The 812,500-nt window shown below is 43.1% G+C and overlaps 13 protein-coding genes and 1 long non-coding RNA gene across 28 annotated transcripts; 4 read left to right on the forward strand and 10 right to left on the reverse strand.

Annotated features, from left to right (window-relative positions):
• The first annotated feature begins 2,678 nt into the window (after positions 1-2,678).
• On the forward strand, positions 2,679-34,300 carry eif2a (eukaryotic translation initiation factor 2A). Of its 3 annotated transcripts, XM_069897435.1 has the most exons (13): positions 2,679-2,749; positions 3,553-3,627; positions 7,211-7,329; positions 9,296-9,395; positions 13,585-13,667; positions 17,101-17,174; positions 20,961-21,105; positions 24,649-24,765; positions 27,305-27,876; positions 28,022-28,132; positions 28,994-29,110; positions 29,330-29,395; positions 31,892-34,300. In XM_069897435.1, the coding sequence occupies exons 1-13, from the start codon at positions 2,703-2,705 to the stop codon at positions 31,955-31,957; spliced, it is 1,692 nt and encodes a 563-aa protein (XP_069753536.1). In that variant the 5' UTR covers positions 2,679-2,702; the 3' UTR covers positions 31,958-34,300. The 3 variants fall into 3 exon arrangements, with proteins under 3 accessions (XP_069753536.1, XP_069753537.1, XP_069753538.1); XM_069897436.1 differs by lacking the exon at positions 31,892-34,300 and having other exon boundaries at positions 28,994-29,138; XM_069897437.1 differs by lacking the exons at positions 2,679-2,749; positions 7,211-7,329 and having other exon boundaries at positions 3,557-3,627.
• A 21,138-nt stretch (positions 34,301-55,438) lies between these two features.
• Positions 55,439-72,058, forward strand: LOC138742696 (thioredoxin reductase-like selenoprotein T). Its single transcript, XM_069897446.1, has 6 exons — positions 55,439-55,659; positions 62,886-62,996; positions 64,201-64,327; positions 66,616-66,703; positions 69,026-69,180; positions 70,187-72,058. The coding sequence occupies exons 1-5, from the start codon at positions 55,526-55,528 to the stop codon at positions 69,148-69,150; spliced, it is 585 nt and encodes a 194-aa protein (XP_069753547.1). The 5' UTR covers positions 55,439-55,525; the 3' UTR covers positions 69,151-69,180; positions 70,187-72,058.
• LOC138742695 (glutamate-rich protein 6-like) lies at positions 56,742-117,078 on the reverse strand. 8 transcript variants are annotated; one of them, XM_069897439.1, is made up of 17 exons: positions 116,894-117,078; positions 114,274-114,367; positions 107,334-107,464; positions 101,623-101,708; positions 100,481-100,615; positions 97,422-97,499; positions 97,140-97,232; positions 94,963-95,123; positions 91,291-91,358; positions 89,843-89,982; positions 87,589-87,674; positions 84,741-84,896; positions 83,253-83,481; positions 77,312-77,521; positions 76,946-77,047; positions 72,055-72,123; positions 56,742-56,862 (listed from the first exon to the last, which is right to left on the reverse strand). In XM_069897439.1, the coding sequence occupies exons 1-17, from the start codon at positions 116,931-116,933 to the stop codon at positions 56,803-56,805; spliced, it is 1,938 nt and encodes a 645-aa protein (XP_069753540.1). In that variant the 5' UTR covers positions 116,934-117,078; the 3' UTR covers positions 56,742-56,802. The 8 variants fall into 8 exon arrangements, 7 of the variants coding, with proteins under 7 accessions (XP_069753540.1, XP_069753541.1, XP_069753539.1 ...); XR_011344363.1 differs by having other exon boundaries at positions 56,840-56,862; positions 72,055-72,202; XM_069897440.1 differs by lacking the exon at positions 56,742-56,862 and adding an exon at positions 62,884-63,488.
• Positions 117,079-125,192: 8,114 nt separating this feature from the next.
• LOC138742698 (E3 ubiquitin-protein ligase SIAH1-like) lies at positions 125,193-153,289 on the reverse strand. Its single transcript, XM_069897447.1, has 2 exons — positions 152,714-153,289; positions 125,193-125,924 (listed from the first exon to the last, which is right to left on the reverse strand). The coding sequence occupies exons 1-2, from the start codon at positions 153,113-153,115 to the stop codon at positions 125,364-125,366; spliced, it is 963 nt and encodes a 320-aa protein (XP_069753548.1). The 5' UTR covers positions 153,116-153,289; the 3' UTR covers positions 125,193-125,363.
• Positions 153,290-169,073: 15,784 nt separating this feature from the next.
• mindy4b (MINDY family member 4B) lies at positions 169,074-203,365 on the reverse strand. The gene is given in 15 exon segments (XM_069899135.1): positions 169,074-169,437; positions 171,986-172,166; positions 174,802-174,978; positions 179,231-179,303; positions 180,364-180,434; positions 182,250-182,315; positions 184,388-184,553; positions 186,703-186,812; positions 187,976-188,095; positions 193,554-193,715; positions 195,126-195,281; positions 195,772-195,896; positions 197,432-197,494; positions 199,465-199,492; positions 203,339-203,365. Coding segments are annotated over 15 exon segments (1,668 nt in total). The 3' UTR covers positions 169,074-169,294.
• Positions 203,366-215,414: 12,049 nt separating this feature from the next.
• On the reverse strand, positions 215,415-242,903 carry clrn1 (clarin 1). The gene is made up of 3 exons (XM_069897893.1): positions 242,569-242,903; positions 220,201-220,380; positions 215,415-217,395 (listed from the first exon to the last, which is right to left on the reverse strand). Exons 1-3 carry the CDS (start codon positions 242,819-242,821, stop codon positions 217,130-217,132), a joined length of 699 nt encoding a protein of 232 aa, XP_069753994.1. The 5' UTR covers positions 242,822-242,903; the 3' UTR covers positions 215,415-217,129.
• A 36,351-nt stretch (positions 242,904-279,254) lies between these two features.
• Positions 279,255-683,464, forward strand: LOC138742700 (mediator of RNA polymerase II transcription subunit 12-like protein). 4 transcript variants are annotated; one of them, XM_069897449.1, is made up of 46 exons: positions 279,255-279,438; positions 280,485-280,625; positions 320,383-320,487; positions 334,419-334,610; positions 336,133-336,292; positions 357,201-357,373; positions 366,356-366,466; positions 370,967-371,239; positions 379,591-379,701; positions 380,842-380,991; positions 382,423-382,522; positions 384,924-385,060; positions 396,878-397,012; positions 397,687-397,813; positions 403,968-404,200; positions 414,081-414,185; positions 418,560-418,742; positions 548,023-548,167; positions 550,729-550,847; positions 555,183-555,326; positions 556,755-556,918; positions 558,062-558,193; positions 561,188-561,415; positions 566,360-566,501; positions 568,528-568,648; positions 572,588-572,689; positions 576,824-576,937; positions 578,084-578,301; positions 584,329-584,517; positions 588,367-588,441; positions 592,791-592,972; positions 598,040-598,201; positions 601,863-601,974; positions 609,529-609,618; positions 612,674-612,783; positions 614,066-614,201; positions 628,691-628,852; positions 632,576-632,935; positions 633,586-633,745; positions 635,966-636,183; positions 662,461-662,547; positions 664,539-664,756; positions 672,728-672,881; positions 675,330-675,383; positions 680,424-680,505; positions 682,767-683,464. In XM_069897449.1, exons 2-46 carry the CDS (start codon positions 280,527-280,529, stop codon positions 682,817-682,819), a joined length of 6,627 nt encoding a protein of 2,208 aa, XP_069753550.1. In that variant the 5' UTR covers positions 279,255-279,438; positions 280,485-280,526; the 3' UTR covers positions 682,820-683,464. The 4 variants fall into 4 exon arrangements, with proteins under 4 accessions (XP_069753550.1, XP_069753552.1, XP_069753553.1 ...); XM_069897451.1 differs by having other exon boundaries at positions 561,191-561,415; XM_069897452.1 differs by lacking the exon at positions 379,591-379,701.
• Positions 426,964-434,941, reverse strand: gpr171 (G protein-coupled receptor 171). 2 transcript variants are annotated; one of them, XM_069897458.1, is made up of 2 exons: positions 434,799-434,941; positions 426,964-428,106 (listed from the first exon to the last, which is right to left on the reverse strand). In XM_069897458.1, exon 2 carries the CDS (start codon positions 428,061-428,063, stop codon positions 427,104-427,106), a length of 960 nt encoding a protein of 319 aa, XP_069753559.1. In that variant the 5' UTR covers positions 428,064-428,106; positions 434,799-434,941; the 3' UTR covers positions 426,964-427,103. The 2 variants fall into 2 exon arrangements, with proteins under 2 accessions (XP_069753559.1, XP_069753561.1); XM_069897460.1 differs by lacking the exon at positions 434,799-434,941 and adding an exon at positions 432,008-432,022.
• On the reverse strand, positions 460,070-467,418 carry gpr206 (P2Y purinoceptor 14). Its single transcript, XM_069897456.1, has 2 exons — positions 467,331-467,418; positions 460,070-463,161 (listed from the first exon to the last, which is right to left on the reverse strand). The coding sequence occupies exon 2, from the start codon at positions 463,151-463,153 to the stop codon at positions 462,080-462,082; it is 1,074 nt and encodes a 357-aa protein (XP_069753557.1). The 5' UTR covers positions 463,154-463,161; positions 467,331-467,418; the 3' UTR covers positions 460,070-462,079.
• LOC138742935 (P2Y purinoceptor 14-like) lies at positions 481,783-483,693 on the reverse strand. The gene has a single exon (XM_069897815.1). It carries the CDS (start codon positions 483,691-483,693, stop codon positions 482,551-482,553), a length of 1,143 nt encoding a protein of 380 aa, XP_069753916.1. The 3' UTR covers positions 481,783-482,550.
• On the reverse strand, positions 506,921-515,199 carry LOC138742701 (P2Y purinoceptor 14-like). 2 transcript variants are annotated; one of them, XM_069897454.1, is made up of 2 exons: positions 515,103-515,199; positions 506,921-509,880 (listed from the first exon to the last, which is right to left on the reverse strand). In XM_069897454.1, exons 1-2 carry the CDS (start codon positions 515,119-515,121, stop codon positions 508,778-508,780), a joined length of 1,122 nt encoding a protein of 373 aa, XP_069753555.1. In that variant the 5' UTR covers positions 515,122-515,199; the 3' UTR covers positions 506,921-508,777. The 2 variants fall into 2 exon arrangements, with proteins under 2 accessions (XP_069753555.1, XP_069753556.1); XM_069897455.1 differs by having other exon boundaries at positions 515,042-515,187.
• Positions 531,620-533,825, reverse strand: LOC138742703 (P2Y purinoceptor 12-like). The gene has a single exon (XM_069897457.1). The coding sequence runs from the start codon at positions 533,823-533,825 to the stop codon at positions 532,806-532,808; it is 1,020 nt and encodes a 339-aa protein (XP_069753558.1). The 3' UTR covers positions 531,620-532,805.
• Positions 683,465-685,521: 2,057 nt separating the features above from the next.
• Positions 685,522-714,860, reverse strand: igsf10 (immunoglobulin superfamily, member 10). The gene is made up of 7 exons (XM_069897448.1): positions 714,558-714,860; positions 714,353-714,482; positions 709,711-710,101; positions 704,321-708,406; positions 701,680-702,583; positions 695,321-695,641; positions 685,522-693,521 (listed from the first exon to the last, which is right to left on the reverse strand). Exons 1-7 carry the CDS (start codon positions 714,767-714,769, stop codon positions 691,931-691,933), a joined length of 7,635 nt encoding a protein of 2,544 aa, XP_069753549.1. The 5' UTR covers positions 714,770-714,860; the 3' UTR covers positions 685,522-691,930.
• Positions 707,735-777,884, forward strand: LOC138742705 (uncharacterized). Its single transcript, XR_011344364.1, has 3 exons — positions 707,735-707,915; positions 709,781-709,967; positions 777,678-777,884. It is a non-coding gene; the product is annotated as an uncharacterized lncRNA (long non-coding RNA).
• The last annotated feature ends 34,616 nt before the right edge of the window (positions 777,885-812,500 follow it).

Genomic DNA, 812,500 nt, shown 5'->3' on the forward strand with positions numbered 1-812,500 from the left:
TAATAAAAAAATCTGCAGTTTCTTGGGTCTAGTGCAGTAAGCAGGTACTGATAAAACTCAGCAGGTAAAGTAGCATCCATAGAAAGTAAAAGGCAGTAACCGAAGGTGAATTTCTAGACTTTATCTGCGAAACTCCGAAGGCTTTCAAATACATAAAATATATCCTTCTAAATATAATTGCACATTTCATTATGTTCAATATTGTATATTGGAAAACTTGATATTGCATTGCATGTTATTTAAAAAAAACTTTTAAAATGAATCGATGGCTTTCTGTCAGCTGTCTTCAACTTCATTATATTTATCTGTGCCTCAAATTAATTATCATATGGAGCCAATTTACTTTGAGTCACTCAACAAATACATGACAAGGAACCTACTGTGGATTGTCGAAAAAACATTCAGTTTTTGTTTTCTAATTTTAGGAAAGCAAATGTTAACTTTGCCACTGAGATAATAGGTGGATACAGGTAGGAGGGCACAAACAAACTGACTGGAAGACAGCAAATGTCACGCCACTTTTTAAGAAGGGATGTAGGCAGGAGACTGGAAATTATCAGCCAATTAGCTTGACGTCTGTAGTTGGAAAAATGCTTGAAACCGTCATTGAAGATGAAATGGTGAAACTTTTGGAATGTAAGAGTTCAATCAGGCAGACGCAGCGTGGTTTTAGAAAGGGAAGATCTTGTTTGACAAACTTGTTAGGATTCTTTGAGGATATAATGGGTGCGGTGGATAAAGGGGAACAGGTTGATGGTATATTTGGATTTCCAGAAAGCTTTTGATAAGGTGCTGCACAAGTGACACTTCTCAGTAAGTTACAGGAAAGTGGAGTCCGAGGAAGTCTATTGGCCTGGATTGAAAATTGGTTGTCTGACAGGAGGCAGAGAGTCGAGATAAATGGGAGTTTTTCAGGTTGACAGAGAGTGGTAAGTGGGGTGCCACAGGGGTCGGTGTTAGGCCCACAACTGTTCATCATTTATATTGATGACTTGGAGGAGGGACAAAATGTGGTGGAGCCAAGTTTGCGGATGACACGCAATTGAGTGGAAGAGCAAATTGTAATGAGGATGTGGAGAGTCTGCAGAGGGATAGAGTTAAGCTGGATGACTGGGCAAAGGTCTGGCAGATGGAGTACAATGTTAGTAAGTGCGAGGTTATTCACTTTGGCAAGAAAAATAAAAGAGCTGAATATTATTTAAAGGGTGAAAAACTACAGCATGCTGTTGTGCGTCCATGTGGATGCAGGGAGAAAGTTCAAACTTCTTCCAGACAGAGCCAGATTTGACCCTAGTTGTTGGTGCAATAGCAACATTGAGCTAATAGCGACACTAACCATGCTATCCGTTCTTTTACATTTCTGCCGGAAGATGTGATTGGTGGCAGCACTTCCACACCTTTTTTCAGCTCTTGACGGAGACTGCTCTCTCCATGTCTCTCTTGTTTGATCTTCCTTCCCCATCCAGGCAAAGAAGGTGTAACATCTGTCCCTACTGCACCTCTCTCACCTACTCAGCCCTTCTAGGTGAAACACATTTCACATGAGCCTCCTCTAATGCCAACTGCATTTGAGGCTCTCCTTATGGCTTCTACATTGAAGAGACCAAGCACAAACAAGGCCGTGGCTTTCCTGAGCACCTGCATTCTGTACTAACACTCAGTTACTAATCATTTTGAGACCAAACATAAATTTGAAGATGAGTGCCTCATATTCTACTTAGGAAGACTACAACCCAACGTATGAATATTGAAATCTCCAATTTTGCTCCCTTTCTCTCTCTCTCTTCGTCCATCTAGGTCCTCTCCCTTCTTTCCTACTTCCCCAGCTCCCTGCTAACCTAGTACCTTTCCCCATCCTCTCCACCTGCCCACTACTTACACAATTACACGGCCATCCCATAAAACAGGAGCGGAATAGGCTATTCAGCCCACTGTGTCTACTCTGCCATTAAATCATTTTCCCTCTCAGCCTCACTGCCCGGCTTTCTCCCCATAACCTTTGATGCCCTGGTTAATCAAGAACCTATCAATCTCTGTCCTAAATACACCCAATGACCTGGCCTCCACGGCTGCATCGTTCCCATCTCGCCACCATTATTCCGTTATATGGTTCCTTCAATCTCCTTCCTCGACCAGTTAGCTCCATCTTCTCCCTCCCCACTTGCCTCCAACTCACCTACCAACCTCTCCCACATTCCTTTATGATGGTGCTAGTCTTTGCTCTCTCAGTCCTGAAGCAGGGTTTTGATCCGAAATATTGCTGTCCATCTTCCTTCATGAAGACCACCTGATCCACTGAGACCTTTGGCAGTTTTTTTTTAATGTATACGAGAATAATTCTGTTGAAAAAGGAAGTCCTGTTGTGTTTGTTTAAGTGTTAGGATTTAGATTGTAGTTCCTGAACTTGTGGATACACAGGGTCAGAATTCCCCTTCAAAGATTATTTGAATAAATTAAAAAATGGGGGAAAGTAGCAATGGAATTGGATTAACAGAATTTCGTGATATAGCCACCTCCTTTACTGATTATAATTCTCAGTTTATAAATCATCTTCTGATACAATGAATGCTACAATTAACTTTGGAGTCAAAATTAGTGCCATTTTCACTATTTGGTATATGCACATGTTGTAGAAATAATTTTTTTCAAGACATTGGATTTTTTGATTGTGTATTATAGTTCGAGGCTCTGATGGAATCTATATGCTCAATGGCCCTCCTACATATACGGAAAACACATCTTTCACAAGGTATTTTTAATATATTTATTGTTAAACTTTTATTGAATATGTATTGAATATAAGCTGGATGGAAAAAAAACCCTTGGTTTTGAAGTAGAAATCTTTGGCTAGTAACAGAGTACCATGCTTGACAAGCTGCGATGGTTTCAAACCACAAATTCCATTCTGGTGGAGACAAGATTTGGTGCCAATGGAAGGTTCCTCTCCAAGCATGGAGGAATTGGCTGATGACTTGCTCAGCACATTTTTTTTGGGCCTAGTTATCGGATGATAATCATACATAATTTACTTTTAAACTGTCCTCTCAGTTTAAAAAAAAGTATAGCTATTATAGGAAGCTCTTCTAACACTGAGAAAGTCAGTTAAATGAGAAGGATCTATTGTTTTGGTACTTTACATTCTTGATTATACAAATAGCAGTTCTAGTCTAGTTCACTTAATTTTGAATTTTTATTGTATCTACAATTTACTTTTAAGATATAGCATCGTAATAGGCCCTTCTGGCCCATGAGCCTGAGGTTCCCCATTACAACCGTGTGACCAATTAACCTCCAAACTCCATTTGTCTTTGGAATGTTGGAAAAAAAACTGGAGAACCCAGAGGAAACCCATGCAGAGACTAGGAGAACATGCAAACTCCTTATAGACCAGATTCAAATCAGGGTTGTTGGCCTTGTAAATAGTGCTGTGCTAACCAAAGCATGTATTTGGGCAAAGTTGTTTCTGCTAGGTTGGAGCCTGGGAGGATACTTCAGTTTGCCTTTGTTTGAATCCTTCAAATAATTATTTTCCTTTCCCTCTTTATTTTACAGAGATGACAAGAAAAATTGCAAAGGGTTTGTTTTCAGCACAGATGGATCGTTGTTCGCCTGGTGCAATGGGGAAAAGTCAGTTCTAACCTATATTCTCTAGTCACAAATCTTTCCACCTTTACAATCAAATTTAACTTTCTATTTTGAATCGTGTCCCTAGAATATATATTCAAATTATTGTTGAATATTATGTCACTTCAAAATTTTAAATTGGGAAATTGTTGCAATTTTATCTTGCTGCTGTGTTTTAAGTTGATCTATTGTAATAAACTAGGAGGAGGAGTACTGACAGACAGATAACTCGAAAAGTACCACAGCATAGGCTTGTATCACTATTATATGTGTTTTTCAACATACATAGAACAATATAGCACAATACAGGCCCTTGATGTTGTGCCGACCTATATATTCCTTCTTTAAAAAAAGTGCTAAACCCTCCATACCTCATTACCCTCTATTTTTCAATGTTGCAGCCTCCACCACCATTCCAGGCACCTACAACTCTGTTTATATAAAAAAAAAGAATCTTACCCCTGATGTCTCCCCTAAACTTCCCTTCTTTAACTTTGTGGTTATGTTCTCTGGTCTTTGCTGATCCTGCCCTGGGAAATAGGTGCTGTCCACCTTATCTATGTCTCTCATAATCTTGTATACCTTTATCAAGTCTCCACTCATCCCTCTACGTTCCAAAGAGAAAAGTCCCAGCTCTACTAACCTTGCCTCAGAAGACTTTTTTCCCAATCCAAGCAAAATCCTGGTAAATCTCCTCTGTACCCACTCCATAGCTTCCACATCATTCCTATAATGAGATGACCAGAAATGAACACAATACCCTAAGTCTGGTCTTTCCACAGATTTGTAGAGCTGCAACATGACCTCTCTACTCCTGAATTAAATTCCCCATTAATGAATCCCAGCATCCCATAGGACTTCTTAACTTTCCAATCAACCTGCGCGGCAACCTTGAGGGATGTCTGGATTTGAACCCCAAGGTCCCTCTAGTCATCCACACTCTTAAGTAACCAACCATTAACCTTGTACTGAGCCTTCTGGTTTATCCTTCCAAAATGCATCACCTCACACTTATTTGGATTGAACTCCATTTGCCACTTTTCTGCCCAACTCGGCATCTTGTCTATATCTTCTTTGTAACCGACAACCTTCAGCTCCATCCATCACTCCTCCAACCTTCACATCTTCTGCAAACTGACCCATCCTTCCGCCTCTTCATCCAGGCCATTTATAAAAATCACAAAGAGCAGGGGTTCCAGAAGAGATCCTTGCAGCACTCCACAAGTCACTGACCTCCAGGCAGTATACTTTCCTTCCACCACTACTCTCTGTTTTCTTCCTACAAGCCAACTTTTTTTTATGTACACAGCTACTTATTCCATGCCTCATGACTTTCTGGTGAGACTCTCATGGGGGACCTTGTGTTATGAGCCCAGAAGACCCCAAAATCCAGCAGCAATAGATATTCACCAAGAAAAATGGTTACTTAAACAAAAGTTGCTTTTAATTATCTTTAAACATGAAAACAGGATCAAACTTTATCTTATCACTATTAACTTAACTAACCTAACTTAACCCCCTTCTAATTCTAAGCGCATGAGTATGTAATGCGTGTGTGTAAGTTTAGAAAAGTTCTTTGATTCACAGTCCAATCTCACTTCTCATTCCTCCAAGTTTACTGGTTGCAGGCAATTCTTATACTTTGCATAGAATTTAACATTTATGAAGTTCACCAGGCTTTGGTGTTTGACAGGTCAATACTTACCGCACAGGAAGGTTCTAGTTGGTTTTCAGAGAGAGATTTGTTGTTCCTGGATACAAACTGATCCCTTTTAATCAGCCTCGTCAGTGTCTTGCTGAAGAAACTTGCCCCTTCAGGATTTTCCAGATGATGGCCTTTTTCTTTCAGATCACCACAGAGTTCCTTTTTGTTTTTCTTATTTCAAGTGAAACATTAGGCAGCTAGTCTTCACCTCTTGCATGAACCACAAGGGCTTTGACCAGGCTGAACTAAGAACTCACAACCCATCTTCCAAATGGGGTTTTTCCACAAGCTTGTCAGCTTGTCCTGTTCCAGTCCCAGCTGCTGCTGCTGAACTGTAGAACTGCAGAACTGATCTCTCTCCCCCCTCCCCCTCTCTCTCAGAGAAAAGCCTGTTTTTCCCTCTCTGCTTGCAAAACCACATGACCCTCTTAGAACAGCAAGCTGCACTCCAGACAGCCTGTGGCTCCAAACTACTCCTCCGATCTCTTTCATCTGTTACTTTTCAAAACAACAATCTCTTGGGCACTCCCCAAAGATTTTGCAAAGGCGCCCTGTCTGGCTTGAGCAGAGCTCCAGTATTTTAAATGAGATCTGTTTTGAAGTGTTTGTATGTGACCTGCACTAAAAAAAACAGCCCCAATTTATCTCCCAAAAACATATCTATTTTAATTACAAGCACAACATAATATTTTACACTTGTCCGTTGCCTTGCTAAAATCCATATAAACCACATCTACCACCTTACCCTCATCAATTTATTTTGTTACCTCCACAAAGAACTCAATTAGGCTTTTGAGGCATGACCTTCCCTTCACAAAGTCATGTTGACTATCCTTGAGTAGACTGGACTTCTCCAAATGCTCATAGATCCTGTCCTTAAGAATCCTCTCTATAAGTTTGCACACCACTAACGTAAGACTTTCAGGTGGTCTAGAATTTCCAGGATTCTCCCATTTACCTTTTTTAAATAAGGGGACCACATTTGCCATTCTTTAATCCTCTGACACCTCCCCTGCGACCAAAGAAAATTCAAAGATCATATCGACTGCCCCAGCGACCTCTTCTCTCATTTCCCACAATAGCCTGGGGTATATCGCGTCATATATCACGTCTGGCCCCAGAACTTGTTAATCTTAATGATTTTAAGATCCAACACTTCCACTTCCTTAATCTCCATATTGTCCAGGTCACAGATCTGTTCAGTTTCGACCTCACCATGATCAAGGTCCTTTTCTCTTGTGAATACTGATGCAAAGAATTCATTTAGGACCTCCCCAACCACCTCTGCCTCCAGGCTCACGTTGCCTCCTTTAGCAGGCCATCTTCTTTCTTATCATCCTTAATTCTACATAGCAGGACCTTTTCATGCCCCCTTTGGGCTCTTCTGAGTCCTTTGGTAAGCTCCTTCCTGGCTACCATATATACTTTTCATGAGCCTTTCCTGTTTCCTGCTTCCTATATCTAATGTGTTTCCTTCTTCCTCTTGACTAGTTGCCTGACCTGTTTTGTCAGCCATGGTTCCCTTTTCCTACCATCCTTTCCATGTCCCATTGGGACAAACCTATCTTGAACTTTGCACAGTTGGACCTTAAACTTCCTCCACATTACATCTGTGTTTTCACCCTTAAACATCTGTTTCCAATTTATTCTCGCTAGTTCCTGCCTCATCCCTTCATAATTAGCCCTTCCCCAGTTAAGCACTTTCCCAGTTTGACGGTTTTTATTCTTTTCCACAATTATGTTGAAAAAGTCTAAGTACTGTAAAAGTCTACCCCTCTAGTTATCCAGACCTTTTTGCATATGCTATTTTGTATTGATTGTTCACTCTCTAAATAGCTTTGATCAGATTATGTTTGAATAGCTTCTCTTTCTTTTCTCCAGTGTAAATATTGTGCGTACCTTGGACAGTCAGTTATTGCACTCTTTGGATCTACCTAAAGCAGCTTTGCTGGAATTCTCTCCTCAGGGAAAAATCTTGGCAACTTGGCAACCTTATATTAGTGAGTAATTCATTTACAGGAGGCCTATATTCTCCAGTTTATCTCCTATAATTACGTAGTGAGCCATTTCACGTGAGGGCGCAGATTGAGAGAATGGGTGCTGGCATAATTTCCTTTCTGTATTGGAGAAAATTAAAAAATAAATAATTTTGTTTTATTTTGACATTCTCTCATGCCATTTTTTTCCCCAAATATACTTAATTCACAAAGACTTCAGGTTTATACAATACAGTGCCTTGAAGTTGATATATTCATCACGCCATGTTAGTGCCATTACTTAACTTTGGTGTGGCATCGGCTATCATTTACATACAACCATTGAGCAAACAGTTCATGGATTTTAACAAGAGGTGCCATGGTAAGAAGGTCTTAAACCAGCCATGCTCAATAAAAGGTTGAGAATGGCTGGCTTAAACTGTGAATCTTTGCAGTAGCTCCACCTAGCTTCAGTGTACTCCAGAGTACATAGCCCTGGATCTCCGAGTGTCCCTATTTGCAGCGCAACAGCTTATACTGTTCTGGAATTCTAGTATGTCTTGGTTGGAGGAAGTCACGGACCCAATCGGAGAGGGACAAACTAGTCACAGATCCTTCAGTCTGATTATGTTTGGCTGTCAAGCAGCCATTAACATTGATTTCTATGAGTTCACACCTTGTGACTCATTCATGGAAGGTAGACAGTCAAACTATATACATGATTTTCTGTGTGTTTGTGCTTCAACAGTTCTTATGTTATTTACTTGTATTGGTTTCACTTCTGGTTAAAACATCAGAATCAGAATTTATTATCATGAACAAGTCCTGAAATATGGTGTTTTGTGGCAGAATCATCGTGTAAATGTTCATATTATAACCATCTTACAACATTAATATAAATAAAAATAGTAGTGCACAAAAGTAAGGCAGTGTTTTTGGTTCATTGATTATATAGGAATTTGATTAGGCTCCCGTACCTTTTTCCCAATGGTAGCAGCGTGAAGAGGGCATGGCCTGGGTGGTGGGGGTCTTTGAGGATAGAGGCTTCAATACATTTATTAACTATATTCTTAGTAATTGTTACTGTCGAATCCTAATTGAATATGAATAAAATTCAGACAGGTTGTGGCTGAGAGATCTTTAAAATTTAATTATGTAATTTAATACTGTACTTGGGAAGATTGTTCCATTTGGGAGGGGTGGGGGGGGGCTGGACCTCAAGTAGCAACAACAAATATAAGATGGTGGCCAATAAATCCAATCAGCAAAATAAAAGCAATATTAGCCAGACTCTAAACCATAGGAATTGATTGATGCAGCAACTAATCCCAGGCTTCCTAAAGGTTGGACGCTGGTGCAATTGACAGCCTAATTCAATGCTGGTTTCCCTATTAAGTCCATTGACAGAGCAGTAACTCCCTGACTAAGATGCTCTGGATTGACATCTGGCCCTCAGATGTACGCTGGGGAGGACTAGCTTTGGAAAGGCAAAATAATTCACTTGAAAAGGGTCACTGGTTGTATGGAAATGGATTTGTAGAAAGTATTATACTTATTCTATGTTAATAAATAATTAAAAAATGAAAATTTTATAGAAACGTAATTTTTTTTAAAGGACTTGTCACAAAATAAAACTGCTACAAAACTCTATGACCAGGAACTGTGAAAGACTAATGGCATTCTGAAGAATCAAGAATCTGTGCTTAATCAGAAACAGATTCCATTTTGCAGGGGTCAGAAAGTTTACCATCCCACATCCCAAAAAGCTAAGTGCAGGGCTGTGCTCAGAGACTCTGGATACAAATCTAGGACCAGGAAGATTCTTCCCAATGATAGAAAGAGGGACATATGGAGCAAAAATACCATCTGGCCAAATGATCATTTTCTATGTTGTGAATTTTGCACAGTTTTGACTCAGAACATCACAATAATCTATCAGTGTGTAATTTCTGTCAACTGAAGTTCCTTATTCTGTAATATCTTTCTTTAGCAACCAAAAATAATCCTCAAGGAGAACCGAACCTACAGATTTGGAATCTTGCATCTGGACAATGTCTCAAGTCATTTTATCAGAAAAAAATGCAAGGCTGGTAAGAATATGTTTTTTTATACGTAAGAAAATTTACAGACTGTGTTTTATTAAAACACTATCAATTGTTGTCAGTTTCCATTCCACTTTAACAATATCAAATTAGAGAAGGTGACAAGTAAAGTTCATGCCCACTCTCAACTGAAGAAGTTATATTGTATACACAGTACAACTATGATGATCTAAAATGGTTGGAACCGGGCCTATTTCAGATAAATAATATTTTCGGACAATTGGTCATTTTTTAAAAACAGCCCAGTAGTAGCAGCAAATCATTTGTAACAGTGTTTAAACAACAAGGGAAGGCTTTTTAAGCATTAAAATAATGTTTAATTCTCACCAAAAAAAATAACTGAACAAAATAAGATAAATTCAACACCAAAAACTTGGAATTCTATTCAGAGGTTTTTCCAAACTACCAAATGTTTTCAACCTGCGATGTCAATTCAGCTCTGAAAAAACTTCAGATAACTGAGGATTTCTGATTTTTCTAAAATCCTCAATTATCTGAAATTTTTTTCGGAGTCGAACATACGTCACTTCCTGGTCCAAAGAATTTTGGATAACTGAGAATTTTGGATGATCTGATTTCAGATAAATCAGAGTTGTATGTTAAGTAAAATACCAACAAATAAATTGATTCCTGATTTGTAAGTTGGAATTGCAAGTGAATAGTGAGCAAACTGTTTTGGGCAAAAGGTCAGATACATAGTTCCAATCTGTGGAATTCATTGTCACAGAGGGCAGTAGAGGCAGGTTCATTAAATATATTTAAGAGGGAATTAGATCTATTTCTTCAGTATAAGGGTATTAAAGGTTACGGAGAGAAGGCGGAGACGGGGTACTGAACTTTAAGATCAGCCATGATCTCGTTGAATGGCGGAGCAGGCTCGAAAGGTCGAATGACCTACTCCTGCTCCTATCTTCTATGTTTCTAAAGCCCTCAGTTCATCTGAAATAGAGTCATAGTCTTACAGCAAGGAACAGGCTCTTTGACCCAACTTGTCCAAGCTGACCAAGTTGGCATTTTGTGCAAGGCTCACTTGCCTGCGTTTGGTCCATATCCTTCAAAGCATTTCCGATCATTATCTGTTTAAATATCTTTCAAATACTGAAATTGCGCCTGCTTCTATTATTTCTTTTGGGAGCTTGTTTCAGATAAAATCACCCGTCAACTGATAAAGTTACCCCTCTTGTCTCTATGGAATATCTTAAACCTATGCCCTCTAGTTTTAGAATCATCCACCCTGGGGAAAAAGGCTTTCACTTTATCTATACCCCTCATGATTAACTTTCACTTTATCTATACCCCTCATGATTATATAAATATCTATAAAGTCAACCCTCAGCTCTTGGGAATAAAGACCAAGCCTATCTATCAGCTCCCTATAATTCAGGCCCTCTGATCTCGACAGTTTGTTGGCTCTCAGATCTGAGTGTTTATTGACTTCAGAACTATGAGATGAGAAAAGCCCAAAGTCCATCTATTTTGCATTCTGATACTCTAATATTAATGTAGCTATTGATAATCGTAGATATTGATCCCTAACAATTACTCTGCAGAAGATTCAGAATGATATAACAGGATAACCAATGCGGGAGACATTTGAAAACCGTGAATCCAAAGTTACATTTTACCTCCTAATCCTGATTAAATTGTTACATATTATGTTATCAAATTTCTCAGAGACTGTATGCCAAAATATGGAGGTGTATTAGAAGTGTTAAATTAACTGGGACCAGCGAGGTGGCACATAACAACAAATCTTGTAATTTACCAGTGCCTGTGCCCTTTCTTTTGAATGACTTATGATTTTTTTTTTAATTTAAAAATTTTTTTCACACTATGAACCTTATTGACCAAAATACACATAAACCTTTCCCTCTTGAATATACACAGTGTCATTTTCTCCCCTTTTTTTACCCCCTCCCTTCCCTTCCTCCTTCCCACCCCACTCAATGTTCAACATATACAACATATTAAACAATGTCATCAGACAATGAAAATAAACAAGAAAATTGTGTCATCTACTTTTGCACACTGGATCAGGTCATTTCGTCGTCTTCTCATTCTGTCATTTTAGGGGGTGGAGGTCCGCGGTAGGACCTCTCTGTTATGTTTCATGTACGGTTCCCAAATTTGTTTGAATACTGTGATGTTATTTCTTAAATTATATGTTATTTTTTCCAATGGAATACATTTATTCATTTCCATGTACCATTGCTGTATTCTCAGGCTCTCTTCTGATTTCCAGGTTGACATAATACATTTTTTTGCTACAGCTAAGGCTCTCATAATAAATCTTTTTTGTGCTCCATCCAAATCGAGGCCACTTATTTTATGATCTTGATTACTGCTTTAACAGTATGAAAGAGAACAAAGATGTTTGTTGATATCTACTTCATACAGTTTGTCTTCTCAAAGTCACTACATTGGTGAATCTCTAAAGTAGAAGCTTCACAAAAGCGATGATGTGTGTGATTTCTACTCGTATGTTTCCATTCATATTCTCACCTGCAAAACTTCACAAAATTCAAGAGGTGAAATAAAGCTTTTCATTTGTAAGAGGCAACAGAACACTTTTTTTGAGGCGTACTACAGGAAACAGCAACAAATCTGATAACAACCAGATAATATTTTAGTGTCATTGATTCAAGGATAAATATCATTTTCTTTTTTCCTTAAATAATGCCATCAGTCTTTTACATGCATACACGAGAGAGTAGACAGTACTTTGTCAGTACTGCGTTGAAGGGTCCTTCCAGAATTTTGCTCTGAGTGGGACTAGGAACTCAATTAAGCCAAAGCTGACGCTTGCCTGTTGTAAAATGATACACTTTAACACAATGTGTTGCATTCTAAATTGTTGGTTATTAACGTGAAAACATAGTTCTGATATGTTATCTTTCTAGGTTAAAAGTAATTGCCTAGATTTAAGTATATATTTTTCTTAAGATTGCATAATTCCATTATTTACTGCAACAGGAAGCAAATTCTGGTTGCTATTTATTGGCTACATCTAATTGGCCTTGGTGAGTAACTTGCCAGGCCACTTCAAAGCGGTCGGAGTCCAACAGTATCAGACAGATGTTTACGCTGTAAGAAGGAAACGGGAACAACAGTACGTGCAATTTGGGCAAGTGAGAAAGTGGAAAAGTTTTAGGAAGATCTAAATCGGGTATTAAATAAAATCACAAAAAGCAACATCCCAAAAAATCCAGAGATCTTTCTTCTAAGTAATATAAGAAGTAAAGAACTTAGACTTGAAAAAAAAAGATTTATTATGAGAGCCTTAGCTGGAGCAAAAAAATGTATTATGTCAACCTAGAAATTAGAAGATAGCCTGAGAATACAGCAATGGTACATAGAAATGAATAAAGGTATTCCATTGGAAAAAATAACATATAATTTAAGAAATAACATCACAGTATTCGAACAAGTTTGGGAACCGTACATGGAACACAACAGCGAAGTCCTACCGCGGACCTCCACCCCTTAAAATGACAGAAGGAGAAGAAGACGAAATGAACTGACCCAGTGTGTAAAAGTAGATGACACAAATTTCTTGTTTATTTTCATTGTGTGATGACATTGTTTAATGTATCATATAGGTTGAACGTTGAGTGGGTGGGAAGGGGGGGTGAAGGAGGGAGGGAAGGGAGGGGGGAAAGGGGGAGAAAATGACACTGTGTATATTCAAGAGGGAGATGTTTGTGTGTATTTTGGTCAGTATGGTTCATAGTATGAAAAATAAAATTAAAAAAAAAAAGCAGGGTTGGACCTCCCATCTCGGGTTACCCTAATGCCCCTCGATTAGATTTGTTCTGAGGCTGACTCTGCTTCAGAGTATTTAAGAATCAACCACATTGGTATATATTGTAGGCCAGGCAGGTTAAGTATGGCAAATTCCCCCCTGAAAGCTTGTCTGATTTTGAGCAACAATTTTGCTAGATTTGCTATCATTATTAATGAACAGCTTTTTCTTTATGAATGAACTCCAGATTATAAAGGGAATCCAAATTCCACAGCTGTGATGTTGAGATTTGAACTCTGTTATTTGGATTTGTTACTCTAGGCTGTAATTACAGAAAAACAGTCATTGATGTGCAGAAAAAGTTGAAAATTTAACTCGTCTGTTTTGATTAGCTGCATCACATGTTAATAAACTGCTTTTTTCCCTTGAGATTAGGTGTCCTTGTTGGTCAGATGATGAAAGTATTTGCGCACGCAATGTAAACAATGAAGTGCAGTTTTTTGAGGGAAATGCATTTGGTAGGTAATTTCATCCAGATGATTAAGTGAAGATTATTTTTACTTATTTTTCCACAAGATGCCATGTGTTGAAGATCAATTTGTATAAATAATGTTTGGCTTTTTGAGTAAAACATATAATGAGATTACCAATAAATCAAATAAATGAACATTGAAGAACATTTCCATATTTCAAATATACTGATACATCCTGGTTATTTGCATCTATTGTTTCTAATGGAAGCAACAAGAGTAAATACAATGCAAGTTTTAATTTAAATTAAATTTAGACATACAGCACAGTAACAGGCCCTTCTGGCCTATGAACCTGTGACACCCAAATACTTTATAAACCTACAACCCCTGAATGTTTTAAAGGGTGGGAGGAAACCCACACAGACACAGGGAGAACGTACAAACTCCTTATAGACAGCACCATATCTAAACCCCACTCACTGGCACTTAAATAGAAAATTACAGCACAGGACAGGCCCTTTGGCCCTCGATGTGCCAACTTATAAATTCCTACCAAAAAAAGAACTTCCTACCTCAACCCTCTGCTTTTCTTTCAGCCATGTGCCTGTTTAAGAGTCTCTTAAATCCTAATGTTTCAGCCTCCACCATCATCCCTGGCAAGGCATTCCAGACACCCACAACTCTGTGTTTAAAAAAAAAACCAAAAAAAAAACCCCAAAGTCTCTCCTAAATTTTCCTCCTTTCACTTTGTAGAAATTTCCCCTGGCGTTTGCTTTTTCTGCCCTGGGAAAAAGGCACTGGGTGTCCTATTTATCTATGCCTCTCAGAATCTTGAGCTCGAGGCAGAATACTTTCTGTCCACTACTACTCTCTGCTTTCTAATTGCAAGCCAATTTTTAATCCATGCAACAACCGAGGGTCCTTGAATCCCATGCCTCATGACTTTCTGACTGATTCTCTCATGGGGGACCTTGTCAACTGCCTTAATAAAATCCATATAGACCACATCTACTGTTTTGTTTTGTTAACTCCTCAAAAAACTCAATTAGGCTTTTGAGGCACAACCTTCCCTTCATAAAGTAATGCTGACTATTCTTGAGTAGAATGGACTTCTCCAAATACTCATAGATTCTAACCTGAAGAATCCTCTCCAATAGTTTGCACACCCCTGACGTAAGACTCACCGGTCTATAATTCCCAGGATTCTCCCTATTACCTTTTTTAAACAAGGGGACCGCATTTGCCTTCTCCAATCCTCCAGCGCCCCCCTGTGGCCAAGGAAGCCTCATAGATCAAAGCTAATGTCCCAGCCATCTCTTCCCTCCCTTCCCACAGCAACCTGGGGTAAATGGTGTCCAGCCCCCTGTATTTGTTAATTTTAATGTTTTTAAGAAGATCCAACACTTCCTCCTCCTTAATCTACACATTGTCCAGCTCATCAGCCTGTCTATTCTGACCTTGCCCTGATCAAGGATTTTTTTCTCGTGAATACTGAAACAAGGTATTAATTTAGGACTTCCTCTGCCTTCGGGCACATTTTGCCTACTTTATCCCAAAGCAGCCCTCCCTTCATTATCTTCATCCTTCTGTTAGAACCCCTTGGGATTCTCCTTAATCTTACTTCTCGTGCCCCCTTCGAGCTCTCCTAAATCCTTTCTTAAGCTCCTTCCTGGTTAGGATATAATTTTCATGAACCCTTCCTGATCCCTGCTTCCTAAATCTAATGTGTGCCTCCTTCTTCATCTTAAGAAGCTACCTCTCCCGTTTTGTCAATCATGTTTCCCTTTTCCTACTATCTTTTCCCTGTCCCAGTGGGACAAACCTATCATGAACCCAGTGCAAGTTTTCCCCAAACTTTCTCCACCATAGTTCTGTGCTTTCTCCCTTGAACATCTGTTTCCAATTTACTCTCGCTAGTTCCTGCCGCTTCCCATCCAATCTTCCCCAATTAAATACTTTCCCATTTTGTTTGGTTTTATCCTTGTCCATAGCTAAGCTAAAGCTCAGGGAATTGTGGTCACTCTCACCAAAATACTCCCCCTCTGAGAGGTCCTAATCAGGTTCATTACCCAGTACTAGATCCAGTATGGCCTCTCCTCTCATCAGCTGGTCCATATACTGTGTCAGGAATCCGTGAACACACCTAACAAATTCAGCCCTATCTTTTCTTCTTGCAGTCAGGAAATGCCAGTCAATATTAGGTAAATTTAAATCTCCCAGCACAACAAACCTGTAATTTCTGCCCCTTTCCAAAATCTGCCTGTTTATCTGTTTGGGGCGGGGGGGGGGCTATAGACTACTGCCAGCACAGTGATTGCTGTCTTCCTATTTCTGACTTCCACCCACACTGACTCAGCAGACAATTCCTTTGTAGCGTCCTTCCTTTCTATAGCTGTGATACTATCCTTGACCAGTAATGCTACTCCAACCCACTTCCATCCTATTCCTTTTAATACACCTCAATCCCGGTACCTGCCACTCGTGTCCTTCTGCCACCCAAGTATCTGTAACGGTCACAACATCGTAGTTAAATGTACTGATCCATGCTCTAAGTTCACCTCCTTTATCGTTAATACTCCCTAGCATTGAAATAGACACATTTCAAATTCTCCGACAACATTTAGGTTTCCTCATTTGTTTGTGTTTCCTCACAAACTCAGAACACATTGCATCCAGTTTTTGATTTCTGCATTATATTCTACACGCACATTCCTGTTCCCAGTAACAGCTTCGCTCTAATTGTTATGCTAACCATGCCATGCAGGTTTTTGAAAAAAACTTTTATTTGTCGGGGTGGTTTCACACTAAAAGTGGGAGTTCTGTTGCTAAAGTAAGCCGATGTAATTTCATCCTCAACAATGAATGAAAAGTTGGAAATTGAACACAATATCCCTCACCGTAGGGAAATGAATTGAATGCTATGGGCTCCTAAATAAGACACATCACAAGAGTGGTTGGGTTCAATCAGTGATCTGCTCTGAGTTGGGTAAACTTAGTTGTGAGATTAGAGGAAGGAGTCCAAGATGCCATCTAGATTTCTCAATCTGATGGAGGAACTTAGCAGGTTGAGTAGCATCAGTGGAGTAAAAGAAAGGAAAGCCATGCAGACAACAGGGAGAACGAACAAACTCCTTACAGACACGCCTGATTCGAACCTGCTAACCATGCTGCCCTCAAGCTTTGGAAAATTAAAAATTTGACATAGGAGCAGAATTAGACCATTTGGCCCATCAATACAAGGATCCATGTATAAAGGATCAATGTAATTTCCCTTAGTCTATGATTACCCGCGACTCACTTATTGATAACAGTAATGTTTGTTTTCTTCTGGGTAAAACTCCTAGAAAGAATTTTAAAAATTATGTATTTGCTATTAGGAAATATTTGCTTATAATGTGTATTTATAGAGAGAAAGTTGGTAAACCAGTATTTTGTGATGAATTTTATTGACGTTACTTTCCAAATCCCTTCATACCAGATAAAATAGCGAACAAACTCCATTTGCAGAAAGTATCAGATTTTGCATTGTCACCAGGACCTCAGCCCTGCAAGGTAGTTTTATCATTTAATTGCTTTTGTGTTGTCTGTTTTGCATAGTATTTATAAGCACAACAGAAGTTAAGATTTGGGCTGCCTTTAAATTTGACCAATTATTGAGTTCAACTTAACATTTGTGTTGCCTGTCTCTTCTATAAGCCATAAGGAGAAATCAGTTCATGGTATTGGAACTGTTGTAGTTGAGAAGGAAGATCTGGCTCACCCCCAGTTTAAACTTCCTCTCAATATCCTTCAGCATTTCAGTCAATTGAATCACAGCATTGATCTGTTTATTAAGATAATTAAGAGTCTAAGTGTAGGTCTCTCTTTAGATGTAGAATTTCCAAATGCTTTAAGAGCACAGGAGACCGAAGGAAGCCTTTTGTCCCTCAAACCTGTTTGGCCTTTCAGTAATTCGACTGATCTGTGTCCTAATTCCATCACTTCTTATCAAGCTCTTTGGGGTTAGGAATGAATTTCTTCCACGGCTTATTGGACCCACTGTCGCAGGCAAGACCTGAGGTTCTTGATTGCTGTAGGTATTTTGGAAGTTTAAAAGGTGTTTCACTCCTTCTGTTGTTTATTCTGGGTGTTTATATGCTCCTGACAAATGGACTGTAGGTTCTTTTTAGAATGCTCCTCTTGGATCTTAAGTGCTCATGGGAGGGATTCCCATCAGACAATATGAATATCAAAGAGGCTTGGAGAATATCCTTGGATCTTTTTCTTTGGTAACCTGGGAATCCTTTGCAGTGGCAAAATTTGGAAAAGTATAATTTAGCTTTGAAATGGGATCCAGATCCAAAACATTCACTGTCTGTTGCTCTCCATGGATATGCCTGACCCCTTTGAGTCCTTCCAGCTTCTCATTGTTGCTGAAGGTTTCAGTGTCTGCTGTTCTTTTTCCCTTGCAAGTCTGGAGTTGGGCATGTGAACTATGTCGCTTGGCCATCAGAGCTGGTGGAGTGGAATTTGAGCCCTGGAAGCATTGTTGGCCTTGTTGTTGGCTGGCAATGAATTCTGGGGAACTTTATGGAGTCCGCATTGATGCCATTTCTCCAGCATTTTGTGGTTCCTGGTTTGGAAGGTGCACATCTCAAAAGGATGCAGGCGGGCAGAGTTCACAAATACTTAGTAGGCTATGAGATTAGTGATGCTTTTGAGCTCTTCAAAACATTTAAAAAAAAATCTGACAGAGGGAAGCTGATGATGAATTTTGTCGTGTAGATTTGTTATTGTTGAGAGATAGCCCTCAAGATCTGGAAAATGGTTCGTGTTTTCTGGGGAATCATTATGGACTTTAACATTGGCCTGTTTCACCAGGGGCAGATTGGTTGATGACTATTCTTGGGTTGATGTTAAATGTAAAGTCAATTCCATAAAGACCATAAGACATAGGAGTAGAAATAGGCTATTCAGCCCATCAAGTCTGCCCTGCCATTTAATCATGAGCTGATACATTTTTCCGTTCAGCTCCACTGCCCAGCTTTCTCCCCATAACCTTTGACGCCTTTGCTATCAATCTATTCCTTAAATACACTCAATGATTGGTTTCCACAACTGCTTGTGGCAACAAATTCCACAGATTTACCTTCCTCTGGCTAACGAAATTCTTCCAAATCTCTGTTCTAAGAGCACGTCCTTTAATTCTGAAGTTGTGCCCTCTTGTCCTAAACCCTCCCACCATGGAAAACAACCTTACTACATCTACTCTGTCCATGCCTTTCAACATTCAAAATGTTTCTATGAGATTTCCACCACCCCCCTTGCCTCATTCTCCTCGATTCCAACAAATATAGGCCAAGAGCTGTAAAATGCTCCTCATATGATAACCTTTTATTCCCGGAATCATCCTTGTGAACCTCCTCTGACCCTTTCCAACATCAGCACATCCTTTCTTAAATGAGGAGCTCACAACATTCTAAGAAAGGTCCCTCCAGTGCCTTATAAAGCCTCAATATTACATCCCTGCTCTTGCATTCTATTCCTCTTGAAATGAACGCCAGCATTGCATTTGCTTTCTTCACCACTTATTCAACATGCAAGTTTACCTTCAGGCTATTTACCTGACTACCTGTGTACTCCCAGGTCCCTTTGCATCTGGGTATTTTCAGTTTTCTCCCCATTAATCTGCCCGCTCACATTGACATTACCATCCTGAGTAAGATGTAACAGGTGAAATATGACCAGTTCAAAGAACAACATGGTGGGTGTATGTTTTAGAAGGACAAAGTATAAAACGATGGCCTACTTATCCAGAGTGAGACAGCATAGCTCTTCTCTTCCAACCCCCCATCCCCCCGGCCTCTGCCAAACCTTAGGATAAGTAAATGTCTAGCTTGGGTTTACCCCAGCACAGCATAATGATGATTAACATGTAAGCTGCTCCAAATGTAGTCATGAAAGACCACAGGACAGTCCTCTCATCCACCACCAGTGCAAAGCATTCTTGGATTTGGAAATTCCACCATGCCTCAAGGGGAAGGAAGTGGCTCTGCAGGCACTTACAGCAGCTGACAAACAAGAGGGCTAACCAATAAATGGCAGATGGAAAGTATAGCTCACTGCAAATCATGACATGTAGATTCTTCAGCATGGGAGGTTGTCAACAGTTGAGACATCCAAGAGCCCACCTTGCTGAGAGCTTATCAAGGAGATGTACAGTCATCACTGCTGGAATACTTAGAACTCCTCAACCATGAGCACCCTTGAATGCATTCCAGTCAAACTTGGCTGTCACTTCTGTCCAGTAACAAGTCCAAGAAAATTTATTTAAATTTAATTACACCTAATTAACCCGCAACCCCCGTATGTTTTTGAAGGGTGGGAGGAAATCCATACAGACACTGGGAGAACGTACAAACTGTAAGGTAAAAACATCATGAGATGGGACCGGAGAAGGAGTCACCCAGTACTAAGGAGTAACAGAATGCAGATGTGACCTTGTACACTCAAGATAAGCTTTGCACTAACAAGAATGATGTGCAGCAGGCTAACAGAGAAGGGTAGCAACAGTTTATTCATTGGACAATGTCATGGTATGATAATTTACTAAGTACGTATCCTGAGGTATAAAAAAAACACCACTTGCTGATAACGGCAGAATGCGCCTTCTCCAACTAACACTGTTAGTTGCAAGTGTTACAATCCGGCAATAAAGAACAAAGAACCTTGATTTCGACTCAGTCTGGTGTTTGACTCACTCATTCATGAACAAAGCAGACCTAACAAAACACAGATAGTGCCGGATTCGAACCTGCGTCATTGGCACTGAGATAGCGTTGCGCTAACCGCTATGCTAACCTCTACACTAATGATGCCAATTCAACACAGCTACCAAAGAAGACAGTAGCCCAAGTTTTGAAACTCGGCAGAGTAGAATCTCATTCCCAAAGTCACAATCTCGTTCCACTTACCTGCCATTGTAACAGGTGCCTTAATACTACTTGATTTGGGCATTTGAACCTGGTTCCATTGGGCTACTTCTGCAAATTCATGTGATGTTAATATTTATCATTCTGCACGTTATCCATCTTTGCTTGTAGTTTAGGTTTTTGATACAAAAGATTGACTTTGTGACTCAGCTTTGCATCATCTTCAGGGCTTCCATCTTCAGTGACAATAAGTGCTTGCTTACGATGCGTGCTTTTAAATTTGTTGTGAAGCAAATGATTTGGATGAAAACAGCACTATCTAAAATGAAGCACGTTATCTAAACAGAGACCCTTGTCCTCAGATGTTTTTAAACTCAGTTTCAAAATAGAACCATTGACTACAACAAACACCTTTTTTTTGTAAAAGGTTGCCGTCTATGTACCTGGATCCAAAGGTGCACCATCATTTGTTCGATTGTACCAATATCCAAATTTTGATGGCCCGTCTTCTGCCTTGGCAAATAAAAGCTTCTTTAAAGCTGACAAAGTGACAATGCTTTGGAATAAAAAAGGTAACATTCTGTTTAACAGTTCCTCAACCTATAAAGTCATACATGCCTAAAAACACTTGGTAACCAGCAGTTAAATGATCATCTTAAGTTGTAATAGTAAATAACGGAAGGACTCAATAGCACAGAAAACTGAGTGAAAAGCTCCACCTTATCATATCATATCTCACCCACTGAAAATGACTGGCACGCATGTTTCAGTACCTAGAATGATTCATGGTATGATTTGCAGAAAGTCGTGAGTCTGATTTTTGAGAAGCATTGATGAAGTGCCTTTCACTTGTATCTGGGCCCATGTCTGATCCTACTTGCTAAAGATTTTTACTCCTACCTCATTTCTTTAGGCTTCATTGTATTTGACTTGCCATAGATCAAAAGGTGAGCAACCAAGCGATGTGCAGTTCTAGGCAACCTGTCCTCTACTTGTTTCTTTTCTATTACCATCCCTCCCAAATGGTTCTGCTGCTTAGGAATTTGCCACGTGGATGAAAATACATTTATCTTTTCTCTTGTTCGCCATTCTTTTTCTTTGGCTTGGCTTCGCGGACGAAGATTTATGGAGGGGTAATGTCCACGTCAGCTGCAGGCTCGTTTGTAGCTGACAAGTCCGATGCGGGACAAGCGGACACGGTTGCAAGGGAAAATTGGTGGGTTGGGGTTGGGTGTTGGGTTTTTCCTCCTTTGTCTTTTGTCAGTGAGGTGTGCTCTGCGATCTTCTTCCAAGGAGGTTGCTGCCCGCTGTACTGTGAGGCGCCAAGATGCATGGTGGGAGGCGAGATCAGCCCACTGGCGGTGGTCAATGGGGCAGGCACCAAGAGATTTCTTTAGGCAGTCCTTGTACCTCTTCTTTGGTGCACCTCTGTCTCGGTGGCCAGTGGAGAGCTCGCCATATAACACGATCTTGGGAAGGCGATGGTCCTCCATTCTGGAGATGTGACCTACCCAGCGCAGTTGGATCTTCAGCAGCGTGGATTCGATGCTGTCGGCCTCTGCCATCTCGAGTACTTCGATGTTGGTGATGAAGTCACTCCAATGAATGTTGAGGATGGAGCGGAGACAATGCTGGTGGAAGCGTTCTAGGAGCCGTAGGTGATGCCGGTAGAGGACCCATGATTTGGAGCCGAACAGGAGTGTGGGTATGACAACAGCTCTGTATACGCTAATCTTTGTGAGGTTTTTGTTGGTTGTTTTTCCAGACTCTTTTGTGTAGTCTTCCAAAGGCGCTATTTGCCTTGGCGAGTCTGTTGTCTATCTCATTGTCGATCCTTGCATCCGATGAAATGGTGCAGCCGAGATAGGTAAACTGGTTGACCGTTTTGAGTTTTGTGTGCCCGATGGAGATGTGGGGGGGCTGGTAGTCATGGTGGGGAGCTGGCTGATGGAGGACCTCAGTTTTCTTCAGGCTGACTTCCAGGCAGTTTGCAGTTTCCGCAAAACAGGACGTCAAGCGCTGAAGAGCTGGCTCTGAATGGGCAACTAAAGCGGCATCGTCTGCAAAGAGTAGTTCACGGACAAGTTGCTCTTGTGTCTTGGTGTGAGCTTGCAGGCGCCTCAGATTGAAGAAACTGCCATCCGTGCGGTACCGGATGTAAACAGTGTCTTCATTGTTGAGGCCTTTCATGGCTTGTTTCAGCATCATGATGAAGAAGATTGAAAAGTGGATTGGTGCGAGAACGCAGCCTTGCTTCACGCCATTGTTAATGGAGAAGGGCCCATGTATCTGACCCGACCTTGTTGGTTTTCGTGCAGTTGGATAACCATGTTGAGGAACTTTGGGGGGCATCCGAGGCGCTCTAGTATTTGCCAAAGCCCTTTCCTACTCACGGTGTCGAAGGCTTTGGTGAGGTCAACAAAGGTGATGTAGAGTCCTTTGTTTTGTTCTCTGCACTTTTCTTGGAGCTGTCTGAGAGAAAAGACTATGTCAGTAGTTCCTCTGTTTGCGTGAATGCCATACTGTGATTCTGGGAGAACATTTTCGGCGACACTAGGTATTCTATTTAGGAGAATCCTAGCGAAGATTTTGCCTGCAATGGAGAGCAGTGTGATTCCCCTGTAGTTTGAGCAGTCTGATTTCTCGCCTTTGTTTTTGTACAGGGTGATGATGATGGCATCACGAAGGTCCTGAGGCAGCTTTCCTTGGTCCCAGCAGAACTTGAAAAACTCATGCAGTTTGGCATGCAGAGTTTTGCCGCCAGCCTTCCAGACCTCTGGGGGGAATTCCATCCATACCTGCTGCTTTGCCACTTTTTAGTTGTTCATTTGCCTTATATGTCTCTTCCCGGGTGAGGACCTCATCCAGCTCTAGCCTTAAGGGCTGTTGAGGAAGCTGGAGCAGGGTGGATTCTTGGACTGAGCGGTTGGCACTGAAAAGAGATTGGAAGTGTTCTGACCATCGGATGAGTATGGAGATCTTGTCACTGAGGAGGACTTTGCCATCTGAGCTGCGCAGCAGGCTTTGGACTTGGGTTGAGGGGCCTTACATAGCCTTTAGAGCCTCGTAAAAACCCCTGAAGTCGTCAATTTCAGCGCTGAGCTGGGTTCGTTTGGCGAGGCTAGTCCACCACTCATTTTGGATCTCCCGGAGTTTGCGCTGAAGATGGCTGCATGCGCGACAGAAGGCTTGTTTCTTCTTTGGCCAGGACGGCTTTGCAAGGTGAGCCTGTTGGGCAGCTCGCTTCTTTGCCAGCAACTCCCGGATTTCCTGGTTGTTTTCGTCAAACCAGTCCTTGTTTTTCCTGGAGGAGAAGCCCAGTATCTCTTCAGTGGATTGCAGTATGGCAGTCTTCAGCTGATCCCAGAGTGTTTCAGGGGACGAGTCCGTGAGGCGGATTGCATTCTCGAGCTTTGCTTTGAGGTTTGCCTGGAAGTTTCCTCTCACTTTGTCTGACTGCAAGTTTCCAACATTGTGTAGGCTTCATGGTCAAGAATTCCATTGCCTCCAAACTCGAAAACCTCCCGACAGGCCACTCGGACCGGATCATGTCTATGCGACTCCCCCTTCAAAACAAGCGTCGCATCACCCTCATCAGTGTCTATGCTCCAACCCTCCAGGCGGAACCAGCAGAAAAGGACAAGTTCTACACTGATCTGCGCAACCTCATTCAACGCACCCCTACAGCTGACATGGTTGTCATCCTTGGCGACTTCAACGCTCGCGTCGGCAAAGACTCAGAAATCTGGCCAGGAATCCTGGGCAAGCATGGTGTCGGCAAGTGCAACGACAACGGAAGATTAGTTAAATCCTTTTCTGACCATGCTACAATATGGTGCTACAATACCCATTATTTCTGCATCTGGAGAATTGCCAATTTAATTAGTTCCCCTGGGGAATATGTAATTAGCTATCTTTCCACAATAACTAACCCAAACATCTGCCTCTCTATCTCTTCTCTTTTTAAAGTCTTCCTTAAGACCTATCCATTTAATCAAACTTTTGGTTACCTGTCCTAATGTTTTTTTGTGGTCCAGTTTTTGATTGCTTTACTATGCTAATTGAAAATAATTGTTGGGTTCTCAGATTTTTAAGTAAATTTTGGCTTTCTGCAGGAACTGCTTTGTTGGTGATTGCCAGTACTGACGTAGACAAGTCTGGAGCATCATATTATGGTGAACAAACCCTGCACTACATAGCATCCAGTGGAGAAAGTGCATTAGTGCAACTGCGTATGTATTGTAAAAAAGATCCAAGAAGCCATTAAATTATTGCATTGGGGCTTTCCTTCCTTGTGTAAATCTAACTGCTACCTAGTTCTGTCAAATATGGATACTAATTGGCAAGAACCTTCATATTCTCTCCTAACAAATGTAAATGCTTTGAGTGTGTAGCTGTTATCATACCAGGAAGTTATGAGTTCTAATATGAATTTTCCTGTTAAAGTTATAATTTATTTTTGTGAAAAGTTTGAGGAATTTCTAATTGCTGTGGATACATACTTGGAGGGAGGACTTGGACCCAAAATGTTGATAATGTATCTTTACCTCCTATGGATGCTGCGAGACAGGCTGAGTCCCTCCAGCATTTCTTTGCTTTTAATGGAACCTAGAGCTGCTGGTCTTAAGGCTTCTAACCGAAGGTAGCAATGAGAAGAGTTTGCGACTAAGTACTGCATTTGTCCATCACTACAGCAGTAATCCAACATAATTTGTATCTTCCAAAACTAACATTGCTCTCAAACCTAGGAGCAAACTCCAGCACAGAAGCGGGCCATCAAGCCTACATAAAAGTGAGCCATGAATCTGGTGAAGAAGCATAGAACTTCAAGCATGCTGACTGCAAAAGCAAATAGTTGAAACAGATTTGAATAATATCACAGTCAGTGGTTCATAATGCATAAGGATGATTGAGTACAATTTAAACAACTAATGGGAAGGAGAGCCCATGAATTTGTCCATGGTGGCCAAGCAATGATTTTGGCCAGAAATGTTCAGGTAATCTTTCTCAGCCTCTTAATATCCTCACCATCAAGGGCACCATTTATTGATCTCTCCATTCTATCATTCAGAAATAGCTGAGACCATTGATAGAGCAAAGGCTTTTGGACCTGACAATAGTGAAGTGAAATCCTGAAGATTGGTGCTTCAGAGCAGACCATGCCTCTCACTGTTGCTGTGGTTCAGTTACAATGCTGCCATCTAGCCGACATTGCAGAATACTTCCAGTTCAAGTTGCACAAATCCAATTTGGCCAATTACTACTTCATTAGTCTCGTCTCAACAAAGTAATGGAAGTAAATGAAGAAAATCTATGGATGCTTGCATCAAGTGCAATACACAACACTGCTGGAGAAATTCGCAGGTCACACAGCATCCATAGGAAGTAAAAGGGAATCAATGTTTCAGGTCTGAGCCCTGCGTTAGGAATGTAAAGCAATTTTTATAAAAAGTTATTTTTATCAAAAAAATGCTATGAAGTTCCCTCATTGCAGTTGCTGATGCAAGCATGGGCAAAAGGACAGAAGTCTGGCGCGCTCAGGGAAACTTAATTCCGTTCGGTGCAAAACACCCGATTCATTATCCAGAAACAAATCTTCACTCAATCCACCACTGTTCCAGTATGTGCAAAATCTGTGCCTATTGGGCAAGGCTTCTTGAACATTATTTCTGAAAGCTGGAAGGACATGGGCATTTGTCTCATGTAAATACTGCCACTTGGAAATTTTGCTCCAAGTTGTACTCTGTTCTGACTTGAAAACTTGTTTTTCTTCCTTTGTCACTTTTCGATCAATCTCTTAGCATTCCCCGCCACTGCCCTTCTTATTCCTAAGGTGTGGTACCTTCTCTGTATGGATAAGGAAAAGTGTTATTTTTATCTGGCTTTATCTCCTTAAGTCAAATAGCAGCATAACATGATGCGACTCATAAGGAAGGGTGCTTCATTGGAGTAACTAGCAAAGTTTGTACTGAAGCACCTGAAAGAACAGCATTAAAAACTGGTTTATTGATTTTGAGAATCCTCCTTGAGGAGGAAAGAGAGGTAGGGAATTGGAGGGATGAGTGGAATTCCAGAGCTTACAGCCAAAGACCTGAAGGCATGGCCAAGACTAAGGTTATGCAAGAGACCAGAAATGGCAAAATTCAAACCCCATGGAAATTGCATCGAAAGGAAAGGCACCATAACGGAGTGAAAATGTTTTATAATTAAGCTACTGCTAGCGTGGAAGCAAGTGACAGTTAACAAGTACTGGGTGATAAAAATTAACAAACTTGGTGTAAATTAAAATATAATTGGCACAGTTGGAATTAAAAGGAAGACCACCCAGGAGAATGTTGCAAATGCCCTGCCTCATTTTCATTCTTCAGGGAATGCCAGCTGAAAAGGTCGAATGTGGTTATATTCATGTTGTGTCATGTCAAACCCTTGTTATTCTCAAGGTACTCCACAACTCAGTAATTTGAAATTCACTGCTGTTGTTTAGACAAACATGGGAGCCAATTGGAGAGGAACAAAAATAGAAAAACAGCAAAATTATCTTTTTTTAATTTCAGAATGAGAATTAGTTGAAGCAATCTTGGGACGAAAGTGTAACCAATTAAACCAAGCTTTTAATTTCTTCATTGGGTTGAGTATTTCTCATTACATGTCTGTGAATTGTTTTGAATACCTTTTGCACGGTTAAAAAATGGTGCATTTAAGGAGCTATTTAAATAATTATATGCCGAAATGTCATGATGGCATCCTAATGTTGAAACAATTTTCTTTCAGCAAAAAATGGCCCAATCTATGATGTGGTCTGGAATCCAAATTCGGTTGAATTTTGTGCTGTTTATGGTTTCATGCCTGCCAAAGTGACAGTCTTTAACCAGAAGTGTGACCCAGTCTTTGACTTTGGCACTGGTCCTCGGAATGCAGCATTCTATAGCCCTCAAGGACACATCCTGGTGCTGGCAGGCTTTGGAAATCTCCGAGGACAGATGGAGGTCTGGGATGTAAAAAAGTACAAGCAAATTTCAAAGCCACAAGCTCCTGATACAACCTATTTCTCATGGTGCCCTGATGGCGAGCACATTGTAACAGCAACTTGTGCACCAAGACTACGGGTTAGCAATGGCTTTAGGATATGGCACTATAGTGGAGCAGTTCATCACAAAATTGAGGTTCCATCAAACTCTGAACTCTGGGAAGTCCAATGGCAGCCAGTTGTAGATGGTGCTTTCCCGGAAAAGGCCATCAAATATCACACAGTTCCCAATGATGTCCCTAGTATTGATGTCAAACCAGCACAGGCTTACAGACCTCCTGCACTGAGAAACAAGCCAGTCACTAGCTCAAAACTGGTGAGTATTATTCAATGCATGCTTGAATTTGGATACCATTTCTAAAGTTTGTGCAATTTTAAATAATTTTTTATATATTGGTACAATTTGGGCAATCGGACACTTTGGAGGTGGGTATATGATACATTTGTTTTTTTTTCCATAGCATGAAGAAGAACCTCCTCAGAACATGAAACCACAAACTACAGATAAACAACTATCAAAAGCTGCTCTCAAAAATCAAAAGAAAAGAGAGGCAAGAAAGGCAGCAAAGCAGGTATTTTTACTGGTGAAGACCAGATACACCAAGCACCATATTACTTCCCCAACATGTTTTTGCTGCCTGGTTATGGCATTGATTTGCAGAAGAGGAAATTAGCAATCTCTTGGGCAGAAAGGTGGTGAATGAATTCAGGGAATTTGGAGAAATGTAAACAAGATAAAAGAGTAGATCCAAATAGATTGCAGGATATTAATATACATTTTACAAGGCCAGGGAGGTTATATCAGAGCTGTATTTAAGACAGCTAGTTAGTTCTCAAGTGAAGATGGTCATCATGGGACAAGGATAGGGAATGGAGGGAGCTAATTAGGAAGTTTCCATCACAAGAAATCTTTTGAGAAAAGAGTGGATAGACTGGGCAAGGGGTGGATTGAATTAGTGTCTAAAACTGCAAGGCCTTGATGAAGAGAGAAGGATAGACCATCAATAACTAGGCAACATAGATAGACCGATCAAAGTGATTGTGTGGAAAGGTTAAAAAGAGTTGAGGGATATTTTCATGAAGGGATTGGTGGCATATTGAATGAATGTCTGTGGAGCCAAAAACCCACATTAAAGAGCTGGAAAGTACAATAACATTTGACAACACTTGTTTCTTGGCATGGTGTTGATAGATGCCATCCTCCAGCAATGGGAATTTATTTCAAAATTTACATAGGGCTTTTGCTGTCTATTTCTAGGTCATTTCAAAGGTCATTTGAGAATCAACCACTCTGTGGGGGGGGGGAGGTTTTGGAGACCTGATTGAAGATGGCTGATTGGCATATGATTAAAAGCATAAGAGAATATATTGACTGTTTACAAGCAAGGGTTGTTGCAAATCAACCCTTTACCTCTCCACTCTGTTGCTTGCAGGAAAGTCGATCTGAGGTCATACAGGAAGCGCCATTAGATCCTGAACCTCGAGCAGTGCCGTGTGCTGAGAGTCGTGGTGATCCTGAAGTAGAGAAAAAAATAAAGAACATCAAAAAAGTAAGGACCTGTGAAATCTGCGTGGAAGGTAATAAACATCATGGGAGAGAAATAGCACCCCCGGCTGTTATATTTTTGTAATTTAACCAGTTCAAATGTTTCTTGCATTACAATAGAATTTTTAAATCTTTTATCACAGATGCGAACTTCTGAAGTTTGTTGCTTATCTTGCAAACTTGGTTATTTTTCACCTTAACTGCAAGACTCTTCCTTTTACAGAAACTTAAAGCAATTGAACAGCTGAAAGAACAAGAAGCTTCTGGCAAGCAACTAGAAAAGAACCAGGTGTGAACAAAAATTAATACTTCCCATCTAGGGAGTTGTGCACTGCTGTCTGGTGTCAAATTATCAGTTAATAGATTGGCACCTACTCTCATCAACTTGAGGGTATAGTTTTTGAGTATTGGTTTTTGTCCAATTTTCTATGTTCAGCTTCTTGACTCACTGAAGTCTATCCCCGTTGGATGCAATCATTCATGGAGGAAATTACACTATTTGTTGTGCTCTGTTCAGAATCAGAATTTAATATCAAAAAACTTGCACTGATACAAGAAACAAAGTGAAATGATAGTGTACTGACTACCTTTCATGTGTTCATTTAATCCACCAAGAATAAATTGGTTGGGATTGTGTCAGAAACTAAAATAGATCAATAATCAACACTGGATCAGGAGACAAATCAGCCTCAGAGATGCTCAGTTCTAACTTATTGATTTTAACTGCATGCATGTGGGTTTCCGTGACCTGAGGGAAATGTCTCCTAGATGTGTGTAAAATCAATGCATGCTTTTGCATTATTGCTCTCCTGCTAGGAGAAGCAGCAGGGTATCACCCAGACTCAAAAACAGTAAAAGGCCAGCAAACTTAATTAGCATGAATAAAGCTATATGATCATGTACAATTTTCTTCTGCACAGAGCTGTTCTATCCTTTGTGTTATCCAGAAATGAGGGGGTTAGTCTATAAGGAGAGATTGAGTCGTCTGGGACTGTGCTCACTTGATTTTAGAAGAAAGAGGGGATATTATAGAAATATGTAAAATTATGAAAGGAATAAGTCCCCTTTCCACTGCCACCTTGTCCGAGGAATTAACTGGGACAGCGTCCAGTGGAAAAAGAAAACAATTGCCACAAATGACACCAAATCACACTGGGGATTGAAGGCCTCGACCCCTAATTATATTCCCAGCGTGTGTGCCAATTAAAAGGTCAGCAGAAAGTCAAGCATTTCTAGTCGAAGGTAGACTCTCCTATGAGAGTTGTGTCCAGTGGAAAACCAGTCAGTGTCCCAGTTAAAGATGGCCCAGTGGAAATAGCACAAATGACTTCTTATAATGGGACACTGCATGGCCTATTAACTGGAATGCCAGTGGAAAAAGCCCTATAGATAAGATAGATGTAGGTAAGTTGTTCTCATTGGTGGGGGAGAATAGAAATAGGGGACACAGCCTTAAGAACCAGGGTTGTAGATTTAGGATGGAGATGAGGAGGAACTGCTTTTCCCAGAGGATGGTGAATCTATGGAATTCACTGCCTATTGAAGCAGTGAAGGTTTCCTCAGTGAATATATTGAAGACAAGGGTTGATAGATTTTTATAAAGTAGGGGAATTAAGGGATATGGGGAAGAGGCAGATGGGGGAGATGAGCCTATCATCAGGTCAGCCTGATCTCTTTGAATGGCGGAGCAGGCTCAATGGGCCGGATGGTCTACTCTTGTCCCTATTTCTTATGTTCTAAACGTGTCACAAAATCTGTGGTTTTGTGGCAGTATTACTGGTGCAAAACTTGCTACAAATTACATTAAAATAAAATCAGTGCAAAAGGAGAGAAAAAGTGAGGGAGTGTCTTTGGTTCATTATCCATTCAGAAATTTGATGGCGGAAGGAAGAAGTTGTTTTTGAACGTTGGGTGTTTGTCTTCAGGCTTCTGTATTTCCTTCCTGATGCTAGCAGTAGAAGAGAGCATGGTCTGGGTGATGTGGGTCCTTGATGATGGAGGCTGCTTTCTTGAGACACTGCCTCTTGTAGATGTCCTCGATGCAATGAAGACTAATGCCCATAATGGCGCTGGCTAAGTTCTCAACTCTCTATAGCCTTTTCGTGTTATTCATTGGCACCTCCATACCAGAGAGTGATGCCACCAGCCAGAATGCTCTCTATGATACACGTATGGAAATTCTCAAGTGTTTCCCTTGAAATTTATTTGCAGAGCCACAAATTCTTCCATGAGCCATCAATAGATTTGGAGAAGAGAACAAAACTTTTATTCTAAATAAACATTATTAAAATGCACCTTTTATTGGTTGTTCTGTTGATGGAGTTCAATAGAAACCAGTTACTTATTGTGCGATGTCATCCCTTCCCAAGAGAAAGGTGATTGCCACGAGTCTGGAGGCAACTTTGAAGTTGCATTTCGCTGAGAAGTACTGACCCAAAAAGTCCTGTCACACACACCTGCTCAAAGGAGCATTTCCTGATTTTATTGAAATATGTTGCTATATTGCTCTCAAACAACCATCACAAATTAATAATTTTCAAGCACTGCCACTCTCTGGAAAGAAAAAGACAGAACTCCAGTTTATTTTTACTATCTCTGGCCATGGAACAGCAAGCAATAATGATGGAGCTATTTGACTGAGTCCAGATTGCTCGCTTATCTTGGGTTTAAGTTTATCAATTAAACTATTGGGGAAACTAAAATATGTTTTTTTGTATAAGCTTTTTGACTCTTAAGTTATAAATATTATTAGCTGCATTTTCAACCTCTTTCTCTCCGTCTACAGTTGGAAAAGATGCAGAAAGAAGAAGCACTTTTGAAGGAGCTGGAAGATCTGGAATTAGGTCTGTAAATTTTCCCTCGAGGATTACAATACCTGGTTTCACATAACCATGGAAAATGATTTCATTGTGAAATTTGTGATTTAAAAATATATATTCTATGCAATGTAAAAGATTTGGACAGTACAGTATTAAAAAGTTATGTATTAGGATAAGAGAATAAAGAAACACTGACAATAATTTGTACTTCTTCAGACTAACATTGAAAAACTGAGATTTCCCTATTTAATAGATAAAAGAGCTCACATTTTATATTCAACTTTTTTTTTAAACAAGCTCAGGACATCCCAACAAAGTGTTTGCAGTACTTTTGAACAGAAGAAATGGCAGCAGGAGTAAGCCATTTGGCCCTACTGTGCCATTCATAAAGGTCATGGCTGATCTTTTACATCATTTGCATTTTCAAGCACTATGTTTGATTCCTTAATGCCCGAAAATCTTAGTAATCTTTGTTTTCACCGAACTCCATTACTGAGTCTCTTTGCCCTCAAGGATAACAAAGTGTATCAATGAGATGTCTCATTCTTCCAAACTCTAGGAATACAGGCCTAACCTCTGGAGGAACATTGTGGAAACAGGAAAATGCAGTAGCAATTTAATGCTCAATAAGGACCCCACCATCAGCTATGAAATATTGATCCCAGTTAATGGTTTTTTTCCATTAGAGGCCCTGGAGAAAATCCTCCTCAAATAATGAAAAGTGATCTTTTTTGTCCACCTGAAAAGAAAAATAGGTCAAAGGTTTGTTTATTTATCACATTATACCTATAACGGTGTGACGAATTCTTGATTTAATACCTCACTTTATTGTTGGCTGTACTCTCAACCTAAATTGTGTCCAAGTCTCTGGAGCAGTTCATGAACTTTTGAACTCTGAAGTGAGAACTCTATATCTAGTCACAAAATGTAAAGCGGTTCACAAAGATTCCAATATTTAGATTTTCAAATTAAAGTCTAAATTAATGCTTTATTTTAAATATTATTTCACAAAGGCATCTAGTAATTAATCTCCCATTTTACAATTTTTGTCATGGAGTCATACAGCATGGAAACAGGCCTTTTGGCCCAACTTGCTCATGCCAACAAAATGTCCTTCCCACACAAGTCCCACCTGCTTGCATTTGGCCCATTGTCTTCCAACCCATCCCATCCATGTCTCCGTCCAATTATTTTTTAAACATTGCAATAATACTTGCTTCAACGACATAGTCATCACCCTCTGTGTTTAAAAATAAAGTTACCCCTCAGGTTCTTATTAAATCTTTCCCTTCCTTACATTAAACTATGTCCTCTGGTTACCAATTTCCCCTCCTCTGGGCCAAAGGCTATGCGTTGAACCAATCTATTCCTCATGGATTTGTACACCTCTGTGTCACCCCTCATCCACCTGTGCTCCCAAGGAATGAAGCCCTAGCCTTCTCCCCCCTATAGTTCAGGCCTGTGAGCCCTGGCAACATCCTAGTAAATCTGCTCTGTACCTTCTCCAACTTTGCACCTTTCCTGCAGCACAATGACAAAAACTGAACACCATACTTCAAATGGGGTCTCACCAATGTCTTGCACAATTTCCAAATGATCTCCCAACTTCTATACTCAATACTTTGATGAAGGCAAATGTGCCAAAAGCCTTTTGATCATCCTATCTACCCGTGACTTTACTTTCAAGGTACCATATACCTGTACTCCTAGATCCCTCTGCTCCACAACACTCCTGATATCTTTATTGTTCACTGTGTCAGCCCTAGCCATGTTGGACTTCCATTTTATTTGTCTTTTAGCTTCCTTTGATTCCCAAAATTATTTCTCTTGCCTCCTTTTTCAATTGAACAGGCTCCCTCCCAGCGTCTTGAAGAAACACAATAAATAGAAGCTACAAAGAATTGATTACACCCTACTGTCATTCACAATTCCATTGTACAGTACAACTCAGTTTATGCAAAATGGTCGGGATCTGCCCTATGTCAGATAAACAGTTTTTTTGAAGAACTGGTTATTTTTTAAAAAACTGCCCAGTAGCAACAAGAAATCTCTTCTAACAGTCTTTAAACAACAACAAACAACAAGGGTAGGCTTTTTAAACGTTAAAATAATGTTTATTCCACCAAAAAATGCTGGCTGCTGCCAATCATCGACACCTCCCCACTAAGGTCCGCACTGCCGTTGGTGGCCTGAGGTCCCCGGTCAGTTCAGCTCTGAAAAAAATTTGGATAAATGAGGATTTCTGATTTGTTTCAGATATCCTCATTTATCCAAATGTAAAAAAATTTTTCAGATAAATTTGGATTTTGGAGAATACGTTTTCAGATCATTGGAATTGTACTGTATTTTCTCTATTAAATTAATTAATAATCCTATCCCCATTCTCCAACTGTGTATACTTCATTATGTTCTCAATGATTTCATGTGAATGTCCATGCAAACCACATCTGCTGCATTTCCCCCATTGCTGTATCTGCCCCAACCTTGACCTTCATTAGGTTTTTCAAGCACATTGTTCAAAAGTTGTATAGATTGCTTCCATTTTTTTAAACATCAGAATATATTTGCCATTGAAGATTTTATAATATTCTCTTCCAGAAATATTCAATTGACTGGCATATGAACGGAGTTAACTATATTTGATAAATATAATAATATTTTGAGCAAATAACAATATGCATTTGTAATTTTTTTTGATAGGTACCCGATAGAGTGCACTTAAGTAGGCCGTCCATCATGTGCCTTTATTTTATTAATTTGACAGAAGAAAGTATTTAACAGAAACTTTATGGGATATTAAATTTAAAACATGAATGTAAAGTGATCCATTTCAGAGAAAAAAATTGAATTGGCCTTTGAGATAACATTTTAAAAAGAAGTGAAAGACTGGAATCCATGTACATAAATATTTGAAAATGGAAGGAAATCTTTAATTTAAATGAATGTATATTCTATAAATTAAAAACAAAAAAAATGATGGGAATAGCAGTTCAGGCCAGCATTTGTCAAGAGAGATAGTTAACATTGATAACGTTTTGTCGGCGGAACAGTTATTTTTCCAAAACCGGAATTGTGATTATTCATTTTTTGTGTGAAGTAAATACTAGTCAAGGATGGAAACATTTTCTCTCTATTTCACTGAATTCTAATTTGTTTTTATCAGCTAAACTGAAAGACATCGATCAGTAAATAAAAATCATGAAACTGCACGTGCAAGAAGTCTAAAATAAAAAGCGTTGGAAACTCTCAGGATCTATGACAAAAGATAGAGTTAATGTTTTATGGTTAAAGAGTTCACCAGAGCCATTATAGTCATGGTTTGATGAAATGTCTTTCCAAAGCTTTGAGAGTCATAAAATTAAGCGACTATATATTTGAGATGAACATTTCTGTACTCAAAACGTTTAGGAAAGTGTCAGTTTTAAATTGCTCCACACACTTTGGGGTGGTCCCCAAGCCAGCTGGCTGGCAGATCATTTTTTAAAAAGTTTTAAATTAAAAAGTTTTAAATGGAGACAGGCCATTTCGGCCCAATTTACACCCAATTACCTTACACGTTTCAAATGGTGGGAGGAAACCGGAGCCCCTGGGGAAAACCGCAAACAGACATAGGGAGAATGTACAAACTCCTTACAGACTACATGGGATTCGAATCTTGATCACTGGCACTGTAAAGAGGTTGTGCCAACTGTGCCAGTATTTTAGACATATTGCATGTAAGACCTTTACAACCTGTGCAGTTCTTCTCTTGAAATACCTGCTCTGCTGAATCTTTTGCAAAATTTCTAATTACTAATCAGGAGGGGCCATACTATTGGCAACTGAGCCTGACCAGCAATCAGTTATCATGGGGAAGTATCTTGGGAATAGTGATCACTCTTCCTTAGGTTTCAAGACATTCATGGACAATAATAAGCTAGGGCCTTGTAGAAGTGTACTAACTTAGAGGAGGGCAAATTATGACAGGATTGGACAGAAGCTAAGGAGAATAAACTGGGACCAGCTATGATCAGGTAAGCCTGCAACTGACATGAAGGAGTTGTTTAAAGATTAACTAATTAAACTTCAGTACAGGGATGTGTCAGTGTGAAGGAAGGATAGAGGCGGCAAGAAAGGTCACAAACATGGCATAGTCAAGGTTTAGGATGCTCTGTTGGGAGACGATGAAAAATATAAATATTGCAGAAAAGAGCCCAAGTAGGAATGCCAAAAGGGGTCATGTAATGTCCTTGGTGAGTAGGATGACAGAAAATCCCAAGGTATAGCAACAAGAGGATGTCAAGGTTAAGGAGAGGACCACTCTAGGACAAAGGAGGCAAATTTGTGCTTGAAAGCAGAGGAAGTGGGAAAGGTATTAACTGAATACTCAGCTTTCATATTTATCAAAGAAAAGGATATGGACAGTAACAGGGAGCATAATGTGGAAAATATTCATGCGTTGGGAATTCTAAGATCAAGAAAGTGGAGGTGTCAGGTCTTCTGAGGAGCATTAAGGTGGATATGTCCCCTGGGGCTGATGGGATATACCCCTGTTACTGAAAGAGGCAAGTGAAAAGATTGCTGGTGCCTTGACAAAGGCATTTGCATCCTGATTAGTGACAGAAGTGGAAAAACAACCAACTGAAAAACCTCACAAAGATAAGCGTATACAGAGCCGTTGTCATACCCACACTCCTGTTCGGCTCCGAATCATGGGTCCTCTACCGGCATCCCCTACGGCTCCTAGAACGCTTCCACCAGCGTTGTCTCCGCTCCATCCTCAACATTCATTGGAGCGCTTTCATCCCTTACGTCGAAGTACTCGAGATGGCAGAGGTCGACAGCATCGAGTCCACGCTGCTGAAGATCCAGCTGCGCTGGGTGGGTCACGTCTCCAGAATGGAGGACCATCGCCTTCCCAAGATCGTGTTATATGGCGAGCTCTCCACTGGCCACCGTGACAGAGGTGCACCAAAGAAAAGGTACAAGGACTGCCTAAAGAAATCTCTTGGTGCCTGCCCCATTGACCACTGCCAGTGGGCTGATATCGCCTCAAACCGTGCATCTTGGCGCCTCACAGTTTGGCAGGCAGCAACCTCCTTTGAAGAAGACCGCAGAGCCCACCTCACTGACAAAAGGCAAAGGAGGAAAAACCCAACACCCAACCCCAACCAACCAATTTTCCCCTGCAGCCGCTGCAACCGTGTCTGCCTGTCCCGCATCGGACTTGTCAGCCACAAACGAGCCTGCAGCTGACGTGGACATTTACCCCCTCCATAAATCTTCGTCCGCGAAGCCAAGCCAAAGAAAAAGAAAGAGTGACAGAAGAAGCGCCAGAGGACAGAAGGGCAGCTAATATTGTACCTTTGTTCAAGAAGGGAAAAAAGGATAATCCATGAAATTAGTGGTAGAGAAACTATTGGAAAGCATTCTAAGGACGTGCACATTTATGCACATTTGAAAAGTCATGGTCAGATGGCAGCTATATAAAACTTTGATTAGGTTGCACTTGAAATACTGTATGCAGTTCTGGCCACCCTGTTACAGGAAAGATGTGGAGTCTTTGGAAAGGTAGCACGGTTGGCATAGCGTTTAGTGCCACACTATTACAGCACCAGCGACATGGGTTTGAATCTGGTGCTCTCTGTGAGGAGGTTGTATGTTCTCCGTGTGACCCTGTGGGTTCCTTCTGGGTGCTCTGGTTTCCTCCCACCTTCCAAAAACATACTGGGTTTGGAGGTTAATTGGTGAATTTGGGTGGTACCGGCTCATGACCCAGAAGGACTTGTTTTTGTACTGTATCTCCAAATTAAAATTTTAGCGTATGTGTTATGTGAAGAGATTGGCCAAACTTGGGTTGTTAGCCCTGAAGCATGGGAGACCTATATAAAATCGCAGGTGTTGATGATGGGGTGGACAATCAAATTTTTTGCCCAGGATGAAGGCATCACAGACCAAAGGAGGAGTGGTTAAGGTGAAGAGGAGGGAGAAGTTTAAGGGAGATAAGCTAGGCAAATATTTTACACAGAGAGTGGTAGGTGCTTGGAGCAGTTTGCCAGAAGTAGTGGTGGGAGCAGATACAATAGAAGCATTTAAGAGGCTTCTAGATAGTTGCATTAATATAAAGGGATATCTATCAAGTGCAAGCAGCAGTGTTTCAATTTGATTTGTACGTCATGTTCAGCACAGGGTGTGTTCCTGTGCTGTACTGATCTATGTTTTTACATTCTGCAGTGAACACTAATATTTTGCTATCAGGTGAGTGAAATTTACCAGTCTACCGAAAGGAAGAAAAGGCTGTTCCTATAAAACCTTTTACGTTCTTGTCTAGTTTACAGCCAATTAACAATTTTGAAGTTAGTTCCTACTATAAGATGATGGCCAAGTCCTCACAAACAGGAATGTAATAACGACCAGATAATTTGTTTCATGGATGTGAGTGAAGGGAAGATGTTCACCACGATCAAAGAATAATGCCCCTACACCTTATCTCACTACTGTAGTGAGTAACATGGGATTTGTTATGTTCAATTGAGAGGGCAAATAGTGCCTTGTTTTATTATCTCTAGAATGTAGTGCCTCTAACAACACAACACGTTTCCACGAACATGTAACTATAACATTTTATTAGATCTCTGGCTGCAGTACTGGATTATACTTCTGAGTATCACCTAAATGCAACAGAATAGAGGTACAGTAAAACCTCTGGTATCCAGCCGGTGATTGGTAAGTGTATTTTCTTGTTGCTTGAGGTTGTGTGATTGGAGGACTAATGGTGAGGCATGCCAATTTTAAACTTTAGTATTTTGTACCTATTTATTTTCCTTTTTTGTGCAGGTTGCTTGAGTCTGGTGGTTGTTTTAAATTCTGGATAACAGGGGTTTTACTATATTTAAACTCATGAAGGCTTCAGAGTAGGTAGAAAGTCACTGTTCCCATTGGGTGGATGGTTTGTGAACTTTAAAGACATAAAATTAAGGCAATTGACATCATAACCTACAGCTCAAGGAAAATGTTCTTAATGCAACAAGTGGTTAAGATCTATTATGTATTACCAGGATCATAGTGTAATGCAAAGGGAGGCCAGATAAGTAAAAAATAAAATAATTTGCAAGGCTTAGCTGAGAGGGGTTTGGGGTGGGGGAGGGAGGGAGGATTAGATAGATTCCTCCTGCATGAATTTGGCCTGCACTTGATGGTGTGATTGACCTCCCACAGTGCTGTAACCACTTTAGAATCTATTGTCTTCAAGCAAATGGTCAATTTCTGCAATGTCACGTTCTATAATTGTAAATTGAGTTCATTTAATGTAACCTAGTTAATAGCTCAAAAAGCAAGATAACTCGTGGAGATACTGTTGATGACGGGTCCAGAAATTTAATGCACACCTGTGATAAGAGCAATTCAATGAGGTAGAAATCTAATTTGCAAATTGAGGAACTCATCCAAATCTGACATTGTAGTTATTGATTATGAGCCAACTTCGAACCACATCATGAATGTATCATTAAACAATTTTTTTAAATATAAATTTAGACTTACAGCAGGGTAACAGGCCCTTTTGGCCCACGAGCCCATTCCGCCCATTTACACCCAATTAACCTAAAAACCCCCAGTACGTTTTTGAACGGTGGGAGGAAACCAGAGCCTGCAGGGAAACCCATGCAGACATGGGGAGAACGTACAAACTCTTTACAGATAGTGTGGGATTCAAATCCCAGTCCCAATTACCGGTGCTGTAACAACACTACGCTAACCGTGCTGCCCTTATAAAAAGGCCCTTTCAGTGGCCTGAACACCCCAGTATAAAGCCGCATAATCTCCCCCCTTGTGGCTAAAGACATACTCACCTGAATGCGGCAGAAGCACCTCTGAGGCGCTGATGCCAACCCTCCTCTGGAAGGGATAATTGGCAGTGAGCCGTGCTCTGCCGACGCACCTGAATGTGCAGCCTCTAAGCAGCGAGCTGGGGGTGGGCTGATGACCCCATCAACCGGCGACCCAACTCTCTGCTGCCTGACAGCCCCCGCCCCACTGGGCAGGGGAGGACGGCAGGGGCCATCGGGGCAGGGGTGGCTGGTGAGGGACGTAGGGGCAGGGGTGGCAGACGTGGAACGCAGGGGCGGCTGGCGAGGGATGTCGGGGGCAGGGGTGGCCTGCAGGGAATGCCAGGGGCTGGCGGGCAACCGGTGGGGAACTGGGAACAAGGGTGGCCAGTAGGGAACATAGGGACAGGGATGGCCGGCAGGGATCATAGGGGCAGGGTGGCTGTAGGGGAATGCTAGGGCAGGGGTGGCCATTGGGTGACATCGGGGCAGGGGCGGTCGTCGGCGGGCAGCCGATGTGGGGTGTCACAGCCCGGCTGGCCATTCCTACACTGGGGCCGCTCTCTGCGGCTCAAAATGCAGCATAGCAATGGCGGTCTTCCCTACCCATAATTCCCTACGCAGCTGGAACTGTTGTGGGAAACACCTGCATGGGGGTTTATGGGTAGAGAAGACCACCATTACTATGCTGCATATTTATGACAGGTGGCGCTGTGGCACCAATCACCCCACCTCCATCAGATCCGGCAGTGCTACGAGGTGCCTCTAGATATGAATAGGCCCTTTCAGGTGGACCAGGTAATGCTGCAAGCAGCCTTTTAGGTCTGCCACCTCAAAGGTGAGTCTGCAAGTTAAAAGCCACTCCTGCCGTTGCCCTCAAGGTGAGGGTCCACCTGAAAGGGCCTAAAAAAGTAATCAAAATACATGCAAAGTTTGACAGCTATTCATACATTAGCTTTCCAAATGAATTTAGGCAAACTGAAGCAAGAGGAAGAGTATATTGAGCTTTTGCAGTATATGCATTCATTCATTTAGATTGAAATAATGGCTAATATTTATCTTCAGCCCATGCCCTGGCTCCAGATTCTTTAATCAGTTGGGAGTGATGAATTAACATGGATAGAGGATTAATTAGCCAATGGAAAGCAGAAAGTTGGGATACATGGGGGTTTTTCTGATTGGTAATCAGTGGTGAGAAGTGTGCCACAGTGGTCACTGATGAGCCCATAAATAGTGTATCTAATTTTGCTGTTGACATTAAATTAGGTGGAAAAATAAATGCAGAGGATACAGAGAATCTGCAGAGAAATGTGGATAGGTTAATTGAGTGGGAAACAGTTTGGCAGATGAAGTACAAGGCTGGTAAATGCAAGGTTATCGACTTTGGAAATCGTTATTTAAATGGCAAGAGATTGCAGCTTGCTGCAATGCTGAAGGACTTGGGAGTGCTTGTGCATGAATTGTAAAAGATTGGCTGGCAGATGCAGCAGGCTATCAAGATCAGCCATTATCTTATTGAATGCCAGAACGTGCTTGTTGGGCCAGATGGCCTGCTCAGGCTCCTGTTTCTTATGTTCGATCTAAACAGTTTATTTTACTGCATAGGTGAACAGGCGTTACTATATGAATGGCCTGGGTTATTTGTCACCATTGTGGACTTTGTCACCAACAGAGATTTCTTCAATTTACCATTTTAATTATTTTCCAAATCTTTAAATTCATCTCACAACAATGTATTAAAAAAAAATCCAAGATTATGAACATCCAAGATGTTCATAATGTAACTTGGGGCCCAATGAATAATCTAATAATGGCCAATCAAAACCTTGCTAAAGTGTCTTCCATAGAGGCCTAACTAGTACTTGGAAGTTAAGCAGTCTCTCGTTTATATTCCAGCCATCTTTTTACAAAGTTAAGAGATATACAAAAACAGAAGATGTTTGGTCGTGCTGGCACTACCACTAGACGAACTAGGCAGCTGCCTAGGGTGCAGACAGAGGGGCACAGTCAGGATGACCAAATGTCCTGCCTGAAATGTGAATGAAAAAAGTCTACTTCCTTTATTAGTTGGCGTCCCTAGGTCCGTTGGGTGGCAGGGCGTGGCCATCTTTATTCTTTTGCGCATGCATGAGTGCCAGCTAGTACATTTGTGCTGGATTTAAGTACTGTGGCTGACTGGCACATGCACGGTGGCCTCACAGATGGGGGAATGTTTAGTGCAGCTATGCACAGGAGCATAGTTCTGGCGCGATCGACAGTGGCCACCGCTTCTGTCGAAGTAGAGTGGAATATTGTGTGGCAGGCTTTGAAGGTAGGTAGTTCAGAACAGAATGGGGTCCAGATGGGCCAGTTGGCATGGGTCTAAAATTTTGAGGGAGCCTACTCCCCTGGTAGGGAGGACCCTTTGCCTTGGTAAAGAATATTGATATTGTAAAGAGAGTCAAGGGGGGAATCATTTGGAACAAAATATTAATATTTTAAAGAAGATTCATAAAAGATTAATGCAGTTAAAATATAGATAAATAAATGCAGGTAACTGAAACCAACTTGTGTGATTTATATGTACTTTGTGGTGGCCATACGCACAAATAAAAATATACAGTATCTTTTCCCACTCTTCTCACGACCACCTGACCACCACAACCCTCACCGTGCACGCGCATCACATGTGAATGAGTGATCATGTTGGCCTTGCTATCGAGCAGTAGCTCGATAAAGCCTGCCTTCCCCATCAGTTTCTTTGTGCTCATATATTTGTTGTTTGTGTAATTGATAGCTATGTTGAGCCTGCACAGCACCCACACACATCTCTTTATTAAATTTCAGGAAACTTGGCTTTGACACCAGATAAATGCAATCACTTTGAGTAGTCAGGCCTGTGAGTAGTTTCAATGCTTGTTGATAAAAGATACATTATTTTGCTTTAAATTAATTATTTCATTATTAGTTTTGTTGTTTAGTGCTGTCTTTTGCATTTTATCTCTTGTTAAATGATAATGCAAAATACTTTTTACACTAATATTTTATATTATGTTAAGTATAATAGAGCTGAAAAGATTGTGAATATCTTCTAGGTCAGCAATTTTGCCTTATTCTTTCTTGCAAAATGAAGTAAATATAGCAGTTTCAAGTTTTTAATTTTTTCTACAAAACATCTGGTTTTGAAAATCAAACTTAGCAATTATTTTGGGGGAATGCAAGCAATTGGCTTTGCCTAGGGTGCACTGGCCCTGGATGCTGGAATTTTGAGCAAGCAAAGAATTGCTGGAGGAACTCAGCGGGTCAAACAGATAGAACTCAGCATCCACGGATAGAAATGGTCAGTCAAAGTTTCAGGTATGAACACTTTAACAAGCTTTTATCAATCTTAATAAAAGTTAATTAATGTTCTGTTAGCTGCTTGATAGAGCAGCGGTGGAACTACATAAAGATAAATTTGTAATTACACCATGACTCACTGGCTTTTTTTGCAAGGTCAGAGCTTTTTGCTAGCAATATTACCTAGAAGGCCATGGATCCAAGCTGAAATCCAGAGCCTTTGGTGCAAAAATATGAACAGATGCATTATTGCAAAACTAAGAGAGTGCGGTGATATTGCAGCTACTCTACTTTAGAGTCAGTAAATGTTTTAGGGTTAGTGTTAGGCAGCGGCCCACAGCAACAGAGAGCAGGCAGCAGACCTGCAGGCCGTGCGAGAGAACTGGCAGCACTAAAAAACTTATGGTGCATAATATACTAAGAAAGTTAAGGTACACAATACACATCATGACCTGAGTTGGTCACGGAATGCCTGCAGTGCAGTTTGCACTGCAGGCGTTCATGGAAAATTACTAGAGGTCTAGGCAAAAAAAAAAGGGACTGGAATGGCATTCCCATTCCAGTTCTGTGCTTTTTGCACAACACATGTTCGGGGAAAAAGGGCATCATATCTGGGGGCTCTGGCTTCCTTCCACTGTTCAAACTGTACAGGGGGTGTAGGTTAATTGGGTGGCACAGACTCGTGGGCTGAAATAGCCTGTTACTGTGATGTATGTCTAAATTTAAAAATGGGATTGACAATAATCTGATTATGTACCTCCCTTCTGCACTCTCTTGATGAGTTCCGGCCCACAATTTTGACAATTCTTTTTCTTCCATTGATTCTGCTTATTTCACTGAGTTCCACCAGTAAATTGTTGCATTCCCAGTTCTGACCTTGTGTAGGATGGAAGGTCAACTGATGAAGCAGCTGAAGATGGTTTGGCTGAGGATGCTGTCCTGAGAAAGCTCAGCAGTGATGTCCTGGAGTGGGATAATTGATTTTGAATCATTGCAACCATCTTTTGTGCAAGGCATGACTGCATATTGAGGCATTTTTCCACCCGATACTCAGTTTTATCAAGGCTCCTTGATGGCAAAAATCTCTAGAATAATCAATTTTATGTTATTTTAAATGGAAGGAAAATTGATATTCCAATATTCATACTACCTGGGTAATTTCACAAACCAGAGTGCAGACCAAGAATCTACACTAATCCATTGATATGATCTTTGCTTAGTATTAGCTATCCTCTTATCCACTTGTTAATTGGAAATAAGAGAAATGCTGGTACCATTTAAATAGTGTTCTGGGATAACCTTCAATCCAAAAAGTGCTGGGTGAAGGTGATCATCACATTGTTAGTTAACTGCTGAGTGTCAACTGGCAAACATTTGACTGTTCTTTAATTATTTCACCATTAAAGTGTTGAGATATCCCAAAATGTGAAAAAACAAGTTTATAGAGTATGTATAAACAAAATATTAATGTAAATAAGTAACTTTGATCTTCCTAATACAGAGCTGTTGTTTTGACAACAACTGCAAATTAAATGTCTCAATTAATTATTTTAAGCATTTATTTAGATTTATTATGGCTCCTAATGTTTGTATAACAGATAACAATTAATTGCATAACTTTTCAGTGCAGTCACTAAAACAAAGAGTTGGGGTACAGGGGTGATTTTCTGGTTGGCAATCGGTGGTGAGCGGTGTGCTTCGGGTTGGTTCTGGGCCCACAACTGTTCATGATATACCAGATTTGATGGCATATGGGATCTACCCCCCCCCCCCCCCCCGCAAATTTAGCATGAGATTTCAGGAAAAATTTGTTTTAGCGTATTTACCTTCACTCACATCGATGGAAACCCTCCAGCCTTGTAACGTATCCTGCCTGCCGCATGCTGAGGCTCAGGCTGCTTCCCCCTCTCTCCCCATTGTTCAAATGATGATTGATTGACAGGCTCGCTGGGACCCGTGGGTGCACGAGGGCGAGAGGGAGAGAAGGCAGGGCAGCAGGCGGGACCCAGGGGAGCAGACGAAAATCACTTACTTTGAGGGGAGCGCTGGGCCTCAGTGATTGGGCTCCATGCTGAGCCTTTGTTCAACATGCACAGCCCTCCAACCTCCACACCCCCACCCCCCCCCCCCCCCCCCCCCCCCGAACAGATTGAATGAGGCATAGTGGTAGGTGACAGTGAGCGAGCTTGAGCTGAGCTTGACAGGCCACTCATTGAAAATCACCCCTGCGCCTCATTCAGTTTGCTTTGGGGCCATGCTCGTTGAACAAAGCCTGATCATCAAGGCCCAGTGCTCCCCTCAGAACACCATGGGAAAGAGTGAGGGAGTGGGAGGGAGGGACAGAGTTAGCATGCAGGATCGAGCAAGCAGGCCTTCTCACTGGGGGAAATGAGTGGCCGTGGTGATTCTTGAAAGCACGGACCACCTGAGTGAAGGTGGCTGCGAAGCTGCAGCACCTCCATGGGCTTCTTGAAGCTGGGTGAGTAGTTTGTGTACTTTCCTCCTGTCACCATCTTGTGGAGGAAAGCCTCCACTATGTGTGTATTTCAGTGCCAAAAATGGCTGCACCAAAATGTCATCTTTGTATCGAACCTGGGGTGGTTTTTGAGGTGATTTTTTGGGGGGAGAAAGGGTCCTCTATGCTGTCAAATACTGTACATAAATGATTTGGAAGAGAGGCAGAGTGTAGTGTATCTAATACCCCTTTTCCATAGAGATCCCACTTAATTGGCATGTGAGTGACCCGTGTTCAAAACCAGGTCGGGTCATTCACACTGAACCAAAAGCCGGGTCAAAACGCTTCGGCTCTGATACTACCTACTTTAGTGGATAATACACGGGATGAAAATGACCCCCCTATCCCACATTCATTGTGTTCACACAGGTAAGTGAAGTGGGTAAAAGGCAGTTAATTACTGTCTTTCAACAGCTGTGTAAAAGCGGTATGAGTTTGCCAATGAGAGGAAAAGCAAATTGTACATCAGATATGGAGAGTCCACAGAGAGGTATAGATGAGTGGGCAAGTGGGTGGCAGATGGAGTGCAATGTTGGCAAATGTAAGTCTATCCACTTCAGAAGGAAAAATGGAAGATCAGATTATTGTAAAGGCAATCGATTGCAGCGTACTGCCGTACAGAGGACTTGGGAGTGTTTGTGCATGAATTGCAAAAGGTTGGTTTGCAGGTGTAGAAGGCTATCAAGAAGGAAAATGGAATATTGACTTTCATTGCTAGAGGGATGGATTTTAAGAGCAGGGAAGTTATGCTCCAACTGAACAAGGTGAGGCGGTATCTGGAGCACTGTGTGCAGTTCTGGTCTCCTTATTTGCGGATGGATGTACTGGCTTTGGAGGCAGTGCAGAGGAGGTTCACCGGGTTGATTCCAGAGCTGAGAGTATCAGCCTATGAGGAGAGATTAATTGAGTTGTCTGGGACTATACTCGCTGGAATTTAGAAGAATGAGAGGGGACCATATAGAAATGTATAAAATTATGAAAGGCATAATAGATAAGATAGAGGAAGATAAATTGTTTCCATTGATGGGGGAGACCAGAACTAGGGGACGTCGCGTCAAAATTCAGGGTCGTAAATTTAGGATGGGGATGAGGAGGAACTATTTTTCCCAGAGGGCAGTGAATCTGAAATTTGCTGCCTATTGAAGAAAATATATTTAAGACAAGGTTGGATAGATTTTTACATAGTAAGGGAATTAAGGATATAGGGAAAGGCAGGTAGGTGGAGATGAGTCTATATCCACATCAGCCATGATCTCATTGATGGGCCAAATGGTCAACTCCTGCTCCTATTTCTTATGTTCTTAGGTCACTTACTGTACTTTGCAATATTAGCTGATACATCTGCAATAAAAACTCATGTGTTTATAGATCAGTTTCCTAATTTGCAAATTAAATTGCTTGTTGGATCACAGTAGCCACAGTTGTGCATTAAGCTACTTAACATCATCAGTGTCACCTTGAATCCTTCTGTCTAGTTGAACCATTAATTATATTACCTGAAATTCAACCCAACTTGCAGTAATACAATTACACAGCCATACAATGAATTGATTCTCATGCTTGAATATTACAGAAACTGGCCACTTGCTTCATCAATAGTTCATAAAATGTTTAGAGCACAGAAAGGAGGCCATTCAGCCAATCATGTCCATACCAACTTTATGCAGAAACCAAGCTATTAATTTCACTTCACTCTCTCAGCATAACCCTTTTCCTCTCTGCTACTTATCTGACTCCTTTTCAAATGCTATAATTGAATTTCTCCTGGTAGTGCATTATCGACTCTAAACTACTCATGGAGCATTAAAATAAAAACTCCTCGTATCACATTTTGTTTCGTCAATTGCCTTCATTCTAGGTTCTCGACTTATGACCCTTCTGACATGATAACAATCACTGATGTTCTTGATGGAATCTCTAGACAGACAGCACCCAAGGTCAGGATCAAACCTGGGTCCCAGGACCTGTGTAACACATCAGTGCGCCACTGATGCTGTCGTCCCCGAGAGACATGGGGTACCATGTATGATCTTGATATCCTCATTTAAAGCAGGATGTTTATGTGTTGGAAGCAGTTGAGAAAATGTTTACTGGAGTCGCGTAGATGTTGATAGGCAAGGCTTCTAGACTTCAGAAAAGTAAGCGGGGTCTGACTGAAATTACTCAATCCTGAGTGATATTGATAGACTCAGAAAGACGTTTACCTTTGAGAGTCTAGAATTGGAGGTTACTGTTAGGAAAAAAATAAACTCTCTCAGAAGTTGTATCTTTGATACCCCCTTCCTCAAATGGAAGTTGAGTCTTTGAATTTAAAAAAAATCAAGGCATAGATTCTTGATAAGTGAGGGGGTGAAAGGTTAACAGGTAAATGGGAAAGTGGAGTCACGTTACATTGTCAGCACTATTCTATAAAATGATAGATAAACTGCTCCAGATTCATATCCAAAAACATAGTCAAAGGAGCATTAAGAGCATGGAAAAGCTATTCAGCTTAACCTTGTCCCAAAGGGGAAGAGCACGAGCTTCAGCAGTCAGACTCCTAATTGATCCAGAAACATTTTAATATACAGTATCTGATCAGAATCTGATTTTATTGTCATGAACAAGTCACAAAATTTGTTGTTTCATGGCAGCTTTACAGTGCAAATATTAATCTAAAATGACATTAAGAATTAATAAATCTGTGCAAAAATAAGATAAAGTGAGGTCTGGTTCAACATCCATTTAGAATTTTGATGGCAAAAGAGAAGAAGCCGTCCTTGTGCCACTGGATGTTTGTCTTCAGGCTCCTGTACCTCCTTCCTGATGGGAGCAGAGTGAAGCAGGCATGGCCTGGGTGGTGGCGGGGGGTCCTTGATGATAAAGCGTCACCTCTTGTAGACCTCCTCGATGGAGTGAAGACTGAAGGCCATGATGGTGCTGGCTGCGTTCACAACCGTAGCCTTTTCTTGTCCTGTGCATTGGCACCTCCATTCCAGACATTGATTCAACCAATCGGAATGTTCTCCATGGTACACCTGTAGAAGTTTTAGAGTCTTTGGTGATGTATCAAATCTCAAACTCCTCATGAAGTATAACCGCTTCGCGATTGCATCCATATGGAGGCTCCAGGACGGATCTTCAGGGATGGATGAGAGAGGTGTGGAGGTTTATAGACCAGGTGTGGGTCAATGGGACTAGGTGCGAGTAGGTGTCCGGCAAGGACTAGAAGGGCTGAGCTAGCCTGTTTTTGTGCTGCGATTGTTATATGTTGTCACCCAGAAGCTTGACATTCTTAACTCTTTCAACTCCTGACCCCCTTGATTAAGGCTGGTTTGTATTCTCCTGATTTCCCTTTCCTGGTCCACAATCATCTCCTTGGCTTTGCTATTGTTGAGTGAAAGGTTGTTGTGTCAACTGATTGATCTCTCTCCCTCATGCCGATGGCCGTAGTGTGGCATTGGTATACAGCCACGATTGTAGAGTGAGTAGACCAGTGCGCTAGGCACACATCCTTGAAGTGCACCAATGTTGATCGTCAGTGAGGAGGTGTTGTTTCTGACTTGTACTAACTGATTTTCTGATGAGTAAGTCAGGGGTCCAGTTGCAGAGATAGGTGCAGAGGCCAAGGTTTTGGAGCTTGTTGACCAGCACTGAGGGTATGATGGTGTTGAAAGCTGAGTTGTAGACAATGAAGAATAGCCTGATGTACATGTTACTTTTAACTAGGTGATCCAGAGCTGAGTGGAGAGCCAGTGATATTGCATCTGCTGTGGAGCAATTGTGATAGTAGGCAAATTGAGATGGGTCCAGATCTTTACTTAGCTGCAAGTTAATTCTGGCCATGACCAACCTCTCAAAGCATTACATCAGAGTAGATGTGAGAGCTACTGGGCGACAGTCATAGAGGCAGCTCACTCTACTCTTCTTCGGCTCTGGGATGATTGATGCCTTTTGAAGAAGATGGAATCTATGGCTGCAATAATGAGAGATTGACAATGTTTGTGAAAGCTCCGGCACATTGGTTGGCAGAGATTTTCAGTGCACTGCCAGATAGACCATCAGGACTTGATGCTTTACAAGGGTTCACCCTCTTGAAGGATGTTCTGATGTTGGCCTCAGAGACTGATATCAAAGGGTCATCAGCTTCTGGAGGAATTGGCATAGGCTTTGTTGATTTCTCCTTTTCAAAGTGAGCATAAAAGGTGTTCACCTCACCGGAGCATTATTCATTGCAGCCATTTATGATGTTTGGCATCACCTTGTAGGTTGTAATGGCCTGCAATCCCTGCCTTAGCTGGTGAGTATCTGACTCTGTCTCTAGCTTCCCTCTATGCTACTGTGATGGACTATTGTAGCTGTTGTGCTATCTCTAAAGTCTAAAGTCAAAATTTTCAGTTTAGGATGTTCAGAACCAGACCCAGTTGTCTAATTGTGCCTGATCCAATTCTTGATTATTCAATCATTCAGCCAAGAAACAGGCCTTTGTTTCATCATTAATTACTCATCTATATTTATCCTACATTTATTTATTTTTTTCTCTCACATGCCTATGCACACCATAGAACCACATACACTTCACAGACCAACCATATCACACACCATAGAACCACATACACTTCACAGACCAACCATATCACACACCATCGAACCACATACACTTCACAGACCAACCATATCACACACCATCGAACCACATACACTTCACAGACCAACCATATCACACACCATAGAACCACATACACTTCACAGACCAACCATATCACACACCATAGAACCACATACACTTCACAGACCAACCATATCACACACCATAGAACCACATACACTTCACAGACCAACCATTCCACACACACTACAGCACACATATATCATAGTTTACATCACAGCACAGACCAGGCAACCACACACATTATACAAACCACCACACCACAGACCAACCACAGATATCATAGTTTACATCATATCACAGAACAGCCATATATCAGGATGGCATGGTTAGCGTAGCCCACACACACGCACACACACTTTACATTATAGACCAATCACATTCCACAACATACCACACCACCCAAATTTTCCAGGCTTGGACGACACTAGGAGCATTTTATCTGAGACATAATTATGGATTGCCAGATTTTACTGATCTTTTGTTTTTTGGATGGAGGAATCAAAGGCCATCATTTAATGTCCATCCCTAATTGTCCTTGAGAAAGTGGTGAGCCAGAGACGTGAACCACTGCAGACTGTGCAGTGAAGATGGTCCCAGTCTGCTGTTGAGTAGGGAGTTCAGATTTAAACTCAGCAACGATGAAAGGATGGGTGATTGATTTCCAAGTTGAGATGTTGTCTAAGATTTGGCAAGGGTCCTGCAGGTGGCAGTGTTCTCACATACCTGCATCTTTGACCTTGAAACATTGTGGATCTTTCCACTTTTCAGATTTTAATAGTGTCATGGAGACATATACTAACAGACTCTTCTGCCCCTTGAGTCCATACTGACCATCCGCATGTTAAACCTTCATTTTTGATTTACCCCACATTCTCAAATCAAGAACAAGTACAACCCAACGAAACAACGTTCTCCGGTCCTCGGTGCAAAAACACGCAGACACACAACCAGACATAACACACATACATATAATACACATGCAAATAATACATATGCAGGTCAAGTATTATATCCATACAAGTAAATAAATAAATATTGTTTTGTACAAATAAGAGTCTCGGAGGGTTAGTGTGAGCAATTCCTTTGGTCATTCTCACTGCCCGTGGGAAGAAGCTGTTCCTCAGCCTGGTGGTGCTGGCTCTAATCCTCCTGTATCTCTTTCCCAATGGGAGCTGCTGGAAGATGCTGTGTGCAGGGTGGAAGGGGTCCTCAATGATTTTGCGCTCTTTCTTCAAACAACGATCCTGGTAGATCACGTTGATGGTGGTGAATGAGACTCCAGTGATCCTCTCTGCCACTCTTACTGTCCTGTGGATCGACCTCCAATCCATTTCTCTGTGGCAACCATACCACACTGTGCTGCAACCGGCCAGGATGCTCTCAATAGAACTCCTATAGAAGGTTGGCATAATGGTGGCCAGTAGCCTTGCCTGCTTCAGTCTTTTCAGGAAGTGCAGTCCCTGTGGTGCCTTCCTGATAAGTGAGGAAATGTTGAGTGTACATGATAGGTCACTAGTTAAGTGAACTCCAAGGAACTTGGTGCTCTCCATTCTCTCTATTGTTGATGTGTAGTGGAAGGTGGTCGTTCCTGGTCCTCATCAACTCCATCCAGATTCTACAACTCACTTGCACTTGAGGTGCAGTTTGCATTGGTGAATTGACCTACTAAGCAGCATGTCTTTGGAACATGAGAAATGAGCAGAGCACCTGGAACAAACCTATGTGGTCACATGAACACTCGACAAGCATGCAAGTCCCACACAGAGAGCACCTGATTTAATATTTTCTTTGTTAATTTTGTGTCAAGGAATAGTGATTAATGAATCAAATCTCTGCCCAAATGGAGCACATTGCTGGGATTTATCCATATTTTTCAATGAAATTCCCAAGTTCTGTGGTGACATGAGCCTAAGCCAATAGAAATTCTACTTTCCAGCTTCCTCTGCTTTCAGATGCCCCTACATTGTTCTGCAGAAGTCTTATACAGGAGTCTCAATTTAATTTTAATTTAGAGATACAGCACGGTAGCAAGTCCTTCTGGGCCACAAACGCGCACCACCCAAATACACCCATGAGACCCAATAACCCCATATATCTTTGGGATGTGGGAGGAAATCCACGCAGACATGAGGAGAACAAACTCCTTGTTAGTAACTGGATTCAAACCCGGGTCACTGCAACTGCAACGGTGTAGTGTTAACTGCTGCAATAAAGTAGTTCAAACTTCTGTAGACCTCCCAGTTCTAATGTTGAGAAACTTGCCTGCAGATCCATTCCCACTGAAACAGCATGCAATCACAAGTCTCATCAAAATGTATTCCATGGGCAGATGTAAGTAAAGATTTTTGTTTGATTTATTTTAAATATTTTAGTTGGTTCAAAGTCTGAGTGAGCACTTTCTGAGTTTTAATCTTAAATAATTTTCAAGTCAAGATTATTGCCATCTGATTGCGGAAGTACAGCCCAACAAAACAACGTTATGTGTTCCTGGGTTCAAAACCTCCAAACATAACACACAAGCAATGCATATGCAGGACAAGCATCCGTATATACAAATAAATAAATCAATATTGTTTCATGAATGTGAGAGTCTCGGATGGTCAGTGTGAGCAGGTCCTTGGGTCATTCAGCATTGTTACTGCCCTTGGGAAGAAGCTGTTCCTCAGCCTGGTGGTGCTGGCTTTGATCCTCCTGTATTTCTTTTCTGATGGGAGCAGCTGAAAGATGCTGCATGCAGGGTGGAAGGGGTCCTCAATGATCTTGCATGCCCTCTTCAGACAACGATCCCGTTATATCATGTCGATGGTGGGGGAGGGAGGCTTCAGTGATCCTCTCTGGCACTCTTACAGTCCTGTGCATTGATCTCCAATCCACTTCTCTGCAACTATTGTACCACACTGTGATGCAACCAGCCAGGACACTCGATAGAGCTCGTGTAGAAGGATGACATGATGGTGGCCAGTAGCCTTGCCCACTTCAGTCTTCTCAGAAAGTGCAGTCAATGTTGCGCTTTCATGATAAGTGAGGAGATGTGTGTCCACAAGAGATCACTCAAGTGAACTCCAGGGAACTTGTTGCTCTCCACTAGAGTGGTTGAGGTGTAGTGGAGGATGGTTGTTCCTGGACCTCCAGATCATTGTCTTGTTGAGACTCAGGTTATTACTCTCGCACCATATCCAAAATTTTTCACCTCTGTAGTGCGACTCATCATTGTTGCTGATGACGCCAATCATCTCCTACCAGACGATACTGTTGTGTCGTCTACAAACTTGATGACACTGGTGATGGGTCAGTAGCATGAAATTAATCTTTTTTAAAAAAATAATTTCTTAGTAGTTACTGAGTGTTTTTGAATGAGATTAAGTTATGTTCCAAGTTTTAAGTTATGTTCCATGGAACCTTACTTTCAAAGATTTTCTGTGATTCCAGTCTGCTGCTTGCTCTGAGCCTGACTCGTATTCTGATGTGCAAATAGCCTGCTTTCCAGTTGGAAGATGCTGGATTGCAGAGCAACAGAAATTTCTGATTAACTAAAGGCCCATGGCTGCTGATGTATAAAATCTATATACATGTACTTTATTTCGGATTTTGTTTTCCACTCTTCGATACATTGACAGCCTTACATAGAGTTACCCGTTGCCTTTCTCTCTGGTTCTGCACTTTTCCACTTCTAGTATTTATACAATTACAAAGTTAGCAAGAGTTGCAATCCCATAATTGCTATTCACAGAATTTTACAGCCATTGAACTGCAGTAATTTCTGTAATGCAGGAAATGCAGCAGCCAATTTGTGAATAAACGACAAGCAAAAATGACAAGATAATAGTTTAATTAACTTTCGTAAATAGTATGGAAGCAACTGTACTTCCCAGCTCCTTGAAGTATTATCACAGAATCTCCACTGCCATTCTCAGCCTTTTTGTAGGACTCTGCTCAAAGTTTATAGGCCCCCTTCCCTGTGAAGCAGTCTAGTTTTGGTTTCTTCTATAATTCTTTCCTACCGACTACATAATTTGAAAAAAAAAAATCTATTTATTTTGCGTGAGGTAAAAGGAAAACCAGGGTTTTATTTAAACGTGCTGTGATCCCCAGGAGAGCTGTGAAGCCCCCATTGAGAATGGCTCCTTGAGAGGGACCGATGAGACCTCTATTTAACAATTCATCCAAAAGTTCAGTTCCAGCAGTGTCTCGCTCCCATAATAGTACACTCACTTGGAATTTTGAACTCTTATCTCAGAAGCAGGATGTGTAATCACAGCATTCTACTTGGAAGCAAGACACATTGGGAAACTCGAAAGTTTAACATCAAAATGTGATGCATAAACCTCGAGGTTTAAGGACCCCTTCCAGCCTGCACACAGCATCTTTCCGCTCCTCTCGTGGGGGAAGAGATCCAGGAGGGTCAGGGCCAGCACCTCCAGGGGCAGTGAGAATGCTGGACGACCCGAGGAGCTGCTCCCACTCACCCTCATTTGTACAGGATATTTATTTTTATAGCTATAATACCCGTTCTGCATATGTATAGTTTGTGTGTGTGTTGTGTCTGGGTGTGTGTCTGCTTGTTTTGCACCGAGGACCAGAGAGGGTTGTTTTGTCAGGTTGTACTTGTACAATCAGATGACAATAAACTTGACTCAGACAGCCCACTACCACGGTATCGTCAGCCGCGGCGTATATTTTGAACCTGCCTGCACTAAATTAGTGCATTTGAAAGATTTATTTGGCACAAATTAGTGAATGGCAGCGTGGTTCGCTCTGCGGACCTACGAGGTGACAGCCCTGCTCCACTGACGGTCACGTGGGAGGGAGGCCGCGCAGGCGCACTGGGGCCACCCGGAACTTCGCGATCACGGGAGCCGAGCTCACTGGGGCACATGAAGCGCGGTGGGGGTCACGTGAGAAGGCGGCCGCGCAGTCGCACTGGGGTCACGAGCTTCGCGATCACGGGAGTCGAGCTCACTGGGGCATCCGAAGCGCGGTGGGGGGTCACGTGAGAAGGAGGCCGCGCAGGCGCACTGGGCCACCCGGAGCATCGCGATCACGGGAGCCGAGCCCACTGGGGGGTCACGTGGGAAGGAGGCCGCGCAGGCGCACTGGGCCACCCGGAGCATCGCGATCACGGGAGCCGAGCCCACTGGGGGGTCACGTGGGAAGGAGGCTGCGCAGGCGCACTGAGGCCACCCGGAGCATCGCGATCACGGGAGCCGAGCCCTCGGGGGGGGGTCACGTGGGAAGGAGGCTGCGCACGCGCACCCGGGGGCGACCTGGCACCCGTCGCCGCGGTGACGGGAGTGGATCTGCGTCGGCGAGAATGGCGTCGGGCGGCGTCGCGCTGTCGTTTCTGCTGGTCGCCTTGACCTGCCTGGGCACCGTGGGCCAGGGATTGGCCGACAAGCGGCTGAAGATGCAGTACGTCACCGGACCGGTGCTGCGCTTCCAGATCTGGTGAGGCCAAAGGTCGGGTCGGGCCGGGATGGGATGGGATGCTAGGCCCACGCCCGGCAGGAAGGGGTGGCTGGCCTGCCCCGGGCCGTCCTTTATCACACGGGCACCGGCATCGTGCTCTCGGAATAATGGCTTCAGCCCTTGCATCCTGGTTCAATCTGAGTGATTAATGTTGATGTGAAAGGGGTCGCTGACGATGCTGGAGAAACGCAGCAGGTCACGCTCTACTTTATTTAACTCAGCAGGTCACCTGAGCAAAGAGGCAGGGCCGACGTTTTGGGCTGAGGGATGGTGGTCGCACGTTTGTGAAGCACTGGGGTCTCGGGCGAGATCACGGCTGGATGTTGCGAAGGTTCAACTTGGACCTGTCAACTTAGACAGGTCATGGTTCAGATGGTAGGAACCTACCCTTGAGGAAGGGGCTCCAGCCCGAAACGTCGGTTACCTGTCCTTCCCAACCGTGCCAGATCTGCGGAGTTCCCCCAGCATTTCTGTGGGTTGTTTTTGTTGCTGAAGGGAGAGCTTGGGCCAGGAAAATAAAATGGGTTCCATTTGTGCCTCGGAAACAGACAGCCAGTTTGCAGGCTTTGCTGCAGTTTTGAAATTCCCTTTTCCACGAGATGACTTTGGAATGGAAATGATGGGAGGTCAGAGGGTGAAGATTGTGTTGGAAGAGGAAGAATCAAAACTCTTCCCGTGAGACATGCTGTCAAAGCACAGTTGGATGATGGAGATTTTATAATGGATCTAAGGATAAATATTTTCATCACTGGAGCATGAACAGCTTTATTAGGCAACCTATCAGAAAGGCAACCGCCCTATTTCAAAAGAAATGTAGCATATCGGAGAACCTAATTTGTCCCCTTTATAGTAGTAAATATGTGGAAATATCAAACAAGGCAGGCTTTGCAAAAGAATAACCTGAGACCGCGTCATCTACCATCGCAAACTGAAGCAGGTTCTGTTCCATTGTCTCCATCAACCAACGGACCTGCTGAATTCTTCCCGCAGTTTGTTTTGCCTTCAAATTCCAGTTTCGGCTGTGCTTTGAGTCTCCAGCGCATGGTTGAGTGTCCCGAACAGAAAGTGTTTTTAAAAAAAAAAAAATGACCCCAGCAAATTTTTTCAAACTCAAAACTGGAGTCATAATTTTGTGCATTTTAATAAGGAGCCTATTATGGCCTGGTGTTGTTTGATGGCAATCTGAACAGAAAATGAGTAGAAAATTGTTAATGTGAGCTTATAAACGTGTGATTGTAAGTATAAGTACAGGTAATCCTCAACTTACGACCAAGTTCTGTTCTAACTGACCAGTTGTATCTTGAAAAGTCAGAAATTCACTATCTGTTTTATTGTTCGTCCAATACTCATGAGAGGTTGGTCACGCTTGCCTTAAGGAGCTATTTTCCATAGGTAGGCCCTTTACATTTTTTAATTTATACGATATTTTTTTCAGTTGTAAGTCACATAGATCATAAGCTGGGGACTATCTATTTGATTTTTAATTTAAAAAAATCTTTAAATTTTATTTACAGCGTAGTAGAAGCCAATTCTGGCCAGTAAACCCCATGCTGCGCAATATTCAAATTAACCTACAACCCAGCACATTTTGAAGGGAGGAAGGAAATTGGAGCATCTGGGGAAACTCCTTCCAGGCAGCACTGGATTCCAACCCAGATCACTGGTGCTGTAATAGTGTCACACTAACCTTTACACTAACTGTACTGCCAATAGAGTATCTCAGAAGTGATGCAAATAGTTGATCTGGCTGTTGCTATACAAACAAATATTTCAGCATTGCTTCTTCACTCTTTGGATCCTATTATTGCTACAGAGTTGTGAAGACTCCCAGGATTATCTTGATTCAATGATTATTTCTGGGGTTTCTCATGAATCTATTCTTTGTATCACTCATCTACATACACTAATCAAGAAGGGTAGTTTTCCCCCCCAGACAAATATATCTTCGTCTTTTCAACCAGAGATGTTAATAAGGATAAGAAAGAATGTTATTTAATTTTTGTTGCACCTCTCTGGCATGATAAGCTAAAAGTTGAGAATTTAAAATACAGATATGGAGAATAGGGCATATAAGAGGAATTTGGAGAGTAAAGATTGGAAAAGGGATCACACATTTCCATCTTTCCGCCTTCCACAGGGTGCTCCTTCCACAGCTCCCTTGTTTGCTCATCCTTCCCTGCCCCACCCCACCCTGCCATGGCCCCTGCTATATTCCCCCAGAACTGCAGGAGTAGCAACACTTTCTACTTCACCACCATCCACAGACCTGAACTGTGCTCACACGAGGCAGTTTCACGTGCACCTCCTTGAACCTCGCCTGCTCCATGTGGGTGAGACAAATGCAGACTTGGGAACCATTCTGGAGAGTATCAACCCTCTGTCTGCAACTATCCTGGGCTCCTGGTAGCATGCCATTTCAACTCTTTGCCATTCCCACGTCAACCTGTCTACTCTGGCCCTTCTCCACTGGTAGAGTGAGACCCAATGTAAACTGGAGGAATAACACCCCATGTTCCACCCAGGCTGTCTACAGCCCATTGGAATTTTTGTTTTCAGTAATAGAGCCCCCTCTTTCTCACCCACCCATTCTCATCCCCACTCCTGATTCTATCCCTTTCCCTCTATTTAATTGTTCTGCTCCTTTCTTTCTCTCTCTCTTTCCCCCCCCCCCCCCAGTTCCATCTGGTCTCTGCCTATCACCATTGTTATTTCTTATCAAATTACTGGCAGCTTTGTCTTCTCCACCCTTTATGACATTTTCCTTCACCTGACCCTTTTGTTTTTCTTGCCTTGCTCTCCCTTTTTGGCATCCGCCAATCATCTAGCTGTGTCATGCTCCACCTCTCTGGTTCATCTAGCTCCTGTCCTGCTCCTCCCACCCTGTCCTCTTAGCTTCTCTTCTCTGCATTCCCAGTCTCAATGAAAAATTCTGGCCCAAAAATGTTGACTGGATGCTACTTGACCTGCTGATTTCCTCCTGCAGATTGTGGCTCGCTTGGTAATGGGATGGCAGCTTCAACATGTCGTGGTTCATTCTGAAGTGGGGTGAGGCAGTACATGGAAAGTGGTGACTGGAAAGGGGAACTTTTGAAATCCTGGTTGGATTTCCTGTTTGTACTGCTTATTTTTTTGCTGAATTGTAATAATATCTGCTCTTGCCTGATAATAATGGTTAAATAAAGCTTGCTTGCTGTTACTGATGCATGGGCTCAGTTTAAAAATAAATCCAATTGTGAAGAATGGATATCTAATTGCCTATCAGGGTTCAGAGGCTGGTGCTTTTGAGCCAGTTTTCTCAGGAATTCAGTTATATTGGGACATGGTTGACATGCTGTTTTTAATTTGCCAAATATTTAAATAGATAATTAATTAACATCTCAAGGCCTGTATCCAATCTCTTTTAAATAGTTAATGATGATAAATTGTAAGAGCCTTTGGAAGCAACAAAGGGATAAGGAAGGATTATTTGAGTGATCTGCATCTTGGCAGAGTATTGCATCGCAAAATTGTCTACAAAAGGCCATTCTTTGAATGGCAAGAGATTGCAGAAAGATCTGGGTAGCCTCGATTTGCAAACGGCTAGCACGTAGGTACGACAAGCAATTGAATAAGCTCACAGAATGTCAGAGTTTTTGTTCAGGCAAGTTTTATATCCATTATCGTGGAGGGGTGAGGTTCTTGATGGTGGATTATGGAGAGGAGTTTTGACAAGGGAGTGTGCTGAATATTTTCTTCTTTCTTTGGCTTGGCTTCGCGGACGAAGATTTATGGAGGGGGTAAATGTCCACGTCAGCTGCAGGCTCGTTTGTGGCTGACAAGTCCGATGCGGGACAGGCAGACATATTATACAGTCTTATATAAAGATGAGGCAAGGTTGTTTTTTGAGGCTGTGTTTTTGAAATTTTCTTTGAATCTTTTTCTGCTATTTTAGCACTTTTATTCCTAATTGAGTAAGTTTCCATCAATATAAGCAACTGAAAAATTGTCTTTTTATCTTATTTCCAAGAATGCAGCTCTTTGCATTTAAAAAAAAATTCCTTAACCCTAATCCTTGGATTTTTGTTTAAACAACCAGTGCTTAGATCTTCCATATCCCACTGTTCAACACTGGTAACCAGATTGTTCCAATTACATTTTATGATTTTTGTTCTGTTCAGCACATGAGGTGCAAATTTGATGAAGGGTTTCATACAATTTTTTCCCCATACTTTATGTAACATGCTGAATGGTTGTGTTCCAAATTCATTCTTTTTGTATTCAGAATGGTAAATATTTGCAAACTAAATTCTAAACATTTCACTCCTGATGATAACAGGTATCTAATTTCACCACCTTCTCTGGCAGCAAGTTCCAGACATCAGCAACTTTGTTTTTGTATATAAAAACTTTCCACTCATTATGTATTCAAAACACTTTTCTCACCAGAAATCCACACTCTGCTTTTTTTTTTAATACCCCTACCTTTGGATGAAGATTTTGACTATGTACCACTTTTTCACGTATCATAATTTGATGTATCTCTACCAGGTCACCATTGGCTTCTTCAGCAAAAACAAGCCCATCTCTTCCCATAATTAATTAAAGTTCTCCAATCCAGGCAACATCCTGATGAATCTTCTCTGTGCTCTTTCTAATGCAATCACATCTTGTACTGTGGCAACTCATTCTGTGCACTCTCCTGCTAGAGTGATTCATCGAAATTTAAACAAATCCTATCCTTGGGATCTTTTCCCAGTAATTTTGTTCCCACTGGTGTAAGGCTTATCACCTTGTTACTTGGCTTATCATCACCCTATTCTTGTATAAAGATACAACATGAAGTATCCTCCAGTTTTCTGAAACATCACCTCTGACTAATAAAGGTGCAAAAAAAAGTTGCATTAAAGAATGATGAATTTGTATTTGCAATACATTTTATGTGGTATTTTACCTAAGGAGTTGTGGAAATTAAATAAATAACATACTCGTTCAACTTTTCTACCACTTGATCTCAGGACTCTAATTAAAGTTAATTAAACAGAATTTCCCTGACTTTGTGTGATATTTTCTGTCTTGAGCATTTCTTCCTTGAAAACATTTTGTTAATGGATCTCGTGTTCCCTTTTATCCCCGTCCTTTTTTTTTAAATAGTGGAGTTTCATTTGCCATCCTCCAATCTGCAAGAACTGTTCCATAATCTAGAAGTTTGAAAGATGAAAACCAATGTATCCACTATTATCATTCGTACTTCATGATGCAGATTATTGGACCCTGGAGATTTAGATTGCAGTGTCAGATTTTGCCAACACTTCTTTTACAAATAGTAATTTATTTTAATACCTTGCATTGCATTTATGATATTTGTTTTCTTCCAGGAAAAGAATTTCAAAGAATTGGCGTAATTGCAGTGTCATTTTTTTCCTTCTTGTAGACTTTTTCCTTCTTGCATACTTTTTAAAATTTTACCATCTCTGATTCCTTTGTGTTGAATTCCAAGCTATTCGCAATTCTCAAAAGCTTCTTGTCTCACATTGTTATATTATTCTTGGATCTTATATTGTCCTCAATTGATTTTTTTTAGTCATGGTCAGATCACTTTTGTACTACATGGGAATTATTGACTTCAGTTCTGCATAATTTATCCACCATCGCTCCTTTCAATAAACCCCTCAATATGTCCTAGCCAATTCCTCATTCCTTATCCAGTTCCCTTCTTTTAAATATGGAGTATTGTGGATTACACGACTTCACTTTTTGTGTTAATGAAGGATTATTATCATTGAGTCATGCAGACCCTTCGGCCCATCTTTTCCATGCCAACCAAAATGATTCACCACCAGTAGTCACAACTATCTGCGTTTGGTCCACGTCCCTCTAAACCCATTCAAGTTTTTTTAATGTTGCTGTGGTACCAACCTCAACCACCTTTGGCAGCTTGTTTAATACACTAACCATTAAAGTGTCTTTCCCTTCACTTTAGACTTATGTTTGGTGATTTCCCCTACCCTGGACAAAAGATTCCTCTTGTGAACTTCTATACCTTTATGAGATCATCCCTCATCCTCCTGCACTCCAAGGTATAAAACTGTAGTCTGGTTCCTGTAGCTCAGGCCCCCTAGATCTGGCAACACCCTCGTAAATTTTCTCTGTACCCTTCCCACTTCCCACTTTCCTGTAGCACAGCAACTGAACACAATATTCCAAAGTGACTATCACCAACTTCCGATACAGCTGCAACATGACTTCCCAACTTTTATGGAATAACTTTTACTGATGAAGGTCAAAGTGCCAAAAGCCTTTATGACCACCCTATCTACCTGTGACATCGCTTTCAAGGTAACATGTACCTGCATTCCTAGATCCCTCTGCTCTTCAATGCTCCCTAGCCATTCACTGTGAAGGTCCTACTCATGTAGACCTCCCAAAATGCAACACCTTGCATTTATTTCCATTAACTTCCATCACCATTCCTCTTCCTACCTGCCAATCAAACAAGATCTTGGTGTAATTTTTATAAACTGTCTTCACTATCTACAAAACCAGATACTTTAGTGTCATCTGCAAACTTTCAAATTGTGCCATGCATGTTTTCATCCAAATCATTGATAAGATGGTCAATGGGCCCAGTACCACACACTGGCTCATCACTCGCCACAGACTTTCAGTCTGAAAAACAACCTCCTGCCGTCACTCTCTGACTTCTTCCATGAAGCCAATTTTCTATCCAATCTGCTCTCTCACTTTTGCATGCCATGCGATCTAACCTTCCAAAGCAGCCTATTGTGCGGAACCATATCAAATGCTGTGGCCACTTATCCCTAAGAACCTTGTACAAGATTATTAACTAACGTCTTAAGTACTGGGGTAAGATGGGCTGTTCCCAGAATGTTATTTCAAGATACTGGTATAAATTCAATAACTGTTCTTAGAATTTTCTTCTCATTGTTTGGGAGGCCCATTTTCTCTTTGCTCCCAAGAGCTTATTCACTTCATTTAAATTGATTATGCATTTTTACTTTTCTGAGTCATTATCCTTTTTCACTATAGCTTTTACTTTATCATTTACTAATCCCTTCCAATGAGGGAGCTGCAGTTTATAACGCTATGGTAATAAGCTCATTTGAATGCTTTAGAAATCCTTGGTTATGCTTTAATTAAAAAAAAACCTTTTGGTCAGACAAATATTATTCCATTCAGCTAACTGAAATTCTTCCTTTCTCATTTAGTATCTCCTGAGGATACAGAAGGGTGTACGAGGAATATACGCGGGTTATAAGCCAGCGGTATCCCGACATCCGTATTGAAGGAGAAAATTACCTTCCACAACCTATTTACAGGTTAGTTGCTTCTTCATTGTTTAAAATGTGTGGCAAGTGTTGATTCAAATAGTTCCTTAAGACCTTGCTCAAACATCCAATAGTGCAGCATCTTTGGAGAATGTGAAAATTACTCCACAATATGCTTTTAGCGATAAATAAAAGCCTGCTTTCTAATACAGTATGTGCACTAAGTTTGAGACATTAACAAAGTTATCTTTTTTTTAAAATATTGAGTGAATTAATTGCAACATTACTAAAGATAAAGTTAGGCTTTCCATATGGACTATAGTTTTGCAAATCAGTAGCCTCAACATCTTTTCCAGAGAAATTTTGCCAGTGGGTGGTAATAAATCCAAGGATGTGGTAAGAATTTTGTGAAGGCTTGGGCTGATGTAGGTTTTGCAATTCAGTGGTCAGACCTTGAATATTTTGATAATGAATGTCCAGTCATGAAAATTATGATGCAAGCAGATTGATCCCATGCACTGTTCTTTTAATACTTCATTTACTCTGTAAACATCAAATTTTATTTTAATGCACGAGTATAAAATTAGATGACATCTAAAATTAAATTACTGGAGCCAACTCTTAAAATTGCTCTTTAAAGCATCATTTAGACTCATAGATGTCTAAATTCTTGAAATAATTTGATAGGAAGTAGCATAAAAACAATTGTCCAAAAGATGTCCTGTATGCCAGCACTAAAGATAAATCTGTGCTCCCTGGGATGATTCAGCTCATTTCCATAGGGTGAATTACTCGGATTGAATCCAAATAGCAAGATGCTGCGCAAGTAAATTTAAAAAGTACTTTGAATAAGAAATGCACTATTTTCTTGTTTGAATGTTTTGATTATAGTCAGCAGAAGTTCATGTGCACCTTTGAATAGTGCTGTGGGGGGCGGGGGGTGGGGGGAGGGGAAATCAGTGATCTGTTCAAAAGAAATCAGCGCTGAAAATGCAGCACCTCATGACTGCTTTAGTCTTGGTTTGATTGATGTGGCTCAAGGTCCAGAGTTTGATTCCCATCTTTGATTCCAAGGTGAGAGTATCATCTCTGAGCCAAGCTCAGTGATGAAGCAAACAGTAATTGTTTCATTGACATTTGGGAAACTGATTTTTTCTGGATGTTGCTTCTGTTCTGATCAAGTTGTTTGGTGGTAATTTCATGATTTTGATGTGTTGTAAATTTAACTTTTTGGTTTTTTTTTTCCATTTTACAGACATGTAGCCTCCTTCCTATCAGTCTTCAAGCTGGTCTTAATAGGACTAATTATAGTTGGTCGAGACCCCTTTCCCAATTTGGGCATGGAAGCACCTAGCATCTGGCATTGGAGTCAGCAGAACAAGGTTGTGATATTTCTTCCAGGAAAATGCATGATGCAATATGTCATTTTTAGAATTGACAAAAATAACTTTCATTTAATATTGCTAAATTTTGAAAGTTCTCTGACAAGACTGTTCTTATGGTTCAGCTGTTCAACCAAGGAAAGTCTTCCCAGCATTTAGCATATCAAGTCTATTAATAATGTTAACTTTTGATGAGATCTCATTCTTTGCAACTCTCTGGAGACACAGCTCCAATCTACTCGATCCTTTGTCTTATGGCAAATCTGCCATTCTGATCCAATCGAGTGAATTTTATGATGAATACATCCTCCCTTGGTTAGAGGCCAAAATTATACACAATACTTAAATTTTGCTAAGTAAGCTGTTTAAACTTTCCAAAGTCGTACCAAAAAGATTTTGGCCACTTTTCAGTTTCCTCATGTTGGAATTTAAAAAAAAATGTTTTTTAAATTAGAGAATCAGCAGGTAACGGGTCTTTCTGACCCCCCATGAGCCCGAAAGCTCTCATGATTTACTCATTAACCCCATGTGTCTTTGAAAAGTGGGAAGAAACTGGAGCATCTGGCGGTAACCCACGCAGAACGTACAAACTTCTCACAGACAACGTCGGATTTGAATCAATAGCAGAGCACTATTACAAAAAAAAATGCTTTTTTATTTCACAGAAATATAAATGTGTGACAGAAAATGAGCTGCTTTCACAAATATAACCATTTACGGAGCGGAAACGGGCCATGATTGCATTGTCGTTGAGGTTCTAACTTTCTAACTGCAATTTCATTTTTTTTGCAGCTATAATCATTGATTAATGATAGCCCTCCCTATCTGATGCATTTTCCTCAAAGCTTGAGCAGGCTAAAAAGTTTCTCTTGGCATGAAACAATTACTTAAAAAAAGTTAAAACCGTTCACTTATTGTGAGTTGCAATTTGTGTGTAGACTTGTTAAAATGGATCATAATACACATTTTACCAGAAAGGCAGCTTTAGTTTGAACATTTTGATCGAATTTTTTTTTTTTTTTGCATGTGATGTAATAACTTTTAACATGATCGCTATTCAATTGTGAGATGGTTATGCAATAGAATTTTATACATGGTTTTAATGCACTGCCATTTAAAAATTTGTACACGAGATTCTTATCAATTGTTTTTACTCTTGCCTCTACAAATCAAAAAGCATTTGCTGATGTCAGGATATATTTATGTTTCAAACCAATATTCCTTCAGTGCCTATATCGTCCCTTGATGGGTGTAAGACTTAGCAAGGAATGGTATTGAGAAAAAGCTATTGTGGCCCTACTGGGGAACCTGTGCTGATTGTCTATCCCTGTTTAAATTGATACCAGTTGCACCCATCAGCACCTTGCTCTAGCTGAGAAAATGTAGTGCTAGGTTTGAACTATGATGCCATGCTATCTCTCCAGAACAGCCTTTCAAAACTTCAAAAGCTTTCTTACATCCTATCTTATTAATTGCCCAGCTTGCTATGGCTTGGTATTTTCTCTTGGTCTTCAAAATGTCTAAACTAAAGTCACTACATACTTGCAATTTTTATTTTGCAAGTCAACTGTGCACTAATCTTGCCAGCTGGCTCAAATCAAATAAATACTTTCTTCATATTGTGGATGCAACAGTAGCTATTTGATCTTTCTGCATTGTATTAAGAAATATTTGCAAATATGCAATCAATGTTGAAAAATCCCATATTGTCATCAGTTCCAGAGCAATCAATTGTTTCAACAGCATTTTAATTGTGTTACCAAGCAAGCTATCCCCAGTGTTCACTATCTTAACTGACAAGTAACAACGATCTTTTCTCAAAATCCAACCTTCAAAAATGAAATACTGATTTGGAGAGATGTGGCAGCAATGTGGACATGCAAAGATTTTAAGTTATCCCTGCCCATCTGTAATTCATTCTCACATTAAGGTGTGCATTATCATTCATCCTAAGAAGTAATCTTTTTGAGTTCTACACAAGCACTGGAGTAACTCAGCATGTCTCGCAGCTTTCGTAGGAAATGAAAGGCAATGTTTCAGCCTGAACATAGATTGCCTTTTATTTCCTATGGAGGCTGTGACCTGAGTTTCTCCAGAACTTTTGTGTCTTGTACAACACCCCAGCAATAGCAGATTTTCGTGCCTAATGTCATTTGAGTTCTGATGCACTGTTATTTTTTTAAGCCTGACTGGGTTAGTTTTATCGAGTGATAAAATGTATCACCGAGGATAGATAATTTATTAATCATACAATTAGATTAAAACTGCATTTTTATTTTCTTATTTAGATCTATGCATGCATGATGGTGTTCTTCCTTAGTAACATGATTGAAAATCAGTGCATGTCTACTGGGGCATTTGAGATTACATTAAATGGTAAGTCATAAGGTTGACAATTTTGCACTTTCATACAACTGGATTGTGCTGACATAAAATCCAGCAAATTTAAAGAATTTGTTCCTAAAAATAAACTAAATTGATCACTTATGAACAAGACTGATGAAGCACAATCTAGCCCAGTGGTTTTCAAACTGTCCCCCAAACTCACATACCACCTTAACCAATCCCTATGCTTTAAGTGCCCTGTGATTAGTAAGGGATTGCTTAAGGTGGTATGCGAGTGGAAAGAAAAGTTTGAAAATCACTGTTTCAATCGTATCGAATTGACTTATGTTCACGGTTTCATAGCTCCATAGGAAGTGGGCCAATGTCAATTTTTCTCAAAATATTTCAGTAGCAATTGGTAGTAGAGGTGTGGTTCTCAACCTTCCCTTACTAATCACAGAGCATTTGCGGCATAGGGATTACTTAAAGTGGAATGTGAGTTTGGGGGGTAGTTTGAAAACCACTGAATTCTAGCCTATGAATACTTCATAATTTACAAATTTTAAATTTGTTAATAGCCAATAAATGTGATATTTTTGAAACTATTTTAAAGAACTCAATAAAATTTAAATCCTTAAAAAAAAGAAACCATTAATCTCTGCTTTAAATACACTCAGTGATTTGGCCTCCACAACTCCCCTTGGCAAGAAATTCCTCTGCATCTCCATTCTAAGTGGACACCCTTCAATCCTCTTCTCCTAGATTCTCTTACCAAGGAAATCATCCTTTCTACATCTTCTCTTTCAATGAGATTCCCCTCATTCTCCCAAATTCCAATGAGTACAGGCCAAGAGCTATCAAATGTTCCTCATATGATAACTTTTTCATTCCTGAAATCATCCTTGTGAATGTCATCACATTCTTTCTTAAACGAGGAACTCAAAAATGCTCACAATACTCCAGGTGAGGTCTCACCAGTGCATTGTAAAGCTTTAACATGATGTCCCTGCTCTTGTATGCTATTCCTCTTGAAATGAATTTACAAGGCTATTGCCAGGACTCCGGGGCCTAATCTACAAGGAGAGGTTGAGCAGGCTAGACTTTATTCCTTATAGTGCAGGAGGACCATGTAAAAAATTTTTCAAAAGTGAATAAAATGTGGATATGGGCTTAGCGGTTAGCGCAACACTTCACAGCGCCAGTTCTGGGGTTTTAATCCCACGCTGTCTGTAAGGAGTTTGTACATTCTCCCCATATCTTCGTGGGTTTTCCCCAGGGGCTCCAGTTTCCTCCCACTGTTTGAAATGTACTGAGGGTGCAGGTTAATTGGGTGGGCCAAAATGGCCTGTTGCCATGCTGTATGTCTAAATTTTTTTTTAAAAGCAGCATTTTGGTTGATTTCAATGTTACGGACGACGTCTTCAGCCAAATATATTGGAATCATTTACTGTTCTTTTTGTTGATGTTACCAAGAAGCATGTAGTGATGGGAAATTAAAGACCAAATTAGAAAAATTCCAGCTCTGCTAACCTTGCCTCGTTAGATTTATTTTTGCAATCCAGGCAACATCCTGGTAAATCTCTCCAATGTCAAAGACTCCAGGAATGTTTAAGAACAAGGAGAGTGTTTTGCTGTTGCAACCAGATAGTGTGTCATCAGTAGTTGCATTAAGAGCAGTTTTTAAAAATATAACCTCAATTGGTAAGATGCTCCCAAGGAGTTTTGGTTGAATTTTAGGGGGGAATTTTGTAGGTTTGTATTTGATCTCTAGGTTCTACATTATGAAGTTCTGATTGCCCTTGGCTTGATAAGTTAAAGACTATTGTTTAGTATTTCTGCATAATTTTGATTCATCTGCTTGGAGATATCTGTAGGCACACCTACTCCTGAACAGCATCTGAACTTGCCATTTCCTGGTGCAAAATCGTTGAAAGTGACCAGATGCATCAATAAACCTGTTACCCTCCAGTATATTAGAACCTGTGCCTTGGCACAAGGCAGCCATGGAGGAATATCCAAACATTTTTTGGGGTGTTAAGAACATTGTAGAATTGAATGTTCAACCTGATTTGCTGGAAATTGCTTCGTTGCACAAATAGATGCCAAATTATTTAAATAATTTGTAATTGGGTGCTGGTTCCTATGTGAATTGAGTTTCTTTTGGCTCAGTTTTCTTCGAGTAACCAGATGCTTAGCAGAGCTAAGCTAGAGAGACCTTGTAATATAAACTTCACTAAATGTATTGTTTTAGTGTTAGTCTTGTTCAAAAGACTATTTTGACTATTGGTGCCACAGCTGCTCTACTATACATGAAATGATCTTGCTACCATCCTGCCCAATTATAAATAACAAGTTTATTTTAATTATTTTCAGATGTTCCTGTTTGGTCCAAACTAGAATCTGGTCATCTTCCATCCATGCAACAACTTGTGCAGATTCTTGACAATGAAATGAAGCTCAATGTACATATGGATTCAATCCCACTTCATAGATCTTAGCCAAATTTCAGGCATTGGCAAGACTTTTCTGTTAGTATATTTTTCATATTTAAAATATTCTTCAATCCTGTGCATTATATTGGTAAATACCTTTTTCTGCAGCATTTGGGCCATCATCAATTTTCTTCAGCATGCCAATTGCTTGGAAAAGTTGTACATTTGTATCTGTTAAACAATTCTGCAACAAGGAAACTGGCCCTTCTACCCAATTTATCCATACCAAGCTAGTTGCATTGGGCTATTTTTGCCCCATGTGCTGCCCAGCTGTGTCATTTGCGTAACTATCTAAATGATTTTGATTAATACAATTACCCCCCACTTCCTCTGGCACCATGTTTCATGCACCTACCATGCTCGGAAGAAAGAAGGTATCTTTCCCACTTCATCTTAAATCTCTTCCCCCTATTTTAGATACTTGGAGGAATAATGGCTATGACCCTCAAGATTTTATAAATCTCTAAGGTCTCCCTTTAGCTGTAGAACATTACAGCATAGAAAACAGGCCCTTCTAGTCTGTGCTGAACTATTATCCTACCTCGTCCCACTGACCTGCACCCAGTTCAAAAGGCGAATATGGCAGATGCCTTCATCGTCCTGTTGACCCATGTCGCCACTTTCATGGAACGATCCATCTGTACCCGTCTTTTTTACAACATTCCCCAGAGTCCTTCCAAGAATTGACCTTGGACATCGGAACATATTCAGCAATTTTTTTAAAAAAAAACAGAAAATACTTGATATGCTCAGCATGCCAGACATTAATTCTAATGAAAGGTCCTCATCTAAAATTTTAGCTCAGTATGTCTTCCCACAGGTGTCAACTTGCATTGTTCTCAAACCTCCAAGCTGCCATTTTGCATTTGATGTGATCAATAATGTTCTTTGTAACTAAGTTATTTAACACTGTATTCACCTTTTATCCTTGTGAATGAAAATATACAAAAATATTTTTGTCATGTTTTATTGGCATGGAATTAGCTCTAGAATGTCGAAGGTATTATGTGACAGTCGTCTTGTTTTTATGTACATCTTGTAGGTATTTGAGAGGACATTTTCTGAGAATGGTAAGACTGATGACTATGAAGGACTGCACTTAAAGCAGCACCGACTGTTTGTGTAGACTGGATGTTCCCCACATCAGGCATACCGGACCTTTGAAAACCACCTCCTCAAAAATGGAAAGGACTTCAATGCTCAGATACAATGATCATGTTCACCTTGTAGGGTACTGCATACCTATCAGATTGTAATATGAACATAGTTTCTTTTTTTATATGTAATTTAATATGACTTTGTGGAGGCATTTAATGAAAACGATACAAATGACAAATAACAGTTTTGTTATTTTGTGTTTTTAAAATTTTATGTTTGATATTGTACTTTAAAAATTTGTTATAATTTAATTGCAGGTACATTCTTAACCTGTACCCCTCATGAAAGTCTATTCGAGCACTGGAGAGAAGGCCAAGATTTAACATTAGTACTTTGTACAAATGCCAATGTAATTTTTTTTCTCCCTATCCCACCACAAAATTATCGCAATGTGAAGTAAATAACTCAGATTATATGTTTTAAAGCTTAACAGAGAAAGTTTTGTTCGGGTGGTATAACCAGCTGGGTGAGAATTTCAACCTAAACATTAGTTGAAATGTCATCATTTATACCAGGAGACCAAAGGAGTAAATTTGGAGCCTATACAATTGAAATGCCAAAATGAAAATATCAACTTTTAATGGGTATGAATGTTGAAGATAAAATGTAAAAAAAAACTGAATGAATAAATCCTTGGATCGGTTATAAAGTGGATACTAAATTTGTATATAAAGGTAATGGGAAAATGTTCACATGGTCGAGCATCTTTTAAATTTAATTTGAAATAAATTCTTTTGCTCGTTAATACCGTTGCCATACTTTGGGGTTATTAGTAAGAATTTCTTAATCCTGATTCATGTTTTGGTGGAAATTGAGACTTCAAAAACCTTGAAGGATGCACTGCTAAAGTTTGAGATAATGCATACAGCCCAGTTAAATATTTCCAATACTCCTGATATCAGCCTGTAATATTAAATAAATATTTAATGAATAAAGCAGTTATAATATTAATGTCAACCACTGAGATTTTGGGTTAATTTGTCGGCCAAATTCAGACTACATTGAAGCGTTGTAAATATAAATCTGCTTTTCCCAATTGGAACTGTACTCTCCTTTTATCCTTGTGTCCAAAAAAAATTAGAAAATGACAACTTTATCTTTCCACTGCTTAACTTGGAAAGACAGAGCCAACAACCCAGGTTCAAATCTTGTGCTGTCTGCTTGGGTTTTTTTTAAAGAGTGCTCCGGTTTCCTCCTATCAAAATGTACAAGGGTTTTTGGTTATTTGGGTGGCAAGGGCTCATGGACCAGAAAGGCCTATTACCGTACACTGCTCTTTTCGCAGTCTTTGAAGTTATGATGTGAATGAAATGTTTTTTTTTCTATTCCCACAATAATGCTGATGGAGAAATCTTTGCGATCTAGCCTTTCCTCACCATTAACCACATTACACAACAAAGAATGTTCAACAGATCTACGTCTGTGTTTTTGTGCATATAGGCCTCTCCCCTAACCCACAATCTCTGTCAAGGGCTGTGAGTGAAAAGAAACAATTACCCTCCAAGTCACTCACTGGAATCACCTGCTACCATCAGGAACCTGAAGATGATACAAAAACAGCTTAATCTCCTCTGCCATCAGAATAATGAATGGACAGTGAACCACAGACGGCACCCCAGTTTTTCTCCTATTCTGCACTAATTTATTTTTAAAAATGTAATTTATAATATTTTTTCACCTGTAATACTGCAGCAAAACAAGTTTTATGACATGTCCGAATCGTAAAGATAAATAAATTACTTTTTTTCTAACCTTCCTTCCAAGTAATGAATGATGAATCCCAAATCCACTTATTTGTGACGACCACTCCATTTTCTCATTCTGTTCCAAGTTGTTTGGTTTTTTGATGTGGAAAATATGCCAGTGATTATCAAAATAGAATAAAAAATAAATGGTTGTACTGTAGATGAGAAGAGAGAAAAAAGAATACAGATATATGTGCAAAACAACTCTTTTCCCCCCCCACCCCCCAAAAAAAGACAGGATATTAATAAAATAGTAGAATTAAACCAACATGATAAGGTTCAACTATTAAGATTCAAAAAAAGTGGTGGTGGAGTATAGAAGAGAAAACATTACATACCCAAACCCAAAATACCTAAATACGGTTTCCATATTTTTAAGTATGTATCATACCCAGTTCTAATATAAGTCACCTTTTCTAAGCGAATACAGTTTTGCATCTCCCTCTTCCAACAATTATAAGTCGGGATTCAGATTTCCATGCAATTGCTATACATCTGGCCAATGCGACTTTAAAAAAATTTAATTGATATTTTGATAACTTCAATTGGAGTTACAAGTCATATACATTTTCCAAAAAAAGCTCAGGTGTTGATAGTAAATTTATTTTTATGATTTGTTCCAAAATGTTACCTTGGTACCTGACCAGGTAGAATGTCTAAACGGACCCAGCATCATCTTTGGAACCAGGAACAGCAATCCATAGGCAAGAATGGCATACACCTTTCTCACCACTCTATCTACTTCTATTGTCACTTTCACAAGCTGCTTTCAGGTGGCCAGAATACCCCGACGTAAGGCCGCCTGAAATACCAGAATGCGGCTGTTGGGAGGCCACCTGACCTGAGGAGTACTTACCCAACCCTCCTAGGGTAGGTGTATTCTCCACTTCCGAGCACTCCCCCTGGGCACCTGAAAGCAGGTGGGACTACTGCCACAGTCGACTGGAGCTGGCCTTTGCTCCACAGCGCCTCTCCCCGCTGCGGATCTTTCATGTGCCAGAATAGCGCCTTCAGCGCTGCCTCCTGAATGTCACTTTGCACACACCCGCAGCCAACTCCAGAGCCGCATTCTCCCAGCTATTCCACCTGAAAGCGTCTACAGAATTAAGCATCTGTGTCACAGGGTCTCTATTCAACAACACTCCCAAAGGTCCCATCATTTATTGTGTACGACCTACCCTGGATTAATGTTCCAAAAGGCATCACTGCCTTTTTACTGAAGTTGTATTCCATTTCCAACCATCTTCGCTGTCCATTCTAGCTGTTACATGCAAACATACTAATCATACTCCCTACGTTCTCAGCCAAATTTTTAGTAATATGATGGTTAATGATTTGGAGTGACCATGAAGAATTCTGTCATTTTAAGCATGCAGATACAATTGCAAAGAGGTTTACAATCCAGCGATCAGTGGGGGATCAGAGGTGGAGAGGGTGGGCAAATTTAAGTTCTTAGGAGTCATTATCTCGGAGGATCTCTCCTGGACCCAACACACTGAAGCACGTCAGTTTGCAGAGGTTCGGTTTGACACCAGAAACCCTGGCAAATTTCTGCAGAGGTACAAAGTGTGCTGACCGGCTGCATCACGGTCTGGTACGGGGACACCTATACCCTGAGAGTAAAGCCCTCCAAAAGGTAGTGACACAGCCTAGGACATCACCGGCAAAACCCTTCCCACTATCGAGTAAATCTATAGGGAACACTGCCGGCGGAGAGCAGAAGCGATCATCTAAGACCCACACCACCTGTTCTCGCTGCTGCCATCAGGAAAGAGGTACAGGTGCCACAAGACGCACACCACCAGGTTCAGGAACAGCTGCTCCCCCTCCACCATCAGACTCCTCAACAACAAACTCAATCTTACTTGTGCACTTTATTTTTTTGTTCTCTTTCTTTTGCACAGTTTGTTGACATTCGTTATCTGTTTACAGCTCTTTGCTTACATGTATGTGCTGTGTACAGTTATGTTTTACACTACCAATAAGTGGAAAAAGGGATCTCAGGGTGATGTTATTATGTATGTACTCTGACAATAAATCTGAAAGCTGAAATCTAAAAGTCATTTGGGCATATACTTGGATTGGAAAGGATTTGATTATCCAGGACATCATTACTGTGTCAGTGGGAAGAGAGAAAACCTGGACCAATGTCACAGTTTTGGACGAACAAACAATGAGAGGGTGGAGCGGTCACGCAGAATCTGTGGAGAGATGTAAACCATCAACATTTCAGGTTGGGACCCTTATGCCTCAGTAAAGGGCCCTGACCTGCAAAGCCGGCTGACCATTTCTCTCCATGGATGCTACCTGACCTACTGAGTCCCTCCAGCCTGTCATTGATGGCGGACCCTGGAATCTTGAGCAGTTTTGGTCTTTCTTAATCATAGTAAGGATGACCTACAGCACAAAGGAACAGCTCTGCTGCAAACAGACAGCTATTTAAATCGTAGAATTTGCTATTGAGACCAGTAGGCCACAACATGCCCAGACAGAAATTAAGGGCAGCATGGTTTGTGTGATGCTGTTACAGCTTCAGCGACCGGGTTCAAATCCAGCATTGTCTGTAGGAGATGGTACATTCTCCCTAAGTCTGTGTAGGTTTTTCCTGTGTTTCCTCCCACTCTCCAAAATATATGGGGTTGCAGGATAATTTGGGTGGTACAAGTATAAATCGGTTTCTAACATTTTGCAAATTTTAAAAAAAGTTGAGGTGTACCTTTCTATGGGGCCTTTTAGTGCAAATACATAATAGGGCCGGTGGCATTTGGACTTCACCTGAAAGTCGTTCAGGAAATGCAATGAATGATCAGCCAACCTGTTAGTGATGCAACAAATGTGGACCAATGCACAGAACCGGATTTTTTGAGGCAAAAAACAGAAAAATCTGCAATAACTGCTTGGATGCAGGGTCTCGATCCGAGACATAGACCACCTGTCTAACTCTGCGGATGCTGCCTGATCCCCAGTTCCTCCAGCAGACCCCCAAATTTCAACGCTGATTTTTCTCATCCCACAGGTGCAACTGGATCTGCTGAGAACTTCAGGATTCTTTCTTTTAGAATTTGGGCATCTGCAGGCTTCTTTTTAATATTTTCACTTGATTTTTAAAAAAAAACAAATAGATCCACAAAAATCTTTCACAGTCACCTAGACATGAGGTCAGTTTTCATGTCTCGGTCAGGGATGGCGGTGAAGATTGGGATGAAGGAGTAACTCTGTCCTTCAAGAGAAGAGGCAATGCATTGAGATTAGAGATTGACAGGTTCTTGATTAGCCAGGGCATCAGAGGTTATGGGGAGGCAGGGCAGTGGGGCTGAACGAGAAAATTGATCAGCTCATGATTGAATGGCAGGGCAGACTCGATGGGCTGAATGGCCTATTTCTGTTCCTATGTCTTATGGATTTGGCACCATTCAGGGATGTCACTTTGCTGCAATAGAAATACAAAACGCATTTCTGTGTCTTATATACAAGCCCTACTTTCCTTTGTGCACAAAGTTAACAAAGCGGTTAGTTCAACATTGTTAACAGTGCCAGTGACCTGGGTTCAAATCTGGTGCTGTCTGAAAGGAGTTTGTGTGTTCTCCCCTTATCTGTGAGAGTTTCCTCCCACCTTCCAAAAAATTAGTTGTAGGTAAACTGGGTGACATGGGCTCGTGGGCCTGAAAGCCCTGATACGGTGCTGCATGCCTAAATTTATCAAAAAATTATAAAATTCAAATGAACATTTACAAATAAACACTTGCTCATGACCTGGCCCTTGTAGCACAGAACAGTTTAAGGAATCCGTTTAACCACCAAATCTGAATTTTTTTTCCTTCTCCACAAGAAAACCGTTCCCTCCTCAAAATTTCCAGCTGTTTCTTCTGCACAGTAAACTCTCAGAACACCTGGCAGTCTTTTTTAAAAAATTTTCTATTTAATAAGTCACAATAATCCAAAACTAGACCTTTTCTTTCCACTCACATCCCACTTTAAGTATTCCCAACGCCGCAGGTGCTCTGTGATTAGTAAGGGATTGCTTGGGGTGGCATGTGAGTAGAAAGAAAAAGGTTGAGAACCGCTGCTGCCGCTCAGTTGAGGTGACTGTCATTTTCTACCTTTTGAACTTAGGCAAATAACAATTTCACTTAAATCAGTGCGGACTAGAAGGGCCGATATGGCCTGTTTCCGTACTGTAATTGTTATATGGTTATATGGTTATAGATGCTTTACACACATAAATTCATATATATAGTGACATTTTCCATTTTCTCCCCATCCCTCCTCCCCCCAAAATTAAAACCAAATTTAAAAAGTCTTTTTTAAAAAGAGGATTCATCTGGTTATTATTAGATTTTTATTGATTTGAATATAATATGGGTTGGCACAACATCGAGGGCCAAAGGGCCTGTACTATGTTGTATTGTTCCAAGAATCTCAGTGATGCATGTACTCTGACAATAAATCTGAACTTTGAACCCCTGTACATTTTGAAGGGTGGGAGGAAACCAGAGTGCCCAGAGGAAACCCATGCAGACACGGGGGAGAACGTACTAACTCCTTACAGACTGTGCCGGATCTGAACCCAGATCATTGGCCTTGTAATAGTGTGCTGCGCTAACCGCTACGCTAATGGTGCCCCAGATGTACCACAGAATGTTTTATTTTTCTCTCCGCACTGCAGTTAATCCACTCCCATCGGTTGATGGGTACATCAGCAAATACTCCAATGCACTCTGGGAAATCCCAGCCTTCCTGGACAATACTAAAATACACAGATGGCGTATCACCAACAGAACCTTTTAATTAGCTTCAGAAAGATGTTTAGCATTACTGTGACATGTTTTTATGTTTAAACAAATAATCATTAAAACTAGCTCAACATGTCCAGAGTAGAATGAACAACAGTTCTTTACCTTGTACTGAGAGGAGATGAACATTTGGAATAACCAGTACCATCTTTCTGCTCCATTGGTACAGACCCACTCCAATAAATTCACACCCATTGTGCACCTGCCCTGTTAACCACAAACAAAATTGCTTTTCTCGAGCCGTTAGACCCATGTCTTGAAGAGACATGTCTTGAAACTAATCTTTTCATTCCAAAAATATTTACATACAAATGAAATTTATAAGCTTCTTATATCATTTACATATATACCACCAACTCCCTATCCCACCCCACCCAAAAACACACACATGCCCGCTGCACTTAGCTGTTTGTAACTTCTTTCCATCTTCCATCCTCAGGCAACACTCCCCAGGTTTATGCTTTCTCCCACCTTAATACTCGTGTAGAGTTGCGGGAGCTTTTGTCGTTGGCTCACAAGATAGAGTGGAAGAGCAATCTTCTCTGGGTCATGGCTTGGAAAGTTCAGAGCCATGCTCAATTTGTTGACTACAGTTTGAACCTTTAACCAGCTGGTCTGCAGGAAGAGGTCAGCCTCTGTTATCCAAGAGCTTGTTAAGTTTCGCACGTTTGGTGTTTTAAGCTGAAGGGAAAGAGACATATAATCTCAAGGAAACCGAGTCGAACGATCCTTTGGCTCAATAGATTGTAGAAGCCCAATTAGGTCCACATTGGACAGTAGTTCTCAACTTTTCCCCCCACTCACATACCTCCTTAAGTAATCCCTTGCTAACCACAGAGTACCTAAGGCATAGGATGCTATGGATGCTCTGTGGTTAGCAAGGGATTACTTATGGTGGAATGTGAGTGGGGAAAAAAGTTGAGAACTGGCATCAGATGTCTAAAAAATATTATAAGATAGTCTCTGTGAGAAAAAAAGATATAAAAATAGACAGCAAGACAATTTTTTTTAAAGAAAGGATCAAGACATAGGAGCAGAAATAGGCTATTCAGCCCATCGAGTCTTCCCCACCATTTAATCGCGAACTGATCCATTTTCCCACTCAGGCCCACTGCCCGACCTTCTCCCCATAACTTTTGATGCCCTGGCTAATCAAGAACCTGCCTTAAATACCCCCAATGACCCGATCTCCACAACCGCCCGTGGCAACAAATTCCACAGATTCACCAACCACCACCCCCCCCCCCCCACCCCGGTGAAGAAATTTCTCCGCATCTCCGTTCCTTCTATCCTGATTATCCACATAAATTTTTCATAGGATGAGAACAAGAGAATGGAGATTCCAAAAAATTGTCTTGGATCAGTCTTTACAGTGGCAGATGATGTCCCATTGATAATAAATCATCTTGGGGCCTCGAGGAGGAAGGAACTGGAAACAATTTCTCAAAAAAAATTGAGAACGAGGCAAAGTAAACAAGCCTGACATCAAGGAAGGTTGGAGGAGTAATCTGAAAAGTGGTGTTGAGGCCAACATTCGATCATTTGGATGGTGGAGCAGGTTCAGGGACCAAGTGGTAATTCTGCCTGGCCCGCAGGAAAAAGAATCTTGGGGGTTGTAATGTGATGTCACGTACATACTCTGACAATAAATCTGAAATGGGCTGCCCCTACTCCAACACTAGGATCCCCAATTTGCAGTCGCCAACCCGCCTAGCATCAGACCTTTAGGGTAGGGAGGAAACGCAGTGAACTCTGTCTGCACTCTGGAAAGGGGTGGCAGCAGGACTAATCACTGCACCATTTTGCCACCGCAAACTGCACCCACTTTATTTCTGAGATTCCAATCGCCTGTTAGATCGTGCATGTCAGATTATCACAACAAAGGTACCTCCAAGCTTTGACTACTTAAGAATAAATTGAACCCACGTTTTCTTCTCTCTCTCTCAGCTATTTCTTTGGAGGTTTAAAGCAGCCATTCTCAGCGGGGACCACAGCACATTTAAGTGGCGGGGTGGGGGGGCACGGACTGACACCATGAAATGTTTTTTTTAATGTAGTCAGTAGGAGAGAAGTATGGAAGAAACCAACTAATCTTCACTGCTTCACAGGGAAGGGGTCCCATACACTTTGAGGAGGGCTATAGCAAAATGGTTAGTCTAAAGAACCAGTAGTGAAACATATTTGCTTGCAAACTATTCAGTTGGAAAAAAGCCCAGCCCTCGACAAAGATTGGATAAGAGAGAATAATGTTTCAATGTTTACAGTACAAGCTCACACCGAGAACTCCCAGAGGAGAGAACTGTTTACAAGGAACGTGTCTTGAGAATTCACTCCTGCCAAATTGTGATTTTCCATGCCTCAAAAATCAGATGATACAGAGGATATCTGTGATGTGCAACGTGCTGGAGAAACTCAGCAGGCCACGCAGCATCCACGGAAGTAAAAGGTAACCAACATTTCAGGCCTGGCCCCTTCGACAGCTATGATCCAAAGCAGGCAGGTGGCTGTATAAAAAGGAATTGTGGGGTGGGGGGGGGGGGGGAAGGAGAGGTAGGGGCAAGGGGAGCAGCACAGGCTAACAGGCCATAGGTGGTAGAGAAAAAAGGTGAGGTGATCGTCAAGTTTATTGTCATCTGAAACAGCGTTCTCCTCGGTGCAAAAACACGCAGAAACACAATCAGACGTAACACACATGCAGACAAATAATACATATGCAGGTCAGGTATTACAGCTATAATAATAAGTAAATATTATTTTTTTACAAATGAGAGTCTTCGCCGGTTAGTGTGAGCAGTTCCTTTGGTCGTTCAGCATTCTCACTGCTGATGGGGTGGAGGGTCGAGGGTAGCTTGCTAATAGAAGAAAGGGAAGGAGGCCGGGAGGTGGAGGAAAGGCACATGGCAGGAAAAGAGAGAGACGTGGGGGAAGGATTTAATGGAAATTGGAGCAGTTGATGTTTATGGTTCGATCTGCCAAGATGGGGTACAAGGTTTTGCTCCTCCAATTTGTGAGTGGCCTCAGTTTGGCAGTGCACGAGGCCAGACGTGTCGGTGTGGCAATGGTGCGGAGAATTAAAATGGTTGGCCATTGTGGGAGGTCCTTTCCATTGCCGTAGACAGACTGAAGATCCTCAATGAACTGATCTCCCAGTCTATCCAATATAGAGGAGACCACAACGGGTGCACCGGATGCAGATACACAAGGGAAGTATTGCTTCACTTGGAAGGACTGTTTGGGGCCCCGAACGGTGGTGAGGGAGGAAGATGTGGGCGCAAGAAGAACGCCTCCTGCGGTCATGGGGGAGGTGCCAAGGGGGCGATTCATGGGAAGGGATGAGTGGACGAGGGAGTCCGGGAGGAGGAGAAGGGGAGATGGCTCTGGCACGGGATCCCGTTGTCAGTGGCGGACATTGCGGGTTATGATTTTTTTGGAAGTGAAGGCAGGTGGGGGAGTAAGCAAGGGCAAAGGGGAATCCGGTCCCTGTTACTTCACGGGACAGAGGAGGCCGGGGCGGGAAATAGAGGAGATATGGGAAAGGGCCATATGGCAGAAGAGGGGAAGCTACATGTTGTATCTGTGATGAGTTCTCTGAAAATGGTGCAACCATCTGAAGCGGATTATGGAATTACCCAAGTTGGCTATTTAATGAGAGCTGCTATACACCCTTTATTTCTGTTGCTAAAATCATCAAATTATTGAATTAATCAATGTTGGGAATAAGAGATATAAAAAGAGGATAACGCGGAAAGTGCAGTTCAGGTTGGAGATGGATATCACTGATTTATAGTTTCCCAGGAATTACAAATATATTATTCCTTGTCATTGGACGTTTGCTTGGCTAAGTACTGTCTTCACTTCAAATTTCTAGCTGCTGCGGTATTTTACTTGAAAGGACTGGAGGGGGAAAAAAAACGAATGGTTCCTGAGATGTCAATGAAATGCTGGAGGAATTCAGCTGGTTTATTCAGCATCTGAGGGTGACAAAGATGTTCGGCGCCTATGCTCGGCAGTGGTCACCAGGGGATGCAGGGTTCCGGCAGCAGCGAACCCAGAGCTTTGCACCAGAAACCGGGAGAACTCCCCCTTCTCCCCCAGCCTCGTTGAGGAGTAGAAGAGGAGACGGGCCTACAGGCCGATATGCACGGCAGCCAAACAGCGTGGGTCTCAGCGGCTGAGACGTGGGCTGCGGCGACCTGCGGTCAGTGGACACAACACAGTCTATGGGCTGCAGGACTTGAGAGGACGGCTGAGGGAAAGAAGGGCTCCTGAAGGGCCTCAGGTGCTCAAGGCTTCCTCATCGTGTCGGAGGTTCGGATCCGGAGCTCGCATTGCTGATGGATTGAATGTGTGTCTGCACAGCTACAGAGGCTGCTGGAGGTAAATGAATGGACACTCAGTCTCTGAAGGGACTCTCTTTTGCTTCTCTTGCTCTCTTACTGTGATTTCACTGTAATGTGGCTAATACCTTTCTAAAAAAAATCAAATTTTTTGTGTCTGAGTGTTAACAAAATAATACCCAGTTGTAATACAGAAAAGGCCCTTCAGCCCAACCCATCTATACTGACCAAGATGGCATTCTGGACTAGTCCCATTTGCCTCCATTTGGTCCATGTCCTTCTGTATCCGTCCACTTAGCCTGGAAACAGCGAGGTCCTGAGGGTGCCAGGGTTTTGCTGCAGCTTTACAGATATTGTTGCCAACAATAAATCTTCGGTGAGGCTTTATAAGGCATTGGGGAGGCCACAGTTAGAGATTGAGACAGTTTTGGGATCCTCATTTAAGAAAGGATCTGCTGACATGAGAGATGGTTCAGAGGAGGGTGATCCTGAGAAAGCAAGGGTTATCCTATGAGGAGCTTTTGCCCGCTCTTGGCCGGTACTCGTTGGAATTTAGGAGAGCGAGAAGGGATCTCATTGACACATTTCAAACATTGTAAGGCATGGACAGAGTAGATGTAGAAAAGTTGTTTCCCAAGTTGGAAGAGTCTCGGACAAGAGGGCACAACTTCAGAATTGAAGGGTGTAAAACAGATGTGGAGGTATTTTTTCTGCCAGAAGGTGGTAAAGCTGGAATTTGTTGCCATAGGGGGTTGTGGAGGCCAGGTCATTGGTGTATTTTAAGGCAGGACTGTGAATAGTCAGGGAATCAAAGGAAATGGGGAGAAGGCTTGGCAGTGGGGCCGAGTGGGAGAGTGGATCAGCTCATGATTGAATAGTGGGGCAGACTCAATGGGCTGAATAGCCTATTTCACCTTGTTACGAGCCCAGAGGACCCCAAAACCCAGCAGCAACAGAAATTCACCAAATGGTTACATAAACAAAAGTTGCTTTTAATTATCTTTAAACATGAAAACAGGATCAAACTCTAACTTACTACTATTGACTTATTTAATCTAACTTAACACCCTTCTAATTCTAAGCGCACGTGTATGTAATGTGTAAGTTTAGAAAAGTTCTTTGATTCACGCCAATCTCACTTCTCATTCCTCCAAGTTCACTCGTTGCAGGCAATTCTTAGACTGTGCACAGAATTTAACATTTATAAAGTTCACCAGGCTTTGGTGCTTGAAAGGTAAATCGTTACTGATCAGGAAGGTTCTTGGCGGTTTTCAAAGTGAGATTTGTTAGTCGTTGGACACAAACTCATTCCTACTAATCAGCCACGTCAGTTTCTTGCTAAAGAAACCATCAGGGTTCTCCAGATGATAACCTCTTTCTTTCAGGTCACCATAGAGTTCCTTTTTTTTTCTCTTATTTCAAGTGAAACATTAGGCAGCCAGTCCTCTCCTCTTGTATGGACCACAAGGGATTTGAACTAAGAACTCACAACCCCATCTTCAAAATGGGGGTATTTCCACAAGCTTTCCAGCTTGTCCTGTTCCAGTCCCAGCTGCTGCTGAACTGAATTCTCTTTTTCTTTCTCTCTCTCTCTCTCACACAGAAAAAAAGCCTGTTTGACTCCCTCTGCTTGCAAAACCACATGACCCTCTGCACTCAGACAGCCTGCAGTTCCGGACCTAATCCTCCAAGTTCTTTCATCTATGGCTTTCCTAAACAACAATCCACTAGTGAAGCCTCTATAGGCACTACCCAAAGTTTTTGCAAAGGCACTCGGAGTTGGACTGTCTGGTTTGAGTGTTTGCATGTGGCCTATACAAAAAAACTGCCACAATTGATCTCCTTTAAAACATATCTATATACAATATAAAATACAACATAATCTGTCACAACCTCCTATATCTTAGGGTCTTATTCCAGAACCATTTAATTAGCTGAATTTAAATTCCACAGCTACGATGTTAGGACCTGAACCGATGCCTCCAGATCACCAGCCCAGATCTCTTCATTCAAGTACCATAAAGCTACTGAAGGCACACATAATCAACAAAAATTGCACGTGCTGAATGTTTTACCTTCAGTATCGACCCCAGGTTGAATTTTGCTTGTTTCCCTCTTGCCAAGAAGGTAAGAAGAATCCGCTGTTGTTCAATAATCCTGACACCAATGCATTCATTCAGTGAAATGAAAATCGGCTTGAAAGGTGTGAAGATGAGGGGAGATGCAGAATTTCTCCAGTACCATCGTCTCAGTCGGGCACCAGACTCATCTGCGTAATGCCCTCCAAAAGCGTTAGTAGTTACCCTGTGCACATTCAAAGTTAAAATGTATAGTAAGAGTAAATACATCACATACAACCCTAGAACCCTCTTTCTTTCCGCAGGCAGGCAGAATTTCTAACCGGTAACGATAAACCGCATACAAAGGTAAACAGCACAGTAACACAAACTGTGCAAATAGAGAGAAGTAAATATTCAGTAATGAATAATGTGCAAGGTTATGAGTCCCATAGTGAGTCTCTGAATTGGCCTGTTGTTCAGGAGTCTGAGAGCTGAGGGGTAGCAACTGCTCCTGTATCTGGAGGTATGAGTCCTGTGGCACCTGTTCCTCCCTCCTGATGGCAGCAGCGAGAACAGAGCACGTCCCGGGTGGAGGGTCCTTGACAATTGGTTGCTACTGATGACCAAGAGCCAGCAAACATTGTCACAAGCGGGAACACATGTAATGATAACCTCATGAATAATTATTCGACTGGACCACTTCACGGACAAAGAAAAGATTACGTCAGCTGAACACATCCCAAGCATCTCCAGCCATGCTTTAGTTCAAGAAACGTGGCTCCCGCTGTGTGAAGGAGGACATTGCACACTAATCACTTCATAGTGTTGTTACTGATGGACGTCCTGTACTTTAAAGCCAAAAGCACTGCCTCATGGATCCAAGGAGTGTCCTAGGATCTTTTATCTGGACGCGAGAGGCCACCAGAACGTAGAGCAATTCACGATTGAGAGCGTCCTGTCTGGCTGCATCACTGTGCGGGATGGTAGTCCCAAAGCATCGGACCAGAAGTCAATGTAGAGGAATGGCCGAGAAGATGTCAGGGGTAAATGTTTTTTTTTATATATGTACGTAGAGAGTAGTGGGTGGGTGAAATGGGCTGCTGGCAACAGTAGTGGAGGTGGATACATTAGGGTCTTTAAAGAGACTTTTGGGAAGGTACATGGAGCTTAGAAAAATGGAGGGTTATGGGTAAGCCTAGTAATTTCTAAGGTAGGGACATGCTTGCCACAAATTTGTGGGCTGAGGGCCTGTATTGTGCTGCAGATTTTCTATGTTTTATGACATATCCCTTTGAAAGCATATGATCTACCTTTATTTGGAGAAGAGATACAATCTGAAGTGTAAACCATGAAATTTGAAATCATATTTACAACAATGCTTCTCCGCAGGGTGGTGTTGAGAGATAAATGCTAACTCACTAGGGGTGGATAATAGATGAAAGATAGTGTTCTTTCTTAAAAGATATAGTGTGTGCGGTTTATTCGGAAGGACAAGTGACCTACCAGACCCCGCCATTTGGATGATAGCAAGTCAATCTGCCATAGGAGGTGAAGACTGCCAGGATGGCTGGATCAGTATCTCGGTCTTCCTGCACCACACAGGTAATCTTCTTTTCCTTGTCAATAAACATCAGGATGGCCAGATTTCCAGAGGGGTAACTAACAAGTGTTAAAGAAGCATAGCAGGAAGTACCTTACACAGCCAAAATCCCACTGCCTTAGCTTCACGTTCAATGATCTCCCTCTATAACTCAGCACTCTTTACTTGGTTTTCACTGCTGTACTGCCTATGGGTCGACTTGTTGGGCTGCTTACATAGAGCAGACATGGAACATTATATTGCTGACCAATATAATCTAAACAAACTAAACCTTCCCTATCTGTCTAAGAGGCTTTTGAATATCCCGATTGTACCAGCCCCCCACCACCACCCCCAACAATGCATTCCAGACACCCACTACTCTGTGTTTTAAAAAAAAATCTAATCATGATGTCTCCCCGAAATTCTCCTCCCCTCACCTTGTACAATATAACAACCTCTCTTATAGGGCCTTGGTTCATTCAAAACCTGATACCTACAACTGAGGTTAGGTGAGACCAAGAACTGGAGGACACAGGTTAAGGGTGAAAGGGGAAAAGTTTAAAGGGAACATTAGGGGGAATTTCTTAACTTAGTGAATGGTGGGAGCGTGGAACGAGCTGCCAGGTGAAGTGGCGAATGCGAGTTTGATATCACCATTTAAGAAAAATTTGGACAGGAACATGGATGGGAGCTATGGTCCACGTGCAGGTCGCTGGGACTAGGCAGATTAATAGTTTGGCAGAGACAAGGGCCTGTTTCTGTGCTGTCGTGTTCTAAGGTTCTATAAATGTTTCAGTGTCACATCAAGGAAGCATTTGTGCACACTTTTAAAATCAAAGTTTAAGGAGAGAAGAATGCTTTTTTTCACCAGTTAATTATATTAATGGAGAGCCTGGGATGGATCAGTTATTAGGTAGACCTCATGGGGACCATGTCCTCATGGACTATTGTGGCACTTTTTATCAGTGACTATCTGGAGAGGGGAAGTATTTGCTATAACCCATTGCAATCTCTCACCATCTACCTGGAAAGTGTTTTACAGTAAAGACCCCTGATATACGACATCTAGGGGGATTGGTAGATGTCATGTAAGTTCATTTTCCGATTGCTTGAGATTGCGAGTTGCAGGATTGGTGAATTAACAGCGAGACACACCAGTTTTAAACCTGTATTTTTTAACCATTTATTTTCCGTGATTTTCTTTTGTTTTTTTGCTGGTTGCTTGAATTCTGGATAACAGGGGTTCTACTATATCTTGACAATCTGAGTCATACAGCACAGAACAGCCCCTTCTGCCCAACTGGTTCAAGTTGGTATTCTAGACATCTTGCATTGACCTAAGCCCTTCCTATCCCTACATCTATCCCAATAGGTTTTGAATAACAGAATTATACCCGTTCCTGATTTATCAGTCTCGATCACATGTCCCAACCTGAAATGTCGACTGATGCTGTCTGACTGGCTGAGTTCTCTCCAGCAACTCAGTGTTTGCTCTACCCCTTATCAGCTCCTGTCTGTCCAAATAATGGCAGATCCAACAACAGCGAAACTAAGAAACTGATTGTGGACTTCGGGAAAGGGAAGCCAGGAGAACTCACAGCAGTCCTCATCGAGGGGTCAGCAGCGGAGAGGGTAAGAAGCTTCAGATTCCTGGGTGCCAACATCTCTGAAGACCTATCTTGGGACCATCATGAAGAAGTTTGCAAGAGTCTTTGGTGATGTACCAAATCTTCTCAAACTCCTCACGAAGAAGGAGTTCAGTGGAATTACAGTCTAATATTTTTGCCTTTTAAACTGTTTATTCTTAATGCAGGTGTATTAGTTAGGCATTATGAGAGTAAATCTCAAGCAACTGAAAAATACACTTACCCAGCATCTACCAGTCCCCTTGGTGAAGGATACCAGAGGCTCCTCCATTAATTGAGTAATTTAGATGATGTTCCGGTTAATCCATTGGTGAGATAAGGCTTATGTGTTGTATAGGCAGAGACATGTTTTTAAAAAAAATCATGAGATGCAAGTCTCATCTTGGCTTCAACAAACATTCATATACAGTAAAAACCTCTGGTATCCTTCACCAAGGGGACTGGTAGATGCTGGGTAAGTGTATTTTCCAGTTGCTTGAGATTTACTCTCATAATGCCTAACTAATACACCTGCATTAAGAATAAACAGTTTAAAAGGCAAAAATATTAGACTGCAATTCCACTGAACTCCTTCTTCGTGAGGAGTTTGAGAAGATTTGGTACATCACCAAAGACTCTTGCAAACTTCTTCGGGTGTATTGTGGAGAACATTCTGATTGGTTGCATCACTGTCTGGTATGGACGTGCCAATTAACAGGTCAGTTAAAGACTATAGAGAGTTGTAAACTCAGCCAGCGCCATCATGGGCATTAGTCTCTACTCCATTAAGGACGTCTACAAGAGGCAGTGTCTTAAAGAAGCAGCCTCTATACTCAAGGTCCCTCACCACTCAGGCCATGCCTTCTTTTCGCTGCTATCATTAGGAAGGAGGTACAGGAGCCTGAAAACAATACAACAACAGCTTCTTCCCCTCCGCCATCAGATTTCTGAATGGAGAATGAACCACAGACACTGCCTCACCTTTTCTTTTTGCAGGACTTAAATTTTAATTGACAGTAATTTTTGCACCTTGTTCTGCACCCTACTGCTGCCGTAAAGTTCTGCTTCCGCGCTGTCAGATTTCACGGTGAGCTACGTTTTTGACCACATCCAGTTTAATTGCTGTACTTTACATAAAGGATACAATGTCTGTGCTGAGCCGTCTGAAAAGGTCATTAGAAACTTGTTCCCGTTCCTGTAGTTCCTAACTAGGGAACAGAGCAGAAGATCCTTGGGGAAAGATTAAACAATGAGACAATGGTAATATGTGCAGTTCGCAGCTTTTATTCAAAACCTGGAACCCAAGAAAGTTCTGCCTAACCAGCGGACTATCCACATGGAGGACAATATACAGAGGTGATCAGGTGAGTACCCTTTTCCTGCACAGTAGGTGATGATATTCCATAGAAACAAAATTTGAATGCAGTTGTTCAGTTATAGAAAGATTTGGTTTGCCACACCTGCTGTATTGTGTCAGTTCTGGTCGCCATGCTAAAGAGCAGATGTAATTTGAACTTGATTACGCTGGAGAGGGTTCACAAGGACATTGCCAGGACTGGAGAGACGGAAAAAGGCTGGGATTAATTTCCCCGGGGTGAAGGAAGTGACCTGATAGAGATTTATAAAATTATGAGGGCCATAATTATGAGGGTAGATTTCAGATTTATTGTCAGAGTACATGCAACCGAGATTCTTTTTTCCGTGGGCAAGGCAGAATTACCACTGTTGATAGTGCAAAACAAAACTGTACGTAGCATAAACATGTCAACAGATAATGAATGAAAATAAACTGCAATACAGAGAGAATTAAAATAATCAATGAAGTGAACATGTAAGAATCTTTAAATGAGTTTGTAGTTGAGGAGTGGAGGGGGAACAGTTGTCCTGAACCTGGTGGTGCGAGTCTTGTGGCACCTAGACCTCTTTCCTGAGGGCAGCAGCGAGAACTGAATGTGTGCTGGGTGGTGTGGATCCTTGATGATTGCTGCTGCTCTCCGACGGCAGCATTCCTTGTGGATAGTATACCTGTGTATTTAAGACAGAAATTTAGAGGTTCTGGATGAGGTTATGGGGAGAAGGCCGGGCAATGGGACTAAGTGGGGAAAAAGGATCAGCTCATGATTGAATGGCTGGGAATTCATCGGCCTTAATAGCCTTCTTCAGTTTTGCCTTATGGTCTTATCGTCAGTCTTTTACCCAGGGTAGGGGTATCTAAAACGGAAGGGCGTAGGTTTAAAGTGAGAGGGGAAAGATTTAAAGGAATCGAAGATGCAAGATTTTCACACAGAGAGTGATGGATATATGGAACAAGTTCCAGAGATGGTAGAGGTGGGTTCAATTAGTGTTTAAAAGACAATTTATCATAATCAGGACTGCCAGGCTGGGGATTAACTTGCTTCTTCCTGTAGTCTGTGAGACTGATGAACAGTGTCCTGTAACTGCATCCCCAAATATACATATTTATTTATGTGATCATCGTGTACTGTGCATTATGGGTTATCAGTGTGCACTGTGGTCTGGAGAGACGTTGATTCGTTGGGTTGTACAATCAGATGACGATGAACTTGAATGTCTTGAGAGTGGCAGTATATGATGATTTCTATGCTCCTCCATTCATTGAGTAATTTAGATGATGTTCCGGTTAATCCATTGGTGAGATAAGGCTTATGTGTTGTATAGGCAGAGACATGTTTTAAAAAAAAATCATGAGATGCAAGTCTCATCTTGGCTTCAACAAACATTCATATACAGTAAAAACCTCTGGTATCCTTCACCAAGGGGACTGGTAGATGCTGGGTAAGTGTATTTTCCAGTTGCTTGAGATTTACTCTCATAATGCCTAACTAATACACCTGCATTAAGAATAAACAGTATAAAAGTCAAAAATATTAGACTGCAATTCCACTGAACAAGCTTCACTTAAGTATTTTATCTTTAGCCACATTCTTTGAAAACATTTAACCATCGCTGCATCTGCAGGTTCCTCCCCATCCACAGAGTCATCCGAAAGAGGAACAATAACATTGCAGATAATTAACCCCCCCCCCCCCCCCCCATTTTTACAGATAAAGTCTCTGAGTGACTCTTGCTAAGCAGGGAGGAGACACTTTACAAGAGTCACCCCAACGGCGAGCAGCATCAACCAGCTCTTCATCCTGGGCGACGCCATTGCTGTTTCACGCAATTTGATTCGAACAGCTGCTATGAGCAAAGCCTGCTGCTGGCTCAATATTTGCTCCCGTCTTCACCAAAGAACATTTACTTTTACAATTTTAAACTTATGTATTTTTCCCCCCTCTTATTTTTTTTCATTTTCCTTGCTGATTTTGCCAGTTGCTTGAATTCCAGATACCAGGGGTCTTGCTGTATTCCAGTTGTGAAAACACATCTGCACTTACCTTGTGCCAACTGAATGTGTCATCCACTACTTCGGTGAAAATGTTGTCCAATTCACCCACTTCCTCTTTCGCTCTTTTTAATTTTACAACATCTAATGAAGTTGATAACTGAAAAGTAATTGTGGTAACATTTTTTGGCCCTGAACGGGGGGGAGGGGACAAGAAATAAAGAAAACAAATTCAAAGTTTAGACGCTGTTCAAACTGGCCGACTTTTCAACAAACAACATGCAATTCAATTCTACAGCCAGTGCTGGTCAACGATTCTAATTGAGAGAAACATGAATGTTTGCAGGTGCTGCGATTGTAGTAAAAACACAGAAATGCTGGAGGAACTCAGCAGGGCTCTCAGCGTCCATAGGAGGTAAAGATACTGTAGATAACCAACATTTTGGGACTGAGCCCTCCTTCAGGGAATGAGTAAAAAGCAGGCAGGTGTCCAGATTAACAGAAAGGTTGGGGGAGGAGTACAGACCAACAAACAAAAGGTAGATATAGAGAGGAGGCCATTGCACTGCTTCCAGCTCTCACAGAATGTACCACACAGACTTATGGTTCAGGATCCTTATGGGCGCAAAATGAACTAAGAACAGGCCTTTCTGCCCACGATTTGTCGATCTATGAAAACCTACTCCACGACAATCCTACAATTCAGCATATAAATCAACCCACATTTTTCAGCCTAATTTTAAGGGTTTGTGGTCTATCTGCCTACGTCAACCCCGCCCCCCCACCCGCAATTTTTTGGGCTGTCCAGCACTCCAAGGAACAACTAAAATTTATTTTTATTTTTTAAACACCTCAATCACAAGAAACAACTTCGGCCCTCCAGGCAGGGGCAGCAGCAGGCCCACGGAGCGGGAGTGGCGACATCGTGCTCCCAGCAGGAGCAGGATCCTACAACCAAGTTGAATTAGTCTAGGCGCCAAGTGAGACAAGAACCAGAGGGCATGGGTTAAAGGTGAAAGGTTTGAAGGAAACATTTGGTGGACTTCTTAATGCAGAGAGTGGTGGGAGCGTGGAACGAGCTGCCAGCTGAAGTGGTGAATGCAAACTCCATTGTGACATTTAAGGAAAATTTTGGATAGGTAGATGAAAGGGAGGCATATGGAGGGCTATGGACAGGGTACAGGTCAATGGGACAAGGGAGAATAATAGTTCAGCAAAGACTAGATGAACTGAAGGACCTGTTTCTGTGCTGTAGTGTTCTCTGGCCTAAATAATTGGGTCTCTAAAGACATGAAAGTTAAAAAAAAATTAAACATTTAAGTTCTATCACAAATTTATAGTGACATGTACCAAGTTTGACTTGCAAACAATCCAGCTGGACATCACATACATAGTACAGCAAGCAAGATAGTACAGAATTACAGAGAGAGTTAGTTGGTATAGAGCAATGGCAGCATAATCTAGCTCAGTAAAAATCGGATCCACACAAAGAAAACTTACCACTGGTAACTTTGTGTTCAGCTTCTTTTGCTTTTTTGAGATGCTTTTCCATTGTCCTGTTTTGTAACCTGGAAAAGCAAAATAGACGTGAATGATGAGAAAAGGATCCTTTCAAAGAATCTCTGAGGAAGGGAAATCACAGGCATTGCTATTGTCCTCATACACGTGTGACGTGAACATGGGAACCTTGTGGCCAGAAGCAACAAACTACAGGAGCAGGAAACAAGGACTGAAAACAGTAGGTCTTCTCTTCAACGGGTTTTCATCAAACTCAGATTCTCAGTCCATAGGAGCTGCCTAAACTGCTCATTATTTCCAGAATTCTCTGTTGTTAATCACAGGAGCTCCAGCCCAGACAATGACAAGTCAAGTTTATTGTCACCAGATTGCACAAGTACAACCTGACAAAACAGCGTTCTCCGGTCCTCGGTGCAAAATATGCGGACACACAACCAGACATAACACACATACAGACAAACAATACATACGTGAGACATGTATTCATATATACAAATAAATGTTTGTTTGGTGAATGTGAGAGTCTCGGAGGGTTAGTGTGAGCATGTCCTTTGGTCGTCCACCATTCTCACTGCCCATGGGAAGAAGCTGTTCCTCAGCCTGGTGGTGCTGATCCTCCTGTATCTCTACCCCGATGGGGAGTAGCCGAAGGTGCCATGTGCAGGGTGGAAGGGGTCCTCAACGCTTTTGCACCGCCTCTTCAGACAACGATCCCAGTAGATCATGTTGATGGGGTGGTGGGGGGGGGAAAGGGAGACATCAGTGATTCTCCCTGCCCCATGATACGCTGGTCTCACTGAAACACTCCAGGGCAGGCAATGAGATCTGTGCTGGTCTTTGTATTAGTGACAAGTAGAGTTGCGACTTTGATCCAACTCCTGCCACTGGAAGAGAACCAGTCTCAAGGAGTGAGCAAATAAAGCTTTTGTGAAGGATGATGGAAAAGTTTCAGTGACTTATCTTGATCCCCGTGGTCTCCACAGACTCACTGTTTTGTGTTCCTGAAACAGCCCGAAGCGCTGACTCTCTACAGCCTTGCACAGATGCTGCCTGACCTGCTGAGTTCCTCCAGCATTTCGTGTGTGGTTTTGATTTTCCAGCATCTGCTGTCTCTCTTGTTTACCAGGGTTCTTCTATGGTTATAACATATTGGGTCACTGGAGACATGGTAGCAATAAAAACTAAACTAAATGAAGTATTTCAACTACAGTTCTCGTACAAGTTTGTAGTCACGTGTCCCAAGATGTAAAAGCTTGATTTGCGAGCAGTTCAGCTAGACTTCGCACATATAGTACAGCAAGCAAGAGAGCACAGAATTAGAGTTAAAGAGATCAGTTAGTACAGAGCATGGGCAGCGTAACAAGTTCATCATAGGAGATGCTCAACCTCTCCTCCTGATATTTACTTTAAATTTAAATGTACCACATGGTAACAAGTCCTTTTGACCCATGAGACCTTGCCATCCATGTACTCCAATTAACCTACAACCCTGCACGTTTTTGAAGGGTGGGAGGAAACCAGATCCACCCAGAGAAAACCCAGGCAGACACAGGGAGAACGTACCAACTCCTTACAGAACGCGGTGGATTCGAACCCACGTCGCTGTAATAGCAGCACGCTAACCTTGCCGACCATATCTGGCATGATATTGAGTTCATTCCCATCCTCTCCCTTCAAGGAACAAGTACATGGATGGTGGAAGTGGCATTTCCCGACATCTTCTGCACAGAGAGCAGTCTTGGCCTTGAAAAGTTATGGCAATGTTTCAATAATCTCTGTTTCAGACAATCCACCAATTTATTTGTGTTGCAGACGATACATAAACAGGTGTCTTTTTCTCACCTGCAATATTTGGTATTAACCATTAGGCAAGACGATTCAAGAAAGATTCGGTCTTTACGTAATTCCACAAACTGTGGTGCCTGCTTAATTGTTGATGTTCTATGGGTCTGCAGCTTTCCTTCAGTGATGGAGGTTATTAGTTGCTCATGCATTCCAAAACAATGTCTACAAATTGAATTGTTTCATCTCATTTCTGCTGAGGTTTGTTAGTGAGTTCGTGTCAATTTTATCTTGCTACTCTATAATAACCAGGGAGTTAGGTACTCCTCACCTGTCTTCTGTATCTTTTGCCTCCTGCCTCCCCCTGCTGGTATGTCAACACTAGTCCAGGCCAACACATTAAATCACTTGCTTGCTTGGGAATATGATGAACTGGTAACAAAAACCATAATCAGTGTCTGAACCACACCGGCCGATTCTGTTATGTACCAGCCACTTTATGTTATATTTAGTATATTTTTATTCTCTTCATGGCATCTTTTGAATTCATTCTTAATGAGTTTATGATTCATGTACCTGGGAAGCTGCAACAAGCAAGACAATAATTGCATTTTTAAATGTACAGTAAAATCCCCATTATCCAGCACTCAGTCAACCAGAAACTCAAACAACTGGGGGTGGGGGGGGGGGAATTAAATAAATAAATTGTAAGAGTTAATCTTCTCCGAAGCAACACACAACCCTTTGGTGAAGAGGAGAGCAAACATTCAGCGCTCTGGTCGTGCCCCGCCTGCATAATAAAGCTATGTTTGGATAAAATGGTGATGCCCTGGATGAAGAGGCGGTCGATGCCGCTCACCCCTGGGGCGACTCTCCCAAAGTGTCGCCCTCTCCCTGCCTGGTAAAAGCCTTTATCTTTATTAGTATTAGGTATATTAGTAAGGCTTTATCTGTAAACTTGGGGGAGGGGCATTTAATTATGATGGCGGCGTGGTTAACGTCGTGGCTACCGCAACACCGTTACTGCGCCAGTGACTTGGGTTCGAATTTACACTTTGTAAGTTACAGGAATTGCCTGTTTATTGCATCATTGACCACCGCCAGTGGGCTGATATCGCCTCAAACCGTGCATCTTGGCGCCTCACAGTTTGGCGGGCAGCAACCTCCTTTGAAGAAGACCGCAGAGCCCACCTCACTGACAAAAGGCAAAGGAGGAAAGACCCAACACCCAACCCCAACCCACCAATTTTCCCCTGCAGCCGCTGCAACCGTGTCTGCCTGTCCCGCATCGGACTTGTCAGCCACAAACGAGCCTGCAGCTGACGTGGACTTTTACCCCCTCCATAAATCTTCGTCCGCGAAGCCAAGCCAAAGAAAGAAAGATTCCAATACTGATTTTTTTTCCTTCAAATTACTTTACATTTTGCAGTCTTTTAAACGGTGTATTCCTAATGCAGATGTATTAGATATTGGAAGAGTGAGTCTCAGTGAACGGGAAAATTTGCATAATCGGACATCCATGCTCCCCGTGGGGGCCGGATACAAGACAATATACTCTTCACTCACTTACTTTCTGCTCTTTAACTCTGCTCCATTTGGGGTCTACGTTAGAAGTGATTCATCAATGAGGACCCAAAAGCCAATCTAGTCATGGCGCTTCTCAATTTGGCTGAGCGAATCATGTGACCAGCCCTTTAATTGATCTTGAATATGTGTCATTTGTGTGTGGGGTGAACTGCGTGTCTGCGTACCATGATCCGGAGATATGCTGCTTCATCGGGATGTAAATCTGTACAATCAGATGACAATAAACTTGAACTTTAGATCGCCTGGCCTGAAACTACAAAAAAAAATGCCCAAGCAATAAATTACCTCATTGCCATTTTCCCCTTTGCTTTTTGTCTGTCCGCTAAATTGCTCTGCGGAGCACGAGGCAAGATGTCAACCACTTCCGAACGAGACCTCATGTTCAAAACCTCTTCCTCTTCAGTGAGGAATTTGGACAAGTCTTGACACTGCTGACTGCAAAAGAGCTGGAAAGAACACACTGCTCAAGGTTCTAAAGCTTCAACATTTATTGCATGCAACGTTAAATCAAGTCTGCCCTCTCAGGTTGACACTGATGTAACTCTTGGGCAATCTCAAAGAAGAACAGGTAAGTTATTCCTTGTGGCCTGAGCAATATTGACCCTAAGGCTAGCCCTCAATTTATTGTTGATTGCCACGTGATGAGACAGTTTTGTGTGCTAAACAGGCAATGGAAAAAGTCACACCTCTTGAGGCCAATTTTAAAATTCAAAGTTTTAAATTAAAAAGTTTTAGAATTCACAGAAAACTACATGGTGAAAACAGAGAAAGAAAATTAACTGTGACAGCTATCAAACACAATAGGCCAAGTAGATTCATGCACAGCGGCATCCTGTCGTTTCAGGTCTTGCTCAGTCATTGCTGAGGACCAAGTGGCTGAACTCACTAACACGGATTACTGAAAAAGTTAAAACTCAGCAGGTCAAACAGTGTACATTATATAGCAGAAGATAAAGAAGTACAACCAACATTTCAGGCTTGACCCCTTTTCCAAGGTATCAGCAAAGATCAGGAAGGCGTCAGAGTAAAGACTGAAGATGGGAAGGGGTCCGGACCAACGAAAGGTAATAATCTGACATGATTGGAGGAGGGGTGAGAATTGAATTTTGCTCTGTGAAAGGAGACAGGGGGAACAAGGGAAGAGAGAGCGGGTGCGCGAGCTGGGGGGAAAGGAAACAAGGGGAAGAAGGCCGCACATTGCGGTGGGGGGGGGGGGGGGGGAAGAGAGGTATGGAAACCAGAAAAGTTTGGTTTTCAAATTTAATTTTATTGACGTATTCAAATGACATAGTCAAAACTTAATCTCGTCAAAAATGCTTTTTTCATTTTTCTTCCCCCACCCACTCCCTCCCACAAAAATATACCTCCAAGGAAAGAAAAATAACTAAACTAATTTAACAATATTACTATATAATATGTTAATAACAATCTAGCAATAAAGATATTGTATATATAAAAATTTCAAAAATTATAATGAATGCAGTTAAACCTAACATTAAAATAAACATATTACATCATAGGATGAAACCAGGGAGTGACAAATTACCCCAAATTTTGCCAATAATCTTAATATAACTTATTATAAAGTAGCAACAGCAAACTTCTGTATATATGGGAAACAAATTTTCAAAAACATCTCCATATTTAATCCTTAGATTATAAGTAATTTTGTTCCCCCCAATGACACATATTCTAATACTAGGAGAAGTCGATGTTAATTCCATCTGGTTTGACGGGGCCTAGACAGAAGTGTTGTTCCTCCAATTTCCGGGTGGTCTTTAGTCTGGCAGAGCATGAAACCTTGGACATACATGTCAGCAAGGGACTGGGACAGAGGATTGAAATGGGTGGCCACTGGGAGATCCACGCTATTGCAGCGGACTGAGTCATGGTCCTCAACAACGTGATCTCCCAGACAGCGCCCAGACTCTCTGATGCAGAAGAAACCACAACAGGATCACTGGAGGAATGTTGCTTCACTTGGAAGGCCTGTTTGGGGCCCTGAATAGTGGTGAGGGAGGAGGTGCGGGCACACCTCTTGTGGTCACAGGGGTAGGTGCCAAGAGGACGATTGGTGGGGAGGGAGGAGTGGACAAGGGGGGGGCGTCAAATGAACATACTCAACACACAAGTCATGAGAGGCACGTGTACAAAACCACAAGAGGCAATGATAAGGCGAATCATCATAGTCTCTTCCCAGGGGAGGAGAGTCCAAAACTAGAGGGCATAGGGTTTTGTTGGAGGGGGGGAGGGGATAAAAAAGGATTTGAGGGGCAATGTTTTCACACAGAGGGTGGTGTGTATATGAAAGGAACTGCCAGAGAGGGTGGCACATTTATAACATTGAACAGGCATGTGGAGAACAGTTAGAGGGATAATGGGATGACCTTAGATGTGTGTCTTGATCAGCATGGATGAGATGAAACGAAAGGTTTGTTTCTGTTCTGAATAACTCTACTCACCGAGTTGGAGAATCCTTCACTCATTTGTCTCCGTGCAGCTGGGAGCTTGAAAAGTTTCCCACAGAACTGGCAGCGGGTAGATCCAATAGATTCCTAGAGAAGAATTCAGTTGTAAATCTCGCATCTGCAGCAGTGGATTGAAGAACAAGCCCGAGAACAAAAGAGCAGTTGAACGCTGTTGGCTATCTGTGCTGTTACTCAGGGCTACTGGCGCCAAGGCAATGCTGAGCTGGAAGAGCATCGTAAACTTTCCATGCAAGGACCTGGGGCCACTGTACTTACTGTTCTGCTCTGGGTCCACTGGCAATAATCCTCAGCGCCATTCAGTTCTCCAACCTTTTGCATCAGGATTTCTGTTGCCTATATTTAATACAGGGGAATAATATAATCAAGAATTTCAATAAATACCACGTTCCTAATCTGCAATTGCTGTAGCTCAGGAAATGAGGTCAGAATTTTCACTGGAAATTTCCTCTGGAGAAGGATTGCGATAGGTCAGCGAGGTTGAGTATGGCTCCAATTGTCCACTGCAACCCAAATGGAAAATTGGTCGCTTTTGTCAGTGGTCATGTACAAGGATGTTTTCGAAAGGGTAATTCCTCACATTTAGTGTTTGAAAGATACTTGAATAAATTTGCTTTTTTCTTCCTATTTCAATGTTTGATTGTTGAATTATTTGATAAACCTGGAAACACTTGTAAATCTGTGGAAAGTGGAACAGTCAACATTTTGAGTTCTGACGACCCGGAGTGTTGGCCTCTTCCTTTCCTGCTGGGGCTACCTGACCTTCTGGGACTTTACAGCATTTTTCTAATTTTATTTTTAAATTGTGTGTTTTTCAACTCACAGTTTCTGTAAGATGTGAATGGACACCAAGAATTCAAACAGCGCAGGGCTACCCCTCTTAGATATACCAAGGGATACATTTTAAAGCAACTCATTAACAGAACACATTCTAATTGTTCCAGTTCATACCAGATATTTTTTTTCCCAAATAAAGTTTGAAAAAAAAAGTCTGAATGGAAACCATTTCTCAAAAACTAGTCGAGTTTCCTGTGCAAAGGCAGAAGTTCTAGCCAGCAGCATTTACTTCCACAGGAGAAGACGAGATATTTCGGGAGCCTCATTGCAATTCTGCTCCCCTTGAGAGGTGAATGGCAGTACGTGAAAAGTTAGTCATCCGCTCTCTCCGTGACCTTGTCAGAAAGCAATAATTACAGGGAGGTTCCATGGATGAATACAAGATCATTTGCCTCACATTTCCAGTGGCTTTGGGAAAGAGACAAAATGATATTGGATGCAGCAATTTTAAACTGGATTGTGTAATTACATTATATTGATGCCAGCCTTGCCGTGACTCCAGCACTCTTGCCGCTGAGTCAAAAGGTTGTTCCTTCCCACACAATTAAGGACAAAGTTCAGGTGCAGCAGGCAATGATGAGGGCAAAGAGTATGTTAGCCTTTATAATGAGAATCAGAATCAGAATTTATTGTCGTGAACACGTCACAAAATTATTATTTTTTTTTGCAGCATCACAGAGCAGACTTTTCTATAAACCACATTTCAAAATAAATTAATTAATGCAAGAAAAACAAAGAGACAAAGTGAGGCGGTGTCTGTGGTTCATCGTCCATTCAGAAATCTCACGGCAGCGGGGAAGAAGCTGTCCTTGTGCCGCTGAGTGCTCGCCTTAAGGCTCCTGTATTTCCTCCACCCCACCCCCAATGGCAGCAGAGTGAAGAGGCCATGCCCTGGGTGGTGGTGGTGGTGATGGGGGGTGGGGGGGTCCTTGAGGATTGAGGTTGCTTTCTGGAGGCATCGCCTCTTGTCCTCGATGGGGTGGTCTGGTGCCCATGATGGCGCTGGCTGTGTTCACAACCCTCTGCAGTCTTTTCCTGACCTGTGCATTGGCACCTCCGTACCAGACAGTGATGCAACCACGTCAGAATGCTCTCCATGGTAAAACCTGTAGAAATTTTCTAGAGTCTTTGGTGACGTACCAATTCTCCTCGAACTCCTCATGAAGAATAGCCACTGGCCATCCACCTTCATGATTACATTGACGTGGAGGCCCTAGGACAGATCCTCAGAGATATTAACACCCAGGAAACTGAAGGTCTTAACCCATTCCACTGCTAACCTCTTGATGAGGATTGATTCGTGTTTGGGTTTCCCCACCTACAAAGAAAAAGTAGGAACCTGGATCTGCTCTAGTTTGGATGATTGTGGATTCATCAACATTCAAGAAGCTCAGCTTCATTTTAAAACAAAGCAAGCGACTCAGTTGGTACCCCATGCACCAGCCTAAACACCCTTTCCCTCCTCCAGCTCCATGCCATGGTTGCAGTGTGTACCTTTAGGGCTAGCCATAACTCCAGCTCCTTCCAAACCTGTGCTCTGTGCTGGTAGGTCACTGTTACAGTGCCAGTGACCAGGGTTAGAATCCAGCGCAGCCTTTAAGGAGTTTGTTCGCTCTCCCCATGTCTCTGTGGTTTTCCTCCGGGTGCTCCTGTTTCCTCCCACCCTTCAAAAATGTACTGGAGGTTGTAGGTTAATTGGGTAGCACGAGCTCATAGGGCCAGAAGGGCCTGTCACTGTACTGCATGCCAACATTTAAATTCCAGGCACATGGAAAAACTCCCATTTTCTCCAGACTTGGAAATGCATTGCTAGTCCTTCATCAATGTTGGGTCTGAATTCTGAACTTCAGCGACACTACAGGAATACGTTCACCAGGGCTGCAAAGGTTCAAAAAGGTAGCCCTCGAGTACCTTCTCAAAGGCAATTGGACATGAACATTACTTCCTGGCCTTGCCACCATTACCCAGAGCCCAATCAATCGATCAATATAAATAAAACAGAGAGAGAGAGATCGATAGATAAATAAACAGTTGTCTCTCTTTTACAGAGAAGCGATTCTTGCCTCACCTTTCGTTTGGGCAATATCACAGTGACTACAAGGTATTATCAGAAAGAATATGTACATATGTATGGTTTGTCTGTGTACTGACAATAACCAGACCAGCAGTGCGAGTATAAGACAGCTTTAATAAACTAATATGTACACTAAGACGTCTTGTCTCTCTGCAAGACGAACCTGGAAGGCTAGACTGTAGCTCTGGACTGCTTTATAGACAAGGTCACCGGGGTGACCCCTGGTGACCTAGTGGTGCAATTACATCTCACCACAGTCTGTATGCACAATGTAGTACTTTTCACCGAGGACCGGAGAACATTTTTTTGTTGGGTTCTACTTGCACAAACGGACAGTCAATAAACTTGAACTTGAATACTTCAATACAATGTGCATTAATGAGATGATCATAAAAAAATGAAGTACCTTTGGGCTTAAAGCTTCGTAGTCTAAGGGATTCTCTCTGGACTCGTACTTGTATGCCAGAATGGTAGGTAGGCCAACACTGGGCACTGTGGAAAGGCAGGATGAAAACCTGCCAGGTTTTAGTTGATCTATAAACTTAAATAAAACAAAGTAATTAATATTAATAAAAAGCAACACAGAGATGGAGAAGCAAAATAATTACAAGTTTCTTCCATCAAATCCAAATATTATATTCATTTCATTGTAAAACACTTTTTCCTTCACTATTACACCAAATATTCTCCCCAGAATGATCATCACCAAAAGCTCAGGTTTAACTCATTAACACTCAAAAATCAAGAGCATGGCTCAGCCATTTTCAACCTTTTTTTTTTTTTTTTTTTTTTTTAAGCACCCACCCTCCAGGACTCTACTCGAAGTTTATGGGCGCCCTCCCCCCCCCCTTCCGTTAGGCAGTCAAGGTTAGTTGGTTTCCGTTCTCCTCCCGACTACGTTAAAATAAACATAAGTAACGTTACGTGATGTGAAAAGAAAACAAGGCTTTTACTTTAATATGTCATGGCCCCGGGGGTGGTGGGGATGCGTTGGGTCCCTATTGAGAATGGCTGGTATAGCTTATATAAACTCACTGATTAAGTAAATATCTATTACAATGCTCACCACTTTGCTAGCGTAGATCTGCCTTGAAGGGATGGATTGTTGCCATTTTTCTTTGCATCACAGAAGGAGGCCGATTCAGGCCTCACTTTCCTGTAACTTAGTCATCTCACATCCCAATCAATTCTCCCCAGATTCGACCAGTCACCAATGAAGCTGTCAACTACCCACTAACTGGCATATTTTTTGGGATGTAGAGGAAATCAGGAGGGATCTTGCATGGGCACAGGGAAAATTGGATGGGTACAATATTTACTGCCTATACTATAACAATCTGAAGGAGAACCTAGCAAGTGTGCAACCTGAGCTCTTGTGAGGCCCTCTGAAGGAATGAGGAGGAAAATCACATATATTGATGCTTCATTCTAAAGGGTGAGCAACGTGTGGAACTCGACTGGACAATGTAGAGGGCAGAAGGATCCACCGAGCCAACCTGATCGCCATGGTGTCATAAACACATGAACGTTGAGCAGCTGCAGTCATACCTCAGTACGAACAATGACGTCTTCAAGGCTCCCATTTGAAGTTGAGTCACTAAGGTTACCTTCCAAAGTAGAATCACTCTCCCTGTCTGAAACCAACGCAGAATATTAAGTGATCCAAAGCTTAAAATTCAGATTTATTGCCAGAGTACATATTTGACATCACATATAACCCCAGGATTCATTTTCCTGCAGGTCAGGCACAATTACCATTTATTGGAAGTGCAAAGACAAGACTCAAGAAAGGAGATGTTTACAAATAGAAATGTAAACAAACACTATATAATACAGAAATATTCAGTATTAAATAATGTGGAAAGCAAGTCCTTAACTGAGTCTCTGAATGCGTTTGATGCTGAGAATCTGATGGTGGAGGGATAGCAACTATTCCTGAACACGTGGAACGAGGCTTGGTGGCCCCTGTACCCCTTTCCTGACGGCAGCAGTGAGAACAGAGCAAGCCCGGAGAGGTGTGGACCCTTGATGATCGCTGCTGCTCTCCGACGGCAGTGCTCACGTAGGTGTTCTCGATGGTGGGGAGAGTTTAGCCTGCGATGCCCTGGGCTGTGCCCACTACCTTTTGCAGGGCTTTCCACTCAGAGGTGTTGGTGCCCCTACACCAGCCTGCGATGCAGCGGGTCAGCACACTTTGCACAACACTTCTGCAGAAGTCTGCCAAGGTTTTCCGATGTCACGCCGAACCTCCGCAAACCCCTGAGGAAGTAGAGGCACTGCCGTGCTTTCTTCACAATGACATTAGAGTGTTGGGTCCAGGAAAGGTCCTCCAATGTGTCTATCTTTGACACCCAGTGAAGTTTTTGTCACACAAATTTAGTTAAATTTGAATAGCACTCAACACCTTCAAAAAAAGTATAATGTGGTACAAAAGTGCAATTCACAAACAAATGCGGCTAAATTTGGAAACAGAAGGATTTTAAAATTTGTGTGGAGCAATAATCACACAAGAAAATAAAAATGAATGTTCCCTCTTCATACATCGGAAAAGAATAATAAAGTTTGTTGGTGTTTCTGGTAGTTTACTCATCAAGAAAATGTAGACTGGAACAAGAGGGCTCAAGATATACTGGACCAGACACCAGCACAGTTACCACAACGCTATTACAGAGCTAGCGATCGATTTGAATCCAGCACTGGCTGTAAGGAGTTTGCATGTTCTCCCCATGTCTGCTTGGGTTTCCTCTGGGCACTCCTGTCTCCTCCCACCATTCAAAGGTGTACAGGGGTTATTGGTTAATTGGGGTATTTGGGCAGGACGGAGTTGTCGGCTGAAAGGGCATGCTACCACGCTGTGTGACTAAGCTTAAAAAAAAATTGTGTGGTCATTGAGGCAGGTAATCCTCTCCTACCGTCTCGCTCTGCCCACCCCGTATATCAGGAAATGGATGGAGAGGCACAGGAGATACTGCTGGGATGATTTGTACAAATAAAGCTATAACTTGGGCTCGACAGAACTGACCAGAAAAGGGTGCACGGAGACAGAGAATAGACCACTATTATTCAAGTTTAGTAAGACAGATCCAGAGATATTTGTCCACTTGTGGGGAAATCCAAAACATGGAACCAAATTTTTTTTTTCGTGAAAAGTTATTTGAGAATTTTGTGTTTTCCCCAGAGATTTAGAACATATCACGTGGAAGGGTAAAAAACAATGTAGAAAAGTGCATGATGGAAGGTTTAGAGCATCGGTGCTCTGTGATTGCTCAAGGTGGTCCCTTACTAATCACAGAACACCGATGACATAGGGTATGTGAGCGGAAAGAAAAAGGTTGAGAACCATTGGGTGGGTGCAAGGATGGAATGAAAACGTTGATGGGTGAGAGAAGGAAGATGGAAAGAGATGTTCTCTTTGGTTAGCTTTAGATGATTTGCAACATTTTAATCTTTGCAGTGGAGAGGTCAAGGTGGTGTTTTCACAGCCAATCACCTTCTAGTGCAGTAACACAACATTGCACAAATTTGACACCCTGTGATATAGGTAGACCAGTAATGATCTTGAGGGATCTCAGTGACTTGAGTTAAAGAGGGAAAAACTGAAATTACAAATATTTATAAAAATTTTTCTGAAGAGCTATCACACGGTAGAGGATTTGTGACATTTTTTGGTTTTTTTTGGAGATGCAATGAAAGGCAGACCTCTGGACAGTGGCTTTGTTGATCCACCAGTGCGGCACCTTACCAGTGTAGTTACTGTTTATATCATTGGAAATGGAGCAGCCAATTTGCGAACATCAAGCTCCTTGGATCCGTGATATGAGAGTTTAGAATTAGATTCAACTTTCTTGTCATTGTGCCAAGTACAGATGCAAAGCCATGAAAGGGAATTAGCATCTAACCAGAAGTACAAGGAATAGTGCTATTGACAAGTAACTGCGAATAAAAGCTCCAGCAAACAAACAAGTATAAAAGTACTGACCCTACAACATGGGTATAAACTGCTCAGTGCAAGGTTCAGCAGGGTCACAGCCTCAGGAAAGAAGCTCTTCCTGAGCCTGCTGGTACGGGAGCGGAGGTTCCTGTGGTGCTTATCAGATGGAAGGAGGGTAAAGAGCCCACAGTTGGGGTGAGATGCATCCTTGATAATACTTTTCGCCCTGCCCAGGCAGCGTTTCTGATAGACGTTCTCAACGGTTGAAAATTGGGTGCCCATAATCCGCTGGGCAGTTTTCACCACTCACTGGAGTGCTTTACGGTCTAATACGGGACAGTTGCCACTCCACACTGAGATGCCATAGGTGAGTAAAGCTCTCAATGGTACAGCAGTAAAAATCCTGGGACAAAGGTGAGCTTTCCTGGTGCTCCAATAATGACACTTCCCCTGCTTTTTGATGTTGATTACGAGGCCCCCAGAGAAAATTCCCTGACTCTTCCTTGATAAAAGTGCTGTGGGAATTTTTCTTCCAAATCAGAGAACATTCAAAAGGTGGCACCTCATGGTACTGAGTTCCCTCAAATCTGTGCTGGAGAGCCAAGTTCGATTTTTATGTCCAGACCTTGGGGGTGGACTTTAAAGCCACAATTTTTAAAAACTTTCCAGGCAAACAAGCTACTAAGCCAGGGCTAATGGACAAAGGAAATGTCCCTCCAAGAAAGTTTCAGGTCCAAAATGTTGGGAATATATCTTTACCTCCTATGGATGCTGAGAAGGAGTTCCTTCATCACTTTGGTGTGTTTTGAAAGACATTCTTGGCTCAGGTAATCACACCTCAGAGTTATAAGGTTGAATTTTAAAGTTTTTTAAATTTAGAAACACAGCACAGTAACAGGCTCTTTCGGCCCATGAGTCTGTGCCGCCCAATTTACATCCTACACCCCTGGTACGTTTGGAACGGAAGGGGGAAACTGGAGACTCCCCCCGGGGAAAACCCACGGTGACACGAGGAGAATGTACAAACTCCTTGCAGACAACGTAGGATTTGAACCCAAGTCCTAATCACTGGTGCTATAAAGGCATTGCGCTAACCTCTACGCCAACCTTGCCGCCCACAAAAGCAGATGGTCTCCCATCCAAGTACTGACCAGGCCTGAGCCTGCTTAGGTTCCGTAATCAGACGAGATCAGCCACTCTTAAAGATAGTATGGCCAAGGCAGTTGAGGATAATTTGCCACAGATTTCATCACTGCAGCGGCTCAGGGCAACAGGTAGTTAGGAGGAAGAAGTTATCCCTCTTCAGAGAACTGCGGAAGAATTAGCAGCAGAAATTTCTTGGCTACATGAGGCTTTTCTCCTGAGAGAGTTGAGCTAGATTATCTGGTCAGTGGTAGATTCTGGAGTTGCCTCATTTATACAGAAACCTTGCACTCAATGCAGCAATGAACAAATGAACATTTAGACAGACCACTTTGATTGCAGAGGATATTGGTGAGTGAAGAGAAAAATCACAGCCCCCTTAAACTGGCCAACACCCAGCAATATCAACAGAAATACCTGAGGCTTTGGAGCCAAAAGACACGGATGCTCTCTTGTCGATCCAAATATTTATCTTGAGCTTGATCATAAAATGGGGAGGAATTCAAGAGAGCGATGTGTCATAGTCGACTGGAAACCGCTGTAGTCCCAACCTGCATAGCTCAATCTTAAAAGCACACTGTAATCTTAGGATCAAATATCTTGCATTTAAGCAGACCATTCTCAGGGAATAAAAAAATCTTTGCATAGGAAGAAAAATCTCTTCTATGAAGAAATGTGCCAGAAAATTGATCTGTAACCCCCATACTGTGTAGTGTTTGCTAATATCGGCTACCCAACTTCAAAAAGTAACAGGATCTTCATCTGACATGAAGATCCTTGTAAGCAAGTGAGATCAGGGTGGAAATTACTTAATTTGTTTTCTTGCCAACGGGAGGGCAGGAAACAGGGAAACACCAATATGTAGTTTTGTAATGGGAAGTTATTTGATAATGTCTTGTATATGGGACTGGAACATAAAACACAAGAAATCAGAATGAGAGGAGGTCATGAACCTGAGCCACCATCCATTGTGTTTGTTCTTCTGCCTTCATGGCCATTTTCATGCACTCTCCCCTATGCTTTGATAAAATATCCATATTTCTAATAATGAACTTCACACATCAGCCCTCCCTGGCTTTCTAGAAACAGAGAATTCTGAAGATTTGCTACCCTCTGAATTAAAAAAAACTCTCCTCACCTCTGCCCTAGATAGCTTAATCACGATTCTGAGACTACGACCATTGGACTCAGGCTTAACAGTCAGCATAACTGTTCACGCTATTACAGCATCAAAGACCCGGGGTTCAAATCCAGTGCTGTCTGCAGGAAGTTTGTACGCTCTCCCCTTGTCTGTGTGGGTTTCCTCCTGGGGCTCCCACCCTTCAAAACGTACGGAGGTTTTAGGTTAATTGGGGTGCACGGGCTCATGGGCCAGAAGGGCCTTGTAGCGTGCCGTGTGTCTAAAATGTAAGAATTTTATGTTTTAGTGATTCAACATGTGGATGGTATGAAAAGTCTCACCAATCTTGGATTTTTTTTTTGATGAAAGAATGGCAGTGGATGGACTTTAATAAGGCCTTTGACTATATTTTATTTTCTGTTTTGAGTTCAAAAGTGGAGATTTCACTTGCAATTCCATTTGCTTAGCTGTTCACTAAGGTTGCCGATATTTCTTTCCCATACCCCCCTCGGTACTCACAATCTTAAGTAATATCATCAGCTCATTTTAAGACATGACATTTCATTCCCCCCAGCCAATATAGGTTGTGAATGACGGGTCTAACATAGACCCTGAAGAGGAGAGTAAGTGCTGGAAATAGCCGATAAACAGGAAAACGCAGATGCTGGAGTCTGGTGCAGTACACAAAGGATGCTGGAGAAACAAGGAAGTCTGCAGATGCCAGGGTCGAGTGCAAGAGACAAAGGTGCTGAAAGCCAAAGCTAACCAACGTTTCGGGCCTGGACCCCTCATCGGGTTCAAGTTAAATAACAGGCAGGCACCCGAATAAAAAGGTGTTGGGAGGAAGGGTGGGGGAAGGAGGAGCACAGGCTAACAGATGAGCGGTCACAGGTGAGAGAGCCAGAAGCTGAGAAGTGGTAGGGAGAGAGGGTGAAACTCAGCTGGTCACACAGCATCCCCGAGCAGTAAAGAGGCAGGTTGGTCAACATTCAAGGTGGAGACCCTGTTCGCTTTCATCCCCATTACTTCCTACGCTCGGCTTTTAACTGGCGTACAGTATCTTACCATTTTTCCTGAGGCTGCATTCGAGGAGCCAGCTAGCATCTGTCTGCGTCAACACCGACGGTAGTGGGTGCTCGTGAGCCACAAGGCTTTCGGCAGAGGAATCGGTAAGGCACAAACTCGTTCCACTGGCGCTGGGTGACGAAGAAGTCCGGTGTCAAACAGGCAGCCCAAAGGACTCAGGGCTTAAAGAGCAGATTGTTGAGTGGAATTTACCGACGAGTATCCAGTGCCCAAGGGGTTTGGCTACAGGCCCACCTGAAGTGGAGTTAAATTCAGGGGAACCCACAGCAAACAGGCACACGATCCTCGTGAAGAATTTGGGACGCTGGCCAGCAATTCCTGTATGAGCCGCATGTGGCAACATTTTGCGACCTGTTGTTGGCAAATTCTCCGCTTACATGCGTTACAATTATTCAACCCTCTTAGATTATTATTGCACTACCTACTATACTTACGTGTGACCAGAAAACTATGTCATAAGAGCAGAAATAGGCTATTCAGCCCATTGAGACGGCCCCATTATTTAATCATTGTCTGATCCAATTTCACCACACAGCCCCCTGCCTGGCCTTTTCCCCAAACCTTCAAAGCCCTGGCTAACCAAGAACACCTAATGATTTGACCTCCATAACTGCCTGAGGCAAAAAAATTCAACAGATTTACCACTTTCTGGCTGAAGAAATTCCTCTCCATCTCTGCTCTAAGCAGAGGCCCTTCCATCCTGAAGTTGTGCCCTCTTGTCCTGGACTATCCCACCATGGGAAACAACCTTTCTACATCCACTCTGCCCATGCCTTTCAACATTCCAAATACTTAAATGAGATTTCCCTTCATTCTCCTAAATTATAACAAGTACAGCCAAGAGCTGTCAAACGCACCTTAAACAATAACCCTTTCATTCCCAAAATCAACCTAGTTGACCTCCTTTAAGCCATCAGCACATCTTTTCTGAAATGTGGAGCCCAAAACTGTTCACAATATTCCAAATGAGATCTCACCAGTGCCTTATAAACCCTCAACATCTTATCCCTGCTCTTATATTTTATTCCCCTCGAAACGAGTATTGCATTTGCCTCCTTCACCACCATCCCAACCTGGAAGTTAACCTTCATGAGAACTCTTATTTGTGTCTGGGTATTTTCCAATTTCTCCCATTTAAAGAGCTGGCTTGCCTGAATAGCACAAGAAATAAAGCTTTTCACAGCATCTTGATACATGTGGCAATAAAAGAATCCAATATATTTCATATAAAATTTATTTATACAACTCAACAGCTGTATATGCTTCTATAGATCACAGCACAGATTGATATATTTTTTGCAGACCAGTTGAAACGGCTGACTTAACGTTTGACAACTCTTGACCTGTACTTGTTGGAATTCAGGAGAATGAGGGGGAATTGATGAAACTTGGTTGCAGGAGGGGCAGGAGTAGCAGCTTAATGTTCCGGGCTTCCGTTGCTTAAGTCGTGATACAACCAGTTTGGGGGGGGTGGGGGAAGAAAGAATGAAAGGGGAGGAGCAGCATTACTCGTCAGGGAAAATATCGTCGCTGTTTCTCAGGCAGGATGGACCAGAGGGCTCGACTACTGAGACTATATGGGTGAAGCTGAGGAATGGGAAAGGTCTGACCACACACATGGGGTTGCATTATAGACTGCCCAATAGTCAGCGAGAATTGGAGGAACAAATCTGTAGAGAGATAGCAGACAGCTGCAGGAAACAATGTTGTGATAGTAGGGGATTTTAACTTTCCACATATTGACTGGGGCTCCCATATTGTAAAAGGGCTAGATGGCTTGGAATTTGTCAACTGTTGTTTAAGAAAGTTTAAAAAAATCAATACACAGAGGTACCAACTAGAGAGAGTGCAATACTGGATCTCCGATTAGGAAACGAGACAGGACATGTGACAGAAGTATGTGTAGAGGAACATTTTAGGTCTAGTGATCATAAAGCCATTAGTTTCAAGGAAATTATGGAGAAGGCTAGGTCTGGGCCTTGGGTTGTGATTCTAAATTGGAGAAAGACCAATTTTGAGAAAATGAGAAAGGATCTAGAATGGATAAGGATATGCGTGGTAAGTGGAGGACCTTCAAAGATGAAATTTTTAGAGTACAGTGTTTGTTTGTTCCTGTCAGGATTAAAGGCAAAGTTAGCAGGCATAGGGATCCTTGGGTTTCGAGGGATATTGGGGATCTGGTTCAGAGAGGTGCATGACTGATATAGGCAACATGAAGCAAAGAGGTAATTGAGGAGTATAAAAAAAATGCAAGAAAAACCTCAAAAAAGAAATCAGGAAGGCTCAAAGAAGACATGAGGTTGCTTTAGCAGACAATGTGAAGGAAAATCCTAAAGGTTTCTACAAGTATATTAAGAGCAAAAGGATAGTAAGGGACAAAATTAGTCCCCTTAAAGATTAGAGTGATCGACGTTGTCTGGAGCCAAAAGAGATGGAGGTGATCCTAAATTATTTTCCCCATCAGTGTTCATTCAGGAAACTGGCACAGAGTCGTGGGAAGTAAGGAAAAGAAGCAGTGAGGTCATGGAACCTATACAGATTAAAGAGGAGGAAGTGATTGCTGTCTTAAAGCAAATAAGGGTGAATAAATCCCCAGGGCCTGACAAGATATTCCCTTGGACCTTCAGGCTAGTGTAGAAATTGCAGGGGCTCTGGCAAAAATATTTAAAATATCCTTAGCCACAGATCTGGTACTGAAGGACTGGAGGGTAGCTCACCTGATGACTGTAGTAGATAAATTATTGGAAGGTGTTCTAAGAGATCAGATATACAATTATTTGGATAGCCAGGGATTGATTAGGGATAATCAATATGGCTTTGTTCATGGTAGATTGTGTTTAACCAATCTTGTAGAGTTTTTCAAGGAGGTTGACAAAGTAAAAGCTGCGAGTGTTATCTTTATGCACTTTTAGGAAGGTCTTTCACAAGGTCCCACGTGGGAGGTTTGTCAGGAAGGTTCAGGCGTTCAGTATTCATGGTGAAGTAGTGAACTGGATTCAATATTGGCGGGATGGGAGAAGCCAGAGAGTAGTGGTGGATGATTGCTTCTCAGACTGGAGGCCTGTGATAAGTGCTGTGCCTCAGGGATCGGTGCTGGGTCCATTGTTGTTTGTCATCTCTATCAAGGATCTGGATGATAATGTGGTAAACTGGATCAGCAAATAATGTTTTCAAAGCTTGCAGAGGGATCTGGATCAGCTGGAAAAATGGACTGAGAAAATGGTAGATGGAATTTAATGCAGACAAGTGTGAGGTGTTGCATTTTGGATGGGCAAACCAAGAAAGGACATACACGGTAAATGGTCGGGCGCTGAGGAGTACAACAGAACAGAGGAATCTGGGAATACAGATACATAATTCCCTGAAAGGGGCATCACAGATGGATAGGATTGTAAAGAGAGCTTTTGGCATATTGGCCTTCATAAATCAAAGTACTGAGTACTTTGTTATGGTAAAGTTGTTTAAAACATTGGTGAGGCCAAACTTGAAGTATTGTGTGTAATTTTGGTCACCTAACTGCAGGAAATGTATCAATAAGATAGAAAGAGTGCAGAGAAGAATTTCTATGATGTTGCCCGGACTTCAGGAACTCAGTTACAGGGAAAGGTTAAATCTCCCCTCATTAGAGAGGAGATTTGAAGAAGCATTTAACAATGATGAGGGGGTTAGAAAGAGTAACCAGAAGACATGGGTTAAGGGTGAAAGGGGAAACGTTTTAGGGGGGAACATGAGAGGGAATATCTTCACACAGAGAATGGTGGGAGTGTGGAACAAGCTGCCAAATTAAGTGGTGGATGTGGGCTCAATTTTAACATTTAAGAATAATTTGGACAGGTACATGGATGGGAGAGGTATGGAGGCCTGTGGACTGTCAGGGGGACTAGGCAGAAAAATGGTTTGGCACAGACTAGAAGGGCCAAAGGGGCCTGTTTCTGTGCTGTAATGTTCTATGATTCTTATTGAAACATTTCAAATATTGAACGGCATGGATAGAATAGACGTGGAAAGGCTATTTCCCATGGTAGGAGAGTCTCAGACAAAAGGGCACAACTTCAGGATTGAAGTTGAACAGAGCTGCGGAGAAATTTCTTTAGTCAGGGGGTGCAAAAGATTATTTTTATGGTCACGTAGTAATACATTAAAAATCTGATATATTGTACATAATGTACTTCACCATAAGCATTGCCCAGTGCCTTTAACAATAGGAGAAATGAAAGCAAATGAGAGTCCCTTCTGAGCTACTGAGGGTCTGTGGATTCAACTCCAGTGCTCCCGCAGACTCTGCGACCGCAGTCTCCATTTCAGATCACTGTCAATCCGAGCTCCAGATCCTAACCTCTGATATGATCGGGAAGCCTTCAGCACCCGAAGCCCCTCTGGTGAATCTGTGGAATTTATTGCCACAGGAGGTTGTGGAGGCCAAGTCATTGGGTGTATTTAAGGCAGAGATTGATAGGTTCTTGATTTGCCAGGGTATCAAGGGTTAAGGGAAGAAGGCTGGGGAGAGTACAAATGACAATAAGCTTGACATCATCAATCTGCATACAACAGAGCAACAGGTCCACCAACATTGCACCCCTCATAAAGGCGTTGACGCACAGTAAATAACTCGAGAGGCTGAGACCAAGTCCCTGCTCTACAGGCTTTTATTCACAATGGACAAGGACCTCATCCTGTGTCGTGACACGAGCTTTCTGGGGAAGGATAGAGGCTTTATACAAGGTCAAAAGAGGGAGGGGCCGCAGGTACAGTCACAGGATAGGGCGGAGCCAGGTAATCAGGAATACAATGCAGTTCACCACAGGCGTTTAAGTGCTGTTGGAATTTTACAGATGCCATACATTTTCAGACACGTACCTCCCACTCTTCAAAACTTACTAGGGATTGTAGGTCAATTCAGCAGCCCGAGTTCGTGGGCCGAAAGGGCTTGTTATCATGCTAAAGTGTCTAAATTTAAAAAAAAATGCTTCTATATCAAATGACGGAGAGTTGCAGAAGCAAGTGTGGGTTTTCCCACATCTCCAGCCACCTGGGTTCAAATCTAGCCTCAGCAGGTTATGCAGCATCTGCTTGAAGTTAAGGGTAACCAACAGATGCTGCACCAATCGACAACGAGGTTGACAAAACAGTCCAAGCTCAAAATCACTGAAATGCATAATTTAACTCCATTTCTGTTTTAAATTTTGTATTTCGAAAGGGGAGAAGGTGTCGGAGACATACACACGCACTATTATTTCACAACTGCTTGTCTGATCCACTTCTTCAATTTCATTTTTTTTAAAAAAATCAGACCACCATCTCTCAATTTCTCTGCATTCCAAAAATCTAATATGCTTTGGAATATTTTTCTGCTTACAAAGAAGTTTACCAATCAAGCCACACCTGCTGCACTGAGAGATGGCTGTTCAAAGCTGCTCTGCTTAGTCTTTACTCCTGACATTTCCTGGCTATCCTCCTGTGTATTTGAAGCATTTTACGCCCATAATTTTTTTTGTTTTGTTTATGAATCACCAAGCTCACAAGTTAAAACTCAGAAAGGTAAAGAGCTGAAGATCGGAACTTAAAAGCTGAGAATTGTTCTGTTCGCGCAGCTGTTGGAAGGATGTGAATAAGCTTGAAAGGGCTTAAAACTATTTTTAGATTAGATTCAACTTTATTGTCATTGTGCCAAGTAAAATACAAAGCCAATGAAATACAATTAGGATCCAACCAGGAGTTTAAAAAAAAAAGCACCATATACAAATAACTACGTGTGAATAAAAAAAACAAGCTCATTCAGCAAACAAACAATTATAAAAGTACTGACAGTACAATGCGAGTGCAGGGCCACATTAGGGCGTTCACAAGGATGTTACCAGGACTGGAGGGTTGGAGTTAAAAGGAGAACGCGAAAAGGCCAGGATTTCTCTTTAAAAAATGGAATTGTAGAGGTATATAAAATTATGTGCGACAAAGATAAGGTGAATAGTCATTCTTCTCCCCCACCCCCTACCCCCAAAGAGTAGGGGAGGCTAAAGTTAGTGAGCAGAGGGTTAAGGTGAGAGGAATGAGCAATGAGAGGCAGCTGTAAAGGCAGGAGCAAATACAATGGTTAAAAGATATTTGGACAGGTACTTGGGTGGGAGAGGTTTAGTGGAACATGGGCCAAATGCAGGAAAACGGGATGGGCTCAGAAAGTCCACTTGGCCAGTGTGGATAAGGTGGGCCAGTTTTTGTGCTCTATAATTCTGTGGCTTTAATAGCACAAAGAGATTCGCATCGGAATGTTGATTGGATCATGATATGAATTGCTTGCTGTATTTCCTAAAATACAAAATTTTAAAAGATTGTACTTCAATTGCAATAAAACCCTTTATGACAGAAGTTAATGCATAAGATATAGGAGAAGTACATCATTCGGCCTGTTGAGTCTGCTCCGCCATTCCATCATGAGCTAATCCATTCTCCCACTCAGCTCCACTCCCCTGTCACCTCCCCATAACCTCTGATACCCTGACAATACAGATATCCATCAATCTCTGCCTTAAATACATCCAATGACCTGGCCTCCACAATCAAGTTTATTGCCATCTGAATGTACAAGTACAACCTGACGAAACAACCCGGTCTTCGGTGCAATAAAAAAAAGCACTCATACAACCAGACATAACACACATACAAACAATCCATATGCAGGACAAGTATTTTATCTATACAAATAAATAAATATTGTTTCATGAATATGAGAGCCCCGAATAGTTAGTGGAAGCAGTTCTTCTGGACATTTGTGGTATCAAATTCCAGAGGTTCACCACACTCTCTGGCTAAAGAAATTCCTAAAATTAAGATTAGCCTGCACTCTCCTTCCCCCCACCCCCTGACTCGACATTTTAGATTTGTTTTAATCTTAAATTTAATTTGAATATCAAAGTAATACCACCTGCTGCTGTATTCATTTTCATCTCTGGGATTGCAGTCTGTCATTAATTCCTCCAGGGTAAAGCTGGTTAAAATACTCGGATAAGGCGGGGACCCTAATGGGAGAAAAAGCTGTTTTGAGAAAAGCTTTTAAAATTCAAGGAAGTGATTGGCAGCCTTGAAAAAGTGATCCTGGGGCATTAAAGATGAACGTAAATTAAACAAGTTAATGACAGCTAGCACAGGTCCAAAGATGGGTCTCTTCAGCCTCATGCTTGGTGTGAAAAATAATTTTTTAAAAAAGCTTTAATTAAGCTCAAAAGCAAATAAGCTTCTTACAAGACATATTGTAGCCTTCTGGAGTCAACTTTAAGATAAGCAATTTCATATGTTTACCACCCTAGTGTTTTATTCCTTTCAATTTCTACTCGTAATTTTAAATCTTTGTAACTCCATCGTTGACTACTTTGGTGCTGCTTCATCCACTTCCATCCTGACCTTAAATTCACTTGGCCCATCTCTAGCAACTCTCTCTCTATCCCTTTTCTCAATCTTTGTCTCCATCTTGGGAAACAAACTCTCGACAGACATCAACTCCCACAGCTGCCCAGACTACACCTCTTGACACCCTGCCCCCTGTAAGGATTCCATTCCTTTCTCTTAATTCCTCCGTCTCATCTGCACCCAGGACGAGGTCTTCCATGCCAGATCATCAGAGATGTCCTCCTCCTTCAAACAATGTGGCTTCCCCTCTACGACCATCAACTCAGCCCTCACCTGCATATCCTCCATTACCTGTATATCTGCCCCGGCCTCCACATGCAACAAGGAGAAGATCCCCTTGTCCTCACCCTCCACCATCTACTATGTGTTCCCATCACTGGACACACATTTCCCTCTCCACCTTCCACAGGGACTCCTCCCTACGTGACTCCCTCGTCCAATCCTCCCTTGGCACCAACCTCCCCCTTCTCACCAACGGGCCCCTTGGCACTCACTCCTATGCCAAACAGACCTCCAAAGGAAAGCAGCACTTCACTTGTGAATCTGCGGGGGTTATCTACTGCATCTGATGCTCCCATTGTGGGCTCCTCTACATCAGAGAGACTGGGAGATTGCTTTGTTGTCCACTGCATAGCAGGGATCTCCCTCCCAGTGGCCATCCATTTCAATTCCCCACCGACATATCTATCCATGGTCTCGAGCACTACCAGACTGAGATCACCTGCAAATTGGAGGAACAACACCCTCTGGTCACCCTCCAACTGAATGGCATTAACATTAATTTCTCCAGTTTCCGTTAGCCACAATCTCCCCTTTCCTGTAGCTTTGTCTCTCTCTCTCTTCCCTTTTTCTTCTCTCTCCTTTACCTCCTACATTCACAGAGCCAACTTCACCCCCCCCCCTCCATAATTTATCCCCTTTCCTCTCTCCTGGCCTCTTCTCCATAATACAATGATGACCTTTTGTCTGTCAGTCTGTACTCCTTCACCTGCCATATCTTTTATTCAGACGCTGCCTGCTTTTCCCATACTCGGGCCTGAAACATTTGTTATACTGTATATCTTTACCTCCTGTGAACCAGCATTTCTGTTTTCACACTTAACGGCTTCCAATTTGAAGCAGTTGAACCACTGACACGACCTCATTTTTCATCATCTTTTGCACTCATTTAGAAACATAATCGAAAGCAATCTTGCCCTTCTAATGCACAATAATGTTGCCGCAAAACAGATTTCGTGACACTCAATTGTAATGGAAGATTTAAACCGTGTTTTTAAACTTTTGCAGCCTTTGGTTCTGCAAGGCTGAGAACCTGCTTGTGTTTAGACTCAGCAGACACAAGCTAACTTCCACCGAGGGGCCAGAGATGCAGTTATCTGACGAAAGGACATCTGTGTACCAAGAACATTTAATCTTCCTGCTTGTTTTGGTCACAGACTGTCAGAGGCCTAGCCTTGATGCAAAATAAACCACTGTATTCAAAGTGATAAGCTGAAAATTATGTTATTCGATCCGAACCCTAGGCATGCTAGCTTGCTCGCTTATCTTTCTTACTGTGCTGGGAAGAGGTGCTTGGGTAAGCAGTTTTTGGGTAATATAAGCCATGGTCCCGCTGCTGAAGTTTGAGACTCTCCGAGAGGTGGCAACATCTCTGAGTAAGAAGAAGAACTTCTCGAGTCCAGCCAACGCCCCGGTCGGGGGAGGTGGAGAAGCTGCTACCGGCGCCCCGACAACCTACCACAAGTGTGCCTCGCTTCGGCAGTGGGGACCAGTCCAGGGGGTTGATGAGATTAGTTAGGAAGGGCTAGCATATTGTAGTTTGAAATCAGCTTCTGAATTTGTAATAAACTGAAGTGCTCTGGGTGTGGGTGTCTACTTTCTTTCGGTAGCTCCAACACTGTGACCAATCTAAAAGGAACAAAGTGAGAGGCACAAGATTACCCAGGACGGATTCTGGATTGGAGGACCACCTCCCTTTCCTCCACTACTCCCTTGCTATGCAAAGATCTATCCGACCGTGAGCATGCTTGCAACTTTATCAGCCTGCTTCGGGTTTCTTGTGTGAATTGCAAGGGTCCGGCAGCTCTTCCATCCCACTGCTGGGCAGAGGAGCAGCGTCCCCTCCAGCTCAGGGTTACCTGATCTGTCCGGCCGGCCCCGACTCTCCTGGCCATCCATGCCGCCCCAAATGTAGGCTTTAAGATAAATATCACCAGGATATTCTGCTTGGTCTGTAGTTACAGCGCGGGAACAGCGGCCGGCGTGTGTGGCGACGCGTTGCCATGGCGCCCCGACACCAAATGGTTACATGATCGGAATGTTGCAGATTCCGCGCAGGCGCAAAGGGTACGTCGAGCCTCGGAACGGACCGCTCTCCCCTTTGTCCCGTTCGGCATCAGTCGTCAGCAAAGTGCCGGGCACTGGAAAGCACCAAGCCTAACGAGCATTCAAAGGAGTGGTCCTTCGGTCTGGACACTGAGATACAGAGCCCTCCAAAAGAAGGCACACTCCACCCCCCCCCCACCCCCCACTTTATTTGCCTCTATGCTCCACAGTTTTAAATTAGCAATCATCCAAATCATTTGTAATTAAAGTACACATTCCAGATTCCATTCAAGGTAACTTGCATGCATTTTGGTTTAACCATCTAGAAATTACAGCATTTTAAAAAAATACATAGTTCTCTCATTTTAAGGCACTGTAACGTTTGGGACATTTGGTATCTGTGATAACTCAGCTATGTTGAATTGGTGCAGGGATAAGAGAGCTCGGCTTGCTTCTAAGCGGTTTTCACCTTTGGAGTCATTTTTTTTTAAAGACTTTATTTAAAATTTTATAACATGAATACAATAAAGAATTACATTTAAATAAAAATAGAAAAAAAGAATTTAAAAAGGTATGATTACATTATTACATCAGAAAACTACACAAAATAACCCCCCCGTTAATATTAATAGTCTAACTTAAAATTAGTCCAACCCTCCCCCCAAAATAAAGAGTGAAGAGTTAATAAAATTGACATTATATATGAAAAAAAATACCCACTTACAAAAAAGAGATAAAACTTAACCTAAAACAATTCTAACAACAACAAAATTGTCAATACTAAAATATCACACTTAAACATATATTTAAATCAAACTTAAATGCAAACGGAGTCCACTTTAACATAAAAAGACATCTTATCCTGAATTGAAAAAGATATCCTTTCCATAGTCAAACAAAATTTCATTTCCAAATACCACTTATCAAAAGTTAGTATATTTCTATCTTTCCAAGTAAGTGCTATACACTTCTTAGCCACAACTAAAGCTAAATAAATAAATGAAATCTGATAATCCTCTAAACCTAAATCGATTAATGATTGCATGTTCCCTAATAAAAATATATCGGGATCTAATACAAGATGGATATTATATAAACTGTTAAAAACAGATTGAATACCTTTCCAAAACTGTTGCAATCGATCACAAAGCCAAACAGTATGCAAAAAAGTATTGGCCGTCTGATCACATCGAAAACAAGAATCCAACTTACTAAAACCAAATTTTTTAAATTTCTCCGGCATTAAATATAGCTGATGAAAAAAATTATAATTAATCATCGCTAGTCTAGCATTAATTAATTTCCGAATACTATTCTGACAAATTTCCATCCAAGCTTCTTCAGCTATTTTATGTCCTAAATCTTTTTCCCATTTCAACTTATCTTTATCCCAGTCTTTTTTACTATCAATTTCTTGTAAAATACAATACAAATCAGATATATATCCCTTTTTTGGTATTGAAAGTACATATTCTTCAAAACTAGATTCAGGCAATAAAATCATATGTCGACCACATAACTGTTTTACAAAAGATCTTAATTGATAATATATAAATATAGAATTTGCACTAATATCATATTTCCTTTGTAATTTGTCAAAGGAACAAAAACAACCCTCAGAAAAACAATCAGATAAATTTTTTATTCCCTTCTTTTCCCATTGTTTCAAAGTGGCATTAGAGACCGTAAAAGGAACAAGTTGATTATTATATAATGGCAATCTTCCAGAATATATATTTTTAAGTCCCAATTTTTTAAGTTTACTTGTCCATAAATTCAATAAATGTTTCAATATTGGCACATCATAAGTTCGTAATAAATTTTTATTCCATCAAAACAAAAACTCATGAGGACATTTTTCTAAAATAACCGCTATTTCTATCTTTACCCAACTAGGTGGGTCATCCATATTCATTAATGCACTAAGAAATTTGAATTGAGCTGCTTCATAATAATGCTGAAAATTCGGTAATCTTAAACCTCCAAATTGAAAATCCCACATCAATTTTCTCATTGCTACTCTCGGAAATTTTCCCTTCCATAAGAATTCTCTAATCGCTTTATATAAATCCTTAAAAAAACTTTTTTTTAAAAAATAAGGAATTGATTGAAACAAATATTGTATTCTAGGAAAAATATTCATTTTTATGGTATTAATCCTCCCTAGTAAACCCAAAGGTAGATCCCTCCACCTAATCAAATCTAATTTAATACTTTTTATTAAAGGAAAATAATTAATTGAATATAATTCTTGAAATTCCATATTAACATTAATTCCTAAATATTTAATTTGTGTAGTCCACTTCAAATTTGTAATATTTTTATATACTGAATAATCACCTTTACAAATTGGTAAAATTTCACTTTTGGCCCAATTTACTTTGTAACCAGATAATTGACCATAAATTTCTAAACATTCTTGAATTGCATGTAAAGAAATATCCGGATCCACCAAATATAATAAAACATCATCAGCAAATAAATTAATCTTTAATTCCTCATTCAGAACTCTCATGCCTTTAACATTTTCATTTTGACGTATTAATTGTGCTAAAGGTTCAATAACTATAGCAAATAAAGCAGGTGACAACGGACATCCTTGTCTAGTAGATCGTCAAACTAAAAGATTCTGAAATTTGGCCATTAACAACAATTCTAGCCTTCGGGCTATTATATAAAGCCAATAAATGAAGAACCAAAACAAAATTTCTCAAGTACTTTGAACAGAAACTTCCATTCCACTCTATCAAAAGCCTTTTCTGCATCCAATGAAACCACTATTGGATAATTCAACTGAAATTTAGATTTATTTATCAAGGTTATTAACCGTAAAATATTATCTGACGCATACCTGTTTTTTATAAATCCCGTTTGATCACCATGTATAACTATTAGCCATAATTTTAGCTACAATTTTATAATCTACATTTAACAATGAAATTGGTCTATAAGAAGAAACCTGTAAAGGGTCTTTATCTTTTTTTGGTATAACCGTAATTATTGCGTTAGAACAAGACTCAGGTCATTTTTCATCACGAAGACGAGAGTTGTGCCAAAGAAGCCATTATGAGGCTGAAAAAACAGGTCTGGCAGAGCAGATACTCAGCACCTCACAGAAATCAAGCATGTAAGGGATATACAAAGTACTAAACATAACTAAGGAGAAAAAACCCAACCCACCAATTTTCCCCGTGCCTGCCTGTCCCGCATTGGACTTGCCAGTCACCAACGAGCCTGCAGCAGATGTGGACATACCCCTCCATAAATCTTCGTCCGCGAAGCCAAGCCGAAGAAGAAGAAAGAAACATAACTACTTTAATATACATACCATTGCTATGTCCCAAATATTATGGTGCCCTGAAATATGGAGACTATGTATTAAAAGTGCTGCATTTTCTAAATGGTCAAACCAAAAAAGTATACAAATAACCTTGAATAAAATCTGGAATGTGCACTTTAATCACGTGAATTGTTTGATTACAAATTTAAAACGATGGAACACAGGAAAAAAAAGTGTCTTTGACTCAAACATTATGCAGGGCACTATATGTAGCCACCTGAATATCTGCTCACGCTTTGACTGTTATACCAGGAGCTTGTTAGCATAGAGAAATTTCCAGGCTGGGTATGGGGGGTGGAGCAAGCTGTGCAGGCAAAGTGAAGAAAGGAAACAGCAGTTTTCAATAGATCTGACAGGAGGCGCTGAGAGATTCCTCAGGATCCAGGTTATCTACCTGGCAATGACATTGGAGCAGCCAGCCTCCAGCAGTGCCCACACTTACTGTACAGGCCAGGCCGCAGCCCAGAATCCCGCATCTCAGCAGTGAGCAGACGTGCAGTTCGTCCTGCCTGCCCTCTGCCAGACATCCTCTCTTTCTCAACTTGGTGTATCACTCCACAGCCACCTGTGAGGCGATGACAATGTGGGAGCATCTGTGGAAGGCAGGGGTTTTCGGCTTGGCATGCAAGGAGTTCAAGTGTTCGCACCCAGTGCCCTCCACAACAAATCTGTCAGGAGGGATCTGTCCCCATGATGCACCCATACTTTTAACACCACAAGGGCTATGCAAGATACCAGTGAATTAACATAAAATTTGTAAGTAAAAACCCAATCAGCAATGGTGACCATGAAACTACCCAATTATGTTTTCTAAAAATAAATCATAATACTAACAAAAAGTTGCCCTCTAAATTGGTTCAGTTGGCCAATTCTAAGAATGTTAGGAAGGGGTCTTCAAAGCCGTCCTTGCCTGTCCATGTAATGTTGACGAATGAATGGACAATCTCATTCCATCTGTCCAATAATATTCTCCCACTGATGTCAGGCTCACCAGCCTATAACACTGGACAATGAAGTTTGATTATTAATTTTTTGGCCGTTGATCACGAAAATCACCTAAAAATGTTCCTATCACGAATTTAAAAAAAATACTGTATAACATTGTGATTTCCTGTCACATTTTAAGTCTATTTCAAGCAGACCAAACCATGAAGTGAAACACGTAATTGAACATTCATTTTCTGCATTCGCACTTGGACTTCTTCCCCGCTGATCTTGGTGCCGAACACGGTGAAGGGTTTCACCAGGACATTACGACCATGGAAAAGTGGAATCAGGGCAACTGGAATCTATCCATGCCGGCCGACTATTGTTGGGCACTGACATGAGAGGCAATCATAGGCTGAGTACAAATGAAAATCAGCAGAAAAATATTTTTAAGTCACTTGAACAAACGCATCATTATGCAATTAAACATGATAAATTCAATAAAAGTTAATTTCATGTTTCTCCAACTTCCAATGTGATACAGCAAATCTGAAATTATCTTTGTGTTCAGTTTTAAGTTGTCTATCATAATCCCCAATTTTTTTTTCAGGAAGCAAACCTTTTGTTGTCCAGTGTACAATTACTTCAATAATTCTCAGAGGCTTTCTTCAAGAGAGCATCAGCTTTCCTCCAATCCTAAGGCATATCAGGTGTGGCAAAAGACATTTTAAATAGCTCAGCTAGGGCCTCTGCAATTTCTGCACGAGCCTCCTTCAAAGGTCAATCTCGTCAGGTTCTGGGAATTTATCCACTCATATTTGCCTCAAGACAGCATCTACTCTATAATCTGTATGGGGTCCAAGATCTCACCCGAATAAATACAGATGCAAAAATTTAAGATCTTTCCCATCTCTTTTGGGTCTATGCATAGATGACCACTCTGGTCTTCAAAAGGACCATTTTGTCCCTTGCTGCATCCTTTGCTCTTAATCTATAGAATCCTTTAGGATTTTCCTTCACCTTTTCAGACACCTCATCCGTCCTTTTAGCCCTCTTGATTTTCCTGTACTCCTCAAGAACCTTATGAACCGGTGCGGACTCGAAAGGCCAACATGGCCTGTTTCCGCTCCGTAAATGGTTATATGGTTACCTTCTTAACCAGGGCCTCAATATCTCTGGGGGGAAAAAAAAATCAAAGTTATTTTTTCTTTAATTTTGACAGGAACATACAAACTCTGTACTCTCAACATTTTACCTTCAGAGGCTTTATGCTTACGAAGCAGACCTTTGCAGAAAACAACCTGCCCAGGCTCTCTCTTGCCAGACCCCTTCAGATTCCACCAAAATTGGCCTTGCATCAACCAGTGGACCAGACCTATCATTTTCCATAATTATCTTGAGTGCCTCCTTGGCACTGACCCTGAGTTTTGGTTACCTAACTATAGGAAAGACAGCAATAAGATTGAAAAAGTGCAGAGCAGATTTACGAGGATGCTGCTGGGACTTAGGAACCGAATTACAGGGAAAGTTTAAACGGGTTAGGATTTTATTCCCTGGAGCACAGAACACCGAGGGTTCATTTAATAGATATATAGAAGATTATGAGGGGTATAGACAGAGTAAATGAAACTAGGCTTTTTCCACTGAGGGTGGGTGAGATACAAACCAGAGGAGATGGGTTAAGGTTGAAAGGGGAAAAGTTTAGGGGGAATTTCTTCACACAGTGCATGGTGGGAATGTGGAATGAGCTGCCAACTGAAGTGGTAAATGCAAGCTCGATTTTGCCATTTAAGTAAAATTTGAACAGGTACATGGATGGGAGCAGAATAAAGGGCTTTGGCTTGGGTGCAGGTCAGGGGGACGAGGCAGAATAATAGTTTGGCACAGATTAGAAGGGCCAAAAGGCCTGTTTTCTGTGCTGTAATGTTCCATAGACTATAAATTGATCATCTCATCCCTTTCTCATTCCTCAGTTCCCCCCATATAGCCTCAGTAGGGGAGCCTTCTGATCTGTCTTATCTGAGCACAGCTGTGACATTTTCCCTTACTAGCAACACCATCCTTTCCCCTCTCACCCCTCCCTCTCTATCACATCTGTAACAACAGAACCATGGAGCTGCAGTCCTGCCCTCCTGTAACCAGGACTCACGGATGGCCACAATGTCATAATTCCATCTGTTGATCCATGCTCTAAACGCATCCACCTTTCCGATAATATTCCTTGCAATAAAATCAACGTGACTCAGAACATTATTCCAACCACACTCAACCTTTCCATTTCTGCCTTTGTTTGCAAGTTTGACAACATCTTTTTCCACAACTACTCCACTATCTGCTCTGACATTCCCGGAAGGATACTGGTCCTCCTCCAGTTCATATGCAAATAGTTCTGCTGGTACAGGTCACACCTTCCCTGGAAGAGAGGCCCAATGATTCAAAATTCTGAAGCCCCTTCCTCCTGCACCACTCCTTAGCCATGTAATAAAAACACCACATGCTGCAGGAACTCAGCTGGTCCTGTGGGAAGAAGCTATTTCCCAGCCTGGCCATCCTGATTCTGATGCCTTTGCACCATCTTCTAGTGGGTCCAATATAATATGTACTGGGTGGAAAGGATCTTCAATAATTCCACTCTCCCAGAAAATGTTGTCAATCGAGGAAAGGGAGATCCCACTAATCTTCTCAGCTGTTTTGATGGCCCTCTGCATTCAATTCTGGTCTGATGCAGCCACACAGGACACTCTCAAATGCTCCTGTAAAATGAAGATAGGGGCCAGTAGCTGTCTTTCTATGCACCCATCAATTGCTTATTAGATATTGTAATTGCATCTTCTTCTAACGCCACCGTTCAGGACCTCAACCGCCATCCTCTGTGTGAAATTCCTCCCCCCTAGCCCTAAAACTTTGCTCTCTAGTTCTAGATCCCTCTGCCCTGGGAAATCAATGGTTTAATGCATGTATAGGAGACAAAGATATATTGCCAACATTTTGGGCTTAAGCCCTTCGTCAAGGGGAAAAAAAAATTTCAGAAAAGGCTGAAGCAGGATATATCAGAAAGTCTCAGAATTCTATCAACGGAAGAGGAATCCAGACCAACAAGAATTAGATGTGATAAGGGATGAGGTAGAATTTATCATGTCTGTGTGAAAGGAGACAGAATAGAGAGACAACCTTTGCTTCCCCCATCATCTCTCCCTTCCCTGTCTCCTTTTGCACAGGATAAATTCTACCTGGTCTCTTATCACATCCAATTCACACTTTTTCCTGGTCTGGATTCTTCCCCCATTGTTTGAATTGAGACGTTCTGAGAAATCCAGCTTCTGCCTTTCCTGATTTGACCTTGAAGGAAGGCTCAGGGCTAAAACCTCAGGAATATATCTTTGTCTCCTAGAGATGCTAAATAGACCGGCAGTGTTCCTCCAGCATTTTACTGTGTTTACTACAATCACACTGCCTGCAGCTTATTGTGTTTAACAGCCACGTGTTAAACCGCATTATCCTTCCATTTCTGGCTTCACTGTCACGTCCACCGGTAGTAAACCCGCGACCATAAGCCTGGAGGTTCTTTCCTTTGACTGAGCACCTAATGAACTCCTCTCGCGGGACCTCGTCAACCTTCCTACACAAGTCATTGGACCCGACGTGGACTAGTACCACCTGGCCGTTCACCAGAATGCTGTGCACTCGATCAGAGTCATCCTTGACCCTTCCACTCAGGAGGCAACTCCAAAGAATGAAAATGGCAAAACAAAAGCAAGTATTAATGGAGCTCAATCAAAATTGTGAAAAGTTAGAGGCTTAGCGTTAGGAACATGCAACAAAAATAAATCTGGTAGCCACTACCATTCTGAAATATATATTTATTTAAAAAAGCTATTATGGCAACATAATTTAAATAAATTGGCACAGTCATAAAAGCTCCACAATGATTTTATGTCTAATCTACAGAGAAGATAGACAAAAAATTAGCAATGAGCCATCACATTAAAGGAACCCCAAACACCATCACCACTTAGCTATCGTGAGCAGCAGGTTGAGATGGTCACATTAATCCCCAAGTTGCCATTGTCAGCAAAGAGATGGGCAATTGCAGCATCAAAGACCAGGCAGTCACTATTGAGGATGGCCGTGGCCACACCGTCGTGGATGGAGCGCGGGGTGGCTTCCCAGGTCAGGCGCCGGCGGTTACCGTTCAGCTCGAGGCGGTACGCAAAGTTCTCTGCCTGCTTGCGGGCGCCGATCAGCAGCACGATGGCGAAGAACTGCTGGTGGCCCTCGTACTTCTCCTGCTTCTCCAATACCAGCATGAAGTGGCGGCCGAAGCAGGACTGCATCATGACCCAGTCCACTGCACCTGGCAGGTTGATGTCCGTGGCCAGGAACACGATGTCCTCCCCTTGCAGGGTGGTGATGCTCTTGTGGACGTGGACCAAGTGCGACATCACCTGCTCCAGCGAGCCCTGCCACTTGCACGAGGCACCAGGGCAGGGGCAAGAGTAGGGCCGGTACTCGCAGGTGTCTTCGTGGTCTGGCTTCTCAGTGTGGTGGAGGGTTAGCAGACATCCTGTCGATGCATACTGCCAAAACACAGGGGGGGGGGGAGGGAAAAGAAACAATACATTAAACCATTGATTTCCCAGGGCAGAGGGATCTAGAACTAGAGGGCAAGGCTTTAGGGCGAGGGGAGGGGGGGTGGAATTTAGAGGTCTGTGAGGCAGGATTTTCATGCAGAGGATGGTGGTTGAGCTCCTGGACGGTGGTGTTAGAAGTAGATGCAATTAAAATAAGCAATTGGACGGGTACATAGAAAGACAGCTACTGGCCCCTATCTTGACAACATTTCACAGGAGCACATTTGAGAGTGTCCCATATGACTGCATCATTGTGAGGTATGGCAGCTGCAAAGCATAGGACCAGAAGTGAATACAGAGGGTTATCAAAACAACATTTTCTGGGAGGGCTCAAGAATTATTGAAGATACTTTCCATCTAGTACATATTATATTTGACCCACTACCATCAAGAAGGAGGTGCAGAAGCATCAAAATCAGGACAGCCCAGCTGAAAAATAGCTTCTTCCCTCAGACTGTGAGATTGATGAACAATATCATGTAATCGAGTTAATCATCCCAAAATATTTATACATATTTATGTGTCCATGATTATTATGTGTGTGCATTACAATCCAAGGAAACACTGTTTTGTCTGGTTGTACGTGTACAGTCAGATGATAAGTTGTCTACATTTTGGTACGGATTGGGTTAATAAAATTATGTTAAAAATATCTTATAACGGTATAGATTGTGGGGGTTTAGTTTAGGTACAATTCACAAAAAAAATTCACAAAAGACATCTCATTTGAAATGCAAGAGCTATGCATAAACAGAGACTTAATGTCCACAGTGACTTTACCGAAACTTTGAAAAATGTCAATGGAGGTTTCACAAGTAGGTGCTAATTGGACTGATGTTGTGGAAAAAAAATGGACTATTGTACTTAAAGGAATTCCGTAGCCAGGCTCAGAAAAGGAATCGTAGCCAGCGACCCAAGTCTGGTTGAAGGTTGCTATTCGAAGAGGGATCATGTGGATTTTGCAGAGAGAGGATAATCAAACAGTGATTTCTCTTTGGAGAGAGAGAGAGAGAGAGAGAGAGAGAGAAAAGTCAGGTTCACAGCAGGAGTTTGGAGGTGGCAGGCGTTGTACTCCTGCTGTAAGATCCCATTTGAACACGGGCTTTGAGTTCTGAGTTCAGCCTATTCGCAACCCTTGTGGTCAATTACAAGAGGAAGTGGCTGATTAATGGGTTTCTCCTGGAATAGGGGGAAAAGAAGAACTCTGTGGTAACCTGAAAGAAGAGTTTATCGTTTGGAAAAATCCACAAGGGGGCAAGTTTCTTCAGCAAGACACTGAAGTGGCTGATTGAAGGAGAACAGTTTGTGTGTCCAACAAACGACCATCTCCCTCTATCTGAAACCAACAAAGACCTTCCTTTGTGGTAACAAGTTAAAGCAGCAGAGCCTGGTGAAGATCATAAACGTTAAATTCTGTGCACAGTAGGAAAATTGCCTGATACCAGTGAATTTGCAGAAGTGAAAAGTGGACAGCGAAACAAAGAATTTTCCTGAACACATACACATTACATTACATAGAATTAGAAGGGAGTTAAGTTAATAGCAATAAGTTAAAGTTTGATATTATTATGCTTGAAGAAAATTAAAAGGAGGACAAATTGGGAAGCAGACTGAGATTACAGAAGGAAGCAGCTTTGAATATGTGATTACAGAAACAATGATAATAAAAAGATTTATAACAAACATGTACATCAAACTTCAAGAGAAAGAGAACGATGAAATAAGCTGTAAACCCAAACAAAAGTGGGAACAAGATCTAAACGTAAAGATAAAAAATGAAATATGGGAAAAGTTATGCTCCGGAACTATGAGAAATACAATAAACACGAGGTTACGCATGATACAATATAATTGGTTACACAGGCTATATATCACACCCCAAAAGTTAAATAAATGGGACCCAACATTATTAGACAGATGTTTTCGCTGTAAGAAGGAAACGGGAACAGCAGTACGTGCAATTTGGGCATGTGAGAAAGTGGAAAAGTTTTGGGAAGATCTAAATCAGGTATTAAATAAAATCACAAAAAGGAACATATCAAAAAATCCAGAGATCTTTCTTCTAAGTAATATAAGAAGTAAAGAACTTGGCCTCAAACTGGATGAAGCGCAAAAAAGATTTATTATGATCGCCTTAGCTGTAGCAAAGAAATGTATAATGTCAACTTGGAAATCAGAAGAGAGCCTGAGAATACAGCAATGGTACATAGAAATGAATAAAGGTATTCCATTGGAAAAAATAACATATAATTTAAGAAATAACGTCACAGTATTCGAACAAATTTGGGAACCGTACATGGAACGGAGAGGTCCTTCCGCGGATCTCCACCCCCTAAAATGACAGAATGAGAAGACGACGAAATGACCTGACCCAGTGTGTAAAAGTAGATGATAAAATTTTCTTGTTTATTTTCATTGTATGATGACATTGTTTAATGGGTTTAATGTATTGTATATGTTGAACGTTTAATGGGTTTGGAGGGGGAGGGAGGGAAGGGAGGGGGGAAAAGGGAAGAAAATGACACTGTGTCTATTCAAGAGGGAAATGTTTGTGTGTATTTTGGTTAATATGGTTCAGAGTGTGAAAAATAAAATAATTTTTAAAAAAAAGAAAATTAAAAGCATCTTTTGTTTAAGTAACCATGGTCTTGGTGAATTTCTGTGCTGCTGGTTTTTGGAGTCCTCTGGGCTCGTAACAATTTTGTCCATAACTTGAAGGGCTCAAGCCTGAATCATTGGGTTCTGCATCGTTATCTATGTAAAGGACACGGTTTGACCTGCTGAATTTCTGCAGGTGTGTTTTCACTTGAGTTGTTTACTGTTCTATTTACCAAGATACAAATGAAAGGCTCCGTTTTGCTTGATATCCAGCCAAGCCAACCCATACTTAATTATAGCAGGAAGTACAATAATAAACAGAAATGCAGGGTGTAGTGTTACATTAAAGAGTGCATTGTATAGTGTTACTAGGTCATAATCCAGTACACATAGAATAGTAGTGAAACGGTGGAAGGACATCTTTCACCAATAAGAGGCCCATTCAAGCGTCTCACAACAGCAGGAGATAAATTATTTGGCAGTTCAGGTTTTCAAGCTAGCGCACCTGCTGCCCTATGGGAGGGGAATGTGTGAGCCGGATGGAATGGGTCCTCTAACACGTTGGGTGCTTTGCTGAGGCAGTGAGAGGTATATAGATGGAGTCAGTGGAGAGGAGATTGGTTTGTGTGAGGGCCTGAACTGCGAGCACAGGAAAAGGCACAGCAGGACACAGGACTACTACAGGCAGATGGGATTAATGGGATGAGCATCATGGCCAGCAGGGATGAAGAGGGCCAAAGGGCCTGCTTTAATGCTGTATGATTCGATGAAACCTCACCTCTACAAATCTGTACCACAATTAGACCACAAAAGGACCCAACTGCACTATATACTGAAGATTTTATTTCATGCATCAACTGCAACTGTGAATATTTTAATAAAGCAGACCAGTGGACTTAGTACAAGTAGATAGTACAAAAGTACAGCATTAAAGAGAGAGACTGGTTAGTACAGAGCATAGACAAGATATTTTTACTTCAATGACATTGTGTGGGTAGGTGGTGGTGGGGGGAGGTGGGGAAAGAGAAAGAAACTGTGCTTAAACCTGGTAGTACCCAATCTCACCTACAAACCTTCTTCCAGACCGGGGGTGGGGGTTGGTGGGGAGAGTGTGGCCAGGGTCAGACAGGTCATTTAGCACGTTGACTCTTTTCCAAGGTAGTGGGAGTTAGAAGGAGACATACAGGTGTTTGATGGACTGAGCCATGTTCACAATGCTTTTTTTTTTAAACTTATGAAGTACCCTTCTGCCTAAAATCTGCCCAAACAAATTAATGGACAACTGCAATTAGTTCAAAATTGCAAGTATTTCTTGCAAAGACTGCATTTTAAAAAGTTTCACCTTATTTGCAAGTTACTTCATTTTCTATTGTTCCTGTAATTGTTAACCTGCCCCAACAATTTTTTAAAAAAAATGTCCTACTTCATGGCCAACTTTTCCTCAAACTCTTTCTTCAGGCATCTAGCAGTTCCCTTTGTTTCTCGAGCTCTTGTATGTCCACTTTAAATCGTTGTCTTTGGCATTTGTGTCGGCACTAAACCTGGAACCCCCAATCAGTTCACTCTTAAAATGCTCCTTCAGAGCCCGCTCTTTGACCAAGCCTTTGCTCATTGGCCCTTCAATGCCTCTTTCTTGATAGCCATTGCCAATATTTTGTTAAACACCTTGGAATGTTTTGCCTGGCTCAGGGTAACACTCTTGTGGGTAATGGAGTTAAGGATTATGGGGATAAGGCTGGAAAGGGGTACTGATGGTAATAATCAGCCATGATCTAAAATGGCGGTGCTGGCCCGACGGGCCAAATGGCCTACTCCAGCTCCTATTGTCTATTGTGTCATTGTACTCCCAGTGGCTTAAAAGCAACACTTGACCATGACACACCAGCCAAGCATCAGGAAGAAGCTCCCACATTGGATGCAAAGTTCTTCAATCCTTACTAAGCCCTGAATCTCCCAACCCGAGTTAACCAGCTACATTGGTTTTTGTCCAAAAGCAAAACACCTCAGAATCTAGAATCCGAAAACAAGTGGCAAAGCTGAAAATTCCCTTGATGCTGGAATGAATCCCACAGATTCAAAGATAGCAAATAATATCTTGGTCAAAGAGCGAGTTCCGAAGGATCTTTTTAAGAGTGAAGAGGCTCGACGAATGGGAATTAGTTTGCTCCTGATGTTAAACATTGACCTGTTCCCAGAAGTATACATCTTAAAAACTTGTATTTCATCAACTTTTCTCATTTTCGGTAACAGGCCATCCACCTGAAACGTTAAGCTTTCTTCTCCACTTCCCCTGCTACATACTTATTCGTACCTTGAAAAAGGGGGTCAGGCCATACATTGGTTACAGATCTTTACGTCCCATGGACGCTGCAAGACCTGCTGAGTTCCTCCAGAATTTGAGTTTTAATTCCAGATATTTGTTTTATTGTATTTTGTGCTGGCTTCTCAATGAAACTGTAGTAAAACCCCTGTCATCCAGAATTCAAGCGACCAGAAAAAAAAAAGGAAAATAGGTAAAAAAATAGGGAAGTTTAAAATTGGCTCACCAATCATGCAACACAATCTCAAGCAACCAGAAAATTCACTTATCTGGCATCTACCAATCACCATAGGTGCCGGATACCAGAGGTTGCACTGCATTTTAAAATGAGAGTTAGCGCCTATGAAAGTCTGGTCAACGGTTCTGTCCCTACAGCCCCATCAATATTTTTCTTATAGTTTACACCTACGTGTTACCGTTACATTATGAGAAGACATTTATTTCCCACAGAGGCTTTGCAGTGACCTTAAATTGGAATCCTTTGATTACAGAGCTCCCTGCCAGTAGAACGTTTCTTCTTTTCACTCCAGAAGTCTTTTTTCTCAGCTCTTCTGCAGCAGGATGTCACTGTAGCAGCTCAGTTCAGTTCGAGTCAGACCACATGTACTGAGAGATTTGGAAGGCCAGCACTTGCAAATGTATGGGCGTCACAACCAATGATTTTACAGGATGTTAAGCAAAGATTCCACCTTCTTGCTCTGATGGATGCTAAAGGACTCACGGTACTATTCTCAGGAAGAGACAAGGAGTTTCTCCCTCAACTCCAGCAGACCCCCGGGCAAGATTGACCTTCAATATCCCATTTATTGCATGTGGGGGTCTTGCTGCGAGCAAACTGTGCTTTCAGTCTTGAGGGGAGTGAAACACAAAAGTCTGCAGTCGCTGTGATTGTAGTCAAAACACAGGAAATGCTGGAGGAACTCAACTGTTCTCGCACAGAGGTATAAAGATATATTACTGTCGATACGGGCCTGAAACAGTAGGAATATATCTTTACCTTCTACAGTCTGTGCAAGGCTGGCTGAATTCTTCCAGCATTTGTGGGTCTTGACTTTCAAAGTCTTGAAAAGGGGCCAATAAAAGATACTAGATAAATGCAAACCCTTTTTTTTTGAAAAAAAGATTTCAAAGGCCGCCCCTTAACACGCAGACACAAGCAAGCGCATGGAATAATTAATATCAGCAAATTCTTAAAGGAAGGAACTTATCTTTTTTCTCTCAATGGATAAATTGTTGGTGCATTTTACATACCTTCGTGAATTTCAGTGATTTTGTAAAATGTACATGTACGGCAATAAACTCTCATTTCCCACTCTTGCTGCAAAATAAACCCTTCCAAGGGAAAGTAACCTACTGCAGTTCATGTAATTTGGGGTAAGATAGATGTGCTGAACACTGGTATTTGTAATTCAAGGAAACAGTAGCCTCAATCAACCAGGAAAAAAAAATTGAGGAAAATACATTTTAAAAAGTTGAACTAAATAATAGGTAAAAAATATGCAAATTAAAAAATTGTAAAGCACTTCTTTGAAGTAACACATAAACCTTTGGTGAAGATGGGGGCAAATATTCATCCAGCGGATGCCTTGGTCGTGGCTGTTTGAATAAAGTTGCTTGAAACAGCAATGGCGTCGCCCAGGATGAAGAGCTGGTTGATGCCACTCGCCGTTCACAAGTCTCCTTATCTCTGCTTCGCAAGAGTCACTCAGAGGCTTTATCTGTAAAAGTGGGGGGGGGGTTAATTATTTACAATGTCATTGTTCGTCTTTTGGGCATCTCTGTGGATGGGGAAGAGACTGAAAATAAAAGTAAAATGCTTTAAGGTTTATGTGCATTAGGTATTGTAAGAGCAAGTCTCAGACAACCAGAAAATACACTTACTTGGCAACTACCAATCCCTATAGCTTCTGGATACCAGGAGTTTTACTGTAGGGTTCAGAAGACTGGGCAACCCCAAATCCACATCTTATTTAAATCTTCATTTCCTTGGAGTAACCATCTCCAGTGACTTCTACTCACGTCAATGAAACGGCCAAGTGCACCAGTGTTTCTGCTTTATCAAAAGCAGGAGAATATTTGGCATGTCAAATGCATCCTTTTACAACTGCAGAGGCACTATTGAACATATCCTGTAAAGCTACATGCAATAGGAACTACTCTGCCAAAGACCACAAGAGCCCACAGAGGCTTGCGAACACATATCCTCTGCTCCATCCTCCACGTCCTGCTACCTTGGAAAAGCAGCCAACATATTAAAAGACTCATCCCAACCTGGCCACCAACCACCTCCCACCCCCCCGCCCCCCCCGCACCACCAGATTCAAGGTCAGTTACTTTCCTGCCATGAATGAACCTCACACTAGTGAAATCAAGTTGCCACTGCTCTGTACCAACTGACCTCGCTCTGTAACTTCTGTATGACTTGTTGTACTATGTCTGAGATGTCCAGCTGAATCGCTTGAAAAACAAACTATCATTGAACCTTGGTACACATGACAAGAAACTCAAATCAGGTGAAGTAGCTTAAATGAGCAACAATACACCGTTGACCTTGTCAAAAATATGAGCATTACTACCAGGAGGTGGGTCAGCACCCTTCAGGAAGAGTCTCAATGAAAATGAAAGCAGATAACGTCAAAGCTGTGACTTGGCCTGATGAATCTCAGTGGCAGCAAGCCACTGAATTGGAGTTGTGTAGGCGTCAGCCACAGGCTGGAGCTTGGCATGACACGATAAACCAAACAGGGAGGGCGTTGTCCTCTTACAGCACAGCCACGGAGCAGGAGATTCAGACAGTTCCCAAGCACATTCCCTCACAGCCTCCACTAACCATTTTACTGACCTAACCAGCCTTGTGCAATGTTTTTGCTGCTCTTTCCCAAAATGAAACACACAGAAATCAGAGTCTAACTTTGCCCTCCATTTCTCAGTTACCCTCTTTGTAATTAGTGATATTTTTGACTTTGAGCCAGTACATTGAAGAGAAGAAAGCCTTTTGGTGAACGCTTTAGCTCTTGGACATTGAGAACCAAAGTGGAATTTCGTATTTTGTAAACCAGAATTGGTTAATTGTGGGACCTGGAAATATTCATGTGTGAATTCTGTTAAAGTAGTGTCAACATTAGCAAGGGAGCAGTTTTATTTTAAACATTTAATTTACTTTTAACTGCTTAACCTTCTGGCTTTCATCTGGAGTGGTAAACAAGTTGTAAAAAGAGACACACAAGTAACCTGACAGTATCCAGACCAGCCATTCTCAAACTTTTCTTTGGCTGTGGTTTATGGACTCCCTTCCCTGTGAAGCAGGTGGTTTCTTCCATACTTCTACAAACTACATAAAAAAAAATGTTTTATGATTTGAGTTTGTGCCCCCTCCCCTTAATGTGCTGTGGGGTGGGGGGGGGGCCTTGGTGTCATACAGTCCCCATTAGGTCCTTTCAAACTGCCATGTAAAATGGGGTTAACTGGGCAATTTGCACAATTAGCGACCCAGTTACATGGCATTTTGAAAGGGCCCAATTGGGTCAATCCAGTCAGAACCCAATCGGGTCCTTGACCTACCTCAGAGGTGTTCAGAGAACCCAGTAAAACTTACCCGCGGGTCCTGGTCAGGCGGTTTGAAAAGGGAAATGGCTGACCTGTTCAATAGAAACCAGAGAAGTCGATGTTCATGATATCTGGTTGGTGGGTGCCCAGGTGGAATGCGAGGTGTTTGTTTCCCTCAATTTGCAGGTCGTCTCAGTAAAAGAAATGCTGGAGGAACTCAGCAGGTCTCGCAATGTCTTTAGGAGGCAAAGATATGTAACCAATGTGTTGGGCCCAAGCCCGTCGTCAAGGAACGAGTAAAGGAACGAGTAATATGACATTTTTAGCCTAGAAAAAGAATCCCAATGTCTCAATTTTATAAACACCAGGTCTCCCCCCAGCCTCTGATGCTCCAAAGAATTCAACCCAATTTTTCCTTAACCTCATGCTCTCTAATCCAGCATTCTGGCCAATATCTCCTGCACCCTTTCCAAAGCCTCCACATCCATTCTGTCCATATACTTGTTTCTATGCTCTGACATACTAATCCATTTGTCTTAGTTCACTCGTATACCCCTCTCTACCCTGAAGGTTTTCTCTCGTTGAGCACATTATGTGCATGATACAAATGAGATCTGCTCTGCTTCACCTTTCCCAAGGAAACTGTTGACAGGGGTTGTGGGTTTGCTGAAGGTGAGCTTTGAACACGTGAGTGGTGGAAGGAATAGGTACAGTTTGTTAAAATTCAGAAGAAGCCCATCCTTTGTAGCCATCTATGCTAATCAAATTGGCCAGAATTAGGCCTGTAATTGTTGACTCATTTCCTTTCCAAGTATCTGTCCAAATGCCTTCTCAATATTATAATTGTACCTGCCTCCACCACCATCTGTGACAGTTCAAACTACACCCTGTGTGGAAAAACATCCCCCTCAGACACCCTATAAATTTCTCTCCCCGACCTTAAATCTAGGCCTCCTCCAGAGTTTTAGAGGAGAAAAAAAAACCTATGCCCTTCAGAATCTTAGAACCTTTATACAATGTCATCTCTTGGCCTCCTGTATTCCAGTGAAGACAGACGAAGCCTAGGCAGTATACATTTCAACTACAGCCCTTCATTCCAAGCTACACCCTGGTGAACCATTCTCTCTGCTGCTGCCACATCGTTCCTGTCGTGTGGTGATCAGAACTATACACAACACCCCAACTGTGGCCTTCTCCGCATTTTGCGCAGGTCCAACATTACACTCCATCTGTTGTTGGAGAAGTAACGAGAGCTTCAAAAGGACCAAAGCCAGCAGTTTTTTTAAATAAAGAAAGGTGCTCAAGATTAGCAAGGCCAATACACCTACGTGACTCTCTGCTAAGATGACAGCGTGATCAAGTCTTGACATGAACTGCCTGTACTCCCTGTTCCTAGTGTACAATGTGGGAATACAATACAGGCTGAACATGTTGGCAATATCAAATCTGCTGATCTATCAAACCGGTTGAACTTTCAAAGACACTGCACCAAAAATAAATTTGTGCAGTTCAACTGTTGAGTATTCCAAATTGTACCCCTGGCTCCTTTAACTGTTACTAACCTGATTAAGCATGAAAGGACTTTATTGGGTACAAAAATTCCATTGTTCACAGAGGACACTGATAGATAAAAGTCGAACGCTCAAGTGTGAAGTTCAGAGTGTTTGCCATAATTGTGTAAATTTTAGTGTAAAATCAAACATCTCAATTGTACCAACTAATTTAAAAAAATTAAACCCTGGTGAGAAAAAGCAGAATTTAATATGGCTGTTAACTTCAGTATTGTTATAATTATACAGGGGTAAGCCAAAAAAGATCCAATTATTACAAATTGGGGATTATGATAAACAGCTTCAAGCGGAACACAAAGATAATTTCAGATTTGCTGTATTACGTAAGAAGTTGGAGAAACATTAAATTAACTTTTATTGAATTTAGCACTTTGCACATACCCGCTACAAACGGACAGGATGTATCACAGCTGTTGCAGCATTTTTGCTGTATTGAATCTTCCTGAAGACAATAAATGCTATTGTTAAGTACACTCACTGTGCTATAGCCTGAAGAACACGTGCATCAACATGCATTCAATCTATAATCAATGTAATGCACAGCATCTGTATATGTGAGCCTGTCTGCATCCACCCTAACCCTAAGCATGCCCAGGCCTAAGACAACGTCATTTGCATTGCACCTGTACTGAGTGCATGCTTGGGCTGAACACAACAGCTTGCTTTGTGGGCAATATACAAGTATGACTGGAACACAAAATAGGTTAGATCTAAAAAACATGATACATGTTAGGAAAATTTTAAGGTGATTTTCATGATCAGTATCCCAAAATCCATAAAATACACCCAAAAATGTCCAGGAAGTAAAATCTCTGTTGTTCAGCACCATTTCCTCAGTGCCCTGGAATTGCTGGTGGAACTTGCCAGGTCAGACAGCCTCCATGGGTGGAAGTGATTGGTCAATGTTTCGGGCATGGACCTTCTATCAAGACTCAGATAGAATAGGTGAACTTGCAAAAATAAAAAGGGGAAAAGAAGCTGAGCGAAAGGCCCAGAGGTGATACAGGATGCAAGGTGTGGGCAGTGAAGAGACAGGTAGAGGAAGAAACCAGAACTGCAGGGTCTTGATGCTGGGCTTCTGGTCCACTTTCCCACCCAACGTGGGCCCAAGAATGGTGCTTACACTTGGCAAATGCACCGCGCTGCTCTCTTTATACTCCAAAATTCTGCAGTACTAGCATTTGTTGCCCATTCCAAACGTACCCTGAACACAGAGGCCAGTTCATAGTTCATGTGACCATTGGTCTGCAGTCTAATAGAAGGTATCCTCAAAGACAGTAGTGAACCAGACACAACCGTGGTCACTGTAGTATCACCATTACAAAGAGAAGCCCCTTTTGCATGATAACCGTGTCAATGCATTGCTCACCTCTCTGCAGCACAATCTTGGAAGTCTATTTTTTTGCTATTATATCATGTTTATCTCTTCAACTCAGTTGTTTTTAATCATCGAGCCTCTCCTTCAATGCCTCAGCCCCAAACATTGCAAAAACAAAGAGAGAGAGAGAGAGAGAGAGAGAGAGTGAGAGAGAGAGAGAGAGAGAGAGAGAGAGAGAAAGAGAGAGAGAGAAAGAGAGAGAGAGAGAGAGAGAGAGAGAGAGAGAGAGAGAGAAAGAGAGAAAGAGAGAGAAGAGAGAAGAAGAGAGAAAGAGAGAAAGAGAGAGAGAGAGAGAGAGAGATTTGTGGGAGGAGCTGATTTAAAAAGTCATAAATAAAATAAATTTACTGTTAGAAACAGCATTACAAAGGCACTACCTGAAGTTTTTTTTTTTGCTTGATTTTTGCTTATACCTTGAGGAAGTGCTCAGGCCCGAAACATCAGTAATTATCTTTACCTCCTATGGATGCTGCGAGACGGGCTGTGCTCCTCCAGCATTTCTGTGTGTTTTTAACTACAATCACAGCATCTGCAGAGCTTCATGTTTCACTAATAGAAGTTGATTCAAATTCACTTTGAAATATCAACCCAAATCAGTAAGCTTTTGGAACCCCAGGTAAAATTCTGTCACCCAGTCATGCAGGTGTACAGCAGGGATACAGCACTTCAGCCATTCGTGCCAACCAGGTTGTCTATCAAAGCTGGTCTCATATGCCCGAATTTGGTTCATATCCCTCCAAACCTTTCTTATCCAAGTACCTGTCTAAACATCTTTGAATGTCACAACTGCAGCTTCCACTGGCAGATCACCACCCTCTGTCTGTGGGGGAGGGGGGGGGGAGAGAAAGTTGCCCTGCAGGTCCCTTTTAAATCTTTCCTCTCATACTTTAAACTTGTGCTTCCCTAGTTTGGGTAAGCTAGAATGCATCACCCAAGAAGGTGCTGTCTGTAAGGAGTTTGTACGCTCTCCCAGTGTCGGCATGATTCTCCTCCGGGTGCTCTGCTTTCCTTCCACCCTTCAAAGTGGACGCGGCAGTTGGGGTGGAGGGAGGGGTGCTTGTAGGTTAATTGGGATATTTGGAAACCATGGGGTCATGGGCTGGAGGGGCCTGTTAACGTGCTGTTGTATAAAGGTAGTGGAGGCAGAAAGAACACCCTGAGCATTTGATTCCCCAATGCACAAAGGCTGCAGCCCAAGTCTGGTTAATGGGATTAGTACAGACGGAGGCTTGATGGTTCTCTCAATTGTTCCAATCTCTCTTGACCACAGCAATGGATTTGAACAGTTGAAGCTCTCCTTGCCAATGGCCTATCTAATCATTCCAGAGTCACTCAGGTAAAACTGAGGGAAAAATGGAGTGGAGCAAGCATCATACAGTAGCTCTGCCAAGATGTCCACCCCTGCAGGGAAAATTGACTTTGTCTCCCCCCCACTTAGCAGGAGTGGGTGGGTGTGGAGGAAAATCTGAGCACAAAGGGTTAAGGGTTCACCCATAAGTTGCTTACAAGAACATACAAGAGTCAGTTGCATATTGCTTAAGTGGAGGCAGGGAACCTCAAGGTTGCGATTTATCTGCAGACATGATAAGCTTTGGAATTCTGTGAAACAATGATTAAATTATTGCCAAATGTTGATAATGATAAACTATTGTCAGGTTGACTGCAACAGGAAGCCCACATGGAGGAAAACTCTGTTAAAATTGGCTGTGAACGGAGCAAGCTCAGGCTGGGTGCTGGGCATGCTCTCCAAGATATCTTGCTAATAAAGCTCTTCCAAAGCATTACCCTGGTGTCGGTAGTTGATTCTTTCTCCGCAACAGTGGGGAGGTGGTTGGAAAAAGCCATGAGTGACTGAAGGTACCACAAGCTCACTGACCTGCAGCATTAAAGGGTAGAAATGACACGGATACTGTCATGAATTGGAAACCCATCTCGCCCAGGGTACCTGTTTGAACTATCTGGGCCAAATCCCTGAACATCCTATCTTCCGATACCCACTTTTGTTCAAGCTAAGTACCACTGCCATGGGGGTTCAAGAGCAGAGCATGTCCACAAGGATATACCTCAAACGGAATCAAAAGTCACGATGCCATCAAACTGCCCCTGGTGTTGTAACCAGAAGGTGACCGTAATGCCTTTACAGCGTCAGCGATCGGGACCGGACCTGGGTTCGAATCCTGTGTTGCCTGTAAGGAGTTTGTACGTTCTCTCAGTGTCTGCATGGGTTTGCCCTGGGGGCTCTAGGTTCCTCCTACCCTTCAAAAACGTACTGGGATGTAAGTTAATGGACAGCATGGACTCTTAGGGCCAAATTGGCCTCTTACCTTGCTGTACACCTAAAAAAAAGAACTGATGTCATTTTCTTTCGAGAAAGGGAATGTTAAAAGGAATTCTGATTAATAAGCATTCAGAACCAATGGGTTTAACAGTCCAGAAAACTTTTCAAGATTAGGTAACATATTTAAAAATGATGGCTAAGAGCTGACACAAGGCAAAATATTTTGCTCAGCTAGTTGCAGTTTGGAATGTGCTGCCCGAGGCAGATACCATAGGAATTTTTGGATGGAAATGGGATAAATGCTTAAAAAGGAAATGCAAATAGCTGTATGACTATTAACAGGGCTTCTGTGAAAGATCAACGGTGCAAGGCCACAAGGGTAGATATTTCCATGAGCAAGGATAAGTAATATGGGGCAAATGGCCTCCTTACCCATCATGTTGTGAGAATAAAGGATTGACAGTATTGGTTCAGAAGCATTAATATAAAATCGGGGACGAGACAGAGACCTGCTGCAAACAGTTTTTCTCCTTTGGAATATTATGGTCAAAATGTGAGACATTTAGCCTTCAGTTAAATTCTGCCAGTCATGTGAAAACTAAGGGGAATTTACCTTAACCTAACAGCCCACACATCTTTGGGACGTGGGAGGAAGCCAGAGCTACCGGGGAAAATCCTCACAGTCACAGAGAGAAATCTGAACCCAACGTGGAAACACAAATCTTCTTTTGGTCTCATGGAAAATGTTCGTCAGTCACCCGGCTGATTGTCCGTGTCTGCAAGGGTGAGTTTACCACTGACTCGTTCCATTGGCGATAGAAAGGGTCTTCCCTTTCTAACATGGTGCTAGGGTGGGGAAGGGAAGTGGTGCTTTGAGGGGAGGTGGGGATGGGGGAAGTTAATGGATTACAAGAATCCAAGCCAATGTTCTCCCTTACTCCTGGTGAAGGAGAAGAAGGCAAGTTAACATACATCCATAACCTCTTTCAGCTGACTGCACTTACCCAGGCACAAACCAGGGACCTCCCAGATCCCAACCCAGAATATCCGGCAGTGAAAATGTCACAAGACAGTTAGATCCTGTCTTTTATTTGGAATATTAAACCAAGGCCTTGCCTGCACTAAGATGTTAGTGTAAAAGATCCCAAGCAGTTCCCCTCTTCCACAGTGAAGATGGCAAAATCTAAATCAGTTGCGTGTATCACTTTCTCTGAGACATCAGCTGCTGTTACAAAATCATTATCACAGTGGAATGTCACACACTGGATGCCAGAAACTCACTGGGGTTCAGAATAATGTAGGCTCTTTAACTATAACACTATAGCACAGAAACAGGCTATTCAGTCCATCTATTCTGTGCCTAGCCCCAATGACCTGGACCATAGCTCTCCATACTTCATGTACCTATCCAAATTTTTCTTCAATGTCAAAATCGATCCTGCATTCACCACTCCAGCTGACAGCTTGTTCCACTCTGTGTGGAAAAAAATTCCCCCTGATGTTCTCTTTAAACAATTCACCCTTAAACCCTGCCCTCCAGTTTAAATTGAAATTTTATTTATAGCACATTAGAAGCTGAAAATCCGGCCACTTAAACCTGTGCTGCCTGCTTGCACCCAAATTAACCTACATTTTGAACGGTGGGAGGAATCTGGAGCACCCAAGGGAAATGTAAAAAACTCCTTACGGACAGTACTGGATTCGAGCCCGGGTTGCTGGCATTGTGATAACACCGCACTAACCTTCTAGCTTAACCATGCTGCCCAGTTCTTTTCTTACCTACCTCAGTGGAAAAAAGCCTGCTTGCATTGACTCCACCTATACCCTCTAGTTTGGTGAACCTGCTCCAAGGAATAAAGTCGAAACTTTTCTAACCTTTCCCTGTAACTCAGCTCCTGCAAATTAGCACACAGGTCAAGGATCATGCGCTGTGGATAAGACTGCAGCCAGTGCAAGAGCTCAAGGGTGGAACACCCGCAGGCGAGGAACATTTTCCCATGGCAAAGGTTGAAATCTGGGTTGTAAATGACTGATAACATGCTAATGCAACATAACAGGACTTCTTAATGGGAAAAGTGCTGACTTGAAAGTTCTGCATTATTCATGAGATCAAAAAGGGGCTTAACGTGTGACTGTAATAAAAACAGCGAAATGCTAGAGGAACTCAACTGGTCTATTCAGCATCTATAGGAGACAGACATATTGCCAACATCTCAGGCCTGAGGCCTTCTTCAAGGAGAAAAAAATTCAGAAAAGGCAGAAGTAGAAAATATCAGAAAGTCTCAGAATTCAAACAATGGGGGAGGAATCCAGACCAACAAAAGGTGTTCAAATAGCCAGGAAAGACACATGGCTGCGGAATCGAGTCAAGTAGCCAAAAAATACACATAATAAAGCTGTGCACACAGAATGCTGCCTTGCGCAATGTGATGCGTCAGTATCTTCGGAATGTCACACATGCTGTAAAGTTGAGAAAAGCTCCATATAAATGCAAGTCTCTTTCTCGTTGGTGGTTCAATTCTTCCCCATGGAACACATTTTTTTTTAAAAACACAAAAGGGCACTGCAACATGTTACCACTTGAAATAAAATACCTCATCAAAATCCAACAATTATCTCCAGCCCCTTTCACCCTTGCAAGTGGCCCCAGGAATTAATGGCCAATCAGCCTTACAAAAAAGTCAATGTGAAATGAAAATTGTCTCAACACCGGCGTGAGATGACGTCATCTATAGATGTCGGCCAGAGTTGCAATCAGGTAAGTGTAGAACAGGCAATTGCATTCTGGGATAGAAGTGATCCAAGTTTTTGCACGAGTGCAGGAATGTGGAGGAAGAAAAGATTAAAATGAAGGTATAACTTTGCCGTAGGAAAGTCATGGGGAGGGGGAGAGGGAATAAATAGCAATAGTGGACAATTTTTAAACGGTGTGGGAAAATCGGAGGCACTATAGCACACAATTTATAAAGACCGTGGGAAAATGCGATGGAAGCCCTAACTTCCCAGTGCGGCAGAGAAATCCCTCCATGAGTGCTCCGTGCATGCAGCTGGGCATACATCCCTTTCTCTGCCGCACAGAATTCTGGGAGGGCAGGTCCACCATCACCTCCCCTCCCCCCTCCGTATTTATAAATTGTGCGTGATAGTACTACCAACTTTCCCACGCTGTATACCTCGTATGCAACAGTGCTACCAACTTTTCCACGGTCCCTTATAAAGGTTTATATAGGTCAGCATGACCACAACAGGGGCTAAAGAGCTCATACCGAGCTGTACGTAGGCGTGATTAATTTTGTTTAAATATAAGATCATAATACGTTGATCAGGATTTAGAGCAGGTCCACTATCCCTCGATGCATTATGACATCACCAGTTAGAAAGTAGAAGAGTCCTAACTGCGGGGATGGCTCCTTGCAAGTGTGAACACGTGCAGTGTCGCAGATAAGAGTGGACAAGCGTGAACAGCAAAAATGCCATTCCTATTCCAGGACACTAAACAGCTGAATTAGTGGGATTCAAGTGTAAAAGGGGCTTCTGCTTGCCATAGCAGGTTTAAAAAGTTAAGGTGTGCATTTTTATGTGAAAACATTTTTCACGTAACACAGGAACACTTAAAGATACTTTGAACGCCTCGCTGAACATATGTATCTAAGTTTGGAGTTTAGAAAATATTTGGCTAGGAACTTTATATATTAAACAAACAATAAAAAATATATAATGCATGAATTCAGTAGTTAGTGACCCATATAATGATAAAGCACAAACTTGGAAGGAAAAATGGAAGATCAGATTATTATTTAAATGGCAAGTGATTGCAGCGTGCTGACGAGCAGAAGGACTTGGAAGTGTTCGTGCGTGAATCGCAAAGGTTGCTTGCTGGTGCAGCAAGCTATCAAGAAGGTAATGGGTTTAATGTATCATATATGTTGAACGTTGAGTGGGTGGGGAGGGGGGTGGGAAGGAGGGAGGGAAGGGAGGGGGGAAAAGGGGAGAAAATGACACTGTATATTCAAGAGGGATATGTTTGTGTGTATTTTGGTCAGTATGGTTCATAGTGTGAAAAATAAAAAAAAAATTAAAAAAAAAAGGACAATGAGATGTTGGCCTTCACTGCTAGATGTATTGAATTTAGGAGCACAGGGTGGCTATGCTACAACTGAGCCAAGTACTGGTGAGGCCGCATCTGGAGTGCTGCATGCAGATTTGGTCTCCTTACTTGAAGAAGGATGTACTTACTGGCTTTGGGGGCGGAGCAAAGGAGGTTCACCGAGTTGATTCCAGAGATGAGAGGGTTAGCCTATGAGGAGAGATTGAGTCGTCTGGGACTGAACTCTCTGGAATTTAGAAGAAAAAGAAGGGATCTTACAAAAAATGTATAAAATTATGAAAGGCATAGATAAGGTAGAGGTAGACAAGTTGTTCCCATTGGTAGGGGAGACTAGAACTAGGAGACAGTCTCAAAATTCAGGGTTGTAGATTTAGGACAGAGATGAGGAGGAACTACAGAGATGAGGAGGAACTGCAGAGATGAGGAGGAACTGCAGAGATGAGGAGGAACTGCAGAGATGAGGAGGAACTGCAGAGATGAGGAGGAACTGCAGAGATGAGGAGGAACTGCAGAGATGAGGAGGAACTGCAGAGATGAGGAGGAACTGCAGAGATGAGGAGGAACTGCAGAGATGAGGAGGAACTGCAGAGATGAGGAGGAACTGCAGAGATGAGGAGGAACTGCAGAGATGAGGAGGAACTGCAGAGATGAGGAGGAACTGCTTTTCCCAGAGGGTGGTGAATCTGTACAATTCACTGCCCATAGAAGCAGTGGAGGTGACCTCAGTGAATATATTTAAGACAAGTTTGGATAGAATTTTACACAGCTGGGGAATTAAGGGATGTGGGGAAAAGTCAGGTAGGTGGAGATGAGCCCACCATCAGATAAGCCACAATCTGATTGAATGGCGGAGCAGGCTCGACGGGCCGGATGGCCAACTCCTGCTCCTATTTCTTGTGTTCCAAACTTGCTTTTTACTGGTTACGTGGCCCAACAGGATGGGATGATCGCTTGGATCACGTGAAGTCAAAATTCCTCTGCACAACGCAACGTCAGCTGAAAATCGTTGAGAGCCCTGCAGATGAAGCACACCCATTGTGAGGCCTCTCGTGGTCACACAATAGGCTTCCCTTGCTCTTCCCAGAACTATATGGAACAGTGGGGGTCATTTCGCTCATTGTTCACTGGATGCTGTCCAAACAATCCTATTCCCATGCTTTCTCCACACCTCAGCAAACACTGAAGCACGAAAGGCGACAGACGCAGTGATTGGAGTAAAAACATGGAAATCTGCAGGTCTCGCAGTGACCAGAAGAGGTAAAGAGAATCATTTCAGACCCAAGGCCCTCTACAAGGTATCTTCATACCTCTTTTGGATGTTGCATGACTTGCTGAGTTCCTCCAGTATTTCCGTGTTTTTATTTACTCCTTTCACTCGCACAGTTTTCAATTTCACCATTATAAATGGAGAGCAAAGCACACTGAGGAGATAACCAGCCATTTACCAAGGGAGTGAGTTACAAAACAATCTCCCAACCAATCTCAGGGTTCCACACATAGAACGTAAACAGGCCCTTCAGCCAACATCGCCCAGATGCCAATCTATCTTAATGCATTAGGCCCACGTCACTCCGCTCCTTCCCTATCCAAGTACCTGTACAAATGCATTTTAATTGATGACTCCACTCCCACCTCAGGCAGCTCGTTCCAAATATTCACCACCCTCTGGGTGAAAGATCTACTCCACAGATTTCATTTAAATTCTCCCCCTTCACTATAAACTCGAGTCCTCTAGTTCTAGTCTGGGGCAAAGAAAACCATCTATCATACCTGTGCCTCTCAGTATTAAACCTCAGTAAGGCCACTCCTCAGTCTCCTACATGAGGGAGAAAACAAGCCCAGCCTATCTCAACTCCCCTCATAACTAGCCCGCCACTCCAGAGAGCATCCTGGTGAATCTCTTCTGTTCTCTCTATTGCTAACACATCCTTCCTGTATTGCAGCAACCAGAACTGTACACAATCCTCTAAATACAGTTTGACCAATGTGTTCCACAGCTGCAATATGGTGTCCCAACTCTTGTACTCGACGCCTCAGGAAATGACAGCAAGCATTGACAGCAAGCAAGCAATGCCCTTTTCCCTTCTTTATCCATGTACAGAGAACTATGCACTTGTACTCCAAGGTCTCTCTGCACATCAATCCCAAAGACTCTTGCCATTTACCTTGCAAATCCAAACAAAATTTGACCTTGGCCTAAGTGCATCACCTCGCATTTGTCTCAATTATATCCTACTTGCTACTTCTCTGTCCAAGTTTCCAGCTGATCTGGAAACTCCACTTACAAACAATTTTCATTAAATACAACTCCACCAATTTTTGTATCATCTGCAAACTTGCTTATCAGACCACCTGCATTCACATCCAACTCATTTAGGTACATTATAAATAAAATGGTGCCTGTATCGATCCCTGCAGTACACCGTCTGTGACAGAATTCCAGTGAGTAAAAATAAAAGCATCCACCGTCACCCAGAAAATTTTGGATACAGTTCACTGACATATATTACGTCCTTTGTACCTGAACCTTCTGGACCAGCCTACCTGGCAGCACCTTGTTATATTCCTCACCAGCGTTCATGTGGACGACATTGACCATCAAACTCCTTGATTACTGCCTCAAACATTTGTCAGGTTATGTCGAACTGTGCTGACACCTTGTAACCTCTTCACGATGTTCAAAGTTAAGACAAATTCTGTCCTGTAGAAGATTCTGCTACAACTTCCAGACCACCGATGAAAATGCTCACCTGGTTGTCATTTCCAGGTTTTATCAAGGAGACAACACAAGCTATCTTCCAGTCTTCTGGTATCTCGCACATGGCTAATGAAGATGACAGTCCCCATGTCAGAGCTCCGCAGTCTCCTCCCTTCGCATCAAAGAATAGATCCTTGAGGAAGGGCTCAGGCTCGAAGCGTTGGTTATATCTCTTTACCTCCAATGGACGCTGCAAGACTGATGGAACTCCTCCAGCCTTTCCGTATTTTTACGACAAACAGCGTCTGCAGACTGCCAGGTTTCACAGGAGAGATCCTGTCCGGCCTTTGGGATTTAGCCACATTAACTTGCTCTGGTTATTTCTAGCGCATCCTCCTTCCTGACACAGATGTGCTCCAGAACACCTTGTATCTCCAGCTTCCCTGGACTTTCTCCTTCAAGAATATTCACTTACGATCTCACTCATACTCCCTGGCTCAGCACACCTCTGGTCCTTGAGGGGACCGATTCTTTCTTAGTTACCCTCAGCTCTAGTTAAATCTTAAATTAAAAGGAATTAAGATTCACCTTAATCACAGTTCCCAGAGCATTTCAGGGCCACTCGAATAAGCAGAGAAAACCCTACTTTCAGAATCTCAAATTAGAGGCTCTTGGTAATTTCAGAATGGGGAACAGAAACATCACCCTGCAAGATTAAAGGGTGAGGGGAATGATTTAAAAGACCTGTCCACACAGATGGCCAAAGGAAGTTGTTGAAGCAAAAGATGTCTAGACAGGCACATGGTTTAGACCAGCCATTCTAACTTATTTTTTCTATGCCCCCGCCCCACCCCATTAACCAAACAGGACTTAGCTCAAAGTTTATGGGCTCCCTTCCCTGAGAAGCGGTCAAGTTTAGTTGGTTTTTTCCATACTTCTACTGACTACATCAACATTTTTTTTATGATTTCAGTCTGTGACCAACTCCCCCCCCCCCTTAAATTCACTATGGCCCACTGGGGTAGCGGGTAGCTCAACAGCCAAGTGAGAATGGCTGGTTACGAAGGATGTGGTCCAAATGCAACCATTGGAGACTAGCTGGAGTAGACAACTTAGTTGGCATGATGATGGGCCAAAGGGCCTGCTTCGGTGCTGTAAACCTGGCTGGAGATGTAGTTGCAATTACTGTTATCCGCAACGCTACCATCGATGAAACACCGCCCTTCAAAGAGTACCAAATTGGCTGTGAGGGGCTTAAAGTCACAAAATCCATGCAATTTTTGTTTTAGTCACCCGAGAATCCAAGAGACCAAGCGCAGAGCCTTCATCACATCGCCTCTTGCATGAGTACTCGTGCTCTGCACACCAGCAGTTGTCTCTCTCGGGAATGGCAGTGGCTGGGGTTCTGCTTCCTCAACACTCCTTTTAAAATGACTCAGCCACCTTCACAGAAGCTTGAACCACAGTTTAGCCCAGCACAAATTGTTCCAAACCACCCTCTCAGCAACTTCCAAATATTGATTCACATCTCTTCAGTAGGGTGGCAATGTTCACTGCCACCGCTGGCTCTGCCAACATCCATCATCGCAGCATCAAGAAGAACACATCGTAAATGGTATAAAGAAGACCTAGGAAATATTCATTCTGATCAGATGTGGTTCAGCGCACAACTGCCTTGTGCAAGTCCAAAGGTTTTCATTGCACCCGTACATTGTATATAATAAATGAATGAGTGACCCGGGTTCAAACCGACGCTGACTGTAAGGGGTTTGTACGTTCTCCCTGTGACTGTGTAGGTTTTCTCCAGGTTCAGAATCTATTGTCCTCAACCAGTTGTGAAATTCTTTCTTTTGCGGCGCCATATCACAGTGCAAACATTCATATAAATCACTGCACAAAAATAAATAGTTTCCTCCCACCCATCAAAATGTACAGGGGTTGTTGTTTAATTGGGGTATAGGCACATGGGCCGAAAAGTCCGGTTACCATGCTGGATGTCTAAATTTTAAAAAATAAACTCTCATTTATCTAGTCTCTGGGTTTAAGAAAAGCACAAAATCTGGACCAGAAATAATGTGGTAATAGTGGAAAAAACTAGTGATGGAATCAGCTGATTGGGAAGGAAAAAAATATATATACATTCTTTCTAAAATTTCACTGAACTGTAGTTTAACCATAACCATTTACGGAGAGGAAACAGGCCATGTCGGCCTTTCGAGTCCGCACCGGTTCACTAGAACAACTCCACTAGCTCAAACCTCCCGCTCTCCGCCAATAACCCTCCAACCCCCTCACCTCCACGTACAGATCCAACCTTTTCTTAAATGACAGAACGGACCCTGCCGCAACTATCTCATTCGGAAGATCATTCCATTCTGCCACCACTCACTGAGCGAAAAAGCCACCTCTAATATTTCTCCTAAAGTGTTGCCCCCTTACCTTTAACTCATGGCCTCTTGTTCCAACCTCCCCAGCCCTCAGGGGAAAGAGTCTGTTTATGTCTAGTCTATCTATTCCTTTCATAATTTTAAATACCTCTATCAAGTCCCTGCTCAGTCGTCTACGTTCCAATGAATAAAGTCCCAATCTCCTTAATTTCTCCCTGTAATCCAGGTGCTGTAAGCCAGGCAACATGCTTGTAAACTTTCTCTGCACACTCTCCACCTATATCCTTTCTATAATTTGGAGACCAGAACTGAGCACAGTACTCCAAACCTGGCTTCCTATGACTTCCTTAATATCTTTAACACAGTAGTGTCAATACCTCTGGTCTTTGTAAGATGGACGCCAGCCCTGGAATATTGTGCATAGTTCTGGCTGCCATACTAAACTTTCACACTGACATCACTGGGGCCAGAAGACTTGCGTTATAAGGAGAGATTGAATGGTTTGGGATTGTTTTTGGTGAACCACAGGAGGCTGAGGAGGAGACCTTGTAGAGATTTACAGAATTACAAGAAGCATCAATGGGATAGGTCGTCACAGTTGTTTCTTCCAGGGTAATGGAATCGAAAGCGAGCATTAAAGGCATAGCTTTAAAGGGGCAAGTCTTTCTCCACAGAGTGTGGTTGGTACATGAAATGAGCTCCCAGAGGAAGCCGGAGAGGTCCACTGCTTGAAGGACATTTGGATACATTCAGGGATGGGAAAGGTTTGGAGGGAAATCGGCCGAACATAAGCAAATAGGACTAGCTCAGGAAGGCCACCCCTTGGTCAGCATGGACAAGATGGACCAAAGGGCCAGTTTCCATGCTGTGCAACACTACAACATTATTACAATGAGCTGCCTGTATTACCATTGGGCCCTACTGCCACTATTACCATTGGGCCCTACTGCCACTGGGAGATGGTGGCTCAAGAAACCAGCACAGGTGGGTTTGAACAGGTGATTATTCTTCTTTGGCTTGGCTTCGCGGACGAAGATTTATGGAGGGGTACGTCCACATCTGCTGCAGGCTCGTTGGTGACTGACAAGTCCGATGCGGGACAGGCAGGCTCAGTTGCAGCGGTTGCAAGGGAAAATTGGTGGGTTGGGGTTGGGTTTTTCCTCCTTTGTCTTTTGTCAGTGAGGTGGGCTCTGCGGTCTTCTTCAAAGGAGGTTGCTGCCCGCCGAACTGTAAGGCGCCAAAATGCATGGTTGGAGGCGATATCAGCCCACGGGCGGTGGTCAATTTGCAGAAGATTATACCAAAGAATAAAATCCCTAAGTAAAGGGTTGACACCAAACCTTGAGAACAGAGTTAGAGGAGCGTCTATATTCCAAAGGAATGCAGGGCTGAGATTACAGTGAAGGGCGAGGCTACAGAGGGACTGAAAATGGATGAGTACTTGAAATTGATAGGCTGCTCAACTGACAGCGTTTATTGCCATCTTATTACACTTGTACAACTCGACAAAACAGCCTCTCCAGTCCCCGGTGCAAAACATGCAGGCATAATATGCATGCAGACAATACAAATGCAGGACAAACATGCAGATAAAAAATAAATATAGAAGAGAACAATGAGAATGGAACATGGTGAGATTTCTGTCACAGAGTTTGGTGACCCCCAGGTCAACAGAGAACAAGAAACGAGAGGCCTCCCGAGGTATCGGTTGGAATTGTCAGGTCCAGAGGGAGCAGAGGCACAGACAAGGTTTCAGCAGAATTGAGACAGAACCACATTGACTGAAGCAACATATTCCATTCTGGCCATCTGTCAGGCTCATTCAAAACAGACACCGGAACCTGCATCCTCAAGCAGAAAGATGTTCCACGAGGAGCTGAATTATGTTCACAATTGAAATTTAACTCTGCTGGGTATTTCAAGTAAAAACAAATGCTGGAGAAACTCAACAGGTCTCGCAACACCCATAAAGATACAAAACCAGGATTTCGGGCCTGAGATCATCAAGGTACGAGTGAAAAGCAGGCAGGTGTCTGAACTAAAAGGCTGGGGAGAAGGGAAGAAAGGGCAGGGGGAGGAGTACAGAACAACAGACAAAAGGTGTTAATTGGATGTTAGGTGGACAGGAAAGGTGAGAATTGACTGGGGGAGGTGGATTTGGCTCTGTAAATGCAGAGCTGGGGGAAAGGAGACAGAAGGAAAAGAGATGGAGCAAAGGAGATATACGGAAAGATTTGGGGTGAGGGAACTAATGAAACCAGAGGCTAAAGTTAATGCCATCTGGTTGGAGGGTGCCCAGATGGAATATGTGGTGATGTTCCTCCAATTTGTAGTTGGCCTCAGTCTGGCAGTGCACGAGACCATGGACAGACGCATCGGCAAGTGCAACCATTTATTTTACCCACCCGACTCCCTTGTCATTAGATCTTTCACATTCACTGGAAGGCAGACAAGGCCTCAGTTTAACAGCTTTACCAGTACTGCATTTTCAACAGTGCTGCACTCATCCAGGTAATTCTGGATAGTCAATCTATTGTTTTCACTGAATCTTTACAATGGGACTTGAACCCAACTCTGGAATGGACTAGTGATTAAAAACCCTTCTCCCATAGACATACCAGAGACTGATGGTCCACTGGAGGGTGAACTAATCACCCAAACTACCCCAATCCTGAGTGAAAGGCAGAAACCAAATTGCGCGAGGTGGTCAGGCAGAGTTGCCCAGCACATCCATGGATGCAGGTGAAGACTCTCCCTTGCTGAACTACTCATCCCATCCAGCCTCACCAAAGAATAAAAGAGTTTACTTTCATTTCCACTTCACAGGAACACAAACTTTATACCTATTGGGTCAGGAGTCATGTAGCCCCTTTTAAACTGAAGCATCTAGGTAGCCTTCCTGGGACCCGGGTGCGATGACCAGGGCAAAGGGGCAGGGAGCACCCTTTAAATTGTAGGAGGATCGACGTATTAAATCGTCAACCTGAACAATTTAAGGGGGACCCTGCCCCCGCAATAACGCGTCACGCACTCACCGGAAGTACTGCTAAGACGATCAGATGCTGACTGCCTGGTGACGCTCGCGCGCAAGTGCTGACGTCACCGGAATAAGTGGGCCAGCCATTTTCGTTTTCAAACTGGCCGTGGACAAGACCGACGACCTCGCGGACCCAGTTGGATCCCAACGAGGTTGACCAGGTGGGACCCTTTCCAACTGGGTAAATTGCCTGGTTGACACGGCAGTTTGAAAGGGCCGACGGAGGCACACACGACCCAGTAATCTTACCCAGGTTCCCAGGAGGGCTACCCAGTGCCGCAATTTGAAAGTGCCTAGTGATCAAGTGTGGACTGATCATTGGAAGGACAAAAGGTGTCCACACATACGCAGGTCAGGTCCAGATTTGGTGGAACCCCCAACGGCGGCCACCACCAAATCGGAATGTTTGTCCTATTGCAGGGTTGAGCACAAAATATAGGGACTCTGGGGAAGCGACCCCCACTTACAGATGATCCAAATTAAACAGAAGCCTGGGGTGAACATTAAAGCCCAAGAACATTATCTCAATTTTGAAATCACCAGTCAAGTCACGGACGTCCCTGGAGGCTTCAGAGGACATACAATGACATCACATACAGCCCTGAGATTCTTTTTCCTGCGGGCCAGGCAGAGTGACTACTTACCGGTAGAGCAACAAAAAATCGATACACGTGTCAATAAAGAAATAAAACCTTGCTCTGGCTTCACATGAAATGAACTTCGAAGAGGGTGAAGTGTCTTGGGGGGGGTTAGAAGTGGGCCGTTCTGAAAGGTTCCAAGTCCAGAGGGGATGCCATCTGTTGAGGGTGCTTACCTTACAAGGGAAGAGTACGGCCGAAGCCACTTTTTCCATGGCCAGGTTCCTGATGCTGGGGCTGAGGGAGCCACGGCAGGTGGGGCAACAGGTCAGCTTCTGCCGGCAGGTGTTGCACACCAGATGGCCGGCTTGACACTGCAGGATCGGCGGCAGGACGTAGTCGAAGCAGACTGGGCACTCGAAGAGCGACGTGAGCTCCTGGGCGGCGGCGGCGGCCGCCGCGGCCACGGCCGCCTGGTGAGGGTGCAGAGGCGGAGGAGGAGACGAGACCCCCGCGCCGAGAATCGCCGCCGTCCCGCAGCCGGCCGCGGCAGAAGGCGACAGGCCGCTCGGCGCCGGCGAAGGAGCCGTGTGCTTGCCGGCTTTGCCGCCCCCGTTGCCCACTCCGGCCGATGACATGGCTGGCAGGCAGGAGGAGAGCCGGGCGAGGGCATGGGTATCCCTGGCGCGACCCCCCAGTCCCGGGCCCGGCCGCTCCGGCTCCGGCTCCAGCTCCAAACGCCGCCGAATGTTGGGACACAAGAAAATTGTTACACCGCGTTCCAGCAGCTCGCTACACGGCGCCGTGACGTCACCGCTACGGGGGAAGCCCCCTCTGCGTCACGTGATCCACTCCACATGCACCGGCGGCGATGGGGCTCCTGTGGCAAGTCCAACGCGAGGCGAGGGCGCTGGGGGGCAGGACCACGGTCTCGTCGGGGCAGGACCACGGTCTCGACGGGGCAGGACCACGGTCTCGACGGGGCAGGACCACGGTCTCGACGGGGCAGGACCACGGTCTCGACGGGGCAGGACCACGGTCTCGTCGGGGCAGGACCACGGTCTCGACGGGGCAGGACCACGGTCTCGACGGGGCAGGACCACGGTCTCGACGGGGCAGGACCACGGTCTCGACGGGGCAGGACCACGGTCTCGACGGGGCAGGACCACGGTCTCGACGGGGCAGGACCACGGTCTCGACGGGGCAGGACCACGGTCTCGACGGGGCAGGACCACGGTCTCGACGGGGCAGGACCACGGTCTCGACGGGGCAGGACCACGGTCTCGACGGGGCAGGACCACGGTCTCGACGGGGCAGGACCACGGTCTCGACGGGGCAGGACCACGGTCTCGACGGGGCAGGACCACGGTCTCGACGGGGCAGGACCACGGTCTCGACGGGGCAGGACCACGGTCTCGACGGGGCAGGACCACGGTCTCGACGGGGCAGGACCACGGTCTCGACGGGGCAGGACCACGGTCTCGACGGGGCAGGACCACGGTCTCGACGGGGCAGGACCACGGTCTCGACGGGGCAGGACCACGGTCTCGACGGGGCAGGACCACGGTCTCGACGGGGCAGGACCACGGTCTCGACGGGGCAGGACCACGGTCTCGACGGGGCAGGACGGAGGAGAAGCCCCTCAACCCACAGATTGAGGGGACAATCTGACGTGGATGAAGATAACATTATGGGTGTAAAAGGGTTTTTGAAAATAATTTATTGTGAATGTAGTAATTTTTAACAAAAAACGACATGAAGCAATACTAGCAGACACCCGTCCGAGGCTGCTCCACCACTAATTAAGGAGTAAAACAGGAAAGTCTGCAGACGCCCTCAATAAAGTAAAAACACAACGCTAGAGAAACTCAGCAGGTCTACTGGAGCAAAGATAAATGACCAACGTTTTGGGTTTCAGCCCTCCTCAAGGTTGGAGACAGGAGTGAAGCACTAAAACACCTGAGTCTGAAATGTTGGCTGTCTATCTTCATCTTTGCTGTACAGGTAGTCCTCAACTTACGTTCCGGCACTCCTATCGTAAGTCCAAAAAAAAATCAAAGGTCGATAAAGGGTAGTGGGAACAGTGCAGGTACCGACACAGGGGCTGTGGGGAGAGAGAGCGGGGCAGTGGGACCAGTGTGGGGACCAAAAAAGTGCTGTCAGGAGAGAGTGCGACCAGTGTGGGGACTGACACGGGGCTGTGGGGAGAGAGCGGGGCAGTGGGACCAGTGTGGGGAATGGCACGGGGCTGTGGGGAGGGAGCAGGGCAGTGGGACCAGTGTGGGGACTGACACGGGGCTGTGGGAAGAGAGCGGGGCAGTGGGATCAGTGTGGGGACTGACACGGGGCTTTGGGGAGAGAGTGGGGCAATGGGATCAGTACGGGGACCGAAAGAGAGCTGTCAGGAGACACTAAACTTCATAGCCTAGTCTAGCCAAAATTCAAAGTACAGTATGGATTCGAACCATTGTAACTTTGAAAAATGGTCAAACCATCGTAAGTCGGGGGCCATCTGTATAAAATGCTGTTTGACCTGCTGAATTTCTCCAGCTTTGTGGTTTTTTTTTAAACCACCGTTAAGTTAGAGCAGACCTCAGCTGATTTTTGGTCTTGGCACCACTCTCCTGCCAAAGCTAGAATTTGGAGCAAAATTCTGCTGGAGGAACTTAAAATGTCGAGTAGTTTCAGAAGAAGCAAAAAGAATTGTCGATGATTTAGTCAGGTTCCAATTCTTTATCAAGATCCATAAATCGAGGGAACAGGCAGGTCTTGATAGAGAGTTTCAACGAAAATCTATCTCAATCTTGGTTATGACTCACTCTTCACTGCTCTCTGGGGCAGACAGTTAGAGTGTGTAAAGACACTTCCTCACATTTATCTTAAATTGGCAACTTCTTATTCTAAAACCATACTGCCCAGATCCACTTCAGCCATGAGGGTCAAGCCTCTTCAGAATCAAATAAGTTTTGCACTGGATGTAGGGGAGGCACAAACTAGAGGACATGGATTAAGGGCGAAAGGTGAAACGTTTAGAGGGAACATTAGGGGGAAACATCTTCCTGCAGAGAGTGGTGGGAGTGTGGAACAAGCTGCCAGCCTAAGTGGTGAATGTGGGCTCAATTCCGACATTTAAGAAATATTTGGGCAGGTACATGGATGGGAGGGGTATGGAAGGATATGGCCTGGGTGCAGGGCAATAGAACTAGGCAGAATAACAGTTTGGCATAGTCTAGCTGGGACCAAGGGCCTGATTCTGTGTTTCTCTCTCGTCATTCTTCCAAACTCCAATCAACAATGGCCCAGCCTGCACAATCTTCCCTCATAATACAATCCCTTCACCTTAGGAATGAACCCAATCAATCCTCTTTGTACTGCCTATCAATGAAAACCAGTTAATATCCGTTAATTAAAACACCAACTCACACAAAGAAATGGAATATACATTAAGCGAGAGAAAATGAGTTTCCATTTGCAGGGTCCATGGAAGAATTGCAAAACAGGGGCGTAGATTTTTAAATGAACACATTGCTTATCTGGGAGTGAACATAGAGTCTAAAAACTTAGGAGCCTTCTGTAAGTAGGGCGTTTTGTAAACTAGGACATGGTGAACAGAGATTTGGATAGTCCAAAATTCATTAAAATATCAATATACTGGCAATAAAGAACTGCACCTGTCCAAAAAATCAGTACCTTATGCCCTTAGCATCTCTTCTGATAGAGGTGAGATATCAAAGGGGCTGGCGACTGCCAATAGATTCTGGAGTTGTGGAAGAGATCCTTGAGATGGACCAAAGAAGACGGAAAGTTCTTGAACAATAGATTCCTCAACCAGCCATCATATTTAATCGTTATCATTTCGTGAACACTCAGTCAGGTGTGAGGCAATTGCGACAATTGAGAGCTTTGGAACATTGAATCCAAAATCGTCCTACACTAAAAACTGCAGAACATGACCTCAAGATTCAGGGCGGGGGAGGGGGGGGGTGGTAGATTTAGGACAGAGTTGAGGAGGATCTGCTTTTCCCAGAGGGTTGTGAATTTGCATGCCTACCCAGTTTTTGCATAATTAAGGATCGTGGGGAAAAGGTATGTAGGTACAGCCTGATCAGCCATGATATTATTAACCCTTTGGACCTCTGTGTCCCTGTTTTCAGGAACCACCAACAAGCACATGTACTCTGAGTCCTCATTATCCGGAACTGGTTTTATCCCAACCACCACCTCGTTCACATTGGCATTTGTACTGGAGTTTACCCACGGATACAGTCCAGAGAATATCCTATGAATGTCTAAAAATAGCTGGAGTCGAAAGGGTTAACAGGCCAGACAGATGACCATTGCTCTTATGAACATTTGTATTACCTTCATACTTTATTCCAAAGTTTAGTCTTTTGAAAGAAATTGATCTAACTTACAACTGAATAAAATGATGCAATCGGCTTCCAACATCTTAGCGCTAAAATAAATTATTTGCTCACCAAAATAATTTTTCCACAGAATAGTTATGGATACAAAAGCCAGCTCATCCACTGGTTTTACTGTTCAAGACAAGGCAAATGAGCTTGTCATTATTTCCTTACTACTGCATCTTAAAAACATAAATGATATCCCTTTTGTTTTCTAGAAATAACACGTACATGTCGACAAGAGAAATTGGACCAGCTGTCTATTAAATAAGTTTCAGGATGAAATGGTAAAAAAGAAGGGATGTGGTTCACTGCAACAGACTGGTTGCACAGTGAGGCTGGTTTAGTTACAGTGGGCTCCAGATGGTTACAATGAGAGGGTGAGATAAATTACCGGGGAGCTGTGTGTAGACTGAGACATGAAGCATGGCAGGTACTGCAATCTAGATTAAAAAAAACAAATTGCCAGCTGGCATGCAGGAAGGGAAATGGACAGTTGACCAGCGACGGGGCTCAGCGTCTGAAGGACTTGTTGCTGGAGACTGACTCATGGAAACCATGATTGGAAAGGGTGCTGAGGGTCAGATGAACTCCTGAAGGGTGCTGAAGGCTTCCTGGTCGTGTCGGAGGTTTGGATCTGGAGCTCGGGATTGAACAGGAGTCTGTGGGGTTGCACAGGCTGCAGAAGCTCTGGAGGTGAATCTACAGATACTCAGCGCCTCCAAAGGGACTCTCTTTCTCTTAATATCGGGGACGCCGGGCAATGCTAATGGCGAATCTTTGTTTACCTCTATGGCAGTGTAGAGCACATCAAAAGAACCAAAGACTTGTTGATCCAAACCAAGGCTTTTATTAACTAAAAGACTGGAGCTTATCACAAGTAGGTCGACCAGTCCAGAATGACCTGGTCCGGCTAGGAGCAATCCTTTAAGACCTGCCAGTAGGTGGTGCTACACTCTCAGCCAATCACAGTCATCCTACACTACCATCTCTACATATACACATTGGTGATAGAATCTGTATTATCACAGGCAGGCAAAGGTTGATGTATATCATGTACAGTATATTATATTTTTTGCATTATTAATAGAGGAACCTTGAATCTTGAACCATTAACCCAATCAGAATGACTATCTCCATCCTGCATTCTGACTCATGAATTCCCATTATTCAGCCAACAATGGTGGTGTCCTTAGCAAATTTATAGATTATTTTGGAGCCAAACTTAGTTACACAATCATAAGTGTTTTGGGAATAGAGCAGGTGAATAACCACAGAGCCTTGAGGTGCCACTGTGTTGATGGTAGCGACGAGAAGGTGATGCTTCCATTCCTCACTGATTTGAAAATGAGGAAATTGAGGATCCAGTTGCAGAAGAATGGACAGAGTCCCGTATCTCTTAGCATGAAGAGGGCGCGCAAAATCACTGAGGATCCCTTCCACCCTGCACACAGCATCTTTCAGCTGCTCCCATTAGGGAAGAGGTACAGGAGGATCAGAGCCAGCACCACCAGGCTGAGGCACAGCTTCTTCCCACAGGCAGTGAGAATGCAGAACGACCAAAGGAGCTGCTCACACTAACCATCCGAGACTCTTGTATTCATGAAACAATATTTATTAATTTATTTGTATAGAAGTACTGTCCTGCATATGTATTGTTGACTCTGTGTGTGATATATCAGGTTGTATGCCTGCACGATTTGTACCGAGGATTGGAGAACAGATTTTTTGCATTGTACTTGTGTAATCAGATGACCATAGACTTGACTTGTCACTCGGTCATGATTATAGGTTTTGCTGGTATGATGGTGTTGAACGTCAAGCTGCAGTCAATGCACAACAGCCTGATGTAGGTGATCTCGTGGACCAGGAGGTCTAACGCAGGGTGAAAGTCCAGTGAGATGGCATCTGCCTTGACCCATTATAATGATAGGTGAATTGAAATGGGTCCATGTCTTTCCTGAGACAGGAATTGATTTGGTTTATATCCAATCTCTCAAAGTAGATGTAAGTGCTGCCAGCCAATAGTCATTTGAGGCAGCTCGCCTTGCATATTTTGAGTACCAGTTTCAATGCAGCACTTGTATCAATTGCAGAATACCCCTGCCAGGCCATTGCAGACACTAACTGCTAATACTGAAGACATACATACCAGTGGCTCAGTAATAATGACCAACCTACTAGCCAACCTCCGCTCAGAATAAAGTTGAGCACACTTTGGAAACCCAAGGATATATTTTAGGCTTAAGGATTATTATAAAGTGCCTTTAATTCAGGAAATGCTTCACTGATGTGTTTTCAAGCAAAAATTGGTCCCTGACCACATAAACAGCTATCAAGACAAAAAAAAGCTTGTTCAGAGAAATGCCATACATACTCATGTAATAGTTGATCTTGTGTAATAGTCCACTCCCACTTTTTGGCCCAAAATCCACGTTTTCTGTATGACCCGTGCAAAAGTTGACACCACTATTTCTGGCCCTAACCACCTGCCCATCTGAGCTCTGAATGCCCCAACCTGCAAACTCTCGCCTCGTCCATCCGTCCACTGGAGCTTCCGATGCCCTGACCGTAGACTGTCACCCTGGCCACCTGCCCACCAAAGCTCCTGACGGCCTGACTGTGGACCCTCAACCCATCCACCCACCTACCAGAGCTCCCGATGCCCCGACTCTCTCTGAGGCCCCAGCTGTCCACCCATCTGAGCTCCTGACACCCTGAACACAGACTCGTTACCCAGTCTCAGCCATCTGAGCTCCCAACACCTTGAACGACGCAGGTACTTACCGTGGTCAAAAGTATGAGCCATGTAAAAATTGACCCTCCCAAATTTGACCCAAAAAATGGTCCAAAAAGCTCAAGATTCAATTTATTATCATAGCAATAAAATAGTGTCATATTACATTAAATTATTACAAGGCAGACAAGTTTGTCACCGGCAGGAGTTGACGAAGCATCTCTTATATTTCTTACAGTCAGAGAGAGAGAAGCTCAACTATTACATGAGTATATATGTATATATGGTAGATTTTAAGGAGCTAATTAAAGGAGGGAGAAAGAACAAGGATTAGAGTCCTTCTGTAACTCATTGGAATGCAGGGACCCTGCTAAAAGAATCTCGGTGCTACTTGTGATGCCTTGTTTGTACCCTGACAATGAAATTGAATTTTGAACTTTTATCTTGGCAGACATACTTTCCCTTTGGTCCTTTATGACCTTCCCAAGTAGATGTCTCAGTTCCCATGATATTTAGAAAAGAGCAGCTTTATGGCCAACACTCATCCATAAGCTAAAATCATTAAGATAATTTTCTGTGATGTTGATGACTGTATTGGTGCTACCTCTGGCAAACATGCAGAACTCGTCAATTTAATTAATTTTGCCCTCTCTTCCACCTTGCTTTTAAATACATTTGGAATATTTTAGACACCGCTCTCCCCTTTCTGTATCCCCCCCAGGTTCATTGTTATAGTCGGCCCGTGCTGTCAAGACAGAACCACAGAGCATACAGTTCAGGTTTATTAAATCCTGCTAGTGGGAGTGAGGAATATCAAGTCAGGTAGACAGTGTCACATTTGTCAATATCAACTATCACAGTAATTTAGTACAGTATTTATGGCATATTTTGGCGGCGTACTTCTCACAAGTTGATAAACTTGTTTGAGGTAAATTGTTCCAATTCCTTACCCGCATTTATCATTGCGGTTCTTTCTTAAGAAATGTAAATTACTGATGTCAAACAATTACACACATTAACAATTAATCCCATTTAAGTTTCAGGTCTTTACACATTTGAGGTAACGTTTCGAGGGTTTGTCTCCAATATATATCAAACATCCGTGTTCTGTATAAATTTGCTTTTTATCCAATTATCCAATTATTAGTCTGAAGAGTTAACCAATCTTTAACACACACAAAGCACAAAAAAAACTTATTTTCAGCCAGTTATAAGAATGGAAACAAGTTCTAATAGCTTTTCAGTACACAATTGGAAGTGGACTGCTTTCTGTTAATATATGATCATTTAGCTGTCTGAAAAGGCTAACGAGTCTCCTGTCAGTAAACAAGAACTGTGGTTTGTTTCTGTCAATTGAATATCAACAAGGCTTAGAAATCCTGTACAAATCTGTAATTCTTTTCCTTCATAATAGTCGTTTCTGGATTACTTAAAAATAAAATGTTTAACACCATCTCAGAAAACAAACTATCCACTGACATTTATCAGTGACCCATTAATTCACACCCTCCCTATCTATACCTCCACCCACCATGTTTCTGTGTTGTCGATTGTGTGACAGATTATGTTATATTTTATATTGTGTGTATATATATATAAAAATATATATATAAATATATATATATATATATACACACATATATATGTAAAGGAAGATAAATTGTGGGTTTTATTTAGTTAGGTCACAACACAGATCTCATATAAATCCTAGAGCTCTGCTCAAGCCAGGCAGTCCAGGCTCCGCAAGCCTTTGCAAAAACTTTGAAGAATGCCTTTAAGGACTTCACAAGTAGGTGTTAATTGGACAGGCTGTGGAGTAATGGAGTATTGTTTTGGAAAGCAACAGATGAATGGACTCAAAAGATTGGGTCTGATGCTGCAGTCTATCTGAATGCAGTTTGCTGTTCTAAGAGGATCATGTGGTTTTGCAAGCAGAGAGAATAAAACAGGATTTTCTCTGAGAGACAGAGAGAATACAGTTCTACAATTCCAGTCCCACCTACTGCAAGCTGGCAAGATTGTTTAAAACCCCATTTTGAAGACGGGTTGTGAGTTCTTAGCCTGTCAAAGCCCTTGTGGTCTATACAAGAGATGATGACTGGCGGTATAATGTTTCACTTGAAATAGGGAAAGAAAAAGGAACTCTGTAGAGATCTGAAAGAAAGAGGTTATTATCTAGAAAACCCTGATGGGGCAAGTTTCTTTGGCAAGACACTGAAGTGGCTGATCGGAAGGAATCAGTTTGTGTCCAACGAGCAAGAAATCTCTCTGAAAAACAACAAGAACCTTTTTAAGTGGTAACCATTTACCTTTCAAACACCAGAGCCTGGTGAAGAATCATAAATGTTAAATTCTGTGCACAGTATAACTTGGAGGAGTGAGAAGTGGGACTGTGAATCAAAGAACTTTTCTGAACTTATAAACGCACACATTACATACATGTGCACTTAGAATTAAAAGGGGATTAAGTTAATAGTACTGAGTTAAAGTTTGATCCTGTTTTTATGTTTAAAGAAAATTAAAAGTAACTTTTGTTTAAGTAACCATTTGTCTTGGTAAATTTCTATTGCTGCTGGGTTTGGGGTCCAATTGTGAATGATTCAGAATGGTGGACACGGTTGACCTCATTGGTGCATCAGACCAGCCCCATCCCGCTTCATGACAAAATATCTCTCTCATTTTGACGGATGACAGAGATGAATAAAAAGAGTGAGAGGAGATGTAGGGAATGGGTAAAAATCGTGAAATGAACTATCCCAACACTTATTTATTAATCATTAAAATACACAAGGGATTTCATCCAGATGGATTGCAGCAACCATGAGGTTGCCTGTACAGATGTTTTAAACCCTCCCCCCTACCCCCAGCTCCCGTATGCTGCAGAATTTGGTAATCGCTGATGTGTTGCAGAAAATTGTGTACTAAAGCAATTATTTATTAACAGTCACACAGTGGCTGTTTACTGCCACCTACGGGAGAAACCTTTTTGAGAGGGAGACAAAGATCACACGAAGCAATTTAAAAGGCTTGAAATTGAAGTAATCTTTCTTTTTGATTGATGATTGGCAAAACGATCAGTCTGGCGGGGAGGTTAGGAGGATTTAGCTCTTTATCTGGTCAAGCTTGATCAATCTGTATCGATATTGGACTTTGTGTTCATAATCTAAATGCCGTTGAAATCTTTGTGATGCAGCTAAGCTGCATTTGATTTGATACCAGCTTTCAGTTCGCTCCACAGGGGATCGGTTTTAAGGGAGATGGAGATAACAAATTAGGACAAGATCTTGGCAACAGTATCAGTGGGAAAAAGGATATTGGAGGTGAGGGAGAGCTTAATTGTGCGCATATAAAAAAACATAATCAAGGCCGCAAGAAGAGGAGAGAGAGAGAGAGAGAAAATGAACACATCCTTGGGAGTTTTGACATATAGAGGGACCTTGGAGTACAAAGTCCATGCAAGTCCATTGATGGTGACCACGGCAACGGACCCAAGAGGGGCTCAGTGGCTGAGGGCCCCGCGCAGGCTGCGGACGATTTGCAGTCGGGCAAGGCTCTGGGTTGCTGGAGATTGGATCCGGGTACCGGAGCTGTGATCCAAGAGGGTGCTAAGGGAAAGAAGGGCCCCTGAAGGTCCTCGGGTGCTGAAGGCTTCCTGATCATGCCAGAGGTTTGGATCTGGAGTTTGGTTTGCAGATGGATTGAACAGGAGACTGTGGGGCCACAGAGCCTGTGGGAGCGCTGGAGGCGAATCCACGGACATTCAGTGACTTTGAAAGGACTCTCTTTTGCTTCTCTTTCTCTCGTACTGTAAGGGGCGCTGGGCAACACTAATAGCGACTCTTTGTCTGCCTTACGGCAGGCAGAAGGCAATTTTGTGTACAGAAAATAGTACATTTTCTATACTCAAGACTTAAGCTTTGTCATAACTGAAGGCCGGTGGTGGGGTCGAGCTCCCACTGATACACAAATGCTCTTTATGGTGTACGACTCAAACAGCTTTCAACTCCTGGCCTTCTCACATGGCACAGTTCTTATACCCGGTGGAGCTCTTCTCACTGACAGGAGAAGGGGCGCCTTGAAACCAGTTGCTCCAGGCAGATGGGGCTCGTTAACCATGGATGGGAAAACACCAATTTCAAACCTTGTGGCTATACCCGCTCACAGGAAAGGCTTTCGGAATAAACCCTGAGGAAAAATCTGGAATCTGAGTCCCGAAGGCGGTTGGGTTCTGTACCCAGATTCGGCATGGCAACACCTGCGATGCTTCTGGTGGCACCAAACTAATCTTTCGGCCCTGTCATTAGTAAGGATGGGGGGGGGGCTGGAGATCTCCATATCAAGTCTGCCCTGGAGAGGCACTCCATCTTCACTTTACCAGTGACAACCAGAGGTACAGTACCCATCCATGGTTGACCATGACCGATGGAGGCCACATTGCATTGTATTATTTCATGTCAATAAAGGAATCTTGAAACTCAAATCTAGCTCCCTGGCAATGGCAACACAAGTATATAATGTGATAAAGAAGACGTACCCTGTTAACCAAGATTGAGATCATCACCTTCTCAATTTAATCATCATTTTAGTTAAGAGCAAACGTTGCTCTTTGCTGCCTGTAATTAGCTGTCATTGACCTGTGCATCCAGATATCAAAGTCCCTTTTGTTTGTTGTTAACTCCAGCATTATTTTGATTTGTCTTTTAATTAATCAGTAAAGAGGAAAGATTCCGCTGATACATTTTACAAACAAACCGTATTCTGTAACTGAGTAAATAATTCCAAATATTTGTGCATATTTATTTTAAATTATATCTTTTTGTAAATATAGGATTATTTTGTGCTGTCTGTGCGCGTTTGTGCACCGTGGTTGTATCTGTACAGACAGGTGATAATGAACTTGAACTTGAAATGGATCAGTGAAAATTGTTCCTTTGCGAACTTTGATCATAACCCTCTCCCAGCCGTCAGAACACCATGTCCCTGGCATACACTGTCTCTACTTTCTCTGTGGACATTGTTGGGAATCCAATGGCTTTCTGATGAATTGTTTGTTTTCGGATGGATTTTTTAACTCACTCACCCCGAGAACAAGGCGCCTGCAGATATAATCCGAACAACAGATGATTGAAAACAGACAGCAGTGAGTGGTAGTAACTGTGGAAAGAGAGGCAGTTAACTGGGATGGTGGGAAGGGACAGGGTGAAAGGACAGGTGTGATATCTCATGCATTTACTTGGGAAAATTCCACAATTGATAGTGGATCATTGCAGGTTAGGGAGTCACCAGGAGAATCATTTGGTCTCAGCCTTTCAGAGATATTTCCCACCCTGTAGTGCGATCAATGACCACTGCAGACATGAAGCAGGTAGTCAAAGGCTTCATTAATTGGAAGACTCAAACATGCCTCTACACGCTCACAATCAAGGCAGGTATGAGGGAGGAGAGTGGGGCTCCCAGCCTTTATTAGGGGATCTTAAGGGGAGGGACTACAGGTACAGAAGACGGGCCAGCCTACCCAGTGAGAACATGCCAGCAGTGCCGTGTTCCACTACACACCCTTCCCTATTATTTACCGTGACTTCCATTTTTTCCTCTTACTCATTTCAGATGAAGGGCTTGGAGCCTGAAACATTAATTGTTTTTCTTTCTACCGATGCAATTTGGCCTGCTGAGTCTTTTCAGCATTTTCTGTGTCACCTCCGTCTCTCAACACCATTGAAAGATACAGCGTTGAAAGTTTCCGGTCAGGATGCATCACTACGTGGGGCAGCAACTGCTCAGCCCAAGAACCGCAAGAAACTGGGGAGTTGTGAGCATTACGTAGGTCATCACACAAACCTCCCCCCACCCTCCATCAACGCCCGCTGCTGCCTCAGAGAAGCAGCCAAAGGATGAAAGGCCTCAGGCCACTCTTCCTCTTCCCCTTAGAATGAAGATCCAGTTTGTACTGTGTTCTCATTGCTGTACTTTGAATGGGAGGAATAGCTGGATTGCATGCAAAACAAACTTTCCTGCAGTACCTCAGTACGCATGAGAATGAACTTTTATTTCAGATTTCAAGAATCTGCAGTTATTTGACTTTTCATCTACAACTTTAACCTTCAATAACAAAGAAGAAGTAACATTTGTATCATGGATTCATGGAATTAATTTGATTTAATAGCCTTCAGGGACGAGAACAATTTCAGATTTCAACCAGATTTTCAGAAGGGCCCATGTAAATCAGGAATTCATTGTTCAGGGTCAACAAATCAGTCCTTGGTCAACAGGGAAGGCCATGGGTTGGGTCTCTAGAGTGAAATTCAAAACTGGCCTTGACAATTCTGTTAATAACTGGATACAATTTGCTGAAGTTCCCACAGCAATATCTGCTGGAACTGGGTGTGTGAGAACATTGGGCAAGGAAAAACACAAATGGGATCATAGAACTCTACACACAGAAACAGCCCCTTCAACCCTTCGAGTCTGTGGCAAACTATTATTTTTGCCTAGTTGTGGTGATAGGACCACCAGCCTCCTGCAGGGGAGGATCTCTGCACCTGCAGGAAGCCCACCTGAGGGGCTGACTCCACCAGGCCAGCTGTCAATCAGCTGATCTGAATATAAACCTGAGCCGGCCCCTCTTGAGCCAGCCACAAGGGAAGCCACCAAGGCAAGAACTGGTGTTCAGACTTTTACTGGAATAAATCCTGTTTTACAGTCTTTTCTGAGTTTGTGCTTGGTCGCTGCTCCCTCAGCGCACCACACTAGTCCCACTGACCTGCACCGGGACCATATCCTTTCATTCTCCTCCTGTTCATGTACCTGTCCAAAATTTTCTTAAATGTCAAAATTAAACAAGCTCAGACTATTAAACCTCAACTTGATCATTCCAAGTCAATACAGAGGATCACTGAAAAAGCAGAGAAGATCACCGTGGTCTCCCTTTCCTCTATTGACGACACTTAATGGGAGCATTGACTAAATAGGGCTCAAATAATTATGGAGAACCCTTTCTATCCAGCAAGCAGTATCTTTGACCGACTACCATCCAGGTACATTAAAATCAGGACAGCCAGGCTGGGACGTAGTTTCTTCCGGCAGGCTGTGAGATTCACGAACTGTTTCCTGCAACCAAGTAAATTATCCCAAAATGTTTATATACATTTATTTCAAATTATATGTTTTGTATATACAGTAAAACCCCGGTATCAGTCAACTAAGGGGATTGGTAGGTGTCGGATAACTGAATTTTCCGGTTGACTGAAATTGTGTATTGCGGGAATTGGCGAACTAACTTCTGGGGACACCAATTTAAAACGGTTGTTTTTTTTACGTATTTATTTTCCACAATTTTTTTTGCTGGTTGCTTGAATTCCGGAATATGGGGATTTCATTCCAAGTGATTATTATGTGCTGTGTATTGCATGTGTTTGTATGTGCAGCTTGGTGGAGAGAAACATTGTTTTGGTTGGTTAAAATGTACAATCATGAACTTGAACTTGAAAAGGTATCAATAGATATGGGGTGAAGGGGAATTTGAGTCATGCTACCATAAGTCCCTCAAGACAGGAGTGGTAGGTGAGGATCGAATATCAGCGCAGGAAGTTCTGAGGAGCTACAAAGACCAGCACTTGATTTTTCTCAGTCATTTTTCAGTCTTAATTCAGGTTGTAGGGTCAAGAGTGGGGTTAAAATGAACACAGCCATTCACGACCTTTTTTGGTTATGCCCCTCTTAGGACACTGCTTAAAGTTTATGGGCTCCCTTCCCAGAATTTCTTTTAAAGGGGCTCTAAATAGAACCGGCTGGTGCATGCACAGTGAGGGGGAAGTGTGACGCCAGTGGACGAAGAGCAGACTGGCGCAAGCATTATGAGGTGGAAGTATGATGGCTGCCCCTCCCCTCCCCATCCTGACCCTCCCCTCTCCACCCTGGCCCTCCCCTCCCTGCTCTGACCCTCCCCGCCCCTCCCCTCCCCTCCCCACTCTGACCCTCCCTGCCCCGTCCTGCCCCTCCTCTCTTTGCCCCTCTTCTCCCCAACCCTCACCTGTAAAAACGAATTGCACATTTTGCTAAAACAAAACTTACTTATGGCAGCAGCGGCGGCTGACTCGATGCGGGATCAATGGCCGTCTTCGGTACTCGTAATTTCCCCACGCAGCTGGAACCGCTTTGCGATTCCATGGTGCTGGCAGAGCAGTTCCAGCTGCGTGGGGGATTATGGGCAACGAAGACGACCATTGATCCCACATCGAGCCGTCTCCGCGAGCTGGCAGGGCAGATCCGATGCGGCCCGATCAGATGCTGGAGCAGCTCTCCGGCGAACTCCGGAGTACTGCACCCCTGCTGCCGCATCGGGAGTTAGATTTGGGGGGCGCGGGGCTGAGAGAGAAGAGGTCGGGTGAGGCAAGGACAGTGGCGGCCCCATTTAAGGTTAGCAATTAAGGTTAGCAATTATCACCTTTAATCGGGGTTATTAACACAGACTATCAGTGTGGTATCTAATAGCCGGTGCACAAAGATGAGATCAATAATGTTCCTCACAATTCATAGCACATAAACACAGGGGAAATCCGGGGCATATGATATTTTCGCTACTATGTTAATCCAGTCCTGTGATGTTGGTGTTGGCAATTGATGAACATGTAGGAACCTGGACCAACAGGATGCAGTTAACTCACTGGCACAGTTAGCGTAGCTGATACGTAATGTGTCTGAAAAGGGGTTTTACGGTCTCCCAGTGTCTGTGTGGGTTTCCTCTAGGTGCTCCAGTTTCCTTCCCACCCTCCAAAATCGTATTGGGTTTATAGGTTAATTGGGCATCATGGGCTTGTAGGCTGGAAGAATCTGGAACTGTGCCATATTTCTCAATTTAAATTTAATCTCAGCAGTTTTGCAGAGTCCACAGGAAGTAAAGATATATTACCAATGTTTCAGGGCTCAGGCCCAAAACGGTGGTTATATATCTTTACGTCCTATAAATGCTGTGAGACCTGCTGAGTTTCTCCAGCATATCTGTGTTTTGACTCCAATCACAGCATCTACAGACTTTTGGGTTTCACCCTCGCCCCATTTGCCTGCATTTGGCCCTTTAAACCTCTCCTTATCCAAGTACCTCTCTAAATGTATTTTAAAAATCCTTTCACCAGGCTTATGAGAAAATTCGTTTGAGATGCAGGGTGCAGAAGCAGAGGTAACTACTAGGGTGGCTTTGCAGAATCTGGCCGAGTTTGCACATCTTATGGAAGCTCCAATCTTCGGTGAATGAGGAGAAATTTATACAGTAAAACCGCTGGTATCTGGAATTCAAGTGACCAGCATCCTCAAGCCACTGGGAGAGAAAAAAAAATGGAAAGTTAATAGATAAAAAATACACAAGTTTAAAATTGGCACACCTTGCCGTTAGTTTGCCAACCACACAATCTCAAGCAACCAGAAAATACACTTATCTGGCATCCTCCAATCGCCATAGGTGCCGGATACCAGGGCTTTTACTGTAGTTTTTTGTTGATGCAACTGGGCCAACCCTTTTAAAAACCACTAAGGACTAGAAAGTCTAAAAGCAGCTCAAGCGGAAGCAAAGGCCAGTGACAAAGTGTTACTTTACATGCACAGTACCAAGGAACTGAGAATTTGAGCTCAATCATCCCAGTACAACAGGGTTATCTGCCATTGCCCTGAGATGTCCTTCTTCAGTAAAATGGAATTGTTCCATTCCAGTTGACAGCAGCGCCTTTCCACTTGGTGCGAATGGTCATCAAAAGTGGAGGGAACGTTTTCTCTGGACCATCTTCCTTCTCGAGCATCCCCTCTTCCCAGTGATGAGAGTGAGTGTCTACAAGGCAACCAAGAAAAAACAATTTGAGAATTCCACTGGAAATGGAGACAAGAATGCAAGATCTTCACTTTGGGAATGGAATAGAAATTGAGTATAAAAAGGTGTTCAAGAGCAGTCAGTGTAGTGGTGAGTACACTACAGTTACAGTGCCAGCCACCAGGGTTTGAAATCAGCCCTGTGTGTAATGAGTTTGTACCTTCTCCCCATAACTTGCATGTGTTTTCTCTGGGTGTTCCAGTTTCCTCCCATCCTCCTAAGTGTCTTGGATTGGGGTCATTAGTTTCATAGGGTGGCAGGGCCTTCTATCATGCAGTATCTTTAAAAGAATTAGAATTGAGTCTTTCACATCTCTGCCAAGGTTTTCTAGATACAGTTTACAATCTGTCAAACCTGTTCACTGCTGGAAAAACATCAGTCAATTTATGCACGCAAATAGCCACAAGACATCAACCAGCCTCCTTCCATGTCATAAACATTATTCTATCAGCATTAGTGATGCATTGGAGCCTTAGTTGAGAATTTAACACTGGTCTTTGGGCCCCACAACCTTATAACTCAGTGAAGAGGGTGTGAATAACTAGAAAACAAATCGAAGGCAGTCAGAAATAGAATAGCAGTATCAGAGGCTTGGAAATGAATGGAATTTGACAGAGCGGGAAGGTACAACATAGTAGGTATGTAGAAATGCCTTGTGTGAAGAATCAGTAGTGATGCCTCATCCAGATGCTGGGAGAGAATCTCAATCAGCACCTCTGAGGAATGAAGGACCCGGACTCATCTTCTTCGGCCAATTCCCTTTACAAGCTTGTGGGAGGACCATTACCTCCGCAGAGTATCGAGGAGCTCCTCGAACATATAAACGCATGGATTTATATTCTCCAACACTCTCTGACATTGACCAAGCACAAAACAGCCTCCTCCCGTGTCGTAAACATTATTCCATCAGCATGAAGCTACGCAATATCTGTCTGCATGTTGCACCATATTCTGCACCATTCACAGAGACGTGTCCCCCTCCCCTCAGGTATTTCAGTTCCCCTATTTTAGTGGTTCTCACCTCTTTGTTCCACTCGCGTACCACCTTAAGTAAACTCTTAGAAACCACAGAGCATCCATGGCATCCAATGACATAGGTGCTCTGTGGTTCGTAAGGGATTAATTAAGGTGGTTTGTGAGTGGAGAAAAAAAGGTTGAGAACCACTGCCTTAGTTCTTGTAAGGTGCATGATTTTGGAGAAATTAGGGCTAGTGGAATTTTATTAGCTCAGCTGTTGTTGCCAGGTAACACATGACCTGGGGCCCTCACTGCCTTTAGGTATCTGCAACCGACACAGCATAAGCATTAATCAAGTTGTATTGATATATCAAAATTTTTGTTAATTAATTAATTAATGTGTTTGATGAATTAATTCACATCAATCTAAACTAGAAAGACCCTTACTTCCACACTACAAATTCCTTGCTGAGAAATCAATGGGAATGACTCATCTGCTCCCACCACAGACCAGAACATCAAATTTAAACAAATTATTCTCGGCAAGGCCAGCATTGGTTGCCAATCCCTAATTGGCCTTGAGCAAATCCTTGTAATATCTGTGAAACACAAAAAGTCGGCAGACGCTGTGATTGTAGTTAAAAACACACCAAAATGCTGGAGGAACACAGCCAGTCTCTCAGCGTCCATAGAAGACAAAGATATATTGCCGACATTTTGGGCCTGAGCCATTCTTCAAGGAATAAGCAAGGATTCCGCTTATTCTTTTCTTATTCCTTGCAGAGGGGCTCAGGGCCGAAACGTCCACAATATATCTTTGTCTCCTATGGATGCTGAAAGACTGGCCGCCAGCATTTTGGGGTGCTTTTACTGCTGTAATATTTCACTACTAGGCTGGATCAGCATGGAGCTAAATTGTTAGGATGCTTTCATGGTGCCTGCAACAGGTTTCACATTGTGGTGTGTGTCTTGACAATCTGTATTAATGACAAGCATGTTGGAACATACCGGATGCAGTGAATGCCAACAGATCAACAGGATCTCACACCAGTAATGGACGCAGCATTTTAATGCAGTAAACTTCATTGATTCTGTGCTAATCGTGATTTGCTTAGTTCTTCTCTCATCAGTAGCATTCTCACCTCTTAATTGCAGCCCAGCATGGTCCCATAATCAGAATCGATCGCTACAAGGTGATCTGTGGATGTTGGTTGAGACATGAATATCAACAGGAACCCTCTTCTCTTCAAAATAGAGCTCAAGAGCATTCAAGGGGGCTGACGCCTTGGCTCATGTGATCAGCCATGATCTGTAAAATGGCGGTGCTGGCTCGACGGGCCAAAGGGCCTACTCCAGCTCCTATTGTCTATTGTCTATTGTCTATTTATGTCCTATTCAGCTGAGGACAGTGCAGCACTCTCTCTTCACTGGCACTGACGCATCAGCCTGGGGTTTGTGCTCAGATTCCTTGAGCTAGAACCTAGCTCCCAAGACCACCAAACTCAGAGTGCTACCACGGAGTCAAAGCTGACAACAGATGTGCAATTCGTACCTATTGTTAGTGTGACCGACTTGCTCTGCGATGGCTGGCCAGTGTAAAAGTACAAATCAAAGAGGTGCTCCATTTTCCAATCAGACAGGAGCTGTTGCTTGGTACTGAACAACACACTGAAGGCATTGTTGATGTTGCACAGCCAGATTGGTAACTTGGGAGTTTTCAGCATGCTTCCAACCTGTAAAAAAAAAAGTCACCAAGATCACTCTAAGGCCAGTCTACTGTGTTGAAGGTTAAGCACAATGAGGTAGACAACCTCTCTCTTTTTAATGTACAGAACACGTAACATAAGGCAGGCTCAGAGTAAATGATGCCAGAAATTTTTAACATAGAATTCAGGGACATATTCTGAAATTGATTCGTGACCAAAAGTTGGCACCCCCCACCCCAGTCTGAGCATGAGGCTCACTGCAGTATCGAAGCTCCGTTTCAATTAAAATGGACAGCATGATTAGTGCAGTGGTTAGCACAATGTTACTACAGTGCTGGATTCGAATCTGGTGCTGTCTGCAAGGAGTTTGCACGTTCTCCCTGTGTTGTGTGCAAGTTTCCTCCAGCTGCTCCAGTTTCCTCCCACATTTCAAAAACGTACGGGGTTAGTAGGTTAGTAAAAACACCATGCTGGAAATAACTCTGCAGGTCAAACAGTGTACTTTTTGAAGCAAAGATAAAGATACATAACCAACATTTTGGGCTTGAGCCCCTCATCAAGGTGAAGTTAGTCAGTTAATTGATCACAGGGGTGTAATTGGGCAGTGTGGGGCCCTGTTACTGCATTGTATCTGTAAATTTTAATAAAAATTAAAGAAGTTGCATATGTGACCTCCCACAACCTTACAATATAAATGATCCATTAATTACATACAGGCAGTCTTGCACTGATCCACAAAATGACTGCATTGCCTGATTAACATGCAGCTCTCTAAAATATCTTCATCCAATTAGTTTCAGCTAGTTCTTTGAGAAATTGGTCCCTGCAGCACCATAAAGTGAAATTTCTTCTTCGTGTCCTGACTGATATTATGTAATGGGTCGTTCATCACACTTCAGAGATCATCATGGGGAAAACCGTATAAAGAAACTCAGGAGAAACCAGCTCAGCCACACCAAAAACAAAATACTGCAGATGCTGAAAAACTTGAAATAAAAAGCAGGAAGTGCTCAGCAGGTCAGGCGGTATCCACAAAGAGAGAAGGAGAATTAATGTTTGTTTCAGGTCGATGATTTGAAAGGTCATCGGTCTGAAATATTAACTGTTTTTCCGGGTGGCACGACTAGCTTAGAGGTTAGTGCAACTCTCCTACTGTGCCAGTGACTAGGGTTCGAATCCAGCACTGTCCGTAAGGAGTTTGTACGTTCTCCCTGTGCCTTGCGTGGGTTTCACCTGGGTGCTCCAGTTTCCTCCCGCATACCAAAAACTTACAGGGTTAGTAGGTTAATTAGTCGTCTGGGTGTATTTGGATAGCATGGGCCTGGGGCCGGAAGGGCCTGTTACCTTGTTGTATCTCCAAATTAAAAATTAAATTCTCTTCCTGCTGATCTTCCCTGACCTGCTGAGTAATTCCTGCATCTGCTGTTTGATTTCTCTTTTTGCCCAGTAGCTGGATGAATGTGGGAGGAGGCTGATTCTGCTTTTCAGGGGAAGCTGGATAAACCTAAGAGGGAGAAAAGAATCCTGATAGCCGAGATGATGTTGAACGGGATAAGGCTGTGATATATATCAACTGGGCTTGATGTAACCTACATTGCATGTATTTCCATGCACAGTAAAACCCCCGGTATCTGGCACCTATGGGGATCGGAAGATGCCGGATAAGAGAATTTTCTGGTTGCTTGAGATTGCGTGCTGCGTAATTTCCTCAGCCTTTGGTTTCTTGTCAGTTGTACTAGCAATCAAATGGAATATATTTGTTGTCTTCAGGAGCTGGATTAGAATGCAGAGTGAACCTACTGAACTTTTATGTCTGTCAATCTGCTTCCACCTGAAATCTGAGAGCTTTTAAAACATGTTTAATGTGAGCTTGTCGTGACGAATCATATGACACAGGAGAAGAAATAGGCCATTCAGCCCATCGAGTCTACCCTGCCATTTAATCATGAGCTGATGTATTTTCCCACTCAGCCCCACTGCCCGGCCTTCTTCCAATAACCTTGATGCCCTGGTTAATCAAGAACCTGTCAACCTTTGCCTTTAAATAGACCCAATGACCTGCCCTTCGCAACCGCCTCAGGCAACAAATTCCACAGATTCACCACCCTCTGGCTGAAGGAATTCCTCTGTGACTCTGTTTTAAGCGGGCACCCTTCAGTTCTGGTTGTGCCCTCCTGTCCTACACTCACCCACCATGGGAAACAACCTTTCTACCTTTACTCTGTCCTCACCTTTCAACATTCAATGAGATCCTCCCCTCGTTCTCTAAATTTCAACAAATTCAGGCCAAGAGCTGTCAAACTCTCCTCATATGATAACCATTTCATTCCCAGAATCATCCCAGTAAACCTCCTCTGAACCCTTTTTCTCTCAGTATTGCACAGTCAGTTTGTTTACACGTGAACATTGAGTCAGTTTTTGTTTCACTGCTAATAAGTGATAATTCTACCTCGTCTGCAGAAATAAAAAAATCTCAGGGATGCCATGTATATATTCTGACAATGTGTGTGTGTGTGTGTGTGTGTGTGTGTGTGTGTGTGTGTGTGTGTGTGTGTGTGTGTGTGTGTGTGTGTGTGTGTGTGTGTGTGTGTGTGTGTGTGTGTGTATGTGTGTGTGTGTATTATATATATAAAATTAATGACTTTAATGAATAAGAAGTTACCTGTGGGAGCTTATCATGGTCCAGCTCATGTTTATTCCAGTAGAGATAACCCACCTCACTTCGAGCAAGGATTCCATACTGTGGATCTTTCAGTAAGACACCCTGGTCATCAAACTGAAGGTCACCATTGAAAACATTTGGACTGGCTCTCCCAGTGAGCATCAGATTTATAAGTGCCTAGAAGGCAAGTCAAAAGATGGAGTTACACAGTCTTCAGATTGCAGTACTGGAAAAACTCACCAGGTATCTATAGGAAGCCTTGACGAAGGGCTCAGGCCTGAAATATTTGTTATCTTTGCTTCCTTGAGATGCTATGTGACCTGCTGAGTTTCTCCAGACTTTTTGGGTACTGAAAGACAAAAGATGCACAAGGATATTGCCCAGAATGAAGGGCTTGATCTATGAGGTGAGACTGGAGAGGTTGGGACTATTGTACCAAGAGCAAAGGAGATCTGTAACAAAGGAAGGAATATATTCCTTGGAGTCAAACTAGCAGAGAGCCTAGAGATCAGAGATGGTGGTTAGGCCATTGCTGAAGAATTACATACATTTCAGGTTGTGACACTATTGGAAGGAGGTGTTGGTGCCGGAGAGGGTGCAGAACTGATTCACCAAAATGTTGTCACGGGATGGAGTTGTTACGAGGAGTGGCTGAATATGCTGGATTTGTTTTTCTCGAAGAGGAGGAGTTGAAAGTTGATTTGATAGAGGTATACAAGCTTACGAGAAGCCAGAAACATGCCCAATAGAAGAGACGTTTTTAACCAGAAGGCATAGATTTCAGCTAAATACAATACTTAAATTCTATTTGCAGTATGGTTAGAAGTTTGATTCTGGCCATTTAAACCCGTACTTTCCAATGATATCCAAAGGTGGAAAGAAAACGGAACACCTGGAGGAGACCAATGGAGACATGGGGAGAAGGAACAAACTCCTTCTAGACAGCACTGGATTCGAATCCGAGTTGCTGGTACTGTAATAGCATCACGATAACTGTGCAACTCAGAGGGGATGTGAGGAAGACCCACCCAGAGAGTGACTGCAATCTGATGTAGGTGATGGAGGCAGAAACTCTTTCACTATTTAGGAAAGACCTAGACAAGCTCTTGAATTGTTAATGCAAAGAATGCGAAGTACCCAGTGCGGTAAATGGGAATAGTATTGATGGTTAGAATGAACATGGCAGGCTGAAGGGCCTGGTTCTGTTCTGCATACATGCGGCATCCCTTGTTTGACTGCTGGCACTAGGGAGGAAATTCATTTTAATTGTCCATTAATTTAAAAATCTACATATTATACATCAACTTTTGCCTCCCATAAAGGCAAACAAAGAGTTGCTGTGAGTATCGCCTGGTGCCGCTGATAATAAGAGAAAGAGAAGCAAAAGAGAATCCCTTTAGAGTCGCTGAGTTCCCATGAATTCACCTCCAGTGCTCCCTCAGCCTCTGCAGCCGCACAGAGTCCAGTTCAAACCATTGGCGACCAAGCACCAGATCGCAATCGCCAATATGATCAGGAACCTTTCACCACTTGAGGCCGTTCAGGAGCCCCTCTTGCCCTCAGCACCCGGTACCTGGTTCCCATGAGCTAGTATCCAGCAGCCCACAACTTGTATGGGTCCTTTGTTAATCCACCACCCTACACATTTTGGTAGACTCGGTGAGCCAGTGGGCCTGTTTCCATGATGCATCTATCACCAGAAGACTGCATGAGTTCCTCCCAATTCCCAAAAATGTGCAGGTTGGTAGATTAATGAACCATTTAATGATAGATGAATTCTAGAATTGTATGGCAGGGTTCCAGAACTCCAGAGTGAAGTTCTAGAACTATCGAGAAAGGTTCTAGAACTCCAGAATGGAGTATGGGGATCTGATGGTAATGTGGGAAGAGTAAAGAAGATTAGGGTGGGACGTGTAAAAAGTAGGTGCTTTATTACCTTGTATCACCTTGTATCTTGTATGTTTACTGTCTCTTTTAATTCAATTAAGTTTACCACTATAATTTTGTTTTACAGTTACTTGTATGGCTGCAGCAAGTAAGAATTTCCTGCATAGGTGCACCATACATTGTATATGACATTAAACTCATTATCGTCAAGAAAGCAGTTGTGTTTCTATGATAAATTTCATCTGGTTTTAACAAACTGATAGATTTTTCAGGACTGGTTGTGTTGTTAAGATTTTTAACCAAGAAGATATTGTTTAATCAGGACACCATTTTAATTTTTTAACAACTATTTTCATGTTCCAATGTCATGAAATGTTTAGGAATTTGAAGGACATTCACGAATGTTCTTCAGTGGCACAACTAGTAGGATCACTAGTCTGGGTGGAGTTTGCATGCTCTTCTTGTGACCCTGGTGGGTCACAAGAAGGCTCGTGGATTAATGAACCATTAAATTTACAGCATAGATGAGTGTTAGAATCCATCAGATGGGAGTATGAGAAGAATAAAATTGGTTAGTGTGTGCTAAGTGTAAAAATGGGCGCTTTATGGTCAATGTGGATTCAGCGGAGAATGGAATGAAATATGGAAGTCTGCAGATGTTGAGATTGTAGTAAAAACACAGAGATGGTGGAGGAACTCAGCAGGTCTCACAGCGTCCAGAGAAGGAAAAGATATAGAACTGTCATGTCAGTCCTTGAAGGATTCAAAATTTTGGTTACTTATCTTATGTTCCTACGAATGCTGCAAGATCTGCTGAGTTCCTCCAGCATCTCTGCGTTTTTATTCAGTGGAAAATTGGCCTGTTTGCATGATGAATATCTCTGGTGGTCCACCACCGGCCTACTGCAGGGGGCAACCTCTGTACCTACAGGAGTGTAAGGGGACAGGACAACACCTGGCCGGCTGCCAATCAGTCAGCCTGAATGGATCAAGCCCCACCCAGTCAGGTGTCAATCACCCTCCAGGATATAAGCCTGCACCGGCCGGCCTCCTGAGGCCTCACTCAGAGTTGCTGCAGCCACAGCCAACCTGGCTCTGTGGGAGTCTTTGTGGATTAAAGCCTGTTGTACAGTCTTCACCTTGTGTGTGTCTGATTCTGGCTAACAGCGCGCCACAATATCTATTACCATTTGTCCCTATTCAACAGCTCTGACAGTCCCTGATGCAGAGAAATCTGCATGGAGCCTCACCAGATGCTGAAGCCATTTTGTTCACTACACTGGGCCATCCCTACGGCAACGACAAAGGCTGCGCAGAGGTAAAAAAACAACCAGCCTTGGTTAGATGCAAGCAGAGATGATTTTCAGGATCTAAACACAACCTGCTGGAGGAACTCAGTAGGTTAAGCAGCAGCAGGAGATAAGCAATGCTCAATGTTTTGAGATAGAACCCTCTGGCAAGACGTCTTGATGAAGGGCACTGGCCCGAAACAGCAACCATTCTTTTTTTTTATCTCCCACTGATGCTGCTCCACCTCTAACAGATTGTATTTAGTGACAAATGCCTGCATCTGGAGCATCTCCAGCAATTTCAAGTCAATGGAATTCCTTTCACAGGGTTTCCTGGCCAGATTTGATTATTGTTTGAGTTTTGATTGAGAAAGGTTGGACGATTAAAATTATTAATTTCATACAGCACCATTTCATATAAGCCATTTCGGCCCATGAGTCCATGCCGCCCAATTGACACCAACATAGGAACATAAGATAAGTAACCAAATTGGGATTGTATTCGCTGGAGTTTAGAAGATTGAGAGGGGATCTCATAGAGACCTATAAAATTCTGGCAGGACTGGACAGAATGGATGCAGATGGGATGTTTCCAAGGATGGGAAAATCCAGAACCCAGGGCCATGGTTTGAGGATAATAGGCAAACCATTTAGGACTGAGATGAGGAGGAATTTCTTGACCCAGGGGGTGGTGAATCTGTGGAATTCATTGCCACAGAGGGCAGTAGAGGCAGGTTCATTAAATCTATTTAAGAGGGAATTAGATCTATTTCTTCAGTATAAGGGTATTAAAGGTTACGGAGAGAAGGCAGGGGCGGGGTATTGAACTTTAAGATCAGCCATGATCTTGTTGAATGGCGGAGCAGGCTCGAAGGGTCGAATGACATACTCCTGCTCCTATCTTCTATGTTTCTATGTTTCACCCCTGGTACGTTTCGAATGGTGGAGGAAACTGGAGCCCCCGGGGAAAACCCACGCAGACACATACAAACTCCTTATGGACAGTGCAGGATTTGAACCCCAGCCCCAATCGCTGGTGCTGTAAAGACGATGCGCTGACCACAACGCCAAATATGCTGCCCGATGTTCAAAGGAGTTCAGAAGAATGAGAGGTGATTTCATCTGGGTGTGGGATTCTGAGAAAGAATGGATAACAAACAGCCCTTTGACAGTCTGGACATAATGAGTTGACCAGTTGTGACAGAAATGGGGAGGAATCAATGGATTGTGTACATTAAGATATGATTACTTACCTGCCGACAAGTGAAATTCCACATGGTTATCTGCAGGAGATGAGAATTTGCATGGTCCATGTCTTTGTGAAGTCTGTAATAAAGAACAATATATTAAAGCTTCACTCAACCCTTCTACAGACGCTAAAGAAATCCATACACCGCCCACTGTCGCTGGCGCAGACCCGGGAGGGCGGAGACAGAGCGCTGCTTTGAAGGGTTCAACAGCCCGATCCTAATGCCAGCACAACAGTGCAACATTTAAATGGCCTGTTAAAGGAGCTGATGGTGCTTTATTTTAAAATCCTGCAACCACGAGGTCTGGGCCCAAGATGGGGTGGGGGTGGGTGGGGTTATAGACTCCCGGAGAGCCGCGGTGTGGTGCAGGGCACCAGAATTGAAGAGAACACCCCCTGTTGAGAAGAAGCAGCAGAGGAGATGACCCTATAGGACGGCAGCAGGCCAGCAAGGGGCTCAGAGGCTGAGGGACCCCATACAGGCTGTGGGCGACATGGCCGAGGGACCAGCATGGGCTGCAGGGTGCTGGAGACTGGCTCATGGGAACAATGTATCGGATCTGGGATTTGGGAGGGTGCTGAGTGCAAGAAGGTCTCCTGAGGGTGCTGAAGGCTTCCTGATTGCATCGGAGGTTTGGATCTGGAGCTTGGGTGGCCGATGAATGGAACAGGAGCCTATGCAGGTGCAGAGGCTACGGGAACGCTGGAGGCGAATCCACCGATACTCAGCAACTCTGAAGGGACTCTCTTTTGCTTCTCTTATTTTTGTAAGGGGCGCCGGGCAACACTAATGGCGACATTTTGTCTGCCTTACGGCAAGCAGAAGTTCAAATTAGCTGTGCCTTTTCTCTATGACTCGTTAAAGAAAGGATCTACTGCGTGTTGTTTACAGACGCAAAGCTAAAATGGTGAACGTAAAAAAACACTTGTGAACATTATCTCCGTGCCTAAAACCACAGCACGTGGTATTTCAATCCAATATTATACTGCAGAATAAAAAACATGTTATTCAAACAACAAACACTCAGTCATAGACAAGTTGGTTTTTCTCTTTTCCTCTGAAGATTTCTTGAATGATTGAACAATTCAATCGATTGTGAAAAAAAAATCATATTTCTTAATTAGTATTGCCCTTACTTATCCAGAGTCCTTGAGAAGAGTAAACTGTAGAGGAACAGAATAACCCCATAACAGCCTTCATCTTTAAACTAAATGCAGAGGAAATAAAGGGTCAGTTAACATTCATGAATTAATTTCACAATCCCATAAACATATTCTAACAATGTTTGTTGCAAGTGTTCTGAATCTGTTCATCTTACATTCCTACAGATTTCATGATAACTCTCTGAACTCTTTTGATGGAATTAGGCCTCCTTTAAAGTAGCAAACAAAGAATACTTTTGGAGTCAAACATGAAAATCTGTGGGCACTGTGGACTGAAGTAAAAACACGATGCTGGAGAAACTCAGCAGGTCAAATAGTGTCATTTATATATCCAATTAACACCTTTTGCCTTTTGGTTTGGTCTCCCATTCTTTCCCCCTTCCTTCTCCAGTCCTTGTCCAGACACATTGCTGAATTTTTGCTCGAACCTTGAAGAAAGGCTCAAAATGTCGGTAGTGTATCGTTATCTCCTATGGAGCTCGGCCGAGTTCCTCCAGCATTTCTGTGTGTTTAAAAACAGTTTTACCTGCTGAATTTCTCCAGCATTGTGTTTTCATGTTAGTCACAAGTTCGTTCAATGGGGATCTTATTAGAGTCATTGCGATGTACAGCACAGAAGCAGGTCTTTCAATAAGGAAAGGTTACCCCTCATAATAGATTATTCACTTTGTATGTCATTCTTGTGTCTTGGAGTTTATTGAACACAAATTGGCTACTGCGTGTCCTGTATTGGAACATTTACCACATTTTGAAAAGAGCAAAGCACTCTGGGTTGTCTTGAAAGGAGCTTTATAAATGCTTTCTTTGTTTGCTTCAACAAGCTGTCCAGGCCACAAAGGCAAGTTAAGAGTCAGGCTGCAATATTTGCAGCAAAAGTTTTTGTGGTTTATCGTGCCCAGCTGGCCAGCTTTTCTCTGTATTCATTTAAACTGCCCATTCATTTCAGAAGGGTGTGGGAGGTGGGGGGTGTGGGGGGGCGGCGGGTAGAGCTCGGCCGAGTTCCTCCAGCATTTCTGTGTGTTTAAAAACAGTTTTACCTGCTGAATTTCTCCACCTTACTTGCTGTACCTTCCCAGGAATGTAAAACACACTGACACATAATACAATGAACACATTAAACACCACTAATGTGGTGCACTGCAGGGCGAACAAACAAGCACAAACAATGAAAGGTTATACTACGGGCTTTAATTAGCTTAAAACTTGGACACCAGGTTCTACATCCTTTCTGGCTCTGTGTGCTCTGCTCTTGCCCAGGGGCTGGCGTGAGCCTTTATATGGGGCCGGTGATTGGCAGGGAGTAGGTGGAGCCAGTCTCCTAGGTTATCCCCTGCAGTAGGCAGTACAGGAGTGTGGACAGTTCAGTGGTTGTATCACCACAACTAAGAAGAAAAAGGTAAAAGATAGAGAATAAGTAAATAAATATTCGTGGTTGACCCTGGAGCTCCTCCTTAAAGGTGCTATGGATGTTATGAGGCTGGCTGAGTTCCTCTAGCAGTTCTGTGTTTTCCCCACAATGTTGCACCACAAAAGGTTTTGTTGTTTATTGTGCAGCCTCGTTGGCGTAGTGATTAGTGCTTCACCTTTACAGCGCCAGTGATCAGGACTGGGGTTCGATTCTCGCGCTGTCTGTAAGGAATTTTTACGTTCTCTCCATGTCTGCGTGGGATTTCCCCGGGGGCTCCGGTTTTCCTCCCACTGTTCGAAGTTTGTAGTTTAATGGGGTGTAAATTGGGTGGCACGGACTGTGTGTATGTTGTTGGGCAGGCAGTTACAAGATTTAGCTCAAAAGACAATGAAGAATAACGATATATTTCTCATGCCATCAAGAGCAGTTAAGTTTCTTTCATTGTACTTACACAGTGTATCTGTTCAGCCACAAATCGCTCCAGTTTTGCTCTGTCAGTGAAGTTAAAAAGCTGGAGCTGGGAAGAAATACAAATAAAGGATGTGATGGAACTCTGGATTGATTGCCAGTTTCCTGTGAAAGATTAAGGGGAGCAGAATTCTCACTACCTCTTGATGTGGCCAAGGGGTGGGTAAATTGCCAAAGAAATTGGATGTGGGACTATTGCTGGATGAGTTTTCAATGGTCCTCTGTGGCCTGCATCTCACAGTACGATGTCAAAAACTCTGGGGTGTAACAATGACCTACCTGCGGATGTGGAGCAGATACCAAGGCACCACAGAACGCTTGTGTGAAAGGCCTCAGTGGAACTAAGAGGAAGCATGGTGGAGAGGCATTTGATGGTGTGAGGCCCCGGTCTACTCCAATGTCATCGGAAGCTTCAGATTTCTTCAAAGTGATCAATGGGACACATCAAAGGATCCCACCTGAAACGTCTTCAATATAGCGAGGATGGATGGAAGAACCAGTGAGAGAGTTGAAAACTGAGAACGGAAAATGCTGTGTGCAGGACTTCAAATGTTGAACCGGAGACCTTTTAGTTGACATTTCAACTGAGACATCACACAAACCACACCCCTCCCTCCCCTCCATCAATGCTTCCTCCTGCCTTGGAAAAGCAGGCAACATATTAAAAGGGTCATCCCACTTGGGGCTGACCTCACTTTACCCCACCTCCAAACCCCCACCCATACCTCTATCAGGAAGAAGATTCATGAGTGTGAAATCACCCTCCAGATTCAAGAACATGTTCCCACTGTTAGCAGACTCTGAAGGAGTTTGCTCTGTTCTGATTCTTTCACTCTGTGTTTTGAAATTTCAATTTAAAATTTAGACCTACAGCACGGTAACAAGCGCTTCCGGCCCAAGATCCATGCTGCCCAATTACACCCAATTTGTCTATGGGAGGAAACCAGAGCACCCGGAGGAAACCCACGCAGACTCGGGGAGAACATACAAACTCCTTACAGACAGAGCCAGATTCCTTCCCCAGTTGCCGATGCTGTAACAGAGTTGTGTTAACACCTACGATGATCATGCCCTGACCCGCAGTGTTGCACGTCTTGTAAAACAAACTCTCTCATCAAAACTCAGTACACATAACAATAAACTCGAACTTGAATTGCAACCTCAGTGAGATGTATTTCCAGCTTTGGCGAATGTTGAATGAGAGTTTTAGGTGGCATCGAGAAACTCCATATTGTTCACGTGAAGTGTGTCCCTTGTAACTTTACCAAGAATGCTGGGAAAACATCAAATGAACCAAGATGAATTTTGGATCAGGTATAAAGTAACCTTGCAGTGCCCAGGTCTTGTAACTGTCCAGTGCAGACATTTAGGCAGAGACTGTTCTCTCTTCTAGTTGGTGAGATATGACCATATATATTGTTGAATTGTTGAATTTTGTGGACCAATTTTTTAGAGTAAAATTTAGAGGGTTGACTATTACATGCATACTACTTTTGAGTCACTCAGGGTGTCAGGAGCTCCGATGGGACCAGGAGGTAAGTCCAGGTTCAAGGCGTTGGGAGCTCGGATGGGTGGGTGGCTGGGACTGGGTGGTAAGTCTGCTTTCAGGGTGTCAGGAGCTCAGATGTGCAGATAGTGAGCTTGGACCAGGTGGTAGGCAGGAGTCTGTGGTCAGCGCATTTGGAGGTCGGATGGGCGGGCATCTGGGGCCAAAAATTTGGGAAGGGGGTGGGGAGGTGACTTTTACATGCGATATATGGAAAATACCAGATTTTTGGAGCAAAAATAGGGGGTTGACTTTTACAGGGTATCAACTATTACGTGGTATTTACCAAATATAATAAATAATGATGTAGTTTAGCCTTGCTTAGTATAGTTAGCAGAGTGGTTAGTGTGACGTTATTACAGCTCCAGTGACATAGGTTCGAATCTGGCGCTGCCTGTAAAGAATGTTCTCCCTGTGTCGGTTTCCTTCAGGTGCTCTGGTTTCAAAACATACAAGGGTTTGTAGGTTAATTGGGGTATTTGTGGGCAGCAGGGGCTCATGGGTTGGAAGGGCCTTTTACTGTGCTTTATGTCTAAATTTAAAAAAAAATTAACAACTCGCGGGAATGATCTTACCCGTTCGGTGTAACTGTCGATTTTGTAATTGATCGCAGGATTGAAATAGGATTCAGCTGTTATCAAGCAAACAACACTCCGTACGCCTTCCCCAGCTCTCCAGAGAATGTCAGACAATGCAGCTACCAATGCCTTCTCTTGGTCTTTTTGGCTCACTTCCAGCAGGCTGCAGGCAAGTACAGAATATGTGAGGCACTCGTCATGAAGCCACTGTGATCGCTCTTGCATCCAAGACCTGCACACTGCAATGATGCTTTACACTTCAAGTAGACATGGGGCCAATCGTATACCCAACAAAGGGCCCAAGCCTGAAACGTTGCTTCCCCTTTACTTTCAGTGGATGCTATGTGGTCTGTTGAATTTCTCCAGCACATTTATGTCTTGGAGCCAATCATTGTTTGGCAAACTATTAGTAACAAAGTATCAAGGTCTTAAATCCTTTCTCCTACATCTTCACTATGTTAAATGAGGATTTACCACATTTCGTTCTTACTTAGGATTGTTGACTTTGGTCCCAACAGCTCCACCCTATTAAATAGTCTATTTATCCAAATCCAATATATCTATAATCAATGGCATCAAAGAAAAAGAATAAAAAAACATATTTTTGACCTGTCATAGACCTCTGTTGTTGTTCTGTCGTAAATGAGGGGTGGTTCTCCTTTGGAAGACATGGCTTCCAGGTTTAAGGAATAGGTGGTAGATGACCTGGGCCTTTGCACCCCCTTCTGCAATGCGCTGACCACAGACCCCTGCCTACCACCTGGTCCAAGCTCACTATCTGCACATCTGAAAGCAGACTTACCACCCAGTCCCAGCCACCCACCCATCCGAGCTCCGAACGCCTTGAACCTGAACTTACCTCCTGGTCCCATCAGAGCTCCTGACACCCTGAGTGACTCAAAAGTAGTATGCATGTAATAGTCAACCCTCTAAATTTTACTCTAAAAAATTGGTCCACAAAATTCAACAATTACATGTATATATATATGGTCATATCTCACCAACTAGAAGAGAGAATCTTGACTTCCTCATCGAAAGACCACAGTCAGTATGAATCAGAAACATCTCTTCCTCACTGAAGGTCAACATAGGCACACCTCAAGGATGCATGCTTAGCCCACTTCTCTACTTGCTCTACATCCATGACTATGTGGCCAGGCACAATTCAAATACCATGTACAAATTTACCCATGACACTATGGTTGTTGGCAGAATCACAGACGGCAATGAGGAAGCGTACAGGAGGGAGATAGATCACTTAGATGAGTGGTGTCATAACAACAACCTTGTACTCAATGTTAACAAAACCAAGGAGTTGACTGTGGGCTTCAGGAGGACGTCAGAACATGAACCAGTCCTCATCAAGGGATCAGCAGTGGAAACGGTTAAGAACTTTTCAAATTCTTAGGTGTCAACATCTCTAAGGATCTGTCCTAGGGCCTCCAAGTTAACGCAACCATGAAGAAGGGACTATACTTCGTGAGGAGTTTGAGAAGATTTGATATGTCACCAAAAACTCTTACAGGTGTACTGTGGAGATCATTCAGTCTAGTTGCATCACTGTTTCATATGGGGGCACCAATGCTCGGGACATGTAGAAACAACAGAGTTGTGAACTTGGCCAGTGCCATCACGGGCATCATTCTCCACTCCATCGAGGACACCTACAAGAGGTAGTGTCTTAAGAAAGCAGCCTCTATCCTCAAGGACCTTCATCACCCAGGCCATGCCCTCTTCATGTTGCTACCTCTGTTGTTCTGTCGTAAATGAGGGGTGGTTCTCCTTTAGAAGACATAGCTTCCAGGTTTAAGGATGACCTGGGCCTCTACACCCCCTTCTGCAACTGGAATCTTGACTTCCTCATTGAAAGACCACAGTCAGTATGAATCAGAAACATCTCTTCCTCACTGACAGTCAACATAGGCACACCTCAAGGATGCATTTATGTATTAGTATTAGAGGGATCAGAAAGATGAACTCCCAGGAGCACGAGGACAACTTCTTCCCCTCTGAATGGACAATGACCCACACACACTGCCTCACCACCTCTCCTTTCTGCACTAATTTAATCTCTAGCAATATTTGCGCCATGCAGCTGGTGCAAAACAATGAATTTCGTGACATGTTCATGGCAATAAATTCTGATTCTGATTCTGCGGGAAGGCAACATATCGAGGGGGATCGACAATTGGCTTTTTCTTCATTGCCGCCTTCCTTTCCCTGAGATTAACCCAAGTTCCACCATCCCAGGGGCAACGGAAGGATCATAATTAGCAGGACCTCACAATCATTTAACGTCGAGGTGAGAAGACATTTGTTACCGTTGATCATCAGAATCATTTCCCGTTGCAGACTTTCTTGTGAACAGTAAGCGTTTGAGGACGTGTGCTTGCACTGCCATCTGAACAGATCTTGCACCACCCTTCAGAAAGAACAAATACCTTTTTCAACACATAGCTCGCTGGTTTTGACATGATTTAATATCATGAATAAAATTAAAAATAGGAAACTTTAAATTAGCCATTCTCGAATGGAGCCTGAGGGCCACAGCGCATTTAAGGAGGTGGGTGGGGGGGGGCGGCACAGTCTGAAATCATAAAATATTTTTTATGTAGTTGAAAGGAGAGAGGTGTAGAAGAAACCAACTAAACTGCTTCACAGGGAAGGGGGCCCATAAACTTTGAGCAGAGTCCGAAGGGAGCCATAGCCAATAATAAATTGAGAATGGCTGCTTCGAATGATATTTTCCATCTTGCAGCTTCTCCATTATCTTAATCATTTGGTCTGAAACAGTCCCTTCTAAACACAACCTTTATTACCCTGATGGACAAGGTTGGTGGAGCAGTTAGCACTTCGCTGTTTCCAGCGCCAGCGACCCAAATTTGAATTCAGCGCTGCCTACAAGGAGTTTGTACGTTCTCCCTGTGACTACAGCGGTTTCCTACGGGTGCTCTGGTTTCCTCCCACTGTCCAAAAAAGTACTGAGGGTTGTAGGTTAATTAGGGCATTTGGGCGGCATGGGCTTGTGGGCCAGAAGTAACTGTTACCGTGATGGATGTCGACATTAAATTAAATAGAAGCTGGGGAACACGATCAACTCTAATCCACACAACATCCTGATATAAACAGATTATCAGTTCTTCATTGCAGAGTCAAAGCTGACCCAATAGCACTGTGAGAGTACTATTATAGACTACAATGAAGTGTAGAATCAGCAAATTACTCCAGCATAGAAGGAGGTCACTTTTCCCTTTTGAACCATACCAACTCCCACTGTTCAAAATGTACCGGGGGGGGGGGGGAGGTTAATTGGGTGTAAAATGCCCTGTTACCGTGCTGTGTGTCAAAATTTAAAAATATGGACTTGTGAATCCAAAGTTGATTAATAAAAAAAGTCTTTATTATGGATATTAAAATAGATGGCCAATCCACGACTCTGCTCAAAGCCCAGATGGATGGTTGAAGGTCAGGGCATACACGCTGCCTGGTAAACTATCGCTTTTGTATTGAAAGTGACTAAGTATGGTGAGAGTCAGGCATCAGTATTCAGAAAGCCTCCCCATCAAGAGAAGTATTGACACTGACCCTATCTGCCATCAAAGCATATGATAGGTCTGAATGGGAGGTTCGGAACCTGAAGTACGATTTCGTCCATTCCTGATTGAAAACTTGAAATGCAGTTCCAAATAGAATCTTCCTTAGTGCCTAGATTTAAGAAAAAAAGTTACTATACAGGAACTGCAAAAATATTAAAAGGTTAACTGAGCTTTGTTTTAAATCACAAAATTGTTATTGGGTATAGTGATTTCAATAAAAACACAATGGTGGGGAAACTCAGCAGGTCACACACACCACATACTTTATATAGCAAATATTAAGATTCATAACCAGCATTTCAAGTTTGAGCCCTTCATCAAAGGTAGGGACAAAAACAAAAGGTGATCATTGGACATGGATAGAGGGACAAGAGAGGAAAGGTGAAAATTGATTGGGGGAGGAAAGGAGTCAGAGAGAAAGGGAAAAAGAAAGCAAGAGAACAGGAGAAATAGAGATAGAGGAAGGGGAGAGATGGCAGGGAGTGGGGGTGGGGGGGGGGGTCCCTAACGGAAATCAGGAAAGTTGAAGTTAATGCCACTGGTTGGAATCTGAGGTTCTGTTCCTCTAATTTGCGGGTGGTCTCAGTCTGGAAGTGCATGTGACCATGAACAGACGAGTTGACATGGGCATCCCAGTCTGCATCTAGTCTTTCCAATGTAGAGGAGTCCACAACGGGAGCACTAGATGCAGTCGATGACCCCTGCAGATTCACAAGTGAAATGTGGCTTCACTTGAAAGGGCTGTTCCAGATCCTGAACGATGGCGACAGAGGAGGTGTGGGAGCAAGAGGAGCATCTCTTGCTATCACAGGGGTAGGTGCAAAGGGGGCGATTAGTGGGGAGGGAGGAGTGGACAAGGTAGCAGGTAAAACATGACAATAAACTTGAACTTGAAAAGATCCTTAATGTCAATGTAGATTCTCAGTAGCGAATCTTCAATCTGAATTCCTGGGAACAAGCAGTGATGGAATCATGTGGATAATGTTTGACAAAATGTTAAAAATGTTGCTTGTAATATTGTGCATTTTTTGTAAAAAACATACTGCAAAACTATAAAATGTGAATAGTTTTGGACTGGAAATTAAAACTCTGTGTAGTGGAAGCTCTCAACCTCAAATAGATACTGGGGTTTGAGAGCTTCTACTGTATAGAGGTTGTAGCGTGGTAACAGACCATTCGGCCCAACTTTTCCATGCTGGTTTTTCCAGTGCACTGGGGTTTCCTCCTACCTATTGCCTCCTCTCAGGAGGTGGTTCCATTCCTTCCTCCCCTGTTCTCCTTTGCATTTTGGAAATGCCAAATGCAAGAGGGCATAGGTTTAACATGAGAGGGGGAAAGTTTAAAGGAGATTTGTGAAGCAAGTGTGATTTGGTAGGAATGCACTATCAAGGTGGGGTGGGGGGTGGTGGTGGTGGATAACAATGTTTAAGAGGCATTTAGTTAGGGTCGTGAGCAGGTGGGGTACAAAGGAATATAGATCCTGTGCAGGGCGATGTGATTAGTTTAATTTGGCATCATGTTTGGCAGGACGTGAATCCATTGGCACTCGGTGACTCTGAAGGGATTTTCTTTTGCTTCTCTTTCCCTTATTGTTAGGGGCACCAGGGTCACGGTGCCTTTTTAGTGTGCCTTTACGGCAAATAACATTTTTTTGTGCTTTGCACGTGCCATTAAAGGAAAATTAAATCTTGGTGAAGACCAGAAGGACGTGATTATCCAATATTGGCCACAAGGAGGCCCTCTCGTCACACCTGAGGGCCACCCATCACACCAACCAATCCAGATCGGAGCAAACCAACCAATCAGATTGCTCCCCTGGGTAAAACCAATGATCCCGGAAAGTATCTTTTGCAATTTTCCACATAATGTCCTTCTGCGCGAGCCCAGGATTCTGCCTTTAAAGCAAAGGTGTATCCTACCCAGGCAGAGTTGTCGTCAGAAGAAATCTAATCAGGGGAGGGGGTGTTAAGGTCACTGTGGGAGGAGGGGGGGTCACAGACAGCCATTCATGTGGCAGTTTTGTGTGCCGCTCGTTTTCAGGTAGGGGAGCAAAATAACATGGCCCGCGAATGCCCCCCCCCCATGATGTCGACCCTGTACCCCTGGCATAGGCATTTGGTTCACTGTTCTACACACAGTGGGGGGCAGTGGGGTAGAGGGGTGGGTTGATCATCTTTTGGATCCTCTCAGTCTTAACGTCAGTGGGCAGCTCCTTGTATGCCTCAAACTCAATTCATACAGACCTACAGCGTGGACACAAGCCCTTCTGTCCATGGTGACTTTCAAGCACCCATTCAAACTAAAGGTTCAAAGTTCCAATGTATTGTCAGAGTACATATGTACATGACATCACATACAACCCTGGGATTCTTTTTCCTGCGGGCCAGGCAGAATTTCTAATTACCGGTAACTATACACAGTACTCAAAGAAAGAGAGATTTGTAAACAAATTCTGCAAATGCAGATGTAGATAGAAATATTCAATAATAAATAAGGATCAAAATACACGTCCTTAAATGAGTCCATGATTGAGCCTATTATTCAGAAGTCTGATGGTGGAGGGGTAGCAATTGTTCCTGAACCTGGTGGAGTGAGCCTTGTGGTTCTTTCCTGATGGCAGCAGCAAGAACAGTGCGCGTGCTGGGTGGTGTGGATCCTTGATGATTGCTGCTGCTCTCCAATGGCAGGGTTCCATGTAGGGGTTCTCATTGGTGGGGAGAGTTTTGCCTGTGATGTACTGGGCTGTGTCCGTTACCTTTCGCAGGGCTTTCCACTCAGGGCTATTGGTGCCCCCCATACTAGGTTGTGATGCAGCCGGTCAGCACACTTTCCACCACACCTCTGTAGAAGGTTTCCGATGACATTAACGTGAATACACTAAGGACAGAATCACTGAGAATTGGATCAGAGAAGGTCAGATAACAGAGAAATGGGCTCTTTCAGCCAACCTTTGATGTGTATCATTGCTACTGCCATTTTGCTTGCATTAGGCTCACTCCCTCTATGCCAGTGGTTCTCAACCTTTTTCTTTCCAATCACATACCACTTTAAGTAATCCCTATGCTATCGGTGCTCTGTGATTAGTAAGGAATTGCTTAAGGTGATACGTGATTGGGAAGGGAAGGTTGAGAATCACTGCTCTAGACCAATTGTTACTGAATTATTTTGCCTGAGAAAAATGGTCCATTTCCTTTGGAGTTAAGAAACCGTGCACATAACAATGAGATACGATTAAAACAGTGGTTTTCAAACTTTTTCTTTCTACCCACACACCACCTTAATCAACACTAATCACAGAGCACCAACGGAATAGGGAACACTTAAAGTGGTATGTGGATGGAAAAGAGGTTGAGAACCATTGCTCTCTGCTTTTCCTATCCAAGTACCTGCACAAATCCCATTTAAACACTGATTTGCCTCCATCACCTCCTCTGGGAGCTTATTCCAGATAACTATACCTGTGCGAAAAACTTACTCCTCAAATATTCTTTAAATTTAAAAAAACATTAAATATTAAAAAATGTTTAAACGTTCACTTATACCGCAATAACAGGCCTGTGCTATCCAATTGCATCCAATTAACTTACAACCCCAGTCCATTTGAAGGGTGGGAGGAAACTGGAGGCTCCAGGGAAAACCCACGTAGACACAGGAAGAGCATACAAGCTCCTTACAGACAGTGCAGGATTCGAACCCCAGTCCCGATCACTGGCATAGTAACAGGTTTGCGCTAAATGCTACGCCAACCATGCTGCCCTCTCCTCTCTATTCTTCAACCAGTACCCTCTAGTTTATCACTCCTTTCACCTGTAGAAAAATTCTGGCTATCAATCCTATTTATGCCTCTCATAATTTTACAAACCTCAATAAGATCACCCCTCAGCCTCCTGTGTGAATAAACCCAAATGATATAATCTTGTAACCACACCTCTCTTTTCTGGGTAACTTGCTGGTGAATCTCCTCTGCACTCTCTCTATTACCACCATATCCTTCCTGTAATGAGGTGACCAGAACCAGTCATAAATACGGTTTGAAGTAAACATTTGGGGGAACGTTTTCACACAGTGAATGGTGGGAGTATAGAATGAGCTGCCAGCTGAAACAGGCTCAATTTTGACACTTGGATAAATACATGGATAGGAGAAGTCTGGAGGATTATAGAATGAAAGTAGGTCAGTGGGGCTAGCTAGTTTTATTGGTTGGCACAGACCAGTAGGGTTGAATGGCCTGTTTTCTGAGCTATAACCATCTATGGTTCCACAGACTCTACTAGAACCATAGAACATTACAGCCCTTCTAGTCAGTGCTGAATTATTATTTTGCCTAGTCCCTGTGACCTGCACCTATTCCATATCTCTCCATCCCCTTCCCATCCAGGTATCTGTTCTTAAATATTAAAACTGAGGCCGCATTCACTACTTCAGCTGGCAGCTCGCTCCACACTCCCATAACTCTGTGTGTGAAGAAATTCCTCCCATAGTTCCCTTACATTTCTCCCCTTTCACCCTTAGCCCATGTACTCTGAATTGTATCTCCTTACCCTCAGTGGAAAAAAGCCCTCATGCATTTACTCTATACATGAGAGACCTGCTGATTTAGACTTTCTGGTTTCCACTACTCTTCAATCCATGTCATCACATTTCTCCTTACCCTTTAAGTCCTTATATAGTGCACCAGCCTTTTATGTAGCTCCCTGTCAAATGCTTTCTGAAAATCCAATTCCATTACCTCCACAGGTTCACCTCAGATTTCAGATTTTTTTGTCAGAGTACATACATGACATCACGTATAACCCTGAGATTCTTTTTCTTGTGGGTGAGGCAGAATTACCATTTATTGGTAGGGCAACAAAAATCCCCTACACAGCATGAACATGCAAACAAATAAAGAACTGTAAACAGATAACAAATGTAAACAAACTGAGTGTATAATACAGAGAAAATGAAAAAAAAAATCAAGTAAATGCCCTTAAATGAGTCCCTGATTGAGTTTGTCATTGCTGAATGACAGACAGGATAACTAGTGAGGTTACAGAGAGTTGTGAACTAGGCTACACCCTCATGGACTTCAGACTTTCCTCCATTAAGGACATCTAAAGAGGCGGTGTCTCAAGAAAGCAGCCTCTATCCTCAAGGACCCAGGCCATTCCCTCTTCACCCTTTTACCGTCAGGAAGGAGGTACAGGAGCCCGAAGACAAACACGAAAACAGTTTCTTCCCCTCTGCCGTCAGATTTCTGAATGGACAATGACCCACAGACTGCCTCACTTTCTCTACTTTTGCTCTAATTTATTTATTGTTTAAAAAAAATGTAATTGATAGAAATATGTGGTCCTGAAAAACAGCAAATTACTTGTTTGTGACAATAAATACTAATTCTGAATTTGACATGCACTCCTATTACACGTACACCCTGCTTACCTTTTGTCTGGGACCAAACCTTGTACGCAGTGAGTCACGAAGTGATACTGCATTCAAACACAGATTGTGTTCCATCATTCCTTTGTTAAAATGCACTCTGGTTTCATCCCCAATTGATACAAGCCCTACAGAACTAATTGACTTACCACTGCTTCCTTCAGTGTGATGGGCAGGCCACTTGGGATGAATGAACCAAGGAACGTTTTTGGGCATGTGACAAGGTGCCCAGCAGCCTTCGCACCGGCAGACTGAGAAGCGCCTGCTCCACCTTCACCACCGTCTTCTACTTTGCGACCGTGCTGAAATTTCTGGGCAAAAAGGAGATTAAAGCATCTATTAGGCAAGCACGCCACACAAACATGCCGGAGAAACACAGCAGGTCCCACAGTATCCACAGGAATAAAGGGTAACTAACGTTTTGGGCGTGGTTTATACCGTGCCAAAGGGCTCGGGCCGAAATGTTGGTAACCCTTGACTTCCCACGTGATCTGCTGAGTTGCTCCACCATGTTTGTGTGTTGTACTCGATCACAGGCCTTCTTGTTTAACTGTTATCCAGCCCTGTAGATTCTAAAGGAGAGTTTACAGAAAATGTGGGTGTGGTGAACTGCTGTACTCTTGATTACCTGGCTCCGCCCCATCCTGAGACTGTATTTGTGGTCCCTCCCTCTCTCGACCTTGTATGAAACCTCTAACACCCTGACCCTTCCCCAGAAAGCCCGAGTCACGGCACAGGACGGGGCTCTTGTCCATTATGAATAAGAGCCTGTTTCAGTCTCAGCCTCTCGAGTTATTTACTGTGCAACAGTGGGATTCAACGGATTCTTTTATACTTATACTCTTCCCCTTGATAATTTTTCCAGCAAATATAACAAGAGCAATGACGACTATTTGTCAAACACAAGTACAATGTACATATGCACCAAAATTCTTACAAGTTTACAGACAATATTGGTTCCAACAGGTATCAGTACATAGAACAATATAGACCCTTCAGCCCACAATGTTGGGCTGACCTATATAAACCTACTTAACAAACTGAACCTTCCCTCCCTCACACCATAACCCTCTCAGTCTGAAAGCACTTGAACTGCTGTCTCATGACATTCATGAACAAAACTCAGTAGAATTTTATTGATCACTTTATCACTCAGTCTATAGCTTCTACGTTCTTGTTTTATTAGAACTATCCCGTACAGTTTAGCTCAGGCCACGCAAACCAACCTCCCCTCTAAAATGACTCCGTCTGCACTTCCTGCTTTCTCGGAGAAAGCTGACGGAATATTAAAGGACTCATCCCAATCTGGTCACGCTCTCCTCTCACCCCTTCGGTCTGGCAAAAGACACACGAGCTTGAAAACACAAACCTCTGGATTCAAGGACAGTTTCTTTCCTGCTGTTATCTGACACTTGCACGGACCTCTCGCTGGCAAAAGATGTTCAAAGTTATTGTCAGAGTTCATACATGACATCACATACAACCCTGAGATTCTTTTTCCTGGGGGCCATGTAGAATTATTACTTATTGGTAACTGTACTGAAGAAAAAAAAGATATGTACAAAAGAGAGAAATGAAAACAAAGAAAAGAATGAAAATAAACTGACGGCAATACAGAAAAAAGTATTCAGTAATAAATATTGTGCAAGGGAAGAGTCCTTTCAATGAGTTCCTGCTTGAGTTTGTCATTGAGGAGTCTGATGGTGGAGGGGTTCCGGAACCTGGAGGTACGAGTCCTGTGGCACCGACACCTCCTTCCTGATGGTAGCGTGTGCTGGGTGATGTGGTTCCTTGATGATTGCTGCTGGTCTCCTACAGCAGCCTTCCCCGTAGATGATCTCGATGGTGGGGAGGGTTTGGCCCATGATACCCTTGCCCTGTTTTTCAACCGTACTTTTCTCTGCTCTGTTTTTGTGATTTTTTCATTCCCCACAATATTTGACTTTATCGAAACACTAGGCTGCTGTTTATTAGTTTATTTTTTGTTATTACATCATCTTCATTTAGGCGCCTTGCCGTTGGGCGTGGGCGATCATGACTCTCCATCTGTCACAATCTCTGACCCTCCGAATTGTAGTTGCTGCCTCCCCTGTTCTCCTTCAGTGAAGGCTCCATCTTTGAGCTGAGACCGTGGTCGATGTTGAGTTCGTGATGATACAAGGGGGAAAATACTGAAGTGGCTTCCCGTTGCCTCCTTCAGTTGCAGTGTCCAGACTGGACGGGTAATCCTAGCCATTGATCAGCCCAGCAATTTTTTGTTTTACAACCATGGATTCCAATTTGGAGAATCTGCTTGTAAAAACCATCCACCATCTCCCATCCGTGGCTTCACGGGACCCTGATTGGAAGGCTAAAGAGGGTCTACACCTTGCACAAGGGTGACCTGTCGGCCATCGGACAGAAAAAGTGCCTTACACCTCCTTTCATTGAGCAATTGAGCAGCACCGACACCGGGTTCATTATTACACGTCCTGCTTTATGAATTGACTTGCCTGGATAGCACAAAAGAATAAGTTTTTCACTGCTTGAGACAATAAACAATTCAAAGCGATTCAATATAAAGAGACAATAAATACACTGAAATTGTTAAAATTAATTCCTGTTTCTCTGTGGCTCTCAGATGACCTTGTGCCTCTTCCCACATTGCTGGATAATCTACACTCATTCTCGGGTGCAGGATCAGGGCGATGTTGTGTTATTGGAGCTGCCAATTTTCACAGAAGCTGATAAACCATCTGCTCATCAGTGGCATGTGAAATAATCCCATGACACACATGCTGAGTAGAGCAGGAGGGCTTTTCTTGGAGCCCTTGGTGAGTGCATGTCCATCAGTCTGTAACCACAAAGATGGATGGATAGTACCATCGCCATCTGATTGATGTGGGTGAGCACTGCCTGCTATGTTTCCAGTGTTTCAACGCCTCACTATATTTCAGAAGAATATTGAATTGCCTGGACAGCACATCTCTGGGCCAAATAAAGAGAGATGTTATCATAATTATTTTGTTCATATCTTTCCACCCACCTTTAGACTGCCCACTAAATCTCAAATGCACCCTTATTCTCAAGTTGTGGGGAAGTTGTTCAAGTTAATTCTTCACCTTGCTGTTGGGAATATCTTTAATTCTTTGCCTAATAAACTTGTAATACCCACCCAGTATCAAATTCATTGGTGTTCATCTGTGTGTGAGCACTGTGTGAGAGCTTTTCCAGTTATTAGCCAGAACATCTGGAATTTGCTTCTTCTGGGTATCCATCCCATAGGATGATGACGGTTCCTTTCAGTCAATTTGTGGGGTTTGATATGAGGACACCCCACTCCTCAGAAAGGAACAGCGTGTGCGGGAATGGATTTTGGGTGGGTAGGGGGTTGCACAGGTCCAGACCCCTCCCTCTTGACATCCTCTTGTGGATCCAGCGGCATGTTGTGGTCCAAGATGGTTGGGGGAAGATCTGTGGCAGTGAATGGCCAGACCAAGCTTCCATGCAAGGGATGCCCTTTCCGTGCTTCATTTCACGTGTTTGCTAGATGACCCTATGAGAAGGTTCATCTGCCCTTTGACAGGCCTTTTATTTCATCCTGCAGGGTGTCTAGCCAACCTCCACACCAGGCAAGTCTTGTGGGGAACCAGTTTAGTCGCCCACCACCCGACCATCCGAGAGGTAGTACTGGGTTACATGGACCCAGTAGCACTCAGACGGGTGACCTATGGGTGTAATCAAGGCAGAGATTGATAGATATCTGAATAGCCAGGGTATCAAAGGTTATGAGGAGAAGGCAGGGGAGTGGGAGAATAGAATAGCTCATGATGGAATGGCGGAGTGGACTGGATGGGCCAAATGGCCTACATGTGCTCCTATAACTTATAGCCTTATGGTCTTCATTTAGCGGTTGGTGCAACGCTATTACAATGCCAGCCAACTGGGATTGAATACGACGCTGTCTGTAAAGAGTTTGTACGTTCTCTCCGCGTCTCCGTGGGTTTCCTTCTGGTGCTCAGATTTCCTCCAATCCTTCAAAACGTACTGGGGTTGTAGATTAACATGGCTGTAATTGGGCAGCGGAGGTTTAAATGGCTGGAATTGGCTTCTAACATGATGTAAACAATGACAAAAAATTAACAAAATTCAAAATTTAAATTTAAAAATTTGGGTGCCATAGATTCTCTGTGGTTAGTTAGGGATTACTTAAGTCGGTATGTGAGTGGAAAAAAAAATGTTGCGAACAACTGCTCTAGACCCAACATTTAACTCGAAAGCTTCCCAAGCAAGGAAAGTACCTTCCTTCAATCTACACCAGCACATCTCCATGAAATCATAGTATTCTACCCTGCTGCTACCTGCTCTGTGTCTAATTGGGTTATTAAGATGACCTGATAACAAGGATTCCTTTAAAAATTTAATTTGGACATCACAAGGTCAATTTTTATTGTCCATGACTAACCATTGGTTTGAGTGATTTATGAGACCATTTCAACATGAAATTAACCACAGCTCGCTGGGTAATGTGATGTTTCTTTCCAATTTACAGCATCGGGAATCTTCACACTTTTCATTTCTCTGCTGCTATATCGACTGATTCCCATATGATGTCTCTTTTATTGTAATAAAGAAACTTGGGTTCTTTTAAAAATATCTACCAGTATTTTTATTAGCTGGAACAAACACGGACAAGACCTCAAAGAGGCATCCATTTTGAATCTACCCAAGATGGAAGAGCTTGTCCCCTGATTTCCCCTAGTAGTCAGGATTAGTACTAGCACTCTATCAACATAGGTCAGGTGTCACATTTCAACCAGTTTTCTTCTTCATGTCTCTTTGGTGAATTAGGTGGGTTTTACCCACATTGCACTCCAGCGCTACGACCATGTGATCACCCAGCTTCAACCTGTTATCCTGTGTTCTTTCCTCTTCCCCTCACCCCCACTAACCCTCCCTTCGCCTACCTTTGTATTCAGCTGTCGACCTGATTTTCGGCACTCCTGAAGGAAAGCTCGGGCCCAAAACAGTGACTGGCTATTGGATTTTACGGATGCTGCATGACCTGCTGAGTTTCTCCAGCACATTTGGGAATGACACTAGACCCCAGCATCTGCAGATTTCTTCTATACCTGCGTTCTAACAATGGCCTAGTTTAGTGGTTCTCAACCTTTTTCTTTCCACTCACCTACTGTGGTGCAGCAAACAAACACAAAACTCGAGAAGACTGTACTACAGGCTTTAATCAGCTTAAAGTTGAACACCAGGTCTGTGTAGCCTCTGGTTGCTTGTGCCCAACTGATTTAGGAAGGGGCCGGCTTGAGTCTTTATACGGGCCGGTGATTGACAGCCAACAGGTGGGGCCAGCCTCCCAGGTTGTCTACCTGCAAGTACAGTGGTTGACTCTGCAGTCGGCCAGTGTAGTGGTTGTATCGTCACACATACCACTGAAGAAATCCCTTACTAACCACAGAGCACCTGTGGCATCCAATTCCTTAGGTGCTCTATGGTTGGCAAGGGATTACTTAAGGTGGTATGTGAGTGGAAAAAAAAAGGTTGGGAACAACTGGCCCAGTTATATCCAGTCACCATCATTGATATTATCTTTGCATGTTTTGTAAATGACTGTAAACCTTTGAAATGCTATGGTGAGATTTGAAAACGAACTCTATCTCCAGGTCTACAATCAGGCATCAAATTCACTTGGCCATCACATTGACTGGTCGTCAGCACTCTACTCAGTCATCAGGGTTTGCCTTGCTATTGTTCAGGATGGTTATAAAGATATCCTTCCAAATGGAAACAATAAAATAACCAACAATTTAACATGGATTTAAAGAATACTCTGTGATGCACCATCAACAATCACAAAGGACTGGATTTGTGGAACTATCAGGCTTTTATTAACTAAAGACTGGAACAGCTGTCAACCTCATTGACTGATTGAAGCAGAGTGGAATGGGGAGATCCAAGGGGCTATGGGTAAGATCGGTCTTGGGAGGCGTGACCAGCCGGCAGCCCCAAATCATAACATAACAGTGGTTTACTGCTCTCTGTGGAAAGAGTACTTTAGTCTCTTACCTTCACGACAGTGTCCTTGAATTGTAATCTGTAAACAAAGCATAGATTAAAACTTGATGTCGCAAGCAATGGTTGGTTCTCAGAGATGAGCTCCCCACCTTCATCCCTTTTGTCATAAAGGACCGATCAATAGCAGAAAGAACAGAGTCTTGCCAGTGGCCAACCATCTCAATTCCACATCCCATTCCCACACATCGGTCCACTCCTCATGCGCTGCCAAATGAAAGCCACTTTCAAATTGGAGGAACAACTTGTATTTCCAACCAAAAGGAATGAACATTGCTTTCTCCAATTTTTGTTAACCCTCCTCTCTGAGTCTCTTTCTTTCTTTCCCTATGCCTTTATCTCCTTTCCCCAGCTCCTTACATCTTTCCCTTCCTCTTCTGTCAAAGATCCACTTCTCCCCAATCAGTTTTTATCACTTCTACCCTCCCATCTGTGTACCCCTTACCTGGGGGCGCCTCCCCCTGCCCCTTCCTCCCTCCTCTCCTCCTCCCTCCCCATCTTTTTATCCAGGTATCTGCCTGCTTTTGCTTATACCTTGACAAAGGGCCCAGTCCGAAACGTTTACTTCCCATGGACGCTGCATGACCTGCTGAGTTTCTCCAGCATGTCTGTGTATTACACTTGAACCCAGCATCTTGTTTAACTCTTTCCATCTGGTATCAGGCTTTTGAACCTCCCCTTGTTACACTAATCATGGACTTTTCCAACACCACAAGGAGACTGCCTGCATTATTGTAATGCCACTTTCCTTACTTGTACAATGGGAACTGTGGATATTTATTATCCATCTATCTTCCATATTTATTATTTCAATGTACACTATTGTAATTTTTTAACTGAAGCAGCAAGTATGAATTTTAGTGCACATGTGCATTGAATAATATATCTAAGTCCACAAAACATAAGAGCAGAAATAAGCCATTCAGCCCATCGAGCTGCCTCACTATTTAATTAGACCTTAACCATTTTCCACACTCAGCCTTCTCCCCATAAATTTTGATGCTCTGGCTAATCAAGAACCTATCAATCTCTGCTTTAAATACACCCACCAACCTGGCCTCCACAACAAATTTGACCCCCTGGCTGCAGAAACTCTGTATCATTGTTCTAAGCAGAGGCCTTCCAATCCTGAAGTCGTACCCTCTTGTCCTAGACTCTCCCACCGTGAGAAACAACCCTTCTACATTGACTCTGTCCCTGCCTTTCAACATTTGAAATGTTTTCATGAGATCCCCCACTCATCCTCCTAAATTCCAATGAATACAGGCCAAGAGCTGCCAAACATTCCTCATATGTAATACGCTCTATCAATGACTCCAGAGCTGTAGAATGAGGAACGGTGGGCTTTATTACACTTTAGACTTGAAACTGGCCTATTTCCATGTGCTCGACTAAGGACAGGGAGAGGGAAGTCGACCTTTATTCCAGGGACACGAGGAGGAGTTACCAGGGAGCGAGTCACCAGTGGGGAATGGGCCAGCTACCCATTGACAGTCATATATACACATATTTATATCATTATCGTATGATAACCCCTTCATTCCTGGAATCATCCTTGTGAATCTTCTTCTACAAGGGCGATACGGTTGGCACAGCGCTATTGCAGCGCCAGCCACCTGGGTGCAAATCTGCCGCTGTCTGTGTGGAATTTGTATGTACTCCCTGTGTCTCCATGGGCTTCCTCCGGGTGCTCTGGTTTCCTCCCATCCTTCATAAGGTATGGGGCTTGTTGGTTAATGGGGAATGGGCTCGAGGGCTGGATGGGCTGTTACGTCTGAAAAAAACTAAAAAAAATGAAGATGGAGTTTCTCAGCAACGTTGAGGACCGAATGTTGAGCTCCTCTGCAAGATGTGCCACGTATCTTTTACATACAGGTGACCTTGGTGTAATATTTCATCCAGTAATCAGCATTAGGATCAATGCTCCCATTCCTAAGTAATACAAGTCCATTAAAGAGAATTGAGGGCATGAAAGTGCAGCCTTTTAAATGACTAGCGCTGATGAGCAGAGGAATTCCTTCATTGCACAATCTCATTCACATGACCGCAAGTTCTACCGTTACAATCACAGCACCAGTCATATTAGCCAACTTCTCCTTGTGTGTTCCTTCTCTCACCTATTGACCCCAGTCATGTTTGTTCAAGCAACCTAACAGCAAAGGTACTTGAGTGGTACAGTGATGAAGAGCTTTAAAACATCCCACCTACTGCATCATGCTACCAGCCCAGACCTAAAAGGTGAGGTACAAGCCAGAGTTCATGGGCAAAGGGTGAAAGGGGAAATGTTAAGGTGAACTTCTTCACACATAGAGTGGAGGGAGTGTGGAACAAGCTGTGCCCTCTTGTCCTAGACGTGGTGAATGCAGGCTCAATGTTAACATTTAAGAAGAATTTGGACAGGTACCTGGATGGAGGGATAGGGAATGGGTTCAGGACATTGAGAATAGGCAGATTAATAGTTCAGCACAGACTAGAAGGATCGAAGGGCCTGATTCTGTGCTGTAGTGTTCTATGGTTCTAAGTGGAAAGTGAAAGCAAGTTAAAGACCCAAGATGTCCCCTTTTCCCTTAATCAACTTTCCTTTTCTGGTTCCTGGGTCCATACCGGTTTGTGGGATGGTATGAAGTTGAAATTCTGACAATCCACCATCGGACTCTTTGGAAAACTTGATGGTGTGGCTCCTGGGTCTCCCCTTACTCTGCTGGAGGTGGGGGGGGGGTGGTTTGGGGAGTACAGAAGGTATGAGGGGATGCAGCCAGAGTTGGGAGCCCAGAGTACTCATGGAGCTGGCATTGGAGAAAGGAACATTAGGAGGTTGGCGTCTGGAGATGCTTCAACATTCCGCAGTCCCTTTATACTTAACCGGGCTCGCTGGAGAATTCCTGATTCTACCATGTAATTTAAGGAAAAGTAACTAGAAGTGTGGCAAGATATTGAGGGGAGTATTAATTTGGATAGGTACATGGATGGGAGGGGTATGGAGGAACCCACGCAGGTTGTGGGTTGCTGGTGAATGCGGTGAGGGAATCGCACCAGGCTATGGACTGCTGGAGATAGGCTGAAGGGGTACTTGGTATCAGAACCGGGATGTAAGAGGGTTCTGAGGGTGCTGAAGGCTTCCTGATTGCATTGGAAGTTTGGATCTGGATCCTGGGTTGCCAATGGTTTGGACTGAAGGCTGTGTGGCTGTGGAGACTGTGGGAGCTCTGGGGCAAACCCATAGACACTCAGTGACTATTGCTTCTCTTTCTCTGAGTGTAAGGGGCGCCGAGCAATTTCTCCTGATGGTCAATCCTTATCTGCCATATAGGAAATTTTGTGTAATATTGCATTTTCTGTTTTATTACATGACAATAAAAAAATCTTGAATCTACAGCCCAGGTGCAGGTCAATGGGACTAGACATACTAATAGTTCAGCACATACTAGACTGGCTGAAGGGCCTCTTTCTAAGGTTCTAGGAGACCCCTGGTCTGTAAATTTACTCGCCGAACTCCTAAATCACAAAGTTGCTGGATTATCAATCTCGACATATATGAAGCCTCCCTAGTTTTGCACTCCATGTTGCGAGCCATGATCAAAGGGTCTTGAGGGTATAATTTAAAAAAAAGTTAGACCCACAGGTCCATGCCACCCAATTACACCCCAATGATCTACAAATCCAGGTCATGTCAAACGATGAAAGAAAGTCGAAACATCCGGAGGAAACCCCCGGAGACATGGGGAGATTGTAAATACTCCTTACGGGCAACGCGGGGTTTCGAACTCGAGTACAGCATTGCGCTAACCTTGCTGCCCAGTTCGGAAGTGCCAGTGATCTCCAGCAGGTAGAGAACAAAACAAAAACAAAGAAACAGAACTTGCTTTACCCTTGTTGGCTGAAGATATTTCGCCATTTGCTGAGGCTGTTGATCTTGCTGGTAATTACATCCAAGTCTTGTCCATTGAAGTGGCAGTCCAAATTTCTCAGTTCCGTGTCCATCTGTGAATCGCATATACTAAGCTAGGACTACTCTCAACAACAGTCCTCTGGACCTGCCCCGATGTCAGTCCACCCAACAGTTTCTTTAATTGGATGACTGATCAACTAACACCATGACAGCTCTTGGAGCTTAGACACGATCGTATTGCACTAAATAATTCAATATCTCTCAGAGAATTTCTCCTCTTTCTCTACTGGCACCAGTAAAGAAGAAGGCAGAGATTTTTCATTCACAAAAGATGTATCTGGTCTCACCCTGATGAATAATTCAAGCCACGAGTCATGTCACAGAATATTAAACTTACACTCCCAACGTGTACAATTACAGAGATTTCACAAATTGCTCTCTCTAACAGGGGAAGAAATGATAGAAATGTTTCAGAGTGGAACATGGGAAGTAAGAAAAAAGAGCAGACTATTTTTCAGACACAAAATATGGAGCAAATTGAGGATTAAAAAGAAAACTTTTGACCAATGCTTCTGGTTAAACCAGAAACCTAGTGCTTTGGGAAGTGTTCATCAATTCACCAAATGTCAAGGACAGTGTAAGTAAAACAGGAAAGTCTGCAGACACTGTGGTTGAAGTCAGAACACAATGCTGGAGAAACTCAGCAGGTCAACAGTGTCCTTTATATAGCAAAGATAAAGGCTCAAGCCTTCATCAAGACTCAAGCCCGAAATTTTGGTTACGTTTCTATCTTTGCACAATTTCTCAGAATTGTGTTTTTACTTCACATGCTGGGACATAGCACAGATGCTTGTGAGGAAACCATTGGTGAGGTCTGACAACAACTGGTGGAAGAAGGGCTCAGGCCTGAAACATTGGTCATATATCTTTGTCTCCTATGGACGCTGAAAGAGTAGCTGAGTTCCTCCAGCATTGTGGTGTGTTCTTACTACAATCACAGCATCGACAGATTTTCGTGTTTCACTCAGTTCAGCATTCTTGGGGACCACTGTACAAAATTTTGGTGCCCTTGGAGTATGCTAACAACACAGAAATGTTGGAGAAACTCAGCAGGTCTTGCAGCGTCCACAGGCGGTAAGGATATATAACCAGAAGTAATACACAAAAGTCTGCAGACACCGTGGTTGAAGTAAAAACACAATGCTGGAGAAACTCAGCAGGTCAAACAGTGTCCTTTATATAGCAATGATATATTACCAGGTTCGGGTGCCTGTCTACATTTTGCTCACGCCATGATGTAGGGCTCAAGCCCGAAATGTTGGTTATGTAATTTTATCGTTGCTATATTAAGTCTACTGTTTGACCTGCTGAGTTTCTCCAGCATTGTGTTTTAACTGGCATGGATTCGATGGCCTCAATGGTCACCTTCAATATTTCTGCTTCTTCCTGGAGGAAAGACTCAGGCCCAAAACATTGGCGATATATCTTTTTATGGATGCTGTGAAGACTGGCTGAGTTCCTCCAGTATTCCGGTGTGGTTTTAACCTCAATACTGTTCTGCTTCATGATCCAATTTCAAATGGATTTCAGGCAATGTCATTTTGCAAGAAAACTTAAGCTAGCTCTGCAGAGAGAGCAAAAACTCCACCGTGATCTTTCCAAAGTTGATCTACTTTCAGAGCCCACACCCAGTATATGGAGAGATGAGGGGGGGGTGTGGTGTTGGGAGTACCAATTCAATAGCTTTTATGGTAGGCTCAGATCTCCTCCCATGCTATTTACATTAAAATATGCCTTGATTTTAAAATGATCTTCTGTTCTCTCATCCCTATCTCTTCCAGACCATACAGCCTTCTTGTTATATTCATGCCTCTCCATTTCTGTCCTCTTGTTCATCCTCAGAACCATTGAAGTTGACCACTTCAGCTCCTCAGTTCTGGAATTCACCACTCCCCCCTCCAAATCACTCCTAAAACCTCTGGTCATCTGCCCTCATATCCCCCCTTGTAACTTGGTGACCCAAGTGGTCAGATAAATGGAAATTGTTAAGTCTACTCTGGACAAAGATATATGACCAATGTTTCAGGCCTGAGCCCTTCTTCCACCAGTTGTTGTCCATTCTGGACTGAACCCCAATCTCAGACCACTGTTTATTGACAACAGCTCTCCTTTCAATAACACAGTCTCCAGCATGCTCATTCTTAAACTCAGGATCCAGGTTTCAGTGCCCCCTTTCTGCAACTGGGTCCTTAACTTCTTGTCCAACGGACCACAAGTTGGGGAATGACATCTTGCCCACACTCAAAAACTTCAAGCCTCACCTCCATCCGGATCTGACCTGATTTATTCACCTCCCCGATCCTTGACCTCAACTTCCCAGGAATGGGTTTCAAACCGTGGGCGGTATTGTCGGTGTAGTGGTTAGCGCAATGCTGTAACGGCACCAGTGATCGGGACTGGAATGTATGGCATTTGTACGATCTCTCCGTGTCTGCGTGGGTTCCCTCAGAAGGCTCCTGTTTCCTCCTGCCCTTCAAAACGTATCGGAGGTTGTAGGTCATTTGGGTATAATTGGGTGGCGTGGGCTTGTAGGCTGTGCTGTTTATCTAAATTAAAAAATTTAAAGCGAGAAGACTTTCCCGACCTAATGCCTTCCCTACTCGGGATAAAATAAAAGCAAGGCAGCTGACAGGCTGGAGGACAGTGCTCAGGCCAGCTTTGTCTGAACAAGAGGGCTGAGTACCATGGGAACAGCAGAGAAACACACACACCTGTGAAAAAGCTTCACAAGAGCAGAAAGAAGGAGATAGTTAGTCCTTCCAGAGACAGGCCATTGTATCAACAGCTTGGATTTGTTCCCCTTTGAGCTCTTGCTGTGTGTCACCCTGGTAATCGCTGGGTGTGTCAGCGAAGGGGTTGATCTCCGATGTGAGTGAAGTTCACCGTGAGATGTGCCTGGAAAAATAAAACTGCCTCTAGGTCACTTAGATTCAAGAACTTTGCTGCATTTTCTCAATGTCCAAAGAGGGGCTGGGTTTTCACAGCATCCTCATACCCTGCTGGTGAGATTTCAGATGATGATTTGAGGGCAGTTTTATTCTAACATCATCACTCTGAATCAATTTCGATAGGTCAAAGGAAATTATTTCCAGGAACAAATCAAATTAAGGCCAAGATAATCAGTTTATTTTGTTCGCTGGGCAACCTACCTCAGATAACATTTGTGGCATCATTAATATGTAATAATTAGCAATATCAGAATCAGAATTTATTGTCATGAACGTGTCTTGAAAATCGTTATTTTGCGGCAGCTTCACGGTGGAAATATTGCTATAAACTACATTTCAAAAATAAATTATTAGTGTAAGAAAATAGGAGAAAGTCAGGCAGTATCTGTGGTTCATTGATCATTCAGGAACCTGATGGCAGTGGGGAAGAAGCCATCCTTGTACCATTGAGGATCCTGTATCTTTTTCTTGATGGTAGCAGAGTGAAGAGGGCGTGGCCTGGGTGTTTTCTTAAGACACCACCTTTTGTAGATGTCCTCGATGGAGTGAAGTCGGTTACCCGTGATGTTGTAGGCCGAGTTACCAACTCACTGGAGTTTTTTCTTGTCCTGTGCATCGGCACCTCCGTGCCAGACTGATGCAACCAGTCAGAATGCTCTCTACGATACACCTGTAGAATTTATCAAGAGCCTTTGGTGGCATATCAGATCTCCTCAAACTCGAGGTGAAATGTAGCCATTGGCAAGCCTTCTTCATGATTACATTGGCATGGAGGCCCCAGGACAGATCTTCAGAGATGTTGACACCTAGGACGTTCTTGACCCTTTCCACTACTGACCCTTGATGAGAACTGGTTCGCGTTCTCCTGAAGTCCACAATCAGCTCTTGTGCACGGTTGTTGTTGTGGCACCATTCAACGAGCTGATCTATCTCCTTCCTCATTGCCATCTGTGATCCTGCCAATGACCATGGAGTCATTGGAAAATTTGTAGACGGCATTGGAATTGGACCTAGCCACACAGTAATGGGCAAAGAATGAGTAGGTCAGGGTCTAAGCACCTATTCTTCAGGTGCACCTTGAGGAGTTGATCATCAGTGAAGAGGAGACGCTGTTTGGAAATCGTACTGACTGTGGTTTTCCAATGAGAAAGTAAAGGATCCAGTTTTAGGGGCCCAGGGTTTGGAGCTTGTTGATCAGCACTGAGGGAATGACGGCGTTGAAGACTGATCTGTAGTCGATGAAGAGTAGCCTGATGACGTGTTGCTGTTGTCTAGGTGATCCAGAGATGAGTGGAGGGACAAAGGTTGAGAACCACTGGCCTAGAAGGGCCTGTTTCTGCGCTGTAATGTTCTATCAGAAAGAGAGAGAAATCGTGGAAGATCTCCTTCAGTTAGGTGAGGGTAACAACCTCTTAAGGCAAATTGTATGCTGCTCCATTCACATGACAGCAGAGGACAGCGCCCAGGAGGAGCTGTCTCTGTCACCATGCAACTGTTTGTCTAACAGCGGGAGACCTTGGTTTATATATAGAAAGATTTATTGAGCACAAGCTAGCAAAACACAGAAAATAGATATACTTACCATCAGGACATTTGAAGATATGCCGTGGATTGTACGATTACACAGACAGTACGAATTGGGAACAACATCTCCTCCTTGCTGATTATCAACTCAGGTGCACCCCAAGGATGTGTGCTTAGCCCACTGCTCTACTCGTTATACACCCACGACTATGTGGCCGGACACAATGCCAGTGCCATCTACAGGTTTGCCAATGACACCACAGTTGTCGGCAGAATCACGAACAACAATGAGGAAGCGTACAGGAGGGGGATAGATCTAGTCGCTGAATGGTGTAACGACAACAACCTTGCGCTCATTGTCAACAGAACCAAGGAGGTGATTGTGGACTTCAGGAGGAATTCAAGGGAACACGACCCTCATTGAGGGCTCAGGAGTGGAGAGGGTCAAGAACTTCAAATTCCTGGGTGTCAGCATCTCCGAGGGTCTGTCCTGGAGCCTCCACATTGATACAATCACAAAGAAGGTGTACGAGGTGGTTCAGTATGTCACCAGAGACTCTTGTAAACTTCTTCAGGTGTACCATGGAGAGCATTCTGGCTGGTTGCATCACTTCCTGGTATGGAGGCCCCAACTCTCAGGACAAGAATAAACTCCAGAGGGTTGTTAACTCAGCCTGCGACATCACAGGCACCAGACTTCACTCCATCGAGGACATCGACATGAGGCGGTGTCTTAAAAAAGCTGCCTCTTTTCTCAAAGACCCCCACCATCCAGACCACCCCCTCTTCAGTCTGCTGCAGGAGCCTAAAGAGGAGCACTCAGTGGCACAAGGGCAGCTTCTTCCCTGCTGCCATCAGATTCCTGAATGATCAATGAACCAAAAACATGGCCTTACATTTTGTGGACTATTATTGTTATATTTTTATAGTAATGTTGTAAGATGGTTATAATATGAACGTTTGAACTGTGATGCTCTCACAAAACACCAAATTTCATGACTTGGGCATTCCTGAAGGAATACAGAAGGGTGCTGTACCACTTACCTGTAGCAAAGTATTCTATACTGAGCTACTTTATACATCACTGTAAAGTCCAATGCAAGACTGACACCTCAAGGCTTCCATGCTGGGCTTATATAAGTCACTGCTTCTGTCACATGGACAGGAAGTGACATCATCAGCCCAGATTAAACAAAACCTGTGTTGGATGCAGTTCACTTGCTGGTAAGTCAGTTGCCACATGGCTTCCTAACTCCTTTTAGAGTCGTGGTTCTCAACCTTTTTATTTCCACTCACATCCCACTTTAAGTCATCCCTATGCCATCGGCGCTCTGTGATTAGTAAGGGATGACTTAAGGTGGGATGTGGGTGGGAAGAAAAAGTTTGAAAAACACTTTTAATTGTCCCTCATTGACTCGTCATGTGCACGGTTTCAGAACTCCAAAGGAAATGGCCAACGACAATTTTTCTCAAGCAAAATATTTCAGTGACAGTTAGGTCTAGAGTAGGGATTCTCAACCTTCCCTTCCCACTCACAGACCACCTTAAGCCATCCCTTACTAATCACAGAGCACCGATGGCATAGGGATGGCTTAAAGTGGGATGTGAGTGGAAAGTAAAAGGTTGAGAACCACTGCTCTAAATTAACATGCAGGTGCAGTAGGGAGTTACTGTACTAGAGGAATTAAATCCAAAAGCAATGCTAGAAATGGCCAGTGACGGGCATACACATGTCCATTGCCTTGAATTACCAATCATTTTTCATGCCAGCTCACTAACTTTGGGTCACCGTCGCCACCATGTGGCCTGTTTGCAGGTTTTTTTTTCTTTATCTGTTTCTATTATTCCTTTGTGAAGATCCTCACTGACGATCTTGGTCTTCAAAATAAGGTGCTGTAGTAAGATTAGTTCACATCTCATCCAAAATACAATGCTGCACCCCCACAGGATGGAGTTCCAGCCTAGATCTCTGCACTGGAATAACACCAGCACTCACCAGGGGAACAGGCCTTTTCGGCCCACAAGCCCGTGCCGTCCAATTACACGCTATTAACTTACAACTCTGGTGCATTTTTTGGGGATGAAACTGGAGTTCCTGGGGAAAACCCACGCAGACATGGGAAGGACGTGCAAACTCCTGACAGAGAGTATGGGATCAATCCCCGGTCCTGATCACTGGCGCTGTAGCAGCGTTGCGCTAACCACTACACTCAACCCAGGTGTTTTCAGACTTTCTTGCAACGTTTGGGATTGTGGTCAGAACTGAAGGGAAGGATAGATTCCAAACTCTTAGTTTTCTCCCACATCAAACCTATTTTTATGATGGTAAGCAGGTGCACATTTGAGAGCTCCTGAAGGTGACTCAATACGAATGCTGTTAAACAAGAAAGACTGCAGACACTGTGATTGTAGCTGAATGTACATAAGTGCTCGAGGAGCTCAGCAGATCCTGCAGCATCAAGAGGAAACAAGGATAATATAACCAAGATTTCGGGCCTGAGCCCTTTGTTTTCCAGATTTTCATCTCTGGAGATTTGCTGGGTTTCAACGGCAGGAGGCTAATGCACTGAAGCCCTCTGTTGTGTCTTCCTCGAATTTCGTTTTGTTCCTGCAGAGAATTTGCAATTAGTCGCAATATGTGCTGTGATCTCATGCTGTGTGTCAGTTTAAATTTAACTTCAAGGCGTCCTTAATTCTAAAAAGACTTTATTTAGGACAAAGTTAACACGTTAGGAATCAACTGCACAGTTCTATGAGATACCGACCTCAAATCTTACCCTGGATAGGTTCACTTTGGGTACCCACAGGCTTGAGTTCACCTCCAAACACCAGCTGTGACATAGCCTGAATACACCTGGGATCGTCTGTTCTTGGAAGCTAAGTAGGCTCAGTACTTGGAGGGGAGACCCTTTAGGAACACCAGGAGCTGTAGATTTCTGTGAGGGGCGCTGGACAAAGTGGCAGACTTTGGTAGACAAAAGTTAAAGAATTACATGTATGTTACATTCTAAATGTAGTATTACAGGACACTAACGGAACCTTTACCTTTATAATCCTCTAGCTGGTCAAATGCATTATTACCCATTCAATCCATTAGATTATTTAATGCAACAAAAAAACATTTGTTTTGTTCTCGTGGTGCCACACTGGAATATGAATCGGTTATGTGCTGACGTTTTTTCAATCCTCGTGTTCAAAGGCAAAAGCAGTCTCTCTGAACAAGGTCAGCAGGAACACGGACTCGTGAGATCACAGCACAGGAGGAGACAATCCTCTGGACTATGGCAACCAGACAATGGACATTCTCCGCTACTCCTGTGAGAGTCCCTTAGGCTGGTCAACATCTAATACTCAGTGGGTATTCTCAGCAAATGAGCTTCTGATTCCCACTTCTCTCTGTATCAAATAAATTCTCAACAGCCTTACTAATTGCCATGTCTGCACTCTTCAGTTATTAATCTGAATTCTCCTATTCTTCAAAGGACTATTTATCTCTTCTAAATATAATGAGGCAGTTTCCACTGTTTCTTGGTCAGAGAATTTCAGAGTTGTGGCTCTCTGGGAGAAGCAATTCCTCCTCGTCTCTGCCTTCAATCCACTCCCTCACTCTTGAGACTGTGGGCATTTAAGCAGGTTGATAAGGTAGTTAACAAGGCTTATGGTGTGATGGCCTTCATTATTAGGGGATTGAATTCAAGAGTAGAGAGGTTCTGTATATATGGTATAAAGACTCCTCCCAGTTTTGGCCCCAAGATCTGGAATTTTCCATTCATCGCGTGTAAAATTTGAACCACACCCCCCCCTTTATATATGGCCCCGAGCTCCTGGCACCCTGTCTGTGGACTCTCACCTAGGCCCCAACCACCTACCTATCCATCCAAGCTCCCAACACCCTGAATGTGGACTCACCATCTGGTCCCAGCTACTTGCCTGCCCATCTGAGCACCTGACACCCCATCTGTGGACTCTCACCTAGGTCCCAGCTGCCTGCCCACCCATCTGAGCTCCTGACACCCTGAACGCGGACTCACCCAGCCCCTTAACCGGCCATCCAAGGTCCTGATGCCTCGAGTGACGCAGGCACTTACCTCGGTCAAAAATAATATGCGTGTAATAATCAGCCCCCTAAATTTTACCGTAATAATTGGTCCAAAAAATTCAACTATTATTTGTGTATAGATGGTAATGTTGCAGCTCTGTAAAGCTCTGCTTAGACCACGCTTGGAATATTGTGTTCAGTTCTGGTTGCCTCATTACAGGAAGGATGTGGAAGCTTTAGAGAGGGTCCAGAGGAGATTTAAAAACACAATGCTGGAGAAACTTAGTAGAACACCAGTGTAGTTTATATAGCAAAGATAGATAAATAACCAATCAAGGGGATGAAGGGTTCAAGCCCAAGACATTGATTATTTATCTTTATCTTTACTACAAAGCTTGACCTGCTGAGTTTCTCCAGCAGTTTTTTTTTCTTCAACCACAGTTTCTGTAGACTTTTGTGTTTTACTCCAGAGGAGATTTACCAGGATATAGCGTGGATTTGAGAATGTGTCTTGAGGCAAGATTTCTCTTTGGAGCCAAGGATGAGAGGTGGCTTAATAGAGGTCTACAAGATTATGAGAGGCAAGGAAAGCCAACACCTTTTCCCAGGGTGACGGTAGCAAATACCAGATATATCTGTATAAAGTGAGGGGAGGAAAATTTAAGGGGAAAGCTATTTTTAAACACAGAGAGTAGTGGGGGCCTGGAATTCATTGGCAGGGATGGTTGTGGAAACTGGTATAATGGGACACTTTAAAGAATCTTGGACAAGCACGTGAGCAAAAGAAAAACAAAAGGTTATGGGTATGAGGTAGGGAAGGTTTAGATGGCATAACATCATGGGCAGAAAGGCCTGTACTGCGCTGCAATGTCCACTCGTTCTCATCTCTGTCCCTGGTCAAGGGGAAAAGGTTGATGCAAGTTGGTGTTGCTATATTGATGAGATAGATAGCTGTAGAACTTACAGTGATATTGTTGGTCATCATTATCCTTGCAGAGCCAATCTACCTACTGAGTTGGCAAATCTATAAATTCCACTTTGTTCTCTTTCTGTCTCATTCTGGGCCATCTGCCTGTAAATCATTCCCTCTGCAACCTCCCTGCAGATTTTACGCAGTTAGAGCTCACGAATAAAGGCACACATTTAAATGGTCTGATTAGGGTGTCCACGAGCAGAAGCAAAGAGAAACAGACGGAGTTTTCATAACGTCAGTCGTCTCGTGACCACTATTGCTGCTTTTAAGTTTTTCTTTGTAAAGTTCAGAATGATTTCATTCACTCTATTAAAATCCCTTCAGTGCTTGGTGGGTTTTGAACTTGTAAATCTATAGTCAGTTAGCACTTGAGTATGGCCATCATCGTGCCATGTTCCACTGCCATTTGGATCATCGAAGGTCATCAGGTACACCACACAGATTACTGTAGGTGGCAGAAATTCACTTCGGGTGTAAAACATCTTCGGTTATAGATCGAAGGGCTCAATGTATGAAACATTGCTTCCTATGGATGCTGCGTGGCCTGCAGAATTTCTTCGGCGCGCTGGTTATAGATCCTGTCCAATATCATTGGACAACAAATTTTTTTTCCAAAAGGTTGGCTTCCTGGAAAAAATTTGGGGATTATGATGGACAACTTCAAGCTGAACACAAAGCTAATTTCAGATTTGCCGTTTCACGTAGGAAGTTGGAGAAACATTAAATTAACTTTGATTGAATTTAGCCTGTTTAATCCCATCGTGACGCTGACACGTTGCGTTAGTTCAACCGACCTCAAAATATTTTGCTGCTTATTTTAGTTCGTACTCTCATCTGATGCCTCTCGTGTCACTGTCCAACAATAGTCGGCTGGAATTGATGGATTCCGGTTGCCCTGATACCGCTTTTCCGTGATTGCAATGTCCTGGTGAAACCTTTCGCCGTATTCGTCACTGACTGTACCAAGATCGGTGGGGAAGACGTCCAAGTGTGAATGCAGAAAATGAGTTTCCATTGATGTGCTGAACCCTGTGGTTTTGTATGTTTGAGGCATGTTGTCAATCAGCTGGATGCAGTTTGGTGCTCTGTAGTTGCCAAGAAAATTCTCAACAGTATCTTTAAACGCCTTCTGTACATGCCCAAGCCTGAGACAACATTTGCATAACACCTGCACTGAGTGCATGCCCAGGCACACTTGGACTGACCAAAGCAGCTTGCTTTGTGGGTTATATACTAGTAGACTTAAAATACAACAGGAAATCACAAAAATATGTTATGTGTCCAAAAACAGTACGCGATAGGAAAATTTTAAGGTGATTTTTCATGATCAGTAGCCCAAAATCCATAAAATGTACCCAAAGGAATCCCAAAATCCATAAAATGTACCCAAAGGAATCCCAAAATCCATAAAATGTACCCAAAGGAATCCCAAAATCCATAAAATGTACCCAAAGGAATCCCAAAATCCATAAAATGTACCCAAAGGAATCCCAAAATCCATAAAATGTACCCAAAGGAATCCCAAAATCCATAAAATGTTCCCTAAGGAATCCCAAAATCCATAAAATGTACCCAAAGGAATCCCAAAATCCATAAAATGTACCCAAAGGAATCCCAAAATCCATAAAATGTACCCAAAGGAGTTCAGGAAGCAAAATCTTCATTGTCCAGTGTATTCAGTTACAATTAAGTCAATCAAGCAGTTTCTATAATGGGCATGTGCCTGAAACATTGACCAATCTTTCTCTCCCACTGGTGTTGCTCAACCTGCTGGATCTCCTCCTGCAGATCGCATTTGGCTTCAAATGCCAGCATCTCCAGTCTCCTGCGTGTGATCTACAGTGCCAGGTTTTTCAGGATGACAGCCCAAATGAAGAACATTTAAGGTTGTATAAACTGGGAATTTCGACCAAACCTACCAGAGGCGAATTTTATGTTCAAGGCCATTTACCAAAAGCATCGGGTTCTGTACGCGGTTCTGAATTTAGTTATTCAGTGCTAATGAAAGCAGCAATAAAAAGCAAGGTGTGCCTTTCAGAACATAAAGGCCAAGTGTAACATGGAGAATGCTTTGAAAGACTGTTGACTCTGAGACAGTTAAATCAGAGTTTAGCCGGGTGCTGAGGGAAGAGCTTCCCAGGTCTTATTGCCTGCTCCCTCATGGCCATCTACATGACAGCAAAGAGTAGTCAGGCTGGGGATTTTATGTGGGCTGGGAGTGATGGGTCAGAGCAGTACCCCCACAAATTAAAGGAACAACACCTTGTATTCCGCCCCGGCAGTTTCCAACTCGTTGGGTTTAATATCAACTTCTTCGATTTCTGTTAAATTCCTCTCTCATTCTCTCTGTCTCCCCACCTCTCTTTAAGAGAGCTACCCTTCTTGGCCTCTGCCCCCTCCCCCAATCACCTCTCAGCTTTTCTCTCTTCCACCTGCGTCCAGCAATGACCTGTCGGCCTGTGTTCCTTCCCTCTGCCCCTTCTTCCTCCTGCCACCTCCCCACTTTTTTAATTCAGGCACCTACCTGTTTTTTTTGTGATTCCTGATGAAGAGCTCAGACCCAAAACATTGGTTACCCTTTACCTATTCCAGATGTTGTGTGACCTGCACTGCATTTGGCTTAAATGTTGTGGGGGGGGGGGGGGAGGGTGTGTGTGTGCCACTGTTTAAAATAAGGAGTCACCTATTTAAGAAAATTTATCCCTCAGTGGGTTGCATGTTTAGAAACCTCGACCTCAAAAGATGGTGGAAGTAGAGGCTTTGCATACATTCAAGGTAGATACTTGATAAGTAAGAGGGTGAACAGGTAGAGGGGAATGTTGAGATGACGTTACAGTCAGATCTGCCATTATCTTACTGAATTGCAGAGTTGGGAATGAGTGGTCCACTCCTGCTCCAGGGTTGCATGCTCCCCCTCCATTGTTACTGCCTGATGAGTTTCATCATGCTCTTGCCCTCAGATTTCCAGCAGCCTCCACATCTTGCTTTTATTTCCCCCATGACCTGGGAGGTTACTGCTTGCTGCTTGTGGGAATTGGGAGATGATGCTCAGATTGGACTTGTCGGTAACAGACACTGTGTTGAAAATGAAGTCACTGATGCTTGGAATGGTCTTTGGAGAACCCGAGGATGAAAAAGAGGGACCAGAGGATGATGCAATGAAGGACAGGAGAGGGGAGATGACAGGCTGGAGGATTATGGAGGTGTGGAATTCAAGATTCTTTTATTGTGGTGTAATAAAGACAGGTGTAATATTACATGAAGTTGCCTTTAGTTTGTCATAAGGCAAAGATTTGCAATCAGCACAAATGCTCAGTGCCCCTTTCAATCAGAGACCATTTCTATCCAGGGATGCTGTCTGTCTCAGAGTTCCTCCAGATTCCCTTTGTCCATTTACTGCATATACACCTTGTTTCATCATCAAAGTTCCAAATATGACCTTACCAGCAACTTGTACAGTGGTATCAGCTGTAATGTGATATCTCTGCTTCTGTACTCAGTTCCCTGACCGATGAAGGTAGATATGCCAGACACCGTCACCATCCTGACCACCTGCATTGCCCCTTTCAGGGTACGCTGTACCTGAATCCCTAGGCCACTCCATCGACACCATTCTCCAGGGCCCTACCATTTATTATGCAAATTCTGCCCTGTCTTAACTTTGCCACATATAGTATCTAACGCCTGTCCAAATTAAACTCTATCTGCCATTCCTCAGCCTGGCTGATCAAGATCCCATTGTAATTTTAATTTTAACGATACAGTGTGGCAGAAGGCCATTCTGGCCCATGACGTGTGTGCTGCCCAATTATACCCAATTAACCAACCAACCCCGTACATTTTGGAAGGTGGGAGGAAACCAGAGCACCTGATGAAAATTCACAGGGAGAGCATACAAACTCTTTATAGACAGTGTTGGATTTGAATGGTGGTTGTGGGCGCTGAAATAGCGCTGAGCCAACTGTCACACTAACTCTGCTGCCCTTACATAACCTTCCTCATTGCCCACTATACCACCAAGTAATCTGACTTTCAGTGGTCCACTGACAATGGTGTTGATGTCAGCCCTGTGATGGGTTTTAGACGTTAACATGCTACATTATCTGGAGGGCCCCAGCACTGAGGTCACACAGTATAAGATGTTCATTCAGGATCCCAAGTCCATGATCTTCAGGTTTGAGGGTGATGGTTTTCAAAGAGACTTGGAGGTTCTGGGTCGGGGGAGTTCAGTACATAAGATCAACTCCTCCATCACTTGAATTGGTGCTTTTTGTTGTTGAGAAAGGGAATTCGATTCCCATTAACCTGATGAGCAGGATGTTGCTGCAATGTATCATTGAGCTTGCAAAGACAAGCCAGAAGGAGTATCCAAACTTTTCAGTGTGCGTCTTGAAGACAAAGTTTCCTTCTTTGTAATTTGCAATTTTCTCAGACAGATGATGAATTTTCACTTCAGAGGTAAACAATATCATCACCATAAACCCACATGAACCTAAAAGTGAAACCAAAAAACAAAAACAGGGCAAGGTTAAAAAAATATTTGAATGAATAAGAGAGCACCATCACAAAAGGCTGAAGTTGTGAAACAACCATCAACCTCATTGACTGATCGAAGCAAAGAGAAAGGGGGACATGCGAGGGATTGTGGGTAGGATCAGTCTCGGGAGGCCTGTCCATCCAGCAGCAGCCAATCATGGCACCACCGTGGTTTAACACAACCTTCTCTGCCAGGACTGTTACTCTATCAGAGTGAAGAAAATATTGCCCAACGGTAACTCGTGGATATTTTAGAAACCTTTCAGAACATTCCCCCGTTTTCTTTTGATTATTTTGAAGCAAGAAAGTTGTGTTCCTCCAAGTAGTTGTTCTCTCAAGTTAAAGACTAAACAGACGGAGCCCATCAACAGTGGTAGGGATTGTGACAGAATCAATGACAAGACAGGGAATAATTAGAAATGACCAACATGGCAGATCCCATCCAACCAATGTGATTGAAGTAGAGCTGCTACCCCACAGCTCCCGGGACCCACATTTGGTTCTAACGTGGTGCTGTCTGTTTGAAGGTTCACTTGGTGTCCGGATGGATTACCCCCTCCCCCTGGTTTATAAAACAGTACAGCACAGGCCCTTTGACCACAATGTTTGTGCTAAAAATGGTGCCAAAGTAAATTAAAATTCTGCTGCCTGCACATGATCCATATCCTTCCATTTCCTTCACATCTATCTGACAACCTCTTAAATGCTGTTATTCCTCCACCACCAGTGATGCATTCCAGGAACCCACAACTCTCAATGTATAAGAAACTCACTTCTGACACCTCCCCTAAATGTTCCTCCACGCACCTTAAACAGATATCCTCTAGAATTTGCGATTGTCACCCCAAGAAAAAGGTGCTGACTGTCCACCCTATCGATGCCCCTCATAAGCTTATATTTATCTCTCTGAAGCCTCCTCTATGAAGCCACCTCTCATCCTTTGTTGCTACAAAGAGAGAAGCCCGAGCTCTGTCAACCTTGCTACATGTGACATTCTCCAATCCAGGCAACATTCCAGTGAATCTCCTCTGTACCCTCTCCACAGCATCTACATCCTTCCTGTAATGAGGCGACCAGAACTCAACACAATGCCCCAAGTGTGGTCTCACCAGAGTTTTATAGAGCTACAACATAATTTCACGGCTCTTGAACTCAATCCCTCATTAATGGTGCCTGACAGGGGGATGTATGAAGTGGGGTTTGCAGGTCCTATGCTTCCTTCTGTCTGATCATCATCTGCAAAAATGTCTAAAATTAGGTTTTGGATGTGATTGCTTTCAAAACCTCTTTATAGTCACAGCTCTCGAAAAGTTGGCAGGTTTAATTCTTGCACATGCACCTGCTTACATAAAGTTTTCATAACGACAGAACAAATTAGGCCAATTGGTCTCCTTTCGATTGCTCCACTATTTGATAAGATCAGTGGCTGATCTTATTTAATGCTGGCTTCAGCTCTCCCTGTTCCCCATTACTCGTGATTCTCCTCTAGGTCAATAACCTGGATACTTCAGCCTTGAGTGGACTTCTTTGGGAGGGAGAATTCCAAAGTTCCACAAAGAAAGTAAATGGATGACACCATTTCCTGAAGCCATGCTCAGAGGAGAACAGAGGTTGCCCTGGGGTGTCAGAGTGTAGTGGTAGAAAGTAGCTAAAACAATCACAGGAATGGGTTAAATCAAGAACTATAGCAAAATAACTTCCCTGGTACGAGATCGATGTCACCCCTGTCTATATTCCCTTGTGCTAGAATCCCCCATGAGGGAAAACACCCTCCTAACATCTCATTCAATAAGTTTACCTCTCAGTCTTTTCAACTCCATTGCTTAATTGGTTCTGATCAGGCGAAACTAATTGTGGACTTCAGGAGGGGGGGAAATCAGTCCTCATCAAAGGGTCAGCAATGGAAATGGTTAAAAACTTCAAATTCTTGGGTGTCAACATGTCTGAAGATCCATTGTCAGGCCTGCATGTTGATGCAATCTTGAAGAAGGCTGAACTTCATGAGAAGTCTGAGGAGATTAGGTACGTCACCAAAGAATCTCGCAAATTTCAATAGCTGAACGGTGGAGAGCATTGTGTCAGCTTGCATCACTGACTGGGTGGAGGTGCCAATGCACAGGACGGGAAAAGACTACAAAGAGTTGTGGACTTGACCAACGCCATCACTGGCTTCAGTCTCCACTCCATTGAGGACATTTACAAGAGGTGATATCTTAAGAAAGTAATCTCTATCATCAAAGACCCTCACTGCCCTCTTCTCCACTGCTACCATCAGGAAGGAGGTCGAAAAGCCTGAAAATGAACACCCAACAGTACAGAAGCAGGTTATTCCTCTTCACCATCAGATTTCTGAATGGACAATGAACCACAGACACTAGCTCGCCTTCTCTTCTTTTGCACTAATTTATTTAATTTATGGCAATTTTGCACCTGTGACGCTGCTATAAAACAACAAATTTTGTGGCACATGTTCATGACAATAAATTTGGATGCTGTTCATTCTAGCAATCCACTGGTGAATATTCTTTGGACTTCCTCCAATGCAAATACATTCCTCCAATCATAAGGGGGACTAAGACAGTGTGTAGCATCTCAGATGTGGTCCTACTTATTGCACGAAGATTTCTTTATCTTTAACCTCATTGCAATAAACTCTGACCAACCCATCAGACCAATGTAGATAATCAAAACTCCAGACATTATCCTATGTTTACCTTTCCATCTCCTTGGCCCTGGAACTCTCGGTTCCAAAGATACTTACATGCAACAGCATTCCAAAGGTACAAGCCCAAAGGGCCATGTAGTGTCTCGTAAGGTCTTCCAAAGGCATTGAAGAGGAAGAAGGCAGCTGGCACCAGAGCAAACACAACAACTGCTGTAGAAAACAGCAGAACCATGATGTGCAGACCCGCAGGTATGGCATCCAAGAGTGTCGGAAAAACTGGAAAACAGATGGCAGTTTTCATTTAGCACAGTTACGGGCCCTTCCGGCCAATGAGCTCGCTCCGGCCAATTAACCTTGTGACCAATCAACCTACTAATACCGAACGTCTTTGGAACAGTTGCTTGGGGGGGTGGTTATCCTGATATGTTGCTTACTGAACTTTGTGCAGTGTTCACCAAATTCAATTTTCTGTCATTTTAAAGCTCAAGTTTATTGCCGCATGTACCAAGATGTAGTGATAGAGTTTCTTTCGCAAGCAGTCCAGGTAGACAGTTCATACAAAGTACCATATAAATAGAAACAAATATGACTCAGGACAGAAGTGAAGATCAATTGATATGGAGCAAAGGCAACATGATTTTACTCTTGTGAGGTTCATTTAAGAGTTTGATCACAGTGGGAAAGAAACTGTTCTTGAATCTGGAGTGGAGTGACCTCACACTTGTGAATCTTCCACCTGACAGTGTGGTGGTGAAGAAAGTGTAGCTGGGGTGGGAGGATATTTTAATAGGTTGGCTGCTTTTACAATTTTAATTTTCAATTAAAGACTACAGAAACTTGCTCGATTAACAAAGCACCAATACCTACTTTTGAAACTGTACAGAGACAGAGAGACAAGAGTTTGCGCTGGACCAGAGGGCCTGGCAACAAGGGTGATGGTGAGTGATGATACACCCTCAGAGGCTCTGCTCTGGTACATTACAACTGAAGTCACTACCCAGCTGACCACAATGTCCAGGCCCAGTCTGTACCTATGGGTCTCAACGTGGACAAGATGAAGGAGATGATCATGGACTTCAGGAGGATCAGGAATGACCACCTTCCACTACACATCATCAACTCTGTGATAGAGAGAGTGGAGAGCACCAAGTTCCTTGGAGTTCACTTAACTTGTGACCTATTGTGGACTTTCAACATTCTCCTCGCTTGTTAGGAAGGTGCAATAGCAACTGCACTTCCTGAAAGACTGAAGTGGGCGAAGCTACCGGCCACCATTATGTCAGCCTTCTATAGCTCTACCTAGAGCTTCCTGGCCGGATGCATCACAGTGTGGTATGGTTGCTGCAGAGATATGGAATGGAGGTCAATCCACAGGACCATAAGAGTTGCAGAGAGGATCACTGGAGTCTCCCCCTCCTCCCATAGACATGATCTACTGAGATCATTGTCTGAAGGTGGCATGCAAAATCATTGAGGATCCCTTCCATCCTGTACAACATCTTTCAGCTGCTCCCGTTGGGAAAGAGATACAGGAGGATCAGAGCCAACACCACCAGGCTGAGGAACAGCTTCTTCCCATGGGCAATGAGTCTGCTGAATGACCAGAGGAACTGCTCACATTGACCATCTGAGACTCTCATAGTCATGAACCAATATTTATGTATGTGTATAGATGATATACTGTCCTGCTTATGCAATGTTTGTATGTGTGTTATGTCTGGTTGTATGTTTGCACGTTTTACACTGATGACCAGAGAACAATGTTTTGTCGGGTAGGGATAATCAAAACAGGATAAACATAGTAAATGAGAGGGCTCTGAGGAATGCAGTGGAGCAGAAAGATCTAGGAATAATGGTTCATCATTCCCTGAAGGTAGAATCTCATGTGGATAGGGTGGTGAAGAAGGCTTTTGGTATGTTGGCCTTTATAAATCAAAGCATAGAATACAAGAGTTGGGAAGTGATGTTGAGACTGTACCAGGCATTGGTGAGGCCAAATTTAGAGTACTGTGTGCAGTCCAGGTCACTGGATTATAGGAAGGATATCAACAAGATAGAGAGAATGCAGAGAAGATTTACAAAAATGTTACCTGGTTTCAGAATTTAGATGACAAAGAAAGATTGAGCAAATTAGGTCTTTACTCTTTGGAGCGTAGAAAGTTGAGGGGGAATTTGATTGAGGTATTTAAGATTATGAGAGGGATAGATAGAGTTGATGTGGATAGGCTTTTTCCATTGTGAGTAGGAGAGATTGAAACAAGAGGTTAAGAGTTAAGGGGCAAAAGTTTAGTAGTAACATGAGGGGAAACATCTTCGCTTAGAGAGTGGTGGCTGTATGGAATGAGCTTCCAGGAGAAGTAGTGGTGGCAGGGTCCATTTTGCCATTTAAGGAAAAATTGAGTAAGTATATGGATGGTAGGGAAATGGAGGGTTATGGGCAGGGTGCAGGTAAGTGGGGCGAGAGGAGTTTACTTGGTTCGGTGCAGACTAGAAGGGCCAAAATGGCCTGTTTCCGTGCTGTAATTGTAATATGGTTACTTGAACATTCAGATGACATACTTGACTTGAGAAAACTCACAGAATTGTGCAAGTAGAGGCCTGGTCCAACCAGGGGTGGCCAACCTTTTAAGATTTAATTTAGACATACAGCATGGTAACAGGCCATTTCGGCTCATGAGTATGTACCGAGGGGGTGTAGGTTAATTGGGCGGCATGGACTCGTCGGCCAAAATGGCCTGTATGTCTAAATTAAAATTGAAAAGGTTGTCCACCCTGAGACACACATGTTCAAATCCTACCTCAACACCTTGGAAAAATTTAATTAATTGAATTAAAAATCATGGAATCACTGACCACCATCAAACCACTACGTTGTTGGTTAAAAATTCATTGATGTTCCTTTGAAAGGTAAATCTGCCTTCCTCCACCAGTCTGGTCCGTACATCTTAAATCCCCCACACACCCCTGTTCCTCCTCCCCTGTTCCTCAACAAAGACTGGCAATATGGAAGAGATGCAAATTTGGCTATTTACTCAGGCACAAAGGGGAAACCTACCTACAAGCATTTGCCAGTAGGTTTCATCCACAGTGATCAGGAAGGGGGATGGGAGTGGTTTCAGTTTCTCTCCTCTTTTGCAAACATTGACCGAGACCGAAACACCATAGGAATCCGGTGTCGGACCCACCAGTTGGAGCTTGGTGCAGCAACCCTTTCATCAAGTCAATTCATCAGGATTCATGTGCCCTTATTTCCATGAACTTAAGATTCAAGATTCCTTTATTGTCCTGCACTAATACACAAAGTCCAACAATATACAAAATTTGTCAACATTGACCCCTTTTATACAGCGATCCCATTTAACTGGAGAGTGAATGACCTGTGATTAAAGCCAGGTCAGGTCATTCACACTGAACCAAGAAAAATCGGGTCAGTGTGTCCTTTTACATAGGGATCCGGCATCCCAGTGCAAAAGGAGGTGGGACCTGCAGGATTACGGTGTTGGTGTCCCGGGAAGGTGGGTAAGCCCTTTACACAGCAGCCGATGTGAAATGCATCAGCTCAGATACTACCTACCTTGCCGAACAATTACTGGGATGAAAATGACCCCCCCCCCATCCCCATCCCATGTTCGTTGCGTTCACACAGGTGTGAAGTGGTTAAAAGGCAGTTAAATCTCACTTTTTAAGGGCAATGTAAAAAGGCCAAAAGATTTGCCACCAGCATTGCTCTGTGCCTCTAACAATAAGAGAAAGAGAAGCAAAAATGGAGTCCCTTCAAAGACACTGAGTGTCCATGGATTCGTCTCTGCAGCTGCACCAACTCCTGTTCAGTCCATTGGTGAACCCAAGCTCCCAGATAAGAACCTCTGATGCGATCAGGAATCTTCCAGCACCTGAGGTCCCGTCTTGCCCTCGGCACCCTCTCGGATCCCTGTCTCGATACCTGGTTCCCACTCGTAGCCACTCTCCAGCAGCCTGGACATTTGGGTTGAGAGAAAGATTTTAAATATTCCATCTGTTTTTCATGGGCTCAGCTCTGTACTAAACAAAGGCAGAAAGTTATGAGGGAACCATTGTCCCTTCATCCCCTGCCCCATTGCTGTGAGGACATGCACCACAGACTTTGTCTAACTTCCAGCTTTGTCACTGGTATCCTGGTGCTTGGAAAATCCAGCAGTTCAAGGGATCCAATGACTGTCGCATGGAAGAGAAGATTCAAGATTCCATTTTTTACCATAGTAATAAAACAGTGTCCTATTACATGAAATTTCTTTCTGTCTGCTGCAAGACAGACAAATTCACCATCACCAGGAATTGCCTAAGCGCCTCTTATAGTTTCTTACAGTCAGAAGGAGAGAAGCAAAAGAGAGACACCCCAGAGTCACTGGGTGTCCGTAGATTTGGCTCCAGTACCTCCACAGCCCCGCAGAGTCCAGTCCAAACCATTGGCAACCCAAGCTCCAGATCCGAATCTCCAACACGGTCAGGAATCCTCCAGCACCCTTGGCAACTCCTTGCATCCCCGTCCTGACACTTGGTGCCCCTCCAGCCAGTGCGAGCCAATCTCCAGCAGTCTGTGACCCGGCACGAGTCTCCCGACAGCAGTCTCCAGCAGCCCCCAGCTTCTGGGGGCTCTTCACCTCAAGTCACCAGCAGCCCGCAGCATGCACTGGCCCACCAGCTGTAGAGCCCCCTCAATGGTCCGCTGCTGGGGTCACTGTCTCCGCGGGGTCATTTCCTCTACTTCTCCTTCTCAGACAGGGGGTGATCTTCCAGCCTACTGGTGCCCTACTCCAGTCCCTTTGCTTCCCCGGAGTCAGCAGCCCCTCGTGGCTACTGCCGATTAATAGGTGCCGCCATCTTGGGTGCAGCCAAAACCACCATTGGTTCCCTCAGCGGGCTGTTCAAAGCCTGTGTGGAGCTGATTGCAGTAGAATGGATGGCTGGACGCTGCGGGAGTGCTGCATCTCTCCTCCCTGTGGGTCCGCACCAGCTTCAGTACTGCTGCCAAGAAGGGTGATGCAGGGAGGGACTACACACTTTCTCCGAGAAAAGCATAGAACAGTTCAGGCCCTTCAGCCCATCTTTTCTGTGCTGAACTGTCATTCTTCCTAGTCCCATTAACCTGCACCCAGACCATAGCCTGGTGGCAATGCTCAGGACAAGAAAAAACTCTAGAGGGTGGTTAACTTGGCCTGCACCATCTCGGGCACCAGTCTTCACTCCATCAAGGGCATCTAGAAGAGGCTGTGTCTTAAGAAAGCAGCCTCTATCTTCAAGGACCCCCACCACCCAGGCTGTGCCTTCTTCACTCTGCTACCATCGGGGAAAAAGGTACAGGAGCCTGAAGACGAGCACTCAGAGGCACAGGGACAGTTACTTCCCCTCTGCCATCAGATTCCTGAATGATCAATGAACCAAAGACACTGCCGCACTTTGTCTTTTTTTTTCTTGCACAATTTTTATTTATTTTCTAAGGTGGTTTGATCCCACTGCAAAACAATGAATTTTGTGACGTATTTATGACAATAAATTCTGATTCTGAATGGTACCTGGAGTAGGTAATCTCTTTGCACAAAATTTCATGGTTCCAGATTCAGATCCCCTCCACTTCCTAATTCAAATAGGATTAATTGTTGCGGCAGATCCTTGAAGACTGGGAGGCAAACTGCTCCGTCTTCAAGGATTTGATACAGCAATTAATGATGATTGGCAGGTCAAACCAACAGACCAATAAACTACTCATATGAAGGAAGAGAAGGTTTATTGGCACCAGGAAAGGATTTAAGTCAGGCAGTTTGCAGAGTTCAGTAAATAATCAAGTTACAACCTTTGCAAAAAGCTTCTGCAGACTTTCAAGATTAAGACATGACCAATTAACTGCAGCAAATTCATTTCTTTCTTACTATTGTGAAAAAAAACTTCAGGGTGAATTTAATAAACAAGCTTCCCTTTTATACAGGTTCTGTGCCCCTTTCATGCCAGGCCTCTGCCTGGGGGCCGGATGTAAGCACTGAGGGAAAACATAAAATTAACTTTCACGGAACAGCCCTAAAAGGCTGCTCCTGCCTCATGTTTGTGTTGAGCGGTGCCTCTAGTGCCCTCCAGAGCCGATGGAGCTGTAGCTCCACCTGTCATAAGTACACGGCAGAGTAACGGCCGTCTTTCCGACCCATAATCCCCATGCTGCTGGAACTGTTCTGTGTTTCCCAGAACAGTACCAGCTGCGTGAGGGATTGTGGGTCGGGAAGATGGCCATTGCCCTGCCGCGTTTTGAGTTTCGGACGTGCGGCCGCTAAAGGCCAAAGCAGCCTGATGACGTGCCAGAGTGGCCGGTGGGGCTGTCACAGCCCGCACCGGCTGCCCCCTGACGGCTCCAGCCGGCATCCCTTGCCCTGACGATCCCTGTTGGCCACCCCCACCCTAACAGCTCCCCCCCACCTTGACGGCCCCATCCCTGTCGGCCTCTCGCTGGCTTCTCCTGCCCTGACGGGCTCCCTGACCTGACGGGCTCCCATCCCTGCCCTGAATGGGTCACAGAGGGAGAGGGAAGAGTGGACGGGAGAGAAAAGAGAGATGGGTCGCGGGTTGACGGCGTCATCACCCGCCCCAAGCCAGACGCTTGCAGCAGCTGTACATTCACGTGAGGCGGTGGAGCGTAGCACTCCTCCGATGACCCTTCCCCGAGAGGGATTGCAGTCAGCGCCTTGGAGTTGGCCATGGAGCGTTCATAGAGGCAAGTCTCCCGACGTAAGGACGGAGAATCTCTGCTTTTACAGTCGGACTTTTTCACTGCATGAAAGGGCCTAATTTGCATAACTTTATACAAAGATCACTGATGAGCCACAGCACAATGAGAGATGGTATTAAACAGATGAAGCAATTTACTTCAATTTACAGCCATCACATAGCAGGCTCACAGTTCGTTCCCCTGCACCACACGGATATCTCTCTTCTGCAGAGCATCTGTCAGGCTGAATCAGGCTTCTTCATGTCCTCTGAATGAGCATAGTCCAAAACAATAAACTATAACCTCAAATAAACTGCTTGGCTTCGCTGCTGGAGTTGTTTGTTCAAATCATGCAACCTGAAGAAGGGCTCAGGCCCGAAACATTGGTAATACATCTTTACCACCCCCCCCCCCCACCCCCCGTGGATGCTGCAAAACCTGCTGAGTTCCGCCAGCATTTACTGTGTGCTTTTATTTAGTTCAAATCATATTTACAATTGGTAATGCATTCAATTTGGCAGGGAGAAGGGAATGAGGGAGGTAAAGTGGGGGGAGGGGAGGGGGATGGGCGAACAATTGTATACAGGAATTTAACATCCTAACTCCAGTTCCTGGGACCGGCTATTTAAATGGAGTTGAGATAATACCATGATACCAATATGACAGCGTGTCAAGGAATGTCAATGGACCTGCAATAATCCCATTGTAAAGAATGATGAGGCTTCTGCTGTGATAAGTTGGAACTTGACGACGTCGGAAGTTTGGATCTGGAGCTCGGGTCGCCAGTGGTTTGGATTGGAGTTGAATGTATTGAATTAAAGAGATCGAAATTCAGAATATCGTAGCTCATGCTTTTGGAAGATGATACTTTGAAATTAGGATATATTAGAACAAGGGAAGTATCTAGTGGTTTCAACAGGGAGGGAATAGTCAATATGTGGAAAAGGAGAAATGAGGCTTCTCTGCAAGACAGGTGGGTAATCTGGTTCGGATTCACCAAATGTCGTTTCAGTGGTGTTTAGATCAGGCAAATATTTCCACCACAAACTAAACAAGGACCAGCCTCTATGCTTCTCGTCAGATGGCATCAGGTATAAAGGAGAGGGAGAGATGAAAATAAAAGTGGCAGGATTGAGAGCAGTAAGAAAGAAATGTAAAGTAGCAACAGATAGACTTTTAAGTAATCCTTATGCCATCCATGCTCTGTGATTAGTAAGGGATTGCTTAAGGTGATATGTGGGTGAGAAGGGAAGGTTGAGAATCACTGCTCTGGACCCAATTGACTCAAAGTCAAAACTCATCACATGCGCACGTGTTCTTCCTGAGATTTTCCATCCTTAATATTTACTAGTAGTGGATGTCATAAATGAATACTTGGCTTCAGTGTTCACTAGGGAGAGGGAGCTTGGTGAATGAGACGTCTGGGACTGCGGAGCACGTTGATGTTAAGAAAGTGGAAATGCTAGATCTTCTTAACAATATTTGGATAGATAGGTCCCCAGATGCAGACACAATGTACCCCAAATTGCTGGGGCATTTGCAGTGATCTTTGCATCTTCCCTGGTCTCAGTAGAGGTACTGAAGGATTGGAGAATGGCAAGGATTTATGAGCTATTAAAATAACGAGGCCTCCTCAGGGATAGTCAGCACGGCTTTGTGAGGGGAAGACTGTGCCTCACAAGCCAAGGAGGTAACAAAATGAATTACTGAAGGTAAGCAGTGGATGGGGTACATTTGGGTTTTTAATCAGGTGTCTGACAAGTTCCCCATTGTATGCTCATTCACAAAGTCATGAGGCATAGCAACCTTGGCTGCTTTGATTTGGATCAGCTTTCCTGCCGAAAGCAGAAGGTAGTAGTAGATGGAATATATTCTGTCTGGAGATTGGTGACTGGTGGACCACCACAGGGATCTGCTCTGGGACCCCTGCTCTTTATGATTTTTATAAAGGACAGACAAAGAGGTGGAGGGACGGATCAGTATGTTTGCAGCTGACACAAAGGTTGGAGATGTTGTGGATAGTGTAGGAGAATGTCCTAGGTTCCAACAGGATGTAGCCAGGATGCAGAGTTGGAGAAGTGGCAGATGGAGTTCAATCCAGATAAGTGTGAAGTGATTTGTGAGTGGGGAACCTTCTCAAACCCCTGATTAAAAATCCATATGCACCACATCTACTGCTTACGTTCATCAATTTATTTTGTCACCTCCTCGGAAAAACTCATTTAGGCACATGAGGCACAAAGCCACGATGACTATCCCTGAGAAGTGTGAAGTGATGCACTTTGGTTGGTCAAAATTGAAGGCAGAGTATATGGTGCATGGAAGGATTCTTAACAGTGTGGAGGAAGAAAGGGATTGTTGACTGCTCATTGTCAACAAGAAGTTACCACTAGACCATCTCAGTGTTCTGGAACTTGACCTCAGGATTAGCCACCTGACCACCAGTCATCGCCACCTTGCTGGATGCAACCGCCCCACTGTATCAGAGACATGGTAATCTTGGTGAGGAACAACTAAATAGCAGGCTCAGACAGCAGGCGCGAACCAGTTCATTTAGGTCATTGTCTCTCTGCCTAGTTTGGACACAGGCACCCCCCAAACTCTGCTCAGTGAGCGAATCACACCAAGGCATTTCTGAATGATTTCTCACTAAAAAGGCGAAACTTTACAGCACAGGAACAGGGCCTTTGGCTCATGATGTCTGCACCAAACAGGACGCCAAATTAAATCTCATCTGCCTGTAAATTATCCCCTCCCTGCATATTCATACATCTATCTCGAAGTCTCTCCAATACTATTATTGTATATGCTGTCACCACCATCCCCAGGAGCCCATTCCAGGCACCCACCACTCTGTTGGGGAAAAAAAATCCCCCCCCCTCCACAGGGCAGCACAGTTAACGTAGCGGTTAGCGCAACGCTGTTACAGGACTGGGTTTCAAATCCTGCGTTGTCTGCAAGGAGTTTGTACCTTCTCCCCATGTCTGCGTGGGTTTTCTCCAGGAGCTCTGGTTTCCTCCCCCCTTCAAAACTTACAGGGGGTTGTAGGTCAATTGGGTGTAATTGGGTAAAAAAAAATAAATGTATCTTCTTTAAAACACACCCCGTCAATTTAAATGCATGCATATAATTATTACCTTAGGTTTCTGTGCATCTAGCGCAACTTGCAGGAAGATAGTGGTTAGACCAATGCTATTACAGAGCCAGTTCAAATCCTGCACTGTCTGTAAAGAGTTTGTACATTTTCCCCATTACTGTGTGGGTTTCCTTCGGGTGTTCTGGTTTCCTCCCACCCTTCAAAATGCATGGGGGTTGTAGGTTAATTGGGTACTAGGACAGCACCAGCTCATGGCTGGAAGGGCCTGTATGTCTGAATTTAAGTTATATAATTGTGGAACTCACAGTCTCTCCATGCTTGTAAAACAGCAATAATATCTGACAAATTGTTAAGGATACGAATGATAAATATCAATCCAATCGCCTACTGAATGTCATTGGATGCCCTTAACTCATTCCCTCTCTGCAAATCTCGAACGTGTTTAAAGATAATTGCAGCCTTCTCCTTGGTAGCAGGTGCCCTTTCAAGATGAACCAGTGACCCAGAATGGTAGCATTTACAATCAGCTGTCAATTAACCATGACACATGGTTCTATTTAAAGTGAAAGCATAGAGTGTACATATTAGCTTGCCCATTTTATTCTTAGTAAACACGGAAATGCTGAGAAACTCGCCAGGTCTCGCAGGTGTCCACAGGAGGTGGACACTGACATTTCACGCCTGAGCCTTTCCTCATGGTATGAGCAAAAAGCAGACTGGTGCCTGTATTAAAAGGGAAGATTGGGCAGGGGAGTACAGATCAACTGACGAAAGGTGTTGATTGGATATGATGAGAGGAAAGGTGAGAATTGATTGGGAATGGGGGGGGAGATTGTTTTTAGCTCTGTGACAAGGTACAGAGTGAAAAAGGGAGAGAGAGAGAGAGAGATAGGGGAAGATGGGGGGCAGGTGTGGGGTGGGGGAGAGCTAACTGAAACGGATGTTAATTCCATCCGACTGAATAAGAGGTGTTGTTCCTCTCATTTGCGGGTGGTCTCAGTCTGGTAGATTTTTATTCTTTTTTGTTCTTGCCTGGTGAATTAATCCCCCTAGTGTTAATTTTTGATGGAGGAGGAATCCACTGGCCTTGTACGCTGGTTCCTTGCCTCGCATTAATGCTGACAGCTGAATTTCTCCCATTTCCACTGGCTCACTGAGTAAAGCAGCCCATTTCAATTCATTGATTCCTTCATGAGCCAAACAAAGATCACGAATCGCTGGTTGTGAGATTACAGGCACAAACCCCATCATGTTGTCTGCATGGTCATGCAGCACAGTAACAGGCCATTCACCATGTTATCCATTGAGAACCTGTCTATACTCACTATGTTTACTTGGTCCGTGGTGTCTACTCTTGCCTTCACTCAGGGAGGTATCGTATTCTGGTTATCCTGCAAACCCAAAACTATCACAGCTCCCTCCCCTACTATTCCCATCAGCTCATGATCCCTCCCTCCCATGGTTCCACCGATCTCTATCCAGCAACAATTGGCTCCACCCTTCAACACCTCCCCCCGCAATATATGCCTTACCCCACCTTTTTCCCCTTCCACCTATCACTATCTCCCAACTCCACCCCATTTGGCTCCATCTGTCCATCAGCCTCCCCTCCATCACCTGCCGACTCCTCCCCCTCTCTTTAATACTGCTCACCTTCTTCCTGCTTTCTCAGCCCTGAGGGAGGGTCTGTGCCCGAAATGGCGATTGTCCATTTTGCTCCATGGACGTGGTTTCCCCTTGCAGTTTGCTTTTCGCTAGACAGAAACAGCTTGTCTTCTCAACAATTCCTAAGTGCAGTAAAACCCTTGTTATCTGGAATGCAAGCAACCAGCAAAGGAAAAAAGGAAAAAAAAAAGAAATAGATTAAAAAAAATACAGTAAGTAAAAATTTAAATAAAATTGTAAATGTTCTCTGAAGTATTGCATAACCTTTGGTGAAGATGGGAGGAAATATTTGGCCAGCGGAGGGCCTTGGTCATACTTTTTTCGTAGCAGCTGTTTGATTAATTTTATCCCTTAACTGAAACCAATGGACGAATGAAGTAAAACACCATGGTTGAAGTAAAAACTCAATGGTGGAGAATCTCAGCAGGTCAAACAGTGTCCTTTATAAAGGAAAGATAAAAATGCAGAACCGATGTTTCGGGTTTGACCTCCTCATCAAGGTATGGAAAAATATCGGCAGGCATCCAAATAAAAGAGGCCTGGTAGCAAAGGCAGGAGGTAATAAGTGGAGAAAGGAGGGAGGGGACAGCAGCAAACAAGGGGTGGGGGGGATGGCTAGGTGAATAGAGAGGGGAGGGGGTGGAGAGCTGACAGAGGGAAGGGAAAAATTGGGTGTTGTTCCTCCAATTTATGGGTGGTCTTGATGGGAGAGTACACGAGGCCATGGACAGACATGCAAATATAGGAATGTGACACAGAACTGAAATGGTTGGCCACCGGGAGGTCTCGGTCGCTGGTACGGACAGAGTGAAGGTGCTCAGCGAAGCGATCTCCCAGTCTGCGGCCAGTCTCTCCGATGTTCATCCATTGGGTGAATATTTGATGTTTGGCATCTCCCATTTTGTATATTGCCCAGAATTTAAATTAACCCCTTTATGTGCAGTAGAATTTAGGGATGTTTTTTTCCTAAATGAAATGATTATTAGCAGTAATTAAATCCATTAATTTCATGACTATGTTTTTGTGTCATCTCTGCCTCTTTTATTGAACATTACAATCTGGGTTTGTCCCACTTTGTAAACAAAAGCACAGGAAGGGATTAATTTAAACTCTCGGCAATTTGCAAAATGGGAGATATAAACATCAAATATGTTCTCAAATGTTCCTCAATTGGTTTCAGTTAAGATATAGAATTGTGTCCAACTCCAGCACAACCCACACACCTTGGGTCAAAGAATATTAGCCTCTAACTCTTTGTAGAGTTGCTCGATTTTTTTTTCAAACAGAACATGAAGGTACTTTAGAATTGTTGTTATCCATCTTATTGAGCGGTTTCTGCAATAATCAGGGAGTTCTTGAGAAACACAAAAGCTGCAGAAGTTGGAATCTTGAGCAGAAGAAGTATTGCTGAGGAATTCCTCAGCACGTCAGACAGTGTCTGAGGATAGAAATCATGAGTCTACAAATGCTGCTGTATATTTAAAATTTTAAAAATTTAGACGAGCCCGTGCCCACCCAATTACACTCAATTAACTAACAACGGCCAGTATATTTTGAAATGTGGGAGGAATCTGGAGCAACCAGAGGAGACACAGGGAGAAGGTGTACAGACAGCGTGGGATTTGAACCCCCATCCCGATCGCTGGTGCTGTAACAGCATTGCATTAAATGCACCACCCTCTTCGCTAACCGTGCCACCTACGCTAACCATGCCACCTTTCAATCCATGTCCGACCTCCAGCAATTCTTTCTCTGAATAAGGGAATTCTGTTGTATCAGAAGAGCCATTTTTCAGACAGCGCTTTGAGATGGATGAAAAAGCTCTCCCCAGCATCCTGCATGGTACTCATTCCTCCAGCAACATCAGGGAAACTGATAAAGCCTGTTGGAAATTCTCCACCGGTCAGACAGCATCTTTGGAGAACAAAATAGTTAAAGGTTCAGGACGATGACTTTTCCACTGAGGCCACATTAATACTGTTTCTTTCTGTACATCTTACTTGATATTTTCAATGTTATCTTTTGAATTTCAGATTTCAAGCATCAGCTCTGCTTTGCTTTTGAATGACTCTTGCCGACTATGCAGTCATTAATGATTTTTACACAGAAATAAAGGAAAAATTCTGTAAAAAAAAATTGCCATATTTACCTCCGAAATGGTCGTTTACACAGAGCTTTTATGTTGCCTTCCTGTGTTGCGGAGTTTGTTGGAGGGGGAACGTCGTATTCATTAGCCCTGTTTCTTTCGGAGTGCCTACGGTCAATTTCCACTGCAGCCGCTCCGTAAAAAGGTGTAGGGGGTCTTGGTGGAAAAATTACGGGGTGCAAATAAATTCCATCAGGACATTTTTACACTGCCAACGGAGCAGAAAATTTACGCGGCTGTGTAAAAGTGCCTATTGTTGCGAGAGTGTATCTGGAAGTTTCTGTGACTAAATCGCCCAGTTCAACACCGAGATTAATGCAGCGACTCCACCTCAAGGTTCACTGGATGTAAAGGGTTGTGGGATGTGAAAAGGTTAAATGTAAATCCAGGTCTTTCTTTTTAAAACAGCTTCCCCACCCCCACCCCCCCTTATAATGGGATGGCCATTATAAATAGTGCTTTGTGCAATGTTACAACTTCATTTGTTTGTACAGTGTCACTGAGCAGCTTGTCAAAAATATAAACTTACTTATTAATTATTTTAATGAACTCAAGCTTATTCATAAGCCATGTCAGTCTCAAAGGCCATTATGCAGATGGTGAGGCACTGGGTTGTGGATGAACACAGTATGAATGTTAAAGGAGGGTGGGTTTATTGAATCTTTGCTCATCTACAGCTGGATATACTTTTTTCCCTCTTAAAAAACTTCATCCGAAATTTGTTTCTAGCTTCAAGATTCAATATTATTTTATTGTTATGTAATAAAACAGAAAATGTCACATTACATGAAATTTCCTTATTTTACACTGAAACAGTGGAATTATTCTATAAAAAAATTAGCATACTTGCCTCCAGTGTGCCCCGATGTCGTCGTTTACACAGGGGAACCTTTAAGGCACTTTTACACAGCCTTCCTGTGTTGCGGAGTTTGTCGGAGGGCGAACGTCGTATTCATTAGGCCTGATTCTTACGGAATGCCCGCGGTCAATTTACACAGCAACCCCTCCGTAAAAATGTGCAGGGGTCCCAGTGGAACAATTACGGGATGGAATTTGCATGAAAAATTCCGTCTCGACGTTTTTACACTGTCGTCGGAAATTTTCTGCTGTGTATAAGTGCCTAAAGATTCGCTTACAGCAGAAAAATGCCCAGATCCCAGTACAGCCAGAGAAAGAAAAGCAGAAGAGAGCATCCCATGGATTCACCTCCCGGGCTCCCACAGCCTCTGAAGCCACATGGCCTTCATTTCAAAATATTGGCATCCTGAGTTCCAGATGTAAGTTTCTGACACGATCAGCAAGACTCCAGTGTGATGCGCGTCGAAAGAACCAAAGACTTGTTGATCTAAACCAAGGCTTTTATTAACTAAAAGACTGGAGCATATCACAAGTAGGCCGACCAGTCCAGAATGACCTGGTCTGGCTAGGAGCAATCCTTTAAGACCTGCCAGTAGGTGGCAAGGCTTTTATTAACTAAAAGACTGGAGCATATCACAAGTAGGCCGACCAGTCCAGAATGACCTGGTCTGGCTAGGAGCAATCCTTTAAGACCTGCCAGTAGGTGGTGCTACACTCTCAGCCAATCACAGTCATCCTACACGACCATCTGTACCTATGTACATAGACACATTGGTGATAGAATCTGTACTATCACACCCAGCAGCCTCACCATCTTCTCACATCTCGGTCCCGATACTCCTTCAGCTGGTCTCCAGCAGTATGCAGCATGCAGCCAGAGCTCACCGGAGCGCCGCTCCGGCACCTCATGGGGCGGATCCGGCACCTTCTTATCTCCGTTTTTGGAGAGCTCTGGACCTAAAAAATTAGCACTGCACCCCTGGTCCACAGCCTGCTGCGAGTCCTTTGACCAGTCGCAAACAGCCCGCGGCCTGTGTCGGTTCCTCGCCTCGAGTCACCAACAGCCTCGCCAGCTGTGTTTCCTTCAGCCTCAGAGATGGTCACGGTCCAGTGGGTCACCTCCTCTGCTTCTCCTTCTCAAATGGTGAGTGGTCTCCCTGTGCCTTACACCAGCCCACGACTTCCCTGGAGTCTGCAACCCCTCATGGCCGCTGAGATCACAGGGTGATCTGGGCCATCTTGGGCCCAGATCCCGTGACTGCAGGATTTTAAAATAAACCGCCGTCAGCACCTTTAACAGGGTGTTTAAAACCTGTACAGAACTGATGGCAGTTGGACCTGCAGGAGAGGGCGATTTTCCAATCCTGTTCTCTGTGGGTCCGACGTTATTGTTACAGCAGCTCTGGCAGGGCTACCATTTTGTTTTCAAGGGTAATATATAGTGAGAATCAAACAATGAACAACCATAGACAAATGGAGAACATGTATAGATTACAGGCCAAATAAAGATTGTGATCTTCCTATCCTTTACAATCCCTCAACCCTTCCACTGAAAGTCAATGGAACTATATATAAACTTATTGGATTGATATTTGAAGCGCTGTTCACTGTTGAAACTTTTCATCTTATGAAACTGATCGTTTGTATCAAAACTAGCTTTCATTGAGACAATAACCGCAACATATTTTAATGCTTTGCAAAGGAACAATGTGCTCTCCTGCAGGATTTAATTTCAGATTTGTCGTCAGAATGCATACACGACATCACACACAACCCTGAGATTTATTTTTCTTGCGGGCGCAGAATTTGAACCAAGTAAAGCGAAGGAAGAAGCTGATCAAAATAGAGAAGATAAGATATCTTGTAAAATACTTTGTATTATTTATATAATTCTGATTTGGACATAAATACAAGTTACGATTTAATTGTTTAACTATTATAATTATAGAATTTAATGTCCCGAATGAAATAAGTTAATGCAATAATTCTAGTTTTGCTTCTAATTTACAATTGATGTGTGATATGTCTATGATATGATTTGATTTACGTTATTATTAGTTTACCTTGTGTAAAGGGTTGTTAAACTCAATGAAAATATTTGAAATAGAAAAAGAAAGAAGCCTTATATATGGCTACAAATGGATTGATGAGTATTGTGGACATTGCTGATCCAATTTGCTATCCTATCAAACCAATAGGAAACATGGGAAGATCAATGCCTACTCCAACAGGAAGGTATGGAGAGATGTGTAGAATTAGACTCTAATCCACGTCCGTTCTCCTGGCTGATTACTTAATGTTTCATTGTAATTCTTTGAAAAAGTACAAAAGTGATTTATCTACTCATTTGCTCGTTTTTTTTTTGGGGTGGGGGGATTTCAGACATCTCCGGCAAGTGTAGAATTTATTGCCCTTGCATGAAGTAGCTTGCAGAGGACATTGAAGACTCAGCCTCATCTGGAATCATATTTCGGCCAGACCAGGAAAGCCCAGCAGATCTCTGCCCCGAAGGACATCTGTGAACGAGATAGATTTCCGCAACGACCCAGATGTCTGTGACCATTATCTTAAAACTCCACTTTATTAATTGGAATTTAAATTCCACAGCCATTCAAAGACCTTTAACAGCAGCGCACTGTCGGAAAGGCATCAGGGACTGAGCCTGAGGATCTTCTTGCTCATCATCTGTTCCCTATTACAGAATGGTCACAGAAGCTGGTCCTCCAGAACAATTGGACCTGTAGAGCCATTATCATTAACCTGCATCTTGGTGGAGTTGGGAATGGGAAAATGGGAACGATGGGTCTGGAAAACATAATCCAGCCCAAAGTGAAAGACTATTTATAAATGCAAGTCTGTACATTTTAAAATGACTTTCCTTTGATCAAGTCAAGTTTATTGTCATCTGACTGCACAAGTACAACCTGACGAATCAGCCTTCTCTGGTCCTCAGTGCAAAACAAGCAGACACACAACCAGACATAACATACAGGACAAGTATTTCATCTATACAAATAAATAAATAAGCATTGTTTTTTACATATGGGAGTCTCGAATGGTAAATGTGTACAGTCTCTTTGGTCGTTCAGAATTCTCACTGCCCGTGGGAAGAAGCTGTTCCTCAGTCTGGTGGTGTTGGTTCTGATACTCCTAGATTTCTTTCCAAATGGGAGCAGTTGGGGTGGGGTGGAAGGGGTCATCAATGATCCTGCGCACCCTCTTCAGACAGCGATCCCGATAGATCATGTCGCGCAATGGGGTGGGGGGGGGGGGGAGGAAGGGAGACACCTGTGATCCCTCTGCCGCCTTTATGGTCCTGTGGATTGACCTCCGACCCATTTCTCTGCAGCAACCGTACCACACTGTGATGCAGCCGGCCAGGAAGCTCTCGATAGAGCTCCTGTAGAAGGTTGACATAATGGTGGGAAGTAACCTTGGCCGCTTCAGTCTTCTCAGGAAGTGCAGTCACTGTTGCGCCTTCTTGACAAGTGAGGAGATGATACGACAATCTACAACATCAAACCTTCTCAACCAGGTAAGAAACAGGCATGCTAATTGGAAACTATGCATAACAAAATTTAAGCCATGATAAGGTAAACAAAAATATTTTTGTTCAAAGAGGGCAATACGAAATAGACATAAGCCGGCACCGAAACTGGCGTAGATCTTTTCACGAAGAAAAACATCTTTCATAACTATTGCTAGTAAAGGAGGAGCATATTCCTAGATCGTTAGTGCATAAAGGCTGTAAAGTGTATGGTCATGCACTTTGGTGTAAGGAATAAAAGGGCAGACCATTATATGGATGGGGAGAAAATTCAAAATTCGGAGGTGCAACGGGACTTGGGCGTCCTCGTGCAGGATGCCCAACCTCCAGGTCGAGTTGGTGGTGAAGGAGGTGAATGAAATTGTTGGCATTTGTATCTAGATGGATAAGAATCAAGAGCAGGGATATGATATTGATGCTTTATAAGGCACTGGTGAGGTCTCACTTGAAGTCCCGGGTACAGGTTTTGCTCCTTATTTAAGAAATAATGTGCTGGCGTTGGAGAGAGTTCAGAGAAGACTCACAAGAATGATTCCTAGAATGAAGTGATTAGCAGATAAGAAACATTTGACTGCTCGTGGACTGGACTCCTTCGATTTCAGAAGAATGGGGGGGGGAGGGCAGGGTCTCATAGAAATGTTTCAAATGTTGAAAGGCATGGCAGAGTAGATGTGGCCAAGTCGTTGCCCATGGTGGAAAGTCTCGGAAAAGATGATTGAAGGGCACCCATTTAAAACAGAGATGCAGAGGAATTTCTTTAGCCAGAGATCGATGAACCTCTGCAATTTGCTACCAAGATAACTGTGAAGGCCAAGTCACTGGGTATATATTTAAGACAGAAATTGATGGGTAGCTGAATAGTCAGGGTGTCAAGGGTTATAGGGAGAAGGTGAGGGTGTGGGGCCAAATAGGAGAATGAATCAGCTTACGATGGAGAATGGATCAGGTTCGATAGGCTGAATGACCTACTTCTTCAATATCTTATGGTCTTATAATCCATCAGTTTCCAAGCAAAATAACAGGGATAACTAGATGGTCAATATGGGTTGAAGGACTCATTTCTATGCTGTACAACTCTAAGGCCTATAAACAAGTTTTGCATTGCTGTTATCCATTTTAACAGCTGATAACCTGAGCTCTGATACATTAGCAAACTAAACTGTGGATAATACTGGACATTCAGAATTTACTGCCCATCCTGGATTCCAGTTTACAATGACAGTCAAAGGAACTGGCGTTAAAACAATAATCTTGGATTTTCTACTTCTGAATTCACGTGGATACATTAAGGAATAGTCATTTTAAAGTTGAAATTTTTTATACATAATGTGAAACTTCAGTACTGTGGATATGGAAGACCACGTCGAAACAAACATAACGGTTAGTATCGCGGTTAGCTGTTGCAGTACTAGGGATTGGGACTGTGGTTCGAATCCCACACTTTGTACATTCTCCCAGTGTCTGTGTGGGTTTTCCCTGGGGGCTCCAGTTTCCTCTCACTCTTCAAAATATACCGGGGGTAGTGAGTCAATTGAGTGTAATTGGGCGGCATGGGCTTATGGGCCGAAGGTGCTGTATGTCTAAATTTTAAATTATAAATTTAAATGTAAAATTATGCTAATTTGATTATGCAATCTGGTATGGGGACGCCAGTACCCCTGAGCATAAAGCCCTGCAAAAGGTAATGGACACAGCCCAGGACATCACAGGCAAAACCCTCCTCACTATCGAGAACATCTACAGGGAACGCTGCTGTCGGAGAGCAGCAGTGATCATCAAGGATCCACACCATCTAGCACACACTCTATTCTCACTGCTGCCATCAGGAAAGAGGTCTAGGTGTCACAAGACTAACACCACCAGGTTTAGGAACAGCTGCTCCCCCTCCACCATCAGACTCCTCAACAATAAACACAACCAGGAACCCAGGAACTTGTTTAAGGACTCTTACTTTTGCATTTCCTTGATATTTTTCTCTCTCTCTGTATTGCACAGTTCATTGACATTTCTTCGTTTGTTTCTGTAGGTTATATATATTTTTTGGCACTACCAATCAGTAGTAATTCTGCCTCACCTACAGGAAAAAGAATCTCAGGATTGTATGTGATGTCATGCATGTTCTCGGAGAATAAATCTGAAATGTGAATATCAGGTCTTGGTTCACACGATGATGAGATGAATTTTAATGATCCATGAGCACTTGACATGTTCAATGCAATTCAAAAGCCAATTTGATAGCTTCAATTTCTAAAAAAAAAATTCTGCTCTCTTAACCACTCTCTTGCAATTATTCTTTTAATGATGTTATATAACAGCTCTCAATGAGATTTATTTAAAAAAATTAGTCTATTAGGACTTGCTTCGCAGAAAGGAATTGCAATTGGCAAACATATTTTTGAACATAGTTCTGCACAAAATTTTAGAGAAATATTTATTTAATCATACAGCACAAAAGCAGGCCATTTGGTTCACCATGATGTCTATAAATGCCAAGTAAAAACAGAAGTGAAAAACACACACTCATGATGGTGAGAATCCACATCTGAACTCAGTTCCTGACTTCTCTCAGCCTTTACTCTCTGACAGATGGATCATGGCTTTGTGCAGGTTTTCTCCAAATCCTTTGAAGGCACTTGTCCACAAACAGCTTCCAAATCAGTGCCGTGGTGCCAGTCTGGCCGAGAAGGAGCACGAGGATGGGCTGGTGAATCAACACCGACGTGTGATGGGGACAACGTGCGTCATTGCATGTCGTGATTAGTGAGCTAGGGGTGCAACGCCTAGCCTACATCAGAATCAAGGTTAGTGGTCAGTAAAGCCCTCCTACTTTCATCACCACCACCCTGTTGACCTCATCCATACTGTTTGAAAAACTTCGCATCTCATACAAGCCCACTCACTTCCCACTTTCCACTCACATCCCACTTTAAGTAATCCCTATGCCATCAGTGCTCTGTGATTAGTCAGGGATTGATTAAGGTGGGATGTGAGCGGGAAGGGAAGGTTGAGAATTACTGCTCGAGACCCAATTGTTACTGAAATAGTTTGCTTGAGAAAAATGGTTATTGGCCCATTTCCTTTGGAGTTATGAAACCGTGCACATAACAAGTCAATTAGGTACAATTAAAACAGTGGTTTTCAAAACTTTTTCTTTCTACCCACACCAACTTAAGCAATCCCTTACTAGTCACAGAGCACTGATGACATAGGGAATTCTTAAAGCAGTATGTGAGTGGAAAGAAAAAAGGTTGAGAACCACCACACCTGAAGTAAAGTGTGGCATTCCTTCACCGGTGAAAAGACAAACTGAGGAGGGAAGGGAAGTTAAAGATGGAGACACTGTAAGAATGGGCTTCACAGAGGTGAATTTGGACCCCTCTCCCAAATCTCTTTCCCATTCCTTAACTTGGATTGAAATTGTAACCCTCCAATCATTTTTCACATTCTCGCCATGAATTTCAGCCCTCAATACACAGGAATTGGGCAGCTCATGTTCAAACCTGCACAACACATAGTATTAAGATGATATTTTAATTCAGGGAAACTCATGCAATTGGCGATGCTGCCATCCTGAACGAACAAAGAGAAGCTGGCGGGGCAACAGGTCAGACGGAATCCAAGGGCGGCCAACGTTTCTGATTCATACTCTTCACTGAAACATTTAACTTTGATTGTGCATTTCAACCTCTTAACTTGTACTAGCACCAGGGCCCTTGGTTCGATTCCAGCGCTGACTGAGCAAAGAGTATGGTTTCCACCTGACCTATGGGGGGGGGGGGGGGGGTGGTTTCCAATGGGTGCTCCAGTCTCCAATTCATGGGTAGAATTGGGTTTCATGAGCTGGTAGATGTTAACATTTTTTTTAAACTCAGAAAAGTCACAGGGGCAACTTCTTAGACTGATATGATTCCCTCCATTGTCTAGCCCCTACCAGTTACTGTATCTATGAGGCTGGCCCGTCCACTGATGACTCACCCCATAAGTCTCCCCCCCTTTTGCCCTGGCCAGTCCTGGACCTGGATTCGGGCTAGCCAAAGTCTTGTGTTCATTAGAGCCTAGTGTTTCCTGAAGCCGATGGCTCTGTGGTTATTGATAGAGCCTATCACTTATATCTTGGCTTCATTGATTTATTCGGGGAGGTGAATACTTGTCCTGCAAGTGAGTTGCGACTTGGGTGCCCCTGTACATTCAGATGGCAATAAAATCCAGTTTAGTGAAAGATATTCCAAAAACGAGACCCTCAACTTTGGGGCTAATTAATGTTGACGAAAACAAAAGTTCCAGATTTAAACTGGTGTTAGGAATTGCACTCCCCCCGAGACACCATCGCCCGGAGCACGTTTGCGGGACGGGCTCCGCTCTCAGCCCGAGTCAGCGGGAACCCACCTCCCCCGGGGGCACGGAGCCGGGAAGCTACTCACAGGTGATTCGGAAGGTCCGACCGCCCAGCCCGCATTGTCGGAGCCTCTGCCCGTGGAAGATGCCGTATCGGATGGTCCCGATGAACTTCTCCAGTTCTGGCCCGGAGGCATTGACCAGCTGGACGCCGGTCTGGCAGAGCAGGGAGCCTTGCACCCAGGACTGCGTGGCCAGAGCCACCAGGGCGGTCAAAGCGGAGGCGAAACTCAGCAAAGCCCCTCCGCAGAAAATCCCTCTCTTCTGTCCATTGGCCATTGCAAACCCCTCGCACTAGACCGTGCTGCCTGCCAGCCCCATGCTGGGAAGGATCTTGAACCAGAGTTCACTGTTAATGATCTAATCCTCCGATCCACAAAAGGGCTTCGGATTACCTCTCCTGTGTAATATGATTCAGTCCTCCCTCCCTCCTCCCCACGCCAGTTTGCCTTCGATTGGATTGGACCGGTGACCCAGAATAAAGAGCTGCGCTCATTGCCATGAGAGTCCTTACAAAATGAAATGCGTCTCATCTAAATGAAGAGGGGGGGCTGCTCAGTTTTTAGTTGAGCTCCCTCCACAATAGCCCCCCCCCCCCCCCCCCCTTATCCCTTCATTCTGGTTAGAGCTCTGTTGTGTCCAAAAGATCGCCTCAGATCTTCCAAGCATTTATTGTCCTGCTACCTTGGATCTCCTCAATGAAATATATAAATTTATGCTATATTTTTTACCTACACAGGTCTACCCCGTTTTACAAATACTCACTCGACGTAAATTCGCTTTTACGAAGAAACGTGTTCGCTTTTCCGGAAGGATTTTCGCTTTCTCGATAACAGCGAGCCGTAATAGAGGCTGCGGGCGCACCCCGAGCAGCTTCTTCCACGGGAACTACGAGGAGATGTCAGTAGGTGACCTTCTTCCTCAAGGCGTCAGGAGCTCCCCTGGGTGAGGGGCTGAGGTGAGAGTTCGTGTTCAGGAGCTGAATGAGATTTATGGAAAATCCCCAATTTTTTGGCCAAAAATAGGGGGGGTCAAGTTTTACACGAGATCAACTTTTACATGAGGACATAGGGGAACTGCTTCATTTATCCACTTGTTCTCACCTCATCACAGATATGTCTATTTTCCAACCATTCTTCCCACCACTTTTGTTTTTGTAATTTCTATTTCCCTTTTCTGACAATGGGTTTTGAACCTGAAACATTAATTTGGTTTCCCTTTTCACAGATACTGCCTCAGTCACTATAAAATTTCTTTTTAAAATGCGCCAACTGTTGAAGTTCAGATTTATTCGAGGACATACATGACATCAGATACAACTCTGAGATTCTTTTTCCTGCGGGCCAGGCAGAATTTCTACTGATCAGTAAATGTAAACTGTTCTCGAGAAAAAGAGGTGGAGGAAAGGAGACAGAAGGACAGGGAAAGAGAGTGAGACAGGAAATGAGTAGCCCATAGTGAAAGTAGAATGGGGATATTGAAAGATGGGGACAGGGTGCTAACTGAAACCAGAGGTCGGTGTTAATGCCATCAGAGGAGAAGATGAATAGAGTGGGATAGTGTGCTGCAGAGTTAAGAAAAATAAGAAAAATCTCATTCACAGGACTCTTCAGGGTACGGTAGAAGTCCGAAAATCCGGTCTGCTCAGAGAATGGGTCATCTGGATACTTAGATGTTCTGCATTTTTGGGGCTGCATTTTTAAAATTCAAATTTAACGAGGAATAAATGGATGTTGGTATTTTCCTCATTAACAAATGCTTCATTTATCAACTCAAGCAGTTGAACAGAAAAATAAAGTGGCCCCATTTTGCCGCCGTGCCTATGTGGCGCTTACACCTGCATGCACGCACACAAAAACCCGCTAAATTTAAAAAGTTTGAGAGTTTTCAAAAAGTCTGGATTCTTGGGTGGTCTGGATTTCTGGGCTGCTACTATAAATACATAAGGTGTAGATCTATGTCCAAGGACAAGCAATGAGATGAGAAGAAATGTTTTCAAACAGAAGCTGGTGAATGTTTCAAATTTTCTTCCCTGGAAGGCAGTGAAAGTTCAGTCAATGAATTAACTTAAAGTTGAAAGCATGTTATACTCATTTGAAAAGATTTATCCGTCAGAGAAAGTAAAACAATTTTATTCCCCCTGTAATTTGAACCAGCCAGCTTTGTAAAACTTCAACAAATCTCAGATCATTGTCTTAGCCATCCTGTTAAGCTGTTTCCATATCCAGTTCATGACATTGCAACAGAAAGAGGGATTTGTGTTTTGTGTTACCAGTTCGAATGTCCCAGTCATTGGAAAAGCTTTGAACAACCAATGCAAGTACCCTCAGTCATGTAAAGACTAGATGACAATGACCTTTTATCAACAGTTGTATAAGACATTGGTGAGACCAAATTTGGAATATTGGGTGAAGCTTTGGTCACCTCACAACAGGAAAGTTATCAATGAGATTGAAAGAGTGCAGAGAAAATTTACATGGATATTGCTGGGACATGTAGAGCTGAGTTACAGGGAAAGGTTAAATAGGTTTGGACTTTATTCCCTAGAGCTTAGAAGAGACATGCCAGCTATGTTAGGAAGTGCAGGCCATTTCAACCTACAAAGCCAGGGTGAATACTATAGATGGCTGTGATGCTTCATTACCCAATGAACTGGACACCTTCTATCCCCACTTTGAAAAGAAGAACCAACCTGTGCCTACTAGAATCCTGAACAGGCTGAGGACCCTGTGATACCTGTCTCCGAGGGTGACGTCAGAACATCATTCAAGAGGGTGAACCATGGTAAGGTGTCAAGCCCTGATGGCGTACCTGGCATGGTACTGAAAATCTGCACCCACCAATGAGCTGGAATGTTCATGGACATTTTTAACCTCTCATTGCTGCAGTCAAAGGTTCCCACCTGCTTCAAAAGGGCATCAATCATCCCGGTACCCAAGAAGAGTAGTGGGAGCTGCCTCAATGTCTACCACCCAGTAGCACTAACTTCTACTGTGATGAAATGCTTTGAGAGGCTGGTCATGGCCAGAATTCGCACTTACCTAAGCAAAGGTCTGGACCCATTGCAATTTGCCATCATCGCAATTGCTCCACAGCAGATGCAATATCGCTGGCTCTCCATTCACATCTGGATCACCCCGAAAACACCAATTCATACATACGACTGCTCTTCATTGACAACAGTTTGGCCTTCAATACCATTATTCCCTCAGTGCTGGTCAAGAAGCTACAAACTCTAGGCCTCTGTACCCACCTCTGCAACTGGATCCTTGACTTTCTCATCAGAAGACCTCAGTCAGTGTGAATTGGAAATAATGTCTCCTTTCACTGATTATCAACACACGCGCATCCCAAGGATGCGTGCTTAGCCCACTGCTCTACTCATTGTACACCCATGACCGTGTGGCCAGACACAATTCCAATGCCGTTTACAAGTTTGCCGATGACTCCACAGATGTCGGTAGAATCACCAACAGCAATGAGGAAGCGTCCAGGAGGGAGATCGATCAGCTTGTTGAATGGTGTAATGACAACACCCTTATGCTCAATGTTATCAAAACAAAGGAGATGATTGTGGACTTCAGAAGGACATCAGGGGAACACGACTCAGTCCTGATCGAGGGCTCAGTAGAGGAGAGGGTCAAGAAATTCAAATTCCTGGGTGTCAACATCTATGAGGATCTGTCCTGGAACCTCCATGTGGATGCAATCACAAAGAAGGCTTGACAGCAGCTACATTTTATGAGGGGTCTGAGGAGATTCGGTATGTCACTGAAGACTCTCGTAAACTTCTACAGGTGGAGAGGATTCTGACTGGTTGCTAACTCTGCCTGGTATGGAGGTGCCAACTCACAGGACAAGAATAAACTCCAGATGGTTGTTAACTCAGCCTGCGACAGACACCAGACTTCACTCCATCGAGGACACCTACATGAGGCGGTGTCTTAAAAAAGCAGCCTCTATCCTCAAGGACCCCACCTCCCAGGCCACGCCCTCTTCACTCTGCTACCATTGAGGAAAAGGTACAGGAGCCTAAAGATGAGCACAATGGCACAAGGACAGCTATCACCTTGTGGTGATATGACCTCCAGCCTACTGCAGGGGCAATCTCTGTACCTGCAGGAAGACCACCTAAGGGGTGGACCACCTAAGGGGTGAATATAAACCTGAGCCAGCCCCTCCTGAGCCAGTCACATGGGGAGTCACCAAGGATTTAACTGGTGTTTCAGACTTTTACTGGAATAAAGCCTGTTGTAGTCTTTCCTGAATTTGTGCTTGCTTGCTGGTACCTCAGCGCACCACACACCTCCACCATCAGATTCCTGAATAATCATGAACCAAGGACACTGCCTTACTTTTTGTGCACTTTTTAAAAATAGAAATGTTGTAAGATGGTTATAATATGAATGTTTGCACTAATGATGCTAAGCAAAACACTGAATTTCATGACGTGTTCCTGACAATAAATTCTGATTCTGAATGAGGGAGATTTGATAAAGGTATACCCACACTCCTGTTCGGCTCCGAATCATGGGTCCTCTACCGGCACCACCTACGGCTCCTAGAACGCTTCCACCAGCGTTGTCTCCGCTCCATCCTCAACATCCATTGGAGCGCTCACACCCCTAACGTCGAGGTACTCGAGACGGCAGAGGTCGACAGCATCGAGTCCACGCTGCTGAAGATCCAGCTGCGCTGGATGGGTCACGTCTCCAGAATGGAGGACCATCGCCTTCCCAAGATCGTATTATATGGCGTGCTCTCCACTGGCCACCGTGACAGAGGTGCACCAAAGAAAAGGTACAAGGACTGCCTAAAGAAATCTCTTGGTGCCTGCCACATTGACCACCGCCAGTGGGCTGATAACGCCTCAAACCGTGCATCTTGGCGCCTCACAGTTTGGCGGGCAGCAGCCTCCTTTGAAGAAGACCGCAGAGCCCACCTCACTGACAAAAGGCAGAGGAGGAAAAACCCAACACCCAACCCCAACCCACCAATTTTCCCCTGCAACCGCTGCAACCGTGTCTGCCTGTCCCGCATCGGACTGGTCAGCCACAAACGAGCCTGCAGCTGACGTGGACTTTTTACCCCCTCCATAAATCTTCGTCCGCGAAGCCAAGCCAAAGAAAAGAAAAACAAAATGAGAAGGGGTATAGATAGAATAAATGCATATAGGCTTTTCCACTGAGGTGAGGTGAGATACTAATCAGGGAACATGGGTTAAGAGTGAAAGGGAAACGTTTAAGGGGGACATTAAGGGGAATTCTTCACACAGAGACGGGTGGGAGTGTGAAATGAGCTGCCAACTGAAGTCATGAATGCGGGCTCAATTTTAACACACAAGAACAATTTGGACAAGTACATGGATGAGAGGGATGAGGACTGGGCTCAGGCCAGTGGGACATGGTTGAAAAATAGTTCAGCACAGACAAAAGGGCCAAGGGCCTGTTTCTGTGCTGTATTATTCTATGATTCTATTAATTTTATGGAAATTAAAAATGCTGGAAATGCTCAGCAGGTCCAGCCGCATTGATGGGAAGAGAAATAAAGTGAATGTTAGGGTTAACGAAGTTAACGATTTTGATCGTAGAATCTTCATCAGAACTGGGAAGATCAAAGACAAGAGGGTAAACTGTGGGCGAACAGAGCAAGAGAGATGGACAAACTCCTAGTTCTGACAGAGGGTCTCCGACCTCATACTTTTCTCCTCCCACAGATTTCCAAGTTCTAATGTAGGATTTCCAACCCGAAACATTGACCACGATTCCCTTCCCACAGATGGGGCTGATCTGCTCAGTATTTTTTCCGTGCTATGGTTTAACTTTAGAATTTAAAGTTTTGCAGTTTTTTTTTCATTTCTTTCTTTTCCTTCCCCCCCCCCCCCACCCCCGAAACAGAGTCATATTGCCGGGGCATTGGGGATTATTTGCTCCCCGATGTAATCTTTGCTGCTCTCCCAAAAGGGCTGTTGTTGTCTCAGTTTATCATCTCATCTGAAACCCAAGGTCATAGGGTGAAATTGTCTATTCCTAAAATTGATTGTTGCTCTATTGTTATGACATTACTGGTTAACAAGTCATTCATTCTGTGGGAGCGTGTCAATAAGGTTAAATTAATGAGCTTCAATTCATTGCAATTGGTAGCAGCAATAGAGGATTGAGACTTTCATTTTACAATTCTCAACCAGAATCAAATCCAAATTCCAGAGGTGTACATGACTAATTAGTCACAGGCAATGCCTACGTGGCGCATTGAGATGCAGATGTTCGCGTGGTATCATATTAGAGGATCAGTGAGAAATGAGTGGAGCTCCGCAAGAGACAAAATAGGCACTTTAAAACATCTAATTGCTGAACTTGAAAGGATGAACAGCAGTTCACAGGAGGAGGGAAGGGCGGGGGGGTGGGGGGTGGCGTAATTATCAGTCCTTTTCAGTGAAGTGCCCAGTAATTGAAGCTCTGTGCCCAGATGCTACAGTCACAGTCAGGGAAGTAAGAGTAATGTTCAACCCACACATCGATCTCAACGCTTGCTTTGAAGAGACTGTATTCATGATGAGTGATCGAATATAATGGATGATCAATTTTATTTGAAATCAGAGAGAGGGCATAATGTTTTTCACTATTGAGAATTTTCCCTTCATATTGCATTTCAAGTATTCCTACTGTGAGAAACAGAAGTACCTTCACAGATTTCGCTCGAGACAAAAACTGAGAACAAAGAACATTTATTGTACAACAATGCAAAGTTGGGTGCTTCCCCTTTGTAGAGCTCATCGAAAGAACCAAAGACTTATTGATCCAAACCAAGGCTTTTATTAGTAAAAGACAGGAGCTCTTCACAGGTGGCCGACCAGTCCGGAATGATCCGACCTGGCTAGGGACACAACCCTTTAAGGCCCAAACAGTAGGCGTGGCTTAGCTCTCAGCCAATCGCTGTAAGCACAGTCTAGATACTGTAACTATATACACTATATACATTGGTGATAGATCTGGACTATCACACCCTTACCCTGGGAATACACACACAAGTTGTGGGAAACACAAGTACCTTCACACTACCATCTCTCCATAAGAACAACCTTTCTATGGAGACTTTTTGCTGAGGAACATTAAATTCTGCAACTAATGAAAGCAACCAGTTCAGAACAGCAAAGTATTTCTCTCAGAATCAGAATTTAGTGTCATGAATATGTCACAAAATTTGGTGTTTTGGGGCAGCATCACAGTACAAACATTCATATAAACCACCTTAGAAAATAAATGTTAAAAGCGCAAAAAATAAAGTTGCAGTGAGACAGTGTCTTTGGTTCATTGATCATTCAGGAATCTGAAGTCAGTGGGGAAGAAGCTGTCCTTGGGCTGATGAGGTGCTCATTTTCACGCTCCTGTACTTTTTTTTTAACCCTGAGGGTAGAAGTGTGAAGAGGTCGTGGCCTGGCTGGTGGAGATCTTTGAGGATAGAGACTTCTTTCTTTAGACACTGCTTCATGTAGATGTCCTCGATGGAGTGAAGACTGGTGCCCGTGATGTTGCAAGCCAAGCTAACAACCCTCTGGATTTTCTTTTATCCCTGTCCTGTTGTCAGGAGTTGTTATCTACTATACTCAGGAAAAAAAAAAGAGCTTGGCCAATATTTCAGTGCAGTTTGTCATGAGTCTTGGTTGCACTGCCTAGAAAGATTTAGTCCTTCTGAGCTGGCAATTGTATGGCAAGATGTAGTCACACACCCATCCACCCACCCCAACCCCTGGTATTTGACACCTATGGGGATGGTAGGTAAGATAATTTTCTGGTTCCTTGCGATTGCATGCTGTGTGATTGGCGAATGAACAGCAAGCCGTACCAATTTTGAACTTCTGTCTTTTTTTAGGCTATCTATTTTCCACAATTTTTTTGCCCATTGCTTTAGCTGCTGATCACTTGAATTCCCAATAACAGGGGTTTTTACTATACATATCTTTATCTATGATCTAGGTAGAGAGAGAGAGAGAGAGAGAGAGGAGAGAGGAGAGAGAGAGGGAGAGAGAGAGAGAGAGAGAGAGAGAAAGAGAGAGAGAGAATATGTGTGTGTGTGTGTGTGGGTGTGGGTTTTGATCAAATTTTAATTTTGGTATCTATAAAAACAATGAATTGATTTAGTCTTGACTGTTTTGTGTCAGGCTGAGAATATCAATGACTACCTCTCAATGTTAAATACTGTTAAACATCATGTAGAAAGAGAGACTTCTCAGAACCAAATCCACAATGCACAGAAATCCAAAGAAGAGGGGTGATAATCAAACATATTTTAAATCTTTTTTGTGTAGACAAGTGTAGCACTGCAGAACAAGGAAGTCTGGGCTGCTGGATGAGAGAAAGAATCAGGTAATGCATGGAATGGCCTGTTGGGAGGTGGTTCCCTTGACATTGGGTGTGAGTTCGAGGCCTGCCTGGTCCTGGACTCTGATTGCAGTGCAGGAGCATGGGTAGAAGCTTCCGAGCAGCGTGGGACTCGGGGGACTCTAATGCAAGCAACTCACTCTATCCAAAAGAATAAACAAAACATGGCATCAGAAGCTCAGCCTATGGTCAAGAAGGTCCACAAAATTGTTAATGATGTAATGCAGTCAGAAAGAGGGATGGAATTGTGGATCAAATACCATAGCAGGGAATTGGAGAAAAGAGTTTGAAATTTCTGTTCTGTTCTTTCTTTCCCTTTCTTGATCTCCCATTCACGATAAAGAACATGATTGTTATTATATGTCACCAGAAAGTAGGTTCCTTTGGAGTCAATAGATCAGAATTTCAGCCATGAAATTCAATGTTCCAACACAATGTGTTTGGTGAATAAAACACAGGACAAATATTCTTCCCCAAGCGGCTTTGATCATCTCAGCAGTTAGTTGGGAAAAGTTCTGTCGGGAGATGGTTGCCTATCAGGGCTTGCTGTGTGAGTTGTCCTTCAGGGTGTCATGTTTTCGGGAATTGATAGCCTTCTGCATCTGAGTCTAAAATGCTGTCCTGGCTTGTGAAGCGACATGGACATATAAAGTTCTAGCACCAGTATGCAGCTCGGTATTATTGTCCAGCAACATCTGCCAAAATAAAGGCTAAAGATCAATCAATAAAGCAGCAGGTTGCGTACTTTTGCTTGAAATTTAAGCAAAGCTGGCTTCAACTTTTCTTTCAATGGCATTTTGAGTTTTGGGGTAGGTTTTTCATGCAGTGAGTTGTGGGTGCTTCAAATGCATTCCCGGGGCAATGGTAGTGGAGGCTGGAACATTAGAGGCATTTAAGAGACTCCTCATTGTTGAAGGAAAAATAGAGGGTATGGGGTATGAAGGGTTTATATTTTATTATTATTTTATTTTTGGTAGGAATGTATAGGTCGGTTCAACATCGAGGGCCGAATGGCCTATACTGTGCTGACATGTTCTAACTTATCTCTTCTTTTTTCATCTTAAATTGAAAATTGACACAGAACCAATGAATATTTTGAAGTTACAATTCACTTATAACTTAATGTATTATATTTGGCATGGTGATCTCCACCTCGAAGAATGGGCGAATGTTTCGTAGAACATCTCTGGGAGATTCCAATGGTCCATCCCTTTAATTCTCCACCCTGCCATCCAGTTCTGTTGCAGGGACTCTGGGTTGAAACACTAACTGTTTCTCTGTTCACAGATGCTGACCGACCTGCAGAGTGTTTCCAGCATTTCCTGTTTTTAATGACAGTATCTGCACTTGTTCTTCGTGAGTTTCATTCTCACACTGGCCTCCCTGTCTTTGGCCTATTTCACTGCTCCAGTGAAGCTCAACATAAACTCTAGGAACATCTCATGATTCACTTCACCATGTTGGAGCCCACATCACTTCAAATGGATTTCAACAATTTCAGATGGCCAGTCTTTCCAGTTTTTGGGAGTACTGATCAGTTCTAATGTAAGACCTTTAATGTCAACTTACATTTTCACACCATCCCCACCCCAGCATTCTCTTTTATCTCAGATGTGCAGCCTCGGCAGTGTTTTCATCTATCTTACCTGGAACATTACGGCACAGTCCAGGTCCTTCAGCCCACACGTGTTGTGTCAACTTAGGTAAACCTACTTCACAATAATCAAATCCTTCCCCATTTCACACCATAATCCTCTATTTCTCTTACATCCTCCTATCGAAGAGTCTTTTGAATGACCTTTTTGTACCAACCTCCACCAGCATTCCAGACATCAACCACTCTCAAATATTAATTTGACATTGACTTATTAATCTTTTAAAATAATACTTATTGAAAGATATGTATTGGTTCAGACACCTGTGAGAGCTTCCTTTGTATATGAAATATTTTATTTCAGACATACAACATGGCCCACGAGCCCATGCAGCCTAAACACCCCAATTAACCTGTGTACATTTTAAAGGGTGGGAGGAAATCGGAGCACCCTGAGGAAACCCACATAGACACAGGAGAATGTACAAACTTCTTACAGACAGCGCTGGATTCAAACACGGGTCATTGGCGCTGTAACAGCGTTACATGAACTGCTACACTAACCTTGCTGCCACAACAATGCTGTGGAATCTTTTACACTCATCTGAGAGAACAGTAATGTCTCATCTAATATAAATATCTAATAGTGCTGCACTCCTTCAGTACTGCCCTCAGGTACCAGGCTAAATTTCAGTCAAGCTTTTGAGGTAGGACATGAGCCCATCGTTGCCAGGACAGAACATGAAACGCTTCTTGTCTGTATTCCAAGGTGTTCATGATTCACGAATCTCAGTTCTATTGTGAAGGAAGCACATCAAAATCAGACCCTCCCTTAAAGAGAGAGAGGCAGCCAGAAATTTAAGAACAACATCTATGGAATGCCTTAGGGAAAGGAAATATACCTGGCTACACTTTGCTCGAGCATTTTGCACAACAAGCCTTCAAGACATTGATTTTTTGATTTCAATTTCCCATCCCATTCCCTTGCTGACATGTTTGTCCATGGTCTCATGCACTGCCAGACTGAGTCCACCTGAAAATTGGTGGAGCAATACCTCAAATTCATCAGGGCACTCTCCAACCAGATGGCATTAACTTAGACTTCTCTGGATTTTGTTAACCCCACCTCCCCCTCTTCTTCCCCTGTCACTTTTCCCCAGTTCTGTCTGTCTTGCTCTGTCTTTTTTCACAGAGCCAAAATCAATTCTCACCTCCCCTCTTATCATATTCAATGAATACCTTTTGTTGGTCTGGACTCCTCCCCCAGCCACCTTTGTCTTTATTCTGAGCCTTCCTGTTTTCTGCTTATTCAGACGAAGGGCTAGGTTGGCCATTCCAAAGGAGGAGATGGTCATAGGTTACCATCTATATATGCTGTGGCAGCATTACTGAGTAAAGAGATGTCCACACAGCGTGATGGTGAACCAAAGAGTGACTTATTGGTTTGAATTCACCGCATCTCTGCACTGGCCTGCCCACTTCCGGTGACGTACCTGCTGATTTCTGGAAATGACATAATCACAACACGGTGTTACTCTCCGGCCAGCAGGCCGCTAAGCAGAAGTGGGGGGTCTCCTTAGCCCACACGTGGCACTAGGTATGGGCTCTTTCTTGGCAGTGAAGGGGAACCCATGCCATCTTGGACCGGCTGCGTGTTGCGGCAATTTGGCCCATTTACACGTGCAGATGCTTGGCCTACTACACACACATACAGACACAAATATATACAAATATACACACACACACACACACACACACACACACACACACACACACACACACACACTATGTTTAAAAATATTTTTATAAGATTTAAATGGTATTGCAAAAACAATGAATGCAAACACACTGTATATGGTAATATATGGTAGCCTACGACCATGTCCTCCTTTGGAATGGCCACCCTAGCTCAGGTCCAAAACATCAGGCATGCATCTTTACCTCCTATGGATGCTACAAGACCTACTGAGCTCCTCCAGCATTTACTGTGGGTTTTTACTCCAATCACAGCGTCTACAGACTTTCGTGTTTCACATTGTTTTTAGAACTGTTCAGCTTGACCCAAATTGAATACAATTCATGAGAATCTATAGAGGGTGCTGCCCTGAGCTTAATAACGAATTTCACTTCCACACTGCATCCAATAACATTTATTTTCCAGTTTTAATGCCATGCCCACCTGCAGTTGATTCAATCCACTTGTTTCACAGACTGAGAGGAAAAGGACGATGTTCAGAATTTTTAACGGTAATTTGGAAAATGATTCACTGCCATTCATTTTGCTCCCATCACTCCGGGATCTGTGTCTACAGATAGATGAAAATTTACCTCTGGATGTTCATCTTTTCTGCAAATCAGTGGGGTGGTTTAATGTTTCCCACACATTGTCAAATTCTGGTGGATTCTTTCGAAGCCTCTGTGGAGATTGCTTGCAATTATCCTCAAACGTGAATTGGAAGCAATTTCTCTGCAAATCTCTACACTGCTATCAGGTCCAGAGTAGCCTTTTCGTGTTACCTCTTGACATTTCCTGGCTATTGCCAAAGTGATTTTAATACATTTGGATTTACTTTTGGGGGAAGTTAACATTCATGTCAGCCAAATTCCCCCGAAATGAACAATTGTGGATCAAGAGGGAAGTCCACCCCCATTATTTTCGTTAATATTGCCCCCATCAAAGCAATTTTCTTGTGGAATAAATCAGCACTTTGCCATGTAAAAATTAAAAAAAAAAATTAGTATTTTGGGAACTGCAGCAACTGATTGATACGATGAGAGGTTAAAAAAAAGAAATGCGAAGAATACGTGAGAGAGAAAAGAAGCAATAAAATGTAGCCTTCAGAGACCACAGCAAAGAGTGAAAATTCCTGCATGACTTGATTGAAGGAAAAGTATCCATTTCTATATTGTATTTTTGAAGACTGAGACAACCATATTTTAGCTAGGTTGGCAACACAAGTTGCATAAATTTTAAGAAATAATCCTGCAATCGTATCAGGACCAATATCCTGCCTTTCATCAAGAACTCCCTAGAATCGAGCAAGTGGAGCATAAGGTTTCCATTTGTGTATTGTTCTTGGATATCACACTAAAATGGTGTCAAGCGAACGGTCCAACACATCCAACTAGCCCTCAAATGGATCAACATTGAATGAACTGGCATATTTGCAGAGAAACAAATCAGAGCAAGCTCTCAGAGTGATTTCTGCGGCAAGAAGAGAAGGGTTAAGGGGCGACGTCGGAGGGAAGTTTTTACACAGACAATGGTGGATGACTGGAGTGCATTGCCGGAGCTGGTGGTGGAGGCTGGTACTGTTGGGACTATAAAACAGCCATTCTCAATGGGAGCCTGAGAGCTGCCCTGGAGGTCATTGCACGTTTAAGTAAAAGGCTTGTTTTCTTTTCACCTCACATAACATAAAGACTTTTATGTCATCCGAAGCGGAGAAATACGAAAGAACGCAAAATTTGACTGCTTCACGGGGGAAAAAAAGGTTGAGAACGGCTGCTTTAAAAGAGTCTCATGAATGTAAGAAAAATAGAGGATTATGGCTTAGAGATTGAATGGATTAAGGGTTAGACTGATGGTGAAATTGATATTATATAGGTTGGTACAACTTGTGGGCTGAAAGGCCTGTACTGTCGTGTAATGTTCCTTGTTCTAATATGCTCATGGCATGTTTCAGCTTAACAGTGAAACCATTCACCACAGTAACACTCCTGGACTGGAAAATTATAGGTCAATCCACTGCTCCACGGACATCATGTTGGAACACAGGTATCACAGCTCTGGGATTTGCTTGTCCCAGAGGTGGGGATTCATAAACTGCTCGTGAAAGTCTTGTGGTGAGCTAGAACTGCCCACCATGCTTTACCAATGGCTGTCAATTTGATCACTGCCCTTAACCTCCATGTCTTGGTCTTTGTGGAGGAATTTAAGGATGGCAGTGAACAATGATGGAAGGCAGATGACTGAGGTCCTTTCTACAAGAGCCAGAGATACAAGGGACTTCAGATGCCGGAATCCAGAGCAAAAACAAACAAGCTGGTAAAGAAGCCCAGCAGGTTGAGCAGCATCCATGGAGGGTCCATCAGTCTGTCTGGGTTGGTTAGCAGAACGTCAAGCACCATCAAACACTGAGCATTGGCACACCTCAGGGCTGTGTGCTCAGCCCGCTCCTGTTCACAACTACTGACCCATGACTGCATCACCAGATCCAGCTCCGACAGTGACATCAAGTTTTCAGATGATACAACAGTAGTTGGCCTCATCAGCTACAAGGATGAGTCAAACTGTAGAGAAGAGGTGGAAAATCTCTTGGTGTGGTGCAAGAATGACAACCTGTAGCTCAATATGGACAAGACAAAGCAGATGATCGCAGATTTCAGGAGGACCAGGAACAACTTCTCTCCATTACACATCAATAACTGTAGTGGAGACTACCAAGTTCCTTGGCGTTCATTTAACTAGAGGCCTATCATGGGCACATAACATCTACTCATTTGTCATTACTAGCTGCCATCATGTTAACCTTCTACAGTAGCTCTTTCAAGAGCATCCGGGCCGGTTGCATCACAAAGTGTTACAGTTGCTGCAAAAAATGGATCGGAGGTCAAACCACAGGGATCATAAGAGCGGTCCCCCCTCCAACCCCCCCCCCCCCCCCCCCCATCGATTACATCGATCGGGATTGTTGACTGAAGTGGGCACACAAAATCCAGCACACAACATGTTTCAGCTGTATCAAAAGGGAAAGAGATACAGGAGGATCTGAGCCAGCACCAGCAAACTGAGGAACAGCTTCTTCCCACAGGCAGTGGGAATGTTGAACAACCAGAAGAACTGCTCACACTAACCATCTGATGTTATTTACAAAAAAAACAGTATTTATCTATCTATGTATCCATCCATCTATTTATTTATTTATTTGTTTTGTATGTATGAATACTTGTCCTGCCTTTGTACTATTTGTCTGTATGTGTGCTACATCTGGTTGTGTGTCTGCGTGCTTTGAACTGAGGACTGGAGAACGGCATTTCATTGGGTTGTACTTCACTTGAAATAGAGTCAAAATTTCAGGATTTTTGCAAACAGGGTTGACACTACTGTCAACTAACATCACCACTTTTCTTTCTGGTCTTCATTTTATGAATGAAGTGTCCACGGGAGAACAATAGAAGCCAATATATCCTTGTTGCATTCCTAATGCTACTCCTTTGATGGGTTTAGCTAGGAAAGTACATATGGAATGCAACGTTAAATGAATGGATATCAGGTGGTTAAGGTATGAATTTTAATGCAACCCAATCTGTATTTGAGGGATGTTATCACCTCAGTGAAGTGTTTTCCAGCAGATTTAGTTGCTGGAACAATCAGGACAACCTGCTGTGAATTTTCTCTTACTTGGATGCTGCCAGTCAACTTTCACACATTAACACACAGCATCTGCTCCATCAGTGATTATCAATGCAGATTTATTTTCTTGAAAATCTCTGTTTTTATTAAAAAATATGAATATTCAAAGATCCAAAGAACTGGGCTATGCAATGGGTTATTCTGGAGGAATAACCCAGGTTTACATCAACTGTGTTGAGGTGGAGATGGTAGACAGCTTAATGTTCCTGGGGTAGACATCTCGAGTGACTTTTCTGGATTCACCCATGTCAAATGCAAAACTAGAAAAGCACACAGTGCCTATACCTCCTCGGAAGCCTGAGGACATTTGGGATGTCACCAGCATCCCTCAATAAATTCTGCATGTGGACCGTTGTCAGAGAGCACCACTGTGTGGGATGGGAACTTTTCCGGCCAAAACCATAAGAAACAGCAAAGGGCTGTGAACCTGGCTCAGGCCATCACATACAAACCCCATTCCTGTGTTGATTGCTTCCACTGCCTTGGAAATGCAACCATCTTATCCTACCCCAGCCACATGCTCTTCACACCCCCTCCCTATAGAAAGAAGATTCACGAGTATGAAACACCAGATTCAAGGACAGTTTCTTTCTTGCCATTACCAAAGTCATGAATGAACCTCAATACTGCAGAAGTCCAAAAATCCAGACTGCTCTGGGATAGGGTCGGTCCAGATTTTCGGATCCAGATTTTGGGGGGAGCCCTTTTACAATTCAAATTTAAGGAGGAATAAAGAAGAGATGAACAGGGAAATTCTGATAGTTTATTCATGAGCAAATAGATTCATCAAAATGAGCAATTTTAAAGAAAAGTAAAGTCAACACTTGTTAAAAATGTAAATATAACATTTTTCACTCCAATAAAAGAGTGGGTCATGCTTGAAATTTTATTTAAAAATGAACATTGTTCAAGAAAAATACACCATACAAATGAAAGCAGGTTATTTAATATAAATTAATTATTTTTTTTTAGTTTGTTGAAGAAACATTTTCATGTAAATTCAAGCTACAGAAGAACAAATATAGAATTATCAGATGGATGGCTTCTGCTTCTGCGAACCTACTCTCCATTTTCTCTCCCTTCTCTTCCCCTGTCTTTCCCTCAGCACTCCACCCCCTTCCCTTTCTATTAACCTGCCATTCCCCCTCCCCTTGCTTGCTGCTGTGCCCTCCCTCCCTTCTCTACCTATTACCTCCTGCCTTTCGGACCGTGCTCTTCTCCCCACCCCCTTCCCTTTTTTGTTCGGATGCCTGCCAACATTTTTCACACATTGGTGAAGAGTTCAAGCCCGAAACGTTGGGTATGTATCATTATCTTTGCTGAATAAAGTCCACTGTTTGACTGTTGAGTTTCTCCAGTGTGGTGTTTTTACTTCAACCACAGTGTCTGCAGATTTTCATGTTTTACTACCAATAAATATATTTTTGTTTATTCCACAAAACCCTCTAAATTTAAAAAGGTCTGAAAAGTTTGGATTCTTGGGTGGTCCAGATATCAGGCATCCTGATTTTTGGACTTCTATTGTTTTGCAAAATTATGTTGCCTTTGCTCTGTACCAGCTAATCTCACTCTCTGCCATAGCAGTTAGCACAATGCCTTTACAGCGCCAGCGATCGGGATCAGGGTTCGGCTGTCTATTAGGAGTTTGTACGTTATCCCCACGCCTGTGTGGGTTTTCTCCGGGGGCTCAGGTGTCCTCCCACCGTTCAAAACGTACCAGGGATGGAGGTTAATTGGATGTAAATTGGGCGGCACAGACATGTGGGCCGAAGTGGCCTGTTACCGTGCTATACGTCTATGTATATGCTATACGTCTACGTCTGTGCTATACGTCTATGTCTAAAGTCTGTACTTTTGTTCCTGTACTGTGTCTTATTTGTTGTACTATGTATGAAATGTCTACTGGTCTGTTCACAAAACAACTTCGATGATTGGAACGTGACAATAAACTTGAACATGTACTTGAACTTGGTTTTATTACAGTGGAAAAAGAAATAATAGGAAGAAAATTTATTTATAGAAAATAAAGTGAAGACGGAATGGCTCTCTTCTCCTGAGAGTTGTCATTGTAAAACAAAATGATAATCTAGAACTCAAAAATAACCAAAATGTTGTCCTGAAATAAAACTGAATCAAATTGCACACGCTTATGTCTTTTATATAAAGCCAAATATTTCATACATTTTAAAATCATTACAAATGTGAAACAACGAGAGAAATATTTTAATCTGCAATGACTGTTCTTCAGCAGGATGTAACACCTTTTCCACTTTGTGTTGCCAAGGGAAATGTTTAATGGATGACTACCTCCCGGAGCAGCGTTGTGACATGCAATTAACTGTGGCGAGGTGTGTTGGTTTCTACAGTAGCAGCATCAGTTAAAAGGAAGGATTTGTTTTAATGTTCATTGGTCAAGTAAGATCACAGCAAAGCATTGGTGTGTTCTTCAAATTCTGAACTCTTGTGCATCTCTGATTCTCTTCAGTTCATCAGTGGCTGTTGCAAATTTAGCTGCCTGGGTCCAACTCATGGGTGGAAGTAGGTGTTAAGGTAAACTGGTGAGAAAGTGACCATATTGGTGAAGTATACTCATGAGAAAGTGGCCATATTGGTAAGGTATACTCATGAGAAAGTGGCCATATTGGTAATGGATACTTGCAAGTATGTGGCCATATTGGTAAGGTATACTCATGAGAAAGTGGCCATATTGGTAAGGGATACTTGCAAGTATGTGGCCATATTGGTAAGGTATACTCATGAGAAAGTGGCCATATTGGTAAGGTATACTTGCAAGTATGTGGCCACATTGGTAAGGTATACTCATGAGAAAGTGGCCATATTGGTAAGGGATACTTGCAAGTATGTGGCCATATTAGTAAGGTATACTCATGAGAAAGTGGCCATATTGATAAGGTATACTCGCGTGAATGTGGCCATATTGGTAAGGTATGCTCATGAGAAAGTGGCCGTATTGGTGATAAGGAGGCCATATTGGTAAGGTGTACTAGTGAGAAAGTGGTCATATTGCTAAGGAATTTAACTTTCACTCCTGGCACTATTCTTTTCATTAAATTCTCTCTCTTAAGATGATCCTCTTCATTAGGCTTTTAGAGACTACTCTAATAATTACTCAAGTGACATTGGTCAAATTTGTTGGACAATTCTCCTGTGATCTATGTTTTCTTTATTAAGTGAAAGTGCTATATACAATAGATACAAGTTGAGAGAACAGAGAACATAGATCATGGAACAGGTGCAGCAGACGAACAGACCCTTTACCCACAATGTCTTGATGTTGTTGCCTTAATTATGACATAATCCTTTAAAGGAGATAGTTCCCAAGAATTTTCTCCCAAACTTGAAACAGCATTACAAAACCATAAAACTTGGAAGCAGACTGAGGCTATTCAGCCTATTGAGTTTGTTCCACCATTCAACTCATGGATGATGTATTTTGTCCTCTCTATTTTGTCTTCTGTATTTTGTCTTCTGCTTTCTCCCATAATGTTTGTTACCTTTACTATTCAAGAATCTATCAGCTTCTGCTTTAAATATTCCCAATGACTAGCTCCACAGCTGTCTGTGGCAATGAATTCCATCGACTGAAGAAAGCTCTCCTAAAAAGGGATGTTCTTTTATTCTGAGGCTGTGTCCGCTGGTCCTAGACTCTCCCACCATGGAAACATCTTCTCCAAATCCACTCTATCCAGCCCTTTCACTATTTAGAATGTTCCGATAAAATTTCCCCTTATCCTTCTAAATTCAAGTGAGTACAGACCCAAAGCTATCAAACACTCATAAAATAATCTGCTCATTATGACCCTGGGGTCATTTTTGTGAACCTCCTCTGGACCCTCTCCAATGCCAACTTGTCCTTCATTAGATATGGGGCTCAAAACTGCTCTCAATGCTCCAAATGTAGTCTGAACAATGCCTTGTAAAGCCTCAGGATGACATCTTTCCCTTTATATTCTAATCCTCTTGAAATGAATATTAACATTGTCTTCCTTCTATTGACTCAGTCTTTTATGAAATTCTGGATTAAGACACTTTAAGTCCCTTCCACTTTTTGAATTCTCTCCCAATTTAGAAAATGAAATGCGTCTGTATTTCCTCTGCCAACTGTATGCTATGTGACATACACTTCCTCATGAAGTATTCACATGAAGTATTGATGATATAAAGAAGAGTTCTCAACCTTTCTCTTTCCACTCACATACTGCTTTATTTATCCCTTTTCCATCGGTGCTCTGTGACTAGTAAGGGATTGCTTAAGGTGGGATGTGGGTGGGAAGGGAAGGTTGAGAATCACTGCTCTAGACCCAATTGCTACTAAAATATTTTGCTTGAGAAAAATTGCCATTGGCCCATTTTCCTTCGGAGTTATGGAACCGTGCACATAACGAGTCAATTAGGGATGATTAAAACAGTGGTTTTCAAACCTTTTCTTTCCACTCACATCCCACCTAAGCAATCCCTTACTATCACAGAACACCTATGTATGGCACAGGGAATACATAAAGTGGTATGAGAGTGGAAAGAAAAAGGTTGAGAATCACTGAAAAGAATGCTGTTGGGTATAGATACCCAGACTGAAGAAGATGGAACATGTGTGGAATGGTTTTTCTGGATTCTCCAGCATGAAGCTTCTCATACAACTAAGGAAGGGAAGCGAGTTCGAGACAAATGTCTTGACTTTGGATCCCTTGAGTATTCAAGCTTTTCATGTTCATATGAAATTCCTTCGTTCACTGTTTCAATGGGGGCATCACTTTAACTAAAGAACCCAATATGTGGATGTGAATACAGTTTGTAATGCAAACAACCAAAGATACATTTCTATGCAAGCTATAACGGCAGAAGTTTTGTTGATGTAATTATTTTTCTGGTGGTTTGGAAGCTTCATTCATTTGGAAGATGGAATTCATTGAATAGTTCTACCAAGGATCCAGTAATGACATAGAGTAAAAGAAAGAGGCTCTTTGGCCCACATTGTCCAAGTTAACCAAGGCGCCTGCTAGTCCCACTTGCCTGCATGTATACCTTTCCTAGCCTTGTGCTTGGTTAAATTACTTTTAATTGCTGCAATTCTACCTACCTCTATCACTCTATCTCACCTCTCATTCAGTAAAAGCACTTCTCAACATCAAGGAGCTGATTGTTGACTTCAGGAAGGGAAAACCAGAGGTTTACAATCCAGTGATCATTGGGGTTCAGAGTTGGAGAGGGTGAACAAATTTAAGTTCTTGGGAGTCACTATCTCGGAGGATATTTCCTGGACCCAACACACTAATGGCATCGTGAAGAAAGCACATCAGCGCCTCTACTTCCTCAAGAGTTTGCGGAGGTTTGTATGACATGGTAAACCTTGACAAATTTATACAGATGTGTGGTGGAAAGCTGCAACATGGCCTGTTATGGAGACACCAATACCCCTGAATGTAAAGCCGTGTAAAAAGTCATGGACACAGTCCAGAATATCACAGGCAAAACCCTTCTCACCATCGAGAAAATCTACGGGGAACACTGGTGTCGGAGAGCAGCAGCAATCATCTAAGATCCACACCACCCAACACATGCTCTGTTCTCACTGCTACCATCAGGAAAGAGGTATCGGTTCCACAAAATCACTAGGTTCAGGAACAGCTGCTACCCCTCCACCATCAAATCTATTCAGCAATTAACAAATGTGCTGGAGAAACTCAGTAAGTCACGGTGTATTAATAGGAAGTAAAGAATAACCAACGTTTCAGGCCTGGGCCCTTTGTAGGGAATGTGCAAAAACAGGCAGGTGGATGTTGGGTGGGGGGGATAGGAGGAGGAAGAGGGAGGGGAAGAGCATGTGCTAACAGGAAAGATGTAATAGGTGGATACAGGTGGGAGGAGGGAAGAGAAAAAAAGCTGAATAGTGATAGGTGGCTCTCTGATAGGAGAAGAAATGGAAAGAGGTGGGGAGCTAGTTGAAAAGAGACAGCGGGATAGGGAAGGAGAGAGACACGGGGAGGTAGCTAACAGAAATTTGAGAAGTCACTGATAATGTTAGGAGATTGCCATCTGGAAAAAATGGGCTGCAAAATTGGAGATAGAATTTACCATGTACAATCATGAGATGTTGCACTTTGGGAGGACAAACCAGGGTAGGCCTTGCATGGTAAACAGTAGGGTACTGTGGAGTGCTGTAGAACAGAGGGATCTGGGAATACAGATGCATGATTCCTTGAAAGTGGTCTCACAGGTAGATGGGATTGTAAAGAAAACTTTTGGCACATTAGCCTCATAAATCAAAGTATTGAGTACAGGAGTTGGGATGTTATGTTGAAGTTGTACAAGACATGGGTGAGAGTAAATTTGGAGTACTGTATATAGTTTTGGTCACCTATCTTCAGAAAAGATATCAATCAGATTGAAGAGTGCAGGAAAGAATTGCAAGGATGTTGCTGGGACTTGAGCTGAGTTTTAGGGAAAGGTTGTATAGTTTAGAACTTTATTCACTGGGTGTTGGAGAATGGTCAGAGAGATTTGCTAGAGGGACACACAATTATAAGGGGTACAGATCGCGTAAACGTGAGCATGCTTTTTCAACCGTGGTTGGGCGAGACAAGAAAGAGAGGATAAGGGTTAAGGTGAAATGTTTACGGGGTATCTTCTTCACTCAGAGGGTGGTGGGAGTGTGATATAGTTTCAATGTCAACATTAAAGAGAAATATCGATAGGTACATGGATGGCAGAGGTATAGTTGGGTACAGGTCGATGGCATTATACTGAAAATTATTTTGGCATAGACCGAAGGGCTTGTTTCTTTGCTGGAGTGTGATGTGGATCTAGAACTCCTACATTTAATTAATGGTACTTGGCAGAAGACAGAGATCATACAATCTAGACTCTGGTAAGTCAATAAAAGGAATTTACACTGACTCACCTATTTGAACAAAGAAAACATTAGCATTTGGGGAGAATAGGTAATTAATCTGCATTTAAGGTTTGCATTGTCTGAAACACAAAGATTTGCTTACTGATATTATTGAAAGAGAAACGAAGTGAAGGAGTGAACCCTTTCAGAATAATATAATCCTTAACCCCCTAATAGCAGTTATAAACAAGGACACTAGTCATTTAGATGCCAACTTCCTTTGAGGACTTGGTCTACTAATGTCAATGGTTGTAGAATCAGCACAGAAATCACCACTCAGCCCATTGAGTCTCTACTGACCCTCAAACATTTAGTTACACTAATTCCCCATCAACTCCCCTGGATCCTCAGACCATGGACAATTAAGCTTAGCCAACCCATGTGCTTTTGTAATGTGGAAGGAAACCAGACCACCCACACAGGGAGAACATGCAAACTCCACACAGACAACACCAGAGGTTCCAACTAAACCCATGTTGGGGGAATCAGCAAGTCTGCAAACTGCATGGCTCTGCACCTCATTATGCTGCCATGACCATAGGATAGAGGAGCAGAAATAGGCTATTCAGCCCATCCAGACTGTCCCACTATTTAGTCATAAGCTGATCCATTTTCCCACTCATCCCCACTGCCTGGTCTTCTCCCCAAAACCTATGATGCCCTGGCTAATTAACCTCTCCCTTAAATACACCCAATGACTTGGCCTCCATAACCACCCGCAGCAACAAATTCCACAGATTTACCCTCTGGCCAAGGAAATTCCTCAGCATCTCTGTTCTAAGAGGATGGCCTTCAATCCTGAGGTTGTGTCCTCTGGTCCTAGACTCTCCCACCTTTCAACATCTACTCTGCCCATGCCAAAATTTATTTAATTTGGGGCACTCCCAAAACATATGAAACCTCAAAGATTTTACATTTATCACATAGTAGATCAGTATCAGAATAAAAATGAGATAATTTAACTTTAGACATGTGCATTTTATGCACCATCTTAAATTGTAACAGAGAATGTCGTGCACAAAATGAAGATCATGAATCAAATAAAGAGCGGTGTCCCAGTCCTCATCTAAAAATGATATGTTCCAATCCCATTCCTATTCATTCATGATCCCAGTCACTCAGGCTATTCTGAGGTCCATCAGATTATTGGAAATCATTAATATCAATCCACCATGGGAAAACTTCATATCAAAAAGTAAATCAAAATCATTTATTTCAGGAATTCGAGGAAAATTAGAAAGTTTGGATTGAACAAAATGCTTAATTTGTCAGTATTTAAAAAGATGTCTATTAGGAAGTTTAAATTTTGCTGTCAATTGTTCGAAAGTTATTTTGAATATAAAGATCCTTGAAACGTTTTATACCTAATCTTCTTCTTTGGCTTGGCTTCGCGGACGAAGATTTATGGAGGGAGTAAATGTCCACGTCAGCTGCAGGCTCGTTTGTGGCTGACAAGTCCGATGCGGGACAGGCAGACACGGTTGCAGCGGTTGCAGGGGAAAATTGGTTGGTTGGGGTTGGGTGTTGGGTTTTTCCTCCTTTGTCTTTTGTCAGTGAGGTGGGCTAATCTGTACCACTCTTTAAAACCTGTGTCTAACAATGAAGGTTGAAAATGATAATCATAGGGCTGACAAGAGAAAAAAAATGATATCCTAAACATGTCCTAAATTGTGCCCATATTGTCCATGCTTTTCAACATTTGAAATGTTTCAATGAGATTCACCCCTCATTCTCCTAAATTCCAATGAATACAGGAATCATCCTTGTGAACCCGTGGTAAAACGATCGTGCTTGGTAATGATCATGGATGAGCACAGTCAATTGTTTAGCGTGTTCTTTTCTTCTGCGGGTTGGTAGATGTAAGTTACGAAGAATCACTTGCATCCAGTGAACGTGATGTCCTCAACAGCCACTCATATTGAAGGATTATTGTAGTCCAGAGATCTGAAGGGCTCAGACGTGAAATGTGATTTCCCTTTACTTTCTCTAGAAGCTATATGTCCTGCTGAGTTTCTCCAACTCTTTTGAGTATGGCACTCCCGGCAGGACATCCTGGGGCTGGGAAGATTGACTCTAATAACAACAACCACCTTCCTTGGTGGAAGACATGGGTCCATTAAACAAATTGTGTTCCCCTTGATGCTTTGGCTTCACTTTCACCAGCGATCCTTGATGCCTTACTTGATCTCATATCACCTTGATGTCAACCCTCATTTCCCCTCTGGAATTTGGCTCCACGGTTTAAAATTGAACCAAGATTGCAGTAAGCTCTGCAGGTGAATGGTCCTAACAATCTGACTGACAGTTTCATTCCTCCTGTAACACTGGACCACAAAATTCTTTCAAAAGGTTTGCTTCCCAGCTGAACGCAAAGATAATTTCACATTTTGCTGCATCACATACAAAGTTGCAGAAACGTTCAATGAGCTTTTTATTGAATTCAGCATGTTTAATTGCATAATAATGCTGACATTGCATTAGTTCAGTGGTTTTCAAACTTTTTCTTTCCCCTCACATTCCATCTTAAGTATTCCCTATGCTATCAGTGCTCTGTGGTTAGTAAGGAGATTGCCTAAGGTGGTCTGTGTGTGGGAAGGGAAGATTGAGAATCACTGCTCTCGACCCAATTGTTACTGAAATATTTGGCTTGAGAAAAATTCTCATTGGCCCATTTCCTTTGAAGTTCTGAAACCGTGCACATAACGAATCAGTGGGTACGATTAAAACTGGTTTTCAAACCTTTTCTTTTCCACTCACCTACCACCTTAAGCAAAATATTTCAGTAAAATTAGGTCTAGAGCAGTGGTTTTCAACCTTTTTTCCCCCACTCACATACCACTTTATGTGATCCCTTACTAATTACAGAGCATCTATGGCAAAGGGATTACTTATAGTGGTATGTGAGTGGAAAGAAAAAGTTTGAAAACCACTGTGTTAGTTCAACTGACCTAAAAATATTTTGCAGCTGAATTTCATTTGTATTCAGCATCTGATGCCTCTCATGTCAGTGTCCAACAACAGTCGTCTAGCATTGATGGATCCCAGATGCACTGCTGCCACTTTTCCTTGGTCAAAGTGTCCTGGTGAAACCATGTTCATCACTGACTGCACCAAGATAAGCAGGGAAGAACCAGGCATAGACAATTCAACATCTGGATAGGTGTCATTTTCCACATTTGGTTTGTGCCTTGTGGCATCTTCATCTGCCTCATTTAGTTTCTCTGGTGGTTCAGAACTGGAAAAATTGTGTCATGGCTAAAGGAAGATTGGGGTATTCAATAGATTTCTTATTTTTAGTAGAGAAGCCCAGATACATAGGTCAGACAGAAGTAATAATCCATCCCATGATCTTTCTGTTCTCGCCATAATCATTGGGACTGTAAATGGCATTGACTTCTCAGCCAAGCTCTTAGGTTGACTGCCCAAGTTGCACAACAAATGTGAGAAGCCCAGGGTTTTTCTTGGCCATCAATTTTACAACCGAAGTAGAGCTCAAAGGTGTTCTTAACAAGTGCTGTCATGCTGCGTATTTGAGCCAAATGTAACAGAATCTATCACGGCTGTTGCGACATTGATGAGACATTTCTGCTGCATTGAATCTTCATGAAGACAATAAATGCTATTAAGTGCACTCACTATGCTATGGCCTGAAGAACATGCGCATCAACATGTGTTCAACCTATATCAATATAATGCACAGCATCTGTATATGTGAGCTGATTTTATAGCCTGTCTGCATCTATCCTGACTAAGCATGCCCAGGCCTAATACAACATTTGCATAGCACCTGCACTGATTGCAGGCCCAGGCCTGCTTGGACTGACCAAAACTGCTTGCTTTGTGGGCAATGTACTAGTAGACTTAAAATATGACAGGAAATCACTAAAAAAGTTACATCTTTAAAAAGATTTGTGATAGGAAAATCTTAAGTTGATTTTCATGATCAACAGCCAAAATTCTGTAAAATACCCTGACAAGTGTTCAGGAAGCAAAATCTTTGTTGTCCAGTGTTAACAGAGTCTTGAAGGCATCTTCTTCGAAAACATTGATGGTTTGCACTGTTTAATTGTACATTTCTCTTTGACACTAAACCCTGCACTTTTGTCTTATGTGACATAATGTTTTATTGTAACTCTATACCCTACACTCTGGTTTTTATTCTTGCACCACCTGTGATATTATGTATTAGTTGTCTTGCCTGAACAGAACAAAACAATATTTTTTGTTGTTTCTTGGTACACATGGCAATAAACAATTCAGGCAAACAAGCTGATAATTCAGTAACTATTAGAGAATAAGGCTTTAAAACAAATGCTCCATCCACATACATGGTTTTATTTATCTCACTTTTAGAATTCAGGATACCTTGGCCAGCAAGCTCCAATGAGAATAAATTTATCGCTTGGTTATATTTGAATGTAAAATATTGCTCCCATGGATCAAAATAGTCATCGCACTTTGAATGAGCTCATTGTAGATGAAGCAGTGTGGGTGATGTGATACCGTGTGGTGAAAATTTAAATCTTGATTTGGTTTTACCACATGCTGTCGCTCACAAGGTCAATTATTCTCAAAGATCTAGAATACCAGCCAGGTCTCCAGACCATTGATCCACAGGCATGAAATTGAACCTCGTCATGGAGAATTTAAATTCCAATAATTAAATAAATTTAAATTAGAAATAAACTGCTTTAGTAAAGGTAAGCACCAATCGACTAGATGGTTGTGAAAGTCATCTGGGTCAATTACAGGCAAGGACATCTATCATCCTTTCATTCTCAGTCCCATGTGTGATACTAGAGCCACAGATGCTTTTGCTAATTAGTTCTTCTAAGTGCAGGGACAATTAGAGAAGGAGAGTAAATGCATGAATAGAAAAAGAAATGCAAAGTGTAAAGCTCTAAGGAATGGATTTTTTTTTTTGGAATGTAAGTAGTGAAGACAGCTTCCTCAGGTTGAAATTGTCACAATAGTAATGGCAAGGGAATGGGTTTAACTTTCATACAGGTGAAGAGATACCCTGCCTCGGAAACTCTAGTTGAACTGCGCATTCCAAGACCTCCAGTGTCTTGTTGCCCATATGTGGGACACAAGGTCAAAATTAATCTGATCCAAGAATTGGGCCATTGAACCATACCAGTATCATGAGAGAAAAAAAAACATTAAGCTTATCTCAGCTTAAGATGAACAGTGGTTCTTAACCTTTTTTTCCCCACTCACATACCCCTTACTCACTCCAGAGCACCTACAGCGTCTGTGCTCTGTGGTTAGTACTTGAGGTGGTCTGTGAGTGGTGCGGGTGGAGGGAGGGGGAGTTTGAGAACCATTGGTTGAGAACCAATTGGAGCTGATGGTCTCCTAATACATTTATAAGCTCTACGGAGGAATGCGTAACTCAAATCGCACTCACCTTCTCATTCTAACCTCAGGAATGGTTGGAAAACCTAATTTTCCCTCCAAATTAACTTGGTTCATCTGATTAGCACCCAATCTCCGATAAACACATACATTTATTCCTGATAAATATCAGGCAAAATGTTGAGGAACCATTTGCCATTCCAAATCGGCAGTAACTAGAATGGCACGCAAAGCATAAATGAAGCTGTTTTTCAAAGATGCACAAAGCTTCATCTTGATAATTATTACCAACAGTGCTTGGAGAACGGTACCATCAATCAAAGCAGTGCCTGTTGAATAATGTCACCACGCAAAACAGTGCCTGTGAAAATTGGCCATCACTCAACTTTGGACATGTTGGGAAAAAAGTGGAGAGCAAATGATTAAAAAAAAACTGCATTAATGCAATTTCATTTAATTAAAAAAAAGTAGACATACAGCACAGTAACAGGCCCTTTCAGCCCTAAGCCTGTGCCGCCCATTGGCCTACAACCCCCCCAGTACGTTTTGAATGATGGGAGGAAACCGGAGCACCCCCGAGGAAACACACACAGACTCGGGGAGAATGTGCAAACTGCTTATAGACTGTTGAACCCTGGTCCTGATTGGTGTAACAGTGTGGCGCTAAACCAGACACCCCTGGATCAATTGTTAACGGACAAATCAGAATGTGGTTGCAGTTAAGCACAATATTTACCTCTGGAATTGTGATCTGTCTATTGTATAAATGGGATTATATAAATATGTGAATTTATAATTTTTGACTAAATTTAAATTTCCAAAAGCAAAATTAGTAGTGTTTATTTCCTTATGATTTTGAATTGAATTAAAGCTGAAAACAGAAAATAATAACAAAGAACCCAGATGATTCTTGCCTTTTGTAATCTCAGTTTTAATGTAAAAACAGAAATTTGAATATGTGGAAAGAGAAACAATGACCTTTCCCAATAACCAGTTGTAAACTTTAAATTCTGATCAATGAGAGCCGACAGAAAACGCTTGCCTTTGTCGGCCAAGGCTTTGACTGTAAGATCATGTTACAGCGGTATCAAACCCAAGTTAGACTACATTTGGAGTATTGTGTATAGTTCCAGTCACCATTTTACAGGAAGGCTGTGGTAGCAATAGAGAGCATGCAGAAGAGATTCACCAGAATGTTGCCAAAAATGTAGCGCTGTAGTTGTAAGGAGAGGTTAGATAGGCTACTTTGATTCACACTGCAACACAAGTGTTGGAGGGGTACAATTACAAATGTTAACTCTGCCAGTGACATCACAGGCATCACTCCATTGAGAGCATATGCAAGAGGCGGAGCCTGGAGAAAGCAGCCCCTATCCTCAAGGACCCCCATCACCCAGGCCATACCCTCTTGACTCTGCTACCATCGGGAAAGAGGTACAGGATCTTGAAGATGAACATCCAGCTGTGCAAGGACAGCTTTTTCCCCTCTGCCATCAGATTTATCCATGGCCAATGAACCACAGACACTACCTCACTTTCTCCTATTTTTTTTTGCCCGATTAATTTATTTAGGAAAGTAGTTTTTAGCAATATTTGCACTGCAATGCTGCCACAAAACAACAAATTTCGAGGCACGTTCGCGGCAATAAATTCTGATTCTGATTCTAAAACTTATGAGTGACATAGACAGGAGAGATACAATAGAATCTTTTAAAATTTAAATTTAAAATTTAAATTTAGACATACAGCACAGTAACAGACATGAGTCTGTGATGCCCAATTTACTCCCAATTAACCTACACCCCTGGTATGTTTCGAACAGTAGGAGGAAACTGGAGCCCCTGGGAAACCCCACGCAGACACGGGGAGAACGTACAAACGCCTTACGGACAAGAAGGGATTCAAACTCCGGTTCTGATCGCTGGTACTGAAAAGATGTTGCGCTAACCGCTAAACCAACAGTGCTGCCCCATTCTGAGAGAATGGGAGCCAAGAACCAGAGTGCTCAGGTTTGAGATAAATGAAGTAGGTCATGGAACAGATGACGTGCTCTTGTATTTTGTTCCTTATCTTTTTTATTTCAGGTTACTTTGGGTTTTTCTTAAATTCCTCCAAGGGTCTGTGATTTTACTGATAATTGGCTTTTTGTGTTTGTTTAATTTGTATAAACTTTGTGGTGTTAGGGCAGTGGTTCCCAAACCTATTTTGTCTGTCGCCCCTTTGGCCTCCAGGTCACATCCCGAGCATCACCCCCACATACCACGGTGGTGGGGTGTGGCGGGTAGTGTTGGTGCTGGGCAGAATGGTGGGGATCCATGGTGGCACTGAGTGGGGGTCAGTGGTGGTGCCAAGAGGGAGGTTGGTGGCGGTGGTACCTGGATAAGAAAGGCAGTGATGGATTAATGCAGGTGAATGGGATTAGTCAGTGGTTCTCAACCTTTTTCTTTCCACTCACATATCAGTTTAAGTAATCCCTGTGCCATAGCTGCCCTGTGATTAGTAAGGGATTGGTTAAGGTGGGATGTTGGTGGAAAGAAAAAGTTTGAAAACCACTGATTTCATCGTAGCTCATTGACTCGTTATGTGCACGGTTTCATAAACCCAAAGGAAATGGGCCGATGACAATTTTCTCCAGCAAAATATTTCAGTAACAATTGGGTCTAGAGCAGAGATTCTTAACCCACCCACATCCCACCTTAAGCAGTCCCTTACTAATCACAGAGCACCAATGGCATAGGGATTACTTAAAGTGGCATGTGAGCAGAAAGAAAGGTTGTGAACCATTGCTGTAGCTGGACATCAAAGTCAGCATGGGTAAGGTGGGTTGAAAACACCCTGTTCACTGCTGTATGGTGCTAAACATTAATTTTGTTTTTCTCTTCTCCAATATGACCTCTTCTGTTGAGTATATCAAGTTTTTTCTGTTGGAATTTCAGATTTTCATCACCTACCATTGTTCTGTTGCCTGGTAAAATGACAACATTTTCTCTGGTTTGCTGCATTCCGGGAAACATTAGGAAAGATTGTTTCTGTATTTATGGCTCTTCAAACAATTATATAAATGCAGGAGTATAATAACACATTAGTTGAAGGAAATATGGATTATAAGTGATTTCCGGATTCATTTCAAGCACTGAATATTAAGAAAATCCTTTTTCAGTTGAAAGTTAAAAACATCAAAAGGAACTTTTTGGAGGCAAGGAAGAAGAGGGCTTTGAAATTGTGATCAGATGGAGTTTTTTAAAGGAAAAAGTTGAAGGAAAGTAGAGACAGAATTGGACAAGTGCATTTGGAAAATTCCACAGAGAAAAGGGAGATGTTAAAGCAGAGGGCAGGAAATAAAAACTACGGAGAGTAGTGAACTCAGCCAGCGCTAACACGGGCATCAGTCTTCACTCCATAGAGGACACCTACAAGAGGCGGTGTCTGAAGAAAGCAGCTTCTATCCTTAAGGACCCCCACAGCCCAAGTCATGCCCTCTTCTCTCGGGAAGGAGGTGCAGGAGCCTGAAGTCGAACACCCAATTGTACAAAAACAGCTTCTTCACCTCCGCTATCAGATTTCAGACATGAAAATGAGGCACCAACTCACATTCTCTTCCGTTGCATCAATTTATCGATTTTTAAATTGTAATATAGCAAAATTTACACTATTATTACTGCCGATAAACAATGAATTTTTGACACGTTCGTGACACTAAACTTTGATTCTGATTCTGAGATGTTTACTTTCCGCAGGTGCCACAGCAGTTCCGGAATGGTACAATGGAGGGCGTGTGGCCCTTTGAAATTCTTTCAGATTAAATGGTCCAAGACCCTGGTGGAACTAGAATATTGAGATGGGACAATCTTCTTGACTGCAACGAACTAGCAGGGTGGGTGGCAAGGACAGAACAGGCTGTAATGGAGGGCTATGGGTGCGAAATGGCTGTCACTGAGTTTTGAATGACAAAGAAAATTTGAATTTACCTCTTTAACCTTTTGTCCATGGCTATCGCATGGCATTTGGAATTTTGTGTGACAGAACATGGAACAAGAGCAAGAGCAGCAGCTGCTGCAATTTGAACAAACAGAGAGGACTTGGCCACATTCATGAATTCACGTCAGGATCTTTTCTCAAGATCATTTATGGAACATGTACGAGTTTAGTTCAGATCATCGATTTGCTTTTTTAAATTAATTTGTGGAATGCAGATATTGCTGCCATTTAAAAAAAAACATTGTACATCCTCAATGGTGAGTCATTGTCTAGATTCACTGCTTTTCATCTAGTGAAATTCCACCCACACTAATGTAGTGTAGAATATGCTGAATTACCTCTCTAGGATTTAGTCTCCATTGGAGAGGAATGGAGTGAGCATTTGGCAGATTATTTGACTCCATTATCATAGATGAGCCTGATCCTGCCCTCACTTCAGAATAACATATTGGCTCTATGCCCTACGATCTTTGTCAATAAATCCATTCTTTTCTTTTGCCTTATCTTCTATTTCTTTTCAGGAGGTCCTCGGGGGGTTGAGGGTGACTTGTCCCATTTGTTATGTGAGTTTTGACATGGGTGAAACTATTGTGGGAGCTGCCTGTCCATACATACATGGGTAGGGCAGGAGATCGCAGCGGGATGAAACTCTGGGCATTTTGTGGGGATTGTGGACACTTAGTGTAGTGGTTAGCACAATGCTGTTACAGCGCCAATGACCGGGGTTTGAATCTGACGCTGTCTTTAAGAAGTTTGGATGTACTTCCCATGTCTCGTGGGGTTTCCTCAGGGTGCTCCGGTTTTCTCCCACCTTCTAAAAATGTACTGGATTTTTGGTCAATTAAGTGTAATTGGGTGGAACGGGCTCAAGTGTGGGAAGGGCCTGTATGTCTAAATTTAAAATTTAAAAATTTTTTAAAGGCTTCTGCTTGCTCATGATGCATGGACAAGATTCTCAATGTTCCTTCCCCACTTGAAGAGCAAAGGGCCAAAGATTTACAGCAGTCAGTGGGTTGCGGGATATCCTCAAGGAGGCTTTGAGCACACCCTTGAACCTTTTTCTCCCTATGCCTGGTAATTCCGTTCTGTGACAGTACTCGATCTGAGTGTCGGTCATGGGGAGCCTCAGGTTGGGTATTGAATGACGTGGTTTACCAATATAGACAACTGAGTGTGATTAGGTCCTTAATACTGGATCTGCTGTTCTGGAAGAGAATTGGTTTGTTGATTCTTCATACAGAAAAAGGAAGCTTATTTCTTATCTGCATAAGCACCTTTTCCCCTAAAGTGTTCCCGAGCCCTTGACATGCTTTGCTCACCTCCACCACCATCCATTCCTCTGTTTCCTTTTCTCTAGCTCTAGACACTTTCAAACAGGGAAAACACCTGTCTGTAAAGGTGGAGGTTCTTCGCCCTTGCACCTAAAAGCATACCTTTCTGAATGTGCTGGCTCTGAGGTGCCTATTCCAACCCTTCCCAGGGAAGGAAAATCGGCGGATCGCTGCGCTCTGCCTGACCTGAATGTACAGTTGCGGGCCGATGATGCTGTCAGCCTGCGACCCATCTCCCCACTCACCTATCTCCCTCCGTGACCCCCTCGAGGCAGGGGCGGCGAGCAGGAGCTGATGGGGCAGTGGAGGCCGGAGGGAGCTGTCTGGGGACAGCCAGTACAGCCGTGACAGCCTCACCGGGCCCGCTTCGGCTTTTGGGGCCGCTCTCTGCGACTCAAAATGCAGCAGAGTTATGGCCGTCGCCCCTACCCATAATCCTCTATGCAGCTGGAACAGTTCTGGGAACCACAGAGTGGTTCCAGCTGTGAGGGGGGAATTATGGGTAGGGGTGACGACCATTGCTCTGCTGTGTATTTATGATGGGTGGCGCTATGGCACCAGTCGCTCTACCTCCATCGGCTCCAGAGGGCGCTACGAGGTGCCTCTCGATTTGAATGGGACGCTGGGGAAGCCTTTTAGGGTCTGAAAGGTAAGTTTTAAGTTTTAGATCCGCTCTTCTAACTGGTGTTCAGATGGAGGCCTGACATGAACTGGCCTCTGTCTCCCTCTCTTTCCTTTTCTCTCTGTCTCCTTTCCCCTGCTCTGCATTCACAGAGCAGCTCCCCCCACCTCCCCCTATTGATTGACACATTTCCTCTCAAGCCCTCTTATGCATACCCAATCCTGTTGGCCAGTGCCCCTCTCCCTGCCCTTCCCTTCCTTCTCCTCAGTTTTTTATTTCTGGTTCTTACTCATACCTTGAAGAAAGGCTCAGAACTGAAAAGCCGGTGGTATATGTTTGCCTCCTACGGACCTGCTGCACTCCTCCAGCATTTCTGTGTTTTTACTACAATCTGGAGATGTTCATGTTTCACTTCATAGTGGGGAAACAGTCACCCGAATGCCAACTTTCATGCGGACAGCTGGTGCATAGCAAACTGGGGAACCACTGGAGACGACGGACACTGGAATCTCGAGCAAAAAGCATTCTGTTGGAGGGACTCACCAGTGGAAGAAGAATGATCAACATTTTGTACTGAAACTCTTCATCATGACCGGAACGAAGGTAGCATTCAAGTTCAAGTTTATTATCACCTGTCTGTACTTATCTTTCTTTGGCTTGGCTTCACAGACGAAGATTTATGGAGGGGTATGTCCACATCTGCTGCAGGCTCGTTGGTGACTGACAAGTCCGATGCGGGACAGGTAAGCACAGTTGCAGCGGTTGCAAGGGAAAATTGGTTGGTTGCGGTTGGGTGTTGGGTTTTTCCTCCTTTGTCTTTTGTCAGTGAGGTGGGCTCTGCAGTCTTCTTCAAAGGAGGTTGCTGCCCGGCGAACTGTGAGGCACCAAGAGGCACGGTTGGAGGTGATATCAGCCCACTGGTGGTGGTCAATGTGGCAGGCACCAAGAGATTTCTTTAAGCAGTCCTTGTTCCTCTTCTTTAGTGCACCTCTGTCTCGGTGGCCAGTGGAGTGCTCGCCATATAACACGATCTTGGGAAGGCGATGGTCCTCCATTCTGGACCATCTGTTTGTACATATACAAACAGACAAAATAGCATTTCTCTGGACAATCATAAAACATTGCATATAATGGTCATAATAGATAAATAAAGAATAATAAATACGTTAATTTTTTTCTCTTTTTACCCCCCCTAATAAATATATATACATATTTCAACATGATTGACTTGGTTACAGAATTGGGTCACTAATCTCGCAGCCTAGCAGTTCTGATGTTGATGTTTCTTCTTGATGGTTGTGGGTCAAAGATTCTGTGTGTTGGATGGAAAGGGTCCTCGGTAATTTTTTGAGTCTTATTTAAGCAACACCTCAGGTAAATGTCGTTGTTAGAGGAAAAGGAGACCACAATGATCTTCTCGAATCTATTGATGGTCATCAAGTCTTCATGAAGGGTTCCCAGTGGCATCACTCGAGTGGGTGTCACCCAGTGTGGTAGTCAAAGTGTCACCCTCACCCCCCACCCATGGATTGAGTGCACTGAGCATGCTGAGTGTAGAAGAGATGGGCGTGTGCTCCTTGTATGTCCGGCAGCGGTGCTGAGGGGGCGGGCGGGTGGAGGGTGGTGGCAGTGGTGATGGCGCTGAGTGGGAGTGGACTGAACTGGGCTCTGATCAGAATGCATTAGAAGGCTCAAAAAGTAAACGAGCATCGAGTTTTAGCCTTGTAGGTATGTTGATACATGGAAGCTGGGCTTATGAAAAATGTTTTTGTTTTAATAACTAATTACAGGGATATTTTTATAAAAATATAATCAATTTCTGCTGCAGCACTGTACAGAAGTTTATAGTCAGTCATTTTGGCTTCACCCCCTCTGATAGTGGCCTGCACCCCCTGCGTCCCCCCACCCTCCCGGTGATACCAGTGAGGGTTCTGATGCAAAATGTTGACCCCCTGTTCTTCTCCCACTGATGCGGCTCTGCCTGCTGGAGCTCCTCAACCAGATCATTTTTTTTTTGGTTCATTATCTTTGTCGTGGCTGCCTGGCGAGATCATCGCTCCAGGACATCTGCAGGAGCTTGCCTTTTATTGTGGAGAGAAAGCACATTGTGGGGGGTTTACTTCTGTCAGCTTGGGAAGGCTTTAGCATCTGAACCAAAAGTCTGCACCTCTGACACTGCGGCATGGTCAAGTCCTTGGGGATCCACGAGAATGCCGATGCTGGCATTCAGCAACCTATTGGAGGCCCTGAGTGGTTCAGGCAGTATCCGCGGCAGGGACTAAAGCCGAAATGTGGACAAGCCCTTTTGCCTCCAATGTCCCGCTGAGTTCCTCCCACAGCTTTTCTTTGGCTTCTTGCAACATGACTTAATTCCACAAGTGTCGTGACAGGAAAGGTAAAGTGGAGCCATAGAGGTCGAACAAACTTGCAAGTGGACCACATCATCTTCTTTACCTCATTGGCCATTTTCATCCTGCTCCAAGTTTATGAGCCCCCTTCCCCTGTGAAGCAGTCGAGTTTAGTTGGTTTCTTCTCTCCTATTGATTACGATCAGTAGTTCTCAACCTCTTTCTTTCCACTCACGTCCCACTTTAAGTATTCCCAATGCCATCGGTGCTGGGTGGGATTGCTTAAGGTGGGATGGGTGTGGAAAAGTTTGAAAACCACTTTTAATTGGGCTCGTTTCCGAACTCCAAAGGAAATGGACCAATGACCATTTTTCCCCAGCAGAATATCTCAGTGACAATTGGGTCAAGAGCAGTGATTCTCTCCCTTCCCACCCACATCCCACCTCAAGCCACTCATCAGAGCCCCGGGATTACTTCAAGTGGGAGGTGAGTGGAAAGAGAAAGGTCATAGTCGATAGGAGAGAGGATATGGTCGACGTAAAAATATGGATGTGGCATGAGGTGAAAAGAAAAACAAGGCTTTTGCTATTTTTTTGTGTGAGTGGAGGCATATGAAGGAGGCGCAGTTTCGTTTTCGTTTTGGAGACGCTCCCTAAACCAATCCCTTTTATTCCAGGCTGACGGAATATTTTTCGGCCGACCTGATGGGTTGTCTCCCCTTTCCCTTTAACTGGGGGCTTGCCCAGCGAGCTGTTTTGTCCCGGTATCGGGGCTGGGTCAATCCAGAGGGGGAGACGCGCGTTGAGGGCAAGGGCAAGCAGCTTCCATACAAAGAGGGGGCACGAATGCTCTTTCTAATGAGCAGGGAGAGTGGAGGCTTCATGCGGTGACCACGCTGGATGGACGAGGTCATGCACCATTGACTGGTCTCCTGCACGTCCAATAACCCTCCATCAAGGTAGGGGACAACCTGCGCCGGCATTGGGAGCCCTGCTCGATGTCTGTCTCTGTGCAGAAAGACTCTTTCATTCTCTCCACAACAGCAAAGAAGACGTTCTGCCCGGTGTGTTCATATTCCCCCCTCCCTCCCCCCCCCCCTCCCTCCCTCTCCCCCCCTCCCCCCCTCCCTCCCTCTCCCCCCCTCCCCCCCTCCCTCCCTCTCCCCCCCTCCCTCCCTCTCCCCCCCTCCCTCCCTCTCCCCCCCTCTCCCCCTCTCCCCCCCTCCCTCCCCCCCTCTCCCCTCCCCCCCCCCTCCCCCCCTCCCCCCTCCCCCCTCCCCCCCTCCCCCCTCCCCCCCTCCCCCCTCCCCCCCTCCCCCCTCCCCCCCTCCCCCCTCCCCCCCTCCCCCCTCCCCCCCCTCCCCCCTCCCCCCTCCCCCCCCTCCCTCTCCTCCTCTCCCAGGCTTTTATTTCATGTTCGACATTGAGGGGGCAAAACAATGTACAATTGATACAGGAGTTTTAAGGTGTCCTGGGCGAGTGGATTAAAACGTTGTATCATTTTCTTGGACCCCCCTCCCCCCCCCACAAACAACTCTGAGAGAGGTTGGGATGCAATGCACGCAAAGAATGTGGGAAGATTTGAACTGAGCCCGAGAAATCTCTCTCCTCTGGGCTCGGGTACCAGCCACCGTTGGAATAAAGGAGGCGCAGCATTTGTTACACCCTATAGAGATGAAAATGGCAATTCTCTATCTCCCGTCCATCTGTCTAATAGACAATTGTGTCTCACGTGTCCAAGACATTCCTCCTATCCCCATCCATGCCCTCGCTCATCTAATAGACATTCCCCGTCGATATCAGAGCCCACAGTGGCTGCTAATCTCAGTGTGGAGGTTCTGAGAGATGCACATTTTACAGGCTGCCAGGACGGGGGTCGCGATTCCCTTTCTCCCCCTTATTTTTGCACCGTAGTCTTTTGGTGCAATGCAGTCCACAGTTTGGTCTCCATCACTTACAAGGTTCCCCCCCCCCTCCTCCACCTCCTTCTTCTTTCTTTCACCAGCTCGGAGGAAGCTGCTCTCCAAACTCTGCTGGCCAATGCAGGATGGCGGCGTTCGGCTTCTTGAGCTACGAGCAGCGACCGCTCAAGCGACCGAGGCTGGGACCCCCGGACGTCTACCCGCAGGACGCCAAGCAGAAAGAGGTACGAGGCGGCTGCGGGAGAAGCTCCGGCTCTCCTTCCCCCCCCCCCCCCCCCCTCCCGCGTCACCACCGCTTTGCCAATAGCCCCATCTCCTTTGCAGCGTTCTTGCCCGACAGGGACACCCCCTCCAACTCCCGACCCCTGTTTTTAGCCCCTGTTGCACGGAACCTGCCCCGTCGCCACCCTCCGGGTCAAGGAGACGCGGGCGACTGCTGCAGGTTGGAGTGGAATGCTGGAGAAACCCATCAGGCCCCGGAGCATCCAGGTGACCAACATTTGGGGGCCTGGGTCCTTCCCCAGCTAGAAACAAAAACAGTCCAGCTCCAACCTGGAGAGACTTGATGGGGTTGAGTGCCAGATGTGGGTGGGTTGGTGAGCCCAAGTGCTAGTCTGGGGATTTGAGCACAGGAACCTGGGCTGGCACCTCTGAGGAGTTGTGTCCTGCCTGAGGTGCTGCCTTTTATACTGCCATAAATACTCTCCCCACCTCCTGTCTCCCTATTTTCAGAATCAGGATCTAGCGTCATGAACAAGCCATGAAATTTGGTGTTTTGTGGCAGGATTAACCATCTTACAACATTACTCTAAAAAATAATATTGCACGAAAAGTAAGTGTCATGGATTATTCAGGAATCTGATGGCAGTGGGGAAGGAGCCGTCCTTGTGCCGCTGAGGGCTCGTCTTTCGGCTCCTGTACCTTTTCCTTGATGGTAGCAGAGTGAAGAGGGCGTGGCCTGGGGGGTGGGGGGTCTTTGAGGAAAGAGGCTGCTTGGAGTGAGGTCTGGTGCCTGTGGTATCGCAGGCCGAGTTAACAACCCTCTGGAGTTTATTCTCGTCCTGAGAGTAGGCGTCTCCATCCCAGGCAGTGAGGCAACGAGGCAGAAGGCTCTCCACGGTACACCTGTAGAAATTTACGAGAGTTTTTGGTGACCATATTGAAACTCGAGGAGGAGAGGAGAGTGATTCCCGTGAACCTCTCTCAACTTGATGAAAACATAATGTAGTTGTTACCATTTACCATTTTCCGGCATACCCCGCTTTACGAAACTAGAGCGTTCCTATGGATCCTTTCAGAAGCTGAAATGGTGTAAAGTGAAGAAGTGATTACCATTGATTTCTCTGGGAAAATATTTTGAGCGTTCCCAGACCCAAAAAAACCTAAAACCTAAAATAACACTAAGATTTATTAAAAGCAGGAATGATATGATAAATGCACATCCTATAAAGTAGAAATAATGTATGTACAGACTAGTTAGGCTGAGTCTTGCAAGGTTGGGATGTTGGGAGGTACAGGAGTCTGGGTTGTAGGAAAGAGAGGAAGAGGGTCATCTATCTATTGACATCCCATCGTAGTTACCAGGGAAGGAGCTGCTCGGGTGTGTCTGCAGCCTCTATAACGGCTCGCTGCTTTCACCACATTTTTTTGTAAAAGTGAAAATCCTTTCACAAAAGTGAACACGTTTCTTTGACAAAGCAAATTTATGTAAAGCGGGTACTCGTAAAGCGGGGTACACCTATACCTTGATGAAAGGCTCAATCCTGAAATGTTGGTTATGGTATCTTTATCTTTGCTACATAACGTACAATGTTTGAACTGCTGAGTTTCTCCAGCTTTGTTTATATTTTAAATGCAGTTGTTACCTAATTACTCTGTGTGGGAGCTTGCTGTGCACACATTTTCTGCTGGATTCCCCACATTACAAAAACTTGAATGCACTTTCAAAAGAACCTATTTAGCTCTGAGGTAATTGGAGTTAAGTTCAAAGTTGAGATTTCTTGTCAGAGTACATGCATGACATCACAAAAATCCTAAGATTCTTTTTCCTGTTCGCGAGGCAGTATTACCACTTATTGGTAGTCCAAAAAAAAACCTGTACTCAACGTACTGTACACATTACAAAAATGTAAGCAAACTGTGCAATACAGAGAAAAAAATCAATAAAATGGCAAAGTAAGAGTCCTTAAATGAGTCCCTGATTGAGTTTATTGTTGAGGAGTCTGATGGTGGAGGGGCAGCAGCTGTTCCTGAACCTGGCAGTGTGAGTCTCGTGGCGCCCAGACCTCTTTGCTGATGGCAGCAGCGAGAAGTGAAAGAAGTTATATAATTGCAAGAATTTAGTTGCTGGACAAATTTGTGTATTGCTTTGTATAGATGCTGGATTGTGTATTGCTTTGTATAGATGCTGGATTGTGTATTGCTTTGTATAGATGCTGGATTGTGTATTGCTTTGTATAGATGCTGGATTGTGTATTGCTTTGTATAGATGCTGGATTGTGTATTGCTTTGTATAGATGCTGGATTGTGTATTGCTTTGTATAGATGCTGGATTGTGTATTGCTTTGTATAGATGCTGGATTGTGTATTGCTTTGTATAGATGCTGGATTGTGTATTGCTTTGTATAGATGCTGGATTGTGTATTGCTTTGTATAGATGCTGGATTGTGTATTGCTTTGTATAGATGCTGGATTGTGTATTGCTTTGTATAGATGCTGGATTGTGTATTGCTTTGTATAGATGCTGGATTGTGGCTGCTTGGAGTGAGGTCTGGTGCCTGTGGTATCGCAGGCCGAGTTAACAACCCTCTGGAGTTTATTCTCATCCTGAGAGTAGGCATGAATTGCCTGTATGGCACGCAAAACTAAACTTTTTCACCATATCTCTGTATGTTTGATAATAATTCAGTTGATAGATGCTATCGTGGAGGAGTGAGACCGAGGGGTACAGGTACATAGTTCTTTGAAAATGACGGCACAGGTTGATAGGGTGGTGCAGAAGGTGCTTGACACCCTTGCTTGTCGACAAAGCACTGAGTATAAGAGATGCACTGTGGATGCTGGAATCTAAAGCCAAACACAATCTGCTGGAGGAACTCAGTGATTGAGCATTATCATCTTTTTCTCCCACTGATATTGCTTGACCTGCTGAGTTCCTCCAGCGGATTGTCTTTAATGTTGAGTACAAGAGTTGGGATGTTGCCTTTGAGCATTGGTGAGACTAAACTTGGAGTGTTGTGTGTCGTTCTAGTCATCCAGCTCTAATAAAGAGGACTCTGAGCTGGAAAGGGCACAGAAAGATTTGTGAGGTTGATTATGGGAACTTGAGGGCTTGAATATTAAAGAGGGACCAGATAGGTTGGGTTTTTTACCTGACGCATAGCAATTTGATAGGTAACCTTTTGAGATATATGGAAATCATGAGGAGTATGTTCTCATTTAAATTCTGTAGGGGCACATGTAGGAAGATTGAGATGGAAAGAAATAGTTAGCGCAACACCTTTACAACACCAACTGTAAGCAGTTTGTACGTTCTCCCTGTGTCTGCATGGGGTTTCCCCATGGGCTCCGATTTCCTCCCACCGTTGGAAATGTACTGGGGGTGTAGGTTAATTGGGTGTAAATTGGGCGGCATGGACTCATGGGCCAAAATGGCCTGTTACCGTGCTGTATGTCTAAATAAATTAATTTAATATGGATATGGTTTGATGGAATGAGCTTGGGTCAACAACTTGGTTGGCATCAACAAGTTGGGCTGAAGGGTCTATTTGGTGTAAAAACTCTATCTCTCTATGAGACCTTTTTTGTTTTGACCTACTTGTAAGTCTCCTTTGGCTATCAAAAATGTTTTTTTCAATATCCTTTGCGTGATTTTACCAGTCTGAAGAATGTTTGACATCTTGGCATTCATTGGTCGTTCACACTCGAAAGACCAAAACTCCAAATTTCCGTTTTTTATGCAAGTTTCGGCAGCAGAGTGGAAGTGCAGTAATTAAAGAGGCAGAACTTGCAACGCCACTGGGGCGACGTCCTATTCGTTAGCCCGTTGGTCACGGAATTCCTTCCGTTCAATTTAGACTGCAGGTGTTCTGGGAAATTGACAAGGGGTCGAGGAGGTAAAATGTCCGATTGGGAATGACACCCTCATTCCCGTTCCAAGCTATTTACACAACGCAGTGACTGTGTAAAAACATGAAACGTTCTTTTTACTGCCTCACAAAGGCCACTATTATTTGATGACCCTGTTTATAGGCAGTCAGACACAATTACTTTCAGGTGGATTGGGATGCAGAGTGAAAGAGGGTTTTGTTAAAATTGGGGAAAGTTGGTCAACTCAATTCTGCAACAGATATTTTTAACGAATATTGACTCGTGCTTTGAGGCTACTTTGTTATTTAAAAGAAGCAACTCTCCAGTTGTGTGTATGTGATGTAGAAATTTATTGATATCAAATGCTGAAGCTTGTTGGATTCAAACTAAGCAAATGTTTGCTTTAACTTGAGTATTCAAACAGTATCTGAATTACAATGTAAACAGGTGGTTGACAACTGCAAGTCTGCTGTAATCTTGGGTGTGGTGATTGATATTGAACAGAGCTTTTCATTCTTCCCATCCCCTATTTGTATATATAAATAACATTAAAATCTGCCTGTGCCTCAGTTAGCTGGTGGGGGAAGGAGGAGTGGAGTAATGTTGACTTCTCTGGCTTCCATTTAAACACCTCCCACCCCCCCCACCTTTCTTCCCCTGTCGCATTTTCCCTAGTTCCCTCTGCCTCCCCCTTCCCTTTTCCCTCTGTCTCCTTTCACAGAGCCAAAAACAATTCTCACATCTCCTCTGATCAGATCCAATTAACACCTATTTTTGGCCTGGACCTCTCCTCTAGCTAGCCTCGTCTTTATTCTGATACCTTCCCATTGAAGAAGGGTCCAACGGCACTAATATATCTTTATCTCCAATGGACGCTGTGAGAACGGCTGAATTCCTCCAGCATTTCTGTTTTTATTGATTTGATGAGAGTTGGAGGGATGGACAGAGTAAAGAAAGAGGGGTGGTGTTCAGCATGTTACCAGTTTCCAGGAGGCATCACTGATGACTAACAAATGAGGAGACGCAGGAGCAATTGGAAGGGTCAAGCAGCCTCGAAGGCTAGAGAGTCAAAGGGTCCCACCCTGAAATGTTGACTGCCTATTTCTTACTGTGGGTTGTTGTGGAGTAGGTTCACAGAGGTCAGCATAACATTGTGGACCAAATAATCTGTAATGGGCTGTAATATTCTATGTTCTGTGATGCTGCCTGACCCACTGACTTCCTCTACCTTACGATTCTAACTTCTGCAGTTTTTGTCGTCTTCTTCTTAATCATGGGTTACTGTCTTTTTTAAAGACACTTATTTTTGTTTCTGTTACGTGATTCCTTTATTTATGCCCACTTATTTTAATATAGACTGTGTTAATCCTCTGACTCGTTTGATAGATGTGTGTGTGTGTGTGTATATATAATATATATATATATGTATGGTGGATGTCCAAATGATTAACCATAATTGTGGTAATTTACACATAGTTTCTAAGGACATGTGCCAATCAGAATTTATCTCATTAAACTGCTCTGAAGTTGTATTTTTCAAGATGGTTGCCAGCTGCCTCTCTCTTAAATATTTACAGCTTGTATGATTGTTCTTCTTGGTACCTGGCAGTCTCATTAAAGCAAAATTACAGTGAGTTTAGATCAAGTGAAAATTTCAATTTTGAAGCTTAAGGAAAAATGTTGCATTCACTTTTACACAGATGGTGATTCTGCTGTTTTGGTCAGTGAGACAGAGTCGTGTCTGTCTGCACTGATATAGATATCTGTCCACATATTTATATCTGCATCAATTTGGTGGATTAATTTTGACCGTGGAGTATTGCACAATTCTCGTATCACGAACCATGGGGGAATTTCGTTCAAAAGTGTTCAAGACCTTCACTGGTTTTGACCGCGAATGAGAAGTTTGGAGGAGGCTCACAGGAAAATAAACTGAAAGGAGTGGGAAATCCTTGGAGAACTTTTGATGGTGGGCTGGGTGGGCCAACATTATTTATTTATTTGCTTCGAGGGGCAGCTTTGGAACTTAGACTTTTGTGCATTTGTTGTCCCGTGTAATGCAAAGGTAGATGAAGGCTTTAATGGACATTTCTGTTGAAAATAAATTTTCAGACACTGAGCTGAGTACTGAAATGTGACCATTGAAATGCAACAATGCCAGATAATTACTTTGCATGCTAGTTTAATGTCAAGTTGATGGAAAATGCTGTGACTTTTGGATATATTCATAAAATAACCGCCCTTTGTCATTGTATTGTGACTTTGTGATCTGTGTTGGACTTCAAGTTTTGATAGTCTAAAGCCATTTCTTTTTATTTTGCCTCCCTACCAAAAATAATCTGATGAGTCAGTGTTTTTATACATAGTCTTGATATAAGTGAACCAAAGTTATTTTTTCTCCTGCTCTCCCCATCAGGTTGCCCCTTGAGGATTGTAAGAAAGTAAAGATTCTTTTTTATTCCTCTGGAGGGGGTTGACAGGGGGAGGAAATTCATATTGATGATGGCAGGGTGATAATGTGGTCTACATGGACTTTAGCAAGGCCTTTGACAAGGTTTCACATGGGAGGCTAGTCATGAAAGTTGGATTGAATGGGGTCAAGGGTGACCTAACCAGTTGTGTACAAAATTGGATTGGTGGAAGGAGTGGAGAACTGTTTCCCTGTTGGGAGGTCTGTGACCAGTGCTGTAGGAATCGGTGCTATTGTTTGTCACCCATGTTAACTATTTGGCTTAGAAATGTGGAGACACGAGAGAGACTGAAAAAAAAAATCAACTGATGCTGTTCGATCTGCTGAGTTCCTCCAGTAGGTTGTTTCTTGGATGAAAATGACTTTGGCTTGGTTAGTCAAGTATGTGGACAATGCCAAATTTGGTGGTACAGAGAACAGTGAAGTTGGTTATCTCAGATTGCAACGGGATCTGGATCAACTGGGAACAGGACCAAGGAATGGCAGACGGAATTTAACTTGGATAAATGTGAGGTGTTTTATCTTGGGAAATTAAATCAGTGCAGAACATAAACTGTAAATGGCAGGGCCTTGGACAAAGTTGCAGTAACAATTGCATAGTTCTCTGAAACTGGTGACAGCATGGAGAAGAAGGCGTTCGGCACTCTTGTCTATGCCAGTCAATTCGCTGAGTACAAGAGGTGGGATGCCATAGTACAACTGTACAAGATGGCATTGTTACTGTAGCGGTTAGCAGAGCCAGTGATCAGGGCCAGTTTCTCTGCTGTCAGTCTCCTGTGATTCTTTCTTTGGCTTGGCTTCGCGGACGAAGATTTATGGAGGGGGTAAAAAGTCCACGTCAGCTGCAGGCTCGTTTGTGGCTGACAAGTCCGATGCGGGACAGGCAGACACGATTGCAGCGGTTGCAGGGGAAAATTGGTTGGTTGGGGTTGGGTGTTGGGTTTTTCCTCCTTTGCCTTTTGTCAGTGAGGTGGGCTCTGCGGTCTTCTTCAAAGGAGGTTGCTGCCCGCCAAACTGTGAGGCGCCAAGATGCACGGTTTGAGGCGTTATCAGCCCACTGGCGGTGGTCAATGTGGCAGGCACCAAGAGATTTCTTTAGGCAGTCCTTGTACCTTTTCTTTGGTGCACCTCTGTCACGGTGGCCAGTGGAGAGCTCGCCATATAACACGATCTTGGGAAGGCGATGGTCCTCCATTCTGGAGACGTGACCCATCCAGCGCAGCTGGATCTTCAGCAGCGTGGACTCGATGCTGTCGACCTCTGCCATCTCGAGTACTTCGACGTGATTATAGTGTGCAGATTGGATCTGGAATCTGTGATGATTATGAAATAACTCCATTCATGAGATTTTTATATTGCCCGCAGACTGAGATGATTCTGAAATCCTGACGCTGATATACAGGGTGATATATCCTGTCTACTTGGCACAATCTGGCTGCTGTTCCCCTCCTCTGAAACAAAAGTGCTTGCGTTCTGTGTAGACCTGCTTATTGATGCCTTTTTAAATTGCTGTTTGGACCATGAGCAACCCACAAGCCAGTGCTGATGCAAATATAAGATGCTTCAGCCTGTGGAGTTGACTTTGCAGCAAACGCATGGAAATCTATTCTAAAGGAACATAAATGGGCAACATTCTTTCTTTTCATTATAATTGTACTCTTGAAGATTCCCTTTGGATTTGTTTGACCACAGCTGTGAAATGACCAGATGATAACAAATGCCAGGAGGCCTTGTGCAGGCAAATGAATTTGACTGTCCTTAATTCCTTGGGGTTGATCTTCATCTTGAACACCAAGAAGGTTGTTCAGACTGAACACCTTTGATGCACTGCTTGATGAGAAGAACAGAATTATGCCAAAGAAAGATTCTTGTTCCCCTGATGAACGGCCCCCATGCATAGCTGCAGCCGAGGTGAAGGGAGCACTATCCAAGGTGAACCCCCACAAGGCGATGGGACCAGACAACGAACCAGATCGGGCACTGAAGGACTGCGCAGACCAATAGACGGAGGTCTTCATGGATCTCTTCAACACCTCCCTACAACAGTCCATCATTCCCATAGGGTTCAAAACAGCCACCGTCATCCTGGTACCCAAGAGGGCAACAGTAACAGACCTCAATGACTATCACCCTGTGAAATGTCTGGTGATGGAACCCATCAAAGTGCACCTCCCAGAGATGCTGGATCCATTTCAACTTGACTATAGAAGAAAGCGTCCCATAGACGATGCTATAACCTTGTCACTTCCCTTCGTCTTGGTCCACCCGGATAATGATTCCTCAGCCAGGCTGCTGTTCATTGACTTCAGCTCAGTGTTTAATACGATCATTCCCCAGAGGCTAGTGGGGAAGCTGTCCTCACTGGGACTCAACACCCCTCTCTGTAACTGGATTCTGGACTTCCTAACAGAAAGATCGCAAGTTTAGGAGATCCGGGTTGGTAGCAGAATATCGAGCACCGTCACATTGAGTACTGGTGCGCCTCAGGGGTTTGTGCTCAGCCCACTCCTGTTCATGCTACTGACCCACAACTGCATCATCAGATCTGGCTCCAACAGTGTCATCAAGGTTGCGGATGACACAACTGTAGTGGAAAGAAAAAGTTTGAAAACCACTGTTTTAATCATACCTAATTGACTCATTATGTGCACGGTTCCATAACTCCAAAGGAAATGGACCAATGACAATTTTTCTCAAGCAAAATATTTCAAAATAATTGGGTCTAGAGCAATGGTTCTCAACCTTCCCATGGCATCACATCCCACCTTGAGCAATCCCTTACTAATCACAGAGCATCGATGGAATAGGGATTAATTAAAGTGGGATGCGAGTGGAAAGAAAAAGGTTGAGAACCATTGATCTACGGTAACATGGAATGAAATTCTCATTTTACCTGTAATGCATTTATATTCCAGTGAAAAAAGGACAAGTTGCATCCTGGGACAAAAATGTTGAAGGTAGACTCTCCTATCCCCAGACATGGGGTCAATGTGAAAGCAGGTTGTGTCCCAGTTAAATGTTTCCCAGTGGGAACAGCAAAAACGGCTTCTTTAACCGGGACATTGAACGGCCAATTAACTGGGATGCCAGTGAAAGGTTGTTGTTAGTACACCATTCAGCCAAGTTTTCAATCTCCTTCCTGTATGTTGACTCATCGTCCCATTTTATACTAGCCGCCACCATCGTATTGTCAGCAAATTTTTCCAATGGTGTTATTGTCATAACGAGCCAGAAAATCCTAAGTATGAAGTGAGTAGAGCAGGAGGCTAAGAAGGCTGCCCTGTGGTGTTTTGGTGTTGATGGAGATTGTTGAGGAGATGTTCATCTTAATCCTTGCTGTTTTTGGTCAGGAGATGAGGAAATCCAGAATGTAATTACTCAATGAGAAAGTGAGGCCCATGACTTGGTGTTTGATGATCAGTTTTGAGGGGATGATGGTGTTGAATGCCATACTGTAGTCAATTAAGAGCATCCTGATGTATGTGTCCTGACTATCTAGGTGTTTGAGAGCTTTGTGTGGAGCCAGTGAAATGGCATCTGCCATAGACCTGTTGCTATGGTCGGCAAATTGGAACAGATCCATTTCACCACTCAGACAGGAACTGATCTGCTTCAACACCAGCCTCTCCAAATGATCAAATAAATATGACATGGCCAGGTTCTTTTACTGTACTGTTTTGTGTTCTAAACCCTGTTTGCAAAAATGCAGAAGAGATTTAGTCACACTGTCTGCTCTTGATCACCGGCAGAGTGATGGAAATATTGTTGAAAGCATCACTTGCCTTCCAAAAACATGCTTCCCATTACCCATTTTGGGTTGGCCAGGATCACATGACCTCTGGCCAATCATCACTGCCTGGGGAAGGGCTGGGTTGATTAGTTTGGCACCGTGTTATCCTGGCCTATCATTTCAACTGCTTCATTAATGACTTCCATCACAGGGTCAGAAGTAGTAATGTGGGTAACTGTGCAAGATTCAATATCACCAGCATTTCCTCAGCAAATAAAGCAGTCTATGTCTGCATACGGCAAGATTTGGGCAACATTCAGATATGAGCTGGGAAATGGCAAGTAATATTGGCGCTACAGAATAGCCAGGTAATCACCATCTCCAGCAGGAGGGGTCTCTCCACCTACCCTTGCCCTGGGACTCCCACCATCAACATCCTGAGGGTCACCATTGACCAAAAACTCAACCAGACCAGCCAATTTATTAGAGTTCTTTGACGAAGTAGCATGTGCTATGGATTAAGGGAGAGGTAAGTGTGCTAAGATTTCCAGAAAGCCTTTCATGAGGTGGTGGTATCAAAGGTCATTGTAAAAATTAAAAGCTGCATATTATTTTCATGGGTAGAATATTGACTGACTCAGCGAATAGAACAGGCGTAGACCTTTTCTGGTTGGTATCATGCAATGGATGGTATAGCACCTGGCTCGATGCTGAGGCCAGGTGAGAAAATAAGTGGTCGAGAGGACACAAAGAGATTACAAAGAGATGTAGATATGTTCAATGAGGGGATAACAATCTGGTGAATGATGTGAGAAATGTGGATTTGCTCTTTATGGCTGTAAAGGTTTTAAAAAAAAAAAATTCTAATTTCTAAATGGCGGTGGGTTATGGAGCTCTGTGATGCCTTGGTGCATCATGTGTTAAAAGGCCAGTGTTCAGTGCAGTCAGATGGTTCTTGGGAAAGCTAACAGGACCTTGTTAGAGTAACGCAGGAAGTTGTTGATGCTGGAATCTTGAGTGAACAAAGAAAAACCAGGTTGTCAGTGTTGTGCTGTTTTGCCCCTTGGAATAAAATGTTCTAAGATGTCTCGAGGAGGGAAAGGTGGTAATCGGCTGCTTAAGTCACTTTCTTGAGCTTTGCTAATTTCCAGGTCACTTCAGTAATTGGTTGGGACCGTGAGGTAGCATGGTCACCTCAGAGTTGGAAGGTTGTGGTTGGAGACTATCGATTGGTGCTCGAGCACAAAAATGCAGCCTTGCACAGCGGCACGTTGCTGAGAGGATGCTAGATGATTGTATGGTGTAATATGAAATTAATTGTCATGTACACGAGTACAATGTACTGGAATTCTTGCTTGCTGCAGGTATGCAAGTTGCGCCATCAGAAATAGTATAAACCAACTATGGCTATTGCCCTCTTAGGGCTCTGATCAAAATTAATGGGTTCCCTTCCCTATGAAGCAGTCAGATTTTGGTTTCTTCCTTACTTCTACTGACCACATGAAAAAAGATGCAAGGTGAAAAGAAAACCAGGCTTTTACTTAAATATGTGGTGGTTCCCCAAGGTGGACAGTATTGCCCCTGTTGAGAATGGCTGCTATAAATTAACATCTCATTGTGGTAATTCGTCCCTCATTCCTTGCTGCCAGAATAAATGATTCTGTCTCTACCACAGTGCATGTGAGCCTGCTGTGCACAGATTGCCTGAAACATAGCAGATATTCTTATGTAGTACCTTTTTAGATAATTGGAAAATATCTCAATTTTTAAAGAAAATTTAAATTTTAAATTAAATGTAGATGTACAGCATGGTAACAGGCCATTTCAGCCCCACAATCCGCCCAATTTACACCCAATTAACGGTGTGTTTCGAATGGTGGGAGGAAACTGGACCTCATGGGGAAAACACACACAGACAGAGGGAGAAAATACAAACTCCTTACGGACAGCGCAAGATTCGAATCCCAGTCCCGATTGTTGGTGCTGTAAAGGCATTGCGCTAACCGCTATGTGAACCATGCTACCCCTTGGGAGGATCAGGAGTACGCATGCAAATTAGGAGCAAGAGACACCTCTTGACCCTTCAGATCTCCATCATTTAGTTAGATCATGATTAATCTGATTTACAACCTCAATTCTTTATTCTGGTCGATCCCTTGTAACCATCTGCTCACTTACCAAGAAGTTACTTCTGCCTTAAAAGTATTCAAAGATTCTACTTCCACTGCCCTTTGACAAAAGGCTGAATGGTTCCCTCAGTTCTTGGTTCTATGAAGAAATGCCATTGAAGAGTTCTGAAGATGAGACACTTGGCATCTTTAACGTAATCTGTTATCCATTCAAGCCCTCTTTTGCACGTTACAAGGAACTAACGTTACGGAAACAGTCCACTAGGTCCAAATGATCTATGCTAGTTTCGAGCTTAGATTGCCCATTCCTACGCATAGAATAGCCTGCTAGGCACCTTTTAGAGAGGTGTGAAGCCTTTCAGGTGGATCTGGGGGTCACGAATAGGCAAGAAAAATGATCTCGCATGGGTGAGGATACATTGAAGATGAGATGATCAGGTCCAGGAAATTGGAATTTGTCAAAAAGTTGGATGGCAGGTGAGGCATTGTGGATGTAGGTAGGAAGGGACTGGATCTCGTGAGAAAGGATCAAGTCAAGGAATGACAATTCTTTCTCTCCCACTGATGCTGCCAAACTTGCTGTGGTTCTCCAGCAAATTGTTTATTGATCTTTTGTGGGTAACAACTACCCTGAAGGATATCAGTGATTCTTTCAAAGTCAGTGCTTCTGCTCGTGGACAATATTATTGGCATTGGCTTCCAAACCCATTGGGTTAATCAATGTCCTGCAATTTACAGAAAAAAAAATGCAAGGAAAAAGAGGATCTGTGAGGCGGGGTTAATGAAAGGTTTCTTCAAGAAAGAGGATTTAAGTTCACCTGGGTAAAAGAATAAGAGGTGGAAAGATTTTGGGATGGAACTCAAAACTAGACATCCTCAATATTTTTTTTGGCTATGCCCTCCCCTCCACCCATTCTCCCCCCCCCCAAAAAAAAAGATTGTGCTAAAAGTTTATGGCCCCCTTCCCTGTGAAACAGTCAAATTTTGGTTTCTTCCATACTTCCCTCCAACAGACTACATAACACAAGTATCTTTTATGTTTTTTTTAATGTGAGGTGAAAAGAAAGCAAGGCTTGTACTTAAATGTGCTGTGGCCCCCAGGGGTCTGTCAGGCCCCCGTTGAGAACAGCTGAAGACATGGCTATGATGGGTGAAGTAACAAGTCTCAGAGGAATGAGGATTTGGGGGTTGGAGGAAATGAAAAAATAAAGGTTCCATTATTGTCATGTACTACCTTTAGAAGGTAACATACATGAAATTCTTAAATTCTATCGTAAAGGCAAACACAGAGTCACCACTTTGTCCAGCGCCCCTCACAGAAACCTACAGCATCTGGTATTCCTCGGCAGTCTCCCCTCCAAGTCCTGACCAGCCCCAAGCCTGCTTAGCTTCCGTGATCAGACAATCCCAGGCACATTCAGGGCTATTAGGTGCTGCAGAGATTCAAGAGGACGAGGGAGGGTGTGGATGGATCAGAATGTCAGAAGTGATGGATGAGTGCCAGTGTGGATCACTGAGGACAGAGAGGCAGGCTAAAAACAAAAAAGGTGATGCAGCTGGGATGGATGAAGCAAATGATTCGGCACTTGCAATAAAATTTCCAAAAGACCTCGTGCACTTGAGTGGCTTTTTTTTTAAACTTGCATTGCTACAATTCTGCTATCAGTGCAGGTAGGCAGCCACCTGTGAATTTTCAAAATATATTAAAAAGATCAATTAAGTAGCAATGAAACGAATGAATGTTTTTAGCTCGATGCTGGTGATTGAGGAGGAGATGTTATTGCAGATAGGCAAAGCTTCCTGAATTCTAAGCAGAATAAAGAAATGGCTATTGATACCTTGAGCCTATGGGATGAAAATAAATATAATTAACATTTTTAAATTATTGCAATTGGACAAATTATTCACACCATTTTGAAGCAAAGGATTTTGCAGTTGGTAGAAATGGAATATCCTTTTGATTTTCCAACCTCTTTTTTTTTTTTCAAGCTTCAGGTAGTTTATCGATTGAACAAGTGGAAATCAATACCACATTTTCATTCACTTCTAGTGCTGTCTTCTTCCACAATCTGTCTAACTCCATCTCGGCTGGTAACCTTGGAAACCAAAAGACCAGGGTGCACATTGCGGTCTCCTGGGGAAAGATCCTGGATTTGGTTGATGACTTCTACCTGTTTGAGTTGAGTTGGTCCAGCCAGGTTGTGGATATCGTACTTGATATCCTGTGTGGTGGGTGGCGTGTCCACGCTGGGAAATGTAATGGGCACCTCGACTAAGTGATCCAGGCCTTTCTCTGGCTGATGAGTGACCTGCCATAAGAGGCCAAGGTTTGCTCTGCAAAGTTTTATTCTTTCTTGCACATACAGTATTGATGAGACACTTCAGCTTCTGAAACTCATGAACCAGCACCTCATTCTTTTCCAGGAGGTCATCCATTGTACATCCATTGTGAGACTGAAAGTACATTGCATGGAAAAGCTTCCCATCAAACACCTCCCAAGGCATCAGGTCAACCATTTTAAATGGGTAGCCACATGCACAATTAGCTGAAATGAGCACGGACAAGCCCCGCACAAAAAGGGAAGCCAAGTGCACAGCTCGCGAATCAACATGGGGCACCTGTATCTGAGCAAGATGGTCAGCTGACTTGCCACGGAGACATATAACTTGAGCCAAATAAACATTCAGTGTGGGGGCAATCTGGCTGCGACATCTGAAACCCCATTGATCGCTAGGGAAGATTTTCCAACCTTGAAGCTTTGATTTGTTATGAGGCAACGTACAGGAGTGAGATTGATCAACCAGTTGAAGGGTGCTACAACAATGTCTGAAGCGCTGCATTCAGCTGGGAGAATGATCCCCTTGCCACAGAGTTCAGCCTTGGGAGGAGTAGACGCAACAGAACAATACAGGGGTCAAGTTCAAGTTCATTAGCATCCAATTATACAAGTACAACCTGACGAAACCACGTTCTCCAGTCCTCTGTGCAAAAGGATGCAAACACACAACTAAGCATTGGGTGACATGGTTAACGTAGCAGTTAGTGGAACACTGTTACAGCACCAGTGACCCGGGTTCAAATCCAGTGCTGTCTGCAAGGAGTTTGTACATTCACCCATGTCTGTGTGGGTTTCCTCTGGGTGCTCCAGTTTCTTCCTACCTTCAAACCGCATGGGGGTTATAGGTCAATTGGATATATTGAGTGGCAGAGGCTCGTGGGGCTGAAGAGCCTGTTACCGTGCTGTATATTTAAATTCAAACACACATGTTAACAAAGCTAAGAAACTGATTGTGGACTTCAGGAAGGGGAAACCAGGAGAACACAAACCAGTCCTCATTGAGGGGTTAGCAGTGGAAAGGGTAAAGAACTTCAAATTCCTGGTGTCAACATCTCTGAAGGTGCATCCTCCAAGTCGATGCAATCATGAATAAGGCTCACTAGCGGCTATACTTCATGAGGAGTTTGAGGAGATTTGGTCTGTCACCAAAGGTTCTTGCAAATTTCAACAGGTGGAGAGCATTCTGGCTGGTTGCATCATTGCCTGGTACAGAGGTGCCAATGCACAGGACAGGAAAAGGTTGCGTAGAGTTGTGAAGTCAACCAGCGCCATCATGGGCATCATCCTTTACTTCATTAAGGATATGTACAAGAGGCAGTGTCTCAGGAAAGCAGCCTCGATTGTCAAGGACCCTCCGCACCCAGGCCATGACCTCTTCTCACTGCTACCATCATGAAGCAAGTACAGGAGCTTGAAGGCGCACAACTAATAGCACAAGGGCAGCTTGTTCCTCTCTGCAATCAGATTACTGAATGGACAACGGATCATAGACACTACCTCACTTTTTCTATTCTTTTGCATAAATTTATTTATTTAAAAAAGTAGAATTTATAGCAAATTTTTGCACCTGCCGCAAAACAATGAATTTCATGACACATGTTCATGGCGGCAAATTCTGATTCTGACCTAATATGTAACTCCTAACTTAAATGTTAATTATTTTGCAGAGTGAGAATTGGAGTTTATGGTCTCACACACACATGTCAAATGCACAGATGCACTGAAATATTTTACTTGCTGCACTCATTAACAATAGTATAAATTAAATTACCATAATTTTGCCAGGAGACAGAAAAAGAGATCATAAATATTTCAGATTGTCAGAGTACATGCATGACATCACATACAGCCCTGAGATTCTTTTTCCTGTGGGTCAGGCAGAATTACCACTTATTGGGTAGGTCAGCAAAACAAAACCATGCACAATGTATACATGTAAACAAAAAAAACTGCAAACAGATAAAGAATCTAAACAAGCTAACTGTGCAATACAGAGAGAATAAAAAAAATCAAAGTGCAAAAAGAGTCCTTAAATGAGTCCCAGTTTGAATTTGTCATTGAAGAATCTGATAGTGGAGGGGTAGCAACTATTCCTGAACTTGGTGGTGTGAATCTTGTAGCACCTATACCTCTTTCCTAATGGCAGCAGCGAGAACAGAGAGTGTGCTGGGTGATGTAGATCTTTGACGATTGCTGCTGCTCTCTGACGGTAGCGTTCACTGCAGATGTTCTCGATAACGGGCAGGGTTTTTCCTGTGCCCTGGGCTGTGGCCGCTACCTTTTTAAGGATGTTACGCTCAGGGGTATTGGTGTCCCCATTCCAAACTGTGATGCAGCTGGTATTGAAGGATAGATATACATTCACAGTTGTATTTCGTGCCAAAGAGACAAAATAGTATAGACTGTCATTTCAGTGATCCAGAAGTAGTTTAGGGTTTGGTTCATACCAGCAGGTTTAAGATCCTTCCAGCTATTGGGGGAAATGATCTACTGTTATTGAACCTAGAGGTGCTGGACTTCAGGATTCTGTCCATCCTGCTTGAAGGTAACAATGAGACAAGGGTGACCAGGGTGATGGGGATCCTTTAAGAACCAAACTATATGAAAAGAAGTGAAGCTCGAAAGTCTGCAGATGCTGTGATTGTAGTAAAAACACAGAAATGCTGGAGGACTCGGCCGGTCTCGCAGCGTCCATGAGAGGTAAAGATATATTACCAAAGTTTTGGGCCCGAGTCCTTTATCATGGTAGTTTCTTCACTACCTTGAGGAAGGGCTCAGGCCTGAAACGTCAGTAATATACTTTATCTTTACCCACTATGGGCGCTGTGAGACTGGTCAAGTTCCTCCAGCATTTCTGTGAGTTTTTACTGTATGAAAGGAAGCCTCCTTCCAGAGCTGGCCTCTGGGAGACCTATTAATTATTCACCTTTATTGAATAGTTTTGCAATTTAAGGTATCAAACAGCATAGAAATGTGCCCTTCACCATGACCATACTGACTATTAAATCCCTGTCTACACTTGTTCCACAGTCTTAATGATTTAACTGTTCATGTCAATTCTTAAACCCTGTGAGAGTGCTTGTCTGTGCCAATCAGGCTTGAGATTCCAACCACCCTGCGCGGAGAAATTCCTCCTCTGATCTCCTCCAAAGTTTAACTTTTTACCCTAAGCCAATGTGGTATTTTGAACATCTCTGTGATGGGAAATCCCATTCCTTTTTATCTGTGCTCCCAAGTTGAAAGTGAATCTTCCACTATTCTTTCAGGCAGTACACTCCAGATCAAAACAACTCATTGGGGAAGATCCCATCACCACCTCCTTTGTTTCTTTTTGTTGATAATCTTGCATCTGTCCTTTGAGACGCCACCAACCCCAACCATTCAACCCCAGCCAGTAGAGTTTTTTTTAACACTGTTTTTATTTTAGAGTTACACTCCACTCCACACAGCAGTATAGTCTTATCATTGGAAAATGTGGGTGGTTGGTTTGGTGGTAGGTGTGGTGAAACCAACTTACCCCTCTTCTCCTTTCATTGTGGTCTCCCCCCCACCTCCCTGTTTTTCCACCTCTCCTCCCTTTAGCCCAGTATCCCCCATCTCTTGGCCCCCTTGCCACACTCCCCTTTTTATCCTTGCTAACTCCCCCTCCCACTTCAGTCCTGATAAATGGTCCTGGTCAGAAAAGTTGACAGACCATTCCTCTCTATGGTTGAAGGGTGGCACGCTTAGTCGTTAGTGCCACGCTATTTCAGCGCCTGTGACGTAGGTTTGAATCTGGCACTGTCTGTAAGGAGTTGGCACATTCTCGCCAAGTCTGCATAAGTTTACTCTGGTTGCTTTGGTTTCTTCCCACCCAAAGCTTACGGGATTTGTTGTTGTATATTTGGGCAGCAGGGTCTTATGGGTTGGAAGGATCTATTACCTTGCTGTATCTCTATTTAAAAAAAAAACGATGCCATTCCCATTGAGTCCCTCCACCCTCTCAATGGCCACCCTCTCAATGGTCACTTTCCAATTCTTAGCCTGTGTGGCATGACCAATGTTCCAGATTCTCCCACCTTTTCTGTTATCTTGTCATCACCATTGATCTGCCTGGATCTTGCTTTGCATGGCCTGCATCACTAGTGGAAATAGTTCCTGTTTCTGAAGAAAACCATGAAATCTTTTATTGATCTTGATCACAAAATAGATTACCCTTTTAATCTTTCATCTTTGAAGTAGTGCAGCCCTAGTCCACGGTCATCAGGAGATGGAGGAGCGTTAGAGCTGGAACCACCAGGCTGAGAAACCACTTCTTCCCATGGGCAGTGAGACTGGTGAACGAACCCTCCGAGACTGCTAGTCATTAAACTATATTTATTTATTTTTATATTTGTACTGCATATTTATTGTTTGCATGTGTGTTTAAAGTTGCATATACAGCAAGGTAACAGCCTATTCAGTCAGGCCCACGAGCCCGTGCCGCCCAAAATATCCAATTGACCTACAACCCCCGTACATTTTGAAAGGCGGGAGGAAACCCACACAGGCATGGGGTGAACGTATAAACTCTTTACCGGGTCGCTGATGCTGTAACGGCATTGCGCTAACCGTGATGTTAACCATGCCGCCCAATGTCTGGTTGGATGTTTGCACCAAGGACTGGTTTCGTCGGGTTGTACTTGTTTAACTGGATGATAATGAATTTGACCCGTTTTGTCCTAATGTGCACTCCTCCCAAGGCAGAACTCTGTTGCAGGGGATAATTCTCCAAGCTGAATTCACCGCTTCAGATATTATTCAACCCGAGTATTCCATGATTATGGTGAAACTTCAATCCTTTTTCAATTCCAGATCCCTTGAGATGAAATTTAAAGTCATTAGATCTGGAAATTAAATTTGCTGTGATTTTTGGCTTTTGTTTGTATGGAATCCCTAAATATTTCTGCTCTTTTCATCTTTTGAATTTGCCATCATTTCAACAATGTATGCTGATCTTGTGTGATGACTTCTGACTTGATCCACTCTTCTGTGCCATCTCAATGCTGAATGTTACCGAGTTAAATGTATTAAAGGGCATTGTCACTGTGGTGGAGTTTGTTCACTTTTTTGGTCTTGATTCTAAACCCAAACACTGGTTCCCTCCAGAATCATCGTTTATTTATTTTCACATTCCCCCCAGTGAAGTGAGAATAGTTCTTCTGAGGGCAGACAAACAAATGATCTCTAACATTTGTGCAGCCACGCAAAGAGCACAAATTACAGAGTGTAAGTTTGTAATGAAAAGAAAGTTTAATTAGCACCAAGCAAAGATTGTATGACTGGACTGTTGTGGGGTTCATTCAGGAGCCTGATGACTGTCTTCAAGCCTGTTGATGCATGCCTTCACACACTTGAGCCTCCTCCCTCATCGGCGGATGGAGAAGAGAATGTGCCAAGGCAGTGGATGGAGTCTGTGGAGGGAAAGGAAGTTCATTATATGCTGAGCTGCATTCACTACATACTGTACCTTTTTTTCTGATTTCGAGCACCTCGCTGTGATGCATCGAGTTAGTGCCTTCAGTGGTGCCCCTGTCAAAGTTGTTGAGGGACAATGAACATCCTTAGTGTTTGCAAGTGTTGGCTTGCTTTCTTGCCTTAACATGCTTGTCGCCAAAAATATCTCTTTGGAGATATTTATTGCCAAGAACCTGAAGCTATGTAGAGCTGTATGGGGCATACAGTTCCGGTCTAAACACCTTTTAAGTACGGCCTCGTCTATCATCTCGTGGCGCATGAAGGTCTATTTTGCGTTCTTTGGGAAATAGGAAGTTTTTTTTTTCAGTTAAGAAAAAAATTCAACTATTCATGAATAGTGTTTTGTCCTGGGAGTGTGCAGGAGAGGTTTGAAGTTCTAAGCTGTGAGGATGGATTGGATAAGCTGGGGTATTTTCACTGGAAACTGAACTGGCAGTAGTGGGGGCATGTGGAGGTGCAGTGGAACAGAGAGTTAGTGCACAATCCAATGACCTAAGCAATGAATCCCCCAATTTCAGGCTACCTGCACCCCACTTTGTTCCTCTCTCCTTTTATCCACTCTGGTCCACTCCCTCTCACCCTTCTTTCCAGTTAAAATACAATGCTGGAGAAACTTGGCAGGTCAAACAGGGTCCTTTATGTAGCAAAGATAAAGATACATAAGCAATGTTTTGGGCTTGATAATATATAAAGGACCCTGTTTGACCTGCCGAGTTTCTCCAGCATTGCATTTTCACTTCAACCACGGTGTTTTAGTGCTACCCTTCTTTCCAACTCACTTCTCCCACTAGAAACGTTGCCCAGTTTCATTCTCTTCCCATATCTGGTTCCATTTACCAACCACCCACAATCTCAACACACTGGTTCCCCTGTTCTCTCCCTTTGTTCCCATCTGCCTTATCTGATTCTACTCGGCCCAAAATGTCAGTTATATATCTTTACCTGCTAAGGATGCTGCGAGACCAGCAGAATGCCTCCAGCATTTCTGTGAATGCTGCACTTCCACCCACACATCTTCCCTCACCACCATTCGAAATGACTTCTTTACAGCAGTGGTTCTCAATCTTTTTTTCCCACTCACATCCTACTTTAAGTAATTCCTATGCCATTAGGGCTCTGTGATTAGTAAGGGATTACTTAAGAAGGCTGAGAATCACTGCTCCAGACCCAATTGTTCCTGAAATATTTTGCTTGAGAAAAATTGTCATCGGCCCATTTCCTTTGGAGTTATGAATCCGTGCACATAACGAGTTTTCAAACTTTTTCATTCCACTCCACATACCACCTTAAGCAATCACTGATAATCACAGAGCATCTATAGCAAAGGGAATACTTAAAGTGGTATGAGAGTGGAAAGAAAAAGGTTGAGAACCACTGAGTCGTGGATAATAGGTATTGACTTGTTGGATTAAGAGAGGCCATGATATGAGTAAATAAAGATGAAAGGTGAGGTGGTTGTCTTAAAATCAGTCACTCACAAAATTCACAAGCAAATTTATGGGTTTGGATTTAGTTTTTTTGTGTGGAAAAAGCTATGGATGCTCAGGACCTTGGGAAATAAATAGATGGAAGTGCTGGTGGTCTTGGATCACATAAAGATAGATAACTCCGCAGGATCTGATCAAGTATATTCCAGGAGGAAAGGATTCAAGAACAATATTGGATAAAGTTGTGCTCTGATAAATATGAAATGATTTATTATTGTCAGATATAGATTGGACAATACAATTTTATGCACCAATTATACCTTACACTGCAAAAATGATGGTTTAAAATCTGAAATTCTGGACTAATGTTTTAGGTGTAGTCTAGAGGTGAAAGTAAGATCCTTCTGGGATGACTTGGCAAACATTTTGATTTAAAAATTATAGGTGGGGTTTCCATTGGAAGTAGAACTATATTTATTGAGCAATTGATGGTTATTGACACAAAACTATCAAAATAACAAGTCCAGTTTGTGAGGATTGCACGAGCGGTAGCCAGGAAATGTGTCACTGTTTTATGGAAGTCTGACTCCCCCCCCCCCCCCCCCCCCCTACTTATTATTCACTGGAATATGGAAATGCAAAGTTGTGCCTCCCTGGAAAAGAGAACTTGTAATCTTAGAAAGAAATATGATGTGTTTGTTAAAATATGGCAACCCTATTTGAATCCTACTGGCTTAAAGATATAATTAACTTCCCCGAAAAGGTTTAAATAATATGGTTGGGTGAATAGCATTGAATTCCTGAAGGTCAAGATGGAGACTAATTAATGAAGGCAGCTCAAACACCCCGTTTGTTTTTACTGTTAGCAATGGGTGGGGGTGGGGGGGGGGGTGGTGGTGGTGGTGGTGAGATTTGGGTAATCATATGAGACTCTGTAATTTTAAAATACTATTTACATGATGTAATGTAATAATGTTCTATATGAGTCTTGGAAAATTAAAATAAAATATTAAAAAATAAATATATCCCAGGAGGTGAGGGAAGCTAGAGAAGAAATTACAGGAGCCCTGGCAGAGATATTTTTGTTGGCCATGGGTGAGTTGCCAGAAGAATGGAGAGCGGCTCATGTTGAGACTTTACTTGTGTAACTGTGGCGGTGGACAATTGAGGGGCTTTGCAGCTGAAGAACACAGGCGGTGGCTGTTGGCGACACTAGGCGGGGAAAACATGCAGGCTGTGGGCTGCTAGTGACCGCAGTCAAGGGACTCACACTAGGCTGTGGACTGCTAGAGACTGGCTGAAAGGTGACTGGTATTGAAACCAGAATGCGAGAGGGTGCCAAGGGCACTGAATGCTTCCTAATCCTGTTGGTGGTTAGGATCTGGAGCTTGGATTGCCAATGGTTTGCACTGGAGTCAGTGAGGTTGTGGGAGCACTGGAGATGAATATTGAGATTACAGCAGGATGTAGATAGACTGGGAAAGTGGGGAGAGGAATGGCAGATGGAATTTAACTCTGATGAGTGTGAGGTGTTGCATTTTGGCAGGTTAAACCAGGATAGAACTTGCGAAGTAAATGCTCCCTGGCCCAATTCACTTCCAGTCTGTGGACTGCCTTGGGCCCATGCCCTGGGGACCCAACTCTTTCACACCAGGGTGTATCACCCACAGGCCATCAGGTTGGTGGAGAGGTTCCACAGACACCTGAAGGCAGCCTTAATGGCATGGCTTACTGGACATAACTGGGTTGATGAACTCTCTTGCATCCTATTAAGCATCCACACTATACCCAAGAAGGACCCCGAAGCATCCTCTGTCGAATTAATCTATGGCACACCCTAGTTTGTGATGGTCCCTGAAGACTTAGGAGAGCTCCCGTCGACCATACTGTCCTGACTACGCGAGCGCCTAGGCACCCGGGTCCCCAGTAAACCCTGACCCCATGGCCAACCCTGCACTTACATCCCAAAGAACTTTATTGACTGTAAATACATGTTTGTCCAGCGCAGGGCTCACCGGCAACCTCTGCAGCGGCCTTACAAGGGGCCATACCATCTCCTCAGACACAATAGCTCCACCTGTGTTTTGGACATTGGCGACAGGGATGAGTCTTTCACGCTCGACCTGTTGAAACTGGGCTACTTGGACTTTGACCAGGCCATCACTCACCTGATCCCACGGCACAGGGGCCGGCCTCCTAAAGGCAGTGCCCCGATCGCTGGTTCTGGGGGAGGGTTGTGTAGTGACCCGCGCCTCAGGCCAACACAAAAAATGGCCGTCGACCACGGTGACCGGCAATGCATCGTGGGGGCTGAAATGCCCATTTCCATAAGCCACCAGCAGAATGGTGAAATCGGCACCGGTGGATCGCAGGGGGCCCAATCAGGGCATCCGAGGTAACCAATTGGCAGCTGGCCTGCTCAAGCCATGCCCGGTGGTGACAATAAATTATTTTCAAAAGGAAAATCGTTCAGTCTCTCCTTTCCATCATTGAACATGGCAACACTCATTTCTATTTCCACCACTGTGGTACCTTATTGTTATTTCTCCTTTGTCATTTTTGGGGCTTTCCCTCCGTCTCTGGCCCTCAATGCCCAGTAGTGGTACGGTTCTAGACTGTGTCCTTCCCCACAGCGCCCTTGCGTTGGCTGCACCAAGCCTCAGTGCCTCCCTCAGCAGGTACTCCTGTATCCTGGAATGTGCCAGCCAGCAGCATCTCCGTGTGCTGAAAGACCAAAGGGTTTGAGGCACCCCAAAGAGGTTGAAGATCTTCCGGCAGTTCTGGATGCCTCACCTTGTGTCTGATCCTGGGAAAAGACTATGAATCGGAGAATCTTCTGTCATACTGCCGCTGGGGTGAACCATGATGAGGACCCTTGCATCCTCCTCCACGTATTCTGAACGAATCTGTATTATGCACAGAGGCGGGTGACTGTCTCCACCTCAGGACAGTGGGCATTGTTCTAGTTATACAAGGATCAGATTGGGAGGGGCTCCTCTCATTGACAACCTGGTGCTTCTTTGTGGACATTGGCGATGAGGCTTTCCACCAGATAACCTGAAGAGTTATCACCTGAAGAACCCCACTGGTTCTTAAATTGCACATCAAAGTACTATTTAAATGTAATGAAGGTTTTTGCTTCTGTATTCTTTCAGTCAGCTAGTTTCAAACCCTCTTGGGTTTTTCATATGACATCAATTGAATTCTCTAATTTCAGGGCCCCAAAAAGCTATCATGAGGAATTATCTCCCAGCATCCTTGCCAATATTTATCCCTCAATAAGCATGATTGTGTAATTATATCATAGCTGTTTGGAAATGGGCTGCTCTGTTTCCCATCTAGTAACAGTGATTGCACCGGAAAAATATTCCTTTGGCTGTAATACATGAAAGGTGCTGATTAATTACAAGCCTGCCTTCCTCTGAATTTAACTCCAGCCTGTCTAGCCTGTTATGTCGTGTGTTTGGCATGGCGTTTATAGTGTCAGCAACTAACACATCAGCTCCTATTACTGTAGCATTCACTGAGGAATTACCCCTTTTCATCTCTCTCCAGCATAAAAGAGTAATGTTTTATTTCATTAATTTGGTATCTTAATGAATTCACATGAAAATAGCATTTAAAAAAAAAAAAAATAAATGGGATTTTCTTGATTTTCTTTTGTTGTTGATTTTACTGTTTGAAATGGAATTAAATAAACCAATGGTAATTAGATGAACATTTCATATCCTTTTAAGTTTAAAAAAAAATCTTTCTTTTAAAGTTATTTTTATTTGTCAGAAAATAAATATATAATAAATCCATTGCATTGAAACTATTATGCATTTAAGATGATGGCCTATATTATTGTAACAATAGTACTTGGACTTTAATCCCAATCCACTATTTATTTATACAAAGAGTTCGATATGGACTTGAGGAAAAAACAGAAAAAATCTAACCCAATGCCAACCAAGGTTGTAATTCATAGTGTAAGTAGAGAAATCCCTATAACAATTGATGATCAAATTTAATCTATCAAATAGACAATTTTTTCAGGTATCATCAAATTCGACATTTTGTTCATTCTAAGCTTCCAACATTTCCAATCCTTCCAGATCCAAATTTTATTGGAGCTGTTTGAATTACAATTTGCTCATAATATCTGCGATCTAGTATGAATTATTGAATATGAAAACAATTTTGCTAATTGGGATTAAAACTGAATGAGAGAATGATCTTCATATTTTTTTTTTCTCCCAGACGAAGATTGGACATCAATTTTGGACCTGATTTCCGACTCATCGCTGTGCGCTAGTCTGATTCAGTTCAAAGTGGTGCATCGAATGCATTTTTTCCAAAGTTAAACCTGCTCGGATTTATCAACTCACTGGGTGATGAAAGTAAAATTTATGACGGCTCACTGTACAAGCAAAAAGAGCGATGTTGTTAAAATTATTTTTATTGAGTTTTATCAGGGACAACCATACATTACAAGTCCATATAAATTAAACATAATACACATATGGACTGGTATCATATAGAAATAATAATACATGGACTCCTATTCCAATCTAAACGTATAGTAAAAAAGAAAAGGAAAAAAAGGTTGATTACTAAGAACTAATCCCATTCACCAACCAAGGTTGAAATTGGTATTCAAGCAGACTTGAAATCGAGCAACGGCCTTTGGAGACCCAATGAAACGTACCCATTTACTGCATCCCTGCACCTTGATCATTCCAATGATGAAAGTAAGCTATAAGTGGACCCCAAGTCTTATCTAAAGGGACCTTAATCTTCCTAACATTTTCTGATTTTTTTTTTTCTCTCCAAACTTAGAAAGGACATAATATCCAGTAACCAAAGTCCTCTTCCCATTTAAGCAATATTCCTCTTCTAGCCAGTAATGTAGAAAATGCTAAGATCTGTTTCTGATTAGATATTAAATCTAAATTTACATCACTGGAGAAGCCAAAACATCGCAATCAATGGACATGGTTCTAGGTTGATCCCAAAAATGGCCAAAAATCTTCTGAAAATAGCTGTCCAATATTCTGCTAAATTGGGGGAAAAAAACCAAAACAGATGTATCAAAGAGGCTTCAAATCTTTTACATTCATCATACAATGAGTTGATATCTGGGTAGATTTGAATGAGCTTAACCTTAGAAAAATGTTCTCTATGCACCACTTTAAATTGAATCAAGCTCTGCTGAGCACCTAGAGATGAGTCATGGATAAAAGCCAAAATTGAAATCCAATCTTCTTCTGAAATATACACATTAAGATCATTCTCCCATTCAGTTTTGATCCTAATTAAAGAGACTGTTTTTAAATGCAATATTTTATAATATAAGGTGGATATTGTAGCTTTATCTATAAATTGTAATTCAAAAAGTACATCTATGAAATTCAGATCCAGAAGATATGGAAATACTGAAAGTTTAGAATGAATAAAATGTTTAATTTGATAATATCTAAATGTGACTGTTTGGCAGATTAAATTTCATCATCAATTGTTCCAAAGAATCAAAATTTTGTTGGAAACAAGATCGCTAAATGTTTTAATTCCTAGTCAATTCTATTCTTCATAGTTTGCATCTAAAATGGGAGGTTGGAATAAATGATTGAGTAGGATGGGACTCGTCAATATAAATTCCATAATTCCAAAAAATTTCCTAAATTGACTCCAAATTTTCAATCTATGTCTCATTATTAAATTCTTCGATAGTTTTGGAATAGAGAGAGGAAAAGGTGAGCCCAATACCGCCTGCAAGGAAGTATTCTTAAGGGATTTCAATTCTGTTTCCATCCATTTGGGGCAGTCGTCTCTCTTATCAAACTGTAAGAACAATAACATATTCCTTATGTTCATTGCCCAATAATAAAATCTAAAGTTAGGTAACGACTGTCCTCCATCATATCTTGTGTTCAGAAGATAACTTGTATTTATTCTTGGTTTCTTCCCTTGTCATATATATGACATAATCGATGATTCCAATGTGTCAAAGAAAAACTTAGAAATAAAAGTTGGTAAGGATTGAAATAAATATAAAAATTTTGGTAAAATATTCATTTTAATGAAATTAGTACAGCCTATCGTAGCTAGATAAAATGGTGACCATCCAGAGAGTTAGTCTGATTAAATAAAACTACAAAGTTTTCTTTAGAGGTTTTAAAAATTCTTAGTTATCATAATACTTAGATATTTAAATTGATCTTTCACTATTTTAAATAATTAAGTGGGCCTTTTAGTGGTAATAGTTCGCTCTAATGCAGATTCAGTTTATATTCTGCGAATTTACTAAAGCATGTAAGCATTTCCTTGTAGAAATTTTGGTTACTTTGGTTTGCCATAAAAAACCAATGTTTTGATGTTTTTTTTTCTCTAATTTGGGTTTTACTGCATGATAATAGGGCCTTCTGGTCCACGATGCCCAAATACCAATTAAACAAACAACTTCGGACATTGTTTTTTGGGTGAGGGGTGGGTGGGTGGGAGGAAACTGAAGCATTTGTTAGAAATCCATGCAGACACAGGGAGAATGTAGAAACTCCTCACAGACAGCACCGGATTCGAACCTTGGTTGCTGGCATTATGCTAGCATTGTGCTGGCCTTGCCTTAACTTACTTCACCACTCCCCCAGACTTGGATTGTGGGATTTTTACATTTGTTTTCTCTGGTCTTTATATCAAATTCAAGCTTATTGTCATCCGATTGTACATAGTCATATCTTCTTTGGCTTGGCTTCGCGGACGAAGATTTATGGAGGGGGTAAATGTCCACGTCAGCTGCAGGCTCGTTTGTGGCTGACAAGTCCGATGCGGGACAGGCAGACGCAGCTGCAGGGGAAAATTGGTTGGTTGGGGTTGGGTGTTGGGTTTTTTCCTCCTTTGCCTTTTGTCAGTGAGGTGGGCTCTGCGGTCTTCTTCAAAGGAGGTTGCTGCCCGCCAAACTGTGAGGCGCCAAGATGCATGGTTTGAGGCGATATCAGCCCACTGGCGGTGGTCAATGTGGCAGGCACCAAGAGATTTCTTTTGGCAGTCCTTGTACCTTTTCTTTGGTGCACCTCTGGACGAAACAGTGTAACTTCAGACCATAGTGCACAGACACCCAGTACACCCAACACACAAACAACACATGTACATAACGATCCAAAATAAAGATTTACAAAAATAATTAATGAGTTTCAAGTTTGTTCAACAGCCCCACCGCCTGCAGGAAGAAGCTGTATCCCAGCCTGGCTGTCCTGGTTTTTATTTTCCCGTACCTCTTCCTTGAAGTTAGTGTCTCAAAGATACTGTGGGCTGGGTGGAAAGGGTCCTCACTGATTCTAAGAGCTCTCTTTTCGGCCTTGTTATTTTTCTATGCAGTTGCCATTTATTAAAGGGACAATAAAAAGCGTTGAATTGGTTAGCCCTGCCACACGACGAAACCGAGCAATATCTCATACAACCGCTGTACTTGCATTTGTCACTGAAGTAAGGTTGATTACAGAAGCTCCTCATTCTATCTTCAAGGGTATTGACATAAATTACCAAGTTGTCTGTGGTGGGGGTAAGGAGGGAGGAGGGATCGATTGGCTGAATTCTATCTTTAACACATGGGAGATAAAGTTAAAGCAATCTCCCCTCTTAAATGGATGTAAAGGTGCCAGCTGGAATACTTCTTCCAAGTCACAAGTCGTTAAGCTTCTTCTTTGGCTTGGCTTCGCGGATGAAGATTTATGGAGGGGATAAAAAGTCCACGTCAGCTGCAGGCTCGTTTGTGGCTGACAAGTCCGATGCGGGACAGGCAGACACGATTGCAGCGGTTGCAAGGGAAAATTGGTTGGTTGGGGTTGGGTGTTGGGTTTTTCCTCCTTTGCCTTTTGTCAGTGAGGTGGGCTCTGCGGTCTTCTTCAAAGGAGGTTGCTGCCCGCCAAACTGTGAGGCGCCAAGATGCACGGTTTGAGGCGTTATCAGCCCACTGGCGGTGGTCAATGTGGCAGGCACCAAGAGATTTCTTTAGGCAGTCCTTGTACCTTTTCTTTGGTGCACCTCTGTCACGGTGGCCAGTGGAGAGCTCGCCATATAACACGATCTTGGGAAGGCGATGGTCCTCCATTCTGGAGACGTGACCCATCCAGCGCAGCTGGATCTTCAGCAGCGTGGACTCGATGCTGTCGACCTCTGCCATCTCGAGTACTTCGACGTTAGGGGTGTAAGCGCTCCAATGGATGTTGAGGATGGAGCGGAGACAACGCTGGTGGAAGCGTTCTAGGAGCCGTAGGTGGTGCCGGTAGAGGACCCATGATTCGGAGCCGAACAGGAGTGTGGGTATGACAACGGCTCTGTATACGCTTATCTTTGTGAGGTTTTTCAGTTGGTTGTTTTTCCAGACTCTTTTGTGTAGTCTTCCAAAGGCGCTATTTGCCTTGGCGAGTCATCTGATTGTACAAAGTACAACTCAAGGAAACTGTCTCCAGTCCTCAGTGCAAAACACACAACCAGACATAACACACATTCGGACAATCAATAGAAGTATTCATATGTCCAAATAAATAAATATTACTTTAGAAATATGAGAATTTCAGATGGTTAGTGTGAGCAGTTCCTTTGATTGTTTAGCAGATTCATTGCCCATGGGAAGCTGTTCCTCAGCCTGGTCATTCCGGCTCTGATACTCGTGTATCTCTGATGGGAGCAGCTCAAAGGTGCTGTGTGTGAGGTGGAAGGGGCCCTCAGTGATTTTTGCACACTCTCTTTTGACAATGATCCCTGTAGATCACGTGGATGGAGCAGGGAGGGAGGCTACAGTGATCTTCTCTTTCACTCTTTTGGTCTACCCATCCATTTCTCTGCAGCAACCGTATCACAGTGTGATGCAGCCAGCCAGGACGCTCTCTAGAACTCTTGATGAAAAATGCTGGTGAAGTATCTCTGAAGAGAATTGAGCTCATAAATCGAGACAATTATTCCAGTGTCACAGGGTTGCGCAGTCAAATATGTGTGACCTGCTGGGTTTCTCCAGCTCCTTTGTATATTATACTACAATTGGAGAGATTGATAGGCCTCCTGATTAGCCAGGACATTAAAAGTTATGGAGAGAAGCTGGCACAGTGCGGCTGAGTGGGAGAATGGATTAGCTCATGATTAAATAGTTGGTTAGACTCAATGGGCTGAATAGCACAGTCAAGCATGCCTGCTCTTGAATGGGATTTTAGACAATCCAGTTTTCCCCCAGTTTGAATATCTAAGATCCCATGGGAACATTTTGAATTGATTTTGCCTTGACTCTTCCCATTCTTGATCCTTCAGCTGATTCCACAAAAAAAATGCTGGGAATGTGCTGTATATAACTTGGCCTGCTGCACCTCATACATTACCCTTATTGCAGTAGTTTACTTCTATTCATGTGATGTGTAGCACTTATTTCAATGAAAGTGCATATTCCCCATCCCCAGTTTCCCTTGAGAACTTCCTTGAACTGTTGTCATCCTTGTGTCCTTTGGAACAAGGACTTAGGAGTGAAATCTCTCATGGTTATGGGAGAGTGCGCTGGATGGGTCACGTCTCCAGAATGGAGGACCATCGCCTTCCCAAGATCGTGTTATATGGCGAGCTCTCCACTGGCCACCGTGACAGAGGAGCACCAAAGAAAAGGTACAAGGACTGCCTAAAGAAATCTCTTGGTGCCTGCCACATTGACCACCGCCAGTGGGCTGATAACGCCTCAAACCGTGCATCTTGGCGCCTCAGTTTGGCGAGCAGCAACCTCCTTTGAAGAAGACCGCAGAGCCCACCTCACTGACAAAAGGCAAAGGAGGAAAAACCCAACACCCAACCCCAACCCACCAATTTTCCCCTGCAACCGCTGCAACCGTGTCTGCCTGTCCCGCATCGGACCTGTCAGCCACAAACGAGCCTGCAGCTGACGTGGACTTTTTACCCCCTCCATAAGTCTTCGTCCGCGAAGCCAAGCCAAAGAAGAATGGGAGAGTGTAGTTAGGGCAGTGGAAAAATTTCAGCTTCTTCACCGAATACAAAATTGTTATAAATCATAGAAATTTGACCGACAGCTTTTCTGGACCGCATTGAAATTCATTTCTACTAATTCTTCAATGCCCTACTGTTCTATCAGGTAACTTTTTTAAAAATGCTACACGGTAGAATGGTAAATTTCCCAGTGAACTCGATAGGTTTTTGGAGAGCATCAGGAATGGAAACCAGTTGAGTGGATGGAACCATAGAATTTGGAATTTGGAAGCAGGCGAGTTGATAGGAGAATGGGAGATGGAACCAGGTGAGCTAGATGCCAAAGCATTGGGATTTAAAACAAATTTAGACCTACAGGATGATAACAGACCCTTTTGGCACACAATCAACCAACAACAACTCGCGGAACATTTTAAAATGGTGAGAGGAAAACAGAGCGTCTGAAGGAAATTCATGCAGGTATGGTGAGAACGTGCAAACTCCTGACAGACAGCACCAGATTTGAACCCAGGTCCCTGGCTCTGTAATAGTGTTGTGCTGACCACTATGCTAACTGTGTCACCCTTCCAAATAGTCAAATGATGGATTAATTGAGTTTTACTGGAATAGTCCTTCAGCCTGCAGTGTCCATTTTGACTTGGTGACGTATTGTGTTGACAAATCAGAGCTTGAGCTCCTGTCTTTAAACATGTATCTTGTCAAATTTCTCATTGTTTCCATGAATTATCTAACTGCTTTTTGCAGGTAAGCATAAATTTTACAGTTGACAAATTAATTAAGAGTTGTCATGATCTGTGTTAATATTTAGGTTAATGTTGAGCTATATTTCATATAAAAATATCTTGGTAAATTAAGTGATAGAGTTAAGATATTGTAAATGTATTTCTAATGGGCTGGTACAGGATAACATTCCCATGCAATACATTCAGAGGTGAGGTTATCTTTTGGAGTCGTGACATCTGCAAGCCAGACTTATGAAGGCCACATGATTTCCAAGAAACTGGAGATGACAAATGTTAAAAATTTCCAGTACATGGTCACATGGTTTCCAAGAATGTAGATGATCACATTGATGATGTAATGTCACATGAATTTTGGAAATTGGCAAATTAAGATATTTTAAATCCGTTCGGACCCTACTGGACATGCACAGGAGTTGGACCCTTGTGAAAGAAAGGGTTGAATTACAGTAACTGGAATAAGTGTTGTTATGTGTTACCTCATCAAAGAGGAATACTGAAAAAGTGGATTTTTAAAGGAAGACCACTTTCCAACTGCTCTTTTGAAAATAGAGTGCAGCCTCATCATGGAAGTAAACTGGACATAAGACAGAAGATCTGAAAATTGACATCCTGGAAAGAGAGGACTGCTCTTTTGAGAAAAGAGAAGCAGCCTAATTTGTGCCCAGAAGATGGCCACTCCTGCTTGAAGAATATTTCTCTGAAAGACTTGAGTTTAATTAAATCTGAAAATATAATGTTTATATTTACTTAAGAATTGCGATTTAAAAGGATCCTGAAGTTAAGAAGATATTTGAAACTGGACTTTAAAATTGACATTTTCAGAATCTAGTTTAAACTGTAATGGTTTTGTACTTTAATACACACACGTTTACATTTGCTCATAGTGGAGTTAAATTTAGGGTTAAGTCTAGAGATAAGCAAGAAATGTTGTGTTATTAATAGTTTAATAAAAACTATTATTTTGAATTTACCATTATCTGTTAATTTTTCATTGATGTTCCTTTGTTAGTACTAATAAAGTTTGTTAGTTCATATCGGAATGAAAACAAATGCTTGCTCCTGTTCATTGCCAAGTTGGTTAACTGAAGTCTGGCTGGTGTGGGAATGCCATAGTGGAATTCCCATCATGCCTCACCTCCAGTGCTGTGGTGGAATTCCCATCATGCCTCTGCTCCAGTTGACATGGTGGAATTCCCATCATGCCTTCGCTTCAGTTAGTACGGTGGAATTCCCATCATGTATCGGCTCCAGTGCCACGATTCAACTCCCATTATACTTCTGCTCCAGTTGCCATGGTGGAATTCCCATCATGCCTCTGCTCCAGTTGCCATGACTCCAGTCAAAGTCAGGAGTGACAGATAATTATTCTGGATGGATAGTGGGTCCTAGATTTGGAACCAAGGCAAAACCAGGCTGAGTTCAGCCAAACAAGCACCATCTCAGTTGGAATGAGGAATATTTAATTTGTTTCATAGTGACTTTGGATGTAAACCTGAATTGGGTTGGTGGGGGTTGGTGGTGGTTGGTTGGTTGGGGAAAGGATGCTTCTTTAAACTTGAAGCACACAAAATTAGGGAGTAACAAGAGACCATTTGGCCCATCATGTGTGTGATGAATGGAAAAGAACCATGCAGACTAATGTCACCTTCCAATTGAGATCTGTAGCTCCATGGGAGGTAAGAAGTGGATAAGAGAGGGAGGGCACACCAGCAAACAGGGGTGAGGGGGGATGGCTGTGTGAATGGAGAGGGAAAAGGGGTGGAGGGCTGGACAAAAGAAGACAGGGATAGAGAAGAGAGGGAGAACAGGGAGTAGGATAGCAGAAATTGGAGAGGCCGATGTTAGTGCCATCTGGTTTGTTCCCCACCATTATTCAGGTGCTTGCGTACATTTTACTGAAGTCTGAAACATTGGTTATGTACTTGTATCCTTGCTATATAAAAGACACTGTTTGACCTGCTGAGTTTCTCCAGCATTATGTTTTTACTTCAATCGCAATGTCCGCAGATTTTCGTGTTTTACTCCCACCACTGCTTATACTGGTTAATTTAAATCTCTTTCACTTTTAGCTGTGAGAAGTAGGACCACATTATTTAGATTGTTTTTGCCTCTTGTAATTTTATACATTCCAATTTAGTTTCCTCTGAGCCTCTAGTTCCAAAAGAAGTTACCCTAATTAATCCAATCAAAGCTTCTCTTTTCTCGACTAAGGTTTGTGTATATCCCCTCTGCAGCCTCTTCAGTGCAGTTACATTTTTATCATAATGTAGTGACTGCACTCAAACGATGACCTAATTAGTGTTGTCTTCTTTCCCATTTCCAATGTGATCAACCTGCTCTTTTATCTTGTGCTTCAGTTAATGAAAGAAAGCATCTTGTAAGCCTGTTTAATCTTCCTTTTGAACTTGTTCTACAGCCTTTGTAAGCATCTATGGGTATAGGCTTTCATGTCCTTTGCTCTTCTGCACACCTCAGTATTTTTTGATTTTACTTGTGTTTCTTCGCCATATACATGATCTTGCCCTTCTCTGTCCCAATTGACCAACTATTCAATATTTTCTTACACCCTGCAGTTTTCTACCTTGGTCCTAAGCACAAGGCCAATTTTTATATCCGATGTATTTTTTTTTTTATTGCACTCCCTGCATTCAAGTTTGAAACATAAGCTCGTGACTTGCAATCAAAGGACTCCCACCAGGCTGTGGACTGCTGGAGACTGGCTGAAGGGTGTACCAGGTTTCAGAAATTGGGGGGCAAGAGGGTACCGAGGACAGGAGGGGTGTCCAAGGGGCTGAAAGCTTTCTGCTTATGTCGGAGGTTTGGATCTGGTGCTCGGGTTGAACAGAAGTGTGTGTGGCTACAGAGGCTGCGGGAGCATTGAGGGAAATCCAAGGACATTCCATGACTCTGAAGGGACTCTCTTTTGCTTCTCTTTCTCTGACAGAAAGGGGCGTCAGAACCGTTTTCTGCCTTGCGGCAGACAAAATGCAATTTTGTGTAATACTACATCTGCTTTATTACATGACAATAAAATAATCTTTAATCTTATTACACAAGGAAAGGAACTGAGTATTGAGTCCATGTTAATTGCTATTAATGAGAATCAACATTTGTAACAATATCTTGGATACATTGGGATCTTAATTTATTTTTGACAATAAGCCGTGTCCAATCATTTTAAAATATGTTGAAACTCCTCCTTACAAGAGTCAATTGGTCATATTAGCACGGAACTGGCCCTTCAGCCCAACTCATTTGTGCAGGCCTCTTTGGCATTCAAAGATAGTCCCATTTAGCTGGATTTGGTCCACATCTTCTGAATCCTTCCAATCCATATATCTGTCCAAATATTTTTTGAACATTGTAATTATAAATACTTCTATAGCTTCCTTTTTATTCTCTCTTCAATGTTTATCCAATCCAATATTTTACCTTCTTAAATGTACCATTCTTTTGCATTCTCAAAGAATTTTGCCCATAATTACAACTGCCAGGCAGAGGTTTTCTTTCTTGTCCTGAAGAGCCTCTACTTGTAGTTGTTGTCTTGGTTTTCATATACTGTACTTAAAAGTATTACGGATTTTATTTAATTAATGTTATGCCAGTGTTTTCTCACATACTCTCAACTTTACTAATTCCCCTTTCAATTACTTGTATGCTTGCTGTGCTCACCTTCATTTTTGCTCCAGTATCTCACACAAGGGCCATACAGTTAGCGCGGCGGTTTAGTGTAACACTGTTACAGAGCCAGTGACTGGGGTTCAAATTGGGCGCCGTCTGTAAGGAGTTTGTATGTTTTTCCTGCGTCTGTGTGGATTTTCTCTAGTGTTCTGGTTTCCTCCCACCCTTCACAACGTATCGGGGTTGTAGGCCAATTGTGTGTAATTGGGAGACATGGACTTGTGGGCCAGTAGGGCCCGTTACCCTGCTGTATGTCTATATTTTAAAAAGAATATAAAAATTTCCAAGTAACATTGTATTCTCCACACATCTTTATGATGCATGATCTCAAGATTTGGCCATCCAACCTTTTCCTTTGTGGGATTGGGTGTTCTCTGAATCTTTTTTTAAACAAAAAAAAAGCATTTCCATTTCTTTGTGAATCATCTTGCAGGGGCTGCTTTCAGTGAACTTTTAAATAATTTGGTTCTTTTTTTGTTGGAATTGGCTTTCTCCCGGTTTGGAGTCCATGTTCTCATTTTGCCTTGATTTTTTTTTGATAAACTGGTAAGAATTGAGATGCTCGCTAACACAAACGTGCTCTTCTCTGACTTGCACAGGATCACTCTTGAAAAGAAAAAATCTACATGAAATCTGCTTTTTTTTGCTCATACCTTGATGAAGGGGTCACTCACGAAATGTTGGCGAGATAGCTTTGCCTCCTGTGGACACAGTGGGACCTGCTGAGTTTCTCCAGCACTTTTGTGTGTTTACCCCAGTCACAGCATCTGCAGATTTTATTGTTTCAGATTTATTGTCAGAAAAAGTAGATGGCATCACATACAACCATGAGATTCTTTTTCCTGCAGGCAAGGCAGAATTACCACTTATTGGTAATGCATAAAAACTGTACACGATGTACACATGTAAACAATCTGACTGCAATACAGAGGAAAAAAGAAAAGTGGAAAAGTCGGAATCCTTAAATAAATCCATGATTGAGTTATTATTGAGGAATCTGGTGGTGGAGGGGTAGACCTGATTGTGCAAGTCACGTGACACCTAGACCTCTTTCCTAATACAAAAGGTGCATTTGTAATTGGATAAAATAGGTTTTATTTTTGAAAAGGAACACTATTGTGAATTCCAAATAAAGGCTAATTAAGTGGGGCATAGAATGTGATTATTGTTGATGGTTGAAGAGCTTTTTGGAGGGTGAGATAATGATGTTAAAAGACACAGGTCTCTGGGCTGCAACTGACTCAGTTACATGTATTTCAAGCTGTTGTGAAGAGTTGAGGCACAGGTGTGGCGTTGACCTTTCTGTCAAATGGATTAGCAGCTCTTCTGGTACTGCCTGAGACTCCCAGCGATAATTCAACAATGCTGGAACTTCACAAGAATTATGTACTGCTTGGCAGTGACTTCAGATTACCATTTCCTACCAATGCACCAGGCAAGGGGCTCGTATGGAAACAAAAAGAGATACAAAAGCAACATTACGAATGTCACATTCAAAATGGAACTAAAAACAAGTCTATATTTGCTCGTGATCTATTTGTGACACAGAGCTAATTTTCCTGGCAGATTATGGGTCAATAGGTCAAACTCCAGGTTCATTCTGCAAAAAAAGGAATCAATATTTTTCCATCTTCGTGAGTTGGTTACTATGACGGGGGTGTTAAGTCAGCATTTAGGAGGAAGATTGAAAACTTAGCTGAATGAAGCACCAACATCAGCCTCGCACTCCATGTCACCAAAACTGAGGAGCTGATTTTGGATTTCAGGAGGGGAAAACAAGAGGTGTGTGATCCAGTGATCATTGGGGGATCAGAGGTAAGGTGGCCAGATGTCTGGTTTTAGGCTGGACATCCTGGCTTTTGAGCCTTCTGCCCTCCATCCAGTGCTGGATGATAATTTGTCCGGCACTCCCAAATGGAGGAAAAATTAAGGTGCAGAGAAGGCACTTACCGTTAAATGCGGCGTGCTTGGCATTGTTTCTTTTTGAGTCCGCACTCGCGCATAATTGGTGAGGGACAACAGCGCCCCCCTCTGAAAGACTCCTCCATTCTGGTAAATTTGGCCACCCTAATCAGAGGTGGAGAAAGTGAGGAAACTTAAATCTCTGGAGTCACTATTTCAGAGGACTATTCTGGAGCCAACACACGAATGTCATCATTAGGAAAGCATGTCATCATCTCTACTTCCTCAGGAGGTTGCGGAGGTTCGGTATGTCATTGTAAACCTTGGGAAACTTCCACAGATGTGTAGTGGAAGGTGTGCTGATCGGCTGCATCATGGGGTCACCAATAGCTCTGAGAGGAAAGCCCTGCAAAAGCTAGTGGACACAGCTCAGTGCATCACAAGAAAAACCATCCCCACTATAGAGAACATCTATAGGGAACGTTGCCTTTGGAGAGCAGCAACGGTCATCAAGGATCCACACCACCAAGCACACGCTCTGTTCTCGCTGCTGCCATCAGGAAAGAGGTATAGATGCCACAAGACTCGCACCTGCAGGTTCAGGAACAGCTGCTACCCCTCCACCATCAGACTCCTCGACAACAACCTCAACCAGGGACTCATTTAAGGACTCTTGCACTGCCCATAATTTATTTTGTGTATTGTTTGCACTTCCTTCTTCCTTATATTTCTTTTTTCTCTTTGTATCTTTTATTGAGTAGTTTTTCTTTTGCACTACTGTTTAAGTAGAAATTCTGTCTGGCCCACAGGAAAAAGAATCTCAGGGCTGTATATGATGCCATGTATGTACTCCTGACAATAAATTTGAACTTTGAATCTGACCTTTGTAAAGTGATGCAGTAATTCAGTAAGTTTTCTCTCTTTGCATTCTTTGTGCTGTAGTCAAAGCCCAGAAATCCAGACCACCCGAGAATCTGGACTTTGTGTGTGTATTGTGGAATTATTAGTTGGGGTACACAGATGCTAACACTTCAATACAGATCTCATTTAAAATGCTGGAGCTCTGCTCAAGCCAGACAGTCCAGGCTCCAGATGCCTGTGGAAAAACTTTGAAGAATGCCTATAGAGACTTCACAAGTAAGTGTTAATTGGACACGCTGTGGAGTAATGGATTATTATTTTGGGAAAATAACAGATGAATGAACTCAGAAGATTGGGTCCGAGCCACAGTTTTCTGAGTCCAGTTTGTGACCAATGAGCTACAAATCTCTTTCTGTAAGCTGACAAGAACCTTCATGAGCAGTAACCATTTACCTTTCAAGCACCTGGTGAAGATTCATAAATGTTAAATTCTGTGCACAGAATAAGAATTGGAGAAGTGAGATTGGACTGTGAATCAAAGAACTTTTCTGAACTTACACACACATTGCATACACGTGAGCTTAGGTTTAGAAGGGGGTTAAGTTGATAGTAATATGAGTTTGATCCTGCTTTTATGTTTAAAGATAATTAAAAACAACTTTTGTTTATGTAACCATTTGTCTTGGTGAATTTTTATTGCTGCTGGGTTTTGGGGCCCTCTGGGCCCATAACAGCATGTACGCATAAGCACCACAGATGCATAATGGCAAAAGTGACCATGTTTGTTGACTTTATTTTTCTTTAAAGCTGCTGGTTTTGATAAATGAAACATGCTGTATTTGCAACTGAATAAATGATCAAAATTTAAAAAAAATCCCTCCTTCCATTTGAATTTTAAAAGTACTGCCCAAGAATCCGAAATAGGCGACCGGCACAATTCCCGAGCAGACCAAATTTTCGGATTTCTACTGTATTTTGATTCTTCCAGTCATGACTGAAAACATTAGTTTATACATTGCTCTTTGTATCCTGGACAATTAAATTCTTGGCTTAATGAACTACAGGAGTTAGACAAGAGGCTCCTGTTCAATCATCATTGTGGCATGTTGCACTTCTAAATTGATAGATCTGACCCGTTGTCTCTGGTTTTGCAGGATGAGTTGACGGCAGTGAATGTAAAGCAGGGGTTCAATAATCAGCCTGCCTTCTCTGGGGACGAACACGGCTCAGCCCGAAATATTGTCATCAACCCATCAAAGGTAAGAGGTTGCTTATCAGAGACGCCTGAAGAATCACCGTGGAGGGTGGGATGTGTGGATTAGTGATGGATGTTTTTTAATATAGGATTCCCTCAGCACGTATTCTCTCTCTCACAGTCGATATGTTTAGGCCATTGCATTTTCAGAAGAGAATCTTTTTGTATCTGAGCCATCAGGCTTGGGTAAGGAAAATGACCAGTTTAATTATTGATGGGCACTGACCAAAGCCATTCATCGGATAAATAGACTGAGCCATTGAGAACTTCTAGGGCTGTTGTACTGCAGACGTTTGGAGGTAATGTAAATCTATGAATATACCGGATATTACATCAAGAATTTAATTGGTGTTGCTACCTTGTGTGAACTTATGAATAACATATATCTTAAATGCTGTATACTTTAATCATTCACATAACCTTTCTTTACAGATAAAAAGTGGTTTTGTCATTGTGTGTTGGAATCTATGCTTGTTGGGGCTGAGGGAATAGTTAATAAATGTTTTTTTTTCTGCTGGGGTAATGCAGGAAGATTTCTATGCTCTAACGTTGTTACGTACTGTTACGAACTGTGCGTAACGAGCAGGAATAGGCAATGAACCAGATAGTGTTTAATTTTAAAATACTAATTTTATTTCTTAATCTTAATCTATTCTTCACACTAAATCTGTCCCCCAACTATGTGTGTGTGAGAGATAGACCCAAACCATTACAGTCCAGGTCAAAATCTAGAAAGTGACTTCAAAGTTCAGTCTTTTCAAATCAGTGATGAAGCGTAGGCGTTTGAAATTTGATGCCCAGAATTAATATTGAACTGATGGGAAGACTGGAGTTGTGGCTGCGACAGACTCTCCTTGCGTTGCCTTTGAAGAAATGTCCATCCTAGTCCCCTGCTCTCCATCCATGTGAGCTGTGGTCATAACACTCCTGGTGCTTTTTGTAGGTGAGGCTTGAACTGGGTGGCCTCCACGAGGCTTCCAAGACCTTGGCTCCAGTCTCTAAGTGACCTTCACTGTTAGTTACATTCAAAATGAAGCATTTTGCTTCCCAAAAGACCCTCCTGGCACAGGTCAATCAACTGAAAAGGCCCAGTCATCCACAGAGCGTTCTTTGCTCTGAATTCCGCAGAATGGCTGGCCAGAAAAGCCGCTTTCTCTCCAGCCGTCAGAATGGTTCTCCCTTTAAAAATCTCGAGGTCTTTACAAATGTTTTGATTCTGAAACATACTGTGATAAGCCTTCCCTCAGTTTTTCCAATGTATCAAATTGTCACTGGGCTGTGACTTGTGATGGTGCTTGTGTGAAACTATGACCATTCAGTTCCTCCTGTCTATGCTATCCCTTATAGTGATAATCCCATTTTACTACAACGGGAACTTATAATTATAATTTGACTTTTTCTTGTCTGAAGTTCACTGCGTTATCTCCCTCTAGGGTCAGTCTAATTGAAATCCTGCACCAATTTTTAAATTTAGATTAAAAATTTTAAATTTAGATATAAAGCACGGTAACAGGCTATTTTGGCCCACGAGCCTGCGCTGCCCAAATTGACTTACACTCCCAGTACATTTTTGAATGGTTGGAGGAAACCGGAGCCCCCAATGCAGACACAGGAACAATGTACAAACTCCTTACAGACGGCGCAGAATTTGAATCCTGGACCCGATCGCTGACACTGTAAAGGTGTTGCGCTAACCATTATGTCAACAGTGCCACCCAAATTGTTAGTTCAAGTTTTTGAATCTAATGGGATGTCTTTATACCAGGCTGAAAATATTGGGGAAATATCCCTGTGGCCATGGTGCGAATGTGGCTGAAAATCTCAGTGTGGAATGTGTTGCACTTTTTCTTTTTTCTTCATGTAAAGTTTAAAGATTTTTTTTGAAATGGATTGATATTAAATTTAAATTTAATAGACCTGCAGGACGGTAAGAAGCCTTTCCAGCTCATGAGTTCGAGCTGCCCAAATTAGCCTACAACCCCCATACATTTTGAAGAGTGGGTGAAAACGGCATTGTCCGAAGGAATCCCATGCAGACATATTGAGGATCTACGTACTTCTTACTAGCAGTATGGGAATCGAACCTGCATTGTGATAACTGCTACACTAGCTGTACTTTGATGTTTTTGCTATTTCAAAGAATTTGATTCACAGTTCAAGATTTAAGATTAAATTTATTGTCATGTTATAAAAACAGTGTCACATTACATGAAATTGCCTTTTGCCTGCTGTAAAACAGGCAAATTTGCCATCGGCAGAAAAAACGCCTCTTACAGAGAGAGAGAGAAGCGAAAGAGAGTTTCCCTCCGCCCCCCCCCCCCAGAGTCACCGAGTGTCCGCGGATTCTCCTCCAGCGCTCCCACAGCCTCTGCAGTCACACAGAGTCGAGTCCAAGCCATACGCAACCTGGGCTCCAGATCAGAACCTCTGATGCGATTAGGAATCCTTCAGCGCCCTCGTCACCTTATCAAAACCCGTCACCGGTTTTGATACCTGGTACCCCCTTCAGCCAGTTTTGAGCCAGTCTGAAGACTCCCCGCCTTGAGTCACTGACACCCGCTGCTTGAGTGAGTCCTTCAGCCGCAGAACACCTCACTGGTCTGCTGCCGGTCACCGTCTTGTAGGTTGCCTTCTCTGCCTCTACTCAAACCTGGGTGGGGTGGGGGGGGGCGGGAGGTTTGGTCTCCCTGTTTTCTGGTGCTCTGTGCCAGTCCTCTGCTGCCCTGGAGTCTGCAACCCCCTTGTGGTAGCTGCTGATCACAGACACCGCCATCTTACGTGCAGACACGATGGTCAGGGGATTGTAAACTACAGTTGGCTCCTTTAACAGGTCGTTCAAAGCCTGCACAGAGCTGATGACAGTCAGACTGGGCGGCCGCACCCTGAGGGAGCGCTGTGTCTCCACTCTGCACTCCCTGCGGGTCCGCACCAGCGGCAGCGCTGCCGTCACAGTAGCTCTGGCAACATCGCCATTTTCAAATATGGTGGCAAGTGACGTGCCTCTCAACTTCAAGAAGCGGACATCGGGATTATGAAACAATGCTCTCCACTTGCTGGATGTATGCAACATCGGCACTGCCAAGAATCTCGATGCCATTCTGTGGACGAAATGGGAAAGTGATTAATTGGGGAAGGGCTAATTACAATGGGATGAGGAAGGAATTAGCGATATTCAAGGGTGAAAGCACAGAACTCATGGAGGAACTTTAGGGATCACTTGTATTGGGTTCGGGATAGGTTTGCCCCACTGGGAAAAGATGGTTGGAAAAAGGAACAAAGGGAACGAAGCTAGTTGGATGAGGCAGCTGGTCAAGAGGAAGTAGGGAGCATGCAATTAGATATAGGAGGCAGGAAACAGAAAGGGCTCATGGGAAGTATATGGTAGCCTTTTGCTGCACAATGTAGGAACTTGTTTGCACAGATTACCTGCTGAATTTTCCACAACGCCCAAAAGGTGGATGAAAATTGCTCAAACAAATTTGAAATGAGTACATTATTTCCAACATCAGTTTTTTTTGGTGGCAAATAACATAAGGAACTGTAACACACTGCTGCGCTTACAGCTCAGGGTTATTGCTCGAAGAAAGAGGCTCACACCGGGAGAATGCTGTCGACACCGAGTTCATTCGGCTCTCTGCTCCGCCTTTTATATGTTGCTAGTGATCTGCCAGCCGCAGATTGTCGCCTCGTGATCCGCTGGCTCAGACTGGACCTCCTGCAATCCGCTGCTGGTGATCAGCTGGGTTAGATTCTGCTGTTGCGGCCTATGGTAACAGGCCGCTCGGCTCACATGTCGTCTGTTGGATTGCCGCTTTCGACAGCCATTTCCTGAGTCAGCCTATAGGAGACAAAGATATATTGCCGATGGTTTGAGCCTGAGCCCTTCTTCAAAGAATGAGCAGAATTTCTGATTTTTTTTTTCCTTGAAGAAGGGCTCAGGCCCGAACCATCGGCAATATATCTTTGTCTCCTATAGATGCTGATTAGACCAGCTGAGTTCCTCCAGCACTTTGGTGTGTTCAGGCAAGATTTAATGCATGGATCAGACAGGATAGACTGAATGGCCTAATTCTGCTCCTTGATCTTTGTAAGGATAATGTATGGATTTTAAGGTGCATGTCAACGACTCCTTCTTTGGCATACCGCTGTGGAAATGATAACCTTCCTCTTCGCTCATTGCTGTTGACCCAGTTGTTGCTGTCCAGATCGTCGAATCCTGAAATCTTGCATGTTAATGCTGACCTTCTCTGAAACCCACATTCCTTCCAACACCTCATTTCACGGGCTACTGGTTACTGCAAGTACACAATGAGTCCCATTTTTGCTGTCAGCTCCATGCCATTTAGTGTAAACAGCAGTCCTGCAGATGCTTCAGAAATATACTCAATGCAAAATGGGTTAAGCAGGAAAATTATAGTACAAAGTGGAAGTAATAAGGACACGTTTCGAATGCTGAGAGGATACTGCTGTGAGGTGCAAACTTACGGAAAAACTAGCTTGTAAATTGGGGTTAAATTTACCTTTGCATCTAATTGTGTAAAAATAGGAAGTTTTATTTGCTTGTAATCCTTCAAATAGCTTTGGAATGAAGGTGCATCAATTTTCCCTGAAGTGCACACTGAGATTATTGCTATAAATTGCAGAAAATCCACTTACCTTTTAATGGAAATACTCAGCATTGATAAGAATTGTAATTCTGGAGATTGGTTGCACATTGAAATAATGATGAATTGGGCTGTGTGCAATGTTTAGACCCATTGACATGCATTAGTGATCAAGTTGAATACTGTTTTCATTGCCTTAGACTTTAGTACTTTTATATAGAATTAATTTCAGATGAAAAGAAAATTGATGCCTTTTGAGGAAAAAATTATTTCAGTGCTATTGAATATTTAGAAATTGAAAGTGAAACAAAAATATCCCAGGAGAATAGATAGAGGTATACTAAATTATGATGGGTATCGATCGAGTGAATGCAAATAGGGAGGTTGAGTGATGTACAAACCAGAGGACACGAATTAAAGGTGAAAGGGTAGAAGTTTTGGAGGGGGGGGGGGAAACACGAGGTGGAATTTCTTCACACAGAGAGGTGGGAGTGTGAAACAAGCTGAATACGGTTTCAATTTTAAAATTAAAAAAAAAAGTTTGGGCAGATACATGGATGGGAGGGATAGGGAGTTCAGTGGGACGAGGAAGAATAATGTCAGCACAGACTAGAAGGGCCAAAGTGCTGTTTTTAGGGCTATTTCTATGGCTCAAAGACAAATTGCTTGAGAAAATGCAGTCAACTGGACATTTTGCTTTGCATGTACATGTCATGAATCCCATAAGATTGGTGTTCCATGAACTGGTGCTCTGCTTTTGAAAGGTAAATCAGTAGTTATTGAAGGGAAAGGAATGTTTAGCCTTCCTATAAGGTCCATTTAGATTCTATAAACATGTTTTACCACATGAAAACTAAGGCACTAATTGCAATACAAAAGTGCTGGAGAAACTTAGCAGGTCATACAGAATCTATGGAAGGTAAAGAGTAACAATGTTTTGGGCTGAGCCATCCTCTGATTGCTTGGTATGTCTCAAAGCACTTTTTACAAACAATGGATGAATGTACACTAAAGATTAAGAGAGAAGTACTACCTACACTATGTTCCCAAATGCTAGAATTGGGGTTTCTTGAGAAAGGTGGATGAACTAAATGAATAAAAATTGTAAATTGTGGAATTGCTCTTTGAAATTTGCCAACAACACCATGGTATTTGGCAGAATCCCAGACGGCCATGAGGAAGCGCACAGAAAGGAGATAGGTCAGCTATTTGAGTAGCCTCACAAACAACAACCTTACCCTCAATGTTAGCAAATCCAAGTAGTTGATTGTGGATTCGGGAGGAAATCGGGGAAAGATGAACCAATCCTCATCGAGGGATCAGCGGTAGAAGGGGTGAGGAACTTCAAATTCCTGGGTGACAACCTCTCTGAGGATGTCTTGCAGCCTCCATGTCGGTACGATCACGAAGAAGGCTCGTCAGTGTCTATACTTCATGAAGAGGTTTTGTATGTCACCAAAGACTTGCAAATTTCTACAAGTGTAAAGTGGAGAGCATTCTGTCTGGTTGTGCTGGAGCCTAGCCTTTTATTTGGGATTACAAACACCGGCAACCTCATCAAATATAAACCAGCTTTATTAACTGGTGCCACACAAGAGGAATTTCTCAGAAAATTCCTGCAACACTGGCTATGTAAAAATTTCAGACGGGAATTAGAAACTAATTCCCGTCCAAAATTTTTCCTATGGCAGCCTTAGACATTTTTGTGGCCAGCCTGCAGTCTAAACTGAGCTGCAGTTGTCTGCAAGAATACATTAATGAATATACTTGACCGCCTTGCTCATAGTCCCCTGCTGTCCATCCACCCCCAGCTGTCTGGTGCCTCCGTCGCTCCCCTCCCCACCCCGGCTGTCCATCGACGGCCCGCCACTCCAAACTCCAGAGGTGGCAGCAGGGGTGCAGTGCTGACTTCATTACCCATAATCTCCCACGCAGCTGGAACAGCTCCACCAGTGCCAGAGTGGTTTCAGTTATGTGGGGGATTATGGGTAAGGAAGACAGCCATTGATCCTACATTGAACCATCCGCTGCCTGCTTCTCTCCCACTGGGTGCCGGGGCTGAGAGTCACCTTTTCACTGAAGGTAAGAGAGGCCGCCCACTGGGGCAGGGATGGGGATGGAAGGGACCCAGGGATAAGGGTCTGAGCCAGTTTTATTTTGAAATTTTACTTTAAAATTAAAAAAAAACATACTAGTGACATTATGGTCTTTTATGCTCTTAATTGATCTCAATTCATTTAACAGCCCATGCCCCTGTTTTGTGTGATTTCACACAAAAAAACAAATTTTGTGACCTTTTCATAAAATACACATTATATGCATATTTTACCAACCAGTCACCGCCCCCCCCCCCCCCCCGTGCATTATATGCATGTGTGTGCTACACGAGAATATTTTCACATGTTGCAAGAATGCACATAATTAATAGCGGGCGTGGGAAAGTTGAACTGGCAGTTTATCTTCTTTGCTTGGCTTCGCGGACGAAGATTTATGGAGGGGGTAAAAAGTCCACGTCAGCTGCAGGCTCGTTTGTGGCTGACAAGTCCGATGCGGGACAGGCAGACACGATTGCAGCGGTTGCAGGGGAAATTTGGTTGGTTGGGGTTGGGTGTTGGGTTTTTCCTCCTTTGCCTTTTGTCAGTGAGGTGGGCTCTGCGGTCTTCTTCAAAGGAGGTTGCTGCCCGCCAAACTGTGAGGCGCCAAGATGCACGGTTTGAGGCGTTATCAGCCCACTGGCGGTGGTCAATGTGGCAGGCACCAAGAGATTTCTTTAGGCAGTCCTTGTACCTTTTCTTTGGTGCACCTCTGTCACGGTGGCCAGTGGAGAGCTCGCCATATAACACGATCTTGGGAAGGCGATGGTCCTCCATTCTGGAGACGTGATCCATCCAGCGCAGCTGGATCTTCAGCAGCGTGGACTCGATGCTGTCGACCTCTGCCATCTCGAGTACTTCGACGTTAGGGATGAAAGCGCTCCAATGGATGTTGAGGATGGAGCGGAGACAACGCTGGTGGAAGCGTTCTAGGAGCCGTAGGTGGTGCCGGTAGAGGACCCATGATTCGGAGCCGAACAGGAGTGTGGGTATGACAACGGCTCTGTATACGCTTATCTTTGTGAGGTTTTTCAGTTGGTTGTTTTTCCAGACTCTTTTGTGTAGTCTTCCAAAGGCGCTATTTGCCTTGGCGAGTCTGTTGTCTATCTCATTGTCGATCCTTGCATCTGATGAAATGGTGCAGCCGAGATAGGTAAACTGGTTGACCGTTTTGAGTTTTGTGCCCGATGGAGATGTGGGGGGGCTGGTAGTCATGGTGGGGAGCTGGCTGATGGAGGACCTCAGTTTTCTTCAGGCTGACTTCCAGGCCAAACATTTTGGCAGTTTCCGCAAAGCAGGACGTCAAGCGCTGAAGAGCTGGCTCTGAATGGGCAACTAAAGCGGCATCGTCTGCAAAGAGTAGTTCACGGACAAGTTTCTCTTGTGTCTTGGTGTGAGCTTGCAGGCGCCTCAGATTGAAGAGACTGTCATCCGTGCGGTACCGGATGTAAACAGCGTCTTCATTGTTGGGGTCTTTCATGGCCATGAAAGGCCATGAAAGAACTGGCAGTTTATACGGAGTGTGGAAATATAAAAGTGGCATTGAAAGAATGCACACAATTTCTAGCAGTCATAGGAAAGACGTGCCGGCAATTTATAGTGAGCATGGGAATGTAATAGCCAACTTGAGAATGTAATAGTGGTAATTAAAAAAACACACACAATTTATAGCAGCCATGGGAAATATTGATCTTGGGAATATTTCTTGGTACTGAATGCCATGAAATTCCTAAAGAAAGGGTATTCTGGCTAGGGCACTGCACCTTATCAATGCTAATTCCCCTGACCTGTCCCCTGAGGGAGGAGATCAACATATCAAGAGCCTCTGATTTGAGACATTAAAATTAAAATCCTGCTCAACTCTGAAGCCTGTCTTTAATCTATTTAATTGATTCCTCTCCAAAGCTTGTTAATGTGTTGCAGGAGGATATCATCTATATAATGTGTAATTGACACCTCTGGGAAGTTGATTGTGGGAGATCAACTGTGGCAGATACTGGTATGTGCTTTGTCTCATGTCCCATTTAAATGCAAATTGCTTTTGTCAGTCAGAATTTGGAATGCTACCCAACCGGTGCACGTTTTTCAAAAATGTTTTTACACAATTAATTTTCGCACATTATGTACGTGTGAACGTTATATGAGTGAAAAATTCCAACTCTGATGCATTATTTCTCTAAAGCAATGTGTCCCCCACCTGGTTCCCTCAATTTGGCCTCAGAAACCTCAATGTACTGGACTGTAAGGAAAAGGTTATATCATGGGTTTGTTGTCAGTTTCACTTTAGGAAAGTAAGCGTTACATTTCTGACATTGCAAGAGTATCATAGCCCCCGAAGTGCACTTCCTTTCAACTGATTTACTTCAAAAGCACCCACATTTGGTACACAAAGTTCCTACAAATGTACTGTGATGGTGATTAATAGGAATTGGTCCTGATGATGTTGGTTCAGGATGAAATAGTGGCAAGTCACCAGGGATAATTCCTCCACACATTATGTATTTCTGGTAAATAGTAACCTTTGGTATGCAATGTCGGTTTCTGAAAAGATCAGCTCTAGCACATTAGATTGCAGGATTATACCTGGACATAAACAACTGAACCAACAACGTGGAGTGAATAGGAAGAAGGAGATCATTTTTACAATTGCACGCTGAAAAGAAAGCAGTTTTAAAGCCATACAGATTCACCATAAAGATGAGTTGGCTCATTGTATAGAAGCGTATGTAATGTATCTATATGTTTGTAACTGGACTTGAAATGCTATCCACAACTAGAAAATTTTAATTCTGTTAAACCAACCTGAGGCCCCAAAGTGGTGCAACAGGTAGTGTGGCTGCCTCACAAGTCTAGCAGTCCAACTTCGAGTGTGGAGTTTGCACCTCTTTGTTGTTGCATGAATTTCTTTCGGGTATTATAGGTGGAATTTCATCCTCCTCCTCATGGAATATCCTGGGACAGAAGATGTTTAAAAAAAAATAATAAACAAGGGAAGCACAAGATGCTTGTGGGAAAAAAAAATGAAGTTGAACTCTGTTGAAGGAATTTGCCAAAAAGAGACTTTCTACACTGTACATCTACTGCTGTTGAACAAGAACACAGGACACGTGGTCATGCCTTGAGCCACCTTGGCTTGGCCTGGCCCAGCTGAACCTGAATTTTTTAGTAGCAGAATGGACTGGGGCCTGCACAAAGTACAATGAGGCAGACACACTGTGGTAAAGTGGGTAATGTTCTGACAGCTAAACGCACAGGAAACTGTTGTTCAAAAATAATTTCTATGGAGGCGGTTGGTTCAGATCCCTCGTGGTCATAATTCAACTCTTGAATGAATGTTGCCCATTGTCAATAGAAGTGAAATTGGAGCATTTTGTATTACGTTTGAAGTCATTGATAATGTATTAATTTACCTATTTTAAACCAAGGCTTTAATTTGCATTGAATTAATTATAAGTAGATTGTTTGTCTTCGTTATCCTTTATTTTGAGTCCCTATTTTGTTCATGGACTTCATTCAGGGAAAGTCTACTTTGCTCAGATTATCATTTGTGCCAGTGTCTCCTTGAAGTTAAGTTGGGGGTGGGAAATTGGATCGCTTTAAAGTTTTGAGCACTTAACACGCTATCATCCATCAAACAGAATGGAACTAGGACATTAGCTTGCTGAGGTAGGTTGTGAATGATTGAAGAGGCCAGTGGGTTTGGAGTTTGTATCAATCCAGCACGTCAAAAGGAATACTTGATCATTTGTCTTCTGGCTGTTCAGAACAAGCTGGGAGAGGATCATCTTGGCAGTGCTTTAGATTTTGCAAAGTAATTTTTGAAATCAGAATCAGTCTTGCAACACTTGGGGATCTCAAAGTGCTTGACATTATTTTAATATCAGAAAAACCTTAAATACTCATTTTATGATACAGCATGGTAGCAGGCCATTCTGGCTCATGCCACCCAATTACACCTGTGTGACCAATTAACCTACAAACACGGTACATTTTGAAGGGTGGGGGAAACTGAAGCACCTGGAGGGAACCCACGCAAACTCTTGGAGAATGAACAAACTACTTGCAGACAGCGGCGGATTTGAACTCAGGTCACTGGCAGTGTAGTTATTGGGAATAATGCAGAAAGGTTCTTGCACCTTGTATTTATTGAGGAGTAGATTCATTTTGTGGTGAAACAGTGTTTACAGCAAAGTAACTGGCCTTCTGGCCCAAATAGCGACCCTTCACTCCACATCCTAACCCCAACAACAGGTCTTTCTGTTCCTTTTCCACTTTACGCAGTTATCCAGCTTCATTTTGGATGCATCTATACATTTTGCATGAATCGCTCCACTCAGTGCCAGGTAGCACAAAGAAGATTCTCTCCATTTCCTTATCTCTGATTTAATCATTGCTATTTTGGATTTGTGATGCCCATTTTATCTATTTTCCCCATATCCAGGATTTACAGTGTGCTGCTTGGTAAAAGTTTTGCATGTGGAACCATTTCTCGTAAAAGTCCTTCACTAGCAATTTCAAAGTGAGCTGACTGTCAAGGCAACAAATGCACTGATGATAAAGTCTAAGAAACCTGATGTGGGTTAATTTGTCTCGAGATACTGCAGCACATTTTCTAATATCATGTTTGGGTTTTATGGAAAATATCATCGTCAATGTTGGCTTATACCATAAACGTTAGACCACCAGGAAAGAGGTACAGGACTGTCATAATCAGGACCACCAGGCTGGGAAATGGCTTCTTTTCGCAGGCTGTGAGATTGATGGACTGTATTCTGTAAGCTGAGTAAATCCTATGTAAATAGGAGCAGGAGTCGGCCATCCAGCCTGTTGCATCTGCCCCGCCATTGAATGAGATCATGGCTGATCCAATAATAGGATCATCTCCACCTACCTGCCGTTTCCCCATAACCATTAATTCCCTTACTTGTCTTAAATATATTCATCGAGTTGGCCTCCACTGCTTCAAGAGACATTGAATTCCAGAGATTCTTCACCCTCTGGGAAAAACATTTCCTCCTCATTTTTGTCCTAAATCTACCACCCTGAAACTTGAGGCTATGTCCCCTAGTTCTAGACTTTTCCACCAATGAGAACACCTTTATCTATGCCTTTCAAAATTCTGTACATTTCTATAAGATCGTTCCAAAACATTTAAATCTTTTTATATAAAATTGTATCTTTGTGTATATATGGGATTTTTATGTGCTGTGTATCTGTGTTCTGTGTATCTGTGATAGACAACAGACTTGCCAAGGCAAATAGCGCATTTGGAAGACTACACAAAAGAGTCTGGAAAAACAACCAACTGAAAAACCTCACAAAGATTAGCGTATACAGAGCCGTTGTCATACCCACACTCCTGTTCGGCTCCGAATCATGGGTCCTCTACCAGCATCACCTACGGCTCCTAGAACGCTTCCACCAGCGACTTCATCCCTAACATCAAAGTACTCGAGATGGCAGAGACCGACAGCATCGAATCCACGCTGCTGAAGATCCAACTGTGCTGGGTAGGTCACGTCTCCAGAATGGAGGACCATCGCCTTCCCAAGATCGTGTTATATGGCGAGCTCTCCACTGGCCATCGTGTCAGAGGTGCACCAAAGAAGAGGTACAAGGACTGCCTAAAGAAATTTCTTGGTGCCTGCCACATTGACCACCGCCAGTGGGCTGATCTCGCCTCAAACCGTGCATCTTGGCGCCTCAGTTCGGTGGGCAGCAACCTCCTTTGAAGAAGACCGCAGAGCCCACCTCACTGACAAAGACAAAGGAGGAAAAACCCAACACCCAACCCCAACCCACCAATTTTCCCTTGCAACTGCTGCAACCGTGTCTGCCTGTCCCGCATCGGACTTGTCAGCCACAAACGAGCCTGCAGCTGACGTGGACATTTCCCCTCCATAAATCTTCGTCCGCGAAGCCAAGCCAAAGAGTATCTGTGTGTGTGTACCTTAATCAGGAGAAGCCCTATTTAATCTAGTTGCATTGTGACAGATTATGTTGTATTTTATTTTGTATATAGATATGTTTTAAAGGCAGTAAATTGTAGCAGGTTTTTTTAGTGTAGGTCACATTCAAACATTTCAAAACACATCTCAATTAAAATACTGGAGCTCTGCTCAAGCCAGACATTCTGGCTCCGAGTGCCTTTGCAAAAACTTTGGGGAGTGCCTATAGAGGCTTCACTAATGGATTGTTGTTTTGAAAAGCAACAGATGAAAGAACTCAGAGGCGTAGGTTTGGAGCTGCAGTCTATCTGAGTGCAGGTTGCTGTTCTAAGTGGATCATGTGGTTTTACAGGCAGAGAGAGTCAAAAAGGATTTTTTCAGAGAAGGAGAGAGAGAGAATTCAGTTCTACAGTGCTAGAGTTCCAACAGCAGTAGTTGGGACTGGAACAGGACAAGCTGGCAAGCTTGTGGAAAAACCCCATTTTGAAGATGAGTTGTGAGTTCTTAGTTCAGCCTGGTCAAAGCCCTAGTGGTCCATACAAGAGGAGAGGACTAGCTGCCTAATGTTTCATTTGAAATAAGGGAAACAAAAAGAAACTCTGTAGTGACCTGAAAGAAAGAGGTTATCATCTGGAAAACCCTGATAGGGCAAGTTTCATCAGAAAGACACTGACATGGGCTGATTAGAAGGGGTCAGTTGTGGTTGTCCAGCGAACAACAAATCTCTCTCTGAAAACTGATAAGAACCTTCCTGAGCGGTAACCATTTACCTTTCAAGCACCGGAGCCTGGTGAAATTCATAAATGTTAATATTCTGTGCATAGTATAAGAATTGCCTGCAACCAGTGAACTTAGAGGAGTGAGAAATGAAATTGGACTGTGAATCAAATAACTTTTCTAAACTTACACACACACACACATGACATACACGTGTGCTTAGAATTAGAAGGGGGGTTAAGTAAGTTAATAGTAATAAGTTATTGTTTGATCCTGTTTTCATGTTTAAAGATAATTAAAAGCAATATTTGTTTAATATCTATTGCTGCTGGGTTTTGGGGTCCTCTTGGCTCATAACAGTATATTTACAGTCAGATGATAATAAACTTGAACTTGCATTGAATGGATTTAACAAGATAAGAGGTGTGTTTATTTCACTCCTCACAAAGTCCATACTGTACAGAGTAAAACATGTTGCTTCTGTCACCCCAGAAGCTTTTTATTAAGGTACAATAGTGCCGAAAGTCCGCATTGGCACGGTCTGACATCTTTCTTGACTTTGCTTTGTGACAGATCGGTGCCTATTTTAGCAGCATCTTGGCAGAGAAACTCAAGCTCAACACTTTTCAGGACACAGGGAAGAAGAAACCTCAGGTGAATGCCAAAGATAATTACTGGCTGGTGACTGCCCGCTCCCAGAGTGCAATCCACAACTGGTTCATGGATCTCGCAGGGAACAAACCTCTGACGGTTTTGGCCAAAAAGGTAGGGCCGCAATGTATTTTTGAGTGTTATCTAAATGGGAGCAGGGAAGCTTTAGCTATGAACTCGTTTGGAGACTCCTGTTCTTACCCAGTGTAAATATGGGACCGGGATGCTTTGTGCCTAATTCCTAGGTTTCACTTTCCTCCTCCTCTACCTATCCCATTGATGCCATTCTGAAAGTTTGGCGACTCCTCACATATTTGACCTCGGGGGTGAGCTTCTAAATTTTCCACAGCATCTTCCTAAGAATTCCCACCTTCTCCTTCACCTGTCGCTCCACTGTTGCCATGTTCTTCTGTGCACTGTTTAAAAAAAAAATATGGTCGGTAAGAGAAGAAACCAATACCCACCGCCACCTGGCTTTTCTCCCCTTCTTCACTCCCTCTCGGTGTACTTGGTATCTCTGCTTCCTACTTTAGCCTCAATAAAGGATTCCAACCAAAAACGTTGACAACTTCTCTCCATCAATGTTACCTAATCCACCGAGTCCATCCACTTCCTCATTGTGCTCTCACAATTCAAACATCGGCCATGATTGTATTTTTCAGTTTTCTCTTCTTGCTTCCTGACTTTGTCCTTGTATTAGCTCATCTGATGTTGAAACGATCAAGAATGCCTCTGTTACTTCCAAGGCTTCACCATTTACCAGCCAGCCTTCCATTTCCAACTGTGCCAAAACTTAACAATATCCAATGTCTTGATCCCAGCTTCTGTATACTTATCATTTTGCTATGCCATGGAAAGCAGTGGTCATTGCTGCCAGGATCTTGAAAATACCTCCTATGAGTTTTATGTTTTGTAAGATGTTCTCTCAAAATTTCTTCTGCAAGATGGTTTCTTTTTCCAAATGATCTGCTCTAATTTCCTTTTTTACTTTTTTACAGGGCTAATTTTATTTGATAGTTCTTTTTGAGTTATTATTTGGTTGTTTTACTCTGTAAAGTGTTTCATGAATACAATGCCTGTTTGCTAGTTGCTGTACAGTTCATTGGATTCGGTTTGGTCTTTCGTATTTAAAGCAAAGGCCTATATTCTGGTTGTAAATGTGGATAATAAATGTGAGCAGGTTGTTTGGTTTGAGATGGGATGTCTACTTATGAATGTCAGTCTTCTGACCTTTGCTTGTCTCTAACCAGGTTGCTAAACAGCGGTGTAGACCAGCCATTCTTAACTGAGGGCCACAGCACAATTAAGTAAAAGCCTTGTTTTCTTTTCACCTTGCGCTGCATAATTTTTTTTTAAAACCTTTTTTTGTGTAGGAGAGAAGTACGGAAGAAACCAAAACTTGACTGCGTCACAGGGCAGGGGCCCCACAAACTGAGCAGAGTCCTCGATGCTGGGGGTAGGGGGGGGGGGTGGAGAGCAAAGACAAAATAAAGTCGAGAATAGCTGGTCTAGATGTAGGAAAACCTATCTGATTTCCTGACTTTTTAATGACAGCCAGTTTATTTATTTATTTGTATTGCATTGTTAGGACATGATCATGCCGGACCAATGGAATATGTTTTGCTCTTCTTCACAGGTCCCGATCCTTAGCAAGAAGGAAGAAATCTTTGCTTATTTGGCCAAGTATTCTGTGCCATTACTGAGGGGCGCATGGCTCATAAAGATGACCTGTGCTTATTATGCTGCAGTTTCGGAAGCCAAGATTAAAAAGCGACAAGCCACAGATCCCAACCTTGGTAATAATGTGAAAATACTGTTCAATTCATTCTCTGAACACGGTTGCAGTTGCAAATAAACTTGTAAGGAAAACGAGGACTCGCAGGTCCTTGGAGAATAGGGCGGAAATGCTGGAGGAACTCAGCCGGTCTTGCAGCGTCCATAGGATATAAAGATACGTTAGTGACATTTCGGGTCTGAGCCCTTTCTCAAGATCGCCACACCTTGAGGAAGGGCTCAAGCCTGAGATGTCGGTCATTTATCTTTACCCCCTGTAGACTCTGCGAGACAGGCTGAGTTCCTCCAGCATTTTTGTATTTTGACTGCAATCACGGCGTCTGCAGACTTTTGTGCTTCACTTCTTAGATAATAGCAGTTGTGTTTGACAGTCTCCATTCTGCATGAACCCTAGAGTATGTTGACTCTGCATAGGGAAGGTCATTCAATCAGTCATGCCAGCTCTTATTCCTAGAAAGGCGCCTGATCAATCTTTTTTTTTTGCTCATTATGCATCTTCCTTGATAATTAATTTTATTTTCCAAAAAGTCTTACCTTCCCTCTGGCTTATTGATACATGCTTTAGATAGCAATTCTCTGATATGTGGGAGTGATTTTTTTACCAGTGGAGATCTGATTAAAATTTAAAATTCCTCCAAAATTCCCCTAAACCACCTTTGTTTTAATTAGAACTAATCCAGCATGTCTCTTCTCTCTTTGCATGGTTGAATCACCATTCTTATTAACTTAGCGGCAAATTTTATTGATGCCCTTACCAAAGTGTGGGGCCTCATCCATAAACCAACATACAGGTGGAGTATAACTTGCCTGCGTTGGTGTTCCATGCTTTTTTCAACTGCCAAAGGGTTGCAGAAAATGTGTGCAAGCTTCTGAGTTAACTTTTGCAGGAACTAGATAAAGGTGGGAGTCCTTTTGTGCTTGGTAGCTCTGGCAGGATAAAAGACATAGAGCAGTACAGAGAAGAAACGGGCCCTTCAACTCACCACATCCTGACATAGCTTTTGACCCCATTTGCCTGCATTAGGACCATATCCTTCAAAACCTGACTTAATATCCCCTTAAATCTAGTGATTGTATCTGATTTCACCACTCCCTCAGGTAGTGTGTCACTGACACCAACACCCTGCGTGTTTATTTAAAAAAAAAATCCCTCAGATTCTCATTTTAAAAACTCCATCTCCCTGGTTAAGGGGAACTTTTCCTTTGTGGATCAAAATGATGCTGGAGTGCAGCGACATTTTGCGAGCTGCCAGTATGTCACACAGAATTAAGGTACACGTACAGCATGCTAGCTGGATCTTCCAGCCCAAGAGCCTGTGTCTCCCGGATACACCAATTAACCTACAACCCTGTATGCTTTGGAGGGTGAGAGGAAACTGGAGTGCCCGGGGGAAACTGGAGTGCCCGGGGGAAACTGGAGTGCCCGGGGGAAACTGGAGTGCCCGGGGGAAACTGGAGTGCCCGGGGGAAACTGGAGTGCCCGGGGGAAACTGGAGTGCCCGGGGGAAACTGGAGTGCCCGGGGGAAACTGGAGTGCCCAGGGGAAACTGGAGTGCCCGGGGGAAACTGGAGTGCCCGGGGGAAACTGGAGTGCCCGGGGGAAACTGGAGTGCCCGGGGGAAACTGGAGTGCCCGGGGGAAACTGGAGTGCCCGGGGGAAACTGGAGTGCCCGGGGGAAACTGGAGTGCCCGGGGGAAACTGGAGTGCCCGGGGGAAACTGGAGTGCCCGGGGGAAACTGGAGTGCCCGGGGGAAACTGGAGTGCCCGGGGGAAACTGGAGTGCCCGGGGGAAACTGGAGTGCCCGGGGGAAACTGGAGTGCCCGGGGGAAACTGGAGTGCCCGGGGGAAACTGGAGTGCCCGGGGGAAACTGGAGTGCCCGGGGGAAACTGGAGTGCCCGGGGGAAACTGGAGTGCCCGGGGGAAACTGGAGTGCCCGGGGGAAACTGGAGGATTTGAGGGTAATTAAGAATGTGCAATAAATGTCCACTTTGCAAGTAACGTTCATGTCTTAAGAACAAAAATAAGTTACCTCGGTTGTTCGACACTTTCTCCAGTCTCTTGCTAAATGTTTCCTCTGAATTACTGAACAGATTTATTATTGACTTCATTTATATTGATGATCACTAGTTCCCCTTCAACTGGAAAAATTTAATGTGGAATTTTCTAGCACTGACCCAGACGGTTCAACTGATTCAGTTCAATGTTGGGACACATTTTGGCTTTTTCCAATCCTCTCTCCTTCATGTCCATATCTTTTTATATTCCTTTCTGCCTCAAGTGCTTTTTATTTTGGATAGTTACTTCAGCCAGTCTATGTTAGAGAGTTTGACATTCTTTGGGTGAAGAGATTCTGTAACATCGCTTATAGACAAGTATCAGACTTTTACATTGTATGGAGACAAGCGACAGACCGTTGCATTGCGTGGAGACAAGCGACAGACTGTTGCATTGCGTGGAGACAAGCGACAGACCGCTGCATTGCGTGGAGACAAGCGACAGACCGCTGCATTGCGTGGAGACAAGCGACAGACCGCTGCATTGCGTGGAGACAAGCGACAGACCGCTGCATTGCGTGGAGACAAGCGACAGACCGCTGCATTGCGTGGAGACAAGCGACAGACCGCTGCATTGCGTGGAGACAAGCGACAGACCGCTACATTGCGTGGAGACAAGCGACAGACCGCTACATTGCGTGGAGACAAGCGACAGACCGCTACATTGCGTGGAGACAAGCGACAGACCGCTACATTGCGTGGAGACAAGCGACAGACCGCTACATTGCGTGGAGACAAGCGACAGACCGCTACATTGCGTGGAGACAAGCGACAGACCGCTGCATTGCGTGGAGACAAGCGACAGACTGCAATATTGCTTGAGTGAAAATAATGGACTATTACATTGTGCGGAGACCAGCGTCAGGCTGTTACATTGCCTGGAGATGAGCCTCAATCTGCAGGTGCAAGAATCTGGGGCAAAAAATGAAGCAGACTCTTGGAGGAAATCAGTGGGTTGAACAGCAGCGGGGGGATAAAAGGAATTCTGCTGCATGACCCTCTGAGTTCCTCCAGCAGGTTGGTTGTGGCTCTGTTACATCTCTCTGAATGCTTTCTTGGTCATTTTCTCTATATTTGCTGTTTCTCAGAAGTTAAAATTCCTACATCGGTATTGACTTTGTCAAAACATTCTCCAATCGTAAAGATCCCCATTAGGTCACTTTTCAGTTGCCAAATGAGGCCCAGTCTCTTCACCTTTCCTGAGGAGCTCCCATTTTGTACCATTTCCAATGCCTTGATATCTTTCTTGATGTGGTGACCAGAAATGTACAATAACTTGAGGAAGGGCTTAGGCCCGAGTCATCAGTTATAAATCTTTACCTCCTACGGATGCTGCGAGACCTGCTGAGATCCTCCAGCACTTTTTTTTTGTCTTTTTACTATAAACTAATCCAATGGTAATTTTACTGAATTGTACCATTCTTGGCATATTTTCTTTGCTTGTTCCTCTCCCAGGCCTTCATCTCCACTGTTCAATCATTTCACAGCTGTGTTAACCTCTGCTGCTTGCTTGTTTTTTTTTGGTAACACTTGTTCTGTGTCCTATTTTTTTTTTTTGCATTCTTATTTCTGCAAGTAGTATGTGATCTCGTTGTTTGACACACGAGAAAGCAATGACTGTGTTGAACATGCCCGTTCTGCAGATATCCAAATGTTTTCTTCGAAGTTGCTGCAGTCCTTATCATCAATGATGAATCCTAATTTGGATATTTATGGTGGAAAATAATCAAACTTGTCTGTATTGAAGGTCTTAAGCTTTAAGGCAAATTGTTTTTAAAAAAAAAAGTTCTACTTTCTTGACCTAATTTCAGCTTCTACCAGCTGCACTCTGCTTTCTTACAGCTAGGCTACCCATTGTGCAAGCTTGATTTCTTGTGCTGTGATCTCATTCAGTCGTCTAATGCAGTAAACCTTGACGATGACCTTTGGAAAACCTAGATTCATGACATCTTTTACATTACCCTTGTCAATACTACCAAATGAAACATCTTTGTCAATATTTTCATTTGATTTTACAGAAATAGTACATAAGTACAACCATTAATCAAAGGTAATAGACAAAAAAAGAATATACAGAAAAAAATAGTTATGTAAGAAAAATGAAGCTATTATTTAAACTCAATAGCATAACAGTCAATCACGAAAAAAAGTAGCAAACACTTAAACATACGGCTAATTGGAAAAAAAACAAAAAAACCCCATTATACTACAAATTCTATCCCCTTCACTTCTGATAAGTACATATAATTTCATTACCATAAAAAGAAACCACAAACTCAAGATCCAAATTGTGAAAATAATTGATAAAAGGACCCCATAAGCTTAGAAAATTAAAAACCGTTACAGTAGAAGACCATCTGATTTCCCCCCCACCACCCCCAAAGTTAGGCATGCTATCATATCGGATAAGTAGAAGGGACACCATCTTTCCATCTCACTATTATTGAACGTCTAGCAATAAGGGAGGTAAAAGAGATGACTTGGGATTGAGACAGCTAACTTGAAATTGGTTGTCTTATTTGATCCAATAAGGGCAATTATAGGATTAGGCGTCAGATTCACATTGAGAGCTAAAGATACGGTACAAAAGATATCTTCCCAAAAAAATTTGAGGAAATGTTAGAGTAAAATTTAGCCAATTGAACTTTAGAAAAGTCAGCTCCTTACATTGTAAAACCGAATGTCGGGCTTACAAAGAAGATGAATTTACTAATTTTAAGATAGAATCCCATGTAGCATCCAAAAATGAAAGTTGAAGATCTTGCTACCATTATTTTTTAATCCTCTCTTTTTAATCTTTAATAATAAATTATAAATAGTTGATATCAGCTTTTTTTAAATTCAGTTTATATCATATTTATAATAAGGTCTTGAGCAAGCCTCAACACTACTATTAAATTAATATATTTATCTCCTTTTGCCTCAATCTTTACCAATTCTTTAAAATATAAACCCTTTAATCTTTACTGCAGAACTAGGCAAGGTTGTCCTCTTAGCCTGTCACTATTAGAATCATTAGCTGTGGCCTTTTGGCAATCGAATGACATCTCTAGAATCTTAAGAGATGAGAGTGTTCATAAGGTTCCTTTATATGCGGATGATCTTCTGTTGTATATTCCATATAATGTTCTGTGTAATCCAAAATCAAAGTATTGTATCTGTGGAAGAGGTAGGTAGAATAGAAAATGCTTTTAATATTCAGTCAATCAGACAGCATCTGTGGAGAGAGAAACACCTTGGTTCTTTTTATTTAAGCAGGTGTGAAGCATTAACTTGTTTTCTCCACAAATGCTCACCAACATTAGGGCAGCATATTTGGCGTAGCAGTTATCACAACACCAGCAATCAGGACTGGGGTTCAAAGGAGTAAAGAGTTTGTGCGTTCTCCTCGTGTCTGCATGGGTTTTCCTTGGGGGCTCCTGTTTTGAAATGTACTGGGGGTTGGGAGGGCTGAAATGACCTGTTATTGTGCTGTATGTCTAAATTTAAACATGCTATTTTAGCATTTCTGTTTCAGATTCTTTATTACCTAATGTTTAAGAAAATTTCAAACATTTTCATTTTGATTTGATTTAACTTCTCTGCTTCCCAGTTCCTCAGGAATAATGATCAATACTTTAGGTTCCAATTGTCGTGGATCTCCCCATGGCCACCCATTTCAATTCCCCGCTCCATTCCCTTGTTGACAAGTCGGTCCATGGTCTCGTGCACTCCCAGACTGAGACCTCCTGCAAGTTGGAGGAACATCACCTCGTTTTCTGTCTGGACACCATCCAACCGGATGGCATTTAGCATTGGCTTCTCGGGTTTCAATTCACCACCACCCCCCCACCAATCTTCATCCCCTTGTCACCTTTCCTCTATTTCTCCCTTTCTCTTCCCCTTTTCCCTCCTTTCACAGAGCCAAAATCAATTCTCACCTTTCCTCTTACCATATCCTATTAACACCATTTTTGTGCTGGTCTGGACTCTTCCCCCCTTCTGTTCTTTATTGAGACACCTGCTTGCTTTTTGCTTATACCTTGAAGAAGGATTCAGGCCAGAAATGTCCGTTATATTACTATGTCAGTGTGAATGTACAGATTCTATCACCAATGTGTCTATGTAGTGATGGTCGTGTAGGGTGACTGTGATTGGCTGAGAGTGTAGCACCACCTACTGGCAGGTCTTAAAGGATTGCTCCTAGCCAGACCAGGTCATTCTGGACTGATCGACCTACTTGTGATATGCTTCAGTCTTTTAGTTAATAAAAGCCTTGGTTTAGATCAACAAGTCTTTGTAATTGGGGGACCAAGTTAGTTGAGCAGATCTGGGAGCAGAGTAGCCTCGCCCGCAGCCTGTGATGGTGACAGTCGGCTGCTCTCCCTGCAATGTTTGCCCTCCCATCACAACGGTCCCTGTGATCCTCTCCCACACATTCGTGTTCATTTCTGACTGATGAACAGTTCTCAGGAAAGTAACATGGTAATAACCTAGATTCCCCCCCCACCCCGTACTCATTTGCATACAGTTTCAGAGCTTAGAAACTAACTACTTCAGCCCTATGCATCTATGCTGATCATCTTGCACGTCCACACAGCTCACTTGCTAGTATTAATACCACATCTCTCACGACCTGCTCATTCAAGTACCTCCTAAGTGTTATTGTTCCTGCCTCCACCCTCTTCTCTAGTGCCTCTTTCCAAATATCAAGTACTTTTCATGTGAAAAGTTGACCCTTTGGATTCCCTTTACATCACCTCCTTCTTCCCCTCAGACCATTCTCTCTATCTGGTGCTTCCATTGTGGCCGTCTCTACATCGGAGGGACATGATGCAGACTAGCAGATCACTTCGTTGAACACTGTCTGGGCACTGTCCAACCTGATGGCATTAACATCAACTTTTCCGGTTTCTGCTAGCCTACTCCTGGTTCTCCCTCTCTTCTCCATCCCTCTGACTATTTTGTTCCACCTCTTCACCCCTTCCCTTTCCATTCACAGAGACATTTCCCCTTCCCCCTGTTTTCTCTTATACCCTCCCTTCCTTGGCCACTATTACCTCATGACTATGGGACTCTTCTCCTCCCCTGCCCCATTTTATTCAGGCGCCTGCCTACATTTGCTCATACCTTGCCCGAAACATTGGTTATGTATTTTTATCTTTGCTATACACTGTTTGATATGCTGAATTTCTCTAGCATTGTGTTTTTACTTCAACTGACTGTGGACATTTATGTTTTAGCCCATTCCCTCTAGTTTTCGACATCTTTACTGGGTACCTACCATATCTCTGCCTCTCACAATATATACCTCTATCATGTCACTTCTTGGCCTCTGCTGCTCTAGGGAAATCAGTCCCATCCTATCCTGGCTTTCCTGAAAACTTAAGCCTGCCAAACCAGGTAATATTTTGTGAATCTTTTCTGCACCCTCTTGATCATATGATTGGATGACCAGAACCATGCAAAAAATTTTGATTACAGCCTAACCAACAGTTTGTATCACTCTCAGTGTATCAATTGAAGTCTTGTCATGTATTGTACATCTCCTGCACTGGTTTATCTTCCAAAAATGCTTCACTTCTCTTTTGTCTCCATTGATTTATATTAAAAGTCCATGTAGACAACATCTACCTGCCTTGGTTATCTATTTAAAAAAAAACTCATTCAGATGTGTGAGGCACTATTTCTCATGCAGAAATCCAAGCGGATGGTCCCTAATTATTGCTTGCCTTTCCAAATGTAAATAAATCCTGTCCCTCAGAATCCTTTCCCACCATTGACATGAGGCTCACCAGCCTCTATATTCCACTCCCACACTTGACTTCTGTGACCACAAGGAATAGCATGTAATGCTCAAGGAATAGCATGTAATCTTTTTCTGGGGCATATTGAGTCGACACTGAATTCAACAGACAATCAATCATTCCAATCTTATATCTGACACTTTCACCATTTTATTTTTGTTATTTCTCTCTTTCCTTTTGCTGTATTTCATGTCTTTAATCTCTTCCTCCTATCTTCTATCCTTCAGTCTTGCTTAGCTCCTGTCCTCTCTTAGACCTCCTTTTTGCATTCTATGGTCTTCTTCCTTGCAGCCCAGAGCTTGTTCGCTTACAGTTCTGGCTCCTGTTGAGCAGTGTACCATTTTCTGGTAGAGTTCTGTATACTAATCCTTGCAGAAAGAGGACTTCTTTTAACATGAGCTGTTTGTTATTTAATTGTGTGATGGCTAACATGCTAAATAATGTCAGAGCTGTTGTCCATACGAATGAGAGGATTTGTTGAATTGACTCTCCGTGAAGTGTGTTGTGTGAAAATGGCAAATGAAATGAAGGATATGTTTGTGACCTGACCTTCATGCTAAATCGAAAAGTAATAGGAACTTGGCTGACCTGGGGGAATAAAATAGACAAAAATAATTAATGTGGCTTTTCAGATCCTAACATGGGGTTGTGGTACATTAAAGTTTCCGAAACTGAAAAGGTCTTGAATGTTTTATTTTCAAAAACTGTGGTGATGAGGCCATGCCTTGCACCTCAAAAAGAATTGGTTCAAAAATAATGTGTTAAAAACCTATCCTTCCAATTTGTAAAACTGTCTTCTCAGCTTGTTTTTCAGGATTTTCTTCCGTTTCCTTATCAGAATATTCAAGGAAAGTTCCTGTCCTTTTGCTATTTATCCTCTTCCACCAATGTCAATAGCATTGTCTGGGTCATATGATAATGAGTTTTTGCCAAGTATATGATTACCATGTAATATGTACAGTCCCAGCATTGTAGAACAAAAGAAATTTGAGCTACAGTAAGGCATATGGTCCTTAGTGCATGTTAGAGTCCGTCACACAATGGGGGCAACACAGTTAGCGCAACTCTGTTACAGCACCAGCGACTGGGGTTTGAATACAGCGCTGTCTGCAAGGAGTTTGTACTTTCTCCCCGTGTCTGCATGGGTTTCCTCTGGGTGCTCCGGTTTCCTCCCACCGTTCAAAAACATACCGGGATTGTAGGTCGCTTGAGTGTAATTGGGCAGCCCAGGGTTGTGGGCTGATTGGCCCTGTTACTGTGTCATATATGTCTAAATTTAAAATTTAAACATGTAGGGGGATCAGAATTCATTCTTGCACAGCCATTTAGGTAACAATAATAGAAATGTATAAATAAATACATCAAAGCAAAAATGGATGATAAATACAAACATTGTAAATAAAAGTTCACTGTTACCACAATGAAAGAGGAAGAAAGTGTGGCATTACAACAGCCTTTTGTGACTTTGGTCACTTGGCTACATCATACAGATGTGCCACGACTCTCTCTTGTTGCACAAGTACACAGAGCAAAAATCAAAGTGCCTCAGTGTGTCAAGACAGAATAAGAGTGACTGAACATCAAAGGATAGATAAAGAATCTTTATAGTTGCTGTTTTGTGGAAGAAATGTTCCAGCAGGCACTGACAGATCAAAGTAGTTTAGGGTTAGGGTCATACGATGAGGTTCAAGAGCCTGACGGGGAAGAAAACCTTGCTCTTGGACCTGGAGGTGCTGGACGTACCTTCAGCCTGAAAGGAGCATTGAGAAGAGATTGTGATCAGGTTGATAGGGAAGCTCTATGATGTTGGTTGCCCTCTTGAGGATGGGAGGTTGGTGCCTGTGTTGGACTTGACTAAGTTTGCTCTTTTATATAATAAATCATGCAATTCATACGATTGAATCATGGTCTGGACAGCCAGTTCCAGATGGGCTCTTTTTCATTACAATATTCAAATTTATTGTTGGAGTCCACACATGACATCACGTACAACCCTGAGATGCTTCTTTCCTGCAGGCCAGGCAGGATTACTACTTAACAGCTGTGCAAACTATACTCTAGAAAATAGATACGTATACAAAAGAGAGAAATGCATACAAATAAAGTAATGTAAACAAAATGTGCAATACAGAAAAAGCTTACCTCCATAAAGTGTGCTGCAGTTCCCAACTTGCCAGGTCCAATTCTTCAATGAGTCTATAGAGCAGTGGTTCTTTCCCCACTTACATACCACCTTAAGTAATCCCTTGAGTCTATAGAGCAGTGGTTCTTTCCCCACTCACATGCCACTTTGAGTAATCCCTTCCTGACGACAGACCACCTCTTGCCATGTGAGTGGAAAGACAAAGACTGAGAACCGCTGCTCTGATGTCATGTGTCTACTCCACTACCTGACTTTTTCAGATCCTTTCTGCTTGTTGTGGAGACTTTGACCACACTGGCCATGACTTACTGTATGATACTGTCATCTTTTGAATGTGGGGGTTCAACAAATCTTGCTCCAACATAAAACCTCGGCTCAATTTCTTGTCCGATCACCAAATTGTGTCAACTGGATGGTCTTGTCAAAATTGTACAGCATTCTTCACTTTGATATTCTCGCACTCTGGAACAAAATAAATCTGAGCTACAGTAAGGCATATGGTGCATGTTACAGAGCCATTCACACTGTATAGTTACACGCTCCTCTAGCCCACGAAGGAGAAACACATTAAATGGCAGATACTGGAATCCGAAACTAATGGAAGAGCTCAGCTGGACAAGCAGCATTTGTGGAAATGGGGAAAGTAAGGCATGAAAGTCTGCAGACTTTAATAAAAAAAAATTTATAAATTGAAATCACATACATTGCAAATCTTGAAGTCGATTTCAAAAAGAAAGAAAAGAAAAAAAAATACCCTTACCCACCTCCCTGCCCCCACTAAACCCCATAAGGAAGGAAAAAAAGATAGGACTCGAGATTGTCAGCAGGTTAACTGACATCGTGGTTGAAATAAAAATAAATGCTGAGAAACTCAGCAGGTCAAACAGGGTCCTTTAAATTGCAAAGATAAAGATACAGAACCAACGTTTAGGGCTTGAGCCCTTCATCAAAATACGATACCTTTGTGAAGGGCTCTAGCCTGAAACGTTTATCTTTGCGACATAAAGGACACTGCTTGACCTGCTGAGTTTCTCCAGCTTTGCGTTTTTACTTTGTGGAAATGGGAATGGTTAAAGGTTTGGATTGCGAGCTCTTCCTCCGAAAGGTTCCTGTTCTCAGAAAGGAGCCTTGATCTGAAATGTTGACGGCTCTATCATTCCACTGATGCTGTTTGTCCCGCTTGTTTTACAATGGTTCTCTCCAGCCCATCATGTCAATGGTGGACTGACTGAGATCAGAGTAAAGAAAATGAAACGGAGCACAGGAAGAGCTCAGTGGAGGCATGAAGGTGTAAGTTGAAGTTTAGCGTCAACACCTTCATGGTGGCTGAGTGGGGAAAGACAGATCACCATATGTTGCAGTATAAAGTGGGGATGGAAAGAGAGGACGGTAGTGATAAGGGGAGCCAGATGGGGAAAGAAATGAAGAAGCTAATGGAGTCAGCTGTGGTGAATGGGCGGGAGTGGACACAGCCCAGGACGCGACAGGCAAAACTCTCCCCATCATGTAGAGCATACAGGGAATGCTGTTGTCATCCAGGATCCACACCACCCAGCACACGCTCTGTTCTTGCTGCTGCCATCAGGAAAGAGGTTTCGGTGCCAAAAGACTTGAATCACCAGGTTCAGGAACAACAGCTACCCCTCCACCATCAGACTCCTCAGCGACAAACTCAATCATGGACATTTAAGGACTCTTGTGCACTTAATTGGTTTTTTTTAAAAAAAATTCTCTATTGCACAGTCAGTTTGTTTCCATTTCTTTATTTGTTTATATGTGTACATCAAGTACAAATTTATTTTTGCATTACCAATGAGTGATAATTCTGCCTTGCCTGCAGGAAAAAGAATCTCAGGGTTGTATGTGCTGTTATGTATACCCTCTGACAATAAATCGGAACTTTGAAAGGCGATGAGAGAAGCCAGATGAGGAGAGGTTGATGGACAGATGGAATTAGGTTAGGGGAGAGAGGTAGGAGAGGGAGAAAAGAAAGAAACTTGGTGGGAGGCTGAGTGTGAATGGGAGGAGAGAACACACTTGTCTACAGTGAGTGTCACTTGGTTTGTAGCTTTTTTTTGGGACTCTCTTTTACTCCAGCTTTCCTTGCTCACATGATCCCAGGCCAATATGTATCCTGCAGGCATTCTGACCTTAAAAAAACATTATCTGTGTATTGGCACTTTGTGGGATCTTACTGTGCACAAATATTTCACGCTACACCTGCCACCTGCATTTCAGCAGGTGCTCAATTTGCAGTTGCTCTTGTAATTGCTTTAATTAAAAAAAAAGACTACCTGATCAGTAAGTAAAAACTTCAGTGCACCTATACGGTGAGCAAAGACAATAAACTTAGTCATTCATACTCTAGGCCACTGGTTTCTCAACCTTGTTCTTTCCACTCACATACCACTTTAAGTAATCTCGTACTAACCACGGAGCACCTATGGCATCCTATGCCTTAGATACTCCGTGGCTAGTAAGGGATTACTTAAGGTGGTACGTGAGTGAAAAGAAAAAGGTTGAGAACCAGTGGTTTAGGAAGCATTAAGAAGCAGATTGTTTATCTTAGTTTGTTTTGAGGCCCTATTTTGTTCATGGTCTTCAGTCAGTGAAAGGCTATTTTGTGCCAGTGTCTCCTTGAAGTTTAATTGTGGGTGGAGGGGAAAATGGATCTCATTAAAGTTTTGAGCACTTAGCATGTTGTCATCTGTCAAACAGACTGTAGAACTGGGACAACTTCTAGTAGAGGTGGATTGTGAATGATTGAAGTGGTCAGTGGGTTTGGAGTTTCTAACAATTCAGCATGTTAAAGGAATACTTAAGGATTTGGCTCCTGGCTGTTCAGAACAAACTGGGCCAATAGTTATCAATCATTTTTCTTTCCCCCCATTCACGTACCACTTTATGTAATACCTAACCAACCACATGCCATCGGTGCTCTGTGGTTAGTAAGGGATAACCTAAGGTGGTATGTGAGTGGAAAGAGATGGTTGTGAACTACTGCTTTAGGACTGTCCTGCGATCAAAGCAAGCAGCTAGTCTTTGTGTTAGAGCTTCATTCATTTATTACACTGAACCACATTCCCAATGAGCCTTGGTGGTAATTCCAGCCCCTCCCCCAGAAGTTTTTGGTCCCTCATTTTAGATATCCTTTCTGACAACCTCTATATATATCTTGTTTTCTTGTAAACCACCAGATGTATTACAGCGATACAGGGCGGGGGAGTTCCTTTGGAGTTTATTGGTTTCATGTCACTGGTAACAGTCTGTTTCTGTGGTTTTTTTTTCAGATGTAGAGCAGATTGCCCTCTTCCTTTCCATAATTAATCTGAGAATGGACGAATTGCACAGTTTCCCCAGATTTGGACACCTTTCCTTTTCAAACAAGGTTCTGAAATGTTCCCTTTGCATATCCCACTAATGAAGCCCCCTCCCAATCACTGATGTGACATTCTATTGAGGCAAAACATAATCTTTCTATAAGTATGTCCTTGCTTTGCGCATCTGATTACCAAATGGGCATTCACCACGTATATATCTGTTTTACCAGATATTTGCCAAGCCAATATCAAATTGACTAATCTTTCTCTCCTCATGCAATAGGTTCCTTTGCAAGACCCTGCAATTTGATTATTGAATGGGTGTTATTTGGCCTTTTAATTTGTAGAAGACATTCTGTATATTCAAGAAACATTTTTTCTCTGCTGTTAAACAAATAATAGAAGTGTGCTGACCGACTGCATCATGGTCTGGTCTGGTGACACCAATACCCCTAAGCGTAAAGCCCTCTAAAAGGTAGGGAACACAGCCCAGGACATCACAGGGACAACCCTCCTCACCAATGAAAACATCTACAGGGAACACTGCTGTCGGAGAGCAGCGGCAATCATCAAAGAACCACACCACCCAGCACACACTCTGTTCTCGCTGTTAACATTAGGAAAGAGGTTATAGGTGCCACAAAACTCGCATCACCAGGTTCAGGAACAGTGGCTACCCCTCCACCACCAGATTCCTCAACAACAAACTTAATCAGGGACTCATTTCAGGACTTTTGCACTTTATTGATTTTTGAAAGATCTCTCTGTATTGCACAGTCAGTTTGTTTACATTTCTTTATTTGTTAATATGTACGTTGTGTACAGTTTTTTTTATCACTGCCTCACCCGCAGGGGAAAAAAATCGCAGCGTTGTATGAGATGCCATACATGTACTCTGACAATAAATCATAAATCTGAATTTGAGTTGAGAAAATGGAACTGAGACAGGATCAACCATGATATAATTGATGGGGTGGGATGGGAGGAATAGGGTTTGGGGCCAAATGGTCTTTTGATCACTACTTTTGATTATATTAGTTTATTGTTCCTGGGTAATGATCTAAACTTTGAATTTTCCAATTTCAGACCACTCACCTCTCGCATGCCCCACATCCCATCAACCTGGGGTCCTCCCATCACCACCAGCTCCTCCCCTTCCCCATCCCACCCTTTCCATCCTCCTCCCAGTTCCATTCCCCTCTCCCTTCTGCATCCACATGTTTCCTATCTTTCCTTCACTTTTATGATTCCCGCTGCCACCTTCTTTACTCCCACTGGTTCCCATTCACCGCCCTCCATCAGCTGTCCACCATTACCCTCCCCTGCCTCATCTTGTTCCACCTGCATCTCTCACCCTTTCCACGGCTATTGTTTCTCAACCCTCCCACTTTCTCCTTACACTGGCTCTCTGCCCTCTCACACACTCTGTCTTGATGAGGGCTTTCAACCTGAAACTTTTCTCCCACTCAGGGTGCTTGACCCATGAGTTCGTCCAGCAGATTGCTTTTATTTTGCTCCACATTCCACCCTTGTCCTCTGAGTTGGTGCTGCTGTTTATGTAATTTATGTGTCACGTTAGTAAAGTTGAGTGAGCAAAATTGGATGTCGATGCCCTTTCCAGCCTGTCTGCTTTTAAATAAAATAAAAGCAGAAAATGCTGGAAACACTTAGCAGCAAAATCACAGAAGTTTGCAGACACTGTGGTTGAAGTAAAAATGCAACACTGGAGAAACTCAGCTGGTCAAACAGCGTACTTTATATAACAAAGATAAAGACACACAACCAAAGTTTCAGGCTTGAGCCCAAAATATTGGCCATATATCTTCATCTTTGCTCTATAAAGTGTTTTACCGGCTGAATTTCTCCAGCATTGTGTTTTTACAAATACTCAGCAGGTAAGGTTGCATCTGTGGAAAGAGAAACCAAGTTCCTGGTTTTTGTTTGAAAACACTTAATTAGAAGCCACATTTCTTAGAGGAAATGTTAATGTCACATTGGCAGTTATCCAGTGGATCAATTGCTAAGTTGAGGGGTCCAGATGGATCAGGAATACTCATGATGGGTGCAAGAGCCCAGGGTTTAGGGTGAAGATAGAAATGAGGTGGGAGTTCCATGTCATTTTGAGCTCAAGATTCATTGAGATGGGGATGTTGACAAATGAAGATGAGTCCTCTGCCGAGGACTGATTGCTTGTGCTTCAAGGAGGGAAGATCAGGTGGGCTGGTGAAACATGCCAGCGGTGGGATGGGGAGGGGAGGGGTGGGAAGAAGTTTACAGATAAAGCCTCTGACTGAGGCTTAGGGATAAGGAGATACTTTAAGAGAGTACCCCTAATGGCAAGTGACATCAAACAGCTCTTCATCCTGGGCGACACCATTGCTGTTTCACATAACTTTATCCAAACAGCTGCTGTGACCAAGGTGCTCCGCTGGCTGAATATTTGCTCCCATCTTCACCAAAGGTTTATGTGTTATTTTATTCTTATTTAGATCAGTTTAAAAAAATTTATTATCCTCGATTTTTTTTTTTTCCCAGTTGCTTGAATTCCAGATACCAGGAATTTCACTGTAGTTAGTTTTCCATGGAGAGAATGGATTGAAAGTGGAAAGTTATCAGCTGCCAGCAGTTGGCCAAAAAGGGATGGTCTCTGTGTTTCTAAAATCTAATTCATGAATCCCCCTATTTATGTACATTAAGGTTGCTGTCATTAGCCATTCTTCCATGAATTATTTTGGCAGTAAAGTTAAAATTGTGATGAAACTGTAAAAATTGCCTCATATGTGAATTATTTTGAACTGGCAGTGTTTTGGATAATTTAATGCACTGTTTTGATAAGTTGAGATGACCTCTTTACCCGCATCCCCCTCTCAGACAAGGCAAAAATATATTGCAAATTCTACCCTGAGTTGCCTATATTTAGGTTTTCAGTTCTGAGCTGTTCTTTACTGATTGGTTGATTTATTAACATCGCAGAGGGAATTGGTCATCTCTGTGTAGTCTAATATGTGTGGAAAAATTATAGTTGCAAAGTGCATCTTAGTTGCCACTGTGTGAATTAAAAAATAAAAAAAAAGCCATTTGGAAAGCGAGTTAAAATTTTTAATGCTGTAGTTGTCCAAAGTAACAGTGACTCAGTTAGGTAACTGAAGTTTGAGCATGAGAGGAGATGGAGGATGAAAGAAGTTGATGGAATGTCTGGGGTTGTTCGTCCAAAGGTGGCATAGTGGTTAGTGCAACGCTGTTACAGAGCCAGCGATCAGGACTGGGGTTTGAATCCTGCGCTGCCTGTCCATTCTCCCTGTGTCTGTATGGGTTTCTTCTAGGTGATCCGTTTTCTTTCACTGTTCCAAACGTACTGGGGGTTGTAGGTCAAAGTGGGTGACAAAGGCTCATAGGTTGTTTCCATGCTGTATTTGAAAAAAATCAATAAAGGGTTTTGCTTGCTTTTTCTATTCTCTTTCCACATACTTGGTTCCGTTAAATGATGGAGGAACTAGATGAGCGGACGTGGCACATCGAGCTGGTGGCAGATGCTGCTGGATAGGCTTGACAGCCAAAGAATAATGTCTGTCCCACTCAACCCATTATAACTCGTCTCTCAAAACTCTGCCTGGATTTTATACAAATGTGTTTTGAATATTCCTCTTTTCACCTCCTTTTATTTGCATTCTCTGGCAAGTTGTTTTAGATAAGGATTTCTTTGCAATGTGATGTTAAATTTATCAAGGCATCTGATTTCAGATTTATTGTCAGAGTATATACTTACAACCCTGAGATTCTTTTTCCCTGTGGACTAGGCAGAATGACCACTTATTGGTAGGTGCAAAAAAAACTCTGCATTATCTTCACATGTAAATAAATAAACAAATGTGCAATACAGAGAGGAGAATTAAATGAGTCCCTGACTGTCGTGGAGGAGTCTGGTGGTGGAGGGGTAGCAGCTGTTCCTGAACCTGGTGGTGTGAGTCTTGTGGCTCCTCGACCTCTTTGACTTTCAGTGATTTGGTGACTTGTTCAAATCTGTAAACTTCTAGGCTCATGAGCACTGAAGGTTGGAGAAGGTAGAGCAGCACCATCAATTTCCAGGACACCTTCTAATCCTCCACTATCCCTTGACTTGTTTACATGTAGATGAATCTTCTTGAGTACAGTGTTTTTTGCACAACCAATAAATGGTAATTCTACCTCGCTGACAGGAAAAAAGAACCTCAGGGTTGTATAATAATGTCATGAATGTCCTCTAATCATAAATCTGAATATCCTTCAGCTGGAAGGACTACATTTCCAATGGCCAATCATAATGCCAACTTTTAAAAGAGGCTGAATACTTTGTTCTTGAATAGAGAACATGGCAGTGAAGTCGAGGGATCAGCCTTGATGTTATTGAATGGTGAAACAGGAGTTAAGAAGCATATGACTTTCTCCTGTTTTTATTTCAGAGTGGACAATATTGTGCTATCCATGTAGTTGCAAAGCTGCAGCGAAACCTCTTCAATTGAGTATCGCTGTTCTATTTTCACTTCTCGTCTAATTTCCCATCTGCCCTCCCACCTGTCTCTACCCATTACTTCTTATCTGATCACCCATGCGCTGTCCTATTCCCCCACCTTTTTTATTTTCGACACTTCTGATGAACCCCCCCCCCCCAAATGGCGACTCCCTTTTAATTTCTATGGACGCTGCATGACCTGCTGAGATTCTCCAGCACCCTTATGGACTGTGCTGGACCCCAGCATCTGCAGATTTTCTTGATTAACTTTCTTTTCCCCAGCTAATTCAACATTAAGTACTTTCCACACAAGAGGAGCCGGAGTAACGCAAAAATGCTGGAAGAGCTCAACAGGTCAGGCAGCATCTGTGGAAAGTTGTCAAAGTTCTGGACTGTAACTGTGGTTTTGGAAAGGGCAAGAGTCTGATTGAAAGGGTGGGGAAAGATGAAGGAGTCGGCCACCTGATCCTTCATGCTTGTCCAGGCATATGATACGATCATGTCTGAGACCAATGAGAGGGGACTGCAGATGCTGGAATCTGGAGCAACAATCTATCTGCTGGAGGAGCTCAACAGGTCGAGCTGCATCAGTGTTAATGGCTGATCTGCTCCAAACTTTAACTCTTCTCTGTGCCAGTTTCACACATCCCCAATCCTTTTATTTTTTAAAAAAAAGGACCTACTTCCCCTTTAAATAACCTCCAGTAATCCAGCCTCCACTGCCCTCCACTCTCTGCAAAATGAAATTCCTTTGCACCTTGGTTTCGAATGAGCACCAATTTATCTCCTAAGAAGAAAGAAATATCCCTCTGTTCAAGATGCTCCCACCAGTGAAAATGTCAACATCTACCCTGTCATACCTCCATGGATTCCTGTATCTTTATATGATTGCCCTTCTTTCTCCCACCCATCCTCTGGGTTTGATCTCCACCTACCTTGTGGGGAAAACCAGAGAAAGCTCACATAGAAGCACAACTCAGAGCTCTTTAAAATTTATAAAATCTATAAAATGTATGCAAAGATGTTCAGAAAGCAAAATCTTCATTGACCAGTGTAGTTGAAGGATACAATGTGTACATGTGCAGATATTTTATCTACTGTATAGCTGTAGCAAGTAAAGATTTCAGTGCATCTGTACATTGTAATTATGTACATGACAATAAACTTTCACAGACTCATTCTGCTGCATTGTTCATACCGTAATATTTACTGATATGATTAGCTGCACACTGTTTTGGTGTGCCTTGACGAATTGAATAAATGTACTTCTCAATTTTTATTGCGCTGCAAACAAACTCTGCCAGTGTAAATACGACTTTGGAGCATTTCATCAATCGGATGTGTAAAGTTCCTTTTCTCATTTTATAAAGCCAATTGGAATTGGACCAGTTGACTAGATCTTCAATCATCATAAATTTTTGGGTTCACCAAAATGATCCATTCTATTAATCTGCTGCTTGAGGAGTAACGCAGAGATCTTGCAAAGTCTCCCGCTCCTTGGTCCCATTTCTTCACAATAACCTCAGAATCTGATTTTAGTTCATTTTTGACTTTTTAAATGTGTATTTAAAAAGAAATCTCTCACTCATGTGAGAGCTAGATATAGAAATAATAGACGTACAACTCTGTAACAGACCCTTTTGGCCCCATGAGTCTATGGTGCCCAATTGCGCTCAATTAAACTTCATCCCCTGTACATTTTCAAGGGAGGGAGGAAACCAGAGCACCCGGAGAAGCCCATGCAGATACAGGGAGAATCTTCTTCGTGAGAGTGCCAGACTCAAACCTTGCTCACTGGCATGGTAACCCCATTGCGTGTGAGTGGTCGCTAGTTTGCGATGTAATTTTCCACGTCTTTGTTTTCCAACGGCACTATGAGTTCATTTCTGCGAGTTGGCAACTCCCTGGTGGTTGGGCAGGTGGTTCATCTATTCTGTGTGAGTGGAAATGATAGGAATAAGCAGGCTGTGGCATCTGCAGGAAGGAATAGTGATCATAGAATTTCCTCTTTGAATAGCTGCAATTACACTGAACCACCTAAAATATGATTGGACCCTTCCGTCTACAGAATGGGGTAACCCCCTCTGCTTAAATCTTTCAGCTATTTCCCTAGCTGTGTGAAACACAAAGCAATGGGTTCACTTATTGCTACCATGAGTGGCAATGTAAGTTTTGGGGCCATTTCAGTCAATGTAGGGATACTGGAGCATCTGCAATTTCTTTGAAGACATGTATTGAACACATGTATGTTACTCCTCCAGGTGAATGTTAACCTTATTCCATGTCGTGGCATCGATCATTAGTCTTACACGAACTGGCATGTACGTGGCTGGTTTACTCTCTGTTGACAAGGGATCCATTCACTGATGACAACCAAGTACAGTGAAATCCCATGACCCAGAATTCAGGCATCGGGGGAAAGAATTGCGGAAAATAAATAGGTAAAAAAAATACAAAAGTTTAAAATTGGTGCCTCTAGCAATTAATTGGCCGGTCCCACATCACCGGAAAATTCATTTATCCGGCATTTATCAATCCCCATAGATGCCGGATACCAGGGGTTTTTACTGTACTATGAACTCTTAAAAGACCGTGCAGTTAGAACTAAAAACACAAAATGCTGGAGAAACTCAGCAGGTCAAACCGTGTCCTTTATGTAGCAAAGTCAAAGAATCATAATTGACGTTTCGGGCTTGAGCCCTTCATCAAAGCAGTTTGAGCTTGTGCTCTTGGTTCTTGGACTTTCCTGAGCTTTTTATGATTATGTAGGCCCATTGCAAGTTACTGAAACAAATTAGCAATGCTTTCATTCCGATCGGTAACAATGACTTGATGCCACAGCCTGGTTTGCTAATATGAGCCATCCTTGCTCAGTCTGTATGCTTCCAAACCATTAATATGGTCAATCCTTGTTTATGGATGTTGTGCCAGAGCTCATCAATGTCTATATGAGGGAGCATCTGCTCCCTTCAACACCAATTGAGTTGGTGATGGCTTTATAGTGAAAATAAACAGGTAAAATGGCATGTGCACCTTTTTCTGTGAGTTAGTATGTCCTCCTCACCCATGTTGATTTTGCTTCTCTTATTGCTCCCCCTTCCCTCACCCTTTACAGAATGGACACAGATTTTGACAAGGTATCTCCGTGAACAGCTGGCTAAAATTGCCGAATATTATCATGGACCTTCAGGTCAAGGGCCACCATCCACAGCGGCGGTGCCTCCCGAGGTCGAGCAAGCAATAAAACAATGGGAGTACAATGAGAAACTGGCATTTTACACATTCCAGGTAAGTTGAGCTGGTGTCTTTGAAGGGACACTTCTGAAGGTAGTATTGTCTCCTTTTGCCTCTAGTTCATCTTGCCTTTCCACACACACAATGTTTTAACTTTCAGTAAAAAGGCATTTGATTTGTATATTTGATTTCACGTGCAAATATTCAAAGTCACGCAATTTCATTTTACCCCCTACCTTCCCCGCAATCTTGAGCTCTGTTGCTTGTATCACGATCCAGGAACTGAACTGATCCTCCTTGCACTTGCCAGGATCTTCGTGGATTATGTGGAACACTGCAGGGTGACGGAGACATAGAGCATAGAATGGGCATCTCCGCCCAATGAGACCATGCCAACCAAATTGCCCATCTGCGCTTCTTCTGTCACTCTGCATTTGGTTTATATCCCTCCAAACCTTACGTATCCAGGTATCTATCCAAATATCTTTTTAATGTAATTGTACCAGCCTCCATAGCTTCAGCCAGCAGCTTTTTTCAAATATCAACCATCCTATGTGTAGAGAAGGTTGCTCCTCAAGTTCCTTTTAAACCTTTCCCCCTCATCTTTTTCATCACAGTTGGATGGGGTTGTAAAGAGAGCTTTCGGCATAAATCAAAGTACAGGTGCTTATCCCTTCATCTGTAATTCCGAAAACCCAACATTTATTTTCTGCATGTACGGTATATTTTCAGGTGTTTAACCAGTTTGTTTGAAGTTTTACTGTATATTTTACTTAAAAATACAGGGATTGTTCTCCAGCAGAATTTCATCAACTCAGCTGAAAGGGGATTCAACAGAGGGAGCGGCTCGGGGAGAGAACAGCAGTGCAGCTCGGGCGGGCAGGGAGAGCGCAGTCTATCTTTACCTCACTTCTATTCCATTATCCGAAAAATTCCGAAATCAGAAAAGTGTTTTTCCCAAAGATTTATCCAAAAGATTAAGCACCTGTATTGAATATAAGAGTTGGGATGTTATGTTAAAGTTGTATAAGACATTGGTGAGGCCACATTTGGTGTATTGCGTGCGGTTTTGGTGAGATATCAATAAGCTGGAAAAAGTGCAGAGGAAATTTACTAGGATGTTGCTGGGACTTCAGGAACTGAGTTACAGGGAATGGTTGAACTTAATTCTCTGGCGCATAGAAGAATGAGGGGAGATTATGAGGGGAATAGACAGTAAATGTAAATAGGCTTTTTCCACTCAGGGTAGGTGAGAAAAAAACCAGAGGACATGGCTTTAGGGTGAAAGGGGTAAAGTTTAGGGGAGAACTTCTTCTCACAAAGAATGGTGGAACCAGCTTCCAGCTGAAGTGGTAAACATGGGTTCAATTTTAACATTTAAGAAGAATTTGGACAGGTAAATGGATGGGAGAGATATGGAGGGCTATGGGCTGGATACAGGTCAGTGGGTCTAGGAAAATAAATGGTTGGGCACAGACTAGAAGGGCCGAGATTGCCTGTTTCTGTGCTGTAATTTTTCTGTCTTTCTATCTTAAACCTTGGTCCTCTGGTTTTAGTCACCCCCTACTTTAAGAAAAGGCTCTTCACTTTATCTGTACCCCTCATGATTTTATATACTTTGAAGATCACCCCCACACCCCGAACTTTCTACAGTGCAAAACAAAAAGTCTAAGCTTGGACATCAAGACTTCCAATCCAGTAACATCCTGGTGGAAGTTCTTTATTTTTTTTGTACCCATTCTTGCTCAATGAAATTAAAACTGAATTGCCATTTTCTCCTCTCCATGGTGACCCCAAGTATGTAGATTTCAGATTCATATTTCATATTTATTGTCAGAGGGCATACATACAATCCTGAGAATCTTTTTCCTGCATTGTAGTCAATTCCCATGTGAAGATTCCCACAGAAACAGGTCATCTCAGCCCCTCTAGTCTGTGCCCAACCATTTAATTCCCATATGAAGAGACTGGTGAATGGAAATGCACATGAGACGAGTCAGTATCTTCAAAGAGAAAAGCTTAGCTAAAGGTTTGGATGCTTCTGGTCAGAGTGTACTGACAGACCTGTTGCATGATTCCAGAGGTTACTGTTCTGTCCCATTTGGTGACTATATTGTTGACCTATTTCCTACAGTATCTTTTTATCCACTTCCATTTTAATTCCTTAGTCTAAGTCTGATATGTTTGCAGATTTAGTTACACACCAAGCTCCTTTTTAAATCATTGCTTGACCCTTTGCCAAACACAATTGTGTTGATGGGCGAGAAGTCATAAAAGTGAAAGGGGGAGAGAGCTGTATTTATAAGGCAGCTGCTTACAGCATTGGATGGTCCCAAGCTGCTGTGCAACCAATGATGTACTTTTGAAAGGTTGTTACTCTTGTCATTTTGGAAACTAATATGTGCATGTCAAGATTCAAGACACAGCAATGTGAGGATTTGACTAATTTTGCAATGAGAAGTGTTTGGATAGGTTGGGGTTGTTTTCTTTGGAGCAGAGGGGAGTGTTCAGATTTGTGAAGGACTGGTGAGGATGCCACTAATGGCTCCTCTCGTCTTGTTTAAAATGCCACTGTGAAATCCTTCACAGGGTGGAGTGGTTAACGCAACCCCTTTACAGTGCCAGCCATTGGTTCCGGGGTTCGAATCCTGCACTGTCTATAAGGAGTTTGTACGTCTCTCTGTGTCTGCATGGGTTTTCCATGGGGTCTCCGCTTTCCTCCCACCCTTTAAAAGAAAAACATACTGGGGTGTAGGGCAAACGTGTGTAATTTGGTGGCCAGGCCCGTGGGCCGAAATGGCCTGTTACCGTGCTGTATAAACTTAAATTTAACCTGAGAGCAGAGTTGTCTGACAGAGCAGCACTCCCTCAGTATAACATTAGACTGTTGGCTAATGTTATTTGTATTCAAGCATGGGATCATAATCTTTTATGTTCTGATTGAGCAGGGAATGCATCAGTGATGGAGGGGTTAACTAATGAAGAGAGATTGAGTTGAGAGATTGTACTTGCCGGAATTCAGAAGAATGAGAGTGGATCTTTTAGAGACAATATAAAAGTATCAAACACATAGTTAAGATAGAAGTAGCTAAGTTGTTTCCTACTGATGGATGTGACTAGAACAAGGGGACATAGTATCAAGATTCAGGGTAGTAGATTTAGATCAGAGATAAGGAGGAACTTTTTCCCAGAGTGGTTAACCTATTGAATTCTCTGCCCATTGAAGCAGTGGAGGTAACCTCAGTAAATATATTTAAGACAAGGTTTGGATAGATTTTTACATAGTTGAGGAATTAAAGGATGTGGGGAAAAGGCAGGTGGGTGGAGATGAGCCTCACATTAAATCAGCCATGATCTCATTGAACGGCGGAGCAGGATCAATGGGCCGGGTGGCCGACTCCTGCTCCTATTTCTTATATTCTTTAAAAAAGGAAATGAATATTTCCTTTGCAATTTTTGTAATATTTGTTTCAGGCTTGTGAATTCTGTTCTCATGGCCATCTTTTCTTGTCCAGATTAAATGGCTCACTTTATTAACTTCATTGGTGGTAAAGATCAGTTGGAGAACAACAATATTTCAAAGAATTTTACAGCCAGTTCATTGTTTTTTTTACACTTTATAACTGCATCTGTGGGTCAAAATTTGAAAATTTATTTCAGAAACAGTGAAGCTAATCAAACAAGTTACCTTCATATACAACACACGAGGGTGATGGATGTTCGCTGTAGATTTTGTTGGGGATTGATTTTGCACAGCAATCCCCTCTAATGGTTTTGTTGTGTGTAAAATCTTTGTAATGACTGGGCCACCAAGAGGGAATGGAGTGGTTAAACTAAAAAACTAACGAGAAAGTTCCTTCGTGAGACATTCTGTGTTCAGATCGAAAATAATTTAAAATGCAAATATGACTTTATTTATCTCCTGCCTTTTATGTTCAACACAGTCACGATTCTGTGATCAAACCATGGCAACGTAGTTAGCTCTGCTGGAACATTTGTATTGATTGGGCTTACAAAGAAAGGAGAATCACGGAAAATTTTGGTCACAGAAGGGAGCCATTCAGCCTGTCAAGCTTCTGCTAGTTCTGTCGCCCTCAAATTTGATGGCCTTTCAGGTTCACAACTTGTTACGATAATGGCTTCTGCCTTACCTATCTTTTTTCGGGGAGTGAGAGCCAGAGCCTTACCACCTTCTGGGTGAAAATATTTGTTTTTCCTCTCTGGTCTAATTCTTTGACCATTTATTTCCCCTGTATTATTTTCCCATGTATTGGAGAAAGCATAGGGTTTCCTCTGGGTGGTCCAGTTTCCTCCCACCCTCCAAAACGTTCGAATATTGTAGGTTAATTTGGGTGTAATTGGGCGGCACGGGTTTAAAATGGCAGAAATCAGCTGCTACCGTGTTGTAAATAAAATTTAAAATGACATGGTTAGCCCAATGCTGTTAAAGCACCTGCGACCCAGGTTCGAACCGATGCTGTCTGTAAGGGGTTTGTATGTTCTCCCTGTGTCTGTATGTGCTTCCTCCGCGTGCTCCCTTCAAAATGTATGGGGGTTATAGGTTAATTGGGTGGCACAGACTCGTGGGCTGAAGGGTCTGTTATCCTATTGTATGCTTACATTTTTTAAAAAAAAAATGAAAAGATCAAGTCACTGCATTGTTGATCAACTGTGTTCTCTGCAGTTTGCTGCCTCGCTTAACGAGCCCTAACATTCACTTGAGGAACAGCAATTGCTCTTTTCTCTGGGCTCTTTGAAGCCTTCCAGACTTGACATGAATTCCCCTCGGATTCTATTGTTCACACAAGGTGCAAATTATACAAGCCAATAACCCATCAATCCACAGGTCTCTGGGATATGGGAGGAAATCTGAGCATCCGGGGACACAGAGAGAACATGTAAATTCCACACATAGCACCAGAGGTCAGAATTGCACCTGGGGTTGATGGAGCAATGTGTCATTTGTGTTGGCCTGAGATCCCATGGGCATCAATTGAATTATTTATTGTCATATGTTCCAAATAGAGTGGGAAGACTTTGCTTTTGCACGTTATCCAGGTATGTCAACTCAGACTGTGTAAAAATGAAACAAAAGTTCTGCAAATAGTGTTACAGATAGAAACACAGTTAAAGCTGTGCAGAGGCGCAATGATGCAAGATTGTGAGATCAAGAGATCATCTATTACCAAGAAGGGGTTTGTTTGTTTTTGATCAGCTTACCCTGCTGGACCTTGTCACAAGAACTACATGAAATGCACTGCCCTCTTTTTCCATAATTGTCAGCGCCTCTGCAAGTTCGTCAGTCCAGTTAGATGTTCTTCCTTCAAATTCACTTTCCTTCATCAATCCACATTTGTTTGAATGAAAATTTGTATTTCCTCTTGTGGTTTGTTCCAATATATTGGCCACCTCTAAAGTTAAACCAATGGGGCTTGTAATCAGCATTGTTAGTTCCTTCAACTCTTCTATAAAACAATAATGTACTGAACACTCCAGAAAACTTCTACAAGTTATGATGGAGAGCGTTCTGGCTGGATCACTGTCTGGTACGGAGTTGCCAAGGCTCAGGACAAGAAAAAATTCCAGAGGATTATTAACTCATCATGTGACATCACAGGGCACCAATCTTCACTCCATCTACAAGAGGCAGTGTCTTAAGAAAGCAGCTTCTATCCTCCAGGACGCCCACCACCCAGGCCATGCCCTCTTCACTCTGCTACCATTGGGGAAAAAAGTGCAGGAGCCTGAAGGCGAGCACTCAGCGGCACAAGGACAGCTTCTTCCCTTTCGCCATCAGTTTCCTGAATGAACAGTGAACCATAGGCACTGCCTCACTTTGACCTTTTCTTTTTCTTGCACTATTTTTATTTATTTTGTAAGGTAGAGAGGGTGCAGAGAAGATTTACTAAAATGTTGTCTGGATTGTAGTATCTAGAATACAAAGAAAGATTGAGAGACTGGGTCTTTGGTCATTGGAGCGTAGAAGGTTGAGGGGGGATTTGATAGAGGTATTTAAGATTTTGAGGGGAATAGATAGAGTAGATGTGAATAGGCTCTTCCCCTTGAGGGTAGGAGAGATTGGAACGAGGGGGCATAAGTTAAGGGTTAGGGGGGCAAAAGTTTAGACGTAACATGAGAGGAAGCTTCTTCACTCAGAGTGTGGTGGCTGAGTGGAATGACCTTCTGGAAGAGGTGGTTGCAGCAGGGTCAATTAAGAGAAGGTTGGATGAGTGCATGGATGTGAGGGGATTGGAGGATTATGGGCAAGGAGTGGGTAGGTGGGACTAGAGGAGTTGACTTAAATCGGTGCGGACTAGAGGGGCCGAGATGGCCTGTTTCCGTACTGTAATTGTTATATGGTTGTTATATGGTCATATAAATGTTTGCACTGTTGATGCCATTGCAAATCGGTGAATTTTGTGGCATGTCATTAACAATAAATTCTGATATAATGTAAATAATTCTGTGATTCTAAATTTTCTGTGATCAATGCATTAAGAATCTTGAGGGTAGTTTTAAGATTAATTCTTTATTATGGTCATCAGTGCAGATTTCCCAAACCTGGAAGCTTCAAGTACGCAGAATATGAACAAAAATGTTTTCCTCATAGTACTGGAGTGTTTTTCTCCCAGCAATGAGAACGGGATAGAATAAATATCAACAGAAGTCCTTCTCACATCAGTGCAGATTTATGTAGAAGCTGCTCTTCAGTATAAAAAGAGGTGGCATTGCAAATCGGTTGAAACTCACAGCTGTTGAGCAAATGGGGCTTAAAGAAGGAGCTGTTGGCTTCAGTTCCCCTTTTTGAAATTGAACCGTTAACAAAGAATTATTATTAATTCACGAGCTGTTTCTCTTTTACAGTTAGGCTGAGTTTTGCCAAAACTTACATCTGCTCAGGCGGAACTTTGCTGAGTCACTGTGATGTGTGTCCGGGTGACTCATTAGATAGAATCTCAGCTCTGAGCTCAAGGTTCAGCTGTTTCCATGATTGTGCCTTTTGTACATTGTATATGGGGCTGCAATGATGGGTATTGGAAAACATTATTTTATTTTTTGCATCCCTATTTTGCACCACCTAATTTTTAAACTCTCATTGATAACAATGATACCTTTAAAACAAGATATGCAGAATTGGCAAGACACATAAAGCTCCTGATATCCAGAATACAAGCAAGATTCAATTCATTGTTGCAGTAATAAAATAGGGTCGTATTACATGAAATTCCCTTTTGTCTGCTGCAAGGCAGACAGATTCACAACCAGCAGAAATTTCCTAGCCATCTCTTACATTTCTTGTAGTCAGAGAAAGCCCCCCCCCGCCCCCGAATCACCGAGTGTCCAAAGATTTGCCTTCGCAGTCGCCCAGAGTCTAGTCCAAAATATTGGCGACCTGAGCTCCAGATCTGAACCTACGACACCATCAGGGACCCTTCGGAACCTCCTCGCATCCCAGATCCGATACCTGGTAACCCCCCTGGCCAGTTTGAGCCAGTCTCCAGCAGTCAGCTGCCCAGCATGAGTCTCCCGACAGCAGACTCCGACAGCCTGTGGGCTCCTCACCCCCTAGTCTCCAGCAGTCTGCTGCAGAGCCCCTTCACTGTTTCACCGCCGTGGTCACAGACCCATGGGTCATCTCTTTCACTTCTCCCTCTCAGACGGGGGGGGGTTGGTCTTTCCATCTTCTGGTGCCTGGCTCCAGTCCCTCCGCTTTCCCGGAGTCTGCAGCCCCTCGTGGCTGCTGCCGATTAATAGGTCTTGGACGCAGATCCTGAGGTCGCGGGATTTAAAATCAAACCCCCTCGGCTCCCTCAAAGCCCACGTGGACCCCACAGCAGTCAACTGGATGGATGGACCCCCCCCGGGAGCAGTGCACCTCCGCTCCCCACGGGTCCACTACTGCGGCTCCGTCAGCGCCACCATCTTAACCAGAAGCCTCAAGCAACTGGCAAAAAAATCTGCATATTAGATTTGTTTGATGAAGCTGTGGGTAAGTTTTAGTTTGGCATTGTAAGAGTCTTAAGCAAGTAGAAAATACATTTATCTGGCATCTACCAATCCCCAGAGGTACCGGACACCAGTTTTATTTTTTTTTACTGTATACAGCATCAGTTTAAATGGTCCAATGGAAGAACATTATAGCAAACTACTGCAGCAGCTGGAAATCTGAAATAAAACAGAGAATGGTTGAAATAGTCAGCAGGCCAGGCGGCATCCACAAAGAGAGCACTATGGAGTCAAACGCCGGAATCTGGATGGTGCAGCAGCAATGGGACGACATTTTGACCTGAAACGTTGACATTTTGAGCCAAAACCCTTTATCGAGACCGAAATGACAATCCAGTCTTGATAAAGGGGTTCAACTCGAGACATCAATCATTCTTTTTCTCCCACTGATGCTTAACCATCTGAGTCCCTCCAGCAGATTATGTTTAGAAGAGAACATTCGTTAGCATTTCTGAACGATCATCTTCCATCATTTTTTTCTTAGCAATTTCTGGATTATTAACGCAATTTCTGACTGGACCTGGATTAATGCACTCGTTAATTTTGTAATTTTGATAAGTATAATTTCTGTAATCTTATTTGCTTCTCCCTACTGTTGGGAATTGTTGCATCACGAGAGAAAGGAGTTTGGTGCTGCCCAAACCTCAGTGACCTCCCTTACCCTCTCGGCAGCTGTAGAACATACAACATACATTACAGCACAGTTACAGGCCCTTCACTCACAATGTATGCTAACCTACTCCATAACAATCTTCACCCACTCACACCCAGAACCCTCTATTTTTCTTCCATTTATGTGCCCGTCTGATATCCCTATTGTATCAGCCATCCAGGCATTCACTACACTCTGAGTAAAAAGAACGTGCCTCGTAAACTTCCCTCCACTCTTGTATTGGCTATGATCAAGCTATAGAGCAAGTATTTAAGTAGAAGATGCTTTAGGTCCTTTGTCAGGATCAAAGTTGTTTGCTGAAAGTAGTAAATCACTGCAATTTGAGGCCATTGTAACTTTTAGCCATGTCATTGCAGGATGGGATGTTGGAACGGCATGAGTACTTGACCTGGATCCTGGAGGTTCTGGAGAAAGTCAGACCAGCAGATGATGAGATCCTTAAGCTGCTGTTATCTTTAATGCTGCAGGTAAACAGATGGAGGATATCCTCCTGCACAACTCAACGCAAGCGCCTTTCTCTCAATTTCTCCATCCTATCTGCTCCCAGGATGAGGACTTCCATGCCATATCATCAGAGATGCCCTCCTTCTTCGAACAATGTGACTTTCCCTTTCCCACCATCTACTCAGCCCTCATCTGCATTTCCTCTGTTAACCACACATCTGCCCTGGCTCCCTCCGCCCCCACGTGCAACAAGGACAGGATTCCCCTTGTCTCATCTACCACCCCTCCAGCCTCCAGGTCTAGCATATCCTCCTCTGCCGTTTCAGCTACCTACATCATGATTTGACCATCACCACACACATTATGCCTGCTCCTCCCCGCTCCATCTTCTGCAGGGATGGCTCCCTCCGTGACTCCCTCATCCACTCCTCCTTCCCCACCAATTGTCCCCTTGGCACCTACCCCTGTGCCCACAAGAGATGCTGCACGTGCCCACTTCTCCTCCCACCATTTGGGACTCAAAACTGTCCTTCCAAGTGAAGGAACGCCTCACATGTGAATCTGCAGGGGTCATCTACTGCATGTTGTGCTCCCATTGTGGTCTCCTGTACATCAGAGAGATTAGGTGCAGACTGGGAAATTGCTTCGTTGATTACCTCGGCTCCGTTCATCGCAATAACGTGGATCTCCTACTGGTCGTCCACTTCAATTCCCCGTCCCATTCCCTTGCTGACATGTCTGTCCATGATCTCGTGCTCTGCCAGACTGAGGCCATCTGCAAATTGCAGGAACAACACCTCATCTTCCGCAAGTACAGATGGTATTAACGACGCTTCTCCAGTTTCCATTAAACCCATCTTCTCCAGTTCTCTCTCTTCCCTTTTCCCTCTGTCTCCTTTCACAGATCCAGAATCAATTTTCATATTTCCTCTTATATCCAATTGACACCTTTTGTCTGTTGATCTGGACTCCACTCCCTACCATTCTTCCCCCTTTCTCTCTGCAACCTTTCATTCAGACGCCTGCCTGCTTTTTCCTTATTCCTTGAAGAAGAGCTCAGGCCCAAAACATTGGCAGTATATCTTTACCTCCTACTGATGGCCCAAGACTGGCTGAGTTTCTCCAGCATCAGTGGGAGAGAAAGAATGGTCAACGATTCGAGTCAGAATTCTTTGTCAAGTGTTAATCTTGATGAAGAATTTCGGCTCGAAATATCGACGATTCTCTTTCTTCCTCTGATGCTGCTCGTCCCACTAAATTTAGCCACCTGATTGTTTAGTTTCAGATACTAACAATTGCAGTCTCCTGTGTGTCTCGAGGATTTCAAGGGTTCATATTTATTATCAGCGTATATAAGTGACATCGCAGTTTGACAACCCTGAGATTCTTTTTCTGTGGAGCAGGCAGAATTTCTAATTAGTAGTAAGCTCTATTTAAAGAAAGAACTGTAAACACTTTGCAAATGCCAAAGTTTCAATATTCAGTAATAAATAAATAATGAGCAAAGAAAGAGTCCTTAAATGAGTCTGTTGTTCAAGAGTCTGATGGTTGAGGGGTATTAACTGTTCCTGAACTTGGGGTGGGACAAGTCTTGAAGCACCTGGACCTCCTTCCTGAATGCAGCAGCGAGAACAGAGCATGTTCTGGGTGGCGTGGATCCTTGAGGATTGCTGCTGTTCTCCGGCGCCACTGTTCCCTGTGGTTGTCTCAGTGGTGGGGAGAGTTTTGCTTGTGATGTCCTGGCTTGTCTCTATTACCTTGTGCAAGGTTTTCCATTCAGGGGTATTGATGCTTCCTTGCCAGGCCGTGATGCCGTCAGCAAGCTTTCCATTTCTGTATGAAACCAAGTTTTTGTAATGAAATAGAATGAAAAAAAGATTATTTAACTTAACCAGCTGGTGTTAGCTGCAGGTTATTTATCAAGCTCCAATGAGCTCATGCTGTCTGAAAAAAATCGACCAAAACATTTGTTGCTTGATACACAACAAATAGGAATGTTGGTGATAAAATGTCTTCCCTGTGAAACACATTCGCACTAAAAATGAACAAGCTTATAGATTATTACACTTTCCCATCAATGGTCACCTTTGAAATTTATAAAGGTTGTGATGGCATAGAAGCTGAACAAAGTGGAGAGTTTTCCTGTCCATTTGGTTCATTGATCACTGAGTGTCTTGGAGAGAGAATACCACTGAACCTGTAATGGCATTGTTATTGTTGACTTTCCTACCATCAACATCTTTGAGGGTCTCAATTCATTTAGAGCTTAAATGGACAAGCTGTCTAAATTCTGTGGGGAAAGGGCTAAAAACTTCAAATTCTTGGGTGTCAACATCTCTGAAGATCTGTTCTAGGGCCTCCATGTCGATGCAATTACAAAGAAGGCTTGCCAGCGGCTATACTTCGTGAGAAGCTTCAGGAGATTTGGTGTGATGCCAAAGACTTGCAAATTTCTACAGGTGTCCCATGGAGAGCATTCTGACTGGTTGCAACACTGTCTTGTATGGAGGTACCAATGCACAGGACAGGAAAAGACTGCACAGAGTTGTGAACTCAGCCAGCGCCTTCATGGGCATCAGTCTTCATTTAATTGAGGACATCTACATGAGGTGGAGTATTAAGAAAGCAGCCTTCATCCTCAAGGATCTCTACCACCCTGGCCATTCCCTCTTTACTCTGCTACCATCAAGGAAAGAGGTACAGGAGTAATTCAGGTGTAAGCAATTCAAAGAGGCAGCTCAGAGGGTATTTGAGGATGATTAATGAACATTGGCCTTGGCGGCAATGTTGACATCTTGAAAACAAATGAGAAAAATAAATATAGATTTCAGTTGAAATTGTCCTGGACTGATCTGTAGGCCTGATCAGCTGGGTTGGGATAATTTTTTTTTTAATTTCCCCCTTCAGAAATATAAGAGAATCTGATACAAGTACAAGTTAATTGTCATGTGGACTGAGGTGAAGTGAAAAGGTTTGTTTTGTCTCCTCTCCAGCAAGTCAACACGTACACAAGTACAGCAAATAAAACCTAGAGTTCAGAGAAGACTTTTTCTTCCATCAATTCTTTCTCTCGTACTGTAAGGGGTGTCAGGTGATTCTTCGTCTGCCTTACGGTAGGCAAAAGTTAAAGTGTATCATGTATGTTACATTTTTAATGTATTATTACTTGACAATAAAAGGAACTTTGAGCATCTCCTTAATATCCTAACCATAAAATTGCTCCTGCTCCATCAAAAGACTTGAAACGTCACTTTTGTTTCTTATACTAACTGCAGGAAGTAAGAATTTTGGCTGGCGCACCTGTACATTGTGGAAATTCTGCCTGGCCAGCAGGATAAAGGATCTCCGGGTTGTATGTGATGTGATTTTTAAATTTAGACATACAGCACGGTAACAGGCCATTCTGGCCCACGAGTCAATTAAACTACAATCTCTGGTACATTTCGAACGGTGGGAGGAAACTGGAAACCCACGCCCACATGGGGAGAATGTGCAAACTCCTTACAGACAGCACAGAATTCAAACTCTGGTCCTGATTGGTGGCACTGTAAAGGTGTAGCATTAACCATGCTGCCCCACGTGTACTCTGACAATAACTTTGAACTTTGAACATTGTACTTGTGTGTAAGACACTAAACTCATTGCTCATTACAGCTGTTGAGAAAAATCAGTTAGAATGAAGCAAGGGGACATTATTTTACTAATGTGATGTTTGTTCAAGGGTCTGATAGCATAGGACTCCAGGTTATGATTTGACATCAAAAACAAAGAACACTGCAGCACAATACAGGCCCTTCAGCCCAGGATATTGTGCTGACTTATGTAAACCAACTCCACAAGAATTTAATTCTTCCCTACCTCGCACACATAATTGTAGCGCAATCAATAATCACAAGCAGATACAAAATGAGTGATTAAATGCTTTAACATGCAGAAACATCGGGCATGTCTCTACATGCTTCTGGCCTGGATCCAAGGCTTGTATGGAGGGAGGAGGCTAGGCCTATCAGCCTTTATTGGGAATCCACAGGGAGGAGTTGTAGGGTCAGAAATAGGCCTGCCTGTAGTGAGGTCACACCTGCACTACTGTGTTCCACCACAATAACCCTCTATTTTTCTTACATCAAATTTACCTCTGATATCTTCCCTATTCTTTACAATTTGCATTTGCTTATCCCAGTATTTTACTTCCAGGTTTAATTCCTGTGCTTCTTTCAACTTCAATCTGCTGCATTGTTTTTTGGAGAAATATTTCTCAACCAATAATGCAAACATTGTTGAACTCGGGTTGCTTTTAATGCCTTGAGAACGATACTCAAGAATAATGTGATAGGGTGGCCCATTGCCATTTTTACCCATCTTACTTGGACCTTTGGTTAGATGCAAAGTGTATCTTAATTGGAAAAGTGTCAAGTCTAGCAAACCCTTGGTCATGGAAGGCAGTGGAAAGAATGCAGACAAATGGGTTGATGTTACTTGAGAAAATATGATCTACCACTGACCGCTTTCTCTTCTGGTTTCAGTATTCCGAAGAGTTTGTCCAATCAGCCTACTTGTCTCGTCGCCTTGCTTATTTCTGTGCCAAGAGGCTTTCGGCTCTTCTGAATGAAAACTCTTCGAACCTTGTCCCTGCACATTCGCCTCATATGATCATTGGACCAAATAACCCAGCGCTGACAGCCCCCAGTCAGGCAGCTTCTGCTGCCGTCATGAGTCCAGTGCAGCCGGCCTTTTCGGATTTCCATGCGTGTCCACAGCATCGTCCTTTAGTTTACGGTCTCAGTTGCATGTTGCAGGTGAGTGACTCTTCCAGAATTGAGAAATCTGTGACTCGGCAATTGCAACTCCAAGACATAGGAGTAGAGATAGGCCTAACAGCCCATCGAGTCTGTTCTGCCATTCTAATCATTAGCTGATCCATCCTCCCACTCAGGTCCGCTCCCCAGCCTTCTCCACTTGATACCCTGACGAATCAAATACCTATCAATTTATGTAACGCTGCTGTTTTATTTCAGATGATAATTACAGAGAACAGAGAGTTGGGGGGTGGGGGAACACTTCCTACTGTGTCAGGAACATGGCATCAAATTCATTTATTATTATGACTACGTATACAACTAGATGATCACGGTGCACACACATACACACACAGCACATGATAATATCATATATATAATTTAAACTAAACGCAGGCTGAAAACACAGTTAATAAGTTCCAAAAACATTCAATATTATGGAAAGCCGCACTGTTCAAAGCATTATTACAATGTATTTTAATGTAATACGTTTCAATCCTGAAACTCTAATGCAAATGTGCATAAAATATTTAAAAGGGACATATAAAACTGAAAAATTACAAAGATCTTTACTGGCAATGGGTGAACATTGTTTATTTAAGACAGTTTTATCGTGGCCACTGACGTCAAAGAGAAGCGGGGAGAAAGAACAGGGGAGCGAGGTCCTCCATCTCATTTAAGGGATCAGATCTCCGGGGCAGGATTTGGAGCTGGGCAGGGAGATAAATTGCCCGGTGGCGTATAAAGACCGCCACCTCTGGCTTTGGCTGCGTGGTCAGTCCACTGGCTTGGAGATGGCGGCTGGGGGAGAGGGGGGAGGGGAAGGATGGGGAGATGTCCGAGCTGTGGAATGTGCTGGGGCTGGCTGTGAGGGAGAGGTATGAGGAAGAGGAGTACACCAGGTGGGGCAACGTCTTCACCTACAACAATGTCAATGCCACCAGAGGTGAGTGAAGGGATTGGGGTGTTGGGGGGGGGGGAAACATGTGAAAATATTGCGCTACTGTTGGTAACCCAATATTAATAAAATTTAACAATTTTTGCTTATTACTGTATTAAAATTATAAATCGCATTATTTCAAAACCCACGCTGTTCAAAACCATGTTATTCAAGGCATCTCCGTGCATATAAATATTTTGGAATGTATTGTCTATTGATATCACTGTCTGTGATATCCTGGCCGTCCTGAATTTGATGCTCCTGTACCTCCTTCCTGATGGTAGTGGGTCAAAGATATTGTGTGCTGGATGGAAAGGGTCCTCAATAATTCTTGAACCCCATTTAAGCAAAGCTTCCAGGGAATGTCGTCAATCGGCCATTTTGATAATCCTGCTTCTCTCTCCATTGATGCTGTTTTACCTCTTGAGAATTCGTAGCATTTTGTGCTTCATTTCATGTCTGCAGGGTTTTCCGGCTTAAATTATGGTTATGTTTTAGCCACTGATAACAGACAAAATTGATAAAGTATTTGTTTACAGAGAGCAACACCACTGGCTGGCTGAAGATTGATTCTCTCAAACAGGATAGAGTTGCACAGCTTCTGGTCACTAGGTTTGTGTTGGAATACATGTGGAAAGTACACCTGAAGTATTTATTTTAAAAATGATCTCTATGTGCAGTCCTTGCAAATTTAATGGGCAAGTCAACTCTATTGTCATCTGATTGTACAAGTAAAACCCAACGAAACAGGGTTCTCCGGTCCTCGGTGTAAAAATATGCAGATACACAACCAGACGTAATACACATACAGACAAATAATACACATGCAGGACAAGAATTATTGGTATTAAAATAAATAAATAAACTTTATTTTGTACAAATGAGAGTCTTGGATGGTCAGTGTGAGCAGTTCCATTGGTCGTTCAGCATTCTCACTGCCCTTAGGAAGAAGCTGTTCCTCAGCCTGGCAGTGCTGGCTGTGATCCTCCTATATCTCTTCCTCAGTGGGAGCAGCTGAAAGATGCTGTGTGGAAGGTGGAAGGGGTCCTCAGTGATTTTGCACACCCTCTAAAGACAACGATCCCGGTAGATCATGTTGATGGGTGGCAGGGAGACTCCAGTGATCTTCTCTGCCACGCTTATGGTCCTGCGGATTGACCTCTGATCTATTTCTCTGCAGCAGCTGACCAGGACGCTCTCGATAGAGCTCCTATAGAAGGTTGACATGATGCTGACCAGTAGTCTTGCCCTCTTCATTCTTCTCAGGAAGTACAGTCGCTGTTTCACCTTCCTGACAAGTGAGGAGATGTTGAGCATCCACGATAGGTCACTAGTTAAGTGAACTCCAAGGAACTTGGTGCTCTCCACTCTCTCTACTGTAGAGTTGTTGATGTGGTCATTCCTGGTTCTCCTTTGTCTTGTCCATGTTGAGACTCAGGTTATTGCTCTCACACCATTTCACAAGATATTCCACCTCTTTTCTGTAGTGTAACTCCTCATTGTTGATGACGAGGCCGACAACTGTTGTGTCATCCATGAACGATGGCACTATTGGAGCTGGATCTGTCGATGCAGTCGTGGGTCAGTAGAGTGAACAGGAGTGGGCTGAGAACAACAGCCCTGATGTGCGCCAGTGCCCAGCGTGATGTTGGAAAGTCCAGGATCCAGTTTCAGAGAGGGGTGTGGAGACCCAGTGAGGACAGCTTCTCCACCAGCCTTTGGGGAATGATTGTATGAAATACTGGGCTGAAGCCATGTTGACAGTGGAATGCTCTTTGGAGCCTCCTTTTGGAACATTCTCCTTGTGTCCATTCAAAAAGGGATGGATCCTTTCATTGATGTAGAATACAAAGCTCATGTGTTGTCAGAAGGATCCAGAACCATGGATAACCAATCCTTCAGCTTTGGGCTGAATGGGAGGATGGCATGGGTTCTTACCACACAAGGTTGTGCAGGGGAATAATCTTTGGTGCTTCTATGGACTCAAATGACCTCCATTCCAAAAGTGAGTCCTTGAAGACTCGTGTCTTGTCATGTAATACTAGAATGTTTACTATCAGGAAGACAGAGAGTTGCCACTTTATTCAGCACCCCTCACAGGGTGAAGCCCCAGTTTTGTAAACCCTTGGTTTACAAGACTAGTGTTCTAACCACTGAGCTATTGAGCCACTGACTACTACAAGGCAGCAGGAGGTGTTGATGGGTAGGATGTTCGGCAGGTAATACACTTATTTTGCCAACTTTGTTTGGTCTTTACATGCTACTGTCATGGAAACTCCATGCCTTCTTCAATGCTCCTTCTCCAAATATTCTCACGTGGCAGAGAATATGTTACCTTTTTGAGAACCACCCTAATATGTTATTCCTGTCTTCTTAGAACTCTCTTGCTGAGTGATTGCTTTGGGAGTCTGGAGTTGTTCACCCACAAGATCTGGTCCATCTGTTCACCCACAAGATCTGGTCCATCTGTTCACCCACAAGATCTGGTCCATCTGTTCACCCACAAGATCTGGTCCATCTGTTCACCCACAACATCTGGTCCATCATGATTAGGTGCCTCAGTGCTGAGTTTGTTTGTGTGAGAGAGGCTGGAGAAATTGGATGATCTATTCTGCAAATGGATGGTGAACTTAGTGGAGAACATTTACTGAGTGGATTCCTACTTTATTTATACTTAAGGAGATTGGACTACTTCCATTCCTCTTGTCAAATGCACAGATACACGTCTCTGTTCTTAATCATCTCTCCCCGTGTTCCATCACTATGTAGAAGTGCTTGTCTCCTTTATCAGATAATCATAGATTGCATCTGAAGAGGGACAAGTGCACAGTTGTTTGTAATTGAGCACCTAAGTGTGGGGTTGGGGTTAGGTGTGGGGTTCAGGTTAGGGTTAGATGTGGGGTTCAGGTTGGGGTTAGATGTGGGGTTCAGGTTGGGGTTAGGTGTGGGGTTCAGGTTAGGGTTAGATGTGGGGTTCAGGTTGGGGTTAGGTGTGGGGTTCAGGTTAGGGTTAAGATGTGGGGTTCAGGTTGGGGTTAGGTGTGGGGTTCAGGTTAGGATTTGGTGTTGGGTTCCAGTTAGGGTTGGATGTCTGAGTTGAGTCAGTCCTGCAAGTTACGGGTACTTGTGCTGAGGAACTCAGGCATTCCTTGCAGAACTGTTGGCACCTCGCCATGACATCTGGACCAATAAACCTTGTATGACAAATAGCTTTTACATCTTGTCACAGAAGGGAGACTCCATGAAAGTTGTAGAGTCTTGTCATTTCTAAGAGTGGTAGTTTCCACATCTAATCATTAGCCAGGCTGTGCACCAAAAAGACATTTGCCCATGTCGGGAGTTGGCCTTCAGTTTTGCCCAGCACTGGAGACAGCTGGATACTCAACATCTGTCATCTGTCACCTCTGCAAGTCGTTTCTTGTCAGTATTGTTCCTTTGTTGTTTCTCTCTTGCCAGCACCCATTATGGTCATTTGTTGATGTAACTGAACAGGTGTCACATTTTTTTTCCCTGAGGACATTCTTCTTTCTTCTTTGGCTTGGCTGCGCGGACGAAGATTTATGGAGGGGTAATGTCCACGTCAGCTGCAGGCTCGTTTGTGGCTGACAAGTCCGATGCGGGACAGGCAGACACGGTTGCAGGGGCTGCAGGGGAAAATTGGTTGGTTGGGGTTGGGTGTTGGGTTTTTCCTCCTTTGTCTTTTGTCAGTGAGGTGGGCTCTGCGGTCTTCTTCAAAGGAGGTTGCTGCCCGCCGAACTGTGAGGCGCCAAGATGCACGGTTTGAGGCGATATCAGCCCACTGCCAGTGGTCAATGTGGCAGGCAAAAATGTCTGAATGTATTGGTACAATAAAACCCTTGTTATCTGGAATTCAAGCAACAGACAACCTCAAGCAATCAGTGAAGAAAATTGCAAAAAATAAAATTGGGATAAACTATGGAAGTGTGGCGCTTGCAGGAACTGAAGGAAATCACTGCTGCCACAGCGAAGGTCGTTAACCTCTGTTTTTATCCAAATTCAGCATGCCCCCCCCCCCCTCTCAGGGCAGCATGAGCTCAGTCAACTGGTGCATTGCGATGTCATAATCGCTGCCCAGGGCGGGCGCTGGAAGGGAGGCTGGACGACGCCATTTCCCCACGGCTGTCCTGCCACGTGGCGGTACAAGCGGGGTCGGTTTGCCATGAGGACGTGCGCCACCACAGAAGTTTAGAATCGGTGCGCCTTGCCGATAGTTCGCCAGTCACAACAAACAATCTCAAGCAAGCAGAAAATTCACTTATCGGGCATCTACCAATCCCCCATAGGTGCCGGGGGTTTTACTATATGTGCCTGCAGCACTTCATGAAAGGCTGCGCCAAACACAACTGAATTTACACTTTTGCCACTGATCCTATTTAGTATTTTGAGCTGAAATTAAAAAAAATCACAACAGCAGATGCTGGAAATCTGAAATAAAACAGAACATTTTGGGAAAAGCCAGCCAGGCAGCATCCATGGAAAGAGGTGTTTCTGGCAGTGATTTGAGTGAGCTTGTAACTCTGCAGAATGACTCAGCAGCAAATGGCCGTCTTATCAGAAGTGCCTGAATTTGACTGGTTTATTTTTGATTTTGTTTGGGGATTGTTTGACTTTTTTTTAGTGCTTGGTAGAATCAGCTGTTTGGTTATTAAAATAACTTAATTAGAAGATGCATAAACCTTCAGACTATTTCAAGCACGTACATTAAAATGAATGAAATGTATGGATCAAAACATCAGACAATCATGCCAAAGGTTTGGCTTTGTACACTGGGATAACACGTAGAATATACTTGATGTCTGAGAAAATCAGGAAAACAAAGAGATGCTGGACATCTGAAACAAAAAACGGAAAATGCTGAGAAAGACACACCCAGGTCTTGCAGCGTCTGTGGAAAGAGAAAATGTATTTATTTTAGGTTGCAGGCCTTGAGATGTCTTAGAATTAGGAGGCAAGGCAAGGCTCGCGATTTTTCCTTGCACGAGAAAAGAAAAAACACAAACTGGAAGTGGTTCGGGTTTTTAAAAAAATTATTGTTACTGTTAGATTTATTTACATTTGTTTGAAGACACATTTTTGTCATCTCAGTGAACTTTTCCAGTATTTTTTCCATTGATAAAAATCCCTGAAAGAGGAAGTTGCTTCACATCGAGGTAAACAGGAAGTGGAGAGCTAGTACAACACGCAAAAGTAATGGGGGAACCCAGCAGGCCTCACAGCATCCGTGGAAAGCAATAGGCAGTCGACATTTCGGGTCTGAGCCCTTCTACCTGAAAAGGAACCCAGGCCTGAAATGTTGACTACCTATTGCTTTCCTTGGCCACATTTCACATTGATTAATCGCGCACTTTATTCTTGCTTCTGGATATTGCTGGGTATAGACAGGCTGTGATGTTATCCTCAATTACAACCATGACTGCACTTCAGAAATACTTACATTCTGAAATTTAGACATACAGCATGGTAACAGGCCCTTCCTGCCTATGAGCCCGTACTGCCCAAATATCACAGTTAACCTACAATCCCCGTAAACATTTGTTTGAAGGATGGGAGGAAACCAGAGCACCCAAAAGAAACCCACGCAGACAAGGGGAGAATGCACAAACTCCTTACAGACAGCGCAGGATGTGAACCTCGATCGCTGGCGCCGTAATAGCATTGTACTAAACCCTGCTGCCACACTGGTCATTTCATTGACCATTTGTTATTGATGCTAGATGCTATGCAATAGAATGTACCCACTCTCTCTTCTTTGGAGAAGATACTGTTTCCACTCTTTTAAATGTAATGGTGCTTGACAATTTTTTATCGTCAAATGCAATGTGATCGTTTGCCAACTTGATCGATCTGACCTGTCTAATTGGGGAAAGGATCAAAATGTGAGCCTCTTTGGTCCCCCATTTAAAAAAAAATATTTTATGCTTAGATATTGGTAATATTTTAAAATTTCCACTGTTTACTTGAACAGCTGCAGTCCCGCCACTTGGGATTTTGATCGTTATTTCCAGTATTTCTAATTTGGGAGTATGCCGTACAACATGTCATCAGGGAGTGTAGCTGTGCCTTGCGGAGAAATAAACCACCCATTTCATGATCCTGTTCAATTTGTTGCCCTTAACCTACGACCTGCTTATTTGTAAAGTGATAAACAGAAGCCCTTTTCACACTTGCATGTGGTCCCAGAATTAACGGCCAATCGGCTGAAAAAGGGTCAAGGGTGAAAACAGAATCGCCCGAACGACATCATTCCACACTAGGGATAGACAGGCTCGGTGTCTACAGACGCCGGCGTTCCAATCAGTCAAGTGTGAAACTGAGAACTGCATTCGGTTACTTCCGACTGAAGTTAGAGCAGTCCTATCCCAGGGGATGGCACCTTGAAAGCCTGAAAGGGTGCAGTGTCCCGGTTAAGAGTGGCCAAGTGTGAACAACAAAAACACCATTCCTATCCGGGACACGGAACGGCTGATTTACTGGGAAGCAAGTGAAAAAGGGGCTTAATAAAAATATGAAAGTTTATTGTGAAATACACAGGTACAATGGACAGATGCTCTGAAATTCTTACTTGCTGCAGTCACGCAGGTACATACGATAGATCAAAAAGTATAAATTATAATGTGACATGAGACAGAAAAAAGATAAATAGAAGAATAAATTGACCATCTTAATGTGCAGACAGATCTTCTTGTGGAGTCGGAATAATTAAATAAACAAAACACTGGAGGGGCCAAGAGGTGATAGACGTGAAGATTAAGCCAGGAGGTTGGAGCAGGTGGGGTGGGGATGGGCAGGATTCTGAACAGGCTGAAGCTCTGTGACCCCATCCCTCCAACTCTCCGGCTTCTTTATGATGCTCTCACCACTCGGTCATCTTCCCAGCATTTCCCACATGTCTTGTGGGTGCATGCTTGTGAAGTGTCTTGTGATATTTTATTGCCTTGTGGCAAGGTCTAGAGCTGGTGCAGAAATTATGTGTGCTACATTATGGAGTTTAAGAAGAAAACTGCTTCTGGGAACACAATGCAAATGAAGCAGTAATGCATGTGAACACCTCAACGTGTTAAACACATGACTGACTTTCTCTACCAGTAGATTTTAGGACATGGAGCTACTCCTACAGAAGGCTACAATAAATGCGAGAGTTAAAAGGAGAGCAATCTGTACTATCCTGTCTACTGGCCTTTCAAGCTAGTTAGGTTATCTTTGAGGTGTTTGAATTGTACAGCATTGAACAGGCCCTTTGTCCCAACTTGTCTTTGCTGACCAGATTGGCATTCAGGGTCAGTTCCATTTGCATACATTTGGTCCATATCCTCCAATGCCCTTCCCAAATTTGTCCAAAATGTCTTTTCACTGTTAAAGTTGTGCCTGACTGTACAGTTTCCTCTGGCAGCTTGTTCCAGGTTTGGACCACCCACTGAGTGGAAAAAGTAGCCCTTTGGGTCCTCCTGAAATCTCATCCTTAAACTATGTCCCATCGTTCTACCCAGAAAAGAAAACAGCGGTGAGCATTTACTTTACTTGTGCCTCTCAGGATTTTGTACACTTCTATAAGATTATCACTCAGCCTCCTGTGGCCTCAGGAATAAAGACCAAGCCTATCTAACCTCTCCCTCTATAACTCAGGCCCTCCAGTACTGGCAGCAGGTTGGCGCCTTTGCTAAATTATTGATGTTCATGAGTTCACTTTCGATTACTTTCTCGTCTATTGTGCTGTGGCCTAACTGCAACCCTGAACAAGACCCAAGCCTCCAAATCACACTGTCTACCATGCCATACTCCTAGGTAGACCACCCTCCCAAGCCCTTCCTAATTTCATCCTCCTCAACCATGACAAGCATTGGATCACAACCCATGGTTTCTAATTGTTATTCCACATCTGATGTGCTCTGAGGTGACCATTCCTCCACCATTCCCCACTCAGTTACCTTGACTGTGACCCTTCTCTGTTCCCCATATCCAAACTGGGTAACCAAGGACCGACTATTGTGCAAGAGCTGCACTATTGCATACAATTGGGCCTCTTGCAGATTCACTGTTGACCCTACCTCCTATGCATCATTGGATAACCCTTTCTTTAAATTTAAATGAAATTTAGACATACAGCACGTAACAGGCCATTTCTGCCAATGAGCATGTGCTATCCAATTTTGATCAGTACAGTGGGAGGAAACTGGAGCACCCAGAGGAAACCCACGCAGACACGGGGAGTACAAACTCCTTACAGATAGCGCCGGATTTGAACCTGGTTTCTGGCTCACTGATGCCCACCTCGCTTTTACTGTGGCTTTCTGCAGGAATAGCTTCATGTCCTGCGTGCACAACTAAAATCTGGGGGTAAAGGAGGCCAATCATATGTTAAACGTGTTGAGGTGTTCACACACATTACTGCTCCATTTGGATGGTGTTACCAGAAGCAATTTTCTTAAGCTCCATAACGTCACCCACATAATTCCTGCACCACTCTAGATCATGCCAACTAAGATCCACATTGTGCTAAATGATATGCCCCTTTCTGTTGCTCCATTTTGATCCATATAACGATGTTGCCGTTGGTAAAGCTGTTTTCAATGCACCACTGATTTTAATCTCATCTAAATATCTGCATCAATCAGTTACAAAGCCTGATTTTGTTTTTCTACAGACAATAACTTTATGTTGCCCCAGTGCCTTGGTGTGGAATTATTCCACAAATGAAAGGAAAAGCAGCAATCCTGGCTCACCGCTTGATCTGCTCCAAGTGGCCCCATCGTGTTTACCTATGCCAGGGGGGAGTTCCACCTTCAATCAGCAGGTATGCGTGGGCAGATTGGCGTGGCGTGTTGCTATGCTTCCCTCGATATATTTCATGTTGCTCAATGTGATGGTGAATACAGATAAACCAAAATGGTGGGGTTGAGTTTTGACACAATTCATATAATCGTTGACACGTCATTTCTGGTACAGTGAGAAGGGTTCATTTCCTGACCATGCAGTATCTTGAATCATCATTCTTAATAATGGAATTTTTTTGGCCAAACAGCTTCTTGCTTGTGGGTTTAGATTTTCTTTTATTTGATAAATAATAAAATAATATAATATCAATACAATATAATCTGTTTGATTAAAACGTGGAATACCTTGGATGAAATGGTATGATTTAAGTGTAATCTATCTTTTTGAATTTTAACATTTATCCATGGATGCTCTGTATTTTTGGATGTGAAATTTCAATGTTAATAAGGAGAAAAAAAAGAATAATGGCCTCTAGAATCTAGCCAACCACTGAAGTTTGGCTAATCTGCCTATAATTTTCTGTCTTTTGCCTCTCTCCCTTCTTAAAGAGTGGAGTGATGTTTGTAATTTTCCAGTCCTCTGGAATCATTCCCATCTCCAGTGATTCCTGAAAGATCACAATCTCCTCAGCGACCTCTTTCAGAACCCGGCGGCGTGGTTTGTCCAGTCCCGATGACTTATCCACTCCTTCAGCTTCCCAAGCACGTTTCCCGAAGTAAAGGCGATGCCACTCACTTCTGCCCCCGATTCTCTCGAATTTCTGGCATTCCACAGTGAAGAAAGGCGCACACTTGTCGTTCAGTTCATCCGCCATTTCTTTGTTCCCCACTGCCACTTCTCCAGCATCGATTTCCAGCAGTCTGATGTCCACTCTTGCTTCTCTTTTACTCCCCATGTCTGAAAAAAAATGTTTGGTATCCTCTTTATGTTTTTGGCCTGGTAATTTTCATATTTTCTCCCCTCTGCCCTTTTGTGTGGCCTTCTGTTGGCTTTTATCAGCTTGTTTAGCTGAAACTGCATGTCGGCTTTGTGGTGAGATGTAATTACACCATTAGGTCACCAGGGGTCATCTGATATATATATATATATATATATATATATATATATATATAAGGCAGTGCAGAGCTACAGTGCAGCCTTCCAGGTTCATCTTGTAGAGAGACAAGACGTCTTAGTGTACAAATTAGTTTATTAAAGCAGTCTTATACTCGCTCTGCTGGTGTGGTTATTGTCAGTATAGGCTTTACACTGTCATTTGACTTCCATGGTCAGACACAGTTACCTTACTCTTCCCTTTAGAAAGCTATGTGTGTAGATCGACAGTAGCTGCAGGCAGAGTCCATACACATATACAAGGACGCACAGAGATGCACGAAGATATACAGAGAGCCTTACATGCATGTGCTCTTTAGGTGAATGCTGAACCACCTTGTTTCAATCAATCATTTAGGTCCGAGCCAAAGTTTATGAAGTGGAGCAGCAGATCAAGCAGCGAGGACGAGCCGTGGAAGTCCGGTGGTCATTTGACAAATGTCAGGAGTCCACTGCAGGTAATGCTGTTTCTGCCCTCGGGGAAAGCTGGCAACTGTCTCAGTCCCTTCCCTTGTGTGATGGAAGGTCCTTTCCACAGGTGTCCACGATCAACAGAGCAAACTTAATCATTTGCCTTTGCTTGTAAATCTTTCCCCTTTAAGTTTTCTGACGGTCAGAAAGTCTGCCACGTTGCTGAAGAGGTCCTTCGAACTGATAATAAAAATGAGAGCAGAGTACTGACACTTTTCAATATCTCTGGTGGGGCAGTGATCCATCCCTTCTCTCCTGACCCCCACCATTCACTAAAGTAGCACTCGTTGATGATTATGTTTTCTAATTAAGCTAAAACCAACTGATGAATTAAGTCCTTTCTTGGTAAATGTAAGTCTTTGTTATTGTATATTGGCATTTGCTTCATTGTCAGTTGCTAATGTGTTTGTTTAATTAAAAAAAAAATTGTGAATTGCTCTCATTCTGCACTTGTGATACTCTGCCTTTGGAATGTATCTGTGATTACACCGATTATCTGAAATGGTCGGGACCGGGCCCATTTTGTATAAGTGTTTTTTCTTCAGAGATCCGGTCATTTTTTAAAGAACAGCCCAGTAGCAACACTTGTAACAGAGTTTAAACAACAACAAACAACAAGGGAAGGCTTTTTAAGCATTAAAATAATGTTTAATTCTCACCAAAAAAAAGATGGCCACCGCCGATCCCTGACACTTCCCCACCGAGGTCCCTCTCCTATCCTGGAGCCCGAAGTCCGCTGCTGCCAGCACCAGGAGCCCGAGGTCCGCAGCTGCTGAAGGGCTCAAGCCTGAAGCGTTGGTTATATGTTTTTATCTTTGCTATATAAAAGACACTGTGTAACGTGCTGAGTTTCTCCAGTATTTTTACTTCAATCAGGATGCCTGCAGACTTTCATTTTTTACTTCACCTTTATGACAATAATTCTGATGAGGGAGGAATTTCCAGCACCGAGGGTTTTGATTTTAGAAGTCTAAAACTACATTTTACTATAAGGTGGAGCACTTGAATGTACTGTGGGTTACAGCTCTCAGAAACCTCCTCCTTTATCCCTATGGCCCTCTAAATACTTACCCGTTCAGGTTTTTATCTGAGAGACTGAAAATGCTGAAATCTAAAGCAAAACACAGACTGCTGGAGGAGCCCAGCGGATCAAACAACATCAGTGGGAGAACCAGAATGGTTGATGTTTTGGGCTGGGCTCCTCCACGTTTTTATTCAATCCGATTTGGCAGTTGTCACTCCTTCAAACAGCATAATTCAGATTATAATCACCCTGCTGTTTTTAAAAAGAAAATAAGCCCCTCACCCTTCTTTCAGAACCATTGTAAATGTATCTTCTGGTTATTAATTGCTCGAAGAAATGGTCTCGCCTTACTTAGAATTCAAAATCTAAAACGTTTCATTAAATCTTGCTTTTGGTTATTATTCCCTTCTCTAATGATCTGATTTAAGGATTGAGAATTGCCAATTTAATTGGAATAACTGTGGTTCATGAGGCTGACCATGTAAGTGACAAGTTGTGTGGTTATAATATAAATTTAAAAAAAAATTAAAAATAAAATTACTCAGAGCTAAACTTACTGGTGGTGCTGTCTATAAGGAGTTTGTCCATTGGTTTCCTCCAGGTGCTCCATTTTCTTCCTCCCCCCCCCTTCAAAACATGCAGGTACTTGTAGGTCAATTAGGTGCAATTGGGCAGCGCAGGCTCAGGGGCTGAAAGGGCCCGTTACCATGCTATACATCTAAGTTTAAAATGAGTGGGAATATGTCAGAGTTGCCTTTTCATAAATAGTTCTGAAGAATGGATTGGAGACAGCCTTATGTAGTTTATTGAATAATGAGTTGAAATATGACATCAAATGTACGTGTCACAAACCCAAAGGAGAACAGATCTACATAACTTCACCTGAATAAAGGAATTCGAGAAATTTAAGGAACAGGAGTGCAAGAACACTGTTCACGATCTTGCACCTGCTCCTCTGTTCAGTCAGGTCATGATATTTGCCTGCTTTCCGTATTTTTGTAACGAGTCGCATATCTGGCTTGGTGTTGAATATACTCAGTGATTGAGCCTCCACAGTCCTTTTTGTAGCAATTTCCAAAGGTTCACCATTTTGGATTCTGAAGTCCCTCTCCCCAGTCCTGTGAACAGAATTATCTTGATAGTGTCATTTATCTTCAGATTACCATGAAAGCTGAAACATTATTCCTGCTTCTACCATCAAGGCCTATAGGAATTTTATATTTTTCAATAGATCACATCTCATTCTTTTAAACTCTCCATTGTCTTATTTGCTTCCACAACAAGTTAGATGTAAGTCATGCACAAAAATATTTAAGGTTTCTTCTCATGTTTTCCTGCTGTTTCCTTTGCTATCTTTTCAACAGGTTTTACAATCAGTAAAGTCTTGCACACGTTGGAAGTACTGGATCGCCATTGTTTTGACAGATCTGACTCCAGTAACTCCCTAGATAGCCTCGATCACAAGATATTCGGTTCAAGTCAGGGCAAGGAGAGCCAGGAGGTGAGTGGTTGCAGTGCATTTTGTGTCCATTACAAAGGAAGGATGGTGTGGTCCCATATTATGAAAGAATTTTGTATTTAGTAACGTGGTCAAGTATCAAAATACTGCAGTTTTGAGAGGTCTGGTCTAAAGGCCCAGATATATGAGTTCAAATCCCGGCATGACAGCTGAGGATTACATTATTACATTAATACATTTGGTTTATTAAATAACTCTGGAATTAAAAAAAGCTACTAGCAGTGATGGTGGCCATGTAATGAGCAGATAAGGAGCTGATGCATCTTTGAACATTCCCTACAACATTTCTTTGCTGACGTGTCTGTCTATGGTCTCATGCCTGCAAATTGAAGGAGCAACATCTCGTATTCCATCTGGGCACCCTCCAGCCGGATAGCTTTCCCATCAACTTCTCTGGTTCCTGTTGGCCCCTGCTGCCGATCGTTCTCTGTGCTTCCTCTAGCTCTGTCTCTCATTCTCTTCCCTTTTCCCTCTGTCTCCTTTCCCCTAGCTCTGCTTCCACAGAGCCCCAAACAACCCTCCCTCCTCCCGCCAATTCTCACCTTTCCTCTCTCCCGTGTCCCATCCATACCCAATTTACACTTTTAGTCTGTTGGTCTGTATTCTTCCCTCCTGAGCTTTTTTTTAATCAGATGTCTGCCTTACTTTGTACTCGTGTCCTGAAGAAGGGCTCAGGCCTGAAGTGTCAGTTATGTATCTGGACACTGCGAGACCTGCTGAGTTTGTCCAGCATTTTTGTGTTTTTCCTACAATTGTAGCATTGGCAAAATTTTCTGTTTCACTTGGATCTTAGAACGTGAATGGCTGAGATGAGTTCCATTTCTGTGAAACGGAATATTGAGCAGAAGGCAATGGAATTGTCAATATTAGAAGCGTATATATTGGATCAGGAACAAGATTAATATATTTTGTTAAATTGCTCAATATTTTAAATTTAATTTTAGACATACAGCACAGTAACAGGCCCTTCCGGCCCACAATCCCATGCCACCCAAATACGCCAATCAACCTACAACCCCTGTACATTTTGAAGGGTGGGGGGAGACTGGAGCACCTGTGGATAACCCTTGCAGACACTGGGAGAACATACAGACAGCACAGCACTCTTACAGATTCGAGCCTGGTCACTGGCGCTGTACTAACCTCTGTGACAACCGTGACACCCAAAGTGTTACTTCAGTTACAGTGAATTTGAATTCTAATAAATCTGGAATGAAAACCTGGTATATGTGACCTTGGTGATTCTGAAACTACCAGAAAAATCCATCTTGTATATTGTTGACTTGGGGAAGAAAATTTGCCTCTTTGATTGTCTGACACGTGGCCGCTCTTGGATTGTGTTCATTGGAGTATAGAAGAATGAGGGGAGGATCTCATGAGGCACTTTCAGGTGGCCGATTACCCCGCATGTAAAGCCGCATGTTTAAGCAATATGCGGCTGTTTGGAGGCCACCTGAATGTTCAGGAGACGCTCTTGAGGCGAGCGACGTCTCCCTCCTCTGAGAGGGATAATCAGCTCAGCTCAGTGGCTCCCCCAGCCACCTGAATACAGCTGGCTGAAAGCGGATGTTAAAGGGTCAGGCTGCTGATCACACCTGACACTGGGCAGGAGCCGGAGTGCGCTCAGAGCCGCATCCTGAGTAGCTGTGTCCTTCAGGCGGCCAGCGCTGCGTTTTAATCGCTGCCACCTGAACGGCAATTTAAAGGGCCGCTTCTGCTTCTTCAGGCGCATTCTTAGCGCAGAGAAAAAGCCGAGAGAAACATTTTGAAAGGTTTTGACAGAGTGGATGTAGATAAGATTTTTCCCTTGGTGGGTGAATCAAGGACACGGGGTCACAGTCTTAAAATTAGAAGTTATCCATTGAAAACCGAGATGAGGAAGTAATTTAGTCAGAGGGCCGTGGATCTGTGGAACTCACTGCTACATGCACCAGTGGAGGGCAGATCATTGGGAGAATTTAAACAGGAAATTGATAGATATCTAATTAGTAAGGGTATCAAGGGATATGGGGTAAAGGCTGGAAATTGGAGCTAAGTATGAGCATCGTTCAACTTAGTGCAGGCGCGGAACAGACTCGATGGGCCTAGTGGCCTGCTTCTGTTCCTTGATCTTGTGATTTGTGACTCCCTGCCCATGTGGTTGGCTGTAAACTGCCCTCTGAATTGCCAAGCCTGCTGCTCCTCTCAGGAGCCAATGGCATGCAGATTCGGCAAAGGAAAAATACACAAGTGGATAGTAGTGTTGTGCTTTAACGCAGAAAGTGTAAGATGTAGATTTTGGGGGAGATTTCTGGAAAGTGAGAGGACCTTCAGTAGGAGATATGTCAAGTAGCTTGGATTTACAGAGATAAAGGACATTCCCTGAAACTGTCGTTAACTCTGGATATAAAACCAATCACTTTTCTTCATTTGAAAGTAAATTAATGGGGCTCAAGAATAATGAAGTGTGATGAGACAGCACAGCTTAAGCATTTGGTCATCGTGGAAAATCTATGCTGCTGTTTTGGAGCAACGTTATCGCAAATATATTGAAGCTCTCCAGAAAAGACAGTGTAGTTATTAAAAAATATATATTTATGACACGGTAGGAGCTGATTCGGGCCACATGCACCCAATCACTCCCAAATTATCCTACAAGCTCCTATGTTTTGAACGGTGGGAGGAAACCAGAGCACCTGGGGAAAACCCCTGCAGACTTGGAGCGAACAAACTCCTTGCGGAGAGCGCCAGATTCGAACCCATTTCACTTGTGCTGTAATAGCATTGAGGTATACTCTCGGTGCCGCCCATAAGGACAGTACTGGATCTGAGGAAATTTGGCTTTGAGGGGATTTTTTTTTTGAATGAAACTGGCTTTGATTCCATAGTTCAGTGTAAGAATTTAAAATCAAGAAGGTTTTTGATCAGATGAATAGAGAAAAGCTATTTTCTTAGGTCAATGATATGATTTTTTTTTCATCCAAGTGTTATTGAAATAAGAAATTATTTGCCTTGAGGAGGTGAAGCAGAATTTTATTGTTCCCTTTTGAAGTAAATTGGACAAAAATTTAAAGTGATGGTTACAGGTCATGGGTGCAATTTTAATTTAGATTCTTGTTATATCTTGTATGGCTGTAGGAAGAATGAATCTTGGTGCACGTGCCTTGTACTTGAATATATGATTGTAAACTCTCACATATCCAAGATGATGGCCTTGGAGGCAAAGTCCCTCAAAGCTGCTCAGTGGCTCCCGCAGCCACCTGAATGCGGTTGGCTGAAAGCGGATGTTAAAGGGTCAGTCTGCTGATCACAGCTGACACTGGGCAGGAGCCGGAGTGCACTCAGAGCTGCCTCCTGAGCAGCTGTGTCCTTCAGGTGGCCAGCGCTGCGTTTTAATCGCTGCCACCTGAATGGCAGTTTAAAGGGCCGCTTCTGCTTCTTCAGGCGCATTCTTAGCGAGAGAAAAAGCTGAGAGAAACATTTTGAAAGGTTTTGACAGAGTGGATATAGATAAGATTTGCTCCATTTTAGAGCATAATGTCCAGAAATTGAATTTTTCTTTCTTTTTCAATGTTTTTATTTACATCAAAAATTACAGAGTACATCTGTTAAAAGTCAGGAAAAATACATTCCACTTAAATCATATCAAGGTATCCCACATTTTCAATCAAACATATTGGTTTGCATTAATATTATAAAAAGATCTAAACTCACTACCAATAAAGAAGCTGTTTGGCCAGTAAAAAGACCAAATTCTTATCTGAGTGATAAATTACCTCATTACTCAACAGTTCTGTCTTCATATCAAATCAACGATTATGAAAGAAATTCAAAAAGGGTCCCCCACAGTGTTTGAAAATTTACATTCCAATTGGGAAATTGAGCATCTAACAATCTCTAAAATAAACATGACATGACGTCATTGAACATGAGTAGATGGGGTAATGTTCCGCCATCTGAGCCATACTGCCCACCTAGCGAAAATAGAAATAAAAACTAATACATGCAGCTCAGATGCCATTAAAAGTTGTGTCACTCTTTTCCACAATACAAAATAAATCAGTTAAGGGATATGGTTTAAAATTAACTTTAAAAAGTGCAAAGAAATTTGAAATACTTTGTTCCAATAACTATCAAGACTCTGACATGAATTAATGCAGTATCTCCTTTGTTGCATTCATCGCAATGAGGAGATGCATCCATATAGAATCGAGATAGTTTGACTTTGGATATGTGAGCCCTATGGTCTATTTTAAATTATAGGAGAGAGTGGTGGGCACGTAAAGAAGAGGTATTAACCAATATGAAAATTACATTCCAAGTTTCTTCAGGAATTAAAATTTCTAGGTCTTGTTCCTAGACTTTTTAAATTTTATCTGAGGGAGCTTCTCTTATTCACAACATATCATAAATGTTAGATATTGAACTGTTCAAATGAATTTTTTTATATTCACGTGAACTGATACACAGTTAAAAAGACATTTTGTTTCATGTGCCATCCAGGCAGGTCAACTTGTGCAGCAGATAAGGTTACAGGAAACAGTGCTACAAGTCAAATAATGTAGATTACAGAGAAAAGCACATTTAAAAAATGATGTAAGGCCATCACCTTTGCCAGTGAGAAATCCATTTTAGAGTCTGACAGCATCATGAAAGCAACTGTCTTAGAATTTGGAGGTTCATGTTTTTAAGTACATGTATTAAAAGCACACTGAAATGCTGGAGGAACTCAGCCGGTCTTTCAGTGTCCATAGGAGACAAAGATATATTGCCAACGTTTTGAGTCTGAGCCCTTCATGAGGGGAATAAGCAAAGAATAAGGAGAATGAGCAAAAGACAGGAAAATCTCAGAATAGAGAAAATGCTGGGCAAGGAGAGGAGTCCTGACCAACTAAAGGTGTTAATTGGGTATGATAAGCGAGGAGGTGAGAAATGATGTGTCTGTGTGAAAGGAGGCAGGGAAAAGGGAGAGAGTCAGAGCTGGAAGAAGTGGGGGTGGGGAAGAAGTTTAATTAAAGCCAGAAAAGCTGTCTTGACCTGGTTTACCATGTGTTCAGCTGCCTTGACTTGGTTTACTGTGTGGACAGCTTCCCTGGCCTGGTTTACCCATGGTCAGCCGTCCTGTCTTGGTTTATTGTGTGGTCATCTGTCCTGACCTGGTTTACATCTTCCTGACCCAGTTCTCTTCAGAATAGGCTCCTGTTACCATCAAAATTCTTGTTTTGCTTTGTTGCCCACTAGAGGTTGTTTGGTCCAACATCCACCCCCAGTTCTTAGAGACCCATTTCCTCCCATGCCTCTGCTCCTCCCCAATAACTTGTAATTTTTTTTCTCTTTATTTGGACTCACTGAATTTATTTTAACCATCTTATTTGGTATTGTACTCCTGAACAACTCTTTAGAAGTTCATTTCTCTCTCTCACACACACTTTGTTGGTTTCCAACATCCGTGCAGTGTGGTTGATCAGTCTTTTGGCACTGGAAATAATTTAATTCTGTCACTGCATGGAAATCTCCCAAAATCTGGCCTTCAGCTTGTGGAAGGGTAACTTTCTTAAGGGTGGGTGTACTCCTGAGCTGATGATGTCTATGCTAGTTTGACTGACATTTCTTATCGCAAAGAACAACTCAGCACTTTCTGCACTTGTTCCTGTTCCTCAGAGCAATGTAGGTTATTTGGTGAATTTTCCACTTGTGTGTTTGCTGATCCTTGATGTTTCTTAGTCACACAAGCATCTGAAGAGGCAAAGGGCAGGGAGGAATTCCCCCAAAGCTCTTGACGGAAAAGGAGATTATGTTCCGGCACTAAATAAAGGTTGTTTAGTCCACTGCCTTACTGAAAATGATGAGCCATTAACAAAACCGTGTAAATTTAAATTTAGACACACAGCATTAGTAAAAAGCCATTTCAGTCCATGAGACTGACTGCCCATTTTACACCCACTGTTTGTTTCGAACAGTGGGAGGAAACCAAAGCCTCTGGGGAAAACCCAAGCAGACAAGGGGAGAACATAAATACTCTGTACAGACAGCGTGGATTTGAATCCTGATCCCAATTGCTGCCTGCTGGAAAGGCATTGCACTAATTGCTACACCAACCATGCTGTCCCTTTTTTTTTTAAATGTAAACTCTTTTAATTTAATGCAGAGTAATTAATCTTTTTAATCACCTTGTGTTAACATCTGTACTCTCTGATCAAAAGGGTATAGTTTCATCCAATAGAAAACAATTTATAAACTCTTTTAGTCTCTGCAAATAACTTTCAGCTTTTAATCATGGATTTTAAATTTTTTTTACATGAATTTTGGGGAGAGATCAAATTTGGGACTAAAAATTCAAGTGTCAACTAACCAGATTCTTGAACTAAGTTTTGCAACTGAGGAAACACTTTTCAAGGGTAGTCATTCAGCATGGAACAGGCCTTTGGACCAACTCATTCATGCCAACTGAGTTAGTAGCCTGGGCTGGTCCCATTGGTCAAATGGGCAAAACTGGTATTAAGATGAGATGGTTCCTAGTACCCCCCCCTCCCCCTAGTTCTTCTTTCCTGCAGCTCTATCTCTCTTTTTTCTTTTCCCTCTGATCGCTTTTCCTTCAGCTCTGCATTCAAGAGCCACCTCCTCTCTTGTTCTGTTATCCAAATCCAAAGATCACCTTCTGCCTGTTGATCTGTGCTCCACTCCTGCCATTTTTTCCTACTCCCGAGCCTTTTAATTCAGGTGCCTGCCTGCCTTTTGTTCATACCTTGAAGAAGGTCTCAGACCAGAAACGACAGTTTCTGTTCCAGGGACGCTGTAAGACCTGAAACATTCAACCTGTTCTTTCCACAGATTCTGCCTGACTTAGCATTTCCAGCATTTTTATTTTCAGATTTCCAGCATTTGTGTTTTTGATTTTCAACAATTATTGATGCTCCATTAAAATCCACCAATCTCTCCCACTGACTCAGTGCTAAGTACCATGAACTTTATTCAGGGAAAAGTAAGGGGTCATGAAAGAGAGAAAGGCAGCAGCTGTTGCATTACTGAATCATAGAAGCATACAACATTACAGCACAGAAACAGGCCCCTTCGACTCTTCTAGTCTATGCTGAATCATTTTTTCTGACCTGCACCCAGTCCATAGCCCTCCATTACCTCTCCCATCCAAATTCTTCTTAAATTTTAAAACTGAGACCACATTCACCACTTCAGCTGACAGCTTGTTCCAGATCCCCACCACTCGCTGTGTGAAGAAGATCCCCCACATGCTCCCCCTTAACTTTTGCCCTTTCTCCCTTAACCCATGACTGGTTTGTATCCCACCTACCCTCAGTGGAAAAAGCCGTCCTACATTTACTCTGTTTACCCCACTCATAATTTTAAATACTCCTATCAAATCTCCCCAGATTCTTCTATCCTTCAGAGAATAAAGTCCTAACCTTTGTAACCTTTCCCTTTCACTCAGTTCCTGAAGTCTGGGCAACATCCTAGTAAATTTTCTCTGCCCTCTTATTATCTTATTTTGGGTGACTAGAACTGCACACAGTTCTCCAAATTTGGCCTCATCAATATCTTGTATAACTTTACCAAAAGATTCCAACTTCTATAATCAATACTTTGATTTATGAAGGCCAATATGCCAAAAACTCTTTTTACAACCCTATCCATCTGTGATGCCACTTTCAGGGAATTATGTATCTATATTCCCAGATCCCTCTGTTCTACTGCACTCCTTAGTGTCCTACCATTTTCTTGGTTTGCCCTTCCAAAATGCAACACCTCACACTTGTCTGCATTAAATTTCATCTGCTATTTTTCAGTCCTTTTTCTCAGCTGGTCCAGATCCCTCTGTAAGCTTTGAAAACCTTCTTCACTCTCCTCAACGCCTCCAGTCTTAGTGTCATCTGCAAATTTGCTGATCCATTTTTCCACAAACAACAATGGTCCCAACACTGATTCCTGAGGCACACCACTAGTTACAGGCCATCTGTCTGAGAAGCATCATCCACCACTACTCTCTGGCTTCTCTCGTCCAGCCATTGTCAATCCACATCACTACTTCAGCATGAATACCTGAATCTTCCTGACTAACCTCCCATGTGGAACCTTGTCAAAGGCCTTACTAAAGTCCATGTAGACAACATCCACATCCTTTCCTTCATCAACTTTCCTGGTAATCACCCCGAAAAACTCTGATTAATTAAACATGATCTACCATGCACAAAGCCTTGTTGACTATCTCTAATCAGTTACAGGCTCTCTAAATAATTTTATATTAATAATTTACATAATTTTTCCAGAGCCCCTGCAATTTCTATACTAGCCTCCCTCAACATCCGAGGGAATACTTGTCAGGCCCTGGGGACTTATCTACCCTTATTTGCTTTAAGATGGCAAATACTTCCTCCTCATTAATCTGTATGGGTTCCATGACCTCACTGCTAGTTTTCCTTACTTCCCACGACTCTGCCCATTTCCTGAGTGAATACTGATGAAAAAAAAACATTTAAGATCTCCCCCATTTCTTTGCTCCATACAAGGCTGACCACTCTGATCTTCAAGGGGACCAATTTTTGCCCCCTTAATATAATTGTAGAGACCCTTCAGGTTTTCCTTCACATTCTTTGCCAAAGGAACCTCATGTCTTCTTTCAGCCATCTTGATTTCTTTCCTGAGGTTTTTATTGCATTTTGTGCACTCCTATTTGCTCCACATTGCCTATACCAGCTTACGATCAAAGGTGGGGAGGGAGCTGAAGCTGCCAGCAATGAACTCAGAGCTGAGAAAAATGAAAGTGAAAAGGTGATGCTCCAAATCGTTTATTATCTTTCTCACTATCTGCAATACTGAAATGATTGTTTCCAAATTTGAAAAGCTGAACGAGCTCAGCAAGTCTTGCAGCGACCATAGGAGGTAAAGATGCATAATCTTATTCAAGAAGAAGATTCTGTTTTTACCACAATCACAACATCTACGGAATTTCGTGTTTCAATCTACTGTTTCCACCTATTACCACGTTCCAACTTGCGTTCATCATACTTCTTTTGAAAATTTTATTTAAAAATTTCCCATGCATGTAATCGTAGCCAAATATAAAATACAATAATCAAATATTAATATGAAGACCATTATAGAATCTATAAATTAATTCCCTCAATTTGTAAATACAGGCACCAAATTTTCAAAAATATGTCATATTCATTTCTCAAATGTAGTAATCTTCTCAAGAGGAACGCAGCCTTGCATTCCATCACTCCATACCTAAATGGGCATCTGATTTTCATGTAACTGCTATATATTTTCTTGCTACTTCCAACACAATCTTTACAAATACTTTTTGATATTTAGATAGTTTCAATTTTGGTCTTATCCCTTCAATATTACCTCATAAAAATAACATTGGGTTTTCTGGGAATTTAATTCCTGTAATCTGTCTTAAAAAAAATTGCCAAATTTATCCAAAAGGGTCTCACTTTAAGGCAGGACCAAATAGAATGTAAAGAAGTACCTATCTCCTGGCCACATCTAAAACACTGGTCTGATAAATCTAATTTCAATCCATTTAACTTCTGTGGCATGAGATATAGCTGCTGTTAAAATTATATTGAACTAATTTGTCATACTATCTCGACACAACTCTGACCAATTTTGTTCATCTATATTAATATTTAAGTCTGCATCCCATCACTGTCTGGACCTATGTACTCCCCGTTTGGGAGTGCTCTTCTGCAATAAAGTGGACAATAAATTTCTTTATGTGTCCATTGCGGATCAGCATTTGTTCATCATACTTCACGGAAACATTTGGTTTGTGGTGGTTTTCTTGTAGAGGATGCAATTAGTTGTCAAGAAAAGATTTTTAATTCATGCCAACATTAGTTGTTGCACCCGAGTTGCTTGGGAATTTAAGAATCGATAGCATTGGTGGGTCTGTAGTTGCAAATAGACTAGACTGGTTAACGTTGGCAGATTTCCTTCCATGAAGGACCTTCTTCATTCACCAATATATTCCAGACATGTAATCATTTGAATTTGTGTTCCTTGATGGATTTAACTTGTACGTCTGGATACAAGTCCCGTAGCCACCATACTGATTTTGCTGTGGTTCGACCATGGGCTATTGCAACTTGAGAAGTAAAAACACAAAGCTGGGGAAACTCAGCAGAAAAAGATTCATAGCCAATACTTCGGGTTTGAGCCCTTCACAGAGTGTAGGCAGGCGCCTGACAAAATGGTAGGAGCACTGTCCCAAAGGTAGGAGGTAATAAGTGGATAAGGGAAGGAGGGCACACCAGCAAACAGGGGGCAGGGGATGGCTCTGTGCATGGTGCGGGAAGGAGGTGGAATGCTGGGGGAAAGGAGACAAAGGGAAAGGGAAGAGAGGGAGAATGGAGAGTAGGCTGGCAGAAATGAGAGAAGTCGATGTTAATACTGTCTGGTTGGTGAGGGCCCTTTTGCTATATTTTTGGTATTTGTATATACTGTATCTTTATATAAAGTACACTGTTTGACCAGCTGAGTTTCTCCAGCATTGTGTTAACCATGGTATCTACAGAGTTTTGTGTTTTACTATTGAACTTGTGTGTCTGGATACAAGTCCTATAGCCACCAATTGCTGTTCTTCGGTGATGGTGATATCATGAGCTGTTACACTCTGAGAAGAACTGATTAGCCCATTGCAGTACAAGTATTCCTGGAGATAAATTATTATTTATTAATGGCAACAGAGACACTGTTAGTCGATCTGCATTAATGACATGCCGCTGAATAATGTCAGCTCTAGAAATACTGTGAACATTCTGGCACAGGTCCTCCCATGATGCAGTTGAGTGTGGAATTCTGGTATTTTTCTCCCAGCAGCGATGAAGGGAAATGATCTGTCCAAGTTGAGAATGTTTGTGATTTCAAAGGGAAACTTGCAAGTGGTGGTATTTTCCCTTTTCCAAGATGGTGGAGGTTGAAGGATTGGAAATTAAGTAGCTATTTGTCTTGTAACTCCCAATCAATATGAATGAGCTGTTTCTCCCCTCTCCCCACCGCTCTCCCCACCGCTCTCCCCACCGCTCTCCCCACCGCTCTCCCCACCGCTCTCCCCACCGCTCTCCCCACCCCTCTCCCCACCCCTCTCCCCACCCCTCTCCCCACCCCTCTCCCCACCCCTCTCCCCACCCCTCTCCCCACCCCTCTCCCCACCCCTCTCCCCACCCCTCTCCCCACCCCTCTCCCCACCCCTCTCCCCACCCCTCTCCCCACCCCTCTCCCCACCCCTCTCCCCACCCCTCTCCCCACCCCTCTCCCCACCCCTCTCCCCACCCCTCTCCCCACCCCTCTCCCCACCCCTCTCCCCACCCCTCTCCCCACCCCTCTCCCCACCCCTCTCCCACCCCTCTCCCACCCCTCTCCCACCCCTCTCCCCATCTCCCCACCCCTCTCCCCACCCCTCTCCCCACCCCTCTCCCCACCCCTCTCCCCACCCCTCTCCCCACCCCTCTCCCCACCCCTCTCCCCACCCCTCTAACCACCCCTCTAACCACCCCTCTCCCCCTCCTCTCCCCCTCCCCTCCCCCTCCCCTCCCCCTCCCCTCCCCCCTCCCCACCCCCCTCCCCACCCCCTCCCCCCCACCCCTTCTCTCCCCTCCCTATCCTCTCTCCCACCCCACACCCCCTCACCACTCTCTTCCCCTCGCCTCACCCACCTCTTCCTCAAATCCCTTCCCTCCCTCCATTTCCCTCTCCCTCCACCCTTCCCTCCCTTTCTCCTTCGGAAGATGCAGGACAACAAACGGGCCGCTTGGTGTGAATTAATTCTCACTATCTCTTTGCAACTCGGTCCCACAGCAAATAGCACCTAATGATGAAGCCGTCGTGACATTGTTATGTGAGTGGGCTGTCAGCTGCAAGCGATGTGGGAAACACAGAGCTATGACGGTGGCAAAACTCCTGGAGAAGAAGCAGGCTGAAATTGAAGCAGAGGTGAGTAAACACACACAAATGCCAAACCTGAGATCCCGATACCAGCAGAAAATGTCAGGAAACTTAAATTCAATAGATGCCTCTTACATTTGCAACTTAAACTGGTGAAAGAATTTTATTCAGTTGACGCTGTAAGTTCTAAATCTTGTGATGATGGGGCTGCATTTATTATTCTATCTGGAGATTAAAAAAATTTAACTGGAACCAAATATACAGTGGTGTCTGTTGTAATCAACTTGCGTTTCCTCTGGTAATTCAACATTCTGGTTTTTGAGGCAGATCAGGTCAGACTGATGTCTTCCCTTCTCCTGATCATGCACACTGAATAGAAGTGATGGTGCAAAATGCATGATATATGAATCACGATTTTGGCTGATGTGTGGGATTCTTGTGGCCAGTCCTGGACATGGGATCAGTTCGCTTCCAGTATGGGACTGGTTAGGCGGCAGGCACCAAGTTGGGCTGAATGGCCGCTTCCATGCGGCTCCTGCTTCCCACCCACAGAGCTTACTTATTTGCTTGTCTGCTCCTTCTGTGACCCATTGACTACAAATGCTCAAAGTGGGAACATCTTGAATTTTGTCCCATCTCAATGAGTTGTTCAGTGAAGCCGACGTGTTGGTTAGACTAAATTGAGATGTTCTGATTCACTTATTCATGTCTCACCTTTTCAGCGATGTGGGGAATCTGAAGTCTTGGATGAAAAGGAGTCAATTTCTTCTGTGTCACTTACTGGATCAAGCCTTCCTGTTTTTCAGAACATTCTGCTTAGGTTCCTTGATACCCAAGCTCCTGTATTAAGTAAGTATTAATTTTCGGCTTTTATCTCTTGTTGAACCCCTGTGGGACCTTCATTACCAACATTGTCTCCCATATCAATTTGTCAAACCAATATCAGAACCTCGATAAAGAGTTCCAACCTGAAAGGTTGACTATTTCTCCCTGGAGATGCTGCCTGGCACACTGAGTCCCTCCCAGCTTCTCTATGTGGTTCTAAGACTTAGCTGTTCAGGAGATTTGTTCTGGTTCAATTCTTCTTCCTTGCAGATATATCTCACTGTAGTTCTCTGGCAAGTGATTGACAGAAACTCTTGGAAAATGGATTAAATGGAAGAACACATTTGCTGCCATGGTTTCTCTTCTCACATTTGCTATATTACCCATTTTGGTTAAAGGAAGTGGAAGGATGGCAGAGCTCCCTGGGATTTTAGGGGCTTGCTCTTCTTGATCAATTGGCAGCTGATACCCAAGGTTAGGAATTCAGCTGGAAAATAAATCATCAGGTGATCTTCACTTTCTTGATGTGTGTGTGTTTTTTTTAAGACATACAGCATGGTAACAGTCCCTTCTAGCCTATGAGCCCATGCCACCCAAATACATACAACCTCTCCCGCACAACCCGGTACATTTTGAAGGGAGGGAGGAAACTGGAGCACCCGGAGAAAACCCACACAGATAGAGGGAGAAAGAACAGTGCAGGATTGAAACCCAGGTCGCTGGTGATGTGATGGTGTTGCGATAACCATGAAGCAAATCCTACTACTTGCAAGTCCTCGACGTAATTGGTTTCAGGCACATTGGCAGGTTGTGAAATCTTGAAATACACTCAAGCTTTCTTCTGATTTAGAATGCTGTGGTCTCATTTGTTCAAGAATGAAAGCAAATTCCGCACCAGGTATCTGAGTTAAAAAGAGATGGGCGGTAACATCAACATTTTAGAATGATGTGTAGAAATACATTGACTTTAGCCAGCCAGGATCACGCACAACACAGTCTAGAAATATCAGTCATGGAGTTCGACAGCAGGGAAAGAGGCCTTTCAGCCCAACTGGTCCACATTGGCTGATCACAGGAAGTGTCCTTATTAAAACACACATAAGAGAATCGCAACAGGCATAACACACATAACTACTCTCATGCACGAAGCACAGTATAATCAGTCACATCGAACTTAACACGACCGGTACTAGAAACTGTGTACAGTCATACAAGCACAGTACAACCAAGTCACATCAGACTTAACATTACTGACCCTAGCAGCTGTGTACAGACTTATAACAACCAAGGGTCACTGTATGCTACCTGCTCGCTGTTCCTTGTCTAACATGGGCACAGCTCCAATCCTATCTATCCCACCCGATCCCTGTATAGTGCACACCTTACCATTTGCTCCTGAAGTGTTGTCTACATTTGCAACCTGGAGCAGGGTTCGTCTCACGCTTAAGATCAAAAGAGAGAGCTAATTCATGTGGTGGACATATAGTACAGTCAGCTGAAGGGTCCAGCCCAGGTAATCACTAGGTTGGCATCAATGGGTGGGCAGAATCCAACCTTGATTGGCAGGTGATGTTTCAGACAGAGAGGTCACGTCACCCCCACCCCCCCCCCCCCCCCCCACAATAATGCACATTCCCAGGAAAGGTGACAATCGATAGAATCATTTATGTCCAATATCCTCTCATCCCTTTGCCATGACTAGAAATCTGCCAATCTCCAATTTAATATTGAAGTCACGTTGCAGTCATACTTGGAAGCCACACTTGGATGACTGTCTATGATTCTGGTCACCCCATTACTGGGAGGACCTGGAGGCTTTGGAAAGGGTACAGAAGAGGTTTACCAGGATGTTGGCTGGTTTAGAGGGCATGAGTTCTGTGGAAAGGTTGGGCAAAATTGGGTTGTCTTTTCCAGAGTGCAGGACACTTGAGGATGACTTGATAGAAGTTTATAAAACCATGAGAGGTATTGATAAGGTAGACAGTCAGTCTCTTATCCCCAGGGTAAAAGTGACACAAACTCGTGGAGATGATTTTAAGGTGATGGGGAGGAAGTTGGATTGGCTGAACATTTCCCGAATATTCTTTTTGTTTTAGATTGGTAGAATCTGTAGTTCATGCTTATAAAGTTGTAGAGTCACAGAAACAGGTCATTCAGCTCACCATGCCCATGAAAACCATCAGGTACATATCTACGCCAATCCCATGGATCTGGTCTGCAACCTTTAAGTGTTCATCTCAATACTTCTCAAACGTGAGAATCAGTGCCTCCACCATCTACTTGGGTTTGCAATCCAGGTTTCAACTAACCTCTGATTGAAAACTTTTTCCTTTGAACATTTTAAAACTTCTTTTACTTTATGCTCTCCAATTTTAGATGACTGGGCAATAGGGAATAAAGTTTCCTACAATCTACCCTATGCATGAAACTTCAGTTAATTTAAGTCTTGCTAGGCCCTACCTCAATCTCTGTTCCAAGGGAAATCAACCTTGTCAGTCCTGATAACTAAAACATTCCAGGCAATACCCAGGTAAACCTCCTATGTATCCCCTGCAATGGAATCACATCTTTACACCTTTACACACAATATCATGGTGTGGCCAAACCCAGGTTTTCACACCAGAACTTTCTAGCTCTTAGATTCTGCGCTCCTTCAAATGAAGACATTTTCTAATCTACCTGCGTTTCCATATAACCATATAACCACTTACAGCACAGAACAGGCCAGTTCGGCCCTACTAGTCCATGCCGTAACAAATCCCCACCCTCCTAGTCCCACTGACCAGCACCCGGTCCATACCCCTCCAGTCCTCTCCTCTCCATGTAACTATCCGGTCTTTCCTTAAATGTAACCAATGATCCCGCCTCGACCACGTCTGTCGGAAGCTCATTCCACATCCCCACCACCCTTTCCGCCTTCAGAAATCTTTGTTATGTTTCACTGAGGTTTTTCTGTTCAAAGTACCCAAGCCCCAAACATTCATTGTGGATGTTCTACCGTTATTAGTCCTCCCAAAGTGCATCACTTCACACTGTTTTCACATGGGCTTCCTCCTCCTTATCAAGAACACACTCATTTTTATTTCAGCTGTGGGCTTACGAATCGTGCCTCTCATATTCTGATCCAGATTGTTAATGTAGCAGGGGTCCAAGTCCTGATCCCTGCAGTACACCGCTGGTTTGTTTCTCTAATCACCCACTGCCGTTTGCTACCAAGGCAGTTTTGCATCCTAATTGCCTGGTTGCCATGGGTTCTAACACTTTTATTGTAGGATCATGTCAAAGGACTTTGTAAAGTCCATTTAAAGAACATTACTTGCAGAGCCCTTGTCAAAGCATCTTGTTACCCCTGCAAAAAAAAAAATTCAATCATATTGATCAGATAGGATTCCATCCCCCATCCTCCACAACAGCAAGGTTAGTGTAGTGGTTAGCACGATGCAGTCATGTAGCAACCCAAGTTCAAAACCACAGCTATCTGTAAGGAGTACGTTTGTTCTCCAGTGTCTTCATGGGTTTTCCCTAGGTGCTCTGGTTTCCTCCCATCCTCCAAAATGTATGCGATTCGAGGTTGATTTCAGTGTAATTGGGTGGCACAGATGAAATGATATTTTTTAAATTAAAAATTTAGCAGAATTATGTGGCCGCAGGAAAAAGGGATCTCAGGGTTGATGTGTTATCTGATGATAAATCTGAAGTCTGACTATCTTTAATTAATGCCTGAACATTCAAGTTTAGTCTTGTTCCTCAGAATTTTATTTTGCAACTTCCCTGTCACAGAGGTGAGTCCCACAGGCCTGTAATTATCTGGTTTATCCCTGCTGCCCTTCTTGAATCTTCTTGGTACTACCCGCCAGTTATCTGACCCTTCATGTGTTCAACAATGATTTAAAATATCTCTGAGCCCAAGCAAACCCTTCTTTTCTCCAATTGTAGCCAGGGATACGTCTCAACCAGGGACATCCTGGGTATTTAAACATTTTTAAACCATTGTAGATCCCTTGTACCTCCTTTTTATTATGACAATCTAATACCCTGCCTTGATTCCTCCAATTCCAATGTACTTCTCTGTGGAGAATACAGGAATGGGAAGTATTCATTTAAAACCTTGGCTATATTCTTGGGATCCGTGCACAGGTTGCCATTTTGGTCCCTAATTAGCTCTTCACTGTTACACTTTTACCCTTGTTATGAGTCCAGAGGACCCCAAAACCCAGCAGCAATAGATATTCACCAAGTCAAATGGTTACTTCAACAAAAGTTGCTTTTAATTATCTTTAAACACGAAAAGAGAATCAAACTTTAACTTATTACTATTAACTTAACAAACCTAACTTAACCCCCTTCTAATTCTAAGTGCACGTGTATGTAATGTATGTGTAAGTTCAGAAATGTTCTTTGATTCACAGTCGAATCTCACTTCTCACTCCTCCAAGTTCACCGGTATCAGGCAATTTTTATACTGTGTTCAGAATTTAACATTTATGAATTTCAGCTCAGGAAGGTTCTTGTTGGTTTTCAGAGAGAGATTTGTTGTTTGCTGGATGCAAACTGACTCCTTCTAATCAGTCACGTCAGTGTCTTTCCGAAGAAACTTGCCCCATCGTGGTTTTCCAGATGATAACTTTCTTTCAGGTCACCACAGAATTCCTTTTTGTTTTCCTTATTTCAAGTGAAACATTAGGCAGCCAGTCCTCTCCTCTTGTATGGACCACAAGGGATTTGAACTAAGAACTCACAACCCCATCTTCAAAATGGGGGTTTCCTCAAGCTTGCCAGCTTGTCCTGTTCCAGTCCCAGCTGCTGCTGAACTGAATTCTCTCTCTCTCTCTCTCTCTGTTTGACTCTCTCTGCTTGCAAAACCACATGATCCTCTTGGAACAGCAACCTTCACTCAGACCGACTGCGGCTTAGAACCTAATCCTCCAAATTCTTTCATCTGTTGCTTTTCAAAACAATCCATTAGTGAAGTCCCTTGGGCATCTTCACAAAGATGATCAATTTCATTGTGTTTTTGCAATAAAACTGCACCTGCTGCTCCCTCACTGGCATCCACTGCTAAAGAAAATGGTCTGTCAAAATCAGGAGATTTTAAAACAGGGTAATGGCATATTATCTCCTTTAAATTTTTCAAAGCTGTCTGACAAACCTTAGTCCACACAAATTTCTCCCCTTCAAAAGATTGGTTAAAGGAAGGGCAACCGCAGCAAGATTTCTACAAAATTTCCTAAAATATCCTGCCTTTCCTAAAAACCTTCTTGCTGCTTTCTTTCCACTGGGAAAATGAAATTCAGAAATTGCATTCACCTTCGTGAAGTCCCTTGGGCACTTCCCAAAGCTTTTACAAAGGTATTCAGAGCCGGCCTATCTGGCTTGAGCAGAGCTCCAGTATTTTAAATGAGATCTGTTTTGAAGTGTTTGTATGTGACCTACACTAAAAAAACCAGCCCCAATTTATCTCCCAAAATCATAGCTATATACAATATAAAGCACAACATATTCTGTCACACCCTTAATATACTATAAAATACTTTGGGATTCTCTTTAATCTTGTCCACCAATTATATCTTCTGTCCCCTCTTTGTCCTCCAAATTTATTTTAAGCACCACTCTACTTAGTATACTCCTGATTTTCAGCTCTCTGTACCTGACATGTATTTCCCCTTTCTTTTGGACTCGCTGCCTATACCTTATTGATACCTAGTGGTTGTGGACTCCCACTACTTCACTTACAAGAATGCATGAGAATGCTGAATGATCAAAGGAGCTGCTCACACTAACCATCCAAGACTCTCATATTCATGAAGCTATTTATTTATATGTGCGAAGACTTTTCCTGCATATGTATTGCTTATCTTTATGTGTATTATGTCTGGTTGTATGTCTACCCCTTTCGCACAGAGGACCTGTTTCATTGGGTTGCAATTGTCCAATCAGATGACAATGAACTTGACATGACTTGTAAAAGTCTTCAACCTTATTGGGGTCAACCTGTTAGGTGGCAGAGTTCCAAAAGGGCAGCCGACAAAATGAAAAGAGGTTTCAAATTATTTATGACTCAATTTGCAGCACAGCATTAAATTTAAATCTTAAGTTTTATACGTTGTTGAAGATGTGCTCTTAAGTATTATCCGAACAACTCTGACTCTCGATGTTTTTTTTTGTGCGTGTGTACTAGCTGACCTCAATAATGAAAACGAAAAGGCAGAATTTGTAAATCTAGTGCTGCTGTTCTGTGAATTAATCCGCCACGATGTCTTCTCACATGATGCGTACATGTGCACACTCATATCCCGTGGAGACCTCACGTCCGTCACTGCCGCATCGAGACCACGATCTCCCACAGCAGCCAATTCAGAGGAACGTGACACAAAGGAGCATGATGGCAGTCACCTGGGTGGCAAGCTGGAGGTGAGTGGGGTGTTGGGAAGGACAGTGACATTCTTTCATTTACAAGAAAATCCCTTCTCCTAATTTGTCACCTCCTTTTGTTCAATTTAGTCTGTCCTGGAGAGATACAGCACAGAGAAACAGGCCGTATGGAGCACGTTCATTAAGCACTTGTGCTTTTTAAATTTTAATTTAGACATACAGCATGGTAACAGGCCCTTCTGACCCACAAGCCAGTGCTGCCCAATTAACTTATAACCCCTGTACATTTTTGAATGTGGGAGGAAACTGGAGCACCCGGAGAAAATCCACTCAGACACAGGGAGAACGTATAAACTCCTTATAGACAGTGCCAGATTTGAACCCGGGTCGCTGGCACTGGTATAGCATTGCATTAACCACCGCACTAACCGTGCCGCCTGACTGATCGTGTTTTGTATTCTCCACATTTTGTCACCAACGCCCCTCATATTCCACCGCTCACCGACACACTCGTTTAGGGTGGTCTGTTAATTTACCATCCCTTGTTGATATTTATCCTTTTATCAATATCACACGGTTCTGGAATGGGGATGTTCAACATAGAAGGGAGAGCATTACAGCACAATGTTAGTGCCAAATTAAGCTGGTCCCATGCGCTTTCATGTGATCCACATTCCCCTGACCCCTGCCTGTTCATTTGTCTGTCTTTTAAACTTTTTGGTGTTGCGTGTAATGAGGGGCAAGTGAGAAGATCCAAAGTGTAGAATTGGTTGATAAATAAGAAAAGAGTAACCTAAGGCCTTTTCAATAGGAAAGGGGAATCTTGGGTGTGGTGAAGGATGTTGGTGGATGAGTAGGGTGAAATATAGAAAAGAGATGAACTGAGAGGTTTATAAGATTCTCAAAAAATGAATGCAGAGAAAGCATTTCTCTTTGGGAGGCCTAAAATCAGAGTTTATAAATATAAGATTGTGCCAGTAAGTCCAATGCAAACAAAACCTTTTCACCAGAAATGGATGAGAATGTGGATCCTGCTGCTAAGAAGAGAAGCAGAGACGACAGCACCCGTGGGCTAGGTTCGAATCCAGCTCTGACTATAAGGAGCTTCCCCATGTCTGTGAATTTTCTCTGGTTTCCTCCCACCTTTCAAAACACATGGGGGTGTAGGTTAATTGGGGTATTTTGGCGCCTTGGGCTCATGGGCCGGAAGGGCCTGCTGTGTTTATGAATTTAACATTTAAGAATGTGAGGGAGAAAAGGATAAAAGATTTGCTGATTAGGTGAAGAGATGTTGGTAAGGCTCTCACATGAAACAAGAGCTGCATTAGATTGATGATCTAAATATTGCTTTTCTGTGATGTGGATGGATAAAATTATATTTTAGGATCTTGGAGCGTATTTATTGATGTCTTAGTTTGCCTGAGATAAGGAGAAAGATTTGCATGTTCATGCTCTGTGGACTTGGCAGGATGTTTTTCACATGAACATATCATTGAGCAAATACTGTAGCAACCTCGATTTTGAGGTGAATGTGAACCAGCATGTTGGATCTTCCTCCTTTGCTCTTGGACTGCCTGTGCAAGAGGTTTTATTGAGAGGTTTGTCAGGAACTTGCATTAATTTCCCAACCCAAAAAATGAGGCTTGCTACAATCCCACAGCACTTTAGTCTCTGGTGTGGGATTCCAACCTTCCTTTTGCACATCTCAAGATTCATTTATTGTCATGTAATAAAACTGGTGTAATATTACACAAAATTGCCTTTGGTTTGCAGTAAGGCTGGGAAGTACTTTGCGATGTGATAAAGGCTGAATACACAACTTTCTATGGTAAACTGACATGCCAGAATTGGCAAAAGGCAGAAATATTGCCAGCACGGTGGGACACCAGGAGAACTGCTGCTTACCTGAGTTCAAATCTGACCTCAGCTTCCACTGGTGTGGAGTTTGCACTTTATCTCTGTCCAGCGGCTTTTCTCCAGATCTCTGATTGCCTCCCACAGCACAAAGGTGTGAGAATTGGCAGGCAAGTTAACCAGTGTTGGTTGCTGTTGTGTGTATGTGAATGGGGGAATCTGAGGGGAATGTGGAAACAGGTTGGTGGCTTCGATCCACTGCGTCAAATAGCTCACTGCTATGTCAATAGAAATTATGGAAATGGGACCATAGTGAAATGAATTTATTGCACTTTCTTACATTGACTTGCAGTTTTCGATCTCTCATGACGAAGTGAGTTTAGTTTCATATAAATATACTGGTGAGGCTTCACAGGGTATTGTGAGGAGTTTTGGCTCCTCTTTTAAGAAAGGACGTGCTGATGTTGGTGAGGCTCACAGGAGCTTCACAAGGATGATTGCAGGAACGAAAGGGTTGTATGAGGAGCGTTTGACAGATTTTGGTTTGTAACTGTTGGAATTTAGGAGAATGAAGGGGGGGGTGAGAATCTCATTGAAACATTTTGAAAGGAGAAAGGGTAGAAAGTTGTTTCCCATGATGGGAGACGACAAGAGGGCTCAACTTCAGGATTGGAGGGTGTCCAATTAGAACAGAAATGTGGAGGAGTTTCTTTCATCAGAGGGTGGTAAATCTGTGGAATTTGTTGCCACAGATGGCTGTGGAGACTAAATCATTGAGTGTACTTAAGGAAGAGATTGATAAGTTGTTGATTAACCAGGGCATCAAAGGTTATGGGGAGAAGGGCAGGGGAGTGGGGCTGAGTGGGAACATGGATCTGTTCATGATTAAATGACGGGGCAGACTCGATGGGCTGAATAGCCTATTTCTGCTCTTATGGTCTTATACATAAGTACAGATGCACTGAAATTATTCCTTGCTTCAGCTACTTAGGTTTCTGACGCTGTAGGAAATGTACACTTGAGTTAATGCATTTTAAGATCTATTAACAAAAAAATTAAATTAAATGACCACAGGATAAATTTAAATAAATAAGTAATCACAGTTTCAATTAGAGAGAAAAATATGATGTACAATCGTAATGACTTCTGATCAGTGAGGTTTTAAATGATGACAAAGTATTTGTCGAGCAATAGGATATTCTCCTGATAGTTATTCCCTAATGAAATATTCAAGCAGTAAATGTTCAATTACTCAATTAAAGACTTGTTGCAAGTCTCGGGGAAAAGTTTCTCTTTGCAAAATTTACATTCGCTTCCCTTCAGGGAATTGACAGGCATTTCCCTGCTTCTTCATGCACAATTTACAAATGCGTGCACCATTTGCGGAAACAGAAATAAATTGTTTTCTGTGAAGTAAAAACACAGGAATGCTGGAGGAACTCAACAGGTCTCACAGCGCCGTAAGAGGTAAAGATACTTAACTAATGATTCAGGCCTGAGCCCTTCTTCAAGGTACAAGTGAAAAGCAGGGAGGTGCCTGAATTAAAAGAAAAGGCAGGAAGTGAAACACAGACCAATCAACTTTTGCCTGTTGACTTGTGCTCCTTCCCCTGTTCTTTCCTTTTACTCCGGCCTTTTAATTCAGGTGCCTGCCTGCTTTTCACTCATTAAAACACGAAGAAAAGTTTAGGCCTGAAACGTTGGTTCTATACCTTTATCTGAATGGGCAACTAAAGCGGCATCATCTGCAAAGAGTAGTTCACGGACAAGTTTCTCTTGTGTCTTGGTATGAGCTTGCAGGCGCCTCAGATTGAAGAGACTGCCATCCGTGCGGTACCGGATGTAAACAGCGTCTTCATTGTTGGGGTCTTTCATGGCTTGGTTCAGCATCATGCTGAAGAAGATTGAAAAGAGGGTTGGTGCGAGAACACAGCCTTGCTTCACGCCATTGTTAATGGAGAAGGGTTCAGAGAGCTCATTGCTGTATCTGACCCGACCTTGTTGGTTTTCGTGCAGTTGGATAATCATGTTGAGGAACTTTGGGGGACATCCGATGCGCTCTAGTATTTGCCAAAGCCCTTTCCTGCTCACGGTGTCGAAGGCTTTGGTGAGGTCAACAAAGGTGATGTAGAGTCCTTTGTTTTGTTCTCTGCACTTTTCTTGGAGCTGTCTGAGGGCAAAGACCATGTCAGTGGTTCCTCTGTTTGCGCGAAAGCCGCACTGTGATTCTGGGAGAATATTCTCAGCGACACTAGGTATTATTCTATTTAGTAGAATCCTAGCGAAGATTTTGCCTGCAATGGAGAGCAACGTGATTCCCCTGTAGTTTGAGCAGTCTGATTTCTCGCCTTTGTTTTTGTACAGGGTGATGATGGTGGCATCACGAAGATCCTGAGGCAGTTTACCTTGGTCCCAACAAAGCTTGAAAAACTCATGCAGTTTGGCATGCAGAGTTTTGCCGCCAGCCTTCCAGACTTCTGGGGGGATTCCATCCATACCTGCTGCTTTGCCACTTTTCAGTTGTTCGATTGCCTTATATGTCTCATCCAGGGTGGGAACCTCATCCAGCTCTAGCCTTAGGGGCTGTTGAGGGAGCTGGAGCAGGGCGGAATCTTGGACTGAGCGGTTGGTACTGAAAAGAGATTGGAAGTGTTCTGACCATCGGTTGAGGATGGAGATCTTGTCGCTGAGGAGGACTTTGCCGTCTGAGCTGCGCAGCGGGCTTTGGACTTGGGGTGAGGGGCCGTACACAGCCTTTAGAGCCTCGTAGAAACCCCTGAAGTCGCCAATGTCCGCGCTGAGCTGTGTTCGTTTGGCGAGGCTAGTCCACCACTCATTTTGGATCTCCCGGAGTTTGCGCTGAAGATGGCTGCATGCGCGACGGAAGGCTTGTTTCTTCTCTGGACAGGACGGCTTTGTAAGGTGAGCCTGGTGGGCAGCTCGCTTCTTTGCCAGCAGCTCCTGGATTTCCTGGCTGTTTTCGTCAAACCAGTCCTTGTTTTTCCTGGAGGAGAAGCCCAGTACCTCTTCAGTGGATTGCAGTATGGTAGCCTTCAACTGATCCCAGAGGGTTTCAGGGGACGGGTCCGTGAGGCGGGTTGCCCATTCAGAGCCAGCTCTTCAGCGCTTGACGTCCTGCTTTGCGGAAACTGCCAAAATGTTTGGCCTGGAAGTCAGCCTGAAGAAAACTGAGGTCCTCCATCAGCCAGCTCCCCACCATGACTACCAGCCCCCCCACATCTCCATCGGGCACACAAAACTCAAAACGGTCAACCAGTTTACCTATCTCGGCTGCACCATTTCATCAGATGCAAGGATCGACAATGAGATAGACAACAGACTCGCCAAGGCAAATAGCGCCTTTGGAAGACTACACAAAAGAGTCTGGAAAAACAACCAACTGAAAAACCTCACAAAGATAAGCGTATACAGAGCCGTTGTCATACCCACACTCCTGTTCGGCTCCGAATCATGGGTCCTCTACCGGCACCACCTACGGCTCCTAGAACGCTTCCACCAGCGTTGTCTCCGCTCCATCCTCAACATCCATTGGAGCGCTCACACCCCTAACGTCGAGGTACTCGAGATGGCAGAGGTCGACAGCATCGAGTCCACGCTGCTGAAGATCCAGCTGCGCTGGATGGGTCACGTCTCCAGAATGGAGGACCATCGCCTTCCCAAGATCGTATTATATGGCGAGCTCTCCACTGGCCACCGTGACAGAGGTGCACCAAAGAAAAGGTACAAGGACTGCCTAAAGAAATCTCTTGGTGCCTGCCACATTGACCACCGCCAGTGGGCTGATAACACCTCAAACCGTGCATCTTGGCGCCTCACAGTTTGGCGGGCAGCAGCCTCCTTTGAAGAAGACCGCAGAGCCCACCTCACTGACAAAAGGCAAAGGAGGAAAAACCCAACACCCAACCCCAACCAACCAATTTTCCCTTGCAACCGCTGCAATCGTGTCTGCCTGTCCCGCATCGGACTGGTCAGCCACAAACGAGCCTGCAGCTGACGTGGACTTTTTTACCCCCTCCATAAATCTTCGTCCGCGAAGCCAAGCCAAAGAAGAAGATACCTTTATCTCATTTGGAAACAGCGAGACCTGCTGAGCTCCTCCAGCATTTGTGTGTTTTTACTAAAATCACGGCATCTGCAGACTTTCGTGTTTCACTGTTTTCAGTAAAGAACAGTTTTCCAAAGGTGTTGTCCGGCCCACACTTTTCATCAGGGGAACCAGGCGACTCATTTTGTGTAATTTGTGCAATTTTGTGTAATACTGCACGTTCTGAGCTATTGCATGACAATAAAAGGAATCTTGAATCATGCTCTTGAACCTCCCCATTGGAGCAGCATGGTTGGCGTAGCAGTTAGCGCAATGCCTTTACAGCACCAGTGCTTGGGTCCGGGGTTCGAATCTGGCTCTGTCTGTAAGGAGTTTGTACATTCTCCCCGGGTCTATGTGGGATTTCTCGGGGGGAGGGGGGGGCTCCAGTTTCTTCCCACTGTTCGAAACGTACCAGGGGTGTTAAGTTAATGGGGTGTAAATTGGGCAGCGTGCTGGATGTCTAAATTAGAAACAAAATTAAAATAAACGACTCCAGGAACACCAAAGATATTCCTGGACTGTTGAAAGGTCTTTTTTTTTAACAGTAACCGCAGCAGTGAATAGTTATCAATTCTTCATTATTTATTTACCTCTTTTACAGTGTCTGCACATAATTAATTTCTACTCTTGCCATTGGTGTACCTTGTGTACCTGCTTGCCTGCGGCAACTAAGAATTTTGGTGCATTTGTATATCCTCACCTTGAATAATTATAACAAGTTTAGTCATATTTCAGTATTGACACCACAGGAACTTTTAATCAGCAAATTGGAAATCCTGGCAGTTAATTATGCTTAGCACCTAGATAGAATTATTTACAGTTTTGCGGAAATACTGTCCACATATAAAAAAAAACTGCATTAACTTCTAAAAATAAAACATTTTCACTTCTGTGCAGAAGTATGATATCATGATGGGACAGCCCTTCCCAAAAACCCACTACTTTTTTGGACATTTGTTAATAGTGAACTTTTTTTTAAAAAGTCAACATAAATGTGAGAAATGGAAATAAAACAAAAAAAAAGTGATTTAACAATCTGTTGGGGGGCATTTGTTTGAAATATGCAAGGACTTTCTAAGAGAGCTGGTGTTAAAACCAGCACTGGTGCTGTAAATTGATCTGTGTTTCAATTAGAATACTAGGGCAGCAACCTTGAACCAAAATCTGTGATCTATATTTTGATGGTAGTGGCTGACACCTCCCTGCTTTTCACTTGTACCTTGAAGAAGGGCTCAGGCCTGAATCATTAGTTAAGTATCTTTACCTCTTACGGCGCTGTGAGACCTGCTGAGTTCCTCCAGCATTCCTGTGTTTTTACTTCACAGAAAACGATTTATTTCTGTTTCCGCAATCACAGACAAACCCTGGAAGGTTGAAGGGAGAGTACAAACTTACAATGGGATCAAATGTACTAATTGGTGTCTGCATCACGTGTGGAAGAGGTTTATTATGCTACATCTTGCATTCCTATGTAATACATTGCATTGTGGCCCATTAGCTTATGATCAGGATAAGTTGCAGAGGTTGAATTTTGCTGTGGGTCTCTGAGTCATGACAATGGATGCCAGAGAGCGTAGCAAGCTGTAGTACTTTTGGTGGACCAGGAGGTTTTATGAATTTGAATGGGGCTCAGGGAGTGTGGCAGGTGGTGCTCCTGCCTGTGACTTTCCTCTGCCAAAGCTACCATCCTGTACAAATAGGAAAGGGACAAGGTGAAACAGCAGGTCAAAATCAGAATTAGTTCTGTGGGTGGAGGCTTTGGCCTTTGGGGTTCACCTGGCTGATTGCTGGGTTGTTCCACAAGGAATGGCTGAGCAGGTTGCCACTCTACTCAATGGGTCTGAGAGGGTAATCTTGTTGAAATGTGTAAGATCCTGTGGGGTGAGAAGACGGCTTCTGCTTTCGGCAATCTAGAAATTGGGACATCGTTTCAGAATGGAGAATTGAACTTTTAAGATGGTTGAGGAATTTCTGTTTTGAAGAATCTTTGGATTCTTGAACACATTTAAGGCTGAGCAATAGTTTGGAGAGAATGGGAAAGGCATGAAGGTGGTGTTGAGGCCAAGAACAGTTCAGCTATGAAGAGAATGGTAGGGCCGAGGAAGAACAAGACTGTCCCCTGCTCTGGTAAGATTAGCGAGGAAAACATTGAGCAGCAAAAGAGCAGGCCCTTTCACCCATGTGTCTGTGCTGAACATAATGCCCACATCAAATTAAAAATCTACTGCTCTCTCGTGTTAGCTCTTCCGACATCCTTCTTCATTAAATTTAATTTCTTAAATTTTAATAAATTTAAATTTAAACATACACAGCACAGAAACAGGCCCTTTTGGCCCCCAAGCCCGTACCACCCAATTATTTACACCCAATTGACCGACACCACTGATACGTATTTTGAAGTGTGGGAGGAAACTGGAGTCCCTGGGGAAAACCCACGGAGATGTGAGGAGAACTTACAAACTCCTCACAGACATCACGGGATTCGAACCCTGGTGCATTGGTGCAGTTACAGCATTGTGCTATTTGCTAGGTTAACCATGCTGCTTCATGTTTATGTATCTGGAAGCTTCTTCAACGCCACTGTTGTCTCTGTATATCAATACTATTAATTGTATACATTTCCCTTATATTTGACTATCCAAAGTACAAATATTTTGTATGGATTAAACTCCATTTGTCACTTCTCTACCCAATATCTGAAATTGATGTAGACCAGTGGTTCAACCTCTTTCTTTCCACTCGCATCCCACTTTAAGTAATCCCTATGCAATCGGTGCTCTGTGATTAGTAAGGGATTGTGGTGCGCTGTAAGACAGAATCAGACACGCACAAGGTAAAGACTGTACAACAGGCTTTAATCCACAAAGACGTCCACAAAGCCAGGCTGGCTGTGGCTGCAGCAACTCTGAGTGAGGCCTCGGGAGGCCGGCGCAGGCTTATATCCCGGAGGGTGATTGACACCCGACCGGGTGGGGCTTGATCCATTCAGGCCGACTGATTGACAGCCAGCCAGGTGTTGTCCTGTCCCCTTACACTCCTGTAGGTACAGAGGATGCCCCCTGCAGTAGGCTGGTACACCACCACAGGGATTGCTTAAGTTGGTCTGTGAGTGGGAAGGGAAGGTTGAGAATCACTGCTCAATTGTTACTAAAATATTTTGCTTGAGAAAAATTGTCATTGGCCCATTTCCTTTGGAGTTATGAAACCGTGCACATAACGAGTCAATGAGGGACGATTAAAACAGTGGTTTTCAAAATTTTTCTTTTCACCCACCTACCACTGATCTCGACCCTGTTGCATTCACTGATAACTCTCTACAGTATCCCCAACTCCATTAATATTCGTATCATCTGCAAACTTACCAGCCTACTCAGCTATTTTTGTCATTTAAGCATATCACAAATAATAGGGGTCCCCACACCAATTCCTGCAGAATATCGCTGGTCACAGTCCTCTACTCCGAATAACACCCTTCGAGCATTGCCCTCTGCCTTCTGGGAGCCATCCAATATCGCTGGTTACAGTCCTCTACTCCGAATAATATCCTTCGAGCATTGTCCTCTGCCTTCTGGGAGCCATCCAATATCGCTGGTCACAGTCCTCTACTCCGAATAATACCCTTCGAGCATTGCCCTCTGCCTTCTGGGAGCTATCCAATTTCATATGCAAACTCACCATGGATCCCACGACCTGCACCATTTGAATCAGCCCACCATAAGTGACTTTGTCAAACGCCTTACTGAAACCCATGTATATAAATATCCACTGCTCAACCCTCCACATCTATCTTTGCCACCTCTTCAAAAAAAAATTTTTACATCAGATTGGGAAGGAAGGACCTTCTCCTTGCAAAGCCACATTGACTTCTTAAACTGACCATGGCTTTCCAATGGTTTTTAGTTTCTTTCTTTCTTGTATTGACTGTGAGTTTTCAAGAACATAATCTTCTATTTATAGGATCAAGGGCTTGGCGAGCACATGGATATAGACACAGGACCCAGCAATCTGTTTGATGAAGTGGACACAAATGACTTCAAATCCGAATTTGGACCTGAGTTTGCAGTAGGTTGAAAACTCTCATTCAGAATTTCTTGGCCTTTCCATCAGTTTGAAGGGGAATGAATGTAGTGACCACAATCTGTGTGAATTCCTGGTATTGGTTTAAAAGGTTCTGAGGGTGCCAAGAATGAAAAAGTAAATCTGATGTGTGAACCATAGAACAGAAACAGGGCATTCAGCCCATCCAGTCTGTCTCAAACTATTTTTCTGCCTCATCCCACTGACCTGCATCCAGACCATATCCCTCTTTCCCTTTCCTGTCTATGTACATTTTTAATGTCAAAATTGAGCTTGCATTTATCATTTCAGCTGGCATCTTTGCTCCACACTCCCACCACCATTGAAGAAGTTCCCTGTAATCTTACCTTTAAACTTTTTCCCCTTTCACCCTTAACCCATGTCCTCTAGTTTTTAATCTCGCCTAAAAGACTGCTTGCATTTACTCTACCTATACCCGTCATAATTTTGAACGCTGTCCTATCTCCCCTCATTCTTCTATGTTCCAGGGAATAAAGTCCTAAATCATTAAACTGCCCATCCTATGGCAATAATACCAGAAGAAGATGAGAGCAGTTTTCACTCGATGACTTGACTAATACTTAATCTCTTCAATGATTTAAAACAAAAATGAGATTTGCAATCATTGAGGATCCACACCACCCAGGATGTGACCTTTTTTAAGCTGCTGCCAACAGGAAAGAGGAATGGGTGCCACAGGACTCGCACCACTAGGTTCAGGAACAGTTGTCATCCCTCCGCCATAAGACTCCCCAACTCAATCAGGGACTCATTTAAGGACTCTCACTTGGCACATTATTTATCATCGAACATTCATTTTCTGTATTGCATTGTTTTCTTTGTTTACATTTCTCTCTTTTCTACGTGCATCATTCCTTGAGTACAATTTTTTTTACACTACTGATCCATTGAAATTCTGCCTGGCCTTTAGGAAAAAGAATCTCAGGGTTGTAGTGTGATGCCATGTAGGTACTCTGACAATAAATCTGAACCTTGAACAAATTATAGAAGACCCCTCCCACCCAGAGTACAGTATCTTCAACTTCTGAACAGCTGTCTGGGGAGCTTGCTGTAGGGATATTGGGTCTTGTATTTAACCTTGTTGACAGAGCAAAAGGTTTTCACTGGTTGTAGCTGGTGAAAGGTGCCAGAGAGAACAGACCAGTATGACACAAAAGAAAATGAATTGAATCTGGGCATCAGTCCCTCTAATTTATTTTTGTGGAAAGATAAATTGAATAGGAATCAATAAAGATTATTTTTCTCCAAAAAGAAAGATATGTGTGAATTATATTTTATTCTGAAGAAGAAGTAGGGGAAGACAACTTGGTCAGCATTGGAGAGACAAATTCATCATGATGGACAAGTTAGACTGAAAGAAGACATTCCCTCCTCTAAAATTATGACTCAAAGTCTCAAAATAACCTAAGTGTTTCAGGCAGAGGGGAAATGGAGCAAAAATCTTGGGTGCATGGTCTTTCATGACTCAAGTTATCAATCTGAAACTCTGATCCCATCTGCTAAATCATCCTCTTGTTAATTATATTTGGTGTGAGTGTTCCCAGTCAATTCACAGATATGTTTTTGAGGTTTTATTTGCTAAATCAATGGTTTGTTTTGAGATCTGTAATTTCCAGCACAAGTTCTCTTTAAGTTTAAAAATGTACTCTTGATGAGAAACGCAGTCATTGATATTGGCCAACCACTTGTGCAACCAAACCCTCTTGTAAAGGAAGTAACAATGAGCCAAGTTCATTATGTAGGGTTTTTAAGTGTCTTGTAAAACATTTACACATGCAAGAGTTTGTTCATAATTGGAAGCAAATGAAGGATGCCAGGGGACTCACACTTGCCTTGATTACCTCAGGATTACCTCAGGATTACCTCAGGATTTTCTTCTGCAGACCATAGTCTGATTTTGGAGACATAGCACAGCTCCAAAGGGTTCATTCACCCAGACCTCATACCGGTGGCTCCATAAAAGCTTTAAAAAGCCTTTTAAAAGCTGTTAAAGGAGCTGATGGTGTTTCTCTTTAAAATTCTGCATTTGCCAAGGTCTGTGCCCAAAATGGCAGCGCTTGTGGTTGGCAATGACGATGAAGGTTTGCAAACTCTGGGGGGAGCACAGGGGTCCAGAACGTGGAGGACACCCCTCTGTTGAGAAGACGAAGCAGAGGAGCTGACACTCCAGGGCGATGGCCACGCTGATGGACCAGCGAGGGGCTCAGCAGCTGAGTGACCCACACAGGCCGCGGGCGACTTGCGGTCGGCAGAACTGCATGGGGTGCAAACTTCTGGAGACTGGCTCACGGGAACCAGGATTTTGAACCGAGATTCGAGAGCGTGCTGAGGGCAAGAAGGGTTCCTGAATGGCCTCGGGCACTGAAGGCTTCCAGATCGTGTCTGAGGTTTGGATCTGGAGCTCATGTGGCCAATGAATTGAACAGGGGTCTGTGCCAGCTGCAGAAGCTGCGGGAGCGAATCCACAGACACCGAGTGACTCTGAAGAGACTCTCTTTTGCTTCTCTTTATATCCTACTATAAAGGGCACTGGATGACACTAATGGCGACTCTTTGACAAATTGGCAAATTCTTATAACATTATACAGTATATTCTGTACTATTACATGGCAATAAAGGATGCTTGAATATAATTTGTTTCAAAATGTGCAAATGCTACAAAATCCAGGAGTCACGTGTATGTTTTCAACTCCTAGGAGCTGTTTCCCAGAATTTTACTGCCAGTGCACTGATTTTGGATTATTACCATTCATATATTCAGGGCCACCCCAATTTTTTGGTGTCGGCTAGTGGCTCGCTGGCACTCAATTCACACCAGTTAATGTGCAAGAACATTATCTTTCAATGCAAGATATCAGTCAATAAAACTTCCAGAAGATCCTGAGAACTTTGCAACAATTTCTTGATTTTCTGCACCAGGGGGATATCAGGCATTTGATACTCTTGCTCATGCCCTTTGACATCCTGAGGGATTTTCTTCACCGAAACATGCTGTGTTTAAAGTTAAACAGGTCTGCAAATGCTGGGGTCTTGTGCAAAACTCAGAAGGTCACGCCAACATCCAAGAACAATGCATAAACATGCTGGAGAAATGAGTACAATCCACTAATGTGATGGAATCGCGAAGGGCCCAGGCCTAAATTGTTGGTTATGCATCTTTACCTCCTATGGACACCACAAAATCTGCTGTGTTCCTCAGGCATATTGTTTTTTTTTAAACTGAAAAAAAGATAGTAGAGTCAATATTATAATAATCGTAAAATGAGGCAAATATCTTGTTGAAAGCTCCCTGTGGCATTCTGAGAATGTTATTAAATCAATTGTATTTATGCGCTGGATGGGTCACGTCTCCAGAATGGAGGACCATCGCCTTCCCAAGATCGTATTATATGGCGAGCTCTCCACTGGCCACCGTGACAGAGGTGCACCAAAGAAAAGGTACAAGGACTGCCTAAAGAAATCTCTTGGTGCCTGCCACATTGACCACCGCCAGTGGGCTGATAACGCCTCAAACCGTGCATCTTGGCGCCTCACAGTTTGGCGGGCAGCAGCCTCCTTTGAAGAAGACCGCAGAGCCCACCTCACTGACAAAAGGCAAAGGAGGAAAAACCCAACACCCAACCCCAACCAACCAATTTTCCCTTGCAACCGCTGCAATCGTGTCTGCCTGTCCCGCATCGGACTGGTCAGCCACAAACGAGCCTGCAGCTGACGTGGACTTTTTACCCCCTCCATAAATCTTCGTCCGCGAAGCCAAGCCAAAGAAGATTTATATATAATCAAGCTGAAAGTGGCATTGAAGCAATGGGATTGGCGCTAAAGAAAACTCGCTCTGATCTGGTTCGGTCCCTTCTATTTTGGAGTCCAGAAAACCACTATGTTACCAAAAGTACCATGAAAATCAGGAGGAACAAAATGTAACGGCTTCTCTCGCGATGCCCAGATACCAGTTCAAATTTTATATCGGTAGGGCTGAGATCGAGAACATACGCTGATGCTTGCGGGAAGTTGGTCAAGTTGAACAACAACACATTGTTGATTTGTTTGCATCTTAAGTAGTGGCATTCAGGAGATGAAACTTGGATTTGTACTTCTGTGAAAGACACTCAAGGATCATTTGCAAATACTTTGAGCTTGCCAAGAATTAGTATATTTTTTAATGACAATCCTCCACGAGGAGCCCATTGTGCTGAGAAAAGTTCTCTCATCCAGTGTCATAAACACAATAGGCAGATTTTAATTATTGTCAATGAAATGTGACATGACTTGTATTTTCATGTGTAGGCTGGTTCTATTATACAAATTCATGATTTCCTTGCTCAACTATTGTGTCTGCAGATTTTCTCTCCAATGGCTGGGGATTCTTTGGCTTCTGAGCACAATGCAAATCTTTCTTTGGAACAAAGTGCCACAAAAGATGAAAAGGCAATGAGGAAAGACAAGCAAAAAGAACTGATCTTCCCGTGCACTTCCGAGCACCCTCGACACCTGCAATATGCCACCCACTTTCCCATCCCCCAGGTAACCTGTAACGCTTAAAACTGGAAAGGAACGTGTTAGAGTAACATTTGCAAAGGCAGCTCACAAATGAACAGCAAAGAAGAGCCCGTGATTCAGTTTATTAACTTGAGAATCGGTACGATGATCCTTGTTCATTTCATGGTGTTAAGTTCTGGCTTTGTTAACGTGTAACAAAATCTATTTCATCTTTGAAAACTGACTTAAAACTATTTTGTTTTGTGTTTTTCTTAAAAGCAGTTTTCTTATGGCAGATCACTTCGCAACAGAAGTTTGTCTCATAATATTGGGGGATGGACAGAATTTGGATTTCCTTTTTTTTACAAAAAACTGCACAACTCTGTGGAAACATCCTTAAATCCATGGTTCAAAGCTAATGATGGTCATGGAGTTGCTCAAAATAGTGTTTGGAGATAGCATGGACTCAGTGACATGAATGGCTTCTTGCGTTGTAAAGAAAGTACAACCCCTGGTATCCAGCACCTTTGGGGATTGGTAGATGCAGGATGTGAATTTTCCGGTTGCTTGAGATTGCGTGTTGCGTGATCGCTGAACTAATTAATGATGAGGTACACTAATTTTAAATTATTGTACTTTTTACCTATTTATTTTCCAGTATGTGTTTTTTGCTGGTTGCTTGCATTCCAGATAACAAGAGTTTTAATGTATATAGAAATAGAGAAGAATTTAAGTGATTTTAAATTACTGGTCCCGAACCTCAGGTCCAGTCATTGATCACACCTGGTTACTTTAGTTTCAATTGAAATAAAAAGGTTGTTTCAACAACAGCAATAATGAAACTATTAGCTTGTCGTAAAACGCCAGTTGGCGCACCTGTAGCTTTCAATGAAGATGATCTGCCAACCTTCTCCAGGCTGGCCAAGATCTCAAAGTCATTCTCCGTTTGCTGCGTTCTTAGTTCAGGCTCAATGAGGGATGGACCATCAAAAGAGATGGTGCCAATCGCATCCGCATAATTTATCATTGCATGACGAACTAATTGATTGTAATAAAACACTAGAGCAGTTGTTGTGCAGGTGAAGAGAAAAAGAATTGTTGGCAATATCTCCAACTCTTTATAAAATCAATATGAATGACCTCTTGCATGGGGCCAACAATCGAAAACAGAAAAGATTATGCTGGCTTAAAAATAAGTATCTAATTTCTTGTTGAAAGATTGTGTCCCCTTTCATTTGTCCTTGCTGTTTTTCTTAAATCGTTGTTTTTTAATTAAAGGGTTTTACTGTTGGCATATTTGGAAGTAAACATTAGTCATAATTTCTCCTTCACACGGAACTGTCCGAATTTATACATCATTTATGTTCTGAGAATGTTCCTTAAAATGTTTTGTGAAACAAAAAATACATATTTGAAGTGTCAAGTTTTGCTCGTAAACGCGGAGACTTCAAGATCCCACGAGCAACAATTACCATATTTAACCACATACAGGACCTGCTGGAATATAGAACCCCCCCTACCCACCATTTTTAGCCTGAGATTTCAGGAAAAATTTGTTTTAGAGTATTTTCCTTCACTCACCTTGATGGAAACCCTCCAGCCTTGCATGGCTGAGATGACGAAGCCTCCTCACACATGAGCAACAGCAGCGAAGTGTCCTCCTGCCCGCTCCATGCTGAGGCTCAGGCTCCCCCCCCCCCCAACACTGTACAGATGCCGATTGATTAACAGGTGCCCCGGGACCTGCCGGTGCACAAGAAAGAAAAGCCAGGGCATCGGGCAGGACCCAGGCCCACCATCTCAGGGAACAGACTATCGACCGCTTGCTTTGAGGGGAGTGCTGGGCCTGGTGATCAGGCTCCATGCTGAGCCTTTGTTCGATGAGCAAGGCCTCCCGCACAGATTGAATGATGCACGTGGGTGGGTGGCAGTGAGCAAACGACCTGTTGAGGTGATTTTTTTTTGGGAGGGAATAAAAGTGGGGTCCTATATACTGTCAAATATGGTAAAGCAGTAATTTATCAGTTGATTTGCATTTGGGATAGGATGGGCTTAAATGTTGGCCAGGACATTGGAATCTCTTCCCCTCTTGTTCTTCTGGTGGGATATTCTTTTGATCCATTGCATCAATGGCAAAAACAGCAGGGTTTCCAGAAACTGTAGGAATGGGCCAGATCACATGGATCTGCAGAGGAAACTTGATTATATTTTGGACTTGCAAGCCTGTGTTCATCCCAGCTAACTCATCCCAACCCAGCCCTTGGATCTGAGTGCAGTTTGTATCTGACCCCGATTCTAACTTCATGCAAGGGGCATCACGGTTGGCGTATTGGTTAGCGCAATGCTGTTACAGCGCCAACAATTGGGACCTGGGTTTGAATCCTGTGCTGTCTGTAAGGTGTTTGTACTTTTCTCCCTGTGTCTGTGTGTGTTCTTCCTGAGGACTTTGGTTTCCTCCCACCACATAAAACATACCAGGGTGTAGATTAATTGGGTAGCATGGGCTTGTGTGCCGAAATGGGCCGTTACCGTGCTGCCTGTCTAAACATTTAAAAAATTCTCGTTCTAGCATAGCTCCATTCATTTGAACCTTTCTCAACATAATAAATTCATTGCAACATTTTGATTCATTCCATTGGAAGATTTTTTAAGGTAGTGCATTCAAATAGATAAATGATTTAATTAATAATTTAATGATTTTTAAAAGTTTGATGAGAAAATAAAATTCAGAAGGGCTTGATAATGTGAGCAAGAGCTCAGGATAAGTTGTTGAGAGGCATGACTGCTGCTCAGGGCCAGCCTGTTGCACTAGTGGGGCATCTGCAGAACCAAGGCCTCGGCGTGTTTGGGAGATGGATGGCCAGAGGGGCAAAGTAAGCAAAATCCATTTGAACATGTATTGTATGTAAGGTAATCTTTGCACCCTTTGGACAAAAGCATCTGACTTTTTAAAAATGTTTTTTAATTTTTCACACTATGAACCATTTTGACCAAAATACACATAAACCTTTCCCTCTTGAATATACAGTGTCATTTTTTTCCTCTTCCCCCCCCACCTCCCTTTCCTCCCTCCTTCCCACCCCCCTCCCCACCCACTGGCATCTGACTTGTTGATCACCTCTTTTACCCCTCAAGATACTTATTTGAATGAGTTCTGTGATGTAATTCCACTCTTAGTTCTATCTACCCATGTCTGCTATCCATAGAATGAGGTTGATGGTCAGGGGTACTGTGAAAACATTTGTGATTTGACAGTTGGCATGCAAATAGAATAGTGCAATGTTGCACAGCTCTGGGAATCCAGGTTCAATTTTGACCTTGGGTGTGTTCTGTGTGAACTTCACACATTTTCTCCGTGACCAAGTGGTGTTCCTCAAAGTGCTCCAGTTTCCTCCAAGATCTCAAAAAGTGTGAAGGGAACAAATTGGTGAGAGTAAGTTGGCCTTTGGTGGAAGTGGATGGGGTTGTGAGAGAATACATCACTGGTCCAATTCCCCCTCATCATAATTGGACTGTAGCGGCAGCTACACTGCTAACTGAAGAATCACACAACTAGACGGGTTGAGTTCAGTGAGAAAACTGATTTATTGCAGGCTGCCTGGCTGGTCTTATACTCCCAGCCCAGACCTGGCTGAGAACCGTGCTGGTGGGCTCTGACATCACTGGGACGTCACGTGGGTCGCCAAGCGTGGGCTTCTGAGCCCGATGCCGAGTTCGGGAGGAAATCCCCGACGGTGCCATTTTGGCCAGCTGCCCCGCTGTGTGCGTGACAAGTGGGGCCGGTTTGCCTGCCTAATGGTGTACCACCACACAGCCCCCCCTAGAACCAGTGCCAATGTACTTTTTTGCCAGGTAGCCTTGCTTCTTGGGTTGGGCCACAACTACTGGCTCAGTGGGGTCGAGGTGGGCTGGCTTCCACCGTAAACAGTTTCCCCTTACCACCGATGTCAAGTGTGAAAATGGATCCTGAATTCTGGATGACTTTGTACGGCCCTTCGTATGGTCTTTGTGGAGGTGATGTGGATGGGCCCTGGCTGATAAAAACGTACTCTGCAGAATACAGCTCGCTGGGGACGAAAGAGGCCTGAGTGCCATGTCTGGGTGGCAGTGGGGGTGTGAAGGAGTCCAACTGGGCCTGGAGGCTGGTAAGTAGACCAGGCAGTGACTGCTGGGGGTTGTGAGGTGTGTTGATGAACTCACCGGGTAGGGCTAGCGGTGCATCGTAGACCACCTCGGCTGATGACACCTGTAGGTCTTCTTTGAGTGCCGAGCGGATGCCCAGGAGCACCCAAGGCAGCTCGTCCACCCAGTTGGGGCTAGTGAGGTGGGCCATCAGTGCCAACTTAAGGTGGCGGTGCAGTCTCTCAACTAGCCCATTGGCCTGTGGGTGATAGGCCGTGGTGTGATCTAGCTCGATCCCCAGCCTGTTGGCGAGCTGTTCCCAGAGCGCAGAGGTGAACTGGGTGCCCTGATCACTGGGGAGGTGGTGTGGGACGCCGAACCGGGTAACCCAACTGTTCAAAAGCACTCAGGAACAGGAGTCCGTGGAGTCATCTGGCATCGGGATCGCTTCGGGCCAACGAGTGGTGCGGTCTTCTACTGTGGAAAAAGTAATGGTTATCTCGGGAAACGGGTAAGGGTCCAACGATGTCCACATGTATGTGGCTGAAACATTCCCAGATGTGTTCAAAATCTTGTATGGGCACTCTAGTGTGCCTGTGTACCTTGGAAAGATGGCAATGGGTGTAGGTTCTGCCCCAGTCTGCATTCTGTTTCCTAAGCCCGTGCCAGACGAAATGTTCTGCCACCATATGGACCATGGACCTGATGAAAGGGTGGGAAAAATCATGGATATGGTAGAAAACTTGCTTCCGCCACTGCTGGGGAACCACTGGATGCAGGGTGTCCATGGAGAGATCGCACAGGATGGTGCCCTCACCATGAGGAGTTGGGAGGTCCTGGAACCGCAGGCCTGTGATGGCAGTCCTGAAGGTCTGCGTCTCCTCATTGGACTTCTGGTCCTGGGCAAGCTGGTCGAAGTTGTGGCTGTGTGTCAGCTCGCAAATGGCTGGTCACGAGAGTGCGTCGGCGACCATGTTGTCTTTCCCCGCCTTGTGCTGAATGTCGGTGGTGAACTCCAACACGAAGGTGAGATGACACTGTTGGTGGGCCGACCAGGGATCTCTTGCCATAGCGAGCACCTGAGTGAGGGGTTTGTGGTCGGTAAAAATGGTGAACGGCCTCCCCTCCAAGAAAGAGTGGAAATGACGCACCGCCAAGTACATGCCCAGCAATTCACGATCGAAAGCACTATACTTGCGAGTGAAGGAGTCGCCATATGCAGGTCGGTGCATGGTGGACAAGCAGGGTAGCCTTCGTGAGGGCATCTTTTGTGGCTTCGAATGCCCTACCGGTCTCTGGAGTCCAGGCGGGTGTCTTGTCTTTGGCCGCAATGAGGACGAAGAGCAGCTGCATGATGCGCGCAGCGCCTGGGATGAAGCAGTTATAGAAATTGACCATACCCGCGAATTCCTGTAGCCCCTTGAGTTTGTCCAGGTGTGGGAACTCCCTAACTGCAGCGACCTTCATAGCGGCAGGTGTAGCTCTTTCGGCCGTGATGGTATGGCCCAGGAACTGCATGGACTCTTTCCTGAACTGGCATTTGGCCGGATTGATCGTTAGGCCGAAGTCGGCCAGTTGGGAGAAGAGGGTGCGCAGGTGAGACTTGTGTTGTGCCCGGTCTCTGCTGGCGACAAGGATGTCGTCGAGATAAATGAATACAAAATTCAAATCCCTGCTCACTGTGTCCATAAGGCATTGGAAGGTCTTGGTGGCATACTTGAGCCCAAACAGCATGCGTAGGAACTCGAATAAGCCGAAGGGGGTGGTGATGGCTGTTTTGGGTATGTCCTCGGGATGCACCGGGATTTGGTGATACCCGTGCACCAGGTCGACCTTGGAGAATACCCTCGCACCATGTAGGTTGGCCGTAAAGTCCTGGATGTGAGGGATCGGGTAACGGTCAGGTACTGTTGCATCATTAAGCCGTCGATAATCTCCGCAGGGGCGCCAGCTGCCGGAGGCTTTTGGGACCAGGTGGAGTGGTGAGGCCAAAGGACTGTCAGAGCATCAAATGATCCCCAGCTCCTGCAGATGTGAGAACTCTTCCTTCACTATTTGGAGCTTATCTGGCGGGAGCCGGCGTGCCTTGGCATGGACTGGTGGGCCTTCGGTGGAGATGTAATGAAACACCCCGTGGCGTGGTGAGGCGGTGGAGAACTGCAGCTTGAGGAGGGATGGGAACGCGTCCAGAATACACTGAAACTCATCCTTGGGCATGCTGACCATGGCCATCTGTGGCTGCTCTGTGCAGGAGGCGTTGAGGTGAACAGATTGGAAGGTACTGGTATCTTCCAGTCACCTACTTCGAATGTCAACCAGGAGTCCGTGGGCGAGGAGGAAGTCGACACCCAGGATGGCGGTTGGGAGGGACGAAATGGCGAACCTCCACGAGAACTTCTGCTGGCCAATTTGGAAGTGGGCGGTCTTGTCTCCATACATTCAGATCTCTGTCGAATTTGCTGCATGCAGGTGAGGTCCTCGAGGATGGTTCTGGGACTCGATGGCTGTGGCCAGGATGACACTGATCTGGGTCCCGGTGTCGACGAGGAAGCGTCGGCCGCTGACTGAATCCCGCAGGTAGAGAAGGCTGTGTTCTTGGCCAGCCGCTGCAGCCATTAACAGCGGCCAGCCTGCTCGTTTCCCTGGAACGAGCAGGACTGACGGCACTTTGGAGCCTTGGCTCCCCAGCACTAGTGAAATAAGCAGAGGCCTGAAGTGGATGGTTTGCTTCTGGCTATGCTCTTTGAGGCCCCTGCAGGGGCCGGGTGTTCCACCCCAGTGCTCGAGGAAGGCTAGGCATAGTCATACCCATGACTCGTAACCTGCTGGACTGGTGAGCCCTCTGGAAATCATTCGAGCCATTGCTCCTGAGTCTTTTGAGCGACCTACCTAGGGTCAATGAAGCTCTCCTGGGACAGTAACAGCTGGATGGCTTCAGGGAGATGGTCGAGGAAGATGCGCTTGAAGAGTGGGCAGTTGGTGTGATCGCCCATGAGCATGAGCATCTTGTCCATCAACTCAATTGAGGTTTTTCCCCCAAGGCGTCGAGGCGCAGCATCCGAGCAGCACGCTGGCGCCTGGAGAGGCCGAGGGAGCCGGTGAGCACCCGCTTGATGGTCACGTACTTATCTTCCGCGGGTAAGTGCTGAACGAGGTGCAGCACTCGTTTGGCAGTGGCCTGGTCCAGGGTGGCGGCCACATGGTAAAACTTGGTTGAATCCAATGAAATCTGGTGGAGGTGAAACTGAGCCTCTGCGTGGCTGAACCAGGTCTCCGGCTCCTGAACCCAGAAGTCAGGAAGCTCGATGGCTATAGCGCTGATTGAAGGGTCGTTCATATTGGGTTCAAAGATGTTTGAACCTGTCGTGGTCACCAATTTGTAGCGGCGGCTACACTGCTAACTGAAGGAACAGATGGGTTGAGTTCAGTGAGCAAAACTGATATATTGCAGGTTGAGAACCGCACTAGGGGGCCCCAACGTTACTGGGGCATCATGTGGGTCACCAAGCGCGGTTTTCTGAGCCCGGTGCCAAGGTCGGGAAGTAACCCCTGACGGCGCCAGTTTGGCCGGCTGCCCCGCTGCGTGCATGACAAGTGGGGTCGGTTCGGCTGCCTAATGCTCTGCTCTGCTTAGAGCTAGCATGATCTTGATGGGCTGAATCGCCTTCTTCCACAACATTGCATATATTTAAGATACTGCAAACATTATGACTGTTACTCTTCAGGATGTCACTGAAAGGAAAATAATTTTTTTTGTGCTAAATGACACCAGGCCATTTATAATAATTTGTCAAATCAAAATTATGCACTCGTTTAATTAATTTAAAAAAATTAGTCATATAGCATTGTAACAGGCCAATTTGACCTTACGAGTCTGTGCCACCCAATTTACACCCCAGTACATTTTTGAAGGCGGGAGGAAACCAGAGCCCTCAGAGAAAACCCACGCAGACACGGGGAGAATATGCAAACACCTTACAGACAGCGCGGGATTTGAACCCAGGTCCGGTCCCGATCGTTGGCATTATAAAGACATTGTATAAAATGTCTAATGAATTCCACGTCGCATTGAATGCAGAAAAATGGAAATCCAGTTGACGATATGAACTAAACTCTCTTAATAATAGGAAACATTGAACCAATCTCTGGTCATCGTTTATAATTTCTGCATGGACACAATTTATAATGTAAGATTTCTACATTTTCAGAATGAAATGTCGAGATAGATGTTGAAGGTGTCCACTTTAGTTGTATGGAGTTCAGCTCTTCTCCTCATAACCTTGTTCATTCTCCACTCTCTTCTTCCTCTTGGGACTGTTTAGTTGATCCAAATGTTTCTGTGATTTTTGATCGGAATGATTTGCAGAGGTAAAAATACAAAATGGGGTCAAAGCAGAGGTTAAGAACTGCCAAAAGAAAGGTGGATTCCTTGGCCAGAAAGAGGGATCTCTGCAGATTGCAATCTGTTTTTGGTTTGTATTGGCTTAGAGTGTACGGTGTCCGAATAATGTGGTACGGCACGAAGCAAATGATGTAGATGCCGGTCAAAATCAAAATATGCCTCAGAGTTTTCTTCGTGCCATTTTGTGCCTCCTTGTCCTTGTTTCTGTGGAGTTTTTTCACTAAAAGAAAGTTGGAGGTCAGGATTACTACTGAAACATTCATGAATACAGTTATGCAGATAAAATTAGTGAAGACATGCCAGTGCAGTCCCATGGTCCTCTTGATTTCCGCGCACTTCAACAAAGGCTTTGGGTCTATGATTTTGATGGGGATTGCCATGTTAGGTACCATCAGCAAGAGCACCATTCCCCATATAATGATGGACATCATCTTTGCAAAGCCTGGTTCCTGTATCCGTTGAAATCGTGAACTGCCAGAGAGCTGAATGTATCGATCTATACTCACAAATCCCAGAAATATAATAGATGCATACATGTTAATGTACATGAGGCATGCTGTGACCTGGCAGTGAAAGATCTTCAAATTCCAAGGGGCAATACCCAAGTCCACAACAATCTTGAAAGGGAGAGCCAAACTTAACAAAAAATCAGCGGTCAGAAGGTTAATTAGGTAAATGTTTAGGCACCTTTTGGCTCTCCTCTGTTTGCTAAAAACCCAAAGTGCGATGCAGCTCCCAAAGATGCCGATCAAGAAGATTAGGTAATAGACATAAGTGAAAGGTTCCATATTGTTGTTCATTGTGCACTGCTTGGTCAAGTTATTCGATGATTTATTACTCATTGCTTTGCTATTTCAAACAAACATCCGAATCCCAGCTTTAGATCTGAAACAAGAAGAGAAGACAGACTGAAACTAATGTTCTGGATTTGCTTGAGTCAAATCAGAGTGATGTATGGAGCAGGGGTTGAGGATTGTCTACATTAGCCATTCTCAACCTTTTTCTTTCCCATATATGCCCCCCCCCCCCCCCCCCCCCCCCGGGCCCCCTTGCCTGTGAAGCAGTCAAGTTTTGGTTTCTTCCGGTACTTTTCTCCTATTGAAATATATATGATACGTGACGCAAAAAGAAAATAAAGCTTTTATAAAAATGTGCTGAGGGGGACAGTAGAGCTCATCCTCTTGAGAATGGCTGGTCCAGAGCAGCCATTCTCAACCTTGTTTTCGCCATGGACCCCTTAGGACTCCGCCCAAAGTTTATAGGCCCCTTCCCTGTGAATCAGCTGTCTAGTTGGTTTCTTCTGTGTTTCTCTCCCTCCGATGACATCAACATGAAAAAAATGTTTTGTGAATTCAGTCCAGGGCCCCATCCACCTTTAATGTGCTGTGCACACCCCCCCCCCCCCCCACCCATTCAGAATGGCTGCTCTGGAGCATTCCTAGATGGCACATTCAAAAGGTTCCCTGCTACCTTGAGGGAATACTGTCTTCTCTTTGACCTCTCATCCTTGCCTATTGACTTGCACCCATCAGCTGTCTTGCCTTTATCTATTTTGCTATTTGCAATCTCGTAAAGTTCTACCACAACTCTCAAAGAGGAGAAGCTTAGAGGAGATGTGTGCGATAGGGTTTTTTTTACACAGAGTGGCATCTGGAACAAGCTGCCAGGAGTAGTGATGGAAACAGGCATTTAAGAGACCATGACAAATGCATGAATGTGCAGGGAGAAAGGTTATGTGCGTCATGTGCAAGCAGCAGTTTTAGTGTAATTTGGGCATCACGTTTGACATAGACATCGTAGGCTGATGGGCCTATTCATAGAATATTACAGTGCAGTACAGATCCTTTGGCTCTCCATGTTGTGCCAACCCATATATTCCTTTTAAAAAAAAAAGCTAAACCCACCCTACCCTGTAACCCTCTATTTTTCTTTTATCCATGTGCCTGTCTAAGAGTCTCTTAAATTCCCTTAATATTTCAACCTCCACCATCATCCCTAGTGAAGCATTCCAGGCACCCACAACTCTGTGTAAAAATAAACTTGCCCCTGATGTCTCTCTTAAACCTCCCTCCCTTCACTTTGTATGGATGTCTCTCTTAAACCTCCCTCCCTTCACTTTGTATGGATGTCCTCTGGTGTTTGCTATTCCTGCCCTTGGAAACAGCTCCTGGTTGTTCACCCTATCTCTGCCTCTCATAATCCTGTAGACCTTTATCAAGTCTCCTCTCATTCTTCTACGCTTCACAGAGAAAAGTCTCAGCTTTATAAGAATTGTTTTCCAATCCAGGCAATATCCTAGTAAATCTCCTCTGCACCCTCTCCATAGCTTCCACATCCTTCCTATAATGAGGTGACCAGAACTGAACACAATACTCTAAAGTGTGGTCTTACCACGGATTTGTAGAGTTGCAACATGACCTCTACTCCTGAACTCAATCCCCATATTAATGAAGCCCAGCATCCCATAGGCCTTCTTAACTATCCTTTCAACATGTGTGGCGACCTTGAGGGATGTATGGAGTGAACCCCAAGGGCCCTCTGTTAATCCATATTCTTAAATAACTGACCATTAAGTAACCTGTACTCAGCCTTTTGATTTGTCCTTACAAAATGCATCACCTCACACTCCATCTGCCACTTTTCTTCCCAAATCTGCATCCTGTCTATATCCTCTTGTAACAGTTGACAACCTTCAACTCCTTCTACAACAACTCCAACCTTCATGTCATCCACAAACTTACTGACCCATCCTTCTCCCTCTTCATCCATTTATAAAAATCAGAAAGAGCAGGGGCCTCATAACAGATCCTTGAAGCACTCCATTAGTTGCTGATCTCCAGGCAGAATCCTTCCTTTCCACCACTACTCTGCTTTCTTCCTTCAAGCCAATTTTTTATCCACACGCCTCATGACTTTCTGGATGAGTCTCTTGTGGGGGGCCTTGTCAAATGCTTTGCTAAAATCCATGTAGACCACATCTACCGCCCTACCCTCCTTAATTTCTTTTGTTATCTCCTCAAAAAACTTGTGTAGGCTCATGAGGCACAACCTTCCCTTCACAAAGTCATGCTGACTATCCTTGAGTAGATTGAACTTCTCCAAATGCTCATAGATCATATCCTTAAGAATCCTCTCCATACTGAGGTAAGACTCACCAGTCTATAATTTCCAGGATTCTCCCTATTACCTTTTTTTAAACAAGAGGACTATATTTGCCATTCTCCAATCTTCTGACACCTCCCCTGTGGCCAAAGAGGATTCAAAGATCATAGCTACTGCCCAAGCTATCTCTTCTCTCACTTCCCACTGCAACCTGGGGACTTATCAATCTTGGTGTTTTTAAGAAAATCCAACACTTTCACATCCTTATCTCCACATTGTACAGCACACAGGCCTGTTCTATTTTGACCTCACCCTGATCAAGGTCCTTTTCTCTTGTGAACACTGGAGCAAAGTATTCATTTATGACCGTCCCAACCTCCAGGCACATGTGGCCTCCTTTATTGTATAGCAGCCTGAACTTCATTCTTGTTACCCTTCTGTTCTTCACATACTCATAGAATGCCTTGGAGTTCTCCTTCCTACATGCCAAGGCCCCCTTTAAGGTCACCTAAATCCTTTCTGAAGCTCCTTTCTGGCTATCACATACTTCTCATGAGCCCTTCCTGTTTCCTGCTTCCTATATTTAACATATGCTTTCTTCTTTCTCTTGACAAGTTGCCTCACCTGTTTTGTCAGCCATGGTTCTCTTTTCATACCATCTTTTCCTTGTCATAATGGAACAAACCTATCCTCAACGCAGCACAAGTGGTCTCTAAACTTCCTCCACTTTAGTTCTGTATTTTCGTCTTTGAACACGTTTCCAATTTTCTGTCATGTTCCTGCTTCATCCCATTGTAATTAGCCCTTCCCCAATTAAACATTTCCCATTTTGTCTGCTTTTATCATGGTCCATAGCTAAACTAAAGCTCAGGGAGTTGTGGTCACTCTCACCAAAATTCTCCCCCTCTGAGAGATCCACCACTTTACTGGGTTCATTACCCAGTACTTGATCCAATATGGTCTTTCCTCTCATCGGCTGGTCCACATACTTTGTCAGGAATCCTCTTGAACACACTTGACTAATTTAGCCCCATCTATTCATCCTGCGGTTAGGAAGCTCCAGTGAATATTAGGTAAGTTACTCAATGCTATGATGTACTGACCTATGTTTGTCTTCACCAAACCTTTGCGTGCAAACCATACTGTACATTTTGAGTTAGAATAAACTCCAGCAAAGTTCCCCCATTACTCACTCTTCTCATTAGCAGCTGCCTTGTTTCAACCTACCAGAAACTCGAATTACTGCAATAGCTTTGCAGAAGTTTAAGCCCTATGAAAGGCAATATTAGGTCATTCTCAACACCCTGTTATCAATGAGCAAGTAAAGCTTTTGTCTACAGATCACAGAGCTTCTCTTCTCATTTGAGAAGCACTTTGTGGTTTGGCTCATGAGATTCCCATACTGTTGTTGGAGGAATTCAGTGAGTCGGGCAACACAAGCGGGAGGAAAAGTCGATGAAGGGTTCCAGTTTGAAACATCGATAATTAATTTTCTCCCACGGGTGCTACTCGATGCTCTGAACTCCTCCAGCAGATTGTTTGTTGCTCTAGACCAGCCTTTTTTCTTTGACTATGCCCCTCTAAGGACTCTGCTCAATGTTTAAGGACCCCCCCTTCTCTGTGAAGCAGTCAAATTTTGGTTTTTCTCACGTGAGGTGAAAAGAAAACAAGGCCTTTACAGTACTTAAGTGTGCTGTGGTACACAGGCGAAGTCCGTGGGGCCCTCATTGAGAACGGCTGCTCCAGGTTCCAGTCTCCTGTGTGTGTCTCAAGCCATTCAGAAGTTTTCCTTTGGAAGTCTTCTGTTTTAACCAACATTAAAACTACTCCAACCCCATTACACTATTTGCATCTGTACATGAAAGTCAGTAAAAGAGCTATAAACATTGAGGTCACTGCTCTTCTGAGAATGAAGGAAGTAGACCTGCCTTCAGATAGCATTTTGTGGTTGCAATAACAAATGCATGAAAGCAGAAGCCATTTCTCAAATGGGGCAAAGGAATTTGTTTGCTGAATTGCTTACTGATCGTGGGGTCAGTGGCTCAGTTTGTGCTTCTCCTCAAGGGTGTCTCGAGTTGTATGGAATTTAAAGGAACCCTTCAGTCCATCATGCCGAGGCTGAACCTTTTGCCCATCATGTTTTTTGTAATGAAAAGCTTATGGAAGGGGAATTGATTTTCAGAAAAAAAAGATTCTTTTGGAAATATTTGAAATGGATGCAAAAACAAAGATATTTGGCAGTGTGCTGATGCCCCTTATTGGGAGTCACGGCCTCTTTGTGTAATGGAGATGTTTCGCATAATTTGCATGCCACGTGGAGATGCATATTAGGTAGAATATGATCCTTAAAGTCCTGAAAATCCGCTGATCCAACACCATGCTTTGATTGAGTCTTCTTAATCCGGTTATACTGGCCAGGGCTACTTCCATACCCTACACCAGGGGTGGGCCAAACCACGGCCCATGAACCCCATGTGCCTCTTTGACACATCGTGTGCGGCTCGCAGAAATGCGTTGGCTGGGTCAGGAATCACACATCATGTGTCAAAGAGCCGCATGTGACCGCAGACTCTGGACTAGGCATCGGCTGTCTGCCCACCGGAGCTCCCGGTGCCCTGACCAGGGACTTACCACCTGGTATCGGCCATTCACTTATCCAATATCCTGACACCACAAATGATACAGATACAGTAGTTACTGCAATCAAAAGTATGCATGAAATAGTCAACCCCCTAAATTTTATTCTAAAAATTGGACCATTAGTTGCATATGTACAGAATATGTACTTTTTGATTATTGAAACTAATACAAATTATCCATTTAGAAACTACATATATTAAATATTATAATGTACAGTATATGTATTAATATTTCTATAAATTTTTGTAACAAAATGTGCATGCAAGAGGAGAAAGTAGATGTAATATTTTTTCACGTTTTGCGGCTCTCAAACATCTGAAGTTTATCGTACGTGGCTCTTCCGTTAAGCAAGTTTGGCCACTCCTGGCCTACGCTGACAAATTTACTTGGACCACCATCCTCCCAACACACAACACACAAAAAAAAACTTCTCTTCATGCATTTAGGGAAATAATGCAGCAAACTTCTATATTACTACGTTTGTGAGAAAATATTTTAAGAGTAGCTCCTGCAACTGAAATTGTTTTAAAATTTATTAGACATCCAGCATCGTAACAGGGCACTCAGCCCATGAGCCTGTTCAGGCCAGTGATACCTGTTGACCTACACTCTCGGTACATTTTTGAACAGTGGGAGGACACTGGAGCCTACATGCAGACATGGTAAAAACATACAACTCCTTACAGACAGCGTGGGATTTGAACCCCAGTCCTGATCACTGGCGCTGAAAAGGCATTGCGCTAACTGAAATTTGCCAAGTCATGGATCTAGCATCTTTCACAATAAGAAAGATCAAATCTTGCCACTTTAGAGTCATTGCGGCAATGATTAAGTTGTGAGGCAAAATTTGAAATTCAGGCCAACCATTATTTTTTCTCCATTTTTCTTTCTCTACTAAATTTCTTTTGGCATTCTCCCAAAATGTATCGCTATCAATGGAAGCAGACGTCAGGAGTGAGGTATCGTAAATAGGTGGCATTCTTACATTTGTCAGAAGTAATCAGAGATAAAACACAGGATCCTGTTGACACTGTGGTTAAGTGAAAAAGCACACAAATACCAGAGAAACACTCAGCAGGTGAAGCAGTGTCTTTGTGTAGCAAAGGTAAAGATACATCACCAATGTTTTGGGCGAGAGCCCTTCATCAAGGTGTGGGGGAAACACGAGAGATGTTCAGAAAGACTGGTCGCGTATTAGGAGATCGCTTCGCGCAGCACCTCCTCTCCGTCCAAAATGGGGGCGAACTCCCCGTAGCTAACTACTTCAATTCTGAGTCCCACTCTCAAGCTCACATGTCTGTCCATGGCCTTTCACACTTCCCCACCCTGACCACCCGCAGATTGGAGGACCAACCCCTCATTTTTTTGTCTGTGCACCCTCCAACACCAGGGCATGAACATTGAGTTCACTGCATTCCACTAATCCGCTTGCCTTTTCCCCCCTCCCCCCACTTTAACTAGTCATCCAGTTCCTACTTCTTTTCTCTCTCTTCCTAGCCAAGACTCCTCCCTCAATCCTGCAGTCCTCCCCCCCCCCCCCCCCACCTATCATCTCCCACCCTCACCATCTCCCCTCCCACTTTTGTTTGGACATCTCTCATGTTCCCACAAACTCAAGCCCAAAAATGTTGGTGATGTATCTTTATCTTTGCGACATAAAGGCACTGTTTGACGTGCTGTGTTTCTCTAGTATTGGTGTGTTTTTTCACATTTGTGATTGACTTCTTCCCCTTTTTGAATATTCAGAAGATAGCTTGTGAAGAAACCATCCTGGCACATGAACATTCTTAAACAGCTTGATGCCTTCAATGCAACAAGAAAAATAAATTTTGTACCTGATTTTTGAAAGATTATTCTTGGGCGAGTTCGATCAGCCAGGTTGCGTGGTTCCTTGAGAAGTGTTTGTACAAAACACTTTCAATATGTTTTGTGATGAAGCAGCTGAATTGCTAATGTTTTCCTTTCATTTGAAGACTGGTTTGCTGAGGGATGTGTGGTTTGTTCGAAAATGTGTTGATTGACGTTGATGAAACCAGATTTTAAAGAGCTATCTGCTGGTGTGATACAATATTACTTTCTACATGCTTCTGACACTTTGAGAATTGATGCTTGACTATTGTTTTAAACCATTTGTATTTAAGAAAATTTTGAATAATTCTGAATTAATTTTTTGCATGAATTTGCTTCAGGAAGATATTTTGTGATGAGACTTTTAAAAATCTAATTATTGTATCTGTTACATAATTATAGTTTTGTGCAAGGGCTTAAATTTCCTTTAAAGAATTATGTATTCCAAACGATTGAAGTTTCCTCCCCTCTTCTCCTGAAGTTCAATGGTGGTCATGCCTATTATGGTTTTTAGACTGCAATGTCAGGAAAATTGATTAAGGTAATTACTGCCTGTGTGGTCATTCACACCGTGCTCCTATTTAGATTGCAAGTACCTGAGTCCAACAGTCCCAGTGGTTGGGAGGCAGTAGAGTGATGACCGTCAATGAATTTTTTCGGTACGATTTACATGGCAGGCTCCTCAACTCTTATTGTACCCACCAAGAATTAGAACGAACAGATTATTTGTACAAAAACACAAAATTGCCAGAGGAACAACAGGTCTCACACTATCCACAGGAGGTAAAGATTTCCAATCAACATTTCAGGCCTGTGCCCTTCATCAAGGGATGAGCAATAAACAGGAAGATGTCTAAATAAAAAGGCTTGAGGATTGGGGAAGGTGGGTGGGAGGGGGGAGGAACAGGTGCAAGGGGAGGACCACAGGCGTGGTAATTGGAGGACAGGAAAATAATGAGTTGTTTAGTTCTAATCAGATCATATGGGAATTGTGGGCAAGATCTGAAAGGGACTTAGAACAAGTCGGTTCTTTTCCCCCAAAATATCCACAACCTAATCAATGACCCAGCAGGTGACCTTGATCACTACAGATACTTACAAACCAACAAGAATAAACTTGATTTGATTTCCTTACTCCTGATGAATTTCCAATTGTCTATAAATTTCACTTCATCCAAATGGCTGATTCCTCGAAATATCTTATGTGCTTGTTGACTCAATATTGGCTGCTGAGCTGGGAAATGTTGAAAACTTAAGACAACTATCCTTGCTCTCTTTCCCTCTCTCTGTCTCTCGTTGAACAAATTAATATTTAGAACCACAAGATCAGAAGAATTTAACAGCAGCAGTAAACCACTCGGCCTGTCAGGTCTGCCTCATCATTCAATATGATTGTGGCTGATCTCTAGAACACGCCTCTTGTTTGCCAGTTCCCATAAGTGTTAATTCCCTTGTTTTGTTTTCAGAAATGCAATTGTTGTTGTTTACGCTTTCTGGGGTAAGACTCTGACATCTAGTCCTTGGGATTACGATCTATTCAAAGATGGTTGATTCGACCATTCTGGGCTTGAAAGTTCCTTTCGCACAGGCGACAGAGTTGTGGGAAAGTATCAAGATTCCTTTCTCAAGTTTATTATTACTTGATTATGTAAGTGCATCCCAACAAAACTGTTCTCCCATCTTTCATGCAAACACACAACCAGGCAAAACATGCTCCAACAAATGATTCATGGCACTACATATAGTGGAAACCTGATTTAATGCAAATCCGGATATAATGTGATGAGTCATTGGACTCGGGTGTCATGCTGCCCCCAGGTACTTGGGGCTGCCGTGAGCTGCAGGGACTTGGTGTTGCCTCAAGCAGCGGGAATGGTCAGTTTACTAAAACTTAATTTGTGTTTTAATTTCAGCTTTAACTACAACGATTTATTGAAACCCCAATTCAGCGTGACCCTGCTTTTTTTTTTGCGATGTGTTTTTTTCACCCAAACTATCGCTTATGATGGGGTTCCACTGTGCATACATATATAAAGATTAAATAAATATTGTTTAATATATAGTAGAGTCTTCTCCTTTGGGAGTCAACTGGGTTAACACAAAGAGTCCTCTACTAATAATAAAAAAAGAAGGATGGTTAGTATGAGCAGTTCTTTGGGTCATTCATCCTTCTCACTGCTCGTGGGAAGAAGCTGTTCCTCAGCCTGGTGGTGCTGGCTCTGATCCTCCTGTATCACTTTACCTACGGGAGTAGCTGAAAGATGCTGTGTGCCGGGTGGTAGAGGTCCTCAACGACTTTGGGTGCCTTCAGAAAATGATCTCAGTAGATCACATCGATGGGTGGGTGGAGAGGGAGTAAACAAAATACATTGCCGATGTTTGGGCTTGGGCCCTTTATCAACATGTGAAAAAAATGTTGGCAGGTGCCTGAACAAAATGGTAGTGGGGGGGAGCATGGTCCCAAAGGCAGGAGGTAATAGGGGAGATAAGGGAGGGAGGGCACAGCAACAAGCAGGGGAAGGACAGAGGGCTCTATGAATGGAAAGGGAAGGGGGTGGAGATGACAAAGGGAAAAGGAAGGGAGGTTGAATGGAAAGTAGGTTAAGAGAAGCCATTGTCATCCTATTGGACACTGGCCAGACAGAATAATAGGTGTTGCTCCTCCAATTTACAAGTGATGCTGGTGTGGGTTTTCCTCGTTCCATAACACCTGAAGTAGATTTGTCAGTTTTATAATGAACAGTGGACGCCCTGATATATACCTGCTCCTGGAGCTTTCCCTCTTGGCCCTTCTACTTTATGTGACAATATCCAGTTAGAGTTCACCTGTTAGACTGCTCTGGAAAGAATATTCTCACTTTATGAAGTGTAATGTGGTAAATTAACTTAATTGTGACATTGACTTGGTGAATTGTGGCATTACTTAATCACCAATTGTAGATGCTTGTTTTAGGACTGGGTTGAAATGATCAGCCATCCCTGAGGTCTGCTACTTTAAAATAATGATTTCAATTTCAAGTTCCTTATTATCATACAATTGTATAAGTACAACTAGATGATACAGTGTTTTCCGGTCCTCAGTGTAAAACTATGCAAACACACAGAAACATATTTACAAGCGATTTATGTGCAGCACAGAGATAAAAACAAATAAATACTGTTAAATAAGTTGTAGAGTCTCGGAGGGATTGTACGAGCATTTCACCAACCATTCAGCAGTCTCACTGCCCATGGGAAGAAACTCTTTCTTAGGCTGGTGTTCCTGGCTCTAATACTTCTGTATCCCTTTCACGATGGGAGCAGCTGAAAGATGCTGTGTGCGGGGTGGTAGGGGCCTTTAAGGATTTTGGGAGCCTTCTTCAAATCATTCCCAGCGGATCTTGTCGGTGGTGGGGGAGGGAGACCCCAGTGATCCTCTCTGCCACTCTTATGGTCCTGTGGAGTGACCTTTGATCTATTTCTCTACAACAACCGTACTGCTCTGTGATGCAGCCGGCTAGGACTCTCTCGATAGAGCTTCTGTGGAAAATTGACATGATGGCAGCTGGCCGCCTTACCCGCTTCAGTTTTCTCAGGAAGTGCAGTCATTGTTGCACATTCCTGGCAAGTGAGGCAGTGTTGTGTGTCCATGACGAGCATCCTGCCACTCAGTGAACCACCAGTGAAGCACAGAAGCTTAAAGTCATTCTGATCAGCATAACTCTGTATCTTGTGGCCTATTACTGAGCCACAGAGCCTGCATCTTGCAGAGTTCTTATTTAGATGTGTACAATAACCACACCAGCAGTGCGAGTATAAGACAGCTTTAATAAACTAATATGGACTCTAAGACGTCTTGTCTCTCTGCAGGATGAACCTGGAAGGCTAGACTGTAGCTCTGGACTGCTTTATAGACAAGGTCACCGGGATGACCCCTGGTGACCTAGTGGTGTAATTACATATCACCACATTCACCCCCACTATTCCCCCCCCCCCCCCCCCGCCCCTGTCCTCCTTCCCTGGTTTGTAAGTTCATAAGTCCAAAATTTTTTGTGGCTTCCGTTGCCTTCTGGACCTCCTCAATAGTGGTATGGGGGGGGAATGTGGTCTGCCTTTCAGCCTTTCTTGGTGGAGGTTTGGGAGTGGGAAGTACTAGATGGCCGTGTGGGCTGGGGATCCACTTGTGTGGGATTAGATCCTGCTATCAAGTCTAGGGTGGTGATATTTTGTGGGGCAGGTGTACCTAGGGTCCTGATTTCCGGGGTGGGTGGTATAGTCCTCTGGGGTGACTCGATGGATGACTTCTAGTGACTGCTGCTACACTCCTTGTTGATCTGTAGACATCTGTGTTTCCTCCGTGTTGTTCACACATCCGGCCAGCGCGAGATCCCTGGTGGCCACCGAGTCTTCTCTTCCATCTGGGAATGTGACAAAGGCGTATTGAGGGTTCACGTGCCTCAATTCCACTTGATCCACCAGCGGGTCCACTTTGTGGGGTCTGCAGTGCTTCCAGAGGAGAACATGTCCCGGTGTCATCATCCATTTAGGCAGTACTGTGCCCGTCGTGGCTTTCCTTGTGAAAGAAAAGATACGGTCATGTGGGGTCATGTTAGTGGCAGTACACAGTAAAGAATGTATAGAGTGTAGGGCTTCTGGCAACACTTCTTGCCATCTAGTAACAGGCAGGTCTTTTGATTTAAAGTCAAGAGGACCATTTTCCAGATAGTGGCATTTTCCCTTTCGACTTGGTCCATTCCCCCTGGGATTGTAACTTGTAGTGCGGCTGGTAGCAGTCCCTCTCTCGTGCAGGTACTGCTGTACTTCTGCGCTCATGAATGCAGCACCCCTGTCTGTGTGTATGTAGTTCAGGTACCCAAATATGCTGAAGATGGGTTGGAGGCATTTTATAACAGTGGCTACTGATACATCAGAACATGGGATTGCGAAGGGGAAACAGGAATATATATCTATTACCTTTAGGAAATAGACATTTCTATTATTGGACGGGAGTGGGCCTTTAAAATCGAGGCTGAGATCCTTTTATCAGGGTGGCTTTGTCTGGCCGGTAAAATTGCAGTTTGCGTTCCGCACAGATGGGGCCACTACAAGCGCGGGTGGAAGGATCTCCACAAGTCGTGCTCCCGATTGCCATGTACGTGCAGAATTCCCGACCACTCCAGAGCCAGGGAAAGCAGACACCGCTACCGTCACTTCCCCAGCAGTAGTTTCCCCAGTACCACGGAAACCTGACGCTACTGCTAGGATTTCCCCCAAGCCCGCTGCAAACATCCCAAAGCCAGAGACTCAGCCAACAGCCCCAAGCACCCAGGTTACTCCTCCAGCAGACACAGCCCCACAGAGGCTCTACCAGCAGCTCCCAGTACCCCAGGCCCGCCCTCGCTATACCTAAGGGACCAGAGACTGTGGCTTAGTCATGTGCTGCGACCAGGCAGGCTGGAGCTCGCTCAGAAATCCCGGAGCCGGCATGTACTTTGGCCGCTGGCAGAGATGCTTTCTGAATTACATGGAGGGTGCTGAGGCATCTGATAAAGAGCTATTAATGCTGCTGTTAGCCCAGCTGGGAGACCACCCTTACTCCCTTATACAGGATGCCAGGTCCTACCAAGAGGCAATGAGCACTTTACAGAGGCATTACAGTGAGGGGCATCGGGAACTCCACTCCCGGTACAGACTCATGACCAGGTCACAAGTAGGGGAGTCTGCCAGAGACTTTATACTCTCTCTGAAAGACCTGGCGAGAGGCTGCAACTTTAAAGCAGTATCAGCTCAGGAGTACGCAGAGGACCTTATTAGAGACAGAATTGTTGCGGGCGTACGGTCCACTGAGACGAGACATCGATTGCTGGAGAAAGGAATGGTGGGGCAAGATGAGGCAGAGACAATTGCAGAAGCTTTAGAAAGCACCAGAAAAGAATTGGAAGAGTACTCACAGGACCCTGGGGCTGGGACAAATGTCACACTGCTGGACTCTCTCGCCCCACGAAAGAAAAGTTTGCTGTCTCACAGGAATTCACAGCAGCAGCAGACCTTGAGGGTCCCAAGTACTTTTTCTGTGGACAAAGAAAGCGCCCCAGAGCCCACTGCCCTGCCAGAGAAAATGTCTGTTCCAACTGTGGAAAACATGGGCATTTTGCAAAAGTCTGCAGAAACCCAAGGCCACAGCCAAGGCCCATTCTCATGCTAATGAGAAGCGGGAAAGCTCTTCTTTCTCCACAGACAAACAGAAGAAGAAGAATGCCATGTGCAGCCAGCCATCTTGGACAAATGTCTTCAGGAGATAAATATGATGCCGAATACTATCGGATCAAAGGACACGCCAGACTTGGTTCCCTACGCATGAATCAGGCAAGTCCACACAATTTATCTGACGCCACTGTGTGCATCAAAATTAATGATGTGAGGGTAAATTGCTTAATAGATAGTGGAAGCACTGAAAGTTTTATTGACTAGGGGTTAGTCAACCGCCTTGCCCTCCCCACATGCCCAAGTGAGCCCCAGATCCTGTTAGCAGGCAGCAGCCTTGCGGCTGAAGTAAAACAGTTTTGCAGGGTTACTCTCGAAATCCAGGGTAAAAAATATGAAGGGTTCAATTACTACTACTCCCTCACCTCCGTGCCCCGATACTATTGGGGTTAGATTTTCACTGCCAGTTAGAAAGCATTACAATAGTGGACAACGGGCCTCACCCCCACTACACCTTACAAAGAAACAACACTGCAGCCTGTCTGTCCTGAACATAGAACCCCCTCCGCTGCTCACACACCTGACCCCAGAATGCACACCAATAGCGACAAAGAGCAGGAGGTACAGCCTGAGGGACAGAGCCTTCATTAGGACAGAGGTCTGCAGGCTACTACAGGAGGGCTGGAGAGCCCAGGTGGTTGTAGTAAAGTCAGGAGAAAAACTGCGCGTGGTAGTGGATTACAGCCAGACAATGAACAAATTTACACAACTAGATGCCTACCCCCTGCCACGCATAGCAGACATGGTCAACAACATTGCGCAGTAAAAGGTGTTTTCCACCATAGACCTGAAGGCAGCCCATTAGAAACAGCGATCACATTTACACAGCATTTGAGGCAGACGACAGGCTGTATCAATTTCTGCGACTCCCCTTCGGTGTCACCAATAATGTGCCTGTTTCAGAGAGAAATGGACTGAATAGTAGATGAGTTCCAAATGAAAGCGGTGTTCCCCTACTTAGACAACGTGACAATCTGTGGCCACACTCAGGAGTATCATGACACGAATTTAAAATGCTTCTTCCAGGCAGCCGAGGAAAGGAACCTAACATACAACAGGGACAAATGCGTCTTTTGTACCAGGAAGTTGTCAGTCCTGGGTTACATAGTGCAGAACGTGGAAATCAGCCCAGACCCAGCCCGTATGCGCCCTCTCCTAGACCTCCCAGTGCCACACACGCTGAAAGCACTAAAAAGGTGTTTGGGGCTGTTCGCTTACTACGCCCAATGGGTCCCCAACTACGCCGACAGGGCCCACCCACTTATAAAAGCCTCAGTTTCCCACTGTGCCTAGCAGCCACCAGAGCATTAAGGGACATTAGGGGCCATATCGCTAAAGCTACCATGTGGTCCATAGATGAGTCGATCTCTTTTCAAGTAGAAATGGATGCATCTGATGTGGCTCTGGCAGCCACCCTAAACCAAGATGTACAACCGGTAGCCTTTTTCTCGCGAACCCTACAGGGGTCAGAGGTAAAACACTCAGCAGTAGAGAAGGAGGCCCTAGCCATTGTGGAAGCAGTAAGGCACTGGTGACATTATTTGGCATGCAAACACTTCATCCTCGTCACGGACTAACGATCTGTGGCTTTTATGTTTGATAATCAGAACAAGGGGAGAATTAAGAATGACAAAACCCTGCGCTGGTGGATAGAATTGTCTACTTTTAACTACGACATTCTGTACGCCCCGAGAAACTCAATGAGCCCCCGGACGTGCTGTCCAGAGGCACTTGTGCCATCCTTAACCACACATCCCAGTTGCAGAGCTTGCTCAATGAGCTGGGCCTCCCGGGGGTCGCTAGACGTTCCACTTCATTAAAACCCAAAACCTCCCATTTTCAGTAGAGGAAGTGAGGTCAGTGAACAAGAGCTGCCCCATCTGTGCGGAATGCAAACCACAATTTTACCAGCCAGACAAAGCCACCCTGATAAAAGCTATCAAACCTTTTGAGCGTCTCAGCCTCGATTTTAAAGGCCCGCTCCAATAATAGAAATGTCTATTTCTTAAACATATTAGTTGTACATTAAATTGTACTGACAATAACCACACCAGCAGTGCGAGTATAAGACAGCTTTAATAAACTAATATGTACACTAAGACGTCTTGTCTCTCTGCAAGATGAACCTGGAAGGCTAGACTGTAGCTCTGGACTGCTTTATAGACAAGGTCACCGGGATGACCCATGGTGACCTAATGATGTAATTACATATCACCACAAGATGCTTCTACAAATGATGGCAAATACATTATTTTAGAGAAAGACATTGGATTGGCGTGGTATGCATTGTGAAGTTTGTTCATAGCACGGACTTAATTTCCTCATTATATTAATTGAACCAGCCTGATGGTTTCCATGGCCAGTTCAGTATGTTTCTTAATAGGCAAAAGTCTTGTCATTCTTTATCTTCTGTAGTCGCTGTTCGACCACAGAGTTCCATGAGCAGATTGAGTGTTATTTTAATTTGGCCATTGTGACTGATGCAGGTATGTGTCATGAAAGGCCTGTTCTGGAGGTGCACTGTTCCATGTACATCATCAAGAATGTGGTCCATATTAACAGCCAACTACTCAGCAAGCTCTTACTTCACTGTATTATCTGTGAATTTGTATACATTTAATTAATATAACAGAATTTGTGCTTTGGTGATGCTTTTTATTGTAGATTTGGAGATCAAGTGTGGAGTTAATGAGCCTGTGGTCCATCCAGTAATCTGCACTGCACAAGGCCTTGCTAACTCTCATCTTGATGGTCTTTGTTCCTGACAATAAGGCAGACAATGAGGTACCTGTGTCCAGAGCATGGATGTATTCAAGGAGATTTGTGAGAATTTGGTTGATGATAGGCCCTGTAATGATTAGGTCTTGCATGTTGCCCAGGCTAAGTTACTGCAGGCCATTACAGATGCACTTCCCAACTCTGTTCTGTATCAATTGCTCCCTCCCAGGCTTTCTAGTAAGTTTCAATTCTTGTACTGAAGTCTCCAAGATCGATGAGCTTCTTTGAGATGACTACAGCAAGATTACAGAGTCTAAATCTTCACAGACTTTCTCTGGACTTCATCAGCATTTATCATTGAGGGAACAAAGGCACTGATCAGAATAATATCCTGTTTATAAGACAAAGGAACAGTAGACCATTCAGCCCATCGAGTCTGCTCTGCCTTACCAGCATGACTGTGGCCTATCTTGTCATTCACATCCATGTGTTCTATTATCTCTTCCTTGGCAATTGACTCCTACAACATCCCAACCATCAATGCTAGCTCACTGGCCTATAATTTTCTTTCTGTGGCCTACCTCCCTTTTTAAATAGCGGGATGACCCATGTAACTTTACTGTTCTCTGGAGCCATGCCAGAATCTAGTTATTCTTGTATGATCATTACTAATGCCTCCACAATCTCTATAGCTACTTGTTTCAGAACTTGCGGGTGCAATCCATCTGGCCCAGGAGACTTATCTATCCTTACATCATTCAGCTTCCCAAGCATTTTTTCTCTGGTGATCGTGACTGCACTCACCTCTCTACCCTGAGACCTTTAAAGCCAGGTATACTAATGTATAAGAACAAAAATAGGCTTTTCAGCCCATCAAGCCTGTCCTGCCATTCTATCATGAGGCGATCCATTTTCCCACTCAGCACCACTGCCTAGTCTTCTCCTAACCTTTGATGTCCTGGCTAATCAAAAACCTATCAATCTCTGCTTTAAACACACCCAATAACCTCCCCTTCATAGCCTCTTGTGGCAACAAATTCTACAGAATTGCCACTCTGGCTGAAGAAATTTCTCTGCATCTCTGTTCTAAGTGGACGTCCTTCATCCTAAAGTTATGCCCTCTTGTTCCAGGCCCTCTCACCATGGGAAACAACATTTCTACATCTGCTCTGTCAATTCTTTTCAACATTTTGAAATTTTCAATCAAATTCACCCCCCACCTTCTAAATTCCAAGGAGTTCAAGCCAAGGGCTGTCAAATGAGCCTTATATAACCCTCTTATTTCCAGAATCACCCTTGTGAATGTTCTCTGAACCCTCTCCAGCATCAGCACATGCCTTTTTAAATGAGGAACCCAAAACTGCTCACAATACTCCAAGTGAGGTCTCACCAGGAAACTGCTCACAATACTCCAAGTGAGGTCTCACCAGGATCTTATAATCTTCACCACTGACTCAACCTGCAAATTTTCCTTCAGGCTGTCCTGTACAATGACTCTGTGGGTCCCTTTGTATCTTGGTGTTTTCAATTTTTTTCCCCATTTAGAAAATAGTCTTCCCATTTATTTTTTTTCTACCCAAGTGCGTGGCCGCACACCTTCTGGCATTATATTTTATTTGCCACTTCTCTTCCCATTCTCCTAATCTGTCTAAGTCCTTGTGCAGCCTCCCTGTATCCTCAACTCCTCCACCTACCTTTGTATCATCTGCAAACTTGACCACAAAACCATTCATTCCATAATCTAAATCATTAATGTGCATCTTAAAAAGAAGTGGCCCCAAAACTGACCTCTGTGGAGCACCACGAGCAGCTGGCAGCCATCCAGAATATGAACCCTGTATCCTTCTCTCTGCTTCCTACCAATCAGCCGCTACCTACGCTAGACTGTTTCCTGCAATAACTTGAGGTCTTATCTTGTTACGTAGCCTCATGTGCGGCACCTTGTCAAAGCCTTCTGAAAATCTAAATACATGACATCCACAACGTTTCCTTTATCTATCCTGCTTGTCACTTCTTCAAAGAATTCCAGTAGGTTTATAAAGCAAGATTTACCCTGAAGGAAACCACACTGTTTTTGGCCTATCTTGTCATGTGCCTTCAAGAACACCATAACCTCATTCTTGACAATTGGCTTCAACATCTTCCCAATCACTGATGTCAGGTTAACCAGTCTAAATTTCCTTTCTGCTGCCTCCCTCCTTCTTGAATAGTGGGGTGACATTTACTATTTTTCAGTCCTCTGGGACCAGGCTAGAATTTAGTGATATCTGAAAGATCAATACCAATGCCTCCATAAACTCCTCCACTACTTCCTTCAGAACACGAGGGTGCAATCCATCTGGTCTGGGAGGCTTATCCACCCGTAGTTCATTCAACTTTCTGAGCACCTTCTCCCTTGAAAGAGTAACTGCATTCACTTCCCTTCCCTGACACCCTTCAACATCTGGCACTTTGCTAATGTCTTCCACAGAATAAACTGATGCAAAATACTAATTTTAGTTCCTCTACTGTCTCATTGGTTCCCATTACAATTTCTCCAGCACCATTTTCTATTGGTCGGATATCTACTCTCACCTCTTAATTTACTCCTAAAGTACTAATAAAAGATTTTAGTATCCTTTTTGATATTTTTTGCTAGCCTCCTTTCTTCATTTTTCATCCTTCCTTCCTAATGACTTTCTTAGTTGCTTTTTGTATGCTTTTAAAAGCTTCTCAGTCCTCTATTTGCCCACTAATTTTAGCTTCCATCTATACCCTTTCTTTTGCTTTTACATTGGCTTTAACCTCTCTTGTCAGGCACAGTTGTGTCATTTTACCATTCAAATATTTCTCCTTTTTTGGATTATATCTATCCTGCACCTTCCCTATTTCTCACAGAAACATTGCTGCTCTGCTGTCCTCCTTGTTAGTGTGCCTCTCCCATCAACTTTGGTCAGTTCCTCTCTCATTCCTCTGTAGTTTCCTTTATTCCACTGGTTTTCTGTCACATCTAATTTTAATTTCTCCCTTCTAAACTCCCTTCAATCATATTATAATCACCAGCTCCTAAGGGTTCCCTTGCCTTCAGTTCCCTTATCGGCTCTGGTTCATTGCTCAATACCCAATCCAAAATTGCTATTCCCTTGGTCGGCCCAGCTGCAAGCTGTTCAAAGAAGCCATCCTGAAGGCTTTCAATAAATTCCTTCTCTTTTGATTCTGCACCAATCTGGTTTTCCCAATCAACCTGCATGTTACAATTGTAACATTGCCCTTTTTGCATGCCTCCTCTATCTCCTCTCTGTCATTTGCACACCTCCCATCCTGGGTTTTGTTTGGAGGCCTGTATTTAGCCCCTTTCTCACTGGCCCCCCAGTTAATTGGCCTTGCAGTATCCCGTGATAGGAAGCCCTTTGAGCCGTTTCCTCTGGATGACCCTTAACTGGGTCACAATTCATCTCCAGGAATTGGAGTGTGCTACCTTCAACTGAAAATGGGTGACTTTCTGCTGTCCCTTTACCACTGTTATTTTTTTAATCATCCCTAGCCAAGGATTTGGATAGGGATCGAGGTGGTTAATCCTTGGCATGAAATGGTATCATTTGACGGCGGCATTCGGACAGTTTTCTTTTTCCACTGGACCCTGTCCCAGTTAATTCCTGGGACAAGGTACCAGTGGAAAAGGGGCTAACGACTCCCATCAGAGTCTTTTTACCCTTAAAGCTTCTTAATTCTACCCACAGGGTTTCTGTCTTCTGATCCAATGTCTCCACTCTCCAAGATTTAATTCCAATTTTTACCAGCAGAATCACCTCTGCCGACCTTCCTGTCCTTCCGATACACTGTGTATCTATAGATATTCAGTTCCCAGCTGTGGTCTTCTATCAACCTTGTATTTGCCTCTTGCAATTTTAGAATTTTCTATCAGGTCTCCCCTCTCAGCTTCTGATGCTCCAGAGAAAATAGTCCAAGTTTGTCCAAATTTCCATTTATAGCTAATGCCCTCTAATCCAGACAGCATCCCGGCCCATTTGGACTGGAACAGGTTAGCACATCGTTATAATAGCACCAGTGACCCGGGCTTGAATCTGGAGCTATCTGTAAGGAGTTTGTACGCTCTCCCCATGTCTGCGTGGGGTTTCCTCCCACCTTTCGAAATGTACTGATTGGCAGTACATTTCGAAGACCGAAATAGCCTGTTACCCTGCTGAATGTCTAAACTTTAAAAAAAAAATTTCTTCACCCTCTTCTGCTTGCCGATACACTCTATTCCAGACACCACCCCAATGAGGCCTCTTCAAAGCCTCCACTTCCTTCCTGCAATGAAGTGACCAAATCTGCTTCACCAAAGTTTTATGCCACAGCATCATGACTTCCTGATTTTTAAACACAACATCTGTCCAAAGATAACGTGACTGCCTCATCCCTCCTACCCTAGACCTCCTTACAAGGCCCCTGTACTCTTTGATGAAGAATTTTGGCTCAATTATGAGAGGCATAGTTAGGGGAAACAGCCACAGCACCTTTTTCCCCAGGGTGAGAGTAGGAAACACCAGAGGTCATAGGAAAGTTTCGGGGAGATTTAGGGGTAAGTTTTATTTTTACCCAGAGAGTCGCGGTTGCCTGGAAGGCTTTGCCACGGGTGGTGGTGGAGGCTGGTACAATGGGGACAGGCACATGGATATAAGAAAAATAGAGAGATATGGGTGTGAGGTGGGGAAGGATTAGATTGTTAAATAGGTTTATACAGGTCAGCACAACATTGTGGGATGCAAGTCCTGAAGTGTGCTGTAATGTTCTATCTATGTTCTATTTTGTTTTACAATACAAGCAGAATCTAGCATAAATACAGATTTATAACTTGAATTTTATTTTATAATCATGAAATGCTGGTTTATGAATTCAGCTGGAGATAAAAATATTGTAAATTTGTGACCAGCACCCTCTCTATCCCATACTAACCACGTCATCATTATTTCTCTTGTGCCTGGCCTCTTATCCTTGCTCTAAAATGCTCAGTGTTTTTTAAATGTGAGGAAGATGTTTTAATTGCCGTGTGTTGTTCCTTGTTTATCTTGCACTGACCTCGGAGAATAGCAGAGGGAACGGTCCATGTCTATTCCTTCCGAACGAGCATCTGCTCCCGGATACCAAAGCTGTAAGCAAATGTTCAAATGTAAAAATGGAAAGGGGAAATGAAACTGAACAAATTGCGCTGTTAATAACCCCTTTGTGCTCATTAATAGTGTCAGTGAGGACACTTTTTGTGTGCAGTGCCTTTAGAAATATCTTTTGAAAATCCAGCTGTTTGACATGGTGGTTTTCCTGTTCCCAGTCTGCACAGCTTACATCTTTAAATTTTTAGATGAGGTGCTCATTTGATTTTGCTGGGTGGGATTTGTAAAGATCAACCACAAGCAATCAAGCAATGTGATAGAGGAGCTCGAGACTGTGGATTGTGTTGTAACAACATATTCAATAGATTGAAAGTATCTGATAGTCGTATGACACAAACTAGACAACTTCTTCCTCCCGTTTCAAAAATAATGTGGATTTCCACTGGATCACTTCAAAATATTTTGATCATATGACCTATTTCTGGTCACCGTCCCTCTGTTTAGTTTCAATGGTTGGTTTCCAGCACACGATCTCACCAAACTTAAAGATGTACTTTTGTTTTCACTCTGATCATGAGCCTTGTGTCGAAGGTTTATTTCCAAATACCTAAATACCAGACACCGAGGCGGTGATATTTTTGCTTGCTACAGTTACACCTGTATGTGAAACACGCAAGTCATATAGCATAAATTAAATGTAAAAGGATAGGTAGATCATAATCACCCCTTCAACCCTAGTTTCTTTACATGACTCATACACTTTGAAGAGATAGGGTGGACAGCCAGCACTTTTATCCCAGGGCAGGAGTAGCAAAGACCAGAGGACATCTTTACAAAGTGAGGGAAGAAAAGTTTAGGAGAACCGTCAGGGGTAAATTATTTACACAGAGTGTTGTGAGTGCCAGGGTACGGAGGCTGGTACAATAAGGACAAGTAAAAGATTCATAGACAGGCACATGGATGCAAGTAAAATAGAGAATTATGGGTGTGAGGTGGGATAATTTAGTTTGTTGCATAGGTTTATATTGGTCATAAGGAATAGGAGCGGGAGTCGGCCCTCCGGCCCATCGAATCTGCTCCGCTTTTTAATAAGATCGTGGCAGATCTGATCATCGACTCAACTCCACCCACCTGCCTTTTCCCCATATCCTTTAATTCCTTTTTTTATGTAAAAATCTATCTAACTGAACCTTAAATATGTTTAATGAAGTCGCCTCAACCGCTTCCCTGAGCACAGAATTCCACAGATTCACAACTCTCTGGGGAAAAAATAGTTTTTCCTCATCTCCAACTTAAATCTATTCCCCTGAATCCTGAGGCCGTATCCCCAAGTTCTAGTCTCCCCTACCAGTGGAAGCAATTTTCCTGCCTCTATCTTATCTATTCCTTTCTTAATTATATATGTATTGTGTGGTAATGTTCTATCTATATTCTATTTTGTTTTACATTCCAAGGAGATATTAGCATAAATTCACATGAAAACTTTCATTGGTTTATTGATTCAGCTTGAAAAAAATAACATTATAAATGTGTGATCTGCACCCTCTCTATTCCATATTAAATGTATCATCATTATTTCTCTTGCGCCTGGCCTCTTATCCTTGCTGTAAAATGCTCAGTGTTTTTTAAATGTGGGGAAGATGTTTTAATTGCAGAGTGTATTGTTCCTCATTTATCTTGCGCTGATCTCAGAGAATAGCCAGTGAGGTTCCACTGATTTACCACCCTCTGGCTGAAGAAATTCCTGTGCATCTCTGTTCTAAGCAGAAACCCTTTAATCCAGAGGTTGTGCTCTCTTATCCTGGACCCTTCCACCATGGGAAACAAACTTTCGACTGTGATAGGGTGGAAACTGGGAGAAATTGGTGCGCTGTGATGGTATGGCAGGAGAGGGGATGATTAAAATGTGACTTGGGGGGAGAGGTGTAAATAGGAAGAAGCAAATTCAATCTAAAAAATCGGATGATAGGAAATCAGAAGATTGAATGCTGGACATATGAGAGTCGAAACTGGAAGTCAAAATCAAAGTTCAGATTGATGGTCAGAGTACATACATGACATCACATACAACCCTGAGATTCTTTTTCCTGCGGGCCTGACAGAATGACCACTTCCTGGTAGTGCAAAAAACTGTAAACAAGAAGAAACAAATAAAGAAATGTAAATTTCTTTACAGGGGGTGGCACAGATAGCATAGCAGTTAGTGCAATGCTGTTACAGGGCCAACGAGCAGGATTTGAATCCCGCGTTGTCTGTAAGGAGTTTCTATGTTCTCCCCGTTTCTGCATGTGTTTCCACCAGTTCTCCGATTTCCTCCCACCATTCAAGGGTTGTAGTTTACTTGGGTGTAATTGGGCGGCACAGGCTCATGGGCCAAAAGGGCCCGTGACTATGCTGTCTGATTAAAACTTAAAAATTGAAAAAGTTATGAACAAACTGTGCAATACTGAGAGGGGAAAAACAATAAAGTGCAGTCCTTAAATGATTGAGTTTGTTGTTGAGGAGTCTGATGGTGGAGGGGGAGCAGCTGTTCCTGGAAAACCTGGTGGTGCGAGTCTTGTGGCCCCTATACCTCCTTGCTGATGGCAGCAGTGAGAGCGGAGCGTGTGTTGGGTGGTGTGGATCCTCAATGTTTGCTGCTGCTCCCTGTAGGTATTTTTTTTTTAATTTTTAAAAATTTTTCACACTATGAACCATATTGACCAAAATACACACAAACATTTCCCTCTTGAATATACACAGTGTTGTTTTCTCCCCCTTTTCCCCCCTCCCTTCCCTCCCTCCTTCCCACCCACCTCCCCACCCACTCAACGTTCAACATATACATTACAATAAACCCATTAAACAATGTCATCACACAATGAAAATAAACAAGAAAATTTTATCATCTCCTTTTACACACTGGGTCAGTTCATTTCATCTTCTTCTCATTCTATCATTTTGGGGGGGTGGAGGTCCGCGGTAGGACTTCTCTGTTGTGTTCCATGTACGGTTCCCAAATTTGTTCGAATGCTGTGAGGTTATTTTTTAAATTATACGTTATTTTTTCCAATGGAATACATTTATTCATTTCTATGTACCATTGCTGTACTCTCAGGCTCTCTTCTGATTTCCAGGTTGACATTATACCTTTTTTTGCTACAGCTGAGGCTATCATAATAAATCTTTTTTGTGCGTCATCCAATTTGAGGCCTAATTCTTTACTTCTTGTATTACTTAGAAGAAAGATCTCTGGACTTTTTGGGATGTTGCTTTTTGTGATTTTATTTAATACCTGATTTAGATCTTCCCAAAACTTTTCCACTTTCTCACATGCCCAAATTGCATGTACTGTTGTTCCCATTTCCTTCTTACAGCGAAAACATCTATCTGATAATGTTGGGTCCCATTTATTTAACTTTTGGGGCGTGGTGTAGAGCCTGTGAAACCAATTATATTGTATCATGCGTAACCTCGTGTTTATTGTATTTCTCATAGTTCTGGAGCATAGTTTTTCCCATTTTTCATTTTTTATCTTTATGTTTAGATCTTGTTCCCACTTTTGTTTGGGTTTACAGCTTATTTCATCGTTCTCTTTCTCTTGCAGCTTGATGTACATGTTTGTTATAAATCTTTTTATTATCATTGTTTTTGTAATCACATATTCAAAGCTGCTTCCTTCTGGTAAACTCAGCCTTCTTCCCAATTTGTCCTTTAAGTAGGTTTTCAGTTGGTGGCATGCAAACATTGTACCGTGAGTTATACCATATTTGTACTTCATTTGTTCAAAAGATAATAAATTATTTCCCAAAAAATAATTTTCTATTCTTTTGATCCTTTTTCTCTCCCATTTTCTAAAGGAAAGGTTATTAATTGTGAAAGGGATTAGTTGATTTTGCGTCAATAATAATTTTGGTAGTTGGTAATTTGTTTTTTTCCTTTCTACGTGAATCTTCTTCCAAATGTTGAGCAGATGGTTCAGTACTGGTGAACTTCTATATTGCACCAGTTTTTCATCCCACTTATAAAGTATATGTTCTGGTACCTTCTCCCCTATTTTATCTAGCTCTAACCTGGTCCAATCTGGTTTTTCCCTTGTTTGATAAAAATTTGATAGATATCTTAATTGTGCAGCTCTATAATAATTTTTAAAGTTTGGTAGCTGTAAGCCCCCTTGTTTGTACCATTCTGTTAATTTATCTAGCGCTATCCTCGGTTTCCCCCCTTTCCATAAGAATTTCCTTATTATTTCCTTTAGCTCACACATGTCAAACTCTGGCCCGCGGGCCAAATTTGGCCCGCGATATAATTATATTTGGCCCGCAAGATCATATCAAAAATGTATTAGAGGTGGCCCACTGGCCGCCGCGCCAGTATAGCGCATGCACAGTAACCGCTGTGTCCCAGGGAGAGAGAGAGAGAAAAATCCTGGTCCTTGAAAAGTAGTGGTGGGTGGTTTTATAAACATGCTGTCGTGTCCCCCCGCCCACCCCCCCACCGCAGCGCGGCCTGGCCGGTGTCAGGGGAAGCCAAGGCCGCTTCCCAGCGCCCGGAACCCCAGTGGCACAGCGTTTCTTGGAGCTGCAGATGGAGTCGGGATGCCGGAGGGAAGATTGGGACTCTCCGCCGGGCGATGGGGGCGCTGGCTGCCTGCCGCCCTGCGCCTTCCCACTGGACCAGCGGCGGGTTCCCGGAGTACACGTGGAGAGCGAGGGTGGTCGGGCAGGTAGGGTGGAACCCCCCGCCAATCTCGGGAGTGGCGTGGGCTGGATCGGGATTAGCCACGCTCACCTGCTCCTCCACCACTGACCAGGATCCCAGCGCGGTCCTGAGCGCGGAGACTGCCCTGGAAAGGTCCTGGGACACTGGCACGGAAAGAAGAGCAGGGTCCGTCGAACATTACAGATCAGAAACAGGCCCTTCGGCCCTTTGACTCTACCTCGTGAAAACCCAACACTGGAGAAACTCAGCGGGTTAAACCGTATCCTTTATCCAGCAGAGAGGTACCTGACAATGTTTGGCCCTTGATCCCCCTCATCAATGTATGAGCGAAAGTCTGTGGTTCTCGTAAAAACACCAGAAGGGAGAAACTCAGCAGGTCAAAGGGGTTCCGGGAGAAACTCAGCAGGTCAAAGGAGGATCCGGGAGAAACTCAGCAGGTCAAAGGGGGGTCCGAGAGAAACGCAGCAGGTCAAGGGGGAGGGGTCCGGGAGAAACTCAGAAGGTCAAGATGAGAGGGTCCGGGAGAAACTCAGCAGGTCAAGGGGGGTCCGTGAGAAACTCAGCAGGTCAAGGGGGGTCCGGCAGATACTCAGCAGGTCAAGGGGGGTCCGGCAGAAACTAAGGGGGGGCCTGACCTCGCCAGGACCGTTGCCCACTCCCCCTCCCTGCCGCAGGCCGACCCGCGACTCTCGGTGACAGGGCCGCTGATCCGCTGAGATGCCGCCCTGCAGCGAGAGCCGATGCCCCCGCACTGTCGTTGTCCAACCCGATCGCCCGCAAACCCCGCCCTCTCGCACACAGGCCTGAGTAAGGATTATGAACTTTAATCTCAGGATAAAACAATCTTCCAATAGTTTCATGTCACAGTGATAAATATATTCCAGGTTAAAAATGGTCCTGCACCTGGATACAAGCTTATTAGGCATAAAACTTGAAAAGTGTGTAGATCAAAGGATATCTGTACCAATGGAAAAAGGGCATGGCAAATAACCCTGCTAGAGTTCATGCCCACAATCAGTCACCCATTTGATTGTTTCAGGAATCATGTTATTCTCCCACATTCTCAATAGCCCTCAGATTTTACTATTCGACAGCACACTAGCAACATTTGACAAATCCTCTATAGAGAAATATTATTGATTGAATATTTTATTTCTCATTTGTTAATGCTTCTGGAAAGAGTTTATCCAAAACTATTATTAAACATTTATTTTAATAAGAAAAAGTTTAACATTACATATGTTGAAAGAAGAGAAAACATGCAGATGTTGTTGAAAATTTTCAATAAATATTTAGTTCGGCCCTCGAATTAGTCCAAGTTTTTAATTTTGGCCCTCCGTGAATTTGAGTTTGACACCCCTGCTTTAGCTCCTTGAAGAATTTCTCTGTTAGGTGAATTGGTAATGATTGAAATAGGTATGTTTCCTTGGGAAGATATTCATTTTAATGCAATTTACCCTTCCTATCAGTGTTGGTGGTAAATCTTTCCAATGTTCTAAGTCATCTTGTAATTTTTTCATTAATGGCTGATAATTTAATTTGTATAGATGGCCTAGATTATTATCTAGTCTAATATCTAGGTATCGGATTGCTTGTGTTTCCCTGTAGGTATTCTTGATGATTTTTAAGGTGCTGTTCTTTGAGTTTCATTTGAACTATATTGATATTGTGTAAGACAGCTATTCTCAGCTAGGGCCAAACGACCCCGCTGGGGGCCACAGCGCATTTATTTTTGTTTTCATCACGTAAAATAAGTATTTTTTTTAAGGTAGTCGATAAGGGAGAAGTACGGAAGAAACCAACTAAACTTTGACTGGTTCATAGGGAAGGTGCCCCATAAACTTTGAGCAGAATCCTAAAAGAATGGTGGAGAATGGCCTGTGTAGGAGACCAAGATTAGAGGTCAGAGTGGGAACAAGAAGGAGAATGGAAAGTGACAGGCAACTGAAACCTTGGCATTAAGACCATAGAGCAGTGCAACACCGAAACAAGCTCTTTGGCCCATTTAATCCTTGCTGAATGAACTATTATTTTGCCTCGTCCCACTTGCAACACCTCCCCCTTTCCTGAAAACTCATTTTGTGTGAAGCCTAGGATCACATTTGCGGATGGAATGGAAGTGTTCTGCAAGATTGTCTTTAATTTGCATTTGATTTTCCCAGTTCAGGAGAGAACACATCGCTAACAGTAAATACAATGAAGAAACTCATTTCATTCTAGTGTTGTAAGCTCTGCAGCGTAGCAAGAGAGGAAGTAAAATAGATGTTGCAAGTGTTACCAAATTCCAGTGAATTGTGGGATATGTAACCAGCTTGTCGAGCTGCTTGGTTTGTCTCTCCCTCTGCTCTTACATCTGATTTGTGGGTTTTTGAATGTAAATGGGGTTAGATTTTCCCAAAAGCATTGTATACGCATGAAAATAATGGATGCTCTGTGTTGCCATTTGGAGAGAGGTGATGAATCTCTTCAACATAAGCAAGTGTAGAATTGAAAGGCCTCATTAATCTGGATGGGAAAGGATCACTTCTGTCCCTTTAGATGCAGGGCTTTTATAACCACACGAAGCAGTTTAGATTTCCTTTTGACTTGTGTAAAAGCAAAAGTGATAATTTTAAGATCAATCTGGAGACTCAACACTGAATTCACTTATGAATTGTTCTCGTTTGATTTGATATTCTGGAGGTGCATTGCCCATTCAGACACTGTAGACCAGTCACTCAGCACCCGCTGAATCGTGTTTCAGCCACCGTACCTGTGGTAGCGGTCTGCGCAAATGCGAGCTCCAGATCGGGGCTGGAGTTCAACAGAGTCCAGGCGCGGTACAGTCACTATATACAGAGCTTCCACTTACCTGTAAATAGTTATTGTTATGACCTCTGCTCTCGAGTCATGTGGTTACTACCTCATCGACAAATAAATATGAGAATATTGGCAGCCAGGAGCATCTAATGGTGTTGGATTTTTACAATGAGGCCCAACTCAAGTTCGAGGAATAATGTCTTATCATCCCTCTGGGAATGTTGGCTATATGGAATTCTCCAACTTTATTTAACCTACTTAAAAACTTAATGAAGAACCTAATAAAAACCTACTAAAAAGAACTTAATAACCGAATAAAAACTGAATAACCTGAATATGCCTGAATTTGTCTGATCTTGAAAACTAAGCAGGTTCAGGCCTGGTCAGTACTTGGAGGGGAGATCACCTAGGAACACAGATGCTGTAAGTTTCTGCAAGGGGCGCTGAACAAAGTGGTGACTCTCTGTCTGCCTTATGGTAGACAAAATAATTTAATGTATGTTACATTCTAAATGTAGTATTACATGACAATAATGGAACCTTTACCTTTCTGTCTTCGTCAGGGCTGTCCATTTCTACAATATTTGGCTCTTTTTCTCGCTCCACCTCCAGCCTGCTCAGTCATTGGGTGAATTTAAGGCAGAGATCGATAAGTATTTGAATAGTCAGGGTATCAAAGGTTATGAGGAGAAGGCAGGGGAGTGGGGCTGAGTGGGAGAATGGATCAGCTCATGATGGAATGGCGGAGCGGACTCGATGAGTCGAGTGGCCTACTTTTGCTCCATATGGTTTAAGATGTTGATGTCTTCCAGTTGGAGGGTGCCCATGTCCCACGGCTCTGCTATTAGCAGCATGCAACACATGATAAAAGGTTCCACTTCTTCTCTTCTAAGTTGTGATTATTCAGATGTCCCAGTAACTGATCATTTCTTTTGAGATGATCAACATTGGATAGTGTTAAAGTTTGTTGAAGGTTACATAGGATGCAGAGTTGAGTGAAAATGTGGTAGGTGCCATTCAATCCAGATAAGTGTGAGGTGATGCATTTGGAAGGTCAAACCTGAAGGCTGAGTAACAGAGTTGGTAGTCAGATACTTAAAAGTGTGGAAGAGCAGAGGAACCTTGGGGTCCGAATCTATATAGAATCAGAATTTATTTCATGAACAAGTCATGAAATTCATTGTTTTGTAGCAGGTTCGTAGTGTAAACATTCATATAAACAACCTAATAAAAAAAGTCTCGAAGTTGTTGCACAGGTTGATAGGATAGTTAAGAAGGCCTATGGGATTCTGGGCTTCATTAGTTGGGGAATTGAGTTCAAGAGTTGAGAGATCATGTTGCAACTCTACAAATCTCTGATGAGACCACACTTAGAGTATCATGTTCAGTTCTTGTCACCTCATTACAGGAAGATGTGGAAGCTATGGAGAGGGTGCAGAGGAGATTTGCCAGGATGTTGTCTGGATTGGAGAATGTGTCTTCTGGGGCAAGGTTAGCAGAGCTGGGACTTTTCTGAAGGGTGAGGGGTGATTTAATAGAAGTCTGCAAAATTCTGAGGGGCTTAGATAAGGTAGATAGCCAGTACCTTTTTTTTTCTCAGGGCAGGAGTAGTAACACAAGAGGACCTCTGTGCAAGGGAGGAAAGTTTAGGGGAGACATCAGGTGTAAGGTCTGCACACAGAGAGCAGTGAGTGCCTCTTAATGCATTGCCGGGGTGGTGGTGGAGGCTGAAATTTTAAGGGTATTTAAGAGATTCATAGACGGGCACATTGACAAAAGAAAAATAGAGGATAATGAGGTAGGAAGGCTTTAGAATTATTTGGGAGGAATATACAATATAGGTCTGCACAACGAGGGCTGAAGGGCCGGTACTGTGCAGTCATGTTCTCTGTTGGTTGAACTGCCATATCAACTTATTTGCTCTTGTCACTTCACCCCCCCTTGTCATATCCACCCCTCCTCAGCTTTCTTTGAAATTTAAAACTAACTTGCTTTATCTTCTTCAAAGGCCTGAAACATCAACTCTTACTCCTCCTTGCACAATCACTTTCACTCCCCTTCTCTCCTTCAGTATGAGTTATCTTGACGCCGTGCAAAACAGCTTTTCACCGAGTCTGGGGACACGTGACAGGAAGCAATGTGGCTCAGTTCCCTGACCTGCCTTTTTTATTTGTTCATCAGCTTCTGAAGTTTTTCTTGATTGGTGTCCAATATTTAAATCCCTGTTACGCTGAATCCTAAGGCTTCAAATGTCAAGTCTCCTGTTCCTTTGTGTAACTCCAGGCTCGGGGCAGTGCAAGTGGTTTATTGTTCTAGGGTCATTTGTAGTTTGGCGCTGTGATATGGTTTGAGAATAAAAACCTGAGTCTCAAAGTGGACACAATAAAGATGATCGTGGACTTCAGGAGGACCAGGATTGACCACCCTCCACTGCACATGAACAAATTGGAAGTGGAGAGAGTAAAGAACACCAACTTCCTCTGAGTCCACTTAACTAGTGGCCTATCGCGGACACTCAACATCTTCTCACTTGTCAGGAAGGCCCAACAGCGACTGCACTCCCTGAGAAGACTGAAGTGGGCAAGGCTACTGGCCACCATTATATCAACTTTCTACAGGAGCTCCATTGCGAATGTCCTGGCTGGCTGCATCACAGTGTGGCATAGTTGCTGTAGAGAATTGGATCAGAGGTCAATCCACAGGACCACAAGAGTGGCAAAGAGGATCACTCCAGCCCCCTCCCCCGACATTGACGTGATCCACTGGAATCGTTGTCTGAAGAGGGAGTGCAAGATAGTTGAGGATGCCTTCCACCCCATACGCAGCATCTTTCAGCTGCTCGCATCAGGTAAGAGATACGGGAGGATCAGAGCTAGCACCGCCAGGCTGAGAAATAGACTCTTCCCATGGGCAGTGAAAATGCTGAACGACCAAAGGAACTGCTCACACTGACCATCCGAGACTACTATTTATTAAATAATATTTATTTTTATATAGGAATGCTTGTCCTGCATAATGTGTGTTATGTCTGTTGTGTGAAGTCAGTCAACAGAAACACAATCCTCAGAGTCTGTTCAATCCGCATAATCTGCCAACGGTTTCTGACAGTCATTAAGTTTGAACACTTTACTCAACCCACACATGCACAGTAACGCTGATGTTCTCTCGCCCAAATCTTGTAGATATAAAAATGTATCAGTTGATCAGTCTTGTGAGCTGCAATGCCTCAACAGGAAGCATGACACATACTGACACGTTGTCATTTTCAAATGCATCAGAAGCTGACAGTGAGTGGACGAGAAGGGGTGGACACAATGACTTCAGTGGAGGAAATGTGCTGACTGCTGTGGAATGACTGTGAACATTCACTACATCTGTGTGACATGCCTGGCCTGGGTATCTTTGTGTTCACTCATTGCACCTGTGTAATCCACCTACCTATCTCGGTGAGCATTCACTCCACCTGTGTAGCCACCTGCCCTGTGTACCTCTGTGAGCGCTCCCTACACCTGCGTATCTTACCTGCCTTGTGTACCTCTGCTGAAGACCCACCACACCTGTGTACTTACCCTACCTGCCCTCTTAGAGAGAGTACAGGATCCTGCTGCATAGATGGATCTGGATATCCACTAACCTGATCTCCCTGATGCTCCACCAGCTAGAACCTACCGACACGAAGAAAAAATATAAGCAAAGCAAAAAAGTTAAGAACAAAATGGACTTCCTTTCTTTATTGCATCGGGAATAATGAATAAAAGTTGATGAACCTTGAGAGGTGGGTGAGACCACAGAAAGAGTACTTTGTACAATATTTGTGACAGGGATATTTTACAATAGCTACATCTCAAGTGAAAATAGCAACAAAAACAAACAAACTAAAAGAGCTGAAGCATATAAAGGGACCTTGATTTCTTTCTTTTTAACATGTTGTTCGTCTCATCTCAAGTTTTGTCCAATTACAAGAGCAAGCCTGTTTTTGTGTCATCACAAATGTCCAAGATATTGTGCAGCAGGTTTTCTTTCCCTCAGGTTAGTTATAAAAATGACAACTTCCTCTTTTAATTCAGACACATTCTGCCCCTTTATTCAAAATGACCTCATGGTCTGATAATGAGCGTATCGTTCCTTGCATTCACAACTTGGTTCTTTTTTGATGCAAGCACCTGGTTATGACTGCAGTAATGTAGCAAAATGGCAAAGCTAGCAAGGAACCAAAGTAAATGATATGCTTCAACCTACTTGTCCCTCGCTTCCATTTTTCTAATTATTTAAAAGAGAACATTAACCTTCAGGGAACATTTTCATTCGCCAGATATTTATGAAAAGATCGAAAATGTGCTTCTGATATGGTACAAGTGGATTGCACTTGTCCAATACAGTAACATAGTTTTCAGTCTGTTATGCAGTACTTATGCATACGGCCATAAACTCATATCAAACATTGAACAGTAATGTGCTGTTGTTGGGGAGTCGATGCACAAATTTCATAAAACACCAGAGGAAAGGGAATCTTAGGGTTGTCTGGGATGTCGTGTATGCACTCCGGCAATAAATTTGAACTTTGACCTTCAGTTAGTTTAATTCATTGGTTCTCAACCTTTTTCTTTCCACTCACATCCCACTTTAAGTAATCCCTATGCCATTGGTGCTCTGTGATTAGTAAGGGATTGCTTAAGGTGGATGTGAGTGGAAAGAAAAAGTTTGAAAACCACTGTTTTAATCGTCCCTCATTGACTCGTTATGTGCACGGTCTCATAACTCCAAAGGAAATGGGCCAATGACCATTTTTCTCAAGCAAAATATTTTGGTTACAAGTGGGTCTCGAGCTGCAATTCTCAATCTTTCCAACCACATACCTTCTTAAGCAATCCATTTTTGTTTTACTTTTTGTCACAGAGCACCGATGGCATAGGGATTAGTTAGAGTGGGATGTGGGTGGAAGGAAAAAGTCCGAGAACCACTGGTAATACTAAAAATGAGATGTGTACATTGTATTTCCTTTTCAGATCATTCTTATCTCAAGTATTTGGCACTTGTTCACTCGAGGTGGTGGAAACTGCTTTCTCATCAGTTTAAAGAGAAGGTTGATATTAGAACTGCAGACTTGTTGGGAAAAAAAGATAATCCAGATGTTTGTGACTGGAATAAAAGAGCATCTTCAAGCTAATTTCTGAAACATTAAAAAAAAAGATTAAAAACTGTTACTTGCATTGCACATGGATATTGGGAGGCAATTTATGGCACAGAGTTCAAAATGTGGTAATTCACAAAAATGAAAGTCGCAGAAGTTTACTATTTAAATCAATGTCCTTTCCATCTCATGAAAGCTGTGAGAATCCCTATCAGTCTGAAGTTTGGGTCAAATGTATGATGAGAGAGAATGATTTTATGCTGAATGATTTGGGTCAGTGGTCCTGACGTTACTTCTGAGGAGTGCAGTTGTGCTATTTTGTTTCCTTTTTGCTCAAAGTTTTCTTAGCAACATTCACCAGTGTTAACTGATTCTTGTTCAGTTTTGTGAGACCTTTGGCTACTTTTTGACTAGATGAGGAACTCCAACAGTATTTCAAAATTGGTCCAATCCAGAATCGCAGGAGGAATGTGAGGGATGTGTTGTTCAATATTTACTTCCCTGCAGTTCCAACCGGCCATATAATCTCGACACACGATTGGCTAACATCTTCGTGATCATGCAAAATGGCTGAGACTGAAACTTAACTCAAACTTTCAAGTTTCATAACATTGCAGTCATTCACGTTGCTTTGGCTATTTCCTGTGGTGCCTAGCGGAGTCACGTGTGAGGAGTGGTCATTTTGTGGATCAGAGTCATTTGCTTTTTTATCCAGCCCTATCTTTGACCTAAATGCCTTGCAAGATAGAAAGTAGATCACCGGATCCAAACACGAATTTAGCGTTGCTAGAACTATAGTCGGTTCTTTGAGGTTGAGCAGCATCTTTTTCCAATAACAGTCGGAAATGACATTTATCTGACTCATCATGTAAGGAATCCTTAAGATGTGGTAGGGAACAAAGCAAATCAAGAATACAACAAGCAAAACCAGGATATTGTTCTTTGCCTTGACTTGCTTACTGGATGAACTTGAGGGCGGGGCTTTGCCTAGTCGCCTCAAAGTTTGAAAATAGAAGAAGAGGAGACCTATTAACACAACAAAAAACAAGACTGTGCCACCAGTGTGGAGGGTTAAGTGCCAATAAACTCCAAAACCACTTCTAAATTCCAAACAAGATGTTTTTATGTTGGTCTGTGGTGTCTTTTCTCCTTTCAGGAATGCATAAGAAAATCCAAGGGCAAGTAGCGTACACCAGGTTCCTATGGATAGAATTTTTGCAGCTTTGAGTTTTTGGAATGTGTACGTGCTTAGAGGTTTCACAATCTTCAGATATCTGTGGGCTGCTATGTATCCCAAGAAGAGAATGCTTGAATACATATTCAAATAGAAGATTAAGGTTATGAAGTTACAGTACAGCTTTCTCATTGTAATGGAAAATGTTACTTGCATTTCAATGGTTCTTATTGGCAGAGACACGACCAGCAAGGAATCGGCTATGACCAGGTTTTTCAAATAAACAATAATGCTGTTGGTGCTGGGAATCTGACAGAAGTACACATAGAAAGCCAGGCTGTTCAGAATAGCCCCAGCGAAGCAAATTAGCAAGTATGCAGAAAGTGTAAATTTTGGGAAAGTGGTGTATGGCAACGGGCAACTTGTGTTGCTGGAGAAGTTTGTCCATGTAGCAATCTCGGTGCTTGTTGTGGAAGTGGCCATCAAAATATCTAAATATAAAGACAGAATAGGTTACGTGGAAGATATTCATTTTAAATTTAGACGTGCAATGCGCTAACAGGCCCTTTCGGCCCACGAACCCATATCACCCATTTGCACCCTGTAAATGTTAAAACCTTGTGTTTTTACTTCTTGGTTAATTTCATGACTATCCCTTTAAGGAAAATTGTTGTTTGTAGTGTTACCATAGTTACTATGATGTTGTAATATCCAGGTGTACGGGGAGCCATGACAGAGATGTAAGCTCTTGAGATACTTTTCTTTGAATTCATATTATTTCATCTTATTTTATCTTATTTCATTTTAATCATCTTAATTTTGGTTTAACTGTTTAAAGAAGAATATCTTTATCATTGCACAGTATGCTTTATTCACTCATGTTATGAAAATCTCTATGTGAAGTTATGCAGAATGTTTAATTGTTATCAACAAATTAAAGCTACTTACAGCCGCAAATACAGAGTTTGGTGTATTGGAAATAAGATAGTAATTTGGAATATTGTTGCATTCGTTCTGCATGTTTTGAAATTGGGAAATATGAGAAAATGGAAAATGTCATCTATACACCCAAATGACCTATACACACAGTACGTTTTTGAAGGGTGGGAGGAAATGGAAACCCACGTAGACATGGGGAGGACATACAAACTCCTTATAGACAGTGCGGGATTTGAACCCAAGTACCGGTCGTAGGCGGCTGTAACAGCATTGTCTACGCGAACCATGCCACTGCCCAAATTATCTGAACCAGTCTAATTTTGGTCTTTTTAATTTTACACAAAAATGCTGGAGAAACTCAGCAAGAAACTCGGCATTCTTTGTATAGCAAAAATAAATACTCATAACCAACATTTCGGGCTTGAGCCCTTTGTTAAAGTATTTTGTTCTCTTGTTCATGTCTGGATTTAATTGCTCCACCATCGATGGCCTTATCTTTAACTGGCAAACCCTTGTGCTCTGGAATCCCCATCCTGAGCATTTTATCCTCTTCTACTGCGTTCCTATTTCAACATATTCCTTAAAACCAATCACTGATCAAGCCTTTGGTCGTCTATCTTGTGTACCTCCTCTGTCACTTCATTTTTTGATTCACTTGAGAAAATGCTCAGCAATATTGGATTCTAAAGGCATGGTTGAATTGGAATTTTTGGTAACGGAAACAATTGAGGGTCTGAGTAACATCTCAAAGAAGATGGGGAAACTCAGCAGGTCAAACAGTGTACTTTAAAGAGCAAAGATGAAGATACATAGCCAACTTTTCAGGCTTGAGCCCTTCATCAAAGTAAGGATAAAATGTCAGCAGGCGCCTGAACAAAATGGTGGGGGAGGTTCACAGTCCCACAGGCAGGAGGTAATAGGTGGATGAGGGAGGGAGGGCCCACCAGCAAACAAGGGAAGGAAGGAGAGCTCTGTGAATGGAGAGCGAAGAGGGTGGAGAGCTGGAGGAAAGAAAGAGAGATAGGGAAGAGAGCAGGAAGGGGGAGTGTCAAGCAGAAACTAGAGGTTGATGTTAATGCCGTCTGGTTGGAAAGTGCTCAGATGGAGTAGTAGGTGTTTTTCCTCCAATTTATGGGTGGCCCTGATTTGGCAATGCTTGATTTTCATATTTTACTCAATTGATAGTTTGAGTGAGTCTTTGGTGATGGCAGTTGTGGCCATGACTAATAATTTGTCCTTAGTAAATATCTGTTAAGTTACTGAGCTAGAATCCAGAAATATTGATCCAGAGGACAAGAGTTCGAACCCCAAAGTGATCTTTGTTGAATTTAAATTCAAGAATTAAAAATGATTTCCGTGAGATTTCCAGAATAGCATTAAAAATATGATTAGTTTGCTAAAATTCTTCAAAGCAGCAAATCTGCTGTCCTTACTGAGCTGATGTGTGACTTTAGACCCAACGATGGGATGACTCTGTGTTCCTCCAGCCTTGTTTTTAATTTAGAGATGCAGCATGGTAACAGGCCATGAGCCCACGTTGCTCAAATACACTCGTGTGACCAATGAACCCACTAACTCCGGATGTCTTTGGAATGTGGGAGGAAACCGTAGCACCCATGGGAAGCCCAACGCCTAACAGGAAGTGGTGAATTTGAACCTGGGTCTCTGCCACTGTAACTTTCCTGCATTCTATGCTAACCGAGTGAGTAAGGGCCTTCAATATTCAAGCCTCATGAACAAGGGAAATAAAAAAAGCACAGAAACTGAAATCTCAAGTACATAACATTAGTTTCTTCAAATACAAATGAGTGTTGTGAGAAATTTATTACTGATCAGTGGCACTAAACACAATCAGGTAGACGTGTAGCATTGTACTCAATGTAGATTCAGTGAAAGAATGAATTTTGGGGGTAGAGAACATTGCGCTGATGCTACTATATAGAGGAGAATGTTTGGAGGAGCAACTCGGCAGGGTTGAAGGTCGCCGGGATTAAAGGTCGCAGGTGGCCAGCGCGATGGCGGACAAGGAGAAGAAGAAGAAAGAGAGTATTCTCGACCTTTCTAAGTACATGAATTTCTAATGTTCATCTCTTCATAAGGGCCATTTGAATTAATTTTTAATTCTTTGACATGATTAAATTTAAATTTTGACCATTTTGGCCCCTAAGTCTGCGCCGCCCAACTTACATCCAGTCAACCTACAAACTTCTTACAGACAGTGCAGGATTTGAACTCTGATCCCCATCGCTGGCACTGCAAAGGCGTTGCACTAACTGCTATGCCAACCGTGAGGTGAGATTCACCTGTGAAACCAGTGCACCAACTTATCCCTGCCCTTCTTGTCTCCCTCCACTTAGTGATACTCAAGGCATAGTTCACTGTTGTAAAATACAAAAGTCTGCAGACGCCGTGATTGTAGTAAAAGCTCAAAAGTGCTGGGGGAACTTGGCACATCTCATAGCGTCTTTAGAAGGTAAAGATATGTCACTGATCTTTTGGGTCTGAGCCCTTCATCAAGGTTTCAGTGAAGAAACACAATATCTAATAAACTAAGAGCAAGGGAAAGAAAGAAGGAAGAGGGAGGGAGAAGAGTCCAGACAACAGATAAAAGGTGTTAAATGGATATGATAAGAGGAAATGTGAGAATTGAGTCTGGATAACCTGACTCGAAGGTTCCATCCCTCCAGATTAAATTATTATTCTTGTCTACCCCAGTTGGAATAAAAGAAGGTGGGTGTCTGAATTCCTTATACTTTGAAGGCCCTAAACATTGGTTATATATATTATTTTAGACATTCGGCACGGTAAGAACCCCTTTCGGCCACGAGTCTGTGTCGGCCAATCACACCCAATTGACCTACATCCCCCCCGGTATATTTTGAATATCTTTACCTCCTATGACTTTCTGGCTGCACAGTTAGTGTAACAGTTAATACATCTTTACAGCATCTGTGATCAGGACTGGGGTTCAAATCCCGCGCTGTCTGTAAGGAGTTTGTACGTTCTCCCTGTGTCTGCATGGATTTTCCCCGGTTTCTTCCCACTGTTCAAAATGTACCAGGGGTGTAGGTTAATTGGGTGTAAATTGGATTCATAGGCTGAAATGGCCTGTTAGAGTGGTGTATGTCTAAAACTAAAGACGCTGCGTGACCTGCTGAGTTCCACCAGCATTTCTGTGTTTTTACTGAATAGTTCACTATAGCTAATTAACCTCTTGGCACAAGCTTTGGACGTGTAGGGAGCTAGTACATCTAGTAAAATCCTATGCAGTCACGAGAGACATGCAGAAACCACACAGATACTATAGTCTGAGAGTATTGACTATGACATCAATGGCCAGCAGTTCCCAAGAAATGAACAGACAAATCTCACAATTATGAGATCATGCACCTCTACGTTCCTGAATGAATCTCAAAACAGTAAAATTGTGCTGCCTTCATTCTGAACCAAGTGATCTCTCACTGGAACTCTGCCCTTTTTCACTGACAACCTCGGTCACTCCATCTTGGTAATCAACTTTAACTTGAATCTTGAACTTTTAAAAACTGCAATTGATTATACACAGCTGAGGCAGCTTTCACAAACTAATTTCTCAAGTAAAAGATCCAACCTTAATGTGCAATCCTTCCAGAGATGCACTAAGTTCTCAACGTCCCAATTTAACACGCTTTGGTCTCACGCTCACCCTTGTATATATTTAAATGCAGGAAAAATCACCCACCTGGTTGTGTGGTGGTTCTTCTGTTGAGATTTCCCTCCTGGTGGTGTGATTGGAGAGGTATCACTTAGCAGTGTTGAACTGGAGTCATTGGTGCAGTGCAAGACTATATTTATATTCTCACAGGGATGTCTGCTTTTATTTCAGATGTCAGCATTTCCTTTTTGGAAAAAAAGGGAACTAAAATAGTGTGATGCAGCAGTTTATTCTGACTGACTACTCCTGCTTCCAGCATTGGGAGCTAAAGAAAAGACCATTGAAAATAGATTATTTTACAGACTGAGCTTGATTCTTCTACTTATAGACGCTAATGATGACATTTAGGATGAGTTCACTGTCTTACTTATTATGTACAATGTGTTGACAGTTTTACTTGCTGCATCTGAACAAGTGCATATCAAGAAAAGCCATAATCACCAACTAATTGAATTAAGACTCAATAAATTCATAAGTAGTATTCACCGGAATCCCAGTGCAGTAGTGTAGGGCAGCCCTTTTCAACCTATTTTTTGGCTATGGCCCCCTTAGAGCTATGCTCGAGTTTGTGGGCTTCATTCCCTGTGAAGCAGTCAAGTTTAGTTGGTTACTTCTATACTTCTCTCCTACCTTCTACATAAAAAGCAAAAAAAAAAAAAACACGTTATGATTTCAGCCCCCCCTTAGTGTGCTGTGGCCCTGGAGGAGCTGAATAGACTTCATTGAGAATGGGTGATATAGGCAGTATCTTCGAATTTTTTACATCACCTCTAGATTTTAAAGATGTAATGCCAACACGGCCTTGTAAAATTGAAGCAGGACAATGCTATGCCTGTCTTGTAATGTGCAAGATGGACGAATCCCTAAGGCTGAAGGACATCTCTCCCAGACTATTACAGGAAACAAAGGAGGAGATTGCTGAGTAAACACAATGCTGGAGAAACTCAGCCGGTCAAATATGGTCCCTTATGTAGTAAAGATAAAGATACCTAACCAATGTATCCTTACCTTTGTTAGATAAAGGATGCTGTTTGACCGGCTGAGTTTCTCCAGCATTGTGTTTTCATTTCAACCTCTAGACCAAGTAATTGGAGGCTGGTCAGTGGTAGAGAAATTATGGGGGAAAATCCTAAGAGACAGGATTAGCATTCATTTGGAAAGGCAAGAATTGAATAGAGATAGTTGGCAGGGTTAAGGAGGAAATCCTGTTTCACTGATCTTTTGAGGAGGTAGTGAAGGAGATCGGTGGAGGCAGGGTGGTAGTTGTCCATATGGATTTCATGAAGGCATTAGGCAAAGTCCTATGTCGTAGGCTGGGCTAGAAGGTTAAAACACATGGGAACCAAGGTGAGTTGGCAGATTGGATCTAACAACGTGCACGCAAAATGATGCAGATAGTTATGGGTGGAAGGACATTTTTCTGATTTAAAAGCTGTGATAGTGTTGAACTTCAGAGATTGGTGCTGGAACCTTTGCTGTCTTGATATAGTATCAACAACCTAGATCTGAACACGAGGGTATGAGGAGCAAATTTGCAGGTGACATGAAATTTGCTGGTGTTGTGGTAATGAGGAAGGTTATCCAAGTGCTCAACAGGATATGGATCAGATGGAAAGCTAGGTCGAGCATTGGTAGATGAGATTCAATCCTCACAAGTGCTTTTCGGGAAGTCAAATAAGGGTAGGACATATCCAGTTAATAGTAAGACATTAAAAGCCATTGAACAGAGGGACCTTGTGTTGAGGTCCATAGCTTCCTGAAGGTGCCACACACATTAGTAAGGTGTAGAGAAGGCATATGGCATGCTTGGCTTCATAGGTTAGGGAATAGAATACAAGAGTTGGGACAATAATGTTGTTAAGGCTGCACTCAGACAATTACATGCAATTCTGGCTGCTATTTGGAGGATGTTTTTGTACCGGAGAGGAAATGTATTAGAATGTGATAATGACTTTATTATCATTACACCAAAACCCTTACTTGCTGCGCCCAAACAAGTACTTCAAGACAATATACTTAATGGAATTAAAACAGAAAAATACATACAAAAGATAGATAATAAATATTCAGTTATTTGAGTGCAATAGAAAGTGTCGTTGCAATAGTATAGACACTATTTTGTGATGTCAGGACTGTCTATGATTAGTGTAACAAGGGGAGGTTCAAGAGTCTGATAGTCGGAAAGAAACTGTTCCTGAAAATAGTTGTGCTCGTCTTCAGGCTTCTGTACCTTCTGCCCAAGGCAGAAGAGGTTGTGACGAGGGTGATGGGAATCCTTTATAATGTTGGCTGCCTTCCTGAGGCAATGCCTCTCATATATGTATTCAGTGGATGGGAGAGTTATGTTTGCTGCATTCCTGGGTATTCAAATTCCCATGCCAGGCTTTGATACAACCAGTTGGTAAACTTTCCACAAGGCACTTTAGAAGTTTGTTAGAGAATTCTACCACATGCCACATTTCCACCGACTCCTTAGAATGCAGAGCCATTGGTGTGCCTTCTTCATTGTTGCTTTGATGTACTGGCTCCAGGAGAGAAATATGGACTCCTAGGAACTTGATCCTCTCCACCACTATTCCATCAGAGTAGATAGGGACATGGACCCTTCGCCTCTCTTTCCTAAAATCATCAATAATCTTCCTTGGACTTCATGACGTTGAGAGCAAGATTGTTGTTCTGCTACCAGGTTGTCGATCTGTATTCTGACTCATTTCCAGTTATTCGGCTAACAAAGGCAGTGCTGTCAGTGAATTTGTAGATCGAGATAGAGCTGAACCTGGCTACGCAGTCATGAGTGCCCAGGGAGCAGGGGGCCCTGTGTTGATGGCCAGTGTGGAGGAGATGATGTACTGATTGGGGTCTGCCAATGAGGAAATGGAGGATCCAGTGACAGAAGAATGAATGGAGTCCCACATCTTTGAGGTGCCTGGATTGGAAGACTTTGGACATGGGAGTTTGGATAGGCTGGGCATGTTTTTTCCTGGAACGAAGGAGGTTGATGTGATAGAAGTTTAAAAGGTGATATATAATCTTTTTCCCATGGTAGATGTATCAAAAACAAGAAAGCATTGGCTTAAAATAAGAGTAAGGAGAGTGGTTGATATCTGGAATGTACTAAATTTTAAAATTAAATTTAAATTAGACGGACAGCACAGTAACAGTCTCTTCTGTGCCCCAGCCTGTGCACCCCAAACTCACCAATTAACCTGCAATCTCTTCATGTTTTTGAAAGGGGGAAGAAACTGGAGCACCCATAGGAAATCCATACAGACCTGGGAGAACATACAAACTCCTTACAGTGTCTCATTTGATTCTGGGTCGCTGCTAGTTCAATAGTGTTGCCCGAACCGCAATGCTGACTGTACCTGCCAGAACAGGAGGTGCAATTGCAACCTTTAAGAGGCATTTAGACAGGGATTTAAATAGGCAAAGCATAGAAGAATACAGACCTAATGCAGCCATATGGGATTCACGGACAAACAGGTTGGAATGGATGCTTTGGGTCAAAAGGTCCTGTTTTTATGATTCTAACAGATAATGGCATTTTATGCAGGGAGATTTTGCCTCCTGCTACTTCCACCGTGATTCATGGGGTTTTGTTCAGATTAGTGGAGTAGATTCACAGCACTGACACATTGCACGCCTGCCTCATTCCTCCTGAAATGCAGTTCCATTTTTATGTTGGATGCTTCATTGGTTATTTAGCCCAGGTGATGAAAGGTTGATTTCCAATTCCAGTTCTCCTTAGAGTGGAATAGTTACAGCGCTTAGTTATGGTTGTAGGGCAGTACAGTTAGTGCCGTGCTATCACAGTGCCCAGTGACTCAGGTTCAAATCCGGTGCAGTGTGTCATGAGTTTGTACCTTCTTCCTGTGTCTGGGTGGGCTTCCTCTGGGTGCTCTGGTTTCCTCCCTTTGTGAAGGGTTTTATGGTGTATTTTTGAGGGGCAATGGGCTTGTGGGTCAGGAGAGCCTGTTACCATGGTGGTGTATGTCTAAATTTTAAGCTAAGGACCGAGGAGTCCATGCCATCTCCTCTAAGTCATTCCTCCACTCATTTCCTTTGGCCCCTTGAAAATGATTTTCTCTTGGGTTCTGAAAAAAAACCATGACAGATTTTTTTCATGTTTTCTTACCAGTCTTACAGATATACATTCAATGACATGGATCTCCCAGTGGCCAACCATTTCAATTCTTTGCTGACATGCCTGTCCATGGCTTCATGTACTGCTAAGCCAAGGCCACTGGTAAATTGGAGGAGCCACTCCAACCTGATGGTATAGATGACACTTTCCTTATTCTAATATATCCTAATCTCAGAGTATTATCTTCCAAAGTGTGAGCTGTGATATCCCAAATTTAGATCTCTTTACTCCAACAAATCAAATTCTGTGACTGTTAATTTATGCAGTTTTAACTCCTTGATAAAACAGATAAATATTTTGCATAGCTTCGCAACAAGACTTTCATAATGATGAATAACAAAGTATTTACTGTTTGATAGAGATAAAGAAGATATATAGAGATACTAGCTTAAAGAGATACAAAGGCTTTTAAAGAGATACAAATAACTTTAAAGAGATACACAGTTCAAAGAAACATTTCTCGTGCTCATGCTTCCTTCACATCTTGTAGAATGAAGGGCAAACAGTTAGCCTGGGCAGATATTATGACATATTACAATATAGCCACTATGGTAACACTACAAACAATAGTTTTCTTAAAGAGACAGGCACAAAATTAACTAAGAATTAAAAGCACAAGGTTTTAACCTTTACAGATGGCATTAACATTGACCTCCGGTTTCTGCTAGCCCACTCTCTGTTCTCCCTCTCTTCCCCATCTCTCTGTTCTGCTTTCCTCTAGCTCTCCATCCCCCTCTGTCTCCATTCACTCAGCTCTCCCTCCTCTCCCTGTTTGCTGGTGTGTCCTCCCTCCCTCATCCAGCTATTACTTCCTGCCTTTGGGACTGTGCTCCTCCCCCCTCCCCCCACCATTTTATTCAGGCACCTGCCCACATTTTGCTCCTATCTTGAAGGCCCCAGGCCTGAACCATTGGCTATCTATATTTGTCCTTGCTATATATGCTGTTTGACCTGGTGAGTTTCTCCAGCATTATGTTTTTAATAAGTTCAAGTTCATCTTTATTAACAAAGTTTTGCTTTGGGGAAAAGTTTTTATCTCCGCCATTGAAGTGTCTCAAAATTCTGTTCAGCATCCTCTGCTCCAGAAACAAATCTAGCCGATCCAGGCTCTCCACCAAATTGAAACATTTCATCCCAGGCAGAATCCTCTCCACGGCAATCACATTCTTCCTGTTGTGTGGTGACTGCAATATTAAGTCAATAAGAAACAAGAGCAGGAGCCTGCCATCTGGTCCATCAAACCTGCTCCGCCATTTAATAATATCATGGCTAACCTGGCCATGGACCTACCTGCCATAGCCCCCATAATCCTTAATTCCCCATATGTGCAAAAATATATTTAATGAGGCTGCCTCCACTGCTTCCTTGGTCAGAGGACTCACTACCCTCTGGGAGAAGCAGATTCTCCTCATCTCTGACCTAAATCTGCTCTCCTCAAAGACCCCCACTACCCAGGCCATGCCCTCTTCATACTGCTATGACCAGGAAGGGGGTACAGGAGCCTGAAGATTAAATCCCAGTGGCACAAGGACAGCTTCTTCCCCTCTGCCATCAGATTTCTGAAAGGACAATGAACCGCAGACATTACTTCACTTTCTCTTCTTTTTGCACTAGTTTATTTATTTTGGAATATAATTTTATAGCGATATTTGCACTGCAGTCCTGCAAAAAAACCACAAATTTTGTGACATGTTCACAACAATGAATTTTGATCATTATTCTGAATTTTGAGGCTATAGCCCTAGTTCTCTTTTCACACACCAGAGGAAACCATTTTCCTGTCTCTATCTTATCTATCCCCTTCATAATTTTATGTTTCCTTAAGTTCCTCTCTCATTTTTCAAAATTTCATGGAGTATAGTTTCAGGCAATCTACCTCTCCTCATCTCTGGGATCAACCTGGTGAATCTCCTCTGCACCACTTCTAAAGCCAGTAGAACCCTTCGTCAGGTATTGTAAGGTAAAACATCATGAGATGGGAATGTGTAGGGAGTTACCCTGTACAAGGCTGTAACAAGAAGGGGAGGTGTCCTTGTACTCCTGTTAGGTAAAACATCATGAGATGGGAATGTACGGGGCAGTAACAAGATGTGAATGCATCCTTGTACTTACAAGATAAGAGAGACATTGATGGATTGAGAGGCAGGAAGCTAGCAGGGAAAGGATAGCAACAGTTTTAGTCATTGGACAAGTAATGATATGATGATGTTCTAAGCATGTATCCAAGGGTAACCCCAGTGATCCTCTCTGCCACCCTTATTGTCCTGAAGATTGACCTCCTAACCACAGCAGACTGTGATGCAGCCGGCCTGGACATTTTCAATCGAGCTCCTGTCGAAAGTGGACAGAATAGTGGCCAGTAGCCTTGCCAGCCCTCAGCCTTCTCGGGAAGTGCATTCATTGTTGTGGCTTCCTGACAACTGAGGAAATATTGTGTGTCTACTTTTGTGTAGTTTGTGAACATTCTTTACAAAATCTTGATAATGATGATGAATTTATTCTCATACCCATAAATACACTGAACAGAAATACTGAAATTCTTGTGTAATGTACTCCAACTGCAGTTTTATTGGTCATCCTTCAGTTAAGCATTTCATCTGTGGACACGAAGATGACTTTACAGTCCCTGTCTGGAAATGCAGAATCTCACACAATGGGGGCTCTGGAGTCCATTCTTGTAATAACCACGGCTGCTGCTTTGTGACGCCGTTCATGGTTTTCCATCAGATTTTGGCAGCGCCTGTCTTCAAAGACTGGTGTAGTTTCATCGCACAGACCTCGCCGGCTCGATCTGTCAGCAGCGCAGCTTCTAGTTCTCTTGGCTGGATGACACAGTAGCGTAGGGTTTCCTTCACAGTGTCTTTATAGAGCCTGTGTGAATGACCTTGAGGTCTTCTTCAGTTCACTAGAGACCAGCTGGTGAGGCATCTGGTGGTTGTCCATTCTGATGACGTGTCCCTCCCACTGCATCTGGGCTCTGATGATCAGGGGCTCAGTGCTGGTGGACTTCATGTGACCCAAGATCTCCAGGTTGGAGGCACGGTCTTGCCAACGGATGCCAAGGATGGAACAGAGCTCGCGCATGTGGAATTTCTCCGGTTCTTTGATGTGACGTCAGTACAGAGTCCTGGTTTCACATCCATCTAGGAGAGAAGGAATGACCACAGCTCTGTAGACTTTCAGCTTTATGGAGATAGGGACGTTGTGTTGATTGAGCACTCTGGTACACTGCCTCCTCAGAGTCTCTGGCCTTACTGATCCTGGAGTCAATTTCTTTGTCCAAAGACCCATCACTTGAGATGATGCTCCCTAAGTATTTGAAGCTGTTTACATTTGTCCGCTGGGTGTCGCCAACAGTCATTTTTGGTTCTGTGGTGTTGTTTGGCACGGACTGATGGAGTACTTCAGACTTGTTCAGATTGATGGTCAATGTCTGAGAATCTGTTCAGCATTAACTGTGGATCACTGTCTTTGTCATCAGCAAAAGATGTTTCTTGAATGACTGTGTAGAGGCACTTCGTCCGTGCGTTCAAGTGATGAAGGTCAAAGAGAAAGCCGTCCAGTTGGTACCTAATGTCCATTCCCTCCTCTAGATCTTGGACAGCATGTGAAACAAGCAAGTGAAGAACAGATTGAACATGACCAGGGCTAGTACACAGTCCTGCTTCACCCCATTAGAAATGGCACCATTGCAGAGGACCTGTCCTGTCATTCCATCATGGAGTAGCTGAATCATCTTTACAGATTTCCTTGGGCTTCTGTAATGACCACAAGTGCAATACTGAAAAAGAGATGATAAATATCAAAGGATGAATCAAATCACGATTCATGATTGCACTTGAAAAAAATGCAGTGTTTCAGGAGTACAGTTGGATCTTTTGCTGGTTCCATGGTCTCTTGGCTTGGCTTCGCGGATGAAGATTTATGGAGGGGGTAAAAGTCCACGTCAGCTGCAGGCTCGTTTGTGGCTGACAAGTCCGATGCGGGACAGGCAGACACGGTTGCAGGGGAAAATTGGTGGGTTGGGGTTGGGTGATGGGTTTTTCCTCCTTTGCCTTTTGTCAGTGAGGTGGGCTCTGCGGTCTTCTTCAAAGGAGGTTGCTGCCCGCCGAACTATGAGGCACCAAGATGCACGGTTTGAGGCGATATCAGTCCACTGGCGGTGGTCAATGTGGCGGGCACCAAGAGATTTCTTTAGGCAGGCCTTGTACCTCTTCTTTGGTGCATCTCTGTCACGGTGGCCAGTGGAGAGCTCGCCATATAACACGATCTTGGGAAGGCGATGGTCCTCCATTCTGGAGACGTGACCCACCCAGCGCAGCTGGATCTTCAGCAGCGTGGACTCGATGCTGTCGGCCTCTGCCATCTCGAGTACTTCGATGTTAGGGATGAAGTCGCTCCAATGAATCTTGAGGATGGAGCGGAGATGCTATAGAGCAGCTATTCACAATGGCTGACCCCCTGAGGACCATACACTCCCACCCGGGGGCCACAGCACATTTAAGTGAGGGGGGGCATGGACTGAAATCATAAATTTTTGAAATGTTTTTTATGTAGTCGGTAGAAATATGGGAAAAAAAACTAACTAAACTTCACAGGGAAGGAGGCTCATGAACTTTGATCAGAGTCCTAAAGGAGCCATAGCCAAAATAAGGTTGAGAATGGGCCTTATAGAGTCTGATAGCTGTTTATGGGGGGGGGGGGGGGGAAACCTGTTCTTGAACCAGATTTTAGGCTTCTGAACCTGAAGGTAGCAGAGAGAAGAGAGTGTGATCAGGGTGCAGAGGATGGACTGTGATGCTGCCTTCATGATGTTGAGATAGGTCAGTGGGCACTTGCACTTTTTGTCTTTGTTTCTTCCTTCCTTGGAAGGAGAAATGACTGGTACTGGTAATATCAGGTGCATAAAACTTGCGTTCCTCTGGTCATCATTGATTCAAACATTTTTTCATCAGGTAGACTAGGGGGTTCTCAACCATTTTCTTTCCACTCACGTCCCACTTTAAGTCATCCCTAGGCCATCGGTGCTCCGAGATTAGTAAGGGATTGCTTAAGGTGGGATGTGGGTGGGAAGGGAAGGTTGAGAATCACTGCTCCAGACCCAGTATTTTCCCAGATGGTTAATATGTACTGAAATCTCAGTCTGTATGATCGCACCAATATCATAAATAGAGTTTTAATTTTTTAAAATTTAATTTTGACGTTCAGCAGAATAAACAGGCCCTTCCAGCCCATGTGCCCCCCCCCAATAAACCTGCAAACCCCGTACATTTTAGAAGGTGGGAGGAAACTGGAGCACTCGGAGAAAACCCATGAAGACACGGGGAGAACGTGCAAACTCCTTACAAACAGTGGTGGATCCGAACCCGGTTTGCTGGGGCTGTGACAGCACTACGCTAACTGTTCTTTGTTATTCAAGCATCCTGTTTGGTTTGCGCTAACTTTCTTGAGGATGGTAACACCATGGGGCATCTTCTGAAGATTGATGCAATGGACCACACAAAAAGTAGAAGTGGTTAATGTTTTTAAGTGTAGCGATTTTGTAGTCACTGGTAAGTGTGGCTGAACGAGATGATGGTGGTAAGATCAACTGATTGGGGTATAGCCTGGGATTTTTCATGCTGACAGGAGAAACTTACTGGAAATGTTGTTCAAGTATGGGAAGGGGGAAGTTCATTGTTGGCATTATGTCATGTGAAAATCCATGAAATCTTATATTTACAGTGTACATCTTCAAAGTTTGATCATCCCAAAGTGCTCTGTAGCTAAAGATGTCGCCGGAGTAATATTGGAAAACTGGCAGCCAATTTGCATTATTCCATGAGCAACACTGATAATAACAAGATCGCCTGTGATGTTAGCCAAAGGTTCAATCAATTCCCATGACCCTTTCCCTGCTCATCTTCCAAGTACTGTTAGGAGAGAATACATATTGGTACGGGTAGTTTAGCACAACACTATCACAGCTCCCGTGACCCTGGTTCAAATAAACCACTGCTTGAAAGGAGTTTCTACGTTTTCTCCCTGTCTGCGTAGGCTTTTCCCCCACATGCTCCTCCCACCCTCAAAAAAGTACAGGGATTGTAGGTTAATTGGTATATTAGTGGGGCACGGGCTCATGGGCTGGAAGGGCCTATTATCGTGGCCTATTAAAAATATGGCTGCATTTTACCTCTATGGCCACAGGATTGCACCTCTCACAGGGCAGCACCAGATTTGCTGCCTCGACATTTACCAATGGGTTTGAATTCCACAAGCTAAGGTGTTGTGGGTGAAAATGTACTCAGCTGAGCTGCGACTGAGAACAGGATAAGGATAAAATAGAAGGAATTAAAGGAAGAATTAATCACATATTTGGGAGCGTTCAGAAAATGAATTGTGATGGACAGGCCATTACTGGGCTATCAACAACTGACTACATATAATTGAGCCTCTATAATATTAATAAATTAGAAGTCAGATGTATGTACATGTGTTCGTTCTGACAAATGGCAGATCAAGTTTCCCCTCCCCCCTTTCTCTCTCCCACTCACTCTCTCTCACACACACACACACACACACACACACACACACACCCCCACCCCCTTTTAGTAATTTTTCACTGAAAGATTTGTGTGCTTCTGAAGCCACTCAATCAATCCAAATGGAGATCTGTTGACCAAGTGGCATTTTTCAATTGATGGACATCTGTGAAAATGGAAGTCATTTGTTTCCCGGCGCGGCCCACGTCAGGTCGACGGCATTGTCCCTGTTGAAGACAAAAACAAGAGAAATAGGAGCATGGGTTAGGCCACCAAGCCTGCTCTGCCGTGATTTTTATTGACTGATCTTATCTTGAGCTCACTCCCCTTGCTCGAGATTCTGCCAGAAGTGAAAATATCGATCCTATCAAAACCCTTTTAAGATGTCATATGTTTCAATAAGATGACCTTTATTCTTTTTGACTCCAAAGAATACAGACCTAATCTATTGGATACAATGATCATTTCACCCTAGGAATTAGCCTGGTGCCTCTCCTTTGGTACTATATTTGGTGCCTCTGCCTCCAGTTGTACTAAATTCCTTCCTAGTGAAAGAAACCAGAACTGTGCTTAGTATTTCCAGGTAAAGACATAAAATTGCTGGAGAAACTCAACAAGTCCTGCAGAATCCCGAGGAGGTAAAAAAAAAAATCCATCCTTTCAGGCCTGAGCCCTTCATCAGGCCTGAAATGTCGGTTTTAAATCTTTAACTTCGATGGGTGCTGCGGGACCTGCTGAGTTTCTCCTGTAATTTTGTGTATTTACTGCAATTACAGACGTTTTTGTTTCATGGTCTCACCAACGCCTTGCATGTGACTCATTTCAGAACTCCAACCCCTTCGCAAATAATATTGGTCTTTTATTTGTCCCACAGGATTTGAGGGAGAGTTTGCTCAATGTTCCCTTGTAAGATTTGGTGGACCAATTGGGAATGACTTCTTAGAAAGTTTGCTCTGTGAGAAAAGAGTAAAAAAGGATGTAGTGACTTACATACACATGTCAACATTTTATTCAATCTGTCAAACCATTTGGTGAAATATTGAATTATTATTAAACCGACATTGCAAATTTCTGACAGAATTTCAGTGGATTACAGAGGACAAAAGTGAGAAGGAAACTTTAACCTTATTGTTTCAGTTGTCATTGTTTAAAACAGTGGCTCCCAAGCTATTTGGGCTGCCGCCCTCTTAGGTCCCAGGGCACATCCCTAGCACATCCCCCCCCCAACACCCCATGTACACACACACACACACACACACACACACACACACACACACACACACACACACACACACACACCCCCACACACTCACATGGACACACACACCCACCCACACACACACATACCCATCCACACCCCACACAGACACCCCCCCACACACACACATACACACACACATACCCATCCACTCACACCCACACCCCACACAGACACCCCCACATACATACACTCACAGACATCCCCCCACAAATACACACCCACTCACACACCCATCCACGCGCACACCCACACACGCACATACCCCACACATAAACCCATCCACACACACCCCCCCACACAGACACATACACACACACATACCCATCCACTCACACCCACACCCCACACAGACACCCCCACATACATACACTCACAGACATCCCCCCACAAATACACACCCACTCACACACCCATCCACGCGCACACCCACACACGCACATACCCCACACATAAACCCATCCACACACACCCCCCCACACAGACACACCCACCCACACCCCCCCCCCACACACACACACACACACACACACACACACACACACACACACACACACACACACACACACACACACACACACACACAGAGCTCTTTCTTGGTATTAGGTCTATTGCAAATCTAAAATAAAATCTAATCTTCATTTGGTTTCATTTGAACAGACTCTATCACATTTGGTGCTGATACAAATCCATATTTCATTTTAAAAAAAAAACTTTATTTATTCATTCAAAAAACAAATAGCATATGACATATACAACAATTAACTATAAACATGAACGTTATTTTTTTTATATATAGGAAAGAAAAGAAAAGAACCACCCCCCTTCAGCCAACTCTCCTGAGGAGAGCCATAAAGAAAGAAAAAAGAAAAAATATTAAAGAAAAATTAAATATACATATTAAGATCTAATCATTATAAATTGAAATGTAAATATTCTGAATATAACAATCACTTATTCATAAAAAAATTATAATTATCACGCGAAACATACGGCAAATCCATATTTCAGATATTCCATCCTATATGGGCCTTCAGTCCTTCTTTGGTTTGCTGAGCTGTGGATGTATTTTATTCTGCTGAGCTGTGGATGTATTTTATTCTGCAACCAAAAATATTTGTAAAAATTCTGCCAATCACAACAAAATGCAACAGAAAAAAACGAGGAAATACAATAGCGATGTAATCACGAGGGAAAGTCGGTGACACAATAATACAAGCACAAGTATGAAACTAAAAAAATCATACTTAATTACTTGACATTAGAAGGTACAGGTAGACGCAAATACACAACGGCAACTACCACCTGTAGCTGGTATCGCCACATATCCTAGATATGTCTAACGTGTATATGTGCATTCATGAAATATAAGTTAATGCTGTCTGATGTTATATAAATATAAATAAATGAGTATATCGTGTCACTACAGAGGAGAATGAGAAGGCATTTCTAGCAGAAAAAAGCAAATGTAAAATCACAGCAAAACACAGAAGAAATGTAGAGGGAAATATTGTGGGGTCCCCCAATCATATCTTTATTAGATTATAATTTAAATGTACATTACAAGACTGAAGATAACTTGCGATGCTCAAAACCTAGGGCCTTGGCCATTGCAGATGTGAAAATGCGATGATCACCCGTGGTGGGGGGACCACTCACTTTGGGAATGATTGGTTTAAAATGTGCTGTGCTACTCAGACTATCAATTTTATTTCTGTATCTTTGCCCTCTATGGACAGTGCAGGACCTGCAAAGTTTCTCCAGTGCTTAACCACAATCACAGGGTCTGCAAACTTTTTTGTTTCACTGCAATTTACTTTTAGGTCTTCAGTGTGTTTTAAGGAATGAATTACACTCAGATTGTTGAGCATGAGCTGAGGTAAAAGTATAAAATAGGTTTATAGAACCCTCCATATAATTTTTTTTCCCCATTTATTTTGGACGGAGAATAGATTCCCAGAAAAAATGATTGCATTTTTAATTTCATGGGGAGCTTTATTATGACCTGGAATGAGACTGTTCAACTCTTGGGCCCATGGTAGCTCAAAGAGCATTCCCATTATCCCATTCCCATTGCTTCCCTGTAACTTTCCATCTCACATGCTTCTCATCTCCCCTCCGATCCTCCTATCTCTCCCTCACCAGTCCGTGGGTGGTGATTTGCATTCATTGGTCCTTTAACCCTACCGACTGGGATGTCTTGGGGACACAGGAGGGAAATGGTGAAATCTTACACATATGTCGCAACTTCAAACAGACATTTCCAGAGGGCAGGGTCAAACCTGGACCACTGGGCGTTGTGAAAGAGCAGCATTACCTGCCACACCACCGTGTCTTCCTGCTGTGATTGGCTGCAATAATGGAAATGAGAGTACTGACAGGGAAGCATCCATATTACTAATGGGAGGCAATGATTGTGACACCTCCGCTCAGTCACCTGAGGGGTTCCGCTGTCCGTCTCTATCATGTGTGTGTGTGTCTCTCTCTCTCTCTCTCTCTTCTGTGCGTTCTGTTTCTTGATCTTGTGAACATTCAAGCCTTAAAAATGTTGGCTTTGTGAGTAAGGAGATATAAAAATGGCTTTAAGACCAAATCACAGATGGATTTCAGGATATCTGAATGGGACCTTAAACAGTTCCTTTAGAAAAAGTATTTTGATCAGCTGATGGAAAGTTTTGTTGACCCACTGGGGTGTGAGTCTGACCTATCAACGGCCAATTTTTACATGATTCTCAGAGAGTGATGCAGCATGGGAAACAGGCTCACTCTAACCATTAAGCTCTCATTTACACTAACTTCTCCCCAAGCCATGGTTAGTGTGACACTGTTACAGGGCCAGTGCCTCGTGTTCGAATCCAGCGGTGCCTGTAAGGAGTCTGCATGTTCTCCCCGTGTCTAAGTTGGCTTTTCCCAGAGTGCTACGGTTTGCTCTCAATCTCCAAAATGTATGGGGTTGTAGGTTAACTTGGGTGGCACGGGTTTAAATGGCTGGAATTGGCTTCTGCCATGCTGTCAATGGAAAAAAAAGCATTCCAACCATCTCGCCTACCCCCACCCAAATTCTGACATTCATCTATACACTAGGGACATTTGGCAGTGGCCAATTAATCTACCAACCTGTGTATTTTAGGATTTATGGGAGGGAGCCCATGTGATATGCAAACTCCACACAGAGATCACTGGAGGACAGGACTGGAGTCAGCAAGGGACCATTGCGCCTCATACTGTAAGGTGTGATACGATTCATAGCCTTTTTACTGTGGATGTGGAAAATCAGTGGGGCAAATTGAGCACAAGTTATTAGACATTAACAGGCACACTCATTTAGTTTGGCCCCGGAACTTTTTTTTTACCCAGACCTAACTTTGACCTAAATACCTTGCAAAACAGAAAATAGATGACTGGATCAAAGCAAGTGTTGGATGTTGACAGCAAGAGGGAAGATTCTTCCGCAATGTACCAAACCCTTTGCCAGTAGCAGTCTGGAATTAGTTCTGTTTGGCTGAGCATGTAAGGAAGCTTTATGATGTGGTAAGGCACAAAACAAATGAAGAACACAGCCAACAGGATTAGAATGTTGTTCTTTGCCTTGGCTTTCTTCTTCAGGGACCACAAGGAAGACAACAAGTGGAGCTGCCTAGAAACCTGAAAGTAACAGTAACAAACCGCTGCCAGCATTAAATAAAATATGGTCAAGCCAGTAATGTGGGCAAACATATATATATTCTTCCATCCCTTTTCAATTTTCAAACAGGTTTGAGGGCTTGATCGCTGTGGTTGTTTGGGCACATTTATCAGAATTACAAACAGTATTCCAAGGAGCATAAGGGCACTCCAGGTTCCCAGAGAAAGACACTTAGCAGTATTCAGGTTTTGAAACGCCTGGCTTTTGAGTGGTCTGACAATCTTCAAGTATCTGGTGGCTGCAATATAAACCATAAAGAAAATACTGGAGTACATGTTCAGATAGAATACGTAGGCGATGAAGCCACAGTAAATTTTGTTTAGGTTGGGAGAGGTGATGCTCTGTCTGAGGATCTTCACGAGGAGCGTAAGGACCAGCAAGCTGTCGGCTATGACCAGGTTCTTCAGGTACAAGATGATGGGGTTAGTGGTGGGAATGTGACAGAAGTACACCCAGAGTGAGAGAGTGTTGAGGATGAATCCAAATACACAAATTAATGTGTAGGCAGTGATTTTGAACATTGCAAAACCTTCCAGGGCGAGCTTGCAGTTGGAGTGATTGAAGGTGTTTGCTGTGTCCAGAGTGATTGTTCTGTTCGGAATTAGGTAGACATCTTTTGACGTTGCCATGGGCACACCTGCACAGAGATGGTGGAGCATGTTAATGATGGAGATGACCATAGAACAGTCTATCCCAGCTCCTTTTATTATTGTGTGCAAAGCAACTTTGCTGCCTGATGCAGTCTCATGCATCCTTACCACTTTGCAGACCACGTGGCCCATCACTAAGTTCCCTGTCAGCCACTCTCTCCCACATGATCATATGGTAACACGAGCCCGTGCCGCCAATTACATCCAGTTGACCAACAACCCCAGTACTCTTTGAAGGGTGGGAGGAAACCGGAGCCACCAGAGGAAACCCAGGTAGACATGGGGAGAATGTGCTAACTCCTTACAGGCCGTGTGGGATTCAAGCCCCCAGTCCCGATCGCTGGCGCTGTAACAGTGTTGCACTAACAGTGCCACCGTCGAGGACCACTGGAGCCGTAAGGCAACAGTATATCTGCTGAGTCAGGTGCTGCCCAGTGGAATTAACTGAGCCAAACTCATAGCAAGGGAGAGCAGCAACTGATATGATTTACATTTCAAAGTAGGAATGTTTCTGAGTTTTGAGATATGCACTTCCTTATTAACAATACATTTATTTCCTTAAAAGGTGGAGTTAATCGTGACTTTTGCACAAATAACTTCTAGCTGTTTAAGTAAAACTTAGCTGTGGAAAAGTCATTATTATGACCAAAGAGAACACACAAAATAAATGCTGAAAATCGCTGGTTCTGCACTGAGTTGTGAAACTTGGGATGGTTCTAGCAGGGAGACACAACAACCACAGTTACTGGAATCTTGTGTGAACAATGAGAAGCTGGAGGGACTCGAAGGATCATGCAACATCCAAAGAGAACAACAGTAAGTCAACATTTCACGGTTCAGATACTTTATTGAGGCTAAAGACATAAGTGAGGGGACAGGTCTGGGGTGGGGCCAAGAGGTGATAGGTTACTGGTCAAATGAAGGTAAGAGAGGTGGGCAGGAGGCCTGTCCAGTCCGTTCAGTCTGTGGTCAGCAGATAATCCAGCTGGTACTAGTTGAGATGTTACAGCCTGTCTCAATAATTGTGGAAAATGGTTCAAGTTTAGGAGAATGTGAGATGATACTTTCTTTTCCTCATCACAGTTGAAAGGCTGTTTCAAGGGGATAGGAAAGTATGATGGGATGAATGGCTTCTATCTGTGAAAGGAGTTTGCACCTTCAATAGGAGACCATTGTGGATGTGGCAAACCCATCTGTCCTTGTGCTGTTCACTGTTTGAAATGCTTTGTTAATTTAAGTTCTTGGAGTCAAGGGTAACTCACGGCTTTCTCACCATTTGGTACTCGTGTGAATTTGCAGAAGGCAGCAAGTCTCCAATCCCATTTGCAGACCCCACAATCCCCAGGTGGGGAGTGGTGCTAGATATGAGGATATCACACTGTATTCCCAGATTGTCATTGCGTTCTCCCTACAAATCAATGGGAGCAATCAAGAATCCTTTCATTGCTGGAAATTGTTTTGCAGAAAATTAAACATTATTATCTGGGTGATTAAATAATGCTGTCACTTCTAAAACTCCCAGTATCAAGAAATTATGGGGATTGGTTGATGCCAGATAAGTGAATTTGCCAGTTGCTTGAGATGGTGTGTTGTGTGACTGGCAAATGAACAGCTGGGGGCGCCAATTTTAAATTTAACTTCTGGAATTTTTTTACCAGATGCTTGAATTCTGAATAATGGGGATTTTACTGTATATCAACTTTAAAGGACTAAATAAACAATTTTGGCTCAATTTAAGTTCTTGGTCCTCCTTTACCAGATTTCAGAATGATTCTGTGGGTTCTTTCATCCAGTCAAGGTGAGGAACTCAATTATTGTTTTGTAATAAAAATCTTTGCTGGGAGGATAAATCCTCCACTCCCTCGACCCCTCCCCCCATCCTTCGGTAAGCACGCACGCACGCACGCACGCACGCACGCACGCACGCACGCACACACACACACACACAGTCACATACACTCATAGTCACACACACACACACACAGTCACACACACTCATAATCACACACACACACACACAGAGTTTGGTTTCATCCTTTTTTCTTCGTATTTATTTAAAAAAATTAATAATATCTATTTCCCCAAGTTTGAGGTGTGAGGTGCTTCATTTTGGTAAGAAGAATCAGAATAGGACATATGTGGTAAATGGGAGAGCATTGAGGAATACAGAAGAGCAGAAAGATTTAGGAGTGACGGTACATCGTTCCCTGAAGGTAGAAACTCACGTGAATAGGGTGGTGAAGAAGGCTTTTAGTATGCTGGCCTTTATCAATGTTACCTGGGTTTAAGCATCTAGAGTATGGGGAGAGATTGGACAGATTAGGTCTTTATTCTTTGGAGCGTAGAAGGTTGAGAGGGGATTTGATAGAAGTATTTAAGATTATGAAAGGGATAGACAGAGTGGATGTGGATAGACTATTTCCGTTAAGAGGAGGAAAGATTAAAACAAGAGGACATGAGTTAAGAATTAAGGGGCAGAGGTTTAGAGGTAACATGAGGGGGAACTTCTTTACTTAGAGAGTGGTAGCCGTGTGGAATGATCTTCCGGGAGAAATAGTGGCGGCGAAGTCAATTGTATTATTTAAGAAAAGGTTGGACAGGTATATGGATGAGAAGAAGATGGAGGGTTATGGGCATTGTGCAGGGAGGTGGGATTAGAAAGGGGTGTTTGGTTCGGTGCGGACTAGAAGGGCCTAATGGCCTGTTTCCGTGCTGTAATTGTTATGTTATTTATGTTATGTTATGTTAAATGGACTGAAATTGGTTACAAAAACACAATTTTGAAAATAACCGAGTGCTTGGATTTCTAGCAAGTTCAAAGATTCCATAGTCAATTCAGAATTAAATGTTGGATCACCACCGAAACCAGCTGGAGAGATGTTAATGTCTGAGTTATGGATCTGTTCTACAATCCCCTAACTTCTGCTAAAAGACATATGCCCAAACTATTTTCCTCGCTGAGAGTTGGACCACAATTGTAACTACACAAAACCACACCTCTTTTGTTTTTGCAATCTAAATTTTCTACATTTTTCAAGCCACAATTTACTCCTCACCAACAATAATGCAGCAATTACTGTACTGATAGATATTTAGAAGAAAGCACACCTGCACTCCGATTTCAACAGACGAGCGGAACCTGGTAACGGTGTTCCTCTTGGACTTTGATTGTGACTGTGGGGTAGAAATCCCGGCAGAACTGGTCCCAGACAGTTAGTTGGCAATGATTGCCTCTTGTAACTTCAATATACAGTTGGTCAATGTACGAAATCCATGGGACTATCTGCAAAATTCTGGTTTCTTTTTACAAACAGGACCAGTCTAACCAGACAGCTTATTTTTGGTCCAGTTTATATGCTGCACATAAACCACTTCCTATCTGTCCTGTTCACATCACTTCAACTTTACAGTTATTTTAAATTTCGATATACAGCACAGTAGCAAGCCATTTTGGTCCACAAATTCATGCCCCCTAATTTACCCCTCATTAACCTACATCCTCGGGGCATTTTGAATGGTGTGAGGAAACTGGAAACCCATGCATAAGAACATAAGAAATAGAAGCAGGAGTCAGCCATCTGGCCCATTGAGCCTGCTCCCCTATTCAATAAGAGCATGGCTGATCTGATCACTGACTCAACTCCACCTGCCTTCCTTTTCCCCATATCCCTTAATTCCTTTTTTATGTTAAAATCTATCTAACTCAACCTTAAATATGTTTAATGAACTAGCCTCAACTGCTTCCCTGGGTAGAGAATTCCACAGATTCACCACTCTCTGGGAAAAACAGTTTTTCCTCTTCTCCATCTAAAATCTACAGACACAGGGAGAACGTACAAACTCCTTACAGGCAGTGTGGAATACGAACCCCGGCCCCGATCGCTGGCGCTGTAAAGGCATGGTGCTAACTGACAGGTTATCTACCTGACCTTTGGCATTTGCTATAACCAATCTGCTACAGTTGTGAATGAACCTGTGACCAACCTACACTTTATTAAACACTAAATTGCATGGTTAAACTTTGAATACTTACAATAAGCATCTCCAATGGTGTCTTCACTGGCAGAATTGGAGACCCAATGTTAATGTCCTCCCCCAGGCCAATAGTAGGACCTCAGTTCCTTTTGCACTGGGAATCACACTGATGGAAACAAGCCTATCGGCTCACCGAGTCCACACCGTCATCAATTGGGGGCACACGACAGACTGCTGACGTTGGAATCTGGAGCACTAAACAACCTGCAGGAGGAAGTCAGTGATCATTGATTCCGACCCGAAAAAGCCACCATTGCTTTTCTCACATGGATGATGCTCGACCCATTGAGTTCCTTCTGCATTTTTTTGTACATAGAACAATAGAAACACTACAGCATTAAAAAAAAAGACCCTTTGGCCCACCCAGACTGTGCCAAACTATTATTCTGCCTCATCTCAGCTCCATCGCACTCCATACCCCTTCCATCTATTTACCTATCCAAATTTTCTTGATGACAGAATTGAGGCCTCATCCACCACTCTTTGTGTGAAGTCCCATTAATGTTTCCTTTCAACATTTTATCTTTTCAACCTTAACCTATGTCCTCTGGTTTATATCTCATCTAACCTCAGTGAAAAAGCCTGTTTCTATTAACCCTATCAAGACCCTTCATAATTTTGCATACCTCAATCAAATCTCCCCTCATTCTCTGACACTCCAGGGAATAATATCCTAACCTGTTTGAACTCTCAGTGTTTTAATTCTCCCCAAATTCTTATCACCTCACCCCAGATTCCACTACTCTACACACTGGGGGCAATTAACCTCCCATCCTGCATATTTCTCGGGATTTGAGAGAAAAGTGAAGCAGCCTGAGGAAATCCACAGTCACTGGGAGAACTCCACACAGGCAGCGCTTGAGGTCAGGATTGGACTGGCGACTCTGGCGCTGTGAGGCAAGCTGCATCGCTTGCTTGCTTTTGTTTACCGTTACTTTTTCAAAATTCTCAGCAGACCTTCAGGTTTGATGGTGACCTGGTTCCACCCCAGTTCTGTCACATCTGAGATTACTGTTGATGTGTTAATAGTTGGGTAGTTTGGGGGATGGGGCATGTATTCTGCAGTTTGTGTTGGGCTCCTGTTCGTTCAGGTTCATAGTGCCATTCTGAATGGTACTACCTAATTTTGATTGGCAGGATTCTCAAGATATACAATGCAAGAATACTTTTGCATATGAAAATGGGAGCGGGGGAAAACTACTCCATTTCTCGAGACTACCCTGCCTTTCAATCTTCTGGTTTCATTTTCTCTCTGTGCTAGTTCCCCCATAACCTCACTTCCTGAATCTGCAATATATCAGTAGATATAAACACATCTGCTTTCCAGCATAATGGAAAATTCCGGAGACTTACCACCCTTTGTGAAGTTTCCTTGTTTGATATTATTCATGACTTCCTCAAATCTTGTAACTATATCCCTTCATTCAAGATGCTTCCATTAGGTAATGCCACTTAATGACTATCTTTCAGGATTTCAATAAGAACACCTCGCATTCTAAGAAGTCAAATGAATGTAGATCTCAATTCTTTGGTTGCTCATTACAGAAGAGCTATTTCATCAGACAAATTTCTTTGGACTGCCAGAATATTATGATTTAAATAAAGATACTTAGAAGCCAACATTGAATTGGACAATATCTTCCCCATAGAATGGGTTTGCTTTGGGAGTCTGGTGTCAGGCAAACACAATCCATGGCCTGCCCGGCAAAAGTGACTGGGGTCCTACTATTGGCCTGGGGGAGGACATTGACATTGGGTCACCCATTCTGCCAGTGAAGACACCATTGGACATGCTTATTGTAAGTATTTCAGATCTCAAAACATATAGGAAATTTCTACTGCTGGCCAGACTGAGATTTCTGCTATGTCTGACATCTTGATCTTCAATGCTCTTTTCATCAAATAGATTGCACATTGAAGGTAATGGTAAATTTCATAATTTCTGACTGCCTTCACTGAGAAGTGTCCCCCTCCCTTTGAGATACAAGAAGTGATCCATGGTATCCAGGATCTCACCTTAATTCTAATGATGTTGCACAGCTGGGACAAGGTAGAGGATCTATCCTTGGAAGATGTGTAGGGCCCTACCCACTTGTGCTTCAGTGAATGAGTCAATCATGATGTAAAGTTTACCAAGTGAACTCAAGCAAATTCAAGTGTCATATCTGTACTGCATCTGAGGCTGTGGCAGTCTTGGTTCTGGAGTGGAGATAACGTATGACCTCACAGCTGATAAAATCAGGCACGGTTGGCGTAGCATTTCGCACAATACCTCCAGCGCACCAGCAATCAGGTCTGGACCGGAGTTCAAATCCCTTGCTGTCTGTACATTCTCCCCATATCTGTGTGGGCTTTCTCCAGGGGCTCTGGCTTCCTCCTACCATACATAAAACGTGCAGGTTAATGGGGTGTAATTTGAACGGCATGGACTCGTAAGGCCGAATTGTCTAATTTAAAAAAAATTATAAAATTAAAATACTGCATGAAACATGGCTACCCCTCTACTGCCATCAACTCAGCCCTTCCCTCTATTTCCTGCACATCTATGATATATCCATGATATCTCATGTGGCCTCCGTCACTTAAACAACTTCCAGTTCTCTGCATTCTGAAGGTCCAAAGCGCCTTCAGTTTTTTTCCTCAACAGTAGAACTAGCCAGTCCCCCTCCACCATCACCTTCCTTCACCTGACAGAACTTGTTCTCACCTTCACTAACTTCTCGTTTGGCTCACTTCACTTTCTCCAAGTCAAAGGGGTAGCCATGGGTATCTTCCCTGCCATTTTGTGGAGCTATGTGGAGCAATCCATGCTACAAGCCTACACTGGCAAGGGTCCTCAACTCTTCATCTGCTGTATCAATGACTGCATTGGTGTTGCCTCCTTACCTATGTTGAGCTTGTCGACTTTATCCACTTTGCTGCTAACTTTCACGCGAACCTCAAATTCACTTAATCCATCTCTAGTAACACTCTCCCCTTTCTCAATTTCCCTGAGTCCACTCCCTACCAATATTTTTGATAAACCTACCAATACTTGCAATTACCCCAACTGCACCTCTTTATACCCTGTCCCCTATAAGGATTCTATTACTTTCTCTCAATTCCTATTCCTCCACTGTGTCTGATCTTAGGACGTATCATCCTCTGCCATTTCTGCCACCTACTACATGATCCCACCACTGGACACATCTCTCCACCCCTCCCCCACCTCATTCCCTCTCCACTTTCCACAATGTCTGCTTCCTCCAGATCTCCCTCATCCACTCATCCCTTTTCTCCATTTGTCCTCATGGCACCTACCCCTGTGATCACCAGAAATGTTCCACTTGCACCCACGCCTCCTCCCTTACCATCATTCGAGGCCCCAACCAGACCATCCAAGTGAAGCAAAATTTCACTTGTAACTCTACAGGGGTCGTCTACTACATCCAGTGCTCCTGATGTGGCCTCCTCTGCATCGGACACAGACTAGGAGATTGTTATGTTGAACATCTTCGCTCTATCTGGGATGGAATGACTTGTATTCTGAATGGCAAATTGTCTTTTCCCTGCCCCATTCCCATGCTGACATGCCTGTCCATGGTCTCCTGCCCTGCCCAAATGTGAGTAGCTGCAATTTGTAGGAACAATACTTCATATTCTATCTCTACATCCTCCAACCAGATGGCATTAACATCAGCCTGTCTGGTTTCTGTTTTTCCATCCTCTGACTCTCCTGTTCCCTACCAATTGTCTCCTTTCTTCCAGCTCCCCTCTCCTTGTCCCTCTTGATTCTTCTGTCCCTCTGTCTCCTTTTCTCCAGCTCTGCATTGACAGAGCTACACCCCCCTCCCCACCATGATCAGTTCTCAGCTTTTCTCTCCTGCCCTCTTAACAATGTGTCCACCCACCCACCCATTTTGCCTGTTGGCCTGTGCTCCTCTCCCTGCTACCCTACTCCCCTCCCACTCTTTTATTCAGTTACCTGCCTACTTTTTGCTCATTCCTTGATGAAAGGCTCAGGCCTCGAGTATTGGTTGTATATCTTGGTTTCCTATGGGCGCTGTGGGATCTGCTGAATTTCTCCAGCAATTTTGTGCATGAATTGTAATAAATTTGTATTAATTTATTTTTATTCCTCGTGGAAAGTAATTCTGTGATAATGAAGGTCTTTGTATAAGGAATTGTTATAATATTGGAACAGACAATCTGCTGTAAGAACTCGGTGCATCGACAATCTCAGTGATTGCCATTTCTGGCCATCAAGAGTTGGAATATGGGACCTGCCCCCATAAACGGTGGTAGAAATGAACATGATTGATGAATTGATGTATCCGGAAGAAATGAATTGAAGACTATGTTGGCAGGTGTGGACCAAGGATAGGAGAAGGCTCAGAAACAGAGATACAGATATGTTGAACTCAAAATTCCTGTTTGCACCACTGTTGAGTGTTAAACACTTATTGCAGCACATAAGAGGATGGTTTTGGTAGATACTTTTACTGACTGTCACTTTGACCGTTGGAGGAGACAGACAGGCCATAAAGAAAGGGGAAAACTCACACTTTTAGACAGCAGAGAAACAGGGCCCTTCACCCCCTCTAGTTTACTGAGCTATTATTCCAGCTAGACCCATTAACCTGCACCTGAACAATAGCCCTCCATACCTCTCCTGACCAATGTACTGATCCAATCTTCTCTTACATGTCAAAATTGATCCCACATTCTCCACTTCCGCTGATAGCTCGTACCGCTCTCACTATCTACTGAGTGAAGAAGTTCCCTCTAATGTTCCTGTTAAACATTTCCCCTTTCACTCTTAACCCTGATCCTCATCTAACCTCAGTGGAAAATCCCTGCATTTACACTATTTGTACCTCTTCTGTGGATAGATGACCTCAACTGCATACATGAAATGTGGTCTCACCAATAACCCATGCAATTTCATCATAACATCCCAGCTCTTGCACTAAATACAGTACAAGTTTAAAAAAAAAATCTGGACTGCTCAGGGTTTGGGTTTGTCTGGATTTTCAGATTCTTGGGCAGTATTTTTTAAATTTGTATTTAAGGAGGAATAAAGAAGAAATAAACAGGTAAAATTTGGTAGTTTATTCATTAGCAAATACATCATGCTTTGTTGGTCAAAACGAGCAGTTACTTGTTGCCGTTGTGCATCTTTGGCGCTTATGAATGCATGCACATGCACACACGAAAGACCGCTACATTATAGAAGTTTGTGTTTTGAAAAGTCCAGATTCTGGGTGGTCCGGATTTATGGCATAAAGATATTTGGACTTCTACTGTAATTTATTTTATTAAGGCTAATATGCCAAAAACCCTCTTTATGACCCTATCTAACAGTGGACATCCCTTTTGAGGAATTACATAACTGTATTACAAGTTTCCCCCTGTTTTACCGCAATCCACAGTGCTCTACCGTGCAAGTCCTTCCCTGGTTTGTCTTCCTGAAGAATTTATTTTTTATTTTTTATTTTGTCGGTGGAAATTCCTTGAAAGAAATTAAATGGATGTTAAATGCAGTTAATCCATCAGACCAATGAGTGGTTTGCTGAGAGTTTATTATTTTACTCCCTTTCTGAATAAAGATATTGGAGTCTATCTTTCAACCTGTCTGGAAGGTTCTGAATTGCCTTTTGCCTTCAATATGTCATGCTATTTCTGCAGGAAAAATGAAAAAAAAAATCCTTATAATTGGGGCTTATCGTACCATGCATCATTGCCTCTTGAAGATGCCCTTAATGGAATGAACACTAATGCCCATGATGGTGCTGGGTGAGTTTACAACTGTCTGTAGCCTTTTCTAGTCTGGTGCTTTGGCACCTCCACACCAGACTTCGCTGGACCATTCATGGGTGAGGCTTTCCTCATTGCTGTGGACACACAGTCCAAATGGCCAGTAGTTTCACAGCTGAAAAATACCAAAGGAGATCCCATGATTGACTGTCTTATGAATTATCTTTGCCATTTATGGATTGCCTCATGAATTAGTGATGGACAATGGGCCTCAATTTACATCAGAACATTTTAAAAAATGTATGCGCGACAACAATATCAGACACCCTATCACCCAAGTACTAATGGGGAGGCAGAAGGTTTTGTATAAAAGCAATGAAAACATGAAACTTCTAAATGCTTCCTGGACACACAAAATTGTAGATTTTCTATTGGGGTACAGAAACATGCCACATTCTACCACAAAATGCACCCCAGCAGAACTAATGTTTGGCCGCAACCTGTGGACCAGGCTGTCCACAGATCGTCCAGATCTGAGTTTCTAATTGCAAAAACAGCATCGCCACAAACCTCACCTAGAACACTGGAAGTGGGTGAGAGAGTTATGGTACAAGATTATAGACAATATAAAGATTCTGCTCCGAGCTCCTGCTCATAGTTTGTTCTAGTGGGGGACAGATTGTGGAAGCGACACATTGACTAAATACGAGCATTGACTGACACTAAGGTCCATGAACGGCCTCACGAATTGGAGGAGGTGGAATCAGACCTGCCGTGACCTGCCTGACCATCCTCCCCCTCAGATCGAGGGTGGGGGGGGGGGGGGCAGTGACCGGTTGCAGAGTCAAAGCAGTCCAGTGAGAAGTCATATAAATGAGACAAGCAGCCAGGGGGGCAGCGAAGATGGGCAGTTGCTGCCAAAGGTCAGCAAATGCGGGCAGTGGCCACCAACTTGACCGCCGACCTGACTATCTACAGGTCCCGAGCACAGACTGGTGCAGCAAACCACGCCGAGGCGGTCCAAAAGAGAAAGAAGACCACCTGAACGCTTTAAGGACCATGTGCCCTGATTATTATTAAATACCTTCCCTTTTCTAATAATAATCACTCGTGAGATGTATTCTAATTCTCACTTGTTGTCCTGGGCCCGATGTAATCTTATTTGTTCGAAGGGGTGCAGTCAACATTTACTGCATGGGGAGGAAAGAGTGTTGGGTATAAGCCTGCCCTCATGACTCCCATGTTAGACTAATAGAAGTAAAGGATGAGAAAGCATCACGTCTCCGAGTCTTAATTGTGTGAGTATATACACAACAGTTGACATAATGGTGGCCTTGTCCACTTCAGTCTTCTCAGGATGTACAGTTGGAGTTGCGCCTTTGTCCTGGGTAAACTTTTACCTCTCACTTTGTTCATTTTAGATTGGTCACAGTGTTTGAGATACCGAAAGAAAACAGAGACACATGCCGAGAGCACTTCAGTTTATACAAATCTTTATTACAAAATCTAAAGCTGATTTCAAACAACAATATGCAAGACCTTCCCAATTATACTTATCAATGCCTGGACTGGTCCCAACTGCTGAGGCAACGACCGCACACCTGTAGTAGGTTGTCCACCTCCCCCGACCGGGACGTTGGTTGGACTCTAGAAGTTCTTCTTCTTGCTGAGAGACGTTTCCACCCCTCAGAGAGTCTCAAACTTCAGCAGCAGGACCATGGCTTATATTACCCAAAAACTGCTTACCCAAGCACCTATTCCCAGCACAAAAAGAAAGATAAGTGATCAAGCTAAGATGCCTAGGCTTCTATTGAATAACACAGCTTTCAGCTTATCACTTTGTTAGAAACAGAAGTACCTTCACAGAAATTGTTCGAGAGAAAAATTGAGAACATAGAACATTTATTATACATCAATTCAAAGTTGGGTGCTTCCCCTTACCCTGGGAATACACACATACACTGGGGCTCACCCAACTTTTATACAGTATAGGAATACCCTCCCCCTTACATTCTTCTGCCTCCTGGATAGGTTTGGCATTAGGCAATCCTGCCTATCTACTTGCTGTTTGTGAACTTGGAGGACCAGGGGGTATCCTGTTGGTGTCTCATCATGTCATTATGTCTTTGTTCTAATTTACACCTTCCCAACTCTCAGGGCTACAACCTCTTCATATGCAGAACTTGCTAATACTGTCTAAGGGCTTACTAATTTCATATGCAGAACTTGGTAATTCTGTTTGGGGCTAGGAGACCCTTATCTTATTCACTCTACTTCCTATATTATCTATTGTCTATCCTTATCTCATTCATAAGGTGAACTTGCTGATTCTGTCTAGGCTAGAAGATTCTTATCTTACTCAGACTGACTCTGCTTCCTACATTCTAATATCCATTTCTTATCCTGTTCATACTGGCTTTATTCATTTACCCATATATCTATATTAGTTTCCTCATCTTCATAGTTTTATATCAGTTTTACTCATCTCTCACAACTTTGAATACAATGGTTTATTTTGTGTCAAGGTTAGGTCTCTGCCTGAAAGACTGTGACCAAAACAAGCAGGAAGATTAAATGTTCTTGGTACACAGATGTCTTTTTGTCAGGTAACTGCATCTCTGGGCCCCATGGTGGAATTTAGCTTATGTCTGCTGAGTCTCAAGCAGGTTACTGATTCTCAGCCTTGCAGGAGCAAAGAACATGGTTTAAATCCTCCAATACAACCTTCCTGACAAGTGAGATGTTGTGCACCCACATTAGGTCACTAGTTAAGTTAATTCCAAGTAACTCAGTTCTCTCCACTCTCTCCACTACAGAGTTATTGATGTGTAGTGGAGGGTGGTTGCTCCCTGTCCTCCTGAAGTTATGATCGTCTCCTTCGTTTTGTCCACATTGAGACTCGGGCTGTTACTCTCTCACCTTATCAGGAGATTTTCCACCTCTTCTCTATAGTTTGACTCCTCGTTGTTGCTGATGAGGCCAACTACTGTTGTGTCATCTGCAAACTGGATGACACTGTTGGAGCTGGATCTGTTGATGCATTCGTGGGTCAGTAGTGTGAACAGAAACGGGCTGAGCTACACAGCTCTGAGGAGCACCAGTACTAAGGGTTGTGGGATTCATTCAAGAAATCTGAAATCTGAAAGAGCCTGATGTTTGCGGGTAAGAAACTGTCTTTAAGCCTGTAGGTGTATGATTTGATATTTTTGAGCCTTGTTCACGATGAGAGGAGCAGGAAGAGAGTGTGCCCGAGGTATGATGGGCCCTTCTGTATGTTGGTTGCCTTTCTTAGGAAATGGGAGACGTACATGGACTCCGTGAGAGCGAGAAATTTGTGTCTGTTCTGAGGTGCATTCATCACCTTCCGTAGCCCTGTTCCTGACCAGGAATCCTACAGAGGGCACTCCTTCCTATCATTAATATAACCAACAAACCTGCATGGCTTTGGGAACAATATTTTCTAATATGTAAACCATTGGTTAAACTTGTGAAGATCCAATGATCAAAATATGCAAAGAATTCTTAAACATTCACCACTAAAGCTAGTCCAAGCATTCAAAGAGACCAGAAGACAGGAAGTAGAAATGTCAGCTATGCAGTATGATTTATTCTGATAGAGCAAGGTCAATTATTGACAACAGTCATTCCTTCTACTGATATCAGCACAGAAAGGGAGTATTGACCACTGCAGGTTCCGGCAGAGCAATGATACATGTTCCAGTTCCCATCTCCTTAGCTCCTTGTATCAACTCTCCTTTGTTCTTTTTCCATTACTCTTTTCCAGAGGTAACTTACAGCAACTAATTAATCTACCAACGTGTCTTTTGACTGTGGTGGGGCGGGAGGGGTGAAACAACCACTCAGAAGAAACCCATGCAGCAATAAACTTAAATTGATCAGCTGGAACGGTTCTGAATGCATGACCTATTTTGGTTTCCTCCCAAGATCCCTGTCATCGAGTCAACATTGATTCTATGGCTTCATGGGAGAACAATGGATGTGCCAGGCTTGATGGTAAAGGTAGGATGGTGGATGAGTCAAGTTTGATAATAATGGTTGGATGATTCCTCCGTTCCATTTCCTTTTCTCCAGCTCTGCGTTCTCAGAGTCAACTCCTCTCCCCCTATTAATTCTCACCTTTCCTCTCATGATCTTCTGTCCATGTCCAATGATTGCTTCTTGTCTGTTGGCTTGTGCTCCTACTCCTGGATTTTTATTCAGGCACCTGCCTGCCTTTTGCATATACCTTGAAGAAGGGCTGAGGCCTGAACCTCCTATGGATGCTGCAGGACCTGCTGAGTTCTTGCAGAATTTTCATGATTTTACTATGATCCCAATGTCTGCAGACTTTAATGTTTCACTTCATTGGTCCCATTCTCCTCTTTCCTTATTTCCCCATACCCCTGTGACTCCCATTCTGTTTAACACAAGGCCATCCACTCCCCCTTCATTCTTTTTCTGCTTTTTTCTTGATTGTTGGTTGTTCTTGTTCTTTCCTTTGCTTTTCCAAGTCTTCTTCATGATCACTGGAGCTATGAGTGTCTGGAATCTTTTTAAAAAATTTCCTCAATTTTTTTTGTGCTCTGCGCATGCTCGAGGAGTCGCGCATGCACAGAGTCATTTCTTTACCCAATGTCGATAGCCATTGTCGGGGGAGGCCTTGTGCAGCAGTGTCCAAGGTCTCCCTGGCTTCTGGCCTCTCCTTTAGATATTACCTTGCGGACAGCTCCAGGATCTTGTCTTAAGCTAGGCCTCTCTTCCTTTTCTTGCTCGGTTTCTTGCTAGGTTCCTTGTACAGCAGTAAGGCCTTTATCCTTCTTTGGTGGCATTGTTGATGTCTTCTATATGTCTTCAGACAATTCTTGCATATATTTTCTGTAACTTTTATAACCTTTTTTTGTCACTTTTTCTCAACTTTTTTGTGGAAAGCAGGGATTATCAATCTAATCACACATCATCAGGTGGCACGCCGTTTCCACCCCCCCCCCCCCCCCACCCCCCAACAAGAACCTTCCTGAGCAGTAACCATTTATCTTTAAGCACCAGAGCCTGGTGAAGATTCATAAATGTTAAATTCTGTGCACAGTATATGAATTACCTGATACTAGTGAACTTGGAGAAGTGAAAAGTGAATGATTGGACTGTGAAACAAAGTTTCCTGAACATATAAACACTACATACATGTGCTTTTAGAATTAGAAGGGAGTTAAATTAGGTTAAGTTAAGTTAATAGTTTGAACTTGTTATTATGTTTAAAGAAAATTAAAAGCAACGTTTGTTTAAGTAACCATTGACTTGGTGAATTTTTATTGCTGCTGGGTTTTGGGGTCGTCTGGGCTCATAACAGGGTCAATTCTCATTTGTCTCTTCGGTGAGTGTAGAGGCATAGCGAGTAGAACTGCTGACCCACAGCTCGTGACCTAGGTTCAGCCCTAATCTCTGGTGTTCATCTGTGTGGTGTTTGCATGTTCTTCCTGTGGTATTGTATATTTTCTCCATTTGCTCTAGTTTCTTCTCAAATGCCTGAGATGTGCAGATTTGTAGGTTTGGTGATAGTGTGTGGTGGATGCAATGGTAGTGATAATGGTTGCAACCAACTAGCAACGCCTTATTGTTTGATTATACTTGGCTTCCACCAGCAGTTGACACGGCAGGACCCACTGTATGCTGGACCTGTAATGGAGACTTGCAGCCTCATGGCATTTCTCTTCTTCTGTTTTTAACAACTTTAAAGTAGAGAACCTTTTCCTTCATCCATGCGTTGTCTTTAGAACTCACCAATACAAATACAAGATGAAACAATGGAGCTGTAGAATGTGGTGGGAGTTACAGGAATGTGGAGAGAATAAAAATGAATGCAATTAATGTAGAGTCCACGTAAATCATCTATTCACGACAGGGGCCACCACACATTTAAAGGGGCCACCGATGGAAATCATAAAATATTTCTTATGTAGTCGGTAGAAGAGAAGTATGGAAGAAACCAACTAAACTTCTGCTTTACAGGGAAGGGGGCCTATAAATTTTGAGCAGAGTTCTAATGGGGCCATAGCCAAAAAGAGGTGGGAATGGCTGGTGCAAATGGATAGTTGTTGTGGATCAGTAGGTCAAGTGTAATTCAGTGGAACCCCGTTATAACGTGATAGTTGGGGTCCAAAAAATTTGCATTGTGCTAAATCGGGGTATCACTGTGTACAATATATACACACATCAATTGCGGCAGGAACCCCCCCACCCCCCTTACTGTTCAGCAGAACTCACCCCACCATCATGTGATGAATGCCCAACCTTAATCATTTGGACGCGCCACGTCTAAACATCTGCTGCGCCACAGGGTGGTCATCCCTGGTACTGTATCTATTAAAATGGGCACACTTAACGCCCTATCTCAAAGCAGGGAACGTGGATGTTAAGCGGCACATGCCTTGGGGTCCATTGTCTCATCGCGTTGTATCTGAATTTCATTAAATCAGGGTTCCACTCTACATAAACATGCTGGAGAAACTCAGCAGGTCACATGGCATCCAATGGGATGGTGAACCTGGTTCAATTCTCTGTTGCAATCAGCAAGGAAAACGAGAGAAAAAAATAAATCGACAAATGCTAGAAATCTAAAGTAAAAAAATAACTCAGCAGGTTGAGCACCTTTTGGGTGAAGAGAAGTAGAATTGATGTTTCCTGTTGAAGGGTCTTGCTTGTGTGTGCTGAAGTTGTGGCTGAAACATTTACAATCATCTCCAGCCAGCAGTGGCAAGTCCATTTTGGTTTTGCCTCGACTCCCTGTCTCGATATGAACCTGTGTCTCATCAATTATGTTTAAGTCCAAGTTTATTGCACATATATTAAGATGCACTAAAAGAACATTTTGGAAGCATTCCAGCTAGACATCTGGTAGTAAGTAAGACACAGTACAGAAGTGTGGAGTTATAGAGAGAGATCAGATGGCACAGGACAAAGATGACATTATTTTACTGTTATGATGTTCATTCCGGTATCTGATAATGCTTTGAATCAGATGGTGCATGACCTCACACGATTATGAATCTTCTTCCCAATGGGAAGGGAGTGGAGAGAGAGTGGCCGGGGTGGAACTAGTCCTTTAATATGTTGGCTGCTTTTCTAAGGCAGTGCGAGATGTCGATGAAGGGCAGGGGTGGTGTGTGACCCGAACTGCATTCACATCATCTGCAGTTTCTTGTTGTCTTGGTTGGAGCAGGTCCTTTACAGCGCAACAATGCGTACTGATAGGATCCTTTCAATGGAAGTTGTGAAGGGGGTGCAAGTGAGATGCCAAAATATCCTCAGACTTCTGAGAAAGTAGAGGTGCTGGTGCATTTGGTCATTGCTTTAACATGGGTGGGCCAGGACAGCACTAGAGATGTTTAGGTAAAATTTTACGATAATCTTTTCTTTTATAATATTTTTATTAGCATAGAACATTTTCATCCAAAAATGCAGAGCAGATGTTAACAGTCAAAAAGATACATTACACTTAAATCATATCATTTCATCCAAGATACTCCACATTTTAATCAGATTATATTATATTTATATTTTATTATAAATAAAAGGAAAATCTAAACCCACAACCAAGAAAGAAGCTGTTTGGCCAAAAATAAGACAATTTTTATCAGAGAGATCAATGACCTCATTAGTCAACATTTCTACCTTCATAACAAATCAAAGATTATAAAAATAATTCAAAAAGGGTCCACACAGTGTTTGAAAATTCAAATCAGAAATTGAGCATCTAATCTTCTCTAAATTTCAGAATCAGAATCAATTGTCAAGAACAAGTCATGAAATTTGGTGTTTTGTGGCAGCACCGTAGTACATAGTGCAAACCATCTTACAACATTACTATAAATAAAAATAATAAGAGCATGAAAAATAAGGCAATGTCTTTGGTTCATTATTGAGGAATCTGATGACGGAGGGGAAGAAGCAGTCTTTGTGCCGCTGAGTGCCTTAATTTACGCCCCTGTACCTTTTTCCTGATGGTGGCAGAGTGAAGAGGGCATGGCCTGGGTGGTGGGGGTCTTTGAGGAAAGAGGCGGCTTTTTTAAGACACCGCCTCATGTAGATGTCCTCGATGGAGTGAAGTCTGGTGCCTGTGGTGTCGCAGGCTGAGTTAGCAACTGTCAGGAATTTATTCTTGTCCTGAGACTATTGTCTGGAAACACTAGTCTAATTATATCAATGTGGCAGCAACTCGGTGGGGATTCATCTCTTGACCAGTGGTTCTCAACCTTTTTCTTTCCACTCACATCCCACTTTAAGTATTTCCTATGCCGTAGATGCTCTGTGATTAGTAAGGGATTGCTTAAGGTGGTATGTGAGTGGAAAGAAAAAGTTTGTAAACCACTGTTTTAATCGTCCCTCATTGACTCGTTATGTGCACAAAAGGAAATGGGCCAATGCCAATTTTTCTTGAGTAAAATATTTCAGTAACCATTAGCTCTAGAGCAGTGATTCTCAACCTTTTCACATACGACCTTACGCAATCCCTTACTAATCACAGAGCACTGATGGCACCGGGATGACTTAAAGTGGGATGTGAGAGGAAAGAAAAAGGTTGAGAACCACTGCCCTAAACTCTATCTGCCATCTACAAAGTATATGATGGAACCTTCTTCATACATCTAGATGAATACATCTCAAAGGCACTGAAGCTTGAGCCATCCAGATTGAAGTACCCTGCCATATTAGAACCACATTAGTATTAATTTCCTCTGTTAAGAGTCACTGCCATTTTGAAAATACATTCTGGTTTCTTGTCTCAACTTCCTCCCAAACCCATGGCTTCTATCACTAGCTAGGATATGCGCATTGAGGTCATTGTCCAACATGGTTAAGTTCTCAAAGTTGTGTATCTTTTCTCATTTGGGAATATATCATTCATCTTTGCTGAGTCTAAATTTGACAAGTTTCTCCTCAACAACACTGGCAGAACTTTGTTCAGAGGATTCTTGTGCTTCAGCAAGGTGTCCCACCATTATACTTCTCAAGGGCAATGAGCAATCGACATTGAATTCTGATCTTATCTGTAATATCCACACAATTGAAAATACTTTTTTTTTCCCTAAAAATAAATCATGAAAAAAGTTGTTTGGTCATGTAACATTGCATGAAAGAAATATATTGGCCATTCTATTACAATGCCAACAACCCAGGTTTGAATCTGGCTGTCACTGTAAGGAGTTTGTATGTTCTCCTCGTGTCTGGTTGGGCTTCCTCTGGGTGTTCTGGTTTCCTCCCACCCTTTAAAATGTTAGGGGGTTGTAGGTTAATTTGATGATTCTGTTGTGGTATTTTGGTGGCATGGGCTCATGCTGTATGTCTGAATTTAGAAAGAAAAAAGATATTTAAGTACGTTTAGCCATTCCCCACAAGAAACAGTTCAGATGCTAATAATAAATGTCAAATGAGGCTCAATGCTAATTTATGGGTTGCACAGTGGGAAATTTGAATTTTAACAAAGACTACAGATAACCAGATTAATGTTGCTAGGAACCAGATGCATCGGTTGGTGACACGGCCCCCAAATTTCCTCAGGTATTCATAACTGATACTCTTAATCAATCTCATCTACCTGCTCCACATCTACATCCTTGATTCCAGGTGAGTGAGTCCTATTGATCAACAGTAGATTGTGCAAGTGAATGAGCGTTCATAGTCCTTCGGGGCTTGGAATTCCAAGGATCAACAGCAATTTGAGTGAAGCAATTTATTTCCCTTAGCCCTGACCAGAGAGAGTCTTATCATAGAACATTGACCACTTAGCCAATTGATCCAGATGAAACAGTATCAAAACCATTCCACTAAGAGATTTCACATCCAAAGTACAGAGTAGCTATGGATAGATGTTAAAATTCTCAAAGATACACTGCACTTAAAATCACCAACGCCTGAAGAGGGCGCACAAAATCAGTGAACCGGTGTGGACTCGAAAGGCCAACATGGCCTGTTTCTGCTCCGTAAATGGTTATATGGTTATTAGATGGTCTACAAGTATTTTATATACAGTTTAAAAAACCCTGTATCTGGCACCTATGGAGATGAGTAGATGCTGGACAAGTGAATTTGCCTGTTGCTTGAAATTGCATGATGTGTGGATTGGTGAACTGACTGTAGGGGGTGCCAATTTTGAACCTTTTTTTTAACTTATTTACTTTCCACCATTTTCTTGCCGGTTACTTGAGGCTGTCGGTTGCTCGAATTCTGGTTAACGGATTTTATATTTTCAATAAGACTATTTCTCATTCTACCAACTGTACAATCTCCTTCAAAACCAGCCTGTTCAATTTAGGAATCAATCTGGGAGTAATCTTGGACTGGGTCATTCTGTAACTGGCAACATTAAAATATATGCAGATATTTATATTAACCATTTGCAGTATAAAAATCCCGAGATTCTCCTTGAAAAATAACGTAATGTTCTAAATCGGCATCATTTTCAATTCCGCACTCTTTTTGAAATTGAGTGCTTGGAACAACAAACTGCCATTTGCACACATTAATGTCTCAATGTTTAAGAAAATTCAATCATACTGTTGCAATTAAGTCTAATGCTGTATACATGCACTTCAAGATTACGAGACAATTGTTTTGCTGTCTGAGGTTTATTTGGGAAAAAAATGTAATGAGAGGCAGCAGGTTGGATTACTTGAACCAAGAATGAACTATGGGTTTATTTTCCATGACAAGATGTACCAATATTGTTAATAGCAATAATGCACTTCTGTATCAGGTTAACCATTTCATTTCATGATTCATGAGTTTGAGCATGACAAATCTATTCTGAGTGATATTTTCCCAGAAGACAAGAGAAAAAGTTTCTTCTAACCCTTGATGAAGGACTCAAGCCCAAAACATTGGTTATTCACCTTTATCTTTGTTAGATAAGTTAGACTGTTTCACTTGCTGAGTTTATCCAGCCTTGCGTTTTTACTTCAGCCTCGGTCTGCAGACTTTTGAGTTTTACTTCCAACCCTCCCACCTGTCTCTGCTTCTCCAAGATAGTTTCATCTCTAACTTACATAGTTATTTCAGGTTAAATAATGCCATATATATGCTTACTTCCATCAATTTAAGCTTCAAGATTTTCAGCCTTCACAGTATCTCACATTTTTCCTTTAATTGCCCTGTATCCTGTGACAATAATCCTCACTGTATATTTTGTTATTACTAATAGGGTAAGAATCAAAGTAAACTGTCACTACATATCCCTTGGCACTTAATGAGTCCAAATCCCTTAACATTTGTTTCTCATAAAGAACCACTTTATTGTGAGAAAATCTTCTCTCTACATTTTCTAATGAGGTTAATTTGATGCCAAAAATTTCATGCAGTGGTCCAAAGTGTATCAATATCTACCAACTTGTTTTTCTTTCTAATCATATCTTCTGCATAAGTGTCTAGGACTCATGGATCTGGCCTGGTTAAAGTTGCAGATTGAGTCGACAAATTTGGCGTTCATTTCAAGAGGAATAGAATACAAGAGGAGGGAATTTATAAGGCCCCGGTGAGACCTCACATGGAGCATTGTGAGCAGTTTTGGGCTCCTCATTTATGAAAGAGTGTGCTGACGTTAGAGTGGGTTCGAGGTGGTTCACAAGAATGGTTCTGGAAATGAAAGGGTTATCATATGAGGAGCGTTTGACAACTCATGGTCTGAACTCATTGGAATTTAGGAGAATGGGGAGGATTTCATTGAAATGTTTTGACAGTTGAAAGGTGTGGACAGAGTAGACGTAGAAAGGATGTTTCCCGTGGTTGGAGAGTGTAGGACAAGAGGGTACAATGTCAGAGATGTATAGGAATTTCTTCAGTTAGAGGGTGGTAAATCTATGGAATTTATTGACACAGGCAATTGCAGACGCCAGGTAATTGGGTGAATTTAAGGCAGAGGTTCTTGACTAGCTAGGATATCTGCATTCAGCTCGTATGCCTCTAAATATTTACTATCCATGTACATAACTAAATGGCACTTGAACATTACAGTTATCCCTACCTCTACCATTTCCTCTGGCTACTCATTCCAACTAACCTCTATGTGAAGAAAGTACCCCTCAGCTTCTTTCTAAATCTTTCCCCTCTCTCCTTAAATCTATACCCTCTAGTCTTAGGATTCCCCTCCTGGGAAAATAAAAAAAGAGTGTGACTATTTACCTTGTCTGTTACTTCACTGATTTTATAAACCTCTTCAAGGTTCCCTCCTCGGCCTCCTATGCTCCGGGGAAAAAAGGACCCAGCCTATCCAGTCTCTCCTTACAGTTCGAGTCCGCCAGTCCCAGTAAAAGTCCAGCGCTGTCTGTGAAGGGGGTTTGTAGGTCGCCCCCTGTGTCTGTGTGGGTTTCTTCTGCGTGCTTTGGCTTTCTCCCACCGTTCAAAATGTAACCCTAACCCTAATGCGTAGGTGGATTGGGATATTTGGACAAGATGGGCTTGTGGGCTGGAAGGGCATGTTCTGTCTAAATTTAAAACATTTACATTTAAAAAAAAAATCTTGTGAACATTTTCTGCACCCTTCTTATCTTAATGATATATTTCTTATCGCTGGGCGATTAGATCTGTGCACGTTTCTCCCAAGAGTGCTCTCAACAACATCCTGTACTGTTGTGACAAGACACCCCTACCCCTACTCGACGCTTTGATCAATGAGGGAAAGTGTGCCAATCGCTGCTTTTACTCCCACGTTTACCTGCATTGCCACATTCATGCAACTACGTACCTCTACCCTGAAATCTTTCCTGTCCCTGGCTCTCCGTGAAGCTGAACGTGCTTAAAAAAAACATAAACCTCCAATTTCAAGATCAGTTTCTTTCCTGTTGTTATCAGACTCTTAAATGGACTCCTCACTGGCAATAGATGATGCCCTTGCACTATTTTTTTTCACTATAATTTTCTCTATACCAGTGGTTCTCAACCATTTTTATTCCCCACTCATATACCATCCTAAGTAGTCCCTTACTGACCACAGAGCACCTATACTCTGTTGTTTTATTTCATTTTTAAATTTTTCCTTATTACATTACCTGCTAAATGGGTTGATTTGCCTGAAAAGAATGCAAAACAAAGCTTTTTATTGCATCTTGGTACATGTGACAAGAAGCAATTCAATTCAGTTCCCTCTGTTCTACGACACTCTCTTGTGTGTCCTGCCATGGTTTAACTGGGAAAAGTGCCATCTGCCATTCCTTGGCCCACTTTCCCAGTTCCTCTTGTAATCTCAGATCACATCCTTCACCATCCAAGGAATAATTTCCTTCAAGCCTTTCCCATCCATTAATCAGTAGGACTCAGTGGTCCCTGAGTCAGGTACTGAAGAGTCAATGGGGTTCACGTTCCCATCTCTGTATTTCTCAACTATCTCGCTTTGGCGAGAGTTCTGCCTTGGAGTTATTCATTATGTTTCTGGACCGAAAGGGAAATGAAATTTCAACAGACCTGGCACAAAAGTGGAGAAGAGGGAAAGGGCAAGTCAACCATCAAGTCAGACTCAGAGAGCACAGAAACAATCCTTTTGACCCAACTTGGATGCTGTTAGGTCTGCTTTGTTCGAGAATGAGTGAGTCAGACACCAGACTGAGTCGAAATCAAGGTTCTTTATTACCGAATTGTAACACTTGCAACTAACAGTGTTAGTTGGAGAAGGCGCATTCTAACAATATCAGCAAGTGGTGTTTTTTTATACCTCAGGACACACACTTAGTAAATGATCATACCATTACACAGTCCAATGAATAAGCTGTTGCTACCCTTCTCTGTTAGTCTGCTGCTCATCAGCTTGTTAGTGCCAAACTTATCTTGAGCGTACAAGGTCACACCTGCATCCTGTTACTCCTTAGTACTGGGTGACTCCTTCTCCAGTCCCATCTCATGATGTTTTTACCTTACAATGCTCCGACCTCAAGTCCCCACCAACGCTGGTCCCGCCTGCTTGTGTTTGAATTGGGAAGCCAAATGACAGATTCCTCATTCTATTGTGTTCTTCCGGTGGTTTTGGAATCCTCCTTGGTGAGCTGTAGCAAACTAAAACTTTTGGCTCATGACCCCATTAGGAACATCATGACCTGGTTGACAGCAAGCCATTTTTGGTGGCTAACGAATGGTATAAGGAAATAAATTTGCTTCATTATTGCTTTCTTGATCATTTGAGAATGAACTATGAAAGGACTTATGAGAAGACAAAAAAAATGTCGGTGCTGCCGCTGCAGAGTTGGGGACAACGGGGAATGGAGACACAGCATTCCCCTGTGGATCCTACAGCCCAGTCCAACTGTGTTCGGCTTTGTACAGGCTGTTTTAAACAACCTGTTAAAAGAGACAACAGTGTTTTATTTGAAATCCAACGACCAAGGGGGTCGGGGCCCAAGATAGCAGCACCTGCATTCAGCAGTGGCCTTGAGGGGTGCAGTCTTTGGGGGAGCAATGGGCACCAGTAACAGGGGGAAAACCACTTTGTTGAGAAGAAGAAGCAGATGAGACGACTCTAAGGATGCTGACCATGGCGGCAGACTACCGAGGGGCTCTTCAGCTGAAGGGCGCACATAGGCGGTGAGCTGCTGGTGACTTGTGGATGAGGAACCCACACAGGTTGCGGACTGCTGGTGCCGAGGTCGCAGGACTCCCACCAGGCTGCTGGTGCTGAGGTCGCAGGACTCCTACCAGGCTGCGTGCTGCTGGTGACTGGCTCATGAGGATCAGGTATCGGAACCAGCATTCGAGAGGGTGCTGAGGACGAGAAGGGCTTTGAAGTGCCCCGGGCGCTGAAGGCTTCCTCATCGTGTCAGAGGTTTGGATCTGGGCTCAGGTTGCTGATGGTTTGCACTGAACTGGAGTCTGGTGCAGCTGACAGAGGCTGCAGGAGCGCTGGAGGCAAATCCACGGACACGGTGACTGTCTTTTACCACTCTCTGATTGTAAGGGGTACCGTGCCAAACTAATGGTGGATCTTTGTCTGCATTATGGGAGACAAAAGGCAATTTTGTGTAATAATACATTTCTGGTTTATTACATAACAATAAAGAGTATCTGATCTGATTATTGTAAGAAAATGCAAGAAACTAAACGATGTGTATTCAGCAGGAGCCATTTGGGGAAAGAAGTGGCTCTCCGTGATGGGTGGTTAAAAAATGCTGGCTGTTATCAATTATTTTATGCACATTTGGCTGACTTTGGATGGATGATGTTGCAACTACTGCTGCCCTGCCATGGTATGTTGATCTGAAATGATGGTGAATCTGTGGAATTTGTTGCCATAGGCAGTTGTGGAGGCCAGGTTATTGGGTGTATTTGTGGCAGAGATCAATAGCTTCTTGATTAGCCAGGGCATCAAATGTTACGGAGAGAAGGCCAGGCAGTGGGGCTGAGTGGGAAAATGGATCAGCTCATGAGTGAATGGTGGGGCAGACTCAATGGGCTGAATGGCCTATTCCTGCTCCTATTTCTTGTGGACTTTTGGTTTCTGAGAACCCACATTGGAGGTAAATGGGAGAGAATTTGCTTTAACAAGTTCGACGACCACCTTGCTGGTCTCGGGGGATGGAATGGAGGTATGGCTTGACTGTGGCTTATTCTGAGCTTTATGCTGGGTGAGGTTCAGGCTCCGTTTGATCTTCAACTTTCTGCGCAGAAGTCTGGTGAAAGACTTGCACAGGAGGAAGTAGATGATAGGATCAAGGCAAACATTACATGCGCACAGGAGCAGAGTGGCCTGTTTAGTGTAGTACAGTTTGTTTTGTGTTGTACAGTCACTAGTCAATCGGCTGTTGTCATATGGGATCCTGATAAAATGATATGGTACAAAGCAAATGCAGAAGACCCCCAGGATGCTGAAGATGTTGCGGTTGGCTTTCTTTATCACGATGCTGGAGTCCTTCTGGAATTTCTGGTTGGACCAGTACATTTTCTTTAAGATGGCTAAGTAACACAAAGTGAGGAAGACCAAAACAATCCAGAAAATGCCATTACTCTGGAAAACTACAATTCGGTGCCAGATGACTCCAACTTTGCTTTTCAACTTCAGACAGCTTGACACATTTTTCTCTGTGGGAACCTGGTTGGTCAGAATGATGTTTGGCAATGCAAAAGCCAGAATAAAAACCCAACATCCCCCACTGACCACCCTGGCAAATGTGCCTTTCTGCATGCATGTACCCTTCCGAGGTTGAACGATCTTCAAGAACCGGTCGAGGCTGATCAGGCCGAGGAAGATTACGCTGATGTACATGCTGTTGTAGAAGAACACAGCAGAGTAACGGCACACAAATGCTTTCACCTTCCAGGACCCAAGATTTGAATCGGAGATGATTTTGAACGGCAGCGTAAGCATGAACAACAGATCAGCGGCAACGATGTTCTTGAGGTAAATCACAAAGCTGGACTGATTTGGAATGTGGCAGAAGATCCAGGCAGCCAGCATGTTCAGCAGAAATCCTCCAAGGAAGACAAAGATGTATAAAATAGGGAAGATCACTTTGGTCACAGTAGGGTCACGCAAATCACTGCATTTCTTGATGGGAAAGATTGTGCTGTTATTCATTTCTGAATGAATAAAAAGAGAATGAGAAATTAGGAATTAGATTTATTCCATCAACAAAATGGGATCAGAGAGCAAATAGAAGCTTATATCGCAAGAGAACAGACCCTCGACAAACTGCAGCTCGCGAGCCCATGGTGCACTTTGCCATAAAATATGCGCCTTGCAGAAATATGTTGGCTGAGTCAGGAATTGTACGAGCCTGTGCTCACAATGGTAGTTATAATGGCTGTGGCTTGTAATTGCATGATTATAGCGCATGTGGCTGTGTTGAGGGAAGTAAAATTAGCGGAGTGTTAGTGTGAACCAGGCCGCCTGCCCTCCGGAGTGCCCGATGCTCCAGCCACGGAATTACCACCCGGTCCTGGCCAGCCAAACATACATCCGAGCTCCCCACACCCCAGCTGTCCTTCCATCTAAGATCTGAGCACCCTATGCCCAGGCCATCCTTCTTTCCGAGAACCAAGCTCCCAACCTTCTACAAGACCTCTATTGAGAGCGTCCTGGCCGGCTGCATCACAGTGTGGTATGGTTACTACAGAAAAATGGATTGGAGGTCAATTCACAGGACCACAAGGAGTGGCAGAGAAGATCACTGGAGTCACCCTCCCCGCCAGTGATGTGATCTTCTGGAATTGTTGTCTGAAGAGGTAGCGCAAAATCATTAAGGACTCCTTATCACCTACACACAGTATCTTTCAGCTGCTCCCATCGGGGAAGAGAACAGCACACAAATGGCATCGTGAAGAGAGCACGTCAGCGTCTCTACTTCCTCAGGACTTACCACCTGATCCCGCCCGCTCACCCATCCGAGCTCCTGATGCTCCGAATGTGTATTTCTTTCCTGATGGTAGCAGTGAGAACAGAGTGTGTGCTGGGTGGTGTGGATCCTTGAATGATTGCTGCTGCTCTCTGGCAGTAGTGTTCCCTGTAGATGTTTTTGAGAATGGGGAGGGTTTTACCTGTGAAGTCCTGGGCTGCGTCCACCACTTTTCTCAGGGCTTTTTGTTCAGGGGTGTCCCCGTACCAGACTGTGATGCAGCCAGTCAGCACACTTTCCATCACACACCTTAGAAATTTGCCAGTATCATACCGAACCTTAGCAAACTCCTGAGGAAGTAGAGATGCTGATGTGCTCTCTTCATGATGCCATAAGTGTGCTGTACCTCTTCCCTGATGGGAGCAGCTGAAAGATACTGTGAGTAGGTGATAAGGAGTCCTTAATGATTTTGCGCTACCTCTTCAGACAACAATTCCAGAAGATCACATCACTGGCAGGGAGGGTGACTCCAGTGATCTTCTCTGCCACTCCTTGTGGTCCTGTGGATTGACCTCCAATCCATTTTCTGCAGTAACCATACCACACTGTGATGCAGCCGGCCAGGACGCTCTCAATAGAGCTCATGTAGAAGGTTGACATGATGGTGGCCAGTAGCCTTGCCTGCTTCAGTCTTCTCAGGAAGTTCAGTCACTGTTGCGCCATCCTAAGAAGTGAGGGGATGTTGAGAGTCCAAGATAGGTTACTAGTTAAGTGAACTCCATGGAACTCTAATCCAGAGTGTAATCCAGACATGGACAGAGTATTCCATATATGGACTGCTTCATAGTATAAAAGTTGACTCCCAGGTCCCTGTTAAATCTCCCCCCTCTCAGCTTTAGCCTATCCCCTCTAGTTCTAAAATTGTCTTCCCTCGGAAATTGGCACTCACTTTATGCACCTCCATGGGACCAGTGATAAGCAAGCGTGAATTGTGGGCTGAATGGCCTGTTTCTATGCTGTGGGATGTCAAGGACGTAATAAAAGCCCACAGAATGTTTAGTGTAGTGGTTGGCATAACAGTATTACAGCACCAGAAACCTGGGTTCAAATCCGGTGCTGTCTGTGAGGTGTTTGTATGTTCTCCCCGTGTCTGCGTGCATTTCCTCCGGGAGCTCTGGTTTCCTCTCACCTTTCAAAGAAGTACCATGGTTGTAAGTCAATTGGGTGCAATTGGGTGGTACAGGCTCTTGGGCTGGGTGGGCCTGTTACTGTGCTGTATGTCTAAATTAAATTAAATTTGGAAATGCACATCCAGGCAGGCAGAATCTGGGCATAGAGAAACCAAGTGCAATGACTCAGGCCATTGGAACAGGGAGAACTGTGGCTTCTACTGTTCCATAGTTGGATTGTACAGGTTACCTCTGGCGGAGAAGAAATCTCACTGATCCATTAACCTGAATCCCTCCGTCCTGAACCAGTTTCTCAGCCGTAAGTTCATCTGCCTTATCCTCCTGTTCTTACTTTCACAACCTTATGGCATCGAGTAAACCAGAGATCTTGCTTATTAACCTTCTGTCTAGCTCACTACATTCACTCTGCAGGACTTCATCCCTTTACCTACCTATGTCGTTGGTTATCAATGCATACAATACCTTCTGACTACTCACTCTTCACCAGCTGCTCAGATATAACCTTGACCCTGACACTCTGACTGTAACCTAGAGCCTCGTTCATGTCTGCAAAATTTGTGTCTGCTCCTCTAACTATTGAGTATCCTATCACTAAAACTCTATTTGTCTCTGCCATCCATGCCCCTCGTCCACCCCCACCCCCGCTCCAGCTGTGCATCAGAACCAATCAGTGTACCAATGTCCCACGGACCTGGGTACAGCTTCTGCGGATTTTTCTGAAAGACCACCCTTCCCCCTCTCAACAGAATCCAAATGATACTGTTGTTAGTGAGGGGAAAAAGCACGGGAATCCTGGATTAACTACTTTTCCTGGTATTCACCCAACTGTAGAGGGTAAAAGAGCAGGCAGAGCATATTGGGGAGTAAGCAAGAAATTTACCTTTCTTGTGGATAGTGATTCACCAGTGTTGATTTGGTGTGAGTGAATGTTCTTGTCTCCAAACATTGACAAAGAACCAAAACTGTCGACAGCCCCATAGTGCAATCCACTTTGTCTTTATTCTCATGTCGTGGGTTCAATATTTCATTACTCTACATTGTTCCCTGAAACCAGCCATTGCTTAACCCTCTCTCTCAACCCTATCAGATTGCTGGACATCGTCTGATATATCGGTCTGTCTCACTGGCCACCTTTCTCCCCCCTCTCTCGACCCTCTCTGCTGTCGGGATGTTGCCTGCTGCTTCCTAGTTTCTTAGTAGTCAGAACAATACCTTCTTCTCCCATTTCCTCCTCGACATTCACTCCCCATCCCATAGGACAGAATAGAAAGAGGCCCTTTTACTCTGTGCCAAACTATCTGCCTAGTCCCACTGACCGCCCCGCAACTTCCATACCCCTCCCATCCATCTACCTGTCCAAATGGTTATTAATTGTCAAAATTGAGCCAAACATTTTACCAATTCAACTGGCCACTTATTCCACACTCCCACCACTCTCTGCGAGAAGTTATCCATGATGTTCCCCCTAAACCTTTCCCCTTGTTAAACCTTGCTCTATGTCCTCTAGTTTTTAATTTCACCTAACCTCAGAGGAAAAGCCTGCTTGCATTTATCTATACCCATCATAATTTTCTATATATCTATCAAATCTTCCCTTCTGTGCTCCACAGAATAAATTCCTAACCTGTTCCCTGTAACTCAGTTCTTCAAGTCCCAGCAACATCCTAGTAAATCTCCTCTGCCCTCTTTCAATTTTATTGATGTCTTTCTTGTATTTAGTTGACCAAAACTGCGCTCAAATTTGGCCTCCACAACTCTGACAGTTCAGCCCTTTTACACTCCTGGATGATGTCAGATCCATGAATTCTGCATTGGATGAAGCTTGTGTCTTGCCATCCCAGCATTTACAACAAGTGCCTTAATCAGAAGAGCTCAAGAGCTCATCTCATTGATGTATTTGGGAAAACAATTGAAAGCAGATGGAAAATCACTGAGTTATGCAGATCGGGAACAGGCACTTTGCTCCAATGCATCCATGCTGACCAAGTTGCTGACCTGGACTAGTCCCATTTAGCTGCTATCCCTCCAATCCTTTTCTATCTATTACCCATCATGATTTAATAAAATCCACTTTAGCCTTCTCCGCTTAGGGGAGAAAGGTCCCAGCCTTTCCAGCACGCCCCCCCCCCCCCCCCCCCCACCTCACTTTACAATTCAAGCCTAGCAATCTTGGACACTTTTTCGTGAATCTTATGCACCCTTTCCGATATCTTTTCTATAGTTGGGTGATCGGTACCAGTGTTCCGTCCTGTTGTAGAATCAGAATTTTGCCACCACAGTGCAAGCATTTATATAAACCACCTTACAAAATAAATAAAAATAGTTCCAGAAAAAGTCAAGGTGAGGCAGTGTCTGTGGTTCATTGTTAATTCAGGAATCTGATGGCAGAGGGGAAGAAGCTGTCCTTGTGCCATTGAGTGCACTCAATGCTCCAGTACTCAGTGACCAAAGAAGGCCACTGTGCCAAACGCCACCACCCACCTGCACTGAAGCTGCCCTTCCAGGTACCTTTTAAAGCTTTCCCATCTTATCTTCAATCTATCCCCTCTAGTTTCGGGTTCGCCTTCTCCAAGGGTCGAAGCCGATAACTATTTACCTTATTTATGGCTCTCATGATTTTATAAACGTCTCCCCTCTCTTCCTACACCAGGGAGAAAAGACCCAACCTATGGCGTGTCTCCTAAGCATCCCCCCACCAGTCCCAGTTGTATCCTTGTGAATCTCGAAAGCAAACAACCAACTGACTGCTGAGAATCCACAGTGTGTATCTTTCATTCCATTCACTCTCTTGATCTGTTCGTCTCCACGTCCTCCTCCTCCCTCTTTCAGTAAATCAGCAAATCAATTCAACTTGTCACTCAGACTTTGTGTACAGGAAGATTGGCAAATACCGCTTTGTAAGCTCAAAAACAAAGCTTTAGGCGTTGTATTTTCGAAATAATATTGCATTACTTCAGCTTCTGTTTTTTCCAGCATATTGAAACATATTCCAATTAGCAATAGTGGGCAGACATTTATCTAATTGCATTCTTTGAATTCAGACCCGTTAATTGTGTCACACAGGGGTTGGGGTGGGGTGGGGGGGGGTGGGAACCAAGTTGTAAAGATAACATCATATTTTCAACTTTCTCTCCTACAGTAACCCCTTTGTTTTAACATTTTATGGAAAAAAACACTTCATGGGGGGGAAAAATTCAATTGAAACTCAAAACTTACTTCAGCCCTTGACCAAGATATTCTTTTCCACGTTTCCTTTACACCGATGCACAATACCAACCTAAAACTACTGGAGCCATAGAAAAGATCAAGCTTTCATCTTCCTTCAGAATCTTCACTGAGCAGATGAGCAGCAGGCAACATGCAGAGTATCTCAGCAGTCATGAGGTTTTGAGGAAGTTGTTACTTCCTGAGTTTTAATCAAACCCGCCATAGAGTGAACCTGAGCTAAGTAATTGCCAGCGCTCACCTGTAAATTGAAATAGAAATAAACACGCATTTGCTGGAAATCAGAAAGAAATTTAGAAGATGATGCAAACTCTATGCGGGCCAGCAGCATCTATGGGGAGAGAGACCGAGTTCCCTTTCAGGTCCAAGTGCTGCTATTTATTTTGGCAGCAGATTTAAAAAGTGCAGCAGTGTTCTCACTGATCTCACCAATCTCTCTCTCTCTAATCTTTGTGTTCTGAAGTGTGTTGTATTTGCTGTATACTTAGGACAATATAGAAATACAGAAACAGGCCATTTGGCCCTATTAGTCTATTATTCTGCCTAGTGCCACTTACCTGTACCCAGACCATATCCCTCCATACTCCTCCTTTCCATTGAAATGTTTCTTCAATGCCAAAATTGAACCTGCATTCACCACTTCAGCTGGCAGCTTGTTCCACACTCCCGCCACTCTCTATGTGGAAAAAGCTCCCCCTAATGTTCCCTTAAAAATTTTCCCCTTTCCCCCTGAACCCATGTCCTCTAGTTTTCATCTCACCTAACCTCAATGAAAAGACCCTGCTCATGCTTATTCTATCTATACCTATCACTTCCTGCATAGCACACAGAAGAAACCTTTTCTGTACTTTGGCCCTTGTGACCATAAATTTGAATCACATGGCTCCAGTGGCCTGGGTACAAATTTGAAGTCTGGTGCTGTCCGTGTAAAGTTAGCTCATTTTCACTGTGTCTGCATGGGCCATCTCCCACATCCCAAAGGTGTAAAGGTTGGGAGAGTATATGATCATTGGGGGATCAGAGGTGGAGAGGGTGAGCAAATTTAAGTTCTTGGGTGTCACTTTTATGGAGGATCTTTCCTGGACCTAACACACTAATGGCATCGTTAAGAAATCGTGTCAGTGCTTATACTTGCTCAGGAGCGGGCGGAGGTTTGGTATGACATCGGAAAACCTGGCAATTATAAATGTATGGTGGAAAGTGTGCTGACTGGCTGCATCACGGTCTGGTATGGGGACACCAATATCCCTGAGTGGAAAGCCTGCAAAAGGCAGCATACACAGCCCAGGACATCACAGGCTTAACTCTCCCCATTGAGAACATGCTGCCATTGGAGAGCAGAAGCAATTATCAAGGATTCACACACTCTATTCTTGCTGCTACCATGGGTGCCACAAGACTCACACCACCAGGTTCAGGAACAGATGCTAACCTCCACCATCAGACTCCTCAACGACAAACTCAATCAGGGACTCATTTAAGGGCTCTTACTTTTGCACTTTATTACATTTTTTCCCCTCTTTGTATTGCACAGTCAGTTTGTTTACATTTCTTTATTTGTTTACATGCATACATATCTTATTGAGTCGTTTTATTTTTGTGCAACCAATAAGTGGTAATTCTGCCTCGCCCGCAGGAAAAAAAATCTCAGGGTCGTATGTGATGTTGTGTATGTACTCTGACAATAAATATGAACTTTGAACTTTTAAATTGTCCGCAAGAGGTTTGTCAGATCCATGCATATGTGTATCACAGCTACAGAGAAAATATCCTTATTGAACAAAGTCTGAGAAAAGTTACTTCTTGAGGAGTAGGGTGGAATCTGGTGTGAAGTTAAAATATCAGAACAGTAAAATGGGATGTGAGTGTGGTTCTTGTAATTGTGCAAATGTTGATGGGCATGCACTTGTCAAAGGGTGGAAGAACCCTCTCATAGGGTCAATGGCCGAGGAGCAAACACATGTCATGAAGCGCAGAAAAGGCATTCCTGGCTATTGAAGCTTGGTCTGGCTGTTCACTGCAACAGAATTTCCCCCAGCCATCTTGGACCTCACCATGCCACTGGATCTGGGAGGGGATGTCAAGAGGGTGGGGTGTGGACCTGTGCAACTCCCTACCCACCTAAAATCCATTCACGCACACGCTGCTCCTTTCTGAGGAGTGGGGTATCCTCATATCAAACCCCACAAACTGACTGAAAGGAACCGTCATCATCCCATGGGATGGATAGCCAGAAGATGTACCAAGGGCGTGTCTCGGTGCGAAAGGTCTGTGAAATGTGGGAGTGCAGTTGTTTTTGTCAAACAAGGAAGGGTGCAGAAACTGTGATTGTAGTTGGGATGATATAGAAATGTTGCTGTCAATCAGGGGGAATCTTTGCAGGAATAGTTTTGCAAAAACTCGCAATGGTCAAGTGTTTTTTAATTTATTGATGTCTTAAAATATTGAGTAATATCACTATGTTTAATCATAGTGATCCATGCCATTGTTTAGTTTCTAAATATAGAACCTTTTATCGCACTCCTTATCCTATTTGTTGTTAAGATGAAGCTGCTGTACCATTTTTCAGCTATAATGGTTATAAGCTGTAATAGCTATAAGCTGCTCAATTCGTCTGCACCAGTGATTGACTCCTCCCAGTAGCCAACCATTTCAGTGCTGTGCCACACTCCCATACTCACATCTCTATCCATGGCCTTGTGTACGATCCCTCCAAGACCACCCGTAAATTGGAGAAACAACACCTGATTTTCTTTCTGGCCACTCTCCACCCAGATGGCATTAATATCGACTTTTCCCATTTCTGCTCTCCTCTTCCTCCTCCGCCTTCCCTTCTCCTTTCCACTTCTCCCCCTCCCTTCACCCAGCCTTCCCTCCTCCCCATGATTGCTACTGTCCCCTCCCTCCCTTCTCCACCCGTCACCTCCTGCTTTGCGACCACACCTCCCCCCCCACCCCCTTACTCTTTTGCTTGGATGCCTGCCAACATTTTTTCATACCGTCGTGAAAGGCTCAAGCCCAACGAATCAGTTCTTTATTTTTACTTTTGCTATATAAAAGACACTGCTTGACCTGATGAGTTTCTCCAGCATTTTGCGATTTTACTTCAACCGTGGTGAGATTTTCGTGTTTGACTTCTGCTATAATGGCAGTGGTGTTGCTAGTCCAGAGCTGGAGAGAGTGGGGAGCAGAGACACAGCAGGGTTGTCCAGCCCAACCTATGGCTGACAGCTAGGTTCAGGCTTTAAATACCCTGTTAAAGGAGCTGACGATGTTTTATTTAAAATCCTGCCACAGCAAGGTCCGGACCCAAGATGGTGGCAACTGTAATTGGCAGTGACTATGAGGGGGTTGCAGACTCTGGGAGACTAGCGGGCTGTGCAGGGCACCAGTAGCAGGGAGAAGACTTTCCGCTGAGAAGGAGTAACCAAGGGAATCACCCAAAGGACAGTGACCACGGAGGCGGACCAGTGAGGGGCTCCGTGGTTGAAGGACACACAAAAGCAGTGACTTGCGGGCGATAAACCCACACAGGCTGTTGGTGATTGATGCACATTGCTGGAGGATGGCTCATGGAACAAGGTATCGGAACTGGGCTTTGAGAGGGCAAGAGGGGTCCTGATGTGCCCTGGGCCCTGAAGTATTGGAAGTTTGGATCAGGGCTCAGCTTACCAATGATTTTTTGTTTGAAATTTTTATTTATTAATCATGATAAGTCATACAATAAAAATACAAATAAAAAAAACATAATATATACACAAAAGTTTTATAAATGATACCCCTTACAACCCCCCACCCCCCCTACCCTAACCCACCCATCCCCAACCGCCTCTAAACTACCCCGAAAGAAAAGAAAGAAAGGAGATCACATAACGTAAAACTCTTCAGTTATTTGCCAAGGTTCAGAGGAACTCCATTAATGCGTGGGAAGAAGATTAACAATTCAACCCCATATACTATAAATACAGGCTCCAAGTTTTAACAAAAAAAGAATAATTATTACGTAAATTATATGTAATCTTTTCCAACAGAATACAAGATCTCATTTCCAAATCCCACCGCAGAATACTCAAATTCATCTAATTTTTCCAAGTAATCGCCAAACATTTTCTAGCCACAGCTAAAGTCAATCTCAAAAGAGCAATTTGAAATTTATTTAGTTTTAACTCCAAGCTCAATTTCTTAATATAACCCAATAAAAATACTAAAAGATCAAGTGGAATTTTCAATTTAAAAATAGTTTTGAACAGTTCCTTAAATCTACCTCAAAAACGTTTCACTGTCTCACATAACCAAGTAGACTGTGAAAAAGAGCCAACTTCCTTCTGACATCTTGTGGTGCGCTGTTGGACAGAATCGGACACACACAAGGTAAAGACTGAACAACAGGCTTTAATCCACAAAAACCTCCACAGACTCAGGCTGGCTGTAGCTGTAGCAACTCTGAGTGAGGCCGCGGGAGGCCGGTGCAGGCTTATATCCTCGAGGGTGATTGACACCCGACCGGGCTCGGCTTGATCCATTCAGGCCGACTGATTGACAGCCAGCCAGGTGTTGTCCTGTCCCCTTACACTCCTGCAGGTACAGAGAGTGCCCCCTGCAGTAGGCCGGTGGTGGTACACTCCTGCAGGTACAGAGAGTGCCCCCTGCAGTAGGCCGGTGGTGGTACACTCCTGCAGGTACAGAGGTTTCCCCCGCAGTAGGCCGGTGGTGGACCACCACACATCTGAAAATTAAATCAGAAGAGTTTGACCAGAACTGGAGTATTCTGAGGCTGCAGGAGAGCTCGGGGCAAACCCACAGACCCTCAGTCCTCACCGTCTGACAGTGTTCTCCCCTCTGTCTCCTTTCCTCCAGTTCTCCATTTAACTGAGCTACCCCTCCTCCTCCGATATTTTGATGGTCCACCAAAACACTGTGTCTAAAGGTGTCATTGCTTGTGTTGGCAGAGAGTTTTGATTCCTCATTTTATTACTTTACATGAACTTTTCCTGAGTTGGACCAAAATGAAATAGGATGTCCCTCTTGTCGAAATACCTAGCCCTCAGCATTTTCCAGTTGCAGCTTCAAATGTGATTTGTCAGGTGGTTGGTGTCCTGAAAGCACTTTCTCTCCTTGGCTGCACCCTGAGGAGTGCTATCTCTTTCTACCCTATTTACAACTGTGAAATTCTTCCCCAACTGTTCGTAAAGAGAGGGGAGAAAAATTATTAACCGTCAACTGTTGGTTGAGATTTGAATTTGACCAGTGGCGTGCATTGGATGCCAATCCTACGCTCTTAAACACATGAGAGATAGGAGCAGGAGAAGGTTATCCAGCCCATCAAACCTCCTCCAGTTTTCAGTGAGATCATGGTTGATCTGGTTGTGTAATCATCTTCACTTCCCTCTCTCCTACACCCTTTCTTCCCCGACTATTGAAAAATCCATCTACTCGTGGCCTAAATACATTGACTGAAGCAGCCTCTACTGTTACCTTGTCAGAGAATTCCACAAAGTCACTACTCTCTGGGAGAAGAAATTCCTTCTCATATCTAGCTTAAATCTACTCTCCAAAATCTTGAGGCCATATCTGTGATTTTTAGTCTCATCAGGAGTGGAAACTTCATTCCTACTTCCATCTTATCGATTTGTTTCAAAATTTTATGTATTTCTTTAAGTTCCTCTCAACCTTCTAAACTCCAATGAGAGTAGTCTCAATCTTTACTCATTAACTAACCCCTTCATTTTTGGAATCAACCTGATGAACTTTCTTTACACAGTCGCCGAAGCTATGCGAAGGGCCTGTTTCTTACTGAGATCTGAGAGGTGTATTTAATTAAGACAGGTCTTTCTGTCATCTTTGATCCCTTTCATTCATGTGCTCAACTTTTGAGTGAAGGATTTGCTATTTCTTATTTCACTTGCTGAAGGTCAAGGATATGACTTTTAAATATATATAGTATTTGACATTTTAAAGCAGAGCTGAATTCATTCAATGAGAGGAACAAAGATGTATTTATATGCCGATGGGAGGTGACCTCATGATCTTTCGCAACACCTCTTGGAAATGAATGAGGTCCTGCGTGATGTATTATTGGGGCCATATTCAATGGACCAATGAACAATTTTCATGCATTTAATCCCAGTCCAGACTCTAATCTTTTCTCACCATCCTCCTTTGCTCTCTCCCACCACAGCACGTGTTGTTTTCAATAAAGAGGGAAGGATTTATTTGACTGTTTGGAACTCTGCAATGCATCTCCTTTCAATTCCCTGCGCCCGCCCCCCCCCCTCCCGCAAACTATATTATCATTGATAGATTGTACACACATAGAACATGACAGAACAAAACAGGCCCTTCAGTCCACAATGTCGTGCTGACCTCTGTAAATCAACACCACAATAACCCTTTATTTTTCTCACATCTATGTCCCTGTCTAAGTGTATTTTAAATGTCCCTATTGTTTCTGGCTCCACCACCACCCTGGAAATTCATTCCAGGTACCCCCCACTTTCTGTGTAAAAAAAAACTTGTCTGTGATGCCTCCCCTGAGCATTGCTCCCCTCTCCTAAAGCAATTGTCCTCTGATATTTTCTACTGTCACCCTGGGACAAAGGTGCTGGCTGTCCACCCTATTTATGCCTCTCATAATCTTGTCAAACCCATGAGCCATTTCTCAACCTTTCTTGCTCCAAAGAGAAAATTCCTTGCTCAACATGTCTCATAAACAAAATCTCCAATCCAGGCAACGTCCTAGTAAATTTCCTCTACACCCTCTCCAAAGCTTCCACATCCTTCCTGTAATGAAGTGACCAGAACTGAAAACAATATTCCAAATGAGGTCTAACCAGAGTTTTATAGAGTTGTAGCATTACCTCATGATTCTTGTACTCAATCCCCTGACTAATAGCATACAAAAAGCCTCTTAAATGACCTATCAACCTGCGTGGCAACTTTGAGAGACCTATGGATTTGGACCTCAAGGTCTCTCTGTTTTTCCACTCTGTTAAGAATACTTCCTAATATTAACCATGCACTTCATCTTCAAGTTCGACCTTCCAAAATGGATCACTTCACACTTACCTAGATTGAATTGCCGCTTTTCCACCCAAATCTGCATCCTGTAACCTACAACAACCTTCCACACTGTCGACAACACCTCCAACCACAAATTGACTGATCCATCCCTCTACTTCTTCGTTCAGGTCATTTATAAAAATAATTACAAAGAGCAGGCATCCTAGAACAGGTCCCTGTGGAACTCCACTAGTCACTGACCTCAGGCAGAATACATTCCATCTACTACTACCCTCTGCTTTCTGCAAGCAAGCCAATTCTAAATCCATGCAGCCAAGGTCTCTAATCTCCCACATCCTGCAGGAGGAGTATGCCACTGCCCTGGCTGCCATTCCCATTCCTCAGTCTGAGCATCAAGAAAACCTGACCTCACCTGCTCTTACCTGCACCTTCTTATGGAAGCTTTGTTTTTCCTATAGGACTGCTGTCATGGCCAAAACTTGCACCACTTCCTCAGCCTCTGCTCACCAAAGCCTCTGAAGCCAAGGCTAAGTCTCGAGCTTGCCTTCCTTTTATTGGCTACAGTTAACCTGCCAATCTCACACAAGCACCTATCTTTACTGGTGGTTTTTAAACAACTCTCAACTATTGATTTTTGAGCGTGCAGTCTTTTAATTTATTTTAAAGCTTGAGCTCTATGTCTATTTTAAAGACATAGTGAGCACTTCTATTGCCCACATTCTATGTGTGAAATTAAAATGAGATTCTTCAACAATATAAGGGAAAGTTTACTTGCCCTGAAGAAGATACTTGTATAACCAACATGCATGATTTTGAAACCCTTTGTACATGTTTAGGTATAAATACATGTAGTTAAAATGAGTCTGAAGATGTAAAAGGAACTTCAGAATAATGACAAAACAGAATGTGTTTGTGTAATTCACAATACTGATTATTTTTTAAAATACAATTGTTCTGCCCAGTAAGATTTCAGTGAGATTTAAAACAATAATACTGAGTGAGTCATAGGGTTGCGGGAGTTAAGCTAGGTATCGACTTCCAACTTGCTTGAAAGGACTGGAGAGATGATGAGTAAATGAAGCACATAAATCAGTTCGAGCAGAGACGTGAATGGAAGAGAAGATGAAAACAGATTTATCGTCAGAGTACATGCATGACATCACATACAACCCTGAGATTCTTTTTCCTGAGAGAAGGTGGGCTCAGTCAAGAAGACTGAGCCTCAGTGCATTTTGATTTAATGTGGAAGTCTATGCTGCAATGTATCAAAAAAAAATGCCATTCCTCTCTCCCTCTGCTTCCAATCTGGTAGTACTGTTGCGAGGAAAGCTCTATACTTTGTCAGGAGTTTGAGTAGATTCAGCACATCAACAAAAACTCTCGAAAAATTTCCCACAGGTAGATCGTGGAGAGCATTCTGACTGGTTGCATCACTGTCTGGTACGGAGGTGCCAACGGACAGGACAGGGGAGAAAACTCCAGAGCGTTGTTAATTGGACCAGTGACATCATGGGCACCAGTCTTCACTCCATCAAGGATATCGACAAGAGGCAATGTCTTAAGAAAGCAGCGTCTATACTCAAGGAACTCCCTACCACTCAGGCCACGCCCTCTTCGCTCAGCTACGATCAGGAGGCTGCGGCACAAGAGTAGCATCCTCCACCTCTGCCATCCAATTTCAGAAAGGATCATGGACCACAGACACTGCCTCCCTTCCTCCAATTCTCTTGCACTATTTATGCACTTTTGCTGCAAAACAACAAATTTTGTGTCATGTCAATGACAATTAATTCTGATTCTCTGGTGGTTCTGAGGAGGGGTAGATGCAATGACCTCTAAGCTTGCTTAATCCTCATCTACTATTACCTCGATGTGCCTTTTTCTTCTGCTTGAAATTAAGTATGGCCAAACTAACTGTGGGTGTGATTTAATGTAATTTTTTTTCAACACCTTTCTCCCCAACTCTTTGCTGTGAATTAAACCTCATGATAATGATATTGAGTGTATTGTCATGCACATAAGTGCACTTATGACTGGATAGCCAAATTTGGCTCCAACGTAAACCATAAATTTGTTGATGGTTTTAATGCCTGGGATGCTCTCCACAACAGTTCTGTAGGAGTTCCTTCACCAGAAACATTGGAGTGGTGCTCCAATGTTTGACCAGCATTTCTTTTTCTCTCTCTCTACTGTGTTACAGCTGTGAATATCGACTTAACGAAGTAAACTCCGTAATTGCTTATCTTGAAGTTACCATTGGAACATAGCAACTCCATGAATGTGATCAACATATAAAATATTGGCTGACAGAATGGACAGACCAATGATAGGTGAAATGGAGTGTCTAATTCTTCTAACCAACTGGAAAAATCTGAGAGAAAATGACAAAGAGGCTGCCAGAGAATATTACTACTACAGTAATAAAAACCTAATGCTGGAGAAACTCAGCAGGTCAAACAGTGTACTTTATACAGCAAAGATAAAGAATCATAACCAACATTTTGGGTTTGAGTCCTTCATCATAGTATCTAGATTCAGGTGTTTCAAAGTTCAAATTTACTCTCAGAGTACATACATGACATCACATACAACCCTGAGATTCTTTTATCTGCGGGCCAGGCTGAATTTCTACTTATCAGTTGTGTGAAATGAACTCAAGCAAATTAAAAAATGTAAACAAATTGACTGTGCAAATAGAGGAAAAAATTATTCAGTACTAAATAACGTGCAAAGTCAGAGTCCTTAAATGAGTCTCCGATTGAGTTTGTTGCTTAAGAGTCTGATGGTGGATGGGCAGCAACTGTTCCTGAGCCTGGTGGGATGCCTGATATTTGACATTACTGAGGAAGAAATCAGGCCTGAAACGCCACCTGCCTTTTGCTTCCTATGGATGCCATGTGATGTGCTGAGTTTCTCCAGAACATTTGTGTACTGCACTGCCAGAGAGTAGTGGTAATGAATTCACTGATTGTAAAAATGGTGGAAATGGCATTGAATGGGGCTTTTTGAAAGGGAATAGGGAATAAACAAAAATATTTTGCAGAGCTTTTAGGAATGCTATATGAGAATGTGCTGCTTGAGTTATTTGAGTCATGTATCTTGTTCTCAGATCCTTGTAATTTTCTGAATTGGTATTTTAAAGTCATGCCTAATACAGGTATATCCTGCTTTACGAATACTCGCTTATGGAAATTCACTTTTATGACAAAACCTGTGTTTGCTATCTGACTGAAATTTGAATGGATTTCCACTTTTATGAAAATATTGAATGGGTCTTTGCTTTACGCCAGTTCAGCTTATAAAAGCTTTCATAGGAATGCTCTACTTTTGTAAAACGAGGTATACCTGTATGTGGTTAGCGCAACGCTATTGCAGCAGTAGTGACCTTGGTTCAAATCCAGTGGTGACTGTAAGATTTCAGATTTATTGTACATGACATCACATACCACCCTGAGATCGTTTTTCAGATTTCAGATTTATTGTACATGACATCACGTACCACCCTGAGATCGTTTTTCAGATTTCAGATTTATTGTACATGACATCACATACCACCCTGAGATCGTTTTTCAGATTTCAGATTTATTGTACATGACATCACATACCACCCTGAGATTGTTTTTCAGATTTCAGATTAATTGTACATGACATCACATACCACCCTGAGATCGTTTTTCAGATTTCAGATTTATTGTACATGACATCACATACCACCCTGAGATCGTTTTTCAGATTTCAGATTTATTGTACATGACATCACATACCACCCTGAGATTGTTTTTCAGATTTCAGATTTATTGTACATGACATCACATACCACCCTGATATCGTTTTTCAGATTTCAGATTTATTGTACATGACATCACATACCACCCTGAGATCGTTTTTCAGATTTCAGATTTATTGTACATGACATCACATACCACCCTGAGATCGTTTTTCAGATTTCAGATTTATTGTACATGACATCACATACCACCCTGAGATCGTTTTTCAGATTTCAGATTTATTGTACATGACATCACATACCACCCTGAGATCGTTTTTCAGATTTCAGATTTATTGTACATGACATCACATACCACCCTGAGATCGTTTTTCAGATTTCAGATTTATTGTACATGACATCACATACCACCCTGAGATCGTTTTTCAGATTTCAGATTTATTGTACATGACATCACATACCACCCTGAGATTGTTTTTCAGATTTCAGATTTATTGTACATGACATCACATACCACCCTGAGATTGTTTTTCAGATTTCAGATTTATTGTACATGACATCACATACCACCCTGAGATCGTTTTTCAGATTTCAGATTTATTGATTTCAGATTTCATATTTATTGTACATGGCATCACATATCACCTTGAGATAATTTTTCAGATTTCAGATTTATTGATTTCAGATTTCAGATTTATTGTACATGACATCACATACCACCCTGAGATCGTTTTTCCTGCAGGCAAAGCAGAATTACCACATATTGGTCATGCGAAAAAGAACTACACACAACGTACCCATGCAAACAAATAAAGAACTATAAAGAGATAATGAATGTAAACAAACTGATTATGCAATATAGAGAGAATAAGAAAGATCAATCAAATGCAAGAGTCCTTAAATGAGTCCCTGATGGAGTTTGTCGTTGAGGAGTCTGATGGTGGAGGGGTAGCAGCTGGTAGTGTGAGTCTTGTGGCACCTACACCTCTTTCCTGATGGCAGCAGCGAGAACAGAGCATGTGCTGGGTGGTGTGGAACCTTGATGATTGGTGCTGTAGGTTCTCTCCATGTCTGCATAGACAAATTTCCCCCTTCAAAACATATGGAGGTGATAAGTTATTTGGCGAGCATAGACTTGTGGGCCAGAAGAGCCTGTTACTGTGCTCTATATTTCAAAGCAAAATCATCCTTGGTTATTTTCAGCATGTGCTCTCCCATGGGCCACTGTTCAGGTATGTTTGTTTATTTCCTGCTCCAGGTCGAAAAGAACAAACATGTAATCTAAGGGTCAACATGACTTTACACTGACCCTGTGTTATTCCCATTCTGTTCTCCCAAGAATCTCCTTAATTTACCACAGGTTCTAACACTCACTTACACTCTAAGGACAATTTATATTGATCAGTTAGGGTGTGGGGGACAGATCCAGGCACCAGGAGATACTGGGGACAATGTGCAAAGTCCACTTGGGCTGCGTGGGCTGCAGTTACTGGCTTGGGCTAATCCTATAACCCCTCTCAAACCTATGCCCTCGAGCGCCAAGAAGCACTAGGGCAATGGGTGATGGGAGCATCACCTCCCACAGGGTCCCCTCCAGAAAGGTACGGGTATGCCATTAATTTTGGGATCCCTTGCCATTTCTTTCTGATCACCAGATCAAAATCCTGGTGCTTGCTCCCCAGCTGCTCAGAAAGACTACAGCAAGAATCAGAAATTATTGTCATGAACATGTGTCATGTAATTTGTTATTTTGTGGCAGCATTGCTGTGCATTTCTGATGGACAGATTGCTATAAATTACACTTCCATAAATATACTATTTAAAAAATAAATAAATTAATGCAAGAGAAGATTAAAAAGTGAAGTAGGGTCGGTAGTTCATTGTCCATTCAGAAATCTAATGGCTGGGGGGATGAAGCTGCTTTTGTACCTTTGGGTGTTCATCGTTTGGCTCACACACTACCTTCCTGCTGCCATCAGGAAAGAGGTGAGAAGAGGGTATGACCTGGGTGGTGAGGGTCCTTGGGGATAGAAGCTGATATCTTGAGACACTGCCTCTTGTAGATGTCCTTAATGGAGTTAAGACTGGTGCCCACGATGGCGCTGGCCAGCCTTTTCCTGCTCTGTGCATTGCCACCACCTCACCAGACAATGATGCATTCAGTCAGCATGCTCCCCCCAACACATCTGTAGAAATTTGGAAGAGTCTTTGGTGACATATCAAATCTCATCAAACTCCTAATGAAGTATAGCCGTTGGCGAGCCTTCTTCATGATTGCATTGACGTGAAAGCCCCGGGAGAGATATTTAGACATATTGACACCCAGAAATTTAAAGTTCTTTACCCTCTCTATTGCTGGGGACTCCTGGTTCTCCTGGTTTTCCCTTCCTGAAGTCCACAATTTAAGTTCCTTAAATTTACTTCAGAGCAAGGTTGTTGTGAAATCACTCAACTGGCTGATCTCTCTCCACCCTGTACATTTCCGACTGTGATTCTGCCGACGACTGTTGTGTCATCAGCAAATTTGTAGATGGCATCTGAATTTTGCTTCACCACACAATCACGGGCGTAGAGAGAGCAGAGTAATGGGCTAAGTACGTATCCTTGAGGTGTGCCTGTCTTGATCGTCAGTGACGAGATGTTAATACTGATTTCCACTGTCGTATTCCAATGATAAAGTCACTGGTCTGATTGCCGGGTGGGGGTGGGGTGGGGGGGGTAGGTGTGGCGGGTGCAGCAGAGGCCAATGTTTTGAAGCTTGCTGAAGGGATGAAAGCTGATATGACCAGGAAGGTGGATCAGCACCATCTGTGCTTGACAGTTAGAAATGGGCATCAAATGTTCTGTATTGTGTATTGGCCTATGTGTTGTGTGGTTTTATGTTAAAAAGTGATAGTTTGCCTTAGCGAGCCAAGGTGAAGGTGGACTGCTGAGAGAGTGGGAGATGGACTGAGCATGTGCAGAAAATGATGTAAAAATTTCTGGGCTTGGACGATAAACCACCACTGGGGGTGCTGTGGAGTGGAAGAAGGCCCAGAGCATGAGTCATGGTCTGGAGGACAGTTTAGAATGTTGGGCATTTAATAAAGGGATGAAGATTCCGAAGGCAGCCAGAAGGATCCGGACCAAGCCAGTGGTTCCTCTCTCTCTGCATGCAACACAAGACAACTTCGAATTTTGTGCTCTCTCTCTCAAAGGTCTTTTGGCTTCAGTTTACCAAACAAACTGAATTTTGTTTATGATTTTTGCTTCAGTTGAGATCGAAGTTTTGTGAGTCTTGTATGTTTTGTGTTTGTTTTGTGTCTAAGTTTTTCTATGGGCTGGTTGGAAATATAACTTAGACTTTGATTACATATGTTATATTTAGGCTGGGGAATTTATTAGTTTTACACTGTTATAGAGATTTGCATAATAACCAGTGGGCATTGATATAAAAGGGGGGATTTTGAATTAAAGTTTGAAGGTGAATTTTTTGTTAATAAAGTAATTGTTCATCTTTACCCCTGTGTGATATGCCTGCTTTGTGGTTGCTGGTTTGATCTTGTAACAACATCTATCAAAGGATAAAAATGGCAGTGGAAGGTGATATCTGCATTAACGCACTGTGTGAGCTGAGGTATTGTGTTGGAATTGGTGTGTACTGACATTCATAGGGTACATTCCGCTTGGGGATTGTGTAGGAATCATAAATATATTCTGCGTGAATACCTGCTTTTTGTTTGACAAATGTTAATCAAGTGGTTATTTTCCATTTCTTTTCTGCAGAGCAACTGAACCAACTGGCTGAGAATCCCTGAAATAATGCTTTATTTCAGAAGTTGTGGTTCATTGCCTTGAAATGACTTAGCACTTGGTTAACTGATTGTGCCAGGAATCCCCTCACACAATCACTGTTCGGTTTTCTCTGGTTGATGCACAGAATTATCTAGTGATGCTTTGTGAATTGAACCAGCAGTTCTCTTTTCATGTGTAGTCTCGATGGTGGAGAGAAAGGGACAACATAAGAGCACATCGTACTTATCACGAGGGGCCTTGTGTCTGCTCTGCTGCTCAACGAGGTTATGGATAGTCTTCGACCTCAGTGCCACTGACTTGCAGTAATCCTATATGAAATAAATTGATTGATATCTTGACTATCTCCGCATTAAATCAACTCCTTATTTTGAGATGAGCTAAGGGAAATATAAGCTTCACATTCATCATGCATTGGAAGAATTTTGTACGATTCAATGAGATCACCTCTCATTCTATTAAATTCTTGAGAACCATAGACCCAATCTGCATTATCCCTTCATGGGATAAACCTGTGATGCCAGGAACCTGTCCAGTGGTCCTCTGCTTTATTGGGAAGATCTGATTCCCTGATGGTTCAAGTCCATTTCACTGAGGTTCAGTACACAATAATTACAGTAAGACATCTTCACTCTTAGCTTTAATAAAATAGGTTAAAATTTCAGTAGACATCAAAATGGATTTACGTCTTTTCTGCAGATATTAGTGTATATTTCAGGAGACCTTTTGAGCCAGTGTTAGTTACGTAATGGGGAACAATGCAAGAACGTGAAGAGTTAAATATTGTTATTGTTGTTGGATAAGTTCATAGCCAAAAATTCAGAATTAAGGGTCTTTGGAGCCCTTCATACAGGGGTTTTAAACCAGCATCTTTAGAACCTGCATCAGAAGGATCAGGTCAGAAATATATTAAGAATGTTAGTAAGTTAGTCAGATAGGAAATACATCAATGAATCACTCTGAGGCTTGGAAGCCAACAGCAACTTTAAACAAATACTGTATGTGATGGAGAAAAAAAAACCTGCATGTAGCTGGATTGTGTATGAGATGGGGCCTGCTGCGGTGGGAATGATTAGATTTACCCACTGGATTCCACCAACAATGTTTGTGGCAAAACCTTAGCCTATTTTAGGGTTAGTTCTATGCATAGTCGATGATGTAGATTTTTTTTTTAATTGTTGTTTTCAGTCTTATTTTGTGCTCCAAGTTTAGTCCTGCCTGTTTTGTGACTACCTGAAATACGTGTGTAATAGTCAAGTTTTGGGGACCAATTTTTCGGGTCAAATTTGGGGGGTGAACTTTTGCATGGATACTACTTTTGACCACGGTAAGTACCTGAATTGCTCAAGGTGTCGGGAGCTCTGGTGGGCGGGCTGCCAAGGTGAGGATCCATGGTTGGGGCATCAGGAGCTCGGTGGGTGGGAGGCCAAGGGAGGAGGATCACGGTGTTGGGGCCAAAAAGTAGGGGGAGGGAGGGGGGTTGACATTTTCACACGATATACGGAAAATATGCGATTTTTGGACCAAAAATAGGGGTTTGGAGGGTTGACCTTTGTACGGGATCAACTATTACCTGAGTATATACTGTATAAACTTTGTGTTGCCAGTTGCCACGGATTATGTATTTTGTAAATAACATTCTGCCAGAGGATAGTAATTCGCATTTCAGATGTACAAGGTCAAGGGTTTACTCTCCCATTCTCCAATCTAAACTCTCATGTTATCACTGCACTACTGGAGTTGTCTTGGGAAGGAGGACCATCGCCTTCCCAAGATCGTGTTATATGGCGAGCTCTCCACTGGCCACCGTGACAGAGGTGCACCAAAGAAAAGGTACAAGGACTGCCTAAAGAAATCTCTTGGTGCCTGCCCCATTGACCACCGCCAGTGGGCTGATATCGCCTCAAACCGTGCATCTTGGCGCCTCACAGTTTGGCGGGCAGCAACCTCCTTTGAAGAAGACCGCAGAGCCCACCTCACTGACAAAAGGCAAAGGAGGAAAAACCCAACACCCAACCCCAACCCACCAATTTTCCCCTGCAGCCGCTGCAACCGTGTCTGCCTGTCCCGCATCGGACTTGTCAGCCACAAACGAGCCTGCAGCTGACGTGGACTTTTACCCCCTCCATAAATCTTCGTCCGCGAAGCCAAGCCAAAGAAGAAGAAGACTGGAGTTGTGCTTCGTATGAGCTGTTAGATCCAGGTTAACCATCTTAGCAGTATTTAAAGAGAAGAAGAAGGTTCAAAGGGGTTATTCCCTGTGATTTAGCCAATGTTTCTCTCTGAAGCAACACTTACACTGGATGACTAAGTGATTTTTTTTCCCATTGCTACTGTTGGAAATTAGCATTTCTTTTACAGTGTTCAAAAGACACTTGGGCAGATATATGGATAGGAAGGATTTAGAAGGACAATGGACTAAATCCAGAAATACAACTTGTTCAGCATGGATGAATTGGGCTGAAGGGCCTGATCTATGCTGTATGACTCTCAAACTATAATGACAGAGACAAAAAAAACCTGGTAGTTTCACCACAATGAATTGCACTCTATAAGTACAGCAAAACAAAATTGGAATATTAGAAATGTTTGAAATATTCAGCAAGTCGGACAGCATCTATAGAGAGAGAAAAATGGAGTTAGCATTTCAGGTTTCTGACCTTTCATGGAAAATCATGAACTAGACCAATAACTCTCAAACTTTTATTGGCCATGGCCCTCTGAGGTCACTGCTCAAAGTTTATGGGCCCCCACACGGACACGGGGAGAACATACAAGCATCAGATTCGACCCCAAGTTGCTGGCGCTGTAACTGCATTGCGTAGACCGCTATGCTGGGCTAATTATTACTACACTAGGCCGCAGAGCCCACCTCACTGGCAAAAGACAAAGGAGGAAAAACCCAACACCCAACCCCAACCCACCAATTTTCCCCTGCAACCGCTGCAACCGTGTCTGCCTGTCCCGCATCGGACTTGTCAGCCACAAACGAGCCTGCAGCTGACGTGGACTTTTACCCCTCCATAAATCTTCATCCGCGAAGCCAAGCCAAAGAAAAGAAAGAAAGAAGAAAAGTTTGTGTGAATGTTTGCGTTCAATTTGTAGATCAGTTGCCTTATCCCATTTCAGAGCAGCTCTTCTAGTTCATCACCATTGCCTTGATTACAAAATAGAGCAGAATATTTAGACTTAGTCAGTGTTGTGTTGACTTATAATCTAGAGTGAAGTTTCCATGTTTGATGAGTGCATATTGCGCTGAAGCTTTGGCAGTCTCTTTGCACAGATATTCAATTTCGTGAACAGCATCTTTTTGAACGACCTACATAGAAAAAAGTAAATTAATGGATCAAAGCAAGCATTTAACGCTATCATGCTTAATGTGCTTTCCTTTATGTAATATAGGGCAATCTGAACTGAGCACTTGAAAGCATCTCGGGTCTGGCTAAGCGTATATGGGATCCTGGCAAAATGAAAGGGAACAAAACAGACGAAGAATATAGCCAGCACAAGAAAAACGTTAACGTTGATTTTCTTTGAATGCCTGGAGCTGCCTCTTATTTTCTGGTAGGATTTATACAGCTCCCTGCTTATCAGGATGTAGCACACCACTATTATCAACAGGCTGCCCCAGAAAATAATTTGGCAGACGAAGTTCACTATTTCATGCCACTTCAAGCCCAGCCTGGTCTTGAGCGAGGAACACTTGCGTTCGTTCTGCGGCATGGAGCTCCCCTTGAACAGCAGCATGTTGGGTAGCACCAGGAGAAACAAGGACAGCCATATGGTTGCCGAGATAATCTTCGCAGTCCTGGGTCGGCAGGTTCCCGGGTGGCCGAATGGCTTTACTGCCTTCTGGTAGCGGTCCGCACTGATCAGCATGAGAAATATGATGCTGATGTACATAGTCAGATAAAAGATGACCGAACTAACTTGGCAGACAAAGATTTGGAACCTGGGTGTTCTGAACTGCGACTCGACGATAATTTTAAACAAGAACGTCAATATCATCAGCGTGTCAGCCATGACAGTGTTCTTGAGGTACACAATGAAGTTCGACTTGCTTGGTATTTCAAAGAAGACCCAAATGGCCAGACTATTCATCAAAAAGCCAGCAATGAAGAGGATGGTGTAAAACATCAAGAAAATCATTTGGCTATTCCTGCGGTCTGGTGCACACTTGACTTTCACTGTACTGTTGGAAGAGTTGAAGAAGCTTCCAGTCTCATTCAGATCCATCTCTAAATAAGCAAATTATAAAGCAAAGCTGGTGACGAGAGCTTATGGTCATATACACAAGTACAATGTACAGATACATCAAAATTCTTTGTTGCTGCATCCACACAGGAACGTAAGATACACCAACTACAATATTATAAATGAAATTACCACAATATGCCGATACAGAAAAAGAGATAATAAACATGAGAGGGTAAATGACTATTAACAATTGCAGTTATTGCAAGAAGTTTTAAAAGTGCAGTCAGATACGGAAGGACTTAAGTTGATTGCGTTATATTCAACTTGCCCTGTCTGAATAATCAGTTTTATTGGTCTGACCAACTCTGCCTCTCGTTCCTGAATCCGAGAGATGTGGGCTCACTCCAACTTCATAACTTTGAACACAAAACTGGAGATTGACAGACCAGTGCAGTGCGAAGGGACTGTGGCAAGGTCAGAGGAGCTGCTGGTAATTTCCAAAGACGCTGTGGTTCATTTTAGAAGCAGTGCTGTCTGATATTAATCCTTCAATAAACATAATTAAAATGTGTGTTCGTCATCACACTGCCATTTGAAGGAGTGAGATGTGGAAATATTGGAGGTGTGTTTCTGACAGAATTGTAGAAGTACTTGATTGGCTAGAATTATTGTGGGATTAACAAAGATTTTCTAGGGGGGGGCAGAACATAGAACGTTACAACAGAGTGCAGGCCATTTGGCCCATGATGCTGTGCTGATCTATATGGTGTATACAAAAAAATCTTTAAAAAAAAAACTAAAAAAGGTTAGGACTTTATTCCTTGAAGCATATAAGAATGCAGGGAGATTAGATTGAGGTTTACAAAATTACGAGGGGTATAGGTAGAGTAAATGCAAGTAGGCTGTTTCCACTTAGATTAGGAGAGATAGCTATGAGAGGACATGGCTTTAAGGTGAAAGGGGAACTTCTTCACTCAGGGAGTGGTGGGAGTGTGGAACGAGCAGTCATCTGACGCGGTAAGTGCGGGCTCACTCTTAAGTTTTAAGAATAAATTGGATAGATACATGGATGGGAGAGGTCTGGTGGGTTATGGAATAGGTGCAGGTCAGTGGGACCAGTGGAATGATGTTTCAGCACAGACTAAATGGGCCCAATGGCCTGTTTTCTGTGCTGTAGTTCTCCCTATCTCATAGCCCTCTAGTTTTCTTTCATCCAAGTGATATACAAATATACGAAAATGAAAGTTCTTTATTTACGTAGCATCCTTCATTTGCTCTTTTGACTTCTTGATGGATTAAATCAGAACAAACAATACAGATTGTGGAGATGAATTTTAAGATTTTGTTGTGATAGAGGAGGAGGCTATTCAATTCACTCAGCCATGATGGTTTCTGGAGCATTTCACTCGTCAACCATTCACCTGCACAAGGGGAGATTTATATTGACCAATTAACCAATCAACCAACACTTCTGTGGGATGAAACCAGAACACCCAGAGAAAATCCATATGGACACACGGAAACTCCTCACAGTCAGGACTTGAAGTCAGGATTTAATCTGGTTCTCTGGAGCTGCAACATTCTGCCCCCATTTTACCATTAAGTTTTATTGAGCGTGTGAGGTGCCAATCAGAAAGAGTGACAGCAGTTTAATGTGCACAAGGATGGAATTACGCTCGCTTCAGAAAAACAGGCACAAAAATCTGGCTTGACATTGTCACTTGAGTTTGAATCTGGCGCTGTCTGCATGGAGTTTGTATGTTCTCCCTGTGTCTGCATGGGGTTCCTCAGGGTTGCCTCGCACCCTTCAAAAACATGTATTGTTTTGGTGTATTTGGGTGGCACGTGCTTATCGGCTGGAAGAGCCTGTTATCGTGCAAATAAAATGAATGGATATTATTTTATTGGAGATTGGAACATGCAAATGGATTCCAAAGTTTCTTACATGATGACAATAAATGTACTTGAAAATTATTTACTTAGCTGCAAAGTTTGTTTTGGAATATCCTGAAGCTTTCGAGGTTGGATGTCTTCCATTACATTTCTCTATTTGTGTGTTCATATTCGCCCGCTGTCAATGGCAGAGGAATCTTGTGTGCAGCTAAACTTTACAGGAATGGAAATAACCATGGGAAATATTGGGCGCATTGGGTCATAAACTTAGAATACTTGAAAAGGTCATGAAAAAAAACAATTGAACTATTTGGAAACATTTTTGTTGAGGCCAAGGAACTGGACATTAAGCCTCTTGAATGAAGGAAGTCCCAAACAATATTGGGGAAGTTAAAGTCATCCACAATGACAACTTTGGAGCTTTTCCGTCTTTCCACCATCTCTGTTTTTCTACCCCCCCCACTGTTTACTGAGAGGCCTGGAGTCTGACCCCCATCATTTTGATTGCACTCATTTCTGAGCTCTCTTCGGTGGATAGCACTGCCGAGAACTAATGCAACTCCTGATTGCTATCAAGCAAGCAATCTGCTAAAAGACAGATTCGGCTGCCCTTGGAATCGCATCTTAAAAAAGGCAAATTTTCAAGTGTCTTAAGTGGAGGCATATTTTGGTTTTAACCATTTTTTCAACTGATGCCTTCAAACAAAATGTACATGGAAATTATTTGAATGAACTGTGTCACTTGCTTTTGCGGAGTGGTGGAAGTGAGCGATATGGCCGGAATAGATATTATTGAGCCCAATTTGTTGTCATAGTGAGAATGAAGTGTTAGTATTAACAAGCAGAAGTATGAAATGGAAAGCCTACACTCATTGTGAAAGTCATGTGTGGTGTATAATTTAACCCTAACCTTATCTTTGTTTAAATTCTAGGATTTATAATCAATTGGATGGTATGGTTAACACAATGCTATTACAGCACCAGTGATCGAAATCTGGGTTCGAATCCCGCATGGTCTGCAAAGAGTTTGTACGTGCTCCCTGTGTCTTTGTGAGTTGCTTCTGGATGCTCCAGTTTCCTCTCACCATTCAAAAAGTACCGGGGTGGTAGGTTAATTGGGTGTCACACGCTCGTGGACCAAAAGGGCCTGTTATCACGTTGATGGTCTAAATTTTAAATGTAAAAATTTTCTAAATTTTTCTGTTTCTATTCTGGATGTCCCAGAGAGCCCTTCAGCTATTGAATGAATTTTGATGTCCAGTTTCTGTGCAAAATAGGAAATATGGCCAAATTGAACACATGAAGGTTCTGGAAGTAGCAATGCGATTGCTAGCCTGTTTCAGTAATGTTGATTGTACTGCCAGTACGATCAAAGACAGCTACTGCAAAAAGTTCAGTGAGATATTTTGCGTTTTACTTCAGGGAGCAGGTAATCCGTAAGGGTTCCTTCAGAGATGCACTGTCAGCCTAGAATTTTGAAGTGCAGCATCAACCTATAATCCTGTTAGGAGTGATGCGCTCCGAGCTGCAGCTGATGGCTTTGTGTTAAAGATGAGGGCAAACCTATCTCAACCCTTACTTGCATAATTCACATTTAAGAATTGGATTTGGAGCAGAGGGTGGTTCAGTGAATCTCAACGTGGACAGAGTCCTTAACCATTAGCCCCTCTGCTTTTAAATTCGTTTGAACTTCATGTTTTACTTTCAACCCTCAGAATGTTATTTTGGTGAGAAAAGAAACTCTTTCAATGCTTACAAGGTTTCTCCTTTCAAAATCTCTCTTTGCTCAATTTGTTTTCCTCTGTGCGATCGGCATACCCGCAAAGTCCCAGGAAGAAAGGGAAATGCAATTCAGCTGGGTTTCCAAGTGCAAGAATAGGATACAAAGAAAACCTGCAGATACTGAAAATCTAAAATCAAGATAGAAAAATAAACGTACAAGGTTTGTAGATTAATTGGAGCAGCAGGTCCCTGTTACTCTAAATTTTTTAAAATGAACCTTTCCTTTCCATTGTATTTCTCTTCTGGTCAATCCTGGAAACTACGATATTAATTTACACATTGATAATTAATCAGTTAACTCTCTGAGATGTTTAGTTCATTACCTTTCTTTGCTCTTGCCTGCTGATTCCACTGGATCAGACGGTTGTAGGTGTCAAATTAGCTCACATTCTGCTTGGGCGAACGTGAGTCTGTTGGCTTAAGTGTCTTCAGGAAATATTCCCTCCGAAGAATTAAATGTCATGTAAATATTTTGGTGAGTATGCCCTTTTATCAAACTCATTACAGATTTATGTCATCAGTTCTGCTTTCTTGGCCTGATTATGTAAGACAGCTACAGGGGTTGGTCATCTGGTCCGTCGAGCCTGCTCTGCCATTCAATAACACTAATTCCCCTATTAGTCAAAAGTCTATCTGTGTTTTAAATACATTCTTTGAGGCAGTCTCTCTACTGCTTCCATAGGCAGAAAATTCCACAGATTCACTGCTCCATCTTAAATCTACTCCTCCTGAATATTGAGATTAAGCCTCTAGTCCTCGATTCACCTGTCAATGTAAAGAATCCCCTTTCATAATTTTATATATCTCTAAAAGATTCTCCCCCACCGCCCCCCCCACCCAACCCATCCTTCTAAACTTCAATGAATGTCATCCCAGAATGAGTATAGTTCCAGGCTACTCAGACTCTCCTCAATACTTTACTCATTTACAGTTATTGTAGGAGTTAACACAACACTATCACAGCATCAGTGACCCGGGATTGAATCCGGCATTGTCTGTAAGGAGTTGTATGTTCTCCCTGTGGCCCTTTTCCCTCCTCTCCTCCCCTCCCCCTGCCTGCCTGGTTGTTGCTGTTACCGGCTCAGGCCTGAAACTTTGGTTATCCTTTACTTTCCTGGTGAGTTTCTCCAACTCTTTTGTGCAGTCCACTACATTCCCAGCATCTGCTACTTTTTGGCTCTCTTTAAAAGGTGAGGCACGGTAGCACAGTGGACCAGGAAACTATGATCTGATCCGAAAGATTTGAGCCATAACCTGGAGTTTTACGTTTCAAGGTTTTTCAAAATTGTCATGTAATAGTGTAGAATAGGTAACATTACACAAAATTTGCTTTTTGCCTGCTGTAACCGATGCCATTTACACTAAGAGAGAAGGAGAAACAAAAGAGAGTCCCTGAGTGTCCGTGGATTTTCCTCCAGGGCCTCCTACAGCTGCACAACTCCTGTTTGATCCATCGGCAGCCAGAGCTCCAGATCCAAACCTCCAACACAATCAGGAAGCCCTCAGAGCGTGAGGCCCTTTGGGAGTCCTTCTTGCCCTCAATACCCTCTGGAATCCTGGCCTCATTACCTGCTTCTCGTGAGGCAGTCTCCAGCAGCCCACAGCCCACTTGGGTCCCCCAACCGTAAGTTGCCTGCAGTCTGTGTGGATCTCTCAGCCGCCAAGTTCCTCGCTAGTCTGTCTCCGTGATCCCCTTTACTTCTCTTTCTCAACAAGGGGTGTTCTCCCCATTTTTGGTGCCCTGCGCCGATCTGCTGCTCCCCTGGAGTCCACAACCCCTCGAGGTTGATGCTCAACACAGACGTCGCCATCTTGGGTATATGGGGAATTTAAATTGAATCATGATGGTGAAACTTCAGGATTGGAGGAAAGAGGTAACTTATACAGTGAAGTCCTTTGAGAAAGGAATGTTTATTCAATCTGGCGATGTCCCAGATCAGGGTTAGTGAGAGATGGAAAATAAATGTGATGCCAATATCCCTTGAGATAAAAAAAACCCCACATAAGTTACAGAATATCTTTTCAGAGACCGTTCTGGGGAACAATATTAAAAAAATGTCTGGAAGAAAAACATGAGACATTAATTCTGATTTTTTTCCCAATGAGTATTCCTTGCCTTTTCTGTTTTCATTTCAAATTTCTAATGTCTGCACATTTTGTTTTGCTTTTTGATGAAAAACATTTTTCTCTATTTTTTTCTCAATGCTTGTAGATATCAGAGTCTCTGATTTACTGTCAGAGTACATACACGACATTACGCACAACCCTGAGATTCTTATTTTTCCGGCCAGTGTGACAGAATTATTGGCAGTGCGGACGAAAAACTGGCTCAACCTACATACGTAAACAAGTAAAGAAATGTAAACAAACTGATTGTGCCATACAGAGATAGAAAGAAATAAAAGTTCAAAAAATAAAGGTCCTTCAGAGTTGCTGAGGAGTCTGATGGCGAAGGTGTAGCAACTGTGGTGGTGCGAGTCTTGTGGCACCTATACCTTTTTCCTAATGATGACCTGAATCATAGATGATGTTTTGTATCTTGGAGGAACATGCGGCAATGATTTCCAAGAGGCAGCTGCACCATGGAGAAGAGTAAAGAGAAAGAAGAAGTGGAGGGGAAGAATAGAAGGAACCAGATGTGAATATGTGTAGTTGTAGCACAGTTGTTACATTTCTGGACCAGTAACCTCAAAAACTGAGCTCAAGTTCCACCAAAGCGATATGGAATTTAAAATCGATTAACAATCTGCAATTTGGTAAAACAACCACCAGTCTTTCTGAATAGGATAATTAAAAACTATTGAATTGATGTAAGGATGTCTGTTTTACCAGTGTCCTTCAGGAGAGACAATCTGCCATCTTTACCTGGTTTCATATCCTTGTAAGTCCAGATCCTCTGCATCTTAATCTTAAATATCCTCTGACTTGATCTAAAAGCAGTCATTTGTAGATAACCACCATCTTCTCAATGCTAATTGGGGATGGGCTATAAATGTTCGCTTTGCCAACAGTACCCAGATTCTGAATATTAAATAAATGAAAATACAGAGAGGAAAGAACAAATTTAAAAAAAAATCATCCAACACCAATTTATTTTGGTTTAAATCAGCCATTCTCAACCAATTTTTTTGACCATGGGCTTCTTAGTTTATGGGCCCCCTTTCTTTTGAAGTTGTGTTGGTCTCTTCTGCATGTTTCCCCTCCTGATTGCATAAAAACCATAAAAGAATAATTTAATTTAGACACACAGCATGGTATCCGGTCCTTCCAGCCCATGAGCCTGTGCCGCCCAAATAACCCAATCAACCTACATTCCCCCCCCCCCCCCCAAACATTTTAAATGATGTAAGGGAACCAGAGCACCTGGAGGAAACCCACGCAGACACGGGGAGAACGTACAAACTCCTTACAGACAGCGGATTAGAACCTGGGTCGCTGGTGCTGCAACCACTAGGCTAACTGTGCTGCCCCTTTCTCCCCTAAATGTGTTGTGGGCTATACCCTCCCCCCCCCCCCCCCCACCCACCCAGTTGAGGATGGCTGGTTTAAATTGTTCTGTTCCTTGCAAGAGCAATAATCTTTTTCTTCATAAGGCTGTTAAATGACATCTTCATTTTTGTTTTTCCAGTGAGTTTAAGGGGTAGATAATGAACAGATGCAGTGAACACCAAACTCACAGGGAGGTGATTCATCCTCTGTGGGATTAAGAGCAAAACTGGGCAAATTACCAGCAATTTATGATCATTCATAACATAACATAACATAACAATTTACAGCACGGAAACAGGCCATTAGGCCCTTCTAGTCCGCACCGAACCAAACACCCCTCTCTAGTCCCACCTCCCTGCACAATGCCCATAACCCTCCATCTTCTTCTCATCCATATACCTGTCCAACCTTTTCTTAAATAATACAATTGACTCCGCCGCCACTATTTCTCCCGGAAGCTCATTCCACACGTCTACCACTCTCTGAGTAAAGAAGTTCCCCCTCATGTTACCTCTAAACCTCTGCCCCTTAATTCTTAAGTCATGTCCTCTAGTTTTAATCTTTCCTCCTCTTAACGGAAATAGTCTATCCACATCCACTCTGTCTATCCTTTTCATAATCTTAAATACTTCTATCAAATCCCCTCTCAACCTTCTACGCTCCAAAGAATAAAGACCTAATCTGTCCAATCTCTCCCTAGACTCTAGATGCTTAAACCCAGGTAACATTCTGGTAAACCTTCTCAACCTTCACAATTGATAGAATTCTTCTTCTTTGTTACGAGTTTCTCGATGCTCGGCAGGTTGAGAATGCTGACCACCATCTGACTTTGAAAGCTGATTGAGCTCCAAGGTCATATCTGTCCAGTAGTGTTGACAATTAAGCTGTAGTTTTAAATTTAGGCATACAGGATGGTAACAGGCCCTTCCACAAGCTCATGCCCCTCAAATACATCAATTTAAATTTGGACGAAGTTAAAACAAGACTTCCTAAAACATTTTGAACGGCTCAGGCCCGAAACATCAGTAAAATATCTTCATCTCCTATGGATGCTGCAAGACCTCCTGAGTTTCTCCAGGATTTTTATGGTTTTACTACAATCATAATGTCTGCAGGCTTTCAGTTTCATTCCAAAAGCACACTTTTAGAGATAATTTGTATTATTAATGGACTCCCAGTTCAAGTGTAATCCAGCCATTCTAATGTTTTCTCTATTAAACATTTGATTGAGTTTACTTACTCATTGTTCATGAAAGCGAGTGTGGTCTGGTTGGAGGTGCCTTTTTCAGATAGAAAAGTAAACCAACTATGTCACCTTGGCACAGAAGATCCCATTGCGAAGAAGAGCCTTGGAATTATTGCCAGTGTTCTGGCCAGCGGTTACCCCACGGCCATTAAAACAGATAATCAGGCCCATTGCTAATGCTGAGAGCTTACCCTCCACGTTCTATTATCTGTTACACTCAACTATATCCTTGGCTGTAAAGTGCTTTGGTAGGTCTCGAAAGAGAGGTGAAAAACACTGCAGGAAATGCTTAGAACTATAAAACATTACAGTGCAGAACAGGCCCTTCGCCCCTTCCAGTCTGTGCTGAACTATTTTTTCTGCCTAATCTCACTGGGCCATATCCTTCCATACCCCTCCCATCCATGTTCCTCTCCACATTCACCAATTCAGCTGGCAGCTCATTAACACTCCCACCACCTGCTGTGTGAGGAAGATCTCCCCCTCCCCCCATCCGTTCCCTTTAACTGGCATGGTTAGCACAACACCATTAGAGTGCCAACGATCTGGATTCAAATCTGGTGCTATCTGTTAGGAGTTTGCACATGTCCGTGTGGATTTTCCTCTGGGACTCCGGTTTTCTCCTTCCCTTCAAAACATACAGGGGGAGGGGGGGTATCTTGTATGTTAATTGGCTGTATTTGGGCGGCACAAGCTTGTGGCTCAGAACGGCCTGTTACTGTGCTGTTATGTTGGTGGGGGGGGGGGGGGGCTGAGAGACAGAGAGAGAGAGTGAGAGGGGGAGAGTGAGGCAGAATTGAGAGTCAGTACAGAGGTTTAGGAGAATCTCTTAGCATTTAGAATTTGAAAGGAGAGTCGCCATTAGTTGACAGTCATAGAGATGTACAGAATTTAGAAAAGGCCCTTCAACCCATCTCTTCCATGCTGAATGAATTGGCATTCCGAGCTAGTCTCATTTGCCTACATTTTCTCTACATCCACTTCCTAACCATGTATCTCTCCAAATGCCTTTCGAACACCGTAATTGTTCCTGTTTCTCTAGCTTTCTGTGACATCTTGTTCTAGACGTGGCCCACCCCTCTGAATGAAAATGTTGTCTCTCAGATCTCCCTCTCACTTTAATCCTCCGCCTGCTGGTTCCAAAATCATCTACCTTGAGGGGGAAAAAAAAGTGATACAGGCGCGATCGCCCCTCAGCGCGATTAAACTGGTAGATTATCAAGAGGGCAGAACAGAAGAAGCACAGATATTTTAACAGAGAATGGGTTTGCAAGGCCAGTGCAGGTGGATTGAAGTTAAGTAATTGTAGCAATGAGAATGAGAACAATGCAGATGACGATTTGTGTGTCAAAATGGTTTTTAAATAGATATTCTATCCCTCTCGTTTGGAGTTATGGGAATTGTGGTACAATTTCTTCCAGAAAGGCAAAACAAATCCTGAAAATTAATGCATTGGAGAGGCCTCAGGTTTTGTTGGTTGATGCAATTTAGTCAGCGTGCTGTTGTTCAGACATTAGTTCATTATGAAAGAGGAATGGATGTTACCAAATTTACTTTTATGCTTTTTTTATTTCTGGTTTGATGATGAAACAAAAAAGCACTTTCTATCTTGCACATCAGTTAGAAATGTACGTCTTTCCGGTTAAGTTGAAAAGGTTGAATAGCCACATTTTCTCGTTGAATTGCTTCCTATCGAGCTCTTAAATGCAGGGAGCTGCTAATCAAATGTGACTAGCAAATGAGCATTTATTATTTATTCAGTAGCCCATAAATTAAAGCATTTGCATCAGTTTAATAAAAATAAGCATTCTAATATGCAGGCAAAAACAGCCTAGTGGTTAGCGCGGCACTATCACAGCCCCAGCGACCCGGGTTCGAAACCAGCACGGTCTGTCAGGAGTTTGTAGGTTCTCTCCGTGTCTGTGTGACTTTTCCATGGGTGCTCCGGTTTCCTCCCACCCACCAAAACATACAGGGTAATCGATTAATTTGGGTGAAATTGGGCATCACGGGATTAAATGACAGAATCTGCTTCTCCCGTGCTGTAAATAAAATGAAGAGGGCCCACCAAAGAATATCTTATTATTAAAGACTCAGAAACAGAATTAGCCTCGGTGTTGGGTTGATCAAATGGAGATCTTTAATGTTAAGATGGGACTTGATCGTTGGATGAAAAGAAGATGTGTCTGTTTTGGTTTGGCTGCCAATAACATTGATAAGGAATTCAGGAGGAATTTATTCCTTTGGTGAAAGCCAATCTTGCTATGTTGATAGTATTGAGAAACTTTAGTGTCACCAAGTCACCTTTACTCATTGACCAACTCAGGCCCCTGCATAAATAATACCTCCATTTTAAAGTACTCACCCTCACGAGCTGGGCCTTTTATCTTTGGAGCGATGAAGGTGACCTAATAGAGGTATATAAGATTATGAGGGGCTTGGAGAGGGCAGACAGCCAACGCCTTTTTCCCAGGGCGACAATAGCAAATACCCGAGGTGAGTGAAGGAAAGTTATGGGAGACATCAGAGGACTTCTTTTACACAAGAGAGAAGTGGGTGCCTGGAGTCCATTGACAGAGGCTGGTACAATAAAGGCATTTAAAAGACTTATGTGTATGTAAGAAAAATAGAGGGTTGTGAAGGTAGTAGGTTAACAGAAGCTCGCACGACGTTGGTACTGTACAGTGCTGTAATATTCTCTGTTCAATTTTCAAATCTCTTACGTCTCACACCTTACCTCTTCTCCACCAAATGTACCAGCCCTCTCTTCCCTTCCTAAATCTCTCCATCATCTGTTATTCAACAATCCTTCGGCTCAGCATTTATTATCTGCTGTCGTTATTGTCCCACAAGTGGCTCAGGGTCAGATTACGTTTGAGACGGTCTCTCTTACATTGAGGAAATGCGCAGCTGGACGTTGTTGTTGCTGAAGCTGGACAGGTGCACAATGGTGAAGGGAATGGTTTGCATTGATAGGAAGGAACAAAATTCCCATGGAAACGAACGCTCACGGATGCTTTCGTCGTGCCAACGCAGTGACATCACATGCTTTGCTTCATTGCTGTGATATCGTGGGACTTCTGCTGTGTCATAGAGCCGGAGACCCAGGTTCAAACACAATCTGCTGGAGGAACTCAGTGGGTCAAGCAGAGCTAGTGGGAGTGAAAGAATAGTTAATATTTTGGGGCAGAACCCAACCCGAAACATGGATCGGTCTTTTTCTCCCACCAATTCCTCCATTACGCGTTGTCTCTTTTGCTCCAGATTCTAGCATCTGCAGCTTCCTGTGTGCGTGAAACTGGTCTTGGTCCAGCCTTGGAGGATTTTGCATGTTGGTTTCTTCCAGGTGCTCCAAATTCTCCCAACGTCCCAAAGATAATAAATTTAGCCACAGTGTTTAGGTGAGTGGTAGAATCTGGCAGAAGTTAGTAAGAATAAAAAATGGGGTTATTACATTTTAATTATACTTTTAATTTTAAGATAGCCACAGCATGGTAACAGGCCCTTTTGGCCTGCGTCCATGCTGCCCAATTGCACCTAATTGATCTACCACCCCTGTATGTTTTTGAACAGTGGGACGAAATCATAGCATCCGGAGGAAACCCATACAGATACGTGGAGAATGTACAAACTTCTTTCGGACAGCGGCAAATTCGAACCCCATTTGCTGGCGCTGTAATAGTGTGGCGCTGACAGCTATGCTAACCAGATTAATAAAGGATTGGTATAAATAGGTTGGTGTGGACTCTGAGCTGAAAGCCCTTTAATTGTGCTGTATCTTTCCATGATTAGTTTTAAATAAGGGTCAATTCAGAAGAAAGTATTTATTTTCCACTCCTGAGCTTTGGATCTGTCCAATTTCAAGAGATGATGTGAAATTTTGATAAAGTAAATACTTTCTGAACTTCTTTCCACTTTTTCTCCCCATTGCATCGTGGAAGTGTCAATCCCCAAAAAAGGCCATCTGATCCTTCTGACGAGCCAGTCATCAGCCCTCTTTGCTACAGCTTTCCAATTATTTTCCCCTGTCCAAGGCTAGCTTGTTTATTGTCACATGTACCGAGGTGCAATTAAAAATGAAGGGCAGATGGCAGGATTACAGATGGAGATCAGTTAGAACCGAGCAAAGGTAACATCATTTTGCTGGCATGAGGTTCATTCGTCTGATAACATTACTATTTAATGTTGTGATTCATCTCTGTGGGAGAAGGTAACTATGTAATGGTCAAAGATTTCAGTACCAGACATTAACCACTCAGTAGATTAGAAGGAGAGCTTCCAAAATTTAGTTCCATTCATTAAATGGAGCTTGGATCGGAAGTGAAATACTGCACATAGTCCACGACATTGGATGTTTCATACAATCCATTCATTTTTTACTTCAAACTCTGTCTGTACTACTCTATTACTATCTACTGTGTGCATGTGTGTGTGTGTGTGTGTGTGTGTGTGTGTGTGTGTGTGTGTGTGTGTGAGAGAGTGTCTGTGTGTGTGTGTGTGTGTGTGTGTGTGAGAGAGAGAGTCTGTGTGTGTGTGTGTGTGTGTGAGAGAGAGTGTCCGTGTGTGTGTGTGTGTGTGAGAGAGAGAGTGTCTGTGTGTGTGAGAGAGAGAGAGAGAGAAAGAGTGTCCGTATGTGTGTGTATGTGTGTGAGAGAGAGAGAGAGTGTCTGTGTGTGAGAGAGAGAGAGAATGTCCGTGTGTGTGTGTGTGTGTGTGTGGTGTGTGTGTGTGTGTGTGTGAGAGAGAGAGAGAGTGTCCATGCTGTGCATGTGTTTGCTTGTTTTTTTTAATTAATTTATTCACAATTTGGAATATTTGCATTTCTGCCAAGGCATTCCAAACTACCCTTGAGAAGGTGATAATGAGAAACTTTCTGGACTTCTTCAGTGTCTCTGGTACATCCAGTGCACTATTGAGTAGGGAGTTCTACAACTTAGAGCCAAGGAATTGCAGTGTTTGTGCAAGTCGTTGTGGTGATGGTGAAAGTACAAGTTCTGGACGCAGCTCTTCTGTGCAATGGAGATCATGAGGTTTGGAGCTGCTGTTGCAGGGGCATTGGTGAGTTATTGCACTGCAGTCAAGGCATGCAGGTGGTGGATTTAATAAATGCTGAGGATGATGTGCAGGGTACAATGACCTGTTTGCCTATGCTCCTTCCCTTCCTCATCCTCCCTCCCTCCTCTCCTCTCCTCCTCCCCCCGAAGGGCCCAGGCCTGAAACTGGTTACCCTTTACTTCCAATGGATGCTATGTGACCTGCTGAGTTTCTCCAGAACACCTGTGTATTGATTGGATTTGTCTTTTGTGAACAGAACATCCCTGGCAATCTTCCGCATTACTGAACAGATGTCAGTGCAGGAAATGCTCTGGAGTTTGTGTCATCAAAACTGCTGCCAAAAATCCACTCTGGGCTCACATCTTCTTTTCACTCTCATGTAAAATCCACCTGGTTAACGACCTCTCCATAAAAAAGTTATCTTTCACTATTAAAAGTTATAATTTTGTTCTGTCATCCACGGCGAATCTTTATGAAGTATGCTTTTTTAAAAAAAATTTAATTTAATTTAAACATACAGGACGGTAACAGGCCCTTTATGTTTTGAAGGGTGGTCGGAAACCAGAGCTCCCAGTGTACACCCACGCAGACATGGGGAGAATGTACAAACTCCTCAAAGACAGCGCTGGATTCGAACTGGGTCACTGGGGCCATAATAGCGTTGTGCTAACCGCTATGCCGACCGTGTATGCCACAGCGGAATTTCATGTTAAAGAAGCTGAAATTTATGTTCTCTGGGTTGAGTTAATGCATTTTGACCTCCAATCGCAGGATGAAACCTCAAGTCACGAGTGTAATCAGCGAATGATTCTTCTTTACGGTGTTGGGAAGCAGAGGGATGAAGCACGGCATCAGCTGAAGAAGATTACCAAAGATATCCTGAAAATCCTGAACAAGAAAAGCACAGCAGAAACCAGTGAGTCACAGAAAGGAGCATCGTCCAATCTATCAGAGCAACCATTTGTTTTCTCTCCCCTCAAACAAATCTGCACTTCGTTCATTAATTCGAAACCCACACAAAACAAGTACAAAAATTGACTACTGATGCTTGAAATTTGAAATAAAAATGAAACACTGAGCAGGTTAGGTAGCATCTGCAGAAGGTTCACATTGCAGGTCGTCTGAATTGGGAAAGAGAGAAGAAGTTAGGTGAGGGAGCTGCATAAGACGAGAATTTGGAGTATTCTGTGCCGTTCTGGTCACCTAACTGCAGGAAGGATATCAATAAGTATGAAAGTTCCTCAAGTCTGAGCAAATGCCTTGTAAACATTCTCTGCACTCTAAGTTACAGGGAAAGATTAAACAGGTTAGGACTTTATTCCCTGGAGTGTCAGAGAGTGAGGGGAGTTTTGATAGAGGTATACAATAGATAGAGTAAATGCAAGATGGCTTTTTTCCATTGAGGTTAGGTGACACAAGAACTAGAGGACACGGGTTGAGGATGGAAGGTGTAACGTTTAAAGGAAAAATTAGGGGGAACTTCTTCACTCAGGAAGTGATGAGAGTGTGGAATGAGCTGCCAGCATAAGTTTTGACCTACGAAAAATGGATGGGAGGTGTATGGAGGGTGATGGTCCTTGTTATTGGAACAAGGCAGATTAATAGTTCAGCAGACACTGGATCAGCCTAAGGACCCTGTTTCTTCTGTGCTAAAGTATTCTGTGGTTCTGTGAGGGGAATATCTCTTATAGGGAATGACCCAGGACATGAGTGTGGTTGATTTTGCCAAGCTACCTATACCTAGTTGATAGATTAATGATGAACTGTGGGTGAAAGCTGCAACTTATCTTAAGTATTTGAAATCAGTATTAAATGACCAAGGCTATGTCATACCGAGATGGAATATAAAGTGTTCTTCCTCAGCTAACGTTGTGCATTGTTAGCGCAGTCCAACTAGTCAGAGTTTAACTCCACTCATCTCTGACCTCCTGTTCCAATGAGGCCCAATATAAGCTTGAAGAATACCACCTCATCTTCCATCTGGGGACCTTGCAAACTTTGCAACCTGATAGCCAGTTCAGAAATTCTGGAAACCCACTTTTCCCATTTGTAAGTTAATGGAAGGAGGCATCAAGAGAGTATTACAAAGAAATAGTACTGCACAGAATAGGCCCTTCAGCCCACAATGTTGTCCTGACCTATGTAAACCTACTCCACAGCAATCTAACTTTTCCCTACCTCACACCCATAAGGCTCTATTTCTCTGACATCTATGTGCCTATATAAAGTCTTTTGAATGGTGCTATTGTACCAGCCTCCACCATCACCCCGGCAAAGCTATATAATGCATTATTTATTCCTCTGTAACAATTGAGTCCTTGCTTCTCAGGCACTGCCAGAAAGGTCATTTCCAGCATTCTACTTTTGGCTTTGAATTCGGTAGGAGCTCAGACCTGGATTTTTTGGAGCCTTAAAGTGGCCCTTTACTGTCTTTTCCTTTTCTAATGTCCCTCATTATTCTATTCATCAGCTGGCTGCAGTAACAAGCAGCTCACCCTGACAACTTTCAGCTGGCTACATCTCCTTATCATCTCTTCGCTCACCCATTTTCTGAGTTAGAAAATTGTGCCTACAGCACAGTCAGGCTCTTTCGTCCAGCCATATATCCTTTAAAAAAAAGTACAAAACTCTCCCCATCTCATACGCCTCTATTTTTATCCATCCAGCTGCTTGTTTCATAAATGCCCCCATATATGGTTTAGAGGTAACATGAGGGGGAACTTCTTTACTCAGAGAGTGGTAGCTGTGTGGAATCATCTTCCGGGAGAAATAGTGGCGGCGGAGTCAATTGTATTATTTAAGAAAAGGTTGGACAGGTATATGGATGAGAAGAAGATGGAGGGTTATGGGCATTGTGCAGGGAGGTGGGACTAGAAAGGGGTGTTTGGTTCGGTGCGGACTAGAAGGGCCTAATGGCCTGTTTCCGTGCTGTAATTGTTATGTTCTGTTATGTTAATTACAATGTTTCAGCCTCCACCACCATCCCCGGCAAGGTATTCCAGGCACCCTCAGCTCTCTATGTAAGAAAAAAACTTACACCTGATGTCTCCCCTAAACGTCCTTTCCTTCATTTTGTACATCTGTCCTCTGGTGTTTGCTGTTCCCACCCTGGGATAAAGGCATTGCCTGTTCACCCTCATAATCTTACACACCTCTTTTAAGCCTCTTCTCATCCTTCTCAACTCCAAAGAGAAAAGTCCCAGCTCTGCGAACCTTGCCTCATAAGATTTAATTTGCAATCCAGGCAATGTCCTGATAAATCTCCTCTGCACCCTCTCCATAGTTTCCACATCCTTCCTATAATGAGGTGATCAGACCTGAACACAATAACCTATTTCCTTTGAAGCATCTTGAAGCTGGCACATTCCCAGTAGCCCTTTCCTCAGAGACAACCTGACCTACTGAGCCTTTCCAGCATTTACCGGTTATATTTTTAATTAACCTGCGTGTCACTTTCATTGTCTCCTGTGTGTGTAGCTGTTGATGAAGGACAGAAATCAAAGAGGATCAAGCAGGAAGCCCCTCTAACCCTAGAGACTATTTTTGCTAAACTTCAACAACTATCCTATTTTGACCAGCATCAGGTGACATCACAGGTGGGAAGCTGTTTATTTTTCTTCCATTTGGGTATATTAATGTTGAGGATTAACAATAGCAAAAGTTATAGACTTTAATAATTCAGTAATAGAGAGAGTGGATACTTACTAGTGACCTATCATGGACACACATCTCCTCACTTGTCAGGAAGGGGCAGCAGCGACTGCACTTCCTGAGAAGACTGAAGCGGGCAAGGCTACCGGCCAAAATTATGTCAACCTTCTGCAGGAGCTCTATTGACAGCATCCTGGCCGGCTAGGCTTGCTGCAGAGAATTGGACTGGAGATCAATCCACAGATCCATAAGAATGGCAGAGAGGATCACTGGGGATTCCCTTTCTCCCATCAATGTGATTTAACAAGATTGTTGTCTGAAGAGGGCGCACAAAATCATTGAGGACCCCTGCACACGGCATCTTTCTGCTGTTCCTGTCTGGAGAGAGATACACGAGGATCAGAGCCAGTGTCACTGGGCTTCTTCCCACGGGCAGTGAGAACGCTGAGCGACGAAATGAGCTGCTCACACTGACCCTCCGAGACTATACTATCTATTGAACAATTCTTTATTTATCTTTATATAGGTATATTTGTCCTGCATATGTATCGTTTGTCTTTATGGGTGTGGTGTCTGTGTTTTGCACCATGGACCGAAGACACTGTTTCGTCAGTAGGTGCTTTTGCCATCTGATGATAAATAAACTTGAACTTAACATCAGGAAGTTACCTACTACTGCCAGGAGAGTACATTGCATCTGCGCAAAACACTGATGTTCTTGACAGAAAAATGTTCATTCATTAGCTATTACCAGCAGGAGCTTTACCACTAACTGGAAGTTCTCCGCACATCAGTGGCCCCTATGCCCAGCCCACCCTCTTGACCACCCCCTCCTTTACTCCCTTCCCTCCCTCTGCCAACTAGGCCACCAGAATTCAATTCAAGTTTATGATCGTCTGATTGTACAGATACAACTTGACAAAACAGCGTCTCTCCAGACTGTGGTGCACACACAAAAACACCCAATGCTCAGCACCTAGCGGTCATATAAATAATTTTAAAAAGCATATGTATAATTGGGATGATTTTCACAGTCATGGGATGAGTCTCGCAGCCTGTGGGAAGAAGCTGTTACCCAGCCTGGCAGTCCTGATTTTGATGCTCCAATGCCTTCTTCTTGATCATAGTGGGTTAAAGATTCTGTGCACTGGATGGAAAAAGGTCTTCAATAATTCCTTGAGCCCTATTTAGATAACACTCCCATTAGCAGAGGGAGTGATCTTCTCAGCCATTTAGATGTTCCTCTATGTAATCTAGCCTTCCGGTCTGATGCTTTGCAGCTACCACATCACACAGTGATACAGCCAGACAGGACACTCTCAACTGTGCTCCTGCAAGATGTTGTCAAGATGGGGGCCGGGTACCCTTACTTTTCTCAGGAAGGGTAGGTGATGCTGACCTCATCCTCCTTGGTGTAAGAGGTTGTGAGTTTGGGAAGCACTGTTGGAGTAGCCTGGGCAAGATTTATGAGGATATCGTGGGGACTGGAGAAACTAAGTTGAAGGGAAAGGTTAAACAGGTTAGGACTTTATTCCCTGAGGGGAGATTTGATAGAGGTATACCAAATTATGAGGGGTATGTATGAGGAGTTAAATTCAAGTAGGCTTTTTCCACTGATAAGAGACAAGAACTAGAGGACATGGGTTAAGGGTGAAAGGGAAAAAATTTAAAGGGAACATTAGGGGAGCTTCTTCAGAGAGTGGCCAGAGTGTACAACCAGCTGCCAGCTGAGATGGTGAATATGGGCTCGATTTTGACATTTAACCTTTTGGACTCCATGTCCGGGTTTTCAGGGACTACCTACAAGTGCATTCACTCTGTGTCCCGGTTTTCCAGGACTGGTTTTATATCCAACCACCAACTGGTTTTTACTGGTCTTTGAACTGAAGTTTACCCATGGACCCAGTCAGGAGTATGGTATATATTATGAAAGTTTAAAAATGGCTGGAGTCCAAAGGGTTAAAAAATGTGGAGAGGTATGTGGCTGTGAAGGGTATGGAGGGCTAGCATCCAGGTGCAGGTCAATGGAAATAGACAAAATAATAGTTTGAAACAGACTAGAAGGGCTGAAGGGCCACTTTCTGTTCTGTATTGTTCTATGGTTAGGGTTTGGATTCCATTTCATAAATGGTGCGCGGTGGGCCACAAGTAAAGGGAAGGTATATTTATAATCATATTTACTATATATGGCCCTCAATATTCAAATACATATTCAGAATCAGAATTCATTGTCGTGAACGAGTCGTGCAATTCAGTGTTTGCAGCCTCATAGAGCAAACATTCATGTTATAATCATCCTATAAGATTGCAGTAAAAATATAACAATAGTGTGCAAAAAGTAAGGCAGTGTCTTTGGTTCATTGATTATTCGGCAATCTGATGGCAGCGGGGAAGAAGCTGTCCTTGTGCCGCTGAGTGCTCGTCTTTAGGCTCCTGTACCCTTTTCCCAGTGGTAGCAAAGTGAAGAGGGTAGTTGGGATCTTTGAGGATAGAGGCTGCTTTTTTAAGACACCGTCTCATGCGATGTCCTCGATGGAGTGAAGTCTGGTGCCTATGATGTCACAGGATGAGTTAACAACCCTCTGAAGTTTATTGTCCTGAGAGTTAGCGCCCCCATACCAGGCAGTGATATAGCCAGCCAGAATGCTCTCCATGGTCTACCTGTAGAAGTTATCGAGATTCTTCGGTGCCATACTGAATCTCCTCAGACAAAGTACAGCTGCTGGTGAGCCTTCTTTGTGATTGCATCAACATGGAGGCTCCAGGACAGATTCTCGGAGATGCTGACACCCAGGAATTTGAAGTTCTTGACCCTCTCCACTACTGAAACCTCGATGTGTTCCCTTGACTTCTTCCTGAAGTCCACAATCATCTTCTTGATTTTGCTGATGTTGAGCACAAGGTTGTCGTTACACCATCCAAGGGCGCCGAAGAGTCCTTGACTGTGTTTGAGGTTCGGATCTTAACTTGGGTTGTCAATGGTTTGGACTGGACTCTGAGTGCTTGTGGAGGCTGCAAAAGCACTGGAGGTGAACCTATAGACACTCAGTGACTCTGGCGGTGGGGGAGGGGGGTGAACGACGACTCTCTTTTACTTCTCTCTCTCTGACTATAAGAAATGTTAGAGGTGCCTTGGCATTTTCTGCCGGTCCCTAATCTGTCTGACTTGCAGCAAGCAAAAGGGAATTTCATGTAATTGAGTACATAAATTGAATCTTGAAGATAACCAATTATTCTGTCTTGAATCCTTCATCAAGGTAACCAAAGTTTAGGAACTTGGACAGCCTTTTGTAGAACAAGAGAATTTAGAAATACTTAAGAGATCAGTCATTCTCAACAAGGGCCATACAATACCCTCCACCCCTGGGACAAGGGCCATACGATACCCTCCACCCCAGGACAGGGGTTATACAATACCCTCCACCCCTGGGACAGAGGCCATACAATATCCCCCACTCCTGGGACAGGGCCCATACTATATCCCCCACCCCTGGGACAGGGCCCCATACTATATCCTCCACTCCCAGGACAGGAGCCATACAATACCCTCCACTCCTGGGACAGGGGCCATACGATACCCTCCACCCCGGGACAGGGGTTATACAATACTCTCCACTCCTGGGACAGGGGCCATACAATCTACCCCCACCCCGGGACAGGGGCCATACAATACCTTCCACCCCTGGGGCATTTAAAGAACATTTAAAGTGAGCCATGGACTGAAATCAAAAATATTTTTTATGTCATCGGTGGGAGAAAAGTATGGAAGAAACCAGCTAAACTTCTTCACAGGGAAGGGGCCCATAAACTTTGAGCAGAATGCTAAGGGGGTCATAGCAAAAAATAAGGTTGAGAATGAGAGTAAGTCATCCAGAGGAAGGGATGTGTGAGATCTTGGAAGGATTTAAGCTCTGGGGAGAATTATAAAATCAAGCTGTTGTTTTATTAGTAAAAAATTTCTTGTCTTAGACTTTTCTCCAAAGTAGATTCATCAGGGAATGATCTTAATAATGAGCATTTTGTTTGTCAGTTTATTAAGAGGAATGACTTGGCACTAGGACAACCTCGGCTGGGTGATGTACTTGCAGTCTTTCAGCTCACAGCTGCTTTCTATGTTCAGTTTATGTCTGCATAACACTTTCATGAAGAATTTGAATGCACACCCAAATGTCGAAGCAAATGTCTCTTAAATAAACCGTGGGCATCTCAAGGATTTGACTTGATGTATGCTGAAAATGTTTCGCACTCCTTGTAAGGATTCATTTTAAATTTTCTCCCAGATTTCCAGTAATGTCCTGGAACAAATCACAAGCTTTGCCTCAGGAACTTCATACCATCTGCCTTTGGCCCATCACATCCAGCTTATTTTTGATATGATGGAGTGTGCCCTTAACATCAATGGTCTTATAGACTTTGCTATCCAGGTAAGGCATATGATGCATTTGGGCTGTTCAGAGAATAAATCAAGGATTTACGACCCAGTGATTTCACTCTGAAAGAATACAAAGACTTGCATTCATTAAAGGTACAGGTCGAGTTCCCCTTATCCGAATTCTTTTGGATTTTTTTTTGGATTTTGGAACACCATTTTAGAAATGCACTAATTCACTCAGACTTAAAGATATGTGCATTCACATTACAATATTTACATATTCACAAATTAATTGAAGTAGATGTATATTGAAAAATCGCACTTAATAATGCACTACTGTTCCCTGATCAGGATTTCTGAACTCCGTAAGAATTCCCTTATGGGACCATGAATGAAAAAAGTTTGGGATTTTGGATCTTTTCAGATTTTGGGTATTCGGATAAGGGGCACTGTACCTGTATTTAATTTCACACTAAAAAAAAGCGCTTCATATTAACCATTTCCATTAAATCTTGTCAATATTATAATCCAGAGAATAAAACAGATAATTTACATTCTGGCAATAGAAACATTAACTGTTTCTCTCTCCAGAGAAGCAGCCTGAACTGCTTAATATTTCTAATATTTTCTGCTTTATTTCATTTTTTTTTTACATTACATTAACTGCAAAGCCTCATCTCCAGTTGTCTTGGACCTGTTTGCCATTGGACCAAATTATCACTCTATCAAGACTGGGCAGTGTGTAGTGGCCATCCCATGTTCAAGGCTAGGTATCTTTCACTTCCAACTGGATTGGATGCAGGTCTTCCTTATTCCAGAGAATATTGCATATGGGAGCAGGATTTGGCCACCTGGCCTATCGAGCCAGCTCTGCCATTCAAGATTGATGTAGGCATGGACTCAACTTCACAACCTGCAATTCCCCTACGATTCTAAAACCTGTCGATTTGTATCTTAAATACATTCAACGAGCAAGCTTCACCATTTCCTTGGGAAGAGAATTCTACTGATTTTCTGGGAGAAGCATGGTTTTGAACATTTCTGTTGAATCTCCCTTGGATCTCTTTGCTCTATGGAGAATGCTCCCACCTTTTTCCTGACAGCCATAGAACTATGGAACCCTACAGCACATAAATAGACCCTTCAGCCCATCTAGTATGTGCTGAATTATTATTCTGCCTAGTCCTAATGACCTCCACCTGGATAGGAGCCCTCTATACCCCTCCCAGCCATGTTCCAATCCAAATTCTTTTTTCTCAAATATCAACATTGAGCCCATATTCACTCCTTTACTCTCTCTTCACATAACTAGACTCCCTCATCCCTGCTACCATTCCAACATATCCCACATCCTCTGTCGAACCAACTTACTTGAAAATGCACTGCACCCAAATGGATGAAGCTTGAAGTGTGAATTCTAAAATTTGTTCTGTGTTGATTGTATAACACGTGCTCTCATCCTGTGTGTTTTACGTCTCAGTTGCTGAATGAACTAAGTGTGGTGGAAGCAGAGCTGTTGCTGAAGTCCTCGAGCCTGGCTGGAAGTTACACCACAGGGCTGTGCCTGTGCATCGTGGCTGTGCTACGCCGCTACCATTCCTGCCTCGTGCTCAGTCCCGACCAGACCGCACAAGTGTTTGAAGGGTGAGGGACGGAATTTTAATGTACTTAACCTTGTCCTTTGAAACATCTGCAGATCCCTGGGTGGGTCATGTTCAAATTCAAGTTTATTATCATCTGTCCGTACACATACAACCAGATGAAACAGACTTTCCCCAGACCACGGTGCACACACATCAATGCACAATACACAGCACAGAATAATCGTAAATATACAGAAAGATAGAATTTAAAATAAATATATAAGGAAGATCCTAGTGACCTTCTTGGCTGTTTTAATGAGACTCTATATAGATTTCTTGTCTGATGCTTTGCATCACACTATGATACAACCAGTCAGCGCACTCTCAACTATGCTCCTGTGAAAGGTTGTCAAGATGGGTGCCGGTAGCCTTGTCTTCTCAGCTTCCTTAGGAAGTGTAGGTGCTGCTGTACCTTCCTGACTAATGAGGTGGTGTTCTGGGTTCAGAAGAGGCCATCCTTTATGTTCCTCACCCTAAAGCTCAGCCGTGGCCACTGTTGAGGATTGGATGTCACAGACAGCTTCATAAATGCCGGAAATTCTTGGCCAGCCTGTGGAGCTAAAACAAGAGTTAAATATGGTCAAGTTTCACGTGGTTTCAGCTCTGTACCTCAGTCTCTCCAATCTAGCAGAACCCATCAACTTCAAGTCAGGAAGGTATTGCTGCTCTGTCACAGCTGTCCCACCTTTATCGCTCCGTCACTACTGCTGTCCACATTTACCTTGTCCTCCAAGCTTCCCACACTGAGCGCCCCTTTCTTCTGGAACTCCCTATCCAGTGGAAATCTAAGACTGTGTTAACCATGTGTTACCACGGACTCAACTTGTTCACCAATTCCCATTGTGGTGATTCTCCCAACCTGTCAATATCTACATGCAACAATATTTGCCTCCATCAGCTTCTCTGCAGAGGAACATTGGGTGGGATTTACAACAGTAGCGTAGATCAGACTTAACAAGTTGTAGGGTGCAGATTAATGATATCATGAAAAGTGTTTGGATTTGATGGATCAGATTGGGTCTCTGCTTGAGATTGGTTCACATCCATCTACGAATGTGGACTACTAAAATCTCTCCAATGTCGATAAAGGTTTTCTGATTTGCTTTTCATTCCACAGCCTGATTCTATGTCGTCTCTCTTGCAGACTCTGTGGGGTAGTAAAGCACGTTGTCAATCCTTCAGAGTGCTCTTCTCCTGAAAGGTGCATCCTCGCCTACCTGTATGACCTCTACGTCTCCTGTAGTCACCTCAGAAGCAAATTTGGTGATCTTTTCAGGTGAACATTTATACTTCCTGTTTCATAATTGCCATCTTTTTTCAGGCTTCAGTTAATTTTGAATCAATTCTCAGCGAAAGTGTAGAAGCATTTTGAATGGTGTAAGGCCTGGTCAGAGTCAATGTGGAGAAATTGTTTCCCACAGTAGGGAAGTCTAAGGCAAGAGGGCGCAACTTCTGGACTGAAGGATGCCCAGCTAAAGCAAATTGGGAGGAATCTGGCGCTGTCTGTAAGGAATTCGTGCATTCTCCCCATGACCAGCGTGGGCTTTCCCCGAGCGCTCTAGTTTCCTCCCACCCTCCAAAATGTACTGTGCTAGTAGGTTAATTGGGTGAAATTGAGCGGCAGAGGGTTTATTGACGGAATCGACTTCTATGATATTGTAAGTACATTTAAATTTTTTAAAATGCAATTGCGATTATTTCTTTTTGTCATCTGCTATTTGTGCAAAGAGACCTCTGGTGGATAAACAGTTCGGTATAATCCCTCGTTATTGTAATTGTAACAGTTCGGCATAATCCCTTAACCACTTACAGCACAGAACAATTACAATTGTAATTGTAATGGAGTGTTGATGCATTCTTTTCCAAACTATTGCAAATGATCAAATTTCTGTTAAGTGGAGCCTGAGATCTTGCAGCTTGTCAGTGTTGATTCTGATTTGAACTTAAAACGAGGAGTCTTTTTTTTGGAGACTCAAGAGCTCCAGGAAATCCATCCCAGAAATGCATGGTGCCATGACCTGTGGTGCAGGTTTTTATTATTGTGTTTGGGTAGTGGTTCCAAGTTTTGCTGTGCCAGGGTGCTGACGAGACCATTTGGGAATATTTAGCTCCACAATGGAATCATCCACTCAGCAGGCCTGTTGTGTAATTTGGCTCGTTCCTTTCATGTTTGTCAAGTTGTACTTCATGATGGTCTCCTTTCTCCTCATGTCCTCAGGTCAACTCTTTCAAAGCAAATTTATGTTTCTTTTCTTTAAAATATAGTAAAAAAATTAAATAACTGCTTGAGAAACTCAGCAGGTCAGGCAGCTCCCATGAAGAGCAATAGACGTGACGTGTTTTGGGTTGAAACATGACCTCCAGACTGAGAAAGGAGAAGGAAGACAGGCAGAATTAAAGAGGAGAGAGTGTATGGTGGGAGCGGGCTCAAAGGGCAGATAAAATCAGGGAGATGGAGTCGTGAGAGAGTCTCACAGAACTCCCATTGGAGAGAAGAGGAACACTTCTTCAAAGTGGACATAGCTTGAAGAGACCTCACAGTGGTCTCACCTTACATTTAAAATTGTTGAAGTTACATCCATTTGGTTGTTTGGTGTCCAAGGAAGCTGTTCAAGAATTGCCTTCCACAATATTAATAGGATGACCGAGAGTGACAACCCCTTCGCCTGTCCCTCTCTTTCTCATTTTCTTTCCGTTTTGCTTATTCTTTTTCTTTCCTTTACTTTCTATTTTATTCCTTCTTTTCTTTCATTTTCTTTCTTCTCTTTATTCCCTTTCCCTCGTTCTCAAGTTTGCTTTTCTTTTGTTCATTGACGTCAGGAAAAAGTAAACAAAAGCACATGTTTTATTCAGATAGCGACCTTCCTCTTCTCCAGGCCAGTTTTTGGCTGAAAAGCTTTCCTTTTAGATTAGCTGACCATTTATTTATTACTAGCAGAATACCCAACATTGTCCGGGAAATAAAACACTCAGATATTGACTACATGGTTGAAACAAAATACCCCAAAAACTTCATGGCTTTGATGTTGAAGAATAAATAAATGTTTATGATTGCACATTATACATGCACAACATGCTCATGTCTAGTCTTAGGGCATGAAAGTCTCTGAATCCTTTGAAAGTCAAGGTCTGAATGTTTCCATGATCGGTTGATAACAAGCTCACAGTGGTATTAACCGATATGGTTTTGTTGTTTTGCATTGCCATATTAACACCTTTCAAGGATAGAAATCAGAGAACTATTTTCCCTTGCCATTTCACCCCAGGCTTTCAGTCATATCTGGTTATTTTCTATTCCTTTGATTAAAACATTGGTATATTTTCTGACTTGGCTACCTTAAATGCTATTGAGAATTAGGGTAGAGGGGCCACCCTGCTTGAACTGCTCACTTGCACAGTAATGAGAGACGGTGTGATGCCAAGATTTCTTTTATCCCACCACATCACTTTAAACTGATATCATCTAATCGGGGCTACTTCCACATCAGGGTCACTTACACAGTAAAAGGGACTGTGGTAAGCAAGGATTCAAGAGCAAGATTCCCCAAAGGTTAACTTGCAAGTAGAGACGGTGATAAGGAAAACAAATGCAATGCTAACATTCCTTTTGGGAAGTGCAGAAGATAAAAGCAGATATATAATGTGGAGGCTCTAGAAGGCATTGGTCAGACATCACGGAGTATTCTGAGCAGTTTTGGGTTCCTAATTTAAGAAAGGATGTGTTAGCATTGGACTGGAATGAAAGGGTTATTGTATTTGATGGTTCTGGGACTGTACTTGCTGGAGTTTAGAAGAAAAAGGGGAGGGGATCTCACTGAAACCTTTCAAATACTTAAAGGCCTAGATAGACTGGATGCAGAAAGGATGTTTCCTATGGTAGGGGAGCCTGGAACCAGAGAGCACAACCTTTAGAACAGAGGTGAGGAGGAATTTCTTTACCCAAAGAATTTATTGCCATGGAGGCCAAGTCATTTAAGATAGTGGTAGAATAGTTCTTGATTATGAAGGGAATGAAGTGTTATGGGGAGAAGGGAGGAGAATGGGGTTGAAAGAATGGTAGGGCAGACTCAATAGGTTGAATGGACTAATTCCACTCCTGTCTTGCATTGTCTAAGAGCAAATTTAATTCTTGACAATTTGATAAGGGCAAACATGAACTGCTGTAACATGTGGGTATTTTCGGTGAGACAAATCGCCTTTTACTCATGTAGCTCTGAAATATTGACACTTACACAAATGAAAGTAATGAGATGTGTTTTCTTCTCCTCAGTAGCGCCTGTTCAAAGGTTAAGCAGACTATTTATAGCAACGTGCAGCCCTCCAATTCCAACCTCCTCTGGGACCCAGATTTTATGTTGGACTTCATCGAGAACCCATCTGCCCACAATGTCAACTATGGGATGCTGGGGAAGATCCTGAGTGACAACGCCGCCAACCGTTACAGCTTTGTGTGCAACGCCCTCATGAACGTGTGCATGGGGCATCAGGACACAGATAGGTAGAGTCTTTTGAACAGTGTCTGAACTGCATGTCACCACAGAGAGCATCTTCATGCATTTACCCTTCTCAACCCTTTGTTAAAAAGCCCTTTCCCCCCCATGTTATAACAATGTTGGTGTTCTCAAACAGTTACAACTGATGTTTATTGCAGAAAGTGAGGGCAGGAAGAATACTTCTGGATTGTCCTTGCAAAGGCACAGCAGATCATATGCTTTCTGCCTCCTGTGCCAGAAGCTTTGATGGTTAGTTTGATGCCAGCTAAATTATGGGAGATTATTTGATACTCTGACAACAACAGAAAGTGTTGTTGGCACTCACCCAGTCGCAAGATAAAAGAACAGAAGTAGGCCATTCGGCCCATTAAGTCTCCTCCACAAATCCACTAAACTGTTCTGACAACTAGTTCCAAATTTCAGCCTTTTCCCTGTATCCCTTGACTAATTAGATACCTATCAATCTCCACCTTAAACTCCCCCAACGATCAGGCCTCCACAGCTGTATGTGGCAACGAATTCCACAAATCCACGACCCTCTGGTTAAAGTAATTTCTCCTCATCTCTGTTTTAAATGGGTACCTTCTAATTCTAAGGCTGTGCCCTCTTGACCTGGAGTCACCCTCCAAGGGAAACATCTTATTCATATCTATTCTGTCCAATCCTTTCAGCATTCAAAATGTTTCTAAGAATGTTTTTATACACTGCTAAATGTTACTTACATGTTTCCTCTCTCCAACATCATTTACATTCCTTCTATGATAAGGGGTCCAAAACTGCACACAGTTCTCCAAATGAGGTCTCACCAGGGCCCCATGGAGCCGCATCAACACCTCTTTACTCTTAGACGCTATTCCTCTTGAATTGAATGCCAACATAGCATTCGCTTTCCTTACTGCTGATCTAACCTGCTGGTTAACTTTAAGGCTATCCTGTACGAGTCCCTTTACACTTCTGAATTTTGAAATTTCTCCCCAACCAAATAATAATCTGCCTGTTTAGTTCTCTTCCAAAATGTACATTTCTCAACATTGTGTCGTTTCTGTCCCCATTCTCCTAAGCTGTTCAAGTCTCTCCGCAACCTTTCAGTTTCTTCAAAGTTTCCTTCTCCACCACCTATCTTGGTGTCATCTGCAAACTTAGTGACAAAACCATTCATTGTACATTGTAAAAAGAAGCGGCCCTAAAAGTGACCCCTGCAGACACCACAAGTAACCGGCAAGCAGCCAGAATAGGATCCCTTTATTCTTACTTTGCTTCCTGCCTATCAGTCAATGTTCCACCAAAACTGACATCTTTCCCATAATTCCATGGGCTCTCATCTTATTAAGCAGCCTCTTATGCAGCACCTTATCAAAGGCCTTTTGAAAATCCAAATACACAACATCCACAGCCTCTCCCTTGTCCATCCTACTTGAAATTTCCTCAAATATTTCCAATAGGTTGGTCAGGCAGGATCTTCCCTTCATGAACCCATGCTGGCTTGGACCCATCATGCCATGCACCTCGAGGTACTTCACAGCCTTGTCCTTAAGGATCGACTCCAATAACTTTCCAACTACCGATGTCAGACTATCATTTCTATTTTTCTGCCTCCCTCCTTTCTTAAACAGCAGAACTACATTTGTGACCTTCCAATCCTCTGGAACCATGTCAAAGTCGATTGATTTCTGAAAATTCATTTCCAATGCCTCCACTATCTCCAAATCCACCTCCTTCAGAGCCCATGGGGCCACCTCATCCATTCTGGGAGACTTATCTATCTTTAGTCCATTCAACTTACTTAGCACTATCTCTCGAGTAATCCTGACTGTACTTAATGTTATTGCCTGAGACCACTGACATTTGTCCTTCCTCAGTGAAGACTGACGCAAAATATTCATTTCGTTCCCCTGCCATCTCTTTATTACCCATTATAATTTCTTCAACATCATTTTCAACTGGTCCTAGATCTACCTATGTGTCTCTTTTATTCTTTATATATTTAAAAAAAAACCTCTTCGTATCCTTTTGTATGTTATTTGCCAACTTCCTTTCATAATTCAGCTTTTCTTTCCTAATGATGTTCTTTGTCTCTTTCTGTAAAGTTTTAAAAAGTTTCTCTGTACCCTGTTTTTCCACTAATTTTTGCTTCCTTGTCTGCCCTCCCTTTTGCTTTTATTTTAGCCCTAACCTTTTGCCAGCCACATTTTTGCCATTTTTCCATACATAATTTTCTTTTTGATTGGAATATATCTATCCTACACTTTCCTATTTCTTGTAGAAATATCATCTAATTCTGCTCAGCTGTCCCTCCATCTCGCTGACTTTTCCAGTCAACTTGGGCGAGTTCCTCTCTCTTACTGCTATAATTTCCCTTTTTCTCACTGAAATATTGACACACCTGATATAGCTTTACATATTAAAATTTGAAACTGAACTCAATCATATACGATTACTAGATCCTAAGGGTTCGATTACCTTTAATTCCCTAATCACCCTAGGTTCATTACACATCACCCAATCCAAAACCGCCGATCTCCTGGTGGGTTTATCGACAAGTTGCTCCAAAAAGCCATCTGATTGGCATTCTACAAACTCTCTCTACAAGCTCTCCTGAGTTCTAGTACCTTCCTGTCTTTCCCAATCCCCTTTCATTTTTGCCTCTTTTCCTGACTTTATGATCTGATCTTCATTTGGTTGTCTCACCTTAGGAACATTTCTCCACCGGAAATGTGCCCAATGCACTAATATCCGTGCCACACAAATATTTAACTGAAGGGAGGTAAGAGTTCTGGAGTCACAGTGAAAGCTGTTCAGTTGTCGTGTGTTTAATAATAAAGCTGGTTTTATCCTTTCTCAAGTATGGAGACCAGAACTGCACGCAGTTCTCCAGGTACGGCCTCACCAGTATCCTGGACAGCTTCAGTAGAACCTCCCTGCTCTTAAACTCAATCCCTCTAGCAATGAAGGCCAATATTTCATTTGCCTTTTAATAACCCATTGCATCTGCAAACCGACCCTTTGCAATTCATGCACAAGCCCTTCCAATTTCCTCGACAGCATGCCACAGTTTCCACCATTTAAATAATGATCTGATCCTGTAATTTTCTTCTAACGTGGATGACCTCACATTTACCAACATTGAATCACATCTGCCGAACCTTTGATCTTTCCCTTAACCTTACATCTGAAGAAATACTCTGCACAATTTGCTTTTCCACTCAATTTAGTAATCATCAGGAAATTTTGTTACACTACACTCTGTCCCATCTTCCAAATCAATGTACAGGTGAATCCCTACTTACTATGGGGTTCCATTCCGGGACTTGCATCGTAAGGTGAAATTATCATAAGTTGGGTCTACCTGTAATGGTAGCGCCATTGCCTGTCCCTGCTGGGAGCCCGAGGTGGCACTGGATAACTAGGGGGCAGCGGTGTCACCTCACAGCTCGCATTGTGATTTGGAACGCATGCACAGACTGCTGTCGCTCTCTCTCCCTCTTCGATCTCTCTCTCCCTCCCCAGTGGTGGCAAAGCGTTTCAAACTGGCTTTGTGTCTATTAAAGTGCAATACAGGTAGATCCCGACTTACCTTTATTTAAAATGGATTCTGATCACCGTAACTTTGAAATATGATAAGCTGGAACAATATAAATCGGGGTCCATCTGTATATTGTGAAGAGTTGCGGGCCCAGCGCTGACCCCTGCAGCTCTCCACTCACCACTGATTACCAAGCAGAGAAACACCCATATTAATCACTCCTCTAACCATACCAACTCTTTACCTCCCACTTCATACATCCTAATCTTATATGGCATCCCAATAACGTTGTCCAGAAATCCAAGTATACAACATCGACATGTTCTCCTTTACCCACTGAGTTCATTGGAATAGACTCGATGAGCCAATGGGCTTACTTCTGCTCCTATATCTTCTGATCCTCAAAGAACATCCGGCAATTAGTCAAACAAAATCTGGGCTTCCTGAATCCACGCTGCATCTGCCTGATGAAACTATTTTTATCCCGATGTTTGGCTATTTCTTCACGAGTGAAGGCTTCAAGCATTTTCCTGCCTACAAACTTTCAGCTACTTCATTTTTTTTAAACAGTGGTATAACATGTGCTATCTTCCAATCTGCTGTGACCTGCCCAGAGTTCAGAGAATTCTGTAAATGATCACCAGCACCTCTAATATAATTTTTGCTATTTCTTTCAGTACCCTGAGATGCGTTCCTTCGTGACCACGGGAATTATCTACACCGAGGCCTACTAATTTGTTCACCTCCCATCACAATCATTAACATCTCTCTTGGCCACATTTTGCATGGTAAACACCATGAAGATCATCAACAAAGCCTCAGTCATTTCCCCATCACCCAAAATATATATTCCCTTATCCTCCAAGTGACCTACGTTTACTTTAGCCACCCTTCTCAGCTTTATATAATTAAAAGAAACATACTGTGGCAGTGCATGTATTTGTAGGAGCGAACCAGCTCCGCTTGTTACCTGCGGCCAGCAGAGCAGCCGCATCAAAGATGATGTCGTGGGCCATTCTTTTCCGGTACAGACCGGAAGTACATGCACGCACTTACGCCAATGTGACATGAGTTCCGGTATGCCGGGGCGGGCTCCGGAGGGCCTTAAAGGCTACAAAGTAAACTAGTTGTGCTTAATGAGCTCATGGCCTACTCTCTCAGTTGTTCTTGCTGTGCTCACGCACAACCTACTACAGTATGGATTGAGACGTTGTTTCCATTTTGTGCCCCCCAATTATCGTTAATAATCAGAAAACTTGAGATAATGTTGCTCCATTAAATGTTCCCGAGGTGAACATTAATGACTATGGTCTTAAAGCAGCACAGGTAGAAAGGGTTAATTCCATATTTTAAGGGAGAAATGAGTTTGAGATTGTTTGTGAATGGCTCTAACATCCTGTTTTGTTTGGTTATTGTTGTTTTGCAGAATCAACAACATAGCTAATCTGTGCGCTGAGCTGACGGCAAGCTGCACAGTGCTCAGTTCTGAATGGCTTGGTGTTCTTAAGGCCCTTTGTTGCTCATCCAATCATGTTTGGGGATTCAATGATCTTCTCTGCAGTGTGGACGTAAGCTCACAGTGTACTCATTTCTTGGCTAATTTTTTTTCACGAGCGGGAAATGACTCTGTCCAGCAGTCCGGGACAGCCAAATTGTGGAATAGAATTGCGCCACTGCAGACGGGGGCCTATGCCAACCCCTGGTTGAACAAATGCGTCATTCCCGCAATCTCCCTCCTCATCGCCCACCCCCATAAAACACTTCAATGCCTCTCTCTCCAATTCTATTTTGAAGCTTCTGTACAATTCAGCTTCAGCCAGTCTTCAGGGACAACTTCCCTTTTTAAAGCAGCCTTCATCCTGCCAACCCTTATATTCGCTCAATAATTTTGTTTTTATAAGATCATAAGGTGCAGGTGCAGACTCAGTCCACTGAGGCTACTCCGCCATTCCATCCTCAGCTGATCCGTTCTCCCACTCAACCCCACACCCAGCCTTTTCTATTTAAAAAAAAATGTTCTGCTGCACAAGCCCGTGCCGCCCAATTACACCCAATTAACCTATAACCCCAGTATGTTTTGAAGGGTGGGAAGAAACCGGAGCACTCAGAGGAAACCGTCGCAGACGTAGGGAGAACATACAAATTCCAAACAGGCAGCACGAGATTTGAATCCAGGTTGCTTGCTCTATTAATAGTGTTGCACTAACCACGACATTCTTCCCCCTTGATACCCTGTCTATTCAGATAGCTCTAAGAAGAACAACTTTGTCGTAGAGTTCAAAAACAGGTCTTTAGCCCACTGAGTCTGTGCTGACCTGCAAGCAGCCATTTACGCCATACCTTCACTAACTCCATTCCTTTCTCCCCACATTGGCCTCACAACCATCACTCCTCCAATTTGACCAATCACAGAGACATCTTTAGATAGTTGAGGATGGCCAATGAACCTACTGGTGTTCACATCTTTGGAAGATGCTGGGAAACTGGAGCACCCAGGGGAAACCCATGCAAGTCAGAGGAACCCCACAGATTACATTGGAGGCAGAATTGAATCTGGGTTACTGTGAGGCGGCAGTTCTATCAACTATGTTACTGTTCCACCCTATAATGTTGCATCCATGAGACCATCCAATTCGATCTTTCCTATGTCCTCTAGAATCATCACATCCTACTTTTAAGTTGGAGGTTCAAGACTTCATGCCATCCATTAATTATAACCTGACCCATGCTTTTAGGGGGAAGCTCAGTTACAGCGCTAGCCACCCGGGTTCAAATCAGGTGGTGTCTGCGTGGGTTTCCTCTGGGTATTCTGGTTTCCTCCTTCCCTTCAAAAACATACGGGGGTTGCAGGTGAATTGGGTAGCACGGGCACGTGGGCCAGAAGGGCCTGCTACCATGCTGCATGTCTAAATTTAAAAATGATTCAAATGTACTGCTCTTCTTGTAACTTGACAGGGTGCGTGAGTCACCTTCATTCAAAGGATGTGGTCTCCCATTTCAAAACAGAGTAAAATGACAAGATGCTACAGTACGGTAATAGTGTAAACAGAAATAAATGAAATGATGTACGGTAGTGGAAATGTATGGATTCGAAACTAACGGTGGGAAGAGACTTTGAATGGTTTTCCTTTGGTTAATAATCTATAGTTCATTGTACATTCAGAACTCTGATGGCAGAGGGGAAGAAACTTTTTATACCCTTGGGTCTTCAGGCTCTTGCACCTCCTTCCTTGATGGTAGAACAGTGAAGAGGGCATGGCCTTAAGGATAGAGGCTGATTTCTCGAGACACCATCTCATGTAGATGTCCCTAATTAAGTGAAGAATGATGCCCATGATGGAGCTGGCTGAATTCACAACTCTCTGAAATCTTTTCCACGTATAAGAACTTTCAACATTAAAGAAGCATCTGGTAGATACTTGAATTCCAATGGCATATAAGGCTCTGGACCAATGCTGGTATATGGGATCAGAATGACTAGGTACTTGATAGTCAGCAGAGATATTGTGGGCTGAAAAGCCTGTTTCTGCATTGCATGACTTCACGATAATGTTTGCAAATCCCTGACCACTGCTTATTTTAATTTGCTCAAAGGTTAGTGATCTATCATTCCACGACTCCTTGGCAACGTTCATTGCCATTCTTATCGCTCGTCAGTGTTTCTCACTGGAGGATGTGGTCCAACATGTGGCACTTCCCTCACTGCTTGCGGCTGGTAAGTGCGTTGAACGTTAGGCATGATCCACTTTGGGTAAAAACATTGTAGATCATAGTCGTATATTGTGGAAGATTGCCGTGTGCTGTTATGGAAAGAGATTTGGGAGTGCTTGTGTATGAAGGAAAAGGTTGGTCCTGGAAGCCAACAGGTAATCAAGACTGTAAATGGATTTTTGATCGCCAGTGCTGGAATGATTGAATTTAAGATCAGGTATGTTCTATCACAATTGTACAGGCTACTGTTGATGTTGGACTATGTGCATTTCTGGTCTCTTTACTTGAGGAACAATGTACTGACCCTTGAGGTGGTGCAGAGGAGGTTCATTGGATTAATTCAAGATAAGAGGGATTTAACCTTTATGGAGAGGTCAAGTTGCTAGGAACCATTCTTGATGGAATTCAGAAGAATGAGAAGGGATCTTATAGAAGCATATAAAATTATCGAAGAGATATGTAAGATGGAAGAAGGAAAGTTGTTTCCACAGGCAGGTGAGATGAAAACTAGAAACATAACTCAATATTCACAGGAATAAATTCAGGATTTTAGATTTATTATCAGAGTACATACATGACATCACATACTGCCCTGCGATTCTTTTTCCTGTGGGTGTGGCAGAATTCCCATTAATTGGCAGTGCAAAGAAAAAACTGTACACAGCGTATACATGTAAACAAATAAAGAACTGTAAACAGATAATGAATGTAAACAAACTGACTGTGCAATACAGAGTGAATAAAAAAGAAAATCAATAAAATCCACAAGTCCTTAAATGAGTCTCTGAGTTTGTTATTGAACAGTCGTTGATGGTGGAGGGGTAGCAGCTGTTCCTGAACCTGATGGTGCGAGTCTTGTGGCAATTGAACCTCTTTCCTGATGGCAGCAGAGAGAACAGAGCATGTGCTGGGTGGTGAGGGGTCTTTGACGATCGCTGCTGCTCTCTTACGGCAGCGTTCCCTGTAGATGCACTCAATAGTGGGGAGGGTTTTGCCTGTGATGTCCTGGGCAGTGACCACTACCTTTACGCTCAGGGGTAACCAGACCATGATGCAGCTGGTCAGCACACTTTCCACCACTCCTCTGTAGAAATTTTCCAGGGATTCAAGCAAACCTCCACAAACTCTTGAGGAAGTAGAGGCGCTGATGTGCTTTCTTCACCATGCCAAAGATAGGTTGGGTCCAGGATGGAGGATGAACTGCTTTTCCCAGAGAGTAGTTAATCTGTGGAATTCTCTGCCTAAGGAAGCAGTAATGGCTGCCTCATCAAATATATTTAAGACAAAGATGAATGGATTTTTGCATATTAGTTAAGGATTGTACAGAAAAGGCGGGTAAGTGGAACTGAGCCTACGACCAAATCAGCCATGATCTTATTGAATGGCGAACAGGCTCAACGGGTCAGGTAGCCAATTCTTACTCCTATATCTTAGGCTCTTACGCAATATCTTGCACTGAGAATTGTAAGTGATCGAGGGTTTTGATAATGGAGTCTTGAGTGCAACATAATTGAATTGGTCTCTCTTTATACCACCATTCTCACCTTCTTGCAAATGCAAGCAGGTTTTTTTTCCACTGAGATGAGGTGAGGCAAAAACTGGAGGATGTGGGTTAAGGATGAAAGGTGAAATATTTAAAGGGAACTTCTTAAATGTATTCAACACAGTAACAGACCCTTTTGGCCCATGAGCCCGGGCTGCCCAATTACAGTCATTTAACCTACAACTGGGGTACGTTTTGAAGGGTGGGAGGAAACAGGAGCACCCGGAGGAAACACGCGCAGACATGGGGAAGAAGTACAAACTCCTTACAGAGAGCACCGGATTCGGGGGGCGTGGCAAGATGGCGTAGGGAGCGGACGTGCATTCCCGGTCTCCCCCAGGCAGTTATATAAATACCCGTTTTAAGAATATTTCTTTTCTGTTAAAAGTCTTTGTTTTGTTTATCAATTGTTTTTAGTTTAAAATGGCAACAAAGATTAAGGAAAATAGAGTTCAAATACAGAACAAAACTACACTCTCCGACTTTGGAAGAAACTCGTCCTACTTGCCCAGACAGAACCACGGAGTCAAGGCTGGAATTTTCTTAAGAACGGAGCTCATTAATTGGACTGTCGGATAAGCTGGCCTTGGACACCCCTCTGAAAGATGGTGATAAATATTGATTTGAAATGTTTTATGAAGATAAATTGAAGTAATTGGCATTGGTTGCCCGTGAGTTTTAAAAATCCAGATAACATTAAAGTTTATTAGTTATTTTTTTTGGATGGAACATCGGAAGGATGAATTTATTATCTATAAATACAGAACAAAATTACATTCTTTGACTTTGGAAGAAATTTGACCTATTTGCCCAGACCGAGCTGGAGTTGGTGCTGGAATTTTCTCAAGAACAGAACTTATTAAAGTTGATTTCGGACTCCTTTTTGAAAGATGGCGATGAATGTTGATTTGAAATATTTGAAATATTTTCTGAAGATAAACATATATATGGAACTCCTTGACTTGCAATAAGGTTTATTAGTGATTTTTTTTTGGATGGAATATTGGAAGAGTGAATTTATTATCTGTGAGTATGCATACATTGCAAACAGATTTTAATAGTTTTGAAAAGGTTTTTTTTAAACTAAATAACAAGATCAGTTTAATATTGAGAAAATTGGAAAAAACGGAAACTTTATTATTAAATTTGGAAATTCAGTAGAAAGAAACTATGAACAAGGTTGATGATTTATAAAATTAAAGTCGAAGGAGCAATGTCCAAGAAGAGTTAAAAATTTTGAATAAGTTTTTCTTGAAAATAAACAATAATTTCAACTTAACATTGAGAAGATTGACAAAGTGGAAAATTTGGTATTAAATTGGGAAACACAGAAGAAAGAACTTATGAATAACATTGATGCTTTAGAAGATCAAGACCGAAGGAATTATGTTCAAGAAAATTTTAAAAGATTTGAAAAAAAACAAAAACTTTTTTTGAAAGTAAGCTACAAATTTAACTTGAGACTGAGAAGAATGGAAGATTCGGTGTTGAACTGGGATGTTCAGAGGTGTTTTAATTCAGTGGATGAAATTCAGGAAGTCTTGAAAAAAAAATAAAAAAAAAAGCTTTTATTGATTGTAAACAATGTTTAACTCAGTGTTGGGAGGGTGGAAAGGGTGCAAAATTTAATATCAAGTTTGGATTTTCAAAAAAAAAAGAGTTTATGAATAAGATTGGTTAAATTGATGGACCAGGGTTATATAAGAAATGATGATTTTTCGGTTTATACGTGTATTTTGTCTGCCTGGGGGTGGGGGAGGGGGTGGTACTTCTCTCCCGAAAGTCATAGGCCACTTGTGGTTTATACCACACCCATTTGGGTTTTTGGGAATTAACCACCACAAGGTGGTTTCCTAAGGGGTTAGGGGGGGGGGGGGTGAAAATTTGAAAATTATTTAGTATCTATTATGTAATATTATACTAAGTCAATTTGAAATGAATGTATGGAGATACTATAAATAAATTTCGAAAAAAAAAGAGAGCACCGGATTCGAATCCGGTCGCTGGCACTGTCACAGCGTGACACTAACTGTGGAAATTCTGCAGACACTGGGGTTGAATGCAGTACGCAAATGGTGCTGGAGAAATTTAGCAGATAACATGCAGTAAAGGGTAACAAAAGTTTCAGGCCAGAGCCCTTCATCAAGATACCTTGACCTACTGAGTTTCTCCACCATTTTAATAGAAATTTGAAACTATTTAAAGTGCTGACAATTAGTGGATATTGATGTTAGTTTGACACTGCAGGGAGATTTTGATGTCTTCCTGAGATGTGAAACTTGTAGGAGCATTTCTCCACCTTTTGGAGGTTGGTAGAAAATCGGCTGTTACTTTCTTGGTATTAAACTTCCTCTTTTGCTTCCAGTTGAAATATTCATAACCTGCCTCTGTGTCCTGCAGCATGTGGCGATCCAGATGCTGAACCAGGTGCCAGGATGACGTGCAGACTATTGCTGCATTTATTTCGAACGCCTCAAGTGAGTCCCTTCCCCCATGTGAATGGTAAGTTTTTAGCTGGCATCACTCTTCCTCTTTTCTGGCTTGGTTGTGAGAAAGTAGCTGCCAGGGGTTATATCTAAATCGTCTCCAGAAATGAATCACCTGTGCATGGCCCTGCACTTTCATGTAACTTCATCAGGTTTTACATTGATTAGAAAAGTTAAAAAAAAATTGTGACCTCTGCCTTTAGGAAGAATTGAAGAGGGAGTGGAAAATCGAAAGCAACAGGAATTTCCTTCTTGTGTGGCTGGTTTTGACTCTCGTATTCCAGTGAGAGGAAAGTAGGTGATTCCTTCTTGCTTGTTGGTCATTGATCATTGGGCTGATCGGTTGCAAGGCCAGGACACAATGCCCATCCCTCGTTACCCTGAGAATGTGGTGGTGAGCCGCCCACATGAGCCACTGGTGCTGGCGGAAAGGAAGTTTCAGGATTATGACCCAGTGATGAGGAAGGGTTCATTTCCAACTGAAGATGATGAGTGCATCAGCCTGGTGGACGAACTCCCCGGATGGAACAGCAACAGCAGTAGGAGAAAAAGGATGGTCATCATTTCAAGTTGGAACCTTTCATCGGGCCTTGCTGAGTTCCTCCTGCTGATTGGGTCATGCTCCAGAGCCCAGCATCTGCAGCCTCTCATGTGTCTGAAGATAAAGGGACACATGTGGGCTGATACCACTTTTATTGGCAATCATGTAAAGGATTCTTAAAAGTAGTTTGGCCTGATTTGAGCTCCCCTCTCTATTCTGGTGTAGGGTGAATCATCCACAGGGAATGATATGATTAAGACTTCATCCAATGAATGAAAGATTGATATGAAGGCAGGTTTTGCAAGTTTGTCTCATGACATAGCATGTGGCTGAAATTAAAATCTTGCAGCCTTGACAATATAAGTATTTCAGAATGAATGGTCATTCAATGAATCTTGTCCAAGTAATTTAATTTCACAGTTCTTCTTAGTAGCACACCAAAAATTGACTTAAAGTATGATATCCTCACAGTTTTGGAAATTTGGCCCCACAGCCGACCCTTGCAAAGGCGATCTCAGTGGCGGATGGGATGAAGTCATCCCCTAGCGCCACTTCTTGTGAAATCATTTTAAGGCTTCCTCTGAAGGCTAAATGTGGCCAAAGGTCATTGTAAAAGGTCTTCTGGTCATTGTTTCTGATGAGGGAAACTGGTAAGAATGTAGTACATATAGAGGATCCCTGGGAGATGTTGGAGAAGCCACCAAACTCCCCAGGACCTATTAGACATTGAATGCTCCAACTTTAAGCAATTACAACAACTAAAAGCATTTTATTCCCCACTGTACAGATTGATAAATCCCAAGCCCACTCTGGATGTTTAGCACCAAATGTGCTCCTGACCCGGCATGGGATCCTGGCTTTGAATCTACCTCAGTTTTTCCATTTAACAAAGGCTTGTATTTTAAGCCAGTGGTGTTTTTGCCAAATAACTCATCCTTCTATCAGGTCATCTCTTCTGTACACTGCCTAACCTTTCCCTTCTTTATTAATTTCATGGTCACTGAGGCATAAGTTTTCCTCTGCTATTTCTTCCTAGTTCTAGTTCCCATAGTTTCTTTTCCACAAATAGCCAATGCTGCATTGGTAACTCTATAGAGTTCTTGACATGACATCACTTGTGTCTAACATCACGGGAACCTGATGTCATCAGTGCCTGACATCATGGACACCTGATATTATTGACACCTAACAACATGTTACTTTATATCACGGACTCCTGACATCACAGGAACCTGACATCATCAGTGCATGACATCATGGACATCTGACATCATGGCACTTGACATCATGGTCATCTGACATCACAGGAACCGGATATCATCAGTGCCTGACATCATAGACATCTGACATCATGGTAACTTGTCATCATGGTCATCTGACATCACAGGAACCTGACATCATCAGTGCCTGACATCATGGACATCTGACATCATGACACTTGACATCATGATAACTTGGCATCATGGACATCTGACATCATGGTACTTGACATCATGGTAACTTGACATCATGGTCATCTGACATCACAGGCACCTGACATTGGGACACTTGGCAGTATCAGCATCTGACAGCATTGTGTTTGCTCCTACACACAAGTTCCTAAGACTATCTCCAAAATTATTTTTGTGATTTCCACTGTTGCTTCTCAATCAACGGGAAGAACGTTGATGCTAATTCATGGTCACCTTTAATCAGATTTACTTTCATGGAACACGGAAGGTGATCCTTCAGCCCTTTGAAAGAGCAATTGCATTGATGCCATTCTCTTGCACAACATGAGAATGGCTCCATCTATATCTCCCACTATTTGGAAAGCTAGCCAAGAGACTGAAGAACCCATCGCACCTCAGGCACCCTCTCTTCCACCTGACATTATGGGCATTCATTGGGGAGAAGACTTAGGAAAGTGAATTTGCAAACAGTGGGTTTAAAGGCAGTTTCTTCCCCACAGACATCAGGCTCCTTAATGAACCCCACAACACTGCTCTCTTACAAAGTGATGGTTTTTACAATGGAACTTCATACTCCATAATTGTGCTATTGTTCTTCTACTGTTGGAGGCATTCACTTCATTTAACATTTACTTAACATTGATCTGTTAGTCTGCTCACCAAAGAACCTTTCTCACTGTAGCAGGTAACGTGACAAATGAATTTAAACCTAAAACCTTCAAGTACTTATCCAATTCACCCACTCTTTTTGTCCAGACTACGCAACTCTGACAGCAGCATCTCCTGACTTTTCCTGGAAAAGAAAATCAAAATTGTTTTGGGGGTTTCATCCTGGTTTTTGAAATGGGGGGGGTTTATCATCTTGTGGCTCCATCGATTAAGCTGACTTTTAAAAGACTGAGGATCCCCGAGTCTTTTCTCTTGCACTAACTGCCACTGTGAAAATTTATTTATCTATCCTTTTATATTTATGATCTTTAGGAACTGCTCACACTAACCATCCGAGGCTCTCATTTGCACCAAACAACATCTATTTATTTATTTGTTTATATATAATACTTGTCCTGCATATGTATTATTTGTCTGCATGTGTGTTATGTCTGGATATGTGAGCCTGCATGTTTTTGCACCAAGGACGAGAGAACGCTGTTTCGACGGGTTGTATAAATTTTGATTTTATTTTTTTTATTTAAAATTTTTAAAATTTAGACATGCAGCATGGTAACAGACCATTTCTGCTCAATTTACACCCAATTATCCTACATTCCCAGTACGTTTTGAATGGGGGGAGGAAACCGGAGCCCCCGGAGAAAACCCACACAGACACGGGGAGAAGGTACAAACTCCTTACAGACAGCGCGGGATTTGAACCCCTGTAAAGGTGTTGCATTAACCACTACATCAACTATACTGCCCTTGACATTTTTATATTTGTAATGATACTGCACAGTAACAGGCCCTTCTGGCCCACAATCCCATGCCACCCAAATACACTAATTAACCTACAATCCCTGTAAATTTTTGAAGGGTGGGAGGGAAACAGAGCACCCGGAGGAAATCCATGCAGACACGGGGAGAAGGTACAAACTCCTTACAGACGGTGTCGGATTTGAACCTACGTCACTGGCGCTGTAATAGCGTTGTGCTAACTGTGTTGCCCTCTACACTAATCAACTTATTACCTCTTGTTCTGTCTTGGCATGTGGTAATTTTTTATGCTTTTGGAGTATCTTATGAACCTGTTTGGCTGCAGCAAGTAAGAATTTTGACACATCTGTACATTGCACTTGTGTAAATGACAATTAACTCTCATTACGTCTCACATTGGCGATTCAAGTAATGGAATTTTGCCTTTACAGAAATTACAAATTACTGCCCAATAATTAGAGATACAAAATGAAGTTTGTTCTCACGGAATTTATGAAAAACTGTGAATAAATAAAGGACAATATTTCCTGCTGCATGTCGAGATGCCACAGCTTTGCACATCATAAAATAGCGTCGCAGACTGTTTTCTGGGAATGCAACCACTCCCCCCCCACCACCCCGCACCCTCCCCCCCCACCCCCAACAACAGGGGGAGGTCACCTGTGTATTGAGATTTTAATGTTATGCTCATATAACTTCAACTCTGTGAATAAAGTTGTGTGTTCTGCAGGTAAATCTGCTCCTGGAATCCGCTCGTCCTGTGACCGGCACCTCTTGGCTGCAGCGCACAACAGTATAGAAGTGGGGGCTGTGTTTGCCGTTCTGAAAGCCATTCTCATGTTGGGTGAGACTTTTTCACCTTGTCAGTTTGAAGAAGTTTGGAAATAGTGCAAGAAGTTCCAGTCATTTAAAGCTAATTTCCTTGCTTGATGTAACTGGGTGGCATGACGATGCAGCCATGCAGTTTTAGTATCCGGGATCAACACTGACACCTCCAAAGTTTGCACATTTCCCAGATTTCCTTCCACATCTCTAAAATGTGTGGGTCTCTCGGGTTATTGGCTGCTGTTTATTGTATCCTGGTGTGCGTGTAGGTCTTAAAATCTTAGGATTGCTAGGAATGTGAGGAGAATAATCTGGGATGGCTGTGGGATTAGTGTTAAAATGGATGCTTGATGATCAATGGGAATCTGATTGGTTGAAGAGGGTGATTCCATGATGTATCTCTCCTTGACCCTAGTGAATAAGTGTGGAACTGAGCCAGAAAATACAGGTGCTAAGCCTAGTTTTCATTCTCCATCAAGTGGGTCTATTCTTGTTTTAAGTTATTATCCACACCGTGCTGGAATGTGGCATGTATGAGTCATGTAATCAATGAATATGATGTAGAGTGGTTGCTCCTCAGGTTCTGGCTATATTTCTCTCCTGAGACGGATGAGGGAGGGTTGATTGAGGGTTGTTCTAGTCAATCTTGTACTGGCCTTGGCCAAGAGGGCCATCCGTGCATCCAGGTAGCGGGCAGTAGAGGGTTCAGCTCAGGCTGATTGCCTGCCCCTCTTGTGAGGACATCTATGTGCCCGTGTAGACCTGGAGAAGGAGCGTTCAATGCTCACGGGGCAGTTTGGAGGGTCTCCGGGAACAGTTGACTCTCCAAGGGTTTGACGGTATTGTCAAAGTTAATCATATTTCAATTTGTAACTTAAGTTTTGTATGAATAGTCTGAATTGTAGACTAATTTAGTACTTGTAACTTTTGGACAATGAGCAATAAAGGGACAGTATGGATTTACTACCAAAAAGGCAACAAAAAAAAATAGATCTAGAGTTTCACTCACAATGTACCATTTTACCAACACTCACTAACACCCTACCTGGGCTTGTTCATGTGAAATCCCCTGATAACTAATTGGTTCTAAGGGACCTACCAGTTAAAATGCCTAAAGATATCTTGTGATCTTCAGCGCACATTATTGTCTTGTGCTCATTTCCAGGGGACACTGAACTCGGCAGTAATAATGTTAATTCTTCCACCACTGATGACTTCAGTGTGACCAGTCTTCTGGCGCCTATCGGTATCCATGATGACATCACTGACGATGAGATACTGAGCTCCACGAAGAGCTCCAAGTTAATCAGGTGCACGGTTTCCATAGAAACAGCCAACCTGAGTGAGTACGCCAGGTTTGTGCTCAGGACCATCTGTCAACAGGTAAGACTAGAGAGAGGTTTGTTGTGCAGGTCATGTTGGAAATAGCATCTTTGGAAGGAGAAAACGGGGGTCTATCTTTCTGGTCGATTACTTTTCATTGGAACTGAGTAAAAGGAAAGATGCAATGAACATGGGTAGGACAGGAGGGAACAAAAAGAACAAGAAGGAGATGGAAAATGGGAGAGAAGAAATGATGTGTAAAAGGGAGAAGAGTTTGCAGACACCACGATTGAAGTAAAAACATAATGCTAGAGAAACACAGCAGGTCAAACAGTGTCCTTTATACAGTAAAACCCCTGCTGAGTTTCTCCAGCATTGTGTTTTTAATGGGAACAGTGGAACCAGATAAAGGTTGGAGTTACCTAAATTTGGAAAATGTTATATTCATACCATTGGATTAAAGGCTGTTCAGAGGAATATATTGGTCCTTAAGTTTATATTTGCCATCCCCCAACAATGGATGAGGTTGAGGACAAACATATCTGTGTGGGAATGGTAAGAAAGAGCATAATTAGCACAGAGGGTAGCTTGATCCTATTGCAGCTGTCTGCATGGGTTTTCCCCAGGTGCTCTGTTTTCTCCCACCCTCCGAAGCGTACAGGGTTTGTAAGTTAATTTGGCTGTAATTGGGCAGCCAATGACCGGAATCATAGCTTCTACTATGCTGTGAATAAAATTTTAAGTGGTTGACAACGGAGAGTTCTAGATTGGACAGGGTACAGATGCTCTGCAAAATGGTCGCTGCAGTGGGCATCACTCCGACCACACCCAATGCAATAGATTAGGTTGGAGGTGGGCTGCGGGGTTGGAGCACCAAACAGCATTTTGCTGCTTTATGCTGTCGCAGGCTAGAAACAGATGTTGACCATTCATTGCCATTGGATTATAACCAATTATCACCTCAACTAGCGAGAGCAGAGTTTCTCCAGTCATGGTTAAGTGCAGTCGCAGTAAAATACCATACCAGATGTGTGCTGGTTTTTTGGAACATATCCACTCCATGGTACGCCAACATGCAAAGTTAACTCTTCTCAGAAATGTTAAGCGAGGCCAGTGTATTTATATTCGAATCTTTGGTATTTTCATAGAGTTATTACTCAGGGCAATAAAATATTCCTCTGGATCCTTCAGGAAACTTTCTTAAACAGGTCAAAAGGCTCTTCATGCGAAACCCAAACTCATAATGTGCAACCCTTCTAAATACCTCCCAAATAGGATATCTGGTGCACTCTCCCTACACACTGCCCCAGAGTTTGGACACAGTTTAACGTGGTTCCACAGACTCCACTGCTGGCCTGTGCTTAAGCAGTCTGGAGACTGAGTTCGTTTATATTCCCATTCCTGTCTTCCCACAGGCTCCAGATTCTAGTATCTTTTCCACCAAGACCTTGGAAATATTTCCTGGTTCATTTGTGGAAAATCCTTGCAAAGATAAACAGTCCCTAAATTAAAATAAAATGTTTTGAATTCCTTTTCCCCCATAAGGATGTCATTTAGATTCAAATTCTTGTTGACAATTGGTCATATAAATGACAGGGCTTAACTTTATGAGTATATGTTTTTTACCTTTTTCCTTTAAGTAACTTTTCTGTTGGGCAATGAACCCCCCACTTCTCATTTATTCAATACATAAAAGCATCAAAGCAGGGGTCGGCAACACAGCCACTCGAGACTGCTCTGCCATCCAGTCACATCAAGGCTGGAGTCCACTTCCCTGTCATTTTCTCATCTTCTTTGTTTCACCTGCTTATCCAAAACTCTGTCCATCCTGGCCAGTGGAATCCTCAGGGATTGATGTCCCTGGCCCACTGAGATTAGGAGTCACAAAGATGTTAAAGAGCTCTTACATTGGAGTGAAGCCCTCAAGTATTAGATCCTCCAATCACCATTTATCTTGTCAATTTTATTTTGCAGTATCTTATATATCTCACAGTAAAATCTCTACTTATTCTTTGAAATGTTAGATTATCTGTGCTCTCTCTGCTCAGAGAAGATCCCAGGAATCAGACCACACAACACAGTGTAATCCTACTCCTCAACAATCTAATTTTTCACCACCTAAGACCTATAACCCTCTATTTTTCTTACATCAATGTACCCATCAAAGAGTCTTTTGAATGTCTCTGTAGAAGCACCTTCCACCAGCACCCCTGGCAATGCATTTCAGAAAGTTCTGCAGGAAAGTTTCATTCCATAACCCTTTCAATAAAAGCCAGAATTTTATTTGCCTAATTAATCACTTGCTAGTCCTACATGTTACCTCCCTGATGTCTCTGCACCAATGTTTATTATCTTACCATTCCAAATAATTTTAATTTTCTTTTCTCTCAAAATAAATAAGCCTCATTTGGGTTCCCTACACCATTTTCTTGCTCAGTTTTGTTACCATTTATTGCCAACGAAGAATTGCTGGAGGAACTCCATATAACAGTTTATGGCATGGAAACAGGCCATCTCGGCCCTTCAAGTCCATGCCGGTAACTCAGCAGGCCTGGCAGCATAGTTAGAATGGTCAGTCAAGGTTTCGGGCCTGAACCCCTTATCAAAAATGACTGATCATTTCTATCGCTGGATGCTTTCTTACCTGCTGGGTTCTTCCAGTAATTATTGGTCAGCTTTAGATTCCAGAATCTTCAGATTCTCTACAAACTCTTGACATCGCTGCCTTTGACAAAAATTAATGATCAAGTTCACCTAAAAACCAGTCAGAATTTATTGACGTGAATGTGTCACAGAATTCGTTGTCTTGGCAGAATTACAGGAGCAAAAATTGTTTGAAATTACATTTTTAATAAAGAAAATAAATTAGTGCAAGAGAAAAAAAAATGAGGTAGTGTCTGTGGTTCATTTTCCATACAGAAATCTGATGGCTGAGAGGAAAAAGCTGTTTGATGTTTGTCTTCAGACTTTTGTGCATCCTTCCTCTTGTAGATATCCTAAATGGACTGAAGACTAATGCCCATGATGGCCGTGGCTGAGTTCACAACCCTCTGCAGTCTTTTCCTGACTTGTGCATTGACACCTCCATACTAGACAGTGATGCAACCAGTCCGAATGCTCTCCATGGTACACTTGTGGAAATTTGCAAGAGTCTTTGGTGACATAGCAAAACCCCTCATGAAGTAAAGCAGCTGGTGAGACTTCTTCATGAAGGCCCCAAGAGAGATTTCCAGAAGATTTTAAAATCTTATTTCAGGCTTCCTTTTTACTTTCTCCTCCCCTATATGCACCCCATGCTTACTCTCGCCTATAAATTTTGCTTATCCAAGTTTTTTCCCAGTTCTGATGAAAGATTATCAACCAAAACCATTACCATTATATACGGATCCTTTTAAGTGCTGCCAATATTTTAGTATGTTGCTTTTGCAGACAGAAAGTGAGAAATTAAAATCCAATTTTCTATCCATAGCTATTGAATTAAAGTGTTTAATGTCATTATGCCAAATAATAAATATTTGAATAATATTGAATTATATTTTTTTATTCTGTAGGGAATAACCGTTTAGTGACCTCATTAGATTTCAATTGTTTTTATAGAAATTCAACCCAATATAAGCTGTAATAATTTTCTGCTGGCACTTGATCCATTTTTGGATCTGGTGCCCAGATAAACCAAAATTTGTAAAATAATAATGGTGAAATTATCAGACAAAGGCCAACACAACTGTTTCCCTTGGAGTGTAAGAAAGTGATTTATGGAACGATCCCGAGACAAAACAAAACTGGAAACTCGGGCCAAAATGTGAAAGCACAAGTTCACGTGTATTGTCGCATGTGCCAAGGTGCATATATAGAGGTTGTTTTACAATCAGATCAGTGGATATCTCAATCATCGTGTAGAAAGCAGGAAATAGTGAAAAACTGTAGCGTTATAGAGAGTTGGTATGAGGTTAAGGTGACATAATTTTGGAGAACATTCATGAGTTAGATGACGATGGGAAAGAATCTATCCTTGAATCTGATGGTGCGAGATCTTGCACTCATGAATTTCCTTCCTGTCAGGAGCAGGGAAAATAGATGGGATGAGCCGTTGACTATGTAACTGCCTTTCCAAGGCAGATGGAGTCAATATAGGTGAGTGGGGTATGTGCAATGGCCTAAGCCATGCTCACAATCTTCTGAAATTTTTTGCAGGGTTGGGCTCAGCAGTTCCCATACCCATGCGTCGATGCTCTCTGTTTGGATGCTTTCATTGGAGCGCCTGTAGAAGTTATTAAGTACTGTTGCTGAATGGAAAGATGAAATGTTTGCTGCTCTACATAAATGCTTCTCAGGATTTTGGTATTAGGTTCTAGAGCAGAGGTGGACTTTGTTGTAGTGGTGGTGTTCTGGGAATGGGTGTGGAGCCTCTGTGATAGATGGAAACAAGATGAAAATGGTTATTGCCAGTATAACGGGGACAGTAATAGAGGACAGCCATGGAATAGGATCCAGGAGTGTCTGTGAAATAGGATCCAGGAGTGTCTTTGAACTAGATGCATCAGGTTAATCTCGTCTTAGTGCAACAATTTAAAGATGTGACACTGACCTCATGATTGGAGGCAATGAAACAGGGTGACTGAAATGTAGTTGTGGAATGAAGTGAATAAAATAATATTTTTTCATAAACAGTTCCTTTTTGGGTTAAAGACAGAATGAATTAGGTACGTTGATAGAAAGCTATACTTTTTAAAGTGTAAAATATATTGACTAATGATTGATGGGACTTAAATGGCTCAAACATTGACTGTTGCCTGATGTGATCAAATCTGAAGCAATTAGTTTACGATTAGGAAAAATTAAACAAGTCTGTGAAAATCTGTAGAAGTTTGCTTTTTTCCACTGCTCCCTCTTGAAGCCGTGTACGTGCATCATGGTCTGTCCTCTGTTTTTAGAGTTTATCCTCAAAACATAGTTTTTCCTTCTGTGGAGTGTGTGGGAAGAAGATCAGGGATGTCCGTCTGTGCGTGAGATGAGTGGTGAAAATTTAAATTTTCAGTGCAGAACTAAAAACATTTGAACGTATGTAGCAAAACCTGCAAGGCTGGTCTTTTTATTGATGGGGTTGAGTGGTGGAATTTACCGGGGACAACTTCTGGTCCATTCTTTCCAGAAGGTCTTTATCCACTGAGAGGAGATGATTGCTGTTGACCATACTCGTCATGGTGTACGGTCGAGCTACTTCCTCAGTTCTCATGGCTCTATACCTCAGGCTGCAACCGTGTCTGCCTGTCCCGCATCGGACTTGTCAGCCACAAACGAGCCTGCAGCTGACGTGGACATTTACCCCCTCCATAAGTCTTCGTCCGCGAAGCCAAGCCAGAGATACCTCAGGCTCAGTCCTGGCTTCTGGAGCTGTCTGTATGGTGATTCAGCCCTGTGGTTTTCCTCTGGGGCTCTGGATTCCTTCGGGAGCTTTGGCTTCCTCCTCCATCTCAGAGATGTATGGGTTGGTAGGGTAAGACGACATGGCTAGTGCAATGCCGTTACAGCGCCAGCAATCAGGACCGGGGTTTGAATCCCGTGCTGTCTGTAAGGAGTTTGTACGTTCTCCCATGTCTATGTGGGATTTCCCCTGGGGCTCGAGTTTCCTCCCACCATTCAGAATGTACTGGGGGGGGGGGGGGGTTGTAGGTCAATTGGGTGTAATTGGGCAGGACGGCCTCGTGGGCCAAAAGGGCCTGATACTGTGTTGTCCTGAGTGTATAGATGTGGCAGGACCTAAGGGAATGTGGAGAGAATAGGTTACAGGGAAAAATTAACATGTGACTGGGATTGCACTATAAGCTGCCATTGAGCAGAATGACCTTCTGCACTGTGTAATGAAATGTCAACACACAATAATGGAACAATTAATCTCTTTGACCAGAGTAACCATTATTAAGTAAATTTATTGGTGAGGCAATATGGCACCATGGCTTCTCAGGACAAGTAAACATGCAAATCTTTTTAGCCAAAATGCTTTGTTTTCTGATACAATGGCAAAGTATATTCTCTTGCAATGGATTTTTAAAAAAAATGATCAGTTTTTTGCTTTCCATCTGACAGGAATGGGTAGGAGAACATTGCTTAAAGGAGCCAGAGAGACTGTGCACGGATAAGGACCTAATACTAGACCCAGTTCTGTCCAACAAACAAGCGCGGCAGCTTCTGCAGCTCATCTGTTACCCACACGGCCTGAAGGACTGTGTGGGAGGAGACAATCCTCAACGACAACACATCAAGCACATACTCCAGGTATTAGGAGCAAAGACAGACAACATGGCCTGTTTCCGCTCCGTAAATGGTTATATGGTTATATGATCTGAATTGCACCAAAAGGCTTTAATCCAGCCATTCTCAACTTTTTATTTTGGCTATGACCCCTTTTGGACTTCACTTAAAGCTTATGGGTCCCTTTCCCTGGGAAGCAGTCAAGTTTAGTGGGTTTCTTCTGCACTTCTCTCCTACCTGACTACATTTAAAAAAAATTATGATTTCCATCCCCCTTTAAATGTGCTGCGGCCCCTGTTGAAAATGTAAAGCGACAATGCTGGAGAAACTCAACCAACCAAACAATGTGCTTCATATAATCAATGACAAAGGTACAGCGTTTGAGCCTGAACCAGCCCCATTACCTGTGTTGGGAATGGCTGGTTTTGATCATTGTTTATGTGGTTCAGCTAAATGTTCAAAGGTATGGTTTGTTTGTCATTTGTAGTTTTTGTTTCAACTGTGTTAAGACAACGTCGTCATTGGAGTGTGAAGAACTCGCTGCAGTAAGACCTTAATACCATAAGGTACAGCAGCAGAAGTGAGCCATTCAGCCCATTGAGACCTGCTCTGACGCTCCATCATGAATTGATCCATTCGGCCACTCTGCCGCATTCCCCTGCCGACTACCCATAATCTCCCCAGTAGATATGATTTGACTGTTGAACTCGATTTGAACATGCACGAGGTGGGACATGGTGAAGGCTGAAGGTCAGAGAGCTCTCAGAGGATGGTGGGCACATGGAATGAGCTGCCCCGCAAAGCGGTGGAGGTGGTAGAGTTGCCTTCCTTGAAGAGATCATTGGATAACCACATCGATGGGAGGGGATTGGAAGGGCATGGGCCAAATGCAGACAAGTGGGACTCAAGCAGGAGGGCAGGGTGCTGAGCACAGACAAGCCAGACCTTTGGGCCTATTTCCTTGCTTAACGACAGAGACAGAGTCCATTGACATTGTTAAGACACTCTTTTTGCAGGGTTGAGGCCTTGTGAAATTGTTCCGTTTGAAACCATTTGAGAAGAGTGAATAGCACCACGCTGTTACGGTGCCAGCGACCCGTGTTCGAAACCGGTGCCATCTGTAAGGAGCTTGCACATTTTCCCTGCGATTGCGCGAGTTTCCTCTGGGTACTCCAGTTTCCTCCCATCCAACAAACCATAAGGGGGTTGTAAGCCATTTGGCGTATTTGGGCAGCATGGGCTCATGGGAAGGAAGGGCCTGTTACTGTGCTGTATGTATGTCTACATTACGCGGCCAATGGCATGGCTTTCTCCTTTTCAGAATTTATTGTCATGAACAAGTCATGAATTCAGTGTTCAAACATTCAAATAAACCACCTGGCAACAATAAATTTAAAAAATAGTGCACAAAATGTTCATTTGGTTCATTGATTATTCAGGAATCTGATGGCGGCAGGGAAGAAGCCGTCCTTGTGCCGCTGAGTGCTCGTCTTTAGATTCCTGCACCTTTTCCCTGATGGTAGCAGAGTGAAGAGGGCATGGTCTGGGTGGTAGGGATCTTTGAGGATAGAGGCTGCTTTTTTAAGACTTCACCTCATGTAGACGTCCTCAATGGAGTGAAGTCTGGTGCCTGTGATGTTGCAGGCGGAGCAGCGACCCTTTTATACTTCATTGCAATAAAAGTCAACATTCTATGGGGTTTTCTAATTTTGCACCTTTCATATTCCCTGTCAGGGAACCCCTTAATCACCTTCTTTTGCTATAGTTTATATAATGGTTTGCTTTCTCAATTTTCTTTTTGTGGTGAAATTTTTCACATTTCACCAGTTATACTCCCAACTTCTGGTTCTCTCACTTCACCTGTCCACATGCTCCATTGGATGCTCTTTGCCATGCAGCTTGCCAACCAATTTTAGTAACACCAGCAACTTTGGCTACATTATACTTGGTTCCTTCATCCATGTCATCGAGATCAATTGTGTGTAGTTGAACCCTCAGCATTGATCCTGTGGTACTTCACTATGTACTGGTTGCAAATTTTAAAATGACTTCATTTCTCTGCTTTCTGTTTGTTTGCCATTTCACTATCCATTGGCGAGATGGCTCACTAACACCTTTACTTCCTGCGGAGATTGAGGAAAGTCCAGCTTCTACCCTCCACCCTCACTACATTCTACAGGGGATTCATTGAGAGAATGCTATGTAACTGCATCACCGCCTGGTTTGGGAACTGCACCATCCCAGAATCCAAGTTCCTGCATGGATAGTACAGGCTGCTGAGGGGATTATTGGAGTCTCTCTCCCTGCCACGATGGACACTTATAACAGCCATTGTGTGCGGAAAGCCATAAACATCATGAAGGACTCCATACACCCCTCCTGCAATCGGTTCTCTCTCCCGCCATCCAGGAAAAAGTATAGAAGCGTCCGGGCCCTCGTGACCAGATTACAAAACATCTTTCTCCCAAGCTGTGAGGCTTCTGAACTCCGGGGACACAGGGCTAGCATATGTAACATGATATTTAATGAGTGATATGTTATTTATCAAAATTGTTTCTAAGGTAATTTATCCATGTAAATAACCAGCTCCACAGTCTGGAGAAACGCTATCTCGTTTTCACTGTACACTGCAAGGTTTATGATATGAACAACAAATAAACATGACTTGACACTAACCCTGTGCCTCAAGCATCTCTACTCAACAGCGCCATTAGCCCACACCAATAAGTATCCCTGAAAACAACCTGTCCCTGCATGGCTGTGCTTTAAAATTCTCTTCCACGACCGAACATTGAGCCCCAACGTCTATACGTATATCTTTTCCTGTACCTTCTCTATACGTATATCTTTTCAGTACCTTCTCAAATGCCTTAAGGATATTCAAGTATGCTCTATCTTGTACTAAATTGTTCTTAAAAAAAATCTTCTGGAGGAAGTCAGCAGGACGAGCAGCATTTGTGAAATAAAAAGAAAGGTCAACATTTCGGGTTGGAAACCATCATCAAGATTTTCTCCCACTGATGATGTTTAACCCACTGAGTTCCTCCAGCAAATTGTTAATTTCTTGCTCCATTTCCCAGCATTTACAGCCTCTTATGTGTTTCCATTAAATGTATCTTTCTTGTGATAACATCCTTTCCCCAAATCATTAGTCTAGGCTAGCAGTTCTCAACCTTTTTCCACCCACAGACCACCTTAAGTATTTTTTTACTGACCACGGATCACCCATAACAAATCCACAGAACTTGTCGTCACAGGCGACAGTGGAAGCAGGGACATTGGGTGTATTTAAGGCAGAGATTGACAGGTATTTGATTAGTCAGGACATCAAGGATTACAGGGAGAAAGCTGGGGAGTGGGGGCTGAGTGGGAGAATGGATCAGCTCATAGTTAGAATAGAGGAGTAGACTCGATGGGCCGATAGGTGATCTTGTGAGATCACCAGTGGGTGTGTGGCTAGCAAGTCTGAGCTCCTTCCCGGATCACTAACAGTTTTTTTGTTGTGGTGGGAGTATTTTTTTAAAAGAACTGCTTTTTGTCAAATTTAGGACATATTGCTTGTTTATAATATCACTTTATAATATTACTTCACCACATTGTGAAGGATCATCTACAACCAATCAGTGGTTTCTGGACCATGCCTTGAGAAATAATTGGATTATAGTCTAGTAACTGAGCCCCTTGATTACATGATTTGTGATACCAAAGTCATCAATAAGATCGGTCATATTTCTGTTAACCACAAATTAATCTTATTGTTTTCTGTCTTTTCCTTTCAATGCTTGAGAGTGTATGATTAAGACAGGCTACTGATATAAACTAAGATAATGCAAGTAATCGATGTGTTTTTTTAAATTTCCTTTTCTTGTGTAGAGTTTGGACCAGTGGATCCTGAGACAATCATGGTTGGAGCTCCAGCTCATGATCAAACAGTTCATGAAAGAGACCGTGAGTGAAAGCACAGACTTTGCTACTTTAATATTCATTTGCACCCATGAACCACAATGAATTTTGAATCGTGTGTTGTTGCTTGAATGAGGTCCTTGGTGCTTGATAGGGTAAAATGAGAGCTGGTGGCAAGGCAATGCAACACAAAATCAATGCCACAAATCAAACAACAACATGCAAATGCTTGAAATCCGAAGGCGAGGGAAAGCCACCCGTTCATTTTCAAAGAAGCTTGCTGTGGTTTGTGGAGCTTTGCAACTTGGTGCTACATCATGCAGATGTATTGGCTTCCGTGGTAATTTCAAAGTTTTGCTCAGCACAAGTATGAAATGACACAGAACTGAGATGGATGTAAAAACACACAGAAATGCTCGAGGAACTCAGCCAGTCTCACAGCGCCATAGGAGGTAAAGACGTCTCAGGCCCGACGCTATGAGACCAGCTGAGCTCCTCCTGTATTTCTGTGTGGTTTTACTACAACCACAGCATCTGTACACTTTCATGTTTCAATCCACAATTTAACATGATCCATGTTCTCCTTAACTCCTCTTCTGTACCATTTCTCCAGATGCCTCCCTTCCCTGATCAATCAAATATTTATCCACCTCTACTTTCAATACTTTTAATTATCCCACCAATTCTCCAACCCCCCCAACACCCACTAATACAGAGAATTCCTGAGATCCACCACCCTCCACAAGAAGGAATCTCAACATATCTAATCGATCCCATAGGATCTTCAACTTTTGAATAAGTTCACCCCTCATACTTCTGAACTCCATGGAGTCAAACCCAAACTGTTTAGTCTCTCTTGGTAGAACAACCGTCCCATCACAGTAAATAGCTTGGTGAATCTCCTTTGCAATACTTCCAATGTCACTATACATTGCTTTAGGTCAGGGGATCAAACCTGTGGGCATTATTCTTGGTGAGGTCTTGCCAACACCTTTACAACTGCAACAAATCCTCCAACCTAAGGTAAAGAAGCTTTTTTTCAACTCAGCTACAGACCTCTGATTATCCAAAATGGTCAGGACCAAGCCTATTTCTGATAAACGTTTTTTTCAGAGAACTGATCATTTTTTTAAAACAGTTCAGTAGCAACAGCAAGTCACTCGTAACAGTGTTTAAACAACAAAAAACAACAAGGAAGGCTTTTTAAGCATTAAAATAATGTTTAATTTTCACAAAAAAAAACGCTGGCCACCACCGATCACTGACACCTCCCCACTGAGGCCCTGCTCGTGCTGGGAGCCCAAGGGTCCCGCTCCTGCTTAGGAGCTTGAGGTCCCCACAAACTTGTGGCCGGCAGCCCAAGGTCAGCTGCTACCGCTGCCGGGAGCCCGACGTCCCCGTTCAGTTTGGCTCTGAAAAAACTTTGGAAAAATGAGCATTTCTGATTTGTTTAATCTCCTCATTTATCCAAAAATTAAAGGCTTGTACGTGATAGAAATGTTCTCAGGTGTATTTATTTTAATCCAGGGAGTATTGTTAGAAAGGCTGATGAACTTCGGCCATAGATCAACATGTAGGATAATAACATTATTGCTTTAAGTGAGACTTGGTTGTGGGAGAGGTAAGACTGGCATATTAATGATCCAGGATTCCATTTCAGACATGATAGAGGGGGAGGGATGAAAGAGGAAGGAGGGAAAATATCAGGAGGCTAGGAGGGTTATTCTACAGGGGCCATATGGATATGAGAAAGGTGTGACCACTCTGATAGGGGTGTATTAAAGACCACCCAATAGTCAGAGAGAATTGTAAGAGCAAATCTGTAGAGCGATAGCAGACTGATGTAAGAAGCAGAAAGTTGTGATTGTAGGAGATTTTAACTTTCCAAATATTGACTGGGACTCCCAGTCTGTAAAAGGGCTGGATGCTTGGAGTTGTGAAATGTATTCAGGAAAGTTTTCTAAATCAATATATAGAGGTATCAACAAGAGAGGATGGAGTACTTGGTCCCCTATTAGTGAACAAGACAGGTTAGGTGACAGATGTATGTGTATGTGAACACTTTGGGTCCAGTGACCATAATGTCATTGGCTTTGAGTTAATTATGGAAAAGGGTAGGTCTGGTCCTTGTGTTGGGATTCTAAATTGGAGGAAGGCAAATCTTGTGTAAATGAGAAAGGATCTAGTAAGAGTGGATTGGGATATGCTGTTTTCTGGCAAGAGTGTATTAAGTAAATGGATGGCCTTCAAAGACAGAATTTGAGAGTGCAGAATTTACATGTTCGTTAGGATTAAAGGTAAAGTTAACAGGTATACGGAACCCTGGTTTTCAAGAGATATTGGCAATCTGGTTAAGAAGAGGGATGTGTATAGCAAGTGTAGGCAACAAGGAGCTAATGAGTTCTTGAAGAGTATGGAAAATGCAAGAAAATACTCAAGAAGGAAATCAGGAAGGCAAAAAGACTTGGGGTTGCTCTGGCAGATAATGTGAAAAGTAAACCAGAAGTAAAAGGATAGTAAGGGAAAAAAATTAGTTCCCTGGAGGATCAGAGTGGTCAACTATGTGTGGAGCCTCATGTGATGGGGGAGATCTTGAACGGTCTTTTTGCATCAATATTTACTCAGGAAACTGGCATAGTGTGTTAGGGAGGAAGGGAAACAAACATAAGAGTCATGGAACATATAGAGATTATGAAGAAGAGGTGCTTGCTGCCTTATAGTGAATAATGGTAGATAAATCACCTGGGTTGGATATGATATTCCCTCAGACCTTGAGGGAGACTAGTGTAGAAGTTTCATGGGCTCTGGCTGATATATTTGAAATATCCTTTTCCACAGGTAGGGTGGCAGAGGATTGGAAGGTAGCTCATGTTATTCTGTTGTTTAAAAAAAGTTCCAAAAGTAAACCAGGTAACTATAGGCCGGTGAGCTTGTCATCAATATTAGGTAAATTATTGGAAGGAGTTCTGAGAGATAGGATATATAGGTATTTGGACAGCCATAGGCTGATTAACGACAGTTAGCATGGCTTTGTGCATGGTAGGTCATGTTTAACAAACCTTGTAGAGTTTTTCGAGGATGTTACCCAGAAGGTAGATGAAGGAAAGGCTGTGGATTTTGCATACATGGACTTTAATAAAGCCTTTTACAAGATCCCACCTGGGAGGTTATTTCAGAAGGTTATGACACTAGGTATACATGGAGAAGTTATAAAATGAATATGTAATTGGTTGTGTGGGGAGAAAACAGAGAGTGGTAGTGGATGGCTGCTTCTCAGACTGGAGGCCTGTGTCTAGTGGTGTGCCTTGGAGATCTGTGTTGGGAGCATTGTTGTATATATCAATGATCTGGATGATAATGTGGTAAGTTGGATCAGCAAGTTTGCTGATTACATAAAGCTGTTAAGAGGTGTTGTAGACACCAAGGAAGATTTTCAAAGGTTGTAGAAGGATCTGGACCAACTAGGAGAATGCGCCAAAAAAATGTCAGATGCGGTTTAATGCAGACAAGTGTGAGGTGATGCATTTTGGAAGGGCAAATCAAGGTAGGACATACACAGTAAATGGTAGGGCACTGAGGAGTTTGAGAGAGATCTGGGAATACAGATTCATTGTTCCCTGAAGGGGGTGTCACAGATGGACAGGGTTGTAAAGAAAGCTTTTGGCATCTTAGCCTTTGTAAATCAAAGTATTGAATACAGGAGTTGGAATGTTATGTTGAAGTTGTTTAAGACATCGGTGAGGCCAAATTTGGAATATTGTGTGCAGTTCTGGTCACCTAACGACAGGAAGGATATCAATAAGATTGAAAGAGTACAGAGAAGATTTACTAGGATGTTGCTGGGTCTTCAGGAGTTCAGTTACAGCGAAAGGTTAAGCAGGTTTGAACTTTATTCCTTGGAGCAAAGAAGAATTTGGGGAGATTTGATAGAGGTTTACAAGATTATGAGAGGTATAGACAGAGTGGATGCGAATAGGCTTTTTTCACTTAGATTGGGGGAGATAAATATGAGGTCATAGTTTGAAGCTGAAAGGGGAAAGGTTTAGGGGGAACATTATGGGAAAGTTCTTCACTCAGAAAGTGGTAGGAGCTGCCATCTGGTGTGATGAATGTGGGCTCGATCTTGTGTCTGAAGAATAAATTGGATAGCTACATGGATCGGAAAGGCCTAGAGGGTCATGAAATGGGTCAAGCGAAATAATGGTTAGCACAGATTAGGAGGGCCGAATGGCCTGTTTACTGGGCTGTAGCGTTCTATGTTTAACCTGCTGAGTTTCTCTAGCATTGTGTTGACACAGCTATGAAACATCAATTCTTGGAAAGTCTTGTTTGTAAGCTGCAGGTTCCAACTTGATTTGCATTTTTTTTTAATAATATCGGTTTTTTTTGTCAAGGGCCCAGCTTCAGTTTCTGAAATGAACTCATTGCTGGAAAATATCGCCAAGGCCACTATTGAGGTCTTCCAGCAGTCAGCTGAGCTGAACTGTGGTGTTGCTTCTGCTGGAGCTGAGCTGTTCAATGAGAGCAACAACGGGATCAATAACCCAAGGCAGAATGGCAAAAAGACATTTCTAAGGTAAAGCAAGGTTTACCCTGTATAACCATATAATCATATAACAATTACAGTACAGAAACAGACCATATCGGCCCTTCTAGTTCACACCGATTTAAGTTAACTCCACTTGTACCAGCTACCTGCTCCCTGCCCATAACCCTCCAACTCCCTCACATCCATGTACTCATCCAACCTCCTCTTAAATGACAAAATTGACCCTGCTGCAACCACCTCTTCCGGAAGGTCATTCCACTCAGCCACCACTCTCTGAGTGAAGGAGCTTCCTCTTATGTTTTGCCCCCAACCCTTAAATTATGACCCCTCATTCCAATCTCTCCTACCCTCAAGGGGAAGAGCCTATTCACATCTACTCTATCAATTCCCCTCATAATTTTAAATACCTCTATCAAATCCCCTCTCAACCTTCTATGCTCCAATGAATAAAGACCCAGTCTACTCAATCTTTCTCCATATTCTAGATACTGCAATCCAGGCAACATTTTAGTAAATCTCTGCACCCTGTCTTCCTTAGGTGCATGGATTGGGCATGATAAATGGTTAATAATGAGCTTCAAGAATTTGTTGGATCTTTTAATTTCCTTACTGGTAGAGTGCATCTTAATATAGCCATATTGAAAAATGGTCTGAAGAGATGACTGCAATTGGAAGGTTGCTATTATCCATCTCCTGTATTCTCATTACCCCCTCCTCTACTCTTTTCCTGTCCACATTACAACAGTAGTTTTTGGCTTGGAGAATCTGTGCCAGGTTGTCCATTTGAGTTCCCCCTTAAGCCCTTTTTTCACTAGTTAATTGGCTGTGCATTGTCCCGGAATAGGAAGCCCTTTGTGCCATTTCCACTGGGCCACCCTTAACTGGGATACTAATTGCTTTTCCACTGAACACAACTCATCCCTAGGGACCTTCAATTGGAGACGGGTGACTTTCTGCTGTCCCTTTTCCACTGGTTTTATCAGTATGCTGATGTCAGCAAATGCAGGGGATACGAATAGGGGTCAAGGCAGTTAATCGCCGGCAAGAAATGATGTCATTTGATGCTGGCATTTGGACAGAGTTCCTTTTCCACTAAACCCTGTTTCAGTAAATTCCCAGTTAACTCCTGGGACAGGGTGCCAGTGGAAAAGGAGCTTTAGATGCACAGTGTAAGAGAGATGTTGGAAGATGGGGCAACTGGCAGGTGGAGTGTCCAACTTTCGAGAGTGCATTATGCAAATTCTGCCCTTCTTCACTCTTCCACCATGTCTCCTTCCATGGAAGCTGGGTTTTTTTTTGAGGTATAATTTACTAGGCACCCAATCAGAATCCAGAAATGTCAAAGCAATCATTACTGTATGCTTCTCAAAAGTTAGTGCTGTTGATTGCGGGAATTGTTAAACCCTATCCTGTTCTCTAGCGACATCTGTGTCTATATTTTCCAACAGAAATCACTGCATAGGAATGATCAGGAATGGTCTCCCTTATTCCTCATCATTTATTTCTCATGAGCCCTGGGGAAAATTCTGGAGTCCTAACTGATGGGGAGGTTAAAGATCAGGTCAGCAGATCTCACACAGAGCAGAAATTCTGGAGTCCTAACTGATGGGGAGATTAAAGATCAGATCAGCAGGTCTGACACAGAGCAGAAATTCTGGAGTCCTAACTGATGGGGAGATTAAAGATCAGATCAGCAGGTCTGACGCAGAGCAGAAATTCTGGAGTCCTAACTGATGGGGAGGTTAAAGATCAGATCAGCAGGTCTGACGCAGAGCAGAAATTCTGGAGTCCTAACTGATGGGGAGGTTAAAGATCAGATCAGCAGGTCTCACACAGAGCAGAAAATCTGGTGCTCGATTTATTTGACAGTGAGGATAAATTTTCCAAAGACCCGTTTCTCTGACCCTCCCCTCCCCCACTCCCATGATAACGTAGCTTTGAGGGGAGGGAGGGGGAAGGGATGGGTTTGTGAGGAAGCACGTAGGACACAGTATGGTAGAGTGCAGGAACAGGCCTTGTGGCCTACTGTGCCAAATGTATTAATTCTATTGTGGTAGAGTCGAGGGGCGTTATGTGGCTGCAATATACCATTAACAGCTAAACCGCACGGGGAAATCAGAGAAAATTGTTCATTCCTGTCTTCGATGGCCGTCCACTTTGAAGACTCCAGCAATGATTACTGACAACTGAACATTTCCCTTTGCTTTTCTCCGCCATACCTTGAGAGAAAATCTGAACAATTTTCTTAGCCTGTCTCCCCCCTCCATGCTCACCTTGCCTAAAGCAGTCATTTTCAATAGGGGCCATACGCCTCCCTGTGGAGCACAGTACATTTAAGGAGGGACCACAAACTGAAATCATAAAATATTTTAAATGTTTTTTTAATATTGTTTTCATATTTGTCAATACAAGTTCGGAAGGAACTAACTAAAGTTGAGTGCTTCACAGGGAAGGGCGTCCATAAACATTGAGCAAAGTCCTTAGAGGGCGATATCCAAGAATGGCTGATATTGTCTATGCCTAAAGTAGCTGAATAACAACAGTGACGTGCTCACTGTATGACATTGTCCATGCTCTATTTCTTTTTGAGTCATTTTACGTTGCCAAGTGCCAATGGATTTACAGGTTTTATCAGCAATGATTCAGTTGAGGTGAATGAGCTACAACTTTTAAAGTTTTGCTTGGTCAAAGCATGCACCAAATTGTTGCTAATTACCAGTGCTTCGCAGGACATCAAGCACAGTTTGAAGTTGGTTTTTGGTTCTAATTTCACTGCCACCCCATCTTTCTCATCATAGACACTGCCCATTTAACTCTGCACAAAACCAGAGATTGTTCCATTGAGAGGTGAACAGAGAATTCATCAATAGCTGCAAAGACAGACTGAGAATGTAAGAAACAACATGCAAAGGAGGCCCAGGCCTAATCCACTATTTGTCTCTTCCAAGTTCCCATATCCCTTAATTCTCTTTGTGTCTAAAACTCTATTGATCTTTGTCTTAAATGTATTTTTGAGTCCATAAATCCAAAAGATATGGCAGAAGTAGGCCATTCGGCCCGTCAAGTCCACTCCATCCTTGCATCTTGAGCTGAACCATTCTCCCACTCAGTCCTACTCCCCTGCCTTTTACCCATAACTTTTGATACCCAGACTATCCAGATAAATATTGATCTCTGCCTTAAACACATCCAACAACCTGGCCTCCACAGCTGTCTGTGGCCACAAATTCCAGAGGTTCACCACTCTCTGGCTTAAGAAATTTCTCTGCATCCCTATTTTGAATGGGCATTCTTCAGCCCTGAAATTGTTCCCCCTTGTCCTAGATTCTCTACCATGGGAAACAACTTTGGCACATCTGTACTGTCCAGGTTTTCAACATTCAAAACCCTTGGATGATGAACTCTGAACTCCAAGGAGTCCAGTCCAAGACCCATCAAACGTTCCTCTTATGTTCATCCCTTCATTCCAGAAACCATCCTTGTGAATCGCCTCTGAACCCTCTCCAATGCCAGCACATCCTTTCTGAAATAAGGAGCTCAAATCTGCACCCCATACTCCAAGTGAGGCCTCACCAGTGCCTCATATAATCTCAACATCGCATCCCTGCTGTTATATCCTATACTTCGAGATACGAATGCCAACGTTGTATTCGCCTTCTTCACCACCGACTCAACCTGTAGGTTATACTGAACGAGGACTTCCAAGTCCCTTTGCATCTCCAAATTTTGAATTTTCTCCCCATCCAAATAATAGTCTTCCCCTTTATTCCTTCTACCAATGAACATAAGCATACACTTTACAACATTGTTGCCACTCTTTGCACATTCTCCGAATCGAAGTCCCTCTGCAGCTGCTCTGTTTTCTCATCACTACCTGCCCCTCCACATAAAGAATATTTTCTGGGTCTGGATTAGAGGTTTCCAAAGATTCACAAATAGGTATTTTAGCTCATTTTAGTTGCAAATATATTTTTCCCCAAAGAAATCACCCCTGGTTCTTGAGTCTCTTTGAAGCTTGTATGTTTAATTGAAGACACCTCTCATTCGTAAATGGAGTGTAGATAAATAAATCAACCCCTCACATGACAAGCAGACATTCCAAGGAAGCAATCTAGTGAGCCTTTGGGCAGAGACTGAAGGCCCAGTGGTTTTTCTTTGGTCTGAGAACTAACCTCTTCTCTCTCTCTCCACAGGTGTGATGTATATTTGCAGAATATTTAAGTTTATATCTTATTTTTAAAACATGTGCAGCCCTTTGTATTCAGTATCCTGCACCCTTCTCTTTAAACTTCAGTAGATTTTTAAAGGTATTTGTAAATGGGATAAGGGTATAACTGGCCAAATTATTAATCTTTCCCCAATTGCTTCTTGCAAAGATAGAACATGAAACAGGACAGTACAGCATAGGCCCTTCAGCCCCACAATGTTGTGCTGACCTGCATTAATCTACTCCATGTCATGATGGTGTGAATCTTGGCTTGAACCACTGCAGTCCATGCAGTGAAGGTGCTCGCAATGTGTCACACAGTTCTGACATAAATGAGTAACTTGCTGGCCATTTTACTGGGCTGTTGAAAGCCACCCATATTTTCAGTGAGCCAGATGTCTTTTTATGCAATATTTGTGTTATGAATGCCCCTTGTTAAATCGTGTATGTTTACCACAGAACAGTAGGCCACTTGGCCCTTTGGTCTGTGACAGAGAAGAATGGACCATTGCGATTGCAAGTTGCAGATGAATTTTAAATTTTGAGTTATCTATGAATAGGTGTGGCAATTGAAAAAGATGGTTAATCTGAAAGTGCTCTGATGGCTATTTGATGGGTTTCTTTGTGTGTGTGTGGGTGTGGGTGTGTGTGCATGGCTGTGTCCTTATGTGTACGTATCTGTGTGTGCATGGTTGCATGAATGTGTGTGTGTGTGCGTGTGTGCTTGTGCGTGCATGTGTGTGTGTGCGTGCATGTGTGTGTGTATGTGTTTGTGTGTGGGTATATGTGTGCACGCATGTGTGTGTGCATGTGTATGTGTGTGTGTGTGCATGTGCGTACATATGTGTGTGTGTGTGTGTGTGTGTGTGTGTGTGGCTTGCATTCAGCTGCTCAGAAAGAAAAGGAGTTTGGCTTGTCGCCCCGCTGATTGCGAAACTGCCCACATCCGTTCAGGGTCGAGTGCTAAAGGCAGCTGGAGAAGAGCTGGAGATGGGTCAACACTTGGGGTCATCGTCTAAAAAGGAAAGGGATAGACAGAAGCAGAAAAGGTAAGAGGATTTATCAAGACAAGCTATTCTGAAAGAAGCCCATGTCTCCAGATTCAATATTCCCAATGTAAAACTAAATGCTTGCAGTAAAATTATGTATCAAACAACAAACAAGTAGGAAAATTCTAACTTTGGTCCTTTGATCTCAGTTCACATAATTCAGGTTAGAAATGTGTGCAATGGATTAAAGTACGGAGTAGACAATGGATCCAGTGGAGTCCCATGTCCAATGTTCTCCATAATGTTTGGGACAAAGACACTTTTTTTTCCTTTATTTGCCCCTGTGCTCCACAGTTTTATTCACATAAAATGCACATTCCAGATTTTATTCAAGGTTATTTGTATATATTTGTTTGACCATGTAGATATTACAGCCCTTTTTATACATAGGCCCCCATAATATTTGGGGCGTAGTTCTTTGTTGCATATCCCTTATACGCAATGAATGTGATTCATCGGCATCACCAGGTGCAGAGAATCTTCTCTGGTGATGCTCTGCCAGGCCTTCTGCAGCTTCTGCTTGAGTTTTCTTTTCAGCATATGGAAGGCGTGCTCAATTGGATTCAAGTCATGCAAATGATGAGGCGATTCAAGAATTTCCACTCTTTAGCTTTGAAAAACTTCTTTGTTGCTTTAGCAGTATATTTTGGATCATTATCTTGCTGTAGGATGAAGTGCCGTCCAAAGGGTTTGGAGGCATTTGCTTGAACTTGAGCAGATAACGTGGTTCTATACACCTCGGAATCCATTTTGCTGCCATCAGCATTTAGATTATCATTGAAGATCTGTGGCAAGAATATATGCCCAGGCCCTAACACCCCCACCACTGCCTCTACACTTTACTCTTGCCATCACTCCGATTCAGGTAAATCTTGGTCTAATCTGTCCCCAAAACCCTTTTCCTGAATTCTGAAAGCTCTTTTAAATACTTCTCGGCCATCCTGTTTCTGTGGCTAACGAGTAGTTTCCATCTTGCAGTCAACCCACTGTTTGTGAAGTCTTCTGCAGACAATAGTCATTAACCTATGAAGAGTGTTTCTGATCTGTCAGCTGTTTGGGGAGTTTACTTCGTGATGAGAATTCTTCTGTCAACAGCCGTGGAGGTCTTCCTTGGAAGACCAGTCTCTTTCTGATTAGTGATCTCACCAGTACACTCTTTATTCTTAATGATGTTCCAAATAGTTGATTTTACTAATCCTAAGGTTTGGGTGATGTCTCTTACGATTTTATTCTTGCTTTTCAGTCTCATAATGGCTTCTTTGACTTTCATTGGGCACAACTCTCGTCTTTATGTTGAAAAATGGCAACTACAGTCTCCAAAGGTGATCAAAAGCTTCTAAGCAAACCAATACCTGCACCAATGAAGCAATTAGACATACTTGAGTACTTACAAATTCCAATGAAGCTAAATATCCCTGAAATGAGGGGATGATGTACAAAACGCACTGTAATTCTTACATGGTCAAACCAAAATATGTACAAATAACCTTGAATAAAATCTGGAATGTGCACTTTCTTCTGACGTGAAATATTTAAAAACTGTGGAACACAGGAGCAAAAAAAAAAGGAAAAAGTGCCTGTCCCAAACATTATGGAAGGTACTGTCTGTGCAACAAAAACAGCAGGAAAATTTTGGAAAAAAAACCTGTTATAAATGTGAAATAAAAAAAGGGTCAATGTATGGGTCTTCAAACTGAAATGTGAATTTCTCTTTTTAAGATGCTGCCTGTCCTGTTGAGTATTTCCACATTTAAGAATGAGGCAAATCTCCCCACCTCCCTTCTCTCCAATGACTGAAGTCTTAATCGAGAAACAGGACTGCAGATGTTAGCATCTGGAGGGATAAATGAAGTTCTGGAAGAGCTCAGTGGGTCAGGCAGCATCTCCGGAGGCGAAAGGATCATCGATGTTTCAGGCTGAGACTCTGCATCAGGTCATGAGGCAGGGTCTTGCTCTGAGACTTTGGCTATCCCTTTGCCTCCACGGATGTCGTCTGTCTACCAAAGTCTAAAAACAGATGCATTGATGAGAACCCAATCCCCTTGCCTCATGAAGGTGGTCCTTTCCAACAAGAATTAGAGTACTTTTCTGGAATTCATCCCACTTGCCTTTGCTGCATCTTCTATTTAGTTGCTCCCAAGTGCAATAAAGCTGTTTGATGAGTAAGGGATTGCTTAAAGTGGTATGTGAGTGGGAAGGGAAGGTTGAGAGCCACTGCTCTAGACCCAATTGTTACTGAAACATTTTTCTTGAGAAAAATTGTTATTGGCCCATTTCCTTCGGAGTTATGAAACAGTGTACATAACGAGTCAATTAGGTATGATTAAAACTGTGGTTTTCAAACCTTTTTTCTTTCCACTCACATACCACCTTAAGCAATCCCTTACTAATCACAGAGCACCTATGGCATAGGTATTACTTAAAGTGGAATGTGAGTTTAGGGGGGTCAGTTTGAAAAACCAGTGTCCTAAAGGATAGAAGCAAGTGCATGAATGGCTTTAAACCCACAGAAGTGATTAAAAAAAACAATAGAAGAAACAAAAACCATAACTTTAAAATTATTTTTCTGAAGGAGACTATTTTGACTCGGGCACTGACTCATGCTGCAGGAAATTATACCAGCCATGTTCAGACAGTCCATGTTGCAATCACAACCCCAGGCTATTTCTAGACATGAGGATGAGTACTCTAGACAAGTTATTTAAAAAAATAAAAGCATGCCATGTTCCCGAGATGCTGTCGTAATCAACGTCTCAGGTCAGTCATCCAAATGCCTTTCCTTAAAACAGGATCAGAATCAAAATTTATTGTTACGAACATGTCACAAAATTTGTTGTTGGGGCAGCAGTTTTACAGAGCAAATATTGCCGTAAATCATGTTCAAAAGTAAATAAGTAGTGCAAGAAAATAGGAGAAAATGACGTGGTATCTGTGGTTGCTTCTCCATTCAGAAATCTGATAGCTACATGGTATTCCAAGCTAAATTGTTTCCTCTTCCTACTCTTCATTGAGTTCCCATTTGCCACAAATTTTTTAAAATTCTGTGGATAGAACTTGTCTTGATCTCCTATTATCCAATCTGCTGACTTCGGTGGAAATGGATGTGCGGGAGGCGAGTACAATTGGTGATTAGTGTTCCCAGACCTGCTGATATTCAAGAATAAAATACTAATTTCTCCCCCATTTTCTCCCATTTATCTGCATCATTTCATTGATGAAAATGAGTTTATTGCCATACATACAAGTACAATGTACTTAGGCACTGAAATTCTTACTTGCTGAAGGCAAACAGGTACTTTAAAAAACAACTCCAATAGGACATGTTAAGTTCCCACATGGAAAGGGTTAATAAATATAACAGATAGGTAATAGTGCAAGAAATAAAATGGCTTTTCAATTGTGCAGACAGGTCTTTTGAGGTGCCAGAGTTGTTTATGATCAGGGTAGTAAGAGCCGGATGGCCATTGGAAATGATATGTTCTTGAATATCCTGGACTTCAGGCTTCTGTACCTTCCTGAAGGTAGCAGCGAGAAGAGATGGTGGGGGTCGTTCATGATGTTGGCAGCCTTCTCACATAGATGGAGGTGTCAATGGTCGGAGGTCGGGAATGTACTCCACTCGTGGCCTGATTAACCGGCGTGTTGTTTTCTTGACCCACAGCATGTCACTGTTGAGCCAACAGCCATTTCTGTCCTTGGTCCTCACCTGCCTGAAGGGGCAGGATGAGCAGCGGGAAGGCTTGCTGACCTCCTTACAAAATCAGATCAACCAGGTAATGGATTCTCTGCATGCATGGTGCTCTTCAGTGGGGTGAAATATTCCACAGCTTGTGAATGAAGGCAGATTTTCAAATTATGATATTCGACCTAACTGAATTTACACTGAAAGCAAGTGAGTTGGAATTGTGTAGGGACTACAACTCAGAGCAAGTGCTTTGTGGGTGGCCAAAAAAGGTCAATTCTCCCAAAAGAGCAGAGGAAATGAAAAATGACACCTTATTTCCAATAATGCAGAGTAACTTCCTCAGGACAAAATACAGTAATTAGAGGATAATATCATACAGGAACAGGCAGCAGGGAGGGCAGCAAACATAATCACATTACCCATTTATCTGCTTGCTACATGGCTTTTGTTTTGAGTATAGGACTTTGGTGTCGCACCCCATAAAGGATTAAGGAGCTCCCTGAGCATACAAATACAGGGCTCTGCATACCCCACCGCAATCTGACCTTAACCAATCACAAAAGAGACTCTTCCCATGTGACGAACATCATCATCCTATCAGCATTAAACAACAAACTGTTCATCTACATATTGGATAATTTTGTGGACCAATCGCAGAGACCTGTTCCCCCCTTTCCTCTGGCATTGTTCTTGCAGGTCACATGATCTGAGGAACTCGAGGCCAGTGATGAAATGTGATTCAATTAAATATAATGTCCGAAACTATATGGTCAAGCACTCAGGTAGAAAAAAATAAACAGGCAGACAATTTTCTAAATGGGGAGAAAAGTGAAAATACCGAGATCCGAAGGGACCTCGAGCAGGATAGCCTGAAGGGTCAATGCAATGCTGGCATTCATTTCGAGAAGAATTGAATGAAAGAGCAGGGATGTGATGTTGAGGATTTACAAGACACTGGTGAGACCTCACTTGAAATATTGTGAGCAGTTTTGGTCTCATTTAACTACGGATGTGCTGACATTGGAGAGGGTTCAGAGAAGATTCACAAGGATGATTCAAGGAATCATATGAGGAATGTTTGACAGTACTTGGCCTGTACTTGTTGAAATTTAGGAGAATGAGGGGAGAGCTCATTGAAACATTTCAAATCTTGAAAGGGACGGTAAAAAGATAAAGGTTCCATTATGGTCACATAATACTACATTTAGAATGTAACATACATGAAATTCTTGAACTTTTGTCTACCGTAAAGCAGACAGAATCGCCACTTTGTCCAACGCCCCTCACAGAAACCTAGAGCACCTGGTGTTCATAGGTGGTCTCCCCTCCAAGTACTGACCAGTCCTGAGCTTGCTTAGCTTCCAAGATGAGACATTTCCAGGTATATTCAGTCTATTAGGTACTGTAGAGTTTGTAGAAAGGTTGTTTGACATGGTGGGAGAGTCTAGGACAAGAGAGCACAACTTCAAGTTAGAGCAGAGATGTGCAGAATTTCTTCAGCTAGAGCAGTGGTTCTCAACCTCTTCCCACTCACATCCCACTTTAAGTCATCCCTATGCCATCGGTGCTCTGGGATTAGTAAGGGATTGCTTCAGGTGGGATGTGAGTGGGAAGGTTGAGAATCACTGCTCTCGACCCAATTGTTAATGAAATATTTTGCTGGAGAAAAATGGTCATTGGCCCATTTCCTTTGGAGTTATGAGACCGTGCACATAACGAGTCAATGAGGTACAATTTAAACAGTGGTTTTCAACCTTTTTCTTTCCACTCACATACCACCTTAAGCAATCCCTTACTAATCACAGAGCACTGATGGCATAGGGAATACTTAAAGTGGTTTGTGAGTGGAAAGAAAAAGGTTGAGAACCACTGCTCTAGCTGAAGAAATTCTGACACATCTCTGCTCCACCTTTCCAACAAGAATTAGAGTACTTTTCTGGAATTCATCCCACTTGCCTTTGCTGCATCTTCTATTTAGGTGCTACCAAGTACAATAAAGCTGTCTGATTGCTCTGTGCTTAGTAAGGGATTGCTTAAGGTGATATGTGAGTGGGAAGGGAATGTTGAGAACCACTGCTCTGGACCCAATTGTTACTGAAACATTTTGCTTGAGAAAAATGGCCATTGGTCCATTTCCTTTGGAGTTAGGAAACTGTGCACATAACGATTAAAACAATGGCTTTCAACCTTTTTCTTCCAACTCATTTACCACCTTAAGCCATCCCTTACTAATCACAGAGCACCTATGGCACAGGGATTACTTAAAGTGGAATGTGAGTGGAAAGAAAAAGGCTGAAAACCACTGTGTTAATGTATAGTGGTTAACAACATGTAAAACGGATTTCATCTGCGGGTAAACATTTTAACAGAGCTGCTGAATCATGCTTAAATGCAATCAGATTACCAATGAGGTTATCAAAAAAGTCAAATCTGCGAAAGCAATGATATTTGAGGCCAGCGTTGTCCATCAGATATGGTTGGGGGAGGGGGGGAAGTAAAAACAAACAAGCAGCTTTTCAGACTAAGATGTAAACCACACAACAAAATAAATTTATTGAAGTCTTTCATTTTATTTTTCTCCAAACATCTGCATCCTAATTTAGTAGAGAAGCCAAAGAGTGTTGGATGCTGAAAATCAGAAAAAGAAGTCGTCGAAATAGTCAGCAGGGCAGGCAGCGTCTGTAGGGGAGAAACAGAGCTAGAGTTTCAGGTCCGTGATCTTTCCTTAAGTCCATAAAACGTCGGAACAGAAATAGTTCATTTGGCCCATGGATCCCTGGGTGTGTAGATTCAGAATGGGCTTGCCTTTAGAAAGCAGAGAGTAGTAATGATGGGCAGTATTCTGCTTGGAGTCGATGACTAGCAGAGTTGTCCGCATGGCTTTGTGAGGGGAAGGTCGTGCCTCATGAACCTAATTGAGTTTTTTAGAGGTTTAGAGGTGGTAACAAAAGAAATTGTTGAAGGTAGGGTGATAGATGTGGACATGGATTTTAGTAAGGTATTTGACAAAGTTCCCCATGAAAGACTTGTTCAGTAAGTCATGAGAAATGGGAACAATAGGACCTTGGCTGTGTGGATTCAGAATTGGCAAGCCTGTAGAAAACAGAGATTAGTAGTGGGCGGGAAGTATTCCGCCTGGGTGTCGGTGAAAAATGGGGTTCCACAGGAATTGGTTCTGTGACCCTTAATCTTTGTCATTTTTATAAATGACCTGGACGATGATATAGAGCAGGGCTTCCCAAACTTTTTAGTTTGTCGATCCCCATTGTTGTGAACCAGAAACCGACCAGAAGTAGAATGGCGTCAACTTCCAATTCGAGCGAGGTTGATTCTAATTTAAATTAAATTATTTTTCTCAAACGGAAATCAATCATGAGGCACTGATTGCAAAATCCCATTTCTTCAGATTTGATTTTGTTTCAACTGAATATTAACCAAACCCAAATTGCAAATACCCCAAATGCCCACCATCGCTGACTTCCCAACCCATTCCCAGCCACCCGCAGGCCAGATCTCCCAACACCTCTGATACGGGTATCCACCTTGGCCCTGGCTGGCAGCAGGTGGAGCTCCTGATGCCTCTGATGTGGGTTTGCTTCCCGGCCCCTGTTCCCAGCCTGAGCTTCCAACACCTCCATCGCTAACTCCTGTCCCCGCCGACCAGGTGCTGGGACCACCATTGCCTCTACCGGCGACCCCGACTGAAAACATACAGTGGCCCCCCCACACCTCTATTGATGGAGCTCCCAGTCCCAACCAACACCATTCCAGCATCCATGCCAAATCCATCACCAATTCCCACACCAACCTCAGTGAAAGGGAGGTGGGGAGGGAAGCGTTTTAAATTTAAAAAATGTGGCCAGCCTCGCGCCAAAAGAAATCTAGATATCATTGGTTGAAAATGGTGTCTGGATGCCTCAAGATGCCATTTTTTTTGTTAGCGTTGAGGCAACTGTTCAGAAACACAGGTAAAAAGTCATTTAAATTAAATTAAAACATTATTATAAGTTTTAGTTATTACTACCCATTTCTACCATGGAATCCCTGTGCCTTTCCGTGGAACCCAGTTTGGGAAGCGCTGATCTAGAGGGATGGATCAGTATGTTTATAGATGATGCAAAGGTTGGAGGAATTGTGGATGGAGCTGAAGGTTGTCGTAGGTGACAACAGGATATAGACAGGATTCAGAGTTGGACGGAAAAGTGGCAGATGGAGTTCAATCAGGATAATTGTGGGGTGATGTATTTTGGAAGATCAAACTTGAAAGCAAGGTACATGGTTGGATTCTTAACAGTGTGGAAGAGCAGAGGGACCTTGGGGGGGTCCAAATCCATAGATCTCTCAAGGTTGCTGCATGGGTTAGTCGGATAGTTAAGAAGGTCTATGATATGCTGGACTTCATTAGTTGGGGGGGATTGAGTTTAAGAATAGTTCTTTGTTCTACGTTCTGAATCCACCCCACCATTCAATCATAAGCTGACCCCTTTTTCCCCTTCAGCCCGGCCTTCTCCCCATGACCTTTGATGCCCTGACTAATCAAGAACCTATCAATATCTCCTTTAAGTACATCAGTATATTTCACCTGAAATATTCTGATGGATGACAATTGAACTAAAATATTAACTGCCTCCATCTCTTAATCGTTGTATTAGATACTGAGATTTTTTTTGTGTGAAATCTTCCAAGTGATTGACAGTTGAGCTCTAATCTTGAATCCTCCCTTTTTGGTGCTGTCTTATCTGGGATTTTGAGAATGGAGCAGATTTGTAAGCTAAAGGAGAAGTTTGGTGACTACACGAGGCCTTGAAGTCCGAAGAGATAAGGAAGTGGGAATACTTTCCTGTGGAACCTGAACACAAGCATAATCTTGAAAGGGTGCAAAATGAGATTCAAGTCGTCAAGTTTATTGTCATCTAATAATAAAATTACCAGCCAATGAATCAGCATTCTCCAGTCCTTGGTGCAAAACATGAAGACACACAACCAGACCGAACACACAACCAGACAAACAATACATATGCAGGACAAGAATTCATATATATAAATAAATAAATATTGTGTGAGTCGTTCCTTTGATCGTTTAGCATTCTCACTACCTGTGGGAAGCAACTATTCCTCACCCTGGTGGTGCTGGCCTTGATATTCCTGTACCTCTTTCCTGACAGGAGCAGCTGAAAGATGTGTGCGGGGTGGAAGGGGTCCTCACTGATTTTATGTGCCCTCTTCAGATCACGTTAAGGGGGGTGGGAGACTCCAGTGATCCTCTCTGCCATTCTTATGGCCCTGTGGATTGACCTTCGATCCAATTCTCTGCAGCAACCTTATCACACCATGATGCAGCCAGATGGGACGCTCTCAATAGACCTCTTGCAGAAGGTTGGCGTGGTGGTGGCCAGTAGCTTCTCAGGAAGTGTAGTTGTTGTTGTGCCTTTCTGACAAGTGAAGAGATGTGTGTCTATGATAGGTCACTTGTCAAGGAACTATGCGCTCTCCACTACCGAGTTACTGATGTGTAGTGGAGGGTGGTGATATTATTGGACTGGAAAACTTGAGTAATCAGGAAGAGTCTGACAGGCTAGGGCTTCATTTCCTGGTAGGGACAGGGGTTAGCGATGGAGCAAAACGGTAGAGCAACTCAGATATATTGCCAATATTTTGGGCCTGAGCTCTTCTACAAGGAATAAGCAAAATAAGGCAGAAGCAGGAAATCTCAGAAACTGTCAGAATTCAGACAATGCTGGGCTGGGAGAGGAATCCAGACCAACAAAAGATAGTTATTGGATGTGATAGGGGACGAGGTAAGAATTTATCATGTTTGTGCGAAAGGAGACGAGGAAGGGAGAGACAAAGCTGGGGGAAGGCGATGGGGGGGGAGAGGGAAAGAAGTGAGGGGTTGGGGGGGTTAATGAAAGCCAGTGAAGTCGATATTAATGCCATCCGGTTGGAGGGTGCCCCGTCAGAAGATGAGGTGTTATTTCTCTGTGAACCTGGAAGGTACAGAGTCCTTGTGTGTGTACATGTTTAAGCTGATTAAATTGTGAGCTCTGCTGTGCGAAGAATTCAGACACAAAATTCATAGTCTGTACAACAGGCTTTAATCAGCTTAAACTTGTCACACACAAGGTCACTGTACCTTCCTGCCTCCACGTGCTTGTATGACTACCAAAGGGGCTGGCACAATTCTTTATACAGGCTGGTGATTGACCAGCGAGTAGGTGGGGCCAGTCTGCCAAGTTGCCTACCTGCAGGTACAGTGGTTGTCTCCTGCAGTCGGCCGTTAGGAATGCAGCCAGTGTAGTGGTTGTATCACCACATTCTCCAATTTGTGGGTGGTCTCAGTCATTGCCTTTTTCCCCAGATTAGGGAAGTCTAAAGCTGGAGGGGATCAGTTTAAGGTGAAGGGAACCTGAAGGGCACTTTTTCCACACAAATGGAAGTTTGTATATGGAATGAGCTGCCAGAGGGAGCTGTAGAGAGAGATGCAATTAATATTTAAAAGACATTTTTGGTGTGGGTAGGAAAGGGTGAGAGGGATACAGGCCAAGTGCAACCAAACAGGACCAGCTCAGATGAGCATGGATGAGGTTGGCCGAGGGGTCTGTGCTGTACAGCTCTGGCCATGTGGTATATGAAATTGCAATTAATATCTTTTTAGTCACTGTTGAAATTATTCAGTGGGCCATTTTATTTCTTGATGTTAATGACCTACCAATAAAATCAAATTGGCAATTTGGATTGAATGACAATGTCATTCACAAGCTGTAAATCGATACAATCCCTGCGGGGTAGTTTGGAATGTTCTGACACATTAACAGGTGGTGAATCCACTCACATATTTGAGAGGTGAAGCCAGAGCCTGCCTTTATTTTGAGAAATGTAACAGCGCACAATCTATTGTCCATTTGTTTTCTACTTGCTTTATCCTTGCCAGAGTTTACTTTTCAATCCTGGTTTGTCTCTTTCTTGCCGTAACGGAATTGAGGCTCTCCCGCCTCTGCTGCCCCTTTGAAAAAGCTGTCCCATTATCCTTATCTTCCCCCCCACCCCCACAAACCCCACCTCCCTACCTTCCCCACCCTTTGAAATTTAAGGATTCGTGAGCCTGCTCCACCCTTCTGCCAGGAACTGACTGATTCTCAACTCTGATCCCACCTTCCAGGCATCTCCCACTTCGTTTTTGCATTCCACTTGAGGCAAAAAAATGTGGGGATCCTTCTGGCAGTATTTCCCACAACCCCTTTCACTTCCAGGCCCATGCTTTTAGCCCTTGTAAGCCTCTCCAGTCTCAATCAATAGCCCAATTCTAGCTTATTTTCCATGATCTGAAGCTCCCCATTCGTGTTGCGAGGCCTGAATCTGTCTCTCTCCTCTCTGGCCTATTCTAAGGCCCTCCCCATGGAAGACTCTGAGCACCAATTCCTTCCCAGACCTGTCATTCAGAAGTTTGTCCCCCTCCCTGACTTGGTCTGGAACAGCCTGTCATCATTTATTTAGTGAGTACAGCTGTAGAGCTTGAGACGTGAGTTATCATTTATATGGTCGTTTAGAAATCAGTAGTTTCTGATACAAAAGTGACGAAAGTGAATTGAAACGGATGTCCTTGTCCATAACTAAAGTCCTCCCTTTAATGAATTATTTTCAGATTTTGAGTAACTGGAGGGAAGAACGATACCAGGATGATATGAAAGCACGGCAAATGATGCATGAGGCTCTGCAGCTACGTCTAAATCTGGTGAGATGAGTCTCTTCAAAAATCTTCCTTTTTTAAAAATAAGGCAGGTGAAGAAGCCCAGAACAATGGTTGACTCTGAGCGTGGTATTGGTTCGATGTGCATCACAGAATCTACCATCTCTTGTCACTGTGCAATATGTGATGTTACCTTTGGAACATGGAGAGATGGGTTAATGCATGCTGCCAATATTCTGGTGAATCCTAAATCGAGCGGTTACCTCAAATTTTGTGTGAAAGTTTTATAGTTGCATGATTCCCTCTTATCTCTCAGCTACGGTAAGAATCTTGGTGGAAGTTGATGGGAATATGGCAGAATAAAATCGGACCATAGAGCATGTTGCTACTTTCAGAGAACCATGGGCTAAAAAATCCAATGTCCCTCTGTTTTTCAACTTTCTTTGGTGCCCTATCATTTCCTGTTTGTTCTATTCTTTGTTGGCTTCCAAAGTGCATTGTCTTGGTGGATTATTCCATCTCCTTCTGTGTCCTTAGACATCCTTTCTTGCTATTCACAATGCCACCAATGTTCATATGCCCCACAAACTTACTAATCATTCCCTGTCCATCGAGATCGGAGTCACAGACATTCCTTCAGATCTCTCCACACCACCCCACCTTCAACTTAAAGTACGAGGACTTTCTCCGTTCTGCTTCCTTTCCTCGCAGATACTACCTGGCCTCCTTTTCTGGTTCGGATATCCAGACCCTGACATTCTTTTTATTGCCTTCTGAATCTTTTACTCTTCCCTGAGAAATCAGATCTGGCTTCTGTACCATGCCTCAGCTGGAAGGCAGGCCATTGTTTTGGCTTCAAAGATACAACCTGGCATCATTTTACCTGTGATTTATGAGATTGAATTGACTCGGAGGCAAGTTCGCAACAAATGAAGGGGAACAGCAAGAAAACAGTGGAAAAGGGAGAAAATCTTATGCTGATTTGAGGGTTTAAGGGGCAGTGCCTAAAGATTAAAACCAGATTTTTCCTCAGTGACGTTTAGAAAACCTACATTCAAAGGATGATAAAATATTTGCAACTTTTTTCCTTGGGTGGAGTTAATGCTTCATTCATTTCTGGAGGACTATACGCAGTTATGGGTATCACAGACATGATTGCAGAAGAGCAAATGCACAGAAGATTCACCAAGACCGGTACAGTTCGCATAGCGGTTCACTGTTATAGAGCCAATAACTGGGTTCGAATCCGCCACTGCCTGTAACCAGTCTGTATGTTCTCCTCGTGACTGTGTGGATTTCCTCCGGGTAGTTCAGTTTCCTCCCATCGTTCAAAACGTTCTGGGATTGCAGGTCAACTGGGTGCAATTGGACGGCATGGGCCTGTGGGCCGAGAGGGCCTTTCACTGTGCTGCATATCCAAATTAAAACATTTAAAGATGGAGCGCGGCAGTCATGAGGAGAGCCAGGATGTGTTGGATCTGTTTTCCTTGGAGTGGAGAAGGCTGAGGGGCAGATTTCTTGGAACCAGAACTTGAGCAGAACTAATAATAAAAGAAAAGGCGTGGGCTGGAATCTGATTTTCAGACGAGATTCTGTTGAGAAATATTGGTACAGGAGAAGGCTGTACAGTGTCCTGAGCACTGTTCAAGCACATCATGTCTTGTCTGTGACCTGGAAGAACATGGTGGGAAATGCTCATCAGCTCAGGAGGCATCTGTGGTTTCTCCCTCCATAGATTCTGACTGGCTACCGACTGTTCCAAGACTTTTGTGCTTTTTATTTCAGATTTCCAGCATTTGCAGATTTTTTTTTTTGATTTTTCACATCCTGAACTTTACAAAAACATCTTTATTAAATGCTCATGAGTGCATTGGGGTTTGAGCTATTACTGCTTGTCAGCAGAAGTTACCTTCACAGTCTCAAAGGAGACTGCGCATTCTTGTTTATTGGCAAGATGTTCAAGTTGCGCACCCCACCAGCAGTCCACTATTGTCAGCAACAATAAAGAAGCAATGAAGGGATAAAGGAATAAGCATTTGCTTACCTAAAGCTCTCTCTCTCTCTCTCTCTCTCTCTCTCTCTCTCTCCTCTTTTCCTTCTGTCTCCTTTAACAGAGCCAAAATCAATTCTCACCTCTCTTCTCCAATAAACACCTTTTGTTGGTCTGGATTCCTCCCTCTGATAGGGGGGGGGGGGCATCCAGAACACCTTTTTCCCAGGGCAAGAGTAGCAAACACCAGAGGACATTAGTGCAAGGTGAGGGGAGGAATGTTTAGGGGAGATGTCAGGGATACGTTTTTTACACAGAGAGTAGTGAGTGCCTGGAATGCCTTGTCAGGGGTGGTGGTGGAGGTTGGTTCAATAGGGACCGTAGGAGCCGTAGGTGATGCCGGTAGAGGACCCATGATTTGGAGCCGAACAGGAGTGTGGGTATGATAACGGCTCTGTATACGCTAATCTTTGTGAGGTTTTTCAGTTGGTTGTTTTTCCAGACTCTTTTGTGTAGTCTTCCAAAGGTGCTATTTGCCTTGGCGAGTCTGTTACTGACTATTTATAAGCATCCTTGAAAAGTTGGTAGTGGTCCACCTTTTAATTTGCTGCTCTCTTCGTAGTGAAGGCGAAACCATGGTGCTAGGATAGTTCTAAGATTTTTGACCCAGAGTCATCAGTGTGTTGAAAAGCCAGGATGGTGTGAAAACCAAAGGAAAACACAGCTCCTATATCCTTGCTGCCACGTCCACCTAGTTCATAGACAAGGTGATATGTAGGGGCGGATACTGTCTCTAAAGATTTGGTAAGTTGCTGCAGTATCGATCAAGGGGCATCAGCGATTAGGGACAGAGCAGCTGGCCTGACCAAGAACACGGCATAAAAAAGGTTCTATTGCACAGGACCCAGGTGAAATTGATAGATATCGCTCAGACATCATTCTGCAACAATTACCTGCTTCCTTGAGTCATTGCCAGCAGAAATCAAACTCGGGTTGAATTTGTCCTGTTCAGTTAAAACTTTATTTATGAAAGAATTGACGTTCCAAGAAATTGTTTGGAAATGAATCGCTTTGATGGATGACTTTGGGTATTTGAATCTGTCCTTCCAGGTTGGTGGAATGTTTGACACTGTCCAGCGCAGTAGCCAATGGACCACAGACCTGGCTCTTTTGCTGCTTCAGATAGTTACCTCAGGAACCGTAGATGTGCAGACCAACATGTATGTATTTTTTTTTTTGTTTGAAAAATGTGATGGATTAATTGCTGGAAAATCAGCTCCACACTATGCAATGTCATGTTGGATGAAGCAGAGCAAATGAATGTGTTTGAGACTGAAACTTCACTGTGGAGGCATTTGAATTCACTTGGTAAATCTGAATTTGTTTGCATTTACGGCTGGCAAAAGCTGACATATCTCGTATATATTACCTTTTTATTTTGCATTGTTACATGACAGTAACAATGGGAGTCCTGGTGGTTGGATTTCTCTAGGTCATCGATAATCTGCTGTTGTGCCAGTGGCAAACTGTGGACTCCCAGAGAGAGAGAGAGAGAGAGAGATCTCTCATCAAAGTCACAGCAAGCTATTCAGAGAATTCATCACCACTCGTTGACCCTCAACATTCCCATGATCGTCCTTCAGGAAAAGATAGCCCCATCATCCTTAAAGTAGCATTCAGGCTCAAAGCATTTGCTTCTGAGCTAAATAATAGTAGTGGAAGTAAAATGTCTAATGAGATTATTTTGAAAAAGGGTATCTCGGGTTTCCTCAAGGATATTCATGCCTCATACCACTGAAAGATGCGTTATTCCCATCATTATATCAATTGTGGGAGCTTGCACAGCTTCCTACTTTGTCTGGGATTCAAATGCATTCTGGTTTATCCTGAGAGGGGTATTTTGTTCAATATTGTTCAAGGGTCTTTTTTAATTTAGACATGCAGCACAGCCCACCAGCCCACGCTGCCCAAATACACCAATTAACCTACGTTTTAAAGTGTGGGAGGAAGCCAGAGCATCCAGAGAAAACCCACGCAGACACAGGGAGAACGTGCTACCACCTTACAGGCAGCATCAGATTTGCACCCAGGTCACTGGCGCTGTAATGGCGTGGCGCTGACCGCCACGCTAACTGTGCTGCCCTCTTCTTAAGGAAACTCTTGCATCTCCTTTCGCAAGCACTTTGGGATGGCGGAAAGTGTTTTACAGACTGTGAAGGCTCTGAAAGTTGGTGTCAAATATATAACAAGGCAAGTATTCTGTCATTGGGAATTAGATTAGGGATAAATATTGCCATTATTCCTGGGAATAGCTCCTTTGTGCATTGGAAGTCCAACTATTGAAATGACTCCCTTGTGCCTTTGTAATTCTTGTATCTCTGAGGTACAGTTTCTAGAGTGTGTCATCCATCTCAGACCGTCAAAAACACCGATTATGGTTCTGAGTGCAATGAAATTAAAATTGGACGAGGTGCAATTGATTTTTTTCCTTGCCTCCCTCAGCGAGCTCTTCACCACTGTTCTAGACATGCTGGGTGTGTTGATAAATGGGACCCTGGCATCGGATCTGTCGAGTGCCTCCCAAGGAGGATCAGAGGAAAATAAGAGGGCCTACATGAATTTAGTGAAGAAATTAAAGGTAGGTCTGGTGCACCGAGCATGCAGTAATAGGAGGTAGCTGGTTGACTTGCCCTTGTCGGCACAGTCAACCTGGAGGGTGTACTGACAATAACCACATCCACAGTGCGAGTATAAGACTGCTTTAATAAACTAATCTGTACACTAAGACGTCTTGTCTCTCTGCGAGACGAACCTGGAAGGCTAGACTGTAGCTCTGCACTGCTTTATAGACAAGGTCACCGGGGTGACCCCTGGTGACCTAGTGGTGTAATTACATATCACCACAGAGGGCATTTCAAAAGCAATGTCTGGAGTCACATGCAGATCAGTCCAAATAAGAATTACAGATTTTCATTATAAAAAGAGAGAAATGCTGGAGGAACTCAGCAGGTCTCTCAAAGTCCATGTGGTAAAGATATAGAAATGGCATTTCAGGCCTAAGCCCTTCCTTAAGGTATGAGTAAAAAGGCTGGTGGAAAGAGAAGAATGGGAGGGGGGTGGAGTCCAGACCAGCAGATGAGAGGTGAGAGGGAAGGTGAAAATTGATTGGGGGAGGGGATAGTTTTTGGCTTTGTGAAATGAGAGAGGAAAAAGGGAAGAAAGAGAGAGACAGAGATAGAGGAAAGGAGATATTGGTGGGGATGGCTAATGAAAACTGGAGAAATCGATGTTAATGCCATCCAGTTGGAGGGTGCTCAGAATCAGGAGGTTGTTTTTAACCACACATTTAAGTGCCCTTGATATCTGATATGAATAAATGAATCTCAGTGTGTGTGTGTGTGTGTGTGTGTGTGTGTGTGTGTGTGTTGACCAGCAACTCTATCCATACACGTGCAGCAGAATAAAACACAGCAGAAAGGGTAGGGTTATAGTGAGATATCAATGAAAACTCAATGCGGGCCATAGCAAATTTAAGGGGGGGAGGGTCCACAGACTGAAACCATAAAATATTTTTTATGTAGTCAGGAGGAGAGAAGAATGGAAAAACCAATTAAACCAGACTGCTTTGCAGGAAAGGGGGCCCATAAACTTTGATCCTAAGAGGGCCATAGCAAAAAAAAATGGTTGAGAATGGCTGGTTTAAATGTAATATGCACTAGAAAAAATATAAGGTTTGTTAAAAGAGAAATGGGGCAAATCAGGTGCCGAAAGGTAAATTTCTTCATGGAGCAAGAGGGTGTGCTGAGATATTGACTGAAGGCTTTACAAGAAGATGCGACAGGAATCTCAGCAACAAAAATGTAGTCAACGTTCTAAATGGATGAAAAACTGATGAAGAGGAGGTTCGGGAAAGACCTGCTAAATGTGTGGGATGGATAACTGATTTCAGATGGGATGCATCCAAAATTGTTGAGGAATATAGGGAGCAAGGTGCAGAGGGCCAGAGACAACATTCTTAACACCTATAGATTCAGGAGTGCGTAAGGAAATTGAAAATGTTAAACTCTTATTAGAAGAGTGTAGCAATGAACCCATCAACTTTAGTCAGTTTAATCTCTGGTTTAAAATTCAAAATTACCAGGCACTTGAAAAGTTGTTGATTGATTAATGGAATCCTGCACACATTTTTTAAGGGCTGGTTACATCTAATTAACATGGTGGAATTTTATTGAGTTAACAAGGTAAAGGTAAAAGTTCCATTATTGTCTTGTAATACTACATTTAAAATGTAACATATGTGAAATTCTTTAACGTTTGTCTACCGTAAGGCAGACAGAGAGTCGTCACTTTGTCCAGTGCCCCTCTCTGTCTACCGTAAGGCAGACAGAGAGTCGTCACTTTGTCCAGTGCCCCTCATAGAAACCTGGTGTTCCCAGGCGATCTCCCCTTCAAGTACTGACCAGTCCTGTGCCTGCTTAGCTTCCGAGATCAGGTGTATTCAGGCTATTAGGTGACATGGATAGAGGATTAATGAGGAAGATGTTATTGATGTGTGTGGTAAACCACTGTATATGCGTTTGGATGTACTAGGACATGCCCCTCGCTGACTGTGCCTGGTATACCACTGTATATGTGTTTGGATTTGTTAGGACACGTCCCCTCGCTGACTGTGCCTTAGGCTCTTCCCACTGACCCCTGAATAAAGGCGGCTGTGCCACAGCCCCCTCCTCATTTTAGGGCAGTCGACCAGCATGAACGGACATCCATTCAGTAGTTAATAAAAACTTATCAGTTCTAGGCTTTGAAGTTATTGATAGTGCATCAATGTGGTACCTATATACTCCTGACAGGAGTTGGATAAGGTGTCATGTAGTAAAGAATGATGTGGTAAAGGCAGAAAACATGTAGAGGACAGCAAATGTTGGAATCTGAAGCAACAGATCTTCAGCAGGAGAAACTTCAATGGGTCAAGCAGCATCAGCGTGAGAGTTTTCTCCCACCGACGTTAATTAACCCACTGGGTTCCTCTGGTAGATTGTTAGAAGAGGTAAAGACTACATATTTGATGTAAATTAAGTTTTCTTTTCAAGTAACATTTTTGCCTTCAAGTAACTAATTTTATTTTTCCCTTCAGAACTGAATTGTGCGGTATGGGGATAGCTATAGTTAAAGTGTTGTGATTAAATGTTTTCCCACACTTCGGGAGAAGCATTTAAAATGAAGCTGCCGTGACTTCTATTAAAAATCACTGAGGAACCAATTTACTGCAAAAACTTTGCATTTATGTGCATTATCCATGTGTGCCAAATGATCATGCAAGTGCTATCTCAGGAGATTTCTTCTGATTATGTGCCCCTTAGCCTGTGGGCTAATCTCTGCTCTGTGTATCCTCAGTAAGACCTCTTCAAACGTCTGGGAAACAAAATTCAAAACTCATGCCCTTCACATTCCTCTTTAGAGCATCTCTGGTGACTATTTCCTTTTTAGCCACTGATTGGGCAAGTCTGTAATATCGATGTTTTTTATTTTCACCTGTAAGCCTCAGAGGAGCTGCCCGTGGCTGTCGTTTCCAATGTTGGTGGAGAGTACTAGATGGTGTTAATCATGGAATGCCAACTCCCCACTCCTGCCCCAATCAAAATGTCCTGTCCCTGGTCAGATTCCTGCCCCACTGGGGCCAGCTTCTCAGGCCTAGTGTCCTGTGATTATCTGCCCAGTCCTTTCACGACTCATCGTGCTCCCTGTCTGTTGGGTCTGTTATTTCTTTCATCAAGGCTGTCACAGATAATATTGGTTCTCTGCAGCTTCCGTGACCCATGTTCAATCCTGACCAGGCTTTCAGAATCAGAATCTGATTTATTGTCACAAAATTTGTTGTTTTGCACAGCAGTGTTGTGCATTATAGGTGGAAAAATTGCTATAGATTATGTTTCCATAAATACAGTATTTTAAAATAAATAAATATGTGCAAAAGAAGAGAAAAAATGTGAGGCCGTGTCTGTGAGTTATTGTCCATTCAGAAATCTGATGGCAGAGGGGAAGAAGCTGTTTTTGTTACACTGGGTGTTCATCTTCAGGCTTCTGTACTTCCTTCCTGATGGTAGCAGTGTGAAGTGGGCATGGCCTGGGTGGTGAGGGTCCTTGATGATAAATGCTGTTTTCTTGAGAGACCGCCTCTTACAGATGCCCTTAAAGGAATGGAGACTGAAGTTCATGGTGGCTGAGTTCACAACTCTCTGTAGTTTTTGTCCTGTGCATTGGCACCTCCACACCAGGCAGTGATGCAACCAGTCAGGATGTTGTCCACGATACACCTGTAGAAATGTGCAAGAGATCTTGGCGACATCCCAAATCTCCTCAAATTCCTAACGAAATATAGCCGCGGGTGAGCCTTCTTCATGATTGTGTCCACTTGATGGCCCCAGGATAGATCTTCAAAGATGTTGATTCTTTACCCTCTTCACTGATAACCCATGAGCACATTCTCACTGTGAATTTCCTCTGATGAGAATTTATTGTTGTGCACTTAAGAACAAAGAACAGAGGCAGTGGAAATCTTGCTTGCTGTATGCAAAACACACGAACAAACCATAAGTATAAAAGCAGAAAAGGATAATGAAGTAGTGCAAACTAGAATACTGCTGACAGATCTTTGATGGTCCCAGAAAAGTGTTATGGTTTGGGGGGGTACAGGGAGGGGCTCCACCTTCCTGATTGCAAAGACACGGTGGATGTTGGGTAAATTAGCAACTATAAACTGACTCCAGTTCAGGTGGGTGGGCAAGAGAGACGGAGATGAGATTGAAAGAGTGTGGGGGTTCCAGTTTCGTCCCACCGTTCAAAACATACTAGGGGGTTGTAGGTCAATTGGGTGTAAATTGGGCGGCAGTCTCGTGAGCTGAAATGGACTGTTACCGTGCTGTATGTCCAATTTCTTTATTAAAATTAGAATTTACGAGGATGTTGCTGGGACTTGAGGAACTTGGGGAAAGGTGAGAGTGAAACATGAAAATCTGTAGCTGTAGTAAAAACACAGAAATGTTAGAGGAAGTCAGCAGATCTCACAGCCTCCATAGGAGGTAAAGATATATAACCTTCCCCTGGCCTTTCTTTTCTTCTCCCCAACCTTTTAATTCAGTTGCTTGCCTGCTTTTCACTCAGGCCCAATGTCTTGACCTCCAATGGATGCTGTGAGACCTGCTGATTTCCTCCAGCATTTGGGTGTTTTTACAACAGGGATAGATTAGGAATTTACTCCTTAGAGTGTAGGAGAATGAGGAGAGATTTGATAGAGGCGTACAAAATTATGAGGGGTATAGATGAGTAAATGCAAGCAGATTCAGTGAGATACAAACCAGAGGACACAGGTTAAAGGGGAAAAGGTTAAGGGGATCATTCGAGGGAATGTCTTCACACAGAGAGTACTGGAGAGTATGTGGAACGAGCTGCCAACTGAAGTGGTGAATGCGAGCTCAATTTTAACATTTAAGAAATATTTGGTCAGGTACATGGATGGGACGGGTATGGAGGGCTATGATTCGGGTGTAGTTCAGTGGGACGAGGGCCGAAGGGCCTGTTTCTGTGCTGTTATGTTCTATGGAGTTGTTAATGGCATGTGTGAGAGAATGAGACAGGAAAATAATTGGAAGAATTGACTCAGTTTAACAAATGGCCTCCTGTAGTGTTATCAAATACAAGATAATGATTTTTCTTTTTTAATATTGTATGCGTCAACTTGGAAATGTTTCCCTGGTTATTTATGCTCAATTTGTCAATAGATGCGTCTGCATCTTTGGAAACTCTGGGCCAGTACATTGGTTTCCTGGTCAGCAGTGATTCCTGGGCAGCAATGATTCCGGCCCTCCTTAATGATTTTAGAAGGCAGACTGGAGTAGAACTCAGATGTTCAGTGGGCACCGAGTGGCACTGGGGATGTACCGCCAATCCTGTCTCCTGTGGCCAATTACTTTCTAGAGTAGTTGCTCTCGGTGGTGACACTACAACACCTTTTTCTTTCCACTCACATCCCACTTTATCCCTATGCCATCGGTGCTCTGTGATTAGTAAGAGATTGCTTAAGGTGGTATGTGGGTGGAAAGAAAAAGTTTGAAACCCACTGTTTTAATCGTACCTCATTGACTCGTTATGTGCATGGTTTCATATCTCCAAAGGAAATGGGCCAATGGCAATTTTTCTCAAGCAAAATATTCCAGTAACAATTGGGTTTAGAGCAGTGATTCTCAACCTTCCCTTCCCACTCACGCTCAAAGATCCTGCCAGGAAAGATCAGAAGGCTGTGAAAAGAGCAATGTAAATCTTTCTTGTAGAAAATACATTATGGACAAAGCCCAGTCACCTGGGCTAGGAAACACAAGCTCACTGCCTGTGGGGTGTGACGTGGTTCACTTGAAGGCCAACCGATTTGATTGCAGATTTGGTGCGCTGCTTGCTTTGACTACCATGGCTGGAACGCTGTGAACAGACTAAATTAAATGCCGTCTCTCCAAATGTTAAGCATCCAGGGAGAATGAAGGGAATAACATATGTTTAGGTTGTGGAGATTGAGTCCTGTTCATAAAAAGTTCACTGCAACTCCCTTGGGTCTCACCACCAAGATAATCAGAACAGGGGAGTAAAAAAAAATCCAGGCACCAGTTCATTTATGAGAAGAGCTGACGCTTCCAAGGCAAGGCAGATAAATGTGGCTGATCCAAATTAATAATGCAGAATGGTTAAAAGTGATCATTTTTATCTAAATAGCTCTTAATTCCTGTGGAGACTTCTAAACTTTCTTCAGTGGATGTTCATATATTGAAGTTGCAAGCATTTCTAACAAAAAGGTGGAAATGTTATATCACCCATTACAAAGTCTCAAGTCTTGGCAATTAAATTTCATCCTGCACTTGACATGTCTCCAGTGTTTCTCCCTCAGGCAGACGGAATAATTACAGTTCCTTCATCTGGTCACAGGGCAAGTTGTGAACATAGAACATTACAGGGCCTTCAGCCTCTGATGTTGTGCTGATCGACAGAGACCTACTCAACAAATTAAACCTTCCTTCCCTCGCACCCATAACCCTCTATAATTTTTTGCATCCATGCGTTTTTAAAAGTCATGATTTTACCAGCCTCCACCCCCACTCCTGGCAATCCATTCCAGGCAGCTACAACTCTCTGGGTAAATAACTTCCTACCCCTGACATCGCCCCTAAACTTTCCTCCCCTCACCTTGTCCAGATGCCCTCTGTGTGTTTGCTACTCTCACCCCAGGAAAAAGGCGTTGGCTATCCACCCCACCTTTGGCTCTAGTAATCTTAGAGACCTCCATTAAGCAGGGTGGCACGGTTGACGTAACGGTTAGCACAACGCCTTTACAGCGGCAGTGATCGGGACTGGAATTTGAATCTCACACTCTCTGCTGTCTACAAGCAGTTTGTATATTATCCCCATGTCTGGGTGTGTTGGGTTTCCTTCTACTGTACTGAAACATACCATGTAGATTAATTGCGTGCAAATTGGGTGGCACGGACTCGTGGGCCGAAATGGCCTGTTACCGTGCTGTGTTTCTAAATAAATAAATGTCACCTGTTATCTTTCTTCTCTCTAAAAAGAAAAACACAAGGTCTCCTAAACTTGCTTCATAAGGCACATTCTCTAATTCCAGTAAATCTCCTCTGCAGCCTCTCCATAGCTTCCATATCTTTCCTGTAATGAGGCGACCAGAACTGAATGCAATATTTCACGTGTGGTCTAACTCGAATTTTACAGAGCTGCAATGTTAGCTCAATTCCCCCAAGTACAGCTCAAGCTTTTCAGTACCATTCATTGACATTCCTTTGTAGCTCTTAAGAAGGTTAAGGATGGCTGCGGTTTTGACCTCTGGGATCCCACTGGTGAAGATGTTTTCACTGCTTTGTCGGAGCTCGAAGATTTCATCCCTTCAATTATGATTTATGTTTAGGAAACAGCAGTGAAAGCTTCGGGGAATTGAGACCAGAGTTCTGATGGAGAGCAGGCAGCTAGATCTGGGGCAATACACAGAAGTGCTGGAGAAAGTCGAGAGCTCAGCACAGCATTCATAGGAAGTAAAAGACAACCAACATTTTGGGGCCAGAGCACTCTGTCAGGAATCTGGAAAAAGAACAGGTAAAGACCCAAATAAAGCGGTGAGGTGAGGAGGAGAGAGAAAGTGGAAGGGGGAGGAGCGCAGGCTGACAGAGGTGATGGATGGAGACAAGATGTGTTACGAGCCCAAAGGACCCCAAAACCCAGCATTCACAAAGACGTGGCTTTCAAAACAAAAGTTATTTTTAATCAACTTCAAACATGAAAATAGAATCAAATATTAACTTAACTCCATACTTAACTAACCCAAATTAACCCCCTTCTAATTCTAAGCGCACGTGTATGCAATGTGTGTGTAAATTCAAGAAACGTTCTTTGGTTCACAGTTCAATTTTACCTCCTTCTTCCAAGTTCTCTGGTTGCAGGCAATCACCATACTGTGCACAGAATTTGGTGCTTGAAAGGTAAATGTTTACCACTCAGGAAGGTTCTTGTAGGGTTTGCAGAGAGAGATTTGTTGTTCCAGGATTTCCACAGCTGAGGTACCACCATTAGTCACCTCAAGGTCTAGCTGATGAAACTTGCCCCACCAGGGTTTTCCAGATGGTAACCTCTTTCTTCAGGCTACCACCACAGAGTTCCGTTCTGTTCCTCTTATTCTAAGAGAAACATCAGACAGATAGCATTTCCAGCCATCCACTGCTCTGGAACTTGCTTTCATCAGTTTCAAACAGTTTTCCCTGGATTGCACTTTTCAGTTACTTGTCAGTGTCCCACACACTGACTGACTGACTGACTGAGCTGTGACTCAACTCTCCTCTCTCTTCCAACTGAAACTCCAAAGAGAGCATGTGACTCATGTCTTGCAAAACCCCCACCTTCCTGAGCAAAACAACAGGAGTTCTTCCTTCTGCTCCCATCTGTTATTAGATAAATAAAATCCAGGAGTGACCTTTCTATGAGCACTTTGCAGAAAGGATACTGATAGCATGACTCCAGCAAGACAATGGTCAAGCATTTTATGACCATCAGTTCAATTAACACCTACTTGTGAAAGGTGCTTCCATTCTCCAGAGATCCTGCAATGTGAATCCTTCAGTCTTTCAAATAAGATCTGTTTTAAATGTGTGAATATATGTGACCTACTCTAAATCTTATAAATTCTCCCCAAATATTAATATTGTTACAGGTGGAAGAGAAAGAACCTGAGAAGTGTTGGAGGAGAGGAAAGATAGGAGAAGGAAGGGAAAGGGATGGGGGGTTGGAGAAAAGGATGCAGAGGGCAGGGGAAAAAACCAGGGGAAAGGGTTAATGACTTCTGGTCAAGTTAGAACATAAGCTCAGTCTGGGCTTTCAAGCTCTGCATCTGGAGATGGAAGAAGCAGCTACAATCAGAGGATGACATGATCCTTGACTACTCACTGTCCCTGAAGGGATTTTCTTTCTTTTTCTTTCAAACGGTGCTGGATTGTTGTGACTCTTTGCCAGCCCATGAGCGGCACACAGAGAAGCCATCTCACCGTGTCTCGGAACACATGACACTAATAACAACAATAAACCAGGAGAATGCAGCACTCAGGCAAGTTTAAACTAGTGAGGGCTTTTCTCTCTAGAAAGGAAGTGGCAGAGAGATGGCCTGAGGTTTGTAAAATTCTGGAAGTGGTCTGTGGTGGAAGTCAAGATTTGAAAAAAAAAGAACAAAAATAAAAGAAGTCTGTAGATTCCAGAAGTCTGAAATGTTACGAAGCTTGAGGAACCAAGCTTCTGGACCTGGTAGCAAATTCTCTGACGTTGTTGTTTCTGATTGTATTAGATCTGGCCAAATCTGTCTCATGACATTAGCTCATTTTTTAGGTCAGATTATTAGCAAGGCATTAATGTGCTTGACAGTCCGCACATAAGCCAGATGGCATTAACATCAACTTCTCCAATAACCCTCCTCCTCCTCCAATATCCCTGACTCCTTCCCTCCATCTCACACCCCCTTCCTTTCCTCCTCCTGTCAGACAGTGGAGTTCGGCTCTCTCCTCCTATCTCTTCTCAGCTTCTACCCTCCCACCCTGTTCTCCCATGTTCTTCCCCATTGACCTTCCTCTCCCCCTCCCCCTACCTTTTTATTAATTTCTTCTGGCTAACTAAGAGCTCAGGCCAAAAACGTTGGTTAATCTTTGACTTCCTTTGACTACCTGGACTTAGTAGAGATTATGAAAGGCATAGAAAAGGAAGACAGTCTATACATTTTTACCATTTTTTGCGGAACTCTGTACAAAGTGAGTGAAGGAACGTTTAGGGGAGACATCAGAATTTTGTTTTTTTTCCCACGGAGAGTTGTGGGGGCCTGGAATGCCTTGTCAGGAGGGGTGGTGGAAATTGGAACAATAGGGGCATTTAAGAGACTCAGGCACATAAATGAAAGAAAAATACAGGGTTATGAAGGAAGGAGGGTTTATTTTATTTTAGGTATATATGTCGGCACAACATTGTGGGGCAAAGGGCCTGCTCTGTGCTGCTTTGTTCTATGTAGAACCTAGAATGCAGAATAGCACAGGAACAGGCCCTTCAGCCGATGTGTCTTCACTGAACATGATGCCCAAATTGAACTAAAAGTCTTCCACTTGCACATGTTCTCTCCCCTGAACATTCTCGTGTTTCCTCATTTGGAAACGTCTTGGAGGTGGTGCAGAGGAGGTTCACCAGGTTGATTCTAGAGGTGAAGGTGGTGCACCAACCTGAGACCAGATCTAGGCCCTTTGGTCCAGCTCTTGGTAGAGTGTCTTCAATATCGAGCCTGACGGTCCCTGGGGAGGGTGCCATGGATGAGGCACAAGGACTTAAGACACTGCATTAACCTTGCTACAGAAGTAGAAGAGCGAGGCTGTAAATTGAGGGTGCGCCCAGTTGAAGTCGGTTGTCAAGGGTTTATTGCCAAATCCATGGAAGTAGGAATCACAGGGCAGGTCCTCAGAAAGGTGATTAAATCCCTCTCCAACTCAGCTGAAACGAGCAGTCACTGGCTCTGGATGAGAAAGAGGGATCCTCTCTTCCCTTTGCAGTGAACTGGAATTTACTGTCTGTGTATTGTTCTGATGGCTGGTTCCTCCCTTGGCTCCACCCTCATGTAGCAGGCCTTCTAGCCTTCTATGGCCACCTTGTAAGTAGCACAGTGTCTGATGACAGAGCCTCTGGGGCCAACTCGAGAGAAAAGAGCAGATCTCCGAGACTATCAGAGTTGAAGACGTCTTGTCTGGCTGTCAGATAGGACTGGGAGCACTCCAGCCAGTAGGCAAATTCCTCCAGGGCCTCAGGGGACAGAGGATCGACCTGGAGCATGCCTGGCTTCAACAGGGCTTCCATCCTGCTTCAAAATTAAGCTAATAAAATTGTTACATGACTGATTGCAATCAGAGACAAGTGAGGAGTACAAATAATGTAGTAGCTTACAATCAATGGCCGGTAGACACAATAGTCCTCAGGTGAATCTGAGGTAAGGTGGGAAAACCAGGGTTTATATAGAGGTAGGTGAGCGTGGAGCCAAGGAAGGAGCCAGACATCAGAACAACATACAGACAGTAATTTCAGTTCATTGCAGCCTCCAAATGACCATTAGGAGAAACGGATATGAGACACATACCCAGATCTGACCAGCCTGTGGAGGATCTGTCTCGGGAACGGGTGCCTTGTGTTTAAAGGCTGAATCACCCAATGATGTCAGGGAATACAACTGAGTAGGTGTCCCACGCTGGATAGCATCCCCAAGTGGTCATCCTCCATCGGTAATTGAGGCAACTAATTCTGCTATCTCTATAAGAGAAGATCAATCTAATCAATAGTGAAACATCAGGGATTGTAACACCAAGCCCTATAAATCGACCTATTCCTGCAGATGCTGCATGACCTGCTGAGTTTCTCCAGCACATTTGTGTATTCAGCCCATTGGCTGGACTCACTCTTTCAGAGACATACCCATACTTCTCCTGCTATCAAAAACACTAGTTTTTCTCTGAACCTAAAATGCGGGCTTGTCCATTTCTCTCCGCGGATGCTGCCTAACCAGCTGAGCCCCTCCAGCTACTCTTTGTTAGCTTGGCATCTTCAGTACTTGGAGGGAAGCATTCTGGGAGGGCTGTTCCTTGCCCCTGCAGCCCTTGTTTGCAGGGATCGTGGGTTTGGAAGGTGCTGTTGGATCAGTCCTTTTGGGAATAAGTGCAGTTCAGATCATAGATGGTGCACACTACTCCCAAGGTGCATCACGAGTGGATGGGGTGTCAGGGGGCTGCTTTCTCCGTGATGGTGTCGAATCTTTGATTATTATTGGATCCACTCTCATCCAAGTAAGTAAAATATTCCATCACCCAGCTGACGAACGCCCTTATAGACTGTGTTTCAGTGCAGCCTGCATATCCTGTTGCAACCTACAAATTCCAACTCTCCCTCTTTAAGATTTAGTCGAGAAAGGGAAAGATTCACAAAAATGTATTGCGCAAATCAGATACATCACTAACTGCATTCGGTCAAAGGATGAAGGAGATAACTAAAGAATGCCATAATGTCACAAGTGTCTCCCGTTCATTTCTATCAGAGTGAAAGCTGCCAGGGAAGTCACTTGTCTTACCTGGAGAATCGGTTCCCTTCTGATAACAGCAGTGCCTTTGATCAGTCGTATCCACTCATGGCTGAACAGCCTAGAGGAGAGGAAAGTTTTGAGCTAGATAAAAATTGATGGAGAATTTAAATTGAAACTATTGGCATACCAGACATTTGTGAACCACCTGGTTCACTTAGAATTCGATGATTGTTTCAGAAAGGAACAAAACGATAAACAGTGGAACATAGAATATTAAAGCTCAGCACAGGGCCTTCATTCCATGATGTTGTCTCCTTCTATGTAAACCAATTCCACAATGATCTAATTTTTCCCCACATCAGACCATAACCAGGGGGGGAGTGCTAATTTTTCAGGTGCTGGAGCTCACCAAAAATGGCAACAAGGAGGAGCCAGAGCCGCCCCGTGAGGTGGCCAGAGCTGCCCCCTGTGGTGCCAGAGTGGTCGGTGCTCCAGTGAGCTCCAGCAGCACTGCACCCCTGCCCGTAACCCTCTTTTTCTTTACATCCATAGGCTTATCTGAGAGTCTTTTGAATGGCCCTATTGGAGCAGTCTCCACCACTACCCGGCAGTGCAATCGAGGCACCCACCACTCTCTGAGTTTAAAAAAAAACTTACCTCTGATGTCTCCCTTAAACTTTCTGCTGCTCACCTTAACCAGATATCCTCTGGTATTTCTTATTGTCTCCCCAGGAAAAACGTGCTAGCTGTCCACCCTATCTAAGTCCCACATTATCTTACATACCTCTATTCACTAGTGTGGTGATATGTTTCCCCCATTGTATATAGCTATTGATAACTCATACCCTATGACTCCTCCCCGTGGTTCTGGACCATAAAGGTCGAGCTACCTCACCCTTCCCTCCATTCCTATACCTGGATCTGGGCAGGCAAGGTTCTTCTGTATATTAAAGCCTATCGCTCCCTCAGCCTAAACTTTGTGTTTACTGGTAGTGCCCTATCAACTAGTCAAGGTGGAATCTTCAGTCTAAGAATATGCTCTCAAGGACAAAATAAACTGCCACATTGGAAAGACATGGGTTTATCCAAGAAAGCTGGAATGGATTTGTTAAAGGATAATCACAGCTAAAGAAAATTATCTCTAATCCTATATGAGACATGGGGCTTGTTTGACTAAAGTTTAATGCCTGCCCCCTAGCTGCTTTTGTCTCACCCTGTCAGAGATATACTCATCCCTCTCCTGCTATCAAAAACAAACTCATTTTTCTCTCAACTCCAAATGTGGACTGTCCATTTCTCTCCCTGGACACTGCCCCTCGTGTGGAGTGGCCAGTTTGAATGGCTACAGTCCACGCTATGAAGAGCAAGGAGTTCCAGGACCCAGTGACAGTGTAGGAAACATCTTGTTTAGACAGAAGGAAACTTGGAGGGGCGGGTTATCGTTATCTGCATGGGTTGTGGTGGATTTGGGAAGTGTGATGTTTCGAGGATAATTGGATGTTCAGAAACAGATCGTTTTTTAAACCTCTGTTGCATGGGAAGTCTCAACTAAGTGTAGCAACAGTTTGGAGAATATGGAAGCTAGCTGGATTGAAAAACACAATGCTGGAGAAACTCAGCAGGTGAAACAATGCACTATGTCATCTTGGAGGGGTCAACCCCGTTACATTGGTTATGTATCTTTATCTTGGCTGCATAAAGTATACTGTTCAGCCTGCCGTGTTTCAACCACCGTATCTGCAGTCTTTAGCGTTTTACTGTTGGCTGGATTGAATTGTTTGAATTGTTTGAATTGGGGATACAGTGAAAACTCTGCTCTGCTTGATATCCAGGCAAGACAACCTATCCTTGAGTTCAATAGGTAGTGGAAAATAAAACAAAATTGTATGCTGTTACAGAGACAACAGTACAGCATGTTATATAGAGAATTTAGGTTAAAATGACTTAAGTTAAAATGTGATGATTAATCATAAACAGGGAAGCCAGAACGGACAGGGAGCTTACTAGCAGCCAAGGACAAAAGGTTCAGCTGGATATGTTTTTTTAAACCTATCTTTTCATGGTCATAGTGAGAGACATGCAGGAGACAAAAGATTGATAAGAAGGGTGAGAAACAGAATTTAGTGTATGTAGAGTTCACAGCGTACGTAACGAACGTGATAATTAAAAATGCAGTTATACTTAGAATGCTTTTGCAATACTAACCAATTAAAACAGTATTAATAAGAAGGGGAAGGGCAAACAATAAGGGTATAAAAATCAATGCACTGTATGTATCGGGGCTTAACTGGTGAGAAACCAGTTGAGTCCAACTCTGCAGACTTGTAAATAAAGCTTGTCGTGTCATCAGTTTTAAAGAGACTCATGTGTGAGAAGTTTTATTTCTGACACAGCAGTGTTTTGTTGATAAGAGGTCCATTCAATCATCCGCGTTCTCCTCTTACACAAGGTCCCAGGTGCAGTAATTTATATGTTTTCTATTTTTCTGTCTCTGCCAGAAAGAACTGGGTGACAAACATTCAGAAAGCATTGACAAGGTGCGTCAGTTACTGCCGTTGCCAAAGCAAACCTGTGACGTCATTACGTGTGAGCCAATGGGATCTTTGATTGACACAAAAGGCAACAAAATTGCCGGATTTGACTCCATTGATAAAAAACAGGCAGGTATTGTGAGGCGAGATAAAGTTAGTAACCATCAAACAAGTTTTTACTTTTTATTTCTAATAACATTTAAGAAATGTTAGTGAATTATTGTTATCTCTGAAAAATCTTTCCTTTTATGTATAATTCTACAAGGAAGTTCAGGCCACAAACTATCCATTTGTTTTCCCATTGCAATATATAGGTGCTTCTGTACACAAAAAAACTGTCCAAATTGGGGACCCTGGCAACCTTTGGCATCTGGGTCACCATCAACTGCTCCATCACAAGCTTGGGATATCTTGGGATGCATGGATCTGAAACATGAGACATCAGAGAGGAGTCGGTCACTGTCAATTCAATAAGATCAGATCTCAACCCTCTTTCCCTGACAGACTTCCATGACCCTCGTCCCTCTGAATCATACAACAGTACAGTAAAGGACCAGGCCCTTTGGCCCAAATGTCTGCACCAAGAATGATGTCTGAATTTATTGAAACCTCTGCTGCTTGCACTTTCCTTGTCTTTGTCTCGAATTCTCTTAAATATCTGCTTCCACCATTATTCATGGTACCTACCGTTCTCTGCCCCGCACATCCCCCTTGAACCTTCTTCCCCTGGCCTTTAACGCGAGTCATCTAGTTAATGACATTTTTACTGTGGGGAAGAGATTCTGGCCATCTACCTTATCAAGGGCTCTTATAACCTTTTGACCTCACAAAGATAAGCGTATACAGAGCCGTTGTCATACCCACACTCTTGTTCGGCTCCGAATCATGGGTCCTCTACCGGCATCACCTACGGCTCCTAGAACGCTTCCACCAGCGTTGTCTCCGCTCCATCCTCAACATCCATTGGAGCGCTTTCATCCCTAACGTCGAAGTACTCGAGATGGCAGAGGTCGACAGCATCGAGTCCACGCTGCTGAAGATCCAGCTGCGCTGGGTGGGTCACGTCTCCAGAATGGAGGACCATCGCCTTCCCAAGATCGTGTTATATGGCGAGCTCTCCACTGGCCACCGTGACAGAGGTGCACCAAAGAAAAGGTACAAGGACTGCCTAAAGAAATCTCTTGGTGCCTGCCACATTGACCACCGCCAGTGGGCTGATATCGCCTCAAACCGTGCATCTTGGCGCCTCACAGTTTGGGGGGCAGCAACCTCCTTTGAAGAAGACCGCAGAGCCCACCTCACTGACAAAAGGCAAAGGAGGAAAAACCCAACATCCAACCCCAACCCACCAATTTTCCCCTGCAGCCGCTGCAACCGTGTCTGCCTGTCCCGCATCGGACTTGTCAGCCACAAACGAGCCTGCAGCTGACGTGGACTTTTACCCCCTCCATAAATCTTCGTCCGCGAAGCCAAGCCAAAGAAAGATAACCTTTTGACTTCTATCAGGGCTGTCCTTAGTCTCTGATGTTCCAAAGTTTGTCCAACCTCCCCTTCAAGATCATACCCTTTAATCCAAGCTGGTCAGCCTCTTCTGTATCCTTCCTGTAATTGGGCCACTAGAATTGCACACAATATTCCAAGTGCAACCTAACTTGTATGGTATCGTGTGAAATAGCCTATATCATTAGTCCATCTATCTATCTAAACATTGAGCAACTCAGCCTACACAGGCCTACGCAGCAGAGAACTCCGAAGGTGCGCATCCCTCTGAGAAAGAAATGGCTCCTTGTCCTGGTCATAAAATGATGACCCCTCATCTAAAGCCTGTGTCTTCTCATTCACATTCCCCCAGCAACGAAAAACCTCCTTTATTCATCCACTCGGTCATGCCCCTCCTGAAATTTGTATGGCCCAATAAGATCACCTAAATTTTTGTTTTAGATATACAGCACGATAACAGGGCGTTTCAGTCAGTGCTTCCCAATTTATACCCCATTAACCCCCCCCAGTAGGTTTTGAATGGTGGGAGGAAACCCTGGAGAAATCCCATGCAGACACCAGGAGAACATACAAACTCCGTACAGACAGCGCTGTTTTTATTTGTGTAAACTCTGTGCGCTCAGTACATTTGTGACGTTCAACGAGGTCCTCTATGGAGTGTGCAGCCTGATCCACATGAGGAATGAAGAGCTCAGAGAGTGTGTAACTTTTTTTGCAACCTCAAATTACGTTCTACAAAACCAGAGCACAGTTCGTCACATGGCACAATCCCTAAAAGGCCCTAAAATAGCAATCATTGTTTGTAACTGACGTGACACATTACGTAAGGGAACCTGGAGTACTTTCTTTAAACATCCAAGGAGCAATGACGTGGATTATCAAGTTTCCAGATCGAAATTCATTTTAGTAGCTGCAAACACAAATCTAAATCAAAGTGAAAACAATGCTGTAGAAACTCAGCAGGTCAAACAGTGAACTTTATACAGCAAAAGATAAAGATACATAACCAACATTTCGGCCTTGAGTCCTTCATCCAGGTATGAGCAAAATGTAGGGAGGTGCCCCACACCCGTGCTGACATGCCTGTCCATAGCCTCATGAAAGAAACCCTTAAGCTAGAGAATCAACAACTTATATTCCTTCCGTGCACTCTCCAATTGGATGACGTGAACGTCGACTTCTCCGGTTTCCGTTTCTCCCCGTTCTCCCTCTCTGTCTTCATTCCCTCTCCATTCACAGACCTATCTCCCCTCCCCTCTTTTCTCTTGTGCCCTCCCTACCTTATCCACCTATTACTCCTTGCCTCTCCCCCTGCTCCTCCCCCCATTTTATTCAGGTACCTTCCTGCCTTTTCCTCTTAACCTTGATGAAGGGCTCAAGCCTGGAATGTTGGTTCTGTATCTTTATCTTTGCACTGTAAAGTACATTGTTTGACCTGCTGAGTTTCTCCAGGATTGTGTTTTTACTTCAGTCCCTGCGTCTGGAGACCTTCATGTTTCACTATATGTCCAAGTGATTTGTTCTTCTTTCAAGCAAGTCAAGATTTCCAATTATAGAGAACATCTTGCACCTCATTCAGGATGTCCCAATAGATATGGTTCTTTAGGGGCAGCACATTACAGTTAGCACAACATTATTACAGCACCAGCGGCCTGAGTTTGAAACCGCCACTGTCTGTAAGTTCTCCCCGTGACCACATTGGATTCCTCCCGATGCTCCAGTTTTCTCCCATGTTCCAAAGGCATATGGGGATTGGAGGGTTAATTGATCACGTAGGTGCAATTTGGCATCATGGAGCTCATGGGCTGGAAGGGTCTGTGACCATGCTGTATCTCTTAATTAAACTCCATAACCTGTGAAGTAACATAAAACCAGTAGACCTGCTCTGTGTACCTCAGGGATATGGAGCTCCAGTTTAGCATCTCGTCATAAGGACAGCTTCCATAGAACCATAGAACATGACCAGTGCAAAAATAGGCCGTTCAGTCTGTGCTAAAATATTATTTTGCCTTGTCCCACTGAACTGCACCTGGACTATATCCCTCCATACCCATCCCATTCCACCAAAATTTTCTTAAATGTTAACATCGACCACTTCAGTTGGCAGCTTGTTTCACACACTACCTGCTCTCTTCATGAAGACAGTGTTGACAATACTCCATAACAATGTAGTACAACTTCAGTACTACACTGGAATGTTCTCATGATCAGATTTCCAGAGTGGGATTTTAACCTGAAACCTCCTAACTCCAATTTCATTTCCAATGCTGTAGTGTCACTTGGTCATTATCAATGTTCTACTGTTGCACTAAATGTTTTAATTCAAATTATGATCCATGTTCTACACCCTAGGGTCTCCAAGTTTCTACAAAGCAGAAAGTCAACCCCTGGGACTTATTGGAGGGCCACAAGAGTCCAGCTCCACTTTCCTGGGCTTGGTTTGGGACAGTGCGCGTTGACCGGAAAGTCATCAAGTATGAAGATCAACACCACCTCCTCTTATACCACACGCATCCCAAGCCGAAACCACGAAGCTACTATCTGGAGCCCTTGCCACTCCCACCAGAGGATGAAGAGGAGCCCCCTACTCCAGTCTCACTGGATTCGGAGAAGAAGCCAACTGAGGTCACTGATCAGAACAAAACCAATCAGGAGGAAGAGAAGAAGAAGAACAGGAAAAGGAAGCTGAAATCTTCAGCATCAAGAATGGATGTAAGTGTTACGAGCCCAGAGGACCCCAAAACCCAGCAGCAATAGAAATTCACCAAGACAAATGGTGACTTAAACAAAAGTTGCTTTTAATTATCTTTAAACATGAAAACAGGATCAGCTCTAACTTATCACTATTAACTGGTTAATAAGGAAGGGGACCTATAAACTTTGAGTAGTGTCCAAGGGGGGACCATAGCTGAGAAAAGGTTGAGCTTGGCTGATCTAGAGGGCTTGAGTTTTTATTTATTTATTTACGTTTCATATTCCTTTCCATCTACACATGTCCTGATGTGTGATTGGCCAAGAGACTGGCAGGGATAAACAACAGGTCCTGATTTTACTCCTGGATGGAGTGGAGCCATCTTCAATTGTTCCACCTGCCCTTTTAAAACATTGAACTAACTCCAGCCCATCGATGCAATGGTATGTGACTCCCATAGAACACTGAATAGTGAGGTGGAGTTGTGTAGAGTCTGGGAAAGTTTACAGTTTCACCTTAAGAATATTTATGAACAGCAACGTATTGGACCCATCATCATCTATGCATCTTAATTACCAATTCAGTCAGCACTAGGTCTCAAGACAAGATTAGTGAAGTAGATCTTGCCAATTTTAATAGATTTCTTATTAACCCCATCTTTCCACCGCAGGATTATCAACAAAGTCATGTATACCGAGTGCCTCCAAGTTACACGCCAATGTCTTCACAATTGATGCATCATCCCCAGGCCACACCTTCGTGGGGTTATAACCTCATGGGCCAACTGCAGCAAACTGGGTTCTATTTCCAGAACCAGCCATTTCCACCAGGTATGTGCAGACATGCACAGTTGTTGCCAAAATGCACGATTGGTCCTTGCAAAGAATACTGTAACTAATCTGCTAATGTTGGTTTACTCATGCAGTAGACATTATGACTGAATTTAGTGGAAGATGTATGTAGTTTCTCAGATCCATGCCAGACCAGGCTATGAAAATAGGCTGCACAGACCTGAAGACTTGGCTCAAAAGGAGGTCAAGTCATGTTTATGGACATTTGATTTTGCAAGTCTTTTTTTTTTCTTTGGCTTGGCTTCGCGGACGAAGATTTATGGAGGGGGTAAAAGTGCAAGTACTCCCCAACGAAACAACGTTCTCCGATCCTCAGTGCAAAACAGACAGACAACACAAGCAGACATAACCCACGTACAGATAAACAACACATATGCAGAACAAGTGTTCATCATATAAATAAATAAATGTTGTTACGTGAATATGAGAGTTTCAGATGGTTAATGTGAGCAGTTCCTTGGGTCGTTCAGCATTCTCACAGCCCACGGGAAGAAGCTGCTCCTCAGCCTGGAGAAAGATGTTGAAGAAGTATGTTGACTCAGACAGCTGCATAGCTAAATGAATTCTAGGTGTGTGAGTTGAGCTAAGTAGCTCAAGTTCAGATTGTGAAATAAGTTCGGAAACCAAGGCTGGAGAGTTCCTTTGCATTTATACATTTGGGGGGGGCAAACTTTTTCTGAATTTTCTTTTGAACAACTTGCTGCACTAAAGAAATTAATAGTTTATAGACAATTAGTGATCTGCAGAAAATCAGAATCAGGTTTAGAATGACCATCATGGTAGTGCAGTGAAAGTTGGCTGTTCAAAGGGTAAGGGAAGATCTGGTAAGTTAAGACCATGGGTGGTAGAATATCGTGCAAGGACATGCTAAATTGCACTCTGGCCATTGGGGGATAGTTAAGCAAATTATTGGGGACAAATAAAAAGATCTTGTATCAGTAGCATTGACCATAAAACAATCAGATTATTGTTAAAATATCAGGTGAACAAGAAGTCTCGTGCAGTACAGAAAAGTGCAAGAGAAGCTCAGCATTTCATCCATGGAGAGTAAAGGGCAGTGGATTTTTCGGTACAAATCATGTGGCACCTTGAAAATCAGGCTATTAAAAATCATCTGTTTCACCATCCTAACCTTGTGAAGGTTACATCGGTCACCGACTCAAAGCAACAGATCTCTTAACTAGCTGAACATACCCCCTCAGTTGACCAAAACCCTCCACAACATTGGCCTTTTGGAAAGATTAATTTATCAAAAATGATCTTGAAGCATGATTTTCTCCAAGCAGATAGCCCCTCACTTTTGTTTAAGAATGCCATTGTAGGTCATTTTTAGTTGTTTTTTTTTTCTTCCAGTTTTTATTTACCAAGTACCTGTTCAAGCAAGAAAGAATTTTGGCTCATGTAAGTAAGAATATTTGACCAAGAGTATTTGATCCTTAAATGTGGAACCTGTTCAAAACTTGGGAAAGAGAAGTATTCTCTCTAAGGCACTCTCTGCAATAGGTCATCTGCAATTTCAATCTGAGGATCAATACCATTTATACTGTCGGAAAAGTACATAGATGGTGACCCTTTGATCTCACTGATTATATTGTTAGTTGTAAGCAGATGGCGCAAGCCAATTGTGCAGTGCAAATGAAGAATAGTGCAGGAAGAGGAGTGGACTAATCAGTTCTTTGGGACTTGGCTGATCCTGTTACTGCAGTTTCCATTAAAACTTAGATGGACTGTTGTTGGAGAGCAGCAACAATCATCAAGGATCCACGCCACTCAGGACATGCTCTGTTCTTGCTACTACCACTGAGACGTGTAGGTGCCACAAGACTTGTACCGTCAGGCTCAGGAATAGTTGCTTCCACTCCACTGTCAGACTCCTAAATGACAGATTCAATCAGAGACTCTTTGCACATTATTTATTACGGAATAATTTTTTTTTCTGTATTTGCCCGGTCTGTATTTACATTTTTTATTGATTACATTACATTGATTTGCATACGTATCTTTTTTCTTGAGTACAGTTTGCATGACCGATAAGTAGAAATTCTGCTTGGCCCGCAGAAAAAAAGAATCTCAGGGTTGTATGTGATGTCACATGTGTACTCTGACAATAAGTGTGAACTCTGAAGTTGAACCAATGACGGAAGTGGAACACCTGAGGGGGAGAAGAGGTCAAGTGATTGCTCCCTTCTTTAATTGCAGGAGGACCCAGACTGGAGCAGCCCGGTCAGTTCACCCCTACCAGCACCAAGCAGGCCCTGACGAACATGCTGCAGCGTCGGTCAGGTTCCATGATGCAGCCTCCTTCCATGCCCAGCATCTCTCCCCAGCAACAGCTCCTACAGATGAAACTCCTACAACAGCAGCAAGAACAGCAGCGACTCCTGCGGCAGCAGGCACAGTCCAGGTCCTTCCCACAGGTGTGTGCCCAGTCTGGCAGGGGTGTTGCCGTACATCCAGCTGAGGGGTTTGCTGTGTGTCTCTACTAGATTGTCGAGTTTCCATCAACTTCAAGTTTATCATCATCTGACCGTACACTAGACGAAACAGCGTTTGTCCGGACCTCAATGCACACACAATTCACAGCGAAAAACCATCATGTACATACGTAGGGATATAATTTTAAATAATAAATATTTTTGAATGATTCACTCAGTCACAGGGCACCATTCATCAGTCTTACAGCCCACAGGAAGAAGCTATTTCCCAGCCTGGCCGTCCTGATTTTGATGTTCCTGTACCTCCTTCCTGATGGTAGTGGGTCAAAGATATTGTGTGCTGGATGGAAAGGGTCCTCAATAATTCTTTGATCCCTATTTAAGCAAAGCTTCCAGTAAATGTCGTCAATAGAGGATCTTCTCAGCCATTTTGATGATCTTCTTCATTGACTTCTTGTCTGATGCTTTGCACCTACCCTACCACATAGTGTCGCAGCCAGACAGGACACTCTCACTTGTTCTCCTGTAAAATGTAGCGTAGATAGGAAGTGTACGCACTTCTGTGCCATCGTGATTTAATGAGGAGAGAGCTGTGGTCCAGGATAGGCTGTCCTTTATGTGCAGACCAAGGACATTTTGTGTTCTCCACTCTCTCTGCAACAGAACTATTAATGTGTAATGGAGAGTGGTCAACCTTCGACCTCCTGAACTCCTTTGTCTTGTCCATATTGAGACTCTCGTTGTTGCTCTCACATCATTTTACTAGCTGTAAGCTCAACGCATCATTGTCGCCAGTGAGGCCCAACTACTGTTGTATCACACAATAAGCTTTAATGATTCTGTTTGAATTGAATCTGGAAATGTGGTCTCGAATGTTTTTACTATGGGAATCCAGTTAATAAGTCCTGATTCCAAGTGTAAGGTCCAAGAAACTCAGCCATAAGAGAGATCTTGCCTAATATCAGGGAGCACTTCACACAATTCTGGGGAGGGTGGGGGAATCCACTCTTATTTCACAAGGGAAATCACCACATTTTTATTACCTAATGTTAATGTTACAGAAGCAAGGCAGTGAGATAAAGTTAAGCTTTAGAGTTGGCGAAGCATCATGGAAACAATCCCAATGTATCCATTGCCAACCAGGTTTCCCCTCTGATCTAGTCCAATTTACCTTTCCATTTCTCCCGCCCAACTCCTTCCCCCCCCCCCCCCCCCCCCCATCCCTCCCAACACACATTTTTATTTGGATATCTGCCTGATTTTCCACATTCCTGAAGAAGAGTTCAGGCCTGAAATGCTGACTGCCTTTAACTTCCTATGGACGCTGCGTAACCTGTAGAATTTCGGCAGCATTTCTCTGTCCTGCACTAGACCTCTGCATCTCCAGATCTGCCAGTCCATGGCCCATCTCCCTATAACCCTTTTCAATCTATATATCCATCCAAGGTTCTTTAAATGTTATTTTGCCCACCTCTATTATTCCCTCTGGCAGTTTGTACCACCCACTTTAAAACTTCTCTCATTCCGTCACCTTAAACCAAAGGTCCTCAACCTTTTTCTTTCCACTCACATCCCACTTTAAGTAATCTCTATGCCATCAGTGCTCTGTGATTAGGAAAGGATTGCTTCAGGTGGTACGTGAGTGAGAAGAGAAAGTTGAGAACCACTGCTTTAGACCCAATTGTTACTGAAATATTTTGCATGAGAAAAATGGTCATCGGCTCATTTCCTTTGGAGTTACGAAACCATGCACATAACGAGTCAATGAGGGATGATTAAAAAAGTGGTTTTCAATTTTTTTCTTTACACCCACCTGCCACCTTAAGCAATCCCTTGCTAATCATAGATCACTGATGGCATAGGGAATACTTAAAGTGGTATGTGAGTGGAAAGAAAAAGGTTCAGAACCTCTGCCTTAAACCTATGGCCTCTTGTTTTAGATTCTCCAACCATGAGGAAATGATTGGGACCATACACAAGATCACAAGATATAGGAGCAGAAGTAGGCCCATTGGCTCATCGAGTCTACTCTGCCATTCTATCATGACCTGATCTATCCTCCTACTCAGCCCCACTCCTCATTCTCCCTGAAACCCTTAATGCCCTGACTGTCAATCTCTGCCTTAAATACACCCAACGATCTCACTTCCACAGCCGCCTGTGGCAATAAGTTCCACAGACTCACAACCCTCTGACTGAGAAATTTTACTGCATCTCCATTTTAATTTAATGCCCTTTTATCCTGAAGTTGTCCCCTCTTGCCCTAGACCAGGGTCAGGGCCAAGGAGAGGCAGTCATGAGCATTGCCCCTCCCCCAGTGAGGTACTGTGCCCCCCCCATATACTTGTGGCCATCACTGACTATCAGACCCGCCCCTACCCCATCACTAGCATGTGTCAAGTGTCACTAGCATCCAGCTTGACACATGTTAGTGACTCTCTGGGCAATAAAAGCAGCACTTTTGACTGCTACATCAGAGGGATGAAGGAGGTTTATGTCCATTCAACAGGTACGCCACCAGCAAACCCTCGCCCCCCGCTCTGAGCAAGTTTACGATTGTCAGACTGTGCCCTCCTCACCCCGGTTAACCTAATGCTTCCCACTAACACTAATTCTGGTGCCGACCCTGTCCTAGACTCCTCTACCATGGGAAGCATCCTTGCCACATCTACTCTGCCCATGCTTTTCAGCATTTGAAATACCTCTATCATTTTTCTGTATTGTCTAAGAGCCTTCACCACCACCCCTGGCAATTTATTCCAGGCACCCACTACTCAAACCCTGATGTCTCCCCTAAACTTTCCTTCCCTCACCTTAAACAGATGAACCCTGATATTTGTTGGTTTTCCAACCTCTTTTCTCTTTGCTCTGTCTCATCTCTCTCTGAAACTCTGCACTTCTATACTGTATCCTACTTGTTGTACTGTGTCTGAGTTGTCAAGCTGGACTGCTTGCAAAACAACCTCTGTCACTGCATCTTGCTGTATGCCACAATAAATTTGAACTAGAATCAGAAAATAAGGTATTAAAAGTAAACAAACCGCTTCAAATGAATGTGGCATTGACCGATACTGGCGTAGAGTGCCAGATTTAAGGTGGTCCTAAGTTCAAGTTAATCAGGAATTCCTCTGGGCTTATCGGTGAGTCCAGGACCAGAGCAGGAAGTTTGGTGGGTCAGTATTTTCCGGCATCTGAATATGGATGTGGAAGTTGGCACGAGCTGACTTTCACGCAACAGCTGGGTTCTCAGAGAGTCGAACAGCGCAGAATAGGCTTTCTGGCCCAACTCGCCTACGTCAACCAAGTTGGCATTCTGGATCGCTCCCATTTGCCTACAATACAGGTTCTGTCTGGACCCACTGTTGAGCCCCAAGCACAACGGAATGTCTTTTTAAAACACCCAACCCCAACCAACCAATTTTCCCCTGCAACCGCTGCAATCGTGTCTGCCTGTCCCGCATCGGACTTGTCAGCCACAAACGAGCCTGCAGCTGACGTGGACTTTTTACCCCCTCCATAAATCTTCGTCCGCGAAGCCAAGCCAAAGAAAGAAATATTTTGGATGAGACTTCAGTTTATCAGAAGTGAGTAATTCCTGACATAGTTCTTTCCTGAACAATATTCTGTTCTGTTATTCCTCCCTGCCATTAAGAATAATTTCCGGGCATAGATACTTGGACAAGTTATATTAAGGAACAAGGTTGATTAACTGACAAAATTTAATCAACTGATTGGCTGTTTTTAATCAGTAGAATGTAACATGTTGGCATCTGTGGTGAATATTTGGTCAGTGACTTCGACCCATCTCATTTCTGGCAGACCCTCAGTCTGTTCAATTTTACACTCCTAGTTTCTTATAATCCTGTGGAAGTTGCAGCATTAAATGTTAAATAATTAGATACTTTCAGGATGAAATAATTGTCAGAGCACTGGATCTTGATATTCTCCCATACATACGGCAAGACAACACCTTGTGGAATATTTGTCTGATATTTCCCACCTTCTTTTGGTTCGTGCAATAAGCGATATCCAATCGGTCTCACCTGCACTGCCAGGAATCGAAGCAGATACGATACTAACATTTACGAGGATTGTAGACTGCACATGATTATGAAGGGAATAGATCAGTGGTTCTCAACTTTTTTTACTCCACTCACATTCCACTTTAAGAAATCCCTTACTCAACACAGATCACCTATGGCATAGGATAGCATAGATGCTTGTGGGAAGGGGGAGGGAGTGGGTTTGTTTTATTATTAGACTCTATTTATTCTTATTGAAAAAATACTAAATAAAGTTTTTTAAAAAAGGATAGCATAGATGCTCTGTGGTTAGTAAGGGATTACTTAAGGTGGTATGTGAGTGGAAAAAAAGGTTGCAAACCTCTGATCTAACCCTTCCCTCATATCCATAACTCTCTATTATCCAGGAGCCTATCCAAGAGACATTTGCATGTTCCTATTTCACCTGCTTTCATGACCTCCCCTGGCATTGAATTCCAGGCACCTGCCACTCCGTTTAAAAAAAAACTTAACTCTGATATCTCCACTTAGCTTTCCTCCATTCACCTTAAACCGATGTCCTCTGGTATTTGCTATTGTCACGCCAGGGGAAAAAAAAAGATGCTGGCTGTCCACTCTATCTATTCCCATCACAATCCTATAAACAAAGCATATATTACTTAAGAGAATCAGAAAGCTGCAATCAAAATTCTTCGGACACATCAAGTGAAGAGGTACATTCGAACATTTTGTTACAACTGGAAAGCTGGAAGGAAAAAGGAGAGGCAGACGGAGAATGAAAATGAGAGGGATTGGCATCGTGGTTAGACATGGGAGGCAACAACTACAATTTGGAAAGTCAGAGACTGCGATGGATGAAGAGACATGATCGCCCACGCTAAATGGACGAAAGAAGCCACCTCTCCACATGTGGAGTTGAGTAGAATACTTTATGACAATGCATCTCAGCTAGCTCATAGGACCTGCCTCCCCTGGACCTTGAAGGTGTCCATCATGCACTCTTCCCTCCGTGCCTTGTGAAGAAGTCGGGTGGGGTCGTCGGGAATATGCACAGGCATCACATAACTGAAGGCTCTCATTCCAAGAAGTAGTCAAACAAAAATGTTGATCATAATTAGGGTAACAGATTGGGTTTTTTTTTTTAAGTTACAGTTTGCACAAATTTGGTTGGAATCTTGTAAATTTTAATAACTTTTCCGAATAAAGACAAGCTAGATCATGTGAGGATACCGCGTGCCAAAACATTGCAAAATACACAATACTTGGCATGCACTTCCAGTTCTGACATCCTGTCAAAGGTTGGAGCCAAGAAAAAACATTAAATCCACCCGCAACGAAACAAAACAAAGTGCTGGAGGAGTTGAATGGGTTGAGAAGCATCTTGTGGGGATTTCAGGGGGTGGGGGAAAGATTTATTCAGGGAGGGGAAGATTTGTGAATTGTTTTAGGTTGCGATCTAGAATCGGATGCACAGATACTGTTTGTCGCACTGAGTTCCTCAAGCAGTTTATTACTTTACTCCAGATTTCAGCATCTGCAATCTCTTCCGTCTCCAATTAAATCCTCTCCATGGAGACAATGACCTGAGATTCCCCTCTTGCTGCCTTTTGGACTTTTCTGCAAATCAATTAAAAGAGAGAGAGAGAGAGAGAGATAATTAGAAGTTGATTTGCGTGATTAACTCGTGAATCGCTATTTCTAGTGGTGAAGCAATGCAAGAATAGTTAGTAGAAGTAACCATAAGATATAGGAGCAGAAGTAGACCAGTCGGCCCATTGAGTCCGCTCTGCGATTCCATCATGAGCTGATCCATTCTCTCACTCAACCCCACTCCCCTGCCTTCTCCCCATAACCCTTGATACCCTGACTATTCAGATACCTATCGGTCTCTGCCAACACACTTGGCAATATACACCCAACAACGTGGCCTCCACAGCTCCCCGTGGTAGCAAATTCAAAAGGTTCACCATCTTCTGGCTAAAGAGATTTCTCCGCATCTCTATTTTAAACGGGCGCCCTACAATCCTGAAATTGTGTGCTTTTGTCTCCAGCCCCTTTCACACTTGCAAGTGGTCCCAGGAATTAACAGCCAGTTGACCTAAAAAGGATCTAGTGTGAAGGGAAAATCTTCTCAACACCGGGGATAGACTGCCTCAACCCCGCGTGCTATCCACGGTTTGTTGACACCGGCATTGCAATCAGGCACGTGTAAAATGGGCAATTGTATTCTGGGATAGAAATGACCCATTTTTGCATGAGTGCAGGAACGTGAAGGAAGAAAAAATAAAAATGAAGGTATAAACTTTGCTGTGGGATGTCACAGCGGGAGAGAGAGGGAGGAAATAAATAACAATAGCTGACCATTTTCGCGCACAATTTATAAAGATCGCGGGAAAAACCGATGATGGACCTGTCTTCCCAGAATGCCGTGCGGCACCGAAACCCCTTCATGAGAGCTCTGGCATACAGGCGTGCATAAAGCTCTTTCTCTGCTGCATGGCATTTTGGGAGGGCAGGACTGCCATCATTTTTCCCCACCGTGTGTGCGATGGCGCTACCAACTTTCCCATGGTCTTTATAAATTGTCCGCAAATTTTATTTATTGCTAGCACTTTCCCACCGTCCCTTATAAAGGTTTATATAGGTCAACACATCAGCCACAGGAGCTGAAGGGGTTGTACATAAAGCCTAATTATGATAAATTTTGTTTAAATATAAGATCATAAAGACATTGATCAGGATTTAGGGCAGGTCCACCATTGGTGTATAGTTCCTTGCAAGTGTGAACATATGTGGTGTCCCAGTTAACAGCAAAAATGCCATTTCTACCATGGGACACTGAATGGCTAATTTAGTGGGATGCAAGTGTAAAAGGGGCTAAAGACTCCCCAATAACCAAGAAAAAAACTCCACTGATAAGTATCGATTATAATTTTAATTTAGACATATAGAGTAGTAACACGCCCCTCTGGCCCGTGAGCCCATGTCGTCCAAATAACCCAATGAACCTACAACCCTGGTATGTTTTGAAGGGTGGGAGGAAACTGAAGCATCTGGAAGAAACCCACACAACATGGGAAGAACATACAAACTCCTTACAAACTGCAGCAGATTTGAACTCAGGTCACTGGTGCATTAGTAGTCATGTCGAGTCAAGTTTATTATCATCCAATTGTACAAGAACAACCTGACGAAACAGCGTTCTAAGGTCCTCAATGCAAAACACGCAGACACACAACCAGACACATACCTATGCAGGACAAGTATTCATCTATGTAAATAAATATTATTTAAAAAATTTAGACATAGATCACAGTAACAGACTCTTTCATCCCACGAGCCTGGGCTGCCCAATTTACGCCCAATTGGCCAACAACCCCCTGGCACGTTCTGAATGGTGGGAGAAAACCAGAGCCCCCAGTGAAAACCAACGCAGACATGGGGAGAATGTACAAACTCCTTACAGACAGCACGGGATTCAAACTCCAGTCCTGATCACTGGCGTTGTCACAGCATTGCTCTAATCGCTACGCTAAAGTGCCACCCTATATAAATATAAATATTGCTTCATGAATATGAGAGCCTCGGATGGTCAGTGTGAGCAGGTCCTTTGGTCGTTCAGTGTTCTCACTGCCCTGGGAAGAAGCTGCTCCTCAGCCTGGTGGTGCTAGCTCTGATCCTCCAGCATCTCTTCCCTGATGGGAGTAGCTGTGTGTGGGGTGGAAGGGGTCCTCAATGATTTTTCACGCGCACTTCAAACAACAATTATGGTAGATCACGTTGATGGGGGAGTGGCAGGGTGGGGGGGGGTGGAAAGAAAGACCCACCTCTCCCACTGACGGGATAGTAGAGTTGCGCTATCTGTCCTGCTCATGCCATTCTGCTTAATCTCATGATAAAACTAAGATATAACTTTCCCAGATTACCCTATTAATAGGAGATATATTTTTCAGGCAGCCGTGGCAGCTTGTTTTGTGATAATTAATGAGCAGTGGCAGGAATAATCCTGGCCAGCTCCACAATGAAGCTGCCCCTGTAACTTCATGGCATTACTCTTTCCAGCCTTCCTGTCAGTTCACCACTTCCCTTGCCAAGAAATCTACGGTCACTCAGCACTGAATTCAATAGACTTGAATGGGAACAGAAGATCACTGGGCATCAGTTGGAGTGGGAAAATGATCTCTGATCCTGGTTGGTCTTCACATCGTGAGTGTGGAGCCATTGCTTTCTCCTGTTGGAGAATTTAGAACTAGGGTGTCACTGTTAATAAAGAAGTCTTCTCTCATATAGCTGAGAGCCTTTGGAAAACTCTTCCTCAAAAGGTTATGGAACTAAGGGTCCATGACTATTTTTAAGGCCAAGATGGATAGATTCCTGACAAGCCAAAGCGTGAAGTGTTAATGGTGTAGAAAGAAGTGGATCCAGGGTCCAAGTTGATGGTTCTCAACCATTTTTTTCCACTCACATACCACCTCACATAATCCCTTACTAACCACAGAACACCATTGGGATTGCTTAACGTGGTATGTGGATGGAAAGAAAAAGTTTGAAAACCACTGTTTAAATTGTACCTCATTGACTCGTTATGTGCACGGTTTCATAACTCCAAAGGAAATGGGCCAATGACAATTTTTCTCAAGCAAAATATTTCAGTAACAATTGGGTCTAGAGCAGTGATTCTCAACCTTCCCTTCCCACCCACATCCCACCTTAAGCAATCCCTTACTAATCACAGAGCACCGATGGCCTAGGGATGACTTAAAGTGGCATGTGAGTGGAAAGAAAAAGTTTGAGAACCATTGCCTTAGATGCTCTGTGGTTAGTAAGGGATAACTTAGGGTGGAATGTGAGTGGAAGAAGAAAGGTTGAAAACCACTGATCTAAGTGAGTGGTGAAGCAGGCTTGAGGGCTGGGATAACCTCTTCTTCTTAATGTATGAATTATACTTTCCCCCTTGGATATGGCTCCTGATGTGGAGGGTCTTGTGCGGCTTCATAGGCTGCCGGAGCTCTGGAGGCAAATTCATTGCCACTCTGACGTTTGGAGGAAACTCTTTTCCTTCTCATTCTCTGACGATAAGAGGCGCCGGGCAATACTATTGCTAGTAGCAAATCTTTGTCTGCCTTATGGGATCAGCTGTTATTTCCATTCTACAGACTGTGAAATCAAAGTCTACTAACATTTGCTTAATATGGTTGGCTATTGAGCATATTGATGATGAAGTACTATACTGAAGCCAGGACAGGGTCACCCCTTCTAAGACACGCTCAGGTCTCATTTTGGTAATCAGGGAATTTAAATTCATTAAGAAATTATTTTGGAAGAAAAATCTGGGCTGCTTTAAAACCGTGTAATATTCAATTTATGTTTTGTTAAATGACAATAAAATTGTACCTGATTTGATCTCTATAGCTGAGACACTCTGAGAAGGGGTCCAATTCTTATCTGCTTAAACGTTGAGCAATTGGACACGACACTTGCCTGGCTGTACGTAGTACCCTAGGGTGAATGAGAGCATTTTACTTAGCTGACCTCTACTGTGAGAACCTGAATGCAGAATATTAAAATTAAATACATTTCCTTCTTTAGCCCCACACCTGGCATACCCACAGAACACTAAGATGTAGACTGATCCCTTCCGAGGAACTCACTCCTTGAGGAGGCTCTGCTCCCCTCAGAGGAGCAAATACATTGAAAACTTGTGAGGAGCCTGGATCATTTCCAATGGAGGCTGTCTGTCAATGCAAGGGAGGGACCTTGGTCATTGGCGATGCTGCCGGAAGCTGCTGTAATGGCAGCACTGGTGCTGGTTCAGACCCAGGGAGAGTGTGGAGTGGAGACACAGTGCTCACCGCAATGTTCATCCTCCCGGTTCCATTGTCGGTGGCTCTGCACAGGCTTTAAATGGCCCGTTAAAGCGGCCGACTGCGTTTTTAAAATCCTGCGACCAGGGGGCCCAAGGTGGCAGTGCCTGTGCTCAGCAGCGGCCACAAGGGGTTGCAGATGCCAAAGGAGCAGTGGACTGGCGCGTGGTACCAGAAATGGGTAGAACACCCCACAGTGAGAAGGAGAAGCAGAGGCCATGATCCCAAGGAGGGGCTCTGCGGCTGAAGGACACGCACAGGAAGCAAACTGTTGGTGGTTTGAGGGCATGTGTTTTGATGCACAGTCTCTGTATCCTTACTTTTGCTCTTTATCCATTCAGAGATCATTTGGACTTCTACTACTAATAATGTATGTTGGATTCTAGAGTGAATTTCAGCGCCCCAAAACCCCATAAATTTAACATTAAAAAATAGTCTAGAAAATTCAGCTTTTGCTCAAGTATATATGGTACTTATTCAGCAATTTAATGGAAAATATGCAAGTTGAAAGATCAAAGTTGGACATTAGTTATCATATGTTTACAATAAGCGGGACACACCCAGCCCTGTCAAGTTACATTTGTTGCAAATTTGAGCTGGCAAATTTCTTGTGATCTCAGTTACATCAGACTCAACGTGGCAGGCCCCACTTAGAACAGCCGCCTCACGCTGCATCAGTTTTCACAGACAATGCCAGTGACTCTGGCCAAGTGTCTGCTGCAGCCCAAAGATGTTTCCCAGTCTTCAGAGCAAGTAAGCACAGTTAAGTCTAGAATTAAAATATGTAGCTGGAAAGCATGTCCAAAGCTCTGTGGAACTTAGGAATAATTTGACAACCTCGTAATTAAGGATCAGCTTAAAAGCATAGCGTAGCAGTTAGCGCAATGCTGTCACAGCGCCAGCGATCAGGACAGGGGCTCTACCCAGCGTGGTCTGTAAGGACTTTGTACGTTCTCCCCATGTCGGTGTGGGTTTCCCACGAGTGTTCCAGTTTTCTCCCATCATTCAAAAAGTACTGGGAGTTGTAGGTTAATTGGGCCGTACAGTCTCGTGGGCCAGAGTGTTACCATGCTGTATGCTCGACAAGACAGCTTTGTTCAGATACATGCGTTGCACTGGTTAATTTTATTACTCTGTTGTTGTGACGTGCCAGTGTGAGCAGGGATGTTTTTTTCTAGCTCTGACACACTATGTCACTTCAAAGAAAGACTTCCATCTGTCTAGCATGACGCCAGTCTTCCTGCACCACATTTCTGACAGTATCTAAAGGTGTCTTTGAGTGCTTTTTGTTTTGAAGACTTTATTTAAAATTTTATGACATGAATACAATAGAGAATTACATTTAAAGAAAAATTTTTAAAAAATTAAAATGGTATGATTACAATATTACATCAGAAAACTACACAAAATAACCCCCCCCCCGTTAATTGTAACACAATATTAATAATCTAACTTAAAATTAGTCCAACCCTCCCCCCCCAAAATAAAGAGTGAGTCTTTGAGTGCTTTATTCAGAATCAGAATTGGAAATCCACTCACATGTGGCAGGCAGATGATTTTAACACAAGCTTCTAAAATTAACACCTCTCTTCAGTGTATTTGAAAAAAGAGACCAGAATATTCTACAAAATACAAAGACAATTCCCTGCTCCTATAACACTGTGATCTTTTACATTTTCCCTCACATATAAATAGACACTCTAATTTCAAATCTCAACTCAGCAGTAGTTCCAACAAAAGAATTATCATGAACATGTCACAAAAATCGTAGTTTTGCAGCTGTGTCACAGTGGAAATATTGCTAGAAATTACATAAACAAATTAATAAACAGTGCAAGAAAATGGGAGAAACTGAGGTCGTGTCCGTGGTTCATTGTCTATTCTAATGGCGGAGGAGAAGAACCTGTCCTTGAGCAGCTGAGTCCTCATCTTCAAGCTCCTGTACCTTTTTCCTGATGGTAGCATGGGGGGGTGGGGGTGGGGGGTCCCTGATCTCTTAAGACACTGCCTCTTGTAGATGGACTGAAGAGTGATGATGGGGCTGGCTGAGTTCACAACTCTCTGTAGTATTTTTTTCCTGTCCTGTGCATTGGCACCTCCGTACCAGGCCGTGATGCAACCAGTCAGAATGCACTCCATGGCACACCTGTAGAAAATTTTTGAGAGTCTTCGTACTGAACCTCCTCAAACTCCTCACAAAGAACAGCTGCTGGAGAGATTTCACGATTTCATCGACGTGGAGACTCCAGGACAGATTCTCAGAGATGTTGATACTCAGGAATTTGAAGTTCCTGACCCTCTCCACTGCTGACCCCCTCGTTGAGGACTGGGTCACGTTCTCCTGATTTCCTCCCAAAGTCCACAATCAGCTCTTTGGACTTGCTAATGTTGAGTGCAAGGTCGTCCAGCTGATCTATCTCCTTCCTGTGTATTTTCTTATTACCGTTTGTGATTCAGTCAACGACTGTGGTATCATGGACACATTTGGAGAAGGCATTTGAATTGTGCTTGGCCGCACAGTCATGAGTGCAGAGTGAGTAGAGCAGTGGGCAAAGCACGCATCCTTGAGGTGCGACCAAGTTGATCGTCAGTGAGGAGGAGTCGTTTCCAATTCGTACTGACTGTGGACTTCTGATGAGGAAGTCAAGGATCCAATTGCAGAGGTGAGGTGGGGGGTGGGGGGGGGCAGGTCGTGCAGAAGCCCAGGGTTTGGGGCTTGTTGACCAGCATTGAAGGAATGATGTTGTTGAAGTTTTAGCTGTAGTCAATGAAGAGTAGCTGGATGAATGTATTGGTGACGTTTTCCTGATCCAGGGCAGAGTGGAGAGCCAGTGAGATAGTGTCTGCTGTGGAGCGATTGTGACGGTTGGTGAATTGCAATGGATCCAGTCCTTTATTTAGGTACGTGTTAATTCTGATCAACCACTCAAAGCATTTCATTACAGTTGATGTGAGTGCTACTGTGTGATGGTTGTTGAGACAGCTCATTCTTCTCTACTTGGGCACTGGGATTATGGATGCCCTTTTAAAGGAGGTGAGAACCTCCGACTACAGCAATGAAAGATCGAAAATGTCCATTGACACGCCGGAGAGTTGGTTGGCACAGATTTTCAGTACCCTGCCAGGTAAGCCATCAAGAGACTTGGGAGGGTCCACCCTCTTGAATGCTGTTCTGTCGTTGGCCTCAGAGACAGATATCACTGGGTTGTCAGATTCTGCAGGGATTCTCTTAGGCACCATTGAGTTCTCCTCAATGTGAGCATTGAGTAGTAAAGCATAGTGTTCGCCTTCGCTTAGTAGCCTGCAAACCCTGCTATAGCCGGCTCTGACTTTCACGCTCCTTAGAATTGCCTCTTTGCTGACATACAGAAATCAATACAGATGGTAAATAATGGTGAGCCACGATCTGAGGTGAACTGAGGCCAAGCTGGATGGATGAATGAATCTGTGAACGATAGAGTGAACATTGGAAAAACAAAGCCACCATCTCCTGCAATTGACACAGCAATCAAAGGACACTGAAAGTCATCGATTTTAAATGTTGATATACAGCACGGTAACAGGCCCTTCTGGCCCACAAGCCCGTGCCGCCCAAATAACCCACGACCCCCTTAGGGTTTTGAAGGGTGGGAGGAAATCCACGGGGAGAACTTACAAACTTCTTACAGTCAGCATCAGTTCTATACGGCTTGTTTTTCAGGAACTCAAGTTATTGTTTGATCAAAAGATTATACTTGCTGGCATTCAGAAGCATGTGAGGTGATCTTGTAGAACATTATGAAAGGGATAGATAAGATGGAGGCAGGAAAGCTTTATCCACTGGTAGGCGAGGTAAGAGCCAGGGGACATTGTTTCAAAATTCTGGAGGAAAAGATTGAGGACAGAAATAAGGAGGAGCTGAATTTTGCAGAGTAATGGTTCTGTGCAATTCTTTTCTAAGGAAAGTGGTAGAGGCGACCTTATCAAATATATTTAAAAGTTAGATAAATTTTTTTATAGTAGAGTAATTAAGGGGTTTGTGGATCGTGAGGGCAGTAGCCATGATCTTACTGAATGGCAGAGGGGGCTCGACAGACCAGATGGCCAACTCCTGGTCCTGTTTTTAATGTTCTTATTTTACCTTAGATTGGGTGCTTCAGGCATTTCAGCAAATAGAGGTTATTTAAACTCCTCCATGTACCCTGATCTAGAGATTTAAATTTAGACATACTGCCCAGTAACAGGCCCTTCTGGCCCACGAGCTCGTGCCGCCCAAATATCACAATTAACCGACAAACCCCGTACGTTTTGGAGGGTGGGAGAAAACTGGAGCACCCGGAGGAAACCCGCACAGAATCGGGGAGAATGTGCAAATTCCTTACTGACAGCATCGGATTCAAACCCGGGTCGGTGGCACTCTAATAGCATTGCGCTAACTGCCATGCTAACTGGGCCGTCCAAGATCGAAGCAGAGAAGTCTCAGTTGACAGTTCTGAATGTCACTGAGGAAATGCCACACTGGCAGAGATTTGAAGGACATTAGGTCAAGCCCAAATCCATCCCCTTTCAAGGCAAATCAGAGGTAAATGGTTTAGAGGGTTATGGATTAGTGCAAGATGGTGATGCTAAGGTGCAGACGAGCAATATTCTATTTTTTAATATTTTATTTAGAAATTTTAAACCACAATAATGAAGATACATTAAATTCAAAAGTTATTTCAAAAATTTATACATATGGTATATACTCCCACCTCCCAGCCCCCAAAAGAAAAAGAGAATGAAGAAAGAAGAACCAGAAAATGCCAAGGGAATAGAGCATTTATATCACATATTGGATGTTAGCAAGAAATGAGATCTTCAGAGAGTCTATTAAACATACAAAAATACATTTTGTAAATTTGGGTGCCGTATTTTCCAAAATACATGATATTTGTTTGGTAATCTGTAAGTAATCTTCTCAAGTAGTTTACAGCTACGAAGTTCTGCGTGCCATCTTTCCATAGCTAAATCTGTATCTGACTTCCATGATATTGCTATACATTTCCTAGACACTGCTAAAGCATAGTTAATTTTAATTTAGGCCTTATAACCTTAATATTCCTCAATAAAAATAACATCGGATCCTGTGGGAACTTGATCCCCAAAATCCGTTCCAAAGGAATTACTGACTTCCAACCAAAAATATTTAACTTTGGCAGTGCCAAGTAGAATGTAAAAAAGATCCAATCTCACCTCCACACCTACAACATAAATCTGATATAACAGGATTGAACCTATTTAATTTTTGTGGAGCCAAATATAACTGATGCAAAAAAATTATAATGAACTAATCTATATCTAACGTCTATAATTTTTGTCAGATGACCAATATTCTTATTGAATAGTGCAGTAGTTAGGGATTTGGGGGGGTGGGGGATGGTGGAAGGTCAAAGCCTGCTTCTATGGCTTCTGACCTTATGTGGTCCGTACTTTCCAGACCTGTGTTTAATATCCACTATGAAGTGTTTTCGTTCATCATCGTAACAACTTGCTGTGTGCCAATTGGCTGCTGAACTTGCTGTATTCAGCAAAATAAATCCCTTCAGAGGATCCCTTCATTTTGGACATAGACCCTGCGGTTGCACGATTTAACTTATAAGTACTGTCATTACTTGTAACGGGTCATTTAAAGCCTGTATGGAAATTAGGAGCAGGTGGATGAACCCTTCGGTGTACTGCTGTCTCTCTGCTCTCCTGACTCCATACCAGCAGGGCAAAGCAGTCGGTGATCCAGCCTTACAGCTCCAGCCAGTCATACACACTGTTAGTGTGGAGTTTGCATGCTCTTACTGTGAATGTGTGGGTCCCCGCCCCCCCCCACTCCCAAACCCCTCCTGAGCAGTCTGAATTTTAAGACTTCCACAAAATTAAAATGTCCAGGAAATGGGAGTAATGGTTGGCCCAGCCTCCCTTCCCTTGGAAATGTCCAGGAAATGGGAGTAATGGTTGGCCCAGCCTCCCTTCCCTTGGAAATGTCCAGGAAATGGGAGTAATGGTTGGCCCAGCCTCTCTTCCCTTGGAAATGTCCAGGAAATGGGAGTAATGGTTGGCCCAGCCTCCCTTCCCTTGGAAATGTCCAGGAAATGGAGGTAATGGTTGGCCCAGCCTCCCTTCCCTTGAAACTGTTTTCTCCACTGCACTTCTCATTGAAGTTAATTTCACTGTAAATTTTCACCTTTAAAAAAATGTTAAAATAAAGCAAGGAATCCAGGAGAATAGACCAATATATCAGTATATAAAATTGCTGATGGATGATTGCATTCCTTTCAACAAAGAAAGATTAAGCAATGACTTTGACTTCACCTTGTGGAGGACCCAACAAAAAGTTAACTTGGCCATTGGTCCTAGTCTGTTCTCGAATGAAATCAGCGAACACGTCTTCGTTATTGGGTGGTGGGATTGTTGAACTTTTTCAAAATTCTGTCAAGCCTCCAGCTCAATAGGAAACTGATGGATTATTATGACCAGAAATATGATTTGAGAGAGTCAGTGTGAACGAAGACATCATCCATGAGAACAAGTTCAGTTTCAAAGGCTCCCATCTATCTATTTATATGGGAATATTGATCAGCAAGTAGATGACCAGGCTATTTGACTTTCGACGTTTGGGTGGCAGGGTTAGTGTAATGCTGTAACAATGCCAGTGACCCAGGTACTAATCCTGGTGCTGCCTGTAAAGAGTTTGTACGTTCGCCCCATGCCTGTGTGGGTTTCCTTCGGGTCGTCCTCCCACTCTTCAAAACATATGGGGAGTTGTAGATTAATTGGGTGGCATGGGTTTGTGGGCTGAAGGGGCCTGTTAACATGCTGTATTCTAAATTTAAAATTTGATACCTAAATTAAAATAAAACTCTTATCCCTCACAGTAACAGGCCCTTCTGACCCACAAGCCTGTGTTGCCCAAATACCCCAATGAACCTACAATTCCCGTAAGCTTTTAAAGAATGAGAAGAGACCAGGCCGCCCAGAGGAAACCCACGCAGACACAGGGAGAATGTACAAACTCCTTAGACTTTGACGTATTTGATTGTCACGACCACAATTTTAAAATGGTTTGGTAAAAAGTATGAGCTCAAACCAAGTTTGTTTTGTGTCTCAAATAATGAGTTGTTCGGATCCAAAAGATTCTAAACTGTTCTACTGTTAACTCACCTTGGAGATAATGAATTGAGAGAAAATTATAGGTAGGATCTCAGCTACCGGCAGTAAGTTATGGCCTCGACTGGCAGGCAAGTGGTGGAATAATAGGTACGGTTCTGATCAGCCTTTCAGGCTAGCATCTCTTTTCCAAAGTCCCACACAAGTACTGGTAATTCTAAACATGGATCCATGAGAGGAAGAATGATTAGGGGAACAGCCTTGCATGCAGAGCAGAATATTTGGGTGTACCGTATTTCATCATTGCAACATAAATGTAGTTGCAATTGAACAGTGCAAGTGCGACTTTCTTACAGAATTGTCAGTGTTGTGGACCTTGTTCAATAATGTGAATTAAACACAATTTTTTCTCTGTACATGCAGTTAGTATTTGTAAATGAAAACTGTGCTTCTGCTGTGAATAGCATAAACAAATCATTTCCCTCTGTTAAACTCTCCCGTTGATTCTGTCTGCCCTTCTCTTGTCCCTTTCCTCTTCCTTTTCTCTCCAGGACTCCAGTAATCCCGTTGTAACCCTCCAGGATGGTTGTAACAATTTCAGCTTCATGGTAACCCAGCAACTTGCATTTCCTTGTCTGTTTTGTTCTCCTTTATTGTTAATATTCTTCTTTTATTATTTTAAAACTTCAAACCAAAAGCTGCAACAAAAAGATTCAGTTTTCTTAAAAACACTGCCACAGTTTTCAAGATAATCTGCCTTTTCCAGTTTTGAGCTAAATATCAAGGAGGACGAAAACAACGAGGGAACTTTGCTCTAGCTTATCTTGACGCTCTAATATGCCTTGGTTATATGCTTTGTGAACTACAGCACAGAAACAGGCCCTTCTAGTCTGTGCCGACCTATTATTCTCGCTAATTCCCTTCACCTGGACCATAGCCCTCCGTACCCCTCCCATCCATGTACCTATCCAAATTTCTCTTAAATATTGTCATTGAGCTCATATTCACCACTCCACTGGCAGCTCATTCCACACTATCACCGCCCTCTGAGTGAAAAAGTTCCCCTTAAACATTTCTTTCTTTTTCAATCTTTTTATTAACCTTTCATAATATAAGGAGAATAGAAATAACACAATTAAAATGGGATGTCGAAGTCGACATATCATGTATAAATTCCAAAGAGTGAAAATGTGACATATTAGAAATAATTCTCCTAACAAAGAAAACAGAGATAAAGAAATAATTATAAATATTACATCTAAAACCCCCCCCCACCAACTAATCTACAAAAAATTTTTTTTTTAAACTAACAACGGAGCAGCCGAGCCCAGAGATCTGTTGAATAGTTTAAATCATAGCTCTGGTCCACACCTACAGATAACAAAAACGTCTGGAAGGGAAGAGTTTAATTCATAGAATAATACCAGTTATATCCCATGTAAGTCATCAAGTTTCCATGTTTCTTCAAATTTAGTCGTATCTAAAGTACAACTTCTGATTTTTTTTCTAGATTTCAGAAAGACGTAACACGGGAAAGCCATTGAAATAATGTAGGATAACCCAAGTCTTTCTATTGAAGTAAAATGGCTCGAATAGTGTAGAAAAAGCTACGACTCGCAACTAGTCCACACTTTAGCAAGGAAACCGGGTGTTTCTTTTTTTTAAAAAAAAGCGAAGTAATGGAATTTTAAAGCCTGCTCTCTGTTTTTAGTCACCCAATAATTTTATAATGGATGGCAAATAAATCTCAATTAGAGTTACAGAGCTACAGAGCAGGGAATAGGCTCTTTAGCGCAGATAGCATTCTGGGCTACTCCCGATAGCTTGCATTTGGTCCATGTCTTTCTAAACCTTTTCTATCCGTGAACGGTATATGCTGGCATATAAGACAGTCATTGAACATTCAAAATGTCACCCCAAAACTAGGGGTCATCTTATACGCCAAGTATAAAATTTGGACCTTTACAGTGAAGACTCAGGGCTCCCCTGTGGGCTCCATCCGTCCAGTTCGAATGCCATTGGCTCTGTACAGACTTTAAACAGCCTGTTAAAGGAGTCAACAGTGAGCAGTAAGTGCCAGATTTGGAGGTAATCTTATACAGCAAGTATAGCTCAAAGCCTACATTTTAGGTTTTTGGAAATGCAGGGGATCGCCTTATACAGAGTCATCTTATATACTGGCATATACGGGATCTATCCACTCCACGCATCTTTTGAATATTGTAATTGTTCCCGCTTCTTGAGGTTCCTCTGGCAGATCTTTCTAGATTATGGATCACCCTCTGAGTCAAAAAGCTGCCCCTCAGGTCTCTCTTAAATCTCTCCCCTCATGCCCTCTGGTTCTTGAATCATCTACCTTGGGAAAAAGACTGAGCGCTCACCTTATCCATGTCCTTCCCAATTCTATAAGCATCCTTAAGGTCACCCCTCTGACAGTCCATCAAGTAAGGACACACAATTTTTATCCTCTCCCTATTACTTAAGTCCCAGTAATTAGAATAAAGCATGCGAATACTACCAATTTCTCTCTGCCTGAAAGTTTTACCTAAAACCCCAGTGCATGTCAGAAATTGCAGAACACTAGCCAAATGCTGACTGCTTAAGATGCTTGTAGTCAAGCGTAACAGTGTGGCTGCAGCTTTTTGTCTGAAGTTCTCGATTGCATGTGATTGTCATGTCTGACCTGCAAGCTGCCAGAAGATGGCACCTCGTTTGAAATGAAAACTGATCCACCCCAAAATATTACCAGGACATCATATATCCTGCATGGAATATAGAATATGTAAATACTCCTTGTTCCAGGAAGTCAGTTCTTCGTCTAACCCTTTTTCCCTCTGTTAACTGGACATGCATGAAAAGAGTAGAATTTCACAAATCCACCTATGCTGCTTGATCCACAGTGTGTGAATCTGTAAAAACACATAGAAATGTTGGAGGAATTCAGTGGTTGGAGCATCTGTTGGAGGTAAAGATATATTACTGACATTTGGGGCCCTTCAGATTATAAGCAAAGAACAGGAAGGCGTGGGAATAAAGACTGAAGACTGGCAGGGGGAATTCTGATTCTGTGGAAGACAAAGAACTGCTGGAGGAACTCAGCATGTCAGACAGCAATATGGTCAGTCAACATTTCAGGTCAGATCCCTTTATCAAGTCTTGAGGGAAGAGGGTGATAATTACGTTTATAAAGGAGAAAAGAAACAATGGAGAGAGGTGGCAGAGGTGTGAGAGGTGGAGAGGCAGGTAGAAGGAGAACCATTCGGAAGGGGAGAGGAGTTAGAGATATGGGAGCAATTTTTTAAACAGGTGTAGGTAAAGAAGAGATGATAACAGTGGAACCAGATGGAGGGGGGCTAAAATTAGAAAAATCAGTGTTTGTACTGTTAGATTTAAGGCTATCCAGGTGGAAGATGATGTGTTGTTGCTTGTTTACATATAATCGTATTGGTTGAGTGTAGTAGTAAAGTGAGGGAGCACTTCATTAGTAACTTCCAAATTAAGCAACCCTTCACTTGTAGCCTCAAAGCGAAGCAACACTTGTGAATTTGCGGGGGTCATCTACTGCACCCGCGCTCCCGTTGTGGCCTCCTTAATATCGGAGAGACTGGACACAGACTGGGATTGTTTCTTTGAGCATCTTCACTCTATCCGCAGGAATGACGGGGATCTCCCAGTGGTCAACCGTTTCCATTCGGCGCCCTGCTCCTGTGCTGATATGTCTGTCCATAGAGCCATGCAGATCCTTAAAAAAAACTCCTATAGTAGGAATTAAATTGTAGTGCAGATAGACAGACTAAATATAAACGATGAATAATAAGTACTCCGTTACAGTAGCAGAAGAAAAAAGGGCAGACATATCTTTTGATGGTGTTGGGGAAGTTTATGATCAGGAAGTAAATGGAGCCTGTTAGACATCGGAAAGAAGCTGTTCTTGAACCTAGAGGTGTTGGACCAAACTTCTGCCTGAAAGTAGCTGAAAGGGTGATGGAGGTCCTTCATGATGTTGGGTGCCTTCATGAGGCAGCGCCTCACATGGATAGTAATGACACAGCAAGATCTCAATCAGCTAATAATGTATTTTGGTAGTATTGATTGAAGAATAAATTAGACCCTACTTTGAGGAAGGGCTCAGGACTGAAACGTCGGTCATACATCTTTACCTCCTATGGACGCACCTCCAGCATTTCTATGTTTTTACCTGAAGATGCTTCCCATGAAATAATCCCATTGGATTTCTCACTTTGACTTGAAAGCGTAGATGAGGCCTTGGTTTAACACGTTTTGTGCAGAACAGGGCTTCTAAAAGTGCAGTTCTCCTTTGATGCTGCTCCAGAGCGCTGGCTCAGAAACTACAGATGGAAAGACGAGAGTGGCGTTGGCTGAGCTGAAGCCAGCACAGGCAAATGACAATGGGAGCCAGAAATGTCATTTAGTTGAACAAAATATGATCCTATAAAGTGCTTTGCAGCCAATTATCCATCCCAAACCAAACAACAAACAGACTGGAGCAGGCTCAGATGTGGATGCTTGTTTTGCTACCGATCCTAATTCATCCATGTCTGCACATCAGGGGGCTCAAACATGAATGACACAAAGTCTATTTTGCTTTTTTTAATATAAAGCAGATTTTTAATACTCATTATGTATTTTGAAATTTCAACTCAGTCTGTTCAAAACTCCAAATCCAGTGAGTGGAAACTTCATCTTGAAGGTTTCAGTTCCAGGATTACCTTGAAGCTAAAATGGGTGTCTGTAATGCAGTTGGTGAGTTTGCATAGACCATAAGGCCATAGGAAACAGAACCAAAAGTATTCAATCCATGGATTCTTCTCCGCCATTCCATCATGAGCTGGTTCATTCTCCCACTCTGCGCCACCATCCTGCCTTCTTGCTAAAGTGTTGGTGCTTGTGAATGTTTCCTGCATTCTGCTGACTTGGAAGATGTTCCAAGAGTAGGGCTGAGCATTTGTACACGTTCCTTGAATTCCATATATGGAAGTGGTCAGCCTGGATCTGGTTTAGATGGAGGTAAATAGAGAAGCGGTGTTTCTTTGAATGATTCAAAAAGCACAGGTTTTAAAACTTCAGACAAAATAATTCACAAAGGGCGTGATGAAAGGAATGGGGGGGGGGAAATGATCTGAAATGGGTGCGGGAAACTCAATCAGTCCTGACTTTCAAGAGGGAATTGGATAGACACAATTGAATGGGTCATGGTGAAAGAGCAGGCTTTTCAGATGGTTGGTTTGCAGTGCAAGGTGATGGAATGGATTAACTGGGTTGAATAACGTATGTGTACCAATCTAAAGAACAATTCATTACAAATCTGATGATAAGTATGTCTTAAAATATCTTTCAGACAACATGGTTCGTGTAGTGGTTAGTGCAACGCTATTACAGCTCCAGTGTCCTAGAACTGTCTGTAAGGGATTTGTACATTCTCCTCGTGTCTCCGTGAGTTTCCTCGGAGGACTCCGGTTTCCTCCCACACTTCCAAACGTGCAGGAATTGTAGGTTAATTGGGGTATTTGTGTGGCATGGGCTTGTGGGCCAGAAGGGCCTGTGACCACACTGTATGTATAAATTAATTAAAATTAATAACAAAGTGTGATTGTCTAACCCTTTTTGATTCCTAAAACATGGATTATATTTCAGTGAAGCAAAAATTAGTGGAAATCTAGAAGACTCCCACCAAAACTCTCTGCAAGATTGATCAATGGAAATTCTGATGAATGGAATCAACAGAATTTAATTGCGTTGTGGTTGATCACACTGGGCAACAATTTTTTTTCAAAAGATTTGTTTCCTGAAAAGCAATGGGGGACAATGATAGACTGAACATAGAGCTAATTTCAGATTTGCTGTACCATGTAAATTGAAGAAACATTAAATTAATTTTTATTGAATTTAGCATGTTTCATCAAAGTAATGACGCTGACACATTGCGTTAGTTCAACTGACCAAAACGCTCATTTTCATTTGTACTCAGCATCTGATGCCTCTCGTGTCAGTGTCCAACAATAGTCACAGAACTGATGTATTCCACTTGTCCTGATACCGCTTTTGCATGGTTGAAATGTTCCACCAAGTTCTTTACTGACTGCACCGAGATTAGCGGGGAAGACGTCCAAGTGCGAATCCAGAAAATGAATTTTCAACGACACGTTGCGCTTCACGATTTTGTCCGCTTGAAGTAGATTTAAAATATCTCCGGAAATTATAAAAATATGTTGTATCTAAAAATCAATACTTGACAGGAAGATTCTAAGGCAATTATTTTGTGATCAGCAGGCCAAAATCCGTAAAATAAACCCAAAAGTGTTCAGGAGGCAAAATCTTAATTGTCTAGTGTCATTGATTAACAAGTACTTAGGATTGTTAATTGATTGTATCAGTGCTGTCTGGAAGGCAAATGTACCCTGAACCTGCAATGCTTCACTGAAACATTTCATCATGTAACATGGCATGAACCAGCTGGCTGGATTTTTTGCGTCTGCTTTCAACCTGCTCCAAAAGGACATCCATATTCCAGTGCCCAAGAAGAACAAGGTCACACGTTTCAAAGACTACCAGCCAGTGCCTATAATGAAGCACTTTGAGAGATTGTTGATGGAGTGAATCAACTCTTATCTTAGGAAGGACCTGTATCCACCTCATTTCACCTATCATCAACCATTTAGCTGGCCCTCCATTCTGTGTTAGATCACCTTGACCACAGGAAAACCTGAATAAGATTGATGTTCACTGACTACAGCTTAGTGTTCAACACCATCATACCAGCAACATTCATGACTAAGATTAATAATCAGGGATCTTGTCCATCCCTCTTCAACTGGCTCCTCAACTTCCACATCGGCTGACCCCAATCAGTGTGGATTGGTAGCATCACCTCCTCCTCTCTCTCCATCAACCCAAAGTTGTCCCCCAGCTCTATTTCCTGTACATCTATGTCTGCGCAACCAAGTTTAGCTTAGACTCTGTCTACAATTTTGATGGTGACACCACTGTTGTTGGCTGAATAACTGGAAATGATGACTCAGAATACAAGATGGAGCTCAAGATCCTGGTTGGGCAGTGCCAGAATAACAATCTTGTTCTCAATGTCACCAAGGAGCTTATTGTTGATTTTAGGGAGGAGAAGCCAGGGGACCACACACCTGTCCACATTGATGGGAAGGAGGTGGAGAGAGTCAACGCCTTCATATTCATGGGTATCCATATATCAGATGACTCCTCGGAGCCAGCACATCAAGGCAACATCATAGCCTTTATTTTGTAAGGCCTTGGTTCTCAACCTTTCCTCCCCCCCACATACCACCTTAAGTAATCACTTAAGTAAATATAATTCTTTAAGAAATCAGACCTTCACCACAACAAAAAAAAAACAGGCCCTGCTTTTAGTATACTTATCCTATGGATTCCAGTTATTGGAACTAGCTGCAAAAAAGATCCATTTAACATAAAAATGTAACCCCTTGCTGTAAATCTCTCTTGGGAGCCTTCAACCCCAATTGGGCCAACTGTGACACTGATATACTTATCTCTCCTTACAACTAACTCCTCTATCACGCCTTAATTGTGAATCTGATTTCTCTCATGCAAGCATGGTTCACCTGACCTAAATCCCAACTACATACCATCTCCCTTTAAAGATGCACTCCTCCGTCCCTAACTCCTTCTGCTTTGACTATTACTTAAACAAGCCTCACCTCATTCGACTACGGTTCCTGTTCTACCACGGTCAGCACCAGAATGAGTGTTGGAGGAGGGCATTAGGGTAACCAGATGGGGCACAGTCCGACAGTCATAAACCTGCTCAGTGGGGAAGGGGGGGTGCTGGTGGCAGCCTACCTCCCAAGCAGATGTAAATCTCCTCTGTCCCTCTGGCGTAACAGCCGAAAGTGCTGCTTTTATGCATGGATACTCATGATGCATGCTAGTGACGCGGGCGTGGCCATGTCTGACGGCGAGAGATGGCCACGATTGTACGTGGGCACAGCACTTTAGAAGAAAGGGCCCTGCCCCGCGAATGCCAACCCCCCCCCCCACCTTGGCACCAACTGTGAATTTCAGGAAGGGCTTTGTGGGTGTAAATTGGTTAATGACTTTTTAAATTTGCATGTGGCTAGGGTCTTATATGCAGGGTTCTTCAGCTGAAGGCTCTTGCAAGCATAGAACATAACAGCCCAGTGCAGGCCCTTTCCTCTTGTTGTCCCAACCTATATATTCCTACCAAAAAATAATCAAAACCCTTCCTACCTCATAAGCCTCTATTTTCATTTCATCCATGTACCTGTTTAAGAGTCTCTTAAATGCCCCTAATCATTAAGGCCTAATGTTTCACCTTATAAGTTAGCATTCTGTGCATCTGCACTTTAGTGTGACTCTTGATATAAAATGCCCATAGGTCTGATATGTCTGTACCCTGCACCGTTCTACACCATAATGTCGCCATTCAGCTAGAAAATGGCTAGGAAATGTTGCAAATATCAAAAAGTCAGGTGGTATCCATGGAGTGAGAAACACGGTTAATGTTTCAGGTCACGAGCCTTGCATTTAAACTGGAAAAAGTTGGATTGCAAAGTGTTTCAAATTGTACAGAAGAGGTGGAAAGAAGACAGGGGATCGCTGTGAAATGGTGGAATCCAGGGAAGAGAAATGATATAAATGACGAGGGTGGGGACGAGGGCTTGCTAATTGCAGCGGATCCGTGTGGTAGAGGTAGAAATAGAAGCAAATGAACCAGGGCAGGAGCGAGCGAAAGGAAATAAAAGCACTGCTGGAACTGTAAGTAAAAAAGTCATGTCATCTCTTAGGTTTGCAGCAAATTGGAAATTTGCAACACATTCCTTTTATGTGTTGCTCTGCAACAATGGAACATGGAAATCTGCAGGTATGAGTGAAAAGTAGGCGTGCATCTGAATTAAAAGGCTGGGGAGAAGGAAGAAAGAAAGGGCAGGGGGGAAGCACAGGCCAACAGACCAAAAGGTGATAATTGGTTATGGATGGGAGCACAGGAGAGAGGAAAGATGAGAACTGATTGGAGAATAAATTGAATCAATCAATACCTTGAAGAGGGGCTCAAGCCTGAAACGTTGGTAATATAATCTTTGCCTCTAATAGAAGCTGTGCGACCTGCTGAGTTCTCCAGCATTTCAATGTTGCTCTGCCCCAGTATAACATGATGACCAGCAGACGGCACACACCAGATATTCTGTGGAAGAAATCTTTAAACATTCTGATTTGACATTTTACAGGGCCAAACATTCGACCATAGTGGATCATACACGCACCAGGCTCGCTCCATCCAGCTCCCGCAGTATCCTGGTATGCAGCAGGCACAGGTAGGTAATTCAGAAAGGAGATTTCCTTCAGTAATTGCCTTTTGCAGTGAACAGGAATTCGCTGTCTGTGTGTTGTTCAGATGGCTGGCTCCACCCTCACCTACCCCAATATAAACCCTGGTTTTCCAGCCTTACCTCAGAATCACCTGAGAACTATTGTACATGTCAGCCATTGATTGTAAGCTATTAAAAGCATGTTTGTACTCCTCTCAAGTCTCTGAGTGCAGTCAGTCGCGTTATGCGTTTGAAATGATAAAACTAATTTATGGATTACCCCACCAACTCGTAATTATCCCTAAATCCTTTTGGCCATCTACTAAATGCACTAGTTGACCGCTGACCCTTGTTTACCATCACTTCAATGTCTTTCTTTAACTTCAAATGGAAAAAGATCTATGTATTTCTAATTTTGAGGGCATGGCCCCTTCAAGAATGGAATGGCTGCCCAATGAACTGAATTGAATTGAACTGGATTGTTTATTGTAACATGCTCTGAAATACAGTGAGAAGCCTGATTTTGCCAGGCAAGTAAATTCATAGAATAGGTAGTGCAACAAAAAACAAAAAAAAAGACATAAAAATGGGGCGGCACGTTTGGCATAGCGATTAGCGCAACGCGAGTGCAGCGCCAGCGACCCGGATGTTCCAGTTTCCTCCCACCGTTCAGAAAATGTACAGAGGTTGTAGGTTAATTGGGTGTATTTGGGCAGCATGGACTCATGGGCCAGAAGGGCCTGTTACTATATTGGATGTATATCTAAATGTAAAAAAACTCTGAATGAGTGTGAATTGATAATTGGGTGACATTTCAAATTAAGAGTCTCTGAAGTGGAGTCAATATTAAAGCAAGAGAAAGAGTTGGAGGAAAATAAATATATGTCTGGTTTGAAACCGGCCTTCCATCTGTCAACACGCAATGATTTATCTGGAATGTTAATCGTCGACAAAAGACAGGCATAGAGAGGAGAGAGTGGACAGCAGCGGCCAATACCAGAGGACGTTGGTTTAAGGTGAGTGGAAGAAAGTTTAGGGGAAAGATCAGGGTTTCAGTAAAACCCTGTTATCCAGAATTCAGGCAACTGGCAGCCTCAAGCAACTGGTTAAAATTTAAAAAAAATTGTGGAAAAATAAATAGGTAAAAAATACGAGTTTATAATTGACCCACCCCACCATTAGTTCGTCAATCATACAACACGCGGTCTCAAGCAATCAGAAAATTAACCTATCTGACATTTATTGATTCCCGTAGGTGCTGGTTTCCAGGGGTTTACCAAGAATGTATTGCCGGGGGTTGTGGTCAAGGCTAGTACAATTTAAAAGACTCTTAGATAGGCACATGGATGGAAGAAAAATAGAGAGTTGCAGACTGCGAGGGAGGGAAGGATTAGATCAGTGGCTTTCAAACTGCCCCCCTCCACCCCTGAACTCACATTCCACCTGAAGTAATCCCATGCCAAAGGTGCTCTGTGATTAGTAAGGGATTGCTTTAGGTGGTATGTGAATGGAAAAAAAAAGTTTGAAAACCACTGTTTTAATTATCCTTAATTGACTCGGTTTCATAACTCCAAAGGAAATTGACCAATGACATTTTTCTCAGGCAAAATATTTCAGTAACAATTGGGTCTAGAGCAGTGGTTCTCGGCCTTCCCTTCCCACTCACGTAGCACCTTAAGCAATCCCTCACTAATCACAGAGCCCTTATGGCATAGGGATTGCTTAAGGTGGAATGTGAGTTTAGGGGGACAGATTGAAAACCACTAGATTGTTCGTGGGGTCAGTTCATCTGGGCTGGCACAACATTGTGGGCTGAAAGGCCTATACTGCTCTATGGTCTATGAAAGATTGCAGATCCAGACATTGATGTTTCTCTTTTCATAATCCTGCCTAACCTACTGAGTTTTTCCAGCATTTTATGCTTTTGTTTTGGATGTCCAGAATCTGCAGGGGTTTTGTTTGTGATTTTCGTACTTCATTAATCTTTCCTTGTGCAGACCCTGCCCCATGGATACACGGCATACAGTACACAGATGTCACTGCAGCAGCAGACTGGGGGTAGCATGCCATCACCAAACTACAGTGCCAGACCGTACCAAGGTGCTCATTCTAACCCAGCCCTCATGGACCGCCTCCGGCAAATCCAACAGCAGCCCAGTGGGTACATTCACCAGCAAGCCTCCCCCTACCCATCCAATCTTCAGGGTACTCAGCGGTAAGTAACATCCACCTCACCACTTGGATGGAATAAATCTTCAATTATTTAACGTGTTAGTGGAGCAGATAGGACGACGCAATTATAGTACCAGCAACTGGAGTTCGAAACTGGCGCTGTCTATCAGGAGTTTGTATGTTCTTCCCTGTGATCTGCGTGTGTTTCCTCTGGGAGCTCCAGTTTCCTCCCACCCTTCAAAAACATGCTGGGGTTGTAGGTTAATTGGGCAGAATGGGCTCGAGGGCTGTAAGAGCCTGTTATCATGCTGAATGTCTAAATTAAAAATCTTCCCCATCCTCCCCCTCCTCGGCTTTTCTGGAGCGAACTAATCCAGTGATTTATTGCATTATTTTCTCTTCACCAGTTTCTTCTCTGGCAATTATTTATGGAGCTGATCGCACATCTGCCTTCCAGATCTCAGCTAATCCTATTTTTTAACAAGTTCCACAGAAGAAAGAGAGGAACAGATGGAGCCACTCTGACTCCCTGAGTCTCTGGTTGTCCTGTATTCTAATCCATTATCTACCCTCATTCAATGATCCTTTATATCTGATCAAATGCTGTCAATAAATGGAAGCCTCAGAGGAGATTGAAGCCATTTAAATGTCTCGTCTGCTCCTTTACTTAAAGGCATCACAGCTCACCTGTGACCAACCCATTGGCCTTGAGCCTCTGAACTGTAATTAAGACTTGGCCACGAATCATTTGTCATTTGAACAAGATGGTGGGCTAGCGATCAGAGCTCCTGCTTCAACTGTGGTCTGGGTTCGATCCTGACCTCTGCTGCTGTCTGTGTGGAGTTTGCGTGTTCTCCCTCTGATCGAATAGATTTCCTCTGGGTGCTCAACTTTCCGAGAATGTACAAGTGGTAGGTTACCACTGTACATTGACCCAGGCATGTAGGTGGGTGGTAAAATCTGGGAGGAGTTGATGGAAATATGAAGAGAATGGGTTACATGGAAAATGAGAGCAGAATGGTAATCTTTCTGATGGAAGAAATGGGCTTATCCAATTCTGTAAGGATATGGCGTAAACATTGAAGGATATTTCACATTTCTACCCAATTCTGACTGTAGCAATGTTTTCCAACAGTGCTGGAAGATGTGACACTAACTTTCAGTATAAGCCACTTTGTTCATGATTTCCAAACCAGCACATAGTTTGGGCACCCTGCCCACATTTTGTCCATACCTTGATGAAGGGCTCAAGCCCGAAAAGTTGGTTATCTTTGCTATATAAAGTGCACTGTTTGACCTGCTGAGTTTCTCCAGTGTTGTGTTTTTACAAATCATTCCTTTCTGTCTTCCAGTTCTCCTTTACATCAAGTTCAAGTTTACTATCATCTTATTGTCTCTAGACCATGGTTCACAAACAAAAATACCGTACATAATGATTACATAAATAATCAATATAAACATATATAAATATTTGGGTGATTTACACGGTTCATCAGTCTCACAGCCTGCAGGAAGAAACTATTCCCCAGATTGGCAGTCTTGCTTTTGATGCTCCTGTACCTCTTCTTGATAGTAATGGGTTAAAGATGTGCTGGATGGTTTTCTATAATCCTTGAGCCCTATTTAGACATCACTCCCACTAAATGTCTACAGAGGAAAGGGAGATCCTCTCAGCTGTTTTAATGATCCTTAGTATAGACTTCTGGTCTGATGCTTTGCAGCTACTGTACCCAATGATGCAGCCAGACAGGACATTCTCAATTATACTGCTGTAAAAGATTGTCAAGATGTGGTCTGGTAGCCTTTACCCCCCCCCCCCCCCCTCAACCTCCTTGTGCTCCTGACTAATGAGGAGATATTGTGAGTCCAGGATAGGTCATCCTTTATATGCATGCCAAGAAACTTTGTGCTGTTCACTCTCTCTGTGACAGGATCACTGGTGTGCAGTGGAGAATGGTCAACCTTCGTCCTCCTGAAGTCCACAATCATTCCTTTGTCTTGTCCACTTTGAGTCTCAGGTTGTTATTTTCGCACCATTTTATGGGCCGCTCAACCTCCTCTCTGTAATGCGACTCCTCACTGTTGCTTGATTAGGCCCAACTACGGTTGTATCATCTGCAAACTTGATAATTCTGTTAGAATTGAATCTGGCAGCGTGAACAGTAACGGGTTGAGCACACAGCCCTAAGGTTCACCAGTGCTCAACGTGATGGGACTTCAGGTTCTGTAAGTTCATCATGAAAATACTCCTCAAGCCATCATTACCCTTTGAAATTTCTGTGGGCGTAATATCCTCTTGAAGTCGTTGCTCATTCCCTCTGAGTAGAACAGTAGCTCTCAACCTTTTTCTTTCCACTCACATCCCACTTTAAGTCATCCCTATCCCATCGGGGCTCTGTGTTTAGTAAGGGATTGCTTAAGGTGGGATGTGGGTGGAAAGAAAAAGTTTGAAAACCCCTGTTTTAATCGTCCCTCATTGACTCGTTATGTGCACGGTTTCAGAACTCCAAAGGAAATGGGCCGATGTCAATTTATCTCCAGCAAAATATTTCAGTAACAATTGGGTCTAGAGCAGTGATTCTCAACCTTCCCTTCCCACTCAAAGACCACCTTAAGCAATCCCGTGCTAATCACAGAGCACCGATGGCATGCTGATGAGCATTGTATCCAGCCACTACTGGTCTGTCCACAACTCCATTTGTAATCTCTGCCTATCCTCGGGTTAACATGCTACAGTTGTCAAAAGAATTGAAATTCAATAGAGGACGTTCTGCACACACACACACACACACACACACACACACACACACACACACACACACACACACACACACACACACACACACACACACATACACACACACGCACACACACACACAGTGTACACCTTACACCAGAGGTTCTCAACCATAATGTTTCTACTCAAATACCACTTTAAGTAATCCCTGACTAAACACAGAGCACCCATGGCATCCAGCCAAAGTAAGGGATAGATAGAACCACAAATGATATAAATACGGAGCAATCCCAAATGAATACATATAAGACTGTAAATATATCTGCTATGTTCTCTGGCACATGCTCACCCAACACCCATTGCAACAGAACACTTTCTTTGGTCGAAACCTTACCTAATTGAAAAGATTGTCACCCAAATTTATTGACCTCAGAAGAACACAGGTGATGCACAGGAGGATTCGTCTTTCATTGTTTTGTGTTGTGGAGGGTTTGCGAAGGTCACCCTCTCTTATACTGAAAATTTATTTATGTGATGCAGTAAAACTCAGATTTATTGTCAGAGTACATACATGATATCACATACAACCCTGAGATTCCCTTTTCCCTGCGGGCCTGAGAGAATTACCTCTAATCGGTAGTGCAAAAAATAAACTGTACACAGCGTAAAGGTAAACAAATAAAGATCTGTCAGCAGATAACAAATGTAAACAAACTGACTTTGCAAAACAGAGAGAACAAAATGAAATCAATAAAGTGCCTAAGAGTCTTTAAATGAGTCCCTGATTGAGTTTGTTGTCGAGGAGTCTGATGGTGGAGGGGGAGCAGCTGTTCCTAAACCTGGTGGTGCGAGTCTTGTGGCACTTGAACCTCTTTCCTGATGGCAGCAGCGAGAACAGAGCGTGTGCTGGGTTGTGTGGGTCTTTGCTGATTGCTGCTGCTCTCCGACGGCAGCGTTCTCTGGAGATGTAGTCAGTAGTGGGGAGGATTTTGCCTGTAATGTCCTGGGCTGTGTCCACTACCTTTTGGAAGGCTTCCAGCTCAGGTGTATTGGTGTTCCCATTACCAGACCATGATGCAGCTGGTCAGCACACTTTCCACCACACCTCTAGAAATTTGCCAGAGTTTCTGGTGTCATAGCAAACCTCTGCAAACTTCTGAGGGAGTAGCGGAACTGTGCCTCAACTTGCTTGAGTGGTGCAGTGGGAGGGATGGGAGGGGGACAGTGTCAGTTTAGGAGAATTCTACCCAGCTCCAGGAGAACTAAATTGGGTGGAATATTGTAAAAGCACAATGTTAGAGAAACTCAGCAGGTCAAATGGTGTACTATATTTAGCAAAGATAAAGATACATAACCAACATTTCAGGCTTGAGTCCTTCATCAAGGTATGTTTCTTTAACTTTTCTATATAAAGAAAACTGTTTGACTTGCTGAGTTTCTCCAGTGTGGTGTTTTTACTTCTGCAGAGACTTTTGTGTTTTACTTCTGGGTGCAATATTGAAATTCCCATGAAAATTGGTGAAGAATGATCTTGGTAGGGAGCGCAACTAGCCTTCTCGTCGATCCCTTCTTCTCCACTGTGAGATGAAAGAGATCCCCCTGAAGTTGCCACCCACATGTTGTGTTTATTAAATTCAAATTTTAAAAACATTTTAAATTTTATTTACAGCACGGTAGAAGCCGATTCCGGCCATTTACACCTGTGCCGCCCAATTAAACCTCAATTAACCCACAACCCCCATATGATTGGAATAAGCTGTTTTCTGGCAAAGATGTGTTCGGCAAGTAGAAGGTATCAAAAGCAAGATCATGAGGGGTGCAGAGTTTGCAAGTTCCTACTAGGATTAAAGGCAAAATTAACAGGCACAGGGAACCTCAGTTTTCAAGGGATACTGGTGATATGATTTAGAAGAGATGTATAACTGGTAGATGCAACAAGGAGCAAATGAGGTACTTGTAGAGTATAGAAAATGTAAGAGAATATTAAAGAAGGAAATCAGGAAGACAAAAAGAAGGCATGAGGGGGCTTTGGCAGATAACGTGAAGGTAAATATTAAATACATTAGAGTAAGAAGACAACAAGAGACAATATTGGTCCCCAAGAGGATCAGAGTGGTCAACTATGTGTGGAGCCTCACAAAATGGGAGAGAACTTAAACAGGTTTTTTTTTTTCATCAGTATTTATTCAGGAAGCTGGAATAGTGCCATATGGAAGGAAGGGAAACAAATAGAAGTGTCATGACACAGATGGAGATTAAGGAGGATAAGGTGATTGCTGCCTTACAGTGAGTAAAGGTAAAGAAATCCCTTGGGCCAGATATGATATTCTCTTGGACCTTGAGGGAGACAAGTGCTGAAATTGCAGGAGTCCTGTGGATTTATTCAAAATGTCCTCAGCAATGGGAGAGGTGCCAGAGGATTAGAGAGTAGCTTGTGCTGTCCCGCTGTTTAAGAAAGGCTCCAAAAGTAAACCAGGTAACTATAAGCTTGACATCACTAGTAGGTAAATTTTTGGAAGGAGTTCTGAGAAACAGGATATATAGGTATTTGGACAGATGTAGCAGCCCGCTACCCTTGGAAGCGGACTGACACACAAAATGGCGGGAACATCGACCAATCAGCGACAAGAATGCCACTGACATCATTTCTGCTGACGACGGTGGGAAAACCAGGCCCAGCGGCAGGAAACTTGGCTTAAATGTAGGCGGGGCAGAGAATGCAACAAACCCATCTTGTCTGTAACCACATCAAGTGTGTCTCATTTTTCCACTCTCTGCTGTAGCAACTCGCCACACAGTCACGGGCCGATTATGGACAATCAGCATGGGTTTGTGCATGGGAGAGCATGTTTAACAAATTTTGTAGAATTTTTTTGAGGAAATTAACAAAAAAATTAGATGAAGGAAATTGTGGATGTTAGCCACATGGACTTTAGAAAAGGCTTTTGACAAGGTCCCACATGGGAGGTTAGTTCAGAAGGTTAAGGCACTAGGTAAACATAGAGGGGATGTAAACTGGATTCGCAATTGGCTGCGTGGGAGAAAACAGAGAGTTGCAGTGGATGGTTGCTTCTCAGACTGGAGGCCTGTGACAAGTGGTGTGCCTCAGGGATCTGTGTTGGGACCATTGTTGTTTGTTGTCTATATCAATGATCTGGATTATAACGTGGTAAATTGGATCAGCAAGTTTGCTGATGGCACAAAGATAGGAAACGATGTGGACAGCGAGGAAGATTTTCAAAGCTTTCAGAGGGATCTGGACCAACTGGGAGAATGGGCCAGTAAATAGAGGATGAAGTTTAATGCAGACAAGTGTGAGATTTTGCATTTTGGAAGAGCAAATCAAGAAAGGACACTGAGGAGTGTGGAGGAGCAAAGCAACCTGAGGGATACAGTACATTGTTCCCTGAAGATGGCGTCACAGGTGGACAAGGTTGTAAAGAAAGCTTTTGGCATCTTAGCCATTGTAAATCTAAGTATTGCATATAGGAGTTGGGATGTTATGTTGAAGTTGTATAAGATATTGGTGAGGCTAAATTTGGAATAGTTGTGTGCAGTTCTGGTTGCCTCGCTACAGGAAGATTTAATGGAATGTTGCTGGGTCATCAGGAGTTGAGTTACAGGGAACGATTAAACAGGTGAAGCCTTTATTTCTTGGAACAAAGAAGAATAAAGGGAGATTTGATGGAGGTTTACAAAATTATGAGGGGAAAAGACAGAGTAGATGTGAGCAGGCTCTTTCCACTGAGATTAGGAGAGATAAATGTGAGAAGACATGCCTTTAGGGTGAAAGGTGAAACGTTTAGGGGGAACATCAGAGAGTGGTGGGAGTGTGGAATGAGCTGCCGTCTAATGTGGTGGGTGCAGACTTGATCTTGTGTTGTAAGAATAAATGGGATAGATAAACATGGATGGGATAGGTCTAGAGCAGGGGTGTCAAACTCAAATTCACGGAGGGCCAAAATTAAAAACTTGGACTAAGTCGAGGGCCGAACTAAATATTTATTGAAAATTTTCAACAACATCTGCATGTTTTCTCTTCTTTCAACATATGTAATGTTAATCTTTAGGATATAACTTTAGGAGGATAATGTTACAGGTCAGGAGTAGGTAGCTCAAGTTCACCCTTTGCTTGACCTGAGGGAAACCTATTTGGTCCCTGTGGAGATGTAGTCAGCATTCACAGGCTGTGTCCATTTTGGCCTGCATCAGGACTCAGCATTTCCTGCTCACTCCTCAGGCTCTAGGCCTCTATTCACCCTCGACCCACCATCCCTCTACCTGACCCGTCCTTTACCCAACCTCTACTCACCCCTCACTAGACTCGCTCTGCCTCTACCCACCCCATCCTATACACGCCCCTCTACTTCCTCTCCCCTCAACCTGTTCCTCCCTCTACCCGTCTCTCACCCTCTAATCACCCCTCCCCTACTCGCCCTGCCCCTCCCCTTTTACCTCTTCCCTATCCACCCCTCCTTCTACTCATCCCTCCCTCTAACTGCCCCTAGCACCACCATAACTTCCCCTGCCCATTACTCCTCACCTACACCCTCTGCCCACCCCTGCTTACCCACCCACTCAGGCCCAGCGCGCTGCCGATCAGCCTTTGCGGACAGCCACCATCTCTCTCTTCACGTGCAGGGCCGAACCAGCCGTCGCTGGGGTCCGCGCGGGTGCAAGCGCTGAAGGCCGTGGCGACCGGGAGAAGTGCGCTTGCGCTGTGGAAGGGCCGTCCGGTGCCAGTCGCGCGGGGCTCGCGCTGCCCGGGGGCCGTGCGCAGCCTGCCATGCCCGTCGCGCCGACAGGAAATCACAAGCGCTCGCCAATCCGCTGCACCGCTCGACAGGTGGGAGAAGTGACTGGTTGTGCGGGGAGCCTTCCAACTGGCTTGCCGGCTGATGACATCGACAGACTTCTCGTGTTACAATTTCTCGTGTTACAATGGGGAAGGATGTGCAATGAAGGGGGAGGATGGTGGAGGTGACATTACCAAAAAACAGCATCGGCTCTTGCTGCAGGGCAGGCCACCTCTAATACATTTTTGAAATGATCTTGCGGGCCAAATATAATTATATCGCGGGCCATATATGGCCCGCGGGCCAGAGTTTGACGTGTGGTCTAGAGGGTTTTGGAATGGGAGCAGGTTATTGGGACTAGGTGAACAATAGTCGCCACACACTAGAAGGACTGAATGGCTTGTGTTCTATGCTGTAGCATTCTGTGATTCTTAATATATATTGGCTGCATTAATCATATCTGTTGTGTTCTCTGCCACAGGCTCACCCATCAACCCATGCAACAGGGCATTTTGATGGCAGCCGGACTTGAACACGTGACATCAGGCCCTCCTGCAACTCTTGGCACGGTGCAACTCTCGCAAGAACAGATGCGTCAAAGGCAGCAACAACTCCGGCAGCAGCGTCTCCTGCAGGTAGGGTTTGGTACCACACACTACATTGTCAGTCTTGAACAATGCAGCTCATTTGCTTTTTTTTTAACCTGGGAAACAATTGTACCCATTCATTGAAAAATCTCACGCGTCACAAAAAATGAAACGTGCGCCCCTTTCCGTGACTGGGATAACAAAATTTCCTGAAACCCACCCACATAGGACTTTCAAAATATTCACTTTCCATTGAATAGTAAATGAATGGCACTTAAAAGTGTAAAGTGTGGGATGGTGCCCCTTTACATTAACCCACTTGCTTGCCCTCAGCCCCAAAATGTATTTACTTATCAGAAATCAAAGTGAATATTCACCCTTGAGCAGTAAAACACAAACGGGTCTGCAGACATTCAAGTCTACAGTGACTGAATTAAAAACACATTGCTGGAGAAACTCAGCTGGTCAAACCATGTACTTTAAAGATAAAGATACATTACCAATGTTTTGGTCTCGTAGGCAGATGCCTGAACAAACAACTGCCTGCCACATTTTGTCTTTACCTTGTCATTGACATTAGTTCTGTATCTTTATCTTTGCTATATTAAGTTTGACTAGCTGAGTTTCTTCAGCATTGTGTTTTTACTTCACCCTTGAGTGGTGACTGTAGATGTTGGAATCTGGAGCAGTAAGGGAGGTGGGGGGTGGTTGGGAGGGAGAGTTGAGCAGTCTATGTAAAGCAGCTCCCACTGATGCTTCTCCGAGTGGTTTAATGCACAGCTGCTTTTCCACAAGTTCATCATTCCAGGAAACGTTTGTTAACCTGAAAGAGTTGGCCAACAATTTTCCACAAGAGGATATCCAGTGACCTTCCATGCATGGCCAGCAGTCTTAGATTTACTGCTGTTATAGCTTCAAATTTTACTTTAATTACCTAATACATTCAGCCAGTCAGAAAACTATTTTAAACCATTCCTAGTTATAAGCTCTCATTCCCATTACTTGGCTAGTGTTTAAGATGGGAATCAATCCAAAGCCACAACCATAGTCCATCCGGCAGATATGTTAAAATCGAATTTACTGTTTGATTAATGTCCTAAAAAAATCAGTGAGACTGGAATAACAAATCTCTTGCAGCAACCGTACACTTGCACCAACTCCAAAGATGGTTACCCCTGCTCTATTTCCTACATATTTTGGAATAGCATTTAAATAAAAGGTTCCAATGGAAAGATTTTTTCTTATTTCCCTGAGTTTAACAAAAACAACTTCTTAGAAGTCCTGCTGAATTTCAATTCTTCCTGTAACAGAGGTTCTCAACCCTTTTTCTCCCCCATTCACATACCATGTTAAGTAATCCCTTACTGACCACAGAGCTCCTATGGCATAGGATACTGTTTGTCCTGTTGAGTCCCTCCCACCTCTCATTGTTTGCTGTTGTATAATGGAACGTTCCTCATTTTAATTTACCAGCAGGGTCTATCTGATTCCTATTCTTACCTTCCCAGCTTTATCCAACTATTTAACATCTGTCAAGAATTGCATATGTTCAACCTCAGTGAAAATTTTATGCTGAGCTGCAGAAATATCAGGACAAGAATCTTTATTCCCTGGTGCATAGGATGCTGATCGAGGCATAGATGAACTCTTTTCTCTGGGATGGATGATTCCAAGATGAGCAGGGAGAGACTTAAGGGGGATCTGAGGGACAACATTTTCACTCAGTGGGTGGTCCGTGTCTGGAATGAGCTGCCAGAGGAAACGGTGTAAAGTAAGCGCAGGTACAACGTCCAAAAGTCACTTGGACAGATGCTTTTAAGTAGGAGAGGCCTAGAAGAATGTGAACCACATCCAGGCAAATGGCACCAGCTCAGAATGCCAAGGAGGTTTTGTGTGGACAAGCTGGGCTGTCCGACTCTGATGTCAAAGGGAGAGGCTTTAAAGTGTGATGTAAATATGAAGTGAAGTGTCGGGGGAAGAGGTGATGCACAGCTTCAAGTTTTGACGGCTGAAGGCGCAGATCCCATTGACGTGCACGGGAGATAACCAAAGGTCTGCTGTCTATTTGACATTACTGATCAAAGGATCATTCCTACTCCAATTCATGCAAGGACACTGTTTTCTTTACAGCGATTTGCCACAATTTATCCATTAGGCCCGAAATATTGATTATGTACCTTTATCTTTGCTATATAAAGTACACTGACCTGGTGAGTTTCTCCAGCGTTGTGTTTTTCCTTCAGTCACGGTGTCTGCAGACATTTGTGTTTTACCACTATCCATTAGTTTAAAAATCAACTAATTTTGTGTCAGATTTTCACAGATGTGAATTCTGCAAATCTTTGTAAAGGAGCATTGGAAAGTGTACGTGGTTAATTGGTTGCCCAGGGAACTGGAATTCAGCGGGCACTGTTACATACAGCGTACCTTTGCAAGATCAGCTCAGTAGCTGCACCCTGTAATCTTCAACAGTAACTGGTCTTCTTGGCTTTACAGATGCAGGATCAGCAGGCGCTGGGGATACAAGCGGTGCAGACACAGCAAGCTCTGGTAAGCAGCTGATTAAATATTTCCACAAAGAGGTTTCTAATTGGCTTTCAATGAGTTCCTAGCAGAGATGACATTTTCACTGCAACTTGTTTCATAGCTTTGACACCACAACTGTTTCAATAAAACTGCTGCTTTGGGTGGAAAAGTTGATAATTTGTTGAAAAAGTTTTTTTTCCCTCAACCTTGACCTGCCCAAAGAAATCAGATTCAAAAGCCACTGCAAGCTCTGTCGCTGCATTTTGGTACGTGTGGCAATGAACTTGCTCCACAAGGAGCGCTTGTTCCTGTTGAGTATTTCCCCGTGATTTATTGTCGGAGTACATACATGACATCAAGTGCAACCCTGAGATTCTTTTTCCTGTGGGCCAGGCAGAATTTCTACTTATCAGTTGTGCAAAAAACTGTACTTATTGAAATGATACATGTACAAAAGAGAGAAATCGTGAGGCTCCGGTAGCTCAGTGGTTAGAGCACTGGTCTTGTAAACCAGGGGTTGCGTCTTCGTTCCTCGCTGGGGCCTCATTTCTATGAGGGGGTGCTGGACAAAGTGGTGACTCTCTGGCTGCCTTACAGTAGACAAATTTGAAGAATTTCTAAATGTGACAATAATGGAACCTTTATCTTTAAATGTAAACAAAGAAAGAAATGCAAACAAACACTGACTGCAATACAGAAAATAAGTATTCATGATAAATAATGTGCAAAGTCCTTAAGTGAGTGCCTGATTGAGTTTGTTGCTTCGAAGACTGATGGTGGCAGCACTTGGTGGTGGCACCTATACCTCTCTCCTGTGGGCAGCAGAAAGAACAGAGCATGTGCTGAGTGGTGTGCATCCTTGATGGTTGCTACTGCTCTCTGATGTCATCATTCCCTGTAGATTATCTCGATGGTACGGAGAGAATTTTGCCTGTCATGTAATAGCATGTATCCCCTCAGAGCCCCATACCAGGGCTGAGATGCAAGTATGAATGTTGAATGATATCGTTCAATAATATTGCATCTCTTAGCAAACTAAAATATTTCTAAAGCGGCAATGACGTGCGAAAAGGTGAGGTTCTTCAGGGAACCATTGATAGAAGTCTTTAAAATCATGCAGTTTATGTCAGAGGATAAACTGCTTTCCAGAAAGTTTGTTGGCACAAGCCAACAGATCTAAGCTTATTGTTAAAAGAACCATAAGAACATAAGAAGAAAGAGCAGCGATTGGCCGTCTGCCCAACGGCCCTGTTCCACCGTTCAATACGATGATAGCTGATCTGGCCGTGGACACAGTTTCCCTTACCCTCCTCATCCTTAAAACCCCTATTCTTTAAAGATCTATCAATTTGTGTTTTAAATGCATTCAATAAGGCAGCCTCTATTTTTTTCCTTAGACAGAGAAAAATCATTGTTCTCTGGGAGAAGCTGTTCCTCCTTATCCCTGTTTTAAGTCCACTCCCTTAAAACTTGAGGCTATGTCCCCAAGTTCTAGTCTCAGTGGAAACAACCTCCTTGCTTTTATACTATCCATGGCTTTCACAATTTTATGTCTCTATTAAACACACCCCCCCCCCCCCCCCCCCCCAGTCCTTCTAAATTCTATTGAATATAGTCACAGTCTACTCAATCTCACCTCATTAGATAACCCCTTGTTTCTGGAATCAACTTGGTGATTCCTCTCTCCGGTGCACACTCTCCAAAGCCAGTGTATCCTGATCATGTTGGTAGTTTGGTTCCTGATCAATTAAACTGGAGTCTGTGCGGCTGCACAATCCACAGGTGCACTGGAGGCGTATCCACAGGCACTCTGAAGGGATGCTCTTTTGCTCTCGCACTGTAAGGGGTGACACAAACTCTTTGTTGCCCTGATGGCGGATAGAAGACAGTTTTGTGTAGTATTACATGATCTGTGCTATGACATGACAGTAAAGGAATCTTGAATCCTTTCTCAAATAAGGAGATCAGAACTCGTGTTGTACTCTGGGTCCAGCTCTCACCAGTACCCTGTACAGTTGCAGCAGATTTTAAAAGACAGCAGAATTGGTGTAGTGATTCGCGTAATGCCTTTACAGTGCCTGCGATTGGGAACGGACCTCGAATCCCGCACGTCTGTAAGGATTTTGTATTTTCTTCTCCCGTGTCTGTGTTGGTTTTTTCCAGGTACTCTGGTTTCCTCCCACCCTTTAAAGATGGACTGGGGGTGTAGGTTAATGGGGTGTACATTGGGTGGCGCAGGTTCGTAGGGCTGAACTGGCCTGTTACAATGCTGTATGTCTAAAATTTTATTTTTTAAAAACCTCCCTGCTCTTAAATTCAATCCTAGGAAACACAATGAACATTTTGTCTGTATGTCAAATTTTCTGATCTGAAGTGCTCTGTGAAAATCGTAGCAGCAGTGGATTCAGTAATAAAATCAAAAGCAAATGGCAAGGGGTTGAATAGCCTTCTCTTGCACTGAACTAGCTATTCTCGGAAAATTGTTTGAGTAATTACACTGAAGGTCCAGGTACAGTCATTTATACCATAATTCTTTGGCTATGTGAGTGCCTGATATTTTCCACATTGGAACTGCCAAGATTCCTACTGTCAGGAAGAGCAGAAAATGGAAACTTATTAGTTACAATGGTTTCGGTCCGTACCCTTCACAGTGACTAACATAGAATGAGTAAATTTGGATGCCATCTTTAGCAATGCTCTTACTGCACCAACAACCCAGGTTCGAATCCCACACTGTCTGTAAGGCGTCTGTACGTTCTCCCCGTGTCTGTGTTGATTTTCCCTGGGTGCTCCGGTTTCCTCCCACTGTTCAAAACGTATGGGGGCTGTAGGTTAATTGGTATATTTTGGGGGCACAAGGTTGTGGCCCAGAAGGGCTTGTCCAGATCAACCCTGTATGGAGAGCTCTGTGACTTAAGTAACCTGGTGCTGGTAAACCTACCAAAAGTAAGGTTGGAGTTAAGGAAGGCTTCTTTCCTGATGAAGTGTTCAGGCCCAAAATGTTGTTTGCCTTTTTATTTTATGTGGTTGCCACGTGACCTGCTGTGTTTCTCCAGCATATGATAGGATAGTTAAGAAGGCCTATGGGATTCTGGTGTTCATTAGTACAGGGATTGAGTTTCGGAATTGAGAAATGATGATGCAACTCTACAATGCTCAGTTCTGGTCACCTCATTATAGGAAGGACGTGGAAGCTATGGTGAGGGTGCAGAGGAGATTTACAAGGATGTTGCCTGGATTGGAAAATAAGTAATCTGAGACAAGATTAGCAGAGCTGGGACTTTTCTCTTTGGAGTGAAGAAGAATGAGGGGAAGCTTAATAGAGCTCGACAAGATTATGAGAGGCATGTATAAAGTGCACAGCCAGCGCCTTTTCACCCTGCGCTTATAGATTGGCACATCATCGTGGGCCAAAGGGCCTGTACTGTGATCTAATGATCTATATTTAGGTAATGCAAAAACAAGGTTGGTGTCATGAAGTAGACACTTTGTCTAATATTAGTGACAGAGAAAGTGCAGCACGATTCTGGTTTAATTCCTATTCCTTTCCGTTTGTGGTATTATGTTTTGTAGTTGCTAAATTTTGGGGAATGATCCAAAAACCTCTTGTATGGAGACCAACTTTACACTCAAAACCACTTTTGAGGCCAAGTTGCAAAAAATATAGAACATAGAACATTCCAGCACAGTACAGGCCTTTCAGCCCACAATGCTGTGCCAACTTACAGAAACCTACTCAACAATCTAAACCTTTCCTACCTCACACCCATAACCCTCTATTTTTCTTGCATCCATGTACCTGTCTTAGAGACTTTTAAATGTCCCTATTATACCAGCCTCCACCACCATCCCTGGCAATGTATTCCAAGGACCCATTACACTTTTGGTAAAATACTTACCCATGACAGTGAAGAAGTGATGTATGATGTGACCTGGAATAGGGTGTTTTAAGAGAATCTGCAGACAACATGGTTGAGGTAAAGCACAATGCTGGAGAAACTCAGCAGGCCAAACCGTGTACTTAATATAGCAAAGATAAAGACACATAACTAGCATTTTGGGCTTGAGACCTTCATTAAGGTATCGACAAATGTAAGAAGGTGCCCGAACAAAATGGTGGGGGGGGGGGGGGGGGGGAAGGGAGGAGCACAATCCCAAAGGCAGGAGGTAATAGGTGGATAAGGGAGGGAGGACATACCAGCAAGGAGGGATGGCTCTGTGAATGGAAAAGGAAGTGGGTGGAATCCATGAATAAAGAAGACAGAGGGAAATGGGAAGGGAGGGAGAGCAGAGAGTAGGCTAGCAGAAACTAGAGGTCGATGAAATTGCCAACCGGTTGGCGGGTGCCCAGGCAGAATATTAGGTGTTGCTCCTCCAATTTGTGGGTGGTCTTGGTGGGACGGTACATGAGGACATGGACAGACATGTCAGCACAGGAGGATTGTAAGGAAAGATTTCATGGAATGAGTTTATTCTCACTGGAGCATAAGAGCCTGAGGGGTAATTTTACAGAGGCTTGTAAAATTATGAGGGGCACAGATAGGATAGATGGATTTATTTTTCCCCAGGCAGGGGAATCTGAAACTAAAGGGCACAGGTTGAAGGTGAGAGGGGAGAAATTTCCAAGCTCTGATGGAAAGGAGGTTCACCCAAAGAGTGGTGAATATTTGGAACAAGGTGGTGGTGAATATCTGGAACAAAGTGGTGGTGAGACAGATACAACGATAAAGATTAAAAGGCATTTGAACAGGTTGCTGGTTAAGAAAGACGGAGAGGATTACAAGCCTAATATGGGGGAATGGGATTAGTGTGGATAGGTATTATGGTATGGATGAGGTGGGCTGAAAGGACTCTTTCCTGTGCTGTGTTTTACAATGGTTCTGTAAGAAGTTACTACTTTACTAAGGATCCTTCGGAAGTTTAAATGGTGACTGTGGGTTGGCCTTGTTGGTGAATTAACTCTTTTTTACATTTTCTCATTTGGAGGTAGATCTGTACCTCTCGAAGCAATGACAGTGCTTGGGACTGATTAAATATTAATCATGTGTTTCTTTTCCTGTCAAGTTTTCAAGACAGGGTACGCCACAGACCCAACAACAGCAACAAACTGCGGCGCTGGTTCGACAGCTGCAGAGGCAGCTCTCCAGTAAGTACTGTATTCAGGTATAATTTTAAGTGTGTCTCATCTATTTCCCGTGCTTCTCCTTTCACCCCTCTCCCCAGCCCCACCCGCTCTGGGACAGGACAAGGATCAAATTCCCTCGGTCCTCACCTTCCAACCTACCACTCTCTGCCATCGACAGATAATTTTCTGCAACTTCTGCCCCCTTCAAAGAGATTCCGTCAGCGCACACCACCCATCCCCATTTCCCTTTGTGACTCCCTGCTCCACGCTTTCACTTACACCTGACACGTACCCGCTTATCTTCTTGCGTCACTTCCCCTTGGAACCTCAGGCAACCCAGCACTTGGCCTCTTCCCACCATCCAGAGAAGCAGGCAGTTTCTCCAGGTGAGGCAGCGATTCATCTCCGCTTCTTCCAATCTTGTGCATGGCATTCAATGTTTGCAATGTGGTCTCTTCTACACCAGAGAAACCAAAGATTGCTTTGCTGAACAACCTCTGTTCAGTCCACAAGGATCACACTGAGTTAGGCAATGCTTGCCCATTAAATTCCTCATCCCCTACCACTCTGACCTATTGTTCTGGGCCTCATATATTGTCGTAGTGCGGCCGATTGCTTGAAGAACAGCACCTCATCTTCCATCTGGACGCGTTGCAGCCTTTTGAACTCCGTATTGAATGCTACAACTTCGAGTCACAGTAGCAGTTGCCCATCTGTGATGCAAGCTCAATTTTGTTTTTTTCCTCCATTTCTTTTCCGCCCTCTCCAGGAGTGGATGACTTACCTGACCTTCCCTGCAGCCATCGGGCTCTTGAATGAACCCCATAACAGTTATCACGCAGCCCTTGCTTGGAGCTAATATTTTTCATTGCAATCCTGTACTCTGTAAATTGTGCTCATTACACAGCTGTATGTAATATTGGGGATAACCTGTTAGACTGCTCACAGACCCTACCTTTAGGTATTTCGTGATAAATAAAAGTAAACTTTTTAAAAAAGTGAAGAACCAGCTGTTCTTTGTCCTGCATTTCACGGCTCCTACATTCTCCTTTCACTCGCTTTTCACCCTCCTCCCAATCACTCATTGACCAGATAACCTTGTTTGCATCCTATCCCCTGTCAATCCAGTTTTACCCTATCAGAAATGCACCCTCCCCTGCCTCCCTGCAGCTTTCTTTGCCCCATTCTCAGTTCTGACACAGGATGTCCCACCTCTCATGGTGATCGTTTTTCTCTTCCCATCGAATGGCTTGATGTTTGGGCACAAGCCTGCACCAAACACCTATTTACAATCATCCCAATGACCTCCTCCACATCCCTGTCATCTCTTTCCCCACCCAGGGATTGGTGCCCCTGCCCTACTCTGCCCACCTTGTCCCTTTACACTGGATTCTCCTCTCTACATTCGCAGTCCTGATGAAGAATTCCGACCTGAAACATCAACTATTATTTTTTTTTCTTCCACCGACGCTCCTCGACCCATTGAGTTCCTGAGCTCATACCTTGATGAGGTTTCAGCTCAGGGCTGAAACATTGGTTATGTATTTTTAGCTCTAAAGTACATTGTTTGACTTGCTGAGTTCTCCGGCATTGTGTTTTTATGTCAGATACAGTAAAGCCCATAGGGGATTGGTAGATGCCGGATTAATGTATTTTCTAGTTGCTTGAGACTTACTCTTACAATACAAAACTAATAAACAGTTTAAAAGACAAAAATACTGGACTGCAATTGCACTGAACAAACTTCACTTGCATGAATATGTAAGCCTGAAAGCATTTTACTTTATTTTCAGTTACATTTTTCTCCCCCTCCACGGAGCCACCCGAAAGATGAGCAAAAACATTATAGATAATTAACCCTCCCTCCCCAAAATTTACAGCTCAAGCCTTTGACTGGGATGACTCTTAAGAGAGTCACTCCAATGGCGAGTGGCATCAACCTGATGGCATCAATGCCATTGCTGTTTCACACAACTTTACTCAAGCAAAGCACGTCCAAGGCTCTCTGCCAGCTGAATATTTGCTCCCAGCTTTCACCAAATGTTATGTGCAACTTCAAAGAACATTTACAATTTTAAACTTGCGCATTTTTACCTCTTATTGTATTCTTATTTATTGTAACATTAAAAATAGTTTTCCTTGTTTTTTTTTTTTGCCAGTTGCTTGAGACTGCCAGTGGTCAGAATCTGGATACCAGGGGTTTTACAGTATTAAGGATTTGATTACTTAAGCGTTAAGCTGAATTCCAAATGATGCTCATGCATTTCTTTGTTCTCCACCAGGTAATCAGCCACAACAGCCATCGAACCCATACAGCCACCCTCCCCATTACTGAGCCTTGGAAAGGAGCACTGACTGGGAAAATACTGGAGACCAGGGCAGATGAACCCTAGGTGGCGCTGGCGAGACGATAGGGTGACTGGCACCAATGGTCGCTCTTTGCGATTTTCTCTTTTTATTATCATTTTCAACCCATGTTTTCTTTAAATATGATTTTGACATCCTCCCCTGTGACGTAACCGCTGTGAATAAATAATGTAAAGTGAGAGTAGATTATTTTATTTAAAAGAAAAATGAAGTTTTACAATGCAAAGTGTTTCTTGGATCTCGTGGGTCCAGTAGAAAACCGATTTCTTTTGCTAAAAGTCAATTTTGATGCTTTTAGCAGATCTACATTAAAAAGAAAAGATCTAGATGTAAATGGAATTTATTTATTTGCTAGCAAAGACTCCCTTCTGATGCACTGGACCAAAATATTGGTTAATTTGAATGAATTTGACTGTGACAAGGTAAGTGTACCTGTATAACTCTGGCCACAGATGGTTTCGTCTACTCAGTGGCTTGAAACTCTTAGGGATGTGGCAAAACTGTTTATTGAAACTGTTAATTTTGCCTGGATTTGTAATTTTACACAAGCACTTTTTAGGAGGAAGAAAAGAAGTTTGTTAAAATAATAAAGCTATTTTTTCCCCTAGAGTAATGATATTATTGTACAGCATCTCTGAACAGCTCTGTTGTGTGTGGTTGAATTTGGTATTTATATGTCATGTTCTGGTCAGGAGGATACCATGAAAGATCAAAAATTACTGGTTGCAAGTTGAAATCTAATAAACCGAAGACTAACATTGCAGAGACTGGGCTGTTATTTTGTGCTTTGCTGTGCTTTTTCAGGGTCAATTTGGCACAGTATTGAGTTTATTGTCACGTACATGTTACAATACATACATCCTTATTTGCTGCAGCCAAACAGGTATTTCACATAAAACAAAACATGTCGACCTGCATGCATTAAATTAATTTAAAAAATAGATAGGAAATACAAAAGATAGGTAACAAATATACAGTTACCAGGGTGCATAGAGGAAAAGTGGTGTTACGATGGAGCAGACTGTCCTCTTGTGGTGTCAGGGCAGTCGGTGATTAGCGTAACAAAAGCCATTTGGAAAGAATGGAAATTTGCTGCTTTCACGTCTACTTTCCACTGTAGGGAATAGCCGGTTCTCAGTCAGGTCAATTTTATGAGCAGTTTTTGCAGTGCAGAGGCCAACAGGGCCACAGGCCTTTGCTCTGCACACCTGGCTGAAAATTCACTGCGTGGAAATACCATAAGGCTGTGCGGGTAGAACATATCTTCTCCAAACATTTTCTGATGGGGTGTGATACTCACTGTGCAATACACAGAAGTGTTGGAAAAAACTCAGCAGGTCACACAGCATCCAAGGAAATAAAAGCTAACCAAAGTTCGGGCCCGAGCCCTTCATTGGGAATGTGGAAATGTCTGAATAAAAAGTTGAGGGCAGGGGAGGAGGAGAAGAGAGAAGGGGAAAAGAGGGAGGGGCAGTAGCACAGGCTAACAGGTAAGAAATTATAGGTGGATACAGGTAGGAGGGAAAGATTAGGGGAAAGGGCAGAGGGCTAAGAAGGGTTACGAGTCCAGAGGACTCCAAAGCCCAGCCGCAATAGAAATTCACCAAGACAAATGGTTACTTAAACAAAAGTTGCTTTTAATTTTCTTTAAACATAAAAACAGGACCAAACTTTAACTTATTACTATTAACTTAACCCCCTTCTAATTTTAAGCCCATGTGTATGTTCATAAAAGTTCTTTGATTCACAGTCCAATCTCACTTCTCACTCCTCCAAGTTCACCAGTATCAGGCAATTCTTAAACTGTGCACAGAATATAATATTTATGAATTTTCACCAGGCTCTTGTGCTTAAAGGTAATACCACTCAGGAAGGATCTAGTTGGTTTCGGAGAGAGATTTGTTGCTCGTTGGACGCACACAAACTGATTTCCTTCGATCACTTCAGTGTCTTGCCGAAGAAACTTGCCCCACCATGGGTCTTCCAGGTCACCACAGAGTTCCTCTTGTTTCCCTTAATTCAGGAGAAACACTCTAGCCAACCATTTCCTCTTGTAAGGACTACAAGGGTTTTTCAACAGGCTGAACTCAGAACTCACAACCCGTCTTCGAAATGGGGTTTCCACAAGCTTCCAAAAGCCACTGCAGTCAGTTTTCTCTCTCTCTCTCTCATCTCGTGTTTGGTCTTTTCCTCTCTCTCTGCTTGTAAAACCAGAACCTTTTGCAGGGCTAACCCAATCCTTGAAAGATCTTTATCAGCACTGTGTATTTGCACCTGCTTTTTAAAATTCCTTCCAAAACAGTCCCATTGTTTGTTGCAAAGCCATTGGTGCCTGATGTCTAGCTTCAGCCGAGCTCTTGCATTTTAAATTAAGTGCGAAGTGTAAGTGTTTGTGATGACCTACACTAACCCCACCCCCCACCCCCACAATCTATCTCTCTTAAAAACCTATTTATATATAATATAAAATATAATGTAACCTGTAACATAGCTCTCTGGCAGAAGAAGAAGGGAAAGGGGGTGGACAGTTGGAGGAAAGGAGGGGTAGGGAAGCAAAAAAATAGGGGAAAAAGTTAACAGAAATTGGGGGATTTGATGTTAATGATGTCTGATTAGTGACTGCCAAGACAAAATAGATTGTTGTTCCAATTTGCGGGTGGCCAATTCAAGGAACCTTATAGTGTGTGTGTGTGTGTGTGTGTGTGTGTGTGTGTGTGTGTGTGTGTGTGTGTGTGTGTGTGTGTGTATGGCAGGGGGTGCGGACATGATGGATTTACTTCCAGGGAGTCACACAATGTAGTTTGTTAAAGCTCCCTGCACATGTTCATTTTTGGGATCTTGGCAGCACCAGCCGTTCCTTGGATAATGTTCTGCTTGTGACTCCCTAAGTTAGATGCTGCAGCAAATGGCAAGTAGAGCATTTGAGGTCAATTACTCATGATATGAGTTCAGTAATGATGCTTTTCCCAACTGAAAGTCATACCACTGAGATAACCAATGGCTTGACGAGTGTTTTTTTTTCGCGGGGGTGCGGGGGGGGGGGAGGGGGGGGATGTTGGATGTAAACAGGTAAAAGCAATTTTTAAAAAATCCATGTTTGAGAAGAGCCAGTACATTAAAAAAATATTAATGCATTTGGCATTACAATTTCCATTGAAGACGAAGCTATGTTGTCATTCCTATACAGCTAGTTTGTTGGAGGAGCTGACACAAGTAGAGTTTGGGGCATTAATAGCCTTTCCCAATATTGGCCTAAGCGAACGACATGATTTCTGTCATTTAACATGGTTGTCTCTGTGTCTGGCAAGCCGGAATGTAGATGAAGTTAAGTCACAGAGCAGTGATAATGTTGTGGAATCCTGACACAGGACCTATTCTTGTCTCTATATTCCAATCAATTTCCATTTTACTTGCTTTTGGACCATCTGGATGTAATCTCCTATTCTCCCTTAGCTGTAGATTAGTCATACTGCTGCATTTAAGATGCTTGGTGGGTTACCTGCAGTTCCGTTGATAGTGAAAACTCTGTTAATTGTAGGATTAAAGATCAGTAAATAACATTATTTGAGGAATGGGTCAAAATAGATGGGTTGGAAGTCCAATGGAAAAATGACTTTATCTTGTAAACGAATGTGAATTCTTTTGGAGCTTTTGCAAACTTTCCTCCATGATATGTTAAAGTCACAAATTTAATGATCTTTAGCTCTGGAAGCACTAGATGTAATACGGAGAGTGGGAGACAGACCATGCTTGGTTGGACGATTAATGGACCATTGGGAGGAAAGAATGATCAAGTTCAAGAGCGGACAGTGACAGGTGTCAACAGGAAATCAGTTGTGAATCTTGAGCTGTGGTAACAGCAGTTCAGGACTGACTTTCCTGAGTGCCTCAGTGACGACCAGGAACCTTCAAGAGAAGACGAGCAGTTCCTGAGATGGCCATTATGGCATTGGATTACCTTTAAATGTAAGTCCTATGAAGGTGTTGGTTAATCCCTTGGACTCAAAGTCTAATCTGTAAGTTCCAACAGAACTTGAAGCTGGATCTGTTCTTCCCCATCCTATTCACAACTTGGTGGATGTGGCTTCCTTAATCGCTGATACACAATCTATCCTCCATGACCCAATGGCCAGTCTTGCATCTACTGCTCTGCTGAAGGTACTATTGATGAAGCTTTAAAATACAGCCAGAAAAAGACATGGATGCTGTAATGTGAGGTGTAAAACAAGAGCTCGCTGTCCAGGAAGGTGTATAACTTTGGAATGGTAACAGAAGGATGAGGAAAGCCTTGCACCGAGTGCAGAGATGAAAAGGGTTGTTGATAAATAGGCTAAAATAGATTTTCAAATGGTGGAGGCCTGTGACAAAAAGAATGAAGAAGTCAAGGCAGAGCTAGAGAAAGAAACATAAAAAACCCAGCAAGTCTTAAAGGAGATGATTTCAATTGAAACATCTGAAATCTTCAAACAATCTGAGAAGCAAAAGGAAATACAGGAATGGGTGCGTTGGATTCGGGATCTTCATAAGTTGGTTGATAGGTGCTTCCGACCTACAAACTTTGGAACAGTGACATCAGCTCAACTGTATAATTTTGTTGATGTGACAATGGAACTATTGACTGCCTGTTATTGCATACTAAACCATAGTCAGCAAATGAAGAAGAATTACCCAGACCCAATTCATATTGTTGACACCCATGGAACTGATGTATTGAGGCTGGACCTTATTAATACCCCCGTTGTAAGAGCAGAAAAGTTATGGTTTAGACATACATACAATGCTGCATGATGGTTAAGAGAGAACAGGAATACATCTATGCACACATCTATGAGTCAATTATGCTTGAACTCAGAATGAAAGATTGAATGCCAAAACCCGTATTTCACTGAATGATCTGAGGGCCTTTGTTTGTATGTACATGGAAGATATGGATACATTCCTTCATGAGGTTCGAGATAAAAGAGGCTAAAAGTGAATGAGGTGTGTGCACCTGCTATTTCAAGGAAGAGCTCTACCAGACCCATTCAAGAACTTCAAAGTTATTTGTATCCTATCTGCAAGAGCTGATTGATGCACCAGAACCTATCGTGAGCTACCTTTGTGAGCAGTATAGAGTTCATGGTGTTCCCGAACTGCAAAGACTAAATTAATGATTTAAAAGGTGATAAAAGAAACTTGGCTCCGTCAGATTCTATACAGAAGAACAATACATCATTAAAATAAATCCATGTACTCCAATCAGGTCATTTCAATCAAACGTGGCATAGAAAACTGCACAGTTCCTCATTGTTCAAATGGATAATCAAGCAAAAGAAATAACTGCAAAGTCAAATGCAGTGGAACCACGCATCGCTGAAATTTCTGAGATGTTCAGAAATCTTGAGCGGAATGATAGCGAAATGAGGACTAAAAGAAAGAAACTTTGGCGATGAAGAGTAAAAGAAGACAACTGAAACAAAAAAATCAGTACAACAAATGACAGTCTCAGCATATGGAGATGGATACCATTAATCTTCAAGAGGAGGAACAAAAGGGCTAATGTAAAGATAAAAGAATCTATACGCAGAAAGCCAAACTAGTAACACAGCTTATCAGGACCTGCATGAGGCTGAACCTGAATGTGAAGAAAGTTGCTTTTGTTCTTGAAAACACATTGTTAACGCTGCAACGGAAGGAAGCAAATATTTAATTTTGCTGCTGGTCCGGGAAAGCTCCTGCAACCAGTCCTGCTTCAAGCACAAAGAGAGCAGCTGGATTTCAGAGGGCTTGGAATTTGTGTTCAGGAAATGAGCCAAAGATCAGGCAGACTCCATCAAAATTGTCAACACTGCAGAAAATGACTTGCAAGAAGTACTAAAATTTCCTGACAGCTACTAAGTGATCTTTCTCCAGGGAGGTGAAACTGGACAGTTCAGTGCCATGCCTTTAAATCTTAATGGATTAAAAGAGAGGAGTGCAGATTATGTGGTTACTGGAGCCTGGTCTGCCATTGCAGCCAAAGAAGCAGAGAAATGTGGAAAAGAGAATATAGTTGACAGAACTATTCCCAATCCAAGCAATGGGAATTTGAACCCGAATGTCTCTTATGTTTACTAATATGCCAATGAGACTTTTCTTGGGGTGGAATTCCCCTTTATCCCAGACACAAAGGGAACTGTGCAGGTCTTCAAGGTTTCTTTCAAAGCCTGTGGATGTAACCAAGTTTGGTTTCCTGGTGCTCAGAAAAATATTGGATGTGCTGGGGTGTGGTAATAATCAGAGAGGATCTTCTGAAAGAATGTCCAGACATTTTTGACTATAAAGTGCAAGGGAGTTGCAATTCAATGTACAACACTCCAGCAAAGTATTGACGTTATGGGATTGGACAGGCAATGGATCAAAAAGTCTGGGGGTGCTGAAGTGTTGGGTCAGAACAGGGCTGTGAAATCAAAGCTGATTTATGATGTAACTGATGGATCAGATGGATTCTGTGTGTGACTGGCTGCCTCAACCTGCAGAAGCACATTGAACATTCCAGTACGCATTGGGAATATAAATGTTGTCGAAACAGAGTTTCTTAACTAAGCTGCTAAAAATAACATGATAGTGTTAAGACAGGTCTGTCAGTGGAATTCAAATTGTTCTATATAATGCTGTGACAGTGGAAGAAACAGCCTTTACTGGTCCAGAGTGGTGGTAAAGATGACTCTTTTCAAGGCCAGTGCTGGTAACCTCTGGCCAGTGAAGAATGAAGATCTTCATAGCATTGAACTGTATTTGATTGTTATTTATAATTGTGTAATGATTATTTGAAGACATAATAATTAGGTGCCAGTGTACCTAAAAAAAAAAAGGCTCGTTGTTAACCGTTGTCAGTTTGGCCGCGGACATCAGCGGCGTCCTGGGGTCCAGAGGCGGCGCGAGTTCCATTTGTTCTGGTGCACACACGCAGTTCACTGGGGGTTGGTGCTTGCGCAGGAGTTTTGGATGGTTGGCAGTCAGTTAGCCCGCATTGACTGGTAAGGCGGTATAGACGGTGGGTAAACGAGGCTCTGGTCTTTTCTATTGACCGTTACCAAGGAGATTGATCATTACACAAGAGACTGGTTGTTACTGTCAGTCACATTAGCAAAGACATGATCGTTACCACCTTACAATAATCATCGCCACATTATGAGTCCCTTTGTGTTCACTAATAAACAATTTTAAATGCATCTGGCTTCATTAAGAATTTACTCGAACATGTCAAACACTTAGCCTCCAAGCATCTTTTTATGGAGAGTTAGTCGCTACACCCAGAGGGTATGTTTTGTTAAATTTCGACCTACAGCACGGTAACGGGCCCTTCTGGCCCACGAGCCCATGCCACCCAAATACCCCTCGTACATTTAGATGGATGGGAGGAAAATGGAATGCCCGGAGGAAACCCATGCAGACTCCGGGAGAACACAGAAACACCCGACAGACAGTGCCAAATCCATCAAATTGCAGCTGTTAAGTTTGCACAAAAAGGTAGTTAACCATTTCATTGGAGATCTTTTAAAATAGGTACTGTACCATATGCTGTGAGGGGAAAAGAGTAATTGTTGGATGTCCTCTACTTGGGTTTCCAGAATTTAATAAACAGCTATTGCAGAATGAAGGATCTCATGATGTAGAACAGTGGCTCGCAACCTTTTTTTTGCCACTCACATGCCACCATAAGTAATCCCTTACGAACCACAGAACACCTCAGGCATAGGATGTGGTTCGTAAGGAATTACTTCGTAAGGTGATATGTGAGAAGAAAAAAAAACAAGGTTGAGAACCACTGATGGAGGAAGTAATAATTTTGCTGTGGATAGACTGGATTGCTAAAGGGAATCATACCACAGGTTTCCCTGTTGGTAAGGTGTAACTTGCGATGTGCCACAGTAGTTGCTGTAGGAGCTGCAACATGTAAAACTTTATAGTAAGGGCAAACAAGTATCACTTGTTTGGGCCACATCTCAGAAAGAAAATATTTGTTGGATCTTGCACATCAAACCTTTAGATTCAGAGTAAAGGTTCCATTATTAACATTTAGAATGTAACCCACATGAAATTCTTTAACTTTTGATCTTCCATAAGGCAGACAGAGAGTCTTTAGTTGTTCCAAGGCCGTCTCCCCTCCAGGTACTGACCAGTCCTGTGCCTGCTTGGCTTCCGAGATCCTAGGTTATTGGGTGAGGGGTGAACGATTCACCAACCACTCCGTCCAGCAAGGAAGCAACTGGGCACAAATTTGAAACAAGGTGTTGCCTCACTTTCTTCCTTTTTTTTTTGCTGTTTCACCCGGAAACAGGGAGGCTTTCTCCCATTGGCACTCTTCAGGAAATGAACGCTGCCTCCCTTGGCAATGCAGAAGATAGACGCCTTGCATTCAGTGAGAACACCCGAGTTCCTGACTAACTTAAAACATCTTTATTCTATATTTTTTCCCCAAAAGTAAAGACTAATTATATTACACCCGGCGTTTGGTATTCCTGGGTTTGTAATGCTATAGGTTAAATGATGGATCCACGCAAAAATGAAAATAAATGGAGTGAATCGTGCGACTGAAGGTCAGATTGCGAATTTTTTCGACCTGTATGTCAAGGGCCAAGGTTAATGTTCCTAGTCTTCAAATGATTTTGATCATTGCCTCATCATCCAGGCAACCCCAGTTCAGGAAATCAAGGTCCACATTGCAAGCAACCCAGAATGAATGATTTCACCCTTCTTCCCAGTTTAGAAATCTCTCGGCTTTGGAAAAACAAAGCAGATCGACAGACTGTAAATGGATGGAGAGACTGGTGCAATTGTCCATATGCGTGAGCCCCCCCACCCAACCTTTGGATGGAAGGAAGGGCGGCCTCGCCTGTGCAGGGGTTGGTTTCACCCCAGCCCAGCGCCTTGTTCAGTCGCTTCCACCTGAAACGGTTGAGCCAGAGGTCCCTTGGAAGTGGGTCTGGACCTGCCATTGGAGGGGGGGGGGGGGGGGGGCTGGAAAGAGTCATGGGGCAGGTTGCTATTCAGGAAATATCTATTCCAGAACGAAGAGGTGCGAGCTGGAGTTCAGGCGGGGAAGAGCGGAGCCGCTTCACAGGAGGTGGACGAAGGTCGTTCGGGAGTCGCTGCCCAGAAGGCTCCTGGCCGTGCATTTGTAAGCCCCGGCGTGGCGGCCGGACACCTCCTGGATGACAAGCGTCCCCTGCGGGTGCACGTACTCCCTGCTCCCGGCCGGGAGCGCCTCGCTGAGGGTCGAGAGCTCCGAGTGGTCGGGCAGCTCCCACGCGATCTCTGGCTTGGGAATGCCAATGGCCATGCAGTGGAGGTGAACGGGCGAGCCGACCCTTGCCCGGGTGGATTTCGCCGGGCCGTTCGTGATCCGAGGAGGGTAGGCGACGACCACCACCGGGATGAGCAGGGAGGAGGCGCCCGCCTGATTCTGGGCTCGGCAGATGTAATTGCCCCGGTCCTCCGCGCTGACCTCCCTGATCAGCAGAGACCCGTTTTCGAACAGGACGTACTTGGCGCCGATGCGGGGTCGGTCCAGGACCCGACCCGCCGGCAGCGTCCACGCGATGCGGGGCAGCGGGCTGCCCCGGGCCGAGCACGGCAGGGTCAGCGCCTCTCCGCTCATGCCGCGCACCAAGCCCGGCGGCCGGCGGTGGAAGACCGGCTTCTGGGCGACCGCCAGCACCACCAGCTTCTCGATGTAGCCCACCTGGTTCCTGGCCGCGCAGCGGTACCTGCCCGCGTCGGCGGCGGCGGGGCGGCGGATCAGCAAGGTGCCGTGGCCGGTCACTTGGTAGCGGGGGTCCGGGGGGCTGCTGCTCAGCCGCGTGCCGTTGGGCAGGGTCCAGAGGATCTCGGGGGGCGGGTGCCCCTCCGCCGAGCAGTTGAGGGTGGCCGTGCCCTGGGTGCCGGCCAGCAACCTCTGGTTGAAGGGGTTGCGGAACACGGGGCGCCGGAGCATCGGGGTGACGGCCAGGCGGACCACCAGGGCGGCTTCGGCCACGGCGTTGCGGGCCAGGCAGGTGAAGTCGGCCTGGTCGCTCGGCCGGACGTGGCGGATCTCCAAGGTGCCGTTCGGGTGCACGACGATCCTGCTGCCGTAGTAGGGGGCGGGGAGCAGGAGGTTCCCCGGGGTGAGCCAGGAGATGCGGGGTCGGGGCTGCCCCTCGGCGCTGCACTCCATCAGTTTGCGGCTGTGCCGCGCCGCCGTGTCCTCCACCACCGTCCTGGCGGCCCGCTGCCCGTTGATGACCGGCGGCGACAAGGCGACGTGCAGGTGGAAGAGGGCCGAGTCGCCGCCGCCCGGGTTCCGGGCGATGCACAGGTACTCGCCGCCGTCCGCGACCCCGACGCCCTCGATCACCAGGGTCCCGTTCGGGTGCAGGTGGAAGCGACTCCGGGAGGACGAGATGACCTCGTTGGAGGGCAGCAGCCACGAGATCTTCGGCCACGGGCTCCCCACCGCCGGACAGTCCAGCCGGGCCGATTCGCCCACCCGCGCCCCGTGCCGCGCCTTCGGGGAGCTCTGGATGCGCGGGGCCGCGGCCCCCACGGTCACGCGCACCTTCATCTCGTCCCGGCCCAGGGTGTTGCGCGCGTAACACGTGTAGTCGCCCTCTTCCGCCATCCCCACCTTGTTGTAGTAGAGGGTCCCGTTCCCGAACACCACGTACCTGCGAGGGAGAGACACAAACGGCGGCTGGGAGCGACACTGGGGTGGGTGGGGTGGGGGGGGGGGGGCAACTTCACGGGGCTGGAACTTTGGAGCGGACATTCCGGCCATCTCACGCTCGACGTGGTTAGGGTATAAAACCAATGCGGGGGGGGGGGGGGGGGTAGATGCGACTGGAAACAGGGGCACAGGGTCCAAAGGAGGACGTTTCTCAAGGAGGTAAAGACTGGAGAGGGATCAGGACTAGTGTTGGAAAAGTAATGCTACATTTAGAATATGACATGCATGGCATTCTTTCACGGATTCTGCTCCGCCAGACCGAGAGTTGCCACTTTGTCCAGTGCCCCTCGCAGAAACCTGCAGCACCTGGGGTTCCCAGGAGGTCTCCCTCTCCGAGGACTGACCAGACGATCTCAGGTGTATTCAATCGATTCAGTGTGTTTGGGAGAACCCTGTGAGTTGTACTTGTGCCATCTGATGACAAGAAACTTAACTTGAGATGAGGGAACATAGAAAATTACAGCACCGTCCAGACCCTTCTGCCCAGAAGCTGGGGTAGAGGGAGAGACCCCTGCTAAGGAAGGGGGGTGGTTACGGAGAAAAATAGCGACAGAAGTATTTTTAATTTGAAGACACGGGCGCGGTAACAGTCCCTATGGGCCACAACCCTGTGCCGCCCAAGTACACCGTGTGACCGGTCAACCTACTAACCCCATACGTCTTTGGAACGTGGACAAAACCAGAGCACCTGGAGGAAACCCACAGGAACACAGAGGGAACATTAAAAACTCCTTCCAGACAGCACCGGCTTGGAATCTGGACGGCTGATGCTATAATAGCCTTGCCCTAACTGTGAGGATAAAGACCGGATAGAAACAATGGAATTGGATGGAGGTGGGGTGATCTCTAATGAGAAAAGGTCATGTTCAAGCATGAGGTTTAAGGCATTCCAGGAGGAGTATAATGTTCCTCAAATTTAGTCTCACCCTGACAATGGATGAGGCCAAGGACAGATATATCTGTGTTGAAATGATTGGCTCCAGGAAGTTCAAGGTTCAACCCACAGAAGGTATGAGTTCAGCCAAGTGGTTATCCAATATGTGACTGGTCTCACCAAAGACTGAATACGGTGAATGCAGAAAATTAGGATGGATGTAAAGTTCTCCTGAGAAAGAAAGTGGAGGACCTTTCTATTATTGGGAGGGAAAACCAGAGAACACCACATCCTGAATGCAGACTCAATTTTAACATTTAAGGAGAATTTGGACAGGTACATGGATAGGAGATGTTTGGAGGGCTATGGACTGGGGGCAGGCCTGTGGGACTAGGCAGAAAAATAGTTTGGCACAGACTAGAAGGGCTGAAGGGCCAGCCTCTGTCCTGTACTATTCTAAGGTTCGAAATCTCTCGAACATCATCCCTCAGCATTGATGTGCAAGTGTGCCATCCAGTCCAGAGTATCCACTTGGACAAGTAGCTTTGAATTTGTTCATGCAACAAACGCCAGCATTAACATTGAAAATGCAGATCCTAGAACATTAAGGAGAGCGAGTGAAGACATTTCCAGAAACCTAGCAGATATTTGCATAAAGCACAGGTGAGTGGCAAGAAGAATGGAGAGTACCCAATGTTGCTTTTATTTAAAAGGCTGCACGGATAAGCCAGGGACAGGTGCGTGGATAGGAGGGGTATGGAAGGTTGTGGACTGGGAGCAGGTGAGTGGGACTAGGCAGGAAAATAGTTTGGCACAGACTAAGTGGACTGAATGACCCGTTTCTGCGCTGTAATGGTTCTACGTACCTTCGTGTGCGCCTGCCGCTGTCATCGGCTTGCAGCACGTTGTTGACCATTGTCCCATCGGGCAGGCTCCAGGAGATCTCGGGCTTGGGGGCACCTGAAGCCTTGCAGTCCACCTGAAGATCCCCTCCATACAAGACGTGCTTGTGAATGGACTGCTTGTGTTCGATCAGCGCCGGCTTCATGGACACGTCAATCTTCACAGACATGAAGTCATCCCCAACCTTATTGCGGGCAGTGCACGTGTAGACCCCGGCATCCTTCTCTGTGATGGAGTTAATTGATAAAGTTCCATTGAACAGCACCATCACGCGACCTCCCCTCCTGCAAACAAGATCAAAGGACCTTTCCATTATTGGCTGGAAGCCAGAAAACAAAGAAAAAATGTTCACCGAGGGCCAATGTTACGAAACTAGATTCCAGCAAGCACCTGAACTCCAACAACGTGTTGTAAAACTAGAAAAACAGAAGCAGTACAGACGCTACGGCTTGAGAAAAGACGGAGTGTCTCAGTGGATAAGAATCCATGGAGAGAAATGGACTGCCTGTGTTTCTGGTTGGGAACTTTTATCAACATATATTTGTATGGCATCTTCAGCAAAAATGCAACATGTCAATATACTTCATTTCAATGTTGTCAGGTAAAATTGAGTGGGCTATACTATTAGAACAGGTGAACAAATCCCTGGCTGAATAGTTAATCAATGACAATTTATTCAATCCAGGGTACTGCGGGATACTGGCCAGAACCTATTCACCCACAAAATATAAGCATTGTGAACCAGGCTTGCATTATTGCCCATTCGATGTTTCCCTTCAAAATAACAATGGACATTTTAGAGGTAATCGCATTGCTTTGTGCTATCAACATGTTCCCTAAGTCAGCATTAGTAAACTGGCTTTTTAAGAACTGCTATCTTTTGACAGTTTTCAATACAGCTATCAACACAGGCCCCCCTTCAAGGATTTGTCCTTAGCCCACTGCTCTACTCACTATACGCCCATGACTGTGTGTATTCCAATACTATCTACAAATTTGCCAGTGACGCTACAGTTGTCGGCAGAATCACAAACGGCAACGAGGAAGCGTACAGGAGGGAGATAGATCAGCTTGTTTAGTGGGTGTCACGCCAACAACCTTGTGCTCAACATTAGCAAAACCAAGGAGATGATTGTGGACTTCAGGAGGAAGTCAGGAGAACACGATCCAGTCCTCATCAAGGGCTCAGTAGTGGAGAGGGTCAAATTCCTGGGTGTCAATATCTCCAAGGATCTGTCCTGGAGCCTCCATGTTGATGCAATCACAAAGAAGACTTGCCAGCGGCTATACCTTGTGAGGATTTTAAGGAGATTTGGTACATCACTGAAGACTTTTGAAAATTTCTACAGGTGTACTGTGGACAACATTCTGGCTGGTTGCATCACTGTCTAGTATGGAGCTGCCAATGCTCAGGACAAGAAAAAAAACTCTCAAGGGCTGTTAACTCAGCTTGTGACATCACACGCACCAGACCACTCCATGGAGGACATCAAGGGTGTCTTAAGAAAGCAGCCTCCGTCCTCAAGGACCCCCCCCACCACTTAGGCCATGCCCTCTTCACTCTGTTACCATTGGGAAAAAGGTGCTGGAGCCTGAAGATGAAGACTCAGCGACACAAGGGCAGCTTCATCCCACTGCCTTACTTTGACTGTTCATGCATTACTTTTTATTTATTGTTGTAAGGTGGTTTCTATGAATGTTTCCACTCTGACGCTGCTGGTAAAACAATGAATTTCTTGACTTGTTCATGACAATGAATAATTATTCTGATTCTGATGGTTTTTTTAAATTCCAATTTAACATGCACCCCGAACGCCAGCTCCCAATCACTGCTATTTATTGTCCACCTATAATTGTACTGGGGAGATTGCATAAGAGTCAAACCCATTGGTGGGTCTTCAGTCTCGTGCCACCTACCTTGAGTAAGGAGAGTATGTTTTCTTCCCTTTACAGAAATTGGTAAACCAATAGGGTTCCAATGATAATCCGGGAGTCCTGACATGGGGGGGGGGGGGGGGGGGGGTCTATTTTTCTTTTCAACATTCCAAATATTCTTCAATACTTTTAATTCTCCATTTTTGCCAATGAGGCACTTCACAAGTTGATATTCTGCTTGGCGTGGCCATGCTGAAGCTGATGACACCACAGTTCTATGAACTCTTGTGTCTTCGAATCTTTGGGCCAGAACTTTGGCTCTGAGTTCTGTTACAACCCTCATTATCAGGAGTGCCAGACTTCCATTCCAATAAGGACTGCAGCGAAGTGGACAAGTTTTTCCAACAGTTTGGCAGCTTCGTGGTCATCATTAATGATACCACCTTTTACCTGTCCCTCCAAATTAATGAATTTAAATTGTCCTGATGCCATGACTGTACTTGAATGTCTCAGAAAGTCGGCAGGCCACTGTACTGTTGGTTCAGTCATGTACCCACAGTGCTACCGAATGCACAGCTTGAGGCAAAACGAAACGGCCAAATTTAGTTCACGTCATTACTTGACAATTCTGGTTATTCAAATCCATCACTTTCTGAGTGAATTCCTTCACCTGGCGCTGACTAATTCAGGCCTCTGTGCATACTCCATTAAGTCTCCAACACACCCTTACGCACAACAAAGAAACCTTTTCTGCTCTCACCAATTCATTGCCCAAAAATTTACAGTGCCGCTCACACTTTGACATTCATTGCACGAAGTATGAACACTGGGAGGTCTTTGGCGCACACACACACACACAGCTTAAGTTCCATGGAGCTGAAATGGAGTTTTTCTGGCTTGAGTAGACCTGAACAGTTTTGACAAGAGTTTTCAACAGCTTGAGCTGCAGCTTAAGGGTGATGCAAGGTCATTAATAATGATGCAGGTTTGTTGTGTTTTTTTTAAGTGACACATCTAAGATGTACAGTTGCAGCATTCTTCTGCATTTCAGGGCTATTCCTCTGTGTGTCTTGATGCAGTGTGTTTTGTCTGATGTATTTGCATTTGCCTTCATCTGAGAAATTACCCACCCAGCACTGAGAATGGCCATTTCACGAACTCGAACCCACTTTGTGGAAAAAAACTGCTAATCACCACTTTTCAGCACATGGTTACGCGCAGGCGGGTAACGGAACAATCAATTTTGCCGCTACACGGGGCAGTCTAAAAAGGAACGTGCACGAATTCCTGCACTGCAATTTATCCGGCGGGACCCCCTACAACTTTTTGGAGGGTGCCTTCCGTGTCAATCGTACCGAAAAAATGTACTGACGGTCATCCACTCTACTCCACGCCCAACCCCGGGGTCCGTTGCACTCAGGGACTTGAAGTCTAAAAAGGAGCCTGGTGTGAACGACTGCACGGACAGTACTTATGTTAATTTTGCTCAGTGATTTTCCCGACATTGCAGTCTAAAACATATTTATGTTTTTAATAACCATATTTACGAAGGAGTTTCCATACAATGATCATTCTTAGAATAGTTCTATTGGCAGTCTTGCAAACTCTTGTTGCAATAATGACCTGTATTGGATAGTATCCAATACTGTCTTGGATCAAGATAAGCAGACAACACTGCACATTTTTATGACTGTGTTTTGAATGATGTTTAATAATGAAAAATTTAAAACCTATGAGGTGTTTTCCAAGATAGAGGTTGGGAGTTTATTGTGGTCTGGTGGTCATTTGTAAAATTATGACAGTCAGAATGTTTTCCCAGGTTAAAAATATCACAGACTAGAGGGCATTTAAGGTGAGGGGAATATGTTTATAGTAGATGTGCGGCTCAAGTTGTTTTTTAAAGAGGTACCTGGAACAGGTAGAAGCAGATACAATAGCAGTAGTCTGTTAAGAGGCATCTCGATTGACACAAGAATATGCAGGGAATAAATGGATATAAGGTGTGCACGGAGCAGTATCAGTTTAACATGCGCTTTATGTTCGATGCAGAGACATGGGTGGAAGGGCCTGTTCCTGAGCTGTGCTGTTCTGTGTTCTGCGACTAAGTCGTATGAAGGTGCTTGTCCTCAACTACCCCCATATGTAAAATTTTTATTTATATGATATCTTAAAATCATTACTGAAAGCCAATTAAACTAGAAAGTCTGCAGGCATTATGATTGTAGTTCACACCAAATTGCTTGAGAAACTCAGCAAGTCACGCAGTGTTAGTGTGAAGCAAAGATAAAGATACATAACCAACGTTTCACGCATGGAAAGCAACGTTTTTTTACAAAATTACATGGAGTTATCATTTAATGTCTGACATTTTGTTTGTGGCTCATTCTACAAAACCTTTGAACTATTTTCTGAAATTTCACTCATTAATATTAATTCCTCCTGTCCTGTTCAGATCATGGTATGTTATAAACCAAGTCGCTTGATGCTGTAGTTCAAACTGAGAGTTCAAGATGTGTTACTGATATTGGGATGGTAGTATGTAAACAGATTAGACAGGCAATTTCCCACAGAGTTCACTAGAGTTTGGTGAACAAAGAATTGCTGGAGGAACTCAGCAGGCCAGACAGCATTCACGAGTTGAAATGATCAATCAACGTTTTAGGTCTGGACCCTTTCCTAAGACTGAAATACAACAGGTGAAATTGTGTCCAGGTACTCCCTGACTTATGTGTGTAATTAGGACTGAAAGGTTGGTTGTTTCTCAAAATGGACGCAAGTCAGAATTTTGCCCGTACTCGTGGAGTATCGAAGTCTTAAAGCAAACTTTTAATCAAATCTTGTTTCCATTGGAGATTTGACAGAAACAACCTTGGTGAATCTTTCCACATTCTGGTCCATGCTTACCTTGTGAGTCTGTCCCGGGATCCGTAGGCTGGGCACAGGAATCAAGATGACTGCATCCAACCCATGGACCCCAGGATGCCAGATAACAAAGTAAATGCACACATTTTGGCTCTTACATGTCTTGTATCTCTGTTATAGTTTGTCAAATACAACATTATGGTGTAAATTTTATATCTTTTCTTACTTTATTTTAAATATTTGGTCATATGTGTGGATAGACATAAGTCGCATAGATCGCAAGTCGGGGAGTACCTATATATAAGGAGGGAAAGAAGTGGAAATTTGGAGGGAGGGAGAGAGAGAGAGAAAAATTTTATTAGGAAGGGAGTGGAGAAAGAAAAATAAGTACTGGAGTGGGTAAAGAGATTTAATTTTAATTTTTAATTTAGATATACAGCAGGGAAACAGGTCATTTTACCCCACAAGACCATGCCGCCCAATTTACACCCCCAGTATGTTTTGAATGGTGGGAGGAAACCAGAGCCCCCAGGGAAAACCCACACAGACAAGGGGAGAACATATAGACTTCTTACAGACTGCACAGAATTTGAACCCCAGTCCCAATTGCTGGCAATGTAAAGGCGTTGCACTAACTGCTATGCCAGTACTGAAGAGATACTGAAGAGTAGATAACTATTCACAGTTGTTGTTAGTGGGTTGGGGGGAGGTGAACATTTTATAGAGCAGAGATCACTGGTGGACAAGGATTCTGGGCTTTTGCATATCCTGCTTTTGTCACGGCTCAGGTGAGTAAGAAGTTGAACCGTAAATTTCGAAACAAAAAGAATTAATGCAATTTCAACCCTCTCGTCCATTGGGTGACTGGTGGGATGGGATAACTGCAGGGATAAATTTATGTAAGAAATAGGATCAGGAGTCGGCCATCTGACCCATCTAGCCTGCTCTGCCATTCAATGAGATCATGGCTGATCTGATAAGCTCATCTCCACCCACCTCCCTATAATGCCCTCACTATGCAAAAATATATCCAATCTTGTGCTAAATATATATTTACTGAGGTCACCTCCACTGCTTCAAAGGGCAGCGAATTCAACAGATTCACCCCCCCCCCCTCTGGGAAAAGCAGTTCCCCCTCATAAATCTACTACCCTGAATTGTGAGGCTATTGTCTCTTCGTTCTTATCTTCCTCACCCATGCAAACAACTAATCTTGCCTATGCATTTCTCATAACTTTGAAAGTTTCTATGGGATCCCCTCTCATTCTTAGGGCGGCACTGTTGGCGTAGCTATTGGAGCGCCAGCGGTCGGGACCGGGGTCCAAATCCCGCGGTGTCTGTCAGGAGTTTGTACATTCTCCCTGTGTCTACATAGGTTTCCCCAGGGTGCTCATATTTCCTCCCACCCTTCAGAATGCACCAGGATTTGGAGATCAATTGTGCGTATTCCCGAGAGAACAGCCCCAGACGACTCAATCTCTCCTCATGGGGTAACCCTCTCATTAATTTGCTCCCATAGACGATTTGGATTAAAAAAGGAGTGGACACCAAAGTGCACCGACCCGTACGCGTTGGGAATTCTTACCGCTGCCACGGATCCACGAGTAACTTGGAAGGTAATCTCCAGAGGATATGGGGCTTGGGGTTTCCAGTAGCCGAGCAGTGGAGCCGCAGCTTGTCTCCATAGTTCAACTTGTCCTTGCTGGGAGACGCAGCGACAATTCTGGGGCTCTCTTGCTTGCGTTCTACCATCAAACTTACAACCCTCTTCTCTGAACCGCTGGAACTGGTGGCAACGCATTCGTAATTCCCGCTGTCCGACGGAGTCACTGTTTTGAGATAAAGCGTCCCGTTGGTAAAGACGAAGAGTTTCACGTTGACAAATTGCAATGGTTTGATTTCGGTCCCGTCAAAGATCAGCCAGCGGACCGTGGGCTGCGGGGTCCCTTCCGCGGTGCAAGGTAGCATGATGTTCTCCCCTTCTTGCACCCTGAAACTCAGGCGTTTCTCCTCCAGGATGATAGGCGGCTGAGCCAGCACTTGCATTCGCACCGTGACCGTGTCGATACCGGCCGCGTTGCTGGCCACGCACCGGTAATTCCCACGGTCGTACACCGTCACCGCTTTAATGCGGAGCGTGCCGTCAGCCAGTACCGAGACTCTCCCGTTGAATGGGCTGCCGTTTCTCACCATCGTCCTGTTGGAAAGGATCCAAGATATGGTTGGTGATGGGCGCCCCTGGGCTCTGCACTTCATCTCCACCGGGTATCCCGAGTGCACAATGATGTCCTTCAAGCGGGGCTCCAAGATTTTGGAAGGATGAGCCACCACCGAGAGAGTGACCAGCCGTCGATCGGCGCCGTGCTGGTTTTCAGCCGTGCAGAGGTACTGTCCGCGGTCCTGAACTTTGATCTTCTTGATGAACAGGGTGCCGTTTGCGAAGACCTCAAACTTGTGGCCTCGTCTAGCGTTCGGCGTAATTGTTGCCCCTGCAACAAAATCAAAGATTCACTTCAAACAAATTAATGTTCAACGTGAGATTGTAACTATTAAATTCACCATCATGTCTTCTCGGGCGGATTAATACTCTGTTTCATCCCTTCAATTTTATTTTCAATGCTTTACAGAATGTTATATTGTATTTTAAAATAACTTGCAACTCGAGGTCAAACACAAAAGTTTGCAGACAGCGTGGTGAAAGTAAAACCACAACGCTGGAGAAACACCAGCATAGATGAAGGCACAGAGCCCACTTTCAGGCTTGAGCCCCTCATCAAGGAATGAGCAAAATGTAGGCAGGCGCCTATGAAAGGCTCAAGCCTGAAACGTTGATATGTCTCCTATCTTTGCTATATCAAGGACACCTGCTGGGTTTCTCCAGCGTTGTTTTACTGTAATTGACTGAAAATTTGAGACCGAATTAATATATGTGTGAATGTGACGATGAATAAATTAATTAACACGCGCATATAAATGAATAAACTAATAGGGAGAGAGAATGTGCAGATATATTGATTCACGAGGGCACGTGTGAGTAAATGCATCAATGGAAGTGGATGGACGAAGGAATGAATTGATACACGGATGGAAGGACATTTTCACAAGTGTATGGGCGAGAGGGTGAATGAACTTTATACATCGGTTATATTTAACTCCTGAGAAGTTAAGGAAATATAATCTTCTGATTTATGATTTAGGTGCCATAAGCAAGTTGACTCTTTCTTGCATTCTACTTGGTTATGTGAAACAGTGAGACCTTTATGGCATAGAATTAAGGAACCTTTAGAAGTTTTATTCAAATTTAAAATTTAGTTATAGCAAGAAATCAAGTTTCGAACTAAAATTAGATAAGTCTCAAATTGCTTTTCTGAGATTGCCATTAGCCTGGCCAGAAAATGTTTGGCAATTACTTGGAAAAATGAGACTGATTTGAGTATTCAACGGTGGCATTTGGAAATGAGGTCTTGTATACTACTGGAAAAAGTAAGGTAAAAATGATCCTTTCTTTGTTAAAGTTTGGAGCTCGAGTATGAGATATATGCGTTTGAATTTGTAATAGTTTTCTTTTCCCAGGGTGGTTGGGGTTGCACCAAACCATGGCGATAGTTGATGCAAGTTGATCTCCTCTTTTATCTTCTATTCTTTCTTTTCTTTTCTTTTGGGGTAGATTTGAGGAGGGTTGGGGTTGGCGGGAGATTATATGGGATAAATATTATGTATTTACTTGTATTTTGATGTATGACTTATTTTGATTAATAAATAATTTACAAAAAGAACGAGCGAGGGAGTGAACGAATCAGCAAGGTTGTGTCAGAGAGCGAACCTAAGAAGGTCACACAATCAATGAAAGTGTGAATCAACCAATCCATGAGTGCGAAAGTTCTGACGAGTGATCGAATGAATGAGTTAGTAGGTGTGAGTGAGTGATTGATTTTCCCACTAAAATAACTGCATTCACTCGGTCTTTTGCCCCACCACTCATTCACTCACCTTGGTATTGATTCATTTACTTGTTCTGTTCGAGACGTGGGGAGGGCGGTTGGGGGGGGGGGTGCAGTTTATTAGGGTATAAATTGTCCAGTACGGACTCGTGGGCCGAAATGACCTGTTACCGTGCCGCATGTCTAAATTTAAATTCATTCTCGCACACTTAACAGGGTAGAGGTACTGATTTGATTTGATTTGATTTTTTAGCTCCGCGCCTCTAAGCATGTGAAAAGGCTTACCGGTTGAGATTTTCGTCCACCGAATGGAAGGGAGCGGGTTCCCGGTAGCCTCACACAATACCACGGCGTCAGAATCCGCCAGTACCGTGAAGCTCGCTGCGGTCCCAGCGATTATCCTGGGCTTCGAGGGCCAGTTGCCAACCATCGGACCCAGGGCGTTAATACTGTCCGGCGAAGGGTCGAACTCGCTGGACAAGTTCTCCCTGCTGTCTTCGCCTTCTATGGTGTTCTCAAGTTCCGCGTTGGACATGAGTGTGGTCACCCGGTATTGAATCGGCGCCTCTGTGGAACTTTGCCGGGTGATTGTTTGAATTGTCCCAAAGATCCGTCGGTCCACTCTGAAATAAGGCGGTGGGAGCTTGCGAGGCGCGGACGTGTCAAATCTGTGCAAGGTGACTCGGAATCTGGAGTTGGCCCTGGAGGTTTGTTCGAGGGTGGAGAGAGAACCGGTGGAGGTGGCCAGCACAGTGGAGGGGCGCACGCTCGGTTCGGTCATCGGGGCGATAGTTGTGGAAACACTGGGTATCCGGAGAGCAGGTAGCGCTGTTGTTTGCACGGGACGAGCTCTGTTTCTGACCCTTTGCCTTGTGCCGGCAAATGTTGGTGGATCCGTTGTGGTTATGACCCATGCGGCGTTACCAGTAGGTGACGGTAAAGTGATTGGGCTGGTTGCAATGGGTTTACTTGTTAGAGCAATCGATTTGGAACCATGCTGAGTCGCGGAGAGAGCAAGACTAGGCTCAGCGGTCTTTGGATAAGGTTTCCATTCCGTGCTGGGACTCCTAGCGCTGGTCTCCACGGTGACAGGGCTGGATGGCTGGGGGGTGACTGGGATAAGTGGGGGGAATGATATTCTAGTCTTCGTCGGGCGCGCCTTCTTCTTCTCAGCCGACCGATTGCGACCGGCGGAGGGCCGTGACGGTAACACGCGGCTCCTGGTTCTGCTGAAGGGGTTGCCCGGTCTCCGGCGTCGGAAGAACTTTCTCCTCGCGGTGAGAGTTTTCTGAGCGGCGGTGGTTATGGTCTGTGCGGTGTCCGTGGTCGGGAGGACGGTGGTTGTAATTTCACTGGTGAAAGTGACGGGGAAGCGCATGGTCGTCCTCGCCGAGGTGCCTTGGGAACGGACGGTGGAGAACAGGAGTCTCATGGGGGCTGTTGTTGGCGCTGGAGTCCTCATACTGTGGAAAGTAGGCTTTGGCAGGGTGACACTTCTAGTGCTATTGCCCTGCGCCGGTTTCCGAAGCCTCTTGAGAACATCCTTTTGACTATTTACTCCAAAAAGTCGATGCCAAGGGATCTTTCCATGAGTAACCTTATGGGGCTTGCTGGTCGGTTGGGCGGTGGGTAAAGTATTTGAAGAAGATGAGCTCATTTGGGATGGTCTTTCTGTCGGTCTCTTGATGATAAGCGTAGAGGGAGTCGGGATGGTGATGGCATTGGTCTCATGGTGTTGTGTTATGATGGTCGAAGCGGGGCTTCGTGCTTGGCTGTCAGGATTGGTCATCGGGTGCCCACCACCCTCCGAGTGGGTCGGAGTCATCTCGGGTACAGGTACTCCTTGTCTAACGGGAACTCTTCCAAGCTCGACCTCGGATTCCACCCGAGTCAATCCATCTCCGGTCAGCGTGGGAATGGGCAGCGGGAGCAGGAGTCTCTCTGGGGCCTTAGTGACGGAGGAGGAACGATGTGATGGTGTCCGTAAGGACCCTACCCACCTCCGATGCCCGGGTCTCACAATGCTGTATCTATGCCTCCTTGAACCCGGCCGGCCTAGCCGACGTCTATTGGGGAACTTCCGTCTTCTCCCCACCTGCTTTGGTTTGGAAACGGAGGCGTCAGTCGCAAATGTCCTTGCAGTGTGTATGGTGGATATGGAAAAAGGCCACGGGGTAGTGAGTTTCTGAATGGGATCAAACGGAACTTGATCTCCGTCCTCTCTGGTCGTAATGGGAGAAGGGTGGCTGATGTTGATCATATCCTCATCTCTGGAGGCCGGCTCTTCTGACCGGATCATCATTTCTTCTGGTGCGCTCGTCGCCAATATGGTTGGAGTGGGTGTTGGCAGGAAATAGGGGCTAGATGGTAGCTCCACTTCTGCACCCCGTTGCTGTGAGGTTGCCGTTTGCGCTTTGACACCATCAGGTTTCCTTTCGTAAGTGTGATCTATCACCAATGGGCGCTCACCCTGACCTGAAGGCCACCTTTCAATTGGATCGATTGTGTCCTTCGCTTCGGATTCTATGGGATGCACTTGTATTGGAGATTGAATGCCCTCCAAGGGTTCGTGGGCATGGGGAGGCTCTGTTCTTAATACAGGAGACACCCGAGAGATTGAAACTTTGCGTGGCCGGAGGGTGGTGACCATTATAAACTCTTCCTCTTCCCGTCTTGGCTCATCTCCCGAGGATTCCCATTCGTCTAGGGGCGGTTGCGAAGCCTCTTGAGGTTTCGCTGTGATCACTTTGGTGGACGTCTGTGCTAAGATGTTCCTCCTGGCCTTCTCCAGGTACTCAGCCCACCGTTGCGGGTCAACCCTCCCTCTGGGCTGCTTCAAGGTCCTGCGGTTGGGCCGCCAGCGAGTTCTGAACCGACTGCTGCCCATTCTTCTCCTCGGCGTTGCCACTGTTGGGCCGGTTGTTAGTTGGGTCCAGGATTCTAAAGTGCTGGGATGCACTGGCATCTTCTCGGTAAAGAACTGTCCACGTTGCATTCCCATTCCTTTCGACTCCAACCCCTCCTGCTCCTCGCTCTCCCCGGACCCCAAACCGTCCTCTACTGCATCGTCGGCTTCAGCGCTTTCCTTCTGGGAACCGGTGACGATCACCTGCAGTGCAAGGAGGTCGATCCCATAACGATTGGAGGCCACGCACCTGTAAAAGCCTCCATCCCTAACGGTGAGATTCTTTATCTTTAGTGTCCCATTCGGTGTTATCTCCTTATTGGACGCCGTGTGATCTAAAACCCTGTGGTCGGGAAGAACCCATCGAACAGACCCATTTGGGATTCCAGAGGATTGACATGGGAGATGGATGGAATCACCTCTAGATTTAGAAATGTAAGGTCCATTGATATCCTTCTCTGAAACATTGGGGTCCAGAATGTTAACCCGGAAGCTCAACACGTCTGCATCTTGGTAATTGGTTCCAATGCAGTGATAGATGCCAGTGTCATAGAGGTCAGCAAGTCTTAAGCTGAATTTGCCATTCGCACTGACTGAAATCCGACTGTCTTCACTGCTGTACGGAGCTCGGATTTTGGTGCCATCTGGAAGTATCCATTCATTGATAGGCTTGGGATCACCAGTGGCTTGGCAGTCTAGCACCACCGTCCCGCCCATCGTCACAAAATGCTCCGTTTTTACGCTGTTTCCTCTCTTTATCATCACCCAGCTATTTTTCCCCGGCTTCACGCTGAAGTCTTGCAAGGTGGCCTGGACGTCTACGATGTACTTGATCTGCAAGACGTTAAGAGTTGTCCTGGTCCTGTCCATCTGCAGGGTAATTTCACTTTGCAATAGCCACGCAAGATCGGCAGTGATCTCTGCCCGTACACCAGTGAAGAGGTGCCGGTCCGTGTTTGGAGGTTGCTTGTAAAGGTAGGTCATGGAAGGTGCTCTACTCAGCAGGGCTTCCCTCTCGAGCCTGAGTGGCGAGTCAGTGTACATCGCCAAGATGCCCCATATCCGTTGGATCTTCTCGTAGTCAACGTAGCAAACCAGGAAGGTCGACAAGCGTGTGTTGAGTAGTACGTGGCCTTCTTTTTGATGCAAGGCTACCCCGGGAGATCTCAAGGGTCTGTGTACATGGCAGGTTATTTCACACCCATTCCCCGATGGGTCGCTCATGTTTAAAGTCATTTGACCCAACGGCGCCACAAAATCTTCAGCATGAACTATGGCATAGTCCCCTTCCTCTTCCTTCACGCTGTTTCGGAGTTTCAAGGGAGACTGGATTTTCGGTGGTGAGCAAGTAAATACCGAGGAGGGCAGCTGCAGAATATTTTTGCCCTTCGAGACACTGGGATTCGCGCAGAGGGGGCAGAGCAGGACGTTGGGTTCGCTGCGGTCTCGTTTGCATTTGATTACACCTGTCAACATAAGAAATGCAGGATTATTCTGGGAAATTAAGGCTTTAACCGACAGTTCCAAAAAACAAATACTCCACTCCTCTTTCTCATTGCATTGTTGAACAAAGAATTGGAAACTTCGTATTTTGGGGAGGCACACGCTATCACGGCACCAGCAACTCGGGTTCGAATCCTGACCGGAGCTGTCTGAAAGGAGTTTGTACGTTCTCCCCGTGTTCTACGTGGGTTTAAGCCGAATAGAAGCCTTGTTGCCTGAATTATGCCACCAGGTGCCTGACCAACAACATTCTAGGGCTCACTATTGACCTGATATTTAATGAAGTTGGCCACTGCAACTATTGGTCAGAGTCTAGGTATAATGTGGTGGGTGAACCTTAACTCTTCAAAGATTTATGACCAACTGTGTGATGGAATTCTCTACTTGTATGATTGAGTTCAGTTCCAATGGCGCCTATGAATCGCAGTATCTTTGGGAAATTATTCCTACCTCATCCATGATCTTACACCTTCATTCTCTTCATAATGATAGTGTGCACCATCCACAAAGTGCTTTGTAGTTACTCAGCAAGGTGACTTCAATGGCATCTCCCAAATCTATGTTTGAAAACCACTGTTTTAAAAGTACCCCATTGACTCATTATGTGCACGGTTTCATAACTCCAAAGGAAATGGGCCGATGACAATTTTTCTCCAGCAAAATATTTCAGTAATAATTGGGTCTAGAGCAGTGGTTCTCAACCTTCCCTTCCCACTCACATCCCACCTTAAGCAATCCTTTACTCATCACAGAGCACCAATGGCCTAGGGATGACTTAAAGTGGGATGGAGTGGAAAGAAAGAGGTTGAGAACCACTGGATTAGAAAGTCGTTGCATGTGGTGATGTGTAACTTTTATAGTCCCAGCAATTGGGTCAGGGGTTCAAATCTCAGACTGTCTGTAGGGAGTTCATATGTTCTCCCTGTGTCTGCGGAGGTTTTCCCCGGGATCACAGGTTTCCTCCCACTGTTCAAATCTGGGTGTAATTGGGCGGGAAGGGTTTGTTAGACTGCTGTATGTCTGAATTTAAAAGGTTAAAAATTAACTAATATGATTTGTTGTCTTGGTCATCTTTGACACTCCATTTAAATTGACTGGAAATGTGAGGGGCAGGGCACAAATTTAATATCTCCCATTTTTGTCAACTTCTATAATTTCCATTCCATGAAGTCTGATATGGTATAAAGATTTGTGCATCATTGGACTGTGCGGTGAAGTCATGATTTGTTAGTAAATAGTAACAGGTTAGACAAATGATTGACTGTACCTGGTAGCCTTTCATTGAGTTCAGCTAACCACTTCAACTCGCAATCACAAAACCATTTGTTGCCATGCAGGTAGATACTTTCTATTTCTGTGATGAAGGACAGCAGGTCGCTTGAGATGGAGGTTAAAGCATTGTCAGACAGGTAAAGATGCTTTATCGAAGATACTTTGAAGATCTGGCTGAAGCGAAACGTGACGAATGTATCTCGGTGCAGCTCTTGGAGCACGTTTCCTTCCAAGTGGAGCAATTTCAAGGAGGTGAGTCCATAGAATGCCTCTGGGTTGATGAATTCAATGTTGTTGTGGTCCAGGTGTAAGCGCATTATGTTACGAAGGCCACGGAAGGTGTCACGATTCAATATTTTCACCTTGTTGTAGCTCATCTTCAGCACCTTTAAAACCAACACCGTGTTGTTATGGTCTAGGATGGCCAACCTATGGCGCATGTGCCAAAAATGGCATGTTGGATGATTAGAAGTGCCACATTACACCCCAGTGATAACAATAAAAAAAGTGAGCCTACTCATTCAAAAAGTATTAACCAAAGACCTATACATAGTATTACAAGCTCCATTTCATTTAGTGTGAGTATCACTTTAAAGGCTAGTACAGGCTGCGAACATTTACAGCTTTGGAGAGACTGGGTAGCAACAGACAGTACCCAAATTCACTACTTTGGAGAGGAGAAAGAACATTTGTTGCTTTTTCCAGGGACACAGGTGGTGAGAAAAAGTCATGTGGGTGGAACTTTATGACTGGTGGCCATCTCATGAACACTGAGCAGGAATGAATCTGTGTGATAATGGACTATTCAGCTGATTCTCCCTGCCAGGGTATTTAATGAAACCCACCCTGACCAAAGGAAATGTCAGTTTGATTGATCGGTACCTGGGTTTTGGAAGCAGGAGAATTGCTGCATCGGGTTGGGACCAAAGTAATGGCCATTTTGATTGACCCGGACCTGGGTTTTGGAAGCAGTATGGAAGTCAAGCATTTTGGTTCCCCTATGCAAGGAAAAGGGGAGTTGCGACAACCCTTCGTACAAAAGGATATTTCTCTGGAAGCATCTCGATGAAGATTCGTTAGTTTTCGGCAGACCGGTCACTCAGTCTCTCCCATTGCCTTCATGATTTCTTCTGTGTATCAGTTTAAAAGCCTGCATTTCAGCAATGAATTTCTAAGACTGAACTTTGGAATGAGTTTCCAGAAGTGTGTCTAAGCTGTAATGGTTTTAGCGCGCGCGTGCGCTCCTTTGCACATAGTTGGGTTTGATTTTATGAATGTGTTATTGATAGCAATTTTTTCAACTGTAATGCACCAAACTGATCCTGCAAAAGAACAAATTTTATGACACATTCATGACTATAACCTGGAATGTAATTCTGGTTCATTTATGTAGATAATATGATAGTGACTCCAAACTGTCTGATAAATGACTCCATTTAAGGTCAATTTGCATGGACTCCAAGAGTTGAAGACAAATTCCATGAATGAAAGAAAGAAGAGATAATTTACTAAACTGATATACATGTTTATTTTGAAAAAATGTCTTTATTTACAGATGGGAATTTTATAATAAATGCTTACAACACCTATCCTCCAGTGTGGTATTTATGATAATTAATGCAAAATAAAATGATCATGTATACTATAACAAAATTTTCTGATGACATAAAATAGATGGATCCGCATATAGTGAGGAGAATGTATGTGAAGGACATGTTATCTTAGATCTGGTCCTGTGCAATGATTTTGCAGTTTTATTATACAAATGGAGAGGCCTATAGTTTGATCTAAAACAGGTGCATTAGGCCTAAACAAGGTCAACTACAAAAGGATTCATTAAAGGAGGTGACAATAGAGGTATATGAGGCAGCCAGCATGGGTGGAAACCCAGCACCTTTTACCCTGGGGCAACAATAGCAAATACCAGGGGACATCTATTTAATGCAAGTAGAGAAAAGTTCAGGGGAATATCAGAGGTAAGTATTTTACTTGCAGAGTGGTAGGTACCTGCAATGTATGCCTGGGGATGGTGGTGAAGGCTGGTACAATAGGGACATTCAAAAGACTTAGGCACATGGATTAAAAAAAAAGTGTTATGGAGGTGAGGCAGGGAAAATTAGATAGTTGTAGAGTAGGTTTACACAGGTCGGCACAACATTATGGGCTGAAGAGGCTATAATGATCCACGAATTTGCTTGCATACTATGGGAACATTGGCTATACGGTGGGACCACTGATGGACAGTGGAAGATTTTTCACAGTGCTCAACCAAAGTATATTCCAGTTGAAAGCAAGGCAGTAAGGGTGGGGAGAGCCAGCCTTGAATAACTTAGGAAATAAAGGATAACATCATAACAAAAGCTCAAAGTCAGTATGAGAAGCGGGAAACTGAATGTTTAAGAAAATATTTTAAAGCAGTAAAAAAAAACCCCACAGAGCATGCAATAAAGAAAGAGATGAAATGGGCATGGTTAGTGCAACACTGTTACAGCGCCAGCGGTTGGGTCCTGAGTTCGAATCCTGCACTGTCTGTAAGGAGTTTATATAGTCTCTCCGTGTCTGTGTGAGTTTCCCCTGGGAGCTCTGGTTTCCTCCCACACTTCAAAACGTGCCGGGGGTTTGTAGGGCAATTGGGTGTAAATTGGGCAGCACGGGCTCGTGGGCTGAAAGGGTGTGTAACTGTGCTGTATGAGTAAATTAAATTAACAATTTTTTTTAATTAAAAGAAAGGTTATTGAAAGCAAACTAGCGCAAAAATGTAAAAACATAACAGTAAAAGTTTTTAAAAATTGTATAGAGCAGAGAAGAGATAATAAAGTAAACATGGTCCCTTGGAAGATGAGAAGGATTGATATCAGGTAATGTGGAATTGGCAGAGGCTTTGAACAACTGTTTTGTGTCAGTCTTCACAGTGGAGGACACATCTTACAGGCTGGACAGTTCTTGTGGGTGCAATGATGGGAAGTGAGGACCTCGATGTAGTTGCGATCACTAGAGAGAGACCGCGATGTAGATGCGATCACTAGAGAGAGACCTCGATGTAGATGTGATCACAAGAGAGAGATCTCGATGTAGATGTGATCACTAGAGAGAGACCTCGATGTAGTTGCGATCACTAAAGAGAGACCTCGATGTAGATGCGATCACTAGAGAGAGACCTCGATGTGGATGTGATCACAAGAGAGAGACCTCGATATAGATGTGATCACTAGAGAGAGACCTCGATGTAGTTGCGATCACTAAAGGGAGACCTCGATGTAGATGCGATCACTAGAGAGAGACCTCGATGTAGATGCGATCACTAGAGAGAGAGACTTCGATGTAGTTGCGATCATTCAAGAGAGACCTCGATGTAGATGCGATCACTAGAGAGAGAGACCTCGATGTAGTTTTGATCACTAAAGAGAGACCTCGATGTAGATGCGATCACTAGAGAGAGACTTCGATGTAGTTGCGATCACTCAAGAGAGACCTCGATGTAGATGCGATCACTAGAGAGAGACTTCGATGTAGATGCGATCACAAGAGAGAGACCCCGATGTAGTTTTGATCACTACAGAGACCTCGATGGTAGATGCGATCACTAGAGAGAGACCTAGATGTAGATGCGATCACTAGAGAGAGACCTCGATGTAGATGTGATCACAAGAGAGAGACCTCGATGTAGATACGATCACTAGAGAGAGACTTCGATGTAGATGCGATCACAAGAGAGAGACCTCGATGTAGTTTTGATCACTAAAGAGAGACCTCGATGTCGTTTTGATCACTAGAGAGAGACTTCGATGTAGATGCGATCACAAGAGAGAGACCTCGATGTAGTTTTGATCACTAGAGAGACCTCGATGTAGATGCGATCACTAGAGAGAGACGTCGATGTAGTTGCGATCACTAGAGAGAGAGAGAGTGCTGAGCAAAATGGTAGCTTGATATGTCCTGGTTGTGATAGAAAACGTCCCAGTGGACTGAAAAAAAAATGGTGGCATTTGTGGTCGAGGCTCATGTGATAATTTCCAAAATTCTCTAGTCTCTGGGTACAGAGTGGAACATCACTGTATACAAATGGATATGGGCAAAGGCAGGTAACACTAGGGCAGTTCGCTTAACACACATAGTCAGGAAAATACATGAAGCTATAGATAATGGGGGGAAAAGCGAGACATCTAGAAATGATTTCATCAGACTGAAGTAGCCTGTTTTCAGAGAAGGCAGGTCCTGTTTGACAAATCTACTTGAGTTCTCTGAAGATCTAACAGGTTGGAGGGGGAAGGTGGATGTGATCTATTTAAATTTCCAGAAGGCATTTAATAAGGAGCTGTATAAAAGATAAGATTCCACAAGAATGCATGGAGTTGGGGTAAAGTATTAGCACGGCTCACCAATGTAAGTTAGAGAGTTGGGATCAACGGGTGTTTCTCTGGTTCACAATCAGTGGTGAGCGAGGTGCGCTGCAGTGGTTGGTGCTGATGTGGGAGAGGTGACCAGGTGTGGTGTACCTGGATGTGTGATGAGACTGAGTTGAATGATCCGATAGATGTGATGCAATGTGAGGTCCTCGACCTTGGAAGCTAAATGAAGAAAGATTGCAGCAATGCCAATGACTTGAAATAAACGACATCTGGCACCGGGGATCCTACCTGTAAAGACTCCAGATCTTCGAATGTCTTGTCCGGTATCTCCTGGATCTTGTTACTGTGAAGCATCAGTAATTCAAGACTTTTCAAGCCGGTGAAACTGTCCCTTGTTAATCTCATCAGGTTATTGTAACTGCAAGAAAACAGGTCGTTTAGTGCCGGACTCACAGACAAATCCGTTCGATTAATGCAAGACGATTAAACTAACCCCAAATTGACGCGTTCCGCTTGAGCTTGGATGTTTTCCGGGATAGCGTTGAGGTATCTGAAGGTGCAGTGGATCTCGGTGGGTGTGTAGCAGGCACAGGGTTTAGGGCAGGCAAGGCAGGCGCTCCAACAGCAGGCGGATGCGGCCAGGATCACCACCAGCCTCCGGTGCAGAGAGCAGGCAGAGGGTCGTCGTCCACTGACCACAGTCATCTCCGTCCAGGATCTTGGGAGATCAACGCCACGGAAAGTCGTTACATGCCGTCAGTTTCCCCTCAATGGACCAAGGGCGCCAAGGTGCGCTCGTCCGCCTCAACGTTGAGCACTAACAATTAAAAAGCGAACTTCGGTCAAATAAATTCCAATATTCCTCGCAACCAACTACATTTTAGGTGACTAAAACTATTCGCAGGTGCAAGTGCAGAATGTCCATAAGATCCCTGGAGTCTTGTCTGTCTTTACAGGGGTTGCCTTCAGCAGTTGACATGAAATGCGCTTCCACCCTTTCCCGTTGGAGGCGCACAGGGCTTCAAAACGCGCACACCTACGCCTGAAGCAATCTGGTTTGCCTCAGTCAACCCCAGGGCGTCGAGCCAAAGAAGAGCCGGGGGCTGACCCTCATGACTTCGAGCGGAGTGGAAAGGAGCCGGTGAAACTGTCCCTTTTTCATCTCATCAGGTTATTGGAACTGCAAGAATCCTCGCCGGGTTCTCTGCAGCCCAAGGATCCCAAACGTTTAAAGAACCCAGTCAAAAGAACTCGATTTCTCGCCTTCTCCCGACCCAGTTAATCCCAAACTTTTTTCCCCCGCATGCTCAAAAGTGGGAACTCGCTATATATATATAAAACACTTAATTTGCAACGACTTGCCTGGCGGTTGGGTGTTGAGTTGGGTGAGATTTTCCTGCAGTTTCTACCCGGATTGCCAAATCTAGCCCTCTTCTGCACCTTGCCTGGACGAGGTGATATTCTCTCCTGGGGACAGGTCGTCACAGAGTGGTGATTGTATCTCAACATCTAGAATTCGATTTATACCCGGGAAACTTGCAACTGCGACAAGCTCCTCCAGTATCCAGATCCGTTCCCGTGGCTTGACCGTCAAATTTGGAAATCAGCTCCTCGCTTGAACCGAGCTCCTGGTAACTGGCTGAGAAATTGCGGATTGGTTTGGCTTTATGTCAAAAGCTTCATGCTGCTACATGGTCTAACACAGACGGTTTAATTTCTGCCGAGCAGACGTGTGCAGGACTTAAAATGAACATGCATTTAAACGCAAATGAAATGAACCGAGATACTTACTGCGGAGGAGCCACTTACTCCAAGCCTAGTGTCGGCTTCAAGGAGCACCTGTGGTCTAAAACACGATACTTTCAAACATCGTTTTGGAACTTTCTTTTTTGACTGGACGTTCATAGACATTCGGCGCCGCGCAGATGTTCGCAAACAGCAGACTCCCCCCCCCACCAGAACACCACAGAAGCCGTGGCGTGGGAGGAAGAGAGAAGTCGAAGGTTTGCATGAGCGCGTCTTTATGAACCTGTCTTCTTGGCCCTTGGCCCCGGTTCAGCCAGTTTTCTGACACCCACCACCCCTCATTTTCATTGAATCTATTTCACAGGGTTGACTGCAGAAATTCATGGGGGTTTGCTGGTAAGGAAGATTTCAATGCTCGCACGTCCCGTGTTCTTTGCACTCTCCTCAGCCTGTTTCTTGTGGTGGCGGGTCCCTTCTGCGGGTCCGTGGCACCCCCTCTACTTTAGATACCAGATCGGTATTGGGATCTTTTGGCAAATTACTGTTAAGGTTTATTCTGTAATCCCACTCTCTCACACAGTGGATTAGCTCACATTGCATTTTGGTCAGTATGGACGAGCTGGGCGGAATGGCCTTGGGGTTCACACACATCCTCTGCCACACACATTCACGTAGTAACAGAACCAGAGTTTTTACAGTACAGAAATAGACCCTTCGGCCCATCTTGTCCACGCTAACCAAGTTGTCTACGTGGACCAACAATCTTCGGGAGGAACTTTTGGGTCTTGATGAAGGGTCCCGGCCCGGACCGTTGCCCATTTTTTGCTCTCTATGAATGCTGCTTGACCTGCGGAGTTCCTCTCCAGTGGATTGTTTGTTGCTTCGGATTCCAGTCTCTCCTGTGTCTGACAAGTTGACTACCCGCGGCCAGAGTGAAACGCAGCATTTCTGTGTGTTTACTACCTGTGGCAAGTCCCATTTGCCCGTGTTTAGTTTCTGTACCCAATCTCACTCAAGCACTTTCCCGTTCGAATTTCTTCAAGCGAGTATTCCGCTTCTACACATACACGGTCAAATCCCCTCCTCTCTCACACGCTCTCCCTCTCGCATGTTCCGACACCCCCCCCCCCCCACCCTCGCGAATTGTTAGACAATGCACACATACATTTTCTCCTACCACACACATTCTCCCATGCACACCCACTCTCAAACTTCCACATTAAGCCATGACTCGTATTAGACTCTGTCTGTCTGTATCCCTCTTTCTTTGTCTGTCTGTCTCACTTTTTCTCTATCTGTCTCCCTCTTTCTCTGTCTGTCTGTCTCACTCTTTGTCTGTCTCACTCTTTCTCTGTCTGTCTGTTTCCCTCTTTCTTTGTCTGTCTCCCTCTTTCTCTGTCTGTCGGTCTCCCTCTTTCTCTGTCTGTCGGTCTCCCTCTTTCTCTGTCTGTCTGTCTCCCTCTTTCTCTGTCTCCCTCTTTCTCTGTCTGTCTGTCTCCCTCTTTGTCTGTCTCACTCTTTCTCTGTCTGTCTGTTTCCCTCTTTCTTTGTCTGTCTCCCTCTTTCTCTGTCTGTCGGTCTCCCTCTTTCTCTGTCTGTCGGTCTCCCTCTTTCTCTGTCTGTCGGTCTCCCTCTTTCTCTGTCTGTCTGTCTCCTTCTTTCTCTGTCTTCCTCTTTCTCTGTCTGTCTGTCTCCCTCTTTGTCTGTCTCTGTCTCCATCTCTATCTCACTCTCTGTCTGTCTTCCTCTCTCTCTCTCGCTCATTAAACTGTCCTTTATCTCGACCATTAATTCCAGAAGAGGATATTCTATGAACGTGCCCTTAACATTAAGGAAGCAATTGCTGATCAGCTGTAGCCCGACAAGTAAATGTATTTATATCCATTCTGTTTAAGAGAATGTTTTGGGTCTCCTCGAGTAGATTCATCCAGTTTTAATCTGGATTTCCAGGTTATGCTGAGCGAATTTCTCATCTGCTTCATTCAGAGTTGTAAAGCCCTGGTTCAGTCAGACATGGTGAGGTTTTAAATGATCGAATGTATCTTGTTTTATTGACTGGGCTCTGAGGTGTTATTTTTCTCTGCATTCCGGGTTCCATCCACTCCCGTTGCAATGAGCTACAGGATGTCAATGGTTGCAGTTTCGAACCATTATGATCCAGAGGAGTTTCCTGTAAAGAGAGGACACGGAATTTATGAATGCGCTTTGCTCCGGCAATGTTGACACCAGTGGCAGCCCCATAGAGGTTGTATGAAACATCTGGGAATGATCATTTTAAAATGAACCCGATGTAATCACCGTGGTCCATCTGACACAGGGTGAGCTCGGATGCGTACTGGTGCCTTAGTGATCCTTACATACAATGCACACAAATCACCAAATGGAAAAAAAAATGTGTTAAGTTGGGGTGAAAACAGTGGTGCTTGAGGGTGAAACGAAGTATTGGCATTGATCTGATAACGTTAGCCAGCCAAGGGTACAACAAAGGACCCTGGCAAATTTCTACAGAGGAAAGTGTGCTGATGGGCTACATCACCACCTAGTACGGGGACACCAATACCCCTGAGTGTAAAACCTTGCAAAAGGGAGTGGACACAAGCCCAGGACCTCACAGGCAAAACCCTCCCCACCATCGAGAACATCTACCGGGAGAGCAGCAGCAATCATCAAGGATCCACAACACCCAGCACACCTCTGTTCTGGATGCCACCATCAGGAAAGAGGTGTAGGTCCCATAAGACTGGCACCACCAGGTTCAGGAGCAGATGCAACCCCTCCACCACCAGGCTCCTCAACAAGAAACTCAATCAGGGACTTATTTAAGGGCTCTTAATTGTGCATGTTATTGTTTTATTCCCTCTCTGTATTGCATAATTTGTCTACATGTGTATGTGGAGTGGTTTGTTTTGCACTACCACTAAGTGTTGATTCTGCCTCTCCCGCAGGTAAAAGGATCTCGGGGTTGTATGCAATGTCATGTGTGTACTCTGACAATAAATCTGAAATCTAGTAGAGCCTTGTTACTCAGATGGGGGGCCTTTGACTGGATTGGTGTTGCTCCCCTGTTGTTGGTCATCTACATGAACAGGTTGCACAACAATGTAGTTAGGATGGTAGCATGGTTAGTATGTTTGTGGAGGACATCTAGATTATCCATTCTTAACCTCTCTTTGGCTATGCCCCCCTTAGGAATCTGCTCAACGTTTAGTGCCACCTTCGCTGAAAAGCAATCAAGTTTTGTTGGTTTCTTCCATACTTCTCTCTTACTGACTACTTAAAAATATTTTATGATTTTAGTCCTTGGCCCCCATTAAATGTGCTGTGCACACCTCCCCCCCCCCCCCCCCCCACCCCGGGAGTTATGCACCCTTCCACCATTGAGAATGGCTGCCTATCTAGTTCATCTATATGGTTGTTTCAGATTACATTATCTCAATGAACTGGGAAAGTGAGCCAAGGAATTGCAGATGGAATTTAACTTGGACAAGTGCCAAGTGTTAAATCAGAGCAGCTTTTAAGGTGAGTGGTAGTCCCCAATGGAGTGTCATAGAAAAAGAGAGAGCTTCTGAGTTGTGAGGTTGAATTTAATGTCTCATCCAAATGATGGCAGTGTGGCACACCTTCGGTACTCCTTTGGAATGAGTGGGGCTGAAACATAGAACTGGACGTGGGCTGCTGTAGTTAATTTAATTTAGCCATACAGTACAGAACAGTAACAGGCCATTTCGATCTACGAATCCATTTCTCCCAATTTACACCCCATTAACCTACAACCTTGGTGCTTTTTGAACAGCAAGAGGAAACCTGGAGACAACCCACGCAGACACGGGGAGAATGTAGAAACTCCTTACAGCAGTGCGTGATTCGAACCCAAGTCCCAATCGCTGGCGCTGTAAAAGCATTGCACTTAGTTCAGTTAACAAATCTTGTTTTGTGAATATATTAACTTTATCACTGGTTTTGCAGAGCTGTGAGAGATGACCTGGTCCCATTTTTAACACATGGGCTGATATGATGTTGCCAATTAATTTAAAATATATTCCCAGTAACCTCGAGAAGGATGATATTGGTGGGGAGAGGGGTTTGGCCTGCCTGCTTTTTACTCACCCTTGAGGAGGGCTCAAGGCCGAAACTTGAATAATATACCTTTACCGCTGATGGACATTGCAAGTCCTGCTGAGTTCCTCCAGCATTTCTGTATTTTTACTGCAATCACGCCATCTGCAGACTTCCGTGTTTTACTCCATAAACCATCCCTGCCTGACATAGACTGGTATTTCTTTGGAACTTTTAAAAAAATTACTCACGACTGAATCCATCATTTATTGCATGACATGATCACATAAATATAGGCACCACTGAACCTACTGAAGGAGCTTCTCCCATCATTCCTGAATTAAAGGGAACCAAAGTCATCCAATGGGGAAATCAGGATCATCAGGTCTGAAACACCCATCAAACACCCGTCCGTCTACACTAATATTGCACTAGTCCCACTCTCTTCTTTTTATACCTCAACAACCCCCCCCCCCCCCGACCCCCAGATTTTATCACTTACCATCCAACCAGAAAACTTAGAGAGGCACAGTAACTTTCCAGTCCACATGTCTTTGGGATGTGGGAGAAAACCAGAATGAGCATTGTCACAAATATAGCGCTGCAAGTCAGTATTGAATCTGGGTCGCTGGAACCTTGAGGCAATGGCTCTATTAGCTGGGCCACTGTGATGGCCCAAATATTGTGCATGCACTTCTTTCAGTGAGCATAGTCACTTACTTGCAAGAAGCCATGGATGAAATATGCAATGCAGCTTCATTAATTGCATTTCCTTATTTTAGATTTCACTGATTGTCTACCGGAATTTGGTATCCCTGGTATCTTGCACCTAAGGGGATTGGTAGATGTTGGATAAGTGAATGTCCTGGTTGCTTGAGGCTGCATGTTGTGTGAATGAAGAACTGGCAGCGAGGCGTGCCAATTTTAAACTTTCAGGTTTTTTACTCCTTTATTTTCCACGATATTTTTGTCGGCTACTCGAGGTTGTCCTGTTGATTAAATATCCTGTTTAATTGTGATTTGCTGTTCAATGCCTTACAAGATCACTCCTGAGGACTCATTTTTATGAAACAATTTGATTTGTTTAATCAGATTATCACAAAGAAACAGTTTAGAACTAATTATACAAAGCTTTAGAATCTTCCTGAAATCATTACTGAGTAATTTCACTGTGTTTGCAGGCTTGTAAGTTATTTTGTTTGTTAGGTCACAGTGACAAAAGAATAAGGGAAAGGAGAAGATGTAGATTTCTTCTCTATCAATTATCACGGTCATGGCAGATCTTCTATCCCAGTGCCATTTTTTAGCAATAGCCAGCGACTCGGGTTCATATCCAGCGCTCTCTGTAAGGAGTTTGTACCTTCTCCTTGAGTCTGCGTGGGTTTCATCTTGGTGCTCTGGTTTTCTTCCATCCTTCGAAATGTGTAGGGGTTAAATGTGTTTGGATGGCATAGGCTCGTGGGCCTGACGGGCCTGTGTCCAAGCTGTATATCTAAATTAAATTCAATTAAATCACTAGCTTCTTTGGTGATCTTCATGCCCAGAGATCTATTGACTACTAGATAACATGACTGAACTTCCACAGACCTCTTGGGCAGAGAATATGAAAGAATCACCACATCTTATGTAAAGAAACTTTCAGTCCTAAATGTTCAATCAATTATTCCCAACTCCTCAATTGGAGGGAACATCTTCCCTGGATCTAGCTCGTTAAGCTCATTAAGAATATTGGATCGCTTCTCATTCTTCTGCATTTTAAAGAATGCAGGCTCAATGCACTCAGTTTTACATTGGGCAAATCTGCCATTCCGGCATCCAATGCAACAAATATTTTATGGTAAGTACATCACTTCTTAGATGAGGAGACTCAAACTGTGCACAATAATCCAATTGAATGTCTTGCCAAGGCCCTATAAGGCACGGTTGGTGAGGTGGTTAACGCAACACCTTTACAGCACCAGCGATCAGGACGGGGATTTGAATCCCGTGCTGTCTATAAGGCGTTTGTACGTTCTGGATGGGTTTGCTCCGATGCTCTGGTTTGAAACATTCTAGGGGTGTCGGCTTATTGGGTGTAAGTTGGGTGGCACGGACTCATGGGCCGAAATGGCCTGTTACCGTGCTGTATGTCTAAATTTTAAAAAATTTCAAGGAGACTTCCTTTCTCCTGTAATCAGATCCCCTCAATACAAAGATGAACATACCATTTTATATTTTAATCACTTCCTGTTGGCCTTTAGTAACTTGGGTATAAGTATATCCATGTCCCATTGATCATGAGTTCCACCAAATCTCTCTCCATTTGACGAATACCCTGCTTTCCTATTAGACTTCCTAAGGAGGCCAACCTCACATTTTTCCACATTGTATTCCATCTGTCATGTTCTCATCCACTCCCTCAGCTCATCCATGAGTCCTGGTTACATCCCCCTCCACATTTACAATGTTGCAGAATTTAGAATAGTCAACAACAATGAGTCAGAATACAGGATGGAGATCAGGAAACTGGTTGGGTGGTGCTCGAACATCATTCTTGCTCTCAATGTCCGCAAGACCACGGGCTCATTGTGGATTTTAGGAATGGGAGAGCAAGGGACTGTGGTACAATTCAAGTGAGTATCACTTAGAGGATCTCTCCTGGAGCCCACACAGAGACAACCGTAAAGAAGGCACACTAATGCCTCTACTTTTTAAGAAGTCTGAGGAGATTTGGCATCTATTAATTTTCCACCAGTACAGTATGGAAAGTATAGTAACTAGTTGCATCTTGGCCTGGTTTGGGAATTTAAGTGTCCAGGAATGTAGAAAGCTTCAGAAATTAGCAATCCAAGCCAAGTCCATCATGGACAAAACATCTTTGTGAAATGCTGCCTCAAGAGGGCAGCGAACATCATAAAGGATCTTCATTACCTTGATCACAACCTCTTCAGGTATCTCCAGGTAGAATGAACAGAAGGCCTCAAGACCAGCACCTCTCTGTTAAGGAACATCTTTTTCCAACAACTATCAGGCTCTTGAACCTCCCGTTACTACCCTGATCATAAACTGCAATCACAAAAGGCCTGTCTACACCATGGAAACACTATTTGTTTCTTGCACTTCTGTAATTGTGAACATTAATTATCATTTATATTTATTACCTCTTTCTCTACAGTGGTTTCATGTGTACAATTGGAGTTATTTTTACTTAGTCCCTATTTGGCTGCAGCAAGTAACAATTTCAGTGTATATGTACATCGGACTTATGTGTGTGTGACAATAAGCTCATTATCATTATATTAAAATTGGAATCTCATCTGTCAATGGACGATACACATTGTGAGTAGCTGGGGCTCAATTACTGATCAATATAATATTCTTCAATTCACGGAGAGCCAACCTGAGATGGATGGATCTGATCATTCCCACTCTGCATAATCCCCAAACCTCCAATTCCCTCTGCTTTGGTCTTGTTAAACCAAATCTTCTACAGAAGTTTATTGGAACTATTCTGGAAATCCAGCAATGCATTTCCATTGGTTTACTCCTTACATCCTCATAGAATTCCAATCAAATTTCCTTTTGTAAATCCATGCAAATAGTGATGTGCATTAAATCAGGAGAAGTGTTACATAAAATGGCACCACTTACAGTGGCATATCCATGCAAAATAGCGCAGGGGTGGCCAATGCACCATAATAATGGTGACATGAGAACTGGCTGCCATGTTGTATTTGGCGTTGTGTAATTGAAATTGAACAGTAGAAGACGAGTGTGCCCAGCGTGGAAGAACAGATGCGAGATGCTTGTATATCCGGGATAGCAGAGGTGCTTAGCTGTGGGTGGGGAATCTTACCTTCGAGTGGCGGCCCCCCTTCAAGTGGTGCCCCGAGCACATGTCATGCCTGCTATACCCTAGATATGTCTCATACCACTTGAGTTCAACATTTACTGACTACTCAGTTCTACATTGGAATGTCTTAATATGGAGTGAAACACGAAACTTTGCAGGTGCTGTCAGTGTAATTAAAAACATTGAAATGCTGGAGGAGCTCAGCACGTCTCGCGGAAGGTAAAGATACATAACCAATGTTTCAGGCCTGACCCCTTCTTCAAGGTATGAGTAAGAAGTAGGCAGGAGATTGAATTAAAAAGCTGGGTTGAGAACAAAGGGCCAGGGAAGGAGTACTGACCAAGTGACAAAGGTGTTAACTGGATATGGATGGGACACAGGAGAGAGGTAAGGTAAGAATTGACTGGGGGAGGGGTGTTGTTTCGGGCTCTGTGGAAACAGAGCGGAGGGAAAGGAGACATTAGGGTCTTTCAGGTGGAAAGACCTTGAGGGCGGCAGCAGGAAGGGATCTTAACCTGCAGACTCACCTTTCAGGTGGCAGCCCTAAATGGCTGCTGCAGCTTTGCCTGGCCCACCTGTAAAAGCCTGGGGAGTGACCTTGCCAGTGAGGATGGCATTCCACACATCAACAAGGATGGATGAAATAAACTGCCAATTAGGCATGAAGCATGGAGCCAAATGTTCACTTGAATGGAACTACAACATGAAAAATAACACTCAAAGAGGTTGTGAGCAAGGACATTCTAAAGCATTTACCATACGGAAGGCCAAAGGGAACGGAATGGTAAAAGAAAAAGAAATAATGCACCAGATAAACAAAGAGAGGGAGGAAATGGAAAGCAGACATAAGGGCAAGAACATTTAAGCATTTCAAGGGTAAGAAAATAATTTAAAAAATAAGAAATTATGCTTTCTCCTTAGTAGGTGATTTTAGAACTGAGACTTCCCTCCCAAAGTGTTCAGCTCCATTTTACACCTAATTGTTACCCTGTTAAGTTTGACAAAATATGTCAACCTACATATGTATCGAAAATAACTTTCAAAACAGCTGTATTCACCATTAGTGTTGGATCCAACACTTAGTTTAAGTACATTTTTAACCAAGCATTGAATTTCAGCAAATGATGCTTGCCAGTATTTGCTGAACCGAATCCAAATCTGGTTTATGCAGATATGTACGGAGACTAAACCTCCCACGCTGTCGTACATTTCCTTTCACTTTGTTCAGAGACTGGCATTGCAGAGGTATCTTTGGAAGGAAGTGCAGGAGCATCAAAATCAGGTCTGCCACGCTGTGAAGTACCTTCTTCCCGCAGGCTGTGAGATTGATGAAAGGTATCCTGTTAACCATAGGTCTCTTATAAACGAAACGGAGTAAATTATTTGTACACATTTATTTTATATTATATTTTATGTATTTGTGTGATTGTTATGTGCTGTATTTGTGATCGATGTATTTAGAGTGTGTGTGTGCACCGTGGTCCAGAGAAATGCTGTTTTGTCTGATTGTACATATACGGTTAGATAAACTTGAATGTTAACTTGGAAGTTAACAAAATTATTGATGGAGTAATGTTACATGGTTGAAGAAAACCAGAGATAGTCTCAACCAATTCCTTTCTCTTCGGTGATGGTGTGTTCCTCCAGCAGTTTTGATGTACTCCAGATTCCGGCATCTGCAATCTGCAGTTTGGGAAGCTCAGGTGGACATCACATTGATACACCAGCGACCAGTGAGCGCCGTGGAAATAATGCATGCTAGGAATGAGAACAGCCTTGTGAGTTGTTAATGAGACAGAAAAAAGAGGAGATGAGCTGTTGGGAGGACGAATCATAAACCTGGATTCAGTCATTCCAGGTTACACATGTGGCAAACAAAAAATATTATTGGCTAAGACGAAAGAGATGAACCTAAATGAATAGAAACTGATCAAAATAATGATGCATCAGTTACAGATTTCTTTCGAAAGACACTCTTCAGGAATTTCACAGCAGCTTTTGTGTTCTGGGATCTGGGCCTTGCCTGCAAGGCTGAAATTTATTGTCCACCCCTAATTATCTCTGAAATGCTCGACTCACTGAACGATTTCAAAGAGCAGTTATGAATCAGCTACTTCACTGTGGCACTGGAATCACATACAGAACATGTCAGAAGAGAGCAGATTTTCCTCTTGAGAAACTATTAGTAGAACAAACTGGGGTTTCCTCTGTTCAGTATTTGTTTTTGGTCTCCTTAACTAGCGCCAGCTTCTTTTGTTTTGATTAGCTGGACTTAAATTGCCTAGGATGTGTGGTGGAATATCTGTGCAGATGTCCATAAAAAAAGGATAAAACACTCGATTTCCCAAGGCTATTAACCTTGAATTAAATTATTCGAACAATAATATTAATCTTGAAAGACAACTCCCTGATTCATTACATTACATTGCTAAAGTGCATTTGGAGGCATCTGAGCCAGACTGTTGTGGACTTGATATTAATGTAAAGATTGAACTCATGATCTGGTCCAATACCCGGGAGAGGTATTGACAGAGCAAGCAGAATAATTGATGGGATGTAGTGGATTATGAGGAGTGGTTACTGATGGAAAAGAGTTGATTGACTACATGAGAGGTGCATTGAGGATACTGAACAAATGAGATAATGGTGAGCAGAAGATGTTTCACTGCGTCAGAGACCAGAGGAGATTCCAGGGTTGGGCTTGGGATTGGAAGGAGTGGTGGATGGTAAATTCAATCAATGAATGAGAGATAAATTGGGATCCAGAATACATTCACATATGAGGAAGATATATTTGTGAAGTTTGAACCATGAACATTTTAACATTGAAGGCAACTGGCGAATATTGGGACGATGATTACCAAAGCTCTCCTATTTTGACTTGTACCATTTAAGGTCTTTTGAAGATAACACACCAATGATATGGTTGAAGGAGATGAAATGATCTTTGGTTCTTCTCCAGTTCAAATTCAAGTTTATTCATCTGTTTGTACAAGTACAACCCGATGAAACAGTGATTGCCAGTCTTCGATGCAACACACTGGAAACACATATACAGACAAATGGACAGCACTAACATAGAGATAATAAAATAAATAAATATTATCGTTAAGTTAATAGTTGAGTCACGGAGTGAGGGGGTGGGGGTGGGGAAGAGGTTTGTACGAGCAGTGGTTCAGCATTCTCACTGCCTGTGGAAAGAAGCTGTTTCTCAGCTTGGTGGTTCTGGCTCAGAAACTCCTGTATCTCTTTCCCGATGGGAATAACTGAAAGATCATGTTCGTGGGGTCATGGGAGGTATCCTTACTGATTTTGCAAGCCCTCTTTAGATAACAATCCCAGTAAATCCCATTGATGTGAGGGACAGAAATCCTAGTGATCCTCTCTTGCAGTCCTATGGATTGGTCATTGAAGACGTCACCATTTTGAAGACCCACTTTCACCACCCCTCCCTTTGCTTTTCCTGGAGAGTTCAGATGGGAGGAAAAGATGATAAAAGAGCCAGAAGTTCTCTCATTGACCTAATTAACATCCCACTCCCATCCCAGTGCATGCAAGAAAACATAAATTGGCCATTTATCTCAGTCCTGTTTGTAGAACATTGCTGGCTTTGAACTATTCCTGAGCTTGTTTATATAACCAAAAAGTGTGCAACTCTCTGAGATGTTTCCACAAATGTGGCTTGGTCCTTTATAAATATAAATGCTTATCAGAACATCAGAGGGCCCAAGTACAACATTTGACATGAAGAAAAAAATCTCCTAATCCAATTGTCATTTATTCATCTAAAATTTTCAGGGCTGATTAACGCAAGTCAGTTCTTCACCAGACTTTTCTGAAGTGGTCGGATATTTTGCCAATCATATTATTTGTGCCATAGTTCTTGTTTTGTTTTAAAACTGCAGAATGATAAGGTGGCTGCAATCCAATGATTCATAATTTTTAAAACACAGCTCTCGAGTCAAATAAAACAATCCTTGGCAGAGAGTCTAATAATTTTTTTCCAGAGATTTAACTGTCGGCCAATGTACTTGACGGAGCTTGAATTAACCCTGAGGTAAACAAGACAGAGATTAAAATAACTGATGTGAGCACAGCACTGTATTTTACAGCACAGATTTGGAGCATTTGACCCAAATCCTCTTTGTTGTGCTGCACTCCAACAATTTCTCTCCACTCACTTCCCTTCCTTTCTTGATAACACCGGACAACAATTTTTTTTTTTCAAATGTTTTTCTTCCTGAAAGAAAATTGGGGATTATGATAGACCACAGAACCCAAAGATAATTTGGGCGGCACGATTGGCGTAGCGGTTAGCGCAATGCCGTTACAGCGCCAGCCATCGGGACCGGGGTTCTAATCCCGCGCTGTCTGTCAGGAGTTTGTACATTCTCCCCTTGTCGGCGTGAGTTTTTGGCGGGTGCTCCAGTTTCCTCCCACCGTTCAAAAGGTACTGGGGGTGAAGGTCAATCGGATGTAATTGGGCTGAAAGGGCCTGTTACTATGGCTGTATGTTTAAATTAAAAATGAAATTAAATAATTTCAGATTTTCTGTATCACGTATGAATTTGGAGAAACATTAAACTAACTTTTATTTTGAATTTAGTGTGTTTATTTGCATAATGATGTTAGTTGACCTGCACATGTTGCACAACAAATGTGAGGTGCCCAGGGTTTGTCCAGGGTTTGTCCAGGGTAACTGAATTAGAGCTCATAGGCTTTCTTAATAAGTGCAGTCGTGCTGCATTTTTGAGCCTTAAGCGTATACTCGCTGCAAATGTAACAGAATGTATCTCACCTCTTGCGACATTAACGAGACATTTCTGCTGGATTGAATCTACCTGAAGACAATAAATAACCATATAGCAGTTTACAGCGCGGAAACAGGCCGTATCGGCCTTTTGAGTCCGTGGCGGTTCACTTGAACAACTCCACTAGTTCCCCCCTCCAACTCTCCACCCATAGCCCTCCAACCCCTTTATATCCACGTACACATCCAACCTTCTCTTAAATGACAGAAATGCCGCAGCTATTTCCTCTGGAAGATCATTCCATTCTGCCTACTTGCTGAAGGCTTCTGTTAGGTGCTCTGTGTAGTAAGGGATTGCTTAAGGTGGGATGTGAGTGGAAGGAAAAAGTTTGAAAACCACTGTTTTAATCATACCATATTGACTCGTTATGTGCACGGTTTCATAACTCCAAAAGAAATGGGCCAATGACAATTTTTCTCAAGCAAAATATTTCAGTAACAATTCGATCTCGAGCAGTGATTCTCAACCTTCCCTTCCCACTCACATACCACCTTAATCAATCCCTTACTAATCACAGAGCACTGATGGCAGAGGGATTACTTAAAGTGGGATGTGAGTGGAAAGGAAAAAGGCTGAGAACCACTGCTGTAGAGTCTCAGTTTGTATGAACAGTTCATCAGTCATTCAGCAGGTCTCACTGCCCGTGGGAATAGATTGTTCCTCAGACTGGTTGTTCTGGATCTGATACTCCTGTTTTTCTTTCCCGGTGGGAGTAGTTGAAAAGTGTTGTGTGTGGGATAGTAGGGGTCCTCGATGGTTTTGTGAGCTCACTTCAGACAATGTTGATGGGGTGGGGGGGGGGGGGAGGGAGACCTCAGTGATCCTCTTTGCCACTCTTATCGTCCTGTGGATTGACTGATCCAAAGTTCTACATGCAGCTACTGTATCACACTATAATGCAGCTGACCAGGTTGCTTTCAGTTGAGCTCCTGTAGAAAGTTCAACTCCACAACTCCAGTTTTAACAAATTCCCTCTCTAAAATCCTTTAATACACAAAAGTTTGAGAGAAGCTGAGCAGTGTTCTTTACAGCAAAGGTACATAACCAGCATTTTGGGCATGATCCCTTTGTCAAGGTATGAGCAGAAAGCAAGCAGGTGTCTGAATAAAAAGGTATGAGGAGGGGCAGGGGGAGGAGACCAGGCCCACAGGCAGGAGGACATAGGTGGATATGAGGTCAGTAGAGAAGAAAAAGCTGGGAAGTGATAGTGGAATGGAGAGGGAAGGGAGAGGGGAGCTGGAGGAAAGGAGTTAGAGCAAGGTTTCCCAAATTGGGTTCCATGGATCCCTGGGGATCCGTGGAAAGGAGTAAGGATTCCGTGGAAGAAGTGACAGGGAATAATAATGTGATACTATCGCAGGTTGGGCACGAGTGGAGCGAAAGAACTGAGACAGCAGGCTGTGAGTTCATTTAGTACAACTGATTTACTTTGAAGTTCGTACTGCAGCTTTATGGCCGTCCGGAGCCCGCCCCTCACATACTGAAACTTACGTCATGCTGACGTAAGTATATACACGCTCTTCTGGCCTGCACTGGAAGAGAAGGACCCACGACACCATCTTTTCCGTGGCTGCCCTGCTGACTGTGCGTGACAAGCGGGGCCGATTCGCCAGTACAATCATGTGCGTTACCACAATACCTGTTTTTCTTTACTTTACTTATTTCTTCTGTCCCTAATTCAATTTGTTTCTGGGACAGCAACAAAATCCACCCCCCCCCAAAAAAAAGGTATCATGAGGCCTTATGTTCTGTGCTGCAGATGTCAGGCCTGTGCATCATTTTTAACCAAAAAGAATCCAAATTCTTCTGTTGCCAAGCAGGCGAAGGAGCTGGCCATATTGTGCCCAACGTTAAGAAGTTTGGTTATGGCAACATATGATTTCAACTTGGAGAATGGTAACTTTATCTACTTTCTTAGTATACTTTTTTTTATATACCAGGTATTGCAAAAGTGGCACACACTAGATATCAGTTTTGAATGAACTGGTTGATTTCTCCCATCAGAGGAAAATGTTTACAGTCCCTTCATTATTTTCTGGAGGGGGGGGATGAGAGCCCCAACATATTTGTAAGTTAAGCAGGGTCCTAACGTTTATTTGCTGGCTCTTCAATGAAGTGGATTGGGAAATTTTATTCTGTTAAATACACTGTATAAATCCAAATCATACTTACTGCTAAAAGAATGAACAGGGCAAGAAAATTTCATTTTCCCAGCAACAAAAGGTTTAGATTTGATGGCTCTAGTTATTGGAAAATTAGCTGGCAGCCAACATCACTGTACTTCACCAACAACCTTGCCTGTATCTCACACTAATACTTTTTTGCATCAATTGTTCTGTCCATCTGTTCTGTCCGTCTGATTCAGTGACCAATGATGTGCCTCAGGGATCTGTTCTGGGACCCTTTTATATATTTTTATATATGTCCTGGATGAGGAAGTGGAGGGATGGGTTAATAAGTTTGCTGAGGACATAAAGGTTGGAGGTGTTTTGGATAGTGTGGAGGGCTGTCGGAGGTACAGCGGGACAAAACTGGGATGCAAAACTGGGCTGAGATGGAGTTCAACCCAGATAAGTGTGAAGTGGCTCAAATATGATGGCAGAATATAGTACTGATGGTAAGACTCTCGGCAGTGTGGAGGATCAGAGGGATCTTGAGGTCCAAGTCCATAGGACACTCAAAGTAGCTGTGCAGGTTGACTCTGTGGTTAAGAAAGCAAACGATGTATTGGGCTCCATTAATCATGGAATTGAATTTAGGAGCTGAGAGGTAGTGTTCCAGCTCTATAGTACCCAGATCAGACCCAACTTGGAGAACTGTGCTCAGTTCTGGTCACCTCACTACTAGAAGGATGTGGAAGCCATAGAAAGGGTGCAGAGGAGATTTACAAGGAGCATGCCTTATGAAAACAGGTTGAGTGTACTCAGCCTTTTCTCCGTGGAGTGCCGGAGGATGAGACGTGACCTGATGGAGGTGTTTAAGATGATGAGAGGCATTGAACTTGCGGATAGTCAGAGGCTTTTTTCCCAGGGCCGAAATGGCCGCCACAAGAGGACATGGGTTTAAGGTGCTGGGGAGTAGGTACAGTGGAGATGTCAGGGGTAAGATTTTTATGCAGAGTGGTGGGTGCGTGGAATGGACTGCCGACAATGGTATTGGAGGCAGATACGTTAGGGACGTTACTAGGGTATGGGGAACATGTTTTAGCACAACTTTGTGGGCTGAAGGGCCTGTGCTGTAGGTTTTCTATGTTTCTTTGCTCTGATGATGCTTCGTGTGATCGGGATAGACGGGAAAACCTCATCAAAGTATAGTCTGGCACTGCTGACAGGCTTATTGGGTTTCACATAAACATCTCATGCTGTTTCTCAAGCACTAAATCCACTTGAAATGATGAGCGAGGCAAAATGTGGCATCCATTTTGTACATTGTTTGATACCACAAACAGTGATTAATTAGGCTACTTTTAGCGAACCTAGTTGAAAGGAATATTTTGGCTGGACTCCTCATAGAATGGCCTGCCAAATCACGTTATACATCGGAGGGGGCGGTGAGATCCCCTTAAGTTGTTTCTTAAGGGACTTTCTTTCTTTACCTGCAAAAAGGTGACAGAGGTGGTGATTCTTGGCCAGCTTTTGAATGGTACACACAAGAAAGCTTTTCCAGATCAGAATTTATTGTCACAACAAGTCACGAAATGACTTGTGACAGCATCATAGTGAAAGCATTTATATAAAGTATCTTACAAAAATAAATAAATATAGTACATGAAAAGACAAAGTAAGGTAGTGTCTTTGATTCATTGATCATTGCATGTAAGCAATAAATTAATCTCAATCTAAATCTAACATTAATTCATCAAGGAGTTCTCTTTAACGGCCTACTAACATATGGTATCGAAAGATTCAAAATTTTTTATTAAGACTTACATTTGGCGTTACGAGTGGTCCCCGACTTATAACTGTAATTGAGACAGAAGGATTGGTCATAATTTGGAATGGGCGTAAGACGGAATTTTGCCCGCACCTGTATATAGTACCGAAGTCTTAAAACAAACTCTTTAATCAAATCTCTTTTTCATTGTAGATTTTGTCTGTATTTGACAAACTATAACAGGGATACAGGGCATGTAGGAGCCAAAATGTATGTACTTACCTTGTTATTCGGCATCCTGGGGTTCATAGGCTGGGCATGGAAATCTTGATTCCTGTCTGCATGAGCTAGTCTTTGGTTGGTGCATTCACGTATTGGAGTTTAGCTGATGTATGCATGGTGGGTTCGGGTATTGGAGTTCGATTGGTGCATTCACGATGGGTTTGCATATTGGAGTTTAGTTGGCACATGAGCGAGTGCTAAGGGGCGAATTCAATATCTCACGCATGTGCCAACCAAGTTTCAATATACAAACCCACCGCGCATGGGCCAACCAAAGGCTTAACGCACGTGCACAGTATTCAAGATGGCCACGCCCAGCCTATAGACACCTGGACACTGAATAACAAGGTAAATATGCACATTTTGGCCCTTACATGCTCTGTATCCCTGTTATAGTATGTCAAATAAAACATAAACCACATAAATTTTAGATTTTTTCTTAAAAAATTGGTTGTATGTGCAGATGGTCATAAGTGCAAATGTACCACACCCTCCTAGAGCTATACTTCTCAGCCCTCTGCCTCCTCCCCCAATTGCTTCTCAGCTTCGACCCTCCCACCTGTGCTCTCCTATAACCTTTTACCTGTTAGCCTGTGCTCCTCCCTCTTTCCCTTCCTCCTCTCCTGTCCTCCTTCCCTCTTCCCCAAACTGTTTTTCAAGGTGTCCGCCTGCTTTCCATTTCCAGATGAAGAGCTCAGGCCTGAAGCATCAACTGCCTTGCACTTTCAACAGATGCTGCTGAGTTTCTCCAGCACTTTTATGTATTGGTTCTTGACCCCAGCAACTGCAGATTTTCCTTTTTTAAAACAATAGAATCATAGAATTTTATAGCACAGAAAATAGGCCATTCGACCCACCTGGTCTGTGCTGACCAATAAAACTTGCTAGTTCCACTGACCTACTCTCATTCCTTAACCCTCCAGACCTCTCCTAGCCACATATTTATCCAATTTATTTTTAAAACTCAAGATTGAATCCGCAATCACCACATCAGATGGCAGCTACCACTCTCTGTGTGAAAAACCTTCCCCTAATGTTCCCCTTATACCTCTCCCCTTTCAGAATCGCAAAAAGTTAGGTTGCAGGTGCAGCAGGCTATTAAGAAGGCAAATGGAATGTTGGCCTTCATCGCGAGAGGAATTGAATTCAGGAGTAGGGAGGTCATGTTGCAACAGTGAGACCGCACCTGGAGTACTGTGTCCAGTTCTGATCTCCATATTTGAGGAAGGATGTACTGGCTTTGGAGACGGTCCAGAGGAGGTTACTAGGTTGATCCCTGGGATGAAGGGGTTGACTTATGATGAAAGATTACATCGTCGAGGATTGTATTCGCTCGAGTTCAGAAGAATGAGAGGAGATCTTATAGAAACATATAGGATTATGAAGGGTATGGATAGGATAGATGTAGGAAGGTTTTTTGAGCTGGCTGGGGAAACTAAAATGAGAGGACACAGTCTCAAGATTCGGGGGAGTAGATTTAGGACAGAGATGAGGAAAAATAGTTTTTCCCAGAGAGTAGTAATGCTTGGAATTCTCTAACCAGGGAAGTGGTTGAGGCTGCCTCATTAAATATATTTAAAATTCGGTTAGATAAATTTTTACATGATAGAGGAATTAGGGGATATGGGGAGAAGGCAGGTAGGTGGAGTTAGGTCATAAATTAGATCAGCCGTGATCGCATTGAATGGCGGAGCAGGCTCGATGGGCCATTTTGGGCCTACTCCTGTTCCTACTTCCTACGTTCCTATGACTCCTGAAGACCCGGCAACATCTTAGTGAATCTTCTCTGCATTCTTTCATTCTTATTTTTATCTCTCCTGCTGCTGGGTGACCAGAACTGCACACAATATTCTAAGTGTGGCCTCACCAATGACTTGAATAATTTCAACATAACATCTCAATAAAACCTGGATTAAAGTGAAATATTCACCAGGAAATTAATCCCTTTCCTTGTAATAGTCCTATATTTGACGGCATTCCTCAGTTTCATCTCTACAGGGATATCAAGTCATATAGTATGGAAATAGGCCATTCGTCCCATAAGGTTTACACTGGCCAGTGGGCATCCATATGTTATCAGTCCTAGGTGATGGGATTCACTGCCTTGGCAAATGCTCATCCAAACACACCTTTAGTGCTCCCATTCTCTGGGAGAATAAAGTCCCCTTCAGAGTCCCCCTATACTTTCCCTAAATCTATGTGCTCTCATTATATTCATCTCTGATTGGGGCAAAGATTCCTGCAGTCCACCTTATCTGTACCCCTCATAACACACCATAAGACATAGGAGCTGAAATAGGCTATTCAACCCTTCACTTTTCCCCACCATTTAATCATGAGCTGATCCATTTTCCCACTTGGCCCCATTGCTTTCCCCCATCACCTTTGATGCCCTGGCTAATCAAGAACCGATAAATCTGTGTCTTAAATATACTCAATGACCTAGCCTCCACAACTGCCAGTGGCAACAAATTCCACAGATTTGCCACCCTCTGGCTGAAGTAATTCCTACGCATTTCTGTTCTAAGCGAGTGCCCTTCAATCCTGAAGTTGTGCCCTCTAGTTTGAGACTCTCCCACCATGGAAAATAACACTTCTACACTGTTCGTGCCTTTCAACATTCAAAATGTTTCAATAAAATCCCTCTGGAAGCTGTCCTTGTGCCATTGAGTCCTTGCCTTTTGGCTCCTGTAACTTTTTCTCGATGGTAGCAGAGTGAAGAGGGCATGGCCTCTATCCTTGAGGATAGAGGCTGCTTTTTTAAGACACTGCCTTATATTGATGTCCTTGATGGAGTGAAATCTGGTGCCTGTGATGTCGCAGACCGAGTAAACAACCCTCTGGAGTTCATTCTTGCCCTGAGAGTTGAGGCTTTTCAGACAGTGATGCAACCAGCCAGAATTCTCTCCATAGAACACTTGTTAAAGTTTTCAAGAGTTTTGATGCCCTTTCGAAACAGGTGGGATCCTTTGACTGCAGCAATGAGAGGTTGAAAATGTCCATGAACACTCCAGCTAGTTAGTTGGTGCAGATTTTCAGTACCCTGCCAGGTACACCGTCAGAGCCTGAAACATTAGCTGTATCTCTTTCCACAGTTGCTGCTCAACCAACAGTGTTTACAGCATTTTCTTTAGATGCAGAACACCTATTTTGGAGTTTCAGCTTTTTCTTTCAGCCATGGAGTTATAGAGCTTAAAGCATGGAAGCAGGTCCTTTGGCCCAACCTTTTTAATGCCAACCCATGCTGCCTATCTGTGCTTGTCCCACTTGCCTGGATTTAGTCCATATCCTTCTAATACTCTTCCTGTCTACTTATCAATCTAAGTGTCTTTTAAATGTTGCATATGCACCCCCCTCTACCACTTCCACTGGCAGTTTATTGCCATCTGAATGTATAAATACAACTTGACGAAACAGTGTTCTCCAGGCCTCAGTGCAAAACACACAGACACAGCATTAGGCATAACACATGTGCAGACAAACCATGCATATGCCGGACAAGTGTTTAAACAATAAAAATAAATATCGTTTTATGCATACGAGAATCTCGGCTGGTTCGTGTGAGCAGTTTCTTTGGTCGTTCAGCATTCTCACTGTCCGTGGGAAGAAGCTGTGTGCAGGGGGGAACCTGTCCTCAATGATTTTGTCTGCTGATAAAGATGTCCCCTTTACATTCTTTCCCTTCTCACCTGAAACATATGCCCTCAAGTTTTAGATTCTCCGCCCCTGAGGAAGAGGAAATGACTATTGACCTCATCTATGCCTTGGCAAAGATTAGCAGCAGGCTAATTGCTTTCTCACCTGTGGTATTCCTAGTTACATCTGCAAGAACCCTTTCAAACATTTTAAGTCTCGACGTGAGCAGGTTTGCCGAGTCAAAATGTTGAGCCAGCTACTTCTGTGCGGTAGGTGCTTCCAAATATTGTTATGGTACTTACAAGAGGGATCCAATTTCTCACGAGGAGTTCCTTTCCTGTAATAACCAAATTCTTCCATCCTCCTCAACAAGAACTCCTACCTCTGGAGGCTTTTTAATAACAAGGTGCTGTTTCCTTTTTCTCACTTTTGCATATTTAAAAAAAAACACACGAGGTTGTTATGGTTGGGACATTAGAGCAGGTGTTGCAATTTCAGCGAGAACATGTGTCAGAAACCCAATGTATTTTTCAGATGTTTTGGAAATTAATCCAACTGGGTTTTTTTTAATGCAACAAATTTCACGTGGATCTCGAGTTATTGAAAGGAAGAGGAATAACTTATAAAAGCAAATGCCTGGTTAGACATTTCCCTCCAGTTTCTGAAATAATACTCAAGAAAATGACATAGTTCATGCAGAAAATGCAGTTCAGTGAAAATGAAAATCTCCTTGTTAGTTGTTGTGTGTCTATTATAGGAATAAATCTTTGTGGAGGAAATTGCCTCAGGTCCAATGAAATTCCATACCATCAATATCCAGGCCAGGAATGTCTGGTCCCGCTATAGAAATGTTGGTTTTTATCCTGTAGCAAGTCACTCTATCTCCTGATTCTTTCAGGCAGTGGTTTTCAAACTTTTCCTTCCCACTCACATTCCACTTTAAATATTCCCTATGCCATCAGTGCTCTGTGATTAGTAAGTGGTTGGAAAGAAAAAGTTTGAAAACCACTGTTTTAATCGTCCCTAATTGACTCGTTATGTGCACGGTTTCATAACTCCAAAGGAAATTGGCCAGTGACCATTTTTCTCAAGCAAACTATTTCAGTAACAATTGGGTCTAGAGCAGTAATTCTCGACCTTCCCTTCCCGCTCACATCCCACCTTAAGTAATCCCTTACTCATCACAGAGCACCCTTCCAGTTCTTTCAACTTCACAGCCCTGCCTTTCCAATCCCCTCTCCCCCTCAGTGCTGCTGTCCCCTCCCTCCATTCTCCACCTTTCATCTTCTGCCCTGCACCCACCCCTTCCCCCTCCCACTCTTTTATTCCGATGCTCACTGGCATTTTCTCATACTTTGATGAAGGGCTCAAGCCCGAAACGTCAGTTCTGTATCTCTGCCTTTGCTACATAAAGGACACTGTTTGACCTGCTGAGTCCCCCCAGAATTGTGCGTTTCTACCTATGGCATAGGGATTTTTAAGGTGATATGTGAGTGGAAAGAAAAAGTTTAAATACCACTGCTTTAAGGCTTTTCCACTATCTATAAGATACACGTGATGAATGCCTTCAGCCACACTCAGCAAGCGTGACACCATCAGGGGCAAAGCCCTCTGCTTGAGTGACATCTTATCCTCCACTTTAATTTCTTCCCCATTGATGAGTGGCCTCTGCATCATCTGCAGAACTTTTGCTCATTCCATTAAGACTCTTGACCTCTACTACTCAAATTTTAAGCTCATGTTGTGATAGTACAGATCTATCACCAATGTATATAGTGTATATAGTTACTGTATCTAGACTGTGCTTACAGCGATTGGCTGAGAGCTAAGCCACACCTACTGTCTGGGCCTTAAAGGGTTGTGTCCCTAGCCAGGTCGGATCATTCCGGACTGGTCGGCCACCTGAGAAGAGCTCCTGTCTTTTGCTAATAAAAGCCTTGGTTTGGATCAACAAGTCTTTGATTCTTTCGACGAGCTCTACACATGTGTTGAATTTATTTTCCACAAAATATCTAGTACAGAGAGCAGGGTTGTTGTGTGAGGAGACTCTCACATTCATGATACTCCTGTACCAAGGTTCAGTGAGAGATTTTGCTTTGTGAGCAATCCAATAAACAGGCGAAAAAGTGAAAACACAATGCTGGAGAAACTCAGCAGATCAAACAGTATACTGTTGGGGGCGTGGCAAGATGGCGTAGGGAGCGGACGTGCCTTCCTGGTCTCCCCCAGGCAGTTATATAAATACCCGTTTTAAGAATATTTCTTTTCTGTTAAAAGTCTTTGTTTTGTTTATCAACTGTTTTTAGTTTAAAATGGCAACAAAGATTAAGGAAAATAGAGTTCAAATACAGAACAAAACTACACTCTCCGACTTTGGAAGAAACTCAGCCTACTTGCCCAGACAGAACCACGGAGTCAAGGCTGGAATCTTCTTAAGAACGGAGCTCATTAATTGGACTGTCGGATAAGCTGGCCTTGGACACCCCTCTGAAAGATGGTGATGAATATTGATTTGAAATGTTTTAAGAAGATAAATTGCAGTAATTGCCATTGGTTGCCCATGAGTTTTAAAAATCCAGATAACATTAAAGTTTATTAGTGATTTTTTTTGGATGGAATATTGGAAGGATGAACTTATTATCTATAAATACAGAACAAAATTAATTCTTTGACTTTGGAAGAAATTTGACCTATTTGCCCAGACAGTGCCGGAGTTGGTGCTGGAATTTTCTCAAGAACAGAACTTATTTAAGTTGATTTCGGACTCCTTTTTGAAAGATGGCGACGAATGTTGATTTGAAATATTTGAAATATTTTCTGAAGATAAACATATATATGGAACTCCTTGACTTGCAATAAGGTTTATTAGTGATTTTTTTTTGGATGGAATATTGGAAGAGTGAATTTATTATCTGTGAGTATGCATACATTGCAAACAGATTTTAATAGTTTTGAAAAGGTTTTTTTTTAAACTAAACAACAAGATCAGTTTAATATTGAGAAAATTGGAAAAAATGGAAACTTTATTAAATTTGGAAACTCAGTAGAAAGAAACTATGAACAAGATTGATGATTTATAAAATTAAATTCGAAGGAGCAATGTCCAAGAAGAGTTAAAAAACTTTGAATAAGTTTTTCTTGAAAATAAACAATAATTTCAACTTAACATTGAGAAGATTGACAAAGTGGAAAATTTGATATTAAATTGGGAAACACAGAAGAAAGAACTTATGAATAACATTGATGCTTTAGAAGATCAAGACCGAAGGAATTATGTTCAAGAAAATTTTAAAAGATTTGAAAAAACTTTTTTTGAAAGTAAGCTACAAATTCAACTTGAGACTGAGAAGAATGGAAGATTCGGTGTTGAACTGGGATGTTCAGAGGTGTTTTAATTCAGTGGATGAAATTCAGGAAGACTTGAAAAAAAAATTTAAAAAAAAACTTTTATTGATTGTAAACAATGTTTAACTCAGTGTTGGGAGGGTGGAAAGGGTGCAAAATTTAATATCAAGTTTGGATTTTCAAAAAAAAGAGTTTATGAATAAGATTGGTTAAATTGATGGACCGGGGTTTTATGGATATAAGAAATGATGATTTTTCACTTTATACGTGTATTTTGTCTGCCTGGGGGGGGGGGGGGGGGGAGAGGGAGTGGTACTTCTGCCCCCGAAAGTCATATGCCACTTGTGGTTTATACCACACCCATTTGGGTTTTTGGGAATTAACCACCACAAGGTGATTTCCTAAGGGGTTAGGGGAGGTGGGAGGGGTGAATATTTGAAAATTATTTAGTATCTATTATGTAATATTATACTAAGTCAATTTGAAATGAATGTATGGAGATACTATAAATAAATTTCAAAAAAAAAACAGTGTACTGTTGGTTCATAACCAACATTTTGGGCTTGAGCCCTTCATCAAGATTAGGAAAAATATTGACAGGTATCCAAATTAAAAAAGGTAGAGGGGGAGTATGGAGATACTATAAATAAATTTCAAAAAAAAAAGTGTACTGTTGGTTCATAACCAACATTTTGGGCTTGAGCCCTTCATCAAGATTAGGAAAAATATTGACAGGTATCCAAATTAAAAAAGGTAGAGGGGGAGGGATTGGGGGAAGAGTGCAGTCCCAAAGTCAGGAGATATGTGGATAAGGGAACGAGGTCACAACTGCAAGCAGGGGGGCGGAGGGATGGCTCGGTGAATAGAGAGGGAAGGGGGTGGAGAGCTGAAGGAAAGGGAAGGGAGGGAGAATGGAGAGTAGGCTAGAAGAAACTGAGGAAGTCGATGTTAATGCCATCTGGCTGGAGAGTAATATCCTCTTCTAACAAGTGGCATCGTTAGTGCTGGAGCCAGCAGTTCTAGCGACCGGACTGGCACTATCTGTAAGGAGCGTGTAGATTCTCACCTTGTCTGTGTGGGATTTCTCCGGGTGCTCTGGTTTCATCCCACATTCCAAAGAAGTACGGGTTAGCATGTTAATTGGTCACATAAGTGTTTTTGGGGAGGCATGGGCTCGTGGGCCAGAAGGGCCAGTTACCATGATTCATCTCCATAAAACATTTCATGCAGTAAAACAATAGCATAAATCACAGAGCTACAGAGAGAGAGATCAGGTAGAACAGAGCAAAAGGCAATATTAGTTTAATCATGTGAGGTTCACTCAGGAGCCTGATAATGGCAAGAAAGAAAGATTCTTTCATTTGGTGGTGGGTGATCTCACACTCATGAAGTTGTTCCCAATGGTGCATGAGAATACATGCAAGATTTCCTTAAAGTTGTCCAATACCCACACAATGCTGCTCCATCAATGTGACTCACTCTACACCCTGAAAATCCCATACAGCAGAAGCATGGGAGCCTGTTCAATGTGCAGGCTGTCACAGTTCAGGAAGTGGCTTTCCACCAGGGGTATCAAAGAGAACCAAAGCTGCCTTTCCCAGGGGCCTCCATATTTGTTGACTGGAACACTTTCTCTCTGCAATCTAGTTGACCATTACACCAAATGCCTTCAACAGATCACAACCCTTCATCTGGCAGATAGACTAGCAGAATGCAGTTGGGTAGCAGAGAGTCAGCCCAGGGTGACATATAGTGCAAGTTATCAGTCAAAATCAGGTCACCATAAGGTCTGTGCTGTATAGGAACATTCTGAGCATCGTAAGGTCCAATCAAACACTTTTATTAGATTATGACAGTGAGAAAGTAATGTAAAATCTCGATGACTTTCACAGTGAAGGAGAACATCCAAATGCAAATACTTTATGTAGGAGTAATTGTTCAATTCGCCAAACTAGTAGCAGTGCATGAAAGGAGATGTTGGAGGAGTCTTGAAAAAGGGTCCTGACCTAAAATACTAGTTCTTCTCATGGATGGTGCTTGACCCGCTGAGTTCATTGCTTGCACAAGATTCCAACATTTGTAGTTTTCTTAGAATATTCTTGTGGCTCCATTGCAACATGGGTGTCGGGCAGCCCTCGTGGATCCAATTCTGATTCTTGTTGGCTTCAAACACTTACACATGGAGTTGTTAGTTCACCAAACAAATTTTACCCCTCATGAATCAGCAAGCTATAAATTCTAAGTTTTTTGACTCATTTGTTCCCTGTACTGAACTGGAAAGTTTAGATTCCAATAGGAGCTTGGAGGATTTCTTTAAAGTGGTATTATATCCTTGATAGATTCCATCAGGAAGGAGGTGCAGGAGCAGTAAAATCAGAACTGGGAAATAGTTTCTTCCCGCGGGCTCTGAGGGAAGATCTTGTTTGACAAACTTGTTAGGATTCTTTGAGGATATAATGGGTGCGGTGGATAGAGGGGAACAGGTTGATGTTGTATATTTGGATTTCCAGAAAGCGTTTGATAAGGTGCCGCACAAGAGACTTCTCAGTAAGTTACAGGAAAGTGGAGTCCGGGGAAGTCTATTGGCCTGGATTGAAAATTGGTTGTCTGACAGGAGGCAGAGAGTCGGGATAAGTGGGAGTTTTTCAGGTTGGCAGAGTGGTAAGTGGGGTCCCGCAGGGGTCAGTGTTAGGCCCACAACTGTTCATCATTTACATTGATGACTTGGAGGAGGGGACAAAATGTGGTGGAATATATATATATATATATATATATATATATCTTCTTCTTTGGCTTGGCTTCGCGGACAAAGATTTATGGAGGGGGTAAAAGTCCACGTCAGCTGCAGGCTTGTTTGTGGCTGACAAGTCCGATGCGGGACAGGCAGACACGGTTGCAGCAGCTGCAGGGGAAAATTGGTTGGTTGGGGTTGGGTGTTGGGTTTTTCCTCCTTTTCCTTTTGTCAGTGAGGTGGGCTCTGCGGTCTTCTTCAAAGGAGGTTGCTGCCCGCCAAACTGTGAGGCGCCAAGATGCACGGTTTGAGGCGATATCAGCCCACTGGCGGTGGTCAATGTGGCAGGCACCAAGAGATTTCTTTAGGCAGTCCTTGTACCTTTTCTTTGGTGCACCTCTGTCACGGTGGCCAGTGGAGAGCTCGCCATATAACACGATCTTGGGAAGGCGATGGTCCTCCATTCTGGAGACGTGACCCACCCAGCGCAGCTGGATCTTCAGCAGCGTGGACTCGATGCTGTCGACCTCTGCCATCTCGAGTACTTCGACGTTAGGGATGAAAGCGCTCCAATGGATGTTGAGGATGGAGCGGAGACAATGCTGGTGGAAGCGTTCTAGGAGCCGTAGGTGATGCCGGTAGAGGACCCATGATTCGGAGCCGAACAGGAGTGTGGGTATGACAACGGCTCTGTATACGCTTATCTTTGTGAGGTTTTTCAGTTGGTTGTTTTTCCAGACTCTTTTGTGTAGTCTTCCAAAGGCGCTATTTGCCTTGGCGAGTCTGTTGTCTATCTCATTGTCGATCCTTGCATCTGATGAAATGGTGCTGCCGAGATATAGATATAGATATATCTATATCTATATCTATATCTATATATCTATCTATCTATAGATAGATATATATATATATATATATATATATACACACATGCACATACACACACACACACATACATATACCGAAATCTAAACCCACTACCAAGAAAGGAGTGAAAAAACACACAAATGCTGGAGAAACTCAGCAGGTCTAACAGTGCCTTTATGTAGTTTGAGCCCTGCATCAAACGTTGGTGATGTTGTATCTTTACCGTTGCTACATAAAGCCACTGTTGTACCTGCTGAGTTTCTCCAGCATTTGTGTGTATTTTTTCACTTCACCATGGTGTTGAACTGAATTGTGTACCAAGGGACAGTGAAAAGCATTGTTATGTGTACTGTTACATACACAAACTGATCTCCTTCAATCAGCCACTTCAGTGTCTTGCCAAAGAAACTTTCCCCCTCTTGGGTTTTCCAAACCATAACCTCTTCTTCCAGGTTACCACAGAGTTCTTCTTTTTCCCCTATTCCAGAAGAAACACATTAACCAGCCACTTCCTCTTGTAATTGACTACAAGGGTTGCGAATAGGCTGAACTCAGAACTCAAAACCCGTCTTCAAATGGGGTCTTATAGCAAGAGTACAAAGCTTGCAGCCTCTAACACCAACTCCTGCTGTGAACCTGTCTGTCTCTCTAGGCCCTTTCAAACTGCCGTGTAAAATGGGATTAACTGGGCAATTTGCCGGTTAGTGCCCCAGTTACGTGGCAGTTAGAAAGGGTCCGACCTGGTCAACACCATTGGAATCCAATCGGGTCCCTGACCTACCTCAAAGGTAGTCAGGGAACTCAGTTCAACTTACCTAGGTCACATCCACAGGCAATTTGAACAGGAAAATGGCTGACCCACTTATTCCGGTCACGTCAGCGCTTGTGTGCGTGCGTCACTGAGCAGCCAACTTCAGAGCATCCACCAGTACTTCCGGTGAGTGTGTAATGTATTATTGCAGGGGACAAGATCCTCCTTAAATCGCCAGGTTGGTGATTTGAAAGGGGCTTCCAGCACCTTTGCCCCAGAAATTGCTCCTAGGACCCAAGAGGGCTTCCCAGGTGCTGCAGTTTAAAAGGGGCTACTCTCTCTCAAAAGAATCATGTTTTTTTCCTTCTTTCTGTTTGCAAAACCACATGACTCCTCTAAGAATAGCAACCTTCAACCAGCAATTTAAAATTCTGGCACCAGTCTTAACAGCACAAGACTTTCAAATCTTGAGCCTAGACACTGTACCTAGACATGGTGATGTACTAACACTGTAATAAGTACTCTTTCATTGTCTCTGCAAAGTCACTGTTGTGACAGATTATATTTTATATTGTATATAGATATGTTTTAAAGGAGATAAATTGTAAAGTTTTTTTAAGTTCGGACACAAAAAGATACAAACACTTCACAACACAGATCTCATTAAAATTGCCAGAGCTCTGCTCAAGCCAGACAGTCCAGGCTCCCAGTGCCTTTGTAAAGACAATGAAAACTGTTTCACAAGTAGGTGTTAATTGGACATGTTGGGGAGTAATGGATTATTGTTTTGGATGAACGGACTCAGAAAATTGGGTCCAGTGCCTAAGTCTGAAAGCAGTTTGCTATTCTAAGAGGGTCATGTGGTTTTCTGTGTGTGTGTGTGTGTGTGTGTGAGAGAGAGAGAGAGAGAGAGAGAGAGAGAGAGATAGAGAGAGAAAGAATTCAGTTCTACAGTCAACAGCAGCAGTTGGGACTGGAACAGGACAAGCTGGCAAGTTTGTGGAAAACCCAATTTTGAAGATGGGTTGTGAGTTCTTAGTTCAACCTGTTCAAAGCCCTTGTGGTCCATACAAGAGGAGATGGCTGGCTGTATAATGTTGCACCTGAGATAAGGGAAACTGAAAAGGAACTCAGTGGTGACCTGAAAGAAAGAGGTTATCATCTGGAAAACCCTGATTGGGCAAGTTTCTTTGGCAAAACACTGAAGTGGCTGATCCGAAGGAATGAGTTTGAGTCGAACGAGCAACAAATCTATCTCTGAAAACCGACAAGAACCTTCCTAAGCGGTAACCATTTACCTTTCAAGCACCAGAGCCTGGTGAACTTCATAAATGTTAAATTCTGTGCAAGAATTGCCTGATACCAGTGAACTTGGAAGAGTGAGAAGTGAGATTGGACTGTGAATCAGAGAACTTTCCTGAACTTATACACACATTAAATACAAGTGCGCTTAAAATTAGGAAGAGGTTAAGTTAATAGTAATAAGTTAAAGTTTGATCCAATTTTCATGTTTATAGATAATTAAAAGCAACTTTTGCTTCAGTAACCATTTGTCTTGGTGAATTTCTATTGCTGCTGAGTTTTGGGGGTCCTCTGGGTCTGTAACATTGCAGAATTGTAGGCTCTTGCATTTTAAATGAGATGTCTTTTGTGAAATGTTAATGTGTGTTTGTGAAGTGTTCCTAAATGAAACCCTCCCAATCTATACCTTTTTAAGTTATTTTTTATCCTAATTATGTTTACCCAATCTGTAACAGTACTATCCGGGCAAATCAACCCACAAGAAATTAGAGCAGGTCGTGCAATAATGAATCAAAAGTGCATGGTGTAGTGTTATAGTACGTCTACTGTAGTGGATGTAGTTTTACCAATCAAAGAAAAGAAGATAGATAAAAGTACAGTTAAATCGTTTAGAGTTTGATAATGGCATGAAAGAAAATTATTATTTAATCAGAAACTTTATGTTTTCAACCTTGTGATTCTGAAAACCACTTATTTCAATTTTATTTTTTACTATGCAAATTGGGCAAAATATTTTGTAAGCTGTTAGCCAACATTTTGTAGCCATTTTATCAGGGTTATATTAATCTTAATGTTCTGTTTGTTTTCAGAAATGTTGTAGCCCACTATCAACCCCATTAAAAGTTTACAAGCCTACATTAATATCCTGTGTCTCCAAAACAATTCCAATTCTCTGCAGTCCATGTGCCATATTTATTAATGGAATAAAAAAAAGATTTATGAGACTGAAATAGTTTTTCTCATTGTAATTCTGTCAGCTCCTAGATAAAATAAACCAAACATTCATTGCAAAGTTCCCTCCATCATCTCCTTCATAAATTCTCCTCCCTCTCAAAATAATGCAATGACCTCAGCCTCACAAGGTTCCTTCGGAAAATGATTCCATGCTTTCGTTATTTTGTAGATTTAAAGATTTATATCAACTTTACATCTATCCCTATTAAATTCTACTTGTACTTTTTAATCAGTTACACAGTTAAACAAAAGTATTTTTAAAAATATTTTAAAATACAGCACGGTTACAGGCCCTTCTGCCCCATGAGCCCATGGCATTCAAATACCCCAATTACCTAAGTTTTTTTGAACGGTGGGAGGAAACTGGAGCATCTGAAGGAAACCCACGCAGATAAGCAGAGAACGTATAAACTCATTATGAAGCGGCGGATTTGAACCCTGGTCCTTGGCGCAGTAGTCACTTTGCACTAACCCACAGTGCTAACCAGGCCTCACCTCTGGATGGACTCAGTCACTCTTTCTCTCTTCTTCACATTTTAACTTCTTTTTCTCTCCTATCAATTTTGCTTTAATGGATGATCATTGCTCCTAAGTGTTCATTCTGTTTCCAGCTCCACAGCTGCTGCCTGGCTTACTGAGCACTTCCAACAATTTCTGTATTGACAATAAATCTGCTTCAATTCAGCTTACCCTCCTGGCTGGCAAATGTATGATGCAACTGGCTTGTTATGCATGTTCAAGTTTAATATCATCTGACTGTACATAGACCACCCAATGAAATAGTATTTCTCCGGAACACAGTGCACACACATACACACACAATCCACAGCACATCATAATCATTTATATACAAAAAGATATCATTTAAAATAAATATATATTTTGGAATGATTTACTCAGTTACAGGATACTATTCATTAATCTCACAGCCAGTGGGAAGAAGCTATTTCCTAGTCTGAACCTTTATTTCTGTGGTTAGGTATAGTTGACAAAGACCTTTTGATCTCATCTTTCCCTTCTATTAACGCCTTGTTAGAACTGTTGAAGATGAGATCTTGATTTGATCAGGACATCACATTACTGTGCTATTCTTGCAAGATGCCCATTCCAGAATATCTTGGACATGAAATAGTAAGAGCTACAGTGGGGAATGACAGGAAAAAAAAACGTGAAAGCTGACAAGGAAATAAAAGTTTAATTATGAATGGCACTCTACTGATTTATATTTGATGGAATAAAATAGTTATTGCCGAACAGTGGTGACAATCTGTAAATGCAACTCAGAATGTAAAACTAACTTCGCTCCCCTCCGTGGAATTCGTCGACATCTCCCGCCTAAGAAAGCCACCCAACGTACCATCACACCCCGGACATCTCCATCCTCCCATCGAAGAGAAGATTTAAGAATGTGAAAGCATGCACTATCAAGACTTGAAGGCAGTTTCCTCTCTGCAGCCATCAGGGTCCTGAATGAATCCCACAACAGAGCTATCATGCTGGCCTTGCTTAGTGTAATTGATCTTTATTTTGATCGTAATCCTATACTCAGTAAATTTTGCTGTTTATATGGCTAAAAGGCCATAAGATATAGGAGAAGAAGTAGGCCATTTGGCCCATCGAATCCACTCTGCCATTCTATCATGAGCTGAACAATCCTCCCACTCAGCCCCACTCCCCTATCTTCCCCCCCATAATACTTGAATGTCTGACTATTCAGAATCCTATCAATCTCTGCCTTAAATTAACCTGATTCGGTCTCCACAGCCACCTTTAAATTCATGTGAGCTCCAAATGTAGCAAATTCCAGATGTTCACCATTCTCTGGCTAAAGAAATTCCTTTGCACGTCTGTTTTAAATGGCCACCCTTCAATCCTGAAGTTGTGCCCTCTCATCCAAACCAGATAACCTGTTGGACTGCTGGCTGGAAATCCCTTCTCACTGTACTAAATAATTTTTTAAAAATTTAAAACGTGAGGTGGGAAAAGTGTGCCAGTGATAAATGACATCCATGATAACACTGGTCACATTTGAAAAAGAAACTGGAACAAGTCAAATTTAGTGACTTGCTAGATATTCCCATACACAGTGTCTGATTGCCAGAGATGCTAAAGTCTGTCTGTTCTCCAGTTGTAAACTTAATCAATATCTATTTGTAATATTGAGAAAGAACAGACTTTCCTGTTTAACCACCATCTGTAGGATAATTATTCCTTGTCTTTTAAATTTTAAGTGTGTGTTTGTGTGTGTGTGTGTGTGTGTGTGTGTGTGTGTGTGTGTGTGTGTGTGTGTGTGTGTGTGTGTGTGTTTGGGGGTCTTTGTATATACATGTATATACATATGCATATATGTATAATATATATATACACATACAGACACACACACATGCATATGAACATAAATATATCTGAATGTATATAAATGTATATACAGTATGTGTGTCTGTATGTTTATATATACTATATATGTGTCTATGTGTGTGTGTATAACGCACACAGACACACACACACACACACACACAAATATGCACATGACATTTAAAATATATCAGCTGTGACCAAGTTAATTAGCTGAGATGGTGCAATGATCCAAAGGTCTGAATACTTATGCTCTGATGCAAAACAGTTTTAATGTAATTACAGGAACAACATATGAGCCGCAGATTGGAATCTCCTCCACTACATCATCTACACATGGAGCTCCCATGAATTTACATAAATTTCATGTGTTTTAAAATAAATTTATTATAGTGAAGCTCTGATAATCTGTCATCCAACCATTCAGAATTCTGAAGCCAAGCATATTCTGCCAGAGGAACTCAGTAAGTCAAGCGGAATCAGTGGGAGAAAAAGAATTGTCGACAATTTGAGCCAAAACCCTTCATTACGACCCAACTATAGAAAGAATGTGTGTGCATTCACATTTTATATATATATAAATTATACTCTCTCTCTCTCTCTCTCTCTCTCTCTCTTTCTCTCTCTCTCTCCCTCCCTCTATGCTTCTATTTTCATTTCATTTTCTATTTGTGTGGTACTGTCATTTTAAAAGTACAAAAAGAACAAATTTAACAAAACCCTGCAGGCTTTTGAGTTTGACTGTGAACTGACAGACAAGCTGAGGACAGCATGTTTCTAAATTGGATACATCTGAAGAGAAAGGAAGTGCCCCGGAAACCCAAGTGCAGAGACCATGTGACCAACAGATTCAAGACATAGTACACAATACATCAAAGCATAAGTATTAGGGGCCATTTTAAGGAAACAGAGCTGTGGAGCAGAGCTCTTGGAAGTAATACAGTACTGAAGTGGCCTCGTGTGGTAATAGATAATTTGCCTGATTTCCCCATGATATGGAAAACAAGTCCATGCTTTCATTATTTTGTAGATTTAAAGATTTATATCAACTTTACTGTATTGACAATGGTGATTTATATCACCACTCTGTGACCAAAAAAAGGAAAGGTCACTTTTAAAAGAGATTTGTTGAATCCCATCGTGGCGAAAAGAAAAGTCACTTCTGAATTGTTGAGCCCCTATGTAGACAAAAGAAAAGGACATTTCTCTGGAAGCACCTCGACAAGGATTTTGTGAATTAATAAACAAGTCTGTCACCCGGTCTCTCCCATTTACTTCGTAAACTTATTTACATACATTTAAAGCCTGCGTGTCAACATTGGATTTTCTGAGGCTGAGCTTTGAACTGGCTTTCCAGAATTAGGCCTGAGCTGTAGTGGCAAAGGCATTCTACACACACATAAATATATTTGCGCATAGTTGGGGGTTAAGTGTAGATAAGTTTAGTTATCTGTAGATAAATTAGATAATGTGCTATATTGTTAATTAATAATTAAAAATATTATTTAAATATAACTCTCTGGGCTAATTTCTATTGCTGCTGTCTGGTTCATAACAACACACACACACACGCGCACATTTCTTCACATGGTCTTCTTGGATTACCATCAGTTTATTTGGTATTATCACACATTTTTTCAATCTGATCTTTCAGTGCAGCCATTTTCCTCCTACAATCAGAATCTGAATCAGAATCAGAATTTAGTGTCATGAACGAGTCACAAAATTTTGTGGCAACATCATAGCATAAACTTTTTTATAACCACATTTACAACAGTGTCTTTGGTTCATTGATTATTCAGGAATCTGATGGCAGCGGGGAAGAAACTGTCCTTGTGCCGTTGAGTGCTCATCTTTAAGCTCCTGTATCTTTTTCCCGATGGCAATAGAGTAAAGGGGGCATGGCCTGGGTGGTGGGGGTTCTTGAGGATAGAGGCTAGTTTATTAAGACACCACCTCTTGTAGAGGTCCTCAATGGAGTGGTCTGATGCCTATGATGTCGCGGGCCGAGTTAACAACCCTCTGGAGATTTTTCCATCTCCTGAGAGTTGGCGCCTCCACACCAGGCAATGAAGTAATCAGCCAGAATGCTCTCCACGGTACACCTATAGAAGTTTTCATACTGAATCTCTTCAAGCACCACACAAAGTAAACCAACCATTTATTGCTGGTCACACATAAAAAGGGGTTTAAGGATGAAAAGTAGAACATAGAACACTACAGCATAGTACAGGCCCTTCGGCCTTTGATGTTGTGCCAACCCATATATTCCTTCCACAAAAAAAGTACTAAACCCTCCCTACCCCATAAATCCTCTATTTTTCTTTCATCCATGTGTCTGTCTGAGTTTCCTAAAAGCCCCAAATGTTTCAGGCTCCCCCACCATCTCTGGCAAGGGATTCCAGGCACCCACAACTCTGTGTAAAAAACTTACCCCTGGTGGTCTCCCCTAAACTTCCTTCCCTTCACTTTGTACACACATCCTCTGGTGTTTGCTATTCCTGCCCTGGGAAACAGGTGATGGCTATCCACCCTATCCATGCCTTCTTATAATCTTATAGACCTCTATCAAGTCTCCTCTCATCCTTCTTCACTCCAAAGAGAAAAGTCCCAGCTCTACTAACCTTGCCTCATAAGACGTATTTTCCAATCCAGGCAAATCTCCTCTGCACCCTCCCCACAGCTTCCACATCTTCCTATATTGAGGTGACCGGAACTGAACACAATACTCTAAGTGTGGTCTTTCCAAAGATTTGTAGAGTTGTATCATGACCTTTCTACTCCTGAATCCAATCCCACTATTAATGAATCCCAGCATCCCAAAAGCCTTCTGAACTATCCTATCAATCTGTGCAGTGATCTTGAGGGATGTATGGACTTGCACCCCAAGGACCCTTTGTTCCAGGTACATTGTTACCTTCCTTATTCTTTTTGGCAATGAGATAAGGCTCTGTGGGGGGCGGGGGGGGGGCAGGAAACCAACTGGGATATTGATGATGTACCCCTACAGAAATAAAATCAAGGAGTTTTTAACAAAAGAGAATAGAATGTGAGTTTTAATTTCAATGGCTGACACTCACATACCAGAATCTCGCATCGCAGAGTGTGCCTGAGTACCTTTTGGGAAAGACCTACTCAGTAAACGAGGGTAATGGTCAAGACGCTGGACGACCACGATGGTAAGAAATGGGAGCAGGATTGATCCATTAAGCAACATTTCATATATCGTTACATCTGCACCACAATAAATATAAACTGAGATTACTTGAAGAAAACTGTTTAATTGGAACATATGTGGATAATAAGCCGAAGGAACACAGGAAATAAGTTAAAGTTGACACAGCCGCATAACAATTCTTGAGCCTGACAAGATGTACTTAATTAATACAAGGCAAACGCTATCTTGCTGTTCCTTTCCATGCATTCTACACTCCCCCTCATAACCACACTCAGTGCTGGATGTGTGTGGGAAATGAGTTAAAGAAATGTTGGGTATATTATATGTTGAATGCAAGTGCACATTTTATATTCTTGCCCCTTTCTCTCTCCCTCTATTTTTTGTTTGCTGTAAAGTCTTTCAAGCGCAATGTTAGATTGGGGTTCATTTTCCTGGCTCTTCAAACTAGCTTGGCCCAGCCTGCTCCATCTACCTCTTCCTCTTTCTCTCTTTATCTTTCTCATCTACCTATAATCCTTCCTTCCCTACTTCACCAATCCCTGACTGGCTCCTGCCTCATCCATCTCACCCCCCTCCTCCTTATACTGGCTATGATCATGAAGGGTTTTGACCCTAAAGGTTGACAATTCCTTCTCCTCCCGTTCGACCCACTGAGGTCCTCCAGTGGGTTGTGTTTGCACTAGAGTCCATCACCTGCTCCCTTGTCTTCTGTGTATCCTGTGAACCTTGTCAAGAGATCTTGCAACTCAATTCTGAAGAGAGAGTACAGAGGAAGCTACTTGATGCCCTGACAACTATTTACCACTCAATCAATGTCGCCAAAGGGAGATTGCTGTACAAAGATTGGCTGATCTTTTCCTTAGTGATCATAATTCTGAACAGAGAACGTAGAACACTACAGTACAGTACAGACCCTTCAGTCCATGATATTGTGCCAACTCTGAAAACCTACTCCATAAAAGATCTACCTCATAATCCTTCATTTTCTTACATTTCAAGTGCCCATCTAAGAGTCTTTTGAATGTCATCACCACCCCCAACATTGCATTTCATGTTCCCACCACTCTCTGTGTATCTCCCCATTCCACTTGACCTTGACAGGTGTCCTCTGGAATTTCCTATTTTTCACGTTTAATGAGGCGACCAGATCTGAACTCAATGCTCCAAGTGCGTTCTAACCAGGATTTTTATCGAGCTGCAAATTGCAAAGTTCATTGTGTCATTCTGGAGACATGAAAGACAATCCCACCTGATGCAATCAATGTGGTGGCAATCCTCAATAATGTTGAAAATAGTTTTATGATTTATTTTAAATAAAACCAGAAACAAAGAAAAAAATCAGCATGGGTTGGAAAGGGCTCAGATTGCAGGGATGGAGCAAATCCATTCTTATTAATGTCTGCTGGCATCTGACACAACAACTGATGTTCTTTATGTTTCAGGGAGTGTCAGGGTGTAGAAGGTGCCAAGAAAGTTCACCACTGTGGTGAAACAATAGCCTCTTAAATCTTGTTGACTTGAACCTGGTGATAATTGCAGTTTATTGAAAGAACCTTAAAGCTTCTTTACCAAAGCTATCTGGATGTAAAAATAATTATGGAGGACTCTGTTTCAAGGTCTGAGTTAAAGGTCCCACTCAACAACAAGAGGAATAAGGATAATTTTCACTGGGTGAATCAAAAAACATTGGAAGGACTCAGCAGGACAGACATGTACTCTCTCTTCAGAATTGAGTTGCAAGATCTGACAAGGTTCACAGGATACACAGGAGACAAGGGAGCAGGTGATGGACTCTAGTGCAAACACAACCCACTGGAGGAACTCAGTGGGTTGAACGGGAGGAGAAGGAATTGTCAACCTTTAGGGTCAAAACCCTTCATGATCATAGACATGTCACGGGCTGCACTGATCTGCAAGTGAACTGGATCAGGAAGTGCAGGCTCGCACTGGGCTGACAGCACAATGGTCCTGGAGTGGGGGGGGGGGGGGTGGGTGGGGGGGGAGTGGGCAAAGGATCATGAGAGTCGTGCTGATAAGCTCTCGGAGAGTTCCAGTAAAGTCAGTTGGTTGGTTCAACTCACTCACAGCTTCTGTGTGTTTTTTTCTTCTTTCATTCGCTGCACACACACTGACCACAGGGTCCATTAATATTTCATAGCATTGAGTCTAATATTGTAAGAGGAGATATCATGCATTAAACAAGAGGAAAATAACCAATTCCACTATAATTTTGATTGCAGTTAGTTGAAAAACTTAAGTTAGGTTGGGGTTGGGTCCTTCCATTAGCTACCTTGCTTATTTCAAACTTCTCTGATATGTTTATGTCAGGGCATGAGATGGAGAGACTATACCATATTAAAAGTTCCTATGTACAATAATCTATATAATCTACAGAAAAAGAGAAACATATTTTGTAGTGCCTTTCAAAATCCTGAGATATTCCAAAGCATTTTCAAATAAAGTACGGTCTTAGTACAGTTAGTGTAGACAATGCTCTTACGGCAACCCAGTGCTTGAATCCAGTGCTATCTGTACGGAGTTTGTACGTTCTCCATGTGAGTGCGTGGGTTTCTTCCAGGTGCTCCGATTTCCTCCAAAATATATGGAGAGCTGTCGGTTAATTAGGATATTTGGGCTCGTGGGCTGGAAGGGCCGTTACTGTGGTGCAAACGTAAATTTTAAAAAAAAGTTACTGGATTTTTTTTGCAATTGAAAACCAATTTGTTTCCACAAGGAGCTTTCAATAATCTTTTTTCTTTTGCCTGTTCATGACATGGTATTTGATGGATGACTTCAGGACATCAGGAATCTCTTTCCCATTCCATATGGAAAGAACAACAAAGGGGGCTTTCCATCCAGTTATTCTCTAACAGAGAAATTCTCACTACTTAAAATGTCCATTAAATTTTAAACATGCCAACTTGAAAAAGTGAACTTCTTTAAAATATTAGCACATCAACATATTTTAATTCTCCAAACATAAATCTTTAAATATCACCATAAGATATTTGTTTACATTGAATCATCTGGTTTTGCTTTGGAGATCTGGGCACTCAAAAATTCGAAACATTCACGTGATAATTTAGGACAGCTTATTACTTGGGAAACCTGTGGAGCACAGCTGATTGTTCATTCTTGGCAAGTTTTGTACATTTTCCTTTTATCACATCCAAGACTGCTCTTTGAATGTGCCCACATACACATCAGCATGCCGTACAAAGCTTATTTTACCATTTTATCAGCAGTTGCTAGGGACTAGGATGACTTGCTTCCACTCAATTCTTTGGATTCAGAGGTGACTGACGGGGCCATCGTGGGAACCCGAGACTCTTCCACAAATGGAGCGAGAGTTAGACCGTATAACATAGGAATGGAATTGGGCCATTCAGCTCTGCTATTCTATCATGCCTGATTTACTATCTATTCTTCCCCCTAGGAACATAGAACATAGGAAGTAGGAACAGGAGTAGGCCAAAAATGGCCCATCGAGCCTGCTCCGCCATTCAATACGATCATGGCTGATCTAATTTTTGACCTATCTCCACCTACCTGCCTTCTCCCCATATCCCCTAATTCCTCTATCATGTAAAAAAATTATCTAACCGAATTTTAAATATGTTTAATGAAGCAGCCTCAACCACTTTCTGGATAGAGAATTTCAAACATCTCTGGGAAAAACTATTTTTCCTCATCTCTGTCCTAAATAATCTTGAGACTGTGTCCTTGATGCCCTTCCTAATCAGGAACTTACCTCCCTCTGTCTTACATATACTTGATGGCAGCCTCCACAGCTGTTTGTGGCAACAAATTCCATAAATTCACTATCCTCTGGGTTAAAAAAAAAATCGTCGTCTTTTCTTAAGGGATGGTTTTGAGGGTGTTGTGACATGCAGTTAGTGAGGTGCCTGTTCCTGCTGTTTTTTTTACACACAAGGTATCCTTGTGTTACTGATGGAAGGACATAAGGTTGCCGATATTATCCTAAATCCTCCTTCTCCAGTCTGAGTGATTATGGACTCAAATTCCCAAGAGTCAGTGGAGATGCTGCACCAACTATTCTTTTACAATTTCACCCTGTGAGTACCAGTTGCAATACTTGGTGATACACTTAACATTTGGTGATGGTGTACGTAGTAAATTGATTAGAGAAACACAAAGATTGCAGATGATAGAATCTTGATCAATCAGTGAGGGGCTGGAGGAACTCAGTGGGTCAGGCAGCACCCATGGGTGAAAAGGGCTGGCGAGAGTGTTGCTGTAGTGAGAGAGTCTAGGACCAGAGGGTGCAGGTTCAGAATAAATGGATTTCTCTTAAGAATAGAGTTAGGGGGACATTGTCACAATCAGAATTTATTGTCATGATCGAGTCACAAAATTTGTTGTTTTGCGGGTGAATCTCAGTGCAAACATTTACTGTATATTTTGGCGTATAAGTCGAGTTGTGAAACACAAAAAAATCTCTCAAAAATTTGGGCTGACTTATACGCTGGATCTACTTTTGAGACCTTAAATTCAGCTCAAAATCCGATCTGCACTGATTCATCGTACAAGTTGACCCTTGAAAAACAAAAAAAAAACCCGATGCGACAGATTTAATTGAGATTTTTAATGAAAACAACAACCTATTTAGAACCCTTCAAAATGACCCTCGCTCTCATCGTCTGAAGCAAGCACATCCATAGTGTCACTGTTTAAATAGTCATTATATGGGTCCCAGTCTCTATCTGAGGAGGCGGATTCAGTTTCGTCGTCAGTGTCCCACAATAAATCATCTTCTGTGCCAACAATTACACAAGAGATTCTGCACTTTTTAGGTGATTTTATCACAGCCTCTGCTTTAACTTTGTCCCATGCCTTGAGCATGAAGTCACACAGCACATCAAGTGATGCAACACGCATTTCCCCTCCTTTTGTAAATGACTTTTCTGCACTCAACCTCCATCCTCGCGCACATGGTCTTGGAATGGTTTGTTCAAGCAGACATCAAGAGGTTGCAATATAGATGTCAAACCACCCGGAATAACCGCCATGTAAGTTTTATGTAGTGCAAATCTACTTTTAGTCTTCTCAGTTAAGTGGCTATGAAACACATCCCAGCAAATCCCTTTCTTTGTGTAAACTGCCTGGCCGCCTACTTCACACATTGTCTATCCGTAATTTTACACCAGTTTCATCCATCCATCCATAATTTTTTATGAAAATGCACAAAAATACCTGCAGGGAATTTCATTTTCAGTTTAATATTGCGTTTGAAGATTTCCATGAGTTTTACTTTGTCCTGTTGGCCATGCACGATAATACCACGGTAATGCCAATGCAAATGGGTGTTTCTGCTGGTTGTGTGTAATAAACTAGTCAAATCATACAACTTTATGATCAAGATCTTTTGGTAGTTTCCGTGCAATTTTTTTAAATTGCGTAATACCAGATTTTTCCTGTTCATGAAATGATTGCACTAGTCTACTATAGCCTCAAAATCATCGCTTGAGGTTTGGGTGCACTTGGCCCACTGCAGTGCAAATGATCTTATTTTATTTAACCATATAACCATTTACGGTGCAGAAACAGGCCATGTCGACCCTTCGAGTCCGCACTGGTTCACTAGAACAATTCCAGTAGCTCAACCTTCCTGCTCTCCGCCCATAACCTTCCAACCCCCTCACCCCCATGTACACATCCAACCTTCCCTTAAATGACAGAAGGGACCCTGCCGCAACTATCTCATTTGCAAGATCATTCCATTCTGCCACCACTCGCTGAGTGAAAAAGCATCCTCTAATATTTCTTCTGAAGTTTTGCCCCCTTACCCTTAACTCATGCCCTCTTGTTCCAACCTCCCCTGCCCTCAGGGGAAAGGGTCTGTTTATGTCTAGTCTATCTATTCCTTTCATAATTTTAAATACCTCTATCAAGTCCCCTCTCAGTCGTCTACGTCCCAATGAATAAAGTTCCAGTCTCCTTAATCTCTCCCTGTAAGCCAGGCAACATCCTTGTAAACCCTCTCTGCACCCTCTCCACCTTATCTATATCCTTTCTATAATTTGGAGTCTATAATTGAGCACCGTACTGCAAACCAGGCCTCACCAATGCCTTAAACAGCTGCAGCATCACTTCCCAGCTCCTATACTCTATACTTTGATTTATGAAGGCCAGCATACCCTATGCCTTCTTAACCACCATCTGTGGCAACAAATTCTGCAGATTTACCACTCTCTGGCTAACAATGAAGACTCTTGAAAACTTCCCCCCCCCCACCCCCCAAAAGCTTGTGATGCCTGAGATGGGCCATTGACTGGCATATACGTCAACCCCCATAGATCGTGCAGATTGATCTGCTGGGTGTTAGCTGTAGGTGATAGCTATCGTGGAGTGTCCATGGACACAATGAAGCACATGACAAAAATACAAAATTTTATTCTGAACATTATTAATAAACATGATGACAGACAGACTTTTATTTCACCAATTTTGCCAACATTCAATAAACTTAAAAGAAACATTTTTATCACTGATTTTGAAACTTATTTGGTCTTGGAGTTCTTTTGCCCCAATGGTTCTGGAAGATTTTATTCCATCCTTAAATCTTCTTTATTTCACACTGTATTTAAAATATTACATCTCAGTAAAGTACAAAGGAAGGAGCTTCAACCAAAATGGTCGCGGTCTCTCACTTTATAGCTTCCTTTGCGGTGCACCAGGAACACCTGAGCCCACATCAACTGAGGTAACATTATTTTAATTATATTTAACCTTAGGGTTAATTTCAAAACAAATGCCGCTAAAATGGAGGAATGATGGTAACCCTGATCTTCGTTCATTCGATTGCATTCTGACAGTTTCTCTAAACTCACCTACTTTCCATAGAGTTGATAGCCATGCCCAGACTGGGATTAGCAAGATCCCAACTGAATCTCTCATTGGATGGGTTGTTGCTCTCGGTGAGTCACCCCAGAGGGTGTTGAAGAATTCCACCCCAGTTAAAAACACCAAGTGGTCCACGTGGTAGTCTCAGCCCCTTGCTCCACATTAGCTCCACATTAATTCCATTGAAGCATTGTCAAACTGGGATGAATTTCTAGGCAAATTCTTGAGTGACGAGTTCTACCATTGATGACAATCTTTTGGCTGTCAAAAAGCAACTCAACAAATCTCTCCTGGAACGTCTCTAATTCTCAACTCCCTTTCCTTCTTGATGACTCTCAAACCTCTTTGTTCAACCATGAGATCATTTAATGATCACCTTATGTAGTTCAGGGTCACATGCTCAGTCACATGCTCAGTCACGTGCTTTCCCATGAGACATTGTTTGCATTATTAAGGGTACAATATCAAAGGAAGCTGTTCTTATGAGAAGGAGAATATTGGTTGGGTTCCTGGGACACCTCCTCTGAATATAATAGCATGGAAATGATTTAGCAACTAATTTCAAAAGATGGTGCATCTTAAAGAATGCTACATAAGGAACGTTGCATGGCTGTCTGAGCTTCTCCAGCATTTTGGTGTCATCTACAATCACAGCGTCTGTAGACTTTCTTGTTTAGCAACGATGGAGTATCAATCTTGATGTTGTAATCAATCACTTGAGTGAACTTTTACTGTTCCTACTCAGTTGTGGGAATGCAGCTCACTGACCAGTTATTGGCTGAGACCTCAACAATGAATCCAGAGAGCACATTGCCAACAAGGGGAAATTTTGCTCGGCTCTGAAATTTCTTGGATGACGCAATCCTCGGGGAGGTAGGCACAGGGAATGGAGTGCAAGAATTGCTCGGCCTTTGAAACCAATCAAGATGAATGAAGGGTAGACGTTTCTGCTCAGAGTTGTTCAGGGCATATTGACAACACTATTGCCTGGGTACACATTTTCCAAAGGGGAGAAAGAAGTATGGAATCAATTGCAGTCTGAACAAACAATTCAACTGTCCAACTCTGGAAGGCTGCCCAAAGTCAATAAATACCAACCATGAGAACAACAAAATATTTCATGTCCCTTCGTTACTCAATGGACTTTACACTTTGAGCAATAAGGGGAGACCTGTGAGTTTTTGAGCCCCTGTCAAACATACCTTCACAGGGCATGGATTTAAAATATTTGGATTGGAGGGAGATGCAGCGAGTGGGAGGGGTGTGGTGATGGAAATTACTTGTAAATGAAGATGAGATTTTTAAAATATCAATGTATTGACAGACATAAAAAAATAAGAAGTGGAAACAAGATTGAGTTGCTTCCCCATTCAATAAGTTCAATGTTTAGATTTATTGGCGGAGTGCATCACATACAATCCTGAAATCCTTTTTTCCTGTGGGCAAGGCAGAATTACCATTTATTGGTACTGCAAAAAAATGTACTCAAGAAGATATGTATACATGTGAAGACATATAAACAAACTGTGTGCAATTCTGAGAGAAAAAAGTCGATAAAGTGAAAAATTAAGAGTCCTTAAATGAGTCCCTGATTGAGTTTGTTGTTGAGGAGCCGGATGGTGGAGGGGGAGCAGCTGTTCCTGAACCTGGTGGGGCGAGTCTTGTTCATGTAAGATTCTGGTTGACCTGATCTTGGTTTGAGTTCTGCATTGCTGCTTGTTTCCTCGAGACCATATCCTGGGCTTCAATTCATCCAAGAACTTCAGCCTCCCTGGGATATAGAACTGAAATGCAGCAATTCACACCTCTGAGAGAAGCCTCCGTATTCTGAGACAACCCAGACGAGATAACTTCCACCCCCATTTCCCTGTTAGGTTGGTTAACGCCAGTCTTCTGCATTGAGTTCCTGCATCGAGGAACTGGAATTCTCTGCAGGAAGTAATGGTTTGAATGACTTGGAAATGGGCAGTGGAGGTTAGAATAAGCCCCATATTTTTGGAGGGTGCAAGGCAGCAGGTTGAAGATTCTTCCAGCCGAAGGCTTGTACTTGTCTAAAGGGTTCTCTGCTCTCTTGAGTTTTAAGATTCAGGATTCAAGATTCCCTTTTTTGTCATGTAATAAAACCAAAAAATATAATATTACGGTGTAGCGACGGCTATTCTGCTTACTGAAGAACTCCACAACCAAACGATTGAGTTCAGTGAGCAAAACTGATTTATTGAGGTCTGCCTGGCTGTTTTTATACTCCCAGGCCAGACCTGGCTGAGAACCGCGCCGTGGGCCCAGACCCCATCAGGGCATCACGTGGGCCACAGAACGCAGGCTTCTAAGCCTGGTGCAGAGGTCAAGAAGAAATCCCCGACGGGGCCACTTTGGCCAGCTGCCCTGCCGCGTGCGTGACATGCGGGGCCAGTTCACCTGCCTAATGGCGTGCCGCCACACAGTCCCCCCAGAACCAGCGCCAATGTCCTTCTTTGTCAAGTGGCCTCGCTTCTTGGGCTGGGCAGCAACCACTGGCTTGTTGGGGTCGAGGCATGCTGGGTTTAATCTGTCCACAGTAAACAGTTCCTTCTTACCACTGATATCCAGTGTGAAGGTGGATTCTGAACGCTGGATGACTCTGTATAGCCCTTCGTACAGTCTTGTTACTATACGTTCGGATCTCTGTCAAGTTGGCTGCACGGAGTGGAGGTCCTTGAGGCCGGATCCAGGTCTCGATGGCTGTGGCTGGGATGATCCTGATCTGGACCTAGTGTTGATGAGGAAGCATCAGCCGCTGATTGCATCTCACAGGTAGAGAAGGCTGTGTTCTTGGCCAGCCACCGCAGCCATTAACAGCAACCAGCCTGCTCGTTTCCCTGGAATGAGCAGGGCTGATGGCACTTCCGAGCCTTGGCTCCCCAGCGCTGGGGGAAGAAGCAGAGGCCTGAAATGGATGGCTTGCTTCTGGCTATGCTCTTTGAGGCCCTTGCAATGGCCGAGTGTTCCCCCGCAGCGCTAGAGGATGACTTGGCATGGTCATGCCCGGGGCTCGTAACCAGTTGGACTGCTGAGCCCTCCGGGAATTGTCCAAGCCATAGCTCCTGAGATTTTTGAGCGACCTTCCTGGGATCGTCAAAGCTCTCCTGGGACAGTAACGGCCGGATGGCATATGGTTGAGGAAGGTGCGATCAAAGTGTGTGCAGTTCGTGTGATTGCCCATGAGTGCGAGTATCTCATTCATCAACGCGATTGGAGTTCTGTCTCCCAAGATGTCGAGGTGAAGCATCCAAGCGGCACGCTGGCGCCTGGAGAGGCCAAGGGAGCCGGTGAGCACCTGGTTGATGGTCCCATACTTATCTTCCATGGGAAGGTGCTGAACGAGGTGCAGCACTCGTTTGGCGGTGGCCTGGTCCAGGGCGGCGACCACATGATAAAACTTGGCCGCATCTGATGAAATCTGGCGGAGGTCAAACTGAGCCTTTGCGTGGCTGAACCAGATCTCAGGCTCCTGAACCCAGAAGTCAGGAAGCTTGATGGCTATAGCATTGATCGAAGAGTCATTCATATCAGATTCAAAGGCGTTTGAACCTGTCGGGGTCACCAATGTAGCGACGGCCACTCTGCTTACTGAAGAACTCCACAACCAAGCGGGTTGAGTTCAGTGAGCAAAACTGATTTATTGAGATCTGCCTGGCCGTTCTTATACTCCCAGCCTGGACCTGGCTGAGAACCACGCCGTGGGCCCAGACGCCGTCAGGGCGTCATGTGGGCCGCAGAGCGCGGACTTCTAAGCCTGGTGCTGAGGTCAGGAAGAAACCCATGATTATGCCATTTTGGCCGGCTGCCCCGCCATGTGCATGACATGTGGGGCTGGTTTGCCTGCCTAATGGCGTGCCGCCACAAACGGAATATTTTCTTTTGCTTGCTGCAAGACAAAGAAAGAGTCGCCATTAGCATAGCCTGGCACCCCTTACAGTATGAGAGAAAGTGAAATAAAGGAGTGTCTGTTCAGTCCATTGGCAACTCGAGCTCCAGATTCAAACCTCCGATACAATCAGGAAGCTTTCAGTGCCCGAGGCCCTTCAGGAGCCCTTCTTGCCTTCATCACCCTATCAAATCCTGGTTCGGAAACCTAGTTCCCGTGAGCTAGTCTCGTGCAGCCCACAGCCTGTCGGGTTCTACGAGTGGAAGTCGGCGGCAGCCCGCAGGCTGTGTGGGTCCTTCCACTGCTGAGCTCCTGAATGGTCTGCTTCATAAGGTTCGCTTGATTTTTTTTGGATCTATCATTTATTTTTCTCATGGTTTCATCAATAAACGACTTTCACTTATTCCCACTAAGAGACGAGTATGGTATAAAAGTGGCACTCTGAACTCAAGTCGTTGGAGCTGCTTAAGGCTACATTTTTGTTGTTTGGAACATCCTGCTCAATTGTAACCATATTTGGAGATGAATTACACAGCACGCTCTTTTCTGGTTTTGGAAAGAATTCAGTGATTCTCTTGCAATGTCTCACTTTGAATCTTATCCAATGCTCATGAAGAACTGTGTGGATTTGATTAGTGTCCCTTCCACCACATTTATGAGGCAATTTCACACTATCCACCAACCATATCACAAGTCAGATTGAACACACTGAAACATAACTCTTGTTGCACAGTCATATTATATTTAAAGATTGGATTTAATGATGAATAATGTAGGGCAATTAATTACATTTAAGACTGGAAGGTCACATTGATTTCAATAACAAACTAAAGCAACATAAATAACCTAAGTTCCAGATGAAGTCATATACAGTGGTTCAGGACAATATAGAAAAGTAACGCAGAGCAAGAACAGGAAGTAAGCATCTATAATCCTCTGTGACAAGGTAATCTATGATACCTATATACCCTTACGTCGACTGTTCCTTAATTTTACTCTTTGAATGGCTCAGCTCCATAGTCATTAAGTCATACATCAGGCCTAGCAAGTACATGATTCAAAATTCAAGGCATTGGTGAGGCCGAATTTGGAATACTGTGTGCAGTTCTGGTCCCCAAATTAAAGGAAGGATATCAATAAAGTAGAGAAGGTGCAGAGAAGATTTACTTTCATAAGTCAGGGAATTGAGTACAGGAGCTGAGAAGTCATGCTGCCACTGTACAGAACATTGGTGGGATCACTCTTGGAGTATCGTACACCTGGCTTGAAAGGTATGGTTAAGCTGTAAAAGTTGCAGAAAAGATTCAAGAGAAAGTTGCTAGGAGTGTCGGGCTTGAAGCTAAATTTAAATTTGGACAAATGCCACGGTAACAGGCCCTATCGACCCAAGGGTTCTGTACCGCCCAATTACACCCAATTCATCTTCAAATCCTGTATGTTTTTGGAAGATGGGAAGAATCCGGATCACCTTGAGGAAACTCATTCAGACACGGGGAGAACATACAAACTCCTTACAGACAGCGTTGGATTTGAACCTGAGTCGCTGTCGCTGTAACAGCATTGGGGTAACCTCTGTGCTGCCCCTGGGGAGGAGGAGGCTGTGGGGGGTGGGGGGAACCACATGGAAGTTTATAAAATCTTGAGTGGCATAGATAAGATAAACAGTCCTATCATTTTTCCAGGTGTAGGTGAATCTTAAACTGGATGGCACAGATTTAAGATGAGGGGGAGAAACATTTCAAAGCGACCCAAGAGACACCTTGTTCACACGAAGGGTGGTGGGGAGATGGAATGAGCTGCCAGAGGAGATAATAGTAACATTCAAAAGGCCCTTTAGATTGGTATAGGGATAGGGATAGGGAAGGTTTAGAGCAGTGGTTTTTAAACTTTTTATTTCCACTCACATACCACCTGAAGTATTCTGTATGCCGTAGGTGCTCTGTGATTAGTAAGGGATTGCTTCAGGTGGTATGTGAGTGAAAGAAAAAGTTTGAAACCACTGTTTTAATCGTCCCTCATTGACTCGTTATGTGCACGGTTTCATAACTCCAAAGGAAATGGGCCAATGGCAATTTTTCTCAAGCAAAATACTCCAGTGGCAATTGGGGCTACAGCAGTGCTTCTCAACTTTACCTTCCCACTCACATCCCATCTGAAACAATCCCTTACTAATCACAGAGGATAGGGATTACTTCAGGTGGGATGTGAATGGAAAGAAAAAAGTTTGAAAACCACTGGTTGGAGACATACTGTCCAAACACTGGCAAACGGGACTAGTTTGGTTAGCATGCAAAGTTGGGTTGAAGTGCTTGCTTTTGAGCTATGGATCTCCATGACTCAAATCAATCAGCCAATTTTTTTTTAAGCTGTTACTCTTTAATACATTTTCCAGGGAGTTTAAAGGGAAAATAGGACAAGGGGAACCATGTGCCAAATCAATGGGAAATCCAAACATTAGATTACTGAAATTTATTTAAATCTACCTTTTTAATAGTTCTTTAATTACAGAGTGAAAGAGGAGTAAAGCAATATATCACAGAACCTGCTTGTACCTGAAATAGCAGAGTTAATGTAGAGGTGCAACAGATTACCAAGAAGGCAAGTTTCCTCCATTTTGAGTGAGATTGAATTAAAGAGCAGCAAGATTCTGCCTCATCTGTTCAGGAAACTGGAGGGGCCGCACCTGGAGTACTGCAGTTCTGGTCTCCTTACTTGGGAAAGTATACAATACAGCACAGTACAGGTCCTTCGGCCCTCGATGATGCACCAACCCATATACTCCTTCTTAAAAAAAGGTACTAAGCCCTCCCTACTTCATAACCTATTTTTCTTTCATCCATGTGTCTAAGAGTCTCTTAATGCCCCCAATATTTCAGTCTCCACTACCATCCCCAGCAAGACATTCCAGGCATCCACAACTCTCTGTGTAAAAAACAAACTTACCCCTGATGTCTTCCCTAAACTTCTCTCCCTTAACTTTGTACAGATGTCCTCTATGTTTGGTGATCCTGCCCTGGGAAACAGGTGCTGGGTGTCTATCCTATCTATGCCTCTCATAATCTTGTAGATCTACTGGGTTTGGAGGTGGTGCGAAGGAGGATCGCGAGGTTGATTCCAGAAATGAGGAGTTGGATTATGAGGAGAGATTGAGTAGTTTAGAAGGATGAAGGTGGATCTTATAGAAGCATATAATATTCTGAAAAGAATAGATAAGATAGAAGCAGGGAGGTTGTCTTTACTGGTGTGTAGTACTAGAACTAGGGGGCATGCCTTCAAGATTTGGGGGAGTAGACATAAGACAGAGATGGGAAGGAACATCTTTTCCCAGAGAGTAGTGAATCTGTGGAATTATCTTCCCATTGAATCAGTCCAGGATGCCTCATTAAATGCATTTACGACAGTTAGATTGATTTTTGAATATTGGGGAATTCAGGGTCATGGGATCAGTGGTTAAATGGAGCCGAGTCCACAGCCAGATCAGCCATGGTCTTATTAAATGACAGAGCAGACGTGATGGGATAGATGGATAACTCCAGCTCATATTCATTAGGTTCTTGTGCCCTAATGGAAACAGGCCTTTCAGCTCATCAAGTCCATACTCATCATCAAGCATTGCATTTAACTAATCCAAAATTAATCTCATTGTTAATTCTTACCTCATTCTCATCAGCTTCCCCAAGATCCTCCTATTTATCTCCTCAGTAGGGGAAACTTAGTGGTCAATTAATTAACCAACTAACTCTCCTTTTTGGATATGAGAGAAAATCAGAGTGCCTGAAAGTAATTCTTGCAGTCTCAGGGAGAGCATGCAGGCTCCACACACACAGCAGTGGAGGTCAGGATTGAGTGTGGGTCTCTAGTGTTTCCACTAGCTGGATATCTGTGCTGCCCTCAATCATAGAACCGTTGAGCTCTAGAACAGTGCAGCACAGAAGCAGGCCCCTCGGCCCATCTTGTCTGTGGCAAACTATAATTCTGCCTATTTCTATTGACCTACACCTGGACCATATCCCTCCATACCCCTCACATCCACGTACCTGTCCAAATTTTCTTCAATGTCAAAATGGTGCCTGCATTCACCAGTTCAGCTGGCCGTTTGTTCTGCACCTCACCACTGCCTGTATGAAGAAATTCCCCCAAAATAGCTTGCCTTTCATCTTTAATCTATGTCCTCATGTGACCACTTTAGACATCATTCTTTACTCAAGGGATAAATAGACAGGTTAGTGCAGTGCTACACATACCAAGACCCCACAAACAGGAAATGGGTGGATAAACAAATAACCTGAAGTCCCTTTTAAATTTGTTCCCATTCACCTTAAAACCAGGCCCCAAATTTTAGACTCTCCTCCTCTGGGAAAGCGATTATATCTTATCTCTGTCCCTCCTGATTTTATACACCTCAATATCATCCCTTAGACCTCAATAATCCAGGGGAAAAATAGTCCCAGCCTATCTGACCTCTCCTTATGAGATTTCAGTTTGCAAATTCAGATTTATTGTCAGAGTACATACATGCAATCTTGAGATTCTTTTTCCTGTGCGCAAGGCAGAATTACAACTTATTAGTGTGAGAGATGGGAAAATTGATCTAAAATTATGAACATGGAAGAAACTAAAGTTCATCAGTAAAATGGCTGAAACCAGTTCAAACAGGATAAGTTTGGGGCTTAGGATGCAGGAAAGCAGAGTCAGCACGATTAACATAAGAATCTTCTATCCTTTGTGACAAGACCATAGGACTAAGATAAGGAATGGTAAGGTACAATAGAATGTAGGAAGTTGAGGTAGTCTGGATCAGATAAGGGTCTCCTAGCCCTGGACAGAAGTACCAAGTCATACATTTCTAATTAGCTAACCATACACAGATTTATACATATGAAATTAGCCAACCCTAGATAGAATGAGTCAACTCTGCATATTAAGAGACTGTAGCCCAGAGAATCAGGAAGGTGTGAATAAGGACAATGACATGATGGGGCACCCACAGGATACCCCCTGGTCCTCCAAGTGTACTGAAACTGCACGTAGGCAGGAAGAATTACCTATGCCAAACCCATCCAGGGGGCAGAAGAATGTAAGGGGGAGGGCATTCTGATACTGAAATTGACTGTATAAAAGTTGGGTGAGCCCCAGTATGTGTGTGTATTCCCAGGGTAAGGGGAAGCACCCAACTTTGCATTGTTGTAGTAATAAATGTTCTTTGTTCTCAATTTTTGTCTCGAGCAATTTCTTTAAAGGTACTTTAATTTCTAACAAATGGGGGCTCGTCCGGGATCACACTCCCTCCACTGACAGAGTACCCCGACGACGAGAGTAGGTGCACCCCGGCTGATTCAGCTGGACTCAAGGGCGACGGGTGGCTGGTCAGTGGAAGAAGCGAGTGATATCCGAGAAGAGGCATTGAGAACAAACGGCGGAAGGACGCGCGCTAGAGCAGTACTGCCAGAACTCGGTAAGAGTATTTTACTTGTTCCTAAGTATGGGAATAGCGGGCAGTAGAGATGAGAGTCCTGACACAGGACGTGACCACCAGATAGCTACGTACAGCCCGCTTGGGATGATGTTATCTGAGTGGGGCACAGGAAAGACCCGCGGTAAAGACAAACTGACGACGGTCAGGTATTGTTGTAATGAATGGGTGAGATACCCGGTTAAAGGGAGCTCCGTGTACTGGCCAAAATTCGGATCCGAGGATGAATGGATGTGTGAAGCTTTGAACTTATGGCTCTATCAAAACCAGAAAGACAATGTTGAGAGCAGGGAATATGCAGCCTGCTGGCTCAAGGGATCCATTGAACAGCTGGTTTTGAATGAGAAAGAATCCAGGGATAAGAGAGAGGAGGAACCTCTTGTCCCTGAATCACAGGGTTGGGATGTGTTACATTCCCTCCCTCCACCCTATGTTCCTCCTATGCCAGCTCCTATCTTTCCTTCCCCTCCTATGACCTACCCTTCTGCACCTTCCCCACCTCCCCCACCACTAGAGAAGAGAGAAGAGAGCAGGAGTGGTATGATAACTTGCTCACAAAGCACTCGATTACCACCTCTGTTGGCAGGAGAGAGAGGTAACTTTAATTCAGAACAGCGTGAGACTCTTCAGGAAGAAAGGGCAGAACCCTGTGATTCATTTCCCAGGGAGCAGGAACCCAGACCTAATAAGCCAGAAACCAATTGGATGAGACCACTGCGGGAAGTTCCCATGAGAGAGGGTCTCGGTTTCGTAAATGTGCCCCTGACCAGTACTGAAGTGTGTAACTTTAAGAAAGAACTGACCTCCCTGATAGAAGATCCCCAGGGATGTGCCGAACAGTTAGACCAATTTTTGGGACCATATATATATACAATATGGGGGTCTCGACATAGAATCCCCAGCAGGGGAACAATTGGTACTAACAGGTTTTGTTACCAACTCAGCCCCAGACATTAAGAGAAAATTACAAAAGACAGAAAATTGGCATGAGCAGGGAATAACCCAGCTTCTACAGATCACACAAAAAGCATTTGTCCAGACATCTGAGGATAAGCAGAAAGCAAAGGCTAACATTTTGATGCAAGCAGTTAAAGGAATAGTAGATGAGTAACATGAAAAAAAAAGGCAGGGACTGTGTGCCAGCTCCTGAATGTTGGGAGAAGTGCAGGGAGTGGGAGAGTAGAGACCAGAGATAATTTCATAAATCACGACTTCCCACTTCAGTCACTGACCAATATTGATTAAAATTCATGCTAAAAATTAAATGTCATAAATGATCGTTTTTCAATACTGTAGAATTAGCGAATTTAACTACCAGTTAATTCCAATTTATGAAATAAATTGTATTTAAATGTGATTTTGCACAGGGAGTACCTGAGAGTTGAGTGATGTTATAACATTTGCAGGGAGAAATGTTTGCGCAAATAGGGTGAGTTCTATACATCTTAACTTTAAGTGTATGTGAGATAAAGAAAGGATCTGATGTGTAAAGTGGCTGGATCAGCCAGTTGAAGGGGGAGTGTGCATGTCCCTTTAAGTGCACTGTGGCACTTGAAATTGAGGCTTCAGGCTCTTGTCTTGCAGTTAGAGGTATGGAGCCCTATCAACAGATTTAGTACATTTCTTCTACACATTCAGCAGTCAAGGTCCGTGAGTTGAAAGATCACCCACCTCTGGAGAATAAAGATACCTCTGGGGATTCCTATGGGGATTCCTATAAGTTTAATCATTCATTTCTCTGGTGCATTTTCCTCTGGAGTGAAATTAATGCCTCAGCACAATTTCTCTGTATTGCCGCTGTTATTTAATTCATGATAACTTTCCCCCATTCATCAGGTTTATATTTAAATCCGGTAGTGCGGAAGTTACATTGTAAATAATCACGGAGGTAAACCCTGCGCAACTGGATTCAGCTTAATGGAGAAATAAACCTGCGAACTGGTCTATGGTGCTGTGTGAGTACTGCAATAGGTGGAATATGATTTAAATTGGTGGCATCGTTCAGAACAATTGGGTGCATAAGAAGAATAATATCATTAAGAACTCACAGATCTTGTACCGGATGCTATTCAGTACATCTTGACTTAAGGACTGGAGAAATTGGCATGTTAGAATGAGATTGGCATGGTACCAATATTTCTTGATTCAATAATGACTCCACAAGCTCCAGGATTCATGCAGCAGAACTTTTAAGTGGAATATAATAGAAACTAGCCTGTACTTAAATTATTGTGTGTGCAATCTTCATAAGAACATCTTTAACTTTTTTTTGGTGCCTGTTTTACAGACTGTTTTAAATAAGGCCAGCTCCTGTGAGCTGTGGCACAAGGCATTTTACTTAAGGCAGAACTAAAGGTTGAATATGTTTCAAGTTCTCTTGCAGGGGCTCTTGTGCTGCAATGTCTGTTATGTACTCACTCTAACAAATTGGAGGGTTGTGCCCCATACAGACAAGCAGCTCCAACTGCATTTTAATAAGGTCTAACATATTCAAAACCCATGCAAATATGGTTTGTGTTTCATTTTACAATTTTTACACTAACACAAAGGAAAGTCAGATTGTTACAAAGTGCCGTAATTTAACATTTTTTTTCGTTTCTTTAATGGTTTATTCAGTTATTGTTGTATTTTACTTGTCTTTTGATTATTCAGTTATTGTTGTATTTTATTGCAGTTTTCAATGAGCTTGACATTTATTGTGGTTTTATTCAGTTCTTATTGTATTTTATTGCAGTTTTCAATGAGCTTTACATTTATTGTGTTTTATTCAGTTCTTATTGTATTTTATTGCAGTTTTCAATGAGCTTTACATTTATTGTGTTTTATTCAGTTCTTATTGTATTTTATTGCAGTTTTCAATGAGCTTTACATTTATTGTGCTTTATTCAGTTCTTATTGTATTTTAATGCTGTTTTTAATGAGCTTTACATGTATTGTTCATTGTTGTTTACTAATTTCTTTGGAATATTGTTCGTTAATGTTTTAAGCCCCCCTGGAATAGGGGCAGCAGAGGTTACAATTCAGCTCCTTTAGAATGTAGACAGGGCATAGATTTAATGTATAATCATAATGGGATATAAGGGATCCCAATACGGACCAGGGGAATTAAACAGCTTTAGTGGAGTACATCTAATTTGTATCATAGCCTACACAGGTATTAAAGACAGGAGTTTTGAAGCGATAGCACAAAGGACATGGTGGGACAAAGACAGACAGAATGGTAGTCAGCATTGTACATGTAACAGAGAGAGAGAGAGTTAATACATATGCTAATGTACACAGACAGGCTGCAACTCACAAGTTCAATGATATATATGCTAATGTTAGCAGACAAGCTGCAACACACAGTTAAATCACAAGAAACAATCCCCCCCCTGCTTGGTCACTTTTCATCACCCCATGAAAGGGAGCACCAGTTTCCAACAACGTGAGCTGCTTGACACTTTAATATCAGGCTCCAAACAGCCTTCGGAGATCGGTGGCCCTAGGGTTCGGGGCTGAAGAGGACATCAGATACGAGCCACAATCAAACGGAACCGCCTGACTACTGCTACTTGTTCGCTGCTGAAGGCAGCGCCTCTCACAGACTTCGTCGGGACAACACTTACAAAGGTCGTGTGCTTCAAAGACACTGCTTCAATATTTCAACGTATGGGATGGACTAGACTCTTTACTGAGAACTGGAGCCTGATACTCCAAACCCTAATAAGCAGCTGGACTCACTCCCCTGACCTTCATGGTGCTCCCCTACCTAAAGACTTTACACAGACATTACAATTCGGTTATTGACCAGCTGGGTAAAACTACACCTTACACTGATCATGGTGAAAGATCAGTATTACTGATCTAAAAGAAAAGTGAGGAGGGGGGGGGGGGGGATCAGTCACACTGACACTAGTAACCAAAGATCAGTAACACTGATCATGGTGAAAGATCAGTATTACTGATCTAAAAGAAAAGTGAGGATTGTGAGAGATGGGAAAATTGATCTAAAATTATGAACATGGAAGAAACTAAAGTTCATCAGTAAAATGGCTGAAACCAGTTCAAACAGGATAAGTTTGGGGCTTAGGATGCAGGAAAGCAGAGTCAGCACGATTAACATAAGAATCTTCTATCCTTTGTGACAAGACCATAGGACTAAGATAAGGAATGGTAAGGTACAATAGAATGTAGGAAGTTGAGGTAGTCTGGATCAGATAAGGGTCTCCTAGCCCTGGACAGAAGTACCAAGTCATACATTTCTAATTAGCTAACCATACACAGATTTATACATATGAAATTAGCCAACCCTAGATAGAATGAGTCAACTCTGCATATTAAGAGACTGTAGCCCAGAGAATCAGGAAGGTGTGAATAAGGACAATGACATGATGGGGCACCCACAGGATACCCCCTGGTCCTCCAAGTGTACTGAAACTGCACGTAGGCAGGAAGAATTACCTATGCCAAACCCATCCAGGGGGCAGAAGAATGTAAGGGGGAGGGCATTCTGATACTGAAATTGACTGTATAAAAGTTGGGTGAGCCCCAGTATGTGTGTGTATTCCCAGGGTAAGGGGAAGCACCCAACTTTGCATTGTTGTAGTAATAAATGTTCTTTGTTCTCAATTTTTGTCTCGAGCAATTTCTTTAAAGGTACTTTAATTTCTAACATTAGTACCGCAAAAATCTACTCAAGATGATACATATGCATGTAAACAAACTTGACTGCAATATAGAGAGAAAAGAAAATCAACAAAGTGCAAAAGTAGGTCCTGAAATGAGGCCCTGATTGAGTTTGTTGTTGAGGGGTCTGATGGTGGAGGGGGAGCAGCTGTTCCTGAACCTGATGGGGGTGAGTCTTGTAGCACCTATACCTCTTTCCTGATGGCAGCAGCGAGGACAAAGCGTGTGTTGGATGGTGAGGATCCTTGACGATTGCCGTTCTTGATCGGTGCGGCCACTGAAGCCCTCTAATCCCAATAACGTCCTTGTGAATCTTTTTTTGAACCTTTCCATCCTTCTTGTAGCTGGGTGTCCAGAACTGAATGTAACAGTTTTGAGCACTTTTAAAGTTGATGGGAATAACCTGTCAGTGATACAAATACAAGCGATTGAACGTGTGGCAGTGAGGACTGCGGAACCAATTGGGTACAAGGGCAGCCAATATTCCTCTATGGATTTAGTGCTTACAACCAAAGATGTATCAAATTTAGAGCAGTAACAAGTGCAGAGGGGAGGGAGTTTGGCTGTGGTCTTTTTGATCCTTTATGATGTTGGCTCGTTTCTTCAGACAGCATCTCAAATCGATGTCTGGCAACCAGATGGATGGGTGACCACAACTGTACACAACCACAAGTGTGACTTAATCAATGTTTTGTAAAACTGCCACATAATGCCCCAACTATTATACTCGATGCCTCAGCCAATGAAGCATATCAAATGTCTCTTTTACAATCCAATCGATTCACATTGGCACTTTCAGTAAGCTATAGACTTGCATGCTAAGATTTCTCTGCGCGCCAGGTTCAGGAATGAAAACAATCCCAAAGTCCTTATCATTTGAACAATTTGGAGGTTTTGGGATTCTGGAGGATTTGGTGCCAGGACAGGGTGGATTTCTAGAGATGCATTGGCCAGGGGTGGATGGAGAGGATTCGAGAAAGCAAATACAACCTTCTTGTTTCCCACATTGGGTGTGTCGAGGGCAAGAGGGCACAATTTCAGGATTGAAGGGCGACAACTTAGAACAGAAATGTGGAGGAATTTTGCCAGCCAGAGGTTGGTAAAACTGGAATTTGTTGCCACAGGCAGTTGTGGAGGCCAGGTCTTTGGGTGTATTTAAGGGAGGGATTGATAGGTTCTTGGTTGACTAGGGTATTTATGGTTATGGGGAGAAGACCAGGTAGTGGGGCTGAGTGGGAAAATGGATCAGCTCATGATTAAATGTTGGGGCTGACTCGATGGGCTGAAAGTTTATTTCTGCTCCTGTGTCTTATGGTCTTTTGGTCAACAGAAAGAGATGCATTGGAAGAAGTCCATGCTACAGACTGTATCAAAAAAAAAAGATTAAGAGGTCATGGAGAATGAGGAAGGGTAGAATCATAAAATCCACCATAGTAATTGAATCAGAATGTGGTGTTGCCTTGAACAAGAAGGTTTCACTACAGGAAACTGAAAGGAGAGATTCAATGAGGAGGCCATGGGAACAAAGAGCAGCGATTTAAGGATGACAGCGCTCTGGGGAGCTGGTAAAGTGACGTATTTGCTGACATGTTTTCTCACAGCCCCAGAAGCCCAGGTTTGATCATGACCTCAGATGTTGCCTGTGTGTGCAATGCGTTTCCTCCCACACCCCAAAGAAATGTGGACTGGTGAGTTCATTGTTCACTGATCGTGTTCTAGGCGAGTGGTGGATTCTGATGGAGTTGATGGGAATGGGAGAATAAAGCAGAAATAGTATAAATGAGTGTTTGATGATCGATGTGAGCTCAAAGAGTCAATGTGTCCCCTTTGTTGCTGTTTGACTTTGTAGCTCTATCAATTAGACCCGACAGACCAGAAGTCGAGGTTAATAGGCTTTAATCGCTATAAACTTACAGTCATATCTTACATGCTGTTGGCCCAATTCCACTGAGGGATCCTGCAAGGGGAGGAGTTACCCATATCAGGGGCAGGCGAACCAGTACAATGCTTGTAATACAGTGTTCCACCACAGACTTCATGGCACTCAGCGACAGTGGAAGGCAAATAGATTTGATGTGGTGGTATTTGCAAAGATGTGGGAGATTTTGAGGAAAACGGTGATGATATCTCTTTGGTAAAGAAAGGGAAAAACTTTGATAGGTAACAATTTCCAACATCTGTTCACAGTTAGTGTCGGGAGACCCAAGATAGAGGTTGGTTGTTGAGCTACTAACACAGCATGAGACTATTAAAAATGTGAAGAAAGAAACTTCAAACAAGTACATGAATGGCTTGAAAATTTATACTCCATTTCTATGCAATAAAGAGTTATGCAATTATTTTAATTGAGGAATTAATTTACAGTAGGTATTTAAGAAAGGACATTTAGAATTCAGAAGCCCTTTATACCCTTATGTTTACATTTACACATGAAACACGAAAGTCTGCAGACGCTGTGATAGTAGAAAAAACACAGAAATGTTGAAGGAAATCAGGGTCTGGCAGCGTCCATAGGAGGTAAAGATATATAAACCTATGTTTCAGGCCTGAACCCTCTGAAATGACAGTCATATAGCTTTACCTCCCATAGACGTTTGAGTTCCTCCAGCATTTCTGTGTTTTGTTTACTTTTTCATGTCTTGTGGAGTTGTCATTTATGAGACCATTAAAAGATTAAATGTACTTTGGCATTTGTATGTCTTGTGAGATCATTGTACATAAAGGTGTATTTTATTGGTGCGCACTCAAAGACTTTATTTGTGAAGTTTCTCACAAGAGGAACGTAATGCCTGCTCTGGGAGCAAAGTACCAGGAAGTTCATGTGTTTCTGGGGTCTAATTATACTTGTGGACAGAGAGGAGGTCTGTGTACTGATGTTGATTAGTTTTGATGTGTCCTGGAGCGCACATCATGTTAAGATTGAGTAATTCATCCTTTCATCCATGCACACTTCCATAATTTTGCATTGTCTTGTCCCACTTAATCTTTATGACATTCTCCAGACCTACGAGATACTTTAATTCCCCCAATTCAGGCTTCTCTACAGTTCCTGAATTGAATTATACATCATTTACAATGGCATTACAGTGCCAGTGACCCGGGTTTGAATCCGCCACTGCCTCTAAGGAGTCTGTGCGCAGTCCTCGTGTTTACGTGGGTTTCCCCCGGATGCTCCGGTTTCCTCCCACCTTTCAAAATGTGTTGGGGGGGGGCTGCTACCATGCTGTATGTCTAAAATTTAAAAGTAAATTTAGTTGCAAGGCACCCAAGTTTTGGAATTACCTTCCCGAAACTCTCTTCTTCTTTTATCACGCTCCTTAAAATGCAACCTCAACCTTTAGGTCATAAAATCCTCATGCTTTCACAAGTGCTTCAGTCTTTCTGCTTGGAAGTGTTACTGGAGAGTACATTGCGACAATTTTGTTACATTTTCCATTGAAAAAAAAAGTACTGCAGTATTTTATATTTTAATTTATAATCAGACTCAGGCTTCCTTCCTCAATTGTGCTTCACTTTGAGGGTGGTGTGTATCTGCTGCTAACAACACTAAAGGCATCAGATATATGCACAAATCATACAATGAAGAGCAGGCAAAGATATTAATGTTAATTCAACTTCCATTGTTTCTTCATCAAAGGATTTTGTCAATGACATGCTTTTTTTTGTGTGGTTAGTATCGACCAAAAAGTTATTGCCTGTTAAACACTCTGTATTGTAGTAGGACTGTTAATCTATAAGACCACAAGACAAAGGAGGAGATATAGGATATTCAGCCCATCAAGCCTGCCCTGCCCTTCAACTATGTGCTGATCTATTTTTCCACTCACCCCATTGCAACTCAGTGAATGCATATATACAAACTGTGGGCATCGAAGGTATAGAATAATTTCCTTTCCTCCATTGGAAAAAAGGTCAACATCTAAAGAAAACTATTCCTGAACTGAAGCGAATGGTTGTTCAAATTTGGAGATTTTGTTTCTCTCAACCACAGTGACAGTTCTGGCAAGCACTGTAATGTTTTTTGTTGTAACGATTGTTGTCTTCTCTCCTCTCCTCCCCCTCCCCTCCCCACCTCCTCCACTCCCCCTCCCCATTCCCTCACCTCAAGTGGAATAAAGAGCATGATTCAGCATGCCAGCTCTCCATCCCTAAGTCTGTATTTGATTTCCAAGAAATGGCTATGCACTTCCTAGAAACAGCTAAAGCTCGTCGTAAAAATTCATTTTGATACATGGTCAATTTTAATCTAAGACTAATCATTTTACTATCACCTAACAAAAATAATATTGGATCTAGTGGGAGTTTTACCTTTAATATTTTCTCCAAAAATTCTTTTACCTCTATGACCAAAAGGGTTTTACTCTAGGACACTCCAGAGTAGAATGAAAATCTGAACCAATTTCTTGAGCACATCTAAAACATAAATCTGATACTACTATATTCAACTTCTTTAATTTTGGGGGAGTTAAATATAATTTGTTGTAAGAAATTATATTGAACTAATCTATATCTTACATTAATAATTTTTGTTGTTCTATTCTTACAAAATTGCTTCCAACCATTTTAATCTATTTGTCTACCTAAATCAACCTCCCATTTTAATCTTCATTTATGAATTCCTATTCTAGGAGCTGTTTTCTGAAGTAATTTATACATCTCTGAAATAAATTTATTCATACCACCCTTAATTATTAATAATTCTAACTCATTTTGTCTAGGTAATCTAAAATTATTACCTATTTTATCTATCAAAAAAACTTTAACTTGATAATAACAAGGAAAGATATTATTCTGACATTAAATATTTCATTTGTTGAAAAGTAATAAATTCACCTACTTCAAAAAAATCTTTTTATTCCAATTTGACTCCTTAAAAATTGATTATTCATAGAAAAATGAAGGTCTATTTTGATATAAAGGTATTCTATGAGAAATTAAACCCTTTCCTCCTCATTCATAATCTACTTTATATCTTACTACAGTTGAACTGGACCTTGGTGAGATCGCACAATTTTTGCCTGGTATACTCAAGAAAGGATATACCTGCCATCGAGGAAGAGGTTCACCAGACTGATTTGTTGGGTGGGGGGACTTTTGAATGTGGAGCGATTGATTTGACTAGACCGGTAAAGTGCAGAAGGATGATACATCTCGTTGAAACAAGGAAAAAAAATCCTGACAAGGTTATATTCAGGGAAATGTTTCTGCTGGTTGGTGAATCCCAGTCCCAGGTTATAAATAAAACATTTTGAACTAAGACAGACAGAAATTTCTTCATTCGGAGGCTGGTGTAGCCCGGTAACGGGCCCTTCTGGCCCATTAGCCCATGCACCCCTCCCCAAATACATCTATTATCCTACAACCACTGTGCATCTTAGAAGTGTGGGAAGAAACTGGAGCATACAGAGGAATCTCACACAGACATAGGGAGAATATGTACAAACTTCTTACAGACAGCGTCGGATTCAACTCCTGGTCTCTGTAACAGTGTTGCACTAACTGCTATACTAACCATTCTGTCTGTGGTATTTTCTACCACAGAACGTTGGGGTGTACAAACTGCTGAATATATTTGTTCACCATATATTTTGGCGGTAAAGACGACACTTGAAGCATCTAAAAACAACCCCTCCCCCCCAGAAAGCGGTCATCCTATAGGTCAGATACAAAAACAGTGACCTTAAAATGCTACTCAAAATACCATTTGATTGGTTCCATAACTCACCCAGACCCCATCCTATAACAAAAATCTGCTGTAGTGTACACAATTTTTATTTTACACTAAAATCCATTACCAATGCGGTGTTAGACCAATAAAAGAGTTGTAAAATTTAAAAAAACACATCAGACTCATTTAAAATCACTAGTTTCATTCTCTGAGGCAAAGAACTCGGCGAGTACATCAGAGACTGGCTGTTTACATTGGCATCATACAGGTCGCAGTCTGAATCTGGAGAGTCGCCTGCAGCTTCGTCATCAGCGTCCCACAATAAATCATCCTCCCTACCATCCATTGCACTAGAGATACCAGTTAAACAGGTTAAGACAGAAGCTAGCAACCACAAATTGCTCTGTGATGATGCTTCACCACCCTCCTGGCCACACTCACCAGCTCAGTCAACACAAGTGTGGTACCGGTATATTTGGGGGTTGTGTTATACCACTGGATATGAGCTAAAACCATGAAATTCAGACTGAAATTGGGGTCTCGTTTTAACAACCAAAATATATGGTATAATATATGGTGTACAATATTAAATATGTTTATTATTTAAACAACTCCACGCATCCAGTATGGAGAGAAAACTAGAATACACCATGAAGAACCATGTATATTGAATAGCAGAATGGTCACTTCACGCTCCTCTAGTTCTCTGCTGCTATGTATAGAGCGTGTGATAACAATAGGCTTATTAATTGAGTGTGCTGTTTAAGAAAAACAGGTTTGCAAAATATGTGTGAGATCTTCCTGTTTTTCTTTGAGCCTCCTAGGAAATTTACTTCCTCTGTGTAATGTAAAGTGATCAAGTGTGGCATTCCTTCTGCACTCGATTAGAATCATCGGCTCTGGATTTCATGTGTGACCTGGGACTTTCTAGAATGAGGTGACAGGGCCTCAAGATTCAGAGCAGAAGGTATAAGATGAATAAGGAGAAATAATTTCTCCCAGAGATGTGAATCTGTGGAATTCTCTGAACAAGGAAGCTGCATCATTGAATGTATTTCTGGCTATGATTGGCTGGATCACAGTCTGGTACGACGACACCAATACCCCTGAGCATAAATCCCTTCAAAGGTAGTGGGCACAGCCCCAGGACATCGCAGGCATAACCCTCCTCACTATCGAGAATATCTACAGGGAAAGCTGCTGTCGGAGAGCAGCAGCGATCATCAAGGATCCACACCACCCAGTACATACTCTGTTCTCGCTGCTGCCATCAGGAAAGAGGTGTAGATGCCACAAGACTCACACCACCAGGTTCAGGAACAGCTGCTCCCCCTCCACCATCAGACTCCTCAACCACAAACTCAATCGGAAACTCATTTAAGGACTCTTTGTGCACTTTATTGATTTTCTTTTTAATTCTCTCTTTATTGCACAGTCAATTTGTTTATATTCGTGATCTGCTTACAGTTCTCTATTTGTTTACATGTGTACGCTGTGTGCTTTCTTTTTGCACTGCCAATTAGTGGTAATTCTGCTATGCCCACAGGAAAAAGAAATCTCAGGATTGTATGTACTCTGACAATAAATCTGAAATCTATAAACAGATCGACGGTCATTTGAAGAATGGATGAATCTGGGATTAAGGGCAAGGGGCGGATAAGCGGAGCTGAGTCCATGGCCAGGTCATATTCTTATTTCATTTTTTAAAAATTAAGCATGCAGCACGGTAACAGGCCAGTTTGGCCCTACGAGTCCTTGCTGCCTATTTTAAACCCAATTTACCTGCTGTACATTTTTGAAAGGTGGGAGGAAACCAGAGTCTCCGAAGGAAACCCACACAGACACAGGGAGAACATACAAATTCTTTACAGACAGCTCGGGATTCCAAGCCAGGTCTGGCCCCAATTGCGGGCACTACAAGGGCGTTGAGTTAACTCTAATGCTGACCAAGCCACCCATTTAATGGGAGAACAGATTCGATGAACCAGGTAACCCCTACTCTTGCTCCTATATTTTATGTTCTTATGAACCAAGAGCAGACAGAATCAAACCTCTGGCTGAACTCTGGATGAAAACTCATCGTTTACTGGCTAGTGATGCATGAGGCTCAAAATTACTCAAGGACGAGAATGTTGACAGGATTTCAGGGTCTGAGTTACAGGGAAAGGTTGTGCAGACTGGGGCTTTTTTCTCTGGAGCGTAGAAGATTGAGAGGGGACTTGATAGAGGTGTTTAAGATTTTAAAAGGGACAGACAGAGTAAATGTGGATAGGCTTTTTCAATTAAGAAAGGGGGAGATTCAAACTAGAGGACATGGTTTAAGATTTAAGATCGAAAAATTATGAAAAATTATAAGGGGAACATGAGGGGAAATTTCTTTACGCAGAGGGTGGTGGGGATGTGGAATGAGCTTCCGGCAGACGTGGTCGAGGCAGGATCATTGGTTACATTTAAGGAAAGACTGGATCGTTACATGGATGGGAGGGGACTAGAGGGGTATGGACCGGGTGCTGGTCAGTGGGACTAGGAGGGTTGGGATTTGCTACGGCATGGACTAGTAGGGCCGAACTGGCCTGTTCTGTGCTGTAAGTGGTTATATGGTTATATGGACGGTGATTCTCAACCTTTTTCTTCCTACCCATATATCACCTTCTGCAACCCCTCACTAATCACAGAGCATAGGGAATACTTAAAATGGTATGTGAGTGGAAAGAAAAAGGTTGAGAATCACTGGTCTAGTTCCTTTTTATTTTGTAATAAGATTCAAGTAAAGATTTGTGAATGGGCGCAGTTCCATAATTACACAGCACCTCTTAGTTTCAGCTGGATGAAGTAATTGTCAATTAGGGGTGTTGGTTGCCTGAAAGGGATAAATGTGGAAAAGTGGCAGGACTTACGGACATGGGTGTCCTCGGGCGTGGGAGTGCTTTTCAAGGCCACGCACGGAAGTTCTCAACCAAAACACTCCCCAGTGCATCACAGGCAGGACTCTCCACACCATCGAGAGAGTCTCCGTGCCACAGATTCACACCACCATGTTTGGGAACAGTTAGTACTCCTCCACCATTAACCTCCTCAGCAACAAACTCAGTCAGGGACTCATTTAAAGACTAAATTGAATATATTTTTTTCCTGTATTTGCACAGTCAGTTTGTTTACATTTCTTTCTCTCTTTTGCACATGTACCGCTTTTGCACCATGGTACAATACAGTGCAGTTTCTGTGTGGCCCATAGGATAAAGAATCTCAGGGATGTACGTGATGAAATGTACTCAGAAAATACATCTGAACTTGAACTTAAACAAATTGAAACCTCAAGCTGCTCACAGAAACTAACAGAAGTTTGTCAGAGTTTGAAATGAATTGCAAACTGAGTCACAAAGTATTGATCTTTCAGTAGAATTTGTCAGTGATTTTAATTTATATTTAATGAATATAATGAAGGATGAGAGGAGACTTGATAGAGGTCTACAAGATTATGAGAGGCATAGATAGGGTGGACGAAACCACCTGTTTCCCAGGGCAGGATCGGTATACACCAGAGGACATCTGTGCTAAGTTAAGGGAGAGAAGTTCAGGGAAGACATCAGGGCTAAGTTTATTTGCACAGGGAGTTGTGGGTGCTTGGAATGCCTTGCCACGTGGATGAAAGAAAAAGAGGGTTTTTGGGAAGGTATACATGGGTCGGCATGACAACGAGGGCTGAAGGGCCTGTACTGTGTTGTATTGTTCTATGATCTTGAAGTGCCAGTTGATGAAGTAGGCAAAGATGATGTGGTTAAACAATAATCATGGCTTTTATTAGCAGAAACTCATGGTACAATAAGGAAAGACAATAGGTGCATATACAGTTATATCCAAGGGGAGTGTCCCTAACAGTAGTGATAAAGCATAGCCAATGTTAGTACAGCAAGGCTCGCCAGAGAGGAGACAGGCAGCTTGGCAGACATTCACCATAGTCTCCCCCCCCCTCCCCTCCCGGCAGAAGAAGGGTCAAAATCAAAAGGACAGCTGCTAGGAAAGACTGAAGCAAGCAATACATGGATACCATGATTGGCCTTGAGAATACTCTAACAGCCAAAACACACCAGTATCCAGCAAGCAATCGAAATATAATGATATGTTTTATGAATATGTCAGCCTATCAGGTTGTTTACGAATTCTGGCGCTTCGTCTCAAAACAGGTGGCTCCTTTGCAACCTTGGGAACTGGTACAGGTCCTGGGTCTGTAGTGTGGGAAGGACTGGCTTCTGGACCCGCTCCAGAATTGCCAGCGTGAGGCAGTGGAGCCTCAGCATGGCCATCTGAAAGCTGTCTAGGGGTCACAGGCTGGGGGGGGGGGGGGGTGAGCCCAACCTCTCAGGCTCACTCTGTGTAGAGGTGCAAGGAAAGGGCGAACCAGGCAAGGCCAGATCTCTTAGGGGTACGGTGTCTGTACTCCCGTCTGGGAATTGAGCGTAATTGGGGTTAGTATGCAGTAGCTGAACTGGTTGGACTAGGGGGTCTGTTTTACTCTTCAGCAGCACGGATCCAGGCTCAGATAAACAGGCTGGCCAGTCCATCACAGTTCCTGATTTCCTAGGAAAGGCAAACATACGTTTATGAGGTGTTTGATTTGTTGCAGGACACAATAAAGACCGAATAGAATGTAATGCCTCAGGCAGCACCTCCTGCCACCAGGTAACAGGGTAACCATGTGTTTTTAAAGCAAGATTAGCAGTCTTCCAGCCCTTTCAACCTGCCCATTGCTCTGCGGATTATGTGGATTAGAGCTTGGCAGACATTCACCACAGATCTATGATAGAGCATGTGAGAGGGCCCATGAAATGTGCTGCCCTATTGCAACAAATTTGCCAATTAATCCTGCATGTTTTGGCGGGTGGGGTCATCCAAAGAAAGCCCATGCGTCTAATGGGGAAAGCAAACAAATTCCTTATAGACAGCGTTGGATTTGAACCTGGGTCGCTGGCACTGTAGGAGCATTGCTATGCTAACCATGTTGTCCATTGCAATCCAAAATATCCCTCAGTGCTGACATCTATTCCCCATCATTTTTTTGCTTCTGGAATCGAATTACATTGGCTTCAAATGATGGTCATTGAGTCACATGCATGGAAAGATGCCCAAAAGCCCAGCCTGCCCATGTCAAATAATCTGCCCTCTTGCATTGGTCCCACTTGCCTGCATGAGGCCCATAACCAATCCCCTCCTATCCACGCAGTTATCCGTGTTTTCTTATAAGGAAGCTAATGTACTCGCCTCCACCACTTTGTCCGGCCACACGTTCTATGTGCCCACCATCCCCTGTGAAAGAAAAGCACCCTTTCCTCCCTTCTGATTCCCACCACCCCTCACTTTATAGTCGAGGCAACTCATCTTAGATTTTCCCACACTAGAAAATGGACTGGCACTCTTCACCTTATCTATGGGTCCCCATGATTTTATCGATGTAATTGTCTCTGGAATTGTGTCTGCCTCAAACACCCCCCTGTAATAAATGACTCCAGGTCCTATACTCACGGTCTCTCCTCATGCAGTAGTGGAACATTTTTAGATCATTGGGCTCATGATCACCGATTCTTAGCCAAAGGAAGTTATCTTTTCCCAATTGGCTTGACTATTCCAGGATCAATGGAAATAATTCTGGCTAGTCTCCTTCCTTCAATTCTTGTAAATCTAGGGTCAACCAGAAGTCTGAAATGAAATAAAAATAACTGGAAATGCTCAATAAGCTGGAGCCCTTCAATCGCTCCCTAAGGAAACTGATGGGCTCCAGCAAGCCCTTGCATTTATTCAAGATTCAGGATTCCTTTGTTGTCGTGTAGTAGTACAGAATGTAATGTTAAACGAAGTTGCCTTCTGCCTGCCATCATTAGCGTGAGCCCTTACAGTAGGAGAGAAAGAGAAGCTAATCAAGTCAAGTTTATTGTTGTCTGATGACGCAAGTATAACCTGACAAAACAGAGTCCCTTCAGAATCACTGAGTGTCTGTGGTCTTTGCCTCCAGCGCATAGATTCCTGTTTGATTCATCCGCAACCTGAGCTCTGGATCCAAACTTCTGACGTGGTCAGGAAGTCTTCTGCACCCAAGGCACCAGGAGCCCTTCTTGCCCTCTCGAATCCCAGCTCCAATAGCTGGTTCCTATGAGCCAGTCTCCAGCAGCCCGCAACACAGGTGGGTCCCCGACCTCAAGTTTCCAGGCCCCAAGCTGATCACTGGTTCGCTGCCATGGTCACTGTCTAGTGGGAGCATCTCCTCTGCTTCTCCCTCTCAGTGGGGGTGATCTGGTGCCCATCGCTGGTTCACTGCTCCCCCAAGTCTGCAACTCCTTGTGGCCACTGCTGAGCACAGGCAGAGCCAACTTCAACACAGACCTGTGGGTGATGGATTTTAATTTAAAAACACCATGGGCTCCTTATCAGACTGTTTAACGTCTGCACGGAGCAGCCAGCATTAGAACCATGTGGATGAACCCTTTGGAGTAGAGCTGTGTCTCCTCTCTCTGCTTTTCCAGTCTACCCCAGTGACAGGGCTGCTCCATTTGCCACCGCATTATATCAAACTCCATCATTTTCCGCTTGTAGTTTGCCCGTGATTCCCAACTGCATTAATTGTTCTCAGTCTGACCAGATAAAACATACGAATATTACCGACAATGTTAAGTGGCATGCTATGACCTTAAGATATACTATACAGTAAAACTCCTGGTATTCAGAAGTCATGCAACTGGCAGCTTCAAGCAACTGGCAAAATAATAGAGTAAAGATATTTTAAAAAATATATAAGAATTAAATAATAGAAAGCTTAAAATTGTAAATGTTCTTTGAACTAACTCATAAACCTTTGAGAGCAAATATTCAGCCAGTGGAGTGACTTGGTCGAGCTTTGCTCGTAGCAGCTGTTTCAATAACAGCAATAGCGTCGCCCAGGATGAAGAGCTGGTTGATGCCACTAGTCATTGGGGTAACTTTCTTAAAGTGTCTCCTTATCCCTGTTTAGTAAGAGTCTTTATCTTTATTAGAATATTATTAAGTATATTGGTAAGGCTTTATCTATAAACTTGGGTGGGGGGGAGGTTGATTACCTATAATATTATTCTTTGTCTTTTGGGGGGTTCCGTGGAGGGGGAGGAACCTGCAGATGCAGCAACGTTTAAATGTTTTCAAAGAACGTAACTGAAAATAAAGTAAAATGCTTTAAGGTTTATATATTCATGCAAATGAAGTGTGTATTTTTGTCTTTAAAACTGTTTATTCTTAATGCAAGTTTATTAGTTAGGCATTGTAAGAATGAGTCTCAACTAACCAGAAACTTCACTTATCCAGCATCGACCAATCCTCATAGGTTCCAGACACCAGGGTTTTTATTGTATCTAAGGATAATTATATTCTTTTCTGGATGTTACCTTTGTTTTGGTTGTCGAATTACAGGAAGGATATAAACAGTATAGAGAGAGCACAGAGGAAGTTTACGAGAATGTTGCCGGGGTTTCAGGGTTTGAGTTACAGGGAAAGAATGAACAGGCTGGGACTTTATTCCCTGGAGCATAGAAGGTTGAGGGGTGATTTGATAGAGGTATTCAAAATGATAAGGGGGACGGATAGAGTGGGGGAGGTTCAAACAAGAGGGTATGGATTGAGAGTAAAAGGGGAACTGTAAGGGGGAAATCCTTCATGCAGAGGGTGGTGGGGGTATGGAATGAACTTCTGGCTGTGGTGGTAGAAGTGAGATCGATGTTAATATTCAAGGAAAGGTTGGATAGGTATATGAACGGGAGAGGTGTGGAGGGTTATGGGCCGAATGTGGGTCAGTGGGACTGAGTGGGAAAAGATGTTTGGCATGGAGTAGTAGGGTCAAACTGGCCTGTTTCTGTGCTGTAAATGGTTGTATGGAAAGCTGTCCTAAATTTATTGGAGTGAAAAAAGAGAGTCTGCAGACACTGAGAATGTAGTGCTGAAGAAACTGAACAGGTCCTGCAACATCCATAGAAGGGAAAGCTCCATATATTTCTTGAAAAAGGATTTAGGCCCAAAACATTGGTTATACAGATGCTGCACGGCCTGCTGAACTTCTCCAGCAATTTTGTGCATTTACTAAATTTATTAGATTGTGATGAACATTCTAGACTTAGCCTTAAGAATCTGGACCTGGGAATAGTGGGCCAGAGTCATGGAGTCATAGAGCAATGAATTTGGGAAGCATCTTCAGCATAGACCTGTTGGCTCAAGGCCTGTTCCTGTGCTAAGCATTTCTATGTTCAAATTTTCAGTTTTAAGTTTATTTGATGAAAAATATCTGGTACAGTGAGAAGGGTTCTCTTGTGAGCAGACTAACAGATTACCATCCAGAAAATGCATTTTTGATGGTGCACCTACAGATCTCATTGAAGGTCAAGGGGGACAGGTCAAAATTTCTTAGTCTGTGGAGAAAGTGGAGGCATTGGTTTGCCTTCTTGACCGTTGCATCAATGTGTTTGTCCCTGTCAGGACACTGGGGATATTTATTTCAAAGAACACGAAGCTATTTACTTCTGCAAATATGTGGTGCACTATTGAATATTTATTTTCTTTATTGCTTACATTTCAATCTTTGTTTACATTTCTCTTTTTTCTATATGCATCTTTTCTTGAGAACAGTTTTTTTTGCACCATTATGGCCATTATCATATTATATATATATATATATATATATATATAAAATATTATTATATATATGGTAACCTATGACCATGTCCTCCTTTGGAATGGCCACCCTATCACCGCCGATAAGTAGAAATTCTGCTGTGCCCACAGGAATAAGAATCTCAGGGTTGTATGTCATATTATATATGTACTCTGACAATAAATCTGACCTTTGAGGATGACTTATCGGAAGGTGATGTGGATTGTGGGAAGATCTGATATTTGTGGACTTGGGTCGGGGGAGAAATTACCTTTGACCTATTTCCTGTTTGATCAGTGAAGTGTTTCACAGTGAGATCCTTCGTGTCGTACAGTGGGAGGGTGCAATCTCCTCGCTGATCGCACTGGACGTCAGGATCAAACCAACATCACTGCAACTGTAAGATAGCCCTTCCAAATGTTGCAGCTTTGTGCTAACCCATTTGGAAAGCTCGTGTAACTCTCTGCCAATGTCTATCCCAATTGTTGAGCATCTTTTGTTTCATTAGAGCTCATGAATTCTATTCGATTGAATTGCTTGTTTCACCAGATGTGTTGAATGTTCCTCAGGCCAAATGGACAAGCTTCCAAAATATCTGACCATAGAAAAACAGCTAAATGTTATTAAAATTCAGAAAATCTATCCCAATTAAGTGTAGTGTAATCATATGCCTCATTTTTAAATTTCTTGGATCAAATGAGCAGTTTTCCTGACCTGAGAATCTCGAAGAGATTACAGCCAAATTAACATTTTTTTGAAGTGCAGACACTGTTGGAAAGTGGCCGCCTGATTTGTAAACTTTGAGGTGATTTGACAATGTTGACTGAGTGCCAAATATTGACCAGGACATGGGGAGAACTTGACTACTCCACATCAAAATAGTCTTACATGACAAAAGAGGATCCAGTTTGATTTATCATACAAAAATAAAATACTATGAAGAGACTGCAGTTGCTGTAATCTGGAGCAAAAACAAACTGCTGGAGGAACTCAGCAGGTTTGACAGAAGTTCTGGAGGCTTCTGTGGATGATTAATATTTCGGGTTGAGACGCAGGTTCTCATGCAGGCTCTTGACCCAACATATTGACCGACCCTCTGCTTTAATACACACGAAAAGCAATGCGCTCTCTCAACTGAGCAATTAAATCATTGTGGATCCACTATTGAGACTCAAATGTGGAACTATGAGTTCAGGTCTTGCCTTGGGAAATATAAATTATTCAGATAAATATCGAACTAAAAGGATAACATCAGTCATGGTGATCATGGAACTTCCAGATTGTTACAAAATCCCATATAGTTCCCCAGGGGAGAGGAATCTGCTGACGTGGTCTGGACTGTATGTAAATTTAAGTCCACAGCAATAAGGTCAAAATTTCTCTGTTCCCTGAAACAAGCAAAGTCTTCATAGGATAGCAGTTATAACTCCACTCATAATTTAAATTTACTTAGATTAGTTATTTAGGTCTACTTAGGGTAATTGGGTGTAAATGGGGTTGTGGTCCAGAGGGACCTGTTACCATGCTGCATGTCTAAATGAGAGAAAAAAAAAATTAACCTACAACCCCGTATGTTTTGAATGGTGGGAAGAAACCAGAGCACCTGGAAGAAACCCACACAGATACAAGGAGAATGTACAAACTCCTTCCATACAACACCAATTCGAACCTGGGTCACTGGCATTATAGCAGTGTTGTACTAACTGCCACACTAACATTACCTCCCAACTTACTAAATGGATTTAGAGCTACATATGGAAGCCCATCAGATGGAAAGCTTTTAGGAGTAGTTTCCTGTTCACCCTGTTAAATGTTGTGCAATGTGACTCTGTCCTGCTGTACATTGTCAAGTCTTAATTCTCCACTTTACAACTATTGCAATTGTCTATCTATGGATAGTACAGATTCTATCACCAATGTGTATATGTATATATTGTAGTGTAGGATGATTGTGATTGGCTGAGAGCGTAGCCACGTCTACTGGCAGGTCTTAAAGGATTGCTCCTAGCCAGACCAGATCATTCTGGACTGGTCGACCTACATGTGATAAGCTCCAGTCTTCTAGTTAATAAAAATCTTGGTTTGGATCAACAAGCCTTTGATTCTTTCGACGTGCTCTACAATATCTTTTGCAAGAATTGAAATCACAAACGTTGTAGTCTTCAATGAGCAGATTACCCTTGTAACAAATGCTTCAGCAAACTTTCTAATACTGCAAAAGTCATATTATTTTACTGCAAAACTAAATTATAGACTGGGTTGTGGCATGTGCAATGTATGACATTTATGGTGTATTCTGCCAGAATAAATTATTTCACTCTTAAAAATTGATTTACCCAGATTTTTCACCTGGCTAAGAAATCAGCTTGTTCCATCTAGCTCAGTGGTTCTCAACCTTTTTCTTTCCACTCACATACCACTTTAAGTATTCCCTATGTCATAGGTGCTCTGTGAATAATAAGGGATTGCTTAAGGTGAGATGTGGGTAGGAAGAAAAAGTTTGAAACCCACTGTTTCAGAACTCCAAAGGAAATGGGCCAATGACAAGTTTTCTCAATCAAAATATTTCAGTAACATTTGGGTCTAGAGCAGTGATTCTCAACCTTGCCTTTCCACTCACATCCCACCTAAAGCAATCCCTTATTAATCACAGAGCAGCAACGACATAAGGATTGGTTAAAGTGGTATGTGAGTGAAAAGAAAAAGGTTGAGAACCACTGAATCTAGCTGATAAAGAAACACGCAATCTAACATAAATTAATCACATGGTTTAAGAGATTGTGAGATTTTAATCTTCAATGCGCAAGTGGGGTTGGTTTGAATCTTATGGACTCTTTTTGAAAATCTGCCATGCAAGTGGACCTGCGATCACAAACTGACACATGCTCCTAGCTCTCTAAAGTGAATAACCTTCTCTTCTGTATTCGATTATACAGTACTGATACTTCAAGGCTGCACTGAGCACCAGATAATCCATTTACACTACCTCCATTTTCAATCTCCCCATGTTTCTCATCAGCTCCTCCCAAATTCTACCACTCACCTACATACTAGAGGCAATTTACTATGAGAGCTAATTAACCAAACTGCCTTCACACCCTTTGGATGTGGCGGGAGACCAGAGAGTCAGAATCAGAATCAGGTTTATTGTCATGAACATGAGCCATGACGTTTGTTGTTTTGCAGCAGCCATCTGGTGCAGGGCAACATGCAAAAACCACGATAAAACTACAATTGTGCAAACACGAGAGCATCCCAGGGAAACCCACATTGTTACTGGGTAGTAATGTTAGGGTTGCCGTTATTGAGATGTTATTACAGCGCCAGCAATTGGTTTTAAATCCTGCCCTTTCTGTAAGGAGTTTGTATGTTCTTCCCACGTCTATGTGAGTTTCCTCCGAGTGCTCCAGTTTCCTCCCACCAAAATGTACGGTGTTGTAGGTTAATTTGGGTGGCACAAATTTAAATTGCCGGAATCACTTCTATGTGCTGAAAATGAAAAAAATAAACCATACAAATTTCATGCAGCGAGAATTGGAGTTCAGGAATGATCTAAGGTTGATGAAATCAAGAGGCATCAGCTCCACCAGACCCCTCGTGGATGGATCCATTTCACCATCTATGAACCTGATGCATGTTTGAAGACGAAAACTGCTGTATCAGGTATTTAACTGATCCCAGTTATTACCAAGTTTTGCAAGATGAGAGAGAACATTGGTGTCTTTCATGCAGCATATCAAACCAAGACCCCTGATGCTCCCCGAGGCCAATGTAAAAGATGCCGTTTCACTCGGTGAGAAAGGACCAACGGGATTGTAGTTATTACAGCAAAAACCCTCAATTCCTCCTCATCCCTCATTGTCCTTGACCAGATACTGATGAATTAGACGATGTGTGGTAAAGGTCGTCAAACAGTTGTGTTGGTTGGGAATTTTAAAATCTTGGTTCAGTGATTATAAAGTTATGGAAATCTATTTCCAAGTCAGAATGGACATTTTTATCTCCAGTGGTGGGAATAACCTGCTACACAGACTCACCAGCTCCTTCTCAAGATAACGGAAGATGGGGCAGAAATTATTTCTGCTTAGAACTTAGAACAATGCAGGACAGTACATGATGTTATGGCGATCTATATATAAACCTACTTAAAAAAACTAAACCTTCCCTTCCCAATAACAGCCCTCTATTTTTCATTCATCCATGTGCCTGTCCAAGAGTCTTTTATATATCCCTATTGCACTGGCCTCCACCACCAACCTTGGCAATGCATTCCAGGCACCCACTACTCTCTGGGTAAAAAAAACAAACCCTGATGTTTCCCGAAAACTTTTTCCTCAACTTGTCCAGTTGACCTCTGCTGTTTGTTACTCCCGCCCTGGGAAAAAGGTGTTGGCTGCCCACCCTATCTATGCCTTTCATAATCTTGTAGAACCCTATAGAGTCACCTCAGGAGAATCCACTTTGGATGAGACATTCCCACTGATGTCAGCGAGGAAAAAAACATCTGTATCTGCAGAGAGTTTAGTGAGCAACTTAGCATCAAAGTGATGGGCAGGAAATGGCTTCAATTAAGTTCCACTGATTTGTGGTACAAGCACACAGATGAGAATAAACAGACTGAGTACACACTAAAATCCTGATGGTGGATGGGTCGAGTAAAATTTTATATGATCACCATCATGTAAATTAACACCACATGATTTGTTCTAAATACAGAACATGCATGTGCACGTAAATCCATTGGATTCCACATCTTTCCATTCTGCCATTAGTGTTTCTTTTGTCTGGTTGAGAGGGTAGTTGGTGAAGACATGGTTGTCTTGGAGATTAACTTACTATGTTTTTCACTGCTTGAGATAAGTGGAATTAATTTAAGCTGGAAGATGTTGTAGTGCATTTTTCCCTGCTTCACATCCATCAGGGTATCAAGGGCTATGGGGAGAAGGCAGGGGAGTAGGGCTAATGGGAAAATGGATCAGCTCATGATGGAATGGTGGAGCGGACTTGATAGGCTGAACAGCCTACTTCTGCTCCTATATTTTATGGTCTTATAAATATCTATTTTTCATACATCTATGTGCCTAACCGACAATCTTTGGAATGTCAGAATTGTACCTCCACCCCCAGCAATACATTTCAGATGCCCACCACTCTACTTATTTTGACATCTTCTCTAAATATTCCTCTACTCACCTTAAACCAGTGGATCACATGCTACTTGAAGTAATCCCTATGCCATCAATGCTCCGTGTTAGTAAGGGGTTACTTAAAGTGGTATATGAGTGGGGAGAAAAAGGTTGAGGACCACTGCTCTAAACTCATAGGTTTTGTTCATCTTCCCTTTTCTAACTGCCCCTATTCACTGACCCTCTCATTAAAAACACAATGCTGGAGAAACTCAGCTGGTAAGCAGTGTCTTTTATATAGTAGGTACATAACCAACATTTCAGGCTTGAACCCTTCATCCAGGTGTGGAAAAATGTCAGCAGGTGTCTGAACAAAAACATAAGCAGGAGGTGTGGTTGCAAAGACAGGAAGTAATAGGCGGAGAAGGGAGGGAGGGTACAGCAGCAAGCAAGGGGAGGAGGGATAGCTCGGTGAATAAAGAGGGAAGGGGGATGGAGAGCTTCCATCAATTCTTCCCAGATTCTGCCGAGGAAGAAAAATGGTGGTCCGTGGAAATTGGACTCATCTGCAGGGAGAATGTACAAACTCCACACAGACAGCACCCGAGGTCAGGATTGAACTTGAGTCTCTGGCGTGATGAGGCAGTAGCTCGACCAGTTGAGGACTGAAGCTGCTGGAATTTTTTCCAGTTTTTTTCCACATGGAAAAAAACCAAGACTAGGTGTTTTTCAATGTGCTGACCTTGACGATTAATGACTACGAATGGAGCCAGTTGCAAAGGCAGCCAAGGAAAATGTGATTGGATGGAATGCTGAGTCCACCTCTTGGCCTCCAGAGTGCATTTTTTTCCACTCTTGGTGCATTTGGGCCCAGAACTCATTTAAAAAAAATCAAACCCACACATATTTCTACAGATGAAAAATTGTGGAGCCTTTTCTTTTTCACACAAAATATGCTTCTGTGTTTTGATTTAGACATTCAGAAGCAATATAAAATAAGCTTGGAAACATCTTTGACTCTGGGGCCAAGGAGAATAATTGAAAGTCTGTTTGGCTGTGGTGAATCGTGGGATATTGGAGTGGGAAGCAAACGCGAGAGTTCATCAACAAACTCTTGCCTGGAGTTTCATCTACTTGCAAAGGTCCAGTGCTGTCATGTCACTTGGCATTTGAACCATGGGCCAGCTGTATACAAGAATGGAATAGAATATAAGAGCAGAGACATGATGTTGTGACTTTATAAGGTGAGACTTCATTTGGAGCGTGGGGTACAGTTTTGGGCTCCTCATTTAAGAAAGGACTTGCTGATGTTAGAGAATGTTCAGAGGAGGTTCACACGGATGATTCTGGGAATGAAAGGGTTATCATGTGAGGAACTTTTTACAGCTCTTGGCCTGTACTTGTTGGAGTTCAGGAGAAATGGGGAGGGGGGGAGGGGGGGATAGCTCATTGAAACACTTCAAATGTTGAAAGGCCAGGACAGAGTAGATGTAGAAAGGTTGTTTCCCATAGTGGGAGAGTCGAGGACAAGAGGGCACAACTTTAGGATTGAAGGGTGTCCACTTAGAACAGAGATGTGGAGAAATGTCTTTTGCCAGAGGGTGGTGAATCTGTGGAAATTGTTGCCACAGGTAGCTGTGGAGGAAAAGTCAATGGGTGTATTTAAGGCAGAGATTGATAGGTTCTTGATCAGCCAGGGCACCAAAGGTTATGGGGAGAAAGCCAGGCAGTGGAGCTAAGTGGGAAAATGGATCAGCTCATGATTAAATGGCAGGGCAGACTTGATGGGCTGAATAGACTATTTCTGCTCCTATGTTTTATGATCTTATTACAGTTCCTTGCCTTTATTGGATGGGATATAACAGGAAGGAATGGAGGCTTTGGAAAGACTACAGAAGTTTATCAGGATGTTGCCTCATTTAGAGGGGCTGGGTTATAGGGAGAGCTCTGGATGAGTCCACAATCATCTCCTTGGTTTTGCTAACTTTGAGTGCAAAGTTGTTGGCGTGACCCACTCAGTGAGCTGATCTATCTCCCTCTTTTTGTAATTCTAGGAGATTTGCAGATAGCATAGGAATTTTACCTGGCCACAAAGTCATGGGCATATAGTGAGTAGAGCAGTAGGCTAAGCACTCATCCTTTAAGTGCGCCTGTGTTGATAGTCAGAAGGGATGAGACATTGTTTCTAATTTGTACTGACTGTCAAAGAAGAAGACAAGGATCCAATTGCAGAGGGTGGGGGTGCAGAGGCCCAGGTGGAGCCTATTCTGGTGATAGGTGAATTGCAGTGGGTCCAGACCTTTGCTTAGGTATGTGTTAATTCTGGCTTCTCAAAGCATTTCATCACAGATGTTAATGCTTCTGGGCAATAATTCTGAGGCAGCTGTCACAGCTATTCTTGGGCACTGAGATGATTAATGCCCTTTTGAAGCAGACGGGAACCTCTAACTGCAGCAATGAGAGGTTGAAAATGTCCATGAGCTCTCTGGCTAGTTGTTTGGCACAGATTTTCAGTCAAATATCCACAGAGTTGGCCTCCACAGCCATCGGCGGAAACAGATTCCGTAGATTCATCACTCTCTGGGTGAATAATTTCCTCCTCATCTAAAGGTTCATTTTTGGGGCTATGCCCTCTGGTCCCACCATCCTCTCCCGACCAGTCTATTCAGGCCTTTCAGCATTCAATAAGGTTTAAATAAGATCTCCCCTCATTCTCCTAAACTCCAGCGAGTACAGTCTGAGACCCGTCAAACTCTCTTCATATGATAACCCTTTCATTCCAGGGATCATTCTCGTGAACCCTCTCCAATGCCAACACATCCTTCCACAGATGAGGAGCTCAAAACCATCTGGCCAATATCTTATAAGGCTTTAATGTTATATCCCCTCTCAAAATAAATGCTATAGTTGCCTTTGTCTTTCTTACTACCTTCAAGTTAACCTTGATGACTCCAAAGTCCATCTGCACCATGGATATCTGAACTCATTGCCCGTTTAGAATATTGTCTACACTTTTACTCCTTCTACCAAAGTTCATGATCATACATTTCCCTACAGTGCATTCCATCTGCCATTTCTTTGCGTAATCTTCTAACCTGTTTAAGTCCTTCTGCAGAATCAATGCTTCCTCAACACAACCTCCTCTCCTCTTATCTTTGTTTCATCTGCAAATGGCCATGTAGCCATCAATTCCGTCATCGTAATCATTGACCTACGACGTGGTCCCAATACCGAGCCCCTATGGAACACGATGGATCACTGGCAGCTGACCATAAAATCCTCATTCTCTGCCTCCTGCCAGTCAGCCAATATTCTATACATGATAATGTCCTTCCTGTAATACCATGGACTTTATCTTGTTTCGCAGCTTAATGTGCGGTACCTTGTCAAAGGCCCTATGAAAATCCAAGCAAACAACATTCACTCACTCTCTTTTGTCTGTCCTTCCTGTATTCTCCTCAAAGAATTCCAACAGATTTCCCCTTCAAGAAAGCACGCTGACTTCTGCCTATATTTTATCATGTGCCACCAAATGGCCCCAAACCTCATCTTTAATAATACCAACCACCATAGTCAGGCTAATTGGTTTATACTTTCCTGTCTTTGCCTCCACTCCCCTCTTAAAGAGTGGAGTAACATTTGCAAATTTTATTCCAACTGAATCATTCCAGAATCTCGGGATTCTTGGACTATGACCTCTTTAAGCTACTCTGGCAAGCAGTCCATCTGGTCCAGGTTATTTATCCACTTTCAAACTTTTCAACCTCCCCCAGCACCTTCTCCTGACTACCTTCATTTTTCCCCCTGCCATTCTCAACTTCTGGCGGGCTCCTGGCATCTTCCACAGTGAAAACTAACACACTCAATGAGCTTTGTTCCCCTGTACGATCTCCCCAGTGTCGGTTATCCATCCTCGCCTCGCTTTTGCTTTTTATATATTTGAAAAAAATGTTCACGTTCTCACTGTCTAACCTTTGTATTTCTCTCTCATTGCCTTTTGGTTGCCTTCTGCTGGCTTGTGAAGGCATCACAATCATCCATCTTCCCTCCCCTTTGATTTTTTTTTGCAGTCTTTGACTTCCCTTGTCAGCCACAGTTGCCCCATCCTCCCTTCAGGACACTTGTTCATCCTTGGGATCAATTTGTTAAGTCCAGAAACTCCAGCCGCAGCTTCTCTACTGTCATCCCTGCTAGTGTCCGCTTCCAATCAAAATATGGCCTGCTCTTTCCCCTATCTCTGTAATCCACTTTATTCTACTGGTGTACGGATACATATGATTTGAGTTTCTCTCTGTCAAACTGCAGGGTGAATTCTATCATATTTTAATCACTGCCTCATCGGGGTTTCATTACCTTAATCTCCCTTATCAAATCTGGTTCGTTGCTCAGCGCTTGATCCAGAATTGCCTTGAACCTAGTCAGCTCAACCACAGGTAGCTCTAAAAATCCGTTCCATAGGCATTCAATAAATTCCTTTTGTTGGGATCCATCACCAACTTTTCCTGATCACCCAGCACGTTGAAATCCCTACGTCCATCGTTCTATCTTCCTCTCTTACTGTAAGGGAGCCAGGCAATCCTTAGGGCAGGCAAAAGCACATTTCATGTAATATTACATTTTTCTGTTTTATTCCATGAAAATAAAGGAATCTTGAATCTTCAATCTGCAGCTTCAACTGTCTTTGTTATGTTTTCCATTAGGGTTGGCTTCCCCGTTGCTTTTCTGCACTGCTTGTTACGTTTAGCACACTTCATAATAGGAAACAACATGGCAGGCTGTTGATTCATTGATACTTTACTACATTCTAAAATGGTCTTGTAATAAGCACACATATACATCAAAGTGTCCCCATGTCATCATGTACATGTGATAGCGTCATACCTAACATTGCTCTCCCGTCGCTATTGATTCATGAGTGCTAGCTGTTTCCTGGTGACCACAGACAAGTGTTCATAGACATAGACAGAAAGATGGTCATAGAACACTACAGAACAGTACAGGCCCTTCAGCCCTTGATTTTCTGCCGACCCATATATTCCTTAAAAAAAAAGTACTAAACCCACCCTATCCCGTAACCCTCTATTTTTCTCTCATCCATGTGCCTGTCTAAGAGTCTCTTAAATGCCCCTAATGTTTCAGCTTCCACTACCATGCCTGGCAAGGTATTCCAGACACCCACAACTCCCTGTGTAAAAAAAAAACTTACCCATGATGTCTCCCCCTAAACTTTCCTCCCTTAACTTTGTACACATGTTCTCTGGTGTTTGCAGATCTTCCCCTGGGAAACAGGTGCTGGCTGTCCACCCTATCTAGGCCTCTCATAATCTTGTAGACCTCTATCAAGTCTCCTCTCATCCTTCTATGCTCCAAAGAGAAAAGTTCCAACTCTGTTAACCTTGCCTGATAAGACTTCTTTCCCAATCTAGTTCATGTCTAAAAGAAAATCTTCTTAAATATCAAATAGAAAAAGTGCTGTGGAAACTCAGCAGGACCACAGCACACATCGGAGACAAGGGGCCTGAGCCCTTTGTCACTGTGTGTCAGTAACAATTCACTTCAAAAATTCAATTTCTTTGAAAGCCCAAAACGATGGCTATATATGGATGCCGCTGGACCTGATGAGTTTCTTCAGGCCTTTTGTGTGTTTATTACAGTCATAGTGTCTGCATTCCGCTCCATCCTCAACATTCATTGGAGCGACTTCATCCCTAACATCGAAGTACTCGAGATGGCTGAGGCCGACAGCATCGAATCCACGCTGTTGAAGATCCAACTGCGCTGGGTAGGTCACGTCTCCAGAATGGAGGACCATCGCCTTCCCAAGATCGTGTTATATGGCGAGCTCTCCACTGGCCATCGTGTCAGAGGTGCACTGCCACATTGACCACCGCCAGTGGGCTGATATCACCTCAAACCGTGCATCTTGGCGCCTCACAGTTCGGCGGGCAGCAACCTCCTTTGAAGAAGACCGCAGAGCCCACCTCACTGACAAAGGAGGAAAAACCCAACACCCAAACCCAACCAACAAATTTTCCCCTGCAACCGCTGCAACCGTGTCTGCCTGTCCCGCATCGGACTTGTCAGCCACAAACGAGCCTGCAGCTGACGTGGACATTTACCCCTCCATAAATCTTCGTCCGCGAAGCCAAGCCAAAGAAGAAGTGTGTCTGCAGACTTTCTCCTTTCATTCTTTTTAAAGATTGTTTTTTTTTTAATGGTGGTTCCAAGTCTTAGGAAGTGCTGAGAAAGCAAGGAATTGCTGGCTGGATTCAATGGGGTCAGGCACCATCCATAGGTAGAAATGGTCAGTCAACATTTTGGGTTGGGACCCTTTATTGAGAATCAGCGTTTCAGTTTGGGAACCTTTATGATGTTAAAACTTCAGGTGGACAAGCAAACACCACCCTCCACTACATACCAACAACTCTGTATTAGAGAGAGTGGAGAACACCGAGTTCCTTAACTAGTGACCTATCGTGGACACTCAACATCGCCTCACTTGTCAGGAAGGTGCAGCAGTAACTGCATTTCCTGAGAAGAATGAAGCGGGTAAGGCTCATGGCCGCCATTATGTCAACCTTCTACTTAGACGAGCTCTATCGAGAGGATCCTTGCCAGCTGCATCACAGTGTGGTACGGTTGCTGCAGAGAAATTGATTGGAGGCCAATTCACAGGATCACAAGAATGGTAGAGAGGATCGCTGGAGTCCCCCTCCCCCCCCCCACCCATCGATGTGATCTACCAGGATTGTTGCCTGAAGAGGGGGCACAAAATCATTTAGGACCCCTTCCACCCTGTACACAGCATCTTTTAGCTACTCCCATTGGGGAAGAGTTACAGGAGGATCAGGGCCAGCACCACCAGGCTGAGGAACAGCTTCTTCCCACAGGCAGTGAGAATGCTGAATGACCAAAGGAACTGCTCACACTAATCATTTGAGACTCTCATTTGTACAAAACAATATTTATTTATTCAATATTTGTCCTGCATATGTACTATTTATCAATATGTGGGTTACGTCTGGTTGTGTGTCTGCATGTTTTGCACTGAGGACTGGAGAACGCTGCTTTTTTGGGTTGTACTTGTACAATCAGATGACAATAAACTTGATTTGACCTTGACTTTATTGAGACAAATAGAATGCTTTAGTACATCATTCCCTGAAAGTGGATAGTGTGGTGACGATGGATTTGCCTTCATTGTTCAGGGCATTGAGTACAGGAATTGGGACATCACATTACAACTTCACAAGTCATTGGTAAGACCACACTCGTGAGTATTCTTCCAGTTCTCATGACCTTGCAGTATAATTAAGCTGAAAAGATGTTACGAGGACAGGAGGACTTGAGTTATGAGGAGAGACTGGATAGGTTGGGACTTTCCCCTGGAGCATAGGAAGTTGAGGGGTGAGCTCACAGGGGCACATTAAATCGTGTGGGTGAATGGTTACAGCCTTTTCCCAGGGTTGGGAAGTCTGAAAGAGGCCTAAAGGGAAATTTATTCACACCAATGGTGGTGAATATTTGGAAGAAGCTGCCAGGGGAAGTGGTAGAGAGGTGAGTTCAACTGCAACATTTAAAAGTTTAATGGATAGGAAATTGGTCAAACGAAAGCAAATGGGACTACCTTAAGTAGACAACATGGTTAGCATGGACATTGGGCTGAATGGCCTGTTTCCATACTGCATCACTCATTAAGACTAGGATTGTCTGAGTGTCCATGACATGTGAGGCAAGGAAGGTAAAGATTTGCAACACTAAGTGTGTCGAATTTTATTGTATATCTGATTGCAGGCCCTTAGTACTGTGGCCAGCCATAAAGTGGAATGTCCAAATTTGCTCACTGTTCAAGGATAGCTAAGGTCAGACAATGCTACCATCAAACTTCTCCCACTTCTACCAGTCTTCTGTCAAACATCACCCATGTAAACTAACATTCCCCTTACTTTATTCAAACTGTAACTCTTAAGCTCTGTTTATTTTCTACTATATGTACGCGTGGGTAGACATTGCAGATAGGATGCAAAGCAAATCTTTTTAACTTCACCTCAGTGCATGCGACAACCAACATAAACAATGAGAAACTAGCCTTGCAATTGAAGACCGTGCCATAAGCAATCTAAAACAAAATCATTTGGATTTTCACACAATCAGGGCATTCTGGATTGCTGGAAGCTGATGTTACAGTTTACATCCTAAACAGATGAGCGGGAGTCGTTGTTTTCCTTTTGTTAGAATCCCACAAGACCGGTCCAGTTTCAAAAATGAAAGCACCATCGGGGATGGAAAACTGAGTTCCAGGCGGTTACAATAAGGAGCAGGTCGTGGGTTCCAACAGAATGTCCAGGGAAATCAAATATACAGGGTTGTGTCCAAAACACTTAATCTCAGTGGAACAATCCATACTGAATAAATTCTTATTGTTTCAACTATTTTCAGGACAGAAAGTTTAACGATCGCCATTTACGTGGCAGGTAAGTCAGAGAGTTATTTGGTGCATTTGGATTTTGAACCTGTTAAAACATTCCAGATGTGTGCTTGTTCATTCATAGGCAAGGTCATCCTTGGCAAGGCTGGTATTGATCACTTCTCCATTGCCCTTTCTCCTACGAGACTCGGGGAGGAAGTGGGTGGGTTTGAAGTCATGTATAGTTCAGGCTTGGTTAGAACAGTAGATTTCCTTCCTTGACAAACACTGGTAAACCAGATGGTTTTTAATGGAATTTAATTTTTGAACTGAATTGTTTTACTGTCACGTGGACCAAAATACAGCAAAAAAAACTATGTTTTGTGTGCTATCCAGGCAAGAAAACCCATGCAGCAGGGTGCAACAATAATAAACAAATAAATAAAATGTAAGCCAAGTCATTAGGTGTATTTAAGGCATAGATTGATTGGTTCTTGATAAGCCAGGGCATCAAATGTTATGGGGAAAATGCCAGGCAGTGGGGCTGGGCGGGAAAATAGATCAGCACATGATTGAATGGCAGGGCAGACTCGAGGGGCTGAGTAGCTTAGTTCTGCTCCTATGTCTTATGATCTTGTGGTTACAGCTTAATCTGCAGATGTGGGCTATCTACAAGGCTGCAGGCTTCATGCAAAACATAGAACACACAGGTGGCGGGCTGTTGGTGACTCGAGGCGAGGAACCCATGCAGGCCACAAACTGCTGACAATGTGGTCAAAGGACTCATACCAGGCTGCAGGGGTACTGGGAATCAGAACCAGGATGTAAAAGGGTGCCAAAGGTGGGAGGGGCTCCCAAGGTGCCTTGGGCATGAAAGGCTCCTGATCACGTTTGAGGTTTAGATCTGTGCTCGGGTTGACCGGTGAGCCTGTGTGGCTCTAGAAGCTGAGGGAGCAATGGAGGCGAATCCACGGACACTCAGTGACTCCCTTTCTCTGACTGTAAGGCACACTGAGCAATTTCTGCTGTTAGTGATCTTTGTCTATGACAGACCAAATGTCATTTTGTGACAATAAAAGAATCTCGAGTCTTGGAATTTCAGCAGAGGGAAGCCACATTGCAGCCTAAGACCTCAAATAAAGAAAATAAATGATCTTAACTGGAAAGTGCAGAGTATCTAAAAGTTGGCACTTCAGAGAGGGGTTGAGATGAATGATGAAGATACATTGATGAGAAAGTAGGTAAGAAAGGGGAAAGACAAGGTCACACTGACCATGTTAGATGGGGAAGACTTAAAGGAAGTTACAGATGAGCATCAAGCTTGGCAGAGGTTGGATGGACTACAGGATTACATTGACCTGGTCCAGTTTGAGCAATATTGGTTCCAACTACTTGTGCCACTCCATACACCTTAGACCATTCATGTCTGCCAATCAAAATCCATCTACAAGAAGAGAATTTTGTTTCCAGTTCTTGTGATGGACTTGATCACGATATTGAATTGAATTGTTTATTGTCACGTGCAACAATGGGAAGAATCACCTCCTGTTGAGAAGGAGAAGCATGTATGATGCCACAGCAGTGGACTAGCGAAGGGATCAACAGCTGAGGGACCCACACAAGCTGCGGGCAACTTGCGGTTGGGGGCCCTATATGGGCTGTGGGCTGCTGGAGCCTGTCTCGGGGGAACCAGGTATTGGACATGGAATCGAGAGGGTGCTGAGGGCAACAAGGGCTCCTGAAGGGGCCCAGGCTCTGACATCTTTCTGATCGTGTCAAAGGTTTGGATCTGGAGCTCGGGTTGCCAACGGGTTGAGCTTGAGATTGCGTGGCTGCAGAGGCTCTGTAGGTCAATCCACGGACACTCAGTGTTCCTGAAAGGACTCCCTTTTGCTTCTCATTCTCCTATTGTTTGTAATGCGGAGTAATCCTCTTAATGACACTTTGCCTTTTGGCCGACACAAGTTGAAATACATCATATATATTACATTTTTATGTATTATTACATGTCAATTAAAGGAACCTTGAACTTCTGATCACCAAGGTTAATTTCAGGACTCATTGTGAAGCTAATCCCATTGAACGTCTCTGAGCAGAATTCCTGATTATGTTCAGATAATGTAGACGAAAAACACTTGGAATGGTAAAGTAAAAGGAGGGATGCTGGAGGGCAGGAGAAAATTGTGTAAAATTGGAGCAAGTTTCAAGATCATGTGGAACAGATGTTATCTTCACCTGTGGAATGTAACAAATCTGATTGAATAACAGGATGATATCCTGAACATTAGTTATTCTTTATGCTATTCTACTATGGAACTTTGATGCAAATGAGCATGGGGAGTATAATGTTCAAGTTCAAGGAGTTTGTCTATTTTTGGAAAACCTCAGTCAGTTGTCTGGGCTCAGGTTTTATAATCGTTTTCAAAATCCCAACATCTCAGTGCGGTGTTCAATGAGGGGATGCTGCAAATGGGGGACTTCACATGCTACCGTTGCATTCAAAGTTAATCATTTGGTGCACAAACCAATCTTAGAGCATGCAGCGGTGTACAGTACAGGGATAGGACCTTTGGGCCATGATGTCTGTACTCATTGGAATTTAGCAGAATGAGAAGGGATCTCATTGAAACATTTTTAATGTTGGAAGGCATGGACAGAGTTGATGTAGAAAGATTGCTTCCCAGGATGGGAGAGTCTACGACAAGTGGGCACAACTTTAGGATTGGAGAGTGGCAACTTACAACAGACATGCAGAGGAATTTCTTCAGCCAGAGCGTGGTAAATTGGTGAAATTGTTGCTACAGGTAACTGTGGAGGCCAGGTCATTGGGTATATTTAAGGAAAAGAGCTATAGGTTCTTGATTAGCCAGGGCATCAAAGGCTACGGGGAGAGGCTGGTCTGTGGGGCTGAGTGGGAAAATGGATCTGCTCATGGCTGAATGCCAGGATAGACGATGGACTGAATAACCTCTTTCTGGTCCTAGGTCTTATGGACCATGATGTCAAATTAAACTAATCTCAGCTGCCTGCACACAATCAATATCCCTCCATCCCATGCCTGTCCATAGTTTTTCCATTCCTCTTGCCTGGTTAGAACATAATCACGATATTTAATGCACAGAAATTCAATCTACTGCCAGACCATTTGGTTAGTCCACTAAGTCTGTTTAACACATTCAGTTTCATGTCTTTTGGAAACTTTAAAACAAAGCCCTATTTACCTCAGTGTAAGTCATCAATTTAAAGTAAAATGTTGGTCCTAATCAGAATTTATTGTCATGAACATTTGATATGAAATTCTTTGTGGTTTAGCAGCATTTCAGATGCAAATAAATAAATAAGTCAATAAATGGATTGGTGCAGAAGAAGAGAAAGGGAGGCAGTGTCTGCGGTTTATTGTCCATTCAGAAATCTGATGGCGGAGGGGAAAAATCTGTTTCTTCACTGGGTGTTCATCTATAGGCTCCTGCTCCTCCTTCCTGATGGTCGCAGTGTGAAGAGGGCATGGATAAGGTGGTAGAAGCCCTTGAGGATAGAAGTTGCTTTCTTGAGACCCCACCCTTTGTAGATTTCTTTTGGGAATGAAGACCAATGCCCATGATGGCACTGGCCAAGTTCACAACTCTCTGAGGCTTTTGCCTGCCCTGTACATTGGCGGCTCCATACTAGACAACGATGCAACCAGTTAAAATACGCTCCATGGTGCACCTGTAGAAATTTGAGTGTCTTTGGTGTCAAATCAAATCTCCTCAAACTCTTTTAGTGAATATTAATTAGACAGTTTTCAAATCCGAAGACATATGGAGGTTCCAAAAGCAGCAGTTAAAGCAGAGTTTATTTCTGGTGAATATCATTCTGGCCATCGTCTCATCTCAGCAGAAGAAAACTGTCAGCTCAAGCACTGCTCTGCGGGCCTGAGTATACAGATATTAGCTGCTGCTCAAGTCAAGAAATGCTGAGGCATTGGAGGGATGTTCTTAGTAAAGAACTAAAAAAGAAAACCATCCTATTTTCCAAGGGCAGAGATGTCTAAGGAAAGAGAGCATAGGGTTAAGGTGAAAAAAGAAGGGTTGGAATTTTGGTAGGTCAAACTTGAAGGCAGAGTGCATGGTTTCTGATAGGATACTTAACATTGTTGAAGAACTGAGCGACCTTGGGATCCAAATCAATAGATCTCTCAAGGTCGCCACATATGTTGATAGGATAGTTAAGAAGGCCTATATGATGCTGGGCTTCATTATTCAGGGGATTGAGTTCAGGAGTCATGAGGCAATGTGGCAGCTCTATAAATCTCTGGTGAAGCCACACACAGAATATTGAGTTCAGTTCTGATCACCTCATTATAGGAAGGATGTGGAAGCTATGGGGAAGGTGCAGAGGAGATTTACCTGGATTGGAAAACAAGTCACATGAGGCAAGGTTAGCAGAGACGGGACTTTTCTCTTTGGAGCAAATAAAGGTAAATGGTGATTTAATCGAGGTCTATGAGATTCTGAGAAGTGTAGAGAAGGTAGACAGCCAACACCTTTTTCCTAGGGCAGGAGTAGTAAACACCAGAGGACATCTGTACAGAGTGAAGGGAGGGAAGTTTAGGGGAGTCATTAGGGATAGGTTTTTTACACAGAGAGCTGTGGGTGCTGTAAGGTAAAAACATCATGAGTTGGGACCGGAGAAGGAGTCACTCAGCACTAAGGAGTAACAGGATGCAGGTGTGACCTTGTATGCTCAAGATAAGTGTGGCAATAACAAGATGATGTGCAGCAGACTAACAGAGAAGGGTAGCAACAGCTTATTCATTGGACAATGTAATGGTATGATAATTTACTAAGTGCGTGTCCTGAGGTATAAAAAAAAACACCACTTGCTGATATCGGGAGAATGCGCCTTCTCCAACTAACACTGTTAGTTGCAAGTGTTACAATCCGGTAATAAAGAACCTTGATTTCGACTCAGTCTGGTGTCTGCCTCACTCATTCTCGAACAAAGCAGACCTAACAGTGCCTGGAAAAATGCCTTGCCAGAGGTGGTGGTGGAGGCTGGAACAATGGGGGAATTTAAGAGACTCTTAGACAGGCACATAGATGAAAGAAAAATAGGTTATGAGGTAGGGAGGGTTTAGTTTTTTTTTGTGAGTATAAATGGGTCAGCACAGCATCATGGGCCAAAGGGCCTGTTCTGTGCAGTAATGCTCTATATTTTCTGTTCTAATTGAATTGTTTTGAATTGTTCATTGTCACATATACCAAGATTCTATGAATCACTCTGTTTAGTGTGCTATCCAGGCAGGTAACACAACAATAAAACAAAAGTGCAGGGTGTAGTGTTAGGGTAAGTCATAAACCGCTTTTCCACTGGCATCCCAGTTATTTGGCCATATAGTGTCCTGGGATAGGAAGCCCTTTGTGCCGTTTCCACTAGGCCACCCTTAACTGGGACACTAAATGCTTTTTCACTGAACACATCCCAGTGGATTGGAGTGTTCTCCCTTCAACTGGAAATGAGTGGCCTTCTGCTATCCCTTTTCCACTGGATTTATCAGCACGCCGTTGTCAGCAAATCCCGGGGAAATTAATATGGGTAGAAGTGGTTAATTCCTGACGTGATATTATGTCATTTGACGCCGGCATTCAGGACAATGTTCCTTTTCCACTGGACCTTGTCCCAGTAAATTTCCAGCTAATTCCTGGGACAGGGTGCCAGTGGAAAAGGGTTATAGAGTGCAGGGTACAGCATGCTTGGACAAAGGGCAGGATATAGAGGAAAGTACAGTTAAATAGTGCAGAGACATCATCTCTTTTCCAAAGAGAGGTCCATTCAAAAGTCATCTGATAACAGCAGGAAAGAAACTGTCCATGGATCTTTTTAAATTATTTTTAAAATTAGACATACAGTACTGCAAAAGGCCATTCAACCCTATGAGTTTGTGCCACCCAAATTACATACCATTAACCTACACCTCTGTATATTTTTGAATGGTGGGAGGAAACCGGAGCCCCCAGAGAAAACCCAAGTAAACAAGGGAGAGCATACAAACTCTTTACAGACAGGGTGGGATTCAAACCTAGGTCCGGCCCTGTTCGCTGATGCTGTAAAGGCGCTGTGCTTACCACTACATCTGGAGGCTCACATTTTCAAGCTCACATATCTTCTGTCTGTCAGAAGGAGGGAGAAGAGAGTGCAACTTTCCAGAGGCAGCGGGAAGTATAGATGGAGGGGAGGAGGAATCCTTTTCACATGGAGGGACTTTGGAATCTGCAATGTGTTGCCTGAGATAGGGCTGAAAGCAGATCCTCTTTTGACATTTAAGAAGCTTCTGGACCAGTTTGTGAATTATTCAGGCTTTGAAGGCTACAGATCTAACAATGGCAAATGGGATAGGTCCAGATAGCAACAATGGTTGGGTACAGAGATTGTGGTCTGAAGGACCTGTTTCTGTGTTAGTCACCTCTATGACATTAAACATGCACCCTAAAGAACGTGTTAAAGGTGCCACAGTACTGTCTTAAAGAAGAGCAGGTGATTGATAAGGTAGAGTATAACCGGAGGCCATCGATACAGATTAGTCAGCATGCACTCTAATAAACAACATAGATGAAGTGTCTTCCCCTCAGTAGCTCCGAGAATTTGGAACTCACGGCCATACATGGAGGTTAAAGTGAGTTGTGCAGGTGCATTCAAGGGGAACAAAGAATGACTGACAGAACTCAACAGGTCAGAACGCATCCATGAGTAGAAATGGTCAGTCAATGTTGGACAAGGATACAAGGTAGAAGAGAATGAACAAGAAATCATGGAAATAGGCTCAAATATGATTCAATGTAATCCTGGGTAATACTTACCCTTGTTTTAATCAGATCAGATAATATTTATTAAAATGTAATAAAAGAGAAATGTAATATTGCACTAAATTGCTTTTAATTTGGCATAAGACCGACAAAGATTCATCAGTAGCATTGCCTCATTACCCATACAATAGAGAAAGAGAAGTAAAAAGGAGTCCAGTTTGTCACCAAGAGTCACCATGTCTGTGGATTTGCCTCCAGGGTTCTTGGAACCTCTTCAGCTGCACAAACTCCCGTTCATTTCAAACCATCAGCAACCTGAGTGCAGATTCAAACCTCCGACACGATGAGGAAGCCTTCAGCGTTCAGGGCCCTTCAGCAGCTCTCCTTGCCCTTCATAATGTTTTGGCAGCTCGCTGTGTCGATATCTGCTGTCACATTTCCTGTACCCCAATAATTATAAAATACTTTGGCAAAGCACTGTACAAAGGTAAATCATTCTTTCTTCAGAACAAGGTCGGGTTCAGATCTCAGTTATGGTGTCCATTCACAGGAAGATCATTTATTTTGTCCACTGTAAGGTTGGTGGAATTAATCTCCCAAAATGGACAAGATTGTGCGATCTTGGATATGCATATCGATTAAAGATTCCAACATTGCTATAAATACTTTCCAGTCCTGGCCTGAGTGTGGTTAGTAATTGGCCAGCCAACCTATTCAAGTCACCATGATCAACATTTTGCCTTCAGGCATTTATAGCTCAACATTCAGTGAATTATGCCAAGCAACCTTTCTTTAATACACACCAGAACATTCAAAATTATATATCTATGCTGGACAGGAAGAATGAAGAAACCTTCTTAGATTCTATCCCCATCTGCTTTATATCTGTTTTGTTTTTCAAATGTAAAATTCTATTGACGGTTACAGCTGCCATTAAAGTTACACCACAGGCAAAATGTTCCTGCAACTCGCTATAAAGTCTAGCTTCAAGTTTAAATTCAAGTTCAAGTTTATTATCATATGACTGAACAACCCGATGGACAGCGTTCTCCAGTCCTTGCTGTAACACACATACAGGCATAACACACAGACAAACAATACACATGCACAATACTTATATACAAATATTAAAATAAATAAATTGTATTGCTAAATAAATAGTTGAGTCACGGAGGTTTTGATTGAGCAGTTCATTGGCTATTGAGGTGAAGATAGAGGTAGCTCCCTTTTAGTGACTACAGTCGATTTAATTGCAATGTTCGACATCACAAAGGTGCAAATAAGGAGAAAACCATTCTAATAGCAGGAGATTTTAGTAATATGGATTTAAAACATAGGTTCTCAACCTTTTTCTTTCCACTCACATTCCACTTTAAGTAATTCCTATGCCATCAGTGCTCTGTGATTAGTAAGGGATTGCTTAAGGTGGTATGTGGGTTGGAAGGGAAAGTTGAGAATCACTGCTCGAGACCCCATTGTTAATGAAATATTTTGCTTGAGAAAAATTGTCATAGGCCCATTTTCTTTAGAGTTATGAAACCGTGCACATAACGAGTCAATTAGGTACAATTAAAACCGTGGTTTTCAACTTTTTTCTTTCCACCCACATACCACCTTAAGCAATCCCTTACTAATCACAGAGCACCAATGGCATAGGGAATACTTAAAGTGGGATGTGAGTGGAATGAGAAAGGTTGAGAAACACTGGTTTAAATAGGTTGAAGAAATCTCAGCCAATCAGAGAAATTTTTAAACATACAGCACAGTAACAGGCTTCTTCAGCCCAGAAGCCCATACCACCCAATCCACACCCAATTAACCTACAACCCCTGGTACATTTCGAATGGTGGAAGGAAAATGGAGCCCCCCCCAGGGAAAACCCACACAGACATGAGAAGAACGTACAAACTCCTTATAGACAATGCGGGATTTGAACCCTGGTCCCGATTGCTGGCGCTGTAACGGTGCTGCACTAACTGTTACGCCAACCGTGCTGCCCTGTTCTATTTACTTCAGTCATTGCTTTGATTCAAAATACTCCAATGAACCAAATTCAATAAAGAGGGAATCAAAAGTAGCATTGAAAAGAAGATTTGGATGGCTATGAGTGCATGAAGGTAATTTGATAGCATAGCATGGAAACCAAGAACCAAATGGCCTCAGTCTTTGTTATAGAAACATAGTCATACACCACAAACTGTCTTTTTGGCCCAGTTATTCATGTCAACCATTCTACAATCAGGGCTAATCCCACTTGCTTTAGCTATCGTTCTAAGCCCTTCCTATCCATTCATCTGTCTGACTGCCAATTTACCCATATTGTACTGTGCTATATTGTTCTACGGTCAGATTTTATTATTCACTTGCATTTAATCTGCAAACTCTTGATACAGTGTACCCCTCTCACACTACCTCCTGAGTGGACAAATCTTGCTCTTCTCCCTGCCATGTAACAGGGCACCAGGAAGTGTAGAGTGACAGCCTTCAGAGGGGAAAAACAATCTGGTGCAGGAACTTGATGAATGGGTTTTGGCCCAAAATGCTGACTGTTCTTCCCCCCCACCACCTTCACTGATTCTGCTTGACCTGTTGAGTTCCTCCAGCAGATTGTGTTTAGCTTCAGATTCCAGCCTCTGCAGTCTCCTGGGCGACCCTATTTGATGGTTCTACAAAGTATTGGTGATCAGCAGTGGCCACTTCCATACCTGAACTATCCAAATAGAACCTGACTACAGTGAAACCGAAGCATTGCACCATTATAACCCTGCTTTGATTTGTTTCCTGCAGCATCCAACATAATGAAAGGAGATTTAATTGATCACTTTTTGTGATATTTCTTTTGTTGCAATAAAGAAACTTGATTTCTTTTACAATCACTATACTTTATTAGCTGAAGAACTCACTCGGGACCATGTGGAGGCATCCATCTTGAATTCAACTGAGCTGACACAAACTGGTCTTTGACTCCCCCTCGTGGTCAGGAGGATCATTAGCAGTCTATCACTCCATCCACTTTCCTTGAGATGTTTAATCGAACAACATGACACACTAATACAGTGGTCATTTCAATTTAAAGTTCGACACAAGCATAAACCCAAACATCAGCAGCACAAATCTTTTAAGTGTGCGGTTCATTTTGGTTTAGACATTCAGTCTGTCAGGTGCTTTGATAGCATGTGTGTATACAGGTGCTTGTTTTACCTCTGCTGGTCCACTACTGTCTAGCACTGGTAGTGTTTCCTCTGTTGCTGTGCATTTGCCTTTTCCTGCAGTGTCTCTTGCATTTTCAGCAGGCTCTTTCGATTCATTATCAGTATTTGACCATCCTCTGTTCTGACAGTGGAGGAAGTAAATCCAATGTGATGTTTCTTTTGTTGAAATAAAGAAACTTGGGTTCTTTTAAAACAACTATACTTTATTAGCAAAAGAACCCACTCAGGATTGTGTGGAGACATCCATCTTGAATCCAACTGAGCTGCCACAAACTGGTCTCTGACCTCCTCCAGTGGTCAGAAGGATCACTAGCACTCTATCCCTACACTTCTCACATTAAAAGTGATGATTTCTGCAGAACATCAGGACCTTGCAGCAATGAACACTGGGGAAATGCAAGGTTCATTACCACGCATTAATGTACTATGGAAGAAGAGCTGAATCTTTTCATTATGTTGGTTGCTGTGGGAAATGATTCAGAGCAGGGGTGTAATGATGCAATGCCTTGGTTTCACTGCAGTCAGGTTGGATTTGGACACGTCATGCTTGGAAATGGGCATAGCTGATCACCCACACTTTGTAGAAGGGTTGCCCAGGAGACTGCAGAGGCTGGGAAACAATACAGTGCTCCAAACTGAACAAAGTGTATGAATTCTTCTTCCTCAGTGATTGCACTACAAAGCCTAATTTGATTATTAATAGCTGTAGTCTATAATGGTGCTACATTATTCCTCAAAGGATCAATTGTGCATAAACATGGGATTCCATATCACGGAAAATTCTAACACTTCTCGGCACACTTATGATGGCAATATGAGCTTATGTAACCTTTGGTCCATGTTAGCATTTCAGTATTTCTGCTGAAATGTTTTCCAATTCCTGACTAAAACTGTTTACACATCTGTAAGCATTTAAATAATTGTAAAGAGTTTGAATTACCAGTGACTGGGGGCTGTTAAATTAAATCAAAACATGCTCAACTATATCCTGGATATAACATAATGCAATTACATGCTATTGATATTCCCTATTTTCTCCTCTTTTAATGGATTTACCCCACGTTTTTACCAGTCAGTGGCCTAATATTTGTTTACTTCCAATATTTTTATTACCCTCCACTATCAGATTTCTGAATGAATAATTTTTTTGTTTTTTGCACTACTAATTTTTTTTTTTTTTTTAAATCTTGTATTTACAGAATTGTAATTTTATAGTAATTTTGCACCTTGGTCTGCATTATATTACAACCAAAAATCAAAAGAAATCTTAACAATTGTTGCGATTGTTCAATAAACCTGATTCTGATTCTGAGTGGCAGATGTGTCTCCCTGGAAGATCAAATGTAAGGGGAATGTGTGCAGTTAACGGTTGGGCACTTAAAAGCATTGATGTGTTGCGTTGGTGCTGCGCAATTGCTCAACAAAAGGAGGTGTAAGGCGCTCTTTCTGTCGGATAGCCTACAGGTCACCCTTGTGCAAGGTGTAGACCTTGTTTAGCCTCCCAATCAGGGTCATGTGAAGCCATGGATGGTTTTTACAAGCAGATTCTCCAAATTGGAATTTATGGTTGTCCAACTAAAAATGCTGGGCTGATCAATGGCCGGGGCTACCCGTCCAGTCTGGACACTGCAACTGAAGAACCACTTCAGTATTTTTCCATTGTATAATCATGAATTCAACATCGATTACGGTCTCAGGTCAAAGATGGAGCCTTCACCGAAGAAGAACGTGGGAGGCAACAACTACAATTCGTAGGGTCAGAAATCATAACGGATGGAGTGACATGATCACCCACGCCCAACGGCAAGACGCCTGAATGATGATGCGGAGAGGGATCTGGGGGTCCAGGTCTGGAGCTCATTGAAAATGGCCTTGCAGGTAGATAGGATGGTAAAGAAGGTATTTGCTAAGTCTGGCTTCATTGGGCAAGGCATTGAGTATAAAA

Source organism: Narcine bancroftii, chromosome 9 (genome assembly GCF_036971445.1).
Source record: "Narcine bancroftii isolate sNarBan1 chromosome 9, sNarBan1.hap1, whole genome shotgun sequence".
Lineage (NCBI taxonomy): Eukaryota > Metazoa > Chordata > Chondrichthyes > Torpediniformes > Narcinidae > Narcine > Narcine bancroftii.

Coding starts and splice junctions, on each gene's coding strand:
- LOC138742703 (XM_069897457.1), bottom strand. CDS start 533,825: ATGGATCTGAATGAGACTGGAAGCTTCTTCAACTCTTCCAACAGTACA.
- clrn1 (XM_069897893.1), bottom strand. CDS start 242,821: ATGGCCAATGGACAGAAGAGAGGGATTTTCTGCGGAGGGGCTTTGCTG. Junction 220,381..242,568: donor TCGGACCTTCCGAATCACCT/GTGAGTAGCTTC, acceptor TCTGTTTTCCAG/TTTTTCCGACACTCTTGGAT. Junction 217,396..220,200: donor CCTTTGGAATGCTGTTGCAT/GTAAGTATCTTT, acceptor TTTCACTTTTAG/GTTCATGTGGGTTTATGGTG.
- gpr206 (XM_069897456.1), bottom strand. CDS start 463,153: ATGGCCACTTCCACAACAAGCACCGAGATTGCTACATGGACAAACTTC.
- LOC138742700 (XM_069897449.1), top strand. CDS start 280,527: ATGGCGGCGTTCGGCTTCTTGAGCTACGAGCAGCGACCGCTCAAGCGA. Junction 568,649..572,587: donor TCCCTCACTGCTTGCGGCTG/GTAAGTGCGTTG, acceptor TGTGTCCTGCAG/CATGTGGCGATCCAGATGCT. Junction 612,784..614,065: donor GTAGATGTGCAGACCAACAT/GTATGTATTTTT, acceptor TGCCTCCCTCAG/CGAGCTCTTCACCACTGTTC.
- gpr171 (XM_069897458.1), bottom strand. CDS start 428,063: ATGAGTAATAAATCATCGAATAACTTGACCAAGCAGTGCACAATGAAC.
- eif2a (XM_069897435.1), top strand. CDS start 2,703: ATGCTCAATGGCCCTCCTACATATACGGAAAACACATCTTTCACAAG. Junction 3,628..7,210: donor GCCTGGTGCAATGGGGAAAA/GTCAGTTCTAAC, acceptor TCTTTTCTCCAG/TGTAAATATTGTGCGTACCT. Junction 28,133..28,993: donor CAAGAAAGGCAGCAAAGCAG/GTATTTTTACTG, acceptor TGTTGCTTGCAG/GAAAGTCGATCTGAGGTCAT.
- igsf10 (XM_069897448.1), bottom strand. CDS start 714,769: ATGACTGTGGTCAGTGGACGACGACCCTCTGCCTGCTCTCTGCACCGG. Junction 708,407..709,710: donor ACTCAATGAAAGGCTACCAG/GTACAGTCAATC, acceptor TTATGTTGACAG/GTGTAATCAAATGCAAACGA. Junction 702,584..704,320: donor GTGGACGAAAATCTCAACCG/GTAAGCCTTTTC, acceptor ATTTTGTTGCAG/GGGCAACAATTACGCCGAAC.
- LOC138742935 (XM_069897815.1), bottom strand. CDS start 483,693: ATGGGCCACGTGGTCTGCAAAGTGGTAAGGATGCATGAGACTGCATCA.
- LOC138742695 (XM_069897438.1), bottom strand. CDS start 116,933: ATGGATGGCCAGGAGAGTCGGGGCCGGCCGGACAGATCAG. Junction 100,616..101,622: donor ACGTCATTGTTCGTACTGAG/GTATGACTGCAG, acceptor GTTTTATTTAAG/TTTATAGATCAACTAAAACC. Junction 77,522..83,252: donor ACCTGGGGTCGATACTGAAG/GTAAAACATTCA, acceptor CTTTCCCTTCAG/CTTAAAACACCAAACGTGCG.
- LOC138742698 (XM_069897447.1), bottom strand. CDS start 153,115: ATGTCATCGGCCGGAGTGGGCAACGGGGGCGGCAAAGCCGGCAAGCAC. Junction 125,925..152,713: donor CCGTACTCTTCCCTTGTAAG/GTAAGCACCCTC, acceptor GTGTTTTGGCAG/TATGCATCGACAGGATGTCT.